The sequence below is a fragment of the Vidua macroura genome, chromosome 3 (assembly GCF_024509145.1).
Source record: "Vidua macroura isolate BioBank_ID:100142 chromosome 3, ASM2450914v1, whole genome shotgun sequence".
NCBI lineage: Eukaryota > Metazoa > Chordata > Aves > Passeriformes > Viduidae > Vidua > Vidua macroura.
The window spans coordinates 4,149,665-5,303,097 of NC_071573.1; the positions used below are offsets into that span (position 1 = coordinate 4,149,665).

General features: G+C 43.5%; 17 protein-coding genes and 6 long non-coding RNA genes across 58 annotated transcripts; 11 read left to right on the forward strand and 12 right to left on the reverse strand.

Moving 5' to 3' along the window:
- Positions 1-27,103: 27,103 nt before the first annotated feature.
- Positions 27,104-30,334, reverse strand: TMEM17 (transmembrane protein 17). The gene is made up of 4 exons (XM_053973401.1): positions 30,036-30,334; positions 28,499-28,602; positions 28,155-28,268; positions 27,104-27,744 (listed from the first exon to the last, which is right to left on the reverse strand). The coding sequence occupies exons 1-4, from the start codon at positions 30,181-30,183 to the stop codon at positions 27,454-27,456; spliced, it is 657 nt and encodes a 218-aa protein (XP_053829376.1). The 5' UTR covers positions 30,184-30,334; the 3' UTR covers positions 27,104-27,453.
- A 33,015-nt stretch (positions 30,335-63,349) lies between these two features.
- On the forward strand, positions 63,350-68,070 carry LOC128805425 (uncharacterized). The gene is made up of 4 exons (XR_008436429.1): positions 63,350-63,439; positions 64,132-64,249; positions 67,105-67,178; positions 67,270-68,070. It is a non-coding gene; the product is annotated as an uncharacterized LOC128805425 (long non-coding RNA).
- Positions 68,071-80,273: 12,203 nt separating this feature from the next.
- EHBP1 (EH domain binding protein 1) lies at positions 80,274-286,422 on the forward strand. 15 transcript variants are annotated; one of them, XM_053973088.1, is made up of 25 exons: positions 80,274-80,510; positions 81,576-81,988; positions 108,660-108,717; positions 117,298-117,393; positions 126,409-126,462; positions 158,180-158,361; positions 159,438-159,577; positions 165,476-165,580; positions 166,305-166,427; positions 174,486-174,738; positions 181,033-181,216; positions 206,375-206,553; positions 207,182-207,230; positions 213,303-214,217; positions 216,193-216,336; positions 233,617-233,764; positions 241,297-241,413; positions 244,188-244,312; positions 246,968-247,109; positions 247,260-247,366; positions 250,014-250,137; positions 277,110-277,209; positions 278,334-278,407; positions 285,122-285,236; positions 285,416-286,422. In XM_053973088.1, the coding sequence occupies exons 2-25, from the start codon at positions 81,885-81,887 to the stop codon at positions 285,504-285,506; spliced, it is 3,729 nt and encodes a 1,242-aa protein (XP_053829063.1). In that variant the 5' UTR covers positions 80,274-80,510; positions 81,576-81,884; the 3' UTR covers positions 285,507-286,422. The 15 variants fall into 15 exon arrangements, with proteins under 15 accessions (XP_053829063.1, XP_053829064.1, XP_053829066.1 ...); XM_053973089.1 differs by having other exon boundaries at positions 233,620-233,764; positions 244,185-244,312; XM_053973091.1 differs by having other exon boundaries at positions 233,620-233,764; positions 246,971-247,109.
- Positions 286,423-290,305: 3,883 nt separating this feature from the next.
- OTX1 (orthodenticle homeobox 1) lies at positions 290,306-293,562 on the forward strand. The gene is made up of 3 exons (XM_053973478.1): positions 290,306-290,725; positions 291,241-291,392; positions 292,047-293,562. The coding sequence occupies exons 1-3, from the start codon at positions 290,629-290,631 to the stop codon at positions 292,803-292,805; spliced, it is 1,008 nt and encodes a 335-aa protein (XP_053829453.1). The 5' UTR covers positions 290,306-290,628; the 3' UTR covers positions 292,806-293,562.
- A 4,197-nt stretch (positions 293,563-297,759) lies between these two features.
- WDPCP (WD repeat containing planar cell polarity effector) lies at positions 297,760-446,992 on the reverse strand. 8 transcript variants are annotated; one of them, XM_053974593.1, is made up of 19 exons: positions 446,931-446,992; positions 444,046-444,127; positions 413,775-413,909; positions 401,090-401,174; positions 399,293-399,337; positions 397,952-398,002; positions 395,428-395,498; positions 395,118-395,177; positions 386,829-386,943; positions 383,400-383,533; positions 378,910-379,101; positions 369,426-370,035; positions 365,159-365,347; positions 362,531-362,654; positions 343,589-343,652; positions 337,513-337,615; positions 313,054-313,189; positions 306,453-306,547; positions 297,760-298,913 (listed from the first exon to the last, which is right to left on the reverse strand). In XM_053974593.1, exons 4-19 carry the CDS (start codon positions 401,148-401,150, stop codon positions 298,570-298,572), a joined length of 2,394 nt encoding a protein of 797 aa, XP_053830568.1. In that variant the 5' UTR covers positions 401,151-401,174; positions 413,775-413,909; positions 444,046-444,127; positions 446,931-446,992; the 3' UTR covers positions 297,760-298,569. The 8 variants fall into 8 exon arrangements, 7 of the variants coding, with proteins under 7 accessions (XP_053830568.1, XP_053830567.1, XP_053830569.1 ...); XM_053974595.1 differs by lacking the exon at positions 413,775-413,909 and adding an exon at positions 304,947-304,975 and having other exon boundaries at positions 298,692-298,913; XM_053974592.1 differs by lacking the exon at positions 413,775-413,909.
- Positions 446,993-447,320: 328 nt separating this feature from the next.
- Positions 447,321-459,219, forward strand: MDH1 (malate dehydrogenase 1). The gene is made up of 9 exons (XM_053973920.1): positions 447,321-447,428; positions 452,869-452,967; positions 453,769-453,865; positions 454,798-454,973; positions 456,282-456,404; positions 456,513-456,689; positions 457,799-457,912; positions 458,123-458,212; positions 458,579-459,219. Exons 1-9 carry the CDS (start codon positions 447,426-447,428, stop codon positions 458,702-458,704), a joined length of 1,005 nt encoding a protein of 334 aa, XP_053829895.1. The 5' UTR covers positions 447,321-447,425; the 3' UTR covers positions 458,705-459,219.
- Positions 459,220-463,769: 4,550 nt separating this feature from the next.
- LOC128805085 (uncharacterized) lies at positions 463,770-478,422 on the reverse strand. 3 transcript variants are annotated; one of them, XR_008436274.1, is made up of 4 exons: positions 478,310-478,422; positions 469,275-469,495; positions 465,328-465,399; positions 463,770-463,966 (listed from the first exon to the last, which is right to left on the reverse strand). It is a non-coding gene; the product is annotated as an uncharacterized LOC128805085 (long non-coding RNA). The 3 variants fall into 3 exon arrangements; XR_008436276.1 differs by having other exon boundaries at positions 465,291-465,399; XR_008436275.1 differs by having other exon boundaries at positions 465,328-465,402.
- A 10,392-nt stretch (positions 478,423-488,814) lies between these two features.
- UGP2 (UDP-glucose pyrophosphorylase 2) lies at positions 488,815-509,557 on the forward strand. Of its 2 annotated transcripts, none has more exons than XM_053972693.1 (10): positions 488,815-488,893; positions 495,088-495,215; positions 495,751-495,858; positions 502,712-502,897; positions 504,333-504,466; positions 505,089-505,386; positions 506,428-506,625; positions 506,810-507,052; positions 507,455-507,559; positions 508,475-509,557. In XM_053972693.1, the coding sequence occupies exons 2-10, from the start codon at positions 495,102-495,104 to the stop codon at positions 508,580-508,582; spliced, it is 1,494 nt and encodes a 497-aa protein (XP_053828668.1). In that variant the 5' UTR covers positions 488,815-488,893; positions 495,088-495,101; the 3' UTR covers positions 508,583-509,557. The 2 variants fall into 2 exon arrangements, with proteins under 2 accessions (XP_053828668.1, XP_053828667.1); XM_053972692.1 differs by lacking the exon at positions 488,815-488,893 and adding an exon at positions 489,253-489,481.
- Positions 509,558-510,163: 606 nt separating this feature from the next.
- On the reverse strand, positions 510,164-558,225 carry VPS54 (VPS54 subunit of GARP complex). 2 transcript variants are annotated; one of them, XM_053972691.1, is made up of 25 exons: positions 557,815-558,225; positions 557,384-557,467; positions 549,237-549,398; positions 548,278-548,383; positions 548,142-548,186; positions 546,614-546,692; positions 543,912-543,946; positions 542,474-542,531; positions 539,638-540,023; positions 535,666-535,792; positions 534,456-534,563; positions 532,078-532,133; positions 530,524-530,620; positions 529,744-530,081; positions 527,750-527,879; positions 527,126-527,307; positions 526,295-526,407; positions 524,900-524,963; positions 522,845-522,950; positions 518,297-518,384; positions 517,283-517,404; positions 517,098-517,178; positions 513,700-513,807; positions 512,756-512,850; positions 510,164-510,777 (listed from the first exon to the last, which is right to left on the reverse strand). In XM_053972691.1, exons 3-25 carry the CDS (start codon positions 549,370-549,372, stop codon positions 510,672-510,674), a joined length of 2,766 nt encoding a protein of 921 aa, XP_053828666.1. In that variant the 5' UTR covers positions 549,373-549,398; positions 557,384-557,467; positions 557,815-558,225; the 3' UTR covers positions 510,164-510,671. The 2 variants fall into 2 exon arrangements, with proteins under 2 accessions (XP_053828666.1, XP_053828665.1); XM_053972690.1 differs by having other exon boundaries at positions 542,474-542,605; positions 548,142-548,383.
- A 9,559-nt stretch (positions 558,226-567,784) lies between these two features.
- On the reverse strand, positions 567,785-614,678 carry PELI1 (pellino E3 ubiquitin protein ligase 1). 4 transcript variants are annotated; one of them, XR_008436224.1, is made up of 9 exons: positions 614,389-614,678; positions 602,246-602,410; positions 579,561-579,702; positions 579,193-579,322; positions 577,578-577,679; positions 575,371-575,568; positions 575,069-575,257; positions 573,279-574,080; positions 567,785-571,290 (listed from the first exon to the last, which is right to left on the reverse strand). XR_008436224.1 is itself a non-coding variant. In XM_053973225.1 (8 exons), the coding sequence occupies exons 2-8, from the start codon at positions 602,298-602,300 to the stop codon at positions 573,514-573,516; spliced, it is 1,383 nt and encodes a 460-aa protein (XP_053829200.1). In that variant the 5' UTR covers positions 602,301-602,410; positions 614,389-614,678; the 3' UTR covers positions 573,104-573,513. The 4 variants fall into 4 exon arrangements, 1 of the variants encoding a protein (XP_053829200.1); XR_008436225.1 differs by lacking the exon at positions 602,246-602,410; XR_008436226.1 differs by lacking the exons at positions 602,246-602,410; positions 614,389-614,678 and adding an exon at positions 580,855-580,912.
- Positions 614,679-655,066: 40,388 nt separating this feature from the next.
- LOC128805056 (uncharacterized) lies at positions 655,067-663,414 on the reverse strand. Of its 2 annotated transcripts, none has more exons than XM_053973510.1 (8): positions 663,234-663,414; positions 661,465-661,576; positions 660,700-660,844; positions 659,904-660,017; positions 659,110-659,254; positions 658,559-658,707; positions 657,935-658,074; positions 655,067-656,605 (listed from the first exon to the last, which is right to left on the reverse strand). In XM_053973510.1, exons 2-8 carry the CDS (start codon positions 661,568-661,570, stop codon positions 656,484-656,486), a joined length of 921 nt encoding a protein of 306 aa, XP_053829485.1. In that variant the 5' UTR covers positions 661,571-661,576; positions 663,234-663,414; the 3' UTR covers positions 655,067-656,483. The 2 variants fall into 2 exon arrangements, with proteins under 2 accessions (XP_053829485.1, XP_053829487.1); XM_053973512.1 differs by lacking the exon at positions 663,234-663,414 and adding an exon at positions 662,291-662,374.
- A 26,766-nt stretch (positions 663,415-690,180) lies between these two features.
- Positions 690,181-700,520, forward strand: LGALSL (galectin like). Its single transcript, XM_053974185.1, has 5 exons — positions 690,181-690,984; positions 691,123-691,194; positions 691,382-691,470; positions 691,938-692,115; positions 694,855-700,520. Exons 1-5 carry the CDS (start codon positions 690,952-690,954, stop codon positions 694,996-694,998), a joined length of 516 nt encoding a protein of 171 aa, XP_053830160.1. The 5' UTR covers positions 690,181-690,951; the 3' UTR covers positions 694,999-700,520.
- Positions 700,521-716,018: 15,498 nt separating this feature from the next.
- On the reverse strand, positions 716,019-720,435 carry LOC128805314 (uncharacterized). The gene is made up of 3 exons (XR_008436376.1): positions 719,167-720,435; positions 717,720-717,804; positions 716,019-716,361 (listed from the first exon to the last, which is right to left on the reverse strand). It is a non-coding gene; the product is annotated as an uncharacterized LOC128805314 (long non-coding RNA).
- Positions 720,436-721,542: 1,107 nt separating this feature from the next.
- On the forward strand, positions 721,543-764,080 carry AFTPH (aftiphilin). 3 transcript variants are annotated; one of them, XM_053973441.1, is made up of 10 exons: positions 721,543-721,737; positions 730,666-732,451; positions 742,062-742,213; positions 742,729-742,855; positions 743,168-743,224; positions 744,803-744,925; positions 751,337-751,397; positions 753,048-753,131; positions 757,016-757,139; positions 762,861-764,080. In XM_053973441.1, the coding sequence occupies exons 2-10, from the start codon at positions 730,676-730,678 to the stop codon at positions 763,003-763,005; spliced, it is 2,649 nt and encodes an 882-aa protein (XP_053829416.1). In that variant the 5' UTR covers positions 721,543-721,737; positions 730,666-730,675; the 3' UTR covers positions 763,006-764,080. The 3 variants fall into 3 exon arrangements, with proteins under 3 accessions (XP_053829416.1, XP_053829417.1, XP_053829418.1); XM_053973442.1 differs by lacking the exon at positions 753,048-753,131; XM_053973443.1 differs by lacking the exons at positions 753,048-753,131; positions 757,016-757,139; positions 762,861-764,080 and adding an exon at positions 752,960-753,039.
- On the reverse strand, positions 762,458-765,870 carry LOC128805018 (uncharacterized). The gene is made up of 4 exons (XR_008436241.1): positions 765,603-765,870; positions 764,132-764,364; positions 762,745-762,865; positions 762,458-762,596 (listed from the first exon to the last, which is right to left on the reverse strand). It is a non-coding gene; the product is annotated as an uncharacterized LOC128805018 (long non-coding RNA).
- A 150-nt stretch (positions 765,871-766,020) lies between these two features.
- Positions 766,021-768,074, forward strand: LOC128805752 (uncharacterized). Its single transcript, XR_008436549.1, has 2 exons — positions 766,021-766,333; positions 767,931-768,074. It is a non-coding gene; the product is annotated as an uncharacterized LOC128805752 (long non-coding RNA).
- Positions 768,075-785,981: 17,907 nt separating this feature from the next.
- On the reverse strand, positions 785,982-861,213 carry SERTAD2 (SERTA domain containing 2). Of its 4 annotated transcripts, XM_053974368.1 has the most exons (3): positions 861,137-861,213; positions 804,679-804,836; positions 785,982-787,736 (listed from the first exon to the last, which is right to left on the reverse strand). In XM_053974368.1, exon 3 carries the CDS (start codon positions 787,730-787,732, stop codon positions 786,785-786,787), a length of 948 nt encoding a protein of 315 aa, XP_053830343.1. In that variant the 5' UTR covers positions 787,733-787,736; positions 804,679-804,836; positions 861,137-861,213; the 3' UTR covers positions 785,982-786,784. The 4 variants fall into 4 exon arrangements, with proteins under 4 accessions (XP_053830343.1, XP_053830344.1, XP_053830345.1 ...); XM_053974369.1 differs by lacking the exon at positions 804,679-804,836 and having other exon boundaries at positions 861,137-861,207; XM_053974370.1 differs by lacking the exons at positions 804,679-804,836; positions 861,137-861,213 and adding an exon at positions 803,857-803,936.
- An 11,609-nt stretch (positions 861,214-872,822) lies between these two features.
- SLC1A4 (solute carrier family 1 member 4) lies at positions 872,823-950,281 on the forward strand. The gene is made up of 12 exons (XM_053972318.1): positions 872,823-872,868; positions 873,360-873,593; positions 875,382-875,608; positions 876,378-876,614; positions 915,909-916,771; positions 925,972-926,014; positions 927,121-927,183; positions 932,180-932,346; positions 935,043-935,276; positions 936,421-936,615; positions 938,271-938,405; positions 940,615-950,281. Exons 1-12 carry the CDS (start codon positions 872,823-872,825, stop codon positions 940,847-940,849), a joined length of 2,679 nt encoding a protein of 892 aa, XP_053828293.1. The 3' UTR covers positions 940,850-950,281.
- Positions 950,282-956,195: 5,914 nt separating this feature from the next.
- Positions 956,196-964,679, forward strand: CEP68 (centrosomal protein 68). Of its 2 annotated transcripts, none has more exons than XM_053974345.1 (7): positions 956,196-956,215; positions 959,102-959,521; positions 960,022-961,473; positions 962,574-962,696; positions 962,909-963,005; positions 963,474-963,620; positions 964,317-964,679. In XM_053974345.1, exons 2-7 carry the CDS (start codon positions 959,144-959,146, stop codon positions 964,346-964,348), a joined length of 2,229 nt encoding a protein of 742 aa, XP_053830320.1. In that variant the 5' UTR covers positions 956,196-956,215; positions 959,102-959,143; the 3' UTR covers positions 964,349-964,679. The 2 variants fall into 2 exon arrangements, with proteins under 2 accessions (XP_053830320.1, XP_053830319.1); XM_053974344.1 differs by lacking the exon at positions 956,196-956,215 and adding an exon at positions 956,234-956,999.
- An 886-nt stretch (positions 964,680-965,565) lies between these two features.
- On the reverse strand, positions 965,566-979,161 carry RAB1A (RAB1A, member RAS oncogene family). The gene is made up of 6 exons (XM_053972888.1): positions 978,776-979,161; positions 972,559-972,631; positions 970,405-970,500; positions 968,957-969,052; positions 967,870-968,001; positions 965,566-967,612 (listed from the first exon to the last, which is right to left on the reverse strand). The coding sequence occupies exons 1-6, from the start codon at positions 979,159-979,161 to the stop codon at positions 967,415-967,417; spliced, it is 981 nt and encodes a 326-aa protein (XP_053828863.1). The 3' UTR covers positions 965,566-967,414.
- A 7,093-nt stretch (positions 979,162-986,254) lies between these two features.
- On the reverse strand, positions 986,255-1,004,364 carry LOC128805656 (uncharacterized). Its single transcript, XR_008436510.1, has 3 exons — positions 1,003,695-1,004,364; positions 997,692-997,789; positions 986,255-987,574 (listed from the first exon to the last, which is right to left on the reverse strand). It is a non-coding gene; the product is annotated as an uncharacterized LOC128805656 (long non-coding RNA).
- A 778-nt stretch (positions 1,004,365-1,005,142) lies between these two features.
- On the forward strand, positions 1,005,143-1,028,318 carry ACTR2 (actin related protein 2). Its single transcript, XM_053972413.1, has 9 exons — positions 1,005,143-1,005,295; positions 1,010,888-1,010,998; positions 1,015,884-1,016,099; positions 1,019,706-1,019,778; positions 1,021,622-1,021,758; positions 1,022,552-1,022,701; positions 1,023,408-1,023,553; positions 1,024,012-1,024,144; positions 1,025,283-1,028,318. Exons 1-9 carry the CDS (start codon positions 1,005,248-1,005,250, stop codon positions 1,025,451-1,025,453), a joined length of 1,185 nt encoding a protein of 394 aa, XP_053828388.1. The 5' UTR covers positions 1,005,143-1,005,247; the 3' UTR covers positions 1,025,454-1,028,318.
- Positions 1,028,319-1,049,932: 21,614 nt separating this feature from the next.
- On the reverse strand, positions 1,049,933-1,109,321 carry SPRED2 (sprouty related EVH1 domain containing 2). Its single transcript, XM_053972412.1, has 6 exons — positions 1,109,142-1,109,321; positions 1,076,325-1,076,502; positions 1,074,831-1,074,999; positions 1,071,998-1,072,062; positions 1,053,819-1,053,968; positions 1,049,933-1,053,413 (listed from the first exon to the last, which is right to left on the reverse strand). Exons 1-6 carry the CDS (start codon positions 1,109,186-1,109,188, stop codon positions 1,052,763-1,052,765), a joined length of 1,260 nt encoding a protein of 419 aa, XP_053828387.1. The 5' UTR covers positions 1,109,189-1,109,321; the 3' UTR covers positions 1,049,933-1,052,762.
- Between the last annotated feature and the right edge of the window lie 44,112 nt (positions 1,109,322-1,153,433).

The window sequence follows — 1,153,433 nt, forward strand, 5'->3', positions numbered from 1 at the left end:
AGAGATGGCCATCAGCCCTCTTGCCTGCCACTGTCCCTCTGGTCTGGGGCAGAAGGGCCATGTCTGCCCCTGCCAGGACAGAGCAGAGGGCCTGAATCCCTGGCTGGGGTGATGGCTGCTCTGTCCCTCTCATCATGAGCCACTTCACCAAAGCAACCTCACTGAGTTTCATCTTCTTTTTTGGGTGCAAGCAGCTTTTCCTGGTTGCTCTGAGTGGTTGCTCTGAGTCCTTATGTTGAAGGACCAATAGAAGTCACCCCGCAACGAAAAAAGAAAAAGAAGGAGATGTTTTTCCTCCCTTGCTATTAAGCCAAAATGGCAAAGAAAGTTGTCAGGGAGATGCTCTCTCTGGCAGCAGGATGCACCTGATGAACTATTGTAATATGCAGGTGAACCCAGTGGGAAGAAATGATGATGTCTGACTCCAGAAGGCTGAATTATTTCTTTATTATAACTATGCTATAATACATTAATACACTATAGAAAGGAAGATACTAAAACTACAAACCTACTTGTTATAACTATCATATCTAACTAATTAACAACTTGTGACCTTATTCTGGAGAGTCCAGACACAGATGGATCAGGCTCAAACAATCCTCACCAGAATCCAACCAAGCAATCACCCCAGGTAAGCAATTCTCCAAGCACATTCCACATGGGAAAAACAAGGAGCAGAAACAGAAATTGTTTTCTCTTTCTTTCTCTCTGTGCACCTCTATGAAAAATCCTGAGAGAGAGAGAAATGTGCTTGCCACAATGAACTTCCTTCTGCTCTGTGGGATAATCTCATCAGGAAAAGAATTCTTATCAACATCCAAGGATGCTTTCATGGGCTAAACAAGATATTACAGCTTGGGTGTTGAACTTGGACTTTTTGGTGGGTTTTATTTTATTTTGTTTGAGAAATACTGGTTTTCAGCTAAATTTCTCCCAGGTGCAGTAGGAGCTGACTGTGAGTATTGCTGCAATCACTTTTTCTTCTCTGGGGAGCAGGAGCATCCTTCAAGGTGAAGTGGGAGGTCCGAAGTGGATCAGGACCAGCAGCTCTTGTTTGTGGATGTACCAATGGGTCTAACTTCTCTCACTGAGGTTAAATAATAGTGCCTGAGGATGCCCAGGTCGGGATAAAGAAGAAACAGGTGCCTTGAAAGCCTAGGGAAAAATCACTACTAATCTTTTTACAAATCTTGCAGGTGTACAATCTGTGCTATTAGTCTATAACAGTCCCAGAGTTTAAGCTATATATCAGTTGTACTAAGAGTACTACAGTGCACCATCAACACGGGTGAAACACTCACCATGATAAAGCTGAGCGTGATGGCATCACCCATGTAAAACATCCCTGAGCACAGTCCAGAGGATTAGCAGCTGAATCAAGGAAGAGCAACTGGTGATCAAGGAAAGCCAGCTCCCTATTTAAGGAAAAACTTCAGCTCCTGAGAAATCCCTTGCCTTTAATTGTATCTGAGAGTGTAATTGCACCTTTGGCCCCAGAAGATCTCAAATCAATCTGGCTGAGGAGTGACACAAAGGAACAGGACTCTAATGAGTGACACAAAGAAATGGGACTTAAACTGATGCTTATCTCTGGTCACTGAATACAGGGATCTCGTTCTACATAATGTACATATAAATAATAGAGCAGCCCCTGCAAGCAGAGCCCTCCCAGCTCGCTCTGGGGGGTTGGAGATGAGCACCCTGCATCTGTCCCTGGAATTTCACTGGGCACATTGCTAAGCTCTAAAGAATAACACAGCTTTCGAAACCTATTAAAAAAAATTACCAGTGATGTTACCATTTTCCCTAAAAAATAATCTCCTCTTTGATAAAAAAATGTTTGTTTTGCAAACAGCTTTTAGCTGTCACCCTTTGTTTTGGACCCTAGTTATTTCTATTTAGTGAGGTGATGAGTAAAATCTTAATTTCTCATCCTACTTTAGCTCTTCCCACTTGCTTTTGGTGCATGAGAGAATTACAAATGTTAGCCCAGTGTGATTTTCACTTTCTCTTTATTCAGCCATGCAATCACTAGAGGGAGGCAGATGGTAAATTTATCTACCCTAAGCTCTCAGACAATCTGTGGTGCCTTATAAATGACAGCAGAACAGTTGTAAGTAGGAGCTCCTGTTATATCATGCTGCCTAGGGGGGAGATTTGAACACGTGCTGAAATCAGCTTAATTTTGTTGACTGTCCATGCTGGCAGCCCCCAAGGCAGCTGTGTCCTCCTCAGCAGCTGTGGAGCTGCTTGGCTCCTGAAGGTCATGCTGGGTCCCTCAGCTCATCCTGGGGTGATTCAACCCCCTCCTGAGAAATCAGGGGTGCAGGAGCTGGTAGGAAGGCTGTGACATTCCATTTGGGGATTTTGGCCTTGTGGTGCAGAATTTGTGCAACTTGGCCCAGGCCAGTGTGGATGTGCCCACGAGATTCCCAAGAGATGCTCCTGGGCCAGGTGACCCCAAAATAGGTAAGAATCAGCAACTGCTGAACATGAAGATTTAGTCAAAAGGGCCAAACATCCTAATGGGTAATTTATGTTTTTATGGAGGTTGGCTGAAAATAAAGACTTGCTACCAAACAAACAAATCACATTAAGATTCTTCACTCAAACACTTAACATATCAGCACATAAAAAATAAACTTGGCCTTACGATTGATTTCACCATCTCTACTACCTGTTAAGCTTAAACTAAGCAAATGCTCCTCTTCTCCTCATGAACCAGAAGATACCTTAAGGACCTCCCTGCTTTGCAGCAGGGTTCCCTTCCAGGGTTTACATCCTGGTAGCACAACAATGTTCAGTGTTCAGGAGGGCAAACCTCACCTACTGGAGTTTACACCACCTGGACACACACGAGTCTATGGCCTGTGGATAGTGTCTACTTAAATTTTATTAAAGCCTTTGATACCATTTCCCAGAGCATTCCCTTGAAGGAACTGGCTGCCCCTGGTATGGACAGGTGTCCACTTTGCTGGGTAAAAAACTGCATGGCTGGGCCCAAAGAGGGGTGGAGTCACCATGGAATATCCTGAGTTGGAAGGGGCTTATAAGGATCATCAAAGTCCATCTCCTGGCCCTGCACAGAACAGCCTGAAGAATTCCACCAAGTGCCTGTGAGGGTTGTCCAAATGCTTCTTGAACTCCATCAGCTCAGTGCTGTGACCACAACCCTGGAGAGCCTGTTCCAGCACCCAACCAACCCCTGGGTAAAGAACCTTTTTCTGATATCCAACCTAAACCTCCCCTAACACAGCTTCAGAGCCATTCCCTCAGGTCCTGTCACTGGTCACCAGAGAGAAGAGATCAGTGCCTGCCTCTCCTCTGCCCCTCCTGAGGAAGCTGTAACTGCAGCGAGGTCTCCTCTCAGTGTCCTCCAGGCTGAACAGAGCAAGTGCCCTCAGCCACTCCTCACACAGCTTCCCCTCCAGACCTTTCACCTCCTCGTGGCCTCCCTTGGACACTCTCTAACACCTTCATGGCTTTTTTATGTTGTGGTGTCCAAAGCTGCCCCCAGCACTCGAGGTGAGGCTGCCCCAGTGCAGAGCAGATCAGGACAATCCCCTCCCTTGCCCGGCTGGGGATGCTGTCCCTGATGCCCCCCAGGACACGGGTGGCCCTCCTGGCTGCCAGGGCACTGCTGGCTCATGTTCAACTTGCCATGGACCAGGATCCCCAGGTCCCTTTCCATGGCACTGCTCTCCAGCCTCTCATTCCCCAGTCTCTACATCCAGGGCTGCACCATCCCAGGTGCAGAATTTGCCACTTGCCCTTGTTGAACTTCACACGGTTGGTGACTGCCCAGTCCTCTCATTTGTTGAGGTCTCTCTGCAGCATCTCCCTGCCCTGGAGGGAGCCAACAGGGGGCTCCTCCCCCTTGTGCATTGTCTGTGAACTGGCTCAGTGTCCCTCCAGTCCTGTGTCCAAGTCATTTATGGAGATGTTGAAGAGCACAGGGCCAAGGATGGAGCCCTGCAGGACCCCAGCAGTGACAGGTCCCCAGTCTGATGGGGCAGCTGGGACAGTCTGATGAACTGCTTGATTTGACCCCCAAAAAATCCATGGGGGTGTTTGTCCCTGAACATCCATCATCCTATCAGGCTACGACGAGCTGGAAAGAAAAAAAATAAAAAAAGATGTTTTATTTTGCTAAATGACGATTGACATTTTAAAAGCAATATTGTCAAAGCTGCATGTCAAACAGCCTAATTGCCTAATCTGTGTGGCTCCTAATGACAAGTTAGACTCTTACAGATGAAAGAATTTTAAGCATCTAATAATTTATACATCATCACCTGGGCTATTTGCTTTCCACAGTTCAGTAAATGTAGATGAGGAAGGAAATTCGAGGCAATTTCACCTGTTTCACTCAGTCCTGTCTCAGGATGGTGCAACCCCGGGGGAAATCACAGCCTTCAGCAGAAGCTGGTTAAAATATTGTGATGAAAACATACACTTTTACATCAGGACTCTTTTTTTTTTCCCCACTCTTTCTTTTATAAGACAATAAACAACTTGGGCTCTGCTTCTGTGTCGCACTGGGGTATCAGCACCACTTTAATTTCAGGTCAGAACATTATGTGTTATAAATGGAAAAATGTTTTTTACCCAAATACCCAGCACAGAAACAACACTTGGGCACCAAACTGAAAGGGCAAGTCTGTCGCTAACAAGCTATAGCTGGCCTCATTTCATTGATTAGCTAATTGCTATTAGCTAATTGCTGGCACTGGTGAAGCAGGGCCCTATATGAGTGAGTGGGCTGCCAGGCCAGCCCCTTTGCTGTAGGGATGTGTTTTGGGGAGGGTCTGGGAAAGGTGGTGACCCCACATTTCCTCTGCCTGAGGGATTATTTTGGGGAGAGACAGGGAGGTTTTTTTTGTATGTTCTGTTGGGGTTTTGTTTGTTTGGGTTTGTTTTTTTTTTTTTGTCTTATTTAATGTTGTGCCTCTGGTAAACCTTTGCCATGAGACCTTTGCCCTCCCCATTTATTCTGGCCCTGCTCTTGATGCTTTGGGTGCTGGGGCCAGCCCCTGCTGGGCAGGGTCCTGGGGTGATGCTGGGACCCTGCTGTGATGCTGCTGCTGCTGCAGGGGTGAGTGAGGGCAAGTGGGGACTGTAGGAAGCTCCCCTCTTGGGTGTGGTGTCCCGCCTGCTTGCAAATCCTTCTCCCTTCTGCATGGCCCTGAGTGATTAAAGCCTGGCTGGCTTTGCTTGCTGTGTTTTGGGGCTGGATTTTGTATTGGCTGTGGTCCAACAGCACAAATCAGGCAGTGCTTCTGGATGTAGGGAGGGGAGAAGGTTTATAATCACAGGGAATAAATGATGTGACCTTGGGACTTGGTCCAGGTTCAGGCAAACCCCCAATCCACCTGGCTGGGTTTGGTTCTCCCTTCCCACAGGGCTGGTGTTGGCGTTTCTCTGAGCAGTGTTATAAACATTGGGAATTGGAATTTGGGCCTGCAATTGGACTATTTTCTTTTTTTTTTTTTTTTTCTTGTAGTCAAGGGGATCCCCTCAGGAATATTGGAAAGCTAATCCAGGTAAGAATTAGTTCTCAGATCAGCCTCCATGGTGGTTTTTGATGGGTTTTTTGGGGTTTGGTGGGCAGTTTTTTTTCCTCTCTCTAGAATTTGTTGGGTACTTCAAGGCACCACTAAGTAGTGTGGAAAATCAGGAGCAATAACCTGGCTGTGGGGTGGTGTGGAGAGGGAGTGGGGTGTGGTTGATCAGTACTGAGTGCTGGGGTAAGGAAAAATCAGTGCTGGTGTAGGAGATAACCTGTGCCACTGTCTTGTGGCTGCCACAGAGCAGGTCCTGCAGACACCAGCAAAGCACTGCAGCAATTAAAACAAGTGGCAAAAGTTCAACCCAAACTTCAAGTGTGCTCTGGTAGGGTAAACCTGTCCTGAACTTGCTGCTCTTCTGGCTTTGAAAAGTGGTTTTGGAAAATACCACTTTTCCCTGCCTAAGGAAAGCTGCTTTCCACTTTGAGTGCTGTGGGGAGATATTAATGTTGGGGCTCTAATGGCTTCTGGCTTGGCTGAGCCCTCTAAACCCAAGAGATTGAAAATGCCTTCAGGAGAGCTTTGTCTCCCAGCTCTGCAGGTGTATAAACAACAAACCTGAAACCAAATGTAGCAGGGCTCTCTTTGCTTTTGTAACTCTCCCAGCTGGGGCAACTCCCTGAGCCTTTGGCCTTGGTCCCTAAACAGCCTGACCCTGCAGAGGAGAAACTACTTCCCTGGGACAAGTGGCAGCCACTGTGTGGCTCTCCTGGGACCTCTGTGCTCCTGCATGGCCATGGGGAGCTTAAAGCATGACTGTGCCCTGCCCTAGGGCTGTAGCAGTGGGGGCACAGCCTGGCTCTCCATGAAGCAGGAGGTGGTGGTGGCCAGGGCTTCTCCAGCTTTCCAAGGGTTTACTGCCACGTTTTCCCACTGATGGGATTCTGTGCTGGTAGGCAAACAGGAGCAGGAGGTACCAAAATGGGGAGAAAGAGGGATCCTGAAGATAACTTCTGGAAATAAAGATGGTAACTATTTCTTTGGAAGTAGAAATGGGGGAAAACTTGGTTGTTGCTTCTTGTTTTCCAGAGCTGGAATCTCCTTGGTTATTGGCCTATGTGCCTATAAGAAGCTGCCACAGAGTGCTGAAGGACAAATATGGGGAGTTTTCTCCTCCAGCATTCCATGCTGATTTCCCTGTAAGCTTTTGGTGCAACTGGACAATCTGGGCAGGCTCCAGGAAGCACATCATAATTTATATCCAGGGATTCATCGCTAAGGATGCTTGCAACAAAAATGAGGACAAAATTCTGTTTGAAGGAGTCTCCTCCCTGGTGGAGAACAGTGTTGTTTATGCCTGCTGGAAAAAGGAGATGCATGTTTTTGCCACCTTTGCTCAGGCTGTCCATGTTGTGCTGCTCAAGAGGTACTTGCCAAACCAGAGAGATGCACGATTTAAAGGGAAGTACTACATCTTCCAAGACCAGCAAGGTGCCTCTTCCTCCAAAGATGATGCAGTTTCTGGAACTTCTGCTTCAAAACTGCCAAAGAAAGGTGGTGTTTTTCAGTCTGGCTGGGTTGAAAACCTGCGAGATGCACTGGGCTTTGCAGCCACACGTGGCAGCACCACCGTGCTAAACAGCGAGTGGATGCAGGGAAGAGGGATCACTCTGGGCACCACGGCTGTGGCAAGTCCTACAGAGCTTATCCCATGTGGCCGTGCAAGGACACAGGCTCTGGAAACAAAAGCTCCTTGTGGGCTGGGGTCTGAGCTGCTGGAGGCTCCAGGCATAGGAACACCTGAGGGAATAATCCCCACTGCAGCTCAGGACATCTGGGGGCAGAACCCCTCCCTGAGTGAGGACAGTGCTGTGAGTTCTGCCCCTGTGCACAGTATGCTTTTGCAAACTCCTTTGCTTGGTGCCTTCCAGGGAGCAGACCCTTTTTGGCAGCCAGCAGGTGTGAGTCTGGAGAGCAGCCAGCCTGTCCTGAGCCCTACCTTGAGGCCAAAAGCTCTGGGCCACGTGCAGTTTACCATTAAACCAACAGGCACGGGTCGCCTGGACTTGGCTGCACATTCTGAGCCTCTGTCCCCAGGCACAGGTGCCACCAGGGACAGCCAGCTCAGCACAGCCAGCCTGCAGAAGGATGGAAGCCGTGCCCTGCTGAGTGTCCCAGCTGATGGCCTTGCCAAGGGCCTGATGCCCAGCCTGAGGAGTCCCTCTGATGTGATCACCAGGGACCACTTGCAGCTGCTTCCTGAGAGAAGCCCAAGCAGTTTGGAGCTTTTGTCCATGCCTAAACCTGAGCTAGGCACAACTGGCCTCCATCATACCAAGCTCATGGATATTTTCCCACTGGAAAGTTTTGGGGGAGCTGTCAGGAGGAGAACAGTGCTGCATCCCACAGCACCAGGGCTGGCTGTACCTGCTTTGGCAACAGGGCTGGAGCAGCCTCTCACACCTGTGCCTGCCCTGGGGACAGAAACCATCCCTGTGCTGCTGACCTCCTCCACAGTGCCTGTCCCTGCAGACTTTGGCTCTCTGGATTTAGTCCCTGAAGCACCTCTTCCTCCACAAGTGGAGTCTCTGTCCATGGTGGCCTCCCCACCAGCTGCTCTGGATTGGGACCCTGTCAGTCTCAGGCAAAGGGACATCTCCCCAGCTAGCTCAGGAGGACAGGAGATGGTCTCCCCTTCACCACCTTGCCATCCATCAGTAGCCTCTGAACTGGGCACAGATAGGTCCTCCAGATGCCTTGGCCCTGGTATGCAAAAGTTGGTGCTGGGACAGGCAGGTGGCCAGAGAGGTGAAACCACAGCCTCTGTGGGCTTGATGGCCAGGAGTCCCTCCCCAGTCTTTGTCACTGTCCCAGGGCCTGGTGTGAGGCTTGCTCAGCCTGAGGGCCATGTCAGCAGAGGCTCTGGGGTGACACCAGCTTCCCTGTCTGACACCAGAGAGGTGCACAACGTGCCTGTGCAGCATCAGGACAGTGACAAACCAGCTTCTGTCTCCAACTTCAGGATGTTTAAAATGCAGGGAACCACAGAAGCTGTGCAAGTGGGTGCAGGACAGAGAGCAACTGCCTCCTTCAGCACCACTCCTGCACACCCTGCTCTGCCTGCAGCTCCGTGGGGAGAAACACTGCCAGGAGACCAAAAGCCTTGGGAGCCCTCCAGTGTACCCAGGAACACCCAGGTGCCAGAAGGACAGCAAGGGAAACATGCTGGTAGGTGTCCCAGCACTTTGTGTCTTGGCACAAGTCATCTTTAGCAGTCAAAAGTACTTGGTGGGGGCAAGGACAAGGCTGTGCCTTTCACCTGCAGTCTCCACCTGGCAATCCTAACCTGCTGTCTGGGGAGAACTGGGCTGGGGTGACCCTGGCTGGACACCAGGTGCCCTCCAAAGCTGCTTCTCAGCAGGACAGGAGAGAGAAAATGTGATTAAAGGCTTGTGAGGTGAGATAAGGGCAGGGAGAGATCGCTGACCGTCTACCATCATGGGCAAAACAGACTTGACTTGGGGAAATCAGTTTAAGTTCTTACCAATCAAATCAGTGTAGGATAATGAGAAATCAACTCAAATCTTAAAACCAGCTTCCCCTCAGCCCTCCCTTCTTCCCAGGCTCAACTTCACTCCTGGTTTCTCTACCTCCTCCCCTGCCTCTGGAAGGGCAGGGGAATGGCACCTGCAGTAAGTTCATCACACCTTGTCTCAGGCACTCCTTCCTTTTCAGGTGAGGACTCCTCACTGGCCTGCCCAGTGCTGGGCCCATCTTGGAGCTGGCTGGCACTGGCTCTGCTTCATGCAGCCTCTCACAGAGGCTTAGCTCCAGCTGAAGCGTGGCTATGTGGCTCCAGGGGCTAGAACTACAGAAATCTTGTAGCAGGAGAGGGTCTGAAACGCTGCCTCTCCCGTGGCAGTTTGTGTAATATAAAATGTAATATGTGACACAATTTGTGAATATGATAACCTTTGATTGCTTGTTTCTTTTCTGTGCTCCAGATGTGTCAGAGCTGGGCCCTCCCTGGGTAACTGAGTACTTTCCCATCAGGAGCTGCCACCTCATCTTCCGGGATGGGTCTGGCCTGTTTTACCTCCCGCTGCACGCTGACATCAAACCCAACATCTGGTGCAACTGGACCATCTGGGCAGGCCCCCAGAAGCACATTGTCATCTATGTCCAAGGGTTCCAGGCCAGCGATGGCTGTGGCCACAACCAGGACAAGATCATCTTCCAGGGGGTCTCGTCCAGCATGGAAACCAAAGTGGTGTTTGCCTGCCACAACCGAGGCACTCTGATCTTTGCTGCACGAGCCACTGAGGTCCAGGTGTTGTTTCTGTCAGGGAGAGGTTCCAGAAGCCATGAATACAGGTATTTTAGAGGCCAGTATTATGTATTCAGAGACTCTGAAACTGTGGGCTCTTCAAGTGATACCATAGCAGCTCCCCAGGAGCCTGTCCAGGAGACCTCTAAAAAAGAGAGCTGGAGGGCAGTGGTGACCACAGGTTTGTCCATGCTGACAGCTGCTCCAGGCCCACCAGCTGCACCTGCTGGTGGCAGGATCCAGCCTGACATTGTGAGCCCAGAAGAAGAGGGCCAACATTCTCCTGATCTCATGGGAGATGGTCAGTCCGGTGCTAACCGGAGTGAGCATGGCCAGGATGAAACCAGGCTGGAAAAGAACCTTAAGGATGGTGACAGCAAGGGCAGAGAAACTGGAGATGACATGTTGGTGGAGCTAGCTCCAGCTGGGCAAGACACTGGGGGTAAAGCTGAGCCATCTGCCTCAGAGCTGGCCAAGGGGGGCACAGAGCCAGGGACTGCTCTGGTCACCATGGTCCCATGTCACCCAGCTGGTTCCCCTTGCTCACAGATGCCCAGCAGCAGTGTGGGTGTCTCTGACACATCACCTACCCTGGGTCAGGCCAGCGGCAGCCCCTCAGAAGTGGCAGCTGCTGCACATCACACACAGACACCAGAGCTGGCAGAGCCACCACTGAACACCAGCACACAACCATCTCTCTACCCCTCTCCTGGTGTGACTGCTGCTGATGTGGTGTCTCTGGGAGGAAGGACTGAAGAGCTCTTTGGTAAGGTGATTTTTTGGTTATTACTGGCTGAACTGATGCCTGACAATGTGCAATATCCACCTCCAGTGATGCAGCACTCTCTTAGGAGGTTTTATTTGCAGACATGGCTGTTACCTTCAGCAACAGCCATGTGGTACCACTCTTGACTCCTGTATCCAGAGAGGGAGGGACTTGAGAAGACACAGGATTATCAATTCTAACATGGGCATCTATGGGATTATGCTGCTCATAATAGGGACAGGTTTCTAATCCAAGTATTTTGAGTTATCATGGAGGAGCCAGCCTCTCCGCTGTGACTTCACCCCCAAAGCAGACTGGGAGTGCTCATCTTGGTTTTAAACAGCCCTGTCTTGCACTGATTCCTCTGTAGCCTGCCACAGTGCTCCCAGGCATGATCACTGAGTCTGAGCTCCAGAAGCTGGAGAAAGGTTAGAAAAATCCTTTGTCTCTTAAGAAAGTTTAGGAGTTGATGGTAGATCACTTTCACAGGCTACTGATATGTTTTAGTTTCTATTAATTTCTATTAATACTTAGCTACTGATAAGTTTTAATTTCTGCCTGGTAGCAGAAGATGTTTTCAAATGGTATTTCCTCACCTCCAAACTATTCTTGCCCCTCTGTTGTAGATTTTATTCAGATTTTTTGCATTTGCTGGCATGTAATGCCCAAGCTGTTTTGCTCCACTGGGATCCAAGGCAGCTCTGGTGGCTTCACAGGGATAAGAGTTTGTCTGCTTCCAGAAATAGAAATGAGGTTTATTGGGGTGATTTCTTTCTAAAGAGCACTTTCCACTGTAGAGAAGAGATTGTCTTCAGAGCCTGATATTTAATTTCAGTATGAAGAACAGAGACAGCAGCTGGCACATGGCATTCTTTTTGCAAAGTGACCCAGACCTAACGTACTTTCCCTCTCCATCCCTGGTACATCAGTGATAGCAGCCTGATGCTTTCCTTTGCTTTGGCAGATCTGATGTCATCTGTGGAGAATGACACAGGACTGCAATCCCAGCACCATCCTGGAGGTGAGCCATGCAGAGTTAAGCCTGCCTTAAAACACTGCCCTAAGCTCAGGGAGCTGCCTGAGGCTGTGCTGGATGTCACCTGCTCATTACATTTAGAAAGCAGTGGGAGCTGTTTCTGAGGAGTAACCACTCTGAAGATGCTATTTTTTAAGGTATCACTGCAATCCCACAGTTGTGCTTTGGCCACTTTGTGTGTCCCAAGTTCAGGTGCTAACCCTGACATATCTGCTGGCTTGTTGGAGTCCAAGCATTACTTGTTTGCTATTTAAATAAGGTTTTTCTAAGATGAATGAGGGTGAATGAACCTCAGTTCCTCCAGTGTATTCTGATGGATGTCCCATGACTACCAGGATCAGAAATGTGCAGAAATCCTGCTCCTCAGACCAGGGAGAGAAGGAAAACCCTCTTATGGGAGAGCAACTAAACAATATAAATGCAGGGTTTGTATGGCCCAGCAAGCCACAGAAACATCTTGCACAAAGGAGTCAATCAGAAGGAGCCTGAGCTCCAAACAGGGGAAATATTGAGGAGCAAATAGGTTTTAAACTGCCAGCTGGCAACTCTGTGCCAGTCTGGATTCCAAGAGAAAACTGGCTTTTAGACTCCATCAATAATTATGATAATCCCTTTGGGAAACAGAAGGGCTAAAGGCATGTGAATGTGATTGGATATGTATTGGATATGATGCTTTGTGACAGTTTTTCACTGAGAGATCAATTCTAGTATTCATCAACAAGCATTAACTAAGTTTTGTGTTCACCTGTTACTCAACAACTTGTCCTACCTGATGCACAGCCCCTGGAAATACCCCTGTGGCACTGACCTGCACAAGCATGGTGCTGTTCTGGTGTTGATGTTTAAGGACTAACTCATTTGGGGAGCCTGTTTGTATTATGTGCATTTGAACATGCCAGGATCCTTGTGTCTTCTGGCAGATGTGCTGTTTGAAGTCACTGTTGAAATCAAAGCCAAGGACTGGATTCCTCACAGTGGAAGTGAGTTCCAAAAGGGTCTCCTTGAATCTCTAAAGAATCACGTAAGTGTGAGTGTGGGCATGGGGAGGTGGAGAAGAACAGATGGGATGTCCCAAATCTTCATGTAGAAGAAGAGACCATTTTGTGCTTTTGTGTTTGGGGAAGATGACCTGGAGCTAAGCAAATGGGAACAGCTGGTATTCTTCTAAAGAAAGGGCTCAGAGCAGTGGGCTATGGGGCATCCTCTGCATCCCAGGGGTTTGTGAAGGGGGAAGAGAGATGGGGTGCTACAGTGAGAAAAGAAGCTGTTTGCTTTCATACTTCTGCTGGTTGAGCATCAAATCAGCACTGGTCCCTCTGTTCCTTTGCAGATCCAGAAGAACCTGAAGCTTTCTGCCAATAGAGTCAGTGAAATAAAGTTAAAGGATGTCAAAAGGTAGGGTTAATGCTGCTGGCTTGGCAGGTGACTGGTGTAATCTATAATATTTTTTGGATGAGCAGTGTCTTGGCTTCTCACTCTCCTTCCCCAGGAAGAGACATGTGTTTTTTTTCTTCTTCCTTGATCTGTAACTTGTCCTGAAATTAGAAAAAAAAAAAGTTTTCTAGAGGAAAGATGGTGAAAATTGATGTTTAGTATTATCTGGGGCATATATAGGTCTAAGATGGATTTAAACTTTGGAGGAAAAGGGGGACCTGCAACAGTGTCTGCTGGAGAAAGCTGGGAGCTGTCAGCAGAGGCTGACCTGGGACTGCAGATTGCTACTACAATTCACTTTACACAAATATCTGGTCATTTCAGCCTAGCTCCAGATGAGGAGCCATTCCTGGGCTTTCCTTTTTCCCATGGTCCAAGTGCAAAGCTGCCTCTTGGCACAGATCATCTTTGCAAGAGCCTGCAGCACCACGATCCCATGCCAAGGGTTGAAGGTCTAAATGGGCTGTCAGAGCTGGGCCTGCAGTGATGTTTCTTTCCTCCTGCCCACAGGACGAGGGATGCCAACCTGCTGCTCACCTTCTGGCTGCACCTGGAGCCGGAGGAGAGGAACGTGTCTCTGCTCCTGCGCTCCCACCTGGAGGAGCTGCTTGGCTCCTCGGTGGGCGTGGAGAAGCTGCAGCTTGTTTCACTGTTCGTTGAAGGTGGGTGCTTCGCTTTTTATTTTTTTTTTTTTCCCTGAGATAAACCCTTTAATGCCAAGCCTGACTTGACTTGGGGCATCTATTCCCCACTATAGATGTGAACGAGTGCCAGGCTGGGCTTGGCCTCTGTGGGGAGGAGGCAGAGTGCTTCAATGGCGTGGGCACCTACCTGTGCCGCTGCAAGAAGGACTACGAGGATCATTCTCCCACCAAGTCCGGCACGCTCTGCATCCGCTCTCCCCGGGCAGGTAGAGGATGGAGCTGCGGCTCTGCTCCCTCTTGTGGGCTGGTGCTTTCCTGGCCTGAGTGTGGGAGGGTCACTGGAGTGAGTGAGCACACCAGGGCAGGGGGCTCTCTCCTAGCCGGGGGTCCTGCACCTCTGCTGATGTGTGGTGTGAGTGGTGGCTTTAGGTGTCCCTGCCAGGCGTGGCAGGCTTGTGGAATGCCTTTGCAAGGCAGTTCCCAGCTGGGAATAGAACCTCTCCATGAGCCTTAGGCTCCCTTCCCCCAGTCTGCTGTTTTCTGTGCATCAGGGCTACAACCTGGCACATGTGAGCCCTTCAGCTGTAAGCAGAGTGTGGTCAGGGGTGATTTATGAGCTACCTCTGCTGTAACTGATGTGATCAACAAACCTGGTGGCTCCTGGGGTGCCCTTTGTTCTCCTGTCACCCTGTGTAGATCTTGGTGAGAAGCACAGTGATGTTCCTGGTGTTTACCCCAGCTTTGACACAAGGCTGAGCAGATGGCATGTGGTGCTTGACATCAGAGGTGGCTAATCCAATCTTGCAGAGTAATGGAGCCTCACAGGCTGGAAAACAGCAATATTGTGCAATATGTGCTCCAAACACTGCAGCTGCTTTACCAAAACTACATCATTGCTGCTGTGGCTTAAACCTTAACATGAGCTCATAGCCAAAGATAATTCCTCACCCATCCTACCAACTCCAAGTTAATTAACAACTTGAGCATCTAAGCCTGTACAGCTCAGCTGGTTATTGTTATATTCTGATACAGGTAATTTTATAAATCCAGCTTTATCTGCTGGGCCATGGGGAGAGTCTCTCCAGGCCTGGATGGGAGAAGCAGCAGACCTTTTAGTCTCCATGTAGCTGCATGTGGTTTTGGCAATGGCTTTGCTATGTCGGGGTTCTTCTGGGGTAGAACCATCCTTGTGCTGCTCTGGGCTCTTGGTCCAAGTATTTCCCTGGGATGGAGGTTTGGGAGACATGCTGCGGCCTGGAGGCAGGCGTGAGGGTTTCTGGAGGGTGGCAGGGGCCGTGCTGAACTTCTCAGAGGAAGATGTGTGGGGCGCTTTGAGAGCACAGGGGGGGCACTGGGATGAGGCCGTGGCTTTTCTCTTGCAGGGATCAGCACCTTCCTCCGCCACGCTGACACGCTGGCGGGGGCAGCCCTTGTGGCCGGCCTGGTGCTGCTGGTGGCCTTTAGTGCCCTCAGCGTCACGGCCCTGTGGCGACAGGCCCCCAGGAGGAGCCCAAGGCCTGAGGAGCCAGCGGTGAGGGCCGCGGAGGAGCCAGCCATGGAGCTGCACGACCTGGGGCAGTGCCTGCAGCTCAACCCCTTCCAGCTGAAGCTGCGGGCCAGGTCCCCCGAGTGGCTCTGGAGCGTCCGTGCCCACCCTGGCCAGGCGGGACGGCTCTTCCCAGAGCAGCCTCCCCCGCTCTGAGGGGGCCCGGGCCTCGCTGACCTGTGCAGTCACTCCCGCATTTCCCCAGATTTCTGCCGCACCCCCTGGCTGTGCCAACCCTTCTGTGGTGTTTTATGGACCATGAATATCCCACAAGTGTTCCTCATGTTGTAATTTAATTTTTTTAATGCTTGTTCAGCTTGGGGAACAAAATGTTTGCTTCACGCCGCTGTACGCCTACTGATTTATCCTGCTCGAGATCTGCACAGGAAAATTAAAAACTTGAATTTTTTTTTTAAGAAAAAAGGAAATAATATGTTTTGGTGCTTAATATGAAATTAAAAATTAATCTGCATCCTGCTCACTGCTGCCTGCTTTCTCCTGCCCCCAAGGCAGAGCTCTGTGGGAAGCCCTGGCATGACCTGAGGATCTGTGGGGTATTTCTTCCAGCCTGGCTGAGAAACACCTCCAGAACTTGACCTAAAATTTTGGTGAGAAACCTGGTCAGGTTATGGCAGGGGGGCCCCCACTCACTGAATGATGGGGGACAGCATTTTTGGTGTTTGCAGCATTTTTGGATGCAGGTTGCAAAAACCCCACCACCACCTCATCCTGGCCGGATGTAAAGCACAGCTGCCTTCCCAGCTTGTCCTGCACCTGGAGCCCGGTAACTCCTCTGTTTGTGTGTGGTTTTTTTTTTTTTTTTTTTTTTTTTTTTTTTTTTTTTTTAAGGGGGTTTCAACCGGAATTCCCGTTTTCCCCGGGAAGAAGCGTGCATGGAGCGGTGGCAGATGCCCCGCTGGAGGGAGCTGTCTGCCACCAAAAGCCCGGGATGGGGCTGCCTGCAGCCGCCCCGGGAGATGCTCCCAGAGCTGGGGCACGGCCGGGGCTGCGGGCCCCTGGCACAAACAGCTCGGCCGGGGCCGCTCGGGAGCGGTGTCCCGGGGCCTCTGGGGCAGCTTTGGGCAGGATGTGCTGTGCAGGTGTGGGCTGGAGGGAGCGGGATTGCACGTGGATGTGCCCAGCCCAGGGTTTGCTCTGCACGGTCAGCTTAGAAGGGGCTGGAAATGGCCCTGCTGTGTTTCTCTGCAGGTCAGGATACTGGCGAAGGAGTCCAAAGAGGTCCTGGGGTGTTTCCCTAGGGATCAAAGGGAGCAAGTCCCTAGGATAACTTGCTTCCATACTACTCCCCCACCCCCCAAAAAACAAGAAAACTCCCTCCACCCAACAAAACACCCCCCCCCCCCCCAAAAAAAAAAAAAAAAAAAAGAGATAAAAAACCCAAGAAAAAAAGAAAGGGGCAGTTCCTTTATCTCAGCTGTTGAATTGCTCAAGAAGGAACATTTGCAGTGTGGAGGGGGATTTGCCAAAGGATTGATTCAGCACAGACTGGGGCACTGTAAATGCCAGTGTTGTGAGAAGCAGGTGAGAGCGCGTTGTTTGCACTGAGGTGATAAAGGAACAAGCATCCTCCGTGCCCCTCTGGCAAGGCGTGGCTGTGCTGCTCTCCCATAACAGGCTCATCCGAATTAGCTGCTGCTGCTGGGGCTCTCCTGCCTGCAGAGACAGGTGAGGCGGAGCTGGTGCCTCCCTGCACACCCCAACAGCAGCTCACTTCAGCACCGGGGCCATCCAGTCTTGGGTAGTGAAACAGAGGAAAATGGATCTCCTGAAAACACCCTGATCATTGCTTCCTTAGACACACGTGGAGCAATCACCTCTTACCAACCATTTTCTATGCATGGTTTTCAAAGTATTTTGTAAATAGCAGAGAATTAAATGCAAACATCTCCCTAGGAGGCAGGTAAGTGGGTGTAATTTTCCATTGTAAAGAGAAGGAGACCATTAATGTGTTTGCACAGAGTGTGCTTGTTTCCTCACTGAGATCAAAGAAAAGCAGCAGGGGCTAAAATAATACTGTCATTATCTTGGCCTTGGATTTGGTCAGTCACCTTCTCCCCTTTTCCCTTCTTGGATCCACAAAGGGGGCTTGCGGGGGGGGGGGGGGGTCTTCAGGCTGCTAACTCTTCTCTCTCCCAGTCAGGTAAGGTTTGGATCCCAGAGCCAAGTAACTGATAAGCAAATGAATGCTTCTGCTTTCTTCCTAGTTTTTCCAGGAGCAAGGTGAGCCTCACACTGAGCTCCTCTGTTGGAAGCCAGCGCCTTTAATACAGCAGCTCTGTAACCCAACCATGAGGCTCACCCATGGATGATCCTCCCATTGGATCACCTTTCCCCTGCAGCTTTCATCCAGACAGAATGTCCTGCTGATGCTCGTGCACAGGGCACAGAGGAAAGCCTGGAGGGATGTGCCTGGGCAGGGCTTTCTGCAGCCAAACCCACAGCAGCAGCAGCAGGTCCACCTGGGCTCTGGGTGCATGCAGGAGGTGATGATGGCATGCTGCCCCCTCCTTACCTGGTGTGAAGTGACAGCACCTGCCCCTCATGGCTGTGCCTGGGAGAGATGTCAGGCTTTTACTGGAAGCACCTAAGGTATGTGTGTGAAACAGCAGGACAGAGCCAGGCACCAAGCCTATTGTTGAGCAGGGGTTTCCCCTGTTAGAAAAATCTGCCATTTCAGTCCCAAATAGTGTTGATTTTTATTTTCCGCTATGTCTAAAGAAACTGTTTTGCCTCGTGAACTCTAGGCTGGCTTTAAGAACAGCCCATCCCTCCTTTCTTGTTCTCCCAGTTGAATTGAGAGGGGCTGACATCCCAGAATCCCAGGATGGGTCAGGCTGGAAGGGACCACCGTGGTTCATCTGCTCCAACCTCCCTGCTCAAGCAAGGCCACCCCAGAGCACATGGCACAGGATGGTGTCCAGATGGTTCTTGACTGTCCCTAGCAGGGGAGACTCCACAGCCTCTCTGGGCAATCTGTCCCAGTGCTGGGGCCCTGCACAGGGAAGTTCTTCCTCATGTTCAGCTGGAGCTTCCTGAGCCTCAGCTCCTGCCCCTTGCCTCTTGTCCCATTGCCCGGCGCCCCGAGCAGAGCCTGGGCCATGCTCTGGCCCCTCCCTGCAGACCCTGACAGACACTGATGAGGTTCCTCTCAGTGTCTCTTCTCCAGGCTGAACAGGCCCAGCTCCCCCAGCCTCTCCTCAGAGCTGAGGTGCTCCAGTCCCTTCATCATCTTTGTCCCCCTCTGCTGGAGCCTCTCCAGGAGCTCCAGGTCTCTCTTGTCCTGAGGCTCCCAGCACTGGACACATCACTCCAGCCTGGCCTCAGCAGGGCTGAGCAGAGGGGCAGGATCACCTCCCTGACCTGCTGGCAGTGCAGCTCCTAAGGCAGCCCAGGATGCCCTTGGCCTTCTTGTCCCCAGGGCAGGGCTGGCCCATGGACAGCTCGTTGTCCAGCAGCACCCCCAGGTCCTTCTGTGCAGAGCTGCTGCCCAGCAGGTCACCCCAGCCTGTGCTGCTGCCTGGGGCTGTTCCTGCCCACGTGCAGGACCCTGCACTTGCCCTTGCTGAGTTCCAGAGGTTCTTCCCTGCCCATCTCTCCAGGCTCGAGGTCCCTCTGAAGGGCTCACAGCCCTCTGGGGTATGGGCCACTGCTCCCAGCTCCCTGGCACCAGGAACTTGCCGAGCAGGCAGTCTGTCCCAAACTTCCTTCCCTCTGCTGCAGGTTCAGGGTACTGGCATCTGCTCTTCTCTCATATCTGTGGATTTAATTAATAGGCAATAAAACAAGACAAATCTGCTGGATCTGTAAATCTGAATTTGCTCCGATTGACTGAAAGCTCTGCTGCTTCTGACATCCAAAATGAATTTGTCACCTTGCTGTGCAGCGCTCTGTTTGCTCACAGCCCTTGGCCATATGAAATGACACACTCTGATGATTTATGTGCCACCACAAATGATTTTTTTTCTTTTCAGTAGGAACTGTTCTCTCATGCATTATTGCTGTGTGACTGAGGTGTGTGCAGAGGTTTCAGAGGGTCCAGGATTTACTTGGAGACTGGGACATGCCCTAGGAATGGTATTTGTACATCAGCTTTTTTTTTTGGTTTTTTTTTTTTTTTTGAGAAGACATTTACTAAGCCTGGTTGAACACATTCTCTCCAAATCTTTCAAGTTCATCTGTCTCTTTTTTTTTTTTTTTTCCCTAGATTTTGAAGTAGGCAGGGCAAACCTCATGTGGCCCCAGAGCACTTGGACGTGCACCATCAAGCTAGGGCAGAAGATATGGAGGCAGTTCCTTGTGGGAGACCCCTCATTCTTTTTGCACCTACTTCATCAGAAAAGCCAAGAAAAATGGGAGACATCTCATTCAACCTGCGGTGGCCGTGGCTGCTACCTTAACCTGAGTAGTGAAAGCAACAAATAATAGTGTGGGGAGAATCACTGCAAAGGGAGATGCTGGACGTGAGTTTGGTTTTCTTTCCTACAACAAGCAGAGAGCTGGGAAAGGGATGTGGGGGCTCACAGCCCACTGGGACAGCACTCGTGTGTCTTTGCTGCCCATCACTCTCTGCCAGTTGGCAGAGGCTGGGATATTGCTGAGGTCATTGTCATGCTGAGAGAGACCTCCAGAGGCTCGGATGTCCTTGTGTGAAGAGATGGATTTAGGGGGACACCCCAGCTGAGTGCTGGCCCAGGCTACTGGAGTGAAAATGTGGGAGTGTGGCTTCATGCTGAATGGTTTGAATGGCATTAAGCTGTAATACAACCACAAACCAGGGACAATTACTTCTGGAGAAAGTGGGTTTTGCCATCAGCTGAAGTGCAGAAAGTTGTAGCAGTATTTTGTTGACTGGCTGAGTGATAGTCCCTCAAGTGAGTGACTATGATTAAGTAGAGATATATCTGCGACGGCTTCAAATTAATGAGGCAGAGCAGAAAAATGAGGCCTAGAGCTGGCATTTTTCTTCTAGCCTGGTCTAAAAGCCTGTTCTCCATCCCAGGGGATGCAGCTGCAGCTCCCTGCCTACCCTGTGGATATCACCTGAGAGTTTGATTTCTCTGCTGGAGCTGCTGCCACGCACACAGTGATCACCTGCAGCTGTCTGTGCATGCAAGCAGGGGCTCTGTAGAGATGGAGGCTTTTGGGGGGAGTGAGAAGCACTCTCTAAATAGTCATATTTTCTGGAAGGAGGCAGCACAGACTGTGAATTGGGTCTGTTCCCAGAGCATCTTAACTCACAAGTGATTAGCTGTTAATTATTATGCAATAAATTACTTAATAAATTAGTATTCTTCACAGTACCTATTGTGCCACATGACATCAGCTGAACTGTGTGAAATGCATGTAATTACTGTCACAGAAATGTAATTATAGCTCTCCCCAACCCTCAAATTCTTGTGTGTCCATCAGCCATGGTATGGGCACTTGGACCAGGGTAATGTGCAGACAGTGTCACCATGTACCACCAGACACTTTTCTCCCACTTCCAAGCCTGCTTTCACTTTTCCAATGAATGTCAAGATTCAAAGTACAGGAGGCAAAAAAATCTGTCCTCAGCTGTGCATTAACTCTGCCTTGGTCTCAGTGTCAGGCTTAAAAGCACCCTGAAGGTACCGTTAAGCTCTCGTAGTTAGCCTTAAAAGAGAAAAAAAAATTCTCAGTACACATGCTGATTTCATCCCAGTTTTGTTTATAAATGTTTTTGCTTTATAAGGCTTTAACAGTTAAAACCCAAAGGAAGGGTGCATTCTGCTGCTGGAATACTTCAGTCCAAAATGTTTTTGCAGTGACCTAACTTTGTTTGTGGCCCTGAAGAGGGAGGGAGAGGTGGAGTCTCTTAAATGAGATCATCAAAATATTTGTGCTGGTATGTGCATTTTAGCTCTGCCTCAACTTAGCCATGCCTTAATTGTTTTGGCATTTGAACTTTAATTTTCCCCCCTAGTTCTTGTTGGTGTGACTTGTGCCAGTTGGCTGTGGGGTCTGTAATTGTGGATTTGGGTGTTTTCACCTGCTTTTTGGGAAATGCAGTGGTCTGGCTTTGCTCAGAGGTAGAAGGAGAAATAGGGATGGAGAAAAATATCTGCATGTGACTGAATAAGTGCAACAGTTTGAACTTAATCAGCCAAAATGGGTCTCTTAAGGGTGGGTTGCACATTTGAAAGATCTATTGCAGTAAAGATGTGCTTGATTATACAAACAAATGTGGGATAGCATGAAGCTATCGAGGGTAATAAGCACTAGATATTACAATGGGGATTTCTCATATTGCTAGCAAGAGGAAAAGCTGCCCTGCCCCTCTGCTGGCTGGAAACACCAAAGAAGAGATTTCCAATTAATTTTTCCCCTAAAATGATCCAGGCAACAGCATCCATGTGCATGCTGCTGTCAGCAAAGCTGGTGGCTCAATTTTTCTTAGTTTGCAGCTCCCACTGCTGCAGCAGCAGACAAACCAAACTGTGACACTCCCTGAACACAGCCCTGAAAAAAAGCACCATTTACGTGTCTAACCCATCAAAGCCACGCAGAAGGGAGAGCAGGAACAAGCTGTGTGTCAGAAAGCCTAAAGAGTGATAATGATGCACAGCAAATGGGTGGGAAATAACAGGGCTGTCACTGCAAGGCTGCTGGAGCACTGAGCCAGCAGCGGGTGCCTGTTCTGCATACAAACAGCACCGGGGCTTTCTGCAGGGCTGACTCACACGTGCCTGGAAAAGTGCCTGGCTCCCAGAACGTGTGGGAAGGTCTGTGCTCTGGATGTCTTTCATACAGGATGGAGATCTTTTGGCACAGGGTGGGCAGCACCACATTATGTATGGAGCAAGCAGGACTGGCTGGAGGCTTTCAGCTTTGGGGGAGAAGGGTCAATCAGCCTCCAGCCCCAGAACAAGGCCTGTTCCTGGCTGATTTCAGCAGTGCTGAAACCAAAAACCAAAGCAGGAAAATGGCTTAAAGCACTGCACAACTTCTCTGGACATCCTGACCTGCCCCTCCCAAAGTTGAAGAAGAGTAAGAAATGATTATTTTACTTTTACAAGCCCAGATGGTTTGTTCAGCAGGGCAGTGGGCGCAGAGCTTGCCTGGAGGTGAGGTCAGTCCCTTTTCCCAGGTAACAAGTGTTAGGACAAGAGGAGACAGCCTCAAGTTATGCCAGAGGATGTTCAGATTGGATATTAGGGCAAATCTCTTCACCAAAAGGGTGGCCAGGCAGTGGAACAGGCTGCCCAGGACAGTGGTGGTGTCACTGTCCCTGGGAGATTTCAAAAACTGGGCAGATGTGCCTGGGGACATGGGTTAGTGATGGGCCTGGCAGGGCTGTGTTATCAGCTGGACTCCACAATCTCAGAGGTCTTTTCCAGTCTTTTCCAGTGATTCTATCACTCTTTAATTGAAAGTTGTACTGAGAAATGCAAACACAGGCAAGTGTGTCTCATCCTACTCACACCTGTTGGGTTGTTTTGTTGCAGGTGATGTTTAGAAACAAATTACTCTTTCAGTGCATCCTAAAAGAACACTCAGAGGATTTTTCTTGGTTGGGTTTTTATTCATATTACCCAGTCTCTGTTATCACTGTAATATTTCATGCTTCTGAAAAAAAAAAAAAGTCCTATTCAAGAACAAAGAAACCCACAGCTTTTCTTCATTTCAGTCTTTTGTGTCCAAAGGGCTTTCCTTAACTCAATAACTGAGTTTTTATTGTGTCACATTTCACTGTCTCTGACTGCAGCCAGCCTGGCTAATCCTTTTGCTGCTGCCTTATCAGTATTTCCTTAAAAAAAAGACATTGTCCTTTTTTATCACCTTGACACCCACTCCTGAGTGCCTGGTGGGGTTTGAGAATTTAATTTTTTTTTTTAATGCAGTTTTACTTAGGAAAAAGGAGCAGCTTCAAAGTATTTCCCTACCCCATGTTTTTATACATGCTTTGCTAAGTATGATAAATCATTTGGAAATAGGAAAAAAAAAAGTGAGGTTTAGGTTCCTCCAGGATTTTCAGACCGAAGGTGTTCAAATATTTGCTGTTCTCCTACTCCCAGCTGCTTTATAAAAGGAATATTTGTTACATTTCTGGTTGTGGTAAGAATTTGCTTCAAATGGAGGTGTTTTAAAAGTGAACAACAAAAATCAAAACCAGAGCCCTTTAGCTATGTATTTTAATTGTTGACTATTACATTAATATACTGCAGAAGATACTCAAATATCTTGCTCTTGCAAGCTTTAATCTTGTGATAAATTTTGTATTTCCTCTGCAAAAGGGCAAACAAAGAGAGGAGAGATTCCCATGCTAAAATCCTTTCTGTAAGTGAAACAGGAGCTCAAACATTGACTCATTGACTGACAGGAATCCCTCTGGACTGACCCAGGCAGTGGCTGCATGGACTGAGAGGCTCTGTGCAAAGCTCCAGCAGTACAAGTGATTATCAACAGGTATCTCTGATATTCTTCTCACCTTCATGAATCCAGCTGATTGTTTTCAATGCATGGAGAGTGGGGTAACTAAAAATCAGGCATTTTTTTCCTGATTATTTTACTTGGGAACAGCATGGGCCCACCAGTGTGAATATAGAAGGATCTTTTCTATCCCTTAAAGAGCAACAGTGCCTTATTTCACAGACTGCAGGAACTCCTGCCCTGATACTGGATGTTCAAGGCAGCTCTCAAGGAAGTCATTAATACTTCCCAAATTCACCAGGGAAGCCTGAGGCCTTGGCTGTTCTTGCAGCTACCTGCCAGATCTGTTCATCTCTGTCTACAGTTCCTCTGTTGTGCTCATGTCTCTTGGCCAGTAAATGCTTCCCAGGGACTATATTACTTTCAAACCTTGGACCATCTGAAGAAGAAAATTGCTTTTTTTTTTCCATAAGAAACTGCAAAAGTTGCATGTATTTAATGAATGTGGAACTGAGTGCTCCAGGCTGCTGCTTAGCTGGGGGAATAATATTTCTGCTGAATCCCTGAAGATTTCAAGCTAGTAAATTTTCATGTTTTTTCTTTTAATAAATTCTCTCCTTCATGTACCTAGGGGCAGCTTTGGTGGCACCAATCATCAACATACACATTTTCTCTCTGTGTTACACTTCTTGAACCTCTTTATTCCATTATAGTTGAAATTCTCCTTGCTCTTATCAACTGACCCTTACATACAGCTTTAGCAAACCTCTATTATCCTTGCTTTATTTGAAGCACTGAACAAAGTTATTTTTAATTGTTGCTATCTGACCTTTGTCCTGGAGAAACAAAATTTATTTTTCAAAATAATTGATCTCTGCAGCCTTTCCCAGCTATTGGCCATCTTATCAGACCATGTAATGATGCCAATTCTACCTGCTTCATCAACTATTTAAAGATTCACACTGAGTCCAGTCCAGTTTATAAGAGACAAAGGCAAGAGTGAAATGTATGATCTCATTCCACTGGGTGCAATTCTATCAGCAAATGTAAAGAGTGAGCTGTTGATATGGAAAGGTTAATGCTGTACCCTCTTTTTTATCAATTGTCTGTTTTCTATCAAATCTATGTCTTATCTTGTGTCTGCTTTATCAGATCTGCTTAAGCAAGGTACACATTTGAAGCCTCTTCTAAATTTAATTTCTCCTTCTTGAAAGTCCTGCAACTATTAAAAAAAGAGAAATCCTTTTACAAAGTCTATTTTAGTCAAGGGATATGGGCCAAGTTCAGGTATTAACCATTTGCCAACTATGCCCTTGATCACAAAATACTCCTCTCATCTTCAAATTGATCAGTAACCTAAAATAGAGCATTTTAAGATAATGCACCCATTTCTAATTTCTTTTATTCAGTTAAAGGAAATACATTGGTTCAAATTTCCCTTAAAATTGGCTGTTGGCCTTTCCTGACAGTAAACTTCATGAAATAAAATAACTGATTTCTCTTCCCAGGCTTTAGCCCACACTTTAGCCACAAAGACCTTGATTGTGAAGGGAGAGCTGCTGGTAGCAATCTAGAGCAACAAAAAATACTTTTTGGGGTGTTCTTGGCACAAACTGCAGTGTGGCAGAAAGCCACTGTTGTACAGCTTGTGTTCTGAACTGTCTGGGTGCTGCTCAGTGAACTCCCACGTGTTTCCAGTGGTTTTGGGTTCCTTCCTTTCATTTTGGTTTCCATCTATTCTCTAGAGGTGAGGAAATCCACCAACCGCCCTCGCTGCCCAAATACTTGCTCTGCTGAATCTTAAATTCTCATGTTCTACTTGTGTATTTTTTTCCTGCTTCCTTGATGCCTCACCAGTTCTTGTGAAATTTGGAAACTGAAGGGAAGTTTCATTGTGAAATTAAGACTGATAATTATGAAATTAAAAATAGACTAGCAGATCTGTTAGGAAGAGTGTAGGTAGAGATCTTGTGTTTATCAAATATGTTGCTGAAGATTTACCTCACAGGCTGATTTCTACCTTTACCATTTCCAGACAACTCTACTTCTAACAGTCTTTTTCTTAATTCTGTTTCCCTCTCCTCCTCCCCATCCCCAAAGAACTGTGTGTCCTTGTGTCTTTGGCTCCAGTTGTCTTGCATGGCAATTTGATCTTCCAAATGTATCATTTCTTTATGACTAAAAGCAAGGATTTTGAGTTGGCCTTAGCCTGGAGGCCAGTTCCTTGTTGCCAGCATTGGTGTATGGTTGACTTTTTCAGCTTCATGTTGTATTTCATGTACTTAAGTGTTAAAAACCTTCCTTCAGCCTGTTTTTAGCATTCTCCAGTCGTGTAACTGGTTGACATTAAAAATATGCCCAATGTTCCCTCTGCATCAGTTAAGAATGCTTTGACAAGGATTTTCTAATGCTGGAAAAGTATTTTTGAAATGCTGTAACTTCTGCTTAAACCTCAGTGTGTCCCTCTCAGGCTCTGATTACAGGGCTCTAAATGTTTTGTATTAACTGTTAAAAGACACTCTTAGAGCCTCTTAGAGAAATCCTCTCTTTCTGTGCAAAATGGTAATTTGCTTTAAAACAAAGAGGTATGTGTTCTGATAACAAAAGCTTTGTAATAATGAAATGAAGAAGCAAACTTAGTGTAATTCGTTGTCCCATTCATTCATGGATTGAAAGGAAAATGAACCATTTTGGTAAAAAACAAAAGCTAATGCCTTTGTCTCACTTGGGGTTCTGTAAGCTTTAAATATCCAACAGCTTTAAGCATAATGTGCGTTTTTCATGTTAAGACTCATCTTCCTTCCAATCCTTTGAGCAGTTTGCATGCTTGTGCCAGCTTTCAAAACTGACAACTCTTGCCCTGCTCAAAGGTCTCAAAGGATTCTGGTGAAAATTTTATTTTAATGTTTGATCTCCATCACTCCTTGACAGAAAAAGTGAACTTTAAGCCATTACCAAAACTGCAGAAGATAGCCTAAAATTTAATACACATAATAGGAATTAAGAGAACCTTGGTATTTGCCCTGGCTTGGGAAAAACGGGTTCTGCCTTTCAGTGACATAAACCTATTTTTTTACTGGCTCTAATTTTGTAACTGTTCTGTCTGGGAAATTTGCACCTCTCTGACTTGATAGTTAGAACTGTAACTAAGCCAAAGGAGATGAGCATAAGAGTTTTGTGGCATGAATACCTTTGAAATGACATGCCTAGTATAGCAGTGAGGAATTTCTAAGAGCTGGAATTAGCTGGAAGACCATCTCTGAAAATGTAGTCTTTGTTCACTAACTTCTTTTTGAGCCTCAAGATCTCTTGGGGCTTTTGTTTCCAGTTTGGTTTTGGGTTGGGTTTTTTCTCTAACTGAAGCATCAGACACTAAATATGTGCAGTGTATCTGGAAAACAGACAAAACTGGTACCAACAGGAAAAAGTGTAGAAAAGATTTATTGTAAACAAAAGAATTTTGTGCAAACAGTGAGGAAAAAGGCTTCTGTTTGTTTTTTTTTTTTTTAAATGCCACAACTTTGTAACACGTAAAAACTCTCCAAATCTACTCAGTCCACAGTCCACTCAAGTCAGTTATGCAACTGGCTTTGATTTTCCTTGCAGAAAGGAGCTCCAGCCTCTCAGGTTTAACGTTGGCTCAAGATCTACTTTTTTGACACCTCCGAGGCAAGAAGGCGAAGAATGGCCCAACAAAACGTGAACAGAAGTGCGGCCGCATTGGGCTGGGCTCTGTCACCCGCTGAGCCCTCGGGGCGCGGTCTCGGCCGGCACTGCGGCTCTAGCAGCCCCGGGAGCCGCCCCCGGTGGCCAGGCTGTACGGGCCAGGCGCGGGGCGCTGCTCCTCCAGGCGGTGGAACTCGGTCAGGCGGAAGCGAGTGGCCAGAGTGTTCACCATCCTTTTCAGGGTGAAAAACGCCGCGACCACCTGGAAGGAGAGGAAGGCGGCGAAGATGATGTGGACGGCTCGCTCCAGAGAGTGGATTTTCAGACCTTCATTAAATAGCAAGAAGAGAATTATAGGCAACTGCGGGAGGAGAGTCAGGAGCCAAAACCCAGCCAGCTCAGGGACCTATAACAGGGAGACATCACCTATTAAAAACCCAACAGCTGGGATGAAAAAGTCCAAAATCTTGTGAAGAAAACACAATTCTTTTTAATTTTTCAAATGCCAGCACACAACGTGGAAAGGCAAAGTGAGGTGGCTTCATATTTCCATATCCTGTGTTTTTAAGTGTACTTATATTTTCTGACAAAACAATTTTAGGGAGTGAGAGAGTTCTCTTCTGAGGGAAAACTACTTGAAATTCACAAAATTAAGTGGAAGCCAATGCCAAGAGAACAGAAGATGCAGAGTGCAACTGAAGAGAAATAACCATGTCCTCAACTTAAAATCTCTTAAATAAAATGCCTGCCACTTAATGCTCAACTCCCAAAAGCAGAAATTCTTGCAGAAATTACAGTGTACATCTGGTAACTTACTTTCTCCAGGAGATTGCCCACATATCCCAGGTAGAGTCGAATGAGCTCTGTCAGAGAGACCAGGATCATGATGGTGACCAGGATGAACTTGTAATAATCCGATAAGTCTGGATACTGGAGGAGAAGAAGAAAGTGGAAGTTTCTGCTGTGCTGTCTGTGATTAAATGAAGATACTCTCTGCCACCCTCAGCTGACAGTAGTGGCATTCAAACACTCCTGAACCTCCAGTTTCCATGAATTCCCAAATCAATGTAAAAACCTCTAACTCCAGTGAGCTGTATCCCACACTAGGACGTGTTTGATGTAACATACATTTACAAACCAGCACTTTCCTTCCTTCTCACCTTCAGGTAGAGGATGGCAACTGTGATGAGCCACCAAAATGGGAAGAAATAAACGTTGAAATAGAGGGACATCTGCAGCGGCAAACTGGAAAGGATTTCACAATCTGTACAGAGAGAAAGAAGATTTTATCACTCCAGCTGTAAAAATGACAGGATACTGCTCTATCTTAGCTTCATGCAGGGCAGTAATTTGACTCTTCCCAGTCAAATTAAATGTTAAGAAAAATATTTTTATTTATCCAGAGGAAATGTTCACACCCTATCTGGAGTTACATGATTTCCTGGAATCCAAGGCACCTTTTGGGTCCTGGGACAGAGCATTTTATAATTTAGTCATATATTCAAGCTGAGTGTCCAACTGTTGATTACCTGGGGCTTTTAGCTTATTCCACCATCTCTGACTGAGGCTTATCTCAAGAGAGCTGCTAGAGAGCAGGCTTGCATGGCCCACTCTTCATTTTCAACCTTTTATTTAAACAGACAATTGGATGGAAGCCAGTAATTTGTCTGATTCTTACAAGATAAGAGTTTCAAATATGTGTCAAACTAAAGCTCATCCCTTCGGGTCTGCAGAGAACAAGATGCATCACACAACACAATGTAGAGAAAACCAAGTCTCAAACTGCAACACGTGGGCAGTAAATTCTGTACTTATGACTTTATAATAGACCTACAAGGTCAGACTTAAGGAAAAAATTACTTAAAAGCAGAGAAACCAAGAGTCGAAATTTCAATTGTGATCACAACATTTAGGTATGTTAAAGGTCTCCTTGACATGGCATTGCTATTTATAAATTCTGCACAAGTTCTAGAACTGTGTTTGGATGAATGTTTAAGCAATATAAGCCAATTCTAATTAATTTTTCTATCGCTAAATTAAATTAATGCTTATTTGCTGGGATTGCTAAAATTAATGCAAAAGCCAGACAGTATTGCAATGACTGTTGCTACAGCAACTCCCCAAGATACATATGCATAAAACTGAATTTTTCAAATCCCGATGTCCAGTAATTCGCAATTGGTTTCTGTGGATTGGATATTAACACAGAAGTGCTCTTCACCTAGCAAGCCAAAGAAAAAAAGACTAAAGACAGAAGCTACTGGTGAAATGTTTGATAAATGAAATGAAGAACTAATAAGCGTTAGCAGTGTTACTACACAAAGGAAGCAGGAACTCCTGTCTTGAAATAAGAACGTCTTGTCGATTAATTTGATCGGCTTAGAATGGATTTATCGGCTGAAATCACCGCAGCCTCTCCGTGCAGCCGCACTGCGCGCATTGCCATGGCTACTCTCGCTCGAGGTCTGAACAGGGGCGCGGGTTGGCCCGCAAGCTCCACCGGCGACAGGCCGGCCGCGGCCATCGGCCACCACGCCAGGCAGGGTCCATAAAGAGAAAGCCGGCGGCCCAAGCAGCTCCTGCGAGCGGTGCCTCCGGCGGGTCCCGGCGCAGCCTCTCCCGGGCCCGGCCGTGCAGCAGAGCCCCGGGCCCGGCGCCGCCGCCCGGCCGGCCCGAGGCCGCGGCCCCGCGCTGTACCTGCGCGGTAGCCCGGGAAGCCTGGGGGGGCGCGGGGGACGTCGCTGAGCGCGGCGCGGTGGCTGTCGCTGAACACGGAGCTGCTGAAGGAGACGAGCCGCCGCCGCAGGGGCTCGGGCAGCGTCGGGGGCCCCTCAGGCCGCGCCATCGCGCCCAGGCCGCGGCGGGGCCCGCAGGCGAGAGGAGCCGGAATGGGGCGGGAGCGATCCCGGCGTTGGGGCGGGGGGAGCGGAGCCTCCGCCCCGGGGACGGGCCCCGAGCCCACCGGGGCGCGGCTTTGGTGGGACGGAGCCCGCTCGGCAGCGAGCGCGGTGCCGCGGCCGGGCCCTGGGGCTCGGAGCTGCTCCCCTCAGTTCCGCCATCGCTTTGCTTCGTTTCGGATCAGTCCGAGGGTTTTTTTTTTTTTTTTCCTTTCTGTGGTTTTCTGAGAAGGTAACCGGGATGTTGACCGGAAAGCTGCTGTAGAAAGCGCTGTAGAAGCGCTCTGCTTCCATCTAGATCAATCCGAGAGAATGATGGTCCTCGATGACGGCCAGAGAGAGAGGGGCAGTAGAAGAATGGTGAACATTCTGTGTTGCCACTTAAAGTGGGTATGAATGACTCATTTTACGAGAGATGCAGGTGTAACTGAGCTAGAAAATACCTTTTCCTCAAGGAAATCTGTGTGTGCTACTCTGAAGTTAAAAGCTGTGGTTTTACCATCACAGCCATTCTAGCCCAGCCAGCTTTGTCCCTTACTGAGGGTTTCATGGAATCACAGTAAGTTAATAATAGACACCAAGCTTCTTGTGCTTCTTTTATTTGGAAAATATAGGTCCTCTAGAAATGAGGTAATTTGTTCTCCAGGTTTTTCGATCACCTTAGGGCCTGATTCCTTCCAGAAAAAAAAAGGATGCCATTCTTAGGCGTGCAGGAAATTATTTTCTTCACAACCAGAATGAAAGAGAGCAGCTTGTGCCTTTTACTATGAGAAATTTTCTGCACCTAATGTGACATAGAATTGCAGGATGGTTCGGGTGGGAAGGGAACTTAAAGACCAGAGTGTTCCCTTGCCCCCTGCCATGGGCAGGGACACCTCCTCTGGGCCAGGCATGCCAGCTCTCTTCTCCTGCTCCCCCACCCCAAATCATGTTCAGCTTCTTCCCGGGGTGATCATGCTCCAGTATGACTTTCCAAAGTCAATTATCTCCAACTAAATAATTTAAAGCCTAATTTAAATTTAATTTCGTTCTATCCCACTGGGAGGACTACAGAGAAAGATGGCTAAACAAGGAGGAGTCCTGAGAAATCCATTTGGCTTTTGAGCTGATGAATGGTGTGGTGTATGACAACAGATACTTTCCTGAGGACTTCTCCAAAACATGGGTATGCCAGCAGGAATCTGCATTAAAAAAACAACTGAAATTATAGAAGAGTTTAAGGATCATTTTTATATTTGAGGAAAATTTATGAAAGCCAGAATTAATGTTTGGGTGGGTTTCTGAATTTTAAAAAGTGCAGTCTGGATCAGTTATCTTGGCAATTGCCAGTAGGTGCTGGAAATTATTTCCTTTCAGGCTCAACAACTGTAATGGTGACTTTTGCACTGTTTAGCCAATATGTTCATAAAGTTCTCTGCTGTAGGCAGGGGTAAGGTGAGGAGTCTATATGAGATTTTCGATGAGATTGCCAGAAATTTTGTTTTACTGCTGTTGCCTTGGTCCTGACCTGATTAACCACTCTTCAAGCTAGGGAAACTCTCATCCCATACTCTCAACTACTTAGACACAAGGTTTATGTGAATCAAAAGTATGGCAGAGTTTTGATTAAGTCAGATATTCATGGAAGTCTCAAGGTTTTTTCCCATGGTATAAGTTGGTGGCGTGTAAAAGTTCAGCCTTTAAAGATTTTCCTTTTTATTACGTTTTCTGAATGAAAGATGGAAGAATTTTTCCTGAACTACACAATGTTATGCCTTTTCCTGATGCCAGTGGCTTTGAGTGGGGACCCTGATCTTCCTAATACTGCTTGTCTTATGTTCCCCAGTTCTGAAAACCTTCAAGCATGCAGCCAGGTGTCCTGCCAGCAGCTCTGCAGCAGTCAATGGTGCTTTGCAGAATTGGGCTCTGCCCTTGTAAAAACTGAAGCAATCCAGTTTAGCAGCCAGGAAAGTGTAAAACTGAGGAGTAGGTAAAGGAAAGGCTGATGGCATGCAGACACCACAAGAAATGTATGGATTTGCCATGTAGGCTCAGCTTCCAGACTCAAGGTGTGACTCTGTGGTATTTGGCAGACTTCCATTTTCAACAGATGGCCCAACATCCTGCACGCCCCCACAAAATAAAGTTGTGCACACTTTTGTTTAATATTTTTGTCTGTGCAGACACTTAAAATATTCCCTGAAGAGAAAGTCTTTGGTTTTAGTAATTCTGTTTGATTTTTGTTAGACTACAGCCTCCTATTTTAAATTTTTTATCTTTCAGCAGTTTAATGATCAGAATTCTTTTGATTTTCTGTAGGGAGGGATGGAGAGCATCCCTTCAAGCGGAAGAAAACCTTAAAACTTGAAGGATCAGAATACCTGGGGCATCTCCAGTGACACATCAGAGCTTTCTGTAACAGAAGGGCAAGAATCCATGCCATAAGGTGTGGGAGAAGGAAAAACACTTAACTGTTCCATGGCTGTAACAGAGACCATGACCATCTGCAGAAATAGTGTCACATTTCCAGCTTTTGTGACAAAACTCTGTCTGGCCTTTTCCTTTCTTAATGGAGAGGCATTCCCTGACTGAACCTCTGTCCATCCACAAATGGGTGTTTACGTAAAAATAGCCAGATTTCCAGTTCTCTGTGCTTCAAAATAAGATACTGAAATATGAAACTGGAAGAAATAGGCTCACAGTGGCACAGCATTTTGAATGACTGGTTTATTTCTCTCCACACGTGCTAGCTATAAATACAACAAAAGTCTCTGAAAAATCTGCCTGAAAGCTTTAAATCAGAGAAGTATTGGATCTTTGTGTATCCACAGCAGTCCAACAGACTTGGTAGACACTGGCCTGGCTCCCAGACCAAAGCTCCTGGGGGCTCTCTGGCAACAGCACAAAGCCATAAACACCAGATGCAATATATCTATCGAAATTAAATATCAGCAGTTTTGCACAACTGGCATTTCAGCAATGCAGGGTTCATTTAAATGGTTCCAGTGGTTTACCTTTCCACCTGAATCACAATTTCTGTATTTCTGAAGGTGTTGGTGTGGAATCTCACAAAAGCTCTTTTCCCTGGCATGCCTGTGCTGCTGTCCCCTGATATGTGTGAGCAACAGAAATTGCTCTCCTTGCTTGCACCCTAATACCTGCCTGGTATTTTTGCAGAAATGCTGGAAAAGATGTGAAAAATGCTGCTGAGCCAAGCTATGTGCAGGCAGGCATAGTACAGGTTTGTTTCCTCCTCGTGTCCTCAGAATGAAGTGGCAGATTGGGAGTTTTAACAAATTACAAATGCCACGAAGACTCTAATGTGTGTGATTGAAAGGATCATGTTATTAGCTGTGCCAGTGTCTGCCAGAGTAATTTCACAGTTGTGCTTCTGCCTTGTGAACCCCAGGACAGTGGTTTTTTTTTTCTCTGTGTCACCTGTGCAGGTTTGCATTTCACCCTATGGGATATTTGTGTCTGGTAAAGAATGATTGTTGCTGATGAGACTTAGCCCAGGCCCTTTTGTTAAGTATTATCAAGTACATATCACTGCAGGGATTCCATGCATTAAATCTATATTGGCTATTTTAGTCTTGAGCATAAAGACAGCAGGGAAAAAAAGGAAAAAAAAAAAAGAAGAACAAGAAGAAAGGGCTGTTACTTGCTCCTGCAGATTGAATTTCTTCTTGCTGTAATTGGCATTTAGTTAGAGCCACTCCCTAGCTTGTTTTATTTTGTTGATTCATAGTTTTGTCAAGCATGCTGGGAGAGTCTGAAAGCTGGCATGGCTATTAAACAAGTTTTACTGTTTATGTTGCAAAAGTGTTCAAGATTTTCATGGTACATGAGAAGGTTACTGAGAGTGGATGGATTTTGAGGCAGGTTCTCACTAAAGATCCTTGATGGGGCTTCAGCCTTGGTCTCATCTTTGCATAGATAGGCAAGCTGATCTTCCATGCAGTAATTTTAACTGCCTAAGTATTATTTATACAATTCAAAATAGTTAGAGAGGCTTCACCTCTTCCCTCCTGGTGGGTTCCCCCAGAAGGCTGTTCATGGGAAGGAGCAATGTGCTTGCTGAATGTGTCTGTCCTTCTCTACTGATTACTGGCAGAGTCTCGTTGTTTTTCTAAATCTAGGTGCACAAAAGGTTTAAAATTTGATTCTTTACAGGGATGTAAGCTCTCCCAGGTGTTGCTTTGTGGGTCTGAACTCCTCCAGATGGTCAGGCTGTTTGTGTTCCCTGGGTACCACACCAGATGCTTCACCTGCAGTCTGTGTAACTCTTGCAAAAGGGCTTCCTGGGACATGGACCCTGGCAGTTCCAGTGCTTTCTCTCTTTATTGCAGAATCCAAAGATGGCTCGGTATTTAAAAGTTTACTTCCCATCTGTATCAGCTGTGCAAAGGCAGGATTGATTTTGCTGTTGCACGCTGCTGTCAGGTCCCTGTAACAGTTGTTTTGTATCCTCTGCAATTAGCTCAAGCTTGAATCCTGAATGAGTGATGGAGGATAACATTTGTAATTTGATTATTTAAGGAAAAAAAAAAAAGCTACAAGGCAGAGAGGACTGTTGTTTAGTTAACAAACTGATCTCAGGGTTAAGGCTCTTTTTTTAGTCTTTATTTTTTCTGTTTGGACAGTTACATAAATGCCTAATTTCAACAGTTTGAGTATGCCACAGCTTCTGTGGAATTTAAATGGGAGTGGCAGCAGCACTCTAAATTGAGGTTAGATATTTGGATTCTTTGATAAACATTTGGATGTCTAAATTTGGATTTCTGAACAAGAACAATCTCTCTGTCTGCTTTGAAGTTTTGCTGAATGCAAAGGTAAGTATGAATGGGAGGGTGGTGTGTTCTCAGGTCAGCACCACCGTGTTTCCTTTGTTCTTTTCACCCAGGCCAGCTTCATCCTTGTGAGAGTGAGAGGTTGTGAGAATGACTGGGAATCCCACAAGTCTTGCTGCCTAAGAACAGAGTTCTGGTTCAGGTCCTTCAGCTTCCACCAACATGGGTTATGCTTTTGGGCATGTTAGTTCAACACCACTCCAAACCTGGGTTTGGTTCCCTGCTTACTTTTATTCCACAATCTGTTGTCTTTAGGCTCTTTGCTGTGTTTCCAGACAAAACAAACTTGGCTCAAGTTCTCACCAAGTAGTAAGAAGAGAGTGTAGTGACTCTCAGAAGCTCCAAAGAGCTCTTAATTATTTTTTTATTACATTTTCTATTGTTTAAAGCAGGGCCTTGTTATTTGTGGGTACGTGCTGGCTACTTGTGCCATTAGACCTTAGTCTCAGCTGTTATAGTTACTGTCATAGTACAAATTATAATTTTGAGCTTCCCAGCCTGCTGTCTTTGAAATGTAAAATGTCTACATTTCTTCTGTAGATGGAGGTCCTCATGGAACCAGAATCTATAAAGTGGTGCTTAAGACTGGAGAAAGTCTAGAGGAATTCTTACTATAAAGATATTGCTTAAAATCAAGCAATTCCTTTCCTGCATGCTGAATTGTTCCCATTCACAGTGGAGGACAGGATTGAATGATCATATTCAGCTTGCAGGCTTGTCCTCTTTCTCCCTGAAATGCTTTATTACAGAACTCAATTAAGAGCAAATTTCCCCTCAAACTCTGTCTTACAAGGTCATGCCTGCCTTTATGAAATATTGAATCTGCAGCTGCAGGATTTATTACAACAGTATTTTAAAACACATGATGCTGGTGCAGCAGCTCTAATTAGAAATGCCCTGAGCTCACTGTGCTCACTGTGCCAAGTGTTGTTTCCAAACTGCAGCATCCACATCAAGAGGCAAGTTTGTACATGTTGGAAGGACAGACAGAGATACCTGTGGGAAAAGCTGGAGTCTGCTGAGGAGTGCTGCTGTGCTGTGATTTCTTACTCCTTTAATTTGAATTAGCTCAGTTTGAGCCAGACTTTTGCCTCGGTAGCATTACTGAGTTGCAGCAGTTGAGTGGAGAGGGAAGAGCAGGGCTAAAAAGCTTTGTGTTACAGTGTGACCAAGTACATTGCCACAGTGGCCAGTAAGAAGTAATTAAAATGGAAAAGGTGGGCTGATGCTGGATGTTTATCACAGTAAGGTTCCCCTTGTGAGGAAGTCTAGCAGGCAGACACAGGGAAAGGTTCAGGAGATGAATACACCGGAAGAGTTCTGTTGTACACTACAAATTGCCCACTGCTGTACCAGGCAGCCTGTGCTGATCACACCCGAAGAACATCTCCTTGCATATGAAGCATGGCAGCTTCATATACTGTAGGAGGGCTCAGGATTGACACTGCTGTCCTGCAGGGATAATGAGGAATTTACCAAAGCAGAGCAACAGATGCCTTGAGAGATGTGAGTATGATTAACTCCATAAATACGTATTATGAAATCATGGGCAGTGTTCTAACTGTAATGAATTTCCCCTGAGGGAAAATATGCCTGAGTAAAGAAATCAGAAAGAGCTTGATGCCAAATGTAGAATGGAAGGGAATTACTATAAGGCTGGAGTCTATCCACATTTTTTTCTCAGTAGTCTTTTCCTTTGAAGACTCAGATGAGGAGTTATTTCTCTTCATTTTATTATCCTCTAATCTCCAAAATCTGTATCACTTTCCTAAAACACACTGGCATGTATCATGTGCATATATAGCATTCCCTGGGAGCCTTGTTAGTGCTTTATAGTCACTGCAGGTGAATTTGTTTATAAAAAGGCAAGCACCTACTTGAGACAGCATGAGTATAAGTCAGTATTTGCTCCTGTGCTGAAAGTGGATTTCTGAATGTTATAATGTAAAAGAGATGATTTTTTTTTTCCTACAAAATTGTGAGACCAAAGAACCCTGGAGGTGAATTCAAGCAGTCCTCATAAAGACTGTTTATAATAAAGTCTCACTTGTCAGACATGGAGGGCCTTTAACATCACATCTGGGGTAGCTGCTTGAGTTTGCAAATTAGCCTTAAAGCTGCTGGTATTTCCATGGTGTCCAGCCTTGCCTCAAGAAATCCTAGTGTAAAAACCACTGAAAAAATTGCCTAGATAGTCTTGTCTTCTTGTCAGTGTGTCCTGGCAGAAGGTGATGAGTTATTCCTGCATCCCAAGGACCCTTGCTTGCAGGAGCATCTGTTGGCAGCAGACATAGCACAGAGGAGCTCATGAATTGCCCCAGTGGGAAATCAGGTTAGAGGAGCACAAAGCTGTCTTAAAACTGCCTTGTGCCAGGAGTGGGTTCTGGTGGCCTCAGAACCTGGACTGACAGCACTTTATTCCAGCCATTATGTCCCAAAATCTCATTCTGGCAAAGTGGTGGAGTCAGTCAACTGAAAATGCTGTCCTTCTGTTATGTCCATTCTGATCTCCATGATTCTTTACTATTCCACAGAGAACTTCACTGGTAAATATCTTAGAGCATTTTTTTTTTTTCTGTGCCTTTCAGAGCAGAGAGAAGGACCAGTGCCCAGTTAAACTGAGCTGCAGAATGCCAGGTTATCTGTGGGAGAAGGCTCATCAGTGACAGTTTTCAGTGCAGTGAGTAAAAAGCTGTAATTCCTTGGGGCTGGCTTGGTTCTGCCAAGAGCAGACAACCAGTGTAGCCCTGTCTTCAGTCCTGTGTGCAGTCAGGCTCCTGACAGCACTAGGCACTCCGCTGAAGTGGGTTAAATATATGGTTTGGGGGTTTTTGGATAAGGAGGAGCTTTAACCTCACATGTGAAACAAGCCATATAACTTCACCAGGCCCTTCTGCAGTGAGCTTTATAAGGCCTGATGGAATGAGAGCTGCCTTCTTGTCCAGTCTTGATTTGACTGGGTTCAGCACATGCTTGAGAGCTCTGCTGAGCCTAGGCTGAAAAATAGCTTTTCATGTGGGAATGCTGGAGAAAGGATAATGATCACAAGAGCCTGCATGATAGCAAAGGCTTCATTCAACCTGCTCTCTTGAGCCTCAGCTCATACTGCTTTGACATTAATAAGATGTTGAGGTGTAGACTTTAGCTGAATTTTTCATCAGATTTCTTTAACTTGGGTTTTGTCCCTTTTTGCCTATGTCTAAGTGTCTTTCTAGACTCGAATACTTCAGAGAAATTGTAATTTAACAATCCTTTTCCAAATGCCCCTGAATTTTCAGTCATGACTTTCATCAGATTTAAATGCTATTTGATTTGTAAATGTTGGCTGATATTTGGGCTGATTAATTTCACATACTGATTTCTGGAACCTGCAATACTCCATTTCCCAGACAAATTCTGCCCCAGCATATGGAAAATGGCAAGGGATTCAGCTGCTTTGGGGCTCCCAAGAAGAGATGCATTAAAAAGATCTGGCTTTTCTGCATGTTTCCCCCTTCTGAAATGTCTCTGCAGCTATGAAATTGATAGAAATACAGATTCTCAGATAGTTTGTACAGTTGAGAGTTTGTGACACACTAGGGTATCTCCAGAAGTCAAGACTGATACAGCCATATCTCACATCTGTCAGATATCCATGTCTTTCTTCCCAGGTATCTCTCACAAGGTGCCTTAACACATCTCTGTCATACTCAAGCCAAATTAGGAGCAATTGTTTGTTCTAATCTAAAATTCTGATCCTGCTGAGAGCAAGAGAAGTTTGGTTGGTGGGAGTCAGGTATTTGGCTGGTTTCTTTCAATTGTTATCTGCAACTTGCTTCTCATTTTGCTTTTTGAATATATCACTGAGCTTCCTCAGTAAGAGGTTGTAATTTATACAGCTGGAGCCTGAATGAGCCTTTGATCACCAGCTGTGGTTCCTATTTCTGTCTATTCTTCATCACTTCAGGCACTAATAGTCAACATGCCCCATGGATCCACAGGGTGCTCACTCTTGTTGTGGCAATATAATTTAGTGGTTAGTGTGCAGTCCTGTGTCTTCCACACACAGGATTGCTTTGTGATTGGCATTTTGTGTGGTAAAGAGGGGAAATATTGAAAACTTCATCCTGAAATAGAAGTGCATACAGAGCCTAGGTGGCTTTTCAACTCAGCCCAATAAAACAGAGTTTATTTCCTCTCTGGCAATAAAGAAGATACTATTCAAAAATCTGTTTGTTTTAGACAGCTCTGCAACTCTTCTCTCTCATCACCCTTGGAACTGGATATAGGTGGAGGCTTTTTGATTTGTGCAGGTGAATATTTCATTGCCAGAGTTCAAAGACTCTTCAGAATGCTCTGGCCAGTACCAAGACTGGATTCCTCCACTAAAATTCAGAGTAACTTCACTGACTTAAAAGAAAAAAAAATGCAACTGCAGTTGGCCTGAGGAGTTTTCATTTCAAGCTCCATGACTTTTCTCAGATGTTTTTCTTAGGCTGGGCATTTTAGAATTGTTTAGGCTCACCCACAGTGATCTCGGCCTTCTTGGATGCCTCTGCAGTAACAGCCGTGTGAAGATGAATTCCATATTCTTGTCAGGAGCTCAGTTACTTTGTTGGCCAGTGCATTTAGAAAGCTGCTGTCAGTCTGGCTGATTCAATTCCACAGGACATCTCGATTTTTTCCAGTGCTGCTCTTATTACTTTTTTCCTGCATGTCAGGTGGTGTCTCAGCATAGACAGTGACCTACATAATAGCTATTTTTCTTCTCCCTTTTTCTAACCCCAATCATACTTCAGTGTGAATATTGATTGCAAAGACATTGCTTGGCTTGGTTGTAACCTCCCTATTTGATTGCTTCCTCTGCTTGCTGGGTCCATCAGAGACCTACTGTTTCTCTAGACATCTCCCTCTTGATATATTTCAGGCATTTTTTAAAATTTCTTCTGGCAATTTATTGTCCTGGATTTTTTTTCTTTATTTTAGGTTTCTCATTTTTCCTGTCAAAGCCCGTTCCATCTGTTAAAGAGAGATGAACTGGATTTACAGTGCCTGAAATATTGTTTTGGCCCTAGAACTCACCCTCTGCCACACCATTAGAAATCATTGCAACTTCTCTGTGTCTTTACTGTAAAGAACCCATTGAACTCAGGCAGACGTGTGGCACCTTTATGGCAGGGACATATTTATTTAATCTGCATGTAGAGAAGCAGAGAGCAAAATCCTAAATCCATTCACATCAGTGGGGCTTTTCCTGAGCTCCAGCTGAGTTGTGGCTTAATGATCAGGTTTGTGGTCTGTAGTCAGCCTTGCAGCAAGAGGAGAGAGGAAGCAAAAAGCAGGATTTTCACTCCCATGTTCTGGCAGTGTGCTACAGCAAGAGATGAGGGACTTGAAGGACCAAGTTTTCCTCTGGTTCTGCCACCAAGCTCCTAAAAGATACTTTAAAATTCACGTTCTCACATTTTGGCTGCAAAAGGAGAAGGTTTCTCAGCAGCAGAGCACAGTTTGAATGCACAGTTGTGCTGGTGTGTTGCAGTTGTATCCGAGGCTCTGGAGATGAATGTCTGCCTGGGACTTGCTAAGCCCACAAAGCAACAGATCACCCTAAACTGGGTGGTTTTTTTCAGGTGTTTTAAGTGTGTTGCCTGGAGGGGGCCCTAATTTATTCCCTGTGAATTGTGATGATGTGTCCCACTGAAAGTCCTCTGGTTTGATGGCAAGCCTGGCTTGTTCTCCCAGCAGAGAAGTTTGCTGAAATGAGGTGGGTTAAAAAGGCTTCTCCCTGGTGCTGTCCCTTGCTGAAGAGCAGCTCGATCAGTGAAAACTGTTGAGAATGCTTATTCAAAGAAGCAACGTTGGGAGCTGAAGATAAGAGCACTTATCTCCGTGTCAAAACTACTCAGTGTCTTCACTGGACTCCCAACACACCAGTAACAAGGAGCTTAGGCTGGAGCTGCTGGAATGCCAGGAGTGCAGGGGGTGGTGTTTATGCCACCGAAACATGGCACGCATCAAATCAATTACACGGTGCGAGAGTATTCCCCCCGTCACCAGCCAGGGCTGTGAGCTTGGAGAAAATATGTTCTCCTGGGCACTAGAGGAGTCTCCTCCCTTTGGATGCTGATTTAATTTGAAATGTGTATTAGGGGAGAGAGAGAAAAAAAGAGGGAGAGGAGACGGAATCTCACGTGTTCTGCAGCAAATTGCCACATCGATCTTGTCACTTGGCAGACACAGTTGGACCTGAGGCTGTGAGTCTGTGGGACGTGCTGTATTTCTGTCATGAATTGTCAGCCTCAGGGAAGCTCAGGAGAAAGAGACACATGTTATCAGAGTAGAAAACCATTAACAAAGGGACCAGCAAGCTGTTTAACAGCAACTCAGAGCTGCTGCAATTTTGGACTGTGCTTGCCTTCAACAGCCACAAATGTGCATTGTCTTCGTCTCGTCCCCCATGACGTGGTGATGGGGAGAGGTGAGACATTAGGGAAGGACTGGTGTTTCCATGGAGACTGCTGTTCTTCATGGCTAATGGCACCTGCAGGTCCCAGGGGAGCCCTCAGCCTGCCCTGTGCCTGCCCTTGTCCCAGTCCCACAGCCCTCCCTGGAGCTGTCTCTGGGACAGCTCCTCCACGCAAGTTTTTCCTCTGGGTTTGCTCCCCAGAACGACAACGTGTGTTACACATCACTGATGGCCAGTTTGGGAGCTGACAGGATCACACTTAGGGTCTGCAGGGACCTAATCCTGCAATCAGAAACTTTCCTGAAATAGCTCTATACGTCAGGAGTGTAGCTTAAAATCCTGGTTTTGCTTAGATCACTGGAGGCACTGTAGGTGGAGGCCACAGCCAGGCAGCTGGAGCAGCATCCACCAGGAGGTGCAGTCCAGCCAGAACAAACCTGAACGCTGCCAAACTCCTCCGGATGAACAGCAGGCCTTGGGCATCCCTCTGCCTGGATGCTTGTACCACGCTCCTGGAATGATGTCAGTGCCTTGGGATGCTCGTGTTTCTCCCAGGCAGAACCAAAACACTAGAGAGCGCCATGGATTTGCAGATTTTGGCTTGTGAAGTGCAGTCTGAGGCTGTGAGTGCTCCCTGAGGGGGAGGATGTAGAGGGAGCTGTGCTCGGGATCCAGCCAGGCCTCGCTGCTCGGGAAGACTTGGGTATGGAGAGATGGCTTCCCTTTGGATACGGGAGCTGCAGGGGCAGAGCAGGATGAAATGTCTCAGGAGGTGCCCATGAAGAGTTTCACAGGAGGATTGACTTTGATTTTGAGCTCCCACTTCCCAGTCCTCCTGAAGAAAACTTTGAGTTTTCGAGTCCTTCAGTACATAAACAATGTTTAATATTTCAGCAGGTATGAATGGCCAAGTCATTTCTTTAAAAGCAGACTGGATCAGATTGTTCTGCTGTCTCTCATTCCCACCCATGCAGGAGTCACAGTCTCCACGTGGGCTCTACCCTCTCCTTCCCTGTGGCAGGGTGAGAAGCTCATGAGCGTTTTGGCAGTGCCCTTGCTGTTACAGCATGCTCTGTCCTGGATCATCTGCCATCATCTTCTGCCTCATCATCATCACCTGAAGCTCCCCTCTACCCTGACTTGGGGAAGCTGTCTGCATGGAATCATGCTTCTCTTAATCACTGATCATGTGATGTTGATGACTAAACTTTCATTATAATGAGCTGTCCTTTTTTTAACTCCCCTGCAGTAAAGGAGGCTTTACTGAAACCTGACATCTTTCAGAAGATGTCCATGTATGTCCATGATGTCCATATCTATGTATTCAGAAGTACTTTTTCACATAAAAATTTAGGAGTTTTTTTTTTAAAGGTAGGTGATCTGTAGATATTTTGGGATTTTAAATTCACTATTTTTCTCCTCCTTTTCTTGTGCTATTTAATCTAAGAGGCTAAATGAAGTCTTGCCATTATTTTTCCTCTCTTGTATTTTTTATTGTCTTGTGGATGTTTTATTATCTTGACATTTCTGAAAATATTTCCTGTTGTGAGGGCTCAAAAATAATAAAAGTGAAAGAAAATTGTAGAAAAGGAAAAAGATGGTAGTGAAAAGATGTTTAGGAGAAAATGTTTCTATTGAAGTTGCTAGCAGGAGGAAAAAAGATGAGGGAATACATTTTTCCCCCCCTCATCAAAATTCTTAATGATGGAGATGTTTAGAAGTTTAATTGAGGAAAAAAAATCAGATTTTGGCACGTCTGAATGGATACAATTTGTCCTGTCCTGCTTTGACCTTCCTCAGTTCTCCCTGGTGTTACTGCTGGCCCTCTCTGCCCCTTAGGCTGTGTCAGGAGCACCTGGGAACAGCAGATAAGAAGGAACCTTGGGGCAGGGCACCCTGGGAGCAGTGCTGGAGGCACCTGTGTGCTTGGGGGAACCCCATGGATATGAAGAGCTTCTGTCCAGAGGGAAAATATCCAAGGGGGAGCCTTTCCCCCCTGTGCTCTGAGAAGTTCCTCTCCTTGGAAGGGGGATATCACCCATCCAGCACAGATCCAGACTGGAATTTCCAAGCATCATGATGTGCCTGGCAGCAGGAAGAGGATTACTGGCTGCAGAAGTAAGTTTTCAGGAAGTGCCTTTTTGAGATTTTATCTCTTATTTTTTTGTTTGTTTGGAGAATGTTGGAGCTATGCAAGTCCCTGAAGAAAACAACCCTGGACACACAGCTCTTGAAATGAAGAAAAATGAGCACTAAGTTAGAACAATGGGGCAAAACATCCAGAAATACATTAGAGTTCAGTGGAGGTGTTGGAAGTAGATAATAGGAAGGATCTGGAAGGTTTTGTGATGGGAATATTGCCAAGCTGCAAATATGCTATAAATGTCTTGGGGACTGAGGCACACAGAATATAAACCTTCTGAAAAAGAACAGATTTCATGGCTCTGAGAACAATGTGTTTACTGGGAATGTTGGATTAAAACTGAATTTCTCCATCAACAACTGTCATCAGTGTGTGCTGTATTGTAAGTGGGCAGGGGACTTCTGCCTGCATTAAATTAAGGAGTGCAGTGTTAGGAATAGTTTCCTTACTTGGGATGGCGTCACTCCAAGCCTCAAGGTAATTTATATTTCAGGTAGGCATGCTGTAGTTTAACAAGGCTAAATATGGACAAATGGAAGCCTGATGTAGGAGCAGATGCACTGGAAGCAACAGCAGAGTTTATGGAGAATAGCTGAATATCCTTCATATTGTAGGAACAAACAGAAGCAGTTGGTTTTTTTTTTTTAATTGGATTTTGGGACAAAGCACAGCTGGCACAAAGCTTTAGCATGAATTCAAATGCTGCTGCTTATTAGTGCAGTAACTTATTATTTACAAGTCCTAGCTTTTTCTTTGCTGTTTAATACTCTGACAGCCACAGACCTACGTAGCATGTTGCAAACATAAGGTTTTTAGGGAAAATCAGCTGCTTGTTCTTACAGCATTTGGCAAGGCAGGAGAACTTAGTCACAACTTGCTAGAGGTAATCTTGCATCCTCCTTGGCAAAGAATGGGTGGGAAGAAAGAGACAGAGAGGGTGTCAGTATCCTTCTGGTCAGTGTAAAAATAGCAAGCTGGAAAAAAGTCAGACAGATGATTTAACCATTTTTCATCTCTTTGCTTAGAGAACCAGGGAAAAATGTGTTTGATAAATGAGTTATCACGTCAGCCCCTCAGCAAGAGAAAACCTTTCTGAGCAAGAAAAGAACTATCCTTTCCCAGTTACTTTGTAGTTCTTACTTTAGTCTTTTGTGAATAATGGTCATCTGGGGACTTCTTTTAAAGTGTGGGTTTGTTTTTGGTTTTGGTATTGTTTTTGTTTTTAGTTTTTTCCCTTACAAAGAAGAAAGAAGTCAGCCTGTAGAGACATTAATTGTTGTGCCCTCCTTGCTCCAGGAGTGCTGGTGGAAAAAGAAACCCAGTGATCATCCTTAGTGCACATGGGCTTCATAATATTTGGCACCAGGCAGCAGGCGAGATGAAAGCGTGTCTCTTGACAGCCAGCTTCGTACTGGCAGCCTTTACTGCAGGCAACAAATTAATCCACTCAGCTGTGTTCTGCATAATTGTTGATACTGTCTTAATTGGTGCCATACGTTTCCCCGTGTCGACATGTCCATCATGTTGATGTCTAGGGACTGTTGTTTCCTGCCAGCCCAGGAGCAGCACAGCCTGCTCTGTCCCAGCTGAACTCCCACCTGAAATGCCTTAGTAAGAAATTGGATGTTATGGTGAGGGGAAAATGAAGGGCCATGTTGGGGCATGACTCAAAATTAATGGCAATAAGAAGTGGGACTCCTGATTTCAGTAGTGTTTGGAGATGAGCCAGCTCTTCCAGGGCTCTCTAAGGCAACCCATTTCAGCTGAAGTCAAATCTGAGGGCAAAGGAGCTTATTCTCCTGCTCCCAGGAAATCCGTGGCAGGGGCAAGTAAATGTTTTCCAAGCTGTGGGGCATCCAGGTCAAGGCAGCTGCAGAGCTAATTGACCCCAGAGCAGTGGCTTTGTGGGTTGGGATTATCATTCCAAATTTCATCCATTAATAAAGTGGCAGCCGAGGCAGAGCCTGGAGTGCAAGTGCAGCCCGCTGTCGCTCCTCCGTGTGCTGTGCTGACAGGGCTGGAAGCTGCTGGGAAGGCAGGGAGCTGGATGCAGCTCACCCAGGCTGAGGTGAGCATGCAGGACCATGGATGGTGAGCTCCTGGGAGGGAGCAGCCTCTCACCAGCAGGAAAAGGCATCTCTGATCCCCCCCTCCCTGCCGAGGCAGGGTACAGGCACTGGCTGTTGTTACCTCTGAAGTGGCAGGCTCAGAAAATCCCAAGTTAGGCACTGAAATAAAAAGGCACTTGTGGTCAGTTGCACACCTCCTAAATAAGAAGCACCATTCCTTTGGTTCACTGAGGACTTCCATGCTTACAGTCATTGGAGTTTGGGAGCAGCCAAGGTCCTTGTGATGGGCACTCACTGAGGGCTGCATGGAAATCCAGTAGTTCTGTGTTCCAAGTGCTGGGACCATGAACAGTAGGTCAGGCACAAGCCAGCAGACAGTGAGGAGGATCAAGTGTTGGATAACATTTTATTCAGTAGGTGACACCCCTGCTAAGCACTGAATTATCTGGTTTGGGGAAAATGGCACACAGTTTGGGATGTGAAGCTCTGCTGTAGAGTAAATGTGCAGGGAGGGCAAGTAGTGTTTGGTGACCCTGGCCTCTGGGCACCACTTGTGCAATGAAATTGTTCACTGTAACATTGCCTGTGCACAAAAACATGCACACACACACACTCTCTTTCCCTCTCTCTGCTCCAAAGGTTATTGGTATGAAAGTCGCTTATTTTCATCATCTCGTGTGCCATCATTTCTTGTTCAAACTGTTGGCTGGTTTTAGGCAGAAATATGTATGTAGAGATGAGAGAAAGAAAGTTTTTTCCCCTATCCTTTTGTAAAGCCATCAGGGTGTATTTAGGCTATGGCCAATGCATGGTTGAAAAGCTCATTTAAGAAATGAGCAAAACACTGGGAAACACTTGTTTTGCAAAGGTTGTAAATTCTAATGTTGACATTTGAGTGTGGAACAGAGAGAAGCAGGAGGAGAATAAATGCCAAAATAAATGTGTTACCATAATTTTCAGAGGAATTAGGTTGCATGGGTTTTTTCAAGTGTAGCTAGGAAATATAAGTCTGCTGAGCCATAGCGTTTTATTTAAAAGTCTGCACATTCTCAGAAACCTGTTTTTGCATGTGGAATGCAGTGGCAGTATTGGTAATCAAAATGCCAAGAGAAATGTTACTTTTTTTTTTTTGAAAGCTGTGGCCTCCCTCACCTTTTGTGGTTTCTAGGAACAGGTATTGGGAAAATTAAAAAAAAAAAAATGTTGCTTTACAAGGTTCATGTGAGAGACAGATAAAATGGCTGAACTAAAGGACAACCTTTATGAAAAAGAAAAATAAAAGCTAAGTGAGCCCTCCAAGCTATTTCTGGAGTCTCTTTGTACACCTTTGGTGAGCCAAAGTACATCTGCAGTGCTGATAATGCTCTGTCTGATGCAATTTCAAGTTTGGAATCACAGCTTCCACCCAAAATCCTGTCTAGCCTCAGAACTCAAAGGATATGGGCACCAGTTGGATGAGCTTTCTTCTTCCCTAAGTGTCTCGAGGAGCCTTCCATCAGTGCAGTCACTGATGGAGAGGTGCAGCTGAGAAATGCAACTTTTCCAGGAAGCAGAGGGAGGAGGTGTTGGCTTTGTGCACAGAGGGATCATAATCCCTGGGCTGTCCTAATGAAAGCAACAGCCCAAGAGGTGTTTGAGGCCTCCCCCAGAAGCAGAGCAGGCTCAGCACCTTGTCTCTGCTCCCTGGAGCAGGGCAGGATTGGGCCACTGCTGCTTGGGGATTGCTCTGATGGAATCTGGTAGAAAGCAGCTCAAAACAGGGATCCAGCTTGGGATCCTCGAATTGCTACTAGCAGGTGTTTCTGCAGGGGGAAAAAACCTTATACATTACTTCAACCTGCTAAGAAATCACCTCAAGCTAAGCTGTCTGGACAGCTCTGAAACATTTCCCCACGCTTCCACTGTAGCAAGAAGTCCTTAAAGAATCCTGAAGTGTGTTTTGTCAGCACTTGAAGTCGAGATTACATCATCTTGTAATGTATGTCTATAAAATCAAGGCATAGCAGCCTTCCCTTTCAGAATGTGTGCTGCTGTGAAGGAGACTGGAACACTGCATCTGCTGGTCAGAGTACAGTACTGCCTCCTTCCCCTGCTGCTTTCATTGCCTCTGGTAGCCTTTTCTAGCACAGGAAGTTTATATTATCTTTTCCAATTGAAACTTTCTTAATGTTGAGTAAGGAGCTGGACTTTAGATACTTTGTGTAATGTAGTTACTTGAGCACTTGGAATTTAGGGACCTAAAATGATAACAAACCGAACTGCCTCATGCTTCAAAATTACATGTTATTTTCATGAGAATTCCACTTTAGAATATATTTCTATTATACAATCATCAGGTGCTGTTTTTCCATATGATTCAGTTTAATCAAGATGCCATTGTTTACTCCTTCTGTGTTTCTAGTAGTATGTTTTGCAATTTTTTGGGGAAGAAAAGGTCACAAATAGAATTGGCTCAAATGCTGCAGTGGTTTTAGGTTGCTTCTGCTTTTGACCGAGTCTAAATAGTTCTTATCTTCCAGAAGTGTCACTTCTGGAAGTGGGGATGCTTTGCTGGGGCTAATGCCAGCTCAGGCAGGAATGGTGGTGTTTTGTTCCCACTTCTCAGAGGCTGCAGTGCCAGGTGCTGGAGCTGCCAGTGAGCTGAGCACCTTCAACCCCCGTCAGCTCCCACCTTGCCCTCCATAAACACCTCCAGCCACTTCAGCCTTGCCCAGCTCCTCAGGGGAACCATTTCAGCCCAAAGCAGAGCCCTTGTAAATCACAAAAATGTTTTACAAGCCTGTGCACCAAGTGGGGAAGGCACACACAGGGTACATTGTTCACATGTGGCTGTAACTGAAGCCAGAAAGGGCAAGAAAAGGGGACAGAGGCACAGAAAGGTCCCAAAGGAAGAGCCCCCAGCTGGGCACCAACATGACCATGAGCCTGGCAGCTTGCTGGCTGATACCTGCAGCTGCATTCAGCTCTTGGAAGCCTTTCTGAATTCAGAGGCACGGGAGGAGGCCCCAGGAGCACCCAGGAGGCAGCAAAGCCTCAGATCCGCGCTCGGTGAGCAGAGAGGCTGCCGACGGCCGTGCAGGGGACAGGATCAGCTTCCCCCGGGCAGCGCAGGCTCTGCTGCAGGGGAGCAGCGTGCGAGCGAGGGGAGGAGGCAGCAGGGCACCTGCAGGGGTCACAGGGGCTGTCTCCCAGCTTTGAAGGATGGGGCTGTTTGTCAGGGAGCAACAAATCACTGTGAGACCCAGAGGCAAAGGGAAAATGTCCTGAGGATCTGCTCCAGTGGCATTTGTGGACCGAAAGCCTAGGGCTGGGTCTCCTGACAGCTGGAGGTGTTGAGAAAGCAGCTGTCACCTGTGGCCAGAGACCCTGCACTCTGCAATTTAAATTAAGCTGTATGGACCTCAAGATTTTTGTGCTCACCTAAATTCTGTCTACTTGATTTTTTTTTTTTTCCAAGGATGCAGGCAAGGCGAAGGGAGAAATAGCCTTACATTTATCATAATTGTAGTATTTATATTTGAGGGAACAATTTGAAATAGTTCTAATGTTTAGCTGTAAAAATGGCTTTAATATTTTAGATGGGCTTTTATCCATCCTCCTAAGTCTTTCCTTTTTCCCCCAGGTTAAACTTGAACTTTGTAAGCACTGATGATATGAAAAGATATAATTAAATAAATGTATCTAAAGAAATTAAGTGCATTAGGATTCTGCCAAGCTTTGTGCAGGGCTTACCTCTCTTAGCTATTACTTGGTGTTACATCTGGGCTCTCTTCCAAAACTTTGCATGCCTTGTGTGGCTTTCTTGGCCTCACTGAAGCTGCATCCCAGTGTACAGCACTCCTGGATGTATCCATGGGGGTTGAATGGGTGATTCCCCATGCCAGAGGCTGTGCCCAGCTGTGGTGGGAACATCTCAGAAGACAAGGAGCTGCAGCATAAAGGTGTAATTAAGTTCCAACTTTGAGAGCTGATGAGAACATCACATTTAAAACCAGAGCAGGGTGAGGCAGGTCTGGGCTGCCTTGGATGTTTTTATTAGCTGCTGGTGGTGCTGCCTGCCTGTGATCTTGCTGCTGGAGGGATGCAAGATCTCGCTGTGTTGAGAGCAAGCAGTGATTCTTCTGCCACCTTGGTAGCTCTCAGGTGGGGGCTGCACTGCCCACTGGGAAGGGTCTTTGTGAGGAGTTGTGCTGGGAGAGGTGTAACCTGCAGTTCCTGGACACTCTCAGTGGTCACAGGCTTTATTTCACTAAAGGTGTTTTTTTGGTTGTTACTGCCCTTCGTCCTTCCCCTGCTCACCTCCAGAGCAGCCCAGCTCTGTCACCACCAAAACTCTGCATCAGTACAGAGAGAACTGGGCACTTGGCCCGTATCTCAAAAGCAAGAGATGAGTAAAGAGCTCTGTATTCTGTCTGTGAGGAGAGTGAGGTCATGGTGATGGTGAGGGTGCTTTGTATTGCAGAGTTCATTATTAATTGTGTTATCTCGACTTTCATGCTCTCTTTGTGATGGACGAAATGACCACCCTTTAGCAATGCAAAGCACTCCATCTCTGGGTTACAGAATACCTCTGGGTTCTGGTTTTCATTAAATTTGTTCTGCTGTGTGTGTGCACAGCATTCCTTTCCCCTTAACACAGGCTTTTAAGCAAGCCAGGCCATAAAAATATTTACATTTTCCTATAGCATTTGGTCTGTACACAGTCAAACAAGCATGGCACTGAGTAAGAAGTTGTGGGACTGGGATTCAGTGGGAATGTGGCATCCTAAACTGCAACAGGCTGGCATGCCTTGCTCCCATCCCTGCAGGAGACAATCTCACACAGAAATGTCTCTGGGGCCATCAAACTCCTTTACAGGCGCCAGAAAGAGGCACTGTGTTGTGCCTATCTAGACACAATTCCAGGCAGCAGATTGTTAACATTAATTTACTCATAGGAAAAGTTCTTTGTTTTAAAGAAAGATGTGGTGTTTGTTCAAGATGTGTTTGATGCATTTGAAACCCCATACATAGCAAGGAGACTATAGTAGATGGCCTCAGCCCTGCTTAAGGCTTTTAGTTAGAGGTGTCTTCTCTCCTGAGTCAATCTTGATCCCTCACCTACTCCCCTGCATGCTGCTGACACCAGCTCTGTGATTGATGGTGCAGGATCTGGGTTTGGGGGCTTATCTTGCAGAGCAAAGGTTTGTTCCTTGTTCCCTGTTCTTTGTACCCCTGTATGTGGCAGCTGGGGAGAGAGAGCTGGAGAGGGACTTTTGACAAGGCTGATAGGAGAGAATGGCTTTAAACTGGCAGAGGGCAGGGTTGGGTCAGATATTAGGGAGAAATTCCTTATTCAGAGGGCAGTGAGGCACTGGAACAGGTTGTCCAGATGGATGCCCCATCCCTGGGACTGTTCAAGGCCAGATGGAATGGGGCTGAGTGAGAGGTGTCCCTGCCTGTGGGAGGGAGTGGGAACTAGGTGAGCTTCCAACCCAAACCATTCTGTGGCTCTGTGATTCAGGTGAGTTCAGTGGGACCAACCAGGCTGGGGCAAGGACAGAGCCCAGGACAGGTGCTCCAGCCCTCAGCACTTGGTGATGCAGGGGTTTGCTGCAACTTCCTGGATCCAGGTGTCCCAGTTCCACTGAAATTCAGTGGGATTCTGACTCTAGGCACTCTGTCACATGTCCCATGCTGTTACAAGTGAGCCTTAAAGTACAGAGACTTTCCAGCATGCCTGGCCACCCCGCTCCTGGTCAGTGAAAGGTAGCAGCTTTGGCATGTTTGAAAATCCCACTAAACATTTGGTGCAACCCTCCTTAGCCAAACCCCTCTTTCAGGCTCCCTTTCCTTTTGGCTGTACTGGAATAGCCCTGGAGATGGAGGGAACAGAAATGCAGGAGTCAGGCCCCTTGACTGTCCTGAAAGACATCTTTTCCAGATGTTAAGGCAATTAGCTGTCTTCCTCTGTTATGAGAAAAAATCTTGGACTGGATTTATATCAATTTATGTATTTTTATACTAAAAAAAAATACATGTATATTGTTGGGGTTAAGCACAGTACACACTACACTGTCTGATGTATCCACTGAAAAGTCAAGAAACAGTTTCTGTAAGAGCCACAGTGTATTTCCCTGTTGTACTGGGTGGTGTGAATATGATTTTATGTATCCTTTCACAGCTAAATGTCTGCATAAATACAAAAATATGGCTCTGTGTCTATCATTCCATGACTCTCATCTGTCATTTCTCTATGGACTGTATGTATGATCTATCTATCTTAGTTTAACCCTATATTAATTTTGGAGATATCATAGCAAAGTGTTTGTGGTTTTTACAGCAATATTTCTTTTTGCTTTGACACAGGAATCAGCTTTGCAGGATGATGCTCTGAGGAGTGCACTGAAGAGCTGTGAAGAGCTGGGAGGTGGCAGGTACAGGGGTGGCACACCTGAACTGCTCCTGCCTTCTCAGGAACATCCCCCTGAAGCCAACATTTATGGTAAATACTCCCTGCTGATGGCATTATTGCAGGAAATACTAAATGGATCTGATGTTGAATACTTAGAGTCTTACCTTTCCTGATAACTCTATGTTAATGTAACATTAATTATTCCTGACTTACAATGCTGTTGAATGTTGATAAAGGCTGAATTGCTACTTGAAATGCTGATCCTGAGAGCCTTGTGGCAGGCACTAAAATGTGCTTTCCCAGTCTTAGGGGGGGAAAAGGGAATACATTACTACTCTGATTATAGTACTTCAGAGGAAACATATTCCAGTCACATCTCGTGGAGCACTCACCTGAATCCCTCTTGCCTTCAGTAGCCTGTGCCTTTGCACAGGACATAAAAGGAATATACATTTCCCTTTTCTTTATTTAAAATTTTATAGCAATTGCTGATGTGGGTTTAGTTCAGCATGTGTGAACAGACCCCTGCAAGAAGGATGCTGTCTGTCCATGGAGCAGTGGGCATTTCCTTCACCTGACAGCTGGCACAGGGGAGTAAAACTTGTGGAGCAAGCAGAGAGAGTCCAATTCCCACTGGTATCACCTTCCCTGCAATTTTGAGTCTGAGTTTTTTGCCTCCAAACTCTGTCATTGCCCATTTCTGTGTCCCCACTGTTTATCTCTGGTGTAACACTGCCATTTTCATGGTATAAAGAACATGGAAACTGTAGCAAAGTTGAAGACTGGCAGCACTGGGAAACCACAGGGATTAATTTCTCAATGATCCTGTCAGGTATGTTCAGCTCTTGTCCTCCAAAATCTTCTCCTCCTCCTTGCTGTAGGAGGAAATAACCTCCATCCCTTCTCAAAATCCCCACCTGTGTGGCAGAGGAAGGGCTGAGGAAGGGAGGAGAAATGCTTATAAAGTGGGATTTTGAGGAGCCTTCTGCCACTGTCCTGAACAAGCAACTACTTGTGGCCTTCACTGTAGGAAAAAATGTTCCATCTCTCAGAGGGTGTTTGAGGTTTCTGTTTGTTTGTTTATTTAAAAAGAAAGCATCTGGCATTTGTGTGCAAACATTAATGAGTCATTTAAAATAGACTCAGCACTGCACTTGTGAGGCTGGGATCTTCCAGCTAGAAGAGGAGAGATGAGAGGGAGCTGGCACACCCTGAAGGACTGCTTTCCAACGATGAGGAGGGGACACAAATTTAATTTTTACCTCCCTCCGCTTCCCACCTCACCACCACTCCTGGGGGCACTTCCAGCCTTCTAAAACCCCTTGGCGAGCACTTTGAAAGCAGAGCTAAAATGGGTCTCTTTGAGGCTGCTGTGCCCTCTGTGCAGAGCCCAGCACTTGGCTGTGGGTCTCTCCAAGGAAAGCAGTTTATTTCTGGCACTGCACAGGGCCACAAATAGACCTGCTGGTGGGGAGGGACAAATGTGGCTTGGTCTGGCTCTGTCCTTTCTGCAGTGTCAGCTGGCAGCTGGAACCACTCGAGACCATCAAAATTCAGAAATATATGAGAAGTGAGGCTCTAGGAAGACTCAGCCTTGTTCTCAGAGGTTCCTGAGCAGCACAGGAGGTCAGGAAACCCTGGCTGGAGCAACATTTGATTCCAGCAACATTTCAGCAGATGGGGATCCATTGCTGGGGCTATAGGAACTTGTGGGGAGAAAATTCCCCAGTATAAATAAAACATTTAAATCTCCAGCAGTGTAACACTCAGAGAATTCCAGTTTTGGGAGAAAGAAACCTTCCTGCTTTAGATTTATCTCTGGGAAGGAGCTGTAAGCTAAATCTCCCAACAGGAAGAGGTACTTTTGTGTCAGGTTACACTTCCACCATCCCACCATCTGTTCTGTCACTGGCAGCATGATGATGCTGTGCTGGTGTGCCAAGTATTTTCTTTCTGTAAAGCCTACACACTCCAAGATTATTGGAAAGAAGCTACTGCATCACATACAAGTACTTGATTTTGTTTCCTGCTTGTTTTTGTCTATTTATGCTTCTCGGGCCTTTACTATAGAGAGGAAAACAACTGAGCCAACTCCAGCACCTGGGATATGTTTGAGAAATTGAGAGATCTGTGTGATCCAATCACCTGCTGAAACTTTCCCCATGCACCCAGAGAGATGCTCTCTTGTGTTCCTCCCCTCTGTCATAGTGAACTCATTCATCTTCTGAATTGCTTTTCATAGATGGCTGCTGAATCATGCACAGAAACTCTCAAGGAAGGGAGAGCAAAGTCTTCCTCAGGCAGTGCTTAGCAGTGAAGGGTGCTCAAATACACTTTCCTGGCTGCTGCTGCAGAGAAGGCTCAGGACATGCAGGTCCAACACCCCTGTTCATGGAAGCAGTTTGCATTTGAGGAAAAGCTATAATTTAAAAAAAAATATTTTAAATAGGTATATCTTAACTCCTTTTGCATTTGGAAGCAGCTGTGCCTCTGTGTGTGGAACAGCTTTACTTTGTCAAACTGTACCAGCTCCAGAGGTTCCTTGTGCTGCACCAGCATCCATAAACCCTTACAAATTCCAGGTGGAGATGAACCCTTGATGTCCCTCTGTAGTAAAATGTGGTGAACCCTGGATCCAGGGAAGAAATGATGATATCTGGCTCCAGATCAGAAGCCAAAGGATAGCTTTATTCAAACTATACTATATTACATAAATATACTATTTAAAGAGATACTATCCTATTCTACATACTTCCTTCTTACTTACCTATCAACTTACTACAAACTCGTGACTCTCTGCTGAGAGCCCGAGCCACAGCTGGATCCCACTGGGCACTGACCCCAAACAACCTTCACCAGGATCCAACCCAGCAATCACTGCAGGTGAACAATCTCCACACCACATTCCACATGGGGAGAGCAAAGGAGCAGAGGTAAAGATTGTTTTCTCTTCTTCTCTCTGTGCTTCTCCAAGAAATCCTGAGAGACAGAATTATGTATCTCTGCCCAGAGAATGTGAATGTCACATCCTTCCATCTCCTGGGGGTGTCACTTCCTGTGGACAGCTGGGCCCAGGCTCTTGAGATGTAGAAGTGTATTTCAGTCTGTCGGGGCTCTTTTGCAGAAGTTTATCTGCTGAGGTGGAGCTTGAAGGCCTCCCAGAGATTGCTCTGGTGTTTGGTCACCATCCCACAGGCTTTGCAAGGAAGGTCACTTAATTTTGAGCAGGATGCTTCATACTCCCGAATACTGCGTGCTCTAGAGTGCTCTGTGGGTGGAAGGTCAGAAGTGAACCACATAAAAACAGATATGAACCACAAAAAACAGATATGAAGGAGAGATTTGGCACCTTTCATGGTTAAATTAATTGGAAACCAGGATGCCCAAACAGGGACAATGCTGCAGGTAAGGATTTTGGTGATCCTCTCTTTTAGTGCTGCTTGTGAGGTTGAAAAAGGACCCCTGCTTACACAAGAGAGAGCAGATATCCAGGGCTAGCAATGTGAGTGGTGAGTGAAGGAGGGGAAGGACAGGTGAAGTGGTTGCTGAAGGAATCACAAAACATCACGAGTGTCTGCAGAGGGGCTGAGCTTCTGTACCCAGGCTAGTACAATAATTAATCCTTTGTGATCCTGACAGGTGCCTGCAGAGAAGCAGAAACAAAAGATCGTGGTCTGACAGTGATTAATGCATCATTACTTGTCAGATTAAGACTTTTGGAAGTGGGTAGATAAGCCCTAGGCCAGGTTGTTGATTGTGTTTGGGAAAACTGCAGAGGCTGACAGTGTGGGGGGAGCTGGGCTTCAGCAGTTACTTACCCCAGGCACTTACTGTGCTTTCTCTGAAACCAAGCTGTTAACAGGACAGAAGGAGAAATGCCTGTGCAATTTACCAAAAAAAGCTCTGCCTCAAGTGTGTGTTATACTGAAAAAGTGACAAAAGCCAGAGTCGACCCCCGCCTGTGTTACCCCAGCATCTTTGCAGGGTAGGGAAGAGGCTGCAGTTCATTGCTGTCATCCAGGACACTGTGGCATCCCTGAAGGAGGGAAACGCAGCTCTTGCTGTCTGTGCTCACGGCTGGGAGGCTGGAGGGGCTGCTGGGGAGCTCCTGGTGCCCCACAGGATGGGCAGCAGAGAGGATGGGAGCTGCCTGGGGCAGCACAGGGGTGTTCCCAGGGACAGCCCAGCCTCTCCTGCTGCTGCAGCAAAAGGCATTGCCTGGGGGACTCCCGCTGCAGCTCCCTGGCTGGGTCCAGCTGGGGATGGGGACAGCACTGCCAGCCCTGCTGCCAGAGCACCTGAGAGCTGGAGGGGGGGTGTTTGGATGGGAGCAGCTCTGAGCACACCTGGGAACAGCTTCACAGCCGTCCAGTGAGTCAAAACAGGAGGCAGCGGGCAAGTTCAGGCACCTCCAGGGCTAGGCAGCAGGAGAGTGGGAATATGGAGCTCCCAGATTGCAGTTTTTGACCCGGGTGCCCAAATTCTGCCAAAATCTTTCTTAAGGTACCTATGGTACTTGCCTATGTTTTATTGGAACAGCAGCAGCCTTTAATCTCCGTGGTTCATGCTCTCCTGCTCTAAGCTGGGGTTACTTCTGCTGAACCCTGCTTTGCAAAGAGTGCTGCTTGTCCCTGTGTGAATGTTCCTGCAGACAATCACAATATTTAATGTACAGCATCGCTCTGTGGCTCTGCCTGATTCTCACACCGGTTTCCAAGCTTCTCAACGCATAGATTTTTGTCAGTTATTGGAAGAGGGATTTGCTGAGGAGCAAATCTCCTCAAAAGGGCTGGAGAAAGAGGATGGCTGTAAGCCCTGCTTAGCCTTGGTTAGTTTGGCAGGAACAGGGCAGGGGCTGAACACATCCCTTCATCTCGAGTACCCAGCACTGCACAGGACCAGCACTGAAGTGTTAATTATAATCACACATGGCTGTCCTGCATTTGCCCATTTTCCTCTGGGTGTCTGAATGGAAGTGCTTTAATCCTTTCAGTTCTTCCTGGGAAAAGCTGTTGACACCCTGTGTCTGTCCCATGGGGGTGATGAGTGTCACAGTCTGATGCTGTTCCCTGTGCATCAGGGGCTCTCTGGAGCCTGTTCAGCTCTCTTCCAGCCTCAGCTCCCAGTTCAGTCCTAAAGTGTTTTATTTTGTTTGCTGGATGCTTCCTCTTGTTTTCCCCTTGTCATTCACTGTGAGGAGAACTGCCTCTTTTCTTCTCCAGAGTAACACAAAGCTTCCCACACAGAGCCTTCCCACATCCTCCCAGGCAGGGCTCCTTGTCTGTAGGGCCATCCAGCCTGCAGCAGCAAGGAGCTGCTCCAAACCTTCCAGAAGTGAGCTCCCTTCCCTGAGAAGGTGGAGCCCTATGCTTGGGCTGATGTAAACTGGTGTAGCTCCACTGATGTTGGTCCAGCTTATACAAACCAAAAATGTGGCTTCAAGTAAGTGAATCACTCTGCTGGAATGCAGCCAGCTCCAAAGCATACCTGTCCCATGGGATTGCTGAGAAGTGAAAGTTGCTTCCACCCTTTTTGACTGACAACCCACAGATCTGCCATGGAAAAAAGGCTGCAGTGCCATGTGTGAGTCTCTTTGCCCTCTGTAAAATGTCACTGGTTTTGGAGAGGGGTGGAGATAGTCCCATTATTCATACAGCTCCATAAATGAACTCAAACATCCATCTTTTGTCTTTATATTTTTTTTTCTTTTTTTGAAATGTTCTGATTTCTCTGTGGGAGCTCAAGAGGCTTCTTGCAGTTAGGGGTAGGGCTGCAAGACCACGGGCTCCAAACTCCACACCAAAAGAGGGATGATGGAGGCAGACTGCCAGGCACTGTGACCCTGGGGTTTCCCTGGGGCTGCCCATGTGTGAAATCATAGGATTTTTGCAAGGTAAAAGGCATCAGCAGCCGTGCTGGCTGGTGGAGCAGGAGCGAGCGCTGCCAGCCCTACCAAGCTGCGTGCTGGAGAGAGCTGCTGGGATTGGAAAGTGGAGTTTATTAACTCCAGATTTTTACAGTGAGGCTGGCATGCCAACAATAGGGTCTGAACACAAAGGATCCCTTGCAGATATAAATCAGGGGAAGGCATCTCCAAAGGCTCCTGCCAGCCTGAGTCACACAGCCCCAGTGCCAAGTGCCAGCTGCAGAGTGGCAGCGGGCCCGCAGCTGAGTCACAGGCTCCCAGCTCAGGGGGCATCACTGATGTCCTGGTTAGCAAACCCACTGAGAATGTGCTGTGCTGACTGCTGGGCACAGGTGTCCACACAGAGGGCTTGTCCCTCACTGATGGACAAAGGGAGCTTGGGCTGGCAGCTGGGCAGTCTCCAGGGGAAAAGGAGGAGGTGAGTTGTAGGTCCTGTGGTGGCTCAGTTGAGGGGAGGCTTTAGGGAATAGCTAAAGGATTTGCCCCTGATGAAGGAAGTAGGGCAATGGCTATCACTGTCCCCACTTCATAACCCTCCACCTGCTCGGAGGTGTTTAGAAATATCTTTATTATGCCATTTTGTCTGCAGGAACAGATGGAAAGGCTGGAAAGGTTATCTCCTACTGTGCTTGAACAGCTCCTCAGCTGGAAATAAGCATCCCTGGAGCTGAGCCAGTACAGAGAACATGTGTGTGCACCCTTTGTGTGTGCTGGCACAGCGTCAGCCTTCCTGAGGGAAGGATGGGAGCCTGAGCCTCCCCTCCTGTGGCTGCAGTGCACTCACACTCACCCAGCTGGCTGGCAGCTTAAAACCCTCCTAGCCCTGCTGGAGGGTTTGTACAACATCCTTAAGGAAGGGTTGGTAGAGGGTTGGGTACATCAGGAACACCTGTCAGGATGGGGAAAACAGCAAACAACCCTCTTGATGTGCTCCTCCCGTGAGTGTCTCTCACTCCTTGACTCCCCTTCAAATGCTGGTGGAGTTCACTGACAAGTGAAAGGTTTCTAGGGGGTAAATGAGTAATTGTTCCTTTTTTTGCTGGGTTTGTTTGAGTTTGTTTGTTTGTTTGATTACAGGGGAAAGACCATATTTGAGGCCTGGTGCTAGGTCAGAATTGGAACTGGAGCTTTAAATATAAAGCCCCAAATGTCCTGTGGGCTGATCCCTCAGCCTTGTACTCAGGTCTAAGACACCTGAGCACTGAACAAATTTCTTGCTGCTGCTGAACACAGTAGGACACTGGGGAATGTGTTTTGCTGTTCAAATCTGTCCTGAACTCTCTACTTTTCATGTCCTTTTTAATAACTGATCATCTTGAACCTCCCCATTTTACTTGGAGTATAATCTTTTCATGGGGATGCTTTCCTGTTTGCACCCACCCTGCAGATCTTCATGTTAATCTTTGATTGGGACCTTGTTGGTATTTCTGCAGAGTAAATAGAGTTATCATATGTATCCAGTTCTTAAAATTTAGGTGAGAGTGGGTTGTGTGGGTGCAGGGATGAGCATTGCAGAGACAGGCAGAATAAAGTTCAGTTATTTTTCTTTCCTTTTTGTGCTGCAGGACAAACCTTCCCCAAAAACGGAGGCTTTGCCACATGTTTTCTATAACCAGCCAAATAAAATATTATGTTTGTTAGCATTCTGGGTCAGATAAATAACTCAGGCTCTGGGCTTAGCATTTTTTCTTCCTCACAGTGGCTTCTGCTGAATGATAATCTTTAAAACTATGCATGTGGGGAATCAGATCCTGACCCCCATTGCATCTGCTCTGCACTGCTGCAAAAAAAACTGCCCAGCAAGAACAAAGTGAGATGAGTTGGTTGCTACAAGCACTGGAAATGTTTTCTGCACTGAAACAAGGGAAAATCAAGCTGGAATGGACTGGAGTTATTCATAGAGCTCACTGTGTTGAGTAACCCAGTAGTTTTCTTTAAAGACTCTGACTAGCTTGGTTTACACAGTTTCTATTTTCACTGTTTAAAATTGATATTTTGTTTTAACAATAATTCAGTCTTGGCTAGCTTATTTATTAAAAAAAAAAAAAACCTGCATTGAATTTATCCATAACTATCCATCTCTGAAATTCCAATTTTGCCTATTTTCCATTTTCTCACAACTTGACAGTAGTATGAGCTTTCCTAAGAGGGATGGATCAATGGATCATGGAACAGAGAACATGGAGGAAGTTTCAGTTTTCATTGCAATATAATATTAAAAAGCATCAGGGTTTTTTTTGGGGGGGGGGAATTTTGTTTTTGTTTCCCACTGAAACTTTTTCTTTGCTTGTGTTTTTCTGTTTTTAAACCAGCAAGAGGATTTCAGAGGCTCCATTTGCAGGTTTATCCTTAGGAATGATGATGCTGGGATCCTATTGAACGCTGCAGGACAGCTGCTCCAAACTGCATTTCCCCTGACCATTATTCCCTCAATCTTTCCAAAGTCCTTCTCTTTCTATCCCACTGGGGCTGCCCTGTGTGCCAGGCAGCTGCAAACCTGGCAGGCAGTGTGGGCACCAGGGATACCCACTGCTAGAGGAAAATCCCAGGGAAGGAGGGTAGAAGCACAGGCACCTGCTAGCTGCACCTTCAGCCAGGACTTTGCTGTTTTGCCACTAGTAAGGGAATTGTATTTTTTTTTTTTTCAATCCCTCTTTTCTCCCAGGTTCCCACAAGGATGCATGCTGTTCCCCAGTGGTTCTATGAATGCTGCTGTGAATGCTGGGGTGCACCCCACCCAAAGCCCCACTGAGGAGGGTCCCTGCTGATGTGGGGGGCCATGGCTCCACCTCCTTTGCTCCTGAGCACTTTGTGCTGCTGGCTTTGCTTCTCTACCTGCTGTTTGTAGTAAGCACTCGTCACAGATGTAAGCTCATTAATCACCCCAAGCCATGCTTCCCTGATTCCATTTATAGCTCTATTCCTTTTCACAGCCCCCACCTTAGTCACCACTCAGTTCTTGGAATCTGGGCTTTGCTTTTATTTAAGCCTGGAATGGATAAAGCATGAAAAAAGAGGGAAATTTGGAAAGGCAGACTAATATCACAACAAAGTGTATGTAAGATACATTTAATGTTAGACTACTTAGCCCAAAGTGTATTGGCAGAAGACTGGCAGCAAAGCTGTTGCATTAAGTGAAATAGAGACCATTTACCCTCAGAGCTTAACAGGCACAGGACAGACAAACAGGAGCCCTGTTGCCCTCTTGGGATTTCTTGTGTCCTGCCAGCAGCCCAGATTGCTTTACTGCCCTTAGCACTGCTCAGTCCAGTGCTGACCTTGGCCACCAGCCTGGCTGGGAGTCCCATGGGCAGCCCACAGGAGGAGGGGAAGGGTCATGAAATGTAAAACTCTCTGCAGAAGTGTTTGGGTGCCCAAACGCGCAGAGAGGCACTTCTTGGCCTTTCAGAAGTGTGGGGGATTGAGCACCTCTTCCCCCTCCTTCTCCACTGACCTTGGTGTCTGTAGAGCTGTTCCTCTCACTCGTCTCTTCTCTGGCTGCAGTTATGTCTGCCCAACAACTGTTTTTCTTTCCTTCTCACAAATGTTGTCACAGAGGCATTACTGTCACTCTTGATTGTCCCAGCTTTGGCCAGCAGCATGTCTGTCTTGGAGCTGGCTGGCACTGGTCCTGTCAGTGGGGGAAACTTCCAGCAGCTTCCTCCAGAAACCACCCCTGCAGCCCCCATCCTCTCAGCACCTTGCCATGTAAACCAAAAAACCAAATACACTAAGTTCTCTGGGAGATTGGAGGGAGAGAGGAGGAAAATTCTCATTTCAGGGGTTGAGTCTGAAGAGCCTGACCCACTTGGAGGCCTTGGGGAACATCATGGGGCATCTCTCTTCATGTCTAGGTTTCTAAACACCTTGGCAAATCTGCTTCAAAGTAGTTCTGTTGAGCAGTTTCTGCCTGCCCAGGGCTGGGAACAGAGTCTCAGCAGAGTCCTCCTGGCTGTGTGAAACTGCTGCCCTGACACTGCAGTGAGGGCTGTACAGATCCCAGGGATGGCAGATGACTCCTCCAGCAGCATGTTCCTGGCTGACATGGGTTTACAATAGGCCTGTCAACAGCAGCTGGAGAGAGCTCTGGTCCTGGAAAACAATGTCTCAGCTGCCAGGGTTGGGCTGAATTCTTTAATGCTGTATCTGAGCCTAATGTGCTGCAGTGTTGCTTTGGGACGAGCTGTGCTGCCTCCAGTGCTGCAGTTTGGAGCACGGACCTGCCTGTCCAGGCCCAGGAGGGGCTGTCAAAGATGGACTGGCTTGTGGTCAAAAGTGACCAGTGCTGCTCAAAAGCTGCACAGACCTGCAAGTCTCTTGTATTTATATAATTTTGTCGGTCTCTTTCCACATCTGAATTTTAAACATCCGTTATAAGGCAGCGCTGCTTTAGTGGTGAGCCAAGTTTTTCTTCTAAAACACATGTTCTCTAAAGCCTTCATCCTTTATTGCCTTTGTTCTGATTTATTGCCCTTGCATTACCACATGTGTAGAGCACAGTGGAGGAAAAACTACCAAACCCAATAAAGCAGTCTTCTCTTCCCTCTTCCCAGCCCACATACATCAGGATTAACACCCTGAATCATTTATATCAAATGATTCAACAGTGAACTAACTTCTCTCTAATTTCTACCTGCCTTCATGTAAATATGCTGATGAAGAGGATGTTGATAATGTGAGGATATGATAAACCCAGAAAAAGCTACTGTGGAGAACTGAAAAAATGGGGTAGACACTAAATCCGGAGAATGGTGGTGAGATTCAAAAATAAAAATAGTTGACCGCCTTTTCTAAATAGGCATTTTGTGGATATAATTTTTTATGTGCCTCTTATCAATACCTAAAATGGCCTTATCAATACCTAAAATGGCCTAGAGAGTCAAAAACTCTATCCCACAAAATGAAGGCCACTTTTTGCTATCTCAGGGGAAGCATCAAGCACCCGAGGCATGCAATTGCTAGTAAAAAAAAAAACAACTGTGGGAAACTAAAATTAAAAAGTCGTGAAGCTTGTATGGCTCTATGAGCTAGAAAAGTTCTTACTGAAGTTTTTGTTTGGGATGCTCTTGATGGGAAGCTTGCTGTCATATTCAGGCCTGTTAACTGTGTTAGTTAACAAAGGAGAGCATTCAAAAGCCTGCTCAGAGGCATATTTGTCTTCTTTTTCTTTCTTCTTTTTCTTTTCAATTTTCTTCCTCCTTTCTAAATGGAAACCAACTTTCCCAGCAGAATGTTTTACAGAATCTGCTTCCTTGAAACCAAAATGAGGCAACAGCTGTGCTTGCAGCAAGTTGCAACATCTCCTTGCTGGATGGAGGCACATCTTGTCACAAGTGGTGCTGGTAGCAAAAGCTCAGTGGAAGAACCTGCCTGCCTGGGGGCTGTTCACTCCTCTGAGGTGAGCTGGAGACACAATTTCACTTGGTTTCTTTGAAGGGAGAGCTGTACTCCACCCAAGGTCAATGAACTGAAGCTTTAGTAAACCTAGATAAAATCCTAATATGAGATGATCAGCCTGCTGCTTTGATGAAATCAGAGCACAAGTGTTGTAAATATGCGTCACTGAGCAGCTTTAAAATCATAATGCAATGATTTTAGACTGCTTTCAGGTCCAACTGAGCCATGCTTAAAGTCGTGTGCTTGGTACCAAAGTCCAGTAAATTATTTGTATTCATATGTCTTGTGTGGTTCTTGGAAACTTTCTGAATGTGCAAATTCTATTTTGTTTAGGGGAAAAAAGGCAAACCAAGCTTGCCTGCCTCTCACTACTTGTGAGAAGGTCTTTCTCAGAAAGACTTAAGAGCCTTGGGCCTTTTTTTGTTTTCTTAGAAAACAGGAAATGAATTTTAGTTCTGCAGTTGCTTGCTTAAGTGACTTGCTTTCTACGATCACTTCTGGGTTCTGGAATGCTGCAGAAATTATCTGAGGGCATTTTCAACACTTCAAAATTAAAATCAAATTGCTTGAAATCGTGCCAGCATTTTAATGAAAATTATTTTCTTTAAACAAACACTTGAGGACTTTCAATTTTTTTTTTTTAATCACAAGAGTATTCTTAACCTAAACACCTTTTCTTTGTGGTTTTTCAAGGACCCCATCTGCAGTGCTACAACCAGATGTGTCTTTGCATGAAATCAAATTCAAGATCTGCTCAGCTGAAAACTAGATGAGCGAGGAACACTCATTTTCACACAGCACAAAGTTGTAGGTAGGTGTGACTGCAAGCACCATCTCTGCCTCTGTGCCCACAGAAATGCCTGGGCAGAAACAGCAGCAGGGGTTTTGCTGCATGGGGAAGGTCAGGCACAGGGTGAGCACTGTGCAGCTCCCAGGTTGTTCTCAGTCCATCCACAAATGCTTTTAACAAGTGCTGTCACTCCTTTGCTGAGAAGGACACATGTAAGCAAAAAATGACCATGCAGCACAAGGGATTCCAGGGCTTCCATGTGTTTCTCCAACATATTATATTTTCTGATATTCACTGAGATATTAACTATTGTAAAATGCAGGTGAACCCAATGGGAAGAAATGGTGATGTCCAACTCCAGTTCAGAAGGCTGAATGATTTCTTTATTATAACTATGCTATAATAATTAATATACTATAGAAAGGAAGATACTAAAACTACAAACCTACTTTTCTAACTACCATATCTCACTAACTAACAACTCATGACCCTGTTTGGAGAGTCCAGCCACAGGTGGGCTGGATTGGCCACCAGGCTCAAACAACCCTCACCAGAATCCAATCAAGCAATCACCCCAGGTAAGCAATTCTCCAAGCACATTCCACATAGGAAAAACAAGGAGCAGAAATAGAAATTGTTTTCTCTTTCTTTCTCTCTGTGCACCTCTATGAAAAACCCTGAGAGAGAGAGAAATGCGCTTGCCACAATAAATAAAATTAGAGCAGGCTGCCTACAAGATAAATTCCCTAATAAAAATGTTGCAACATCCCTAACTTTCCTAGCCTTTTCATGCATCATAGGTAAACTCTTTAAAAAAGAGCTGGTACAAGGGAAACAGTCTAAGTCCTTAAGATCTCCCCGCATGTAACCATTAAAGTTACAACACTGCAACCTAGAGATGTTACGAACAAACAAACAAAAAAGCTACATAAAACCCTTTCAGCTTTATGGACATGGCAGCCCTTCAGATCATGGCACCAGGAGATTCTGCTTTGACACATATTGCCATATATTCTGAAGATAAATGCTGTTACCCTCAGCTTGCTTGTGCTTTGCTGGCTGGGGCTGGAACTGCAGAGATGTCAGTGCAGATAGGATCTCCCAGAGGCTTATGCTGGCCAGGAAAATGCTGGCTGGGAAAAAGATGTGGGATGTGTCCAAATAAGAAGAGTCTGGAAGGAGTTTGTGATGGTCTGTTATTTCACTATGAGCTAGGAGATGTGAAATTTCCTTTTCCGGATGAGCGCATTTCGTGTTTTGCATAAGAGAGCAATTGCTTCTTGTAAGACTTAGCATTTCTGCTAATTTAATGAGCTATCCATACAAATGGGCTGCATTAGTCATTGGAAAAGTTCCTTTTCAAGTTCCACAAGCATGTTTTAGACCTCTTGATAAAGCCAGTAGCATGCTGGACTTCCACAAGCAGAAAGACCTCCCAAAGTATGCAAGCTATTCCTGGCATGTTGTATTCTCAACACGTCAAGGAAACATGGATTATTTTTACACAAACAGGCAAATCAAAATGGTTCCTTAGCAAGCTCCCATGAACATTCTTGGACCCTGAGAAGGAAAAGAATAATGAAAAGTAAGAAAAGTAATTGCTTCTGAATTAGGTTTCTTAGATGGATGTGTTGTCACACATTCAGCAGTTCATTTGCACCAGTTTGGACCTCTGATGAATGGTGGAGGGAGTGAAGGATAAAACAGAAAGAACAAACAAGGGCCATGAATTAATCTGGATATTTTATACTTGAGGTTTTTTTTTTCCATACTGTGTATTTATCTTCAAATGTAGACTGTGATGAACTCCAAACACTTTTGGAAGTTCTTTTAATAGCTGTTGATTGAAAGGTGAAGGTGTTGAGAGGGAAAGGATCTCTGGAGCTGAGTGGGCCAGTGTGGAAAGGACAGGCCAACATCTTGCTGGAAACCACAAAGCAGCACAGCAGCAAAACCCCTGGAGCGTCCTCAGCTCCCCTGACACTGCAGCACACAAATTTGGCATTAGGTCTCACAAACATTGGAGCTGTTCTGAAACTCCCTGTGAAGGATTACAAATGCTGACTGCAGTTTCTAGACAAAGACAGTAAGATATCACATCTCTGGCCCCAGCTCAGTGTTTTATGTCTGAGCTTGTGTTACCATGTAGGGTCCCTATGCATTAAATTGCCTCAGTCAAAACCCAGTTCTGACACCCACCAAATAATCCTGTGATTTACCATAATCCTGTGATTATGGTAAGACAATAAAAAGTACTGCCTGACCTCAGCATTTTTCCCATTTCAGTGCAAAGAACTATTTTTCCACACAGTGAAGGGACTTTTAACAGAAAAGAGGTGTAAAGCATGCATAAACAGTGACACTTAATGTGCATCCTCATCCATAGCTCCTTCTGTGGGTAGTGTGGTTACTGGTTCCACGCTCATGTTCAAATTCAGGAGCAGCTCCTGCTGCTTGGGCTTGGTGCAGACTCAGCCAGCAGCCTTGAGCTTCATCTTAGCCCCACTACTGTCATTAATGCAATGGTACCAATAACTATCAATAATGACACCTTCACTCAGTGGGAGGGTGGTTTTATTGCAAGTGCTTTATCCCAGGAAAAGCAGAAAAGGGGACTTTTGTGCAGCCAAAACCTGCAGCAACTGGGTGCTGCTGGGTTTGGTGCTGGGCAGGGCTGGGAGCTGGACACGATGATCCCTGTGGGTCCCTTCCAGCTCAGCTCATCCTGGGACCTGTCAGTGGCTCCTCACCACAGGGACACTGCTGCTGTGTGAGCTGCATTGTGGCTGCAGGAAATCAAAGTTCACGCTGCCTTCTCTGTTTTCCTTCTGTTTTTCTAACCTTGCACCTCAAGTTTGCCCTCTCTCCTCTGACAGGCCTCAACAGGAAGCTTTGAATGTGGTGCCAGCACAACAGCAGTGAGAGAAAATAAGACAAGTACCTCCAAGATGTAATAAATACTACTGTTACTTCCTATTGTTCATTTGAATCTCCACTCCTGAGAACTTGAGTTAAATCCGATTTTTTCCTTTTTTTTTTAGGCAGAATATCCAGCAAGTTATAAAAACAGCATCACAAGGAGGTCCTAAGATGGGGCTTGCTCCAGTTTTCCTGCTGAGCATGTGTTTAGGAATTGCTGCTAAAAAAAAGTCAGAGAGGATGGTAGTTCTGTGCTGTCACGTGGCCTGATACAGTGCAGAATCTGCTTAGCATTCTTGAAGGGAAATTATCCAGTGCTGCAACTCACAATTTATAATTGGTTGCATATTAATAGCTAAAAAAGGCAATAAAATCCACTGTGTGTCTAAAAAAAAAAAAAAATTGTAAGTAGGAGTATTACAAGCTGAGCAGTGAAAAACTGGAAGACTTCTTGGCTAGAGCAGGGCTGTGTGCAGCGTTGTTTCTCCTGTATTAATTACAAGCAATTTTAAATCATCTCCTTCCTTCAAGGAAGGATTTTGTTCAGCGTTTTTGTTAATTTTAATCTTGCTAGCGTGATACTCTCTTGCAACCTCTCCCTTGTGTCATAACAGTGAGACATGCTGCCTCTTTTGTCCCTGCCCTTTGGGAAACACAGTTACTGCTGCTCATTGCCTAACCCTGCTGTCGTGACTATCAGTACACCTCCCTTGAAAGGAAGAGAAACCAAAACTCAGCAGCAGAATTGTTCTTCCCCCCTCTCTGAGTTCACTTTTATGTGTAGTATTTAAGCTAGATTGTGTGAGTGCCTAAAGAAAATCGGGGGTTTAAAATGTATGGTGCTGCTGTATTAGAGTGGAAAGCTTGTTATTCAGCACGCTAATTATTTCTGAGTCACTGTATTTATGAAATGTCATGTAATAACTGCTTCACCACCACGAAAAATAAATAGTGCAAAAGCAGGCACTTTATGATTTTGACATTTTAGTGTATAAACATATTCCCGAGTCTCTCTGGGGGCTACTGGGAATCTGATAATGTTTTTTTGACATCTAAAAAAATGACATTGAATTTCCCAATCTGTAACACTCCATATGTATCATTAGTGCTGAGCATTTTATTACAGCCTCAGTGGCACTGCAGTGCAAGTGTCAGCTGCAAAGAGAAAACGCACAAAGGTGGGGTTGTGGAACTGGGGGGGGACAAGAGGGTAAAGCCTGGCAGTGCACACCTCAGAGCCCGTGGACCAGCTGTAATGGCAGATCCCAGGCCATGCTGGGACACCAGAATTCCCCTGCAGCTTTTTTCATTTCAGGATGGATTACAAAGCCCTTGCTGAAGGAGGCCTCCTGCTCACACTTATCACTAGAGGGTAAGTCAGGCTGGGGTTTTGTCAAGCCCTGTGTGAATGACCTGTTAACTCCAGAGTAACTGGGACACCTTGAGTGACACCATGGGAGTGAGTACAGAGGGGAAGGAGGATGGGTTGCTGCCCCATGGGTTTCTGAGTAGTCCTGCATGGTCCCTGAGAACAATGGGTGGATGCTTACCAGAATGTGTGACTTCAGGAAATGCTGTGCCTGAACCCAGGCCTTCTGTGCTCCTCTGCAAAGCTTGCTTGGTGTTACTCAAGTTGTGGGTCATTTACATAAATGCTGGGAGAAGTGTCTTTTGACATAAGTTATCCAGCACCTTTTGGGAAAGGAGTGAGGGATGAGGAAGCAGTCACAGCTTCAGAAAAACTCAAATTGTCACTGAAAATGACAGAAATGAAAATGAGAGGAAGCCATCGCCGCTGGTGATGGGGTCAGTCCTCCCCTTTCTGACACAGTGCAGGACAGCAGCCTCTTGTCAGAGCTGCCACACTGCTCCACATGTACATGAGTACAGAACTGGCCCCTGAAATCATGGGGGATCTGGCTGGGTCCGGCTTCCTCTGGAATCCTCTGATTCCTTCCCCCTCAGGGAAATCCCCAGAGCCCTCCCTTGGAGACACTTACCATAGTTCCCCCCACCTGGGCGGACAGAAAGCTCTTCCTTATGGACTTTTGCTTCACACTGATCCATCCCAGTTCCTTTCCCCACCGTCCCCTGGTTTCTCCTTTCCCTGTTTCCTCATTGGTTGTGGCCCCTTCTTCTCTGAAAGCCGATGCCCTTTGCCCTGCCCTTTGTACCGCCCCCCTACTTAAACCTCGTGCGGAGCACACGCTCCCCTCTTGTCTCTGGTTCCCTTTTTGGGTGCTGCAGTGAACCTCGCTGGAACTGACCATACAAAAGGCCCTTCTGCCTCTCTTCGCTGAGCTAGCCAGGGTGAGTGTGGTGTGTGTGGACTTGACTGCCTTGCCTGAATGCTTACCCGAGTGGCTTTTCCACGGGAGATGCTTATTGGGAAATAGGTGGCAGCAACCACCATCTAAACCCCCGTGCTGCTACAGCTTCCTCTGAATTTACAGCAGTTGGCAGACTGAGGTGACACATCCTCTCCTCAGTGCTTTCTTTACCTGTTGGCATCAAAAATTTACAAGGAGTGTGGAGTGTGATCTACCATACATTTTGCTGGAAGTGGTGAAATTATTTACCCTTTCCACATTGGGATAGAGTGGTTATCCTTAGAACAATCAACCCCCTGAGCTGGTAGGCAGGGACAGGGAGCAGAAAAGACCCCCTGTGATCTAGGAGAAGGTAGGTAGTGACCTGCTGTGCCACTTAGATGCTCACAAGTTCTGATGGGCAGAATGGGATTCCCCTGAAGGTACCAAGGGAACTGCTGGGAGGGCTCCCCAAGGCACTGCCCATCATTCACCATCACCCTGGCTGACCCAGAGGTCCCAGGGGACCGGAGGTTGGTCAGTGTGACACCCACCCACAGGAAGGGTTGGAAGGAGGAGCTGGGGAACTCCAGGCCTGTCAGCCTGACCTCAGTGCCTGGGAAGGTTTTGGAGCAGATCTTGAGTGTGAGCACAGGGCACACACAGGACAGCCAGGGGATCAAGGACAGCCAGGATGGGTTTAGGAAAGGCAGGTCCTGCCTGACCAGCCTGATCTCCTTTTATGATCAGCAATAAGTGCCTTGTTGAACACAGTAACCAGTGAGTGGATGTGGCACTCAGTGCTGTGGTCTGGTTGGCAAAGTGGTGATTGGTCAAAGGTTGAACTTGATGATCTTGGAGGTCTTTTCCCACCTCAATGATTCTATGAGTCTATGATGTTATGTTGTATTTCTTTTCTGACTTTTCTATAAATACAAGCAGCTATTAAGAATGTCTCTGACTATTATATCCAAGGATAAGTGTTTGAGATACATGAGAGATACTCAGGGAATTGGTAAGCCTTCAGTAGAAAAAAATGTCCTGAGATCAATTTCCTGATTCAGGAGTGAAGTCGTCATATCATATAAAATGTAATGTAATTGTCCATAGCCCTAATAAAATCTTGACTTTTCCACCAAGCTTTCATCTATAAAAATCAAATTTATCTGGCATTCGTCTGCATTTTGAAAGGGATAGGGATTTTTTGAAATAGATATGATAGTAATCCTTTATGGTACGCTAATATAGGAGAACAATAATTTGTTGCGTTTTCTTCACACAGAAACAATCAGCTTGGAAATGTGCATAATAATTGTCTTTGTCCTTCATTGTCACAGGCTATTAGCTAATGAATTTAAGCTGTACTTGGCTCTTGCTCCAATAAGAAAACTACATTAGAGATCTTGTAGCCTGGGTATTATATAAAACCTTTCAGTGGGTTTTATTTTAGTCTCACTGAGGTGATGCTGCCGTGGGCTGAGGAATGCATCTCAATTTTGTGGTGAGCAGTGAGGTCAGCATGGACTGATGCAGTGACTCAAGCAAGCTGAAGGGCATCTACAGTTACTGAAGCTGCCATGTGCCAGACCCTCTTTGTTTGGTTCCTTATACTTTAGCCAAACTTTTCATGCCTACTCTTGTGACAGTTTCTGGTTCATCTTTTGGCTGGGAAGATTTGCTCAACTCATTCCAGCAGTACCAAGATTCATGCTAGGAAAAAGAAGTAGTTTGGGCAATGCTTTAAATAAACAACAGGCTCACATTAAGTTGCTCAGTTTTACTGCCTATGCAGTTTGCCCTCTCAACAATGAGGCTGGCAAAAGAAAGCCCTGTGATGGAAGAAGTGCTCTTCACTGGCCTGAGCAAATAGGAGCTGTTGCTGCTGCATGGACACAGCGATCTGCAGGCCAGCAGAGGGGTGCAGTGGGATTGCTCTTTGGGATGCCAGCTGCTGCAGCCTCCCAAGAGGCACTCCTGCTGCCCAGCCATACTGGGACACACCAGTCCTCCAGTGACTCTGCCCTTGTCCCCAGCTGTGACACAGCTGGGGAGTGACACCCCATTCCTGCTGCTTCATGCCTGCTCACAGGAAAGAAACAACCCACGAGTTCAGTTGGGTTGCTGCCACCTTTGGGCTGCCAGAATGGCATGCAGAACAGCTGGAGCATAAGGCAAAATCCATAGCACTGTCATTTGTGTTTGGCATCTTTATGAGAAAAAAGGACCTGAAACTTCTGGGCATTACTTTGTATCTGAGCTTTTAGCTCATGGATGTCTTGGAAGGAGAATGGATGGTGAGTGTGTGGTAAACATCTGCTGCAGACACTCTGTGTAGAACATTGTTGCACAGCATCATTCTGTGCCTGTTCAGGGATTATTGCTACTGCACAAGCTGCAAACCACAGCAGTCAAGGGCTGGCTGTGGCAAAACATGGTCAAGTTTTGCTGTGTCCTGCAGACAGAGATGGCCCCAGGCAGCTGGTAGTGCAGGGTACTTCACCTGCAAAGTCATGTGAGAAATGGCTTGGGATTGCCACTCCTGTTAACAGGCACCATTTGCTCCCTTACCTCCTTTCATCTCCAAACCCAGACTCTGGGCTTTCCGTGGCCGGCAGCCCCGCCTTTGGCTGTCCCATCTGCCTCCTCAGGTAAATGTTTTGATGGGTAGTGCAGGAGATGTACTGAATGCTGTGCCCCAAGCCATGGTGTAAAATGAGCATTGCTGGTGGCTGAAGCAGTGGCTGGAAAGCTTTGATGCTCCGAGGTGTGCAGGGGGCAGGTGCCAGGTAGCAGTGATCACCCATTTTCCTAAACTGGCAGCACTTAGAGCCCTACTGACAGAGGTTGACTCACCAGAAGTAAATTCAATATGCATGAAAGGACTCTTGTTCTTCCTCAGTGGAGAGCATAAAGACATACTGTCAGACAAATTAATCTCTCTCTGATAATTTTCTTTTCAACATCATTGAACTGTCATTTCTCCTGGGCTTTGCCAGAATGTTTGATGTATCCGTTGTTTTCCAAAACAGACAGATTCTGCTAGCTTGACTGATACAGGAATTCCTGCCAGGAAGAGAGATGCTGAGATGCTTCTACCAGCCTTGTGCTGTTGTTGTGCAGGTCCTTTGCTCAGCTCTGGAGCTCTGGTTAGGGATGAAAGGAAGGTATCTTGGTGATTGATTAGGTTGCATCTCCTAGTGCAGCAATGGAATTGTTCCCAGCACTTGACCTGGGCTGGGAGCACATTTGCTGGGGTTTTGGTTTTCTACTTTTTTTTTTTTTTTTTTTTTTTTTTTTTCTGGAGAGAAACTCATTTACACCTCCAGGTCTTTAACTTCAAAACTAGTGATTCAAGGTTGCCCCAGGCACAAGAGTGTCACCTATCTCCACTTAGGAAGTAGCTCCAAATAGAGATTTCCTGTTTTTTTCTGTTGTCCGTCTACATGGCTGACAAAGCAGTCACTCCTTCTAGGCATGTGTGAAGTGTCAGTAAGATTCCTAAAACTAGTCAGTGAAAAAAAAATTGAATTTCCCATCCAAGACTGTGGATGAAAGCTACCTACACTGACCAACCTCCTCCTTCAGCCTGGGACTTGCTGAGGGCTCTGCCATAGGGATACATGGTCCTTAAGGCTGCATTTCCTCCATAGCTCTTGCAGAGGAATTTAACAGAAATAACAGAAATAAAGTTGTGAAGTGGGAGAAACAGGAGGAGCCCAAACATAACCATGATCTGGGGAAAATAAGTCCTACATCCCATTTGTCAGCTCTTTTATTTTTGGAAGATAACTGTCCCCATGTTTTCTGACAGTGTGACTTCAATATATACAGTCTAAAAAGTATAGAGGGAGATTAGTGATAACTCAGTTAAAAATAACTTGCAACACCATTTAAATCCCTGTGGGTTAATCTGGGCAAAATGAAGAACAGTTTCTGAGTCTGGAATTTTCTAACTTGGCTGTGATTATCTAGTTTAATTTCCAGATTAACTAGAGATATTTATCTAAACTGAGTGGCTGCTGGGGTATTAAAAGGAGCAGGAAACTTTGGAGTAATTTTTACAACACAGTTAATTGCTTGTCCTCTCAAAGCTGAGTCTCTCTGCACCATTTCAAGCCTGCCCAACACCATTACTGCAAACTCTTCTCCACTTGAATGTCTTGCATACATGAGCAGGTCCTTGGGGTTCGTTTTTATGAGCTGTAACTGTGATAATTGTACCTCTTCTCCAGGCTGAAGGCCACACCACACATAATATTTCCACCCTGTGCTTTGAGATATTTCTCTTCAAGCACCAATGTCCCATTGTGTGATGCTTGGGATTCTGGCTGTACAAGCTGTTAGCTACAGATTTTCCCCCTTAGTCTGGTAGGAACACCTTTTTGCATAACAGATTATTTTATCACATCTGTAAGGTAATTGCTTCTCCACTGCCTTCCAAGAAAGCCTCAGATTTGATCTATGATGGCCTGTGCATTCCTAATGCCTGTACTCCAAGGAAATGTACCCCTGATACTGATGAACTGTGTAGATGACTGATGGTGTAGATCCAAAGTTAACTGGGCATTCTCTCGAAAGGTGACATATATTATATTTGGGCAAAGAGGAGTTTCCTGAATAATCTTTAGAGACAGCTGTGTTATATTTTATGATTTCTCTGGTAGTTACAGAAATGCAGATAAAATGCAGATTACATTTTTCCAGCTTATTATTCTGATTGCATGTCCAGCCACTGATTTTTGGATAAACAGGATCACAGTAGAAAAAAATGCATGGGGCTGTACAATCTTCACTCCTTGACCTTCCCACCACTGAATCTGCAGCTTCCTTAGTGCTACCATGAAGCATCTAGAGCAGGTTAGTCAGAGATTTGTTGTAGCCAGGATCATGTAAAATGGACATGGGAGCCAGGAAACAAGTCTGCCTCTGAACTTGCTCCATCTCTTACTTTCTCCTATAGCTCTTAGAAAGAGCTCCACCTGGCTTCACCCTCCTGTCAGGGAGCTGCAGAGAGGGATAAGGTCCCTCCTGAACCTCCTTTTCTCCAAGCTGAGCCACCCCAGCTCCCTCAGCTGCTCCTCCTCAGAACTGTGCTCCAGACTCTTCCTCAGCTTCACTGCCCTTCTCCAGACACCCTCCAGCACCTCAATGTCTTTTTTTTGTCCTGGGGAGCTCAAACTGGACACAGAACTTGAGGTGTGGCCTCACCAGAGCCCAGTACAGGGGGTGATCGCTGCCCTGGTCCTGCTGGGCATGTTATGTGCTGTTTATTCTCAAAAGAGAGGGAGGAAGGCATTCTTTGCCTCATTAGTGCTGCAGGATGTCATATACAAGCATAATTACACTCTGCAAAAAGGCCAGGGAGACCACACAGGAAGGGTATTGAAGAACTGGAAAGGGTACAGGAGACACGGAGCATTGCAAAAAATTGAAAGTTGCTATTTATGGACAAAATATCGGCTGCTTCTTTTGTTTTTTCGATTTTTTTTTTTTTTTTTTGAGAAGAGAGAAGCAAGGGCTACTAAAAGGTGTAAACAATTTAATGGGTATCAAAAAGTAATGACAAAACTCATTCAGACCATTGCAAGCTGACTGACAGGTGAGTTGATAATAAATTTGGAGAAAACATCACAAATCCAGAGTGTTCTGATCTGGAGCAGGGAAATGCTTTTTGTAGCGTGGGGTCTCCACCATCAGTGCCCCATTTTTGCTCTTTCTTCCACAAGCTGAATTGCATTGTGACTTCTGCATTTCAGGAATGCGACTCCTGTCCTTGACCTCCTCTGCAGATAAATACAACGTGCCCTTTACTGCTGAGTGGTTTGGGAAGGATGTCAGTCAGGCAAGAGAGGGGAGATAGAGGAAAGATAGATGAGGATGTTTTGCATCTGCTCTTTTTCTGAACCATCCTGCTTGACTTTGCCTACAAGGCTTTGGACAGTGGGGTTAAGCGGAGCAGGCCAGGAGTACCGGGTGCCTCTGGGGTGGCATCATGAAGCTGGGCACAGGAGAGCAAAGGGGCTGTGACATGAGGCTGCCACTCGGGGAGCTGGCATTTTGGGTACCCCCTCTGGCACAGAGTCTGCAGGGGAGGCACAGCAGGGTCTCACCACATACAAGTGCAGGCTCCAGCCACAACAAGGGAATGGGAGAACAAACAATCCATAAGAAAGGGGGGCTGGTGAGTTACCCCAGCCCCTGGCTCTGCAGATTGCTTTTGGCAGCAGGGCTCTCCAAGGGGGCAGGCTCTGGATTAGGAGGTGTCAGACAGCAGGTGCCTGTACACAGCTCCACTGGGACCTGGGCTGGGCTGGGAATGCACAGGAGAGCTGGTCCATAGGCAAGAGCCAGGCTGGGCTGCTTGCCTCTACAAGAGCAGTAACAAAACACAAGCCCACCAGAGTGCATCCCAAAATACTTCTTTTGCTGGCAAGGCAAGAACAAATGGTGGTGTTTCTGTGCCTCGTGCCTTAAGCACAGCTGGGAGTATTGCTGAAATGATCTGTTTTCAGTCTAGGCTGTGATAGGAGCTGGGCTGTCAGGTTCTGCAGTGTGGGAATCGCCTTTTCCCAGCTGCCAGTCTCAAAGTCAAGCTTTCTGAGCACAAATAAAATGGGATTTTGCACACACACAACCCTTTTCAACTGTCACTGATATTTAGCAGAGGGAATATTCAAAACATTATTCCCTCCAATACAGAATGGCTGCTGGGTATTACCAGACCATGTGAAATGACATCTGAGTGGAACTTTATCAGCAACAAACAAGAAACAAATGAAGAAGGGACGATTAGACAATTCCTTTTTTTTTTTCCTATCTATACTATGATTTGTTATATCTATATATATATACATACATGGGTTTTTAAATTACTGTTGGGATGTGAGGAAGCAAAGAAAAAGAGCAGACAACATAATGTTACTTGTTACAGAAGGGAATGTTACAGTGTCAAGCACCAGTTAGGGACATGTTGGGGAGCAGGAGGGTGGTACTTTACACATATTACTGAGGTCAGCACAAATTCTCCACTACTTTAATTAACAGGGGATCAAAAGTTTTGATGGGATCTAGAAATACAAGGAGGTTAAAACGTGGCAGGTGTGGGCAACCTCATGTACACAGACCTTTGCCTCAGAAAGCAGAATGTTCTTGCAAATCTGACATAATCCAATTCCTTGATTTCCTCGGTGACATTTCTGCAGGCTCATGCACAGAAGGACAGGGAAATGGAGATTTATGACAGCTATTCCTAGCAAAGGTCATTTCTCAATTGGTGAACAACCTGTCCTTAGTCATGCTGATGACGAGGCGTTGAAGGATAAGGGAGAGGCTGGAGAGCTTTAAAGCTTGACAGGGAATAATAGAAACAGAGCATAGATCATCCCTCTGCTTGGGCCAGGAATTCTTCCACCATCAGGCAAAGCCAGGGAACAGGAGGCAAAATCCAGAAAAAAATAAATACACAGGGATTTCTGTGGAGATTGTGTCTGAGTGTCGAGAGAGCAGAGGGAAAAGAGGAGCCACAGAGCAAGAGTTTTTGGATATAAGGGTGTCCTTGGTGAAACCAGCTGCTTCTAAAGAACAGGGTCAGGTTGCTCTGGGGCTTCCCTGGCCAGCCCCACCAACCTCCCAGCTTGAGCAGCTCTCAGCATCCTGTGCCATGTCACTTCCAGGACAACACAGATGATACACAAACACCACAAATATACACAAATACACTTCCTCAGCTGTCCTTCCATAGGCCAGGAAGGCAGCAGGAAGGCAGCAGGTGTGACACACGCATGGTTTAAATAGATTGTGTCACACACGATAAATAATAAAACAGTACCTACCTATTCTTCACATGACTATTCTTCCTGCTTGCAGAAGAGATTTGACACTCTACATATAGTGAAGCACCATTTTTTTTTTTTTCTGTAATCAGATGGACCCTCCTGGGAGTCACACAAGAGTTTTTCACTCAGCTTCTGACCTTAAAAGAGAGCATTGGGTACCTTGGTGTAACCAGCTTGTTTTCAAATTCATAATATTGGATTAAGTAAAAATGTGACCACTTCTCCAAAGCTTGGTTCAGATCCTGAGCTGAGCCATGGTTTGAGCTGGGTCATTGTCACAAACCAGGCTTGTGGCCAGCAGGACCAGTCAAGAGATGTTTGCAATATGGAAATGAAGTCAACACGGGGGCTCCTTGCTGACCCATCGGAGTGCTCTGACCCAAGGAGGAGCTTTGGGGCTCCTCATCCCTGTCCTTGCTAATCCCTTTTTGCCATTTATTGGTTCCTCTGGGCTCTGAGCTGCCAGCAGAAGCCACAAGAGCTTTTGAGTTGGTCTGGTGTAAGACTCAGTCCAGTAACCTGAGAATGCTGTGGTGGCCTCTAACTTCCAATCTGCAGCTGAAGATCTCGCCCTTCCTCCCACAGTAATTCCTCTCACCCTTTGAAACCTCCCAAAGCTTTCCCCAAAATCGCAAGAACTGAGGATGGCTGCTCTTAAAAACTGTAAAAGAGATAATTTGTAGGATAATTGGCTGTGTGGTATTTCTCCCCACACAACAAAGGCAAAAGCAGCCTTATGCTGTGTAGCTCCCAGCCTGGTGTAACCTGAACCCAAAAGCTATGAAGGAAATGGAAAATGTTAATAAATAATGATGTTTGAAACACAAGTCACGGAATAAACCACCAGACCTTCTGTGTTTATTCCACTGGACAGAAAATGTCTATCTCAGTTTGAGGAAAGTAAGATCTTGGTCACAGGTCTTAGGAATTAGCCTGGGTGCTGCAGGTTATTCAGGAGATAAATCAGAGGAGCTCACGGATTAACTTTTGGGAATATACTCAGAATAAAGACAACTTCTGAAATAAAACCAGCACAACTGATTACTTGATATTTCTCTGGTATGAAGAACCAAGGATCTCCTCAGGGCCACTGGAATTTTAAATTGCCTTGCTTGATCCACTTCACAGCTGTCAGTTTTCCATCTGGTATTTTCCAAGTCAGAACCAAGCATTTGTGTGCTCCATACTGCATGTTCTCAGTCTGATGTGCTCTGGAAATCTTGGCCTCATTTCCCAAATCCTAAGCAGGTGATCTGCACTTAAAAAGCCCAGTGATGTCTCCCTCAAGTGTGTTGGAATTACTCTGCGTGTATAGATCAGCTGCAAAACTGGAACAGATACGTTACGACAAATGTACAAAATCTTCAAATCCTTTTGTTTAACTTCAGAAATATTCAGGGGAAATAAAAAAGGATTTTCCAAGAAAATCTGTGTGACTAGTACAACCGTCTGCAACATTTCAGTGTAACACTTTAAAAAAAGGAGAATCACTGCCTCTTCCAGGACAGCTCCAAGTGCACACCCTCTGGCAGCTGGGGTAAGGGCTGAAGAGTAATACATTATAAGCAAAGGGCTGACCTTTTCAATAGCCCAAATATTCAACCTCTCTGAAGTAACTTAGCTCAGCTTAGGCCTGTGGCCATCCACACAGTCATTCTTTCTCTCCTTTCACTCCAGCCACTGAATGCTGGCAGCCTCTGCGATATGCCAGAAGAGCGAGAGGCAGCTTAGGGGAAAGGAGGAAAACACTGGGATAAGGAGCTTTCCAGACTGTGGATCAGGCTTGGACTCCATTCGGTTTGTCATGGGAAAGAAGACAGAGGACTGCAAAGCCCCTAGGCTTCAATTTTACAGCTGCTCTCAGAGCTCCACTGCATTATCTCCCTTATTTCCCTGTGCTTCCACTTGATAGCTGGCTTAGTTTCTGACTCGGATGGCTGATAGGTTTAGGATCAGCTCCCAGAGATCACACAACCACAGCACCCTGACTCTGGAATTCACCTACAGCAAACGGAGCTTTGGAATCCCAAACTCAAATTAATTTTAGATTAACGCTGGAACCCGGCACCGAGGGTTTTGCACCTGGGTCCCCGACACCTCCTTCACGGCACTGCGGCGTAGGAGAAGCGTTCTGCCAGCGTGGCTACGGGGAATTCACAGCCGCATGCCACGGAGATCACCCCCTCACTGCTCCGTTCTCCCTTGCAGGCACTTTAACATCAAACTGCGCACAACATCCAGCCCCCGCCGCCTGGGTGCCGTTCCCTGAGCACGCAGATTAAATCAGCAAAGGAACCTCGTCCTGCCTGCGGTATTTAATTCCCACCAGCTCCCCAACCGCACCCGAACTCCGGAGCCCCTCAGGGACCGCGGCCTGCGCTGCAGAGCTTGGGTCAGGCCTGGCGTTTCACCGCCCCCTCCTCAAGGCGGGCCCAGCGCGGGGACTGTCCCTCGCCGCGGCGCCTCCTCCCCTCCCGCCGCTTCGATCCGCGGCCGCTCGCTCCCTTCGGCCGCCCCGCGCCCACCTCACGGGAGGCATCACTGCTTCCCTCCCGGCTCCCTCCGTCCCTGCCTGACCCTGCCCTGCCCGGCCCGGCCCTGCCCTGCCCGCCGCTCCCCGGCCCTGGGGCGGCGGCGAGTCCCGGGGGCGGCGGCGGGGCCACGCCCCTCCCCTGACAGCCCGCGGCTTTGGGCGCTGACGGACGGCCGCGCTGCCCTATCGGGTGGCACCTTCTCAGGATGGCCCCGCCCCCCGGGCTCTGTGACCAATCAGAGCAGGGCTCTGAGGGCGGGGGGGAGGATCTGCGAAACCCTCGCCTCTCGCCACCTCCCCCTGCGCTGCGCGAGATGATTGACAGGCGCGGCATCCAATGGGCTGCTGAGGGCCCGCGGCGGGGCCAATGACGCGGAGGGGGCGGGGCCCCGGCGGGCGGCGGGGGCGGGGGAGCGGCGGGCCGGGGTGAGGCGCGGCGCAGCGCCGGCAGGAGGGCGATGGTGGCGGCGTGAGGCGCGCTGCGAGCCGCGCTGTCTGCCCGGCCGGCGCGGAGAGCGGCGGGGGAGCGGTGCTCGCCATGAGGCTGCGGGAGGACGGGGACAGCCGCAGGGCGCTGCCGGCGGCGGGGCTGCTGCAGTAATGGGCAGCGGCAGCGCTGACTCTCGCCTGCCGTGTGGTGCCAGCGCGCCCGCCCGGCGGGACCGGCCGCGAGGAGCCGGCGGCAGGTGAGTGCCGCACGGGGAGCCGCCCGTCCCCTCCCGCCGCTCCCGAGGCCGCCGCTCCCCTCCTTGCTCCCCGCCGGTGGCGTTTTAATTTTTAAACGGCTCCGGCTCCCGGCCAAGGGCGGGGGGCGCTGCCCCGGCGGGCTGGGCGCGGAGGTGACACGGGCTGCTGAGGCGGAGCGGGGCGCTCCTCGCCCCGGGGCTCCGTGGGGACCTCCTCTCCCGGGGGCCATTCCACTTCAGGTGGCCTCCTCGCCAGCTTTGATGCCATCCTACCCTGACTTCTCGCCAGCTGCGGCCAGCTTGTGCTTCCCTATATCCCTAATGAAGAGGCTTTTTTCCCCGCACCCAGCGCATACGCTGCTTTCCTTTCGAGGGAGGAGACCCACCTGGGTTTCTCCTCTCCCTTTTCACTTCCCTGATGATCATTCCTCAGTGCAGGATGGAGAGACATTTCCATTTCAATATGATGCAGCGAGGAAGATGGGGAATCCTGGGTAGCCAGGACTCGGGAAATGCCCCTTCCTCTCTCGTCCTCCTCCTCACCCTGGCATAGGCGTTTGGGCAGCAACACCCCCTTTCTGTCTCCTTGCATGATCCTTCTCTTTGGACAGAGGAATGAAAGCGGGAGGTGTGTTTGAGGAAACAACTGTTACACCTTTTGTCATCAAGACAAAGAACTTCATTTCCCCGTGTCCCTCCCTCTGGGTGCATGTTGGCAGCACCTCAGCCACTTCGCACTGCTTCCCGGAGATGCTTCACAAGGATTCGGTGTGGCCCTGAGCTGCCCTTTTTCCTCGTGGCTGCCAATTATGATGTTGCTGATAGTGGGATATGTTGATATGTTTCCGAACAGTCTCGTGGTTTGAATTCCTGAAATTGCTGCAGTATTTTTATTTATTTATTTAATTGGGGTTGGGGGGGGGGGGTGTGGATGACAACAGGAAAGGGCTGTGTTCTTGTGGTTGCTTGTAGTTCTTTGAAAGGTACGAGATCACGTGCAATTGCAGCACTTAGTAAGAAGTGTATTAACCAATGCTGTCTCTGCCTTTCTTATTTGTCTTCCAGTCCTGCAGTCTTCCCTTCATCTACTGTGTGAAGAATGATGATTCCATGAGAGAGCTTCCTTTCCATTACCTGTCTACTGCTACTGCATGCTGCTTCTGGCCAGTGATGAGCCATTCCACTGGACTGGGATTTACCCTGAGGAGGGCAGAGGCAGAATATGAATTGTAGACATCCCGTCAAGTTTCTCCCACACTCTTTTTACTGTGTCTGTATATAAATCTGCTAGTATCAAGCACACACGCTCTTTGAAACCTACATTGCTGTTCACGCAGTTGCTGCTGTGTGAGAGGACTGGTATTTCTCACCATCATGGCTTCAGTTTGGAAGAGACTGCAGCGTGTTGGGAAACACGCATCCAAGTTCCAGTTTGTGGCCTCTTACCAGGAACTGATGGTTGAGTGCACCAAAAAATGGTAAGAAGCAGCTTGTGTTGCTGTAAAAAACAATGGAGTAAGTTGCTGGTGCTGAAATAGGAAGGATGTGTATTGTGTGGTAGGGGCATTGCTCTTGCATCCCCTTGCCTTCTCTTGCCAGCCCACTGCAGAAGCAGCTGCATGAGCTGCTTGTCTTTCTCAGTAGGTGCTGGCTTTGCTGCATGGTGACCCTGGACCTGCTGGATTTGTTCTGTACTATTGATTTTCTAGGCTGGCATTGTTTTTTACCTTGCAGGGGAGGGTATGTTTGTTAGCTGGCATCTGTGACTTGGTGTGGTTTTGGTTGTCAGTTTTGGGTTTTTAGTGGGGCTTTTTGTTTGGCTGTTATTAATTTTTTTTAATGTTTCCCATGAGCTCTTTTCCAACTGCCAGTCCAACTTGGTGATGCTGAGGGTTATCTGCTGACACTTGAGTTGTTTGATGGGGGCATGGGAGATCAGTCCTGGACATGGTGGTCATGGGACATGTGGGTTGGATGCCCGTTTTGATTTTTGACTTCCTTACCTGAGGAGGTCACGTTTTTCCTTCTTTTCCATTTTTCCCTTCTAACTTTTAACAGGAAGGGGCAAGAGGCAGGTCCTTGGGAATTGCCTTAAGGTGTTTGTTTAGTCAGACAGGAATTTTGTTCGATGGTGGTCCAGTTGGATGGCTTTGGAGCTGACTAGACAGCAGCTAATGGTGTGGGTCTGGCACATCATCTTTCCTGTGCAAAATGAGCTTAAATAAATCTTCTAGGCAAGACTAGAAGCAGCTTTTAAATAGTCAGGGGAAGATCTCCAATATATAAATACTCAACTGCTGTTTTATATGTTTGGAATATTGATATTACTGACATAATTCCTCACATTAGTGTGAGCATGTAGTGTCAGGGGATGAAGAAAATACTTTCCAGACCTCGTGGACTGAGATGTTCAAATTGCCTTGTAATAAACTGCAGCCTCCTTTCTAATACTTGGCCTTTCTTCTTGTTGGCAAGTTTGGCACATGCATTGGCTGCTTTCACTGGATATGAGTAATTGCCTCTACAAATTTAAATTCTATCTCTTGGAGTAGGAAATCTCTGTCAAATATGCTGGAAGGCTGCACACTGCTCTGTCTTAAAGGAGCACTGTCAGGTTAAACGTTTTGGATTTTTTTAGCAAGTTGTCTTCATGCCTAGGATGTTTAAGAAACAGAATTTTTCTGGAAGTTGAACTTGATTTTACAGAGTAAACTACAAATGGAAACATTATAGAAGTTGAAAGAAGCTGTCCTTATTATCTTATGGAATCTGCTGTCCCAAAGAGGCCGAGGAGTTTTCCACAGTAATTTTAGTTTGATCAGGTTTATTGCAGCAGCTGGGTTTATTACTTATTATGTTCCGTTTGCATTAACAAGGCTGTTTTAGGTTTCATTTTCATTTTGATTCACTCATTGCTGACAATTTGCAGGATGCTTCAGCACTAAAGTATAAATCTTGCAGGGGAATGTTTGCATTGGAATTGCAGCTTGGTTTAAGAAAAACTCATACACAAAAGTTCTCTTGTAAGTGTCCTATTATTTTAGAAACAGGCAGCTTATTGGTTTATCATAACTGAGAGTGCCCACCTAGCAGAATGTCTGTGTATGAAGTAGTCAGAGGGCCATTCCAAACCTCAGATACGTAACTATTTTTTTTGCAAAAAAGGTCATCCTTCTGAACCTTCATTCTACATTCTTGAGTTTAAATATAGACAAGATCAGTGCTTGTGTTGGTTATTACAAAGGAACAGTATGGTGGTGAAATGTGGATGAATTCTAGGAAAAATCACAATAGGGAAAAACATAACTCATAAAGTCCTTTGACTGTAAGCTTTTTGATTCTGCTTCCTGTTATTTTGAGAACCTTAAGAAAAATGTTCTTTAAGCATGCAACCTAAAATATTTCTGCTGTAAATCAAACTTCTATAGAAACGAAGGGTTAAATATTTATGTATGTTGAGAGCCTTCAACTAAGTGTTTCCCTAACTTTGGAGAAGATACAGTTTCTGTGCATGCCCAAAGGATCACTGCTTCATCTGTTTCTAGGTCTTGCCTCTGAGTCTGGCCCATGTGAGAACAAAACACGAGAAATGAGCTCCATATGCTGTTCTTGCTGAAAGCACTCGATATATATTAAGTGTCAGTGCTGTAGTCTGTAGGTTGTTTGATTGAAATGTAGTAAGCAGTAAGTTATTTTAATGTACTGGCATTTTAACAATGCAGTGTTTCTGGAGGAAAAGAATACTCCATTCATATTTTAAAGTAAATGACAACACAGTCATAAACACACTGGAACTGAGAAGAGTCTGTGAGCAGGAATTGTGCATGACCAAAACAGGCTGTGTGCCTTTTTGTGAACTGTCTTCTGTTAGGTTTGCATTTATCTGACTCTTCAGAAAGAGACTTGTGTGTTAGAATATTTTTGTACTGATTGTGGATGGTGTGCAAGGTTGGGTGAATTTCTGGTGATTGGCTTTACTCTGTTTCCTCTGGGCTTGTATTGATTGGAGGTAGGTTTTTTCTTGTTGTTGTTTTTGGGGTTTTTTGTTTGTTTGTTTGTTTTGACTTGGTGTTTAAAATAACTCCTGCTCCTTTTTTTCTGGCATTCTCCTGGCACTGTGAGAAGTTGCCACTGCTGTGGTGTTGCTGCTTCACTTTTTTCAAGGATTGTATTATCTCTAGGTACAGCAGCATTTGGCCAGATTGGGCTGAAACCTTTCCTTGCTTTTTCTCCTGTCTATAATTTCCTATTCTTGTCCCTACTAATGGTTACAGACAACCACTCACAAATGATTGCTTTTCCTTGGTGGTGTGTTTGGGGGAGATAGGTCGTGATGGAGTGTCCAGTGTTGTCACTGTTCCTTATTTTTCAGATAATTAACAGGACTGAGTCACTTCTGTGGCATTTTGGCAGCTTCCATGGACCCAGACCTAATTATTGTGGTTGCTCAGTACCTTTGAAAAATTGAACAGTTGGTTTATTTAGAACCTTTCATTAAAAATAAATAAATAATCAGACAGAATGTTGTCTTGGCCTTTAATATGGATTACTGCAAAACATAGTACTTTGCATTAATCATATAAGCAGTTGATTTTTTGGAAAGGTGCTTGCTTGAAAGTGCTGGAGTGTGTCATCCTCCGTTTACCCTTGGACTAAGCTGGGGCAGCTCAGGATTTTCCACACAGCCTCCCCAGTGAACTCCAGCCCTGGCCTGAAAGGACCACATGTGATACCAGGGAGTTAATTCAGTGCTTATCCTCAGTGCAGAGCCATTGCACACAACCAGAAATCTGTCTCATTCATTTTGCTTAGGCTTCTACAGAAACAGCTGTATTTCCTGCTCTGGGCTGTCAGGGCAGAGCTTGCTGTGTGGGGCAGGAGCGTGCTGGGCATCCCTGGCAGCTGGAATGCTGTGACTCGTGCAGGGAACCCAGTCCAGGTGCCTGAACTTTGGTGTCAGGCCCTGTTTGGGGTGCCTTTGGGTTTGCTGCCAGTTTGAAGAAGGCCAGGTCTCCTGTTGATCCTGGTTCAAGCTGCCAGCCCAGCATGAATCTCTTGTGTACCCTGGGGCTGCCCAGCTGCTGGAGGCCTCTGTTCTAGTAGCTGAGTCAAGGCTTGTCTGAGATCCAGGCTCAGCAGAGGAGGAAACTTCTCCTTTGGACCAGAGATTAGTTCCAGTACTTGGACCTGAAGCTCTGATAGCAGTTTTATAGAGCTGCTAAAACATCTACTGCTGAACACATGAGCTCTTTAGGGTGGCTTTTTTGTTTCCTTATTGTTGTGTGATATCTCACAAGTCAAAAACTCAACAGAGGCTTCAAATGTAATATTGACTGGTTTCCACAGAGAATGGCTGAATTTAGAGAATTCAGGTTGCCAAGTTCCTAACTTGTCATTGTTCATTGGATGCTTTGATGAACAAGAAAGCTGCTCACCTGAACATAGGTGCTAACTGCTTACAAAGGCTGGAAAAGAGTAAACATAGAGGCTTTTATACAGGATTTGTGTTCAGAAGTTGCTTTAGAGATAAATATGTTATTTCTGTACAATGTTTGTAATGTCTGTCATTTCTTACATGAACTGCTTTGCTTTTAAATCCTGCTTATAAATACAGTGAGCCGTGATGTTTAAAAGGGCTAAACTTTTCATATGTTCAGAAGCTTTAACTGAAGACAGGCTTCATGTCCATGAGGCAAGTTGCCTATTTTTATATCGATTAGGTATGGTCTGAAGTAGGTCCTCTCCTTTCAAATACACATATTTCTCTTTTGGAAATGAAGGAAGGCTTAATCTTTTTTTTTTTTTTTTTTTTTTTTTTTTTTTTTTTTTTTTTTTTTTTTTTTTTTTTTTTTTTTTTCCCAAAAGGCTTTTAGCCATCTGTTTTCCTCTTCTATTGTATTGTAGTTTCATAACTGGATGCTGCAGGAATCTCGAGATTTGGCATGCATTGTGCATGGGAGAGAAATGAGCTTTTTGAGATTGCACGGTTCACACTGATCTGCTTGCCTTGTGCTTGCTGCTTTCCAGCAAAGCCGTCAGTGCCGAAGGCCACCAAGAGAACTGGGCTTAACTGCTTGCTGTAGAATCCTTGTTTGCCTGCATGGGGTCAGGCTGTCACACTGCTCAATTAATTTTCTTGCTTTGCATGGTTGTTAGAGGGGATTTCATGAGTACCTAAGTGCATTTGACTATAAAGGATGATCATATTGAAGCTCTTTGAATTAGTTTTGCTGTGCACTGTGCTGTTGTGTCATGGGCTTGCTCTGCAGAGTTTTTGATCAGGTTGGGGTGTTGGTGATATGGGTGTACTGTAGCATGTATAACCCAATTTCTCCTGTGTTTTATCTTCTGTTCTTGTCAATGAAATTGTACTCTGTCCTTATACATTTATTGAGTTCTAATTCCACACTAAATAATCTCCATTTACAAGTGTGCTTCAGCATTTTCTTTGCCAGTTATTTCTGGTTTTGACTGAGGATTTTTTGAAGGCTTAAACTGTGTGTCAAACATACTCTTTCCAAATAATCACCACCAGCTGCCTTACAGCTGTCTTGCCCCTTTTTTTCTGCAGTCAATTAAAACACATTTACTGTCCACACACAAAAGCAATTCTCCTCTGTCACTTTGGGTCTCTCTTCTTTGTATTAAAAAGAAAATCCTTCATTGAAGAAACTTAGATTTGTTCTTGTGGACTCTGTCAGGAGGTTGTCTATGAATCCCAACTCCTTAATGCCAGCTGCATTCCTTCCCTACCTTGCCAAGCTCCCCTCCTAACCCTTTTTACAGCCTCGGGTCTGTTCCATGGACCACAAATTAGGGATTTCTCATCAGAGTTGCTGTCTGCATAGTGGCAGCAAAGAAATTTCAGTAGGAAAGGTACAGGTGTTTGTGAAGTCTTCCTTGCTGATGACTTTTTAGGTTGTCAGTGCTGTACATTTATACCCATTTTCTATTTGAAGTAGTGTTTTAAGAGTGCTTGTGTCTCTGTGTCCAGTTTCTAAAAGAATGCATTCATAGCTGCAGGCATAAAGTTTAATATCTGTAGGGTCGAAAGATTTGGCATAAATACTTGTTCTGAATTTTGTCTCTGAAAGACACACTTCTTTTCAGCAATTCCTTGTTTCCTGTTCTAGCAGTAACAAAAATAATACCAAAAGCAGAAAATGTTCGATTATATCCAGGTGTAGACAAATTTCATTTTAATGGTCCGTTAGAGTGGTGAAGATGTCTCCTCGAATGAATAAAATACACTAACTTATGTTCTAACATAGCTTTACTTTTTGAGAGAGAAACTGTGTGTGCATAACTTCCTCACGGAGCTTTTGGAACAAATAAAACCTTGCTCTGTTCCTGCAGGCACTGTGGTGCACACATGCAGTAAAGAACGTGTGTTGTTCATTTGAACCCAGTGACTTGAACTGCAATAAAGATTTCAATTTCTTTTTTAGGGTTGGATCCATGTGAATATTCTTTTCAGCTCTTTGTGCTATGAGGTGAAATAAAATGAAATATTATGACATTGTGTAGGCCTCATATGAGCAGAGTCTGCCATCTCTTAGACTGCTCAGCCTGTATAGTGCCAGTCTGTTGCTTCAATTAGTTTTTAATTGGTTGGAGAGAGCTGAAGTCCCTTTCACAGTTTGGTGTGAATAAGGAGAGAGAGAGGAGGAGGAGGCTGGTAAGGTTGACTAAATCTGGGGAAACTACTCTTACAAAACAAACCCTTCAGCTATGGTAGTAAAAGCATTCTGCTTGGGTGGCTTTCTGAGAATATGGGGGTGGGTGGGTGTGTGTTTATTTACTTCTAAAAGCATTCCCAGTTTACTCTGAGGAGAGTGTGTGAAGTGTGTGTTTGTTTCCCTTGCCCCTCTCTCTCTCCTTTCACTCCTTGGGGTAGAAGCTGGCCCTTGCAGGCTGTTTGCCACCTTGGGGGACACTCCTTGAGCTACCCTCGGCACAAAGTCTGTCTTGTGTGTCCTGGAGTGGACTCTGAAACACAGGAACTGTGCCGATGAACTTTTGTTCCTATTAAGATATGCGCAGAGCAGTAGGGTAAATAAAGCTGTCCTTGTTTCCTTCCTCTTGTCTTTATTTGAAGAATGTCTTTCTGCAGTGTACAGTTTGTGTAAGTGCACCAGAGCCTCTCATCTGGAAGCTGTGTGTTTTGGCAGTTGAGGTGTAGGGTAGCTGTGGCTGTTGGCACCTGGAGAGGCATTGCAGGGATTTGGGAACTGTGGGTAAAGCACGAGCTAAAATTAGCAGAACCATAACTAACATTGCTGTTGTCCAAGGCTCTGACTCATGAGGTTTTCTGGATTCAGGAGAGGAGCGGGATGTCACTGTCCCTAAGCAGCAGTTGTGTTCTGCCCTGCAGCAGAGGCAGGGTGACAGTGAGGCTGTGAGGTGTGTTAGTTGAAGTGCCATCAACTTCAGCTCCCATTTGTCAGGCGAGTGTGAACTGTAGCAGCTGAGGAGCAGGCACACCTACCTCCCTTATGCTGCCCTGATGCAATGGGGAGGAAAATCTGCCAGAGCGGTGAGATGAGCCACAGCTGCAGGCAAGAGCATCTCAGAGTGCTTCAGCTAAATCACCCAGATCCTGAGTCAGTGCCCTGTGCTGTCACTGTAGGGCTTCGAAGTGCACAAGCTTTTGAGATGAATCAGAAGTGCATGCCCTTCTGAACTACAGTTTCTAGCTGCCTGCAAACCTGTAAAGATGAGCAGTGCAGAAGTAATTCTCATTTGCCTGTTGAGGCTCTCTTTGTAGTGGAGAGTCATTACTGGGGGTTCTTTTTGTTTCTAATTTATTATTTAAGGAGACTTTCTTGAGGATTACTCCAAAGCTATGGCCAGGCTCTGCAGCTGCTTAACTGTCTGCAGCTGCTGAGCTGCAGTTTCTGTGGCTCTATGTATTTATTTTAGCACAAACTGGTTTGGGGTTTTATTTCATGTGCACACTTCTGCAGTCATTCTGTGGGCTTTGTTTTGGGTGAGCTGCTGTATCAGCTTAACAGCACACAAGCAGCTCTGACCTTTCATTTCTAATGGATCTGTTTTGAAAAATGATTTCGGTGCTGACCAAACATCACAAAGGCAAAATAATTTCTAGTTCCAGAAACAACTGAATTAGGGCAGTCCAGGGTATTTTAAGACTCTCTCCTACCACATCAGTTTTGGCTTCTGTATTGCTGCTGCTCATTTCCTGTGTGCCACCTCCACAAGCACCTGTAAAGAGCAGTCACCCTTCATGTTCAGCGGCTTCTTTTCTCACCAGAGAAGTGCTGTGTGCTGCCTTGGTGCTGTAGGACAGGTCAGAGCTGTCTGGGGCTGGATGGGTGGCACTGGCTGCTGCAGTGGGAGATGTGGCTTCTGATGGGTGCAGCTTTACTGGGAGTGTAAATTCATCTGCTCCTGTTGGGACAAGCCCCATCACCTTTCACCTAGGCCAGGCAGACAAAAGACATTCCCTAAGTCAGCTCTTCCATTAGGTATGTTGCTGCCTGATGCCCTAGGATGATAGCTGTCCTTTCTTTAGAGCTAAGACTTATGCAGTGATGCCTCTGCTTTTACATCTGGTGTCATAAACTTCACTTACCCCTCCCAGCTGTGCTTGGGAAGAGTATTTGCATAGCCAGTACTGTTAATACCAAAAGCTGTATTGAATGAAGTAACTGGAGAATCTGGATCACTGAATCCAGTTGGCAGCACATTGTAGTCTGCCACTCAGCGAGTACTGTGAATTTCCTTGACTTTCTGTGTCTGCTCATTGAGTAAACTCTGAATCCCTTTGTTTATGTCAGTACACAGGAAGAGATTTAAAAGAACAAAAAAGAGCTGTCAAAAGTTCTCTTTTGCAGCAAAGATCTAACTCAGATCTGTAAATTTCCAAACCAACCTGTTGCTGATTTGTCTTTGGTTTATTAGCAGAGGATTTAACCTTGACAGCTCCTGGTGACACCTGATGTTGTTATAGCTCTGGAGTTACAGCTCTGGCCACGCTGACAGGTGGGCAAATCTATTTGCCTGTGTTTTCTAGCTGTACCTGTCTTTTATCAGTTATGTCTCTTGGAAAACTGATTTAGTGGTTTGTCATTTCCTGTAGGTAACTTGAGCAATAGTTTTTCACCGCAATAAAGCTGTGAAAAATATCAAGAGAGCAAGATTTTTAAACTTGTTTTTTGCTTCAAGAGCAGATCTTAACTGGATAGAGTGCTTGGAGGAAGTGTCTCTTGAGTTAGTGAATTCCCCTGCATTCCTTCATCTTTGACACGTAAGAAAATTTTAAGAATGAGAAAGGCCTGACCCATTTTTTACCACTTCCTCTCATACCACAAAAATTGAAAGAATTTATAACAGCATTACTTGGTTTTGAGGCATATTTAGGATGGCTTTTGTTTACTGTTCACACTTCTTGAAAGATACTTTTTAAAAATACAATGGTGTTTTTACACCCCTTCCTCCCCTTTTTTGGGATTTGTGCATATGGAAAAGGGAATCGTGGGTTGTAAGCTCTGCTTTTATTTTTTTGTTTGTTGGTGGGTATTTTGTCTTTACTGCTAAAATGGTTTACTTTCTTCCCTGTAGATGGCTACTCTGAGCTCCAGTGTCTACATATCTGTTCAAGACACTGGGACAGACTTAAAACAGTAAAGGAATTATTTCCTTTTCCACAGATTCCTTTCTTTCCCTATACTAAATGGGATTTGATTTTTAAAAGTTTTTAGCTGAAGGCTCACCAAGAGTAATATCAACATGCTAAATTTTCATAGCCACTGATGTAATCAAGGGATGTTTTGCTGGAGGATTGAGGGTGTGTGATCACCCACAGTGCTAGAACTATAAACATGTGCTGCTTAAGACACGGTGCTTTCTTTAGTCTGTGACTGTAAGACTGTCTTGTCGACTGGGGGGTGGTGGGGAAAGGCAACTTTTCCTTCTTACCCCCACATCCTTCCCTCTTTTCTGGGAAGAAAAGCTGAAAGCCTTCAGCTGCCACCAGGAGAGAGCTGGAGTAGGGTCCCACAGAGAGCTGGGTGTGAGGGACTGCCCCTGCTACATCACCTGCTACCCGTGGGGCTGTGGCAGCCCCCTGTGCCCCACAGCTCCACACCAACAGTGCTGCCACTCTTCAGAGAGCCAGGACACCTGTTTTCTCCAGGCATACAACACTGTTGTGGTTCATGGGTCCGTGCTGTCAGTGGTTATGGCAAGTTTTCTGCTGTGGTGTCCGTTTTGAACCTTGGGCTTCTCCCTTATTTTTAGCTTTGCTTCATAGAGGGAAAGTTTTTTTGTGATGTTAAAACACGCCTGAGTTTTCTATCTGGCCAGCAAATTCAGCATTGGATTGGAAAGTTTCAGCAGGCAATTTCAGCTAAGGTTTGCAGGGGTGGAAACCTCCAGCTGTTATTTCCATGGGTTGTGTGACAAAGGGCTTCTGGATAGAAGAGAGGAGTCTTGGCCAGACCCTATGGCTGCAGGTAAAACTCCGTAGCTTCACCTTTTATTGGACACTGGAGAATCTGCAAGGGCAAAGGCTGCTGGCTGCCCAGCCTCTTTCCCTGTGCCTGGAACTAGGGTTTGTGTCAGTTTGTGCTTCCATGTGGCCATTTGTGCAGTGTATTTTTGGAGCAGGGAGCTGCTAGATACATTTCTGTGTTTCTCTGCTCCCCATCTGTTCCTGGAGCTACCTCCTGCTCTAGCTGCCTTGGGAGAAGCTGTATTGCAAGGGAAAGTGGCAGTAAAACCAGGCATTACCTGCATTTTCAGGGTGTGGGTTACCCAGTCCTGGTGCTGGGTGCTCATCTGATCCATCAGCAGTCACTTCAGCGTTGCTGGTAGTGGCTAATGTTGTAGCACAGTGGCAGGTGACAGTGCAGTCCCTTGTCTCCTTTCCTGTTGGAAACAGGAATATGGACATTTTTGCCCATAGATTCAGTCTTGTTGTCTGGAGTGGACCCTAATAAAGCATTTACAATACACAAGGCTGCTTCCTTCTGGGGAAAAAATGCTGACTTCAGTAAACAAATTTATTTCAGACAAAGTTGTTCTTAGGGAACTAGATCATGTGCTGTAGGGGGAAGAAAAATACCACTACTTTTAGCAACAGCTGTTAAAAGGAGGATGCTTACTTGACTTGCAGTTAGCGGTAAAGTCAACGAACTGTAATTTGAAAGACAAGAAAATAATCTTGAGTTATTCTTGACTATAGGAAGACTGAAATTTATCCTGATTTGTGTTCACCTCATTGTGAGAACTGTCAGTACCTCTTATGGTTGACCCCATTAGGACCTAGAGAAGCAGAAACCTGCTGCCTCACAGAATGAGTGTTCTGCCCTCATCTTCCTCCTGTGCTGTGCTGTGGGGTTAGAGAAGCCTTGGTAGGTCTTCTGTGGAATTAGTTTCTTCTTTGCTTCCATAAGAAGCCTTTTAAAATGGTCAGCCTTGTAGCTTTTTCTCGGAATATTCACCTGTCTTGTTTCAACATTTCAGTAGAGATGGGCAGGATGGGCTGTGAGGTGGTGTGAGCTGGGGGGGAGGCAGCAGGGGAGTGGGGGAGTGAGAAGCAGAATGCGAGGCTTTTCTCCCTGTTTGAATGCCTTCTGGTCTGTGTGTACAGGGTAAACAAGGCAGATCCTGATGGGTTTGGAGGTACAAAACCAGAGACTTCAATATGAGCAACCAGCGTGTGAAACAAAAAGAATTATTTCAGAGAACAGCCACAGAGCCTTCTTGTGTTTCTGCCAGCATCATCTCTGATCAGCTTGGGTTTCATTGGTGGGATCTTAGCTCCTGATACTGAACATCCCTTCCAGCAAAGAAGTTAAGGTGGGGAGATGTTTCTGAAAGCTGACACATGACAAAGAAGTGTCACCTGCTCATAATAAGTACAAATAGATAGTTCAGGATGTGGTGTGTATGTATAAAATCAATGTATGTAATGGAACCATCTTAAGGGGATGGAAAGCCTGGATGCTGATGGTGAATACCAAAAGGACTGGCTGTTGCTAGTAAGAGACAAATTTTGTCCATCCTTGGTTACTCTGGGGGACTTCCAGGTGTGCTGTGGTGCACATGGGCTGAGCAGGGCCAGAAATCTCACTTACAACCTCAAGCCCTCTTGCTGGTAAATTAATAAGTAAGTAACTTTGAAATAGTGAAGTTTTTATGTTACTGAAATACTCAAAATTGTAGCAGGCCCCCAGGTCTTTGTTCTTCCATTGAATACAACCCCCATAATCAGCTGTAATCAGATTTTTGTGTTTTATTCAGGCAGATGTTTGCTGACCCAGAGCATGGGAAATTCTTATGACAAAGTGTGCCCTCTTTAAAATGAGAACTCACTGTGTCACGTTGAACTTTCAGATCTGGTTTTGCTGAACAAGCAGTGTGCACATATGTGTGCTTGGACCTTGTCTGTAGCAGCAGCTCCACTGTTTCACTGTGCCTGAGCAATCATACATGTCTCACAACCCCTGTCCTTCCCTTTGGCTTTGCCAAGCAGATATGAGTGCTTCACTTCCAGAATTCATGGTAATCACAGTTCTTTCAGAAACGGTTTTAAAAGGGAGGTTCCATCTTTTCTTGGTGAATGCTAATTAGGATTTCACCTCCTTTTGAGTGAGTGTGATAGTAACATTCATACAGTGAACAAAGAAATCTAAATTTAAAGTGTTCTGGGAATTCTTATCTCTGCTGAATAGAAACAAACTTCTTTATTTAAACATTTCTACCTTTAAGGCACAGGTAGAGAAAGCCTGGCTATTGATATGATATTAAAAAATTCTGAGTATGCTTTTTATAACATCTTCTAAGACTTATAGCTTTGCAAATATAACTGCAATGTGTGTCAAGCCTTCCCCCATGCAGTTTTACTCAGTTCAAATTGATGTTTCAATATTTTCAAGCTGATGTATCCTTTTATTGTCATCACATTGTGTTTTCTTCACTGTATCTGTGTAAATGGTTTCCCATACTGGTGCCATGTTCCAGTTTCCAGGTGGCTGATGTGAAAAGGGGAGGAATAATGCAGCATACACAATATACACATGTGCTGTGGGAGTTTAATTTTTTCCCATCCCAATGCAAATTCCCAGTCACAGCAAAAAAATTGCAAACAGTGTTCTGTCTCTTCTTCAGACATAGCCAGAAGCAGCAGAATGATTTTTGAGAATGCTGAAGCTAGAAGAGCTTGCAAAGCTATACAGGCTAACAGTTACTAAAAGTGGTAGTAAAAGTTATTCCTGTTCCTTATGTAAATAGTTCTGAGTCAGTTTAGCACCTTCCTTTGTTCAGAGCAGACTTGATAAATTTTGTGCATTTTTTTCTATTTAGGTATTTTTTTTTTTTACTTGGAGGGTGGAATAAAGTCTTTGCTTCTCCTTATTCTGCAGTCTGGTCTAATTCTAGAAACAAAACTCAGAAAATCCTGGTTCTGCATTAGGCTTCCTTTCAACTTCCCTTGTAACTGTGCAGAAAAGGCGTCTTTTCTATCACTCCCTAATTTGTGTGCACAAATCATCTTTCATCAACTTTTCTACATTTTACATCCACGGTTGCTTATAAGCAGGATTTATATCTCCTGTTAAAGGCCAGATGGTAGCAGCTCTCTGTTCAGTGGTAATGGTGTAAAACTACAAAATGACACTTTGCTGTGTGGAAATAAAGTGCTAACGATTTCTCTGCGCAAAAATTCTGCAGCCACACAGCTCCATTACTAATCCAGTCTTACAAGACTGCTTTGTGATCGAGAAAAATGATCCCTCTTCTATGTCTCCAAAACTGAGATACAGAGAAATTGTACAGAAGGTGCAAGAAACACTCTCTGTACTGATAGGAATTGTATAAGTGCAGATTTATGATAGCAAGGTGCTACATAACTAAAGGAAAAACTGCAAGTTATGCTTTAGAAACTTAAAAGAGTGGCCCCTCCCTTTCTCTTTTTCAATATGAATCATGTTCATAATGAGCTTGTTTACAAGTGTGTTTGGTCAGAGTGGAAACTGTTGTAGATCAGTATTGAGGTAGAGCAGGACAGAGAAGCAGAGTACGTGAGAAAAATGGGACAGATAACTCTGGAGAGGAGATAACCAGTGATCATCGATCTACAGTTACTGGGTTTTGGAAGGCTTTTGTTGTGGGGAAGGTTTTTTGTTTGTTTTCTACTTGCTTTTCAAATTCACATCCAAGGAGTGATGTGTAATTAAGTGTATGTGTACACACTGTCTGGATTAGAATTGCTGTCTTTTTTTTTTTTCCCATTCTCTCTACATTGCTGTAGAATTTATTCTGTAGTTTATTTTCTGCTTGGATTTTGCATTATAGCTTTTTCTTTCATATCACATCTGTAAAATGGGTCCCAAAATGTAATGCTTGTGGAAGAGAGAATGTGAATATTGTGAGGGTGGGGGGAGGGAGACATTTTATTTCCTACCCTTAAAAAATGCCAAGAAATCTGTGCAATGTGTTTGTTGCTGTTATTTTACTTGTTTGTAAAATGGTATACCAGCATATCTGTCCTGTGAGTTATTGTAGGAAGAGATAGGGTAGCACCTGAGACATTTGAAATATTTCTGAGGCTAAACTGCCAGAATGGCTTTGAGTTTGGTCAGAGACTGACTGCATTTTTGCCTCTTGACTCTCTCTTGAGAGAAGCAAGCCCTCATCACCATTCAGAATCGCCAGTCTGCTTTGTGGCTGATTCTTGAAGACCAGGATTGTACAGAAATCAAATACTTCAAAGGCAGAAGAAAAACATAGGTACTTGTTGTATGTCTGGTGCTGTTAATAATGTGATGAAGCTGGCCTTGTGCCATCTTTATTTTCCTGTTTTTTTTTTTTTTCTCTTTGGCTGAACTCCTTTTTCTTCTCTTTGTTAGATTTCTTTGCATTGTGTCAGCAACGTGAAGTGATGTGTTCGAAAGGCAATGTCTGGCTCTGGTTTACACTTGGACTTCATTTTCTCCAAAACACTTTATTTCCATTGGCTTTGAAGTTTGAGGGTTTCAGTGGCCCAAAACATCTTTGCCCATTAGCTGCATTGAAGTGGGTAAATTCACACCTCATTTGGTGCTGTATTGCTTGTCTGGCTGCAGAACAAACAAACACAAACCCTGTGTATGTCAAAACTGACCACGGGCTGAGCAGCCAGGGCGAGGAGAACTCAACCTTGCTGCAGTGGAAGGGGCTAAGGGCTTTGTCCTGCCAGGTCTCCTGTGTGCCTGTGCCCGGGCTGGGTCCAGCTGCAGCTGCAGTGCTGAGCAGAGCAGTTTCACTTCCTCAGGCTTTGGGGAAGGAAAGTGGCTGAGAAGGTGTTGGTGCTGCACGGGTAGGGAGTGAAACAGCAAGAACGCGCCGTGCCAGTGCCCATCTGTCAGAGCTGGAGGGACAAGGTTGAGTTAACACATCGAGCTGAGATAAATCTTCTGAGTAAGGTCTTGTCTATGCTCAGAAAGTGGAAGAGTTAAGGAGAGCTGACTTAAAGCTTGAAGTGCATAAATAAAGCCTTGCTGAACACTCGATTCAAGAGATTTGCTCATCACTGTGGTACCTTCATTTTCCTGAGTGCTGCTCCATGGGCCTGCCCTTTCTCTTGGAAGCTCTCGTGGTGCTGCAGTGGGGGTGAGCACACGTGTGTGCAGTGCTGGCCCTGCCAAGCCTGGCCTTCCATCTGAATGCTCCAGAAGGAAATATGTAAAAATTTTGCAGGCTTCAACTTTTGAGCCTTGTTTGTTTTAAAGATGAAAAGTGCATTTTGTATAAAATACGCTGAAATATGTGGAAAATCTTATTTTGCAGAATCCAAGAGGTTTGTGTGCCCACACATCCCTATTGTCCGTGTTGATGATTCTGCACATAGCTGGTTCCACCCCCCCCCCCCCCAGTGCTCTGTGTGAACTCTGCAGAGCTAAAATTGATTCTCATTCCCTTGATGGTTAGTTTGCAGAGTGGATTTTATTAATTTGGCTTCTTTGACCTTAACTAGACAAATGTGTTAAAATTCCTATTTGAAACAGAATAATTTACAGCAACTTATCATAATTTCCTGTACTGTAATACTCTTCTAAAAGCTTGAAATTAATTTTTTTCCTCCTGTTTATCCACACTTAGTACTAGATTCTGCAGCCCTTAACCTGGTAGGAGGTGTGTGTCTTTCACTGTAAGGACACTGCTCCTCACTTGGCACAACAAGGTGTTGCAGTAGGTTTGAGAGGCATTGTCTTTTACTTTCAGTGGATGGCTTTCATCCCTTTGCCAGATTAACAGTATATTTTCCTCCAGAAACCAGTCTAGCTTCCCTTTTAATTCACCTTTCTGCTTCCAAGGAGAACTGCTTTACACACCGGACACATTTGTATTTACAGATAAAAAATTTTTGAATTAGAGTAAAATTGAAATCTAAGGTGAGACAAAATACTTAATCTTTTAAGCTGTATGCACTGTGGGATAGAGCGGTTCTGTCTCTTGATCCCTTTGCCTCATTTAACGGTACAGGACTGGAATCCAGCCTGCAAGACATCAAATCCACATAATGAAAAATCTGGCCAGCACCCAGGAGTCTTCTGTGGCTGAAGATGTTGCTTTACAACTACCCCATGGCACAGCCCTTCAGCCGTGTAAAGAAACCAACAGCCTAAAACACAACCAGGCATTTCACAATAGCGTGGAAAAGGTGCAGGTTCTGTCTGTTTTAAGCTGAGCTGAAACACCAACCATGACAGCACAGACAGAAGAGAGAAGGCAACACAGGAACCAAGGTAGTGGCTGGCTTTGATCTTAGTCTGCAGTTAAAAATTTGACTTTGAAGGAGTTGATATTTGTGTCTATGTGTCTTCATTGGGAATGTAAGTAAGGACAGGATGGTGTTGATTTTTAGCAGCTTAAATCTCAACAATTCTGGGTATATAAAGGACCTTGAGGAGTGTCCTCCTTGTGGTTGTTAGTAAGCAGAGTGGGTACTGAAAGCAGTCTGGTGTACTGAAAAAAATGTGAAGGACCACTACTTTTGTAGGGATGCTGGGACAATGGGCTGCCAGACTGTTGGTGGGAGTGCCTGACTTGAGTGAAAGCTAGTTGTAACAGAAAAATATTTTATAGGAAGATTATTTTAAAAAATGCCAACAGAAAAACCTGTCTGGCTGAAAGGTACTATTTGTGTGTTTTCAGCATCAGCATGAATTCAGCTATAATGTAGGTACTGTAGGTTTGCTTTTTTTACCTGAAAGCCATGCTTAAAGCAGTCAGAATAAATATACTGTTACTTCCCAATTTGGCTGATCTTGAAATGAATAGTTAAAATCGAGTTCAAATTGCTGCTAGGCATCTTACAAGCAGCAGTTATTGGCAAAATCTGTCTATGTCCTTAATTGCTGCTGTTCTTAGGGAGTTTTTGGATCTTGGAACAGCAATGTTTCATCAATTGTATTTGCAATGTATGAAGTCTATATTTCAAAAACTTTCCAGTTTTTAAAAGCTGTAAGATTTTTTTGTTGTTGTTTTGGTTTTTTTTGTTTTTTTTTTTTTTTTTAATTTAAAAATAGAAACAGTAGTCTTTCAGTTAGATTGAGTTTTTTTTTTTTTTCCCCATTTTTGTTTTCGGTTTATTTTTTGCCATATCAAGCCCCTCATATTGGCAGGAGATTTTGCTTTGTCTGAAGTATCCATGAGTAAACATACTTTTTTTTCTTAGCCAATACTTGCTATGGATATAAGCCATGGATGTTACATTGAAGGTATTAATTAAAAGGCTTGGTCAGTTTTAACTTCCTAAAAATGATAGAAATTTTTAGACTTTGGGTGTACAAAGAACTGTTGAGCTGTAAATGGAAATGATCTGTGTTGTTTTTGAGATTGACTTCTATAATCAGAAGTGGCAGCTTTTGTTTCAGGAGGCAGTTTAGAAGCAGTGTAACAGCTTAAACAAGATTGAGCTAGAAGAGGAAGAATCATTCTAATTTTGCAGTCTTTGGAACAATTATTTAGCTGCAAATGCTGATTGAATAATTTTACTTCTTATGTCCATACCTCCAACTTAAAACAGCTCTTGAAAGGACACTAACATGAAATGGGGCATCTCATGGGAAATGATCATTGCAGTTTCCAGTTTCCTGGAAACCACATACAAAGATTTTGTGAATCTAGTAATTTTTTCATTAACATGCAAGAAAATCATAGCTTTGATGTTGACAACCATCTACATATAGCTTCCTGCTGCTAAATTTGCCACGTTGGCTCATTCTCAATTTTTACATTTTGACAGTCTCACTAAGCTTGGAGAAGATGAGGTCAGCTGAGGCTCTGGGATTTTTTTTTTTTTTTTTTTAATTTTTTTTTTTTTTTTTAATTTTCTTGGTGTGTAAATGTGTGAGTTTGGTTGGGGCCCAAGTTTCAGTGCAAGGTTCTTGTGTTTCTCTGTGGTGTTTTTAGGCTGGGCCTGCCTCAGAGATTTGCAGTAGCATTCTTGCAGTTGGTGAAATGTTCTGGTTTTGTGCCCCTGCAGGATGGCAGAAAGGTGTGCTGCTTCCAGGAGTGTTCCTCCCAGGAACTGGCTGCTTTGCTGAAAGCAGGTGATTCTGTCCTGCTTGGTCATACAGGGGATGCCAGAATCAGGACAGAGAAAGCAGTTCAAGATCTCATCATTTAACACCTTCCTCCCCCAGAACTGGGTTCCTACTGTTTGATGCCATCTCTGTTGTGGCTGTGGCTGAGAGCACCTGGCAATATTTGCAAAGTGTGGTCTCCTGGGCAGCAACAGGGCAAGGAGCTAGCACAGCATGCCATGCTTTCACTAGGCACTCTCCACTCCCCCTTTTTTTTTCCTCATTGTGCAACTAATTTGCAAAAGCAAAAGGAGGTTGCTGACAGATGAGGAAGCTTTAATTGGGGAGCTCTCTGCAGAATCCAGGAGTGCCTATGTCTCAAAATAAATCTGGATTAATTTAGGGCTCAGTAGAGTGATCATTTGGAAGACTAAATATGAGTTTGTATCACACCAGCCCTTCCACACTGCTCCTATGGCATGGACACAGCTCACCAGGAAATCTGCCCCTCATCTTACTGAATGCTTGTGTTAGGCTACAATCTTCTGTGGGGTTCTGTGTAACTCCAGAGTTTGTGCTGTCTTTATATCTTCAAGCATTTATTCAAGCTTTTCAACCTTGCAAGTATCAGAGGCAGATTGCTGTGTGTCATTTAGTTTTTATAGGTATCAGCCTTTTTTTTTTTTTTTCCCTAGCTTGTATAACCATCTCAGTTCCATAATCTGAGCACCTGAGATGGTGATAGGAATTTTCTCTTTCAGACAAACTCTGTGAACTGGTACCATTCCACCCATGTTGCTCACTCAGAAGCTTTTAGTATGTTCACAATTTCTGTGCATCTTCAAATGGCAGAAGTTGCTTTGTGTAATCTAAAACATGCTCTTAAGAAATAGAAACAAACAAAACCCTGGTGCTGTTGGTTTGGAAGGGAGCTTTAAAAGGCACATGGTGCCAGATTCTTCTGCTCCTGCTTTTGCAGAACTGTAATCTTCTTTGGGAAGTGTCCATGGATAGCAAGCAGAGGAGGAGGATGGAGGCATTAATGCACTGTAGTTCTGAAACTTGCTTTGTCTGAGTCCTAGTGTGGACACTGGAATTTCTGTGGAACAGGAGTATAAACCTTTGTTATGTATCTGTGTATAAATGTCAAACTTGCTCAGGCATTAGGAACAGCAAAGATCATCCTTCTTTTTAATTGCTCATGGTAGGCTAGGCATCATTTCTTAAATATTTTAGACAAATTGGGGAAGGAAGTGTCTGTTGTGAGTAGTTGGTGTTCCTGAAACTGTGGTTTTGGTGCAAGATACAATTTTCTGTTTTGCAGGAACGACAGAAAAATAATTTCTAATCTCTGGTTTTTGCAGACTGAAAACCAGTAAAGCTTTCTATTTGAATGCTATTTGACACAGAAATAAATTATGCAAAAAGGCATAGGGGCAGATTAAAACTGACAATGGTGTGCCAAAAAGTCTCTACCATATTTTTTAGTACAAAAAGGTATCGTTTATGTGGGCATTTTTGATGGGCTGAAACTATGTTTCAGGCAGCATTTGTCAGTCAAAGAATTAAGAATTTAATTTTATTTTTTTTAATACTTCTTATCATGAGAATGCACCTAGCAGTTATACTTTAGTGCTTCAAAATAAGAAGGGATAACCCTCAATTGGGCATCCTCAGTAATGCACGTACGTTATTGTATAGAGGTTATTTTTGGTCTGTAGGTAGAGGTGTGAGTAGGACTAAAAGTGAGGGTTGATGTTGCTCAGTGTCGGTCTTGAAATTTTCTGGATGCTGTATAGTCAGTGAGGACAGGAGATGGATTTGGGATTCAAAATTCCTTGCTCAGTTTGCTCGAACTGTTCCTGGAGTCTTGTTACTGATCTGTTTCATTGCCTTATGGCACAATGACCCCGAAGAGGGGCAGCGGTGGCTGCTGAGGAGGGGCGGGATGTGGAGGTGCTGGGGGGCTGCGTTTGGGTTCCAGAGCAGGGAGATGGTCGGGCACTTCACCTTCTCAGGCCGGCTTTGAAATGCGCTGTTATGCCCGAGGTGGAATAGCGGGCTTTTCTCCTGGCTGCTTGGTGTTTATTCACGTGGCAGTTGTCAGGCCCCAGCTCCGCAGGGAAGGGGATCAGCACAGTGAGTTCAGCGGGTTCACAGCAGGTCAGGCCCTGGCGGGCTGTGCAGGCAGGTTTGTGGAGTTCCTCCTCCTGCTCCCTGCTCGGGAGGAGCAACCTGCCGACTTGAAACACAAAGCTTTTTTGTTGTTGTTGTTGTTGTTTTAAAAAAAAATTTTTTTTTTTTTTTTAAATTGTTAAAAATGTAGACCAAATATTCTGGCAAAAGAGCATAAAAAGGAAAATCAGGCATCTGAAAAAGCTCCTGGCTCGTGGCAGCTCCTTGCTGTGAACTTTCCACTGTAAAGCAACACTTTCCATTCAAGGTTTGTCTGAACGGCCCTGTCAGCCCGAACAGAACTGACTGGTTGGTGTTACAAGCAAGCTTTCCTGAAGCAGCTCCTGGTTATTTAGGCATCGTTTGGTCTGCAGTGCCGGGTGGTGTTTGTGAGCTCTGGTGTGGATGGCTCTGTGGGGTGAACGTGTGGACTGAGCACTGCTGGAGTAAATGTCTGTCTAAGGGGAGTGTCCGTGGTTATGCCAGAGTGAGATAAGGAACCCCTCCTGGTGACAGCAGGGCTAAATTGGACCAGGCAAAGAAAGCTTCCACGTGGAGAGCAGCTGGATGGGACCTAAAATTCAGGGACTGGTCAAGGCATCTTTGTGTGACTGCCAAAAGGATGTAAAGAACACAATTTCTGAAGACTAGGATCAGTTTGTGTATTCTGCAATGTAAAATTCTGCTGCAAAAAGCTTTAAGACAAGACTTCTCTAGATTTTTTTTTTTTCTGCAATAACTCTTTGAAAAATGAAGTAAAATCTGCCTTTGTCCCCTTTTTTTTCCCCGAATAATAGATGAACTTGGGTTTTAATTCAACTCATCCTGCAAACTTCATTTGTGTTTGGTTTGAAAAAAATCAAGTAATCAGCAGTACATACTACACATTCCACTCTCAGCCTTGCACATAGACGCTGTGCAGATTCAGTAGGTCTGACTGCACTTGTAAAATAGGTCAGAGTGTCTTGCTTTTTCCCTATTTTGTATAAACCAAGCAAAGCCAGACTAGAGCTTCTTTTGAAAAGCAAAGCATAATCTTGAGATGTAGGTCTTGTAGAGGGCAGTCTGTTTAGCAGCAGATGTATTAAATAATCTAAAATTCACTTCACAGAGTGAATTCTGGTCTTTCAATGGGCTTGTGTAGTCTTGAAAAAAAATCTGTAGAGACCTCTGGTGGGAAGAAATGGAGGAATTTTCTGTGTTAGGAAGTGAAAGTGTAGAAGTGGATGGATCTCAGCTGTGATGTCCTCTTGCTTTCCCAGTTTTAATGATTTCTCTTTTGAAATTTCCCAGGCTTGCTAAACTACGGAATGGTTTTAGTGATGGAAGAACAAACTCTGCCTTATTTTAGGGGCTTGGTGCATAGTCCAGAATGAGTTGTATTGCAAGAATGCTCTGATTGACATAACTCTGTGGGATGGCACAGGCCTTACCCAGGAGTCTTTAACTTCCACCGTGGAAGTTAAGGTGAGGTGGGGAAGAAGACCCCAAACCCCTTCCTGAAATGCACAACTTTCTCTTGTAATATACTTCATCTTATAATCTCAGAGGGGTTTTACCTGCACTACATTTTATTCTCTAAATGTCTCTGGCCTTTGCAATCAGTGCTGTACCTGCACTCAGCAAGAGGGCTCATTTGGCAAATGCATCAATGCATGACATCATTCCTACAGTGTCTCTGGGCCTGTTTAAAGCATTGGCAGTATCTGACTGCACTTCCTGCATGCAGTTGTAGGCAGCTGTGAAATTTCATTGAGGGTGCCCAACAGGAAATTCTATGGGGAAAACCTCAGTACAAGGCTCCCGAAAGGAAAGGCCTGATTAGTTCCTTGGCTAATGGTAATACATGGCAATAGTGCAGGACCTAGTGCAGAAGACTGCACTGCAAAGAGTGCTTTTCAAAGTAATTAGCTGTAAAATGAGGAAAAGCAACGTTCATCCCAAATTAATGGTGGTATAGAACCAACCACATTTATTTTTAAGAGCCCATTAGAGAGCCTTGCTGGCTTTTCAGCAGCCATGTAGAAAGCTGTGTGCTAGTGGGGTGGGAGGATTGGTCCCTAATGGAAATCATGAATGGGATGCACAATGCAGAAGGCACAAAAGGTTATTAAAAAAATTCTTATCAGAAGTACTTTGACATTAGTCCTTAAGTAATTATTTTTATCCTTCAATAGGTGAACATCTGCATGCTATTGTGCTAACACTGCTGCTTCTCTTATTAATTATATTCTTTTAAGCTTGCTTCACAAGAGTAATCTAGCAGCCTGTACTAATCAATGCAGTTCAAATCAAACATAGTAAAAATAAAACAGCGCAGCTGAAAAAGAAAGAAAAGGAGAGGGGAAGGCAAACCCCAACACTCGGGCAGTTTGATGCCAAAACAAACATGCAAGGCTGTACTGTGTGGAATATGTACAAAAAAGGTATCTTCTACAGTTCAGGCATTTAACAATTATTGAGTGTTATGAAATGTAGTGGTACCTTACAGCTAAGAAATCCTGTTACCTGCTTTCCCACCCTTCACCAAAAGGTTGTTAATCATTGGTCTTGCTGTTGGCTTCAGTGTTCTGAATTAAAGTTAAGTGCATTTGCAATTCTTTCCAACAACAGATTCTAATCTCAAGTCTTCTACAGCTTTTTGTCATTGAACAGTAAGCTTAGTGGAGAAATATGTCCTGGGTAATGTTATCAGCTTCTGCTGAAAGGTTTACAAAACAAGAGTTCACAGGAGGCTGATACCTTTCATATCCTTCTTTTACAAGAGATGTTTGGAGAGTTTTGTAATCAAAATATTGTGCCAAACACTTCCTAGAATGGTCAGACCAACCCATAGAAGACCTTGAAACTTGCACAACCTCCTTTCAATCGGTAGAATTTGTAGTGTATGAGGTGCTGATCAGATGACAGTTTTTTCCAGTATGCAGAATGTTTTTATTACATTATTTAATAGTTGTGGATATCACAGAGTTTGCTTCCAGTATTTATCTTCTTCTTTTTTTTTTTTTAATTGGTTGTTTGAATGGGAGTATGGAAGATACCAGAGTCATTGCTTCCATCTGATAGGAAAAGCAGGCTTGGTTTTGAATTATAAGTATTTTATAAATCTGTGTTTTGGATCCCATTTTAATTGTTCAGTATGCAGGGCAGAGATGAGTCACTTTTTCTGAGCCACAAACTTTGAAATCAATCTTCCCTGCTTCTTTGCCAAATTTCACTTGTAAATAATAAAATAAGTTTACTACTATGAATTGCCTTTCTTCAGGAATAGTTTCTTTGTGAACCACACAATAACAAGTAAATACAAATACAGATTTATGGTAAGTTTTATAATATATGATCTTTTGGATCCAAGGTGGATACTTCAACTCCTGCCACTGGATCCATGCCCTTCTCAGTGGCAGTCCCTGATGTCCCAGCGCTGATGACTTCCTTTGGCTCTCCCTGCCAGGGAAGTGCTGCTGCTTTGGCAATGCTGCCTGGGTGGGAAATGCACAGCACCCCCAAGGCAATGGTGGCAGGTTCCAGTACAGTATTAAACACTCCTGCTGAAAGGTCAGTGGTGGTGAATTGATAGATTGATGCAATTATGTAGTGTCCAGCTAAAACCCAGTTCTCTTCCCCCGCTCCAAATCCATTGTCTTAAGGTTAGCAGTGTGCTATTCCTTGCTTTAGGCATACTGGTGTTGCTGAATAAGTGACTGACTAAAAGCTGGTGGGTTTAAAGAAATGAGAAATGTCATTTGTGCAGCACAGGAAAGTTTTTTTTTATTGCCAACCGTTAGCATTTGTTCAGCTTGCATCATTGTGGATTTTGTATTTGGAATTATATCCAAGTTCAATAAGTAAACTTATAAAGGATACTAAAACTGGTCTCCAAACTAATTCTCCAGAGGTGATTTTATTTGCTTTGATTATTGACTAATGAGCAGCTAAGGTTTATGATGTTAAAGGAGGGGAGAAGTCTGAAGTAGGAAATATTACCTAATGCTCTCAATTAGCAACGTGCATTATGTGATATCGGCCATTTCCTAGCACTGAGATATCATTAATAACCTTGAATACAAATTTGCTGATTAAAATATGAGCTGGGCTTTTTCTTCTACAAGTATATTGCCATAGGAGAGTGATGAACAGATTGTGGGAGGAAAGGTTACTCTTGGTTTTGTTAGTCTAACAGTTCTATGAAGATATTTTAGAATTGTTGGATTTGTGACTTCCGTGAAGAAAATCCCTTAGAAGAGCTGCTGTGCTTTTTGTTAGGTTTCAGTGAAACATGTAGTGTACAGAGAGGGGACACTCGTTCTTTGAGATATTCTTATCTCAATCCATTTTGCTAAATTTTCTGTCTCCATATTGTGATGACCTTTCTTGGTTTTTAAATTTTTTTTTAGGTTTGTTTTGTTGTTTTTTTTTTGGTGAAGTACCTCTGTATGTGGATTTCTCTCATACTTGAAGCTGAAGGAGCAAATTATGCTCAGTACTTAAAAAAATAAATATATTGGTGAGAGAAGTGAGGGGAGCAAATGCTGCTTCTGCTCGTGCATCAGCGTGGCTTGGTCCTCTCAACCTGAATTAAAGCTTTAATTGGCTTTTTCATGTCGGTGCATTTCTGTATATTCCTGGCAGAGGGAGTTCTTCAGAACTGGGAAATGTTGCTGGCATGGGTTTGGATTGCTTTGCTTAGGGGTGTGTTGTTTTTCCCTGGTGGCACAAATACAGTTCCCATCAAAGTGAAAGGGCTGGTGCTGGTGTAAGCCAAAGATGAGAACCCACCACCAAGTGAGCAAAGGGCTTTGAAATCCAACAGGATGGCCTCATTGCCAAGCAAGATTTTGCAGAAGCTGTGAGCAGAGTCAGCCTGCAATTTAAGTCACCTAAATGAGCCACAAGAGTGAATTTACAGTTTAAAATACAAATTATTTCACTTTCAATTAAAAAAAAAAAAAACAACAAATCTTGTGTCCTCATTTCCTTTGCAGGATCTGCCTCTAGCTCAGGTTTTTGGGAGAGCTTTAGTTCTGGTGGGGTTTAATGGTGAATCATGGGTGAGGTATTGTTTTTATTATAATGTGCAGAAATGATCAACAGCTCAATGGAAAAGTATGTATGAAAGGAAATATGGCCAGCACTTCAGTGCTTAAAATGATTATTAAACCAGTTGGGGTTTCATTTGAAATGTTAGTTATTAAGTAGGCAGTCTGCCTGTAATGAAATAGCAGAGGGAACACTGCCTTTACTCAGAATATTTGTGTGGGGGATTTTGGGTGCATCTTTAAATCATGATTTGAATGTGTTGTATCTTGACTTTTTCTTGGCTACACCCATTTTTTCCCCCCCTATGATTTGTTTTGCTGTTGGCTTTAGAAATGCAAGGATTCTTACACTGGTGTCTCAAAAATCCGAGTAGCAGTTTTTTTTTCCAGGCAGAGTTGCATATGCAGGTGTAGTAGTTTTAAGTGGAGATGTGAAGTCCATTGAAAATCCTTTGAGGGTGGATTTGCAGCTGGGCTTCATGATGGAATTCAGGTCATCAGGCAGAAAACAAAGCTGGAATGGTGTCAGGAGTCTGCACAAGAGGGTTGTAGGTCTGGAAGTGGGACCAGAAGTGTGGTCATCATACAGTGGGAAGTGTATCATTGGGGGAGGATGGGAAGTCTGGAAGTCAAGTCAGAATCAAAAATCACTCAGACACAACTGTAAAACCAATAAGGTAGATGTGATAAGGGTAAACTGTTAACCAATAAATCATTCCTAAGAAATTTGAAGAGAAAATAATCTGTTCTGGAAGGGTCGTTTATTGAGGTTTCTATCTACATTCATTGTAAATACCAAATAAACAATTGCTTGGGAAACCACACTGATTTTCAGTATGTTTGTCCTTTGGAGTATGAGTTCAGGAAGTGCTGGTTTACCTGTCATTGTCCAAGGAGATTTTAAGGAGTAATACAGGACTTGATTCTCCTGTTCTTTGAGTTGTTCAAGTGGAAAAATAATCCCTTGTGTAAGAAAAAGTGAAATTATCTGCTTTCTTTGCTACTTAGAAGTAACTTTTCAATATATCTGCGTAGAAATTCAAGCTACAATTTGCATTAATGTTTATTTTGGGTACTCAGAGGTTTCCAAGGTGTCTTTATGGAGTCTGGATCTTGTTCTCTGCCCCATGGAAGAGTTTCTGCTCACATGTGCTGCTGGCTCTGGGGAGAGCAGGAGGATAATGATGACATTACTGTGTGGACTGGAGGACAACCTGTCTCTATAAATACACATTATTTTTCCTGTTAAATGACTGATGCTGAGAGTGGTTTTTAGATGAGCTATTTTTAAGAGAGCAAGTTATCCACTAAGGATGTCATTACATGTTGCAAGAGTTTTAATATAAACTGTTTACATATTGATCTTGTTGTATATAAAGCTGTTTTTTTCTTATCTTCAACAGGCAGCCAGATAAACTAGTGGTGGTTTGGACAAGAAGAAGCAGAAGAAAATCCTCTAAGGTTAGTTGATTCCTTAATAAGTCCCAACTTGAGTGACAAACAGGGTCAGTGGTTTGAGGGACTGTTTTTCTGAATGTGAGGAGCAGCCAAATAAATAAATGAAAAGTATTTTACTTGTTGACTTTTCTTTTTAATTCAGTTTATCCATAAAGTTCAGAATAAACTGCTGTTGATGTCAGTGCTAATTTATGGGAACTCTAACTCTGACTTCAGCTTTGGTTATTTGTTTAGCAGAACTGTATCACTGTCAGTTCAATTCACTTATTAATTGCTAGACCTAATTAGAAAAGAGAATCGGTTTCTTTACTAGAAGTGTATTAAAAAAAAAAAACCCAACTAATTAAAAAAAAGTAATAAAGAATCTGACATCCCTGCAGTAGGCAGATAAAACCTGAATGAGAGACTATCTCACAACCTGAAATGCTACAAATAAAAAAAGAATAAAAGCAGGGTCTTTCAGCCCAGCAGTGTGTCTTTGAAGTGAATATTTACATTTTAAGTCTGCAAACACTGTGGGCCAACCTGTGAATTTGTGTTTCATGACTAATAACTTGGTAGCCTGAGGAATGGGAAGCTCTGAGTGAAGCCTCTCCAGTGTCTGGACACTGATAAAGTTTGTCTTTCATGGGGACAGGAGTGCGTGCTGTTTTCCTCCCTTCCCAGGAGCATCTCCTCTTCTCCTCTTTGAGATTTCTTGGTCTTACTTGCTCATTCCCTTCCCCCATGCTGTGGCCTCTTAGCCTGGTTGGATTTATGGCAAATGATCTTGTCAGAGAAGAAAATTTGGAAATTATAGTAATTCTTTGGTACTTCAGTTAAAAAAAAGATGGTCTAAGCTTCTTTTTTTTTTTTTTTTTGTGCGTGTATTCATGTAACACAAAATGATGTTTCAAAGAACTCTGTAATTGTGGAGAGAGGGCATTCATGATAGAGAAGATATCTTGAAATAATTGTGTTGAAGAACTTAAATATTTAGAAAATGTGATAAACAGTTTTCTACCCTGCTCAGGAGAGGCTTCGGGTTTATTTTTTTTTACTGGTACTCCTCTTTTTCTGATTGTCATGCATATTTGTTGTATTTTGTCTTCTAACTTGAGGTATAAGCTATTCTAGGCTGTTTTAGATAAAGACTGGTTCCTGACTGCACAACTAAATGTTGTGCATCCAAAGATCTGCTTCAGGTTATGAAAACCCAGAGGTGTTGCCTGATGAGTAAACAAGGGTGTGAGCTCAGTCTGGTACCTGTTCCTGTTCCATACTCTTCAGCAAAGCCAGTCAGACTATTCCTGTTTCACTGAAGCATCAACTAACTCAAGTTCCTTTGAATTTATAGCCTGGTGTGACCAGGTGCTGATATCAGTAACTGATGTCTGATGTGGCTCACCCTATGACAACTTCTCTCTATTAATTCTATTTAATTTCTGTTGTGCAGAGAGATCAAAGTTACATCAAACAGTAAGTGCAAGGCTTACACAAGCTTTGTAACCCTGAAAAGCTTGGTGAAAAAACAGGAATTTGTTAATAATTGATTGCTTTGCTGGGGTTCAGAATATGTTCAGAAAACGAAGCCATAACAGAAGTCCAGCATGGCTTTGTGAACTGATGGGTTTCTGCCTGTCATTTTTATAGGATCCAAATGACAGCATTTTCCTGAGGCAACAGGATTTTCTGGCATTAGCTTAGCCTTTTGGGCTTGAAGTTTTTTTCAGCTGGGCCATAAAGTTCCATGATAGGTCATTATTTTTGGTCACCAGGCAGTGGAAGCAGTTCTTTGATAAACTGGCAGATTTAAACCTGAGACTCAGAAAAGTCCTTGGAGGATTAAGTCATGAGTAAGATCCCACAAAGGTACTTTGGAAGGGGCTGAGTGGCCCTGAAACTGGGCAGAGCATAGAGTTAATTTTAGAGCTTTGGTAGTTGATGTGACTTGAGATGTTTGGGTCAAAAATTGTAGATCAATAAATGTTCTTGATCTCTTAGTCATCCTGCCAGTAAAATACTTTATTCAACATACTTGTTTCATCTAATTGCTTTATTGGAAGCAAGTCAAATGAATATTTCCTCTTATTTTATTTTTGGTGGACACTGGGTTCAGTGAGTACAAAGCATTAATAATTGTCTATATTTTTCAGCTTCTTGAGAAGGAGGAAGGGAGGGATGAGGTTTTACCTTAGTGTACCTCCTTTTTTGGAGGTTATGTTTTCTGAACTTTTCAGATCATTAATGAGGGCTATCACCAGCAGATAGTTCACAAACTCACAAACATGGCCCTTTGGATGCTCTCCAGTAGCTCTGTGTCTCTTTTGTACAGGGAAAGTACAAGAGATGTATTAAGCAAAAATCTTGTGCTACTGGAAGATGGAGCTCTGGATGAGCACTGGGATGCCTGCTCTAACTGTTATAATTTTAAAATGCCATGGAGCTGAAAGCTGAGTTCTTGATGTCCTTTGAAGCCCTTGTTTTTGTGGGTTTCCATGATTTTGATATGCCTCCTGCCCCACGTGCTCTTTTTCCAAAATAAACTACAGTGGTCCCTTTCTTAAAAGAAATAATGAGAGGCATTATGTGCAAGAGTCTGAATATTTTTCTTCTTACTGTGGGAACCATAGAATAGGAGCTGTAGATATGTTTAATTACAGTAAATTTCAAAGTGTTGCAAATGAAAAGCAAACAGTCATTTTGAAAGAGCATATAATTAGCAGTCTGATGGGTGGATGGATACAAGACCATAAATATATCCAGCAGTTACTGACCTTAATGCAGATTTAAGTTACTTACAGTTCTATTTTGGGACCTGCTCTCCATGGGCAAGTCTAATTTCAATGGATTTCATGAGATGTGTCAGGACGAGGTGGCTCTGTGTGGTTGGGCATCTCCATTGTGTGTGCCAGGAGTTTACATAAAATGGTGATTTGCAGTTTTGCTGTGCTTGGCAGAATTGCTGTGCAGTCCTAGAACCAAAATGAACTTTCAGCTTGGGCAGGATGGGAGTCTCCTGCCTGCTGGTGCAAATGTTGTCTGTTTGCAAAATCAGGTGCACTCTTCAAGCTTTATTTAGATGCTGTTCAGCATCCATGGTTTACAGAAGGTACAGCTTGTGGCTCTGGACTGGTTTAACACTTCTTCAGTACCCTGGCACCACACTGGAAAGTTGCCTGCCCAGGTTTTCAGGCCCTGGGCTTTTGGATCTGTATCTCTTCTCTCTCTCTTTTTTTTTTTTTTTTTTCCTTCCCTTCTTTTTGAGCGGTGGTAGAATGTCTTTATTCTAGTGTAGAGCAAGGGGAAAATGTGTTGAAAATACGTTTACCTTCATTTCACTGAGATGGTCTCAAATTTCCAGGCTTTGAACTAAGAAATTTCAGTTTGAAAATAGATGTTGCTGTGATGTCAAGGAGGTACTTTCTACTATTCCTGTGAACATGCAGAGGCTTATGGTTGAATTATACACCTCTGAAGAATCAAATTTGCACTTGCTTCTGAGAGCCTGACAATTATTCTTCAAAGATTCTTTTCGTATCAAAGCTGAAATAAGGTGTCTTGCCTATGATTTCAGCACTTCTCCTGCAGGTTTATCAAAAACTGTTTAAGCACAAAGGAGAAGGAACAATGCTGAGAAGAGGGAAAGAACTTGGGCAGTCAGAAGTAAGAGCCCAGAGAGGTAAAGGGGCAAGGAGTAAAAGGAATCTCTTGTACGTAACAGCAGCCTGGCCAGCATTTTTCCCAGGTTCTGCCATCAATAAAGCAGCAGCTGGGACACCTGTTTTGCTGTCCTTGGCAATCTGTTGCCTTTTCTGGCTACCTTATTGCACAGTGCCAGCCCTGCCTGTCCCTGCTGGGCTGGAGTTCCAAAGACATGTTGTGACCCTGACATGCCTGGGACCAGCACAGTTCAATAATGCCATTCCTGGAGCTTCTCAGCTTTTTAGTAAAGATCTTGCTGTGATTGTAATCTCTGACTGTAAACTGGGGGTCGTTAATACTCTTCTTTTTTCTGGGAGTCCCACAAAGTTGACTTGTGGTGACATTCTGAGGTGCAGTGATGGTTGTCCCAAAAAATGATGAGAAAAATAACTCTGCATTCAGGTTTTTATGTCTGGGCTTTGATTTTTTTTTTTTAATTTGATTGGTTGTTTTTCTTTTCTAATAAGAAACCCTATAGATGATGTGAGAAACTGATTGAAGAGGCAGGGAAAAGTCTCTTTATCTGAGCATCATCTGCTGTGGGTGGTGAATAAGGCAAGATTCGGTGAACCAAATAGCATGAATCATGTATTTAATACACAAAGTATTCATATATATGTCATGAATGTGTGTGAGTGAAATCAACTTGAAGAGGTAGCCCAGTCCTAGAGAAGCTGTGGTGGAGATGAGTTTTTGCTCATTCCCCAAGCTCAGCAGTGTTTCTGTAGCTTTGTAGCAATAATACACGTGCACAGTGACAGCTGTAACACGTGTGCCTGCCGGTGAATTGAAGACATTCATGGGAAGACCTGTGGGAATCCACTGGTTTCCTTGTCTGCTCCAAGGGGGCACTGACAGCAGTGTGTTGATCAAAGGCTGCCTGGAGTTTCCAGGGCTTTGAACTTCCTTCTTTGGCGCGTGCTGGGTTTTTTGGACTGCATCCCAAGGCATGAGTGTGACTGGAGCGTTGTTCTGGTGCCCAGCCTTTTAAACTGGTGGGCCAAGCACAGGGATTTCAAGATGATCATGAGGGGGTATGCAAGCTGTAGTCTGGAGTATGGCCTTTAATTTGTCTCCCTTTGTGACACTGATCTAAGTTACAGAAGAACAAGAAGAAGCCATTCACAAACTGCTGGTTTCCTCTGGTGTGAGGGAATTGGCAGCTTTTCCCAGTCCATTCTTTTTCCAGTAGGTCCATTAGCAGCCACATGCAACTCTGGCTGTCTTGGATGGTGAATGACTTTGGTGGAATGCATCACATGGAGCAAATCCTTGATGTTCCAATGTTCCAAAGCCACACTCCTGGCCTGGAGGCACCAGATGAAGAATCTAGCTGCTTAATGTCAGCTCTTCCTCTTGAGGTTTTTGGGGTTTTTTTTTCTGTCTAAGTGTTCTGCCTGGATAACACTGAAAAAGAGGGATTATCCTTACAAACTGAGCTGCCCTAAGCACTACTGGAGCCAGTTGAGCTCCTGCTTGCTTCTTGTGCCCTGAACAGCCTGTCACACCGACAAGTAGCAGAGCTGGCCTGATCACAGGCAGCTGGCAAAAAATTTATAAGGAAAAAAAACCCAGCAGTTTGCTGGCTCACAATAAAGCCACTCTTGTGGCTGCAGGTGAGGAATAATCGTAAGTCTGTTTCAGATGAGTTTTGCTTTTAAAACCCAATATTGACAGCTTGGCAATAAGAACATATTTTTTATTCATAAATATAAACTGTTCCATAATTTGCAGCAGGCTCAAAATATTATGGTCAGCTCTAGCATCTTACAGAAAAGTAACATGAAAATATCCTGCACAACAGGATGGGGCAAGGTGGTACTGAAGAAAGCAGAAAAGAGATGAAGCATCTGAAAAGGCAGGTTCCTGAAATAATGTAGTACCAAGTCTGTCATTCCAGTTCAAGCACGGCAAAACAGCAGCGATGTTCACATCACAGGTGGTGAATTGCAAAGCTGGCTGCCTGGATTGGAACTGTTGTTTTAAAGAGAAAAATGGATAGCCTGAAGTGCCCATGCAAGTTCTGTAGGTTCATCTCCACTGCCTTTCTTGAAGAGATTTCCTCCTCTCCCAGTCATCAGTTTTGTGCCAGAGCAGTGCCGTAGGTTGGGCAATGTCATTCACAGCCCTGCTCTATTTATAGGGTATTTCAGCAGCCCCTCCTGTAGCTCCTGTTTCCAGATTTAAAAGAGCTTTCATGCTATGTTGTCTTCTCTCATTTTCTACTGGCAGAAAAAAGGAAGAGTTGCCTTTTGCTTTGAAATGCAGCAGAGCACTTCTGCTTTTCTTTCCAGACCATGGCTCCCATCCCTCAGATCTGGAGACAAGTCAGGCAAGGGCAGGGCTGTGAGTGAGGCACCTGCTGCTGGAAGTCACTTCTGCTTAGCTGCCCTTGCCTCGACTTCCAAGACAATGGGAGATGGCTGGTGAAGACCAGTAGCAAATGAGAAAAAAGTGGGTCTAAAGGCACAACCACCCAGTGGAAAATGGAGTTAAGGAGAGGATTAGGGTGGAAATGTATTGTGCAGCTGCAGCACCTTGCCGTGGCTGAGCCCTGACAGCGAGCCCTTGTCACCTGCAGCGGTGGATCCAGCTCCAAGTCAAGGCTTATAATCTGGGAGTTGAAAAGGTTTTTTGATAGAGGCCAGATGTAACTTGAAGAAACTGCAGCATAGAGGTGCCTGGCATGAGAAATGTTGCATTAGACTAACACTCTGCATCTTAATTTTAAATTACTATCAATTGCCGCTCCTCTGTGTTCCTCCAGCTTTGCTTTTCCCCTTTCCATTTCTCCTTCCCAACAACCCAGACAGTCCTTTTGATGTTCTCTTTTTCTGCCATGCTGTTTGTGTGATACAGTGTTTATTTTTCAAAGCCAGAGGAGGACTTAATAACATTAATGATCACAGAACAGCTTTGCTTTAAAATCTCATTAGTTAGAGCTTGTCTCCTGGTTGTTGCTTTCCGTGACAGAAAAACATATATATCCCTGTGTGTTTATTGTGTCTCACTGACTTTCCTGGTGAGAGGAAATGCTGATAAAGGGCTTGAAGTGAAGTGTTGACTGCACCAGTGAATGCTCATTTTCTAGGTTTTTTTTTTTAAATAGATGGAACAAGTGATCCTCAACTGAGCAGGCTGGCAGTGCCTGGACCTTGGACAGCAAAAGTTTGACATAATTGTCAGTATTGGCCAATTCCAGCAGGAAAGCACAGGTTTCAGACACACCATGAGCTCCAATTATTTTTGTGTGAACTGGTACCTGGAAAAAGAAAGGAGTGCCCCTATGGAGGAGAGGTTATTGATTTTACAATGTGCTACCAGGAGCAGGTGAGCTTGTGCCTGGCTCTGGATCACTGCTTGTGTCTGCTGAAGATCTCTGTGGGCAAGCTGGGGGGCTGCAGGTTCTGTGGGACAGAGACACAAACTGCAGCTTCAGTGTCTGTGGTAGTAATGGCATCTACTGTAGTGTGTTTTGCTGCTCACAAAATACATTTTTCTTGCAAAATATGTAAGCTTTGTTTGTGCTATTTGGTATTTTTTGCTCATTTATTCAGAAAATACATCCAGGCCCTCTCAGAATGATGAGATTAGACTGAAATTGGTGGAGTAAAACCAGTAGAAATTTGGTTATTTCGAGTTGCTCTTATTATAAAATTCCCTTTTTTTAGATGCTCCAAGTTGATACTCTGCAAGCACAAAGCATAGACACTCGCTGAAAAATCAGATCAAATTAGGCATCTTTGGGAGCTGGGGTTTCAAGCAGAACACCAAAGATAAAAAAATTAGTGATAAAACCAAAGGAGAGCTGGCAACATTTGGCACTCCCTACTGTACAGCGGCAGAGAGCTGCTGCCTCTACAGGGATGGGACTGCTTCTCCACCTTTGTCTTTCCCACTTTGGTACAGCAAAGTCATCCTTAAAGTTGCCCAGGTTACCTTAGCATCCCAGAGAACCTGAGTCACAGGTCCTGCTAACCTTATTAAAGCAAAAATATGTTCTAATAGCCTGAATCTGAAGTTCTGAGTGTTGGAAGGAGTATAAAACTGCAATGAGTGACGCTCTAGAATTAAAAAAGAAAAAAAAAAGCCAAGTTAATTTGTTTCAGGTAACAGTAAACAGATTGTACAGTCTGTCCTGATAAAACTTCCAGATGTTTCTAGTAACACCCTGGCTCTGTAGCTGTCAATTCTGCAGCAGCATCTTCCCTCATTTGTCTTACAGCATCACAAAATAGATTAAGTTGAGCTTGGGAAAAGGCATACTTATTCCAAACCAGAGCAGAAATGCTCACACATGGTGTTTTTTAGGACTAGCTGTTAAAATGTAAATACAGGCCATACACCATTCCAAACTGATGCTCAAAGGTAGACAGGTTCTCAGTCTATTTAACTGTTGGGTTTATTGTTATCTTTTCTAGGTGTAGGTACTCCAGCATATTCATTCTTAAAAACTTAAATGTTTTAGTAGCATTATAAATTATTGTTTTCACTTTTTTTCCCTCAAGTAAAGCTTCTGCTCCATTTATGTGTAAATGGGATTAGACCTGCACTATGTGTTGTACACAAAATAAATCTCAGCTTGCTACAGAAGTTCTGACCCTACAGCCTTAATTTTTGCAAGGCTCCGAGTGTCCTGATCTGTGCTATGTAATAAAAAAAGCTCAGTTTAGGACCTTGTGAGGAACAGCTTTATTTCAAGTCTGCTAGTGGTCTGAGTTTCCTTACTGTCATTCTTAATTGTGTCCTTTGAAGTGTTCAGTAGAGTCATGGGTTTAAGGATGTGACCTTTTTGGAGTCAGTGATATGTTACTTTTACTTGCATGCCCTGGGTCCTGTGGGAGTCAAGTCAGCACTTTTATAATGGTTTTAAACAACTGGGTATTTTTCTTCCTTTAGGCACACAGCTGGCAGCCTGGAATCAAGAACCCATACCGTGGGTTGGTGGTGTGGCCTGTACCTGAAAATGTTGAAATTACTGTGACTCTCTTCAAGGTATGTTTTTTTTTTTTTTTTTAAAGCATAATCTTTACTATTTCCTAAACAACACATGAAAAATTCTGTCTGGAAATGCCAGATTATAGTCACAAGGTCTAATCTTGCTGGTTTTATGTCATTAACTGCACAGCCTTATGTCCTCAGTTCAAATCTGGGTGAGAGGGATGGTGTGTTCCCTGCCAAAGCTGACTTCTGTAGTTTAGTTAACACACTGAAATACCCATTGAGCTGATTATGGCGAGGCACTGGCACAGAGACCAGCACATGTGTAACTGTGCACGTAGTACATGTGTAAGGACTTGGCATGGGTCACAGCCTGGTAGGTTTTCTTTAAATACTGGAAGGCAGAAGTTGTCACAGCACGGTCATTTCTAGACTTCCTTGTTCAGTTTCAGAGTTTCAGTGCATGCTATTGGCTGCAACAGAAGCCAGCTCCTCATTTCCCATTCCTTAGAATGCCACACAAACATCACAGCACTGATGTGATTGCAGCTGTAGGAGTGGATGTGCAGTATTTGATTACTACAGAGAATTATAAGATTTTACAGGGATTTTTTTTATTTTTTGAATTGCATTTTTTCTACTAAAAAAAAAAAGCTTATTTGTGTGTCTGTGAAGCAGGAGGAGGAAGTGATGGTTATGCTAGAACTTGTTTCCCAAATATCATTGGGCAAGGCCCTTTCTGCATAAAGATAAACAATGCAACTTTGCATGTGTGACAGTGTAGGAGGCTGAAGATTTCTGGGATTTTCATTCCATAGTTCTTCCTCGTTCTTTACTCTGGTGCCTTCATCTACATTCTGGCTGTTTTATTTCTAACTGCTCCCTTTGCAGCTTAGGGCAACAGTAACATGCTTCTTTCTAATTAGTAATATTTGTATTTCTTTGTCTTGGGGACTTTCCTGAGCTTGGAGTTGGCTTCTGATTAGCCTTAGAATGGGAATTTATTACTTGGTTCATTAAACCTAAAAAAAAGAGGGTTGTCTTCCCCCCTCCCCCATTCCTTTTTTTTTAAATTCCTGCCTTTGGGATTGCTCATGAGCACAAACTTATGAGGTTGACAACAACCAGAAAGTATCATAAACTTGTATCTGTTCTTAGCAAACATGTGGACTTCAACTGAGATTCAAAAGTTCACTACCCAAAATTGTTTGATTCAAAGACCTCTTCTTGGAGAGGTCCTTACTTGGAGAGGTTCTACTTTTCTACTAAGAAACTTGTCAGCATTGTGTGGCAATGCCACATGTCTGTACAATGTGAACATGCAGCACTGTAAATGATATTTGATACTGGAATGTATGACATTGCTTGATATTTTCAACATTTAAAGTGAAGCAGAAATGTACAGAAATCGTGATTGTGATTATTTCTCATCCTTCACATAACATCGTATAGTTTCTCTTGGGTGCAGCTCTGTGATACTGTGGTTTTGGAGTGAAGGTGTCTTCCAGCCTTCTCTTGCCATCCCATCTTTTTATTTACACTTGTACTGCTTCAGCGTTCTGTTATGTAGAACAGCACAGCAGCCTTGTTAGTTGTGTAACTGAGACTGAGGGAAGGATTATCTAGTGAGGGATGGAAGGGCCTCTGGAGCCAGTGTCAGGTATTACAAAAGCTTAATTTTACCCAGCACTAATTCTGCAGGCAGATCTGTTCACTGGACTTCTTCCTCCCCCCGCAAAAATGAGCCTGCCCGTCACAAGAATTGGTCTGGGAGGAGAGGTAGGAGTGTGAATAACCCCAGCAGCTCTGCTTTCTGTAAGTGGTACCCCTGGTCTCTAGGGGAATGAGCATTGGATTTATAATCAAAACATTGAGAACCATCACACTGTCAGGCAGCTCTTACTGTAAAATCTGCTCTGATTGATCCTCCAGCTCTTCTGACAAGAGTGCCTGTAAGTGGCCAAACGCCCTTTGTCCCCTGCAAGGGAATGCACGGGTGGCACACAGCAGCTCGTTGAGCAAGCTGTGTGATGCCCCAGGAGTGCTGTAGTGTGTGAGACCAGCAGCCTGCCTGAGCCAGCTGTGAGGGGCAGGAGATTGCAGGCAGAAGATGGTGTTGGCCCAGCTCAGGCTGTGCCCAGCTCCCTGATGGCTTTGCTGGCTCTGTGGTGCTTCAGCTGCAGCTCAGGACGTGTCCCAGCACCCACCTCAGAGCTGGCATTTCTGTAGCTGGTAGGTTCTGGGCAAAGGCAGTCCAAAAGAACTGGCTGTTTGTCACACAGCTGCTGCATTGTCTGGGCAGCACTGGAGCAGTGGGAAGGGAAGTATGTGATGGCACTCTGCAGCCGCCTTTCTGGGAGCTGGCTTGGAACTCGGGTATTTGTATTGTTCCTTCCTCTAGAAGAAAGGGGACAAAAAGACTGAAAACAGTAAAGTTGAGAGAAGGAGGCTGCTCATCTTGCAGTTCTGTAACAATCCTTTTTGGAGCCAGTCCCCTGCGAAGGATGGTGATTACTGAAGGTTTGGCACTTTGCAGTGCGTGCACTCAGCCTGGCCTTGTTTAACAAACAGGAGCTGCTCGCTTTCACCAGCAGCCCAGAGGCTCAGGGAGCTGCTGCCTCCGTGTCCACCCTGGCAGAGCCCAGAGCTGGGAGCTGGCTGCTGCCACAGGGCTGTGTAGCAATCACAGATAACAAATGAGTGCAGTGGTGCTGTTGGGAATGGAAGGAGTGGGCTCCAGACAGACAGCTATGTGTTGTGGGAAATGATTCACACAGCAGTGGCAGTTCATTCGTAAGTGGCTGTTGAAATGTGCTGCTGGTAGGATTAGGAGATAAGTCAAGGTTTCAAGTGGTGATGAGAATGTTAAGAGTCTTCCCTCCAGTAGTCAGTCGTGGACACTTGAGAGCTGGCTAAGCAAAGTCCCTGTGATCAGTCAACAGATGAGATATTCTACATTATCTGCACAGCCCTGCTTTGGGTGTTACCTTGCTTACAACATATTTGTAATTCTTGCACAAGCAAAGTACTGAAGAGATTACAACCTTTATTTAGAAAACTTTAATTTTGAGTAAATGTAAGCTTTTTTTGTTGGTTTGTTTCAATTAATTCCAGGCTGCTGGTAAAATTTCATAATGCCCTGGAGTGATGTGGGGAAAAGCATCATACAGATATATTGATTCAGCTTCCCTTGGCTAGCTGTAGCTCCTGCTCATCCAGCCACTGAAGTGCTAATTACATAAAAAGTTCCATCTGTTCTGAAAATTTAACTTCTTCCTTTGTTGAGCTCCACACTGATATTTAGTTATGCCTTGGGTTTTTTTTCAACCAAACTGGGGAGAAAGAAACATCACGAAACAATAAGCCTATTGTGCATTTAAAATCCATAATTTGTAGTGCTTTCATGGAAAGATTCACAAATGCCAGAAAAGCCAGAGCTGAATTCCTTCTTTTTTTTTGTTACCATGGTTGTGCTCCAGAAGTTAATTTTTTAGAGTCCCTGCATTAGCAAAGTTTAACTATGACATATGAAAACTTGTATAGTTTTCTGTGGGTTTATATACAAACACAAATCTTTATCAGCTGAAAGAGATTTTAAACCAGAAATTTTCACTGCCAAGCAAGCTCAATGCTTTTAGTAAAGCTAAATGAACATCAGTTGTACTATGAGGATTTAAATTGCAACATCATTCTTTTCTAGCTTCAAAGCAGAGTGCCTTCCTGTCCAAAAATGTTTGTTCTTCAGGAGCAAGCATGGACTTTGCTTCATTGGATTACACAGAACACTTGTTTTGTCAGTAATGTACGTGGTTTATCACACCAATGTACCATTGCAACAGCAGGGACCATTACCAACTCTTAATTCCAAGAAAAAGACATTTTTAAAGGCATAGCTTTCTAAGCACACAAAAAATATTTATGAGTAAAATAAGAATGAAATAGATGATCAAGACATACTTGTGTAGTTGAAAGTATTCCTGTCCCCACATATTACTCAGAAAAAATCCCTGTCATTTTTCTTGAAAGCCCAAGTCAATCATGCTTTGATTTTATAGAATAATAACTGGCCATGCTGTAGCAGGATCACTGCACCAAAGCCAATGTGTTATCTCAGGGGAGGAAAAAAAAGAACCCAAATCAGCCCAAAACCTCTTCATAAAGCCATTTCTCAGAAGTAAAAACCAAGTTCAGGTTCAGAGCATACTTATTTCGCTTCAGGAGGGAGCAGGGGCTTGACCAGAAACTATGGAGAATACTCCATAGGAACAAAAACCTGTTCCATAGGCAAGGTGTTGTCTGTCAGATATAAAAGTCATAAGCTTGGGGAAGTAAGCACATTTTCACATGAAAAAATTAAGTGGTTAAAAACTTAAAGGGTTAGTGGGGGACTAATTTTTAAAAAAGATTAAAAAAAAAAAAAAAAAGGACATTAAATGCTTGTTGCCTTTCTAGCCCAGAGGCTTTACTGGGAAGTGTGAGCTTGGTGTGCTGATGCACAGGGATGTTCCTGCCAGTCTCCTCAGAGCTCCCTGCTTTCTGGTAGCTCCAATTAAAGCTGATCACAGTTGTATGTGATTTTCTAGACTAATCAGACCTCTGTAATCGGCGTTGAAAGCAACAGGAATTGGGTCAAATTTTGAGTCTTGTGCAGTTTCCAGCAGGCGAGTACAAAAGCTGAGGACAGATGCTGGAGAACCCGGAGCATCTGCTGCAGGTCACTGGTAAAGGGAGATCACACACCCTGTCAGTGTTTGATGTGATTCACTGTGACAGTCCTTAAGTAGTTATTCCCCAAGAAGAAAGGCTGAAGATTAAGGCTGGTATGAAGTGATCTAATTGAAAGACAGGCTTCAAAAAGCAGGAACGCTTAGGGAGGAGGCATGGGGAAGGGAGGGAGGAAGGGACTAACAGTCTGAAGATCTTCCCTACCCACTCTGCCTGCTGATTAGGAAATGCAGCAGTCCCCTGACATATCCTTTGTTCCTATTACAAGAAATACAAAAGTAAATCTGAATATAACCTAAATTATTGGAGAAGGTTTACCTTTCTTCAGTTACCTGAAACCACCTTGTACTCTGTGGAAAGGATCTAGTCCTTGACAAGAATGGGTTCATGATGGACTGATCAACAGAGAACAGAAAAATGTGTCTGACATGTCCTTTGCTCTTCCCAAGCCCAGAAGAGTTGACTTTTTGGGTAGTTGTCATGTGGATGGGCAGAATGGTGTCACAGAAAGAGGCTAAGGGGTGGGATTGCAAAGAAAAGCTGATGTCCTGTCTCTTCCAGGACAGTTCCCTACTATTTCCTTCTTACCTGAGTATTACTTTTGGCACACTAAGGTCACCTTATGAGACAAAAAAGAGAGGGAAAAAAAGGTAGAGAAAAAGAGCTCTAAAACTTAGCTCAAGATGCTGAAAGGGAACATCAAATTGAGACAAGAAAATGAGACCCATGTCTTGGTATTAAAAATGTTGGTTCTTTTTTAACATAGTAAAAAGAGGAGGATCAACAAGCTGTTCAATCCATTTGCCCTAATGCTTACAGTTCTCAATTCATGGTGAAACCATAGTGACTGTTGGACAGAGTGCAGTTCTGCATCTTTTGTACACTGGTGAAACAAATATGCATTAGCAAAAAAAAAATCTCTTGGCAACTCCCCTCATGTTACAGTGAGATGTGAGGCAATTTGTTCCTTGATTTTTTAAGGAATTTCCATTATCATTTGCTTTTAGGAAGTGGGAATCAGGTCTGTTTATAATTCTTGACTTTAGGTATTCCCAGCTTGTATCTGGGAATACCTAAAGTATTCTATGAATACCTGCAAGAATACGATTCTTGCAGGTGAGGTGAGGTTTTGTATGCCCTGTTACCAGAGAGTGCTTTCATAGAGTATTGGAGCACTCCAAAGGCTGCTATAACCATTACTCCTGGAGTTATTCTTCTTTAGAACAGCATTTTTTTCCCTAAAGCATAGTCACCTATTCTATAGTCCTGTACTCCTCAAATAATAGTTTGCTAGATACATCACATGAGTTTTTTTGTGGGGAATGAATGGAGAATATGGATTAGCCAGTGAGGGAAGTATTTGGTGTTGTGGGTTTTTTTTTACTGGTATTTACTCTCTTCAAATCCAAAATAAGATTAAAGATTAGCCAGATTTATAGAAACAACACCTGTTACGGAGACTACATGAGTAAATATTAGCCCCAAATGTAACATGTTGTTTGCAATAGAACCTGTGTTATAACTGTAATCATACAAGAAACTGTGTTACAACTGTAACCATACAAGTATCTGTTTATGTGACCAGGTAATAAAGTTGTAAGTTAATTAGAAATAGGACTCTCTATGCTGCTCATTAGGCTTCTGATAAAAGCATTTTAGTGGAAGAGTGAAGCCACTTGTGTCTGTTTTGAGGAAATGCTGAGGCTTATGTATATAAAATTATTCAGGGTTTTCTCTTTCTGTAGACATTTTAAAACTGACAAAAAAGCATGGCTTTAAAAAAAAAAAATCTGTATTCCAGCCTTTAGATCTGGAATATCTTACACATATGCAAATTGTTCATGCATCAGCATATTTCATACTCTCTGAACATTTGGTAAGGCTGTTCATTAGAGGAGTCCTTGAAGCTTTTAAGGGCTGTTTTGGGGCCATACACTGCATTTATCTTCCTGAAGTGTTCACAACTTGCTTTCAGGTGTGTGCTAAAATGTTGAACATTAAGGAGTCTTTGCATTATACGGTGTTATTTTGCTCTGTCAGGTGATCAGAAATACTCAGCAGAGCACCTGGTTCTGTAGCCCTCAGAGGTGTGAGTTTTATTGCCACTGACAGAGAGCTTGGTTTGACTTTATACATTATTGCCTTGGAGGAAAAAAACAAGGAATGTTTTGTTTGTTATGTGGGATAAAATATTGGACCTTGACGCTGGAAGCAGTTTTAGGTCAGCCTGCAAGATTGTCCTAATAGCTTTTGGGGGAGTTAGGGGGGAAAAAAAATGAGCAGGATGAAATATTTAAGAGTTGAGTCACTTATTATGGAGTAGCTTATTAAAACATAAAGTGGTTAATGATCCCATTAAATCTCATTATGTCATTTCATGCTGTATCAAAGGAAGCAATTTAGCAGAAAGGTAATTGCCCCAGGTTAACTCTTAAAAATTTTAAGTATTTAATAGCTGGATTACAGAAAGTTAGTTACATCTTTAGAATTTATATAGTATACCCCAAACCCGCAGGTATCATGCTTTATTTACATAATGCAGAATTCCAGAAACCTGATTAATGTGATGGAGATATAATTACATAATCTGATATTTACAAGACATTAATTGGAACACGGAGATACCTCAGTATAATTTTGTATGTATCTACTTGCCCTTCCATCCTTATGGTTAGTGGTACAGCATGTTTTGACACTCATTTGCAGTATTTAAATTAGTCTCTTTTTTAAAAAACCTCTTAAAATATTTATTCATATAAAAAATTAATAATCAGTTTTGACATAAGTTTTTAGCAGCATATTCTTTCACTGAAAGTGTTTTATGGGGGGCTGCATGGGAAACCCACTTGGCTGGGTTTTGGAGGAAGGATGCACAGGAGGAGATGGGATAATATCCTCCTAGAGCTGTTATTGTAGTTAATCCAAAAAGGAGGTTTAATTAAGAGAACACTTCCCAAGTTTTTTGTGTGCTGGAAAAATTTAAAAAAGCAAACAACCACTTTTCTCTGGTTGTTGGCGCTATAAACTCATTACTTGCAAAATATTTTGTGTATTCAAAGAGAACTAGTTAAAAAGTGGTACAGTCCTCTCCTCACTGTCTGACTTCAAAGCAAAACTGAAGTGAAACAAGGGTGAAAGCAAAGACTAAAATAAGGTGAGTCAAGAAGGTTAAATGTGAGGCTTGTAGCATTCTGGAAAGAAAAGGAGGATGGTACTAATGGATATAAAGTGGAAGCAAAATATCTTGATGGATTTTTGTTAATTTAGAGCAGCAAGATGGAATTGCTGTGCTTGCTGTAGTGTCAGGACTAGTTGCCAAATATTAGCAAGAAAACTGGGATGCTGAGGGGTCTCATATACGATGTTGGGAAATGCTGATGACATGGAAGTGACATTTATCTCCAAACACCTATAGTGTGCAAACATCAGGGGCAGAGGAGCGAGTGTTCTCCTGTACCTAGAAATAATAGGATAGAATTGAGCTGTAGCAAAAGCAGGTTTCATGTAAAAAGCAAGACTCAAGACACATTCTCTTGGTGTGAGATTCTATTTTGCAAGAGGAGTAGAAGTTTTGCTGCAGTTGTTCAGAACTTGGACTGGATGATTAATTATTAAAAAAAAAAAAAAGTATTTTGTTTAAAGTAGGATCCTTGATAGAGGCTTGAGAGGAACAACTTCGTGTCTTCACTGTTGCTTTGCTTTCAGACAACAACAATACAGACCACTCCAGCAGACTGAAAGCTCATTAAATTTAAAAAAAAAAGTGCCAAATATATGAACTTCATTGTTATTTTTCTTCCTGTTAGTGAAAATGTTTTCTGATCCTCACATGTGATACGATAGAAATGTTGTGAACTCAAGACAAGCACTGAAGAAATCTGCAGTGGGAGGAGGTGCTGTGCTGAAGCTGTGACTTTGGATCTCTGCTTGTGCCCATAGAGTCTGGGCTTAGGGAGGGTTGGGGTGTGCATCTTCTCACTCCTGGTGGAAGATTTGGATTTGTTGTGTTTGTTTGGGAGGTGGAACTTGAGAATTAAACACGGATTTTGCTTTTTTTTTGTTTTCTTTTCCCCACTCAATGGAAGGAAACCAAATTGCAGGCCTTCATCAGCATCAACCTCAAGTTTGTATTTTTAGGAGACTCTATTAAATCCTGCCAGTTTTACCCCAACTTGTTCATCATATAATGGACATCCCATAAAGCCTACATCCTAACTAAAATATTTCCCTCTGGCATCTTCTGTGGGTAAAAATAATTCAGAGTATACGAAAATCTTGGCTGTTTTGCAGTCTCTTGCATCCTGGATTATTTTTAGACTCAAATTCTCTGGTTTGTTTTTCTAGGATCCCCACGCTGAAGAGTTTGAAGACAAGGAATGGATGTTTGTCATAGAGAATGTAAGCTGGAATGTTGTTATGCTTTTTTTATACGTATAAGACTTAATAATTGAAAAATATTAAAAGGTGTCCAGATGCTGAAAAAGTCTTGAATACAATTTGAGGAGCTGAACCACAGTAAACCCTAGCTCTGTAGTAATGAAGGCTTATTCAAATACCTATTGTTATGTTACAACTCAAATGCAGGAGAGGGGAGTGCTGTACTACACTGCTTCTGTTCCTTCCCTGTAAGCCTCAGCCTGCCTTGCATTAGTTTGCTGTGAGCAATGGAGTGAACAAGTTAGAGCTGGGTCATGACTCACTGTTTTATGGGCTGTGACACATTATTTGTGTCTGAGCAGGGCAGTGAGCAAGTCAGAGCTGGGTTGTGACATCTGTACGTCCCAAATGGCAGCACACCCTTCTGGGGCTGAGTGCCACTCTCTAGGGGAGAGCAGGGCTTCACTGCTCGCCTTTGATGGGTGAGGAATTTGGGGAGGATGGGAAGGTGGCACCAGCAGTGAGGAGTGCGAGTCATGAGCTGCTCCCTGGGGTCCCTCTGCACGTCCTATGCTGTGGCAAGCACATTTCTCTCTCTCTCAGGATTTTTCATAGAGGTGCACAGAGAGAAAGAAAACAATTTCTATTTCTGCTCCTTGTTTTTCTCATGTGGAATGTGTTTGGAGAATTGTTTAGCTGGGGTGATTGCTTGGTTGGATTCTGGTGAGGATTGTTTGAGCCTGATGGCCAATCCAGCCCACCTGTGTCTAAACTCTTGAGAGAGGGTCATGAGTTGTGAGTTAGACATGGTAGTTAGAACGAGTAGGTTTGTAGTTTTAGTGTCTCCTTTCTATAGTATATTAATGTATTATAGCATAGTTATAATAAAGAAATAATTCAGCCTTTCTGAACTGGAGTTGGACATCACCATTTCTTCCCACTGGGTTCACCTGCATTTTACAATACTGTGCCCCGAGTGAAAACCCAAAAGCTGCTCCTGTGAGTCTCCAGCTCCTCCAAGCCAGGAGCTGAGGGCTGTACAAACAGCAGGCTTTGCCAAAGTGCAGTGCTTGACATTGCATGGAGCAAGTGCTTCATGAGGTACTTTTTTCCTTTCCCTTCTCTGTTCCGGGCAGCAGCTTCCGCTCTGGGGCTGCCTGGCTGAAAAAAGGGGAAGCTGCTTTACTCAGGGTTTTCTTGAAAAAGAAACTTTGTCTTCAAATATGTTTTAAAGGATTGTGGTATCAAGACAGTGTTTATTGCTCATTAATATAGTTTCATTACAGACTGTTTCTCAGTAACATATTTTTTATATTGTTTTTAAACAAAAAAGAAATTGCTCTTCTACCAAGTAGCACTGAAGTGTGGGGAAGCAGTGGGTTTTGCATGATACCTTTTTCTACCTAAAAATGCTTATTTTTCTTGTCAGTATTGGAAAATGATTTGAATATCTAAAGCTAAGGTTTATTATTATCATCAGTAACTGAACATTTAAAAGGGCTGAAAGCAAAGTGCTTTATTTATAGTTTTGTTTTGAATGTCAAGTTTCTATTTTCACCTATGCCACTTGTTAACACAAAACATAGTTTAGTTACTGTTTCCTGGAGTTTCCTTTTTTTTCCTCACATAGTTTATTTTAATCAGGGCAGTCTCCATCCCCAGCTGTCACCATACAAGTAGCTCTGGATAAAACAATGTCAGTGTATTTCTCAGCCAGCCCCTCTGGGTATAGCTAGATTTCCTGTGACGTTGCAGATGATTTTTTTTTCCAGGGTTTTATATGGAGCATGTAGACTGAGCTTGTGTCCTGCTTTCTTTACATGTCAGTGTATTCCCTGTAGAGGGGGCAGCAGACCATCTGCTGCCTGCTGTTCTTGTTCTGTGCCTCACACCTTTGCTGAGCTGTGCAATCTTTTGTGATATGGGAACTTCTTTACAGTTGTGCTGTTAGTCCATCTCACAAAAACTGCCAAATAGTCACTGGTAGGCAGATGTTTATTCTTTGATTGGAGGATATAGAAGTAATATCTTATATATTTAATAATTTTACAGCAAAAATTACTGAGAGCTAAAGAAACTATAAAACTGGCTGCTTTCAGTTACCTCTTTCTCCTTATTTTTTTTTTTTTTTTTTTAAGCTGGAAGAGATGGAGAAACTCTTTTCCCAGGGTAACAGCTCCACTTAGTGGTGGATGAAAACATGTTCATCGGTTCGAGCAAGTCCCAGATGTTCCAATGGCTGGCTGACATTCCAGAGCATGGGACATTCTAACAGAGCCTGTTAGAAATAGGGCAGCCAGGGAGGCAGGAGGTTTTTCTCCTCACTCCTTAAATTATAGGCGTTTACCTTCTTCGGGCCTAAAGTGTATTTGGCCTGGTTTTACAACAATGTATTTGTCATTAACCTGCCAAGATCAGGTCACCTTTGGGAAGCATGGGGACATTCAGAGTCCTTTGGGATCTTTTCTGTTTTGTCCAGGGATGTTTTCTGTCCTGCTAGGCTGCAGGGCTTCCCTTCCTCTTTGGTCAGCAACACTCAGAACACAAAATACTGAGGTCTGAAGAGCTTAGCCATGTGCTTTAATTGTGAATTCTGCTAGAAATTTTGAGTTTGTTTCTTTTTTTAATTAGCATTAAATTGAGTCTTCAAAATCATTTTGTTATGTTTCGCTATGGCTGGACAAATACCAGGTAGAAGAGATATACAGCTGCAGTTTGATGTCTTTGCAGGCAGATGCTGCCAAATTCCAAACAAGTTTATTCTGCACTTTCAGATGGATTTCTAAGTAGTGATGAGATGATTTGTGCAAGAAAGCCATGCTGTAAATGAAAAGGAAACAAGATACTTGTTTTTTGTGGTTATTTTCTTGTTTGGGGTAAACGTACATTACTTCCATGATCCTTTATCTTGATTATTGTAGATTTTTTTGTGGCTGTGTTTTTATTGCCCTAGTCACTCTGTATTTATATTCTTAGTAGGTGAACTTTGTCATCTACTGTATGTATAATTCATAAATAGTTTGATCATAGAGCAGTTTCTTACCATTTAAATCTTGGTATTCATTTTCCATCAGCCTTTTCTATATCTTTATCTCCTTCACAGCTGTGTTCTGTGTATATTTACTGATAACTTTCTTGTCTCTAATTTAATCTCTCTTTAACCACATTCTATATAATTGATTATCTGCTTTTTCTCCATGAGGCAGTTCTTGGAATTCTTTTGGTGTTTTCTTATGTTCTACTGAATTATAACATTGGATGTTCAGGTTGGCTGTTGCAAGTAGGAGAGCAAGAAATTCACAACTAAGAAAAAGACTTGCCCATGTGCAGAGTGGTAGCAGGCTTTCAAAATCTCACAGACTGCTGTTAGTGTATTTTGCCTATTCCATTTAAAGAGCAAGGATGAGTTGCCTTCTATTTTATAAGCCCCTTGCTCTAGTAAGTGACTTTTCCTCTCATAGTTTCTGTGGATAACTTGAATATATGCTGTTTCCACACTTGGTTCCTTTCGCTGTCTGAGCTCATTGAGTGTCCCCTCAGAGGTGCCAGGAGGGAGGGCAGTTTTGAAACAAAGACTGCACCTCTGAGAAGAGTTCAGCTGACCTGAAGTTTTGGGCTGTGTTTCTTGGTCTCTGCAGATTACTTAGCTAATGGAATGAGAAAGGGATAGGAAGGAAGAGAGGAGGTTTAAATTGGTCCAGAGATGTGGAAGCTTTCACTGGCTCTATGTACAAGAACTTTGTCTCAAATAAAAGTATCTGAAGCAATGGAAAAAATGTCATTTTGCTTCCTAGCATGCTCAAAGCATGGAAAAGTACATAAGAACATCCACTGAAGACAAACTATAATGTTTACTTGTTTGCTGGCAGTTTTGTAGACAGTTACTTCCTACATTCTCAATGAAGCTTAAAGTCATGGAATGTTTTCCGACTTGAAACTGCACAGACTATGAAACAAGTTTCCCAGCCTTTTGTCAAAAATATTTTTGAGCCCATGTTTGTGTGTCTAATAGCATAGTAATATATTCCAAAGTTCATAGTAGGCTTCTCTATCTTCCCACCTGTGCTTATGTTTCACTGTTGTCCATAAGTCATTCCCAGGGCTCAGGGCTGTGGTGAGCAAGCCCTTTCCAGTAGGAAATTCCACTGGCAATAATTGCTGTTGTTCCTCACACAAACTGTAGCCCTCTTTTTATATGGCAGGCCTATTAAAACTTGGTCTTTGCTAATTCCAGACCTACTGATTTGGCAGAAGAATGGAGAAACATGCCCCACCTGTTGTTGAAGCTTTGCTCATACATTCCTGTGAGCTGGAGCTGGAGGCAGCCTCACCTGTCTTGTATTGTTGCCCCAAGGCAGCATAATTCCAGACAAACACTTGCCTAAACAGTTTTAAAAAAAAATTTAAGGTGGGCTCTCTGCAGCATTGCCAGTCAGCCTCTTCCAATGGTCCATTGTCCTTGTGGGGAATCATTCTGGCCCAGATCTTTGTTGATACACTTCAGGCTGCTCTTGGTTTTCTTAGCAATTACAGCTCTGGAGAACAGAGTCTGCTCTCTGTGGCTGGGGGCTCCCTCCTTCTGGCCTCTGACTAATGGACCCCAGTAATGTGACAGTGTTTACATGTGGGATTTCACTCCCTGTGATTGCATTAGCAGGTCATTAGCATTCTCTTTCCACGGATTCATTTATGAGAGTGCTCAGTGTCCTGCCCTGCTCCTGCTGCCCATGGCTTTCAGGAACTAGCTGTGCCCAGCTCTGCCTGCACTCTGTCACCTGCCTGGGGAAGCATTCCAGGCAGAATTTCCAGGCTGTTCTTATACTGAGATCTAGGAAACTGGACTGACTTCTGCATCTGTCCTTTTTAGGGAGTCTTCGAAAAGGCTTTGATGCCTTTTTAGACAGTGTTTTCTAATGATGCCTTTTTGAATAGACCCACTGAAACTTCTGGAATGAGAGAAAAAAGGAGTCTAGAGTTTGCTGTTCATGCTTCATTTTATTGATACATGTGTGTTCTTTTTGTAGTTATCATCCCCCAGTCCACCCTTCCCCCTGTTGCCTCTGAAATTCTGGATTATGGTTGCTCATGATGATTTCTCATTTTGAATGCCCTGGAGCATGTTTTATCACTCACAGATTTGGGGAGATTATTTCTCTCTCTTGAAATGCCTGACATGACACCACTAATAAAGGTGATAAATAAGGTGAAAGTAATGGGAAAGAGAGGGCAGGTGGTGGGACATAGAAACGAATTTCTTTCTAGTCTTAAAGGAGACCAATTTTAAATGTGATACAATAAAATGAGAGATTAGCAAAAAGTTACATTGTCATCAGATACAGCTCTGAATATGTTGTTTTCCAGATGAATCTTTTAGAGAAATAACTCATTTGAATAGGAGCAGTAATTAGCACAGAATTTTGGTAAAAGCATACTTTTTTTACTGGGTGGTTGAATATCTGTTACTATTGTACTGCTGCAACACTAACTTTGCAAGGGCAGGTTTTGCCCTACATCTGAATGAAAGCCCAAGTCTGATCTTCCCACCTGTTTCTGGAAATAGATGTTGGGGAGCAAATGCCAGCATAACACAGGGAATTGAAATTCTCAGTACTGCCAATGCCACTTGCTGGAAGAACCTGGGGGAAAAGACTGACATAGGAACAGGATGAATTCCTTACTTGCTGATCAGTTGCTCTATCAGAATCTATTGCAAAATCTTGGATATCTCTTCTAGTGCATCTTTGTACCATGTGAGAGCTCAAGTTTAAATTGGCTATTTCCTTTATTTAAGAAAAAGTAGCAAAAGCCTCTCGATGCATTCGTTTTGTATTTTTTGCTTGAAGTAATCTTTTGCTTAAAATAATAATTGATTTGGTTAGCTTTTTTCTGAATTAAATGTCTGCATTTAATGTATTTAGGATAGCTTATAGTTCAGACATGCTCTCCTAGTCCTTTAATTCCCCTGTCATATTCTGCTGTGTGTGATTATGTGAACTGTGACTAGCTGCCTGTGTAAATTAGGCTGAGTATTCTGGTTTAGATATAGCTAGGAATTAAATGCTGCTTTGTCAGCTGTCTCGCTCTTGTTCTGCTTTAAATGTAATAGAGATTCAGAAAACCTGTTTTACTTTTAGTTTTTGCTTACATTAAATATTTAGCACTTTGTTCTAGTTGAGAAATCTCCAAGATTAGGCCTTTGGAGCAAAACTTGCAGAAATTGTTGTCTTGATTGGCTGCTCTGGTTGTAAAGGAACCAGGGTAGGAAATCTTTCTTGGAGGCCTGATCCTGTGCTTTTCCAGTAATACATTGTTGTTCCTTCTGTGCTCCATGATGGCCTTTCTGGGTAATTTCAACCAAAAGGGAAACACAGTGACTCCAGAAAGGAGCAGGAGAGAGGCTTCTGCACAGAGTGGGTCACTCTGCTTTGGGGTGTCTGAGGATGGGTGATCCCCCTCTGTGTCCACACTGACCCTACAGGAGTCCCTTACTTAAACAATCCCCTTGGATTTGGCATCTTCTCTGAAAAGTACAGAAGATAGTGGAAGTGGATTGCACACTTGAGTTCTGCTGGAGAAATTCTGTACCAAATGCTGTAGGACAAGTCCACTTGTATTTAGGGCAAGTGTGAAAGACTGTGGGTGTTTTCCCCTCCACATGGCCCAGCACAACGGGGAGGCACCAGCAGCCCTGGTTCCAGGCAGGCATTGTGAGGGCAAGAGCTCCATAAACTTTTTTGAACAGCACAGTTAATTAATTGATATTTTGACCTACAGCCACTCCTGTATTCCTGCATCCTCCTTAGGACATAGAACTTACTGTCTGCAGTGTCGTTTTCCTTCTGACCAAAACAAGACCGTGCCCAGATCACCTGGAATTAGGGCCACTGTGAATCCTTTCTGACATTAATACATAATAACCTATTAAAGCAGAGCTGAGAGATGACAAAAATCTTACTTAAATAAGAATTTTAGAGAAATTTCTAAAATAACTCCTAATATCTAATTAACTTCTTATACTTCTAATAGCTTTTTTATCCTGAATGAGTGTGAAATGTGAGTCCATTGATGTCTTCTCTACTGTTTTTTTTTTTTTCAAAAATAGTTATGAAAATTTTCTTTTGGTGTTCGATCTTCATCTCCTAAATGAAATGCAGTGCCCAGACTGTGCTTTAAATAGTGTTGTTTCTGATGCTGTGTTAATAGCTGCACTAAGTGCATCTATAATATCAAATATAATTTGGCAGATGGCAATTTAAAAAACTATACTGCAGCATTTTGGCTTAACATTTTCCTGTGAAGGAGACATCTCATTTTCTGGTATTTATGCTGCAGTTACGTGGGAGGATCCTGCAAGTGGCAGCTGGAAAGAGGAGGCCCCTGGGCTCTGGGCAGAGCATCCCGGGTGTGAGGCTCTGTGTCTCACAAAGTGTGGTACCATGAACATACGTGGCAGCATTTAATTTATACAGTTATTATTGATTCACAACAGTAAAGTACAACTGTTTTCTAAATTGCTTAGGCCCATTTTGTTTGGTTTTTGAGGGGAGGCTATTTCCTGCTAGAAGAATCTGTCTCCTGTAGCCAAGTTGTACAAAGCAGCTGATTGGAGTTGCTATCAGTGATGTCCTTTGCCACCTGGAGGGGGGAAGCTGATAAACAAGGCAGACAGCTTTGGAAACAAACCTCTAATACTACATTAGGCATGTTTAAAACCAGCAGTGTGTTTCAGCCACTCTTAGCATATGTTTATTCATAGGAAATCAGCAGTACAACACACTGGCCAGCGTGTGCAAGAGTCTGCATGAGGTCGTTTCTCTTTCAGACATCAAATACATAAGAGTGTCTTGGTAATTGTTTTACAGTGGGGTTCTAATCATACTCCAGGCATAAAGTGAGCCAAGCAACTTGCCTTTTAATAGAAAAGTGTTTGCTTTTAAGCTTGTTTAGCTTGCCCCATTTTTTCTGGTTTTCTGTGTCTGAGTGTGTTTTTGCATCTCCATACAGTCACGGCTGTGTGTTTGCTCTTGATGCGGTTCAGAATATCATTATGTAAAATACCACTGTCTGGGGCAGCATTATGATGGATAAATTTCATTTTTGACCTGGTAGCTGTATGGTGTTAAAACAGCAGCATATGCTGCTGCCATGTAGTGCAAAATACTCGGTATGGAAAATGGAAAAAATGGCAGTGCATTTAATGAAAAATATTTTTGACATAAGTCACCTTCAAAGGCAGATAATCTGGGAGTCAAATTGAATATTTTGGTTGATTTGAGATAATACCTTGCAATTGCATGTGCTCAGGGTATGGAAATATGTGTCAAAAAAAGAATTAAAATATCCATGATTGTGTAAAATGTAGCTCTGCATTAAGTAACTGGATAGGATTGTACATGCAAGCAGTTGTAATTTAACTGAGAGCATATTATTTAAAAATAGTGGCCAGCAGCAGAACTATAGCCAGCTGACAGGAAAATAAGAGTTCTGTGCTCCTGAAAACCCTTGTTATTAGGGAAACCATCTGGCAGTGTAATAGCTCTGAGTGTTATTTCTTTCAGCCTCTTATCTTTGGTTGTTAGCTGTCTTAATAGAGTTTAATATAATAGAAATTAATTGACCTCCATAACTTAATTGATGCCATTTCATTCATTTCCCTCCCAGCATATTCTTCATTCTGAATTGGCGCTACACCATCACATTGTGTTTTTCCTGTGAAGTTTCTCCTTTCTTACTGTTTTGCATTATCAATATCTGAGCTAAATGGCTTCTTGAACCTTGACAGGCGGTAGAAACAAACTTTTTCTGGTTTAGCTTAAGTATGGTGGTAACCTGAGTCTTGGCTGGAAAGATTGCCTGAATAAAATGGTAATGAATAAGTTGCTGTAAAGGGCATTTTGTAACTTATCAGTGTTTTCTCTGTTTCCACATACTAGCATAAATATAAGAGTAAACTGAATATTTGCCAAATGTATGACTCATAAAGAGTTGCATCCCTGAACTCAAAGGTTGCTGTTCTGAGCACAGTGGACTGTATGTCCAGGTTCTGGCCAGGACAGGGTTAATTTTTGCAGTCTGGGAGGGAAACAGAGGAGGATGATTTTTCCCTAGCTTCTCACTCCTTTTTCCTCCTTCAGTCCTGTTACAGCTTTTGAGAATTTTCTATTTCCCTTGGCTGCTAAGGAAAGCATTTTGTTGTTGCTATGTCTGCTATGACTTCTCAGTGCAGTCCACACCTGCTTAGAGTCAGGACAGAGATTTCTGGGCAGGTCATTCAAAGATCTACCTCAAGGATGGACAGTCATAAGTGCCATGGAATGTGGGAGAAAAATGGGCCAGTATTTGGGGAAATTCTCTGCTCAGATGGTTTGGAAGTTCACACCCTGAACAGCAACGGGACCCTGGTAACGTGACAGAATATTTGCAAGGAGAATGCTGTGGCAACTCCAGAGAGGAGCAACTTATTGTAGTGTGTTGGGTCCTGGCTGCTCTTCAGCAGAGACAGTTCAAGACTAGACAGCAGCCTCAGGAGGAGGAGGAGGAAGTCAGATGTACAGGCACCCTGGCCACTCAAACAGAGCTGAACCAGAGGGGCAGCCTGTAGCAGTTGGTTCTGTACAGGAGGAGAAATCCAAGACCTAATCAGTTTGCACAGTGAAGGATGTAGAGGAAGCAGGGCCCTCACAACAGGAGGAAGAGCAGGGCCAGAGATAATCACCTGATCCGTATCCCAGACAGAGCTGTGAGATAGAGATTTCAGCCACCAGACTGGTGAGCTCCTGGTGACCTGGCTGCTCCAGTGCTGGGATATCACAGCCCATGGAATGGAAGCCAAGCACCTGGGATCCCTGGGATGTGGCCATTGACAAGGGGATTGGGAAGAGGACAGAAGCTCTGAGTCTCTGGAGGCCACTCCTGCCAGGTGTGCGGCAAAGGCCTCCCAAGGATGATCTAGTGGTGCACACAGGCAGGTGGAATGCCATGGAGGAAGGTACCTGAGACAGTCAGCTGTGCTGGAGGTAACCTATAAGGGTTCAAATTACAAGAGTCCCCTGCAGATCCAGATGAGGTCCAGAGGGCACAATCCCCATGGTGGAAATTTGTATGGAGCGTGCCACTGTTGTGTGCCAGCTCACTGGCATTGATGTCAATGAAAGGAGAACAAGCAGTGCTTCAGGTGACTGCCCTACTCCAGCAATATGAGAACCATCTCTTTGCCTCCCTAACAGCTTGTGCCTCAGCTGAGGAAAGACAGTCCAAGACTGTGGACAGACTGGAAAGACTTGAGCAAGTTAGAGAGGAAATGTTCTGTGTCCCACCAGTACAGACCAGAGTCTGCTACTGGGAGCCAGCACCCCTTGCCTGAGACAGGGGGTTCACACCACAAGGTACCCTGGGCTTTTACCTGCATGACCAGATGGAGGACAGGAGGAAGGGGGATGGAAAACCCACCTCTGCCCTGGCAACACGGGTATGTGAGTTGAGAGGAGGAATGGCCACCACAGGAAATTCTTTAAGGGTAAATGCTGCTCCAGTTTTCAGTGGGCAAGTCCTCAGACACAGGAAGGGGCAGGGAGTGAGTGGAGCATGGCTGGGAGAGTCTCAGTGGGAACACTGAATCAGGGAGAGCCATTCCTTAACCACAGCACTATCCTTCAGCAATTATATATATATATATATATATATATATATATATGAAGCATGATTCATGTAAAGACTGAAGATGGTACAGTTGTGTGTTATTTCTGCTTCTGGAGGGTTTTCTGTAGACTAGAACTGAGAACACACCAACCTGCCCTTCCTGGCAGTGTGGTAGGATGGCAGACTGAGCAGGCTGGATGGCAGGTTTTCCAAGTTTGTTTTTAATAGCATGTGCAGCATAGCCTGAGATAGGAAACAGCTGTGTCTGACTCTGAGGACTTCACCTGCTAAAACTAAATACACTTACTAGTTTTCAGAGATTTTCTTTAAAGACTGAGTTTTTATAATAAAGTTTTAGTGATTTGTACTATAAGAGTATTCTGCTCAGCAAGGGATAAGATTAAAGAAAGTCTTAAAGCTTTCCTCCCTAAAGCAAAACAATTCCATGAAACAGTCTCCAGTCAAAGGAAGGCACAGCACAAAATTCAAAGAACACATGCAATATTTACCAAACCAGAAGTGATGTTGAAAGTCATGTGAAGAATTGTGTCTCTTATTTTCATCTGTAAAGTAGATCCCTGAAATGAAAATTAGTTATATTTGATTTTTTTTTTCCTGTTGAAAAGTGAGAAATTATTTGAAATGTGAGATTTGGTACTGCTTTCCACTTTCGAATGCTAAATGAATTCTGAAAAGAAAACAAAAAGAACATAGAAATCCACTACCATCAGAAAATGAGAAGTCCAAGATGCAAGACATGGCTAATGACAATGACAAGGGGAGACTGAGGGAGACTGGATGGTCAGGCACTGTGGGCAGCAGGGAGAACGTGGCTCTTCAGCTTTTTATACTTTAGAGCCAAACCCTTTCAGAAATGAAGAGGATTATGTCTGTCTTCATCAATTACATTCAAATCATATTTTCTTGGTATTTTCATAGCAACTGCAAGATGGAAGGTGTTAAGTGACAGCTGAATTGCTGGAAGTCATGCTGTGGGATGGACATGATCTGGGAAGACACATCTGGGGAATCTTTAGTCTCATCCCTACCATGCAAAACTTTTCTGTGTCTCATGGCATGTGCAAAGCTTTTTCCCTATAGTAGCAAAATTGCCACAATTTTTAGAAATACACCACTCTTTTTTATTGGGGGGGGGAAACCTCTCTTGGTGCACTGAAAAGTGAGAAGAAGGAAGTTGAGGGAGATAATTCTGCCACTCCTCTCAGTTCTGGAGAGGCCTCATCTGGAGTGCTGTGTCCACTTCTGGGCCCCTCTGTACAAGAGAGCCCTGGAGTGAATCCACAGGAGGGCTCTGGAGATGTTGTGGGGACTGGAACACCTCAGTTATGGGGGAGGCTGAGCGAGCTGGGCCTGTTCAGGCTGAAGAAGAGTGTGAGGGGTTCTTACCAACATAGATCAGTATTTGGAGGAGGGTGTCAAGAGGATGGAGCCAGGCTCCTCTTGGTAGTGTCAAGCAGTAGGATGAGAGGCAACAAGCAGAAACTGGAGCAAAGGAAGCTCTACCTGATCATGAGGAGGAAAAGCTTTACTGTGATTGTGACTGAGTGCTAGAAAGGTTGCCCACAGCAGTGGTGGAGTCTCCCTCACTGGAGATGGACATCTATCTGGACAATGTCCTGAGTAACGTGCTCTGGGGGGACCCTGCTTGAACAGTGGTCCTTCCCCACCTTGCCCATTTGGTGAATCTGTGATTCTTTGAAAGTGGGCTTTACTTGGTTTGTGGTTGGTAGTTTTTCTACCTGTCAGGCAGAGATGAGTTGGAGTAACAGGCTGTGGTTTTAGAGCTGATGGTATGTGGCAATACAGTACCTGTATGGAAAGGCCAGTCGTGTGGGTGGGATGGAATGCTTGTGCTGAAGAATGATCTATCAGGGCATGGTTGCTTCAAATTGCTGAGTAATGCTGAAGATACTCATCACTATCACTGCCATGAAGAGCTCTCACATTGTCTTCAAGTTCAGGATGAGTAGGGATTAGCAATCTTTAACTCAGTTTGATTTGAAACTGGGTATGGTGGCACAAGAAATTGTGGTTATTCTTCCCATCTTGTGTGAAACCCCCACTCTGTGACACCCTTCTTGTCCCACTGCTAGCTGGGAAGCTTTTGACTGGTTGTTAAGACTGGTCTCCACTGGTGCACAGTGATGAGCAACGTGATGGCAGAAATTCTGAAGCCTGCTGATCCAGACTGGCGAGAAACAGGAACATCTTCTGTGTGGTGGTGCCAGCTAATAGGCTGGACCTTAGAATTTGAAAGGGAGGAAATGTAATGGTGTGGGACCACTATCTCTTAGCCTCTGGATTTCCCCCAAAGCTTAAATCAGGGCAGAGTGTAAAGCACCCTGCACAGTGTGTCCTGGTGAAAGCCCGTGCAGAACACTAACTTTGCATAGTGCTGGCAGTGTGCTACAGCCACTTGATGGCAGCCTTTGATTTGGTACATGCCTCATTAGCCGGAGCACAGTGCAGTGTGGCTGTAGTATTTGTAATGGAATAACACGTAAGAACTAAAGACTGCAAGGTATCTGGTTAATGTAGAGATGAAATGAATGAAACAGCAAGGCTAAGCTTTCCTGACCCTTCATGAGAGAATAGATGAAAAAAGGAAGAATGAGGTATTGTGCCGAAGGGAGATGATGAAATTCAAGATCCACACACATAATCTCTGGCTCAGCCTCTGAAATGTTAATCCCTGGCTAGAATTATTTGAGCTGTAGATTGCAATTTATCATCAAAATGGCACTGTGTCAAACAATACTTCTTGTATGTGTGATGTTTAGAACTATCCAATTTTAATATAAAATGGTTCACAGAGCACTGTCTAACATTTAAGTAGCAACTCCTTAAGCTCAGGATATTTTTGCTTATTTATGTAGACTTGTGGTAATCATGTAGACTTCTATTCCATAGATCACTCTTCGGGTCTTTTACCCACAGAGTATGTTTGAGAGAGTGACCTGTTTTGATCAGAGCAATGACAGGTGATGGGACTACTTGATAGTAATTCTAACACAAAGTGGCCAGGATGGTTTTTTTTGAGGTGCTCAGTTAATTTTTACAGTGAAGAAATCTGCCAAAAATTTGTTGATGGCTTGGAAATCCCCAAGATTTAAGAATAATGTTTTGCTGAGTTGTGCAAACAATTGTTTTGAGGTTAAAAAAAAAATTCTCATTATGTTTTACAAACTAGAATGCCCTTCAGGTTTTTCCTTTACTTGCTTTTAAAGTATGCCAGTAGAGGGAGTAGAAAAATTACCATCCAATAGGATAAAATATTCAGCACTAAAATTCAGCCCTTTCTCCTTTAGAAATCTTAGTTTTCATACTGTAGTCTGTTACTGAAAATAAAAGAAGATAAGCACAGTTCAGATAGTTTCTGAAATGCAAGGCCATATGAAAGAGCATAATTATTAGACAAGAATGTTTAAATCCAAATATATATATATATAAAAATTGCAACAGCAGTTTTTTTTCCCCTAAAACTTACGGTTTTTTGGAAAATCACAAAGTTATTTTATTGTTACACCAGACCCCGATGTGTTTTAGTGCATGCTAATTAATTAATTTCTCTGCGTTTATTTTGAAAAGCTTCCTCTATATAAATGTGCAGTTAAAATCGTGTAAGGCTTCTGCAAGCAGCTTAAAACCTGGGAGGAGCTGTTCCTCACATTTTTTTGCTTGGAAAAGGTGAGAGACTGAATGAGGAGAAGGGAGGAAGTGGCATGTGAATCATGCCAGCCTGGCAAATTTGTAATTCCTCTGTGGAAATTGTTTCAGAAAGTGCTGAGATTTGAAGCGGAAACTGTTTGGGATCTTCGCGTGTTTAAAAAGTCTGTTTCTCTGTGGCTATAATTAAAATCCCCTCTAAAAATCTGCCAGAATCAACAAGAGATTTTCCAAGTGTTTGGAGTGCTTGGTTAGCAGGTATATGCCGGGTGCTCTGGGATCGCAGGCCTGACTGAGCACTTGTGATGGCTGTGAACTGAACTATGAAGGAGACATTTGTCTTGGAGTGGGACCTTTTGTGTTAATCCTTCCAACCTTTATAGCCGAGCACTTCGGGATGATATTTAGTCAACGAAGAACTTGTATTGTGCACTTGTGATCCCTCTCCATCAGAAATGGGTGACCGTGTGGAATAACTATCAGTCTTTGATAAGAATTATTATTTTATTTTTTATTTCTCCTGCACTGTGGCCATTTTTCCTCAGAGCTGGTGCTTTCCTGGTGCTTTCCTGGTGCTTTAGTAGCACATATTGTTTCTAGATTGGGATTTATAAATGGGTACTCGGGAGATGAATGTCATTACATTGACAATATCTGTTTATTTGTGCATGCAGTTGTTTTCTGTACACCCAAGATAAACATGTTATCAAAGTATTTCTGAGCACAGATAGTCATGTCTTAAAATTACACATACCAGTGAAGCTTCACTGCTGCCTGCACAGCCCAGACACAGTAGGCACGGAGTATATAAACACAGTCGCTGGTTTTGCTGCTTTAGAAAAGGTATTTTTCTCCTCTGGCTGCCTTTTGCATGTCTCTGTGGTGTGAGTTGCTACATAAGATTGCTGGTTTTGGTTTTTGCTGCTACATCAGCCTTGGTATTTTAGCTGTTTGGGCTTGTGCTCTGCCTTGCTGATGTTGTGCCTCTGTGTGAGTTCTGTGAGTTACAAGGAGAGCAGTCATGCTTTCAAAAATGGGCACGGGACAACACTGCACAAAGGCATATTTTGTGCTGTAGCATCTATTTTTATTAGATGGTTAAAGTTTTTGCAACTTAAAACCAGTCATCCCTTAGTTGAGTCTTTGGTTTTGGGTTTCTTTGGGTTAAAAATAGGTTTGAAACTTTACATCTTTACTAGAATCAAGAAAGCTGTGCTTCAGTCTTTCACACGGCTGTGAAAGATAAGGCTGGTGTTTGATAAATAGGGAGTTCAAATTTGGTGTGGTAGTGGCCTTTAAACCAGGTATTCTGACCCCTAAATTACCTACGAATTTGAAGATCAGATTTGATTAATTTAGTAGCACTGAGCTATTTAAATGTTTAAACTTCCATTACATTCAAAATGCCTGATTAAAATTCTTGTGTCCCATTTTGCAGCATGGTGCTAATTAAACGTAGAATCTGTCTTTAAACCAGAAATTGTACAGAAGCAAGTCACAACAAATCTTGATAGTGTTTTGTGTTCTGGCTGGAAGTGGTATGAAGAACAACTTTTAGATTTTTGTGGGATGTGTACCTGGATTTCATTGTCAGGGTTTAAAAATTATTTTCTTCTAAGTAAAGATTTCAAGTTGCTGTACATAAAAGGAACAAAAGAGATTTTCAACTGCTTGTCTCCAAATTTTTTTTCCAAGTAATTCTTCTGTATTTTAGAGCTGCAGATACCAGGAAAGAAAATAAATCCACGTTTATGTACAGTGCCTGTCGATTTTTTTACTGAAGCAAAGCTAATGGCTGTCAAAAAAACTTCTTTCTGAGCTTACTGTGATGTCTGGCTTCTGTATTTCTTTATAAGGAGTGTACTAAAAATAAATAGTGGCAATCAGTCTCTGTTATGATTTTAACTCAAAGTTTATCTATCAAGGAACCCCAAATTTAGGTGCCTGAGCAAATTTTGACTGCAGAGCATCAAACCTGAACAGATTTTTGCTGTACACGTTGTGAGCTTCTGCATTCCTGAGCTAATTGGATGTAAAGTGTCACGTAGAATTGTAGTATCTGTTGGTGAACTTGGGCAGACAATAATAATTACTAGGTTGAAGCTTGTTTTCTGTTGAAGCCCAACAGTATACCCTAGTTTTTGTTTAGGATAGGTCTGGTTTAATGCTAGTTTACAATTATTACTCACGGGGCATTATCATTTCAGATCTGTGCATCTACTTTTAAGGTACGCCAATTGCTGTAATTAATTAAAGTGCTGCAGATGCTGCTGGTTAAGCCAATTTAAAGAACAGAGCGTGAATTTCCAGTTATGTGAGCTAGATAATGATAATGCCTTAACGTGGCAGTCGCTCCTGTGAGCCAATTACTGCTCAGATAGCTGAAGCAGGGCTGTGGTTCACTCTCTGCCTCCGTCCATTCCGAGAAGACACGTCTCCTTTTTTATGCCTTTTGCTGCTGAGTAATCTCAGTTTTCCTCCCTGGTTGTGGGGTGGTCCGACTGACAGCTTTTACTCTTAATAAGCTTAGAGGTAATAATCCCAGTCCTGTAGGTCACATGTACAATATGCCTTTTAGTTTCATTTTTTCCTGCTCTAGTTTTGCCAAAACATCAGGCTCTCTGTAATATTATATGAGTGCTGTTGCTGACTACCTGGGACTGAAGCACTACTTTCTGATAATTGATTAATGCATATGTCTCATAAGTGCTTCTACGTAACAATAATCATGAGATTAGGCCTGCTTATGTCTGTTGGGTTTTTTAGGTTTGTTTTTCTTTTTTAAATTTACTTTTATTGTGGAATATTTTAAAATATGTATGGATCAAATATTAAGTTAATTAGCACTGAGATTTTTTTCAAATCCTTAAGTTATGCTGACTTCACAGCCAAGAAGTAGAGAAGAGAATACTTCCATTTGAGATACTCTGTATTTATTAATTTATTCTTGTGTTTGTTTTAGATGGCAACATGACCTATTAATAAACAAGCCATCGGGATCATCTTTGCCTTTTGTACACATGTGAATTTATTTCTAGGGGAGCTTCAGAATTGTTGACAGTGCTTGTGCCTGTAGCGCTCCAGGAATGTTCGTGGGGTAGCTGCAGGGTGGAGAATAACATCCTTTTAAAATAATCTGTAAAAACTAATTATTTGTATTACTTTGTAGCACTTACTTTTATGAGTTATAAATTGTGCAAGTCTAATAATAATAATAAATTCAGATAGTTTTGAAAAGTGGGAAGTGATGTAGTATGAGACATACCTGCTGTTCGACTTGCCAATGCCCAGTTTAAAGTTTCAGGCTTAGACTGGGGAGAACCTGTGCCATGAAACATTTCTGTATTTTCCAGGGCAGCTCTCTGACTTGTGCCAGGTACGTTTGAGCAGGGCTGCTGATGTGCCAATGCCCTCGGGAGTGGCAGCCCCTCAGCACCACGGAGGGGCTGAACCTGGAGGAAATGAGTTCATCTGCAAAGTGGGGAGAGAGTGGAATTTTCCCAGAATCGAAGCAGAAAGAACAGGTTTTCATCCTGGATCTGTAAAAGTAAAGCCTTAAAGGTCTGGGAGGCCTCAGGGAGCCTGGGGTAGGTGCATGGAGAATGGGCCCTGGAGAGAAACAGGGGAACATTGTTTTGTAGTGGTTGAAGCTTGGGCCCAGACAGAAGGAGGAGGAAATTGGCTGCGAAGGAGAGTCCATAATTTCTGTGAGGGAGTGGAAGAGAACAGAGTGCACTACTTAGACATCTCTGGCCTCATTCCAGAGAATGGAAATAAAGACAAGAAAGTGCATGTGAGCATTTATTGCTTTGTCCTTTTGTGTGTTCTTATGTGACCTGCAGCAAAGGAAAAAAAAAAAAAGTTTTTGGAGCTCCTTAAAGAAAAAAAAAAAAATCTTTGTCTCAGTGCAACCATCCTCTGTCTGCAAGGACAGGGAGCTGAGTTCACACAGGTTAGGACAGGAAGAGTAAATCTCCACACAATACTGCATAAAAATGCAGCCCCATGTGATGGCTGAGCTATTCTCAGTCTGCTGCTGTCAAAACAGGTGGTTTCTTGCTCCATCCTCTCTGCTCCCCACTGCAGCCCCTCTGTGTGCCCATGCTGGTGCTCACCTGGCCTTTGGAGAGCTCAGTCTGACCCAGCTGAAACATTGTGGGTTTTTTTTTCTGGGTGATTTTCTGCTGGTTTACTGAAAGGAGCTGGGTTGTGAAAGAAGAGCCAGTAGAGTGCCACGGCTGGTGCAAGGCAGGAGCCTGTGGCTGGAAAAGTGGGATTGGGTTTTGGTTTGGAGACAGGCACTGTCTGATGGCTGCAGGTAGAGGTTGTTCCTGCTCTGGGTGAGGCCCATGAGGAGGGGATGGATGTTCCTGGGACCCCTCATGCTTCTTGTGCCCTGCAGGAGCTCCCACCCTGTGCTGCAGCGTGGGCCTGGCTGCCTTCGCTGGCCCATTCTTGTTCACTACCTGCACCATGTTAGTGCTGGAGGACCTTCCTCCACACTGGGCTCTTCCAAAACCTGCCAGCTAGCAAGCATCTCTCTTAAGCATCTCCCTTCATGGGGAGCAGAGACCTTTTGCTCAGAGACCATGCATAACCTGCTTTGGCCAAATTTCCATCTATTCTCTCCTGCTGTCCTCTCATCTAGCGCTGTGATATTTCAGGGGCGCCTCCAGAAATCACCTTCTTCCATGTGGAGCACTAGCTGGCCTTTCTAAGCCCAACTTGCATCAAGATTTCCTTGCTTTGGCTCTTTCTAGCCTCATGCTGTGGTAGGACTCTCTCTCCTTGGCAGTAAATTTGTAAACTCTAAGTTCATACTTTATTTTGGTGATGTGTAAGAATGATACTGAAGAGACTTATTTTTGTGGCATAGGAACATGAGCAAAAGTTTTATAAGACCATCAATTGTTGTTGAAAGTTTAGAAAAGAATGAATGTGTGGCCAGACCTCCTCCTAACCTGAGTAAGAGCTGCCCTTACTCTGTATAGCTACACTAAAAATAAATCCCCTCTTGCAAAAGTATCACAACGCTCTGCCTGCGTGCGTGTTTCTGTGGGCTCGTGCTTGTTTTCATGTGCTGTAAACCCCAAGATGGAATCTCCTGGTTTATAAGGGCTAATAATTTGTTCCCAAATTTAACAAGGTGCTTAATCACATGGCTTTCTTTAACTTGATTTAATGACAAGTGGGTTGTGTACTGAGAGTTAGGCTTGCACCTAAATACCTTGCTTAACCGTGGTGCATCCTTTTTGGTGTCGCTCTGTCACTGTGTTTAAAGGATGTGGAGAATTTATGGGCCTTACTGGGGAGCATTTGTGCATGTGCTATCCTGTGATACCTGGGGTCAGTAACAGCAGATCAGGGCTAGGTTCTCAGTTATGACCAGCTGTAAGTTTCCATAAGACTTCTCCAATACCTCTTTATTTTTGTTGAATTTTTGATGTAGTAAAAGACAAATCCTAGAATTATGGTTTGTTGTCTGTCCTTCATTTTGCAGTCTTCTTTAAAAAAAAAAGTTTCGTAGTGCAAGTTATGTTTAAAGGAATCAAATTGTGGGGCAGAACTTGAAAATTCCTTTTTATTATATCCAATTTGAAGTAACTATTGTTGTTTGTTAAGACTGTACCAGATTGCTTTGGGACACAAAGCTCTCACTGCCCAGTACTTGCTGAGAAGAAAAAAAAAAAAAAAAGGCAGCTGTATCAAGTTTTTTGCAATTAAAAATCTGGAAAAACTTGTTTAAGAAACTATTAGCCCAAGAACATGCATCTTTTGTCAGTATAATATGCAGCTCTGAATACAACTCTTTTTATCAAGAGTGCAGTGTTTCATATTTAATCAACGTAAAATTGAGTGCTTTCCTCACATGAATGTAACACAGATCAAGTCTCAGCCAAAGCAAATAAAAGAATGAATGCTTTGTTAATCATCCATAACTAATTTGTGCATACACAGAAAAAATGAAATCTGTTTTTGACAAGACCTTTTTCATAGGAACAGCAAGGGAGAATTGAACATGTAATGTGCATTAGTAAAAGAGAATAGCAATGGGAAGATCTGAGATGTTTGCCTCAGATGACTTCAATTTCTTGATAGTAACAGTATTTAACAGAAACCTAAGGTAAGAGAAGGGTGGGTTTTAAGTTGTTTGCCAAAATGTAGTAAGACAAATCTATGCTGAAGCAGACATAGATGGATTCTTGTATGCCTTGCTATATATTCATAAGTATTGCAGGGAACTGCCACATATCTCTGCGACAAACTCAGCTAATAGATAATACACAGTGAAGAAAATGTTAAATGCATTGCTTCTTTGCACAGGCAATATGATTGTGTTGCTCTACTGACAGTGTGGTTATGGTTGATGGGGCAGCTTCATTACAAGCCCCTGTTTTCAGGCTATTGCAGCTTTAACAAAAAAAAAAAAAATCACCCATTGGACTGAAATTTTCTATGCTTGTCAGCCTAGAGGTGAATTTTACTTTAAGTACAAAGTTAGAAGAAATCCATTTAGCTATTTCCCTGATTGAAACAAATTTGGAGGGAGGGAGGGATGGGCTTTCAAAAACTTGAGGTTTATGTTTATTGCTGAGATGCATTTTGGAATGCTTTATGTTTATCCTTGCTGGTAAAAAATATACGGTGTTGTTTATAAACACAGACATAAATAAATAAATAACTGCACCTGCACCACACACCATTCCCACTGCTGCGTGTGCACAGGGTGTGACAGCTGAGGTGTCTGACAAGTGTGAGCATGTCCCCATTCCAGCTTCACACAGATGTGAATTTTCAGCTGCCTCCCTTTTGCCCTGCTTGTATTCCCACCCTTTGCCCCTGCTCCTTCCTGCTGGCATCAGACTCAGCCCCCCCGTCCGCAGGACGCCGCCGCTGAGATCCACAGAGCCCGAATTTTTTTCTCCTTCCTGAACTCTGCAGAGGAGCCTGCTGTGCACAGGAGCCATCCCCTGCCAGCCACACTGCTCTGACATAACAGCTGGGAGGAGACTTGCAGATTGAATCTCTATCACCGAGGTTTTGCCCCTGATAGTGAGCTGCAGGTTTGGATAAAAGAATCAATAATGAAGTGGCATGAGAGAATAGTAATAAAGAATAGTAATAAGGTATGAGTATGAAGAATAGTAGTAAAGGGTGAGAGAACTGTCTGTTGGAATGGAGACACTTCCTTGAAAAGCCAACTCTTCTGGAGTGGGTGTTGTGATGAGGATCACAGGCACAGAGCTGAGGGCAGTGGTGGCCTTGCAGTGTGTCCCCTTGGTGGCAGTGGGAGATACAGGGAGAGGGAAGAGCAACAGCAGGTCCAGCAATTTCTCTGTATTTTGAGGCACTTTTCCAGCTGTGTTGTGTCCTGTTTTTGTTAGGTGTTCTGGTGATTTTGGCACATGCTGTGGAGCTGTGAGCAAGATGCAAGGGAATAAAAAGAAGCACAGTCATGAATTTAATAAGGAGATACATTCATGCTGTAATAATATTGCTGACATGTTCAGTTTGAAGAACATTGTCCTGTCTTTCATGAAGTGGTCTTTTAGCCTAACTCTGAGAAATTCCCAAAGTGATCAGTGATTTGACCTGGAGTCTCTGGTTCTGCCCAGAGGAATGTTCATGGTGTGAGCATCACTGCTCAGCACACAGCCATCAGGCATTACAGACCATTCAGCCATTTGCTCTGGGCTTTTGCAGTTAAGGTTCAATTTTCAGTACAGAAAAAATATAAAGTAAGAGTCAATAATATTGACACTCTTGCAGGCTTTTCTCTGTCGTAAGCCTTGCAAACTTTGTCATTTAACATTGTGCATTTGCTCTGTGGAAGTTATCTTCAGATGATAACAACTGGTTGATGACACACTGGTATTTTGCAAATCCCATTTTAACAGGTTATAACTATGCTGAATAATTAAGTCTTTCTCTGGAAAGGTGAATGAAAGTATGTAAGCTTGTTGGAGCAGTTAATCTTTTCACCTTGTTTCTTCTTTGAGGAGTTTTACCTCAAACTTGCTTCCTTGTTGGAGATTACAAAGGAGCTGAATAATGTGCTTACGTTTGCAAGTTTGTTTAAATAATCAAGAGTTAATTCTGGGGCCTGTATCACATATGCCTTCCTGCATGGTATTTGTTTCCTCAGGACAAGGTTTGTAGGTAGGCATGGCCTGAGGTGCAGAAACTGTTCTTAATATTATATTGAATTCACATTAAATATTCACTTCTCAGCTTGAGGTATTATTTCAAACACACCTTTTTAACATTCAGGATTCTGGGTATTTGTTTTGAAATGACACCAAGATAGAGTAAGGAAATTTAGAGTCTGGAATGGAAAGAGAAAAGAAGCTGAACTAACAATAAATCAGTAACTAGTTTGTCTTAAAAAAAAATAATAATAGTCAATTATTTTTCCTTAAAGACTGACTCTGTTAGGGGACATTAGCTGGACATCTCTCTTTTGTAGCTATTTGAAGGTGCATCAGCACCATTCATGGGAGACCTCTGCACGCAGCAGAAGAGTGAATTGTCATGATGGAGGCTTCCTGTCAGGCAAAGTAGAGCTGAAATGCCAGGCATTGGTAGGTGAGCTTAAATGTAAATTTTGTACCAGGTATTGCCTATTATTTTAAAACAGAAACCAGAGAACAACCTGTGAGTCCCTTTAGTTGATACATGAAAAAAAAAGTGGAATTATGAGCTGCTAAGCAGTAAATAAACTCATGGTTATGAAGTCAGCTACCCTGTCCTCCCCCTGGAAATAGGAGGTCACACAAAGTAAGTGTGTTCCTTACTCCAGTTTTTGATGAAAGTTTAGGAGCTAACTTTAGCATCTGCTGCTTCTCCTTCTCTAACATTAGGTAAATTATCTGTATTTCTACTTCGTGTTGAAGTTAACTGTACAGAAATACAGCAAACTCTTGAAAAGCAGGGAGGAACATGAGTCCAGCCCAGGGGAATGCTGTCTGCAAGTGCCTCAGCTGAGGCAGAGCATGGGAGCTGCTCCTGGAGGCAGGGGGCTCAATGTGAGGGATGCAGCAGCACAGAGCTCCCAGGAAATCAGGGACTGCTGTGTTTTGCATGCAGTGCTTTTCTAACAGCCTCACCTGCCACGTGTCAGCAGCAGCTCAAGCCTAGACTTCCTTAAATCTGCTCCTTTGAGAGGAAAGGTTTGAGGATTTAAACAGACAGTTGGTGATAATAAGTTTCTCTGCCAGCTTCAGCTGAACTTCCACAAGCTTGTGGCCCACGTCCATGGCAAAGTAAAACTGTACAGGAATTTACAGTAGGAGTTACTTTTATAGCTTTTGTTGTATAAAAATGATTTAATCTTGATGGCCTTTGCTTGCTATTGATCACTATGTAGTAGTTCCCACAGGCTTGCACACAGCTGTACCCTGTACCTTAGCAGACCTGGGGGAGATGGTCACACCCCTGGCTGCTGTGGCTTTTGGGGAAAGGAAGGGAACAGACAGTCCCAAAATGTGGGGTGATCCCAACAGCAGAGTGGATGGCTGTGAAAGGGAAGCAGAACCATTGGGGCATTAGTGAGCTCAGCATGTTGGGATCTAGAGTTTGCAGGAAAGGATGCCCTTTTATTGCTGCTAAGGGAAACAGGATAGTCACGTGTTCCAGGGCTACAGCACAAGCTGTAGCTCTGCAAACACAAGCAAAATTTCGTGTACTTTGCAAAGATATAGTAATGTTTTCATCGGGTGCAAGGACAGTCTGAGTTTAGCTGATCAAAGGCATCTAATAGTAAATTTAAACCTGTCAGTATCAAAGAAGAAAAACTTACACAGCATCTCTGGAGGAAATTATCTAAAAGAGCAAAAAAGCTACAAATACTAAAGTGAATGTTTCTCAAATCAGTTGTCAATCTCCTGTATACTTCTGTGGGAGAGTGTTCAGGAATTGTTTCTGCATTACTAAAACAGTCCAAGGGAGAAAGCAATTGAAGATGTTATAAATGGGACACATAAAGCAGTTATCCACATCCTATGCAAGGCAGTTCTTCAGGGTTCAATAGTTATCTGCTACTTATTCAAATCACCCAGCTCACCTGTAATTTTTTCTCTGTTGTCCTTTGTAAGCAGCAAGCCCACTTTAGAAGGGGATACCTGTCTCATACAGATGATCTATTAATAAATTGCTCAACTAAAATTTTAATCAAGCACATATTTTGCCATCTGCCCAGCAGTTGTCTAAGAAGCTTAACAGTATTTTTTGCTAGAAAAACAAGACCTCTGAATTTTCTTGGTGTAATTCTGCGTAGCGTAGATGAATTACTCAGTTACTTAGGTATAGTTTCTTTTTCTAAACTTTATGTCTGATGTTAATCATAGGAGATTTCCAGAGTCTGTGAATGCAGAGGATTAGCCTGGGAAGATGAAAGGTTTGTTGTTACCTACAGCAGGTCAGTTGAGCACACCCACAGGTATGATTTTAGTCAGAAAGAACCTTTCACTACGTACCTCAGTCTCTTGGGGTGCCACTGAAATCTCCTGGTGCTGTAAGAAGACAGAAGCTGAAGTAGCATATTTCTCTTTGCTTACTGAAATTATTGTCTCTGCTTGTGCTACATGAGAAACAATGTGTTTTTTGAAGGATTCTTCAAGCTTAAACCTAAGATATGACCAGTGTGATAAATAGTTTGATACAAGGGCTTTGGTTCTGGCAAGGAAAAAGGTCTTTGTGAGAATAACAAATATATAATTATGTCATTAAGGGTAGCTGTTTCAATGTTTAAAAATGTTTTGTTTCATTCCAAGCCCTCATGTCTAAGGTTCCAACGTTTTTGGTATGTGCAGAATTTTTTAAACATTAAATTCTCCATTCAGATGCATCATAATTCTTAATAATGTTCTGGATACCTTGAACCATTATTTGCTTTTAAACAAGTTTTCAGCAGAGATCGTGCTGCCTTCATTCAGTCCTCCAAATCTCCCATCCTCCTGTCTAAATTATTTTAACTGACATAGTTTCTAATTTACTCTCTCCAGTTGAGAGAGCTCCCTGTAGCTTGTCTATTTTAGCATTTAATTGCTGTATACTCTCCCAAATTAAATTCTGTGGTGATCCATTTTGCTCTGCTGGTGAAGCAGTGATCTTTCCATCTGAGCAAGATGCTGCGTGCGGCTCAGGCAGGGCTGCCACCCTACACTGGGAGAGGCAGAACCTTCCAGCTCCTCTCTGCTGCTGCCTGGGGGCTGCAGGGGACAGCTTTCCTCCAGAACAGGCTCCATTTAATTCTGAAGCCAAAGGAGAGGGAAACCCACTGTTTCTCTCAAGGAGTTTTTAGAACTGGATAAATTGCTTTGTCAATAATTTTCTGCCGAAGTTTGCTCCTCCTTAAAATCTGCATATCTTTGTGGGCTTTTTAGCATTTGCTTTTGTAAAAGATGAAAAGGCAGTCCTTAAAAATGTTATGCTGTACATTTTCCCTGTTTGTGAGAAAGACAATAATAATTATTGTTCCTTTTGACAAAATAATATCCAGTAAGGAAATTTGTCTTCCCTAGTTAGGTGTTTTTTGGATGTTTGTACATTGATTACTAATTACCTAATATATTTCTGTTAAAGGGGGACCATTTACTATGTAAATAATGAAGAACTTCAGTAGTTTTTGATCTGGTTTCTGCTGAACGGAAATGTTTTCCTGTTATTTCTCAATATGTGTGTGTGTGTGTGGAAAGGAGGGCACTGGAACCTCAGGGGTTACAGACAGCACAGCAGGGTCACAGCTCTGTGTAGGCAAGCCGAGTTCAGGTGTGCAGAGGTAAAACTCATCCTGCTGATTTCTCTGGGGGAGCTCTTTCCCCAGCCCAAATAACACAGAGGAATATAGCCCATGAACAAAACCCAGCCAATGTTTGGATTCTGTGTAACTCTAGAAGCTTGGAGGCAGTTTAACAGAAAATACAAAGATGTTTCTTACTTATTTGCACCTCTTATATTAGCCTTGAAGAAGACTTGCCAGTCACTCGGTAAGTACAGGATACAAGGTCATTAAAAATACATTTTTAAGGAAAGAAGACTGCATGAAATTCACATTACAGCATTATTTGTCTCTCCTATAAATTAAGAATCTGAGTTCAAACCTTTTGTGTGAAGGTGTTCATCTTTGGCTTGCTTCCTTTGGAACAGAGTTGGGCACTCTTTAATAGTATGACGTGTCAGTCATCTGTGATCATCATCTTCCCAGTAAAAATGAGCTGTTTGTTTTACAGCTGTGGTCCAGGATCTCTGCACTTAGTTCCTTAGAGTATTTAGTCCTGCCTACTGTAAAAAGACCTCTTTAGTAGGGAATGATGGGGATGATTCCTAGACAAGGCTTGTGGTACACAGCACTGCTGCACATTGTTGCAGGAGATGATCAGGCTGTGGGAATACTTTATGCCAGGCAGGTATTTATAGAAGGGTGGCACTTCCTGTGTAGTAAGTTTTGGGATGCCTGACTCTGCTCAGAGTCAGGAATGTTGTGGCAGGAATAATGCATGGTTGCATTACTGAAAAGGAATTTGTGTGATAAATGGGTCTGGCCCTGTATCCGTGTCAGTAAATGCAGATTCATTGGCTTCATTTGAACTGACTGCAGTTTGGCCAATGTTATTTTTCCCTTCCCTAGCCCCAAACTTTGTAATATGATGGTCATTTGAGGGTTTGTGGAAGTAACTTAAAATGCTGGGGAGGGATTGTGTTGGGGACTGCTCCTTGAAAAACCATGCAGAGCTTTTTGAAGCCCTGTTTGCAGTCCGTGTCTGGGTGTGCTGTTGGTCCCCAGGCTTTGGCAGAGCCGAGTGCAAGATGAGAGCTCATCTGAGCCTGGCCCTGCACTCACAGCTGGTGGTTCCTGTGGCTTCAGATTGTCTGGAATTTGTCTTTCTGATGGCACTGCTGAATTGCACTTCTGTTGGTATCTGAGGTGACAATGTTTTTAAAGTCTGTGCAAACACAAACAGCATGCTTAGAAATTGGGAACTGCCTGAGTTCATTATTGCCAATATTCTTCTGTACAAAAAAGGAATGCAACTTTTATTGATCTACTGAGTATTGCTTGTTCTACATATTTCTTTGTCTGAATTCAGAAATCAAAGTACTCCAGGGTATTGGGAAGTCTTTCTGTTTTCTATATTAATTTTCATTTTGCTACCTTTGAGTTCATCTTCTTATTCCAGATTTTTAATGATTTGCTCAAATTTTATCTAAACTACCAGGATGCACAAGTATCAGCCACCCAGTGGGCACAGTGCAGAGCCAGCCACGTGCTTCATCCTGCTGCTTTGCCAGCTGGGAACAGCTGATACAGCTTGATGTACTGCCTAGATAGGGTTATTTCACCCAAAAAATGGTGTATGTTTGAGGCATTTTGGGGACTGTGGGGAATAGGAGGAGGAGACTGTCAAGGGAAATGAAGGTGCTTGTGAGAGATAAGTGTAGAATACAAAAGCAGAAATAACACAGGTGAGAAAGATGAAGAAGTATTGCTGTGTGTTTATGTGCAGATTCTACTCTTCTGAAGTGAACTAAAATGATCACTCTGGCAAACAATGTACGTCTAAAATAACATGCAGATTTCTCAGAGCCTTTAGTTGACCCAACACAGCCATTATTCTGAAGAAGATAGGTCTGCTGTAGTTTCTGCTAACATACTCTGTAGTTATATTTTTAATCATTTATTAAAGATTTCAAGGAGAATGGCACTTTTTTTCCCCCAGTGTGCTGTTTCACTTGATAGAACCATACAGTAACAAACATGAAACAACAAGAAATGGTTGTTAACCAATGCTCCATGTATCCTTTTATGAGTCCAGCAGTGCCCATTCTAGTCTCAGTAGGATGTTTGAGCTGGAAGATAACATAGAGGTATTTGTATTTTACTGGCACTGTATGTTATCTTCTGTCTTTCTGTGACATTCAGATATCATAGCTGATTTTGTTTGCATAATGCATTGCCTTTCTTAAAAGTAAAGGGTTTCCAAATTGCTGTTTTCTTACAGAATGCACTCCATCTTCACTGTTAAGTGTTGTATTTTGTCACCTCTCTTTATTATTGCATTGGATTGTTTCTCTCTTGTGACTTCAAAATTGACTTTTCATGCCACCCTTTCACAAAACAGGATGTGGCAACCCTGGCAGTCACATGAATGTAAAACACCTGGAGGCATAACAGAGCCTTACACAGTTTAAACTTTGATTATATAGGCAAAAGCAGGAAAGTTGAGCAATTAAAACATTTGCACTTGGATTCCTGCTTGACTTTCCACATGCTCATATGAGACACAAGTAAACACCAGATCAGACTTTTACCTTTAAATGGATATTATGTATTCAAAAACAAATACCCCTACTGAAGTGGGCTTCTCTTTGGAATAACTCATTCAAGCTCAGCTGTTTCTGTCCACTCAGCTTGTAGGTTTGCTGTCTACTCCATTCTTGGATTATTTTATCCCTGCTAATTTAAGAATTATTTATCCTTCTGCAAGAAAATGTCTCAGTTTCTGGGGTAACTCAAATTCCACTATAGGAAGCATGTAGGTTTTTAGGGAAAAAATGCTACAATCTTTGCAAGAAGTGGTTATTAGCGTGCTCTGACATTTAAAGACAATTTTTTAGAAGTTGGTTGTGTGTCAGAGTAGAAAACACAATCCATTGTGAGATCAGTCATGGACATAAGCAGCTTGAGAATATTCTTCTAATATGCAAAAAGTTTTTCCCCGTCTACTTATGTAGCGAAAACCATGTAAGGCCAAACCTGTAAAGCTTAAAAGGAGAGAAAACATTGCAAAACTCCTAACAGACTTCACTTTCTGGAAGAGTAGGAGGACATACTTAAACTTGCACGTGAAGCAAAATGAGACTTGAAGTATCAGGCACTGTCTATTTTTGTTTGGGTTTGGGGATTTTGGTTGGGGTTTTTTTGTATGATACTATTACAAATTTGGACTTTTGTAGGCAGTTGGAACTTGGAAAGTCAACTTCTGTCTTTGGCCCACAAAAATGTTGTGAAATGAATTTCTTAGGAAGACTGAACTCGATTGCCAAGTGTATCTTGTTCTTCACAGCACATCAGGATATGTAGTGATAGGAAAATCTTCCTGCTCGTGGCTGGCTCCTTCCCTTTGTCCTGGCACCCTGCTGCCTGCATTCTCATCTCCCTTTTCCTCTACATCAGCTAACACCAGAAGATTCCATTAGGAATTGCTGATGATCATCTTCACCGGGAGAACTTCGCCTCTTCCTTATTCGTGTCTCTTATTCACTCTCCAATCCAGATAATCTGAAGGTGCAAATGACAAGATGATAATTTGTACATTAAGTAGATACTAAGTGAAAATGTAATTTCACATCATTTCAAAATTCTTCTGCCTCGCTATCTGTGTCTAGCTTTTGCATGCTTGCAAGTTTAATGTTGTGTGCTTTCTCTTCACTTCAGAACCACTATTGAATTGGAGATGGGGTTGGCTTATCTTGTTTGCTTTGACTTTTTTAGAAAAATCACTTTGATAAAGACAACATGTCTTATCTTACCAGATAAGATGGTGTATTTGTAACAAGAGAAAGTAGCTCTGCCCCCAGGTAGCCCTGTTTTTTGGAGTCACTGAAGCATATTGGTGTTCCCTGTGAGACCTAGTGGGAGGTCTGTGTGTTGCTCTCCTGGCATTGGGTGCACATAACAGGTGAGCCAGCACTGAGAAGGCATTTGTAGCTGCACAGGGAAATAAATCCAGATCTTTGTTGGACTGGGGATATTCACAGCTGCTGAGAAGTGATTTTGGTAGTCAGACTGAGAGGAGCACGTCAGAATACAGGCATGGTGTGGCTGATGAATGATTCATCTGGAAGGCTGCAAGCAAGCACCCACATTCATGATGTGTTCTAAGATCTGTTGATCTTGCTAAGATCAACATCTTACTGTCAACATCAACTATTCAAAATCTTCCAAGATGAGTTGTCTAAGATCCTGTTGGGTGTAGATGCCTGAACGGGCGCTGCAGTAAACCTCGCATTCTGTATAAGGAGTTGTGATGTTAGTTATTCTAAAGGCATGATACAATAACAGATTATTGTTGTTCATATCTGTGTAATAATGGAAACTCCCTGGTCGTACTTTCCATTTTACACATTGTCAGAACCTTGGGCCTTAATCTTGCTCTTTGATTGACAACTGCAGCCGGGGAAAGAGCACTCGTATTGTTTGTGAGAGTCGCATCTGTTCAACTTAATTCAGCTGAGAGTATTTGCATATTCTTAAGTATTTCTTCTGAGAGGGCCTAAATCCTTCTCAAGTGTTTGATGCATTTTTGAAATTCATTCATAAGGTATCTACATGCACTAATAGTTCTGTATAATATTGCTGTGCATAATCTGTCAGATAAGGCTAGTTTTTTAAACAAGGTATTCTTTGGGGATGACATATTACATTCTGACTTATTCTACTGGGCAGAAATGTCAAGTACTTTGAAAAAGGATGCTTGAATGTTTTGATTGAATTAGTATTCTTTATTCAACACAAATTGTCAACTGCAGTAAAATGTACTCTTATTGTGAGAACGTTTTTCAAAGAATTAATAGCAGGGCTTTTTTGTTTTATTTTTTGTTACTGGAGCTTTTTTACATAAAATTATTCCTTTCCTGATGATACTGATAATATATAGAACAAGAGAGTAGATTCTTAGATGCATTTTAGATTAATTTGTCTGAGGTGTTAAATCATGAGCAACACTTTTATATTGAAATACAACTTTGGCTTTTCAAATAAAATTCTGACTTTTTATCTATTTTGCTCTTTATTCTTTTCTTGCAAAATTTTTACCGATATTTTTGGAAGTATTGCCAATTTTAGTTTCAGAAACCTTTCACTCTTGATAGTACATGTACAGCACTAATGAGAAGAACCACTGCTCTGAAGGATATTCAGGTATTATATTTGAGCATGGAGCACACACTAGATGACCTCAAACCACTATGCAAAGAAATACATGCATGGTCCAAACCTATGTCTTCCACAGGCTGGAAGTTCCAGTCCAGAACTCTCCAAGTTTGGACAGAGTGTGTCCAATTTGCTGTGAAAAGAAATGAGAATATATTCCCAGCAGTTTAACTGGATGTGGGCTGTGGATCCGCTTCAAGCTCAAGCTTGGATCCCATAATGGAATAATGGAACACCACTAATCACGATGCTCAACCTTTTTGTTTTTCTAGTTGCACGAAGAAAGTGTTCAAAGCTGCACCACCATTAGTGACTGATCTGGTTTAAGAAATGGTTTTCTGTCACTCGACAGGGCCATAGTGATTTTTTTTGGGGAAAAAACCCCTACAGATTTAATAAGTGCATTTTTTGTTCTGTGCACATGCAGGTTTTGGTGTAACAGCACCTTTTACATTAGCTTTGTTTTTCTCTTGCTTTCAGGAATCTCCTTCTGGACGTAGAAAAGCGCTTGCCACCAGCAGCATCAACATGAAGCAATATGCCAGCCCCATGCCTACACAGACAGATGTCAGGTTAAAATTCAAGCCTTTGTCTAAGAAAGTGGTATCTGCCACACTACAGTTCTCCTTATCTTGTATTTTCCTGAGGGAAGGAAAAGCCACGTAAGTTGTTTGTTTGTTGGGGGTTTTTTAAAACCAGATAGTCTGCTTTGTGTTGCTTTTCAAAGAATCCTTTGGATAAAGAGCTCTTTTTGTATAGAATGGTGGAATTTGAGAGCATCCTTCAGCATACCTGTCATTCCTGCCATACTTGCTTTCTTAACTGAGTAAAAGTTGTTTCTTACTCTGATTTCTGCCTTGTGTTCTTCAGAGACAAATGGTTTGTGCTCTACTCTTACAGACATTTTAAATAACAACAGCTTAAAAGTATCTACGGGTCTGAAATGAGTGGGAGTGTGTGTTTATCTGCATGTGTGTGTTCATCCAACAATACCCTTGGCAGATTTCAAGGGAGCCCACTGATATTTCACAAAGAATGCAATGAGGACAAAGGCAGTTGGAAGGTGAGGGAGGGTGGAGTTAGAGTTAAGATTTTGGGTTGAGCACAAGAACATCCTGTGGGAAGAGTTCTCTTGGGCACTGATTACCATTCCCTTGGTTCTAGATTGTAAATTATTGACAGGGCTCTCATAGTACCCTGAACAAGGGATCTGAAAAAAGCTACTCTTTGTGAAAGCATTGGTTTCCAGTACATGTAAATAGACACTGCCTTTTTTTTTTTTTTTTAATCTTGTTAATAATTTCAGATCTTTAGAAAAGGGATTTTAATCCTGTAACAGCATCAGGAGTTATGAATGAATGTAGGTATTGCATGCAACATGTGGGCAGTAGGTCTGGCCAAGCATTTTCATTTTAACCAAAGCAGACCAGGCAAGCATTTGCCAACCTTTCTGGGCTGGTTTAAAATTTTAGGAAGCAATTGTTAACTCTTGATGCAAAGCAGTATTTTTTTACCCTTTACCATTTTGTTAATTGAAAACTTTCCCTTCAGAAATTTATATATATATTTATGAATTGTGTTAATTTTGTTTTTTCACTATATTCAAGATCAGATCTGATATCAGAGACCTCCCTGAAGAAAACATGAAAATATTTAAATAATTTTTAAGAATGCAGTAATATCAGATGTAGTATTAACAGGCTGCATTTTAATGCCTGGTGTGATGTTTGTTATTTAGGGATGAAGACATGCAAAGCCTGGCTAGTTTGATGAGTATGAAACAAGCTGATATTGGTAACCTAGATGATTTTGAGGAAGACAATGAAGAAGATGAAGAAAACAGAGTGAATCAAGAGGAAAAGGCTGCAAAAATTACAGGTTGGTTTTGCCACGGGCATTGTAAAATATAGTTTCCTTTGCTAATAGTCCCGTTTTTTTTATCCTTATGCTATATTTTTATTTCATTTTTAAAAAATCCTAACAATCAAAACAATATTTAGGATAGCTTGACTGAAGAGGAACCCATCCATGACTCAACGAAGTTTAATACTTGTGAATTCAAGAGCACTGATTTGTGTCTGTGTGTCCTGTTTTTGGGAGAGAATGCACTAAGGAGGTAGCATTTTAGGGAAGCAAAGAAGCAGTGTGAAGAGGAGCAGAAAAAGCAGAGGGAAAGGGTCAGTGAGCGAGAAGACAAGAGGAGAGGCTCAAGTGAAATGATGAAGAATTATTACGAGAATAAGTGCGAAATGAGTTGTGCCATGGACAGATGCTGAGGTTCTGCTCAATAACATGGCAATTCCAGGCTGCATATTGCTGCCTTTTGGGTGGGGGTGTCTGATGGAAAAGAAACTGGGAGGCTGTTAAAGGACTTTAATGAATTTGATAGCGAAGTTGTTTGAAGTGAGATAGTGTAACCACATTTGAATTGCTGATGAAAATGCTTAGTGTGGTCAGGATAGCTGAACTAATCGAGGCAAGTCAGATCAGGATGAGATGATGTTAAATTGTTGGTAGAGATCAGTGTGTAGTACTGCTCCAGATGGGTTCTGTAGGAACTCTTTGTGTAAAGAATCAGGAAAAGAAAATTAACTTCTGATGCCAGACCTCATAACTTCCAATGCTCTTTTAAAATGTCTGAAATAAAGGGATCCTTCTCCAGAGTGGGGGAAGAGCATCCCAAAGGGAGAAGTAAATTGTCAAATCTGTTCTTGAAAATTCAGAGGAACATTGGTTCAGTGTTATGAAACATTACTTTCATCACTTCTTTTTGAGCTTTCGTTGCAATCGAAAGGTTCAGCCTGAAGCATTTATTACTTAGTTACATTTAGTGTTGTGAAAGGATGCAAATATGTTTTCTGTATGCTTTACATATTCAGTTAAATATTTTTTACCCTGGCCAAATGTCTAGTTATGCTGTATGTGTCTGGCAGAGAGCATGTTGGAAAGTCTGGAATGAGATATCTGAGAAACCAGGATAATGTATTCATGTTCAGAGAGCAGAGATGTACCGGTCTGGTCACACTGAAATCATTCTGCAAGGTTGACTTCTTTCCCAGTGTAACCAGAATAAATCAGATCACAGCATCAAACAAAACCTGACCTGTTCACCAGGCCATTGGATAATCACAGAGAAGGCCAAATTAAGGAGAGGTAATGTTCATTTTATAGAAACTCCTTGCACAAGGGTTTTATTAGGATCTACCTGGGTACTGCACTGAGGACTACAGAAAACCCGGATGCAGATGGGCAGCAGGAGAAAAGTATCCAATCTTGCTTCTCAGCACTTGATTTTGCAGCATTCAACAAGGCTACAAATGATTGCTAAACAAGCAAAAGTCTGATCTGGGTTAGACTAGGCTGTCTACTATCCTTTGGGTATGGAGTAAACATCCCTGGAGATAGATGGGAAGGGTGAGCTGGCTGATGTGCAACCCAAGCTATTTTAGAGTCATTTCAGCTTTTCCATCTGCTATTGCAAAGGCCAAAATTATCTGTTCAAAACTAACAATACCTCCATGAAAGGCAGAAGTAATAAATACTTCACAGTACACAATTTCTGTGCCTTGCTCGGCCTGCTCTGACACTGTTTTCTAACCATACAAAATGGGAGTGTTGAGTTGGATTTTTTGTAAATGAATCATGATGTGGGGAAGGTCAGCCTTGGACTTTTTCTTCTTATGTTGGTTACAACAGCTGAGTTGCTTTATGAGCCTGGCCAGCTTTTTCCACCTGTGAGAAGGAGAGGGATGTTGAAGGGGAATGAATGCATGCAATTTCCCAAGCAAATGGGAGAACATAAAACATAGGGCAGTAAATAAACATTAATAAATAAGATGTGAAGTATCTATTTCAACATGTGCTCAAGATTGATTTCATTGGCACTTGCAGTGACTCCTGTAATAAATATAATGAATGGGGAAAGCTAGGAGAAGAGCTGAGGAAGCAAGGGAGAAGGAGGTAGGAATCATTGTAGAAAAGCAGGAAAAAATTTAGAAAAAGGGAAATGTAACAAAACTGATGTAGCAAAGAACTCTTTCAAAAGCAGTGTTCCCAGAATACCATAAAGTTAATTGAGGAAGTTACATAACCCTTTTGAAAGCTTGCTGCTACCAACATTTTCTCCTCTTTTTGCCGTGCTGGGTGTTGGCAGCTGAGGAGCTGGAATGCCTCACTGACTCAGAGTGCCCCGTGGCAATCACCTCCTTTCCCAGCTGTAAAACTGGGGATACTGCCTGAAACACCTCACAGCAGCCATGGCAGCAGCACACACTTAGTGTTTGTGATTGGGCTTGCAATGAGTAAAGTGCAAGTAGCAAAGAGGGAGGGATTGTTCTCCTGCTTTTGGCTCCAGGTTTGCTCAGTGCTGACTTGATGTCTGAAAAGTTGTCGTTCCCAAGGCACAGCTGCAAGGGGTGCTGCAAGTCTTTCATCAGACACTGTTCCTTTATGAAGTGTGCAACAATTTCTGTTGGCTTTGTTTGTGGATTTTTTTTTCGTTGTGCCAAAGTTGCAGTTTCATAGATGAACATATATATCCACTGCTGGGAGAACAAGGGAGGTCTGCTGTGTGGGGCTCTAGATGGTGCAGGTGAGTTAGGAAATGCTGCTTCTCTTCCTTGATGGGTTACCTTACTTGGAATAGGTATCTGTGCCTCTGTTTCTTCAGCTGTGAAGTAGGTGGTGCAATACTGACTGACCTCAAAAGCACTGGAATTTGGAGTGGTCAGCATGGAACTGTTGTGATATTTTCCACTCCAAGCACTGCTTTCACTTGGAGAAATCTCCCTCCATCTCAGGCTTTCCCCTACTTCCTTCCAGTATTTCTCGTTGAAATTTTTCATGTGTAAAAGCTGTTATCTTCTCCAACTGTTCTGTGTGAAGTTGAACATTGTTTGTTGCCACAAATTACATTTCAAATATTTAGTTTCTACACTGTCAATATACATGGATTTAAACCTCCCAGAATTATCCTGTCCTTAGTCTTCAGTGGAGCACAAGACATCTTGTACTTGAAGAAAATATGCCTCATAACTCACAAACAGGGCAGTAATAAATATGTGCTTCTCTTAATGTTTTAATTCCTGCTTAGAGCCTCATGCTGGGGTTAATAGCTGCCTTCTGCTCCATCTGCCTGGGAGCACAGTGGCTGTCATGGGGCACCACATGGAATCAGGAACGTGCCCATGTGCCACCTATTGCAGGAGCCTCAATCCCAGCATGTTTCAAGAGCAAGCTTCTGGATAGCAATATGTGTAACCTTTTTGCAATTGCAAAACCATACCTCTCCTGACAACTTCTGGTACATTTACTCTTTTTCTTTGTCAGGATCACCAAGCTGCAAAAAAAAAAAAAAAAAAAAAAAAAAAAAAAAAAAAAAAAAAAAAAAAAGAGAGAGAGAAGAATGAAAAAAAACCCCAAAAACCAAACCAGTGATTTATGTGACATACTTGTAGAACAAGCTAATGTATGTTGGTAGATAATGAGATTTATAAAAGATAATATAGGATATAAATCTCCAACCTACCATTTCCATACTCCAAAATATGACATAAACCATTTAATATTGTAATAAGAAACATTGTAGTGCATATGGGTGTTTAGGTTGGCAGATAAGACCAGGTGATTCAGACCACATCAAAGAACTCCCTCTTTTTAAAGCTCTGAACTTAATTTGTTATTTTCTGACAATAAAAACTGAATTATGATTTTTTTTTCCACATGCTGACATAATACATTGTAAATCATGTCAGCATCTGAGCCTGTTTTTAACTACTAATTCGTTAGTACTGCTGTTTTATGAGGTCAGCTCTGTTTTATTTGATTACAGAAAGGTATGTTCCATTGTCTTATCTCGAGTCCTAAAAATTTGCAGAAGATAGTATTATATTATGCAGATTTCTCAGGTGTATGTATTGTTTTATACTGAGAAAGCTAAGTTTTGGGACAGTTTTGGTGTTATTTTTTAGGATAATAGTCTTGTCTGTTTGGAATAGTAGTTGGACTAGTTTGGAGCTAAAAATAAGGAAGTGAAGATGATTAAGTTAACCCTATGTAGACAGATCTAAGTGTAAACCCATGTTAGCACATTTATGCTTTAAGGTCAAGATCAGTTGGGAGATGCATTACAGAGGAATTCTGCTTGGGGTTTGTCACTGTCAGCATTTAGGATGTCCAATAGATACTGGCAGAGTAGGTAATTTCCCTTGGTAATTTGCAGATTGGCATGTCTTTGCAAAGCAGTTTAAATTTGCCAAAGAAGTTTTTATCCATGTGACAGAAATATTATCAGGTTCTGGTCTGCTTTGGGCTTCAGTTTATTTGTGCTGTCTGTGAAGGCAGGAAATCAGAAGGGGTGTCAGTGTGTCAGCTATGAAAAAGCCCCCCTGTTCCCTTCCCCCCTGGAAGTTCTGGGTGGCCATGAGCACCAACATGAGTTGAGACAGTCAGGATGCTACTCAATTTTTGCCTCAGTTCGATATCTTCCTCCCTAAAACTAATTCATTGAGTAAAGACAAGTTTTGCTTTCCCAAATAAAAGCCAGATGAAAAAAAGTCAAGTTCAAAACAGCAGTAAACTAAAAGTGTTACTGAGATGTGTACACAAGAAATTAAACTTTAAAGGAAATACAAGAATGACTGGCATGAAGCTTTAAGCTTTAAGCATTAAGCTTTTACCAGAAGGCATCATCCATTTATTTCATTGGGAAAAGACAGGAGATGAAAAAGGCTGTCGGTGGGGCAGTGATACTCAACAAGCAGGATCATCTCTCCTGCACAGGTTTCTCTTGCCTGTTTGTCATCTGGAAGGATGAGGAAGGCTGTCCCCTCTCCACAGAAATTTATGCTCAGGTCTCTCAGAGATGCCCCAGGCTCAATCCCCATTACTAGAAGCTTCCATTTGTCAGATGCTGTGGATGGGACTGCTTAGAGGGGAGCAGAGAGGAATTTTTCCCCTTGGGCCAGAAGCCACTCAGACCCAATTGTTTTTGTCTTTCTTTCCTTCCAGAATTACGGAGTCACCCCCATCTTGACTAGAATTAAACATGTAACACATTTTAAAAATTACTAGTTCATGGTAATTTAGAGCTCTCCACTGTGGATTGAAGGTGAAATAGGATTTTAACAAACAGCAAGGTGTTACTTACACAGCATGACAATGAAAATTCAGGTGATATATACATTCAGTTTACATTCTTCTGGCACAATACTGATCATGTATTTTAGAACTGTTTCGGTAAATTGAGCTTGTCATAGATCAGAATGTATGGTGACTAACTGTAAATGTTAAATTGTCAGAGTGTGTATATAAACAAAAAAACATTAAAATGCATATTGTATAGGTTAGTTTGCTGTACCCTTAAGGGTTTGGGAAGGAGATAAATTGGTCTGGGGCTGATTTGTGTTAATCAACAATGTTTTCATATTCAGGTTTTCTTCATGAGCAGGAAAAATCTTTAAATTATATCGAGTACATCTATTTAAATTTTCAACTGATGTGCATAATACTTGTCCTCATAAAACTAACTATTGTTGCTGACATCATAACCTGGCTAGGTTTTGTTTATGTCTTGTTAACTGAGTTTCATGTTAAATTATCCCTGAAGCACCTACACAGGTACTTTGCTGTAGTTATATAATTGTAAGGACACGATCTAAATGTATTCTTCTAGCCTCTCTCCCTCGCTCTCTCTCTTTCTGGTAACAGTGTTCGTTCCACTTCTGTTTCATTAAATGCCCTTGCCTTACGTTTGTCTTGACTGGCTTCTATTTACAGAAATTGTAAACCAGTTGAATGCTCTGAGCAGCTTAGATGAAGATCAAGATGACTGCATAAAGCGAGCAAATATGCCTTCAGCTAAATCAGCCAGTTCCTCTGAAGGTCTATGAGCTTTCATCCTTTCTTTCTGTTTCTGATTGTATTTACTGTGACCCATTACCTTTTGACTCCTGCCTGTATTCAGCTGTCAGTTTTATCTCTGTGCTTCCACCCAGCATGACTCTCAGTAATTTGTAGTGCATCCAACAGGTAACAACATGATAGAGAAAGAGCCTGTCTCCGCTACAGCTCCGTTGTCATCTGATAATGAACAAGAAAGAAAAAAAATTACCAAAAAAAAAAAAAAAAAAAAAAAAAAGAAAGAGAAACCACCAGACCCTAAGCTTAAAACACTAGTTGTGTAGTCAGTAATACTTGACCTTTCTAAAGTGACAAAATGTCCTCTCTCTGCTTTTATGTGCACGTTACATCCAAAAATTAAAATTTCCTGCCGATAAGTTAGCATGGATGTGAACAATCAAAATCACCGTATTTAGCTTGTTAGATGTTCCACAACATTTATTTAATGAAGGAAAGAGAAGGCTTTTTTAGAAGTAATTTCTGTTACATAATGTTCTGATCAGCAAGTAGAAGTTTCATTCATTTCACTTTTTTTTTTCTCCCTTTGTTGATGTACTTACTGGACTGTGTTAACTTAGTCGTGCAGTTCGTGCCATACCCTGGTGCAGTGTTTCAAGGGACTGTTGACACGGGGCTTTTTGAGCTCCAGATATGTTGGATGAACAGTTTGTCTCTATTTTAAAACAATATTCCAATTTGTTTGTAGAGCTTATCAATAAGCTTAATTTTCTGGATGAAGGGGAGCAAGACCTGGCCAACTCCAGCACGAACCCTTTTGGTGATCCTGACACAGCAGAATTAAATCCATTTGGAGACCCTGATGTAGAAGGTAATGAATTTGTTTTACATAATTCATTGTTACTTGCAAATACTTTGTGAAACATGATTTTTATTGCTTTACGGCTATAAGTGAAAAATTTTAATTGATTAAATACAATTATTTCATATAGCACTGAGGTAGCAATAGCAATGATCCAGTTGCCACTAGAACATTGTTTCATTTTTTGAGTCACATCCTTTGTATTGAGGCACATTCTGTGTATTTGCCACTGTGGGCTACCAGCTGGAGCAGAGACTTTTAGACCTATCAGGTGTGTTCCTAGTACTCACCTTATGTGGTATGAATGAGCAACATTCTGTCAGACAGCCCTGCTCCACGTGGATGATGGTTTATATCATAATTTCCTTCACTGCAATCTTCACAGCATCTCAGCTATTCTTGGTTAGCGCTAATCTTCATTATTACAATTTAGTTTTCTTTCTTTTATTCTTCCTTTTTTTTTTACTTTTATAGCTTCCTCAGTTAAGCCTTCTGGCATTGTGCCTTGCACCACATGCAAGGTGTTAATCCCCTTTCCAGACTGACATGCCCATTCTTGTTCCATTTGGGTGAGATGTACAACTCCTGTACATTTTTTATCTGATAAGATTTCGGCCGTAAGGCCAGAAGGGAGCACCAGGACAGCAAACATCTCTGCTGTCCTCTACTCCATGCCCAGATATGTAGGCTCCCATCTGCTGGATGTATCCCTTTTAGCTTGCAGCTGCTCAAAAGGCCAATTCATAGTTAATTCCCAAGTTTGAAGCTGTACCCTTTCTTGTTTAAAGCTCCAAGACTTTTCTTCCTACAGAAAATACCAAGTCACTCTGTAATGGTGATGGAGAAGTGAGCAGGAGCAGCCCAGGGGGCAGCCAGGGGATTTCTAAGGTCAGGTCAAAGAGAATGGATTTCCAAGCTGCAGTTTCCCCCTGTGGTCACACGCTTTCTTTGGACAAGCTGAATGTTTACTCACAACACAGTTTTTCTGCCTTCGGAGTCTGCAGGGAATGATGTGGGTGGGGATCAAGTCCTGTCATACTTTGACTGTGGTGTGACTCACAGCTTGTATTTCTGAAACAGGGACGTTGCACTATCTTCTGTATTTGGCAACTGAAGCCATAAAGCCACTAGCTTGGGCACCTTCTCCCTCCTGTAAAGTTGTCAGGTTTTTCTAGAGCTGCAGAAGTGAGTTGTTTCAGCTTTGTAGATACCAATATATGTGGATTAGGTTCTGGTGTCCTAATCTTTGGCTTTATTTCCTATCTGTTCCTTGACAGTGATCCCTTAGGATCATGGAAGGAAGCAGAGTAAGTGGGAATGTAAAGCCCTCTGGTAGTCCATAAATAACTTGCTCTAAGAGGCACAGTCTATATTCCTTTCCTCCTTCTCTGCTTTAGGAAGAGGAGTTCCCTTCTCCATGAAGAAAGCTGTACAAGTCCCATCCTACCTAAACTGCTTTTTCCAAACCTAGCTTTTCTTTCCTTTGCAGAGAGAAACCATTCTGGAAGAAAGCAGTGGATGTTCTGGCCACAAAATACAGTGACTCTCATCTTGGGGACAGGGAGAAACAGCTGGTGTTTCTTAGTATTGGAGTAGCTTCATAACTTGTGTTAAGCTCACTATGAGCAGCCTGCATCCAAGACAGGATGTTGTGCTTATGTTCCTAAACCACTCCCAGCCTATCAGGGGCATGGTTTTTTTCAGTTGATTGTGGTTCTTTTGGTGACCTCTGCCTTTACAGTCATCTTCAGTCAGAAGTGTGGACACTTTTCTGTATCTTTGGTCTGTTCTCTGTACTTGGGACAGTCTCTGTGATCAGACTCTTGGGTCCCATCTGCAGCTGTGGGCAGCAGTGCTGAGTTGCTGGGTGTGTGAATGCCGAGCGTTACTCCCACGCACAGTCACTGTCATGCAGCAGTCAACACACCATAACAGGACAGTGTTTGGGATAAACAGGGTGTCACTAAATTCTTCCTACTGTGTCATAAGGTGTTTTTTATTTGGGAGGAGTGGACCTTCTGTAAGGTTCATGTGACAGTGTCTTCCTGGAGCACTAAACCAGGCTGGAAGATTGGCTGAAAGAATGATTCCCGGGCTATCAGACAAAGAGTTGGACATCTGCTGTGGCATTTTTAAAGCTTCTATGTTATGATGAGTGCCTCCTGAGGGATTCTTCTTTTTACCTCGGACACCTCTGAGAATCACTGGTTCTTCCACTCCAGACCTGTCTTGTACCTATAATGGGAGCTGGTTGTGTTCCCATTACCTTGCTTGGCCTTCTTGACATGTGCCTTTCCTCCAGTCCTCTTCCTCCACAGAAAATTGAGGGGGAGAAAAAAATGGTGCTGAGACAAATTAGAGAAGATGGTTTTGGTCTTCAGCAACAGCAGGAATCTGCTGTGTTTTTCTATGGCTAACTGGATCAGTGTCTCTACATTGGGGAGCACCTAGACATTACCATTTTGGGGAGATTTCCCTTTGTTTTGAAATGCAGTTTAAGGCTACGCAAGATCGTAGTTGTTCTCATCCTGTTGCCCAACTCCTGAAGGTTGCCCTGTTTGTGTCCCATTATTCACTCATGATTCTTCTATTCTGAGACCTCAGTGGAACTTTCAGTACTGCCATCTCTTTCTAGGAAGCTCTTTGAGACTGTGCCTGCTTGTTTGCTTTTGGATCCTGAAGTGAATGTAACCTTTTTGGTGGCCACCCCAGAAGCTCAAGAGCATGACAGAGGTTCAGGAGTTTAAGGCAGGCTTTCTCCTACAGGCTTAAAGAGTCACATTACCTGTTTCACTTGTCTTGTGATCTGCTTAAATCAAGAGATTAACTTTTTATGTGTGCAGGGATGAGTATTTTTCTGTTCACTTACATGTTAGTCTCTTTATCTTTTTATCTGGACAAGGCATAATCTGGAATTTAGACTTTGCGAAAGTTCCGAGTCTTCTGTAGAATTTGTTACTTAATTTCCCCAAGACGTGCAGAGCAGCCAGCTGGAGCCTCCTTTCCTGAGTACTTTGCCATCAGATGTGAGGAGGCAGGATTTGCTATTTGGCAGAGATATTCCAAGGATATTCCTATCAAGCCTGTAACGTGTGTGCTCAGTCACCCAGAGTATGAATATGTATGTATTGACAGTCACTGCAAGAGAAAGGAGGATTACTTGCCAGTAGATACTTGTTTCCTAGACAGATATTTCTTGTGCCTGTTCACAAACCAGCTACTTTCCCTCTATCTTCCTAATCCCATAATCACTTAACCCTGGGAATATGGGGTGGAGAGAAACTAAAGACGTGAGCGCTTCCAGCACCCGTGTGCACGCTGTAGGTGTGGTGCATGGCAGAGGGTCATCAGCGAGCTGGCTCTGGAATGCTGCTGGGATTTAAAAAGTCCTCAGTGTCAGTGATTTTACACACACAGCAGAGTGAATGTGCATATCAACAACTCACCTCAAAAAAATCTTCAGATGTGTTTCTTGGTTGACCTGTCAAATTGAGGCTTATTCCTTCTGTATCTACTAGGTCAACTAGACATTAGAAATCTGGGAAAATCAAAAATAATCTTTTTGAACAGTACATCTCTATAGCTTTATACTAGATAACCTTTACATGATCGTATGAGGACTACCTTTTGGATTTTTAATCACAGTGAAACAGAATTATAAAATCAGTTAATTTCTGTGCAAAATATTTACTTGGGGAAGTCAACATGTACAACAAATGAGAGTAGAAAACCACAACACGCTTTCATCAATACAGACATTTTTTTTTTAATTTGGTGGGGAGTACAAAATTTTAAGTTGCGTATGACCTAAACAACACACACAAGACGTGAGGGTAACTCTTTGCTGGTACCCCCTGTCATTTAGACCACCATTTACTTCAGCAGTGTATTTCATCACCTTGTGTGTGGACTTCTGAGCTCCCTGCTGGGTGTTTTACAGTGAAAATGAAAACAGTGTTACAATGCAGCAGCGAACCCCAAATCCTTCCGGGGTACTCCTACGCACAGAACCAATTGAGAGGCAAATGGTGCCTCCATCCCTTCTATTTCTTCATGAAAAGCACTGTGTTGTGCATGTATGAATGAAAGGATCAGAAAATCACCAGTGGTGGATGGGGATGCCAGTCTTTACTCTTTCTAGAAGCACTGGGCAGTTCCACCTTTGCCTGGTGCTGTTTGCTGGGTGCTCACATCCCGTGGTGCCAGTCAGGCAGCCAGAGGAGGAACCGAGCACCTTTCACATGTGGCTGCTGCTTTCATCCTCTGCCAAGGGGAAAGTGGTATGTGTGATGTTTTGGTGGAGGTTTTGTTTGGTTTTAAGGGCTGTGTCACAATGTGTTTGTGTTACAAAAGGCAAGTGGGTTGAAGGGCAGGGTGATTTCTGGAGATGCTCTGGCTGATTGTGCAGATAGGTAGTGCCAGAATGATTATTATCACAAACAGTCTTTCTCAGTGGAGTTAGGGCAAGTAATGTTTCCAGAATCTGGCACAAGAGCAGCTGGTGCTTCTGCTGTAGTAATACTTCTACCTCTCTTGTTGTCACTCCTGCCCCTGTGGCTTTATTACTTAATCATGCAAAATTATTTTGTGTTTGACCCTTGACGTGCCAAGCTGCAAGCATCTTTTTCTTTTTTTTTCTTTTTTTTTTTTTAATTCATATCAGTGGAGAGACTGGAGTCCTTGTGGAGCTGTGATGAATGATGTGGGGAAAGCAGGGGAATCTGTGCTGCCTTCTGAATGTAAAAGCAGCTTCAAGAGGGAAATAGACCCCTTCTAAGCTGTTGTATGTTTAGCCTGCCAAAGTGCACTTCTCAGCTCTTTGAGAAAATGAGTCTGTTACAGAAAAGTGACAGGTGACAGTGGGTGTGGCTTTAAGAGAAGTGCTGTTGAATCATCATCATAACAACTTAATTTGCTATGGAGAGGCTTGTGATGACCAACATTTGACACAAAACTTGTTCTAAAGGGTTTCAAAGATCCCGTGGGAGAGAACCTGTTTGGGTTCAGGTGGGGACCCTTGTGGGAACAGTCTTTCCCTGTGGGAACATTGAAGGAAGCAGAAGGGAGAGGAAAATGGTATCCTGGATGGCAAGAGTAGAGAGAATGAGTAGCCAAGTTAAATGGATTTTAGATGTGCCTTACAAAATTCTGCCTATAAAAGTATCTTGAGAATGATATTTATAGAAGCTTTTTTAATTTCAGCCTTTGTGTAGGATTTTGTGAAATATTTTAGTTAATAACAAGCCAGAGGTGTCTGAGCACTTATATGTAACACTGTGTGTGTAAGGCCAAACATGTAGTTCCTGTTGAGCCAATGAAAAAGAGAAATAATTTTGTCATAGTTAGGGTTACAGCACTTGATCCAGTGTCGAAATAGAAAGAATTGCAAAAACCATTTGCATTGCCCCTTAAAATTTATCAGATTTAAACAAGCATTTAACTCATTGTTTCCAGGAGACACTTAAAAGCAAATAAAAAATAAAAACTTTATGAGATTGTTTCCCTGAATGTTTTTAACTTCAGGATATATTACTGACTTTCCTTCTTGTGTGTTATCAGAAGGTTTCCCTCAGATATGATAATGTGTATTTATCAACAGATTAATGTGCAGGTGCAATGATCCATCATATGGAGTTGCAGAAGCAGCTATTTGATGTTGTCCACTCTCTTGATAAGATATTCTAATATCTGAACAAAGTTTAAAGTAGTTAAAAGTTTGGTTAAAGCTTTGTCAATAAGCCACACTATTTGAACAAGGTATCAGTCATTTTTCTGCATTTCATTAGTTATTTTTGCTTTTTGTATGGAACTGTCTTCTGAGGACACATCTCCAAAGCACTTCTGCTTGCTGTAGTTCATCAAATCACTAAATGTGTGGGTAATATTTGAGTAGTGTTCTGACAACCACGAGCTTCAAGGCATGGTGTGTACAGTATATACTGTGTATACAGTCAGGGTGGGATTTGACTCCCCTGACTTTAAAAACAGTTTGGACATGTGCCTGTAAGCTTTGAGTGTCAAGGAGTCAGCTCAGCTGCAAATACCCACACTAAGGATATCTCAGGGCAAGCAGAGTGAAGCTTTTGCTTGCCTTGACCACCTGCACTGGACACTAGAATGACCTATGTCTATACAGAACCACTCTTCCAGTTTAGCTTAAAATAAATGAACAAATACATTTTAGATATTGGGCTCTCTTTAGATATATTTAATCTATAGTACTCTGAGGGATTTTTGCTTGATTTGATCATATTTGTGCTTTTAAGAACTTCTGCCTTAAATGCTTTTCTCTTGTCAGTTAAGTTATAGACCTTCAATATTATTTCACTGCAGCTTTTTCTGAAACAGCTTTCTTAAAAGGATATGGGCTTATGGTCACATCACCACATAACCTGGGGTTAATACACATCACCTGCTGTGCAGTAACTACACTTTCTCCCAGGAGAAGTTCCCAGTAGTTTATTCCCTTCTCTTAAGGGCTAAGCATTTACTCTGGGAGGGGAGTGAACACGTGCACTACAGCTGACATACTGCAAACACACACCCTGGCCTTTTCCTGCAGCTGCTTGTCTGTGTGTTCGTGCTCCAGCATGGGGCTCCTCCACAGGCTGCAGGTGGATCTCTGTAGTCCTGAGAAGAGCTAAAGCCTTTCCTGCTCTGAGCCTTTGCCCTGAGCTAGTGACTAGTGCAGTGTATAGACAGGTAAAGGCACTACCTGCAGCCAGGGATCATATTCCTATCCAGCTAGGAATGGCTCTGGTTCACACTCTAAGTTAGAGCTGGTCACACTGCATGGGGTAGGGCTTTCCATCACCTTGGGCTGTGCTAATAGCTGGGTTCAGGGTGAGCTGCATGTTTGCTGGCAGGGCAGAGAGCTCTCACATTTTCTAGCAATTCACCAGGATTAGCAGCTTTGGTACATCATCCATCCAAACTCATCTAAGCACAGTGCTTCCCTTTGTTCATTGTGTGACCAGAGATTTTGTCTTCCCAAATATTTCTTCAGTGAAAAATCCACTTGGAAGTCCATAGTTTTATTTTTTAGACTCTTGTTACAAATAACTGTTAGAGTTGATTTGTTAAACCTTAAAAGTATGTTTAGTCCAGTTTAGTAACCATACCTCTGAAAAACACACATTTTTCATTAATAATAATGTGGATGTGGTTACTGAAAGTTAGGTTTTAATGATGCTGCATTGAAGTTCCTATTTGCCTAGATTTTGAAAGTACATTACATCCAGTATTGAACAGCACTGCGGATTATTTGATGCTGCAAGAAGAGTAGAATTAACATTACCTGTTTGTCTTTATAACAAATGTTGTATTGCTCTATGGGGATTGGCATTATTCAGTATCCAGAAGCCCTTCAGTGTAGAATAACAGACACTGCAGAAAGGACATTACACAGAGAGCAGCATGCAGCTCCAGCTTGCCAGTAACTTTTTGTTGTAAAGCCCAAATAAAAGATGAGTGATTTGATTATCTATCTCTTTAGGGTTAATTTAAATTCGTTTTTACAGTGAGATTATGTATTGTTACCAGGGGCACATGTGTTTTGAAATGTAATTACTGGTCCTACTTAATAGCTGATTTTTAGTTCACTAATTTTAAGAAATTAAAAGGCCACCTATTTATTATCACCATTCTTAAATCCAGTAATATTATAAAATACAGAATGTCTTTTTTCTTTATTAAAAGCTCCAATAAATATGTAGGAACATTTTGTTAGAACACAAACTGGCTAATAGTTTGTGAAAATGGTTTTATATCTGTTGTGATGCCATTTATATGACAAATAAGAAAACTTAATAATTGATGTTGAAGGTGCTGTAGTAAGTGAGAAAATGAAGCCTATTCAATCAATATAGTCTAAATTAAAAGACATTTTGAAAGACCTATTTTGGAATAAACAAGCATGAAAATTCACCTAAGGCTATAACTTTATGTGTTGAGAGTTAAGAAGTAGACCTTTACATATGCCTTTAAAACATAAAGATCTGATTAAATGGTTTCAAATTTTTAATTCGTTAAATCTCTTCAATTTTCTTTTTTGTTGTTATTTGGTAGAGCTTCACCCTGAAAGAGCTTCATCTTCAAAGCCAGAAGAAAGTTTCCATGTTGACAGTTACAATCCCTTCAAGGATGAAGATGCCCCAGAGTACTTGAACCCATTTGATGAGCCAGGTCACCCACCTGAAGCACCTGGAAGTGTAAGAGACTCTCCTCCACAACCTGCAAAAAGGAAAAACATCAGGCCAGTGGATATGAGCAAATACCTCTATGCAGATACCTCTAAAGCTGAGGAGGAAGAGCTGGATGAGTAAGTATGATTCTCCATCTTTCAGCAGCTTTGCAGGCATTAGTAGTGGGATCCCTGGCTTAATCTTGAGGTGTATTGGGTTGAACCATGGTGATCCTTAATCACCTCCTTAGGACAGGCTCATCCTTGGGCAGCCCAGCAGCAGGAAATGCCATACCCCCAGGTCATGCTATTCAGCTGAACATGATCAGTGAGGAAGCTTTCCTTTGCCTTACTGATAGCAAATGACTTCATAGGGAACAAGTCTGTGGACCTTTCTGAGACTTTATGCCCTGACAATTGCTAACGAGCCAGAAATCAAAGGAGCAAGAGCTTGGGCCTTCCTCTCCCTTTTGCCATTATCTTTGCTGCATAAAAGTAGTATTTTTTGCCAATGATAACAGGGAGTTTGTTTTATCTTGATGCAGTATGTAGAAAGGGAAGAGCATTTTGCAATCTGCATAGCACATTTTTTTGCTATGAAATATATAAAGTGAATATATACGGGAAAGATAACACCATATGCACTTACTTAGGTTGTTTCTTTCAGCATGACCACACATAAAACTTATAAATTAACACTGACTGTCTTGTATGACAGTATAGAAACTATGAGGAAGGGAGAACTTTTTGCAATTCCTTGGGAGGTTGGAAGGTGCATCCTTAATCCTTGTTTGTGGTCATTAGTCACCAACCACACCACTCATGAGACAGTTTACGGTGATTACATCTCGAGCAATTTTACAGACAACAATTCTAATTAACATTTAATTTTACATTACTTAATGAGATTTATCATGGCATGACATTTGCATTATTTCAATATTAACAGATGTATGGTATCAACATCTTTCTGTTTCTCTGTCCTAGCTGTGGTCTAGGAAATGGAAGGGTTCCCAGGCACTCTAACAGAAACATATAAAGGGCTCTGCAGAGTTTTTTTCCTTTTAAAGCTCTGTAGCCATGAACTTCATGTTGATGTTTGGTTTGTGAAAAGTAAAAGGAAAAAAAAAAAAAAGAGCATTGGGACTGATGCCTCTGCCAGCTCCATTTGTCAGGACAGTGCCTGAACAGATATCATTGGTTGCTGTGTCTTCAGAGGACAGTGTCATCACACTGACAGCCACACCAGGCATTCCTGGTCATTCCCTGGTCACCAGAATCTGTAGGGAATAAAAATGTGTGTATTTTACACCCACCAAGATACAGGTATAGAGGACAACAAAGATTGAGAGGAGCAGAAAGAAAAAAAAGCCACATGGATGAGCAAGTGAAGAATTTTCTCTGTTTTCTGTTTATGCTTCCATTTCCACCTGAGGCACATCTATGCCAAAGGGGCTTGTGGCAGGATTGTAACCCTTCCTTTTGCTGTGTACTGGACTTTAGCCCTTGGTTAACAACAGCCTCCTTCTTGTTTTAATGACTTCATTTGCTTCATTGTTTTTTTTTTTTTCAAAGATAAAAATAAATTCCCCATAGGTAGGTTCTACTTGAACATAAAGCTGGTCTGTATTTTCATGATAAAGCAGTGTCCTGTGGGAAGATGGAAGGATAAAGACTCAGTAAACACTTGAAAATCAATTTTTTACATCTTTTGCATAACTTTTTTATATGCTGAGCTCCAAAGTAACCTTCCTCTCCACATTTTCCTCTGAAGTTACAGGAGCAATACATCATACAAAAAGACCTGGAGACCATTTGTTGAGTGCATTGTTGAGGTGTGGCAAGGAGAACCCTTGAATCTTTATACTGAAACACTCTGGAGGAATGAGTGTAATGATAAAAGTCCAGTCTAGAAACACAGAACATGTAACATTAGATCACCTCTACAAACACTATTTTGCCTCATCTCATGTCCTTAATTTTCAAATTTTTAAGTAGCAAGCTTTTGCTAAGGCATGGTCTGGTGAGCACCAAAGGCAAAATCTATGCAGGCAGTTGGTGGTTTTTGAGTGCCCTCAGTCATGAGGGTTTATGTCCAGATGTGTATTGTTTTTACCTACTGTGAATATTGATGTGTTTATTATCTGCATCAGTGGGTAATCTTCTTCCAAGCCTACAGAAGTCTAGGTTTCCTTGTCAATTTGTGACAGAGAGTTCCACAAGAAAACAAGATCTCTAATGCAATGTGTTTCTTTTGTTGATTGCAAATAAATTCCCTTTCCAGTCCCATACTGTCTCTTCTGCTGGCTTATCAAAACAACAATTAGTGGTGTTGGATTTACCTGCCATAAACATTTGTTGTCTTGTCTGTCTCTAGCATGTTCACCTTTCCTTGTCACTTGTCTGAGTGCTAACTTTTTCAATCTCTCTTCATACAGAAGTCTCTTCATCTCTCTAATCATTTCCACCGCCCGTCTCTGGACCCTGTTATTTCTTCTGCTATGTGTCTATTTTAAGATGTGTTGACTTGGCCTGAGCACTGTATTCAAGACAAAGCTGAACAACTGAGTCATATCATGAGAATAGAAAACTTTGCATGTTATTTTCAACCTCTCTCATAACATCTTGGTTTTTTGAGTTTTTAAAAATTCCCTTTCATTTTTGACTACCACTGGTCAAGGGCTGTCTCCAGGTGTCCTTTTGAACCTATAGGTGGAAGGCATGAAATGGAAGGCACCTGATTTATTGATTATCAGGAAATACAATGTATTTTTACCCCCATATCTTAAAGGTTTAATTGGAGTTCACTTAATGTACTGCTTGGCATTTTCCTCCTGTATTTTGTGTGGAATGCAGTGTTGTGTCCTGAGAGCATGGACACACCAGTTAGCATCAGGACCCTTGTCCCACTGTGCTCTGGCAGATCCCTAGTTCTGATTCTGGCCTCGGAGCTTACACAAAGTGCCCCAAGAGCTGAACTCTGCCTCCAGTTTTGTAACAGACTCTCCCTGTAATCCTGTGAAAGGTACCTGGCCTCGGTGCACCTCTGTGAAAGATTTACCTGGGGTCATTTGCTCCGTTGAAATGTATTTGACTAATGTTTGTGAAGAGAACTGATGCTTCATAACACACACAAAGCACATCAGGAGCATAAGCATCGTGAGGCATTGCCTGGCACAGAGGGACTTAGGTGAGCCAGTACATTTACTCTGCTACAAAACTGTGCTCTCAAAACAAACTTCCTCTGGCTAAATTCTCATACCTAGCTAAAGATAAGGAACACATTTTCCTTCTGTTAGTTTGGACATTTCACTGATAGTGGAAAATTCCGCTTTTGCCTTTTTGAATTTTATAGATTAGTGAAGGATGGCACACCTTGTGAAGTTAATTATTTGAAAATAGCACAGCTCACAGCTGCTTAGTGTATAACGCTTTCAACCTTAGTTCTTCTGATTGGCAATATTGCCTGACCTTTTAGCCCTGCCATGCTGACAGCTTTGGGTTTCCTCCTCAGTAAAATGTTTATTTTAAAATTTTTTTTTCAGCTAACTGGTAAGACTGATCAAAATAATTTTTAAGTTGGTCAGAATAAAAGTTGCTTTCCAATATCATTTGGCTCTGTGGCTTCTTATCTCGTTAATCATTGTATGGCTTATGCTGTGTAATTGGCAAGGCTATCGAGTTGCCATCTGCTGAAGTTGCCTGTTGCACAAGAAGCCACAAGCCACCACATTGGCAGTGAGTTTAATGCCAGGTATCTTGTCAGGTCTGAATTTTTTAAATTTTGTGGGGACAGCCTAGTGTCTCTTCAGACAGATAATTTCATGTGAAGCCATTAAATAACTTCACAGAACCAGTAAATATGGAGCTGACCTCAGAAAAAAAGTGCTTTAATATTTTCCAGCTAAGGCTCTTTTCAACCAGACTTTTCAAATGTTTAATTTCTTGTAGAGCCATGTGGAGCTGGACCAAACTCTGCTACATATATCAGACCCTCATGACTTCAAACTTTATAGTTTGTTCAGGAAAGAACCATTTTGGTCGGGTTTTTTTCTGTATTAACATTATTTTTCAAAAATCTTGCTCAATTTTTGTAAGACCAATTAAGGGTAGTGCAGAGAGGAAGGTAGAAGGTTAGCACATGTGCATGTCTGTTCTGTGCATGTAACCTGTGTCTGTTTCTGTGACCAAAATGTGAGGGTTTAGTGTGGCTTTCCTCTTCTCTAGAGGAAAAAGTCCTTTTAGGACTTCCTTCTGGTGGGTACAGAGGGCAATTCTTCAGGATGACACCTGCAGTGCAGGCAGTTCTGGAGCTTAAAAATTCAAAAGATGGTTCTTCCAGACCTGTTTACTCTCACTGATAAGGTGTTGGGCTTTTTCTCACACCAAAATAATTTTAACACTTTACAAATACACCTTTCTAATTCAGAGGTAAATTCCTGCCAAACATGCTGTGCCTGTTGGCTGTTCCAAAGGCTGGCTTGTGGAACTAAATAAAAACCTTGTGCTGTCCCATAGAATGCATTGTTCTTCAGCCTTTATCTCTTTTATCTTCATTTTCACCTCCCTTTGAACTCTCTGGTGTCTGAAGGCAGCTGAGCTGGGCTGTCAGCTAAATTAGAGCTACTGACAGCTGGATGCATTCTCCACTCCAGCCTGAATACCTCCTTTTCCTACTGCCTCCCATAGAAAACACCCTTCTCTTTCCATTTAACTTGTTCCTTTGGTTGCCTTTAGTTTTGATTGTGCTGGTGGCTTTGCACTTGATGAGCAGCAAAGTGGGAGCACCTGAAAGTTGCCTTCAGTCAACAAATGAGTTATTTTAGTGTTAGTCTTCCCTTTTGCTTCAGGAGTTGGATATCTTTTTCTGTAAGGAGCAGAAGCAGCAGATTCTTGGAAAGATCTGGAGGTTTTATGCCTGATTTTCACTTGTGTGCTTTGGTAAACGTTGCCTTTCAAAAGTAGATTTCTGTGGTGTGGGTTATTAATTGCTTGCTTTTTCTCAGTGAAAACAGGATGACTGTAAATTGCATTAAAATAAAGTCTAAAGTTTGTCTGTGAGACTGAAAGGTGTTTTTATACTACAAGTACAAAGGAAGGAGAGAAATTTGTTGTTGTGTGGAAGGCAACTGGATGAATAGTTGGTTTTTACTGCTGCTGTAGTTCTTAAAAAATAGTGTGTACTAGCTCCTGACTCTTTTCCTGAGAGGGAATTTGTGAGTGGATCTAGCTAGGTAGACTTTTATTTAATGCATTATTGTTTCCATCCAGAGTTGAATTCTAAGGGACTTCAAGGGGCTGAGGTTATTTGTTGTGGTTAGTTACACTGCATATAATAACTGCATGCAGATTGTTGGGAGTCACAGTTTGAGATATGTGATAAATATATCTTGCAGGAGAAAGAGGGACTAGAAAAGAATAAATTAATGTATCCATTTCATAACTAACTCCTGTTTTGGACTGCAAAATATGAAAAGCAATTAGTATTAATATTGAAGTAATTCAGTGCAAAAAAGATTCCTGTAAGTATCCTTAGCAGGATACAAAGCTGCTGGCTCTAATAAGTGTGTAGAAGAAGCCATTATTTGTTATATTATTGATTGATTGATATTTGATGTATCAAGTAAACAAAATTTGGCAGAATTTGGCTGTGGAGGTATTTACTTAGGGTGGTACAAATGCAGAGTTGGAACATGAACACCCAAATTAAGGATAATTCTTTGGACTGCATCTACTTGGTGGAAGATGTAACATTCTCAAATAAGGTTTAGTTATAAAAACCACTTTCAAAATAGACAGGTGATGCCTACTGGTGTCTGCAGAGAGATATATGCAAGTCAGAGGTGGTTTTCTTGCTCTGTTCTCTTACCTAAGGAGTGTTCTTAAAATGGTGTGGCATCTGTCAACTACAGTTTGAAATACACTTGAGGCTGAATGTGTACCCCCGGAGGCCAAACTTTCCAAAACTGGACAGCCAAGAGTGAGGCCTCTAATGCCCTGTGGAGCATGACTGTACCAGTTGCCTGATTCTTAATTGTTCTAATCAAGCTCTCTTTATCCTGTTCATTAGAGTGTTAAACACCCAGCAGCTCCACTCACATTTTTTCATATTGATCTTGTATAAAATCAGATCATTCTTTGATAGATAGCGAAGTATAATCGAAGAGTTAGCTTTATGCAGTTGATAAAACTTCTGCAATTTACAGGACTTTATAAAAATTATGGAAATTGTGACTGAATAATCCAGTTTTAGCTGTTGTAACTTACTTTTCAATTGTATGAAAATGTAGTATTTAAAAGTGTATAAAGGGTAAAACATTCTCATGTGGGATAATAAAAGCATTTTAGTCATTGACTTTCCTAAGCAGGTCTTATTTTTGGTTTTATTTCCAAGTAGATAGCAAAGAAATGTGTTTCCCTTCTTTTAATTAGATCAAATCCATTTTATGAACCAAAACCAAGCCCTGCTTTAATTAAAGTTGCTCTGCAAGAACCAGAAAAGAAGATGAAAAGAAAGGCTCCTGAACCCCCAAGCCTCTTGCCAAAGACAGAGATGAGCATGAGTGAGAACATGTCAGCAATTCCTGCATCGAGGGAGCTTTCTTCCTCTCCTAAGGTAAGCTTTTCATACCAAAATTTTGTCTTTGTTCACAACAGTACCTTTCTGTGCATTGTAAACATCCTGTTTATTTCTGCAGGCATCTTAAAAGCTTTGCCAGCGCTTAATAAGGTGTTGGCTTATCTCTGTTCACTTGGTTCATAGGGAGGGTGCAACAGTAGGAGCTTGTATTATTTCTTTAAGGATTTACTGCAACAGCAACTGCAGTTTCAAAGAAAAGTCTTCTAGTAACCAGTGTTACAGGGCAGCTGGATATGCCATAGAGAAGGAAGAAAATCACATTGGACAGTGCTCTGTCCTGATCTATTTTGATGCTTCTAAGCCTTGCCCCTGTTGAAGAGTCTGTCTCCACATTTCTGTCATAAATCTGGGTTTTAAAAGCTTAGTTCTGTATATTTGTTTTGGGATTTATGTATGTCCAAATCCAAAGCTATGTTGAAGTAATTAAAAAAAAAAAAAGAGTCTACTTTAAATCAGGTTAGCTGCTTATAGCAATGTCCAGACTAATGATATTTACATATGCACATCCATTTGTTTTTCAAGGGAAAAACAGAGTTCATTTCAGTGGAAGAGGTAATGTGAGGTATGGGTGTTTTACTACTTCAACAGCCACCTTCTGTCAGTGTGGGTTTCAACTCCAGTGTTTCAGCAGTTAGCACCACCTGTGCTTCTTCTTTAAACAAAATAAGCATTTAATAGTGCAAGTTAGTGGACCTTTCTTGGAAATTAATGTCATACATTGTTTTAAAGGTAGGAAGATGAGGGCAGAATGCCTTCCTTCCATTGTCATCTGGTTTGCCTTGAATCAGAGCTGCTGTACTTCAGTTTGAGAATTGAGGGAAGCTACTTGTCATACCTATCATTTCATTGTGTAATTAGCCAGATTGCTCACATGTCCTTGCCCACTCAGGCTCTGATCTTGTTGTCATTTTACCACTCACTCAGGCTAAAGAGTATGAGACGAGAAATCTAATCTGTCTGCTCACTGCAAAACAAAGCAGTGGAGTAAGACCACAAGTACACTTCACAAGTTATTCTTCATATGCAAAACCACAAGCAGGGACATATGAAATCAAAGCACAGCAGTTTTCTACTGCTCTGAAATGGGATTCAGTCTGTTAACTGCAGTTTCTGCATAAAAAGTGATACATTATTTCATTTCTGGTGGAGTCTAGCTCTTGGGTCAAAGCAAAATGGCCAAAGCAAAGCTTTCTGATACTACCAAGGCTGTGAAGAGACATCTGTGGAGATTTTTATCAGATTGCTTGGTGGAAATTGTGTCCCCCTTGCTCATTGTTTGAGAGGTACTTTTATACAGGTATGCATCCAAAGAAATGTGTCTCTGCTTCATACATGTGTTTGCTGTGCTGAAAGAACATGTTACTACTGAGTTTGGTCGTTGCAGTTTTTGTCTGCCCTTGATGAAGCTTTAGCGTGTCTGAAAGGTGGAATTGATTAAGAAAAGATTCAGGATTGAACTTGCTGAGAAGACTGTGCTGTTATGGACAGTCAGGTAGTTCCTGCTTTTCTGTGTGGTGTTACTTGGTGAATATTTTGGTGCCTGCCTGCTTGCAGCCCATCTTTCTGCCCCTGACCCTGACCCACATCTGAGATCAGCAGTGCTGAAACACTGATTTTCATTATGGCTGGGAGGGAAGGTGGAGCTCTGTGCTCACATGCTCTTTTATAGGAAAGCTTTAATTAATTTTTTTTAACAGGATTTTGGAGGATAGGAGACATTAGGGAAGGCTCCAGAGCAGATGCAGTGTCCTGGTTCATTATATTACAGTGGAAAGTTTTGCTGAGTGGGTGTGTTAAAATATTGTACGGTCACTTGCAATGCAGAAAGCTTTCTGTAAGCATAGTCTTTTTTCCGTGCTTGAATTGCTTTGCACTCAGATCAAAAGCACTTTACTTGGAATGCTTCTTGAAATTTGGAAAAGTACTGGCATTTAAAAGAAAAGAAACCGTTTTCTCACAGAACAGTACAAAACAGTGCCCAGGTGGGACTTGGAGTGTTGGCACAAATGACTTGTTTATTGCTCAATAAAAGAGACAATGTTTAGCAACTCCATAAAAACTTCCATCCAAAGGTATAGGCACTATACAAACATGAGCCTAGTACATGCCCTTATGTAAGGGAACAGTCCTGTAGAGGTAAATTTAGGTAAAGGGAGGTTAAATCATGTGTCTTAGGCAGTGTTTTGTCCAAGTTTGCTGTGCACAGAAAGTTTGGGGAGTTACACCAGAGGCTGATTGGTTTCATCAGGTTCAATTCCCTGTCTTGGTTGTTGTCACAGGAAATACCTGTGGAGCAGAAATGCTGATCTTTAAACTACACAAACACAGCATTAATATTATAACTTCAGAGCTTAAGGAAAAATATTCCAAAAGCTCCTCTGCAAATCTTTGATGGAATATTTGGTGCTCATTTTTCCTTCACATGCTAGTGGCATTCATCACATTGGCTGAATGCAAAAAATACAAATGCTGTCATTGCCATCTAAACAGCAGTCAGTTACCTGTAGTAGCAAACCCTTTCCAAGCCTCTTCAGTGTCTTCCCCTTGAGCAGGCCCTTTTGATGATCACTTGGAGATCCCCTGTCAGCTGTATTGGTGAGGAAAGGTCAGTCATCTATCTTAGATAAGGCAGGGTTTAACACTCCATAAAGGTCCAGCTCTTCAGCCCACAGAATTAGCTCAGTATTTGCCATATCTGAGATTGGAGGAAGTTTTGCTTTCAAATTTTACCTATTCACGCTTCCTAAAGGAATATCTTAATTCTCTCCTGTCTTGTGTATCTCCTCCAAACTATTCTGAGTCATCAGAGAAAGCTTACAATGCAGAGTCTGAGATCTGGAGTTACCCCACAGTTAATCATCTCAAATGACTTGAAAACTCTGGTATGCTGACTCTATTTAGGTGAGTCTGACAAAGTGCAAAGCTGTAATTAAGCTCTTCAGTCATCAAACTGCTACAGTGCTGTCAAGCCCAGCAGTGCTGAAACCTTGTTGGGCTTGTTACTGTTATACATCTGTTACTGCTCTTTACACGGTTTGGATAACCAGGTTCTGCCTTTCACAGAGGCGATAGAAACTTTAAATTTCCCCCTCTTGTTGACTTTATGGAAAATAAATGTGATCTCAGGCTCAAAATGTGGTATCAGACCAGTACATAGCATGCATATCAGTGCTCATCATTGCTTTAGCTGATTACAAAATGTACATATGAACTTCAGCAGGGTGAAGTCTCAGCCAGATCTCTTCTCTTTTCTTATGGTAGAGAAGTTAAAGCAATCTGTCTCTGTACAATCAAGGATTTTATTTTCTTTGTGAGAATGAGGGGGCAGGAATGCTACTGAATTTATGTAGGAGGTAAAAAATTATTTTCTAGGGAGGAAACAGGTAAGCATCTTCAACCACAGAGTTATTTTTAAATGTTAGAAGAAAATACTTCTTGCACTGGATTGACATTTACTCGTTGACTCCTTTGAAGGATAGCATATGCCCTTCACTTTCAGGAAACAATTCTGAGAGAGGCTTTTCTTGGGATTTGATGTATTCAGTTTCTTGCCAGACTTTAGCCAAAGCTCATATTGCTGCTTCATGAATCCTTCAGGTTTCTGCCATTGCCACTAAACTACTGAAAGTAAACAGGTGTGTTATATTTGGTGAATCCAGCTTGGTGTCACATCCTTTCTCCCATGTTCAGGGTCTGGAAGCCTCTGTTGGTTAAACACATGCCTTACAGAGTCGCTGCTGCAGGCTGACGAGCTGCCAGCCTGGGATTTGGGAGCTCTCAGAGCTCCATCTCACAGCTGCCTGCCCAGAATCTCTCAGTAAATGAAACTCTTGCACTCCATCCTGGGGATAGATGTTTCTCTGGCAATACATGATTATATGAACAGACATAAAATTGATATCAGACCACAAGATGCTTTTTGAAATTTACCTTGAATGGATTTTTAGTTATGCCTTGCAACTGATGAAAGTGTATGGCACCAGGAGAGGATGATAAATCAGCTTAAGATATCATTACTGTATTACATTCTTGCCTTTGTGAAGGTCATGGTGTTGCTGATAGTCATGAAAACACAGGAACTGGTTCTGGTGCTTTTAGACAAGAACTTGTGATGGCCTTTAAGTCAGTGGAAGAGGAGAATACACATTCATATAGTAGTCCAAAGCCAATAGTAACAGCTCTCTTTGTCACCATCATTGTTAAAGCTCTATATGTCTCTCATTTTAAAACTAAAATTAATTGTTTTGCATGCCATGTAATAATCTGCTCTCTCATGCCAGACAAGCTAGCTGATTTAAGCTCTAATGAAACATTTACAGGAAACACAGGATCATTTTCTGCATGGCATGTAGTAATCCATCTCCATCCAGTATTCTTGGTAATCTGCTCTATATCTTCAATGCTTTAGAATGTTCAGGCTGTCCACAAAGATTTCTGCCTGATAGACAGTTTGTCCTTCAAGCAGCAAAGGAGGTACAAATTACTTCCTTGTGAAAGAAGAGAAATCCTCAGATACTTCTCAAGGGAACAAGGAGGAACCTGTATTTTTTTTTTCTCCTTCTCATTCATTCTAAGCAGAATAAATGCTTAGAGGACAAAATAGCTAGGTTTAGTAGAATGGGGAGAAGTGACAGCTTCCCCCACAGCTCCCAAGATATCAGAGATCCTAAAGTTTCCAGTTGCTTCAGTTGTTTGTTTTCTCCACTTTTGGTTACCTCAAGATTATCAACCTTATGTGACCAAACAGTAGGAAGACTTCATCCTAAAACACAGGTGCACTAATGCAGCTGCGTGGAGGAATGATTGTAAATTCCACATGGGAGATGAAGATCACTCAAAAGTATCTCCAGTTGTCCCTTCACATAAGGACTTCCCAGCTCTCTGGAACATCTTCTTCAATAATTTTGCTCCTTTTCAGTTTCACATTTGCTGCAAAGGAATTGTACAGCTTCTTCTCATGAGATCTTTGTCACTCCCTATGCAGGCAGATGGTTCAAGCCCAAGGAGGACCTGGAAGGTACTGGATAGAATTGGAAGATGTCTATTGTTATGAACTTAAGCAAAAAAAAAAAAAAAAAAAAAAAAGAAGCCACTCTGAAAAAAATCTACCTTTGCATGCAGCCCAAAGACATTTTTTCTTTTAATAGGAAGAAAAAACAAGCTGCACACATAATATGAACGGAGAGATAGTGAGATAATCATATGGAAGCACAGACGAGTCATTCAACTTGCTGCTTTTCAAGTGTTAAAAAGAGGCTCCATTTTAAAATCCAATACTTAAACAATTCCTTATTATTTTTTCATTAGTTTTAAATGGTGTTTATGAACTTGACTATGTTGCCCTCATATTATTCCCATGACTGGTGCCAACAGGAACCCATTGTTGGATGTCAAGACTATAGAGGAAACCAAGTCCTTCCATGTTCTATGTGTGGCTTTCTGCCCTTCTGACTGAGGTATCTTGTGCCCATGCTGCCAAAAAATTTAGGTGCTTCACATTCTCTCTAAGAGAGATGCTTCCTTCAGAATTTGAGGGTTAAAACCCTCAACAATTTGTCTAAATGTTCCTGTAGCAGGAGTTTTGCCTAGGAGGACAAAACTATTGTTCTGGAGGCAGAGCTGAGCTGCTTCCATCTTCAGTCCCTTACTTCTCTCTTTTTCCCAGAAGCTGGAGTATTACCTGGGTGGAAAGACATCCTCACATGGTGGCTCATGCCATGCTTTATGTTCTGCTCCGCAGGGAGCCAGTCCAGGCTGTGAGCTGAGCCAAGGGCCAGCAAAAGGCACTGCTTCCTGTGACAATTGAGTGCTGTCCAGGAGCAGTGAATGTGATCCTTCCCTCTCGCATGAATTCCTTATGTGTGCTGCTAAGTTGATCTCTTGAACCAGATTTTGGTCTGTGGCGGTTTGTTTGTTGGGGTTTTTTTCCTCAAGTTCACAGCTGCATCCAACCTGGATAAATTAGCAGAGCTGTTGGCTTGACTGTAGTGACATGCAGCTGACAGTGTGCTGTTTTCTGTCACATGAACTATCCTAAAACAAACAGTTCTCTGTAAGGTCAGGTCTTAGGTGACTCACACTGAAGACTCAAAAGCATTAATTTACAGTAATCTGGAGGTGGATTTTTTGTGGATGTCTGTTTTTATTAAAAATAATATATATATATATATATATATATATATATATATATATATTACAAAGGGTATTAATAAAAATGTATTTGTAACCATAATCTTCAAACACTTGATTTGGCAACTTCAAGTGCTGATACTTAAGTGTTTGACTGTTTCTTCTTTTGGTCCTTATTAGGAGTGGGGATGCTGAGAACAGGTCTCCAGTGCTGTCCTGGAAAAATATTTTTCGTTGCAAATTAATATGCATATTGTTCAGATTGATAAATGCTTGACTGCTTCTGTCATTTTCATAATTGCTGTTTAAGGTATTTGTGCATTATTGGTACAATGTAGCTCCTGCTGAAATGGATGGGAACTTTGTCAGTGCCTGCAGCAGTTCTGGGTTGCACCAGTTACCACTTCTGCAAAATGTCTGTGCAAGTAAGGTTTGGTAACTGCCCCAGCATTGTGACATTCCAGGCCTCACTTTCTATATTTTAAATTTAAACTTACATTTACAAATTACAGATCTCAGATTTGTTGTCATAAAATACTTCTTCAGTAGTTGTGGAAAAGGTGCATGGAGATTCCTGGAGTGCTGTGGTTCCTAAATATCAGCGCTTCCATGGCAGTGTTTGGTTTCTCTCCCAGAGAACAAGGGAATTAGGCACAGCCACTGGCTGGACAGCCAGAGCAGTCCTGGCCTGCCCAAACATCCGAATGACAGCTGCACTGGGCCAGCTCTAGGGAGATCTAGGCCAGCTTCTGAGAGATGTCATCTGAAAATCCCTGTCCTCAGTGAGGGCCTTTCATTTCATTCTATTTCCCGTGAGTTACTTGCCTTCACTTCTCTGACAGAAGGAAGCTGTGGGGAGGCAGGCAGATGGCACAAGGCCATGGGCTCCTGATGTAGGTGCTGGAGGAGCACCTTCCTGTGGTTTGTCACCTGGAGAGCTTTGATTCTCATGCTGGGCTTCACAGACTCATGTTCAGTTCAAGCTTTGCTCTTTAAAAGTTAGAAGAAAGAGGGAACACTTCTCCTCTCCTAAGACCTTTTTCAACCATCATCAAAACAAAACTCCTCAAAATCTTTGCAACAAAAACCTGAAAAAAAGAAATCCATCATTTTTCTGTATAGTTTTGATAACCTATTATCAGGTTCCTTTACAAGAGCCACACAAGCAGAGTACAGGACAGATTTTCAAATGAAAACTTGATTATTTCCAATGTTCCCTTGCACCTAACAAGGACCTCAACACAATTTATAGAAGTTAATTGTAGAATTAATTTATAGAATATAGATATAATATATATATATAATATAGAAGTTAATTGTAGAATTAACTTTGAGCTGTTAGCTCGAGCTGGGGCTGGTTTAGGTAAAGTCCTGGGTGCTCTCTCCACCATCCATGGCCCCTGGTGCAGCACTCAGTGAAAGGAGCACATTAACAATGTGCCTGGTTCTCTGCTTGCCTGAGGGATGGGTTTGGTTCATTGTGGTTGGCAAGCACCTCAAACTGGAAATTAGTGTGCATGAATAAATATTCCTTTGCTTCTGTCATGATGAGTTATGGACATATTACAAAAATAATTATCTTCCCTTCATAAATCAGTCTGATAGTTAACTTTGGTTTGCTTACTAATTCACTGTTCCTGCTAAATCTTCTTTGGTTTGGGTCAGATACTTAAGCATAGGAATAAATCACAGCTCTAAGCTAGAATGCTTTTTGTTGCTGGGAAAGAAAAATATGTCTAAAATCATAATAGATGGCATTTGTAAGCAAATCTACAGTGCAGTGATGGCCCTAAAATGAGGTATTTGTATTAGCTGTTCTACCCTGCTTTGTAGGAGTATTTTTAAATAGAATTTTGCCTAATTTATTTTAACCTGTGATCACCGTTAGTTTTAGGTGGGCAGGTTAGTGAAATAGATTTGTCAAGCTAGATAGACTCAGAGGTAAAATCCAGGGGAAAAAGGGAATCCATGGGTGCCAAAAGCCAAGCCTTAGGGCATGTGAAACGCTCAGGTTTTCTATGTGTATGTTACACTCATACCCACCAGCAAATGCAAGTGAAGCACAAACCTTTTTAAAAGGAGAGCAAATCAAGCCAGTTAGAAGGAAAATGTTGTATTCCTGAATTGCAAGGAGAAATATGTTGCCAGTTCAGACTGCAACAGAGCTCTGGTGACAGGGGGCTGCACAATAAAGCGAGTCCTTGTGCGATAGTGCCGGCACACTAGCTGCATGTTCTACAAGAGCATTTTTTAGCCATGTTCAACAGTGTGCCTGCTATCGCTCCTCCATTTGTTGAATTCAGGATGACCTTTGCATGAATAAAGTCAAATAGGATTAAGGCAGGAATTTTCAACAATGGGAAAGAGCAACAGATGTAGCCGACTTTGAACGTGGGAGGATTGTTGATGCACAGTTGCCTAAAGGGAGTGTCTGTGGTGACAAAAAAAGGGGGGGAAAAAAACCCAACAATTTCCTAAAATATTAACTGCATAAAAGAAAAGAAAATAAATAGAAAACAATCCAAAGGAACTGAGTGATTCTGGTTTTTATTGGCATCAAGCTGAAGGCAGGTTTTTTTTTTATTCACTGCCTCCTTTTAAATCTATTTCTCTCTATTCTTTCAGCAGCAGAACTCTGTTCTCTGCAACTGTCACTATATGAGCTGTCTGAGGGGTTTGTGGCATGCACCACATTCTTAGATTCACATTTTTTCTGAGTTGTTTTAAGGAAAAGAAAAATTGAGTATAGAGGAAAAAAGAGATGTTGTTTTGCTGGTGAATCTGCCATTTGAATACAAAATCCAGATCCTGCTAATATTTTATGGTTTGATTTGTCCTGTGCAGAAGCATATAGATGGATCTCAAGTGACTACAGTGCAGGCACTCTGTACAGAGACTGTAATAAAAGGGAATAAAGGGGGGAAAAAGGTTAAAAATATATTTAAAGCAAGAACTCTTTCTGATACAACTTAAGTGGTTTTCTGTGTAGGTTTTAGATATACCAAATTTGTTTTTATCTCAATGAAAAGAGGACGTGCAAATGTAATTTACTTAGTTTCATTATTGACAAGAGCTATTTTGCAGTTTAGCAGATAATTGTGTTAACTCCTGAATGATAGTTTATAGTTTGTAGTAATAAGTAATGCACAGAATTTAGATATCGTTCATATGGCTAATTCAGACATATCAGCTCTGAAAGGCATGTGTAGGAAAAGCTTTTAAAGTGTGAATGAAACCATGTGCTCTAGCTCAACGAAAGGGATTTAAGGACTTAGCTAGAAACTAAAGCCATTAAGGAAATCACCTTGTAAATGTTACGAAAAATATTGGTGAGCTTAATATATTAGCTCGACTTGAATATTTAAAAGCTTGATTAAACACTCACTGATTAAATGCTTACACCACTTTAAAGAGGACTCTGGTGTTGAGAGGGCAGTCTCTCACAGGGGAAAAATCATTTGGATTCAGAGGATGTAGCATGGTGAAACATCTTCTAATACATCTTATCCTGCCTTTCCCCATATTCCTTTAGAGCAGAGCTTGCTGGGGTGAGCTGTGGGCTCCCACTCGCAGATGCTGTGCCACAGGATGCTCAGTAGTTATAACATGTCTATCCAAAATAAGGAGTCATTCCCAAAATAAGGAGTATTTCAACAGACACAAACAAACAAACACCCCCCTCCCCCCAGACACAAATAAAACTAAACAAAAAAAATTACCCCAAACTCCCCACCCCCGCTGTTGTTACCTGGGATAGAATATCCTCGAAGAACGCAGCTCTCCAGGTACTGGAGGCTTCATGGCTAATTTTTTTTTTTACCTTGGTTAAGGTCCTTGTGATGTTTAATTTTGAGACTAGGAGCAACTTCATATGCATGCCTGGCAGCTTTAGCACCAAGAGCACATCAGTGTTGCTCATGTGGCATGGATTAATGCCCACTGTGGCTGTAGAAAGTCGCCTTTATTTCCCTGTGGGCTCAGTGTGGGGACCACCATTAAGCTCACAGATGTGTACACAGGTGCTCAAATTGTGCCTGCACAACTGGGGGAGAGGCTGTCACAGGCAGGCAGCAGAGCCAGAGAAATACATTTTGAAAGAACCTCTGGATGCTGACTCTTACATGCCTGGATTTTTGTAAGCGTTCTTGAGACTCAATGCAGAGTCCACTGAAGGCAGGGAGAAATTGAGGTCCTTTAGTTGCCCCTCAGTTACGTTGCAGAGCAGTGAAATCTTTCCACCCAAGGTTTCACAAATGTGAACTGGGGCAGGTTAGAGTTGTTTCTAACCCCTTTGTTGCCCTTTGTGTGTTGGAAGAGTACAATCTCCTTTTCTTTGGTAGGCCAGCTAAAATCTTCATTCTCCCTCACTTCTTCAACACCTTTGAGACAAGGAACTGTAATCTCAACCCAGCCAAACAACCTTTAAAATACCCTAAAATGTTATACCACCATAAATAATCATAAATAAAAGGAGTGTTCTATTTTTGTATCCTTTTTTTTCCAATTAGCTGCCTTGTATTTTATGCTTCTGGAGCATAATGAAAGTAATTTTTACTTAAAAAACACATAGCTAGAATGTGTTTCTGTAACTTCAAGTGAGCTTGGGGAGTTTTTTATATATGGAGAGAGTGTATATTTTCTTTCTGTATGTGTATATAGATACATACAAAGGTATATATGTTATATGTATACTTTATAACAATATATAAATATTATATATATATATACCTTTATATATAACAAATATATGCAATAACAAATATATACAATCAAGCTTTCTAGAAAGTGAATTCAGACACCAATTTGATACTTTGATGGCTTAACAGATCATAATTCAAGTGGTTTTTTCTAGAATCTGCTTCATAATTCAACCATATTCTGTAACAACATGAGCCCTTTTCTTAACATTGCCAAAGTGCTCTTAGGAACTCTGTGCAAAGCTTTGTTTGTGTCACTGTAAAGCAGTGCTGCAGAATTGATGCTTTTCTGAAGTGCTCTCCTGGCTCTCTGTGCTATTGGTAAGTCATCTGTCATGGTTGGCATTGACAGCAGTGACTCAGTCACATGATGGGATTCAACCTTTTATTGAGACATGGCTGTGTAGATCAGAACCCAATCAGTAGGCTTACCTATAAAAAACCATGGCAGACCACATGTTGCAATGCTCAATGTGGTTATAACTGTAACCACAACTTTTCCACTCTACCTAAAATGCTGGTGGAATATTACCACTAAAAATGAAAAAAAAAGTATGAAGAAAAATTGCTTTTGAGGGGTTTTCAGGGAATGAGTTTTCTTTGCAAAAGCATTTAGCTATTTTTACACTTCTTTATAGCAACAAGATTAGACTTTTATTAAACAAATGTTTGGGGTTTTGCCTGCTAGAATTAGGTTTTCTTTTAGGACAGTATCTTTTTTTGTGTTTACATACTTACCATTGTTTTCAAATGTAGGACCAGAGTATGGCATAGGTTTGAGTAATAGGTAATAGTAGAAGATAATTCCAATGAGAGCCTCCACATTTTTGAAATGTTCTTCCATTTCTGCTCTCCTTGAATAGGTAAGTGGCTGATTTAAAATCACAACCTGTCTTTTTTTGCAAGCATTTAAAGAATCATAGAAACCACACATGACATGGGACATTACAGGGTTTACTTCAGAGCACTTTCATCTCTTTTAGAAAAGTGTTTCCTTCCTTTCTTGGAGAAAGCCAGTACTGTGACCCATACAAATGAAATGTATTGCTCTGGATTTTGGGTCTTGTGTGGGTTTCTGTGGTTTGGGGTTTTTTTTGAGCACTGATGAAGTGTAATTGGTCCTTCATCACCTCAGTCTCACTTTCTCTGACAGTTGTTCTGCCAGCTTTTCATGCCCAATGCAGAAGAAAAAGAATAAAGAAAGCAATATCGTGCAATAGGCCTATTTTCTGACCAGATTTTAGCAATTTCACATTCTTAAACTCCATAACATTGTCCTTGCTTCTGTCTCTGAATGACTGATGGACTCTGTGTGGATCCTCAGGTGATCTAAATGGCACTGGAAAATGCATATCTGCTTGGAACTATTTGAAAAATAGATTCATATTAAAAAAAAAAGTTTAAAATGGGTTATTTTTTATTTTCATATTTATTGAGCAAAAAGAGAGTAAGAGAGATCAAATCCTACTATATTCTCAATTTGTTTTGTCCTTCTTAGCTTAGAGGGTTCTTTTAAAAACTGGTGATGAGTTTGGCTGTGAGTTGTAGGCTTAGATTCCATAAGAATTGACCTCTTTTTGTAGTCCAGTTAGTTACAAATATGTTTCTTCTGTCTGACTTAGGACATAAAATACCTCTGTAGTGTTCCATAATGTAGGGACAGAGATAGCATTCCTTAATCTGCTTGCAGCTTCTTGGTTCGACTTCTGCTCTGAAGAATCTTCTAAACAGCCAGGCTCTAGCAGCTGCAAAGGAGGTTTTGGGAGACCAGTGAGACCCACCTTGCCTACCTGAACTCCTCTTTTGAGAGTCCAGTGCCCTCCTCTTCCTGCTTCCTCCCACCCACTCCCAGACTTGCAGAAGGGACTGTTAAGTACCTAACACTGCCAAGGTTTTATGAACAGGAGAAAATAAAAATCGTTGCTAAATGAGTTTTTAGGATTTAGATGTGGTAAAGAAAAAAAGCTTATGTGAATGTAACTCATTGAGAAGATAAACTATGACTAAAGCAGTGTGCACACTATATATTTATCAACTTGCCATTCTCCCACTAGAACTTCAGCACTTCTGTTTGAGTACTCTGTAAGTTTTATTGTAACTGGAGGAGAAACTGCTCTTTGAACTCCCCTCCTCTACAGCTTTAAAGGTAAGGTAGGTGTTAATCAAATGATTTTGCTGTGCTTGCTTCCCAGTCATGTCTTGGCTGATGCTTCTGCTGCTGAGTGTTGCCTAGAAGTGTGAAAAGCTTGTGTTTTTAAGATGATGGGTCCTGCACCTTTGAATAATTTTTAAAAGCTCATGTAACTTGGAACTAATGCTCAGTATTGAACAAACTTTGTTGGTGCCACTGGAGGCTTATTTAGAGCAGTTGGCTTTTATAAATCTACCAAAGTTTGGAAATTGCAGCTAGTTTACTGTGTTACCAGAGCTCTCCCTTTACATTAACTTTCTCTTCCCTTTATTCTCCCCATTTCAAAGACTGTCATAATCATTTAATCTCTCCTTATGCAATTAGATATGTTGCTACACATTTATTAGCAAACTTACTGTCAGACTAGACGTAATGCTCTAATTTACACTTCCCAAAGCATGGAAATTCTGTGTAGGAATGAAGGCTCCCTTCTTGTCCCTCCTCCACCTATCCCGAGGTGCTTGTGCAGTGAAAAGTATTGCAGGAGACTGAGATGTGTGAGTGATAAGTTCTGTACATGTTGTAACAGCTGGACATGATCAGACATGTTAAAGATGATGTATGAGGCTCGAGTGTGAGTTTTCTGCATTTCTGCTGGCTGAAGATTTATCCTGTGTAGCTCCTTTGGGCTTCTCTGATAAATCTCATCTCATCCCCCTGTGCAAGAAAGAGCAGCTGATACCTTCTAATAACTGACTGAAAGGCTGAAGTCTCCTGGTGCAGTCCTTCTGTCCAGGAGTTCCCTAGTTCTGCCTGCAGATGAGTGTTTGGAATCACAAGCAGCTCACACCCAGCACGTTCACCATCACATCATCTGGGGACCAATAGAGAACCTGGCAGCAGTGCTTAATTTTAACACACCATGTAAACTGAGTCCAAAAGGCACTTGAAATGTAACACTTTCTTCCATTTGTGGAAGCTCAAAGGCATAACTCCTCCTGAGGATTTTAATCCAATGGACATTAATGTATTGGGGATCCAGTGATGTCATCTGCCTGTCACTGGGAGTTAATGACAGTTAATGCATGGATTAATGATTGGAACAGTGTTGAAAGACCAGGGAGTCAGGAATCTGTATCTCTGATACTGCCTTAGAAATGCAGACTCCAATCAGAAATGCCTATGGACTTGTCTGTTCAGGAAAACCCAATCCATTGTCTGGATCCTGTGCTCACGAGCATTGTGCACAGTGCAGGTGTAGTACTGCATGCTAAAACCCTGTTTGCTGCTTCCCATCACCCTGTTGTGGCAGTACCCTTCTTTTAGCTCTTAGCTTTCTCTCTTACCCTTCTTTTCTCTTTTACTCCATGTACATATGAGCTGCAAAATTTGTTCCTCAAAGTCAAAATCTGCATTTTGTCTCAAATCTTGTAATATTACAATATTTGCCATGTAACCTTTTGCTCAAAGTGTTTATTTTTTTATTTAGCTCACAAAATATTTTTTTTTCTTTAGGGAATTTAAACCAAAGAAATAGAAAAAGCTGCTGAACAAATTCTGTAGTTCCAAATACCAAGCTAATTTTTAAAATGTTAACATAAGTACTATGTCGAATTAATGAAAAAAGATATCTCTGTAAACAATGTACTAATACTTAATTCAAAATTTTATGGAGTAGATCCTAGGGATCATTTAGGAGTTTTACATGTGTTTAAAAAAATGAGACCCAGAAGATCTGACTGCTGTGCATTGCTGTAACACCCCTGGAACGTGGCTAACGCCCAATTACTGCATGCTTAGACTTGGATGGGAATTACAATTGAGCTGTAAAATATTTTGACAGTTTCCAACTGTTGTGTGGTTATTAGCCAGGCATCATAAGAGAAGGAAATTCAGTGATTTGATTAGGTTTGTATCATGATCTGCTTAAACAAGGACTTTCAACATAAACATGTAGTGTAAAGTGTTAATCAGAGGCAGTATTTAATTATTACCAGCTTTTCTTGAGTTCTGCAGGAGAGAATTCCTCTCTCCCAAAGATTTTGATTTCTTAAATGAGACTTGCCATACCTTTATGCTTCAGCTTTTCATTTACAAGCTTTTACTTGTTGAGTGCTAAAAGCATAACCACACCAAATTTAATTTGTCGCATGAAAATTATGTGTGTATTTTTCAAGAGGAGAGATTTGACAGTGTTGAAGGTAGAAAAGCTTTTGTTAATTACATATTATAAAACAAAAAGGATATTTTCATTCAACATGTATTTCTCCTTTTAGCTGAACAAGTCCTAGCAATTAGCAAATTTGAATAATGTAAGCATTCCTGGAAAAATATATGTTAAGCCAAGTGGTACTTGAGTTGCTGTTACTTTTACATGTATTTTTATTTTGAAATGAAACTAATAAAGCAAAAATATTCAAACTGCATGCAAATTAAGCTCCAGATTGTGCCAGTCTTGTTATGTTCATTAAGCCATTGAATCCTTGAGTAGTGGCTGTTATTCCATGGGGACTATTCACAGAATAAGGTACTATTCAGAGAGGTAAAGATAACAATCTGCCTTCACACTGCTTAAATAATGCTCATTCTGTTGGGCAACTAAAGCAAGAATATTCAAGCCTGTCATTCCTTAATTTTTCACTTGCTTTATTTAGTAATGCTTTTTTGTTTTCTGTGTTACTTATGAGTGGTGCTTGAGAGTGAAGCATTCTGTTTTTGGTAGAGAAGGCTTTCTCAAGTGTTGTCATCCTGTTTTTTTTTCTTTAAAAAACCCTCTAAGGTAATCCTTGTCTCTCAGTTCAGTCTGTGACATCTCTGCTGTGGCTGAGAGCTGATTTGGTTACCAGTGTTGCTGTTTGCCTAAATACCTCATTTCAGCCAGCTGTAATTGGTGGGCTTTTTCTGACTCTTGTCCTGGGTATGACCTGAACTCTCACCTTGCAGATGACAAAACCTTTGTAATGGTATCCTAGATTTTAAAGTGGCTTTGTGACTCTGTGGAAATGTGCTGACTGGGAGAGAGCCTTCCTCTCTGGCGGTCCTCACGAGGAGCACTTTGGAGTGGTGAGGTTATAGTCAATAGCCAGTCTCCTAAACAACTGAGAGAGTTGTAAACTGTACAGTTTTTCATTTGGAGAGTTGTTAGTGGCTATTGAATTTTGTGTATTCAGATGGCTGTGTGCCAGGAAGAAAAGCAAAATATGCTGTGCTTTGCAGGGAGATCTGATGAACATAGGGGGATTGGTGCATGAGTTGCTTATGGAACAAATAGTATCAAGAGCTCCACGCTAGGATTGATTTTTGAAATGGGAAATTGGGGTTTTTGGTTGGTGATTGAACTGAGAGGCCAGTGTGAAGTGGTGCTTGGTGGGAATTAGGGGTTTTCCAGCTTGCTTCCCATGCAGCCAGAGCATGGAAGGAAGCTCTGCCAGGCTCCTGCTCCCTGGTGGCAGCAGCCCAGGTGAGCTGTAGGCTCTGGAGGTAAGAGACACAGATAATGTTGGTCTGAAGCACATCTGAAAGATCACTTGGTCTTTCTACTTGCACAAAGGCTAAGTTCTCCTTTACAAAATGAAAGATTTCTGTGGCCTGTTGTTAAACAGTAATGAAGCATCCATGGCCTTCCCAGGCAGTCTTGAGTGCTTCATTTTCATTATACTGCATTATAGATTGCTCCTTCTGATGTCTGACCTCTAGCAACTAAAGCCTGTAACCTTGTTTTGGTAAACACTGGTGTGGGGGACAAAGGGTTTGCTTTCTTCTTTGGAATTTTACATGCTTGATGACTTACCATGTTAGTTTCCTCTACCATTTGTTCATACCATAAATGACCTAAATGTGCTTCAGCTTTCTTCATGCTTCCCCCTCCCCACCCCCCCCACTTTTCTTTGGGCTCATCTTCCTTACACTCTGCATCAGGGTAAACTGAATGTAAAATTTTAGATGTGGTTTTATTGATGCTAAATGGAGTGAGAGAGGCAGTCTTGATCTTGCGAGCTTTATTCCTGTCTGTACATCTCAGTACAATGTTTGTCTTTTTCATAACAACCTGATGTTGTTGACTTTATGTTCAGCTTGAATAGACTGTTTCCCCCGTATCCTTTTGTGAAGGGCTGTTACCTAACCAGTTCTTCCTTATCCTGCATTTATGTAAATGATTATTCCTTCCTATGTTTCACTTGTAGCTATTGAATTTCATATTGCTTTTTTCAGAACTTTACTCCTTTTTATGTGATTGGAGTTCTTCTGTTGCATTCAGTGTCCATCTCAGCTTCTTGTCCAGTGCATCATTCACCTTCCTAATTCAGACTTTCACTGAACCTAAGAAATACTCTTGCAGAACCCCTTTCAATGCATAATTCCAAGAATCACTTAAAACTAGTCTTGGGTATAGTTTTCCAGCCTGCTTTGCACCTATATGAGTCTCATTAAGGCTCTGTTTTCCATGCTTCCTTATGAGAGCATCTTGAAAGACAATTAAAAGAGCTCAGCTACATCTGTAATCTGTTCTTTGATGCTTCTCTACTCCCTGCTTTCCTCTTGTAGAAGGAACTTGGAGTGCTAGTCATGATTTGTTGATGACAAATTAATGTTTGTTGCATGTCTTCTTTTAACTTTCATATGCTAAGAAGGGCCTTAATTATTTGTTCCACTTATTTTTCATTTGCTTGTCTGCATTCTTGCTATTTGTCCTTTTTCTTAAGCATAGAAGGAAATGTAGTCTTTTCCTACACTTCTAATATTCTCCCCTGTGTTCAAGTTTCCAAACTGACCATTTTGGATATTGTTTCATGTTGGTTCTTCCAGGACCTTAGGATTACATTAAATGTGTTCAGCTGATCTAAAAGCTTCTGGTTTATCTAAGCTGTTTCCACATGGGGCTGAAATCTGACCTTTCTGTGCCTGTATGAGTAATGCAAGTCTCCAACTTCCATCTGATTTGTAGAAAAAAAAAGTACTGAGCATTTCAGATGTCTCCTCATCATCTATGGACAGCTTCTCCTTACCACTGAGGAGGGAAGCAATATTTTTGTTAATCTCCATCTCGTGATTGTTTACATAGAGTCAGCTGCCAATGCAGTAGTTTATCAAGGCAAAAACTTGTTTCCATTAAATTCTCACTTATCTCTTGCTGTCCTCAGGAGCTTTAAGAATATCCCTCTTTATGCCTGGTGCCAGCTCATGGGTACCAGCACCTCATGCAGGATTGTAAAATGTACTGATTTTATTTCCACCGTCACCCAAGAGGTGTACTATGGCCTTCAGAGATACTGTGGCACCAATACCAGGCTTAAAAATACTGACTGCTCTAAGCACACCCAAACAGAGATTGTTTTCCTTTGTTACTGCAATACCTGCACAAATCTGGCATCTGTGTTGTGTTCTCAAGTATTTCAAACAAAGATTTCTCCTAGGCAAAGGCTAATGCTTCCATAAACCTGCCTATGGTTGGGCATTAATATAAATGATGCAGTAGATTTACAAAATAGGTAACTATAAAGTTCTGAGCAATGTCACCTTTAATGAGCCAACATCAGAAGGTTGCCTGAAAAAAACTGTGTCTGTTGAAATGTTCAGAAGAGTGGGATAATGACTTGTGTTTATTTAATGGCTCTGTCAAAAGAAATTCCTGCAAAAGCAACAAGAGTTCACTGTTTTTAGGAAGAATTGGCAGTGACTCTCATTTTTAGTTTGCCTTGTGCTTTCTTTTAGAAGAGATTCTTGTGACCTTTTCTGACAAGCTCTAACACTTCCATTGTTTGCTGCAGGCCTTTGAAATGTGGCAGAGATAGCCTTGGGCCCAGGGAGGTGCGTTTTGCTAGTTCAGTTCACATTTAACAAAGTTAAAAGCTTTGAAAATTGCTATTCCTCATCTGTGGTTTAAGTTGCTTAATTCTGGCAACCTGCCCAAAACCCTGAACGTTCCCATCGTGGCAGAGAGCCAGGGATTGTGAACCAGCAGCATCCTGGTAGCTCATCTGGGCTTCCAGCACAGATTACATGAGAGCAGAGCGTTCAGCCCACATGCCACCGGGACAACTGGAGGAAGGAAGGTGGACACAAGGAAACTGCCTGTCTTCTGAGAGCAGAAAAAATGAGGCCCCATCCCTGCATGTCATCTGTTCATACTGTTACATTATAAATACGTGTAATCATCAGAGACCCAGCTCCGTGTTCGCTTCTGCTTAATGGTATGAGTTCCATACCTTGTCTTGAGATTTTTAATTGAAAACACGGCGCTCAAGACAAAGATTATGCGACCTCAGGGAAGAGAAGCTAGGTGAGCCTCGGCCAATCCCTTTTTAATAGTTCAGTCTGAGAAGGAGATCACTGTAACTTTTTTCCTGGCTGTACTGACCATCAGGTGAAATTACTTCCGCATAAGTAACCAATTCATTATGTTGTCTCAGATTTGTTTCCCTTTTACCAGTTCATTAACATAATCTTCTCCTTGCAATTAGCTAATAAATTTAGGGCTTCTCAGCCTGGTGAGGTAGCTGCCCACACTCCTGTGCAGTCCTGTTCTTCTCTGCTAAGAACATCCACGGGGGAGGTTGTCATCTGGAAATAAATCGTCTGCCTTGCTCTTAATTGATTGCCATGAGCAGACAGCCTTGTGTCCTGTTGCGCAAACGAGGCAATTGGCCAGCAGTTGATGTGTTGTGAATTTTGGTTCTGAAGGTTTAGAGTTTAGTTCTGAATTCTTGGCTTCTTTCATCCTTTTAATCCCTGACAATGAAAGCCAAACCAAAACCCTAAAAGACTCGGCTAAGAAAATGTTACTTCATTACTAGACAAAGTAAAAAGCAAAAGGAGGCTACCAGATAATTACAAAAGTTGCAAAATTAAGTACTTAGCAGTAGCCTTTGTTACTGCAGTCTCTCCCATCTTTGTGCACTGGATGCCTGTAGGTTATATACGTGTGCACATTTCAATTGTATGATGGCATGGTGTAATTTTCTACCAGACCACTTCCTTGGTGCTCAGAGTAAAAGTAACCAGAGGCAGCCATCTGCAGGCTTGCTTTCCTGTCTTTGCCCAGGTATGGTTTGGAAAAGCTCTTTCCAGACTCCTGGCCATCAAAATATGTAACAGGCAACTGCAAACCCTTTTGCATGAAATAATCAGACCTACTTGACCAACTGTTAACTTGAGGTGTGTCCCAAGGATTTCACCTTCCTCTTCACCTTGCCATGTTCAAACAGGAGAGCATCATGTCAGCTCAGGCAGATGTCTAAATGTTGGGTTGTGACTGAACATGGACTGGTTTGGTTGTGCCAAAATTAAACCTGTGAAATGATAAGCAATTTGAAGCTTATGCCTAAGGCTTTTGAGATAAAAGTTTGTATTTTATTGCATATCCACATTAGCTGTAGGCACAATCAGAAGAGTAAGGAAGGCAAAGTTTTAAGATGTCTGCTGCTGCTGAAACCTGGAGGTTATTTAAATGCTCATTATTAATGGTATATAGAAAATAAATTCAGTGAATCTGTAACTTGTGTCCAGCAGCTGGGTTTTCATATCTCCTTCATTTTTAGGGACAGTAGGAACCAGAGACATTTTGCACCATGCAAATAGAGAGCACAAAGTTAAAGAACGTACTCCTAAACGGATCAATTTGTTTATCAGAGTAACAGGATAGCAGAACTAACATTTCTTTCTAGGAAATGTGCATTTTCTAATACATGCATGATCTTGCCTTACTAGAAGCAAAGAGCAATGCCACTTGTGTGTCACTAAATTGTCATCTGCTATGTAAAAAATACCTAACTACCATAAGTAAAGAACGTCTCAGCACAACTGGGTCACAAGGATGTTTTCTCCATTTTCGGAATAAAACAGAAAGCTGTTCTATTCTGTCTTTGCAGACTCTTTCCATATTGTATTTGATATTCCTCATACTGGTAAAAACCACTTTTTGACTTATGCCCAGACTTCCACAGCCCAGAAGAAACAAAATTGAATGCATGTTGGACACATACAGACCTTGCCAAAGGCATAGATTCTATTCAATGAGTCTGAATATTCAAATTCTGATACTCCCAGGCTAGTGGGACATTCCTATGGGTGAAGTCCTGTGTTGTTTAAAAACTAAAATTTTAGAATATAATTTTGAGGATATAAACTTATCTATTTGACTGAAATGTATTTGGTGTCTTGTTTCTATTGCACCTTTATACAGCTTTTCAGACTGGTCAGTCCAGCTGAGTTTCCTGGACTTCTACTTCCAGCCACATGCTGCACATTTTCACTCACCTACTTGTGCCTTACTTTCATTTTCCTTACCTTGCATTTTAATGGTTGCACAATTTTCAGTGAGCCCAGACAGCGTCGTGGTTTTGATAGGGGTACGGGAAAATCCCTTTTATTTTGCTCAGTCAAATAAGTTAGAGGCCAGTGTCTGTACTTGCCTCTTGAGGGAAAAAAAAAAAAAAACTTGCTTGTTCATTGTTTGTAGGTCTTCCCTATTCTGACTTTCAGCCCTATCTCAATCTGAGCTTCCTCTCTTGCAGTTAATAACCAGTCCTGGGTTGTTGTCTCAGCTCTTTTCCTCTTCTAGGAGTTGTGTTCCTTAATATAAAACTCAAACCACGTATGTCTTCCACCTGGATTACAATTGGTTTTTTTTTTTTCCTCCCTTACTCCTCTCAGCATCTTTCTCTTCTGGGCTTCAACACTCCTGCTTTCTTTAAACATCTCTACCCCCATGCAACCTATCTACAAGCCCTTGAGGACCTCAGACTGAGCCCCTGCAGTCTTCATCCTGGCTGTGTCACAGTCCCATAGCCTCATGCTCTCATTACAGTTCCAGTCTTGATTTTCTTCTCCTGATTGTTGGGCTGTGTGTCAGAGATGCAGCTCAACCCTCGCTCTGTGAGCCATCACTCTGCCTGGTGCAGGGTTCCTCAGAGCTGCAAAACCAACTATTTGAATATTTTTAAGTGTGGTGATGCAGCCTAATTCTTGAAGCTATTGTCCTCTTGTTAGCATAGAGTAATGGTCTGATGGGATAATCTCCCAAGAGAAAAAATGCATACACTATAAAACATATCAACTGAGCTTCCAGAATGTGTAAAAAGAAGAATAGAGACTTCAGTGCTTTTGTTGAGTGTGAAAGGAAGATATCCTGAAGCCAGTGCTGACTCCAGCTGATAAATCCGTCGGCATGATGCTGCGTTTAGATCTCAGCTGCCCTGTGAGGGACGAGCTCGGGAACCTCCGCGCTCACCGTGGCTGCTCCATGGCTGGACAGAAGCCAGTTGTGTTGGATTCCATAACCTGTTGATCAGTGAGCAGCTCTGGCAATCTGGTGGGGATATCTCGGGCTTTTTAGTGGCATTTCCAGCCGAGTTTGCAGGGACCTTGGCTGCTGAGCTCAAAAAGGCAAGTCATGACTGCTGCGTCCTTTAGAAGAATTGTGTAGTCAATGCTGAAAAGAATGATGCAAGAAAAAGGTTATTAAATTTTCATTTCATCTGATTAGTTCCTACCAATCATGTAGAGCAAATACATGATAGAAATAGGCACTTGGTAGTAATTGTGTTTGCACCAAGCCAGTAATTAATATGTCCAATATACAGATACCAAAAGAAAATGTTTTGCATAATGATTTTTCACACACACATGAAAAAGAAACTAGAACTAACATTTGTTAACTCCTCTGAAGGCATGTCAAGTGCTCACACACAGTTCTGCCTTTTCTTCTGTATTTCCATTGTGTCTGGAGTTGAATGCTTTTATCGTAGATTAAATAATGAAAGCTTTGATGCAGGTGGTGATTAGGAGCATAACATTGTCATGGTATTAACTTCACCTTTATCAAAAAAACACGGACTAATAAGTGTGGAAAGAAAACCTTATACAATTTCTGCTAAATCAGGTAAGAGAAGAGAAAACTGTGTGTGTTACGCGCGTTATGCACGTCCTAAATCTTCCGTATTCTGGAAAAAGTGCTCTTAGAAAATCTAACATAAGTGGAAAGACAAACGCAGAAAAACGCTCCAGATTTTCATGGAATTGCAGTCCATCTTTTTAAACATTGATAACTTTAGAACAAATTTTTAAATAAAGTATGAAATTCTGCTAAATTTATTGGTTTACTACCGTTGGCTTTCATTCTGTAAAACCTGGTTTTAAATTCAGTTGCATCTTCAGTTCGTTAGATAAGTAATTAAAGTAAGGTAATTTAAATGGCAATATTGCCTAAGGCAATTTCAGAGTTAGCCAGAAAGCATTTAGGTGGTGACTGGAAAATTTACCATTTTTGTTGAGAGTTTCAGCAACAAGTATGAAGACTTTATAATTAACATTTAATATATCTGGTAAGTAGTGCTCTATGATTTGAAGAAGTAGCTTTTTGCATTAATAATTTGTTAAAATATCACCTTTCCACTATTTAATAATGCTATTTTGGTTTTTTCCTCTCAGTAGTGCTATTTCCATATATATCACTTAAAATAGCAAATATATTTTAAGTAACATAGCACCTTAAATTTGAGGTCAGTGATTAATTACTGGGTTTTGCTTCAAGTTGTAAAGAAAACAAGAGAAAAACACCATCTTAATTACTTCACTGAATCTGGAGTAACAGTCTGGCAACTTTTGTTTCTCTGATTAAAATCTTGTGTGTGGTAAAGTTTATAATTTATTGCTGCTTTTCCTTCTCTATTTTGTGTATCCTTGTTAAAGCTGTTAATTCAGTGTATTTGGAGATATTTGTCTCGTCGTTAATGGATTCGTTCATGCCTATTTGAATTGTTGACAGGATTACAAAATGTAAGCACTTTCTAACAAGTTATTTTGTACATATGATGTGGTGTTAAAAAAAATTCTCAGCAAGGTATACCTTTTGCGCTTTGTAATTGAGTTAGCGGTGCTTCTGTCTGGTGAGGAGGTAGCGTGTTTATGCAACAACTTTTTAGAGCTGATTGTGACAGTAAATGAAAAATGACTTCCCCGGCTCTGTGCACTTTTTTTTTTTTTTGCCCCCAGAAGCAGTGAAAACAAATGAGTTGATAGCAGCTAATTGCTGAGCACTGACAGGCTTCAGTCAAGGGGGGGCATCGTTGGTCTTTCACAAATAGACAATAACAAGTAAATCCATTTGACCGTAAACTTAAGTGGCTGTGATATAGTAAATTACTTGCTCTTAATTTGTCTTAATTTGGGAACTCTCTAGCTCTAAAGTGCATCAAGAGCTTGTTTGTTTTGTGTATATGCTTTTAATGATATTACATTGAAAGAATAGAGGATCTCAGTTCTTTCACTGTAATTCAAATGTAGGATTTGCATCAGTCACATTCTGCCTGTTTGATTAGATCTAAGAAGTTTTTAAAGTGACAGTATTTTTCTAGGGAAATAAGTGTGTATGTCTTGAGAACATCTGCAATCAGTATGCTGAATTTGAGGAGCAGCGGAGAGTCTGACAAATGCCAAATGCCTGAAGTGTTCTGTTTTATTTCTTGGTTTATGCCCACAAAAATGCTACTAAAAGGGTCAAAATAACTTTTTTTTGAAACGGTTGTTATTAGCTTATGATGGTTGTTAGCTACTGACACTTGTTAGAAACCACCCTCTGATAAGAGTTTTCATCCGAAATTCGTTTTTCATGTAGAAAAGCTAAAGCCTGGAAGAGGCAGCGCTTCGGGTACGGTTGGAAGTGGCTGTTCAGAAACACGGTGCCATAATTACCTTTATGCAATTGCTCACTAGCACAGAAAAGAGCACCAAAAACTGTCCTCTGGAGCCTGTACCAGAGGAATTCATCAATCCTGTGTCGTGACTTTGATTGTGAAAGGGCTCATGGGGATGCTTTTCCATAGCTGCATTTTGGGAAGTGTTTTCAAGGCTGTGTGTCACGGGCTGTGCAGGGCTGTGCCGTGTTTCAGCACGGGTGTTTCCACTGGTACAGTTCTTGGCCTCTTCCCCCATGTAGATCTGGAATCCTGTATATCTGCATCCTTGGGAGACAAGTGCCTAAGGCAACAACTGTAGATAATAACTCGCGATTTGTGTCTTTTGCAAGTTACAGTCATTGTAAACTGACAGCTGTGAAGGACCTAAACTCACATCAAAGGATACAGATCATCTAGTTAGGTCAATTAATGTTAATTCTCATCTTCCATTAAATTCTTTTATCTTCTCTCTTTTTCTTTTTTTTTTTTTTTTTTTTTCCAGCCAAGCCCAATACCAAGTCCTGTTTTGGGGAGAAAGCCAAACGCTAGTCAGTCATTGCTCGTGTGGTGCAAAGAAGTTACAAAAAACTATAGGGGAGTGAAAATCACCAATTTCACCACGTCATGGAGGAATGGTTTATCCTTTTGTGCAATACTACATCACTTTAGACCAGACCTAATGTAAGTTGTATACTCTTTGCCTGCATAAGCTAACTCTCATAGAAATACTGAACAATTTTTTAACTTGAAAATCAAATACCAGTGCGTTTTTTGTGCTGAACTGTTTACACCCTTTGCTTTCAAGCAGGGAACCGTCCTTTCTAAGAAACCAGGTTTATGAATGCTCAAACTTTGTGACCTCTTTGCTCTCCCTTGTTGCATAAACAATTATTTCTCCCCTCTCTGTGATTTGTTTTTCTTCTTCTTAATCTTATACAAAGAACTGACTTCAAGATGATTATGAGAATTGCGCCAGTGTTGAAATGAGATGAGAGGAATAAGCTCTTTGTATGCTGACAAGGACGGATTACCTCCTGGTAAATTTGGTTGTCAAGGCTGGCCTCTAGTCCCTGCCTTAACTTCTTTTTAGATGGAGAGCTTCAGGCAATGAAACATGTAATCGGTGTTTATTTATTTATTTATTTATTCCTTTAATTTTCCACACTATTAGTTTTGTTGATTGAATTGCTGTGAAATTGCTAGTTACTGTATGATATTATTGTATGTCAAATTTTTAGATTTAGTTTGTTTTAAAACTGCTGCTTTTATCAAATACTGTATATACCCACTGTGCCATTTTCCCCCTCAGTGACTACAAGTCCCTGAATCCTCAAGATATTAAAGAAAACAACAAAAAGGTAAGAACTGCCAGGCAGAAAGAAAAAAAAAAACAAAAACAACGAACCAAACCAGAAACAAAACCAACATAGCCTCAATTTTGACTTCAGTGTGGGTTTTTGTTAATTTTGGGAAAGTGTGGTTGTTTTGTAAGGTCATAACTGCTGCTCACAGAAGGTATTCGGCCTCCCGCGGGTCAAATCGGATGCGTTATTGACTCGAGTTTGTCATGGTTTTAACATTCACAACAAGTGCAAGGCTGGCATTGGAGTTTAATATTTGTATGGCCTGCATTAACTGTGAGAGCAGAGGAAGGGCCTGGCCAGCCTTCTGTGGGCACTGCTCTGGTTTTTCCAATCAGCCACGTAATTAAAAGAATGAAAAATGTGGCTGCTCTTGGACTGTGGCACACAAGGCTTCTCTTGCTGTTGTTTTAACAAGGCTCTGGGAGCTGGGCACAGTTGATGTTGCTTTGGTGGTGATTGTTATATTTTTAAAGATGAAATTTTACACCTACTCTTACCCTGCATCAGCTGAATGAAGTGGTGTGCACAGCAAGGGAGGTTTAGGATAAAAGGTGTTGAGATATTACTTTACAAATAAATTAAATGCTGGCAAAATAGTTAATAGCCTTGTGCTGTGCAACTGTTTTGAACCACGCTTTGTAGGTGCAAGATGTAAAAAGTTTCTCTGGAAGAAGCAGGAATTCAGTTTGGGGTTCACCAGAAGACTGTTTTTTTTCTGCTCACTATTTTAGATATGTTACAAGCTTCAGTTGGGCCCTAGGGACATGTTTAGAAATTACAATTTTCATGTGAGTCACTGATAATAAAATTGTTCCTGAAGATCATCTGAAAATTGTTTTAAGTATCTCCCTTCTTAAAGCTGTGATTTTATTTTTATACTGCTTTAAAAGGCACTAAATTTAACTGGGATGAAGGTATAAAAATATACTTTGAATAAATTAACCAAGCTCAATATTATATAGCAAACATATCTGCAATCTAGTATTATTTACTTACGTGGAATTTCTGAAAGTGCTTTATTAAAGTTCATTTTGTTTATATTTTAATGTGCCCGCACACTTATGTGTTAGACAGGGAGTTACTTGTCTTTAATTTAGTACTTAAGTATTAAAAATAATGAAATATCTCTGAGCTGCTCCTATCTAATGAGTATTTGGCTGATGATATTTTTTCCATAATAATAGGAGGACTTATAATGACCTAAGTGGATTATCTGTGACATCACAGTATTTTCTGTGACCATATGTTTTTGTACTTCCAAGTTTTGTTGAGCGTCTGGCCTAATTAAGCTGGATTATAAAAAAGAAAGAATAGATTATTAATTAAAAATGTTAGCAGTATGATCATCTTTTCTTTGGGAAGCTGTGATGGCAAACAGTGAACTTTTTAGCCTGTCCTTCAAACAGGATACAGTTCCCAGAATTGAAGAAATAGTGATTGTTGTTATTGTGCAGTTTTTTTCTTTCATCACTTTGCCAGCCTTTGCCTGACAGCTACGCTGAGCATCTCAGTTGCTTCCTGCAGATTTATTTCCTGGTCTCACACAGTTCTGCCAGATAACCCCGTGTGCCCTTGGTTGGAGTGAATGCAGCACTGCCAACAATGGCTGCCTAGAAATTCCATGCAGATATGTAACACATTTGACAATGATTCCTCCTAACCAATTAAAATAACATCTTTGGATGAATAGGATGATTTTCTTTGTCTGAAGCAGATTTTTTTTTTCTTTTTTCTTCTTTTTTTTTTTTTTTTAATGTTTTTCTGCCTCTCCCTCTCCCCAAAGGAAAACCATAGATTAAAGGTTAACCCATAAGAGAATATCTTTTAGAAGTCCATGACCTTGTTTGTATTTTAATTAAAAAAAAAAAAAGAGAAAATCTTAAGATTTTTTAACAACTGTTTCAGTGCAAATACTGTGTATAAATTCGGGATGGAAATGCACTTTTAAAAAAGGTATGTCATCAGAGGTTCTTTATAACACACACCAACCACTTGCCATTTGGGTGCTGCCACTGATGCTGAATAAAAAAGGGTATTTACCTGTGACATCTGATCTTGGCCAATATGTCAGTGTGTTACAGAGTTGGGAAATGATTGGAATACTGCCTGTGGTGCTTGTGCTGATGGATCCCAATTGATGTCTGTCAATCAGTTCGTCAGTAAATTAAAAAAAAAAGAAAAATACTTCAGTGGGAGATAGATAAATAGGCTTAGTGTCCTGAATATACATATATTTAAAAAATCCCAAACTACTACTACATTGGCATCAGTCTGAATTGGAAGGTATTTTTGGTGCACATTGGAAATTCAAATTTCTGTCAGGAACAAAAGAGAAACCAGGATTATCTTTGAGAAAATTACAAACATTACAGGGATACTTTCCCAGCTGGTCTAAAGAGTTGTGCTTCTACTTAAATCTCAGATATATCTGACTATCCATATTGCCTTCCTAGTAGTGTTAAACAGCTAATTTGATTTAATATGTCCATTTGATTATTAATAAATAATAATTACATTTAAATTAATGAAAAATGTATTAAAATTACAGCATGCTGGCGCTATAGTTCCTTATGAACAGTTGAAATATTTTGTGTTGCTAATAATGTGTCCTGCACTTTAAAAATATACACTACTAAACAAGACTTGGGCTGGATCTTTGACAAGATGAAGGAATGAGGAGTAGAAGGGCACAACAGTATGGTTCTAACAATGAATTTCTGGTTTTAATTATTGTTTAGAGAAGGTTGTTTCATTTATGGTGTGGGTAGATCTTTTGGATGTTCAATTGGCACTTTTAATTTTTACAATGCTCCCCAGTTCTTGGCCATTTCTAACAAATTCCTCAATATATTTGAACTTGAGTGATCTTCTTAATAAAATATTCCATTTTTAAAAGGAATCCTTTTAAATTATACATTTAAATAGAAGAATGCAGACTTAAAGGGGTAGTATTGAGTCAAAATGGAAAGTATTCCTTACCTTGAAACTGGAGTTAATGTTTTTATAATAGTTGTTCATGCTCACCACTACAATTCATAAAAACAAGTCATAAGAACATATCTAATTGCATGTGTAGGAGATGCTTGTTGGCATCAGTAGGATCATGTAGAAGCAGAGTTAAACATGCAGAGTAGTAAATATTTACAAAAATCGAGGCTGAGTTATGCCTCTGTTTAACAAAAATAATTTGACTTTGAAAATTTACTGTTAATACCATGTTACAAACTAGTTAGAAATATGATGCATTTATAAATATGCTGGAATATCAGGAAGCTCCCAGCTTTTCTAGTAGTGAAAGACAACCCATCACATAGTGCTGCATGGATACATCCAGAAAACACAATTGCTATTTCTAGAGCTACTGTCTGTAGAATATTGGCATGCCAATCTACATATCTAGTGTACTTTGAAAGGAGAGAAGCAAAAGTGTGGATGAGAATGAGAGGGGATGGGAAATAGGTGTCAGGCATCAGCAGGAAATAACTGTGTTTAATCCCAGGCATCACCACAAGAGCAGAACAGCCAACAAAAAGTGATTGCAGCTGTACTGAGAATATCCATCATTCCAAATTCAGTCCTGCTGTTGTGTTACTTCTAAGCAAGTACCTTTCCTGACAGTCCTGAAACACTGTCCCTGCCTTCATTTTATAGACCCTGGGAGATACTCATAGAATTTAGTTGTATTAGCATATAAATAAGAAATTGAGAGTATAAAAGGAGTTTAGGTCAAGTCATGTCTGTGAGCTTTGGCTGCCCTGGCTGCCGTGCCTGTCCTTAAGTCCTGTCATTCTTCAGATGGTGACTCCCACTACCTGCAGTGTGGGGTAACAAGTTATTTATGCCACTGAATCAGCACTGACCCACTTAGCAAACAGCACATCCTGGCATTGCCTTTAGTCCACAGACAGCACGGATGGCTCGCTGTGTGTTCATGCCCAGCCTGGTTTCTGCTGTCCTATGAGCATCCATCATTCCTGGTATCTGCCATGCCTTAGGCTTCCCCCACAAATCCCTGCACTGCTCTCTGTGCTCCCCATGTCTGTTCAGTTCCATCTTGTCTCCCTCTCCTCCACAGTCAGCCTCGTCCTGCTCCTCCAGCTCTGTTTCCCAAGATGCTGTAAATGACAGCTGTCCCTCTTCTACCATCCAAGTTGCTGCCATTCCCTCCCACCTATCATTTTGCTGTTGCTCTGCTCCATCTGGACTTTTTGTATCAGCAAATACGTCAGTCATGTTTGCCTCTGCTGCTCCTATATCTAAGCACAGCTCTGTATTTATAAATGCCATAACAATCTCTCATAATAATAAACCTTCCCAAGAAATACCACACCAAATACCAGCAATGATTTTAGGCCAAATCATTTTGTATGGGGAGAGCCAGAAGAGCTTAAAAATAAATTATTCAGACCATTTCTATGTCTAGATAAACTCTGTGAATCATTTATTACAGTGTTATAAAAATTACTTCACCTAAAGTGCTTTGGAAAGTTATACCTTAGCACGGGGGGAGCCGTGCAAAATTTCAGGAAGATAAATTCCAGCTTTTGGAAGCAGAGTTTGAAAAGCAGCTGAAACGAAAACTATTGGATCCCTGAGTAGGGAATGACATTGCAAGGAGGAGGAGAGAGCCTCCTTTTCTCAGAGCAAACAAAATATCTGGGTCTGCCAGGAGCAGGCTAGCCCAGCCCCACAATCTGTCTCACTGTTGAATACTTAGTAATATCAAAACCAAGAGGATTAAAAAAAAAAACAACATAATTGTTTTTTTTTTTTCTCTGTTCTTTTAAAACTAAAAAAATTAAGGAAAAAACGTAAACTTGAAGAGTTGAAGCCAGTGATGTGCGTTACTGTTTTCTTGTGAAAGGACAGTTTTCTCATCCATGTCTTAAATTTAGCATCTGCTTTTGTTCAGAATAGTGTTGGATCAAGTGTGAACACTGTAAGCCCCTTCAGGAGACGGTGAAAAGGAGCTGCAGGATTCCTGGGGGAGGAGAAGCCCACATGCTTTAACTGAGTGCATCTACGCTAACAGGAGGCCTTTTAAAGACTTCCTTGAAACACAATATTGTCTTCCAAGGTTAATCCAGGATAGTAATAATTAATTGTAAATTGAGAAACGGCTTTAATTCTTCAAAACTAGAAAAACCTGATGCACCAAGCCCACTCACTTAAAGGGCCAGCAGTAAAAGAAGACAATGTGGCCTCACAAAGTGGGAGGCTTGCAACTGATCAGCTTTTAGAAAGTAAAGTGAAATGGGAATGATTTTCACTCTCTCTTTCTTATAAATTTAGCATCAACAAATGTTTTTAAAATGCATTTGCTTGATTGATTAATGTGATTTATGTCTAGTGTCAGGTAATCTGTGATGGTGTTCTTTTTGACTATCTGGACATAGTTTTTCATCAGCAGGAATCACTGCAATTACATGACCAATAGAAGTCAGAAGGTTGATCATCAATGATAAAGCTCAAGATGGATTAGTGTCGTGTTTCTTCTATCTTTGTTCCTTATCTTAAAAAGCCATCCTGAGTTCCTTTTTCTTCTGGTCCAGCTCTTAGACTTTTTTTGTTTGCTTGTTTCCTGCTACTTGAGTGAGAACCATTTAAGATATTGGTAGGTTTTCCTAGTGCAAAAAGAAGGACTTTCAAGCTGCAGTTTCATGAATAGCTGGTTACTCATAGAAGTGTCACAATTTCGAGTAACAAAATATTTTAGAGTATAGTATGGCATTGAAGTATGTTAAAAATATTTAAAACAGTGCCATTTGAGTGTTTTTGCTGGTTTCATTCTCTCAGTTTGCTTTGCTGTGAAGATGTCCTGGGACATATGTAGAAGCCATCAGAACAAATCAATGAGCTGGATGTTGGATGGTGCACCAAAAAGTAGCAATGACTATAATGAAGCCAAAAATTAATAAGTAATAGAGTCAGAGCCACGTTCTCCCTGTAATATTGGATGTGTTTTAGGCTTGCTTATTTTGACTGAAACTTCCACTTGCATTCTTGAGATGTTATGATGGGTAAGAAACTGCCACGCTGTGATCTTTATTTTGTCTGTCTTTAAAGGCTTACGACGGCTTTGCCAGCTTGGGAATATCGCGACTGCTGGAGCCCTCGGACATGGTTTTGCTGGCCATCCCTGACAAACTGACTGTTATGACCTATCTCTATCAGATAAGGGCACATTTCTGCGGCCAGGAGCTGAACGTGGTTCAGATAGAGGAGAACAGCAGTAAGAGCACATACAAAGTGGGGAACTACGAGACGGACACAAACAGCTCCGTGGACCAGGAGAAGTTCTACGCGGAGCTGAGCGACCTGAACCGGGAGCCCGAGCTGCAGGCAGCGGACAGCGCTTTGGCAGACTTCGCCTCGCAGGATGACTCCGTGTTCGTAAACGACAGCGGCGTCGGCGAATCTGAGAGCGAGCATCAGACTCCTGACGACCATTTAAGCCCAAGCACAGCTTCCCCTTCTTCACGCAGGACTCGAAGTGACACGGATCCGCAGAAATCCCAGCAGAGCTCTGGAAGGACTTCCGCGTCTGAAGAAATTGGGAAGTGTGGCAGCACAGACGCAACACAAGTGCAGCCTGTGTTGGGAAGGAAGAAATTGCTGATAACTGACACTTTAGACTTCAGTGACTTAGCACATGTCAGTGATCAAAAGGAGGATATGTCTCCCACAGTTGCTTGTGAAGATAACAACAAGAAGAGACACCAGAGCTTAGACAGTACCCCTGGTTTCTCGGAGCAAGAAAAGCTGGGATGTGTAGGATCCACAGAGAGCACAAGAGCAGATCCCAGTTCACCTGTCACAAAACCAAGTTTATCTCCTACTTCTAAGCCTGGATACTCCTATAATATGGATACAGATCTTGCAAAGAAACCACATGCTTCTCCGAGGCAAACAGAATCTGATTCTGACAGTGATGCCAGAACAGCTTTAAATCATGCAGATCAAACTGCAAAAACAGCCCAGGTAAGACATTTGTGTCTGTGAATTAGGATGGACGTGCTGTTCAAGTTCTTTCTCTGTGTTTGTAATTTACACCAAATCTTCGGCAAAAATGGTGAGGTGAGAAGTGTATTTTTATTTTTGGGCAGTAAATGTTTTGCCTGTGAAGTAGGTGGTGCTGAAAAACAATCGTTACATGGAAAACTAATTTATAGAAATTGTCCCACTGGTGATATTTCCAGTCTCTCTCCAATTAAAGAAGTTTATGTTCTCAGCTATCTCAAAGATGGCTCCAAAGCTTTTGCCACTGTCTGTTGCAACTCATTTCCTCTTGATTGTTGCATTCTGAAGGAAAAACTGGAAAAAGATATCAGTTCATTAGGAAATGTAAAGCTTTGAATACCTTAAAATTCACTAAAGATAATTCAAAATCTTGTCTGGGAAACCATGGAGTCTCATGAACATAGCCAGGATGGTGAGGTAGAAACTCCAGACGGTTAAATTTTGCTTTTTTCCATTGAGTGGCCTAAGGCATGTTACTTCACCACAATGTCATTTTCCTTTCTATAAAGAGAACAGTGTATGCCCACCTACCTTGCAGATTTATTGTGAGAATGGAAGTTGAATATTATATATATGCTGAGTATTATCAATAAATCATATCATCATAAAAATATGTAAAACATGTTATCACCTCCACGTACAAAAATGCCAAAGCAGGATTATAATTTTACCCCTGTGAAGAGGTTTCTTGAGTTTGGGCTTTGTGCCATTAACTCTGGTAAGAAAAGAATATATCCAGTCTTCCAGTAGTATGAATTGCTTCAAATATTTTTATGGGGTTTTTTTATGAGTAAGCACCATAAAGATAATTTTATTGCAAGAGAAGCAGTCTGTAGATGAGTGATAATGGCCAAATATTGGTTCCAGAGCCAGCTAATTTCTTTCCTTTAATCAATGAAATCTTGTGAGGTTTCTTTTCATCATCGTCATCATCATCATCGTCATCTTTGAGTACTGGATGAGAAAGGAATAGCTTGGTCCATACAGAATAAAAGAGCAGGAGGAGACAGGATTTGTTCTCTATGAAGATTTTCATGGGCAAGGGTGTAACAGGCCAAGAAGAAGCAGGAGTTGGCTTTGAAGGCCGTTCTTAGTTGTTAATTTTTGGTGCATTTGCACGTGGCAATAGAATCTCAGATGTGAGGCTCCCTCTGAACCTACACTCAGTTGTTGTTAGAGTCAACCACCTCCATTTCCACATGGGTGTTGCAGGAGCACAGCAGGCTCTGCCAGCTGTCCCAGCCCTGGTCCATGTCAAGGCCTGGAGATGCATTTTCCCCACTCTTCACAGTTGACCTTGGCTAGGAAACCATCCCTTGGGAGTGTGTCTGCCTGGGAGCTGCTCATGTTCTCTTCTTGCCTGTGCAGAACCCCCTTTTGCTATTTCTGCTCTTAAAGGAGGCTCAGTCCTTTGTATGAAGAAGGGACTTTCTTGTGCATATTCATAAATTCAGTAGAAGCAGATATTTTTGCAGGGTTTTTCACCTTGTACCCAGCCTCTTTGTGCTCAATTTAAGTTGTAAGTGAGTGGTACCCATATAAGTAGCCAACAAAGCATTTTTGTTGTAGCCATATTTGCATACATATTAAAGTAAATAAATAAACACATAGCACGTTTGACATGGCTTCTATGAAGCCATTTAGGTTTTTCCACAGTTGAAGTTTAAAGGCATTAAATGTTGATAGAAATTAAGTTTTAAGGGGAAGGAAGAGAACTCCTATTTACATTATAAAGGCGTATGACTTTTTTTTTTTTTTTTTTTTTACATTTTGATCATCTTTTCATTTCTATAGAATGCTCTGTCACCTCATGAAGACATAATTCATGTGGCTCCTGACCTTTATTGTATAGGAAGGCCGCTGGCTATTAACTACTGTATAAACCTTCAGTGCCCTGAGGCTGCCTTGCTGTTAATTATATTTCTTTATTTTTAAGCAACGTATGTTGTCAAGACAGGAAGAACTTAAAGAACGAGCGCGAGTTCTGCTTGAGCAAGCAAGAAGAGATGCAGCATTAAAGGCAGGGAATAAACAACTAAGCAGTACCTTCATCCCAGCCCGCAATAAGCAGCTGAACGATGTAAGAAACACTGGCCACTCTTGCAGTTTGCAGAGTTCAAATGCATTGTGTGTGCTGTCGTGGGGGGGAGGCATGTCCTTGCAGAACATTTCTTCTCTGCGTTTGATGGGTCGGGTGTCCTTCATTCACTGCTAAAACCTGTTTCTCCTGATGTTAAGGTGCCTCCCACTTCCCTGGAAGCAGAAGTCTGGGAGCATCTTCTTTGATTGGCACTGCAGTTTCTGGTGGGGTGAAACTCAAACAGTGCTTGTTAAACGATAGTGAAGTAATTTGTGCTATTTCTGATTGCTTCTCTTTCAGTTAATGTAAATCATTTCCTTGAGCCTCTGATGTGAGCTCCTTGCTGCTTTAGAAGTGTTGTTGCAGTGAATGGAGCTGCTTGTGTCAGTCTTGTAAAAGAGTTGATGAAACAATTCCTTTTTATCACCAAAGTTGATTATGCTGCTGAAGGGGAAAGTGGAGCTGGGGAATGAGCTCCACTGTTGAAGCAGCTGTGGTTGCATCTCCAGTGGCTTCCATGGTGACCTGGAAGGATTCCTACTCTCTGGAGATGAAAGCTAATTAATTTTTATGCAAACCTTTGCAATGCAGGTTTTGTGATTCTAACTATTGCACATTAGAGACTGTACTGGCAGCTGAGAATGTAAATATAACTGTAAAATAATGATGCAGAGGAAGGCTGGAATCTTTACAGATTCCCACCTTTCAGAGCTGAGTCCTGAGGGGCAGATTCTGCTCTTTACAGGAATAGGATCATACAATCAAAAAAATGAAGACAGTCGTTTACACGTTTCATTTTATTTTCTTAACTCTCTTGGATCCATGCTTTTCTTTTTTCCTCTCACAGACTGATACTTCATTTCACTTTGAAATACATTCGTATAGGCAGACAAGTCTTATTTATATACTTATTTGTATGATGATGCATAAAATAATTTTTTCTTATTCTGTTTTTTAAGTTTTTCCCAGATATATATATTTTAGTATAAATTTCACTTTGGATTTTTTTTTAATTTTCTTTTTATAAAGAAAAAGGCATTAGAGGGGAGTTACTATAGGCAACTACTCAGGCAGAAACAGCTGTAATTAAAGTTGCCTAACATTTTTTATTATGAGCTCCTATTTTCAAAGGTTTTACAACTTTGCTAGTATTTCATTGTTTGAGCTGAAATCTTCCCTGTCAGCTCTTCTGCCTCAGGGTAATATTTTTAATTTTTTTTTTAATGTCAAAAAAACCTGTTCATCTCTTTCTCTGTATTAGGTTTGACAAAGCATTGTTTTACTCATATTAAAAACAGATAAAAATTGAAAAGATGGTTAGATTCTCTTGAAAAATCTGTTCAAAACAGTCAAAGTTGTGTTAATACCAGTCTTGTCAGAGAGCCTTGAAATTCAGAAAAGTTCCTGAGTGTCAGTAAAAGTTGTCTGCATGGACACTGCCCAGCAAGAGCATCTTTTACCATTGCTCTCCTAAGGATTGAGGCCCCTTCTGGTGCAGGTCATAGTATTGGGAGGCAAAACTTTCTCTTTTAGCCTCAAACTCCTGCTGATGAAATCCAAACAGGAGTAAAAGGAGCTGCCCCAGTGGCATGCAGAGAAGAGGTGCCCTGGGTAGGTGGCAATGTGAAGTTAGACAATAATGGAGATGGTGTCCAGGCCATGAAAACCAGCTGGAGGGTAGGAGATGCCTGAAGGGTTTTCAGGGTGAGAGTTAGGACTGCCAGATTACCCATAGGACCTTATTTCATTTGTTACAGAAGCTGAAAAATTAATTAGAAGCTTGCAGGAAGGGAAGGGCAGTCTTTTAGGGCAGCTTGGCAGAGCCAAAGTTTCTTGCTGCCTCCATCAGAAGCTCATGGAGAACTGTCCTGGAACAAATGGTCCTGGCCCATGTGAAATCTGGGCACTCTTGACTTGAGTTATTTGTCACATAAGAATGACAGAAGCTCCTCAGCTCTGAAGTGTGTCGTGGAGATGTGATTTGGAGGCTCTTCCAGTTGGTATATAATAATATACATTATATAAAGCTGTGTATAACATGTATGTATATGTTATGTGCATATTCTGAAAGAGAATGCATGAGTGCATCAACATATATAGGTGTAAGATAAAACACATGGATTCCTGTTTTCCTTTAACATACTTGATATTAGTAAAGATGAGGCATTTCCATTTGATGTAGTTCTGCCAGTTTTCTACAGGTCATTGCTCGTTTGATTGTTAGCATATAGCACAGACTTATTTCTATTCATGGCTTTTTGGTCATTAAGGTTAATAATAAGAACTTTGACTCAAAGCAGTGTTGTGTGTGTCAGTGTGCAGTAATGTGTAGTAGTGTGTTATCCAAATGAGAGTTGTGATAATGAGAATCAGCATTTAGTAGTGGAAATTGGACGAGGCTCATTTTCAGGATGAATTGAGATTCAAAAGAAAATGGTTTGAAACAGGAAGATCTAATTTTAAATAAGAAAACTTTGAAGAGATAGTTCAGGGGCAATACTTTTGCAAGTAACTCTTGAAGTTTGCAATTGCACCTTTTTCGATACCATCTCAGAAAGAGCTTTAAGCATCCTAGTCTTTCAGACTGTGCTGCCAGTCACCCCAGCTAAACAAAGCCTGTGCAGTCCTTAGTGACTTCAGAAAAGCCTCATCTCCTAGGCCTTGCTCTGACCACTTTCCACATGTCATGTGGGAACCAGGAATTTCTGCTTTCCCAGTGACCAGGTGAGAGCAGCGTTCAGTGCCTGGGCTTGGGCATGTGCACCCTGAGGATGGGCAGTGGTGCTGCTCAGGGTCAGCAACAGGAGGAAGTTTCCAAATCTCTACCATGGCCATAAATACAGGTTTATTTGGTGTGTGCCCGCCTGATTTGTTTTGGTAAAAGTCCATTTTGAAAAACACAGTGTTGCTGTTTTTCCTCTAAGCACAGAGTACAGCTTCATTTCTCCCATTTCTTCCCTCCTTGCAGCATGGTAGAAGTTTTTTCAGTGTTATGTCTGCTTATTTGGTGCTTCTCAGAAGCCTTCAATCTCAAGCTGTATGCATGCCAGACAGCATGTGGAGGTATGTGTGCAGGTATTTGAAGTCTAAGAGGAGACTGCATTGATCAGAACCTCCTTGAAATCATGCTCATGGTTTGGGAGGATCATAGCTGTGTCATTAAAATTGATGCAGCCCTTTGGAGACTGGAAGAATTAGCTTAAGAGCTCTGTGAACAGAGTTACTGATCCCCTTGTGGATCCCTTTCTCTATGGTAGATTTATAAACAGCTCAGCCTTTCTGCTTGCTTTCTTGATGTATGTGTGCATGTGGTGACTCTTTTACGAGATGCTTCTGTCATTTGCAATCTGATATAGCAGCTGTAATCACTTAGCTTTTAACCAGGAGAGCCTTTTTATTAGCTTACTCATTTTTATTTAACTTGCCTTTTCTCATGGTGAATATCACAGGGCTGGAAGGGACATATCTGCTCCCACCAGATGCTGTAAAATATCAACCTGTAGTGATGGTTGTTAGCAGCGGCAGCTTGGCTGGAATGTGATGTTGGAAAGGTGAGGAGACTGGAGCTGGGCTATGTGACCTATCTGGCAAAGTGACGGGCTAGAGGGGACCACAGAGAGTGGGAAATATTCAGAAGTCATGGGCCTAAAAGGCATTTCCAGGAGAGGAATCCTCATCTGCAGAACATGGGATGGAATCTCTCATTCTTGAATCTCAGCGTAACTCTGCTGTCAGCAAATATTTGTATAGGCCGTTGGCAAAATCTTCTTACTTTCTTTTAGTGACTGGGCCACATAAAGAATGGAAATTTACTGCAGCTGTCATTTACTCTCCAAACTCAAATGGCTATGGTTATGGAGTCAGCATGATTACAGAGAATGGAATTAGGAGTTAAGAAATGCACAGGCAACTTTAATTAACCTCCTTTGTGTATATGCATTATGATGTAGTCTTTAATTATGTGATCACATACTATTTCCCCCAAAGCAATTGTGTCTCATTTTCCTCAGAGGATAGAGGTGATGTAGAAGGCTGCTTGTCCAGAGGACCTCTGTGCTTTTGATTGCAGAAATTGAAAGGTGTACGACAAACCAAGCAGGGACTGCAAGGAGTGAAAAGATGAGGTCATGGTTAAGGTGCTTGAAAAAATTAAATGTACTTCTGCCTTTACCCGAGTTCTGATCAGTGCCACTAAGTCTTTTGAGCCAAATATCCTCCAGTGGTCACTATTTGTTGTGTCCTTCCTTTCTGGATCGCTTTGAGGCAAAAGTTTGATTTGCAGATATATTGAGCATCCAGGTCTGTCAGGGAAATCAATTGGAGCTGTGCTTGAGACGTATAAATGGCTATAAAGCTTAGTATACTGAAAAAAAATCCAACTAATAGGCTTCTCAGAGCAAGCACCCAGCGATAGATCCTTTTAGCTGCATCTCTCTGTCTCAGTTCTCATCAGAAGAGCAGGATAATAACTCTTCCACGGCTTGTCGTGAGAAGGGAATGTGATTAATGCTCCTGAGGCTCCTAAATACCATAGAGGTGGGCACTGTGGAAAGAAATCGAGGAATTAACAATTCTGGCTTCAGAGCAAGATTTGAATATCGTGGTGTAAAGAATAATGCTTTGTGTTGATGGGCCTGCATACTGAACAGTGAAAATAAACCAAAGTACTGAGCGCTGCTGGGAAGAGCTCAGGGCTGGGTTGAAGACCAGGAGATAGTGAAAGTAAAAGGTGGTGCCACAATAAGGCTCTGTTTTAGAGGATACAGAGCAGGATGAAAATTAAGATTATGCCCACTAGCTTTATTTCTGGCATCTCCTAAATCCTGTGTCTGATTCTTTTAACTTGTTTTTGTAAGGCAGACAGCTTTAGCAGGGAATGCTGCATCTAATGGAATTCATGAAAAATAGTGCTCATCTGGCAAAGGATGTGTTTTTCTCCCTGCCAGGGGCTACAGATAGTTCCTGAAGTTACTTGGGTTTTGCATGAGATAAGGATTCCTCCCTGATGAATTTAGGTGCAGGACTGGGCCACGCATATGTGGATTTGGCTGAAAATTTTGCATATTTAGGATCTGGCATAGATTCTGGGATGCAGGAGTTCAATAGCACGATACCTGGAGGGAATCACTCTGTCTTCTACCTTTTGTGAAACAGGAAAATAGTCATTCTCTCTTCAGAGCAACATTTGAGTATAACTACACTAAAAATTGTGAGGGACTCCATTTGAACAATAAGAATTTAAAACCAGAATAATAAGAACTGACGTGAGGGGGTTTGGAGAGTAATCCTGAGGCTGCTGCTGCGCTTAATTGCAACTGTTGCTACCCTGCTTTCTGTACAGAGAAAGATTTGGGTTTAATTATCTCTGCTACCATTATTTTGTATTTATTCGAGTTGAATGACAGCAGTAGCTGCCTCAATGTGTATATATTGAAAAAAAAAAGAAAGATTTGAAAGAGCAGAGGCAATGATATTCAACTCTCTTAGTAGATTTTGCAGATACAAAGTACTTCACTGGAAAGCTGTCTCCTCCAAACACATGAACACTGTGAGCAGAGGGCAGAGGAACAGGCTGTGCCCTGTGAATTCTGCTTTTTATTACTCCCTTGCTCAAAGGACTTGTTGCAGCTGTATCTAATTCATTTTTAATAAGCTCTTTCTACTTCAGGTGTCAATCTGTTGTGCCCATTACTTTTCATTTTCATAAATATTCGGGTGCAAAATGATAACTTTTTTTTTTGCATGCACTGGACTAGTGCAAATGGAAGTTCTTTTTAGAAAGGCTTCAGAAAGTGACAATCTGAAAGGATATGAATCTTTATGAGCTTTAATTTTGGTTGTATACATTTGCACAGATACTGGATATGCTGACTGAAATAAAATAAAAACAAAGCATCATTTTAAATGCTCAGAAAAAACACTTTAATAAATGATCCCATTTATTGATCATGTCCAGCAATAATCTGCTTCCTCTCTGAACTAATAAGCTCCAAAATGTCCAATAAGTAAACTGTAGCCAGCTTGAACAGAAGTGGTATCAAAAGCAAATTCAGAGTAGACAGCAAAAACAGAACATTTTATTTTGGTTGAAAGATGCCTTAAACTCAAGGTAGCAATGTGAGTGTTCTTTCCTCCAGTTATATTTTCAGGTTCTTGAAAATGAGTACAAAATAGCTTCATTTAGTATTTTTTTTTCTGTGTCAAACCAGAATCCCTACTTCTGTTGCATTAGGAAAAGTATCCAGTTCACTGCTGGATTTTTTGTAGTCTCTTCAGTTGGAAAATAAATGTCTGTGATTGAGGTGGTTGTGTTAATTCATTTAAGGAAGCACTCTCAAGTTATTATTATCTTGTTTTTCTTTAAAAAAAAAAAAAAAAAGATTAAGACCTGATCTTTATTAATTAAACATCTAGCATGAATTTATTGAGGTGTAGGACTTTGCAGGTGGCAACCTTGGTCTTTTAATATTAATTGGAAAATATTGATTGAAAAAAGACTAGTCTGTCATGCTGATAATTGCAACCAGATTTAGATACGATCACTAGATCTTCCCAAGATTACAAAGAAGGAGTTACCATCTAATTGGTAAAAAGATTGAACATTATTTTGGTAATCCCTGAGCTTTGGTAACTTATGCCCTGTTGTTCATTTATATGTCTTGTCTGTATGCCACTAAAAAGTGCTTAAATATGGTGTAAGCTGATAAGACTATGCTGTGGAGTATTTACATGAGCATTCTAAGTTTTATAGATGTTTTAACAATATACTTTTCTTTAACTGGAGGTTAGACCTGCTGACTGAACACTTCAAACCCACAGCTGACCTGATATTTACTTCTTTATAGCGACACACTAAGGTTGAGATAGTCTGATCTCAATTCCTTGATGGCAGGAGCAAGCAACTTGTTTTATTTAACCTTCCACAATGCATGGAAAATGAAAATAATCTGTAGCTTTCCAAAGAGGTTCTACATCTTTTGACTTCATATTTGGTCTGTTTAAGCACTTTCTTCGTGTGAAGTTGTGATATTTTACTGTACAAAAATATTGCTGTGGACAAGTCCCTGACAGAGCTGGAAAAATAAATCAATTAGTGCAAGTAAACTAATTTTTAAGAAGAATTAGTATGCACTGTCAGTTTTATAGCAGGAAGGATTTCCTGAATAAAGCATAACCTTTGATAATGCACGACAAATGTTAGCAGTTTCAGTTTTAGATACAAATGCTTGAATTTCTCAGCTGATCTTTATTGCTGTTATTTCTATAATAATATGTATCTGTTTACACCAGTTAAGGATCTGGCCTAAATATATAAATTTATTTATTACGTGGCTGTAAATTCAAGGTGCTGCACAGTCTGCAGCCATACCGTTAACTCGCTGACAGAAAACAGGCTGGCAGTTTATTAATGGAATTTTAAGATCAGCCGAACAAAATTAGTTCCAAAATTTTAGCGTCTTGTATCCATTTATAAATATTAGGGGGGGAAAAAAAAAAGTCTCTGTTTCAGAGCTATCCCTTTGTGTGCAGAGTGAGACCTGGGTTTCTCAGCCCCGGGAATGCTCTTTTTCCATCGCTGCTAATAGCTGTGGACGTTTTCCGTGTGGATGTTCAGTACACGCTGTTGTGAATCCCAGGATGATATCGCCATTACTTAGAGCCGTATTTTGCATTGCCTATTCTGTGATTGCTCAGCATGCACAAGGGTAGAGTTAAAATCTTTATTCATTTCATTTAAAAATGTTTCTTTTGTTCTCCTTATCGTGTTCTGGCTTTCCCAAGGATATATGCCTTGAACGAAAAGTCACATGTGCATTACTAATTGTGTGCCATTGTATTTACAGTTCCTAGTGGTGGCACTGTGAAGCTACTAATTCTTTTGCTTCACTTGATGTAAAATAATCTGAGTGTCTTTGATAGCAGTGAAACAGTATTAATTGTTTTGTACATTTCTTGGTCACTCTTCTTAGGTGGTCTTCATAATCTATTAGAACTTTCAGCCAGATTTTTGTAATGTCATGCCTCCAGCAGTGATTAAATTGGTAATTAATGAACAGTCCTTGGCAACATAAACCACATCCCGTTAATTTTCCCTTTTGAGTTTTTCGAAGTTGTCGTCTCTGTCAGAAAGCATTGCGCCACCTTGCTACGGCCCCTTGGCATGGAACCACAGCGACGGGATTTTTTGCAGCCATTAGTAGATCAGAGCAGTAATTTCACAGTATTTTGGTCAGGGTAATTATAGTACCAAGTACTGAGTAGGGTTGGGAATTCACACAAGAAGTCCAGAAATACCAGGTGAGCTTCCTTGTGTTCACTGGGACGTTATGATTAGTTTAATTGGGCTTTGTTTGATTTCAGCCGCGGAGACTCTTTGTGCCACGGCACTGCAGCCACTTTCCACTTTAGTGTTTCTGACCTGCATTGACAGGAACTGGTGCAAAAATGAACTCTTTGAAGTGGGACTCTTTGGAGAGGGCAACTAAAAAAGGGGAAGAGTGATGTGTAAGTAGTGTACTGTAGCAAAGCGCGACACCAGCCCAAACACCCTGCGTTTTGCGGGTGATGTGATTCAAATTCTTTCATATTTTCAACCGGAACAGATAATATTTCTGCTACATTTGTGCAAATCTCAAGTAAATTGCTGCATTTAGAAGCACAGTCTGTTTTTAATAGCTGGCTTTTACGTAGCACCTGCTGTTCTACCTTCCTTTGAAGATACAGTTGTTTCTCTCACCAGAAATTCTGTGAATCGTCTATTTAGTCCCACAAACAAATCTGGGCAAATGCATTAATGAGACTGCAGCTGCACTTAGCAGTTCACATGTCACAAAATAGTAGGTAAAGGCATTCATACTTGAGTGACTGACTATAGGTGTAGTGGCCTTCAGCAGTACATTGTGCACATTAAACTTTAAATAGTCACTTGCCTGTTGGCTTCTGAATGAAAGGACTGTCACTGGTCACTTCTCCTAAAGCCTTAATGAAACCAAATAGTTTGCTACGAGTTTGGGCCTAACCATTGGGGTGTTTCATGCAGTCTTGTCAGTTGATGTTCATGAATTGACTTGAACGAAGATCAAAGTGTTTCTCAAAATGGAGAAGCGGGGAGAGAGACAGCTCCTTCAATTGCACCACAAGAGCTAATCAAGCCATCAGTTCTTTATGCACTCTGCGTGCCTTTAGAATTTAATACCCAATGGTTTGTCAGGACAAATTGAAATTCGGGGGTTGGCGGGGAGCGGGGGGGAGGCAGAGAGTGTCCCTCCTCAGCCTGCTGAAAATAAAATAAGCGCTTCACTCTTCCGAGGGATCGTTTTGAAAAATTTTATCATGTAATGCAAAATTGCAATGTTGATTAAACGTTTGGGGTTGAAAAATGAAGTTACAGTGAAGGATTCAATGGGCATTATGCACCTTAGCGCTGAGTAAAGATTCAGGTTCAAAGTGAAAGAGAAACTAAACTCGGGGTGATTTTTTTGTTTCTTTGATTGCTAATGAACTTTTTTTTTTTCCTAGACATTTTAAATTGGGTTCAGAAGATAGATTTTTGAGTGTCAGTTAAAACAAAGTCATGTGAAAATGCCTCTCTCTCTCCCTCCCTCCCCTTCTCTCTTTTTAATTGATATGATTTAGGCAGAGGAAAATGGTAAGGGGGATTTTTCTATTGCAGAAGCAATTTTTAAGGGATTTAGTCTTATTTAGCCTGAAGGTCTTCACACTAATGAGAGCACTTAAGTTACGTCCAGGCGTTGATTAGACAGCTCATCTATCAACTGGAGCATGAGAATTTGTATTTTAGGTACCTTTTATACATTATAATTTTTTTTATTACTTTAGACTTTATTTTCCACAAATCTTTAATTGCCTTCTTTCACATCCAACGTGTCTGTAACTCAGCTGACAGAGTACAAATGTAGAGCAGGGACATACTCTGCGTTTGATGTTGAGTGCATTTCGATACATTTTGATAATACCGAAATTTTGACAATATCGAAACTGCATCTGTTGAAATTGGTGTGCTGGATGAAAATTGCTACCAAGATACATTCCTTAAACTGCCACAAGCTCCCTCAAAGTCTAAATGCATTTATTCAGGAAACACAGAAGTGTATATGCATATTTAAATGCCCAACTACTCCCCCCACCCCCAAATCGTGAATGCTCTCTCTACCTGTAGTTTTTTTTGCCATGTTTAAAACACAATAGCATCTTAATTATTTTCTGAACCATTCTGAAAAGTACAGCTTTTGTAACTTTTTGACATTTCAGGTTTAAAAAAAATTAAAACGTTGCCACCAGCTTGCACTATGAGCAGCCTGTAATAACAGTTAAAAAAGCTTTCTGAACTATTTGACAAGATTTCTTAGTGCTGAGGCCATATGCTGTAGCCTTTAAGCTATTTCTTCCTATCAGTTTCATTATCACCTGCCTCTGAGTCTCCAATATCATCAGTAAGCACATGCAGAATCATAATTATGCCATGTACAAGTTCTTTGATAACATGTACAGTTTTCTTCTTAATTCTTTATCAAATGCATTGATCGTGGCATGTGTGCATTGATCCAGGTCCACCATCTGGCTGTGTGTGATAAGCACAGTGGCATCTTTGCATTTCCACTGTCATTCATTGCGCTACAATTTGGCTGCAGGGGAGTAGTGGCTGGGATTAGCCCTGTTCTGCTACTTACTTGCATTTTAAGTTGACACCTCTACAGCGGCTCAGACCACATTACAAACTGAAACACATACGCACGACTTAGTGATGTGACACTCCTCAATAAGCTTACTCCACTAGCTACTCAACAATCTGTAATTGGATTTGTAGGAATAACAGCAAAAGATTTCCTAAGAATTGCTGGGGACAGAAGGTGAAGTTTTCTCATTATTGGCAAAAGGCTAGGTATAGATCTTAGACGATTGGTATTTTCCATTAAAAAAACCTGCCAGCAGTTTGCAGGACTTTTTCAAAAAAAAAAAAAAACAAAAAAAAAAAACCAGCAAAATAAGGTCCAGGGAGATGTGGGGTTTGCACTTGTTCTTTTCATTCTCATCACACAGAAGCAGACAGGGATCTTGTTACCCTCCCCCAAAAATTGGGAGAAGGCGGGGAGGAAAAGCGACTTTGGGAGGCCCCCTGCAGCCCGCTGGCTTTGTTGGGCTGGGAGTGACCCGGGAGCATTCCTCAGGAGGGCACGTCCCCTCCCTTGGCGCGGGGCTGCCCGCCCGAGGAGGAAGCTTCCCAGGATGGCAGTCTGAGAGATGCTGCTCTCCAGCTTACGCATCCCATACACTTGCCAAAAGTCTTTGTTTCATAACACCAATTTTTTTTTTCTCCTTTTTTTTTTTTTTTTTTTTAAATTATAAAGTCAAGTTTACACAAGAGAAAATCCCTTAAGTGGAGCTCGACGAATGTTGACTCCTACAATGAGTAAGCAGCTCTCTTAACTTCTGTCTGTAACTCAGCTGTGGAAAGGCACAGAAAACACTCTTTAGCCTGCTCATCTCGGATTCTGCCCTGTCTGGATGGTGGCACTATTTTAGGATATTTCTGAGCCGGCATTCTTGAGCCCCTGTTTGTGGGTCGTGCCAAGAGCGCTGACACGCAGATGACAGGCAGAACAAGCTCATGGATCCCAGCACCTTAGGTGATTGTTGACCTTAATTATACTTCCTGGATGGGGGAGAGCACAAACTTGCCTAAGCAGGGAAAATTGCAGAGAAGAAGTTAGTGGAGGCCTTTGTCTCTGCTTTTGGTTTAGGTCAGCTTTCTCGGTGGTGTTTCCTGGTGTCTCCTCTGCACCAGTGCAAGCAAGCGAGGACAGAAGGAAAACACAACATAATTTTGGAATTGGGTATCTCAGCCTGTCCCTGAAACTTGCAGTAGAGCCAAGTGCAGTGTGGAACAGATGAGATCACCTCTGTCACAGAGATGTGCAGCTCTGAAATGGTTAAATGGGTTAAATCTTATTTATCTGAATAGAACTTGGGGGCTGTTTAGCAGAATGCTCCAGCACAAATACCTGTGGTTCATTTTGACGTTACAATTTTTTTTGTTGGTTTCTTTACTTATAAATACTTGAACTGTTAGACCTTTTACTTTTTTCTCTGAGAAAGATGTATTTGTACCAGATTAGAAAAGCTAAACTGTTTCTTTACATTGAATAATCAGCCTGTCATGACAAATCTATCTACTTCTGCATGAGTAGGTGCCAGTTTGACTAGCTTCTTTTAGGCTCACACTGAGTTTTAAGCTGGATCCGTGTGCATGACTGGCAGTGCATTTGTTGGACCAGATCTAAGGAGCCAGAGAGCGTTCAGCTCCTTTTTGCCTACAAAAGAGCAGCCAGACAACCAGCAAGAGGCCTTGGATGTAGCACAAGGTGATACTTACTTAGTCAGCCATTCTTTTTTTCAAATATTTTTTTTTCCATTCAATAAACTTAAGAGTTTTTCAGTTTCACAATGACACAAGGAATTAAATTATCAGTGGATTGTTTTTCTACAGCCACCATTCTTCACACAGAAATACTGTACCGAGTGAAATGTACATTTTCCAGAACAACATAAAATTATTTTTAAAATTATAAAATCAAAATAGAAAAAATTGTTGGCTACTTCTTTAAAAATTGCCTCCTTGGTTTAAGGAGATGTTTTCCACTTACAGCCACGCCACCCCATTTTGTTGTGAATTTTGGAAGCTTTTTTTATTAAGGGGGACAGCTTTGTTAAGATATTGTTTGTGACTCTTCCAGTTTTAGACTTTGAGCTACTTCTGTGTTCATTCTGTCTTGTCTCATCAGTGTGTTGGTGCCATAGTTCCTAAGCCAATAGCTGCTTAAGCAGTTTGATACTTTTTGTGATATGCATTCATGAAAAAAAAAAAATTCAAGCTACATGCAGTTTATGGATAGTGAGGTAGCTGATGCAGACACCAGGCAGAAGGCAGAAAATACCCAAGATGTTTATGTCTGTCTTTGCTTACCACCTCCTATGATCTGAACAGCCACAGAAATCCAAAGCCACTTTTGTTTATGCCGAGTGTTCCTTGCTTAGCAGTCCATGTTTTGCTCACTACCTGTGTATTTTGAGCTGTTCTGAAACCGTGGTAGAGACCAAACATAAATGTGATCCCCAGGGTGATCAAAGATTTAATCTGACCAGATGGGACAAACTTGAGAAAGATTTTGACTTTCCACTCTGTTTTGCAACAAGAAAGGCTGATTTTTTTTTCTCCCATCCTTTCTTTGTTAGCAAAGGCAGAGATCAGGCCATCCCCAGAGGAATGAGCAGGTGTGGCCATTTACAAGCATGTCTGGTTATATTATAAACCAACATAAGAAAAGTTTGAAATGGTTTGAAAAGATCTGCTAAACAGTTTTAATGTTTCATCCCAAATCCTATTTACTCAAACAAGAGCTGATCAAGGTCACAGTACAACCCAGCCTGCTCAAACCTTTAAAGCTCGTGTAATTTTATTTATTTTATTTATTTATTTTTTTAATTCTGTCTTCTCTTCTAACTGAATAGGTACATTTTGGTAATCCTGAATAGGTACATTTTGGTAATCCTTGCCTCTGGACAAGCACAGAAGTCTTTTTCTTTCTGAATGGCTAATAACAGAGCCGTTCTTCCTGTCTAATGATGAAAGAGGTGGCAGTCAAGTTCTTTCTCTTAGATGTACTGTGCACTCACGGCTGACCACGAACCATTTTGAAACCTACAGCTTCAGGAACTGCTCCCTCTCATACAATTCTGGTTTGATTTTGTTGCTGTGCATTGCAAGTAATTTACCACATTTTTAAAATTTTCCTTTTGTCCCCCAGTCTATGGACACAGTAAAGAATTTACTTTTTAAACGTCAAATAAATGCAGTTCACCAGATTGTATTTTTTTTTTTATAGTGAGAGGATGATACATTATCAGAATTCTGGTATAAAGTCAGTTTGAATCCTCCCAAAATCCTATCAAAGGAGGACTGAAAATCCCTAACGAAGGTTTTGTGGTTTATTTTCCTTTTCTTTTTTAATGTGAGAAGATTGCAAAATTTTTAGTCATTTAAGGAGATGGTTTTTAAGGGGGTGTTTGGGGGGTTTTTTTGCCCTGAAAGACTCTACCACTCTCAATATTTTCCTGAGTTGGGCAGCTCTCAGCTGGCTGGGTAATGATCTCGGAAACTGCCCTGCCAGTGTTTCGCATTCGAATTCACCTTCCCGAATGCACGGCATAATTTTTGGCCAAAGTAATGTCAGTCATTGCCGTCTGCGGCGAGTACAAACAGGACCCCCTAATGGCAGCCATTTTTATTTGTTTCTTAAGATCCAAAGGCTGCTGAAAGAACAATTGGATAAAGTTGAGGATTGGAGAAGCTTGATTTTCTTGTTCCAGTGAAATGAAACTCCCGTCCTTTTTTTTCTTCCCCTTTCCCTTAAAAGCCGGAGTCAGCTAGGGGGTTGTAGCTGTGTCAAAGCCGTTGGGATGCCACTGCTGATCACTTTAATTACTAGGACTAAGGAGGATAAAATTAAAAGTAGCACCATTGAAGCAGTGGAAGAAAGCTTGCCGAGATGTCAGTGAACTGTGAAATATAAAAATTGCATACCAATACATTTTTATAGGAGGGAAACAAGGAATTACATTACTTATTCTTCAAGAGTTTGTCCTTAAATAGTGAAGTTTTCCTCACTGTGCATCTGCATGGCAGATCTTTAAACCATTACAAAATAGTTGGGGGGAAATAACAAAGAAAACTAATGTCTCTTTGGCATGTCAGAGGGTGGAAGATTTTACTGAGTTTTCTTTTCAAGTGTACAGGGAAAAATAAGTCACTGTATGTGTGTTTGCTCGGTCCTTTCTTGGTGCAGTGCTTCTTTTCATATCTCCTGGGTTGGGTTTTTTTTAATATTTTTGTTCATGCCTCTGTACCTCTCTCAAGTTCTTTCCTTTCCAAATTCTAGTTCGATATGCTGTTTAACTATTTTCCTGTACCTCAGAACTTACTCTGTCTACTCTTTCTGCTCTCAGTTTCATTGCCCCTTCTTACCAGTGTTTCTTCTGCCAAGCTCAGTAACTGAGGGTTCGAATACCTGAATTGAATTTAAGCAAGAGCTAGGCTGGTTTTTCCCTTATCCGCTGGTGATGATTGGCTTAATCAGCACAAACACAAGCCACCATAATCTGTGTTTGCTTGGAGATCCCCGGGATGTTAATGACTATGCTAATAATTCAGGATGCAAGTTCTCTTTCAGGAGGAGGGGAGGAAAGAGGGCAAGATCAGCCAGCTCAGTTTAGGGCATTTTTGTCACAAACATGTAACTGGCCCTATTTTAAATTACATGTGCTGAAGTAGATTAAATTGTTTGACGTTAAACCGTGTGGGAATCTTAGTTTTGTACATTCGTTCTTAGAAGTCATTTAAGTTCCTATATCCAAGGAATTAGGAATATTAGAGATTTGAGCAGTTTTATTTCAAGTAAAATTCAATGTAATTAATGTTACCAAATACTGTGGGTCGAAATAAAACCGTTTGCTGTGTCAGTTGGCTGGCTAGAAATTAAATTAAATTGATCTGTTATAGTGCATAGGAGGAGGGGGAAAGCTTTCCAGTTGTCTTTCTAATGTGTACTTTACCAAATAAATTTTTGATAGAACTGTTGCTCTGTGCCTTCTGGGAAGTTAAAGGGTGAGAAAGCAAACAAAGCCCATGTGCCATCCCGCTGCCTCGCAGGGCCCAGGCAGAATTGTCTTTCCAGGGGAGGACATTAGGAGAAAAGTAAATCAAAGCAATCTGATAGGGAATCGGGACTCTGTCACTCAGAGGCGAGATATTGTGCTGTGTCCATATACTTTGTTTACTGTAGGGTTTTATGAGTTGTAACCTGCCCATGCAAGCTGTTAATGAGGCTAAATCTTTCTGCTTGAGGATTGAATTACAGCACACCTCTGGGCTAATGGTTATAAACAGAAAGTCCCATTAGGGCTGCATTCTGATTCAGTCATTTGCATTTTTTCTATTGTGCCGAGAACAATGCTGAGTAAATAGCTACAAACAAACAATTTACATGGAAATGGATAAAATGTACCTAATTAGTATTTTGCGCTTGTTTTATTAATGATTGCTTAAACTAAATAGCACTTAGCAACAGCTCTCACCAGCCTCTGCAGGTGTGGGATGCTCAAGTTTCTGGGTTGGTGGGAAGGCTGCCAGAATGGCTCTCCAAAATTAGGCAGTTTGTTATATTCCACTTAGTTCAGGTCAACAGCCTGTACCTGGATTTATCCAGGTCATTATGTCAATAATACATAAACTTATTGGCAGGTTAGATTTAAGCCAAGCACTGACTTCTTTGCACTTTATGAGCATTTCTGATATTGAGGGAAGAGGAAGAACATTCCTAACTTAGCAAAAATCCCATGCTTATGGTGAAAACTGAAGTAGTTTCTCTTATGGAGACTGTGGAGTCTTACAGATGTGTTTAAACAGATATTTTTCTGAATTTTTTTTTTATCATGGCGGGTTAGTCTTTTACAAAATGTCATGCTGCAGAACTTTGTTTATTTATGTAACTGAGATATTATCATGCTTCTAATTTATGAGCTTTAGTGAGACAGCACTATCTGGCATGGTTCCAGTATGATTCCTTTAATTATTGACCAAAGCCCCACTAGTAGGATGTTTTAAAGGGATGCAAAGTCTTTTCTGCTCTGAGAGCATTTATTGTTCTTTCAGTAATTTTCATTAGTTTTTGGGGCATTTTTTAAAGAAAAATATCCATTGAAATCAAAGAACGAGCCTCGGATTTGATGCCACATTATACTTGGAAGTCAGCTTGGTGCTTGAAGTAACCAAGAGCAATATCTGGCTTCTCAGTTCAGTTCTGTGACAGAATACTACTCAAATGAGTCATTCAATTTAGTAAAACCATTTTATAGCCACGGTAAATCTTCACTCAAATCACTCATTAGGTGTGATTACTTTGAGACTAAAGTATCTGCAAATTTTCATCAAGGTGTTGTCATAGAACATAATTTGTAAAAGCTTTACATTGCAAATCATCAGGTTTCTAATGCAGCAATAATTTGGGGAATGCTTAAAAAAAATAATCTGACGCATGGATGTCTTTAAAAATTGTGGTGTGACACCCAACTGATATCGAGCGTCCTATTTATAATGTGGGCCAAGCACCATGCTGTAAACCAGTTCCTATCATGATGATCAGATTGAGAATGAAATTGCATTTCTGTCAATTACTGAGTTGGCAACTGTTCAATATATCTTAGCAGCAAGATGAAGAGCGGCGTCGGCAGCTGAGAGAGAGAGCTCGTCAGCTAATAGCAGAAGCTCGATCTGGAGTGAAGATGTCAGAACTTCCCAGCTACACTGAAATGGCTGCAGAAAAGTTGAAAGAAAGGTCAAAGGCATCTGGAGGTGAGCTGAGGAACCTTGTATCTTATTCCTATGGCAACCTAGAAACCAGAGACCTTTTTGGGCGTCACTTTTATTCACACTTCAAAACGTTGTTGTTCATCAGGTGGACGTATCAGAAGACCTGGCTGTAGATGTGTTTCCTGAATCCACGTTGTGTCACTTAATTTCCAGCAGTTATAAGAAAAGCATACATGTGATATAAAGAAAAATATGTTGCGTGAACGAGTAGTTCATGTTAGCCCATTATTTACAGATTTCTCATTACTCACAGTTTTTTAGAATTTCATGGCTGTTGGTTCTCTTCAATATGTATTTTTATATAGGACCACGGACATAATTTTGGGGAAAAACAACATTTGAAGTATTTAAGAAATGTTACTTTGTATTAAATGTGTTCAAAAGAAGAGAATTTTAAAGGTGGCCTGTGAGAGGTGGGGGCAACAACCTTTTGACTTTAAACGGCAGTCTTTTGACAGACCACTTGCTTTTACAGGTTTTGAGTTGTAATATTGCTATAATGTTATTAAGCTGACTTTGAAATACCATTAAAATTCATATACCTGCCAGTGCTATGAGCTGGAGTAATGTAGTGTCACTCAAACTCAAATGTGTGCTGAGCACACGTTTCAGTGCAGGCTTCTTGCTATTTTAATGTCTTCTACATATTCTGAGGGAAATAGTCTTTCTCAAACTAACTCGTAATCATAAGCCAAAGTGTAAGGAAAATCCAGCTTGATACTGACAATGCACGTAGATTCAACAAAAATATTTATTTATTCTCTACTATGTGTATTTTGTATGCCTAAATATTTAAATACAGTCTTACTGCACCCTAAGCCCTGCACTTCTGTTCCATTTAACACCAAAGAGAAAGCAGTGAGTTGTACATCTCCCTTGGAGTCTGGTCTTCAGTTTTGCTCTCTTGGCCCAGTAAACGAAGCTTGCCAACATAACTCTCTTTTGTGACAAGTAGAGAAATTGTATCCTTGATGGCAGTAAGACAGGCTGAGCCAAACAACACAGGACTTGGGTATTACCTAGGCCAGGGTGTTCCTGATCCCTCTTCACAGTTCATGACTCCCCATCCTACATTATTTCATTACTTCCTCCTCCCTGTGTCATCATGCCTGTGCATAGCTGTTCCTGCCATACCTTCTCTCAAAGTTAGGTCTTTGTCTGGTTCTATCCTGGGTGCTCAGCTGGATAACAGTGACCCTGTTTTGTTGCAGTGTGACTCAGTTGTAGAGTTGCTAAATATCCCAGTGTGCTGCTTTCTGGGATGTGGTTGTCCTGTTCATATTTTCCTCTGTATTTTGCCGTTGGTCTTCCTGCCCTTCTTGCAATCTGTAAGCAGCCAGAGAGGTGGCTGTGCATATATATTAAAAGAAAACTGTATTTGTAGGGTGGGATTGCATATGCACCCAGAGAGTTTGGTGCTACTAAAGGAGCAGACAATATCAGCACTGATGACAACTCATTTATAAAGCGATCACCACTCTACCTATTGGGTTTTATCAGTGCAAAAATTTCCCAGCTTTCTACTTTTGCATTGATTTATACTTCCTACTTTAATTTTTTTATTTTTGTTCATGCAATAGTCTGGCCAATCTTTTTGAACTTCGCTTGGACCTAAATTTTTCATTCCCTGTCTTATTTTATGCCTCTTTGCTCTATTCGTGTCAGTATGCATTTTATAGCATCTTCTTCTGCTTCTTCCTTCTCAAAGAGTTTTCTTTATGACACAACTTCCACATAATTCTGTCACACCACTGGTATTTCCAGGTGCTACACCAAATCTCCCCCAAAGAAACTAATTTTTCTAAAATGTAGTAGTTCTGTGAAATGGCACCAACACTTTACAAACCAAATGAATTGGAATTACTTCTGGGTTTAGTCTTTTTTGTTTTTCAATTTCCACCAAAAAATAGGATTTAATAGACAGTCTCCTTATTACTACTGGACTTCAAATGTTTCCCCTAACTGCATTCACATTTTTATTGTGTAGAGTCCTGTATTCCCTACAAAGTACCCAAGACAAGCTTATTACCTTGTGTCTTCAGAGCTCTCTTGTCCATTATACATCATTAATCTCTTCTTCTGCATTGATTGCAATTACTTTTTGATTTACAAAAAGGGAATGTACTAAATAATTTTACTCTCAATTCAATTTTTAAAGAAAAAAAGTGGCATTTCAGCTCTGGGATTCTGGAGTCTTTAGAGACTAACTTCTTCCTTATAGCTGTAGGTAAAAGCGTGATCTCTTCCATTGTTTCTATGTGCTCATTAAGAATTTCATGCTTTGGCACTGGTGCAATATTCTTTCTTAAAAGGCTTTATTTAACCAAGGTCTGAGAAACTCAAATGACTATGGCAAGTTGAAACTTTCCTGGATAAGCAGCATCCCTAGCTATGAAATCCAGTCTTGTTCATAGGTTATTTGGCATGTGAGACAGAAAATACTTCTTCCTGCCAACTGCCAGAGGGTTTGGGATGGCAGCTTCAAATTTATTAGACGTCCTATTAGCTTCGGGCCGATAAGCGGATGCCTTGAGATGGATCCAGGGACAGTATCGAGATAGAGATCCAAATATCCCCCCTTTTCCCAGCAGCACCGGGACAACAGAATTGACATATTATCTAGGAATTGTCCCTGAGCAGTGCAACCCCTGTCTGCTCTTCTGGGATTCGGGTGGTGTGTTTTCTTTACTCTCTGGCACATCTCCATCCTTTATTTGAGCTGGCGTCGGTGTGAGGAAGTGGCTCGGACCCAGGGGTGGTGAGGACAGGGTCTGCTCAAGATTTCACTTTTGGGGCAGTGATCTTCAGGGAGTGTATGGGGTGGCACAGCCTTACTCATCATGCTTAGTCTCCAACTTATGGAACAAATGTTAGGTCCTTAATATTTTTAGCAGGCAGTGTTTCTATCTGTCGACAGTTACTGCTGTAATTTCTTCTCCTGACATCAGATTTCTTGCACACGGAACCAGTATTTCAACTCTGCATTTCTTCCATTCCCCACCTTTGCTGCCTTTATTGCTGTGCACAGGCTCCTGCTACATCCTGTAGCCTTAAAGTGAACTCTGTACCTGGAAGTAAATAAAGCAAATATCTCAATATCCACAAGCCTGAAGGACTTCCCAGAGACAGTGCTGAAGGCTGGAGATATCTTCCCTGAAGAGCAAGTGCTGTTGGTGCAGCTTCTCCCAGTAACATGATCCAGCCCCCATCAATGCTTTTGCTCCACTGTGAAAACTACTCCTTTTTCATTTAATCTAGAAATTGATGCAGTCAGCTACAAATCCTTCACATGTGGACAAGCTTAAACCAAGTCAAGAGAATATCAGTTTAAGCACAAATTAGGCCTGACCTTAATCTGAGTAGTAAGACATAAGAGCTAGAAAATGCCTCTGGGTCCCTTTCCACCATTATTTTGGCATTTTCACGTGATTCCAGAAGATAGATACTTCTCTCTCTCCAATCCAGACTGCAATCCATGCTGTGCAGGAGATGGTCAGTGCTGTTAAGTTGTTGACTCAATTCTTTCTCTTTTGTTTTATTCATTCCTTCATGACACAGTAAAGCTTTACTGTTTTTCTGGGATGCAAATATACATTCTTTCCAAGGAAGCAGTTCTTCAGTCCTTCAGTCGTTTTCTAAATGTCTGCCCTGGTTCTAGACCAAGTGCTTTAAGTTTTTCACACTAGCAATTTGTTCTTTTCATCAAAGATATCTGTTATCTCTTCGTCATGTTGTTCCTTTTATCATTTATAATTGCAAAATCTTGTTGTAACATGCTGCCTAAGCACATTTCCCTTTTAATACACTGGAAGAACATTGAACCGGAAAAAAACCCTAGAGTAATTTAAATCAAGGAATCTAGATTTTAAAAGATACTTGAAAAATTCTGAAATGACTTCAAATTACTGCTTTTAATTGATTTTTTTTTAATAAAGTGTAAATGTCCTGATAATCATATTCAGTCAAAGTCTGCCAACTTTAAATTAAATACTAGGTCAGGTCATCATCTGATATAGAAACTGGTGTCTTCCACATTGCCATCTCTTTTGTTTCCTAAAATGGTGGTGTCAAAGACAATGCCTCTGATTTCATCTTGCTATATTAAATTAAAGAAAATCAAATAATCTAATATAAGCATTCCCTCAGTATGCAGGAGTCTTAAACCCTGTCATCTTGTTTAGATTGTTTTGACACATCTAGCGTCTGGTGGGATGACTGGTAGCTGTGAGCTGACCTTGTGAGCTGACTCCTTTGGGTGGGTCTGCTTCTAGGCTCCAGGTGGATTTGGTTTCCCTCTGCCATGAGAGTGTCTCTCTTTCTTCCCTTCTACCTCTTCCAAATGTCCACAGTAGCCCAGTCATCTTTCAGTGTGCCCCAGTGAACTCCAGGATGTATCTGAGAGTACCATGGCCTGAGTGCCACTGAATTTTTCCAACACCATCATAAATAAGAATTTATAATGGTCTGCAAAGTCCAGCTCCTCATCAGAAACAGTCAAACAGCTTTGAAGGAAATTCAAAACCATCAGAATTGCTGCTGTTGTTGCTTTACCATTCTGTTTTCTCTCCAGTCTGTTTTTTATCCCATTACTTTTTGTTCTTTTCTCCACTTCATGAAGATCATGCTGTGCCCTTCTACTTTGTTCACATATCTCTGCACTTCCTGAAACAACAGGAGTCCAGATCCCAGGACCAGCTGTGTGAGTTTAAGTGGAAATATAGAGGGTGTGTCAGAGGGTTGGGAGTGTTTCTGCCCACCCACTTCCACACCTGAAGCACAATCTGTCAGGTCCCAGGTCTGCTCGCAGATCTTGGATTGGCTGCAAGGAGATGTTCTTCTCCATCACTCTGGCTCAATCTGCAGCAGCTTGGAAGAAAGCTGAGTCTTCTAGAGACCAAGGAGAACACATGGAGGGAGGCCCAGGGAAGTCATGGTGCTCAGCTGAAGCACAGGGGTCCTGCTTCACAGGCTGCTGCTCCATCACACACACCACCAATGCTGGAAAAGTGGGGACCTCTCTGCTCCTGTCTGTGGCAGCAAGAGCCTTAGTCTGTATCAGCAGAGGTCTGTGAAGGATGTTGATTAGTTACAGGGCAATTGAAGGGAGCAGCTGGTTAGAAAAAAGTAGTAGACATAAAAAATTCAACAGGCTCCTAAAATGGGAATTTACAGGTGCTGTGGAGATAAAGGGATAGAGTAAAGATACAATTGTATGACCTTTATGACAGCAGTGTGGGCCTAAAGTGCAAGCTGGGAATGAGGTTGAGTGTGTTCCCAAGGCACGAGTGATCAGCACCAATCCTGGTCCAAACCTCTGGGATTCAGAATTATGGCATCATGGTACTATATTTAGGACCCTTTTTGTTTATATTATGTTTGAATATGCCCATGTCCTGTATTTATAATTTGTATTTTTTTTTGTTTTGTCCTGTCTTGGATATTTTAAAGTTCCTTTAGTTACTGTATTGTTTCTTCAGACACACTTTAGCCTACTCCTTTTTATCATTTTTACACACATGCATGTGTACATAGGAAAAAAATATGTTACTGTAAGTCTGAACAAGTGTAGATAGCATTTGATATGAGATTTAAAAGTGAGTAAATACAATGCATCTACTTACTTTGAAAGTACTAATCTAGCTTTTATGGACTTGAATTTCATTATTTATTTGTATTGAAAATGTGAGTCAGGATTTTTTCTGGGATCTACTTCACAATTCAGAACTTGCTATTTGATCTTCTTCAGGTTACTTACTCTTTCTGTGCCATAATTTACCGACATCATCATCATAATTGTAATTATAATAATCACCTACTTCATAAAACATTATGGGGCTCATTTATGAGTGATATTCATAAGCTGCTCTGAGAAACTTGGTAGAAAGATCCCATAAAAATATAATTACAATTATTATTTTATTTAAAATATGTGTAGCTTACAAACAATGCTGATGAAAAGTAGTGCAGTAAAGCACTTTTAACTTATTCATCAATGACTTGGATGAAGGGGCAGATGCCTGCTCAGCAAGTTCCTGGTGCCAGGGAGCTGGGAGCAGTGGCCCATACCCCAGAGGGCTGTGAGCCCTTCAGAGGGACCTCGAGCCTGGAGAGATGGGCAGGGAAGAACCTCTGGAACTCAGCAAGGGCAAGTGCAGGGTCCTGCACGTGGGCAGGAACAGCCCCAGGCAGCAGCACAGGCTGGGGTGACCTGCTGGGCAGCAGCTCTGCACAGAAGGACCTGGGGGTGCTGCTGGACAACGAGCTGTCCATGGGCCAGCCCTGCCCTGGGGACAAGAAGGCCAAGGGCATCCTGGGCTGCCTTAGGAGCTGCACTGCCAGCAGGTCAGGGAGGTGATCCTGCCCCTCTGCTCAGCCCTGCTGAGGCCAGGCTGGAGTGCTGTGTCCAGTGCTGGGAGCCTCAGGACAAGAGAGACCTGGAGCTCCTGGAGAGGGTCCAGCAGAGGGGGACAAAGATGATGAAGGGACTGGAGCACCTCAGTTGTGAGGAGAGGCTGGGGGAGCTGGGCCTGTTCAGCCTGGAGAAGAGACACTGAGAGGAACCTCATCAGTGTCTGTCAGGGTCTGCAGGGAGGGGCCAGAGCATGGCCCAGGCTCTGCTCGGGGCACCGGGCAATGGGACAAGAGGCAAGGGGCAGGAGCTGAGGCTCAGGAAGCTCCAGCTGGACATGAGGAAGAACTTCCCTGTGCAGGGCCCCAGCACTGGGACAGATTGCCCAGAGAGGCTGTGGAGTCTCCCCTGCTGGGGACAGTCAAGAACCATCTGGACACCATCCTGTGCCATGTGCTCTGGGGTGGCCCTGCTTGAGCAGGGAGGTTGGAGCAGATGACCCACGGTGGTTCTTTCCAGCCTGACCCATCCTGGGATTCTGGGAAAGCAGCAATTCATGAGTGTGCTCTCACTGCACCTGACATAGGTGCTTACTGAGTGTGATGTTCCAGGTGGTAGCGTTCCTCCTTGTACCAGAAGGAGACTTTAAAACCTAGGCAAGGTACAGTGATCACTGCTCTGGGACGTGCTGCACAAGGTGAGGAGTAGCAAGTCTCACCAAGATGGGAACTCAGTACCTGGATTACAGGTTGCCTTTCTCAGGAGACAGGAGCTCAAGGTCCTTCTGCTGCCCAGACCCATGTGAGCCTGCCACATGGCAGCTTTGGCACCCATTCTGCAATATGGAGAACTGGGAGCCTGGGGGAAACCATTTTGACTCAAGTTACCCAGAGGTTCAGCACAGGGAACAGCCACTGCTGAGGCCAGACTCTGCCTTTATTGGAGCAGGAGTTTCCAGCAGAGACCCCCCAAATGTTTAATGAATTGCCTCTGTTTAAAGATACATCCAGAAGTGGACAGACTGGAGTCTCCTGGAGTCTCCTCTTGCAGACTTATTTGCATTTTTATCATAACTCAGCTTGTTCCCTAAAGCATTCATTTTTTTTGAGTGATGTGTTGCATGTACATATGAAAATACTAACCTTAATGCTGTGTGTTCCTACAGATGAGGATGAGGATGATGATAATATTGAGATAGATACTAATGAGGAGGCTCCTGAATGCTCTGTTACTGGAGGTGGAGATGAACTTACTAACCTAGAAAATGACCTTGATTCAACGGGTAATTTAAATAATGGCTATTTTGTGTATTTTGCATGACTAACACTCCATCATCATATAAATACTGATGTGCTGCTTGTCTCTCTGTCAGCTTTATTCTGGTCTCTTAAACCCTAATGTTTAATATCCTGCATTCGTGTTCAGTTGAAATTTAAAATCAACGAAATAATTTTTTCCAACGATGTCAGATTTAAATGTCTCTGGTTCTTTTGATGGAGAAGGGGGCCCTAGGCCACATTGGTAAAGCAGAGCCAGCTGAAAGCACCCTGCCTGGGTTGTGCCACGTAGGCAGAGGGATGAGCAATGGTGTGGGTGACTGCAGCTGCCACTGTGCACTGCCATCCTGGCCCATCTGCTCAGGGAAGAGGAGCAAATGTGCCTTTCTGTGTTCATATAGACCTGGTGTCTCTCTGGTTCCTTCCAAGGACCAGTTCTTGTGTTTACACCTTGTTGCCCCAGCTGGGGGGCATGGAGGTATAAATATGAGCAGAAGCAGTCCTATTTACTTAACAGTGTTCAAATAACAGGGGATTTATAAGCACATGAAGTCACAGGAGTGTTACTCCCCCCTTTCAAAAATCTTCAAGCCCAGCTGGAGTTTAGGTGGTAAATGTGGTGCTGAATATTTTGGAATCCTACAGTTAGCTCAGGCCTGGAGTAACCTGGCCAGCACAGGACTGTCTTGAAACAGGCAGTACAGGAGAGAGTATCTTAGCATCTTCTGGCTTGATTCTGCCCATGCCAGCTGGACCCAAATGTGTAGTCCATAATATGTTAAATCAGAACTTTATTTAGTATTTTTTTCTTTGTAAATTAAACCAACAGTGGTGTGTATATATAGCACTTTGTAGTCTTGCTTGCATGCAAAAGATTTGAGTCATGTCCTTTATTTTTTTCTATTTGAGCATTTCCAGACACATAAGAAAATATATTTAGTGTTTCCAGCACTTGAATTTAGCTTACTTAAATCAGAATCCTGTCAAATAATTTTCCAAGAAAAATTGGTTAATTTTTGGAGGAATAGAGCTGAATGAGTAGATATTCCTGTCCCATTGCCAACATTTATTTCTGTGGGCCTTCTTTTCTGAGAGGTACATTTTCAGGGATACAAACCCACTGCTCAGTTCTCCATGTCCACCATGGGGAGACATTCTGGAAAAGACCTGGGACATCATTTTGCAGTTCAGTCTGCACAGTAGCCAGAAGTACAGAAAAGAAAGAAGATGGGCTGTAATACAGAAAGCAGTCTAGTGCTGTGGTACTACATGGATTTTGGTTTAAATCTGCCAGTCATGCCAAGTATAGGCTGAATCTCCTGGGAACACCTAAAAGCACAACTATTACGTGACATTGCAGATTTGGGAATCATTATGGACCATCTTAGTTAGTCCCCTGCTGAATCTTAGCCACTCTTATCTCTCTCAAGAAGAGAAAATTTCTTTTTACACCTTCTTGGTTTTAAGTATCGCTTCTGTCTGTATTTGTCAGTACTTCTACGTGTTGTGAGCCTCTTATATCATGGTTATTACATGATGTTTATGTATAAACCCACGAGAACGTGCATGTACTTACATGTGAGCCTCAATTAAGGACACCCTGACTGGGTGTGCCAGAGGAAAGGGAAACTATCCTTTTTCATAATCCAGCCCAGCCCATTGCTGCTGGAGACAGGCAGCATTTGACTGCCCACATGCCAAAAATATTTTGGCTAATATGCATTGGAGCGCTCCAGACCTTGGAAGGAGCTGTGTGGCTAAACAGTCATGACTCCACTTTCCACAGCAGCTAGAAGTCACCAGCCTGCAGTGAAAAACTCAGGTTGTGCACGTGGGAAAGCACAGAACTGCTCTTTCCTCTGCCTGTGACCCAAGGCCCAGGTGTAAGTGCATCCCACGTGCAGGTGATGCTCCCAGTGCAGGGGTGATTCCTCACGTGGGGGGCTGCATGTAGAGTGTGTGTCTGGGGGCTTCTGTGCCAGTGTTCCTCTGCTGCCCTGCCCAGGGACAGCTCCCCAGTCTGTGCTGCAGCTTGCCATTAGCACCTTCCTCCTCCTTACATGTGTGTAGGTAACTCCTTGTGTAGGTGTGTTACAAATTCATGCAGTCAGCGCTCACATACAGAATGAGCATTAGTGGGAGGTAAAGTTCTCTACTACTATTTATTTGGGCTCTGATCCAAGTTGCTAAAATTGATTGAAAAATTTGAGGCCTTCAGCAGACTTCGAGTCTGTGCCTTTGATGCAGTTCTGAAGCATTTTATGACTCCCAGTTTCAACATAATTCTATGAATCATAGTAAGTGATTACTAGAAAGTAGTCTTTTTTGATACTGAAATTTTATGGGAAGCTGTGCCAAGAAGCCTTAGGATGAATTAGTAGTTCATCAACTTGAGGGGTTATCAGTATGTAAATTATATGATAAATTGTCATCTTTAAATAAATGGGTTTTTAAGTGTGTTTTTATACCAAAGCATAGGTATGTACCCATTGGGAGTAACTTTAAACATTATCTGCTTTCTGTATTTTTCATCTGCTGTCTGCAAGCATGTTTACTTGTTCAGCTGAGTGTCACGTATGTTTTCCAAGAAAAAAATCTGTGTATGTTACACAAACCTGTACCAATCCCAATCACAAAAACAATTCCTTCTATTTTTTTTTTAAGTTCAAAATGATAGCAAAGTGAATTAAATCTACGTTTTAAATTGCTACATTGTTGTAGTGAGTCTGCATTGAAATGCATCTCACTCTGTTGTATGTGGTATTTGCATATTTAGCAGAACAAAACAGTAAGTTGGTGGATTTGAAGCTGAAGAAGCTCCTAGAAGCTCAGCCACAGGTGGCAAATTCACTCTCCAGTGCTGCTCAGAAAACTGTAACAGATAGCTCAGAGCAAGACATTAAGGTAAGTTTTGCTTAATGCTTTTGTTTTGGTACCTGTGTGTTATGATCGAGGGTTTGTATTTTGTGAGGGGGAAAATAATTTCTTACCAAATCTTTCAGAGTCAGAAACACAGAAAATCTTCGTGGCAGTGCAGTTAGCTTTGCAATGAACTGGGTTTTTTCCTGTTGATTGATCAACACTTTTTTTTTTTTTTTTTTCCCCCCTTAATCTTGATACTTGTCATTGGCAGAACACTAACAGCTGTAAGAAGCTCTCTCAATTCTGCCTGCTCAGGTTGTTACTGATACCAGAAATGCAGCACGGGCTCCATCCTGCTGCTGGTGCAATCAGCAGCTGGACTACCTGACCTGAATGGTAGTGGGGTTGGACTCTCAGAGATTTGCTTCCCTCCCAGTCCTGGTCCTCTGTTTTTCCTACATTAAAATTAACCTGTGGTACACTTTAAAGGGTTGCATACTTTGGGTGCTCGATGAGTGCTTCTGAGAAAAACAGACACGAGTTTGTGGTGTATATGGGCACTTTGCCTATTCCTAATGTTCACCACTTCAGCATAAAGTGCCCACCAATCAATTTTCCATTTCATTTTCTTAATTAGACCCTTGTGTTCTTGCTATTCTATTTTTTAAAAACAGACCCTGTATGTCATTAATATCCCTATGGCTCTGGGGCACTTCCAGTTGGGTATAACTTTTCACCCACCTGCAGTCTGTGGGGAGAGCACTGCTGACTGAAAGGATTTCCTTCCCCAGATACAGAGATGCTTTGAAGTCCCAAAACAATGACTTTCATTGCTTTTCCCTTACACTGTCGGTTCCTATAAATTGGTGATGAAAGTGTGTGGCAGCAGCAGAGGACTTTCGGTCTCTATCTTTGAACAAAAGGAAGCCTGGATCAAGTCTGATTTTTGCGTTCAATTTAGCTTTCTGCAGTGGATTTAATGCAAAATGAAGCTGGCCCAAGAATAATACAATGGATTGAAAAGGCTAACTGAATTAGTGGGCTTAGAGGAATACATTTGTAAAGTGGCAGAAGTCCCCAGTCATAAAAAGGTTTCTTAAAATGGGATTTACTAGCTAATCACACTGATATTTTAGCATGTTGCCAGGCCTAAAAAATTAGCCATGTTTGTTTATTTTGGTAAAGACTCTAGTTTAGGCTGTTAGATGGTTATTATACTAATAGCAAGAAACCACCTTTTATTTAACCAAAATCTTATAACCACCTGACTAGTGCAGCTGAAAAGTCATCCAGAGGTATAAGCATTACTTGTTTAAGCTTTAATTCTGTGAAATGACACACAGGCTGCCTCTTGGGGTAATTTGGTATCACCTAACCTGACAAAAATTGTATTTCTCTTTATAAAAAGCATTTGTGAAGGAGTTGATTTTTTTTAGGGTACTCCCACAAAAAGGTGCAACTTAACAGTTTATCTCTGCGTGCGTCTTTTCTAAGGAAGGGTTGAAAGGCGGCGTTATAAGGAATATATGGTGTCCATCTGTTCTCATGGAGCTCTTGGCATTGAGGTGGATTTGTTTTTTAATAAAATGCAGTTTACAGGTTTCTAAATGAGGCATTCTGTGTTTGTGGAAAAGGATAAACTGTTACCTTCCCTTGGGGATTGTGTATCCCCGGCCTCCTTGAGGCGAGAGAATAGGCCGTTGGAGAACTCCCTCATTACCAATTGTCTCAATGCAGAGGAAGGGCAAAGTCTTGGTAGCTTTTGATAACCAGTTTCAGCATTCAGCAGGCTTAGCTATTAGTCATGCATCTTAGCCTTTCCCTATTTACTTTCAAAACACTTAATAAAAATAATAAAAGATTAGGTATAAAATGAAATATTTGTTTGGTACACAGCACCTCGGTATCTGCAGCTTCCACACACCACAGTGGTTCAGTCTTCTGGGATATTTCGTGTTGATAGAATCATTTGAATTTGTTACCAGTATTAACATAGGAAGCCCTGGAAAAGATAATTGTAGTTTCCTTAGCTGTAAAGGGCTTACTTACAAATCTGGCTTTGGAAAGTTATAGCTGATGAAATGCAGTTCAGTGGGGTAGCATTATAATCCTACCTTTTAGACTTCATCCAGCATTAGTGGTTTATCTCAATGGGCATAAAATTAGAAACTAGTTCTTCTTGTCATACAAGTCTGTGGGACTACAGAAAACAACAGATTTTGGTACCGGGCAGGGAGAGAGGCTAAAGGCAACACGCTTTAAAATGATACAGATCGTGTTCAGGGGCAGAGACGCCGCGACTTGGCAGCAGCACGCGCGGGGCTTGGCACAGCAAAGGTGCAAAGGAGCGATTTTTTGTTTAAAATGGGCATCGCTGGCAAATGCTGGCCACAATGAAGAGGTCTGCTTGGTAAAGAAGTAGAGAGTTCTGCAGGAGGGTGCCCACAGAGCAAAAAGCCAGTCGTTGCCACCACGTATGAAACAAAACAAAAAAAAAAAAAAAAAGGGAAAAGTTAATCACTCTTCTGCTTTTTTCCCCCGCAGCTGAGACTTCCATCCAATATAAACCACGGCCCGAGTTGTGAAATCCACTTTGCAAAAGCTGTGTCCTGTCCCCCTCACAAAAACGTACCTTTCAAATTAATGTCTTCCCGCTTGTAAACAAAAGAAACTGTTGTGTGTCTGGTTTTTTCCCAGCAGAATGGAACAGAGGAACATCGTGCTGAGCGGTCACAAAAAGCAGCAGAACGGTTTAGAAATCCCGTTGTGTTCAGCAAGGACTCGACCGTCAGGAAAACTCAGCTCCAGTCTTTCAGTCAATACGTGGAGAGCAGACCAGGTAGGAGAAAATATAAAACCTGTTTTCCCATCTTATGATTTAATAATATTTAACAATAAATATGTGAAAACCCGATAATGTAAGTCCACATTTCAATACATAAATATCAAGCTTTATAATAATTTTACATGTCTTTTCCCTTTTTTCAAGAGATGAAAAGGCAGAGATCAATACAGGAAGATACAAAGAGAGGAAATGAGGAGAAGGCTGCGATAGCTGAGACTCAGAGGAAGCCATCAGAAGATGAAGTGCTTAATGTATATTAATTTTTTGTCTGGTTTCATGATTGCTGATAATTCCAAACTGTATGTGGAAATAGTGCCTTTATTTGTTAAAATGAGATGTTAGGGTTTTTTAGATGTCAATCTCCAGTGCATTCAAAGCAGAGTGAGAGGGGTGCACTGTTGAATTAGTCTGCAGTGTGGTGATAATTGTCAGATAAAAAAAATGAATTTTTCAGAGTTCCACAGCCCCAGCTTCCTTGAGACATTTCCATCAGGGCACTTCCCATAAAGAGATTCCAGTATTGATCTACCGGGAGGATTTTAATTATTACAATAGCAGATACCGCAGAGCTGCAGTTAGAGGGAAGAGTCACATGAGACCTGCTAGAATTTCTCAGCCAACCCATTTTGTTGGCTTGGGTTAATGGGTGTTCAACCTTTCCATTATCCAGATCAGCCGTGAATTACTAGCTGAATGATGTTTGCATTAATATAATATATATGGTAATTTCTTCACTTAATTAACGGGGAGGTTCAGCTCAGTAGGGGTATGGGCTGATCATGTGTAAAATTGATTTGTGAGGGAAATATTTGATAGACCGCAGGGAGAAAGCTGGTTTTGATGGACAGCTGCGGGACAGAAGCAGGAAGAACCAAGTTTTAACCTGATTTTTTTTTGTCTGAAAGCGCAACACAGCCTTTGAGGGTGGTTGTTTGTTGGTCTCCACAGTTTATCTGAACACATTTGTCATTTTTGCTGAGGCAATCTGGAGCTGAGTAGCAATTTTGTACTGCTGTCATATCTACACCAAAACATCGAACTTTTTACGAGCCGGAGTTATTTTTAGCCCAGTTGTACTTTTGCAGAGCTGAAAAGGTCTGGCACAGTGAGTTCACATTATATATGCAGATGATACACATGAACTCTTGGGATATTACAGCCTGACACAGCATTTCTTTTCATCTTCTAATAGCAATTGTTAACAATTATACATGCTGACATTAGGGAAGTTTTCATACTATTTTCAATTAATTATAGTTGATGAAAGGCAATATATTGCACATCACTTCAACTCCCCAGACTGAATTTTTTTCTTTCTTCAGGGTCTGCTCTCAGGGAGTTTTGGTTTTGTTGTTGCTGTTTTTCTGGCTATACAACAGGTAGAAAAAGGTTTTCCATTAGGGATGCTACTGTTGGCTATTGTGTAGGAAGAGAAGGACCAGATTAATGTCCTTAAATTTGGATATCCTAAATTTCAAAGTTCTGTGCTCGTTACTGGTCCTGGGAGCTCAGCCATGCTGTTAACTTTCACTTTGAACATGTTTTTATTTGAAATAACATGCTGATGCGTTTATTATGCCTGCTGCCTGAATATGAAGCTGAATTGATTATTTCAGACACATTTACAGAAAAACAATTGAAAGCATTCAGTGAAAGTATCTGAGACCCTTATGCAGCAACAAGTTAGCCTCTAGTAGGGAAAATAAGTCTCAAAAAAAAAAAAAAGCCTGTGTATTTTTCTGTTCACAAAGGACAGTGGTTTTTTTCCTTTACAGGGTGTAGATGAAACATGAAATAATTTCGTCAGGGTTTTTTTTTACCTATTTAAAACATTCACCCAAGCTCTGGGTCAGGTGTAGGAGGAAGAAAGTTCATGGAAGGTTACTTGGAAAGAGTAACATGTTTTTCTTAACTTATGCAAAAACATGCTTCAGGAATTACATTTTAGCATTGCGTACAGCCACAACACTGTGTGAAAGTTGTTGAGCCACGTGGGAATAGCTCTGAGGTACTGAATGCCTTTGCTTGGGCTCCAACAAGACGAGCACATGGCTTTGGAAACACTCGGGGATCTGTGTGGTCGTGTGCAAGGCAGTGCTGAGGAGTTACAGGGTACAAGAGGCAGACTTGGCTTGTTAGGGTGTTCCCACAGCTTTCTTGGTGAGGGTTTATCAACGTGGCATCCCTGGGCTGCCTCCTGGCCGGGTGTGATTGGCACAGAGGCAGGACAGCTCAGGTTGATCCCTGTGCACCTGAGTGCCTGCCCAGAGCCTTGTCACCACTTTCCAGGACAAGAGTTGTAGTTAATTAGTGGTGTTTTTACAGATCACCCTGTAGGCAGGCCAGTTCCTTCAGTCAGGGAAACACAGAGAGGCAGGATGGCCCAGGCTGGGGGCCCTCAGTGCTACAGTTGGCTCAGAGGAGCAAAACAAGCCAGGGATCTTGTTTATGGTTTGGTTTTAATCTTAAAAGCCCACTTTTTAATTGCCATTGGACACTCTTGTGCTAGTTTTTCTAGCCCCGAAAGTTAACGTTTTAAAACTGAATCGGACCTGAATGGAGGAGAGATGGCACGTTAAATAGTGCTTTATTTGTATTACCTTTCTTTTCATGGCACTTGGTTTTATGCACTTAGAAATAAATTACAGGAATTTCAAAATAACTGCCAGCTAGTAAAAAACTGCAAAATCAAATGTTCCCTAAAGAAAAAAAAACCAGGGTATTTTAATAAACAAATAAGGACATTTGGCAAAATTGTAAAGTTTATGAAATGTGTTAGCTTTTTGGTAGTGAGCATGATATTTGGTTGTTTAGGTAAGTGCCTTACTAAGTGTTTGTGGAAAGGAAAAATGCAACTTACAAGTGATGTTTTTTCTTCTTGTTTGTTCTCTTTAACAGAAAGGGTTCAAAGACACCAGTCAGTATGTTGTAGGAGAATTGGCAGCACTAGAGAATGAGCAAAAGCAAATTGACACCCGTGCCGCGCTGGTGGAGAAGCGCCTTCGCTATCTCATGGACACAGGTACGGTGCCCAATTACACTGTAAACAGTTTTGGCAAATTGAGCGTTCACAAACTCTTATAGAGTTTTGGAAGTGTGAATCTTTGAAGCCTGAATGTTCAGCAAAACTGCCTTGAAAATAAAAAGGCTGCGATTTGCAGCCACCTCTCTGGGCCCTGGTGATAAGAGTGCCTTCATGGGAAGTGATAACTTGCCCTGATACCGTGTGAGCCAGCACTATTGAACAGTGTGCTCATCCATGCAGAGTTGGAATACACATCTGTGCCTCATTGATATGCCACTGCTTAAAAAAAAAAAAAAAAAAAGAAAAAAAAAAAAAAGAAAAAAAGTAAGATCTTCACTGTTCTACTGATTCAGTGGGAAAAAAAAATTTGGCCAGCTAAAGCCATGTACTGCATGAAACAGCACAGTACATGGAGGAAGGCTCCATTGACTAGATCACTGAAATTTAAGAATGCTATCTGGTTACTGATGTTCCACAATTATTTTATTTGTTTATTTTCAGGAGGATAGGTTTTAAAAGTCTGTAATACTTGGTGTTGTAGATGCCATTGAAAGGATTAAAATATATGAGCAATTTTTTGGTAAAAGCATAACGGTTGTGACTTCAACGATGAACTTTAGATGGGTATTAAGTGCTGGTAGTCATCAGAGATGGAGAGGTTAAACCATATCAATTGGAAACAAAAGGTGCTTTGGTGTTTCAAAAATAAATAGCGTTGTAAATCCAAAAAATGTTCTTCCTGTCCAGGGGAAAAAAAGCTAGTTGGTCCAGATTACTTTGTGGATAAATTGTCTTTGTAAGTTATATGGATATCTAATGTCATAAACTTGAAGCCCATCTTTAACTGAGGGAATAGGTTTTAAAGTAAATTTGAATCCAGTGTTATATTTTGTAGTACAGATGAATTTACTTTAGTTAGAGTTCAGTACTTTGAAATGAGCCTGCCACTTGTATCCAAATTTTTGGGGTGTTTTTTTCAACATATTTACTTTCTCACGTGCTGAGGTTTTTTATTTTTTAAAACTAATTTTACAAAAGCTTGTAAATCAGAAACTATTTCCATGCTGAGTAGATACTTGTTTAGTAGGACTTTTACCTATTGTGGTCTTTTGAAGTACTTTTTCAAATGCATTACATCTTGATCTTCAGTTATTTAGCTAGAAAAAAAAATGTGTGTGTATTGTCTTGCACCTTCTTGTGTACTTTTTTATATTTGTGAAATGTATGTTCTGCACAAAAGAGCCAGTACAATATTTCATAAATCTTATATGTACTCCAGATATTACCTATAGATACATATGGAGTCATCAGCATAGCACTTGGGGATTTTAAAAACTCTAATAACCATGTTACTATTTTATTTATGTCATTTCGTCCATTTTAAAAGAGATTTCTTACTGAATTTAATTTCTTGTATTTTGAAGTATGACAGAAGTTGCTGTATTCTTCCTATCAGACCCATGGTGAGGTTAATTTTTTTTCTAAGTGTCCTGCATAAAATAAGAGTCTAGCACACAGCTGGAGAGTAAGAGTGTAGTTTAGAGGTTTGTAACTAGAATACTGATAAATATCCATCACTTCTTGGACCGCGCAGAAGGGGACAAGTGGTTCAGCCATAATAAAATATTTACTTTTAACATTTTCTGAGCATTCAGGATTTAATTTAAAGCAATTGATTTGACAAGTCAATTATAAGCATCCTATTTCTGTTCTCAGCTAAAATAATGCAATTTAGGAGAAAACATGTGAAAACTGGAGTTTTTAACTTATAGTTAACATTATAGCCTTGAAAGCAGGGGTCCTCAAACTTCTCTAACAGTGATTCACATCTTACCAGAGAGCCTTCAGAGGATCTGCTGTATCTCATCTCATTAGTGGCTCTCTTTGTCAGGATGGCACTTGGTTTTCTTCCTTACCTCTCAACGGGAAGTCATTCCTCAAGCAGACAAATCAGGAGCTCATGCCCACGTCTTCATCCCAGCCTCTTCTGTCAGAGGCTGGGCATCTTTGCCTCAGTATCTGACTGAGGGATGGATCTGGAAACAAAAATGATGAGTCAACACCATATGACCTGCCTGCCTGCCACGGGCCGCCAAGTGATCTGTAAAGCCAAGTCTGAAGGAAGAAAGTAACCACAGCATGGTAGCTAGAAAAGCCCTGAAGGGCTGTTGGTGATGATCTCGGGGTTTAACTCCCTTAGGTGTTAGTACACACCAGGAAGATGAGAAATATGAAATGTTGCCAGCTCTCGGAGCTCTTCTGAAAAGTCTTTTGATATTTGGGGTTTCTGAAAATGCAGGCTTTAGGAAAAAGGAAGACACTTGGGCATGTGTAGTGAAAAGATCCTGAAAACTCAACATGAAGGACAAGACCCACAAATGAATTAGTTTAATAATTAACACTCTTCTAAAATCACATCTCTATCATGATTTTGTAGTGCTTGGGGTTGTAATACTGGAGAACCTCGGGCAAGTAAGGGTCTCTGCTGACCTTATTTCTCAGCAGTTGAAGCAGGGTACCATGTTTGTACACTTGTGTCAGGAAGGGCTTACACTGAATGATCCTAACAACTGTTTGCAGGGTCATGGTCGCCATCAGTGTGGCAGCACATTTGGTACTGGGATTTTCAGGGTTGTTTCTATGTGTGCCAAGACCATGCAAGAGAAATTAAACAACTGAGGGACTGCCATCATGACTCAGTCATTTGCCTTGAAATTAAATTCAAGAAGAAGGTAGAGCATGGTCTGCTGGGGACTGGACCATCTTTTCCTTCTCCACTGTGCTTGGCCTGGTTCTTTATTAAGACTTACTAGGAAGAAAGCACTGTCTCTTCCTTCTCATCCTTCTCCAGCACAAAACTGGGGGTGTTTTTTCCAGTGGGGAGACTCTTTGCCACCTGGCAGCTCTTTATCCTTAGGAGTTCAAGAGTCCTTTTTGTTGCTTAGCCAGGAGGGATTTTTTCAGGCAGCAGCTCGAACATTATTCTGTATCATTCATTTCAAATCATACATTCATTTCACAGAAAAAGTGAAATGTATCTTCCCATGTATCAAAACATTTGTTTTAGTGTTCCACCTGTCTTGGTGGGAATTTCCTTACTATGGGCTAGTGATAAGACCAGAAATATATAGTGACTAACCCTTGGACACTGCAGGCTTTGATAAATGTGGAAGAAATCCTATGGTTTCACCAAAAGAGAAGCAAATGGAAGTATAAATAATATATATTCTTAGTTAGATCCCAGCTCATAGCATTGCTTGACTTTGTTAGATATTTCACATTTTTAGAGAAAGTTCCTAGCACTTAGGATTGCAAATAAAAGGTTGAAAATGCCACCCTGGCTTTGATAGGGACGCAGTGGCTCTGGGTAGCTGGGAGAAGTGGAACCTGGAGGTTCCCAATGCCCCACTCCCTTTCTGGCATGCACGAGGAGAGAGGAGTCCTTGACACAACTGCTCTCCAGTCCATTCCTTAGGATGCAGCCTGGGTTGCAGAGCATCCGTTCCACTGCCGCCCTAGAAGCTGCTGCCCTCCATAAGGGAAGGGCATCTAATGGAAGTGGGGCTGTAGGAAGACAGCCCAGGTCCTTGTCTGCACATGGATTGCCATTTTCCTGCTCTGCTGGGGAGCTCTTTTGGCTGGGGAAGACAAGTTTCTGGCCCTTGGCCAGAAGGGAGCTGATACTTTCAAAGTTCGTCGGCTAGGCACAGAGTTTGGAACTGGCTGAAGCTTTGCATTTCCGGTGCCAGCTGCTCATGACTTGACTAGAAACACTTTCCTAAGATGTGTGAAAAAATAAAAGTTATTAAAATTCCTGGGTTGCTGATTTCCATTTGAATCTGAGAAGTCACACTTTTATTAATATGCAGTAATTTATGTCAGTGGTGGCGTAACCTCAGTCCTCGGTCTTTGCACTTACAATGAAAATGTAACCTCACCTGGTTCCAGCGCAGTGTGGTTACTGCTCCATTGCAAAGCTGTGAGGGGAATCAGTGCTTCAGTGCCCTGAACTCCCTGGAATAACCTCATGGCACCTTTGCTGTTGCTGTCAGGATATAGGTAAGAGTTTATAGGAGGGGTTTTGCAACATCTGCCCTATGAAGCACAACACCACTTGCTGGGTGGAAGTTTTTAGAGAGAAGGCAGCCCAGATGTTCAAGTAAGAGGAATGAGTTGGATGATATAAAAATCATGATCTAATAGCATTGATTTTTCTTCTTCCTCTGTTATAATGGCTTGAAACTAAATGATGACAGAGCTAGGATTATCTTGCTTTCCTCAGGATTGTATTTACCCTTGTTGTGCCTAACCTGCTATGGGTAAAACAGTTTTGTCTCTGCTTCTGGCAGTGTCTTCCTCCACTGCACGTTCTTCCATCATTGCATTTTAAGGTGTCCATCATCTTGATATCCAAATGCCAATTAAAATGCAGAATTTTCACATAGCACAGTTAAAATCAAAGTCAAAGAATCCTGGTTTACAAATCTGTAATCTGAAATTTATCTCTTTTTCAGTCACTGTTTCTTCACTAATTGCATAAACAAGTATTTGGAAAAAAAATTGTAGCTATCAGATATTTTGTTATCTGGCCACAGGGTATGAAGTGTTTTTAATTGTTTTTCTGATTAACTTCAGGCTCCCAAATTCAAGTAGAAGCATATTTGTGTTTTCAATGTGAGATCCTGTACCTTACTAATGGATGAGTATGTTTGTGGTACTGTACAAGGATTAATGAAATTTAAAAAAAACCTTCTGCTGCTGCTGATTGACCACTGATGGTAAATGTAATTGAATTAGCAGTGCACTAAAATAAATGTAGACAAAATAAATATAGACAAGAAAATCTGGTGAAAGCTTCTGTAATGTTTTAGATTAATAGGCATACAGAATTCTTCACATTTTTTATTACGTTGTCCCTAGATGAATTCAAAGTAATTGGGGTGGTTAATTTTATTTACACAGAGCCGTTCACAGCGCATTAAATAATAGAGATAATTGAACAAGAATTGTCAAGTGTGTACTGATATCAGACATATTACAGAAGGGAATGTGCATAAAACTTCATTTCTATGCAGCCATTGTTTATGGTAATTAAGTACACAGATTTATCCCTTGGTTGCCTTCCAAGCTTATGGCAACTGCTATTGTTGTGCTCCATTAATATGTAATCAGGAAATAGTTTAATTTTCTAATCTGCAGTTTGAGAATTCACTTTCTAACAACTCTTAATTACTGCATTGCCCTAATGATGCTCATGGTTAGGAAAACTGAACCAATAAACTCCATGGAAGAAGCCAGAGGGGATTATACTTCCAGAGGTGGTGCTTACTTAATAAACTTGTTATGCCTTCACCAGAGGGAGCTCAGTGTCCTTCAAAAGCAACTAATTTTATATTTCAGAGTTGTACGTAGCCACGGTGCAAAGAGTTAACGTGCGGTGGGGGTGGCTGCAAATGTGATTCACTAGAGAACCAGATAAGCGATGCTATCACCATTTTGGTATTTTTTCCTACTTTATACTAATTCTGGAGTTTAATTGCACAGGAAATAATGCAGGTGGTTTAATCTATTGTTTTAAACTGTCCTCGTGGGTTTATTTTTGTCAAGTTTGTTTTCGTTCATTAGCCACGTTAGCTCAACGCGGTATCGTGAAATCTTGCACAGGCAGATAAGCTCTACATATTGACAGGTATCTCATAGTTACTGTTTTCAGGGTGAATCTTAAACAGTAAAGGGGTTTTCTCTTAATCATTTGCATTCTGCAGTGGCCCATCATTCACCTTGATTGCTATTTCCGTGCTGCTGCTGTACTTAGTGCAACTCTAATGCCAGCACTGAAGTTATTTTGGGTCTGTGCTATTGCTCTGTGGTGACAATGCAGCCACTGGGATCTTGCAGTCTATCTGTGCTGACCCTGCCCAGAAGCATATGGTCTTCTTAATGAGATCTGAAAAACGAGAGTTAACATCTGCTGACACTCACCATTGCTGTGGTATAATACACCTTGGTGGTTCCTCTTAATGTAGCTAGTCCTGAAGGGTGCAACTTGACAAGTTCTGCCTTTTTCATGGCAATTATTGTGGCTTGGGAGTCTTTTACACATTTATCTTCTGAGTTTGGGGTGTTGTTTATTTTTCTTCAACTTGCATCCGATTTCAACACTGCATGTACTCAAAATGGGGCAGGATTACCATCTCCCAGCCACTATTTCACCCCTCCTTTTTCAGTGCATAAGCTTCCTTGTCAGTAGGACTAATTACACAGTGAACCAAACAACAAACATTAGAAAACCTGTAAACACATATGTTGTGTCACTGCAAATTAACTCTTACCAATCAAAAAAGCAGCATACGCTTTGTTGTCACATGTGAAAGGAAAGTCACATGTATTAATTAGTTAGCATTTTACGCAGCTTTGAAGATATAAAGGACTGAGGTTTGTAAGAGGGAAACATTTGAATTTCATAGAAAAGGAGAAAGGTTTAGCTGAAAAAGTACAGGCACAAAAAGAGAGTTAAAATAGTTGATTTAGTCTCTTGTAACAGAATGAAATTTTCACTTCTCATATTAAATCTCATCCTGAGATGAGATTTGTATTCAGTCTTTTTGTTGTAATATTTCTTACTGTTCTTTGGCTTTTGCCAGTCTCAGGGCACTAAAATTTGGGTCCCAGGAGAAATGTTCTTCCTTTTAAATGTGTATAATAAAATGGACATATGCAAAAGGTTTTTAAGTGATAGCATTTATGTATTACATGCAGCAGTGTATGGACATGTATGCTGTGTTTTGTTTTAATAGCAGTCCAGGGCACATATATAATGGTATGTCACAGTCTCCAAGTACATATTTAATTAAACCATGCAAGTTGTCTAGCATCAGATAATAAGAAATATCACAGCTTTCTGCTTGTTTGGCTGTGTAGATTTTGAGTCATAAAATGCACAGTTTCTTTCTATCAGAGAACACGTAGGGAAGAAAGGGGAGACAAAAGGTGCTGGCTGACCATCAGGTAGCTGAGAGCCTGGGCTGTTGTGTCAGGACCAGAGCTTCCCTCTATCTCCCTCATCTTCATCGCAGTCAACAGCTGTGGTGAGCCTGTGCCTTACAGCTATATTATCTGGAAGCCAGGTCTAGAATATATTTTTTTCTTGGGCAGCAGCAGTATCTGGCTGGCTCTTTGGACAGCTTCAGGGCTGGCTGACTGACACCATTGTTAAGCACGCTCGTGTCTGTGAAACTGGTTTTTGGAACCGTCTCAGGGTCAAGTTGCCAGTAAACTGTCTAAGTTGCTTTGTGCTTCAGGATGCTTTTTTTTTTTTATTTTTTTGCTTTCTCTCACCTATTTGAATGATGAAGAATGAACTCTCTGTCAGGTTAACAGAATCAGTCTCTGTGCCTATTGCTTGTGATTATAATGCATAAGGGTAACTCGTTTTGGATATTCCTGTGTCTACTGTATTGCCTCAAAGGATAGGTCATTGACTGATTAGTAACCTCTTTGCATAATTTTCCCTTGTGAACTCATTCAAGAGTGAATTTTCTACCTATGCTGTTGCGTTAAAATCTGCATAGAAAGACAAAAAGAACTTCTACCAGAACAAGCTGTTATGCCCAGAGATAAAGCATGCATTCACAGGGCTGAAAATGGAAGCAAATAGATAAACATGTATGTATCATCAGGGTTCTTTTCTGCATTAGGTGAAAACAAAGATGTGGATGAGATTTTCTGTTCCATTCGGTGACTGCATTGCTGCTCTGGCTTCCCTGGGCCACTCATTCCCAACTGTACTCTCAAAAATGGCTTTTAGTTTTTTAACCTGGGAGATGTGTTTGTCCATTAAGTTTTCCAGCAAGTAGAAGTGCAAAACATCTAGGTGGTATTCAATCTGCTGCAGCAGAGTGCATGCATTCAGAAAAATACACCTTCCTTTATTTGTGGGATGACTCAGAAATACTGCTATAACCCAGGCTGTTAATGTATACAGAAAGGGCCAAATCCTGAGATGGGAGAAGCAGAGGTCGCTTGCTTGAAATAAATGAAATTATCTCAGTTTTAGAGCAGAAGGAGATCTAATCTTACACTCCCTGTTTTTGTTCATAACCACAGCTTCCGAGCTGGAGCGTGTGGGGACACTTTCAGGCGGAGAGCTTTTGTACTCAATAGTAAAGTATGGGCTGAGACCAGACCTCCAATGTCAGCTCTTTTGCAATTGCTGTAGATTGCCTACTAATAAATATATTGCACCTGTACAGGCAGCTTTCTTAGGGGATGGGAATCCTGTATGGCTGTACAGAACACATCTCCTACGGGTTAGTGGTGAAAAAAATATTTGGAAGTAGGATCCATGCCCCTGATTTCCCTACACCCAAAATGTTTCACCTTTGAGAATTTAAATATTATTTCTGCTTAGGAGTCAAACTGCTCATCATCACCCTAGTTTGACTAAAGATTTAAGCTGAAGTACGTGAGCAGCATAGAATACAATTCTTGCTCAGAAACACAAACAGCTAGCCAGGCTCTAAGTATATTATCAGGCAAGTTCTTTCAGAAACGTATTGCTAAAGAAGCTTAACATTAATTATTGTAACTTTGGGAAGATTACATCCACACTAGCCTTGTAAGAAGCAGCATACACTTCTTGACCTCCAATGCTAGAGCTTTAAGACACAAGAATGGCATTTTACCAACTTTAATGGGATAACCAGTATTAATCTTTCAGCAGTAAGGGAAGAAAAAGTGTTTAGAGTATAATACCCTTCTGAGTTCTGATAGAGGCTGCCTGTTGTGTGTACTGCAGTCATAATTCATTTGTTTCTCTCTGTTGTTTTGGTTTTGTTTTCTTAATTATTTAAGGAGAAAATCATACTAGATTTTTTTTTTAACTAACCAATTTACATATTGGCTTCTAGCCCCAGCCGTTCTTTCTGTTTGAATGCCAACTTTTTTATGTGGTCTGTTTTTTAAAATTTCTTGCCAGCAATATTTGTGAGAGCTCTGCTGTATGTCTAGTAAAGAAAAGCACGTGAAGTTGCAATTGCCAAGTTGCAGACCTTCCAAAATTAATGGGTTTCCTTCACTTCAATTGAATACACGGTCTGCGAAGTAGAAAGAAAAAGATGTACAGTATGAATGAGAGCTCATATCCCCCCTCGTAGCTGTACTGCTTGGGAAACACTGGAGTCTGCCTCTGCTGAGGTCAGTTGTTTACCTTTCATAAATATGGGGTAAAAGTTAGACTTTCACAAGACATTCTTAATTAAAAATTAGGTTGATGCTGATGTGTGCTTTGTAGAATCCATAATGATCAACTCCCAAATAAAGAAACTGCAGCAGGATTTCAAGCACATCTCTATTTACATAGTTCAGCACATGAGATTGCTGGATTATGATTAATTTTAATAGCTACATTAAAAAATACATCTAACATCATTCTTAATTAGAATAATCTCTAAAGCCAGTTAAATGTTTCAGAAGACAAACAGTTTAATTAGCTAACCTACAGAGGCTCCCCTCCCCCAAATGTGCAGTAGTCTTAGACTTGGTGTTAGCCTTTCAAGCAGTCTTAAACAATCGGATGAAAAGGGATTTTAGGAAGATTAGAGGACGGGATGCTTTAGACGTTGTCCGTTAATCATGAGATATGCACCATCTACAAAGTTTCACAAAGAAATGAGAATTTAAATAAAATTTACTTTGGTTATCTAGTTAGCATGAATTACAAGTTATCCAGTGATAAGACTATTTAATAAATGTATTCTTTTAATTGTTGATATGAGCAAAAGTACATGCTGGGGTGTAGTAGCAAGTGATATACCAGATTAACATTCTGAAAGGGACAATGCTTTTTTTCCCAGAAACCAGGCCTTTGTTGAACTATCCCAGGGTGCCACTAGAATTTTTTTTTAAGGGATTCAACTAAAACTTCAAATAGAATTGTTAGAGTTGGATCTTCAATTTCTCTCCTACCCATCTTCAAAGTGGTTTCTTTTTACTTTTTTTGTTTTGTTTTAATTTAAGAAAGATTACTTTTGGGGCTTAGTGTTTTGTTGTTTTTTTTTTTTTTTAATTTGCTCAGGTACAACTTTTTTTTTTCCCAGACATAAGGAAGGCTAAGCAATTTATACCTTCCTCCCCTCTGCTTCTGTGTTTTCTGCTTGATTTCTTCTTAGTTTAAAATTAGAGGATTTTTTTTGAACTAAAGTCTACTGAGAGGCAATAGGTACTTGCAAACCTTTTTTCTGAATGTGCTACACAAATTCTCATTTCTTATTTTTCCTGGAAGATCTGTCATTGTCTTTTTAATTCTTGAAGCCAAAAAAATTATGTTTCTCATCTAAAATTAGTTACAGCAGCACCAGCAGCATCAAAACACTTGTCTTCTAGACTGAGGTGGCTTTATTTTAAATAAATCCCCTGGCTTTCAGTCCCTATCTACCAGCTGTGGGGGGAACTGTTTACCTGTGCAGAGAAGCAAAGGCCAGCTCTTAAACAGGAGACACTGACCTCCTTCTGATCAAGTCCCCTGAATTTGTGACAAACAGATCCATAATGCACGGAGCCCCTTGGGGAAATGCAAATGTCAGCAAATCACCTCTTTTTAACGTGGGGCGTGCAGGCTCCAGTCCAGTGTCACACCTCCCCTGGCATGCTGCAAAGGTGTGGGGGTGTGTGTGTTGGGCACCCCTTTCCACTGCACAGCGAGAGCAGACAAAAACAAAAAGAGGGGGAAAAAACAGAGGAGAAAAGAAACAATTCTGGATATCCACAAGTTGGCTGATGTGACCCTGTGGCACCTACCAGTGTGCTGGCTGTGACCCAGCGACGTGATACTCCAACAAGCTGAAAGAGATGGCTGTCTCCGCTTTCTTTTGGCCTCCCAAGACAGCTGCCTGGTAGGGACCAAATGGCAGGGAAGAAGAATATCTGCCTCACACCTGCTTTCTCCAAACTGCCTGCCACAATGCCACCGTGCCCACCAGGCTCCCCTGGGAGGCAATCCCGCCCCTGGCCCCCTCTCCATGGAATACCAGGACAGGATAGTTTAGATAGTTTTCTCTTCTTCAAAACATCATTAGGATTGAAAAAAAAATGAATCTCTCGCTTGCACATTTTGCATAAATACATGGTAAGTTATCAATTGATGTTCAAATAGCTTAATTGAGTTTGAGGGGGGAAAGGTCATTTAATTGGTCTATTGAAATGTTAACAGAAACAGATATGGCAAGGGATAGACTTTAATGGCTGCAGTGTGGCACTGATGTCTGCATTCACTTGCAAAATTGTTAATTAGGGCACTTTGGTAGTTCATTTGCTTTTGTATTGATGTGCTTAGTCCAACGAGAGAGATTGGGTTTGTATATGGTATTTACATGGGGCAGCAGAGGTTCACCATACAGTCGGAAATGAGGAAAATACAGTGTAAATCACAATTGGGTTATGATTTGTGACAGTGTCTTCATTGCCAATCCTGCTGGTTATGGCAGTCATTTTCTAGTAGCTAGTGTATTTTTGCATGTGATTAAGTTTGATATGTTTGGTTTCTTTTTTTTTTTTAATCATTGTAGTTGTGTACTTTAATGATGCTATAGTAATCATTTTTTACAGTTAGGTATACAAAGCTTTGTAGGCTCGATAAGAACAAAATGCACAGCAAAACAAGGAATTACGTAGCTGCGTTCGGTAAGCCCTGGAAGGAGGTGTTACCTCCTTAAATGCATACCAAAAGGATATATTCAGTTGCAATTCCTTGCCCACAGTCATCAGAACCAGTGAAATTACAAAACCACTCCTTAGCTGTGCGTTAGGTCCAGCAAGCCTCCCTCACAGAACATAAATCTTTAAGGTATTATTAGCATTTTGTCTGTGGGAATGGCAAAACTGCATGGAGTGTCCACTAGCATTTTTTGAGGGTGGTAATTGCAGGGATTAATCCGGGTGCTGTTTCCTAATAGACTTGCTGGATGCAAAGCTTTATATTTGCCTTGGCTGGAAGAAGGCTGTATTGAGTACAGTTTATAATAATACAATATACCCTAGGTACTCTGTATAAACAGAGGCAGCAAGGAAAAAAAAGGGGAAAAACAATTTGTTGTGAATCATCACTTTTACACCAGGGATGCTGTTGTCCTACCAGAACAAGCTGGGAGAGAAGAGGACATTTTGCAGCAAACAATGTGCTGATTTTAGCAGCTCCTAATTGAAAAGGGCTTTTTGTTCATTTTACATATATTGTACTTGCACATTTGGGTGTCATTTCTGCCGCTTGCTTCAGCCTTTGGGGCTTTGCTCTGTCCTTTTCGATGGGGCATTTATTTAAACTCCAGGCATTCCTGTAGCCAGAGTGGACATCAACTTCATTCACTCATATGTATTTGGGAAAGTACTTACATGAAGATCACAAATATGTGCAGCACAGCTATCTAGTTCTGCAAGTTTAATCCCAGCCCCAGAAAGTTTCATTGTGGCCCTATGCAAATGTATTTACATAGGAATGGGTCTTGGGTCCTTTAAAGAAGGCAACGAAGTTGGAAGACTGAGGCCAACAAATAAATGAAAGTTTCTCTAAATCCATTGGATAATAGAGGCAGTGTTAAGGCTAACCACAGTGTTGAACTAAACAGAGGGATTACTCCTGGGTTTTGCATCAGTTGTTTTCTGCCGGGTGGCCTCACTTGTCAAAAAAAAAAAAAGAAAAAGAAAAAAAAAAAAAAAAAAAAAAAAAAGAAAAAAAAAGTTGAACAGGCAAACATTCACATGGCACATTGAGAAAAGAAGTATGCTTAATTCCATCAAAGCTCAGAAATCAGTCATTAATTTATTCTAACCTCCAATTGTTGGTCATTTGTGAAACATCTGGCCTTTAAGTCATAAGAACCCTAAACATAAATACAATGTGGGCTCTCCTGAGGATGGAAGCTGGGTGTAGTGGGGGTGCCAAGTCAGTCTATGTACATGAGCATGAGTGCACATATGTGTGTGTACTGCAGAGCCTGTGACTGCCACTTCGTTTTGGAGACTTTGAAACATATTAAAATGAATCCTTCAGTTAATTTACTCTAAAAATTAGATTATTGTTCATTTGCATCTTGGAAAAGTTCTGCCATTCAAAAGAGTCTCTTCATGGTGGGTTAACAGTTAGATATTTAGCAATCTTGCAGCTTGCTAGTCAGAAGTAGTTTCTAATGAAGTTGAAATTTGAGATAGAAAATATATAAAAGCTTTCAGGAAAGACATACCCTATTTTCCATATGGCTAAGTAATTGTTATGATATTTGTTTTAAAGCTGGACTTAGACACTCCTGACTGCCCTCTAATTTGATATGGCTGGTCCCAGCGATTCTTCTGGAGGAAACTTTCGTAGTAGAATGCAGTGAAGGAGATAAATAATTTTGCAGCTATAAGCACATGGCAAAGTATAGAAAATAATTTGGTCGCCCTTACTGTCGTGCAGATAACAGTCTCCAGGTTATTTGCCTCTGCTGGGAGTTGGAATCCAAGTGAAAAGGTTTAAATGTTTAAATGGAGATTTGAAATAAAGGTAGCGTCTCGGAGCTGACGAAATTCTGCCTTTTGTTAAGAATTAAACTGCTTTTAATTCCAAGGGTTAGGGTGTTGTTTTTATTTGGGGAGGGATTATAGTTCCTCACATATCTCAAATGTAGCAACATCTCCTGTGATGAAATTTCTTGTATTTCACACAAATGAAATGAGAGGCATAGAGTGAAATTAGATTATAAATATGATGGAAAAATTTAGATCTGTCAATCCACATGGGAATCTCAGAGCTTTCTGTTTTCAGGCAGTTACCTTCTTGTACTTCTTTTTTGTTTGTTTTTTAAAGACCTCTTTGGCCTGACCATTTGCTTTTCTTGCTCAGCAGAGGCTGCCTGCAGCTCTCAGGCTGTTTTGACAGTAGAGATAATGATGCTGTCCAAATGCATAACAAAAAGAAGGAATTTTGAAGGTTTTCTATAAAGCAGCTCTTTCCCTCAATATTTTTCCTTTCCCCCTTGCTAAGTAAAGATATCTTGAGTCTGCACTCCATTGTGAAATTTACTGTATTCCAAACCTAGATCCATTCTATCTCCTTCCAAGCTGGGTTTTATTCTTTCCTGCTAAAAGGATGTTTGTGATTTGGCAGCCTGGCACACATTATATTAAAAGAAAAAAAAATCCGATGGGTAAATTAGGGGTCACTTGATATATATTTTTAGTCTTATCCCTACCACAGCATGGCTGGAATTCGGTGATGTGGATGTGAAGCACGTGGGAACCCATGGGCACTCACATGTTGCATGGTGCGTGCACGAGCACACGTGTATGCCCGACCCACCGACACAATACGTAAAAAGTCACATTTCAGCTTTGTTAAAGCACTCATTTCCAAGGCACTGATGTCCAAAGTATTGGTAGGAGAGTGAAGATGAGAGGGGGAAAAAAAAATCTCTTTAAACAGCTTGTGAAATGTAATGTTTGAAACGGTTCTTTGAGAACGTGCAGATTATGGCTTGTGTAGTGACTCTTCCTGGCTCTCTGGGAAATGAGCTGTTGACATTCTTTTGGGTCATCATCCAAGATAGGAGGGCAACCACAAGGATTTAGCAGATAAATTCATCCAAAAAGACCTTTATCCATTTCATTGCAACTTGGAAACGTTCATGTCGAATAGCAGCATTAATGTAGCCCTTTTAGCCCTTCAAAGTGAGCCTTATGTTAAAAAAAAAAAAAAAAAAAAGACCAGAGTAATAACTTCTATAGGTCTTCTAAGAGGTAATTCATTATTTACATAATTCTGGAGCATAAACTCATCTTTCCTTCAAGAGGCTCTGAAATAGAATTGAGGCTCTTATACAGTGTCTCTTTTGAATTCTAATCAACTGGATCTGTCTCAAATTCATTTCTAGTTTATTGTAAACAGTGGAATTTAAATTAATTTCTTCTTATCTTGTCTTTTGAAGAAAACTAGGAGCATGTTTAAAAGGTTTTTGTTTTTAAATACAGCTCAGACTTTATTTTATTTGGTAATTTTGGGGGGCTTTGGGGGTTTTTTAACTTTATAAACCAGGTGTCGGGCAGGATGGGCTTTGACAGCCAAATGACAATTACACATTAGCATAGGTGATTATGAAATAAATAGGGGAAAAAAATTACTTTTTTTTTTTTTTCTTTACTTGAACTCAAATGATACTATATAGGCTGAATGTGAGGCAAGGTTCCCACAATGCACTGTGAAAACCTAGGCTAACAACCACCCCGCTGCGTTGAAAACCCCAAAAAAAGACAAAAGCACAATGAAATAGAAAGCTTACCACCGGTAGCTTTCAAAACGACAAACTAGGCAAACTATACATCTCCACCACTCCAATTTTGTCAGAATGCTAATGAGCTTGCTCTGATCTTTACTCGGCTTCCCGTGTTTTCTACATCTTCAAGGACCACATGGCGCTAGCAAAATAAAGACAACTAAATGAGAATTTCGAATGCTTTTTGTGTTGGGACCTGGTGCCTTTCAGTTGACGCACTCGTTGAATATTCTCAACTTAAAAGCGTACAACAGGGGGCTGGGTATGAACTTTTTAGCAGGGGGAAATTTGTACAAAAGTAAATGAGTGTGATGAGGAAAATATGAGAAAAATTTCTGATTAATTTCCGCTCTATAATATCAATGACACCTTCAGCCCCTCTCATACTCCTCTAACAAGAGATGCTGATAAAAGATGAATGATTCTGTGTTGTTCACAGTGAATGTTTAGTGGTTTTTTAATAGCGGCATTCTACATAAAAGACACCAGGAAGTACTCCGCATTAGCAGTTGAGATCACTAGTTAATAGGATGATGTCTTTTAGCTTTTGTCACAAGATTATTAGAAAGGATGGGTTTCTGTTCTCATCCTGACATACTTTAGAGTGCTTGTTGAGCACAAGTGCTAAAATATAGGTTTCTTGGTATTGTTTCACATGCAAAGTAAAAGCCCATTAAATGCACCACCTTTTACTTTTTTTTTTTTTACCAGGTGATTTTTGTCATTGATCTCTTATTTGCCCACTTTAGCTGTATTAATCACTTGGAGTGGTCTGCTTCTTAATGGGGGCTTGATGATGTATATGTGTATGGATTCACTATCAAAAAATAAATCCCTTATATGCTCTGCCCCTTCACAACCCTGATTATCAAGCTGTATTTACCAGCCTGTATTATACCATCTTGAATGCTTCTTACTGGAGTCGCCCAGTCTGCAAGAGAAATCCGCGCTAGAGTAGGGAGGGGTGAGCTAGAAGGAGGCATCCTATTCCCTAAGCCAAATTTCATCTTTCAAAAACAATTGAATTCACAACTCTCTTTGGAATTCCCAAAAGCAAATGCAGATTTGTATTCACCAGTGTCAGGGCTTGGGGAGGAAAATGATGAATGTTCAGTTTTGCCTGAGAGATGAATTTAAAAATTGGTTTTGTTACCTCTTCAAGCTTGCAAGCAGACAGTATGAAAAATATCTGTGCATGTACATAAGGAGAAAAAATAAAAATAATAGTCTTTTCATATACTTCATATCTTGCTTAAATGAGGAAGAATGAATCAGTAACACCATAAGTTTTATAGCAGTTTGTTAGCCTTGCTTTCCTGCACTGCTGTTGTGCTTGGGTCAGCATGATTAATCTCAGGTGAACAGAGAACTTGCCAAACCACGAGACAGTAATGAGTTGACCAACTATGTTGTGAAAGACAAAGCAGAGCAAGGATAGTGTAACAACAACCTTCCTGGCAAGATAGAAAATGTAAAAGTATCACTGAAAGCAACATTTTGATGCTTATCTTGTTACATTTAGCATAAGCAGTGAATGAAAGCATTTCAAAGAAATTCTAGATATGTGAATGCTACGTATGTGATACTGGTTTGGGTCCCTGCTGGTGCTGGTTTGTGAACCTTCTCTATTGGAAATACCTAACAACTAGGAGGCTGGAAGGGTATTACTGATAGCAGTTTGTGTTGGGTGGAAAGTAAGGTTTTTGACATGAACCAAAGATTTTTACTCTAACATAGTTCACAAAACTATGCCTCAGTAGTTACTGCTTGTTTTGAAAGCAAAGGGATACTCCAAAGCATTTGTTGCAAGGTGCACATTTGTGCAGTGTTTCTCCATTGTGTAGAAACGTGAACTTGCTGCCAGGGTTGTGGTAATGGGAGCTTTGACAGCTACCAAAACCCCGGGTGAAAGAAGTGCAATGACACCATGATCGAGGTCTCGTTCACAATATGGTAACTGTGCCTCTCTGTTACATCCAAGTGTGACTTGGGTGACCTGGGGCCCTGCAGAGCTCTGTGGAGATGCCTGCAAAGACACACAGGGCAAAGTCATTCATGAGAGTTTGTTAATGCAAATAAACTGGCGCATCAGTGAGCTGATTTTCTGACAGGACTCTTCAGGGCCCAGATCACAACACATGCACAAATTTCTGCCCAAGTATGCAATTTGTAGTTGTCAGAATCATGAATTTATGAGTCATTGAGAACATCTTGAGTCCTTGAGGTTTATCAGCCTCTGTCCAGATTCCCTTCTGTCATGTTGCCTCCACACTCTCTTATTGGCAAACTCATTCCAAAATCCATCGGTTCCTTTCCATTAACAGTTCCTGCAAAATAGACTTGCCTTTGGTAAAGGAAAACAGTCTGGCCATACTTTCCCAATTACCCAGTGTTTCTAGAGCTGAGAAGCTTCCACAAAACAAACCTCAGAGTTTGTCTCTAATTTGCCCCATCTCTTCAGTCTTAGGTCTGTGCATTGGTAAGCAAAAGTTCACAGGAGGTGACCTTTCCAAGACCAGATATGGGCAGTGTGTGTGTTCAGCCTTCCCAGGCCAAATTCATCAAATCATTAAAGCGGCTCAGCAGCAGCAGTGACCGTATATATTTTTTTTTCCCTCCAAGTAGCACAGAATCTCATTGGCTGGAGGGACTGAGTGATAAGTCAAGCTCCTCTCCATGCACTTCCCTGGCTTTTGTAGCCTCATCATTGCCTTCAAAGAACCTGTCAGCAGGTTGAAGCCAGCTTGAAGAAGAGTGTCCAAGTAGAGCACTGCCTGCATAGCATGAGGCTACTCTGGGAGAGCCCTAGGCACTATGAATAGGCTTGCAAGCCTTCCAAAAGTCTTACAAGACCCAACAGACACTTGCTTCTTTTAACTGATTTCCATCTTTCTTTGTGGTGTTGCAGTATAAATGCTCTTTCATGTGGTAGGCATAGTGTTTGGCTTTGTGCCTGGAGTTAGCTTTCTCTACAATCAGTGTCTGCTGCAAAGCGAAGGCGAGGAGAAAAGGCCCTTTGGTCACCCCGAGGCTCCTGGCCCACAGTGCCACTGCAGTCTGCAGAGGCCACTGTTGTTTTTTCTTGGGTTTCTCCCATTTATCACCAAAAACACCTTTTCTGTCAAAACTGGAAGCTGTGGGGCCTTGGGACACCTCAGCCTAGCTGAACTCACCCAGTTAGCCCGGGGAAGGTTTGAATCCCAGAAGTACAAACCTGCCAGCTCCCAGTAAGAGTAGACGTTTTCATTAACACAGATACAAGGTCACATTCGTTGCCATCATCTCACTTCAGGCAGCTGCTTGGGTTAAATCCAGCCCTGTCCATCAAAGAAGTAACTTTATAATGTCCACTACCCTTTTCCAGCTCCAGGAGAATATGTTCTGAAGGAAGCAAGGCAACATTTGGTAAAAATGGAATAATATGCTACCTAGTAGAGCACACTCTAATGACTTTAAGTAAATGGCCTCTCACTTCAGTATCTTACCCAGCTATCACTTGCAACTAAACAGGTAGTAAACTGTTCTAAGGAGTAGTTACAAGCTGTACAGAAATTACTATCACTCATGATAAAACATCCAACTCTACTTGTAAATCAGCACATGAAATAATTTATCTGCCATACCATCATCCCTCTCTTGCTGGATTTCCAAGCATAATCTACCTTTTTTTTATAGTTTCAAAAGTTTGAGTGTATCAGTTAATCATGCATGTTTTCCAGATCTGAAATTTTGCTTTGTGAGCAAATTTGGGTGCATAGAGTACCAGAGGGTGATAAAGCACAAGCGTTGGTTTTAGTGCTAGGATTCCCTGCAGGCACTTGCCTCAAGGCATCACTTTCTTACAGGAATCTCCAGGTGTTTCAGTGGAATCTCTCACCTTTTGTTGCCTGAATTTTGGGGTACAAAGTTTCTTGGTCTGGATTGATGGTCCCATACTAAAAATATATTCATAATCTTTATCCAGTCCAGGCATTCTGTTCTGGTTGGTTTTCTGTATTTTCTACTGGCCGCTGTGTTGTCTCGTCATGTGGAGAAAATCAGTGGTCTTGCAGGTTTTATCTTCCACAATTTGTCTTTTTGTGGAAGTTTCAGTCCTGTGATAATTTTAGGCTGCCCAGATTGTAGGCCACAAATGTTTGCCTTCCTGTGAGTCAGTCCCACTGCAGGTAAATAAATCCCCGCACGTGCCGAGATGTGGTCAGAACCCTGACCTTCTGTTTGCACAACTCTCCAAATCTTAAATAGCCTCTCTGGTTTTTTTATGTTTCAGAAACCAAAGAAATTATAAGTCTCCTGCTTGATATTAAACTAATTTGATGTGTGCTTGTGATAAAGGCATTTCCTTGGTGGCAGCTCCATTTCATTAGGGTTACAGTATTTTGGGGGCTGAAGTAGTCAGACAATGCGCTGCAATGTAGCTCTGCCTGGCAGATTCTTGGCAGTTGATTCCTACCTTTATGAGACTCCATTGTGTGGACATCAATGTCTCCTTCTCAACTGCTCTCAGACAGCAAGTTACTGGCCATGAATTTGCCTTTCTAATGTTCTTAGGCATTTTCCCATCCAGCTCAGACTCAAAAACTTGTGCTAGGCTTTCATCTGCAGCTACCACTTCTGCAGTGTCATCTAAACAACAGCTCCACCTGCTTATCTGTTCTTATCTGCTCTTCTTGTTCATTTTCAGTGGTTTTTAATAACTGAGGAGCTCCTCTTGCTCTCAAAGGAGGAAATACTCTGGGAGAAAGCTGGGCATGGTAATCTCAAATGGGAGGCCTAAAGCTCAAGGTGGAGCAGCCCATCCACTCGTGCTGTGGGGTGTCTGTTGTGGGTTCTGTTTCGACACCAATTACTTGGAAAAAATATTTTATCCAAAATTCTGAGGTTTTCCACCAAGGGTAGCCCTCTGAAAGCAAAGGAGGGTGATTTTTCAAAAAAATGTGTCTCTTTTGGGATGCCTGAGTTTCACTCAGTGAAAAATTGTTGACCACTGGTCATTTAAAAATTTTTGCTGTAGCTTTCAGTTGTGTCAGAGGCATTTTGCAGTAGGTCTCATGTAACTCTCATTTACAAAAAATATCTGTTGTAAATATAAGCTTTTCTGCTTAAGTGTTTGTTGAATTCAGTAGCTCACATTCAAAACAAGAGCTCCTCTGTGCATAAGCTGTTCACAGTGAACAAGATGAGAAGACTATTAAAATCAGTGGGAAGTCTGCTGCTTACTTGGAAGCATTTGAGACCTTCCACCAGCCTTTGTTAGCAATGTGAGGTTGGTCAGCTAAAACACCCGGCGCTGTTTCTCGTCCCTTCCCGTGTTCCCTTTCAGCAAACCTGGAATGGCCACAGCAGATCAGCCCCACAGTCTGCTCCAGAACACTCCTCTGCAGTGGGACAGGTGTGGGTTGAACTCAGGTAGGGCAAGAATCTGTGCAGGGGCCAGTCACAGGCTAACCTGGCCCCAGGGAACATTTGATTTAACCTCTAAAAATTAAAGGTTAGCTTTGTGTCCTAAAGCAGGAGGATCCAGTTCCTACCTCCCATGGTTTTTTGTTTGTTTATTTGAATATTTATTGCTACAGCTTTGCCTTTCCATATTCAACATTCAACCTGGTTTTAATTCTTGCTGAGCTCTTAGTTTCAACATTGCCTCGTGGCGACGAGTTCTACCGGTAAATGATGAGGCTTTGAGGAAAGATCATTCTTTTTATCGGTTTTAAACACACCACCTTCAATTTCAGTGAATTTCCCCAGGTTCTTATGAGACAAGATGAGACACATCCTAGAACTATTCTTTATTTGCCATTCATGTTCTCCTTCAGGTAAACAAGCCAATCTGTCCACTTGCTCCTAATACAGAAACTTGTAAAAACTCGTCCCTATGATTGGGTGAATGCAACTTTTTTTTTTTTTTAAGCAGACAAATAAAGACAGTGGGGTATGTTTTCAAAAGACCTTCCTGTTAAATTTGTGGAATTCACTGGCATTTGAACAGCTCTCAGTAGTCACCAAGCTTCTGTCAACTACAAAATAGCCCAGAAAGAGGAGCAGGGCGAAGTCAGCCAGTTTTTGTTGTTATTTGCCCCGCTCCAGTTCCCATGCACTGGCATTCTCCTGCTGGCCTCTTCACCCAAGTGTGTTGAGTGAAGAAAGCTTCTTCTATTCTATTTTAAAACTGTGTGTAAACATCAGCAAATGGATGAAGAATGGGCTCTGTCTTTAAGTAGGTTGTTTTTCATGTAGTTCTGTTGAGGTAAATGGGGAGACATGGGAAGGGTTCTGTGTTTAACCATGACACCATGGCACACACACTACACACAGTGCAAATAAAATTTAAAAACAATTACTGCTTAAGATGGCATACAGAGTGATTCCTGTAAACCTGTTATTTCTTGCCAGACTGAATGGGCTGGTTTGGGATGCTGATGTAAACCCTTTATTATTTATCCTCTACAGGTTGTAATTCATTTTTACACAACAGCTAAATACATTTACATTTAAGGATTTTTTTTTAAATATTAATCTATTCTCTTATCTTGACAGATTTACAATGGTGTAAAGTGTAGAGGAGTTACTGTATTCATCCATTTATACTGTAAATTAATCTTGTCCCTTCATGTTGTTGCTTTTCCTTCCTTTTAAGTGGTATTCTCAGTGTTTTGTAGCACTTTTTTCTCTGTTTTCTTAGCACTGTACAGGTTCGCTATGTTAATCCATATTGGGTTTATCTAATGCCTAGCTGCCCAAATGGCTTAAAATAATGGGTCTGATGGTACATAGGTACACTGGTAACTGGCTGAGTTTGAAAGCACTTTCAGCAGGAAAGGAAAAGAAAATTGTTCTTTCAAATTGATTCAGAAGAGACATTTGTCAAGATGCTTCTTATTTAAATAATTCAAGATATAATTAGCTTACAGGGTAAACAAAAATCCATTTGTAAATCCAGAAGAATATGAAGGAGGATGTGTTTGTAAAAGACTGCCAGGAAGCTGTACAACATTAAAATAAGTTAGTTGCTTATATTGTTCTCAGAAAATGGTAATGTGTTTGTTACCGTGCTTCTTGAGTATTGTAGAAGAAAATTGACCCAAGTTGATTTCAAATAACAATCAGAAATATGTGTGATGAGCCACAGGAGAAGGGAAACGGATTTGGGGTTGTGGTTTGTTTGTTTGTTTGTTTTTTTCCCTTGGCTATCACTAAAATTCTCACTATCAATACTTTGGCTATCACTAAAATTTTTCCAGTAAGGGACAAAATTATCAAACTTTATGCTGCAGCCTCTATTGAATCCTGAGCAGGAGCTATTCCAGCTTGGAATCACAACTCAGAAGCCAGTAGGAGCTTCTCATATCTGAGGGCAGATTTTAATGTCTTGTGCTATTTGAGGCTTGGTGTTGGGCTCATTCCTAATCATTGAGGAGGGTTCTGGTAGATGTCAAGTGAAGAGAAGAATAGAGCACGCATCCTTCACCACTCAAGCCAGACAATGAAATTAGAAAATGGCACTGGGAGTTGATGTGAGAGAATTCCCTCGGATTCCTAGAGGAAGAATAAAACAAGAATGAATTAATTAAAAGAAAAAAAAAAAAAAGAAAAAAAAAGAAAATAGTTGGCAGGGGGGGGAAGGCAGAAAGGAAGATGGGAAAAAGAAAATAAATGAGAGAAACCCCTGCCAGAAGGCTCCTCAGGTTAAAGTCCAACATTAAAAACTGTATTGACTTTTCACATAAAGGCGTGTGTACTCACTGTTTCATCTGAGTTTCTGGTGCTGCATTTTTCAAATCTCTTACCGAGCAGTTTGCATGCATATGATGTTTGCAGCACTACCCACTCTTATTTGAAGACTGTTTTCAGAAGTCATTATTGAACTATAGGATAAAAAGGTATAAGCATAATTACGTGTTAAAGAGAATAAATATGTTCTGCTAGATAGTTAACCAGATGAGGTTAAACAAGATAAGATGAATTCTGGTCTTTTTAGAAAACTGGCAGTCTTCATTTTAAGCTACAATGTAAAGTGCTTTATCCTGAGATTAGGTATTGTGGCAGAAGCTAAAACTGCCTTTTTCCCCTAACCGTGCCAGAATACAACCTCCTTTTCTTTCTGCGCTAACAAGACTGCTTTACCACCACAGCCCACTCTAAGTAATTAAATCAATCCTTTGTACTTACCGTATTCTCCTCTAGTGACGGTACTAGATCTGATTATATGCTTCATGCATATTCAAAGTACAGCACTGACAGCTCTTTAATGAGCTCTTACTTAATCAGTACGAACAATGTTCATCTTGTTCTTTTTTTCCTCATACATTAGAGCTAGGAACAGTTGGGGAAAAAATGAAACATCCAGCATTCATTTGAAAAATATATTGTACTTTGAAAAGTGTCTAAGCTGGAGAAGTTGCATTCTGCCCTTTAAAAGTCTGATGGACAAATTGGATTACTAGTATTGGATTAAATAACAAATGGTTAGAGGAGAAATGAGAAAAGCTCGCTGTGATCACAGGCTTTAATATTTTTTGTTACTTATAAAGCTGAAGGGGTCTTTAACCAGTTATTAAAGTCAGGATTAATTTGTAATGGTCCAACTTACTAGCTTTAAAAGGGTTTTGTTGTTGTTGTTTATCAAAAACAATAGTGTAATGCATGTATTATGGAAAAAATTTAAGTTTAAGATCTGTGGGCTATTTATAGATTTTCAGCATCTTGTACTGGCTTAGATAAGGGGTTTGCATGTGTGGGATCGATTTGTTCTCCAGCATGGGTTTTTTTGCTTCATTTAAATAATCTGTACAGTTTGCTGGGGGTTTTTCCCCCCATGAATAACACAGATACTTTCCCAATTTAAATTTTCAAGCATTTGTAGCAAGTCAATTAAATACTTGTTTTACACTTGGAAAGTGGAAACAGCAACCACCCCAGCAGCAGCTTGAGTTCTACAGTGTGAAACCGTGTTGAAGAAAGGCTTTTTCTAAATTTTTTATTTAGAAACTGTAAATGTGAGTTTAGCTTGCAGTATTGCTGCAGTAAGAACACTCAGTTTGTCTTTGTTGAAAGTGTTTCATGTGCATCCTTTCACCAAGTAAAAAAATGAAGTAATGCTCTAATGCTAGTGTATTTGCCGGAGAGTTATTTAAATTTCTTATATATGGGAGTTCATCTTTATTTTGCTTGCCTGGGAAGAATTTGTTTCAGCTCTGTGCACAAGAATTTAAAAGCTGACAGTCAACAAATAAAATATCAGCATCGACTACTATTAATATTGCACACATGTGTCATTTCACTGATCAAAAAGGCCTTCGCCGGGGTAAAATTGGCCTTTTTCCAAATTGCAAGCTTTTTCTCAGCTTTTTCTTTTTTGCTCTTTCTTCTTTTGTTGCTGCCCGGGGATTTGTGCCTATCGCAGCCGATATCACATGACCGGTGTCAGGGCATCACATGGGTCCAAAGCGAATACAAAAACAGATTTAAAATTCTGTAAAAACAATCAAGACTTTGTTAATTCACTTCTAAACCAGCCCATTCTATGGATATTGCATGTGCTTTGGTGTCAGCATGGATATATTAAAGTAGGCACCTGTGCAGATCTGGCACGACAGCTCCAAGCTTTAACCAGATCTTTTCTCATTAAATGTTGCAACTAACTGTTTTTTGGAGGAATGCATTAATAGAAAGAAGATTATATCTGAAGTCTATGTTCTTAACCTGAAATTGTATGGAAAGTCAACGAAGTCAGATCCACCATTGAGCCAAACACTTTGGAGACATTTATTCTCCCATTTCTTTTTCAAGGTTTGCAAAAATAAATGCAGTAAGGGCTTCTATTTATAATCTTTGAGCCAGACATCCCAGTCCACCCCAAAACTAACAAATTCATTGAAATGTTACTGTAGCCATGGATGTCTGGTTGTGAGAACTTTGCCACATTGCTAGTAAAAAATCTCATGCATTACAGAATAGACTGGTCATTTTGCAAGGATTAAAAAGAAAAGGCAAAAAAATCCCCTTCTTCATGACCTCTCCCCTAAATAAGTTTCATCTACTTGTGCATTTCAACAAAAGGTTGGCAATACTGATTATTATCTACTTCCAAAAGCAGGCCCTGTTAGATGGACTGGTATAGCAGCAAGGCCTTTGATCTGTAACTTAGCAGCAAAATGTACTGAACTGCTGAATGTTGCTGTAAATGCCATGGTGTGATATTTTATGCATAAAACCCAAAGTGGAGATATTGGGGGAGAGTGTTTCTACATGTCAGATTTCTTCTTTCATTGCTCCATTGCCCCAGGAGCTGGGCCTGCTGCTTTTGCTTGGAAAAGCACCGTGGGTCCATCCATGCTTTGGGATGCTCCTCCCTTCCTGTCTCACTGCTAGCAAATCGTGGCCCTAAAAGCAGCATTCCAGGAAATTTCATTTGCCAGGCACTTCCCAGGCAGATAAGTGGATATGGGTGGATGTCTCCTATCAGAAAGGAGAGCATGCCAAATGTAACCTTTTCTTACTGTGTGGGTCCACCAGTTCCACCCCAAGCTGACCCACTTGACATCTACCCACACTCTCCCAATGAAGCACTGTCAAAGCTGGGAAACAAACTCACATAACCAAGCTCATGCTCCTTTGCCTCTATTCCAAGTTTATTCCTAGATTCATTTTAACCCTATGGAATGTGTGAGTTTCATAATTCAATGAGGACCATATAGCCTTTGCTCTTCACCTTAGCTTGAGGGATGAGAATGGCAGGTTTCCACGCAAGCACAGCCTCCACAAAGGACTTGGAGAAAGTCCCTGAGCTCAGAGAGGGTGGAATTTGGCTGAGCAGCCCTGCTACATGGAAAGCACAGTCAGGAGCCCTCTGGACGCTCCTCTGCCTTTTGCTCATCGTGCAGGGGTAGTGACACAGAGTCTTAGAGTCTGTTAGAGCTTAGCACTGCCTGCAGGTAGGCTATGAAGAGTCCTGATCCTGATCCTGATCCTGATCCTGATCCTGATCCTGATCCTGATCCTGATCCTGCCTGGGATGGGTGGGGGCTAGGGAAAGGGGTGCTAGTCCATGCATACACACATGGGACCCTTAGGTACCTGCATCCCAAGATTATTTCTATTTGTGCACATGCTCCCTTTGGTTGCAGGTTGAGGAGAGGAGCAGCTCTTTCCAGCTGATCTGGAAGAATGGCCATGAACACAGAAGCTGAGCAGGTGCCCACACCTTAGCCAAGAGTTCAGGATTAGCATCTCCTCTGCAGCTGCTTTGATCCCTGCCACATCATCCTGGCTGTGCTGGGTTTGCATGGGTGGAGTGGATCTTGCCTACAGGGATTGTTTTTGTGTTTGGTGATGACCAGACTTCTTCTAGCAGTAGGGGTTTTTCACTGGAAGCATTGCAATTGTATAGTTCATTTGGGAGAATTTAAAATATACAGTCCTTTTAAAAGGTATTTATTTAGGGTCAGCATGATAAAGAGCACTACAATGTATCCTGGAGGATGGCTGCTTTCAAAGATTTATTTATAAACCAGGCAGAACTTTGCAGTCATATGATATTTTTACCATTTGAGAATATGCCTTGTCATGCTCAGTGATACTGGCAACTGATGCTCCAAAACCTGAAGTGAAAATATGTACCTCAATTTGTGAAAGGCCACGTAAATAATGAAGTTCTTTTGATTGCAGGAAGAAACACAGAAGAAGAAGAAGCTATGATGCAGGAGTGGTTCATGCTGGTTAACAAGAAGAATGCCTTAATAAGACGAATGAACCAGCTTTCTCTTCTGTAAGTACAGATGAACATATGTATTTACAAAAGGATGATTTACTCTTCAGATAAAAGCAAAACTTTTTTTTACTGTCTTCCCATTAGGCTTCAAAAAAAAAATCCCTCAAAAGTGAGTAGCGTGGATGTGTTACACATTGAGTAACTTGTTTTTCTCATATTTCAGACTTGAAAATGAGAAGCATGCAATGACACAAGATTAGCCAGAGCTGTGAAAAAAAAGAAATTAAAGAAATATTAAGCACTGTTACATTTTCAAAAGCCCAACAGTAGAATAAAATTACATTTTAGAAATGCACAGATAGATTTGGATTGTTCCTCAGATGATTCAGGTGAAGTCTATTCAGAGAAAGAGCCAAATTTGAGTCACTACCTGCTTTGTGGAAAAGCCTCAGTCCCATCTCTGCTGAAGGGATGTCAGTAAATCAGTCACAGTGCAGTGATATCACTGATACTGCAAAGTAAATACAAATGAACCTTTTCTCACTGGCAGTGCTGAGGAAGGGAGAAGGTGCTGCTCGTTTTTAGAGGCATTCTGCCCCGAGTGCTTCTCTTCCAGCTTCTTTCAGTTTGATATTTCTTTCCGTAATGCCACCTAGTGTAGATGCCTGCATACTTCCCTGGGAAGAGCCTCTGCTCACCTATCTCCTGCTGGGTCTGAACTTGACAGAGGATTTTACCTGCAAAATATTAAGCTTTCTAATCCCTTGTCTAATTTTTATTGTTGATTAGGGCGAATTGTATATAGAATAACACTTCCAGTGTCACATTATCTTGGTGAATAGGCTGATGCTGGAATTTGCTCGTTAGATCTAGGGGAATATTTTATACTTTGGACATTCCACAACAGCTGTTCCAGAGATGAATATGAAATAATTGCATCCTGTAGCGCAGTGGAGTTAAACTGACAGAATTAAAGCCAACCTTACGTGAAATGAAAAGGCCCTGTTACTGAATGGGCCACCTGAGCCAGATTTTAAGTTTGTGTATCATTTGTTTGGAGTAGCTTAAAGTTAAAGAGAAAAGTCAGTCCCGAGTCCTAAAATCAATGTAAGTTAAAGGTGCTTTTAAGTGTTTAATGATTTAGTAATTAACATATTGATGAACATTTGCAACTTGCCTAGGGAAAAAGAACATGACCTAGAAAGGCGCTACGAGCTGCTGAACCGGGAGCTGAGAGCAATGCTGGCTATCGAAGGTAAGAGCAGTGCTGGGGCTGAGGGGGGAAAGCTCTCACTGCTGGACAGGTTTGGCACCTGGAAGTGCCAAATGTGGAGGCTTCTCTGAAGCCCATTGGTAATGCTGATATTTACATCACTTCAAGTGACAGCACACAGCAAGTGTGCTGAGGCTGCAATCCCGGTATTAAGTTTTCTTCAGGATTAGGAAAATAAAAATTTAAAAATGTCCCAGATACGGGACAAGGAAGTACGGTCTTGTTGCAATAAACTCTGCAAACAAAGTGATGAGGAGGTAGAGCATGTGTCTGGGGTTTACAGTTTGTTGTTGCAGTAGTGCTCTCTTGGCTTTCCTGTGGCATCGTGCTGCTTTTGGTGCCACAGAAAAAGGAAGGGGTGACCCACAGAACAGGGCCTCTTCCTTTTAATGTTTCAAACCTGTTCTACAACAGCAGCTCACTGGGGGGGGAAAAAGTCTCATCGGTTTTGGTGGTAAAACACTAAGTTTGTCAAGCAAATATTTCATCACGAGCACCAGCAGGATTAGAGAGATCCTTTGCACAGTTTCTCCCTTCCCTGCGACTCTCCCCAGTTTAGTCACCTCACCTGAATGGAGGTAACACTCAGGGGAAGATTGACACAGGATAAATGAAACAATTGCACCCTTTCCATAGGGCTTTCCAGTGAATTGTACCATAATCCTTGGGATGATTCATAATAAAAAATAAACATCCAGATAGCTTAAACCATTGCTTGCATTATTTTCTTATTTAAATATCTTAAGTGTTTTCTAATGCTGCACCACTTATACCTCTCAGTCACAAATGCTGCCTTACAGTTCAAAGATGTTTGCTTTAAAGTTAATCCTTTGGGCTCTGTAAAATGGACCTTTTGTCTAATCAATGCAAATTGATTTTGCTATTCTGTATTGACCTCTCAACCCTTTGACTGTCCATGGTAATTTCTTTCTTCACCTGATAAGGTACCTGATCCATAATAAATCAATTCTAATTAGTTTGGAGACTTCACTGGGAGCATAAGTTTGTTGGAAAAAAGCAGCAGGTTTCAGGTAGCTTTTTCATATCTCTCCATCTGTAGTTACATTTTTTGCATAAGACTATCTTCACTGTATTCTTGGATAATCCTGAGTCATAAATATCTACATTGCTTTCTGCAGAGACAAGCCAGATTAATTTGGAATTGTACTGATGAAATATTTAAAACATAAAATAATCTAAAACTAGAGAGGAGTTAAGAGATCCTGGATTTAAACCTAAACTTTCGATGTTTAATTGCCTCATATATGTATGCTGCCTTGGAATGTCCTAGCAGCAGCCTTTGAATGTCTAGCAGCTTCTGCCATTTACACATTGTCTGGAACAAAAATGGTTTTTTAATTTCCTTTTGTAAGTTTAGAGAGGTATGCCCGATCTCCAGAAAATCATCTTTTTTTTCTCTCTCTCTCATTTTTTTCTCTTTTTTTTTTTTTTTTTTTTTTTTTTTTTTTTTTTTTTTGTGGGTCTCTTTTTTTTTTTATATGCTACTGGTGATATGGTAAACAGAGATTTAGGAAGCAAACATAAGTGCTGGAGAATTTTTGTTATTTTGGGGGATTTTTTAATTTGTGCAACAAAGTCTTCATTTAGCATTTTAGCTCTCAATAAGATTATTGATCTTCTAGAACTTTGAACAGTTACCTGCTTTTACCAAAAAAAACACATTAAAGGAGAAACTCTTCCAGAAAAACACCTGTGAAAACTCAAAATACGCATTTGTGACATCTCGCCTCTGGATGGGTGCATGGGTGTTTTCTCTATTCAGAAGATGCAGAGATGCAGTTTTCGGGAAGCACTGCTAAAACCACACCATTTGCAGTGTGATTTCTCTGAAGAAGCAGGGGCTGCCCGGACAGCCCAGCACTGTCGGCTCCGAGGCCATTTAGCCGATGGCTAATGAGTGCTTGGGCTCCCTGAAAGAGTTGAAAAGACAGATCTCACTTTTACCAGCACCACTTCCAAAACCGAAGTATATGGGCAGGAAAAAAAACACATATATGTATACACACACACACACACACACATGTCTATGTAACAGGATGGGAGCAGTTTGTTTGTCCAAAAGAAAGGCAGAACGCACCAACCCAAACTAGAACTTTTACAAAGTCTTTGAAAGCTGGTAATTACTGTTTTGGTAAATTGCTCTAACTCTTCCACGCGTGACTATGCTGTTTAAAAATCTGTCAACCAATTTACTTAGCTGGTTGATGACAGGGGGGAAAAAAAGGGGAGAAAAGAGCTTTGCGGAAGGTGGGAGCCTGCTGATGGCAGATAAAGGCGGCTCTGCCGTGCCTGCTGGGGCAGCGTGCGGGCAGCGCTGCGGCCGGAGGCGCTGCCCGTTAGGATGTTCAGTGATGTGGAGACACTGGCTCCTTCCCGGCCGCTCATCTGCAGGCACCGGCAGCTGAATGGCCTCTCGGAGGGTTACGGCACTTCACGAGGAGCACATGAATGACCCAGGGTGGTAAAAAAAAAAAAAAAGGCATACTCCCCCCCCGCCCTCACCTCACCATTCCCCCACGGAGCCGTGGAGATAAGAAAGGGAGAGTTAACGCACTGCCTGCTTCCAGCTAGAAAGTGTTCCTCTTGGACTGTTCCGACCGAGACAGGCCGGAAACCCCTCACTAAGAGGCCAAAGAAAACGCAGGTAAACGGGGTCTGTTCCACCTCTGCACCTCCCCGCACCTCCCCAGTCGTGCTGGCTGTTTGGAGCCGGCTGCTCCTGTGCTCAAGGTGCTGCGTTTCAGAGCCCGGTTTTACTGCAGCTGCAGCCGAGTGCCGGGATGCCTCACTTCCAGCTACCTTGCCTCTCACTCCTTTCTTTTATTTTTTTTTTTCAGTCGAGTTTTAATGCGTCCTTAGAAAAGATAAGTTCATTTTTGCACACCTTGGGGTGGTGTGTTCATTTTCTGCCCAAGAAATGGATCTTCATTCGGATTTTGTACATCTTGATTTATTCTTGGCTTATAGTTTGAAGTGGGTGCTCTTCTAAAAGGATTTATGCATAGGTTCACTATTTTTGTAGTTATGGTTTATATGATAAGCTTTTTATATTTAAAATCAATATGTAATCCTGTGGAGGAGCTTATCCTCTAAAACCCCATTTGTAAATCTATTTTAGCTTTGTTACACCGCGCAGCCACAGTATTCCATAGATTGATTAGGTTCAGCAGCAGAATCCTATCAAATGGCCTGCTCTGATGATGATGCAAACTCTTTCAGGATTGCTAGTTGACTGGAACTAAAGATAAGACCTGACTGCAATCCCCCAATGTGCTCTTTACAAAACTAGTGTTAATTTTCATCAAAGTGCTAGGCTTATTTATTATAGTGGCAAGGTTGAAGGTTTTACTACGAGAACTTTCGACCATTTCTATTAAAGCATTTCTATGGGAACTGGACGTCTGTTTGCTCAAAGTAATTATCAGTTTAAGCAGTGGGGGAAAAAAAAAGACAATATTAAGTCAATGAAGATGAATAATTGAAAACATTTCTACTCCAGTGTGAATTTAGCAAATTCTGTCATTTTAAACTGCCCGTCGCGAGTGGTGGCACGGGGGCTTTAGCTTTCAACACTTTTAGCTCATATACAGCCTCAGAGCTTAATCCTATTTTTGTCCAGAGTGTAGCTTTTATAACAGTATTATTCTGAAATCTCCAAATTAATCACAGCCCATATTGTAGCTTCCCAGAGCTGCAGTCAGCCTGGGTAACTATATGTGACAGGTGTTATAGGTAATCCTGGCTTAAAAGGCACAACAGGTAGGAATCAAACTTGAACACAGTTGCTTTTTTAAACATAGGGATGCTTCCCAAAACTGCTGCCCAGCAGTATTTTGTTGGATAAAACAAAATTTCAAGGTAGCCATCTATAAAATGTTATTTAAATACTTAGAGTCAGTTACCCTTTTAACCAATTGCTGCTTGACTCTTTATTTATTCTGGGGGGAGGAAAGGCAGACTCCTTTCCTAGAAATGGAAGTAAAATTGCAAGGGAAGAGTTCTACGAGCAAGTTTTCCCAAGGCATATTTCAAACATTTATAATAAGCAAATGCAGAAGAAAAAAAAAAAAAACCCAAACAAATACACAGTTCTGTTCCATGAAATCCTAATAGGACATTATTTACTTCACAGGACTGTAAGATGAAGCAACAAAACCTGTAGCACTTAGGAAGGGACTTAACTGAGAAAAATAGTGAGGGACTGAGCAAAACATATACTGAAATATTCTGACCTGTTTGCTCTTTCAAAAACTAAAGTTGCAGCTGCAACTGGAGAACAGGGGATGAACAAACAAACAAACCAAAAAGAGCTTTAAAATAAGAAGTGAGAGCCATCAAAATTGCAGAAAGTTCTAAAAAGTCCAGGTAGAGTCGATGGATTTCAAATCCCTTTCATCCATGTGCCCAGATGTGCTGGGGGAGCCTGAGTCAGTCCCAGCACAATTCCCAGCTGAAGCCGGGGGGAAAGTTAACCTGGAAGTTGGGAACCACGTCTGGGGAGAAGCAAACACCCCTGAAACCCTCTGGCATGTCTCTCTCTCTCCTTTTCTGTCTGGCTTGCTGCCGTGGCCCTTTTCAGGGCCTTTTCAGTGTTGTCATGCTGAGATCTCATTGCGTGTGAGGGGCTTTATTTGTGGGGCAAAACGCTGCGGTTTGGGGAAGTTCTGACTCGCAGAGTGGCAGAGGAGTGTGCTTTAAATTGAAGTGAAGGAGCTTTGCCCAAAAGGAGCAGAAGGGGAAGCAGCACTGAAAATCGAGAGACTGCTCCAAGAAGTAGCACCTAAAAGGCTGCTACCCAAATTAAAGCAGCTTTGTGGCAGGAAAAAATGGCTTGGATTACCAGTAATTTTAGCTGCTAACTCCACTTCTAATCTGTGTACACCTGAAAAAAAATTATTTCCTTAGCAATAAGGTGGAGGGGAAGGGACACATTAAAAAAAAAAAAAAAAAAAAAAGAAAATTACAAAGGAAAAGAAGGAGAAAAATGAGAAAAATAAAAACTCCCGGGAAGTTCGGGCAGTGCCCTGCCGGGCCGGTGCTCCGGGAAGGGCTTTGGTGCCACCGCACCGGCTCCGCCGCTGCCTGCAGGACGCGGCCGTGCGTGCCCGCTGCTCGCAGTGCCTGCACACGCGTGTGCCCCGGGTTCTCCTGCGTGCTGCTCTTCCCGGGGCTCGCCCGTGGGCCCAGGCAGACGGCGAGGAGGGCGCGATAAAAGCGGTTACACATTCCTGCCTTTCTGCCGCTCTTCCAACCTTCATTGCATGATGATGCATCTAATTTTTAATTTGTAAATACAAGGCTGAATTCCCTCTAGCACCACTTGCTTTCATAAAGCTTCTGAGCAGTTTGCTGTCTTGAATAAATTTGGCTTTGGAGGGGGGTCAGGGGGATTTGAACCACCGCATTCTTGCGGGGTTTGTGAAGATTCACATGGTAACCGGTGGGGAGCATTGTTCGGCTTATCTGAATAAGCACCAGCCATGTGAGTTTTAACATGATCGCCCAGGGCAATGGAGAGCGCGGGTGGGTGGGGGAGAAAGCCAAAAGGACTGCACCCTGTCTCCCCTTCGCCTTCGGGAAGCGCGGCCGGGGAGGAGGAGGACACCGCCGGGCCGGTGGCCCGGTGGCGATGGCTTCTCCCGGTGGCTGGTTTTTTGGTTTTTTTTTTTTTTTTTTGGAGCTGGTGTCCTCTTTCCCTCCCGCTCCTCAATTGTCCTGCTATCTCCCTCATAATCTACTGCTCCTGCTTTTCATTGTTTACCTTCTTAATGAGGGAGGCGGGGAAGGCTGGGGCTTGACTGACAGCGACAAGCCCTCACGGTCTGGCTGGAGAGCCCGAGGCTGCGGGCGGCCCCGGGGGGCTGCGCCGGGCCGGGCCGGGCCGGGCCAGAGGAATCCCTTTGGGAATAGCGATGCTGCCCACCCGCCGCTGGCTGCCAGCGCCGGGGCTGGAGGGGGCCCTGCGATATTCTGTAGCAAGTGTATTTTTACTTCAAAGTGGGGAATGCTAATTAAGCGATACCTGCCTTTAAAGTTAACTGCGGGGCATATGGTGCGCTGTGTGAGATTCCTCCAGCCGCTGAGAGCAGGCGAGGAGCGCGCAGAGAGGAGCCGGGCTGCGGGAAGAGGGCATTCCTCCGGGAGGCAATCCCGGCAGTGGCCATGCCCGCCAGCGGACACAGGCGCGGGGGAAAACAAAACTAATTTTACACTAAAAAGAAATAAAAAGGAAAAGAAAGAAACCCCCACCCTAATGACCTCAAAATCGCTGTTCAGCTCCCCCAAGCCAAGGAGGGCGAAACGCCGCCGGACTGCGCTTGTCCCTGTGGTGGGGAAAGAGGCCGGGACCGGCCCCGGCTGTGCCAGGCTGCGTTGGGCTCTACCGGACTGGGCCGGGCTGTGCCAGGCCGGGTTGGGCTGTCCCGGACTGGGCCGGGCTGTGCCAGGCCGGGTTGGGCTGTAGCGGGCTGGGGCAGGCTGCGTTGGGCTGTACCGAGCTGTGCCAGGCCGCGTTGGGCTGTACCGAGCTGTGCCAGGCCGCGTTGGGCTGTACCGAGCTGTGCCAGGCCGCGTTGGGCCGTACCGGGCCGTACCGGGCTGTTCCGGCCGGGCTGGCGGCGCCGGGCGCTGGCGGCCGCCGCTCTCACCGCTGCTCTTGTTGTGCTTCTCCCGCAGACTGGCAGAAGACCGAGGCGCAGAAGAGGCGAGAGCAGCTCTTGCTGGACGAACTCGTTATTCTCGTTAACAAACGGGACGCGCTGGTCAGGGACTTGGACGCCCAGGAGAAGCAGTGAGTCGGGCAAAGGGGGAGGGGGTCCCCGCCGAGCCTCCACGGTCCCCACGGAAAGTTTGGTCCAAGTCCGCGGGCGCCGTGGCCGTGGGGGAACTCGGCGCGGCCGCGGAGGCGAGCGGGGCCGGCGCGCATCCCGCGCAGCCCCTCACCGCGCCTCCCGCCGCCTCTTTCCGCAGGGCCGAGGAAGAGGACGAGCATTTGGAGAGGACCCTCGAGCAAAACAAAGGCAAGATGGCCAAGAAGGAAGAGAAATGCGTTCTCCAGTGAGCGGCCTTCCCGCAGCGGCAGCGAAATCGCAGCACGGCTTTCTTACGTTCTTAAAATGCCGATATGAGACTGGGAAAAAAAAACAAACAGAAAAAGATGTTTTGAAAAAAAATTAAACTTTTTTCCATTTTCTTAGGCCAGATCTAGGCTGCGCCGGGCCCCACTCCGTTGTTTTTTTGTTTTCCATTCAAGCGAACTCGCGTTGTCCCATGATTTCCTTGTGGGCTCAGCTCTCCTGCCGAAAGCGTTGGAAAAATGGAATCGCCGAGACCCCTGGCGTGCGGGCGATGCCGGAGATGGGCGGAAGGAGGAGAAGAAATAGTCTATCCTGGTTTCTGGAGCTGGAGGAGGGCTGAGTTTTGAAATAAAAATGTTTTTGTCGTAATAGGATTAGAGAGGGGGATATAGAAAAAAAAAAAATCATTGGGAATGGTTTCATCTAGTCCTGCCATATGTAATACTTAATAAGCTACCTACATTTTATAGTTAGGTCAGATCCACCCCAGTTATTATTAAAAATGTGCTGTATTTACCAGTGGTTTATTACATCAGTTTTACATTTCCCCGGGAGTAGAGCCGAGCTGCTCTGGTTTACTCGGGGGGCTTCTCCCCCAGAGCTGGCACAAAACCCTGGGAGCGGCTGCGAGCGGAGCGGGGCAGCCCGGGGCAGAGACCGGCCCGGCCCAGGACAGCGCGACACTTCCCGCCCGCGTCCTCCCGCGGACCGGACCGCGCCGCCCGCTCCGCGTTATTTATTGCGCCCGGCCGCGTTCCCCACCGCACCCCGCCCCGTCCGTGTGCCCCCAAGCGTGTCCCGCGCTCGCATCGTCCCTTCGTGGAGCTCGTCTCGTTTATTTATTACAACGCCGAGTCATATATAAAATTTTCAATAAAACCCGAATCTTTCTTACCGTAACTGCCGCTTTCCTCTTTACCTGGGGAACTCCCTTCACCCCTCCCGCCTTCAGTCGGCCGGGGAGGGGGCTCGGGGGCCGGGAAGGGACCGATCCCCGCGGTGGGGGGGGGGGGGGGGCAGCGGGGCTCCGCGCCCCGGGCCGCCCCGGCCGCCGCCGCTTCGCCAACGCAACGAAACCCACCGGACGGAAAAGTTTTTCGTTTGATTTTAATAAAATGAAACTCGGGGAGGGGGAGGTAAAACTTTTCTCCGCTGGGCCGATGCCGCCCGCCAGCGGCGTGGGGGATGAGCGGCCAAAGCCCGGCTACGGGCGCGCAAGGAACGCACCCGCGGGGAGCAGAGCGGGCGGAAGGAGCCCGAACCCTGCGGGGTCGCGGCTGCCGCTCCGCGAGGGACCGCAACAGCGCCGGCGGCTCCAGGTGCGACTGCGGCCCGCTCCGCGCTGCGCCCTGCCGCTCTCGCCAAAAGAAGTTCCCCGTGGAGGAGGGAAGAGCCCGGTTTTGTGCGAGCGGCCGCCGGTGCCGCGGGATGTACCGGCCTGGGGAACTGGGGGCTGCCCCGGGGCCCGCAGGTGGATTTGGGCCCATGCGAAGTTTGGGAAGATGTGCGGAACACCCCGGCGCCGAGGGGGCTGGGGCAGCGGGCTCCGCCGTGCTCTTCTGCCCTCCCGTAAAAATACAGGAGCTGGGGACGGCAGGGAACACGCTCCGAGGGTTCCGCGGCTGCGGAGCGCGGCGGAGGCTCGGGAGGGGAGAGGCGGCAAAGCCCGCGGCGCTGCCTGCCCGGCCGGGAGCTGCTGAGCCCCGAAGCGTGGGGCTGCCCCTGGGGCGAGGGGGGCCGTGGGCGGGCATCCTCTCCTCCTGGGGAGGCCGGTGTTTGCCTAGCTTTTAAAGCGAAAAAAAAGTAACTCAGTCGCTGGGCTGAGGGCAAAATAAGTGTGTGTGTCCCCCGTCTTTCGCCCCCGGCCCGGCAAACGGGCCGCAGGAGGCCCCCGCCCCGCCGCCGGACCGAAGTGCCCCTGCCCTTCGCCGGGGCCGGGGTCGCGCAGCCCGGCCCCCTGCCCACCCGCAGCTCCCGCCCTGCCGCCGACCTTACCTGGGCGCAGCGGGGAGGGCGCCGGCTCCGTCCGGCGGAGGGAACGGGGGATCGGAGTCTCCGGGACCGTCACCTCGGGGGGGTGGCGAGCCCCGCGCCCGCCCTGCCCGCAGCCCCCGGCCGAGCCTGCGGGGAGGCGTCCGCAATTGGGGATTGGGTAACCGCGGGAGCTGCGGGAGGTTTGGGGGGGCATGGATACCCCCTGGTGTGTGTGGGGGGGGGAAGCCTCGGGGGGGGCTGCTGCCCGCCAGCACCGGGGCTGCCCCGGCGGGGCGAAGTGATGGGAAGGCGGCGGGGGCGGGGGGAGCGCAGCCCGAGCCAGGAACTGCCCCGGCAGGACCGGGGCAAAACGGGGGAGAGGGGCTGGAAGGGGGGAGAACTGCCCCCGCAAACTCTTCCTGCTCCCTCCTCCTGCCTTTGCTTTTTTGTGAATGGGCCGCGGCGCCTTTGTTACGGGGAGAAGTGCCCGTGTCGCTGACTTTTGCGGGAGAGCGGAGGAACTCGCTAACCTCCTCCATCGGCTCCCTCTCGCCCGGCTTAGACGGTTCTCTCCTCGCACAGGAAAAGTATTTGAAAAGAAGGCAAAAAAAACTCCAACAACAACAAAATAAAATGGGGGGGAAAGTCTTTCCCCCGAGAGACCGCGCTCCGATCGGGGCCGGCGGGCAGCGTCTTTGAACATTAGCTCGCTTTCAGCTCCACTGCAATTAGAGGGAGTTGATTTGGGGAGACCAACAAAAGCCGCGCACCGGAGCCTCTTTAGAGGTCCGGGGCCGCTCCGCCGCCTGCGCGGCCGCCGCGCCCCGACCCCGCCGCCTGGAGCGAAGAGTGGGGCCCCGCGGAGCGGCGCGGAGGGCCCGGTGTCACCTCGCCCCTCTCCCCGCCGCTCCCGTGCGGCCCCCGCCCGCTCGCCCCCCTCGGCGCGTAGCAGCCCCTAAATTCGGGACACGCGAGGAAAGGTGCGGTCGGTGTAGTTTTATTGCGATTTTAAAGCACAAAGTTTGCGAGAGCCTGCGGGCATCGGGATGGGGGGGCCGCGACACCGCCTCCCCTCCCCAGGAGCGCCCTCCGTGCCGGCGAAGGCGGCGGCCGAAACTTTTTCCGCGGTCTCCCCGGGCGGCAGGGACGCGGAGGACGGCGCGGAGCGGCGCGGGGGGCATCCCGAGGGAGGGGGCAGAGCTGCGCGGGCGCGGAGCGGCCCTCCCTCTTCCGCACTTCTCCAACAATTCCCACCACCCGCCCTCTCCGCGGAGGTTGCGCGGGGCCCTGCGTGCCCGCCCCCTGCACCCCTCGCTCCGCCGGCCGGCTCTCCGCGGCGCCGGGGTCGGTGCGCGGGGCAGCGCGGAGCGGCGCGGGGCGGTGCGGAGGAGCCGTCGCCCCGCGCTGCCATTGCCCGGGCGGCTGTCAGTCAGGCGGGGAGCGGCCGGGGATTGGCGCCGGGCTGGTTACGCAGTTGCTTTGCGCGCACATACAAGGGTAGGGCCGGGGGTAGGTGATCAATCCTCATCAGGGCCGCGGCTCCATCGCCCCGACAGCGCGGGCCGCCGGCAAGGTAACGCGGGGTACCCCGACAAGTCGGGGGTGCGCGGCTCGGCTTCGGGCAGCGCCCCCCCGGCCCCCCTCCCCAGCCCGCCTCTCACCTGCCTGCCCCCCTCGCTCCCTCCCCCCGCCGCGCCCCCTCCGCGCCCCCCGCCCGCTCCGCCCCGCGCTGCCCCGCGCAGCCCCCGCCGCGGCCGTCGGGCGGGCGCTCAGTCGCTCCGCAGGTGGCCGCGCAGGTGAGGCGGGCGGGGGCGGTGGGCACCGCGTTCACCGACGGGGCGGGCGGCGGCGGCGGCGCCGGGACGGAGCGTAGCGGGCCCGCGGCGCCGTGGGCAGGGGTGGTGAGGGCGGCCGGGCCGGGGCTGCCTCGGGATTTTTTTTTTTCTTTTTCTTCCCTCTCTTCTCTTTTTCACTTTTATTTCCCTCCTCTTCCCCGTTCTCTCCTCCCGGGACGGGCCCGCTCCGCCGCGTCCCCGACAAAGTTATGCAACGCCGGGTCCCGGCTCTGCCACCCGACCTGCGCCCGGCGCCGGCCTACGGGGGGCACCGCGAACCCCGCCCGGCATCCCCCGCCCCGCGGGCCCGGTGCCCCATTGCCCCGGCTGGGGGGGAGTTGTGTCAGAGAGCGGGGGCTGCCCCTGGGGCTCGACGGGGCCGCCCGGGGTCTCTCCGCTCCTTCCTCCCCTCCGCGTTTATCTGCGGCATTTTGCCCCCGAGCCCGGGCGCTGCCGGGTCTCTCGTGTCGTGTCCCCCCCACCCCCGGCCCTGCCGGAGCCCCCCGGGCGGGCCCCGCCGCCGTCCCGTCCCGGCTGGCCGCGCTGTCGCCCGCTCGGCTGCCGGCGCGCTCTTTTTTCCTTTTTCCCTTTTTAACTCTTATCCATTTCTAATTAAAACGTCCCCGTCTGCTCGCTTTTAAATTAATTATACTTCCCTCCTCTGATACCTCCTTTTGATTCCTAATCCAATTATCTTTTTAAATAATTGCTTTATCTCTCCCGATCGCCGGGCACTGTTGCCTCTCGGCACTTGCGCGCGACTCGCCTTCGTTTAAAAATAAAATAATAATAAAATTAACAATCGGAAGCCGCCCGCGCGGAGCCCCCGCGCCGGGTGGGCGCAGCCCCGCGGGAGCCCCGGGCAGCACTCGGGCGGCCGAAGCCTCACCCGCTTCTCTCCGCTCTCTCCCCAGGCGCTCCGGCCTCGCCTCTGCGCGGGGAAGAAATCCGCCTGTTTCTCGATCCTCGTTGTTATTTTGATTTTTTTTTTCCTTCGTTTTTATTTTTCTCTCACTTCACCTGCTATCTCTCGAGGACCTCGTGGCGGTGACGGCAGGACTGAACGAAAAAAACTCCTTTCACGCCGACTTTGTGCTCCGTTTTTAAATTGTCGTTGGCTTTAATTTTTTTTTTTTTTTTTGCCTCCTATTTGGGGATTTTTTCGGGGGCTCTTTTTGTCAGTTTTTTTTTTTTTTCCTTTCATTTCCCCCTTCCCCACCGCATACATTCGATTTGATTTTTGATTTTTTTTTTTTTTTTCCTGCCGGATTTGGAGGAAAACTGCCCGGCTTCTAGCATGATGTCTTACCTCAAACAGCCCCCTTACGGCATGAATGGGCTGGGGCTCACGGGCCCGGCCATGGATCTGCTGCATCCCTCCGTGGGGTATCCGGGTGAGTGCCGCGCACCGCGGCCCCCCCAGCCCCCCCACCCTCCAGCCAGCGGAGGGGGAAAACTTCCATCCGTGCGGGTTTGGAGGAGCTGGTGGGGCCGTACGGCTTAGGGTGGGTGGTGGGCTGGTTGTTTGCCTGCACCCTTGCCTGGGGACATTGGGGTCTAGCTGAATTTCCCCCCTGCTCCCGCGGTGTCTTCGTTTTCCCAGGGATTTTTAAGGATAAAGAACTTTCAAAATTGAACGACAACAACAAAAAAAGTAACTAATTTCGACACAACGAAATCTCCCCGTGGCTCCCGCTGGAGCCAGGCCTGACCCTTCCCCAGCCCTGTGCCCCTCGCCCTGCCCGCAGCGGGACGTGGTCCGGCAGCCGAGGGTGTGCGGGGGCACTGCCACTCTTTGGGGTGCACCTCAGGCCCTTGTCCCGGGGACACCGGGGCTCCCCCCGTGCCGGGGCGTGCGGGAGGTGCGTGGGGGCCCAGCGTGACCGCCGTGGTGGTGCTCATCCCGCAGCCACCCCGCGGAAGCAGCGGCGGGAGCGCACCACCTTCACCCGCTCGCAGCTGGACGTGCTGGAGGCGCTCTTTGCCAAGACCCGCTACCCTGACATCTTCATGCGGGAGGAGGTCGCCCTGAAGATCAACCTGCCCGAATCCCGAGTCCAGGTACCGGGCCTGCGTGGGGGAATCCTGCACCGCTGTGGGATGGGGGATGCAGGACCACCCCAGCTCAGCTGGTGCTGCTCAGACCTGCTGCTGCATCCACACTCATCCCTCTTTCCTTGGGACAGGGATGCGTGTGGGCTCCCATCTGCTTGTCTGTCCCACTGTGGGGACATTCAGCCAAAGCAGGAGCGTTTATCTTTATTTTTTATTCTCTTGTATGATTTTTATTTTTATCAGTATTTTTCTGTCACCCTCCACCTGCTCCAGGGCATAGCAGCCCTACCACCTGGGTGCTTCCCTTTGGGCACTGCTCAGTGGATACCCAGGAGGGTGGGATATGCAGGCAGCCCCCAACACAGGATCTGTCCCCCAAATCCATATTTTGTCACTGTGCCAGGTATATGCACGAGCTGGGACACCACAGCCTTTGACCCTGGCCATCCTTGCTTTTGGCAGGCTGTGGGGTGCCCGGGTTGCCGGGCAGGGGTGGGATTATATTTGGGGGTGTGAGGGGTGCGCAGTGTTAGTGGTACCGGGAGAACTGGTGCCAGGGTGAGGGTGGTTGGGTGCTCGCAGGCTGAAGAGGCCCTCCTGGGGCTGTTTGCTCACCCCACCGCGCTCCTTGCTCCCCTGCACCCCGTTTTGTCCCTGCAGGTCTGGTTCAAGAACCGCCGCGCCAAGTGCCGGCAGCAGCAGCAGAGCGGCGGCGGGGCCAAGAGCCGTCCGGCCAAGAAGAAATCGTCCCCCGCTCGGGAGAGCTCGGGTTCGGAGAGCAGCGGGCAGTTCACGCCGCCGGCAGCGGCCTCCAGCTCCGCCTCGTCTTCCTCCTCCAGCTCGGCCTCCTCAGCCCCGGTGGGCGCCCCGGCCTCTCTCAGCACCCCGGCGTCATCCATCTGGAGCCCGGCTTCCATCTCTCCCGGCGCGGCGCCCGCGGGGGTGACGGTGCCCGAGCCGCTGCCGCCGGCCGCCGCCTCCTGCATGCAGCGGGCCGGCCCCGCCGCCTCGGCCGCCTCCGCCTCCTACCCCGTGTCCTACAGCCAGGGCGGGGGGTACGGCCAGGGCTACCCCGCGCCGCCCTCCTCGTCCTACTTCGGGGGCGTGGATTGCAGCTCCTACCTGGCGCCCATGCACTCCCACCACCATCCCCACCAGCTCAGCCCCATGGGGCCCTCCTCGGTGCCGGGCCACCACCACCACCACCCGCTGAGCCAGAGCTCGGGCCACCACCACCATCACCACCACCACCACCACCACCAAGGTTACGGCGGCACGGGGCTGCCCTTCAACTCCTCCGACTGCCTGGACTACAAGGAGCCCGCCGCTGCCGCTGCCGCCTCCTGGAAGCTCAACTTCAACTCCCCCGACTGCCTTGACTACAAGGACCAGGCGTCCTGGCGCTTCCAGGTCTTGTGAGGGACCGGTCACCATCCCCCCAAGCTGCCACTGACCCCCCACCCGGGGACTCCCCACCGCCTCCTGGGCAGGACTCTGGGCTCTTCCTCCTTCTCCTCCCTCTTCGTTAGCAGTGGCGATGTCCTGGGGAGGTCCTGCCGCCCCCATCTCTACTGACTGATATTTATTTGCTTCCTGCACCACTCCACCAGGTTTATTATAATTATTATTTTTTTAAAAGCAACAGAAGAGGAGTTAAAAAAAAAAAAAAAAAAAAAGAAAATTAAAAAGCCAAGCGTGTCCCCTGCTGCCCCCCGGGCAGAGGCGCAGGCTGGCTCCTGCCCTGCCAGTGCCCCCCAGCTTTGAGCAGGGACCCTCAGCCCCTGCGGGTGTGGAAGCCCCGGCTCGCCAGTCCTGTACAGCCTCTTGCCGCGGGGAGCGGCGGGAATGATGTAAATACTCGGTCCGTTCCAGTGACCACAATTATTTTTAGTTGATGCTGTTGGGTTGGCATTTATCTAGAGTCTAACATGGAACAGAACGTTAAAAGAAAAAAAATCTTTTTTAATTTCGATTTTCTTCCCTAAAAAAAAAAATGAATCTTTCCCGGTCTCATGTCCTCCGTCCGTCCTCGAGGGCTCTGCACAAGCTTGGCTGTGCCGTCCTGGGGCTGAGGGTGAGGGGGGCATGGAAGCAGCCATGGGAGGTGTCCAGAAGGGAGGCAAAGGGGAAGGGAGGAAAGGCTGCCTGCCTGATCCACAACCTGCAGACCAAAAAAAAAACCCAAAACTTTTGGAAAAAAAAAAATAAAAGGAACAAAAAAACAAGCTGAAAAAAAAAAAAAAGTTTTGGTTTATTTTTTGGGGGGAGGGTTGCAGGGATAAGCAGCTCTGGTTTGGGGCTGGGGAGGGGGGGCGCACGGCTTTTCGGAGTGTGTTTTTTGGTTTGGTTTTCGTTTTGGTTGTTTCGAGCCCCTTGTGTCGGTCGGTGCGTTGTGCTGGGTCGGGGCTGCAGCCCCGCGTTCCTGCTTCCCCCGCCTGGGCTGGCGCTTCCCGGCAGCTTTGCCCCGCAGCGGGGACAGGGACAGTGTACGTGTGACTTTTGATGCCGTAACCCCTTCAACTGTAAGGCAACCCCCCTCCTTCCTTCCCGCCCACCCCAATAAAATCTAAACTAATAAATGTAGTGGTGTCGTGTCCTCCTTCCTCCCTCCTGCCTCCTCTTCCTCATAAAACTTCCCTGGGGGGACTGAGGAGCAGGGAAATATTTCCTGGGGGGTGCCAGCAGGATGGGAATGTGTGTGATGAGTTTGCGAGTGCTCTGGAGGGGGGGACCCACCGCCGCTTCCGCAGGTGCGGGCTGAGGACCCACTCCTACGTTAATTGACGTTTAATTGGTTACGGATTTATTGGTGCCCCGTGGTGCCGATGGGACTCACGGGACGGGCAAGCGCTGCCCGAAATCTGCGATTTCCCCCCAGGATCGCCGGCGCAGCCGCCAAACTCGGGACCCCGGACGGGCCCGGGTGCCGATGGCGGGGTGCGAGGGCCGCTCGGACATCCAGCCGGACCTCTGTCCCTCTGTCCCTCTGTCCCTCTGTCCCTCTGTGCGGGTTCAGCACCTGCGCTTCCAGCCCCGACTCCCGGCCGTACCATCCTCAGCCGCTGCCGGCCGCGGTCCAGCCGCGGAAGACAGGGAGATGAATTTTTTTCTCGTGACAACCTCCCCCACTTTTTTTACCCCCCCAGACCTTCACTTCAGTTATTGGAAGCTGCCTCTTGGTGCTGGGCTGCTCCTACTTGCACAGGACTGGGGATGCGTGGACCCGCGGGGCCACTGCTCCCCTGCTTGGGGTATTGAGGCGCTGCTCGGGGAGCAGCCCCAAATTCCCATCCTCCTTCCTCCCCGTGGTCCCGCAGTAGTGCCCTGCACCTGGAAGCTCCGGGGCTGTGCCGTGTGTCACCACCCCTGGTGTCCCCCGGCGGCCTCGGGCAGTGGTGGGGTGAGAGGTGCCAGTGCTCCCCGCGGCTGCTTTGGGGAGGGTTTCACAGCCCCCCTCCCGCAGCACCTGCCCCCGCTTTGCCGCTCCAGCATCCTGGTGGAGAGCGAACGGGGCTGGCGCTGCGATGCTGCAGCTGCGGCGGGAGAACAGTGGGATCAGCCCCAGGAGCCACCCGCTCCAGCCCCCGTGCCGCTTCCAGGGTCGTGGCCGTGGCAGAGCCCCGAGGCGGGGGTGGCCTCCCGCACCCACCGGTGCAACGGGGAGCTGTGGGAGGGGACGAGAGACTGAGTCAATGTTAGGGGATTTTTCTTTAAATGGTTCTTTTCCTTGTTGTCTCCTTCTGTGCATATATATGGATAAAAGATATGTAAGTATATTTAAAAAATATGTCTATACTTCTACTATAAAATAATTGTTCTCTTCTTCAAGTGTGGCTGTACAGGCAGTTTGAGTGAGGGCCACGTGTGCTGGTGCATCAGTCCATGCATCCCCAAGCCCTTCCTTTTAAAGGGGAAAAAGTCATCACAGCCCTCCTAGGACTGGGGGGAAAAAAAAAAAATCTGTGCTGGGCACAAAATGAACCGGAGTTGCTCTCCCAGGTTTAATGAGCACTTGAGAGATAAGATCCAGCAGGTGTACAACACACAGTCCCCCAGACACACACCTTCTGTCGTCTTTAAACAAAAATGATGCACACTTCATTGTCCGTGTAAACTGTGTTCCACTAAAACTCAGTAAGTGATGCTGAGAGACACAGCCAAGAGGGGAGCCTGAATTTTGGTTTTGGTGACATGGTCCTAAACCTCTTCATCCAGTGCCTCACAGTGGGGCTGGGCCAGGGCTCTGCTTTGGGGTATTGGACTCCAAAGGATGCTCGTGTCCCCCCACTTTCCACCCCGATTTAGGCACCAGGAATACCAGGTGCCGCTGATCAGTGGTTTATGCAGCAAGTCCCACACTGCAATTTGGGGATTTTCCTGTCCCACTCACACAGATCTGGAGCACAGTGTTGAAGCTGGCTGCTGAGCACAGGTGGTTTTGGAGGCACAAGAGAAGACCTGGTCAGATCATACCAAATCATGGCTCTGCCCCCAATGCTTGGCTCCATCTGCTTTAATTTCTTTTTCAGTCAGTGCCAACAGGGTGGGCAAGACTTGACTTCTGCCTCCTGGTGGGTGAGCACGGGCCGGGAAGGGTCATGCCTGGGTTTGGCCCAGAACCCTCCCTATTTTGCAAACCTCTCCCACTGTGGGCTACCTCAAGGCTGGCACAGGCATTGCCACCCCGAGCATGAGTCACGGCAGGTAAGGTGGCACGGCGCCTGGTGCCCGGCTCCAGGGGCAGGCACCAGCAGGATTGCCAAGCTTTTTAGGGCAACCCGGTTCTGAGAGAGCTGCCTGCTTGGCTCGTGCCTCACCTCTCCAGCAAGAAGGCTGCTGGGTGCATGGCTACCATTATTATTTATTTTTTTAAATTAAAATCGCACTTGCTGCTGGAGCACGGAGCTGCCGGGGGCCCGGGGGCTGCGGCCGCGGTGCCGAGGGCTGGGTCGGCCCCGCGCAGCTCCTGCCTCTTGCCCGAGCGCCGGCAGCTGCCTCTGCACGGGAGTGCCTGCTCCAAAGGCACCTGGGGCTTTCCTGCCAGGAACTGAAGGGCCGGGATTTGGGGTGAGCAGGAGGAGGGACAGAGGGGAGAGCATTCCTCAGCTTGGGTTGCCCTTAGCTTTACACTGGTGCTTCACGGACCTGGAATAATCCATGACCTATTTGCTGTTACCACAGCACTTGCTCTGTGTCCCTGCTTTGCTGTTGAACCCCTGTGTGTGGCAGGGAGCTGGGACAGGTGGTGATGGGAACACCCTTAGTGGGCCATGCAGAGGTGGGCAGAGGTTGGACAGGGTTGCTGCTGCCTGGGCTGAGCCTCTTTTGGGTGCATGACCTGCTTTGGGAACTCCAGCCATTATGGGCTGAGCATGACTTAAAATTATTAAAGAATTATAACTAAAAATTCAGTTGTAAGTTTCAGAAGTTGTGCCCACTAACATGACTTATTACAGTTATTTTGTAGGCAGCCTTCCTGGCAGGGAGCAGAGAAAACAGGTGATTACAGCTGAATAAGGAACCACTGGTTTGTGGTTTTCCCTGCACTGACCTCTGTGTTAGCCAGTTGCTGCTAATTCATACACTTTGAGCAGCAATTAACGCACATAAAATCCCATGTTGGTTCCAAACCTGTTTTGATTTTGTCAGTGAAAAGTCTGCAGGTGAACCTCCCAGCTGAGGAAGCTGCTCTACTAGAGAACTCTCCTTTCATGTTACATTGCTGAGCACAAAATGCTGTGGGGAAGGAGGAGGGTAAAAATGGTCACAGGGCTGAAGCCTAAAGAGAAACATCTGCCTATTTCCAGTTAAATCCCTATTCAACACTTTTTTTTTTCTTTTTTTTTTTTTCCTGGACAGACAGGACTTTTCCAAGAAAACCATGTGAGGATATTTTTTATGAAAAACTGCAATTTTAGGAAACAGTATTCTGGACCTTATGTACATTTCTAGTATCACTTCCTGTATATTTTTAAGCTGAAATCCTCTTAGCATGCAAAGTAAATAGATTATGATATACTGAAGGATTAAGAATCACTGTCTGGTGTCAGATTAATCCCTCATATAGACCATCACTTGTACTGACAGAAATATGGCTGCAATTCAGCAAAATAGCTGTATGGCAGGGCCATGTGCCATGGCCTCTTAGGCAGAACAAGCCCCCCGTCACCGCGGTCCAGCGCCGTGCCACGTGTTTTCCAGAAATTCCATTTCAATCCGTGGGACATTAAAGGCACGCTCCTCTCCCAGCTTGGTCACCACCACCTCGGCTGTGTGAGGCAGCAGCTGCTGTGTTTCAAAGCTCTCTTTATTTGTTTCTCCCTGTTGAGTGTACAAAACCCTACGGGCTGCAAGCCCTTGGGTCCCTTCAAACCTCAAACCAAAGAGTCTCTTTTGAACACACGCATGGAAAGGTGCAACCAGAATCACCCATCAGGTACAGGGGAAAACGGACTGTAAATATTTTATTTGGGTAAAAGCAGCATTTTTATTAATGAAATCCTTTTAATGGCTTGTGGGTTTTGGTTTTTTTTTTTAATTTTTTTACATTGTGCCTTCATTTTCAGTCCATTGTACAGATTTGTTCACCGCATAAAACCAACTTCAAGAAGCTCGCTGGCTTTGGGTTTCAACGACCCAGTGCTCCCCAAAAAGCTCAAGATTGACCCACACATGTGCCTATGACAGAGCATAAAACATCCATGTCCCTACACTCTGCGCTCCATCAGGTGGTGGAGGAAGGACCCATGACGATGCTCACCCCTCTTCACTGCCAGAAAAAAACCAGAGAGGGCTGGCACAGGTCCCCTTCTCAGTGCATTTTCTCTTTGTGGTTAGAGGAGGCAGATTAGAATCTGGACTCCAATGGAATGATGCTTAAGAGGCTCTGCATCTTTTTTTTCAAGGCAAAATAATGGTTGTTCAACTAAGATGATATATCTAGATATGAAAATTGAGAGCATTCTTTGAAAAATGCTGCTGACTGTGAAAGGCTGCTCTTTCACAGAGGTATCCTGAGTGAAGATCTTATCTGCTGGTATCTCAATAGGACGGTTTTCAGAGCCTTAAGTGGAAATTCAAATCTGCTTCCAAGCTAAGATTGTAAAAACATATAATGCATAGAGAATTACGGACTTTCTCCTGAAAAGCTTACGGATTCATCCAAGAAACGCCACCAAATTTTTCAGCATTGAGTTTGTCCAGTAAATGGGGATTGGCAATTACTCGCTTTTTTGACATCTTTGATGAAAATGTCACCAAGTTGCCTTCCACAAGCAAACACAGGGCACTTTGTGCGTGGACGTATCAATATGAACTCAGAAATAATTTGGAGGTCTAAGAACAGGATATTTTCTAAGCCTGGTGTTTTACATCTGCCAGTGGCCAGACCCAGGGCTGGCTGGAATTTTGCCAAAGGACTTCCCGTGAACTTCATCACCTTGGTGAGGTTTCCTCTTCTCTGCTTGAGCAGCTCAGTCACACCAGCCCAAAATGCACAATTTGGAGAGACCCGCTGTCTCCAGTCTCCTGTGGGGGAAAGACAGGCAGGATCAAGCAGGCTGCAGGGAGAGGCACAGGGGGATGGAAACACAGGCATCAAAATACCACCCCAACCCAGGGAGAAGAGAGATAATTGTAGACACTGTCCCACTTTGGCCTGGGAATGAAGGATGTAGCCCCAAAATGGTGAAGACTGGCTTATCATTCAAGGTAAGGCATTTCTCATCTGTTTTTAAGCCCCTTCACACCCCGCTGCCCCTGGTGTTCCTGGGAAAACCAGGGGCTGCAGCTCCAGGGAATGTGCATGCTGTCCCCTGGGATGTGAGGGGCTGGCAGCCGAGGCTCCACCTGCCTTTGAGACCCCTCACCTGGTGCTTGGAAACCTATTGGCAAAAGTGAAACTTTAGGTTTTTGTTACCTTTTAATTCGGCTGGGTTAATGCCCACGCATGGCCAGGCAGGTTTTAAAGTGGGGATGGCATCTGGCATTCCTCACACGATGCAAATGTGTGATTTAGGCACAAATCCCATCCTGCACTCTGTGCCTGTGCAGGGTGGAAGCCTGAGCCCTCTGGTTTTGCAAAGGACATGGAGATGGGGAGAATGTGTGCCACCAGCAGAGGTTATTTCATAACCCGGGCTAGGGCTAGCGTGCCTGCAAAATGCATGAAATGCTTTGCCTTGGAAAGCGATGTAGTCTAGTGAGTCATTGCTTTCTTTTGAATTACAGATGAGTAGCCAGCCCTTCATGATGCAAAGAAAAAAACTAGGTGTGGAGCTGGAAACAAAGGGAAACGTGTGTTTGTCCTGTCTCAGAGGGCAAAACACATTGGCTGGCGTGGGAAGAGGGGGTGGGCTTGGCCCCAGGAGGTGGCTGTCAGGGCTGTGTCAGGCTGTGGGAGCACTGGTGAGGGTGCACAGGACTCATGTGAGTAACTCCCTGGCTCCCTGACTTCAGGAAAGATTAAAAAAAAAAAAAAGCCCAAAAAACTCCTAACTCTTGAAGCTTCACAAGGAACCTTTATCAGAGCAGCAGCTCCATCTCATGGCATGTGCACTTCACCACAGAGATAGAGATCTCCCTCCAAAGCAGCATTCCCTCCACGACTTCCCTATCTCAGTATGGAGGGAGCAGTGAAAGTGCAACAGCTCCAAACAAGCTCTGTATGGACATTGAGCTTCCAGCCCATGGCTTGGCTCTTCCCTTGCAGGGAGATGCTGAGAGGTGGCCCTGACAAAATACAACCCCTTGAAAAGCCTCAGAGGTATTCTGAAGATGATTTGAAATTGTCCCTGATGTCCCACCTGAACTAGTGCTTGCATCCCAGACCCCATCAGGTTATTCCAGTGTGGAAACGTGAAGCACAGCTTCACCACTGAGACTTCTGCTCAGTAAGGCACCTCTCACTTCAGGGAGGTTATGAGGTGCCTTCCTTGGTAGGAGCCCTCATGGTGGGACTGTGTGTATGTGCCTTGGGCTTTGGGTGGCTTCAAGCTTTCTGTGGGCTCTCCTTGCTCTCTGAATGACACCTGCTGGAGGCTTCAAAAAACATGATTTTTTTTTCAATAAAGCCCTGAGGAACATCAGTGGCTGAAGGGCTGAAGGGCTCTTTTGTCCCCAGAGCTGTGTCAGGGCCTTATGCAGAGGGGTTTCTGCTGGTGGTTGCTCTGGGGATGAAGAGAGTAGGTGGGCAGGTGAATGCAGGTTGGAAAACGATCTCACACCATGTCTGACCATGTAAGAGTTCAAGGCTGTTTGAGTAGGTCCCTGTTGCTCAAGATACAAGGTCTGGAGTGCACCAGGTGGGTATCTGACCTGGGTTTGTGATTTGTGATTTGCGCCTCTGTCTGGGGAGATGTGAACAAGAACCCAGCCCTGCAGACCTACCTACTTGCTTTTTTAAAAAAATACTTTTTAAAAAATCCTATTTGCAAACCTCTCTGGTCACACTAAAGCAGACCTGGCGGTGTCGCGTGGGAAGCCTGTGATGTGGCATGAAGTTTGCAGAGGTATTTAATGTTAATCAAAGGCTGAAGAGTGGTAATGACTGGAATCCTCCTCTGCTATCTGCATCTTTTCTGCTGCAGCACCCCGGCAATAAAAGATGCCGTAATAATCTGATGAGAGTTGATTTTCATTGTGCAGGAAGAGGGCTGTCCAGGAACAGGGGCAGCCAGCACTGCAGTGCTGCTCCCCATGGTAATGAGCTGCTGGTCCTCCAGAGAAGGAAAACATGAATATCCTGACAGGAGAGCATCTGCTTGTGCCCTGGAGAGTTCAGATCGTGGGGTTTTTCATGGTAATGATGTGGTCCCGCTCCGGCAGGCGAAGGGAGGAGCGCTATGGGAAGGCACACCCTGTAATTGAAAAGCCACTAAGTCATCTCAGACCTGCAGGGATGGCAGGATGGAGGCAGTGGTTTGCTCTGTCTCCACAGGTCTCAGGCAGAACAGAGGATCCTTCTACTCTCCCGGAGTGGGAAATACAGAGAAACCTCTTCCCCGCGCTGCTGTGTTGCTCCCAGGAGGCTACGCTTTTTCTCCTGGGATTATTCTCAAGGGCATGATGAAGGTGGGAAAGGACAAGAGTTGGAGAGAGGAGAATAAATGAAGAAGCCCCAGGAAATTATTTTAAACACCTGTTTTATTCAGATGAAGACTGCCTGGTTCCAGGCTGCAGGAATGACTAGGTGGAAGGACATGCCTGTTGCTAGGATCCATAGGTACCAGTAGTTTTCACTGGGAATGCCTTGTTTCCCTTGAATAGCACAATACAAAACCATTCTGGATGATAGATAATCCACTGAGTGATAATATATTAAAATTATCACCTGGTAGCCATAAGGAGCCATTGGCTTCAGCATCTTAAATTGCCCGGTAGAAGATCAGTCTCTTGGTCCAGGAACAAGAGAGCAGCTGAGATTAACATTTTCCAAAGGGTCTTGCTTGTACCAAGGTGGGTGACCAAGGTGTTTGGAGCCTTAGTTTCACTGATCCAACTCTGGGTGCTGCTACATGGAAACTCTGAACTAACCCACACAGTTGCTCAAGATTATCAAATCCCAGAATAACACAGAGCAGGAGGGACCTCTGGGACCAGCAGCAAGGCTGGGCTGGGTCTCAAGCAGCACGGTCCTCCAGGCCACTCTAATCTCACCTCCAGGATGGAACATGAACACCAAATCCTGCCAAGACTGAGGATGGGATGCTCACTTCTCATCTGCTTCAGCCCTGTTGCCTGAGGAGCCATACCCATGCAAGCCATGCACAGGGCAAGGAAAGCTGCAGGTTATTCTCATTCCTCCACCATCTGTCTTCATCCCCACCTTTGTGCTCAGTGGTGGGATCCTCTGGCCAGCCCAAAACCAGTCTGGCAAAGCCACCTAAGACTGCATTTGTCCTACTGCCAGCTGAGAAGACCTCAGCAGCCCTTGCCCACCATCATCCTCGCACCACTGGGCTGCAGGCAGGACACAGGTGACCTGTGCTGGTGCTGGAGGGACACAGGTGACCCCCATGGTAGCACAGTCTTGCCTCTGAGCCACTACCAACACTCTCCTCCAGAAAACAAATCTTGTTCAACAGCTTGAGCACTGCTTGGCTGTGTGACAGCCAGTTGCTGTGGCAGGTCACTGGGAACAGTTTGTTGCACGATCTCCACAGTTTCAGGGAGGAGAAGCTTCCTCATAGCTGAGAGCAGCAGCGAGCGAGGAGTTCACGCGCTGTGATGCACCTACAGAAGACAGGCCCGTGTCAGGCCCATCCCTGCCGAGGCCGCAGCGGCCGTCCGCGCTGGGAACAGGTCACCCCTGGCTCAGCCTTTCCCCAACAAACTGGCAAAGGAGGGCAAAGCAAATCCTCCAGCTCACAGCTGCAGGGATCTTCCTGCAGAATTGCCTGTGCAAGAAGGGCCGGGTTTTGGGTGTGCTCCCCTTGGGTGGCACCCAGCCCAGTATTGTGCGAGCTCCCGCTGAAGCAACATGCGGGAAGTGGCGTCAGGGGACGCCAGCCCGGGGAAGCAGCGGGCTGAAAGTGGCACCTCAGGAATGGGTTGTCCATCATGCAGCAGGCTGGTGGTGGTGTCCAGAGGAAAGAGCTGCTGATGGTGGGTCTGGGATGGCTTTGGGATGAGTTGGATTAAAGCCACAGGTCACTCCAGCTAGAAGGATCTGGTCTGATTTGCTGGGTGCTGGTTCCCGTGCTGGTACCCAGCTGCTGCAAGACTTCTGAATTTCCACGTGCCATTAAAAGTTAGGACAAAATGTTGATAGAAATGTTTTCCCAGAAGCACAAAATTAGTGTTACGTGGATGGCTGCTCTTCTCCAAAAACCTTGGTGTGCACTGGAGGCTCCCCTTACCCTGCCAGCCATCTTCCTCTGCAGCCCATAGCTGCTGCCTCCCTTCCCAGAGCAGCTCAGATGGAAGTGCCCCGTTTTCCTGTGCACGAGCAGCTCTGTGATGTGTGCTGAAATCAAAACACCTACTCCCAGGTCACAGAGGTCACACTTTGACCCACCAGCTTTTAGCAACGGTGACCACTCAGTTGCAGTGACTTTCTGGAACCAAAGAATGCTTTAACCACTCCCTTGGGTAAGTCCTTAATGATGTGATGGCAAAGCTTTCTTCTGTGCATCATTCTCCTTATACAGCCTGAGTGTTTGGGCTTGTGGATTTCACTGTTATAGTCCAGAGATTTCAAATGAACTTCTCAGCTTATTTGTTCAACTGCTTATGTGAAGGCAAGGAGATCTTCCGCAGAGCTCGGGGAAGGAACAGTTAACTGCTGGCTAACCCAGCTGCAAACCCAGGGATCCCACCAATGTCTCCAGACCATCACTTCTGCTATGCTTTACTTCACTCTGTGTCCTGAGGCCACTGAAATCATCCCAAGGCCAACAGAGAGGTCCTGTGAGATGAGGATTTCCCTCTGGTGTGACCCTGATGTGGTGAACTCTGGCACCCGGTCCCCAGCCTGTGCCCATCCTCCCCAGCCTGTGCCCATCCTCCCCAGCCTGTGCCCATCCTCCACCCAGTGCAAATGCACAGGGGCCTGCAGGAAGCTGCAGAGGTGGGGCCGCTGTGTGTTCTTCCTCAGTGCTTCAGGACTGGTAGAACAGCTCTTAGAGCACAATTTTACTTGGCACAGGCTGGTTTTGTAATGAAAGAAATAAATAAGTGCCATCCTGCTCTGCTGGAAGGTTGAAGTGTTTCCTTTCTTTTTTTTTTTTTTTTTTAATGATCTATTTGCACTGAGGCCAAACACTGAATACTTTTTGGCCTCAAAAATAAAAGTTTAAACAGGAATTGTAATTGGGAGAAGGCTAAAACACAGGCGCTCTTGTGCCTTCATTGGCGCTGCCACGAGTTATTTTATCATTTGTTATACTTTATTTTAGTTCTCCCTTTAGCGTGGAACTGAGGAAGCGCGTTTGTGCTGCGCGCTGCTGACTCACCGGCTCCGGAGAGAGGCTCGCCCTGTGTCTGTGCCCTGTGCGCACCTCCACTGACTCCCAGCCACCTGGGATCCCAAACCAGGCCAGGAGGGAATGTCCCCGTGGCAGATGAAGGACATGGGGGGCAGGGTAGGGTTTCCCTGTCTTCTCCTCCTCTCGCCCCGCAGCGAGTTTCCTGCAGGAAGCGTGCGAGGCAGTGCGGGACAGGGAGAGGGACGAGGTCCAGAGGCCGGCAGTGTGGGAAGGGATGGACCACTCTACTGGCAGCACCTCGCAGTTAAATCAGCTCAGAGTTATAACTACACCATAGGGAAGCATCTCACCCCTTTCCCCTGCAATCTTCCTCTTGGAAGTGCCAGTCCAAGGGCTGGTTAGCTCGTGTAAGAGAAACGTGGCTGGAGGATGAGAGCTTTATGTGCTGTGCTCAGTACAAAGCAGCAGGTGAAGCCCTACTCTAGCAGAACCGTGCAGGAGCATTTCTACCAATTCCAGCAAGAGCCCTGCAGGCAGACAGCTTGCATGGACAGGCTTGGGGAGTTTCAGGAAGCTTCAAAATAGAGTAAATAATAATAAGCAGAAATAAAATAATAAATCAGAAATGGGTTACCTGCTCTGAAGGAATGGCTTCCATATTTCCTTAAAAAAAAAAAAAAGAAAACAAACAAAAACACCCGCCATGTTATTTACATTCCATTTAACTCACTGAAAAACCCAAACAAACAGAGGTATTACTTTCACTTTTTTGATAAAAAAGCTATTTTATATCATGTTATTCAATGGATGAATTAAAATAATATATTGCTTATACAAGTCTATACACGTAGGATATGTATATTCCCTCAAACACCACAACAAGTTAAAGCAACTATGATTTTTGTGGATGAGGCCATGTGGAGATGCAAGGCCAGCAGCAGATCAGGGGTCCCAGGTGGTCCCAGCTCAGTGAAGAGCTGTTGCAGGACTGGGATGGGCAGTCTGGGACAGTGGTGGCTGCAGCACTCCTCTCTCCCTGCAGTGGGGTAGCCCTGGGGTGGTGGGGCTCGGCACAGGCTGCCTGCCTGAGTGCTCACCTCCTGTCTTGGGAGGGCTGTGTGCTGCCAGGTTGCTGCAGGAGCTGCTTCAGGATGAGGCTTCATGTTACAGCTTGAGCAGAATTAACAGCTGCCAACATCAAAAAGAAGTCCTGCTGCAGGCAGTGTCCTTCTGCCCCTCGCTCGGTGCTGTCTGTGGTGTCTTCTAATCCCCACACAAGGCAGGTTGGTTCATGGGATGGACAAAAGCCCACGGGAAAGAAAACTAACAGCTCTTTTGGGTTGGGTTAATGTGCTGTCAGCTCCCTGCATGAATGTGGGTGGAAGAAGGAGGCGAGGGGGCAGCAGGGCTGACCCGTTGTGGCGGTGGCAAGTTCAGCTTCACTGCAAGGTGGAAGTGTATCCATAACTGACTTGTTTGAAATGATCTCTTTCAGCTGTGGCTGTAGGAACCACCTGGCCTCCCCATGCCTGGAGACTGGCTCCATTCCTACCTGTCTGTACAGCCACGGGACACCCGGACAGGGCAGGAGATAAAAATCCTCGTCTCGCCCCTTGTGCAAACACTCTGACCTATCCCTGCCTGGCTGCCCGCATGGGACAGCTCTTTAACCATGACCTTCTCGTGCTGGGCTGCTCCTCTGCTGGACTGCTGCACTCCCTGGGCTCTGCTGTGATGGGAATGCCAAGCAAGGCAGCCGCCCTCGCCTCCTCCAGAGCCCCGCAGGAACCGCGTGCGCTGCTGCTTCCCAAGCCAGGGAAGCGGGAGGCTCTGCTGCTGCTGGCTCCTGCACAGAGCAACAGAGCCACAACATCTGGGAGTAACAAACTCTGCCTGTTTGTGTTAAATCAGGGATACTGCTGCTAGATAAGGAGATTCAGGTGATTGGTTGACTTATTCTACTTTCCACGAGCCAGTAGCTGAGTCCTCCTGCCTTTCCCTGCTAGGAATACACAAACCGAGCTCATGCTGCAATGCCTTGTTTTTTTCTCCTGGACCCAAATGAATGTTCAAGATGTGAATTACCAATATTTCTAGCTTCATCCCCCTGTGCATATTTGAAAGAGACTTGTTCACTTACCTTCCTGGCTGCTGGAAAAGGTTTTCTGGATCAAGGAGGTGGTGTGGCCATTTGCTCCAGGCTCAGTGTCCTCTGCTTTTCTGTGGCTGGTGGGTCTTGGAAGACAGAACAGAAGTGATAGAAGGGGAGGGAGCAATGCCTGCAGAGTTGGGGAGATACTGCAGAGCAGTGTAAAGCTGTTCTGTTTGTTTTCTATCTTTACAGGTATACAGCAGCCTGTGTAATTTCCTGGCCACAGACTGCACTCTTTTCCATCAGATGCCAGTATGTTTGTTGACTGAGCGTCACTAGGATCGCTCATTTGGCCGTGCAGTCGCTGCAGCACTGTCCTGTCATTCAAAGACAAGGTATAAGGCTGGGGGTGTTTTGAGTAATTAAAATTTTGTTAAGCAGGACAGGCTGGGGATGTGTAACACACAGAGCAGGCACCAGGCACTGCTGGCAGCCCTGCATGGAGGAAGTTGGGCAGATGCCAGGAGAGGAGGATATCAAACCCAAAATACAGCACTGATTTTCTGAAATTTTTGTCCCTATACCACTTTCATCACTGAAATCCAAGTTGTGAAAGAGGTGCAGTGAGGAAAGCATCAACTATGTGTTATGGAAAATGTAAATGAATTTGTTGGGTTTTTTTCTGTTGTTGGTAATTTTTTGGTTTTTTTTGTTTGTTTATTTGTTTTTGTTTTGTTTTGCTAGTTTTGGTTTCTTCAGCCATCATTAATCTCTGCTTACACAGCCATGTGGAAAGGCAATCCATTCCCAGTGCAGTGGAACTGGAAACCTGGAGGCCACATTGTGCCATCTTGGCTTGCTGACTCGCCTCTCGTCCTGCCATCCACAACCTGCCAAGCGCCCGGTGAAGTCCAAGGGAGCATTGCTTTCATCAAGACTGAATCAAGTAGAGAAAATAAACTAAACATCCAATGCCAGGCCAACTGGGAACTCTTTTGGGAGGATTCTCATCATTTGGGTAGCTTTTCCTCCTCACTGGATGTAGTCATGTTTGACTCAAGTAGTGTTTTACTTAAGGGTGGCTTTCAGCTACGACAGCGTGTGAGAATAAAAACGTGAATGCTTTTGTGCAGCACCCAATTTCTTCACTGCCACAGTGCAAAATCTCATTCAGCTTTGATAATACAAATAATACATTCCAGGCATAAAAAGCCCTTTATTGCTGATGAGAACATAAATAATTAAAGAAAAAGCTGAGATTTTCCACGTGCCTTTGTCTTCCCACTACCAGCCAGAAGACAGCTATGCAAGCAGCTGGGCACATATAAAACAACTAAAAGCACCTCTCCTCATCAGCTTTCTCCAGACATTTTTAAGCTGCAGTAATGCAACTCTCCCATCACACTAAGCTTTATTGGTTCAGTATAAGAAACTAAGAAACTTCATTGGAGACCAGATTATGCTGGTTGGAAAAGCAGGGGGATTCTTCTGCTCTTCGACCCCATTATCTCCTCTGTAGTGTCTTGATCAGCTTTCTTACACACAGCCTTGGATTCTGACGAGACCCACAAATTGCTTTTTTGACTGCCAAATTGCCATAACCCTTCTATTTTTATATTTTAAAAGCACTTAAAAGCCTCCATCCTCTTTAGATGTGTCTTTAGAATTGACCAGTACTGGGAGGATTTCATGTATATCCAAAGGCTTAGAAGAAGATGTTACCTCTACTGAGCTTCTAGTTTTACAGTCAACAGACATGAAAAGCCCAGCAGGGATAAAAGGAACTTAACCAGTTCAGTCTAATGCATATAAATCTACCTAAGAGCTCAAGGCACTGGAAGTACTCAATGCACTACATTTATCTGAGTCTAAGATACAGAAATGGGTCTTCAGCCCACATGCCACATGTCCCATTTTGATGCCAAGTTAATATGAATTAAGAGACTGAGATGAATAAACAAGGTCAGTCTGGGCTGGGCCAAGTTGAATCAATGTAAAATAATTGTCAGTATTTTCTGTCAGCAAGGCTGGTTTATCTTGGCTCAGGATTCTCAGTGCTATAGATTATAAAATGTTTTCAGTGGAACAGTTGGCAGACATTTTATTGATTTTTCTTTGTTTTGTGAATGCTGGAAAAATTTCCATTAAGTATACACACCATTCATGTGATGAAGCCAAATTGCTTTTTCAAACTTTTCTTTCTTCAAGTGTGCTAATGCGTTAATACATTAGCAATCTAATTTAATCAAGAGGACCTTTGTCTGGAATCAAGAGGCCATGGAGCACACCTTGATGCATCTTCAGCACTTATGGGCTCAGAAGAGTTAATTTTGTATTTTCAAGGTGCAGTGTGCACACTGACTGATTAACTTGCCCCTCTGAATTCGGTAATGTATTATCTCAGTTTTACAGATGTAGAAATTGAGAGTGCAACTTTGCACAAAGCCATCTATATCTGCCTGCTGTAGCACTCTTGAGGCACATGAAGCTCCTGGGCTGAGCAGTGGCAAAGAATGAGAAGGAAGAGAAGAAAGAGAAGGAAAGAGAGGGAAGGCTGCAGCAGCCAGGCAGGAACAGCACCAGATGCAGCTGAACTCCTGGATCCCACATCTGACATGGATTTCCTCCACCACATTGCCACATCCCTGCATCACACCTATTAACAGAGTTAATTTGGAACTGAAAACTGCTCAGGCAGATAGAGCAGGTGGTAGGATTACACCTGAACCTGGCAGACATTATCCCTCAACCTATATTCCTGCTATTTTAAGACTGGGTTTGCTTCCTGGTTAAAGAGGAAAAGGTGGAAGCCATAACGGTGATGAATGCCTACTTTAGTTGCACAGAACAGTCATTTAGGAGTAAGAAATCCATTTAATGTTGTTTTTTATGTGACACACAAAAGGGGATGCTGTGGGATAACTCTAATTCCCCCCCTCTATGTTGATTTAGCAACAGATCTGAAAGATGCTGTTAGAACTTCCTAGGGTTTGCTTAGGAAAGCATCTGCTTTGCTCAGTGATGCTACAGATTCAAAATATACAGACATGCTCATGAGATTAAATAAAATCTTTGTAGAGAAGTAGGAAGGTGTATATTTTTAACAAAGTTTAATGGTAAAAATCACTGTGATGACAAACACTTTTGCCTTCTATCCTAATAACTTGTATTAAAGTAATTGATAGCCTAATTAAAATGGGAGTAGTTCTGGTTTGGGGGATGGGGGCTAGGTAGATGGATAATGAGCTAAAAAACCCTCCAACCCAGCTTCACATGCATCCTGACACTTCCAACAAATGGAAGATACTTAAGCCCACAACACATTATAGTAAGGAAAGAGAATGACACACTGATGGGGAGGAAACCCACACTGCAGCTACCAAGGCCAGTGGCAGAGGAGTGAGTGCAGTCACAGCTCTGTGTGACTCTGGTGCCAGACTCTGCCATGGTCACAGGCACTCTCTGGTTGACTCATCCAGAATTGAGCTGTCTCACAGGCAGTCAATCAGCTCCTTTGTGTGGCTGAGAGGATCAGCATGCTACCTTGGTCCTCTGAACAACAGCATCCAAAATATCCTCCTCCAGTACAAGCTTCTGCTGCAGGGTTATGCCGATCAAAATGTTTTCATAAACAGATAACAAAAGTAATGTGAGGGCGGGAACTTCCAGGCTAAAACATAGCTGACACTTGGGAGGAGAGAAGTCAATGGTCAATGCCAAATGTAAGCCAGAGGTGAGATCTTTGTCTTAGAAAATCATTCACTGGACTGTGCATTGTTGGTGGTGTTTAACTGTCCTTTTTTATGTTAGAGTGAAAGAAATCAGGCAGCAAATGAAATGCTGCTTTCTGGAATGCTGTCTTGAAATCTTTAGTGCCCATACTTTTGTGTGTGTGTGTGCATACAGATCAGAAAGCTGACTACAGCTCTCCAGTGGCAGCAGCACAACTGCTGCTTCCATAAAACATCATGGAGTTAAATCAAGAATAAGTTCTTAAAGAAATAAGCCCTTGAGATTGTTTTATGAATGATTATTTTGTTTCCATCCTCTTCTGACAATTTTCTGTCCCTGTCTTCATCCCAGATTATGGCTTTCCTGGTTAAGCAAAGGAGATTATGATGATGTGAAGAGTTAGTTTAAGTGATTTTTTAATCACACAGACTGAAAACTGGGCTCCAGTTACAGGTATGCAGATGTCAAACTCCCTGAAGGGCATCAGAAACAAGATTTATTAGGCAAGTGAAACATAAGTGTCTTCTGCTAGTCTTCACAAGGCCCTTGCTTGTGACTTCTGCCTAGATGTACCTCATGAGATATGCCTCAGCTGTCCCAAGAGCTGAAATACAAGGAAGAAAGAAATAAGTGCTGGAGATGAGCTTCCAGAAAGTTGAGTGAAATGCAGATTTGGGACAGCATCCAGGACTGATGGGGTGGTTGTGTTAGAAATGCAGTAATGTAGTAATTGGTGTGACTAGCTGGTACAAAGATGTAAAGCCAAGGCAGATAACAAGAGACTCTGAAAGAAGAAAGAACAGCCATTGGATACTCTTGCTGAACAACTGCAAAGTCCTGGTGTGATCTCTTACAGGAACTTAAAGAACCACTACTACCCAGAAGAAGCCAATTACAAACCCAGAAGTCTCTGGTAATGCTGGAGTATCTGGGACAGAGAGATGAAACACTGCAATGACCATAGAACAGAGAACAGCCCTATTTATGTAAGGTCCCAACACTAAAACTTCCTTTCTTTATAGAGATTTCTTCATATGAAGAAGTCTGACGCAGACGTGGCAGCCGATGCATTTTAGAAGAGCAACTCTGTGAAACTGGAGGCAAACCAAGCCACAGCTGGGTGCTTGTAACCACCCGTGGCTTTCTTTAAGCACAGGGAAGAAGTTGTTGGAGTCACCTGTGCCTCAGCAGGTGACCTTCCCACCTGGCTGGTGTTGTCACAAGGGAGTGCCTTCGAAACCTAAATTCTTGTTGGCAGGCTTCAAGCAGCTGTGGCCAGCCAGCAGAGCCGTGAGAAGTTTTCTTCCATAGCATTGTAAGCGACCACTGAAATCTCCGGCCTCTCCCGGCAGAGGTCAGCGGCATCTCCAGGTGTCCACAGGTGGAGGAGCTGGTGCACGGGTGGCAGCTTGCTTTATGCTCTCCAACCAAAAGCCTTGAGAAAACCCAGCTGTTTATGCAGCTCTGGCGACTGCAAGGAACCACTCCTGAGGCTCAGCGACTGATGGTGACCCACCTGGGTCGGCGCAGGCAAACGTGGTCGGGGCAAAGTTGAGCTCTCAGCCTCTCTCCCGAGACGCCTGACGAAGGCAGACGTGGGACTGCCAGAGATGTGTGAGTCATAGCAAGCTCCGAAAGGAAAAAGGTGAGCGAAAGGGAGGGAGGACAGCGTGTTTATACCTTGGGATCAGAGGCGTGTTGGGATTAGTCCCGGCTCTGGTGTGCTCCTTTTATTGGAGCGCTTGGAGAGCCCTCTGGAGACAATGCAGCCTCCAGCATGGAGACTGTCTTTGTAATTTGCCCATATCAGGTCGGTGGTATCTTCATCCCAAAAGTTAAGAAGGAATAACTGTGCACTGTATTTTTAAAGCCAGGCCCACCTCCAAACCCATTAGATAGCTCTGAAAGCTTTAGAGAATGTCCTGTATCCTAAAAGTTGTAGGCAAGGTATAAAATAAACACTTCACTCATGGTGTGCAGCTGGTAAAATGAATGTAACACTGAATATTGAAAAAACTCAATGTTCCCATGTGAGGGGAGACAGAAAACTAGTTAACATACAGATTTTCAGAAAGAGAAGGAAAGAAGAAAATGAAGAAAGAAGAAAATGAACTGTGCGTTCAGCACAGTTATGTACACATGGCTGGGATGAATGCAATGTGGAACTTCGATGTCATACTCACACCAGATTTTCTAAAAACATTCCTACAGACAGTAGGCATAGAAAATAAAAATAAGTCTATATACTACACATTGATATACTCACTGGGAACAAATACCTGTTTTTTTCTTTTCTATCAAGAAAAATAACAGAAACAAATGCTTTTTCAATCTTTGCAGAAGAGCTGTTTCTTTTTAATTTCTATTTTTTAATTTCCTATTCCTTGCAAGGTGGTGTGCAGGTTCACTAGCAACAAAAGTGCTGTAAAAAAAATCCCAATTATTAGAACTGTTGTTTCTCTCATAGCTAAGTTCAAGGTTTTTAATCAGCCTCAGAAGAAGGGCAGTCTTGAAAGATCTTCCCAGGAATTTTGATTACAGGCTAGTGATCTGCTTACAGAAATCTGTAAGATCATGTCAGGTTTTTAAAAGTTCTGTTCACCACCTGCAACTGTTAATTTGCTGCATTTTCATTGCTGTATTTCTTTTTTCTCCACATTCAACAAGCAAAGCTGCCTTTGCCCAGATGATTTAATTTGAAAATGGTTGCGCTAGTGTGTGTTAAAAGCTTGCAAACTGTCTGCATTTCTGGAGATTTCATTGTGTCTATGCCGCATCCTCTGGCCTTCCAGGTTTTTCTTAGTTCTTAGTGTGTTAATGTTTTATCGTGTTTACAGTCATGATAACTGCAGACAGCTGCAGTTGTCAGGAAGGCTCAGACTATCAAACATTCATTTTGAAACCATTCACAACTCACCTGTGGGAGCAGCTTGGCGCTGGCGGTCTGTTGGCAGGGCCGGGAGCAGGCGGGTTGCACCCTCCTCCCTGCTCTGGAGACTGGTCAGGGAAAGCTTCACAAGATGGGTCTTCTTCATCTGACTGCCCCAGAAGTTCTGTTAAGATATGGTATCACAGTTACTTCATCTGAAAGTACCAAGCAGGCTGCCAGCTGTTTGCCTTGGATGCCCGTAAGGACAAGGGTGTCCTCTCATGCAAGGGATCAAACTGAATGGAAACCCACAGCTTTCACCCTTGGCTTTTCCCTTGAAAAGGAGGCCAAGTAGCCAATGACCAGCAACAAGAAACAGGTCCAAGAGTTTTTGAAAGACAGAGACAGAGTGTGTATTGGCTGTAGATAGCAAGGAGGAAATACATTCTCTAAATTGTCAACTACAGAAGGTCCAGCTGGCTGCCAAAAGCTGCTGCATGAGCCATAGGGATCAAAGTCTTATCAACTGGGCTAGTTCCCCAGAGGACTATGTGTAACTCCTTCCTTTAAAAATAAAGGCTTCCCTTAGTTTTATTTGTTTATGTTTTAAATTTATGTTTTAAAACATTTTGGTTCACAATTAAGGCCTGAAGTGTTCAGTAGGTGAAGCATGAGCATCCAATTCACAAGTTCTAGTCTGAGCCCTCTAGTAATGGAAATTGTTTAAAAATATCTGAACCACTTAAAAATATAGAGGAAGAAATGCATATTCTAGGTGTGAGACCTAAAATAAATAAATAAATAATTTAATCAAACCGCAGGCTAGCAGAGTTTGGATTAAGGGAAAAAAATCCTGTTACAGATAAAGACTTTAAAAGATTTTTCTCAAAATCATAAGACCCTTTTGCATTTTTCCCCCTCTAATCCTGTTCTTGTCCCCTTGTTCTCTGCTGTCTTGGATCCTGTGTAAGCTGATCTGCAGGATACCCATGGTGGCACCGTGGGCAGCGGGGAGATGTAAGTCTGGCGGGTGTTGCCACGCTCTTGGTTTACATTTTGTCTGGAGACCCAGAACTGGCTTAGGAGGGCAAATCTCCTCGTAAGCCTTTCTGAACCTCTGAGCCTTAAAAATCCAGTGCCGTGGGATTGCTGTGGACTATTCCTACTCTTCATGCCACCTAAATATTACTGGCATTTGTGGTGTGAGGGAGGGTGAAGTGTGGCAAGGTTTGGCTTTCCCAGGTAGCTGATGCTGTCTGTCTGTGCTGCTGCTTCCCACATTTTCAGCCATTCCCCAGTGTGGGGAATGGTTGAAAATGGCCAACTCGGTCGAAGGCAGCACGCCTCAAGCATGCACACCACACTACAATAAATAAAGGTGCTAAACCAGCACTGGTGCATCTTCTCCTCCATCTTTAAAAAAAGAATCTGAAGAGAAATAAAAGCAGAAGAGAATACAAGTGTACGGGCAATGCTTTAATCTCAGGAATTCAAATCCAGGGCAAGTAAGGGAGGTTTCTCTGGAGAGCTCTTCTTGGAACCTTGTAGAATGACAAGCCAAGAGAATGAGAGGAACAGTATTGAGAACTTATAAAAGTTTGTGAGAAGCTGCTTTTCATACACAGAAAGAGCTCTGGGAAAGGGCTTAAACAAAATTCCTGTTGATGGGGAAAAAGAATAATTAGGCAAAAACCACTGCAGGTCTTGTGGCACAAATTTTGACAGCCTCTGCTTTGGAACACAGCTCTCACTGCTGTGCTCCCACCTAGAATGGAGTCTTTGGTCCTGAAGAGCCTCCCTCTTCACTTGGCCAGAGTTTGTTAGGAAACAGAATGTTAAGCCTTTGAATTCGCAAAATGTCAAAGCTCAGATGAACAGTGTGAGTTGAGCATCTGTAATTCATTTTTCTTTTCTCTTTTTTTTTTCTTTTTCCACTTACTCAGTAACATCTAAGGCCTAAATAATTTACCCCCTTAAAGCTACAAACTTTCACCAATATATGATGCCCATGACTTCTCCTGAGCCACCACTCCTGAGGCTGACCCAGCTCCAAGGAGTGGGGACATTTCAGAACATAAAAACCCTGAGAGATGCTGAACGAGGAGTGTGTACTGAGAAAAGAAACCAATTAGAACTGGGTCAACTTTTTCTTGATCTCTTTCCATCACACTAGTTAGTGATTTGTGGTTTTTTGTCCCTGCTGAGAACCAGCAATGAGTAAATCCCAGTCCTCACACCAAACCCTTCAGTGTAACTCATGCATGTGCTCCAGGGGGTACCCAGGAGCTTTTCAACATGGACTGGGCTACAATTTGGATGTATAGAGTCCTTGGGGGCCATATTTCTAATATATGAATGCTATGAGCAATTCACTATAGCATGGTCAGTGGCTGATATTTTGTGCTGTCGATCTAGCACAGCTACACCTTGTTAAATAATGCTACTGGATCCATGGAAACCTCATGGAAAACAGAGGAGTCTGCCACCTGCAAGCACAAAACCAGGGGAAGAGCAGGGTTCTTACCCACAGGAGTGCAAATAGATTTCTCTGCATTTTCATATCTAAAATAAATATCTGATATGTTAAAACAGTTATGAGCATTGAACCTATTGTGGTCTGGGGATACAGCTGCAGTGTGGATGCCAGGAGTGGTTCAAAGCCACAAAACAATCAGATATGAGTTATAAAGAAATAAATATTTTTGTTGTGGGAAATGGACTCTGTTCCCCGTGAGAAGTGCTAAAGCAGGAAAAACAAATGTGCAAGGAACACTGTTTAAACAACACAGCCCTTCCCAAACTAGAGGCAACATATCCCACTTTTAATTAGAAAGGGAAGGATTTTGGCAGCAATGCCACAGAGCTGGGAGAGGGTGGTGGTCCTCACATCTAGATGAGGGCTCTGGCTAGTGTTTGGTGCTTGATAGAGACCTGACTTTGTGCTAGCACTGGAGAGATCTTAAGTTTCACCTAAGATTTTATATTCAGGCAATCCGAGATATTCCTTTGCCTTATTGCACAATAGACTCTTGCTGTCTAAATTCTAAACTACTGTTTGCTTAACATGTTAAGAACTGGGGATTTCAATCTGAATTTGAATTTCAAAAATTTGAGAGTTGGTATTGTGCTAATGTTGTGGTTTCATCATTAAAGTAATTTACCAGATGCAAGAATATGAATCTTTCGTGCTAAAAATATTTTTTTAAAATCCCATTTGTCGTGATAAATATTGGGATAGCATTGTGTACACCCAACCATACAGTGACCCAATGCATATTCTACATTTCCAAAATTCGGTGGTAATTGCTGTTGCTACATCTCACACATGTCAAATACCTTTCTTTACAAGTCCACTGAAAGTTCTCCCATGCTTTAATGAGCAGGATGCTCTCTGGGAAATGCATGCAGGTGATGAGATATCACGCCTTGCCTGCCCACACATCTGTCATTATTTAAACATGTCTATTCTCTTCTGAATCTGTGTCTGCAAATCGGAAGCTGTTTCCATTCTCCAGGATCCTGCGCTGGACTTTCAGGGATAAAAACGCATTTCAAATCCGTGGTAAAACGAAAATCTCCTTTTAATATTGTTTGCAAAATTGACAGCTCTACTTAACAGCAGCCATTAAATTATTTACAAAGTAGCAGCTGCTCTTGTAGCAGCCTTTTTTGGGCGTGAAAAATAAACTAGTTGATAAGTGAGCGATAAGCCATTTGACTTCCTCTTTGTGTGCCTGGCATGGTGTGCAGAGCCAATTCTGTACAATCTGATGTTTACAGAGCAATCCTCGTGTACGACCTCCTTAGGCAACAGGGACACAAGGAGCCTTTAAAACGCTGAAGCAAGCATTTAATCAGAACTCTTCATGCTGATCTCTGGAAAATTCAATAAGTTCAAAAAAATGTAACTCTTTCTAAAGATAAAATATCACTTTTTTGCTTCAGGAATTGCAAATATATCCCAATGAACTCCCAGTGAACTACACAGACTTCAGACACATTGCTGTTTTACTAAAAAAAATAAAAAGAGGTAAATAGTGTTTTTCTGAGAGAAACTAATCAAGGGTCTGAAGAAATGCAAGTAGTTAATTCAAGTGAGTGCTGTAAAACTGTAGACTTTACTGACAATCACATTTTCTTTCTCCTAGGCATTTAAACAAATTAATTTTTTTACTTGAACAGCTAATTCTATGTAAATAAATTCGTATCTCCTCTTATTAAGCAATGACTTTTTAAAAATTAAGTATTTATTTTTTTACCTGTTGAAAGCAAGCTATCAGGATTTTATGACATTTTAGGGATTTTTTTAAAGGCAGATAACTGTTGCAGAGGGCATGAGATTGAGCAGGATTTCACACATTACCAAGTTATGATAACTTAATTCTATCCCAGCTTTTCTCAAACTACATAAAGCTATTTCTAAAGCCACAATTCTTCACAATTCTACAAGCATACAATTCTTCTGGTATCAAAATCACTGGGAACTTCCATTGCTGATTTGAGTGTGGTCAGCTTTTTTTTCTGGTTACAATTGTTCTTCTGAAAACTGTCTTTCTAAATAAACCTATTCTAATAAAATTGCTTTGTTTCAACAAATTCCTGCAGGGAAAACACAGAGCTTTGTTTGTGAGTGTGGAAAAATGTAACTCTAAACTTCTTTGCTTTTTCTGGGCTAGTTTTCCATGGATTTTTATTTTTAGATTATTTTTGTGTTGTTTTGTTAATTCCCAAGGCTGACATGTTTGCATTTGACAAATACAAATTGTCGAAATATTGGTTTTGTAGTACTTCTAAAACTCATTGAGAGCAGCTGTTACTGTTTAGAGAGCTGGATAAGATCATTCCTGAAATTAAATCTGAATATCTCCCAGTTCTGTTGTTTAACAATTTGATGCCTGAGAAGATAAGGTATTTCAATCACTACTAGTAGAGCTCATTATTTCACAAGTTGGGTAGTAGAGGTATTAGCAGCAGTAAAACTGTTTTAGTGGGTGTGCCAGGAAATGTAAGAATTAATATAAAAGTTATGTGATAAAACTAAAGAAGAAGCTAACATTTATAAACAACCGCTTTGTTTTGTTGCTTTTTTGGTAGTGTAGACAGTTACACTTCACTTAGCAGTTTTCTGCAGCTTGCTGTGAAATCTGGTTTTAAAACTTTCTGCAAATGGAAATGCTGAGTCTTTATTAACATTGGCTGAGATTTCCATCTCTACTACTCGTTTGCTCTGCTAGAATCATACACAAAATTAAGCTAACCGCTATACAGCCTGAATAGTTAATTTTATATCTCCCTGGAGCCTAAGTAATCAGGTTCCTTAGGAACTACCCCAGCAGTGCCAATATTAATTAATTAAAAAACCAAAACAAAACAAAAAAAAAGGTGTGTCTTACAGGGTGATCCAGATGTGGTAGTACCAAGCCGTGGTGAGTCTCCAGCTGGAAGGGACTGAACAACCAAGGATTTGCTTCAATTCCAGCCTGTCTCACTTCAAAGGCTTGACTGGTGTCTCAGCAATAGAGATCTGCACCTCTAGATGTTATCGGGTTTCCCAGCCCGTGTGAAGTTTGCCGGGCAATCCCGGCAGTGGGTGAGCAGCTCTCCCCTCCTCTGCATGCCTGTGAACCAGCTGGAGTGCCAGGATGAGCAACCTAGAGCTGCTACTGCTCAGCAATTACAGCAGGCACAGGAGGGAAGACACTGCTGGAGACTAGGCAATGTCTTTGGTAAGTGATGCTTTAGACACACAGTCTTTATTTTTCTTTGTTGTTGTTGTTGTTGTTTTTTTTAATTTTAGGTGACTCTCTAGATATAGCTGTTCTAAAACAAAGCTGTGGAAGAGCTGCTGGCGAGCAGAGACATTCCCATTGTTTGGGGAGAAGGCTGCAGCAGTGGAAATGTGGGCGCGTGCTCCCGAGCATCCCAGCGAAAGCATTCAGGGAAGATCTCATTATTCATAAGTGATGCTCCAGAGACTCCGCAGAGGCAGAAGCGCCTCCGGCATTGCAAGCCCCAACCCACAACGGGCAAAGCCGGCACTGCCGAACCTGCGTGTTCCTTCAGCTGCTCTCCGTGCCGCCCGGGCGTGGGGCACACCCTCTGCTTGGCACTTCCAGCTCGGGGACCCAGCTCCTCCACTCCCGCCTCCTGCCCTTCGGGCATCCAGAGCAGGGAGAAGTGCCGGCCAGACCGGAGGCAGGTAGGCTCCGGGGAGAAGAAAACCATTTCAAGGGGTTAATTGGAAAAGACAAATCTGCAAACACGAGATGCAGAATGGGAGCCTGCAAATGAATGCTGCCAGCTGGAAGCTGGCCAAACTGATAAAGCAGAAAAGAAATTGAGGGTTAAATGTTTTGGATGCTGAAGGCTTGGAGTTCAAAGAGGAGCTCAAGGAAACTCCCAGCCACCAAGTCCATACAAAGAGGCTCTAGGCAAACACAAGCCTTCTGCCGGACGGCTTTATCCTAAACAGTTTCCAAAAGGCAGTGGTTCAAAAGAATGGTTAAGGAATATCTTTCAGCATCTGGGAGCCCTTTTACAAGGAAAGATGATGCCCACAGGTGAGCTATGGCTGAGGGGCAAAAGGAGTTGCTTTCCACAGGGAAGAGGATGAGAAGTGCATCTGCCCACGTTGGGTTGGAAGAACAATGTGTAACTGTGGATCTGTTTTCATTGCTTGGTAGAAAAGGCAGAAAGGAGCTGGTCCTCAAGGCCAGGAGGTGAGGGCAAGGCTGGAGGTCACTCTGCATTCCCAGGAGCACCAGCCCCTGTCCACATCAGGAGTGGAGTGCTGATGGCACTTTTCCACCAGTTATATAAAGACTGAAGGATTGAAATAGAAAATTTTGCCTAAATCCCAGGAAGAAAACACCTTGGATTTTTTTTTTTCCCCCCAAAAAAATCTGCTTTAGGTCTGAATAGGCTACTCTTTTCCATGTGGTGCATTGGGAGCAGGAAAGCCACTGGATCAGGAAGCTGGATTCAAAACAGAGGATGGGACAAGTGGTGATTCATTTCTCTGATAGAACACTCTCTGTGCCAGCCCCTCCTCTCGTGGTTTGGTGACAAGGACCCTGCCTCTCCCATATTGTCCCTCCCCTGTGCAACCAGCCACCTTGGCACCTCAGAAAGCCTTTATTTATTTTTTTTTTTTAAATCAAAGAATTGTATTTATGGATGGGAAAGTAGTATCCACACTTTTTGAGCAGGTGCATAACTATGCCATAGCATTGGAGCAAGGCTAGAGTTCAAGAGTTAGGTAATTGTATCTCTCTCAAAAAGGAATTGCCTCAGACCAGTTAATTTGTCAAGATAACGAATTGCAGCAATTCTCCTCATTTGGAGCTGGGCCACTAACACTGATCTGAACTGTATTTAAACTCTTGATGACAGAGACTGAAGAAGATATTGCAATACTGGAGGTACAGGTTCCTAAAGCAAAACTGCATGTACAGCTAGAGCTGAGAGGCAGCAAGGGCATGCGAGTACACATCCTGCACATCCCTTAGATATGAAGAAATTCCCTGGGGCACTGACTCTGGTGCCTGGGCAGGCAGAGTTCATCTTGAATCTTTTGGAGTGACTGAGGTCCAAAAAGGATAATGTAGTACCCATCAAGTCTCAGTTTCTGCAATATGAGATAACACAAGGAGAATTTTTACCTCCCCCCTCCCCTCCAAATAAAGAAACATAGCCCAAAAATACTCATTTGAAGTTATTGGAAACTTTCTGGTGGCAGCAATAAAAACTCCTCTGAGGGCCTGATGCTGGGATTCCCATGGCATTGTGTTCTGTCATGCATGTCAAGTATGGTTGCTGCCATAATTTTCTTTTCTGTGCCACAGCAGGCATGAACAAGTTTGGAGGAGAAAAAAAGCAGAAGAAAGCTTCAGTGAAAACGCAGGCTTAGGCCAATGACTGTCCCATTTCTGATGAAAGTTAAGTAAGACAGCACCAGGTAAAATGAAATTATGTGTGTTCTTGTGCTAGACATTCCTCTGGCTGCCAGGCATTCCTCCCTCCAGAAGAGAGACATGGACCAGAATAAATCCTGTACATTGACTCAGGGAAACTGAAAGGAATCTCTGGCTCCTGCCTTGCACTGGCACACCCTCTCCAAGAAAACAATGGATTGAAAACAAAATTGGTTGTTAACTCTGTGACTTTGTCTGTGCCTTAAAAAGCATCAACATGAGAAATTAGACAGATTATTTCAGAATATTTCTGCTCAATAGCCTACTTGGGAATGAAATTTCTTTCTTATGTTATTCAGAATAATCATTCTCTACCTGTAAGTGCACTTAATTTAGAAAAGCAAAGTGGCTTTTATTTTGGAATAAGTGCATCCACAGGCAGAATTCTTTCCAAATGGCTAATCTGGTCATTGCCACATGTAAACAATTTATGTAAACATAAATTGATGAGGATGCTAAAGAACTCATGAAGGTATGGCCTGGGACTCCTTACTCAATTTGCAAGCACTTACTTAGACCTATCTTCCTCAGGGCTATTATGGTGATCAACAGACCTTACAGAGAGCTAGGTTCAATTTAAACAACATAGTCATATGTTTGAAAAAGAAATGAGCTTTTGAAAGCTGCTGTCCCCCAAGATCCAAGTCTCTTTTACTTTGGTTGATCCTCACTTTTAAATATCTGTCAAGTGGTAATCTAGGATTTAGTAGAGCTCAGAATTGCTGATTGCCCATAGGGTTGGGTCTAAGGCTGGTAGGGGGTGGAGGTGAAGTGTGTGCAGCCTCTTCTAGAGCAGGTGAGTGGCTGCTGAAGGGTGACTTTACATTGCCTGCAGCTGCTTTCTTGGCTCTGGCTAAAGCAGACGCGTCTTACTGTGTGCAGACTGCAAAGAGAGGCTTAAATGCTAAGGTAGAAAGTTGTGGAAAGAACAGATTTTTTTGCAAGGTGGGTTTTCATCTTGTGCATCCTGTTGGGTGTTTATCTCTTTTTCTTCCCAAGACTTTTCTGCTGCTCTAGTGCTCCTGAGAGGGAAAGGACCACCTGAGACTGGAAATCACGTGTTTGCCATGGCTTGGTGCGTGTGTCCACACAGTGTGGCAGCAGCAAGAGCTCTGTGGGAGATGCACAGTGACCTAGATCAGCATTCCTAATTCCTGCAGACGTGCTACCTGTCCTGTGCAAGTGATGTGAACCAAATACCAGTCACGTTATGGACTGACCTTGTTTTCTTGGAGAAACCCGTGTAAAAATGGATATAACAACACTCTTGACACTTACCTCACAGGATGTTGTGAAGCTTAATTAAATGTGTGCAAAAGCATTTTGAGATCCTTAGATGAAAGAAGTTTTTATAAATGCAAATTATAATAATTACTGCTAGTAACCACCATCAACTACTGAAACAATTAATTCAGGTTGCCACAGGCCATCACAACAACGTGTGCAAAGAGGAATCAGCCATTTAATGACATATATGTTGCGTGAGAACTTAAAGCTTTAAAAATACTGTAAACAAAGAGGAAAAAATGAGACACTCAGGGCTTGCCTCTGAGGGTGCCGGTGGTGGAAGTTTCCTCGACTGTTTCCATCACCTCCCTGTTTGCATTGTGATGTGTCCCCAAAAAGAGCCCATCTTAGAGATTGCATTGCTGGGATCATTTTACATCCCTATGATTTTTGCATTTAACGTGGCAAGAAAGCTGAAAATGACTGCAAACACCTTGGCTTACAAAAAATTTGGAAATACATGAATATAAGTCTGGTTTTGGTTAATTCTCCCTTCACCTGGACCCCCCTCCTCACACACACACTCCCCCCACCCCGCACCCCCAGCCCAGCCCACTTGCAGCATCACAGAATAGACTTTGGCTACAGGGCATTATCCAGCTGACTTTCCAAGGGTGAAAACAAAAGCCAAGCAATCAAGATGTGTCTGGCCAAATACTTAAAGGCCCAGTGCACACATTTAGTTGACAACTGACTGAAATCTGAACCATTTTGTTCAGCCTTTCTTGTTGCTTCAAAACTGATTTGGGCTTAAATAGCTAAAACCTACAGGTGTTTAAATGCTCTCCCTTGTCAGCAGAACAGCCTCATCAGATATGGTCTGAGGATGCAGTCAGACTGGAAGAGATATCCAAAGACCCCACAGGTGAATCCCAAAGAGCAGGCTAGCCCACCTGTGGCCCTCAGGCTTATTTTGCTGGCCTTTAAAGATGAAAATTCAGAGAAGTAGGAGTTACTAAGCACCCAACTTACCAAAGCAATTAGGCTAAATGCACTGCAGCTAGAAATTTAAGCAATGCACTGAATTTAATTTGAGAATTCATGGATGTAAAACTGAAACCTTTAACCTAGCAGCAAATTAAATCAGCTTTCTGACCAAGTGAAAAATTCTATGCTATTGAAGTTTGAAAAGTGTGAAGCACACACCTATTAAAAGGAGAGATTTTTCTTTTTCTTTTAATGAAGAAAAATGTCATTAAAAGACTGTGACCAGTTAGTTGCCTAATCCAAATAATGAAAAATGGGAATACTACCTGTAAATAAAACCCAAATTATAAAACAGCATTGCTTTCTAACCTCTGCAGGACTAATGTATTTGTAGTCATTGAGTTTCACAGAAAAAAAAAAATGTTACTCATGCTGGAAGGTTGTGTGAACTAAACTTACTCTGGTATTAACAAGCTTAATGTGTACCAAAACTGAAAATTTTTACATGTTTTTTTTCAGTCTCTTTGAAAGTACTGACTTTAGATACTAAGTTGGTAATGTCTCAGGTAAGTTTTCATAAAATGAGGGCCAAGTTTTTATGGGGTCTGTGTGTGTCTCTGCATAGAAAATCAGCAACACTGATGCCATGCATAGGAAACATGCTACACAGCTGGTACCAACATGTTGTTTTCAACCTGCAAACCCTCAAACTTTATGGTGATGTGTATATTTGCAAACTCTGCTTGCATACAGACACACACACACACACATATATATATATACACAGACAGACACACATTTTATATATGTATATATATATATATATATATATATATATATATATATATATATGTATATATATATATATACCACACACACAGAGGATATGCATAAGGGTATCCTGGAATCTGGAATCACAGACTATCCTGTTGCTAAACTCTCTTAATGACACTTATACAGTGCTCTGCTCAGTGTCTCTTGGCTAAATCCTACAACATAAGACAAACCTTGGATGCATTTTCTAAATGCACCTCAAGGCACGAGGACATAAAAGAAGTTGGGGTGTGAGCACGCCTCGTTTGACCCATCTCCAGAGCGCCCTGACCGACATTTTACAATTTACCAGAAAGGTGTGGCTGAAAAGGCACTGAAGCAGACACAGGAGCAGGTCCTCCCTGATATTTGCATCCTGTCACTCACCTGCTGCAGTGCTTTGCTGATAACCACCAGCGCATTCTGTGGTTTGGGTGCCCAAAGGCTTTAAGAAGCTGATGTGACCCTGTTGGCACCAAAAACCCCAACTGATGGGTTGATACTTTCCTTCCCACACCTTCCCACTAGAAGAAACTGATTTAGAGGAAAACAGCTCTGGAAAGGGGACACACTACACTTCATGTGCCCTGTTGGAGGGGAAATGCAACGTTGCAGGAACAGTGGGTTTTTCATTCCCAGGCTGTTCCTTCCACTCCCTGGGAAGATCTAAACCTGACTGATATCCCTCAATTACAGAGTGGCAGGAATACCAGAGCGTTTCTTCTTTTTAAAACCTCACAGAAGTAGTTTACACTATACACTGCCTCCTGCAAACACCAATACTTTCTTCCTGCCTATTTAAATAAACTGTGTCAGCAGGAGCAGCGACTGTGGACACCGCTTGGGAAGCCCAAAGCCCTGGAGGGAGCTGTGGGCAGTTCCTGGCATTGCTTGTGCTTCTGAAGGTAACCAAAGAGGAAAGTCCATGGGAAGCAATGCAAAAAACTGATGCCTCAGTGCTGGGGGAAAAAAGTCACCATGGCTCCTGCTGGGGTCTCCTCACCACCCCATTTCATTCCCTTTCTCACTCCTCTTTTCATTGAAGTAGACAACAGGAGTTTGGAGATTAGCTTCTGTCTCAAACAGAGGCTCACCTCTTTGGGAGAAAAAAATTAATTTTAAGGGAAGGTAATTAACCTACATTGCATTCTCTGATATCTGTTAAATACAGCATTGCTTGTCAGCCACTCCATTTATCACTTAAAGTGCATTTTGTATCCATGGAAAGCAATTAATGTTCAATGGGAAAAATTTGCCCTTACAAAGGCATCTTTCCACTTTCCTGCATTGCAGCAGTGATCTTTTTCATTCTTTACATGCCACCACCTTCTCACATAGTCCTTCTCACACAGATGTGCATCACTCAGAGATGTTTACTTCTACCTGGTTATTCCTGTGCCCTTATAGTCCTTCCTTACAGCCTGACTCTGCTCCTTCTGTCTCTTCTCTGGCTTCAGGTGGAAACCCTTCCTTGTGTTTTCGGGCACATTTTTGGACTGGTTTAGGCTGCAGTTGGGAACTCAGCCCATTGCAGGGAGGATCCTGGCACCAGGATATTTTCTGATCTGTAAAGAGTTGGTTGAAGCAACACTCTCTATAAGAACAATGCTCAGGGTAAAGCAGTCTTACAGCTCTCTGCTGCTTTCAGGTCTGTTTGACTAAGGATTTTGCTTCAAAACCAGCAAAATTACCTTTGGGCTCACCTAAACCAGCTGAGGCAGAGTGTTATGTGAGCAGCTTGTGCTTGGCCCTTGAGGCTCTTCTTATGCCTCCCCTGGGACCCCAATGGAGCAGGGGTACAAGCAGCCACAGTGCCCAGTGCTGGGGTTTTTGAAACTGCTTGCCTAGCTGGCTTTTCATCTGCTCCCTTTGTACCACAAAAAAGAAGAAGAAGAACCTGATCTGAAACCACATGTGAAAATAAGGATCTCTTCAATTTATATTTCTGAAGTCAAAATAGATATGTTCTACTTTCAAGCCCCTCCCCCCCAACAGCACTGATATAAAGGTTTAATCACTGCTATTTAGAATAATACAAAGAAAAAGTGAGTTGGGATGCCAGTAAGCTAGAGCAGAGGAGACAGCTTTCTAGGCAAGCTGAGTGGCATAAGCAGTGGGAGAACATCTTCGTGGCAGCTCTTAATATGAAAATGGTCAAGGATTACTTCAGAGTCTTGCAATAGCAGATGGCTGGAGCCATTTAATCAGGCATCTTTTCTATTCCTAAAGCCTATAATTATCTGTTATAAGGACAACATCAAATTGGCACATTAGTTTTTCATTTCCCATCTCCAAATTGAAGAGGGGCATGGCTACCAAATTTTGGAAGGCTCTGCTCTCATGAAGAGACCTGCAACTGCCCAACTTGGGGAATTGTAGCAGAGATGGTACCTGAGTATTCTTGTTCTGGCTGGATTACCCTGGGCTGTGCAGTGCATGCTCAAGAATAACCACTCCAGTGCCATGGAGTTACTAGAAATCTGGAAGGAGGGAAAAGAAAAGCCAGCTTGCTCAGATGCTTATCACATCAGCATGGTGCTGCTTGAGATTTAATCTATCAGTATAAAGAAAAACACCACGAAATTTAAGCCACGCTCAGAACTTGTTCCCTTTCAAAGCAGAAAAGGTGAAGGCAAAGCTGAATCCCAATGATCCTCTGGCACAACAGATTCCCTGGTCCTGGTGAAGGCCAAGCTGGTTTAACCATTACATTGACCTGATCAAAATCTGATTAAAGGTGAAAACATTTGCATTTCCAAATATAAGGCCAAAAAAGAGGCTATCCTACGAGTACTTCATGTATTCTGAATACTGCTACTGGAGAATATTTTATAAATTAATTATCTTCTAAAAATACTTTCCCCCCCACTAAACCCTGATTTTAATTTTAAAACTTTTAAAACTCCCATACAACCAGAAACTGTTTGCTATGTTTTGGGAAATGCCTGAAGCTTTCTTTAAAAACAATTTCAACTTCTTAATACACTAGTGTATTTTACTATTTCTTCATCATGCATACCTCTGATACACCAAAAAAACCCGCACTATTTCGGACAAAAAAAATTCCTTTAAAACAATTTTTAAAGTTTTTTATTCTTCTCTTTGAAATGAGTGGACTTCAAGTTGTAATTTCTAATACAGTATTTTAAACAACTTGTGAAGGACTCATCTATAAGCACCAATATTGTCAGGCTTCAACTCACACAAGTAATTTAACATTTGCACTGGGAGAGCAGTTTACCTCCTGCTGACTGCAAATTACTGATAATATTGACTGTTTCTTTTGCCCCAAAAGAGGGTGAGATCAGTGTGTGCAGAAACTCTTCTGGTTTTGTCAATATTACCCTTCTTTGACAACTGCAGCACCGGGAACCTGAGACACGCTGAATGAAATGCAAACAGACTTATCTGTTAGTAAATAATTTCAATTAGGTGATGGAAAAGCACCCGGAAATAAAATGTTGATTGCTTTCTCCGGCCTTTCCTTCCCCTCGGTTTCACGCTGTATTTTCCCCGAGTGGACAATGAGAAGTTTAGGATGGGGGTGGTGTCCCTGCACAACCCAGCGCAGCCTTTGTGTACCGTGGTTGTTGTCACACTGACACCTAATGGCAAACACGAACGAGAGGATTACAGCTGATTCCCCAGGGGTGTGCTCTCACCCTGTGTGGCAAAAATGACAGAAAACAAGCGAGCTTAGGAAATGGACTTCACCTGGCCGTGTATGGTCAGCCACAGGGAGGTGACAGCGAGGGGCCCTGGCATGGCATGGTGCTGAAAGGATGGGCAGCCTGCCACAGAGAGGTCACCCAGTCCCCAAAGGAAAGCACAACCATCCAAGGCTAAAATGAGGAGGTCAGAATCATCCAGAGGGTTGGTGATGGTTGTAAAGGTCTAATTGCATCCAGTTCTTTACCTGCTGTCTTGGCTCTATCCCAGCGAGGGGACAGCAGAACTCCCAAACACACACGGGAATAGGCTGGGACAGCACAATTGACAGTAATTCATGAAAATAAGGCACTGACTAAAGCCTGTGCTTCCTTCATGACTGGTTGAGGAATGTTTCTGGAATGTTTTACTGTTAAAATTCTGCTTATTACAGTGATCAGTGTGGTGCTAACTCCTCCCTTACATGTCTGAGGCAATGGCAGCACAGTGAGCAGGGTGATCTGGGCTCACACTGCAGCAGAGGGTGCTCACACAGGCTCCACATTTGCCTTCATGAACAAAAGGTTTTGCCCTTTGGTGGCCAAAAGCAAGGGCCTAAGGTAAGCACTTTGTAGCTCTTTTCTTTGGCCACAGTGCATCCTATGCAGTAAAAGAAATAATTAATTGTAGCCACCCTCTTGCATCTTGGGTGATATGAGTTTGTATTATTTAAGCAGAAATGTGGTGAAATTTAGCAGTGAACTTCAAACAGGGTTTAGGATGGGTTCCAAACCCTCCAGTCAGAGGGTGAGCTCATGTAAGGCTCCTGATGGTTCACCAGCACCTACCAAATAATGTAAAAACACATCCTGGGATTATTCTGCAAGGTGTCTGGGATGGCCCCAGAATTTGCCTTTCATCTGGTGCACTTTAGGTGTATTTGGAGGTCTCCAGGGGAGATTTTAGCAGCAAGAATGTTATCAAGAGAAAGGACTAAATTCAGCAGGGGCAAATGAGTAACCATAGCAAAATGTAGCACAGGTTACATTAGGCAAAAAATATGATCTAGTTGTTGTGAAAAAATGTTAATTTTTTGAAAAAAAAATAGAGAAGCCATGTTTAGGTTTTTAACATAAGACTACAGGAAAGAATATTGACTTCCACATTCCTTTACAGGGAAAAATTTTAAACTATCAGTTAAGTGGTTAATCCATGGAATCTAATTTATGTGAGAACCCTACCCCAGCTTTTTACTGATGTTGTGGTGTCCCTGGGCTGGGAGGGCAGGAGGCAGAAATCAAGTGGCTGTTGCAGCTTTGATTATCATAAAGATGATGGCAGTGTGACTGCAGCAAATGACTAATTAAAGTGAACACCATACATGCTTATAAGCTATCATTAATGATATCTTTCCATCATATTAAAATATTTTGCCATTTCATAATATCAACATTGCAGAGATAACCAGCTGCCTCACAATCTGTTTTTAAGACTGAATTTATAGTTTGAAATCTAGTACAATTCAGGATTTTTAGTGCCTTGAATGCTGTGAAAAATATTCTTGAATGGCAGGTATTATTCATGCATGAGTTGGGGAGTTGCAGAAGTTTCGTGGCACTGAGAGTTAAAGTAAAAAGAAGTGTCAGTGCAGAGTAACTGACAGAAAGGATATTTAGGGAAAAATACTTCAAATAGCTGAAATTAAATACAGAATGTATGTTTAGGAAAGAAAAAAGTCATTAATTCTGCATGTACTTACTGCCTTGTGCTAGGCACTGCAGATCACTTTTTCACCAATGGTTTTTCTTCAACAACTCCTTTTGTTTCATCTTCTGGCCAAGTGTGACACTTCAGAAAGTGCAGGACTGAGAAGAGCAGTGGATGCAAAGCTCACTCTCGGGCCCTGCTGAGCTCTTCCCTATGCCTCTCGCCAGCCGTGTCCTGATTAGAATGTCCCAGTCCTGAGATGGGATTTTAACAGGCAACTTGGTTTTGTTAGGCTGGAAGCACTCCACAAGAACCACCATGAGGTTATCAAACACCCTAACACCTGCGGTGGGAATTTTTCAGGGGTGAACCGTCAAGCAGTCTCTTGTGTAGGAGTCTTTGGAAGAAAACAGCCTCAACCTCCATTTTTGCCCTCGGCAATTCCACAATATTCCCACATAAGGACCTGTGGTGTGCCTGGGGAGTGCAGTGAGAGAGGAGGAAATAAATAAATTGTCCTTCAATGTTCTTGTTTGTCTGTTTGATCTAACACCACATGTGCAAAGGTTCTCATATTTACAAGAGTTGTTCCGTCTGAGCACAGGGACCTTCAGCTTCCTCCTGATGCTGACTGTGCTCTGCCTGATCACTACTTCTCAAACTCACCTGCACAGGGAATACTCAGAGATAATTATTTGGTAGGTGATTTGAAAAAACCTTAACACTGAGAGACTACAACCCAGCATTAAATTGCCACCTCGCATCAGCCCACCATCACACCTCCTTTCCAAGGCCTCTGCTGTCACGCAGCTGATGTGATGAATTACAGCCTGTCACATCACGTTACATTACGCAGAGCAAACAGGACAAAACACATACCAACTGCCATGCAAATATGTGTTTGCCAACGCTTTTCGGGGCGCAGAAAGAAGCGCAACCGGCGAGTTCCCCGTCGGAAAGCGAGAGGCTGAGGGACGGCTCCAGGGTGTGTGAGACAAACATGCCCCTGACATACAAATCCACAGCTCCCAGCCAGCTGCAGCAGTTATGAAAGCACCTCCTGCCTGTGATTATTTTTTTGTTCTTTCAGGGAAAAAAAAAGAAAAAAAAAGAGCAAAGAAAAGCAGCAGCGGCTTCTGTGATGTCATGCAGCAAAATAGGAATACGTAATATTTCCTCTGGCTTGTGTTCAGATTTGGAGCTATTTTCATGACTGGCCAGATTTTGGCTGTGTATGTGTAAATATAACACCCACATATGTACACACACACGTGCATACTATGAGACGTGTGAATATATATTACATATATATTATGTGGGTTTTAACTGCAGTCTTTTAGACCACATGTGGGCCTTTTGAAGCTAATGGGAGATTTACCAGGGGCTTTTTCACAGAGCTGTAGGCAAGAGTGGAATCCTGAACATATGAATATTATACTATAATGATATAGTGTAAATCATTTAGTTTGACCTACAGTGAATTAGAGGCTATTAAATTTCATCCAGCTATCCTACACCAAGCCAGAAAAACATGTGTTTGACTAAGCATAAATTGTATTTGGCTAAGACCGAGTTCCCAGAAAGGTATTCATTCAGTCTTCATGCAAAGGCACTTTCCATGCATCAATTTCTTTGATAGTTTGTTTCAACAGTTACTTTAACTATGTGTGCTTTCTATTTAAATTTACTATAGTCTATGGACTGAAATCAGTGATGAGAAGCCAAATTCCTACTTAAATTCCTAGCTGCAATGTCAACAGCTTGAGTACTGACTTGCTTCTCTTCACTTCAATGCCATGGGCATCCCTCCGAGATCTTTTATGCTGAACTATTCTTTATCGTGTTACATCCTCCCCCAAGGTGGATTCTCTGTGAATTCCTTTCACTTTTGAAACTTTCTTCTTGATCTGTTGCCACTGAAAATACGTTGTTTACCTGGTAATTAGTGTCATCCATTCACTGTTGTCTATGTGCATCAACTTGGCTGAGGGTTATAGGGATAAGATGGAATTATGCTGAAGAGATCTGAGATGAGTGACCTCACATGCCTTGCAATAGCCTACTTCTTAGTAGAATAAAACTGTATCAGCAACAGACAACTCCTTTCAATTTTCAGAATTTGGAAATACTGGATTTTTTTTTTCTTGTTTGCTTTTTTATAAACTAGTCATAGTATGTGGCTTTAGGTACAAAAAATGGAAGTCCCTAGAACTGGCAAAAAATAGTTAATCTGTGACTTCTGCTAAGAGTTTTTTCATAATCCATAGGGTATAATTTTACTGCTGGCAGACACTACAAAACATGAGGATCATTAAAATATGAAGGAGAAGGTGTCTGAAGGGGAAGGTGTCTTCATTTTGGGGATATAGTTGTGCTTTTTAAATCAGTTCTGTAGTGGGCAAGAATATGTCACTATGAAGAAGGGGAAAAAAATGGAAGGCCATGATAATTCTAAAGCTTGACACAAAACTATAAATGTCTTTCAAGTGAAGATACACAGATTTTTGTGGAGACCTCTGCAGCTAAGCAAACCAACTAACCTTTGATGTACTCATAATTATTAGGGGCTGAGGATTATGTCTTTAGGCAAAGCTGTCTAGCAGTGGGAAGGAATAGATCAAAACTGACATCATGACACAAGCAAGAGGAGAGGTGAGATGAGGTGGAGCCAAAAATAGCTTGGCATTACTGTAGTCTTCAAGTAAAACAAATGACTCCACTTCTTGAAAAGAACACAAGGAGGGGAGCAGTAAGTGCCTGTAACCCTCAAGAGAGCAAAATCCTCAGTACCAGCTGGAAATTTAGAAATAGGATGCAATGCCATGAGCGCTGGCTGCTGCTCCCTCCTCTTGAAGCAACTCTACATTTTGGTCCTTCCAAACCAGGTCTTTGCAGATGGCAGCAGTCCTGGTCATACCACGCCCACCCATGAGATGGTTGCTTGCTAAAACCCCTTTTCAAAGCCCACTGAAGATGGCAGAAATCCTTTCATTGTGTTTACTGGGCTCTGTGTCAAGTGCTGTGTGGCTTGATATGTTCAAGAGAGTGTACATATGAGCACAGTTAAATAATTTCAAATTACTATGGATCTTCAAAGACACTCATCTTGGGTGGCACAAAATTAAAAAGGTGTTTGTGGAAACTAATTTCTTGCCATAGGTGAACTGCCAATCATACTTGGAAAGCATTTTTCATTAAAAATATTTTTCTGGCTCTCTGGGGAAAAAGTCACATTATTAGAAAAATAAAAACAAAGGGTTTGATTCCAGAGATTTTGATTGACTTAAACTGAAAATAGAAATAAATAAATGGGAGATCTAACACTTACACTGAAGGGGGCAGGCTCCAAAAAACTGTAGCATGAATAGGTGTCCCCTGAGCCCTCCCTCACAGTTCACCCGTGTCTGGGACAATACCTTTGAAGCATGCCATAAACATGTTATGCAGTGAAATAAAAGTCATTAAATAAAGGCCAAGACTCTCAGTTAACTTGAAACTTGATAGATGACAAGAGAAAGCTGCATGTGCCAAGGAAGAGCTGGAAATGAGGAAGGCTTTGCCATCAGTGTCAGAGAGGGTATGTGAGGGTGAGGAAGAATATTGCTTGAGAGATGAAAGGAGTCATTATGGATCAGAGGAGAAGGAAATGTTACCAACTGGGCTAATGCAAGGCCAGAGAAGGTTACAAACACAGGGGGACAATTCTAAACATGGTCTTGAAATGCAAGCAGGCTCCCCAGGACTGTCAGGAAGAGGGGAAGATCTGAATAAATGATAAGTGATTTGGAGGTAGCAGACTGCAATGCAAGACCAGACTGGTATCTCAGACAAAACACCGTAGGATGTGTCATTATTAATTATCACAAAGAACATGTAAGCCATTCAATATAAAACACTGCCACAGAACTAAGATAAAATTAATTAATTCTTCACTTAGGGTTCAAATTGGTGATGTTCCTTGCCAGTAAGGTGACACATTTAGGGTCCCTACATTTTAAATGTCGTTTTACAAACACTGTGGGAAATTAGACTTCAGTCTCTGTGAGAACTGATAAGATTCCCTATCTTGCAAACAGTATGGAATACTTCCAGAAATATTTTAAAATTCTATTTTAAATGGAAAAACCTCAAGCACTTTCATGAGACATTAGTGAACCACCAAAATGTTAGTCAGTCCCATCTAGCATTTCAGAACAATGCATTTATCTGAACATCAGTGTTTTTGTTAAGATACCTCAGTTAGAAATGTTGTCTAAACATTAGTTGCTAATATTCTGAAATTCTAAGCAGAAATACAAGGTTTTCCAATTTGCCTTTCAACTATGCAGCAGTTATCTGTCTTGTCACAACATGAATCCCTTTTGGGTGAAAGCTGTTGATTTGAAGGTTAAAATCACCTTGCTAGGCCCTAATGTAATTTGTTGGAAGTTGGCCTTGGGAAAGTTTCTGACACTGCCTACATATGCTCTTCGTTGGATATTCATTGAGCAATGATGTCTGAAGGGCTGAGCTCCTCACCTCCATGATCATTATTAGCTATGGCATTTCTTAACAGGCTCTGCCATGTCACTTCTTTGCAACTCAGGTTTTACATTAGCAACCCACACTTTACAGCTCCAAACAGACTCATTCTCCCAGCACAGAAAATACTGTTCCAGGAGAGTACATGGCAGGTTATGCTCATAAACAGATTTTATTAGTAACCTACATATATGCCAATATTGAATAAATTATTTATTCTCTCTTTTAATCAAGTGAAATGAGGTGCACAGCATACATTTTAGGCAAGGCTAAATGAGAACTCCCTGACCTCATTAAGGAACTTGTCGATCTACTACAGAAATAATTCAACAGAAAATCTTTGGAAGAAGAAACCACAGGATCCACGGCCAGTAGTCTGCTGATCAAATAAGGGTGGGGAAAGAGGAGATAGCTAATGTCATTTCTGAGATGTACAGTACAATTACTTCAATCTTCTCATCCCTCAAGATGCATTTTCACAGGCTGTCAAACATAAAATCTTATGAGAATACTGATCCTCAGAAGATTTTAATCAGATGAACAAAATATATGATTCTGCCAAAACCATAGTTCACCTGACACTTCATCTTGCTCAGCAATATTCTCACCAAGCTACCGTGCTCTGCAGGTCTACAGGTGTTTTCACCAGATGCCCACAGACCTCCTCAGCTCCTAAGCTTTGAAGGTGGCTTCTCCAAAACAGTGTCCAGCAAACTGCAGTCACGTGCTGATGAACTGAGAAGACCCCAAATTCAGAAAACCTTAAAATAATCAACTTATTTTTAGTTTTATCTTGACACAAATATTGGTATAATATATGTGAGGAATCAACCCATATAGAACTCTGGATGACGTCTATAAATTTGAATTATATTGTCATGCTACATTATTTGTAGGAGCTGGAAACTTTTCCTGGAAGTCTGAGTTTGAAATATATTATGCTTGAAGTGAGCCCTGTACACAGAAATAGCTTGACAAATTAAATATATCTGGGGCAAGATGGAGCACTCTCAAAGGCTTGGGAATCAGCCAGAAGCACTGACTCATTCAAGCAGTGCTGAGCTGAGGTTTGGGGATGGGCTAGCTCAGGAAATTTCATCAGATATTGACATATGATGGTTCACTTTATAAATATACATACATATACATATGTATACATATACATAAATATACATACATATATATATATAAAATATAATCTATATATATATATATATATATATATGGGGTTTTTTTTCTTTTAAGACATAAGCTGTAGAGGTGTCCAGTATAAGCTCAATAGCACTGGTTGCACCTTGCTGCCTCTCTTTGCTTAGGTTACTGTCTTCTTGTAAAAGCCTGAAGTGGGTGTTCAAGAAGTCAGGGGAGAAGTGTGAGCACTGGTGAATTGAGTGGCTGCCAGCTCCAGAGAGCAGGGACCAGCTGAAGAGGACTGGGTTTGGGAAGAGGTCAGGGGACACAGACTTGTTTGAAACTGCATTTTAAAACTTCTGGCTCTGGCATGATTCTTTTCTCCCCCTCTCTAAGTATTAGAAAAATACAGCAATTTATATATAAATTCACTCATCATCTTTTGTTTTCATTGGGTCCATGAAGTTCATACCTCATGTCAACTTTTTTGCCAACAACAGTTTACGAAATAAAAACATCATTAGAAGGGACATTGGAATAAAGTATAACAAAACAAAACCTGTGGCTGAGATTTCACATGTTTAAGGTGAGATCGAAACAAACTCATGGGAGATTCCTGTTTATTTTCATACAAAATGAATTGGATGCAAATTCATTACTGTTTAGAGAATGAATCTCAGTGACAGTTTGTCCCTGGGGGCATTGAAAAGTACTTTAAATCATCCTGATACTTAATTATTCAGCAAAAGCCTTTATCATATAAAATGACTTTAATAATTTATGCTAATGGGGCATTACAGATGTAACTGTAGGACTGGTCTGGAGGAGGGGAAGACTGTGTGCCTGCACATTTGCTGCTGAATTGTAGTTACACGTGTGTGTAACTGCATGACTACTACATAACTACTTCCTTGACATGCAAGGAAGGCATCTGTGATCATTCTGTTCTTTTCCCTACTCCTCTCCCTGCCTGTGCATCTACAATGCTACAAAAGGCTCTCACTAAATTTATAAATAGCCCAAATTCAGAAATCAACTAATCATGGTAGTTTGCAAGGAATTAAATGAAGATACAGATTAAAGTTTAAATGTTCTGGATTGAGTGTCAGAGAATAGATCATGACCAGATGCAAGTCCTGGGTATCTCAGTTATATTAGGTGCAGCACATAAGTACCTAAGAAGTAAGAGAAGAGAAAGCAAGGGAGATGTAACTGCACACTTTAAAGTGCCCATTAAGAGATGACCTAAACAGGTGTACTTTTTTTTTAACTCTAGTGGTGAAAGGGCTTGCCCAAAAGCCCAGTTAAGGTGGAAAAATAGCTTTAAGTGATTTGAGTGTGAATATGCAAGACTTTGAAGAGAAGAGTTCAGGAGAGGCACTGCTTGGTTCCTGCTCTGCTGGAGAGGGGAAGAGGTGCTACTGAATTGCAGTAGCCTTGAAAGTCATGGATTTATGCAATCTATAGAAATAGGCACATAAATGCATACATGGCCTCTCTGCATTTCTAGGTACTGGAATGGCATTCACTTGTATGCTCTGGGTAAACAGGGAGATGTACAGTTCTAAAAGAATCCTGTATTAGCCAAGATCTCAAAGGTTTTGTGACTCTGACTCACAAAAAAAACCTTCTGAGCTTTAATCCTATTCTGCTTCTTGGCATGGGATAAGGACAAAAGCTCAGTGCTTTCCTCTAATGATGCAGTAGAATAAGCAAGAACAGAACTGTGCAAGTTTTATACAAACATTTTTAGGCTCTGTGGGTTTTCTTCCCTTTGCCTCCAGTGGAGGTCAGCTCCCTAGACAGAGACACCTTCTGCTTGGTTCATGCTATAAGGCATGAAATCAGAATGGTCTCATGTGCTTGCATACATCTCTTCATGTCAATTCAGAAGAAACACAAGGAGAAAGTGAATGAGTTGTGAGTTCCCCTGCATGAAAAGTCATCTGTGTTTCAGCTGTTAATCTCACGCTGCAACTTTAGCATAGATATTCCTTATGGAATGGCAAGAATCCCACTGCATGCCAAGCTGCTGCTTTAAAGCCAGGATGTGAACATCAGTAAATGTTCGAGTGCTGCCAAAGTATCAGTGCTGGATGTGGCTCCAGTGTGCACCAGCAAATATTTAGAGGTGAGTTAAATTGCCATGCCTAGCCTTAAATGTTGATATGAACAAAGATTTTCAGGTTCAGTCCCTTACCTCTTGCACTCAGTTCAGTTTGTACAGCCTGAACTTTTCTTTACAGCCAGAGTATAAATCTTTTTGCTTCACAGCTATCCTCACATGGGTACTGAAAGGCAAAGCTGTGGGATTTTTATAAGCCTCCTTCTTTAGTTAGGAATAAAAATACTGTTCTTTAGTCACAAATGAAAATCCGGTCTCACTTTCAAAGAAAACAATGCAATCAAAACAAGAACCCCTCTACAAATATAACAACATGTTCTACAGGACAAGTATTGATTAAAACAAAAGGGCTTTTTAGACACCATTAATTCTTACCAATTCCAGTAGTTATTGATTCTGCATCAATGTCATTAGCCTTTCTCTTTGCCACTTCAGCTAGGGCCAATTCACCCTTATCTAGAGCAAGGTAATGGATGTCCTTTGGAAATAAAGAAGAAAAAAGATTAATCTAAAATGAATCTCAAAGGAGCAACAAAAGGGATTTTGAAAGAAAGAGGTTCTTTTATTATTTAGATCACAAACACAGATGGAACTGATGAACCTACCATTACATTTTAATTCCCTCCAACGCAAATATATTTCCTTACTTGTGCTGTTGAATACAGCAATGAATAAAACACTGACCAATGATAAAAGCAAAGCTATTGACTCAGTGTATGAAAGAAACCAACCTGTCTACTTTTAACATAACTTCTGTTGAATTAAAAGAATGTTGATAGGAGGTGGCTCTGTGTAAACCAGATCTGAAGTACTGGAGCTCTCCTGGCTGGCAGCCTGTATTTGGAGCATGTTAAATGCAGATGTGGTGCTTAGAGACATGGGCTAGTGGTGGGCCTGTTAGTAATGGGTTAACAGTTGGACTCAATTGACCTTTGAGGCCTTTTCCAACCTTCATGATTTTATGATTTGAAGCTCTCCATCTTTTAGGGACTAATTTTTGCTTGAATGTTGTCATACACTCACTGCTGAAGGTTGTTACCCTCACTGTTCTGTGGCTAAGGGGATGATGATCTTCCCTGTGCTCATATTGGAGGTAATAAGAGCAACAGTGGCTGCTCAGTGGTTTTAACATCCACAGGGTTGGTATGATTCCTGAGTCACTCCTGAGCAACAAGGGGCTTTCAAAAAAATGTTGTCTAGCATGAATACTTATTAATACTCTGGATCTAGTCTTTTATCTAGAGTCAAAAATCAGAGGGCTGCAGCAGAGGTGTTATCATTATATAGAATTATGGAATAGCTTGGGTTGGAAGGGACCTTAGAGATCAACTTGTTCCAGCCCCATGCCCTGGGCAGGGACAACCTGCCCTTCCACCAGGCCAGGTTGCTCCAAGCCCCATTCAAGCTGGCCTTAAGTACTTCCAGGGATGGGGCAGCCACAGCTTCTCTGGGTGACTTCTGTTCCAGGCCCTCATAGGAAAGAATTTCTTCCTAATATCTAAACCTGCCTTCTGCCAGTTTTATTCCCCCTTGTCCCATCACTGCATGACCTTATCAAAAGTCAAGGCTTTTTATTTGAGGTGCAAACCACCTGTACTACATACAGAGCTCTTTGTGGGAGAATATATTCCTGCAGACAAACTACACTCTCACTGCCCTTGGTTTTGGTCCTCCAAAAGCAAAAGTTTATTCTTGACCATTAATCAAGAGAAAATCCCCTTCTCATCTGGCATCACAAACACATGCTCCTCCATGCATGAACTGGGACACAGAAAGTAAGGAAAAATCCAAGAACAGTTGGCAAAGTTTCTTCCCCCACTGCTTTGCTGAAGATGCCATTTAACATCCAAAGATTTGAGCCATTCCTTTGTTCTGCAAACAATCTGCTTACAGGAATTTAAAGGGAAAAGGAGTGTTTGCTGGAAATATTGACCTCTGCATGCCATAAAAGCAACCATATTCTCCCTAATGTGAAAGATTTCAGGTGAAAATCCTTGATGTGAGTTTACTGCCACCTGCATCAATACGACAGAACCTCTCAAAGGAAAAGTGATTTTACTCTAGAAAGACACTTTTAGATTAAAGAATTGAGAGTAATAGTGTTAGGTGAAAGACATGATAGTTTCAGTAACCCCTCATTTAACAACAGCAATGACAACAACTTTTAAAACAAAACTGAAAATCTTAGAGAAACTGAGATGATTATGCAGGAAAGCCCAGAACTGATTTGCAGGATCTGCAGAGTCTGCAGGAGACAGCAGTGTCTTCTCAACACAAACACAGGTGTGACTAAAAAAAAATGTGCAAATGTCTTGGAGCAGAATAATGGGTTATGAACTTGTGGTGAACTCTGTATTTCCTCTCTTTGTAGGTCTAACTTGGTTGTCAGGAGAAAAGGGCCTGAGCAGCAAGGTATGATTTCTATGAAGATTAAACAACAGATACTGTCGCCTTATTTAGATAACAATAGAAAACCCAAGGGCTCTTGGACAAGTCTGAACTTACAGAGATTTGGATGTACAGGCAGACTTATTTAAAATACATTCTGACAATGTTTAATGATTGTCTTTCTGTAGCTTAAACTATGAGAAGTATTGTATACCTCTGTGCAATTTTAAATAGTAGCTCGAGGATGGAGTGGAAACAACTGCAGAAAATGATGAAGTTTTGTCACTGAAGAGCTTGTGCACTCTGTGTATCAAAGCAGCTGTTATTTCAGGTCGTGGTTTTGCCCATTTTCTGGTTTGAGTAAAAAAATGAAAAGGTGCTACATATCCATCATTAACTAAAAGGGGCTGTGTAAGAAATAAAGGTTAGCAGAAGGTTGGTAAGTGGCTTGCATTGTTGTTCCTCAAGTTGCTGGTCATGAAGAGCAATAAAAACAGTAGCCTTTGCCTCATCTCTAAACCAGCTTTAGAAAGAAAAGAGTACAGATATGAAATCTCCTAATTAGACTATTTCAGATCTAATTTAGGTGTTTCTCATTCAAATAAACGAGCAAAAGTGGATTTTTCTAAGAATTTATAACTCTCTGAGTAGATTAAACTAGAAAACTTAAAAACAGCAAAAAGAGAAACACCAGATTCCAGGGTGCTTTAAAGAATGACAGGGAAAAAAAAAGGAACCAAAGTATCTGAATATTCATGATGTTTTTTTTTTTTTCACACAATTACCTAAGAATTTATAAGTCCAAAGATCACATCTCTCTCAAACACAATGGTGACAACATAAACAAATTCCAGCTGCTTATCAGGAGCTTGCTGAAAGGGCTCTATTTTATCATTTAACAGTTTGCTTACTTTTTGGACTTCTTCCCTTTCCCCCTCACCTTTGTGACTCACAGGGCTGGCTGTTGGTGAGTAAAAGTCATTTGAAACACAACGTGCATTTGTCTATAGGATATTTCTGGGCAACACTCCAACACTTCTTCGAAGCATGCACTTTCCTCATCAGTGTATCACCCAAGATCTGACAGTTTTATTAAAGTGTCTTTTCCTTGCATTTTTTGCTACCTTTGGTACATGGGATGGCCTTTTGAATTTTCAGCAGCTGAGAGCTGGACTGCACTATAAAAGCATTTCAAGCTGACAACCTTTCCACTGCTTGATCTTTTCTGTCACAGATTGCATCAGTCACTGTCCAATAAACGGAGCTGTTGTTCTTGATATTATGTCCTTTCCAGTTTCTTTTTTTTTAACTTTGTAGGAGATTATATTAATTGATGGACTTTGATGTGACATGAGGGTAAAGCTCAGGGAGAGACACAGCAGTGTATGTGTCTTGCTATGGCATCATCTAGTGATGCTATAGCTACAGTTTTAAGCCTTTTTTTTGTTTTTTCTTTTTCATGTCTTTGAAAGAAATTAGCCCTCAGATAGCATTCTCTTAAACTTTGCAGTCTCAAAACAAACAATGGGAACGCTGTAGAGCCCTGTTTGGTGAAATTGATGCTCGGGGTAAATTCTCTAAGAATTTAGAGACATTTTCTTAGAAGTCTCAGGTGATGAGTACTCAGTGTTTGCATCCTTCTCAACCTCTGTTACATCTATTCCTCTCTACCCTTTCCTTTTTGTTCCTTCTCTGCTCCCCTCTAATAAACAGATTTTTCTCTTTCTCATTTTGCTTATGTCAACGGGTATCTTTATTTAGACTACTATTTCTTCTTGAAATCCCATTAAATTAATTTGGAATAAGGTGATGTGACTCCTAGACCTATCTGAGGTTTTAAAAATGGATAAAACTGCTTTAAATATATGCAAAATCAAATTGTACATTAGTAATTGCATTTTGCCCTACATAAACAATATTTAGGAACCATTCAGTATTAAGCAGAAGTGAGGGATGCACAACCCTTGCTTAGGAGAAGCATTGTTATACTAATACCTAGAAGGACTGTAAGGTTTCAGGGAACAGGTTATCTAATTTTCACATGGTATTAAGCACAATGAAGCCAAATTCCCTAGAAATTACCATGGCACAAATAAATACTCTTAATGACCTATGCATGTTTAAACTTCTTGAGTCCTGTACTTAGTGGACTTGCAGCAGTACCTTGTTAGCTTATTGTAAAATTTGTTCATTAGTGACTGACTTAGACGATGAATTAGCACAAGGACATTTCCCCAGAGGAGGCAGGGATGTGTGCTGCTTGTAGCATAATTTAGGGGCAACTATGAGGAATTTCAAAGGTAATGCAAGCAGAACGAGGACATTAAAGAACTGGTTTTGATCTCACAATGACATAAGCCAGAAGGAACTCTTCAGAAACATACATTTATGTTTAAGGGCATTGGTAGGATGGGAAATGAAGAGTAGGTGTTGAGAGAGGAAAGGAAAGGCAAAGAGATGGAGTTAATTGTTTTGTGATCATTGAAACTCCTCTTGAAGAAAGTTGGAGACTTTTTGGTGAGGGTAGAACATGTGATCTATCACCTGTGGAGCCAGGCACTGACAGTCCCTCCCTCTCACTAGCAGCTCTGCACCCATCTTAAACAGCCAACACTGGTGTTCCCACCCTGCTCCCTCAATCCTGCCATGTGCAGAGGGAAGGAAAGAGAAACAGATCACATAGAAAATGCTCTCAGTCATATGAGAGAGGGCCTTTGATGCAAATGCTGGGACATTTATTCTGTCAGAATGGCCAAAATTAGGGAGTATTTATTATTTGTACACTGGGAGAGCCCTTGACAAAAATCTTTAATCTGCTCCAGACATACTACAGTCTGAATCTTATATGTGGCTGCAGCAGTGCTTAGCATGATTAGGTATAAAATTTGTACTGAAGAGGTTACATTCAATAAAGAAAAGGAAAGAGATGATCTAAAAAGACAGAAAATCGAGGGGAGTAAACATAGAACATGTAATGAATTTCCTAAAAGTCTGACATCTCCATCACATTCTTTTGATGCATACTTAGGAAAGTTTATCGCAGTATTCACATCTTTCTAATTAGATGGAACAAGCCAGATGATTAGAGCCATGAAAAAAAACATCAAAAGGTTCACACAACTTTTTATATAATTAGAAGGGAATTTTCATAACCCCTAAAAGCAGGATTTAATTGTGTAATTTAACATACAATTTAAATATCAAGATCAAACTAGCAGGGCAAGTGACTTAATGGGATAAATGATATTAACATCTAGTGTCAAAGCTTAATTTAAACAACAGAATGTCTTCATTATGCAAAAGAGTCAAGCAAACGAATCGTTCAAAGGGCCTTTTTTTCAACAAGCCCTTTCCTATTGTTTCTTTGAAAACAATGAAATCAGCTGTGGAGCAGCAACATGCTGAGAGACTAGGAGAGCACGACTGGCTTTGTCCATCTGACCTCACTGTGACATTGTGGTGCAAGATCTTATAAAACAAGAACCTCCTGCAGTGCTCACACAGAGGACCTTTTAAGAGCTGGTTAATTTTACTTTTGTAGCTAATTAAATGGGAGGGGGCAGAGAGTGCATGAAATGTTAAAACCCTTGTGTTGATGCTGCTGAGCTTTGTTGTTTTAAAAGTACCAGCAGAAGCGTTCATAATTTGTCACTTTTCACAAAACCCCAAGAGACAAACTAAGAGCATTCAGGATCCCCAGGACATGGACAGCTCTTGTGTCCAGGACTCAGCAGTTGGACTTAAAGGAACAGATTAGAAATGTACAAGCTTATTAGAGTGAAAGATGACATTCACCCACATCAGGTCACACGAAGAAAGGGAAAGTTTAAAAACATATACAGTAATTCCTGGAAAATTAAGAATAGCCTGTAGGCCATGCTGGGGAAAAATGTCAGTGACTGAAGATACTCAATTCCTACTGATGAATTTCATGATGGCAAAGGTAGAACAGTTCTGTCTTCAGTACGTGTCCAAGGCTGCAAATGACCTGGAACTGCTTTAATGTGTGCAAAAGCTGACAAACAATATCCTCCAACAGCCTCTGTCTCCAGAAGCAACTCACCATGAACAGGTCCCGAGCACCGATGTCAACAGCAAGCAGAAATGCTTTTTCAAACCTCTGATACCTGAAAGAAAAAGGAAACACGTCACTTGCTGAGGTTAATTTAAGAGCTACATCAAATTTTCCTCATGTACAAAGTCCTTCAATGCTCACCAAAAGTGATGCCAAAGCTTTATTGGGGAAACCTGATAGGCTCATACTCAGATTGCAGAACTGTGAGGTAGGACAGTGACTACCCTTAACCTCCTTCATTGTTTAGAACCTTCACCAAGTGGTTCAGTGTTGAGTCCCATCAGATCTAGCATTGCACTGGCAAATGCTAATCCCAATGGAAAATTCTGCATTGGGTTAATGTCTCTCACACTAGGCATAGAAAACCATTATGTGACATTGTATTCTGAGAAAGTGATTCTAGCTGTACACATTTTCCTCTATTGCACATTTTTAACTGTTTAAAATTCGCTGTTAAAATAGATTTGGTGATTATTTTTAGAAATGCAAATACCCCAATTTTATTTCAGCTGGGAGGTAGAAGATTGATTCCATATAGAACGATTTTGTATTTGTCCCATTACAAAGTGGGTAAAATTCCCTTTCCACCTGTTAACAATTTCAACAATGGATCACTTGTAGACACTTGAGGTTTGGAAGGAGATGACTTCTTTGCCCCAGTGGGGGGAAAAAAATGCACTGTGATTTCTCAGGGTTAGAAAGTGTAGGCTTTGCTTGTCAAATGAATATTGTCAGACAGCATCACACGGATGCCAGAATTTGTACAGCTCTGTACCTTGGTAGTGTCACAGCAAACAGTGGGCAGTGCTGCAGCTCCTCCTCAGGCTGGTGTGAACAAGAGGAAAGATGGGAATCCTCCTTTCCCTGGCTGGGTAAAGTAATCCCATATGATGCACCACACCGGGATTCCTGGTCCCAGCCACAGCCTCAGCGCTTTCCTGGCTCCCTCCTGTTACAGCCTTATCGCCCTCCTCTCCTCTACCACACACTTGGAATGGTTCATCAGATTGCAAGATAGAACCAGAGAGGACTTTTCCTCGAGGAATAACATTCGTGACAAGAAGGCATAATATGTTAGCTTAAGTAGAAAAGGAAATGCGCTCTCCAGGTGAGGTTCCTAAGAGCTGGAGTGGGGAGCCCTTCCCTCCCTAAAGCTAAACTCCCTGCTGTGCCTTCCAAGTACTAATTTGCAGCCCTCCTCACAGAACCAGTTTAAGGGAGGGGAAGAGATAAATGAAAGTTAACCTCTTGATTGCCAGGGAACAGGCAGTGCACCCCCAATTTCTCATGCCTGTCTGTGTAGCTGAAGTTTTCAACATGATTCCTGTGACAGATTTTCCACCAAAATACATGGTTTTGCAGTGATGCTTTTGAAGCTATACTTTAATTAAGAAAAATAAGTACATGTTAAAATATGTGTATCTTGAACAGCTGTCATGTTTATATTTTTTCCTGGCATATTTTTTTTCCATTATGGATTAAATACATATTCTTAGTACTTAGAGGGGAAATTGGAAACTGAACAGAAACCAGCAATGTGACTGGCTAAAAAGAGTGTCTGTACCATTATTTTGTATTTCCAAAGTTCTCACTACATAGACTATTTGAATGACATTCGATTTAGCCAAGGAAAAATGCCTGCAACCAAAAAATATAAAATAACATTCTCATTTGATTGACTTGCAGAACAGAATCATGGCCTTAAGCTGTAATTTCTTTGCAGTTTCACAAAGATTTCAATTATTTTTCCTTTAATCAACATACATACTTCAGTCTCATTATGGCCCCTATTCATAAAAGTGTGACATTAACTCATTATTTTCAGATCTGTACTAAGGAAAAAAAAGAGAAAAAAAAGACTATCTAAGAAATGCTCTTCACAAACCAAGAGTGTTGCAAATAGCAATCACAGTTATTTAATAAATTATTATAAATTGAACTGCTTTAAAAGAAGGTAGATGTTACAAAGAGTGACAAGGTTTTTTTTGCTTTACTTAGGCCAACAGTATTAAATCAGTCAGGAATATCCAGCATTTTTTAACCTAACTTTACAAGAAGATAACTGTTATTCTGAAACCCTTTGTTATGAAAGTTTTGTTGGTTTTAATGAACAGAAGCAATTAGAAAGAGGTCTCTAAAGCATGAGACCAACCTCAAGCTAATAATATCTGTTTTATAAGCATGTTTTATCCTAGGAAGACCTCTTACTGTTGTTAGCACACTCACTTAACTGTTTATCAGCTCCTCAAACAAACAAAATACCCCCCAAATAAACCTTCCCCCTTCTGTTCTTGTGCTACAGTCACCAGGTACAATATTTGCTCTCTAAAATGGAATCTCCAGGGCCCTGGTGTTCAACAGTGTCTTCCCACCCCCTCCTCCTCCTTGTCCCTCATTGCTTGGTTCACAATAATTCCAGCAATTGAGACTTATATGACTTGAAAAAGAGAGATAAGGAAATCCACCTGCAAACCATGAAGTTCAGCCACTTGTTTGGTGAAAGTGACAGGCAACAGAAATATGACCTTCAAGATTAGAACTCTGAAACTGCAATTAACTATGTGGGACACATAGGAAAACATTTCCCTGCAAGCCATTTAGTAGATACAACATCAACTTCAAATTCTCACATAACTAAAGAATACTGTTATTATATGCATTTTGTATGTATTCTAAAAAAGTATAAAAAAAATTCTGTTAGTATGGGTAAGGAAATCAAGGGGAAATGGGACTAATATAACAACAGGCATGTAGGTCAAAAATGGTCAAGGCAGAGAGGAATCCAGACTTGCCTTCCATGGTGAAGTGACAAACCTGCTGCCTGCCTGTATTTTGGGAATATGACTTAACTGAAAAGATGCCAGGAAATAATAATAAAATAAAATAAAATAAAATAAAATAAAATAAAATAAAATAAAATAAAATAACATAAAATATGTAAGTAATAAAAACATAATATCATCTGTAACTTCAGAAAGGCTATTCTGTTCACTGGCATGAATAATAAGAGAATCAAATGCCTGGGATTTCCTTCTGTTGGATGTTCAGAAATACAGCAATTTGAACACTGTTGATCACAAAAATGTGTATGGGTTGCAGCATGCAGAGAAGGGACAAGAAGTCTCTTTGGTTTTCAGAAAATGTTCTACAAATATATAAAAAGGCAAAATTTTTTCATCTGTATTCTACAACTCCTAAATTGAATGCGGTCACTTAAAGATAAAGATGTATTTTTCAGACTGAAAATGGTCAACTTGAAAACACTTGTAATATTTAACCATAATATTCAAGTGTCTTGTAAGACCTCCAAGAAGCAGGAAAATAAAATAAAAATCATGTGGAGGGAGGAGGAAGGGAAGGCAGAAGGAGCTCAGGCAGGCAAGCAATATAGTGCAGAAAAGATGGAAACATTTCTTTAGGGACTAGTTACAACCAACAAGCCTTCTTAGACATGCTCATCGACCATGTAAGCATATTCCTTGTGCTGGGCTGATAAAGGAGGGCTGCAGCAGCTTTTTCCTTGTCTTCAATAAGAGTACACAACATTTAGAAAATAATCTGCAGGGGAAGAGCTGTGGCACAAATAATATTTAAAAGGCAATCCTTTTTAATGGAAGAAATTTCAGAGTCCTCCTCATCTCACAGTCCAATCAAGAGTGATATGCATTCAAAAAGTGGATATTAAATATGCACTGAGCAAACAGGACAGGAAAAAATGAATATTGAAATAATTTACATGTAATCAAACTACACTGAAATTAAGTTTTAATTGTTCAGTATTCCATGATGCATATGCAGATTTTAAAGTATTCAGAATATCAATCAAGTGTTTACTTACATCAAGCAATTGTATTTAAGCATACAAAACAGATGATGAAAATATGTTCAATCAGCTACAGCTCCCAACATTTACTGCTGGGTTTACATGATCACTTTTAATTCAGTTATTTCATTTAATATTTCAATTTAATAGCTCATTCTTTCATTCAATTTCTAGGCATCTTGCCCATTTCTTAAACACAATAATAATAATTATTCATAAAAGGAGCTGTTTCCTCATAAATTCTCATATCAGCAATTTTTGGAACAGAAATGGTTTTCATGCTTTTTTTCCCCCTCAAAATATGTTGCTATTATCTGAAATACTTTCCTTTTAAATTAGACAATATTTAAAAAAATAATAACATCTGCAAAATGATTCTGAACCCCGTTCTGTTGGAATTCCAAGCCAGAATAATTAGAGATTATCAGGTTAAAGAACCTAAAAATTGTGTGGCTGGGTTGCTAAGTGGTTGATTTAAATGGGGACAGATTAGTTTTTCACCAACTGTTGAACACAACACCACTGATTTAGGCATGTAGCTGTATGTCAGCTTCAGAGCCTATTCACAAAACCAGGGCTAAAAGGACTTATATATTTCACAGGAAAAATTCTCATGTGTAATGCTTCTTAAAATGACAGCCCTGAAATTCTATTGAGCTCCAATAAGATACTTTAATGTAAAATTTCAGTAAATTCTGAAGACTTAGATTGCTGTGTAATCCATTGTATTTAAAGTATAGTATCAGTGAAAGATTTATATCCTGCATTTTATACTGAATGCTGAAAAAGTGGTACTTAAGAGTTCCTGGAGAGGAATAAATACATCAAGATCTCACATTTCTTAAAAAAAAAAACAGATAAACAACCAAGAAACTCACTTTAAGCAAAAGTCAACCAAAACCCAAAATGATTTTACCCTAATGAGTTCAGTAGGACGCCCTATTTTAAATAAGGTGGTTGTAGAAAACTGAATGCAGCCTGAAGACCAGGAACTCTCCGAAGAACCTATTTTGTGTTTCCTCCTACACAGGCTCAGCACAGGAACTCTTCCTGTTCCCAAAAGTACCCTGCCAGAACATCCTCCAGACAACGCTGTCCTTCTCCCAGCAGGGTATCCAGGCCCCCTCCCAGCCAAGGTCTGAACAAGAGGCCATGTGGACCACGCTGGGTGTTCACCAGCACGTCTTGATTGGCAGAACTTCTATCTGCTGAACTTCCACTGTAGCTTTTTGGGACACAGATAACCTCCTGCATTCTATTTAACCCCAACTGGATGCTGATTTTCACAAAACTTGCAGGCATTTGCTTATTTCTGAGACTTCTACCCTCTGTTAAATTGGCTGAGATTCCCCAGCGATTCTGGAAGTTAGTAGGGAAGTGGCAGAAGGATCAATGGATGCATTGCAAAGCTCTGAGATGCCAGCAGTATTATTTTGCCAACCTGCTGCTATTATGCCACTATGCTTTTAGGTTATGAGCTCTTTTGAAGAGGACACACAAACCTCTGAGGAGGGTTCACAGCCTCGTTACCTTCTAAGATACCGACGAAGAGAAAGTGCTGCAGAGCACACCAAAGGCTAATGGAGAAACAGCCACTGGGTCTGTGTGTGTGTGAGTCAAGGGGATAATCTCCTAAACTGTATCCTAAATTGTATTTTAGATGTAGGAGCTCTAAAGGTTGTCCAGGTATAATCTATACATCCCTTCAGGCCCAGATTTAGCAAAGCATTAATGCATGGGTTTATGACCTATAATTTTCCATGGGCCCTAAATATGGGCATGTTAAGTGAAGTGCTGGGTTTGTGGCCTGAGTGACTTGTTTAAAAAGAAATCCCTTATGGAACCTTTCAAAGGTCATACACAAATAGGTCTCAGGTAAAGTCGGTGAATAACCATGAGAAAATACAGTATACAAATACAAAAATACAAGTATCTCAAGGCACCCAAAATTTCAGTCACTTGAAAGATACTGTCAAGTTGCATATCTCTGACCTAAAGGAAGTCCACCCATAACTTTATAGATTGTTGGGTGTAGAACTGAATGCCCTTCACATCAAAGGGTACCCTCTGGTTTGAAGCGAGAAAGCAAACAAGCAAACCAAATTAAAAAAAATAGGAAGAAAGAGAAAGCTAATAAGGGGAGCCAGACAGAATGACTCTCTGGCCAGAGAAAAGTCCTTGAGGGCTTTAACTGGCTGTGAATCTTGAGGTCGTTCCCAAACCAACCATAAAAAAAGTTAATAATCATTGTATGTGATTCCTATCTTCTGGGGTGATATTCTGCTCTAGGAAACCAATATATATTCCTGAGTAAAATAGTTCAGGTGACTCTGCCTTACACACTGCTCAGGACAGAATTTTGAGTCAGAATTTCAAGTGAACCAAGTTAATTTTTGAATGAAGTAGTTTAATAATAAGTGATCATTTAAACTTTTAAAATACATACTTAGCAAGAAATAGTTTAGATGTATGAAATATTCTAGAAAAAGGAGTGGGTCTAGGTATAAAGATATGCCATTTTTTTTGTTGAACTTTGCTCAAATTAATTATAAACCAGCACTACTGTAACACTCTGGAACTGCCTTATACCTACACTGAAGAAACATTTGTTGAAAGATCCTGATTCTGTGAACGTTTATGCCACACACTTCCCATGTGATGCTGGTCATTCACGTTGGCTTGGGTTCTTGTAGGATGGGCTATTGAAGAGTATGACTGTATCCCCATCCTACTGTGAATGAGAATTCTTTCATATCTGACAAGTGCTCCAAAATTTTCCAGAGCAGGTGCCATAAAAGTCTGGATAACAGAAATTTATTACTATCATAAAATATTATTACATAAATTGAAATTATTACAATTTGTATATTTTAAAACTAGATCCTGTCTTTTATTGTAATCTGCACTTCCTTTCAATTTCCTACACTCCTTATTTCCTTTTTCATCCTCATTTTCCTACAAGAGAACATATATTTTGTTGCCATAGCAGTATTTCCCTACCTTGCAATTTTATCATCGTGGCTTTCCTTCAGGTTTCTCTAAGCTGCAACCAACACCCACCCAGCAAATAGAAGCTTCCCCCACCCCCAAACCTCTTCATTCCTCCAACCTCTCACTGCTTAGTAACTTCTCAACAGTGTATCTTTATCTTTAAATACAGACACACTCCAACATACTCTTCCAAAGTACTCTGGGCTAAAAACAGGTGTTAATTAAAAATGCTGATAAGAGTCAGTGACACCTGTTGTTTCACATTTATTTTACTCAACCCTGTCTGTTAAATCCTAGCCTTTATTGCATTAATTCGCTTCTGCTTTTCTTCTTTTCCAGCTTTATCCCTCTCACTCTGGTGATCATGTAAACTTAACAGTATGTCTTGAAAGCTGGATTTTATTGAGCAAACATATCAGCATGTCTACACACTAAAGACAGCTATATAACAGAGGCCCAGTATCATCACCGTGGTTAAGGATGAGTTGCTGCCTTTATAATAAATCCCTATTGTGTACGTGTGATATCTCTGCAATTTCGAGCTGCAGCAGATGGAAATTTGGTATTAAAGTTAAGATGAACAGGCCCTTTTCCTCCTTGGCTTTCTATGAGGTACAGGGCCAATTCTCCCTCATGCCTGACGTTGGATAAGATGTGCTTTTTGAGTGCTAAGACTTCTCGGAGAAAATATATTACCTCAATATTTCCTAAAGCTGGCTGCCTTAAGATAAATATCTACTTACAGAATCATGGTGCAGAGCCAAATTTTGAATCCCTTGCTGAATTATGGGTCCATTAGAGTATATTTACCTTTTCCATCTACGTTTGTCAATAAAGAAATTATTTCTTTATAATAAAATAATGCAGTGGTAATGCTCATAAAATTCCCACACATAACAGCTCCATTGCAGCACATACAAAGAAGAGAGAGACAAGATATTGTCTGGAACTTTGTATGAATTTTGGCACATTTTTGAGGGAGCAGATTGAAAGCTATTGAGTCTGAGGTGCTTCTTCTGCACAGCATCATGTCCAGAGCATAAAACATAGGAACAGCCTTTTGCTGAGACTGAAGGCACTCCTGACCTAATCCCTTACCATTAGCTGGGAGAGAATATTAGAACAGGGCAAGCATATGGTGATACTTCCCTAAGTAGTCTCCCAGTCTCCAACAATTTGTGGAGGGATTTCAGGGATTTGCTGAGCCAGAGGTGGTTTCCAGGCTGGTGTTCCTCAGTGAATTCCTCTTCTCTGAACCTTGCCTTTGAACTCACATGCAATTTTATCATCCACAACATCCTGTGGTAAGGAGGTTCATATTTTAATTATACGTTATGTGAGGAATCACTATATTTTGAAATGGCCACGTGTTAGCTTTGCTTGGTGACCTCTATTTTTTGTATTAGAAGAAGCAGTGAGCAGTCATTTAATGTGCTCTTTCTCCCTAACACTCACAATTTAATAGATCTCTATCTCTGCTGCTCCTCTTTAGGTCGAGGAGTTCTAGTCTATTTAGCCATTCCTTTCGCTAAAGCTGTTTCATGCCTTTAATCATCCTGGCTGCCCTCCCTAAACCTTTTTGAGTTCCACTATATCCTTTTACAGATTGTGGGACTCCAAAACTACACACAAAATTCAGGTGAACTGAAGTTCACTATTTTCTTGTCTAGTTCTTTTTCTAAGAATTCCTAGTTTGCAATGTGCTTTTTGTACTTCTGCTGAGCACTGAACTGAGTATTTTATAACTGTAGAGTTATAGGAGTAAATTCTTCTTCCAGAATAATGTTGGGCTCAGATTGCATCAGGTTACAAATGAAGTTTGGAGTCACACACCACTGTGTACAAAGTGCTTCACTTTGAATTTATTTACATTTAATTTTATCCTCAATTTTGTCACTATGTCACTGCATCCTGTGAAGCCCTTTTGCTGTTCTTCACAGCAGGTCCTATCTTTACTAGTGTTAATAATTTAGTGGCATTAGCAAATGCTGGCAGCTCACTGTCTGCTCCTTTGCCAGGTTACTTATGAGAACAGATCTGCTATACTTATAATTTCCATTGGTGACTTCCATGACAACTGACCATTTACTCTTACTCTCTTTCTTACCTTTTAATTAATGACTTATCTATGAAAGGGAAGCTTCCCTCTAATCCTGTGGCAGCTTAGTTTCTTTAAGACATATTGGTGAGAGACCTTCCAAAAAGGTCTTCAATGATCAAACTTTCATCAGTAGCAGCTGGATAGCCATTACTCACATGATTGCTGACATCAAAGAATTTGAGTTTTGAGACGTGACTTGCCTTTACAGAAATCCTGCTGACTCTCCCCCAGTATGTTATTTGTCTGTATGTTCACACATTTTTAAAACATAGTTTCTGCTAATTTCACTGCTACAGAGGCTGGACTTACAGGGCATAGTTCTCCAAGGTCTCTCCAGACCGTTTTGAAAACGAGCTTAATATTCTCCCTGTTTTTGTCCTCAGGTGCTAAGGTCATTCTAAATGTGAGGTTACATGCCACAGTGTGTATTTCAGATGTTTTATCCTTTACTACCTTTAGAAATTTTGAATTAATTTTACCTACTCCTGGTCATATATTACTATTTATCTATCTCTAGTTGATACTTCAGCACTTACCAGTGTAAACCAAGAAACATCCCCATTCTCTCCTATCTTGGCCAACTGGTCAAAAGGAGATTTTTAAAGAGATTACATGCCTGTCTACTTTTTGTATATTTTTGTAAACCTTTCTTGATATATATATTTTTTTTTAGTCTATGTGCCTCTCTCATTCTATTACAGAAACTATCTGAGCATCTAGGATCTTTCTGTTAACTGGCCAGTAATAATGTGATACAGGAGCTAGACATTTACAGTGCAAATCATTCCATTTATCTTCAAACAGCTTACCTTTACATGGCTAATTTAAGCTAATTAGGTAGGCTCCTTTTGTAGTTAATTGATAGGGATAGGCACTGACGTTTGACTCTTCACGCTTATCTGAGATATCTCCCTTCAATGGGATTACTCATCCTTTGGGTGCCCATGTCTTCATCCTAACTACAGAGGAAGCCCAGATGAGCATGTAGGACACAAATTCTACATTATCAAGGCATGAGAGGTGCACCCCCAAGACACTACATCCATTTATTGGACAAATGACTATTGCTGACTTTTTTCTAAATTTTACTTTTGGTGTTTTTTCCTTCACAGGCTCTTGGGTTCTGAAGAACTATAAAAGGCAGATCTGCATTTGAAGACAGAAAGCCTAGGGCTGCCTGACTATTCAGTTAGCTCTTTCTGCAGGGCACTGGATGGAAATGGGAGAAAAGTCAGAAAAAACTCTGAGGGAGTGAGAGAAAACTCTGATCTGATGAGCTGAGTTCACAACAGAATATTGCCAGATGGTCCACATACAGTAAAGGGAAATGTAATGGTGGGGCTCAGGAAGACTTTGAAGATGAATGGGGAAAAAGTGTCTTGGTAGAGAGATGAGACACAAATTGATCTGGATAAACTTCAAAGAAAAAAATAAATCTTAAATTCAGTTCTTGATCAGGATGTCAAATTAGAGATTTTTGAGTGTCCCTCTAAAAGAAGATGCTATTAGTGACTAGGTGGAGTTGATGGAGAAGGAAAAACTGATGACCTGGGAAGGCTTACAGCAGCTGCTCAAGGATGGAGATATGTTGCTAAGAACTAATTTTTGAGGGTTTTGTCCATGAATATGATATATTTGCATTGTTTCTGCACTCAGTGTATGCCCAAAGCCCTCAAGATTTCAGGGAAATTGCACAGCTGGTACAGCAGGAAAAAGCCACCTTACGAGGGCAGATTATCAGTTACACAACACAACAGTGGTCTCAATGTGGGCTCAGCTTCTGAAAGTAGCAATATCAAAGTCAGATTAACCAACACATGGGAACAGATTTGGCACAAACAGTATCAGTCCAGTGTAGCTATTTCGTGTTCCTTTTTTCTAGTCCCATGGGTGGGGACGCAGCAGAGAACTGGATGACTTCTGGCACTCTGGGCCACCAAACTGCATCTGCTGCTGGCTGTGCAAAGTGGCTCCAGATTATAGCAGCTCTGGGACTGCTCTAAGTCTGTCTAAGGGGCCATTCTTCCTATCCTCCAAGCAATGTCTCTCCCATTAGGTTGAGCAGCAAATCTTGCCCAAATCTCTGACAGCGATTTGTCATGGTTTATTTTCATGGCATTTTGTTCTCAAGCAATTATGTCATTATCCCCCCCACCCCAATATTTTGCTCATTATTTCTTACATTGTAGTCATTGCCAGAGAATTAAATCCTAGAGTCATTCCTGTAGCATCAAAGTATCTGACTGAAATTGAAAGCTGTGTTGGAGCTGGTTTAAGAAAAGAAATCATTAACAACATAGGACTGAAGCAAAGACAGTCTAAACTTTTTATGAGATCTTTAACCTCTTTAACTGCAAAAATAACCTACTTCCATTAAATAGGTGCCTTTATTTCTTGTTTCTAAAACAGGTCAAGAAGCATGACCAGGGGAATCTTTTCATGTGTAGTTCCATCACAGCAATATAAATTCTCATTTAACAGTGCTGTGGTAATATGAAAACCTTTGGTTTTGATCGTTTTTCAAAAGATGACAAAAAATGACTCTTCAAAGTCCTCTCCAGAAGGTGCTACTTTAGTGAAAATGCTACTACTGAACTTACTCCCATAGAGATGAATTCTGTGCATGGGGCCACCATAGAGAACCTGACTGCCATCAATGATCATTTTATCTGAAGGCATAATTTAATGCCTAATAGGTTACCTTATGAATATAAAAGACATTCTTAGTCCTCAACCATGTCATCATTAATGTTTATACATATTTTGTGACACACTATGTACCAATATAATTATAGATTCTACTTTTAGGGTGCTCTTAAAAAGGACCATAAAAGCTCTTTGCTCACTCTGTCTCTCAGTTCCATGCAGTTGGCAGCAGATGGGATTGAGAACTACTCCTATGGAGCTGAGGCATTTTTTTACCTTTGATTTAGGGTCCTGTTTAGGATGGAAATACTCACAGTGAATACCTACTTTGGAGATTGCAGTGTAGTGATACAGGAACCTGCTTACCAAGGGGTAGTTAGTACTGCATTAGTGATGTACCTGCAGGGCAAAAGAGCTTTATTTTAGCTTTTCAAAGGCTGTCTTGGACTTAAGTGATAACTGTCTGTGTCCAGGCATCATGTCTTGTAGTATAGAAGTGCACTTCAGAACTCTTGAATAGTGAAGTGATTCATAAAGATCAGTGGTGGCTGGAAGCAGGTCTCCCCTGATGCTAATGACCACTTACCTTCTCATCTTCTTAAGAGTGTTTATTTACAAAGGAGCCCTATCAAGTCCTGTGTGCAAAGTCACATCACTTGATGAATGTTCTGCCCAATATGAAGATAATTTTTTGCATTTACCCAGTAGCATCTTACATGGAACATTGTGAAGAGTAAAACACTTCTGAGATTTGTGAAGGAGTGAAAACAGCAAAAGTAAAAACATGGTGGAGGTTCTCATTTTTGGATTCATACAAAGGAGAATCTTTCATTAATCCATCCAAAATTCTACCAGTGAATGTGATCAGAATTGCACTTTTCTCTTGCAAGATGAAAAAGCATTATGCTGTAATTTACAACAAAGCTTTGCTTTGTAGGTAAACATATTTGTACTATGAAAAAAACAAATTACATTCTCTTAGTGAAATTATCAGATTGAAAGGTGCAAGTGGTTTTGAATCTCAGTATTTTTCCATGTAGGAAAAAAAAACGAAATACAATCCTTAAACTGGGTATTCACAAACAAACACAAAAACAAAATTACAAAGGAGGAAAGGGCACAGCAGAACCACAGAACTGTAGCTGCATCTTAATTCTGCAAGTCCTGCGCTGCATTTCTGACTTTACTTTCTAGCCCTGCCTTCTCACTCAAAAAATGGAACACAACAGAGCAGGCGTGCGCTTGTGCCTGTGTGTCCGTGTCAAACAAACAAGATAATTTCATGCATTAGAAAATATGAGAAGTACAATTTACAAATGCTTGATCAGAGTGAAGCTAAGCCGTGAGTCAGCGCTGCCGCAGTTAACGAGTGAAAAATGGTTCCGTCCCATTCCGTGCTCCCTACGCGGCTACACGAGGCTGTGAGACAGAGGCAGGAGGTGCTGCAGCCACTCCCCCATCACACAAATACACCTAGCAAAAGGGTGGGGGCAAAAAGGGAGGTTACAGCTCCCCAAGGCTTCCCAATAAATCCACCTCTGCTCAACATTTTACATAATGATATAATGCGTTATATTATTATAAGCAGTGACATCATAATGAAATACCAGAGTGCTACTGAAGTGGCAAGGAACACCTAAGATACATTTCTGTACTTGTAATTCAGTTCCTGTATTTTTTAATTATAGATAAGGATTTAGAGGGAAAATAATTATTCATTCTATAAATACTGTTGTAATGGATCCCTGGCATATAATTAAGAGGCCTTTAATTTTTATTTTGTATACTGAATGCTTGTTTTTGGAGGTATTCCATATTTTACATTCAGGGCCTGCAAAGCTCTAAGCTTCTATTTTAGTGGAAGCTGAAGATGATGTGTGGTTTGCAAATTTAAGAACTTAGCTTTCGTAATGATGGATACAAATAACATGGCTGAATCCAATATATTGCAAAGAATTTTCCTTCCTTCTAATTGCAATCTGTTTCAATTGTGCTGTCAGTGTTCCTTTGCCCATCTCAGCTTGGATGGAGCATCTTCTTTCTACAGTGCCCTGATGCCTAAAGGGGATTCCCATAATTGCATTCAGCACTTTCTAGAAACTGATCTCATTGATGGTAGAAAAATAGACAGATTATAATCTCCTTGAAAATGTAAAAATGGATGTCCCCAGTTATTTTTCAACTGAACATACAACCTTTTGACCTACAGTAAAGAGTAAAATCACTGGCACATGATTTTTACTTAGGTGAGGATAGCCCTTCTGAAAAGGTAACTGTATTTCTCAATTCTAGTAAATACAGACACTTGCATCTTTAAAAGTACAACAATAAATGGAACTTTTTTGGCAGACTCAGCAGGCAGGTCAAAGACTGTCTCAGCATGTAGAATGAATTAATATTTCTCTCCCGTGAGCTGGTCCTTCTAAAAAGGCTTAAGGCATATTGGTGAGGTATTCAAAGGAAAGCTGGAGAGTGGGGTGAAACCTTTTGTTTATATGAACATTTTTCAGATTTAGATCTTAAAACATTTAAGCATTTTAATGTTTTAATCTTGTATGAAAGACTCCACCCTTCCCTGTCCATCCCTGATGTGCCTGGTCTCCTCCACAGCCCACCACACACATCCTAAGCTGTCCTCCCCCATTTGGCTCTCTGCTGCCACTCTGCCTCTCTTGCAGGACATTGTACATTCCCACACCTGCCTTCAGACCTTTGTCCCCAATACCTTGTCTTTTACTCATGCTCCTAACCCCACTTCTCTGACTCTTCCTACCAAACCTCTGAGCTCTTCTCCTTAGTTCTTTGTCTTCTAGGTTTAACTTCTGTGAATCTGCATTTGCTCCTCCTAAATCCCAAGTGCACTGCAGAAGGCCCTACTCCATGCCAAGAAACACTTTTTGAACATCAGCCACAATTTTACTGCACGTAATTTAGAAAGCACTATGCTTCCTCCATTTGCTGCGCTAGGGTACCAAATGATCACTTTTCTTTAGTCTCCTCACACTCACAAGAGAGTAACAAAAGCCCCCTAATGCTGCATCAAGTTTACAGTCTCAGTTTACAGGGCTCCTGCATCCAAGTCTTCTGGTTTGGTCATACAGACACATTTGTTGTGATGAAAAAAATCACTCTGAAGAGATACATTAGCTATTTGTAACTAGCCTGCAAGTATTCAGTGCTAAATGAAAAAGGGTAAAAAAGTGAATAAATCAAATAATAGAATCATAGAAACATCTAATATCCTGAGCTGGAGGGGACCCACAAGGATCATGAAAGTCCAGCTCCTGGCCCTGCACAGGTCAGCTCCAAGAATCACACCTTGTGCCTGCAAGCACTGTCCAAACACTCCTTGAGCTCTGTCAGGCTTGCTGCTGTGACCACAGCCTGAGGAGTCTGTTCCACTGTAAAAGCACCCTCTGGGCGAAAAACCTCTTCCTAAAATTCAACCTAACCCTCTCCCAGCACAGCTTCAGGACTTTCCCTCAGGTCCTGTCACTGGTCACTAGAGTGAAGAGATCAGTGCCTGCCTCTCTGCTTCTCCTCATGAGAATGCTGACCACAATGAGGTCTCCCTTGGTTTCCTCTTCTCCAGGCTGAACAAACCAAATGAACCAAATGACCCTTCTGGCTGCCAGGGCACTGCTTTCCATCAACCAGGATCCCCAGGTCCCTTTCCATGGCACTGCTCTCCAGCCTCTCATTCCCCAGTCTCTACATCCAGGGCTGCACCATCCCAGGTGCAGAATTTGCCCTTGTTGAACTTCACACGGTTGGTGACTGCCCAGTCCTCTCATCTGTTGAGGTCTCTCTGCAGCATCTCCCTGCCCTGGAGGGAGCCAACAGCTCCTCCCCCTTGTGTATTGTCTGTGAACTGGCTCAGTGTCCCTCCAGTCCTGTGTCCAAGTCCTTTATGGAGATGTTGAAGAGCACAGGGCCAAGGATGGAGCCCTGCAGGACCCCAGCAGTGACAGGTCCCCAGTCTGATGTCACCCCACTCACTGTAACCCTTTGTGCCCCAGCCATGAGCTCACCCATCCCAGGATGTGTTTATCCAGCTGGGGGTGGACATTTTGTCCAGAAGGTCCCATGAGAGACAGAATCAAAAGCTTGACTGAAATCCAAAAGTGTAACATCAACTGGCTTCCCTTGATCAGCTGGGTGGGTTACCCTGCCAGAAAAGGAAAGCAGGTTTGATATGCAGCACTTTCCTGTCATGAAGCTGTGCTGGCTGTGACCAAGGAGTCCATCGTCCTTCAGGTGCTCTTCAATACCTCCCAGAAGAATCTTCTCCAGAATTTACCAGTCACTGAAATGAATGTGACAGGCCTGAAGTTTCCAGGGTCATCCTTCTTGCCCTTCTTGAAAACTGGGACAATGTTTGCCAGCTTCTGGTTAGCTGTGGCCTCTCCAGATTCCCAAGACAATTCAAAAAGCATGGAGACAGGCCTCACAATGACATCAGCCAGCTCTTGGAGTGTTCTCAGATGAATCCCAGCAGGCCCCACAGACTCATGGAGATCCAGCTGGAGCACTGGAATGGCCCTCAGAGCTCAGTTCAGGGTACTGGAGCCCCTTACCCCATCAATGGTGTTAAAGAGAGAGACAAAGAAAGCATTAAACATCTTTGCTTTATGGCCTGTTTGTGAGGTGACCATCCTCATCCTGTACCAGGCTGATGTTATTTCTGCACTGGTTTTTGATATTAACGTATTTTTAAAACCCTGGTTTTATGGTCTCCCACAGCTCTGGACATCTTCAGCTCCAGCTGAGCTTTGGCCACACAAATTTTCTCCCTGCAGTGGTGAACATTACCTCTGTATTCCTTCCATGACACCTGAGCTTGCTTTCCCTGACAAACAGGTAGTGGGAGGAACTCCCCATTTTCAGTGTCCTCATGGGCATAACATGGTGACCTGAGAAGGCAGGAGCATAATTCCCTTCTCACTTTTCTCCTGTTCTGAGCCCACAGCTGTAAATCAGGCTGGCAGGAGTGCCTTGCCTTGCTAGGCTATCCCAGACAGAGGCAATAACAGCAGCTGCAACTTTCATATGCCTGAATCAGTGGGCACTGTGCCTCCCTGTGCTCCTCCTAGACATTGCATCATGCCTGGATGGCATTCAGTCACCCAGAACCATGGTTTACCATTCCCCAACAAATCTGTAGTTCTCTCTGCTTAGCCTACATCTAAATCATTCTAGTCACTTAAGAAAACATCTAAAAGGAAATAAACATCAATTAAGGCACAGCCACTTTAATGCAATAATGATCAGCTCTGAACATCATTTCCTTGCTTTCTATCAGATAAATCTCCCATATTTGAACATTTAATTTTGTACTTAGATTATGTCTTCTGAGATAAGCTTTAAGCATTACCATCTGTTCTGCAGCAATCACATGATCCTATCACTTTGATTCAGTTGAATACAAATCCCTTTGAAAATAGGAAAACAGCAAAATAACACATTTGTTCCAAAAACTGCCACCACTGTAGATTGTTCAAGGTCTGCTTTACAGTGGGAGGTGAAAGACATGAGGACACTCTTGTGCACAGCCCCACGCTGTCCAGGCAGCACTCTGACACTGAAGGTTCTTGTTTTAGGAGGACTGAGTCAGTGTTTCAGCTGCAGCCTCAAGGGCTGAGAGCTCAGCCAGGGCCCCATGCCTCTGCATGCCTGCTAGCACTTGGAAGCAAATCCTGACTCAGAGGGAACACACCTTTCTCTTGCAGATGTAAGAGCACTAGAGTTACACCTCTCAGCAATCTCTGAGGCATTTTCCCTGCCTCTGTCCTCTGCAGGCAACTGGCCCACGGCCACAAGAAGTTGGCCACTGCCACAACAGCATTTTCCCTGCTGGTTTCTAGGAGAAAGGCCATAATAGAGATTGTACCCACTGTTGTGGCCATGTGTGTTAAGAAAACTCCAGCAAAGGACTAGTGCATATTATGCAAATATTGGATCATTCTTCTACGAGGAATAATTTCCCCACTGGAATGGACCTGTTCACCAGGAAGATGATCCTCTTCAGACTCAAAATGTAGAAGACAATATAGAATGCTTGTCTTCCAGATTTGAAAAGAAAGCACATTCTATGCTATCAAAGTAACTTGCTTTACCCATGCAGACAATGTATATACAATCTGGATGAATCACTGCAAAAGGGTGCATTTTAAGTCTTTGCATTATGTCCATCTAAACTCCTTCTCAACAAGATGTTACAAACATTTTATAATTCAGAAGGTAATTTCTCCTTATTTTTATCCACTGAATAATTCCCAAAGGGAATATCACAGCTATATTTGTGAACAGGTTGAACTGCTGCATATCAATATTTATAATGTGTTGAAAAAAATACAACAATAAAGCGATGTACTATAAATTCTTGCTGAATTTGTTATTATTTCTTGTTTAATATTAGAGCAGCTTCCCTGTGAAGACAAGGTGAGAAAGTTAGGACTGCTCAGCCTGGAGAAGGGAAGGTTGTGTGAAGACCCCATAGCAACCTGCCAGTATCTGAAAGAGCCCACATGGAAGCCAGAGAGGGACTCTGTCAGGAACTGCACTGGTAGGACAAGGACTAATGGCTACAAACTGAAAGAAGGGAAATTTAGGTTGGATATATGGAAGAAGTTCTTTACTGTGAAGGTGGTGAGGCACTGGCACAGGTTGCCCATAGAAGTTGTGAATGCCCTGTCTCTGGAAATGTTCAAAGCCAGGTTGGAACAACCTGGTCTAGTGGAAGGTGTCCCTGCCCATGGTGGCTGGGTTATAATGAGATGATCTTTATGGTCCCTTCCAACCTGAACCATTCCATGATTCTATACAATTCACAGACAAATTCAACATTGCATTTTCTCCTCTTATTTTAATGGCACTGAAAATTACTGGAACCTGAATTTACATATGGTATTTTAAAAGTGAGACTGACAGAATGATCAGATATCAGTGGTGCAAAGACAAAAATGACCTGGACCATGCAGCATGCTTTTGTGTTCTAGCATCTTTTGAAACTCAGTGTTTTCTCCAAGTTTTAAAGTTCTTTCTATAACTACTCTATAACTACTCTATAACAACTCTGCAAGCAGTTGGTGAATATCAATCTCTCAGAAGCATGTTATCTTTTTTTTCTATCAAGCTAAATGGGAAAGGGTGATTCATTTTAAGTGTATTGATGACAGAAGAGCTCTGAATAGCACTTCATCTGCATTACTCTATTTGAGAGGAACAAAGTGCAAGTTAAACAAACATTAACAACGAATGCATTTTTTTCAGGGGTGGTCCTCTTAGAAAATGTTAACCACATTAAAGTAGGTAGTTATTGAAATATGCAATTAATTTTTAGTTGATAGAAGCTGAAACTGTCACTCACCTGAGCAGGTGGTGGAAGAACCTTCTTGCATATCTGCTGATGGGGTCCCTGTACTCCAGCACAGTTCTATCCAAGAGAGGCCTTGTTGGAGCATAAAAGGTTCCAAGGCTTGCCTCAAGCTGTGCTGTGGAATTCAAACACAGCAGCAATGAAACAAGTGAATTAGTTTCAATTACAACAGGTTGCTCATGTTTGCAGTCAGTCAAATTCCTCAGACAGTGATGAAATGTGATGTTGTTGAAGGACAGATGAAATTAAAATATGACAGATTGTACAAACAATCTTTCTACATATAAACTTTGGCTTGGAGGCACAGCTGACAATGACTTTGAGCAACAAAAGCTATCAAAAGGATAAAGAAGTCTATAACACATCAAGTTCTCACCAGCAGCCTACAACTAAAAGTGACTCATGAGACTAATACAGTGTGAACAAGATTGTCCAGTAGAGATCAACTCTCAATTAGCTCAAATCGTCTTTGTCCTCTTAGGCAAACAACAAGGGAGTTCAGTTTTTCAGGGATTATTGTGTTAGGTCAGCGGGTAACAGAACCCTCTTTGTGATGGCCTTGAGGTCTAAGGAACCTCCTTTGGCCCACAGTTCTTTAAAAATTTTAAATAAAAGGGCCTAGAAACCCTAAGGGTTTGACAGCATGTAGTGGTGGGAAACAGGATAACCTCCCTTGTAATCAATAAAATAAAGCCCTTTTGTTACACAAGTTCTCTCTTCTTTAAATACTTTCTGACTGCTGTACTCCACAGCTCAAGCTCTTAGGCATTTTTCTACACATTTTTAATACAAAATTATAAACAATACAAGTAAACATACAGTATACTTATGTGTTCCACAGGCTTAGCTGAAAGGAAATTAAATGATCAATAATATTTATGCTCTTTGACTTTTGCTTCAGAGTTAACAATGTAGTACAAGGCCTTATAGGCAGAAAAGGGAGAATTTGCTATACAAGTATTTGCTGTATATTTATATTGCTCTACAAGCAAAATATAGCCTATTGTCTCATTAGGCAGACAGAATCTCATTGATTTGCCATTATTAATGTTTGTTTGAATTAGGCATTTCTGTATTTAGTGACAATTACTCTTTACTTCCAAGCATAGTTACATTTGATTTTATTAGGCTTGATAGCACTAAATGTGCTAATAGTACTGTGTTAGTTACACAGGCAAGCTGTTAGTAAATTAGTTTTGTGTTATCTCCAATCTAGATAGTAAGATAAGTCAAACTTAAAAGGCATTTTCTTTCAAAGCAGCAGTCAATTTAGATTAAAATAGAAAAACAAGCCATACTCCCTTGCCATTGCTGTTTTCTTGACAGCATGTTTCGAACTTCTGAAATATTTCAACTGACATGGAATATGAGTGACTACTGGCACAGTTATACATTCATTAAATAGCCCAGCTTGATGTTGCAGGCAGGATAAAGATCTCAAAGATAACTGCCCCATCACTATAAATAAAGGGTCCCACTGGGTTTTGCTAATAAAAAAGAAAACAAATTACCATGCCAAATTTGTTAGACTTAGATAGAATAACTCCTGGATAGAATAAAATTCCTTCTTCTGTAAACACTGTTAGGGAGCTGCATGGGGGAAACCCACAGACATCTGTTTATAATGTACATATTTTTAGAAGAGTATCATAGCCAGCCCTTTTCACAGGTTCTTTTCAAAGCATGTTTTATTTAGAGTTTATATGTTGTGTTTGCAACACAGAGATTTTTTTTAATCAGATCCCACAAAATGGGATAGCTGATGGCTTGGCAGCAATGTAGGACACCTTGGAGGTTTTCTATCAACAAACACACCAGAATCCTAAGTATTCTTTCTTCCCACAAAGATGCCTGGCCTCCAGCTGTCTGCCTGCTAGACTGGAGGATAACACCTTCACTAAATCAAGGCACTTCAAATCTTGAAGTCTATTGAGTTTCAAGATAGCAAATCAAGAGGAAGGCACCACACCAGGCTTTAGCAGAGATGGAGCTAAACTTAAAATTCATAATTTCTTCTGAGGGACCCCAGCTACTACTGCAGGGGGCTAGATTACAGTGAGGACAAATGCTTTAATCCTAAAGGAGGCAGCAGAGGATAGTGTATTCAAGGCCTTTGCATCTTGTAATGAAAGAATGACCCTTTGAAAGCACCTTAAAAAACATACTAAAATCTCTTGTCCCCACTTCAGGGAAACATCTCTCCTTAAGTTGGTGCTGTCTCAGCATGAATATAACACAAATATTTCAATCCTGTATTAACTAACCTTTGTCTGTAACAAAAGCTAAATTTATAGAATGTAATGAAGTTACAGAATATAGTGCTAGTGCTATATATAAGTAATGCCTATAGCATATATATATATATATATTACAATGTGCATTATTTTAGTGTCACTATTGATACAAACTAAAATGTAGTCAATGCATTGGTCCAGATTTTATAGAAATTACTTGTCTACAACGACGTGTGATTATGAGGCACCATAATCTGGCTGACTGTCTGGATTCTCACTACTGTCTTCTTTATCCAGTCAACAAATACATGGTCATAATCCCCACATGAATTACCAAGACATTACACATTACAGAAATCCATTAGAAACACAAAGAGTCTCTTACCTTCTCTGGCTGGTGTAAGCTTTTGTTTAAGGAGGTGGTTGCAAATGGCACTCAGGCAGATAAAGCATCGCTGGCCCATTGTGTTCCAGTTCATGGTGCTCAGGACATTAATTGCCTCCTGTATCTCATCATAACGAATGTACTGGTGGATGATTTCCTCAAGGCCCAGTTGTCCTCTGGTGAGCACACCTTTAACAAGAAATATTACAACCAGAGATAATGGTTTTATACTTTGATACAGAGTATGTAAACCAGTAGCTGACTCCTTTTCAGCAGAGTTAAAAATAATTGCCATCATTTAAAATTAAGTTGATGGGTTTCAGCATCAAATTTTTTGTAAAAGATAGCACCTTACTATCTGGGTATACTTAGACTGAGGGTTCTGGGCAGCAGACAAAAGTCACCAATGAACTTCACACATGGATATTGAATTAACGTAGCCAAAAGTCACTGGTGACAACACCACAGAATGAAATTTGGCTTAGACGAGGTAGAACAAGTTTATTTGCAGTTTATCACTATTGCAAGGTAGGTAATAAATTCACTTTCACAGCATCTCCTTCCTGTAGGGAAACAGTGCTGGACAACACTAAAGCCCAGCATTTGTCTCACACAGATCTTGTATCTTTGCATACAAGTGTAGAGCAGCTCCAACCCCAAAGCAACTCTTACTCAATTACTCTCCATTTGGCAACTGCTCTGGAACTTCCTTCTAGCTTGGCAATATTCTCTAAGTGGAGCACTTTTTCTGAGGGGATACTATGGAAGTTAGCATCATTTTAATACTTCAGACCTTTGAATTACAATTGCACATGAAACCAAGAACAAGCTTGGCACACAAATGTTTCTTGACTTGTAGATTTCAGCTTCCAAACAGAAAAGGTGACTAAAAAGCTGCAGGAAGTAATGTTATTTATTGTCTCTGACTAACCAAATGATCATGTGACATTGGTCACACATGGCATTTTAGCAACTCCTGCTCACTTTGGGTTGCTCTGATAGAGTGCTCTTTATCAGTACTCCTTCAAATATTAGAAAGAGACCAGCATAAATTTACTGTTTCTCTTTCTTTAAATAAAAACATAGTTTTTGGGTTGGTGTTTAAAAAAAAAAATTAATTTTCTCAATTTCTATTCTGATGTTGTTTGTTTAAACATATGGAAAAAGTTCTGATGAGAAAGGGAACAAACTGAATTTCAATACTGGTATTAAAACCATAGGGCTGGTTGGAAAACAAGGCCTGCTAACAGAGAAAAGCAGACCTGTTATTTATAAAACATACCTCACAAAAGTTTCATAACTATTGTGAATACTGTTTGTGAAGTGAAATAAGAAGTGAGAGGGAAAAACATCTGAATACAGCTAGAGGAGAAGTAAACTGCAGAGAACTTGCATATGCAGAACTGATGTTTTTGGAGAAAAACCTTACATATTCACATTTAGTAACAGAAAAGATTTAAAATTTTTAGCATCATTAAAGAAAGGTTTTCTATTTTATTTCTCCTTATATTTTCATGTATTAAAACCTATGGACATTATGCTGGGTAATAGCCATGTTTAATTTGTTAATACCTAATATTTATGACAGACTTTATTCTTTATAAATGCTTAGTGTTTTTAAAGTATTACAGCAGCTGGGTAACCTCCACACTAACCTCTCAGCGAAGATGAAAATACATGTTTTCATGTTAATTAAATACAATACTATATTTAAAATGCCTTTAGAGGCCAGCAATGCTGAACCACTGGCACCAGCACCATGTTTGGCATTATCCAAGATCTGGGCTGACATCAATGACAAGAAGCCGCTTTTGGAAATGGGTTTGGCATTAGACATCAACGTTATTTGCCATTAGAGTTTGAGGGTATGTTTAATATGACTTTTTCCTGAAATAAATCTGGATAGACAGCATAATGGAGATTCACAGAACTTGTCCAAAACCATAATGTAGCTGGAAGTTAAAAACATATTTGCCTATTCTCACTAACATAGTTTCTTAACAGGCGTCTGTGGGAAACAATTCCAAGCCATGTGTTACTCATGGATTTTATTTCAGTCCTGAATGCCTGTCTGGGTCTTACTGTCATGAGCACCTAATTCTTTTCCTATAATTTATTATTGCATTTAATTAATTTATTTATTTGTTCTGCATTATTTCTTAAATAGCAGAAACCTAAAACCTGCTGAGACTGTGAAGAGGGACTCACTAATCAACACAGTGTTCCCCTGGCAGTGTGGCAAACTGAGGAGATGAGGTATAAAGCTGAACACCAGGATGAAACAGAGAGCAGCATATTTTTGCACGGTGGACTACAAAGAGGGAGAGAGGGAAGAGGGGAGAGAGTTTTGTCTTCTTCCTAGAAGAGATTTTACAGTAATTATACAGAATGAATTTTTAAATGTGATAACTTTCAGCTGTAGAGGTCAACATCTTCCCATTTGGATGCTTGACTTCTCCTGGGTGGTGCGCTTCCAGGCAACCTGCTTGGGAAAAAGAGGTGACAGCCAACTCACTGCCTAATTGATTTAGGAACGGTGCCCAGGGAGACAGTCCAATTAAGTTTACAAGCTGGCAATTAGCAGGAAAGGCCTCTAAATCCCTGTACTGAGAGCCTGCTTGCCTTGGTAAGAACATAAATGTGCTAAAGATAGCAAGGGGAAAGCTGTGCATTCTGGAAAGCTGTTGTGAGAAAACCTCACCAGGGAGGACTGAAGAAAAGCAAGGTAGAGGCTGGTAGAGTGCCTCCTGCTCAACTCCATCCCACCAAATCAGAACAGAGATAATTTAGAGGTTTTTTTTTCTAAATGGCCAACATGCACAAAATCATCAAATAGCTGTTCTAATTAGTGTTCTGGGGTACTCTGTAACTATTAAACCTACCATTAAACTTAATGCAGCTAATTATCTCAAAATGAATGATAACCTGTAAACAGGTTTTTAAATAGTTCTTTTGGATAACAGCAATAATCTGGATCAGCTCTTTTAAAACTATACAACTCTAAGTCAATCCAACATCTTTCTGTTACTAACATCCTATTACATTAATTTAGCTTTTTGCAGTGCCACATTGGTTAAATTTTTTAAATCCAGTCTTTCAAAATTTTGGGTCTTTGGTAATTTTAGACAGCTTTTCCCCCACAAAAGTATATGTGTGTCTCATTAAGTAAAGAAATCAAGTAGATTTTCAAATCTTACTATCAGCTAGGTTGTTATTTTGAGTCTTTTGGCAATATGTTTGGCAATATGTTTTTTTATAAAAAAGGCTTCTTCCTAGTCTCAATAGCTTTATACAAAAGAATCATTAAAAACTCACATAAAGAACTACAGAAGCAATCCTGTTTTCTTGGACAGACAATGGGCAAAATGCTGAAATTTTCCAGGATGGCTGTCTGCCCTGCTGAAACACTGGCTTGGGAGTCAGAGGGTTTAAGCATGATTGTTTTTTTAGCTCTCACAATGGGCTTGCACCACTGTAACTTGCCTGACTTGAATGAAATGAATACAGTTCTCACTGATGAGCCACTGCAGGGGTTTTATTCTTAGTTCAGCCACTGTGTAACTCTTGGAAAGCCCTTTAGCTTTTCTTTACTGCTTCTTGTTTTCCTGCTTGTAAAAGGAAGTTAGTTGTGGTTTTACTCTTAAAATCTCTTCACACCTAAAAAGAGAAATGCTATATAAATTCTAAAATTAACATTATTACTTCTTTTATTCACAACTCCTCGCAAATTAATTGAGACACCAAGCTTCTCTGAAGGTTATGAAAATCATTCTTCTTCTGTGAAAAGTCTTCAAAGGAAAAAAAAGGTGCAACTTCATGTACCGAAGCCAGGAAGAACAGAATACTGGACAAATATACATCACACACATGCAAAAATAAAATTTGGTAAAGAAAATAGCATTACTGTTCTATTATTAAATATAGCTTATTTTAACTTGTTAGGGTTATTACTACAGAATGAATACAATTCTTAAGCTAATATACTACAGATTAAATAAATTTTTCAGAGGAAAAATTGTTATGCTTTATTAAAGTAGTGAGGAGCATTATGGGATGCTGATCAGACAGTAGGTTGGGGTCCTATTCTATGAATAGGAAAAGGTATAAAATTATTGTGAAACATAACGAAGTCCTTAGTGTCTTCAGATATCTTTGGAACAATTTGCTTTTAAGGCTCATATACCTAAAATTAGGGTGTTCCCAACCTTGTGGGATACAGATATTTCTTTGACAGCTCAAGGTTCAACAGATGTGCTTAGTAACTTACCAAGTTTAAAATGAAGCACTCCCAAGGGTCCTTTATCAAATCTAACCAACAAACAATCGTGACTATCCACGCTGTCAGGACTGGGAAATGCACCTGGAGGAGCAGCCCACTGGATCTGGATGAGGCTGGTGGGCACGTCAAAGTGTTTACTGAATTGCAAAGTTGCCTCAGGTGAATATTCCTGTGCCAAGAGCTGAATTTTAATTGGGGACAGCGCCGTGTCAAAAAGCTGCAGCTCCCCTTGAGAGCTGCCAACCACCAGCACGGCTCCGGACGGGTGGTAGGTTATTACAGCAGGGAGCAGCTCTGCTTGGGCCAGCAGAGTCACTTGGCTGTAGGCTTCGTACAGAACTACTGAGGAGTCTTCACAGCCCAGCACCAGCTTGTCTTCTGTCACATCCCTGCAGCAGCTGACGGCCCTGGCTCGCAGGGGGACCCTGGTGACGGCAGCGCACTGGATGCGGTTCCTGCCGCACGTGTAGACGCAGCTGTCGGCCATGGGCTCCTTGGCTGCGGACACCGAGCGCTCCACCGTCAGCACCTGCTGGGGCTGCACACAGCTGAACCTGGCATCCAGGGGCTCCCACTCCGTGCGGACGTAACTCAGCACCTGGCAAAAATCCAAAGCCCTTTGGTACTCATTTGGAGCCATTTACTCTTAAAAACACACTGCTGCGAATGCGCTTTCCTGTGGGTCAGTCACAAGAAGGCATTCTCAAAATGGAGCTCTGAAATTTACTCTTTTAACATTTAAAAGGTTAATTCATTTGATTAAAAAAACCTCTGCAATAGAGTTTGAGCCATATTTGTTGGTCTGGACCTACGTAACAGGTTAGCAGAACCGAAGACGGTCAGTGATGGTAAGAGGAGAAAGGACTGATGTAAAAGAATAACTTATTATTCACAAGCGGGCTGGGGTAAAAATCCCAAAATTCTGGGAAAAATCTATAGTAAGTTACTCTTAGCATCAAGCATAGAGGATTTTTGATCATTTGCTTTGGGCCATGGTAACAGAAAATATTCCTCTGTAGTGGTAGAAACAGTGGCATGTTAAAACAGCACCCACTATACGTTGCCAAATGAGTAGATGGTAGATGTTCTTGGGTGCCATGGAGTTTTAGATGCAGAAATAATGAATTTGTGATAGCAGAAAAGCAGGGACCATTACAGGGTACTTGAAAGTTAAACAAACGGGAGGAAGAACACAAAGGCAGAATGTGATAAAAAGACAGCAGCTGGCAAAGAGCAAGAATCTGTAGTGTGGAAACATGGCAAGTACCCTTAAGAGGTGGAAGCAGCAGTGGAGACCAGTGAAGGTTCGTGTACTCTGAGAAACAGGTTTGAACAAGAGGTGTCGTACAGGATTTGAGCCGGGAAACCATGAGAGAAACAACAGCTGTAAATAAGTTACAGATGAGCTTATGAAAAGGTATTTCATAAAAAATAGAGAGAAAACCCGTGGCTCTAGAAGAATGAGAGTAGTGTAATGTGGATATTCTCAGCTCAGTCAGAGAGAAAGAGAAAGGTTTTCTAACCAGGCAGAGCCTGGGAAACAGTTGGGAAAGAATGTAAATAATTCTCTAATCTATCTTGTTATTCACATTGTTTATAAATATGCTCTGCCACTGTGCGTCATTCACTGCACACCAATGGTGTGACATGTTTTTACTCTAAGACCAATGAAATTAGTCTTCTCGATGTCCTCTATATATAGAGCAGTATATTTGAAATAAATCAGAGCTCATTTTCTTTGCCTTCTGATCTAGAGTTCTCTGTTCCCGTCCTGCTCGACAGCGACAGTGTAAGTCAGTCAGAAACTTGCTGGTGTTTGTTCATGCAGAAAGAAGGAGTGAAAGGAAAATGTGAACCTGAGCCGAACCCTGCTCTCATGTATACCCACAGCAATCTCCACATTGTAAATTAAAGCTGCTGACCTGCTGCAACTTTTGGAAGCCCCTTGAGTCCATGTGGTATGAAAGCACAGAAAGGGGTAAAAAATGTGATTAAAAGGTAGAGAGAAGATGAGGAAGGAAATCTAGAAATTTCAGGGTGAAAACAGAAAGGCACACATAATGTTAGAGCAATTTAAATTTGATTTCCACAGATCACAAGACCAACTGAATATGCAATTTAGCCTTTCATCTTGTAAAGGAGAATAAGAAATTCAGATTTTTTTTTTTTTTGCATACTACCGATTACTTCTAATGTAACTGATAAATTTATAAACAAGCTTTTTGGGATGCTGATCAGACTGATTAGGATCTTTTGTTCTGACAGTTTAGTTATTTTGTCAGCAAAGGGGTTTCTCATTCAAAAGAAGGAAAAAAAAAAGGATTATTGCAGTTCTCTGGCTGGAAACCAGATGACAGTTAATACAAAAATCTTTGCTACTTTTAGATGAGTAGTTGGGGATGTGCAAAGAACCACTTAATGCAAAAGCACCTGATGAAGAAGCCAATGCATTCAACCTGTGAAAACCACACCCACCAATCTGAACAGAGATCCATGAAAATATGTATCAAAGAGGAAATAAAAGATTACTTTACTTTTATAGTCTGAAAAACATTTTCTCACCTCAACTGTTCCCTCACCCATGGCTTAGCCTCTGCAACTAGTCATTTTATGCCCACAAAACCTTGCAGTGGCTACTGTGCAGATGTTAGAACTGCTCAAGTGTGTTTATTAGGGTGTTAAATTGCATGGCAAGGAAACTCCTAAAAGAGGTTATTGTGGACAAAGGATTACTGTGACCACAGAGTTCTCTAACCCCAAATAAAGACAAAGTGAAGTGTTACTTTTTGCTCTGCAGTTTTCCCTAGGAGTATGTATAGAGACTCAGGTAGCTCCCTTCCAAATGTGTGAAACTGAAATCTTGCCCAAGCAAGTCTTCAAAGCTTCTATAACTTCAGTGAAATGAGCCTTGAGGCTCTCTGGGACTCACATTTCTGTCTTCCTGTGGGAAGTTTCAATGTACTGCATCATTCTGCTACATATTTTGACCCCAAACCAGTATTTTTCTCTGGACAAATCTTCAAAAGCTCCAAGAAAGAAATGAAGATCCATAAAATAATCAGCCTGTGAGAGATGAGAGTCTGAAAGCACTGTTAAATTCTGAAGAGAGACTGGCCTTGAAGGTAAAGGCAATAGAGTAGAAAATATGTGAAACATGGGTTTTACACCTACATAGGAGTGACTGGAGGAAAACAGCAATAGAAACAGTCACAGAAAAACAAATGTTGCCATATGACTGTTTGAGAGTCAGCAAGTAAGCTGCAACCAATTCATCATTTTGTCCTGCCTTCTTTGAGCAAAAGTAGGACAAAATGATGATCACTATCTAGAATTTCAAAGGCAGTAAAATCTTCCATTTTGGAAGACTAATGAGACTAATGAGACTTGAGATGAGAAGCTTCCTAGCTTCACATAGTTTTGAGAGCAAATCCTTGAAATGAAGTCTAGGGTAGGTCTGCTTGCTGTATATAACACAATTCTAAACTAGGAAAAAGTTCCTGCAAGGAGAGAAACTCTCTGTTGCCTTTCAAAACGTAAGGTTTGCCATAATGTTTAAACACATAAGGCTTAAAGGAAACCTTTCTAGACACTGCTGTTCAGATCCTGGCTGAAAACAAGAGAAACATTTCTCCCCAGATTGGAACAGATAAGCTGCTTCTCATGCATCAGTGGCCTCATGTGCCTCTTGCAGGAAGAGAACCAAGCTGAGGGAACTCTTTGTTCTGCCTTCCAGTTCTGCTGAATGTATCTGGTATTCAGCATTCTGAAGGGGAAAAAATGAATATTCTCTTTCATCTGAGATATGGGTTTCTCTGTCAGAAATTAGTTTTATTATTCATTCTTCATGCCACTACATGGAAATTTAAAGCAGAGAGACACACAACTACAGAAAAGTTAATAATGCTTTTGAAAGATAAGTCTAATAATCAAAACTTTTTTTTTTTCTTTTTCCCAAGAAGATGGCATTCTGTCAATTGTTCTCCTATCTGGTAAGTAGACACATGGTAGTAAATGTAGTGCATATAGTACTTTAGCTTTCCATTTAAAGGAATCCACTGAGATTCCTTCCTGATGAGAAGCAGTTCTCTAAATCATTTAACAGAACATTTGCTATGGAATGGGAAAGCAAAAGCTGGAGGAGTTTACTCAGAAATGGGTAGAACAAGTATCAAATTTGTGGAGGAGGGGACAGGGCAGTGGGTCTGAAAAGACAGAGCTGTAATATCACAAGGCAGGGTGTATTGTCCATTCAATGTTCAATACTTCCCATAAATCTTGAACTAAGCACTTAGCCTTAGATTTCAAGAAAAGATTCCTGGAAGTATTTTGCATGAAGTAAAACCAATTACTTTCTTTAAAAGAAATACATTAAGTAAAAGATTTCAAAGTTTTATGACATGATTGCTACAAAAATACAGTACATGCATTTAAATACTGTCCATGTAATTTATACATATTTCCTTTATTAATGTAGCAGTCATGCACCACTGCTACACATTTATATTGTTTTCCCCTTGCACTACTGCCTTGGACTCTGCTTCAGTTCATCAGCAGGATGAGGGATGCTATACATGCCAGGTTCCCAAATCCTAGAGCCAGGAAGCATAACAATCCAAGTAAAAGAATCTGCTCATCTTTGTAAATAAAAGGCCTGCTATGCTATTTAAAATAATCTCTTTCATTTTATGTTTGAGAGAAATAATAGTGCTAGCTTGTGTGGGCAGTATCACTCTTCTCAGTGAAAGTTTTTGAACACTTAAAATTGAAGTATTTTACATAGAGTGCTGGGAAAGGATAAAGTCCAAATAGCAAAACAAGTAAGAGTTTTAACCAGTATTTCTTAAGCAGAAAATTGGCTTACCAGGCAGATGAAAAAAAGAAAACAAAAGAAACAGAGAAATAAGCTTGCTGTGACTGAATTGTGTGTCTTTCAGATGAGAAAAGAATGTTTGATTTACTTTATGGATGTTAAAAAAGTGTTTATTTAATTTCACACAGTGAGGTTCCAAATAGCAACAAACATTTTAATTAGAAATGTAAAGTGGAAAGTGTGGTGCACACCAGGGTAAAATAGTTTTAAATATGACCTAAAAAACAGTGAAGTTGAAAGGAAAAAACCACCCTATTTTAAAACATTTCTAAATAAAAATGAAAAGCTCCTACTCTAGGTTACTTATTTGGCTTCATTGCATCTACAGACCTACATGCAATCTTATTATTTAGATCTCCAGTCAACACTTATTCTTATTTTCTTTCAAAATTTATCATCATCATCTTTATCCTGTATTATTCATTGAACTTCTAACCCAATGTGACACTGAGGATTTCACAGTCTTTGCTGTATGTGTGAGAGAGGCATTTCAGCCATTCAGACACACAGGGTAGATGTTTTTCTGAGCACTCCAGTAACTGTAGGACAGCTCACACAGAAAAGATCTGCTGTGCTTATTTCACAAATCCGAGGCACAATATGAAAGCAATAACTATTAAATATTATCTCTTGGGAGAAAGAAAAATAATATTCTCTCTCAGGGAAATTATTTTTTCCACAGGACTGAAGTATAATTTCAGTCATTCCCACTAGCACTAAATGGAGTGAAAAAAAGAATGGTGAAGACAAATGCAAAGTGGTGCAGTAACTGTGCCCTGGCATCAGCACCTCCTGTTAATTTGTGTTTGCAGAATAAAGTTCATGTTGATTTTAACATGACTTTCTCCCAAAGCATTTAATCCAAAGATGATTTCACATCAGATCCTATTCATTCATAGCAAATTGTCTGAAATAATTTCTGGATGATTCCTCTTCTGGTTTTGAAATCAAAACACCAGCATTATCTCCACAGGGATACAACTGAAATAACAGTCTCTGATCGTTGGTAATTTAAGGTTAAAAAAACCCAACAAACCCCAAACAAAATAAACCAAACAAACCTCCAATAATGAAATAAATAAATTAGAGAATGGGTGAGTTTTCTGGAGGAAACCTATGCACACAGGAAAGCAGACAAAGGTCCAACAGAGAAACCCTCCTGCAGCAACATGCATTGCACACCGAAGCAAGGTCACATGCTACAGAGAAAAGCACCTTTATTTCTTCAAGGGACAATTCTTCAGCAAATCTTACAGCATTCAGCACAGCAAACACTGATCTCAGAAAAAAAAATCAGTAAAATGAGTCAAGATTTGTGAGGAAAAAGTTATTTCTGTTTGTAGAGGAATAGTGGTTACCTATAGCCTTAATAGCAGTAAATGCTAAAAATAAAAAGCCACGTGGCAAAATTCAAATCAAATTTCTAGTGTGTTTAAAAAGTAAAAAATGTATTTCCTTCCCTGAATTGAGAAGCTGCTGAAGTCCACAATGCCCCAAACACTCCTCGTGCAGTGCGAATCATCCCAACACAGAACGTGCAGTTACAGGTGATGATCGTGATGAGGGCTTGAGCTGCCTCATGCCAGAGCTATTCCTGTCCTCACCCTAATAAGCAGGGTCACTCAGAAAATTCTTGCAGGCAGGAAGCAGCACCATGTAAGTGCCCATTTGCCTTTGCTCTGCCCCAGCAGCAGGAGTGGCAGCAGCTGGCAGGTTGTTCTGTGGTTTCTGTAGGTGAGCACTGAGGTGATGGCTGTGGTGAGCACCCATTCATTTCCTTGGGCTTGCTTTCATAAAGCCAACGTGCCAAACAGCTCTTTATGGTCTTGTTATTCAGCAATTTCTGTTTTTCTCCTAATTCTAGATAATAATGCTATTTTATCCAGCTGAGACTACTATTTTCAAGTAAAATGTTGGTGGTATTACTTTACTACACTTCTTCTTGATAAATGCCCTAAACTGAGTCAATTCACACTTCTCATTCTTCTTGTATTGACAATAATCTTTCACTGGGAGTAAATTCATATTACTGATCAAATATGATAAATATGGATTTACTTTAATGAATAACAAAGGCATGTCCAGTTTTTATTGCAACTCTATACCTGAGGAATACTACAAATGGCAAGGGATTAGAGGCAAAGAGAGGCAAAAAAGCATGATTACAGAACCACTGTATTTTTGTGATACCTGACCTAGAGAGTAACTGTTTACAAGCTGTCTAGAAATGCTAACTATGCTTTTTTTTCACATATGAGCTATCAAATATCCTTCAGAAGTAAAAGGTGTTAAAGTTTCCCTGCAAGACTGTAGGGGAAAAATGCACCTCAGTTAAATGCAGACTGAGGGCTGATGCTAATTCTAGAGATTCTGGGTTATGACATTCTCCCATCCATGCACAGGAATTTAATCCCTGCCCATAAGGAACTCTACAGAAATCAAACAAAAGACCTCAAGCAAACAGCACCATGGGTGACTCAACATAAACATAAAGGTTAAGTGTATAGGCAGAGTGACCTGAGCCTTCCTGAGCATCCAAGAGCTGAATGCATGGAACAGCCTGACAACCAGCAAGACAATCTGTTACTCATTTATCACTTAGTTTTCCATAGCCCTGGCATAGTGCTTGGTATTTTATTGATAAATACAGGAAAAGAAATTTCATCTGAAGATCTAAGAATTAAAACAGAAAAGTACAGGCAAAGAATTAGAAAGGGGAAAGCAACAGTCAATTTTGGCAGTGCTGCTTTTAAAAAGAAGTTTCTCATATTTCTGTTACAATATGGGCCAAATTAAAATGATTATGACTTTAAGCCTAAGGCCTCAGAGAATGTTTATTATCACTATTGTGTAAAGCATCAGTGATGTGCCTGAGCCTATACCAGAGTTTAAACCAGAAAAGGAAAAGTACATTGAAAGATGCAGGGGAATGCTGTGATTTGGAAATCTCCCTGAAACACATTAAATGAAACACAGAGAGCTTTAAACTGATGGGGTGGTTTCTGTTAATTTCTTAAAAGAAAAGACTCTCTAAAAATCATCTCAGGAAACTGAGACTGCAAACTGCTATGGTGGCAATAGGGAGATTTCTGGAAGACATGGGAAGGAATAAAATAGGCACAGGAATGTTGCTCTCAGAACCTGGACATACAGAAGTCATGGTAAAAAATAAGGTCTGAAATGTTAGTGGGATGAAGTTTCATAATAACTGGCACAGGGCTGGAAAAGCTTACAAAGAACAGCCTCACATTTTAGCTCCCAGAGTAATTTTTCCTATGTGATTTGGCATAGCTGCAGGGGGAATGGAGAACTGCAGGTGTAGATCAGGCAGAGGAGAGAGATGAGTCAAAGATGACCGCAAGTGGAGAGAGGTCAATTGAAAAGAAGTAAAGAAGGCAGAGCTGGAGGTAATTTAAACTTCAATTCTACAGTGACTAATGACAGAAATAAGAAAAGAAAAGCTGTCTCAGCTACCTTTTCTCATCATTTTCAATAGGTAGAAAATCCCAAGGGAAAAGAATCTACCTTAAATTAATATTAGTTATCAAAGTAACTAAGTATCAAAGTAGTTCCAAGACATTAAAACATTTACATCTTCCCTAATTAAAGAGAGGAGGATGCTGTTTGTAAGAGTAGCTTATTCTTAAGTGTTACTTAGGGGTTTTCCCTACAGGGAAATAGTCTGCAATAGCTAATCCAGAACAACTATTCCACAGCTGATCCTCGAGTTTGTGTTCTTCTCCCACAGTCAGTGCTTTTTTAGTCCATATTAGAAGTGGGTAAAGAGAAACTGAAAATAAAATTCCAAATACAGAAGCATCTATACAAGATGTTTGTCCAGAAAAGCTTTTATATTTTAAATTCAGGCTCTGGATCTTTCAGAGTATGCCCAGATAGCTTCATTTTAATATTTCTACCTAACAAAACAAACTGGATTCAAATATTCTTAAACAGATGAAACAAAAATTAAATAATTAAAATGAAAACATCTACCTATAAATGTAAGCTAAGCAGGTGTCAGGAGGGGCGTCAGCTTGTAGCTTTGTCCTAACTCATAGTTTACATTCCCACCTGTAGATGGTGAGTTTTAATTTTTCTTTTGAGAAAAATATCAGTCCCTGATTTGACCAATACTCATAACAAAAATTTAACCACCATCTAGGCATAGTAAATATTTTTTGAAAAACACTTGAAAGAGATGCAAATTGCCTATCAGTTAACACTGAAGACAATGTAAAATAATTGTATCAGACATACATGCAACAGTTACAATTGCTAATTCATATTAGAGTTTTTTAATGGAACTCTGACACTTCTATTTTCAGTTTCAGCAGCACCAAAGCTATTTAATGATAAAGACCTAATTTCCTGGCTACATTTCTCAGGTTGACAGTTTCGATGTAAAAATAGTAAACAAAGTAAATAAGGTGCTTTTCTGTTAAATAACAAACCTTTGTTTTTACTATTAGAATGGCTGATCTTCCTGTCTTATGTTTTAATCATATATGTCCTTTATATCTGCTCGAATATATATTTAAGTTGAATAGCTCTTTTTTTAGCAAATTTGAAAAAATCATGTAGCAAGACAGTTCATCACTTTACCTCCAATTTGCCATGTGCACAGCCTAATAGCAATAGGTTGGCTCTGTCCCTCTGACAGGAAATAGGAGACCAAGGCCATGCTCCATCACTGGTTGCTGACCACCAGCAAATGACCAGATCTTGCATACAGTTTATTGCCAGGTGACGTTTCATCCTTCTACCTTCTGGTCCAAGTATATCAACATAAGAAATCTGAGGGAAGAAAAAAAATGCAGGAAATATTGGAGGTGATAAAATAGCATGGTAGGAGCAAGTGGGAGCATTTACTTTGGATGTGTGAGAAAGAATGTATATATACACAGAGCCCTGCGTACATATATCTTCATAGAGGCTGTCTGTAAACGTGAAAAATATCTCCTCAGACAGAAAGACATGCTCACTCTTTTATCTGTGGGGAGGGGATTGGGATGGAAAGGAATATGAGTTAAGAAGGAATTTACTGCAATGACTCCAATCAATACCAAAATGTACAGTCATGGTTGCTTGACAGCATCGACCTCCACACAGGATTTAAGCTTAGCCATATTAAATGACAAGTTCTGCAAAGCTGACCACGGAGCTAAGGCTAGTGTTTAAGACATAATCAAATATTAAATATATTCTACAGTATTTGAGCAAACATGTATCTTTCTTCTTCCTCCCCAAATTAAGGAATGGAAACACAAACATCCGCTTTGCAAAAGAACATATACTTTTCTGCATAATGTGGATGAGCTACAGCATCATGCGTAAAGTTTATGCAGCTCTTGAGAATTGTGCCTCTTTCTCAGGAAGGATTTGTGGAATTTATTATTCAAACTCTGTTATTTGGAGCATGGTTATTTGAAAACATGAGCAGTGCACCATCTGGGTGACACATGCCAAGGAAATATAGATTGCACCGCATTTCTGCTTAAGGAATTAATGGAAGGTTGATAGCTAGGGGAAAAAAAAACTATCTTGCCATTGCTGGTCAGCAATAATCGAACCACTTTCTGGGGATTAAGCGCATGGCTAAGCCTACTGGACCAGACACTAGCAAAGGGCAGGGGGTCTTCTTATCAGAGAAATGCTTCTGGAGCCAGTCTCACTACATGACAGATTGCTTTCATATTCCTGTCTGCAAGGCAACAAAGGCTGGCAGTAATGCGATAATGCCAGAGTGCAATGGGTGTTAAGAACCCGTTGCATTTATGTATTGTATTTAGTAAATAATCAGGCTCATCCAAATTGTGATCTCAGCTCTCAACCAAGGCCATTAAAATCAAGGTTAATGCTTTAATAATCCTTTGCTGTTTTTTATATGGTCAAAAAGAACCCTTTTCTATTTGCATGGTCATAATATTATTGACCTCTTCATCCCATGAATACACATAAAAAGGAACTGAAATCAAAGTAATTACCAGTGTTGTTCTCTCATGGTAAACATTTAACTCCTTGTTCTGTCTCCGTCAGTAAATTGAAATGGATTAAAAAAATACAGACAGGAAAAACTTGAAAAAGGTCAATATTTTTAGAATATCCTGTGTTTTACTTGTCAAAATATTTTCAGGGGTAAAGATAAAACATACACAATAGTTAGGAGGTAGCTGCTACTTGAATTAGAATAGCTAATTTGGTGACAACACATTGATTAGGCTGGAAAAGCACAAATACTTCCACAAGCATCAATTAGTCCTGTATTGTAGTGTTAACTGTTCGTAACAATTGCACATGTCATAACAGCCACAAATCTTTGTCAACATTTATGTCTTGCATTAGACATGTCACTCTCAATATAGACTCACGCCACTGAGAAAAGGTAAATAATAATAGCTGGTTTTTCTGTTTTGCTGGTCTTCAAGGCTGTAGTGATTCATATAATAAGTCTTCCTTTATTGTTTCAAAGTGCAAATAAAATTCAAGGCGGTATCAATTAGAAAGGAAGAGCATAGGGAGATTAATTCATTTATTTAGGCATGCATTGCATAAAAAACTCAACTTTTGGAAAAATATCAAGCTGTGAGGAGGAAAGCATGGTTGACTTGTTCTTATTATTGACAGAACTCTGGCAGTCCAGTACTGCTGACAATTTTGCCCACCATGAGCCTGGACATTGAACAATGTGAGGTTGCTTATCACTACAATGATAATATGACAGAAATTTAATTATATCATTACAAACATCTTCCTCATTTTAGAAATGGGACTGAAAACCCCAATTCTACATTTCTCAAGACTACGCCAAAAGTCAGAGGCAGAAATGAAGGTTACAATCAAATCTCCTGAATCTTGGCTCCAGATTTTAATCCTGTGTTAGTTCTATACCAGTGCACCCTACCTTTTTCATTCAATTTCTCTTGAACAAAACCCCAACTCTAAAAAACCCTTTTTTCTCCTAAACCCACAACATTTGTTATTGTTACATATTGTTACATACTATTACAAGTTTGCACAGTTGCAATCGAGGACCATCTTATTTTTCTACTGCGAGTGACACTAGTGCTATGTCTGTGATCTTCCAGCTTTTGAAGTTCGACCAAAATCAGCCATGAAGAACAGTAAATCAATGCAGAGAGCTGACACAATATTATTGCAGAAGTGAATAATACTTTCTGCAGTCTCACACTGGTGCAATTCTGAAGATAATAAAAATTATATTTAGCTGCCTAACTAGCAAGCCTCACACAAAAGAACATTCAATTAAAAAATGCAAATGCCTTTTTTTTTGGCTGGTGGAGAAATGGCCCATAGTGATTCCCACTGATTTCAAGAGAAAGCAAAGTTAATGTTGAGCATGGAGGTGTTTTGAGAAGCTCAGCTGTGTCAGCAAAGAACTGAACTTAACAACCTTATTAAGGAGTGCAGCAGATACTTCTGGTTTTTCTAAACATTAAATCAGGAGCTGTGGCCCTCACACTTCAATGACAAAGGCAGTTCACCGCAGCTTCTTCGTTAAACTTTAGTGCTATTAAGAAAAAAGCCCCACCACACACCAGGCTCGCTCCCAAAGCACAGCCTCAGTGAACGCCACAGGCCAGGCACAAGGCACAGCATTTTAAAGTAAAGTATGTATCAGCTCAGTTCCCAGTGAACAGTGAACTGTCTCAAATCCACGTTATAGAGGTTGGATCAATCTTGCAAACACAAGCCATTGCTGAAAAGAGGCCCTGAACTGAAACAGCCTGGAAAATGTATTAGATATTAATCCTAGCAGAAAGTATTTCTACCAAGCAAGTTAAAACACATTATGGCAAAACTTAAATTAAACATATCCTTAAAGAGCTTGCCTTGCAGATGCAAGCTCCCTTATGTGAGGAAGTAAATTACTGAGGGGTTGTCAAGGGGAAAATATTTGCTAGCAAAAGATTGTTTTCTTTAATGTTTATCCAGTCTGAAATAAATACAAACTCTCTCTCCTGCTCACATCTTTCTACGTTTCTTGGGAAAAGGCTTGACCCTTCTTCGTTCTTGCAGTGAATTGGATGCAGCCCATTCCCTCCTTCAACTGTTCAAAGTTAATTGCTTTGGCTGATTATTTTTTCATATTGCTGTAGCACCAAGCACTTCCACCTAAGGAAGTGGTGTCCTGATACCAAAGTGCTTATGGTTGAAATAATTTATGTCTACCCAGCCCAATCCATCCACAACACAGTGTAATTCATCTTGAGATGAGCTGGTTTCCACTGACCTCTGGACTGGGTAGTTTAAAGCTCAGCTCAGCTCTCTCTAGGCTACCTTTGCGCTGCTGCTGTCACTGCAGTGAAGACACACCCCAAAAAAAAGGGCTGCAAAAAAGGAGCATTTCAGTCTTCACTGTGTAACTAGTAAATTGAGACACTGAGGCACCAAGTCACTTGCATAAGGTCACACACATAGCTGGCCAGTGGTGAGAAACTCAGCATCTGTGTCTTGATTCCTTAATTCTAAAAGCAACTCTCCCAACAACACCATTACTGTAACTAGTGGGGAAATAAAGATTTCTGCAAAGAATTACAAAGGTCTTGGACCTCAGACAGATGACTGAATTATCAGAACTTCATGTGCTTGTGTCTATCAGCTGAGCCACAGTAAGTGACCGTGTGTGTTTTCAGCCCACGACACACAGGAGGTAAAACACATTAACTTAAATCTTTTACACTGAGGTTTACCATTACAGACTTTGCTTCATGCTTGTTAGATGCCAAGAATGTGCCAAGGGTCACTTACTGCTGCTCAATGGACACGAGGTAATCCGTCAAGCAGGGGTAACTCAAATGTGTGTCTGAGCCTGAAAATAAACACTGCAGAAATCTGGATCCCTTGGCACAGTATTTTAACTCTTTAACTCAGAATGCCATTCTAATTTTTTTTGACTTTTCAGTATCTGCCATTTTTAGAGTTTGAGCTGCTCTGGTCAATTATATAGAGGTTTGCAATTTATGTGGCTGTACAATATCAGTGAACACCAGTGGTACATGATGTATACATATATATATATATATATATATATATATATATCTAACATTTGCAGTCACCATTGGCAGCTATACCTTAGAGTCCAAACAAGAGAGTTTTTCCAGTCTTTTGTTTACATCGGGAGAATCCATTGTCTTTGTAAACTGAATAAAGCAGAGTTGGTTATGGTCCTCAAATGACAAGATGATGAAATTGTCTGTAAGAACAGCTGAAAAAAAAAAAAACCACCAAATAAAAATTGTCAGCACTGTAATACCTGTCTCTAGGAACAAAACAAAGTCGTGAACACTCCACTGAGATGCTGCAAAAAGCAATTTTTTTCAAGACAGTGTCTTAAACATTACACTGAAAGCCCTGTAATGTCCTAAAACATATCAGTGTGTCATCCTGTCACAACCTTCTTGGAAATGAGAAATAAACCCTAAAGAATACTCTGATTACATGCACCTGAATAAATTATCTCATATCAAAATGCCACTACATTCAAATATACATTTTATGCCCTTCCACACTAATTTTCATCTCAGTATTCAGCCTTCGGTATTTTTTTTTCTTATGGTTGCATCCACCAGTATTTTGCAAATGGACCTCATATAGCTTAGCTTGTGTTAAGGGTGATAAATGCAAATGAGTACTCGAGGTGTATCTGGTATTTTGACATTGTAAGGTTCCTGGTGCTGCTGCAGACACCAAGGGGGCTGTTACATGCAGGATAAGGCTTTGGAGGGGTCATGAATTAATTTACTGAAAGCTTCACATGGGGGTACCCAAACAATACAAGTAATCCAGATGGAACAGACTCCCTCGGAGTCTGGAAAAGCTCAGTGGAATCCCCACTGTTACCATAAGGGGACGCTAGATCAAATGAGTTCAATAGAAAAGTGATTAACTAATCTGTCAATGGAAATTACTTTAAAAATGGTATGGAAAATTTTCCCCAAGAGTTACTCAGTTATTCAAGCAGCACCCACACTTGAAGAGATGTCTGAGTATGAAATGAATCACTGGGGTAAGTAGTAGCAGATCCCTGATGGTTTAAAACGAAGGTTGTAAACTCAGAAACCTCTCCTAAAGGGAGAATGACAATTAAAGTGGAACCAGACTTAGAAACAAAACAAACAAAACTCTGTGGAACAACCTCTGAAAAAGAAACAAACAAACAAAAAATTATTACTAATATCCCAGATTCTTAAATCTAAATTTTACATATCCTGAAGTAGATTGACAGTTTAGTCTTACATATAGGCATGGAAAACTGGCTACACAGCTTTGCTTTTCTTTAGTCTGATTTATAACCACTTGCATTTTCCAACAGTCATGTCCTGGCACAACTCTGAAGTATCTGGTATGCAAATGCTAAAGGGTAGATTTTAGAGCCAAATAATTGCCTTTGAAATGTAACATTAACACTAACTTTTTTGAAAAAAAAAAAAAAAAAAGGTGATAAACCATGTGATAAGGTGATTCAGAAGCTATAACTGAGGTCCTGCAAACACATGAAAATTGAAAACCACTGAATATGGTATCCTCAATATGTATGCACACAGTTAAAATATTTTGATGTCCTCACAGACACAGTTTGCATTAAAGATGAGTTGCAGCACACCTCAGATACTGATGAAATTTTGCCTATAAATAATAAGAACCAGGAGCACTTTCTTAGATGCAGGAGGATTATAAAAGCAGTAGTAATTCTGTATTTTGTGCACACAATCTGACCTTTATTCCAAATGTTAAGAGGACATGCTACTTCAAATGAGAATTACAACATTTCATAAGTAATTCTGGCAGATTGTAGCCTTATCCATTTCTACATATACACAATTGCTGAAGTAAGAACTATTATTTCTACACAGGGTTCTTGTGCTAAATGTAGAATTTCTCTTGGCCAGCTTTATAATCACAACCATAATTTGAAGCCAGATTTGGAAAGATGTGCTGTTTCACTGAATTAAAATTAATTTCCTCTAGGACAACATTATCTCATGTTTCTCATGTAAGGATAGTTCAGTATAAAAATTTGTAATTTGAGCACTATTTGTGTGGGTAACAAAAGCATCTTTTATTGTTCATGAAAATAAAAACTGCATTGCAATGAAAGTTTTTGAGTGGTTTGCTTTTACTGAACAGAGGCAGTTTTATTTCACACTACAGACTTGGCTGTTGGCAAACATGGAGGTTTAAGAAAATCCTGATTATGTGAAAACAAGGACAAAACATTATATAATGTTATTTATATAATAAATACAGTCGTCCAAGTGTAGTAAAACATATTTCTTGCTTTACTGTTGTTTTAGTTGTAAGCTCATTTAGTTAGCAGTATTTTCCAAACAAATATTTCTATGACATACTATGCCAAAGTAAGGCATGACCAACATACTTTATTTTTTATTGGTTTTTTAAAGATCAAGTATTCCAAATAATTTCCACAAACTACTTCAATTTAGGAATAACTTTAGATTCTATGCTTTCCTACTTTTTGTGACCTGAAAGTAGGAAATCCTCCCCCTAGAAACAGGGTGCAAAAAATCACAGAAGGAATTAGCAGTCTAGTAATTAAGGTGGAGAGTGAAAAAAAGAAGACAAGAGATAGTAAATGTGTTCTATTCTCTCTGTATAATTCGTTCATAAAAAATGAGGTCCGGGTTAAATTTTTTTGATAAATAAAGATTCTACAAACATAGTTTTATTAATATTAATTTTCAAGGCTAAACTACAATATATTGATAAGAAAAGATCAGCGTGTATTGGTGTTTCTTAAAACCTAGGCCAATATTCAACAGATGCCTGGGTAGAGAGAAAATGAAATAATTAAAGATCAAACCTGAACTAAGCACATATTCTTACTAGGAGGATGTAATGTGGGTCTACTCATAGAATTTGGAAGGTAGTGCACATGTAATATGGCTCACACCAAAATTTCATACCCCTGCTTCTGCAGAAGCCAAGATACTGGTTGATTTCTCAATGTTATGAGTCATATCATAAAGCTACAGAAAACAGGGACATTTTGTAAGTTTTCTTCTGCATTCAATGAAAACTTAATTTTTAGCAGTCGCTAGTTAACAATAATAAGGAGATTCTGGGTATCAAGAAACTAAATCAGGACACCTCCACATAACTAATGTTATCCAGCCTTTTTTAATAACAACTTTAATAACAACTACCCCATGCAATTATTCAATTGGCTAATGTTTGGTTCTGTCCCATTTTCCCACTTATGAAATAAACATGACAAGTTCAAATGGCATGCTCACAGTGATTACAGTGTGTAAGAAACGGGATTTTAGAAACCCATGCAGCATTTGACAAGCCTGAAAACTTTGATGTTAAATATTATTCTTAAAGTGCTCTTAGTCCTGAGGGTTGTAACTATAGCATTACATGCAATTACTTGTTGTGTTTGCAAGTCCCCAGTGGCAATAATTAGTCTACCTGTTGACATACTGGTTCTCTGCTCTATTGTTAATGTAGGCAATTGATTTGCACATGGGTGTAATTACCATCACTGATGGTGTCGGAGATGAGCTTCCCCACCAGGGTCCTGTCAATCACCACCTTCTCCAGCTGTGGCCCAGAAAGGCTTAGGGACACCAAAATACCTGAGTGAAAGAGGAGCTGAATCCAAAGAGTGAGAAAACAAGACATCAAAAATCATTAATAAAGTGAAACGTTCCAAGGTACATATTAGCAGCTGTCCATTACGTAGTAATCTAATTTTCAAAATTACAAAAATTAATTATCATTGATGTGAAGATGTCTTATAACGGCTTTGAAAGCTTTTTCAATGAAACAGAGAGATGTAACACAACACTGAATTATAAGGGTACAAGAAATACAATTGCTGAACACTTGAAGAAGTAGCTACCTCCCCAAGAGTTACATAAAATGTACTGAATTAGTCTGTTAAAAATGGATCAAAAATCTGTTTTGAAAGAGGGCAGGAATCACACTGATCACACTATCGTCCATAGACCTGATATTTTCTGTAAAAAGTAACAGCATAGCCTGCATGTAAAAAAATGTAAAGTAGGGTTTAATATAATTCTATGTTATTATCACAGATTAAATCTGTTCTTGTTATTTCTGATAATTCATATCTTGTTTAAATAAATAATTGTGCCCTACCACAGAGACAGCTGTGAGCTCCCAATAAATCCATTCACTCGCTGACATAATGTTTTACATGTCTCTCTTAGAAAGAAAGAATTTAAACTATTGGACAGGGTTATTTCACAGTTAATTGAATATTCATGCCTAATTAATTTAAATTAAATGATACATATAATCTTGAAGACTAAGTCACAGAATTTATCAGCTCCTTCTTATGCAACATCTTCTATGAGAGAAAGAATGCTCAGTGGGAGGAGTTATGAAAAACATGTATTTTTGCATAATTAAACCATTAGTCATTTTCTGAATGCCACTACTACAGCAAAGGAATTCAGAAAATAAAGCCCATAAAAGGAATTCTCTGTGGAAAGACCTCTGCAGACAAGTCTAGAGGCTTCACCAAAGGCCAGGAATCTGAGACTCCAGCTCTTACTTCTACCCAACAGTAGATTTTTAAAGAAATCCCTATGCTTTTAAAAAACTTAACTACTAAAGAAACACTTGCTCTTGTTGGAGAATTTGGCAGAAAAAGTTCCCTGTTTGTTCTGGAGCTGTGAAACAAACAAGGTTGTGATATAATTTTTAGAATTTTCTTGCAGTGAAATTTACTGGATTGTATAATAAAAAAAAAGTATGGGGGATAGGAATGGAGTGATCTAATTGGACATGTCCCTCATGCAATGCTCTGCTCCCAGTAATTTAGTTATGGAAACTCTCATTTATACATATTTTGCTATATCACTATACCTCTGTGCTCTCCAAAGAACAGAACAAATGTATTTAAACAAATTATTTTCCTATCCTAGTACCTTTAACCAACATGTTTAAAAAATAAATTCTAGTGATGTGTGAAGTAGAAACAAATAGAACCCTGTGATGTGAAATGAGTTTCTAAGAACAAATGATCAATTCCCATCCTGCCAAAGTCTAACCATACATTCATTTGATAGATATATTTATATATATAGTCAATGTTTCAAAATTCCCTGTCATGACAGATGTCCTTTAAGGTTTTGTCCTAGTAAAAATGTTAGACACGCTTACACTCATGCAGCTTTTATTACAATCTTTCAAAACTTCAATTTGTCCTTATGTTGAAGTTAGGTTAGATAAAATCACAATTTATTTCCAACTTGGTAACATGAAGTCCAGCAAGGTTTGACTACAGTTGGCTATAACTGTCCAAAAAAACTGCTGGAAAAAGTGAGGGTTGAAACCCAGGCACTACCAAACTCTGATGTAGGCAACAATGAAGTGAAATTACATAAATACTCTAGAAAGCTCAGTTCTAAATAACTGAATGGATTTCAGCCTGATAGAGGAGAGTAAAACACCCTCAATCTTTCAGTGTTATGTGCCAACAAGAGGGATGGTGCAGTCAGGGTGCAAATTCACTTTATGCCTATGTAGTAATTTTCTGGTAATGGCATAAATCACACCTGCTACAGAGTTAGAATAGAAATCAATGAAAACCTCTCCTGTGTTTCATGACAAGACATTTATATAAACATAAAATGTTGTGCTAATGGGTGTGCTTTGCTTTACATCTATGAAACTAGTTAGCCATTAAAGCAATGTTATGGATTTTCAGTACTGTACAGATCTCTGTGCCATCACTATGGCATGACAGAATCACAGGTAGTAGGTAAATGCAGTATCATTTCCATTACTTCTATTGTTTCTCCCATTGTGCTCCCTCCTCCTTTCATTTTACAGCTAAACAGTCTTTCTCATTACTCTCCTCAGAACTCTGAGATATTTGGGAAATCTTAAATTGTATTTTAACAAATTTTTGTCATAATAACTTAGTGCATTTGGTCCATAGGTTTAAGTTCATTCTTCTAGGAACTTTTAAGAGTCTAAATTTAAAAGGTTAATCAGAGACTTTACACACTATATTGCCATGCAAGGTTAGTATTTCATCCATTTCCCTTTAAAAATGCCTTGGATTAGAACAAAGGTTTTTTAAAAATTAGTTCTTCGAGTTTACCACGAAGTACAAGCAGGCACTTAAAGAAAACAGGTCAGTGGTGGAGTCACCACCCCTGGAGGTATTAAAGATGTGTAGATGGAGAACTTAAGGGCAGGTTTTAGTTATGAACTTTGGAGCATTAGGTTAACAGCTGGACCCACTCTTAAGGGTCTTCTCAACCCTAAATGATTCTATGATTCTATGCTTTCATCAAAAATATTCCATAAAAGAGAAAATATTTATGTTCTCAAATTGTAACCAATATTTCAATTTGCTACATTCTGTGTAGCCTGTGCAAAGGCTGCTCCATGATAATAAGATTTAGGTGCTGTAACACTTAAGCTTGCCTAGTTAAGCTTATATTTTGGTGGATGGGAGCAGTCCAGTCAGAAGCACAAATGAATATAAAGCAAACAGGGAAGATTGCAAACTTGGCTTGAACAGGGATACACAGTGATCCAACTCCAAAGGGAACAGCCCATAAATGCTGAGGAATAAAAGCCAATGTAAGAGGCATTATTTACACAGGGCACTACATCATTCCATCTAACAGATATTAAATTAAGGAAAGAAATTCACAATGATGAAACACATAATAAATTTTTCAGATTGAAGTACTGTGATGGGAAAACTAAAATCAGAAGAGCTATCTCCAGAGCTTAAATAGTCACAAGGTGTTCCTAAACAAAGTATGAAAGCATGACTTCATACTATTGGAAGAATAAGGCAGAGACTTTATGCTTAAATGTAGTCTGAGTAAAATGTTTGGGCACCTGGTTATTCTACATTCTGGGAAGGAAGGGCCACTTAATTTCTCTGTTATGGAGGAAATGAATGTGAAGACTTTTATAGAAAGGATTATGTATTTTATATGCCAAAAATTGCTCTCCACTGAGCAAGAAAGGCATAAGCAGCAGAGGATACTCAGGGGAGGACTTAGCCCTTCCCTTCTCCAATAGCAAAGTGCTCTAATATGTATTTGAGATAGTTTTTATTAAGCATAGGACTTAAGTACAGGTTCATGACTTATGGACTTTAGTACAACTTAAGCATCTACTTAAGTAGATCCCTTTATCCTCAGAAGCCTGAGCTCTTGACTCCTCATTCATGCAGCTCAGCTGCTTATCAGCTCTTCTACCTAAAAAGATACCTGTGGAGCAAAGCCAGGATTTGCTTCTATCTGATTAAAATTGGAAGAGAAGGAAAATATGCCTGTAAAAAATATTGCTGCAAACTGTTTTCCCTTAGAGAGCCCAACTGACAAAGGAATATGCAAAAGGAGAAGAGAATTGCAAAGCACTTCTTGTTCAAGCAGGTTCCCAGGGTTTTTCCCCACCTCTTCATTCCAGATTGCTTTCTTAGCCACCCCACCATAATTACTGTGTTGCATGCCTTATTACAGATGAAGTTATTGTTGTTACACGTTACTGTTTCGCAATAATCAATGCATTTGTACCTCTAGCTCCAACTATCTAAAACCACACAACACATTAATGGTTGTGATAAAAGCAACCAAAAGAATTTAATATGAGGGCAGTGCTCCTCTTAGTAATTGGGGATGGGTCCTGGCTTCTCATGTATTCTAGACAGAATGTCTTGGTTTTGATATCAAATGTGCTATGTCACCATGTGTCTTGCTAAATCAGTTTGCTAATGGGCATTGTAGCTGATAGAGCAAGCAAGAAAATATTGCTGTGGAGCTCAATTCAGAATCCAGTTCTAAATACGTCAACGACAGCAACAGAAAAACTATTTATACACATATGTAAATTGCAGCACAAATACAACTAAATGAAATCAAGACAATTTAGTGAAGTACACATAAATCTTATTCATTAGCAGGTAACAGATATGATTCATAGCTGGTGCTTGGCTTTTATACAATAAACTATATAAGAGGGTTGGCATGTGCTTAATTCAACATCAAAATGCAAATGTAAAACTAAAAAAAAATTTGGAAATCAAATGTTTCAGCTAGATCTCATTTATTTTTACTGCTTTATATTGTAAAACCAAACCTTAAGCAATGGCATAATTTCATAGGAAGATTTCATGATTTTGTGGCATAACTTAAAAGCATTCCAAAGAATTAGAGAAGGAGACAAAGACAAGAAGCAGCCAGATCTGAGTTGAGTAAACTCCACAATACTGATAAAATTAATTGCTTAGGTTATTACTCCTTGGCAGGGAAAGCTGAGGAGCACAGTGGCATCTTATTGTAAAGACTTCTTGTCTTTTTCCTGTCATCCTTCTTTTATGGTCTATTTATTTTTCTTTGACATCAGCTAACTGAAGATTACAGGATTATTTCAGCAACTCAGCACAGGTCATCAAAGTTGGGGATCAGAAGTACCCTACAGAAATGGTGTGGGTTCAGATCCTATTGGAACAGAGCTAAAGAGAAGACCTCAGTCCTTTAGGACTCAACTAAGCTCTTTTAAATATGAGAGCAAGCTCCTTGACAAAAATCCCTGTGCTGTTCAGGTTATGTTCACATGAACTGGCACATCGTCTATTTCAGAAGCTCTAAGAAGTGGTGGAATGTATACTTAGGACTGTAAAAATAAAGGTCATTGGGGTTTTTTTGGCAATGAACAAGGAAGTAAATATGAAACTTTTAATGTACTGATTGCACACCAAAAAAAAAAAAAAAAAAAAAAAGCAATAGGACAAATTTTGATGCATAAAATTAAATACTAACAAAGCTAGAAAACCAGGCCAGTATCAGTATTATGGTCATTCTAGGCAAGGTCATATAGAAATATAGAAAAGCCAACTTTGAGAAACACACTCATGCAATGGACAAGATAATCTGCAGGCAAAACAAGTGGATTTCTCACTGGGGCATATGCATGAAGTCTAATTGGCCATTTGCACATGAACAGTTAACATGACAGCACCCTTATTTTTAGCAGATGCACATTTAAAATTACAGCCCCCAATTTTTGCCTGTGGGCCACTTCTAAAATGGAAGTGCTGGAGGAAGAGTGAGGGATTAGGAATAGTGGTATATTATATATTTAGGCTACAGAAGGCACACTGGCAGCAGCCCTATGCTTGTTTTGCACAAAATCTGAGGGAAATCACACTACTCTCTTAAAGCATAGCCTTGTTTTCATTGCATCACCTTTCAGTTTTCATTCCATTTGGCTTGCTCAAGGTACAGCAGCCACTGAGTTTTTGGATGGCATTTTGTTATTATAATACAAAGGGAACTGCTCCTGGTTCAGCTACAGGTATGGCAGATTCAAATATAAATAACATTTAATGAAAAATGGGAAAATGTGGCTGTTGATTAATATTTTAATTTTAACATAAAGTTTATTTAACCTTGTATTGCTACTAAAAAAAAAAAAAAAAAGGAAAAACAGATACTATAATTAAAACCATATGCTCAAATTTAGCCCCAAATATTGAAATTATGAAAATCAGGGTAATTTCCTACATGTTTTTCATGCTGTTTGTCTGACACACTGCTTTAACACTCCAAGTTAATGCAAATATGGACTCTTCCCACTAGCTCTGGTATTCATCCAAAAAAGGCTGTGAATACAGCAGTGTTATGCCACAGATGACACCATTGCATGGTAAGCGCTCTCTGCTGAAACAGTTAATTAGTATTCTACTTAGAACTAAAAAATAAATATACAACATCTTCTCCAGAAGCTTCAGAACATTTGCATCAAAGAGGGACAGTTCAATTATTGCTGCCAAATGCTCAAAGACAGATGAGCAGCAGAAAAACAAACCATCTGACATCAAAATTGATAGAAGACAGCTTTTCTGTTCTAGACTCTTCCAAATGATTAATTTTTCTCTATTTTATTTTCATTTGTTGGAGGTCTTTTATTTCAGGAAGACAGAAAGTGGAATAACACAATTGTTTTGGCAAAACACTCTAACCCTTGTTGGAGATTTCAATAATCAGTCACTATTAAGCAAAAACATTTTGTTTTGTGATTGAGAAACCAAAAGCAGAATTTAAGGACAGAGAAATTACTATGATTTTATCTATAACTTTCACTCTGGTTATTTTTATCTCTAACTTTCACTCTGGTTATAGATTATGTTATAACCTATACCATCACTTATACTCTGGCCTTAGAAGCCAACTGAAAAAAACCCCAAACACTCAATTTATTAAATTACCCCTTTACATGGTTCAATACCTAATACACTAAGATGAAAACACCCATCTCTTTTCTTTCCCATCTTGTAGAAGAAATAAGTTAAATTGCATTTGTCTCATTCATATTGATGTAAGTCTGAAAAAACTTAGAGGATGTGATGTCAAAAAATAAAGAAGAATTTTATACAGAACTGATGGTCAGCCAAAGGTGTTATATTGTGTAGGCAGGACAACACATCCTGGCAAGGAATTTACTTTTCCAAAGTATGTACTCTACACACTGCAGGTGGATGCTGATGAATGGTAGGGGAAGGAAAATGGTAAAGGGAGAATGGACAAGGAAAGCAAATGAAGAGATAGAAACTGGGATGCAAATGAATGCAGTCACAGCTAATTGACTTGGTGTTTCTTAACCAAATTTCTTTCCTAATCAGAACAATAATAACAGGAAAAAAAGATTCCCTCGAATTAGCAATTAATATTTAAATCAGCTCTAGAAGATTAACATTCACAGATGTATACTATGTAATGTGTATGTGAATGATATACATTTACTTGTAGTAAGATCTGATAGGCAAATGTAGCTTAAACAATCAATTTATTATTGATATGAAAAGACTACATACCATTTGGCATGTCAAGCATTTAAAAATTTTGCTATTCTTAAAGGCATTTCTGGAATTTTAGCTGTACAGTGTTTAACAATCACTCTGCTGACACACATTTGGAACTACTTGAATAAGAAGAAAAAATATGAGTCTGAAAAACCATAAAAGTTAGAAGACAAAGTTCCTTTTTTGAAACAATAATATTGACAAGTATTCCCCATACCAAAGCAGGTTCAAATATGATGCATTTCCTCATGAAGGTTGTATAAACATATAAAATTCACTACTACATATTTTTTTCAGAAGAAGAACATGATTATGGAGCACTTCATGTCCAGCTCTCCTCCCTGCCCTGCTGTTCTGTCTTAGTGAGGATGTGAAAAAGGGTTTCTTGTGCACAAAATGTGGAACTCATATAGTCAGAGACACAGCTATATGTGTGCTACATGTCACAATCTCTTTTATTCTATAACTTGATTAATGACTTTGTTGGTTTAGAGTTATAACTTCCCTTCCATATTACACAAGCATAAAGTAAAAAGAATTGTGACAGGTAAATAGATAATTAAGACACAAAAATAATATAATGCAGATTCCAGACCTGTCTATATATTTTAATACATAGCTGCTCCCTCAGCCTGCTATTTTGAGGCACAGGATGTTTTCAGTTTCCCCAAACAATAATAGTAATAATAACAATAATTAACAATAATAATAGTAATCATCATCACCATCATAATCTCACAGAATCAGGGCCTCTTAATGTAATTTCTTTGTGTTGATAAACCCCAGGCTTTTTATTTGAAGCATGTTTTTCAGGGTAGAAATTTAAATAAACCCAATTTACTTAACAAGGGGTCACATATTAAAAAAACCCAGTGATTTTGTGTGTTAACATTTTAACACTACTGCCTCCCATCACTGAATGGCTGTTCAGCACCACCAACTGAACCTTTTGATGACACTGTACCTGACAGGTATGTTTGTTCTTCCATTTGCTCAGCACACATGGACTGCTCTGCAGTAAGTCCTAAAGGACAACAGAAAACAGAGAGTGGAGTTGGCAGCACACATTGTCACTATCAGTTAACAGACATCTGATTTTCTAGTTTACAGATGAAAAATGCCACACAAAGATGCAGCTGTTTCAGAAGAGCCCACCAGACAAAAGCACATTTATCATCACTGGGAGAGTTGGATCTTTATGAAAATTAATGCTGTTGAAAGAGGTTTGAAAACCAGATTAGATGTTGCTGTGCTTGAACCTTTCTGAACCATACCTCTACCTCCTTGAGTGCATCTCGCAGTTTGTCCGCTCGCTTGGTTTTCAGGATCCAAGGATAATCTCGAACTGTCAAATAAAAGTGAGGGAAAGAAAATAAAGATGGTAGAGAAATGTGTATATGTAAGTGACTGAATACAAATACATGTGCATGTGTGTGCAAACATACATTTGTTATGTCATTTTAAAAAGTTCTATGAGTTGAACTTCCTTTTTTTTTGTGTAAACACAAACCCAAGATTTCTAGGAAATGCATTACATGTAAAACCTACCTGCAGCTGGAAGGAAATGGCCATGGTTTCTATTGCCAAAGGAACTGTTTTTGGAAGGCTTAATCACAGGAATAGTTGGCATGTTCTATCCACAATGACCATGATTTCCCCATAGCAATTGTGTGCAAAGCTTACCCAGCTGCTAGGCACTTGCAGTGAAAAAGTATCTGCTGTTCAGTACATTAACTCAGTTTCAAGTTTCAAGCATCCTAAACAGATTCTATTCTTCTGAACTAACGTTTCATTGCCTAATTTCAAAAAGCAGGCACTAACATGTCTGCAAAATACATATGCATGAATATATGCACATACAGAAATATTAACAACAGGCAAATGTGAATGCCATAACTTATGGAGTCTAGTTATTTATAGGATGTTCTTGAAAATTTGGTCTGAAGAATCTGCCAAGTCAAACAAAGAAAAAACTGCATTACTGCTGAAGTCCTTTAACAAATTTATTAATCTTCAGCACACTATTGTGAAAATTCTGGCCTAATACATTAATTCTAGCAACCAGGAGGCAAAGCTCTGGAGTTGCCAGTAATTGGCTTGTTTCATGGCTGAGAATCAGGCTCTAATAACTTGTGAAATTTCTTCATTTAAAAGTGAGCAGTTTTCTGTTCATAAGTGTACAATAAAACCATGAGAAACCAGAACACATTGTTTATAATCTATTCCTATTTAAAGGAAACCTGATGAAAAGTTTTGAGCTCCAAGCTGTCAGTTTGTGCGCCAACTTCCAGACTGAATGACTTCGCAGTTGTGCTTAAACCTCCCTGCAAAAAGCAGCTTACAATAGAAGTGCTATACAGTGAAAAAATGAAGGATTTCATACATCAACAAAAGAGGACACCAGCATACAACTTCTCTTTGTGTTTCATTGGACTGAAGCCAGCGTTGGTGGAACTGTTATGATAATATTAATTAAGCATGTAAGATCACATTTTCAATGGGTGCTTTCATAAATACTGGAATATTTATCCACATATGCAAAATGGGAAATTGCCTGTACAGATACCAAACTATCTGTACAAATCAACAGCTGTGAATAAAGTTCCCCAGTGCTCCTCTTTGCAAAATGTGCTCTGCAGGCTCTGTGCCAGGGGCACCCCTACATTCCCAGGGACAAGGTGCAGCAGCTTGAGTTCCTGCTGCCTGTCACAGGTGTGAAAGGCATCACCGGGGCTGCTGGTGGCAGGGGTTATTTTGGCCTGCTCCTCCTTTCACACATGCAGCCCTGTGGGATGCCACTACACTGAGCACGAGAGAAGCAAACCTGTGAGGCTCCTCCCTGCCTAGAGCCCTCCCTCACCTCCCCACCTTCCCAGAGCTGCAGTGACCCTGCCTGACACAGCATCCTCTGCAGCAGTGTGGATTTGCCACATGGCTGCACCTTCACACCCATCCCCAGCGAGGCTTCAACCTGCTCCAAACACACCTTGCAGTGATGGGAAGGACTAATCCTTCCAGAACACATTTTGCCTTCATTTGCAGGCACAATTCCATGGGAATTTTCATTTGGATAAGCTAACAGCATAGGCATGGCTTTGTGAAGTTGTCTAAAATATCAATGAGATTTTTCAGAGTTGTCATGTAATAATGTTTGAACATTAATGGATGCTCTGAGCAATGCAGGAGTTGTAAAACTTGAGCTAAAGAAAAGCTGTACTAATATAAAAATCTTCACCTATCACAGTACTGCTGTGTGATAGCATGAATTGAAATTGTTTTTAACCAGGTAATGCAGGGACAGTGTAAATGTTTCAGAGCTAAAACCATTCTATGAAGGCAGCTGATTATTAGTCTGGAATTATTATTAGTCTATTTGGCTGAAAGTATTTTAGTTACAATTTCCAGTTTTAAGCCGGTTGGTGTTGCAAGTCCAGAGATGATTGGGAAAATGTTTATTGCTCATCAGCTAAGTAAACTTCATAAGGAAAAATCTGGATTATTTTTGTGATTCCTTTTGACAATGGACTTCAAAGCAATACATACTACAGTGCTTAGTGAGAGGAAAAAAAATCAGATTGCAAATATACCAGGAAGGAATCATTATAAATTTTCAATTGTTTTGTGCTGTGTAGTTCTGTGATCATCAGTCTTAGATGACATGTGCAGAAAGTTACACTGGAAGCAGTCTGAGGTTATTGGAAGCAGTCTGAGGTTATTTTAATGCTCTTCCAGGGACATAACCAATCCAAATTTGCCATTTGATCGTACTGTAAGAAGAAACTCCAAAAACATCCTTACATTCTGCTAGCTTTTGCTTCTCTTCTAAAAAACTGTGCTTCGTCTGTGATGCTAAAGGAAAGACGATGAAAAGATGAATTAATCCTTCCAATTGCTGTCAGCAAATATTAATATTAGCCAGAGGACCAGCAGAGTTGGATAAACCACAGAAATTTCCAAACCAATCAAGGCAGCCCTGATGCTTTCACCCTGAAAGGCAGATATCTCAAATTGGCAGTGAAAGAAAGGCTGACACGGCTGCCCAGGTGGGCTGGCAGTGCTGAGCCCCAGCCCTGCAGGCAGGAGCAAGGTGAGCCCCTCTGTCTGTCCGTCTGTCCATGTTATGGTTTGATGTTGGTGTAATGCTAGTGTCCCTACGAAATTTTTTTTTTTTTTTGAATGAGTGCTGTGAGATGTGATTAGAAATAGAGTATGTTTGAGCTTAAAAATAAAGAAAAAAACTTTATTAACTTACACTGTGGTAAAAGGAATACACAGGAAAATAGAATGAAAACTTTCTAAAATATTTTTCCTTTCTTTACTTAATTTTTCACAAAACACAGTGAGATAAAACCTTGGATTTTTGATTAAGTTACTACTTTTTAGATAATTAATTCTCAGTTTATTAAGGGAGAGAGGAGCCTTTCTTGTACTATAGACTCTCTTAGGAAACACAATTGTAACTTCTTGTGTTTCCATGTCACACATGGTACTGCTTGGAGAAAATGTGTTATTTTGACATCTTAAATATTAACACTAGGTGTTAATATTTAAATCTGACCACTGATTTGTTTAACCTCAACTTTTTAAGAAAACTCACTTTCTTATCAACCCAGGACAGTCTGCACCAGTGAAACAGAGCTGGGATGGGCAGAAAGGGGGCAACTCCAGCCCCACAGCCCCTTTGGCCCGTGGGGAAACTTGTAGGATCAGCAGGATTAATCAGAGCAAGGGAATGGATCACTGGCCCCAGAATGGCCACTCTGGAGGGCAGGCAGTGATGCCCTCTGCTGGGATCCCAGCGATCACCTCAGCTCCACACAACACAAAATACCTTAAACCCCATAAGAATTCAGAGTGTAAAATCCCACAGAGGTTTCTAGTTACATAACGGTTGGTTTTACGTGAATATTTTTTCCTTTTTTTTTTTTTTTCCCCTTCTGTGGTTTAAAAAGCTTTTTTAATATTCCTACATAAGTCTGAGGAGTATTTTTCTTTCTGTGTTTCCTTACTCCATAGAAATACAGACATATATACCAATAAGAAATTTGAAGCTGCATTTTGAAGAGCAAGGAGTTGGTGTCAAACATTGAACATCCAGATGTTTTGTTTCGTTTCAGCCATGGCTATTTGTATTTTTACCTGGTTGTTTCTTGTCACAGTACTGGTGGATCCCAATGTCTTCATCTGTACAATTAAATGTAAATACATTAAATTGTGGTTGTGGCACTAGAAACAGAACACAACTTCGAAAGCAAGATTTAGCACCTCAATTTTTGCCTGCTAAAGAAGTTTGGTGTTAAAATACAAGCACAGTATACAGCCTGCATACCACTGAAACTTTCAGGAACCAGCAGAAAAGGCATTAAGAAGAATGTGACAAGCTCTTCCATTTATTTGGAGCTGTCATTTCCCTTACATACACTTCTATTCCCTTCCAGCTGCAGACATGCAAAAGTATTTTTATCACCTTCCTAATTAGCATATTCTGTATTCTTTCACAAGGAAAGGTAAGGATCATGGTGAAAAGTGTATCTTGGAATAACTTAAAAATGTTTTTTGATGACTGATACAGCTGAGCTGAAGACAATGGGTTTTAGTTTTTTTCTAAGATTCATGAACTCATAAAGCTGCTCTTTCAAAGGATCCAATACTCTTAATCTTAATCTAATCTACTCTTAATCTAATTATTGGAAAGATCCAATAGTCTTAATCTACAGGTATTATCATGTAGCTGGTTCCTGTGACACAGAAATCTGGATATTTCAGCTGCAAAGGATTGCAACCCCACCAGTCAGTTCCTGATGTGGCTGACAGGTGAACACTTAGGGGTGCCATGGCAAGCTCCACTGGGCATATCTAAGTACAGCATTATGTTGCATTGTTTTAAAATAATTTGTTTTTCACTGCATCCCTGTCCTCCTAAAGTCAGGCAGGCATTTTCCATGGGGAGAAATTCCTTACATGGAAAAAAAATGTGGGAAGGCACTGAAAAGGCAGGCAGGTTTTAAACCAGGACATCATCCTCCCTTCTGCCTCAGAATTTTTGAATGAGGTACCTAGGCAGTGAATAAATGGAAGCAAGAAGGTCAAAAGTGGAAAATAGGCACAGTATTCTACAGCAGAGCTTTAATTACAATAAATCACAACTGTGTTTTTACTTAAACCATCAGATTTTTCTATGGAGAAAATGTGTACATTTCTCCATAAAAAGTACAGCTTTTGAGTTTTTGATGTTATTGTTGTCATAGAACAGCTCTCACACAAAGATGGGATGTCAAGGCACACCGAGTCAATATTTGAGAAACAACATTCAGCTGAATATCAATTGATTATTCAAAATAATATTTCTATAAAATTATTGTACAGTACAATTGACATGATGTGTCATAAATAATCTTTTTATATGGTCCACTTATAAACCAGTGGGTTTTTTTAGAGTTATATTTTAGAAATAGGAAGACAAGATGACTGAAGGTAATGTATACTTGACTAGGATTTAGTCATATGTCTTTTGGAACAATCAATTAATAAGCCAAATGTATTCTTTTAAGTATGAAATTTCAAGTAATCATGTAAAATACCCAGAACATGCAGTTATTTTTTATTTGCACATTGAGTACCAATGCCTCTGCAGTTCACTTGACTGTGGATCATTCACTCAAACTACTCAATAAACTGAAGCTCACAGTCAAGTAGGCCACAGGAAGGGAAATATATCCAATCATATATTATCTTAATATTTTTTACTTGAAAGGATGCTCCAGTTCCATGACAAGGAAAGCAAAGAAACTGACCAAATTCAAACACTGTATTGCTACTAATTTTCTTTCTCCTAAGTATAAAAAACCACTTCATTTGGGTATTCAGAATTTTATATTAGTTTAATAGCCATCAACAAGCTTTGATAATTTGTTTTAGTAACAGATAACAGCTTACCTCTAATATGTAAGTTGGTCTTCAAAGACCACAGAAACATCTCAGTCAGGCAGAAGGACATCTTGTGATATATGGAGCCTTAGCACTAGCAAAAGAAGGAAAGGAACTGCATGAGCCCATTTTTTACCCTCCATCACCATTGAAATGGCAAGTATTTTGGAATCTAAGTGCTGGAAGAACCTAGCACTGATGATATTTTGTTACATGTAAGCTATAGTTTTAAATTGCAATTAAAGTGAACAATGCTTGGGAAAGAATAGGATAAGTAACATAATATACACATACACATCAAACACAGAGAGAAAGCAACAATTCTTTAAATGTACAACTGCTCTCACTAAAGCAAATAACTTTATGCTTGATTCTTCTAATATGCATTATACATTATTATCTATTTTTTACTGTATGGTTATTACCTTGACATATGCAAAACTGAATCCACTACTTAAATATGTGGTTTAAATATGAGAATTTGACCTTTGGGCCAAATTTTTTAAACTCTGTACATTGAGACGTGTCAATATAGTCAAGAAACACAGTGTTTGCAGGCATTAGTTGTAGTGTCAAAACAAATTATGTCTTCCTAAATGAAAAAACCCCAAAACCAAAAGAGTATATCAATTAGAACTGACAGAACAACAGATATGAAGCATATAGAATGTGTTGATGCATTATGTAGGTTGTTATTAAAAGCTTGCTAAGTTTCTTTGAACAATCCCTCTGAATGTTCCCAGTGGAGGACATGTTGTGTTTCAAAGGAGCATAGGGAATTTTAGATAATGAATCACTTAGATAATAAATCAATTTAGATAATAATTGCAGAATTTTTATCACATAGAGTATCAGACCTTTATGTCAAGAGTGCTACGATGAAAAATGTGTGCAAGGATCTCAGGTAGCACCAAGGAACCTGGGAGACCTTGAGCTATTATCACTCAAGCTAATATTTATGTTTGAAGAACTGCCTAATCCACTGAAATAGCACCAAGTGGAAATAGCATTTTCTTTCCACTGATCCCCAAATGTACAAAAAGTCTTGCTGACTTAGTAAACCCCATAGTTCTGTCAAAAAAAACCACACAAAAACAAACCAGCAAAACCAAACAAAAAGCTTACAACACACCTAGTAAAAGGAATATACCTTCCTATATACACACCTAGTAAAAGGAATATACCTTCATCTTAGGTGAGAATGAGGTTTGGAAAAATTGCAGGATTAGGAGCATGGTGGTCTGTTGAGCATGAGAACCATTTTTGGTATAAATACAGATGAGGGCAGCCCCTCTTTTACTATGTGGACTAAAGTAAAAGGAGATTGTACAATATAATTTTATCTGTTTTCTCGTTTTTTACTTACATGAGCAAGTGAAACAAAACTTGCATTCCCCAGGGCCAATAGATCCTAGATTAGGATCTCTCCCTAATAGGAAGTCATCATTTTGAGTGAGCTGCTCAAAATGCTATCATGGCTTGACTAAAACAAAACCCAGACACCTTCAAGTGGCAGGTGATCTGTTGAGCAGGAGAGAAGGGACATCTGCCCCAAAGCAGGGTGTGCTGGGGTGACCCTGGCTGGACACCAGGAGCCCACCAAAGCTGCTCTCTCTGCTCAGCAGAGCAAAACCTAGAGACAAAAACTAGAATTAAAGGCTGTGAGGTGAGATTAGAGTAGGGAGAGATCACTGACTGTCTGCCATCATGGGCAAAACAGATTTGACTTGGGGGAATCAGCTTAATTTAATACCAAACAAGATAATGAGAAATAAAATAAAATCTTCCCCCCACTAACAAAATCTTGCTGCACAAATCCAAAACACAAGGTAAGACTAGAAGATTTTGGCATGACAGATAATCTAAGATAAAACACCCAAATTATTCCAAAGCCCTTGTACATAGGCTCCATGGACACTTCTAGTTGTGTCCTCCTATTGAATAGCAAGCCATCCCATAATGCTTTCATGCTGCTGAGTGCCTTCCCAGCTGACAGGTCAGGAAAGAATTTCAAGTCCTTTTTTTTTCTTGCCAGACACATAGAGGGAACTTGCCAAAAAGCAGAAGCAAGTTTTCAAATGGGCACTAAACACTCAGTGTCCAAGATGCATACTTTTAAGAAATTTGTCCTCAAAAATGTGAAAAAAAGAAATTTTGTAAGAAAATGTTAAAAACCCAGACTTCTAAAGAACACTCTTTCATTCCTACACTGAATAATGAAGAGGAAGCAAAATTCTCCTTGTACCTAAAAAGGGAGAAGAGATTTGTCAATTACCAGAATTTTGAGAGTTTAGATTTTTTTCTTCTCCTTTTCCTTGGACTCTGAACACTGACTAACCAGCTAATTATTGGAATGCTTGTTACTGTTGTGCCAGTGAAAATGGACAACTGCCCAAAAGTACTGTTCCAGTCTAACAAACTCTAATCTGAAATACCTTCTGATTAGTTACATTCTACAGTAGAAGTAAAAAAAAAAAAGAGAGAAAATTTGCTTCTGTAACAAAATATGGCATTATCAACTCTGAGTACTTTTTTCAGAGGAATTATCCTTTCTTGTTCCCTTTGAAGGAATACATGCCAGCTTTCAGAGTTATGCAACTATATCTCAGCATTTCCCACATCATTATATTCCAGCACAATGGGGATGAGGATGATGACGACAAAGTGATCTTTTTGTATTGGAAAAAGGCCTTTCAGAATTTACAATATTCCTTTTGCTCCATGGGCTCGACCCTGCTATAGCCAAGAAGGTAGGTGTGAAAACACAAAAATTCCTCCCATTGAGCTTGAAGCACTCTATCCCTCCCCCTTTAAAACTGATTAGAATTTAGAAAAAAATGGGTTGAAATAACTCTCCTCTTAAGGTAAAAGTGGCATTCAGCTTAACAGCTGGTTCTTTTTCTGGCTCACACATTTACTGTCTAGTTTCACAATGTCACCACAAACAACAGGGATAGTGGTTAGTAGTTGCAAAAGCTTACTGACAAATGGAAATGTTTTGCAATGGTCAGCCTGTGCCAGTATCTGTGTGAGGATTGTTTTGTTTAAAAAAAACCCTTCAGTTTGGTAATTATTCATGCAGAAAATAATTGCCCTGCCACTTTGTAACATCAACAAATTCTGAAATTGATATCAAGAGTCCTCTCTGACACCTCCAATATAGGTTCTGTCATGACCAATAATTAGGAACTATGCACTGCCTGAGTGATCCAGGGCACTGGTGCTGCATTTCCTCTTTCCATAGTCACCTGGGGGAATGGGGTACATGTGAAAGGCAGAGCTCAGCTCCCAAGGTGAGTGCATCCCAGAACCACCTCTGAAAACATACTAGGAGCAACCTAGTGATGCCTCAGGTTTTAGCTTTTCTATTTTTCAGTTTCTGTGCTGCTTTATTGTGTGGGTCTGGGCTTCATATGAGGGGATGGTGAGCTCTCTTCACAGAGCAGGGAGACAAAACAATTCCTTCTCTAGCTGGGCACCAAGGACAAATGATCCAAAACTCAGGCCCAAGAGCATAAACAACATGGGCTGAAGAGAGAAAAACAAGAAAGATGGGACTTCATGAGCCAAAGCTGTAATTGAACAATTAGCTCCAATATGCCAATGAACCAAAACTTATAAAAATTTGAGACCACATGACTGGTTGCCCATTTTGTGACCATTCTGGGTTCACCTGGGGTGTAGCCCTGGCTGGGCTCTTGTGCTGCCCAAAGTGGATCTTTTGAGGCCTTCTAATAAATCCCTTCTTTATTCTTTAGCTCCATCTAGCCTCTCTTCTAGGTCAGCCTTCACAAGGCATCACTTGAGCTCGAGAATGGGAGATGCTGACTACAACAGACCATCTGAACTTGGCAGCTCGCGTGCCAGAAGCACGGCTCAGTGTGACAACACTATCCAAAGTGTCCCTAGAAGAGTAAACCCTGTAGCTGCCATGATGCAGGGCAGCCTGTGATGACCATCTGCCTATTCCATGGAAGGTGGGCCCAGGAACGTTCTCCCAGAAAGCCAGCATTCCTAGTGAAAGAGAAGTAAACAAGGGGGATCCCCCCCAAAATATTGATGTCGTTTGGGGCACACTCCTAGGAGTGAAAGCAAGGTAAAATACAAAGTCAGTCAGGAGCAGGTCCCTCTATGCCATGGCAAAGTCACAAAACTGCTGCAATGGCATCCATACATGTACTAGATGAGGTGCTTTGGATATAGGGTCAGGCAGAGGTTATAGGATAAAACGCCCAAATAAAAGAAAACACTGCAGAATCCATTCTCACTACTTACATGTCATCAGATTTTCTTGGCAAGTAATACAATACCAGGAATTATTTTATAAAAATAAAGGCTGTAGTCACAGGCTACCCTTTTGTGTTTTCCTACTCCATGGAAATTCACAATCATACAATATCCTGAGCAGGGAGGACCCACAAGGATCACTGAAGCCCAGCTCCTGGCCCGGCATGATTCTTGAACTCTGGCCAGCTGGTGAGCCTGTTCCAGTGACCAGCCACCCTCTGGGTGAAAAACCTTTTCCTAATATCCAACAAAAACCTCCCCTGACACAGCTTCAGGCCATTCCCTCAGGTCCTGTCACCACAGAGAAGAGATCAGTGCCTGCTCCTCCTCTTCCCCTCAGGAGGACATTGAAGACCCTGTTGAGGTCTCCTCCAGGCTGAACAGAGCAAGTGCCCTCAGCCACTCCTCACACAGCTTCCCCTCCAGACCTTTCACCTCCTCGTGGCCTCCCTTGGACACTCTCTAATACCTTCATGGCTTTTTTATGTTGTGGTGTCCAAAGCTGCCCCCAGCACTCGAGGTGAGGCTGCCCCAGTGCAGAGCAGAGCAGGACAATCCCCTCCCTTGCCCGGCTGGGGATGCTGTCCCTGGTGCCCCCCAGGACACGGGTGGCCCTCCTGGCTGCCAGGGCACTGCTGGCTCATGTTCAACTTGCCATGGACCAGGATCCCCAGGTCCCTTTCCATGGCACTGCTCTCCAGCCTCTCATTCCCCAGTCTCTACATCCAGGGCTCACCATCCCAGGTGCAGAATCTGGATTGCTTTCCTCTTCCATGGGTCTAATTTTTTTCAGAGAAATGGAAAATGTTATAGGTGCAATGAACTCTAATGCACAAAAATACATATTTTTTCATTTGATTTTGGATTGATTATACAATAGCTCTGCTAGCTGTAGATGCCAGAGCAGATTACCCTCAATCTTACTTCTGTCTCCCTTCCTCCACCTCGCAAAGGTTAACATCCAATCTCTGGCACTGCTACAGCTCGCTCACAATGGCTAATTTTTAACTTCGACACCTAATGCTCAACAAACCAGGTAAGTCATCAAGTCATCCTAGAAAACTCTATTTCTGTGAAATAATATTTGGAGTAGAGATCACTGCCAGTTTTTTCTTCCTCTTCGTGACCAATTTGTCCTTCACCAAGGAGAGAAACTCCCTGCAGCACAAGTATGATTCAAAAATGTAGTATTTGACTCTGAAAGTTAAAGTTTAGATTGAACTACCTACATTAGATCAGTAGCTACTTGATGTATGCTTTATGTTGATACAACAATTTCTTTGTGCAAAACACATAAAATAAAATTTTAGACATACTATCTTTTACATTTTTAGCTACATCAACTTAAAATTTAGTGTACTTATTCATTTAAAATAGACCAGTTAAATTTTTTCTCTATCATGTTCTCGCAGATAAAAAATGCAAAATATTCTCCCAATCTTACAAGACAGGCTTCATCCTTTTATAGCTGTATGAAGCCACAGCTTGTTTGATATATAATAAAACACATACTGAAATTAAGTTAGTAAAATCATGAGAATTTGTAAAACTTCATTTTGTAGTCTGGCATTAAGTAGAAACAATCCAGAGTCTTCCTTCACAGCTACAAGTTTTTACTTTACTTTTTGACCAAGTGTCAGCAGCACAGCAATTACAAGAAAATGCTTAATTTATACACATATATTGATAGTTTTAATTTGGTTTCTTAAGAAAGATGCTTGTGTCTGTGTGTCTGTCTAACCTTTTCAAATTTTTAATCCATTGATCTAAATTAGCTAGAAGTAATCTGATTTGTTTTCTCACAAAAGAAATTGTCAAAAATTCCTGAAAATGCTGACCCAATCTGCAGGTGGGCACAAGGAAAGACTCTGTGCACCAGAAGTGAGGAACACACAGGGACAGCTCAGGCTGTGATTGCTTTTCTATAGATCTATCCCAGCTGGGGAATGGTGCTGTGTGCCCAGCTGGATGACCTAGCAAAGCTCTCATCTCTGACACTGGCCCACGTGCCTAGAGCAGAGCATGAGATGGGCACATGTGAACAGTCCCTTGCCCCTGTGTGGAAATCTACAAACTACAGGAGTCCAATCAGGTTGTAAGGCCTTGGCTCAGTGGCCCCATTGGTAAGATTAACTCCGAATTTTTAGTCGCACCACTTTTAAACTTCACAAATGTTTGGATGTAAGGCACTGTGGAAATAGCAGTGTGACACAATTTTAGTTAGGTTAGAAGTTAAATGGGTGCAAAGATGGCATTCTGATCTACCCTCCCTTCTTTGGATTTCAGGGACAGTAACTCTGCCACCTATGCAGGAAATAAGCTATTGGGACTGCACTCGTAAATGTTTTGTTCGTTTAACTGCAGAAACTTGGGTTTATTTTCTGGTAAGTAGAGGTTCCAGTCTCCATCTTTCACATTGCAATGGCAAAGCCTGAGATGTGTGTACCATCACTGCAACAACTCTGCATTGCCTTACAAACTGCACCTGGGTTGGAGCTTCATTTCCAGTGAGACTCTGGTTAAGCACAACAGTGAATGCTGCTCTGTCACTCCTGATCAGATCAAAAGCACTGTGGCTACACAGAGCAAAAGCCTGACCTGACCAACAAACACAAATTTGAATCAAAGGGGCTATGAATCCATTCTGTAATGGCAAGGTGGCTTTGGTAGTCCCCACTCTTACACTGTGTTGGCTCCCTGATAGCTCTGCTCCCACTGCACCTTCCCCTGCACAAGCAGGCTTGGGCTCCTCTTCCTTTTCCTCCCTTTCTCTTAGATGCTTGTTGAGGTCCAACCCCTCACCTGCAGCTATTTCTTTCTGAGCCTAGGCCAGTCCCTTCTCACAATTACTGCTCCTAGCACTGAAACTCCTGGCTTCATTCTCATATTCATTTACTTCTCCTTTAAATCCCTTTTCCACTGAGAAAAGAGCTGTAGATTTTGTTGTATAAATGAAAATCAGATCCCCTGTCACTAAGACCAACCTCTGATTTCAAGAAGTAGAAAAACAGGCATGCTTCTATAAATCTATTCAGTGCATAATAATTCATGTTACAATATTGGTTTAAGAATATTTGCAACAAACACAAATAGAAAGCTGATCAATCATCATACATCTGAATCTCTAGGCAAATATTTACTGTTGCTACGTTTTTCCTCTTCAGACCCTAATGATTCAGAATATTTTTGCCAAGCACATGAATGAAGCAAATTCTTTTACTTATTCTAACTTCCTCAATCTAAATAGGAAAACTATTTTGTAGATGGGTGAACAACACACAGGAGCACTCTGTCAAAATACACACTGAAACTTCTGTTGTAAGAAAGGCCTAAGTAAGGCTTGCAGAATAATCATGGAAAGGAAATACATTATCTGATAACTCAAGAATTCTGGCATGAAAATTATACATTGCAAATTTATTCCCATATGCTGTAAAGTTGTATCATGTTCCATTAAGTTATTTTTTGTGAGGTTTGTTTTATTGTTTTTGGAATCTGAAAATAATCCTCTTTTTTGCAACATCAGTTCTATTTACTGAGTTTTCATACTTTAATATATTTGCATATTTAACTATAAGATATACATATAGCTCCTTAAGAACATTATTTGACACAAAGTAAGAACGCTGAAAATCTGTAAATGCTCTAAAAAATGTTCTGTAAAACAGAACAAACATTTTATTTCCAGCTGATATCAATTATTTCTTGTACAATTAATTGGGCAAAAAAGGCACATGGGCCATTATTCAGAATGGGAATTGTTGGCTTAGACAGCTGTCCAGTTCGTCCTCTGAGCTCTGAACTAAAAACTCTGTCTGTTAGATAGAGGGTGCTGAAGTTCAAGGACATGTGCAAAAATACTACAGAAAATCTATACGGGGTAACTTGTTGCCACCAAATTGATTGTTCACATGTCAAAACCGAGGCCCGGTTTTTGCTGAGCTATCGCTCAAGTAGAAGATGACAGGATCAGAAAGTGAATTCTGCCACACTGCTGTGGCTCCACACTTCCAATCCACATTATTGGTCGTCTCTTTCGAAAGGCAGCTATTGATTAACTGAACAGATAATAAGATTAACAACGGTGAAGCAGAATTAATTTGAGGGAGGAAATGCCATTTGTCAAGAAGACACTTAAGTTTATGTATCAGCCACACCTCTGACAACCTTAATGAAGCTAAGAAGGGTTCTCCAATTGATACTGCAGGCAAGTATTACAATCTGTAACAACTCTCAGACAGAGTGGGTGTGAAAAGTTAAGAAGGCCACAGAAAATAGATATAATTGACCTGGGTTTTTACTTCACAGAGTGAAAAGTTCATATACACATTTTGATAAAGACCCTGAAGGCCTTTATATAAACCAGATAGTAGATAAGTGATCCAAACTACAGATATCCAGTGCTGACACGACATAAGGCAATTACAGAAGTACTAAATGTCAAGCTGCTTTACTACATTCTTTTAGATAGTGATTGCTGTTGTAAATAACCCAATTTTTCAATACTAAAGGTCAGTAGGTCATAAAATTTTGTAACAGTGTTTTCTTATCACCAGCCAAAGGAGAAGAAAACAAAATCTCTCTTTTTAAGCTAAGCAGAAAGAAGGTGGAAGGGCCTACAAATAATCCAAGCACAGAAAAAGTCCTTGCTCCTACCATTATTGCAATTCCTGTTTGCAAGGAAGTTTATACTGCAGGTCTTTGAACTTAGAACACTAGTTCTCACTGAAAATGAATGATGGAAATGTGTGGGTTTACAGCAGTGCTGCAGACAGCAGATGTATATTGTTTCCTTCCATTTGTGCCTCCATGCATTGGCATCCTGGTTCATCAGCTGCCTTGCAGCATGGGCTGCAGTGAAATAAACAGAATCAGAACATCAACTAAGTCCAAAGCAATGGCTCCAGTCTGAATTTTAACTATATTTGCACCTAAGCAAATAAGAGTCTTCAATATTTTTATGTACTATTCCAGATTTAGCTATCACACAACTAACCAGATCTGTACAGATGTCAGGTAAAGAGCAGCACTTGGAAATACAGCACAAACAACTATTTCATTTTCCATTTATGAGCTGTACCAACTAATTTCTTGCTGAACTGTACAGCTCTGGCCTTTAACATTTTATACTCTGCAGGTTCACCGAATATGTGCTTCAAGAATTTTCTAAAGAACATTGGTAAACTCATTGATTTAATTTATAAATCTTGCAAATTTTCAAGCTGCCTCTAAAAAACAGAAATGTACTTCTGAGTATATTGTATGAGTTGAATAAATTTACTAGAACAAACGGATTATTTTTAGATCTACAACATCTTTAGATGTTGTTTTTTGCATTCCTTTTTAGAATGTTTTTACATTTAAATAATTTCCAGTAGCTATTTTATGTTGACCTATTTTGTTTAGATGCAGGCAATAAATTAGGCAAGCAATAAATTGAGCTTTACTAATATTTGAAAATCACCTTTGAATAGCCTTTTGCAAGGCTCACTGAGAATCTTGTTTGTGAGCATTTATTTTCAAATGTTTTTTTTTTTTTTTCTGCTATACTTGAATTCTAGTTAATCCAGTGAGACTTGTATCTTGGTTTCTTCAATGTAATATTTAAAAAACTACAATGTCTGTGTGTCAGACTTCCTTTTAAGGAAGATTTGATTGCAAACACAAACAAAAAGCTTTTCTTCTTTTGTACTCCTTTATGATCTTCAAACAAGTTTCTATGAAAAGGACTGTATTTTTTCAATTTTAAGCCATACTCACCTTTGCAGTTAGAAAAAAATTGAAAATTTCATGTTACAATAATTAATTCCTGATTGTAATGTTACAGTATAGTTTATGTTGTGTTCTAATTACGCAGATATGCAAAAGGGAAAATAACTTTGAAGAAAAAATGCATTTGTTTAAGCATTTTCATAATTACAATGAAACTGTTGAGCAGTGGGTTGTATATAAACTAAAATATACACAGATTTTAATACTGAACTATAAACTCTTCTACCACTCTTGAGAAAACCATGGCAGTAAAATAATCAGGCTGTAGCAAATAATCAGTCTGTAGTAAATAATCAGCTAGTTTCAGAAAACTACCTCATTAAAAATGCAAAGATAGGTCCAAAATGGTCAAAAAGCTCAGATCAGCTTCATTCTACCTCTTATGGGAGCCAAGTAAGACCAGCTGTCAGTCAGATCCCTGCAGTTGCCTTTGCCCAATATTTAAAACAGTTTTGGTCTCAAAGCTGTCCTACAACATAATGGCAATAGATTTACTAACTTGCAGCACCATTCCTATACATTTGAGTATCTATAGTAAAGAAAAATCAAGTTTTAGGATCTGCAAAGAGATCACATAGATAATGGATGGCATCCAACACTTTTAAGGAAAACTTTCCTCTTGATAATAATACTATCACCATGGGATAAATACTGTTAGGTGCCACTTTATAACTAACTTCATCTGCCTGAAATAGCAGAAAATTACAGTAGATTTATCTGATACACTAAATATTGATACTGATGGAGAGGCAATTTCAACCACCAGCCCCAGTTTCATGTATGCAAGAGCTCTAAATTCTGGCTGGTAGGAACCAGTAGTTCATCAGATCTTTTATAAAATAATGTAGTGGTGGAAGTCATAAGTATTATGTATTAAATGAAAATTGAAATGTCAAATGGATTTTTTGGCAGCTCTTAATACTTCAGAAACCACCAGCTGGAGTGCAGCATCTTACCAACACATAGTCAAATTATGGGGAGAAATGTGAATTGGTTCCCCCTGTATTTTCAGATAATACTGGTGATATGTTCCCTGGCTTCAGGCTTATTGTCTTACTAATTCAGCTGTATACTGAGGGTGTTTTTTACTGGAGAGATTTGAAGGAGACAAAATGCACAGAAATAAAATATGTGTCTCCTAACTATCTTTAGTCACGAGTTAGAGTATCCAGTATATTTATTAATCTATCCTTTTTTTCACTACAATGTTTATTTGCTGTACTCCCATCATTAACTAATGGATTTATGGTACTTACTGGAAAAAACATATGAAGCAGCTCTTGTTAATTCAAGAAATATTTACTGAAGGAACCAATCCTGTTAAAATTATAAAGCGTAATACCAGAAGGTGTAATTAATTTACAAAAGTATAAGATTAGGTAGACTCCATTTTCAATTAATCAGTCATTGTTACCTGGCTCTAATTTTAAAATACCGGTTGTGAACCCAACCAGTGATTTACAACAGCTACTCAAATTTGCTACCAGCAGAAAAATCCAAGTAGCTCATTTTCAAAGAGTTTCTAACTTAAAATTGCATCCTGTTATCATTCAGCTCAGAAGGAAAACTACTACTGGGATTGGTCCAAGCTCCTCTTGGGAGGAGTGTGCACAGCAATATTTTGTTCCAAGGTACAATACCATTCTGATTTGCACAAGGATAGAGCCAAACACATCAGACTGGGGCTGAAGTTTGCTGGGCAAACATTACAAACTGTTGCATTACAGATTTCCTCAGTATCTTATATTGTTTTCATAAGTCTCATCTAAAAATGTTTTTGCAAACCTGTCAACAATCACCTTTAAAATGATACAACATAACCTTCAATGCCCAATACCTTCAAAGCACTCACATGCTTCCATTTACCAATGTGTTTATTCAGAAGGTCCAAATTTTGTATAGAAAGAACAGCATATCCAATATCCAGTAATTCACAGTATCCAATAATTCATCCATGCTAAAGAAAGATGTTTTACTTTTGCCCAGTTTCACTCTCAAATTGAAAACAAAATTACATGAGTCAGACAGTACAGGCACTAAAGCAAAAATGTACACCTTTTAACAGATAAAAGGAACATTAATGAGCATCACATAATCTCTTGGAAGAATTAGAATTAAATTAGTTATACAACAATGTATGTCAGCTTCACAAAGCACACTCACTGATGCTGAAATTCACATTACTTAAATATATATGCAAATACTAAATTCCCAAGTTGTTAGTGAATATGACGTCAGGAAGTTTCACCCATTTTAATTCCATGTGTTCTTATAATGTAAACATTGCCTTTTGAGAAGAAAGGTCCTCCCAGTCTCAGAAAAGATATTGTGCTGTACATGGAAAACTGGAGACAGCAGTACCAACAGCCCTTTGAGTAAATATACTACTATGAGCATATCAGCATATACTGGTGCGATATAGATGTGGACATTTATGCCTGAAGGGACATTTGGCTACCCTTTTTAAGGCTTAGGAGGTTATATGGCTCCTAAAGAAGCTCCTGAAGAAGGCTTTGATCCCTTTCCTTTCCAAGCTCTGTGCCAGTTCCTCCAGCTGCGTACCAACATTTTAGCTGAGATGGTCTTTGGAAGTTTGGGCAGCTTTCAAAAGCTGTTGGATATCAGAAATCCTTACCTTGAATCAGAAAATTAGTGCAAAGATGTATCAACTTCTCCAGGAGGAGTATTTTCAGAATCACCATCTCCACAGGCTGGCTTTAACAAAGCCTTGCAGGTGGCAGATTTCTTTGCTGAGTGCTCGTGACCGTTCCTGGGTACAGAACTGAGATGTAATGCTTTGTGCTATGCTCCACTTTTGAATTTTAATGGATTTTATTCAATCAGACTTAGGAACTGATTCCATAACAGCAGAATTTTCTTTTAGAAATCTTTTTATTTCTATTCTCCTTCACTAACCTTGCACCAATGTCCTGGGTCAGAAGTGTAGGTTTTAAATTTGTATTCCTAGGACAAATGGCCATAAATCCTGTTCCCTACTCTGCTGCCTGCACATTCTTACAGCAGAGACACAGCATTTTTAAGTTTGCTACTGAATGAGGAATCATGATGATTCTAGAGAAAAAAAAACCCAGCTGTATTGCACTGAAGAGTTTTATTTTTAAATCTTTACTAGCAATGGCAGAAATTTGCAAACTGCATCTATTTTACTATTCTTGCTGCAAATATATGCAGTGGAGTTATAATGAATGAATGTATTTCTAAACAAGGCAGTAATAATGTGGCAAGTGCTATAATGTACAGATGCTCATCTCTGTCATTAATTAGATAAGTGACCAGCCCATTTTTCACTTGCATGGGGTCCATGTATATTTTCTTCTGTTTTTACAGTAACAATTATGAAATGTAATAATTTTGCTGTTTTGAATCATTCCACCCTCTCTCAATCACCTTTAGTTATCTGCAACTTAATTCTCTGAATTCAAAGAATAGTGGTTCAGGAAGGAATGCAAATTAAAGAAGAAAATGGATAATTCTAGGAAACATAAAATGTTTCCTTGTTAAATCTAGAAATACTTAAAGTTAAGTAAATTGGGTTTCAAGGAAAGAGAGCTCCTTGGTGCAGAAGCACCCTCTAATGGCTGGCTCCTGACTGCTCTGAATCACAACTGGAATAAAAATTTAATAGCTTCCCTAAAAAGCAAGGGAAACTGCTAAGATAAAAAAAAAAAAAAAAAAAAAAAAAAAAAAGGAAATGTGAATATATGTGTGCACACGCACATGTTCACATTTCACGTACAGTCTCTGTTGCATATCCTTAACATAGAACATCATGAATCTGACAAACTTTTTTCATTAGAGCCTGTATTTCCTTTTAAAACAATATTCTCCATTTAGTATATAAAATAACTTTTTATCTTCTCCCAGGCTCCAACCAGTCTTCAAAATTTAAAGGCAAACAGAAACTGAATTTCCTCTCTTATTTCAATTAACTTTTACAAAAGAAAAAAATCAATTGGCTTTAAGAAAAATGCTATACTAAGTCCAAATCTGAAAATTTTGTGCTAGAAGGAATGTGGAAGTCAGTGGGTCCAATCCCCTGCACAAGTTGGCCAGCTCTGAAGTTGCATCCCAATAGTAAAATACTATGTAAGAAAATAAAAAATCCTTTTGGTGCTAAAGCTGTACTAGAAGTGAACCATTTCTGCTGTATAAAAATATGCCTTAATAGGTATTTTCCCCTTCTAGTCTATGGTTTTGCAGGGTTTTTTTCAATGGAAATATCCAAAATTTGTTCATATAACTGCATTATTTTACCTCCACACTAGAATATGTACTTAGCATACAGCCCTTCATTATTAACTGTTAAGTATAATATCTCAGTGCTCATACAGAGCCAGTGGCAGATAGAGCAGTTAATAACATGAGAGTAATGAGACTAACCAACCAACTTGCTTCTCAACATCACTTTTCAAATCTCTTTGGGCTAAATTTTCAGTGTGGGGAATTAGCCATAGAAATCCCATTAACATTAATGAATGTTCCATGGTTAACTCCCCATGCTCTGTGCTGAAGATTTACCCCTATATCTCTAAAATAAATATGTACAGATGCCAAAATTCTTTTTATAGAGCCTGAAGAAATTAAGGACTCTATTCTCAAATAATTGACTTATGCACATGTATCTTTTCCCCCCATGGATCATCTTCTACATATCAGGATGGGTATAATGTCTGCATTATTCTCATTGAACAGATTATCCAAAGTGCATGTTTACTGCACAAAGGGTGAGTTCAGTTAATTGCATATTTTACAGAAATAATATATAGATTGAGTTGGATTTTTCTCATCATTAAGCAAACAGTGATTGAACAGCATTCACTGTCATTGAGAACAGCATGTATTTACACTTATATTTCTGAAGATATAAATATTAAGGAAAGTCAATAGTCTGAAAGAATTGGAAATTATCCTATACACCTACCAAAAAACCAAAATACAACTGGGCCACCAGAAGTCTCTGCAAGCAGTGACTGAAGCACTGTGTAAAGATAGGGAACAATGTTTATTACCTTGACTATGAAAATATGAAGGTGGGAAGGGCTTCTAGGACCAAAATCAGCAGGGGTGAGGGACATATTGGGATCATTTTTTTTCTATTCCCATTTGCAAGAATATACTCTTACTATTTTTAAAATATTAATTTAGAAGGCTACTTTCCCAGTTAAGCTCATAATTTCAAGTTCCACTACAGCTTTTTAAAAAAAAAGTGCCAAAACAACTGCTTCAAATCATATTCACTTGCTAAAATTTGGAATAAATCTTCAGTAACACTCTTTTCATACATAAAAGATTTACCTTGCCTCCCTTAAAATGACTCTTCTTGGAGATCAGACTGGAATACATCAGGTATAATACCCAATTTTCTGCATCTGTCCTGGAAACAGTGACAGTGTGTTGGTGTTACCACTACAATCTCAAAGAGGAGAATCTACTTCCTCCCTGAATACAGAACCAAAAAATCATTTACATGGAGCCTGTGCAAATTTTTTTATCTGAAAATAATATACCAGCTAAATTAAGATAGAGGAAACCCCCTGAAATTATCCAGTGAAACCATATTTGAGAAAACTCACTCAGAAAAAAGTATAATTCTTCTGGTTATACCTGGAGCTGACGATGGCACATTTAGATAGAAATTCATTTAGCTTATGAGCAGACTCTTGAAATCATTTCTAGATCAAAGATTAAATGTATAGTCCTCCTAAGAATATCAAACTATGTGACCATAAACCAATCCTCTTTCAATAGCAACCCATTTAGAAAGATTCCCCTTTTCCATTGAAAGGTCTTTCATACAAGTCTTTCAGAGCCAAGATAAAAAAAGGGAATTTTCCTGGTAGCATTCTTCACAAAAATGCTTTCAGCTAGAACTGGGAAATCTGGAATGAGGTAAGGTCAGACTGGTGGGGGTGGGGAGGAGAATCAGTCATGTAAACAGGTTTTATATTGCATTTATTACAAACTCCCTTCATTTTCAGTTGCTTCTTTGGAAATTAGCACAACCATGACTGGATTAATTCTCTGTGGGTTTCCCTCTGTACTGTTATTGAGCAGTCATGGGAAAACTCAGCCAAATGAGTATGGCTCTAGTGAAGCCATACATCTATGAGGAAGGGCAATCATCAGAACACAGGGTTTGTCTAAAAAAAGACATTCAAACAGATAGGGCACTTAAACTGACCTCCCTGAAGTGATGTCCTCATACTTTAATTGAGCTAAATTTTTGATGTTTTATGTCACTGTAAATGAAAAGGAATCATTTTATAGAGCATGTTTATTGGTTTCCTGGTTTTACAGACACGTTCCTACCTACTCTTCAGGCAGCCTGTCACTCACTGCACTGCTTCACATCTGAGCAGGGGTCTTGCATCCATACCTGTGCACCCTCCAAGACTATGTAGACCTGCTGAAACCTCTCTTTAAAGACAACCAGGAATGTGTCTTTTCAGTACTAAGAGAAACACAGACATTAGAGGAGCCACATCGTTCTCACACCATCAGCTCATGAGAAAACAAAAGGCAAAGACTTTGGCACTCCTACTGCCACGTCCGGCGTTTCCTTCCCGGAGGTGCACAGCTGGTGTTCCCTTTCCACTGCTGCATCCCCACAGAGGGATGCCATCCTGGTAAAGAGCAGCAGCGTTGTCTCAATTTTTTTGTCCAGTGGTTTTTGGAACACAAGTCTTTACCATCTCCTGGAAGCTGCCTTAACATACTGCAGTGTCAAGACACCTTGCACAGGTTTATCCATAGTGACTAAATTGCTGATGTGTTCTCATCTGACCTACTCCTATGGGCAGTATCAGCTGGAGGCTGTAAGTGTATTTGTCCACACCTGATGCTGTCTGCTTGTGGCATTCTATAAAATACTTTTTCCCATGAAGATTTTTGTTGCATAGGGTAATGGGAAAAGGGGAGAGGAAAGGCATTTTTCATTACCCAATATCACTTCACAGTGTTGAGCACTCTATCCATAAGACATCCCCACTGCTGTTGCATTTCACAGCAGCCTCCTCCCTAAAAGCATCAGAAATTTCCACAACAGTCCCAACAGCTGTTTCCCAATATTCAGCTAGTTTGCAACTGAGGGAGCCTTCAGATGGGAATGGGAAAATGCCTGTTGGCACTGCCAGGAACTCCCCTGTGTACCCAACTCACTGGAGTGAGTTCAGAGATGGTCAGGGGCCTATGTTACACTGAATTTTTGCTTCCACCACTGGTCATCCCAGTTGTGCATCATTACACTGCTTCTTCATGTACATCAGCAACCAGCTGATCTATCCCAAAAGCAGTGCTTCACCAAACAAAGCAGCTTCTGATAAATACCCTGGGGAATGAACTACTCTCTTCATCCACCTGCTTCTACTTCTTCAGTAGCTGTATGGCCATAACTTCAAAAGTTTTATGAAATAACAGACCCCAAAACATCTCTCTACAAGACTAAACATGTGCAATCTGGTTTCCATTAATGATTATCATGATCTGTGACATATGCTCTGTGCTGCCTTACAGCAATTCAAAATGGAATGGCAAAATTAATGGACGGGGGAGACAAACCATAAATTTTCCAGCTTCATTCCCAATACCAAAATTTCTGCAACTATTACAGGCATTGACATATGAAGAGTTGCACAAACAGGTAAAAAAAAAAAAACCAACTGATCCACAGCATGGAACTGAGTAACACAACATTGCACGATAGGCCCTACCTCCAGGATACCCCGTGGTTAAATTACAAAAGCAGGGAACACAAAATACATCACTCCAGCACGCTGAAGTTATAGAGAGGCATTTCACTTTGACAGAGTCAAGTTGCTCCACATGGAGTAAACAAACTATTCCGGTTCCCCCAAGTGCTCTTCATATCTGACAACACCTTATATGGATCCTTAAGGATCAGGAAGAGCCTGGGATACTGCAATTCCTGCATCAGTACACATCTGAGGACTTTTAAAGGTAGCTCATTACTGTGAAGTCTCACAGCTGTCCTGGCCTTTGTCCTTTCCAAGGATTTCTTCGTGAGATGTGCGATATTGAGAACTACATTCCACATCTGTCAGCCTTCATTCAGGATTGCAAAACACACACCTAAAAAATATTCCATTGCTCGATCACGCTAACACAAGTCACATTAATTAAGAATATGTTTGTGTAATTACATGGGAGAGGTGCTTTGCACAGCAGTTAAAGTGCATGCAACATCTATAATAAGCAACCCTGTGTGTAAGACGTTATTACAGTACGGGATTCTTGGTCTGAAAGAAAGAAGTAATTTGAAAATTGATGCCAACTCTTTGGTGTTTTCTAGGTCACATAAATTGTTATTAGGACCTGATACGTTTAAGAAACAAAGCACATTAAATAATATTTTATCTGACTCAATAGGAACAATCATTCTATAGCATTTGCTGAATAAAGTCAAACACATTTCTTCCAACAAGCTAATTAAAAATGTATCATTCACATACAGCAGCCAGATCTGATTGGCTATTGCAAAACTTAGATTTTCTTTAGACCACTTTACCTAAAAGAATAAACATTGATGCAATCAAATTTTCACACCTGAAAGTTATAATGATTACTTTGGTTAGAGCTAACTCTTCTCACAGATGCAATAAGCAGAGTTGCACACACTTTGTGATAAAGATTTGCAGGCTAAAAAAACTGTTAGGAGGACAGCCCAAATGTCCTTAGGGAAGCCAGCTCCCCAGTTAGTGCCCAAACCAGGGAGCAATATATAGGAATAATGTGCACATGCTCAGCAAATCTATTTTTTATGTTTTCTTTTTAATTTTAATATCAAAGTATTCCAAAGCTCAATTATGCTTCATTAGTGAAACTGTGACTATCCCACTTAATTATTTTAATGTCTCAGGATTAGACAAGGAATGCAGAATTTTAGCAAAGCAGACAATGAAGGAAACACACTGAGTGTTCCAAGAAAAAAAAGCTGTATTTCATGTTTTGAGCCAATCAACGATGAGCCACAGATATTGTATTACAGATGATTGCTTTAATCCTAAGGCATTTTAGGGTGTATTTGAAGTAACACAAGGGAAGCTTGTTTTGATATATTCACAATATAAAGCTGCTAGGAGATGGTTCCTAGATTCACACTGTGAGTTAAGTTCTCTCTCCCCCTTTGAAACCAAAAAAGGAAAATACTTGCAAGCAGACTTAAAGTCAAAATAAACCATCAATTTATCACACAGCTCTTTCCTGAGAGATCCTTTTTCCTTCTGCGTATCACAAAACCAGAACTGCAGGCACACTCGCCTTCATCCTGTGCTACAAATCTTTCATTTAAAACTGCTAACTTCTCTGCGCTCATTTCTCTTAAGTTTTTAAGCACCGTTTTCACCTTCACTGCCTTCAGAAACTCCACAGAAGCACAACTTTACACAATGGCACCACCTTGTGTTTCAAACACCAATTTCCAATCATTGTGCTGACCTCAACTTCATGTCTTTCCCTCACAGTGGATGAAAAATAAGCTTATTTCGATACAAACATGTCAAATATGCTAAGTAAAAATTTAATATATGATTTTGTAATATAGAAATATATTATACACTATAACTATTTCTTTCAAATGAGACTCATCTCATTTTCTGCCAGTTTAAATTTGTGTCATTCATACCCAAAATTACCTACACTAAAACCTCTGTGAGCATATTTTTAATTTAGTGCCTGGTTGTTTTTCATATAAAAGAAATGCTTATATCATGATGGATGAGCTATTTTGGGGTCAAAGTCAATTAAATTGTCTCTAAAGCAGGATTTACCTGCTTGGTTAAATGGAAATCACATATATGTATCTTAAACCATTATCAAAAAATGCATAATTCAAAAATATAAGTCTTGAAAAAATGTTTACTGAAAAGATTAAAGGCAGACATTATAGTATTAGTAAAACGTGTCATCCAGTGCCCAGCCTTTTATTGTTATGGGCATATATGATATGATATCTTACTAATCTTACAACTCCACTTAAAATTGTGAATAACTTTGCAAATCTTCATCTGTGTGAACTAAAACACAAGTAAGTCCTCACCAGGCTGACTTTTCTTTTTTGGAAGTGGAAAGTGAGGTAATTTTGCACCAAAAAAAGGTTTGGTTGCTTACATTTTATAGTGTTTATCTTTATCCTTGAAACTCATTCACTACTATACCTAGGGTGGACCTTAAAAAAAAATAATCTGTGATCTTTCCTTAGGAAAAAATAACCATGATGTTCCCAACTGCTCAGTAAAAGAAATCAGTTTTAGTAAATAACATCCACAAAAGTTCAATTTCTACTTAGGATGCTCCAGTCTCTCTTCTCAATGCTGATTTGGCAGTACCAAATCCTTTGAGCCCCCTCTTAAAGGCATTGTGTGCCATGTTCTTCAGGCTCCTCATTTCCAAAAGCTTTTTCTAGTCTTTTTTTCTCTCTGAAGAACAGGCTGGGGACAGAGCAATGGTTATCAGGGGTCATGGTTATCAATGGTTATAGTTTTCTGTTCAGCCACTGGAGGTAAAGGAGTGAACAAACTGAAGACTCTGACAAGCATCTTCGTCCTTCCTGAATAAAATTGCATTATTCCAAGGCCTAGTCCAATGTACACTGGATTCTGGGATTCAGAATAACCAACTTTTCACAATCTAAACTGTTAATGGTTCTCCTATATCTCATATGCTCCTCCTCACAAACCTAACCCTTGCTTCAGGTGCAGTCCTTCTCCTTATTCTACTCTTCCACCTACTATTTTCTTCTTCATCTTAATGTAATTCATGTAAAAAAACCAACCAACCACCACCACCAACGAATAAACCTCAGCTATATCTTTTATATTGCTGGCTATACCCTAGTCACATTTGCTCAATATAAATAAAGGCAGAATTTATAAAGGTAAATTTTGTCAAAAAATACCTACATATTTCCTCAGACATTTACAAGGGATTTCACTGCACAGTATTTGAGCCTGCTGATATAATGGTCACACATCCCCCTTGAGACACCAATACCATGGAAACACCAGTTTTCTAGAACCTTCTTGTGCAGGTTTCTGCACAGCTTTTGCCAAAACTTTTTAGCTTTATACCTTCAAAGGAGCTCCAGGATTGTGAAGGTTCTGACAACAGACCTCTTTAAAAAAAGCCAAAGCTGCTGATCTTCCTTCAGCTATGCTGGTACAACTGCTTATAAGGCATGCAAAGGAAAGTGTTCCATTTAAAACCAGTCCAATTCCATGAACCAGCACACCAAGCAACCCTACAAGCAGTTTGCCAGTGCAATTATGCTAGTGATGCAAGGACAGAACGAGAGCTGTGTCAGCTGGCAGGGCTGCCAAAAAGATGACTCCTAAAACTGCATTCTCAGGAGAGATATAATGAGAACCTCTGATATGGGCAAGGCTTTTTCAGCTGGAGTCAGCTGGGCACAACAGCTCCACCAGGAGAGGATACCTCAGAATGTGCCTGGAACAGTCCTGTTTCTCCCCAGCATAACAGAAGAAGTTGAGTGGACAGTGTGACCCAGCAGGTCTATCTTCTACCAGCTGTTTACCCTGAGACATCTGTACTCATTCCTTCATCATTCCACTCTTCAGCCCCCTGCACTCCAATACCACAGCTATTGCATAAGAGTTGCTGAACAAACACAAGCCTGGCATATTAAAAGTAACCCCAACCAGTCATAGTTTACATTAATATGCCAGACTGTAATCTGGGATGATTCAACTTGTTTTTATAAGCAGCAGAGGCTGGAACAATGAGAGGCATTTTACAGTGACATGTTCCTCACAGATTGAGCCACGCTTGCAGGCTTTGCTCTTCTGTTCTGCTCGTTCTCTGTTCTCCATACGCTCAGGAGGGGAAAAAAACCTTCCCTCTGCCAACTCCTCTGGGAGGCCAATCAGCAGCAGCACCTTGGCATGCCCCAAATACCTTGCACTGAGTTATAGGCAGGGGAACAGCAGCTTTTTCTAGTCTTTTTTTCTCTCTGAAGAACAGGCTGGGGACAGAGCAATGGTTATCAGGGGTCATGGTTATCAATGGTTATAGTTTTCTGTTCAGCCACTGGAGGTAAAGGAGTGAACAAACTGAAGACTCTGACAAGCATCTTTGTCCTTTCTGAATAAAATGGGATTGTAGAGAATCTGAAAATTTAAATTCACTGCATTGCTTGGTCACAGCCCTGAAAAATGAGGTATACTGTGTCAGATGAAAATCAAAAGGAAAATTAGGCACAAATTAACACAAGGCCATAAAGGTGACAAATTTTAAACCAAGTTGATGATGACGACAGAGACAATGATGAAGAAAAAGAAGAAGAATGGTATTTTGACAAGCAGATATACTAAAAGCTATTAAAGACTGGGCTTCTACAATGAAACCCAGAAGCACAGCAGTCACTACACATCCCATCCCTGCCAGGATGAAGGCCTTTCACATTAGACTACCACTACCCAATTCCTAAAGTAAATATGGAACAGCAGATAAACTGAATACATACTCTTGATCAAATTATCATAATCAGAGAGAACTGCCATTGACTGCATGCAAAATGCAATTGCCTTTGCATGCACGTCAGAGCCATAGCTCCTGTTCAACACAAATTTATTAGATCTGAAGAAGTTTAAAAGTTTTTGAGAACACTTTGTTTGGGTCCTTTATAAGCAGAAAAATCCCAGTTGCACAAACCCTGATTTCTGTGCAGGTAGAGAAATCCTGTACATAAATTCCTTTTAAAATACCTTTGTTTCTGGAGGGAGAACATGAACAGACTTCTAGAACATGAACCAGACTTCTCTGTACAGCCAAGCACTGCAGTACTTAAAGCTTTAAACAGTTTATTCCTTGTCTACATTGCTTTTGAGTGTGAATGCTGAAAGACTGAGGGAAAGGCTAAAGGATACAATTGCTCTAGTTCAGTGTGCCAGTTCCTGAGCAGGGCAGATTATCACCACACAAATGCAATAGCTCAATATCATTTGCACCCCTAATTCTCTTTTCCTTGGCAACAAAGGGGTTCTCACCCTGTTGCAGAATGGCTAAGCTGCTTGTGAAATTGAGATTTCAGAGTCCTGCACTGATGCAAGGTTACAGCTCAGTGCCAATGGTGCACTTGCACCAATTTCAGTTTTCCTTCATTTGTCAACTGTACCCTGTGGACCTGCTGAATTGTTCCCAAAGCAGAGGCAGCACAAGAACCACAACAATCATCCCAAGGTAAATTGTCCCAGATCCCTGAGGCACTTTATGCCCCTGTAAGCCCAGTTTAGAAGTAGCAGCATTTGGCATCACTGGCTGATTAACACATAGAATTCACCTTAAGGGGAGCCTGAAATTATTGCTGAGTTTGATGAATCCATCACGCAGATTGCTTAATGCAGATGGTCACACATGATCCATGCTTTCCATGTAGATTTACATAGCAAACATGAAAGAAATAGTAACAATTCCTTTGCATTCAGAAAGGGGATTTAAGAAAATGAGTTCCTTCTTAAAAAACAAAAAAGCCTGTTAAACTGTCGTGTTGCCTTGCAGTAGCAATTTGTAGCCGTGCCACTCGGTATCCTATAGAAGGCAAACACTGTTGCTGTGTTCCAACACCCACTTTCTCTCAGGGTGAACTGAGATTTTTCTTTGCCAAACTATGACACAGATGGGAGTCCCAACAACATAAGGCCCTGTCTAATTCAAAGGATCCAAAATAATAAAAAGTTTAAGATAGGAGATACAAACAGCAGTGCTGAAGCATATTATGTGCAAAAGTCTTCCAGGGACTCATGAAAGGAAAGAGTGATTGACTTTGTTTTCAGGCTTTATATGCTGATCAATCAATGCAGTATGACTCAGTGTAAGAGGAGGCTTTGCTGTTAGGCAGAGACAGAGCAAAAACTAAGGGAAAGGGGACAGTTTTCTGTATAAGCTGTGGCAAGAACCTCTTTTTTTCATGCTGGGAAAAAGTCCTGAATCAGAGACGCTCTTGCTGTGCACTGCTACAGGCCATCAAGTTTTATTCAAGACATTTTTCTTTTCTTCATTTTCAGACTTCACTTTCTTCTCTTTGTACCTCTCATCCCACCTGACAGAACAAGGCAGACTTCCTGCTCTGCCTTACAGTCTTCTGCCATTTCAGTGCAGCTATTGATAGGATCAGTCAGGATCAGTGTTGGTGAAGAAAATCCAGCTGTGTCTGCTGTGCCAGGAGTCAATTTCTGCTCATTCATGTGCAGGTGGGCCAGTGGCCCAAAAGGGAGACAAGTGCATTCACTGAAGATGCAAGCTTTGGAAAGCTAAAATCGTGAAGGTCTCACAAGCCACAGACAAAGTCCAATTTTTCAAAACCTATTTAAAATGTCTGCTCCAAGGAACAGAGATATTAGTGTCTTCAGGAAGGGGGAGAACCTTCAAAAATGTTAAGAGAAAGAAAGTCCTCGGCAATTTTTCCTAGCTTCATCCTTAAACAGACTGGCATAATCTTTTTGCTTCTTCCAAAAATCAAGAGCTGTAGACGTAATATACTTCAGTTATAGAAATTAAGGTCAGAAGCAACTGCAATAAGTTCCTACAAAATGAATCAGGCAACCTTTCTGATCTCACCTACAGCAAAACATTCAGCCCACTGAATTTCATTGTCAGTTACATATTTGGAAATGTAATTTGTTCTTTCTATGTCACTAAATGACTCTCAAATTGATGTGGCTTGGATGTAGATGTTATGCTGTACACAATGAATAAGCGAAGTATACAATTGGTAGCAGGTAAAATCCTTCCTAAAACAATATTTATATTGTAGGGACTACATCAGTCTTTATCAAAAGTGGAAATTTTGTACTCCATAAAATTGTGGTTAGTCTCTATCTTTAAAAACTTTAAGTTTTGGTATCTTCTCAGAAAAGAATGCTAACAAAAATGTAAAATTTTATGTTTAGGTTACCTCTCTTGGAACAAAACAGCAATTAATAATCCTTATTCAAGCCTATTTATTATATTCAACATTACTGATATTAATACCTAAATAATGTTTAAATGAGTTACCTGAGCTAGAAGAGGATGTGAATTCTGACTTAACTTGGAATAAAGTTATTCTTTGTTCCACAGAGAGAAAATGCTCATAATAAAATTATTGCTTCAAATCTTCCTTCCCTCCCTTCCAAAACCAAACCTGATATTTACATTTCCTCCTTCTTCTGCAATTTGAGGCATGTTAACCATGCTTGTGTTCAGAGGGACAAATAAAGATGACAGCCAGGGAAGCAATTACAATAAAGGTCTGATCTGCTTCCACTAAAACATATACTTCAGCTTCTAAACAATATGCCACTCAAATGGAATAAACCCTACCTGACGCTAAAATTACCAACATTGGTCATGTCTGAGCACATTTTTGGACTAAATTAAACAAGCAAGTATTGCCTTTATCAAGTCTCCTAAAAGAACACTTAGTGGCTTAAAAAGCAAGTCCACGTAGTGCGTTCCTGCCACTTCTTAAAGAGAGAGTTCTGGGCACTTGTAGACTGAATTTTTTAATTTTTTTTTTTTTTTTAATGGCATCTTGATCCTTGGTGGATTTCACTGGCAGTTGTGCCTGCAGCTTTGAAGTCTCCTCCAGGTCTGTCATTTGGTAAGGCTGTTGATGGGTGCCTGGGGTGCTTTGTCCTCCGGGAGGCTATTTTCCTTTAATTCATCTCTGATTAGACGCAATTTATGCATTTTCATCTGTTTTATGTACAGATCAAAGGGATCATGGTTCCCAATGTCGACCCTATTATAGACAAAAGGGGAAGGCTGCACATTTTTGCTTGGTTGTAGTTTAAGCCTCAAAGCACCCGTTCATACTACGCAGTTGTTGATATATCTCTCATAAACCCATGTTTTATATGGAGAGCCATTTGCTTGCCTGTAAACACCTGCATGCTTTTATATTTATATAACACAAAACCGTGGGGTGAAATTCCCATTCTGAAATCTGCTACAATAATTTTTGCCCAATGAGAACAAAGAGATAAAAGTTTAAATTCAATATTGCCATAATAATACTCCTCTTAACAGTCCCATTAATAAATCTATGGCACTTCATCTAATCATAAACTGACATAGCTGGCCCTGCATCAGAAAGTCTGTTCAAAGATTTCTCAATATATTTTTTTGTCTCCAAGTTACAACAAAGACTGAGTTTTATGCAATTTAAATAGAAATTATTCCCAACACAAAGAAAAGTTTAAAATTTATTCCAATATAATCAATATCCAGTAAGCCTTGATATTAATGACATCGATATTAACACTGTTGTCACCAAAACAAGAGTAAAAATACAGATGTCACCAAAACTTACCTGAAGTGAAAAGACCTGCATAAGGAAGTTTTATTTTATTACCATTTTTTAAAGCAAACTCAGTACATATGCCAGCAAACATGCTGAGATGGGAAACTTCCAGGATGTCATCCCAAGCCACTAAACACACACTGTAAATGCAAATGTCACTTCTCACTTCCAGTCCAACTGACTCCCTCTGCATAAGGCTCGAGTCTTCCTGTGTCTCACTAATTATGCATAGAAAGAGGGAGAAAAGATTGTGAAGGCAGATAGAAAGTGGGGAAAGCCCCCCAAAAATCCACTTTATTGGAAGAGGCATGGCACTATGTTTGGGAAAGCTTCTCACACGGCAATACTGAGAGAACAAAGACTGCCCTGATGGCTCATAATATTAAAGAATTAGGATTGTACTTCATCAGCAATGTCCAGAAGAGGATGTTCCAAATGAGGGACTCATAATAAATGGCAGCTCCTACCTTGAGTGTAGTGGAGTCTACCCTTAACAAGTTTAGAAACTTTGTTAAAATAATCATGGTCATTCTCTCACTGGAGTGACAGAGGGGCTGTATAAAGCAAGTGAGGTACAAGAAAAGAGCATTGAAAAAAAGATGCCCAAGAACTGTACAGCTTATTTGTTATCAAGATAATCCTAAGCAGACAAGAGTATTTAGAATTTATATGCCGAAAAACAGAAAGAAAAAGTCTATCACATTGTAGGGCACTTTGCAATTTTCTGCTCCAGGCCCAGGTTTTTGCTCAACCTGAGTTACCACATGCCACTTGAAAAAAGAAAACAAAAAAAAAACCAAAACAACCCACCATCACTTCAGGGAAGTGACGAAACTTATGAAACTTGTGACATTTGCTATGGATTAAAAGGAAATAATTCATAAGTGTGTTACATTGTTCCCATGTACTTGTGTTCTTCCACAGCAGCCACCGCTGGGATTTTGCTGGTAATTCCCAGTGTCCCAGAGCCATGCATGTGGTAACTCATGGTCAGTTAATTTACAAGGTAATTGCTATTTTTTCTTCTTTGCAACACAGAATTGCCCTTAAAAACACTTAAAAGCCACAGTCACAGAACAAGACAGGCTGATTTCTCAGCTTGCCTCATTAACACCACCACAATAAACTCTGGTCTTTGATAGTTTCAAATACATCAAACCCAAAGAACAGGCAGAAGAGGTACTAACACACATCCCTGACCTGCTAAAACACAGAAAACTCCAACTTACGGGACAATTCACTCAATAATTATGGTAAAGAACCTCAGGCTGTCAATCTTATCCATAGTAAAAAAAACAATAACTGAGCTCTTGGAAAATGTGTCTGAATTCAAGACAAATTCTAAAGAAAAATAGTTATAGGGAAAGAAACACCACTGACAAAGAAAACATAGTTAGCAGAGTTCTTGAAATTTCAACAGGCAAGGAAACTTATGAGGTATTTAGGAATGAACATTCCAGAAGAAATGGAAAGACTACAAAAAGAAAAAGTTAGGTGCTGCTTTTAAAAGACAAATATTACCTTGAGAAAATAGGTAAATGTCCAAATTCATTTCTAGGGAGCAAGAATGCTTTTCCTTTTTCAGGTCTGGCTTGCCCCTTGCCCAGGGATCCCTTAAACTGCATTCAGAGACATGTAATCAAGTTTATATGGTAAAGGAATGGGGAAAAAACTGCCCAAGGGCTAAAGGAAGGTCTTGTTTGGGGGAAGGCAGTGGGGCAGGGGGAGACCAAGTGAAGAATCCTTACCTTTCCTCTCAGAAAGTTGTTAAAAGGCCTTCTTTGATTTTTAGTAGAATTCGGGGTATTTTACTGCTTAACAGAATTCAAGAAGAAAAATTACTTTGGGATCTATTCAAATCTGAAAGGATAAAACTGAAATTCTGCATGTAACAAACTGACACAGGAAAAAAAAAGGAACCAGGAATTAAATGCCTGTTGCTTGTTTTTCTTTTTTTTTTTTTAAATCCCTTTAGGATCCTTTGAAACCATGAAAGAAATTTCCATGGATTTTCCTCTGAGACCTCAGACCAAGACATTTGACGGAAAAAAAGAAAATAAAAGGAAACAGGTGGCTTGACTGGAAATGGTTTATTCTTTATGAAAAACAAAAATTTGTCTGCTAAAAGTAGTTAGCCTAGTTCTCTTCTTGTGGAATTCAAGAATTCACTCCAAACAACTTGTGGGAAAAAAGGCTCAGTTTGAATAATTTTTCCAGGTCAAAACACTGATGCATTCAAAGTGTTAGCTCTGATTAGAAGGCCAAAATGGAATAGAGATTAAGCAAGAACTAAACTGTTTCTATATATTGCAACTGGAAAACAAAATATGCTGCCCACAAGTTAATAAGGCATTCATCAGACTACCGAAAAAGTAAAATTTACAAATTTCTCCCACCCATGCAGTAATTTCAGATTAAAAAAAAATGAAGAATTACATCGTGACTACAGTGAAGTTTTTAAAGCTTATTTTAAAATACAGTAAGAAAACAAATTCCTTTAAAAGCAAACCCAAGAACACAACATGATAAAAAACTGTATTTTTTACTCTAATGAACACTGTATTTTCAAATTCCCTGTTTTTCTGGTTTAGGCAAATAAAGACAACAATAGGATTACAATTATATACTTTCAGTTTTGCAGTCAGGTGTCTAATAAATCACTCTAAAACCCCTTTAGCAATTAAAATTAAAAAGCTTGTTCTAGATAGAGATATGAAATTTTATGCAGCAGGCTTTTAGAAATAAAATCCAGTTTAAAAAGAACCCCTTTTGTTCTGAAGCGTTTACATCTCGGATTAATTTTTAAAGTTTTCTATAAATCTTCAACATTGTTCAGATATATAACATAGACATAAAATGTGGCAAAAGTCGACAAGTTAATTTATTGCACCCTGTAATCAACAATCTACGCTGATCTTCAGAAAAGATAAACTAGAAAACAGTTGCTCATTCTGTAAAGGAGATAAAAGCAAATGGGAAACTCTGAAAGTGTTCCAGAAATGCAAATGCATACATCATTTGTGCTAAAGGCAACACCAGCATTCTCCCTCAAACGAAGCCATATATCAACATGTAAGAACAAGGAGGCATTCTTCTGTCAGCAGAAAACAAAGGAAACATCGCCCATGATGAATAAGTGAGTTTTGAAAACAAAATGGCAACGAGAATTACGCACTACTGAAAAATTTCTTTTCAGTGTTCTTGTATGCCACAACACATAGAGGTTGTAACCCAAAGGACAGACAAAACAGTGAAGGATGCCACAGCTTGTCTGATTTTCTGTGCATTGGTGCTGTACAAGCCCAACCTCATATTCCCAAACCTCCATGTTAGGTTCCTCACTTTTCCCTCAAGTTTCCCAAATTCCTTCCACATTACATTCAGCTTGTTCACTTCTTTGTAGCCATGCCCTTCAGCTCCTTTTTCCTTCCTCTCCTCTGCCACTACAACTCTGGTGCCAGCCAAGCACAAAGCAGCACACCATGGCTGCTCTGGAGCCTTCTCAGCCATCAGGACCTGCGTAGTTAATGACTGATATCAAAGGCCAAACTGGAAAAAATCCTTGAGCTCAGGTGACAGTCTTTTCTTGAGCAGTCTGGGGAAGGGAACAGCAATTTGAATTTCCTTGAATTTTAAAAAAACACGTTCACATTTGAAGCTTCTAAGATCCCTACCTTATCCACCAAATGCATCAAATCAACCAACGTGCCCCAAAAATGAATGTGGGATGTAAGGTAGTGAATGTGTGAACTGGAAGGTAGACTGTGTGAACTCGTCCCTTCAGGTAATCAAAAAAAAAAAAAAAAAAGCTGTGTCCTTACTCAGCAGATTTTACTTATATTAGTCAGGTGATGATAAAAAAAACCAAGAAGGGAAATAACAGTGTTCTGGATATAGATGCATCTGTTATCTATCTGCAAATTAGGACTGCTATTTTGAGCTAAGTGTTTAGTTCATCATTTGAAGAAAGGAAAACTCTCAGGTACATTTCTTGTTAAATACCTAAGGTTGCAAAGCCAAATTAATTCTATATATACCTATATGTATGTGTGTATGTATATATATATTATATTTTAGCACTTTTATGGATTTAAAACATAATCTCAATAGAGACAAAGACACAGTTTTCATGAACAGAATTAGTATTTGCTCACCCCAGAAGAGTAAATTTTTACAAAATCCAGCTTGAAATCTATTTTTGGCACATTCCAAATCTGTTTAGCTTTAACACTGACTTGCAAAAGTGTGTAACTTTTTAAAATTATCTATTCAATGATACAACATAGTCATTAAAAACACCCACTCTTCAAAGCTCTGAAAGATCTATTACAGGGTAGTCATGTAGGGTGAGCAGCATTCTGCTTGTTCCCTGCTCCTCCCAAAGTATGTTATCCCATTTCAGCTGCCACTACTGAAATAAGAACGTAAATCCATAGTCACTTTTCACTTGTGAAAACTAGAGCACTTATAAATTGGCATTAGAACCCTGAATGTAGACACTTTGTGATTATGACAGAACTCCACTGTTCATAAGGCACGCTACTGGGCAATAAATGCCATTCCCCGATTCACTTTCGAACAATGCAACATCTTAATAATAAAAAGGAATGTTATCCAGGCTCTGAGGAAAGATGCATGGATGAGTGATAAGAGAAAGTATCTTCAGATAAAAGGAATGAAGGGTAACTCATGGTCCCCAGAAAGAAAAGGTGAAAATAGCAATGCATCTCTACCTGATGAAAGCCATATGTATTTCAGGGTTTTTTTTTTCTGCACCTTTTCTAAAACACAGGCAAAAAAGAGAACAAAATTTGATTATTAACCCAAAGCAGTTGTAGTAAGTGTCACAAAACCTACTTTTTGGTATGCATGGATATGCCTTTACCCAGAGGGATAAAGCTCCTTATACCCCATTTCTGCCATATCCAACCACAAACCTTGGCAGATCCACTTTTTCATCACTTGCACTTTACAGCAAAAGTGTGCCCTGGAGCAACAATCCTAAAAGGCAAACAATAACTCATCTCATAGCCCTTGCTTAAGTGCAGAAAGTGAATTCTTTCTGCGTATTTCTCAGAATCAGAAAGAAGTGGCACACATGAAAATGTTTGTCAAGTAAAACCTGGGAGAGGTCCAAGAACACTTGAAAAAGTCAACAGGACTTGGAGGGGCAAAAGCCACTCAATTTTTTTTCTGCACAGAGAACAGGACAATAGTTGTCATGCTGAGGAAGCTGCCTCAGTTCTTGCTGAGCTCATTCCTGCTCTCACGTTCCCAGGCACCAACTGCAGTTAAAAAAAAAAAAAAACCACACAGCTTTTTTTTTTTTTTTTTCATACTGATTCATCAAGATAGTTGTATCTTTTTGCAGCATGATGAGTGCCTAATTACAATGATTCAAATCTCTTGTCACCTTCAGGCTAGACTACAGATAGCAATGGGTTTTAGCCAGAGCAGATAGGGAAAATGAACTTGACACAGCACGCAATGGTTTGTTAAGCACAATATAATATTCAAAACATCACTCCCCTTTTTAATCTAGCCAGGAGGAGGAAGAAAAATCACATGATTTTGAGTTCAAAGTTGCTAAATCCCTTCTTCAGCAGGGGAACATGCTTGTCTGATTACATTTTCAGGTTGAATGCATTTGTCACTCTATCACCTTTCTCCACATATAGTCCTGTTTTGAGCCCTGTTGGCTTCAGACAGCTCTTTCTCCTCCTAATATCACTGTAATTCCCCAGAAGTTCCTTCAGTCTACTCCCATGTTCCTTCTTGGGCAATGGTTTATGCAGGCTGGGCCCTCTAGTGCATGGTGATGTTAATGCACCACATTCCCAGGGCTCTTGGCTTTGTTTTCCTCTACCAAGCAACTTCTGTCAGAGCATCTACTCCGTTCAGGTGCCTTTTTCAAAGGGACCCTATTTCTGCTTTCATAACTTCAAAAGAAGGAGGAGTTGTTTGAGTGACACCACTCTGGCTGTCCTGTGGCTTATGGCCAAGACTCGAACTAAAGCACTTGGCCCCATGAATGGCAACTTCTGCTAAACCCCTGCAAAAAGAGCATCAAAAGCCCAGCAGGAAACCTGGGAGAGGAGGACAGAGAAGCAGCTTCCTCACCAGGGACAGAAGCTGGGGAATTGAATCTACTCAATACTTCCAATACGTGTCCCTACTGAGGCCGATGACCTGCACCACCTTTGAGATCAGAGGGCTGCACACAGCGGGCGCTCTCCTTGCTGTACTTTGAGCTTTGGCTTAAGACAGAGATAAACCCCTGAGGCTGTGATTCCCTCAGTCACTCTGCTGCATGTCCTATCCAAACCCTTCAGCATTTAGAAAACCATCTTGATGCTCCTCTACCACATTTTTGATTCCTCAGGTTCTGTTTCACAACCATTAACTTAATTATCCATATAATCTCAAACCATTTGCTTGTCTTTCACTTTTCATTTCTTAGGATAAAAAGGACCTTGCTAACAGGCAAAACTGGAGATTATTAAAATGCTTTAAATAAAACCCCTGCAATTATACTTAGAAAACCCAGATATTTTTACATCACTTAAAAAAAAATTAGGTTTTTAAAGTAATGAGTGAAATACCTTTAAAATAGGCAGTATTATGTACATAACCAAAATTTACACTGACAAAGCCTGCAATAGTCACGGGGGAAAACATAACAAAACATAATAAAGAAACTGGCAATGATACAATTAGTGTGAATGGCATCAGAATAATCTGCATTAATTCTCAACACAGCATACCACTTCACTATGTCTGTATGACCTCTCAACTGATAAACCCCCATTTTTTTTAAATTTTAAACACATCATCAAAGATCAACAAATACAGATATGAATGTCCTCTGTATGAATGACTACTCTTTACATCCTCATGAAGCTTTTCAGCCACAATCATTAACAAAGAAAAAGGAAGTCCAACTGAATAGAAACTCTTGGTATAGCCCAAGCTGCACATTTTGTTACAACTTCCCAGGTTACTGACAATTAAATGTACCTCTTGACTGCATCACACCCAGGCTATGTTGTTGAAAGAAGGATGTATTTTGTTTTGTTTTTAAAATATCTTTTAAAACAGCTTCTGCCAAAAAGGCCTTCCTAGTTTTGGAGGAGAAAAAGTCATTATAGGAATCTTGTAAATGTCACAGAATATGAGGGAATAGCATACAAGTGACCAAATTTGCTAATAGGCTTGGAGTTACCTGATGAAATCATTGAAAAGTGGAAGGATTTTGAAACTTGCTTTTCTTTCACCTCAACATTAATTTAAAGTTTTCTTTTAAAACCTTCAAAAAGTGTTCATGCCCTTTCAAGCTGTGTATATGATTTGTGTTCAACAAGTGCAACAAACTATGAAGAAGTTTATGAAAACTAAGAATGGGCTTAGGTTTAACTGCTGCAGATCCATTTAACATAAGGATCATAGCCTGTCCTCATGGATTTTTAAATAAAACAGAGTTCAATTTATACCCCTGACATTTAGCATAATGGAATAACAACTATTTATGGTTTCCCTGTCAATTCTGATAGTAAAACTCTGGATGCGGTCACAGAAATTATAAATCTGCATTGTTATCTGGAAAACAAAATGATTATAATAATTTTCTGCTATTACAAGCAATTGTCTTTAATTGCCTCAATATATATTAGTTAATTGCCTGATAAGACAGAATGTCAGCATGAATAGCACTGGTTTGGCAGCCCCAAATTATGAACAGCCATTGAAATGGTGCATGTTTTCTCTATTCCTTTCCTTGAAAATATGAGATCTCACAGAAGCTTGCCTACCTTGAGATGTAATAAAATTTAAAAACTGAAATAATGAGGAATCAGACAACGCCAAAAATTTCAAGTGGTGTGTTCAGATCTTTTAATTATTAATAGGTCCACAGTTTGACCCCATCTTTCTACCAACCCATTTCTCATGTGGCTCAAATTTGCACCATTTACAAAATGGCAACGTAATGGAAACAGTGGTAGTGAGCACACAACCTAGAACGTGACAATTATTCTGGAGACAGACATACAAGGATGCCTTTACAGCATCAATCACTGGCATATAATCTGCTTTCATGAGGTTTCAAAAAAAAAAAAAAAGAAGAATGAGAAAATTTTTTTAAAATATCATAGCAGTTGCCCATTACCATTATTTCTGTGACTATATTCTAGATCAGCTTTTGCAACCCTATAATCCCATGTATTCCAAAGAAACTTTTATAATTAATAAACTTTGCGCTACAATATCCAGCACAAAGATCACATTTCTGACTTTTTTCTTTTTTTAATTTTAAACACTTCTGTTTTGGGTTTGCATGGCAAGGTTTTGGTAACAGGAGCTTTCAGGGAAGGAAGCTGCTGGAAGCTTTCCCTATATCCAGCAGAGCCAATGCCAGGCAGGTCCAGGAGGGATCCCGTGCTGGACAAGGCTGAGCCCATCAGTGATGGGCTCCATTGCCTCAGGAATAACACAGTTATTTCCTCATTATCTGACTGATAAAAAATTAAACTGATTTCCCTGAGTCGAGTCTGTTTTGCCCATGACAGTAACTGGCTCTCCCTGTCCTTACCTTGACCTTTTTGTTGTATTTTCTCTCTCTCTCTCTCCTCTGTCCCACTGAGCAGGCGAATGAGATAGGCTTTGGTGAGCACCTGATGTCCAGCCAGGGTCACCCCACCACAGCTTCACCTGTGATCTCTCACCTATAATAAACACTGGTTAAAAATGCATTCATTCTAGGCAGTGTGGAGATACCTTCTCTCCAAGGAGAGCTGGGACTGACCATTCTAGCTAGCTGCAACATTTGGCTCCTTCCATTTTCACAGATGTAAAAGATACTATTTAATTAACTTAGCCACACAAGTGGCAGAGCAAAACAAAACCACTAAATGGCTGTATCTGGGGAGGTAATTTCCCCAGAGTTAAGTAATTTCTGCATTTTACTCAAGCCTTTATTTTACATAAGTCTTAGGACTAATATAATTTTTAGGTCTGTCTCACTTCTATCTGTGGATTTCTTTTCCCAAAATCTTTGTCTGAGTTGGGTTTGCTCAAATTAAAGTCACAGCTGCTGCTACAATTCTGTGTGATGCCTCCTTTTCATCCACGTTCGTGTTAAGGGAAGCAGCAATATTTTCTCAATTTTCATTATTCCTGTATTTTTAAACAGAAGGCCAACAGCATAATCTTCACATTAATCCATGAAACAGATAATAATTATATATGTGTTAGAAAATATGCAGAATTTTCATTCTTCTGTTTCCTTGCCCCATTCAGCAAATACTGCAGTGTTTCCTTTCATGATGATAACATTTCTTTGATCTCAGCAAAGAGATTTTTGAAACTTCATTGTTAGAAATACACGTAGAATAACTAACTTACATCGCCTCAATTACAAAATGGCATTTGCTGCAGTTCATCCACGATGAGGGAATTTTAAAATTCACAGCATGCCATCTTCTGAAAATCAAGCAGCAGCACTTCACAGGTAGGCCACTCCTGGAGCTTTATGCAAAGTCTGCACTCACATGTCCTTGAATTCAGAGTGACTAATGACCTCAGCAAGGTGCACATTTTAAAAGAACACTCATGCTGAAGTTGGCATTTATTCACTGGCATTATGGGTGGCATATTTTACAGGCTGCTTCTTAAGGAATATTTAACTACCTGCACATTGTGTGTCATTGCTCTGGAGTTCAGCCACACACTGAAGCTGAACGCGTTGCAGTTTTGGTAATCGGATTCAGAAAACAAGCATGACAGAGTGAAGTTCATTTATCAAGTCATTTACTAAACAGGGATACTACATGATATGTTACGAAGGAGACAGCCAGAAAAAGACACTTAAGGGGTTTCCCAATACCACATACAAAAAAAAAAAAATTCTACCCAGAAAACAAATCAAAAAACCTCCAAGGGGAAAAAGTTGATAAAGTTAAATACCATCACTGACAGATACCAAAGAAGCTACTCCAGCAAGATCTCTATAGAATATAAATATTTCATTTACTCTTTGATGGAAAGTCAATTAATCCAGTTATTCTGCAACAGTTCCAAGGAGTAAGGTCTGCTTACTCTCTGAGTATTTATTCCAATGAAACTTCAATTTATTCCAATGTCACTGTTTCATAGCTGTCCTGATTTTGTATTTTAACACAAGAATGGCACTATATTACAAGTTTTCTTAGACTGAATTCCACAGGAAGAGACCTTTGCCACAAGTTGAAGAATAACAAAGTTAACAGCACTCCTAAGAGGTAGGGGACTTTGCCAGCAGTGCTCCAGGAACATTCTGGGCTTTCATATAACTTGTGTCACTCATTCACTGACATTACATCACTATGACTTTTGTCTGAATTTCAACTTATTAATTACATTTACAAAGGAAATCTTCCAATATCTTAAAAAAAAAAAAATAATAATAGCCAACTGCATCCTGGGCTGTGTAAAGAGAAAGACTGCCAACAGGTTGAGGGGGAGGACTCTCTCTGCTCTGCCCTGCTGAGACTCTACCCGCAGCGCTGCATCCAGCTCTGAAGCCCCCAGCAAAGAAAGATATGGACCTGTTAGGGACAGGTCTAGAAAAAGAGACACAGAAAAGGATTGGAGGAAAGGAACTTTTTAAAAGGATTGGGAGACTTGTGGGTTTTTAGCCTGGAGAAGAGAAGGCTCTGGGGAGATTTTATGATAGCCTATTAATACTTAAAGGATGGCTTATCAGAAAGGGGGAGAGGGACTTTCTACATGAGGTCTGGAGTGAGGAGACCAAGGGCAAGAGTTCTTATCCAAAACAGAGTAGATTTAGATTAGATATAAGGAAGAAATTCCTTACTCTGAGGGGGTGAGACACTGGAACGGGTTGCCCTGAAAAGCTGTGGATGCCCCAACCCTGGCAGGTTGGATGGGGCTTTGAGCAACCAGGTCTAGTGGAAGGTGTCCACAGTGCATTGGGCTTCAAAGGCCCCTTCCAGTCCAAACCACTCTGTAATTCTGTGACAAAAGCAGCAGGCAACTCATTGCAATTCACTGCAACTGGTCAAATTATTGGAACAAAAACTGGCAAAACAATGAATTGGGAAGCATCTACTTAAATACACAGCTCAGGTACGAAAGAGCAGAAACAGCTTTGTACATTAAGCTTTATATTTGTGCCTGCTGTTCTTTATACTTCTATTTAAGGAACAGTCAATATAATAATTAAGAAAGAAATTAATTTTTTAATTGATTATAAAATTGGAAATAATACCTGTAATGCCATGATTTTGAAGTCCATACACGCCTATTCTTCCAACACATATTTCTAATGCATTTTACAAGCCTTCCATTTCTCAAGCAAGACAAGCTCCACATTTACAAAACCGCCTAAGTGTCTTCCAAAAACGCAGGCTGTCCTTTACAGGTGCAGTTTTTAAAAGTTTAGTCATTTCTGTCTAAAAATTATGCTACCAAATGGTGTTGCTACACTGCAGTGGATACTCCTGTCTTCTCAGAGGCACATTCAAACAGATAATTATCTCTCAGATTTTATGCAATACAAGATAATGGATCACTCTACTCACTCCGAAGTTTGGGTACAACTGCCTGGGACCAACTACAATAGAAAAAAAAGACACTTTATCAATGTTCAGTAGGTCTCAGTTCCCATGAAAGGGGATGTGGCAACTCAGAGCCCACCAGTGGCCCTCAGCAGGCAAGCTGATGTCCAGCAGCACTGCAGAGGATTCCCAGCTTTCATGATAGAATCAGTGACATTCATTTAGCAAGGCCAGAGCCTAGCATTGCAGTTAAACGAATGGTACTGCTAATGACACTTCACTGATTTATGTCCCACACAGCTACGCTGAACAAATAAACCATCTGCAGTTTGCTGCTCTTCTGAGTTCTCTCTGCACGTTTCAAGTCCTTGAATCATATTCCTCTCCAGTCTAGTTTGTCAGGGAGTCACAAGTGGTCCAATTACACAGGCAAGTGACCCACTACTGCTAAAGAACTGCCTCTTGTGAAACTCCATGAAGGTAAGAAATATCACAGTATTGGCATTCTCCTGGGCACGACTCTATGACAGTCAAGTGCAAACAGAAAAAAGTAGCAGCAGGTGGAGAAGAGCCCTATTATATTTCTCTAAAGACCATAGATCTTATTTTTCCAACAGAAAAATGGCAGCTATCTTTGCTCTGGCAACGCTGAAATACTTAGATGGTAAGAAATATGTTCAAGCTAGTGATTTTATAAACCTTTTAGATACACTTTTATTCTTTCCCCCAAATCTTGTAAGCTGGGGATTCACTTCCAAAATAGCTTTCCTATTAAATACATCATATATAGGTTATAAAACCCCAGAAGGTTTAATCAGCACTTTTTTTACAGAAGTTCATTAATGGGTTTGCCAAATTACCCAGCCCAGAACTGTGTGTATATATTATTAAACCCTATTTTGAGTTTGCATATTACCTTCCTTAAGAGTGTATTAGTTCCTCTGTTTGGTGTTTTATATATTTACAAAGATACTCAAAACTTTTGTCTTATTAAGAGAAAAATTGCATAGAAAGAGAAAAACTTCTTAGGTAACTTTGGAATCTTTTAACTTGCAAATTAGCAATGAAAGCACTGAGATAAGTCTTTGGGAATATATTTGAAGTCTTAATGAAAGGGTCAGATTACAAAAAGCCATAGTGGGAGTATTATATGAGGAAGCTTTAAAGTTAGTTGCAGTGTATTAAAAAAACAACATTCAAATAAATTATTTTTCACTGCAGTATGCCAAGTTTTTGGAGATAGAATTAAAATTGGGCTTTCATTTTAGACCAAGTAAAGCATAATACTAGACTATAATACTGCATATACTAGTGAGATCCAAATGCCCATGGTGTTGCAAGAAAACATTTTCCCTCAGGCATTTGAAATGTAATGCTTCTTTAATATTCTCTGTTGGATATTGTTAGAATGGAATTTCAAATATTTCCTGCAATTTGAGTTAAAGATTACTGAATAATGCTGAGCAGCAGAAAATTTTTGAAGCATACATCTAAAGCTGGCATAGTAGCTTAACGTCCTGTTGTTTCTTGCTTTAGCAAAATTAATTTCTTCAGTCTTCAACCATGAATTCATGCACCACCTGGAGACACAAACCCATAATTTAACTGTGGTGTATTTCTAGCTCCCTTGCCTAATACACACTGAGGCCAGACCCTCTATGTCAGGCAACTATAACAGGAAAAGGCCATTTCAGAGCAATACTTTATATTCTCCCAAATCAGACAGTAAGCAACTTCAAAAACAGTATCTGGCCCATTATTGTAAATAAATGGGATTACAGGCCATGAAACAAAAGCACATTTTACTATATAGACAAGAGTAACACCTTTCTAATAAACATTCAAAAGGCTTTTATCCAATTAAGGTCCAATTTTTTCACCATATCTGTGGTAGTGCTTTACCATGGCTACTCTTTACAGGTAAGGGTAGAAGGCAAATTGAGCAAAAAGGCATTCTAAAAGGAAACTAGAAATCATGATTCCTGTTGCTTGATTACTGCATGGAGAAGCCTCCTTCATCCAAAGATGCACCACATTTCCACCATTTGTGTCATGATATAAGCAGTCAATTACCCAATTTTTTTTTTTTTTCTATGGCCATTGCTCCCTTCTCATTTATACTGGGCACATGACTACCCTGAGCTCAAATTAACTAATTCCTCAACACCATCCCAGCCTGACAGGACAACTCTAAATGACTTCATGACAGGCTCCAAATTTTCTAACACTTTCTTTGAGCATGAGCCTGAGGACCATTCTCATGGGTTCCAACATAATCCTCCCCAACAAACTAAAAAAAAAAACAACAAAAAATATATATGCATGCCTATTTTTGAGCAACAGGAAACTCCAAGTTCTGTAGCACTGGTATGGACAATAGAGTCCACGCAGATGGAATTAGGGGCCTACAATTTTATTCAGAGATGGGGTAGTTTAGCCCTACAGTGTGCAACTGAATGAATACAGGCATGTGCAGAGAGTACTTGTGTTTATGTGAGCAGAATGAATAAAGGCAATTTCTTCTTTCTTTACTCAAGTATCAGTAGACACTGAGTAAGGCCAGTATTATAAGCATATATGCTACTAAAGCACCCATAGACTCTGCTGCTGCCTAAAAATCTGTTTGGATAAGGTTTCCAAAAGCAGGCCAGACACCAAAATCAATCTGTTAAACAGCAGAAAAACCTCCATACAGGAAACAAAGCGTTTAATTGCCTCTTACATTTATTACTGATAAATTCATGTTTGAAAGTTACGTTTCACATATGAATAATGCCATTAAGATAAAAATTTATCAGTCTTTTCCATCTGTAAAGAATTATATTTTATACAATTAACTTCAAAAAACCAACACCATAAGACATCATTCTCCTTCCACCGGTATTTCTAGGGATATTTTCTTTGAAACACTATTCAATTCTTGGGAGAAGAAAGGAGAAAAAATTAGTTTGTATAGGGGCAGCTATTAAGAATTTGGCTCTGCAAAAATACAGAAATAAATTCACATGGATGTTGTAAAACAAGCTGAAATATTTTAAGCAAACTATGTGACCATAACTCATAGGAATAAGCCTAATGAGAAAAACTCTTGTAACTGTGCAAGAGATTTGGCATGGAAGAACATTCATCAGTCATTGTGACATGGAAAGGATGCATAAAGGAAGCAGATGGATTCAGCCATCTGCACTGCACCTAAAAAACGGAAAGTCATCATCATGGTTGCTAGCTTCTTGTTCAAAATGTATACCTTGATTATCAGGTTATAATGAACAAATGCAAAAGAAAGTCTTAAGAGAGAAAAAGCAAACATTTATTTTCAGTAGGACCCGTTTCCCTTGACTAAATGCTTACTTCATTTAAAAAACTCACAAGGACATCAGCTTAATGTTTACATCTCGTGGGGGGAACAGGTGCTGGTGATCATGTTGGGTTTCTTTTAATGTTGCAATGAATTAACTTTAAGAGTACAAGTTTTGCTTTGGTAGAACTTGAATTGTTACACAGGTCATCTCCTCTCTAGAATACCAGCCTGCCTCTTCTCCTCCAGACAGCGACATCAGTGAGTAGAAAACCCACACACTGCTGTCACAAAGTCTCTGTTCAACCAAGAGAAAGACAGATCTGTGTTAAGGTAGAAGAATCCAGTAACGCTACTTCTCATGCACCAGGAACACAACCCTTCTGTTCACTTGGCAATAATTCAGAGATCAACTTTGCTGAATTTACAGCCAACATGCCAAAGTCTTTGTGCCATGTCCAATGTGGTTGTTTGGTTTGTGGGTTGGCTTTGTTTGGCTTTGTTTTTAAACAGGGATTCTCTGTATCCCGGACCTTGTAACAACCATGAGAAGAAAACCCTCCAGAAGTGGTGCTCAGCTGGTGATGAGGATGGATCTTCCAGGGTCCCTCAGCTCTGGGGGTGCCACTTTGAAGCCACTGTGCCATCACCCCCTCTGCTCAGTGCTGGAGCCCTGAACTCCTTTGGGCACCAGAGGCTCAGATCTGACATGCACCCACACCAGAGGAGGCCTGAACTCTCAGTGTCCCCTGCCAAACCAACAATACCTGCTCGTACTATCGACCTACTTAGGGAAAACAAATAAAAAAGAACTTTCTGTTCACAATTTTTATTAATATTTGACTCATGAATAGTTCATAAAGACTACTAATACATATTACATGCAAGCTACAGATCATTTGTGTTTCTTCATAGGCAGCAGGCACATGAGCACAGGATGTGTTATTACATCCAAGCTACCTGTTAAAAAATGCTGAAGGCTGTAGAAACCAATTAATGATAATTACCCAACTTTAATTAAAAAAAAAACAACTAAGCTGTTAAGAAATTAAAAATAAGCAATAAAAAATTAAACCACTTTCACAGAAGGTAAAATTTCTCTTTTAGAAAGTTTTCACCACAACAAAAAACAAAATCTGGATTATAAATGGAGTCTATAGATTAGTTTCTTCATGACATTTAAGGTCCATACAGTACTACATGACTGAAGTTTAGAAATGAACAGTGGAAAATGATGTTTGGGACATTAGAACCAGAAATAAAAAAAAAAAAAACAACCCTCTAATTTTCTAAACCATGATTTTAATCGTTCTTGTTCATATCTATATATTTTTAAAAATATATTACAGATTTCTCACATACTTTACAAAATAACTTCTGATCCTCTTAATTCTATTTCAGTATTTTTTGTATTGTTTTACCTTATTTCTGAAAAATCTCTTACTATTATTCCCTTGGACCAGAACGCAGAAGAGATTTACAAAACTATTTCAATTCTAGCATTTCTAGGTTTGAACCTGGCCACTATATAGTTAATTTTTCTTACATAGTCTTGTGCATTTTAAATGTTAAATATATCACACAGACTTAGCTACAAGAGACATGACTTGGTAACAACAATTGTAAGTAAATGCATAAGATAAAAAATCTGTATTAGACATAGAGAGGATGATAAAAAGAAAACTTCGCAAATTATTGGAAATTAAGTGTAAAGACTTACCTAAAAATATTCATCAGTTTCTATAGATGGCAATGAAGTAAAAGATAATCCCATCCAAAATACAGTTAAAGAACACAGCCAGCTGTTAACAGAAAATAATTAATTTTAAAATATTTTTTTAAAAATTAAAAGATAATTCTGGCAGACTACCTCTCAAAACTACTAGTTGCCTTGAAAAATAATACTTAATCCCCTGAAAATGGAGATTAAAACATCTTAGTACTTCAGTGTGTTGTTTAATTACCGATTTCCACGTAATTCAGTATCTTTTGAGTGCAAAAATTGCAAAGTGTATTTGAAAGTTAGCCAAGAGCCCAATTCACACACACACTAAATTTCCATTACTTCATTTGCACGTACTGTTTCTATTTATGCAGCTTTCTGGCTTACAGTGCTGCATGAAAGACCCATACTAATGAAAAATTGGGGTGCGTTAAAGAATATTTTTTAAAATTACATTTAAATTTTGCTTGGAAAACATCAAAGCTTAAGAAGTAGAAACAAAATTTAAGAAGAAAATACTAGAACTGTTAAGTTTTGCTGACTTTATAAATTACATCACGTGCATAAAAGGCAATATTTTATGGTCTCTTCAGTTAAATCAGCGCAGACAACAACTGAGTCCAATTTGGACTAATTATACTGGGATTGAAAATAAACTGATTAACATGCTTGTGACAAATAAAAGCATTTACACGTGGCTTTGCATCAAAACAAATCACTTTAAACACAAAGTAACAAGATTTGTTGTTATCTCCAACAGCAAATAATTCCAGGAGCACAGGCTTGGGCAAAAAAAAGGAGCAAGAATAAGAAAAGTGTTACCTACTGAAAAAAAGTTTGAAAGTTTCAAGTTAAGCTCTTAACTGAAATCCATTAAATCAATACAATCTGCTATCCTGACACAGACAAATCAATTTACAGCCTGCTAACATTGATTTAGCTGAAAATTGATAAGAAATCAATTAAACTTGAGCCAATTATAGTCAGTGGAAATTACCTTATGTGGGTCCACATCAGGTTTTGTGTATATTTAAATCTTAAACAATCTTAAATAGTGTTAATTAACGTCTGGGTGCAGAAAAGGTTAAGAGTCACCGGGGTGAAGCATCTTAGGGCATTCAGGAAACTGTGTGTTCAACAAGCTCCCTCCTCCTTTCCAAGCTTCCCTCAAGCCAGCGCTCAGCTCTGCTTGCAGCTATCTGGCTTTCAAACTCCTGCACGGAAGGGAGCTTTGGGTACAGGCTTCATTCCTGAACAACGCGCGGTTCTGGAGCGATAGAAATCGGCGCAGCTCGGGAACCGCAGCAGAGCCGGCAGGAGCGCGCCTGCTCTCCCCGGCCCCGGGCAGAGGCCCTCGGGTCCCCGAGGCTCCTTCCAGCCACGGCACCCTCCGAGCTGCGCCGAGAGCACGACCGGCAGCAGGACCCGCGGGAAAGGGAGCACTTGGCAGGAAAACTTGCATTTTATGCCCCCTGACCTAAAGGGGCGCCTTCCCTTTTCTGTCGCAGGACCGAAGAAGAAATGGCCCCAGTATACATGCTACTTACATTTTTTTTTAAATACTACTATAAGGACTAGAGTAATATTTCAAATTGCCTCAGTATACATGCTCCTTACATTTTTTTTTAATACTACTATAAGGACTGGAATAAGATTTCAAATTGCCTCAGTATACACGCTCCTTACATTGCTTTTTCATTAAATACTACTATAAGGACTGGAATAAGATTTCAAATTGCCTCAGTATACACGCTCCTTACATTGCTTTTTTATTAAATACTACTAAAAGGACTAGAATAAGATTTCAAATTGCCTCAGTATACATGCTCCTTACATTGTTTTTTTTTTTAATACTATTATAAGGACTAGAGTAATATTTCAAATTACCTCAGTATACAGGCTCTGTACATTGTTTTTTTTTTTAAATACTACTATAAGGACTGGAATAAGATTTCAAATTGCCTCAGTGTAACAGGCTCCTTACATTTTTTTTTAATACTACTATAAGGACTAGAGTAATATTTCAAATTGCCGCAGTATACACGCTCCTTACATTGCTTTTTCATTAAATACTACTAAAAGGACTAGAATAAGATTTCAAATTGCCTCAGTATACATGCTCTTACATTGTTGTTTTTTTTTTTTTTTAATACTACTATAAGGACTGGAATAAGATTTCAAATTGCCTCAGTATACATGCTCTTACATTGTTTGTTTTTTTTTTTTTAAATACTACTATAAGGACTGGAATAAGATTTCAAATTGCCTCAGTATACATGCTCCGTACATGGTTTGTTTTTTTTTGTAAATGCTACTATAAGGAGTGGAATAAGATTTCAAACTAATCCTGCAGAAAAACACAGGGGCAAGTGAGACCTGCACAAAACACTTAACTAACAGGGAATCCTGTCAGGACCTGAGGGAAATGAAAAATCACCTGTGCTATCCTTTTGCATCCTAACGAGAGTTTATGAAGCTCTCTGCTGATGTATTTATGCCGGTACCAGCCTCCCTTACAGCCAGACCAAAGGAATTTACTTCACTCAACAATTCGAAATACAAGTAAACGAGCAGCTTTATTTTTGTACGAGCGATCGCTACTTTAGCCACGCAGTTCTACCAGCGGAACAGCGCAGGTAAGCTCCCAGCTTTCCCTGAAAATAAAAAAAGGAAAGGACCAAGCAACAGGAGGGCAGGATTTCGCGGAGCGCCGGAGGAAGCCGTGAGGGAGGGAAACGCGCGGGAAACGCGAGGGGAACGCTCTGCCCGCCCAGGGCTCGCGGCTCCGGGATGCCCCGGGCTCGCGGCTCCGGGATGCCCCGGGGGCTGCCCCGCCGGGCACGGCAGGGCAGGGCAGGGCCCGGCCGCGCACTCGCACCCACCGAGCGCTCCGGGTTCGCGGGGCGGGAGCGGCGCCGCCGGCACCGGGGCCTGTCCCGCGCGTCACCGCAGCAACCGCGCGCGCCGCCCCCCCCGCGCATGCGCCGCCGCCGCATCCCCGCCGCTAAGCGCGCATGCGCCGTCCGAGAAGCCCGCGCTTGCCGCAAGCCCCCGCCCCTCCCAGCCGCGCGTCGCCCCCTAACGGCCCAACCCCTCCGGCGCCGCGCGGCTCTTCAATGAATGGGGCGAGGTGGGGAGAGGCAACCGCCAATGGCGTGCGGGGGCGCGGCGCGTCGCTCCCGGGGCACGATGGGAGTTGCAGTTCTTTCCGGCAGGCGAGCGGCGCTAGCCGCGGCGACCGCGACTACAACCCCCAGGCGGCCGCGCGCGGCCGCGCGCCCCGCCCCCCCGCGGCACCTCGGCGCAGCGCTGCCACGGCCGCAGTCGCGCCGCAGAGGTGACCTCGAGCAGCGAGCGGACCCGCAGCTCCCGCAGACATGGTCGGTACCGGGCCCGCGGCGCTACCGCTCCCCTCGGGTTCCTTCGGCTTGGGGCAGGGAACTCCGATAGGCGGAGGTGACCCCGAAATGGCGTCGCCTTCCCCGCCTGGCCGCGCTGCTCCCGGGAGGGCCCGGGGAGTGAGGGGCAGGGGTGACCTGGAGGTGGTCGTGGCGCCCAGAGAAGCCGGGCCTGGCGGCGCCGCAGGGCTCTCCGCAGCCCCCGCGGAGCCGCGCCGGGGTGACCTTCCAGGCGGGGACGTGGGGTGGGTGCCGGCCTGGCGGCGGCTCTGCCTCTCCCTGTCCCCAGGGCCCTGCGGGGGAGGACGGGATGTGCCCCCGTCGGAACGCAGCGAACCTCCCCGTGCGGGGGCTGGCACTCCGAAGGGGCTGATCGCGCCTTTTCCCGGCGCCTCGGCTGCCAAAATTGCCTTCGGGAGACGGGGGCTGTCAGCGCCTTCGTTCGTGAGGCGTGAAAGGTTTTGGTGCGGTTCTGTGTTAGCTCAAGGGAAAGTGCTTGTGCAATGTCTTTATTGGTTCCTGCTTGCTGTCGGAAATCCAGCTGTTTGTTCAGACTCTCGAGATTGTCAAGGAGTCCTTCTAGTTCTGCCCTGAGGTTACAGAGGTGAACTGCAGTGCTTTGCTTTTCTGCAGCATGTGTACATATAGATATATAAACCTGCACAGAGACCTTGCTTTCCTTTCTAGGCGTGAAAACATCTCTATGTTTTTTTAGACCCTGTTACTCAAACCTTCACTTTCAATATTTTGCTATAGAAAGGATGCTTGCATGCTCTGAAACGTGGCTTGTTTCAGCTATACCCTAAAAATACCAAAATCTGTAAACTTTATCCTTCTTTTTCACTCTTTCTATTTAAAATGGGGATTTGCAGGAGTGACAACATGACAGCAAGCTCTAGTTTGCATTTGAACTCTCAAAGCATTGAGACATGGATGGGCTGGTCTCACAAGAACTTTGATATCCAGACTTTTCAGAATGTCATTATTTTTATCTTGCTTTTGCTATTCAGTTTATGCATGTGATGTTAGGCAGAGGCTTTAAATTTCTGAAATAAAACCATCTATCAGTGCGACCACCATTAGCTCAATGAAATGGAAAAAGTTTTACAGGGCACCTGTATCAAGGTCGTTCCTTGAGGAAGGAATGCCTTTGGAATTGCTTTGGTCTCTGAACCGCAGCGCTGCTGCTGTTCCTCAAGTGCACAGCTGCCTTGCTGAGACTTTCTGCTCCGTTACCAATCATGTTTATTGTCCCCACATCTCTGCTTTAAAGAAGGGAGAGCAAAGGGAAAGTTCTTTAAGCAAACTCTAGACTTTGGAAGAGATAAAAATATTTTTTAATGATTAAGTAATTATTGTAAAGCAAGGTGGGATAACTTAGTTGGCTGGAATAACGTCCAATATTCAGGAATAATGTTAAGCTGGTGGTATTTTATAGACGAGCTTATCAGCAATAATCTTTATAGAGATCTCTCATAACTGCAATTAGCAATGCAAAAATCTATCACTTGTGTAGTCAAGATGTTCCTGTCACAACATTTGATAGGTTGTGAGTTATCTTTTACTTACCCTTGTAACCTCCTGAATCAGTTTTGCAGTGCAGTGCTGTTTGCAGGTATGGCACTAATGTTTGAGGTCTGCTGATATCAGCTGTAATCACAGAAATAACTGAGGCACTGAGTTCTTAAACCAAAATGTGTGGGGAGGGCGTTAAGACCTCAAATTCCTCACTTGATATTGGAGGCTTTGCTTTTTATCTGTGGTAGTTTAGGAGGGGGAGAGATCCTACATTTGCTGGATTAGATGAAGAAGGGTACGTGGGGATGCAATGGTCACTTGCTGGGGCTTTTTTCCCTCATCCTTTTTATCATTACTTTTGCTACTCTTTTATTTTCCTAAAGCTTTTTAACTATGCATCAGTTGAATGTGGAGTGGGGAAGGCTTTGGAACAAAATGGTTCAGCTGGTTGTTGCTTAATTTGTCCTCTAGTTCCTGTGTACCTGAGAGTGAGTAAAGGTCACCCCTGCAGTTACCACGGCATGAAAGTCCTGCAGGAGCCAAGTCACGGGTTAAAGTGTCTGGACATGAATGTCTGGAACCTACAACTTCTATTGGGGAGCTTCTCATCTCTCTAAAAGTAGCCTCAGACACTCAGTGAGGCCAATTTTAATATGAAATGTAAGGTTTTTTTGGTGAAAGTTACCCACATTTTGTAAGCAGCAGAACGTTTTTGGTTTGTTAATCCAGCTTCTGGGTTTAAGAGAGAGCATGGAAATTTGTTTGATGCGAAATCCACACAATTGGTGCAGGGGTAAAAGGGTCTGGGGAATGCACTGAATCCAATGTACTGAAAGTTTGAAAAGGAAAGACAAGAGGCAGCACTCCTCACCATATTTTAGCTTGTGTGTTTTCCTCCTCCAGCCCCAAATGGGGGCCAACAGGAAGGATGGTAGTAAGCAAACATAATTATGTTGAGAAGGAGGAGCTGAGTCATGACTGAAGGTTTGAGGGGTTTTTTTAGAAACTAAATGCTACGTTTGTCTCAGTAAAAAAAATAATAAATAGTCATATTTCTTATCTTTTTATCTTCTACTCCTTCCCTGTCCTATTGTTATGCTGAACACTCACCATAATGCTAGAGGATAAGTTGGCATTTTTTATGTTTTAATCAGACTGGCTTATAAAGTTCATAGACTGGAAAAAAAATCTCTTTTCCTGTCCCCCTTTTGTGACACTACTTTAGAAGAAAGAGCCCTAAAATCTTTCTTCTATTCACTGGAAATTCCTAAATCAATTCACAACTGATTTAAGATACCTTATAAATATAAAGAAAACATGTTTTGCTGCTACCTGTGTGAGTTCTGGAATAGCTTAGCATGGGATCACTTTTTATATGATGGGTATTTTGCCAGGCCAAGCTTTTGCAGCAGTGTAACTTTTCAGTACTTATTTTACTAACTAATGTGGTTAGCTGCCTTAAAAGAGTGTTCATTGTTCCATTTATATAAATAAAATGTAGATTCTTCTTAGAAATATGCTGAAAAGTTGGCTTGAAAATTTGATACGCATCTAAATCCATGCTGCCCATCATCATTCAGATGTTAGCGTACATTTCCCTGCTCAAGAATAGAGTACCAGAACTAGTTTTGAGATTTAAACCATCAAGAATTGATTGTCTTGCTCTCCTTCCCCTCATAGTGGAGTTTGGATGGAGTTAGAGGGGTGTCACTCATAGTAGGAAGAGTTCAAAAGAGAATAATAATGCACTTCAGCACCATGTAACGGGCAATTGGGTAACGAGATATTTAAAGAATCATTCCCATAATGAAGGCCAGGTCTAAATCTGCGACTTCAGTAGTTTACCTTCATCATTTATGCTCTGATTTTATCTAGTATGTGATAAAATGGGGTAGGTAGCCTAATTTTTTTCATTACCTAACACTAGTGTGATGCAGCTGTGCTTGGCTGGTCGCTTCTGCAGAGAGAATACACTGGAAGCCCCACATGGTTTTCCTATAAATATCAGTGACAGGAATACTGGTTGGAAAGGATCTGTAGAGGTCATAGAGTCTGTCCTCTTTCTTGCTCCTTGTCTGGAAGTTGTCTAATCCAGCCTGACAGGCAGACTTTTGCCACTGATAGATCATGTCATAGGTGTTGTGGTCTGGGCCTTGGAAACTGCCAGGAGTGAAGGTTATACAGACCCTCTGGGTACCCTGTTCTGCTGCAGCAGTACCACACAACCAAGAGTTTTTCTCTTAATTTGTAGCTGTTGCACCCTGTTCTGCCACTGCTGAGAGGTGTTGGGGGCAGTGTTATTTTTCTCTGTGAAGGTGTGGTGGTCTGCTGTTAGATCCCCCTTATCCTCTGCCTTTCCAGACTATGTCCAGCACCCTCAGCCTCATCTTGCAGACCACAGAACCATACAGAACTCAGGTTTCCAGAACTGGACTCAGTATTCCATCTGCAGTATCACCAGCACTGAGTGCAAGGCGTGTCTTTGCTCTGCAGCTTTTCATAATGTAGCCCAGAATGCAATTAAATCACTTCTTTCACATTCAGTTCTGCCTAGTCTGTATCTCAAATGATCATCTTTTAATTTTCTGAGGAAGTGGGCTTGGCATTCCAGCAGGCTGGTCAGTCTGCTTGTTCCTGTCCTAGCACAATCTGCCCCAGCCCTATTGCCCCTAAAGAAAAAGGGAAATACAAATAACAGGTTTACGAAATACTGGGTTAGTAATGTCCTTTGCCACGTGGACCATTTTCATAGAATCGTAGAATGCTTTGGGTTTGAACAAACTTTTAAAGGTCATTGGTCCACCTCCCTGCATTTGGCAGGGACATCTTCAACAAGACCAGGTTTTTCAGAGACCTGTCCAGTTTGACCTTGAATGTTTCCAGGGGTGGGGCAACCACCACTTATCTGGACAATCTGTGCCAGTGTTTCACCATCTTTATTGTAAAGCATTTATTTCTTATCTTGGTCTGTCCTCTTTTAATTTTAAAACTATTGCCCCTTGTCATTTCATAACAGGCCCTACAAAAAGTTTGTCCTACTCTTTTTCCTAAGTCCCCTTTGAGCATTGAAAAGCCATCCTGGTACCTTTTCTTCTCCAGGCTGACCAACCCAAACTCTCGCAGCCTTTAATTCTCAATACTAAATAACATCTGGATTTCTCCCAGTCCCCATTCTGCTTAACAAAGTGTCATTTTGCTACAGGGCAAGCCCTTATTCCCCTCTTATTTGCAATATAGTAGCATTTTGGCAGTCTTCTCCCAGTCTTTTGGAGTTTTGGGTCAGTTTGACAAAAAACAGTTGTATTATGGATAGTCGTGTCTGTATTTGTTCATAATGTAGCTTTTGTCTGTGGATTAGTTAAATTTGCTGCCTAACAGTTCAGTGAGGCAGTAGGTTTAAGTCCACTAAATTCTTTGGTTTCTGGCATTCAATAAGTCTTTGCTTGCAAATAAGCATTCAAAGTGCTTAATGGGAACAGCCCTTGAAATTGAAAGAATCTGAAAACCAGTCAAGTGTCACAGCTCGTGAAACTTCTGTAGTAAATTTCAAGTACGAATGGGTAGGGTGTATGTTGTATTGTCTTATGTTAACAAGGCAGTGTTAAAGGGAATGCAAAATTTTTCAAATACATCGTTATTCCTGGCATTTTGCAAGTTTTCCAGGAGCAATTCTTAAGGATCTTTTTTGCAATTGTGGTATGTTTCTGTAAAACCAACAGGGAAATTGTTGGTGGTTCTAGCAGAACCAGAAGTGTGATCCCAGGGGCTGGGGCTGATCTGCCTTTAGGCACACGCTTTCATCCAGGTTAAATAATCCTAACGTTCTTGCTGCAGTAATTTATCTTTTAACTGCCATGAGGCTGAGGTGTGGAGCTGTGGGTAAGGCTGTGTCATTTCCTTGCAGGGTGAACCTGTCAGAGTGCTGGTGACTGGAGCAGCTGGGCAGATTGCTTACTCGCTCCTCTACAGCATTGCCAAGGGCGATGTCTTCGGCAAAGACCAGGTAACTCTCACACTGAATTCACAGAATCACCAGGTTGGAAGAGATCTTCAAGATCATGCCCTAACACCTCAACTAACCCATGGCACCCGGTGCCACATCCAGTCTTTTTTTAAACACATCCAGGGCACTTCCCTGGGCAGCCATTCCAGAACTGTATCACTCTTTCCATGAAAAGCTTTTTCCTAATATCCAACCTTGGCACAGCTTGAGACTGTGTCCTCTGGTTCTGTCAGTGCTGCCTGGTGAAAGAGACCAACCTCACCTGAGCACAACCACCTTTCAGGGAGTTGTGGAGAGTGACAAGGTCACCCCTGAGTCTCCTCCAGGCTGAACACCCCCAGCTCCCTCAGTGGTTCCTCACAGGAATTGTGTTCCAAGCCCCTCTCCAGCCTCGTTGCCTCCTCTGGACGTGCTCAAGCATCTCAATGTCCTTCCCAAGCTGAGGGGCCAGAACTGGACACAGCACTCGAGGTGCAGCCTCACCAGTGCCAAGTACAGGGGAAGGATGACCTCCCTGCTCCTGCTGGCACAAGGAATGAATGAATGTCAGAACTGCAGTGCCTGAGACTGGTTTCCTCATAGACACTCGCAATGGTTTACCAATGTGCGAGTAATTTCTTCTTTAAGTGGGGAAAATGGGAGTTCTGCTCTGTTGTGCAAGCTGTCAGTTGTTGGTTGTGCTGAAGTTGTTTTCTGCGAATGGGTTTTAAATCTTGCACGAGGTAACAGCTGAGTACAAGACAGATTCATTTTCAAAATGCATTGTGCCCAGCTTGGACTAAACCTTTTCTTTCTTTCCAGCCTCTTATTCTTGTGCTGCTGGACATCACTCCTATGATGACGGTACTGGAAGGTGTGGTGATGGAGCTGCAGGACTGTGCTCTGCCGCTGCTCAGAGGTGGCCAAAACAATTTTTTCTTATACCTACAAGATGCTGCAGTACAATTCTTGCATTTATGAGTCTGTGTAGCTGGCAGGAAGTTAGGCAGAAGAAAATCTTAGATGATCCTTCGTTGGTTTTGTATTGTGTGGAATATAATCAATTTAACTTAGCCTGTAAGCTAGGAAGAATGACATCAAATAGGTTTTGTGAACATAATTGGCAATGCAGATACCTGGGTTTATATCATCTAATCCTGGGCTTTCAGCCTGGACAAGGAATTGTCAGATACTTGTGCATATATGCATTGAATTCTGGCCCAGCCAGGAAATATGTATGTCATTGCTATATTATGTATATGATACTTATTTCAAAATTTAAAAAAAAAACCCTAATTTAATCTTAAAAATATCTTCTGTATAAAGATATAAGATAAAAATCCTCAAGCCATGTAAACAAGCTGAGTTCTGATCGTTCAAACAAGCAGAAAAAGGGAGCAAGTAGGAGTTAGTGTAATTACTATAACATGTGACAAAAAACATGTAGGTAACAGCTCTTGTACAAATCAAACCTTCTCTGCTTTTAATTGGTAAGGGGGCAGCAAAACTTGACTTGTGTTGGTCCTTTCCACTGAAATTTTATTGTAAAAGTAAAGAAAAGCATATGTACTTATATACACATCTTTAGAGGCAAATGAAATGTATCTTTTTACACAGATTTCTCTGTTTTCCACCTCAGATAAATATTTGTATATAAAACCCATTTACTGGGATGTATTTAATCTGTGGAGGTAGGGCCAAATGACTGTTACTTGTATTTTTGGAAGGGGAAGGTGGTGGTCTTGTCAGATTAGATTATATACTGTTTATGCACAAAAGAATATTCCTGTTAGCACTATGCCATGAGTATTTATCTTGCTGAATTCTTTTCCCCCTTTCCTTTTTTTTTAGAGGTCATTCCAACAGACAAGGAAGAAGTTGCATTCAAAGACCTCGACATAGCAATTCTGGTTGGCTCCATGCCAAGGAGAGAGGGCATGGAGAGGAAGGATTTACTCAAAGCAAATGTGAAAATTTTCAAGTCTCAGGGTGCAGCCTTGGACAAGTATGCCAAAAAGACTGTCAAGGTGAATATAGGAACTGAATTTAAAACATTAATTCTCTGCTATGTGGAGATCTGGATACATTGTAGAAGAATATTGCTCAAGCAGGAGCCTGTTCAGTGTGGGCATTCCTTTCCTTATGTCCTGGAAAACAGAGCACAGTCAAGGGTAGATAAGAAACAGAATGTTAAATAGGTGGATGCTTTAGTCATTAATTTGTTTGGTGAAAAAGGTGAGTCTTACATTGTATTGCTGTATTCCACACATACTCTGAACTGGTTACCACCAATTTTAAAAGCAACCCCATAAAACTGTATTTAAAAAAAACCCACAATCTTTTGCATGTTATCACTCTTCTCTAGGAGAACTGAATTAACTAAATGCATCTGCCGCCTTCATATCCATCTGTGTCCTTTAATATAATGACCCTTAACTTCAGTATCGATATGGAATTACAGTTGCACAAAAATCGGCTTTATTTAGGTTGTTTGCATCTCACTTGGAGCATTAGAAGATTTTAATTGTTCTCTCTCAGATTCCTTCAGCTCAGTTAATGGGATCATGTGGCTGCTCTCCCACTGCTCTTAATCTCAGACCCAGACTCCAACTGTGCTTTGTAACTGACTTTTTAATGTCTGCTGATGAACTTCCTACGGCTTCTAAAGACATGTTTGCTTCTTTATCCAGTTGGAATAAAAACTATCAATATGACTATTGCAGAGTAGTGGAAAATTTACTGAACTCACTTTCAAAAGGAGAAATACAAAGGGAGGTTTGCAGATCAGCTTGTGTGATTTAGAGTATATGGAGTTTGACATAAGTCATTCGAGGCACAAATGAAGGATGAATAAAAATCAGTTTTGCATAGTAATAAATTGATCTAGGTTGAGGCAGTGTTTTACTTCTAACTGCCTATGAACATTGAGATAAGTAACTGTTCTGGCTTTCTTAATTATAAAGCAATTATATAAAACAGTGGCAGCCAATCCAGAAAGCATTTAAAAGTGGTTGGTTAAAAGTGTGCTTGGTCTGTCCCCCTATATCTGGAAGCCAGGTTGTAGGTCAGTGTACAAATCTCCCTAGAAGTCTTGTTCCCTTTCACATTGGATGTCAAGTTAAAGAAAATACCTACCTGGAAAATATTTTTATGTGCAGTTATAGAAGATTGAGTGACTACGAATGACACACTTAAAAAACAATCTTGTTGAAGACAACCAAGAGATTAGAAAACTTAACTTTTAGATAGCTTCTTTGAAGGCCAAGCAGTGTATTTCACTGAAGGGAGGTGTTTTGCAGAAATACCTACTTCAGCTTTCCTTTTTTCATTCTTAGGTTGTGGTTGTTGGGAATCCAGCGAATACCAACTGCCTGATTGCATCAAAGTCAGCCCCATCCATACCAAAGGAAAATTTCAGCTGTTTAACTCGTTTGGATCACAACAGAGCCAAATCTCAGGTAAAAAAGGGCCTATTGTGTTATCTCTGCTAAATACAAACAGAGCAATGCTTTCAAAGAAACTTGTAAATTGAGAAGCTGCAATGGACATCTTTAATTTCCAATTAGATTGCTCTGAAACTTGGTGTGACTGCTAATGATGTGAAGAATGTCATCATCTGGGGCAACCACTCCTCCACTCAATATCCTGATGTTAACCATGCGAAGGTAAATGTGAAAGGAAAGGAAGTTGGAGTCTATGAAGCTATAAAAGATGACAGCTGGCTGAAGGGAGACTTTATCCTGGTAAGAAAATTTTTTTTAATGGTTATTCTGTGCTTGTGCTTTCTCCTAACCTCATCTGAAATTGTAAACAATGTAACTGATGTAGTGAAGCAGCTCTTTTCTCTCACTAGAATAAGCCATCTTCAGATATCATGTTGCTATCAGTTATTTGCCCTTGGAAAATTCAAGGCTGGAAAGTCTATGTAACTTCCGTTAGAAAAACTGGGATGCTAAAATGATTCAACAAAGAGTTTTGATCATAGCTCATGTGAAACTTGTGTGACACAGGAACACCACTGGCATTTCACTATGGTGACTTTTTGGGGCAGTTTTGTGGATGAAGTGGGGTGATTGATTTGATGCTCCCTACCCACCAGAAAAGGCCAGCAACTCTTTCCCTGCTCATGCATGTGCACAGACACACACACACAATTTCCAGTTCTAAATATGTGGCGTTATCAGCACCATTTCTGAAAAGGAATCTGAAAAATCTAGGAAATGCCTGCAAGTGTCTTAATATAGGGTAGTAATAAATAATAATCTAAGTTAGTGAAACAAAATAATGGTACTAATTAATCAAGACGACAGGCTACCTAAGTGGAATATGAAGGGAAATGGGTTACTAAAGCCCTAGATGAATAAAGCTTTACCAAAACTATTAAATTTAAAAACTATTAACTTGAGTATGGTGAGGTACATTCAGCTATCTTCAATAATTAAATTAATTGTCTGCATTAAGTATTGTAGGATTGAGACCAGCAAGTGTTTCTCATTGGTATTCAGCAGTTGACAGTTTGTTGCTCAAGATAGCTGCTACTGTTGACATGCAGAAAGTCTCCTGGTGGGAAAAGCTTGAGACATCTGGCTGGTATGAGAGTAGTCAGCTAGCTGTAAAGTTGAGGAATGAGCCTCTGAAACATTGTTGCAGTTGTGTTGGCAAAACTCTTTTAGCTTGTATTTCTGGATTGTATACTATGTTTGCTTAGTTAAAGAACTGTATCTTCACTGATAAAATTAAATAATTACATTCAACTGTCTTTCTTGATGTCATTTACTAACAGCATGCAGACCAAGCCATGTTTTTGCTGCTTTACAATTTAGTTATGGTTGGGTTTTTTTCTTAATTGCAGACTGTTCAGCAACGTGGAGCAGCTGTTATTAAGGCCAGGAAGCTGTCCAGTGCCATGTCAGCTGCCAAAGCTATCTGTGATCATGTGAGGGACATCTGGTTTGGCACTCCAGCGGTAAGATGTGGCTATTAAAGTGCTTGTTTGCCTAATGCTTTCATTTTGTGCCCACCTCACTGACCTCGAGTGTCTCTGTGTTCAGAGGAAAGAATCTGTCTTTTTCTGGAGTAAGTTGTGTCACAGGAGATAAAGGATATTGAAAATTTGAAAATTTTGCCTGCTTCTAGCAGTGAAAAATGTCTTCATCTCTGACTTTTCTGGTTTCAGGGGGAGTTTGTTTCAATGGGAGTAATTTCTGATGGCAATTCTTACGGTGTTCCTGAAGACCTGCTGTATTCATTCCCTGTTGTGATCAAGGTAACTAGGCTGTATTCAAATCCATATCTTCTGCAAGACCTATTAAACTGTCATGTGAGTTTGTTAGCAGCAGTGTGGGACTGCAGTTGCTGGGATGTGGGCGTTTAGCAGTCTCTCTTTCACAGAGAGGACTCTTATTAACCAAGTTAAGTTAACTTGATTGTCAGCTAAGTGCTGGTAGACAAGTACTATCTGACTTGACTAGCTGGTGCTGGTTGCATTCTTTATCTGAAATAAAATTAACTTCTGCCTGATGTGGTTCTTAGGGCCATAAGCTGTATTCTTATGCCACAAAGTTTCCTTCATGCAGACTGAATGAAGCCTGTTCTTATATGGAGGGCTTTTTATTTGCTTGTTTTCAATCAGGACAAGACCTGGAAGTTTGTTGAGGGTCTTCCTATTAATGATTTTTCTCGTGAGAAGATGGATCTTACTGCTAAGGAGTTAACTGAAGAGAAGGAGACTGCAGTGGAATTCCTCTCCAGTGCATGACTAGGTCAGGAGGAAATACAAAATCATTTCAGAGTGGAAGAATCGAAAAGCCGTCTGTAGGTCTGCTACCAAACACCAATACTGTATCCAAGTCAGCTGTCTGTGGCCATTGTGCATTTTAAAGTTCATATGCTTACTGGTACTGTCGTGCCTCTTGAGTTATTAGCAAAATATTATTAAAGAAGTAAAACTAGTTTGTTGACCAAAGTTTTTGTCCGTTCAATACTAGTTGCTTTCTGTGTATGGTACAGGATAATTGTTTGCCTCGGCCTTGGCTACTAACGCACAATCTGAGTTTTGATTAGAATTTGGCACCCCTGGAACACGTCCTAGTCCGTGATCACTTCAGCTGCCTCTGTCTCAACTGAAAATGAAATTAGAATGCCAGTAATTCTCCTTGAACTGATAGTTCAGTGACCCAAGTCCATCACTGGACAGACTTCAAGTAAACACATTTCACTCTGGTTATGCTTACAATGTTTGTCAGTAGAAATATTAAAAGTTGTTCAATCAGATACTGGCTAAGAGTAGTCTGTTGCACTTTATTTGCATGTTTTAGTTATGTAACTAACACTATTTGATAGTACAAGATAAAAAACCTTGAAAGCCTATTTTAGGAAACTGAGGGAAACTAGTTTAAGCTTTAAGCATTACTAGCTTTTGTAATGATTAACATTTCCCTTTGCCTGAGTTGGTGTCTGTCCTGTTCTAATAGCACTTTCTGCCTTGTACTAAAGTAAATCTTGGTCTATCATATCTGGAGTCATCTCATTTTTCTTTTTTGGTTTGTTTTCATTTAATGAGGATTTGAACAACAGAACTTCTTTGACAAGAAAAGGAAAGGTTAAACTGAATTATAAGCAAATTGAATGGTTTCTTTGTGGATTTACCAGCCAGAATATAAAATAAATCAGCAAACATCAATAAGCTTATCCATAAAAGTAAATCTGCTGTCAGAATATTACTGTACCTTTTAAGTACAGTGACAATGATGCAGCAGAGACTTATTATATGTAGAGGTGAAAGGGGAGAGAAGCATTTCAGGAAATGGGAATGTGCTGCAGCACAGGGCACAGTGAGTGAATGCCATGAATGCTTATGAAGCAGCTGTTGCAAGCATTTAATCATTTCCGCAGTCTTAAAAATAGACAGGAAGTATACACAGTTGTATTTTTTTCACTGTTTTTCTCATTCCTCTGAGCCCCTTAGAGTTTAGTTTTGAGGAGAAAATTTAATGTACCTGTCTTTTCATGACAGTTTGGGCACTTCTACAGAAATTAGGGAGGGAAAAAAAGCTGCCAATGTGTTGGCTGCCTTCTGGCAGTTCCATGGAAAGTCAGTAAAATCTCATTTCAACGTGAGCTCAGGGCTCAAAGGAATTAATTGCAGTAATTACCATGCTACAATTTATTTTAAATTAAGGTATTTTTGTAGTGAATGTTAGAGGAGATGGCTCCAGTGCACATTGTTCCTTGGTGTAAAAAGACTAAGTAAAGGAAAAAGTGCACATCTATGCCTGATAAATATAAATAAGGGATAATAAATGCTGCTGCTGTGCTTTGTGCCATACCTATTGTAGCATCACCACATAAGGAATTAGCTTTAAGAAAGAAAATCTGGTAGATCTGGCTCTTCAGGGCTTTTTGATGTCTATTTTAAAGCAGCCTTCTGCAGGAGACAACTAATTTCTTGTAAAGTAATGCTTCTAACAATGTATCAGAACACTTGCATTGGAAGCTCTGCACTTGATAGAGTATCTCTCTCCTGATACACTGAACTCCAGTTAACAGTTGCACTGACATTTACCTCCTCATGCTGAGTGTTAAGTACTGTTTGTGTTCCCTCCACACTTCCGTGAGCCAGTTGAACAGGGAATCTCTCACCTGCTCATTGTCCAAATGCTATCCTGTTACTTACAAGCTACCACATGATGAATATTCTTTGTATTGGAAGTTTCTCTCCAGTTACAGATGAGGTATTTCCAGGACATAAAGTCTTTCTGTGCAGTAAAGGCTTTCACATCCATTCTTTACTTCTCCAGGTACATTGATTTCTCCAAGAGAACAAAAGCTAGGACTTCAAGCAGCAACTCCTGAGAGAGTACACACAAGCATTCTTTGAGAAACAAATCCTAGGGGAAATTCGGGCTGGAATTGTCAGATCCACTTCTGGAAGGTTTCTAGATGGAGCAGCTGAGAACATTAGGGCTCCTGACTGAGTCTGTGTGTCAGCAGAAAGCCTCCCAGGGAAGACTGTCAGCCTGGCTGGCATGCCTTGTCGTGGAACACCAAATCCCTACATCCCAAATCCTCCCTTCGTGCTCCTGAAACTGCACAAGGCAGGCTGCTAATCTGATCTCTTTGTGCTTTCTTGACAGCTTTCCATTCCCAGCAAGAATTCTTTAGAGAGGGAAAAGAAATAAAGCTTTTCCCCAAATGAACAAAAAAAACGGATTCCAAGTTTGTCTCACATCATCATTCTTCTCCCAGAACAGCTGTTCCTGCTATTTCTTACAGTAACTCAGGTGAAGTTGGAAACCCCAGATCTAACAAATTAGTCTAAATCAACATTATACTGGTACTCACCACAGAGCTTCACCCCTGGGCAGAGTTATAAGGCATCACATCATATCCAGTCAATAGGTTTGAATCTCACTTTCTTCAAGGGAAGGCAGGAGAACTTCTCTGGCAAGTGCTTTCAGAGCACTGGATTTACAAACCCGAGGAAAGGTGTCCTGAATGAGCTTGTTAGAATGATTTCCTGTTTTTCTTCCTCCCCTCCAACCTCCCAATCCCCATTTCCTGTAGTTTAGGACCTTTTTTACATCTATAGACACATTTTGAATTCCAAGTATTCCAAGAATTATATATTTAGAATGCCAAGAATTCCAAATCCTAGAGGATAGCTATACCTCAGTAGTAATAAAAGAGGAAGTTACATAACTGTAACTATTTGCAGCTTAAACAGCAGATATTTTAAGTACCACATTTTATTTAAAAAAAACCCATTCCAACAGCTCTTTAAGTGGCAGCTTTACATAGCAGTGTGATAAATGCTGCTGAATTAGAACAGAAGCTGAGCAGTCAGCTGCTTAAAATATAACTCTGTAACTGCAGGTAAATAGAGAAGTGAACAGATAGAGATGCAGTCTTCAGCTTAGCCACAAATAAGCCCATTGTTTTGATTTTACAGAATCTTTAATTAATTTACAACTAAAAACTTAATTGCACAGACGCTTTCTTTTTTCAAGTCTGCTAACCATAATCATCAATGCCAAGACCACCTCAAATCCTAAATAAATTATATAATAAATAAATACAAATAAAAGTAATTTTACAGTGCAAGTTTTCTTGGAGCCTCCAGATGGAGCTAGTAGAGAGGGAGTCAGACTGGGAAAACTTTTTCTCCTCAACCTGGAAGCCTGGAGAATAAATACCTGTCCATGAGAAAGCAAACAAATCTCATTCTGCAAGGGACTGGGGCCAAGGAAAACTCTTGGAGAGGGAAGGTTTTGACAAAATATGCACATTCTCACCTGTGTGGACACCTGTCTCCATGCCATTGAGATATCTACATGAAAGGTGGCTTCTCCAGGACAAGGAGAGTAACCTTTGGATGCACTTGGCACTACCCTTGCTTGAAAGATGCCCCTCTCTTCCGCTTCCCAGGAAAAACAACACTTGAGATCAAGTGATAAATTCAGGAAACAAGTTCTGCTGTTGGCTCTGCAGGAGCCCACAGCAGCCAGATGACCTGTCTTTGCCCCTCAGCTTCTTGTAGCAGATATTTGCAAGAGAAGTTGAAAGCCCTGGCTGGAGGATGCTGTTTGAGGCGTGGTCACTTTCCTTTGCAAGTGCTTTGGAGAAGGTGGGATGGCCGTGCACCAGGGGACACTGGCCTGAGAGGCGAGTGGAGCAGGAAACACAGGCATCTCTTCATCAGCAAGCAGACCACAAGTAATCCTGACCCATTAACTTCTCCTGACTAGAGAAGTTAAATCCAGATGAAGATGGCTGTGCTACTTTTGTGGGCTTTCAAGAGAAAAGCATAAATCCTCCTTGTTATGAAATACCATCATGAGAAAACCGAACGCTGTTTGGTAACTTCTCTTTGGTGTGGTCTGGTGCTGGTGCAGAGCAGAGCACGATAAACATCTGCCTCTTCTGAGAACCAGGAGCTCTGCCTTCCTGAGGAGAGGTGAAGGAGGTGAGCCAGAGGCCACCTCTGTGTGTTTAGGGCTTCTTGATACCACTGAATAGAAATGCCTGGAGGAGGGGGGAGTCAGACATGGTTACCAGGCATTCCTATTTCTCTCTGCAAAGCCACAGGAGATGAGGTTGGCTTTTCTTGGCAGGTGCCAGGCATTTCTCTGCATGTTGCACAAACAGAGAAATAATTAATACAAACTCCTTGTATGCTATACTCCTGTCTGGCTGCATCACTGTGAAATGAGACATGGGGTAAATTAAGTTTCTTCTTAGTGTCCAGGCTCGTAACAGAGAAATCTGGTGAAATGTTTGATCTCAGCTGTCCCAAACCACATCCCCATGAATGAACTCCTGGCAGCACCTCCTCAGTGCCTCCATTCCTTGTTCTCCCTGGGGCTGGGTTGCTGTTCATGGTCTCACCTGCACCGGCCAGCAGGAGAAGGCAGCAACCAAGCACTGCTGGTCAAGGGCATATGAAAGGGTAAGGGGTTCAAACTCAGCCACTTATAATTTCACTAGATGCTAAAGAAATCGTTAGAAGAGTTGCTCTAGACTTGTCCCCTGTACTTCCTACCTCCAAATCTGACTTCAAATCTCTCTTCTTGGCTGTCACACTGACAGCTAAAATACACTTTGCATGGGTCGTGGTGCTATGAAGAGGTGATCCCTTAAGGCAAACCAAAGGTGCCACTTGAGCCACGAGGTGTCCCCACAGGGCAGCTGCACGGCCTTGGGAGGACAGAGGGGAGTCATGGGAGAAGACGCAACTCAGCAGTGCTGGGCATGAAGTTCTGACTCTTTATTTTTCCTTTTTTTTTTTTTTTTTTTTTTTTTTTTTTTTTTTTTAATTTTTAAAAAAAATTTATTTTTAGAGGTGAATATCTATTTTTGGCTTTTGCTAGAAACATTGCTCCCCTTCCATTTAGGGAGAAAAAGATCCAATCTTTCCCAGTCTCTCTAGGACCACTAGGTGCAGTAGGTGCAATACAGGAAAGCAGATGTTCCATTTCCCTTGTCCTTCTCTGGTCCTGCTGCTCTGCTGTTCTCAGTGTGCCTGCCAGACAGAAGTACAGAAGCAGTCTAGAGAAATGATGTTTCTTGGCCAAGCAGTAACTTCCCCAAAAGTGACCATTTTGGCACAGAAAGTGTCCATCCTCGTTCCTGGTCTTTTCATCCAGAGAGCAAAAGGGCTAATTAGGGCTAGTTAAGGCTAACCAAATCCTTATGGAGATGACAGCAAATGGGTCTTGAGGGTACCATTTCTTGCTGCTGTATGGTTATTTCTACAAGGTGAGATTAGGAAGAGCTCCTCTTGTGTCCCAAAATATGCAGAATTTGTGCCTTTTTCTGAGCAGCTCAAATCCTCTCAGGCAGAGAGGAGAGCAGAAGCAAGAGCCCTTTGTGAAGTTTCGAGCTATTTGGTAGACAAAACCAAAAGCACTACCTTTATGTGAAACCAGCTTTTCCCTTTTTTTACTTTTCACCCAAGCACAGAAATGACATGCTTCATTTTGGTGCACAGAAAAACCTTTGATGATGGAATAAAACCCCAGAGATTTCTTTTCTTTTTGGTGAGTGGTAGAGAAAAGAAGGTGTCTCAGAGTTTCTACATTTGCACTTGACTATTGGGCCTCCCACCATTCCTGCTATTAATTGAACAAGGCTTTTATGCTCAAATATAACACAGGGTTTGGCTGATGATGGGGCTCTTCAGCACTGGTTGTTTTCCCTTCCAGACTAGAGAAGTCAACAGAAGGAAAGTCTGTCAAACAGACCAAAAAATACCTGTTGGAGGGTCTCTCCAAACCTACAAGTGGCCTGTATTGAGACAGGGCTCAGAGTAACCTCTGCTCAAAGTCCGTGGTCCCTGTAAAGCCTGGTCTTGTAACCTGGGTAATGACCTTGGCCACAGGATAAGTGGGCTTATCTTGGCTCCTGGCATGGAAATTGCTGACAGGGAATACAGGGAGCTGAAGGGGGCACGCAAGTTTACTGCTGTCCTGTATCAGCTGTGGGCAGGTATCCCACAGCCGAGGATAACTGCAGCTCCTCTTCCAAATGTCAGGCTACAAGTGACACTGCGAAACCTCCGGGAGTTGACACTTGTCCCTTTTGAAGCACCCCAGTGATGTGCTTCGTTGACACATTCATCAACACAGATAATCATGCTTGAATTAGACAGGGGAAGAAGCTTGTTGGAAATACTGCCTGCAAAGTTTTCCTTACTATGAAAAGTACCGGTCATGAAATCCCCAAACTTTTCATCCATGAGAAAAGGGCTGCCACGTTCCCGACTCTTACTGCAAACACTTCCTTCATGTCATGAGTCACCTGGTTCCTGGTGTGCTCACAGAGCAGGTGATGAAGCCCACACCTACCTGGGTGTAAAATGTCTCTTGGCAAAGGAAGTGATACCTGAGCAAATAATCTGTCACCTAATTCACGTAGCTCCTACGTGGTGCTCCTCTGCCTGGGATTCTGGCAGCACTGCTGGGAAGCAGGAGGGAAAGGTCAGGGAAGCGAGTACAAAAACGCAAATCACGTATATCTTCAGGCAAACAACGGAACAAAAAAGAGTAGTAAAAAAAATAGTAAAAGATTACTCAATGTTTATCTTGGCTTTTTTTTTTTTTTTTTTATTTCACTGGCAAGGCAAACATTGGGGTGTCATGGCACAAAAGGACTCCTCGATATATTTTTTTTAAGACTGTCAGACTGAAAAAGGTCCAGAAATGCAGTTTGAGTGACTTCAACCTGAAAATCAAAGCCACAGAGATGCAACCTGATCAAAACTGCCCTGTGGTTTCCCAGCCACTTTTGTTATTGATTTTGACTGGGTTTGGTTATGGACCTTGATAAAAGCAGGGCTAGACACAAAATCAATGCTGCTTTTTACATGTATTTTTCAGTCTATTATATGCTATTGATAGCACCTGGTATTTTTCATCATGACAAGTTTTTATCTTCCCCTGGTTAGTTCATGAGCTTTGTCTTAATATACTTTTTTGCCTTTCCAGTAGGTAACACTGTACTCTCCAAACAACTTATCTGTAATGACATCCCTCATTTTTGGTTGTAGCACCCTTCCCTTTGTTTTTGTGTCGTGTCTTTTTGCATCCATCATCTTCCATTTACTCCAGATAAAAGGTCTGTTCTTTTGTTCCCCATTTTAGAATGTGTTGAGAATGATCTTGTGTGTGTGAGCTTATGAATTCCCTTGTTATTGCCTCTACAGAAGGTATGTTTTTGGCTCTAGCACAAGTTAACAAACCTTTTGAAAGCAAAGTGAAGGAAGCTAGTCAGAAATAGCAATTAACAGTGTGGATTTCAAGAGATGGGAGAAAACAAATAGATGTATTCAAAGACACTGGTGACTGAAGAACACAAAACCACTGGCTGAACCCCAAAGAGAGGTGACAGAAAAAAGAAATGTGTGACACTGTTAGAAAGACAACCTGGCCAGGAGGATGAGGACATCCCTTCAACTTTGGAGGAGCTGATTAGGTGGAAATGAGAGGAGTGGGAAGAGAGCCAGGCTGGTCTGAGGGATAATCCCAAAAGCTACTGAATCTGGGAGAAGGGGAATATGGGCAGAAATAGAGAGAATTTAGGAGAATGGAGGAGGAGGATAAATTAACCCTGTGGTAAGGAGAAAGCAGACGATGAGGCAGGACAGAAGGTGCTGGTGGTAGGTGGAAGTGGGACAGACAAGAGGGCAGAATGTGGAGATGTCAGCTGGATGATGTCCCTCTCAGGAGCCATCCCACTGCTCAGGCAGCAGCGTCACACCCAGCCTGTCTCTGAGGGAGGCTGGCTGTCACCAAGCCCCAGCAAAGGCCACAGCTGTGGGAGCACGTGGCAGGGGAATTGTCCGTGTCCGTGTCGTGCGGTGCCTCCGCTGTGTTTGCTTTGGTGTTGGCAAGGCAAACAAGATCAACCAGGAGAGAAGCAGAGTGCAGATGGCAGCCAGCATGGCTGGGGGTGGGCTGTGGTGCCTTGCCTCACTGGAGTCACAGCATGAGAGCAGAGACAGAGGGAAAAGTGTTGCTCGGACAACTCCAATCAACACTCCCAGGGAGAAGTCTGGACAAAAGCCAGCAAGGGAAGTTGCCAGGAAGGCTGAGGAGGAAATGGTGCAGGTTAAAAAGCAAGACTAAAGCAGTGACAGCAGGAGAGCCTGCACTTGGAAATGTCCCTGGGGATGTACAAATGTACAAAGCTGGGGCAAGGCTTATGAAATTTTCCCAGAATTCCATGAAAGAGGATGTTCCTCTCATCCCCACTTAGCCAGCTATTTTACAAAGCTATGTGCTTTGTAAGGAGCACATGGGATCTGTAGGGACCTCCGTACTGGAGAAGGCTCTTGTCCTTATTCCCACACAGCCCTTTCTGGAGCAGGATCCTCCTCTGGACCTGGCAGGGGTCCAGCACAGCTCAAGGTCAGAGTCTGGAGGTCAGAGGACAGGAATTTCTTCCATTTTTGGGCACAGTTTCAGCAGCCAGCCAGCTGTACCTTATGGTCAGTTCCACCCAGGTGTGTAGAGGAGCTGGAGGTGAGCAGATGCCAGCTGGCTCGTTCTCCGAGAGGTGAATGCCTGGAGTGTCCTGCAGCAACCTTGGGGCTGTGGCTTGCTTGGAAATCCAGCCAAACCCCCATCTGCAGCAAAAAGACAATGCAAGAAGAGGCAAGAGTCTGAGCTGGAGAAATTAGCATCCAGCCATCCATGCTGCTCCCATGTGATATTCTACCCTTGCTTTTCTAAGGCAGATCATGCTCTTGAGTGCCTAACTAACATGGAGCAATTAGGACGTGCCTCACCTTTTCTCCTGACTCATATCCTGCTGTGGCACACTGGATACACAGAAGCAAAAGGCTGAGATACCTTTCAGGCCACCATCTTTCAGTCAGGTTCATCTGAGCCCATGAGCTGAGTTGCCAGAAGATGGGAAGGAGGCGGCTCCCAGGGTACCACAGTTCCAGAAAACATGTGCTCATTGCATCAAATGGAGGCTGCACTTTGGTACTCAGACTTAAAGGCTTCTCTTCCATTTATGCCACTTCGACAGAATCAATATTATAAAGACAAATTGCTTGGCCAAACCACTGTTTCCCTTCCAGACTCCCTGGGGTGAGCACATTTCTGTTAGATTTTATACACAGGAACAGGTTTTTCAGAGATTTATCACATTTACATGAGGGGGAGAAGGAAAAAGCAAATTATTAATCTATACCATTCCCACCTCTCTCTTGTCATGTCATGGAAGATATGATGGGGTTGTGAGGAGAAGTTCCACATTCCCGGTCTTGTTTGTTCTTGTTTGTTCTCCCTCAAGAACTATTTTAACATCCTCTCTCTTTATAGCTGTATAATTGCTACTACGTTGGAGCACTTGAAATGGTCTTCAATTTTCATTCAAGCAGAGGAGCAGGAAGAAGATCATAAGACAGAAAGGCCTTAACTATGTTTGCATCCAGTATCTACCAGCCCTTCTTTTTATGTGGTTTCCTCCTGTTTTTTATGATTTGATTCCAAATTTGTGTCATTTAAGAAGTGACCATTCCACAGGTGAATCCAGATTTTATTTGCTATATATAAAACTGGAAGTGATGCTCCAATGAAGCACTTTGTAAGACTTGTAAGGGAAATCACACCAGCTTGGGAGAAAGGAATGGTTTGGGCTTCTCTCCCTGGAGAGTTTCATTCAAACAGCTTTTCCCAAGCAGTTGGAGAGAAGACTGAAAAGAACTGTAATTAAAAAGAGCTTACAAATCAATCTCAAGGTTAAATCAGAGCTGGAAGGGTAGATTAGATGTTGTTATGTTATTTATGTAGCTATTCACCCTTCCCAAAATGGCAGGATGGATTCAGCTCCGCTGAAGGCTTTATTCATGATCAGTACTGTGCATAATAACCAAGCTCCCACATTGCTCAGCTCACCATAACCACCACGTTTCTGGGAGAAAGAGCTCGTGTTAGATCTAGAACAAAGTGGAGGCACTGCAATAACTGTTAATATTTAATCACCAGGAGTTTTCCAGCCCTCTGGCACAAGCCAGAGCTGAGGAACGCGTCCTCTGTTCTCAGTGAATACACACTGCCCCGGTGACACTGAGGGCAAAACCTTAAACTTCACAGAGTCCCTTTGATAAGAGAAACTCTGTTGACCTGGGAGCTGTTGTTCCTAGAAAAACATTAATAAAAGTGAGTTCTGCTTTGTCTGCAGTTGTCCCTCTTGATAACGAGCTGGATTTGAAGAAAAACCAGGGGTTTCCCTGGTTACAAAGAGCAAAATAATCCACTCTTCCTAACCACCTAATGAATTTCTAAAGCAATATTCAAGCTAAGTTGTGTTTATTTCACCTGGTCTTCCATTCTGCAGAGATGCCAGATGATGGGCAGACATGGTCATCCGTGGCCATCTGGGAGACGTGGATCAGCTGGGGCTGAGCCAGCCTTGGTTTCCAGCACTGGCATTTGCCCAGCCCTCGTCAGCTCTCACCTTCAGAAGAGACATGCGATGGTGTCACGGGTCTTGTCTGCTGCCACATCAGCCAAAAATACTGGTCCTGACTTCTGAGGATCTAGAGAAGGAATGGATGACAGGTGGAAGACATAATGTTAGAAAGGAGATGGTATTTTTATAGCTTCTTCTCCAAGGAAGCTGCGGACCCAACGGGGATACATGATGAGATAAAAAAGAGGAGATTTGAGACACTTGGACAACTTTAGGGTGATGAGGCCTGGACAATGGTAAATGTCACATCCCTGTGAGGAGCCTACCCAGAAGGAGATTTGGTGAAAAAGCATCTATGGAGAAGTGTGGCAATGACGTCTGTCTTTTAAATTTTCAGCCCAAGAACAACCCACTCTGCAGTGTTGGACATATCCTAGATTGTGCTTTTAGGGAATTTGTGTTGTTTTTCCATCTCTAATTCAGCAAATAGCTGGAGTTTCTTATAGAGCTTCTTGGTAAGAGATGGTAAGAGTCTCTAAATAATTTTGTCTCATTTTCCCCTGCAAAACTCCTGTCCTCTCTCCCTTGCCTCTGCCAACATGTGAGCATCTTCAAGGTCTCAGTGTCCAACATGACAAATGCCACAGCTGCTCCGCCTCATCCCGTTTGTTCCATTTGAAAAAGTGACGTTGGAAAATGGTTTGTCTTCCAGCGTTGGCTCTGGGAACCCACTCTGGCAGGGCAGCTCCACATGCCTGTGTGGAGCTTATCACTGGCCAGTGATTAGCAGGTGTTGCATTAGAGCTGCTTAAGTGGGCTCAGCCTCAGAGGCTCAGCTCTATTTATAGCTGAGTTCACCACCAGGGCTGTGCCAAGTAATGGACACACTGTGGGACGTCATCCTCTGAGGTTCCTTACAAATCCTTGCTGTTCCCCGAAAGACGCTGAAGTGCGTAAGCACAAAAAAATGCACCCCTAGGAGCTCAAATTATTGCTCTTGGTGCTCCCACAAAACCATTGCACTTGGCCTTGGGTGATACCAAGTCTTTAGGTTTGCCCCCGCAGGGTGGAAGGGCTGTGCCAACCCATGGGATAGTCCTGCCTGCAGCCTGTGGAATGAAAAGGTGGAAAGGGGATTGCCAGCCCAAACAGTGAGTGCAAACAAGGGCAGGTTGGAAGAGAGCCTCCAGCAGGGTGTTATATGTGCCTCCATCTGGGTCATCCCTCATTTTGGGAGAGGTGGCAGGGCTCACTGCCACATCTCCCAGGAGCTGAGGAAAAGTCACGCCAACAAACAAGGATCTATTTTAATCACAGCCCTGACAACTGTCCCTCCTCCACGGGGGTTTGAAATGTCACCTTAAAGACAGGGGGCTTGGTACGTGCTGTACAGCTTAACGAAAAAAGTCATGTGGAGCCTCGTGGATAGAAGTTTGCTGAGTTATACTGGGAAAATTAAGCACAAGTCACCCTCTGTCTGGACTTGGCATCAACACATTTATCATACTAAAGTCGTTTTCCATGTGGTGGTAGTGAAAGGCCAAATTCTGTCTCTGCGTAGTCAAACACGTGTGCTGTCATTGAACTGGGATCCAGGACACTACAGATGGATTTATTTACTTGGTAAGGAATTGCTGCCCCTTGGTAGCAGCACATAGTTATTTAATACCAACTGGATCTGAGCCCCTGTGGAGCAGATTTTGGTTAGCGTCCCTTGCAGTTTTCTGTGGGTACTTTAAAGTCCAGAGACGCTTAGCCCCATTATTTCCCATGAAAATGGTGAATCTCTGAGTGGGTCTCATTAAAGTCTGAATTTACAGATCAGTCTTAAAAAAAAAAATGTATTTAACAGGAAAAATCCCTGTTAGAATTATTGAAAGGAAGCTTTGGACTCTGTGATCCTTGTGGGTTCCTTCCAACACAGGATATTCTATGACTGTACAATTCAGAGAAGCAATGTAGAGTTTTAATCATCGCAGCATTTTAAAACTTAAATTCCTCTTGGTGTTCAATTTTTTCCTTGCATTTTGCCAGTTAACATTTAGGCACAGAATTAATTACAAAAGATTGACTTTTACAGGTTCAGTCCAAGTGTTGCTCATATGAGTACATTTGCCTGCTTATAGCCTTCTTCAGAGGATTAGGAAATTAAATCTCTTCAACTGAATAGCACTGGCTATCTAATTTCCACTTCTCATTTTATTGACAGCAACTGCAGAATATCAAAAGAACAATATATGGTAAGAACTAATGACACATATTTGGCATCTGCTCCCAATAAAGCATTTGGGGAACAGACAATTGGATAAAAAAAGGAGGTCAGGGACCGCAAATAAGAATAGCACTTCTTAAGGACTGATGACAATAGATGCTCTGTCTCCTGCACTAGGAAAATGTACTGGTGTTTTACTGCTGTATCTGTTCTTTAACCACAGGACAGCTCACAGCCACTGAAAATATTCCAGTGAAGCCCTAGCATGCTGCTGAGTCCAACAAGTGTGTATTTTTAAGGGGGGGAAAAAAAGCAGAATTGTCTTCTCCTCCCCACCTGAACAGGGTACAAGGAGACCAGCACCACAGGAGCGGGTGGGACTGGGGTGAGGAATGACTCAGTAACCCTTCCCTGTCTCCCCTCGCAGCAGCCAGCGATGAAAGGCGCACTCAGCGGGAGGGGCCATCAATGCCAGGATTGTAATGCAGCTTTCCCTCCCTTCCCGAGGTCCGTCTGCAGCCTTCCCGGCACAGAGCTGCCTTTTCAACAGCCCCCGCTATTTCTGGTGCTTTTTAACCATCTCCTCATGGGACCAGCCTGGCTTCAAAACACCGCAGGGGACACAGCCAGAGCCAGCTCCAGGAGAGCAAAATGGGAGTGCTGGATTGACCTGGAAGATGTGGAAAGCTGTGCATGAGGAATTACAAGCCATTACCTTATTACATGCTTGAAAAAAGGTACAGAGAAGCCCAGCTAGCTACAGCTCCACCCAAAACACGTGTGGGAAAGATTTAATGGGAGCCATGCACTGCCAAACTCCTCCCATGCCAGCAGCCCTCCTTCCCAGCCCAATTTTTCTAACAACAAGCATTGCTGTCTTGTCTAGTGTTTAGCTCTGAAGCATCCAATGCCCTGACAAAGGCTGTTATGAGCCTAATTTATATTTGCTGTTTATGCTGGATCATTAATTTGCCTGGCAACCACGGATATTTTTCCCATGCTGGTTTACTATTATTTATGTGCATTCACAGTGGCAACTCTGCTATGTACAGGGTTTATTGGGGAAGAGATTTGCTTGGTTTTCCTCCATGCTGGCTCCTCCATGGCAGCTCAGCTGGGTGCTGGTGCACTTGTGGGACCAAATGCAGAGGTTCAATTGAGCCAGAGAGAAAAATGTCTCTATTCTCACTTTGCTTCTGCTCCACCTTGGCACTTGCAGATGACTATTTTCAAAGCACATTGAAAGAACTCTGTGGCAGTTCCAGATTGCCTTTTTCTCTAGGTGCCTGCATCAAAAGCACCAGGGATCTCTTTTCTATGCAAAACACCCTCTCTACAAAGACACCCCTATTCCCATCACAGAGCTAGAAGATGTGCTGAGAATGGTTTGGGACGAGGTGGGTTGGCTTGGCTGAAACTGTTGTGGCTGTGGTACAATATAACCACAGAGGTGATAATTTGGGAATATCCCTGGCCACCTCTGCAGTGTGAGTTAGTATATGCTGGTGTGAAAACAACCTATGGGTCCAGGGTAGAGGTTTTGGGCTTTTCCTCTTGGGATTTTGGGTCCAGCAAAGACCCAAAATGTCTTTTGCTCCTGCAAAGATATTTTCTTGTCAAGGGGAGCTGGAAGCTTGCATTTCCTCACCTTGGGAAACATGAAGCCATAGAATATTTCTGCAGCTCCTTTTCTTCATGCTTTTGTTAGACACAGCTCCACAATCATCCTGTCCAGGCTGGGAACATTCATTGAGATGTTTTTTTTTTTGGTACTGGGGCATACAAAGAGCAGGTTGTAAATACATCCATTCCTTAGCCCCCAGCCCCGTTTCAGCTGCCTTGGAGGAAGGTCACCAGCCAAGCTGTGGGCTGGGATGCTTTGAAGGGCTGTGCTGAAGTCATGAGTGATCCACACCCTGTGCTGCTGACGTAGTCACAGCAGAACTGCAGGATTCACAACAGTGGAAGACACAGCCCTGATCATTTAAATTCTGTTCTAGTGTTCTCTGCTTGCTAACTTGCACATGGCTGGATGTCTCTGGGTTTGGTTTGGTTGGAGTCTCCACCTTAGCCCTCCTGAGCTTCAAAGGAGCTGGATCAGAAAGAAGCAAGCCGGGTCCTTATTTTAGAAGAAGCCCCAAATCAGGCTCTGAGCACTTAACATATGGGAGTAACATGGATTTGAATTTAGACACACTGCTCATCATAAAGCAGAGAGGCAGACAGCTGAGCTGAGGTCCAGCTTGCAAGGAACAGCCTTCCTGCAAAGGTACAGCACACCTGGAAGTGCTCCCTGAGCTGCTCATGGTCCAAAATGATCCTCTTGCATCTGGGACAAGGAGGGGATTCAGGACTCTTGTCCTTTAGCTGGTCCACAGGAAATAGAGATATAAGAGGCATTGCAGCTGAAAAAGAAGAAGCTACCTGGGGGAAACAGAAGGAAAGCGAGGGGAAAACATAATGGCAGAAGACAGTGGTTAGGGAAAAATTAGGTTTAGAGTGGGAAATATCTTGCAGATAGAAGTCCTAGGAAGAAAAGTGAGAGATGAATGTGAGAAAATAGGAAACCACAGGTCGCCAGAGTGATTGCAGGAAGGTCTATAAATGAGCTTCTTTTGTATTGGCTGTGATCAGGAGATGATCAAAAAATTTTCCAAGATCCAACTGTGCCTGTCCTTTGGCCTACTCTGCCTCTCTCTCCCAGAACAGCATTTCTTCTGGATCTAATATTTGGGCAGGTGAGGGTAACAGGAAGGTTTCTGAATATGAAGAAACCTTTGCATCTTTTTATTTGTTTTAATTTGAGATTGTCAAACCATGCAAACATGTATTTTCATTTAAATTGGAAAATGCTTGTACACATACCTAAATGTGTTTATTTATATACAAGCACCTCTTCCCTCCATGCAGAAACAGGTTGCTTCTCAGCTCTTCATCCCACTTAACCATAATTTTTCCTTTGAGAGCCCTGGCAGCAATAAAGTTCTAAGGAGCTCTCCCTCTGCCTGTGGAGGGAATGAGGCTGATCCCATCCCTCCACTAACCCACTGGGTGTGGGCTGGCACTGTGTTATCCCACAGCTCATACCTGCTCCCTAGCAAAACCTCCCACTGCAGGAGAAAAGTCCTTCCTAAGATCTCTAATCTGCCGTCGAGCAAAGGTGACCACAGAGTTTTCCCTTTGCCCGAAGCGCTGGTGCTGGAAAGGGCAGGACAGCTGGTGTGAAGGAGATGGAGTCCCAGTTTCCCCCAGCCATTCCACCAGGGCTGAGGTCCCCGATACTGCCAGCTGGTCACACTGGTTTAGCTGGATTTTCACGTTCCTTTACCTATCACAGGTTACTTCTGAGCAGCAGCGCTGCCTCTGCACAGGACAGGGCTGACCTGCCCTGGGAAGTGAGTGGGAGGGAATGCAATGTTTTGGCTCCTCTGTCTAAGCTCCTGTGCCACCCCAATGCTGGTACCCAGGACCTCGAGGTGCCTGAGGTGAGTATAGGTGTCATTCCCATAGTCAGAGACCCCAGATCCAGAGGTGTCATTCCCATGTTCAGAGACCCCAGCTCCCTCTCTCCCTCCTTGCTGCCCCACAGACTCAGGGAGGCTGGGCTGGGATGGTGCACACTTGCCAGCAAAACACTTTTCCTGCATTATTTTACTGGCAGAGAAATGTAAACCGTTGGCTGCACTTCTTTGCTGACTCAAAGCTGTGATAGATGATGCTGTAATCCAAATGTCACCAGAGCTGTGACCTTACATCAGGTGACTGTGGTCGTGGGTCTCATGACTGCTGTCATATTTTTGGAGCTGTGCTTAGCCCAGAGATAAGGCTTCCCTTGCAACTTCCTTTCTCTGCAGAGATCATGGCCACGTGTGTGCAGTCCTCTGCCCTGGGACACACCACTGGCAGCTTCTGGGAGATCCTGAGGCGTGAGGAATGGGCAGCTCTTGGGCTGCTGGGGCTGGGGGGATCCTCTCTGTTTTAAGAGGGCTCTTCCCTCTTAGAAGGCCAAGCACTGGCCAACCCTTCTACCCAAATGGTCACTTCCAGGCCACAAGTGCATCCCTGGCACTTTAGCTTCAAATGTTGTTCTGCGGGCAATATATTGCTTTGAGTTAATTGAAAACAATATAGGAAGATCCTTTCCTTTCTCAGTACTGCTAACACAGAAATGTTGAGCTCTTCTTTTCAGGTTTGTATCCAGTTCAAAATGCATCTGAAGTTTAGAGAGTTCAGAGTCGACGCTGAGGGGAGTTTTACTGGCTTGTTAAGGTTAACACACCCCTGGAGGCACCTGCAAATTGGACTCAGCAACATTTTCATTCTGCTTTTATTGAATCGATACCAGTCAGCTCTTCAGGTAGTTGCCTGAATATATTTCGTTTTGTTTTTATTTGTTGTGAAAGACCTGACTCTCTTTGACCAGAAAGATGCTTTCATTTCACCTGGGGGCACATGGGGCCTTTGAGAGCCCCATCAGCCTGTCTGCTGGTGGTCTGTGACGTGTGCCAGTCCCTCCAAACGCATATGGAGAGCCCATTTGCTTTAAGAGCATTTTACATCCTCCCAGGGTATTTTAAGGCTGGGTCAGTGTAAAGTGGCTTTTGTATTAAGGAGTATCAGGCCCAGGGATTTTGTAACTCCACTTACTGCAATTCTCATAATCAGCTTGAAGTCTCTAATTAGCTGCATTAATGACTCAGCCCTGCAGACAACTCTTGAAGGTGAAGGGTGACATGCTGGAGTTGCTCTCTTATCTGGGAAAGGCTGAGATGTATTGTGCCTGTTTTTCGAAGGAGAGTTGAGCAGCTAAGAAATTTACTCTCTCCCCAGGTTTCATTAAAGGCATTAAAAGCCATTTGATATGTTCAAAAGCCATATCCACCTCTCTTCTGCTCAGATCAGGTGTCCCTCCAATTTAGCTTTAAAATATATGATTGCCCATCATTTGAGCTTCCTGGAGGCCCCTGGTTACATCATCATTTCAGATCCATCAGGTGAGGCCTGGGATTGTTCAGGACCATGGTTTTCCCCAGGGAACTGTGGCACCTGGAGTGCAGTGGGTGATATGCCTGGCTGGATCCAGCTCCAGGCTGGTCCACAGAGCAGTGGCTCAGGAGGAGAAATGAGTCCATTCTGCACAAATTTAATTAAAGCCTGACAAGAGAATGGAGGAAGTTCTTGACAAAAGGGACTATGAAATTTGAAAGGAAAGCTGCTTTGCCGGCTCTCGTTGAGTGAATAGCTGCTGGAGTTTCTCGGGTCCCCATAAATGGCTATAATTTGCTTTTCAACAGCTTCTACTAATGGTTTTGCAGAAGTATCTCATTAAAGTTTATGGGAGCTTCTAATCTTCCAGGACTCTAAAAAATGCAGAAGTTGCTCTGTGCCTTCACATGAATTCGTGGGCTGATCTCATCAAACTTCCATCTCCGGGAAAAAGTCCTGTGCTTATTTCCTGACAAGCTGTCGTGTTTCCAGCTCGGTGCCTTTGAGTCCCCACTTCACAAACAGCCAGATGAAATCCACTGTCCCATGGGGCTGCAACCAGCACATGGCAGGGGAGACCCAAGAAGCCACAGCCCGATAGCTGGAGGTGTCATTCACTCGAGAATTCAGGATTTTAATGCCTGTTGCAAGGTTCTCTGCTGCTGGGCAGGTAAAAAATCATCTGCAGCAGCAGGGGTGCTGCTGTGCCCAGCCCTGCAGTGCAGACATTGCAGCTTTGGGCCTGCAGCACCGTGTGGAGCACGTAGGGCTGTGCAGGGCTGCTGGGGGGTGGTGGAGGGTGCAGCCCCCTTCTGCCCATAAATCCTGGCTGTGATAACTGCATTCCTCATGGGAGGCCCCTGAAAGAGGGTCCCTGGACGAGCAGGGACAGGGGTTGGTGCTCCCACAGCCCTGCAGGCTGCCTTAACCAGCTCTTGCTTTGCCATGCCAGCTTTTGGGACGTCTCTCCCTCAGGGATGAGCTCTCCAAAGGGTCTGGCAGGTGGATTCTTGCATGCTGGGGGAGCGCAGCACCCCACTGCATTCCCGGGAGGCTGGAGCCGCCTGGGGACAGGGCGATGTGGCTGTGACGAGGGAGGGTGGTGGCTCTGCAGCTGGAGGCAGGGGTTGGTCGTGCCATGCAGCTGCTGGAGCACAGCCACCTCAGCACTGACGCTGGGACAGAGGGCAAGGAGGAACAGCTGGCACCTGTGCTGGGCTGGGCAGAGCTGCCACGAGCTCAGGACCAGCCCCTTGAGCTCCAGGAACAGCAGGAAGAGCAGGAAGAGCACCAAGCAAAAGTGCCACGTCCCCCGGAGATGTAGTACCTGCCAGCTTAACCTCTTGCATGGCCATTTGACTTTCTGGTCTTTTTTCAGCCTATTCTTCAGTCTGGATTTTTTCAGCCTATTTCCCTTTGCATGAAAAAGAAGCTTTTTAAATTTTTTTTTTTTTTTTTTTTTAACTTTCTCCTCAGTCCCAAACTTCCCAAAGGGGCAGAATGACAAACCCTGTCTCAAAGCCCAGCGTGGCGGATGAGGGGATGCCAAACTCGGGCTAGCTTGGTCATATTATACATATAGCTGTATATACATGTACATGCAGAGCATTTTCAGCTGCTGCCTGGCCCAGCTCTGGGTCAAATCCGTGTGGCTGACAAAGCCAACAGCACCCTCCCCTCACACACCGCAACGCGGCCCAGCACGCTGGCCACCACAGTAAATCAACTTGCTGCTTGCCTTACTTGAGGCTTCCAGCTGGCACCACTGCAGCTCCCGCGGCGTGCCCTTCCTAACAAATCGTTTCCCAAAGTTTTCTGCTGGAAGCCGCCGGATTTGGCTCCTCGGAGGCGTTTGCATCCAGCGGGAGCCCCCCCCCCCCCGCCCACCCCGCTCCCGCCGGCTCCTCGCACCCTGCGATGCGGCGGTGCCCGAGCTTGGCGGCCTGTGAGGGCATCACCCAGAGCTGCGGATAAAGCCCGGGGAGCCCGCCTGCACTGTGGAGCTGGCTCCCCGTCAGCACAGCCGAACTCCTGGGAAAGCCTCTCCACTCCAGCAGAGAGCATTTATTGCCTTTGATAAGCTCGTGAAACATTTCTGGCTGCTTCTGGATTTCTCCAGCAAAGACGTGTAGAAGAAGATTAAACTCGCCCGTGTTTTACCCCCAGAGCTTAGCAAAACTAGGGGAAAAAAAAAAAGTGGGAAAGTGATCTTGAACAGGTCAGGTGTGGTTTAGCTGTGGAGAAAAGCTTGACTTTGAAGCAGCCACCTTCACACAGAGTCACACGATCACAGATTGGAAAAGATCATTGAGTCCCTAAGGTCATTGTGTCCAAATGTTCAATATTTTTGGAGGAATTTGATCCCCTTTGCAGAATGGGAAATGCTGTAGGCCTTCAGGAGCTGTTGATGGGGCAAAATGCAGCTCTTGGAGCACATGGCATTAAATGCTCCTGGCAATAAGCACAGCCCAAGGCAGTGCAGGCCCCCCAGGTCTCCTGTCCCTCAGTACCTGTGGCTCTGTCAGCTGCTGGAGCGAGGCTGTTTGCTCAGGCTCCTCACTGGCCTCATCTTGCCACTCAGAGACCTGGTTTCCTATCCTGACCTCCTATTCCTTAGGAATCACTCACTGTGCTTCCCTTGACAAGGGTTTTTTGGGCAAGGATCTTCAGGGCTCATCGTATGCCAACCCCAGTGGAAACTTCATCAGGGATGAAAATTTTAGGACACCTCCTCTGTGAAAATGTACCCAGGACAGAAGGGTCTGGCTTTATACCTGTGGTGTTTCACCCTTCATGGCTGCACTCAAAGCACAGTTTCACTACATGGGCTGCACTTTCAATAAGCATGTCCTTGGAAATGGAAAAAAAACATTAAACATGCTTCACAGTTAACAAATAGATTTATCATCCAACATTCAAAGAACAATACTGGGGGCAAAATTCAACCCCTTCCACCCCAAGCTTGGTTGGAAAGGATGGCAACTGATAGTGCTCTGAGAGGGTTTGTGCTGCCTCCAGCAAAGCCTGAACAGCTGTGAGGTCATCCAAAATCATCCAGGATTCTGACTTTGCCATCAAAAAGGGATTATGGTGGCAATATAATAGAATCCTAGAATGGTTGGCATTGGAAGGGACCTTAAAGTTCCAAACCACCCCCTCATGGGGCAGGAACACTGATGTGCAGTGGTGTGGACACCGGAAATAAATTGTTTTCTGATGTTTCATCTGGCTTCTCCATGACTATTTAGTAGCATGAAGAAAACATTTTAGCAGGGGTTCCAGCTGAAGTCTTTTGTCTCTCTCTAACTAAGGAAGGGAAGCAAATGTGGCCTTAAATAAAAGGATTTACTATGTGGGAGAAACTGTGAAAAAGGTTGTTTCACAGAGATGGAGCTGGGAAGTCCAGTGTGGAGCAGGCAAGAACTAAAGGGATGAAATCCACTCGTTTCATTGGAGAAGGGGTAAAAAAGCAGGGCAGGCTTTGTGGGGAGTCACTGTCCTACCACAAAAGTCCTTGAGATCATTTCCAAGGGCCTCCAGGGAGCTTGCCTGGCAGTGGATGACTTGGCTAGAACATGGAAGAGGTGAAAAACACGTCCATTTGTAGCAATAAATACATCATCTTTTCCTTTCTATTATAAACTGTATTTTCAGAGAATGCTCCCAAAATGAAGGCAACAAGTCATTGATAACAACAATATGATTTGAAATGGGTTAGCAGCTGGCACTCCCTGCCTTCCTCCTAAATCTCCCTAATTATGAGCACCTGAAGGGACATGGTGGGGCTCAACAGGACCACATGTTCCTTGCAGTTTTCTCCCAGGAGAAAACAGCCCCGTGGAGCCGTGGCGCCAGGCTCGAGCCCGTCCTGAATTTGGTCCAGCAAGAGCCTGCCAAATCCCAGGAGGACACCTCATCCCTGCTCCGTGAAATGCCTGCAGCATGACCTCGGGAAGGCGGCTCTCGCACCACGTGCTGTGTCTGGGAGAAGCAGCTGTGGAGAGGCATTCGGCTGCTGGGAAGCCCCACGTGGCCGATGGAGTTTTGGGATGCAGCAGCTTCGGTCGTGGCTTGCCACTGGATCTTCCCAATCCTGCCACCCCAGCCTGCAGCCCACGAACGCAAAGCAAAGCAGTGAGTCCCATTTGCTCCCGCTGGCTCCCTCAGCAGCAGCACTGAGGATGTGGTGCTGGGGAAAACCGGGAGGTCACCACCGGCCCTTTGGGCTGCTCCACCCTCCGGGTGCTTGGCAGCACCACCACCCAGGGGTAGGCTTCTGCCACTTGAACCACGGGCCCAGAAAAGATCTGGTGGCCTTAAGAGGTTTTTATATGCTTGAAAACAGGTGATATTGTGTTCCTTACTCCAGCAGTGGTGCATATAGTCCTGCACGTGCCAGGGAAGGAGGCTGTTGATCTGCCAGTAAGGGGCACAACCATCGCAAGAAATAAAATGAAAATTAATTTATTTTATGCATTTCAAGGTGGGGGGAAAAGGACCATGTGGATACACTGGGGTTGGTCTTCTGCTTGATTTTGCAGTGTTGCAGGACTAGGAGTTGGCTGAAGAGCACCATTCCCTCTCTGGGACAAACAGCTGTGCTGTTGCACGTGGGCTTGTGAGCACAGGTTTAATTTTCCCTCAGAAACCAACTGGTTGGTCAACTGTTCAAGAAAAAATATTCAGAAATGTGGTGAATAGGGAAAAAAAAAATCATCTCTCTGGAGGGGACATTGGTGGGAAGAGAGTTTTGCAAGCTGCAGAAGCCTGGGCATGATCCCAGCACATGGGAGGGAAGGGCTGCTGAACAAACAGAGCATTGATTGATGCCAGTAGATTGATGTGCATTTCTGCTCCTTGTTTGCCTCAGGGATTCATGTGTGTGTGTTAATAAACTCAGTAACAGTTAGAAGGAAGCTTAGACTTTGTTCCGTTCTTGTTTTTTCCTCTTTGTATTTCATAGCACATGGTTAATACAGAACTGCAGGTGGAAGAAGTAGGTATAGAGGTAGTTGTTAAGTAAGTATGCAGCCAAATTATTTTTTGTGATACATGGGGACAGGAGATGGACATTTTTAGTATGGAAAAATTTACTGTTCCAATTTGTGGTTAAATCACCTTATAACTAAGGGTTAACCTTCTCTTTCACCTTAAGTCTCTGCTGCTGTTCAGTTCCATGAGAATATTACATATTTCCCTTCTCACCCAGATTCTAATGTTACCTTAAATTAACCTGGCTTTAAAACTTACCATTAAACTTCAAAATAAAAACTAAAATTCTCTGCAACTTGTTGGATGAAGCATAAACTAGTGCATTTAGTCATGTGTCTCCTAACTGCTTGAAGATATTCTCTGTTTTCATAATCTGAGATTTTCTACTAAGACGTCTCAGTAGTTTGGGAATTACCCATGACTGGGAACAGGAGCTATCCAGAGAGGATAACCAGAAATTTCAGCCCTAGAGAGGGTCCATCAGGAACCTCACCAAGCCCAGCAAAGGGAAATGCCAGAGCAGAGACAGGGTTGGAGGCAGGTTCTTCTCAGAGGTTACACAAGGAGCAGTGGACACAAGGTGGAAGAAGAGAAATTTTGGTTGGATACCAGGAAAAAACTCTCATATTTTCCATGAGAGTAATCCAACAATGGAGCCCAACAAGGCTGTGGAGTATCTGTCCTGGGATATGAAAACCTTGGCCCTGAACAACCTGATCCAGCAGGAGTTGGAGGAGGGGCCTCCAGAGGTCCCAGCTCCAGAGTTCCTTCCTGGCCTCTGTTTTTATGCAGATTTATGACTCATTAGGAAACCCCCATGGTCTATTGGTAGAGAAACCTGAAAAATTACAGTAACTCCTTTAGTGTTAACTCACCTGTTTGGTGCTTTTCATAGCCAGGTTCACCATGCCCCAGTGCATGTCCTCTCTTTCTGCATGTCCAACATTTAAGACCCAATTACTGGCTGGTCAAACACCTCTTCATGCTCCACTTGGCCAGGTGGAGTGACCTGGAAACCATCTCTCTCCCCTTGACTCCAGCTGCCAGGCAGGCACCAAAATCCTGCTGAGATGTTTCACCAAACCCATGGGAGGAGCCACCAGCAGTGTTAGTCCCTAATCCTCTGGGCTAGGAAGCTTTGATGCCACCAAGCCCAGTCAGCCTCGGTGGGGCAGCAGGGGAGGCTCATCACCCAGTGGCTGAGCCCCGTCCCTTGCAGACCTCCAGGCCCAGGGCAGGCCCTCAGCACCAGCATCGCAAGGTCCGCCACCATGCTCCTGGCTGCAGGGAACCTGCCTGACCACGGGTGCAAACTCTGGGAGGTGGATGAGCCTGGCGTGGCACTGCAAGGCTCTCCTGGGAGGGGATTGCTGGGTGGGCACACAGAAGTCCAGTCGTGGTCACTGGGTCTGAGCTAGGTCCTGGATCCAGCCCTGGGTGCGCAGGGGAGGAAGGGGAAGGCTCTCGCCCCGCTGCAGGCGTAATGAGCCCTTTTTCTCCCATGTATCCAGCACTTGGCTTCCAGCCCCGAAAGGAAGAGCATCGTGCCAAGAATTTCCACGGCTGTGTCCAACAGAGCAAGCTGACACCTGATTTGCCGTTAATTATAGCAGTGGGAATAGGTCCAGGGGCAAATGTGAAGGGGTGACAACCGGGTGGCGATAAGGACAAGACTCATCTGTCGTTCGTCATAAGGGCCTGTCAGGAGGGTTTTGTTTTCTGTGAAAAACCAGTAGGAAGACTTCCAGCATGTAGAGAAGCAGCTGGCAGGACAGGACCTTTAGGAACCCTGCCTTTCCCTCTGGCTGTCTTCCCCCCAGCACCTCAGACCAGAGGGGGCTGCGTTGTTCCCAACACCCCCTCCTAGCCCCATGCTGGGAGGGCGGTTTGCGTGCCGGCGTGCCACCAGGCGCCAGCCGCCACAGAATTCCTGCAAGAAGGGAGGTAAAAATAGACCCTGTATTATTCCAGATCTTTTGTCCAGCCTGTCTGTGGGAGAAATAAGCCCCCATTCCCTTGTGAGGCCTGAGCAGCTCCAGCCATTCCCAGCATCACGGAACTCCCACCAAACCAGAGACCCTGCCCTTGCAGCCTCTGCTGCTCTTTGGATAAGTTACTCTTTTTCCTGCTCCTCTTTGAATAAGTTACCATTCAAGAATGCTGCTGCTCCAAGGGGGAGCACCTAAAACCTGTAGATGGTCCCTGCTGAGGTTGTTAACAGGAGATTTTTTAGGTGCAACCAAGTTTTTGTGATTCAGTGGCTTTCAGCTGTTGCCCCAAAGGTGTGCTGTATGTCCTTGCTTTAAACATGGAAAAGAAATGGACGGAAAGACATAGAGTTTAAAATATTCTCTTGTTTTAATTTAATTTTATATTTTATTTTGTTCCAGCATTGAACCATGTGGAGTTGAACAATAGCTGTGTGAGTACAGCATGGGCAGGGAGAACCCTGTTTCTTAAGCTAAACTAAACTAAAATGAAATGAAATATGGGTTTTTACACCTTTTTGAACAATCGGGAAGGATTTCAGAAGAAGGCAGTCACAGGTCTCTGCACCTCACGTTGAAGCCCTGGGGTATCACAGACCTGCGCCACAGGGATATTTTTTAATGATACACTTTGAAACCTTTTATCTGTTTGGTGCTATTAAACTCGGTAATGCTTCACGTCCCGCCCGGCCGATGCCCGAGCACGGATTGTTCGAACTCGGCTGCTCCCCAGCCCGCAGGGATCATTGGAAGGGGAAGAGGGAGTGGGAGCGATGGTGATGAGCCTCCGCTTGTTTGGGAAATACTGCAAATGGGTGTTGGTCAGGAAACAAAGCTCCGGAGCGACCGGGAATGTGTTGGGCAGCTGCTGCACTCGCTGGACAAACAGGAGCCGGAAGAGCTCAGGTGAAACCGTGCCCCGTGTGCCCCACCCTGTTGGGGTTCACTCTTAGATTGGGGTGACCCCGAGAGGTGGAAAAGTCTCTTCTCTAACTTGTGCCTTTAAAGAAAGACTTAGTTGCTTTTAGTTGTTTGGTCTCAAGGTAGTTTATTGTATGTTATCTAAAAGATTTTCTTCTTAAACTGCTGTGGTCTATTCAGCAGGTCAGACGATGGCACACACACACTGACACTGTCTCTGACACCCTCTGACTGCCCAGGGGGCTGGTGCCATCTTTTATATCATACATTACGTGTCAAATGTATATAGTTTTTCTCTAATGCTTATTACTTATATTGAATGGTGACTTTCTACTCTAAACCAATCTGTGAGTGCCAACATCACCCAGAACATGGAGGTTAGGAAGGAGAAAGAAGGAGGACAGGGCACGCCCAAATCCCTCCATCTTAGAACTTCTGACCCCCATGTACAAAACTCAGACCCCTCTGTACAAAGCCTAAAACCCCCCTGTACAGCACTCAAAGATTCTTCTTTTCACTTTGTGACTACTTCTACTATAATATCTAAACTTTTGTGATTTCTTGTTCTTCTTGTAAGGTTGGTAAATTGTTCCATGGATTAGATTCAAAGCCACAGGGGCTTCTGGCTACATGCCAGGGTCTCAAATGCTTCTGACTTGGGCCTGGAACATCCAAGAGTGTCTGAGGGACACTCTGGGCTCCGACACCACCCAAGGGGACCCAGAAGTGGCCTTTTACTGCTGCCAGTCACTCACTGTCCTTTTCGGCCAAAATTCAGATTTAAAAAAGAAAAAATGAACACAAAAATTACAACACATAACTATATATTATACAGGTTTTATAGACTGTGTAAATACATACACCCGTAATATAAATGTATATAGATAAAATAGATATAAATCTTTAAGTAATAAATAATTATATTAGATACACCCCCTTGGGGATCTGTGTGGGTATCATGTCTATTTTGCTGGATGCACCTGGAATTACATGTATATAATATAAATTCCTGAATTTATATTGTAGAAAAAAGATATCATATGTGCATAATACACATAAGATATAGAAATCACATATACATATTACTACATATACACATATCACTACATATATATTTATTATTACATATATACATGTTGCAATATTATATAATATGTATTTGTATTTGGTATTGATATCATATGTATATTATACATACTATTTATAGTATATATTACTATTAAATATATATAATTCAGAAAGAAATGGCCATAAAGAAGCTGTGTTATCATTTATATTATTTGGACAACAACAATGACAACTAAGATTTTTCTATTCTTCCCTAGTCAGTAAATTAAAATGTTCACACCTCGGCTTTCCAGCTGCCTCCTGGACGTATTTCCTTGGCATTTACACTGACTTTTCCCCATAAACACACAGATTTCCTTTATCTGCTGACCCTTCTCAACTCAAACAAGTCAGTTCATTGGCAATAAATGAAGTGGCTGAAAAATAAAGGAGAGAGGGAAAATAAATGTCCTCAATGGGAAATTTAGTAAGGAGAGCTAAGGAAAAAATAAATGAGTGAGATGAAAGGGTGATGCTGGGTCTTCAGAAGGGCTTTTCTACCTCCCCTTGTCACCACCCACCTGCAAGCCAGGAATGAGCCCATCCAAAAGACGATTCTCCCAGCCAAAAACTGCCAGTGCTGAGCCAAAACTCAGCACTGGGGGAGAAGGGCTGGAGTAAGGCGGGGGACAAGACCAGTACTTTTGGCAGCATCTTGCACTGGTGTAAGCTTCTCAGTTGATGAGCCCAAAAGAAATCACGACTACGGTATTTATTTATTTTATTTATGAGGCATATTTAGGAGGCAGTTTATTTATGAGGCATAAAACCAGGCAGTGGTTTGGGCTCGGTGCCTCTATCCCGCTGTTCCTTTGTGACGCAGCCCCAGGTTCCTGGAAGATGCTGAACCCCCTGGCTGAGATGGTGACATCAGGCACTGGGGGAGCAAAAGGTTCTTTTTCATTTTGGGCACTTAGACCTCTCTTTGGTGTTCCTGTGTCTACTTAACCCGAAATGTTGGTGCAGGTGGATGGGCTGCCAGGACAGGATGGCGCTCCCTGCGCATCCCCGGCTGGCATTTCGGGAGCTGCATGAGCAGTTTACCTGTGTGCTGTGAGACAAACCTCTCCTGAGTTTAATCCAGCCCAAGAGCTTTACCAGACTTCACTGGTTTTGGACAGATTGGTTCTGGTTACCCCCTCAGTGACACTGACTGACACCACCAGTGCTCAGTATTGACTGTTCCCTTCCTTCCATAAAATGCAGTGAAGGAGGGAGTGTTTTCCCCTGGTTCCACTGCAGTGAGACAGGTTCCTGGAATTCGTTTTATTGCTGGCAGATAAAAAGTTATCTCTGCTTACTACCCTGTAAGTCATGCCTGTAATTATCCTTTCAAGGGATAATTTCTGGACAAAAGTTGGCCCAGTCCTATCCAGAGAATACCTAGGTTGCGTTTGGCTTGCAGGTGTTGGATGTGGCATCATAGCAGAGCTGAGCTGTAGGAAGACAGCAACAGGTTTAAATTAAAGCATTTTAATTAACAGTGGAAGGACAGGAGTGGGGCTGATCTTACATTTAAGATAATAGCAAGCTCCCATCAATGTCTAGAGACAAGTATCTGGATTTTGCTGAAGTTCTGGAGTGAATCCAGGACTTTTTTCCTGATGGATTCAGGGCATTCCTGATGTCAAGAAGGCAGCATGCAGTGAGCCCTGTACTGTCTGGCGGTACCAAATGAGAAGGGATGCTCCCAGGTCCAGTGGATCGGGATGTAAAATTCACAGGGTCTTTGCATTTTTGGTTTTCTTAAAAGCCAAGGAACAGGCAGATGCAGAGGTGAGCCAGCCCACCCCCCAAATGGACTGGCTCATCCTGGTGGTTACCTGGTTTATCCCAGAGAACTTACAGGGAGCTTCAGCCAGGAGGGATGAAGACCACCCTGCCCATCCCAGGCAAGGCTGCACCCATCCACCCCTTGAGACGGGAATTCAGCAGCACCCTGCCACTTCCCGCACCCCTCTCCTCATGGTAACAGGGCACTGGGCTGGCCTGCAGTTTGACTCTCTGTGGGTGTAAGGATTCAGTGATGCATTATGTATGATTTTATACACAAGCATATATTGCAAGGCCATATAGAGATGATTAAAAAAACCAAAAAAACCAAAAAAACAACAAAAAAAAACAAAACAAAAAAAAAACAAAAACAAAAAAAAAAAAAAAAAAAAAAAGAGAGTAAAAATCAGGGTGGGGATTTACCTGCAGGGGGCTGGGGGGTATTTATGGCAGGCAGGGTCACTGGGGTTTCTACCAGAACTGGGTGTCACCACAGCGCACAGGGAAGCCCAAACACTGCTGGGAAGTGTCTGCAGGCAAAAATAGGGAAAGCATTTGGCAAAGAGAGAAATCACAGCCTAGCTCAGGAGCAACCATTGGCCTCTGGCATCCATGTGCTTCCCAGGGCCACGGCACCTCCCCAGCACTGAGCGTGGCCATAAACCTGGGTGGAAAGCCATGGGTGGACATGATTTAACTCACGGTACATTCCACAAATCAGAGACACTTAGCAGAATCACAGAATCAATCAGGTTGGGAAAGACCTCGGGGAGCATCGAGTCCAACCCATGACCGAACACACCAGGTCAGTCAGACCGTGGCACCGAGTGCCACCTCCAGTCTTCCCTGAAACACCTCCAGGGCCGGGGACTCCACCACCTCCCCGGGCAGCCCATTCCAGGGTCAAACGTGACATTCCAATGTCGCTCCCTGAAGAAATTCTTCTTACTGGCCAACCAAAACCTCCTGTGCCGCAGCTCGAGGCCGTGTCCTCACCCAGGCAGACACCGGCAGGACGGGAAGAGGCCGAGTCCCACCCGGCTACAGCCTCCTGCCAGGGAGCTGTGGGGCCTGAAGGCCGCCCCGAGCCCCCTGCACCACGGCCGGCCGCCGCTCCGGGGAGCCGTGTCCGGGACGCTCCGCCGGCCCCGCGTCCCCCTGGTCCCCGCTCCGGGGAGCCGTGTCCGGGACGCTCCGCCGGCCCCGCGTCCCCCTGGTCCCCGCTCCGGGGAGCCGTGTCCGGGACGCTCGGCCGGCCCCGCGTCCCCCTGGTCCCCGCTCCGGGGAGCCGTGTCCCGGACGCTCGGCCGGCCCCGCGTCCCCCCGGCCGCCGCTCCCGCCCCGCTTCCCGCGGCCGCCGCTCGGGCCCTGGGGGCGGCTCCCGGGCCCCGCCCACTTCCGGCGGCGGCGGCGGCGGCGGCGGCGGCGCGCGCGAGGGGCCCGCCGGGATGGGCGCGGGCCCCGCCCCCGCCGCGGGGGGAGGGGGTGGGCGGGGGCGCGCGCGGCACGCGGGTCCCGCCCCCCGCCCGCGGTGCCGCAGGACGAGGTGCGTTCGGCGCGGCCGCCGCCGGCACCGCCCGGCCCGAGCGGGGGGGACGCCCCGCGGCTCGGCCCGGCCCGGCCCGGCCCGGGGCGAAGGTGGGGCGGGGCGGGGCCGCCCCCGGCCTGGCGGCCGCGCGGGGCGGGCGGAGCGCGGGGCGGCCGCGCCGGCCCGGCCCGGCCCGGCCTGTCCCGTCCCATCGCGTCCCGGAGCGGGGAGGAGCCGCGCCGGGAGCTCCCCGGGGAGGCGGGCGGCCCGACCCGGCGGGGAGGGGAGGGGAGGGTCGGGGGTGGCGAAACCCGGGGCGCGGCGGGTCCGCCTCTTCCATTGATGAAATTTAAATTGCTCGGGGTTCGCCGCCCGCCCGCCGGCCCGGGAGGGACTGCTCGGCGGAGGGGCAGCGCGGCGGGCGGGCGGGAGCTCCCAGCGAGGCCGGGGTCGCCGCCTCTCCCGCCGCAGGCTCCGCAGGGGCGGCAGCCGCGCTCCGGCCCTTCGCCGCCCGCCGCGGGGCGGAACCCTCCGAGCGAGGCGCTCCGCGTTTGCCCAAGTGCTTGTTTATTTATTAAAGCGCGAAAATGTCGGCTCTCCTGCAAGGTAAGCTGACGCGCCTTGTTTTTCTCGGCCCCTCCGCCGTGCCTCCGGGGGCTGCGCTGTGTTTTGGGTCCGCGCTCCCGGTGGCTCGGGGGCAGCCGCCGGGCTGCGATGTGCCCGGGCTGCCCCGGAGCCCTGTCCGGGATCCGGCGGCGGGGCCGGCCCGGCTCGGTTCGGATCGGATCGGCCGTGCGGGCGCACGGCGGGACCGGGCGGCGGGGCTGCGCCCGGGGCTGTGCGCGGCCAGGGGCTGGGGGCTCCTGCGGGACCTCGCCAGCGCAAATCTCCCCTGTCCGCTGAGCCGTCTGGTAAAGTTGCGGGAGGATGGATGCCGAGGTTGAATGTCTTCCCCCTTTTTTTTCTCTTTTTTAATTTCTTTTCCTTTTTTTTTTTTTTTTTCCTCTCCTTTTTTTTTCCGAGGTTTGAGTGTGTTTTGGCGTTTTTTTGATCCCAGTAGGCTCCGGCGCTCTCCTTTACTCCTCTCCGCATGTGTGAGCGTTTGTGTGTACGTGGTCTGAGTTTTGGATTCCCTGTGTAACAGGGAGCCAGCCTGCAAGAGGTCATTTTGGGAAGAAAAATTACTTTGGTGCATTGCCGTTGCAGTTTTCTTTCCCTGTTTTCCTATAGTCCTCGTGGTGCGGGTGTGCTTTTTTTGTAATGAAATACGTGCCTATAGGGTTCCTTAATATAAATCCACGCGGGCCTGTCAACAAATGTAATGCTGCCTGCAGAAGGAACACGAGTAGGTCGTTTGCTCTACAAACTTGGGTGTTGCAGGCAGCTGAGGGCCTTGGCAGGCTCTGGGGAATCACTGTCCATCGCACAGTGGATGTCCAGGGCTGGGCAATGCTGGCTGTGACAATGCGAAGGCATCACCTGTCAACAAATGCCCTGTGACACCTGGGCAGAAAGCAGGCAGCTGGAGGAGGAAGGTGTTGCCAGCAGGTTGCTCAACCGGCCACTCTGAAAAGTTATCAAGATAAGCCCTTGTGAAGTTGATTAGGAAAATAGATTGCTGTTTGTTCTTTTTAAATGGAATTGGCTTATCTCAGACTACTGCTGAAGGTAGCCATCTTGCAGAGAAGTGCTGTTATTTCTGAAACAGAAAGCTGTAGAAACCTATGTAATGATCATAATTGGTTTTTAAAATATTACCAGAGATCTGACAATCCTGAAAGCCTTAAAAAAAAAAAACCCAAAACCATCCACTGTTTAGATAGTCTTTTGTCAGGACAATAGTACTAAAACATGTTGTCATGTCAAGTGATATTTTTAGCATGAGGATCATCTGCTAAACTGGGAAATTCAGCTGTGTCTGACTGTAACACCTAAATTCTTGGTGTGTGCAGCTGGTGGGAGCAGCTTCCTAGGTTGCAAATTTCTGAGTTAGCTCAGGCTAATGTGCTCATCTGTCAAGAAGAGTCAGGGCATAAGGGTTTTACTTCACGTATGCTTCAGTTCAGCATGTTTTGGCAAATTTTGCCTCTAGTAGTAGGAAAGTGTTTTGTAGAGGCTGAGTGGGTATGTTCAGTTCTAAAATTCAAAGTAGTATTCGTTAGCATGGCACGTTATAGTGTGGGTATTTAAAGAGACAGACTTTTATCCCTGCCAGAGATAAAAATTGCCTTGAACTTTAAGCGGAATCATTGGAAGTTAAGGCATTCACTCTGTACCCTGAGCACAGAGTTCAAGGGTAGAGCATTTAAAGTTTAGCTGAGTGTTGTAACTTACTGGCCACCCTTCTTGGTTTTTGTGTTTCTCTGGCTCCAGGGAGACCTAAATAATTTTCTGCTGTAGGTCTTTCTGTATGCTTACTTGGATTGCAAAAGTAATCGCAATTCCTAACCCTCAGCCCAAGAGAGTCCCTACTTTTTCATGAGAGAAGTTCTTGCTTGACTTGTCCCACAACTCCCTCCTGTGCTGCCTCCTTGTACACATAGTACCAAGGCAGTGAAGTTCTTTTCTGAGTGGATTAATGAACGAAACTAATCCATCTTAACATTTTCTCTGCTTTTAATGTAGAATGAGAGGAAGGACAGCAGAAAGGAAATAATGTGCAAGCCCCCTCAGTAAGAGGTGACCACTGTTCTGTTCTTGTGCAGTTTTCCTGAGGAGATCTGCCCCTCGTATTGTTTCTGGTAGTGTGCAAAGTCCTCCTTTTTATTAGCTTGCTCTGGTGTACCGTGATTTGTTTTTTCACACAGCAATTATAAAATTAGGCATCATAAACCTGCCAATATTCTTCTGTGTGCTGTAGCTTGTGCTGTGAGGGCAGGGGCCAGGTTAGCAGTCAGAGCAGAGCACAAAAGCCTGCTAGAAATAACAGTGGGTGGGGGCAGGAGGGTTGGAGTGAAATTCTCCATGCACCAAACAGCAGCATGAACTTGACTGAAGTGCCGTTGCTGTCTCTGCTGCTTGGGGGAACACTTTCTACCGAAGGCATTAACGTGAGATATCCTGTGTGGTTGTTTCTGCAAAGCCCAGTGTTCTCCGAAGTCTCAGCTATTTAGTCATGCTTTTCTGGTCTGTGCTCATTTCCTGTGTGGGCAGGTCCCCCAAGAGTCTTCCACTACCTTATCCCACCCTTTCTTACGTCTGATGAGTGTTCAAGAGTGCTGGTTTCACAAAAGTGGGCTTAGGCTGAAATATGAGGCATTGGTTGCGAAATAGTTTGGAAGAGACATTTCTTTTCAACATAATTTGAGATTTTATTTTTTGGCCATGTGTATCCTTGGAAATCTCTTCCTGCGGTTATCCAGCACCCCAGCCTCTCGTCTGATTTTTAGAGGCACAGTGACTACTTTTCATTATGGCCTTAGGAAGTTTTAGTTGCCTGCAGGGAAGAGCTGCTTTCAGATATGCAGTTGCACTGGCCTTTCAACTTCCTTGTTTCAGCTGGCTGAAAAGGGAAATCAGTCTTCACCCAGGCTGTTAAATTCTGCTGTAGTTCATGTTGAAGGACTGCAGTTGTCTTTCTGCCAGCTGTAGGCTGAGATGTGTGAATACCAGCTCCTTCCCAAAAACTCTGAGGGGCAGCAGGAACAACTAGAGCCACGTTCACTCATATCATGCACCAGTACTGCTTTGGGGAGCCTTTAAAGAGTGCAGCCCAAGTCCTGGTGGTTATTTCCAAGATAAATGCTCAAAGCTCTGCCTCACAGTGGCGTGTTAAGAGCAGAAGAGCTGTCGCTTGCTGTTTCTCTTGGCTCTTAGTTACAGTAGTCACATTCTTACCTATGCAGAATAGATACTTTTCTTGTACCAGGCAAGCACGTGTTTTTATGGACTCCAGCCATGTCCTTCCTCTCTCTTTCCCTGTAATAATAATAAGTGGACTAACAGCACTAGCAATGCTCTGCCTGAGCAGCTGTGTCCTGACACACTGGGTCTGGATGAGGCTGAGGGGTCGCAGTAGTTGATAAATGTTAAATGAAAAGCCAAATATCCCCACTGAAGGGTACGGCGCTGGCAGCTTTGGCAGGCTGGGGTTTGGTAAGAGCTGTCCCAACCAGTTGCTGCTCTGTGTGCCTGATCCCTGGTATTGGAAAAAGCAACAGGTCTGCTTTGCTTTCCTGTGAGGATGTTGGTGATCAAACATGTTTAGTATTTACTCATTGAGTTTGTGAAGAACCTAGAATATTACAGAAAAAAAAAAAAAAAAAGACCCCTAAACTAGGATGTTGTCATAGATTTACTTTTATGATGCTATGATGCCTTTTTATCTCTGTTTGTTTGTGATGTTGCTTAGTCTCTAAGTGCTTATTTCTGGTAGACACAAATATTTTTGGCTAATATGAGCAGAACAAGCTTTTCCTACTTGCATGGCAGCCCCATGAGGGGAGGCTGGCTGTGCCTCCCTCAGCCCCAGTGCGTTCCACGGCACGACTGAAGGTCTCTGCTGAGATTTGGGATTTGCAGAGTTCCTTACGAGATGTGTTGCATCACACTGGGAGGTTCAGATGTTTTACAGGTCGGCCAGAAATGAGAAATGGCCACTGTTGTTGTTGTTGTAGCAGAAGTGGTGTACTATAACATGCTGCAGGGAGGATTAGAAACATATGAAAGCATCTCCTGGCAGTTGTTTCGGTGTCCATCACCCCAAAGGGCAGGAATGAAAGGAATACTTGTAGCAGCTTGGTATTAAGCATGAAGCTGGTACAGACCTCCTTGTTTTTCTGTAGGAAAAAGTGCTTCCTGGTGGAGAGCTGTCTGTGCTTTTACACATTTGACCCGGAAAGATACACCTAACAGGCTTCCAACTCTCACCTGTTTTTACTCCTAAATGAAGCATTTGATTTAAAAAAGGACCTATTGTTCGGTGTACTGTTCATCTTGAGCTGGTGTTTTCCCGTGTTGCACCACACATACTATGTGCACTGCAGCACTTGTCTGTCTTTTTTTTTTTTTTTTTTTTTTCTCCCTCCCCTACCTGCAAAACAGTGCAGTCAGGAAAATGGCTTCTGTGGGCTTCAAAGCAAGGATTAGATACTGTCACTGAGGCTGAGGCTGTGGAATACTTTGCTTAGAAAAATAAAATAAAATCAAAATTGCATTAAAATGACCCATCTTTGACTTTCTTAGACATTCTCAATAGAAGAGCCTTTTAATGCATGTTCTCAATAAGTAGACTTTAAATGCAGGTTCCTCTTTTAACAATGTTTTCTGTCAGTGTCGCTCTGTTCACTTGTAAAGTTTCCTCCCATCCCTTTTTTGCACTAGTATTCAGGGTGTTTCTAAAATCCAGCTATATTTGGCAATACATCACTCCCTGTGTTACAGGGAAGTGATCACTCAAGGGATTTGGCAGAAATTAAATTAACTGAGGTCTTTAGAGAACATACTCAGAATGTCTTTTGAGAATACGCTCGCTTCCAATGCTTTCTGTTGGAAAATAAAGTCGTGTTCTCTCCCAGTTCTTCCTGCAGGGTAAACTTTATAGAATATTTGTGTATGTACTCTTTTTCACGTTTGTGGAATTTATCACTCTCAAAAACAAAACAAATGCTGAAGTGATAGACAGCCCAATTTTCTAGGTTGCTTAGTAACTGAAATGCTGTAGTGTGAAAATACTCATGACAAAGTAAGGGAATGTTTACTGGAACAAACAGAAGATCCTGTGAAAGTGCACTGTGTAAATAATTAAAGCTTATGTTTTTATTTGCTTGTGGAACAGAGGGATACCTTCAATCACAGTATTCTACATAACTTTTCAGTAAGAAAATTCTTCTTTTTCACACTTCTACTAGATAAAGTGTGTTGATGTGGTAGGATGTGACTTCTCTAGTAGAAAAGTGCAGTGCTGCAGATTTTTGGATACTTCTTGAGATGGACCGTTGGTCCTTTGGGGTACTTTTGAGTTTTGAAAAGAAGGGTCACTATTCTTTGGGCCCAGTTTAAGAGCTGTTCCCCAAGTAACTAGGAACAAAAACTTTAGATTCCTGGAATGCTAGCACAGTGATAAAACAAGACTGGATTTTATGAGCTTATCAGTCTTTTTCAAGAAAACTGAAGGCTATTTGTAATCTAAATAAGCTAGTTGGGTGGTTGTTTTTTTGGTGTTTTTTGTTGTTTTTTTTTTTTTTTTTTAATTTATTTTGTTTTTATTCAAGATTTCAGCAAAGCAATGTCTCAAGCTGGCTCCTCACAGTTTCAGGAAGTCATTCGGCAGGAGCTGGAGTATTCAATGAAAGTAGAACTCGATAAGATCCTTGCGACCGCACACTCAAATGAGATAGAGGTAAGGAGCACGCAGTGGATGCTGCTCAGAGCATGAGAAATGGGATCCAGGACACTGAGGCAAGTCTCAGAAAGGAGATAAATCACAGATTTCCAGCTCCTTATTTTTAGGATGTGCTCTGATCCTATGTGGAAGAGTAGCCAGGATACAGTGTCAGTAGGAGACTTTCCGTTCTCTCTAGACTGGGTGACAGAGTTATTAAGTGTTTAATCATTTTTACTTATTAAAGGTTCTGTGTAATCTTCAATGGGTTGCAGAAAGGGAGGGTAAAGCTGTTATCTTAAATGTTGGGCCAAATTGTAATGGTTATGATTTTGATAAAAGACTTGTTTTGTAGGTTTCCAAGTTGGTTTTGTACTCAGAATTTTAGTGAAAATGAGCTTTTGGTAACTTCTGGAATTTTACCTAAAGGTTACTTCAGTGCTAATGAAATTACTCTCGTGAATAGACTGCACATCAATTTGTAGAAATGCTTCTGTGATTGAGTAGGTGTGCATTGAATACCAGCATTAACTAATACATTTCTTCTTTGTAGCACACTAAAAAGGACCTGGAAGGATTTAAGAAGCTATTTCATAGATTCCTACAAGAAAAGGGACCATCTGTGGACTGGGGGAAGATTCAGAGACCTCCAGAAGATTCTGTAAGTTGTGATTAAGTGACAGTTTGTAAGGAAAATAAAACTGATAATTGCTACTTAAAGCAAATTATGTATTCTCCCAACAAATGGGTCTGCCATGGTTCTATAAAACCATGTAGGACAATACTTGGGGTTCTAACTGAGAAATAATTATTTGTTGACATATGTTGTATGTCTTCCTGAACATCAGGTTCTGCTTACCATACGTGTCAAGTTCTTTGGTATTATTTTGTTAGCTGCTCTGGGAGCAGAGGAACAAAATGGGACAGATGCCACCTCACCATTTGGTGCCTTCTCTGGAGTAAACCTGTGTTAGAGGGGGAGTAGGGAGGACCCTTGTTCCCATTTCCCTCCTACGTGTAGAAGAGGGTTGCACATCTCAGATGCGACTGTTTCCAGCAATCCTTTATGTTTAATAATTTGAAAGGGACATATGGCAAGTGGGCTGGGTAATAGATCTCATTTAGCAACTTCTGTAACCTGCAGCAGCTCAGTAAAAGTGAGGGATCTGAAACAAGGAGTTGACTGTAGGAGGTTTTGGAGCCTGATTTTCTAATGTTGTCTATGTTGTTGTAACTTATAACCTGTAATTTGAGCTGCTGCTGAAAAAGCACTATGTATTTTCTCAGCACTGTTTAGTACTGAAATAAATACTTCCTATTAAACCTAACCTCATTTTACTGATTCATCAGTGGCCTTAGGCTGTCCTTTGACTCTTGTGTAACGAATGGTGTAGTTGTGCTACAAACTCTTTGCTTTTCCCAGCCTAGTGATCTTGGCATATTGCAGGAGTTCTGTGTGCTCCCAGGCCTGTGGCTTCTCTGAGGCTCTCTGTGTGCCTCAATCGAGGCTCTGTTCCCCATGAAAGGCAGGCTGTCCAGTTACTTCCAGAACAGATGCAGGGCTGCTCTATAAAGCGTTGAAGAATGATGCTGTTTTAGAGCAAGTCTAGGGTTTTTCCAAGGTTGAGTGTTTTCTTTTAACTTCAAAAACATGTGATGTCTCTCTTTTCTGTACTGTAACAGTGAATGAAGTGTTGCTTTGGAGAGAGAAGTCTGCCCTCAATGAAGAGGCCAGGGTGGGAAATTGGACTTCTAGATAAGATGACTTACAAGGAAGGCTGAAGAAAAGGGGATTTCTTTCAGTGTAGGGGGGCTGAGACTCTGGGGTGGGGGGTGATAGGTCCTTTAAATATGTAAGAAAGCAGTTAGGACAATCAAAGGAATAAACTGTTCCCTGTGCCAAGAGAAGGGATTGAATTACAGAAGTTTGATGCGAGTGAATGGCTGCTTTGTGGAGAGGAAGAGCTGTTGTCTATTTTTCAAGTTTTGCACACCTTCAGTGGAATAACTTACAAGTTCTGTAGAGGTCTGAAAGTGCCCAGGTAGGACATCTGGAGCAGATGTCAAAGTGGAGGTTGTGGTAAGGCTCTGAAATGGACTGGGGGCATATTGCCAGGCATGGCAAGCTGCTAAAGAAGAACTAACTTAAGGTCACAGAGGGCTGAGTGGAGAAGGGCAGAATTAGAAAGAGTCTCTCTCTTATTTCCTTATGGTCTGTACTGCTCATTCTCAAATGTGTCCCTGTGCTATGTAGCAACTTCTGATGAGAGAGAGAAAGGTAAGAATTCTGCAAAATCAGTGATCTGCAAAATCAGGTCTGATGAGATGCATGCATGATGGGAAATGAAATTTTGCTTCCTAGCATGAGCTCTAAATCATGCTTGTGCCACAGAAGAGAGCTAGGGCAAAATATCTGCAAACAAACTTCCTTCTATGCCGCCTTCACTTCATAGTAAATTTTTTTAGGGATACTTGGACTTCCTGATCTGACAGGACGTGGGTTTGAGTGCTTATGAAAACTGAGAGCAGAGTTAAATTTCTTTTTTTTTTTTTTTTTTCTTTTCTCCTTTCTGCTGACCATAAGATTTCTATCTCTCCCTGCTGTATCCACTCCCTCCTTTTTAATGCATCAGTCATGTCAGGGACATACTGTGGAAAATGAAAAGGGTTCCTCATAAGACACATTCCAAGGGATCTCCTCCCAAATTGTTCTTTACTGAGGAGTATGACTTATGGAATTATTAAATAAAAGATGATTTCATAAAGATCAGAATTTCAGAGTTACTGGTCTAGCTAGTATGGGTAAGAGCAGTATGAGCTTTTAGAAGGGATAAAGAGGGATAACTTTTGAAAGACTGCATTATTGAGTTCTTTGGGACAGGTATCCATCTGTGAACACATATTTTGAGTGCTTCTTTTCAGTTTCAACTGAGTTTTCTTTTCCTAGCTATAAAACCTCAGAGCATATTCTCCTTCTGCTGTTGTTAGAACAGCACAGGGGTTGGTGTATAGAAAAAGTGTTTGCTGGTAATCTTGCAAGTCATTTATACTTGCAAGTGATTTATAATTGCCTGTAGGGATGACCTTGTTTTATGAGGTGGTGGGATGCTTGGCTGCTTGGAGAATTTCACACTGCAAGGATCATGGCCTAGAAAGCACCAAATTCTTTGCAGTGTGAATTGATTTGCCTGTGATTGTTTTGGAGAATTGCTTTGCTGCTGGGAATTCTGGCAAGTCTAATCTTCAGCTGATCCCTAGTAGAGCAAAAGGCATATGTTGGGGTGTCTGTGTGCCTCTGTGTGTATAAACACAGACATACGTGTATATCTGTAAACAGAGGCACACAAAAGATCTCCCAAAGTGTGGGTTTGTTTCTTGTTTATTTATTTAGCAGGTTTAAAAAGTTCATGAATAGTTTATTGGATTTATGGGCTTTGTCTTTTAGGTGGGGAAGAGTGTTTCAGGCTTTTGCCCAGTGCCAAGGGACAGTGCTGCGCAGAAGCAGAATTTCTGATGAGACTTCTGTGGACCATCTAGTGTGTTATCTTGTATTTGTTCTCTGAATGTAGAAGCTTCTGCTTCTTCCTGAAGACAAATAAAGTCTCCTGTCAGTAAATTGAAACAGAAATTATTGCTTTGTAGTATTCCTGGTTTTCTCTGCAATGGGAGATTTCATCCCTGACCTCCACGTTTTCAGTGTAACAACTTATACTGATGACAGTAACAGAAGACTGAACCCATTTCACACTATATTGGTAAACCTCTGCCTTGTTTTTTCCTTCCAGATGCTTTGCTTTCATATGTCCAAAGGCTTACAGTGATAGCTCGCATAGTTAGGACCCATTACTGTTACAGTCTCCAGAGAAGAAAGTACACTGAGAGTGCCAGTTAACAGGGAGAGGAGGTAAAGAATGTGGACATGGCAAGTGTAACTTAATCCCCTCGATGTAGATTACAGCCATCTGTTTGTTTGAATTGGAAGCAATAGCAAAGTCCTGCTGGGAGGCCTCTGAGAGAACTGCAGTGATCAAGTTAACCTCAGAACAGCAATGCAGAACCTCATCTGGGATGTAAAGAGAGCATCCAAAGCAATGTGAGTGTGAAAGGAGCTTGTCTATTAGAGCCTTTATTTTTTTCTTCCCCAGAGGTTGGATTCTTGTCTGCAGCTCAGCTTGTCACCTCAATGAGTTATATCAAGAAGGAAAAGAATGAATGTTATGCCCTTACTCAAAAGCTAAATATCTTCTTAATCTTCAACTTTGGAAACAGGTTTTAAGGGTTCACAGAATTGTGGAATGGTTTGGAAGGGATCTTAAAAATTGTCTTGTTCCACCCCCCTGCCCTGCACAGGGACACCAGGTTGCTCCAAGCCCTATTCAACTTGGCCTTGAACACCTCCAGGGATGGGGCAGCCACAGCTTCTCTGGCTGATCTGTTCCTCTGCTTTACCACCCTCAGAGTAAAGAATTTCTTCCTAAGATCTGATCTAAATCTCTCCTTTTGCAGTTGAAAACTATTCCCCTTCTCCTATCTGTATCAGCCTGTGTCAGAAGTTTCTTTTCCTCTGTAAGCCCCCTCTAGGTGCTGGAAGGCTCCTGGAAGGTCTCCCAAAACCTCCTCTTCTCCAGGCTGACCACCCCCAGCTCTCCTCACCCTGACCTCACAGGAGGGTTGTTCTCTCTCCCATCACCTTTGTGGCTCTCCTCTGCACTGCTCTAACAGGTCCACAGATTTCCTGTGCCAAGGACTCCAGACCTGGGTGCAGCACTGCAGGTGGGGTCTCACGAGGGCAGAGACCTTTTCATGTGGTGCTGTTTCTAGAACTGTCCCCTGGTGCTGAGTAAATGTTTCCTCTAACTGTAAGTAGATATTAACTAATAGGGGCGTCCTCCTCTCCTGTCTGCCCACGATGACAGCCCTGATGCTCATTTTGTCTGTCTCTGACAAACTCTTGCAAGCCTCCTTGCAGTAGGAGTAGGCTGCTGGAATCTGTTAGTCAAACTCCCAACATTGCCTCATCCAGGCTGTTCCAAGAAATCACTTCTGTGACATTGGCTGCAAAACAAAAGAAGCTGCATATGTCATCTTAGAGCAGTCCCAAAGCAGGGCTGCCAGACGTGTCTCAAAGTGAGCAGCACTGCAGCCATGCATCTGTAATGCATGTCATTCCTGCCCCTGCTTTTTCCTGAAGAACTTCCCCATCAGCATGCACTTGTCAAGCAAACCCTTAGAGCAAGAATTGATTTTTATTGCTGTGGAGCACTTCTCCAGTTGTGTATAGGCTTGTAGGTGTTTGTGCATATTAGTGCCTGCACATGGCTGGCACTGTTGGATTGATGGCACTGGCATCCAGCAGTCCTGGTGCTGCAGTGTTCCTGCTGGAACTTGACTTTTTGACATTTGTTATTCTCTGAATTAAAGACCCTTCAAGATCCGGGGCTTTATTGCCAAGTTGATGTTTCCAATGCCTGTGCCAGAAGAAACTGAAACATTTAATGAGGCTGAGTCATAAATTTTGTGTTGTAACTGGTGAAACATCCGGTGAACTGAGTCCTTGATGGAACTGTTACCTTCTTCAGGACTTCTGCTCTGAACATTCTGCAAAAGCTGGTTTCAGGCATGATAGGTGAAAGCATCAAAAGGTTGTTGGCACTTTAGCAAAAGCAAATGATTTTTGAGGCAGTCTGGCCCCGAACTGAGTGTCAGACTTTCTGCTTTTTGTGAGTGATGCAAGAACATACTGAGACTTGAAAGTTGAGATAATTTTTTTGGATGTCAGACAGTGTCAGAACATCATGGATGTGACTCACATCCCACCCAGCTAAAGCTCAAGATGAGATGTTTTTATTCCATGTACAGACTAATGCAGGGTGTTACTGACCTTGGAGTGGATGGGAAGTAGTAAATCTGAGTGTAAGTCTCTGTAGGTCCTGCTGGTAGCAGGATGTTCTTTGAGCTTCTTGATGTACCTCCAAGACATTAAACCCAGGATTGATCATCTCATTGTTAAGGAGAAGAACAGTTGTTTTTCAGGGTGTTTCAGCCTGGACATAATCTCTGTTGTTGACAAAGCACAGCAAGAGTCCACTTTTTGTGCACTTCTGTTCCTGAAAAGTTCTTGGCAGTTTGGAAGGAAGTTCCTGCCTGTGTCCTCATGAAATGATTGTGATCACAATCATGAAGTGATTGTGGTGCTGCTTTCTGTCCCAGCCACGAGACCTCCACGTGGAGTTATCTTACCTTGCAATGCATCCTATAAGCTTTCCAGATCCCATGGGCAGAATTTCCCTCCTGTGAGGGATCTGCCCTGATTGCTGCCCACGGTGTCCCGGAATGCTGGAATTGCACAAGCTGTCCTCTCTACCCCCACATATCCCAGTAAGAAATACGACTCTTGTTCCAGGGCAGTGTGAATTTCCATTTGAACCCCAGCCCTTGCCCAAAGCAAACACAGCTCTGAAAACTACTCTGTATGTATTTGGTTTTGGAAACCAGCTGTGGGTCTTACACACCCCTTATCAGAATTAAAATAATGTTCTAGCAGCTAGAATGCTACAGCACTGGAACATCAGGGCTTTTCTTCAAAAGAAAATCTCTAGAAAGGAAGGCTAAAAGGTAATTGTATTGATTCTGGTCTAACAGTTTTGGCATGATTCTTACTGTGGCATTGTTACCATTATTTCTTTGACTTGGGTGCTTTGAGTTAGGGGACAGCAGTACCTAATGGGAGGCATACTGTCATCATGAGCCTGATTTTGCTCTCCAATCACGAGCCCCAAATGTAACCCAGACTCTGTTCTTAAACCTGTAGGAAACAGCTGTCAGTGAGGTAGCAGATTTCCTGTAAGGTCTGTTATGAGCTGGATGAACACATTGTGAAAAGAGCAGAATAAGAACTAGGAACTCTCTTCCACTCTGTATCAGTTTAGACTGAGTTAAAGAACCAACATTTTCCCAAGAACGTTGCCTTTGACAACCTCAGAGTGCAAAAAAAAAAAAACAAAAAAACCCAAAAAACCCCAAAAAAACCAAAACAATTTGAGTTTAAGCTGCTCAGGGAAGGAAAGTTATATGCCTTGCATGTAGAGCCTGGTTCTTAACTTGTGGCCTGACTGAAGGGGGAGAGGGGCCATCCTCTGGGGCAGTGAGTTTGATGGTCCCCAAAGAATCCCCCTGCCCTTCTGCTGGGCAGGAACAGGGTTGTGACAAGTGGCCTGACTTCTCATCTGCATGAAGCTAATGGTGCCTGGTGTCACAAAGTCTGTAGAACCTCTTGAGAAAAGAGGTTATTATAGTAACAAACCAGGTTTTTTGTATCATAACAGAACAGTTATTGTAGACTCAGTTTGCAGATGTTCTTCAGTGTTATAAGGCATGTGAATAAATGTGGGGTTTATCACCAGACTGTAAGTTTTGAATGTTTTTAGGAGAAAGCAATTTCTTTCTGAATATCTGACTGCTGGGTCTTTGGTTTTTTTGGGTTTTTTTTTTTTGTTGTTCATTTATTTTCCCAGATCCAGCCCTATGAGAAGATCAAGGCCAGAGGCCTGCCTGATAACATTGCTTCTGTCTTGAACAAGCTGGTGGTGGTGAAGCTCAATGGTGGCTTGGGCACAAGCATGGGCTGCAAAGGCCCCAAGAGCCTCATCGGGGTGCGGAACGAGAACACCTTCCTGGACCTGACAGTGCAGCAGATCGAGGTAATGTCTGAGGAGCTTTGGAGGAGGCAACACACACTGAGCTGCTCCTGCATGGCTTGTTAAGAGGGATCAAGTGGAGGCTTGCCAAAAGAAAAGAGGAGAGGGAGATGAGGTCTGGTCATGGTGCTGGGGTGAAGCAGAGAATTCAGTTGGGAAGAACTGACACGAAAGGGACGGTGCAGTCAGCGACTCAACCCACATGTGTTAGCACAAGTGTGATCCAGCCTGTGCACACCAGCCTGGACAGGGGGACTGTGTCCAGGAACACAAGCAGTCACACTGTAGAGCTTGTCTGGCCTGGCTAACTCCTGGGCTTGTTCCTGACTCCTCCAGCTGCAAGTTTATCTTTTCAAAAAAGGGTTTTTTATGTGCGTTAGAACAAAGCTTTTCACAGCAGCTCCAAGTTCCTTCATGCATTTAAACACTTGCACTGGAAGAAATTTGTTGGCATTTTCCTCTGAAGAAAGAAGAGCAAAAGAAAATAACAGCTGCTGGTGTTGGGAGAGGACATTTCAGCTTATGTTTTTAATGCTGAATATTCCTCCTAGAGCAGATAATGAAGACAGTTATTAGATTAGGAGATGGGTGTGCCTGCTCCCCGGTTTCTGGAGTGCCAACAGTTTTTGCCTCAGTGTGATATTGTTTGGAGTGGCTGTCCCATGTGTGTTAGATGGTTCTATGGCAAACTCAAATTTACATCCAACTGATGCAGCCCTTTCTCCAAAGCATCACTGTGGAAGTCTCTGCCTCCACCAAAGTGTAATGACCCCAAATGCTCCAGCAGGGGAGGGTGAGCTGATACACAAAGCTTAAAATTCACTGAAGGGTCTTTCTCTTTTCCCCCTGCACCTTCTGTTTTCAGTGGAACTGTTGTGATCTCTGATTTTTTTTTTGCCTTTGTTGTGCACGTGGAAATGGTCTTATGTATTTCAACTCCATGCTATAGGTTCCCAAATAATTAACATGGTGACATTTCATTTATTATGTGCTCTTGATACAATTGTCCATCTCTCAGTCTGCTAAGAAAACGTGGAAGTGCTTCCTGTGCAGAGACAGTGTGGAAATGTCACCTTGACAGACTGCAACAATTTGATGGAAAACATGCCTTTTGTAATCAACAGTAGCTAAAACTTAAAGTGATCATTTTGTGGCATTGTGGTTTCAAATTTTAGATCTCAATGCAGGTTTAAAAACAAAGATTCACTAATTAAAAATACATTAATTAGTGTGAGTCTTATCTTTACAACTAACAAGGATTTATTTTCCTTTACCTGATGGATTATTCTTTTTGTAGCGTAAGTGCATCTCTTTTTTTTTTTATCCTGCATTCATTATTTCCAGTCTGTTTCACCTAATTTCTTTCTCTCAAAATCTCAGGTGTCAGGAGTTAAAGCTAATAATACATGCTGAATTTACCATTTATTTCCCATCTCAGCATTTAAACAAATCCTACAACACCGATGTTCCTCTGGTTCTCATGAATTCCTTCAACACAGACGATGACACAAAGAAAATCCTGCAGAAATACAGTCACAGCCGTGTGAAGATATATACTTTTAATCAAAGCAGGTATCAAAAGACTTCTCCACTTGGGTAGAAGGAAACAGCTTGTTTCTCCATAGTCCAAATGGGGTGGATTTGGCTTTGAGGTGCTGGGGTAGCAATGGTGTCTTCTGTACCTGTGTCCAGTCTCTTTTGGGCCTCGTGCAGAGACTGAAACATCAGGGGGTTGGGCAGAGTCAAGGGCAATGTATTAAAATTGGGGAGAGGGGGGTGTGTAGGCCCCAGTTTCTAAGAAATGTACAAAGAGTGGTGTACTGGCTGCTGGCCCCCTGATTCCTGAATTTGCTGTTAGTATCCTTGGGCTCTGGAGGGAGACAGACCGTGGTTCCTTATGAAGAACAAACTCTAATCCAGGTGGCTTTTGGGGTCAGAGGGGTGTCTGATATACTCTGGACCTGCCTGCCAGAGGAGAGTTGGTTTGCAGTGTGGCCTGAGAACCGTGCCTTTACATCCTTGAGTGGATAGATTGCATTCTGTAGCTTCTCAGTGACAGCTCAGAATTCCAGTTCAGCATACTCAGGAAAAGCACGCCTCCAGAAGCCCATGGGGCTGCACCTTCACTGTAATATTTTTATTTTATGCTAGTCTGACACTGGTGAGGATGTAACAAGACCCATTGTCCTCACAGGTATCCCAGAATTAACAAGGAAACTCTGCTGCCAATAGCCAAGGATGTCTCTTACTCAGGAGAGAACACGGAGTGCTGGTACCCTCCAGGACATGGAGACATCTACGCCAGCTTCTACAACTCTGGGCTGCTGGACAACCTCATTGCAGAGGGGAAGGAATATATTTTTGTGTCCAATATAGATAATTTGGGTGCCACTGTGGACCTTTACATTCTTAACCACCTCATGAACCCACCCAATGGAAAACGCTGTGAATTTGTCATGGAAGTCACAAACAAAACCCGGGCGGATGTGAAGGTAAAGGGAGATGGGTGAGAGTCTGAGAGTGTTGGTGGCCATCTCCAGCTTCCTCTGAATCCATGGATTCAGGCATACACCCAGTCTCTTCACAGCTATTTTAGGCACCATTTAACACATCAGCTCAGACCTAATTTGAGATGCACAAAATCAGCAAGTTTAGGAAGTTGTAATTCGTGGAACAGATTTGATCTGTGTTCTGGGCAGCAGCAGATGAGGACAGTCTGGGCTGGCCTGGAAGCACAAGGGATTTGTGCAGGGTGCAAGTCACAAGCTCTGCACCTTCTCCAAACTGTCACCTACACTGGGGGCAGAAGCTTGAAGGTGGAAGCTTGAAAACAGCACTGAGGGCTGGGATGCAGCAGTTGTGTCTCACAGGAAACTGACTGAGCCACTTCCCACCCCTGCATTGCACAGCTCTGTGTGGCACAGCTGCCCATCTGCTCCTGCCCTAGCCCCTGGCTTTGTGCAGAGTCCAGGAGTGACATTTCTCACAGGTTTATGACGTGTATGAAATACTTGTAGCCTGCAGTAATTTGTCCTGCTACTGTGCTCTGCCTCTCTTCTTTCGTACGTGAGAATGAGGATTTGGATTTTCTCTGTATTCATTAGGGAAGCTCTGACTTAGTCCAATAAAAGCACAGCAGATTTAATTTACCTTTTGCTCCATCATCTAACAAAGTACTGCTGAGGGTGATTCTTGACAACAGCAGCATTTGCAAAATATTCCCAAAATATTAACAAAGTACTGCTGAGGGTGATTCTTGACAACAGCAGCATTTGCAAAATATTCCCAACAACCTTCATTAAAGGAATTAACTGTCTTGGAGTGCTGAAATACGATCATTGGATGGTCCTGACTGTACTTTAAACATGCTCTATAATTAGTAACCTGGTAGCTGGTTACTAAAAACAAGAAATATGTTTTCTCTGGGGTTCAGCTTCAAATGCCAACAGACCAGTGCATCTGCCTGTGTTGAGGGGAGGATTTCTCTGGCTCCTCATGAACAGGACTTAAACCCTCTCACTTGCCCCTTGCAGGGTGGCACGCTGACGCAGTACGAGAACAAGCTGAGGCTGGTGGAGATAGCTCAGGTCCCTAAAGCACACGTGGATGAATTCAAGTCTGTGTCGAAATTCAAAATATTCAACACCAACAATTTGTGGATTGCTCTGTCTGCAATTAAAAGGCTGCAAGAGAAGAATGCCATTGACATGGAGATCATTGTTAACCCAAAGGTAATCAGCTGGCAAGGGTTTAGAGGACACTGTCCCAAACAAACTTTTAGTTTCTGGGTGGGTAACAGGCACTGCTGCCTCACAGAGCCAGACTGGGGGTGAGGGCAGAGCTCTGGCTGACGTTGGGCTCCAGTTCTGAGTGCCAGGACCTGCTCCATGTGTTCACCTGAGTTTTCTCTTCCAGACTCTGGATGGAGGCTTGAATGTTATCCAGCTGGAGACCGCAGTGGGTGCTGCTATCAAGAGTTTTGAGAACTCTCTGGGGATAAACGTACCTCGTAGTCGTTTCCTGCCTGTGAAGACCACCTCGGATCTCTTGCTCGTGATGTCCAATCTGTACAGCCTTAACGCGGGGTCTCTGACGATGAGCGAGAAGCGCGAATTCCCAACGGTGCCTCTTGTCAAACTGGGAAGCTCCTTCACAAAGGTGAACACCTCTTGGAGTAGAGATGCAGCTCATAGCAATAACTGAGGGAAAAGAGAGGTTTGCTTTATCTACCTCTGCACACCTGGGCCTTCCCTTTTGCTCTTTGTGAAGGCTGTGAGAACACAGATATTTGCTGTGGATGTTGGGTGCTTCTGCAGCCCTTAGGGGAGGTGAGCTGGCTCTCTGTGCTCCCCAGGGCTCACCCAGCCTGGTGGGCAGCCCCCCTACTGTTCCTCACACTTGTTTCTGAAAGAAATCACAATTACAAAGTAGCAACTTTTGTATTGATGCATCTGTAGGTTATAGGAAGGTTCCTGAAGAGTGTTCAAGAGGCTCCTCCCATGCTTGTCTTAATCCACAGATGACTTTAAAATGGTCTCTTTTGTTTTCTCTTTCCAAAAGGTTCAAGATTACCTGCGAAGGTTTGAAAGTATTCCAGATATGCTGGAGCTGGATCATCTCACGGTTTCAGGTGATGTTACATTTGGGAAGAATGTTTCATTAAAGGTGAGTGTGCAGTGGGGATGCTGCTGCAATGAACACGACTGATCTCTGCTCCTTGGCAATTGATCCTGAGGCAGTGCCTGTACACAGAGTCCATAGGAGCACTCCTGGGAATTGGGTAACTGGCCCAAAGATGGCAGAGGCCATGGCTGGACAGCGACCCTTGTGATGGATTGCAGGATGTTGCTGCCAGAGCTGCTGCTCCATGCAGACCCAGGTTTATTTATGAACCTTGAAAGCACCAGAGACCTCACATCTCTGTTCAAACAGTACTGCCACCTCTGTCCTTTGGCTCAGCCCCACCTCCCTCCTAGGCTGGCCTTACCACCCCTTTTCAGGCCCTTTTGCATTGCTTTGGGGTTCTTGATTCATTAGTAAATGGTGCAGCTGAGCAAGTTAGTTTCTCTCAAATTCTTCCTTAGCATCTTGCCAGTCCTGGCAGCACCTGCAGTTCTCTAGGGCAGTTTGGCAGCTGCCAGGGGTGGAAGGTGGTGCTGCATCCTGGCACAAGCTCAGGCTGTGGGCTGTCTCTCTGTCCCCACATTTGCTGTTCAGCTGGAACAGGAGCCTTCCTGGGACACACCCAGGGGTGGGAGTAACATTTTTCCACTTTAAAGCAAGTAGACAAGACAAGAGGCCTTAGAGCAACCATGTCTTCAACTAAGTTACCAGTTCTGCTTGTAGGCCGATAGGATCTAGCATGGTAATTCCAGAGGTTCTGGTAATGCTTGTTTAAAACCTTTGTTCTGGGGGGAGAAGACCCCCAAATGTGTATGCAGAAACAATAAAACTAAATGCATTCAGGCTCTGGCTGTGGTACAGCTGACACCTGACTGCTTCTCCAGACAACCTATTCCCTCCTTCCACATCAACAGGTAAGAGGTTTCTGAACCCTTGTTTTCTTTTCTGTATCCCCAGGGAACAGTGATCATCATTGCAAACCACGGTGACAGGATTGACATCCCAGCTGGAGCTCTACTAGAGAACAAAATTGTATCTGGCAATCTGCGGATCCTGGACCACTGAGTCCAGGAGAGGGCACGGTCAGGGCTGGGGCTGCTGTGCCCAGCCAGCCTGGTCGTGGAAGAACCTTTTAAGCATTAGAAACCTAAGTACACAGAGGGCCTAAGCTTTGTCATCTTCACAGTACCCTGCAGTATTAATTTAAAATTAATTTCTCTTGCTTATCTTTAAGCAGCCACATAAGCGCCATGGATGTGCGTAAATAATGCTTCAGTCCTTAAAGAGATTCTGTAACTCAGTTAATATAACCTTGAAGTGCAATACTGTTTGTCTCACGGGAAGATGGACAGATCTTCTTCGATAAGAAGTTCAGAGGCTCGCCTCGAATTCAGTAGTTTTGAATTGCTTGTAACTGCAGAAATAAAGCTGTGAAGCAATACATGTGGGACAACATGGTTGGCAACTCTGTGACGTTTTAGGAAGGCACAGTTGAAAACCAAAAGTTTCACTACTGCTAAACAGGCTCTTAAAACCCTGTATTTCATGTGCTCACAACCTGTAGCCCTCTTCAAACCCCCCCAAACTACAAGTGGGATGTCCTATCCCAGTTGTATGTTGAGGTACTGGGGTAAGGCTGTCAATACCTCCATTTCCATATTGTGAGAGTGGGAATCATCCGTGTTCCAAACTTGCCCAAAGAATCCAATACTTGAGAAAAATGCCTCAGTAGCCACATGTGGTGTTTGCTTTTTCACATCCCATTTAAGACTGGATCTCCTGTTAATATCTTAATCTTTGATCTGCCCTCTTTTTTCAATAAATGGATCACGTTGACTACACCTATGTTCATATTGTCACAGCCATGTATGTTAATTTATCTTCTCTTGAGTTTCTAAATTTGTACAGGAATCGAAATCCCTGTCCTGATCACTATTGATTTCTTAATGTTTCTCTTGTATTTACATGCAGACAACTTTATTTTATAAGCTTAGTATAACACTGGTATGTATCATTAAAGAAGTCGGTCTTTAAAAACAACTGTGATTTTAGAGCTTTATTTTGACTGACAGTGAATGACACGTGTTATGCTACCAGGTCAGCATGCCTGGCTGAGGGCACCACAGGCACACACACACACACACACACACTGCAGCAGGGACCATTCCATGAGACATGATCACCTCAGGGTTAGGCACTCGACCAGGGTCAGGTACAGAGGGGTGAGGTGAGAAATGCAGGCACTTGTACTGAGTACTGGCAGTCTCCAGTCTGTTAAAGGTAGGATTCAAAACTCCAAAAGACGTGGATTTCAGCTGTTCTCCTTAACGGTGCAGCCTTTTATAAGCGGCCTAAAACCTTTAAAATTCTTCCTGCCCTGTTCTTTGTGTTGCTGTCCCTCCCCTCTGGTGAGGCCATGGGCAGCTGGAGGTGGCCATCCTTAACACCAGCCTTTTTCCCATCTCCCAGTTCCCCCAGGAGCCCCACGCTACCCTGTCACTGCTGACAAGGGTCAGGTCACTCCTGTTTCCCACAGGGAATGGCTTTGAGGAACTGGCCCTGGCTTAGGAAATCATCTCGTTCAGATTTTAGGTCCTGAGAAATCCCCTGGAACAGGACTGCTCCCTAACAAAGCTGAATCCTATATGTGAGCAATCAAAAGACATTTATTTATATAAAGTTCTGTAAAAAAATAAATTTTAGAACAGCATAGTTTCATAGAGAAAAACATTTTCTACAGAGTTCCAACTGCAAGGTTTTTATATTGTACCATCATTAAATAAGGTGGGACACCATGTGAATTTCATTGCACTAGAAGAAATGCAAAGCATCTTTTTAATATAAAGATATACAGAGCATTCTAGACAACTACAGCTGTGTTACAGCTATGTGTTCTTTTGGATTTGGTCCAAAGAAACCTGAGTCTGTTTCCAGAGAGAATGAAAAAACATTGCACAGACAGCTGATCACTTGTTTCTTGCTGAAGGACACTGGAAGGATCTCTCCCTGCAGCTCCCTCTGAGTCTAAGCTCCCCCGACTCTGAATCCTGCCCTTGCTGGGGCTCTGGGCTCAAGTATTCACCTCACCGTCGTCACGCTGCTTGGAAGAAAGTCAGTCTGTTGTCAGAGCCAAGTGACTGCTCCCAATGGATTATCACCTCTTCTGCTCCCAGATTTCAGCCATGTTTAGATCTAAGTTGTTAAGGCCTTTCAAAGCTTGAAGGTTTCCAGTGTAAAAAGCCACATCTGAAGTAACCAGCCTGCAGTGAAACACACAGCAAGATTAGAATGTGACCCCATCACATCCACCTGGAGTGCTTGGACAAGCAGACAGGGTTTGTCGAGGACTTTGGCACACAATTGCTACAATACATGTTCAAATCCTATGCCTGGATTAGATATTTTAAGTATCAGTTCAAAACTCAATGCTATGGATGTGGTTTATTTTACAGCAGTGATCATCCATAACAGGATTACTGCTGGGTGTAAAACTAGTTCTAGGGAAGGGAGATCAAACCATGAGTTCAGAAAACTCAGCAGGAATTAGGCATTTAAAACTTCTATTCTCTTGCTGTAATCCCAGGCTTATCTAGACTTAAACCCCCAATTCTATTCCAACGAAGAATATTAATTATTGCAACATTAACTTCTGTATTCTAGAGGGTAATGATTCTGTGATTCTAGGATTAATGTAAAAAGCAACCGAACAGCACAACAGCTGTATTGTTTGTAACAGTTTACACAGAATTAAAATCCCTCAGATACTGTTGAAATGTGTCAGGCATCACGATGCTTCTTGCTAGCAAGATGTAGACACAGAAGCTGCATTTACATAGCAAAAAAGTTAACCAGGATTCACAGGCCTGGATTTTTACTATTATTACAGAAACAAGCAGTTTAAACACAATGAGGACCAGAAAACCACGTTAAAAACCTGGTCAGTGAAGACTGCTGGAACAACAGCAAGTGCCATGCAGGGTTTGATGTTCCCCTTCTCAAACAGCCCCAGCTCCCTAAGAGATGTGTCTGAAGTACAAAACTGCTGCCATCAGACAGTCCTGGGCCAGCTGAGACCTCCTGACTGCTGGGGAACACCCCCAGCAGGTCACCAGGAACACCTGCCTCAACTCTTCTAACCAAAAGGGATCCAGGCCACGCAGCCACAAGGACAGAACCAAACCAGGAGCACAGGATGAAGACAGCACAGCGCCGTGTTTGGGACTGGAAATCCCAGGGAGAAACACCCCGAGCACACCCAGGGGCTCTCACTGCAGCTGGGGCTGCAGCGGATGCTCCGTGAGCTTGGTTACAAACACCTTTACAAATAGCAAAGGCAATGGAATGTCACCTTGTGAACTCACCACACGTACAGAGAGCCAGCTCAGATAAACTCTTGCACAAAGTACAAGGAGGAATGCACGTAAGCAAGAGAAGCAACAATAAACTGGTAAGGAACAAAACTTTCATTCCAGTGACACGTGAAGCATTATCAACTTTCTTCCCAGACTTCTGCAACCTAAGACAATCTTTTCTTGCATGTGGGTAGGCCCATGGGTTTCATTCACCCTTGCTACACTGCAAACACATCACTGCCCCCAGGTCATCAGGAACAATTAAAAACTCCACTGTTTCAGGGGACAGTCCATCTGACAACAGAATTCAGCCTGCAAGAGGCTTTTCCTGTCAGGTGGGGACAGCAGGCACAGCCAGGCACCCTCTCTCAGGACAGCTACCTGTTTGGGGATGGAGTGGGCTGTGGCAGGGAAGGGGAAAAGCTCTGTGAGCATAATCTCTGTTTCAGATCTAGTTCTGCTCTAAAAACCATTCCTGCAGAGCTGCCCACTGCACAGATGAAATGCTACTTTCTCCTATTTTTACTCTGCCAGCACCATGAGTCACCATCCACGTTTCAAAACTGTTTCAGGAATCACACAATTCCTGCTAATTAAACTGTGGCTGCTGCTGTCACACAAATGGAGAGAAAGCAATCCATGAGCTGAGGACACCTACCAGCAGGTTTGCAGTCAGACAATGTCCAACTCTCAGGCTGTTACCAAGTGGATTGCACTCCTAGTTACTGTGGAATGGCACAAGTCACGTCCTTTAGTGTAGGCAAGCTCCAAATGAGATATACTGAAACATGGAGCTGTGATTCTGGAATCACAGCTTCCTTGCAGAAGACACCCTCCCAATGCCTGCTTATGTAAACAGTGAAAGAAGAGAAGAGCCCCAGCTCACCCGTTCAGAGGTCCTCCATCATTGACCACATTGAGGTGGGCCAGCTGCCTCTTCAGGTGGAGTTTGTAGCTTGCATTAATTCGTAAAAACAACATCTGGAAGAAACCACAGCAGCAGAGTCAGGAACTGTGCCCATGCTCACATCTCTGCCTCCAGAGGGAAACATTGCCAACACCCTCAGTCACTGACTTTCAGTTTTGTTTCAGCAACTCACGTGGTTCCTCCTTCTGCCAGTGCTTGGGTCTCGCCCTTCTGGCCACACACAGTCTGCACCATCCAGGACACCCTCACCTATTCACTGTGTGTGGCACTTAGAGGACATGTTCTTTGGAACATGAACTTTTCTCCTCTCTTGTCTGAAGTATCTAGCAACTTGTACTACGCCTAGAAGATAACAAATCTCTTTCCTGTGCTGTAAGGGACCATTTAATCTAATGTGAAAGAGAAATTACAACTTGTATTCAATGACTGGATCAGTCCTTCCTGTACTTAAGGTTTGCAACTCTGCAGTAGCAATGACTGCAGCAAAATCCTGCAAAAACACATCTGGTACAATTTGGGTGTGTAATACATTTTGGAAGCCACTGATTCCGAGCAGTGTTATAGAATAATCCTCTCAGAGGGCTGCACTCAAGCCCTGAAGTGTTGCCATTTGCACAGCATTTCAGCACTAATTCCTGGACTGCCATCTCTAGACATTAAAAAGCAACTCAAAATCCTGAAGTCCATTCTTTTTGTGTGCCTCATCGCTCTCCCTACACACTGGAATACTTCCTTCAGCTCAGCCCAAGCTGTCCATGTGACTGCTGCCAAGCCCTTTAACATGTAGGTTTCACCAGGACTCAAAAAAGAATCCCCCTCTCCCCAGATAAAGTCTCTCTTGTTCCCAAGGCCATGTGCATTTGCAAGCAAGCTGTGAGATGAAGCTCAAAAATAACATTCACCTGAGTTTGCTCCTCAGGAAGGAGATCATATATAGCTTCATGCATCTTTGCCATTTGCTTGCAGATATTCCTGAAGCATGCTGAAGGAACAGGGGCTTTCACTTCATACTGGAAATAAACACACAACCAGTTAACTCCTTTCTGCCACTTTTAAAATGATTTATGTAGGAGAGCTCCCAACAGCCACCTGGGGCTCTGCTTTGCTAATAACATCAGGAATCAAGATCCATTTAGCACAGCACAAATTAAAAGGCTGGCTGGGCATGATCTGATCCAGCCAGGAACTGCAGATGCAGGTCCTGTGGCAGTGAGCTGGCTCCCTCCTTCAGACTGGTACAAGCCAATGACAGACAAGCACTTCTGCCTCTGAGAAATGTGCCCCTTGAGTACCTCCCCAGAGAAAACTGCTTGTCTAGGATCATACATATCCAGATTTCTGAAGCATCAAGGAAAGGAAACCATAAAGAAATGGAAACTCCTGAAATCTCATCTATCTGCCATTAAAAAAAAAAAAAACAACCACATCACATCACAATCCCACAAGAATATTGCACAAACACCTTGGAAAGCAAAGTTTAAAAAAAAAGTCCCTTCTCCCAGTGTCTGAAATCCAAGAAACAAGGCACTGGAAAACACTAGATGGCAAGAGATTTGCTACAAAGGGAACAAAATTCTCATGTCCCCACTCTGGATAGGGAAGACCTGAACAGGATTTCAGAAACACTGAAAACTTGTCCCAGGAACAGTGAAGCCAGCTCTGCAGTTCCAGGTGGAGAGCTTGTGCCATCCATCACAGGCCTGGGTGACACACTGGCAGGTCACCTTTGGGAGGGTGACACTTCCCCAGGGAGCACTGCACAGTTCAGGAAAGAACCAAATCATTGTAACTACATCATTTACAAACAGATTGGAGGAGATGCCTGCTTTTATGCAGGCCTGAATTGTAAAAGAGAACAAAGCTTGTCTGAGCACAAGAGAAAAAAAGATATGGGGAGTTTTGAGAAAGTCTTTACAGAAAATCCAAACCAATGACCTAATTCTGACAGAAGAAGTAGCAAAAAAATAACACTTTCTGTTCCAGGGAACAACCACCCAGCCTGAGGGATCAAGCATACCTCAAGACAAGGAAGTTAAGCAAGAAATTGTTTCCAATTTCCCAGCACGTTGTTAAACCAGAGGGAACGGGGAGGCTGCAGCAGTGGCTCTTGCATGATTACAGCCACACCCAACTCTTCATTGTCATGGGGAAAAGCAACAGCCCCGGGAAGAACCCCAAGATCTCCTGGCCATTTTTATCTGCAGCTGAGGTCCAGAGCTTTAAAACCACAAGGGATCAGAAAGAACCTTACTGCTCTTCTGTCCAAACAGACACAAGACAGCAAGTTCCAAGAGGAGCTCAGAACTCGCACTGGATTTTTTCCATTCCTGGTAACGAATGAGCCTTTCCCTGAATTTATTATTTCCACTGTTCAATAATGCCATTCCTGTTGCATTTCCCTGCCAAAGACAGCTGCTGGGAAGTGTCCATGCTGCTGTCCATGTGAACTGCCTTGTCTCAGTGGCACTGGGTGAGGACAGCTCCCATGCCATGGAGCTCCCAGGGGAAGCACAGCCTGGAAATGCAGGAGTAACTGGCTTGCATTATCCAGTGCCAGGTCAACATCCTGTCCACTGCACCAGCTGTTCATCTCCTACAAAGCAGGAATTTCTGGGTTTGAGGTGTGCCCACTGCTATGGAACTCACTTGTGCAGATTTACATACCTCACAGCAGGTGACCACTTCATCCATAGGACACTGAAATAGTTGGACTCAGAAAAACACCTGAATCCAGGAACACACTGGCATGGCTGTACTGACATGCCTATTTGCAAATGTCCTGGGTTTATGCTCTTCACAGCCTTCAGTACCAAGATTTCATTTTTTAGGAACAAGATGAACCAAATGATGGCATGGGCTAGGAATGGAAGGAAATCAACTATCCTTTGGTCCTGGGCTCTGTGGGCTGCATTCACGAGGGCCAAGCACTGTCACCCAGCCTTCAGGAACTCTAAAGGACAGGAACAGTCCCAGTTTACATCCTGTGCCAGCTCCCAAAGGGACAATGGGCTGTGAAGATGGAGGGACAGTAAGAGATGAGTTCTCACTATCTGCCATCAAGAACATAAACTGTGTCCCCGCTTTGTTGTGGGCTACACTTGTTTAGCATTAATAACGTAAATTCCTGCATTTGTCTTTTATTCTCAAGAGATACAGTGGCCAAACAGCCACGTTACTTCACATAACAGCTACTTTTATGTGGGACAAAACACCCAAAAACCAGCAGACCATTTTGGTCTTTAAAGAAGAGCATAAACACATTAAAAAAAAAAAAAGTAAACACAATAGGGCTGGGAAATTCCAATTTAAATGCTTTTGCTTTTTTTTTTTTTTTCACCCTAAGTTTAGGCAGCACTACTTGACAGACCAAAGAAACAGATGAAATGAAAAAGCACAACATAAAGTAACAATAAAATAACAGAAACAGCAAGGAAGACAGGAATGCTGCCTGTTGCAACTGCTCCACTACAGCTCTCATCAGCCTGTCCCCAGCCTGTGCTCCCATGCTTCTCATGAGCTCCTTGAAGGAAGATGTAGGCCCAGGCCAATCAATCAAATTGGTTATTAAAAAATAAACTCATCCCTGTCATGAAACAGCTTATTTTTTCCCTCCAAAACCCTAAGATCCAAAGCACAGCACTAAGCTTTAAAAGGTCATGTACTTTATGTACCTGTGGGTCAAGGAGGTGTCTCAGTGTGTTCTACCCTGAGGTGAGTCGGAGCAGATCCAGCCCAAGACCACACTGTAGCACTGTTTAAACACCAAAACACACCAGGAGTACTAATGCTGCTCCAGAGCAGGAACTGCTGAGCACAGACCTCCAGTCCCCAGGCCTGCAGCCCAACAGATGGGCTGGTCCTTCCCCTCCAAAACTCTTCCTCCTCAGCACTTTCCTGCTGTTTCCTCAGCTGCCGGAAATGCCACCCTCGCCGTTGGAAAGAGCAGGAAACAGGATCTGCTGAGCCTGGCTGCTGACAAGAGCTGTCAGTGGTAGGAGAGCACTTCAGCTCCTGAACACTTGAGCATCTGTGCCAGCCACAGCATTGCTGCTGCTGCTGAAGCAGCCAATGAAACATTTCATTTTCCTCGGAGTGAAGGTGACTGACACCCAGGTGGCAAATGTGAACACAAGACACATTCATGAGAACAACACAGAGCTTTCCTTCTATATAGTTAAAAGAAGTTCAAACAAGTCCTGGTTAGGAAAGTTTAAGAGTCCATTTGAAACATATAGACTGTATACAATGAGACCTCCAATTGTAATTTAGAGAGTGTATAATTATTTCCATAAATCATTACCTTGGATAATAGTTTGTCAAATAAGCTATCCATTATGGCAACGAGCTTTGCTGAAATTTCAGCTATGTGGTCGTGATAATCCTGTAAGGGAAGAAAGCAGGTTTCATTTTCTAGTGGTATTCACGTTCTTCAGAGTACAGTTGAAAAGCAGAACTGTGTGTTTCAGGAAATGCCAGAAGAATTACCTTTGTGATGTGGTCAAAATGCCTGAGCATGCTGAACTGCTTCGGCTGCAGCCGAGCTTCAAAATGAGCCCTGATAATGGGAATGTAGTGTACGATGAGCTGGAGGCAACGTGAAGAAAGGGCTGTGAATCCAGGAGGAGAAATAATGGAGTTATTACACAGGAAGAGTCATTTCTGTATGGACCGTGTCTCCTTTACCATAAGAAACAGATCTGACACAATTTCACACGGTGGGCTTTTGTCTGTTCTAAAAGCACAGAGGTACGTGTTTGTTTCCCTGGGAACCCCCACCCCAGAAGATGCCACACTTGGCTGCTCACACCCAGCTTTGGGAAGATGGGCTAAGGGACTGATTTTACAAGAGGCTCTTTGAGTGTTTACTCGACATTTTGAGCCCTGAGCACACGCAGACAGCGGAGAAATCTCTAAATACCTGACTCATCAGCTACTTAACCTCAGCAACCACATTCTCAAGGCAGCAGTGTTTCTGCTGCAGTGGTACAAAACACCCTGCCCTGCCAGCACTGACCTGCCCTGAACCTGCTCCTGCTGCAGTGCCAACAGGATCCCAAGAACCAGGCTTCTCCCAACTCCAACAGGGCCTGGGCCAGCAGCAGGACACACAATTGTGCCAATGGTCACCACACTGACCTAAGATTCTGCAGGAAAAACCTGACCCAGCTGTGGCCCACAGCCTCTCAACCTATTCTCATCAGGCTCTCATTTCCCAGAAGGGAAATGCAGGCTGGTAATCTCACAATTTTCTCACCCTGAAACAGGGGAACTCTAAGTTTAAATGCCTGCTCCAGTCCATCAGTCAATTTCTTAATTTCAGGAGAAAGTTTAAAACCACACTCCAGGCAAGTAACTGGCAAGGTCTTACCACCCTCTGTGTCTGTGCACAGCCTCACAACTCAAACACAGCTTATCATAAATATTTAGGGCTTTTCTGCACATGGGATTTTTAACAGGCAGGGGAACCAGCTTTGACATTTTAAATCCAGAAATCCATACCTAGGTTTTTCGTAGTGATTGTTTTCAAGCCAACAACTTGTAATGCACCAGCTCCAAGCACTAATTGGCAACTTCTAGAGTTGAAATACTGTGAGAAAAAGAAGGACAGTGAAAATGCATGTTGACTCTTTACCATCTACATAAACCCACAGTTTAGAAACACCCTCAATAGAATTTTGCAAGATTAAATAAGTCATTATGAAGGCCAGTTCCAGAGTTTCACTAGTTTTCCTCAGTAGAGTAGCCACGTAATAGCAGAGTGGAAAACATAAGACAAAAGGTTTCTGCTCAGGCTCTTGACCTTCTCCACTGCTGATGTTAAAGGAAACTTGAAGGCACCGAAACTCCCTCCTGCTGAAGTGACTGAATCTGTTTGTAACACTGAAATACTAGATTTAACAAGTGATGCACAGAAGATGAAAAGCCAATCCTGTAAGAATTCCAGGTATAGTGGACAACTCATGCTTAGACTTTCCTAACTTAATTCCAGGAGAAGAGAACTTATCATTAAAAGCACATAGGCCAACAAAGCCTCTGGACAGTAAGACAGTTGCTATCAGCAGGTTCTGTCTTACACAGGAATTCTGCTTCCTCACCCAGCTTGAGACACCAGATATTCCAGGCTGGGCCTGGGTGATGCAGCAGAAAAGCCATTGCTGTTGTCCCCAGCTCCTGCACTGGATGAAGAGCAGAAATCCCAGGGCTCATGTTTGAACAGAAATGTCTGTTGACACTGAGAGGCAAAACTTAGAGAGACCTGACCCTTTCTCATACACCTGAAGATGCAGAAGAAATTGTGACAAGGCTGCCCTGCAGCTTGTGCCTGCAACACAAAGAACTGCTCTCACAAAGACCTCCTTTTGGAGGGAAGGGGCATTATTTTGCTTTCACAGGCCTTTCTTCACAATAACAAACCCAAAATTTCAACTCTCCTTGTGTAAAAAGGGGAAATAATTTTCTGGCCGAGTCCCCATGAACCATCCCCCAAATTTGGGCTGCCAGAATGGTGCATCCAGGGCTGGAAAAGCAACCCAGACCTCATCCCACAACTGACCCAGAGCTATGTGTGGCCCCTGATGTGAGAGAGGCAAAACCTCCACTGCCCTCTGAAACTGCCTCCCATCCACTTCATCCTCTCCAGAAAGCAACATTCTTTACATCTCTGTGTGGATGTCAAAGTAGAATCACTGAGCCAAAATTTTCAAATTTTTGGGAGATTTTTCCTGGATTTTTAAAAAAGATTTTCCCTCAAATATTGCGTGTTTTTCCTGGATTTTTTTTTTTTTGAGATTTTTCCTAAAATTTTGGGGTTTTTTTCCAGCAGATTTTTAAGGCTTTTCCCTGGAATTTTTAACGGATTTTTCCTGGATTATTTTTTGGTGTTTCTTCAGGAATTTTTGGGGGTTTTTTTCATGGGTTTTTTATTTTTTTGCTGGAGTTTATTTTGGGATTTTTTTTTTTTTTGGGGCAGGGGGGTTCCTGGAATTTTGGCTCTTTTTCTTTGATTTTTTTCAATGTTTTTCTGGAATTTTTAGGATGTTTTTTCCTAAAATTTGGAGGCTTTTTGGTCAAACTTCAGGGGGTTTTCCTGGAATTTTGGGGGATTTTCCCCTCAAATTCTGAGAGTTTTTTCCTGGAATTCTTAGGGTTTTTCTCCCCTAAATTTTTAGATTTTTCCTGGAGATTTTTGGGGGATTTATCCCAGAATTTTGGAGGGATTTTCCCAGGGATTTCTCCTGGAATTTTTAAAAGGCTTATCTCTCAAATCTTACATGTTTTTCCTGGAATTTTTTGGGAGATTTTCCCTGCACACATCTCACACAGCCTAAGCTCCTCTGAGGTGTTTAGCTCAGGTTAGCATTAACTGTGAGACAAACCACCAAAAGCTTGGTCTGTGGAGGGTGCTGGCCACACGTTGTGTCCCCTGCCTTTTGTGACAGTGACAGTTCCCAGCTGGCCTGGTGCAGCCAGAGCAGGGAGGGAGCCTGGAACAGAGCAACACCTCCTCCTTGTGCCTGCTGGGAGGAAAGCATTCCTGGCAGGAAGGCCAGGAGCCCTCTCTTGTCTGCAGCACCTGAGCAACCCCAGTAATTGCAGCCACGTGTGCCTCTCACAACACTGAGCTGCTCCACAGCAGGAGCTCTGTGAGTTGCTGGCCCCAAATTGGGCAACTCCCTGGCAGTTCTGGCTCCTCCTGGAGCAGTTCTGTGTCAGGAATGAGAGACACATTGAACTTTTTCAGTCTTCAGCTTCTGTTTATTGTTATCTTATCAAAACTTCAGCACTGTCTGCACCAGACTCTGCGTGCAGGAAAAACAGCACAAAAATGGCCAACAATCTCTTGTTACAAGGCCTTTTAAGCCTAATAAAAAACTAAGCTACCCAATTAAAAAGTGACACCTAAATTATTTCCCTTTCTAACCCAATAACTGACCCCTAAAGACCCACAATGTGGATTTTTCTACCCAATTACAAGATACCACCTAAACCTAAGAAGAAAGAAGAAAAGAACTCGAGACAACATCCTGTACCCTCCATCTTGTAACCATCTATAACATACTAAAAATCCTAAAACCTAAATTTCTCACCCATGTGACATACTACACTATTCTCTACAATCTCTACAATCTGTTTCACACTTTTGTGGTTTCTAGTTTACCTTGAGGCTTTGGAAGTTTTCTCCATGAATGAGGGTCACAGCCAGTGCTCCCCTGGGGATCAGGACACCCCAGAGCAGAGAAATATTCCCAGTGCCCTGGGTTGCCACAGATCTGGAGCACAAGTCAGCAGCTGAGGGAGCCAGGGGTGCTCAACCTGGAGAAAAGGAGGCTCAGGGGGACCTTTTTGCTCTCTAGAACTCCCTGACAGGAGGGTGTAGCCAGGTAGGGGTCAGCCTCTACTTCCAAAAGCAACAGGACAAGAGGAAACAGCCTCAAGCTGTGCCAGGGTTGGGTATTAGGGATAATCTCTTCACTGAAATGGTTGTCAAACATTGGAACAGGCTGCCCTGGAGGTATTTAAAGATGTGTAGATGTGGCCCTGGGGACGTGGTTTAGTGGTGGCCTTGGCAGTGTTGGGTAAATGACTGGACTTGACTGATCTTAAAGGTCTTTTCCAAGCTAAAGGATTCCATGATTTCCCCCATACACAGGTGTCATTTCACTCAGGCTGCAGCACCAGCTCAGAACTGCCTGGAATTTCATTACCTGGGAATGCTTTCCATTTTCCATTACAATCAAGTCTAGCTCTTGCAACTCTCAAAGTTTGCTGTCTCTGACAGCTGTCAAACAAAAAGTACAGTGCCAGGACACCTGGAGTGGCTCTATTTTGCTCAAAGTATAATAAATGAGGTTTGTTTTTTCTAGCTGTTCTTGACGTCTCTCCAATTAATGGCACCTTGTTGACAGATAAAAAATAGAGCAATTAAACTGCACATGATGCTTGAATACCAAGAAATAAACCACAAATGACAGAGCTAGAATGAGATAAGGTGAAGGAAGTAACACAGATATGCAAATCCGGCCAAGTTTGACACATGCACTGCTATTCTACCTGTGAAAAGGTGCTGCAATTCCCGAGGGAAGCAGCAGCTGGAGAAGGAGACTTGAATAGGGGCAGGCTCAAACAGACTGATTTGCCCTGGATAGTGCTTTTCAAAGGGAAAATTTGTGGATGAATCTGAATGACAACTGCAGGGAGCAGTCTTCCTGCATCTGGTTATTCAAATACCAGCTACCAATAAGACAAATATTTAAAGGTCCATGTCCTAGAGTTTCTCCTCCCCTGCCCCCCACCTCATGTAAAATAGCCTTTTGGAGATTGAATCTGTTTATCTTTCATTGATTATGCTCATATTCAGAACTCAAATACCTGATATGACCCTTGTGGGCAAAGATACAAGTGAAAACCTTGACATAAATTAGCTGCTAGGCTTTGGAGCCTGTATAAACACACACACACACACACACACATATATATATATATATATGAATGACAGCTTTAAGGTGCATTAATGTGCTCCTTTTATTACTGATTATTTATATTACCTTGCAGTGTCTGGGCTTTACCAGCTTTCCTCTTCCCTAGTGAGAAATAAATGACCAATAATAGGTCCTGGTGTTTTATTACCTTTACATTTTACAACAGAACCTTCATCCTATACTGGTTTTCATGCTTCTACTGACTATATCTCTACTGATATGTAAAAACTTATTTCCTTCCTCAATACAGATATATATTTCTGTGGCATCTGGGATCAAATTGCTTTTTTTTCAGCAGCATTAATCCCACACCCAGCCTGAAGGACAGACAGCTCTGTCAAATACTACTAGATGGGATTTCCAATATTCCAAGTGAACAGCCAGTGTTAATTCCCACAACAAATTGCATCTTTAATGCCTTTGGCTTGAAAGCTTTCCTTATGGCAAACACAATGATTCTAGATAATTTTTACAATTTATATGAAATCACAAAAACACATGAGCATTATTGAGAGGAGCACATGTTCTCTGCACCCTGCCTGGCCCTGGGGCACATTTGGAGCCATACCTTGAGTAAATCCGACAGGCGGGTCAGCATGTCAGTGGTGATGGAAGGAATGTTATCCACACACTGGCAGTACTCCAGGATTATTCTTATTAGCAGCAATACTGTCCTGAAAGAGAGGAAACAGCCAAATATGTCATCTCAGTGCACAAAAGAAGCTGAAAAATCAAACACAGGCCAGTCATGTTGATAGAAAGCTACCCAATGCTAGAGATTATAGCACTGAATAAACCCACTAACTGATGTGGAGCAGAAGTGAAACATAAAAGGAGATTTACATAGAGATAGTTACAACCAATACCCACTCCACAGGGTGGTGTGTGGAAGAAGTATTTTATATGAAAGAAAATCTCTGAAAAATACATAATAAGTGCTAAGGAGTCACAAACAGAGAAGGCAGTTGTGAAGAAACAGCATCAAATATTCAAAGATGCTCAACACCTGCAATTTCTCCTGAAGTCAGCAGGCACTGGAGAATTTGGGAGCTACTGGATGGAATTAAGAAGGCTCCCCATAGAGCAAGCATGCTCCTTAAAATTCAAATACACAGAAGGCAGGAAAATTGACACAAGATCAAATGTTCAGAGTAGATATTTTAACATTTCAAAAAGTTAAAACTCTTTCTTCTTTAAGGCAGTGGAGTGCAAAAAGAAGATGACAAGTCAACTGAAAATAAACCCCTGGAGAATGTTTTGTGAACATGAGGAATTTGTGATGAATGCATTTTATTTGATTAGATGCAATGAAACTGGATGCAGAAGTGTGTAGGAATGAAACAAGTATTTGCACTGTGAAGCCCTCACTTGCTTCACAGAGCTAAATATAACAAGCTTCAAGTGAGCAGAGGTATATTATCCAACACATCATATATTAAGCAAATTTTATCCTTTAGAGCAATGCTCCTACTCGACCTGAAATGCTCTTTAGCAGTGATATCATCTGCCTGGCATAGAAATTCTCAGGCATCAGAATCTGCTTCCAATTGAACAATGACACATCATCATGAAGCAACTCATAAAATGACAGCTGGTCCAAGACATCCTGTACATCACACCTTTTAAGTTTGGTGCAAATTGATGTTAGAACTCTGGGGAGTGAGATCTTCCAGGCTTTACTCCCTCTCCAAAAACACTCTCATGCATAATTAATACTTAAGCCTCACAATCTCTGGAAACACAGCATGCTTTTAAATGAAAGAAGTAAGTGAGTATCATACATTTAAAAATGTCTCTGATATAACCAGCTTTAAAAAAACACTTTCCAATTCAAATCAGCCAGGATACTAAGAAATAGCATATGCAGCTTCTGAGATGGCCCATATCTTATTCTGAATAAGGTAAGCAACCATTCAGTAGTGGACTCAGGTATTTTGGTGCTGTCCAGCCTGGAGAGAACAGGGCTCTGAGGAGACCTTACTGCAGCCTTTCAGTACTTGTAGGGGCTTATAGGAAAGATAGGACAAACTCTGACAGGACAAGGAGCAACAAACAGCTTTAAAGTAAAGCAGGGTAGATTCACACTAGACACAAGGAAGAAATTTTTTACAATGAGAATGGTGGAACATTGGTACAGGCTGCCCACAGAGGTGGTAGTGCCCCAGCCCTGCAAAACATTCAAGGCTGAGTTGGTCAGGGCCCTGAGCAAGTGCAGGGTGTCCCTGCTCACTGCAGGACAAGACAATCTTTAAATGTTTCTCTCATCCCAAACTATTCTAAGAGCCTACAATTTTTGCCACAGATAACCTAGATTGCAAGAAATGACAATGTGCTCAGAAGACAAACCTGTATTTTCAGGTGTGTGTTTTTATGAAATAATTGGAAAAAAAATTCAAATAAAATTATAAATTAGAACCTAGCCACTCAAAGAAAAAATGGCATTTTAATGTAGCAAAGAGCTTGTAGTGTTTTATAACTGTTGGGAACCAAAGAGAAACTAGTCTGTGAAAGGAGAGGGATTTTTAATTTAAATAAGATTGCTAGAGCTGTTGGCATTCATCACATTTCTATTCCAAAGTTCTTGCCAAGTAACCCACTGCTAAAAGAAAAGAGAGCATCTTACCCAACTGTTGCATATTTTTGTCCTTCAACAATAAGGAATTCAGCTGGCTTTCTTTCTTCAGTAGCTAGATATTTTAGTAAGACAGGAAAAAGAGTGAGTTGAACTAAAAACAAGTGCAAAAAATGCTGTTTATAAAAATGCAGTGCTCACTTGCTAAGGTTTGAAAAAACCCACTGTTTTTGTAGCAAGCACTTCTCTCTCTTACAGTATTTATTAAATAGCTGATAACCCATCAAAATTTTTATGACCCACAAAGGTACTTCATTATCTGCTATGATTTTAGATTAAAAAAATCTCATAGTCCCACAGGCATTATGGATGTAAAAACTCCAAATACAACAGGTTACAAACGGAAGGCAGGCAGAAAAAGCCACTAGGTTTTCTCAAGTGATTTGCTGTGTATATTAGTATTTTAGCTTCAAATCACTTTTTCCTCAGGCTTCATAACAGAAGCTCTTACTGATGCAGTTTTTCATGCTAAATTTTCTGCTTGAAGGAGACTGCAGGAGTTTATTTTACAAGCAATGGCTGACAAACATCTTTTGGTGTCATGTTCCATAACTGGAGTGATTATTGCTTTAATACACTCTCTGTTATCTGCTATGTTCCTTCTGGGAGATAAGGGTTTCTCCACCATGACATCACTGAATTTTCTTCCTTCCAATCTCTTGCCATTTTTTCCCCCTCTCTGCATGCTTTCTTCCTCTTTTTTTATTTTACTATTATATTTTTAATTTACTGAGTTATTCACTTCCCCCCCATCACTGCAATATTGGATAAATATTCCCACAAGATAAGAACACATTAAGCATTACCACTGTGCACATGGAAAAGTGGGAGAGAAGGAGGAAAAAGTGACTTCTCTGAGGTCAAACGAGGTTTCTGTGGCAGGGTAAATAATCAAATGAACATGAGTTTTCCCTTCCCTGAGCAGCCACATGGCATGCTGCCTTTCATTTGAACTGGCAAATGAAGTAGTGGGAAGGAGCAGGCTTTGTTTCACACAAGGAGGGTTGAGCACATGCATGTGGCTCCTCAGTCCCTTGCACTTCCTCAGTGGTACCTTGTGGGAAAAGACTGAATTTGTGCAGAGGCTGCAAGCCTCTACACTGGGAATATTTCCATAAAAAGGCAGCTCACTCCCTGTGCTAACACTTCTGGGTGTTTCCAAAAAATAAACAGATAATCTTTCAGCATAAAGCATTTCAACACCAAAAAAAAAAAAAAAAAAAAAAAGAAAAAGATAAGAGAACAGCTATCAACTTTCTTCCCATCCCCGCAAAGGACAGTGAGCAGAAACAGATCCAGTGTGTCATCAGAATATGTCCATCAACATTCAACAGCAGAATTTGCAGATAATAAATTCATTTCACAGCAGGACTGCAAGACACACACCTGTTGGTTTTTTTTCAGGGAGAGAAATTCTGCCATCTGACACTGAATCAACGAGGTCCTGGAACTCAGCAGGAACTTCAGCTTGCTTCCAGCGCTCATTGTCCAAAAGCAAGCTGGTTACAAACACAAAAGAGAGGAGACTGAGAAAGAAATACCTGGTATTGACACTTCTCTTGCCTGTAATGCTGAAAAACAACTTTAACAAAAACCACTGGCCCAAGATGTTATGTCAGTCATCTTCATGATAAGGAGGTGCCTGACAATTGTCAGCAGCAAAACAGAACAACACTGTGCTGGTCTTGACATCTCACAATTTGTCCATTCAATCTGTCGTAGGGGACCAAAAACTACACCAGGCAATGAAGGTCTTTGTGAGATCACTGCCAATGAAGTGATGCATAAATACTGGAATTTTAACAGCTTTTGATGGATGAGAGCAAACAGACTTGATGGATGTTACTGGCCAGGCTGTTTCTCTGAGAGGTTTGGCTTTGATTTTTTTTTTTTAGAAAACAGCTGAAAGTGAGTAATTCTTAACCCCCTGAAACAGAACAATCCTGCTCTTCAAAGCTAGTTTTGTGTACTTTCTGTAGCCATTACTGTACTTATTTAGGTAACTGTAGAACAATCCAGTTTGAAGAAATCAAGTTATGAAAACAGTAAAAGTCTAAACCAACTGGAAATAATTGGGGTTTAATACAGTTTTCCCCCCCCTGCTTTTAAGTATAACAATCTTGCTGATGTTCTAGGCAACAAAAGATTGTGTTTGGCTGGCATACGATACATAAAATTATTCATGGAAGAACACAAAGATTGTCTACCCAGAGGTACCTTAGTTTTGTCTTCCTCTCCTCATGAAACCTATTCACAAATCTATTGGCTTGACTCTGAAGAGCTCCTCTCAAGGACATGCTTTTCCTGCCACAGATCTGCTCAGTATCCAAGATAAAGCCTTCCATCAAGCGAGAAAGAGTAACGAACTCGTTGGAATTCAGCTTCTCTAGGAAGCCATCCTGCATGCAAAGAAAACCATTGTAAGGAGACATACCACCACAAAAATCCAGAGACATACAGAAATAACTAGTCAGCATGTCTGAGGGCTACTACAGTTTCAAGAGGCACATTATTTAACCCTACATGTGACAGACAGAGTAGACTACAGTGCAAGCTGCTACCTTGTCACAGACACGCATTCTCTGCATGAAGCATCAAAGACAGCAAATCAGAATATTAAAAAGATAAAGAAATAGGTAGAAGAAACCAACACTGTCCTGCAATGATTTATGTTAACACTGGTGTGCTCTGAGCATTACCACACAGAGCCTGTGGCAGCAGGAACAGTTCCTGTACTCCCATCGCAGATGCTGCTTCAGAGCCCTCATCAAAGCAGTAACCTGGAAGCGAATGTTCACCAAGCACAAGGCACCACCAGCAGTTCTGAGCCAAGCTCCTCACCTTTGCTCTTGCCATCAGGAACTTGACTGCACGATCGTGGCAGATATCAGAGGCGTTATAAAGTAACTCTTGGATATTGTTTGCCAGCCTGACCAGCTCCAGGTCAGTCAGTTTCATGTCCTCGCCGATCCTACAAATGACAGAAGCAGTTGGCTGAGCATCAGTTTATGGAGCAAAGAGTATTTTTGCACACAGAAGGAAAAAGCCTTGCAGCAACTGTCAAAAGCAGTCAGTTAATCCCCCGAGTCACTTTATACAGATGGGTTCTTCTAAGCTGCTGTCAAGGTCCTGTCAGCCCCTTGTAGCAAGGAAATGCGTAACAGCACAACCTTTCCTTTTTTTTTTGATTCTGCATTCTAATTGCTATTAATGGTCTAAGAGTAAACATGCTATAGCCATTACTGATATAATAAATGTAATTAGCAATTTACTGAGTTAAAATTTACCCAGCTCCTGTGAGACTTCAGCATCACAAGCATATGACAAATAAAACACAGCTCTTTTCTTCCTATGCAAGTGTAAGGCCTAAAATAGATACTCTGCAGTTCCCACAGCTTTAATCCACAGGCTGTCTTTCTATTACCTCTTTAGACTACAGGCTCTTAAGGTGGTGCTTTTTAAAAGACCTTGTATGACTTGTCTACTGTTCTGAGGCCAGCACTTTGCACAGCTCTGCTGTTCATGGTTCACACCATTAGTGAAGATCACAATCTTCTGGGCCAGCCCAAGGAGTGACAGCACAACAGAACAGAACTCAGGACACTACAGAGCAGCAACCGGGCTAACATTGTTCTGTGTATTTTTACTAGCCTGCTCCAAACACAGAGCAAAGGTGCAAACAAAACCAGAAGTGAAGAAGTAAATTTATTTTAGAACAAAGTTATGCAACCAGCCTCAGAAACAACTTTACTCCTCAGAAGCTCTAGCTGGATGGTGTATTTTTAGCCAACTTGGCAAAGTGCTCCAGACTAGTTTGGATCCAACCCCCTTCCCTTTCCTTGCTCCTCCATGTAACCCTGGACTCCTCTTCACGTTTCGTTTCTCCTCCAGCACATGACAGATGTTCAGACATACAAAGGCCTGTGTTTTATGCACAGCATATTTACTTTAAATCTATCTCCTTCAGCCAGCATTGTCATTTGGTGGGGAATGCCTCTATCAAAACTAACAGCTGCTTCAACACACAAGTACAGATACTCAAGGACCAAGCAGCAAGAGCAGGCCACTTGCTGTCTTCCATCTCTCAGCAGGGTAACAAGTGGTATTTCAGTTTTGCTTCATATAACTCTGTATCCAGACATGCTGGCTTTTGAAGTGGTTCATGCCCGAGTCCCACACACATTATGCCTGGTTCTTTTCAAAAGATAGCTCTGATTTGCAGCCACAAGTAAGGGGTGCATAAAAGGATGCCAGAAGGTTGGAACTTTGGAGACTGGAGCACCTCAGGGCAGCACTGCCTATGTAACCAAAGCACTGAGATGGATTTATTTATTTATTTATGCAAGTCAAATAGTTGATGACAAACAGAAGATTGTTGTCTAGAATTTATCAAGGTATATTCTGTGAAGCCAGCTTAAAACAAACAAATGAAAAGAAAAAAAAACAGGAAAAATAACCATAGGGAACATGGACAGGGAACAGAAATGCTTCTGCCTGCTAAAGGCATGATAAACAATCTGTCTTTCAGGGACTCACATCCCTCCTGCTCTCTACACAAGTGACATCCCCCAAAAAACTAATGGAGAAGGGGCTCTTTTCTGGAAGAAGTGACATAAATCAGTCCCTGTACCACTACATATGGGGGTGGAAAAAAGGCAAATATAACAGTGCACTCTGATGGCAGTCCCTAGGGGGAGAACCACTACACTTCACCTAGCTAAAAAGCACATTCCTCCAAAGTCATTTTTGTACTGTGTGACCAGAACAAACCGCCTGCACCTCACCCCTTGTTCTGGCCATGCTGCCAGGCAGAGACAGGCAGGGTGTTCACTCACATCATCTCTACTCCTCCTGGAGTGACAGAAGAGGACGTGTGCTCCTTGCTGGACGAGGAGTCGGTGGTGCCCTCGGGCTCCGAGACGGAGTCGCTGCTGCAGGGCTCGCTGTTGGGGGAGGTGTTCCTTTGGGAGGCCGAGTCGGCTGCTCCGGCCGCGAGCTCGCCGTCGCCGAAGGCGTCGCTGATGAACATCCCCTCGTGGGTCAGGTAGGCCACCTCGCTGTCCACCATGCTCTCCTTAGCAGAGTTCTTCTGTAACGTGTCCTCCAGGTCTCTGGTTTTTTGGTTCTTGTCTAGAACCAAGAAAACCACGCTACGGATAGTATTTAACGTTGCCTAGAATGAAATATAACTTTTATTACAAAAATAACACCCCAAAACCCAGTGCCACAAGCTTGTGCTAGAAAGAGATTTTCTTTGTTGTGTAATTAGTACTTAGAGTCAGACCCATTTGTCTGATGGCAACCAATATCTGGTGTTTCTGAGATAGGTGAAAGAAACCTCATTTGGAGCAATCTAACACATACAAAAGTCCTGTCCTAATCCCTAGCAGCTTAGAATAGAAGTAATAGAGCAAAAGAGGCATTATCTCTTTGTCACTGCTCTCTTTGTTAGCACTACACCATTTTTGCCCTGAATGCTGATATTCACATCTCCTTTCAGTCAGAAGTTTGAACTCTATAAGCAAAACCAACATCTTAAGACTTCAAATGGAAAAGCAACTTCATTCCCTTTCGTGCCTGAACTGCATGAAGTTCTTTGTAGATGAATGTCTTACCTTTACTCTCTTGAGGAAGATAGTGAATTTTGAAAAAATATTCTTCAGTAAATCAAACCACTGAGGAAAATTCATCATCCTCATCTGATCTGCAAGCCTAAAAAAAGAGCAGTATTCAGCAAACAGCAATTGTTTGCTGGCCATGATGCTTACTGGCACATAAAGGAAAAGAAAACATGCTTTAAATTGAATTGCAAATATAAGGAAAACTGTGTAGACTTTTACCTGGCAAGCGACAGACACCACCTAAACAACAGTCATGATCAACACAATGCAAGTGGAGAGGGGAAGGAGGGATATAGGATTAGCTCATACTATCAGAAAATGAAAGTTTCACATTTACCCTTTAGTTCTTTCCTGGGCATAATGTTCCCTTCCCTAGGATAAGTATGTGTTACCAACAAGGAAGGAGTTAATAACATTCTCACAAACCACGTGGGAGGAAAAAAAAACATTACAAAAAAACCTACATGAAAATACTTTTCAAGTGTTAAAAAACTATGTAATTCAGCCCATTTAAAGGCTCAATTTGCAAGGCATTGTAATGAGACCACTTCTACTATTAAAGTACAAGTCAGCAGTTTGTGGTAAAAGGGCAGAAAAATCATTGACAGAACAAAAATTAAATGCTGTAATATACAGTTAAGACCCAAAAGCAAAAGACTAAACACTGGAGAATGGTGACCAAATATCCAGTGTGTAAAAATGACCCTGTGCCCAGTCATTTCCCAATCTGGGTATGAAATCCATGCAGGTTTTGCAACTCACTTTGCTTTATCAGCTGGACTATTTTTATTATCTTGGGGTAACACTTTGCTGAGTCAAGTGAATCATAAAGCCACAGAAAAAACAGAATCTGGCAGGGGCCCCTGGAGCTGGGGCCTCTGGAGCTGCCTTGGCCAAGCCCTGCTCAAGGCAGGTCCAACTACACTGGGTTGCCCTGGACCAGTCAAATCAGAACACAGATCCCACAACCTCTCTGGGCTTGTGTTCCAGTGTTTGACCAGCCTGCTGGGGAACAGGTTCTCCCTACGAATCAACTGGCACTTCTCCTCTTCCACATTGTGCCCACTGGCTCCATCTCCATCTCTGCTCTGGCATTTGCCTTTGCTGGGCTTGGTGAGGTTCCTGATGGACGATTTCTAGGGCTAAAGTTGTCTGGTCTCCTCTCTGGAGAGCTTCTGTTCTTGATTATGGGGGAGGAACTTAAAGTCATGACATCTTCTAATACAAAGTCCCAGATTATGGCAACAGGGAATGTTTTCAAGTGGAGATGTATTCAAGAGATATTTGCTTCATGTAGTGAGATTCACGGAATTTTAGTATTTATTTCAAAGGTAAATTTAAGGTAACATTAGAATCTGAATGAGAAGTAAAACAATATCCACCCAGAGGTGGACAAAAGCACAGTCTTAAGATGCAAGAGAAGCATAATCCTTAATTATAGGGAAATTTAAGCAAAAATTAGAACAGTAAATTTATCTATGCTAAAAATCATACTATCCCCACCCACCACCACCACAAAAAAACCAAAAAATCTGGGTGCATACTTACTTAACAACCACTTCTGTGTCTATTTCTTCTATCTGTGATACCGTATTAACCACACACTGTCAAATTTCAAGGAGGAAAAAAAAACCAAAAACAAAAGAAGATCTTAGCTTCTTTCTAACCACTGCTGAATTTCATAACAAACACATTAATCCTCAAGTTAAATAAGGAAAAGTAAAATAAGAAAAGAAAGACATACTTGTATCACTTAACAACTTGTTTCTCTAAAAACACACCAAAAAAAAACCCCAAAAAACAATCAAAACCCTCCCCAAAAAAAAACCCCAAAAGAAACCCCCTAAAGCAACTGGTGCATACAAAACTGGCCAGCTTCTTCAGGTCTCCAGTGTAATCAATTTTCATTCCAAACACATCTACAGCTCTACAGCCATTTCATTAATCTCTTTTCCCATTACTTGTATGCCCAAGGTACAAATCAGCTCCACTCAGACTGAAAAGGGGCTTTTCTCTTCAAATGCCAGTCAATAAACTGAACAAATGAGTAGCAGAGTGTGAACTCATCTTGCCTTTAAGCAAGTTTGTACAATCCCAGTGGTGACTGAGGGCTGCCATCTGGGCTTTACCTGTGTTCTGAATAATGGTGGTCACTACAGAAGCTTCTGAAGAACAGAACCTTGTTCTTGAACTATGCAGTGTGCTCAGTGCTTACAGACCTCTGCTCTTACACTTGCCTGGCAACCAAAACCTACTAAAATTCACTGACCAGAACAGCCCAGCAACGCATTTGAAGAGGAAGCACATTTGAGGTGTGTCAAGAGAAGTGTTTCCTTTATTAAGGAAAAGTACCCCAAGAGTTGAGACAATGGGCCACCATACAAAAGCATTGCACAAACCACACAGGAATTACACAAATCCTGCCTATTTTCCTTATTGGACAGAAATTTACACTGGAAACATTGTCTACTATTAAACAGAGGGGAAACCTGAAAAACCCAACTTACATTTTCCCAACAGAACGGGAAAAGCATTTTGAGACTGAGAATGAGCAGGAAAATAGGGAGTGCTACTTGTCTATTACAGGATCAAACAAAGAATTTGAAGGGAGAAAAAAGTCTCCTTATGTCTGCTGATACAGGCAAGTGAAAAGCCAGTGGAGACTGCCAGGCAGATGAACAGCTTTATCCTGGTGTTATTAATTATTTTTTTTTTTAATTAATAGCAATAGGGGCCTATTCACCTTGTACAACCAGACCAACAGAACCATGGGGCTGTAAGGTGAAAGGAATTGGAACAGCCAAGTCTGGCTTAAAACAAAAGCCTTCAAATAACAGTATTAAAAAACCAAATCCAAACTTTTAAAAATTAGGTTCCCAACTCAGTTCACAATGCAGCTGTGAGCTGCAGACTACCCTATGAGGACAGGAGATGCCCAACTCAGCACCTATCTCCCAGCCTTTGAGATACAAATCAGAGGGAGTTCATAGCACATCAGAGCATAACTCTTTAAATAATCACCTATGTCTAGGAAAAAAAAAATTCTTACACAATATTCTCACATATGTGGGCAAACAAACAAGATGAGTAAAACTGAAAGTACCACACACACTCCCTAAGTTCAGCCTAAGATCTATTTGCAAACAAAAGTCATCATGTCACTATCCAAATTAGCCAATGTATTTCCCCCAAAGCAAGAATCTGAATACTGTTCAAACATTGATTTTAGCTGGTGATTTTATCAGTAAGGTTTTTTGGCTTGAAAGATACTCTGCCCTAAATGGCAAACCACCACACCAATGCAGAAAAGGACTTGGGGCTTAAATTAAGTTTGTTTTACAGGTAAGCACTTCTACCTTCTCTATTACTTCACCTTGCTCTCTCAGAAATAGGCAAGGATATTTTCCAACCTTTTATCATGTGCCTATGCTAGGTCTGTGTTACCATTAAAGCAAGAAATATTTTCTGTACCATTTGCAGGGAATTAATTTGTTTAAACTGGCAAGTTCTTTGATTCTCCTTTATGTGTTTACACCAAGAACTCAAGGGTTTTGCCTTACAGGTGTTGGGAGGGAGAGGTTTTTAGTGTGGTTTTGGAGTGTTTGTTTTGTTGTAGGTTTTTAATAAAATGTAGTGCTATGACACAACTCTACTATTTCAGAGAGCCATGTGTTAAGAGAAAGGGAAGTTCACAAGAATGTTAATTTTACACAGAAAACAGGGAGCTTATGTTTCCTACACCTTCCAAAAGTTATTCTGTAAAGACCTCTGTGCTTCAGGGAGCTCTTAAGTGCCTGCAAGCTCAGCTGCTCTGAGAGACCATCAGCCAACAAAAAAATTCATCAGAGCTGTTCTTAATGACTAAAAAAATTATTTGCAACACGTAGAGGAAAGCTTGCCAGATACATTAGAAATGTTTATCTTACCTGTTTAATTATATTCTTTGCAGTATTAATCATTTCATCTCCATATATTTCATAAAAATTTAGCTTCCTTTGTTTTAGAAGTCCAAATACTAGAGATACAAGTCTCTCCTATCAAGAACAAAGAAAATTAAAAAAAAAAACAGACATGAAAAAGAAAAAGTTGAAGACAAGAAACAATTTTAAGAAATTACACAGCAGTAAGAAAGTTCATGTACCAAGCACACAGTGAACAGCATTTAGGTCAATCCAATTCCTCCAGAATAATGCCAAGCTTTGCCTATACAAAAAAAGTTCCCTGTGGCAATACCAGCTGAGTCTCCCACCCCCTTTTCCTGCCAATTCCTCAACTGGGCTCATTCACAAGTGCTTAAACCTGTGGATATTTCTAACCATGAGTGAGTTTCCTGATCCTGAGCAAGACTGGCACTAAGCACAGCCTGAGTGAGAGGTTAGCACGCTGCAGCACAGAGGGCAAGGAACCACAGGGCAGAAAGGGGAGCACTGCAGTGCTACTGCCAACCCCTGCACCTCATGAACTGGATTAAACAAGGCTGAACAGGTCACAGGCTCTAGCAATTAATAAAGAGCCCTACAGGCAAAAACCAGAAAAATCTCTTCTGGGCTAGAAAGCATCCACAATAACTTAATCGGTGTATGTTTATGATCTTCAGAGGAATGAATATATATATATATATATATATATATATATATATATATAAAAATATATATATATATATAAATATATATATATATATATATATATATATTTACTGTGAATGAAGCATGCATTCAGGACAAGCATATGCTTGGTATAAACACCCATAAAAGCGTGGGGAGACAGAATGAGAACAACATGCAAATATCAGCTTTCATAGCAAAACTTAAATTTTACAACCAAGTTGATCAGAGTCTTTTCCACTTAGATGCTCAGGTTCATGAAGTGAACTCAGTGTACATTTAATCACAGAAAAGAAAACTGATTATTCTGAAAAAATAAAGTGGGCCTGGATTGCAGTTCAGAGTTTAATTAGAATTATTTAATCTTATCAAGCACAAAAATAAATGGGTGGGGAGAGGTGTGGATGAGAAGATAAATAGTCTAAAATTATAGTGTTGCTACTAGGGACCTGAGTGAATTAGTTGGTGCTAATTAAGTATGTTAAAGATGCAAACATATTCATGAGACAGTTTATTTCAATAACAGACATACCTCTTCTAGAATTTGGCAATCATCTTCTAGGGGTCTATTTAAATCATTGCGAGCATAAGTTGAAAACTCTGCAATCATCATTTTATCTATCAGCTTTTCCAGTTCACAGAGCTGTGAGCCAAGATGCCTAAGAAAAACAGCCATTGAGATATGAGCTAAATAATCAACCTGAAAACAAATCATTAGTTCACAGTTGAAGAAAATAACCACCCAGCAGGAAATTTCCATGCAATCAGTGCTGGCTTAATGGGAGGCTCCAATCTTTCACTCCTCAGAGCAGCTGAAATCATGCATTTTTCAGAGGCACTGTCACCTTAAACCAAAACATATGGACTTGAATATTGATGGAGGATAAAATCTGGAAGTAGGGATTTTTTCCTTTTTTGGAAGGTGCCAAGTACCTCTCTGCCCAGTGAGGTGAACCAGAACTAAGAATACTCAGTGCTTGTCAGTATAAAGGTGTTAAAAAGAAGGAATACTTCTTTTCCTTGTTGAGTTCCTCAGACCATCAGTCCACAAGTTCTTCTAATTCAAACCTTTGAGCTTTTGATGTGATCACAGATTAAATTCACATGAGAGGATGGCTTTCAGAGAATATACTGGAGTTTTTAAATTTGCCTTTTTTTTTGCTACTCTAAATGAAAAATATTTTTCCCACGTATGGGAGATTTTAGACCATATTTTGCAGACTGTTGTCATACAGAACCACAAGGGAATTTCTCACATCAGAAATGCCAACCACCCTTTAAAAGTGTCAACTTCAGAGATGTCAAACACTCCAGGCTTTTCAACTTCCACTAACAGCTGGAAACAAGTGTCTGTAAAAATCAGACTGCCTTTTCTTTAACAAAAACAAACACACACAGACACTTTGCAAATGAGAATTAAGAAGAGCTATGACATTTTAGATAAGCCTAGATGCAAAATGGGGGGGATGAACATGGCTTTAATTCAGTGCTGTTGTAGCTGGATCCTTTGCTGTCATAGCTTAAGACACCTGGTTCCTCCTCCTTGCAGAAATCCACATGGCCAGCACTGAGCTGAAGTCCATGAATCTGGCTGGATCTGAGTTGAGCAGATTAATTTATTTATTTTAATTTCAAGATGGCCAGGGATGTACTTGCTTTTGAAATTGTTGCTCAATAATTCATTGAAATGGACAAAGCAGACATATTCAAGTATCTAATTTAAGCAAAAATAGCCTGTAGAAAATCCAAGCCAGTTGCATCACGGGCATTTCAGAACAAACACAACAGAAAAACACCCCAAAGATTAATGTAACTGGAGTTGCAGCACTAGGAGCCACAACACAAAGGCTCTCACTGAGGTAAGCATGAAGATGTTCTTTGGTACATTATTTCTGTACCTGTGCTGAACTGCACTGAAACACACTAAAACCTGTCCTCTCAAACCCCAGCTACAACATCCAACAGCTCCCAGCACCTGCCCCCACCGCTTTGCCCAAGAGGTTCCAGTCCCCAGCAGCCACAAAAATCCCTCCAACCTGAAACAATCAGGAGCAAGTCAAACCTTAATTCACACTCCAGCAAAACACCTTGGTAATTATCTCTGAACAGGTACCCCTCACACATCAGATCCTTCCAATGAATACTGAATATGACAACTCTACCATGCATAATGACGACTGCAGGGTAAAGCCTCTTTTAAAATACACAAATGAGAACAATTTTTCCATATATCTGTGGTTTACTCTAAAAAGATACTATAAAAGTGTGGTTGGCCAGCATACTTGTGGGAAAAAAACCCCAAAACACTAAACAAAAAACCAAACCACCCCCGCAACAAACAACATCACTGTATCTCCATCACCCCAACAAGGGCTGTGAAAACAATGCAGAAAGTGTTTTCACAGATTTTTAAGTTAGTTAACACATTAGCTTTCTTTTGTAAAATTAAAAGGGTGAACTTGGAAATGTTAGAGCTCTAAAACTTTATCCTAGAGTAGTAGCAAGCAGTTACAACTGACACATATCATTAGTGACATTAACCCAGACTAAAGACACCAGAGTATTCCTTCACACAACCTTTACGATTTTTTCATTTTTTGCTACAACTAGAAACAAACTACATTTTTCTCTGCATACAGTATGACAAAGGAAATATTAATTGATGATTTGAGTAGTTTTCTTACTGCTTTATATTGAATGATTCTGACTCAATTGGAAACACCAAATTCTACAAGCTGCCATGGTAACACTAAAACAAGATGTTGGGAGTTTTTTATCAGATATTTAGTAAAAAATAGTAATTATTTAGAAAATGTGTTATTGCTTTAGAAGTATCTTTTAAAATAAACTGGGTATTTAACTCCCTTGACAACTGCATCATTCTTGCTCAGAATAAAGCAAGAAGATACCTTTGGTATTTCTAACTGAAGAAAGGCCTAAGAATATGTGCTTGCCACCAATTAAGATTTTTTTTTAAATTTTTATTTTTTTTTAGAAACACAACATTCTACTGAGCAGTTTTATCAAGATTTCCATCTTACCACTGCACCTTATTTCTTCACACAAGTTATATACACAGGCCACTGTGAGATTTGGAAACTGTGCTGGGCTTCTCAACTGCACTTGCATTTCTGGTGGGGTATGTGACTTAGGTAGCCCTTAACTCACCTTTGTCAGCCTTTACTGTCCAAAGCAGAGAGGATATTTCCCACACACACCACTGTCTGTAACTACCAAAACAACCAGCTCAGCTTTACTCATAGAAATTATTCTTTACAGATAAGATGACTATCTACCTGCAAATATCATGTCAATCAACAACAAGAGAATGGCACTCTCTGCTGACAGAGCACAAAAGTTACCCAGCTGCAAAACACAGCTGATTCTGAGTGATGCTGTCACAGGGCTGTAGAACTGCACTGACTTGTCACCAAGGTCGATACAGAGGTGACTCAGTCAAGCACTGTGCACTAGAATCAAGTGGTTGATAGCAGGAACACTAAAGAGGACAGACTGCACTGAGGCATCTGAAGAGAGACAAGGTACACTTTTTAGATGGTCTGTTTCTAGGTTTTTTAACAAAAACACTTACAGCAACTTCATCCCAATAATTTATTAGCTTTTAAAATTTTTTTCATTTTTAATACTTTTTCTAGGACTTTTTCCTGAGATCTTTTCCACATAAAATTTGAGTGTTTTTCCAAACTAGCTAGAAGATGTGTTAGGAACTTGACAGGAAGAGATGGACAAGAGCAGCAATTATATAAAGTTCTGAACGTTCATGTTGCAGGTACTGAGCAGCAACCATGCTTCCATTATCCAAGCTGTGGACAACTGGGCTGCAGGAACCACAAAACCTCTAAACAAAGCACCCCTCACCCAGCATCAACTTAGAAAACCTAGCACACAGCTCCTCAGCTGGCTGATGCAAGCCTTGGAGCTGATTTAACCACACACTGCTTCTGCCAGCATCATGCCACACTGGCAGCTTTACATGCACCACTTTTAAACCACCTGTATCTTATGACAGCTTATTTTAAATCAGCTAGAAGGATTCTACTGTGCTAATACTCCTGCATGTTCCTTTAACAACTCCAGCTCAGGAGCCACTAAAGGCACGGGCCCAAGGACCCATCCCTGGCGTGCTGCCTGCAGGAAGATTGCAAATGCCCATGTGGAAAAAACCTCTCAGCTACAAGCCATGCAAGATGAAAGTCCAGCCACAGCTTTACTCTCATCTCTGCACCCCTAAAACATCTGTAAATCAGAACAGAGGACAAAGCATTTAGATGTCAAAAGTTCATCCCACTCCAAAAAAAACCACCCCATCTATGGCAAAGGCATTAGTCACACTGCTTATGCCACACTTACATTTTATACCTTCTGTATTAGATCCTCTAAGAATGAATGAACAAAGGTGGAACAAATCCCTTCAGCCAACATATTGTGCTCAACACATTCCAGCTCTGCTTGCATTTTACGTATTTCCTACATGGTTACCTACCGGAAACTGTGAATACCTTGAAGCTCTTGCTGTAACACCTCTTGTGTTGTTGCTATTAAGTCCAAAGCTCCAACATACTCCGAAGTGGAGAGCAGCAGCTGTACTGTGGGCTGTGTTTGGTGTACAGTAGCCATTAACTTCAGTTTATTGTATGCTTTTATACAGTTATTTCTGGTGAGCGACAGTCTTAAAACTCGAAGCGATCCTTCACACATTACTTTATCAATTTTAGAGATTTTCTCTCTAAGCAATTTTACAGCCTGGGAGGTTTTCCTGAGGTAGTCCTGCAACTCATGCTGAGAGGTCATTGCATGAAAAAATGCTTCTGAACGGAGAGAAATCTGATGAGCAATATTGACTTCCACGATGTCCAGATAATGGCTCAGCTGGGAAGAGGAGGGAAGAGGAAAAACCAACACTATTGTTATGACTTGGAAGCTTTATCACCATGCAAATACACTTTCAGAGTATTTGTCTCATTGTATCACAAGGAAATTTTGCTAATAAAAGTTAAATCCCTTTGTTGTTGTGGTTTAATAACTTCTTCTTAAATTAACTCAAAATCACTGCGGGAAAACTGATTTGATGCCTTTCCTGCTTGAAAACAAAAAGTTAGAAAAGAAAATAAATCTAAAATACCCAAAGTTTTGTACCATGTGGTTGCACACTGGCCACAGAATATGGACAATAACCAGGAGACAGCTCTGGATGCTGGCTTGCAAGCAACAGTATATATGTATGCAGATATGCTATGAAATTTGGGTCACTGAAGCTGCTAAAGGTGGAGCCACTAGATTTGATGACACTGGAATGGCTCTGCTTTTTTAAAAAGCTGTAGTACCTTCTTTGTAGAAAAATCTCCAGGGTATCCCTGGCTGCAGTTGTACTTTTGCCAACCAGCTGGAATTAGTACTAAGCCTGTTTCCTGTGTGCTGGCACTGTGGGATTCCCAGAGACAGAGTCCACCTACATGTTCAGAACTTGAAATTCAATTTCTCCATGTCCAACAGTTACCAGACCACTGTGCTGACCTGGTTCTTTGACTGTAAAAGCTCTCTGTTTTGGCTTCTGCTGAATATGCAAACTCAAAGGACTGAGGCTTCAGGATGCTCATCTGAATGTTAATACTCAGATGACCTGGTTTCTCAGAGATGCCAAGCATTCAAACCTCCTGCTGAATTCCAAAAGGCCAACCAGAGTTGGAAAGGAAATCAGCTGGAGAATGTCTCCTTCTTGGAGTTATTTTCTTACTGCTTCCTATGGATACACTAGGGATTTATACAATATGCAAACTCACCTTTTTTGTTGACATCTAATTTAATCAGAAGCATCCTCCACCAACCAGCTGTGACACACCTAGCCACAGGGAAAGCCAAGACAGACTCTGACACAGGGATCAGAGAAATGGCTGTTACAAACAGTTATTTATGTGATTATACCAACCAGTGCCCCAGGTCCCTTCACTATGCTAAACAAGGTAGAACAATCAGAGCAAACAGCACCTGCCTCAAAGAGCTTACAGTCCCAATGTAGGGCAACACATGGGAGGAGGTAAAGAAGGAAACATCAAGAGGAAATTTCTGAAGTAGATCAATAGCAGTCCAAAAGGCTGTAAGCAGATGCTACTTAAGACAAGGTTTTCAAAATCCTGTTGGAAAATGTTGCCTGGAGCTAGGGACAATTATGGCAGCAGAGCACATATTTACATGTGGTAAGTGTAAACCTCGTGCAGTTCAGAGGCTTTAAAAAGCAAAATAACAAACTTGGGCTCATTTCAGTCATATGAAGCAGTATTTTCACTCCTCTGCATCAGTGAGGGCTCTGGGTCTGCTTCAACACAAGTCCTTTCTGAGTGTCCATGCTGCTGCCAGGCACATTTTGGGAATTTCACAGCATATGCCAGACATTGCTTTTTCATCTTCAGACAGCAACTGCTCCAAAAAACTCCAAAGAAGCCTTCCTCCAACTTTAGATGTGGAGGACAACCTAATAAACCTTTGAGTTAGCCTCCAGCAGAGCCTGCCACTTCTTCCTGAGTTGGCAGGAGAGCAGGAAGATTAATTCCCAGAAATTTGGAAACACCTTCCAGACAATCTCATGTTATTTTTTCCTAAGGTACCTCATTTTTTCCTAATGTACCTCACTACTCAGATTTCCTAAAAGCATTTTATGGGTATTGGTACTGTAAAGATGACTCATTATGAGATCTTCTATAGTATGACTACATAACTAGCAAAAAAAGATAAAAAGAAAAAAGACTTCTGTTTCCAATATGAAAGAAACCAATCTGCTTTCATGTTCTCCTCTGTGAAATGCAAAAACAGATCAATGCAGACAACAAGAGGAATCTCCTAAAACACAAACACCATAGACTTTAGTATTGCTTTTAGCATAGAAACCACAGTGCCTTGAATCTCAAAGTTTCCTGAGATGTTGGAAAATAACAGACACAGTGTACAACCTGTGCAACCCAGCTTTCCCTTCTCACAGAACTGCTCTTCCTCCCTAAGAAAACCACTCCACACCTCTGAAGTTCTCCATATACAGCTCTTTCAGTAAGTTAAAGCTGTCGTGAAGAGCCAGTTGTTACACCATACACAGATTCTTTTTTTCCAGATTTGACAGATTACTGAGCAGGGAAAAAAAAGTTCTCTTTCAGTAGGATGCTTCCTGCATGATTTACTAACAATCTGCAGCCTGCTATAAAACAAGAGATAGCAGAGCCCACAGTGATGTCTCAAGAAACACTACACAGCAGCAGCCATGCAGCTCCTTTGCACTATCCACCAGCACTGATGGATAACCATAACTTGTGTCAAAGTTGTACAAGTTGTACCTTTTCTTGAAGTAACTTGGAGGAAGCTGCATCACGATTTCCTTTTCCACCAGCGGTACTAAAATGAGACCATGGTAAAACGGCATTAAACGTTAAGGAATCTTCCAAGGCAAAATCTGGTTTCATAAAAATCTGAAACAGAAAAACAAAAGAAATAAATGTGCCTCACTCACCCCTATATTTTTTGCCCCAGTTAAACACATCTCCTGTCTCATTAAGCTAACAGAGACCTTATTTGTTGATTTCAAAATCCAGATTTTCATTTATCCGGGCAAAGAAATTCATTCCAGACCTTACGACCAATGTACTTTAAGAGCTTGTGTGATCTGACAAAGTCATATCCTCCTGAAAGTGGAAGTCACAGCTCCAAAATTACATATGTATTCAACCACCTGAGATGACCTGAACACCCTGAGTGTGCAAACACAGGCAGCTTTGAAGTGCAGGTGGGCCCTCTCAAGGATCTGAGCAAAGCTTCTTCACTAACAAGAGCATCCTACTGCTGATCTGCCCATTCCTGGGGCCACAGCTCCCACCAGGCTGATCCTCCAGCTGGCTGTCAGGGTGCAGCAAGTGTTCCCTGGGAGGGAGCAGAGCCTCCAGCTGACATCCTTTAGGCAGGATGTAGCAACTGTGCTGGGCACAGGAAGAGAGTGTAACATGTAACATTAGCCACACCTCCTGGAGAACTATTAATCTACAATTCTCTCTGGTAACATTATTTATACTTGACAACACCTTGAGCTTACAGGCAGGCAGTAGAACCCTCTGCCTTCTATTTATGAAGTGTAATTTTAAAAGGTTCAGCACAGACTGCAGCATCACACCACACTCAAGCATTCTTGTTTCCTGGACTTTAAATACTGCAGTGACAGCTACTCAAGTTGCAGCCTACACAACAGGCACAGAGATGCTGACCCATATTAACACTCTGACTTCTTATTATACCTATAAAAAATTATTCAGACTAAAATGCAATCTGGAGCTGTGTCTTTTGTCAACCTGACACAAAAACCCACATCATGTATGCTCCATGCCTATATGCAAGAGAGCTCTGATCAAGGGTTCAAGTAGTTAAACCTAATGCTGAGTTGTACATTAGGCAATATTCAAGCTTTTCTCAAACTCTTCAGTGTTCCCTTCCTCCTAGACTGGCTAATTCTGCCCAGCTCTGAGGGCTTAACTTCATTTATTTAAAGATGAAAAAAATAATGGTAGTTGTATTATACTTTAAAAGTGAGACCATGGAAACAATAAGAAAAAAAAAAAAACAACAAAGCAAATAATCCTTAGTCTTTAAATTCTGAGCACTACAAATCCTCTTGAGAATCAACCCAAGTCACCAGTGAAGGCAAAATTTCTACAAAGAACAGAGTACGTGCATATATCCAACACTTCATGTGAGAAAGCAACAGCTCCAAGTCCACAGATGCCATACCTTAGGTACTTGTTCCAGATCTGTCCTGGATTTATCTAAAATTAAACAAAACACAGGTAGTCATTCATGAGCAAATAATAGGAAACAATTCCCTTGAACAAGTGAATCCCGTGAGGAAGTTTCCAAGACAATGATGCCACGTTCCTCACAGAAGGGGAACAGGCTTACAAACTGCAATGAAACTTTCTGACTGAACATGAGGAGAACCTTGATGACATGAGGACAGTCAAGCATTGGAGCAGGCTGCCCAGAAGGGCTGGGTACTTTGGAGATTTTCTGGATATTTCTGTTTTTTTCTTGGTAAAGCTTTGAATGGCTTGGTCTGACCTCACAGTTGAACTGGCTTTGAGACGGCAGTTGCAGTGAAGGCCTTCTGAAGTCCCTGCCAACCTGAAATATTCTGATTCCTTGAAGTGCTCTTTTGTCCTTTGCAGTTCAGGTCTCATGCCCAGACTACTCAAGGGAGCTTGCACTTGGCTGCTTTGGCGGTGTCAGTTTTTGTCATACAAAGCAATCCACTTAGCACTTCACATTCATTAGTGCACTGGCAAGAGCCAGTAAAAGGTCCTTCTAACATCATCCCAGTTTTAATGCTTCAGACTGCAGCTGCCCATATAATCACTTTTGCCCAGCACTTGGAGATTGGATGCACAAAGACTGGCAAGAAGGATGAACAAGGGCTCGGGCCAGAGTCTCAAGCACTGAGCAAGCAGCGCAGCAGCACTAATTCCCATGAAGTATGCTGACTTGACAATTGCAGAGCTTGAGAGAGTTGAGCTGGGAAAAGAGTTATTCATTATATCCCAGCAGAACTTGAAGAAAAGGCAAATTCAGACTTCTGAGGTTCAGCCAAAATCCCCTGTCCCACCTTACTCATTACTTTAGTGGGCATTATGAAGAGGGGGCACACTGGAGAACAAAAACGTTGAGGAATTTAAAAGCAACAAGCCCATATCTCTGCTGGACAGTCTGCTCAACCCTGACAAACATGGCAAGTGCTACCCCAGCATCAACTCCCATACTGTTCTCTGGTTTTTACTTCATTTGTCTCTTACTTTATGTGTATTGAAGTACAAAGGGCAACCTTGGAATCATCCTGCTGTCCTCAGCCTTTGGACAGACCAATACTTACAAGAGTGAAAGGCTAAGTCTTGTGGGCAGGAGTTAGAGGAAGATAGGAAACAGTAACAGCAGAATTTATACAAAATCGTAAGCTTCAGTTTACCAAATGATGCTTCTACTAGGAACTGTCCAGCTACACAAGGAGCTCCCAGTTACTTTGGGGGCAGCAACTTTCTCTTTTTAAAAACACTCAGACTCTTTTAAAATGGATTAAGCTAAGAGTGATTTTGCAGCATGCAGCACAGACAGACTCATTCTGGAACAGCTATTCCAAAGTAACACCAACACAGAGAAACCCTGCAGAAGGGCTTCCTTTTGCACAGAAGAGGAGGAAGAAAGTCAACAGAAACAACTTGATCAGAAGGAGTAAACTACTGAACCCTTTTTGCTGTATGACCTGTAGACATTGATATAGATTAAGACTTATCAAACAAGGATTGATAAATGAACCCTTTGATGCTAATAAAAACCCTTTACCCTTTTTAAGAAAGTAGATTACAATAAATCATAAAAACTTTCTCCAAGTTATGAGTGTTTCTTTTCTCTTTTCCTTGTTTTTTTTTTTTTTTTTTTTTTTTTTTTTTTTTGGTGGTTTTTTTTTTTTTGCCTCTTGCCTTCCTTCTTGCTTAGTTTCCTATTAGTTGAACTACTTCCAAGAAGTCCTGAAATTCAGCCTTCACAAGCAGGTTTGAGCTCCCTCTCACAGGGAGCACAAAGGCAGCACAAGGCAGACCTAGACACACCGGAATGAATCGTGTCAAGAGCCATGAAGATTATTAAGAAACAAGAAGGAGAGACTGTTTAGACTGGAAAAGCCCAGCTGAGGTCAATGTGCTTAAAGACCTGAAGAGGGGCTGCAAAGAACACAAAGCTGATTTTTCTCAGTGATGTCCAGTGCCAGGATAGGAGGCAATGTGCAGAAACTGATACATGAAAGATTTCACTTGAACATAAGGAAGTATTTTTTACTGTGAGGGTGCTAAAACACTGAAACAGGTTGCCCAGACAGATTGTGTAATTTCCATCTGTGAAATTCACAACCCAACAAGACATTGTCCTCCCATAGATGGCCCTGGCTTGAGCAGATGGTCTAGACTAGATCATTTTGAGATATAATTTCCCACCTCAGCCATGACGTGACTCTCATGGCAGAGATATAGGAATGGCACTGCAGTTCTTCACTGAGAAGCCAACAGGTGATACAAATTTGATGCAATGGTTTCAATTGATCTTTAAATAAAAAGCAGTTAAAGAAAACACTGCCAGGGCCACAATGACCCATCACAAATCCAAACATGCCAAGAAAAAGTTTAAAAGCAGGTATCACTAAAGTTTTGACCTGTAACATGTCAGCAGTGGTCATGAATACTTCTAAGCCTACCATGTCTGAGTTTTCAATTCTTGTTTCAAAGAAATCATCAGCTATTATTGTACATGAAGATCTCAAGCAAGTAACAGAGACAATTAGTACATTATAGAATCAATGATGAGTAACATTCATAACATTTGATACTGATTTTATAAGATATTGATACAAAAAGACACCACTTTTTAATGACTAAAGGAGGCTTTGACTGTACCGTGAGTGTGTAATAGTGTCCTGTCAAAGGTATCTTTAGGAGTACAAGTATTCTTGCACCTTTCATGAACCTTCTCTCTCTGTAGAAGAGAAAATATATTAAAGAATTATTCTGATGCTTAAAACCCAGAATTTTTTCATTTGAAGCAAAACATTTAGTGAAACACAACTAAATTATGCAAAATAATTTTGGCAAGTTCACAGTATTTTCTTCCTCTTACAAGCTGAGACAAAGTTTGTCCAGGTGAAAGGCACCATAAACTTCAACCTACAGTGGATGTGTTGTTTTTTTCCTGTATCTTTACATCTCAAGAGAAAATGAACACAGAAGTTATTGAAGAGGTGTAATAACTTCTCTACATAATGATATACAACCACAGATAAATGGTAATTACATATACAAACACTTATTTACTGACTAATCTAGGAATCACACTAACACACAAAGAATCATTTTTCATTGCTAAATCAAACTGGATGAAAGGAGAAATTACTTGTACATATTACTAATAAGTACCTTGCTGAAACCACATATCTTGTTTCATCATGCTGAGCTTTGGATTTTAAACACCACCAGAAACCATAGTGGTGATAAATTATGTTTCTAAAGAATACCAATGTTAACTAGATTTCTGCAAGAAACTACATCACAGCTCAGGTCCCAGTTTCAAAACCTTCCTTCATTTAGCAGTCACTGCATGAAGTACTAATTTTAAAGGATGAAATCTTAAAACATTTTAAATGCTGAATATGCGAGTTAAAGACAATCGTTCCGCTGTAGTTCAGTTACAGACAATTCCCTTCTACAGTCCTTAACTATAATTACACAAGTAACACTTCCTGCTAATTCTGAACCAGCAAAAAAAAAAAAATAAGGAAGTTACAAACCAAGGAAGCAGAAAACAGCAGGAGACTTCTACATGTTTTTTCAATTAAAAAAAAAAAAGACTACATACTTACTGACACTTGTATTTTTAAGAGATTGTAGAAGTCTCCTACTGGTCCTGGTGTCCTTAGATGTAGCTTACACTTCCCTGTTACAAAAGAAATCACCAAGATAATAGGCCTCTTTATAGTTTAAGAAGTTAATGTATAAATGTTTCAATGTTTAGATTGAAGACTCCTAAAAAATATCTCCAACCCTTGCAGCATGTAGTCATTTGATCCAAAGGTCTGAGAATGCTCTGGTGCATAGTAGAGCCCAATCCTTAAAAAATCCTTACAGGAAAAAAGGATTAACAACCAGAAAGAATAAATATGAACTGCAAGCCCTGGTGCAGAGCTCAGTACTGAGAAACAGAAGTTAAAAATAACATTAAATTGCCTCAGGACAATTCAGAGAGCATTTTCCACACGTTGGGTTCTGAGATTATAAAATCAGAAATGTCTAATGAAGACCAAAACAACACTGAAAAAGCAAATTCATTATCAAATAACTGTACAGTGGGCTACTAGCCAGGATAGACTAATTAGAAGAAGGATTTCTTTCTAGTTCCTAGGACTATGCCCACCTAATTGGGGGTTCTTACCGGAGTGATTTCCTGTTGGTATAATGCAAAATGTTCCTTGGTGATCTGTGGGAGGTAGAATGAAGGCGTGACTTCAGTGTCCACAAAGTCCACTCCCCATGTTTTTGTAAAGAAATCAGATTCCCTTTTTGCTAACCTAGGATCATTTAGTGCTGCTGGGAGATTGACTTTGGAATGATAAATAGTCCATCTTTGCTGATCCACAACTAGAGATGGGCTGTCATGTAAGTCATTGGGATTGCCTGCAGCACAAAAGACAAGACAGTTTGTTAGGGTGAGAAACAAAGCTGTAAACTTTTGCTAAAATGTGGTTCTTAATCAAACCATATTTTACCAATTACATACTGGATTAGAATTATCTATGCAAATGACTGATGATATTCTCCTTCTGCAACATGTCACCTTGCATTTCTTCTATGAGATTAACCAACTCAAGTTTTGAACATAGAAGTGGTGTATTGACACTCATTAAACAGATTTAGCTCAACAATAGTTTCTACTGAAGAGAAAAAGATTGTTGTAGATGAAGCACAAAGATTCCAACCACAAACTGTTTCTAATAACCTGATCTTGATCAGAATGACAGCTGCAATTTGTTAATTCATAATTCTTAAGATTCCATCCCACCTACTCCTTTTTGTACACTAAGCCTTAGTGCAACACTACAGCTGGAACCATGACCAAAATCTGGTTTAACAACAGCACCAGAGACTTAGTACTACAGACAGGTCACTTGCTTCTTCCTGCAGAAGGGCTGGGATGTCTCCCAGAAGGAATGCAGCCAGGCTCCAAGCACACACTGGACACATCTGCTACCAGCTCTGTCAGACTGCACCTTCTTCTTACATGGAGTATGGGTGGAATCATGCAAGCAAAGTCCCACCTATAATGGGGACATCTTAAAACAAGCTGCAAATGGTCTCTCCTATTGCTCCAAAGGGACACTGGGTGGTATAAAAAAGAATCACAGCATGCTTGGAAGGAAGACTATGGCTTAGTACTCTACACCCAGTATACAAGAAATATTGACTGGATAGCTGGCCATGGTTCAGCAAGTTGAGCTGCTTTCTCCCTCTCCCTGCACACCAGCAGTACCTGTGGGCTCCTTGGGACACACATCTGGCAGGGACTGCACGGGGCGGAAGCGTTTCGTGGCGTCCACTTCTTTTTTAAAGAAAGCATCGCTGCTGTTTGACTGAGGCACTGGTGAAGAACTGTGGCTTGATGCCATTGCATAAAATCACCACTTGATAAAAGCTAAATAGGAAACAATAGATAGCAAGGCTTTAATAAAGCTCTGGGGAGACAATGTATCAAAACAATGACACTCCAGTATTGTTTTTAACTGCAATACTTCAACTGAGATATTTCAACAACAGGAGAAAGTTTATTTTAAACACAAAAACAAAAGGTAGAAAGTAACTTTGTACTCTGCTCCTCACACACCTGTAGGTTTGGAGGATAGCCTGTTCTTGAGCACAGCAACAATAAAATGTTACATTTGAAAAAAAAGGGCAAGTCTTTCAGGCACTTCTTCCTCTCTTGCCATAACTATTGCAGCCACCCTGCACACATTGACACTAAAATTTCCTCTCAAATATCAGGAAACCTTGTACTTGAATCAGGAAAACTGACAATTCAACTTCTTTGGCTGCTTAGTGAAGTACAGTTTATTCCAGCATAATGTAATAGAGAAGACAATTAAATCAGATCAAAAAGCTCCAGAGTAAGCAAAGTCCCACTAATTTTCAGTTCAATTTTAAGATCCCAGTTTGAAAATAAATAGCCTTAAAAATTTTACATCGGGGCTGAACTTAATGAGTTCTTTCCACCTGTAAACAAAACTGCATTTCCATCAAAGTATCAGACAGTAGCACAACTATTAGAGGTTTGAGAGTTTATTAAAACTGTACATCTCAAGGAGTGCCTGTTCAAAGGGACTCATCTGGATGCTCGCCTTTAAGGAGAAATTAAACACATCTAGCAAGATCTTAGCATTTAACTACTAACCCTTAATGGACACTTAAATTACTCACTACCCTGTGAAGGAGCACAAGAAGATTAAAGGCCAATTTTATCTTCAAGTGCTAAAGCAGGCACCAAGGGATGGCTGTATCTCACCGTGTTGGCTTCCAGCAGCATCACATATATTACAAATCTCATTTGGAAAAGAAAAAGAACAGGTTCTACTTTCTAATCGAGGTTGAAAGTGTCCTACAAGACAATTCTAAAAGATGTTCAGCTATAACAGAGCATCCCAATGAAGAGGCCCATAGTAAGGAAAACTTACTAGCAGACAGAGAATGGGAACAGTCAGAAGTAGTCAGACAAAAAACCTTTCCAGACATCTGGCAGATCTTCCTTAAATATCATAAAGCATTTATCTCTCTCCCCCAAAAGCCCCACAAAACTCTTTTTCTCTACTACTTTTATTGCTTATGTTCTTCCCTTAACATTTCCAATGTAACTTCTTCATTAAGCTCTTCTCAAGTGTTTTGGGGTGGTTTTGTGAAAAATCTAGTATATGATGATAAAACACTTATTTTAAGCATTCTTAAAAAACACATCCAGTGCTATGTTGCCATGACCAAGTCTCCTAAAGGCATACAGTAAATTTATCTGCACTTGGAACTGCTTCAAAGTGCTGTATTTGCAGTTTTTCTCCTGAAAAAGCCTCTGTAATATGAGCCACAGTCTGCTCTAGTCAGATGTATGAACAACTAGGGCAATTTGTAGAAAGCACTGAAATCTTGTAACTATTGCAAGCCTTTCATTAAGCCTTTCTCCTTTCCCCACAATGAAATATCATCTAAAAGAATTGTCTAGGATATGAATTGTCTCAACTACATAAATATAAGTGAAGAAAATGCTATCTGTCTGATGCTAGTCAAAGATTTAAAATAAATTTAAAAGACAAGTTAAGACTGAAGAGTAGCTCAACACCTCAGCATTTCAAAAACAAGCTCTGCCTACTCTTGCACAGGTATTTTCATTACTTATCACTATGAAATATTTATTGACAATCTTAAAATAGAAAGGAAAGAGTACAATAAAATACCAGTGCAAGCAGTAACCTTCATACTGTTGAGTGAATTTCAACAAGATATAAGGCTTCATAGGCAGAGGCCTTCTTAAGTGGCACGCAATCTGATGCTGTACTAAATTATTCATAGCTAGCAGCTATTCTAGTACCCTCATAAGTCCGGACCTTATGGATAATTAACCCCAATGAACAACCACATTTGCACAGGAAAAAACTCATCTCTGTACTGCCCAGAACCAGGCGTTCCTCAAAATGCAGTCCTTAAATCGATCAACAAAGTATAACTCCAGAAAGACAAAGAAAACTGGACAATAGTACCTGAATTAAATCCACATTACAAAGGAATATGTGCCAAGCCCATATAAAGGCAAAAATCCTGCCCTACACTCACCTCTGTACATTAACCTTACCCACAACTGAAAAACTTTAATTTGTTCACCAACAGAACAGCAGCTCCTTGTGCTCCACTACTAAACATTTTATAGACAAATGAATCTATAACTAGCCCCTAAATCAACATTTTCAAATACACAATAATAAACAAATTTGCCAATTTAAACATACCAAAAAAATGAAACTCAGTGTTAACACAGAACAAAACTTCTGCAGAGTATTTTAACTCATTAAATTTTCCATGCAAGTCAAAGGCAGGTAAACACAGTTAACTGCACTAACTGTGCAAAATGACAGGCAGGTAAATGCAGTTAACTGCATTCACTGTGCAGAGTGAATTATGAAATGGTGAATCCCCTGAGTCTCTTACTTAGAAGAACATATGGCTGTAGTAAAAATATGCAACTGTGTAACTTCATGACATCAGTGTTGAAATGATATACAATTAAAATGGGTTAGATCAACTGTGCTCTCTCCAGTAATCACCATAATTTACTCACATTTTGTCTAGCGATGTCTATTAAACTAATGCAATTAAAAAAACATTTAGAGGTTAGACACAAGAGTAGTGATGGAGCCTGGAACCCAGGATTATGGCTCTACTTGCAACATGCCTTCAATACATTACATCTATTTTGTACACACTGTATTAATTTCCTTATTTAGAAAGATTATATTAAATTATACTGTCACTGTAATGACTTAATACTGCTGAAGTTAAACCAAATCAGCTACAGCAACAATGAAAATAGCTTTGATGATCTGAATTGACAGTATTCCCACAGTTTGAGCACACAAAGAGTTGTAACTTCACCTTACAGCCTCCTCTCTAAAAACATTCCTGTTCAGTAACACGCTCAGCAAGTACAATATGACACAGCTGTACAAGAGAGCACGGAACAAAACACTGTGGTGACAGAGGAAGAGCCACACGCTCGGACACTGCACAGTCAGCGAAAGAGCAGCTCTGTGAGCTAGCACTGCATTAATCACGAGGTTATTTCTGAGATGACTGCGCTGTGACTCTTGAGTTTCGCACCCGAGGTTTCAGCTGTTGGAAGAGAGCACAACAAACAACAACGTGTATTACTCAGAAGTGACTGCACGGGGTGGTTGTAACTCTGGAGAACGTGTTTGTTTTTCTAAGTATCAGGACTTGTACAAAAGTTCTTCAGAAACTGCCTTCCCATGTTCTGAGTGTAATTATTCACATGCTTTGTTTTTCCAGTGTCATTCATAGAATCTGCTCTCCAAATTTTATTTCAGCTTCAAAAATAGTGACATCTAAGAAGAGACACTCAGCACTCAGGGGGAAGAGCCTCAGGGTTCCAACTGAACATGCAACACTGAGCAAGCTTTCCTTCAAGTATTCCCCATTGTCCACAACAAGCCACACGTGGACACCAGCAGGCACTTTTCTGCACCCCAAAGGTAAAGCAGGAGAAGTTTCTCTGTGAACACAAATGGCATGCTAAAGTCCCTGCTGCTTGTCATGGCTTTGGCAACAACAGAGTGAAATGAAAGTATTTCAAGCACTCTTCTGGCTACCCAAGATGCTTTGGAATAGAAAACTATCAGAAGCCACCCACAAGTCAAGCTAAAGGAAGATACTGCACCATTTCTAGAAAATATGATAAATACCAAAGATATTTATTAAAGAAAAGCATGCCTGAAACGTAACTAAAAGATAAAAATACACAAGGGACTCCTTCCAGGACCTCAACAGCTGATAAATGGCATGTTGTTATTGGCCTAATATATTTACTCTGTCCTCAAAAGTTGAGCTTTCCATACGTATTATTACCCAGCTCTAAATCAGCAGGATTTCACCCTGTAACAGGGAAACCATGGTACGAGCAAAGTACACAGCACCTTTGTAAGACAATGTGAGCCAGACTGCACTAGTGCAAGCTTTCACTTTTTTTTTTTTTAACCAGCTAATTCCTCAGGCTGAAACATTTGGAGCACACTCCAACATAAAACCTCTTCACACAACTTAGAGAGGAGGCCCATATGAGCCTGGCCTTTCTCAGAGCCTAATAAATACAACTACATTTGTATTCACAAAAAAAACACTTATTTGAGTGCACTCTGCACACACTAACAGTATCCCCAATCTCATGTTCTCACACTTAGGGTGTACCTTCTCTGCAAAGTTAACATGACTGATGACCATCCAGGTTAGCCTTGATGGGATGAAATCAACCCAACAAGGAAGCAATGTATGAGTTATCTGCATTTCCCATCAGCCCTGCTGTTATGCTCCAGCAGATTCTGTAATTCCTCAGACTGTGCTACTTTTCCAGCAAACTGCAGACTGGGGACTGTGGAAAAGCAAAAGCACTTGAATAGCCCAAAGAGTAATGCCACCACCCTCCCCTTGAATTGTTTCTTTCATAAGAACATCCCAAAACACTCTCCTCAAACAGGGCAAGAGGCAAGAAAAAACAGTAGTGACTCCAAAGAAAGAACAGAACAGCTGCATCCCCACTGCAAAGCACTATGGGTAGCCTACAAGGCCAGGATAAAAAAACATCTGACTTTCATATTATCACATTTTGTACTGGTTTCTTTTGCCCTTCCCAGCTGTAGCCACATGAACAGCAGATTAAAAAAAAATTTAAAAAAAGCTTTAGCTGAGCTTCATTTCTTTAAACACAGGAATAAGATCCTCTGAAAAGAATTACCCCAAAATGTCCCATCACTGAATATTGTCTTGTTACTTAAAACAATCCACAAGTGTAAACATTTTGTCAAAAAACTGGAAAGCTATTTATCTCCTTTTAGACAAACTATCTGGAAAGTAATCTTTCACTTTCATTCAAGTACCAAATAAACAATTACACTAAACACTTGTGATGTACCCACTGTAGCAAATGTACTTCCTCTCACCTGGAAACCCAACGTCCCAATGCTGAACACTAATTTGAAATCAGAAGGCAGATTCTGTGCTGGAGAAACAAACCTACCTACAGCTATTTAGGTCATTATGCACCCAGTTCTTCCACACCAGACAGGTCAGAATAATTCAGAAACAATCATCAAAGCAGTAAAAATATGTGTCAGAAAAGGCCTTGTGGTTAGTTGCCCACAGTATCACACAAGATGAGAATGAAGTCTCTTTGTACCCTTTTTTCCAGGCATCAGCATTACAGTGTGCATTACCACCTTGGAAAACAGCAAAATACGAGCATCTTACAGAGCTCCAGAGGGGTCCACACAGCTGAACAAAGACCAAGGAGCCCCAGCAGGCATTCCTGCTACGAGTCTGTTAAATGCAGAGACTGCAGAGCAGTGACATGTGGAGAAAAGGCAGAAGAACTGCACCAGCCCCAGCAAAAATCCCAACACCAAGGTGCTGACGTGACAAAAGGAGTCTGACAGATGCTCACTGCAATTTGTGTCAACAGCACGATTCCCTGTACAGCACTTCCACTTGCCATCTCCAGCAGGACTAGGCTCTTGTTCATCAGAAAATAACTTCCTAAAAATACAAGTTTTCATGGGAATTGTGTCTTTCCAAAGCCTTACCCAAGTCCTGAACTGGAAGTGGCTCTGAGGGAGCCAAATAAAAATATTTCACAGTTTGACATCATGCATAAAGCTGTGACCAGAGACTAACAAAAAGCAGGCCCAGTGCCCCTCACATCAAGTCCTGACACAGGATGCCAGCCCACTGTCACTCTACAGGGCAGGTACTCTGCAAACAAGAACATCCAAACTTTAACTTGGTGTGCAACAGAGCGTGCCATCCATGTTTGCTGATAGTCCTTGTGGTATTAATACCTGCCCAACAGAAGATCAAACAAAACTGATCACCTCTAATCACATCACTTCCTTTTCATCCCTCAAACAGCTTCCGTTGACAAAAAGAGTAAATAATTCCACGGCATAAAACCCAGTATGGTCATGCTACACCTAGAATGCCAAAAACCAAAAGGAAGGTCTTGCACTGCTGCTGACAGCGACTGTATAAAACTGATGGAAACTCTCTAACATATTGCAAAGTGCCAGACATGCTACTCCAATTCTAATAATCTAGCCCTAACACACACCCACACACATCCAAAATGGCCCCCTTTTTTTAAAATTTTAAGAACCAGATTAATAGAGAAAAAGCTGGGATATTTAAGCTATTAGGTATGAGTACTTTGGAACACCTGTCACTTTTGAGTATGAAAGAAACACATTAAGAATTCTCTACCTTCTGCTAAGAATATTCAGTTGTTTTTTTTTTTGTTTTTTTTTTAATCTAGCACCTAGGTGAGGTGGGTGCAAAAAGCTAAAAATATTAAGACAAATCCTAGATTTGCTGGTAAATTTGATTTGACTTACTCATATGAGGGCCCAGAAAAATGTAAGTAGAACATCCACACTCATGCTCACCTGCTCACTCTTTCTACTCCATTCATAAAACAAGACAAGAATAAACGAAGTGTGAAGAAAAAAAAAAAGGAAACCAAAGGAAAACTGTGAGCCTCTCAAGTGGAAGGACAATATGGTGTTCATGGGCCTTCTCTCTCCTTCAGACTCACAGCTCCTCATTTTACTCAAACTCTGGAGAAGCAGAAGTGGCTTCTTCACAGAGTTGCTGCCCCAAAAGAAGAAACAATACCTACATGATCATGATTCCATTTCCCAACCTCTTCCTGCTCAAACTGCCAAAGAGAAGCCTGCAGTCTGCTTTCTCCACTCATTTCTAACGCTGCCTGACATTCTCCAGGCAAACAATATCTTCGTTCAACATTGGAAATGAGCATTTCCTCCTCCTCCCATGAATTTTGTGCTTGTCAACAAGGCAAGATTCCTGCACACATGCCAGACTCCCACTACAGAGAAAGATGGTGCTGAAGACAGAGGGACACTTGGGACAGATCCTGTTGCTGGCAAATGGGATAGGAGAGGTAGAGATGCTTCTCGTTGTGCAACCTTCTGGCCTCACTAGCGAGGCTGCCCAGTGGATCTCCTGGATCTCCATGGATCTCCTGTCTATTTGTCAATTTTAGGCACTGTTCTCCTACCCAACAGATACACCACCCTAATGCCCAAAGCATTTCAAGACCTTTTGTCTGCACTACAGTCTGTCGAAGAGTCACACTGACGCTCACTCAGATCACAACAGTAATTACTTCAGCCACTACAACAATTAGCATACTGCAGCTGGGTTTTTCAGTAAGAGAGCAATTTCTTGCAGGGTTGCACAGCAACAGCTGCACAAGTCCATAGGACTTCTCATGCAGGACTTCATCAGCACAGGTAAGACAGGAAAGGCAATACACCACCTATGCTAGAAACTCAAAAAAAAAAAACCCCACCAAAAAACCACATGCAAATCTGTAGGCCGGTAATTACTTTGATGAACATTAAAATTGGCATTCTATATTTTTTTACACTGGACTGTGATAACTCTGTGTCCTGTAACAGAAACCCTAAGTATTTAGAAAGTATTAGAAAAATAGAGAAGAAAAAGGGACTCAGCAATGTATTAAGGCCCAAACTGGACAGTCAGAGAGGGAAAGTTTCTGTTGGGGTTGCAGAAGGTTGGTATTTTACACCTCCATATGTGTATTTCTCTCAACACCACATACCGTCTTTGAAAAATTGCAGTAAAGAAATGCAAGAGATTAATCTGCGCATCACACAATTTTAGGGTCATCTACAACCCCAGGAACCATTCGCATTCCTACACGGCTTATGGAACCAACAAGCCCTTTAGCGCTCCACGTCCCAATCTATCCTGGCTGCCATGCGCCAGAGGAAAACACTAAATACTTGCTCTGAACGTTAGCTCCCGAGCCGGCCATACCTTATGGAGAACACGCCAGGAGTATCTCCCGGAGGCCGTCGTCATATCTCTCCCCGTGGCATCGTCGGGAATGCTGCCGGGGACCTGCGGGACAGCGACCGCATGAGGGAGGCCCGGCCTCACGCCGGCACCTCCGCACCCTCCCCGCGCCTCCCGCCGGGCACCGCCTGCTGCCCGCCGGGCGTTACCATGGAAATTCGGAACGGGGATTTGCAGGGAAGGAGGGAAGGAGGGAAGGAGGGAAAGCGGGCCGCCCCCCCCCCCCACCGCCCACCTCCCCTCGCGTCCCTCCGCTCCGCCGCCCGGCCCAGGCCGCCCGGGCCGCCCACACAAAGGGCACCCGGGGAAATTAAACTTTCCCGGCCGCTCCCCGGGGGAGCCCCGGCGGCGGGCGGGGGCGGCCGGCGGCGGGCGGGCCCCCGGCGCTGTACCTGAGGCGCCGGGCGGGATGCGCGGCCTAGCGCGGCTCCTGCGCCGCGACACGTCGGTGCCCCCGCGCAGGGCGGCGCAGGAAGGGCCCGGGCGGCGGCGGGAGGAACCAGGCCCCGCCTCTGCCACCGCCCGGAGGAGGAGCCGCGGCCGAGGCCGGCGGAAGGGGCCGCGCTGCCGTCCGCGGTGCCGGCCCTGCGGCGGCCCGCAGTGCCCGCGGCCGGCGTTTGGGAGCTCTCGTCACCGAACCCCTCCCGCGGGTGCTCCGCGGCCCGTTTGACTCAGATTTATATTTTAGGCTGCAGTTCTCCGTCAGGCCGCAGAAGCTGCTGAAATAGAGGGGCGCGTTAGGTCGCGCTGAAGCAGTGGCAGCCTCATGCCTGATCGTACTTTAAACAGGCTTAAATTCTCGGCCGTAGCCCTGTGCCAGTCAAAAAAAAAAAAAAAAAAAAGGAAACTGATTAATTAACAGCAGCGATTCCGGCTGTATTTAATAACACAAGCGTGTGGCTATGGGCTGTGTGAACGCACGAGTGTGGAAATGCGTGGGTTACACGGGTTCACGCCTGGGCTCGCAGCTCACTAACTCGTGTTTGTGTCCGGTGCTGGCCCCAGGCAGACTGCCCTGCGCGTGTTGTTCTGCTCCTTGGTGGTCAAGGCTGGCAGAGGTTTGTTTGTCCGGTACAATTTGTTCTGCCGACTCAGCCAGTAAATCCCAAATGAATATCACCAGGATCAGGGACTCCTTGATGACTTCCTTGAGAGATGTGTCTGACCTGACCAGTGCTCACCCTTTAAAAAGTTGAGTTTAAAGAGCAAAAAACGTGACACTACCAGAAAGACTAGTTTAATATTACCATTCCTTCATAACCGTGGGCTTCAGTGTCAGTGGCCATTAATTTTACCTTTCATAGACATGCTTTAGAAAATAAAGATGTACCTTCTCATGCTTCAGAATTCCATCCTTAGCTTTCTGGAGTTAATATTAGCACAGCTCAAACAGACTTCATTGGAAGCTAGAACAGCAAAAGAAGTCAAAAAACACAACTATGTTAAATATTAAATGCTTGTTAGGAAGTCAGTGGGGATTTCCCTCCAGCAACCTGTAAATGTCACTCACAATATTTTCACAGCACATTTTCCCCTACCCAGCAGAAATCTCTTTGTGCCTTACAATCTCCATTATGCTCAGACTCCTCATGGGCAAAATATGGTGGCTTGGGGTTTTTCTGGGTTTTTTTTTCCCCTTGGGGATCACACTGGTTGGAGTCTGCCTGTCTCCTAATCCCTAAAATATGACACAGCAGCAATAAAGTGAGGAAAGAGATCATGGACATAATGTAAAACAGATTGCTGTGTATTGATCCAGACTGCAGAAGGACTGAGTTTGCAGAATTTAGTCACGTGGATAAAGGTAAGGAAATTGGAGAGGCTGTAGGAGGGAGGTGGTGTTAGCCCTGTCCTCACTGGGGTTCTGCTTTGTGTTACTTGCTGTTGAGCCAGACAAAAGTCCTTGGCTGTGTGGGTTGAGGATGGCATTCCTGCCTCAGCATTGCTGCCAGCTGGCTGGGGGTGTGTCTCCATGGCTCCTGCAACCACTCACAACTGAGTTGGAAAGTTTGGATTTGCCCCGACAGAGCTCCCAGTTTGCTTTCAGTAGTCTGACCTTCTGGAATTGGACCTGAGAGTACCTATATAACCCCTTTGCACTAGCAAAGAAACAGATGGGAGTGAATGGAAAGAGAGTGGAAGGCAAAAGGAAAGGGAATCCCCAGCAGAGAAGCAGCTGTACGTGATTATTAACTACAGACACTGGTTTTGAGGGGAAAGCCCTTCCTACAGGCTTAGTGGTAAACCAATTTTCCCCTCTTTAGCTCTATGGGTCAGCCTGAGGCTGAAGGTGAGTCCTGCAGCATGAATACAATTTTCCATGCCTCCCTTGTATGAATCATGGGTTGATCCACTCACTGCTGAAATGTGTCCAGTCCTGGTCAGCAAACTGAGCCAGAGCCAAGTCCAGCTGCGCAGGACTAACCTCAGTGCTGAGCTGCTGAGGTTCACAACACTGTTCTTGCAGCATCTTCACTGAGTCAGGGAGCTATCCCACTGAGTTCATCTCAGTGAATTGGTCAGAGCAGCTTTAAGAAGAAATTTTGCATCAGTTGCTTAGCATGAAATGACCTTTATGTAGAGCTGGCTTACCCCTCAGTTGACATTTTCCCAGGGAGCCCTGATCTAGCTGAAAACCTCGGGTCTGTTTCTCTTGCACCAGAGAGGTACTTTCAAAGCCAGTAATTAATTGTGTCAGAGATGCAGGGGGAAGCCATACCCTCAAAGTGATATTTAAGCCATGCACCCTCCTGTGACTTTAATGTTTTCCAGTTGCAATAAAAAGAGTCATGTTATCTGCTGACGCAGGGAAAGTAACAAACTGTTTGATTTTCTACCTTATGTTTCATTGACATTATCTCTGAGCTGAATGTTGTTACTGTTCTGCTGCATTTTGTATTAACAGCAAAGCCCTCTCTTCCCCTTGGGAAAAATAAACCAGAGCTGCATCATCTTTGTGGATCAGAAGGAAAGGTTGCCTCAGTCATGAGGTTGCATCTTGCTGCTTCCTTTTCTGACTGCCACCTTTCTGCTAAACCCCGTGGTGGCAGTGACAACGCCAGTCCAGCCTGAGAAACCTCCTCTCCTCCAGACCGTAGGAGACTCAGTGGGTGATTTCTGGAGACTTTGAGAAGAAAGGCTGCTTTGAAGCATAACAAAGCTCCCCAAGGCACGTGGCGTGGCTGGGCTTGTGAACTGTGGTGTTCGCAGCCTGAATGCGCTCTGTGGGTAAGAACAGCCGTCGCTTCACCAGCAGAGCTGGTGAGGTGAGGAAATTGTGAGTCAGTCAACCATAGTTCACTTGATCTGTTGTCAGTCTACCTCCTCACGTACAGCTTATGTCCACAAAGTCTGCTTTTATGGGAGCATTTCAGTTATCTGTGCTTCCTACTGATTGCCAAGGGCCACGTCAGCTCTGCAGGGCAGCGTGACTCAGCCCAACAAACACCCTTACCCTGGGCACACAGGACATAGTTCCACAAAGGCTCTCCCAGGGAAAGCCTCCAACCCCAAGTAGCTTTAGCCAGGAAAATCTTTCTACTGCTGCTTTTTCATCTCTGAGAGTTAAACTGGCATTCTTATAAAACAACAGAAATATGACAGGGTTTTTTCCTACACTCACACCAGCTCAGGAGTCCTCGGTGGAGTCTTCCTGGAAAAGAAATGGGAAACAGTGAGTTTTGTGCTGTAGAAAATAAACAGTAAAAAACACAAAGTAGCTTGATATTTTCTCAGATACAAGAGACAAAAAAAATAAGGAAATGCTTATTCCTGCTTAATGGCAGAACTAGCAGCCAACTATTGTAAAAGCTGGGTCATCTCTAGGAACACCTGACCTCTTTTCTTGAGATGTCATAGTGTTTCAGAAGGTCCTTGCTTACAGGATCCTGGTACCACTAGCTTTCAGTTTTGCACAGAAAACCTTTGCTCAGCTTGCTAAAAACTGAAGAAGGTACTGCAATCCATAGGGAATGTGAGGGAAAATAGTGATTAAATGTAATTAGAGGGGCAGGTCCCCCAGGAACCCTGAGTGTAGTGGGTAATCTTGTCTCTAAAAGAGCAGCATTAAACAATAATAGGAACAACCAAACTTCGAGGAAAAGCTCTCCTTGGAGGAAGCAAGGGATATAAAAGAAATATGTAAAATAATGAACACTGCAGAGAAAGCAGATGGAGAGTTTCTGCTCTTCTTGTCTCAAGTGATGTGAAGGGATATTAAGACTGAATATTTCATGCCAGTAGCAGGGAACACATTTCCAGGCCTTGTTTAAGTGGAGCGTGGTGCTCCATGCCATGAGAAGCCTTTCAAGACAGGAGCTTAGGAACATGCAGAATGGGATGCCAGTATTATAGGGCACCTGGCTCTCAAAATTAACACAGATGACAATTTTGAAGATTATTTTTATCCTGTCAACCAAATGCCAACTGGTGGAACTCAGGTTCAGACCTTTGACTGGCCCACCTCAAGAGTGACCCCCTCACACGGCTCTTTCTAGGACAGTTTCTTAATAGACTCCATCAAGACACTGTTATAACATAAGGACCACCCATAAAACTGGGATGCCAAGTCTCTCCTGCTGCTCCTGAATGCCCTGGCATGTATTCCTCCATGTCTGCAAGGGTAGCAGAGCTCCTCCTGGCTCCAAGTCATTCCTCGGCACCTCAGACATGCCACAGCACCTCAGACATGCCACAGATGTGACTGCATTTCACACAGTTCTTGGTTCTCTCAGTCTCCAGTAAAGAGGCCCTGTAAAATTAAAAGCTCTTTCTTCTGTATCTGGAGTGAGCCAATTTTATCAGATAGCAGTTTATTCTGATGGAGTACATCAGTACCTGAGTCATCAGGAGCTCTGGCTTTCTTTATGTCAGCTTTCCAGGCTAGCTTGTTATGTGCACTGCTCCCTTTGAATCCAGCCACGGCCACTCCAACATTACAAAAGGAAGGATTCTAGTGGGATTCTTTCAGGAAAGTGTAATGGAAAACAGTCTGGTCCAAGCAGCACCTCAGGCAAGCAAAAAGCTCTTGTTTCTGAGATTACTTGTGAGTCAAAACGTGCAGTTTCAAAGCACGTGATGGTTGGATAAAAAAAGAAAAAAAGTGCAGAAAAAGTGGACCATATTGGTACTGAGGGCTGGCATCTTAGTGACTGTTAAAGAGAAGAATTTGATTCTATATACCACAGGGTTCAGTACATGTTTTATTTTAAAGATCAGAGATAAAGACCATGAGTTGTAGATGTTTTTAGACTTTGCTCTTGTCTAGGTTGCAAGACCTGTGGGTAGAGGGTACACTTGTAGCTAGTGTAGGTGTCACACACATACTGCTGAGGGAAAATCCACACACCTTTCTGCATTCTAAAACTCTACAGCTGAGAGGCTGTGGAATGATGAGGGTGCCTAGATTAAACTGAGGAAGCAGCACCCTCACTACAGGCTGGCCCAGCCAGCAGCTTTCTGAATGGTGCCTCAGTCCTGACTTTGACCTTGGCTGGAAATCCCAGGGATTAAAGCAGGTCCACATGGAAGATTTTTTTCCTCTAAGGGCATGCTAGGTAACAGCCATTATTAGGAGAGGGATCTGTGTGAAAAGCATCATCAGGTGCACAGTTTGTGCACAGTTTGTTTTTGTTTGTTTTACTTTGCTCCTACCCTGAGCTCATCGCAGCTTCAACACGACTGCTGGGATTTGATTTAAGTCAAATGTATTTCCAGCAACCGCTCTGTATTACAGCAGATGGCAGCCTTTCCCCAGACTTCCAGAAATGAGGAGTACCTGGATTTCAGACAATCGTGCTTCTTCTTGTCCCCTGGTGTCTGCTAGCAGCCAGAAGAAGCCTCTGTAGGAACCAGCAACTGATTCAATGCAGCTAGAGACAGAAGCAACACTGAAATCTCCTCCTTGCATTTGGAGAGCTTGGCTTCTCACCAAAGGGTGATCAGCTCTTGCACCACCTCTTTATTTATCTAGGATGATGTTTCCCTTCCAGCTTATATCAGAGTTCAACACTGAAGCAATTAAAAATCCATGATAATTCATTTCTTCACCTTGACAACAAGGCATAACAGAAAACACATCATCCTTGGTGGGGAGTATGTGAAAATCAAAGCGATATTTCTCAGCACTTGACATGCTGTATTAAAAAGCACCTCTGTTAAGAGACCTACGCAGCTGGCTGAATAAACTGTGGTGTGGGTGAGGCCTCAAATTACTTCATCTGCTGGTGACTTTTCAAAAGAGACTCAGATAAACTCTGTGGATTCACCCAGCCCTGAAAAGTAAGGAGAAAAGTGATCAGCACTCTTCTGTCATGCCCCTTTTTGTTCCAGAAGAGGAATGCTGACTGGGAAAGGGGGTTTTGAGATGACCATAGCCAAGCTCTTTCTAATACCTCCTGGATCCTTGGAAACATTTCTTATTGCCACATAGCAACTCCCTTGTCCAAACTGTGTTTTTATACCTACCTGACTGGGATTAGTCAGGCCTAGGGGTCTGTTTCACAAGCATGAGAAAGATGCAAAGATATCTTCTTCTGGGAGGTTGCTCCTGATGGAAACACAAAAGAACACAGATTTACTTCTACATAGGCTCTGCTTTCAATTTCTACTTTTTATCCCGCTTCTGTTCTCACAAAACATGTTAATGGCATCCAGATGCTTATTAACACGCTTCATAGTAAGAACCAGCGACAGGAAATACAGGCCAGATGAGGAAGAGAAGAGCTTAAACAACAGCTAAGAGAGATGAGAGGAATCCACACTCAGCAGGGCCAAGTAGAATTTACTCTGGAACCTTCAAGAAACAGATCAAATTGTTGTCAGTTGAATGGCACTATAAACTCTAGGGAATAGAAGAGGTCCCACAGGACAGAGAACCTATTAGCAATAGCTAGGGGGACATCCAAATACAGCATTAATTAATCTTAAAGACCCACATAAGCCTTAAAGCAACTGCTAGGGGCTTAAAAAAAAAAAAAAAAAAAAAAAACAGGCCGTGTCTAATCAGCTCCATTCCTCTCTTTGATAAGGCAGCTGGCCTGGGAAAGGGAAGTCACGGGTGTGCTGCATCTCCCCTTGAATGACGCTGGGTAACGCAGCCACCAAAGGAAACGGTCCAGACGGCATTGCTGCGAGCTGAACAGGCAGTGCAGTTGTTTATGCTCAAGGTGTAACATCCATCATCCCCAGCTCTGTGTGTCACATCAGCCACTGCCATGGTGCTTGATCAGCTCCCAAAATCTGGCTGAAGAGCTAGGAGCTGGATTTCTGTGCAGATAATACTGCGTGGGATGGGAGACACAGGGAGACAGAGTTAACTTCACACAGGAAATCACCAGCAGTGAGGAAATGACCCCAATTCTCCACCTAGACTCAAGGCATTGTAATTCAGGAGCATATTTTCCTTACAGGACATGTGTACAACTCACCCCCAGTTCAGCTTTTAATGAAAAAACCACTTAAAATACTCTTCCACCAATAGAGGCAGCCCACAGAGCCTGCTGCAGACTGCTGCTTCCAGCTGTCCCTCACAGGAGCCCTCTCATCCTTTGAAAGCTGCCCTCTTATTTCCCAGCTCTGTAGAGAAATCTGGCTAACGAGGAATCTCGAGGCCATTCCACTGCTGTTCTTCCATCTTCCTGGCTGCATTCATTATTAATAGCTCCTCATTAAATTTTAATAAAATGAATATCAGAGGTTTACAGCTTTGTAGGCACCTTTCCTCCTTTTTTTTTTTTTTTCCTTCCAGGTCTATTTCTTGGACAAGATCATTTGGTGTCACACAGGGGAAGGTGCCAATCAATATGTTTTGCAGGAAGTTGCTTTTTTCCTTTATTTCCAAACTCTGCAGAAGTGCCTGGAATACAAAAGCTTTTGCTTTGAGTTGTTTCTTTTTCTTTAAGAAAGCAAACCCCTAACAGTAGGTAGATATTTGGTCCCAACGTGCTCTTCAGTTTACTTTAGTAGATACAAGTTTATGAGTACTACAGTTTTATAGGAGATCTGAGTTTATAAATTCTGTAAATGAACCATGGACCAGGCTGCCAGGAGACATCGTGGAGTCTCCATTACTACAGATTTTGAAAGAGTAAGCATGTTAAACACCTGGAAGAAGTATTTGGGTAGAACTGACCCTGCCACAGGGCAGACAAATGAAGTACAGGACATGGATCTATGGTTACATGATGAACAACATATTTTTAAATCAGCTGGTGCAAAGAAACTTGCATCTCAAACTTGCAAAAATCTTGTTTGATACAACCTGGGAACTCTTTTTGGCAGTGGTTGTTTGGGGTTTTTTTTACTTTTAAATAGTATAGTATAATATAATAGGATAATATAATAGTAGTAATAATATAATAGGAACTCCAGACACAATGATTTTTTTGAGTATCAAGAGCAAAGGTGGGTTAAATATGCCCTGTCCTGGAGATTCCTATAGCTGCTCTTCCTTTGCTGTGCCCTGGGGAAGCCAACCTAAGACATACCACTTTTATCCTTCTGTGAATGAGCTCCTAGATTACAGTCTTAAAGATTGTTTTGGGCCAGCAGATCCTAAGCCTCTTGCATGATACTATTGAACATATTTTTTGCTGCAGAAGCATAAATAGAGCCTGGCTTTATTAATCATTAGCCTACGAAGTTAAAAGTATAACAAAATGCAGACACCCATGGGCTATAAATATATTTATGTTCTTGGGAGGAACACTAATCCCAGGCCTCTACAGTATGAAAAACTCTCCACCATGAATAATGTGTATTTGGCAATATTGGTGAAGGGCCTGAGGGGATGGGTTGTTTGGGTTTTTTTGCTTTAGGGCTGGCACAGGCTCCAGGCAAACCCCAGTTTTGTGTAGGCATTTAGCTTGCTCTGGTGACAGCTTTCCCTGGCAGGCAGCGGCCAGGAGCTGCCAAGGACTTTGCCATGAGCATGATTCATCATTGCCCAAAGGTGCCTGAACACACCTTCTGCTGCTCCTGCTCCAGAACAGGTGGAGTGAGATTTCCAAGTGATAACAAGTGACGCTGGCAAAAAAACGCTGAGTAACACTGAAAGCCCTTGGAGCGATGGTGGAGCCGAGGTCTTGGCACTGCTGATCCTGCCTCCTCAGGAAAGCTGCTCTGGATCCACTTTTAATGTGAATAAGTGAAAAAGCATTAAACATCCATGCCCTGGGTGGTTAGGTGGCATTTAAAGGCCTGCTGATTGCTTTAGCTCCCCTTCAAAAGTGAAGCAAACTACTTCAACAGCTTTGCTGCGCAGAGCTTGGTCCCAGCTGGGTCCAGGCGTCCACTGTGACCACAGGCTGTGGGAAGGCCCATATCCCTGTGACCCATCTCAGGCAACGTTTATCCTCCAGCAATGGCCAAAGGTGACACCACAGCTTCATCCTGGGCTGGGATCCATGGACATGTCCCCACTACAGAGCAACACTCCAGGGAAAGACAAGCTGGGCAGCAGAGCTGCCTCAATCGTGACCTCTCAAGCCACAGCAGTTCAGAGCCTTCCAGCCCTTTTGAGGTCACAACTCAGGGGATTGTCCAGGCAAAGCTAGAATGGGCATCACAGTCCTATGGAGACTTTGGAAACTGCCAGCCCCTGTGCCAATGGGAAGCACAGGACAGAAGGGAAAGGGGCCAATTAAAAAGCCTCTGTGTTGCTCAGGGCAAACTGAACAGATGATGGCATCGCTGGAAGCTGCATTTGCTTTTAATTGTCCTCATTCCACTGAATAACTAATTCTCTCCTCCTCCCACACAACAGCAAAAAGAAAAAAAAAAAAAAAAAAAGCAAGCATGGGATTTTTGGAAAGGATGAGTTGACTCAATTCCTTTCATCAAGCACATGACAGCAAGCTGCAGTTTTTAGCTTTGCATCCAGGCAAGTTTAGAATATCGCTGCATGCATTTGTTTTGTTTCAAATCTTCTGGGATCAGCTAAAAATATTATTTTGGAGAGATGTAGATATGGAAGCACTGAAGGCTTCGTGTTCATCCAGCTCCTAAACTGCAGCCAACCAAAGGGAATGACGGGTAGATCCCAATTGTAAGATGGTTATATTAAAAGTTATTTTACAGAGAGCTGGGAAGTGGGAGGCGCTTGGAATCTGAGCATGATCCAGGAAAAGAAGTGGATCCCTTCAGCCCAGAGACAGGCTTTACACAAGACCCAGCTTTTGTGAGCTATTTCCCAAGAGCCCAGGAAAGCCATTGCTCTTCCCTCATCCTTGACCAGCTTGTTTTCCAGCATTTTCCAGGACAGACTGAAGGGAAACCCCATCTAAGCTGAAAACTAGGTGACCAAAAAAAACCTCAGGGCCTGGGTGCCAACATAGTTCAATGCATTAAAAGTCACATCTTTTAATAGAATAACTTAAGGAAAGGCATAATCACAGCAAACACAATTGAGAAACTTTCACATAAAACATTTGCAGAGTAAAGTGAATTTAATTTTTTTTCTTTGGGGGGATGTTGAAGCAGAAACAAATATAAGGGTCAAGACAATTGTATAAATAAGCAGACACTTAATCTTGGGAGTGAGTAGCAAAGAAAACACACATGAAGAAGCTTTTCCCACTGGTTTATAACTGTATTTAACCACACTTAAATCTGACTGACAACATGAACTATCATGTCCTCCTTCCTCTCTCTGTGCCGCTCACGCTCCGTGCAGTGCTCACAGGGAATCCTGAGGAGTCTGTGTGCCATGCCAGGGCTGGAAGAGGGGAAGCCTTTTCAGGAGACCTTTCCACTACAAAAAGGAAAAACAGACCATCCTGGCGTGTGTTCAAACTCCTAAGAACTCCACTCTCATTGTTTTTCTGGAAGGCAGCAGATCTCCAGTAGTGATCTCAGCACAGAACTGGTACTACAGATGTAGACAAGGTAGAGGAAGGAAGTCAGAGCAGATTAATAATTTACTCCTGCCTCAGAGCTGTTTAGTGACCTTAAATCAAAATAAAAACATTACAATATTGCAGGTATTGCCAAATTGCAGAGAAGTTGCCTTTGCAGCAGGAAAGTCCTTCTTTGAGTTGATCTTGAGGTCATTTGTATTCCCATGGAATATCTCAGCCCCTGCACTGGAGCAAGGGGCTCTCAGCAGGGCTGGCAGAAGCCAGGATTTTCTGGTGCTTTGCTGCTGCCACAAACATATATCCTTGCCAGCAGAGCCAGGCAAACACCACACCAGGAAAGAGTGATGTTGGTGCTGGTTCCATCCCCTCCTGCCAGCCCTGCAAGAGGGGCAGTAGGACAAGGACTGAGAGCCAGGCACAAAAGCAGCAAGCCCAAGAGTGGCAGGGAGCTCCTGACTGCCAGAGCTGGCACTTTGCCTCTGGTTACTCATCTTCCCTGGAGCTTAGCCTCGAGGAATGCAGCCCCAGGCCATGCATTCCTGATCCCACAAGGGCTTGTGCTGGGCAAGGCAAACAGGAGCTGCCCACTGTGACTGTGGGATGGGCTGTGTTGCCAGGGCTTCAAGGCACAGGGAGGATGGGCAGCAGCTCATCCAAGGCAGGAACATAAAGATTCAGGCACTGGGGTTTATAGCTAATGCCATTCCCTAAGGCTGCACTGATCCCAGCCTCGGGCATGTCCAAGGCCACTGGCCCTGCTGTGGTCCCAGAAGCTGGGTTTGGCATGGCTGCTCTCACAGAGGCACCTAAGGCTTGAGGGAATAAAACCCCATTTTTTCTGCTCTTTGAATCTGCCCCCTTTTTGCTTTCAGAGATGGAACCAGACCAAGAACCAGCAGAGCTGAAGGAGCTGGCTGCTCCTGCTGCAGTAGCACCTACTGGTGTTTCCCCACTGGAATACAGGAGGATTGCCTCCCAACAGCACAGTGATGTAGAGCTGTTCTCCAGGAGGAAACAGGAGCCTGAGCTCCTGCTGCTGCCCTGAAAGCAGCACCTGGGAAGGGGCAGGACTGCTGCTGCCCCTGCAGAGGCCACACGTGCCAAGGAGTCCCTGATCCCAGTCACAGGAACCATCACAGCTCCTGCAGAGATGCCTTCCCAGATCTTCTTTACAATATGCACAACAGTGCAGGTACAAGTGATCTGCTACAGTCACAAAAGAGCCTTAGAAACTGCATTTCTAGGATGATCACAGCCCTTATGGTAAAGCCAAGCGCTACAATTAAAAATAGATGAGCTCTGCCAGTGTTTTTACAGAAAGAGATGAGCCAAGACAAGGACCACAAAATCTGGTCTAATTCAACAGCAACCAGGCCTAATCCAGGCTGAAAGACAGCATGGAAGTATTTGTAGTCATCAGGGTAGATTTATATTGCAAAACTGGAAATGTATTTTTAGAATTGAGCCTGGAAAGTGTCGCTTCAGAAGATCAAGCATGCCATGGCAGGATCATTATGGGATTTGCAGAGCACCTTCCTACACAAGAGTCTCCTGAGGTGACTTCATGTTAAACCTTCCCTAAGACCAGGCTCATTCCTGCAGGTGTAACAAGCCCAGCACAGCTGGGATGGGAAGGCCTCATCCTCAGCCTGCACCACACCAGGCACTCGTGGGGCTGCTCCAACCCAGTGGCTGAGTCAGCAAAGGAACCAGAGCACTCTGTTCTCCCCAGGAAAGCCACAGCAACCCCCCGTCGATGCTCCTGCCCCCCTGCCAGCACCTTGTGGTGCCCCACTTCTGCTATAGGGAAAAAACAAAAAAACAAAACAAAAGGACTTCATTAGCCAGCTGCTGCTTTCTAGCAGTGTTAAATCCATGCAATTTCCTACAGCTGAAAGGCAAATTAGTTCATTAAATCACCTGCTTTACACATTGCACAGAACAGGGAAGCCACACACAAACCAGAACACTGGCTGCTCATTTCCAGAGGCACTTCTGCAGAGCTTCACTGAACTTTGAGGCTAGAAAAGTACCTACACTTAATGTCATTTTCCCATTCATTCCCTTACCAGTTCCTTATACCTGCAGTGGTCTCCCAGAGAACAGTCCTGTCCCATCTGCTGCTTGCATCACCAATGCTTCTTGCCAGTCCAGCAAACCTTTAAAAGCAGGTGAAGGCCCAGATCTCACCTGGGGCTGGTCTTTGCAGCTGCAAGGGGCTGCTTTAGGCTGTCACAAGTGGAGCTGTGATTGTCTTAAAGTCAGCAAGGTGCCACCTCTTGCAGCACTAAAATTTGTTCAAAAGGTTTGGCCTTAAAGTTCAGAGTGCTTCAGTCATCTTCTTGAGTACTTTTAATCTGAAATTCACTTTACCATTTACAGAGGACTATTGCAGTCATTTATCAAAGAACAGAAGCCTGGGGAAACTCAAACAGGGTACCAGAGTTAGAGATGCTGTTGTTGGTGATGGAACTTGCTCCTCAAACTACTCAACCATTGCTATGCTGCCTCTGACTGTGGGATTTCCCTGTCTCAAGTGTTTGAATGCCCATGTTCCGCCCTTCTAAAAATGGGATAAAACAAGCCAAACTTGGGTGAGGAGAAGTACAACACAGGCAGAATGTGGGGCAGACTGAAGAGTGACCTTAGCCTAACACTCCCCAGAGACACAGCCAGTTCTGCTCAGATACCTTTGTCTGGGATGCCTTTTTTTGGGGGAGGTGAGGAGTGAGGTAGAGAAGTACAGTGTAAGCACAATGTATCATCTTAAATGGGGTAGGGCTTTAACAAGGGCTGCACGTTGGGCATGACCCTCTCTTCTTCCCCTCTGCAGTTAGGTGTGCATGTACCCAACTGCATCCCTGGCTCTGCATCAGCCTCCAGCTGGACCTCCAACACCACTTCCCATATTCCTCCTACCATCCTGTGCTCCATCTGTGCTCACAGTTCAGCTCTGTGTTACTCATACTGCCTTGTAGCTTTCATCGTGTTCTTTTCTGGCTTTTCATGTTCCTGTAGTCAACAAGATCAGGACCAGAGAAATGTCAATTAGATTTTGTGGAAGACAGAAACAAGACCTCTTGTAATTTTAAAATTTAGTTCAGTTCTTGCTTACATTTCAGTATTTGTAACTTACTCATTTAACTGTGTCATTTAAACAACAATCTCACCTTTAACACAGAGTTAAATATAAAACACATTGAGAGGACTCATCTGGAAGGAGCCATTCAAAGCCTTGACCAGGAAAAAAGTCCAAAGTCATTACAGCTGCTGCTTCTTTGTGCTCTTAGTCCATATGTGCAGAACAGAGGAACACCTGAGGTGACAACAGAAGGGCCATCCCCAGCCCTTTCCCATCTCTTGGAAACAAAGCCACAATCCCAGAATTTCTGTTTTTGAAAAGTGTTTACTCACGTCGTTTAAATAAATTAATTTGCAAATAAAAATTAAAACTACAGTATACTATAGTTCGAATAAGATGATTAGAACAACTACAATACAGGGATTTCTTGCTGCATAAGTTTCATTACTTAATGCATATAATCTGGAAAATGTCAAAATCAGTTATATTTCTATGGAAAGGGAGTAACAGCAGTTACTTTACATGACAGCTAACTGAACTTATAGTACAGGTTTCCTGACACATGCATTTCCTGAGTGAACCAAACAATATATAGAATTTCTTTTTAAAAATGGAGAAATAATTGACAGTCAAAGTAAGTAATTCATGACATCTAAGCAACACAGGTCTCTTTGAACAAAGAAAATTTTAGAACAGCTTCAAAAGAAAAATGAAAGCTAAAGCTTTGCTATAAAGTACAGAAATTTTCTTACTGTCAATTATACAGTACATATTGAAAAAAAAATGTACGAAGCTGGCTGAAAAAGCTCAAATCAATGCTAAAAGGGTCAGGTTGCCATGAAGCACAGTGGGCTGGCAGCAGAGCTGCATGTGGTATACTGGTCTTTTCTGGTGGATACGGAGGGGAGGGAGGGGAGGAAGGGGAGAGCAGACAGAGACCAGAGTAAGCAGAGCCCATGGCAGCATCTCACACTGAGGGCCTGAGCCCAGCCACAGCTCTCCCAGCAGACTGCCAGCTGTGCCCCAGGATGCAGGGACACATCCCCTGGCTACCAGGCTCCACCTCTGTTCCATGTGTGGCCCAGATGAGCATCTGCACCTGGCAGAGGGGCAAAGGCCAGGCCTGAGGCCCCCCCACCAGTCAGCAGGTGGAAGGCAGCTGACAAACCCTTCTCAGGCTGGGACTGTGGCCAAGTCACAAACTGCTCCCCACACACGTGCCCCGGTGCATCCACCTCTCCCCTTGCTCCCCCCACCCCACCCCCAAACAGCAAGGAACAGAACAAGCCTCATCTTTCTGGTCTGTTCACATTTAACATTGGAAAAACCCTCACAAATGTCACTAATGCTAAATAAAGAGAAGTGTTAGCGTGAAGGGAGAAAAAAATCCTTAATCTAGACTAAGTTGCATATTCGAAGAGTCTGGTAAATTCTCCTCATAACCAGATCTTAAGTACAGTCCTACCAAAAAGACATTTCAAGAAGTCCTTCTTAGCTACCTTTCAACACTGTTAAAACACAACTTTATGTCATCATAATTTGCATTAGCTTGGTTTAAAAAGCATTTTAACTATTCTAAGAACTCAGTATTTTAGATTAAAAGATTTTTCTACCATTTTCATCCCACCTTCTTCTCCATCCAGAACTATTCTACACATCCAATTGCTGGATGTAACACACTATGACCATGCTACTCTCTAAACATTCTAAATATTTTCAATAATAAAGATAAATAGAAAAGAGTTAATATACATGTTATATTTTACAATGTTTGCATCCAAGCTGTAAACTAATGTTCTTTGAACTATTTACCCTCCATATACAAAAAGAATGAAACACCTTTCAAACACTGTGGGCATGTGATTCAAAAACCATTAAACTGAAGGCATTGAAGTTCACTCTACAACACTTCCTTTACCTCTTCAGATGTAGTTATTAACCAAAAAAAGCAGGAGGTCTCCCCCTTCTCCCCCCATTTCTTCTATTTCCAGACTTTTCCCAATAAAGAGGGATTTAGCTGTTGTAACCAAAAAACCAAAAAATTCTTCATCTTAATGCAAACCAGCAAAGCCCAGAGAATATGAAAAACAGTTGGTTTAAAAATGAGAATCGCTTAGCTTATCAGTTTACTGCAGTCCTTGGGAACACCTGTGTTAGTCGAGAGGCCCTTGGAAAATGAGCCTGATGTAACCCTGCTCACCAGCCAGCTGATGCGCACAGAAGGGACAGGCTGCGTGAAAAGTGTGAGTACCGTGAGGAAGAGGAATTTGGGACCAATATGCAGTTGTCTTTTCTGAGCACACGTGTCCACACGGGCTGAATGCATGAGTCGGAGGTCCGGCATCCACGTAAAATCCCGCTTCACACCCGAGCCACAGGGGCACGTAGGGGCCGACGGAGCGGCACATGGGGCACTCGCGGTCCTTGCCGTCCCTCTCCTCTTTGTTCCCCCAGTTGTGGTAGCCGTGCACGTGGCCGCAGTTCAGGTACACCCACGGCTGCTTTTCGTCTACAACATCTTTTCTCTTCATGCTGGGGAAGGCCAGGGTGTTGAAGCCCACGGGGCACTGGGGCCTGGCTGCGTTGATCTCCTGCCTCAGAGCCTCCAGGTGCTTGACGGTCGGCGTGCGCGCGAGCCCCTCGGCCGTGCGCCACAGCAGCGTCGCCCCGCACAGGTCGATCAGGGAGCCGTCCTGCAGCTGGTTCGTCTCGTTCTCAACCTTGACATGGACACAGACACGGAGAGCTGTCACCTAAGGCTCTCTGAAGAGTAACAACGTGCACTTCCACAATACTAATCCGCCTGGAAGATCCATCAAAGCTTCAAGCAGCTTCTAACTGTATCCACAAGACACCCATAGAAAGCCCAGTATCAGCTTCTCTCTGCCCTCCTTGGTTTTGTTTTTTTTTTTGGGAAAAACCCAACCCCAACATCTTAAGAGATTAAAGTGTACATTAAAATAGATCACATTGAGTCAAGAAAAGCTCCTCTCCCCTCTTAACAACTCTCTCTTCCATCCCTATAGCACTCTCAATTATGTTACTTGAAATGCCTCAAGGAGTATCACAAGACTGTTTTAGTCCATAGTATTTTAGACTGTTTTCTTAAAACACCCCTTTACACATGGCTTTCCCCTCCTCCCATTAGCATTCCTAGCTAAATATGCTGCTTAAAATGTTCAATGTGTTCAATGTAGCATTTCTTTTTGCTGAGACATCCCAAGTCACATCGAACCCAAATATCTCCTGGAAATGTCACCAATGCTTTGGAAACAAGAGGAGGAGGGAAAACTCAGAACGCCAACATGGAAATGAATATCCAATAAAATTATAACTATTCTTCGTTATTCTATAAAAAAAGGAAAAGTGGGAAAAGCATAAACTCACAAGGGAGAATTGGGAAAATACTTGTAGAATGTGCAGAGGCCTAGAAGAGCTTGCAAAAATACAGAGTAGACTGGAAACTCAGTTTAGGAGAGCAGCCTAGATGTGCAATTAAGTACTAGTTTGCAGATAAACTCAGTCAGTTATTCAGGTTGAGCAAGGCACCTTTGTGCACGCAGACAGACACATCAGAGGCAGTGTAACTAATTGCAGAGGTGACAACTACACAGAATTCCAGCAGATTCCAGCTCTATGCCCAAACGATACCCCTTATGGCTGCACCATTTTAAATAGCTTGCATAAAACACTGGTCACTCCTCTCACCATCTTTCCCCTCTGTTGAGCTGATCTGGTTTCACGGAGGCTGAACACGTTCCCACACACAGAAATCTCTCTCCACACTCCTGGCTTGGAGTCTTCTGTGAATCCATTACGAGGATGCATAACAAGAACTCCATTTGTTGTTAGTCCATCCATTTGCCCATCTGACGTCTTCCACTTTGCAGCTTTCTCCTAAAAGAAATTACACCAATGAGAACCTTTAATTTGGCTGGAGTTATGTATTAGTTTAAAAAAATAAGCCTGCACTGAACTTTTAGTGGAAAAAAGAAAAAGAATTCCCTTACCCCAAGAAAAATGTTTTTTGAGGAGTCAAATCCTGCAGCATATATCCTTGCTGTAAAGGGAGGGTTACGTTCACATATGATTCTGCAGGCAAACCTTGATATTGTGCTCTGCACAGACTGTGTATCCGAATTACTCTGACTCCCAGGAACTGTATCGGTTACTACAAAGTCTATAGGACTCTCTGTTGACCGACCAATCTGGAAAAGCATTGAAAAAAAAAAAAAACCAACCTGGTCAGAAGTTTGTCTTTGGGTCTAGGACTATTCAAATTCAAAGCAATTAAAAGCAATGATACAAAAATCATGGCATTACAGTTTAAAGCATTCCTGTCCACCAGTCTATCAATTTAGGTTTCTAAAGCCTAGAAACCTCATCTGAATTGATGAATTTTTCTGCCTCCAAATGATCAAAGTTATTCTGAAAGCTGGGTACAGCCAAATGAAGGAAAGAGAAATAAAATGATGTAATTAAGTCAGTTCTGAGACGATTTCCCATTGAAGGCCTTTTCATCAGAGATGTTACACTCAGGTCAGGCAGACCAGCTGCAGGAGCACCAAAACAGCCAGGGAACAGCAGTTAGAGGGGAGAACAGTGACATGCAGTCACTTTGTATGCCCAGAACATTCTGAACAGTGCCAGACTAAGTCAAGGTATAGATGTATGAAAATCAGATTACGTGAGCTGTCTCTTCAGCTCTGGTGGGTACTGAGAAGCAGCAAACCTTTTGTGAAAGACCAGAGACCAGATGGTTGTGGCAGAGAGGGGCTACATTTACACACTCAGAACACAAGAGTGTAACATCTGATTACAATCAGGTTTTGCTAGTAGCTGTGCCTCCTTTTCTTTTCTGGCTGCAGGGAACTGTGAGTCTTGCAGTCCCACACTGCAAAAACTGTACTGAGTTTGCTAAAACTGCATCCCTGCTTTTCCAGCCAACTCATCTTGTACTTTTCCTTGCAAAGAGGAAAAGCAATAACCCTTTCCCAAACACCCATATAGCTGGGTTTAAAGCCCCCTTACACACTACTGCTCACTCACTTCCAGAGCTCTCAGGCTCTTTGAAAATAGGTGATTATATTAAGACTGATTAACTGCTGAGCAAGAGACCCAAAAGCTTGAGGTGCTTTTTGGTGAGGGCTGGAGAGCTTTCATGAGACTAAAACTGCTTTGTCAAAATCTATTTTTCTACTGCTTCTTAGGCAGGATAACCCATGAGTACACAAGGGCTGCCAGGAGCAATTTCAGAGCAGCACACATGCCAGAGCATGCCTGAAGAGACAACACTCACACAAGCAATAGCTTATGCTGCAGTGATTTCATTACAGTCCTTTTGCTCTGTTGTATTTGCAGTTGCAAAGCAGCTTCCTCCACCACTTCCCAGCACCTCCCACCTCCTTAGATCCTGCAGTGGCGTCACAGCTAAATGCTGTGACAGCAAAACTCCTTGCCATAAACTAGTGGCAACAACGAGGGGAAAAAAAAAAGCTACACAAGATCACAGTGTGGGAATCAGAGAGAACAAAGCACATGTTAAAAAGAACCCCAAAACAAACCCCTTCCTTTTGAGAAAAACAGGAAACAATTAGAAGATATGAGGGCACACCACAGCTGCAGATGTGTTTGTGGTCCCTTCTCATACACACAGGAACTGCAGCAAAGTTGTTTTGAACTGCCAGGATCAGCACTGAGGCTCCTCTCTTCACATCTCCCAGTGCTTTAGACATTTCTGGGTTTTCTTAAAGAAGTTCAGAGTATTTTTCATATTCCTTGTGCCAAAAGCTTTCCTGTGTTTCCACACTGTATTTCTTCTACTGTCTCCAACTGGCTGATCCCAGATCCCTTTGTAAATGCCAGAAGCAAAGTTCCAAGTGCTTGAAGAGAAAGGTGCCCTTTATTCTTCATTTTGCAAGGAGGGACTAGGAGACAGATTATGTGCCTTGCAGACCAGCAAACAAAAGCAAAACCATACTCTTGTGCATTAGTCACAAAACCCCCCAACTTTCACCTTTGCCCAGGTCTAAAAGAGATGTACAGACACACAGCCTTGTTCACAGGATAGCCTTGGGAATGAACTGAATTAAATTGCTCTGAATGGTGAGTGCAGAAACTGACAAACTTTTGGGTCTCAGGGAAAAAACCTGCTGAGAGGCTGCCTTGTTTGAAACTACCAAAAATGAGAACACATGTACACATTAATTTCACATACCTGGAACATATCTGTGTTGCTGTCATGAGTATATTCAACCACTACTGTCTGGGCTCGAGACAAAGTGTAAGATATGCTGTGTTGGTCCTTATTACTTATTGCCTATGGAAAAATGCCAAATATTATTGAACCAGTGCACAATAATTCTACAGAATACAGTAGCAAAGCAGACACTATTTATATATAACATCAGACTCTTCTGCTAATTAAGGCAGATGGTTGTTAATGACACACCTGCAGTTAAACTTCACAAAACCTAGTCCTGGCCACTAAAAAAAAGCTGCAGGATTGATTCAGCAACAGACCAAACTGGTCTCTTCACCACATGCTGCTACTAAACAAACATAACCAGGGTATATAATTAGTCATGTTTTGTGTTAAAGCAACACTGGCCTGAACACAAAAGGACAAAACAACCAAATGCAAAGGCTAAAACTGAATGTAACACCTTCATGGCCATCTCAGAGTGAACTTGGCCAACAGCAAAGTGAGGACAAAAATTTAGGGACTTCATTCTAAAAACAGGATTTGAGTTAATACTAAAATCAGTAATGACTGATTTAAGATACATAGATAAAGTGGTGGTAAATAGGGTAAAATGGAGAAACTCAGCATAGGTTGCAGAAGTTGTAGCAAAGGTTTCAGTTTGTTAGTCTAGATGTTCATTCTGCAATTACCTACTAGGGAGCTAACCAACACTTCTAAAAGTGCTGCTAAACAGCACTTACCAGACCATAAAGAATTTGCAAAAATAAATGTTATTTTCACAGATCTAATATAAATGTAGCTCTACTACAAGAATGATGTTGGTATAAAAATGCTTCTGATTTCAGAACACTTTATACCATTCCCTGAATTTAGGGTCAAGATATTCTGGGAGTCAAACACTTAGCACTACTATGTTTGTTTAAAGGCCTGATCTTGTTTCTAAACAACACTAAACAACCACTAAGCTTGCTCAAATTCCACAGTTGTAGTAGAAATGCTCCATTCCTTATTGAACACAATTGTACACACACTTGAAGAGCCACAATATTTCATGGCAATACCTTAGCAATGATGTGTTAGTTTTGACACGAAATACAGTTCAATTTGGGGTCTAAGCCCTTCCTTTTCTGCTGCTTAATGGGAACTCTTGATTACAAGCCCTATGAAACATACCCTGCAAAACCCACCTGTCCTGACCCCTGGGGAGCTCCTACCCACTGGATGGAGCACCAAGTGCACGTGGAGCTTTGGCAAAGGATCATTTAAAAGTCAGCTGCACAAAGTTAATCCTAAAGCAGCATGAGTACAAAACCACAAAGTCTGGAACAGATGTCTGTAGTGAGTTTGGAAGAAAAACAAAACATAAAGCTTTTTATATGACTAGCCTGTGCCCAGAACATTCATGCTTCAAAACTATTTTTTTTTTCTGGCCATGGCAAGGGCTACACGCCAAATCATCTCTGCTGAATTGTTTCTTGCTAACTCTGACAGGTACTAAAAAACTTTGGATAAACACAAACCATTCTTTTCACAGTCAGATATTTATGCTGTTTAAATCATTTCCTAACAGCTCTTTATATGGCACAAGGAGAAATCAGACAGACTTGAAGGGAGAAATGGAGCTTACCTTTGCTGCTTGAGGGGTACAGGCAATGTGCACAGTGCTGGGTTTCACCCCATTTGCCTTGGGCCTTTTAAATAAAGCAAACCTACTTTTCCTTCTTCCTCTATCTCCATTTGGGAGAGACCCATTGTACCTATCAAAAAGCACAGAAAAAGAACAAAGCCCATCATCACTCCTGTATTACTTTGTTTCTCATGAGAAAAAAGACCCACAAGAACTTTCATTCTAAGCACCAAGTATTCTGAAGTAGTAGTGTTACTAATTACACATTTTCAATTAATCTCATTTAAATCCAAGAATTGATTAACACAGTACTGAAACATGCCCACAGGATTACAGCATAGGAAACTCTCAGACTCTTAAACACTTACCCCAGTACAATCAATTCACCATATTTGACTGGTGCTTTTGATGGATGATTTTCTTGATCAGGAGAAAACATGAGCTTAGCTAATGACTTCTCAAACTTCAGGTCTCTGATCAGGAGTTGTGGCACACTTTTTTCATTATTTCCTGTAAAAATAAGTCCAAAATTAAGTGTAAGAGAAAATATTCTACTCCAATTACACAAACTTGCAGACCAATCTGATACTGCAAGTACAATATTTTGTGTTTTCCATGTTTTAACTTTGCCTGAAATAATTTTTAAAAGCATATATATAAAACCACATGAATTAAGGTTGAATTGCCTTGAAGAAGTGCCAGATCACCAAAAAAATGCATTTAGAAAATTCCACTATGGCCTTAAAACATCCACATGTTTTTCCTCCATGTAGAATAAATTATACATAGCTTCATTTATTTTATTTCATTCAGCTGTTGAGAAATAGAGCCAATCAGGCATTAAATTTAAAGAAAAAAAACCCACAAGCCAGACAAACCATTAGCTAGACAGGCAAAAGTTTTCATGGGAAAGGTCTAATTCAGAGCTTTCTAAGAAGTTTCTGGATTTGCAGATGGAAGGAAGTTGTAGGACAATTTGATATCAAGCCTACTATAAAAGTTTAGGGTGTGCAATGTGATCTCTCATGTTTAGCCAGAGACAGAAGTGACATAAACATCTGTTTGAAGGAGGTTTCCTGAGGGAATTCCATGTAACTCCTAATGAAAACAGACCTGAAGTACATTTTTTACTCAGACTTCTGCTTTGAGGAACAGTTCATATTGTATTTTTTACAGCTTCTCATTAGTAGCATTTCCAGACACTTTTGACCTATGCAGCTCATCTCTGACCTTCCTCTAGAGAAAGCCTACCCAGCAGAGCACTTGCTTGATAAAGAATAAAGCTGATGAGAGCCTGTTTGAGGCTTTTTTAAACAGAAATAAGAACATTCCCTTGGTCCTTCCAGGTGAGTTTTCATACCAACTCAAAGAGCTGCTAATCTTTTTTAGTACTGATGGTTAACATTCTGCCTTCTGTGCAAATGCACTTTTTGACCCACACAGCACTTTTTGAATCCTGTCATCAACTTTGATCACAACTACAGTGCTGTATCTCCACTTTCTTCTACCTTGACTAGACCATGGTTATTAGCAGAAAAGATGTCATCATACAGATTTTATCTATCCCCACAGTATGTCGTAAGAACAGAGAAAAAGATGTGGCAGTGCTTGACAGCCTGCTCCCATTTGTTCAGAAGCTGATGCAAAGATCCCTTTACTGACCTTATCTCTCCCAGTCTTTGCTCCTTCATGGAGAAGCTTGGCCTTCAACATGCTTTCTCAAATCTATAAGTTCCTATTCAGCATGCATACATTGATTGTCATCTGCAATCAGCTCACAGTGCTCTAAAAACTCAAGTTTGCTCCTTCATGCTATTCCACATATTTGGGAGGGCTTGTCACTAATACAGGTGAAGACATCACACTATCATTAAAGCATTTGCTATGATGCCTGCAGAACACAACCAGTAGAGTAAACAGAAATCTTTATTTTCTCCTTTCATTCCTCATTGTTTTCCAAATCTCTTCTTTTTTTTCCAAGTGTGGGTACTGTAGATTTCATAGTGCTTGAAACAAGCGAACTGCAGCCTTTGTGCTTAGCACACACAATACTATCACAACAGTACCCTGACCCACTGAGAGATGAGTGCATTGCAATAAACCTGATTTGCACAACACTGCTGTCAAGTGTCTGTGTCCCATCTCCAGAACAGAAACACCAAGCTATTTCTGCTGCCTGGGAAGCAGCGAGCACTTTCACTCAGCAGCTGTCCTGGTTCAAGCCTTAGGGTACCATCACTCAGCTGGTGCTGAAAGTGCATTTTACTGATCCAGCAGTCTCCCTCTGTCACACAGGAACAGTGGCAGTGGCACAGGAGAGAGTCATGGAATACAGTTTGCTCAAAGCCTTTCTGGATTGCTGGCCCAAGTGCAGCAGTAACTCCCCTGGGATTGTGAGGTCACTCACTGTTGTAGGTTTTGCCTTTAGAATTCTAAAATGAAGACATTAAAGCAAACTTATCACATGAAAATGTGACCTTATATGATGCCAGTAGTGAGAGCCCCACAACATTAACTTTGTTCACAATTTTCATGTCTTCCAGGGCCCTCCTTACCTCCTTGCATCACACACCACTTTGGAGCGTCACACTGGAACTATGTGCCTGTGAACACACCTCAGGGCTGCTTTTCTGACCATAATACTGAACTATATAGATCCTAGTGTTTAATAGTGCTCGGTTCATTAGACACATTTCCCTTCTGAAGTAGTCTACTTATGAAATGAGTATAAATCTTCATGATTTATTTGTATGTAAAAATATAGATATATTTTCTATGAAGTATTTTTACAATCAACTGCAGCATTTAAGATCTTGCGTTATACTCGCTTGTACAGGTGTCTTCTGGAAGAGCTCAGCCTCTCATTTCCTCCCCACATGATCCACCAATTTTCTGCTTGAATATTGATCTCCTCAACAGCCTCTCCCCTGCAATTGAGTCTTCTTCACATACAGCTAATTTCATCTTGGCCAACAGTTGTCCTCTGCCTTCACATTTAACAACTCACAAGAAATACTGCCATGAAACTACAGCAGTGTCTACAAGGAAATAGCATAGAGCTAGGAAACACCTTGCCACAGTAAGCAAAGATTTAAATAGTATAACCCCATATTAGTGTTAAAGAGCTAATCCTTTCACTCAGAGAAAGTGGGAAGGCAAACATTTAAAATAACTTTAGCCATTAGTACAAGAACAGGCTTGGTACAGCTTCTCCTCTTCTTCTGTTCATCCAAGGGAACAATTTTAATGGAAAACTAAAAAAATGCATGTCTCAGTCTGAGTCAGCTTCAAAGCCTCATGAAAATAACAAGTGAACAGTTAAAGGAGACTCTAATGTGTTACCTGCACGACTGACCAGAGAACTGTGCAGAAACTATAAAAGGGGTCAGCAGTTCCCAGGGACAGACTTCAGCAATACAAGGAGTTACACAGAAAATCTCAGTACAAGGAAAGATGTCCCACATCTATTGCTCAGTTCCTCCTTAAAACATTTTCTTTTGCTTTACATTTAAAGAAATCCACTCAAGTTTATTTTGCACATGATGGAAATCCACTTCTTATTAAACCTAAGGAAGGCTGGAGCGTTAGAAATCTAGAGCTATCATTAATAACACAGCTTGCTCATCCCCTTTCAAAAGTCTGGCTGAAATGTTTGAACTTCATTTTTCTTCAAATACATCTCAGAACCTTTATGAGCTTCACACACCACTTTCACAGCTACTACACCCCCAGATTACTTCAACTCAAGCACATACGACGAGATTCAGTACTCCTAAAAAAATAATCAGTCCAACATACACACTACTTCTCATCCAGTGTGATTGGTCTGGTGCACTGTACCCAACAGGAAAATATTTTTGTTCCCTTAAATAACAAAGATCAATTATACCCTTCCAGTGAGGTCCAAGGGAAATTTCATGTCTGCAAGTAAAACTCAAGTGCTGTCCCACTGGAGATGAATCTAATCTGCCATGGGAAAACATCTCCACTCCTGAAATAGAGCAGGCTTATGAATCATTTAAAGCTAAGTGAAGAACTTACTTGAAGGAAAACTGTTGAGTAGAAGAAAAGGATCCAACAAAATATATAATGGGCCTTCTCTTGTAGTATAACCTAACCAGTTTTTATTCCTAGAGTACTACTTTTCTTCAAAAAGTTAGGAAAGGCTAATTAAAAAGACAGCTTGGCTCTGAAGGGCCAATATATAGCTGAGGACCAACTGTTTGAATAAAATACACACAAATTAAAATTTTGTTGCTTCTTGCAGCAAAAATTCACATCAGTGGAGTAGGCTTCATTGGAGCAAGCTCTGAACAGACTCTTCTAAACTTCTCCAAGAACATTCAACACTGATAAGGAATAAGATGTCAATTACAAGATTCCATCTCATCCAGTGTTCTTCCAAAATCATAGAACTGGCAGCAGCAAACATTTCATGTCAAGATCTCAGATTCTGCCAAAGAGAAGAGACTGAAGCCCAAAAATGCTTACCTTTGCACAGGCCTGTATTATGGATTTGAAAAGATTTTGAAAGTAAAGCAACTTGCATGGCTAAAGGTAAGCACAACTGTTTGCAGTTAGCCCCAAACCACAGTGGGTACCAGTTAAAATCCTTCAGTATCAAAAATAGGAAACTGGAACAGGAAGAACTCATGAACAGGTAATATTTTTATTCTCAACACTGGTTCCTCTGGGGGAAGCAGAAAGTTCAATGCTCAATACTATCACATGCAACTGTTTTGAAGGACTGCAAAGTGACAACTGAACTGAGAAAAGCATGTAAAATCTGTTTGAGGAAAGTGAGTCTGGTTTCTGACAAACCTTCTTGCTCTCTAGTAATCACTAAAGCCACAGAAGGCAAAGACTGCCATAGCTGAGAAAGCAAGCCACAGATTTCTGACTCCATTCCAGGAGAAGGCAAAGTCATATCATAGTCTCTCCTGTCTCATGCAAACACTGCTCCCTGCATCCAGGCTATCCCCTGGGAAGACCTCCCAAATGATGCTTCAGAGTAGGTGATGTTAAGAGCTCACTTTCATTGAGCACATCATTTTTCCATGGGGGACAGAGACAGATGAATTTAGGCTGGTTATCAGCTCTAGTTTAGCCCAGTCATTTGCAAGCATTCAGCTGCTTTTCCAGGTCATGAGACTCACTCACAACTAATCTTTAGTTGCTTCAGATGTTGTTTGCAGTAAGGCACAGCACCTTGTGAATTAAATTTGCTGTTTTGTAGACCAAGTACAGCTTCTGGAACTGCAGCAAGAATAGCAGTATCTTAATGGTTAAAATGGGGTGGGGGAGGGGAGAACATAAATTCAATGAGCCCAGGCAGAGATTCATTAAACACTCGGCTGAAAGCTAAAAATACTAGAATAAAAGTCTCTTTGTAATAAATTACCGTCATTTTCTAAACACAGAGCCAGCATTATAGGCTGCTAGCAACCGTAGCTAGTGCCAGACTAGCCCTTTTCTAAAATACTGCATAGAAAACCACTTTCACAGTATAGAAAGAAGTCCTCTGTCAACGAATATATTTTTAAAAAATATGCTGATTCAGATGCAAAAAATGGTAATTTACCCCTCCCTTTTTATAATACTATATTTATGTTCTATATCTACATATTTTAAGGTCTGGCTTTTTTTTTTTTTTTACTTGCTTTTAGAAATAAAGCACAAGACATTTTATCTATTGATGTTTTTATTTTTTTACTATTTGCAGTTCTGCACTGACTACCCTTGCAATCCTCACATACAGCTCTTCCCTGAGCAATTCTTTGCTAAACGCGAGGGAATAGGGACAAAATGGAATCTAGTCCTTTTGCAGTGGCAGAACAAGAGGCAACAAACAAGCTACAACACAGAAAACCTTGATTAGCTATTATGGGAGGGAAAAACTCAATCCACACAGCCTGAGACCTCCACCCTTGGAGATTAGCTGCATGTGGCCCTGAACAGCCTGATCAAAGGCAGTCCAGTCCCATTTTGAGTCCAGGGACTGAACCAGACAACCCCCCAACCTAAATTATTCCAGGAATACAATTAATTTTAGGAAGCCTACACAATTCTATCAAGCAACTGGAATATGCACTTGAAGTGCACTTTTGACCAGCTAGACATAAATTATAAGTAACTCCATTACCAATGAAACAAGATTTTGTCCTTATCCCTCAAGATTTACACATTAGTGTCTACAGCTTTATTTGGATTTAAAACCCCATACTGCAAATAAACAATTCACACTGAATAGTGTGACAACACCTGAGAATACACAAGTAGGATCCAAGTTTGCCAATATCCACTTACACATTTAAGCTCTTTATCACTCCAGTTTCCACTAGGCAAGTCTCCTGTGACTGCAAGATCAGAAACCAAAACCCTCTGAATACATGTACGGTATTTCAGCACTGGATATTCTCTTCTATGGTTACATCTCACCACTTCAAAGGAAAGTAGATTGATTTCCAGATTTAAACTACCAAAATACTAAAGTTAAAAGTCACTGAGAGACACAAGCAAGCTGTACAGAATACTAGTCTCTCAGAATGAAGATACTTGCAAGCATGGAAGGAGGAGGCAATAAGTAATCAGAGAAAAAAAAGAAAAAAAAAAAAAAACGCAACAAGCAAAACCAACAAAAAAAAAAAAAAAAAAAAAAAACAAAAAAAAACAAAAAAAAAAAACCAGAAAACCCAAACCCCCCACACACAAAAAGCCACCCAAACCCAAAACCTCACAGTAATTCCCAGCAGCAGACTGACTGCTTGCTTGAGAGTATGTGTTCCCACCAAGCCCAACTTGCCAGGTTTCACAGACAATATCAATAATGTTACTGATCTCCACTGGTGCAAGCAACAAGGAATCAGGTCCTTGCATCACTATGTTTCTGAAAGCTGAGACAAAGGTTGAGAAATCACTTTCTTCTACGTGATGGGAGAAGTAATACTCATCACTGGGAAGTTATTCTCCTTTAACTGTTTTTCCTATAAATAGTTTTGTAAGCTTGTATTAAAATAGTTTTTACTGAAGTGATCACTGGGTAAAAAGAACATGTGTTTATCTACCAGTTTTAACACTTCTCCCAGTTTCCAGTTAAGAACAAATTCACGTTTCCTTCCCACACACACCTGCAATTTTACCATCAGCAGGTTTCAGACTCCACTTTTGAGATTAGCCACATTCTGTGTACAGCTTACATTCTTCACTACAGATGCACAGGGAAGGTACAGTGAAGCATCTGTTAGTGCAATTTCAACTTTACATCAATAGCCATACACTACCCTTGTAAGGAAGGTAAATTAATTTTCTTATTTCTAGAAAAGGGAGTTTTTCAGCATCAAAATCCCCAAGAAGCCTTGGGAGTGTGGAGTATCAGTCCAGCCTTTTGCTTTAGTATGGCTTATTATTTCCTTAGTCTATACTGTAAACCTTTTCTTTTTTAACTCAGAATAAGCTTAGTCATCCACTATACACACAAAAGTGTCTTATGATACGAAAGCCAGACAAAAACAAGATATCAAAAACAAGGCAACGAGGCCAAGCTCTGAAATGAGCAAGCAGCTAATCCTGCACAGGACATCAAGCATAAACCAATGCAACAGCTATCTACTACTATGCCTTGAGGACATCTGTAAAATCTCAATAGAGGAGTTTTTCATTGTCACAAACAGAATTAAAGCATCTTTTTACCATGGACACCTGCCATTAGTGGCCTGGTCATCTAAGTCGTGTGAGTCAGAGCACATACACACACAAAAACCCACTGTCTGGGGACACTCTGAAAAGGGCATTAACTTGATAGACAAGAGAAAATCTACTGTTCTGCTCTAAGGCCACAGCTAATTTTGTCCAATGTAAGAAACAGCAGTTTTGGTTGAATTGGCATCTAGCATTCTGCTTCAGGTTCTGTTCCAGCCTCAGAAGCAGGTCTGAGAGGCTCTCAGCAATTTCAGCAAAGACAGGAACAGCACCTTGAGGACAAGCAACCTTGCTCAGTGAACAAGGGAAGTGTTTTAGAATAGGACTTCTATTATAGGCACCTATATGAAAGTCTGTACTTTATGATAGTACTCAAAAATAGCATTCCTCTTCAGAAGACTGAAAAAACCCATCTAAGCACAGGGGTCTGATTTCAGTCAGACCTCTGCTAACTTCAGTTCCCTTATTCTGAACTGCCATTGATGACATGAGAATGTGGTTGGGCGTATTAAACCTGGACGATTTATGTAATCAATACTGATCCACTCCAACAGACTGACAGAAATAAATTCTGAAAATATTCCCTTGGAAAAAGAAACAGTCCAGAATTTTTTTCAGTTATGAAAAGTAACAGCTGATCCTCCCCTGAGGAAACCACGATAACCTCCTACGGGTTATAAATGATGTAATTCAGACTGCGTGTGGGAAGCCAACAACATTTGTCTTTTAGCACAAGGTGTCTATTTTAAAGCTGTCACTGCAATATTATCTGTATCCTTAATTAGCTGAGAAAGTTCTTCACCAGGTAACGTGCTCCATTTACCTGCAGCCTGAACCCCCTTGCCCCTTTCGGATACAGCGGTGACAACGCGCGGAGCCCTGCACAGGGTTCAGAGCCTCCGGAGCGAGGGCCAAACGCCGCAGCTTGTCCTTGCTCCATCAGCCGAACTACCTGCCACAGTTACTCACACAAGCTACTTCATAAGATTATTTGCAGATTTCTCTTTAACTGCACTTGCATTTTGCCTGTTAGTACAAACTATGCTGAAAAAAAATGTAGCTTTGATTTTATTTTCATTTCACTCAGATTATCAAATGAAGTTTATTGTAACCTGTAACCTGTATGAAAAAGCCATAAAATAATACTACATAGAGAAATGCTAGGAGAACATCAGGTGTTCATTAGCCATAGCATACCTATTTGTATCTTCAGATACAAATATGTATATGTATGCCTTGCATACAAACAGAAAAGAAAAAAACTTTGTACAATACTAGTATAGACACATAGTTCTGCTGCAGAGAACTCTACAGTTAGAAATCTTTAACATTATCCTTCTCCACTGCTTCAGACTAATTACACAGTATTACCTCAAGGAAAACAAAAAGGCAGTCCCAACTTTCACTTAGAGTCAGCCACAAGAGTTAAAATTCCTAAGAGCTTAGACCAAAGCAGAGGCATCTTATTCTTACACAAAGCAGTAGAGCTTTTCAAGTCCAGGAAAATCCACTGTCTGTTGCACCTGTACTGGAATATATGGCTGAGGAGCCTGGGCTTGCAAAAAACCACAATGACTTCTTGTTCTACATGCCCGAACATTACAGTTTTGCTTTTTATGAGCCTCTGACTTCCTGATAAGGCAGTTCATGTACCAAAGTATCTGCTAAATAGCTGTTTGTATTACATACAGCTTTTCATATAGCATACTATATCATCTTAAAAAAATAGGAGTTACAGTTACATTTAAAGCCTTTTTCTTGGTTTAGACAACAGAAATATTCAACAGCTCCATGAGAAATTACCCTTGGTACGATTTTGTTAGGTAATGGCAGTTTTAAGGCACCTTGTTCTACACCCTAAAAATGAGAAGTGACTGACACTTATGATCAAACAGCACTTTCTATGCTGTGCACTTTGAATGTCTCTGCCTCTTTGAGGTGGAAGGGGAGCTTGCAGACACACTGCCTGCTCTCAGATTTCCTTTCCACCGCATCACTGAAAACCACTGCAACTGAGGAGACTTTTAGAAGAGAGACTGAAACAATACCACAGTAAAAGGGAAAAGTGACGGCATGCAGAGCACTTACCAGGATATTGGTGTCCTTGCAGTATTCCTACACAGTGCAGAAGAAAAAACCCAACCCTTCGATCTTGTTAATCCACCAACTCCTTTAAACCCCCAGCAACTGCCAGACTGAGTGACTGCTCTGTGTGCTTTTACTTCAGCCGTGGGAAGCGCCTCCTGCCTCGAGAGGGGCCGGCTCTGCCTTGCGTAAGCTGGGTAAACACCGCGGCACCACACAGCATTGGCTGGAGGCAGAACGAGCATCCTGCTCCTGCTCCATCAATTCATCCATCCCTGGCCCCAAAAAGGAAAAAAGGAAGCAGAGGGTGTGTTGAGAACAATACTGCAGCCCAATTGCCTGGCAGCTCTGCGGATGAGGTTCTCAGAGAAACACTGATTTATTTCCTTCTCTTACATAACTGTACCCATGCATGCTATACCTTTTTTTTTTTTTTAAACCATAATTTATTAGCCCAGCTAGCTTTCCTCACCTCCCACACAAAGAGTAATTTCTTAATACACTGAGAATTATACCAGCAGAAACTCTTCAGGCATTGCTATCTCTGTTTTCACTAATACTGTAGGACTGGACACATGACACCTCTGCAGATGCCACCTGTGTGTACTGGACTGTCACGGCCAATGATTCTAAAACAGCTCAATCCTGTAGGATGCACATTTAGAAAGGCAAATCTGCATGTGCCAGACCAGGTTATGAGCTCATTTCTCATTCCACCAACACCAAAATCACTGCATCAAGTCAGTGGGTGGGATAATTTAAATGTCTGAGCCATAAAGTGGTGATCAAGTTACCACAGCTTCCAAGTTACCTCGTGGAATTGAACATGCAAATGCTGCGAGGCTGCTGCAATCACGATATGACACAGTAGCTTAACCTTTACATCAAGTTTTACATCGCAGCTCTAGTGGGTGAAGAAGGGGTAGATGGTTACCCTGGCTCAGGCAATGTTGATAGAGCCTGACAATTCACATCTCCATGTTGTACATATGACTGTTGCTGCTCCTGTTTCTGCTGCTCTCTCCTTGGCTTGCGACCTCAGACTTTTAAACACAATTTTATGGACTGATCTGTCAATGTTTTAAAGTTGGTTTATCTGCTCTGTTATTTTTTTAACAGAACTCTTTCCCAGTTCACCTTACAGTATAGCCACTGAGTAACACTCAAACCTAAGAACTGTCAAAGCAGCTTTTCTGTTCATAATGCCATAACACAACATAAGTTGCAGCTCCACAGAAGTCGGCTTCACTGCTGAGAACAAGGTGAATGCATCTGTGTTTTCTCTCTTCTCAACCCATACTCCATAGCAAACTTTCCCTTAAGTACTCAGCTGTCCTGTTACAGGATCTTGTCACCTACCCAGAAAATTTAGCTGCAGAACACCTTGTCATAGGTTATTCTGGAAAATAAAACTATACATAGGGTCAAAGACACTTTTTTCCTCCTACCATAGATTACTAAGCACAAAGATACCACCTTGCTCCACAGAAGTGGTTGAGCCACAGCTGCTGAACACTGGAAAGTGCCTGGAGAAACACTGATGTACAGGTGCTCCCTTGTTTCCACTCTTCTGCTTGACAAAAAAAAACCACAGGACTGAACACTGCTCTGAAATGGTATGGTCATTATCACAGCTATCAGATTACTAAGCTGGCATGGGTCTAAGGGAAAAACCAAAACCACACACAAATCTCCAACTATTTCAACCCAGATAATTTTGCTTATCTGTTTGTGTGTTTATTCTGTAATCCCATTATACCAACGCAAATGAGGGGATAGGGACCTTCTGCATCCATCTCAACAGAAACATCAGGGACTCATCAAGCCTGATCTTGAGATTTAGGCTGCATCCTCCTCCCTGCCAAAAAATCAACAGCCTCATGCCACTGGCACACAAACCCACTGGTAATGTGTGGATCCTTAAAATGGCAATTTTTACTGGGGTGGAGGAGTCACATCACCCCACCTCCCTCATCACTTTCAAGTACTTTCTGTTTCATCCTAGCCTATGCAAAGTTGGCAGCTTGAATGCTGTTTTAATCAGGACTAAGGGTTGCTTTTGTGACTCTGTTTTAAAAGGAAAAAAAAAGAAAACCACATCAGGACTGCATTAGTATCACTTAACACACAGATACAGCACCAAGAGTACAAAAGCTGTTCTGTATTCAGGTATTTAACCACAGTGATTAGTTACATTGGTATGACCACTTCTAAACTGCATTACTTTTCTCACACAAGTTGTAAAACTTGAGTTGTACTGTTTCAAAATATCCTGAAAAGCAGAACTTCAAGACTAATTTGTTTCTAGAACTCCTTTATTCCCAGACATTCTTTATTTTACAGTTGCAGCAGTTCAGCATTCAGGTTAATAAGCTTGTAGATTATGCTGCAGCCACCTAAGAAGCAGCTGCAGGTGGATTTGCTTTCTACCACCCCAACCAGCCTCCTGCAGATAATCCTTACCTGCCTTCATATTAGTGACCCTCTGGAGAGATCAGACAACACCACACAATGTCCTTTTTATAGCTAATCGTGCCCCATCTTAATCCAGGTTTTTTTGGGGGTTTATTTTGCCCCTAGGCACACTTCTATGTGGCTGCCTCTGAATCTCACCCAACAGAGTTTGAACCACTTTGTCTCCCTGCCTGTGTTTACTCACAGCCATGCTCTACTCAGCTGTTCTTGTGTCAGCACTGCCCCTCACTTCTATGATGAGGAGGGTTTAATGATTTTCATGGAATCACAAGAACTACGCCAGCCTTTAGGACTGGAATGAAATGCCTCCAGCACGCTGTGGCTAGGTGAGCTATCTGATTTCTCCTGGAGTACAGATACCATGCCAGACTAAAACAATGCAATCTGCAGCCCAAGATATCACTACTAATTTCACAAAGTGAGGCTGAACTGCAGAGGAGGTTCTTTCTTTGAAGTTGTTAAGGAAATAAAGGGCTCTATCGTCATGTTCTTCTATCTGACTCACAAACATGCTGTACAGTTTGATACAATTACGTGATTTCAAATGACATTCAACATGAGCTCTGAAGAGGAATGCATTTCTAGCTGTTCCAGCTAAAATGACAGCCTTACACATAGGAGCAACAGACAACACCATGGCCTCTAATGTCCAGACTGGCAAGAAGCCTGAATGGCAAACTCTTCATGCTGCAGTTATCCTTATCTGTATATTACTACAACATTTCAGGACTGATATTCCAAACAACCTGTTGATAATTTTATTCAACAAAACAGGCAAGGAGTGGGCTAAAAACCCCATGCAGCGTTAGAGCTTGAAATGACTGCACACAGGGTATATAAAAACAGAGACTGAAGGAAAGGAAACACTGAGAAAAGGGAGCAAAACACCTGGTGGAAGACCAGGACGTGTAATGATCCCACGGGGGAGGTCTATTTGTACACTCAATGCTGAATGTTGAACATACACTATACACAACCTGAACTCTGTTTTCCATTAAGTCAGAGGCTGAACTCTGATCAAAGCAAATGATATCCAAACAAGAAAAATATTTCATGTATTGTAAGGCATTAACACTGTTAGGGGGTTCCCAGAAGCCTAATCTCAGGTGCATGAGGGAAGAAGAAAGAAGGGAAGATTACTGACTTACCAGCCTCATTAATCTTTTATTGTGTTACGTCACATGTAATCTCTGTGCAAGGAGTTCCCATGTCACGCTGCTAATAAAAAGTCATACTAGAGTGTTTTGAAGAGATTATAGAGGGGGGGAGCAGCCTGAAGCCAAGAACATGCTATTTAGAGTATACAATAGAAATGCTAATCAAATAATCTGCAGGAAGAGGAGAAGGGAAGGAAATGACCTAATCCCCTGCACTACAGTGTGGTGGCTTCTGGCAAGAAGTAAGAAAGTTCTTACAAGGGCCAAGAAAACAAAGGTCCATTGTGATAGCTACAGCTTCCAGATAAGAACCCTTATCTACATTCAAGTTTCTGTGACATGAAGGGTAGATGGTACTTTATGAACTCTTCTACACTGACCACTTCTGGAAGGGGTAGGAGAGGTTAATTAGATTTGCAGGACAGCTGAGTAAAAGACCTAAACAGAACCTTGAATTCTTAAGGCACAACAAATTCTCCTTCAAACAGATTTGCCAACTCTAAAATGTTGCTCGTGCAGCCATAGAGGCCCTTAAGCAACTGTGGAGCAATTTGTGACTGAAGCAGCCTAGTTACAAAGTAGCAACAAGTTATCACCCTACACAGAGGCATTTCCCATCACAGGAGTCACACTTTGCCATCAGACAAACCTAATGAGCATTCTTATGAAGTCCTGTTCCGCCCTTACATCTTTGTGTGCCTGTCCCTCAACTACACCAGGGAAGTCCTTCACAAAAGAAATGGGGCCCAATGAGCAATTCAACACAGCAACTGTTGCCCAAGTAAGACATTTGGGAATTAAGCTGCTCTTAAAACAATGTTGTGGTTTAACCAACCCCAGCCAGTCACCAAGTACCATGCAGCTTGCTCACACCTCGCCTGGCCTGTGAGAAAGGTAGGAGAGTCAGAGAAAAAAAGGTAAAACCCTCAGGTTGAAATAAAAACAATTAAGTAATTGAAATAAATTAAAACAAAACATAATAAGGAAAAGAGAGACAACATAAAAGGAGAAAGAAAGGAAACCCAAGAAAGTGATGCACAATTACTCACCACCCCACTGACTGATGCCCAGACCATCCATGAGCAGCAGCCAGCCCCTCCCAGCCAACTTCCCCCAGTTTACAATAGTGGGCACGATTCCAGATGGGAATCCCTTTGGCCAGTTTGGGTCACCTGTCTTGGCCATGCTCCCTCCCAGCTGCTTGTGCAGCTCCTGGCTGGCAGAACATGGGACCCTGTAAAGTCCTTGATTCAGAGTAAGCACTGCTCAGCAAAACATCAGCGCATTAAAACTATTCTCATCCTAAACACAAAACACAGCATTGTAACAGCTGCTGTGAAAATTAACTCTATCCCAGCTGAAACCAGGACAGATGGTTCTTCACCTGGCTTCAAGTACCACCTCAAGCATCAGATGTGCTGAATTCCTAAAAATTCAAGACTGAAACAATGATAGGGAAAGCCTCATTCTGAAGAAAGCACATTTGTTTCCAAAAAGGTCAAAGTGATGCAAGTCATCTGCCAAGTCAGAGCCATACAGATGTAGGTGCACCAGGCTTCTTTCCAAGACAGTAAACATTAATTTCCCAGGTACCTGGGAAAAGCTATTGTAACAGATTTCTTTTTAAGGTCTCTAGGATCATTTCTGGTTCAATTAATCTTGGCTATGCATAAGCACTTCCTTAAAGTCTTTTTTAGATGTTGTTCAGCAATCTTTCAGCATCAGAACACAGATTCACTGAGCTTCAGGTATTATGGTTTCCCCTAAATAAAGAGAGGTCCAATTTGAATTCATTTCCAAGACACAATTTTTGTATTTGCAAAGCCTTTAAGGTTATAGCAGAACTAGCTGAACCTGCATTACCTGAAATTTTTCATTCCCACAAAGCCAGATCATTTGACCATGGACTTGTACAGAGAACCCTAAGACAGTTGCTAGAAGTAACATTTTCAGTTCTGAAAAACATCTTTATCTCAGTGATGAAAAACATTTCATGTTAGATTGTTCATTCAGATTAGAAAAAAAAAAAGATAGGAAGACTATTCAGTTATAGAAATTCAGCTATAACTGGCTGTCTCCTCACACTCACATTCTAGAGAAAGATTATGCTAAGAGGGACAAAGTTTAAAAACTATTCAGTACAGTTTCTAATCAACTCCCACATCACACAAATGGATCTCTTACAAGAAGACAAATATATTTACCCTTAAAGAGATTGTGAAGCAAAAACTCGAATCTATCCAACAGCCCTCTGCTTTATCCTAAATTCCTAACCACCCTTACTAAACTCTTGAACACTCACCATTTTGACTGTAGTCCCTCTGCAATTCTGGTAAAAAAAGTGCTGGATAACACTTCAAAACACCTCAAAACAGCTCCCTTCACTTCTGCAGGTCAGTGTCCCAAGTCCGTAGCTCACACCTGAATATTTTGCAAATCACTGCTATTAAACATAAGCATCTTACTATATTCTTCCCCCTCCCTTCAAACTTTAGGCAGTCTTTACACAAGGTACAAAACTTGGTCCTTTCTAAACATATCACCTCCAGCATTTGCACATGAAAGCACATGACCCATATTCCTCTGGAGAGCTGTGGAGGGCTGCCTCCTCTCTGCAAGCCAAGGGTCAGGTTTGCACAGTGGCCTGTGGAGATGTCAGAGCTCTGTACAATCACGGGGTTCAGCACCTCTGTTTCCTGCACTTCTGACAGTCAAGGACATCTTTTTAGGAATACTTTAAATACTGTTTTATGAGCTCAGGTACAGAACAAATGTTACTTTAGGCAGTAACCCAAGAGAACAAGAATTGATTACTTGTCACATGCAATAGGTTCCTAATAGAGGAATACTGAAGTATGTCCTGATACATTAAAAGCTGCCCCTTAAAAACTAAGGTGAACCAACTTTTATGCTTATACAACTTGCATTTATACATAAACACAAAGCTAACATTTTGCACACTTTAGCTCCCATGTACATCACCTCCTACAGCCAGGAATTCAAACAGGACAGTTCCAATACCTTCTGGTGTTGGACTCCCTGCCTGTTCAGAGTTTATTACCACTCAGTGAAAAAAAAATCCCATGCCAGCTGATCAGATCTTTTTCTTTCCTTTCTAATCTCATAGGCAATGCATGATTTAGCATATACAGGCACAATACTTTACTTCCTACACTTCTAATCCAATTTGAGTAAGAGGTTTATTGCTTATAAAAATAAACAGCCAGTTACACTTTACCTCTATGCAGGCACTAACACCTAACAAAAAAAAAAGGTCATTCCCAAATAGCAGCAGCTCAGTGCTAGAGATGCTATCCCTGTATTCTACTCCTTGGCTGAGACAGAAATACAGTTACTTCCTTAGAGCTACAAGGGAGAACCAGTAGCTACTCTTGGCTCTTATCACATGCAATGTTTGGTATTATTGTGCCAAATATATTCCCAGCAAAAAAAGCCCAGGACAGAACCATGGAGATAGAGCTGTACTATTTCTATAGGGAACCAAGGGACTCTGGTCTGACCATATAGTCAGGTATTAATTAAGAGCTAAGGAAATCATTGTTTCACATTTGACTTACAGTTGCAGGTTATCAAGGTTATCACTAGTTTCAAATTTTCAATTTTCTATGTCCAAAGAAAAATGTTACCTTTAAGGGAAGGTATCTAGCTCAATATGGCAACTTTAAGTTAGTACAGCCTTCAGTTACATCTGGAAGAAGAAATATTCCCAAGAGTGTGGGTCATAAAAGATAAGCAAAGGCATTTTGGTACTAAGAGAGTGATCTGTTTGTTTTCAAAAGAGCCATGCATTTGAAATCTGTATTGCTTCTTGTCTATTCAGTATATGTCAGACAAAATTTAGCAGATTAAGATAAAAGTAATTTTAGATTGGTAGAGTACAGGGATAGTGACAGGCACTGTGGCAGAACATTTTTCCAGCAAATGCCAAAGTGAGGCAGTGTTAAAAGGTTCAGCTGTAGTTTCATGGACTGCCCCAGCATTTTCAATGCTACCTCACATTAAAATTCTAATGCAATTACATTAGCAAGGCAGCACTGTGGCTCTTTGTAATTCTACCAGCAAGGAAAGTGCACCTGAAGACAAAAAATGTTCTTCCTTGATCCAAAAGATTTCCACAGCAGAATTCTGTGTGAATATAAACTGTCAAAATTTGGCCTAGAAACTAAGACTCTTAAAACTGAGGTTTGAGCATACAAGGTCAGCATATTTCTCATTAACTAATGATAGTTTATTTACTTGACATAAAATGTTCAACCAAACAGCTCAACAATTTCTTCTAAAAAAAAAAAAAAAAAAGAAAAAAAACCCCAAAACTCCCCCAAAACATTAAACAAAAACCCATGCTTAAAGCTCTAGCTTGGCCAGAACTCTGGCTCTCTGTACTTACCAGCTCGTATTTCAAAGCTACCTGGAGAAGCCTCCAAAGCAAAAAAAAAAAAAAAAGGTTGAACAGTTAAGAGCTAGATTTGAACTAATACAAGCATGAAATAAAATCTACTTTTTTTTCTTATGCAGGCATTTTTCTGACATGTAGAAGTATCTTCACACTTGCAAACTCGCTTCTAGTAATGACCTCTGCTCTGCACTTTGTACCTGTACAGCTTGAGAGGCAGGCTTTGTGCAAAGAATTACTTGTTTTCTCTCAAAGAAGAATTTTTCCATTCAAGAAATAGGAAACACTGTTGGGCAAATACACTGAAAAGAGCATACAGCCACAAAAACAGCAGTTTTGACAGCACCACAACCAAGTGATTTTTGAACAGTACCAGACGATTCAGAACATAGTTGTACTTTAAAGAGTTTGGAAATAAATTTCACATGATTTACAGCACCACTTATTTATTAACCACATTGACTGGTTAATATAGTACAGATTTCTTCCTTTCTGAACCTTGGGAAAGAGATTAAGAGAAGCCTCCACTTTAACCCATACGCTGCCTGTGTGTATATCTTCCACGGAAACCTTAGGTCCTGTTTTCCTAGTACAGCAAATGTAACAGTAACAATCTAGTCTGGAGAAGCCATTTCACTTGCCCCTTTTTAGTCAGCCATTCAGTGCAGACCGATTCATACCAAGAAATCTGGCTCTTCAGAAGTGATCTTTGCAAGCTTTTCGGGGTAGATTGGCCCTGTCCGGACTGATATTGTTTGTGAACATTGTTTCAAATTGCTAATAGCCCCTCACAGCTCAGCGGTGCCTGGTTCACACCTATTCATAGAGGTTTGTAGAAGCTCTGCTCACATTCAATTTGCTGTTTCGATGCCTCCTGCCATCCCTTTGTAGAACAGAAGGCTCTGGAGGTGATGAACTGTCACGGGCAACCTTGACAAGTAAAGAAGACACTACCCAGATTCGTCAGAGATGTCTGATACAGTCAAGCTTCTGGACCAATGCCAATTCAAAGTAAAACAAAACAACCAAAAAACCCTTCAAACATTAAAGGAATATCATCTATATCATTAACTATTCAACAGAAATACTAAAAAAACCTAAAGAACTTCAAATATGGCAAAGTCATTGGAGCCAATTTGACACCAGACACCCAGCATGACTTTATGAAGTGTCAGGTGAGTTTTGATGAAAACTACGAGTTTGTCAGGATGATCATCAGAGCTGCCTTTAGCACTCACTGTGTGTTGCCTCAATGCAACTTGGTGGCAGAACAAATTTTCAAGCGTGCTCAGTCTTACTGCAATAACATAAACCCCAGCTGTAGAACAGATATTCTCTAAACATAAAGGAAAGATAACACTTTCTCTGGCTTAGCAGCCACTGTTGTGCCTAAGCTTTTTTAAACACTGAAGTCATTCTGCACTTTTAGCATTTCACTGATGGAAGTGTGTGTGTGTTACATGTCCCCAAAATAAACCTTGAACCATACAAATAACTAGAGCACTGTCAGAAGCTTGCTCTCCTCAATTTTATATTAGGTATTCCTTGCGTGCAAACATGACTGCTAGGACAAAAAGATGCACGGTCAGCCACTCTGAAATGTTATCAACACTATACAATGTTACAAAACCAACATGAGGAGTATATCAGCTCCAATAATTTTATTAGTTTCTGAGGTGAAGCAATTTTCTTTTAGTAATCACTTCCAAGCTGAGGCTTTTTTTTCCCTTGTTAGAAGGAAGCGACTTAATTTAAATTGCACAAAAATTTTAAAGAACCCAACAACAATAAAAACAGGTAAGCACAAAAAAACCTATTTTCTACAGATGTCTCCACTTTAAAACCAGTTTATAGCCTGAGCTTAAAATCTAACATTTGTAGTAGCTCTCTATCAGAAATAAGATACACGTTTTTCATTTACTCAAGACTGATGTAAATATTATAGGCAAAATGCAGACGTGCAGCTGTTGACATAAAGTTTCAGCCCTGAAACTTGCCCAACAAGAACTGTGACTTAGAGCTTGGTGCCTGTGGAGCAAAGCACTACTTTTGGGAACAACTGCACATTCCCAGTTTTGTGACAGAGACCTAGAGACCTGTATTTTACTGCTTCTGTTGTTAAAACTTACATCTAAGCATCTTCACATTTGCTGTACGAGCATTTGCCCAAGTCCAGCTGCAGGACTGACTATATGTTCTAGGTCCTTCTTTTTAAAAAGAGGACTGAGCCTAACATGAAGGGGGACATGTTTAGGAATTACTGGATTTCTTTCATAGTAGTCCTGTCTCGTCCAGTCATCCTCCCTCATTCAGCAATATGAAAATCCTCACATGTTAGTTACTAATTATTTTATTAATACATTTAAATAAATGTCTTTGTTTCCCAAAGACATAGCATGGTGCTTATTCCTTAACTTTTAATATAGAAGTCTACCTAAACCATAAAAATCGTATAAGAAAAAGAAAGGCTGCAATTCTCACCCCCAAAACAATACCACCATGACTGTATACACTGAAACAGCAAGATTTATCTTTACTGGTCTAAAGGTCTAGAATACAAAAGAGGTCTAGAATAAAAAGTTAAGCAGAGATAACAGAAGGCCTAACACAAAGGGGCATTGAACTGTATAGTCAAAACTCCCATAGAAGTGGCAGCCAACTGAAATCAAAGATCATAAGAACAAGCTTTCTTGTTAATTGAAAGCAACATGAAATCTCTGCTCGGCCACAAATGCACAGAGTAATGTAAACCAGCTCCAGCGTACAGAAAGCCGAATCCTTTGACAGAACTTCAGACTTTCAGGTAACTGCCTGCAAAGTCAGCATGCCCCAAAGATGGTTTTTACTGTCACAAATGAAGATTCTCTAATTAAATTTTAAAAAATAAAAATACTTGCAGCCTGTAAGTTTAACCCAGATTGGAATTCTGCAACAAGATACTCTTCCTTAAGTGTCTTTTTAAAGCGTGCCAAAACCATTAGTTAAAAGGATAATCTAAATAAAGCCATTGTTAAAAAAATAAAACTACATCATGCCATGGCTGGAACAACTAAGGTACTGATCAGCAAGGAAGGATTACTGCCTGTCATAGTAACAAAGCAGCAGACAGTTCTCTCTCTTTCTTTTTATTACTATATTAAACTTTCCCAACGTTTCACAAAAATAAAACTGAGATTTGTAGCTCATCTGATTAACAGATGATCAATTGTACTGAGCATCAGGACTGACTTTGTTTCTAAGCATACTGTATAAAAAAAAAAAAGAAAGAAAAAAAGGAAAGAAAAAACAGCATGCTAAGCAAGGAACAGAAATTATGGAATTGAAGCCCATATTCAGTTTTTCATCATCTACCAGGTAGCTTCACCAAACCTGATACTTGAGCCCAGTTATGCAGCTAAGTAAGGATTCAGCTGCACTGAAGGCAACTGAATTCAGCAGCATAAGCAAGATCACTATCAGCCTACCTATGCAAGATTGTACTAGAGCAAATCTTGACTGGACATGTAATTTAATTCACCACTCTGATTCTGGATAAACCCCAGACCTTCAAAATAATTACACTGCTCTCAGAGACAATGTTCACTGACACGTATAGTACTTAAATTGTGTGCTGTTTCTCTGAAGAGATGAAGCACTTAAATGCCAGGCACCCTCCAGCTTCCCAAGCCACCAGCTTCAACACTGTTTCACAGCTCTTCCTAGAGTTTTTCCAAGTGTTTTTGGCCTATGTACAAGTACTTGAACACAGCAAGTCCTCTCTGACCACCATGACAGAAAAGTCTTCCTAATGCATTTTCCAACGAGACTCTCAAGTTCATAAAACAAAGCTGTAACACCTATGTTACTTTTAAAGGTCTAGACCATACTGCACTATCTCTTGACCTTCCCCTTGAAACATACTGGCAGAGATAAGGAATTTTGGACTGAGAACTCACTCATGATAGAAATTTGATAGAAAATCAAGAGGCGCAGTGAAATACAGGGCTGATCAGAAACTAAAATAAACATGCAGCAAGAATTCAAGTCAGCAAAGTCATGTTGAATAATGAAGTGGTATTTCCCATACCTAGAATGTTTCAGGCTGTTAACCACCAATACTGACTGCTCATAACTAGTTTCAGGACTTTGGCAGTTGAAACAGAAATAACAGCCATTGAAGTACTGATAGCTTTGATCATGAAAAACATTATTATGATTAGCATCTCATGCCTATTTGCTCCAATCCCCTGAGATGTAAAATAAAACCATAAACATTTTCAAAGTTAATAGTGAGAGGACTTCTGGCATTTAATCACACCCTTTGTACTTGAGGTTGTACTCTCAATTTCACTAACATTAACCCCACTTGAAAACTGGTCTAAGCAAGGTAAAGTTGATGTTCTCACAACACCACATTGCTACTTTGGTTCAAGCAGTACTGAGAGAAGGCAGCAGCTGTTGTCCTCAAACCAGAGGGCTAAGGAAAAAGAACAAGCTACAGATATATTCACAGGCAAAGCTACAGAAAGCAATGCAAGAATTTTAAGCCTACCACATCAGAAGGATATACAGTCAGTCTAATAACAAAACTCAAGGCATAGCTCCCTGAACCTCTGAGGAAACACCCACAATTAATTTGTTTCTCTCAAGTTAGGCTGAAAACTCAGCTCATGGTAAAACTCTGGTCAGCAGGTCTGGAGTAAAGACAAGCCAAGGACTGCATAGCTCAGATCTGGGGAGGGAGAAGCTATGTGTGTGCACAATCCAGAGAGATGAGACGGAGAAGGCATCACTCTCACCAGGCAGTAAATATTGTATCAGAGCCTGTGGAAATAACCTTAGGTAGAAAGCCAACATTAGGGCATGAGAAAGTAAATTTGGAACAGTTTAGTAGACATGTCACTAATATAATAATCTGTATTTTATAAAAGCTGTGGTTGCTGTAGAGATATTATCCAAATAACTACTTAAAGCATTTTCTTCCACTTCTTTAAAAAAAATATAGTGATTAGAGAAAAAATATCTTTACAGATAGTTACAGCAAGACAATAGAAGTAGTTTGTATTGTTCTACACTTGTACTTTTAGCAGCTTATCTCAATCAAAATCTCCCACAGGTAAATAAAAGCTCTATTCGAAAGGGACTCTAGAAATAGTTACCAAATTCTCTAGATGAAAAATTTAAAAAGAAGTGCAAGTATAAAGAAGTTTGTTCTTGTAGAACAACTGTGCAGATGCAAACTCACCGTGTCCAAGCCCCTCGAGATTGTACCCGCGCTTCCACTTGGATTTACGGTACATAACCAAAAGCCTCACGCGCAGAGGGAAAGGGACCTGCTGATGATGGTGGCTGTCAACAGTGAGCTGAGCTCAGTTAGCTGCTAGTGCACACAGGACAACGATTTTCAACACTGCGAGAGAAAGCCAGAGTGAGACCATATGGTTAAGCCCCATCCACATCAGCAATCGACAAGTGTCAGCTGGCAGAGGCACAGGTAGGAGATCCACCTGTCACTCACAGCCACTGTAAAGAATGGTTTCCTCGAGGTTGGCTCAGTGTCTCCTGAAATAAACATGTCTCTGAACACAGCATACACCCCTCTCTCCAGTCAGTACTCCTAGTGCAAAGCAACTCAAATGCTCAGTTCTTCAACATTACTGAGGGAATTCAGTTGCCAGTTGGTACGCTCAGAATTTACTGAAATTTAAGACTATCTTCTGGAATTTTACTGGATAAGTCATAGTTTTACATTTACAGAAGACTGCCAGTTGCAGATAAGCATTAGAAAAGTGCTGTCAGCAGACACCCTGGCTGTGTGTTATTCAAAACCATGCAAAATAAAGGGATGAAAGGGCTGGCTTTAACTTCAAACTACTTAAAGTAAGGGGAGTTGGACCAGATGAACTCCAGAGTTCCTTTCCAAATTCTTCTCTTCATTGACAAACCTGGCCACTAGCACAGAGGCATGAGCTTTGCATGCAAAGACAGAAGCCCTGCATCACAGAGCTATTATGTATCCCCTATATGCATGACTGCAGGAATGCCTTAACTTATTTGCTAACATATAGCAGGAACACATTCTGCAGTTAAACAATTTTAAGGTGGCATAAAGCACTGCTGCCTGCAAAAGCAGCAGGGCTGCCTGTGGCCCAGGAGCTGCATGGCACAAGGTTCTGCACAACCATGATTTCCACAGACCCACCCTCCAGGCTCTTTCTCAACTGGATTTACTCAGTGACAAGTGCACCTGATCAGATGAAAAGAACCAAGAGTTGGGACCACCTTCCATATGACTGTGTTCATTTCCAGAAAAATACTAAAATTGTGTATCTGTAAATGCATGGGCCAATTAATGGTGAGATAACAGGAAATAAGAATTTATTTCTGAGCAGTACTTAAAAGCTATGTTAAATCTTGAAAAACAAGGAAAATTTACTCCCATTTTTAACTAGAGCTAATTTTGTTTTCTGTATACTCATTCTTCTATTCAACTTCTTTTGTTCTTTTAAGTAACAGAAGCTATACTCATCAGTAAAAGACTGCTTAGCACAGCAATAATCTTATTAGCATGAATATGGAGTTAAAACTAAGCTTATATGAAGGATGTTGTAAAATTAAGCTTGAAAACGAGCACAGTAACAGCAACTAATGAAAAAATTAAAATTCTGTCTCAGTTACAAAAATACACTTAGAACAACCTATAGTTCTGTCTTCAAGGTTTAGTCATTTCCTACACACTTCTTTTCTTCACAGGGCAGTATTTTGTCTGCTCACATTAATGCAAGGTACCTCCATAATCAGTTGCTACAATAAAACCTGGGATACACCAACATTAACACAGGTTTATGGTCCAGTTGGAAAATTCTTCCACCAACAATTCTTCTGAATTGGTCACTTGGTTGCATGATGGGAAAGCATCTTCTGACACTGCCTAGCAAAGACAGCCTGCAGAAACTGAAGAGCCCCCAACAGAGACTCCAGTACATGGAGTGGAATCAGAAGAGGGGTGTAGGTCACAAAATACAGTCTCTGAAGAGTGTGAGATAATATCTGAAGATTGTCAAAGCTTAAGCAACATTCCCAAAGACTAATCAGCATCTCTGAGATGAAGTAAAGTCTGAAATATAAACTATGGCTGAGAACTAGACACCTGACTTAAAACCATGCTTAGTACTTCAGCGTAAGAGTGAGGCCTAAGCAAAACCACCAAAACCTGCCATGGTTAAGCATACAATACAAACTAACTTGGAATTCCCACATACTTGAACTACAAGGGTTATTATTAACAGGGAATGTAGAACACATTGCGATTTTAAGTCTCTGTCTATCAAGAGGGACTTCCCCACTTAGACTTAGGTCTCTGAAGCACTGAGCAACTTTACCCTCTGCTAGAGTTGTTAAAGTTGCAGAGCAGAAACCAGAACAGACTGCCACTTAATAAAAGCAGCCTCAGCAGGAGGAGTGAAAGGGAAAACCCAGGCTTCACCAAATGCCATGCTGCTCCACATCAACACAATGGAGGGGAATCCTGTTCCATCCTGTGCTATGAGCCACCTGGCTTATGCACAGCTACTTGGCCTTGAGGGTTGAAAAGAAAAAGATGAACAGCCAAAATTTGAGGCCAGCCGACACAGCTGTCAGGCAGGGATCAGCAGACCTGAGGACTGTAGCATTACAAACACTCCAGCCCATACTGTTTGGCAGTTTTGCACTATATCCTATTCTTTCCCTCAGTTATTTCCTTCCTCTCTTTGTCTACCTACCTAATTCCTACTTGTGCTCTGCTTCTCTCCCCTACCTCATATCCCCTTTTTGTCTCTTTGGAGTCCAAGGTCTTTCTGTCAGGCTTCTTTCTATTCATACAGCATGGAAGTGCTGAAAAATGAAAGTTCACAATTTTTGGTATGTTCAGCTTCCTGTCTCAAGATTTTATTAAAATCAAGTTTCTTGAAAGACGGTTGACAGACTCTGCTTTTAACACTGTCCTCAGTCACAACATATCAATCAGTATTGAAGAAAAGAGTTCACAGATAATGCAGTGTGCTGATTTAGCTTCTACAAATGGAGAGTCTGGCCACTGCAGAGCTCTCGTTGACATGAACAGTCCCTAGCCACACAAAGACTGTCATGGTTCCTCCCCATACTCCTGCAGGGAAAAAAATTAAGATGATAGCAGATTGGATGGAACAGCTCTAAGAAAAATCAATAACAGTAACTGTAAAATCTAAAATTAAAGTAAGTCTGGTTTTGATGCTTTCAGTACACACAGTACATTAAATTTGGCATAAGCCCAATGGAACATGAAGTACTTGTGGACAATGTCTGCCAAGAGCTAGAAATACAGTACTTAGTCTTTAAAGACCAAACAGAGTGCTTCAGTTTATTTCTACTTTATGCATCTGAAGAAAAATTAAATCAAGGTGATCTTTCTGGGGGAATGTTTGTATTAAATCTAATTGGCATGCTTTGTGCAATGCTGAATGGAGCCCATGCCCATTGGCAAAGAATCACTATTTGTCGTTCTATAATCCCTTCCACTTGTGACAAAAGGTTACAAACAGATGTCAGACCTCCCCACATTCCAAAACACTGTGCTTTCCTGCTCAGCATCAGGTTTGTGCCTCACGTAAGCTCTCTACCTGGTCCTCAATCATGTTGACACTTCTAAACATCTGACACAGTGAAAGCAGAAGAAAAATGGGAAGCCTGAACTCGGGGAACTCACGCTGCATTATCATTTTTTTCACCCACCTTCACATTTGTTAGTACTTCATTAGTTTATATGCTTCAAAGCAGAGGAAGGTTTGATTAGTAACTGAATACTTACTTGCATTTCTGTAGCAGACTCCAAACATTAACAAATTAAGCATCAACACACCTGTGAGTTCCTTACCTTTCTTAAAATAAGGACAAAAAACAAGAGACAAGCCTAACCTCCACCTGGGGCTTTGGAGACATCCTGCACCATCTCAGCACACAGGTTCCTCTCCCTGCCATCTCTTATGTCCTGTGCTCTTTCCTAGCTGAACAGGAGAGTGGAGCACAATTCCAGCTTTGTTATGTCTCAGCTGCAGCCCTGCCTTGGGAAACTGGAGCAGCAAGAGAAGAAGAAATAGGCAATGCTACACTTGACACCAGCCCACAGTGAGGCAAGAAACTTCTCATGCCATCTCACTCTACATGTTAGCCAAGCACTATTTGAATCTTTAAAGCTGCTATTTCTTGGTGATTGAGGTTATGAAATATATAAAGCATCCAGATAAATCTGACTGTTACTCCTCCTCATTAACAGCTGTAAAATAATAGCAGAATGTCCACAATACTTGCTATTGTGGACTCAAGAGACTGAAAGACACCAGACACGTGACTATTATCGTGGTAATGTTCACTCATCCCTATGGTCTCTCTTGGCTTTTAAAGTAAGCATTAACTCTTCTCTCACCTTTTGGATCAGGCTCTCTCTGCTCCTGTTTATACACTGACAACTTGAATGAGTCCCTCCCCCAAAGTTAGGGGAGTAAGGGAAAGGCAACAAAAATTCTTGTAACACTTCCTCTCTTGGGGCAGAGGTTCCTCTTGCTGTCTGTGCACATCTCAGAAGAGTGATATACGGGAATGCTTATTTCAGTGAGGAAAAACTTAAATAGCCCATATATATTGGCATAGAAATTCAGAAGTAGTTGCTGTATCTAAGTCACAAATGGTTTATAAACCCACATTTTCTACTAGAGCACCCTGACCTTTCTCAGCCAGCAGTGAGAAGGACAAGAACCTACCCTATGTTCACATCTGCTGCTCAGAAACCCTCTGACAAAGCTGAAACACTGGCCACAGCACTGACTGCATAAATATGCACACGTGCAAGGAAAAACAGTGGATAAAAATAAAAGCTATTTGTGCATTTATTTGCCTGCATGATCAAGTTGAGTTCCTCAACTTCAGCAGGTGGCCGACAGCCTTAATACAGTAATACAACACTTCTTTTAAAATGGAGAAGAGAAAAAGCCCCTCCAAGCTGCTTCTCTCATCATGGTACACTCAGCCCTCAGGAACAACCTTGAGCAGTTCACAGAAACCTCACCCAACAGGCAACAGCTCACTCTGCACCAAAAGGGAAAGCTCAACTGGAATGATATTTCCCCTAATAAATAAATCAACCAATTAATGAGGGCTACCAGCAGCATAGCAATTACCTTATTGTTATTAAAAAAAAAAAAACAAACAAAGAAAAGAACAAAGATCCAGTATGATGGCAGTATGATGGCAGTATGATGGATCCACCTACCACAGGAATCAAGAGACGATGACTTGGCCATGAAAGTCATCTAAGCACAAAGGGGAGATCACCTGTCTTCAGACTAATATGCATTACAATGTATTTTGTCTAAGGCTTGGTCTGCTAATCCCAGGGTACAAAGTGCAGTTATAAATATATATGATATGTATATATATATATCTAATATATATATGTATGTATATTAAAACACAATCTTTTAAGAGGCACAAGGACAGCAGATTGGAGCAGGAAGCAGTGTTTATCTGAAGTGTCAGCAGCACCATCACAAATCTGCCTCAACATTATCACATGAGAAAAAGAACAAATGAAGGATTGTCTGTTCTTGGGCCTTCTGGTTCTCTGCACTACCTACTGAGGAACTGTTACACCTCTGCCCTGTTAAAAAGCAGTTTTTAACTGACTGTCTCTAAGTTTCAGGCCATTCAAGCTGGTTGTCTCCCAGCTCTCTATTGAAAGTACATTAAATAAATACCCCCACAATTAGTGGGTGCTGAAATTAGGTGTTACCACAATGACTTTTTTTACAGCTGGACTATTATCCTCTTCCCTTGTAACTATTCAACTGCACAAACAGTGTGCTCATGCCACTTGTAGGAATGATACAGTTTTCTGTGGACTTCTGAAAGCAGCATCCTAAATCTGAAACCTAATTACCATGAAAGCTTGATCATGAAGATGAAAATAGCAGTATTGACTGAACAGTCCATCACTCTGGCTTCTCAAATATGAAGTCAACTACTCTGGTTTCCTACAAAAGGAGGAACTCTCCCAGTTTCTATCAGAAGATTTTGTAGCATGTTCCTAAATTCAAAAGATGGCAGCTGCCCAGCAAAAAGGAGTCAGATCCACATCCAAGAGTGAGCACATACCCTACCTCCAATATTAGTCAGGGCTGAAGCCACTTTTACTCTCTTGCACTGCAGCACAGAAGCTCAAAGTCATCTTTGGCTAACCTTAAAGTACAGCAGCAATCTGAACACAGCAACTCACATCTACCAGCATTTATTTTCTTCCACGTTGAGCACTCCTCAGAGTATTTGAAGTGGTTCAGGAAAAAAAATAAACCAAACAAAAAAAAAGAAAAAAAAAAAAAAAGAAAAAAAAAAAAAAAGAAAAAAAATAGTGGGAAATGACAGAACTGACATTTTTAGAATATAGCAGTTTATCCCAAGAGGTGCATTAAAAAAGCAAAATAATCAACAAGTTCTTTAAAAGTGAGTAAATTACTTATAGTAAGCCTCCATATATAATGAATTGTGCATTTTTACCCCTAACCTCATACCAAATAAACAGCTCAGCTCCATGATCTCACATAAGGATTATTGCTTATTTTCCCTGTTGAAACTTGTGTTAAATCATGATAAAGACAATAATTATTCTTGTAAAAATATTACATGGAACTACAACTGCTTCAGATAAGTGGAAAAGATATCAAGGTAGCATGAGACAAAAATCTCAGTATACGTATTAACACTTAAAGAGAAGAGAAGCCTTGAGATTTCTTAGCAGAAATTCTTCAGGGACCACTTTTATCATTTAACACAATTTGTCTTAGGACAAAGAAAACACAGATGCAGTACCCAAGCTTGTATGATTTTAAAAATCAAGTCCTTACTGTTTAATACTGCTAGACTATTAAAAACAGAAGGGCCTGGGAACAGAGAAAGTGGGCACTATGGAAAGGCATGATCTTGACACAAGGAAAGGAACTACAAACATATGGAACCCCAAGCCTAACTTTGTGACTAGTTAAACCTTGTCTTACAGTGTCCCAAAGGAGGTCATGTTTAAGGGGGCTAAATAACTAAATTGCAATTTTACCTGTGCAGGCTGCACAGGCACACCAGCTGCCTTTCCTAAAGCCCACAGTTCTACCCAGGTGCCTTGCAGGCTGTTCCAGACATCATTGATCAGTTCCTGGGCAAAGATGAGCAGCTGGGTGAAATGTTTCAAGTTAGATTTAACCCAGAGATGCCAGCTTGACTGCCCTGACCCAAAGAACAATGAAGCCATCATTAGTGGTTTTGGCCCAGATCAAGGGGTCACCATCCATGGGGATAAGCTGGCAGGGACAAACTAATCCAACAGCTGCAACTTTCCGGTTGCTCACTACGTGGTTCAGATAATTAAGCAGAAACACTGAAAAGACAAGCAGGACAGTGTGAGATGTACAAATCATATCACCAAGTTTCTTCTCACTATGCCTTCATAAATTCTTGCAGGCCCAATGTCAAATCTCAACAGTCTTCTCAACAAGAACCACATCAGCGCCTTCAAATTCAATCTCTATTCCCTACCTTGTCCATAAAGTAAGGAAAATAGGTACCCCAGCTCAGAACAGAGTATTTTTAAGAATTTGTAATGAAACCCAAAGGGTTATATAGTTACAGAAACATTACAAATTTGAAATGCAAGCAGCTAAGTACATACAGACAGATGAATCAATTGGCAATGGAAGGGAAAAACCCATTGATGGCAGTCTAGTTAAAAAAAAAATTCTAGCTAGGCAGGGATTTGTATTTTATTATTTTTCTGGGTTTTGGTTACTTTGGGGTGTTTTTTTTTGGTTTTGTATCTTCAAGTCCTAGCTCTAACAAACTATCCCTCAGAGAATCCTACTTGACTAAATTACTCCAAACCCATAACCTGCAAGTACCTACACATTCATATATCCCAGTCACACAAAATCTCATTAAAGCCATGAAATATTATCTAGCAGCTATTCATATTATCAACCACCCTTAACCATAACAAAAAATATTCCAGAGGTCATTTCTGGTTTGGGCCTTTTAAACTATAGACTTTCAATACCCTCCTTGCTGTTCACACATATACACACACCCTGATGTAGCCAGACCAGCATCTCCCTGCCCCAAATATCTCTGTACTAGTAAAAAAAGCTTCTCACAAGGAATGCTTTTCTCCCTTCTAAAAACACATTTATGCAATTAACTTCTACAAACAAGGCTGGCACAGAAATCTGGGTGGCATGGCTGTCTAGCTAACATCAAGGCAGACCAAGAGCATGTTTAGCCAACATTGACACATATCCCAAGCCTTCTACAACATATCCAGGTGAACAAGGAAAGTGAGTGTGAATTGAACAAATCTTCTTCCTGACAGGAATATAATTACTGGACCAGAGTAAGAGGTTTTGACCTCTCCTAATCTAAAAACTGCAATATAGCTTTAATTAGAAGAGGAAAATTATAGGATACTCCCAATCCTGAAACCACAGCCAGAAATTCACTGCTCTCGAGTATGAGATTCAAGCCCAAAATTCAGCATTTACATAAGTGCCATGGGTGGCATTCAAGTCACTGTGATTAAATCCAGCAGCATGGATTAAAACCAAGGTCAGCAGATTAACTTTTATTACCTGTTCCTGAACTGAGCTGTGCTCCTGCATGGCAGGCTCCAGAGGACACCATCAATCCTTAACCAAACACTCCCACCCAGGCATTGCATTCAGACTCAACCAAACAAGCTGCTGACTCCTTCACACTTGAGCCCACGTCCCCAAATGCCACCTCACAGGGCAGCCAGGAGACAGGAGCTGGTATTGATGAGCACCTACCTCCAGCACCGGGTGCCAGCAGAGGACAACAGCTTTTTCCTGCAAAGCCTGTAGTTTCCAATTAGCTATTTCACAATCATTCATCACTACAGGGTTATTCCAGAAAGGTCACTTTGAGCAGCAAGGAACATTTGGTGCTCCAAATCACATCACATGGGTCAGTAAAAGAAGGCCATGGCATGGGGCTCACTGAGGTAGCCCAAAAGCTGTGCACTCACTCATGCAAAGCACTCGAGAACCTCTGCCTACTTGAAGAAAAAGCTTCTTTTCAAGCCAATGTAAATACAGGATACTTGTAAAAGAACATGCTCATAGTCTGCAAGACTGTCATTTTTCTGCAAATCAAGTTATTGTCAAAGAATTATTACTACTTTTAGCAAAGGCAGAAACAAGGTAGAGCTTGCTTTTTTTTAAAGTTTCAGGACAATTTCTAGCAGGAAAAAGAACTTCCATCTTTTTTTAACTTGAAAGGCAGGGGTTTGAATACATACATTCAAACATTTTGAACAAGAAACACAATCACCTGTAACTATGAATTGCCATTACAAAACATTAAGGCCACAAAAACGTGCCATGATGCTGCCTTATTGGCCCAGCCCACCCCCCAGGCAACCACTGGAGAGCCTACAGCAGCACAGGGACAGGGAAATGCATCCCACGAGCTGCCCACCACCCTCTGAGAGGCACAGAACCACTTAAATTTTGCCCAACAGTCACAACTTTTCATAACTAAACTGCAATTTTACCTTCTTCCCCATGAATCTTTTCCCCCAGGTTGACTAACTGGGCCTGACTGGAGATGCAATATTAATTTCAGTAGGACTGGGGAACTGCAGTAGCAGTGTGACACTTCCTGGTGCATCCTGCTAACCGGCAGATTGAAAGGAAACAGAAACAAGATCAGATGGAAACATGCTCACGTTTTTTCTGCTGAAACTCAGCAGAGTTCAGCGGTGCTCGACCTACTTCCTCTCCCATGTCTTTGCTGTCACTTCCTTTGACAATTTGCCAGCACACTTGTGAACCTGGATTTTAAGGAATGAATGTCTAGGAGGCAAAAGAGCTGGACTTTTTCATCCTGATGTTCAGTCAAAACTTTTACAATCTAACCAGAAAGGCACGCAGTGACCGGCCAGCAACAAGCACCTCCAATTACTGGCATCCAGCAGGAATTGCTAATCAAGTGACATTTTATATCAAAAAATACTTGTAATTAGCTCCTTACAAATGAATAAGAGTTTGAAATACCACTGGCTCCAAGGACATGATCCTCTACTTTGTAACTACAAACTCAGCCACGAGCTATAAATGCTGAAGTGAAAAGATCCTGTTTTCCACACCTGGTTTCTTAATAGAAACCAATATTGCCTCCAAAATACAAAATGGTTGTAGCAAAGATAGTGTATTAAGTTCTTCTTTAACTGAAATTACACTAGTAGTTACTCAAAATGTTAATGTCCAAGATGAGCACTAGCACGGTGACCTGTTGTGTTGAGAAATACATTCCAGTGTTTAGTAAGAACGGAAACATTCATGAGGCACACGTTACACGACTTTACTCAGCTAACACTAGGTGCTCCTACATGTTTAATTCATTTGAAATAGGAGATGTTGAAGCTTAAAGGTACCCAGTAGCAACCTACATACAACCAAAATGCATTCCTAAAGCTTCCTGCCAGGCCATTCACACGACATCAAAGAGTTAGGACACCTCTCTTGCACAGCACCAAAAGAGCCTAATTTTCCAACTACCGATGCTCAATTTTCACCAAACCATGCTTTTTCTTGGGGGAATGGACTGTGGCAGAGAGGAAAGGGGGAAGGATCCCGAGCAGACGTCTGAACTTTAGCTCCACATTACTCACTCCAAAATTGTCAGCCTAAAACATTACAAAGCCACACAACAGCACATGCAAACGAAGATCTGGGCAGCCTGTTCACCTCCACTAACCTACAGGCGCCTTCTGGAACAAAAAGCAACTGAAGATGTATCATCAACAGGTCATCTGGTTGCTTCTTTGTGGGAAAAAAAATTCGAAAGGCTGCTGAACAGAAACCGGAAACGGCCTTTTTTTTTTTTCCCGGGTCTTCCCCCGCCTCCCACACGCGTTCAAAATGAAAAAAAAAAAAAAACAAAAAAAACCATCGTCCTTCAGATGCAGAAGCTCCAGCTTCTAGCTATAGTTGAAAGGTTTTGTAATTTTCCTTACCAAGTAGTGTTTTTCCAAGGCAGAGGAGTCCCAGATTAAAAAAAAAAAAAAAAAAAAAAAAGGGATGGCCTTTAAGGCCAGAACCACCAGCATTACAGCCAGACTGCTTTTTGCTTGCATGTATTCCAGAAGCTGCGTTTTGCAGAGGTGAAGTAGATGCAGTTTTTGAGGCGGCAGTTAAAACAAAAACAAGGGGGGTGGGGGTAAGGAAAATGCTTCCAGTATAAAAACGTAACTGCTTTAAAATATACCCTTTATCAGAGGAAAATTATTCAGCTAAAAGCACAACTGCTCCTTCTCTCCCCTGCCTTTTGAATATCTTATCTACAGCTGTTGCAGGCAGAAATGTCCCCCTCGTACTAGATCCTAAATAATACGACCTGAAAACGTATTATTTAACTAGGTGAAAACAAGAGTGAAAAGAAAAACCGGACACAAGTTGCGCTGGACGGCGGGCTGCTCACAAAAGAGCCAGGGCTGAGGAGATGGGAGAGAAACCCTGCAATTCCCCCAAGAAGCTTAAAATTAAAGACACAACTCACCCATCTCCCAGCTAGATTTTTCCAGATTAAAACAACATCAAATTTGGAAGAGCTAGGGATTAAAAAAAAAAAAAAAATCCAAAGAAAAAGAAGCAAGCTTTGCCACCAAGATCTTTCAGGTTAACAACAGCCAAACAAAATCCCCCTTTGTTTTGTTGTCACCCGCCTGCGTGCTGCTCCCATTCCGCGCTCCGGCACGGGAGGCTGCGATCAATGGACTTGGCGGGGGGAAAACTCGCTCCTACCCCTCAAAAATATACAATATACCACCAAAAAAAAAAAAAAAAAAAAAAAAATCCACCCGCGAATTCAACAGAACCCTGGTGTTCAAGTATTGAACGACTTTTTTTTTTTTTTCAAGTGATGTTTTTCCCGAGGGCAGACAGCTCGGCAGCCGCTCCATGACAAAGAGCTTCCCCAGCACATTCAGCCCCAGAGCGGGGCCAACCCCGGGTGGGTGGGAAACAAAAAAAAAAAAAAAAAAAAAACCAAAAAAAAATTAAAAAAAAAGAAAAAGAAAATAAAATAAGACAAAAAACTTCCCAAACCCGGAGGAAAAAAAAAAAAAAAAAGACTGGAGAATTATTTTAGAAATAAGCAGAACAAGGGAGCCCTGCGAGGCGCACTACAAAGCGCGCAGGGCGGCGGGAGGGGAGGAAGGAGCCCGAGGAAGGCAGGAAAGGGGCAGGCCCCGGGCAGGCCCCCCACCCCTCCGGCAGCGACGCGCGGATGGGGCTGTGTCGCGACAGGCGCGATACTCACCGCGGGGAGGAAGGAAACGGGCAGAGGAGGCACCCCACGCCGGCAGGCCGGGAGCGGGGGGGAAGGGGCAGCCTCAGCCTCCTCACGGCCGCGCGGAGGGCGATAGTTCCGACTGGGCGACAAGGGAAGAAGCCTCAGAGCGCTCACCTCCGGGCGGCAGGGCTCTGGCGGGCCCGTGCTGCGAGCCACAGGCCGGGGAGCAGCGGCAGCAGCTGCCGAGAAGCGGCCGGGGAGAAGAAGCCGATGCTGATGAACACCGCCGGCTCCGCCGCCCTCACACCGAGTGCCGCGCGCCGCCCCCCGCCCCGCCTCACCGCGCGCCACACCGGCGGGGCGGGGCCTGGCGGGGCCACGCCCCCTGCCCGCCCCGGGGCATGGCGGGAGTTGTAGTTCTGTCACCCCCCCCCGCGCTGAGCGCAACCCGTGTGCCCGCACACCTGTGTGCAGCTGTGTGTGTGCCCGTGTGCAGGTGTTTGTGTCCGTGTACAGGTGTGTGTGTCCGTGTGCAGGTGTGTGTCCGTGTGCAGGTGTGTGTGCCCGTGTACAGGTGTGTGTGTCTGTGTCAGGTGTGTGTGCCCGTGTGCAGGTGTGTGTCCGTGTGCAGCTGTGTGTGTGCCCGTGTGCAGCTGTGTGTGTGCCCGTGTGCAGGTGTGTGTGTCCGTGTGCAGGTGTGTGTCCGTGTGCAGGTGTGTGTGTCTGTGTGCAGGTGTGTGTGTCTGTGTGCAGCTGTGTGTCCGTGTACAGGTGTGTGTGTCTGTGTCAGGTGTGTCTCCGTGTGCAGCTGTGTGTGTCCGTGTGCAGGTGTGTGTGTGTCCGTGTGCAGGTGTGTGTGTGTCCGTGTGTAGGTGCGTGTCCATGTGTAGGTGCGTATCTGTGTCAGGTGTGTGTGTCCGTGTGCAGGTGTGTGTCCGTGTACAGGTGTGTGCCCGTGTGCAGTTGTGTGTGTCCATGTACAGGTGTGTGTCTGTGTACAGGTGTATGTGTACAGGTGTCTGTGTCCGTGTACAGATGCGTTTCCATGTGCAGGTGTGTGTGCCCGTGTACAGGTGTGTGTGTCCATGCACAGGTGTTTGAACCCGTGTACAGGTGTGTGTCCATGTGCAGGTGTGTGTGCCCGTGTGCAGGTGTGTGTCCGTGTACAGGTGTGTGTCTGTGTCAGGTGTGTGTGTCCGTGTACAGGTGTGTGTGTCCGTGTACAGGTGTGTGCCCGTGTACAGCTGTGTGTCCATGTACAGGTGTGTGTCTGTGTCAGGTGTGTGTGCCCGTGTACAGGTGTGTGTCCGTGTACAGGTGTGTGTCTGTGTCAGGTGTGTGTGCCCGTGTACAGGTGTGTGTCCGTGTACAGGTGTGTGTCTGTGTCAGGTGTGTGTGTCCGTGTACAGGTGTGTGCCCGTGTACAGCTGTGTGTCCATGTACAGGTGTGTGTCTGTGTCAGGTGTGTGTGCCCATTTGCAGGTGTGTGTCCATGTACAGGTGTGTGTCTGTGTCAGGTGTATGTGCCCGTGTGGAGGTGTGTGTGCCCGTCTCCAGGTGTGTGTCTGTGTCAGGTGTGTGCCCGTCTCCAGGTGTGTGTCTGTGTGCAGGTGTGTGTCTGTGTGCAGGTGTGTGTCTGTGTCAGGTGTGTGCCTGTCTCCAGGTGTGTGTCCATGTGCAGGTGTGTGTCTGTGTGCAGGTGTGTGTCTGTGTCAGGTGTGTGTGCCCGTCTCCAGGTGTGTGTCCATGTGCAGGTGTGTGTCTGTGTGCAGGTGTGTGCCTGTCTCCAGGTGTGTGTCCATGTGCAGGTGTGTGCCCGTCTGCAGGTGTGTGTCTGTGTCAGGTGTGTGTGCCTGTCTCCAGGTGTGTGTCCATGTGCAGGTGTGTGTCTGTGTCAGGTGTGTGTCCATGTGCAGGTGTGTGTCTGTGTCAGGTGTGTGTCTGTGTGCAGGTGTGTGTGCCCGTCTCCAGGTGTGTGAAGCTGTAGCAACAAGACAAAGAGTAATGCGTACAAACTGAAAGAGAGGAAATTTAGGTCGGATGTTAGGAAGAATTTTTTTTCGTGTGAGAGTGGTGACACACTGGGACAGGTTGCCCAGGGACGTTGTGGATGCCCCAGCCCTGGCAGTGTTCAAAGCCAGGCTGGACAAGACCTTGAGCCACCTGCTCTAATGGAAGGTGTCCCTGCCCAGGGCAGGGTGTTGGAACTAGATGATCTTTAAGGTCCTTTCCAAATCCTTAACATTCTACAATTCCATGTGTGCACGTGTGTGTATGTGTATATACATATGGATGTAGAGAAAAATGTATGTATTTCTATATGCCCATATATGGATGTGTATATATATATTTTTTTTTTTTTTTCAACTGAAAGACCCTTCTAGCCACATAAAGAATTTATTTTGTTCAGTGTTTTCCATAGCTTACGAGAAATCACAGCCTTGATGTGGTCTTCAATTTTTTTCTTATACATGGTGAGAAACAGATTTTTAAGGGAAATGGGAGTTTTTACCACCACATCATTCAGAAAGCAACATGGTCCTGCCCCAGCACAACACACCAAGTCAATGGAAATGCTTTTGTAGTCATCTCATCATGAGCTGCTGAAGAATTATCCAGAGTCAGAAATATTAGTGGTGCCAGGCTGTGTAAACTCTACCAGTCATTAACCTGAGTTTCACTGGCCCTGAGGTTTTTAAGAAGAGATTAAGAGATATAACTCGAAGCTCCTAGATTATAAGAACAAAAGAGGTCTGGGTGATCATGCCTCATGATCTCTGGTGTAACCCTGCACATCCCAAAAATAGCTTTTTCCTCAAAGGCAGTATTCTTTTAAAACACCTGAGATAAAAATAGCCCTGATAGTAAATTCACCACACCCCAGCTTTTGGTGGCTGCTGTAAACAAAGCCTGGCATTAAACTGAGCTCTCCTCAGACCGCTTATTGGTTTGCCTTTGGATTTGCTGTAACTTTGTTCTCCGTGCTGGGCAGCTCGTTATTCCCTGCCATATTTCCAACCCAGGTATTTGCAGCCCTCTGATCGGGGTGTGCTTTATTCCCCTCTTTGCTGAGCTCCTGGTTACGAGCATCCCTTCATCCTTTGCTGTGGTGCGAGTCAGACCCTCACCCCTGAGCAGGAGCGTGTCTGGCATCTCCCCGGAGCTGCTGGAGGTTCCCATGGCACTCAGGCAGGAGTGTATCCCACATCTCCCCGGAGCTGCTGGAGGTTCCCATGGCACTCAGGCAGGAGTGTATCCCACATCTCCCCGGAGCTGCTGGAGGTTCCCATGGCACTCAGGCACAAGGGAGGACGGGACACACGTGCAGGCACGTGGCAGATGGGTGGCAGGTGACAGCAGCGCGGAGGCACGGGCGGAGAAGCTCCTGGCTCCAGCTCTGACATGGAAAACCTGCTGAGTCCTGCCTGCCAGGAAGCTGTGTCTCAGCCAGGGAGCAAGTGCTTCCTTTCCAGAGATGGTGGGCAAAAGCTGAAGGAAATGGGATGGGGAGAGGGCAAGGGATAGGTGGAAAAGCGCTGCAGTCACGGACAGGCACCCTGCTGCTGCCTGAGCCCTGCTGCTGCCCGACGCGCTCGGAGCTTTGTGTGTAATGAATCACTTGCCACACGTGATGTAACACGGCAGTGGTAACAGATCTCATTATTATCCAATTTACACGGGGAAACTGCAATGTGGAGAGGTGAATATTATGCCTGGGGCGTACTGAGACCAGATTACAGAGGGCCTCGCGCTGCCATCCCATGCTCCCTTTACTAAGCTGTATAGGAATCAGGTGCAGCTGGCAGAAGCAGACCCAGAGTATGCCGAGGAAAGCCTGGGGGGAGAGGATGAGCTTGGCATTTGCAGTACAGATCCTTGCCCCTAGCATTTGTGTCCTGCCACAACAAATAGTCCCTCTTGCTGTGTTGAATGGGGTCCCCTTCAGCTCCCAAGAGCTGCTCCAGGTCTCTGTCACATGCTGTGTTCTTCTGTAGCATCTGTTTCTCACTTTGCCCCTTGGGAAGCTCTTTCCTGATTTTGCCTGGCCATACCACCCTCCTGCAGAAGACAAAATGACCGTGAGAGATTTCCAACATCCCAGCATCCCTGCTGCAGCCTTGTCCCAGCTGCCTCAAGGATAAGTCCCAGGTGCCAGCAATGCCAGTGTTGGGAGAGCACCTGTAGCCAGACCAGGACTTGTGTCCCATTGCTGAGGGACCATCTTTTATTTAACTCTAAATTAGCACCTTCATGATGGATTTCTCTTCCATGAATTGGCCCAATCCCTTCTTATATCCATGCAGGCATTTATCCTTTGCACAACCCCCTGGCTCAGCACTGCTCCCAGTTCCCTTTTCATCTCGATCCTGCCTCAGGGTTCATTTCTTTCTCAAAGACTGTTCAGAGGAAGCTTAAGAGACAAATCAGCATTACAAAGCATTCCTCTTGTAGGAGAAAAAAATTCAGAAAGCTTTTCTCTCCTTACTATTAAAAAAAAAACAAACCAAAAAGGAAACAGCTGAGGTTGGTGACTCTTTTTGGTATTTCCTTATATTTAACACATGTCCCTTGCTATGGAAAAAGGGCAATCACCACTGATGGCTTAAAGTCCTCCAGAGGTCTGGAGAAGCTGGTGCTAAAAACTGAGCTTCAGAACTCAGCTCCTTGCTGGCAGGAAGCCTGGGGGCTGCTTTTCCCTCTGATCTTGCCATGTACCCTTGTACCATAAGCTTGTACCACTACATGGAGAGACAGCAGGAAGCTAAAACATAAAATACTCAATGTTTTGGGGGAGTCAAGCTGAGTGAGGTGACCCAGCACCATGGGTAATTCACTGGAGAAGGAATGGTAGGTAGGCAATCACCTTTGCTGTCCCATCTCATTTCACACCGGTTTTCCCCTCCCAGCACTGAAACTTGGAGCTGAGACTCAGACAATTGGAGCTCTGAAATAATCTTTGATATTTAAACAGCTATGTTCTGTTTTCTGACAGCCACACACTGTTCCAGTGTTCGTGTGAACAGGCTCTCTGAGTCAGATGCAAAATAAAGTGACACATGGTCCCCTCTAATGTTCCCATCAGAGCACGTATCGTCCTGTGATCTCACTGCAGCAGGGAGGAAACAGCAAAGGCTCTTGCCCTGCTTCTGTGCTGCTCTTAACTGCATATGGCCCCAGCAGCAACAGTTCATTCACACCTCACTGCCCCTGTCTCTATTATTAAATGAAATGATCCCCAGCCAGAGCGGCTTGGCTGGGCTCAGGGCCATGCTGCTGAACGCTGTATCCATGAACTAAAGCACCATGACCAGCCCACAACTCTTCAGTGCATCTCCTGGCCATGCCCAAATCATTTTCCACACCCGGGCTGCCAAGTTCAACCTGCCAGCATACTTCTCCAAGCCCTCTCCAAAACCTTGGAGAGGCCCCTCACTGCTGGGGGAGAGCCTGTGTGTCCAAGGGCTGTCCTCCTGCATCTCTAAACCAGCTGCCTCCCTGGGTTACTAAACTGAAGCTCACATCACCTTTCTCATCCAGCCCGTAGGATTCCAAGGGATTCAAACCCAAGGAAATTTCGCTGGGGACTGATGCTGCTGGGACTGAGCATGATGACAGGGTGCTGGGCAGCTGCTGGTGCCACAACATGCTGCAATTCCTGCCTGCGTGGGTAATCAGCGCGGCTCAGCGCCACGAGCTGTGATTAAGTCATTAGTCAGTTGCGTGAAAATATTTGAGATTACAAGTCGATGCTGAATTCCTTCTTGGAGGGGTTGAGGAAATTAATATTTAGCTCTGGTGGACACGAGGTCAGAGCTTGTCAAACACAAGACATGATGCTGTCACCCCGAGAGCAGACGTCGGCCTCATCATCAGGTGTTGGGCTTTTCCAAAGGAGCGCGCTAATTCCTTGTCACAAACTCAGCCTCGGGTTCATCAGGGGCTAATCATCAAATCATTGTAGAAAAATTGAAGCACCTCGAGCCTCCAGGTGATTCTTTCTTTTCCGTGCCCAGTGGTGGGCACTTGCACCTGCACTACTCTCAGGCAGAGTAAAGGGGGGGCTGTGCAATCATCCGCAATCAATCAGGCCGAGCGTGTACGCCGATTAAATTATGTTCTTCCACCAGTTCTTAGAAATGTAATTTGCCTTAAGTTAATAAGCAAACATCTACCCTCTCAAAGTTTATTTACAGAGCTGTAAAATCAAGGGGCACTTCATAATGGCAGCGAGGAGGGAGGGAGGGATGGAGCTGTGGTACCAGCACGGTGTTTAGTCAGGATGCTGCTGGAGTGTCACAGGAGTCGGCCACCTGGATGTGTCAATCCCCCTGACATTAATTAATTTATTAATTAATTATGTGGAACAAAAATTGTAGTCCTTTCAGAGGAACTCCCTTTGAATACAACTGCAAAAGAGGAGGTTTAAGCAGAACATGAAGCCTCCTGATGTCCCTTTGTTGAGGACAGGATTGTACCCCATGGGCTCTGGGATATATTTCATTGCTTGTCCTTGAATGTGGATCTAGAGGGAAAGTTTGTTCAGCATTTCCAGTGATTTCTCCACCAACTGTGCCTTACTTGGTGCAGTAAGCAAGACCTCCACCAGCAGCTCCCAGGTGCATCTCTTGGGTTGCTCAGGTGGGAGAAGGTGCTTGGCTGCTGCTCAGCATCACAGCTGTCCTCCCATGGACCACGTGAACACGCATCCCAGCTTTCCCAGACAACCAGTCTCAAAATTAAAGTCTTTCCCCCCACCTTCTTTTTCTTTTGTTCTTCTCTAAAACACGACCTCTGAAGCTGTTGTGTGGAAGGACACATGCCTTTTCCCAGGGAGGGGGACACGGCAGCATCTCCCCCTCACCCAACCCACAGCACAACCCAAAAAATGGAGGAGGCAGGTGTAACTTGAGCAAGGCACATTTAAATGCCTTTAATGAGGCGAAATGAAAACACCACGCGTCGCTCACTACAGCTGCTGTATCAGTCTGGGGGGTGAAGTAGTAAAGAAATCAGTACATAATCAGCACACGAGTGCCCCCAGCACCCACAGGATGGGTCCAGTTTATAGGTTGGTTGAAGAAACAAAACAGATTTTGGGTCCTTGAAAACGCACAAAACCACAGATATATCCATGTTTTTGCTTGCATTCAGTATACACAGCCAATGCTTTTTTCTTTTTTTTTTTTTTTGTCTTTTTTTTTCTCCCCCTCTGCATGTCATGGGAAAAATCCTCTGCTTTCTGCCTGAGAACTCATCTGCCAGAAGGCCTGCTTGTTGTAGCTATGATTTAAGCCACATGAGCTGGCTGCGTGGTAACAGAGTAATACTCTCTCTTCAGCTTTCTCACTCAAGCAATATGATTAACACAGTGTTTTCTGGATGGCTTAAGCCTGTCAATCCAAGGAAGAAGTTAAAGGGAAGGAGGCCACCATGGGCTCTGTCAAAACAAGGCTTGTTTAATGATTGCTCCAGGGAGATTTGCAGCCAGGACCTGATTGAAAGTCCCCTTGAGGCCAGGCTGGCACAGCCACCTTCAACCCTTCATTTTGAGGGTTGTGAGATGCCTACAGCAAGTCCCACAGTGGCCTGGCTGTGGCTGGGCTCACCAGGTCTTTCCTGGGCAGCTCCCAAAGGGAAGCTTGGACACCACTGGTGACATGGGTAACATTTCTGGGGGAGGAACTGAAAGGCTCCTACCAACTGCAGAGGTGTTGGGTGATGATCTTCCAGTGTTGTGTCCTGAGCATTTCAAATCTCTCATTTTCCCCATTTAACTGGGGGTCCTATGGGACAGAGCTACAAGCAGCTCTTGTTCTTTCTTCTCTAGACATGCCAGTGCCCACTGTGTTTGCCCCTTCTCTGGGGGCTGCATCTGGATCCTACCAAATGGTTTGGGGTTTCTCTTTGCTCTTAAGGGCGCCAGTGGATTTTGGGGTCAGTATTTGGCCATTCATAGCCATGTTTCATTCCTGGACTAATAGGAGTGATATCAAATCCCCTTGCTCTCACCTAAAGGATCAAAACGTTTCCTGGCAATGCTCTTTAATTTGCATTTATGGCCACTGAACTTCATTTGGCATGATCTTGTCCTTTCAGCTGGGAAAACTTCCCTCCTTCAGCCCCTCGGTTTTACTTGGGCTCTCCTGAAGGAAATCACTGGGGTGTTGCAGAAGAAAAAGCCAGAATGAATCAGAGCTGTGAAAGCACAGGCTCGCTAGCAGGAGCCAGCATCCCACCTTCCTAGCAAGTGCTCAGCTCTCCTGCCCACCAGCCACGATTCTGGGGGCTCCACTGTGTCCGGCATCATCCTGAGGAAGATGCAACACCATTCATCCCACTCCCGTGGTCTTTGCCAGAACCCCAGCACCCCCAAATGGCCTCGAATGGCTCGGTGATGAATGGCCCCTAATGCACATTGGCTGTGTCTGTGACAATGAAATAACCCATTCCAGGGCCTCTGGAGCACCACTTTGGAGCAGGCTGGTGAACTCAAGCACTGACCTGGCATGGGTAGGAAATGGTGTGAGCTGGAGACCACTCAGAGGCAGCACTTTGGATGGGGTTACCTTGTCTGGGGCTGCAGAAGGCTCTGACAGCAGTAGGACATTGCCAGCGGGACTCAGGACTGAGAAGCCACCCACAACACACTTGATTTATTATTATTATTATGATTTATTATTATTTATTATATGTGTTGTCTTGGGGGCTTGATGATGGCCCAAAAGCCACTGGTTGAGCCCAAGCTCATCCTCTTCCTCACTGCTGGCAACACTGATGCCCCTCAGGAGGAGTGACCAATGTGGTGCCCACCAAGCCAAGGTTCACAGCCACCAGAAACAAGGCTTTCCCAGCAGGAAAACGAGAAAGTGGAGGGGCAAATGTGTTGTTTTTTGAAACCTCATGCCCCAGTTGAGCAAAAGGGGAAGAGAAATGGAACGGTCGTGGAATGCCTCGTGAGTCACTCAGACACTCTAAGGTGTGGTATCACAGAGCTTGGCAGATCCACCCTTGCCTCGCTGCCTCCACGGCTGGAGCCAAGCAGTTTCTCAGGGCTGGGTGTTGACTCTGTTCCTGGGTACAGCTGCCCAGCCACGCCAGGACCAGCTGCTGCCCACCCCTGGCCTTGGCACATCCCATCCCTTGTGTTGCTCTGGGATGGGGCACCCAGAGGAAACTGCTGCTGTTGTCCTGTACCGTCCGACAAACCAAAGGGAATAACAAAAACTGCAGAAGCAGCATGAGCAAAGCATCAGAGAGGCAAAAAGGAGGATTTTTTTTTTTTTTTTTTTTGGATGCAGACTCATAGCAAAGCTTTGACCCCTGTGAGGCCAGGAAATGTAGGTGCGGTGTCCACGCCTGGTTCTGGTGGCAGCAATTTTCACTGCGTAGCAACAGTTGTTATGTAGCAATAATACTTGGCAAATTTCAGGGCACTTGAGAAATATTAATTAATTTGCACATCAACCTTGTCAGGTAGGCAGCTAAATATTTTCATCTGTGCTATATAGCTTGGGAAGTGAGACCACAAGAAAAAAAAAAAAAAAAAGCAGCATTTTGTCCATAATCACAGCACAAGCAGCTGCCAACATGAGGGTAGAGCTCAGCAACCTCAGAACAGGAGAGCTGATGCAAAGGAAAACCAAATAGTGCATCAGGGGATTCAAAGGAAGCACCAAGTTTTCAATCCAGTGAAGCAAACCTCAGAGGGACTTCTGTGCTGCTGGCACTGGCATTTCACAGCTCAGTTTAATTATACTAATCACTTTGATGATGACTCCTGACATTCACCTTCATTAGCCACTGGCAGCCACGCTCAGCTGCTGCGACTTCAGAGCTATCAATGTCTGCTTTAAATAACCCATGAGTAAAATCAGCTGGGAGACAGTGTGTCTGGGCTCTCCTCTGGCATAGCCTGCATGGAGGTGGCTGGGAATGCAAGACTGAAGCCAAAACTGCAGTTTAACCCTGGCTGAGCATAGGCATGATCTTTCTCTGGATGTTTTGGGGTGGAGAGAGCTTTCCTCTTTGGCACTGAGAGCAATGGCAGAGTGGGGATGATGTGCAAGGAAGGACTAAGTGAAGTCAAGAAGTCCAGACCCTGGCACCATCTTCCCAGTTGCCTTGGGAATGGTGTCAGTCCTGTAGAACAAATAGCTCATGCCATAACCAGGCTCTAACCCAAGGGTTTGTTTTGTTTTTTTTTTTGCCCCAGTGCCTGTTGTCCCCAAACAAACAGCAATTCAGGTCACACTGAGGGCAGTCATATCCTAAAGGCAGGGGATAGGACAGCTGGAAGGGCAAAGCAAAAGGCAGGAGGACATGTGCCACTGCCATCCTTTAAAGCACAGGGCTGCACAGCCAGAGAGCAGCTGGACCTTGTCCCACAGCTCTGAGGCCCTTGTTGTGGCCACGCTGCCCTTGCTGGCAGCGTGCTTTGCTTGCCTTAAACCAGGATGAAATGTAGGAAAAATCACAAAATCCCAGACAGATCGCAAAGGCAATTAGGTGTTGTGATGCAGCTGCTTCAGTTTTCCTTCCTCATAGTTTGTTGTGCTGCTTCCAGCTTGTGATTCTCATTTTACTGGAAATGCTGCTCAGAGAACACAGACAAAACTTTCAGTGATGCCATTTGTCAAAACAGAGGAACTTGAGCTCTGCAGAATAAAAACAGAGAGAGAAGTGAGGTGCTATTGCTTTTTAGTTAAAGATGCTGCAGCAATGCTAAATGCCATTTGTCACTTTTATCTGAGAGATCCCAATTATCAGCCCCAAAAAGCTGGACAGGGTGATGATTGCAACCTGCTAGCAAGTAATTTCCCCAATACTGACCCTGCAATACTTCTTTATGAAGGTATTATTTTGCAAACTAATGCCCACCATAAATCCACTTGTGCAGATTTTATTAGCAGGGACCCATCACTCATTAACTGCTGCATTGTGTTCAAAACACAGGAAGGCACCTGTTTATAATTCAGAAAAAATAAAATGCATAAAACTTCTATGTTGTAAAAGCAGCATCGTTTTAGCATGAATGGAGCTGTTTGAGATACGAGACAGGAGTAATGCTCTCTGTGCCTGCATCCCTCCTGAAACCATGGCTGGGAAGCTGGATTTATGAACAATGGCCTGCTGCCCTGGGGTAGTTGAACACTTAAATGCCATTATAGCTTTGATGCTTTGTCATGAGAGGACTGATGCTTTTTAAAAAAGAAAATAAGGAAGATGTGAGACAGTTTCACTTCGAGGGATTTTAAGTGCTCCTTCATTCAGCATGTGTAACTGGCATTTTCCTGAGTGTGAAAGTGCATGGGAAAAAAGGGTAATATTAAGACCCTGTTCTTTGGAAGGAGATTGCCCATGGCAGGTCCCGAGTGCTTCTCTTTTTCCCTGAAAGTCCTTGTTTTGCATCAAGCTAGATTTCTCAGTGCTGGCTCTGTCAGTGCTGTATCTGCTGTGTATTTTGGCCGGTTTCTCTGCTGCACATCTTGGCTTTTGCTGTGACACGCATCTCTCAGGAACACAATGGACTTTTGCACTCTCGGTCTGAAGGATGCTGTCACTGCAGGCCCTTCCCATGCAGCCACAGGAGTGTTGCTGAATGCTCCTCTTGAGGAGCACACGCCCTCCTTTCCAGAAAGGCCTTTTTCCCACTGCCAAACCACACGAGCAAAGCTCCCTCTGCTTCAAAGGCAGCCTTGGGTTGCCAGAGCAGATGCTGGTGGGCAAAAGCCACCCTAGGAATGGACACGGGTGCCCGAGCCAGGCTGGCCAAGGGAGGAGACACTTCTGCCCCAGCAGGATCCTGCTCTGCAGAGCACCCAGCTTCCCATCCAGCTGCTTTTAACGCAGCTTCAAAGGCAGGAGGAAACTTCCCCGAGTCCTAAATCCATACGAGCTCACACCCAGCGCCCTTCCCAGCCCGCTGCGGGGATGGGCAGGCTCGCACCCTCTCTGCAGGAAGGGAGGGGGGCGCGGTGTGTGCGGCGTCCCTGGAGCTCTCGGGGCTGCCAGGGGAGAGCAGCAGCTCTGCTGGCTCCCGGCTGCGGCAGAGGCGGTGGCAGAGCGGCGGGAGCACGCAGGCATTGCTCGCAGCCAGGCAACCGTGAGCGCAGAGCAGAGGGGAGAGGAGGAGGCATCTCTTCCAGCCCCGGCTGATAGGTCTGTTTGTGCCAGGGTGGGGAGAGGACACGGCATCCTACGGGCTTGGCACTGCCTGGGAAGGAGTGGGAGCAGGATTGCCAGCGCTGGGCACACCCCTCCCCACATTCTGCTGCTGAACTCAGCGCCTTCCTTCCAGCGCCTTCAGAAACGGGGGAGGAAATAAGGGGGGAAATGGAAAAAAAAAAAAACCAATGGAGGCTCACAAACTCCTAGTTTCTGTATGTCTTCCCGAATATGTATACAGATTTTGATCCAACAGACGCACTATTTTTAGTGTCCTTTGGGGTATGTTTGGGAGCAAGCCCTTAACTGTTGCTGCGCTGCTATAGAAACCGTATCCATGTACACTGACATGTTTACAATTGTTTTAAACGCCGTAAAGTTTCAAGGGCAAAATCAAGCGGCTTATTTCCATTAAAGTAACTGCCCTGGTGTGGGTTTCTTCTACTTTCACGTTTATTAATTTAGGACCCTTCTCAGCTTCACCCAGCCCCGTGGAGCTTTTGTTTTGAGAAAGGTTTGCCAGCTCCTGCTGCCATGGTGCTTGGCAAACCTGGAGCAGAGCAGTTGCAAATCTGGATTGAGGAAGAGAAAATGTTCTGCTGGCTCTGCTCGACCTCAGCCATAGGAGGGGTGTTTGGCAGATACCAGGGTGTCCGTGCAAAGCAGAGCCTCCTGCCTGCCCGTGCTCCATCCCGGTACTGTGGAGTTGCTGTGGGAGGTTGCTCAGCTCTTGTGGCCAGCTCATGTCTATCTGGGACAGAACAGCTGCTTAACTTAAAAAAAAAAAATAAACAAAAAAACCTACCCCACTCACCTCCCTCCAAAACGCACCACCCCCCGCCCCAAAAAAAAAAACCAGCAAAACATTAATATTTTCTAAAGGTCAGGCTTCCCCCTCTTTTTTTTTTTTTTTTTTTTTTTTTTGGAAGTCACAATTTTTCTCCTATGACAAAGATTAGAAAAGGCCAGAGAAAAAGGGTGGAGTTTTTTCCAGCACCCCAGGTGGGCAGCAGATGTGTGAGAGAAGAATTCCCCCCTGAATGTGAGATGGATGTATCATTTGAGCTGGACGAGGAGCACAGAGTCCATCCCATCCTCCCAGTGCTAACCTCCATCTGCCAGATGGCCTCAAGTGCACCTTCCCTTGAAGTACCAGTCCCAAGACAAACCATGCCAGGGCAAGGCAGCTCCATCCACGGCCAGGCAGGGATTGGTGGCTGGAGACACCTCAGAGTGGCCATCACCCACACCCCGCTGCCTCCTGCTCCCTGTGTGACCCCCATCACCTTGCTGTGTTCAGCTGGGCACTCTGGCAGAGACACTCACAGACTCAGCCACTCCAAACTGGTTTTCCCTGTCCAGGAGCAAGGTCCAAAGAAGGATTTGGCCTCCAGGGTCCGTGTCTGCAATGAGCACTCCGTGGTTCTGAAGGTGTGAGCTCTGAAATTTGTCCTGTAAAGCTCCGTGAGTGCTTTGCTAAGGCTGAGCTGGGTTTCCCTGAGTTACCTGAGATCAGTGGAAATCAGGTCCACACGGAAGTAAAGGAAATAAGTGGAGATTTCTGCTGAGTTTGTTCCTAAACTGATTTAATGCCGCCAACCTCGGCACCACCTACTTTGTCTCTTTCTTGTGCAAATATGCCTGTGCTTACCTGATAATTATTTGTCATTCAACCCTGCGACGGTCAATTATTTGTGTTTGCTGGGTCACGCAGTGCGGAACAAAAAGACAACCAAATAAGTAGCATCTGCACTAACACCCAAACAGCTGAATAGAGGCAATGGTTGGCTGTGGGTGGCCATTTGCCTGAGCCAGCAGTTTCACCCTGTGTGTGCCTGCAGAGAATGAGAAAGTGCCCATCTGACCCAACCCCTACCTTGGTGGAGGATCCTGTGCTGTGCTCTGCAGAAAGCCCCAGGTGGAACACCCAGCCCCCATAAGATGTTTGTGCAGCAGAGGCAGTCGCAGTCGTGATGCTCTGGCCCCTGTGGGGTAGAAACCACAGTATCTAAAACTCAGGTCTTAGCCCAGTGGCCAGTTTCTGAGTGGCTGGGTGGTGACAGGTTACCCCCCTACTGATGTGCTCACTGCAAAGCAAGTAAAAAAAAAAAACCAACAAAAAACCAAAACCAAACAAAACAAACAAAAAAAAAAAAAAAGAAAAAAAAAAAAAAAAGAAAAAAAACACAAAACCCCACAGCTTTTTGTCTAAAGAACATAGTATTTGCCTGCAGCTGGAGTTTCTACTCCCCCAGAAGTCCAGGCAGAGGAGGCTGGCAAAGCCTTTCAGACCACAGGATGTGCCACAAAACTCATCTTGGGAGCTGCTTAGAGGGGTAAAAAAAACCACATAGAAGGGGGTGCTCCCAAAGGCCCTCTCCCCATCTGGGGAGCTGTAGGAGTCCCTTTACACAGCACGTCAGGCAATGATCTCAGCATCACCATCAGGACAAAACCTGCCCCTGCCTCCCTCTTTCCAGCTCCCTTCCATGGCCCAGAGACAGGTCCTCCGTGACCTTGCTGCTGCGAGATCAGGAACTCAGTAGCCCTGCAGGTAAAACAGTCTCAAACCTGGGGAGTTCTGGCTCCATTTCTGTTCCTACCAGTTAACACAACCTTCTCACCACCCTTTCCTGAGCTCTTTGGGTGTTCAGGCACGAACCGGTTGGGTGACAATGCAGAAATTAACTTGGTGCTGCTCCAAGGATTAATTGGGTGCCCATGTGTGAGCAAGCCAGGCACTGCTGCCTGACTCATTTGGGTGCTCGTGCATGGACAGAAGGGCTTCTCATGTGTCAGTTGGTCAGGCAGTCATGGGGGCATGGATGTGCTGCCCATGGATGATCTGGGCAGGCATTGTCTGGGGACTGGTGCCTGAATTAACAGGGTGCTCATGCAGGCACTCATCAGCTGCTCATGCACGAACCTGCTGGGTGATCCTGTGTGAGCTCACTAGAACCCGTGGGTGAATGCAGTAACCCTTGCAGTTCGTGCCCAGCTCACTCCTGTCCTTGAAGACCATCCTTAAAAGCCATTTGAACACAAAACCATTATCAGCTTTCCTTTCAACGTCATCATAATCCTAATACATAATGATTCCATGCTCCCCTCTTGCTTCCTGCACACCAGACAGAGGGGTTAATACTGAAACAAGGTGTGCATATGCACTAAAATTTCACTCCTTGCCCCTGGGGACCAGAGAGCCTGGGAGTTACCAGCATTACAACCCCAATTTTTGTCTGTTATGAACTCCACCCCTTACACCACAGACTAGAATACCAGGGTCAACATCATCAAAGTCCAAATACATGTACTTGTTGTGACTCCATCCACTGTCCCTGAGAACAAGGATGGTTGTGGCAGGCACATTCTTCTCTCTTTCAGGATTTTTTCATAGAGGAGCACAGAGAGAGGAAAGAGGAAACAATTTCTATTTCTGCTCCTTGTTTTTGCCATGTGGAATGTGTTTGGAGAATTGTTTACCTGGGGTGATTGCTTGGTTGGATTCTGGTGAGGATTGTTTGAGCCTGATGGCCAATCCAACCCACCTGTGGCTGGACTCTCCGAGAGGGTCACAAGTTGTGAGTTAGTGAGATATGGTTGTTAGAACAAGTAGGTTTGTAGTTTTAGTATCTCCTTTAAATAGTATATTAATGTATTATAGCATAGTTATAATAAAGAAATCATTCAGCCTTCTGAACTGGAGTCAGACACCAGCATTTCTTCCCACTGGGTTCGCCTGCATTTACAATAGATAGTGGACTTAATGTTGTAAAAACCTGGATGCAATACTTATTGCAAACAGTCATACAAGCAAAACACTTAGCCAGGAAGGCCACAGCAGTCTGAACAAATAACAAACCCCAGCCCTTGCACCTATTACAAATGTCAGACCTTGTGCCTGCAACAAAAAATCATTAGAGCAGCTCAAATGCAACACCTTTTCCATCTGTGCCCTCAGAACTCTGTTCTCTCAAGTCACCAACTTTGTTTTTCCAGCTCAGTGCTAGGCAGTGATGGTTGCCCACCTTCTGCAGAGAACTCTGGTTGATGACTATGCTCACGTGTCAGTTGTTCAGCTGCTCGTGTGTAAGTGAATCAAGCACTCAGGTGCAAATTGTTTTGGATGTGAAAGCAGGGGCTCACTGGATGCTTGTGCATGAGAGAAGAGGATGCTCCTGCATGGGGGCAGCAGACCCCTCTGCTTGCACACAGCTGAGCAGGGGCTGCAGGGCACAGCCTGGCACAGCCCATGAGCAGTGGGTGGGCTCCCCCTTCCCTCTCCCAGCAGCGCTGCGTCTGCAAGCCCAGCCCCTGCATCCCACAGCCTGTGCTTTAGGTCCTGCTCCTGGGCTTTCATCAGCCGCCTTTGAGTCCCAAAGCTCCTGAAATCCTCACAGGCTGGTGAGGGAGGGGCAAGAAGGGATCGAGGTATCTGATTGTGGGTGGTGTTTTCCACGGGCATGTGACACTGGTGAAAAAACACTACGTGTTTCTAGGCAAAGGCAGAGATTTGGCAGTCCCAGGGCCAGCTGTGAATTCCTTTAGTCGTGTTAGTTAGCAGCTTGCTTGGCAGCTGTCATTGCAGATGCTTGCAGAGTCACGACACGGAAATCCAGGGGTGCTAATGCAGCTCCAGGAAGGGGGCAGGAGTGGAACGATCCAAGTCACACCACTCACACACAGCTTCTTTCTGGAGCCTGTCCTCCAGCCTGGAGCACAGCCACCCTCTAAGGGGTTGGACATGTGAGAGCCTCTGTCAGTGTGACGTGGGGACACTGATCTTTGGTGGCTCCCCCACTGCCAGCTCTCCAAGAGCAGAAGTGTTGGGGTTGAGACACCTGGTGCTCACTGGGCTTCAAAGGTGAGGGATTGTCTTGCTTACCCAGAGGTATCTCTGCCTGGCTGGGGAGGTTTGAGGGTGCTGGAGGTCTGTTAGCAAAAGCCCGGTGTCCTCGCAGCAGGACAAGTGAGACAGATTACAGCAGGTAGCTGCTGATGCCAAGCAAAGCTGGGGCTGCAGAGTGGAACCTCCTCGAGGCTTGGCCTGCATCTCCTCACGATCTGTGCATGGTGCCCAGCACACTGCTCTCAGTGAACAGTGCAGCACAGCCCTGACACCCTCAATCCCACTGAGCTGGGTGCGAGTTAGGACCTTACTCAAGGGGCAGCGTTCCGCTGGCACCGCAGCTGGGCACGGAGCACAGCTTCCAAATTCCTCCCTCAGGTGACAGCAGCATCAGGAGACACTCAACCCACCCCATCACAGATAGAAACACAGGGAGCCTCTGCCTGAAAACTGGAATAATTTCAAAGGCAGGATCACCGAGCACAGCAGGAATGTGAAATTATCACCATGGAGAAGTAGACTTCAGCTTGAAGCATCCCAAAATGATTTCTTCTATGGCTCTGAAAATGCTTCACAGAAGCCATAAACACACCACATTCATAAGGACACCTCGTGGCAGGGTTACTCCACGAGAATGCCCAGGGATGAATTCCTGAAATGTGAATTTCTCAGCAGGCTGCCTGTATTTATCTCCACACCTAGAAAACCTGCAGGCAGAGCAGCCAGGTGTGCTCCTGCCTGATGCCACCAGCACCTTGTCCCCAAACCCACGTGTTTGTTTGGGCAGTTTCTGAAAGCCCCGTGACACCACTGAGGGAAGTCACTGGGCAGCCTCAGGCAAGGCTCGAGGAGCCATGGCAGGACACATGTCCCTTGTCCCCGGCCACCATGTCCTGCACGGAGCACTCTCTGACTCCCTGGGAATGGGCACTTGGGGAAGACTGATGGTGGGGGATGGGTGAGCCTAACACAAAGGGCTTTTTTCACTGTGTTTAAAGAAAACAGCTTTGATGGGAAGAGAGGAGTTCTGGTAATAGAGGGGAGTCTGAGGGCAGGCAGGGATCTGCCTCCCATTGGAAAAGGCAGCAGGAGGGGTTTGCTTTGCCTGAAGACAGGATTAGCTGGCATTTCAAGAGGAGGTGGCTGAGGAAAGTATTTGGTAGGAAAAATCACATGCTTCAAGCCTGCACTGAAGTTTCAGGAACCATTTTCATACGCTTCTGAAATATTTCCTGCTTGACAAAGGCACAGAGAATCCCTACAAGGACCAGAAGAAGAGTCTGGTGCTGCCTCGTGTGGCATCTCTTCAAACAGCTCTGCAGGAAGGACTCAGAGGTTGCCAGAGCAGGTATTTCTTGCTGCACTTTCTTCTCTGAGTAAGGAGACATCTTCATACACATTAATATACACAAGTTTCTGGAGGCCAGGCAGGCCCACAGATACTGCATGCACAAGAAAGCCTGATGTGTGTGAAGAGCATGGAAGGACTCGCAAGGCAGTGGTGCTGGCTTCTTACTCAGAGGACACCAAACTCTAGAAGGTAACAGGGCTGTGGGTGCCAAAATGATTCCTCAGGTGGGAGGAGGAAAACTTGAGGCAAAGATGTCCTCTGAGGAAGGATTGAAGAGCTGTGTAATAATAGATGAGAGTTAAAAAATTGTCTGTGGCCCCAGGAAGACGGTCCCTGCGCAGGTTGGTGGGTCCTGAGAGGGCCCTGCTGCTGCTCCAGAACTGTATTTAAAGCTCAAGCCATTGGGCTGATCTCAGCTGTAATAAAAGGAGAGGTGCTTCAAATGACTTTCACAAGAAAAATGATCCCAAACACTATCCATCATTTCACCATGGAGGGGGCGTGATTGATTTTCACCCTTCCCTTTAGGGAGAGACAGGATCAAGATGAGCTTTGTTCTTGCCCTTAGATCTTAATAGCCTTTGAATAGATCTGTCCAGCCATGAGATGTCCACATGTGCAACTGCCCCCCTTTCTCCTGCCTTTGCTGAAGACTGAAACCATTCCAAAAGAGCATTTCCAGAGGAAAGGCTGCCATTCCTCATGGATTTAAGAGGGCTCATGAGCACGTGTTCCCCCTTGCCACAGCTGCTGAGCCACTCAGCTGGGGATCTGCTCGGCAGGATAGGCTTCAAAACATTTTTACAAGAGCTCTGGCAACAAAAGATGCATGTCAGGACAGCAGATAAAAGGTGATTGGAGTTGAGTTGGGTTTGCAGCCACTGGAGTTTATTGCACTGGAAAGCAACCACCTGTGGATGGGTGAAAACTCCCTGTCTGCAGAAAAACTCGGGGTGCTCAGAGCCTCTTCTTCCTCCTCTTCCTCTGGTGCTGCTGGAAAAGAACCCACAATTCCCATCTTGGGCTTAGTTTAGTTTTTAGAATGCAATTCTTCCCCCTCCTTTTTTTTTTTTTTTTTTTGTTTCAGCTCAGGCAATTGTGTGCCTGACAACTTGAAGCAAAGTTACTTTACCCTGTTTCCAAGTAATTTAACTCCTGAAAATCAATTTATTCCTCATTTTCAATTAGGACTGAAGTAATTTTTAAAAGCAAAGATAATTTCAAAAGCAAAGTTATTTAAAAATATTTTTTAATGTTTCAACTGTTTAAAAATGTTTTTATTTTGACAATTTGGAGGGTTTTTTTCCCAAAAATGTTTTATTATGGAAATTATCAGTATAAGTTGTGTAGCATTGGAAAGAAGGCTGCTGTGCCTGTGTGGCACAAATCACAGGAGGAGGAGTATGGAGGTTTTGGGGAGTCCTGTGCAAGAAGGGGTGCTCAGTGTGGAGTTTCCTCTGCTCCTGCAGCCCTCTGACCCCAGAGGCTTTTTCCTCTCCCACAGGGGGTATGTGCCCATGTGTAGGTGGTACATCACTTCGCTGCTTTCTCATGGCGAGAAAGATTTATGTGTAGAAAGCATTTCTGAAATTCAGGACTGAATCCTATGACCTGACCCTGCTGTTCTTTTGGCTGGGAGTGGGGGGGTCTCAGCACTCAGTGGGAATTCATATGTAAAGATGTCTGTTAAAGGAGACCCACCTGTATGAAAATACACCTTTGCCTTAGGGCCAGCTTTGCATCTCCTCACACACAGCCCCATGAGATGCTTTTTGTTGCTCTGATGCAGGCACGAGCCCGTTTCCCCCAGACCACAGAGGGAGCTTTGGGAAATAAGGCAAGATTTTGACTCACGCCATACAGTTTTGGCTATGGAAACATCTCCAGTGCAGGCTTCCTTGTGCTTTCTTTGTCCTGAGAGACCAACCCAACCCAGCTGGTACTGAAGGGAATTCAAGCTGGCCGTGTGCCCAGTGCCCCAGGAAATCCCCACGGTTGCCTGGCTGCTCCCACCAGACCATGGCAATCCCATAAAGGCTGGGTAATACAATAACACCATTCCCTCAGGCCCAGCTCAGAAACACACTCAGGCACTTGTAAAAACTTAGGCCTGTACTTAAATCCCTGAAGTTTTATTCCCTTAAATCACTCAGGCTTTCTCCATGTGCTGAGCCAGGGTGCTCGTGCACAGAGTGGGAAGATGTTGCTTCAGCCTGCTGATAGCTCTGCTACAGGATCAATACCTGTGGCAACCCAGGGCACTGGGAATATTTCTCTGTCTGCTCTGGGGTGTCCTGACCCCCAGGGGAGCACTGGCTGTGACCCTCATTCATGGAGAAAACTTCCAAAGCCTCAAGGTAAACTAGAAACCACAAAAGTGTGAAATAGATTATAGAGATTGTAGAGAGTAGTGTACTATGTCACATGGGTGAGAAATTTAGGTTTTAGGACTTTTAGTATGTTATAGTTGGGTTCAAGATGGAGAATATAGGGTGTTGTCTTGAGTTCCTTTCTTCTTTCTTTTTCTTCCTCTTTGTTCTTGGGTTTGGGTGGTATCTTGTAATTGGGTAGAAAAATTCACATTGTGGGTCTTTAGGGGTCAGTTATTGGGTTAGAAAGGGAAATAATTTAGTTTCACTTCTTAATTGGGTAGCTTAGTTTTTGATTGGGCTTAAAAGGCCTTGTAACACGAGATTGTTGGCCATTTTTGTGCTGTTTTTCCTGCACGCAGAGTCTGGTGCAGACAGTGCTGAAGTTTTGATAAGATAACAATAAACAGAAGCTGGAGACCGAAAAAGTCCAATGTGTCTCTCATTCCTGACACAGAACTGCTCCAGGAGGGTCTCCCCTGCCAGGGGAGCCCCCAGGGAGTTGCCCAACTTGGGGCCCACAGAGCCACAAATACCTGAACAGAGAACCTCTCCCAGAGGACACTGGAATAGTTCTCCTAGGTGGAAGAGAGCAGAGCAGCTTTGGCTCAGCCCTTCCACTGACACCATCCCTCAGATAAGATCAGATCACAAACTGCCCGGGCAGATGTTACATTATTTATTAGGGCAGGCTACTGGTCTGAGGCCTGAGGCCAAGAAGGAGAGGGAGGAGACAGCAGAGAAGATAAAAACACAATATTTCTTAACCCCCAGAATAAAGGGGCTTGAGAAAGAGGGAGCACAAAGCATCCCTACAGTTTATGCCTACGTTAGACATATGGTTTTTTTAGGAGTGTTTTCCTACTCCTTAGTGAAGGAAGGAGACCCCTTAGTACATGGGATTATGCAGATTTCCCCACTCAGAGGTTCTGGGACTCCTGAAGAGACAAGCAGTGCCCAGATTTGCCAAGCACTGAGTCACAAGCACTGGTGGGCAACTACAGCTATTTTAGCTGAGTTTTCAGACCCAGTGGCAGGATGGGAGGTGGAAGACACCCAGAGACAAATCCAAAGCCAGTGGTGAAGCTTTCTTCTAGATGCCTTGCTGATGCTGCTGTCACTTCAGCCCCAGCCCAAACGTGCACACATCACCCCATGGGGACCCTGGAGGCAGCAGCTTGTCCTCCACAGCAGCAAGCCATGCCTAGCAAGCCCTGCTCGTGGCACTGCCAGCTCTTAGCTTAGACACCCCAAAACCAGCCCCCAGGACACACCAGCTGTGGCAGAGGTGGTTCACAGGGGAGGGGTGAGAGGTGCCTGCAACACCAAGATGCTGCGAAGGGACAGGTACTGAGGCAACAGTGAAGTGACATCACTCTTGGACTTAATAGTAATAACAAATATTAACAATATGTTGTTATTATTATAGCTGACAGAAGCATTCAAGCAGGGTGAACTAATTCTCCATTTCAGCAGAGAATCTGCCCATTTTCCTTGAAGGTTCAGCAGCTGCTGCCTCCCTGCTGCCACTGCTGCTACAGGGCTGGGCTTGCCATGCTGCAGCCTGCCTGAGAAAGGTGCTGGGTGGGAATTCGGGGCTGCAGTGGTTGCTGCCTCCTCCCAGCAGCTCTGGGTGTGTGGCTGGAGAGACCTCAGCCACCGACGTGGAGGCAAGGACAAAAGAAGCACAGGGAGGGAGAAAGCAGCACTGGGAGGTCTTGGTGTAGGGTTTCAAACAGTTTTGGAGTAGCTGGAAATAACCGGAGGGGCCCGTTTCTGAGCAACTTTGTGCAACCCTTTTCTTGCACCAGTGCAAACCAGATTGGGTTGGAGCGGGAAAAGCTGGAGGAGATGATGTGGAGCTGTGCTCTGCTTGCTGCCACTGAGGTGGGCTCAGGCAGGGGGGAAGCTTTGAAGGCTGATGGATGAATGAATTACCCATCAGGGGCTCATGAATTGACCACTGGGGGCTGGAAACTGGGGCAGTGCTGCAGGCACAAGGAGCAGCAGGAAAGAGAGTTGTCCATGGACCTGGCTTGTTCTATTGACCCAGGCAGCTCTCTGCACACCAGGAGCCTCAGCACAGCCAGTCAGGGCAAGTCCTGGTGCAATGTGATTCTGCAGAGGGCTAAGCCAAAGTCTTGCTTCCCCCAGTGCTGCCTTTAGCAGTGATGGGTTCTCTGCTTCGTCCCTTCACCCTCAAATATTGTAAAATGCAGGCGAACCCAGTGGGAAGAAATGGTGATGTCCAACTCCAGTTCAGAAGGCTGAATGATTTCTTTATTATAACTATGCTATAATACATTAATATACTATAGAAAGGAAGATACTAAAACTACAAACCTACTTTTCTAACTACCATATCTCACTAACTAACAACTCGTGACCCTCTCTGAGAGTGCAGCCACAGGTGGGCTGGATTGGCCATCAGGCTCAAACAATCCTCACCAGAATCCAATCAAGCAATCAGCCCAGGTAAACAATTCTCCAAACACATTCCACATGGCAAAAACAGGGAGCAGAAACAGAAATTTTTTTCTCTTTCTCTCTCTCTGTGCACCTCTATGAAAAATCCTGAAAGAGAGAGAAATGTGCTTGCCACACTCAAAGCTCTCTCAGACAATGTTTCTGGTGATTTCTTCAGGTCATATTTAATTTATCCCCATTCATTTCTTTTCATGCAACAATTTTTTTTTACTCTCCTCCTTCCCCTACATGCTCCTCTTTTCCCCAGTAAAGCCTCCTTATCCAAAAAAGCCTGGTGCCATGGTCTAACCCTGCTGATGGCTGTCTGAAGGATGGTGTTTTTGACATCAGCCCAAACACAGGGCTGTGTTCACTCTACCTGCAGCATCAACCACCCAGGTCCCTAAACTTGTCACTGCCACCCTCCCTCTTCCTTGTTCCCATTACATCCACATCTCCTCCTCCTACGTATGGTTATGAGCTGTGCCTGAGGCCCCACAGATCCCTCGTCCCCTTGGGCATGCACAGCTCACATTCTCTGTGGCCAAAGGAATTATCCCTTCAGCTGAGACAGATCTGCTGGGTAAGAACCTGAGTGCTCTCAGCACATAGGTACAGATGGCATTGCTACACACCCTGAAACCTTTTCTCAAGGGTGTCACCCCCAAAAAACCACATGTAGAGAGATAGGAGGCATGTTTGAGAGGAGAAACTGCAGGAATCGTGTACAGAATGGTGTGGTAAGAAGTGAAGGGGAATAGGGATGGTGCAGCCTTGGACTGGTGGCATTCCAGCTGGGATCCTCTGCTCCTCCATCCACCAAAGCAGAACCTTCCCCCAGCTCCCTGTTGCTCACCCAGGGCTGGTCACCACCCACCAACCATGCAGGAATTGCACCCACCACACCCTTTAACCAAGGTGGGATCCCTTTTATGTGCCAGAGGTTCTCTCCCTCCCTGGGTGCCTTTTCTCCGAGCCTGGCGTGGCTCCAGGGCAGCAGGAGCAGGTGCAGTCGTGTCCAGGCACGATCAAAGTGCTACAGCAGAGTTATCTCTGTGCTCACTGGGGACCAGACAACCCCACTGCACTGAGGCAAATTCTGGGGCTTTAATTAGCCAAGCAGGGAAGCACTGCTCTGTCTTTAAAGCAATCTGTGTCTGTTTAAAGGGAAAAACAAAGGCTTTGAAAGCAGAGATTTAGAAGGAGGGAGAAAAAAACTGAGCTCAAAATCATTCCATTGCTCAGTGGCATCACTTTGAACCAAAAGTTTTTTTTTTAAAAAAAACTCCATCCCTCTTGTCCCTCCTCTGAAAATCAGTCCTTGAGGGTGTCAGGGCTCCCTGTCATTGGAGGGTGCAGCTTCCCAAGGCACTGGGAACTGCAGAGAGGGTAGGTAGGGGTGAAGCAACATGCCTCAAAGGAAAACTTCCTGGGAGCTGCTGGACCACTGCCCATCACCTCCCAAGCTCTCTGGCACCCAGATGTCTTGCACCAAAGCCATGACCAGCAAGCTTTTTCTTTTTTTTTTTTTTTCATCAAGCATATAAGATTACAACTATATTAAGATCAGCACCCAACAAGACACACATCTAAAACTGAAAGCTGCACAGCAGAGGGGCTCAGGAGATCAAAGGTTTTTCTGCCTTCCTTGAAGTTGTGCTTGAAACAAACAACTATTGTTTTCAAATCCTGCATTTTATTCAAAGCTCAGTTGGAGCTGATGTCTTGCCTGTTTATTTTCAGTTGCTAGTGGTTTGTCTGCAACCAAAATAAGTCTTTTCTTAATCCTTTCTGTGCAACATCACTCGAGGAATGGAAGCCATACGTGTCCCCATGCCAGACTCTCAGGGTGCCACGGGCTCATCCTGCCCAGGACAGCCCTGAAGTCTTTCATGCACAGTCCCACACTGCGTTTTGGAGATGTGCTTTGAGGTTTTACTGCTGCAAAGTCTCAGTGCTGTCGCCAAGTGCTCACCACAGAATTTCCTCTGCTTGCAGGGCTCTGCCAGCGGTAGCCCGACACTCGCTGCGACCTCGTGCAGTTTGATTTTTAGCACCAAGTTCCATTTCAGGCAGAACCCATTTAAAATCATGAGGTGTTACCACATAAGTCTCCATCTGCCACGTCACAAGGTGAGTGACATTTCCTGACAGCACGTTTCACCATCACAGGACCTATTTTTAAAGCACTGATTTAAAGTTGTAATGAATATCAGGGATTAGCATGCTGCTGAACCCACTTCTGCCCCAAAACCCCTAAAGTTTTGGATCTCTTTTATTCTACTTTCCCTAAGAGGGACTGTGACACTTTGAAGATTTGTTTATTGGCATGTACCACCTGGCACAGTCCTGCAGTCTCCATTGAGCAGGGACACTTGCCTATTTTCAGCAAGACACTTCAGAGGGTAGAACCCTCCAAGATCGTTATTAAGACTCCATAGTTTTTCCACAAAGAATGGTGAGTGGTTATAAAATTAAAAAATAATCCTGCTGATGGCTCTGGCTGTGGATTACCCCGTCCCATATCAGACATCAGAGAATCCACATGAGAGAGCTGATGAAAACCAGGCTTTTAGGCACACTGAGCAGGTCACTCCTGTAAAGCATCTCAAATTCAGATTCACACTTCTCCTCTGTTTTTTTTTTTTTTCCCCAAGATCAATAATAAAAATGATGGAGGATAAATAGAGAAGGGCTAAAACACAACGTCAACCAAGTGCACCGTGTTCCTTCACTGTTTCACTCCAGGTCATTCTCTTGTGCTCTTCTCCTCCTCCTTTTTCTTCATCTTCTTCTTCATTGTTAGTCCTACAACTGATTTCTGTTTCAGATCCAAAACCAAATTCCAGCCTCACTGATACCACGGCATGGCCTCCAGGTACCCCTGTGGAGCAGAGATGTGGTGCAGATGCAACAGGGGAAAAAAAAATCAGAAAAAGGGAGCTTGCAGCATGCCCCACACAGCAAATCCCCTGAAAAAGGGATTTGGTGCATTCTTCATTTTACATGAAGATATCACAGAGGGAAGCAATAAAGGAAAGCTTCCTCCTTGTGCAAGGGAGCAAGGTGAGTCATGGAGCACTCACGACTTTCATCCAGAATGAGCTAAAAATGAGGGGCAGCTCTCTGTGTGGATCCCAGCCCTGTCTAGATTCCATAGACGTCCACAAAAGGAGGATAACAGGCAAAAGAGGTGAAGGGCCAGGCTCCTCTCCCTGAAGGATCCCAGTCACTGAGCCGTGGTGCTCTGACATCTCCAGGCTGCACCAGCGACCTGCCCATGTGGGAAGCAACACTCCTCTGGCATAACCCAGCCTGCCTTTGCCTCCAGCCTCCACAGGACACAGCCAGAAGAGTCTCTTGGTGGTGTGTTCAAATGAGAGGACACAAAATAGCACCTACTGGTGTGGCCCAAGGTGCTGCCACCCAGGGAGGCACCGAGGTCCCCTCAGTTCCAGGGGGGACCAAGTGCTGGCGTGCCCAGCTCTCTGCACCAAGCTCAGCCCACAGCAGCTTCAGGCACCACAGCAAAAAGAACTAAAACTGATTCACGAGGGGCAGGTAAAAGAAGAGTCCTAAACTCTTCTTTGGCCACCACGTTCAAGTGTGACCTCTCCTGAAAGGCTTGCACAGGAATCCTGTCTGCCACAGGAGGTTCTGGGGGATGAGACCTAGGAATGGGGTGAAACCTGCTGCCTTTGCAATTCTGCCTAAAATCAAGGAAAATGTTCAGAGCAGCCTATTTAATGTGGTAGAAAGACTGACCCAAGACAGAGGCTGGGGCAAGGGTGCCATGGTGGCACCCCACAAACCTGTCCCAGGCATGGGGGGACAGCTTGGGGTAAGGAGGAGAGGTAAGGTCATATATCCAGTTCACATCAAACTTTTGTCAACTAAGAAAATGAGAAAATGATGCTTTCCAATTTCCTCAAAATGCACTTACTGCTGTCTCAGCAGATTCCTGTCACCCTCTGGGATGCAGAAACCAATCAGTCCAGTCTGAAAGAAAAATCAAGTGCATCTTTTGCTGTTTCGTAACATGACAGACATTTCTGCAGTTACCTGGCTTCAAATAGGCATCTCCATGAGCAGAAAATGCCCAACCTAAAGGGACGGGCAGCCTCTGGTTTCAGTCATCACTGACTGGTGAGATTTGTCATGCCCTTAACAACTCGAGGGCAGGCTCAGCTGCCAACGCAAGGCTCCTACTTCTGATTCAAAACATGATGTAATTTAAGTATCAATCATTTTTCCCAGAGAAAAACAGTTGGGTCTGCATGGCAAGGCTGTATATCTGTGCTGCCACAAGACTTCCCCTGCGTAAAACAGGGAGACCTTTTGACCCGAGGGACTTTGCTTCCTGCGGAGGAAATCAAGAGGGAGCGAAGTTCACTGCAATCAAAATAAGTCTTGGCACAAGAGCAGATTTCCACACACTTGCCTGTAGGCAAGAAGGGGGTGCACAACCCCAGCAGCCCAGAAAACATCTGATCCAGAAAGACTTTTCCACCATGACTTCAGATTCACTCTGCCTCAAGGTTGTCTCCGAGCGGAAGGAAAGCCACCGTGGCACCCCATTTTGGTGTGGATCGCTGGCAAATCCCCAGTCCCAGCATAGCTGTGGTGCCTTTGAGTGCCAGCAGCTAATAGGATTGGTGAGTGCTCTTGGGATATTTTAGGAAAATTGCCTTGGTCCCTGCTGTCCTCAGCCAGCTCCAAGGCTTTGCTACCAGCAGGATTTTCCACCACGCTGGAGTTTGGTGCCTGGGTCAGCATCTCTGTGTTGTCCCTGTATCCATAGCTGGCCAGATGGGTGTCAAAGGGAAAAAGCCCTGGGAAGAAAGAGGTTTGGGGAGGGGGAAACCAGGATGTGCTCCTGTCTCTTTCCCACCCTGCCACCAACAGAGCAGAAAGTGAAAAGGCCAATGGGGCGGTGGGAAAGGAAGTAAGTTTGAGGGTACTTGTTGCATTCCCTCTGCATTCCCGTGACAGCTGGAGGTGGGTGAGCAGCAGAACAACACCACCTCTGGGGACAGGAACATCCACTCAGCCCCCCAGAATGAGGGCAGTTACCCAGAATTTTGGGAAACAGAAGCAACATGCAGGGTATCTGGCATTGGCAAGTGACTGAGGGCAGTGATTTGTGCCCAAATGACAGCAGAGCCCCGAGCAAAATGGGAGGGAGAGCAGCCCCTTTTATCAGCACTGGCTGCTACATTTCTCACTGTTGGAGTAGAAAGTTGAGCAGCTGCTGTTGCTGGGACTGCAGGAAAGCATCCCTGGGCCAGTTGGCATGGAGGGAGGGGAGCAGGTCCATCCTTGGGGAGCCCTGGAAGGAGTCTGGCTCTTCTTGTCGACCGTTTTTATTTTGCTTCCTTTAAAGGCTGGGAGGAAAGAGGGAGGGAGGGAGGACCTGAGCAATGTGGTCTGAAAGGAAAAAAAAAAAAAAAAAAGATGAAAAAAAGGCAAGTTAAAGATGTGAAGTGCCTGGCAGAGACCCAAAGCACAAGAGCACAGAGACCGTGAGAAAAATGTAAGTTTGCTGTCCAAGTGGATGGAAATCAGATGTCGCTTGGGACTTCACAGGACTTGTAAATGAATAAAGGAATGGGCAGGAAAGGGGGGAAGATCCAGCCAGGCTGGAGAAGGCAAACCAGCAGGGCCTTGATCCCAAAATGGTTAATATCTGTGAGATTTCTTGTTACAGGCAGCAGGGACTGCCCTGATGCAGCAGAAACCCTTCACTGACTGCTAAACCAGATCTCCTGAGAATGGAGGAGTGGAGACTTCAGGGCTTTGATGCTGCAAGTAGCTGAGGAGGAGGAGGGAGTCATGAGGATGGGGAAGAGAGCCTTGCTGGAACACAAAGGAACACAGCTGCTCTAGTGGCACTAGGCAGCTTCCATTGCTGTTCCCACCTCACCTACATGACCTAGGAGTGCCAGGGTATCTGCTGGGCATGGATGACCCAGAGGTCCAGAGTGGCAGAAGAGGGACAGAGGGATGGCAGAAGAGGTGGGATGCTCCCTTGGGAAGATTTGCAGCAGGATGGACACAACTACCTTTGGAGATCAAGGGACTTTTGCTGTTCCATGTGCAATCAGACCACGGGATACACTTGGAGACTAATGGAAGGAGCTGCCCATGCCCGTGCCTTTGTGATACACATGCACACACAAATCCTTGAGACACCACCTGATCCAGTATCTCCTGCAGGACCTCCTGTCTGTACCCACCTGCTAAAAGGGCAAACCCATGCAAGAAGCAGCAGGGACAGCCAAAGAAGCCTTTGTGAGCTCTGTATCCCCCATGGCAAATAGGGGAAGGCTTAGAGACTTCTGCTAGAAACTACTCAGAGCTGAACACCTGGGTGGTGCTGGGACCTGCCTCTCCTGCACAGAGGCTGAAGGGGTCCACAATGACCCATTGTTGGACTGAGTGAGCAGGTCCAGGGCAGGCTGTGGTTGGTTGGAAGCACAGTGTTCCTAGTGCCCCTTTCCATGCACCACGCTCAGCCTGCCAGGCAGGCACAAAAAAAAAAAAAAAAAAAAAAAAAAAAAAAAAGGTCTGTCCTTGCTATTTCCCAGCAACTCGCTGTGGGAAGTTCATTCCTGCTCGCCCTGGGCTGGCTGTCACCATGGGCTGGGCATGGAGCCACCACTGAGACCCGCAGGACCTTTCTGGAAGGAAACAAAGTCGTGCTCCTTGCACAGGAGCCTGGGCACTCCCCAGCAGCCAGCCATGGCCCAGGGCTCTGCTGTGTGAAGAGCTGGGAATGCCAATAAGGACGGCTGCTGCCCCAAAATGCTCCCCACCAGCGCTGGCTTTTGGGCCAGGGCAGTGAAGTGCCTGCCCTCTGTTAGTGCAGTGCCCTTGGAGGCATCATGGGAGGAGATTTCAAACCCTCTTCAGGGAGGTTTGAGAGGGACAGATGCTGGAGGTGGGTGAGGAGGCACCTGGGGAGATGGGAACATGCAGAAATATTCGGAGAGGGCGAGCAAGCCCACAGCTGCAACCGATGAAACCATAGAAGCAGTGAGGAGCTTTAAGGAAAAAAGCCCAGCGAACAACAAAACCTCCATCTGAACACGCCCAGAGCATCTTTGCGACCTGGTGGGACCTTGCCTGGGGATGTCTGGGCTCGGGGCTCCCTCTAGAGGGTTTTGCACAGCCAGCAAATGGCCACACCGTGGCCTTGGGAAGGGAGCGGAACGGGCTCCGGGGATCAGCCCTTCCTTCCCTTGGGGTCCTGCTTTGCATGGGGCGGCCTTAAGAGCATCCCTGAGCTGCCCTGAGCCGGCATCAGCGTCTGCAGCTCTGCCAAGGGCCGTGGCAGGGGCAGACGCCGAGTGTGTGTGCAAGGAAGTGTTGACACGGATCATTTCGGCCAAGCAGGACCCGGGGAGAGCGACACTGGAAGTGACTCCGTGCTGTAGGTGCAGGCAGAGCTGAATCCAACCTTGGAGATGCCCTAGAGGGGCTGGAACGATCCGGGGCCGAGCACCACAGCCGGAGGTGAGAGCAGGACTGTGACCAGGAGCTGCACAAAGGCAGCTGGCCCTCACCTCTGGGCAGCAGAGCTTGCAGCAGGGGCTGCCACCAGCAGACACGTCCCACCAGGAAGATCCCAGACACCAGGATGAACTGCTCAGAGCAGAGCTGCTGTGAAGGAGCAGCCTTGGAGGAAGACCCAGCCAGCAACCCCTGGGGCAGCTCATCACGGGACAGGCTGCTCCTGGCTGCGGGTGTTGGCAGGGATTTGCTGTCACAGACTTGTCCTTGGACATCTGCGACTGCTCTGGCACCAAAAGGCATTTTCACTTTCTAAAACACCTGCTTGACAGCCCTCTGACATATTTTGTCATAAAGGGTGATTGTAAAGCTTGAAGTTTTCTTGGTAATAACTTAATTACAGCCCAGACTGCCCAAAGCAATGAGGAACTTCAAACACATCCAAAAAAAAAAAAAAAAAAAGAAAAAAAGATGTTAAAGATGTTAGCCATGTTAGCTCATCCCTGAGGTTTTAATTAGAGCAGCTGCAGGGGCAGGCTGGCAGGTGGGCAGCATCTCACAGCCTTTGTGAGGGAGTCTCAGCTCTCCAGCTCTCAGGCCAAAGTCACAAAGAGAAAGAGGTCACACAACAAAAAAGAGCATCAGGAAAGAGGTTTTGGGTGCTTTTAAGGTTTCCTAGCACAAAACAGTTTGAGGTCTAAACACATGGAGCTGTAGGGAACCTGAAATTCTCCCCAGGCCCTTTGACAAAGGGCTCTGCTCAGCTGTGGGAGCAGTGCCCAACTCAGCTGTGCTCAGCTGCGAGCAAGGCTTCTGCTTTTAGTCTGCATACAAATTCCAGCTGCCCTGTCCCCTCCAGAAGGGACAGGAGAAAGCTGGAAAAAGAAGCACCACAAGCAGTTGCACTCCCTTCTAATGTCCACTTTTTCTGCAGGTGAGACAAATATTCTCAGTGCAAACCCTGGGAGAAGACAAGCAGGATCCTGCTCAGTGCCTACCTAAGGGTGCAAGCACCTACACTTAAAGCCAGAAAGGGCTCTTGAAGGGAAAGCCATCTCTTACTAACTAAACATTCCCCACTGAAAGGGTGGTCAGACACCAGAACAGGCTGCTCAGGGATCTGGTAGAATCACTATCCTTGGAAGTATTCAAAAAATGCATTGCTGTGGCACGTGGGTGTCGGAACCCAGGACATCCCTCTGGCTGACCTGGCTGTCTTCAGACCCTAGCAGGGGGCTCAGAGACCTTGGCACGAAGTCAAAAACACCTGTGGCTTCGATTTTAGCCCGTGGGAAAAGCTGCCAACTCTGTATGAGGAATTACAAGCCACAAGGGTTTGAATAGTGTAATAGGTGAATTAACACAGGGTGAAAAAGTAGAACTTTGGGGCTTTTTAGAATGGGGTTCAAGGAGACAAGATGAAGGGATTTGGGCATGTCCTGACCTTCTTCTCCTTCTTCTTGCCCTCCATGTCTTGCTGTGATGGTGACACTTTTCTATTGGTTTAAGGTAGAGACACACTGCCCAACATCAATGACAGATATTGGCACGTTATTGTAAACACAGCACACGGAGTTTTTAGTATAAAATGTAAACACCGCCCTAGAGGGCAGACAGAATGCCATGGACAGAGCTCAGCAGGTCAGAGAAAGAATGTTATAGATAAGGGAAAATAAACAACCTTGAGAAGCCCATCCTACACATTCAGACTTCTTTGGCTGTGCGGGCTGGGAAGCAAAGACTTTTACAATCTTGGGGTCGACACCACGGACCCCGAGACCTGGGGACATGGTTTAGTGGTGGGCTTGGCACTGCTGGCTTGGCTGGACTCGGTGATCTCGCAGATCTTTTCCCACTCAAACCATTCCGTGATTCGATGGTTCCAGGACGCAGCTGGTCCCAGCCCGGTCTCAGCTGGTCCCCAGGCTGGCTGATGGTCCCGCAGCTCGCCTTCACTAGATGGTGCTCTCCGCCCTCCCAAGAAATCCCTTTTACAGCCAGAGCCCGTTTCTCTCGTGCTGCATTTCCAGCTGCAGCCTCAGGTGGGAGGAGAAGGGATATTTTCCTGTCTGGGGGATGTTTTCCGCAGCGGCAAAGCAGGATGGGCAGTGGGCTTTGAAGAACCCCAGGCTGTGCTGAAATGCAGTGGGAAATGCATCGAGGAAGAGGAGGCTGAGCAGATGGAGCAAAAGGCACGATCACTCCCCCCCTGCCTGGGAGGTCCTTGTTTGCACTGATTTGCCCCCACAGAGGAATCACGTCCTGGCAGAGGATGTCCAAGCTTTCCCTGACCAGGACGTGGCTGAAGGAGGACACTTTTGCCCTCTCCAGCTTTGTGGGCACACACTTCCAAAAGCGTCCTGGGAGCTTCAGCGAGAGCCCGCAGCGCCCGCGGCTCCTCCTTCACCCCTTGGAGAGCCAAGGGCCAGCCCGGCCAGCCCTGCCCTGCCACGGGCAAGGGCAGCTCGTGCTGCCAGATGAAATGCACCCTCTGTGGGGCTGCAGAGAGCTGCAGCTCTGCGTGGGCTGAGTGCCCCGGGAGCAGCAGACACACTGCAGCACCCTCCTGGCATCCAGAGGGAGGGTGCCTCTTTAGGGCTCAGCAAACGAAGCTCTTAAGCGGCGCTTGTCAGCCAACAGATAAACACACTTGGAGTTCAAAGTGTGTTTATCAGCCTCTGATGGGGAATATGGCATGTGTTTATGTACAGCTTGGAAGTGGAGAGGCTTTCTAAGCCTGCAAGAGAGCTACCCAGGGACAGAGACGGGCTGCTTTGGCTGGAAAAAGGATTTTCAAGGTTTTCTTGCCTGAATATCCTGTATTTTCTTTGCAAAATGTGTGTGGGGGGGTCTAATCTTGAAGCCTCTGACCCATGAGTTAGCCAATGGGTTTTTGCATTTGTTGCTGTTTCTGAAGCCTGTTCAACCCCCCGTGGTGAAGACAGAAGCCACTGCCCAAGGACAAGCCTGTCCTGAAATCCAGTTTTTCGGGACAAAACCCCCAGAGAGGCTTGTACTCTGTGTCATGGATGCCTTCAGTGCACACAGCCTCTCCTTTGACAAGCTGTCAGGAGGTTTCAAGAGGATCTTCATTGCTTTACACGCCCTGGTTGGGAAAGCTTGAGTGAAGAGATTGGCTTTGCAGGAGTCAGAAGCCAGGCCTCTTCTCAGACGTGTTATTTTGTGCACTGCCACCCTCCCAAACTTCATTAGAATCATTTCAGTGTAACAAAATAATCAGGCCCAGCCTTAATGACGTCTCAAGCCAGACCACTGCTGCCCACGGGGGAATGAGGCTGTTTGCACAGGGTTTCAGGGAGATGTTTCTTCCAGAGCAGCAGGTCCCCAATATTTCCCGGGTTGGCCACGTTCTCCATGTGCTCCCTTAAAGCTGTGGCACCATCCAGGCCTCTTAAAAATTAATTTCCTGAAAAACAAACAAAGCTTGGGAACCACAATCAGGATTTCAGGCTGTGATGTCACTTAGCCTTGCCCAGCCACCAGGTTCAGCCCAGAGCAGGTCCTGGGATCTGTGCAGAGCACGGATAATATCTGCTGCTCACAACAGGAGATGACCCAGAAGGAGAAGACCCAGCACAGCTGTGATTTGTGATCCATCAGTGTTGAAAGACAGGAGATCATGGCTGAGGAAAAGAGCTGCCTTTCTATCAGAAGAGGGAAAAGGGACAAAAAGATTCTTGTTTCACCAGCTGAGTTGGAGTGATTTCCCTGACCATCTCCATCCCAACGCCGTGGAAGGCAGCGTGCTGGCAGCTGCTGCAGTCCTGCCTCACACCAAGTGTTTTTGCCTTTTGACAGACGTTTGGAGATCAAGGGGTTTCTAGAGGGGTGTGAGGAGATGAGTAATGAGGAAACAGCCTTTAGGAGGCTGCTGGGGCCTGTGAGGAAGCCCAACCCTTTGTGCCAAGCCTTGCAACTTTCGAGAGGCTCAAGCACTTCTGCATCTGGACAGCATCAGTGGAAGAGGGCGAGAAATGGAAGCTCCTTTTCCCCCATGGGCTTCTCTGAGCGACACATCAAAGTCAACGCCATGGGAAACCCCACAAGTGGGTCTCGTCCTACAGATGCTCTAGGGCCTTCCTAAAGTGGACTTTCCTTATGCCAGCCCCAAGTCCCAGCCTAGCTGTGAGCTGTTTTCCTGCCCCCAGGCACTGGATAGCCCCATGGGCTGGCTGAGGTGCTGAAGTTGTTGCCAGCCCATTCAGCAGCACACCTGCAACCCCTGAGTGGGTGGGAGCAAAGCATTTTTAAACGTGCCACTGGAGCTTTTTGGTAGGGCTAAAGTTCATCTCTCAAGAGCTTGAGTTTCATGTAGCATGAGGGCTGGTGTAAGCCAGCCCCAGGACACCTCGTGCTGCTCACTTCCTCCCATTTAACAGAATGAAACATATAAGGGTTCATTAATATTGAAAAAAAACCCCCATCTCCCTGCACCCTCACGCCAGTGGAGATCATCTCAGCTGACTGCAGCAAGCTCTCTGCACCCACCAGTGGATGCCTACGTGCAGGCTGCCCTCAGTGTCCAGAGAGCACATTCAAACTTGGCCGGGTTTCAGCTCAGCCTTTGCGGAGTGGTGCTTCGGGCGCACACCCCAGGGCCTGGGCTGCAATTCCTGACTGCTTAAGGAGCACACATTTGTGACTCCTCGACATCTCTGCCTGGTTTATACCCTCGGGGGGAGCCCCAGGGACAGGTTTTCAGGCAGAGAATGGGGTGGTGAGCAGGGCTGGCATCCCACACAGGGACATGGGCACAGCATCTGAGTGAGGTCACCAGGACAGCTCAGCAGCACAAGGGCAGTATCAAGGGCATTTTTGGGATGGCTTTTTGCTTTGTTTCAGCCTCTCCCTGCCCAGGCTGATAAGATGCAACTGATCCTGCACTCAAAAACCTGCTGCAGAGAGCAAAGAAATCCACAAGCAGCCATGGCTGGCTCTGCAGGGTTTGGATTTGCTGCCTGACTTCAGCGTCCCCACTGCCACTGTAGCTCCAGCACTGGGGACACCTCAGTCTGGCAGCAGCTGTGTGACCAAATTTCCCAAAGGGCAGCAGGGATCCTCCCTGCCCTCAGCCTGGAATATGGGCAGGAGCAGCACGTTCCCCTCCTCCACACGGTGCCAGTGCTGGAAGAAAAGGAAAAAGGATCAGATGCTGCAGAATTCCTGACCCCATTCCTACCCTGCCTGCATATGTTTTGTGGTAATGCTGTGATAATTCTCAAATGCTTCCTTTACATTTTCCCAGCCATCACTGCCATCACCCCGTCTCCTTGTCTCCGCAGGAGTGTCCTCAAGGAGCACCTTTGCATTTGGCTGAACAAGATGTTCTTGTCTGAGGAACCACAACAGTGTTTTTCCTGGTTTTCCATCCATCCCATTAAACCAGCAGCTTTTCTTCCTACTGTTTTGAGTAGGATACATTCCTCTGGCCAGTCATTCCCTACCATCTTTTGGTCAGGTGAGCTCCAGGCAGGAGAGATGGTGTTCCTGATGGAGGGATACATGAATGCAGTGTCCCAGAGCATCTCCTTGGGCGGTGTCTTCCCGAGGAGATGTCAGAAGCATCCAAACAGTGGTTTGCTGCGTCAGGGTAGGGATGTGCCTGGCATGAATGGTGTGTAGGGCCTGGCCTGGGTACCAAGGAGCCATCAGACAAAAATGCCTCAAGGAACACTTCCACCTGCTCCACGTGCAGCCCTAAGCCATGACTTTGCCCTTGCTGCTGGTATCAGGCACACAGTGGGTGTCTCCTCATGATTTCTGGTCTTCTCTAAGTGTATCTGTGATGAGCTTCTGTCTGATGGGACTTTTCTTACCAAATACATTGCCACTCCTGGAGGGAACTTTCTCATGCCAAGGGTAGTAGGATTGGGCAGAAACATATTTGCAGGGGGAAAGGCGCCCCATAAACAAGGGGAAACACAGTGGGTCTCCCAGGAGGCTGCGTTTTTGGGCCAGACCACAGCCCAAAACAACAACAGCATGCAGGTGTTTTGTCCATGCCATTTTAAACGGGCTTAAGGTGAAGCATTAGGACAAGGAAACCCAGACTCTGGCTCCCTGGCTGGTGTGACACAGCTCTCAGATGTCTTTGCTCAATCCCTGTACTCTTCTCTCAGCCCTGAGACCATTTCACAGCAAAATATTTCTCTATTCTGTTCCTGCAAAATAGGTGGCAAAATACCCATTGCCACCAGGGTAAGCAATGGCAACCACAGGTCCAAACAGAATTTGTTTTTTCCTCTCTTGGATAAAAATATGTCATGGACTACTTACTCAAGCTAAATACTTTTCAGTAATGCCCATTTTTTTATGGTCATATTTTAACTAGAACAGTGTTGAGGCAACCCAAGCTACCAGCTAAAGTCACTGTCACTTCCAGCACTCCCTAATCGGTCCCAGCATGAGCAGGCAGCAATCAATCTCTTCTTGATTGATTAAACATCACATTTTACCAGCTTCTTGGCCAAAGGCATTCAAGACCCTTGCTTCCCAAAGATTAGGGAGGAAAGAGCATCCTTGTGTGGCTATTCAAGGGCTTTGAGTCAACTTTTCCAGCAGGGAAGGCCCATGGTGCTGTCCCACAGCCAATGCATGCTCTGAGCAGTGCCCCAGCTCTGCTGGGAGCAGGGGCAGGCTCTGGGGCTGCTCCAGCATTTTTTCCCACATGTTCAGCCCATGCATGAGTCCTGATCTCCCGACAGGGGCTGTCCCAGCAGATAAAATAAATATTTAGCTGGGGAACATCTAACAGTTTTCAAAGAGCCCGGGATGGCCCGGCGTGTTTAGACTGTGTGCATAGCAAAGGGCGCTGCTGTCTTTAATCATCCTCCTGTGTATTCCATGCTTTCATCTGGAGTTCTTCCCAGTCCTCCACAGAGAGGTTTGTCCTGTTCATCTCTGCATCACAGATAAGGAAATGGGGGTGCAGCCAGCGAGGGCTGTGTTTGGGGTGCTGGGGGTGCCACATTTGGAGCCACCCTTCCTTGTGTTCCCTCTCTAGGGCCGGAGCTCCTCCGACAAGACGACATGAGAAGTGTTTTCCTGTTTTCCTGTTTTCCTGTTTTCCTGCTGTTGGTGCCACTTGTGCCCATGCCTCAGCAACAGTCCCTGTGTCCCACTGTGCCCTGTGCCCCTGGATGCAGCCAGGAGATGGGTTACAAAGTGGCTCTGAATTGCAGGTGAAAAGCGATGCTGCTTTCTGTTCTGGTGCTTTGCATCGTGGAGTAACATCTCTTTTCTCTCAGCTTTATTTATTTATTACTCCATTTCACAGATGTTTTAATATAAAGTAATTAGGCCTGAGGGTAGCATTAAGCCAAGAACAAATTAGGCTGCAGCACAATGTCTCCCCTGCCTGGGTGCTCTGTTTTTTGGGAGCCCAGCAGGCGAGGCTCCTGCCTGGGCTCTGCCTGAGCTCTGTGAGCAGGAGCATCACGAGGGGGTGCAGTGTTCTGGGATTGTGGGCAGGATGAGGTCCAGGGAGCCCTGCTTGGAGCAAGCTGCTGCTGCTGGGAGGTGTCAAAGGGAAACTGCCCCCGTCCCAGCCTCCCATCAGCTCTCACCATGGCTGAAGAAAAGCCAGCTGAGTCCTAAGGCAAGAAATGAAGCATGGTTTTCTCTGGAAGCTGTGTGGGCTTTAATGAGAGTCTGACTCAGGGTCTTATAACCTCTTTTTTTTAAAGGAATTCCTTTTGAATTAACACATTTGCTTTCTCAGTTCAAGTACACATTTCCCTTGCCCCACAGCTTCTCCCATACAACATTCTTTTGAATCAGATTTTCACAGAAACTTTTACTGAAAACAACAGCCTCAGAAATATCCAGCCCAGCCAATACATCCCTATGGAAAAAACTGTGATAAACTGATGGGTCATTCCCAGATGGAGGCTGCCTGAGCAGGAGCTGGCCCCAGACTGGGGAAGGAGCATCCCCACACATCCCAAGACACAGTACTGAAGTTGTCTACCCAGTGGTGTTTTACAGATCACCCTGCTTTTCCCTTTTTTCCCCATTTAGCTACAGAGGGAATCTCTGCAGAGGATGGGAAGTGTAAACCCAGATTTTGTATCAGAAAGCAAAGTAAACCTTTGTGTCCTGGGAACCTCATAATGCCTGGCTTTTCAGCCCCATCCATCTTCCAGCCCTCGTGTCCAGGGGACTTGGATCACATCCCAGGCTGGGCTACAAGGCACATGAACCTTTTCAGAACCACCTTTCCACGAACTAAACTAATTTTTCAGGCCTTGCCTTCTTAAGGCCACCAGCTTTCCAAGAAATTTTAAATCCTCTAAAATTCACCCAAATCCCATAATCCCTCATGGAAACAAAGGCTGGACTGATTATTTTTTGCTAAAAGGTTGGCAGGCTTCCAGCTTTCTGAAATGCAGCTCTGCCGAAAGGAAAATCTTCTGTGGGCAAAATCATGACTGGTGGTTTTGGAAAGACAAGTCAAAATAAGGCATTTCAGGAAAATCTAAAAAGCCTTTAAAATAGTTTTGAATCTATCTTTATCCCCAAGTTTGGAAGAGAAAGGGTCACACTTATTTTTTATCTGCTTTCCCCCCTGCCCACTGAAAGAGAAAGAGGCAGGTGGTTTATTTTTAGGCTCCTGTTCCTGCTGCAGATGCAAGAAAAGCCATTTTTCCCAAAGCTGGCTGGAGCTTTGTGTGCTGGGACAGCTGTGGGAACCTCTGTCTGCCCCAGCTATGAGAAAATAGGGCTTGGAGAGGGTTTTGAGGACCAGGAAATTATTTGTGGGTGGCCAAATGAGGGTTGGGGTAGCTCAGCATGATCATTGCAGGGCAGTCATCAGGGGCTTTCTCACAGGGAGGTCTGCAAAGATTAAATGGGTGCTGCTGCAGCACCTCACCAGAAAAGGGCCTTTGAGTCTCTCCTCACAGCTGGTTTTGGAGAGGTGAGAGCAGGAGGAAGAGCAGCACCCAGCCCTGTGCCACCACATCAAGGTGCCCATGGGGAAGGGGCTCACATTCCTGAGCTGCTCCTGAGCTCTGGGGAGCATGGGTGGGCAGCGAGGAATCTCACTCCCTGATGCCATTGCTCTTCCCAAACCCATAATAATCTCCTGGGAGTGCAAGGACCAGTGCTGCACAAAGCCCTCAAGATGTGGGTGCACAGTAGAGAGGCAGGAGGGTGTTGTAAGTTTTACTCCTTTCCTGCCATTTCCTGATCCATGATTTACCTCTGCTGCTGCCAGATGTGGAAATGTGTGGCTGCCAACACCCCAAGCTCTGTGCCCAAGTGGCAGGGGCCAGGTAAGAGGGTGGCACTGGCAAGGTGAAGCACAGCATCCTTGGGTACACCCCTGCAATGCCTTCTGTCCTCTCTCAGTTCCAGAACAGCTCTTTGCAATTCCCCAGTCTACCGTCTCCTTTACCACCCTAAACAACTGTCCATCCCAAAGCAATCCCTTATTTTTTAGTGACCACCTTATCCAGCCCCTGACACATGGTGTCAGCAACCTCCCTTCCTGGAGAAACATTCCCTCTGCTTCCCAGCTTTAGTCTCCAGTGGGAGGACTTTGATTTTTGTGGCAGCTTTTGTGCCTCTGTAGAGGCCAGTGACAACAGGAGACCGTTCGCCCTCGCTTGTGCTTTCTGAGCCCTTCAGAGGTTTGTGAGACAGGATTTTTTTCCCTTTGCAAAAGCCCTGTCAACTCTCCCCAGATAATTAATTGCATTCTTTGATATGGTTTCTGGTCATTTGACCAGCACAGAAATGAGGTACAGACACCAAGAAACCTCCTGAAGGCATTTTTTAATGGCCTGTGGAAAAGCAGTGCAGCTGCCCTGGCTCAGGAGCTGTTTGCAGTGCTCTTGCTGGGGAGGCTGCAAAACCTTCCCATGCATGAACTGCTGCACAGCCTCACAGCAGCTCCTCACCTTGCCTGGACCCCTTAATCCCCATGCCAGTGGATTTAATACCCCTGTATTAAAGAAGGCAGCTTAGGGAGAGGCTGCTGGGAATTTATTAGCTGAGATCTTGGGAGGCAGAGCCTATAAAATAGAAACTTAATGAACAGTGTGCTGGTCAAAGGAGTTAAAATCATACCTAGCAATCTACATCCTCCAGCTCTTCACCTCCAAGGCTGATCATCAGTGGAAGCAGCTACATCCATGAGATTCCAGCAAGGGACCAGAGTCACTCTGGAACCCTGAGCATGAGTGAGGCAGGACAGTTGCTTTAGATGATTTACAGAGTGAGTGGCAGAGTGGTAGAATTAGCTGATTTATTTGAAAATTAAAAAAAAAAAAAAAACAAAAACAAACAAACAAACAAAAAAAACCCACACCAGAATGATGAGAGGGGTTGCATTACACTGCTTTTGGTTTTTGCTAAATGTAAACAACAGCACGTTATTTTAGAATTTGGCTTTGTTAATAATCCTGCAAGATGCACTGAAAGCACCTTCCTGGTGCAAAGACTTTCCAGATACCTGTGAGGCACCACCAGCTCTCGATTAGGCACAGGAAGGAAAGGCAATGGTCCAAAAATTCAGTCAATCCAGTTTTAGGCTTCCTAATCCCAGCTCAGAAGTGGTGAAGCCACATGAGAAGGCACTGATCCAGGATGAACTCGCTTTACCGGTTCCATTTTTCTTTTTTTTTTTTTTTTTAACAGGCTTCCTTTGAAGCATCAGGCTTCAGCCCAGATCAGGGACCATCCAACCTCCTTCCAGAGTAGCCACAAACCCTCCCCCAGTGAGAGACAGCCCAAGCTGTGCACAGCTCAGGGAAAGGCAACACATTTGTGTCAGAAATCTTCAGTCACTCCCCCTGCCCCCTTGAATATCAAACAGCAGAGCTGACACTGCAAAGGCAGATATCAAACTGTAGTACCTGTTCTTGTCATGCTGAAGAGAAGCAGGAAAAGGAGCAGTGGCTGCCTGCAGGAGATCTGCTGACAGCACCAGGGCTTGAGGATGCTCAGCACCGATGGCCAAGGGAATGACAGCCCTCCCACTGCTCCCCTGGAACCCCAGGGACAGTTCACTTGGATCTGCACTTCAAAGAAAGTGAGCTACCAAGGAAAAGAATAGGAACAACTGTGTGTGCAAGCCTGCTGGGTGCCTGTTGGCAGCCCTCCTTGCACTGGCAGGAGAAGAGAGCCACAGCCCAGGCATCACAAAGGTGCACAGCGCTGCTCAGGACCTTTTCCTGAACTTTTCCAGGATAAAACCAAAGGAAGTCAAGACAGGGTTGTGAGTAGCTGATCTGAGAGAATGTGGGATTAAGACACATTTGCAGACACAAGACATCTGCATTTGGAATGAAGAATAAGAGAGGGAATGGATACAGGAAGGAAGGACCAGCACATGCCCAATTCTTTTTTCTCCCTTTCAGGTGTCAGCCACAAGGTGACAGAGGTCTCAGGCCACTGTGCCTGATGGACCTCGGGGTTCTGATGCTTCCAGTGGTCTCTTCCAGTGTCTCCACGTGACCAGTCCCAGCCGAACAACAAAGATCAAGCACGTCAGTGCCAGCAGAACAACTGGGGAAAAAACACAGAGCCATGTTAGAGCATAAAAAAAAGACAGTTCCTCTTGTCATACTTTAGCTCCCAGAACAGGGGTATTCAGGGAAAGAGAAAAAAACCACAGTCCACAGGATCTATTACCCCCAGAGTTGTATCTCTCAGAGTTTTACTGCTATACAATGAAACTTGCCCAATGCTTCCAGTTCAAGGAATGTCTAAAAAGGGGGAGGCTTCCTGGACACAGGAAGTTAAAATACATTACATTAACAAAATACTCCAAGAATAGTTGAACTATATAAAGAAACATGTACTAGTTTGGGAAAAGCACATTCTCGTCCTACCAGCCAAACAAGCTGAACCACTAAGAATGAAGTTTTGCTGGTAAGAAATTTGCTGGTAAGAAAGAAGTTTTGCTGGTACCTACTGCAGGAACAGAGCTGCCTGCCAGAGACCACACACACCTCCATGCTCCTGGTGGCCACAACCACCTGGAGATGAGCTTCCAGTGCCCCTGTGGCCGTGGCAGACAAGCTTTGCCAAGTCCTGCTGGCTGCTTTCAGACACGACCAGGCTCCAGCTGCACTTACAGCAAAGGGAACTGTACTGGAGCAGCTCCAGTGGTGATGCCAGTCCAGAATTTAGCTTGAGCCACTGGTTTGTGGCAGTGGGAAGGCTGAAGGGTGGGAACATGCTCCCTTCTGCTGACCCCGTGGTGGGAATAGGCATCTCAAACTGTTTCAGCAGGATTCGGAGTTCACACAGCTCAGTGCCTTTCATGCCAGCACAAAACTGCTCATAATGGTGCAGCTTCTGCCAGACTGTGATTGTACAGAATTTGGACAGCTTAAGCCCTTTTACCACGGATGACTACACTCAACTCTGCTACAGTGGCTGGCAGCAACCAGATAATCCCAGGAAAACTTGTTAAGGCTAGCCTGAGCTCTGCATAGGAGAGGAGCATCTGAACCCTCTCAGCAGTGCTCATGCACTGCTCCAATATGCCCAACAATACAGGGCAAATGGAAATCCACAGCCTTCATCCCAGCCCTGCTTTTCCTCTCCTGCCCTACGTCAGATGGAGCTGCTGGAGGAGCCAAGTGGGTGCTGGAGGATTGCAGGACAAACACATTGCACTGGGAAGTGAACTTGAGACAACACAAGGTTTGGGTTCAGCCCCGAGGCTCATGGGCAATGATTTCTGCTCTGCTCTTTCCTTAGCAAAACAAATACCTTCAAATACATCCCTAGTTCTGCTTTTCACAAATAGTGCTTTTCATGTGGCAAGTCAGAAGAAGGATGTGAAGTGTTTACAGCCCTTCTTTTACAGGAGCTGGAGAGATTCACCTATAAAAACGTCGTTGGTCAGCGGGGATGAAAACGAGCCGTTCCCGCACGCGCTGCCTGTCAGAGCTGCTATGACCACTGGGTAGACTGTGAGGTTATAGCGGACATACTTGTCAAGATAGTAGTTTTCTAGATAAAACCTGTGAAGAAAAAGAGTGACCAAAGTAAGAATTTTCTCTGTATTTTGTTTTCCATTCCCTAAGAAAGGAATTAGACAGAGAATGGGGGGGTTTGGTGGGCCGGCTGGGACAAGAGACCAAAATGTTTCATTTAATAATATTCAAAACATTCATAAATAATTTATTTAAGGTAACTTTAGGGAAGAATAAAGCCTTGTTTCATATGGTTTCTGTATCACACCTTCAGCTGTAAACCTAAGGCAGGTTGGGCTCATGCAAGTCACAAAAACATGTTCCTGGCCCATAATACTTATTGGCATTTCTGAGGTCAGGGGATAAAAGCTCTGCCCAGACTCCCAGCTCATCTGCCATGAATTATAACAGAGGCCTTTGTACTCGCTGTTGGGAGAGGCACAAGTGATGAGTGAATTGGAACAGCTGGTCACCACTGGTGACACGTGGAAGGAGCTTCTGAGGCTCAGTGGGGACCCTTGGGGTTGCTGACCATATCACCAGGCTGAGAGCCAGGATGCTCAGGGAAGCAGTGGTTGCTTTCTCATTGGGCACGTTCCACTTGTAGATCAGCACGACGGCGAAGTTGAGCAGCGTGGCGATGCTGGTCCACGTCACGTACAGTGCCAGCCCGTTCTGCACCTGCCCCGCAGCACAGCAAGAGGACAAGAGTGACACACTCTGCTTGTCTTTGGTGGCCCCTAGGCCCCGGTGCAGTTAAGCAAGACTTCTGGACCCAGCTGCAGGAAAAGTCCCTCAACACAGAGAAAAGGTGAAGCCTTGGAGTCCCGAGGGGCTCCAGAGATCCAGCCCAGCTTTGTGTTACACTGATGTTCCAGGAAGGGCCAAGAACAGAGCCCACTCCCAGTTTGTGCCGAGAGACGTAGATGCCTTTCCAGAAGGGTTGCTAGGAACTTTTTTTGTGCAGGGCAGAAATCTTTCCTTAGCTGTGTTCTGCCACTGGATCTTTCACTCTTGATCCCTCCAGCGAGGTTGTTTCTATTTACCATTTACCCACAGCCCAACTTCTCAAAAGCCACCTACCAGAATGCGGATGAGCCAGAGCTCGGCTTTGTGAGCCTTCACAAACCACGAGGAATGGATGCTCAAGGCTCGGTGGGAAACAAACAGGCAGGCACAGGTGGTAAGAGACAGGACTGCCAGGAACACCAGGGCTGGAAGGAGGTATCTAGGACAAAGGACATGTACACACACAGTAGACATCACATTTTTCTCAGTGGTGTCACAATGCCCTAATTTGTAGCTTTAGCGTTTGGCCTTTACTGGCTCTAAGTTGATTGGCCTTTAATAAAGGTAATCACTGCATAGCCCACATCTTGACATATTCCTGTTGCAGTTTTACTCTGTTAATCATGAAGTTGTTTTCCTGACTGCAAATGATTTCTTCACCTCTTGACAGTGGTGCTCTCATAAGCCCTTAATGTGACCATCATTATGGAAACAATCCAAGGCAAGGAGCTTAACTGCATTAATGAAGAGGGGCATGGCTCCTGGCTTACCTATGGAGGTAAAAATGTAGAACAACAGCTTTGAGGAGATCTTAGACTTCAAGGACCAATCTGTTTCATGGGCAAGATGACACCATAATGCAAAACCCCCAGATTTTTATGAAGGCTACATTTTGTCAAAGCCTGGCATAGAGTTTTACAGGTGTGGTTAAGTGTTCACACACAGAGGAAAAAAAAACATTAAAAAAACCAAACCAAACCAAACCAAAAAAAACAAAAACAAAAACAAAAACAAAAAACCCCAAAACTAACTACTGGGGCAATCCCATCAAGAGTGTTAGAAAGTATTTGTAACAGAAGACAACTTACTCTCGGTCCCACAGAAAGAGCCATCCAACATTGAGGCCATTATTCAGACACCACGCCACATAAAAAGGTATTGGCAGCAAGTCTGGCTTTATGAAGACATATCCAAGTTCATTCCTGCCAGGAAAAAGTGGGTATGGAGAGAGGAGAACAATGCCTGCATTGACCAAACAAACCTTTCTGGCCTCATTTTCCTTGTATTAGGAGGGACTTTACATTGGAATTAAAGATTTTGGCTTAAATCAGACTATTTCTCCTCTGTGTCCTTCTCTGATACAATACAGAAAAACCTGTGGCCTTCCCTGTCAGGCAGTTATTGATCTCGTAGCCCCAGGAAAATTTTCCAGTCCAGTTCAACAAACCAAGAGGCTCCCCAGTGCTGGTTGTTTGACCTCTAACAGAAAGTAAACTCAAAACATTAGCTCTGTAATCCATTAATTTTGCCCTTGTGGATTCTCTGCCTCTAGCAGGGGGTAAGTGCAGGTACTGAGTAAATCTGTCCGATTCCCTGAATCTGGGAAACAAGGAACTGGAAATGAGGCCTCATAGAGGAGTTTACACACTTTGATACCTGCCCACACTTCAGAGGAGTTAATTTACAGCTCCAAACTGCTTCCCAGATTTGGATGCTGGACATAAGAGATGCTCCAGCCACAGAGCTTCAACATGTCAGGTCAAGACAGATGGCAATGGGTTTGCTAGAAACCCCTGAAAGGAAGGTAAGAGACTGAGCTTCTCCAAAAGGGAAGAGTCACTGTCCCTTCTCATTTATACTGTAAAGAATAAATAGGGGAAATACCTTCGACAGATCCCTGACAAGGCATAGAGAAGCCAGGCGAGCTGCCAGGCGTAGATGACATTCCAGATGAGGAAAGTCCAGCCAGCTGGTGTGAAATCCGTGCTGTACTTGGCTGAGATGTTTCCAGGGGTTGTCCTGAACAGACCTGTGGAATGTTGTTGCAGGCAAAAGTGTTATTGCATCCAGAGAATGGGGAAAGACTGCTGATTTTCCTCAACCTTCCTCCTTGCCTCAGTGGGTTCAAGGATGATGAGAGCACGCCCTTGTTGCAAACCAGCCACGTGCTGCAGTTGGTTTAGACATCCATTATGGGATCACTGTCCCTTATTTGGAACACTGTGCACCTTCCCTCTTACACAGAACCAGGAAAAAGAGCTGTCTGTGTAATGCAGAGGATGGCATGATGGCAGCTCCTGGCAGATTCAGCCAGGCAGTGTTCAAATGCAGCACCACTGACGTCTGCAAACCCACAGCAGCATCCTCAACCTCTTCCACCAGGGATACCAGGGTGTGCAAAGACTGCCTTCCAACAACCACTAGCTCCAGTGGGGACATTTACCTGGATTTCAAGGGACTGGGCAGGGTTCAGGCATTTGGCTGTAAACCTGGAGGATGCACCAGCTACTCCCACCTTTCACAGAACAAGGTGTGTTTGGAGAGTTGATGAGGCAGCAAACACATCTATCCCATCTAAGCCACCTTGTATCATTGCATGATGCCAAGCATGAAACCCACCTCTGAATGAGGACAATCTGCTTGCATTACCTTTGAAAGTCCCAGTGGCATTTCCAGCATTCATTATCACCATGACTGTGAAAGTAGCCAGAGACAGAAACATCACCAAAATCTTCAACTTATGTAGAGCATCCATCTTGCTCTGAAACACATTAGAGATATTGTTGGCTTATCCTAAAGGAAGTCTGATTTCTTCCACATCCCAGAGACTGTTTTAGAAATAATGCTGTAAATTGACATATTTTAACTGCCAACTTTCATTTGTGGAGTTTTCATTAGAACTGAAAAGGCCTTTTTGCATGGGCTAGGAGCATCTTTCTTTGATGAGCTCTCATGAGGTTGCAGAATGGAAATGGGAAGCCTTGGGAGAGCCACCTGCTCTGCCACCCTCCATTGCAAGAGCCATAACTTAGGTCTGCCTAAGGTTTTCACAAAGGCCTAAATAATTAGCCCACAAAATCAGCTTATCTGGCATCACTGTTGCAGTTTTACTGAAGCAAACAGGCTTATCAATTTTGCCCACTCTAGGAAGCAAACATGAAAATGTTGAAGCCTTCACTTTGCAGCCAAGTGCCTTTTAGTTCAACAAAACTTCTCAGAATTACCTCTCTAATCCTATAACTCTGACAAATTAACTTCCTTTCATGGTGGTATTACCTCTTCATCTATCGGCTGCAAATAAGCTTTAAATGCTTTAGCATGTCTCAAGAACTTTATAGACTATAAAATCCACATTCTACAATTTTTCAAAGTTAGTAAGTAGTGAATTGAGCTTTCCCAAGAGATTTCCACTAGTCCAGCATTTTTTCTATGCCAGAAATGTTCAGTGCCACCTCTACGAGGAACACACACGCACCCAGCTATAGGCAAGAGCTTTATTTCTCCTCACAGCTCAGCACTTGAGCTGCTCTCTCTCTACAGTGGCACTTCAATGCTCTCCAGGGCTGGCAGGAGTAACAACTGAGTTGTTTCACATTGCTCAGTCTCGAACAATAAATTCCAGTTCCCACTTCAGTGGATTGTTTTATAGTTCCAGCCTTTGTTCACAGAACGCGCTGCATCCAGACACGTCACAAGGAAGTGGGAAGGGAGGTTCTGTTTCCTGTGAATCTATACATGTTTTTTTCCTTTTCAGTTCTATCTTAACAGAAAAAAACCACCATTTTAAAAAATAAAAATTAAAATCCTATGTGGAAGACTGCAAGATATGAAATCCCAACTAGATTTATGTCAGTCAAATCACAGAACAACGTGTTGTCTTCAACAGATACACTGGATTAGCAAATTCTGAAAAGAAAAATCCACTATTGTACTATTGTGTTGTACTGTTGCATGGTACTATTAGAGATATCATTTCTGGCTCAGGAAATAACTGACATGCAGATTTCTGAAGGCCATGAAAACATAGAAGAAAAATATCACTGTACACTTGTCAATGATCAAGGAAATAATATAAGAACAGGACATTTGCCTGCTCCAAACCAGTACATGGGACTAGATGGTCCTGTGATCTCTCAGGCCAAAACTCTGACCTCCCACAGTCCTGTAGTTGACTTCAGCATCACATTTCTTTTTCATTAGCATATTTGGAAGAGCCTTGATTGCACAGCTTCAGAGAAATCCATGTTTGCTTACAGAAGTCCAGGAGGACAGCCTTATTAAACAGGTCAATAGTTTCACTAGTGTCTCTCACCTCCTGCCTCCCTCTAACTTACTGCTTGCAATAAACTTCTGCAACATTTCCTGCCTGCAGTCTCCAGTCACAAACACCCATGAGAAGAATCAGAAATATTACTCACAGGAATCCACACAGGCTTTATGGCAGCGTTTTACAGCTGTGGTTCAGCTATAAGCAGCGCTGGGGAGTCTCCGCCTCCTAACCTTAACTAAAGAGGTTTCATACAGCTCCCGGCAGATTAATAATCACTTATTATTATTAAAGGAAAAATAAAAACTCACAGAAGTCAGACATACTTTCTGTCTGTGTGCTGCTGCAGCCTCCAATTGGCTAAAGCCTCCCAAAAACAAGCACTTATGCAAGAGAAATGTGATTACTTAACCAAAGCCTTTTATAACAGCCAGACATTTCGTATAACATTGCATGTTCCCAACTTGTTGGCAGACAGAAGCTAATGAGTGCATGCTCTGGGCTCTTGCCTGCTTTGTCCTTCCCCATCCCTGCCAGGAGGAGGGAAACTGAGCAATTAATGCAAAATACTGCATTTCAAAATCTTAGAGCTCCTGAGCGGGAAATGCTGGCAGGGGATGCTGGAGAAACAGACTAGATTTGGGGTTTGGGCAAGATGGAGATAAAAATGGTTTGAATTGGAAAGATCATGGGACTCCAACAACCCTCCTGGTATGGGCAGGGACACCTCCCACTAGACCAGGTTACTCAAAGCCCCATCCAGCCTGGCCTTAAACATTTCCAGAGGTGAACACAGAGAACAACAGAAAAGTTTAGTTTGGAAAAGAACTCTAAGATCCAGTCTAACCATATACAACATAGATCCATAGTCTTGATCCTGTGAGCATCTTCAGATCTTCCTACAGCCCCAGATGGAGATTGGGTCACGAGTAAATTTTTGTCCTTTGATATAGAAAAGGCTCCTGCCCCCAGTGCAAGCCCACCCCACAGAAGCAATGCAAGCCATGCAAGCTGATCAGTCTCCACCTGCACCTTCTGTCTGCTACAGAACCGCAGTCTCACCACATCCAGTCCTTTCATTTTATATTTCTGCTTTTTTCCTCTTAAATTTTAATTTTACAGCCAATTTAAAATATTCTTCAGCATCAAAATGTTATTTACCTTGTGCAGCCACAGTGCTTACCAAGCAGACAGTCTGGCTGGGAACTGCCCCATGTCAAATATAAAGGCAGTGAATTAACTAGCACCTATCTTCACCCATTGGAAAGAACATCATGGGAGTGGGAATTAACCCAGCTGGAGATTCCTTGGCCACTGAGATAGGGGAGGAAAGCCTATCTGAACAGGGATTTGCCAGCCGTGGGAAGTGCAGGGCATCCAGCCAGCACTGTTGCTGTCTATTTATCAGTGTAGATGTGAGGTCCACCCTTTGAAGGCATTCTGAGGTCCACCCTTTGGAGGTATTCTGATGTGGAAACCAGTGGTTTAAGTATGATTATTTCTTATTAGCCAGATAACATGTTGTGCTCTACACATGGATCAAAAACAAGAGCTGCTTGTGCATAGTGTGTTCCTTGAAGAAGGAGCCATGAGCTCACAGCATGGTGGCATTGGCATTTTTCTCTCCCTTTTTCACTTTTTGAACCCCCCCAGATATGTACACAGTGATTCTGCCCATGTCCTAGAAACTGCCTTCAAGTCACAAGTTTGCAAGCCCTTGTTGCAGCAAGCATGAGCTGAAGTACAAGCAGAACCACTACAAACACTGTATGGCCCCTCCTCCTAGTAGATTAAAATCTACAATTCCCCTTTTTCCACTCTGGAGCATGTCTTATTTATGGCCCTCTTATACATATCTAGTGTGTATAGGCATATATATGTCTTTACTCATCAGACAGCCCAAATGACCTCAGCATGATGTCAGACATTACATTTTCTAACACCCAACAAATTCTTCACTGAATACAGGCCACTTTATCAAACATGTGCCCATTAGGCACAGCTGATCAGCCAGGTCCATGCTGACCTAAATCTAGGGAAAGTTCTGCATGCAGAAAACATTGGACAAGTGGAAGAACCAAAATACACTCACACACACACACACCTTGCTGTCCCATGTTCTTGCTGGTTTTTCCAGAATGCATCTTTTGTTGCAGTGAGACAAGTGGAAGCAATGCCACCACAGTGGTGGCCTTGTCTTCTGGCCCCACCCTGTAATCTAGGCAGAAATTTAAGGCCCACATTCTGGGTTTCAGAAGGTTTTGGGTTTTTTTTCAGAATAAATCACAACACAGGCCTTGGATAAAATATTCAAAATTATTTTATCATGCAGCTCTACAAAAATCCCCTCAGGTATGTTCATAAAATACAGAGCAATGTACTTAGTGTTTATAGAGTTATTAAAATTGAATGCCTCTTGCTTCACTAGGCCGCACAGATTCCCACTTTTGGGAATGCTCAGGACAGCTATAGCTTTAAGACATTAGAGTTAAACTCAAAGGAAGCTTTCATGGAAAGGCCTTACCTTTCTAAAGTGTATCTTCTCTGAGAGGACTTTTAGGCTTATTTCTTAGATGTGGGTTTGAATATCTTTGCTGGCCTGTTGAGGAAATAAAATTATATTGTCACAGGAGTGGCAAATGCAGTTATATTAATTTCAGACAAGAAATGGCTGCTAATGTTTGGATGCACAAAGAGAAGCATGATAAAATCCATATTTACAAGAGGATGTGTCTTGAAATCCAGATAATGCTGCTGAAAGAAATCACTGGAACCAATTCCCTGACACTCCATGACAGTGGTTGGCACATTTCAAGACAAGTTGCTTTGAATCAAATATAAGTTTGTATTCATCTGGCTCATGATAGAGAAAAACAGTTTCCAACTCACAGTTATTTTACCATCAAGGCAGTTTTCCATGGATAAACAGAGGAAAATACAGGCTCCTCCTGTATTACCAAAAATCTTTAAAGGATCTGTCTTTAGACTCTTTAGAGCCCTCATTTGTTTTAACAGAAGAATAAAATAAATAGGAAAAAAAGTTGCTTTTCAAGAAGGAGAGATCTACCATGCCTATCCCTCCCCATGGACACTCTCTGCAGCACCAGGAGGTGCTCCACCAGCAGCTCAGACACCAGCACACAGCACAGCAGGACTGGTTGCACTGGGACCTCAGCTCCACTGTCACTCCCCCATGCACTGGAAAGCCATGTAAGCATTTACAAGGTGATGAGCTAGCATGAGCAGACTTTGTGCTGGAATTAATGCCCTGCTGACAAGGGGAAGATCCTATATTTTAAAAAAAAACCTCGACATGAATCCTCCTGCTAGTAGCTGAAATAAAACATTATGAGCACAGACAGTCTGAGTCCCAGAACAGAAAGTGGAAGCCAATTGCTTTCTACCTAGAGATGCCCCTGTGGAGGCCCTGTCCTCAAAATAAACTCATTTTGCACTGTGCAGGAGCTGAGAAAAGTTCATCTGTGGGCAGCTCACCCACCTAATGGCACACACTGCCATCAGCAGGAAACTCCAGAAAGCAAAGCTCCAGAAACACCTCCCCAGCAAGGCAGGAGCTCAGATATAATGATCAGTCTGCTAGAGCCTTCTGTCCCCACCAGCAGCAACGATGGGTTTAAGTCCTAAAGACATTCTGCACGCTCAGTGCTCCAGTTTAATCCTTACAGCCACTTGCTTTAACTCCAGGGCTTTCCCAAAGTGCTGGGAAAACTGGCACCCACGAGGCAGTGGCCTCTTTGGAAAATCATTTTCAGGCCAAGTTCAGCAAGTGTTGACAACCAAATATACTAATCTTCTAACAACAGCTCAAGCATCCTAATCCTGCAGTGGGTTAATCTGGGTGCCCTCAATGCCAGGGATTTGCTTTTCCTTGCTGCTAGAAGGGATGGGATTTGGCTCTGCACATGAGGATGGGCACACAGAGAAGAGGATCTGTGTTAGCAATCCCCTTTGGGTATTTTAAGAAGGAAAATCATCTGCTTTTTATTGTTGGAGAGCAGAACAGATCCACCCTTTGGCAGCAGGGAAATATCCCTACATTTGAGGGAGCAAGACAAGTAAGGAACTCACTACCCTCATATTTTCAACTTGACTTTAAGCTGCCATGCTAAAAATCATTGACTGATCTCCAAATCTTTTCACTGAACTCTAGATTAAGGACACTATTGCAAACATTTAAGTAACTCAAACTAAGCCCTGCCAACTCTTGTGAGAGGAAGAGGGTAAAAAGACAATGTTTTTTCTTTAAACTGAACTTCTAAGAAGTAATAAAAAAAATTATCCCCAGATGTTCTCACTTACTGGTTAAGGACTGGTGAGTTTGCCTTCTTCAAAGGCAGCCCAAGAGTCTGCCTGCAGCAGTGTCCAATGTCTGGCAGACAGCATCCACAGCATCAGAACAGGAGCACAGCAGCAGGAAGGCACAAGGAACCAGAAACTCAGCTGCACAACCCACCCCTTCAAACAGGATGGCTGTGAAAAGATGAGGAAAACAGCAGAGCTGAGCAGCAATGAACAAAAACACAGTTACACGGCTGCATATCTTCAATTTATAAACTTCTTAATTGCATAAAGGTTATTTTATTCAATCCCATGGCATTACTGTTGCTCACAGGTCCTCCTCCACCACTGAAGGAATGACAAAACCAAGAGCACTCATTCAGCACCCTGTTTGCTCAGTGTCACTTCTCTAGCCTTACTGATTTTAAGAACACAGACATATTATTCTCCTGGATACCTCATCACTATCACCCAGGAATGCTTCACAAGCATTTAATTGTTTCTCTCCCCACAATTCCATGAGAAAAGCAAAAGCCAGCCCCTTGCAGTGACAGCAGTGGAGATGTCTCTAAGCCCTCTCTGGGTATAGGTGGCTTTTTTGCAGAGCTCACACGGCCACCAGCATGGCCAGGAACAGAGACAGATAGGAAAGGAGGAAAGGCACCTGGGCCGTGGTCAGAGCACAAATTTTTCTTCTGTGGGAGCAGAGAGCTGCCTTCATTTATAGCTGCAGCATCCAGGTCAGCCAGAACCTCTCATGCAGAAAGCCTGCTTGAGAGGGAGCTCGGGTGGCCTGATTTTCTTAATGGTGCTTTTTTTTGTGGCACTTTATATGCTTCAGTGCAGTAGTGTCACCTATAATTGGCAGCATTCAATGCACCTCTCAAGCTGGGCATTTAGAAAATGAGAAAAATTTGGATGGCAGCAGCTTTCCTACAAGAGGGCAGCATGAAGATTAAACAGACTTCCATTCACAGCAGCTGAGTGCCACACTTTAGTAGGAATACTCCTTTAACACAGAAACTTTGCAAACTTAATTATCTAGGTGTTTTTTAAAGGCAGCTGGGGTTTATATAAAATGTATATGGATATATATCACCTCCTACATGAACTATTAGCAGAACTAGAACATTTAGTCTCATTACTGTGGGAAATTTGTAGAACAAAATGCTTTGCAAGACCTTAGAGGTAGGGAAGGTGATTTTTGTATTAAAAAGATTCTAGTAAGTTGGTCCTACCCACTCCCACTCTCCCATCAACATACTCACATGCACAGGACTGTATGGATCAATCTGCCCAGGATCAGCCAAGTACAGCAGGAAGCACACTTAGGATAACACCACCACTCCACTGCATCTCTGGGATGGGCTCTTCATTTTTATATGCACCTTTTATACCCTTCAGCAGTGGATGTGATGATCCTGTGTCTCACCCTTCAAGAGTTTCAGGCAAAACTGAGTCTTTTGTTTCCCTTATCTGGGCATTTCACAGTTTCTCTGCTGTGGGTCATCATCTTGTCACCTTATCTCTAAGGCTCCAGTTTGGGTTTTGTCCTCTGGTTATTTATTTTCATGAAATAAAAATAAACCACATGGGGTTCTGCAGGAATTAATACATGCCACTCCTTTAACCCTTCATCTGCTGTTTTTCTGGTGTCTTCAGGCAGGCATTTCTTTTCACATCAGTATTGGTATTTCTGCTACGAAACCTCCACATCAAGCATGTCTTAACCGCGCACAATTTGGAAGCTGTTAACTTCCTGGGAACCAGGGCAGGGAACAACTTTGGCAGCAAATTACATGGCTTCTGGCTGGCCATACAGAAATGCAGAGGTTGAAAATGTCTGTGTGTTGTGGCAAATTTTAGGCAGCAGTCCCTTTAAGTGATTCTCCTGTTTCTGTGTTACCACACAAGCTTCATTCACCCTCCTTCCCACATCCCTTATCCTTGCCTCTCCATCTGCTCATCTGTCTCATTCTCAGTATTCCATACATTTGCTCCCATCCCCTTTCCCTTAGAGGAAATGCCACTTCCAAAGGCTGGTTTCTGCCAATGTCTACCCTCTCCTCTCCCACAACAATGTGCAAAAGTATTTTCAGACCTATAACTCAACAGAATCATTTGGCTACTTCCTGAAGGTAAAAAAGCACACCTTTACTCCATGTTCATCTTCCAGACAAATTTCCAGGCTGCCTTTCAGAACATGGAAGTGTTCAAATAATGAAAAAAATTATTTCAGACAGAAACTTAAGATAAAACATCAGTTCCCTTCTAAACTTAGTCAAAACCATTGAGACCTCTTGTACTGTAACTTTGCAGAAACAAACCAAGCCTGAGGCAAGAAAAAAAACAATGGAAAATTGCAGCAACAAGGGAAAACTGCAGCCAAAGTGGGAATTCTGGTGAAGTCAGAAGAGAAAAAAGGGAGCTCTAGCAGCAAGAATAAGGAAGCCATAACTGCAAACAATGGTGTGATTTTTGTCTACAGTAAATGCACATGTTACTGAAGACATGCATGTACACCCATACATCCAGATCCTCACTTTGCAGCCTTCCCAAAGTCATGCAGTAGGAGCTTTTATTCCTTCAAGCAGGAGACCAGGTATTTCCATGGAAAGCCAGCTGAACACAAGGGCTTTATGTCTCAAGAAGGTGAAATGCAGTTTCTCACAGAAGCCTTTCTCAACACACAAAATCTCCCAGGCCCTGCCACCCAGCACTGGAGGACTGCCTGCTCCTGCAGATGCAGGTGAGGACCTGCCCCCTGTGCAGCCCCAGTGCAGCTGGTGATTTGGGCTACCTGTGCTTTGGACCTGAGATTGCCTATCTTCTCTTTTGGCTTGTTCTTTGGAGGGACTGGAATCCTTTCCTCGGGCAATGTAGAATATTAGAATTGCTTAAGCTGGAAAAGACCTCTAAGATCATTGAGTCCAAATGTTAAGCCAGCACTAAACATGTTTCCAAGTGCCACATCTGTTAAATACATCTGGGCATGGTGACTCCACCACTTCTCTGGGCAGGCTATACCAGGGCTGGGCAATGCTTTCAGTGAAGAAATGTTTCCTAATATCCAATCTAAACCTCAGAGCATCAGAAGCATCCAGAAAGGTCAGAGGCATGATCAGCCACCTCTTTAAAAAACGATTAGCAGCAGATTGATGAGGACTGAGCTCCCACAAGTGTCAGAAAAAGCCAGTAAGAGTCCAAACCCTGTGCACATTGGAGAGGTGCCTCTTAACATATTTTCCACATATTTCCAAACCTTATGTTGTCCTAGCCCAAATACCCTTCAGAGTTACCATGGTGCTACTTTTTGCAATTCAATCATCAAAGCAGTGTCCGCCCTTCCTCCTTTTCCTCCTTCCTACTAATTAATTTTTAAGCAAAACTTATGGTGTTAGCAGTTTTGATCTGGTTATTCTGTTGAGGCTTGCCTACAGTCAGAATCCACAAAGCCTCAGTAGTGCCATCACTGTGAGCTTGCTGTCATGCCCGGGAAGCCAGCTGAACTATCAGCTCTCTGGATAATAGCACAACGGCCTTTTCTCCTGGATTACACCTTCCAAATGTGTGAAAGTGCCATCAGCAGAGGGCTTTGGCAGTCTCACAGACTAAGGCACCTCACTGGCACGTAGTAAAGTGGGCCATGCAAGACCCAGAAGACTGGCCAGTCAGCCCCTACCCCTCTCTCATCAGCTTTAGAAGCTCAGACACAAGTTGAGGCATATCATGACTCATTTTGTTTGAAAGTTTGTAGAAGTGACAGAGTCCAGTCCTACAGATAAACAGAGGTTCATTCTCATGAAGTGTATTTTTTTTTTAAAAGACACTGGTTATTACTGCAAAAGAGGTTATGTATAGGCTACATGATCTGGCTGTGTGCCATATGGCCCTGCAAAACTCCTGTGCTAAAACACCAGCAGACCTAAGACCCACTTAGAAAAACTTACCTGCTACAAACCAAGGAGAATCAGGGCTGGTGCCAGTTGCTTAAAGACTTGCTCTGACCACAGATACTTCCAGACAGAACTCACCAACAATGTGAGCAGCAGAACACAGGAATTTTGCTTTCAAAGATTAGGAGATACACACTGAAAAGAGCAAACCCAAACAGCAAAGGTTTGGGGTTTTTCCTTTGGCTTCTTTCCACCAACATAAAACCCTCCACACCTTCCATGCAGGGTGGTTTTTCTTGAGTAGGTTTGAACCACAACAGCTCCAGTGTTATCCTTCCTAACATATCCATTCTTTGTGGCAAGTGTAGATCAAACCTACCTGTTACAGTAGTAAATCAGAGTAATAACAACAAGATCCATCATTCATTATGATGAAAGAACTGTCAAGGCTGGATCCCATTTTATCAGTGGAGGCCATAAATCTCCTTATATTTAACTCCCATGAAAAGAGCACTTTCCCAGTCAGAGAAAGCTGCTGAGCCAGAGCTGTGCTCTCAAGGCACGTGAGTGTTCTGCAGGAGCACATCTGTCACTTGGCAGTGTTCACCCAAAAGGAGGGCCCTGGGTGATACAGCACAGAAGTGAAAGCTTTTTTCTGCAACGTGCCTGTGGGAACCCAGGACATCCCTCTGGCTGCCCTGGCTGTCTCCAGACCCTGGCAGGGGGCTCGGAGTGATTTCGAAATCAAAAACACCTGTGCCTTCAATTTTAGCCCGTGGGAAAAGCTGCCAATTTTGTATGAGGAATTACAAGCCACAAGGGTTTGAGTAGTGTGGTAGTTGAATTAACACAGGGTGAAAAAGTAGAATTTTAGGGTTTTAAAATAAGGGGTTCAAGGGGACAAGATGGAGGGATTTGGGCGTGTCCTGACCTTCTTCTCCTTCTTCTTGCCCTCCATGTCTTGCTGTGATGGTGACACTTTTCTATTGGTTTAAGGTAGAGACACACTGCCCAACATCAATGACAGATATTGGCACGTTATTGTAAACACAGCACACGGAGTTTTTAGTATAAAATGTGAACACCGCCCTAGAGGGCAGACAGAATGCCATGGACAGAGCTCAGCAGGTCAGAGAAAGAATGTTATAGATAAGGGAAAATAAACAACCTTGAGAAGCTGATCCTACACATTCAGACTTCTTTGGCTGCACAGGCTGGGAAGCAAAGACTTTTACAATCTTGGGGTCACCTCATCACCAGACCCTGAGAGTGCCATACAACAGAAAGTGAAAGTGTCTGAAAGAAGAGAATTTCAGCTTTACTGGGGGAAGAGGCGTCATGATCACTTCATAGAACTCCAAATATTAAAAGCCATTATGCTGTACTCATACCCTAAGTAGACCATACTGAAGAAGCTCCACTTCCAAAGGCTGCTCCACATGCCAGATAAATCTTTAATACATCAACTTCTACATCCAACTTATAAGGAAATAAGTATGTAAAAACAAACAAAACCCCTCAAAGTCCCAGTAGGCTCCCCTACCTGACCACGAGCAGGAGGCTTTTCAGAGATGCCAGCAGGATCTCTGCAGGTATGGATGGTTTACTCAGACCATTGGATGCACAGCAGCAGAACAGTCCTGTTCCATTACATTTCTGCCCTCCCAACCATCAGTAAGGATCAGATTTATGCCCAGAAGTTCACTGGTCTCTTAAAATAAAAGCTGGGAAAAGAGCCCAGACCATTCCAGAAGAATGAGTGCGAAGCCAAGGTTCCCCCAACTAGACTATCTAGGGATCTTTGAGTCTTGGATAAGGCTAGAGGTGGATTGCTCAAAACTACTCATTCATGGCAGTCACAGACAGCAGGATTTCACCATCATTCAACACAGGGATTTTCAGAGAAACCATTTTGTTCACAGCACTTACTAAAAGAAAACTTTTGAGACCACCCTGAGAACTATCTCTCTCTCTCTCTCTCTCTCTCTCTCTCTATATATATATATATATATGTATGTATGTATGTATGTATATCAGGGACCAGCATTGTCCCACAAAGGGGGACAAGGAGACCCAGCACAGGCTGTGCTCTCACACATAGCACAGTCCCTGAACAGAGCTGGGTGCTGGTAGGAGCTTCCATCAACAGCCCCAGACACAGCAAAGGGGTGGCCCAAGTCCAGGGGTCACCTGGGGGTGCAGGCATTGAAGGGGCTGGAGAGAAGCTACAAAACATCCCCTCAAGGGCACATCCTAACAGCAAAAACAGAGACCAGCCCACCTAGGAGGCAGCCTAGGGCTGGGCTCAAATAAAGCTGCTGGGTAGAGGGTTGGGTGGAGGTCCCCACCGAGGCTGCTCAGAGCACTTGGGACCCTCTGGGTGCTTTGGGAGTGGGTTGGGGGGTTTTCACTGGAACCTCAAAGCTGCAGCAGCTCAGAGCCAGGCAGCTGGAGGAGCAGCAGGATGGTGTCTCCATGAGGAGAATGGCAGCTGGGAGGTTTATTCCCACTGCATGCAGCAGCAGCATGCAGAGCTCTGCCTGCTGTGTGAATGAGGGAGACTGACCACTACGGGCCTTTGTTCTTTGCTTTGGTCTGGCTGTCAGGACTGTCAGGGATTGTAAACATCAGCACTGCAGATTTTGGTGTTGGTGCCAAAAAGCAGAGCAGCCAGAAGCTGTGCCTCCTCTTCCTTTCCAATTTAAAGTGTTTCAGCTACAAACATGTTTTTTTGGTTTTTTTTAATCGCTTCCATATAAACTTCAATGGAAAAAGCAAAATCATGGACTTAAATGCTCCTTTTTAAGGGCCATCTAAACTGGTGCTTGACGGAAGACCTCATTTATCCCTCACTAGTCCTGAAGACTTTTTTCTCTCTTGTTTTACTTTTCTCCTTGTTTCTTTCCATTCTCATCCATTCTCACCCACATCCATTCTCATAGCTTCTTTTGGCATTGGCATCCCCTTTCCTGATCCCACATAATAAGTCCCCCCCTTACATAATCGGACTTTTCACAGGGCCTAAGGGCAACCTCTCTCCAAGAAAACAAGGAGGACATTCACTGAAAAGGACTGAAAAGGTCAACTTTGTCTCTTTGCTTCCAGGCTTGGGATGTGACCACACAACAGTTCATCTCTAGGGTAGTTAACAGGAAAAATGCCAGCAGGTGGCATTCCACAATAGCTTCTGGAATCAGCAATGACAGCAAAACCTGAGCTGTATCCAGGGCTCCTCTTACAGCTGTTGACATCTGCAGGAGAGCTGCAGCAGCATCTCCACCCACGGGCTGCTGCTCCTCTCTCCCTCTCTCCCTCCCTCCTCCTTGCCTTGAGTCTTCAGGTTGTTTCTCACAAATAAGCACTTGAATGACATCTGTTTTGAAATTTTTCCTTGGAAGAAAGTATCTGGGTGATGGATCAGGCTGCCACCCAAACACTGAGTCAGTCTCCACTTCTCTCTTCAAGCACTTGAGTATCTTTAAGTGCCATCTGACCTGAAAGCCCTGAATATGAAGTTACACTGGAGAACCTTCAATAGAAGATACATAAATGTACATGCATGCATTTGCATGTAGCATCCAGTGGTCACTTTGACTCAACCTAGTTAAGACAGCAAGTTTTCAAAGATTTCTTTGCTTGAGCTTAAGCTTTAGTGGGATAAAAATAACACTGTCCTGTAGGAAGCTGAGCAAATGCTAAATAGGTCTTCTGATTGTGGCTGGAAGTAAAAGCTATGATTCCCATTTACAGGTTTCCCTCTGCCATCAAAGTCACCCCTTGCCACAGTTGCAGCTACTTCAACTCTCAACAAAAGCAGGTATTGCCCAGGGTGTGAGCAGCAAGACACCTGCTGGCTGTGCTAAAGCCTGTTATTTCAGCCTGGAGTAGAAATACCTTCTTGTCTTAAAAGCCTCACTGCTGGAACGTAATATGTAATGAGTAAAAGCCAGAAAAAACTTGTTCTGAGCATTTTAACTTGATTTGCCTCCTGGAGTTGGGTAAATGGCTGCAGACACACGGCAGTGTGCTCAGGAAGCCACAGGGAGTGGAACCTGAAAGCTCTAGCTTACATTTTGACCCAAACAGGAAAGTGATCTCAGTTGTGTAGCAATGAATTCTCCTCATTTGCTGAGACAATTTCTATCACAACCATAGGAAAAGACAACCCTAAGACAACCCTAAAGACAAGGTTTATCTGGTGGATAAACCTCCAGAGAGCCTGAGGAGATGCCGTGAGCACCTTGACTTCCAGAGCTGTTACGACAGCTGGCAGTGCCTAAGGAAGACACAGCACCCAGGCTGTTCAGGCAGTGAGGAAAAACAGTTTGAATATTCCTGCCCCAGAGTCAGCAAGAGGGGTGAAAGAGAGATCCCTTCCTCTGCTTTGGCACTGTTTATTCAGAACAGAACACTTTAAAGCTATTCTTCTCCATCATCAGCCTTTTGGGAAAACAATGACTAAATGCTGGCTTTGAGGAATCAGTGCCTGGCTTATCTCATCTCTGCACCTCCTAGTACAGCCTCTTCTTCCAGGCATGTGGCTCAGTTTTCTGGAACAAGGAGCCTCCCAGGGCATGGCTCAGTGGCCACAGGTCCTGTCTGAGCCTGCATGAACATTCCTGCCATTGGAACAAAAGCGACAGAGGTTGGAAACCAAGAGCCCTCCGTGGATGGTGTAGGGTGTGTATCACTGTGGCTGCATCCCAAACCACTGACTTGGATAAAGCCAGGAGTCCCTGGGTAGCACAGCTGGAGTGGTGGAGCAGCAGAGAGCAGCCAGGTGGGCAATGCCTCAGCAGGTAACTCTTTCCCACAAATAAACTTTAGGATTGTTGGGAGGACAACACTATGGCAATCAAACTGGTCTCAGACATACAACATGCAGGTCCCTCCCATGCCAGGCTGTGTTCACCAAATGCCAGACCATAGGTGTATCCAGAGACACTTCAGCTGGGCTTGGGACTGTCTGTGGTCTTGGCTTTGACCCAGTGGTACTTTTCTCTTGCTTATCTCACTGTGGTGCCACCTGACAGAGGTGGCACTGGGATCCAGGTGCCAGAGGAAGTCAGGAAAACTGGTTTCTGTTCTCATCTCTGCTACTCATTTGCTGTATATCCAGGAGTAGTTAATTAAGCCTCATCTTTCCCCACTTTAGAACTGTGATAATTACATTTATCTCTCTTTGTGAAGAGCAAGGGCTTAGAGGCATTTGAATAAATGGCCTCAAAGAGCCAGGAGTTTTTATAGTTAGTTATAATAATCTGGGTCCTCCCTGATTTTTAAAAGCTCCCCTATTCCAGTGACTCTGCTTCATAGACAAGGCAGAAAAAACTGGAGTATAATTACAGAGTGACTTCATATTCTGCTGTGGGCTCCTTGTGTTTATTTGGCTGAACCCAGCTCACCTCCAGCCTTCTTGTCACCTTGCACAGGTCCCAGGGGAGCTGTCAGTATTGCAATGATTTAACCATCACTGCAAAGTAAGTAGGACTTTTGTCATGCTGTGATGGTGATTAAAAAGCAGCATCATAGCTTTTAACTTCTGAAATAATATTGGAAATTACTAAGCTACAGGAATTCTGGCATTGCATAAGTGACCTTTTTTCAGAACAAGGGAAAAAATAAGATCTTACTCTTCAAAGGTGTTTAGCAACTTGTTTTTTTCTTTAGGTGCCTAAATTTCAAATGAAATTGTGAGTTCTAATAAGCAAATAGCTCAAGTATGGCTGATGTTTACAGTGAGGAGCCATTCCAGGTTTCATGAGAGACTTCATTTATGGTGCCAATGGGGAAATCCTACCCCTTATGCTCTGTATGATCTTGTTTTCCAGACTTGCAAGGTCCAGGCTTAATTTATTGCCTAAGAATACTCCTGAGGGCTTACAAAGTCTGAGGTAGAACTCACTCTTTTTGCTGCTAATAGATAGCAAAATGAGAGCAAGCTAAAACCTTTATATCAACTGCAATATTTAATGAATTAAACAACACTGAGGAACAATCCTGGGCACTGGGAGACAATCAGTGCTTTTTAACTCCTCAGAAAAATGCCTGGTTTGACCCAGGCCAAGCAGCAGCCTCCCAGATGGAGCCTGAAATTGCCACTCCTGCAGGAGTTAGCATGGGACACAGATCTTCCTTGCTGTTTGCATGTGCCTGCTCAGTGCAGGAAGCTCAGGAACTTTAAGGTGTGAACAAAAACCTACAGGATGAGCTCCACCAACCTCAAAAGCTCTGTCTTGCTTTTAGACATAAATAAATGAGATACATAGCAGAAAGGGTTAATTGTGCAGGTCAGATGTGCTGCTCCAGAACTTGAAAGCTCCAGAAGAAGAGGGAAGTGTCTGCATTTGCAAATGTGTGTGAGTCTATGTGGGTGTGAGTGTAAACATGCACATTTAGAGGGAAAAATCTTTCAAGAAAATCACAGAATATCCACCACCTTTTTTTTACAAGGAAAGGAGATGCCAAGATCTTTGAATTAATTATTCTCTGTGAATCACTCTTGCAGTTAAAAGCCATACCAGCATTTCCAGAAAAACTTTCAGTTCGGTATATGTAAACAAATTTAAAGAAAACAAACAAACAGACAAGAAAATGTGAAGATAAAAGGCTTGAGATAATAAGATTAAAGATGTTAATTGGAGACTGTGGCTTCTACAGACTCTGACAGTGGTAGCTGAGTTCCTACAAAGGACTCCAGCTCTGCCCTGCCAGTCCCAGTCATTGTGAGCCTGTATTCCAGCAATGCTCTCCCCAAACCCACCTCACTGCGCAGGCTTTGACTCAGAAAAGCACACAGGCACATGTTGAGGTGACAGGTTTAGAGTTTTAGGTTTGTGCATGTATTTAAGATCTTCGGGTCTGTGTTTAAATTCATAATTACAGGCAGGTGTCTCCATAAGTGCTTTGAACTTGGGCAGGGATCCCCAAAGGACGCATGTCCCCCCAGCCTACTGCTCTCTGGCTCACTTCCTTCCTCACCAAGGATGCCAACATTTCTCACCCCTGCTTCAAACCAAGACCTCAGTGTCCTCTGCCTGCATATCATCCTTGCTCCCCACGTAGAGCCCATGATTTTAAAGTTTTGAACTAGTAAGCTTTCCAAAAGAGATGAATAATCTAAAGAACAGGTGGGGGGGAAAAAAACCAGGGCAGAAATTTTATGATGTGTTTGTTTTACTTTACATGCTGGATTTACAGCTGATGAACTCACAGGGAGTCATCTATTGTTCTTACTTTGGCTGAATGGTTTTACTTGGAAAGGGAACCGATGAATTAAAGCATTTGACTTTAATTATCTCACAGTTTTAAGTGTTGTTAGAAAATGCCTATCAGTTTTAAGCCTCTATTTTCCAGGAAACCACTGGGTGAGTGTGTCTACAAGGAAAGCGCGCTCATGGGATAGGCAATGACCACATCAGGAGTTGGAAGGCATGTCAATATGATTCTTTCCCCTTCAAACACTGGTGTTTACATGCACCAAGCCATTGTAAGTGTATTGCTGCACTACTGCTGTTGTAATACTGTGTCTGCAAGAGATGGTGTCAGCCAGAACAACAAGCCAAGAAACACACAAAGTCTTTCCAATTAAGCTTTTTTACCTAACAAGTGTTTATTCAGGTTCACTCCAAATGCTGAAAAAGGTAAAAGATTCCCTGAAAAAGGTTCACATCTGATATAGCCAGAGCAGATGAGGGAGAAAGGAAAAGCCTGTGCAATAATAGAGATGGGCTAAATGCATTGTAACAAAAACATTTCAGCCTGAGAAGCTGCTACTGCAATCACGGGCTGCCAGCAGGGCAACGTGCCAAAACGCTTCTGAAATGCGACTGCGGTTGTAGAGAGCAACAAGAAAACGTCTCACATGCCAGTGCAAACCTCTGCTATCCCAACAGAAAGCACAGAGGAAATGGGAATGCAAGCAGAAGCCTGGTAGTCAGCTGCAAGACCAGCTCTCACTCCCTGACATACTTGTCACCCAGCGAGGTGCGAGACAGGAGGCGACAGAAGTGCGCTCACCCCCCTGCTCATAAGTAGCGACAAATCCTGTCTGTAGTTTCTGTAGTTCTTCTGAAACTGTTGCTCCAAAAGTGAAAATCTGGCCTGGTTATGTAAAGGCTTCTGCTGTGTCAGACCAGCTCTGCTACAGATGAAGCAGGACACGACTGTGCCTCCGGCCAGAATGCCAGGGGTTTAATTACTGCCTCTGCCGCCGACGTCCCCACCAACCTCACACCAGCCATGACGTCAGCTGCTGAAATCTGCTCCGAGTCTGTCAAATTCAGCTGGGTACGTGCTGTCTCCCACCCCTTCTCCTGCCTGGGTGGATGCTACATCTCCCTGGGCAGAGCTGCTCTCCCACGTGGTGTATATCTACAGTGCTAAGCAAAGAGGGAGAGCAACGGGCTGAAATAAAACCCCCACTGGAGAATACTAATTGCTTGGGTCTTCTTCCCTTGTTTGGTTTCATGTTTTTCCCTTGCAGGTTTTCCATGCTGCCTTAGCCTTGAAGAACTCCTCTGTAGCTGGCGCCCACACCAGCCAGCCATGCCTGAGAGGGAACCTTCTGAGGCAGAGCATTTCTGGCATATTTTCTGCTTGCCATCTGTCTGCAGGGAACCATCCTCAGGGCAGGAGCCTTCTGTGTCACAGGTGATATTCTGTTGGTCCCTATCAGATAATAAAGCTGTTATTAATTAAGACAGGCTGAGCAGGGACTGGTGCTGTATATATACAGTGTGCACTGCACCCAGGTGAGTGGGAGGTAAGACTGGGAGTCTGGAGAGCTACTGAGAAACCTCAGGGGTCAAACACAGGATTTATCTAGGCTGATGCTGGATATTTACACTGCAAGTGGCAGTTCTGGGCTCCCTTAAAACCCTGTGGATAGAAATAGACAATTGTAGACCTCATGTTTCCACAGGAACCATGATGGCTCATTCCATTCTGAATTCCTGAGAGTCTCAGTGTCAAGTTGATGGTGCTGAAGTTGGACACCTGAAGATGGTGAGATGAGTCTGACCACAACACACTTGACTTCTCACAGTTGTCCTTATTGATAAACTGAGAACATTTCTCAACTGGGTGGCCTGTGAGTGAAAATCAGTACCAATCTTATTTTTGCTTAGAGTTATAGTCAATGGCAGCACTGGTTTTCCAACATATGAACAAAACCCATGTTCTTGCTAATATAATTTTCACTGATTCCCAGAACCCAGCACACACATACATTTTTATGCTAGAAAAAAACATATGTACCTTTGCTAAGAAAATACTCCAATATTTGAAGATCATAAAACTGTCATTAAAATTAACTTGTTTTTCCAAGTAAAGCTCTTCTGGAAAAAAAAAAAAAAAGTTCTAAAGGAGATGTACTCTCAGCAAAAAGGACTAGATACATATCCCTGTCAGAATACATGGAGGAAACTAGAACTAATATCACACAGACACTTCCATGCTGTAAAAGTCTGCCAGGTTAGGAAGTGGATTTACAGAGACAAAAGCTTCTTAGTTATTCTCTGGCACAAATCAATGTCACAAAGCTGCTCTGGTGGAATGGAAGCTTCATACAGCACCACTGTTATTACATATTGATTCAGAGTGTCCTCAGGGTCTGTCCATTTAACTGGTGCACTACTTTCAGAACGGGTTTTGGCGTGTCCCATCATGCTGCATTCCTGCTTTTGGAAAGACATGATGGAATGACAGAATTGTTTTCCACAAGGACGCTGAAACCATGGCAGTTTCTGAAACAGGTGGCAGCAAACATGGGCACCTTAGGACCAGCCACCCTAACAGGACACCAACTTGATATACAGGTCACAGGTTCTGGGAAAATACGGCAACCTTGGCTTTGAAGGACAAATGGAAAGGTCAATTCTTCTGCAGATGGCTTGATCATTGAATGCCCTTGCCCTCCAGCTCCACTTGCTTAAAAGGCATAGTGCTTCTTTACGGATAGGAGTGGCTGCTGACCTCGATATTTAATTAATAATTAAATGTGATCATTGTAAAAAGGCAAAACCATCACTTTTTGACACAGATTATTTTGGCAAGGGGGTTGTATGGGGACATTTGGGACATTCAGGCTGCCCTTGGAAAGCCCTCTGTAATCCTGGAAATTGCCCACCAAAGCTGAAACAGCAGAAGAAAGTCACAGAAAAGATGGGGAGATCGGGAAAAGGGAGTGATGTGGGGAAGTTGGAGGGAGCAGGGAGAGTCTTAGAGGAGGAAACAGCTGGAAAATATGCTTTATTTATTCTGTGGACAAACAATGCAGCTCCTCCATCATTAACAATTAATCACCCTGGGCGCTCTGGCCCAAGACTGACAAAGGGTTTAGGTGTGGTGACAGAAACTCTTCCACCTCCCTCTGTGTGCTTGAATCCAGCAGGGAAATACCCAAACCCCAGCTACTCACCTACACATTCAATATGAGGTACCATAATTGCTGGGTAATTGCAATTAACACCTAAAGTGGCCTACACAAAACACTAAGAAAATGTACCTCCTGCCTCCTCCAGGTGGATTTTGAATCCCACTGGTACATGGGATCAAAGGAGGATTGTTCCTTGCTTTATCTCTCATATTGTCATGCCCAGATTCGGTGCATCAACTGAGGGCACTGTGACACTCACCAAAGGCAAGGCAGACACAGAAATGTCACCTTCAGTCTGAGATCAATCCAGCACATCCTGTCAAAGCACCCACACTGGCTGGAGGGAAGGAAAGATGTCTTGGCTCGTCTTGGCATCAGACCACTGGGCAACCAATGAGGAATGTTAGGTTCATGACACAGAAGAGATGGAGGATCAAGACCACCTAGCCCAGTAAAAAGAATATTCTTCTGGTAAGGTGTGAAGAGGAGGGATCTTCAGGTATCCCTCCCTGACCACCATTTGTGTTTGTTGTCCAAATAATTGTTTTTGAACAACAGCCAGTAAAGCCTTACTAGTCCAAGGAACATATTGATAATCAGCAAAAAGTCTTGATATTAAGGGAAGAAGATTACTAAAGCACCTGGGGATGTAAAACATCCAGTAGACAGCCAGTGGACTAGAAGCTAATGGGTGAGGGCCTTACCCTCCAGATAAACCATCCTGCCAGGAGTAATCAGACACTCAGGGATCCCACCCAGTGCAGCACCCACTGGAAGTGTCACTCACAGCACCTGGAGGGAGAAAAAATTCTGTTTAGCAAACCTGCTTTCACTTGTAAACTCCCATTGATTTTGCTGCTTCCTACAATATGAGTAGAGTGGGACAATCTCCCAAATTGTGTGTATGTTTCAGAGGTAAATCCCTTTATGGAGAACACGCCAAGATCTTCAATTAACTTATGGCCATATCACACTGTGAAACTCATGCCACTCATCCAGCAGCTGTCATCTAGTCCTTACAGAGCACGATGCTCTCTTCTGAGCCATTAGAAGCATTTTAAAATACATGGGGGGTTCTTTAGAGCATGTGCCTTCAGTTTTTGGCCAGCAGACCTGTGGCACCCATGGCTTACCTTTAACAGGTCTGTTAAAGTTAAGAAAACCAATCTCTTATCAGCAGGTTTCAATTTACCATCAAGGAAGCTGAACAGCCCACCTAGTATTTCCAGAGTTTACAAATCAAGACAGCTTACAACTCGCTTCGTTAGATCTTCCCATCAAAATTCCCGTTGAACCTCTCCCTCTCTGGGTAACAAGATGAGAGAGGACCATGACCCAAGGGGGCATGGCTGCAGGCATGAAGAAACCTTCTCACTCAAGTTATTCATCAAATGAATAACATGAATGAGTCTTACTGTGCTGTGAGCTTCTCAGCTCTCAAAGAAGTTGAAGCTACAGAGCTGAAAGTCCAATTTTGTCTCTCCCCTTGGGAAACATTCTCCCATAAGTGGTTACTGAACCAACATTGTGAACATCCTTACTGTGCCACTCTTTATCCAGTTCCAGAACTCTGTTACAGAATAGAAAATGTTGAATTTAAAATGTTAAAAGCCCCAGATCTGCAGCATTAAAGTACTGACTGACTGAGTAGTTCCATAGGATAAGGCAACCCCCAACTGCAATGCCAAGACAAACATGCTTGTGTGTACATGCAAGGATGAGTTCTTTGTGACTCCACTGCCTCAGTGATCACAGACAACAGGAAGGCTCAAAAATCCTCAAGTACCCCAAAGTTTTGGGAAAACAGACAACAAAGCTGAGAAGCCAGACTCCCCCAGTACCCTTGGTGAGAGAAAGACAAGTGGAACCCCATTATTGTGACATCAAAGGCCAACAGCAGACAACCCTGAACTACTGGACTAGACACAAAACTGGAAGAAACCAGGCTTTGCTGGCTCTATGGCTTGTGGCATGATTTGGTGCTCTCCCTGCAGTGTCACTGTGCCTTCACTGCACTTGGGACTCAGCTGTCCTGATTAGGTGAGGACAGGTTTGTTCTCCTCTGCTCTCTCACCCCTGCCTGCAGTACAGGCTCAGGGGACTCTTGCCCTGCTTTGTCACTGACCTGCTAAGCCACTTTCTCTCTCAGCACCTCTGTTTCCTCATCTTTGAAATGAGGATTACGACCTCTATGAGACACTTTGATGTCCAGAGATGAAGTGTGCTGCGGCACATATGAGCATTCTCTCTATTTTAAATATACTAGGTAATGTATTGCTGTGGGGCTTTTTTCTTTTGTTTATTCACTTTCATTATTAAAAATGGAAATCAATGAACCACCCTAAAATATGTATGTATATATATATATATATATATATATAAAGAGAAACATTTTGGATCAGCTTTCTCTTTTGAAGATAATTATGGGAGAGAAAGCAATTTTGAAACAAAAGTGGCAAAGTGCAATGCTCAGAAACTGAGAGGCAGAATGTATTTGTCCACCCCACAGTTTACTGTTGCAATATTCCTCTTCTCTTCCATTTTCTCAGTCACGTAGAAAACATTCTTCCTAGATAAATTATTTAGCTCTGAACTGCTGCAATGCACAGCAGGATGCCTGTAAGAGCAAAGTGCTGCTCACGGAGGGTACCTCACATGACCCAGACAGGAAGAGGAGTTCAGACTGCAACAAGTGCTGGGTGGGAATGCACCACCTGAAACCCATGTGCACAGGCCTGGAAACCTGGCTGGATCAGCCACTCAGTGCAGGTCCCAGCTCTCCTCTTCCTCACAGGAATGGCCTTGTTCCCAGCCTGGGCAGATGTGCTGACTGAATGGGGTCTTCTGAAGGCACTGTTGGATGATAAAGAGAAGTTGTGAGTTTCAAACTGTACCTGCAGATGTTTGGGACTCAGTCAGATGCTGGCTCTGCTCCTACTGCACCAAAACCATCAAACCACTTTGGACAAACCAGTGGTGTCCAGGAAATCCAGCAGGGACTGCACTGCTCACATATGATTAAGTGCAGAATTTGCTCTGCATATAACTAGGACTGCTGGGGCCACCAATTAAAACATAAAGATGAGATTCCCATGTTCCACATTTCATTTGCAGAAAGTACTTTAAAAGCAAGAATATTAAGGCAGGTTTTTTAAATTACAGGTGAAGAATATTCCCTGCAGAGGTTTTCATAATAGTGAACAGCTCCTACCCTGTCCTGCAGACAATGAAAAGACACAGGAAGCCTCTTCTGGACTGAGCAGTGTTATGGTATGTTTGGATACCTCATCTTTGCAGTACAAGGTACTTCATAAATTCAACTATATTTTATGAGCTCATTAGGAAAGCAAACAGAAAGCCCTGGCAAATAAAGGCTCAATCCCCTTTAAACATAGGAATCTAACATGTCATTTCACTCATTCACCACTTAATTCATTAGATTTCCAACACCCAGGCTCTCTAATCCACAACAACCCTTCCTGGCACAATGCCCTGTCTATGTCCCACCGCCACTCTGACCACGTGGCCCTGCTCTAAGGAGATCCCCTAAACTCACCAGGACATGGTCCTGTCCATCCTGCTCTAGGGAATACTCCTGGGGCAGATGTTGGACCAGAAGACCTCCACAGGTCCCTTACCCTCTACACTTGGGTGGGATACTCTGCTTTGGTTTGTCTCCTAAAGCACCTCAACTCAGACCAGCTGTTAGGAAGGATGCTGGGACAAGGAACAATCCCAAACTCAATCCTCCTTCAGGATTCATCCCCAGACAGCAGCTCTCCACTCCAGAAAATCCTGTGGCAACACATTCAGAAGAGAGAAAAGACCATTTTATTCTGGACATCAACTGGGGGGGGGCAGGAGTCACAGTGCTTCAGCTGATGAACATAAATACGTACCTGGAGTAACAGAGTCACGTAACTCTGAGAAAACCAGAAGGCAGAAGGAAGCAGGATTTTGTTCCCTTTGGGAGAGCAGCCCCTCAGCAGAAAGAGCCACTGGTGAGTTGTCACCTGGCACCAGCAGACTGAGCACAGCAGAGCTGGGACTCTCTGTGCTCCCAGGCTCCCTGTCCTACATGACAGGTTTTCTCCCAGTACTGCCAAGGAGCACCCACCAGCGCTGCTGGTGGCCCCCCAGACCTCTCCATCTCCCTGACTGGCACCCTGGGACTCCCCTTCCCTCCCTCCCACACAAGCTCACTCCACTGGCTGCACATCCCTGTACCACAGCATAGCCAGAGGCAGCTGAAAGTTTCCCACTGTCATCTCTGCTGGCCTCCAGCAGTTTCTCCAGGCTCCCAGCACTGGCTGGACTCCACTGGGAAAGAGAGGAGTAGGAGAAGGTGTGCAGTGATGCCTCTGCTGCTTGGCTGGAGCACCAGCACTCAGTGACTGAGCCCAGAGCAGAGAGACTCTCAATGGCATGGAGGCAGCTCAGCTCCAGGTGGGTCACCCTGGCTCTTTTGGCTCCTTGTGGTGTCCTGTGCAGCAGGAATGGACGTGGAGTGAGCTGAGCTCCAAGCCATCTCTTCTCTCTTGTCAGGTAACTCCTGCTGCAGCCACAGGGACACCTCTCCCCAGCTGGGGAGCTGTGTACCCAGCTGTGCCTGGAGCATCCCCCAGCTTACCCCATTAGTGTGTCCACCCTCAGCCCTTTCTGCTGCAGAAACAGCCCCAGGCCCTGCTGACCCCAGAAGGAGAGCAGAGATGGGTCTTTGCACTTGTGGGGAAGGGCACAGTGGCAGAACAGAGGTGCTGTCCAAGCTCTGGCTCCCTCCTCTGCCCTCTGTGTGGCATGGGCACAGTTGGGAACCTCTCCTGCCTGCCTCTTAATGTGGGAACCATGACTCACCTGAAATTGGCAATACAGGAGCCAGTGGGAAAGAAGCAGGTAACAAGTGTTGTGTCTTCATGGTGACCTCCCTGCTCTTCTTCCCCAGCCAGCTCATTCCTCCCACCCAGCACCCACAGCTGGTCCAGGGGACAGAGGGAGCTGTGGGTGCAGTTTGGTGTCCTGTTTGATATAAGAAGGGGCAAGCAAGTGAGCTGGAGGTGGCTTCCACTGTACCTGACATGTGTTTATGTACATGTCCTCAGATCCTGGGGCAAACTTCAGTAAACAGTCTTCAAGACTATCAGGTATTTCTGATACCAGATGTGCAGCAGTTCTGTGTGTGACCAACCAACTCAGCCACCAGGACCACCTCCTTAAACACCAGTTTACACAATCTGTTACTGGGAGCCCCAGAAAACCAACTTCTCCAGGGGGTTCACACACAGCCAGAGCTCAAACCCTAAGGGCAAAACCCTTGACCGCAATAGTTCAGGGGGCAACAAGAAGCAGTGAAGCCACATTAAATAAACGTCAAGACAGGGGTTCTGCTCCTGGCCCTGGGTTTCCTCCTCCCTCCACAGGGATGTGACAGCACAAGGCTGTGAAAGTACACAGGCTGCTGAACACTCCCTCCACGCTGTCCCTACTGATAACTGTCACTTGTCTTTCCCACGGGTGAGCGTGGGAGGGCAGGCCCAGGGACATCTCCACCAGAACACAGCACCCCGTGGTTTCACCCCGGTACACAGTGCCAGAGGAACCTGTCCTCAGAACACTTTGAAGCCACGCAGCAAGAGGGCATGAACAACATCTACTCTGCTCTCCAGCCCCCTGCCCCTTCCAAACCCCTGTAATTGTCAGTACCAGCCTCTCCCAAGTCCTGCCTTGGACACCCCGCCCAGGGTAAATTTATGCCTGAAAAAAACCCTCTAACAGAGGATTTGCACTGGCAAAGCTACAAAGGTAAAAAAAAAAGCCCACTGTGCAATCAAAATAATTGTTTATCAGCACTGCCATTCAGGTGTAATCCTGAAAAGGAGCATTTCCTTTAACTGTTAAACACTTGGCTCCAACCACTGAATCACATTTATTCCCAGACATTCTCCTTTATTGTATTACTCAGCTTTTTCCGAGTCTTACAAAAACCAGGAGTGGGGTGCCTTGCCACCCAGAAACCAAAGGAAGCTTCCATGAAACCAGCAAACACCTCCCATCCTCTCAACATTGTCATTAAAAAAGCAAAACAAACCAGAGAGGTTCTACAAGTCAGCCTATAAAGCCAGGCATGAGGAGAGTAATGTCAGTGGAAATGGGGCAAGAAAGGCAGGGTAATTATACCACACCAAATTTGCAATCGTGCTGCATTCCTTGCCACTGAAGGCCAGCTAAGAATTAGATACACCTTTTTAAATCATCAAAGGGAGTGGCTGCAAGATACAAGGTGCTGGGATTAAGATGAAGTTCTGGGTTTGCCAGTTCTCAGCAATGGCTTTGGTGGCTGGGCTGGGCATGTCATTAACTGCTCCCAAATGGTGTTCACACCATGCCACTTCTTTTTAATCTTTATATGATTCTCTGCATTTCAAGAGTCCCAGGCTCCAACTGAGCAAAAGGCTGTACAAACCCAGAAATGGAAGACAATACCTGTCCACAAGGTTTTTTTGCACTTGATCAACCAGACAAGTTTGGTAGCTTGTACTTCAGCACCATTTCAGTGGTGCATAGATATTTATCACGTTGCTCCAGCTACTACCACAAGGTCTGCAAGCTCAGGCCCTCAAGTAGGATAACTCAAGAGCTTCCCTGTCAAGAAAGCTGTTAAAAATACTGAATGGGGGCTATTTTGTACACGATTTAACAAACACTACATGGGTGACGGAACGGATTTGGCTCAGACCCCTCCTTTTTCAGAAGAACAAGTAGAGGAGCTTAGGTGCAGCACTCACCCTGCAGCTCTTTGCAGAGGGGGATCTCCTGGGAAGCTGGTCCTCTCTCCATGGGTGAGAGGCATGGTGCTGCCCAGACATGGAATCCTGCTCCATGGACTGCTGGGCAGTGCAGGTAATCTTCTGCTGGAGAACACCTCCCTACAGGAGTGACCATCAAGCAGGCAGGACAGCGGCACACTGAGGCAGAGCTCCTCTCTGGCTGCCTCACACGGTTCATGGTACACAGAGGATTTCAGCATCCTCCTGGACTGTCACAGGCTAAGAGGATAACATGGCACAGAAACAGGCACAGGCCACCAGAGCTTTAAAAACTTATGAATGTCCTTTTCCATCAAAATTTCATAGTGCGGGTTGTTCCAGTCAATCCATGGCCAACAAAACAAATGCTGCATTTGTGCTAGTTTTGGGAAAACATGCCAAAAAGACAAGCACAAGGCAAAGCAGCTAGCCAAATGGACAAGTCTTGTTATTTAATTATTTTGAAATGAAAAAGTCCCTTTAAAACCAGCTACAAAATAGATACATAATGATGGCCTCTCCCTTCATAAAACATAGTGCTTTGGCACAAACAACTGGCTGGCCTGATTTTATGTCCAATGAATTTAATTTTATCCAACAAAGTGTCTCTCTGTACAGCAGAGAAGACAGGGTTCTGAAAAGAGCTCTTTGGCAATGTGTAACACCATACAACTAAATTAAAAATAAAGCTTAGGATGATTTCTGTTCTCTCTTAGGCCAACAGAAAAAGAAAACATAATGCAGTTGGCATCATCATCATGGTGAGGTAAGCAGCATACAGGAGGTGAAACACATCAAGCTAATTCCAGTTCCACTTTGTGGTAAACTTGTGAATGCACTCACCTGACCACTGTAAAGCCAGCTGTTTCTGATGTGTGATGGGTTCATGTTACTGCACTATTTACAAATTCAGTCTCCAGGAAGATACTTTTCCATGTGGTGATGAGACATTCAGTATTTTGGCAAGAAGAAAACAGTCCAGTGGTTTTGCCATGCCAAGACCTGGGCCACAGGGATGCTCACTGCCTCTGTGCCCAGCTGTGCTGGTACACCCTGAAGAAGCCATGACTTCAGTACGTGACTTCCAAACGTGAGCTTCTATGAGCCATCTCCAATTTGGCATCCAGAGAGGAAAACATGCCCAAATTAGTGGGCACTACTGAAAAAATAGCCAGGCGTCTAAACACTTGCACAATCTGTTCTTACACTCAGTACCTCTTGATTTCTCAAATGGCATCACCTACTGATTGCAGGTGTTTCCCAACGGACACCATCATATTGAAACCCTAAATATTGCAGTGACTTTGCTTCCCCCACTCCACTTTACTCAATGTAATTAATCCTCACAGTGCCTCGGAGGAGGAAGGATGGGGACATTCACCAACCCAGCCCAGTGTGTAAGCAAGAGGCAGAAAAGCCAAGGCCCCTGTGTGAGCTCTTGCAGAGCACAGGCCAAATCCAGTTGCTGTGTCACGTTCCTAAAGGGATGCTCATGCCACCAAATCCCAGTGGAAGAAGCGACAAGAAAGCCTTCCTCAATTCCCAAGACCTTGAACTCATCAAAAAGACCATGACAGCACGTTCGGCGGGGTCGAGTCACCCCTGCCGTGGTACAGGCGAGGGATTCGTGGCGCGGCACGAGCAGGGCCGGTGGCCGCGGGCGGAGGTCGCCGAGCTCCCGCAGAGCGGGACACCCGCAGACACCGCCGCGTTGCATAACTACGGCCACTGCATGTCAATGGGAGCTCACGGGCACGGGCTTATGCAATTGCCGCACCTCGCCGGAGGCTGCAGGCACGGCGGGCCCGGGGGAGCTGCGGCCACGCTCGGCCCGGAGACTCCCCTCACGCTCGGAGCTCTGCCCACCGACCCCGCTCGGGGTCGCAGCCCCCCTGAGGGTCCTCGCCACGGGGCACGGAGGGGAGAGGCGGGGAGGTTCATTTCGGAGGGGCCGAGCAGTTTCCCCACCTCTGGAAGGAAGGGAGTCACCCAGGACGCCCGGCTCGGCACATTCTCTTCGCCGAGGCGTCCAAGCCCGGACATAAAGGTGATCCCTGACATGATGGGCGCGGGGCTGCTGCGGCCCCTCCCCAAGCACCCATCACCTGCAGGCGTCAGGTGAGGGGCCCGGCCCCGCCGCCGTCCCTCCAGCCCAGCGGGGCCGCGCTCTCCCCGCTCGCCGAGGGACGGCCCCGCCGCGGGGCTGCGGAGCGAGCGGCAGCAGCCCCCGCCCCGCCCTGCCCGGCTCCCCCTCGGGCCAAGGGCTGGGCTCCCCGCCGGGCGAGGCAGTGCCAGCCGGCCACCTCCCCTCCTCCTCTTCCTCTTCCTCCTCCTCCACCTCCTCGCCTTCATAGTTCTGCACCGGCTCCGCTCCGGCTCCGCCGCTACCCCTCCGCCGCCGGGGCTGCCACAGACCCCCCTCCCTCCCTCCATCCCTCCCTCCCTCCCTCTCCCCCGCCCTGTCCCCAGCGCCGCCGCCACCGCTTCCACAAGATGGCGGGGACCGTGGCCGAGCGGGACGCGCTGGTGAGTGCGGCTGTGGGCACCGGGACGGGCACCGGGACACCGGGACGGGCCTGGGGGGCCGGACAGGGCACCTGCGGAGCGGGGCGGGCTGGGGGGCTGCGCCTGGCCCTGCCTCAGCGCTCTCCTTTTCACCTGCAGAAAATAGAGGACGGGCATTTAAACAACTCGCTGGGATCTCCGGTGCAGGCTGATGTGTACTTCCCTCGCCTGGTAAATCACCTTTCTTTGGTGGTTTTTTTTTTTTTTTTTTTTCTTTTTTTTTTTTGGTGGGGGTGGTGGTGTATTTTATTTTGTTAACCCCTTTACTGTCCCCCGCCCCCGCTCAGCTCCGGCTGCACAAGGGCGGCCGCTGCTGATGCCGAGCTGACCCTCACCACCTTCCCCCTGTCCTTTCCAGATCGTCCCCTTCTGTGGGCACATCAAAGGAGGAATGAGGCCGGGAAAGAAGATCTTAGTTATGGGCATAGTGGACCTCAACCCCGAGAGGTAACACCTGGACAGGACTGCCCGTGCCGGGGGCGCCGGGCCCGGGGAGGGGGCGAAGTGGGGCGGCCACCCGCACGTACACACACACACACATCCGCACGGATCCCTCCTTTCTGGAAAGGATTATTTTTATCATTTTAAATATAGCGTGCTGATTTCTCCTTTGACCCGTAGAGGGGGCATTTCTTCAAGGGATTCCGTTTTCACTTGGGAGTGAAGGAGCATATCAAGCATATGTATCTGCATACATGTACAGAAATATGCCCAACACCTTGCACACACACACATATGTATTCCATAACCATGTTGTTGTCCCTGTTGAGCTTTCAGAGAGCTCTGAACGAGCTGAGCTGTCTTCCAGCCTGTGCCACTATATGGCTTTAATAAGCTGAGAAATAAGACTGGCGGCGTTTGGGGCTTATTTGCTTTTTTCTGGCTGAATGAGAGCTCTTCTGTTTGTGTTGCAGCTTTGGCATCAGTCTGACTTGTGGGGAGTCAGAAGATCCTCCTGCGGATGTAGCCATAGAACTGAAAGCTGTGTTTACAGAGAGACAGTTTGTCAGAAACTCTTGTGTAGCCGGAGAATGGGGGGAAGAGCAGTCGTCTATTCCTTACTTTCCATTTATACCGGACCAGCCTTTTAGGGTGAGTACCAGGATGGCAGTGGCTTACACCATGTCTGATAAAGTGTCATTTGATACGAGTGGCAGCAGAACCTGACATGCCTTTCGTGAAATCACAGTGCAGCCGGCACTGCTCCGGTGGAGACACCAGTTGCTGGTTTGTTTGTATCCATCGAGTTGCGTGGAGATCCCGCTGCTACGTGCAGCTGCAGGCAGTTCACTTGGGGCTGTGAACACCTCACCTGGGCACTATGACAAGGTTGTAATATTGTGTGATGAAGCGCAACTTCCTGAGCTTAGTTTTATAACCATAAATTAAGAGTTACCTCTATGTTATTAGAGCATTACAAGTTATTACTGGAGAATGTTAATATTCAGTGGGGCTGCTGTATATATTGATGGTTTTTTTAATGGACATACTGTTTGCAATTTAGTGCAGCTAATAAGGATCACGTTCATCCTTTGTCCCCAGGGATGTTACGTTAAGGTTGACCGTAGCTCTTCGTGTTAGCAGATTAAACAGCTAAGCAATAGTGGTATTCTTTTCTGAACCCTGGGATTAAACCTTCCATCACATTTAAATCTGTAGTCACTTGAAAAGGGTGTACATGGAAGTGCTGTTGTGCTGTGGATGGACTGGGTTGACCTAGAAGCAGAGTCCCATCTGTAGTGTTTATGGTTATGTGAAGATGTCTTTGCAAATCAGCACTAACAAAGTGTGCGGCTGCAGAGGGCTGCTTCCCTCTCACTACATTGAGGAAAAAAGGCTGCATGCCTTTTCCATGCAGCTGACCCAGAAAACCCCTCCTCCTCCCTGTCCCTCTTACAAAACCTCACTGGCCCCTCTGCTAAATGCCAGTGCTATGACCAGCTGCCAAACTCTCTTAATCCTTCTTGCCCCCAAGATAATCTTCCCCAACCCCAAAAGCTCACCATCTCCCCAGATGCTTGGTGTTAAGAGGGTGTTTATATGACTGGTTTTGCTGCAAATTGGTTGCGCCCTACTTGCCTTCTACAAACTCACCCTCCCATCAGAACTGGCAACACCCTTTGGTGATGTGGGAAATGCACTTGAAAAGGCTTGGAGGCTGGGTCCTGCTCCATCTGAAAGGGTTCCACTGCCTTCTGCACTGGGTGGTGACTGGGCCCTCAGACAAGCCAGACAAATTACCCAGAGCAAGTTTTGTGCATGTCCCGCTAATGAGAGATGATGTTACAGGACAGCAATATTGCACATCTAGCATGGGAGACTGTAGAAGGGGAGTTACTTTGCCTTTTTTTTTCCTCCTTTTTTCCTAAATGCCCAAACAGAATTGAGGCTCCCAATTGACTTTGTACCTTTGATGGTCTCCATCTCAGTGAATAAATTAAGACTATTAAGTGTTCTTGCCAATTACTTGTGATCCAGTCCAATTAGCACCACGGCGTGGCCGCGGGTGATGTGAAAAGCGGACCGGGAGCAGTGTTAACCATATCTTTTACATAACAAGGCCTCAGGCAGGCTCTGCTGCAGTGACACAGGAGCTCCATGGCAGCACAGCCGCTTCCTTGGTACCTGGTGCACTACCAGGGATCCAGGAGTTCCAGCTCTCCTGGACTGCCTGCTGCCACTTCTCCTGGTGCAACGTGCTCTAAGTCGCTTGGGCTTTGGCACAGTCAGTTTGTCATGGGCCCTGTTCCCATTTTTATACACTGTAATAGCAGCAGAGTCAAGTGTCTGGTAGCAGCACTTCACTCTGGACTTCCAGCTTCTGGAAATGACCCAGGATTTACATGTGGCTTCCCTGAAGATTTTCTCCTTAGTGTGTCTAGACCTGGAGGTCTCCAAGAGCCTGTATAAGTGCATGTTTTGTGCCCTCATGTCCCAACTTCTTGCTGGGGCAGTTCCAGCAAAGCTTAACAACAGGACACCCTCTCAAGCCACCCCAAACATCAGGAATCTCCCAATGTGTCCAAGCTTGTTCAGCTCCAGGCTTTGTTGCTTTTCCAGAGCATTTCTGCAGGTCTCTCAGGAAGAGGGATGAGCTGTGTCCTTCCCCGATCCTGTTTGTGCCTCCTGAGAACTGTCTAGCTGAATTCCCAGCAATACTGCACTGCATTTCCTTCACTGCAGCCCCAGGATGGAGTCTAGTCTGACAGGGACTGTCTGCAGCCACAGGAGTGAAGGGGTTTTAGTTCTGCAGCAGCTGTGTATGTGTGGGAGGGGAGAACAAACTTATATCCCCTTTCTGTGTTTACTCCCTTCCAGTAAATTTAAAGTAGTGTGGAAAGCATTGCAGAGGGAGCTGCCTCCTTATGCAGGAAAAGGAAAAAAAAACAAGAAACCACCACCAAAACCAACAACTTTGTAGTCTTTTCTGCCCGGTTCGAACTGAAACTGCCACACAAGGAATGCAAGGTTTGGGTTGGAGGTTAAATTTCCTCCTGCTGTGATTAGCAGTTTGAGTCTGTTTCTGGCATTATTCCAAGACACAAAACCTCCCAGTAGCCAGTGAACTGGGTTGCAACGTGCTTACTGCTAGGACAACGTGAGATTTGAGATTGGATTAATGTCCTTGTGCAGTAAGAGCAGATCCATCATAGTGTAACTGGTATCAAGGGGGCAAACTGGTCTCACCTTTGTCTCTTGCCTGGCACATCAGTAGCACAATGTGCAGCTGCACCAACTGCACCAACGCTCTTTGAAGTGCTCTTTGTGTGCTGTGAAACAACTTCCCAGTTACACTGTGAACAACATGCTTCAACATTTTATCTTTTGCAGGTTGAGATACTTTGCGAGCATCCCCGTTTTAGAATATTTGTGGATGGACATCAGCTCTTTGATTTTTACCACCGTATTGAAACACTGTCAGCAATTGACACAATAAAGATAAATGGAGATCTTCAGCTTACAAAACTGGGCTGAGCTTGTTAGGACTGCAGATTCCAAACCAGCTCAGGTGCCATCATCCGTTGGGAGCAGTGACAGCCGGCTCTGGATACAGCTATGGTAGGAAGGCTGCCCTGTTCCTTTTCCGCATGCAGTTCTTCACTCCTGTGCCGATGAACCGGGCTGTGTTTTATCCTAACGAAGAGCACTGTTGGTTTATAGACATTGAGCCGTTTTTCTTGGATCAAAATAGCCCACCTGTGCTGGATAATCAAATTGGAATGGATTCAGAAAGACTTGCAGTCCCGTTTCAAATCTCACAGAAAAGGCAATCTCTGAAATGCAGCGCTAAAACCGGTTACTGAACAGTAGTGACGACAAAAACAAGTTTTTCTTTTGCAAATATTGTTTCTGCACTGAAGTGGAGTAGTGTAGCACAACATAGGGCCATGTGCTGATGTCCTTACCCAGGGCCTGAGCCTGGTTCCATGGAAATCAATGGCAAAACTCCCACTCACTTTAATGGGGTACAATCAAACTGTCTAGTCCTTAGTCAAGCACAATTCCCACTGATTTCTATGGCATTTTTGCACAAACCTTGGGGCCTGCCCTTCTGCTGGTGTATATCAGCATTACTTCCATAACTCATAATGGAATTTTGCTGATTGCCCTCAGCTGCTGGTTTGGCCCAAGGACTGTGCAAAAACTGACTGAGGGTGTGTGGACACAGCCTGTGTATTTTAGTCAGGGTATTTGCATAGAATGTAGATTGTTATGAGTTTTTGCACAACGTATTGTTAATACAATTTTTAAAACTTATCTGTAGTTTATTTATTTATACTCATTGTATGTATTATTAGTAAAAACGAACAATCTTAAGATTAAGAACAGCAAAGTGTAAACATTTTGAATGTACAAAATGTCTTAGGTTCTTCGGGTAAACTTTACATATCGTTCTTGAAAAACCGTGTTTCCTATCGCACATTTAGTTACATTTTAATGGAGCCCTCTAGGCCCTGGGAAAATGTGGGCATGGTAGTTGGTGGGGGGGAATTCTGCATATTCACTAGAATCTGTTTTTCAGGGCTTACTAACTTTGCTGCACAGGATGGGTTAGAGTTGAAGTCGATCCATTTAAAAAACTTAAACAGCAAATCTATGGGTTTTACTGTGCTTTCATAACCTGAGAAAAAGTTAAATTTGGCAATCTCTTCATTCAGAAAGAGAACCAGCCTCTTTCCAAGGGAGATGGGAGATTCTTTACACTTGTTTGAGAACATATTTGGCCTTTGATATGACAATTAAAACTTGTCTAGACAGCCAAGTTATTAATGCTTGAAAATCAGCTACGGCACATGAATAATAACTTTTCAAGTAGCTTTTCAAATAGTAGGTATAGCTGTATAAACACAGTCATTGCGCTACACTATAAATGAACACAGCCACTTTTCTTGACTTCTTTAGGACTAAATACACTTTTTTCCTTGGCTGCTCACAGTGGACTTTAGTGGGTCTTTCTGAGTAGTTGTAATCATGATATAAACATACATTTAGGAAATTTTGAGAACACATAATATAGGGACTAAAAAACAGACTACAAAAACATCCTCTGTAGCACAGTATTTAAGAAAAAAACCAAAAGTATCTCACAAATGGAACTATGTTAAACCTGCAATAAAAGTGTGGTTTAAAGCAACCAGAACTGGAATATCCAAAGTTAAGGGTAGAATGCCAACGCAGAGCCTCATTTTGTGCTAATTTGGCCTGCAGTTAAGAAGCCTTAGACTTGCAAGCTGAAATTCCAACTGTGGCTCTAGTCCAAAGCCTGTTGAGGTCAATCAGAGTCCTCCGAGCATAGAAGCCTGATTCTTATTTCTTGCAAGTGCAAATCTGTTTGTAAAGAGAGGGGGTTGTTGCTGCTGCTGCAGATGAATTAAGAATCAGGCTACCACCTGTAAAATACAAGTTAAAATTTTAATTTTTAGCCTTAATATTTGACGTTCCCTGACTTTTCTTTCTACTTCCAAAATAAAAGAGAACCTGTTGTTTTCCATATTAACTTTTTATCTGGTGTGTGGCTTTTAAGCTGTACATCAGATTCTATTTGTACTCCAGATTGAACTGAAATGTTCCTGTCTTGCTCTGTTTTTACTCTTTTACATGATACATAATGACTGTGTCATTTTCCATTGTATAAAGAATGCTGACAGTGTTTCGGTACAAAATATATTCTTAAAAATTATTATAATAAAAATCCAAGGGAAAGGTGCTTCTACATGAGGTATTTTGGATTTTTCTCCAGCTTGGAAATTCCCTATGGTTCCAAAGCTGATGCAGGCAGGGGATGAATTCTGTTTGGAGAGAAATTTAGCACCCTCTGTGCCTAGTGCTTTCTCCAGCTGGACATCCAAATCCAGGTTTGCTGGTGCAGGGCCAGTGGGAAGTGTAAGTAGCACCATGACCCTACAGTAGCACAAACCCAAAGGGAATCTCCCTGACAGCCCACCAGCAGAGATTCCCTCTCCATGCCTGTACTGTATCCTGGGAAAAGCTTTTTGGCTGCCTTGGGTTTTCACAGCCCCCACGCGTTCTCTCTCCCGCGGGGGCCTGGCGCAGCACAGTGCCTACACCAGGGATGCCAAGGTGAGCTCAGTGCAGTGTCAGGGGCATCTCTGGTGGGATGTTCCTGCCTTGCTCCTGTTCCCACCCGCTGTGCTGGGCACTCCCAGTTGTTCCTGGTCCAGGAGTTTCCTCTCTGGGGAAAATGCTCTTTTGACCCTGATTCTGGTTTTGCCTTTGCATAACTCCACCACATGGCCTGTTGTGGTTTCTGAGCCAAGCTTCAAGGCAAGAATGGCTGTGAATCCTCTTCTGATGGGTTATGGCTTGGCTGAGAACTCAAGAAGGGCAGAAAGTCACAGTTAAAGAAAGATTACACAACTGTCTGTTACCTGATTGGAAGCCTCTTTATTTTTCTTTTGCTCTTGGCACAACCAGGAGATGGCAGGCGAAAAAAGGATGATGTCTTTGTAACCAAGGGCTGTTCCACTCGTGCTTGACTTACACTGGCTGATCATGTTAAAATGCAACTGCAGAACACTTGCACATGCAGTGTAAGAGAAAACTGCGGCCTTAATTGTTCCTACTTAGTTGGACTTTGGGTCAAATGCAAATGTTTCAAATGAGAGACTGCACTGCAAAATTTATACCTGAATTTTTCACTCTTAACAATTTGGGGATTATTCATATCTTAGTTTTGGATGTAAGCCCTAATAGACATTAAATAAAGACTGTTTCCAAATTAGGCCAGGTTTATAAAATGCTTTTCAGTACAGAGAAATAGTCTGTGAGTCTCTTGGAAGCTGCAATTCTTCAGGACTTCAGGAGTGAATGAACCAGCCTTTGAAATCTTATGCTAAAATTTATTAGCTGAATATGTCTGTGGTTTCCTCTGAATGAGGAAGTTGATCCCGCAATGAAAGAAGTCTTGAACGGGTAAAACCCATGTGGAGTGGAAACACTCAGCCTAGCATAGCTTTATTTTTCCAAAGAGGAAAAAGAAAAAAATCCAACTAACCAAAAAAAATCACAACCAAATTATTTAATTATGTTTGGGATTGGCTGTGATAAAGCTGATTTGATTTTTAAAAAAACAAAACTAGGTTATTGCCTGCTCAGAAAGAGCCTTGAAATACTTCAGTGTCATGTGAGGTAGTCTGTCTAAACATATTTCACACAAACGCTTTTTCACAGGCAACTTGTTAAAACTGTTACAAAATACCTTCTTTTTGTGTCACAATTAGAAATGTTTGCCCCACCTTGAAAGAACATTTTGTACTAAATATTCATATGTTGTCTATGAGAACTTGCACTAACATATTATATTGTCCCTCCCCTCCCTGGCTAGTTTGAGCAGAAACAGGCGTAATATTGCTGAACCGGTTGAATGTGACACGTGCTTGAGGCCTAGCATCTTTCTCAAGGGCTGTTTTTCTCAAACAGCCTGAAAAACAAAGGGAGAGCCTTAATCACCATTCTGCTGTGACAGCTTTCCACCCTTGTCACTCTCCTGTTGTGAGGCTGAGGGTGAAGCCCAGAGATTTCCCACGCAGGGAACAGCACTGAGATTTTTATCTTCGGCTTTGGAACTGTTCACTGTGGAGGAAACGAGGCCAGAGTGGCCACAGCGCTCATCAGCTTGGTAGTGAGGCTGGGGTAGCAGGATGTGCTGTAGTCCTAAGAGAGCAGGACTTCAGAGGGCATTAGTGGGCACTTCAGGGCCAGACAAGGGCACAGGCTATGGAGATGCAGGGCAGCTTCCCAGGGATGGGCTTTTCCCCACATTTTTAGCTGCCAACCTTCTGCAACTCCCTACCAGGACTTGTGGCAAAAAACCAACATTGCTTACAAGCTTGGACAGCGTGGACTGCTTCATGTTCCTACTCGCCTGATGTAAAAGAAGCTCCCAAATAAATAACAGGGGAATGTAGGAGTAGCCACACCACGAAGGTATTTTTTTCTCCACAGACATTCAAGCAAGATATCTGATGTGGGGCTCATTTGGCCTCCTATCCACAGGAAATGCTCCCCCCCAGAGAACTCCAGCACTGTTTTCTGCACAGAGACCTTTCCATGCAGAAAACTGCAGAACAACAATTCTGCTGAGCCAGTCAGCAACCTCCCAGCACCCCTGGAGTTGATGTGACAATGTAAGGAACAAGAGTCAGGGGCTGAAGGTGGCCTCAAATGCCTTCTGTGATAAGCTCAGAAGCAAGGAAGAAAAGCTTACACCAGTGTAAGGAGCAGCAAGTGGCCTGGTGAGGGGTTTTGTAATCGTGGTATTGTTCTGGTTTTCTCACATGGATTAGAAAGCACATAGGTGAAAGTCACTTTGCAATGAATGGTGTGCAGGGTTAGAACCAAGGCCAACCCAAACAGGGAGAAAAAATAAATGAGCTGCAGACGCCCTATCTGGCTTTGATACACCCTCCCAGCTCCTCCCAGCAATCACTGCTGCAATGAACATAGACAATTACTACAACAAGGAGATTCAGCAGCATGTGCAACATCAAAATAATAAACTCCTATTTGCCACAGGTCCTCCCTAGCTCCTGTTGCTAGGCCTCTCCATCTGTCTGTCAACAAATAGCTAAGTCCTTCTGCTTTTAAAATCCATGTCAAAAATCCCTTTGACTTTCATGGAAATAGGTCCCCTAAGAAAAGAGTTATTTCTAGCTCTCACTCTCCAGTTATTTTCAGCTGGGGCATACTCTAAAACTGAGTTTATTTTTAAGCGTGAATAGAGGACTATTTCTGACTGCATTATACATTGGATAGAGTCAACAGGAAGCACAGCCTCTCTCTGCTGCAGGAACACTGGTTTCACAGTTTGCTGGTGAAATGTCTTGTATTCATTAGCTTCTGATTTTAAAAAGTGAGAGTGTGCACAAAATGCCCGGGCAATAACAGTAATATGTTTCATTCACCACAGATCTATTTTTATGTGTTGTGCTGGTTTCATAATGAACTTTTAATAACAATAAAACCTGAAATCTTCACTAGGTTGTTCTGTCTTTTATCTGAACTATCAATGCTCAGACAATGTTCTGGCTTTTTTATCTCCTGACTGTTTTTCTGACTCCTCCCCTTGTTAGACTGTAGTGTGGAACTTTAGAATGAGATGTGCAGCTTTGGTAGCAGCCTGTGCAAAACTGCTTTACAGTTTAAATGCCCCATGCAGAGCAATCAAATAATATCATTAGAGTGAAAAACAGCTTGCTGACTCTTGCAAGACTCCTGGTGAGATCGCTGGGCAGTGTGAGCCTCAGAGCCAGAGGCACAGGTCACTGATCACTTCTGCACAGGGTGAAACAGCAGTGTAACTCACACGTGTGTTTCATCTCACTCTGGTGGGGCTGGATTCATGGGTGAGTGCTACAGGGTGAGTAAAACCACCAGATCAGCTCCAGAGGCACATTATTATGAGATCCAGTGTTTCACTTTTTGGCATCACCTTAAGTAATGTTCACATTGGCCTGACTGAGTGCAAGAGGAAACTTTTAGGTCTCAGCTTCTCTCAGTGAAAGTTACTGGAAAAACTCTGCGTGACCCAAGTGGGTAAAGGGTTATGCCCTACAGCCTCTTGTGGCTGTAAAACACAGGGGAGGTTTTCTGAGGGAAACCTCAAACTTCAAACAGTACTAAAGCAGCAGATGAACAGGATTTGAATACAGCTTGTTCTGTGGTTTTTCTCCCAATAAAATGACTGATTCGGATGCTGCACAGGAAGTTCATCCTAGCTCTAAGCCATAAGTATTAATCTGTGGCCATCCCTGCTCAAAGCCAGACAGAGGCTGGCCCTTTGCTTACTGCACACAAGCCTGAGAAGGAATACATTGGCATCTGGAGATTCTGAGATAAAACACAGCATTTGGTAACCTCAATGCAAACAGAAATGGCTGTGAATGGTATAAAAGCATCATTTAGTCCCCACCAGACAGCAGAAGTGCAGCACCTGGAGAGGTGCCCGGAGGGATATACATTAAATTTCACCACTTGCACGGGCTAACTCCTGCAGAGGCTCTTGGAAGGCCCTGGTTTGACCTGTAATACTAAAGTGAACTACAGGCATGTTTTGGGGGGAAGAGAGGACACCTGATGTGGCAAGAGCCATGTGTACTTCTGTTCAGATCAGTACTACAGACATCTCACAGCTGGGCCTTATTTTGGTGGAGTGTTGCTGAGCTTCAAGTGAAGCCAATTCATGTTGAGGGATTTACTCACAGGAATACCACCAATATGACTCTTTGCTAGCACTGCACTTGATTTTATTTTTAAATTATGACTTTCACCACTTTTCTAAGAATAGAGGCTGGCTCTGAAACATCACGTCGGCTCCAGCATTCTTCAGAAGTTACATATTTCTTATCCTGTTGAAGTTTTGAGGCTTCAGTTTCCTCACTGGTGCCTTGCTAGACCAGGGCTGTGATGCCAGGAGGGGTCATTCTGTGAAAGACCCCAAGAAGGAGGTGTCTTTTCAGCAGCTCTCTTCCCAGAAGGTAGGAGGAGATCTGCTGCTCTCTCTTAGGGGTAAGAAGCAACAGCAAACCAGAGCCATGCTGACTCCTGGTTGGCAGAGCAGGGCTTCCCTGTGACTCTGAAAGGCAGGAACAAAAGCCTGGTTAATCAGAAAAACTCCACTGAAGCTGAACAGTAGATCTAAGCAGCAGAGAAAAGCAGGATTTCAGGACTAAGCAATCTGATACTAACAGCAGAGCCACGGGCCGGAGCTGCTTCGATGGAGCAGAGAAGTAAAGCTCTGTTCTTGTGGAGCAGCCTCTTGCCAAGCATGGATGGAGATGCTGGAGGTTTCTGACAGTGCTCAGTGGCTCTGCCTTTGCCTGGCTCCAAAAACCCCTTTGATGGGCGAAAAGCCAGTGCTGACAGTGTTGTAATGTATGACCAGCTCCAGTAGCAGCTCCAGCACTGCATGCTCCAAGAGGCAGAGAGGATTCTTTCCTGGCTGCTCTCTAAGAAGTTTTCTGTTCAGTGGGAAAGATAAATGGCTGCCTAAGAGAGATCCAGACCAGAGCTAAGGACAGACTATGGCTCTAGGTAGAAAAAAACACTCTCAGGGAAGTAACAGATCGACTACAACCTCTAGGGGAAAACAAAATATTTCAATTTAAAAGTAAAAAGCCTGCAGCAAGGATAGAGGGGTTCCTTTTACACCTCATTTTTTGAAGAAAGATACAATGAGCTACATTAAACAGGCTCTGAGGGGCAAAACTGGGAGCAGCTTTGGATTATTGTGTGAGTGCAGAACACAGCTTCCACATGCATTCCCCTCTATTTCCATTGGCTTTTCTCAGGGATGGCCAGTCTGCTCCCTGTGGGAGAACCATGGCTGGAAGCCCCACTGCCAGAAGAACTCTTCTGTGGCTTCAGACCTTTATGTGTCTTCTAGCAGGCACTAACCAAGGTGGATTTTATGTAGCACAGTTGTTCAGTGAGCTACACTTCATGTAGCTCACTGAACAACTTCAAAACACTGACAAAATCTAAAATCAGCATTAATTAATGAATGTCCCTTGCCATTTCTAGCATCATTGCTCTTATTCTATGGGCAGGGAGAGGGAAGAACAGAGATGCAGCAGCCATACTCAGCAGTCAGAGCTGTAATTTGGAATACACTGATTTCCACACAATGTCTCATCACTGTGACTTTTGGCTACAACACTGAAGTTCAGGCTCCCAAGCCCCCCCTCCTTTGCTCACCAGGCAGACATAATTTGGACAAAATATACAATGGTAAGGTTGAGTAAGGCTATACACTGAGTAGCTCCTCTGGAATCAGAGGCACTATTTGTAATGCAAAATCCTTACAAAATACAGCTTTTTATAATAGTAAAATGAATGGCATCCTGTCAATTTTTTTCACAGCCTCCACTGACTCACAGTGCTTTCAACTGCCATTTAAATAATGCAGAAGAGGAGATAGAACAAGATCAGGGAGTTTGCTGCACCTTAAATTTAAAAGACGGTGTGCACACGTGTTTCCCTAGACAAAATACAGCAATCACAACCTGAATGATGCAAAATCTCTCTCAGTTTTGGTGGAAGTACACTGATAGCAACAGAGTACCTGCTGGAGTAGGAGCTGGTTTAAGGTTCCCATAATAGACCTTATCACTTTGAGCTACTCCAAAGATGCTCTCAAACAAAATAACAGGATTTTATCTAGCAAAGGGAAGCCCATGATTGTTTTAATGCATTTTAAAGATGAAGCTGTGATAATGCAGGCTAGAAGATGATGGTTTTAAGTGAAAGGGAAATTAGTTGTAATTATAATTTTTGTAGTCTTTCTGTATTGCCAGCTGTATTGATTTCCTTCTTCCTGTGTGTGACTGGCAACTGGGGAACATGATCCATTACCTCATGCTTGTGTTGGAGAGCAGCAGAGATTGGTGTATTTTTAGAAACAAGATTCCCACAGTGTAATTGTAGCAACTGGATGATCATACACATGCATATTAAAATACCAACAGATGAATTCCTGGACAGTAGCAACAAACATTTCACTGTTTGGGGTAGGAGGAAAGGGCGAGAATGCACAGCTCTGAAATTCAACAACTGCAGGCACAGGGGTTTTACCTCTGAGAGTGTCCTCTGAGGGAAGCTGTGAAAAGGCTGAATCTTTTCCCTTTCCTTTCTAGAATGAAGAGATTTGAGATCAGAGGGCCTATATATCTCCTGTGTTACCTGATCTCATCATACATGAAATTATCTCTGTACCAGTACAGAGAACTGATGGCCATCCCTAGGCATCTTTCAAGGGCTCAGTCCTGGGTCTCAGCTACCAATGGGCAGTGTTTGGGGTGCCCATGTTGCAGAGCCAAGCATGATGCAGAGGTCCCTGTCTCTCTAAACCTCACCAGGACTGCAGAAGTGCAAGGCTTTTTCCTGGGAAGAAAACTTTACAGATGTGGGCAGGCAGCTGGGTGGGCCAAGTTGACTGAGGGCAAGGCTGGTTGAAAGGCAAGCAGGAGCTGCCTGTGCAGCTGCATCTGGCAGCAACTTCCAGGTCTCATAAAACATTTATATGTCTCATGTCAGAGAAGCTGTTCCAGACTCTCTGGGAATTGTATCAGCCAGGTTAACAGTCCTGCCATTGTGCTGGTTTAGACAGGACCTGTACAGGACCAGAAGAGGTCTGAAACTTTCCACTAAGAGCCAACACAAGCATCTGTAAGTAGAGCAGAATATGAGTTCACTTGTGGGAGAAATAACTGAAGTACACTTAAAGCATTCAGCAGTCACTCAGGCAGTGTCAGAATGCCAGAATCCCAGCAGATTGTTATTGTATCCAATATAAATAAACTGATGGTCACAGACCATCCCAGGAGCATGGTGACTACTACACTTGATAAAACTGGCACAGCAAATAGCTCCCGGGCTTTGGGTGTGTTAACTGGAATGTGTTTTGGAGGGCAGCACAAGGAATGCTGTGACAGACAGCTACAGCATAGCTGACCTCAGAAGCCCATTCAATAATCTTGAAATTTATATTTTTATCAGTGCTGTTGCACCTCCAATTGGTGTTGGAGGCTATTTAATGCCTGACTCTTTGCAGGATCCTGTTACGTTTTGCAGGATCCTGTTACGTTCAGGAATGGCAACATACTACATGCAAAGAAAATCCCTGTCTGCCTTCAATGTACCACTCTTCTGTCTCATTATATGCCCTTTCATCCTCTAATAGGTGGATGAATAAAGAGAAGACCATAACCTAACTTCTTAGTATCGCTTAGCTTTCTTTACACTTTCATCATGTTTATTATCACCTTTTTAAAAGTACACAGACCTTTTCAACTTAATGACCAAATAACAAACTGGAAACTTTTCTAGAAGAAGTCTTCAATCCACACTGTAAGAATTAACAGTCACCAGAGTCAAAGTAAATTGCAGGTGGTGGTGAATTGCCTAACATCCTGATGCAAAGGTAAGATAAAGGCCAAATCTGGGGGTGTGAGCAACACAAAATCCAAATGTACAGACTTTGCATATCCAGTTTTATCTTCATGTCAGAAAAGTCTCTAATTATGCTGAAATGTGTGCTTTCAAGCTTTCCTACGCCTGGCCTTAAGAAAACTCCCTCCACCCCAAACTGACTGCAGCCAATGACTCCTTCCATGTCTTTCTCTCCCCACAAGGGATTTTAGACAGTGAATCTACATGGCCATGTCACCAGACCAAACAGACCTCCACCTTCTCAGCCTGTTCCCACCTGCCTCTGGCCAGCCTCCAGATAATTTTTGTGTCTTCCTCTGTGTTAAAGCCATCTTCTTCTACCTGCAGTGCTGGGAGGGAGCAGCCAGACCTGGCCTTTCAGAGCATACTGCTCCAGAGAGAGCACCTTGTTCTGGAGAGGGCATGGCAGGAAGAAATATCCTTCATAACATTCAGGGTGATGTGAGCCAGGTTTCAAACAGGAGGTCACAGCTTTCACTGCCAGAGACTGCCACCCATCTCGGGCATGGAGCAGCTCCATTTGCCATCTTCTAAGCTTCATTTAGACCTCTGAGAGATTCAGAGCAGGACAGAGCTGGTTACCTTCACAGGTGAAATGCCATATAGGGCCATGAAGCCACAGGCTGTGCTGGTTGGCTTGCAGGTCTAGATCAGCATGCCAACACCTCCACAGCAACGTGTAACCATAGACACAAATACAATTACAGACGCATTTCTTGGGAGAAGGTGGTAGAGTGACTCCAACATGTGTCAACAGCTTCCTGGGGAGAGGATTTAAAAGTGCTGTTTGGTGCAATAAAGACTGGTGCTTAATACACAATTTTCTGCAAAGATGCACTTTTAAATTTTTTTTTGCTTAGGTGAGCAGAGTGACTACATTAATGGGAAAACTGGAAGCCTTTTATGCCTTTCAAGCTTTTCAGTGGGTGAATAGTAGCTCAGACTGCAGGGGTATTTATGCCACCCTCTGCAGCATCTTATTTCAGCTATGGTAATTCAGTCTGATCTCTGTGGGTTCCCTATACAGGCAGTGGAAAGAGAGATGCTTCTCCAGAGGATGATTTAGCAGGGATGATTTTGATGTCCTGAATGGTTTTCCAGAGGCCATAGCTCCAGTGATTATAAAAGAACTTTGAAGACACTCACTTCCTACCAAACACCTAAATGTAGATGCCTGATCTCCTTTTCACACACATACACATCCTGTGTTTGAAGTTGAAAAAATAAATAAACCAGATATGGAAACAGTAGACCAGAGATAGGTGACTCCAGATGTTTCCTTAAGTACCTATTAGGAAAGAAACTGCAACCCTAAGAAAGCAAAAATCAGCAAAAGCTTTCAGTGCTGAAGGCAGGGGGAAGGTTATGCATAACTAACAAAATAAAGAAGACATTTGCAATTTTGCTTCCACAGAGGTTCACCTGTCCTGCCAGGCTTGGAAAAAGATCTGAATAAAAGGCTCTTGAAGAAGCCAAGGCACTTAGGGAGTGCCTGCACAGCATTCCACAGGTAGTGCAAGCATCTTCTATACACAGGAGTAAGAAACAATCCACTCTATCAGCTAGAAATGCTAATGATGTGGGAAGGACTCCGTAGACATGTGACCTTTATTTACTTTTAATTCTTTTCCATATTGCTGAGAGCAGAGTTTCTTGTTAGCAAGATGCAAAGGAATTATTGGTTATGGGAACTTTGGGTGGCTTAGAAGCATTGCCAGAAACAGGTGGCAATAGGAAAGCACTGTGTGTCTCCTCTTCCACTGAAAGTAAAGCTAGATAAAGCAGAACTGTGCTTCAAGAGAATAGATTTATCACTGTCCTTAGACTGAACAGGGTAATTTTTTTTTCACTGTCCTTTTTGAACTGTTCAGCACTGGCACATGTAGGAAGACACAGAACATTGCCTTCTTGGAATTCAAAATATGCAATAGCTCTAGGCTGAGGAGTTTATTTACAAACAGCACCAGAAATGACAAATGTCTCAGTATTGAGCCTTCATTCCTTGGTGGTCTCCTACACTTGAATGTAGAGAAAACAATGCTGGTATTCAACAGATATTGAGGAGGTTACAGCAGCAAACAAATCTGATCTGAGCTGCTCTGGGTTGCCAGTTTAGTGTGTAGCTAACCATTTTTTCATAGAACCATAGGATCGTAGATATGCTGAGTTGGAAGGGAAGCGTCAGGATCATTGAGTCCAGCTCCTGGCCCTGGACAGGTCACCCCAGGAGTCACATCCTGTGCTTGAGAGCATTGTACAAATACTTCCTGGACTCTGTCAGGCTTGGGGCTGTGAGCACTGCCCTGGGGAGCCTGTTCAGTGCCCAACCACTCTCTGGAACAAGAACCCTTTCCTGATATCCAACTTACACCTCTCCAAACCCAGGTTCATGCCATTTCCTCAAGTCCTGTCACTGGTCACAAGAGTGAAAAGAGCAGTGCTTGCCCCTCCTCTACCCCTTGTGAAGATGTGGAAGACCCAGTGGGGTTTCCCCTCAGTCTCCTCCAGGCTGAACAGACCAAGTGACCTCAGCCATTCCTCATATGGCTTCAGGCCCTTCATCACCTTCATAGCCCTCCTTTGGACACACTGTAACAGATCAAAGTCTCTTTTATATTGTGGCGCCCCAAACTGCTCACAGAGCTCGAGGTGAGGCCACACCAGTGCAGGGCAGAGCTGGACAATCCCCTCCCTTGGTTCCAAAAGGCTTGAATGCCAGGGATGGGTGAATGATCACTACCTGCACAAAGCCTGATTTCAGCCTGATGGGTGTTGCAGAGTGCTTTGCCAGAATATGCATATGTCAGAGATTAAGTGAGGAGCTCGGGGGGAGTGGGACAGAAAGCACTTGTTGGGCTCAGTCTCAGGTCACACCAGTGTTGTGTGTGAGCGTGCTCACCCCCCCGTAAGGCTGGAGCCTTTACAAAGGATGGGGAATGGGCAGAGTGCCTGCAAACAGAAAGGGACAGGCCTGTGGCTCTGCAGAGACAGCACCCTCCAGCTGTTTGTTTAGCTACAGTCAGAATGAATCCTATTTTGTGAACCTGCCAGCACACAGAAAAAAAACATGAGATTGAAACCCCTTGCTCAGCAGATGCAGGACACAGCCTTTTTACTTTCTAAGACAGTATTATTTTTATAGGCAGTCTTAGCTAGCCTCAGGAGTCCTGATGTATTCTAACCCACTCTAAGTTCTTTGTCCACTTTGTCCACCTAAAGACTAAGCAAAGATTTGGGATGATGGACTCTCACCAGAGGGACAATGACATTTGTTAAACCTGAAGACTTCAAACATACAGCACTTTGGATTTTCAAACATTTTTTATTGCTATTCCCATTTACTGGGGTTCAGGATGGTGAGGTCTTTGCTGCATAGAGAATCAGTTTCTTGAATTTTTAAATTTTTTTTAACTTATTTTATAGTCTCCATATCAGAATAATTTGTTTTAATACTCCCTAGTGAAATGAAGAGAAAACCTTCAGATTCCTAATCAGGTTAGGGCTATACTAAACCATAGGCAAAGATCTAGGCAAGGGTGATCCTACTCTGACAGAGTGACAGCCCTAAAGATGTAATTTAAAGATAAAGGAAGTCAAAGAATTGGAAGTCAAAGGACTTGAACACCGTCTTCTCTGTTTTAATTGCAGCTGGCTGCTCTGCAGTATCCTCTGGAAGAATCTTACAGGGGAGCAGCCCAGTAGTTGTAAAAGATCATGCATCAAAGCCTCAGAGAAAACAATCTTCATGCAGACAAACAATTTTAATCATCAAAAAAACAGGCATCTCTTTTCTTTTTGTCCTTTGCAAGAAAATTGTAAATACATACAGGCAGTCACACACAGAGTTATTCCTGATCTTCAAAATTATTTTAGCACCAAAGAGTCCAAAGCCTATATGTGTGTTAGGTAGATACCAACACAGCTTGTTGCTCTCTATCAATAGAGCAACTTACCACCTACAAATCTGAGCACTCTCATCTGGCAACCTATTTCTTGTTAAAAACAGTGATTCTGGTTTTTCAGCGCTGAGCAATACCAGTGCAATGGGAAGCACAATGAGCATCTTTGTGCACCAGTGAAAGTCCTGTGGTGGTCATGCTTGCTTCCTGGGAGGTGAGATGGTTAAATTCAGCATCAAGGCATTAGATCAGCCTAAAAGAATTCACAGGAATACAACTGGTACTCAATAGTGCACACAAATGCTGCATGTTTCCCACATGCTACTTGACACAACTGCAGAGATTATTTCCTGTTCTTCATGAAACTCACTCATTCAATATCATAATTTTTTGACTTCCAAGAGAAACTTGGAGACCCCTGCAGAGGCTCACCCAGGGCCAGCATTAGCCTGGGGTTCAATACAGCTCTGACCTACTCCTATCTGCTCCCTCTTCCCAGTTCTAGTGCAGAAAGAGAAGTGGCAAGATGCAGCTCGGGGTGTAACAGTCCACCCCATCCCACAGGGAACCGGTCACTTTTCACACATGAAGCTTTCCCATAGGCAAGAATGAGCTTTGAAAAGCTATAGAGAAGAGTTTACAATGCAGGGATGACTCCTTCCATACAACCAAGAGAGCAAAACACACCACAGACATTTAACTGCACCAGGCCCTGGGGCATGCTTGCAGCTGTGCGATGCAACCAGAACACTTTATAAGCAGAGCAATAACAAGGTAATAATTGTGAAAGGGGAAGAAACCTATCTGTTCCACTCTAAAAATGAATTACAGGCACCACAATAGTGTGCATATAACAGGATCTGACTCAGAAGAAACTGGTCTGGCTCTGTAAAAGCAAACCAGCTCCAAGGCAAAGCTGAGCATGCAGTGACTCTGTCAGGTTTTGTAGGGGTTATCACCCTGGTTTTCTTCTGTATAGATCAGGGTTGTAACTCTGTCTGCCTGCATCTGTCAGATCAAGAAAGGGGGACTCTCCAGAGAAGTGGCCTAGCTAGTGAGGCCACTCAAAACCAGAGATGTGTAACTAACTCAGGCCTCTCTGAAGGCATGGCCTGTAGGATAATTTAAGCATGTCTTGATAGCGTAGAACTACAGAGTGGAAAAATCTTCTGAGTGCAACCTGCTGTCGAGTTGCATCTGAAGACATTTATACAGAAAAAAGATCAAAGACTCATGGCTCAGCAGCCACGAAGTGGATACACCAACCATCCCTGATGGGCTGGCCACAAGCAAGGGAAGAATAGGTTAGTTTGTGACAGCTACCCCAGCATGTCCAGTCTTCATCTTCCTCACCCCTGAAGCAACTCTGCAAAGGGCCATCTGATAGCAATTGGGTTCCATCAGCACAATTCAGACAAAATGTTCCCAGAAGGTACAAGAGGACATGTTGGGGGCAGTCATGTGCTAAAATGCTGACGTTGTTTTTGAACAAAAGCTGGTTCACATCCCACCACCTCTTTGAATAGGAGGAACAAGAATTTGACTGGTGGGAGATCTCTGCAGTGCTCCTGAAACTCCTTCCTGCTCCACATGAGGATATGCACCGGAGTCTTTGCTCCTCGAAAAACCCAGGCTATTGGCAGCAGGTTTTGTACCAAGATTTAATTGCTGCTCAAAGATCTGTGAGTGATCCCATAAACAGCAGCATTACAGAGAGGCTGCCAAGGAGCCAGAGGCCTGATTCTGGGAGACAGCTGTGTGCCTAGAAAGGGTCGTGAGTCTTGGCCTCTCCACAGAGGAGAACTTGTCGGAAACTCCACCCAGTATGGAACAGTGGTACATAACCAGTATAAGAACAGTGAGTTACTAAGGATATGTTCTCTGCCCACGGGATGTCTTGCCAAAGAAGACAAGGCCATTTGCAGCAAAATATGGATAAATATGGATATAATATGGATTGTGGCCAAATTTGGAAATAATTATGTCTCCTTTGCTCCTGCAACATTCCACAACTGGGCAATTGGCCCAATGCCATTTCCATGCAAACCAATTGGAGATTGCCATCAGTCATCCATTTGAATCCACTGAACTGCTGACCTACATCTGACCAAACAGACAGAAAAGACCCTGTGGCCTACATTATAAACAATTCAATAAATGCAGGGAAATTGAGACAAAATACTCTCCCTCAGAACATTGGCTTGGTGACCAGCTTGTGCTGGGAATCGAGGCTGCTTGCAAGAAGCACCAAACCCTATAAATTGATTTATTATGTGTATTACACTTTTTATCAGCTCAGTAGTTAAAAACTGAAAACTGTGAGCCCAATTCACTGCTGATGCACATCCACTGAGTTCAGTAACTTTAGAGATGGGCTGACTGCAGCTCACTGCTCCCTTGAAGTGCCACAGGCTGCCTTTAGATTGCATGTTTGGTGCAGAGTTGCAGAGAATGGTGAGGAGACACATCCTGGCAAGGGCTCCTGCAGACCACAGCAGTGACTCCACATAAGTGTGATGGGATCATATTTGCTTCCCAGGACCAAGAAGCTGACTCAAAGACAGCATCCTTTTCCCACTGCTGAAACCCAGTTAGCCATGGTTTAGAAAGAGGGGCCTCATGACCTTAAACAGATTGCTCAGGTGCTTGGATTTACCTAATCTCATCTTTCCTAGCTCATTTCATGGAAACAGAGCTGGTTCAGCTGCTCTCCAGAGATTTCTGACTGATCCTGGATATAGAAGGGGTCGAGGTTGGACTTTTCATCTCCTCATCTGCCCCACTGTCTGTGCTTGTCTTTGCCACCCTGCTGATTCCCTCCCTGTTCTCCACACTCCTCTCTGCCTGCTCCTTCCCCCACTCAGCCTGTTCTTGGTACAAATGTCAGGTGTTCACTCTCTCTTCTTTCTGCTTGTGAGAAAACAATGGGATGACACAGAGACAAACAGATTCCTCCATCTGAAGGTCTCATCCTGACTGCTGGTGCAGACAAAGGTTGTTGCATGCAGGACTCTGGCAGCTGAGGCTGACATTCTGTTAGCATTCAAACACATTTTATCTACTTGGAGCATGGTATTTCCTCTCCTGACTCTGTCTTCTTGTTTATGACAACAGCCTCATCAGGTAGTTTAGGGTCAGGTAAAAGCAATCTCACACATTTCTCGTGTAAGAGCCTTCAAGGAATGTTCTTTTCTCTGAGATCTAGCCTTCTCATGTGCCTACATCCCAGATGCTTTGCATCTCAATGAATGCAGATCAAGAAAGCAAACCTATTACAGAAAAATATGACGGAGGATAAAATTGGAATGTATGGCCCTGAAACAAGGCATCAGATATGAGTCTGAAAGACAATGAGAAGGATTTTGACAAATACCTATGAAAGAAAGCACTTTCCTTGCATAGCAGTTGCATTTGAGACATAAGTTGTCATTAACCCAGAAAAACCTCTCCCATTTCCATTTTAAAACCTGGAACTGAATGCTGCTATCACTTGTGTTTAATGGACATTTTGTCATTCACTGTAGAAATGAAAGAAATTACCTTTGCAAAAAAACCTCTCAAATTATTTTTATTTATAAGAATCACTGCCAGTCACACAACATTAGTTTATTAGGAAAACTTAATCAAAACATCTGAACCTGACACCTGAATATCAATGACTGTGTTGACAAACAGAAGTGAAATGAACTTGTGTGATTAAAACAGGATATTGCAGGTCTTCTTAAATATATGTAAAAAAGAAAACCCAGTGGTAGAGGCAAGTTTCAGTGATCCTAAACCTAAAAAAACCCCAACTAAATAAAATATCCCCAAACTCCAAAATGCCTTAGAAATGAAAATGTCTTCAAATAGATGTTAATGGAGAATACAGGAATGTATACTACTACCCTGCACAGGTTGGTATGCAAGAGACTGCTGTCATAGTGCCTATTACACAGATATTTATTACACACAAGAGTGAATAGTTTGTACCTTGGAATTTCCTATCAGCTGATCTTCAAGGGTGTTGGAGGCTCTTGAGTCCTGCCTCACAGAAAGGAACTGACGCACCAGGGAGGAGGATGACTTTGGCAATCAGCTCACCTTTGCCCAATAAATGAATGAGACCATTAAAACAGAATAATGGTCTTGACCACTTTTAAGCACTTTTCATCTAAAATGTAAAAAGCTCTCAAGCCATGCCTCTTAAAGGCAAGGGACTGTCATGAAATGAATAGTTTTGATTTCTTTTCTTATGGGCTTTCTGCATTTAGAGCCTGAACTAAAAAAAAAGAACCAAAAAAAACCAAAACAAAACCCAACAAGAGCCAAACCAAAACAATTAGTTGCACTGGAAAGCTTTGCTGCTGTGGGCACGAGAAATCTTGCTTTCCTGCTGACAGCTCAGGTACTCGATGCCATCTTCTAGGAGAAGGAAGTATTGTCAGACCTGGGTTTGGTTATGGACTCTGCTGACAAGCCTTGTCACCATTAATATGTATATACACTAAAATACACTTTGCACACCTTGCTGATGAGTTATGTATGCAAATATGTTGAGGCCAGCTACACACGTTGCATTGCCACACTGAAGTCATTAACTTGTGCCACTTGGAGGATGTGGTCTAGGCCACAGCAGGAAAAATGGGGCTCTTTAGACATTCATGATCTGGTTAATCCACTGGGTAAGCCCTTACATGGCAAGAATGTGAGCCTTCATCTTCGTTAGATGCTCCAAATCAGCTGCATACGTGGCCAAGACTCAGAAAGAATCTCTTTAAAAGAAACATACGACCAAACCAAACCAAACCAATGAGCCAATCCAAAACAAAGCACACACACACACAAAAAAAAAAAAAAAAAAGTGCCACCCCACAAACTGCCCCACAAACAGCCCCCCCAAAAAACCCCAACTCTCCCCACAAACACTGTTGAGTGTCAACAACTGTATTCTTGCCCAATAAGCCTGAGCCAAACCCCAAAGAACTTACATTCAGATGTAGAAAACCTCTAAAATAACTGTTATTTCTGTTCTCTGTAACTACGCTGGGCTCTTTGTAGTTAAGACATTCAGGTCTGTTTAAGGGCAATTCTGAAATTTTTAATGGTAATCACAAGAGAACGAGCTGCTGACATAGCAATGCCTTCTCACTTTTGTACTAGGACTCCAGCAAAGATATCCAGGGAGACTTGTGGAAAGTTACAACAAACTTGCACTCCACCAAACAGAATACTTATGTGCTGCATCTGAAACATATGTTACAGTGTTTTATGTTTTATGCCATTGCAACTAGAACAGAATGGAGACAGACCCGTGCTTGGGGAGCTGGGAAAAGCTAAACCACCTTTGCTGGATCCCCAAAACCAGAGAAACCAGTGCCTGGTCATTCTGCATGCCCAGAGGTCAGTGCAAAAGGGAGCAGCAGTGAAGCAGAAGATGTGGAGAAGTTTGCAGACCCGGGTGGGCTCTTCACACGGGGTCTCTGATGTGGCTGGGCGATGCCCTGGGGCCAAGAGAGGCACTCTTGGCTTCTTCAACTCCAACAGAGGAGAGAGCCCAGCACTGCCCTGGGGAGGAGCCAAGCAGTGCGCACTAATTCGGGGTGGAGCTGAAGGCACGAACCACACCCCAAAGAAACAAGTATCCACTGCTCTTTGATCTATTTTACCACCTTTCCATGCCAAAGGACAGTGGAGTTCAGCGACAGGCTGCTTCAGCAACAGTTCATTCTCTGCTCAGCTGCAGCTTTGTTTAACTCAGCTAGCAGTGACTGCAGAATTTTTCTTTTATTGATTGATGCCCATTTAGAAGCCAGCAGAAAGCACATATTATTCATTCAACTAGCTTTCATAATGCTCAACTTATGAAACCACAGCCACAAAAAACTTTCATACAAAGCTTTTGAGGCTGATTGGTGAATTCAGTCAGAAAAGACCTTTCTGCTTGATAATGCAGTTGTAGGGGTTATTTCAGCTGTAAGGGCCTAAGATAAATGCAGTTTTATTGAATTGAAAACATTTCGGAGAAATGTGCCAATTCAGTTTCATGTCAGAAAAAGTCAAAACACTCTGTGAAGATGAATTGCAATGATTTCACAGAATATTAGAAACATAGAATACGCTGAGTTGGAAGGGACACTTCAGGACCTTTGAGTTCCAGCTCCTGATCCTGCACATGACATCCCAACAATCACACCACGTGCCTGAGAGTCTTGTTCAAATCTTTCTGCCAGGCTTGGTGCTGTGACCACTGCCCTGGGGAGCTGTTCCAGTGCTCAGCCATCCTTTGGGTGAAGACTCTTTTCCTACTATCCAACCTAAACCTCCTCCAATTGAGCTTCAGGCCATTTCCTCAACTCCTGTCACTGGTCCCCAGCAGAGATTTGTGCTGCCCCTCTGCTGCCCCCAGTGAGGATGTAGAAGACTCCACTGAGGTTTCCCCTCAGTCTCCTCTTGTCCAGGCTGGACAGACCAAGTGACCTCAGCCACTCCTCACACAGCTTCCCCTCCAGACCTTTCACCTTCCTCGTGGCCTCCCTTGGACACTCTCTAATACCTTCATGGCTTTTTTATGTTGTGGTGTCCAAAGCTGCCCCAGCACTCGAGGTGAGGCTGCCCCAGTGCAGAGCAGAGCAGGACAATCCCCTCCCTTGCCCGGCTGGGGATGCTGTCCCTGATGCCCCCCAGGACACGGGTGGCCCTCCTGGCTGCCAGGGCACTGCTGGCTCATGTTCAACTTGCCATGGACCAGGATCCCCAGGTCCCTTTCCATGGCACTGCTCTCCAGCCTCTCATTCCCCAGTCTCTACATCCAGGGCTGCACCATCCCAGGTGCAGAATTTGCCACTTGCCCTTGTTGAACTTCACACGGTTGGTGACTGCCCAGCTCTCTAATTCATCAAGGTCTCTCTGCAGGGCCTCTCTGGCCTCGAGGGAGTGAACAGCTCATCCCAATTTAGTGACATCAGCAAACTTGGTATTCCTTTGAGTCCTGCAACCAAGGTGTTAAAAAAGATGTTGAGGGGCACTTGGCCAAGGATGGAGACAATAGCAGAAATAAAAGCATAAGGCACTAATAAAATTAAACTACTTGGTAGGTTAAAAGACCATTTAAAATTAATTCTATGGATAATATAAAATCTTTAAATGTCTGATTTGATTGTGAATTTTAAATAAATAAATAAATAAAAAGGAAAACCAAGGATGATAATTTCTCAGGACACTGACTATCTAGTTTCTGATCAGCAGCATTGCCAGGCTCGGCAGAGAGGGAAGCACATTGCCTGAATTTTGGAGACTTATCTAGCCTTTGATTATAGCAAATTTCTTCCTCACTCAGTGAAGAAGCCAAAAAAGTTTGCACTGGCAGGAGCTATGTTGCACTGTATGTATTTTTGAAATTAAAAAGAAGAAAAGAACTGCACTACCCACTACAACATATTTCAGATTTTCTGCATCACACTACACAATATATGGTACAGCTTATATAAAACTAAAATTTACACTCAGGAGCCAGGTTGTAGCCTTCAAAATGAGAAATAAAACCTAAATTTCTTCTCTATAAATACTACATACTCAATTTTTTTGACAATTATGAATGATTAATTTTATGAAGGACATGGATGTAGACCATAGCAGGTTCTTCCCACCGTCCTCAGTTCCCAAGCCAGGAGGAGAGTCTGAGCTTCTAGACCACGCAGGGTTTTGGGAGAACCTTTCTGAATCACCCTGACACACCAGAGTACCTTTTTCCATCTGAGACTTCTGGGAAGGCTGCGCCCTCTCCTGACAGTTCAGGACTCGGTAGCACTGACTGATAAAGCCACTTTGCTGCAGTCAACAAGCCCAGGCTCAGCCTCAGACCCACCAAGACCACACCAGCTCGACTTAAAACTTCCATTGCACGGTGCAGAAGGGCTTCACGTTGAGATGGATATATCAAAATTGTAAGTTTTTTCACCGTGCTTTAAGAAAGCAAACGGCTTGAAAGTAGATGCTTTAAAAACACCTCACCATTTATTTGAAAATGGATAGAACACCGTGCTAGAATCATCTCCAAATAAGATACAGTGTTTACAATCCATGCAATTCTGTAAAGGAAACTTTCATATGTTAAAAATATAACCTTGAAATCACTGTTGTAGCCCATTAATTCCATTTCACAGAGCTAATACATGATATGGCTAATGCTATTATAAAGAGTCAGTCTGCCTTCACAAGCAAATGTAATCTCCTTCAGCCAGCAAAGCTTATGCAGGAACAACTTGAAGAAATCCCACACATCTTGTCAATCACTCACACTATGCCTAAGTGAATATTAACTTCATTTTTTTTGTGTGACATGCTTACCTCTCATCTGATCTTGCATTCAAGTTAAGTGAATTTTATGGACTCACAACTGCATACTGATTAGTGCTTCTGGTCCTGGAAACTTCTGAATGCCACCAAGAAAGAGAAGGAAATTTTCACCACATCAGACTGGCAGGGACTATTTGGAGGAAATTTTTGCCTTTTTTTATAGCTTAGGATATGAGTCACTTCTTCAAAGCATCTGAAATTTTACTTAACAAATTTCCTTCTAATCTAGAACCTGATTACTGACACCATTTATCTCCCTGGATTTTCTTCTGAGATACATGATTCTTCTGCAACTGTGGGCTTTTGCATAAGAAGGGCTTTACTATTTTGTTTTTCTTTAGGATGCCAGTGTTGCAAAATGTGCAACATGTAAAATTTTCTTAAGAAAGGATGTTCTTTAATGTTTGGTCTTTATATATTTTCAAGCCAAATCAGCAAGAAGGGAAATTTAAACAGAGAGCAGCTAACAAGCTCTAAGTGACATAGAGGTGTTAGAAAAACAAATTACTTGTGGGTAGAATTGCCTTCTTAAGGCTTGGGGCTGGACTTGCTTCAATGATCTCAGACCCAGAGGGAGGTTAACCAGGCTTGGGGAGAAGGATGTACCACTGAGAGTGGACACAAAGAATGCAGAATTTATGGGCCCCAAGGACATTTAGCAGAGCTCCCAAGATAAGGAAGAAACCAATAAAGACAGCTCAGCGACTGTGCTGAATCAGCTGTGCCTGGGTAGGAGGTAATTCCAGCAGGGGCAGATCACAGCCACCAGCTGAGAGCCCACCTCAGAGCAGGAGAAAGCCTGAGCATGCGGACTAGTCAGCATGAGGAGAGAGAGAGTCGTTAAAACAGTAGAGGAGACAATACCAATTAGTAAGAGAACTGTGTAACTTGTAGCCAATGAACAATAATTCCTTTGTTTGCTAAAATGTATAAATAGCAAAAAGTTTTTATAGTTGGTGTGCTTGATTTGTGGAATACCACAGAGGACTCAGGCTTGTGCAACTCAAAGATAAATAACCAATGTCTCTCTGGAGTGTGTAATTATTGGCTTGTTGCACTGGGTAAAAAGTCTGATTTTTTTTTTTAGACAACACTGGGGCTTATGTTGCTGTCTGGAGAATTTAAAGGCAGCACCGTTTATTTCATGTATCATTCAAATGATTGGTAAGGCAGATGTAAAAGAGAAGGTAATTATTATTTTACCTTCTCCAATTGTATTATTTACAACAGGACGGTTTACAGTCATAGCCCATGACCACCAATTAAACACATCTGGAACGGAAAATGACTCTTCAGGAAGCAGCACCACACAGTAAGGGACACCTCGGGCCCCTGGAAGTTAATGGCTACTGCCAGATATGGAGGGGGGGGAGAAGATCTTGTTAATCACATTGTTGTACACTGGGTGAAGGTCAAAGAGCACTGAGCGCTAAATTACCCTATTTCCTGTTCCCTCTGGCTTCTCCTTCTGTCCTGCCGGGTCAGCACAAGCTTCACTCTGCGCTTCTGACACTAAGCTGAAAAAAGAGAACAGCCACCAGGAGGCGAAGTAATAGAGCCTCATTAATAGTCACACAGACTCATTAATAGTCATCCACGATTATCTTCAGCTATTGTAACAGGATTCAGAGCGTCAGAGAAACGCTGCATTAACAATATAATTCCCCCTGCTTCACAAAAGCCTTCTGTTGCTGATTAAATTAGCAGATTAATTATAATTACCCTTAAACGCGTTCGAGGTATTTTCATTCCACGAACCTCTCTGAAACGTGAAACGTTCTATGTTTTAAGCCTTTCCCAGCCAAACCACTGCGTGTTTAAACGCGGTGTGTGTTATATGTGTGTATGATAATTCGTGCAAAGAAAATTGTTGTATATTTTACAGTTATGTATTGTTAAGATATACTCTTGTAAAAAGTTTTAAACGCACAAGTCAGTGACGGGGATTGCAACACAGTGTCGAAACCACCTGGACAAGGGAGGGAGAGCCTCAGTTACAATCGAATGAACGTGGCCAGCCCGGAGAATGATCGCCACTCAAGGTGATCCGAGGAACTACCAGACGATGAATACGCGATAAATATCTGAGATTGAGACAGCCGGAGCCATCGGGGAGATACATCTCAATGCCGGATTCCGGGAACGCCATCATGGGTGCTCATCACTCTCCGGACATGTTTTGTTCAACTTGCCACAGAGAAAGAACTCCACACGAATATGTGCAGTCCAAAAAGGAACAAAAGGGACTCTGCCTCGGGCAAGAAAAACCGTATAAAAATCGCTCGGACAGGACAGTCGGTGTGAAACACAGGGGACTCTGTGCTGTAGTGGTCAGCGCCGATACCCGGGCTCGGCACTGACCCTTTTTGATTGGATAGTGGCTTCTCGTTGTTATTCTCTAAATTTATATTTGGACCATTTAATAAATTTTCTTTAATTAACAAATTGGAGCATTCATTTATAGCAGTGTGTGTGTGTACCTAGAGCCTCTGGAGGAACACAGGCTCTGGGGTGACCTTATCGCTCCTACACGAGGCTGTGGCCGGGTGGGGTCGGCCTCTCCTCCCAGGCCACCAGCGACAGGACAAGAGGCCACAGTCCCAAGCAAGAGAAGGCTGAGGTTGGACATTGGGAAGAATTTCTTCGCAGAAAAGGTGATTAAGGCTCGGAATGGGCCGCCCGGGGAGGTGGTGGAGTCACGGTCCCTGGAGGTGCTCAAGGGAAGGGTCTGGCTGGCACCGCGGGGCTGGGCCCGGTGACCTCGGAGGTCTTTCCCAACCGAATCCTTTCTGTGAAAAATGCACATTTTATGATTGGCTTTTCGCAATGGTTACAATGAATATTGTATGTGTAATGTTGGAAAGTTATGCTGTATTAATTCTCTCAAGTAGTGTGTTGAATGTATTTTTAGGTTATAACACAGTGTTAAAATAGAAACTATACTATGTAGGATACTTTTTAACTAGCTCAAGAAAGAGATGGGATAATCAATGAATTCTTCGCACAAAGATAACAATTACAGAAACCCCTAAATTTTCCAGAGGAGAGGAATTTATGGCTTTCCTTATCAACAGAAACGAACTTTTTCAAGCCTGACTGAGACTCGAAGGCGCCTGGGAATTACCAGAACCTTTTGGACAGGTACCAGATGAATTTCCTGTTTTAAATAAAATATATGCATAATCATGAAGTGTTTTGTATACGCAACAGGCTATTGCTTTTAAGGTTATTTGTTCACAAGGCATGCTTGTCGTGGCTTAAGTGCCCGAGAGCATCCGGACGTCCGTAATTCTTTGCTTTTTATTGTCTTGTAATTGTCCTAACTCTAAATTTTTATTACTCTAACTGTACTACTATTTTTATAACCATTTTATTATTATTAAACTTTAAAAATTTTAAAAACCAAGTGACTGGCGCTTTTCACGCATTCCGAGATTCTGCAACAAAGCCCCAGCGCTACGCTTCGCCCGCTGTTTTATTAACGCAATCCTCCGCCGCGTTGCGACCGCTTGCACGGAGCTCACTTAAGCACGGCGCCAGGACGAATGGCAGGCTTTGCACGCTACTTAAAAGCTACTCTTTTAAACGTTATTCTTTACAGTTTTAACACACAGTCGCTTGGGCTTAGAGCCCCTCCCAAGCCGCTCTAGGATTCCGTGTCCCGCCGGCACGGCAGGACCCACATGAGCGCCGGGCGCCCTCCCTCAGCCCTTTATCCGCAGGGCTGCGCACGGCGGGGCCGGGCCGGGCCGGACGTGACGCGGGCGGCGGAGCGCTGCGTGCCGGGAGCGCGGTGGGCGGCGGCGGGCGGGAGGCGGCGGCCGGAGGGGGCCGGGCCGCAGCGACGCGGTTCCTGTCGCCCACAGGGGCTCCCCTCCATGGCGGTTGCCGCGGGAGGCCGCAGATAACCGGCCGCGGCCCCTCTCCCCCTTCCTCCCTCCTTCCCTTCCCCCTCCCCCGCCCGCCGCCATGCCCGCCCGGGCCCCGCCGCCCCCCGCGCAGCCCGCAGGTAAGAGACGGCGGCGGGCGGCTCGCTGCCGCCGGGCCTGGCCGCGGAAGGGCGCCGGGGACCCCTCGGCGCTGCCCCCGGGAGGGGGGCGGCCGCGGCCGGGGCCTGTCGGGGCAGCGCCGTCCTTCCCGTTGGCCCGCGGGGGAGGGCGGCGGGGCCCGGGCGGGGCAGGGCAGGGGGGAAGCCCCGCGGCTCCCCGGGCTCGTCCCGCCGCAGCCGGAGCGGGGGGTTCGGCTTTGTCCTGCGGCGGGGCCCGCGTTTTCCTGGGGTTCAGCGGCGCCGCAGCTGCGAGAGGGCTCAAGGATGTGTGGTGCAAGAAGTTAAGCTGTCCTGTGCGTTTGGCTTCTCCTGACAAGCTTTCTCTTTCGGGGGGCGTAAAGCGTGTCGGTTGGTTGCTAAATGCATGTGGACATGGCAGGCTGAGCAGAGTTACGGTAATTTAAGTGTGGTATTTTTCTTTTTGTAAAGGAGGTAATGCCATTCTAAAATGGGGCGGAATTGCTTAAATGTTATTGGGTCCTGACAGTTCAGTTTGCTATGAAAAGTGTCTGCTGGATGAACCAAAATATAATTTTTTCTTTAGAGAAGACAGTGCCTTAAAAAACAACGCTTAAACCTTGGGATTCCTTAAAAGTGTCAGTAAATTGGCCTCTTAATGGTGACAGTCCCTTCCTTCCATCTTCAGCACAGCAATGGAAACCGTCGGCAGCTTAATGCTCCTTAAGCAAACATCTGTTCATAAATGACTGGAGTGACAGAGAGAAACACTGTTGACAGGAGCTGTACTGGGTTGGTTTTACAAGTTTTGTTTCCATGCGTGGTTTAGAGCCCAACATGCTTCATTAGAACTCATTTTTCAGCTGTTGAGCCCATGGTAAAGTGTGTTTGATGGATGCTGCTTTTTAGCTGGATTGGTCCTTGGAGATTGAGCAAAATTAAAAGTATTTCCTCCTTGTTTTATTCTCTGAACATATGAACGAAACTTGGAAAGGCAATTAGCCTACTTTAGAAATAAAAATGGTCTGTTGTATTGTCAGCACAGACAGAGGTTTGCTCATGCAAGGCACAGGTAGCAGTTTCTCCTCCTGAAGTTGGAGTTATACCTGGAGGAATGGAACATTAATTGTGAGAGCCTGGGGAAGAGTTGGAGTACTTGTGACTACTGAGGGCTTGTTTTGTTTATTTTAAACAGTCATGTCAGTGAGAATAAATAGCATGAACTTAAGAATGAAAGTTAAAAATATGTAAAAAAGCTAATGGAGCTCTGGTGTTTTCATTCTGCATTGATAGTTGCATAAAGTACACACTGCATGACCTTTTAAGGTCATGTGAAAGTATGACCTCTTGTTTTTATTTCCGTAATTTGTTTATAAGTAAGCAGTTGAAGGATCACAGCCTCAATTGTTTGTTTTTTTTTTTTAATGTACTTTGTTTTTGTTCAGATCATGGTTTTGTTTAGTAAAGGATTTAAAAGACTATAAAATCTGGAGTTCACACAGTGAATCATATTTGTGTTACATATTGCTGGTGATGAGGGCTCTGTGTGATCTCTGCATTTCTACTTAAAAACTCCAGTAGCTCACTAAGCTAACACAAGCCTCTTAACACCTTAATTACCCAAAGTAATAGCCTGAACCTTTCAGTGCTTTGAAAAGACTTGTCTTTCACAGTGGAAATAATAGAGCAGCTTAGATGGACCTCAGTCAACTCTGCCTTTTCCTCTTGAAATATTCATCGAGCTGTCCTTGCAGATCTGTGGTGGTATCAGTTGGAAATCCAGCGGTAAAGAAACTGATGCTCTGCTCGATCGAGTTGTTTTCACTACACTCAGCAGCATAATTTTCTTGCAGATACCATTATCTACCTCGACAGACATTATCTACCTCGACAGAATGTTCATTCCTCTCTGTGCTATTGTGCTGTTTGACAACTTAAACTGCTTCTTTGTGAACATTTCAGCGCAATGACATGCTAACCCTTTCATGGGGATTCAAAATACTCATAATTTTTCTGGATAGTCAGAGAAGTGCCTTAGATCCTACTTATTCCTAGGTGTTAGAAATTTTGTCTGTTAGATTTTCTCCTTTGTGCAAAAAAACCACACTGAGTAAGCTGCTGCTATTGCACACACACGCACAGGAAAAAAGCCTTGAAATATGCCTTGTTTGAAAACTGACAGTCTCATTTTCAGTAGACTTTCTTTCCTGCTAATGTCTTTGGCAATTAAAGTTTTCAATTGCAAGGAATATTTCTGTATTGGTGCCACTTGCAAGGTGATCTAAGAAATCTGCTGTAAAGTAAATAATTTGGGTTTTTCAGATCAAAGAGTCCCGTGCTGGGAAAACCACAGGGAAGGGCAAATCCTCTCTTCACTTTAGTATGTTTGGAAGTAGGGTGAAGGAAACGTGAAACCTCAAGTTCATTTGTCTATTGATAAGCGATGGAAAATCGATTTTATTCTTTAGGTGTATTAGGTGTCCCTCCTGTACTATGTTTTTAATATGAGGTAATGTCTGTAGGTGGGATCAATGGTGAATAAGTAAGCTTGCTCACTGAAAAACAAGCAGTAAGTACATTTGCAGTATTGGGAAGAAGACCCATGGTTGTTTTCCTTGTGCAGCTGTATTTCCTCTGCCAGGCTGTGAGAGAAGCTGTCACAGCAGAGTGCAGCCCTGGGCAGTTCTGATCTGCTCTGTGCTGCAGCCTGTGTGAAGTTTGAAGGGTTTCTGTGTGATGGAGATCATACTGCTCTGTGAGGAAGTCTCTGGGAACACTTGACCCTAGGTAATCTAGTTCTAATACCTTTCTAATCTAGCACTTTTTCATCCTAATTTAGAACACATTCCCAGCTAGTATGCTTGAAGGTAACATCCAGAAATAGATTTCTCGCTGAGTTGAGCACTGTTTTAAAAGGAATTTAAGAAATCCTAAGAATGAAAACATCTGAGTTATGTGTTACTTACAACATCTGTCTTTGCACATTGTGTGGCTGTGTGCTGTATGTTGGACACAAATACTGCATTCCACAGAGCCAGATTGTAACCTGATTGACTGTCCCAGCCAGTTGTGTTTGCCCATATGAATTTAAGATGTGCTTGTTCTTACAAGGTTTTCCCCACTTTCTGTTTACAGATCTATATACAGGCAGCATCTTCATCTGCACCTGTTAAAGCACATCAGTAGACTTTGAGTTGAAACATTTTTTTGCTTATAGTAACTTTGAGGATAACCTGGTCTTTTAGGTTTGGGGAGTAATGCTATTCTTGGTTTAAAAAGGAGTTTAATGAACCAACAGAACATTTAGATTCATATTTTCCAACAGCTCCTCTGATTCCACAGCTAAGCCAAAATGAAACAGGGAGAAGTGAAGCAGCACAAATTCTGAAAATACATGTTTGCTTCTTTATATAGTTTAACAACATTTAAAATGAAAATGCTTATACCCAAGATCTGTTTAAATTTCACTTTTGTGCCACCTAACTTGGTCTTCCTGCATTGTCAGTGGTGAGAGGAAGAGCACCACTGTCAAAGAGGTTTGAATATGGAATAGGCTGGATTGTCCAGGGGTGCCTGGTGTTTAATGCCAGCCTGAGGAGCACAGGAGACCAGGAAAAATGAGCTGCCTGAGATTAGTGCCAGATTCTTGGTGAAGCTGTCCTGAGTTCTGTTACTTTAATGTTCATTATACATACAACACTTTGTAATAGAAAGTGTCCAGCAAATTCAGTGTTTGAAACCACAGTAATGTACGATGGAATTGATTAATTCCAAATGTTTGGTAGTGAGAAATAAGGCTTAGATATGTTTGCCTTACTGGAACTGGAGATGATTGTTTTCCTCAACTCATACATGTCCAAGAAAAGGTGCTCTGAAACTCCTGCTTTGGGTAATGGACCTCCTGGCTGTAACAGCATTAAGTTCAAAATAGAAAACATTGATTTCTTGGAGGCTTTATGAAGTAAACGTTTTCTTGCTGTATTTTGGTTGCTGGTAACTATTTCCAAAAATAAAAGTAAGCTTATTAAACCAATTTAAGAACATACTGACTTCAGCTTGGTCAGACACTCTCTCTCTAGAGTGAATTTGGGATACAGAAATGCTGTTCTAACAGACAGGCTCTCCTCATTTACAGCTGCCATTCTAGAAATAGGTTCTCAGGTGAAGAAAGACTGGGAATCTGGTTTCCATTGTTCATAAGCCAAAGAAAAGGCAAAGAGATAATGGAAGAGGACAGCTTTTCCTACTGAAAGCCAACACTGTGCTGTAATAAGAAGTCTAAATCTGGTCCTTACTGTGGTATTTTTGGCATTTGCTAGAGGAATTCCCTTGCAGTAAGAGTTAAATGTTCTTGGAAAGATCAGATGCCAGCTGCTAATGACTTGAATCCATCTCCTTGCCATTGCAAGGCTTTTACTGTAGAGTATTTCAGTAACGTTGTAATTTCTGTCATGGAGATCTTGATTGTGCCATTTCTGATTATTGTGTTTCCTGTATGCTTTAAGGAGGTGCTTTGCTTAACTCAGCTTTTCTTCAGAATAACCCACAGCTGAGAGGTTATTCATTGCTTCCTCTCAAATTAAAGGAAACATTCTGCTCTGCAAGGGGTTTCTTTTGAATTTACATGCCTCAGGTATTTCTTTAGAGATACTCTTTGCAACCTCCTGATTTTTTAGGTCTTATGTAAGAGCCAAACATGCTGTTTCAGGTTTTGCCTTAGAAGATACACAGAGAAGGAACTATTTATACCTGCTTTTGTGCAGTGTAATTGCATTGTTGTCTATGCTGCCTAGTCTTTGTTAGGCTGTTGCTATTACTCTGCAAAAAGGTAGTGAGCAAGGATGTGATCTGTGAGTGAGGAAAGCACATATTGTTCCCTATTTACTGTAAACCAATAATGAGATAGCCTGGTTTTGTTGTAAATGTTTTGAAAACCTGGTTTTCAGAAAAGAAGGGTATGCATTTTCTCTTTCCAGTTACTTGCCTATCAAAATTTTTCTAGTATTACTGATTTCCGTTTTCTCACTTCTTTTAATGTTTCAAATTAACTTGAATTGCATTCTTAAATAAATGCATGTGACTTGAGAAAAAAGATTTGAACCTTGAATCATAATTAATCAGCAGTTTTCTTCTTTAGAGTACAATGTCAATATGTACTTGTGAGTGCATTGGTGAATTGCATTTATAGTATGACTTCCACAGTGGTCTCCTGTTTGTGGTACTGAAACTTTTTGAGAAATTCCTTGATAGTGAACGTTAGAATGTGAATATAAAGAAACACATGGAAGTAAGAACTAGCATTGCCAATTAATAAAAACCCAACAAGCAAACATGTAAAAGAAAGAAATGCAGAAAATGACATGTGAGAGATAATACAATTTTTTTTTACCTAGAAAACGTTGGTACAACTGCATGCCATGAGCAATTGATAGAAATCTGTCTTCAGTCTAATCTTAAACCGTTGAGATCTGCAGAAGTTACTGGCATTTGTCAACATAAATCTGTGTTTGTGACTAAAGCAATCCACTAAACATGAACACTTTAACTGTGTCAGATTCCTCACCTCGAGGTGTAAGGTCTGATGCCAGAAACCTGGGTTGTTACTTATTACAAAGCACAGAAGTTAGGCAAATTATGCTCTGTTACACAAGTAAAGACTGTTATAATTTCCTTCAAATCGCAGTCCTTATCATTTAGTGTACTGAAAAATTGGAGGTTTCTTTTAAGAAATACATGTTTAAAGAATCTATAAGTGAACAGAGCATGGTAGCTTTATACTTGACTTATAAATTTGGTCACCAGTTGGCTCAAACATAAGATGATGATAAATAATCTGCATTATTGGTCATAGAACTTTTACAAATTCTACTTCAGGTTAAATCACATTGTAAACATCACTTGAAATACCAGGTTTACAAAATAATATAGCAGAATGTCTTGACCAAGGATATGTCTGAGTTGGGTAAAAGGACTACAAAAGATGAAGCCATGGTTCCAGCTGTATTTGAAATGCCAGACAAAGCAGGGATTAACTAAATGAAATAAGGAACAATGTAGTTGTTCTGTCAGACTTGTGAGTTTTCACCACAGGTTTCAATGGACAATAACTAATTTGGTTTCTAGCTGGCAGATAGAACACTTTTGGAAGTCATGAAAGAGGACCATATTGCAATTCTTTCTGAATAAAACTACATTAAGACTACAAAATACCTATGCTGCTTTATGTTGTGAGGAGAATTGGAATTATGCCCAGTTTAAAAATTTATCACTGATTAGTCAAGAAGAGGGGGAATACTATTTCGACTTTTGTTCTTTTCTTACAGTTTGAGATCTGTCAACAACAATTAAATTGTGTTAGTTGTAACCTTACACTCATTTATAATGCAGATTAACACATTTTGGAGTTCTCAGTGTTTGGCTTTTAAAATGCAGCAGTAGCATAACTGGAAGTACCTGACATTTAAAAAATAATTATACAGAAACCCATACAGTTGGTTATACAGTGGGTTCTTGTGGGTTAAACTGAATAAACACATAGTAGACGATCAAACCTGTGATCAAATTTTTAAATGTACAGTTAATGTTCCTTGCAAATCCTGTTTTGGCAACTGTTATTGAAGTGTAGCTGGAGCATTGTGCTGCTGGACTGCTGCTTTGTAAATGATCCCTGTGATGTTTTAAAAGTGCTTTGAAATGAAAAATTGAAGGAAGTTTCTTCTGCTCTACGTCCGAAGTCGCAGGAGAGAAAATTTTTAAATGGTCAGGCATCTTCCTACATGTCCAATTGGGTTTTGGCTGTTTGTTTCAGCTCCCATGCAGTTATCTTTGTCCTGTGCTTATCCTTATTATTCTTGTTCCTTATCTCCCCTTTTTTATGTTAAATGGAAAGAAAAGGAGTCTTGTGGGTAAACTCCCTGTGATTGTGATGCTTGCTTCTCTCACATTATGCAGTTTGTTTTGTGAAACTGCATATTTGGATTCTTTTAGATCATCCTTGCCTCCAAGGCTGTTCTCAGCTCTATTGTGATTTATTTTTGGCTGAGGTTAAAATAGTCATACAGTAAATGGTCAACCAAAAAATGGGTAGAGTTGTTATGATGGATAGTATATGAATTTTTCTTGGCATGTCTTGCCAAAATGAGATCCACTAATGTAAGTTGGTGTAGTTACTAGTAGAGACCTGAATGTGATATTTCAAATGACTGAGATGAAAACTGACCTATACAAGCATATAAATCTGAAAAGACTTAAAACACATGGTTTTTGATGAACCACACAGATACAATTTTCTTTTAATGGGAAAGTTCAGAAGTTTAGAGCAAGTGAAGCTCTTCTCTCAAATACCTTGTTAAGCAGCTGGTGCTGAGTAAGCCTATGTGGGAGCTTGTTGACAACTTAAGCTTTATTCTAAACAAAACCTTTACAGTTCTCTTCAGTTTGCATGTTATGTTACAAATTACTTCATGATTTCATCTGATAAGCATGATGTACTTTTGTAACTGCAAACTACTCTTTCAAAAAGAAATTTTAATTATGTTAGTCACCTCAAGGTTGCCAGTTTCCTGGCAAATATCAAGTGCTTGGTATGTTGTGCTTGAGAAGAACTGCAGAGCTTCATTTGTGGCTTTTTTACCCTTTGTGTGCTGCTCTTAAGGTGTTTTTACAAAGTTGTTTACTAAAGGCACTGGGATATAAGGATCACATTTTATCTGTGTTGCCTAACTAGTGTTGTAAAGTCTGCACTTATTCTACTGGTTAGAAGTTCAAATATTTGCCAATATGTATAGGTTGTTTCCACTCTTTTTCGGTAGGTGAGGCTTAGTGTTATTACAGTTCATTCATGTGAAGTGTAGCTTGAAATGGAAAGAGCTCTTGGTGTGAGCTCTTCTTTGAAGGGTTTTAAGGTATGAACTAGTTCAGTGATGTGTACAACTACTAGTACAACTGTACTAGTAGTTATTGTTTCATTAATTGCACACAGCATTGAAAAAGTCAAGATGATTCTTTAGGAAAGAAATTTTTCCATCCATACCTGGCTTGTTTTTGTAATGGTTTGAAATGTTAAGACAGAGCAAGTCCTTAATCTGTTTCTATCTAGGCCATGGGAATATTTTCTTCTTTTTCTTTTCCCCCTGTGGTTTAGTGATTTGTGGTTAAATATTTTATGAATAATTGTGTTCAGCTCTCTTTTTGAGAATTAGTTTTGATGAAGTGTGTTTGGCTCTTGGCTTTACTGGTGGCATCATGATGGCATTTCTCAGCTGGTTCCTAAGACAGAAGCAGGCTGGTGGCAGCAGCTGTGGAGGCAGTGTGTTGGCTTGTGGGTAGAAATCCAGAGAACAGGGCAACCAAACTGAAACCCATGGACTGGTAGAAAGAGACTTAAACAGTAGGGCAGCAGGTCATAGCTCATGGTTCTAAGAGCAGTTCCTTCCTCCACTCCTTCACAATTTCAGAGTTTATGGAAACACTTTTTGAAGTCTTTGACAGTGATGAAGGTCCTTTTTGTGTATGGCACTCCATGTGGAGTGGCTTAACTCCTGTCACACACCTGAGAACACAAAGAGTGTGGCAAAGCATGGACCAGGTCACTAGCACTTTTGTGAACTGCTGGTGATGGCAGGTAGAGAACTGATGAGGTAAAACTGAGTTTTTAGTTGTGCCAGTGTGTTGCACAACAAGATGATAATTTCAGCACTGTCTGCTGACAATTTGATCATGTAGTTGTTTAGAAGAGACTTGAACTGTCCCAGTAGATTCTTTGTGACTTGTAGAACACATGGGTTTGGGGAGTGTTTCTTTCTGATATCTAATACAGATATTGACCTATATGCAGACTTAAAAAATGAAGCATGAAACTGTAAAAATGAAATACGTAAGAACATGAAAGCTAGCCAAGTTCTGACATAGCTCTGTTTTTCCCTCATGCAGAAATACATTAATGTTGAAGCAGAACCAAACAATGGAACCAGACATTATTCGAATGTACTCCTCATCCCCTCCACCACTTGACAATGGAGCTGATGATGATGATGAAGATGAGTTTGGAGGATTTTCTGGTGTGAGCACTGCTGGCGTAGCTTTTGCTGATTTTGATACAGCGGACTACAGTCATCCAAAGGAAGAGTTTATACCCACAAATCATTTCATCCCACTCCATGATTATTCTGACAATGTAGCTAGCATTGCAACTTTCACATCTGTTAAAAATGGTAAAGATAAAGACTGCATTGCTGAGTTTCCTACTCATACTAAGGAGCTTTCTGATATGTCAGCTACTAGTACTATCAAAGAAAAATCTAAGTTTAGAACTTCAGGTACCGCTTTAGAAGATGTAAACAGAAGGGAGGAACAAAGAGACAACACTGGAAAATCAGAGGGTTTTTCTTCTCGTGTGGTTAGAACTGGTGTAACAGTTGAGAGGCAGGATGAGCAAATAGATGCTTGTAATGGTGAGAAACTTCCATGTCTAGAGATTCTAACAAATGGATTTGCAGCATCAGACCCTGTAAATCCTCAGGGAACAGAAGATCTAGACAGTGTTGGTGACTCAAAGGGACTGAAAACTGTTAACACCCATAGTACTGAGCAAAGTTTGAACTCAATGCCTAGCTCAGGTGAAGATGTTGCAGATTTTGCTACCTTCTCAAACAAAACCCCAATCCATTTAGAGGGAACAGGGCCTACAATATGCAGTGTCCTTAATGAAAGAGACTCAGTGAGCATTCAGGAGAACAACAGAATAAACAGAGTAACTCATAGTGAAGAAGAGGTTTGCATTTCAGAAATTAGTTGTGAACAGGGTCCCTCAGAACTGGAATTTTCAATTTCTAGTACGTCTCAAGGAACTGGAAGTTCAGTATGCACTACAGAGAATGGAGAGCACAGTGGGAGGAGAAGACAACATCACACAGAGAATGGCAAAGATTTTACTGGGCCTGAGGATTCTTCAAAAGCAGCAGATATCAAGGCTGATAAATTCCAAAGCCTAAGCTGTGATCCTGCAGGGGACAAACTGGGTGGTGATGAAGATCTCAAAAATGGTGGAAGTAGCACTGAAGTTTTAGCTTGCAGTGACAAACATGATGATGTGTTTGGTGACTTTGGTTCAGTCAGCAGTGCATCTCCCACCTTCAGGAATGCTCAAGACTCAATAAACGCTCTCGATTCAGAAAGAACTTCTGAACAGCCTGCACATATTAGTGAACCTAACGAGGAATTTGGTGAATTCAGGGACACGAGTACTGTTTGTCAGCAGCCAACAAGTTTGGACCAAGCTGAACTAAATCAAGCTGCTGACACTTTAGAATGTGATACTACCAGTAAAACTTCTGGGGTAGACTTCCAGCATACTACTGAGGTAGAAAATGGTGATGATACTGAATTTGGAGACTTTGATTCAGTGCCAAAACCTCAAGATGAGAGTGTTGCTTTTCAGGACTCGGATGACTTTGCGGACTTCAGTTCAGCAGGTTGTGAGCAGGCTACAGACTGGAATGCTTTTGAAGATGAACAAAAAGACAGCTGTTCTTGGGCTGCCTTTGGAGATGAGCAGGCTGGTGAATCTCATCACAGAAAAGAGACGTGGCAGTCGCATAGGACAGATGTGTCTGCCAGGAGTGATGGCCCAGTGTTACGCAAGACTGACAGTGCTGCTTTAGCATCTTTCCAGGGGACTATCAGTAAGCAATCCCAAGAGCTGTCACCTTCAGTTCAGGTAAGGGTTTGCTTTGTTTTCCTCAGTCTTGTTCTGCTCTTATGCATACAGGTCTTCCTGGTTCCTGCTTCTGCGTACAACAAATATTTGAATAGTCCTTGTTTGCCTTTTAGGAGAGATTTAATGTGCTCTGGGAGACGGGCTGATAAGAAACATTATGCTGTGTTTGGATATTGCAGATCTTTGCAGCACTGTTACTTCCCACAGACAAACGGGCAGGGTGTGCTGGAACTTGTAGGAATGTGTTTTGATGATTACATGTGATCCTTTACATAAATTGATCAAAGGAATAAGCCAACATGAACATTTCAGAGCCTGTGATAGTTTTTCCTTTTTGCTTCATTGTTTACTGACTTTTGGGGAGGCACACTCTTGCCTTTTTGTAAAATAGTAGTGTGACCAGAAGCTGGGATTAGTGGTTCTCAAAATTTTCCATCACCATTCTCTATCAAGGTTTTCAAAACCTGATTAAAAATGATTATTTGATTTGTAAATAGCTGCACTAATTCACTTAGAGCAGACAGCATGATAAAACACAAGCTGTGGAATTCTGTCTCGAGTATTCAAACTCCTGGGAAGTTAACTCTTTAAAAGTTCTTTAAAAATAAGTCTCTGTTAGGTATTAATTGTGGGAAGCTGCACATTTTAGCAACATCACGAACAGAGGACTGGTGATTTGTTAAAGCTGCTGCTATTTCTAATTAGAAGTTTCCAGGAGGGGGAAGTAAATAGGTTTATTTCTTACCACCTCTCCTATGTTTTATGCTTTCATTGCTAAGTATTCATTAATTCCTAATTTGTTACTTCCTAAGCCTTTTTAACAGTCATTTTGAGATCTGTGGCTATTCATGCAAAGACATTTTTTGTTAAGCATTTAATAATACTTTTACAAAATTCAGAAAAACAATTTCAGTTTAGAATTTTCTTCAAAGCTTCTTTTTTATTCAGATCATTCCACGTGAGTAGTTTAGAGTATGTTCTGTCTTTTTGAAGTGTGCAGCAGCACCAGCAGTAAAGGATGTTAGTGGTAATATGTGTCTGAAAGGTTTGGATCTTCTCTGGCAATAAAAGGAAATGAGGTAAGTCCTTTCTTTCAGGACCTTGCTCAGTGACAGCCCTGCCTCTTCCCACTTCCTACCAGTGACAGGTGAAATGGCTTTTCAGAAGGTTGTGCCAGCTGGAGCTCTGCCAGCATCAGCAAATGGAATGGAGCTTTTGGGACTTAGCACTGATTTCTTGTCATGTTAAAAGCTGTGAGCCTCAGGTCCTTACTCTTCCTGCTTGCTGTTCCGTGCAGTGACTAGCACTCCAAACCTCAAAGAGATTTCACAAGCCAAAAAAAAAGGCTCCTGAATAAACCTGCAGGCAGATTTTTGTGTCTGTGCAAGACCTTGCTTATCACCTGCAGGTGTTGGTGCATTTCTTAAGTTGAAAGCACAAATCTGTTGTTACATATTCACCCATAAAATTGGAGAGTACTAAGATTATTGCAATTAATCTCAATTGTTTCTCTTGCCACTTGAAAGACTGTCCAGAATCTGATAAAGAAATGGGGTGGGGAGATGATTCTAGTAAATTATCCTTTTTTTCTAGTAATTAATTAATATTAAGGGATAGCCTGAAGGTTTCAAATATTTATTTTCACTTAAAGTTTTCTGTAATTTTATGATAGGTTTTCAATAGAAAACACTTCTGAATGTAGATGTTTATAAAAACAGAACCCTCAGAGGCTCTGTAATTAAGTTTTCCCTCCCCAGGCCTGCCTTAACAAAAGATAAAAATCAAGTTAAATTGGAAGTTCCTTACTTAAAATCTGCCATGAAGTTATATGGTAGTTTGATTAGATTGTAAAGCAAAATTTAAGACTTCAAATTTTTTCATTCCTTCTCTTTATGCTACAGTCACTTGTGACTGTTTGGATCTAAAGTGATGTTCTCCCTCCTCTGCCAGGGAGGAAGTACAACTGAGAGAACGTTTTACACAAACAAACTGGAGAGGAAGTTGAGCTGGACATGTTTTCTCTGTTGCAATAGTTTCCTTAGCCTTGCAATGTCAATTGCTACATTTTTTTTTCCAGTTAACTCTTAAAAACAGTAGTTATTTTGTAAACATTTTTAAATATTAAAAACTACTTATTTTAAGAATAAATAGAAATTCTGTTCATAATCCATTGAGCCACAGTTTGCTAAATTGCTGTTAGAAACAGAAATTAATGAGTCAGCATGAGCCAGAAGACAGTCCTGGTACTCTGAGTGCAAAATCTTAGTAAAGTTAAACTCAGATTTTGATCAGCTTCCTTGCTGTCATTTAAGAGGTTGTCACTGAGGTCAACACAAAATATGGCATTTTAAAGCAGTTGCCAATCTTCTGTTTGCCGTGTATTAAATTTAGTTCTGCAGCTGTTTGATGCAAAAGCAGAAATACTGGCAGGCAAGATAAATCTGGTGAGAGGGAAGAGAACAAAGTTTTTTATTACCCAGCCTAAAGAAGGATAGGGAGGAGGGGATCACTTGCATCCTTGTGTTGCTGGCAGATCTAAAAAGCACTTGCTGTAGCAACCCAAAGGGAGCAGGCTGTGTACAAATACTGCATGTGTTAGACACTTGAGATAGATGGGAAAATTGAGATCTCAGCTTACGCTAAAGGTGAGCTGGGATCATTTACAAGACACTGAATACACTTGAGCAGTGATGGTGAGGCTGGGAGAGTCACTGCAATGTGGTAATGAAAGAATCCTGAATGGTTTATAAACAGAATGATCCTAATGGAATTCTTTGCAAAAGCAGAAAATTGGAATGGATACTTAGCCGGCAGCACTGCTGTTTAAATGTGGAAATAATGTGTACAGCAATTTTCATCCATCAGAATGCAGCATGAAAGCAAAGTTATTTATCAGTAGCTCAAGTTTCCATTGAAAAGGTCTCTGTGTATTTTTCTTTGTTTCTTAGTTTGTAGATTCTGAACATGGAGATGGCAGTAAAATATTGTGCTTTCTGAATGCAGTCTTGATTGCATGATGTATGTGCAATGGACAAACTGTTTAAAGACTGTGGATTTGGTATAATTTTTAATTAAAAATAGGGTTTGCTTCAATTAAACTATTTAATCCAGTTTTTATTAGAAAATACACAATATAAAGGATGAAAGTAAGAGGAGGGGTGTTCACAAAAATGACCTTATATGGTGACATATAGTGGCAAAAAGATTATGGTCTTTTCTTCCTTGCCTTTGGTCTCAGGCTCTCTGAATCCTGCACACGATTTGCAGTGCAGGATTTCTAACATGCTGACCTCTTCTGTTCAGTAGTTCTGTGTAGAGGGGAGAGGAGGAAGGGCATGGTGTGCACACAGGCCACCATCTGAACCCATATTAATGCTACGTATACCTTAATCCATTTAGTTTGTGTCTGAAGCTGAAAAGATAGAATGCTTGCTTTCAGTGTGGCTGCTCTTTGCATTAGAGATGTGCCTTTGTGTTCAGTAACAGATTTAGGATATAGTTGTGGGTGAACTGGTTGATCTGACAAGTCTTGAGCAAACCTGCACACGCATTAGCCCCTTTGTGAAATCTCATTGCACACTACCAAGTTATGTTTATGATGAATATAAGGCTTGTAGTGCAGCTTTTTCCATGAGATAATGCTGAGCATTAGTCAGCTGAGGGGGTTACTCTGCTGCATTAAGAAAAAAAAAAAAAAAAAAAAAAAATATATATATATATATATATATATATATATAGGATTCAGCATTGAGGCACAAGAGCAGTAATAATCCATGGTAATGGTGTGGGTGGGGAATATGGCAGTGCCTGCCTGTGTGGAAGGAGCATGAGCATCTCCAGAGCAATAGGAGCTAATGAAGGGCTTGGTTGGAAGGCCAAATCTTTCCTGATTTACCTGAGAGTTAGCAAATCCTGGAAAGGGCTGAAGGAAAAGGTGAACAGTCCTCCAAGTGGGTTTTAAGATTCTCTACTTATTAGAGAGCCTGTGCTTGCAGGCTCTGCCTCTTCAGATTAATCAGTGTGGGCGAGGCACGGTTACTGAGCCATGAATAGGCACCAAGACAAAGAAATCCCTGGATCACTGTCATTTGGAGTGTACACTGTCTTGGGCAATGAGCATCCTTTTGGAAAAAAGTAATTGTGGCCATAAAGACTTCAGCCCCTCAGTTGAGTAAGGTAAATTAAAATAGTATTGGCTACTGATGTAAATATACCTTTCTGGAAAGGTTTGGGGGTTTTAAGTCCATAGCACAGTTCTTAAGTATTTGCAGCTGAACAACAGTAAAAATCAGGCTATTAAAAGTAGCCAATAATTGCTGTTCTTCAGAACAGACTGGCTGAGGGGAATCTTACAAAAGAAAATAGTTTGAGAGGGGGTTGTTTAAGCATTACTATTTATGGACAAAATGATTTTCCATTTTGTACACATAAATGTCATCTGCTATACTTCCTCTCAGGGTCTGACTGAAAAGTTAGTACAACTCCAGTAGGTAATAACAATGTGACAAACTGAAATGGTCAGTGAGTTTTATGTAGTCACAATAAATAACTGTTAAACTGTAGTTTGCCTGCATGGAAGATGCAATATTTGATGCATTCTTCAGCTGAGGGAAAATAAATGGTGAATCTTCCAGCAGGAATGAGAGAGGAAGCTTCACATTTCTAGCCTGAACTTCCTTGCAGTTTCTAACTCTCAGATCAAGCAGTAAAAACAGCAGAGAAGTCTTAACATTTTTTTTTCTTAAGCCACTACATTTTCAGATTTGCTTTGCAGCTGAGCTCAAAACTTTTACAGTTACTCGGATATTTAGGACTAACATTGTCTTCTTTAATTCTTTAAATTATTGTAAAAAAAAAAAATCTGATTCCTCATTTTATGTTAATGAAGGGGTTTTTTAGCTCTTGTGGCATCCTATTCCTGGCTTGCAGATCTCAGTTTTAGATGAGTGTTTTCATTATAAACTTCCTGTGTAAATAAAAACACATATCTCAATTCAGTTTTTTACATCTAAGAAATATATGGCACTAGCTTATATTAACCTGCTTTTAAAGTGGGGATGGAGACAAGCCATCACATTTGAAACATGAGAAGTTAAACTAGTGTTCTTTATAAGCTTTGCTTGTCTTCTTTACTCAGGAGTTTTTCTGCCTGCAGCTGTTCTCCCATTGCTTCTGAGGAGGTGTTGCCTGTGCTTCAGACAAAGAAACAAATTGTTTCTATGTGAAAAGGAAATGGATTCATAGTTTAAACAGTCCATAAGCTGTTTCAAAGAAAAAACTGTCCCCATTTAATTGAGAACTTAGGGATTTGCTTGTCTGCTTGTGGGGTTTTAGTTAACCATTTAGCTTTGTTTAATTCTTGAGTCCAGAAAATTTTGAGGAAGTTGATTGGTGTGCTCCCCATGGTGAGTTGCATCCATTGAAATTGGTTCTTCAGCTCTCTTGTGTTAGCTACATGGTCATGAAGTTTAGCTCTTAAAAAATCCCCAAACCCACCCCCCCAAAAAATACTCCAAGAACATCAGTAAAACTAACCAAACAAAAACCCCAAATACACACCCATCCCATGCACACATATGCTGAAGGTAGAAGAGTAAATGGTGACTTAGCTCTTCACAGACAAATGTGTTGCTGGAAAATGTGGTTTGGTTGTTAAAAAACCCAGCAAAGGGAGTTTCTCATTTAACCTCTATTTTATTAAAATAGTCATAAAAAGTTGTGCTAGGCACTCTGCAGAACAATGAGTTCATGATTTAAGTTAAATAAAGTCTCAGTGGTTAATCATTTTCTTTTCTTGGCCCCTGAGCTTTGGTCTATCATTTTTTGAGAGCTTTCATTCAGCTTCTGGGTTCCAACTAGAAGCCAGTCATGTCCATATGGACTTTATTCCTTTCCTACTTTATATGTTTAGCATCTTGGATCTTTCATAGGCTCATTTCCATCTCCTTTAATGTTTTTTCTTTTATTACTTTTCACATAAGCCTGAATATCTAAACATGCTCAACAATTTAACTATTACACTGGTTTTATTTAATCTTAGGTCTTCCAGTTTTGTGTTTGGTAGATGCAAACAGCCCAGAGTTTGTGTTGCTTCCTCCATGGCCTCTTTTTTTGGCAGCAGGATGCTCTGGTTTTGACTCTCCCCTTCTTAAAGCACCTCTGGAGGCTGCCAGAGCAGAGATGCTGTGGGATGTAAGAGATTTCCTAAGGGAAAATAGGGGGGTGTGTTAAAAAAATGGGGCTGTGCTCTCCAGTGGAAAGGGTAGGGGGTGGAGGGACAAAGTGTCACTCCACTCTTTGAGGGGGAGTTCAGCTGGATGAGTTCTTGTGTCTGCTCCACAGCTTATATGTGATCAGAACTGTGGAGAGAAGCAAGACTTGTTTTTTTTTTCAACTCTTGCACACAGAGTTCTCCAAAACTTCAGCCACAGAAGCATTACAGCAGTTACATGATGAAAACATTTGTGTCCACTCTTTGTGTAGTGGGGTGCAAGTGTGTTGTTTTTATGGCAGATTTTATTATCTCCTCTTTTCATAGCTCTGAGGAAAGGCACTGGCACTGTTGGGTTCATGTGGGGGCAGCTGGGGAGGATTTGGTGTGCTGGGTGATCAGTGAAGAATTGCTGTGAGAAAGGAGTTCATGGATTCTATGACCTTGTGGAGAAAAAGAAAAAACAAATTGTGTAAACCAAGTACTTTGGGCTTTCAGCTCTGAGGGAGGGATCTTGCCCCCTTTTTAATTGCCACAGAGATAAATTCTAGTCCTGTGGTTATGCTTATTTCAAAAAAGTATCTCTGATACTTTGTTTGGTTCTGGTGGTGATTACCACATATCTTAAGTGTGTATCAAAATTGTCTATGCATTTACAGAAACTATGGGGCTTGAAATTTATTCATACATTTATTTATTTATCAACTGTTTGGAGAATCACAGCTAATGTTTAATGGCAGCTGTAGCCTTTTCACATCTTCTGTAAGTGCCTTCAAGAATTATTCTTCTCAAATGGCTGTGGAGAACAATAATGTGTCAAATACTTTTAATGACATGAAAAGTGGATAAAAACTCTAGTTTTCTGTCTTTTTTTTCCCCAAAAAGACAGACATGGCATTACTTCTGGTCATATACAGTATTGTCCTGCAATCTAATTTATGCAACAATAGATTAAAGCTTGTAGGAGGTGGACATTTACACCAGCTTTAAAATATTGGTGATGCCCTTAATACCTGGAAGCTGTGACCCCAGGATTTCAGCACCAGTTAGAAAAACAAGTTCAGCTGCTTCCATTGCCACTGTGTGGAGATGTGTGTTTGTGCACTCATCCCTTTGTCCATTTGCACATACAGAACTAATTATTCTGGTTTGCTATGGAAACCATTCTTTGTCATATAGAAATAAGGGCTAAGCATCACTGGGAATTTAGAAAAGATGACAGAAAGTGTAAAGAATGCTATAGTTAAACTGTTCCTGAAATTTTGGCACAATTCTTCAACTCAAATTTGAAATGTGACACTGACTGAGATTCTGCTTGGTTCTTAGAGATGTTCTGTTAATTCTTTCATTACCTAAGCAAGCATATTTTTAGTCACTAGCACGTTCTCAAATGTTGATCCTTTTCAAGAAATGTGATGCCTTGCTGTTTCCATGATCCAGTGCCATTCATCTGCCTCTTGCTTTTCCCTGGGGATTTGTACTCTTGCTGTATTACAGAAATGAAGTAAGCATCACCTGTTAATGTAAGATAAGGGGAAGTGATACATTGTAGGCAAAGTTAAGGTTTAAAACTGAAGCAGAATATGCTTTAATGTGTTGAAGCCTTAGGCTGGAATCTGGAATACTGTTTAGTTTTACTTCCTAAAAATACAAGGTAGTGTCTTAGTTCTGGTCAGCAAACAGGAAACAACCTACAAATATTGCAACTATATTGCAACTTAGTGTGTGGCCAGAATGAGTGAGCATTGAGAGATTATTGAAAGCAAAATTATTTATTGTAGAACGTGGCTCATTATGGTCAGAATTTATCAGAGAGGTAATGAAGAAGAAAAGTTAAAAAAAAAAAAAAAGTTGAGTCAGGTATGCTCTGAATTCAGATCTTTGCATATTTTTACATTATGGTTTGCAAGTGACTGTACCTTCTGGCTGTCCCTCTCAAGCATATCTTCCACAGGCAGTAAAACTGAAGAGCTGATGCTCTAAGCCAATTCATTTTCCTGTTTTTAGCAGTTAGTGGCTGAACAGAAAGAAGAGTCTGGACAGACTTGATCCCAGTTCCTGACTCATCATCCCAACTCCAATACAGAATCCAGATATTCTGGTCACATGTTTACCTCTTATGTTTGCTGATGTACATGGTCAATGATATGCTTAGTTGAGATGAGACACAAGGCAAATTTGCAGCTAAAAGTTCAAATAATAAGTGTTGCAGATAATTCTTGGAATTGTGAAGCAGATATTTTGCTGCATGAAGGTTTGTCCCAGTTGTATTGATTTGCCTGACTAAAATAGGTAACTTCCTCCTATAGCCTTGCTTTTCTGAACTTTAAATCATCTAATTTGTAACAAAAAAGCCTCTGTTTTGATGCGCTTGTGTGTAAATTCAACATTGTTGCTGGAATATGCTGCATCTCCACAGGAGGGCTCTGCTGGCACAGCTAAAGCAGCACACGCTGTGGGATGCTCCTGGGATTTCCACCTACTCTGTTTCTTTTCCATTTCCCCAGTAGGAAAGCAGGTGCTGGAGCTGCCCTGTGTGTGTTGCAGCAGAGCACTGGGAAAGTGATTGTTGAGGAACACTAAACTAGAAAGATGGAAATGTTGCACTGAAAGCCAGGCTTGTGCCTCCTTTCCTTAGCAAGAAAAGAGATTTAGGTGTTTCTGGCAAAAAGGAGTACATTAAAAAAAGGCTTTAATTTAATTTTTACAAGCATACCTTGTAAAAAATACCATTGAAATTGGTATTTTAATAAATAATAAAAGCTTGATGCTTAACTGTTCTTAATGGGTTGAAAAAAAATTCTGTATCATTAATACATCTGATATCCAAGACCAGTTAACAGAGGTACAAGAAGTTGAAATCCTGTCTATATGGAAATACAAAAGAGAAAAGAGAAACATAAGGGAAGAACTTGAAAAGAAGAAAGCATACTATGCTTGTCAGAAAAAAAGGGGGGATTTTTATTCTTTTTGTGAGGGCAGGAGGCTGTTTGACTTTTGTTTTGTTTTTTGTTTTAGTTCCATCTGCCAAGGCCCAGTGCATGCTTTGGAATTAAAATGTCTGGAAACCATTATTTCCAAGAGATGCTGTTTATATTGCTGAGACATTATCCTTATATAGCATAAATCTTGTTGCATACATTTTCTGCTAATTTCTAAGAGTGACTTTGGACACTTCTGTAAGAACTCACTTTGCAGAGGGCAAGGTGTTTATTGTCTCTCAATAGCTATGTAGGCTGTATTTGGTGTTTAAAGAGTCTTTTGGTCCTCTGACAGTTAATATTTTGTGGTAAGTGAAATCTTGTGTTAGCTATAAGTTGTTTTCTGTCTTGCTATAATATTGGACTTATCTTTATAGCAGTTACCAAACTTGACATAAATATTTTCTCTTTGGTATAGACAACATTGCTAAGTCGTCTGGAACAAATATTTGAAGTCTGTTTTCCTTCCATTCCTGTTGCTGAAATCGAAGAAGAAATAAGTTCCTTGAATCATTTGCTGGAAGCAGGTGAAAAGCAGATAACAACTGAGGAGACCTTAGGAAGTACTGGGTAAGGAACCACAGTGCAACAAATATGAAATGAACTTGAAGCACATATGGCAGTAATTTAAAATGAGGTGTTTGCTTCAAGTATTTTGAGAAGCCATCAAGTGAAAGTCAGCTATCTATCAGAATGCTTGTTTTCAGTGCCTGCATACACCAGGAGTACTTCACTTAGCAACTCAGCAGCCTATCATCTTCCTTTCAGTTATGTTTCTGAATTAACCAAATATGTCTTGTTACTTACTTGTTACTTACTTGCTATAAATTACTGTATTTATTCATGTGATGATGAGGTCTAAACAGGCTTTGTCCTGTCTGCTGTGGACATCATTTTCCAGTAAGAAGTCTGAACTATAATTGTTCTGAGAACACTGTGCAGTTTTAGTTCCCCTGGGTATTGAGCTTGGGCATAAATTTAATTGGAATGTATAAGAAGTCACTTGCATTAAAAAACAGAATAAATATTCGAGGCTGCTATGCTGTTTTTCTGAATGATGACTTGATTTATGATGGGTTGTGCAGGGAGCTGATGGACGTGTGGACAGAGCTGCAGGACATCCACGATGCATATGGACTGAGATACCAGTGGGGTGGCTCCCACAGCAACAAAAAGCTTTTGTGCTCCCTGGGAATTGACACAAGAAATATTGTGAGTCTGCCAGTAAAACTGCCTTTCTAAATCAGGAAGCTGCTTTGTATGTAGAATCAGGTGGAAGTGTTTTGTGTGAGTGCCTTCCCCTAATTGCATAGTTGCACAGAACATGGTTGTTCATGACAGACCACCTGGCAACCTTTTACAAGCCCTGTTAATATAAAAAGTGGCACTAGTTTTTAACCATTGTGTTATAATTAACATAGTATTTATTCTGTGATACTAACCTTACTCAAGTTATGTAGCATCGAAAAATATTTCCATGACTGACATTGAAACTCTTAAGTAAATTCTTTGTTGTTTTATCAGCTCTTTACAGGCAACAAGAAGCAGCCTGTTATAGTACCCATGTATGCAGCAGGACTGGTAAGCTTTTTTTAGTAATGTTTTATGTTATAGTTCCAACAACATCATATAATGAAAGATATTAAATGACATTAAATACCAAGTGTGCTGAAAGATATTTTTGTGAGTACAGTTATGACTTAGGCATCAGTAGAAATGCTAGAAAAGAATTACCAAATAAATAATTTTCATTATGTGTGCAAGCAGATACTTGATTTTAAGTGAAAGAAGTATTCAATAAAAACAGGGAGACGATAAGGTTTGTGATTTTTACTGGTCTGAGCAGAATAAATGTTCTTTTTTTCTCAAAAAACAGTGCATGTATATGTATACACACAGACAAACACACTTATGTTTTCATATAATCATCCACAAATGGAATAGTAAAAAAATAGTTTTCTTTGGTTTATATTAGGCTGATTTAATTACGTAGGTTAATTTTATAGAGTGACTTCTACAGTTTTGTGATGCATCAAGGTCAGCTTGTGTACTTCTGTGGATGTTAACATGGTATTCTGATACAGATAGCTAAAACAAATCTGAGATACTGCTGTTTTCTTCCTGTTTGTGAGCAGGACTGTGTTTGCAACACGTGCAGTTATTTTTTGTAACTGATTGTTGTTGCTGATTAATTGTCTCTTAAATTTTTATATACTTTTGCACACAATAAGCTGGAATGCAGCAATAGTAGGAGTAAAGTGACTTGTTGGTGTCTGTTGCCACATTGCTTTCTGTGTTTCTGTGCTGTCCAAAAGAAATTATTTAACTGGTGGGTAAATTCAAAGCTCCCCTAATATGATGTAGAAACATTTGTGGGACAGCTGATCTTGGCAAGTGACTTCCTGAGAATGGTTTAAAATGCTGTCATTGCAAATGCCCTGCTTTTATTTGGGGGTTTCTCGTTGTTCTCAGGTGGTTGGCATGTCTCAGTGCAAACTTTGGGCTTTCTGTAGATCTTCTTGCCCTCAGTTTTTTTCAAGATCGGATTTCAGACCTTTTTTCATAATACTATCTATATTTGAAATGTTTGCTTAAAATTAAAAATGTGAGTTTATTTTCTTAATGCTTCTTAATGCATTTATTGCCATCTCGGTAATTATTGTTCTTGGTATCATTCTGAAAACAGATAATTTGGTTTGTTTCTTTTGGATTGCTTAATTGTTGAAATGGAATGAATGCAGTTGTACTTTTGTGATGGGTCATTTGATATTTCTGGAATAGTCTGCACACAGTTGGGAGGAGAAGACATCACCTTATCAAGTAACTGTTTTCTTCAGCTTAAATTACATTACTGAAAGTTGAAAGCAAGCTCCAGCTCAACACTTGGGTTTTTGTTACTAGCTCTAAAACGTTTCTTAGGCCTAAGGACCCAGGATGATTTTCCCCTGCTCCATCTACTCCTGCCCCTCTCAATACAGTGAAAGTGTCCCAGAGATACATGGTTACCCCCAAGCCCTAGGTTGAGGGTAGTACTACCCAGTAGTTTGTTCTAGTTTTTGGCATCTGCAGTTCTTGAAATGTCTGTAAATGTGTCTGTGTGTGCAAGTAATTTTTTAAAATTAGATTATTTATTTACTTGTTTATTGTTTGTTTATTCAGGGTATGTTAGAACCTACCAAGGAACCTTTGAAACCAATATCTGCAGCAGAAAAAATAGCTTCAATAGGACAGACACCTCCTGTATCACCAGAGATGAACACATGTGCATCTGATCAGTTCCAGGTAAAAAACAGGGAGAGAAGGGTGAGGAGAGGCAAAGAAAGAATGAGGGAAATAATGGGATGCCTTGTCTCTTTCTTTATGTTTGAAATAGACAAAGACACCTGTATGTAAAAGGCAGGTGTTGGTTGTGTCAGATTGAAGTCCTGCTCTTGGATCTGCTTTTCATGTGTGACTGGGAGTCCCTATGATGAAGCTGTAGCACTTGGTGGCCACCATTTCAGAGTCCTGATGATCCTTACTGTTACACAGCAGTTTGCTCTCAAAGGCAGTGGGCAGGTAGACAGATTTTATATGTAATGTTAGACTCATCTGACCTCTGGCTAAGTTTCTTCATCCTTGCTTATTCTGGAGCTTATTCTTAGAGGCTGTTCTACATGTTGGTTCGGACTCAGTTTTCTGAATGATCCTATTTACATTTATACTGTTCATGTTCATTGCCTTTTGCCCTTTCTTCTTCAGAGTGTCATGAAAAGCAGCCCAGCTGCCTGGAGAGAGGTTTTGGGTGTGGTCCTTACAAGCATACCTGACTTTTTGATTGTATGAATTCTCTTGGCCCTTTGTGGCAGATTTTATTGAATTATCTGTTTTACACAGTTGCTTTGCTGGCTTCCCTGTCTTTAAAGTCTGATACAAAATGAATTCAGAGGAGTTCAGGAGTGAGCTTTTGAATTTCACGAGTTCTTTGTTGCTGTTGTTTTGATGTAAGGATGTTAGAAGAGCACTTGAATACCATGCATGTTGCAATGTGTGTGGTTGTCAACAAGCTAATGGGATATGCAGAGATATTTCATCTTCAGTGTCATTATAGTGATGCTCAGTACATATTCAGAGACTCAGCTGTGTCTCTCCTTAGTGCAGGTCTTGTTTAATCCACCCAGCATCTTCAGTTACCTGCTATGCTCGTGACATCTGATTGAAGGCATTCCAGAAAGAATTATTCTTGGGCTACACCTAACCTTAACAGTAGGCACTTGTGACTAGAGTGATGTTCTTGCAGAGCTCTAAGTGTGATGTGCTTGTAGCAGAGAATTCTGTTTCATTGTTGAGCAGCAGTTTGTCAGTGGGCTCAGAGCTCCCATTGCTTTATACAGCAATACACATTTGGTGCTTCCTGTGCTGCTCCTCATGTGTAGTGGAACTGAGCAGCTGAAATGGATATAAGAAAAGGTAACAACAGTGATTACTGCAAGCAGTCTGACCTGAAGAATCTACTGTGTGGTATGAAAGTAGGAAAATTTCACAGCCTTTTTGCAGCATTCAAAGTACCCTTTTTTTCAGAAGAGGGAACATAAATTAAGCCATACACTAAACAGTGTAGAGAGCTGTGAGAGCCTGAAGTAACAACATCTCTGACAAGTGCCATTTTCTCAGTTGCTTGACAGTCATAGTTCTGAAAATAAGAACCTCTACCAAAGTCTCTTTTTCTGTAATTATGAATTCCTGCTATAGAATTTCCTATTACTTGTCACAGTGTGATCATCTTGACCTAGTGCTTGTTCTGATAAGGCCATCTCTGTTCAATAGTTGTGGTCCATGAATACATCTGAGAAACTTCTGTGCTGTCTGTCTGCACTGTTGGCATTAGGTTAGCTTTTCCAAAAAGACAAACCCTAAAATAAGCTTTTGGGGAAGAGATGGGTTAGAGATTGTAACTATTCAGAACTCTAGGAGGCTACAGTTAGATGACATCCTGAAAGTTTCATGGTGTGAACAATCAATTCTCCACCTCAGAGACCTCCTTTCTTTCTTGGTCTCATCTTCTGTCAATGATTAGTGGCTTCTGTTTGCTTTGGAGAAAATCCAGTTTCATGTCACATTGTGCAAATGGCTCTTTCAGAATATTCCAGATTGTCGTGGTAATAAGATGATGTGCCCAAACATTACGTTAGGAGCTATGCTACAAACATTGTTAAAATATTCAGTAGAAATACAGGCAGTTTTAGTGGACTCCGAAACTTCTTACTCTAAAATTATTCTTATTCTGAAACTTCTTATTCTAAGTACAAGTTATTTAGGTGCAGCAATTCAAGTATCTCTTTAGTGTACCTGCTTAATGTGTAATTATTTAGTTAAACTTCTAAATTCTTCCATTTTCAGAAGGAAGATTTATCCATATTTTCATAAACTTCAGAATATTGACATATTCTTTGGAAGGAGAGGCTCTGGTTGAGAGATTCAGGTTATTTGCTCAGGGAAAAGTTCTCATCTGGCATAAATGCTGGCATTTATGGCACTTGTATACAGATCAGTGTCTGTATGTGTATGACTTCCTGCTAAGGGAATAAGACTTTGGAAGACTGATGAGGTGAAAGTAATAGTGGAAAGAACATTTGTAGAAACACAGGAATGCCTCCTAAATGTTTTTGTTGTAGGCAAACAGACAAAAGCATGCAGAGATTTAAAATGGAGAACTTTAGAACTAATAGAATGAGGTAAAAAGCAGCCAATGAGCTGCAATGTTTCTTCCTAGTTATGATATAAACTCTGAATGTTTGCCTTCATTCCCTCCAGTGGGTCTCACTGAGTTAGGCTGTGGAAATAGAGTGGACAAATTCCATCTGAGCCATCTAAGCTATAAGGACAAGGGTTTTGAAGTTGAGTTCTCAAGCAAGTCACTGACTGGATTGTCACATTAGTTTATTGTATAAAGATGAGTTTTGTAGAGTCATTCTCTTTTATATTTGAAGGTAGAATCTAAATTCTTCTTTGATCTGTTGTTTATCTTGACAATTGAGGGGTTTATTTCTCTGTTCCACTGTGCTCATAACTGTAAGGCAGTAAACAGAATATGAAATAATCTCCTGATTACTGTTGACTTGATCTAAGCATGGTTTCTCAAAGACTTCACAGGGCTGAAGTAAAAGGCTTTGTCAAGGCACATCAGGTGTAAGGAGTGGCTGGTGAAACAGGCACCCTTTGATTGTGAGACCCAGGACAGGTGCCTTTCTCTTCTGTTTTGTACTGCTCTAGTGGGCTTCTAAATCACAGCCAAGTCTTCAGGCAGTGCATGCAAAATATATTCCACTGTTTGTCTGAAGGGTTGCTGTCTGGACTTAATGATGACTACTTTCTCTTGGTTTGATACTGTTTTCTGGTTAATGTTGTTTTAAAGTTTATTTATCTGCATCTCTTTGGATTTTTTGAAGAAAGTTGCCCAGATATTTCTGCTCTTCTGCTATTGCTTCAAAGCATTCTCTTCTTTCCGTTTGGGACTGTTTATTTTGTAGGGTTACTTGCCAAGTTTTACTTAGTAAGTTTTATATTGGAATAAAAAACTGCAGTGACCCAGACCTTTCTAGAAGAAAATTACCAATGCTTCTTTTCTGCAGGTGCCCATTACAGCACATCTGCCTGCATGTAAGCCACTGAATTAGGGATCAGGTTATAATAGAAATATACATCTTACACTTGCTGGCTATTAGGGACTGAACCTTAATTAAACCCTGTGGGGTGACAGTCTCTAAAAACACTTTTAATTACATAAGAGACCATCAGGACTTCTAACAATGACAGATGCAAACTACCATATTATTGGCCACCAGCCAAAGGCTCCATCAGGAACTGCTCTCCAGTTATACGTGTGAGAAAGATCCAAGAGTGTGAGAGTGTGTGTAGCTTTGTTGACAGAGTAAGAAAGAAAAATTTGCAGGTAAGAGATGCTACAGAACTTGCTGTTCTCTCAGATGTGACAGCTGTGTAAAGGGGTTGTCTGAAAAGAGCACTTTTCAGAACTGATATAATTTTGCCAATGAATACACACAATGAAATGTATGAATTACTTGCATGTAAAGCTTTTTCTGGAATGCATATGATGCTCATTTTTGGGATCCATCTGAATATTGACATTATATTTGTATTGTAAGTCCTTTTATTCTTTTTGCCCAGCTTTAAGACAGCAAAATGCTTCCTTTTTTTTTTAAATTTTGTTTAATTTTCCTTGGGTAATTATTGGCACAGACACAAACATTTACATTTTACTCGTTTGGATTATGAGAGCTCTTACATAATGCATTCTAAAATTACTGTGTGAAAACATCTCTTGCTTGTATCAAAGTGAAATATGATGCAGTAAAACAGGCAGGCATTTTAATTTCCTCTTTCTTACTTCCTTAACATTCAGAGTAGTACTCTGACAGCTGAGTATACTTTTTCATTTCTGTACTGTGTCCTGTAATCTAAGATGGAGGCCTGGAGGAGTGAAAGCAGTGTGCTCCATTTCTCAGTATTCTCCTAGATTGGGCACTTTTCCTTGAAGCATGTTCTTCATATAATACTTGCAGTAACCCACAGTTTCAGAAAGGCTGAACATTGTATTCCCAATTGCTGGCTATGTTCCCACTGGCTGAGGTTTCAGTGCCTGTCTTCAGGTGTCCCAGTGTAGTTTTCTTAGGGCTGAGGTAACAAGAAGCAGAAAACTTTGTTTAATTTTGCTTTTTCCTCTGCCTTCTCCTTTCACTTGGTTTGCTACTGTATAGACTGGGACTTGCCAGCATCCTGTATAGGTGAGGGCTGCTTTACTTACCCTCTCTTTTGCAAAGGAGTTGAAGTCAGCAGAGGCCTCATCCCACAGAGCAGACTAATATACTTGGTATATTCTTATTGATTTGGAGTCACACTAGTTTTTTCCCATTTTAGGAAGAATTCATCACATCCTTTGTCCTTTCCTTGTCAAATCTGAGAGTCAGGCCATCATTAAAGGCAAACACTTAGCAAGCCATTGCTAAGCACTTTTTCCATGCAGCTCTGTCACAGTCATCAGTCCTGACTCAGGCCTTTGCCACCAAATCTACTGGGTGTTTTCCTCAGTAAAAGTTGGTAGGAAGCCACTTTATTTCAATTTGAGTTCATCTTGCTCAGGGCAGAAAGCTACTAAATTCTCATACTCACTACCCTTTTCTTTTCCTGCAAACTCCTTTTAATGTTAATATATTTAAATCTGACAAAGTTTAATCAAGCCATTGATGATAGTGATCATTACTTCATCAGGTGGAGCTTCCACACTGCTGACATTATATCTACATGCAAATCTTTTCAATGCCAGTAATATCATTCCCAAAGCAAAGTAAAAAGTGAAGAATCAGTTTATTAACCTCCATGGAGAGAATGCTATTCAAGCTGTGCTCAGTACTGAAAGTATTTTTAAGACATTAGATAGTAAATGTCTTGCTTAGAAAAATCTTTCATATAAGTAAATACAGAAATCTCCAGCTCCCTTTGTTTTGCTACCTGCAAACATCTAGCATTGAGGAAATGCCTTTTACAGTGAGCTTAATTGTGCTATAAAGCTACCTCAGGTTGCTACAGCCTCAGTTAGTGAATCTGCATTTTTCTTCAGTGTCAGATGGTTAGAAGTTTTAAAATTAAAAAATGAAGGCTGATTTTCTACAAAAGCAAAGAGAAGGTATGGCTCAGCTTAACAAGTACTGATGCATTTTAAAAAATATTGCTGAGAACATCCATTGCTTTTCTTCCATACTGTGATTGTTTCTTTAGAAGTTGAGGGTACATCCTTTCCCAGTGCCTCACAACAGTTGACTTCACTGGGCAGAGAGCAGAGTGTAATGCACAGAAGTAGAAAGGTTCAGCTTCTTTCAGACATTTCTGCTACTGTCCCATCAGTTTGTGTCCTGAGAGTACAGGAAGACAGTGCTTGCAAGTCACACTGCACCTGAACACAACTTTCCTGTAGAGCATGGTCCCTGCTGCTTGCTTGTGGCCAAAAAGCTTAACAAGAGGAAATCAAAAGGCAAGGATGGGCTCCCAGGAGTCAGTGTTTCCATACTCCTCTTGTTCAAGCATTGCTGCCAATGGTTTGTATATAGATCAGGGTGAGTTAACTGTGAAAGGATAAGAAGTCACAGGACTTTTATTTTTAAAGGGGGTGGAGTGGAGAGGGTGTTGATAGTTCGTCCCTCACTGTGGGGAATTGTGTTTCTTAAGAGCAAAACAAACCAAAAGAGTGATTGGTTGTTTGATGATAAATAATATATATGATCAAGACAAAGAATGGATGCAGAGACAGCTTTCACTGTTCTGAATTTGCCCTGTAATTGTGTATACATAACTTTTTATGCTAAGTGCCTCATCTTCCATGAAAGTAATAGTTTAATTTTCAATGATGCCTTAAGGTTTGTTATTCAATTCATGTTCTAGTTAATTTGCAAATCCTGTTTGAGTTAGAAGTTACCTAATCTGTGCTGATCAGAATTTAATGGACTTCCTGTGACAGAACAAATCTACTTTGAATCTCTAGTGCATATTATAAAAAGACACACCTCCCAAAAGCTGGGGCTTGATCATTTAGTTGTCTTTTTTAGTGTTTAGATGCTAAAGAATCTGTTGTTTGAACTGCTTTGCATTGTTGTGACCTGAACTGACTATAAAATCTGATTTCTGACTTTTCAACTCTAGGAATCTCTACCACCTGTCCAGTTTGACTGGAGTAGCAGTGGCCTTACTAACCCTTTAGATGGTACGTCTCTCCGTAGAGCCTCTAGCACCAGAGCTAGAGATAAGAAAGCTACAAAGTTCAGACAAACATCTATCTGCTGATTATTTTTTTTAAATATATACACATACACATATATATATAAATATATATAATACTTATTTCTTACTCCTAACTTTGGAAATTCAGGCTTTCTTTCTGATTAACAGTTCCCCTATGAGAAGTATTACATAGTCTGAAAAATACTAAGTTAAGTATTACTTTAGATTCCTGCCATATGCTAGTGACACAGTGGCAATATTAACACTTCATTATGTATAACTGCAGATTATAATGAAACTCTGAACAAATGAGCATTTTAGGTTGATGAGTTTTACTTCCTAAAAGTATTTTTCACCAGTCAGCTATCTCTTCAGACATCCTCTGAATGACAAACTTCTGTAAAGTGGCTACTTCAAAGCACAATATTTTAACCACAAACTGTTTGTGAAATATACACTTCCTGAGCTGAAAGTTTTCAGATTTAAAGATAATTTTATATTTCAAAAATGTGATTTCATTCATTATAACTTTTGCTTACACTAAAGAGCTAATTATAGCTAATGTATTAAAGAGGTAGCTACGAACTTAATTGTATCTGTAAATGTATATAGTTATCACCTAAAAGACCCTTCACCTATGTCTATTTTAATAGCAAAGAGAGTAGTGCCACAGCCTCCGGTGTCAGAAATATAAGTGCATGCAAAGGAAATAAAACAAGTTCTGGAAATTTGTTTGCTTGACAGACTAGAAACCTACCAAGAAACTCCTTTACAAGGAGCCTGCTGACAGCAACTGATTGATGACACACAAGTTCAGAGGCAGGCTCAGATAAAGTGCATCTCTTACTGCACTGGTGTTGCCACACTGTGTTGTTGCAGAACGTGTGGGGTGTAAGATTTTGGATAGCAATATTATGGTGCTGAAGGAAAGCCTGGATGGACCCTTTTGCTGTTGTCTGGTGTCTTACTACTTCAGTCAATCATCATGCTTTCTTTTTAACAAACAACTTTAAAATGTATCTTGGTTTGATTTGTTTTAGTACTAAAGGGGAACAGTATAATTTGCCAGTGAGGAACTGGACATAAGAGTGGCATTTGTTACCCAGTGGTCACACTGCTTTAAGATAATGATAATTAATAGCTTAAAGCTGCTAAATAAAATGATAGTTTTTTTTTTTCTTTTTGTTCTTTGCTATTTGAGGATCTGCTAAGTTTTCCTGATGAAAGAATGGCTTTAAATTTCAATGAGGGAAGAAAAAAGCCCATTCTATTTTAACTATCAATTGACCTATATATTGTTTCCCTTTAACTGGTCACATCTCTCTCTCTGGGTCGTGCTGGTTCTCTCTTTCATTTTTAGATTGAAATAAATATTTCTATTTTAAAGTTACTAGTGTTGATTTCCTTGCTGCATTGTACATGAGGAAATGTGCACTGAATTAAGTTGTTAACATTTTAGAAGGTACAAACTAATACTGTAAGCATTGTTTTCATGTCGATTTTTAAATTGCGTACTGAGTACTAATTATAACTTGCATGTTCAAGTGTGTGTCTTACCCCTTTTTACACATAAACCCCTCCCTTGGCTTACCTTCTATATGGCTGCCTACCAACACGGTCACTGAATTTCAAGCTAGTGGAGGTTCCACTCTTCTGAACCTTGATTTCTTTGGGCCCGTGGATGACAGTAGCTCTAGCAGCACCACCACAATCCCAGGTCAGCAGAGTGTTCAAACCACAACTGTAAGATTATAACGACTTACTAAAAGCATGAGCACATCACTTGACTTTCCTACAAACAAGGAGAAGTTTTACATTGCCTTTCTCTAAAATGTCTCTCTACTGCGTTTTTCCTTTAATCTGTGTTCTGTTTTCTGATGTTTTGTATCGAGTACGAAGTATTTAAAAGGTACTGTCAGCTCTGTATTTGTCACCTGCTGAAGGAATGAATGGCTTCTATGCTCTTGCAAAAAAGATGTTAAAACACTTGTTTCAAATGAGACATGCCAGAAGTTAACTCTACTAAGCACTTAAAAAATTTTGAAAAATTATGTAGATGTGGCAATTCCTAAAAGATGAGGCTTGCTCTCTTCTCTGAGTCCAAATTACAGGATTGTGATGATGTTTGGAAGCCATGTGTGAATATAAATTTATCAACCTTGATACATGACAGCCCAGGAGGTCATGGACTACTACTAATAATACAGTGAAAAAGGTGTTTTAACAGCCTTTATAATAGAAAAGAAGGATAGCTGCATGTTTGTGGGATATTAGAAGTTCATGAATGTTAATTTTGAAACCAAAGCACTATCTGCAACTTACTCCCTTAAAAAGGAGATGAATACCCCACTCTCTCATTGAATAATGTGTGAAAGAAATTGAATTCATTTTTCCCATGGTTTTTACATGCTCTGAGTATTTTGCATGAGCTTGTGAAAACCTACACTTTGAATAGATTCCTGCAGGAATTTCAGGGAACACTTTGGGGATTTGTTCAAGTGCATAGGTTAAATTGATAATGCAAGGACTCCTTCAGTACAATGCCTGGAGCCATGATAATCAATTTCTTCACAGGAAAGATATTTTTCCTCTCAGTGATTTTAATTTTTAAAACCCATTCATAAGATGTTTGGGGTCCTCCCACATTTCAAATAAATTATTAAAATTATTATGGTATTTTTTGTTTTTAGAAACACGCTTTTTTAGTTTTAAAATGTAATCACTGACAGCAATTTTATGGCATGGCAATCTAAATGATTTTTTTATTCCACCCTTGAGAAATACCATTATCAGATGGAAGAGGGCAGATTTGTCATGGAAGTGACAGCTAGCAAAGTCAAGGTGCTTGAGTCCTACAGATTCTTTAGTTAAGTGTGTGCAAAGTCCACTGACACAAGTCACCAGTGCCCAGCACATGTATTATTGCTTGTGTAGTTGGGTATGTGCATTATTGCTTGTGCAGAAGGTGTGCACACATAAAGGGATTACTGGAGGAATATTCTGTTAGTCTTTTATTACATTTTATTTTTTATGTTGTTTCATCAAGTTACAGGTATCACCTTCTATGGTATGCCCTATAGTGTTTTTGTTTTTTTTTTTTTTTTCTCTATTTCTTTTGGTTTGGCTTTGGTTTTGTTTTTTTTTCTTACTGACTTGTTTCTGGGAAAGTCATTTGTTTCATGGCTTGCAGCTCGTGTGTTTGTGTGTGTGTTTAGGAGCTTTGTGTGGGGTTTGGTTGGCTAACTTTCCTTCAATATCTCATTAAGGTTTTGCAGTTTCCTTAAATACTCTGTCATCATCTGAATAAAATGGACAATATGCAACTCTTAAAAAATACATAAAATAATTGAAAGACAAATTGCTAGATTTTTTTTGCTTAAAGAAGATACTTTTATCAGTAGAAGTTTATTCTTTCTTTGGAGACTTAGTTTTACTTACTATAGATTGACACTGAATTCTTCTCAGTCTGATTTCATCAGTACTCAAAATAACTTTTTAACAAAAATTTTCATTCCACATTATGAATAGGGAGTTACTAATTTCTAGTATTTTCCCACAGATTTAGTGTATTGTTTTATTTTTCATGTTAATAGTTTAACATAAATGCAGCTAAGAGGTGCCTAAAGAACAGTAAACTGAACAGTGACATCCCAAGACAGGACTGTAAATGAGAATATCTAAATGATGTAACTTACAAGGTTGCATTTAATGTTTGTTGCAGAGTTGCATGTCAAAGGGTTCCTTCCTTCAATTAGCTTTCCAATTTGTACCTTAATGGGATTTCGCAGGCTTCTGCAAGTCAAAGTGTATTTCTTCAAGGCTTCCTCTCCCTGATTGAAAGTGGATATTTTATGGAATATTTGGGCTTTTTCCTATTTCTAAGTTCTGTAAACATCTGACATTTCTAGAAGTCTTGGTATACCGGTCTCAGGACAGTACATATTTTGATATTTTGTATGGAACTGGATCAAATCAACTCTGAAAATCCAGACCTAAAAAAAAATATATATGTTAAAAGGACAGCTGATTAATTTCTAATCAACTTGTATTATGTGGAACAAATCTTCCACATCCTGCAACTTAACCAGATGATTTTCTTTATTTCACATTTTGGTCAGCTTAGTTTCCCTCATAATAAAAGAAGAATTAACTTGTCCCAAAAGGATAAATGGTCAAGACACTGCTTGTGGAGAGCTCATGCAAAGCAGGTTTGAGGATGCTTAACATCATCTGTTAGCACACACAGGGCTGTAGTTCCTGGTGGTAAAGGCAGGACAACAGGCACTGGCATTTATTTTTAGTAATCTTTTGGTGTTTCAGGAATACTTCTAAAAGCATCTTGATCCTGGGAAGTAAGCTGGATACAATCATCAGCAAACATTAATAAATGCTGGTTTTGTATCAGGGAGCTGCACAGGATCACCAGGTCCCAGTATTTGCAGTGTTTGTTCTGCAGTAGGATGAAATGCTTTTGTGTTGTCCACCCCAACTGGCACAAGTGTGGCACCTGTTTAGCACAGAGGTGTCTGTGGATAAACACAGTGCTTTATGAACAAAAATTCTGTGCTGTCTTTGAAAAACACCTTGTGAATGGCACATTGCACGCTTTGTGAAACCTGTGAAGCATAAAATATCTGAAACTGTAACTAGGGAAGTATCAGCTATTTCAAATGCAACAAAACTTGTTACAGTCTTTCCTTTTGATTTATTTTGGTAATTCTAATTCCTAGAAAATTTTTTAAGCAATAGTATGTAATATTTAAAAATCCTCGAGCTACTTCCTACTGAGATGTGACACTTGATACTAAACAGATAGAATTTAACTCATACATATATATTTTTTGCATACAGGTCTCCATTGTTTGCAGTGTTTTCAGAATGGCCTCTGCTGCCAAAATTTGAAATCCATTTACAACAAAAGTGATGTCCAAATTCAGCATCTGACCTCAGATACCTGAAGCTAGGAAATCAAGGCTGAAACGTTCAGATTCTTAATGTGTTAGAAATACTTGAAAAGGGAACAGACTGAAAGTTTTGGTGGTCCTGTGCATATTAGTATGTAACTTTTTTTTAATGCCATTCCCCTTCTATGTTTCATAAAAGCTTCTTTTCCTCACTTAAAATTTCAACTCAACCCCTAGTGAAAAGCCAGATACTAAATGCATTCTATTGCATGCCAGTGTTGTTTGTAATCTCTAGGTGAAGAGTTGGTCCCTGTTAACATGCAGTGTTCTTTTAATACAGGCATTTGAGTTGAAGTAATTGAAACAATCCATTTTGACACAGCTGACATTTTTATAGAAGTTTCACTCTGAAAAGTCAATCAGACTGGTTTTGTTTACTCACAGGCTGAGACCTTGTATGCCAGACTTGATCCAAGGCGTGTGTTTTGTACTACAGCTAAAAAAGCTGCTGAAAAGGGATGGGGAGAGAGGATGATGCTTCAAAAACACAAACATGTTCTGTCATGTTCTTTTCATGTATCTTGAAATCATAGATGATTCAGATGTTTACAGAAAACAGTCTCTAGCAAGTTGGTCTGTGACTAATTATGACTCTACTTGCCTCCAACCATCACTGATTATTATTTTGTACTATAAGGTGTGGATCCTGAGTTGTATGAATTGACAACCTCAAAACTGGAAACTTCCAACGCAAGCAGCAGAGTGACTGATGCTTTTGCAAGGCTCATGTCCACAGTGGAGAAGGCAAGCACATCCACAAGGTAAATGCTCTTCATTGCACATTATTCTTCTGTTTCTAAGGGTGGTGTGAAATGTGAGGTGTGAATGTGTGTGCAGTTTAAGGGTGGAAGTTCCTGAATGATCAAAAGGCTTTACATTTTAAATCTGAAGTTCATTGTACTGTAGTTCTTATTTCAAATTATCTCAAAAGTCTAAAATGAGCTAGATAAGAGTTTATGAGCTGAAGGAAAAAGATCACCAGGACTTATGTTGAAAAGGTAGAGCCAAGGACTGAACTGCAGGAAGCAACTTTCTGAACAACCAGAGCAGATTCCTGAGAGTGGCAGGCTAAACTGAATCAGCTCAGTGACCTAGGGCTAAGAGAGAAGACTCTCCTTGGACTCTGTGTAATTTATAAATACAGAATGTTCCACAAGTAAAATGATAACAGACTAATAATTATGACTATATTTGTCCCTTCACAAATAAAATAAAAATTAAAATTAAAAAAAAAAATAAAAACACCTGTCAAAACTTCAGTGAGCAAACATCAGTTTAATTTCACTGTTGCAGGTTAAGGATTGAGTGTGTGGTTGGTTAAGGGTGTCATTTCTACCTCAGTGGAGCACACATAAAGTAGTTTTGTGCTTTTTTTATAGGTAGTATCTATAGAAAGGCTTTAGACATCAAATGGCTTTCTTGAAGTCTGGGCTTTGATTGGGTCTGGAATCATCTCTCCATTTATAAGCTTGTATACTTTGGGTTTATTTTTTCATGTGTATCTTAGCAATAGGATCCTAGACTGTCTTAACATAGAATTAATGTCTGTGCCCTTTAAAAGAAATGCTGAGGAATCTTTACCAAGTAAAACATTGGTTTTTTGGAAGTGTGTGCCTCAATGTGCAACAAGTAGGTGATAACATATCTTCACTCCCAAGTGAGCTTTAGGGTTTATTCAGCACTCTTGAACTAGATGTGTTTTCATGCAACAGCCCTTAGGAGGAGGCACAGTAATGGTGGGATGGAGCTGGCTTGCTTAAAATGACTCATTTGTAGTTTTCAAGAGTTCTTTTCAAACATGCTCTTCTGCTGAGAAAACTTATCTTCCCAGTTTTCCTGCCGTGATAATTTTGAAAGTGAACATGAAATCAACAAGCCGTGAAATTTCAAGGGAGAACCAGTAGAGGGAACTCCCCACTTCGATGCTGGGTTTTGGGTCTTTTGGATTGCCTCTTTTTCTATCCATGGAGTGCACATACTCTCTCTGGAGATACTGTAGTAGAAGTTTGGCTTTCAGGAATTAGAAAACATAGTTGCAGTTAAAATACTTTTGTATTATATTCTAAGCTTAATTTAAAAATAACCACAGCAGGACATGCAAACTCTAAATGTATCTTTGTTGTATCTGCACTCTTAGATTTGTTCCTTGCTTTAAGATGTCTTAGCTTTTTGTTTACAAAGGAACTTTGCTTAAATGAGTGTTGACCCTCTTTTTTCTGTACTGTTTTTTTTATATGTGGGGTTTAGTTTTTTTCCCAGTGCTTCCACAATGCACTTGAAAGCTCTTACTTGTGCTCTTAAAGCTCTTTATCCAGATTTCAGAGCTCTTCCTCTGTTCTGGAGAGCATTGCTTACCAACAGGAATTGGTTCTAGATCTGTGATGTAGCAATATATCAGGCTGGGATCTCAGACTTGGAGACTAAGTTCAGACACGCACAAGGATTAGCTGTTTTCATGGTTTAATACATTCTGTATGTTCTTGTCAACTCTGCATTAAAAAAAAAAAAAATCAAGTGCTTTTTCTTCTTGATTTCATGCTCCCTAGAAGAAAAGCAGTTTGTTTTTTCAGGCTAGAAGCCTTCTGAGAAATAAGAAGGTATAGCCTCAGCAGTATGCCAACTAGTGTGGCACAATGTTAGCTTTTTGTAATAAATTTGTTTTTCTTTTCAGTTTTTTAAATTCTTTTGTAATGAACTGGAGACTTTAAAATAGGAGTGGCTGGGTACAGCCAGGTCAATGAGAATGAGGTTCATGCACCAGCCTGGAAATGTTAACTATCCATAATAACTGACTGAGGAAGACAAAACCAGTGGATTAGGATCACTTTGATGGCAACTTCACTTGTGCTGAGGCTATCCCATGTCTGTAACTTGGCTGAACTCAGGATCTTTAGGGTAAAGTTTAGAGTGAAAATACCACTGCTCACCTGTGGGATGCCATGTGAAGAGTATTCTTTGTCTAAAGATGCCCTGTCTAAAGCTACTTTGTCTAAAGTAGCCCTGTCTTCAGTTGCAAAGCCATCTCTTGAACCAGAAAGTCAGTTTCTCAGCAGGAAAGTATTGGGAGAGGAGGGAAACTTCCCTCTCAGCTTGAGCCTGAAACCTTGACAGCAGCAGTAAGTGTTGAAGGTCAGGGATCCAGTGCAGCATTCCACAGAGTCTCCAGCCTTGCCTAGTTCCATAGAATTGGCAGAGATCAAAAGTTTATCTGCTGTCTTTTTGAAGGAAAGCAGAGCATTGATACCTTTCCAAGAAATGGCCAAAACCCTCATTTAAACTGGAAGTACTCCTTGGGGATGGTGTTGGATGGAGCAGGCTAACTCTTAATTACAGAGTGTTTTTAAAGTACATTTCTCTAATCAGCTCATTGTTGCTGATAAAATCCGGCCTTGCTGGTGCCATCCTAAAAACCCTTTGCAAATGTGAGAGGTGACTGAAGCCCTGAAAGACTTGAATGCTGCAGGAAGGGGTTGGAATGCAAAACAGAGCAGTGACATGCAAGTGATGGATGGACAAGGTATTCCCTCTTTCTTGCCAGATTTTCTTCCAACAGCTTTCCTGCCTCTAAGTCTGGTTCATTTCTTGTGGCTTAGTGTTAGCATGCCTTTGAAAAGGAAATTTAGTGCCTACAGATAGAGGGGCTGGTACAAATGCTTGGTTAGGAGTAGCCCTCATGTCCTTCTTGGGAGGGAATGTAACCTAGTGTAAGAGAAGAGATGGATGGGGACTAAGTGTGCTGCAGAGGATTGAATGAGGCAGAGACCTTGTTTTGATCCAGGGATGGGTCCTTTCATGGTTTTGTAATCAAAAGTTCTGATTCCAAAGCAGACAGAAATAGGACAGCTGCCACTGACAGTCCACTCACTCAGGTGTCTGTTCTTTAAGTCATGGCACCTAGAAATGAGGAGTGCATGAGCAGGAGAAGCTCTGCAAGACTCCTCTCCACTGATCAGGGCTGAGCAAAAGAAGCTCTTGGCAATGGGAACATCTTCAGCAAAAGTGGTGTCTGAAGTTAATGCACAGTTACTTCTCTTGCCTCTGTTAAAGGACATCATGGTTAGTAGACAGTTTGCTAAGTTTTAAAGGTAAAACCTGTCTGCAGTAATGATGCTACTTTGTCTTTTAAAATTAGAGAGTTAATGTAGCTCTTAAGGGTTGCCCTGGTGATATTTGCTACCAGAAGTGTTGATTGTTACCCAGAAAGGGTACTTGCAGTGTCCAGTTTTATTGTATTGCAGAGGAACTTGCCTCTCTGTTTTGGCCACCTCACCCCTTTCTGCACTGAGATGATTTCAAAAAAGGGTTGGAGACTCATGACCAAGTGATTCTATCTATAGCTCTGTCTTGGTCACAGTTAAGCAGTGGTTGCTGTATTAGTGTGTTAGCTTCTCCTGCTTTAGCAATACCTTTTACATTGCAGTGGAGTAGATAAATTATTGCAAAGGGGAATATTCCAGCCAGAAGGGGAGCAGTTGGTAACTGGGTGAGGTTGGCACCTCACTGGTGTGCCTGTTCTGCAGAGAGAGCAGCTGGCACAGCAGGAGTGATGGCACTGTCCTGTGACAAAGGTGCTGCACATGACCACGGAGTGAAAGGCAGCACTGCCTCTGGGACCCAGCGGTGCCATTTCTTAGCATGCTGTACTTGAGCAGAGGAGGAAGAGGCATATAAATAGCAAGGAGTGTGTGAGCTCCATCTAGCCTGATGAACAATTACAGGAACATCTCCAAGGCAGCCCTCTTCCCTTGGCTTCCTCTGCCAAACACTTCTTTGTTAGCTCTAAGCCCTTGATCATCGGGAGTTGGTACCTTTAAGAGGCTTATGGTAAATGATTATTAATAGTGGCACCAGATACTGATAGCACAGTGGTGGGTGAGAACCACATTTCAGCAGCTCAGAGATAGTCCTTTGAGTGCAAACAGAGCTGACTGTGAAGTTGTTAGAGGAGGCACATATTGGCTCTCTGCTTCTTCCTTCAGTAAAACCAGCACACACAGCTTTGTTTATCCTCCAGAATTTGGTAATCTGCCTAGTCAGTAGCTCGTGAAATTCCACTGCAGCAAAGAAAAAAAATATTGCTGTTCTGTGAAGGTAAGTCAGATTTAGTGTTTAGGCTGCCTCATCTAGAGAACTTTCACTGAGTGGGGATTTCAAGTAGCAAACAAAAGTGAGAGTTCAGTGTCAGCACAATGATCAGTGGTGATGGTCACCACAATCATCAGATGTCAAGGATGCATTTGAGTCCAGCTCTTTTTTTCTTCTAGCTAAGGAATTCTGAGGCTTCTGTGGAAGCAAGCATGCTTTCCACTGGTCTCTGCTCAGCTAAGGGAACAATCCTCATGGAGGCTGACAAAAAGTACCCGCTGCTTCATGATTGGAACAGACATTGCCCTCTCATGGGCTTGGTTTAAAGTTTATAAATAAGACCAGGTACAGAAAGGAGATTTCTGAAGTGTTCTAGGGAAAGCAGTTTCTTTGGTTCAAGCATTTTGTCTCAATTTTTTTTTTTTTTCCTCCAAAGGTGAGGGGGCTTATTCAGTTGCAATTTCTTATATCATTACAGGATTTAGCAGGTGCCTTTTTGAAACTGGAATAATGTTTGATGGAAAACTGAGTATTTCTAGTAGTAGGTAGTGTTCTTCAAAGATAAGCCAGATGTGTGTAAAGTATGGATGTTTTGGCAAAGGAGGGGGGGGGTCTGCAGCAGTCTGAGCCAGGCTTCATTTTACTTGGGAAGTGTGAATTTTTTTGCGTAATCATGAGAACCAAGCGACATGGGATTCAGACTTCTTTATTCATTTGTGCTCAGTAATTCTTGTGAATAATGCAAAAGGCAGAGTAAACCCTAGTGATTCCCAAACTGCTGTGTGCATCGTGGCCACTCATACTCCTGCACTTCAAAGCAAGTAGATACACTTATTTGTGAGGCATCTTCTGCTGCTGAATCCTGAGGGGAAAAAAGGTTTTAGGATCACAATGTAGAGTGGCATGATGGGCAGTCTGAGAACAGTTGTGTTGAAAACACAGCATAAGTGCTTTTTTATTTTAAAATTATTGAGAAGTAACTTAGGAGTTTCTTAATGTCCTTTTAAGATCTTTTCCATTTTATTTTTGAAGAATTGTACCAGATTTAGGTAGTTTAGAACTGATGCTCCAACTGTTTTATCTCTAGAATATGGGCATGGTTGTCTCTTCTAGTGTCTTGAGTCTTGAAGCTGCTAAAAAAAAAGGAAAAAAAAATCTGTAAAAATTATCATTTGAATAGGACTTTTCCCTTTATTGCAACAATATACACAGGAACATTTTGCTGACTCTCTCTGTTAACACATTCTTGGTAGGCAGGTAGGTATTATAACATTAGACTACCTTCAAGTAGCTTACAGAAGTGCCTGTCAGAACATTGCTTCAATCAGTGATTGTTTCAGTGATCCCAGGACTATCAGGTACTGGATTAATGCACTTTGTTCTCTTCTTCCCAACAGGAAGCCTAAAAAGGAAGAACATCTTAGTGAAGAGGCTGCCAAGGTGATTTCTAGCCTTCCTGACTTAACTTTCATGCATGCCAAGGTGTTGATGTTCCCAGCCACATTAACACCTTCAACAAGCTGCCAAGAAAAGGTAGACTAAGGTGATGTGAATTGGACGTTTTCTATTGATTTTTTTTTTTTCTTCCCTCTGCGGGTCGTAAAAAGCAATCTTGCTTTAATTAAAAAAATATCAAGTTCAGATGATTTGTTGGTAAGCAGCACTAGAAAGGTATACATAGTAATGTATATTTATTTACATACTGGAGTCCTAAATTTATATTAGAGAAAAATGTAAATAATTGGGGGTAAATCTTTTTGAAGATCTATTCTTTTTGTTGTGCTGGGCTGTATACATTTATGTCTTTGTGAAATACACTGGTGGTGTCCTTCTTAAAAAACTTTTAAAAGTTAAAAAAAATCCTATAAACTCATAATGAAAACTTCAATCTTCACAATCCGTGAAGTTCCCCCTTAAGACTTTCAGATTGCATTGAGCAACTTTTTCTTTCCTGCATATACTAAAATACTTCTTGCTGGAAAAAAAATCAAAAGGTAATGTTGTCCCTTTTGTGGGTTTTTCAGTTATTGTTTCTTTAAAACCCAGTAATTTCTTTTGTGTTTTAAGAAGCTTAAGATGTGTTTTTCCTTTTCTTTTCCCCCATCCCCTCCCCCTGTTTGATTGGTTGGCTGATCAGTTTTTATGTTCTTGAACTTCAATAGTATGGCTTTGTCACTGTATGGCCTTTTGAAAGGTGTGCTGTCAGTAATTTCTTGTTCCAGTTATGGATTACTGTCTAAACACTTGATTTTTTTTTTTTTTTTGGTCATTAGAAGGTTGTCTGCTCTTAATCAGTTTGATTTGGAAAAGAAGGACCAAAACAATATGAATGTCTTACAATGAAATTTACCTGTTAAAAATTTTTATGTTCTATTGTACCACTATTCCTGTTTGATTTTGCACAGTGTAAAATGACATAATCATAGATTGCTATGGTTTTAGGCTGTATATACAGTAAAAAACTATGGGTTGTAAATGTCTGGGGAAATTCCTATGGAAAAAAGAGAGCTATGTCGAAGAACCTCTAAAAAGGTCAATATGCATGCCCAAGGTCTTTTGAGATTTAAGTGTGTAAATTTCCTTTTAGCTTACACAAAATAAAATAATTTAAAAGATACATATGTATACAGGCTGTTATCTTTTCTTACAGAATGTGTGCATTACTCACTGCTGTGTTAGTGGTAAAATGGATGCGCTCCAGGACCTTCTGATTTGTGTTGCTCAGTCCCACAAACCACACCTGGCAGGGTCCTGCAGATTTTCCTTCAATTCTCCTGTCTCTTTATCATGTTGGGAGTCAGTCTTTTACTTCTGTCTCCAATTTCCCTTCTGGCTTGTAGGGCAATGTGGCTCATGATATTTACGGTTAGAGACTTCTTCAAAGCAATTGGCAATACTCAACTGTAAGAAACACCAGCTACAGTGAGGCAAGAAAGGACAACTGGGTTTGCTGATTTCTTAGCTGCAGAAAACCAGAAACACAGCAGTCACTGAATTCTCCTCTCATGTTAGCTTGCACTGTAGCTCTGTGAGCAACATCTCATCAGAGGGTCTCAGTGAACTGGCTGCAGGTAAGGCATGTTCTGGGTGCTGCTGTTTCTTGATGGTGCATGGACATAGACTCTTCCATGTCTTTATTATGTGCACAGCTCTTTAAGTGCTCAGTAGTCACCACCAGTTCATCACCTAACATCTTGTTCTGAGAAATCTCTAGTGTGTTTTTTTATCTGCTATTTGAATTCTTTATTGTCTAACAGCACTTGGGTCAGAAAAGCCTGAGTTTTGATGTCATCAGCTGGGTAAGCTGAAAGGTTGTCCTTGCAAAAGGAAGCTTTTTACTCTCCTTGAGGGACCAGTGCTGGGGTTCCATCTTTGTGAGTGCAGGAGTTTCAGTGAGTGGTGGATGCTCAGAGTTGAGAGAGCAGCTCCTATGGCTATGGTAAAGTTAATTTGTAAAGGCTAAATTGCCTCCTTTGCCCTCTAATTAGTACTGCAGTGTACACTGATGTGGTATCAAACTGCACCCTGTTGTAGCAGAAAAGGTTTAAGCAAAAGCCATGTGCTTTACCATGTAGCCCCAAACCCACTTCTGTTTGCTGTTTCTGCAGATTTTCATTACAGCACTGACTTCATGCCCGTTACATGTCAGAATTAGCTTTGCTAATCTCCCAGGTTTAGCAGGGTGTTCTTTAGTGCATGCTTATTGTACCCTTCAGTTCTGGTGTTGGCTGCTGTAGGTTAAAATTGGTGCCTTTGTTTCCGTGACTGTGGCGTGTCCCTTGGAGCTGGAGCAGTGGGATAGCTGCAGCACAGAGCTATAGCTATTGTTTCAAGGAGAATATGTTTAGGAGCTGACTCATGATCCTTGTCTGGCAGCGAGTGGACTGAAGTATTAAGGAGAGGTGGGGGTGGAAGTGCCAGCTGCAAGTTGATCTTTAGTCTCCTCACAATTGCCTCCAGAGGCAGCTGCCCATTTGTCTTCCAGTCTCTGAGTGCAGTTCTGGTGGCCTGCCGTGGATGGGGGAGGGGAAAAAGGAGATTTCTATTGTGACTGATGTACTAATCTGAAACTTTGTGAAACCTGGTACTATCCAGAGTGTGTTTATGGGGTTTTTATGTTCTTTCTGCATCCCACAAACCTTCACACTGCTGAAAGATGTAAAGCTTATCTCCAGGTTCAGCCTTTTGGGGTAGATGCTGCCTGCCTTAAAATGTAGGACTGCTTTTTGTCTCCTGGCTTAAGCCTCCTTTTTTGTTGTTGATGGTGGGATGGACAGACAGGATCCTCTTGCCTCTCTCCTCTGTCTTGTACAGGCAGCTCTGTTCACAGGCAGGAAGTTTTGGCTAAGAGATTCAGCTGCAGCTGGGTTGTCCTTCCATGTTGTTGCCATTGACACAACATGCAGTGTCTAGTTTAATCTTGCCAGTGGCCTCATGGGCAGGATGGCATTTGATGCTTTGTGCACGTTTGTGATGCTGTGCATTGTCACCAGACACGTCAGGGTGCATCACTTTCACCCCAGCACTGGTGTCACTGAGGAGAGAGTGCCTGTGTGCCCGTCCAGCCCAAGCAGCAGAGGACACCTGGGTCTGATGCAATTCCCTGAGTTGGCACATGGCCATGAAGCAAAGTCCAAAGATCCCACTGTGAAGTGAGCTGCAGGCTCCTGAACGACTGCTAAGAAGGGCTGGGCTCTGCTTGTGTTATCTGAAAGATTGTGCTGTGAGACTTGGGGGTTCAGCTCTGCCTTACCCAGAGCACCACCACCTGCTGCAGGTGCTGGCAGTGCTGGACTGCCCACAGCACCTGCAACGTTGACACCTTCTCAGAATATCATTAGCTCAGCAAATTCATTTTGAGATGCCAGAAGTAAGCTTGCAAATAAGTGTGTGTACATGTCCTCAAATGCAGTCAGTGTGTACTGAAGTTAACTCTTCATCACATTGAGTTGTTGTATAGAATTTTGCCTGGTAATTGAAATCATCATGTGGAAAGTTTGGTTGTTGGACTGCTGCACTTGAGCTGAATATCTGGTGGGAATATATGTGAGAGAGATGTACCTCAGTGCATGTAAGATGAATCACCCTTGATCCAACCATTTACATTTTGTGCCAGTTCTGCAACTCTGCATATTTATCTTCTAAATTTCAGAGCATTTTGAAAATACAGGATAGTTGCAAAATACACTTGAATATAATTTATAAAAGCATAGGTCATCTAATAATTGCACATACTACCTGCTAGGAGTGTCTGCTACAAAAACAGAGAAGTTTTTTTTTTCTTCTGGCCTCTGCCAAAGAGCACAGCCACTAAAGGCAGTAAGCAGCCTGGTCTGCTCCCTCCAGAGAGCGTGGAATGTCAAAAGAGATGGGAAGAAATACATTTAAATTCAGAGGGCTAAAAACAATTGGAGGAGGAGCTGGAAGAAAACACAAAGCAAGAGCTCAGCAGAAGCTCTGAGTAGGGGGAATAGGAAGGTGAAGCAGTACTCAGAGTATAGGCAGCTGGGAGAGCTGTAGGAAGAGCAGATGGTGGAGAAAGTGGGATACAAGCATGAGGAGCAGGAGCATTTGGAGAGAAGGGAAAGCCTGGGCTGGATTACAGGTGCACACACTGTGCCCACTGGCTGCTTTCCTCCAAAATCTGGAACTGAGCCTTGGAGCTGCAAGGGTCTGAGTTCCTGTTCTGCAGAGGAAATGTGTCACAGCCGTGGGGTGCGTGGGAGCTGCATCACCACAGCCCCTCTATTGCTGTCAGTTATTGCTGGTAGAGAGCTGGACTGCAGACTGAGGCTTTAAATGCAGCTGCTGGTGCCTGTCCTAGCACTGATACAAGTCCAGATGTTAGAAGACCTTTTTCAAAAATTATTTTTAGATAAGGAGGTACATTATAGTTCCTCACAGTAGGTACAAAATCAAATCCTCCAAAGCAAAGCTCTGCCATGGATTTGGAGCTGCAGCTTCCATCCTGTCATGTGTCTGCAATGTGACAGTTGTTGCTTACATATCCCCCTGTCTTCACCTGATCCTTGCCTCGTGCCCTGTACAGATTTATTCTCTGAATCAGTGCAATGCAGTAAAACTCTTCTCTGAAGGGCCCCTGCTTCCTGTGGCTGAAGGGAAGGGGTGGCCCTGTGTGGAAATTGCAGAGAAGGCACAGTGGAGTGTGATGCTCTCCTGGCTGGAAGCAGCTGGTCATGCCAGCTTTTTTTTTGCAGGAGGTCACTTGTGCACTTCTGTCTTTTGGTACCCAGCATGAGTTGCCTAATTGGGATGTGCAGAAATGCTAATTTCTCTGGGATGTAGCTTAAGCAGTTAGGAGCTTTGCTTGTTTGATACAGTCATGGGCTCTGTGGCACTGGGGGTCAGGTGCACATGTGATGCATCCAAAACTGATGGAGCTCTTGTTTTCACCATGTCAACCTGTACTTAAAAATGTAATCTATGTTGTTAACCCTGTGTTACAGATGGGTTGCGAAGATCAACTCTTTGTCAGCAATATCTGAGGAGGACTCAGCAGGTCTCACACCCATCTCAAAGGCAGAGGGGAATTCTGACTGTCTCATGTCTGGATTCACTATATGCTCACCAAAGAAAAGTATTTCTCCTAGTCTGGGGTCTCTGAGTCTTCCTCTGCATGTCCACTGATTCTGTCAGGATGCTGCTGACCTGGCACATGTCTACAGAGGTTCCTAGTGCTGTACACCATACAGTAATTGGATTGTGTGCCTCAAGTAAGGCTTGGGACTACTTCTAGAATATGAAGGGACAAAAAAATATTTCTCCTTGAACTAAAAGACACTGGGGTCCTGTGGAAAACAAAATAATTCAAAGGAGGGTCAAACTAGGGTATTGTACATATTTTTAATGTTTGCCTAAACATCCTTAATGAGTCTTCTGGCAGGGTTTTCCATATGCTTAATGATCCTTTTTGGCATAGTTATGTATGTCTAGAATATGTACCCCATGTGTGCAATATACTGACCTGAGGCATCACATTGGGCTGTATTCCCCGAGGGATTCTGCTGGGCTGTCACCTGTGCCCTCACTGGTTGTGTGCCCAGGTGGCATTTGCTACACCTACTGTCAGTGGAGCTGTTGTGAGTGATCCTTGCTCATCAAGGTTTTTTAGTGCTGGTGCATGGGCAGCTCCTGGTGTTTGCATGGTTCACACCAGGTCCAGCAAGCAAACCCCAAAATCCGAGTAGGTTCCCTGCTGGGGTTGCTGCCATGGTGTGAGCCTCACCTTCCATATTTAAAGCAGTGAAGTTACATGGAGAGGGAGGGGAAGCCAAGGGGCAGGTTCAGCTCAGCAGCCATGTGTGTGCTTTTGGCTTTGTTTTTCCAATGAAATGTGTCTCAGTTGTTTTTAGACTCTTTAAGTGATTAAACACTGGCTGTTCAATTCCCTCAGCACAGAATTTACCGAGGCCAGGTGTAGTTTTCAAGACTCTCTTCATCTTACAAACAGCAGAAAGTGTTGCTTTGCCTGAGCTGGTCTTCAGGAGGCATTGCACAAGGGGAGAAAAGAAGATTCTTGGATCAGGCCAGTGTTGCCTGGCCTCCAGCTGCTCAGCAGGAAGCAGGAAAAGCAGCTGTCAAGGGTAGTGCAGGGAGCTGTGGTCTCTCACATGATGCTGTGGGCACCCCAAACCTTGCTGCAGTGCAAACCCCAGAGACCTCAGTGGTGTTCAGCTCGTGAACCACGCTGAGCTGGCCTGGCTCTGCACAGGGGTGAACCCTTGGACTTGTACCCTGGGGGGAAAAGCCCATCCCACCCCAAGCACTTCCGGATGCAGCAGCTTGTGCCACGCTGGGGAGTTTGTCTGTTACATTCTCCAGCTCCAGTAATAAAAGGAGCAGACAAATTGGCCTCTCCCACCCTAGATCCACATTGCTGATTGTCAGCTGCAGCTGCAGTTGGTATAAGTAGCCCAAAGAACCCCTAGTTAGGGTCTCCCCTATTGCTTGAGGGAGCAACTAGTCTTAGCCACAGAGACTCAGGGGAAAGGAGGGCAGCCCTGCTGCTCATGCCACACAACTTTATCCCAACATGTCTTTCCAAAGCCAGTGGACAGCTGATGATCAGAGGAGCAGCTTGAGGTACAGTGGGACACACAGAAGACATGTGTGTGGTCATGGCAGAATTGTCTCTGTCTAATGTCTGTGTTCTGGTGTCCTCTTGGGCTGTCACTCAGGTCTGCTAAGCTGTGATATTGTCTGAATTGTAAGTTTTGCTGTGGTTAGAGCTGTTTTTTCAGGTCTTCTTTGGCTGAGGAAAAGAAGTGTGTGAGGAGACTGCCTGTAAAGAACACGTGAATGCTGGCAGACAGAATGTGTGCAGACACTCCATGAGTAGCTGGACCACTGGTTTGGGGTTTTTTTATCTCCTTTATGCTCACTAGTCCAAGGAGTTCAGAGAAGACAAGGCAACGAGATTTGCTGAATCTCTTCCTAAAGCACTTCAGTTGCTCACAAGAGTCTTGGATAAGGATGTGGGAACACCTTCCACAGGAATTCAGAGCAGAAAGTACCTAACAGGCACTTTCAAAAATGCAAAGGCTGGGTCAGGACCCATAAGCCATTTTTGGATCACATTTTGGCTTTTAAACGACAGGGAGCATTAGCACAAATAGAAAGCATGGATATTTTGGAAACAAATCAAAAACAGTCATGAAGTGTCCCCCTAACACCTTCAAATCCTCCCTTTCCTCTCTGTCTCCAGCCCCAACTATCATCAAACGTTTTGTCCCAATCTCAGCAACTTGGACCTGAAACCTGTTTGCACGTGAATTCTACTACCAAAAAGGGCTTTTTTTCAAGGCTGTGTTACTTGACTGGTGCAGGGACTGTGTTTTCATTAGGAGCACTAAAGCCCTTTGTCACTGAGTTGATGGTGAAGGGAGTTAAGAATCAAAGTGCAGCTGGTGGGGTGTTCTGCAGCTGTTCAGACTCTTGCAGGTTACTCCACTCTCCCTTGGAGTGAGCTGCCTCCCTCTGACAATGGCAAAAGGAGCAGTTGTGTGGCTGCTTTGTGCTCCTGCGGGAGTATTTTCTCCCCTTTTCCATTTTGAAGGGGTGTCCTATCCCTTTCTCTCCATCCTTGGCCACCTAGATGAAGTCTCTTCTGGCAACTTTCCCCTCCTTTGGCTGGGGAGGAGGAAGCAGGGTGGAAAGGGAGGAACAAACAGCTGTCCTTTAGGTTTCCAATCAATGCAGCTCCTTAGCAAGCTGGCAGTGTGAACTCAGTCCTTAGGAAAGCTGTTCTTTCATTCAAGAGGCAGCCTGAGCCAATTCTCCCCAGCCCAGGGCTGAAGAGGTAGGGAGTTTGGTCCTTTCCAGCTTGCAGGACCATTGCAGCTGGCACAGGCTCCTGTCCATTCCCTGTGTTTGGTTTGTGCAGTGCACTGGAGGACCTTGTGGGGGTGAAGCTGTCTCAGGACACTGCTGAAATGTTGCAATGTGTGCATTTCAATTTTCATCTCTTCCTGAAAGCCACTTTCCCCTGAGGCTGGGAGTGGGTGTAGGGAGATACCCGGTGAGGTGCAGCACTGCCCAGGCCAGCCTGGCACCACAGCATGAGGGGAGAGAGTCCAGGACTTGCTGACAACAAATTCCTGAGTGTACTGATCCCTGGAGTTTGTTTTGAGTCGGGAGGATCACAGCTGAAATCTCATTAGCAAATAACAGGCCTGGTGTGCAGAAATGTGCCCCATCTTGGTCTCACTCTGCCACTTCTGGTCAGCAGCGTTGAAAATTCACCCTCATGCTTGCAGGTGTGAACACAATGTGGCTGCCCTGGTTTGCAAGTGGTGGTGAGAAGAGCTGTGGTGTGCAGTGGCAAGAGGGATTTTAGTGTGTTTGCAGTTCTGCTGCTGTGGCTAGAGAAATTCTCTTTCTGATGAATACAGGGAATGCTGTCTGCAACTGGGATTCCAAGGGTAGATGTGCCTGTAGTAAGGCATCAGGCCTCATTTAGCTGCAGAAAGGTTGATCAGTGAAAAAAATACTTTTCTCTGGTGCTCTCTGGTTTTCCCCATGAATTTGGGTATCTGAATACCATCTGTCACACTGCTGAGTGGTCCCTAAATCAGAAGTGGTCCTCAAATCTAAGAGCTCGCAGGGGCAGAACATCGCCACTAGCAACAGATAAAAAATGAAAAAATGAGGTAATGCAGTGGTGTGCTATACTGCCCCAAATTAAATGTTTCCACCTTCAAAAGCAGAGCCCTACTCTCCAAATTTTAAAGAAACCTTGCAAAGTGCAGCTGAGCTGCAGGCAGGGACAGATTTGCAGGAAGGGAAGCTGCGTTGCTTCAACTTAGATGTGGGCATGGGATTTTCTGGCCTGGCAGGCCTCCTGCTCCTCTACCCTTGCAAAAGGTCTCCAGCTCTCTACAAATTTTTGAAAAAGAAAAAAAAGGAGAAAAGAAAGGGGTGGGTGGGGGAAGCCTGTTTTTTTCCCCTGTAAGGGCTGAGTTGGTTCTGCAGTGATGACTGTGACAGGCAGAATCCAGCAAAGGTGCACTAAGGGTTTCTGTCAGCCAGCTGCCCTGCAGCAAGTGGAACAGGAGCATTTGGGCAAAGCTGAAGTATCAAGAGGTGGGGAAAGCCTTTGATTTATGCATTAGGAGGGTCTAGTCAATCCTTGGTCTGCCTTGTTTTCCTATTTTCTGTCTGCATTGCTTATTTTTGCCTCCCTCGGTGCTTCTCCCAAGACTTCTCAGCTCGTTCAGGTTTAATCTCCGTGATTTGTCCACAGCTCTGATCTCTGCAGGGCACCGTGCAGGGCAGTTGGGTTCTCTTTGGCTGTTTGCTGCCATCAGCACATCTGATCGGGGCTGAATTTACATCAAAGGAGCACCTGACAAAGCAGCCGGCCTGATAATGGGCTCTGGTTTCTTCTCAGCAGCCCAAACAGGTGGAGGCGGCCGAGGGAACGCTGGCAGGACCACAAGGGAGATCCTGCTCCACTTCCAACAGGGCTTGCTTTCCCTCCTGCCTGACAGAGCACTGCAGACCCCACTGCTGCTCTGAGCTCCCCAGAAACAGAGCTGCCCCTGGAAAAGAGGAAAGCGAGACAGAGGTAGGCCTTGCTCTTCTCCTGCAGAACAAACTCGCATGTGGGAAACTAAGTAACTCACAAAAGTTAATTTTAAGGCTTTTCTGCTGTTGCTGTTGTAGCTGCAGAAGTGCAGCCCCAGAGTTAGAGGTGTCTTTTCCCTGCAGTGGGAGATGCCAGGGTCAGGAAAGATGCTACAGTCTCAGTGTGATGTTTGCTGCCTGTTTGGAGCTGGTCACAGAAGGGGCTGATGAACTCAAGGCTGCACTCTCTAGCCAAACACTTCAACTTAAGTGTCAAATAATAGGGATTTACTTTTGCTTTTTTGTGTAAGTTATGCTGCCCGGACCATTTTCCCTGTCAAGAGTTTGCTGTGAGGAGCAGATTTTGGATAATTATCATACACAGTTATATATGATCATACACACACACAGAGAGACATGATTGATACAGGGAGACCTTCCCTGCAGCTGGAACTATCCTGAGAGGCACTGGATGCTGTCTGGGCTGATACATCTGTGTCTCATGAGCACAGTGCACATGGGAGCTGCTCATCTTCAGTGCTGCAGCAGTGATCAGGGTGCTGACAGAACCCCAGCTCCTTGTTCTCTGCTGGAAGTGGCAGCACATCCCATCTCCTGTAGGTTTCACCTGGTGCTATTGGGTCCCTGGTACTCTGAGGGCCTGCAGTTTTCCAAGGAATGAGTGAGTCTCTGCGCTCTGCTCTATCCTTGGGCTGGAGACCTCTGACAAGGGAAAAGCTCTGCTCCCAAAAGGCTGTGAGGGGAGATTTGGAGCAAGTCTGGTTCATCCCTCTGTTCATCTGGCACACCACAGGAGGTGTGAAACCAGGAGCAAGTGCAAGGGACAGGAATGTGTGTGCCAGGAGCTCCCTGCAGCTTGTCTCTTCCAGAGGTGCCGCCAAGGACTGCAGAGGTCCTGGCTGCAGGAACTCCAGCTCTCCATGCTCTTCTGCACAGAGCCAACCTTGCTTATTCTTTAAGTCAGGCTGGGAAGCCCCTCTGCAAAGCCTGCATGTTTTCTGTGGTGCTGTAACCTGGAGGGGGAAGGGATGAGAAGCTGCTGTCCTTGGCTGAAGGACAGAAGTGACTGGAGCTGTGCAGTCGCTGCTGGAACTCCCTGGGCTCCCACTCCCAGCGTGCAGGGCTAAAACCACATCCACCTAGGAGGGTTTTCAGCTCCTTTTGGCTCTGAGCAGGGTTGGAGGTGTTCCCCTCTGGTGTGAGTACTGTTTCATGGGAGAGCTGAGGCTGCAGAAGCAGGGCAGCCCTTCCCACCTCAGCTGCTGGAAGCCCCATGGCCTGAGGGACCAGAGGTGCTGTGCTGCCCAGCTGCTCACCCCTGGCCCTGCTGTGCTGATAGCCAGCTGTTTGGGGATTAAAGGAGCTGTTTAAATAAAACAATAATAATAACACTGCAGGCAGGTTTGATTTATTATGTAGGGACTCTGGTATTCAAATGAGCTCATGATAAATGGAAGTATTGGCTCATTAAATATTGCTTTGGAGTTTGCCCTTAGGAAGGCTGCAGTTTCATAGTGTAGCGGTGATTTGAGATGGTCCAAATTCTTCTTTGGATGGGTTTTTTTTTTACCTTCCAAGGATTTCTGTGGGTTTAAAGCCACTTTCAGTTGTGATCTGTTAAAACAATTTCCAGCAAACTGCCACTGCCTGTCTTTGTCTCTTTATGACATATGAAAACCAGTTTGGGGTTTTTTTTCCTACTGTTTAAAACCCAGTCTTGGGTGAGGCATTTGGAATATCTGCTCTTTGCTTTCCTTCTACTGAGGAGTGTGGTGGGATGTCTGGAAGCTGTGAATTACGAAGGAGAGCTGTGCTATAGCCTGGCTTAATTTAAAAGTACAGCAGTTAGAAAAACAAAGTGCCTTGCTCCCACTTCTTCCCTGGCATGTGAAGCAACTGAATCCTGAATGAAGGCATGGATAAATCTGGATAAATCCCATCTCTGTCTCTGGTCCCACAGTGTAGGGCAGTGTTCCTGTCCCAGCTGGCCAGCCTCTGTCCCCCAAGCCATCAGCAGCCAGCAAACTCCAATATTAAATTCCCAGTGAAAAAGGCCAAACAGGAGGGGGTGAGGCCATCCCACTTGTACACTCTGGAAGTCCTTATGGATGGGTGCCTTTCCTCCTCTATCCCGAGGGTTTAACTCTGCTTTCCCTGGATCTTAAACATTCTCAGCCATAGGGTGGGATGCACCTACAGAGCACAGGCAAGCAGAGGCTTCAAATGAAACAAGGCAGGGAGTGAAATGGGAATCTCACTGTGGCGTGGCATTAAATCCTGGATTTGCTTTAGGCTGAGGGGAGAGTCAGGAACCTGCATCCCGAGATGAAAAACACCACGGAGCAGCGCGGGCGCCGCTAATTGTGGGTTTACAGGAGAAAGGCAGGGACATGCTGAAAAGTTGGCTCACAATGCCACTTGCTGCATCCTAATCTCCTGGTTCCTTTCTTGCCTTGCTAATAATAAGTAAGACTAATTTAATTTTCACAACATCCCAAATCTGTGGCTCTGTGATTCAGAGTCTTAATAAGATTCTCTAGCCGAGCCAAGAAAAGCTTAGTGGTTTTGAGCTTACTTTCTGTTGGGTTTCAGTTTCAGGACATTTGTGCAGTGTTGTTGTTTGTTTTGTTTTTTTAAAAACAAGACAAAACAAACTTGTATTCCATCGGGATCACTAGTGTCTCTCTTTAAATTATTGCATGTGTAAATTGGTTGTGATGGAGCTGGGTAAAATCTTGAGCAAAAAAAGGCAAATTTTGGCAAAATGAAAATGAGTTGTTTTGATTTGCCACATTTTTTTTTCCTAGCTAGAAGAGAAACAAACCTATTTTGTTTCAGCCTTTTCTGAATAAAAGGCTTTGAAATTTTCCTCTTTGAAGAAACTTTTCATTTGGAATGATCTTCAGAGCTAACTTTTGTTAAAGGGGATGAAAAGTCAAAGCGAAACATTTGTTTCAGTCGACCCCAAATGAATTTTTTTTTTTTTTCTTTTGAAACTTTCTTCAGGGTTGCCAGTGAACCGAAAAATCAGTTATTCACCCAGCTTTATATCCCATATCCTGACAGAAACTTCAGAGCCCCACCGTGACTGTTTATGTGGTGCAGCTGCCCCTAAGCCCTCCGTTTATATGTTGGTAAATTATTCTGCTGCTCGGGGTGCTGTGAGACACTAAACCAGGAGTGAGTGCCTGGGTTTTCTCCCTTGGGTTAACAAGGAGGCAGTGTTTTAAAAAGTGTTTTTAACTCTCCTTCTCCGTGGCAGGTGTTGCCTTTGCTGGCCCAAAGGTACAGTGGCAGGACCTGTTTGATGCTAAAGGCTGTGTGGGGAGCAGGGGTTAGGAGCTGGGTTTAAAGCAGCAGAGTTGAGCTCGGCTTTGGGGGTAGCTGTGCTTCAAAAAGAGGAGTGCAGTAATCAAGAAAAGAAAGTTCTTAATTTCAGGGTTAACCACAGTCAAACCCCACATTTAAAATGTGCTTTTCTTATGGTTACTCTGGGTGATAAATTATATATTACATGAAGCTATTGGGTTGTTTAACTCTTTTTGTCAGGGCACATTCTCTCTGTGTAAAGAATCATCTGCAGATGGCACAGGGTGTTCTGGAACAACAGAGCCAGATTTGCCTGCTTCACTGAAGTTTAGATCAGTTGCTTTAGAACAGACACCATAACCAGAAATGGTTGGGCCCTGCTCACCTGGTACAGATTGCAAGTCTGCTGGAGAGGAAGGAGCTGGGCCAAATGGGTTTGTTCCTGCTGTTTATCTTAAATCTTAATTTAGGCTTAAATCTTGATGCCTCTCCCTTGAAGCAGAGAAGCATTTAGAGCAGCACAAGAGAACAGGCTCGGTGTGTGTGTTCCTGAGGCTGCAGTTTTCCCTTGGTGCCACTGTCCCAGGGAGCCCTTCCCAGCCAGCTGGGCACGTTCTGGCACCCAGAGCTGGTGCCAAAGCTGGTTTTGCCTGGGCAGGGGTGCTGGGCAGGCTGGAGCCACTGTGCCTGCTCTGAGCCTGGCGAGCACCAGCCAGGCTAGGATGTCTTGGACTACTCTTTATTTTTAAATTACATCTTTTTCATCCACAACTTGGGAGAGCACTTACCCTGCCCCAGGTCCAGGTGTGAAATGAAGTTAGTCAGAGCCACGTGGATTTGCTATCCCCCAGGAGCAGCCTGTGGGAAGGTTGGTTTTCCTCCCATCCCTTCTAAGGGATGCTTTTGTTTGGCAGGTCCCAAGCCCTTGGAGCCCTTCTCCTTCCCCAGCATCATTCACCTCATCCCCTGCACCTCTGCTCCCCACGGGGACCTGCCTGGGAGTGGCTGCGTGGTGGCTGAGCTGGGAGGAAGGTCACCTCAGGAGCACAGGGTGTGGGAGGGGAGGCAGGAATAGGAGTTTCTGGCAGGAGGGAGCAAGCTGGGACTTGCCACCTTTCCAGGCTCATCCCCAGGGCCACATCGAAGAGTCGTCCCTCCTGCCCAGCGTGTTTCTCTCCCTTTTTCCCCCACTCCTTTGCCTGGGATGACACAGTCCTGGGTTGTCCTTGCTTTGGTGTGTGGGACTCCAGACTGGTTGAACCAATTCGTAGTGGATGATTCACTGGGCACGTTTTTGGCCCTTGCTTTGCTCCTGCAGTGTCTGCTTTTGGGGCTGTGCTGTGGCTCCCATCCCCAGAGCCCCTGTGACACAGCACGGGTGTACAAATCATTGTTGTGCTCCTCTCTGCTTAGATTCTGGGTGTGCTGGTGATCCCTAGCCCACTAAGTCAAGGCTTTTTAATAACCCAAATTGGGTGGCAGAGGTGATGAGGTGATTTAATGTTGTTGTTGTTGTTGTTGTTGCATCAGAGTTCTTCACTTGGGCTGGATAAAGGAAACCATCCAGAATTCAGCTTGCAGGAAGTAATAAGCCATGAGACCAGTGAGGCCACACCGTGTTTGGGGAGTCATCTGTAGCAGGAGAGGGATGGAGGGGGTGTTTTGAACTCTGCTTAGAAATTCTGCTCTATGTTTTGCTGTTGCTGTGTGTCTTCAGGGTGTCATCCAAACAGGGCTGGCCTTGCTGCCACCATCATGTCTGCCAGAGCTGCATCTGAGAGGGCAAAAAGAGCAAACTGCAAGCTCAGCTCTTCCCTGCCCTATTGTTGCCCTGAATCCTTTTCCTTTCCAAGGTGGGAGCAGGCTGGCTCCCAGAGCAGCACAGTCCAGTTCTCCCTCCCTGGCTGTGAGTCTGAGTGCTCCGAGGTTCCTCAGCAGGAGGGGCTGCTCCAAGGAATGTGAGGTGACACTGCTGGAGCTCGGGGCTGTGCCCGTGGTGTCCCTGTGTCACAGCATCCAAAGGTTGGAGACAGAGCAGCTGCTGTGTGCAGAGACCACGTGGATCCACAGGTAACCCCGAAAGGCTTTTCCCATCCTGGAGCTGAGCTGCTCCTCTCCTGACCCCCAAGCCTTTCCCTGGATGGAAGCTGCACAGCTGGGACCAAGCCTTGCTGCTGGACCTGGATTGCCTCTGGGCTGCACTGGCCAGCCCCTGTGTGGTTTTTGAGCATCACTGCTGCTTCCTATTGTACACATTTCCTCCTGGGAATATGATCTGGGCCCAGACCCTGCTCTTGCTTTCATCCAGTGAAAGCCAAAGTCTGGCAGCTCAGCTCACCAGACCTTCCTCAGACCCTGGTGTAGCCTGAAGCTGTGTCCCCACAGCCACCAAAGGGAGGTAGGATGCTCCAGTGCTTTAAAAACTGAGTTACATTCAGGAGAGATGTTCTCCAAATTGAGAACAGGTGCTCCTCATCCCTGGAACTGGAGCATTAACTTGAGCCTAGACAAGACAGTGGCTGAGGTGATCCCCAGTCCCACTCAGGGTGGCAGAAGCAGCTTCTTTGCACTTCTGGCTGGAGAAAGAGGTGCAGGAGCAGAGGGCTGGGCTTTAAACTGGCTGGAAATTGAGCCCCCCTTCTGTTTGTGTCCTGAGCCAGCCTCACATGAAAATGCTGCTGCCAAACCAGTCAGCACTCAAAGCCCCCCTCATCCACAGCCCCTGGGTTTGTGGCCCCTCTGGATTTTCCCAGTGGGGTCTCCTACTTTCCCCCTCACATCCCTTAATTAAGGTTATACTGGGCAGATCTGCTTCACCAAGTTTTCCCACCAAGCAGCAGGGAGGGCAAGAAATGCAGACCACTTTGTGTGACACTTTTGAAGAATTTAGGTGGAAACCTTTGTTTGAAGTAAGGTGCCACTTTGGCTGCCACGATATTAACCCCTGGCAGGCAGGGAAAGAGTGGTGGTAGCTGCCTTTTCTGCTGTCAGGGCAGGGGGAAGGGGGTTTTATCCCTCTCTGCCTCCCACCCCAGCAGACCCCCCCCCCACCCCATGAAGGAGCAGGCTGTCCAAATTAGCTCTGCCAAAGGGTTGCAAGCCAGGCAGTAAAGTCCCTTTGGAGCAGCCCAAATAATCCTTCCTCCATGCAGACAATGCAAGAGCAATGTTACCCTACCTGAGTATTGTCTTCTAGCAAGCTTCCAGGTGTTGAGGCTTTTTGTTTCTCTTTTTCCTCCCCCTCTCTAATAAATGCAGAGCTTGGCACAAGCTCACAATCCATGACATCCCTGCTCATACCAGGAAAGGGGCAAGTACTGAAGGCCACACTGCATGAAGGAGAGAAAGCAAGGGGAGGAACAGGGCGAGGGGAAGGAAGCCCAGTGAACAGGGGGAAAAGGACAGGAAACAGGAGAGGAAATAGTCCAGGGAGAGTAGAATGAGGTGGGGAAGGCAGGGCCAAAAGAATGGAAGGAAGTCCTTGCAGAAATGGGCTATTTGGAAGCTGTTCCTTCTGTGCCTTCCCCTGACAGGTCTCTAGATCTGGAGATGTTTGGGGAGGAATCAGCTGGTTTTTGGGGACATGTTGGTTGAAAAAGAAAGAGAGGCTGAGGACTAAAAGAAACCCTCCCTGCTCCTGACCCCAGAGCACCTGGCACACCTGGAGTGCTGGAGGATGAGATGTGGAAGTCAGTAGGTGTGCCCAGCCCACTGGCACATGCAGAACCCCTGGGGCTGCTGCACATGAGGCCTTACAGCTCCTTCCCCCTCCCTGGCCACCTCATTCTTTGGAGGAGAAGGAAAGGTGGGAGGGAAAACCCATGATCTTGCTGGCCTGCTGCCAGTTGCTAAGGCAGTTTCTTCAAAAGGGAGGGGAGCTGTGGAAGGAGGGAGCTGCCAGGAGAGGAGGCAGATGATGTATGCAAGGACCAGGCGGGGAGAGGAGCCTGCAGCCACCAGTGATGGAGACAAATGGGACCCGGGGCTGACTGGGAGCAGGGGGCAAGGAGCCCAGAGGAGAGGGGTGGGGTGGAAAGGGGCAGGGGGAGCCAGGAGAAGCAGCTCCTTGCACAGCTCAGCCGTGGAGCCAGCATCCCAGCAGACCTGTCTCAGCTGATGGGTTTGCTGTGGTTCACAGCAGTTCTACGAAGCACTGCCTGTGGCAGGAGGGGATTTCTTTCTCCAATGATTTTTCCCTGCTGTGTTTCCTCTGGTGAGTACGAGATGTGTGTGGTCCAGGGAAGCTGGCTGTGCTGTGTGAGCAGGGCTGGCTCCTAATGCCAGTGCTGGAGGAACAAGTGTCCCACATGGATGTGCAGGCTGGAGGCAGGGAGTGTTACCCCTCCTGGGTGAGGCCACCAGCAGCATGGTGCACAAGGGCACTTTTGCCGTCCCCTCCTTGCCTCAGTGCCGTGTTTGTCTTTCTGCCCACACAGCATATACTTGAGCAAGGTCCCTGAAAGCTGGTGGCCTCAGCTCCCTGATCCTCCACTTACTCGGGCCCAGAGAGGAGCTTGGTGTGGCTCCTGATAGCCATGGAGTCGCTGCCCTGACTCGTGCTACCGAGCATCTGCAGAGCTGAATGCAGACTTGGGCCGATGCTGCTGAAACGAGCCACTGCCCTGGGCTGTGGTGCCTCCTCTGCCTGGAAACGCCGCTCCTGGGGCACACTGGCACCACCCGAGGGAGGGAGGGAGTGTCCTTCGGTCCCCAGGGCACCCCAGAGCCCTGTCACCTCGAGAAACAGGGTAAGTGCCTCACTCCGCTGTGGTGGTGGTGTGAGGTACCTCGGACCTGAGCCTCATCCAGCCCGCGCCGAGCTCCAGCCCGCTTCTCCCTTCCTGCTGCTCCCCGCACGGCGGGCTCGGAGCAAGCGCTGCCTGCGGGCAAATGCCCGGAGCTGCCCGCGGGTCGGGGCAGACCCTGAGGGGAGATGCAGCTCCCCGCACGGGTACCCCGCCTTAAACGCCCAGAGCAATGGTTTGCCCTCGCTGAGGTGGGAACTTGGGGGGCTGGAGCGGGTGGGAAGCTGCTCACCTCAGGAGGGGGAAGAAGGGCTCTGTGCGGAGCCTGGGTGTTCTGCGCTGGAGGCAGCTCTCACTGACAAGTCACAAGTGAGCAAATAAACTCTTAAAAGGTAGGCGGCAACAAAACCGGGGCAGCTTTGGGAGTGCAACAGCGGCATCTCCGCCGGCCCTGCCTCGGATGAGCGCACAGCACCTGGCCGTGTCCGCACGGGAGCTGATCCCGCGGAGCGCGGGTGGCAGCCGAGCCCCCGGGGAAGGGTTCGCGCTCAGCCCCGGCTGCGCTTCCACCCCTGCGCTTGCTGAGCAGACAGAAATCCAATCCCGGGGCCGCCTTTCATTCTCCCACTTCTCCTTTCTTTGCTTTTCTGGCGCCCCGTGTCCCCGCAGCCATTTGTCCCCGGGCTGCAGCTGCTGCGCCGGAACACGAGCCAGCTGCCCGCAGCCGGGGTGCTGCGTGCGGCACGTCGGGACGGGGACAGCTCGCTGCTTTCCCCGCCGGCTCCTGGCTCTCTGGAAATCCAAAATGGAGCAGGCGTGCTCCCGTGGGTGTGGGAGGCCGGGCGAGGCGTGCGCAGGGGGTGACTCATGAGCTGAGCGCCGCAGCCGGGCCAGCCCAGGGCGCTCCGGGGCTGCGCAGCCACGGCCACAAAAGGCTGGAGGGAGCCAAAGGCAGCGGCGAGATCTCCCTCCTGGCTGGCCCTGCAAGCAAACAGCAGGCACCTGGAGGAGTGGGGAGGGGAGGAGGGCACTGATAAACCAAGCGCTGCATGAAGGTATCGGATGTTTCCCGCTGGGATTTGATGGCCTGAAGGACGCGCGTTAGCAGCGGGGCAGGTCCCGCTCCGGGCCGGCCTGGCCGCTCCGTGGGAAGCCGCTGACAGCCCCGAGCATCCCTCGGCACACGTCGTCCAGGAACGGCCACCACGGGCACCTCTCTGTGCTGCGGAGGACAAAAGCCTCACAGCAGGAACAGGCCTCGCACACGGCGATGTTTCTCTTGTTGTGTCAGGTGGAGCGGGCTCAGACCGGGCTGTCCCTCCCCTGTCCCTTGCCACCTCCCGCGGGTGAACACCTCCCACCCCCTCTTCCTGCAGCCCTCATGGGGTCTTGTCTTCCCCTGACCGTCCTCTTTCGTGGAGAGAAAGAACAGAGCCGGAATTTATTTTAATTGTTTATTGTATAATATAAAACTACAAAAGTAAGACTGCTCATTTCCATGTACATTTGTCCAATTGTTTTTTTTTTTGATTACAGCCCATACCTACATGTGAATACAGTAATCTGGTTTCAGATGTCTGTAATATTGCATAGAAAAGGCACAGCTCTAAGGTCTGTGGGAGGGGAAGGGGAAATACAGCCTTTTTTTCTTTTTTTCCCTTTTTTCTTTTTTTTTTCTTTTTTTTTCTTTTTTTTTTTTTTTTTTTTGACAATAACAAGCCCTGTTCAAACAACCATGCACTGAACATGTCACACTATTTACACCTTTTCCAGAATCTTGGCCTTTGCAGGCACTAGTATGGAATACGCTCAGAACTAGATAGGAGTTGAGGCTGGGATTTTATCTGCAATTTGTGTTTTCAAAGAGGTTCCAGAACTTGCATTAGGCTTATTTTCAGAAAAAGAAAAAAGTGCTTAAAAATAACTAATTTATTTTAAAATGTTCAGTCTCATTAATTAATAGAATATTGAAAGCAACTTGCACAGAAGCAGGATACTGAAGCCTGATTGGGGGTTGGGGGAGGAAAAAAAAAAAAAAAAAAGAACAAAACCAAACCAAAAGAAACCCTGTAACAAGAATAAAATGTTCAAAACATGCCAGAATGAATTAAACCATTTGTCAGACAGGACCCATTGCTATATACTCAATTTAACAGTAATAAAGTGTAAACTTTGGATTCAGAATTATCAGTTTTTAAATAACCCAGGCTCTTACCAGACGGCGTTGAGGAAAAACCGAATTACCTTGCCCAAGGTCCGAGTTGCTGCTGACGGTGATTGCTGCAGGCGGTGCCTTGGCGGCGTTGCTCTCTCTCCCAGCCGGCTGCGGGCGGTGCCGGAGGGATGCCCGGACAGACGGCGCTGCGAAGCCGCTCTCTCCCACAGGGATGCTCCACTTCCTTTGCTCCCAGGGCGCTGGGGACCCGCCGGGCTCCGGAGGGACTGCGGAGCCCCGGCCCCGGCTGGGCGGGCACAGAGCCGGGGCTTTGGGCTCTACGGGACGTCCCGGCCGCACCTCCGGGCAAGGACGTGGCTCTGGCACAACTCCTGGGGCCGGAGGGAACATCCAGCCCCCTTCTACGGGTGTCCGGCCCCAGGGAATTCTGCTGGGCCTCCCACGCGTGTTTAAAAAAATATAAGGGAAAAAAAAAAAAATTATTTTCTAAACCTTTCCCAGGCCAGCAGGATGGAGAGGACTGCATTTGCTCCTGCCTTCAGTGGCAGATTCCAGGAGCGTGCCAAGGGAGGCCCCTCTCAAGCAGCCAGTGGGGGGTAGGAGCCTGATTAGGACTAATTTTGAACATAACCCTGTCCCTCCTCCATACCTTTTTTTGCATATTTCAAACAACCAGACCCATATTAGAAAAAGAGTATAGGGAAAATATAATCCTGTGATCCATGCATATCCTGACTGGAACTCAATTAATTCTTTCTGAATCTGGCTCCCATACCCTTTTTCATACAGATTTACATTCCTACAAGAGGATACATTCCTACCATACATTCTGTACATGTTACAATCCAGATGTTGTTAGCTTCACAATAAAATAAATATATTTACAGAAGAAAAAAAAAAAGAATAAATAATTTAAGAAAAAAAAAATCACTTCAAATCCAAAGCCCTCTTATTCTGCTCCCATCTTGTCACTTCATTGCACGTTAATGTCAATCTCCATCCCTGGTGTAGGTCTCAGAGAAATTCCATGCTTGGCTGCTGTTGGGACCACAGCACAGGCCCAGCTAGAGAGTCAGTGACTGTGCAGGGGGAAAGCCACAGCTCAGCCCTTCCAACCAGGCCTGCACCAGCCTTCCCAACCTTCTGCTGAGTCCCACAAATCAAGTAGGTTTTTGTCCTGTGGGATTCCTGGAGGGATTCTGCCCCAGGACATGTGCTTCAGCACCAAGGAGCCACAGACACTGCCTGAGTGGCAAACTGGATTTAGAGCTTGGCTCCTGCTCTCTGGGTACAAAAACTTCAGCTGACTCCCCTTAACAGCACAGGTCTCTGAGAAGGGCACTGATGGGAGCTTTTGCCTAGCAGGTGGTATTTCTGCAGGTGTAAATACTTAAGTAATCCCAAAAGACAGGCGGCTCCAGCATCCTGAAAATCAGTTTTTAGCCATGGTAAGGCAAGCACCTAGCAAGCTGCTGTGTGAGCCTGGTGCTGTTTCAGGTTTGTGCAGGATTGTGTTCCCAGGTACTCGAGGTGCAGGGACAGAAAGGCTCTGGGATCTCCTGCAAGGGCCGAGGACTGCTGTGGAACAAGAGCTGGGTGGGATCTGGAGCTGTCCCCTCCCTCCCCGCCCTCCCTTCCCCTGGTCCCTAAAGCTACACTTGGTCAATGGTTCTCAGTTTGAAGCAATCACTTCCTTTGTCTTTAGTCTGTGTAATGACTGCAAATCCATCAGCACCCCAGCGCTTCACGGAGTTCAGCCTGGGAAAAAGAAGAAAGCAAACCCACCCCCCTGGGCCAGTGCCCCCCTCCTCCCCCAGCCCCGTCTCTCCCTGACAGATGAACTGGGAGCCAGAAGCGCCTTTCGCAGCTGTACATGATGCATTTCATTTCCATTAGGAGTTCCTTCATTGCAAAAATGTATTTGCTCTCATCGTGTGTCTGTGTGCATATCTATGTTACATCTATCTGTACACTAATAAATATATATGGCCTGTTTTAAAGTGCCAATTTATAAAAAGCCGCCTCCTCAAAAGGCAGGCAAGACCCAATTTCATCCATGACAAGAAGGGAGCAGAATTGACTGAATATTGCCAAATGACGTAAAACATAATTTAAAATTTCTTAAATAAATATAAAAGTTATTCCTAAAGAAGCCATAGGCATGTCAACAATATAGGTTGTAACCGGCACTCGACAACTAAAGTACCATTGGAAAACTAAAATGCCATAGCAACTTCAGCAATAGGCATGATACATTGCAAACGTTTTTTTTCTTTTTAAATTAAATGTACACCACAACGAACTTAGGGAAGAAAAATAAAAATAGCTATTGGTGCAGTAAGAAGACTCCTCGGGTGTTACGGGGGAAGGGGACCATGCATAGAAAGCTGTGTCTGTATATTCCTTGTAAAACGGGTCTATAAAGTGTAAAGCAGGTAACACAGTTGATACAAGAACCCAACTCTGTACGAGATGCCAAGTGATGTCGCACGACTGGCTCCAGTTTCGACAGCAACGGATAGCAAAGCAAGTCCATCCAGTGCAGGTACGAGATGAGCTTCACTGCAGTAATACTGAAGCTGCCTTTTTCAGCACTTAGCACAGTGAGGTGGGAGAGGGGAGGAGAAATGCTCCAAGAAAGGGCGAGCGGACGCTCCCAGCCCTGCTCTCTGCCCGTGCCCGTCAGTCAGGGAGATGCCCCGGGCTCTCGGCGGGCTCTGTCGGGGAGATGCCCCGGGCTCTCGGCGGGCTCTGTCGGGGAGATGCCCCGGGCTCTCGGCGGGCTCCGGGCACGGCGCTCCCCCCCCACACCATTCCCAGGAGCTCCGGGCGAGGAGGTGCCGATCTCCGCCGGGTTAAGGCTCCACGTCAGGCGGGATGGGGGCCTGGCAGGGCGGGCGGGCTCGGGGGCAGCGCCCGGCCGCGGGGCGGGAGCTGCGGGCACGGCAGCGCTCAGGACCTCCGGGGGTGAAGTTCCACAACTGTTTCCTGCCAACTGCTTCACATACGTGTTGGAAAAGGACATGGCTCTAAGTTTCAGGAATCACAGTAGTGCGCAGTGGGTACAGCAGGGAGCAAACACTTGTGAAACTCCGGCAGAAGCAGCTCCCAGCCCTTTCTTAAAGCACTTTTTTTTTGTTTGTTTGTTTGTTTGTTTGCATTCAGGGAAACCGACTGCAGGCTTATTTGATCCAATTTTCTCTTTGCACCATACACATATAAAACATTACAACTCTGTATAAAAGTACAAGTGGTTCTTGTACATCTGAATTATGCAGGAACTATGTGAGCAAATCCTATCAAAATAGCTATTTTTTTTGTGTGTATAAACAGCATTTGTTTTTAGAAAAAACAATACCATAAACTGCAGAATCTGTACAAAAATATAAAATAAATTTGGGCAGCAGTTTCTAAACAGCCATGTAAATGCAACACTTAAAGAGGAGCAGGTTAATGCCTCCAAAAGGCTGAATTGCTAAAGTCAACCTATACAGGGCTAAAATGGTATTGAGATTATCTAAATAATAAAATTTTTTACCTCTTGCAATAAAACTTATAGAAAAAATAGACAAGTATGCACATGCAATTTACAGCTTTCCCCAACATAATCCTTGTGCTTAGCTTTTACCTTTTTTTTTTCCTTTTTTCTTTTTTTTTTTTATAACATAACATTGTCTACAATACATATTCTTTCCTATACCAGGATATTCGGTCTTCCTTGAGGAACCACTTAAAAAAAATACATTAGAAGTGGTCATACATGGATGAAGGCACTCCAACTCTGCTCGAAGCAAAAACTAGTGTGATCCTTTTCTTTTCAAAAAAGGCAAGCAAGGATGCATGCACAGTGCTGTGAATCGGGGCTGGGAGGGACTATGGAAATACTACCAAGTGTATATACTGGTACTTAAAATTAAAATTAAAAAAAAAAAAAAAAAGAAAAAGAAAAAAAGACAAAACAAAAGTTGCTATATTTCTAATATTTTTAAGACCCAACAAGCACCTCCATGATGTGATCTAGTTCTGTGAGATCCATTTTGAAAGGCTGATTTGGAGTTACTGGTTGACTGCTGTACGGAGCGAGAGTTTTTAGGAGCTCATCTGCTGAGACAGGAGCCATTTTTGAGGCAGCCCCCGTGGCAGACGTGCAGGGGTCAAAATCATACATGGACGTATCAATGTCAGCGAACAGAATGTCATCCAGGGTCAAGTCTGTGAGGAAACCTGTGGAAGCTGTTATCTCAAAGTTGCCAGGCAGGGGGTCCATGAGTTTGGATTCAGCCGTTCTGCTCTCCGGGAGGCCCTCGGGCTTGTGGATGATGTTGGACTCGCTGGGCTGGGCTTTAGAGTCGCCGGCGGCTGGTTCAGCTGCTACTGCCTCTGCGGAGGTAGGTGCTGGACAAAGCTCCTCGATTTCGTCCAAGGCTGAGGAGAAGCTGTCCTTTACTGGCTGGAGAGCAGGAGGTGGCGGCTTCGTCGGACCGTCGTGCTGGACAGCCGGGGAAGTGCAAAAAGTGTCGTCCTCGAGCAAAGAGGCCGGGGTGAGGCAGGACTCCAGGGGCATAGTGCTTACCAGGTCGGCGGGGAGCAGGGGCGGCGAGGCCAGGTGGCTGAACGCCGGCTGCGCCTCGCGGAAGTTGTCGCTGAGAGGGTCGGCAGGCTGCGAAGCGGCCACAAACATGGGCCTCAAGCTGCCTTCTTGTTTGAGTTCTTCCTGGATTCGCCTCAACATGTTGTTAATTAAAACTGTCTTTTGCAAGCTTGGCTCGGTTAATGGCCTGTGGTTATAAAGTTTCATAAGGGAAATGTTGAAGATAGTCTGACGCTGTAAGGTGTAAGACACCTTAGAGGGACCGTCAGTGGGAGACACCACTTTGCCTTCCAACCCATCTTCATGCTCGTCAAACTTCCGCTTTCCTCCTTTCCCCAACATATATCTGCAAGGGAAGAGAGCAGACTGATGAAGGCAGCAAGGCAGGTGCACATCTCTCCCCATCAGTAACTCGGCCTTGGCCCAGAGCAGCGTGATGAGCACGCAGCAGCCACCCTAACGGGTGCAGGGCTCTGGTCCATCCATGTTTAGGCATGGCCGTGCTGGTAAATTCCAAGCAGGAATTCAGACAGCATCTATAATACTCAAGATCTGGCATGCTTGGCAGCAAATTTCCCCTTCCTTTCATTAAAGCAAATACCTGTCCATAGCAGCACAAGCCACAGGCACTGTACTGAACGTTTCCTTACATTCCCTGGCTGAGGCAGTGCCATGCCTGGGAATACAAATGTAAAGCACCGAAGTTCTCACAATGAATTTCCTCTTTTAATTCAAAACTGTGTTCACGGGGGAAGGGAAGTGAGGCTCAAGCAATTGTGTGTTGAGAGAAACTTCCCCAGTGAGGTTGGCAGATCCAGCCCTTTGGTACAGCAGGATATACACATATGGGTTTATTTAGCTGATTGCCTAAGGACTAAACTACTAGAGCAGGAAATGCAGTTATTATACTCAGAATTAGATAAATTACAGATGAAGAAGACGATCTGTCAAGTCTTTTAGTCTAATCCCCAAGACCACTCTCTGCACTATGCTCTGCTGCTGGTCGGACGGCAGATTTTGAAGGATACAAAGGGGATTTTACCAAACTTGCCCCGCATTATAAATTATTTCTGAGCTAAGATTAAGTAGGGCAGTTCAGTCCCCAGTGCCATCTCTTCCAGGATGTTTCAGAGCGCCTGGAAATGCTCCTCTACACAGCACAGTCCCAACCTCATTTTGTCACCATTATTTTTGTGACACCAAGATCCCCCCAAACGCAGAGGAATGAAGGAGTTGCTGTGCTGTGACAGTAGCATGACCTAACGTACTGCTCTCTCATTTTCCCAGGTAGAGTGGCGAGGTGCTGGAGCTTTAACCCACTCACTCTTTTAATATGACTGCAAGGAGCTCCCTGTTCATTCCTGTATCCCTCCCTCTGTTTGACAAATTCTTCTGGCATGAAGAAGTTTGCCTTGTTTAAGGAGGGGAAAAAAAGGGAAAAAGGAGAAGGAGAAGGAGAAGGAGAAGGAGAAGGAGAAGGAGAAGGAGAAGGAGAAGGAGAAGGAGGAGAAGGAGAAGGAGAAGGAGAAGGAGAAGGAGAAGGAGAAGGAGAAGGAGAAGGAGAAGGAGAAGGAGAAGGAGAAGGAGGAGTGGAAGAGGCTTTCTAGCCACAAGTATCCAGAAAGAAGTTGCAACAGCCATATAGATTTTTACCCCAGACCTGACCTGTCTCACATTATGCAGCTATCATCTGGGAGACAAAATTTGCCTTCCTTATTTGCGTACAATTCCCAATCCACCCAGTGGGATTCGTGCCTGCAAAACAACTGCACTAGGCAGGTCTAGCACAGTTTGATGGTCTCACACCAGCTCAGCAGACAGACAACGTAGTTAAACATCACCAAAAATGACTGACAAACACTGAAGAGCAAAGAGACCCTTGGAAAGCAGAAGAGGGGGCTAAAGGAGTCAGGGTTTCAGTGCTACAAGAGTTTCAAAAAGCATTTGCTGGGTGGTAAATCCAAAACCAGATGGGGTGAAGCGAGCCTCTTCTGGTTAAAAATAAGCCCCAAATCCAGATAAATTTCTAGCATATTATGCAATTAAAACAAGAAAGGCAGGGGGAGGGAGCAGGCTGAGCAGAGCTGAGGAACAGGTAGGCTGCCATCCAAGCTCCTTGGCCAGCTACCAGCAATTCCTGCGCCTGGAATCTCGGGTGAACAAAACCTCTGAAATTCAGCGCTACTGCCGAAGTCTGGCTTTTCTCTGCTCCCTGGTGTCACTCCCATGGATACTCTGGAGCTGTTCACATGGGTTTGGGGTGCGAGCAGGGGGCTTTGCTATTGCAGTGTTCACAGCAGACACGTTTCCTTTCACTTCAGACAGAAATGAGCAAGAAAGGGAGGACCAGGCTAGCAAGAATTAAAAACCCTGCCCAATTCCAGCACGTTTTTAAAGCAGCAAGGGGTTAGGAGGAGATGAGCAGCTTTCCATCCCCTTCCTACGATCTCCTCCCCCTGAAAAAAGACAGACTCTGACCTAAAGACATACCAGGGCTCCTTCCACAATGCTCTATTTAAAGAAGACATTTTTAAATGGCTTGGGGACTGGAAGAGCTTGAAGTTTGTCAGCCTCTGCCAGGAATGTATAAAAACATTCCCTGCACAAAGCAAACCTTTTCCCCCATGATAAAGAAAACAGCCCAGGCTCCGTTCCCTGTGCTCAGTTATTCATCACTGCCAGGTGATGCTGCCAAGCGATTCCAACAAACCCAACCGAGCCCATTTCCACCCAAGACTGAGGTGCTGCTAGAGAACACATTTTCAAGGCTGATCAGTAAGAACTGTGGGATCATCACTAAGTAAATACTACGATAACCTCCCTACGTCATTTTCCAGGAAGCTCAGAGATAATTCAAGATTTCCTGTATGTGTGACTGTCAAGCTTTCGCATCTCACTCGATCTTCACGCAGCTTGATTCAGAGCTTGCCCTTTTAAAAGATAAAATAGATCAGGCAACTCCCAGTCTCACCTACTAGCTTTTCAGCACAGCTTTCAGTTTCCTTTTTCCCCAGTAATACTCTCTGAAGAGGGTTTAACCCCTAAAGCACCAAAGCAGGACATCAGCCTAAGCATGGAGGTTTTATTCCACCAAGGGGAGGGCTCAAATAAGCACTGCTAGACTCTCGGCTATATAAAGTTTTATTTTATCCCCTTCTCCTCTGGCGTGCCAATGGGAATTGTAAAGAATATCTTCCTCCAGCTTCCATAAATCACTTCACTCATGCCAAGCAAAGCAAGGAGGTGATATCTTCTTAGACCAACTGATAGAGTTGGTAAAATCAGACATGCTTTTGGGGGCTTGCAATCTTTCTCTGGCTCTTCATAAAGGAATTTCATAGTTTCTAACCATCGAAGCTTAAGACAATGTTGCTTGCTTGTTCTTTACAGTTCAAACCATCTCTTCCCCTCCTTCAACCAACCTGTTTCATGCCTGCATTAAGGGGATCAGTGTTGTATGTCTTAAGATAGAGAATAACATTAAAAAAAAAAAAAGGATGCTGTACAATACCAGCATTTGATCTGAGTCAGTTCCATTCACCTCAAAACTTTGCTCCTAACCTTTCCAGCCAAACCTCCTGCTGGGAAAACAAAAATGCCAAACTTAAAAGATCAGCTTGACCAAAGATCAGCACAAAATGAGACAAACCCGCACCATCCCAGGTGTCAAAAGAGAGTTGTCCAACCAAGTCATACAGCTGTGACAAGGGCAGCCAGGCAACACCGACCCATCCAAATGTGGCACTGCACAGGCAGAGATAAAGGCTAACGTTCATGGAAGGTCTTCCATGCATCTATTTTGGCTGAGCAGCAACCTCAGCCAGATGTATTTCTGCTGCACTTTCACCCGTTTGCTAAACACAATTTTGAGGCCGGGTGCTGAGAGTTGAGACTGGACTGGACCTTGTTGTTGTTGCTGCTGATGTAATAAAGGGTGCTGCAGGGTTTTGGTCTGCAAGTGAGTTTTCAATTTTTCTTAGGTATGTGGAACCATAAAGCTGAAGAAAGACAATGTAAAAGCTGCATCTTTCTAGGGATTGAGGCGGGGGAAGTTACTTGGAGATCTTCCCCAATATTATCTACCAGTTGGCTCCAGCTCTGGAAGACCCAGAACCAAAAGCTAAACCATTGTTGCTGAGAAAGATTCTACTTGCTTTTTTTGCCCATTTAGGGCGATTGCACGCGCCTCAGCGCCAGAGAAACCCTAGCATTGTTTGGGAGTTGTCTTTTCTTAATTGAAAAACAAAAGTAGTATATATTTTTTTCCTCATTTGTGTGTCATTTAGCTTCCTTTTATTGGCTCTACATGCTCTTCAGACAGAGCTGGGAAAAAAAGTGTAGTTGGGGCTCAGTAGAAGAGATAATCAGCCTGGAGTGGATGGTTCTCTGGAGTCAACCCGCAGCGATTAAACGCAGTAGAGCTTGTGCAATGCCTGCATCTCTGAGCCCACTCAGTGATGTGAATCCTTTGCTCTCCCGAGGACAGAGGTACATGTAGATTGTCAGGAGACCTTCGGACACTTCGACACCACCAGACTGTTTCTGAAGTCTTTAATAATCAGCACTTTGGCATAGAAAAGCACCAGATATGTAAAAACTGAGAGGCAAAGTGATTTTGCTCACCTGGTAACAAAAAATAACCCTTAATTTTAATTCCCAAATACTTTTAACAATTAAGTTTAAAATAACTTTCAAGACTGAAAGCTCATCTTGGAAATCAATTCTACAATCCACTAGGCCCTCCCTGGTCATCAAGACAGACAGGAAGGAAAAAAAGGAGGAACTGAACCCCAAGAGGAACAGCGGAAAAGGGTTTTTAAGAAGTCACATTTCCACTCACAGATTTATGCCACTCCCTCAGTCAGTCTAGGGCATGAACAGCTTATTAGAGTTGAGGTTACTTTCAGAACGAACACCACGTTGCCCAAAAAGGTAAAAGCATCAAAATCCCCGAGTCCACAGGCAGCCATTCCTCTCCAGGCAGCCGAACACCGAAACACAGGTGTGAACCACAGGGGCTTGTGTGAGGAGTTTAAAGCAGGACCAGTTACTTTCTGAAATTTAAGGTAATTAAAACCACAGGGGGGGGTAAAAAAGGAGAGAGAAAGAAAAAGGCAACTCGGGGGAATTAAAATGCTACTTCACATGTGTGCATGGAAAAACCCAACAAAACCCCACAACACAAAAGCTCCCCATAGAAGCCCCCCAAAGAGCAATGACAGCACTGAATTTGTACACTTCATTCCCTTAAGTTTCACAAACTTCAGATGTAAGTTACCCTCACCAGGCTTTCTTGGAGAACCTATCCAGTGAATTATGGAACTGCTTTCTGTGTCACTTCTGGCACATGAAACACAATTTTCCTCTCCTCCATCCTTCACTCCGCATCCTTGAGGGGTGCATTGGTTGTATCCTGGCTCAATGGTAGTCAATGGGTGTTTTGTTACTGACTTCAGCAGAATGAGGATTTGGCACAGATAGCTGCAGGACCAAAATAAAAAGGCCTTTTATGCCAACTGGGTTCAACTCTTCAAGGGCCAGAGATCAGAACCTAACAGAGGCAGGTTGGGCTGCTTCAAGGTATTTCAGTGCTGCTGGACCCAGCCTGAGCGACCACCTGAACTTGTAACCAGTCGCCACAACTTCAAAGTGTCTGTCCCCTAGAGCTAGGGAGGCAAAGCAGCAAACCTCTCTCTCCCTGTCCCTGTTTCCACATCCCCAAGGCCACAGCAGAGAGAGAGAACGGACACATCTGTAGAAACCTTGGGGCAGGACCATGGGCTCACCCGCTACAGAAGGATGCTCCTTGGCCTGCAGGATCCTGGCAAAGCACAGCAAACCTGCCCCAGCAGGTGGAAGCGCAGACATCTGAGAGCACTGGCACCCTCCTCCCATTCAAAGTTACAAAGGAAAAGCAGAGGGCAAGGCCAGTACAAACCTGGCAGGTTCTCCCAGCCTCGCTCAAAACAAGGGGGAAAGCTGAGCAGCCCAGGTGTCGAGGTTTAACTCCAGGGCTGGAGCAATAACCAACATGGACTTTCAGAGGCAAGAGCCAGAGCTCGGTGGAAATGGCCCCTCCTTGGGGATTTCATCTGCTGTCAGCGGAGTGTTTAAAGCCTGGCACGGCAGCATCCCCGGAGCCGGGACAGGCTGTTCCATGCAGAGCTGCACGGCCGCGCTGCCTGTGCTGTGCTGCAGCTGGCCTGCAGGGTGTGAACCGACCAGTCCGGATGGGGGGGGTGGAGCAGCAGGGGGGGGGTGAGGGGAGTGTTCTTTAATTTTTTTTTTTTTTTTTTTTTCCCACTCACAAGGTTGCTTTCTCGGGATCTGATGCACTTTTTACATGTTGGAGTGTACTGCATCCATGTTGCCTGGCTAAAGAGGACTCCTGCCAACGCTGTGTCTCATGTCACATGTGGGTTAGGAAACAAATCCCACAACCCCCCAAGAGAGGTAGAGGGAATGGAGCTGTGCAGGGGTTTCTGTCTTCTCCAGAGCCAGTGCTCAGACATTTCATATTTACAAGGTTTGTTTTCCCTGACACATTTTACATTAATTCTGCCTGCCCTTTTTATTTATTTTTTTTTTAACTGAGTGAGGTTTAATAAGCACTTACAAAACTCTCCTTTAGAGTATATAAAAAAATTGGCCTCCTGGGCAGCTCTCTGCTTCCAGAGAGTACAGGGGATTGTTTTTATGTTTGCAAGCCTTCACTGCAAGGCTGTCAGTGCCAGCAGTAACTCTAAGTGGCAGGTATTTCTCACACGTATTTTACAGGGACCTAACTCTTCCCCATCTCCTGTGGTGGATGGGTAAACCTCAGCTCTTCCAGAAGAAACAGAGAAGCAAGTAAAGCTCCTCAGCACCCCAGTCCTGCATTTAGCAAGAAAGGCAGCTTCTCTCTCCCTTCAGAAACACAGCTTTAGCCCCTGCTTTAGGCACTTCACCCAGAGTGAAGACTGAGCGAAGAGCAGCTAGCAAGCTGAGTGACAGGGGTCTTTTCTCCTCCCCAGTTAAACTCAAAATAAGAAGGAAAACCAGAGTGGGTGACTGTTAGAGGATATTCTAAGTAGAACTTCAACAGAGGCTGTGTAAGGAAACCTCTGGCAAACAGGAGACAGCAGAGGAAGCTCAGACTCTCATTTGAGAAGCATCTGAAGTCGTGCAGGTCTCACGGGGTTTGCCTTTGGTACTCAGAGCCTGGAGTCCCCAGGTCCCCGAAGGAGTGCCCATGTTAATCAGACAGTAAGGTGAAGCCTTCCCTAGCAAATAAGCAATGCAATTATAAAGCCAGTCAATAGTGTAACGCCAGCCAACGTGTTCCAGCGATATTTTGAAACTGTAATCTGATCCTACTGTTTCCATCCTCGTGCCTTGCCTGCTCTCCCTTGTTGCATACTGTACTATTTGAGGCCCAGAGGGCAAAGCAAGCTCTTGCTGTTTGCTCATGATCAGAAACTGCGTTTGGAGGAGAGCTCTGTGTGCACCGCCCACACCACTTTCTTGAGAGTTTCTTAAACGTGCAGCCCTCCGAAGAAGCCCTGCTAGAAGGATCTCCGCAAAACAGCCAAAAACACAAACTCCACTTCTGCCTTCAGTTTGCAGCTCCTTTTCACCACGCTAAAAAAAGGCAAAGCCGCAGTCCAAGGCAATCTCTGACTCTGCAGCGTGTTAAGCCTTGCAGGAAACATATGCTTCTATTAAATTGGAACCAGTTTCTAATGCTGTCAGTTTGCTAAATGTAACATGTTCCCCTGGAAGAAGCCGAGCAGTTTTAATGTTTTTGACTAACTGCACACATCCAAACAGAGTTCGTTTGATAAAGCTGGAATGGGCTCCAATAAATATAGCTTAGAATAAATTACTGCCTCATTAAGTAATTGTTTGGAAAAAGGACAGCAGGTTTTCTAGATTATAGCCGTGTTATTAAGGGTGTTTATAATATTAGGAATTCTATCAGGGTAGCAGAAGTTAATGCAAGTTTAAATCAGAGGAGCACTTGTTAGCTTGTTAAAGCATTAAAGACTGCCCTGGCAGAACCAGAAGGTGGACAAGACCACACTGGTTCTGAGCATGGAAAGCCAGCAAGGCACACTGCAAACCACTGTGAGGCTGAAGGCAAGAGCAAAAGCACTGAGCAACTCTGACAACTCCTTTTCAGTGCAAAGCAAGAGGGAGAATATACCTGGGTAACACACCAGGGTTGAAAAACATTTATTTGATATTCATATACAGGCAGGCAGTTGTCTTTACTGGAAAAAAAAACAGAACAGGTTTGGATTGCCCAGCAGAAACTAATTTCTGTCTCAAAGATCTCAAAATCAAAATGTCAATCCACATCCTTCTGCTTCAGACAGGACTTCCCATGTGCTTCCTTATAAAACAGTGCCCAGAAGATGCAAACAAGCCCCCAGCCTGCCCTTTTTTGGTCTCGTCCTTAACTGGTAGCTTTAGGAAGTCCACGACTGCCAACCCTGCCACAGCCCTTCACAGGCCTGGTGCAGACATGGCCCTGCTGACCACCAACCACCTGCTCTGAGCCAGATCAGGGTGGAGCTGTCCCCCCTTCCCACTACCAGGAGATGCTTTGTTAGGGCTCCCTACTGAGGGGACAGAGATTTTCCAGAAGATGGCAAAGCTGCCCTTATCTCAGGTCACCTCTGTGCCAAATCTCCTTTACATCCTTTCCCAGGGTGGCTGCACACACGGTCTACTCCCAACAGTAGCCACCACCAGGAGCCTTCTCCCTGGGGTTCAGCTTAGCTGGGCTCTGTGCTTCAAAGAGCCACCAAAGAGCCAGGCTGAGGCTGTTTTGAAATTTGGATCTGCGTGTGGCAGTGTTAAGGAAGCAGTCAGGCCTGCCAAGTGTGAAATGTGCTGTGAACACATGGGCTCAGCACTCTGCTGAAGGATCAGGAGCTGCTTTACACACCTGGGCATCGGCAGCAGGAAATCAGAGCTGCAGTAAAGCAAACCGGGCACAGCACCGGGCCAGATCCCCTGACTTCACTACGTGATCAGCTGATTATTCAGCAGACTCTGCTTGCTGGCACCCAAAAAATATGTGATGGCTTCTACACACAAGCCTCCCTGGGATCGGCCCAGAAGCTCGTCCTGCTCCACAGCACTGTTTCTTCCCACAAGTGCAGCACTCTGGGCCTCCCTGAATGGAAGCAGGAGGTGCTGGCCCCACAGGCAGGACCAGGACACCATGAATTCCCATGTCAGCGGGCAAGGAGCCACGCTGCACACAGCTCCATGCTGGGAGAACCAGAGCCATCTCCTCAAGAGGTGGAGCAGCAGCAATTAAGATGGCTGTGTACTGCTCCAGGGCCCAGTTCAGCCAAGACTGCCTTCCATTCCTTCCCGCTGCAGAGCCAGCAGGCACCAGCACAGCTCAAGGGCTGTCTAAAAAGAGACACCTCGCTTGTACATGAAATTCAAAACAACCCGAAACACCTAGAACAGCCACCAGAAAGTGACACAGGCCGGGAAACACACACACACACTCCCTTTTCACTGCTAAAATTACAAGCCTGCAATGACAAGATGCTACTGGTCAGGCTCTAAGGGAGAGTGATGAAATAGCCAGCCCTGCTGTGCATCCCTCCTCCCCTGCACTGGCGCACAGAACAATGGATTACGGCACCGTGGTGTTCCACGGCACGAGACGCCTCCGCTGGCACGCACGTGTCACAGGCTGCCTGGTGTTTTTAGGGACTGAGCACTGCACACCCATCTCTGCTGGACCCGTGCAATTCCTGCAAAGGTTAATGAGAATTGTGTGTGCCCCCACGAGAGACGAGACCCCTTCGTGTATAATGAGGGAGTTTTTCTCACCTATGTATAATGACTTTGTTTGAATCCTACCGTAGCATCTTTTCCCCAAAGATACCTTGTTTTTCCCCTTTGTCATAGACCCTTAATAAACACACGGTGGGGAGGGAGCCCCCACACTACTGAAAGAACTGAATGGTTTGCCAAAAAGTAGGTTATTGCTCTGAAAACAGTGTTGAATAAATTATCACAGTCAAACTGAAAAGCAGCAAATGGCAGGAGGGAAGAAGAGGAGAAAGGAAAAAAATAAAAAGCTCTGAAGAAATATATACTGCAAATGCACCAAACAAATCCCAGCAATGACAAGTCATTTTAGTCAATCTGGCCTGCAGATTTCATTTGCTAACCAGTTTTGCACTGCTGTGAGTTAGGAGAAAAGAAAGGTGTTTCCCTGGCATTTTTAAAAGTAGCTCAAACAGCACATGAGTTGTTTTCAACATTTTTGCTTAAATGAAATGAAATGAACACGACCCTGCAAAAAAATACATTCTGTGAAAAGGAATCCACTCACCCTGCAAGTTTCTGTTAAAGAGGTGAAAAAGTTGTTGGACATTTCTCCACCACCAGTGAAAACAAAACAAATTTTTAAAACATAGTTAAAATTTGACACGAAAGTTTGCTCAGATGATGTTAAATCATGATGGCCAAGATGACAACTGGCCTTTCAGTCCAGTGCACTAAAGCTCTTGCATTTGTTGAAATACAGCATGTGTTTCCATGTCCTACAAAGGAGCCTTCTGAAAACTGACTAAAGGGAACTTTGGCCAACCTTGAACTATTCCCAACCTGTAATAGGTATGAGTTAGAGACAAAAGAGATTCCAATTCTCGTGGCACCTGCTTGATTTCACAATAAAAAGTACTACACCAAAGTGATGCTCTTTAAAACAGCCACCATGGGACCCATGTCTCTTCTATGTGGAGTAATTTAAACATTTTCAAGTAAATCATTTAAACTTAGATGGAGGCACCATTTTAAGAGCATATTTTTGACAACACATATATTAAGTCTGTATTTTGAAGCATGTTTAGGACCGATTAATTAACACAGAACAAAAAACTTAACCAAAAACTTAGATTTTGGAAATTGGGAGCGGAAAATACAGGAGGAGAACAGCTCAGGAAACGAAATGTCTGAAACTTTATTTCATATTCAGTCAGGCACAACCCACTCACCTCACCCATGATAGTATTATACTGATTTTCCCCACAATTGAAGTCGTCATCCAAGCATACATACATCACATGTGTGCCCCTGCCACCAAGGGGAAGCAGAGCAGGGACAGGAAGCTTGCCACTGTGTGTCACACAGAGAGAATATTCTCCCTCTTGTATTCATTCACAAGCTATTTGTGGAACACTTTAGTTAGGGAAGGAAAGTGGAAGGGTTATTCAGAAGAGCCAATTTTGCCAAGCAGATGGAACAGGAGGGGGTAAGGGGGAGCCAGGTCCCAGCAGGGTAACCCAAGCAGGTTCTTGGACCCCTGGGACAGCCAGCATGGAAGTACCCTGGCCAAAATCCCTGTGACCACCTAAGGCACTGCTCAGACACAGGGCCAGGAGCAGGCACGAGACCCTGCCCGCAGCAAATCAGGCCATGCCAAAAGTGCTCAAGTGCTCAAGTAGAGTGGCTTGTCTCACACAAGGCCCACAGAGCAGTGAGAAAGCAAAATGTAACCACCACTGTTCAAAAAAAAAAAAAAAAAAAAAAAAAAAAACACTGTGGTTTGCACACAAACGCTAGTCTCCTATCTTGATGAAATGTATATTTGAAAAATATGCAAATGATATGCATGCACGTGGACGTGTACCTGCTAAAGGCTTTTTTCCAAGGGAGAAAGAGTGCCTGTAAAAACACATGAAAAGTAAAGTTTGCGGAGGCACCGGAAGATGATGATGATGTATTTCTGAATTAGGATTTAAAACTTCATTTTGCAGCTACCTGAAGTTAAGACAAAGCTGCCTTTAGGCATCTCAAACTAGTCAGACCTGCTATAGCAGTTGCACAGTCTGCTTCAAATATGCCCTCCACGCTCCTTTCAACCTCCACCCCAACATATATCCGCATAGTTTACCTCCAATCATGGGTGGTTCTTGCTATATAGCACAGTTCACTCAACCTTATTGCCTGCCTGGCACAACAGGAGGGTTTTTTAAGACTAATGTTACAGGCTACTATAAGAAACTGTACGAAAACAGCCAATAATTGTCACATTTCTATGAAAGGTGAGTGTGGTTCAAACAGCACAAGGGTTTCTGGGGTGGGGTGGAAAATCTGGGATTAAGAAAAACAGTTTTAATTGTTACATCTGAGGAAGTATTAGGGCAAGTTTAGATCTTTCCACCACTTCAGGACTCCTTGAAAAAGGGAACTTCTTTTTTCTGCTACTTCCATATACCACCCAGTTGTCAAAATAACATTAAAAGAAAACAACACATGTTTGAACTCTTCTCTCTGTATTCTACTATATCAAGAATTCAATTTTTATTCTAACTTCACTAGAAACAAATTGTCAGATGAAATCCAACACACCTTACTGGTGTGAAACAAAGTAAATAGGTTTTGGCTCCTAATAATTACACAGACCGAGACTCATGCCATTCAACACCACTTAAAACTCAATTCCAGATGATATTAAGGAGAAATTTGTCTTTAAAACCACCAGTACTCAAAAAACTGATCATGTTATACAGGTTGGGAACTTCAGACATTCTGTGGCAACACCTCTGATTTTATGATTATTTTATTTTTAACACCTCCAAGCTGAGGAGGGTACCAAACCTGGCCCCTCATTTGAAGACCAGTGGTCTGACCTTGCCTAATGCAGGGCCCTGAGCATGGTTTTCATTTCACTGCAGCAGCCTGAATCCAGTGGCACTCTGATGTGGTGCTGGCTGCTGTCTCACCTGAGCTAGATGAGCCTCCACCCTCAAAGAAGGGACACATGAAAACCAGAAACTCGCTCTCTGGTGACTTGACAGTTTCTTCAGCCCTTTCAAGCCTTCCCACCCCTAGTCACAGCTTAAAGCCCTTTCTGAAGGCCCCTGAGGCTGCACCCAATGCCCCTGGAGACTGCCCCAACCCTCCCTTGGAAATGCCCGTCGAATCAGGTCTTCCCCACCCCAAAAATCCCCTCTGTGCCAGAGGAATGTCCCAGCCAGCACATCTTCACAGCTCCTCCTGGCCACTTGGCAATGACAGCCAGCCTCTGACACGCTCACCAGGAGCCATGGGGGAGGCAAACGTGGTGGCAGTGCAGTTTCTACTCTGCCCAGTGACAGTGTAATACCCACACAGCCAAGAGACAGGGCAGGGACACACACAAGCCTGTTTCTCCCACTAAACCTCTGCTGTCTCCCAGCCACACATTTGCTTTGGTCCTCAGCTTGGGCTACACTTCAGCACACCCAAGAGCAACGTTAGCACAGCATTTACCTGGCCTTGCCTTCCCCACTCGTGTTGAACAGCCGAGCATTGTTATCTTATTTTTGTTATAGTGTTTGCATTGGTAATGCTGAACAAACCTGAAGCCTCCACTACAGCAAACACAAAAATTGACTCTGTTTATAAAAGAATTAAAGAACTAACGCATGTTGAGAGTCTCTCTCCATTTATAGAAAACAGGCACCTCTTCATGACAGCAGTTTCTCTGACTGATGAAAGTTTAGAAATCAAAAGAAGTGGCAGAAAACATGCAATTATACACCCCTGAAGAAAATGAGCGCTGTGCTCAGATTGGCAAATTTCATCTTCCACAAACCATTAATTAGCAAAAGATTCATCAAGACTAAAGATCTCTGCTTAGTGCCAACTTGCTTACATTGAAGCTGGACCTTGCTCTCTCCTTTGAAACACTCCTGATCTTTGGACTTGGTAACTGAAAGCTGCTATTTCTGGCACTGATTCGTGTGCCTGTTAAGGAGCCACTGCAACTGGAGCTGCCTCCTTGTGAGCCACTTCCACTACAGAGCTGAGTTAAAAGAAGATGTCTCTCTTGCTACCTGGCCCTTACAAGAAGTAGATCACCAGAAGACTACTCGCACTTTCAAAGGACTGCATTCTCCTTGTTTGACAGATTACACTTTAAGATGTTACATAAAAGCAAAAATAGTCACAAATACTTTGGATCACCTGTCTAGTGTTAGCACTGCCAGAGATGAACTGTGCCAGGAGTGCTTTACATCAGTGTGAAAAAAGTCAGAGTTCCTAAAAAAAAATGTTTTCCCAATGAAATATTTATTGAAAAACTAAAAGCAGCTTGTGTGAATGATGGCAAAATCCTTCAAACTAGATATTGCATAAAATCTGCTGTACTTCATGGAAGATAAAAAAATAAATTTTGAATATGAAGTTTGAGTGTTTCCTTGCTATTAGGTCATTATCTCAAAGTCCTTGATGCCTCTCAGGCAGACAATTTGAGCACTTGGTATATTTCTGTCATTATTTCCTCTGTGAAACTCTTTATTTCATCTTTCCCATTAAAAAGAGCAGGTGTATAAAGGAACACAATCACAACTGTTAATAAATCAGCACCTACAGCTGTATTTAGTGCTCTTTAAGACAAAACCTGAAGGACCTATGGCTATCAAGCTTCTTTTTGTTTGTTTCCAATCAGCTTCAGAGAAATCAGCTTGACACAAAAAAATCAAAGCAGTGTTTTTAATGTGCACAAAGTCTAGCTTCGTTCGTTCAGCAGTCCAATCCAGTTCCTGCAGAAAAGGAGTGGGTGGTTGCTGCTACCAACTTAAATGGAAGCAGGATCAGTCACGAGAGGAGGAATATCTAGAGCTGTTACATTGGATGCTGCAATACTTGCCTGAACAATGGAAGTACTCCGAAGGACGCGCTCTTGGATACCTGTCCAGCAGCACAAACTCCTAATCCTCCCATCTGTACCACCACCACAGGTTCATTATGTTAAATCAGAGCCCAAAGACACCATCCTATTATGTAAAATGCATGCATTTTAACTTCAGCCAGAAAGGGCTACTTTCAATTTACGCTGCTAAATGCACTGGCTAATTTCAATAGCAATCATTTGAAAACACAATTCATTTTTACAGCTTGTTTTGCCATGTGAAAGCTTCCTGTGCCCTCAGATGCAAACTGAGGTGCCTCTGTCAATTTTGTACCCTGTAAGAAGTCCGTAAGACACAGGAACCTTCACTTGTGCAGATGCATGCCTAAAATTATCAGAATTAAAAAAGGTAGAAAGCGTTTGAACTCACACACGCTGCAAGTGTTCACTCATTTGAGAGACACAAATATAAAACTGGTGTTCGGGGCAGCCAAGCCCTCTCCCACCGTTGTTTGAGCAATAGTGCATTCTAGAGTGGCAAAATCCAGCGCTCACTGACGGCAGCGAGAGTCACCCTGATGACTGCACCAGGCACCAGATGAAAAAGCCTGGATTTCCCTGCTCCCGAGAGCTTTGGATCTGTCTGAGCACACGCTGCCACACGCAACAGCTCTGGCGTGCTGCACTGAAGTTCGGCTGAAGAAGCTGACAGCCCTCCCCCGGATGGAGATAAAATGGGCAGATTCGCTTTATTTTACACCAGCAGCTGACCCACAGCTGTAAATCAGCCACCAAGGGGCCCACTGGACAGCACACAAGCCTCTCCATAGATTTCCAACTAAAGTGGCCCTGGGTTCTCCAGGGTTCTCTTCACAAAATGCAAGAAATGACAGCAGGTAACTGTACTCCTATTTTCATGCTTAGGAAGAACTTATTTTTCCAGATCCTGATGTGAGTTAAAGCAGCCAACGCTCTAAATCGAAGTGGCACCGCAAAACGATTTTTTCTTCAAGTGTTCATCCACCCCGAAGAAAATCCTAATAAATATACATTTTTGCCGTCGCTTCCAAAAGATGGACAACCTTACTCACAAAATCCACCCCCCCCCCCCCCCCAGACGCCTCTGTCTCTCCGTGCTGGCGGTGCTCCCAAGGAAGACCCATGCGCGCTATTGCTCCGGGAAAAGACAGGCTAATCCCCAGCCCTACCACCAACCCCTGAAAAGGGCCGGGCAGCGGGGCCAGCCGGCTCCTGCCCAGCCATATGTCAGCTTTGCTACAGCGGAGTGAAAGTCTCCCCCAAGCCCTTTTAGCTCCCCCGGCTCGACAGCACGCACTTTTCGGGGTTCCCTGAATCCCCCGCTCTTGGTGGGAGAACGGAGCCAGGCTGCAGCCCCCGGCTCCAGGGGCTCCCCGGCGCACACGCGAACTTACCGGGGTGGCGCGGCTTTCCTGGCGGCGGAGGGAGCCCGGCTCCGGAGAGCACAACCGGCCGCACTACCGGGGCCGGCACAGCCACCTCGATTAAAAAAGTATATTCCAGCTACCCGCACCTGCTTCGCCTCGGGATCCCCCCGCATCGGCGGGGGAGGGGGCGTATTTTAAGGTCAACTTCGCCGCTCTCCCTCCTCTGCTCATCTCAGCACGAACCCCCTCCCCACCCCGGAGGAGAGGGGGAGGATCCCCGCCCCGGGCTCCTCTGCCCGGGCACCGATTTAAAGGTAGAGATAAAACAAGCCCCGATGACTCGCAAAGCCAGAGGGGGTGGAGGAGTGTCGCCGTCCCCTGCCCCCCCCTCTCCCGATGCCCCGCAGCCCCCCAGCCCCACTCACCACATGCAGCTCCACCTGAGAACTAAAGCATGGAGAGGGGGAGGTCGGAAACTCTCGCCCTAGAGCAGCTCCATATGTCGCTCCTCGCCGCGCCGCTCCGGGGAGGGGCCGGGTGGGATGCGGAGGAGGAGGAAAAGAGGAGGAGGAGGAGGAAAAGAGGAGGAGGAGGCAGGAGCAGGCGGCGTGAGGATTTAAGCCTCCGCTCTGCCCCGGCGGCTGCGATCACGCAGCATTATACAATGGAGGAGGAGGAGAGGAAGGAGGAGAAGGAGGAGGCACCACCAGCCCCGGCTCCCAGCACTTGCCGCCAGCACTGACGACAGGGGCGGCTCCGGCGAGCTCCTCACCCTCCGGCCCGCGTCAAAGCTCCGCCTCGGCCCCGGCCTTCCTCCCCCGCCCCCCCCCCCCCCCCAACCCCCGCGGCTGCTCCTGCTCCTCCTCCTCCTCCTCCTCCTCCTCCCCCGCTCCGGCTCCCCGCGCTGCCCACGCGTGCCCCGGCCCCGGGCGGGCGGCGCGGCCCCCGCAGCCGCCGCGGCTTCCCCGGGGAGCGCCGGGCCGGCACAAAGGCGGGTGCCAGCGCGCCCCGACCGCAAATATGACAAGTATCCCTGCTATCCGGTGGCGGGGACCCGGCCGGGGCACGGGGCTCTGCCAGCCCTGCTCCCCGCGCGGGGCTGCCCCCGGATTGTCCCGGTACAAGGCAAAATTCTCCCCCCCCGCACCTCCGGTCAGCCCCCGGCGCGGCCAAGCGCAGCCGGGGAGAGGGGGGGATGTGGAGAAAGCCCGGAGCGCTGCCGGCCGCCCCCCGCCCCGGGACCTCACCTGGGAGCCGAGGGAGGCGGCGGCCCCCGTCCGTGGAATCCTCGCTGCTAATTTGGGCTGTGCAGGTACCAGCGAAGCACAAAAATGAGGCCAAACGGAGATGTTCGAGCGCGCGAAGACTTGGGGGAAGGAGGGAAGCGCTCGGCACCAGGCGCTATCTGGAAAGAAGATGATTATTTTAAGTCACCTCAATGATTGAGTTTTGAAAGGGGCTGTAATCCCAGCCGGCGCTGTTAAAGGCGATTCAAACACCTTATAGTTTTGGCTGTAGCCCCAGCAGGCATCTCGGATCGTTCCGGCCTTTCATGTTCCACTAAACCGGCTGTACTTCGGGACAATAAAGCTTTAAGACCTAATATAAAGGCGATTATTAGTCATTAATACCACAACTCGTTTAGGTATTATGCTCAAAACGGTCTGTAATGATTTGTGATCAATCAACATGATGGTCTTGCTAGAAACTAAGTTCCATTTTCAGTTAGAAAACCGAAAAGAAGGATACCTTTAGAAGAAAGGTTTCCTTACCCTGGAAACTGTATCTGACAAAAATCCACAAAGGAAAAACACCACCAAACAATTAAAATAGTGAATCTGCCAAAATAAAACGTGACTAAGTGCTGATTTTATGCATTCTTAAAATCAGAATTGAAAAGGCCCCATCAAATTGATGTTAAAACACCAGGACTGGCACTTGAGCACTTTGCTGAACTCACTGAAAAGGACGGGAAGGGCATCAGATCTAAAAACCGACGTTTTATTTTGCCGGTTTGGAGGCCTCAGCACACCTTTCCCCTTCCATCCCTGCTATCAGCCATTCCTTTGAGGAGATCCAAGCTCTCTCATCCCGTATCTGTGGCACAGAGTTAGCTAAACCAATCTGCAAAGCAATTCACGAGCCATTTACTGGATTTTGACGAGTGATTTGCGAATTGCCCAGGAGCTGGCAAACATTAAAACCAGAATCTCCCTGGCTGGATACTTTCCAGCAGCAAGGCACTGAAATTTGGTCCTTCTGCCTGGGGAAACGAGTCTCTCCCTGAAATTACCAGCGTCACAACAAAATCACTAAATAAAAGGAAAAGGTTCATCTTCTTTAGAGCCTGAGTGATACCTGTTCAATGGGCTTCTACTCAAAGCCACACAGAATATTTGTAATACTTGCACATTGTTGGCTGGGTTGTTTGGGGTTTTATTATTGCGTGCCAGATTTACTGAATTTCGGGGCCCCATTCCACCCTCCTTTAGAGCAGATTTGTCACCCGGCGGGATCTGGCCTTGCGCAATTGCGCCGTGGATGCGCCCAGCCGAGCAGCGCCTGCCTTCCGGAGCTCAAAGTCCGCAGCAGGTTTACAGTCCCCGTGCCTGGGTGTGTGCACGCTATCACCGGCACCAGAGGCACAACCACAAACATTTGCTAAATAAGCAGCTGGGCTCCAGCCCGATATGCGCAGCCCCGATCTTGCCATGTTACAGTCGGCAGTAAAAAGCCTGAGCCTGTGTCATTCGAGTTTTAAACGCTTCTGACTTCGCTCGCTTGCTCCAATTTTACACCAGCATAAGAAAAAGCTCGCCGCCCCTTCTGTTTCCTACTGTAACTCTCCCGAGTCTTTCTTGGCAGGAGTTTACAGTCACGCTGCAACTCAGACTGTGCCTCTGAACACAACTAGTACAACCTGCATCCACACTCAGAAGCACTCCCAGCTGAGCATAGGTCACGATACGGATCGATATGAATAGAGCTCCTTCCTGTGCTTCGTGCCCAGCACAGGCTCCAGCGCGGCGGGACGAGCTCGGGCTATGCAAGGGGAATAATCCCGCTGCCGACTGCTCCTCACATGGCCCCACACCTGACTGAGAGAGACCTTTCTGGCCAAGCAACTCTGCTCTGCAGCTCCGGAGAAGCCTGACCAGAAGGTGTCTGCAAGACCCAAATGCAGTTTGCCCAAACACTTCAGTTAAGCACGGAGAAGCAGCCTGCAATGGAGCCACAACGTGCTGTGCTAGGAAGTGTGTCGGCAGAGGTTTCCAGAGCCTGCGGGAGGGTGGGAAAGTCTCAGCGTCTGCAAGGAGGAGCCACCCAAAATGCATCCCATTTCAGAGCCATGCATGCATGGGCTTCCTAGGGAGTAGTAGCACAGGTTTAGTTGTGCAGTCATAGCCTTGACATAGGCCCTTGAGCTGCTCACATGTGAAGATGACACAGTAAAAGAGAAGGAGCTGAGCTGTGTCTTTCTGCAGCAGTACCGACCTGACGTGGGCTACAGGCATGGCCTGAGTGCAGCCCTGGTATTGAGCAAGGATGGTCAAAGCCTGTCTGATTGAGGCCAGCTCTCATGAAGATCATTCAAAAACCACATCTGCATTGAAGATAAATAAATGAACAAGGTAATAAATGAACAAACAGAAATCAAGGATTGGGAAGGAGGAAACAGGCACTGGACTTAATAAATCAATTAATTAGAAACACTACAGACTGCCAGGTAATCTGCCCATCAACATGCGTGCTGATTAGGAAAGAGTGGCAAAGTTTGTGCTGGAATGTTGGCATCCCTTGCACTTTTCAAAAATAGAGGGAGTGAACTGCTTCCTGTGCTTCTAATTGCATCCTTGGCCTTTTCCTTTCTGATTGCAGTACGTATGAATACTGTGAGATTTCATCAGGTAATTGTTCAACACAACTTCATTTTCTCCCTGGATGTCTTTGCTTTGGTGCATGCAGAAGCTGGCAGGCAAACACCTAAAGCTGCCCACCAGAGCAGACAACTTTTTGCAAATCAAGACCCCCTCAGCACTGGTACCTCGGGAGAAGCTAGACAAAGGGCCTGCCTACAGCCAGAGCTGCTCGTTCCACTCGAGCAGCGAGGCTCTCCTGGGTAAGGAGAAAGCACACTGCAAGCAAAGGCACGGTTAAACACTGCTCACACCTCGTGCAGTCTCTCTTCAGGCTCAGCACTGACCTCCAGGAGTAGGGCCCTTCTCGTGTGAGGCTCAGCCACAAATAAAAACAAGTTCCTCAGTAAAAAAACTGGGGTGCTGCATCACTGCAGTCTGCACCTGTACACAAGCAGGGAGGGAGCTGCACCTAGGAGCTGGGCTGCTTTCCTTGGGATTTCAATGGCTTTGTCTTCTTTTTTTTTGCTGGTGCAACTCTTCCACTTTAACAAGGCTGTCCCATGTGTCCCAAGGCACAGGAGTCAGTAAAAACCAAATGAAGGAATGCTCTACCCCTTCTCACTCCAGTTTTAGCTCTTTCCCCCCTCTTCATTTTCTGCTTTAGTTCATATTTTTCTCCTTTAATGTTTTTTGTGGCAGTAGGAGAAACACTGTTCCCTAGAATGCATAATATGCTTAATTATCATTCTTGGTTAGTTCTCTAGGAAAAAAAAAACCCTACAGGAGAAATCAGTTTAATTAATGAGTATGACCAAATGCAGCCTTAGTTCTAATGCAGTATCATATATTATATGTCCAGTTGGGCAGTTGATCTTCTTTGGGTAAAATGAACAGCGATGCAAAAAACAAGGGAGCTCATGAATCAATATTCTGAGTGCAACTAACCCCTTTTGTATAGTTATTCTAAGCTTCCTACAGATTTTGATGACAATGTCAGTTCCCAAATACTGCTTTTGGCTTTGGTAATGCAGGATCAGGCCTGTACAGTCTAGTAATAGGAAGCTATTGCTTGGCAGTACCCAGGATTGTGCCACATGGTAAATTCATTAAGTAATTAAGGGAAAAAACCCAACTCTTAACTCCAGGATAGCTCTCAAATAGCCATACCAAATAAAAATCCCCAGTGTGTGCGAACGACAGGGGTGGCAAGGTTTCACCTGAATGTAAGATTTGGTGATTTAGATGTTTTTCAGAAGGGCTACTCTTCACATACTAAATTATTAAGGAAATATTATGGAACAGGATTATCAGGAAAGAAAAAAAAAAAAAAGCAGTGTGCATTAGCTGGCTTAGTCAGAGGAGGTTTTGCTGCATTCCTCATGCACGGAGATGACTCCCTCCCTCTGTAATTCCCTGTGCACTCCCAGTCCTCTGGAGACTGTTGGTGTGCATCATCCTTGCTCCAGCTGAAAGACTGTCCTCTGACAGAGGTTCAGGCTGCCTACCATTGCTGTGTATCTCCTCACATCTTTCTGCCTTTTAATAAAAATCTGTGCTCCTTCCCAAATCCCTTTCAGGCTGCATCCCCTGCAAGATGTGCTTCATTCCTGGCCCAGGCCAGACTGTTCACACTGGCACTGCCTGTATGGCACACAGGCTCCTAAAACAGTCTCCCCCTTCCAATCCTGCTTCTTGTGACACAGTGAATTGTACTCGGCACCGAGCTGAGTTTTAAACAATTTCAGGCAGCTTTTCTTTCCCTTTCAATGCTCACTCTGCAGTCTCTATCAAAAGCACAAGTCATTCTTTTCTGGAACACTTGGTTACTTTTTTGAAGAGAGGCTATGCTGATGTCCTGATATTCATCTCATACCAGGGCCAGTGGATCAAGGGGAAAAAAAATTCTGCAGATAAAACCAAAGCTCCTGTTTTAGAGCTGGGGAGGGAATACTTCTAATCAAGAAAAAAAACCCCACAGAAACAGTGGGAAAAAAAAATAGAGAGATGGGCAGTCTTCAGGCCTAATTAACCACTGGTGTAAACAGATGTCGCTGCAATCAAGCCAGAAGACTTCGGGCCACCCACCAGCCTTGAGCACAAACCCAACACGAGCCTGAAAATCTTAACAACGTGCAAGCCACACACACTTCAGCACAAAGGTCACCACCACATCCCCAGTGCTGAGGGACCACCTGCTCCTTGCTCACCAGGGGAGAACAGCTCTACTCCTCTGCCTTACCCTGCACAGACTACAGCCCTCTCCTGAAGCAAAGCTACTCCTACAAAGCTCTCCATGGAGCCATACATTTCTGGAGCACAGATGCTCCCCACACTTTTCCTAAACGCTCTTGAAACCTGAAAGAGGCCTGGGTGCATAGGCAGGCTGGAATATGTTTAGCACTGCTCAACCTTGCTCAGATGCCATAGGCTTGATGGACCAAATGGGGCTACCAGTGGGGTGACCAGAGGCTTCCAGAAGTGGATGTTCCTGCTCAGATTTGTTGCATTGAAGCATTGTACAACAGTTACAAGGAGTTTGAGGCTGGGAGGGCACAACTGAAATGGTGTTGTGGCTGCAGTGCTGATGTAGGATGTCACACAGCATTTCAATAGGTTAAGCAGGACTTAAACCATGTCACTGGAGTTAAACGTGTTTGTGCTCGGATGCATTACCAGAAAAAAAAGCAAAACAAAACAAAACCCAAACCAGCAACAAGCCATCTCAATCCTTATTTATATGAAAACATGAGTTAATACATGGACATCCAAATGAATGCACTCACCTATAGCTGCTTTTGCTGGCTGGAATACAACCTGTAAAGCACATTAATGCTGCTATGCAGATTTGGGGGCTTGGGCCTATTGTTTAAAACTAGCTTCTGCATCTTCTTAGAGCCTCTAGATTCAAAGAATACTTACCAAGACAGGTGATTTTTCAAAGTAATTCAAATTTGCAATGATAAATCCTTTCTCTGACTGTCCCAGGTGCAAAATTCTTCACAGACGATGTTTATCTGTACTCCTTTCAGACAGAGGTTTCTGAGGGTCTAATTTTAAGTAAACAGTGAGTGACCTACACCACTTCTTTAAAAAAAAAGAGCAAAAAGCCAAAACCAACAAACCCCAATAAAACAGAAGTTGAATCTGTAGGGCCAAATTCAGAAGAGAAAGAAAAAAAAGGGAGCTGGCAGAAAACCTAGCACAAGAACATCAAATGTAGCAGCATTAACTCCCACTGCCATTCTGTTCCTCTACAAATAATTGGAGTTCATACAGAACTGAACTCATTGAGTCAATGCAGTGAATGCACAAGTCTTTCTGTTTTAACCCTTCACAAAATCGGTAACTCCTTAGATTATGTGCAAAGAGAAAAAAAAAACCAAAAAAAAAAGACTGAATGAGTACATCAGATGCTTTTAGTGACTATGCCTGTGGTAGTGATTCATTTTGTCTTTCTACATTCCCTAGTGCTAGCACGGCTAAGAGTCAGCAGAAGCTCATACTGCATATGCAGGTAAACACACTGTGGGTGATGTCTGCATTTCTTAACTCTACCTAAAACCACCCCATAACCGTCAGAAATGCATTTTATCTTTCTGAAGAAAAAGGGAACTGCACAAATTAATTTAGGTTCTCCTCTAACCTTTTTTTTTTTTATGTTTCACTTTAAAGGAAGCTGTTCATTTATAGTGACCATTAGCCAAAGGCTAAAAGAGGTTTACACCTAATTAGTATTCCCAAGCAAGGATGAAACACTAAATCACTGCAAACCCACCCAGCATTTAGGTCCTACCAACAGGACAAAGGAAAAAAGCTGAAATTCCACCATTTATCATCAGAGTCCCCTTCCTTTCACACCTCTTAATGGTCTCTTTCTTCCTCCCACAGTGACTCTGGGGTGCTAATGTCCTTGAAATGTGGCAAGGGTGTGGAAGAGGAGAGGGGCAGCTCTCCTGTCTGGTCACACCCATGAGACATAGCATGTGCGGGCATTTACAGGGCTGCAAAAGAAAAGAGTAGGGAAAAAAAAAAAAAGAAAGAAAAGAGAGATGTCCTGAGCAGGGATGGCATGGAGGTAGGGAAGAAGGTGCTGCATGTGGCATAAACTGTGGTGGTTTTCTGTGACCGCCATAAGCAGGTTGCTCAAACAGTAGTAATTGTCCCCTTTTATTTTTATTTTAGCCTTGGTGAGGGGGCAAAACAGGGACATAATTGGAGTACAGAAGGAAACAAGTCAAGGGAAAGGAGTGGACCCAGGAAACAAGGAGGATGAGCTGCATTCCCATTGATGGTGCTGCTACCGAGTCCAGGGTCTTCCCTTGTTTAACCACTGGACAGCAGCAGGAGAAGAAAGTAACACGAGGCGTATCACTGAGGCTTTCCCTGCTTCTCCCAGCCATAAACTTCCCCAGCACACGTGGGATGGGCAGAAGGCCCCCAAACCCCTCTCTCTTTCACAGAGATCCACTTTCCTGCTGAGGTTCAACTTTGCAAACCAGTTTCTATGGGATTCATTTGTAGAAGGGAAGGTGCCAACGCCTGAGCTGTAACTCCTGCCCACCCAGAGCAGCCACTGGTACTGCAGAGAGAGGCACCACCAGAGCTTTTGCAAGAGCTGGGCAGAAAGAGGCACCCTCTGCCCAGAGGCTCACAGCAAGGGGCCAGCCAAGCCAAGGAGGGATGATTGTCCATCTGCTATCACTCATGCCCCAGTGTGTTTTCTAATCATCCACACCCAGGGGACATTCCTAGTGTGTTTCCTGCAAAGCAAAAAAAAGTCATAATAAACCCCAGCTACTTTGCCTGCTTACCTATTACCTATAGTAGACATAACCTTCATGTTAAATGTTTTTCTTTTTTCTTTTTCCCTCTGAATCTGCTCTTCTGCTAACTTTACTGTACTCTTGCTGGATGTTCAGACCCTGCCATAAGAGCAATAGAAGTTAGGCAGCTGTCAAAGTGCTGATAATTTGACTCCACACACATACCCAAATACTACTGCCAAGCAGGTCAGCATACAGAAACTTCTTTTTGCTGGCAGTGCTCTTCAAAGAAACTCTTCCTTCTCTGAGCAGCTGGGAAAGTGCAAGTGCCCGCTCCTTACTCGACCTGTGGGGTTCATAGAAAGAGCTGCCCCCAAGAACATCAGTGCATTACTCCTGCCAGCAAAAAGGGAGGCCTGGCATTTGATGGGTTTGTTTCTCTTTTAAAACCAGAACAACCTAAACCAAATCACCTCTGTTAGACAAACATTGTCTTCCATGAGATGTTCAGACCTCAGCCTCCCAAGATCCTTTTGCTAGCTGCCACAGCCAATGTGGGCACAATAATGAGAAGGAAATGCATTGGTTGTCTTGAACTTCACTTTCTTTCATTTAGCGAAGATTCCCCTTAAATAAATGGAAGTAGGGAGATCTTGGAATAAGCCTTAGCAAGTTTTAATCACACTTTTTCTTCTTGCAAGCGAGCCGTCATTCAGTAGCTAGGTGGTTCTAAATAAAGAACTCTAGTCAACAACAGGAAATAACTCCCACAGAAAAAAAGGGCAGAATACAAACTCGCAGCAACTCTCGTACATAGCTCACAACGGCCTTTTGTTCCATGCACATTAGGTCCAAAATCTTTACTTTTCAGAACATGTTCTTACTCCAAGTAATTCAAAATTATTTTTAACTTGTTGCAAGTACGGATCCCTTCCTTGCCTTCCTCCCAAAAAAGTCACATTAAAAGACAGAAAATCACAAGCTAGCCCCATTTTCCCTCTTTCATTTAGTAAATATGGACATTCTAGGAATGCCACATGATGGCCAGGATTTAAGAAAGCTACTGATGATGGGGGTTTTATCTTTTTTCCCTTGTGTTTTTTTTTTTGGCTGGGGGAGATGCACTGTTGTGTTCTCAGCTGCAGTTTACATCCTTCACAACGTTCAAAAACCACTGCATGTTCAGAAAGTACAAAGCACCTGGTCTGTGGGAGTGGGATAGAGGAGAAACCACACATCTCTAGCCACTTATTAAAAACTCAGGCTACTGCCTAGATTCATCAGCTTTTAAATTATACAACACATTACACACACATAACAGGCCAATGACTGAGCACAGGCACCAAGCACAACATCCAAAAGTGCACAACCAAAACCCCTTAAAGAATACACTGGTTGATTCCATCTGGCTTTGAAAAAGTGTGGTTTTAGTGTGCCAAGGGGGGAATTTTAAGATGGCTGCTGCTTGTTGGCTGCTATGGATAGGCCTCTGCAGGAGGTGGGAGAGCCTCTTTAGGAACGTTGCTATCACTTGTGGCAAGTATCTTCTGGAACACAAGCACAGATATAGCAGGTTTCAGTGGCCAGCTGATTCCAGCATCTCCCCATCAAATCACCTGACGTGGCTCTGTCACACTGCAACTGAACTGCAAAACCAATTTCCATTCTAGAAATAGAATGTTTGAGTTATACAGCTGCAAGAACCAGGGTTACAGTTCCAGGCTGGATTTTTGTCTCTGGAATATGCAAACTGGCTCAGTGTGCATGTGTGTGTACTGTGTGTTTGTGTGCACATGCAACCATCAAAAGTTTGCACAAAGAGCAAATCACATTTGCTTCCTAATGCACAGTGAACACACGGGCTGAAGCAAATCTAGCCCCAAATGGATGGTTGTATTTTAAAGTCCTCAACAGTGGGTTCAATCCTGAGCTTGCAATTATAGCCTTTTCGTGTTTAGAAAATAGATGTCACTGCTGACAAATCCAGACTCCTTCTGAACCTTTGGAAAGGAATAAAAATTGACAAGGTAAAGTATCCTAGAGCAACTGTCCCACTGTTCCCCAGTTCTCACCCATGAGGTTAAATACTACAGCGATTTCAGTGGGACCAGCACACTTTAAAAGATGTAGTCACTCTGTCTTTTTCTCTCTCTCGCTGAATGATATTTCTGCCCACATGCACTGACACATACCGTGTCTAACAAGGCTGTGATTCATTTTCAGTTCTAGTCATGCTCACAAGTGATGCAGTGCACTAGCTGTGCCTTCAGGATCTGCGTAATTTAGCTTCATTTTCTCTGCCCCCACCCTGCATTAAGTGAAGTTCCAACAAAGCCAAGTCATCACCCACCAACTCCCCCTCCCACCTGCTAGGGGGATGTATACAGCAGGAATCTGAATAATAATAATAATAAAATTAAATTAGTTTTTTTAGAAAGAGAGAGGAGGGGATGAAAGCTTGAGAAATATCATGAATTGTTAGAAAGCTTTCTAACAGTGAATAATGTGAGTGAATAATGATAATGGGATGTATACTACCAGATCACTGAAGCAGCTGTATCAGCCCTGAATCATCTCCCCATCCACGTTAAAAGCAGCACTGTGTCTTGCATCGTGAACATCCCGCAAGTTCATGCTAAGGAGTGATTGACATTAAACCTGAATCCCTGATTTACGAAGGCAAACACCTCCTCAGCCCCTCCCACAGTAGCCTCGTGGTGACCATTCGCTGGTCCCCTGGCCCTGCAGCCACTCTGACCAGGCACAAATGTCAGTGGGAGCCGTCAGCACGTCCCGCACCCAGCGGCCACCATCCATCACGCATCGCACACGGTGGTTTTGTGATACAAATTACAAGCTGCTTCTGAGCTAAACTCCATGTATTTGAGGCATGAGGCCAAGCTTGAACAAAGTGAAAGACAGGCTTTTTATTTGATAAATCTCATTATCTCGCTGGCATTCAAAATTCATCTCAGACACAGAAATGCATCACAAAGTAGTTCTCTAGTTACTTGGAAGAGCCAAGATGCTTTAACATGTAAGTTAAAAGGTGTTTACACACCTACCACACTAACATTTCTAGCTCTCCTCCACCTTCAACCTGGAACTATGTTTTGATGGAACAGAAAACTTGATTTTCTAAAGAAAAACAAGTAAATCACATTTCTTCAGCAAAGATCCCTAGACAAAAGCGAGTCACTGGAGACTCCTTCAAGCAGATCTTAGTGATCTGCATGATTTCCTTAATCCCTAACCAATGACACAGGATAAAAGGAACCAAAAGCTAGAAGGTACTTCAACACTACAGGTGTAATACTGAGAGGGTCACCGTCACCTCAGAGTTACAGTGATGAAATGAACACATATCACCTTTCTTCCTTTACATGAAACATCTATGTGGTGGGAGCTTTGCATAAGTCAGGTACAGCCTCCCAAGCTAAGCAGCCTCTCCTGTTGCTGACCCCCATTCATGACCAACATGAGCAAGCCAGAGTAGGGATTAAATTCCCTACTTGCTGTCAAGGTCCATCTCCTTCTCTTCCTCACTCCCCAAGTGCTGACTCAGCATGACCGTGCAGCTCACCAGCCCGCTTGCTGGCACGTCCCCACTTCAGATCCTGTTAAAGAAAGAACCCAAGAGGACACCAGAATTTTGAGCTACCCAAAGCTTGTCCAAGCTAGTGGTTGGGGGAGGTCTCTCTGCCTTCCCATCAACATCCTCTTTTCTGCCAGGACAAGCCTGGGCTGATCAGGAGCTGAAGAAACACATTTCCTCATGGTCATTTATTCCCGATCCATTCTCCTCCTCAGAAGCTCCCAGCTACAGCAAAGGAATGAAGGAGTGACCACAGCCAGGGAAGGGCTGATGTACATTTCTGATGTGTAACACACATGACCGTGAAGGGACCAGATCATCCCATGAGGCTGGTATCACAAAGGGCTCTGGGAACTCCGAAACATTTGGAGGAGGATCATTCCCGGGGCTGGATGCTCGCTGGGAGTAACGGGTCAGGCAAGGAAAGCAGCGGACTGTCATTTCAGCAGATGGGCTACTGCCTCATTTTGCAAATTGAAGAAATGAAGCACAGGGAAACGACGGGTTGGCTTATTGTGGAAATGAAAGTCAAGGCCGTGTGTTTTGATTTCCTGAGCTCTCCACACACGTCCAGCCTTCCTCATCCACGGAGTCATGCTGTAAACATCCTCAGGGCAGGGCCTACACCTCTCATTTGCTTTATGTCTGTGGCTTCCAATCTTCCACAGTTTGCGGATCCCTTCACGCTTTCCAATAGGGCTGTGCATTTAAACCTGCTGACAACAGGCTTGCTTTCCCTGGCTTTCCTGCACATCTTGCACGTAGCTCGTGGATCCTCGTGAGTCTGTTCTTTGTGGCCCTCTGCAGATTCCTATGTGCCCCTCTCTTCCTATCAACCCCTACACACCACCAGAGCCAGCAGCAGGCATTTTCAAAGTGGCCCTAACTCTGTCTAGCTGCCCTAATTCGAGACAAAAGCACAGAGCTTCCCTGTCATTTCAGCATTTCCCATCTCAAGGTATGGGAGCTGTTGATCTCCCACATGAAAATGCATTATGCTGTCAGCCCAGCCTAAGGGCTGTTATTTAATTTACTTGAGGAGGTAAGTGAAAGCCCCTTCATGCAAATGCTTACAATGTGATCTGGAAAACAGCAGGCGTAATTAGATAAAATGGCAGCAAAGCCCACCAGGGAAATAATGTTAATTCATGAGGATTTTCCTCTCCACCTCCCTCTCAGCAAGGTTTGAAGAAAGGAGGGGAGGAAAAAAAAAAAAAGAAAAAAACCAGAATGCACCTCCATGATCTATCAAGTAGGAAAACAGGACAGCAACCAGTGGGGTCATCTAGAAGATGCCTCTGCACATCACCCCTAGCAGGACTGGCAGCTCATGCTCCTAAGTGATGCAGCACTGAAAGCAAAAATTGCTCTGTCACTGTCATAATTTGATTTGAGTAGAGACATAATGAACCATCACCCCTAAACTTCACATCATCTCCTGACCAAGGCCTAGCCAGGCCATGGAGATTTGTCACATCACTGCAGACCCCTGCCCCCACAAACAATAACAACACCAGAACTCTTTTGCAAGTCTTGTAAGAAGATCTGGCATTTCCAGCCCACTCATGAATTCTTTCCCTCAAAAATATCCAGGAAAGGGTTCTGACCAAACTGTCACAGCATTGGTGGTAAAGGGGATCACGAGGACACCCCAATCCCAGCACACATGACACTGATCCGACATGGAGAGAAGCTCTCCCAGTGACCTGAGGAAACCACAGCTCTGTGTTTCTGCTGCTGCTGCCTTCTCCCTCCCACCTAGAAGCCAGCCAGGAAAGCCACCTCCTGATTGCTGACCTGCCACTACCAAAATGGATTCCAATTAGCCAACTCACTCACAGCTATTAGGAAAGAGAGACATTTTTTGTTGTTGAGTAATTACTCCTCATGAAATGGCTTACATCCCTAGTTGATTAGGTCACAACACACTGTGAACAAATTGATGTAACAGAGATATCTTTAACCTGATAAATTAAGGCATACTTTCTCAATATAGAAAGCTTAATTGAAGCCATGCAAGGGGTATTTACCAAAGGCATCTAGAAACAGAATTGTAACTGCACAAACAAACAACGGTTGAGATCCAAAGGCAGCAGCCCATACACATCCAACTCGCATATTTATTGGAGGGGAAAAAAAAAAAGCTAGTTTGTCTGTTTACTGTGAGGATAGTAAATGACTCAAAGTGAACAGAGTAGTTTGACATCAGCAGTTAAATATGTAAAGGCAAAATTCAGTGGCACACGTGAAGGAAAAGAGATTTTGCTTGTTTGCTTCCCTACATATTTTCCCCATCTATCAGAGGAGAAAACCTTTTTTTTTTTCCCTAGTCAGGGATTTACTTGCTGAAGCAATTAAGAGATACACAAAATATACAGAAAGCTGAATAACTGCACAGTTAATGCACCACAGCAAGGGTTCCCAAAATACAGTCCATGAAGTCCCCCTGGAAAAATCTTGAAGTCAGCCTGGGTTGTATTGCAAATAAGTTTGATTCCATTTACTCTCCCTTCACCAAGTCCTAATATTTAGTGTTTCTCCACAAATAAAACTTCATCTGCCTGGAGAACAGCAGTTCCTCCACCATTTCTATCAAGTCATCCATTGTAGTACACTGGTTTATTTAAAACCAAACCCAATTGCCCAAGCCCATAAATACCGACTGTTTCCTGATTTTGGGACTTGCCCATCTATTAAAAAGGAAGCCGTTCACTTTACAGACCGTGGCCCTAATCTTTCAAACAGTTTCGCCTGCGCTTAGCAGGAGCACGCGAGTACTTCGGTCCAATGTAAGCATTTGCTGAAGTGAGGCCAATGTTTCCTGTTGTAGTTAAAAGCACATTATACAGTGAGGATGGAAAAATATGTCTGCAACACAAAATCAACCCTTCTCTTCCCATTTCAGGACGAGGGGCTCGGGAAAGCACTCTCAATGTAAATCTATGTGACAAGGGCCCGGGTAGAAGTGAGTGCCACGAACAGCTTTATACCGTGTTGGCTTTCTAAGTCAGGAAACCAACTGGGTGTCATTTAATCTCCCAGATTAAAATCACTTAGCGAATATTGTATTGTTTCAGCGCTCGTGCTGTCAGCGCAGCGCTGGGGGCCTCGCCGGCGCTCTGCTGCTCGCTAACTCACCGCTAATGAAACCTCGCGCAGGAGCAGCTGCCGGAATCTGTGTCAAACTGCATCTGGCACCCATCTATCTTCCAGCCATCTAAATTCACCTCTGAAATCATACAAAAGCAGCCGCAGAGCTCCCTGCAGCCACTCCAACACACCAGGCTTTGTCTCATCAAGCCTGTTAAGCAATTTAAAGCAATTTATTTTTTTAATTTGCCTTGTGTTTTACAGCGGCAGCTTTCACAAAAGCAGCGAAGAAGTTAAGAAAAAGAATTGAGGGGGGGAGGGAAAAAAGTGCCCCCTTTTCTTTTTATTTTTTTAAAGGAAAAAAAAAAAAGCCTGTCAAGCTCTCAGTAGACTATCATTAAGCCAGTTTTGGCTGAAACTGTATGTTTAGGGGTTTTCCAATGGAGACACTCTGGTGCCTGCAACACTCAGACAGGGAGGGGAGGCTTCTATACAATTGTTGAATTGTTGTCATGGCTATTAAATATGCTGTAGCACAAATACCCAACAGGGCTGAAAGTTTGTCATGTATTGGCTCTGGAGAGGTATCAAAAATACTGGTATTAACTAGCAGATAACTGAGTTATACAAACACTGAATAAAAGATTCAGTCAAAAGTTTTAAAAGGTTTATTAACTTCACTCCAAACCCTTCCCCCCCCACACCTCCCAGTTGGGGCCTAAAGTATTCTGTAAATTAAAAATATTTTACATTTACTGTAGCATTGATTTGACCGAGTCTCCTCTAACGTTTGGGGTAAAACTGTCTCTTCTCTCTTTGCATTTTCTGCAGAGGACAGGAGTTTTGCTCCGCCGTCTCGTTAGGCTCATGAGTGGCAGTTTGAGAGAGCGGCACAGTAAAGCCATGACTTGCTGACTAAAACAGGTCAATGAAAAACAGGCTAGTGACTGAAATTGAAACTTCTCATTTCTCTCAAGAAAAGGGTGTATTGTCAAGACAGAGTCAAGCATTGTCTGTTAAGCAACTTTCAGAGCAGCAGTGCTCGGCACGGCAGCACCGCAAGCTCCGAGAGGAGAGAGAGGAGGGGACGGGGCCCCTGGCACAGCCCCAGCGCCCGGCCAGGCCCCGCTGGCACAGACGCCGTCCTCTCCACGCCAGAGCCCAGCCAGCTGCTGGCAAGGAGCATTAAAGAACTCGGCGTGCAGAGGGCAGGGGATGTGCTGGGTTCCCCTCCCAGGCTGAAGTTGTCCATCCAGCCAAACAGGTCACGATCCAGGTCTGAGTGACGTCCAGCCCTACGGCATGGAGGACTCCAGGTGAGTGTGCCCGGCCTTCCGTAAGGGCAGTGGTGGGCGAGCTCAGGAGGCGTTTCCTAGACTGAACGCTGCAAACCGCGGAAGGAGCAGGAGAAACAGGATCTGTCAACCCATCTAATTAAGGAACATTTTCCCGATGCAGATTCATACACATCTCTCCAGGCTATAGGGCCCTCATTTCTTGCCTCAGCCCAGAACAGACTGACTGTATTTTGCATTGCTATGACAATTTGTTCCCAGCATTTCTCAGGAAGAAGCACAACGTACGTGTCGTACGAAAATGGTCACATGCTCGTAGGTACCTCTGCCTCTGCTGCTAATTCCATTGTGCCCATCCGCTGTGCAGCTAACCTTTTGCAGCAACTGAAATAATCTGAAAAAAAATGGAAATGTGCTTCTTTCCTGTGAGCTTCCCAAAGTAACCACTGCGACAAGAAATCACATTTTTGAGCAAAGGCTACCAACCAGTCCAGCTGCTGGCATTGCTGCTCCTCTACCCACTAACAAAAAAGGAGATTTGGATATGCCCTGCATAGGGTCACTTTATAGGGATGTCCAGAATGAAATCACCATTGCTAAGAGGCTGAGCAAGTATCCTGGGCAGTCCCCTTCAGCCCCCAGTCGAGCTCAACAGCAGGACTGACAACAGCCCCAGGATTGTGGCCACCAGGAAAAGCCACAGAGATCGACAATTCATTTTTTACAGGCCAACGGGCTGACCTCTGGCCAGCAGTGGAGCAAGTCAGCTTAAAGGCGACAAAGCTCTGTATGCCACTATAAATCACCCAAACCAACCAGCAGAAAATCCGTGCGCTGATCATGTTAGCTTATACCTCCTCTTTATTTTTTTCCCTGTGTAAACAGCGTCCTCTCCCCCATCACCTCCCAAGGCCCATCTGGAGGAATCACGAGGGGTGTTCTCACATCCTGCTCCCTGAAGAAGCCGGTCCTGCTCGCCGAGCACTCGCCAACGTCAAGCCAAGCGATGACGCAAGCCGTGACTGTTGTCCAGGTGGTGGGGCGTGACCTATTTCTGGGCTACAGGGGTTTGGTTTGGGAGGGATGTGCACTGTCTAGTGATGGAGGTGGGAGGAAGAGAAAATTGTTGTAAGAAAGTCAGGAATTGATCGTATTTTATGTATTGGCTCCGTGTTTTTAGAGGGAAGGAACAGGCCAAAACAAAAGCAGTGCCACAGCCCCAGGATCTTAACATCAATCTGGAGTGGAAGGAAGAAGGAGAAAGGATCCCCACTGTAGGAAGCAGAAACTTTTGCTGCTTACAGAACTAACGTGTCCCCAAAATCTGGTTTCCTTAACAGTATATGTCACCAAAAGGAGAAATACTTTAAAGACACAAAGGCATTTCACTCCTCCCTTGCCTTCCAACAAGCACATTCATTCTAAAACAATCTGTCCAGCACCACTACCAGGTGTCTCAGGTTTTATGCATGAATAAGCTGCCCTGTAACTGGCACAAATATTCATTTACCAAGTGGAGTATTTCTTCAATCATTCAACTCTGACATGATATATGCAACCAAATGAGCTCCGTAGCAACAGGGTAAATTTTCACAGCTAATTCTCCCTCTTGCAGGATTTTCTTTGGCATTAGGCTGAAGCATCACCACTTTGCTTGTCACTTGATGATTTTGCCATATTTTAGAGCAGCTATGCTGACCCAAAAGGACACCAGCACCATCCTACACAAACCAACAGTATTTCAAAATTTACAGCATTGCCCCCAAGTTGCAGTCCAGAGGGCATCCCACCGAGGTTGTGGAGAAAAGGGAAGCAAATGCACTTGATTTGCACAATGCACAGCACTCCTTTAATGAAAGGAGACTCTCAGTTGGTCTGTACCTACTTTCCTGAAATCTTTGGGGCTTTCCAACCCTCCCAGCCCCTTCATCCACAGGGAATTCTCTGCAGATACCTCTGCTAGTATTTTGTCTGGTATACACAAGCCCAATAGAACTGTGGTGGGTTTGTATTATGTGGCATGTGCACAATTCCTATCCAGAAAACAAACAAAACCTCTCCAAAATACCCCATTCCCTCTACTGATTACGAAAAGCTCCCCAGTTCCAATTTCCAGGAACTCCTAGAAGAGCAGGCAAGCCTAGGTGCCTACATCCCTTAAATGTAATTTGAGGGTAATTATTGTTTCAATAATAAAGGGAAGCTTTTTTTTTTTTTCATGAGAGAAACCAGAAAACCAAACAGAGCTTCTTTATATCAGGTGCTGTGTTCATGTAATGAGTTTTTCTGTGGTGTAATAGTTTTCAAAATAGGGCAGCCAAGAATTGCTTTTTCCAGTTATCTATAAATCAGGGTTGGAGAGAAAAGAAACAGCTCCAGAGTGTGGTATGCATCAGTCTGAGCAATCACTCCAGCATCATTCAGGTAAACAGCTACACAGCATCAATTAGCAACACACAAAAAAAGGGCCATCTACAAACCAGAGTACAGGGAAAAAAAGCTTACAACTTTGCTAGCCGACCACTTATCTGTTTGAAGACAGGGGAAAGGGAGCCACCTCAAATTGTAGGGGTCACCAGAAGAAGGCACAGAGATCAGAGCATGGAGCAGTACGGACAGAGCAAGGGGGGAAGCCTCCTGATTGGAGAGGAAAATAAGAGCTAGAAGCTGGGCAGGGGGCTTGCAGGCTTCTATGAGATAAAACAGTTGTATATCTACACACAGCTGCAAACTGGCACAGAAAGAGAACCAAAGCAAGGAGGTGGGGAGGGAAAGGCAATGGCAAGAGGGGGATCTAGACCTAATTATGGCAGAAAACAGTATGGGCGCCTTTTTTTTTTTTTTTTCTTTCTCCACATTCATCTGGATAAAAATAATAAGGACTGAAGTGTGAGTCCAAGAGGCCAAGGATGGAAAATGTATCATACTAGAAGCAAAAGATGACCCAGTTTGGACAAGAGGTTTAAGCAGAAGAAAATCAAGAGGAGAGAAGGAAGCCTGGAAACTTGTGTAGAGAAGATAGCAGCAGGATTTAGCAACCATAAGGAATAGGAAGGGGGGATGGGTTAGGAGAAGGGAGTTAAAAACAACAGAGTTGCAGCTATGTTTCATGGCACTAATTCAGCAAAGAAACAGCCTCAAATGGATGTAAACAATGGATTATTCATTAGGGGTTTCATTCCCTGCAACCCAGCAAACTATTGTCTGCAAGTTTTAAATACTCCCTTCACACACACACAAACTAAATTACAGAAAATGTGAAACATCAGATAATCTCAACAACGCATCTCAAAATCACTGCCCTCAAGCATGCACTATGCTTGGCAGACTCTTCTTCCAACCATCTGCCAGCACGTGGAAGAAAATAAATAATTAACACACATCTGGGGTCAGACTGTGAGCTACAGCACCCAGCCTGAAACTCATGCCTGAGTAAAGGACAGGCAGTGACTAACAGCACATGTGGACTGAGCTCTGGGGAGCCTTTCCAAGCTGTCCCACCCTAAGCATCCTGTCCACCTTGATATGGGAGCCTCCCACACTGACAGAAGATGATGTGTGCTTCTATCCCACACCATCTATCTGACACAGCAGCTGAACAAGCAATTCAAAGTTTGGGGCTACATTTTCACTTGCAGAAGGTTTAAAATGCCACTATTACAGTAAGGGACAGCTTGGATATGTAGAAAATATGTTTGACATCTGGTTTTGCTCATCTGTGTTTCATCTGTTAGAGCTCCCAAGTAATACCCTTTCCTGAGCACCAAGGTACACAGCAGGGCATGCAGGTGTGATCCAAATATCCTTGTCTTATTCTCAAAGGTGATTTGGCTCTTTGGACTGCCTCAGAGCAAGCCTCCAGTCCACAGCCCATCAGGGGAAGGGGGTTGTGATTCCCAGGAAAGGGCTAGCAACCATGGGTGGCATTTGCAAGGATGGAAGAAGAGGCAGATATCTTGGGCTGCCTTTTTCCTCATCTTTTGAAAGCATCCATAGTGTGTCCTTCCTCTATTCATAGGCAAAGTCTCTAAGGACCCATCCAGTCTGCAGACCTGCAGAGCACAGGCTGTACATCCTCACTCAGCATCTCTCATGCTATGAGAGGATGGTAGGATGTGACCTGTCTTTTGGGAATCTGGAGGATTGCAGGGAGAAGCTCCTGACAAGAGGCTGTCTCACAGCTTTTCTTCCCCTCGCCCAGGTCCAAAGGTACATTAGCACAGTGACTCTGCTCGGTGTTACATCACACTGCTCCCACCAGGAATTACACAAATGTAAGGAGACCTTGGACTCTCTCCAGGTTTTCACCCAACTTCTTCAAACTCCTGCTTGCACTGAAGGTCGGTGATGAGGGACAGAATCACAGAATCTGTTGAGCTGGAAGGGACCCACAAGGATTGTCCAACTCCTGGCCCCACACAGAACCACCCCCAAGAGGAGTCACACCATCAGAAGGGATGAGTCTTTTCTTATCCTTAGTTTTGTGCATATGGGCAACAACAAAGCACCTAGTTTTGTTTTGTCTGTTCTCCAGAAGTGCTGTGTGTTTCACTGAGCAGCAGTGGAAGCACGCAAACAACACACAGCCCACACAGGGAAAAACTGCCCTGGAAAAGTGGCAGGAGGGGAAGAACTCAACAGTTTTAATTCAATTTGTATCCTTCATGTTGCATGGACTCTGTTTGTTCATGCTACACAGCAGACAAGCAGCACGCACAACAAATCACTGTCCACCAAACTGGGAAAAGTAAAGACAGCAAAGCTGAAAATACAGATTCATTTATGGTTCCCCTCTGATCTCAGCATGCTTCACGTTTAGGGTTCATGGAGTATCTCAGTACAGCAAACACACACTGCCAACTACTACAGTTTAGGGACACTTTCACAACTGCCACATGGGCAGCAAGAAGCAAAATCCTTGTGTACAACACTGAAATTCCCCTTTCCAGCTCTCTGAAAAGCCCCCAAAGCTGCCCCCAAAGGCAGCCTTTGGGTTATAGGAGATGAGTCCCAGAACTTCTGCAGCTCTGTACATTTTAATCTCACCCTAAACTTCCAGTGGGAAGGAAGACAATTTCTACTTCTTTTCACTGCAAGGGTAGCCAACAAAATGTGAACTGAAGGTTGGGCAGAAAAACTGAGGAAGCGCAGAGAGCGGGTGCTGTAAGTCACGTGTGGTCTCCAGCATATGGATAACAGCCACACTTAAAAAAGGAAATCAAATGTCAGTCCACTACTACCCTGCCCAAAATTAATCTCTCTACTGATTCCCAAGAATATGCAGCTTCAAAATCTGAGTGCCTGCTTGCAGGGACAGGCAGACAGTACAAAACACACACAGGGAAATAACTGGAGCTTGTTCTGCTCCTCTTTTACCCGAAGTCCTTTTCATTAAGCGCTTTTCACTTAGCTGTACAAGCAAAGGAAGCAGGAGAGGAAGAGGGCAGAGGGAGGAGGGAAGGGGGAAATACAGCATTTCCCATCAGCTCTACCAAAGGAGAGGCATGATGGGGAAACAGAAGAGCTGGCTGCAGATCATTTCCAGCCAGATAAGTGCAAATGAACAACAAAAAGGACCAACACATGGAGATCAGCAAAAGGAAAACCAGCACACAGGGGAAAGACCAAGAGAATACATAGGAAAGGAAAAGAGGATGTGAGAAGGCTCTTCTGGTGGGACAAACTACTGAGGAAACAGCCAAACACACACCACCACTCTAAGAATCAAACAGAAGCAGCTGAAGGTTTGAAGAGAGCATCCTAACACAGAGAAGAAGTTCTCTCTGAGGAAAACAAAAACATGGTCTTGAAAACCCCAACAAGAAAAGAAATGCTAGATAGGAGGTGATAACGAGAAGGATAAAAAAAAAAAAAAAGAATACAGGGGTTTGACTTTCTTTTACACACTGCAATCTTCACTCAGGTTCATGTCTAACTTGGAGAGTATCAAATCTCAATTTCAGCAAAAAAGATCCAAGCTTGAATTAGTCAGACCATAAAGGATATTTAGTCACCACCTCTAATCAGCCTCCTATCACAACCAAGGACATGCCAAATATCTGAAGTAGACTAGGTTTAAAAACTAAAACAGTTCCAGAAATAGTAACAATTCCTGGCTGAGTCACATTTTAAGCTACACACATTACCATTCAAAGGATTTAATTTGAACATTGTTATTGTTGAAACTTGTTGGTTTGCCTTATTTTGGTAGCTCAGATGAGTAGGAAGAACATTTCCTGTACTATGGACGAGATGCTTTTTGATCATTACAGGGTTTTTCCTTCCTCCTATTTCCAGCCTTCAAACACCTCTATTGAAGGGAACTTTCCTTGCAGACAGTGTCCTTCCCAAGGACAGACCTAGAGAAAAGATGACTTTCCTTAGAGTTTTAACAGAGACATGGGGGCTGATGAAAATGTTTGCTTGGGTGTATGCACTGTGTGAGCCAATGAAGCTGCAACCAAATGTCTTCACTCTTTCTCCTGTAACTTGATACCTGGCTTTAGCAATCCCTCCAGCTCTTGAATTAGGAATGGAAAATATGAGAGCTCTGTTTCACAGCAAAGGTTTAGAGACAGGGGAAGAAAAAAAAAAAAAAAAAAAAAAAAAGGACATATTAGGGCTACTTGCAAATGGTATTTGCTTTACACTGGACTTAAACACCTGACAACACCACGTGCAGGCTTTGTGTACCCAGAGGTACCTATGGGCACCCACGCTGCAAAGCACTGCCCAGCCATGTCAGAGCTGGTGGTTTGAAGACTGACCCCAAATCAAGCCTAAAGCCTGATTTCTAAAGCAGTTCCCTTTACTTTGTACCTCTGTGCTCCAACAGCTCTGGGTGCAAATGGCATTTGAAAGCAAACAGCTACTGCTGAGGGAGCAAGATATTAAAAACTCCAGTAGCTGTTTTTGTGCATAACTGCAGTTTGTCGTGAGAGTAAAACAGGATGCTGGGCTGAAAGCTTTATGAAAATGGTGTCTGTAATCGTCACACTCATTTCCAAGTCCTTTGAAAAATATTTTTAAAGCATCTGTCTAGTTATATCTCTTGTTACTTGCTCTCTGCCGCAAATTGGCAAATTTCAAATCCCGAAACAGAGCCCAGGAACCCTTCCCCAAGCACGAGCTCTCTCAGCACTCTGTGGCATCCCTGGCCTTCCCAGACTGCTCTCGTGCACCGGGGAAGGGTACAGTGAGCTCGCAGGCTCACCAGGAAAACCCTTTCCCTGAGCATTGTGGCTCAGCCATTTCAGTGACACAATTACAGCACTTGCCAAGGAGCTTGCATCATGTAACACGCTGCGAGGCTTTTCACGGCAACGCGGCTCGCAAGCTTCCCTTCGGGGGCCCATCCCCGAACGCCCTGCTGCAAAACGCTGCAGCTCCCAGCCCCCTCCAGCTTCTCCCACCTCCACAGGAACAGCAGCAGGGATCCTGCACCTCTTTTTGCTCCTGCAGCCCTGCGGAGCTCGGTTTAACGCTGCCTTCCAGTGTTTACAGGGAAGGATGACTGTCAACTTTCAGAATATCACCAGTCATCTTTGCAAGAAGATTTTGATGTAAATCAGGTGGGTAAGTGACAGAGAACCAGCAAAAAACACTTTTGTTGTGTTCTCAGGACTATGGATTTGTGGTACTGCTGCTTGTTTGACAGAAGTCAGATTTTACTAACACAGGATTAAATACTGTCCGTGGAACCATTTGATGCTAATGGCAGGTAGTGCTGAAGATCCAGGTGGAAACAAAGCTTAACTTTGCCTTCTTCTTCTGATTTACAGACTGGTGACAAGATTTCTAAAACAACAGGCTATAGCCATGCCGTGACATGTATCAATAAACCTGGAGCTTTGCTGGGGTCGTGAGGAACGAGCGGCGTGCGCTGCGAACTAAAAGAGTACAAAAACCCAGCAAATTAAGCAGTTTGTTCCTGAGCTGAGGTTTGTAGAGATCTGATGAGCTGCAGGATATTGGCTCTCCATCTTGCTTCCAGCTGCTTCTACAGATGTCCAGGCTCCTCACTGCCAAGAAGAGCTAGGAGGCTAGTGAAAGCAGCTGGAAGAGAAGGAGGTGGAGGAGGAGTCAGGCTAGCACCCTCTGGGGAGGGCCCAAAGAGGAGGAGGAGGGAAGCAGGCACTGCCCACACATGCTCTACAACTCTGACTGAAGGTGCTGACCACTGGGAAAAGGTGTAATGTCCATGGAGAAGGGAATGAGGAACTTCGAAGTATTTTGTCTTTCTTTTTTTTTTTTTTTTTTCCTTTTTCTTTTTTTTTTTTTTTTTTAAGTAAGCTAGGGAAGAAAATTAGGTCATTGAGTAGCAACTCTGCAAGAATGTGGGAGCAAGGAGGGCAGAGATTCAAGAAAGAACCAACAAGGAGAGGGAGGGAGTCAGAGTATCAGAGAGAAATAAAAGTGATCAAATATTAGTGGTGTATGCAAGAGCAAGAGAATCACTGAGCAGATGGGAGGAGGGAAGAAGAAATGATTAATAGGGAGTGTGAGGCCCTTCCCCCTCCCTGAAGCAGGACTAATCACATGGAAGACAGCTAAAATCTTACTTCCTAATATCGCTTTGCTGCGGTAGCTGCTACATGATGGAGGAGAGCAAGCCCGTCTCCAAGACAAAAATCTCCCTAAAACATGAGAACAAACCCCTCAGGACAACACAGCCACAATGTTTTGGCTGCTGGTGCTAAAGGGACATCTGTCAGGATGGATCTGTCATATCCTGAGAGCTGATACCTGGTGCTCCTCCTGCAGGAGCACCAAGTCCTGCAGTGAGCCTAAAGCCGCATTCCTGCTTTCACCCTGATCACCTCTCCTGCCTCCAGCCTCAGAGAGGAAAATGACTGGCCTTTCCATGCAAGCCAAATGCATATGTTCAACTTCCCTACACCAGCAGCCAAAAAATCTCACTGCCTGACATCAGAGCACACCTCTGACCAAGCTCTTGTGGGGCCCCACCTGGGTACGAAGGCGCTGCCTCCTCAGCACAAAAGCACAGGGTGAGCTTTGCCAGCCAGCATCGATCGGATCGGAGGCGCAGGTCAGCTCTGCAGCTGCCCTGCTCTCCTCGACTCACTGGGCCAGAGCCAGCTCTCCTGCAATGGGAAGCACAGGCTCCCTTGCCACCATGTGTTCCTCAGGCTTGGCCATCACAAAGCAGGAGAGAAGGAAGGGCCATTGCCACAGGAACAGTTCCAGATAAATACATTTGCTAAAAAGAGGCTCCCGTGGATTTCTGGTGACAGCCTGTCACCGGGACTGCTCTGCACAAAGCTCCCACAAGACTCAAGTACACAGTCCTCTTCCTGAAATATATGCTAAACAGCTTATTCCTTCCCACGTTTTACAGGTGCTAACATGTTCATCCATCCCCTCACTTTTTTCTTCCATGGACTGAGCAACCCCAATACTTACACTTTCTCTGTATAGGTCATGTCTGCTAAATCATCCATTCATGCTATTTTCCTCCTTTTCTTTTTTTTTCTGACCCACTTTTGAGTTGTTTTGCTGTTTTTAAAGGCTGTGAGCAGAAAACTGGTTCAAGACTCCAGCTGAGACCTCACCAAGCTGAGCTGAGTGGAAGGATCACTGTACCCTTTTGGTTATAAACCTCAGCTTGCCTTTTTCACAACTGTATGAGGCTGGTGACTCACAGTCAGCCTGGAATCCACCATCAAGTCCATCCCCCCTCTGCAGAGCTGCTGCTCAGCCAGCCATCTCCCATTCTGGGTCTGGGTAGCCCACTATTCCCACCTAAGTTAACAACTTTGTGCTCGTCCTTTTCTGAATAACTTCTTCTTTTTTCCAAGTGATTTCTCCACTTGGTCAAGATTTTAAATTCTAACCCTGTTCTCAAGAAAACTCAGAGCTCCTCCCACGTCAGTATCATTTGCAAGTGTAATCAGCACCCACAGCACAAAAATCCCCACTGCGTGTCACCTCTGGGGAGGACACACAGGAATTGACCACTGCAGACACAAACGTCCTGGAGCGTTTGTGACATTGCACCCCATAATGTCCAAGCCCTGGAATTTCCCCACGAATAAGCTGAGAGTCACAATAAAGCATGGAAGACAAAGTTGTCAGGGATATCATGCAAATATGCTCTGCTCATGATGGACCACTGTGCTCTGCCACAGGACATAATAAAAATCATTCAGATCAAGTGCCATGCTGCTATTTAACCCAGTCTAAAGGAGAGGACTGCAGCTGATTAAAAAAAAAAAAAAATTGGTGCAAAAGCCTCAGCAAGGCAAAAGTGAAAAGGAGCATTTGCCTGATCATGATGGTAGAGCATCCAGCAGAACTAACTGTGATGTCTCCTGCATGAAACAGGCAGGTTCCCCTAAAAACTTTCACCAGCAAACATCACTCTTTCTACAGTATTCATCAAAGCAATTTCAATCCACACAAGACATCATTTCCACCAGACATTGTTTCTCTCCAGGGCTTTGACACTACGCTATGATGGCAAATATCTTTAGACTGATACAAAGTGAGCAAAAATTCAACTGTGGCTGAAGGCGAGGAGGCAGAGATAGGCAGAAGGGGTGGCTGTCAGTGCCTCAAACAACTGACCTGGAAAAAAGAACCTGAAGACATTTCACACCCAAGTTCTGGTCACCATATATAGCTCATGGGCAATATGGCAGAAGTGCACTTTGATCCCAAGCAGTGTTTTAGGGCAGTAAATTGCAGCTGTCCTACAGGACACTGCTTATTAATCCTGCAGCAAAACATACTGGGCTATAAATTCCATCAATTGCCCACTGTTTAAAGAAATTAGTTTTCTTTAGAAGAGGAGCATGCTGTTATAAACACACCTGACTCAAGTCCATCTGATCCCTCCCCCATTTATGCAGGTGGAAAGACTTTTGACTTTACACTGGGAAAAGCAATGCTCAAAATTTGACATGTCCTTTTACTCCCAGTGCTGACACAAAAGACAAAAAAAGTACAAAACCTAGTCTGTGACTGCTGTTTGAGATTTGGATCAGTAGCAAATGGGACAAGCCCAGATGCCAGGAAGGTGAGGAAACCCTGGATTCTAGGGACCTCCAGCATATCTAAAAATATTTAATCATAATGCCAGTGAGGACTCCAACACTTTTTAACAAAAAGCTTTTTTTAGTAGGGTATATGGCAGCAAGATTGCCAAGAGGTTATTCAAAATCACAGCACTGCAAACCTTTGCTTTGGTCAGTGTTAGCCCCAGAATGACCAAATCTAACCTCTGAGGGCAGATGGTGTAAGCACTGGTAAACTGAACAGTACCCATGGTGTTCTGAAAGATGATGATAGTGGTAGTTTAGAAAGGCACCCCAAAGAGACCACTGAAAGAAATAAGAATATATTTTATTTATTCCTTTACACCAGATAATTTCAAAATTGCTGCAGAAGACTGCAGTAGACACAAATTTAAAGTTTTTGTTTGTTTACTTCTTTCTTTTTAGGGTAGAGCAAACTCACCAAATGAAGGCAACACAGTATGGGTGGGAGAGAAGAGAGAGAAAAAAAAAAAAAAAGCAGTTCAATACTCTCCCTCATTTTTTGAGGATTTCTTTCCTAAGCTTGACAAAGCTTTGTAGCTTTTCACGCTCCACACACCGTACGATTCTCCCGGCCAGAAAGATTTACTGCATTCGGAAGTGCAGGGTGGAGTGCTCCAGCAGAACCGGACCAGTGCTACGGCCGGATCTGAAGTGATGTCAGGAAATGGGTGGGGGCAGGGAAGGGGAGCACAGCGAATGACACAGCCCACAATCAGGAAACTCACTTGGCAAGATCCGTGGAAAGCCGGAGGTATACAGGAGTAAAGCCCCATAAAGCAGCGCTCCGGCTGCTCCCACCGCTAATCTGCTCCCGCTATCTATCGGAGCTCAAAGAAAAGAGGACAGTTGCCAGCTCCCGGGAGCCGGGAGCGGTGCCAGCTGCGCTGTGATCGGCAGCCGCCCGGCTCTGGGCGAGCTCTGCTATCATGTGATGAGCGCTGGGCAGCGAGGGAACGGCAGGAAAGCACAGAGAGCACAACACCTACGTCCCGCTAGCCAGGAAAGGTAAGGAGGATGCAGGAGGAAGGGAAGGAGACCCAGCCTCCTGTAGCTGTAAGCTATAATAGCTACAGCAGACAGCTATGACAGAGGTAGCTCGCCCAGAGATGGAGAGACTTCCCAGCAGCACTCAGGCAACACCAGCCCAGGCCAGAGGCAGCTGCGGCGCTACACCACTTTCAGGGGAAAAATGTAGCAAGACAGAGGTGAAATAGTGAAGCCTTTAACACCTGCAGACAGGCCAGCAAATCCCCCTAAACCCCAGCAGAGAAGGAGAGACAGAGGAATCACCCGAGTGGGTCTGGCTCACGCAGTTTGGGGCGCTCAGGTGACCAGCACTACTCCCTCAGACCGTGTGTGGGGAATGGGCTGAAGGGATCAGGGAGCCCGGGAAGGAGAGGCATGGATGTGGCACAATGCTCCTAGGATGTGCTGCAGCAACTTGCAGAGGAGTGGGATTTTCTTGTTTCTACACTGAGGAGTTACCTAGAGACGAGCAGCCTCAAGTACAGGAGCTCCCAGGATGGGAATATAACCACTGCAGCTCCAGGATGGCAATGCTGTCACTGCTGTCCTCCTCTTGAACCCGGAGATTCATGGGGGTCCAGCTCTGCACACACATCCATGTCTGGACACACAGCCCTGTGCCAGGCATCTTACAAGCTGAACAGATGTGTCAGAGGGATGGGAAAAGGAAATACAATTCTCAGGAATTAAACAGCAAAGGCAAGAGAGCAAAGGGAGCGTTTAAAGGCTGGGCACTGATTTGTCTTCCCATCCCACACACCCCCTGCTCTCCTCTACTGTATTCCAGTCCACTGGAAGATACCTGTTTTGGGGGGATTTATAAAAAATTATTCTGCAAAGCACCTATGTTATTGAGTAGGTAAAAGTACTAACCAGAAAGTTTTTCCCTCTGAAGAAACCAGTAACCCAAAAGCTTCAGAAGCCAAAAAAAGTAACAGTAACACAAGGCAGCTTCAGAAGCCAAAAAAAAGGTGTTAGCATAGCATGATAATGACAAATTTGGAGCAGTAGAGATAAGATGGACATTCATATAACATAGACAAAGAATTAAAGCAAACACAATGAAACCCAAGCTAATTCAAAGTAATGAAAGTCTCAGAAGTTATCAATATTCTCACAATGGTTTGTGGCCATAAAACATTAGGTACCAAACAATCAAAATCAGGTCTTCTATTTAAGAGTACCTTGGCCTGGAAAGGTACCTCTGTGGGCATCAGATGGCTTTTGGTGAGCAAACAGGAGTGTGAGATGCATAAACAGCTCTGCACCACACACAGAGATTCAAAGGCACAGGTTAGTACATCTAAGAGCTCAACGAGGTTAGAAGCAAGAGGATCACAAATGGAAATTTTACCTATAGCAAGTCTGACTTTTCACCAAGGCCCATATGTAAAAGGAACAAAAAAGGCCTCAAAGACTACACATGCCTTGGAGCATCCTACTCAGTATGCAAAAATGTTCTATTTTACATGCACAGTATCCCCAAAAACTGGATGTTTTTTTCATTACTTTGTTTCACTACCAAGTAGTTATTCACTGAAAACACAGGGCTGAACCTCCTTATATTATTCTACTAAGCAAAATAAATTTAAAAAATAAAATAATAATAAAAAAAGCTTCCTTCCTCCATTATACCCACACAGAGAACCATAAGATTATTTTCCAAAGCTGGTTTTTATCATACATTACACAGATATGCACATCTAAGAAGTGAAGGCCCAATTAACATTTAAGTGCAGGTGCTTTTTGACAGAAATTTCCCCTTCCAAACCAGCCATCCAGCATGCTCACAGGACAACCCAGTCCTGCACATACATGACAGATATCACTGATGGTTTGGCAATCTAATGTCAGGCAGGCAGATGATTTAAAACCACATATCTGACTCTCCAAGAGATAGAAAATACTTGGATATGCTTTGCAAAAACACAATTAGTGATGAGATTGTATTCTTTTTGAGGCTGTTTCATTAGGCTACGAGTCACACATGCTACAACAATGAAGTTTGGAGAGAATCAAGCTCTGTTTACAACTGGAAGATGGTGGGGTATGGTCCCCTTGGCTTAGAGGAATCTGTTTTTCCCGCTGAGCAAAGAAGTCAAAATTAGAGGCACAAAATCAATCAGTTGTGGCTGTCTGAGTGGTTTTTGGAAAGCTACTGCGGGCACTACAACCTAACACTCCCTGTGTACACTGTCTCTGCCATGCAAAACCAGTACAGTCACTACCTGAAACTAGAATCACCAGTTTGGTTTAATTTTCTATGTCTAGCTATTGGAAATTCTCTCCCTCTTTTAGGTGTCTGTGCTCCTGCTTAATTACCCCAAGTCTCTGCCTCTGGGCAGTAGCAACTCCTGTAGTCACACACCCATATCTTCTGTTATGGGAAGGAAAACATCTTCTACCCCCTTTACACACCATGCCTAAACTCTTTTAAAAAAAGGGTCAGCAGGTGACACTGACTCCATCACAGTCAGTAGCAGCTGACTTTCCAGGGCCCAGGTTTCATGCCAACTGTTCAGCTGACATCCCAAAAACATTATCATCTCCATGGAGTAATTAGCATGTTTTAGTAGCTGGTGACTTCAAAAACTGCATGAACTTCAGCAGCATTAGAAGTACCAGACTTTCTTTGCCTTGCTTTGCAAGGTCTTTAAAGGTCTTGCTTTAATTTGTCTTTAAATCTGAAAGCAAATCTCAGTTTTTCATGGTTTAGAATTGAAATCATGCACAAATACTGAATTTTGTGACATTTATGCCTAACTTCTATGTCAGGCTCATTTCAAATCACTGCTGAAATCTGTCCATTAAAAAATTTATTAAAAAGAAAATCTGAAATCAAACAGATCTTTGACCAGTTTCTGGAACAGAAAGAGGAAAACAAAAGAGAAAGTGGTTTTGGTATATACAACCAACCAAGCCCAAAGCTTTGAGAAAGGCATTCGCTTCTAGAAGGAACACAAGTCACTAAAAATATTTCTGTGCTCATGTATACCTAAACACAAAGAGTCACTTTACACTTGGAGTTTTACCCCAAAATCAGCCCTCCTAAACCCATCAGCACTGTCTGATCATAAGTAAGTAAAAATTTTGACCTGTTAGGCAAAATCAAATCAGCTGAAAAAAAAGCTGAAATGTGACTTCACTGTCAGAGAGTGGCAGCTCAAAGGACCAGACAAACTGCACACCAAAGCTCACAGTGAAATAACAAAAATCCAAAGACATCCTCTTCTCCTTGGGACCTCCACGCACACAGCTTTCCTTCACTGAATTCATCAGCAATTTTTGCCACGGCAGGCTTTTTGGTATATCACCCACAAGAAGTCTTGCTAACAGTATAAAAATCATCAGCAACCATGGCAAGAAAAAAATTCAAGGCTTGAGCTCCTTGGATCCCCCCAGAATGAGGTCACTTCAATTTAAGGCTGAATGACCCAGTCAGAAACCTGTAAGAGTATTCTGCCCATATTTATGTCCACACAGATTAAGAAGAATGCTTTGTTAATGGTTTAGTAAAGGGGTTTTGGCCTTTCTTTTTCATCACGCAGTTTTCAAAAAACTATTAAACATGCTGTATTGGTAACAGATGAAAAAAGAAATGCATGAATATTTTGCCTTCAGCATTCATTAAGAACACATAAAGCAGTGTAAGGCTCCCTGCTCATTGATACCATCAGTGTCAGACCTTACACTTCCATGCCTACAGCCATACCCCGTTAGCTGTGATCCAGGCAGCCCCTGCAAGGCAAGCAGGGTCATGTTGGAGAGGCCCCCGGGGAAAGATCCAAGTGCTGCAGATACTAGAGCTAGTAGTGCTGTAGCAGCACTGCTCTGCTCTCTCACAGACCGCCTGCCTACCCCCAGGGAAGCTGCTGTGCAGATCTGCAGCACGGTACCTCACAGCCTCACAGCTCTGAGCAGATCCTGGAGGAGACATGCGACGCCCTTATGCAACACACACACGCTCTCAGAGCTGATACCACATTATCCATAGAGGAGAGGATAAAGCAGAGCAGCCTGTACCTCACCCTGCACACCCCATGCCTTGGCTCACTGGCTGCCCTATGACCAAACCTGGAGTAAGGAAAGTTGAAGCAAAGAACGAGCAAGCTTTTGTAACTCAGGAGAGAAAAAAACAGCCAACAACCAACAGTCTGCACTCTACAGAGAAGTGAAACTTCCCAGCCAGCCAACTGCTAAACTCTCATGTCTTTATCAGCTCCTGTTTCGGGTGAAGTTCTTCACCGTTTCTACAGGACATAGTGAAATTGTCCCACTTGTCATCCCAGTGCCTGGTGTGCTGCCGTGCTGACACACAGCTGCCATGGCCCACCCTGCACCAGGCCGTGGCAGAGGAGAGAGGAACAGCTCCCCTCTGCAAACATCCATAGTGCAAAGTGTGTTAGCGTCTCTGTCGTTAAGTCTATTTGAAGTATGCACTCTTGAGTAATTTTTGTTAATGTTATTAATGTCACTTGGGGAGCAAGGTGCCTGGAAAGCACCAAAACTCTTCCTCAGCGTTTGTTTGGTTTTCCTTTGGGAAAAGTTTACAGCCTTAGTCTCAATAAATAGCATGATTTGCTTTATACACCTAGTGTACACGGCGTAATTCCTGCCACCCCTGTCAATTTGACTCAACTGGAGATGATACAAACTATGAGAGGGACATGTTTCACAAAAAACCTTTTTAATCCTTGCAACAAAAGGGAACTCTGAGAGTCAGATGAGGAAAATCCCCAGAACTCTCAAATATCGCCCCCGCAGAGTCAAGGTGATTTCAGAGTCACGCAGCTTTAATAATGGGACTTCCTCAGGGACACAGTATTAAACATTTAGAGAAAGCATTTGAAAAGAAACTGTATCATCAACCTGATTTCTAATCTTTTCACTTTCAGCTACTTAGAAGTACTACAAAGTTACTTCTAAATGATGCCAGAGTGATGATGCTTGGCATTCTACAGAGGGCAGGGCTGAGGGGGAGACATACTCAGCTTCTCTCTCATTAATATTTCCTACAGATAAAGTTCAGATTTTAATTTTTATTGACTGACATCCTTAATTTATCCATCCACTGGGTTGTTTTTAATATTAAAGAGCAGTGCCTTTGCTAGAACACTATATGAAAACCAAAAGAACTAACAAAACAAGCCCCAAAATACAGTTTCACTTTCCCCTGGTCTTGCACTAGGTAGTCTATTAGAAACTCAGCCTTCTCAAAAACATATATGAAAATGGAGGGGACAGGAAGAGAAAGCAAAAGCAAACCACGGAAGTCCTTTTCTGCTGCAGCTGCCTTCAGGCTCCAGGATCATTGCCACACACACTCTTTGTGTACTCAGAAGGAAGAAACAACTGGATTATTCTATAAGGCTGATTGGAGTGGAGTATAGGATAGCATAACTTCAGGCTGCCTTTTGATGTTGTTAGAAGAAAATATCCAGATAAATCATTATTACATGAGTCTTTAAAAATTCTCACATTAGGAAATGGCATGTAAAATACTCTCAGGAACTTCCCATCCATCCCCCCAAAAACAGATCTGAAGCACAGCATCACATTATCACCAACCTAAGAGCAAGTAGCAAGATCACTACTGTTAGGAGCTGACAAGTGTGAGATAAATTTTACTCTTAGATGCACATAATTTTTTCCCATTGACCTCACATGTGACATGAAATAGACCAAATTTACACATATTCCTTTAATTTTTTTTTTAATTTGATGAAAAAAAATTAAAAGTATTCAACCAACCAGTCTAAGGAAGAGAAGCCCTATGCCTTCCTTTAAAAAAGCAAAACCAAAATACTTTTTGTCAATTTCGTCCAAAGGGAAAGCTAGCCCACTCTGAAGCAAACAATTACAAAATAAAGCAGGGTCTGCATCTGTCTTCACAGATTCTATGACCCTATGAAATTATATACATATATACTTTCCCTTCAGGTTGCTCTGGAAAATACTGCCACCACCAATGAAATCTGACACAGTAAAGGGAAAAAAACCCACTAAAAACCCCAGTGCCTAGTGAACCACAAGACATTGTGGAAAGGCAGAAACAAGTTAAAGAATAAATTGTAAAAGTGTTCTCTGTAACGTCTAATTTATAGTAACTTTCTAAGTCAAAGCTCATAGAAGATATTTTCAGATTCACATGTTGATCTGTTTATCCCCCTTGGCTATTTTACTTAAAATAACATTCATTATCCACAGGGAGAAAAAGCCAACAAGCCTTCCGCTTGTGAGAGCTGAGGCCGGAGAAGGCAGGAGCAGCCGGGCAGAGCCTGCCAGGCGCACGGAGCCCGTGCCCGGCTACCGCAGGCGCAGCTCCGCTGAGTTCAGCGCTGGCTCGGCAAAGCCACGCTCCGTGCTTGGCACAGCGTCCTGCCTCCTCTGCACGGCCCTGCCAGAGCCCGGCACAGCAGGAGGAAGCGAGCTCGGGCCAGCAGATGTTACTAACACTTAACGCCTGTCACGAACAGAAAGGACAAGAAAAGTCTTGAAGAGGCAGCGACTTGTTTTCTTTGTCGGGAGTTGGGAGATGGGGCTGGGGGAGGGAGCAGGACGGCACCTTTCAGGGTTGCTGCTCGTTCAAAGCTGTCTTTGTCGGCATGCCATTGCTTGACTATTATTGCTACCAAAAAGGAAAATAAAATCAGTATTATAATTAAAGCCACTCAGCCATTTCAAATCAACACATTATTGTAGTAATGAGAAAACTGAGCTTTTAGTGGTAGAAACAAACATTCCAGTTGCAAGAACTTTTTTTTTGTGTGTGTGTGTGTTGGAGTGTGGTTTTTTTTGTTGTTTTTTAAATGGATTTTTGGTGGATTTTTTTTCCCAAATCATGCTAATTTTTTTCAGGTGGGAAAAAAAAAATCCACAAGGGACTTGCACAGGTAAAACTGGGGGGGCAACAGGGAACAGCAGTACCATGGAGCAGAACAGAGGGCTGTGCATTTTACCCAGCTGTCCAAATAGCACACAAATCCCTGCTCTGCTCAGTCTAGATCCATAAAAGTCCAATTTCTCCTGCTCATCAGTCTACCCCACCCTCTGCTCTGGTTTTCTTGATTTCTTCTTCCATGATGGGCTTTCATGGCATTGCCAACAAAAAGAAATCTGTAAATTTCCTGTGCTTGACACCACCCTTAAAATGACCAAACAAGAAGGAGAACCTTTCCAGTCCAATGAAATGTCTGTGGGGATCCCTCTGCATGGGATGGGTCTCCCATTCAATGAGACAGGAGGATGAAAAGGCATCACCTGCTCCACAGGACTCGCCACCCACTAGGGAGAAATAATTAAAGAGACTAAAAAAAGGAAGGAACAAGCTATGGTGGCTATCTCTAAGCTGTGAAACAAGATCACTGTGCCTTTCTCCTTTTTGCTCTTGCTGGTCTCTTCAGCTGGAAACCCATGTTTTATACCAGTACAATGTGAGGGCCTGGCCAAGGAAAATGTTCTTGGTTTTTCGGAGTTTAGATAAAGTTATTCTGCTCCTTTGCAATAACTTTGCAAAGTTATTTTGCTCCTTCGCTTTGTAGAAGTGTCTTAAATAAGAAAACCCCAAATCCCCAAATTTTACTGGGGACTGCCCTCTGCCTCGTTAAACTCACTGATGTGTGTGCTGTAGCAGACACAGAACAGGTTTGGAAGCAGCTCCTGCAAGGCTCCAGTGGCAGAGGCTGGTAAGAATCCTCCCTCCCTCAGTCTTGCCCAGAGCTATTTGTGCATTGCATCTCACATTGTGATCAAGCACTGGGAGAAGCCATCCTTATGAGGCTTCCTTACTATTCAGAAAAGCTGTAACATTTCAGGAGCACAGAAGGAGCAAGAGTAGGAGCATGTAACATTTCCAAGTAGAGAAGCCATTTAAAAAGAACTTCAGCTTTACTACTTTTCTTTTGGTTTTTTTTAGCCCTTTATGTTAAACAAAAATATTAAAAATATCAACCTGCAAGGGTCCAAACTCATCTAAGAGCATAAGGATGCCCTCAGCATCATTTCTTTAGAAGCCTTGCAATGTTACTTTGAAGGGGCTGACAACAAGATGTTTCTGAATCTTTGGGAAAGGATAATTCCTTTCAAGATGCCTGACAAAGCTGTTCTAAAATTACACCTTGATAGAAAATCAGCCTATTTGGGACCCTTTTTACAGCTTTTTCCATAAAACCAAAAGCAAATTCAATATATTTTTCAAGTGATTAAAAAATCTGTATTATTGGATACCTAGCAACTCTAAAGCCAAATGTAACTTCTGTTGATACAGAGTGAACCTAACCTCAACAACCATCCAGAGACTTTGTTACAAGCAGAGACAAGCAGGGCTGAGTATCCCAAAGGCCATTCTGCAGGTTTCCAGCAAGAGGAAACATGCTACAACTTGTCTCTGGCTTCTGGGTTAGGTCAAGGCTAGTGTGAGCAGTTCTGGCTAACTCCTACCACCAGCAGCAAATGCAAGTGTACCCACTTGGAGGCAGAAAGAAGTGTACAGCCCTTTCCCACCACTTCATCTCCCTATTTAGAGCAGGAGCAGGTTGGTTAAATGAGATGAGACATAGTAAAGGATGGCAAGGGGAAAAAAAACCTAAACAACAACATAAAGGACCTTTCCTACTGCATGTCTCCTCTAAGCTATGGCCTAACATCATCTTGAGAGAGACTGCAGCTGAGAGATTAACTACCCCTGTGAGCTGCTGGTTTGGTTTTTGGAAGGGGAAGTTCTGCTCAGGGTTGTGACAAGTACTCAGTACTGCTGAAGTGACCAGGGATGGAGACCCCTGCTCAGCTACAGCCACTGTAAAAAATTCACAGGGCTCCAAGGCTCAGTTTCCCCTCTGCAGGCACAAGCCCAGAAAAGGAGGCAGGCTGCAGGGAAGGCATTGTCTCAGAGCCCACCACCACAGAGAAGGAAAGAGGTCATAAACAGACCTAAGGCAACCTGTTCCAAAGTTTGTACACGGGTCATGCTGCCCAGCCCGCATCACACCTGCCTAGGAAGGACAGCTGAAGAGGTCTGCCCTTCTCCTACATGCTGGCAAGTTCACATTTGCACAGGGCCAAAGCTGTGATACTGGAGTTGCACATGGGCCCTCAAGTGTAGGAAGTCTGAGAGTTTTGCTCCAGCCAACTTCTCTTGAACAAATTCCTTACCTGAGCTGTCAACTATTCTGCTACTGCAAGCTCTCAAGCACAAGCTTTCTGACAGCTTGGCTTTTGGTCTAAAACTGTCCTGGGCTTTTCTCATAAATCAAGCACAGTCAAGCCCTGCCACATGCCAGCCCCTCTGGGGAGCAGGATGTCAAGCAGCCACACGAGTCTCCAAGGACAGTCAGACTCACAGAAATCCAGGACTTCCCTGGTTTTTAAAGACCCATTGCTCACCCTCTGCAAGATCAGCAATCCCAGCTGTATTGTTATGATATATACAGTGACTATGAATTCACCAAGAAGTATAGGCTCAGACAGGTCCTCGCTTTCTTGCCCACTTTCACAGAAGCTGTGAACTTTTGAGACTTGTGCATCCCCATCAGATTTGATCAAAAGGCTCAGAAACTGCTAATAGGACAGACACAGTCCTAGAAAGAGTCCAATTTTTCTTTCCCTCTTGCATTCCTGTCCCTCCCTGCTAAGACAGATTTTATGATTAACCTAGTCTGAATGTACCCTAAAAGCAGATGTAAAAATGTGTACATTAGAAAATGTTAATATTGGCAGATATTCACATTCCTTTCCAGGGTTTCACAAAACTCTTAAATCCCTGGTGACAGGACCTAAATGGAACATGAATTTTTTGCTATCTTTGCAGCCATACAAGAAACAAAGCAGAAATTGATGCACTATTATTTATGTCCTTGAAATACTTGCTTGGAAGTGTCTTTGATTCAAGAACAGCCCATCAGATAGTTATTCGTGTAGGTTTATCAACTTCTTTTACTTTAACATTCTGATTTTCTGTCACACAACACAATGATTTTCATGTTTGTTTTTCCTGTTACCAGAGCAAACCATTCATTTTTAACTGTTGATTTTGGCATAGGAGGACTCTAAGTTCATAATGGAAATGTGTTTTCAGCGGTAGTACTGAACAATAGAAAAGTCTCTTTCAACTGTCGGGTTATGAGGAGAACCAGCTGTAATTAAATTTAAGTCATAGTGGCTCTGATTCAGAAATGCAACAGCCTTCACTATAACTCTGCAGTCAAGGAGTTTGTACCATTTCAGGAAAACAGGTACTTTTCTGAAGGCCTTATCTTGAAACCAGTACCACAAAATGGTCCCTTTATTCTAGCTTAATTTGATAATGATGAATAACCAAGTATCTTTAAATAAACCTTTTCTGGGTGTTGTGGCCACAATGTGGGGCCTCAATGACAAGTATCCTACTAATAGAAATGAAATATACAGAAACCAGCAAAAATTTTAGCATTGCCAGGCTCAGGTTCTTTGAACCACATCTACAACTGAATAAAGCAAACATCAGGAATTGAAATAATAATAAAAGTGCTTAATTCAACACATTAGAAAAGTCAAATTTCATCATCTGCTTGATTGACTGTTCTACAGCACTTTAATTGTTCTCCAATTTCCAGCAGGGCATGAATGTGAATTCTACAGAGCAGCCAGGATTTCAGAACCTGCAGCTGATGAGCTGGGAATCAAAATACCCTTTGGTGTAAGACTTAAAAATCACCTCTCCACCTCGAATGAAGTTATCAGGAATTGCTCTATTACTTCTGTCATTAACCAACCATTCCTCCCCCCACCTTTGCACCAAATCCTCTCAAGTGCAGCCAGAGATTATCAAACCCAGCGATAGCCTTTCAACAGCTCGGCCAGTTGAAAAATCTCTCAAGTTCTGCTGCTATCACCGCTGCGTGAGCTGACGTCAGGCTGTTGTTTACTGGAGATGGGATGGTGCCAATTTCCACTGAGCTGAAGACAGCCAGGTCCAGCCTCTTTTGGCTGTGCACAAGCAAGAATTCCTTGTGTGTGCTTGCGTGCATGCGAAGAGTGTGCACGCGTGTCTGCTTGTGGGCGGGCACACACAGACGTGGGGGGAAAGAGACTGGCTTTTATTTTCCACTGAGATACCAGAAATAAAAACAATGACAGAAAAAAAAAAATACACCACTTCATCTTCTCTGAGAAATAGAGAAGCACAGAGAGGAAAACACTGCCAGTTTTCTTGTAAGAACTATCACAGTATGGATGAAAACATAATTAAAAGCTTAGGATACCCCTAAAATCCCTGCAAATAAGTTTACACAGTCAAATAATTTTTAAAACCCCTAATGCTTGTCCATCCATAAAAAGATTGAGGTGAAAATTTAAATACTTGACAGAACAGAAGAAATAGCCAGGTTTTACAAGGACTATATAAGCTTTCAGAGTAACTTCATTGACTTTCTCTTCTAAGACTGTGAAAGCCCTGGCTCAGGTATAAGTACAATTACTTAATTGAATTTTTTGTATCAAAACATAAAAAAAAAAAGAAATCCAACCATGTGTGACTTTTTCATAACTTTTTATTCATTTACGCTATTCTCTGTAAAGTAACACATTACATAAAGGCATCAAATCCTGTTTTCAAGCACTACTTTTATATAGCACAAATAAAATTATCTCAATGGCTGCAAGGTTCTGTTTCAAGTATTGCACTGTCATTTTTGCCTGGGAAAACACTCCAGCATATTTGAATTTGAGGAATACAAAAAGCAATTATTGGCACCTCAGATGAAGTTTCCAGTGTTTGTATCAAAGCGTGGACTGCCACTGTCATCTGAGTGAAAGAATTAACTGTACTGAAGATTTTTGGTTCCATTTAATGGCTTCTTCCCCTTAGCACCTAAATACACACTCCTCTTACTCCCTTGAATGTGTTACAGAAGGATCTTCACCTACACACCAACTCACCCTCCTGATGATTTTAACTCCCTCTTGTCCTCTCTTTCCATGGAACTTTTCTTTCAAGTTTAAATAATTTTTCAAAAGTTTCTATTGAGTCAATTATCTGAAGAGGTTTTACAGACCATTAATACTGCTCTGTAGGTTAACCACAAATAACATAAATAATTATTTTCCTCTTCGTTTAGGGAAGTACTGAGTTTGAGATCTCTCCTCTCAACATCAGAAGTACAGTGCATATAGAAAATATGCAAAAATGGAAACCTAATTTGAACTTAATTTGAACTATCAGAAACAGTGAACTTTATAGGTCCAGTGTTCTATATTTTACTTACATTTATCAAGTTAACGATAAAAACACCAAGCTGAGAATCGGCATAACCATTCCAAACCCCAAGACAGCTAAAATATGAAAGAAACCAAAATATTTAACCTTTAACATAAAAATTTATGAAGAAGGCACACTGACTACAGCATGCAAGTTAGTCAAGACCTTTCAGACAGCCTTTACAAGAACACTTTCCATCACTGCTGGCCAGTAGCATTAAATTGATACCCTATCAGATAATGAAATACATGCTGCCTTCCTAGTGTGACACACTTTCAGGGTTGGTGACAATTTTCAATATAAAAGTTTAGGAACTTCTACTCTGAAATGATACATACCTCCTCCTTACATGTCACTGACGGTTTCCTCTCAATTATTTCTCCTCAAAGATACCAGACAGGATATCACCACCTAAAACAAAACTGAGAACTGGCATTTTGAAGTCTAGACACGATTTCCTCTTTTGGAAGCCTCCTCATCTCTGTACCTTCCCCATGTAACCACACTCTCAAGGTGGCCTCATCTAGACCTTCTGTATACAGACAACAGTTCAAAATAACATTTATTTCTGTACACCAGAACCATATGCTAATAACTCGGTTGATAATTACATTGAATTGTCAACCCTTACTTTTAACACCTTCACCTTTTCCTTCATATCTCAGGGAAAAGCAGGAGGCAGCATGGATCATACACACTGCTGGAATGCCAGGACCTGTATCAGTATCTCACACAACTTCTTTAATCCACTATTCCTTGATATGCTTCTTGTGTTCTTGAAAAAAAAAAAGAATGCTCTGTTTCTGTGGTGACCTTGGTATTATGTTCTGCAGCTACATCTTTTTGAACTCCTGTGTGCATTCCCTGCTTTGCAATCTGTTCTGATGACAGGCTTTCATAAAATAATGTTTGCATGTATTATCTACACATACAGGTAATATCTATGCATGGTAATATTCCTTGGGCTGGTTACCTACATTTCATCCTGCACTCTGTATGTATTGCAAATTGGTTTAGCCTCTGTATCCATTCAGACTGCAGTTTGACCTTTGTTTAGCTGTGCTCTTCAGCAATTTTACTGCTTTTTCATTAGGGAATAATTTTCACTTGCCTTCTACATGCATACTGCTCTTTGGAAAAAAAAAAAAGAAAAGCTCTGTTTCTCACTGCAACAGACTTTCAGTTTTGTCTGTCTGTAATCATTGCTGGGAAGTTTTTTGGTCTGGAGGACTATCACAGAGATTTGTGCAGCACTGCTTTGAAAAAGGGAGCTGAACAGTTGTGATTTCATTCTCATGATACAGGAGAGACTCTGGGGGAACTGCAGCTCCATTTCCCTCTCCCAGGTTATATCCAGTAAAACGTGGATTCAAGAAGACTGAAATCAATTTGAATTCAGTGAATAACCATAAAGATTATTGTTTCCCTGAAACTAGAAAACTGTTTTCAATGACTCTTTAACCTATAGGACTTTAGATAATCCAAAATATTTGGGTTTAGGATTAGCCAAAATCTTAATTTTTCATGTTAGCAAAAGAAACTTTTCATGTTTCAGGTCAAACCAATCCACATTTTTGATTCAGCCACAAGACCAAAAGCAACACAGTTAGTCACGGCTCTAATAACTTCTATTGCTACTCCTCAACTTGATAACTAGTCAAAAACAAAAGTCTCATGAATTGTTTTTATGCTGCTACACAAGGCTAGAGAAAATGGTCTCAGCTGATCTCTTGTTCTCTCTAAAGAAGCAAGAATACCCCTTTGTCAGGTGGTATTCCTCAGACAACATTCAAACAACTTTCTGGGAGTTTGCAATCTGCTTCATTTCTCCCACTAGAGCCTAGAGTAAATCTTGGGGTTTGGGATTCACAGGTTTCATTTTATTTTGTCTGGCAAAACATATTTGAGAATGGCTTCTAGCAATATCAAGGGAAAAAAGGAAACACTTTTGGTAGGCAAGCATTCCATCTGTATCCACTGATACACAGGCAGCTTAGCAAAGCATGGAGTGATATGTGAGAATACAGAACACCAAAATCTCTACTACTGCCCCATGCAGAGCCACATAAAAATTGATGGTGAAGTGAGCCTGACCAGAAGGCAGCCCTTAGATCTCAGCTACAGACCTCTGAATTCAACCAGATCCCATGAAAGGTTAAGGTCTACTTTAACACAAATAAAATCTCTTTCCAAAGATGCAAGGCACCAGGGAAAGACCACTGGCTGCATTCTCCAGCCTGCATGCAGCCTTGGCATCACTGCAGATCAAGAAAGCTGACTTTTTTTTGTCACAGTCAACAACAAAAGCCAGAAAATTACTTCTACTGCCAACTATTCCTTCCACAGGCATCAAAACACCAAAGGGACTCTGTGGACTTGTTGACTGCTTAGCCAGAAGCTTGTCTGGACTTCCTGGAATAGAGAGGACACTGAGGGGCTTTGCACCTTCAGTGGTTCTTGGTGAAGTCAGAAACACACGTCACGAGCATGCTGCACTGGAGTTACACAATCCAATTAAATGCTGTACTGAGGACCCAGTCTCCTTGTCCTTCCCATTCCCCCTCACACACACAGTGGGAAAACCAACTGGTCCCAGAGATCCCCCAGTAACCCAAGTTTTGGTTCCCCATTAAAAAGGAAAGGCTTCTTCATGGTATTCCCTTCTTCAGGGATAAAAGGCTCAAGGTCATCACAGGCCTGAAGGCCTCAAGTCAGAAAAATGGCACAACTTGTCTTCCCAGAGGCCAGCCTGCTTTGTGTGGCTGTGCTGGAAGGAGGCACAGGCAGAGCAGTGTGCTTGGCACAGATGTGACACTGGCCCCACACACAGCTTCTGCTGCCTGTGCCTATCAAAGTGCCAGGGCTGGACACAGTTAAATACCCCAGGGTGAGGGGAAAGCCTCAGGGACATTCAAGCCACAGCTGCTACACCATTTGTACAGTGGAGAAAGGCTTTAGCAGGTAGAAAGATGCAGAAGAAGCTGGCAAAGGATTGAAAGTTTTTCCTTGCTGTCCTTTTCCAGGCAGTGGCAGATGATCTTGCTGTCTCAGGTGTCCTGAACAATAGCTGTGGAGCCAGGCCCCATTTTGGTGGTAGAAAAGGAACTGGCTTTCTGGGGAGAGCCAGAGACAAGCTAAGCCAGTTTCAGACTGTCATTTTTCCTACTGGCTCATTCTGCTCAAATCACCAGCTAGAAAAACTGGAAAGGTAAGCAGTCCAAATTAATGGGAACATCAAGTGAACTGGTTTGTTTACACATTGGTTTAACTGGAATAGGGAGCACAATTCCAGCTTTGGGCACTAGCTTTGCAGACATTCCCTTACCCTACCGAGTTAAGGTAGAAACCAGAGAAAGCCATGTGCAGGCCTGAATTATTCCTGATCTGTCCCCCAAAACACATCATAGTCTCTTGAAGCTTCATGCTTGCATGGCACCTATGACCACAACTCTTATTATTGGATGGCAACATTCATATCCTACCAGCTCACTCTTCCAACTCCATGTAATTAGGGGAAAAAAAAAAAAATCAGGAGCACCACAGAGCAGGAAATTGTCTTTTTCCTCACACTGCTCTTCATGCATTATTGTTGCCACATCTTACCTGTACTGTTGCATTTGCCCACCAAACCTTGAGGCCTTCAGGATATTTTTCTTACGGAAGAAAAAGCAGTTCTTTGGAGTCCTACAACTGCTAGGAAATAATCAATTTAAGACTAAGGATTAAAAAATCCCCAGGTATATATTTATTATTAATTTCTACCATAGAGCAGACTTCACCAGATGCTCAATTGCATTTCATCCTTAAGAGCAAACAAGGGCTCCTGCAGATGAGACCTTCCCAGCAGAGCTGCTGCAGATGGGCAGATCGTGGTGTCCTCCTTAACTATGCCTGAGACCACTGTGGTACAATGATTCTATTTGCTAAAAGCAATAACTTAAAGTAAGCACCACAAAGGGAAGAAAAGCAACATGGATCTTGCACATCATTCCTCTTAAAGCTTTTTATTTAAAATATTTCATAAACTGCAGGGTGGAGCCACATTCTGCAGACAAGGAAATTCGAGCATAGAGGCTTTGCTGCAAAACTCGGTGAAAGAGGGAGTGCTTGATATCCCTGTACACACCAAGGGCTGGCCATCCTCACCATATTCCATATTATCAGCAATGCCAGAAAGCAGCTGCTTCTGTGTGCACATTAGAAACCTGAATGAGAACATAAATGAGCCAAAGTGCCTTGCACACTTTAAAACTACGGCATGACATAACTGCAAGTCATTGCCATTAAAAGTTTAGGGGAAAAAAAAGTCCCCACCTGCCAAATTCAGCTCCGTGGTCTACTGTTGAGTTTTAATGACAACTGCTGCATCTTGGAAAGCTGCTCAATAATAAGAGAGTACATTTTCCCTCCAGGACCAAAAATCAGGTACTGTCACTTACATACACAAAAGGCATACATAGGAAAATATCCCAAAGCCATGTGTCTCATGCAGCAATCAAAATCTTGGACACTCTCTGCACACATAAATTTGCTCTTATTACAATACATTTCAGTTGGTCAGCATGCTAAAAATCTCCACTCAAGATTTCTGGCTTTTCCAATTAAGCTTATAGACAGAAAGTTGTTTTTTCTTTTAATGACATTGCCATTTATTTCAAAGCTATGATGAGTTCTTATCTCATTGTGGTGCCCTGTGGTAACTCATTATTCACTGAACTTCACTTTTTGATGTATGATGAACAGCAACATGTACTTCAATAGTTCTATTTAAACTGGCCCTATAGTTGAAACAAATCATTCCAAGAACAGCACTGCATTACACTCAGAAGGGCTCAAAAGCTTAGAATATTATATTCTACAGTATTCACAGAGCTTAGTATCTTCAAGTAGAAGTTACTCAGGCTGATATATCTCTCATTAAGTCAAAGTTCCTCCAAATGAGAAGAGGATGGCTGATAGTTAGAGATTACTGTGGCCAACACAGTGAGAGATCACACTCTTTGTGGCCACTAGCAAGCCTGACAGGGCTCAGTCCCCCACAGCCCAGCACACTGGGAAGGCTGCAAAGCAACCTCAGCTTCCCTGTCAGAGAGCCCAAAATTCCCCCTCATTCATCACCAGGTCTGTCTGGTGCTGATGGGTAGCAGAGCATTGCCTACTCCTTCCAGGCCACAGCTGCAACACAAGCCTTCAGATTTTGTGTGAGATGGAAAAACAAGAGAATGCACAACAACAAAAATCCCCAGAGGCAGAAAACAACACATGTACTAACTCAGCTCCAGGCCTCTTCCCCACCCCTCCAGTTACTCTCCAGAGGGTAAAGCGAGATGTCAGGACCTTTCCAGCACTGCTTGGATCAGGTTCTTTGCTCTGCCTAACATTGAAGGGATTGGCTTGAGAATTCAAATTGCTTAAAGGTGCGAAGTCTAGTTTGGGATCTTTAGAAATACTTTGGAAAGTGAAATAGAGTCACTGGCCTGGCCTGTTCCTACATCAGATGCTTCTGGCACACTGGTATTTCATGAGAGGAGGAGCCAGATTCACATGTCCTAAATTGCACCTAAGTCACTGTATCTTTTATTTCCTTCCATCTGACTCCTGGCCTTCAAGCACAGAAGCCTTAGGCACAATTTAGGTCATGGGAACCTGGTCTTCAGCCTCTCAACAAGTGGAAATACCCACGGCTGACTCGGGCTAGAAAACACCGAACACTTTACAGGACAAACTACACCTGCTGAGTGTACTCATACACACATGGCAGAGCAATTCTTCTGCCTCAGGGGTCCCCAGACTGTAAACTCTGACCCATGACACAGAGAAAAGCAAAACTGAATTTATACACATGGAGCATATCCCAACTGGACACTGCAGGTGAAGTGTGCAGTGTGAACATCCTCCACCTGCTGACCGTGCTCTGCAGGATCCAGAAGCCAGCTTTCAAAGCAAGAGACTGAACGTAACACCCCTCATCCCTGATACCAATGTACTGCACACTGAAGTCAAGCTAACTGAAGTGTTTCTGAAAGTATAGGGAGTGTTACTTCCTTTCCAAAACTGTTATGTATCAGGAAAGATCATAATCAGATTATATCTCAGGCACAGAGTTAACATACCCATTCCTTTTCACATGCAAGCACACACCCTGAAATAAGCCAAAAATGCTAATAGTGTTTTTTGCACTATACTATAAACAGCAATTATGAAGCTAAAGAAAGTAACAAAGCATCCCTGCCTGAAGGGTCTTCTCCGGGCTAGCATGTATCAGAAAAAAGATAAACCCAGAAGCTTGAAACATAGTCAAAGAAAAGCTCTCCCCAGATACAAAGTCCAACACTGTGCCCTAATGTGCAACAGGATTTCGCTCTCCAGGGCAGAGTGGCTTTCTAGGACATTTTACATCTCAGATCCAGAGCAGCCCCCTAAAAGTAGACTGATACATAGTGTTCAGCTTCAGTGGCATGGGAGGGTTTCACCATCCCTGCCTGCAGCCACAACAGCTCCAAAGGAAAGGGGCACGGCTGTTCTCACCTCACAAGAGGAGCCCTGCAGCAGAAAGCCTACAGACCCACCAGCCATCTCCCTCTACCCCAAACCTAAAGTATACCAAGGAACAGGAGAGTACTTTGAACTCCTGAGGTCAGCATGTCACTGTGTAGAGTCAGCTCATAAGAGATGCCAAGAACAGGGCTGCATCTTGAACCCACCCTCTGCAAAGAAGCAGAAAGGAAGTTTCTGCATCCATATACTAAGGCAGGAACCTGTCCTGCAAAAAGCTGAAGTGCTTCATGAGCAAGGCATTAGCTGCCTGCATTCTCCATGCAGCAGAGCAGGACTTGGTGCTCTCCAGTAAGACAGGCTGGTGATTTCCTCCCTGCCATTCCCACTGCAATCCAAGCCAGCTGAGGTCTTGCAGGAGCAGTGCCCTAAACCTCCAGACTATCCTGCATGAGGTGGAGAGATCCTCTCAGCTCTTGCAGCAGAAATGAGCCTGCCTTGCTGAACAGACACTGGTTAAAAAGCAGAGCAGTGATGGGGGGCAGAGAGGCTTTTCCTGTCTGCAGAAGCACTCTCCAGGGAGGAAAAGCCACTGGTCCCAGCTCTGAGAACAACTGGTCCAAAACACAAGCTCATTACTGCACCAAAGACCCTGAGGGCAGGCAATGAATCCCGGACTCTCCTACCTCCTCTCCAACCACCCTCCAAAAGAAGGAAGCAGCAAAGACATGTCCAGTCCCATGGACATGCATTTGGTGAGTTTCAAGAGTGCCCCAAGGAGCTTCAGCAGAAGAACACCCAGTTTCTACATTTAGGTTTGAACTACATACAGAGCAGGCCACTGCTTGCAAGGCAAGGACATTCCCAGTCATGGTCAGCAAAAGAGAACAACAATCGAGTTGTTAAAGCAGAGCTCTGAGATTTAGGGGCCCTTCTTTCTACTGCCTGTTCTGACACCACATTAAACACTCCTCAAACAAAAAAAGTGCAATAAAAACCTTTCTTGACATCACAGGAACACTTAGGACTAAATTGATTCAGGGTCTTAGCCTTCTTGCAAATCAAGTGAAAGACAAAATACACACAAGATAAAACTATCTTGTATGTAAACACATGAACAACAGATGACATTTTTTTTAAATCAGACCTTTTTCCTTGTGCTCTCAATACTGCTATATTTTTCCTTGTTCTGTGCAAAGCATACAAGCTTAGAAGAAAACAAAGTCTTCTCCCATGTTTGATGTCACACTGGCAGTGCCAGATGCCTTGCTGCCCATCTTCCCACACCTGGGGATATTCCACGAGTACCCCACTGTTCCCATCCACTCCACATCATGCTTAAATCAAGGAAAACAGTTTATCAGTGTTATTTCCTCTTCCCAGTTTTTGGGCTGCTGAGGAGGTGCACAAACAAAAGCAAACAACGTGCAACTTTTCTGTTTGCATGTCCCAAGGACTGGCTCTGCACACTGGTGCCTGAAGAACAAGCACATTGCAAAAGCATTATGTTTCCAGTGGCAAGATGGATGGGAAAAGTGCCAGCCACTTGCTATAACCCTTTTGTCATGCCAATTGCTGGCTGCTATGAGGATGTACTTTAGATACCTCCTTAGAAAAGAGCTCTGCATCTCATCCTTCCAGATGGAGGAGGAATGATTCATACACACATAAGCATGCTAGAATGATGGCTGAAGAGAAAACATTTTCTTTATGTTTTCTGTTTTGCATTACAGGCATGCTCAGGGCCTTAATCACAGGAAAAAAAAAAAAAAAAAAAAAAAAAAAGAAAAAAAACCCAAACAAATAAACAAACAAAAAAACCCCACTGAAGATGATTCTCCCCAGCCATGTCAAGCCTCATTGCATGCACACACCTCATGTGCCTCATTCTCCTGCTCTCCCATTTTCACAGCATTTCTCTGCACAGAACATGACAGAATAACTGCACTTACAAAGCCACCACATCACACAATCACAAATACAGGGGAGAGGATCCAAGAGAGTGATCAGGAGCTCTAAACTGACCACAGACTGACTTGCAATGCAGAAGAAAAGCAAAAGGATCTCTTTTTTTTTTTTTTTTTCCAGACACACCAGGTGCCTCCTCCTCCCCATCTTACCTGCACAGCACCTCTGCCACACGCTTGCACTGCTCTCAAGGGCTCTGCAACCTGTGAATCTAGTTCTGCTTCTCAGCACTCAAGTCCCACCCATTTACTTTCCTCTGGCCTCTCTGATTTGTGAAGTCCTTGGAGCAGAAATTATCTGTAAGCACCTGGAAAGTACCTGAAATATCCCCAGTCCTACTGCAAATAAATAAACAGCAGTACACAGTATGTGTATTAAAACAACTATGTAACAGTCATCTCTGACATCAAAAAATAGGGCTGTAGCTTCTTCCTACAGACAGTGGCAGTAAATTACACTTTGGGGTACATCTATGGACCAGGAAAACCTTCAGATTTGCTTTCTCTGCTACTCACTTCCCTCTTTCCCCCATCACATTATCCACTTCTGGAATCCATGCCTCACTTTTTATTATAAATTATTCTAATCAGGATTTGTGGCCTGGCAGAAATCCAGCATAACCTTCAGAAATATACATACACAGTGGCTATATAGTTCTTTATTTCATAGGAGCCTTTCAAAGAGCCTGGGAGGATTTGGCATCCTTTTTCAGCAGCATCCCTGTGGTGGTGACCCTTTCCTAAAGGGTGCTGGATGCATTCACCTACACTATATCCTCTCTTTGTAAAAATCTCTCATTAAAGCCAGGAAAAAGTGTTCAAGCAGGAATTTTTCCTCTGCTGTTTTTCAGGTTGAAGTAGTGTGGCTTAGGGGTGGCAGAGGGGCTAGAGAGAATATCTGAGGTCCAATGCAGACCTTCTTTCCCACTCCATCCTCTTCTGAATGGGAAGATGTAAGATAGGCTGGGTAATTGCTCCAGCTCCCTCAGAATCAGGGTTCAAGTGGGAAAAAAAGGCAAAGGAAAAATAAAAAGTAAAACAAAAACCACATGAAAGCCCCAGCGATTATAAGGACTCTTAACTTTCATTGGGCAAGGAGCACAGGCTACTTCAGTAGCTCTTGAAAAAATCCCTACACTTTGTTCCCTCACGTTGCAATAGTTCCAGAAGGATTCTGGATCTGTGGCTTTTCCATAAAACTAATAAGGAGGTTCTGAACCCCACATTGGGGAGGGGCAATAAAAAAACCCCACAACAACAAGCAATTTAAACACAAAGCACTACCATCTTGTTAAATAATACGTTAAAAACTCATCTGCAAGTCTGTCTTGGCCAATGAGGGACATCAATCAGGAAGATACAGTAATACTCTCTAGCATGCAATTAGTCTCTGCTGTAAGCACTTTAACTCTGGATTTCTTGGATTGTTTTGTTGTTTGTAACAACTATTACTGTTGCTTTGTAGGAGTGATATGATAGCTGTCCAAGCACCACAATCAAATTATGCTACCAGGACATTTGGGCAAGGGATTATCACAGCAAAGGAAATGGATTATCACAGCTTTTATTCTGAACAAGGATAAGAACAAGATGAGATATCATTTTGAACATGGCAGGAGGGACAGAAGAAAACTGTATCTGAGATTTACTTTTTTACCTCCTCCCTCTTTCGGATTTTTCAAGATAGGCATGCTACAAAAATCTGCCAATCTGAAAAGAGAGAAACTGCCTTTTCTAGAATTTGCACTGAAATATCTGAACTAAAAATATTCCAAATCAGAGGACAGTTAAAACAGCCTCCTTGGATTGGCTGAATGCCTGTTCCTGGGCATTTTCCCACTGCATATCTGCCACTATTTCCTTCACTTGACATCGGGCAACAACCATCACCACCACCAGGCCTAAAGACCTCAGCCCTGTTTTGAAAGCTCACTATCAGAATTGTTCCCTCACACAGGAAGGAGGATGGCTCACCTTCCTTCAGCTGAGTAGGTCCAGCAAAGAGCTGATGTGTTCCTTTAAAAAGGTTTAATAGTTTAAAGGTTCATGAAAAAGGCTACATCCTTGCCTTTATCCACTGTATCATTTTATACCTCAGTTCTCACACTGCACCTCAAAACAAGTATTAGCTTTTTTAACTTTACAAATCTTGTTTGATTTTTTTTAACAGTATTTTGGTATCTTCAACACATGAGCATACACTTTTGGTGCATGGTACTCAAAGAGACCCTGATTCTGACCTCAATTTCTTTGGCAACAGCCAAATATTCCAGACAGGATGAGGGAAAACACACTAGCCTTAACACTCCTGTGATGCAGTTTGAGAGGTCATTAGTAGCTATTACATATTACAGAGGAAAAAATACAAAACTAGAAAAGACAGCCAAATAAAGAGAAGCAGAAAAACAAACTAAAAAAATAAAAAGTGAGCTCTGCAAAGGATAGAAGAAGCAAAAATCCTGCTTTGCTACAGGACAGGGCACGTGTCTGGAAGCTGATGACACCTGGGTATAATTTCTGGCTGTGGCCCTGACTCCTTCTAGATGACTGCACTGATCCAAGTCACACCTCCAGCAGGCTCTCCCTTCACGTTTTCCATCGCACTACAGGACAGCAGTGGCAAACCTTTTCCTTGCTGAGGACAGAGGACACTAAATATTATTGGCATGACACACCTCAACATGGACCTTGTGATTCTACAGGCAAGCAGCAACAACATTGGTAGTTGATTAAGGCTAGAAGGAACAATAAGAAATTGAAAAAAAATTATCTGGAAAGAAGTGGAAGGAATCAAAACAACAACGAAAAAGGAATTCAGTAGGACAGAAAGTAAGAAAGCAGACGATGAAAAGGTTCTTAGAAGGAAACAAACAAACAAACAAAAAAAGACAAAAGAGAAAAAGGCTTTCACAGGAATAGCTAACTTAAATTGACAGGTGGAAAAGAGGGTGCATTTTTTTAAATAACAATATTGAAATTGGGTAATCCAACAAGCAGTATTTTATTTTGGCCCACAGAAAATACATGAATAGAGACTTGTACATTTTTAAGGAAAAGACTTCAAGCTCTCAATGCACTTGTTTTCAGAACTAATGCTTTAACCACATTAGCAGGGTTATGACAAGACCACAGAGTAACTACAATTCCCTCTCTATCTAGAACCTGCTTTTTCAGAGTCACAATCGCTACAGTAATCTTGCAGTTGTGAGAGACTTTACCCTTGTTATTTCTTGGGATTACTCCCTATTTCAAATGGTAGGAGCTAAAGAGGTTTTGTTCTGGTTCAGCTAAGATCTCTTTATCCTTTTTTCTTTTTTTTTTTTCCCCTGTATTTCTGTGCTTTTAAACTGTCCTTAACTAGACACACATGGCCAATGCCAGATATGAAGTACTGTGGATCACTACAGCTATGGGTAAATATTTTACAGAATCAGGAATTTAATTGCAGATCATATTACTCCAACATCTCTGCCCTTCCTGTCACTTCACCTGCTTGTAATCATTAGAAAGCAGAGTGTCACTTCTAAGCTGTAGTTGAGCACTAAAAGCACCATGCTGGCCTTCCCTGGATCTACTTAATTAGAGATTAGCAGAAACAAAGCATAGGGAGACTATAAACATAATTTTGCCAGTTTATCAGCAAACAGCTTTGGGTTACCAAAGAGATAAGAGTAAGGCTGCTATTTCACCTGTGCTGCCAGACCCGTGAGTTTACCTTTGCTGGGACCACGCCTCCAGCAGAATTCCCTCTGAAACATCAACATGTACCACAGTATTAATTTTCCAAGCTGCTGATCTTTAGTGTTGTCTGCATCGTACACCCAGCATTTTGGACTGTTTCTCTTCATACAAGAACGTGCTCCACAAGCCTCGTGATATCCCACCACTGTTACATAGGCTGCTCACATGTCACACAACAGATGTTCACCACAGCGTCCTCGAAGAAGCCGCAGGGTTGGACCTTCTTAGCTCCAGAAAGTCCACCAAATTAGCACCCACCACAAAGGCAGAGAGGGGTCCCCCAAACTGTACTTTAGCATGAATCAACCATTTCATCAGGAGTCATAGCATACAGCCACATTAAAACAGAATAATTTGATGGTGAACTGAAGTTTCATTTCAGTCGGGAAGAAGAGAAGAAAAAGCGAAGCCCTTGGATGAGAAGACAGCCGTTCCCATTCACAGCTCCTCCCAATTAAAATGTTTTATATAGATCATCAGAACCTAATGCATCGTACATGTTCCACAGCGTGCAACATAAGGCTGTTGGTCTGTCATGTCTCAGTGTGATGAATGATCTGGGTACTTGTCTCTCTGGTATAAAAGCAGGAGAAGCTTTGAGACAAAGAAATAAAGGCCAATGCATATTACACATCTTACAGTGCTTAATATCATTCTCCCTGATGCACATCTCTGAAAACAGTTAAGGTCACTATTTCTCTTTTATTTTGAATGTGGATTTCAGCATGAGTATCCTCCAAATCCATGGGAGAACTTAATTTCAAGCAGAAACAGGAACATCAGGAACCTAGAGCATTTGGGCTACAACAAACAATGCCACACTGGCATGTCATAAGAAAAATAAGTGACCTTTCCTTTTGCCTCTGCTGACAAACACACGCATGAAGCCACTTGCAGACCAGGATGTTAGTGTGATTTCTGGAAGACAATCTAATAAATAAAGATTTAAAAGAGTTTTAAAAAAGCAAAACAAAACAAACCTGACTACTGATCGCCAGAACTGAAAAACCTGCCTTTCCAAATCAAGCCTACATGAAAGGCAGACAAACAAACAGCATCTTTTCCTTTTACCAAGGAATCTGCAATAAGGAAAAGAAATCAGCATTTTATTGATTTCCATAATGCCATCTCTACAAGTTAACAAACTCACTCAGCTGCTAATGCTAATTCACTGATGCTATGGAGCCTTCCCATATAATTATACACCCGCCACTCTGCTGAGCCCCAGGGCGCTGTTTCTAACTTTCCAGAGGACCACTGCACCAAAAGTAGAAACAAAAAAAAAAAAACAAAACAAAACAAAACAAAAAAAAACCCAACAAAAAAAAAATCTCTTTTATTACCCAAAGCAAACTGCAAAACAAATCTTGCTTATTTAAATGGGAAGTTAGAGAGACTTGATTTTTAAGACGGGGAATAATCTGCCAGTCTGCATATATTTTCAGATGTGATATCATGACAACCAAATCCTATTTAAACTCTCCCCGCCTCTATTATTTTTCTTCCTAAGAGTACACAGGAATACAACATACAAATATTGCAACAATTTTGACTTCTAGGGAGAAATTCCAAAATCCTTCTCAGCTCAGAATGGTTTCAAGAGGGTGATTCAGAATCAGACATGGAGACTTTTGTGGATGTCACTACAATTAACATTGTAAAAAAATATATAAAATGTTACCACTGCTACAAGGATGTATATTTCAAAGATATTTTTATTAAGCTTTTATTTAAAAAAAAAAAGACAACCGTGGAACACCTTCTAAACCAAATTTAAGGAAAATATCTTCTCCAAGTCTAAAATCAAAAATGTCCTAAATATTTAATGAAGTAAACTCTGCTATTTTTCTCCATTTCTCAAAAAAACATTCAAGCAGGCAGCTCCAGTATATTTTAGTGAGAGTTTTATTCAAATAGGGATGGCAGAATTTGGCCCAACTGATCCCAGTACTGTCTATCTGGAAAAAAATGTAATGGAACTCTGCAGTGTAAACACCCTCCCCGAATGACTGTACCTAGAGTCCCCTTTCCTGCTCCCCCTGTTTGCCCTGCCTTGATATTTCAGATCCAGCCATACTCGGTTCACCACATCCATCAAGATTCAATGTGCCATTTGAGCTAATATAACTTGATTTTGCTATGGTTTCCCATGCCTATATTAACTTAGAATCGGTTAATCTATTTCCTCCGAGAACGGTGAAATGCGTGGATTTTTGTTCAACAAACAAACAAGTTGACAGTATCAATACAGAGTCGGAGAGCCTCTAAAAACAATCTAGTTTGCATAATTAATGTTAATTACAATAACATCTCAATCAGTGACACAAAGGCTTAGCAATGAACACAGTCATACGAGGAAGTGAAAACATGAAACAAACATGCAGGGATCTTGTCTTGTTCTGAAAGAGTATCAAACAAACTTTCAAGAGATTTATAAATAAGCACAGAAAGGCAGAAGACAACTCTGCTTTGTTAGACATTTTCTTTACAGGCTGCTCAGCACAGAGCTTTCTTCTGAGACTGTAGTAAGACAGTGGATCTGAGCTATGGACACACCAGATAATATCATCTTTCTACAGCACCACATCCAAGTCATTATCAACCAGCCGAGGGCCTGATCCTTCTGCCACTGATTTCAATAGCGAACACTTTAACAATGCAATGTGAACGTCTGGGGGGTGGGGGCGGTTCTAGAGACAGAGGGGAATTAGGAAAACAACTCCAACTTGAACACCGCACATAGGTGTGGAATCCCACAGGCGCAGAGGAACTTCAGGACAAGAGAATTAATTTATTCAACAATCTTTTTCCTACTTTCTGTAGCAACAAGGGAAAGCTAAACGCACGGAAAACTTACCTGCCCGTTTCACTCGGCAGCACAGAAGTCTTAAACAGGGGTGGTTTTTGGTACGGTCACTTAACAAAGCAGATTTACATTTAATCCTCAGAAGTTTTCTTCGTGGCCCAAGGAAAAAATAGTCATCCAACGCGTTGTCATTTCAAGCAAAGGGAATAAAATAGTTATGAGAAACACAAGCGCCACTCCACCTCACCCAGATTGGCACTGTAGTACACAAGCAGCCACAGAAGCATCGCAGGGAGCACTTGCGCAGTGAAGTGCCACTCAGAGTGAGTAAGGGCGGTGTAATTGGGGCTGATGAGGGGAGGAATCACGACTTGTCACGTCATTACTACAGGGGCCTTCCTCAAAACGTGAGTTTCTTGATTACTCCTCTCATTAATGCAAATCTGCTCTGTTAATGAAGTTACAGTGGTGCCAAGCCAGTTGCAGAGGAGAAACAGGCCCACTTTGTACTGATTCAACAGACCGCAGCTGAAGGACCCCTCCCCATAAAGGCGAAATTTAGGAAGTTTTCAGGTTATGTTGGGCAAGTTTCCCCCTGGGAAAAGGACTGATTTTCTATTTGATGTCAATCTCACAGCTAATTTATTTTTGTTTCCCTCCCTCTATTTATAGATAAAAGCAAGACAAGATTTAGTAAAGATTTCATTTTCTCTAGAAACTCACTGACCTTCTGCATACACTTGAGCTCCCACTGAGTAAAGCCATGCTTTACTAGGACTTATTTACAAGAGTGCTTGCCTTCAGAAAGAGAAACTTCATGCGGAGGATTCCCAGAATGATGCTGGCCTTTCCTCTTAACAAAAATTCAGTAGATTAATTTTTCAGATGCCTGAGATAGATGATTTTGGAGCCCTGTGAGATTTGGTAAACCTTCAATTCAGCAATTAGTTTCCATATGATATAAATTACAAAGATACCGCAATTAATATTAATAAATGAACCCAGCAGGGCACTGAGGCTTTGGATGCCCTGTGCATGGAAGCACTGCTGTATTTGCTGGGGTTTTCCATGCCTCTGTTTTATTTTAGCTGCTCTGTACGTACAGCACACGAGAACATATACCACATTCACGTTCTAAAAATACATTGATGGGGGGGGGGGTGAAAAAAAAAAAAAAATCAATAGCAGGGAAACAGAGACATAACCATTTCACATCAAGCACTCCCAACACCAAGCCAAGACACCAAAACTCCCTCTGCGGACCACGGCTCCCCCCCTTCCAAACACGCACGTTCCTGCCACGGCAAGAGAAGCCCAGGTAACAGCGAAACATCCAGGAGTGACAGCGTGCGGAGGAGGATGGAACACCTGGAAATACAAAAGGTGCCTTTCCCCGCTCTTCCAGCGCGGACAGTGGCCAGAGCCCGGCACGGTGGGGTTGTTCGATTTCGGGATACCCTCACGTCAACCATCACCACAGCCTCAACCAGGGCGGGGGAAAAAAAAAAACCAACCAAAATAAAACCAAAATTACAATCGCCGGCAGCACGAAGTTGGCAACGACGCCGGGGGGTTATTGCTAATTTTTTTTTTTTTTTTTTTCCCCTTTCTCTGGCAGTCCGAGCGGGCAGCGCCAGGCTGCGCCGGGAGGGGAATGCCCCAACTTTGGAACAGTTGTCGGTGGCCGCCCCGCACGGCCCGGGGCTGCCCCGGCCCGCGCCCCCCGCACCCCCAGCCCCCTCAGCGAGCCCGGGAGGGCCGAGCCCGGCACTCACCCGCTCCGGGGGCTCCGCGGCGAGGACCGGCGAGGGAGGCGCCCGGGGGAGCGGGGGCTCGGCGGAGAGAGGGGGCGCGGGGGGAGGCGAGGAGGCGGCGTGGGGCGGGGGGGGGGGGGACACACGGGGGAGGGATTTAAACCGTGGGGAGGTCAATGTAAAACGAGCGGCGTGCCCGGCTCTATCCCATGCCGCCGCGGCGGCCCCGGGCGGCGGCCGAGCTGGGGAGGGTGAGCCGGGTCGGCAGGCGGCGGGGAGGATGTGACACGGTGACAAGTGCGGCCCGCCAGCCCTGTGCCGGGGGAGGGGGGCCGGGGCAGCCCAGGCAGCGCCGCCCGCCCGCACACGGCATTGACGGCGCTGCCGTGACTCACACACGGGAGTTGGTCACAGGGCGGCACCGCGCGGGCGGGGGGAGCGCCCCGCCCCCCCGCCCGCCCGGCAGCCAACGGCGAGCCGCGGCCCGGCGGATTGGCAGGGCGGGCGGCCAATGGGAGCGCGGGCCGGCCGCCGGCGGCGGAGCGGCTCCTCCGGCCCCGCGAGTCTTCTGAGGACACTCCGCCGGGGAGGGCCGGGGGGAGCCCCGCGGGGCGGGACCCGCGCGCCGGCCCGGCCGGCGGCCAATCGGCGGCGAGGGCCGCGTTGACGGACGGCGCGGGCGGCCAATGGGGAGCGCGCGGGGGCGCGGCGGGGAGGTGGTCACGCAGGGAGCGGGGGCGGCGGCCGCGGGCGGCGGAACCTCGGCGGGGCAGGCGGGGCCGGCGCCTCCGAGACCCCGGGGAGGGGAAGGGCTCGCCCCGGAGCCGCCTGCCGAGCGGGAGGTGGCCGGGGCGGATCCGGGCTGGCCCCGGCGCCGCCAAGGTCGTTCCCCGCGGGAGGAAGGAGAGCGGAGCCGGGGCCTGGTCCGGGGGAAGCCGGGGAGGCCCCGCTGGCGGCGGTGAAAAGCCTGGGGAGGGGGCTGGGAGAGCCTCGGCTTCCCTCGGGACACCGGGGTGTGGAAGTGGGAAGCTGCGGCTTGCCTCTGTAGATTTATTTTTCTTCTTTATTTTTCTTCTTTTATCTTTTCTTCTGACACCGTTTGACAGGTGTCACAGGTTGAGGTCTTGGTTTTTTTTTTGTTTTGTTTTTTTTGTTTTTTTTTTTTTTTGTTTGTTTGTTTGTTTGTTTTTTGTTTTGGTTTTTTTGGGTTTTTTTTTGTTTTTTTTTTTAATTCTGACAGATTTAAAGAGAACAAAGCACATCCCAGGAGCGGGAAGGTGTCAGAATTTGTCCAGGTGAATGAAAAAAAAAAAAAAAAAAAAAAAAAAAGAGAGCAATAGCACCGGCAGCGCAGTTCCTGTCTCCTGCTGCTGGGGGGGAATTGACAGGTAGGAGCAGCGTCAGTGGTGTAAAAAAGCAACGCTGTTATCACAAATGATTAATATTGGAGGAATTTCTGCCGGGCACGAGGAGGAAGTAATGCCCAGTAGGAGTTTCCAGCAAATCCTGGAACCTTACCAGCATTTTAATCCCCGTGAAGGAAATGAGATACTCAAATTGTGTTTCACCTCTTCATCTCCACGTACAAACTCTTACGCTAAGACCTGCTTTTTTTGCAGTAAAAGCACAAAACAGCTGATAGACTTCTGTAAGATAATGAGGTAACAGAAGAAGGGACTAGCATTTTCACAGGCTGAAAAAATGCAATTTTGTTTGCTTTAAAAACTTGTTCCATCAACAGACTACTATAAATAAAGTGGTTTTTTTTTCTTATTTTGACATCCACGGTAATCGAAGAGCTGAAAAATGGTAACCTGCAATAATTTGTTCATGTTGTTCACTTCAGAAATGGTGGGACTAAATACAGTATTTTCCTGCTTGCCTTTACTGAAATCCAAGGGAGCTGCAGAGGAGAATTCACAGTTCCTCATTTGAAGCAGGAACTGTTAAATCATACACCAAAAAAGGCTCTCTGATTTGTGTCTTAGTATCTAAGGCCCCATTCTGCCATCCTTGCCATAGTGTCTCACAATAAATCCAGGATGGACAGTACACAAATTGCTCTAATATGAAAGGGGAAGAAAATAAAAAAAAGGAAGAAAAAAAAAAGGTTGTGGGGGTAAGATTTTCTTTTCAACCAATCATTGGGAATAATGAAGGATGTTTGTAAGTGACTCCCATCTTTGAATTGGTAGCAAAAGGAGAGAATTTAGGATCTGTCATCTTTTTTCCCCCCTCCTTGCCATTAGCAAGGTGTTAAAATACTTGAAGGGTTCTGCAGCCTTCAGCAGTGCTCGCACTGACTCACTGACACTGCACTAAAGAGGGCTTTGCATCAGGTCCTGTGCAATTTGGCAAACAGAATGAACAGAGCATTCACCATTCAATGACAGATGAAAAAAAAATATATAAACACACACACACGCACACATCCCTCTTCAAAGAACTGAAAAGGGTGGGAATCTCAGGGCAGACAATTGTCTTTTTGTAGCTGTACCTTCTTTAGCAGCAATAATCTGACAGAATTGAGACAGAAATTGAGCTCGTGAGTTTGGGGATGGTTGCTTGTGGCTGGTGCAAGTCTATAAGCAATCATCCCGTGCTGCTGTACAGCCTTCCACGGGGGCTTTGCACACAATTCCAGAGACAGCAGCCCAGGGAATATTTCATATCATCACAGCACTGCAGCTTTCCCAATATGCAGCAGGGTTTTTTCAGGGCCAGCACTGGCAGGGAAGCATTTGTATGAAGGCTTTTACTTTTAAAGTCTCAATTTCACAGCTACAGAGGAAAGTTGGAAAACGCAGCCTGCCTGCCAAAGGTGATTTCTCTCTGAGGTGCTTTGGTTTGGGTTTTGCACGTTTGGTTGTTTAGGATTTTGCTTGCTTCAGCTGAACGGAGCTAAGCTGCCCCTCAGTTAGACTGGGCTTAGAAGTTACAGCACTTCTACCAAACTGCTTCAGGAGTGCTCCCAGGTAAGGATCAGCTCTGCAGGGATACTTGGTGTCCTGGCTGGGAGATCCAGCAGCTCTCCCCCTGTAATTTGTGTGTGGGGTAAAACTGCAGGAAGTGTCTCATGGGTTTGGCTCTGGCTTCACCTGAGAGAACCAAACCACGAAACGCAGAGCAAAAGGAGCTCGGGCAAGCAGGTCTGCTCGAGGTGTGCAGTGTGCCTGTAGCTGGGGTAGGTCCCAGGGGCTTGATGCACCCTTGTGAGCAGGCAGTAATTCCCCTGAAGCTCACGGGTTTGAAGTTTCAAAGCCTGAATCAATTCAGGGTCTGGCAAGGCGGCCTGATCCCTCCTTGCTCACATCCAGGCACATCCCAAGCAGTCAGAAATCTTTGATTCCATGCAGGTGCCCTGCTGACATAAACTTCACTTTCAACTGCATCTTCTTGGGAGCATCAGAAAGTATCATGTTGAGGGGAACAATTGCTAAAAATATTTGTTCTTCTGAGCATAATTGAGATTATTTTGTTGATAGTTTCACACAAAGACCTTTGGAGCCTGGCTTTTTTACTGCACCACAGCTGTTTACAAAATAAGATTGTTTAGTTAGTTATTGACCTTAGGGAATACCTTTAAAAACCTGCAAATACTCATTTTTAAGTGAATAGAAGCAGTGAATTTCCTTCATCTATGTTTACTTTTTGAACACATTCCCATCAATTAGATTAGTGGCTAGAAATGTTTATGGAAAGATTTTTTTAAACCCATTTCAGAGAGTATTCATGGAAAGCAAAATTTTATCTCAAAAACACAGTCATCTTACCAGGTGTTAATTTATATTCTAGGAATGCAAACCAGTATTACGTGTCTGATTTGTTCAGGATTTGTAGCTCTGCTGTTTATCCAGTCTTGTCTCCTTTTCTGCCATGCTGATTCCTAGTCCTCTGCTGTGCTGGGCATGGAGAACTGAACATTTTATTTGTTCACTTCACACCTTCTGCATTTCCCTCTTGAACAGAGGGCTTCTTTCTTGAGCAACAGTGAAACTAAACCGCTATCACAAAGCAAACTTGGGGCCCTGGAATATAAAACCACTCCCTGCAATATTTAAATTCCTTTGGAAACCATCCTCTGCCACAGGCCTATAAACATTGTCCAGCTGCAATGAGTTTATAGATTCTTGGAAACCATCTGTATTTAGCAAAGAAATAACAATACTGTGTGCTGAAACAGAGATAATTGCCATTTTATACATTTCATTTAGATATTGGGTGCTTCTGATCCTTTCTCTGTGAAGTAGAACTGGGAACAAAGGTATACCAGTGTTAATATGCTTGCTTTTTTAAAATTGCATTAATCTTTCTAAATAGTTATATGAAAATTTGGTTTATTACAGGACAAACAGTTTGTGTTGTTTGACAGATTGAGATTCAAGTTTAATGTCATTACTACCACCACATAATCATGCTCATGTCCATTCTCCAGAAGTTTAGCATCACATTCCCAATCCCTTTGCTTTGCAAATGACCAGGAGAGAAGATCCAGAGCTCTTGTTACAAGAAAACAGACCCTCCTTTATCTAAAGGCAAAAAAATCTGTAATGTTTTATCCCTAAATCATGCCATTTATACACATTTGTAAGCTGCTCTTCACCTTGAACTGTGTTCTTCTATTGGTTATAATGTTTTCAGCTGTCCAGTGTCTGTCTCCCCACACAGCACAGCCAAACACCAACTTCTCCCATAATTTTAGAACTCAAATTACTTCACTATTATCTTGTAAATGCTTCTGCTCATACAGCTTTATTGCCTGGTTTACAAACATTTACAACCTAATCCATGAATGCATAACACACTGAGTTGCTTGTATTATTCCACTACCAGAAGCCACATGACATTTACTATATTAAAATACAATAGTCCAAAGTTTGAACTGCAATTTAAATATAGAGTTTGTCTCCCGCACATTTACTGTAGAAATTAGCAAAACTTTTATGCAGAGCTCTGAAATGCCTGATGGGTGTTTGTGTGCAAACTTCCCCAGCCATGTGTGCCACCTGCAGCATCTCAGCGTGACCAGTTGTCATCTGACTGCAGCCCATCCAAGGCAGAGCCTGTGTGGTTTTTCCTGCTTAGGAATGGAGTGGCACAACTGCAGCACTGGCAAAAATACCATGAATGATAGCAGTGAATCAAGCACATTCCTCTGTCCAATGCCAAGGGTCAGGTGCTTGTAGCAGGGTTGCTTTTCTGTGGTCCATGAGAACAAGATTTACTTCTAGGACACCCCCGGTGAGAAAATGTCACACACAAAAATCAGAGGAAACAAAGCTGCATGTGGACCAGGATGCTGAATTCAAGAGTGAGTTACATCTCATGAGGTTTTTGTCCAGCTCAAGTTGGAAGTCCCTCAAAGTCAGGATTTTATTGTAGGAGAACTACCAGACATTTATTGTGAGTCATGACCACCTTACACATTGGTGCTGGCAGAAAATGAGGTGTAAATGAAAGGAACAATTCTGGTCATATGGCAAAAATGCTTTTACATTTTAATTGAGCTGCAGAAAGGTCAAGGTTGGATCCCTGTCAGTGAAGGGATAATTTGCTTTTATGGTTTATGAATGTGCCTCTCCAAAACTGAAGAAGTAGGAACTAAGGAATAAATCAAAATTTTCCTGTGCAGGCTGTTGCTTCTGATCTGCTTTTAAAACAGCCTTCCAGAGGCATCCTGACATTTTACTGGCTTGTCCCACATTTCCAGGGTGACCATGCAGTTCTCAGGGCTAGAGCATCTCCAAGCTGAGAAGGATGCAACAGTGAAGTGTCGTGGCTGTCGTTTGTGGCAAGGGGAGTCCCTATGTACTGATTTGCCCCTGGAAAAGGTTCTGTAGGCTTTCAGCTCTGCAGAGAAGTAGTGTGAGGAAAGGGGTCAACGGTGTACATGGCTCTTCAGTACCACACCATGCACCTTCCAGCATGGTCGGATGAGAAGGGCTGCTTTCCCTTTGCCAGGACACTTCCCATCCCCTTCCCATCCCCTTCTTTTTGACCATTGGCAGCCTGCTCACCTTGGCAGGCACAGCAAACGCAGTTCTGTGAAGCCTCTAAAGGAGCTGCATAGAAGGAATAAGAATTTCCTTTCTCTTACCCAGTTTTCAGTCCCACACATCCCACATGACCTGGTCATGACACAGCTGTGAGTAAGACACCTATAGCAAGCTCGGTCACATCGAGGTTTAGAAATGGGATCAGAAAGTTACAAAGGGACAAGCTTGTCAAGAAAAAGTAGAATGCTCTTGGTTCTGTTGGCCAAATGTTTAGCAACATCCCCAGGTTCAAGTGAATTTCCCGTATCTTCATTTTGATGAGCTACAGAATCACAGAATGGGTCAGATTGGAGAGGACCACAGAGATCAGATCCAAACTCCCTGCCCAGGCAGGATTGTCCCAGAGCACACAGATGCTTCTGGAATATCACCAATGAGGGAGACTCCACAGCCTCTCTGGGCAATCTGTCCCAGTGCTGGGGCCCTGCACAGGGAAGTTCTTCCTCATGTTCAGCTGGAGCTTCCTGAGCCTCAGCTCCTGCCCCTTGCCTCTTGTCCCATTGCCCGGCGCCCCGAGCAGAGCCTGGGCCATGCTCTGGCCCCTCCCTGCAGACCCTGACAGACACTGATGAGGTTCCTCTCAGTGTCTCTTCTCCAGGCTGAACAGGCCCAGCTCCCCCAGCCTCTCCTCACAACTGAGGTGCTCCAGTCCCTTCATCATCTTTATTTCTGCTGGACCAGAGGCTGGACTAAGCTCAATGTCTCTTATAGGAGAGGAACCCAGAACTGGACATGGTGAATACAACAAATAATAATAAATTTGAAAATCATAATGTGTTATCTTTGGGACCAGCTGTTTGCAGCTGGGTGTGCCATTCCTCTCTGAAGAGAAAGACCCTGGCCCTGCTATTTGTCTGCCAGCGTTTCTGCGAGACTCAGCCCTCTGGGGACGTGCCTGGAGTTGGTGCTGGACATCCTGCCCTGCAGTGAGAGAGAGCCCTGGAGCCTGCAAGTCCACAGAGATAAGTGTGGAGCAGGGTGCCATACAAAAACTGAGAGATAAAGTGATTTACTTAAGGATAAGACTGAGAAGACACCCCACCCCTGATTGCTTTAGCCCTGAAGTGCTGATGGAGCTGCAAGGAACAGAGCCTCTCAGGTGGGGCAGTGGTTAATTCACTGAGAAAGCAGAAGACTAGCTTGCTCCAGATTTAATTCCCACAGTCGTCCTCTCTTACCTGTGTTGTAAACCTGAGGGCCTGCATGCAGACGGGAGTGTTTCTGTTGGAAATGCTTCTGACAATAAATATTGTGAAAATCAGTTTTGTTAAAAAAAGAATAGATGTGCACCTCCAGTGACCTCTATTTTTCACTTCACTGAAGTGATTATAGATGGCTCTGCTTCTCCATCAGCGCCTTTGCTGTGGACACTAGGCATTGTTTTTACCTCACTGCCTGTATCCAGGTGTACTGGACTTTTTACTCACATTTCCAAATGCTGCCTCTGCCCCAAACTGGAGCAGACTGTGCTTTTGCAACAACAGCACTTTAAAACTTATTTATTGCTGTGGTTATCCATGCTGAAGGAAGCACCCAGGGTCAATGTGTAGGTACAATTTCCATCCACAGCTCTGTTTAGTCCTCACTGACTCACCCACCAGCACGGGAACAGGGCAGGGGCTGGAGAGACGTGGATGACAAGGGTGGGGACCGTGGGTTTGTCCTTCAGAGGTGAACGTGGGAGCTGAAGCCTGGCCCTGCAGTCAGGAGAGCATCAGATGTCGCGGTCCAAAATAAGGGTCAGGGCTCAGCCTGGGTGTTTGAGAGAGACACACAGGGAAGCTCCTGGCAGAACGGGGAAAATCTGCCAAGCTCAATGGAGAGGTCTCCCCGTCTCTGGTGTGTATCCAGCCCTGCTGAGGAACAGCCAAGCCAATGCCAGGAACTGGAAAGTGAAACTGCGCAGAGAAGAGGGGGGGGGGGGGGGGGGGGGGGGGAGAAAAAGAAAAAAAAAATTCGAAACGGGAAAGAAATCCAGGCTGAAAAGGAGGAAAGAACACCAGAGTGAAAGGCCGGCATGCTGGAAATAATTTGTTCAGACTGAATCCTCTAGCGGAGGGGCAGAAATTTTGCTGTGCTTGGGAATGTCGCGCTTGGACTCGCTGGTTTACTGACAGCTTTTCTTTTGCTTCCCCTCCTGTGCTGAGCTAAAGCCAGTGAGCGAGATGGAGGGAGGGAGGGAAGGAGGGAGAAAAAGCGAGGCCAAGAGCTTTCTGCGGTCGGTGGGGGGCTATAAATAGCCGGTGAAGTCTTCTAATACCAATCGGGTGCGTCACTAGGGCCCTCCCCGGCCCCGCTCCGCTGCAGCCGTGCCAGCGGGAGCGGGAGCTGCGGCGGCACCCGAGCCGAGCAGCTGGGCTTGGCGGGGATGGAGCCGGGACAGGGAGGCCGGGAGGTGCAGAGGGGGTTGAGCGCTGTCTGCCGCAGTCAGGCTCGGGGAGTAAAGGGGGGAAATGATCCACGAGTCCATGCGAGCCGCCCTGCCTCGGCCGAGTGTTGCAAAGCGTGTTCTGCTTCCTGCTCTTGCGGGTGCCCGGGTGGCGCTGATAAATGCTCCTTACTGGAATACATGGCTCTTCACTTCAAGGTGTGCGTCTCCTCCTGACCTGCACGCTGGGAGGATTTCTGGAGTCCTGCTGTGCTGTTTGCTCCCCCACCTCACTCCTCATCTCCCTCTAGGAAAAGGTCCGAGGAGGAAGACGAGGAGCTAAAGGTGGGCAAGGTGCACAGGCTGGTTCAGTGATCCCTCCTCTGCAGGTTTGAACGCTGCTCTCAAAGCTGACCAAAGGCAAAAGTCTCAGGGATGCTAGTGAGCATTTCTAGCCCAAATTTCCCATCGCTGTTGCCTCAGTCCACACCACTGGAGATAACCCTCACATAAATAAAGCTGTTGCTCCTGCCTGGTCCTTTTAAACCATTGCTGTCTAACCTAGATTTCAGGCCTAGAATGATATAGGATCTGGCCTTTGCTTTCCCCAGCTCCTGCTCTCAGCCCCATAGCAGCAAGCTATGCTAAAGCAGTTTTTCCACAGAACTTTTACCTAAGAAAGTATAAAATGCTTACATAATCATGGGGATGAATTTTTATACTGATTAAAATGAGACTCCAGTTATTTCCCCCTCCTTTTTTTTTTTTTTGTTTGTTTTGGTTTGGTTGGGGTTTTTTTGTTGTTGTTGTTTCTTAGTTTGTTTTTGTTTTTTGCAACAATGCTGTATTTTCTGAGCATCTGACCTGCTTCATACCAGTAATTTCTCCATCTCTTTTGTACTCCTTAATTCCTCCTTGGAAGGTTTGGCAAACTTGGAGGCAATTTGATGTATATTTGAAGGAGCCCAGTTAATGGAGCTCTCCTTATCTTTTCTTAAATTCCTAAATTTCAGAGACCCACAATGCCACTGATAAAAGGATGAGGATGGACTAGCCAAATCTCACTGCTTTCCACCCTCTTCCAAAATAATTTTTTAATTATGGGACATTGTTGATGTTGCTCACGATAATCTAATGGAAAGAAGCAGAGTAACCTGCTGACAAATTCTTCTTATATGAGTGTATTTGCTAATAATCAACTTGTTAAGCAGAAGATGCCAGGTCACAGGCAGGCAGACACAGATCTTTCTGATCAGCCAGTGCCTTGAGATGTGCTCCTTTCCAAGGAAGATGGTAATTTCTCCCAGATTTGGGGCTTTCCATGGGGCCCACAAATGCCACATCAATGTCAAGTGGAGGAGCCATCTCTCTGTGACATCATACTGCACCCAGCAACCTGAGACTCCTTCAGGCATCCTAATTTCCTAAATTCCCTGAAGATGGTGAAGCTCTGGAGCGCTGTGGAGTTGGCAGAGAGCAGCCTTTTCAGGAGGAGGTGCAGTTTTCTGTGGCTATTTCAATAGCCAGCAGGTTTACCAGTGTGACCTTATGATGTTCGTATCCCCATTTGTCTGTTTAGCCCAGAAATAAGTTTTGCACCTTTAAGATTGGTTCTGAGAGTGAAGAGGGGGAGAAGAAGCACGCAGTTTGTTATCAGGAGCTGCACTTGCTCCCCCGCATCCTCTCCTGGTCTGTGTTGTCTGCGGACGGACAGAGAGCGGGACAGAGCTCTCCTTTGCTTTTAGTTAGCTTTTTCTAACTGAGGCAGAGAAGTTCCCTGGACTGTGGTTTTGCTTTTTCTTGGAACTGTTCAAACCTGCTCTGGCCTGAACACCAGAAGAGCACCGGCATTCACACCTGTGGCCGCGGCATTTCCAGCGCCGGAGGGACTGATCAGAGACTGAGAGAGCCGAGCTGCAGCCCATGGAAAGGACTTTCTGAGTTTGTCATCTCTTCAGAGCAGCAAGAGGTTTTATTGTTTAATATTGTTCAATTTTTCTGGTGAATGCTTTGCCTGTTAAATAAACAGGTTTTTTCCACTTTTCTCCAAGGAAATCTTTTCCCGAACCAGTTGAGGGAGGGGCCACTTGAATCTGCTTTCTAAAAGAACCCCTTTGGAAGTTTTCTCCCAAATTTGCCCTAAACCAGGACAAATACGTTTTTTGGCACCCAGTGTGTGTCTTGAGAAAGTGGAAAAAAACTGTTCTGATTGCATTTTGGCTGTATTTACTCTGTATTGGGATAAAGCAGTCAGTAGCCATGTTGCTTGAATTCATAATGTCTCTTGGGGTGGAGGCCTTCATGTGGTTCTGGTCCCTAGGCTTTTTTGAGGTTTTAATACCTTTCTGGTCCTTAGGTTTATTTTCTTATCCAGAAATAGCTCCAGTGTTGTCCCTCATATGTAGCTTTTACAGCAGAGGGCCATGGATTAGAATAGCTATTGTGCTGGGCTCGGTGATAATGATTTATAGGGAGTTTACAAAGGTACTGGAGTCTGTTCAAGATATGTATGGTTCATGGTTTCTTCATCCTACCCCGTGTCCCAGTTCCAGTAACATGTTTTGGAGGTTTATTAGTAATTGCATCCAGCCTGTTAGAGGAGGAGCGGGGGATGAGGCTTTTCAGCCTTTCCTTTCCTTCTTCTACTTTGAATCTGTTACCTCACTTTTTGAGAGTGTTCAGTTTCCCCTTAATGTTAGAGAGACCACCTTCCTGGTACTTATTCTGGTAAACTTCCTTTATACAGTCTGCAGCTTCTCTAGAGTGAGGGCTGAGAGTTCTAGAGGGGCTGATGAGACCTCTGACCCAGAAGCAGGCCCAAGTGTGGAAAATCTTGAGTGGTGTGGAGAATGGGAGGCTATGGGCCAAACCCTGAAGGCATTTTCTGACCCTATAGTCTGGGACTTTCCATGTGAACAAATTCAGAACCCAGCTGAGGTGGGGAAATACCTGAAAGAGAAGTGCCATGATGACTCTAAGGAGAAAAAGCTCATTGCAATAAGCTGGGGCCTGGCCTGTGTTTATCGCACCCTGCTAGATACTGTAGGGCGGCAGACAGAGGCAGGGGGGAAGGGAGATAAACCAGCAGCTACCCCGGTCACTCAGGCTGCAGCCAGCACCCCAGCTACTCAGGCTGTAGCTAAACCAGACAGTGAGCCTAAGCCACCTGCTAAACCACACAGTGAGCCTAAGCCACCAGCTAAACCACACAGTGAGCCTCAGCCACCGGCAGTCACCGCGGGAAAGAAGCACACAGGCAAAACCAATCGGCCAGTGACCGACGATGGTGGTCCGCAGGAAGGACCCTCAAAGCGAGCTCCTGACACAAAGTCGGAAGTCAGAGCAACTGGCACGAGATCAGAAGAAAATATTGAGTCCTATTCCCTGAAGGACCTTTGTGGCCTAAGGAAGGATTACACTCGACGACCTGGTGAGTCTATAATTAGTTGGTTACTCCGTCTTTGGGATGCTGCAGGTGAAGCCACAATTCTGGATGGCACCGAAGCGAGGCATTTGGGATCCCTGTCACATGATCCTGTCATCGACCAAGGAATGATGAGGGGGGCTAACCCTCACAGCCTCTGGGCACGGGTCCTGCGAAGTGTAGCACAAAGATACCTGTGTGCAGATGATCTCTATATGCAGCAAACCCAGTGGAAGACTATAGAACAAGGGATCCAACGCCTGAGAGAAATGGCAGTGGCAGAGATTATCTTCTCAGATGACATAACAATTAGGAATCCAGACTTGGTACCATGTACATCTGTGATGTGGCGAAAACTTGTACGGCTTGGGCCACACGAGTACGCTTCTGCTTTAGCAATAATGAAGCGGGATGACAGGGATGAGACCGTGCTCAATATGGCAAAGAAGCTCCGAGCATACGCGGATGTTGTGCATGGCCTGACACAAGCCAGAATCACAGCAGTGGAAAAACGTCTGCAGAAATTAGAATATAAGGCAGAGGAGAATCACAAGAAACTCAGGGAGGAGATGAAAGAGGAGATGAAAGAGAACCTTCTCCAAATCTCAGCAGTACAGATCAGAGGTTCTGGTATCCAACGCAGATGTTCCCCAGATGGGGAGAGAAGGTACACCCCACGAGCTGAGCTGTGTTTCTCTGTTGAAACCCAGGGCACAGGGAGTATTTCTCTGCCTGTCCTGAGGGATCCTGACTCCCAGGGAAGCACTGCCTTTAACCTTCGCCCATGGAGAAGGATTCCAAGACTTCAGGATTGATTGGAGTCTACAGGTGTGTGAAATAGATAATAGAGAATAGTGTAGTTTGTCACAGGGTGAGAAATTTAGAGTTTGGGGATTTTAGTATAGAGGTAGATAGGAGACAAGATGGAAGATCTTGGGTGCTGTCTGAGCTTCTTCATCTACTCCCTTTTCTGCAGTGTTGGTGGCACAGGGTGATTGGCTGTGGGAAGCCACAGTGCAGAGGTTACGTGGACAGGCAAAGGATTAGTTATTGGTAGAAAGGTAGAAATAAAGTACGTTTTAAGAGTTAATTGGATAAAACAGCTTTAAAAGACCTTGAAACTGTACATCTTGGGACATTTTTGCTGCACTTTCTTGTGCGCTAATCTGCTGCAAACGGCGTGCCGAACTTCTGATAAGACAAAAATAAACAGCAACTTGAAGACCAAAAAAAGTCCTGTGCATCTCTCAATCCTGGCACAGAACAGTTAAAAAAGAAGTTTTCCCCATCAGGGGAGCCTTGGGGGCCCCGAGAGGCCGCACAGTTCTTCCCACGTGATTGTGGAGAAAACATGAGGAGATGGGATGGAAAATTTACTGCTGCTCTGGCACAATGGGTACTTGAATTGGAAGACACCAAGACTCAAAAAGGAAGTTCCACCAAAAAGGAAACAGCTCCAGTTGCCAGTAGCCAAACTGCCATGTATGATGATGATGACAACATGTCCAATCCCCTTGAAGGAACCTCCAAGATATCTGCCCAGGGAAAGAAGGATAACCAGGCTTAGAGGGGCCCTGCCTCTGGCCAGGTAGAGGCTAGAGAAAACCGTGTTTTTTGACTGTGTGGATTCGTTGACCTGGCACATGAGAGCAATAAAAATATGAGGCCTTAGTCAACACTGGTGCGCAGTGCACATTAATCCCATCGAGACATGTGGGGGCAGAATCTGTTTCTATTGCTGGCGTGGCAGGGGGATCACAGGATTTGACTTTGGTGGGAGCTGAGGTGAGCCTGACTGGAAATGAGTGGAAGAAACACCCTATTGTGACTGACCCAGAGGCCCCATGCATTTTGGGCATAGATTACCTCGGAAGTGGGTATTTCAAAGACCCAAAGGGACTCAGGTGGGCATTTGGGATGGCAACTGTAGTGACAGAGGGCATCCAGCAATTGAACAGCTTGCCTGGACTATCAGAGAACCCATCTGCAGTAGGACTCCTGAAAGTAGAAAAGCAACAAGTGCCAATTGCCACCTCAACGGTGCACCGCTGGCAGTATCGGACGAATCAAGATGCCGTGATCCCCATCCACAAAATGATCCGTGAACTAGAGAGCCAAGGGGTGGTCAGCAAAACCCACTCACCCTTCAACAGCCCCATCTGGCCTGTGCATAAATCTGAAAGAGAATGGAGATTGACAGTGGACTACCGTGCCTTGAATGAAGTGACTCCACCGCTGAGCCCTGCTGTACCGGATATGCTGGAACTCCAGTATGAGCTGGAGTCCAAGGCAGCAAAGTGGTACTCCACTGCTGACATTGCTAACGCGTTTTTTTCCATTCCTCTGGCAGCAGAATGCAGGCCTCAGTTTGCTTTCACCTGGAGGGGCCTGCAGTACACCTGGAACCAACTGCCCCAGGGTGGAAGCACAGCCCCACCATCCGCCATGGACTGATCCAGGCTGCACTGGAAAAGGGCAAAGCTCCAGAGCACCTACAGTACATCTATGACATCATTGTGTGGGGGAACACGGCAGCAGAAGAGTTTGAGAAAGGAGAGAAAATCATTCAGATTCTCCTGAAAGCCGGTTTCACTGTCAAGAAGAGCAAAGTTAAAGGACCTGCTCAAGAGATCCAGTTCCTGGGGGTACAGTGGCAAGATGGACGGCGTCAGATTCCCACCGATGTCATAAACAAGATCACAGCGATGTCTCCACCAACCATCAAGAGGGAAACACAAGCTTTCCTAGGCGCCATAGGTTTTTGGAGAATGCACATTCTCAAGTACAGCCAGATTGTGAGCCCTCTCTACCTGGTCACCCGCAAGAAGAACAATTTCCAATGGGGCCCTGAGCAGCAACAAGCCTTTGCCCAGATCAAGCAGGAGATCGCTCATGCAGTAGCCCTTGGCCCAGTCAGGGCAGGACTGGAGGTGAAGAACGTGCTCTACTCTGCAGCCAGGAGCCATGGTCTGTCCTGGAGCCTTTGGCAGAAGGTGCCTGCGGAGACACGGGGTCGATCACTGGGATTCTGGAGCCAGAGCTACAAAGGCTCTGAAGCAAACTACACTCCCATGGAGAAAGAAATCTTGGTTGCCTACGAAGGAGTCCAAGCTGCCTCAGAGGTGATTGGTGCAGAAGCACAGCTCCTCTTGGCACCCCGACTGCCGGCGCTGGGGTGGATGTTCAAAGGAAAGGTTCCCTGGACCCACCATGCCACCAGTGCTACATGGAGCAAGTGGATTGCTCTTATCACACAGCGTGCCCGTATTGGAAACTTGAATCACCCTGGGATTTTGGAGATAATTACAAACTGGCTGGAAGGTGAAAAGCTACGCTCTTTTCACAGATGGTTCCTGTCGCATCGTAGGGATGAACCCGAAGTGGAAAGCAGCCGTATGGAGCCCCACACGACAGGTTGCACAAGCTACTGAAGGAGAGGGTGGATCAAGCCAACTTGCTGAACTCAAGGCCGTTCAGCTGGCTCTGGACATTGCTGAAAGAGAGAAGTCGCCAAAGCTCTACCTCTGCACTGATCCGTGGATGGTAGCCAATGCTCTGTGGGACTGGCTGGAAAGGTGGGAAAAAGCCAACTGGCAGTGTCGAGGAAAACCAATCTGGGCTGCTGATCAGTGGAAAGACATCACTACGAGGGTAGGGAAACTACCTGTGAAAGTTCACCATGTAGATGCCCATGTCCCCAAGAGCAGAGCCAGTGAGGAGCACTGAAACAGTGAGCAGGTAGATCAGGCTGCAAAGATAGGAGTGTCAGATAGACTTGGATTGGCAACACAAGGGGGACTGTTCCTAGCACGATGGGCCCATGATGCCTCAGGCCATCAGGGCAGAGATGCCACCTACAAGTGGGCACGAGACCGAGGGGTGGATTTAACCATGGACAGCATTTCTCAGGTTATCCATGACTGTGAGACGTGTGCTGCCATCAAACAGGCCAACCCTGTGCTAGGTTGACGGTGGTCCAAGTACAAGTATGGGGAGGCCTGGCAGATTGACTACATCACACTGCCCCAGACACGCCAAGGCACACGCTACATGGTAGAAGCCACCACGGGATGGTTGGAAACCTACCCTGTGCCTCATGCTATGGCCCATAACACCATCTTGGTCTTGGAAAATCAAGTCCTGTGGAGACATGGCACCCCTGAGAGGACTGAGTCAGACAATGGACTCATGTCAAGAACAGCATTATCAACACCTGGGCTAGGGAACACGGCACTGAGTGGGTGTACCATATTCCCTACCATGCACCAGCTGCAGGCAAGGTGGAGAGGTACAATGGGCTGTTAAAAACCACCTTGAAAGCATTGGGTGGGGGATCTTTCAAAAATTGGGAGCAGCATCTAGCAAAGGCCACCTGGTTAGTTAACACCTGAGGTGCCACCAACCAAGCAGGCCCTGCCCAATCTTTGTCTGCATACAGCAGACGAAGTCCCAGTGGTACATGTCAGAGGTTTGTTGGGGAAAACTGGATCAATTCTGCCTCGAGTACAGACAAACCCATTTGTGGGGTTGTCTTTGCTCAGGGACCAGGTTGCACATGGTGGAAAATGCAGAGAAATGGAAAGACACGTTGTGTACCTCAGGGGGATCTGATTGTTGGGTGAGAACTACGTGTAAATATCACTGTTTGCTGAATGTTACTGCCATTGTCTGTGCATAGCTGTATAATGTATGTGTGTGTAGAGTTAGAATATACGTATTAGTTTTAGCAGTAAGTTGAAGATATGGGGATAAGGGGTGGAATGTCCTGGGGTGTCTTTATGATGTTTGTATCCCCATTTGTCTGTTTAGCCCAGAAATAAGTTTTGCACCTTTAAGATTGGTTCTGAGAGTGAAGAGAGGGAGAAGAAGCACGCAGTTTGTTATCAGAAGCTGCACTTGCTCCCCCACATCCTCTCCTGGTCTGTGTTGTCTGCGGATGGACAGATGGCAGGACAGAGCTCTCCTTTGCTTTTAGTTAGCTTTTTCTAACTGAGGCAGAGAAGTTCCCTGGACTGTGGTTTTGCTTTTTTTTTGGAACTGTTCAAACCTGCTCTGGCCTGAACACCAGAAGAGCACCAGCATTCACACCTGTGGCCGCGGCATTTCCAGCGCCGGAGGGACTGATCAGAGACTGAGAGAACCGAGCTGCAGCCCATGAAAAGGACTTTCTGAGTTTGTCATCTCTTCAGAGCAGCAAGAGGTTTTATTGTTTAATATTGTTCAATTTTTCTGGTGAATGCTTTGCCTGTTAAATAAACAGGTTTTTTCCACTTTTCTCCAAGGAAATCTTTTCCCGAACCACCTGGGGGAGGGGCCACTTGAATCTGCTTTCTAGAGAAACCCCTTTGGAAGTTTTCTCCCAAATTTGCCCTGAACCAGGACAACCAGTACAAACCCAGCACAAAAAGGGGATGATGAGGTTGTGGTTAATCTTTTTGGTATTAGTGGAGATCAGTGGCACATAAGGAACAGCCCGTGGTGGGCTTGGCTGTGTCAGGGGACACTGCAGTGCTTGCAGTAAGTGATAAAATGTCACTGAGAGAGAGCAGGACCATCTCTACATAGGAACAGGTTGCTTGAAGTTGGGTCACTCCAAGAATCATTGTTTTCTCAGTGTCTGAAAGCTTTAAAACTCTTATTGTTGAGAGCATTTTAAAAGGTTGGATGCAGAAAGAACTAGCAATCCTTCCTCCCCCTCGAAAAAAAACCACCCTAAAATCCAGTGATCCAGTGAATAAAATACTTTACATCAAGCTTCTGTCTAGTCTGACTTTTAAGAGGAGACAGTGGAGTACAATCAATAAATAACTATAACAATATTATCTCATCTAAAATGTAAATATAATAAATTGTGCACTGAATGTTCGAGCCAGGCTCACCCTTGGATGTGCTCTTCTGTTTCCCTTTCCACCCAAGCCATGTTCTGTACAGGTTGCAAGAGCCTGGGGTGGACACAGTTGTCACCTGCTCTGTTTTCTCCACACCAGACAAGTCTCACTCCTGAGGATGTGATGTCTTGGGTGCCCATGTCCTGCTGCTCACTCCATCATGCCACAAGTGACTCCATCATTCTGCTTTTCCGGCTCTGCCTGCTTTTAGCAAAACACAACCGGAGCAGGAGCAGCCTCCCCAGGCAGACCTGTCTCAGCCCACAGGAAACCTCAAACCCTGTTTCCCCACCTCACAACAGCCACCTCCACGTCTTTATTAATCTGAATAAATTTGGGTATGTATATTTTTTTTCACAGGGAAAAATAAAATGTGACTTAAAAGAGGTTTAAAATATTTTTCCCCCTAACAGTGAGGTCCCTGCTGACAACAGGATGATACTAGCTGGGATCTACCTTTCTGATCTGAAATCATGAGGATTACTCACATGTCTAAAAATAAGGCCATGCTGAAATTCCCTTGTTGGATTAAGATCTAAGCCCTGCAATTGTCACTTTTCCCACCAGTGTCAGTGGCTTAACTAAATATATTGTCCACATTGCTGCCTGACATTCCCAGATTGTTTCTCTTTCCTCTTTCAATGGAACTTCTCTATGTTTCTGGAAGTTTATTTTACTTTTTGGTTGCTTGCTTAATCTTTTCACCAATTCATCACCTTTCCTGCTACATTGCTTTCCCCAGCCATATACGATCTCCCATTCTGGCCTTTCCATTTCTTCTCCAAGGTTTGCCACCCACTGTTTCAAACCTGGGAGAAGATATCCAAACTACAAATTTCTGCAAGTAGTGGAAAAAGTATATACAAATTTACCCTGGATTTGTGTTTCTTCCATGCCAGAAAGGGTAGAAGTGTTCCCAGGGTTGGGCCAATTTGCTGGTAGGGACACTCTGATGTCTAATAAGGGTTGTGCTTACACAAAGCCATTTCCAGGTGGCATGCAGCCTTTTGCATCACTCTGATGAAAAAGGTGGACTCGTAGTTTAGTCACATGTAGAGAAGCAACTAGGAGCAGACATGGGGGAAAGGCAAGGAGTTCGTGTGAATCCAGCATTTTATTCTGTGCTTTGAAATAAAAAAGTTCACAAACAAGTTTTTAAGCTCTTAAAGTTGTGTGGAGCTTAACAGCACCCATGTGTGAGGAGAACATTAAACACTCCTGAAGAACAATTACCTCTATACCTGCTTTACCTGGGTGCAAACCTTCTCATGTAGGAGAAGTGAAGTCACAAACATCATTTCTCATAATGCAGTGTAATATGCTTACAAGAAATAGCCCTCTCTGTCCAGAAGGAAGTCATTTTCCCTCTCTGAGCTGCTTTTTTTTCCTCTTGGCCTTCCTCACCACTGCATTGATCAGTCTCTCAAAGAGGTCTTAATTTGAGAATTTTCCTAATGCACAATGTGTGCAAGATTAAGCTTTTTTTCAAGGATTTGCTGGTACAAAAGAAATATATTTCACAATAAGAACAATTGCCATTCTAAATATCAAAGCACAATGATACACACTTTATAGTTCTGCTCCAAAGAACACTTTTGTTTCAAATTCCCTCTTTTCAGGAGCTGCTTCTTCTGAAATTTCTCACTGCTGTTAAGTAGCCCAAAGGGGGATTTTGTGCATGTGCCTGTGTGCATGGGAAGTTTGGCATAATTCATTCAGGATATCGAGGTAATGGGGTTATTCTAAGCATGAAACAAGCTAATTTTCATGCCTTTTGGAAGCTGTTCTCCTCTTTGCCAGTTTCAAACTGTTTCCCTTTCGAAGGGTTACTCCTGTACGTTGCAGCTGATGTGGCTGGTCTGAAAAAAGCTGACCAGCTGGGACTGGTCCTGACGTGGGCACCTGGCTCTTGTCCATCACCTGGGGTAAATCCTTCCAGTGTGAGCACAAGCCATGGGTAGGGCCAAGGGAAATCACAGCCTGCAGTGCCCTCACTGACCACTCCATCACCTGGAAGTCTCATGGTAACCCCCAAAACAGATAGGAGTGTCCTTCAAATTTGGGAGGTGCTGGAAGCAATCTTTCCAGGCTCATTGCCTTGCTGGGCTGAGTGAACTGTGATTTTTACCTTGCTTCACTCAGATCCTCATCTCCTCACCAAAAAGAAGAGACAAGCAGCAGCACCTGCTCATACAAGGGACTGTCCATCCTCCAGTCCATCCCACCTCCCTCATGTTAGTCCCATTAACCACAAGTTAGATGCTTTGAGTGTATTTAGAGGTCTGGAAGTGAATGATGCCTAAAATCCCACAGAGGGCACAGGAGGCTGGGTGCTGAATTGGTTTAGATGCTTTCAGACGTTCCCATCCCACAGCAAACTTCTGCCAAGCTCCTACTTGTATCTTTAGGGATGAAATTGGGAGGTTGACCTGTGAGCATGCACACTGTGCTTATCTGCCTTTGCTGAAGGCCTTTGAAATCTTTTCCCTCAATTTGATAAGACAACAATTTACAACTGATTTATGCCATGTCCCAGTCCTTCTCATTGTTATCCTGAAAGTACAAGTGCAGCGTGCATGATTCTGATGATGATTTATAACACCCATAAACACGGCTACTACCTCAGCCAAGCCCTGCATTTGCCCCACAGCCCATATTGATGCTGTTATTATGGATATGTAAAACACAAATGACAAGGGACACTCAGGGATGTGGGGAGGCCAGACCCCCAAATTCCAGCGTGACGGGAGCTGCGTGTTGTGCCAGGCAGAGGAGGGACGAAGGTTTGCCAAGGGAGGTTTCATCTCACCTCAGAGCTGTCCCCATGCTGCAGCTGGCAGGGGACCAGTGCAGCTCCTGGCATCCTTTCTCACCATCTCAGGGTGGCTCTGATTTGTGCCTGGCTCCAGTGTCCCATCCAGTGACATCCCCTATCTTCTGGCCATCTCCCACGATTTCCACCCAAGCCCGGTTTTGGGCAGAGAAGTAAGGATTACTTTGTTTATACTTGGCATATCTCGAGATCCCAGTTATACAGGAGGCTGTAAGCTTTATGGCAGACAAAATATTTGTGTGATATGTGAATTAATCAATAAAACAGCTATTGGTAGTGAAACTAAGCATGTCTGTCCCTGGCAGCTGAGAAGGTGCATTCCCAGCCTCCGAAGCTTACGAAACAAAAGAGATTACCACTGAAAATTTAATTCCAAACTGTGAAATGACAACCAAAAGAAAGGCTTTTGTTTTCCATCTCCTTTTTTTTCTTGAACTGAACAGTACCTAACTGTTTAACATGCAGGGAAGGATTATTTATGTAGGGCTCTTGTGTAGGTAAAGCGCCACGTCCTTGGCCCTCTGCCCATGTAGCTCAGCGCGGGATCTCTTGTTACAAATTGCAGCTGTGTAACATAACAGGAAACGTGAGGCTTTAAGTTATTCCACTGGAAAGATTAATTATTTGGAAAATAGTTATGCAGCAGCTTTGTGTATTTTTGGAGCAAAGGTGACCAGCACCATCTTAAATTTAAAGAAAGAAACCTGCTGGGAAAAGAAAAAGAGGAGCTTTGGGGAGTGAGAGAGTTTGGGGACAATTTTTAATTTTTTTAAAATAGTGTTTGAAATGTCTGTCATGAAAGGAGCAAAGCTGAGCTCCACAAAGGATGGTCCTGGCAGGGTGAGGGTGAAGGAGGAAGGGGAGCTGTTGGATTCAGCTGGACCTTGACCCTTCCCATCCAAAATCTCATCCATCTACCTGGGAGGGAGGTACGAGAATCCTGCAGACAGGGGAGAGAGATGAGAGGTGAGTTTGGAGGCACAGGCCCAGCATGGCAGGTCATGGTACCCCCAAAATATGCTGGAACAGCTCACAGTAAGACACCATACTCTGGGGAGCCTCTTCCCTCCAGGCAAACACTCTTGAAAAGGCAAACACGATGTCTGAGGGGGAATTTTTTTCCATGGGGCAGGTGATGGGATGACAAGTGATACCTCCTGCTCACCAAAGCAGTGTGGCCAGCAGCACCAGAGCAGTGATTGTCCCCTTTATGCAGCACAAGTGAGGCTGCACCTCAAACTATGTCTGTCTTCAGTTTTGGAGCCCTTGCTACAAGAAAGACATTGAGGTGCTGGAGCATGTCCAGAGAAGGTCAATGAAGCTGGGAAAGGGTCTGGAGAAGCTTCTAGGGAAGCACTGGAATAGGCTGCCTTGGGAAGTGGTGGGGTCACTATCCCTGGAGGTATTTAAAAGATGTGTGGATGAGGCACCTGGGGACACGGTTTAGTGGTGGCCTCGGCTGTGCTGCGTTAATGATTGGATGACCTTAAAGTCCTGTTCCAACCTAAAGGAGCCCACAGCTCTGTGTCAGCCCCTCAGCCTTCCCTGGGCAGCTGTGAGCTTCTGTACAGAGCCAAGCTCCCAGGATTTTAACTGGCTCCTCTGCACGTGAGCGATTAAAGGAAAGCTTCTCCAGGAGCCAGCTCGCTGCTGCAGTGCCTGGGCGTGGGTGACAGCCAAGTCCTCCCAGCGCCTCTGCAGATGCTTCCCAGTGGCTTCAGAGAGCTCTGTGGCCAGAGCAAAATTTCTCCCTGATTAGGATTCCTCTTTGATCCAAACGTGCTTGAATACTGGAGCCCTCTGGAGGCATGTGGTTTGGACAAAGACGTGGTGGTTATTTTTAGGCAGCACAATGCACCTTTTAGTAAAGTTTTTCCACTCAGACACTTTAATGCATGGGCATTTTGCAAGAGCAGCTATTCCAGAGCTAGCTTTGAGCTAACCTGGTCTCCTGGGGTGACAGGGACTCTCACTGCAGTGACAGGAACCCTCACTGCAGTGACAGGGACCTGGTGGTCCCTCTGTTTGCTCAGCTGGAGCTGCTGCAATTAAAGCCCTGAGGGAGAAGCCCTTCTGCATGAACATCTCAGTGGGTTTGGGCATGAAACTTGAGATTTTTGGCCTGGCAGTTGTGCCCTTGGACCCCTCTCCTCTCCTGCAGGCAGAAGGAGCAGGCAAGAGGTGCCCCAGGAGCGACAAGATGTAGAATCCAAACCATGTCCATCATCCCTCCTTCCATCAGCAGGCTGGGGAAGACTGTTTTCAAAGCAGCCCATTTTTCACAATCCCTTCTGGCAAAAGGACAATTAATAATAGAAAGAAGATGCATTCAAGGTGTAAATGTCTCATAATTGATGCTGGACCGTCCATTATTTTTAATTTTAATGTTTCAGGTCCTGGCAAAGTAGAGCATCAGTTTAAGAAGGGGAGTAAAGAAAGTTTCCTATAAAATCAAGAATGTTTCCTACATAAGTAGCAAACCAAACAGAGAGAGCAGTCTCTTAACTTTCCAAGTTTTTTATTTCTGCCTCATTAGCTGCTACCTCAGACTAACCAAAATCTCCATGTTTGTCTAATATAAAACCCCATATTTTTGCAGAACTCTTCAAGCCACAGTAGTTTAGCTCTACCACAATAATTTGACATTCTACTATAGCAAATGTTACTATATGAAACAAAACACTGTATATTTAAGAAAAAAAAAAAGAGGAGGAAATTATTTAATTTAATGTAGCAATTTCAATGCATTTGATAGAAGACAGGAGGCATATTTTTCACCAGCCAAAAAATAACACCAGTCAAAGGCTACTTTCTTCACTGCATTTGCACCTCAATGCACTCCCAAAGCAGACTCCACAAAATTCTTCTGGCCTGGGACCTGAAGAATCCCACCCTGCCCCATAGCCCACATGCCCTGAGTGATGCCTGGACAAATCAAATCTGGTATCACCATAGCACAAGTGAATTACAAGTCAGCTCTACCTTGCTTATCATTGCATGCCACTAAGCTGTCCAAGATAGGACCATGGGCTGGTCTTTTCACCTTAGCCAACAGTAAACCCAGCGAATCCAACCACAAACAAAATGTATTTCATTCAAATGGAAAGGTCTGGAGAACACCATAGTGCTGAGCTATAATTCCTGCTGGGGAAAATTTCTGTCTTCAGGGGCACCGACTACAGGGACAAGCCCAGGATGACAAAACTCCTTATTTGGGTTTTTCAGAGAACTGCTTGAAGTTGTGTGAGACAAACAGAAGTGAGGTGTGTGGTGAAAAGGTCAGTGCATAAACCTTTTCTGAGGAAAAAAGAAGCCACTGTGCCTAGCAGAAATGTGGTTAAGTCTGAGGCTAGCGGAGGGTTCAGCTGAGAAACAAAGGCAGCATAGATAAGCTGAGAAGCTTTCAAAAAAAGAGATCTTTTGGGCAAAGCAACCAATCTTCTACAGTCAAAAGTCACCTGAAGACAGAAAGTGCCTGGAAGAGCGAGCTTTTGGTGCCAGCTCACAACCAGACTGCACAACCAGAATTGACACCAGAGAGGCTGGTTGACATAATGGTCTTTGGAGTTTGCCAAAGAACCAGATGTTTCTTGCCATGAGGGAATTGTCTTCCTCACCCTGGCATCTGGTTCCTGTAGCTGCCCATAAAAGAAGGGGACAGGCACATTGTGCAGAGGGGCAGGTGGCACATTGCAGTGGCTTTCCCAAATAATTGCCAAGAAGAAGTATTACAACAATTTTTGGCTGAAACAGGTACAGATAAACACTGTGAACAAGTTCTGTGACCGTGGCTTAGGGAATCACTGAAATTAGTATTTATCTCTTGATGTTTCAGAGTGCTGGGGTTGATGAAGGATTATTTGGCAATAAAGCCCTGTTTCTGGTGCTGTGCAAAGAGCAGATCCTTAAGTGAGCAGGCAGGCAGGCTGTGAGTTATCCTGTGTCCACTCACACTGATTCATGCCCTAGGGGTAGAACACCAAGCTCTTGCTAACCTTCCTGCAGGGCTGGGCATTTCAGAAACTACAAAAGAACAAGCGAAGGGCTTCAAAAATAAGACAGAAAAGTAGCGATTCACTTCACACCCCATTCGAGCAATAAACAAAATGTTTATGTTAGAGGCTGTTGCAAATCTGGCATCTCAGTTACGTGCTGGGGTCAGACTACTGCCTTCATAAAGCTCTGTGGGGTCCTTCCCTCGAGCAGGGCCTTTTCCAGGTGAGAAAAGCAGTGTGAGCACAGGAACCGAGGCTGCAAATCCCTTCCTGATGGGGGAGGGTTATCCATCGCAGGGCCCCACGGGGCAGAAGTTACCCCAGCCTCAGTGCTCCCCACCCTGGGTCCGAGGGTTTCCAGCCAGTCCTCCTGCCTTTCCTTGGCTGCTGCTCCCCCCCATCCCATTCTGGCCCTTGCTGATCTCCCTGGAGCTCAGAAGAGGCAATGGGAATGTCTTAAGGAGAGAAGTCTGGAAAAAACAGGAATGCTTCCTAAAACCCTGGCTTGTGTGACATCCATCTGCTCAGAGCACACATTAGAGGGTTGTTTCTTCTAAATTGAAAGCTGTGATAAACTCAGCTGCTGTCGGCTCCATCTCCATCTTCATCCTTCGGAGTTAACTGGCTGGGATGAAAGGGGCGACTCCCACTTCACAGATAACTCCTGGCCTGCATGCTGGGGCAGACCTCTGCATCCTACTGTAACACACCCTGGGCCTTTTTTATCTTCCCAGAGCTGCCGAGGGAGCAGGGAGGGGGTGCGAGTGGCACTGGGCATCCTGGGGATGCAGCTTGGACCACACGTGGTGGCCCTGCTCGGCTCCCCAGCGCTGCTGCGGAGTCATGGTGGAGCCTGGGAGATGTCTGAGCCACCAACACCAGCAATTAAGTGTAATTATCCAAGGGGAGTGTGTGTTACGTGGAAACACAGTCCTGCCATGAGTGCTGATGTTCAGAGGTAAACACAGAGCTGAGTGGGGATAGAAAAGTCAATTCTGTTTGAAAAAAAAAAAATATTTTTTTCATTTTCATGCTCACTGTTACAGAGCTGAGCCTTAGGGGGTTGATTTCTTTACAGAGACAGTGTTCAGGTGTTTGAGGTTCACCCCACTGCCCACCAGATGCACTAGTGATGACAACCTGGCCTTGTCCTCTGCGCTGAATGACCTCAGTGAATCCCTCCCATGGGGGGATTGGTGAGACACTGCCATGAGGAAATGAGAAATCTCAGGAGCTCTCAGTGGGGTGGAAATTAGGGTGGAGAAGGTGAGGTGAGCATCCAAACAATGGGTGAAGATGGGCCCTGAAAACTGGGAGTTCCCCATTTTAAGTGGTTTCTATGTGGTTTCAGTCACCTTGAGTGGGACTGAGCAGGAAAGGTAAAACAATGACCTAGATAACATTACCGGGCAAAACAAAGGGCAAGATGTTTATTGGGGAGTAGCTCCTGGCTGGCTCCACTCAGGCTGCAAAGCATTTACTCTTCTCAAGACTAAATCTGAGATTAAAAGGAAGAACTCAAACATTAAAGGGCCCCAGGGCCCAGCCAGGGCTTGGGAAGGAGGGGAGTGGAGAGGCTGTGGAGCCATGCCCATTGAGGAGAGCAGCCACATTTTTGGAATAAGTAAAAATGCCTTTACTTGGATGGGGCTGGTTTGATGTTAATCTATCAACTGGCAAAGCTCACGTGCCTTCAGACTGGGGGCACAAAATCCCAGACAGATGTGCCAGAGCCACCTGGGGGAACTGCTCCTCTGCTTGGAGGGACCACTGTGCCACCTCCTGTTGGATTTCATGTGTTGGACAGCATCAAAAGAGATGCCAACACCTCCTCACCCTGAAAAAGGAGCACCTGGGGGGAAAAAAAGCATTGCAAGGAAAAAAATTTGGAAAAAAAAAAAACTCACTTTGGGTTGAGGAAATTTTGGTGGTATCAGGCAATATTTTCAAAAGTGGCTTGTAATTATATATATAAAAAAAAAAGACATGGGTTTGTGCCAGTCTCCTGAAATTACCAGGGAAATGACCTTGGATCTGTCCTGATCAGGATTGAAGGGGATGGTTCATTATATAACCTCAACTTTATATTACAAATGCCTCGGGACACTGGGGTTTTTACATATCAGGCAGAGTACTTGGTGAGAAGCTTTGAGGTGGGAATTGCAGCCCTCTATTTTTCTGAGCATCACAGAGATGTATCAAGGCCATAGGGAACATTAATATATTTTATTGGACAAGCCACTAGAGCTGGAAACAGCTTGTCAGCTGTTGGGCACACAAAAGCTTCCAGAATAAAAGCTAAAAAACTTAAAAGCTTTTATAAAGTTCCCAGAAATCTCCCACTTGTGCCAACAACACCTTAAATAAACCATCAAAAGTAGCCAGACAAAAACTAAAAATATTCACAGAAGCCAAAGAAGTTCTGTAAGTGTGGATCAACTTTGGACAAATTATAGCTGCTTTGCTTGAAAGGCAATTTTTTTCCCTACACAATAACAAATCTTTTTTTTTTTTTTTTTTTTCCCTAATTTTCTATCAAGACATGAAAATTTAATGAAGAGATTGATGGAAAACCAGCCAGGCTCGACACAGATGGAACTCTGACCTAAGCAGTTTTTATTGATTTGAAACTCTGAATTTTTTCTAAAAATAGCCCTGTAGAAAATCCCTGTGGATTGGCAGGGTATTCTTGTGGTTGGTGGGAGGGCCTGAGCTATACAGGTATCTTGAATGAACAAGACCTGATGGCAAGAGAAATATTAATATTATGAATGAGCCTGAACTGGAGCATTCCATCTCTAGAGCCTCATCCCATTTTGTGTTTGATCCTCTTCAGTGCCCAGGACCAGACAGCTCATAAGGCTGAAGCTCCTCCAGTCACTGGACTTGGATTTCTGAGAAATTCAGTTGAAAAGACAAGTTAAGTCAAGGCAAAAAGAGAATATTTCTCATTTTCTGTGTCCTGCTTCCCTTGTTTTGTGAGTTGTAAGGAAGATTAGACAATTTCCTGTGAACCTGTACAGCTGAAGAGTTACTTGATCACTTATTGCCCAGGCACTTGCTGCCTGCTTTGTCTATCTTTAACAAAATACAAGTTTTTGCTCAAGTAAGAGGCTGGAAATTACTTTGGCATTTCTTATTCACATTCAAAATCTGCCACGTTGGCTCAAGCCGTAGGGTTTATCCCTGCACCTCCTCTCATTCCAGACACTTCTCCATCAGAAGAAAAGGAGAATATTCAAAGCAAAGTCCACAGGTTGTGCTTCTTGTTTGCTCTGCAAAAGGAATTTCAAGTGAGGCTGACATCACAGAACGACCACAGGCACCAAGGAAGGACTCCATGATCCATAGGCCAGGATTGAAGTGAGGATGCAGAGCAGCATCTCCTTCTCTTTGGGCTCCTCATTGAGCTGAGGTTTTTGTCAAAGGCACAAACCCTCAGCCCCTTGCAGCATCAGACATTTGTTTAAGTCATGGTGGCTGCCAGAAGAGAATAGCTGTCAGTGTGAAATTACAAATCATTCTGCATAAAGCCAGGCTGATTACCATGAAAGCAATGGCAGGATTGGAATTTTACTCCTTTTTTTTTTTTTTTTTTTGCCTTTGCTGCTCAAGACAGCAGCCTCACCAAGGCAGCATTTTGTGCTCAGGTCTGTGGCTGGCCCGATGTCACTCCTTTCACAGTTCTACAGAAAGGTTCAGCAGGCACCTTGGGGCAGGTGGATGATCCTACAACAAAGCATCCTTATGGAAAGGGTTCCTGCTCGGATTCCCTCCAGCAACAGCAATTTTCACCTTCCTTTTCATGGAAAGCACAAAGAAGGGAAGCACAAAAGCCCAAAGTCACTTGCCCTTGCCTGCATTCACAACACAAGTGGCTAAAAAGGACTTTGCACTTGGATGTCTGGAGCCACTCACCCGGGGATCCCTCAAGTGCCTGTAGCATGGTGCTGCCATCCAACAGGGCTCAGCTAACATCCACCACCTCAGGTGTTTACCCTCAGTACTGCTCTGTAGTCGTGGCTACCCTTCCCACAAAACCTGATTTAGATTGTTTAAGATGAGCTCAGGTTAAACCATGACATCACTGTCATCGTGTTTTTGCAGTAAGAAGGTCCTGGAAATTTTGACCAGGTGGATAATTAATGAGGGAAGGTTCTGTTTTGGGATGAGCATTTATCCAAGGAGAATCCTTGGCCCAGCGAGAATATTTTGTAGTCATGACAAAAGCTGGACATCACTTAATTCTACTTGATGTGAAGCAAAAAAGATCATTGTCAACATTTATTTCTCTCTGATAGAGAATAAGAGACTGCTTGACTCGGGACTTTGCTGTGGGGAGTCATCTGGATTAAAAAATAATTAAGAGAGATGTAGCAATGAGGTATGACAAGGGCCATAGCTATGAAACAAGAAGCAGAAGATGGGCTGGTCTTTTCACCTTAGCCATCAGTAAACCCAGCTAATCCAACCACAAACAAAATGTGTTTCATTGCCTCTCTGTGCCTGGACAGCTGGGGCTCCTGCAAAAAGCAAGAGTCCCTGGGGCATCAGCATAGTGCTTGTCCCTGGGGCATCAGCCTGTTGTTGGCTCCACACTGTGCCCTGCCTTGGGCAGAAAGGTTCTCCCAGAACGTTGCAGAGCTGGAGGCGTTGTGCTTGCCCCATTTCACGCTGGACTCTAACCCAAATTCGTTATATATGTGCTCCACTCAGTAAACATACACCTATCTTATAGATGTCTCCTTCCTACTGTCCTGTAGCAAATTAGGTGGTGAAAGTGCAGTTCGTGTGGTGTGTTGGTAAAATTCTGCACACAGTGCCGTTGATGCGAGGCTGTGTCTGAGGGGGAAGTGTAGGTGGGGTGTAGGGTGGAGCTCAAGTGCTTTGCTGATCCTCATTCCCAAAGATTCTTCTCAAAGAAGTCTGAAGGGTCTTTATGAAGAGCCTGAAGATGGGATTTTTTTGGATTCTGAGAGGGGCTATGGGTCACGAGAGCATATGGAAAATGTGCCAAAAATGGGGTCCTGCAATAAATAATAATAATTAAAAAAAAAGGCATCAGGCCTTCAGAAGAGCTGACATGTCACCCTCCCCTGCAGGATCCTGTAAGGTGGAATCCACCACTGGTTCACCATCAGGCTTCCCAAAGACTTAGAATACACTGTAAATGAAGCTTTCTGCCTTTTAACCCATCTCTGGAAATGCTGTCTTCCCTCTTCCTGGCACCACGGAGTTGCAGCAGCGCCATTTCAGAGAGCACAGAAGAGACGTTCATCTTCTTCTGTAACACCCTCAGTTTTTGCTTAAGTAAGATGTGCTCATCTACCATTTTCTGGTGAATCACAAGCCAGAAAAAGATTCTGGATGCTTCAGAGAAGGGCTGCACGAAACCCTCAGTCACCATGAGTCACTCCTCTGCCAAATGCTAATTTTGCATCAGAAGCGTGTTTTACTTTTGAGAGGACTTTTTTCTTTCTTTCTTTTTTTTTTTTTTTTTCCTTCTCAGTTCAGTCATTTGAGGACACATCCTGCCTGGGAGGTGGTGAGCACCCAAAAATCCTGTGAAATTTGTGGGTGCCAGAGCTTCTTATGTGGGATTTGGGACTAGAGCTTCTTTGGCAGTTACTTAGCGTAGACATCCTGATTTCAGAGGAGCAACTTAATTTTGTAATCAGTACAGTGGTCTAAGCAGGATGTTAAAAACTAATCAGAAAAAGTGAAGCTTCACATAGCAAAGAGGAGGATTTCTTATGGGGGTCCTCGAAATCACATCTTTGAATTATTTGCTGCCATTGTACTTGAAAAAAAATCTTATTCCCAATGGCAGCAGTAAGGATGCCTGGCAGGTTTTATGGCATTTTCAGGATTTTTCCTCTCTCCCAGTCTGTGTGCTTGTGTCCTTCTCCCTTTCTCTTCCTTCATTTCATCAAGCTAAACCACATGAGTATTAGCTGCTAAATCCATGTCAATGAGTTCAGAGGAAATAGAGCAGTGGTACCATCACAAGCTTCCCTTTTCCTTGTGGATTACACTTGGTAGGTCTTGTTGGATGCACATGAGCTGTTTAAATGCTTAACCATCAGCCCTCAGTGGGCAAAGCCTCTGGAAGCCATTGTACAGGAAGATGAAGCTTGCAGAGGACATCCCTCCCCAGAAATGGAGTCAGTGAGGATGCCAGAGATTTGGCCCTGCTCCCCAGCAAACAGGAGAGATGCTGCACCACAAGCGGCCACATGGAAGTTTCTCTTCCTCCTTCCTCTCCCATCTAGTTGAAGGTTAGAGGTTTCCACCTAACTGAGTGTTGGGGTGGAGGCTGCAGATGGAGGACAACCTGCAGAGCCAAGCTGTGCTTGCTTGGTAGGGTAAGAGTGGTGGAGCAGCAGAAAGCCAAGGTGGAGAGGGAGGCAGACAGAAAAGACAAAGAGGAAGCAGAATCCAGAAAATTCTTTGACCCCCCTCTCCCACCATGAGCATAATCATTGTGCACTCACATGAACAGTTAAGTACCTGCTAAAAAGCCTGAAACACCAAAGAAAATGCAGGCTGTAGCCCCAGAGGCAGTAGGAAGAATGAAGAGAGATATCCACCCTCCTCCAGGAGGTGTGGGACATAACCTGGCACAGGGAAACAAGCTCTGCTTCTTGCTTGAAACATGCCCAAATAATGTCTTCAGTGCTGAGACCCTGAGTGAGGGCTTCTAATGATTTATTTACATCTGGGGTTGTCTCCCCTTGGTGCTCACATATCTCTGTGCAGGGCTGGAGCTTGCTAGTGAGAGGTGGCAAAGCTCTATTAAATCATTAAGCCTCTCCCCCGAAGCGTGGGGCCTGTGCTCTCCATCTGATAGAGACTGATACTGCAGTTTATCTCTGTCAGAAGTCTTTGAACACTTAGCATCTGTCTCTTAATCTCGTTGTTTTCTTAAAATACCACATCCTTGGGCTCTGCTGGTATTTCAGCAGAAAAAGGGAAAAGCCAGGGGGAAATTGTGCTTAACCAACCCAAAGGAGGTGATGGGGTGGATGTTCTTTAGGGGTGGATGTTCTTTACCTCGGCTTCAGCGGGGCTTTGACACTGTCTCCTGTGACATCCCCCTGGACAAAGTGCAGGTTAGAGGAAGGGATGGCAGAGGGTTGTGGTTGGTGGCACAAAGCCCACTCGGGGGAAAATGGATGCAGGGATTGATAGTGGAACCCCCCAGTGCTGCCCCACATCTCTGTTAAGGACCTCAAGGAGAGAATAGGGATGCATCCACAGGGAATTCACAGATGAAACAGGACCACGTGACCTCCAGAGGTCTCTTCCCACCTCAACCCTCAATTTCCTTTCTGACTTTTTTCCCAATGAGGAAGCCTTTTCTGCCTCAGGTTGCCTATATTCTTCTAGGAATCATCCAAGATATGTGGCATCATCAGCCAAAGATTTCCAGCATGGGGAAACTGAGTCCTATTCCCAAGGTTTCAAAGGCAGATATTTAGCAACCAGTACTAGCTTTGATCAGGTATTTCACTGCTCTTTCCCAAAGAGATTATATATTAATCATAATCTTTGGAGGGTTTCAGCAACTATGGGATTTTTTAATCCACTGAACCAGAGCTGTGTTACAGCTCTGTGATATTAACAGAGTCTTCCTGCATTACACCTTGCCTGGAAGTTTTATTTCAGTAGGGGAAACCATTTGTTCCCTGCCACCTCCTGAGTTGGCCAGGCATTCACAACTCTATTGCTAACCTGCTTTCTCTAATGAAAGCATCAATTCCCAGCAGCAATAGTTGTCATTAAATCAATAAGATGCGTAACCCATTCTTCTGGTGCCTCACAAAAATGCTCAAGCAAATTGTTAACAAGATTTGCTAAAGCTGGGGTCCCACAGTCCGGAAGTCTCTGCAAAAAAATAATGGTATTTGGCTCACAGAAGAAGTTTCCTGGTTTGCTTTGTTCTCTGAAATATTTTAACCCTGTTTTCCCTACACATTTTCAGTGCTTGAAACCTGTGGAACAACTTTGCTTGGGTGGAGGCAGTTCAGGCTGGAGCAAAGCACTGACAGCAAATATCAAGGATAATTTTCTGCAGGTAGTCAAACACTGCCTCAGAGACTGTCAGTTCTTGGTTTGCCCAGCAATTTATTTTTCCACCAGGAAAGCACTAAACTGGCTCCTAGTAATCCCTAAGGGGTTTCCTTCTCTCCCTGGGATCTATTCCTGATATTTTTCCTAAATCACTTGAATGTAAAAGTATGGCCTCTTATCATCTCCCAACACTCTTCTGGGTGGTTAAAAACCCATTCCTGGAAATCTGGAGGCTGGCTAATGTTTTAAGGGTGAAGAGATGACCCAAAGGTTGGCAGGTTGGCAGGTTTGCCTCCTGAATATTTCTGACATTAAAGTGCAGCTGACATGGCTTTTCTCTTGAGCACTGGGTGCAGCATATGCTGACAAGGGAGTGCTTCTATGATAAGAACCAGCCTTTTTTACTGGTTTTATGGGGTTTTGGTGCCTGGGCCTGACCATCTCCCCGAAAGACCTTCGTCCATGTTTGTGTGTGCATTGACATAGTGGGATTGAGGGCTGCAAAAATAAGGATCCTACTGCTGACCTTCTGGCTTGCAGACCATAATTAGTTTATGTCTGAAAAGCATGGCAACAGCAAAACAGATCATGTGTGTCTGTTTGGAGAGGCAAGCAGGGAAGCTAGGATGGTGATGATGCTCGAGGAAGAAGAGAAATATGAAAGGAGTGAACAAGCTGGCAAAGGGACCAGGAGTGCTGAAGAAGGAAGACACAGGGAATCAAGCTGATTGTGAGGAAGCAGAGGCTGTGCTTCAGAGCATAAATGGGAGCAGCACAGGGAGGGAGGCACGAAGGAGCAGGACTGCCAGGGAGATGGATCGGGTGGGCAGGCTGTGGATTGAAGGCGAAGGCACAAAAGGGCAAGGATGGATACACACAGCTTTGCAATTAGCAGCTGTGATTTATGGTGGCTTCTTTGTCTTATCATCCTCCCCTGGCAGATGTCCTGCCAGCAGGGGCAGTCGAGGGGTGTCTAGGGAGGGGACGGAGGGGGTTTAAAATAGTCAGACCAACGGAGAGGTATGGAAGGGACTTTCTAGTAATCTCTACAGCCTACCCAGGCAATTCTCATTAGCAATATCTAAATCAAATAGCAGCCGAACTTTTTTGCAATAATTTTAGGAAATTCTCTGTTTATCCCAACATCTTGGCTTCTCACAGCAGGTTTCTGTTCTCTCAGACAGAGCCTGAACACTCAAGGCTGGTTTGGGTTTCAGCTGGTGGCTGGTGAGGGGCTGGGGGGAGTTAAACAGGAATGAAGGTGACACAGAGGAAAAATGTCCTTTGTTGGCACAAATCTGCTGCACTGCTCCCTGATACTTTCTCCTCATCCTGATCATCCCCTTTTTTCTGTAGACACAGACACAAATTTCTGTCCTATCCCTGTGCCAAAGCTCGAAGCATTGTGATTGCATGGCCATCATGAAAGGTAAGACTGTGAGGCTGATGGAGAAGCTCCAAACCAGAAGCTCTAAATCAGTTAAAGATATTTAACTTTGATTTATTTTCAACAAGTTGTTTACACCTCCAGAAGATGAATACCACCAGTAGGGAGCAATGGGCTAATCCCAACCTGGGCTGCTCCAAAGGGAGCTCCATCAGTGCCAGTCCCTGCCACAGAGGAAGGGACATCTGAAGGAGGAGCTGGGGCTGCACAGAAGGAGGAACAGGAGACAAAGGGTGAATTTGGGAAAGGAGGGTGCACTCCCTTGGGAGCAGAGGTCAGAGAGGCTCCAACGTTCAGAGGGAACCAGCTGCAGCCACAGCAAAGGCCAGTGGTGGGGCAGGAGGGATGCAGGGGTGACCACAAGCTCCTCTGCTGGGTGTCCCTCAGGGAGTGAGTCAGGACCTGTGGGCTCACTCTTTCCTATAATAGTTAGGGCTGAGGGTGTTTACCCTGTCTGCTTGGGCAGCTGGAGCACAGGCACCCTTTGTAGCCCTGCAGGAACCCACCTGCAGCTCCAGGCTTAAGGGCTTCACACCCAGGGCACCTCGGGACTCGTGTCCCGCTCAGGGGAATCAAGAAATAAAGCTCCTGGTATTGGCTGTGTTAATAATGACACCACACACTTTTATATATAAAGGCAACTACATGAGTATATTAACTTTGCTTCACTGTTCAATAGCTCCAGGAAAGCTGATGTTTGGAACGAGCACACTTTGGTAAATCACTCCCAAACACCTGATTTTTTTGGCCTGGCCTAGAAATGAGATTAATGCACTTCTTTTCTCTCTTCATCTGCTTTTGAAATTTCTGTTGCTGTTTTTCTCTTATCTGCAGGTCCTTTAGATACCTGCTTGTCCAGCTAGACTGCTTTTTCTTGATATCCCCACTCTTCCTAGTATTCCTTGGAGGCTGTAGCAGCTCCCATGCCCATAGAGGAGCCCAGAGGAGCTTTGCCTGGGAAATGGGGATTTGCTGCCTCTTAGGCTGAACAACAGCACACACTGTGGTAGTAAAGCATTAAATCTCCTCTGGCATTTCGTGTAAGAGCTACAACCCTGAGGTTTTCTATCTGGTCTGGGGAATGGGCATCCCTGTTTCTCCTCTAAGGCAATCTATGAGCGGCGATTTAGAAATGCAAGTCAGGTGAAATACAGGTAATCCCCATTTCCAGTGGCTGCTTTTAAAAGAGTCAGAATACCCAAAAAAAGGTGCAAACATCTGCAGGGGACAGTGTCCCAGGCTTGCTTCTGACAAGAGCTCATCCCTGTGCTTGGAGGTAACTTCTCCTCCCAGCGGAGTCCTGCGTCCCCTTGGAGCCAGGAGCCTGCAGCAGACTCTTGAGAAGATGCCTTGTTAGAGATGCCTCAGTCAAGCATCCATGGATCTCAAATTAAGAAGGAAAAGTGAAGTGAATCCATTTTTATCCTGGAAAGCAGAGGTTACTGGCCCTGCCTGGCTCAGTGGGGTGCTTCCTGCTCTCCAGAGGGGAGCTGGGGTTTGTCCTTTGCCTGCTTGGAGCAGTTTCGACAAGTTCAGGAGAGAGGGGAGCAGTGGGAAAAAGGATGGGAATAAATAAAATAAAGACAGGAGAGGGAGAAATTCTTTATGATAATACTCACTGTCCACCTGCAGAAAGGGAAAGAAACATGTTTGGGTGTTAGTTGCCCTTTCAAAAACACATAGAAATGAAAGTGCATAAATTGTTTAAAAAAACAACACCTGCCAAACTGAAGGGGAGGAGGAGGGGAGAAAAGAAAAAGACATCAATTGGAGGGAGAGTGGAAAATATTTTGATTGAAAAATGTCAACAAGCTCCCCTAGAAGCAACAACAAGCAGCAGTGATTGTGTTTGTACAAAACAAGCCCTTCTTCCTGATGTAGAAGATTGATTTTATTTTTCCCATATGAAAACCAAATAAACCCCCCCCAGACATCCCAGCTCCATCCACTGAACTCCCCAGAAAACTTTGGGTTGCAGAGAGGAGAAAATAAGGGGGAAAAGCCTTCAGGCACAAAATATGACAGCAAAGTCCAGACCCCACTGACCTAAAAATAGCCCTGAGGGTTGGACTCTGTGTTGGCAATGACGTTTCAGTGGAGAAAATCTTCCCACACATCCTGGCTCATGGCTCAAATCCAGGCACAGAAAGGGATTTTTGAGGTGTTTGGGTTGTTTGTTTGCAGGTTTAGTGCCTCGCCAATGACTTCTAGGGTTTTTTATTCCCTAATCCTATGTGAGCATTGTAGGCCAAGAGAGACATAATCCAGACTCTTGAATGAATCTCGCAGAGTTTTGTTCTTAGACAGAAAATGAATTAGGTTAAGCAGGGATTAGAGGAGACACACCACATGCCCACTTGACCCCATGCAATCACAATTGTTTATGTGTGAGCTGGAGGAAAAATTGGTTTGGGGAAAAGAGTAAGTGTAAAAAAAAATAATGGGTTTTGCAAAGGGGAAAAAAAAAAAAAGTAAATAAAAAGTAAGCTTGGAGGGTTGGCACTTCCCCTGGAACTGAATAGCCCTTGAGGTCTGGGGGAAAATGTATCTAAGATGGAGAGAGTATCCATGGAAAGATGGAGGCTCAGTGCCTGTGGATAAGTCTGGGAACATTGAAACAGAGCTTCCCTGAGCTAAGAAGGCTGGATAGGGAGGGGATACCAGCAAAAATCATGACGATTCAGGTGATGTTTTACGAACTGCAGCAGGGGGTGGTGATGGCCTGTGGGTCCTCTTCCTTAACCCTGGCATTTCCCTAGCCCTGTGAGGCCAGATCCTGCCCTGCCTGCCATACTGGAGCTGGGCTTGCTGAGCATGGAGCACAAAGCTTGCTTTCTGGATTTTCTATTTTAAGCAGCTTCCGTCAGAGGTGAGGAGTTGAAAGTTGCCATGCCGACAGGGAAATTTCAGGCCCTAAAATAGTCAAAACTTGCTCCCTCATCATGTGAGTGTTCGTGTGCTTCCTGCAAGGGAGGCGAGGACCCAGCTAGGAGGGCGTAGGGAGGCTGTAAGGATGCAGGGAGGGAAACCATCATCTCAAGAAAACATCTGTAGGATGCTATCCGTCCCCTTTCCTATACCTATAGCGTATCTGGATAAATTATCTGGGCAACAGACAGCATCAGCAATGGGGGATCTTAATGATCACAGTATTAAAAACAATGATTCTTCCAGTTTTCACTGTTACTGACACTGCTGGAGGTCTTAGGCACTGGATCTTCATAAAGAATCCAGTCCTCAGGGGGAGACACAGAGAGAAGAGGAAAATGAAAAGCGTGGTTTTTAAGAGGGAATATGTATTTCTCCAGGAGTTCTTGCAATGTGCTTGTGGAACATTAGTGGTCCATCAGGATGTAAAAGATTTGCAGCTGTGTGCTGGAGATACCCAAAGGCACTCAGCTGCCTCCTGTTGCTCGTGGGCCTGAAGTCTCCTGACATGCAGGGCTAAACGGGCTTGGGTTTGCCTTTTTCCTGCTGTTAAATCCCATTTCGCCAAAAATCCCAAAATGTGGAATTTATTTACATTCTTTAAAACTGCAGAAATGCTCAAACTATTCAAACCCATGACACAGATCTGCCAGTGGTTAGGGGGCATTTTTGTCCCTTGTACATGCTTGGGTGAGGTTATTCTCCAGTCTCACAGAAGCACGAACACGAATGCTGTTTAGACATCCCCGAATGAGGAGAAAACCTATTCCCTACATATGCCTTCATAAATGAGCCCCAGCAGAGCCCACAAAGCTCCTTGCTGCATTTTGACATGGAGAAATCACAGCTCACCTTCCATTTCCCACATTCTGCCTCTTTTTTTCTCCCTCCCTCGCTCCTGTTATTTTTCCCTGCTCGCCCCTCCAGCCAGTTGTCGCTTCGCAGTCCAGGCTTACAAATGTAATTTCTTCTGATGTATGAATATTTCACAAGCGCTCCCTCCCTGGGGATGCTGCCTGTGAGGAGGAGGCAGCCTCTGTGGGGATGGAAATGGTAGCAAATGACAATCTTAATGAAAGATCTCTTCTCCAAGGGCGTCTCTGCAGAAGAGAACACCACCCTGCAAGAGCTCCCAGCTCGCCAGAGCACGCCCTGCTCTCCGGCTGCTTCATGGCCTTTGGCCATGGGTGGTGGATGTATGGAAAAATACAGCTCAGTCTTTTCCCAGGATACACAGTTCTGTAGGCTTGGAGGGTGTTGGGATGCTCTGGTTTGAGCTCCTCATAAATCTGTTGGAACTATCTTCCCTTCTGTAGATGCACAATGGCATAACCCAGAGAGTGACATGGTGCTTTGGGTGAAATATTTTCCACCTGATGTCCAGACAGAGGAAATGAACCACATAATTCCATCCATGTTGAAACACCTAAGTAGCTGATAATCAAAACATGTATCTATTGCAAACACCAAATGAAGCATCTTCACTGAAGCATGCACATGGGCCCCTGTTTCCCTGCACCACCACATCTCCATCCCCTCCCAGTCTCCTTGACTACCCTTTCCACGCCTGCAGGCCTCCCAGGGGGGCTGGCACCCAACTGATGTGTTTTCCTAGACACTCATGACCTCCAGACCCATCCAAAGTTTTTCCAGCAATGTCTCCTCCTCGCTGGATCTCCACTCACTTCAGCTCAGCTTTCTGTGAGCCATCAAGACTCAGAATGAGTACACAGATATTGATTGATGGAGACTATATATATATATACAACTCACCCCAGCAGTATCTGTGTGTCTATATCCTACTGTATGTAGAGAGCTGCCTTATCTGTCTCTCTTAGATATCAGAGTGATCTGTCTCAGATAAATATCTTTGTTACTGCTGGCAGCAGCAAGCGCCGCCCATCCCGGGCAGCGGCCCCGGTGCCGTCTGTCTCTCCGACAGTGGGTGGCACTGTGCAATCAAAATAGCTTTGCTTTCCCTTTATTCCATTGCCTTCATCTTCCAGCCCGCTAGAGTTTGAGCCCTGCGGTTCTGGAGGGACAAGGGGGTTCAGTACCGGCAGCATCTCAAAGCTGAGGTTCGTAGATGGGAACTGGAGGATGCTTCCTTATGAAAACTGGAAAAGGTGAAGTTTCTCCGAAAGGCTGAGCTTGGTTTGAGCCATGCTCTTCAATACTTCTTCTATTATTTAAGGAACAGTAAGTATTTATTAGGATAAATCAAGTAAGATTGCTGTTTCCCCCCCTTTTTTTCTTGAAAAACGTGGAGAATAATTTCTAATCTACTTTTCCAGGATGATGTTATTTTGTGACACTCCCTGTCTTATGTACAACTTCTAAATATTGAGACTCAGTGTCGTGACTTGCTCCTGATAAGAAGAGATGTGGAACTTGATTGGCATCTGTTGCAATAATTTTTATTTCACTTCTGAAGTGAAATAAGAGGTTTCACTTCTGTTAGAGGTGCAAGGGAGGTGCTTAAGCCTGACTTTCATCTGCCCTAGTATTTTCTCATCAGCAAGCTCTCCCTAATTAACTCCCATTGCAAAAATTCTGCCAAATTGAATGGACCTCAAGTGAACAACAGTAAGACAGTGTGGTCTGTGAGTCCCTGAGCAATGGCACAGTCACGTTTATCATGAGGGGAAAGGACACAGAAATGTTTGCCTGGATTGCTGGGCTCACCAGCTGGGCTGAGCTCGTAGGAAAATGTTGTTCTCAAAAAAAATTAAGAAAATTTCTGCAATATTAGCAAACACTGAGCTGTATGGCAAACTGTATTTAAAAGCTGAATGGATTTTATTTAAGCTGAACCACAACCTTGGCAGGGAAACCATGAGTTGATAAAGAAACAATGAGAAAACAACCATGTATTCATGACAAAAATGCAGAATTTCCTGACACCTCAAAGCAAGACCAGGTTCCAAGGTGGCCCATGCAGCAGAGTAAAACCCAGTGTGTCCTGTTGGGTGTACCCCAAAGCAGAGTTTCTCAGGCAATGGCTGGTGAGTCTTTTCCCAGTGATACACTATACCAGGAGGTGTCAGTGTCTCCTGCCTCTGCTCTGTGTGCTTGAGGGGAGTTTATGGAGGGAGCTGCTCAGAGTTTGCAGCTGGGACTCTGGGATCTGTTCAATGGAAAGCTGCCCCTGCCTCGAGCAGAGGAATGGGACCAGCTTTCAACAGCAGCACAGCCCACAGAGAAAAGCAGCAGAGTTTATAGGGGTCAGTTTATAGGGGAATTAAAACTTCTGTTTGGTTCTTCAAGTAGAACAGGGGGATACCCACCTGGAGGGATGCAAGTCCTGGGTTCACCCTAGTGAAAATGATCCCTAAATAGGAGCAAAACACTTTAGTCAGGCATGCCAATTAATGTGGTACCCTGCTGAAGGAGGGTTTGTAAAACAACAATGCATCATCTCTCTGGAGGGTGTTTTACCTGAGGGCCCTTCCACTCTGTCAGTCTTGGCCAGTTCACCATCCCTGAGGCAGATGAGGACCCATGTGAGGAAACTGCAACACAAACATCTTGTGAGCCAAAAATGCTGTGTGACCCCAGGAGCTGCTGCTTGTGCCTGCAGCAGCTCGGGCTCAGTTTAGAGGACAGGCTGTGCCCAGCCTGGCACACTGGCTGTGGACACATCCATCAGCAAGGATGTAAGTCCTGCCTGGGCAATAAAATGCAAACAAAGTGAGACTGCTGAACTGGAAATGCTCACTGTCATGCAATGGGGCCTGTGCTGGTGCAGGCAGCCAGGAGGGATTAGGGTGACCTTGCTTGTGGTGGTGGTGACATGGGATCAAGCTTCTTTTCCTAAAGAGAGCATCCCCAGGACCTCAGAAAGCTATAGTTTACTTTGGAGCTCTGCAGCAGCTAATGATTCTCCTAGATGTTTGGAGGAAGCCTTTGGAAGAATAACCATGCTCCTTTTGAGGGCCCAGACTAGAGAAAAGATTTTCACAGCACTCAGAAACCCAGTCCCTACATGCAGGGAGAGCAGGAGATGGTCGTAAAATCCCTCTGAGGTGCAGTGAGAGGCTGGGCAAGCATGCACAGGATTGGTGCCACATGGTGGGCACTCACTGCAGACCCCAGAAGAGCTACACCACCAAAAGGACACGAATGTGCTGAGAGAGTCCTGCTTTTTCCACTTCCAGAAGATACCTCTTTGGCAACTGCAAAGCACTCTCCACTTTTGCAGGCTACAGCAGGTGACTGCTGTCTCTTATGTCCACCTCAGGGAATGACAGCTGCTATGATGCTGGCCCATGACCAACCCCAAACCCTTTGTGCACACAGTGTGTGTCTCCTTTCACAGTCATACCCTGCTCTTCTTTATTTTAAAGCAAATGACTCTGTGGGCCTCATGCCAGCACTTCAGATTCTACAGTGTCTATAGATCCCCACATAGTGCAGCTCCAGCAAGGTTCATCTCAGTGGGACTGGAGGGAAAAACAAGAGGCTCCTGTCCCAGGGGAGATGCCTGGGTGTGAGAAAACACCCGTTTCCCCGAGGCACACTGACTTTGTACACCACAGGATCCAAACTGGCAAAGATCTCAACACAGTGTCAGCCCCCCTGCTCCCTCTTGAAGAGGACCTTGGGCTCAGGGGTATGAACCACATGGGCCAGACCTTCACCCTCTCCTTCACAGCATCTTCTCTGCTTGGGTGGGCAGTGCAATAGCAGGGGAGCACTGAGTGACAACACCTGCTGCTGTGGTTGCTGTCCATATGCTTATGGGTTTTGTATATGCTGGTGGAAAAGCCAAAATCTGCACTGGTAGTGAAATCTGTGAGGTTTTACGGCAAGTCAGGCAAGTATGGCCCTGTCATTGCTGTCAGAGCTGGAGGTGTCCTGTCATTTTCTGTCTAGAGTTTCCCCTGAGATTCCTCCCACCAGTCTCCCATCTTTCTTACTCCAGTGGGAGCAGAAGCCCATCGCCCAAGATCTGTCCCCACCATCCCCTTCCCATACAACAAGTGCCTCAGTTCCTCGTGCCTTGGCTGGCAAAATTAAATTCTGCCTCTGCAGCTGGGAAATGTCAAGCTTTGCCCAGACCTGTGCCTGTCCAGTGCCCACACAGGCTGCAATGCCTGGAAAAGCCCAAGGCTGAAGCACTTGGCTCAGACTTGTTCTCCTGGCTTTGCTCACCATCACTCCAAGTGTGGACATTTGTGGTTGGTGTGGCAGAGTCACAGCCCTGGCCTGAAGTCCTTGCTATCAATAAGATGCCCTTTATGAAATGATTTCTGCCAGGGTTATTTAATAAGAAGTGTTTTGCCTTGTTTTATCTCGGTCAGATGCCTCGGTGGGACTGGCAGGAGGTTTGCTCCAGCGGGGCCGGCGTCTCATCCAGGAGCCAGAGGCTCTCAGAAGTGGCTTTTCTGAAATTAGTCTGCTTCTGACTCACAAACTTGTGTCTTGCTTTCAGATGAGAGAGAGAGATAGAGGAAGGATGGGTAAATAGGCAGACTGTACAAGTTTCATTCCAGGCTCTGCAAATTGCTTTAGCTACATTAGAGATGGTGGTGGTGGGCTTTAGACAAGCAATTCCTGCCTGCTCCTTCCCTCTGAGCAGAAAATGAGAGGATTTCACTTCCTCACCAGGACCAAAGCACAGTGCTGGGAAGGGGAAATGACTCCTCCCTCTTGTGTGCTGTGGGGGCCTGAGAAGCAGCACGGCCAGGAGAAGTGCACTGGGCTCCATCACCAGGGCTGCTGGGTTTGCCCAGGAAACCTTCACCAAAATCTGCTGCACTTCCCACCAGCCTTCCCACATGCCTGAGAGCTGCAGGAGGAAACTCTGCATGAAGTAAGCAGCCACAGGGAGGAGCAGGGAAGGAGCCAGCAACAAAAAGCTGGGTAAAACTTCATGTGTCCCGTGTCCCTTCCTGCTGGATACCTGCTTCACACATGGTGGGTGAAAAGCTCCCAGGAAATTATTTCAGAATATGCACACGATTAAAAGAAAATTGCTGTTTTCTTCCTGCTGGCTACAAGAGAGCCGAGAGTACAGCTACACACCTGGCTGCAACTGTTTAATTATTGGAAATTCGAATTATTGGAAATTTGTATTTCACTGGATGCATTTAGAAATAATAGCTGTATTTTCCAGTGAGGCTTCGGATACAGTGACAAGAGAAGCTTGTAAGATATTTGTGGGGTTTTCACTTCTGGAATTGGTTTATCTGGTGTTAATGAAAATCTAATTCCCTCCCTTGCTAGTCAAAATTGTTTTCCATCGATTCCATGTCCTGGGGAAGGGCCCAGAGTCACGAATATGGCATTTCCTGCCTGGGAGTTGGACCCGTGTACCCTAAATATGTGTGTGTACCCTCACACAAACTAACATATCCCTTCTTGTTTACCTAGTTCAGCCTCTTGTGAAATACTTCTACCAGATTCTGTGCATTTTCAGTCCAATTACTCTGAATTTAATTACCCAATCTTGCTAAAACTGTTTAAATGCAATTAGCCAATGCAATTATCCAATAATAGAATAAGTCCAAAAATTAATAGCAGCAGAAAGCAAAAAAGAGGGGAGGACAAAAGAAAACAGAGGCATTTGCATCAGATTTTTAAAAATTAATTTTCCTATTTGACAGTACGGTGGGAACAACCCTCTGCAGCTAGAAAAAGATTGGTTTTAGAGTGGGGAAAAAACCAATCCCACCTTATCACTAGAATTCATTCTTTGACAACAGTTTCCTGTTTGAAAATGCTACTGCAGGGAAAATTCTGTGCCATTTTCCCTGAGGTCCTCTTCAGCCCCTGGAGGCACGAGAGATGGCGTTGCCTTGTTCCACATGAGTGGGAACAACAGTGGTCAATGTCCCATGAAGAAAAATGCATCCAGAACCTGCTGGAGCTGGCTGGTGATGCTCTGCCGTGAAAGATGCTGAATTTTGGGGGAACCATTTGGGGATGAAGTGGGAACTTTGCTCCAGATGTGCGGGCAAATGCTTTGCCATGCACAGCAGCAGCATCTCAAAAGTTTGCATCCCCCTTCACCCAAAATGGCCCTTCCAAGGACTTCATATGGTCACTGAGTCAGCCTTCACTGAGAGGCCCTGAGGTTGAGGGCTACTGATCAGCTCAGTCCCTTTCTTTGCTGATTCTTCACCGTTTTCTGCACCATGTGAAAAACCACATTAAACATCCAGACACTAAGTGAACACAGCTCTCCCAGCTCAGTAATGAAGGTTATAAGCCAAATTAACAAGTCAAGACTTAATTCCATGTATTCACTTTTCATTCTTCATTTCACTAATTAAGCAAGAAACCTGGCTCATAAATTGGTATGATTAAAGCAATTAAGCAGCATAGAGTACACCCTTAACTGTAAAGCTCATGCAACTGTGCAGATCATAGGTTGCTCCATCTGTACTTGTTTGCTTAGCCCACTCTGGACAAAGTCCTAGTAGATTCTGAGCATTTAATTGTCAACTCTTCTTTTTTTACGGTTCATTGCTTGCAAGCCCACAGATTGGACAGACATCCAGAGACAAAGGGCCAAATCCTGCCCCATCCTGTCCCACTGGGAATGAACTGAATCAACAAGACAGGCGACCGTGCTGCCAAGGGTGGGACACGGCACTGCCCGGCCGCTCATGCTGCACTTTGGATTGAGCAGAAGTCGGAGGAAGTGGTGATTTACCATGGAGGAATTTCCTACCTCCTACCTACCTTGCAAGACCCACCACAATGACCTCCTGTCCCCATTAGCTTCCCCTTTTCAGATCAGGCTGGATCTCAAAATTTTTCCTGAACACTTTCTCCATTTCCAGTTGGCAGCATGGGGTGGCCAGTCTCCCATCACAGGGCTCACAGGAGTCATCCTTGAGTATTATATCCTCGAGTATTACCCTCATATAATTCATCCTTGTGCATATCCTGGAGAACCCTTGCTGCTCCCCTGTCTTCCTGCTCAGTACCAGATCATTAAGGGACCAAGTACTACCCAGCCACACTTGCATAAAGGTGCTGCAGCACTGGGGGTATCTGAACCCTTCCTGGCAGTGCACACAGTCTCCTGGAGGAGAAATTATAACACCTTCATTTAATTCTGGGGATGTAAACCAGAGAGATCAAAGTGACTTGTACTCCCATCTCAGCCATTCATCTCCAGGTTGCACTGGGGTGAAAATGCCATGAGGCTTTGGCAGGCAGATCTCTGACCCTTCATTAGTTGAGCCCAGTTGAACATCTCCCTTCCTGCCTTGTTAGGAGCTGTGGCCCCTGCAAAGGTAAGTCAGGATTTGGGATGGATGCAGGGAAGGAAGGGCAAAACCTCCAAACACCAGTATTTTTCTGAGCCCCAAGGCTGTAGGTGAAGCAGCACATCTGCTGGCTTGAGGTGGATATTGTTACTGGAATTTGGGATGCCTTTTGGATTAAGCATCACACAGCACTCACAAGGCTCCACTTAGCTGACATGTCTGAGCTCTGCCTGAAAATCTGATCTCCCTGTCATTACTCCTAAAGCTGTCTTTGCCTCTCCTTCTTTCTTTTCTGATTCTTTTCATCCTGGCCAGTTGTAACACGCACCTCCCTGTTAAGTTCTTCAGATGTGCTGCTCTGTTTTTACTTGAACTAAATAATACCTGTGCTCTTTTCTTCCCCTTTCCCAGTGTTGGCCCTTCCCCCAAATTCCTGGTGCAGGCAGTTTGTTTTCTATGGTTTTGCCTCAGCTGAGTTTGGTTATTAAATGTGCTTTCTTCTTTCCAGGGAGACTCCTGGTCCAACTGCTTTTCCAACATGTGAAGTATTTCCATGTCTTTCCTCCACTCCAAGAAGATTTTGTTGTAACGTTAAAAAGGTAGCAGTAACCTTGGACACCTCTATTTCTGTCCAGTTTTCTAAGGACACAAGGTTTAGTTAAGGGTACTATGTGTGGGCATAGTTGCTGATTCCCTCACAACTTGAACCCATCAACCAAATTTAATGAAGGTGGACAGAGGGTCAGAGGGCTCGAAGACTTCAGGTTCTGAAAAGTCTCATGAATACATCTGAGTGAGCAGACAAAGAAGATGCTCTGTGTTGCCCAACCAACAGGCAGAATAAACACTGATTTTTGGGCTAAAAACTCAAAAATATGATCCAAGGGTTCCAGTACCAAAGGCAAATTTAGAGCATGCACTTTTTTTTTTTTTTCAAACCTCATGCTTTTGAAACCATAAAGTCTCATGCTTTTGGAGGGACCTGACTCATGACTTTTAAACCCTTGGGTATGGAAGCAGTCATGCTGGAGTCTCCTTGAAGCCAGGAGTAGTTAATAGACCATCTCAACCCCTGGGGGGGTAGAGCCGCACCTCCTCCTTCCTGCTGGTTCCCTGCCATGCCATTCCTAGAGGCAGGAAAGCAATGCTCCCAGCCTGGAGCTGTGCTATTTCATCCTGAAGGCACAGCATGGGACAAAGCAGATGAAAGAGCTGGGTGTACTGGGTAATCCTGGGCATGTCTCTTTACCTTCCTGTACCTCCACTTCTCTGCTCATCCTGCAACCCTTGTTGCAGAACCCAGACATCATATGTCTGTACAGCACCCCTACTACCTGGCGTTCCCACCAGGCTGAACGTTCAGGGAGGGAGTACACCAAGTCCTAAAACAAAATAGCTATGGGAACAGCAATCTCACAGGATCAGCTTCCCCTTAGAGAGCAAAGGGGACAGCCTGTCTTGTAGGAGTCATTGCTCCAGGGCTTTGTTCCCTGGATGGGTTCCCCTTGGCCAGGGTTTGTCTCACAGGCACTCATCCCAAACAACCCCGAGGAGATAAAAAGCTAAGGTGGGGTAAGAGAAAGAAATGTAAGAGCAGGCAGGAAAGGAAGGCAGAAACTGGGACAGAGAAAGCAGGAGACAGCTCTCAGCTTTGCCAGAACAGGTAGCTGCTGGTTCAGGGCAAGATATTCCTACTGGAAGACAGAAAGGCTTCCTAGCCCCAGCATCCTGTGTGCACAGCCCCTGCACAAGCAGCCAGCCTGGAGAGGGTCAGCACTGCTCCCTGCTGAGGAGCACAGCTGAGAACAGCCACGTTTGCTACCTACAGTTCCCACACGAAAAAGCCCCTCAGCTGTCACCCAGCTCCCGCCTCCATGCAGACAGCTATTTACAGGATTTCAATGGGTAGGGCCGAAACGACTCCATGTGCAGAACTGCCACTGCCAAAGGAAGGAGACGGGGGTCTTTGCAAAGGGCTTTAATAATCTCCCCGTTGCTCTGGCTGGCAGTTTTCGGCATGCATCCCACATTCTTCAGCAACCCTTTCCTTAGCAATGAATAGGCTTTTAGCGCACTCTCATAATGGTTTCTTTTCCTGTGGCACTCAGAAAAAAAAACTTTCAGTGTGCTCCAGAAGCTGCCTCTGCTGCCTCTCCTTATCCACCAGAAAGATGTGGTGGCTCTGCTCAGCATATCCTCTGCTGCCAATAGAGCCACTCTGTCACCTCTGAAAAAAGGTGGTGTGTGAGCAAGGAGCGGAGGGTGGCCTTGCCTCTCTTCACTTTTCTCAAAGCTCCTTTGCAAGCTGGGGGTAACAAAGCTAAGTAGGACCTCTTCACCCTCCCCCCAGAAGCACATGTGTCCCACAGATCAGCAGCCCCAGTGCAGGATCAGGGGCTTCACCCTGGGGCTGACTCCCTGCTCTGTGGTTGCACTGTGCCAGAGGTGAATTGCACTCCCTGATGCAGGAGGTCTTGGCTCTGACCACAGGCAGGTGGAAAGTTCACACTCCTTCTGCTTTGTTTTTCTCATCTTAATTCCCAGTTGGGCTATTACTCCAAAACCTGCAGTAACAGGACTGTTACAGAGCCACAGCGGTGTGTAATCTACTCTGCACAGGTATGTTGTTTGTTTTGTTTCATTTGGTTTTGATAATGATGCTGCTTCATTAGGGAGCTAAAATTGCTTCAGTTCAGGTGAGTAAAATGGCCTTTGGAACTCCCAGCAGGTATCTCACATACCTACAGTAGCCTAGGCAGCTTAGACAATTGTACAATAAATAAAGTAAGCTCAGATTCTCGAAGGCTTTGAGATCACTGAGAACTACAAGCTCCAGAAAAAAAACCTATGTACTTTCCTATGTCTAGCTAAGAAATGTGTCTGAAACTGTGGACTTTAGGAGCAAAAAGCTCATTTTCTATGATGCAAACATGTTGGGAGGAAAGGGAGAGAGTAGCAATGCAACACCCTGCTGTGACTTCGAAGACTTTGAGGTTATTTTCATACTAACCTGCAGACTCATCACACAGTGTTTCTGTGTTCCTCCTTTCTTTTGAGTATGCATTTACTGTTTTCCTTAGATATATGCGACTGCCCTGTATTTCCACATATTTTTATGGCTCTTTTCAGGGTTAAAGAGAAAATGTGCATCAGCCCTTTCTCCCAGATCAGGAGAATTACTTTGTGAGTCACACGGAGAGCTGGGACAGCAGTAAACATAAAGGTAAGTTTGAGGTGGGTACATTGGCACATGCACTGGGAGATGTGCCTCTGCTTGACTCCATCCACCCATCCCTCATTAACAGCACTTGATTCCAACATGCAATTCCACTGAATATTTTGCTGAAGGGTGGAAATCTCCCAGGAAGTGTATTTCTGTGAGTTTCATAAAAATGGCCAGGTTGGCTGAAGAGAAACCTCCGCTGAGGAGCTGCCTGAGCTTACCTCTGAGCAGAAATTCAAGGACTGACAGCCTCAGAGACCTACAGCCTTATTAGACTCATGAGCCTAATAACATCTCCTGAGCCAGAGTGCCAAATTCCCTTCCTCATGGAGGAGGGAATTGCACTTAGTGGCTGAACAGCAGCCTTGGAGGACAGAAGCAAAAAGTTGTAACACCTTCTTAAATCTGTATCTCACAGACTGCAGCAAACATGGAGATTTTTAGTGGATGCAGTGCTGGTAGCTACCTGTCTCCACCAGGAGAGGTGCAAAGGGTGACAGAAGCATGCAGTGAGCTCTGCAGAGGATTAAACACTTCTCTGGAAAAGAGATGATAGGGTTAAAAACCACAGCAGGCAAATTTCCAGGTGGAAAATTAATGGAAGGCTTTTAAATCAAGGACCACCTGGAAACATCTGAGTCGCAGATTGTTGGATACTTGGAAAGTATGCTCTTAAAATACCACATTCTTGCTTTGCTTACCCTTATGTTCTTTTCCAGTTACTTCTCAAAGATGTGTTTGGTCCCCACGTTGGCTCCCAAAGCTCCTTGGTGTGGCCACTGCCACATGCTGCAGTGAGCTGGGGGCATGGGAAGACAGCCTTATAGTGGGCAGAGGGCAGCTGCCTGGTCCCCTGTGTTTCTTGGCAGAAGCTTTGTCATTCCTGTGTGCTGTCATCCCAGTTTACTGTCACCCATAATCAGGGATACAGTATTCATTGTCATACTGTAATCAGGGATAAAATATGTAAGGATAGAGATTCCCCTTGTTGCTTCTAGCCACTGAATCACAATCAGCGTTCAGAAATTGCTCACACTTTTTTTTTTTTCCCTAATGTGGCTTTTTATAGCATATTCCATATAACTGATGTAAATCAATGCACGTTCTGCTTGTGTATGGATCCTTGAATGCCAGGCAAACCCTCAGATGTCCAACTTATCCACCTCCTGCCAGTGGCAAGGCACTTTATCAACCCACTACCATGGGAGAAATCAGCAGGCACTTGGAGCATTTTCAAGCTCTCCATTCAAGCATGCTTCCCATGGCCGAGATGCACCGGTTGCTTCCCTCGCTTCTTCGGTAGCAAAGCTTCATTGCTTGTTTTCAGATCAGCCCTGCTTGTTTTGAAAAGCCTGACCCTGAATTTCCCCCACCAGCTAGAGGCAATGTCCCCTGCTAGGACAGGTTGTCACATATCCAAGATCTTGACTGTCTGTACTTGTTCTTGCCCTTTTTTCCCTACTTTTCCCTGCTTTTCCTTGTTTTAAACTCAAAGAAAAAACCTCAGGGAGAGCTTATGAAGGAAAAAATTCTACTATTCTTGGGGGGTGATTGGTTTTTCTTCATATTTTTATATTATGATAATTTTGGAAAAGGGAACAACACACACAGTTTAAAAATTACTCTTGCCTCAGTATAACTTTGTTTCCAGGGCCATCAAAGGATCCTTAGAGTAAACAAGGTATGTGTGTGTGGGTATTATTCTATATTTTTCATCTTCTTTCTGGTAAAACTACATGTGCCTTTGAAGGATAAAGTTAAATATTTACCCTAGGTCAACCATTCCTGTCTACAGAGTTTAGATTTTGTTGGAGTTTGGGCAAGCAAGTGGTATTTGCAAAATTCCTTGCCTGCCTCTGCTATTAGAAAATGCATTTACAGATGACAGTTTTTTTTTTCCTACTCAGAATATTTTTGATCAGGTGTGAGCACTTACCCAGCCTGGAGAAATGCTGAATCAACACGTGACACTGTGGTAGGATTGTGTTTGGGACTGTGTTATTTCAGTTGCTGGCCAGCAATAGTCTTTGGTTCTGTCATCACAGGGGGTTTCTTTCTGTGGTTTCAGATGTCTTGAAATCTGGCTCATTCTGCTAAATCCAGGTAACTAGGCTGGTCCTGCATCCAGCTTGCAATGAGGTGAGCAGGCCAGGGCCACTGGGAAGAGCAGAGGAACACATCTCATGTTCCTCCCAGATGCAGATGGAGAGGATTTTGCAATGGGGCTGGAGTCTGTCCAAATTGCTTGCCATCCCAGGCCCAGCAAAGACTTCTTGCCAAACTAAAAGTCTGCACACCAAGAAAGTGCTCTAGGCCTTCCTGCCTCAGCTCACGTGCTGTGGCTCTTCTGAGGACTTTATTTTGCTCAGTAGAAAACAAAATCTCTCCCATGTGCTCTTCATGAATCCTCCTCATAAAAAGTCCACACTGTAATACAGCCCCTTAGGACACTGCAGGCTGCCCAGCACATCTCCATTGGGAAGCTTGGGAGCACCTTTATTCAGGCTTCTTGTGAAAAACATGGCTATAAAATGCAACCCTTTCCTGCCCTCTTCCCTTTCATCTTGTTCTCTCCTCCCCACCATCCCTTTGAGGCATCAAACCACTTCAAATCAAAGCAGTTGCAGGAGATGACTGATGGATGACTTATCTGGAATCCTGCTGATGTTTCTATTGGGTCTCCCAAGAACAGAGAGCACACAGCAGCCAGACCCAAGGAAAAAGCTGCAGATGACCTTGCCAGTCTTAGGAAGAGGGAAATAGCAGCAGGAAGATGGGGAAAGTGGAGGTGGCACAATGAGTGTTCCCTGCACTCCTGCTGCTATGCAGGTTTGTAGGAAATGTGGCCTGAGGGTTACTCTAACCTGTGCCAGCTGCTGAGACTTGTATGTATCAGGCATGAGACTCAGGGAGCTGCAAACAGCTCTTTGAAAGCCTTCCTCTCCTCCCCTAGCAAAGAAATGAAAATCTGATTTCTTCCAGTCTTTGTGTTGACCTTCCGCAAGTGTGAGAAACAATGACCTCTGTTTCCTAGGGGCATTAAAATCCTACATTTCCAGTGTGTTATTATAAGTGTCCATCTATACTGATGTGCAGATGAAACATAGAAGGGAAGGACCTGGTTTCCTTACAGCCATTAAGATTTTTTCATTCCTTCTACTGAGGCTGGAATTTCAAATACCTACCATCAAAAACTGGTATTGAGTTGAATTTGACTGGAAAACAGAATGACATCTCCCTTCGGGGGCAGTGGTGAAAACTATATTGGCTGTTTTTTCACTGAAAGCAAAAGCATTAAAGAAAATTTTATTTAAAAGTAACTGGATTTTTTTTTTTTCTGGTTGTTTTGTTGTTGTTGCTGTTGCCTGTTTATGATCCCTTTGCTGATTTCTGGAGGAAGAACCCTAGCCCTATGCTGGTGAAAGCCACTTAAGCCAAAAAAAAATCTTCAAGTTCCAAATAGGGAAAGTCAAAATCCCTAGTTTAGGAGCACCAGCGGGGTGGACACTGAAAACATGCAGACTGACTCGCTGGAAAACTCCCAAGATCTACAAGCGCTGAAATGAAAACATGACACAATGGATCAGTCAACGATTACTACTGAATAAGCCAGCGGGCTTCAGGGTTAATCACTGCAGCCATCCATGAACTCTCACAGGGTGGAAAAACAGTTAGCTTTGCCTAGAACATCTTTGGGATGATGTCCATTTGTATGGTGGGAGGTTCATGTGCTATGTCATCTTCTCGTTGGCAAAAGCATTGTCATCTGGAGGTATGTCAGGAGAGGAAGGATACCTGTTTGGATCAGTATTTGAATCAAAAAAATCAAGAGAGGAGGGGAAAGGAAGGGGAAATTAGGGGGAATTCTCATGGTGTCATTGATGAGGGAGCTCAACAGCAGCATCCCTATGTCAAAGTGTTGTTTTGGAAGGGTTGGCTATCACCAAACAGCCTCAGCATGGCTTCAAGAACTTTCACTGGGATCTACTGTCGCCCTGTTCTTTCGAAAGTTTTAAAGTTCTAAAAGTTTCTTATGCTTTCTGACGTTTACATATTTCTACTGAATTTTCTCACACTGTTCATATAAACAATGATTGTTTTACATTCTTCTTTGCAGGTGGAGAGAATTGATGGACTGTTGGTTTGACCAGTGTGGTTGGAGAGGTGGCAGTTTCACCCTCCAATCCACTGCCACTTTTACTATTCTATATAGAGTGGAGTCAGGAAATAAAGCTCAGTCTTTAGGTTCTTTTCCTTCCCCTTTTGCATCTAGCATCCGTGTGTGAGTTATTTCGCGTCGTAGTGTGACAATCTACAGTTCTGGAGGTGTGTGCTCCTGGCTGTTCTCACAGCACTGCTCTGAGCAAGGTCAGTGCCACAGGGACGTGGGGGGATACTCCAAGAGAGGAGTCTACTGTCATATGGTGGAAAAGGTTCTGTGTTGGCTCTTGCACTGGTCTCATACATGTGCTGCTATCGATGAGTTTTCTGATTTGATACATTCTTCTTGTTCACATCTCCCCTTGCTTTCAAGTTTGCACAAGGGAACAGCATTTATGTTTGTTGTTTGGTTTTAGAATCTCTTCTCAGCTGAAACAAGGAATAGATTTTTCTATTTATTTTTCTACTTATTTTATAATTTTCTGTTGTCATTTCTTTTCTGCTTTTCTCTTTCCTTTTTCATAGGTAAATTGAAAGAAAAAAAAGTTGAGATCAGGAGAGAACAGCAGGGAAAAATGCATGGAAAAAATGAAGCATGACATTTTCACAAGGAATGCTCTGAAAATATTAAAACCATTTTAGAAATGCTTCTGATCTTCTTCTGAGAGAAAGAAACAATTACATTGGACAGTAACTTGTTTATTATTCACAAACCTATTTGCAGAAAAAAATTCAAACCTGATTTTTAAAGATCTATGTAATTTTTTTGTTCCTTTTGAGGAACAAAAGGAATTGTGGAATTGTATGTCTTTAAAAGTGTTTGCAGACACTTGTTTTCCTGTTTAGTCTCTGTTTCCTATATCTGCTGATTTGATGGAACATTGATTTACAGACTTCCACAAACCAAGTATTACTCAAAGGGAATGTTATCAGGGAAAAAAAAACAGAAATCAATGAGAATGTGTTGGTATCGTGAGTCTAATTTCAGTGCAAGAGCTAATCAAGACTTTTCATCAAGCTCCAAAGTGGAAGCTGGTGGACACAACTGCTTGTCAGTGGTGCTGTTACCTATTTACACACAGAAAATTCCCAGGAGCTTCAGCCATGGTATAGCGATCTTCAGGTCTATCCATGAGATCAGAAAGCAGAAAAGTCTTATTAAATCGGGATTATTGTTGCATCACACCCTGTCAGTCTCTTTAATTAGTGCAGTCTACTCGGAAAGCAGATGTGTGGCTGGTTGTTTTCACAGCGCGTTTTCTGCTAGGCTGTGCTTTGCTGATGTCAAGGGAATGAGCTGAAATGGAGCCCCTGACAGAGTCCAAACACCAGCTGGAGCTCCTGGAAGTGCCCTTGTGAGCAAACATGACAGTAGTGCACCCACGGGGCTCTTGTGGGTTTGAAAGCCCCAAGTGCCCTTTATCAGCCCCATGTATAATCACAGACACCGTCTGCTCCTCGGACAAGCACCTCGTGTGGTGAGACATGGGATTCCTCAAGGAAGGGTGCTCAGAGTCCCTGTGTCCACATCGCCCTGCTCCAAATGAACCCACAGACCTGCTGAATGGCTTCGACCGTGCAGACAGGGGACACAGACACAACCTGTCCTGGTGCCGAGGATGGCTCCTGCCTCCATGAGAAGTTCCTGGAGAGGAGAGGGGGACACTGAGGCCACATGTGAGCCCCGCTGATGGGGACAATGTGTGAGTTGTGAAGACATTGAGGGGGGATCTCTGAATGGACAGGTGAGCTGTGGGAGCACTGATGGGGATGTATGCAAACCATGGGGACACCGAGGGGGACACTCGGTGAGCCAGGGGCACACTGAGGGGACGTGACTGAACCACGAGAACATGGAGGGGGACACGTGTGAGCTGTGGGGACACTGAGGGGACACGTGTGAACTATGGGGACACTGCAGGGGTGTGTATGAACCATGATGATACTGAGGGGGGACGATGAGGGGACACGTGTGAGCTACAAGGACGTGGACGCGAAAAGAGGGGACACTTGTGAGCCCTGGGACACTGAGGGGATGTGATTGAGAGGACACGTGTGAACTGTGGGGACACTACGGCGGTGTGTACGAACAACGGGGATACTGAGGGAGGACAATGGAGGGACAAGTGTGACCCACAGGGACACGAAGGTGGACGCTGTGGGGAAACTTGTTAGCTCTGTGACACCGACGGCGATGCGTGCAAACCGCGGGGAGACACGCGCGATCTCTGGGACACCACGGGCACACTGAGGAGGCCTTCAGGACCCGCAGGGGCCTCACGCCGGCCGGGCGCGGGGGGCAGCGCGGCCCTGATGCGGCCATGGCGCGGAGCCAGCCCGGGCCGGGCGGGCGGGCACGGGGCGGGCCCGGGGCTGGGCGCTCCCTCCCCCGGGCGGGGCCGGTGCCTCCCGGGCCGGGGCGGGGGCGGGACCGCCGCTCAGTCCGTGCCTGGAGCGCCGTACGGTAGCGGCGCACGAGGAGCCGCCGTTCGGCGCAGCATGGAGGCGGCGGCGGCGGCGGCGGCGGCAGCGGGTGAGGGCAAGGCGGGCCACGGCCGGAACGGCCATGCCGAGGGCCCGGCGGCGGAGGAGCGGCGGGGCGGCGGGGCCCGGCTGCGGGGCTGCCGCGCGTTCCTGCGGCGCAACGCGCTGGTGCTGCTGACGGTGTCGGGGGTGGTGGCCGGCGTGGCGCTGGGGGCCGCCGTGCGCGGCGCGGCGCTGGGCCCGGCTCAGGTCTCCTACCTGGCCTTCCCCGGGGAGCTGCTGCTGCGGATGCTGCGCATGGTGATCCTGCCGCTCGTGGTCTGCAGCCTGGTGTCGGGCGCCGCCAGCCTGGACACCCGCTCGCTCGGCCGCCTGGGTGGCATCGCGGTCGCCTATTTCCTGGGCACCACGCTGCTCGCCTCCGGCCTCGCCGTCGCCCTCGGCTTCATCATCCGCCCCGGCGCCGGTGCCTCAGCGCTCAACACCCAGCTGGGGCTGGCGGGCGAGCTGCCCAAGAGCAAGGAGACGGTGGACTCCTTCTTGGACCTCATCAGGTGAGGCCGCCCCGCTCCCCTCCTTCCCCCGCCCTCCCGCCGCTGGAGGATGATGACAGACCCGGCAGTGTTGCACTCTGCAGCCGGGGAGCCCTCCTCTTCCTTCTCAACCCCCTTCATCTTATCCTCCTGCATCTTCTCATCTTCCTGCACCTTCCCCTCATTCTTCACCTTTTCAACCTCCTTCTTTATCGCTTTCATCTTACCATCCTTCTCATGCTAATCCTGGCTTCTCCAGAAGCACGGCTCTCTGCCCAAGTACCCGCAGTACACCGGTCAGGTGTAGGGCTTGATGCTCTGCTTCTACCCGCTTTGTTTTTAATTTTGCCTGGCTGGCTGCCAGGATGAGTCGAGGCTTGCTCAGAGTTCTGGGTGCCTAGGCCCGTTTTTGGTTCTGCCCGGAGGGAAAGCGGCTCCTGGGTGCCGGCTGCAGGGCAGGCTTTCCCTGGCACCTTCCCCTGCCCTGCTGCCTGCTGTTGCCTGTCTCCTGCGGGCAGGGCAGGGCTGGGCAGCTCTTCTCATCCCTCACACACACCTTTTTCTTTAATTCTCCAACACTTTAGCCAGTCTCCTCACCCAGATGCCTACCTGCCTCTTAGAGTGCCCTGCCATAGATGTGGGCATGGAAAGGCAGCCCTGTAATTCCATGGAGGGCATACCCTAAACGTCGTCCAGTGTGAGGATGCTCTGTAGGTTGGTGAGCTTCCCTTCCTGCCTCTGCACCTTTCAAAGGCAAGACTTGCATTCCCCAAATCTGTCTGGAAACAAGGCTTCCACTTCTAATCAGATTGAGTGTTTTAGTGTATCTTTACTCCTCCTTGCAAAGTTGCAACCTTCACATTTTTTGTTTTTCTCAAAGCCCATGTCTTATTGAGATCTGTCTGGCTTTTTAAGTAAGATAGGAGCTCACAGACAAACGAGGCAGGCATCCAGATTGTGCTTTGAGTGTTGGGCTTCCAACTGCATTTCCTTGTGCTTTGCACCCAGGTGCAAACACAAGAATAAGGGAGGTGACCTGAGTGTGTCACAGCCAAGTGGCTGGAAAGTTGAGCTTAGTGGATATCCTGATAATTACAAAACTGAGTGGGTTTTTGTGATTTTGTTTTTGTTTTTTGTTTTTTGTTTTTTTTAATTGTTTGCTTTGCTTTTATGAGTCCAGTTTTTTTCAGCTGAGATACGTTTTTGCTCTGTCTGGACAAGTGGATGTAGCAACAAAGATAAAAAGACTTTCTAAAAAAAAAACTCAAACCAACCCCAAACCCAGAGCTGTATTTACAAATTCAGGTTAATGTCCTTTTCTCCCCCTGATACAAGTATGTTCCCTTTGGATAGAAAGTAAGTCTGGTTTGTTCCATTGGCAGACATGTACTCAGTGTCCTCAGCTCACCTCTCCCTCTCTTAAGAACCAACAATTAAGGACCTTTCTTAAGGACCAGCAGTTCCTGACAGTGTGTTAAGAAGGAATAGCAGGACAACGAGAGTAGGTAGTCTGGCTGTGGTGGTGATATGTTGTTGAGTGGAGGGGAGGGAGGTGAAGGAAAATTGCCAAAAAAAAAAAAAGGAGTAGGCACACCTGGGAGAGCTGGGAAGATGCCTGTAGTGGTGGCCCCAGTGCATCCTGGTGTGGCTGCTGTACCTGGTGTTACATCCCTGTGTCACCTGGCAGCATGGAGTAGGATGGAGCTGAGGAACAGGCCAGGGATGTTCCCGTGAGCTTCAGGCTGTGGGTAATATCTAAAGTTCAGAGCAGACAGCTGTTTCTTGGTCTGTAAATGCAGGTGTAAAGTTCATCTTCAAAGGGGTTATGATGGTGATGGGATTGAGTCCTTAATTCCAGAGTAGGGCTCATAATGATGAGACTTGGGTAAAGCATGGTGGGTTGCAGAGGAATTTCCTTCTAGGAGACGAGGGGACAGGAACTTTCCCCCAGTGCACGTATAGGGGCTGTGAATACATCTTTTCCTTGGAACCCCAGGGAAGGGCTGTTGCAGCCACACTGTTGGGCTGTCAAGTTGTTACAGCAGTGACAGTGAAATCCAGTCCAGAAAAGTTGTGTTTGGACATAGCCATCACTAAGACTTTCAGTCTTAGCACAAATCCCTGACAGACTGAGGGATGGGGAGAGAGTATGTGATTTTCAGGAAATAAGATCTCTCTCTCTCTGCTTTGTAATATTATTCTTCTAACTGTTCTTGACAATGTGAGTGTTTTGGTTTGAGCACTGAACTTGGTCCCTGCTGTGATGAAACTTAGTAGAGTAAATTCATAATGAGATAACAAAGCCTTGATTCTATAGGGCCTGGAGGGTCAAAATGATTGCTTTTTGTGTGGGTGGGTCTTGCAGCATCCTCTTCTTTTATCTCGTTTAGCCATGAAACTTTCTATTAAATGCAAGAAAACTGTTTTCAGTTGTGGCACAAGACTGACTGTGTCCTTCAAGGCTTCCCTGTTGCGGGGTTTCAGAGGAGAGGTAAAAATGAGTTGCAAATGGGTAAACTGAGTCCCCCATCAGCACTGAAAACCAATGTAAAACATGACCCATCAAAGAAACAGCAAAGAGGAAAGCACAGCTGTGTGTCACTATTTGGTTCTGCAAGTCACTTCTGCCTTTGGGAAGTCTTTTAGATAATGATTCAAGATGTTGCTTTTCATTGTTGCCGTGATGTCTGGAGGCCAGCTTAGTTCTTGGTTTTCTTTTTCGAAGTCTAAAGCTTCACAAATGTGCATCTAGGCATGGAGAAACGACCTCTGGAAAAAAGATTTATCTTGGGCTTTGGTATCAGATGAATGATGACTCACTGGTGAACCCAAAGGCTGTCTCTGTTTTGTTTTTGACCATTGACCATAACCTCCAGGTCTGATTTTTCTGGCTGGAGGTGCTGGAGCACCCTCCTGGTTTCCCTTCTGGCAAGTGCTAGAGGCAAGCAAGCCTTGAGCACGTCTAGTCAGGGCTTAGACACACTGTCCTCTGCCCCAGGACGTGGGGTGGGGACAGCAGAGCTGTCATAAAGTGCTTTTGTGCCCCAAAGCAGGGATATGCTGATAGCTCATCTCATCTCAGGTGTATCATGTGGGCAGCTCCTTGGAGCTTCCTAAAGGCAGTGATCATGGGAGGGGATTCCAGCAAGAGTTCACAGCTGCTTCCACAAGGCTGATTGCTTTAAAAAAGGCACCCAGAAACTGGGGTGTTCCCTGAACTCAAGGCAGGATCTTAGAATTCCTTAAGTCTGTCAGCAGAAGATGAGGGGAGTGGAGGGAAATTTTAGAATTTCTGAAGTTTTCCCTTACTCCTTTTTTTGGTGGAGAAGATAAAGCAACAGGGACTAAAGAGAGCTTGTGAGCTTGATTGTGAAGTGGTTGGCAGCTGGAGGAAGGGGCTGGCTGGGACGTAGTGGGCTCTGGGGCTCAGCCCCCACTTGAGAAGGTGACACTGTGGTTGTGTTGGCTGTGCTTGTGCCCTGCATGTAACCAGGGAGAGGGAGTCCCAAGGATGGGACTCCAACCACCTGCTCACACAGCCCACCTGCAGCTTGTTGGAAAGCAGTTGAAACAGCAGGATCAAGTGTTTTGCAAGAATCTATTGATCTGTTAACACTTTTGATGGGCAATTGTCACGACTGAATGTTTCAATAAGGTCAGAGTTTTGTTCTAGCTCTGATTTGTATTTGCTGATTCAACAAAATTGAACAGTTTCACAGGAACCTATTGATCCTGTCAAAATTTCCATCAGGGTGATTGTAACATTTCTCTTGGGTGAGGTCAATGTTTTGCTGTCATTTTATACAAAGGACTTAAGTGGAGGATCTCACTCATCAAAAAAGGAACATTTCAGCAGAGTATTTTACCTTTTTTTTTTTTTTAGTGGAAAAAAGGATGTGAGACACAGGCTTTCTTTGCCCAATTTTGGGATGAAAACATGTTTTGCAACTGTGAAATTGGCTTTGGGGAAACAAATTCTGTTTTTAATCCAACCCTAGTTGTAACAGTCTGGGAAGGGAAGGAGGTAATCCCTTTTTTTTTAATAGGAAGAGTGCACAGAGGTCCACATGTCTGCCCCAAGCAGTAAGGTCAGGGTTTCCCAGTTTACCAGGCAAGTCTGCAAAAACTTTAAATTTTATTGCTTCTCAGTGCCCTTTCTGTCTCTCTGCCAGATGTTACCAGCTGAGCTGCCAAAGGGATGCAGCTCCATGTCTTTGCTCCAAGTGTCTTCAGAACCACAGGGAAGGCAGACATGAGCACGGGGAGAAGCATCAGTTGTGTTTTGCAGGCTGGGCTGCAGAGCAGGTGGCCAGAGTGGGCCACTCAGGCTGTGACCCTCTCCTGGGCACCAGTTGCTCCAGTAGCACTTGTTCTTACAGCCTTGGTCTTCCCAGTGAGTCACCCAAAAAAGCAGCCATGAAGGCCATCTCTGAAATCCCAATGTGGAAAGACAGTAAAATGTGACTGTTAGAGGAGGAGGGGAAGATGCCACCTTTGAGTTCATAAATAGAATAAAAAGTGTCCAGGCAATGACTGCAGTTACGCCAGGAGACAGGCTGACTTCTGGGCTTGAAGCTGATGTCTAGTTCTTAAAGTTTGATTTGTGTCACTTTCTGAGTCTGGAATGAGTTCTGTAGGAAGAACTCAATGTTTTCATTCATGTGCCTGCACTCTTAGGCAGGGTTTTTTTTAGTAAGCCTCTGAACATTTCTGCTCCTTTCATTTGTTGCCTTTTACAACTGACTCCCCCTAGTTATGATTTATTTTGCAAGCATCAGAAATACAGACTGGGCCATTAAGACAAAAAAGTGTCAAATATCTGCTATAAGTAAACACATTTTAAAGTTTCTCTGTGTTAAAAACAAATGCACACACTCACAAATTTGAGTATGTACAGGGCATGTATTGTGCATCCACATATCAAAAAGCAGATGAGGAAAATTGCTGTGTGATATTGAATGAAAATCTTGGGACAGAAAAAAACCCAGAGGTACTGGAGGAATTTGAACTGGGCTCTGGCATTTTGCCACAGATGGCAATAAAGTTCCTGTGAGTGAACTTGTACCATTGAAAAAAAAACCCTGAAAACTGGAGATAACCAACACAGAATATTTTTTGTAGTCTTCCTCAAAAAAGTATGTTTTTCAACAGCAAGGTTTTTGGCCTCAGAAGTGGAAACTTTTTGAAAGAAGCAATGTGAGAGGAATGCATAGTATTTTAGGGTTTCATTCCATTTGCCTGGATTTCCCTTCATGCTTTTGCTGCCAGAGCAAAGTTGTTTGCAGAGCTCTAGCAAACGAATCATTTAGAAACAGTTGTTAATAATAATCCCTTATACATACAATGGAGGAGTTCCTGTGTAATCCTCATCCTGCTGGTGGAAAGATACAGGCCTGTAAAGAAGAGAGCAATTTGACCATAATATCAAAATGGAGAAGGAGGAGAGTTACAGTTTTCTCCCTTTGCCAGCTCCAGGTTCCCTTAGTTGTCTGGGATTCCCAAGAGTGGATGTTGCAGCTAAACTAAGATTTCTATTACAGCAGAAATACAGTGGGATCTTCCTGGGTAGTAATGGTCCATTTTTGACTGGTAGGAGCAGCTTTTCACGGGAAGAAAGGTGCATTTATCCAGCTGTGCATAGGGAGATGGTGTCGTGAGCACAGTATTCAAGCAGGAAATACACACTTAACACCTGTCTTTGGTGCTGCTACTTTCTTGTTCCTCTTTTAAGAGGATCTGAGAAGGGTGATTTCTCACCCTGTGTGTAGTGCAGTTACATGGAGGTTTCCTGCTTCAGCCCCAGGACACAGCTGTCCCCCTTGGCAGCTGTCAGATGGATTTCTGATACGGCTTTTTTTGGGGCTGTCTGCACAACTGGCAGCAGGCAGAGAGAGGCTTTCCTGCCTGGTGCTTGGTGAGTAGAGCCTCTCTGTGCCACCTACTTCACTTTTATGGCACAAAGAAGTTGGGGTCTGTGCGTGTGTGGAGCGAGGTGCCGGCAGCAGGGGAGCACGTGGGGTACAGGCAGCACACCTGTCCCCTGCCATGGTGTGTTATTGGCCTGTTTGTGCCACGTGCAGCAAGTTTTGTCTCCCTGCATTTGGGGCCAAGGCTGTCTGATCCCACACTGCTGTGCTGGGCTCCTTATCACCCAGACCCAGGGTTTGGCCAGCCCCGCGTTCTTGTGATAATCCACATCTGCTTCAGAAAGACGACCGTGTTCTCTGGCACAGGGCATGGGGATGGGGCCATCAGAAATAGTCAACAATCCAGCCATACAACCAGGGTGATTTCCCTAAACTCCATGTTCACGTTTGCTACAGGCTTTCAAAGCACAAAAACCTTCTAAACCTTTGGTCCTCACAGAAAAAACAACTGGCAGACACCCAAATTTCATTTGCATGCCCAATTACCCAGCTCATCAGCTTTCCTGTTTGTTGGTTCACCCTCACGGGAGGGATGTCCACACTTCCCTATGCAGCTTCTCTGCTGACAGGCACAGAGCTCTGCTGACAGGCACAGAAACACAAATCTGTGTTTCTGTGATGGGTGAGCTTCACCTTAGCAGGCGTGAGGAGCAAACCCTGCAGGCACAAGTCCGTGATGGGCCCAGGCAGGTCACCAGCCAGCTTTTACCTCTCCCCAAAGCACACAGCATCTTGCCCCGTTTTTCAGGCACTGTGGTGGTGTTCTTGCACAAATCAATCCAAAGGTAAGAACTTGTGATCTGACCCACCTGTAATTAAAGTTGAATTTAGTTCACATGCTGACTGATCTTAGGTGAGAAATAAGTGTAGTCTGTGCAGACCTCGTGCCTCTAAGATAAGCCATTTGTTTGTAGATTGCTTTTTATGACCCGACATATTTTGTTCTTAAGCTTTGGGATTTGAAACAGAGGAACAAAACATTATTTTATGTGGTTTTGGTATTTTGCAGTCAGGTGTACTTAGAAGTTGAACAGAACATATAACTCCTTATGAGCTGCTTAAGATCAAAATTTTTTATTTGGCGAATTGTCAAGTCCTGTGAGGGATCCTGGAGGAATAAAGTGTCTACTCTAGGTTATTTTTTAGCATTGTTCACACTTGAAGTAAGAACCTGCCCCTTGCCTTGCTGTAACAGGGTTGCTGGCATCACTTAACTATGTGCTTTAAGTATATGCTTGGAGATAAGTTAATGTTTAGTTACTGAGGCCCATGCCTGACATACTGTACAAATTATGGAGGGTTTGGTTTCCTGGCCACATTTAAACATTGGAGAACCATGTTGTTTAGGCTTTAGTATTGCTTCCTTTGGTTTTGTTTTCATCAGGATGGAAAAGCTGATTTAAAGAAAAAAAAAAAAAAAGAATTGATTTCTGTTTGGTTTTCAGTCTTTTTTCATCTCTTTGCTTCTTCAAAGTCCAGTCAGTTCTTTCTTTAAGAAAAATAATCATCCTGCTATGAAAAGCTGAAAAGAAATAGCCTTCTTTTCCCAACAGCATGAGCCCATTTGTATATGTGATATTTTACTCCTGATAAAAGCAAGTTTGCTTTTACTTTACTCAAGGTTTTCATCCACCAAAGAGTTCCAGCTGTGCAAGAACTGATGCACAGTTAGCTGTTCCATTGATCTTATTTGACCACTTCTTGAGCGTCTTTGCTGCGTGAGAGCTCGCTCTCCTGCTTTCAGACAGACAGCTGTATTGTCAGCTTTTGAGGAGAAAATGTTGCTGTTTCGTTCATGCTTGGTGGAATGTAGACTCCAGAAGACAAATTATTCTTGCAGCAATCCTCCTAATGAACTTGTAGTGCATCAGGGAGAGAGTGAGGCTGAGGTATTTCCCAGCAGACAGGTGTTTGATGAAGTCCCATGTCCTTTACAGCTGCTGTCAAGGCTGTGGGAAAACTCCCTGTGTGGCAAGAGCCATGCAACCAAAAAGGCCAAAGTCCTTATCTGGGCCACATGTTAATCTCCCTCTTGTTTTCAAAGATTTGACTCTGCTGCTGCTTTTCTTGCTCTGGTTTGGATTTGCACGTCCCATGCCATTCATGGAATGACCACAGCCTGGTTTAATGTTTGCCTGGGTAACTGTGGCAAAAATGGGGGGAAGTTAGCAGGGCACAGCCTGGAGGGAGCTGCAGCTTCCTTGGAGCTGTGCAAAGAACATGGGATGGGGAGCAGCTATCCAAATGTTTTTTGCCACAATTAACTGGCTCTGGGTAAAGTCTTCTGTTTCCTTACCATAAGAGTTCTTGTGCCTCTGTGATGCCTTCTACTGGCAGTATTTTCAGCTGATACCCATCACATTCCTGCCCTTGCCAGCAGTGGTCCTGCCGTGACCCCAGAGATCAGCTTTTATTCCTGTTTTCCTTTCTGACACAGAAAACCAAGAGCTGTCATTTGGCTAGGGGAACACGTGCTCTTTGCCCATAAGGGGAGAAAGGAATAAGAGCATTAAAACCAACTATAAGATACCACAAGAAGCCTGGAAGAAAGCTCTGCTCAGTCCAGTTCATGATTTTAATTTCCTGTATGCAGATACATACTGGATGGTCAGAAAGAGTGTGCATCACTTTGCATGCTGTCCTCTCTGCACTAACCTGATGCTACATTGGCATTTCTGTGTGAAGGCCCTACTGGATTCACATGTTCCATAGGAGCTGCCTGTACTTTCCATCTGTGTTGTCCCAGCCCTTGCAGAGAAGTCTGCCCTGTGATACTGTTCTGCTCTGCCTTGCTGATCAGGGAAGCTGGCCTTGCTGTGCTGAAGGGTTAAGCCATTCTCATAAGTGGATTTTGCTGATTGGATTGTCCTTCATGTTGATGCTGCGAGTGAAGTGTAATCACATGAGCAATGTTAAAAACCTGCCTGACACTGGAGGCCATAAGCTGGTGCTGCAGGTGGTGTGGCTGGACCATTTTCTGTAGCCACTGGGCAATGGGTGTGTATAACCAGCTTTGTGTGTGATTTTGGGCAAAGATTTAGCTCTGCCCAAAAGGTGAGGTGTGGCAGCAAGCATCTGTCATCTCTTTCATGTGAGCCCAGGAAGATGGCATCCACACCTCTGGACACACAGCAAGCTCCATCCTGCTGGAGAATCTTCCGTGCTACACACTTCACCCGTGCCAATGTGCTTGCCTTTGAAGAAGGCATTCTGTTTCTGAGAGTAAGATACATTGGTGCATTAATTTAAGAAGTTCCCCACGACATATTTAATTTTCCTGTTTGTCTTTTACAGGAACCTGTTTCCTGCAAATCTTGTTGCTGCAGCTTTCGAAACGGTAAGATCTGTGTGGACTTTGGACATGAGCTACAGTGCATAGGCTCTTTTATTGGAAGAGGACTAGAAAGGTGGTGTAGAAAATACCAGAGGTTAATTTACTTACAGAAGGTAGAGTTTTTAAAAGCACATGATATAGTCAGACATACAACTTCCATGGCAAATTATTTGAAAAATATTCCTCAAACAAAAGCATATTCAAAGGCCATCTTTTCTACCTTCACCAAAAACATTATTTAAACTTTGGGTGCCATGTTGGGCAGTAGTGGCAATCCTGTGCCAGGCTGCTCACCATTTTGCAGGAGAATCCTAGCTGAAAATCCTTTGGCTATGTAGTTTAGAGCTGGGCTCAGAACAGACAAGACTGAAGACCTTTAGGCTCCCATGTGTGTAAGCATTACCTGTTGCCTGATGGTTTTATTCAGTAGTTTCCATTGTATCCCTTGCTGGATTAATTTCTCAGCCTGGTTTCTCTTCCAACAGAGACTGTGTGGTGGGATGATAACTGGCACCAGAACATAGTGTGGTTTAAACTGATGGATAGGTGCTGTAGGGCTCCAAAAAGATTTTGATTTAGTTCTCAATGCTAATTTTATATGTCAGGATAGAGAGTGTTGAGAATACTGTCATGGGGCAGAGTGATTCTTTATGATACAGGAGCAAAATAATAGCTTTTGCCTTTGTGGTGGGTTTGCTTTTGTATCAAAACCAATGGCAAACTCTTAAAATCAAATTCCATTTTACATGAATATGTAATACAGTACAAGTCAATATTCCATGAGTAAAACCAGAAGCAGTACAGAAATAACATTATGAAAAGGATATTTTGTGATGCCTGTAGTGTCAGGGTTGTGTGTGTTCAGGGATGAAATAAAGCAGTCCTCTTTTCCTCTGTGCTGCTGTTTTCACAGGGAATTGACAAGGACAGAAGCTTTTCCTTCCCTTTTATATTTAAAGAAAACAAGCCCAAAGAAGTGCCCTGCTTTTGTGAGGTGTCTAATTTGTTTATCAAAGTAAATTGTTGCCCTAGATTTTAGATAAATTGCTGACAATTTTAATGCCTGCCTCACCATTTTTGTTTGGTTGTGGTTTTTTTCTTACCTGCAGTATGCGACAGACTATCAGATGCTGCCCAGGAACACAACCTCTGGAAATATCACATGGGAAAAGGTAAGGTAATTTCTTAGATTTTAAACAAATTGTTGTCAGTAATATTTGACTACTTCACAGCCTTTAATCCTTTCCAGCAGTCTTGAGAAAGAAACAAGTATTTTTGTTTTCCTGGAACTGAGACACACACAAGCTGAATGAGCACCTACAGTCACAACAGAAAGCTGTGGTTAAGAGGAGAGTTGAGCTCAACTGATGTGACCCTTGACACTTTATTTTTTTAGGCCATGCTTTCTTAGACCTGGTCTCACTTGATCTAAATTTTAGTCAGTCTACCTAATGTTTCCAAATAACTTCCTGTAGACTTGGAACTCAATAGCAATCAAGCTGGCTGAGTATGTCCCTTAAACCTTACTCTTCATTAAGAGTTTGGAGAGAAAGTTTTTTTTCCCCTCTACCCAAGGCTCTTAAAAAAAAAATAGACTTGTTGGGTTGAGAATTTTTTCTCATTGCTGAAATTTTGTTTGAAGCAGTAGCAAGTGGTCTGAAGGAGTAAAAATTACAGACAGAACATTGCAAATAGGCTACTGTTGCAATGGTGTCACAAAGGGAACTGGTGTGTAGGTACAGACAGAGTGGTATCTTCCATATGTAGCTGGTAGGACTTCCAAAGATGCTCTGTGCCCCACTAAGTGTCATTTCTCCTGCAGACAGGGCTATCCAACATGTTTATTATTGGCCAGAGCCAACATGTTGCAGGCCCAGCAATAATTACCGTTGTTTTACACGCAGCATGCTGTGAAACAACATGGGTCCCAGGGTCCCAGCCTGCAAGGTGTCACCTTCCTCCAAATAAAATGTCTCATGTGCTGCCATGGGATTTTTGGGAGACTGGTCTGAGAAATTGCTTTCAAGGTGATTTTCTCTTCCTCAGGCTCATTCTGGCTGTCTGAGCTCAGTATCAGATGTTGGGTTACTGTGTTTTTAATATGATTTGAATTCCTCTAGGGCAAGAGACTTTAATCTTTGCATTTGTCATGGAAGGGCTCAGCTGGGGTTTGCCCACCAGTTTGTAAAACCATCAAGGAAAAAGCAGTTTATGCTCACCCAAAGGGACTCTGGAGTATATCCCTGAGCACAGGAAGCATTGGCTTCATCACCTTCTCCTCCCCATGCATGATGTGTGAGCAGGTGACCCAGAACAGTGTTTGTGAACTCTGCTTCCAGCCCTGGGCTGAACTTTCACCAGCCCGGGTGACAGGGTGACAGGTGACTGGGATAACACAGGAACTGAGCAGGGGCAAAGCTGTGCCGAGCCTGGCATCACAGGGGGAGCAGCTCCACGGGGGAAGGAGGCAGCTCCCCCTGCCAGTGCCTGCTGGATTGCATTAGCCCGGATCCAGATCCGCCGTCATCCGTGTGACACCTTGTCACTGCAGAATCCCAAAAGAGCATTTCTCTCTCCATGCCCTCGGGCAGGGCACGCCCCTGCAGCTCCGTGCTGCTCAAACACATTCGGTGTTGTTGCAGAGTGCTGAGTTATTTGACATTTAAGCAAGGGTAAGTGAAAGGGGAGTAAGTCTTTCATTTATCTTCACTGTCAGGGTTGATATGGGTTCCGTAGCAACCAAGCATGGATTAAGGCTAACCATATCCATTGAACAGAGTGCTGGCTGTCAAGTACTTTTAAAATGTTTGTTCAACACCATCACTTTTCCTTAAGAGATAAGAATGCATCTTTTGGCCCTTTAAAATGCAACATTATTGTTTTCATTTTTCCCCTCTCTTTCCTTCTCATCAGTCTCCTGTTTGATGTAACATCAGAAAAAATATTCTGAATATGCCACTGGTGTCAGTTTTTGCCAACAGTTGTGATGATGTAAAGGTTATTTCTGCTATTACTTTTCCAAAACCTTTTTTAAGTTGTTGGGAGCAAAACCAGACTGACCTTCTTTAATTCCAGAAGACGCCCTACTGTCTCTAGGGAAGAACAGACCAAATAAAGAGAGCATCATCTCAGTTTTTGTTAGCTCAGTTTTAGTACTGGTCTGACCATAGTATTTATGAATAGATGAGGATTAAGTTTGGAAAGAAGAGTATGATTTTTGGATATCATAGTGACAGAAGTTTGTTTCCAGAGGAATAAGATCATATTCCTATCTGCTTTTTTCTTTCATCAGCAGAATATTTGAGTGAAGAGGAGAAATATTTTCCTTCAACTTTCCATATGAATAGTGTAGAGCAAAAATTTCCATTGATTATATTTCCCCCTTTACTAGGTAGGGGTTACTAGGCTCTGTCTTCTCTCACTGATGAAGTGAATAGTGGGACATATACTTGTTTGCTCAGCCATGTCCTTTTTTGTTGTTTCACATGCTCACCTCATGTTTACCCAGCTTTTATGGCTACATCCTCTCTGTCTCTTTGGCAGCAAGACTTCCTGGGGCACAAACTATCTCACTTTACCATCTGCAGCACAGGGAGCCCGTGGGGACTCAGTTCCTCTTTGGACAGGAGTAAAAATACACAAACCAGTGGTTGCTCTTCTTCCTCACATCACATGGCTGCATTTTCTTTTCAGCCACCTACTACTGGGACTGTTCAATGTCAGCAGTTGTTTCCTTGATAAGCATTTTGTTTCAAGAGCTAAAAAACAATGGGATCTTCAGAGAGATTCAAGGACCAGAAGAGCTCCATGAATCTTCCTAAGAGAATGCATAATTTTAGGCAAACAATAACGTGTCCCATAGCTTGTCCAGGGACAAAGTTCTCATTAAAGCTGTTTTTGTTTGGTGTCCACAATGCTGCTTGGTTTGGCTGCCCCTTTGGGGTGATGCACTCTTGTGTGAGAGTACAAAAAGGCTGTTCAGCATCTGCCAGTTTTAGAGGCTGGGATTGTGAGGATCTTCCGCTGAAGGTTTTCTGCTGGGCTCATTCCGTGTGGTGTCACAACGAGGTGGAATTCCCTGAATGCTGCAGATCGTCCCCTGGATTTGCAGGGAGGAATTTCTTGCAATAAATTACTGCTCTAGGCAAGTGGTGCATTTTCTGCCTACGTCTGCAGTGTTGGGAGGTGATGGTGAGTGTTGTGTGCTGTAAAGAAATCAGTGAGAGAGAGACAAGGGGAGAGCAAGGCCTGAAAATGGGGACAGGGTGGCAGCGAATAGAGGGAGAGAGCTCACAAGTTTTTGGCAGCCAGTCATCTTCTGGTCACCAAGAGGTCAGGAGGTCCCCAGATCACAGATTCTAGGCTTGAAGTGCTGGTGAGTGTGAGCACTTGGAGAACAGCAGCAGCAGTTACCACAGTGCTGGGAGCAAGGTGGACAGAGACCTCTCCAAGGGTGAAATAAGACCATATACTCTCAGAGGTACAGAGTTTCTCTCCCAGCAACATCCAGGTCAGAATGCTGGGCTCTTAAAGTGTTGAAACACTGAATTTCTGTTCCATAGCAAAGTTTTATACATTTTTTTTTTCAGAATGGGAACCAAAACAAAATTCACTGTTTTTGGGACCTTTTTTTTTTTTTTTTTTTTTAAGGAATGGTTTGGGCCTATTATGATAAAATTCTGTTCCAGCTGAACTTTTCATATTACCCCTGTATCAAATGAACCCAGTATAAAATGATATCTATTACAAAATAACCTCCTGTGTACACAGATTATTTGTTTAATTAATAGGAGGGGGTCATTTGTTTTGTCTTAACTTTTCTAACCACAGAAGAGTTTAGAGCTTTCAGTCAGAAAAACCAGAATATAAACTATCCAGACAGAAAAGTGTTAGTGTGTGTGACAGCATGTGTCTTCAGACATCTCTGGAGATACACTGTACCTCATGCTTAATATCTGTCCATGTTTTCAGTTCTTTCAATCAGGAATCAAATAAATAGGGGTAGCTTAGCTCTGAACAAACAACTACCATAAAAATTGCAGATTCCATATCTAATTTTTTTTTACCTAGTGAATAAAAAATGCCAGCACCTTCACATTTTGTAAACACTTCTCTTAACAGCAGTTTAACCTTCCTGCTTTTGTGTATAATTTACATTTTATCCCTTTCCCTGCAGGACTTTGTTTCCACCTGCCATTGAGAGACAGTCCAGTTCAGCAGTGTACTTCCAGAAAAAACATCAGTCTTAAGCAGGCTGGTTTTATCAGATTTAGGAGATCAGTATCCTGAGTTCTTTAGTCAATACTCATTTCAAGCTTTTAGCTCAGAATGTATTTTTCTTTCCTTGTGTTGAGCTAGTGTCCACTTAAACTAGCCAAAAGGCCAAAACTTGTACACAAACTTCATCTGTTGTAGAAGTTCTTCCAAATAAAACAACCATTTGACATGTTTGTTCTGCCAAGTTGGAGAGAAAAAAACCCACTTTGTCAAAACAATTATATTTTTATGTAGCCACAAGAGTACTCATTCAGTTCTATGATACTACATTGCCAAAGAGTACTCTGGCTGTCTTTGAGAAGCAAACCATGAAGGACTAACAGAGCAGACCTGTGGGTAGACTAGTTTTTGTCAATAGGAGGATCCTGTTTTTATCCTCTTTTCCCAGGCAGTGACTGATTTCTGAGAAGGGGAACAGGTATCTCTCTTCTGTTCCCTATCTCCCACAGCTGACATGGACAGATGAAGGAGTAGGTTGCCACAGTTTGATGCCTTTCTCTGCCTTTCTCCTCTCCTTCTGCTTCATAACATTGGTTGGTTTTCTCATGGTTTTCACCTTGGTATCATCATTGCACTAAAGTCCTGAGTAAACTGGGGAGTTTTCTTGTTCAGGTCACTGAGAACACAAATATTATATTAAAGGGCACATGGGGAGGTAGTAGCAGGCCCTTTCCTCCTCAGTGAATCCATGCCAGCTCATAACTAGGGAGGTTTGTACCTGAACTGCATCCAGATCTCCTGGATTCCCTTCAACAAAATAGGCCCTACCTTTCCAAAATAGGTTCTGCTTGTTGATTTCAGATCAATCAGACAGCAACAAAATGAGCTGACCCTTTTGTTAGGTTTTTCTCCTATTCTCACAGGTAACAAGCCACTTTTTTGTCTCTGCAGGTCCCTATCGGTACTGAGATCAGAGGGATGAACATCCTGGGACTGGTGCTGTTTGCTCTGGTTTTAGGAGTGGCACTGAAAAAGCTTGGCCAGGAGGGGGAAGATCTGATTCGCTTCTTTAACTCATTCAATGAGGCAACAATGGTCTTGGTTACCTGGATTATGTGGTAAGTGTGTGACTGCAGGTACATCTGCACTGCAGTGTTATGCCCAGATCAGCAAACTCACATTTCATCTCTCTGTTCTGCTGTTTCCTGTGAGATCCCTCATCACAGCAAAAGTGAATCTTGTGATGTCACGCAATGGGGTCTTTTCTCCTTGCTTGTGCCCTGTAATGAGACAGTCACTCATAGCTTAAGGTATCAGGCTAGAGAACTTCAAAGGGTTGCCTATAAATCCTCTCCAGGACTCCTTTTTGATTATTTAGTGGAAAGAAAGCTCAGTATTTCCTAAGGCTGATTTCTTTTTCTCTTGCCTGTTAATGAGCAAATACATTATTTCACTTATTTCCTTGGAGTCTGGAAAAGTTTATGGGCTGACTGGTGCTCTGATCAATCCCACAAAGCTTTTGAAGCCAAAAAAAGTCTGTAAGTTAGGAACTGGAGCACACTAAGCTTTCTCATTAGGCAAGAAACCAGCGTTGGAGGAGGCAGGCACCTCTAGAGAGTGGTTCAGGCCACCTAAGCTGGGGTAGGAGCAGCCTCCTGGCTGGGTTTTCCATCAGGTGGGATGAACCTGGGCCTCAGAGCAGTATCATGGCTGTCCTGGGTAGCTGTATGGAGTTGGGCTGCTCCTGTGAAACAGCAGTACTAATACCTCACATACAGAGTGTAAAATATTCATAAAGATAGCTAGCAAACAAACTAACAGTGGGACATTTCTCACTCCCTTTCCAAAGCTGGTTAAAAAGCTGTAAGTGTGCCTAATGTATTAAATGTGTATTTAAATGTATTTCTTTTTTCCTTCATTCTGCATTTTTCATTCCTACTGTTTTTCTCTCCCTAAGAAGTAGGGTTTGAACAAAACACCTGATTTTACACAGGCAGATCTCTGTGTTAGTTGCTACCATAAGGGATTGAAAAATTCTGTCTCCAAGCAGCTTAAGCTTTTTGCTCTTGAATGTAATTCCTTGGACACTGAATACTGATAAGAGGCATTTCATGTATTCAGCTTATTACAGTGCTAGCACTTCAAGCCAATCAGTTGGTATGTAATCCTTTATTTTGTGGATTATAGAGACCACTGCTGACCCTTAACAGTGAAGCCCTTACTTGTTCTCTTTCCTTCCTTAAGGCTCTTGTGTAGTCCTGGTATTTTTTCAAAATCTGTCAAGCTGCATGTGCTTCCCAAGGGATACTTTGGAATGGTGAAATCCTACTGGCAGCAAAGGCAGCTTGAGCTCGTATCTGGTCCCGTTCAACAGCCACTCTCTTGTTTTAGCAGCACTTGGGTCTCAACTTTCAGTTCTTTCCTCTCCAGCCTCCCTCTTCAAGGGGAGGAATTCAGTGTTCAGAGCTTGTGAAGGACCAGGGCTCAGCTGGATCTGGCTAATCAGGATCCTCAGAAAGACAGTTCAGAGGCAGAACTGCAGAGGCTAAGTGGGGAATGTTCCACAGGCTCCCCTAGAAATTTGGCCAAGGGATAGAGGATGTTCACATGGATCTGGGACATAAGGAGATGTTCTCTGCATGGAACAGAGGAGCTGCAGAACCACTGAGGGAGAGGCAGGCCAGGAAGAAGTGAGTGATCTGAGCAGCCTTAAGGCTTGCCCACCTGTCCACACCTTTGCATGCTTAACCAAACCTTCTGAAGTTTGTCCTGACTCCACAAATCAGCTTCTCTGAACATGGACATTGGATTCTTTATTCCCGAGATGTACAGGCAAATCTTTTGTAGTCACACATTTTCCTGGGGGCAGGATTTTGGGGAGCTGGGTGATTTTTTAGTATTTCTTAATCTTAGAAGAAAGGGATGAAGCGTGGACAGCATCAACAGAGGTACTCACACAAACATCCCAGCAGAGCTAAGGAAGGAGCTGGCCCTGGGCCTGCAGTGATTCACACAGTTTGTTTAGAGCTGCTGTGCTGTTGGTGCAAGGGCAGTTCAGTGTTTTCAGGGCTACTGGGACCAGAGGTGTGGCTGTGGCCTGCAGGTGGCCCTCCCCCTGGAGCAGATCCGAGTGCTCTTGACAAAGGAAACTTCAAACAAATGCTGATGTGGCGTGTTTCTAGATAAGAGTCATGGATGTGTGTGTGTCTGGCTGTTGGCTTGGGGGGGCTCTGGAAGCCTGATCATTTAACTTAGTCCTTTTTAGGCAAATAGCAGAGTTAATTGCTGTCTTTGGCACATGCATCAGCAGCCTTTAGCTGAGCTCTCTGGTATGTGCACAGCTTTTTCTTAACCTCCACGGAGTTGGCACCCAGTGTGTCTGTGATTTTAATGACCTGACTCTGTACTCGTGCTGGGAGTTTCTGCATGTCTGAGACCCAACTCTTTGACCCCTCTCTCTACTCCAGTGATGTGATGCTGCTCCCTTCCCTCCCCTCCCCACTGGTGTCTTGTCCTGGTAGCTCCTGGCAGCATTTCTGCTTCCCACTCACCTTCCCTTTGGCACTCTCCTTGCCCTGTCTCTGAGGGCATAAGTGAACAGACATTTTAAAATTTGACTGCTTACCATCCACCAAACAAGAGTCTTAGAAAAGCCTTCTAAATTTGCCTGACCTGAGCGTGTGGTGAATAGGGAACTACCCTTCAATAGGTGCAGCAGATTGTTTAGGGGAATGTTATCTCCAGGACAGAAAATGCCATGTTTTCCAAGGCTTTTTGTTTGTACTTAATGACAGCCAATATTTCATTTACACAGGTATGTACCTATTGGCATTATGTTCCTTGTTGGGAGCAAGATTGTGGAAATGGAAGATATTGTGCTTCTGGTGACCAGTCTGGGAAAATACATCTTTGCCTCTATCCTGGGCCACATCATCCACGGAGGAATCATTCTGCCACTTATTTATTTTGCAGCCACACGGCAAAATCCGTATCGTTTTCTCTTAGGACTTATCACACCACTTGCCACTGCCTTTGCCACTTGCTCCAGGTGGGTTTCTGTGCCACTTCTGGGACTGTAGCCTGGTTATGTTTGTCACCCTAAACTGGCTGTATCCAGTTTTAGTTTAAGGTGTGAATGTTGTTCTTGAGATTGCAGAAAGAGTCTCCTGAGCATAGAGAGTCCCACTGCTGTCATCAGCCTGCCACACAGCACATGCTGATTATCAGTTGTTGAAAAGAATTCCTCAAAATGTTGGGGCTGTTGAATGATGCTGAGTTGGAAATATCTTGGGGAAAAAAAATAAAATTGTCTTTAAATGATCTGCCAGCTGTCCTTTCAATTTTAAGTGAAGTGAGGGTCAGTAGTGAGTGACTTTGTCCTCAGAAGTTTATTTTGTAAGTTTAGAAGGACCTGGAACAAATTTAGACTCGTCTTGTAGGAGCAAAGCAGACTTGCTTGCTAGTGTAAAGGCATTTAGCATTTATTTCAAAGATCTGGCCTGATCAGCTTTTATTTGTCATAACCAAATAATTGAGTGTGTCATTTATGCTTTTCTCAAGTACAAACACCTGATCAAATGACATATTATATAAAATCATTTCAGGTCATCCCCAAAAGCATGTTGCATGTCTGTCAATAGAGCTGAAGTACTATTTATTAACTCCCTCCTTCTGCATAGTAAGAGAGGGTTTATGAATAAAACCATGTAATTTATAATGCAAGAAGTAAATCCAAGAGTGATGTTTTATTTTAAATTATTTTTTCTGTTCATTTGAGAAGATATTATTATCATAGAATCATAGTGGTTTGGGTTGGAAGGAACTTTAAAGATCATCTAGTTCCAACCTCCCCTGCTATATTTCCATCTGTTACTGTATGTTTGTAGTTTGAGACTTGCTCATTCTACAGCCATGTAATGCTGCATACTGTGTTAAGTCATGAGTTCTTGCTTGTGGGAGATTAAAGTCCTTATCAGCTATTTCTGGATGAAAGCAGATTATTAAATACCTCTGCTCAAAACCCAGCAAGGAGGGTCCCTCATTGCCATCATGCCAGAGAGGAACTGTAAAATGGCATTGTTGCCTTGACAGTCCTGTCTGCAGCATGCTAGAAACATGAAAGCCATGACAGTGCTGGGGCATTCAGAGCACCCTGGTGCTCTGTGTTCCATTTCTCCCTGTTCTGTTTCCAGCTCTGCCACGCTCCCGTCCATGATCAAGTGTATTGAGGAGAACAACGGAGTTGACAAGAGGATCAGCAGGTTCATCCTTCCCATTGGGGCCACTGTAAACATGGATGGAGCTGCTATTTTCCAGTGCATGGCAGCTGTGTTTATTGCTCAGCTGAATAATGTCGACCTCAACCCTGGGCAGATCTTCACAATTCTGTAAGTTGCTTGCAACCACATTCTTCTGGCCCCCAGACACATTCAAGCTGTGGTCTCTCTGTTAATAGCTAACAGTTAGCATTCCACATCTCTGACCTAAAGCTTACAAACTGCTATGTAACATAATTATAGGGTGATTAAAGGATGGAGTCTTTAAACCTTTACAAGATTTGCCAGAATCTCGATTTAATAAAAGGTGGAACCTGGGAGGGGTAATTGAATTCTGAAACAGTCTTTGAGCTGTTTAAAGCTCTTTCTCACATGGAATTCCTCTCCTTCCTTAAGCATCTCACTCCTCCATCCTCCAGTCACCATAAGGCTGGGTAATTGAGGCATTCTGCATTGCCCAGAAAGCAGCCCCTTATTCCCCCTCTGGATGTCTTAGAAAATTCTCCTGCCAGCTCCTTGGTTCCTTATGCATTTGTTTTCTACTAAAGACTCTGTTCCTGCTTATCTCTGTCCTTCCTACCATCACATTGCTGGCTTTCCTGGTCAGATCTCTTGTTGCTCCCCTCCTGACTGCTTTGCTCCATTATCCCCTCCATCACCCCCGTCCTACATTCTTCTCTAAGACACTCTCCCCTCTATGCCTGGAATATCCTCCAGTGTCCCATATCACATAAAGTGTCATTATCTTCATTTTTCTCCTCAAAATCCCTTAAATGAGGATGCTACAAGCAGTTCTGGCTCCTCACTGTGCCCATCCACCTCACAGCTGTATCAGCCACATGCCCCCTAGAGCTGTTTCCTGGCACTTTTTTACCCTTCCTGGCCAGGTTTTATTTCCTTCTTGATTGTGTTTCCCAGTATGTTGTTTGTCTATTTAAGGCAGGGCTGGGGCACTGGGGTTTTTTTGGTGTGTAGCCAAATCAGCTCTTCTACTCTGAGGTACTCTCAGTGAATCAGGTGTGAAGACAGGTCTGAGGATGATGCAGTGATAGCCCAAGGAGAGCTCAGTTGCAGACATCTGCACACAAAAAGGTGTGTTGAGCACATGCACTGCAGGTTTCCAGCTCCTGATTTAGGGGCTGTGTTGGGATGCAGACGAGACACAGAGAAGGTGCTGTGCCCTGCATGGCAGAGTTTGCCTTTATACACGTGGGATCAGGAGCTATAAGTCCCTCAGCATACTGGAGCTGGGCATGTTAGTAAGGCAGCAGGATGGAGTTGAGTTGGTTGTTTCTGACCCTGAAAAGGCAGCAGGATGGAGTTGTGTTGGTTGTTTCTGACCCTGAAAAGGCAGCAGGATGGAGTTGTGTTGGTTGTTTCTGACCCTGAAAAGGCAGCAGGATGGAGTTGTTGTTGGTTGTTTCTGACCCTGAAAAGGCAGCAGGATGGAGTTGTGTTGGTTGTTTCTGACCCTGAAAAGGCAGCAGGATGGAGTTGTGTTGGTTGTTTTTGACCCTGAAAAGGCAGTGCTGGTGTTGAACCCAGAGCCATCCCCACGGTTTCTGCTGCGGATCCCTGCTGAGCGCCTGTCCTCTGTCCGTTCCTTTGCATCAGCAGGCAGGAAGGGGTTTGCCTGGGAAGCGAGCGCTCCGCGTGTCCCATGCTGGAGCGTTTGTTTACAGCTCCCATGGCAGGGAAGCACATGACAGAGTGCAGCAGGGCAGAGCTGGGAGCTCCTCTCACCAGGCATGGCTGTTGATTTGCAGCGTGACGGCCACGGCGTCCAGCGTGGGAGCAGCCGGGGTCCCCGCCGGAGGCGTCCTCACCATCGCCATCATCCTGGAGGCCATCGGGCTGCCCACCAACGACCTGTCCCTCATACTGGCCGTGGACTGGATTGTGTGAGTACTGCAGGCCTCACCTACCTGCTGTTGGGAGGCAGAGAAACATGGAATTACAGAATGGCTAAGGCTGGGAAAAAACGTTCAGGTTTTGTCAATGTAGCACCACCCACCATACTCACCATTAAGCCGTGTCATGGGGACTCCACCACTTCCCTAGGCAGTCTGTTCAAATGATTCAAACTCTCCCCATGAAAAGATTTTCATAATATCTAATCTAAACCTCCCCTGACGCAATTTGAGGCCATTTCCTCTCATCCTGTCACTTGTTACGTGGGAAAAGAGTGACATCCACCTCACTACAGCATCCCTGTAGCATGTTTAGCTGGAAACGGGGTCAAAGTCCAGAATAAAACCCAGTAGAAAATAATTCTTGCATGATGCCTGCCTACAGGACAGGTAACTTGTGATGGGCAATGGAAAAGGTGGTGCCTTCCCATTTAAAGCAGTCAGTATGCTAAAATCCCTCTTCAAGCTTTTTTATTCAGCCTTTGTAGAAATGTATTTCTTCTTGGCTTCAGTTCCCATTAGAATGGTTGTTAAAAGTTCATTTAGAATGTGTTGATATTGCTGGAAATTAATTGGCCACTAGAAAGGCAGGGGAGGACAAAGGAAATTGAGTCTGAACATCACTTGTGGAAAACTTCCTTAGTCACACGTGGGAAGCAGTTTCCATCAGAAGCTCCTGTCAGCTATTGTTTGAACTTTTTTTATAGTTTCAAGACTGGTCAAAGCACCAACACAAGTGTCACAGAGGGGTGCTGTCCACTGGCAGGGGAGGGACACAGAGGGTTTGTGACACTTGTCACTGCCATGGGCAGTGTCATGGCTGGAACACACTGCTGAGTGTCACAAGTTTAGTAGACAGTATTGATGGTGGTAACCTTTCCTTTCCATCTTCTGGGAAAGAAGTAAGAGGTCAGTATGGGTCAAGTGATCTGAATCCTGCTCAGGTAAATTGTTTCCATTTGGTGGGTTATTGGGCAGTTCCTGGTTTGGACTGCACATAATGCCTCAGCATTGCTTTTTGGAAACACCAGCCTCTCTGTATAGATGGTGCATTCCCACAGCAGATGTGGAAATTTCAGAGACTGGGGAAGGTGGGAAGGTGGCAGCTGTATTACCTTCCATTCCCACACAACACATGTCTGTGGAGCATATTCCTACAGCTTCCTTAGGGTCATCACACTCTTTCTTGCTGTAACCTCTTGGGGATCAGCCACCTCCAGAGGACAGGAGATACAGGCAAAGCCCTTTTTATCCTGCCTTCCTAAGGAAGTACAGTAGGATGTTCCACTGGATGTTCCACTCCTGTACTTGCAAGTGCTTTGAGGCAACAGTGAAAAACTTGCCCTTCCTTTCACTCTGGGCTGCTCTCAGCCTGTGTTGTGCTGGTTGCCTTCTTTTTAAAATAGGTAGCAGCCCTCTGTGGTCAAGTGTTCTAGTTAAGGAGCTCAGCCTTCTGGTAACAAAAGGGGGAAAGAGGGAGGAAGGAGTCCCATGTCTTGCTTTCATGCCAGCTGTTTAATTACCAGGGAGGAGGACAATTACAAATTGAGCCTCTGTTAAAGTTAGGCTGCAGAATGACTAGCAAGTCTCAAAAGCTACATGAGAACACTGTTCATCTTTATGACCCATAAATCTCTTCCATTACACCCTGGCACACTAGTTTTGTGTTGTAGCACCAAAAATTAGGGCAGGTGCTATGGGCAGCAAATGCAGAGAGCACAAGTCGTTCTGCCTGCATTTGGAAGGATCCCTTAAGTAGGTGCTTGGATTAAGATACCAGTCACAGTAGTTAAAAAGAGAGCTAGGTGCTCTGAGTTACTTACTGGATAAGCACAAAGTAAGTTCCAGCTCTGAACATGCATTTGAAAAATGCTGGCCTGGAAAAAGGGAAGAGGAGGGAGGTGACCTGTGAAAAGCAGGATGCCTGAGAAACAGTAGTACCATTGCTGCAACCCACAGAGAGACCAGAACCAGCTGATAGTAACAGTTTGACTGACCTTAAACCTGCTCTGGTGCACATTTTTAGTTCTGAAATAGTAATGATACTTCTCTGGAAAACACATGTGATAACTACATCACCCTTGTCTAGTTCCCCTGATGTTAGTGATTCGGCAGGGGTGAATCAGCTCCCCTTATTGTGTTAAAACTCTCTTAAAACTAAAACCCTGCTGCTTTGGCTTTTGTTTCTGATCTCCACCAGGGACCGAACCACCACAGTTGTGAATGTGGAAGGGGATGCCCTGGGAGCAGGCATCCTTAATTACCTGAATGAAAAAGACAAGAAAGAGAGAGAGCAGGAGCTAAAGGAAGTCACCGTAGAAGCAGTTGCTAACAGCAAGTCTGAAGCAGAAACGTCACCCTTGGTAACCCACAAAAACCCAGTGTCCAACACAAGCAGCACAGCAGACCCTGAATCCAAGGAATCAGTATTGTGAACTCGAGGCCGCTCGCCGACACCAGTCCTAGAGGTGGCCCAGGGACTTGTCAACGCACCCAGACATTTGCAGTGCGACCAGGGGCTGGATGTCTCTTGGAAGTGCTCAGTTCCAGTCTGTTTTGAAATATGCTGGCCTGGGGAAGGGGAGGGAGGTGGGGTGGGCAGAGGAGGGCTGTTGACAAGGAGCACTCGCTTTATAATAGTGTTTTGATAGTTTATGCGTGTACATGTATGCGTGTTGCGCTGCACACTTGTGTACATGGATGTGAGAACTGCCATGGAAGCTTCTGGTGTAACAAGACTTCCATTAGTGAAGGCTCAGATGGGTTGAAGATAGGGAGGTAGACAAACCCAGTATGTGCTTATTGTAGGGGAAAACTTTTGCTGCTGTTTGAATGGAGAAGCAGTCTAGAAACTCCAGAGTGGGTGAAAATGTTGCTTAAATTTGTTTTCTAGCCTGGAAACACCAACCATTACAGCCATGTTATGAAGCAACATTTTTCTCCCACTCCCCTTCCTCTCATGTTCTCCGATCCATTAAAAACATTGAATATCTCCTTAAAACTAGCTGGTTTTTATTTTTAATTTTTTTTTTGTTTCATACCTAAATTAATAGCTTATAGGGACTTGTTTCATTCTCTCTCTACATTGCAGCTCATAGCAGCTTTCCTTGGTGAGTAACTCCCAAACTGTGGGACCAAACAGAGGAGATCTTTGTGCAGATCAAGGATTGGTTTCCTCCTTTCTTCTAACCAAGCTGTTAAGGAAAAAATCCAGAGGAAGAACAAATTTTGTTAAAGTAATCCCTTTGGGGCTGAAAAAATGTAGAGTCTGTTCCAGCATTAGTATGTCTGAAAGAGGCTTGCCTATGACAACATCCATAAATCCAGAAGTCAGTTCCCTTCATGAAAACACACATGGTCTTCTGCTAGCACACTACGTCCTGCTCATGTTTATTTAATGGGTCAATCAAAACAACTTCAGTCATACTCTTTTTCAGCAAAGTTGAATAGGGGAGGAAAAATTGTGAACACATATCATGTGGAAACTGATGACAGGCAACTCTGAGTCTTGGCTTGAAGGGGGAAGAGGTGAGTTTATAATCCCAGTGATCTCTGTGTGGGAACTGGCGCCCTGTTCCTGCTAGGAGTTTGGTCCTGCCATAAATGTCCTTCTGGCAGCAGTTTACTTGTAGTAATTCTGGGTGGTGCTGGGCCAGGGTAATGCTTTAATGGCAGGTGGTAACCTTTGCTTGAAGCTCAGCTAAATATTTCTGGATTCTTATTCCTCCTTTTTGCCTTTACAGTGTCCTTCCTGAATGTACATCCCAAAGCTGAACAAAGTCTGGCAAACTCATTACAAAGATCCTGTTGATTTATCTTGGCTCTTTGGATGCTAATAGTCAAAAAATTATGACTATGTATGCCAAAATTTGCCTGGACTTGTGATGTTTTCCCTTGGTTACTTCAACAAGAGATTGCATATGGTCCATCTCCACACTGTTAATTCAGCATTATATATATATTTACACTTAGCTTTGATATAAAGTAATGCTAAAGTCTCCCTTTTTCTTTGTTCTCTCTTGCTTCAGAGGAATCTATCTTGGAAAGATATCAGCACTAGGAAGAGGCAACTCCAATTCCATAGCAGCAGCTGCCTTCCTTTGCAAAGCATCCCTCCTGGTAAAGGGACTCAATGAATTTTGCAGGAAGATGCTCAGAGTGAGATGTGGCCACCCCTGAGGGAGAGCTTCGTGAGTGCATCATGACTGGCTGGTTAATCCAGTGCACTGGAGGCATGCAGACAATCCAAGTAGGAAAGGATTAGTCAGCCCTCTGGGAAACTGCAGGTGGAGTTTCTTCTTAACCAGTTTATTTGTAACCATGTCCACAAAATTTGGTCATTCCTTGGCTCACCTTCAAAATGAAAGGAGACAAACACAGTTCTGTAGGGTTGCCTTTTGCCCAGCAGATCAACTTCACATTTTTTTCCTGTTAGAATCATCCCAACTCCTTTCAACTCAGGAAACCAAAAGCACATTTTTAAGTCTAAGCATCTCTTTGAAATATCTGAATGCACCAGAACCCCAAATACTTTGGTTTTAAAATAGTATATAGGTGTGTCAAGGAAGCTGAAAATCCTGACTGTCCCCTGTGGGCTAGGTTCTGTAGTTCAGTTTTATCCTTCATCAGACGTTTAGCTCCTGTGCTTTTGTGAGACCCTGTGGAATACTCTGTACAATTCTGGTGTTCCCAACATAAGAAGGACATGGAACTGTTGGAGCAAGTCCAGATAAGGGCCACAAAGAGCATGGGAGCACATCCCCTGTGAAGACAGGCTGACAAAGGTGGGTCTGTTCAGCCCAGAGAATAGAAGGTTGCATTGCAACCTTCCAGTATCTGAAGGGGGCCTACAGGGAAGCCAGAGAGGGGCTTTGTCAGGAACTGTAGTGGTAGGACAAGGACCAATGGATACAAACTGAAAGAGATGAAATTTGGTGAGATACTGGAACAGATTGCCCAGGGAGGTTGTAGATGCCCCAACACTGCCAGTATTCAAAGCCAGGCTGGATAAGACTTCGAGTAACCTGGTCTAGTGGGAAGTGTCCCTGCACGTGTCAGGGGGGTTGGGACTGGATGATCTTTTAAGGTCCTTTCCAACCCTTTAACATTCTGTGGTTCTATGCTGCTCTCCTTCAGTGTGACACATGCAGCTAGGATCAGCACATGAGTGAGGGCAGTACTAAAATGACAATTCATGAAGCATCACAGCACCATTTCAGAGAAGAGCACATCACAATTTAAATTTTCTTTCACCCTGAAGCTGTTGTTGCCCACAGGTAGAAGTACTGCCCTGGGCAAACCCAAAGGCTGGGCTTCCTTGCAAGGCACTACCTTGCCATTGCCATATGATCCTTCTTCCCTATGGTGCTGCAGCTGGAGTGTGCCTCATCCTTGTAGCAGTGTGCCATAGGCAGTGGCACATTGTTCCTGACAGGGGATCCCAGGAAATGGAAAACTGAAGAAAATACCCAGTATTAGTATTTTCCAATAGCAATTTAGAAGCTCACAGTCTTTACTAGTGGGTTGCCATGTTTTGCATTGATGTGAATGTCTAGTCCTACATAAAGCTTGTTAGAGCAGTTGGATTTAAGGAGGTAAAATCATTCTCATAGCAGGAATTTAATCAAGGAAATCTGACATTCCTTTTCTTGGAGACAGGTATCATAGGATTTATATGAACCATGAGTATTCAGCTCTTAACCTGCCAGAAATCTGTAGTCTTACAGAAGCCCTACTTTAGACTTCAGAATGTGCCAGTTCTTTTGTTAGTTTTGTGCACAAGAGGGATCTATGGAAGCAGTAGTGCTGGATAATTACTGCTTCTCAGAACATCTTCTTGGTCATTTTTTAATCATTTGTGTCAGAATTTACATTTTGGTTTTTTCTGTGATGTTCCCATTCCTCACAATAACCGTGATGCATTCTAGAACTCTCTACCTGGATTGTTTTCTTAAGGTAGGAATGTGAAAGATCCAGTACTGCACTCTCTGAGACTGTAAAAAATGTGATACATTCCAACAACTACCACTGTAATGATGTGGATCCTGGTGGTAAGTCTGATGAGACAGAAGACTTGCCATTTGCTCTAAGTGGTCAGGTAAGGCTGCTGTGAGAAAAATGAAAGGGCAGTTGAGGGATGTACATTTGAGATTCAGTTTTTGACCTGCAGTGTAATATGTTATACTGGGAGCTTCCTATTCCAGGAGGCTGTGAGCTGAGAAGGTGCTCAGGAGCCTTGCAAGCAGGGCTACCTGCTCTGCTCTCACCCAGGCACTCCACAAATCTGGTGCCAGTGTGGTAATTAACTCCAATGTCTCTTGCCTGGACATATATTTCTGTTCTCCTGGCCTAACTGTAAATTGGAAACCTTTAGTCAGTTGCCTTTTTTTTTTTTTTTATGAAAGAGGAAATAAATTCCATGTAGAAAACATATTTTCAGAAAACAGTATTTTCTATTCGATTTTAGGTTGTTTTTTTTGTTGTTTTGGTTTTTTTCTGGAAGGTGCAAGTTCTCTCCTCAGCTCATGTCCTACCCTCTAGTACAGGAATTGCTTTTTGAGAGAAAGATATGGAAATTACATGGTGTATTTCTTAGGGTGTCCTGTGCAAGGCCAGGAGTTGGACTTGATGATCCTCATGGGTCCCTTCCAGCTCAGTGGATTCTATGAAATATTGAAGAGTCTGCAAGCCTTTTTTTAGTGAAGTTTCTTTGAGCATTTTGCACCATCTTTTGTTTCTTCTCTAGGATTGACTTTTCACTCCATGCTTTATTTATCACTGCCTGATCTCATCCTGTTTCCTGGAATACTGTATGTTCTTTTTATGTTTCAGTGGCTCAGGAATAAATGGGAGAGTGGACAGAGTTTTTGAGGGCTCCAGTTTGCATTCTGCCTCGTTCCTGTCCTGGACTCAGCAGAGGTTTGTGAGCCTTGGTAATTTAGAGTTGCTCTGAGAGTGCCAAGCAGTATCTGTCTCTCACATTGAGAAAGGTGCTTGTTCTGTGCTGTGAGATGTGGGTGTAGATGCCTGAAAAACTGTAGTGAGCAGTGGAAGGTGCCAGGACTTGACTGCTTGTAGGATATTTTCAGTAAAGATCTTGTATTCCTAAGAACTGAGCTTTAGCTGAGTCTTGGTGTTGGTAATTGCTCTACAAGACTGGGTAATTGCAAAGGACTTCAACCCCTTCTGGGGGTGTCTCTTGCAATCAGGATGGCTTTTGTGTTGAGAACGGACTGGAGCCAATCCCAGGGCTTCCCCTGCCAGGATGTGACAAACGGGACTGTGTCCCTCGGATATAACAGAGATGTGGAGCTGGCCAAAGTACCACATGGGTTGGTGAAACAATCTCTGCTTTGTCTTTTCTGGGCAGCCCTGAGGAGGCAATGGCCCTGAGGTGGTGAGAGATTGGGAGGAGGGTGTGAGGGGCAGGAAGCTTTCCTGGTGCTTGCTCTGTTCCCATACTCTTCCTGGGCATTTGCTGTGACCAGTGCCAGATACGGACCTGACCCAGTGTCACCATTCCTATTCTTCTGTGGTTCCTCCTTATTTTGCAGCAAGAACAATGAAATCTGAGGTGTTTAGGCAGTTCCTCTTTCACTCAAGTCCAAGTCCCTGTCATCTCTGTGACTGACCACCCAACCATATTTTGTAGGTTGTGGCCTCAAGAGCTTGCAAAAGGGACAAAACCACCACCTCTTCTGCAAAGATTTGCAGCATTGGTCAACAGTCTGGGCAAAATCTTCACTCTGGTCCTCTGCTAACACAGAGCATTTCTGCAGCCACTGTAAAGCATCATCCTGTTGGAAATCATAATTTAATCCTGACCCTCACACAGGCAGTAAGCAGTAGGCCTCAGGTACCAAGTCAAAGACCAAAATATAAACTCTCACCAAAGAAAAATTGTCACATCTTCACTGATTTGCCAAGATTCACTGCCTTGGCAGTTCATAATTACAGAGCTGCCTGTAATGACTGATCTGGTGACAGATGTACAGCACAGGTTGCATAAGTCATATACCTGTGCTTCCTTTTCTGTAAATTAGGTTTACAGATATTTATGTGTCTCTCACAAGCCATACTGTGGAAGATAGTGAGTTGCAATGTTTGGAAAGTACTCTTAAGACAGAGAGGAGTAAATCTTGAGGAATAATGAACTTCTCAAAAATCTGAAAGGAATCAAATAATGAAAGTATGCAGAGTTGCATTGTGAGAGGAGGAATGACTGATGGAAAAGAGATCAGGTGGATGCATTTGCTGGGCTAATTTGAGGGGAGCAGGGGAGCTGGTGTCAGTGTGAGCTGCAGCTCAGAAAAGGGACGTGACTTAGTCAAGGACAACACAGTGCCCTGATCTATCTGCCTCCTTCCATCTCCACCTGACATGCCATGAAAGCTTAGGCTCAGGTAAATTAACAGACATCATAATGGATTCAGCATCTAAATTGAGAGTCTTGACAGCTTAGTTCCTGACTAGTTTCAGTGGGAGAAAGAGTTTTTCGACTCAAAGAACAAGTTGTCTTCTTGTCAGTATGGGTGACAAAGGTGGAGAAAAAGAATGAAGAGATGGAAGGCTGCAGGGGCACCATCACAGAAGACAGGGTAAGCAAGAGGATAAAGGAGCATCTTTTCCTTGACATTTTGATATGGATAGGATCAAAGAGGCTGCAGGCATTTGTCTGGCATGTAGCAGAGACAATGCAAATCCCTGCCTGCTGCTTGCGAGGGATTTGCAGGGAGAGGCAGGAGTGCTGAAGTTTCTGAAATGCAACAAGGCAGCATGCAGAGGGCCAGCATGGAGCTCTGATAAGCTGCTGCTGGCTGCTGGCCATGACCAGAGGAACAGCGGTACAGTTCTGGATCAGGGATTGACCCACATTCCTCCTTGCAGGATAGCTAGGACAAATGCTCTTCAGATAAATGCATGGAGACCATTATTCTCCAAGGACAAAGACCAACTTGTTATCTATGGGAGCATATTGATGAAAGCCATGCTCACTTGCTTCAGTTTTCTGGCAGGAGGGAAAAGGGATCATTTGACAAATGATCTGAAACTTTTTCCAGACTTTGAGTGACACATGGAGACAGTTGCCCCTGAATATTTTAACTCTGACAATAAGTGATCAAGAGCCTTATTTGGCTCCTGTAGGTCTTCACATCTGAGCACTGTCTTGGGAAGTTAATGTTAACACAGAATTCATTCTCTGCATGGGGTCCTTACAGGCATTTGTGACCAGCAGGCATCAGTTCCCATCTGCACAAGTGAATGAATACAGAAAAAGGTGAAAGAACTCTCTCTTGAGTCACATGAAGAGTTGTCAAGCCAGCTAGGAGCAGACTCTGAGTCCCAAAGCCAGGTTCATTTTTAGCTAACAACTATCACCTCCTTAAAAGAATCCACATCTGAGAGTTTATAAATATATTTATTTCTGTACAGAGATTTTAATAAGAGAGGAAAAAAATCTTTCATTCAAGGGTTCACAGGGTGGTTACTTATCAAATGATATCTCAGTGTCAGCAGATGCATCATCCTTAACAGTTACGAAATCTCATTGGGATTTAACCTCTGATCTCAGTGCCAGCAGGAGGTGAGCACTGTGGACATTTCAGCTGGCCGACAGCTCTTATGTAAAATCCTGCTCAAGAAGCATTTATACTTGTCTCCCAAGGCCACAGATGTTGCTTGCAAGGCAAGCAGGGCTACCAACAGGAACCAGCATGAGGAAATGGATTTTGAGCCAACTCTGTTGTAATGCAAAGTTAACGGTGTGGTTTTAAGCCACAGAGACCAAGAAATTTGGTCTTGGATGTTCCTTAGGATAGCTTTCACTTGCTCCTTCTGGTAAAACAACACTGAGAAAGTAATTCTCTTCCTTGCCAAGCATGTATTTAGTAATTGAAACTAAACTGCATATGGCATGTGTGTGCAACTTAATTGCAGTTACATGTTGCAGAAGGAAATTACTAAGGGAACTCTTCTCTCAAGGAACTGTTTACAATATCTGAATCCCCCAGATTACATTCCCACAGAAAGAGCTGTGCTTAACCATAAAAAAATACTCTAGATATTAACTGGTTTGGATTGTAGCTTTTTTTAGAACCAGAAGGAATGCTGCAAGAAGGACAGGCCAGGGCCTTCACTGATGTGCATTGTGATTTCCTGAGCTTTCTGTGGTTTCTGGATTTCTGATGGAGAAATCAGTTTCTTTCCTCTGTACCAGCACAGAAGAATGGTCTGGGCCTTTTAAGATGATCATGATTAACAAAGCAGCAGTAAAGCAATGTTTCTTGGCTGTAACTAAAGGCATTTTACATGCTCAGAGTATTCTTATGATGTGGTGCCTCGAATAAAAAAGTGTTTTCCTAGTGGCTTGTATTGATGCAGAAGGAAACTTCCTCATGTTTTGTTCAGTTTGCCTTCTCTGTATCCCTCCTGCAGAGTTTGTTGTGCTCCTTGGAGTCTGCCCAGATCCCAGCAGGATCAGGTTCCTATAGTACATAGATCAAACTTAAAGATATTCTGTCCCCATCTGAGGACATGGCCTGTTTCCTGTCCTGTTGGAGGGGACAAAGACACGTTTTTAGCTTTGGAGAACGTCTGACTGAACAAACCCTGCTTCATTAAGGCAATACTTTAATGACATTTTACACTTAATTAGTCAAATAATTGTGACCAAGGTGGCCCAGCTGTCGCTGCCTCCCTGCTTTGCTCCTCAACAGATGCTCTGTTGACTTGTCTTCCCTGAAGGCCACTGTGGAGGTGATGTGTTTGCCATCCATGAGAATTCCACTCTTTTAAGGACACAATCTTATTTAGACTTCCTCAGTTACTATCCTGGCTGCACTCTTGTAAGGTCGTGCTGTATGGGATGGAGACCGTGCATAGCACTGCAAATAGCTGAGCAAACCTCAGCTCCTGAGCTGCTTCTTGGTTACAGCAAACTGAGACCGACTCACTCACACTTTGTGAGGGTGAAGACTTTGATTAGATTTTGATTAATCCCTCAGATTCAGGGATAGCAGGACCACCCCTGCACATGAGGAGTTCCTTTCTGCCTTATTATCCTTAAAGGTGCCTTGTCCTGGTTCCCTTCAGGACAAATTCCAAGTTGCTTTGGCTTTCAAATATAACTATGCACCAAAGCTGAAAGACTCCATTATCCCTGGAGACAGGAGGGCGAATGTGCTGTCCTGGTGTGAGACAAGGAAAATACTTTGCTTTTCTTTATCCTGTGAGCTCTCTGGCAGCAATCCTGAGGTGTGTATGTGCTTTTATTTCTACCTGAACAAAAATTGCTCTGATTAGGAGGAAGGATTATTGTATTTTTTATATGCTAAACTGTTTGATTAATTACTTTAATAAAAATAAGGATGAACTCTGAAATTCACTGCCATCCACTCCAATACAATCCAGTATCACTGATACAAACGTATCTGCCTTGTGCTTAGAGTAACCACTCCATTGAAGAGGTGTTTGTGCCATGTGGGTGTGTTGATCCTTGTGCCCATCAGTAGCTGTTCCTCTTTCGAAGCTGTGGGTTTCACCCCTGTGACTCTGTATCAGCCTTTCCATTGTCTCCCAAGAACAGATGTTTGTGCACATATGCAAAGAAAAGACCACACTGCTGTGTCTGGGGGTGTGTGACCCTGGGGCAGATGTTACAGATGTTTGTTGTGTGCTGTACCCTTTGGAGTAAGAGCTCCCTGCCTACCTGGGGAGCAACCAGTCCCGTGGCTCAGGTTGGGATGGTTTGTTGTATTAGGAGGGTGACACAATGGGATACTCTCTTTTTCCCTTCTCTCATGGAAATGTATATTTGTTCTCTCTTTGTGTAGCTTCTCAATCTAAAATAAAAACCACCCCAAACGGAATTCATGTTTCCATCTTTGTTTGGAGAGAGCCTGGATTAACAGTTATGCACTGGTGGGGTGGAAGGGCTGACACACACCCCTGCTGCCCTTCTGCCAAGCCAACTGACTTTGTTCCTTGGAGAAGGTTTGAGGAGTGGGAGTAATCATTAGGAAATGCTTTTCAATAGGCAGCCACGTTGGTAAGTTCAGGGTAATTTTAAATTTGCCACACAGCTGATCCAAGCAGTGTGCTGGTCGCAGAATTGAGGGCCTGGGTTTGCCATCTAAGTGGGCTTGACACAGCTTTTCCATTAAAAGCTTATATATCTCCAAAGGGTGGAGTCTGTCCTGAGATGCACACACATAACATCACAGATCCGGGGAAAAACATCTACTGTGTAAGTGTAGGTGGGTTAGCTTCAAGCATTAAACTCCCAGAACAAATAAACAAGGGGGCAAAATTCACAAGAATTGCAAGCACCAGAAGAAGGAAGCAGAATTTGAAGGACCTGCCCATTTATGATTTACAAATTGGGACTGGTGTTATGCCCTGGAATGTAAATCTTCCAAAACCACCAATATGGTGGTTTCCAAAAAGCCTGTCTGACTCCATGGTTGTGTCTTTGGCTTCTCACTTCCTAGCTGAACTAGCTCACTTCTGGTCCTCTGCGACCAGAGCCTGGAGCCATTTACATGTCAGCTGTGCATACAGGTTTTCTGAAGTCTGGGGTGGTTGTCAGAGCCACAGTGATTTGCCATGTGAAACCCATGAAGCTTTGTGAGACCCATGGAAAAGGTGGAATGATTGCTTCTCTTTAATGAGAGCTGAGCTAAGCCTTAGACTGAGTCCCAGGTGCCTCCAGCCAGACATTATTAGCACTTGTTAGGCATTATTATGGATAAAGAGATGGTTTCCTATAATATTTCAACGAAGAGATAAAAGTTGGGCAAGTTCTAATTAAAGTTTAATGATTTTATTCTGGTTTTCCACCACTACCTACAAATCTGGCCACCTGCTTTACAACTTCTTCGTTTTGTTGGGGTTTTTTGAAGCATTTTTTGGGAAAATACTCTTCACTTCTTTCTTCTAAGCTCTAGGCAAGCAACACACATATCTCTTGTTCACATGAAAAGGGTTTAACAGTAAATTTATTGCAAAAGCCACTGCTATTGTTCTAACTTAATATTTGCAGAGGAAATGCAATTATGACCAATGAGCAGATTAGTCCTTTTTTTTAATCCCCAGTTTGTCTGATTAAGGTAGATAGAATTATAGGGAAGTGCCTTGTGAGTTGAACAGAAGACAAAACCATTTATTCTGCCCTGAAATGAATGGTTTGATTCACACAGGTTGTGTGGTGCCTGTGTGACCTCTCACTGGTCACCTTTAAAATTTGTAGGTTTGTTGAAAGTCAGATCTCTGCTATGTCCCATTATAAGCATTAAAGTCTCTTTGAGTCATTGTAGGAGATCTTACAGAAGGGGACTATGGTATTGATTTACATTTTAAGCTCATTGTAGCCACCTGCACTGGTTCTCTTACAGATTTCATTCACTCTCAAGAAACAAGTTCTGTCCAGCCCCAATCACATGTGTGCAGCATACACCACAAGGGGTGATGCCTGTGAATTCTTCACTAAGCATCCCAGTTTTGGGGCAGTTGTTTAATAATCTTTAACAATTAATAGTTGTTTTGTGATGATTCTTTGCTGCAGTCTCTCTTCCTGCCTGGCTGCAAGGGAGATGTCTGTCCTCCTGCTGTCAGGGAGGAGGCTCTCCCTCAAGTGAGTTGTGTGTCCTGTGGTCTTAGCAAGGGCTCAAATTATCAGTCCCAAATTTTTTTCTGCTGTCATTTGTTATAAATTCAAGCCATTCTTAATCCTCCAGCTCTGCTATTTCTTCTGGCATTTACATACACAGATTTTAATCTGTACTAATCCCAATATTTCTTTTACAAATCTCTGTGCTGATGACTGGTTCCTGCAGATGCCAGCTGTAGTTTTGAAGAGCCTCCTGGTTCTGCTCACAGAACACAGAAATGACAGAAGGCCAAGACATCCCAGCAAGTAGAATGAAAAAGAACTTGCTCGCATTTCCCCACCGAAAGCAGAAGTAAATCTCACATTTAGTAAGTAAACTTAATTCCAATTATTCACTGCCCATTATAATTCACATTGATGAAGAGTTGCCACTGCCTCTTGACCGCTTGGCTCCTATTTCTTTCACAGCAGCTTGTCACCTTCCTCAAAGGCAAAGCATCTGGGCCACGCCAACTCCATCCATCCACCACCTTCTGCTCCACGGCGCCTGGCCCTGATCTGCAGCTGTGTGAGTGTTTTAGAGGGCCTGGCTAGAGGTAAGGAGGTGCTGTGAGGGAATACAAACCCCTGGAACCCCATGCCTTTGTGGCTACTACGTCTGCGGTTGCTGGCGGGCTGGCCGGGCTGTGTTCGTGGTGTGATGGGCACATCGTGTGGCCAGAAAGAGAAGTGCAGGTTCTGCTTGACCTTTTTCCCTGAGCTAAATCCTGCCACTCGGTCCAGCTGTGCAAACAAGTGGTAAAAGGACTCAAATAGCCCAGCTGCTGGTACTGGACAACACACCCAACTCAGAACTTCCACGCTGACGTTAAAATACTTGTCACTCCAGTCTTCCCTCTGTTCTTCCTTAATCCTGCCTCACGTTTTTCATTTGTCAGCTCCCGTGAGTGTGCTGAAGTCGTATTTTCAGGTGGTTCTCCAACGTCAGGAAGAAAAAGCGGCAGCTACCTTTTTTAGGAAATATTCAGTAGTAGTGCAGTGGTGATCTAGAGGAGCAATGGGAAGTGTGTAGGCTTCAGGCAAGTCTTCTCATGGCTTTATAAAGAAGTTAAAGCAGCATGGCTGAGCTTGAACCTGCTTATGTAGGCATCACCAGAGCAGCTGTCCAGATGAATGACTGGATGCCTTGGGAGCCTGCTGTAGTTCCAGGACCATAAGTCGCTGATTGGTGACATCAAATGTCAGAACAGAGAAAATCTGCAGGCCCTACCTGGAGAAGAAGGTCTGGGAAAATGGATATGTGCAGGGCTGAAATTCCCAGCAACATCAGAAAAATGGAGAGAGAGTCTGGGAAACAAAGGCTGGAAAGAATTAATCTAGATAAGAGTAATTACCTGCACTTCTACTGATGGGAAACAGTAGGTGAAGGAGCAGGATCAGGAAGTTACAGGCAGTCAGGAGCAGGAGTCCTGTGCTGTGAATAAGGCAGATCCTGTTCCAGGGTGTGTAAGCAGGATCACAGCCTGGACTACCACACCGGTTCTGCCCCAGTACAGCCAAGCCCATGCTGGAGCTTTGGATCAGTGTTGAGCTTCAAAGAAATGTGGCCCAAAGAATGAGAATGAAGATGAGAACAGAGAGAATGGTCCAAGATGTGGAAATCCTGACCTATGGGGAGAGAAAAGGTTTGTTAGCCTTGAGAAGAGAAAGACAAACACTTGCAAACACCTTTCATAGAAGGGTCAGGCAGCCCAAAGAGAGCCCTGAGCAGTTTCTACAGAGACTAATTAATATTGTTATCAGTCGGGGAACAGGTAGGTTAGGTCCAAGCTCTGCACTTGCTGACGTCTCATCCATCCCAAACATTTGCATTGCGAGACTGAAATTTGATGCTGAAGATAGTGCAGATGCTATGCAAGAACATATAGTGCACCTCCAGGCTTCAGGTTTCATCCCAGAGCTGACTGTCTGGCTTGTAGCTTGAAACCCTTCAGGGCAGAAAGAAGTAACAAACTGATGTGCCAAAGATATGTGCTGGATAATTGCAGGTCACTGCAGTTAGGGGCATATTAAAACTCTGAATCCATACAGCTGGTGTTCATGATGGATCCAGTTCTGTGCAAAAAACATGCATATTCTCACCACAGAGGTAACTTCTCACATATCAGAAGTACACTGCTTTCAAATCTGATCATCAAAAGGAAGCTCTTATTTAATGTCATAGATATGAAGATTACTGCTGAATCGTTGCATCCACAGGTACAGAGAAATCCATTGTCTTTGCTGGAAAACCCAGGTCTGAAAGAATCCTGAGGTCTCAAATCAGAAAGAAAATATCCTTGTTATTCTTTGCCAGCCTTGAGTGAGTTTGGGCATGAGTTTGGCTGGGTTGACCCTGTATTATAGATCAAATAAGGCAGTTTCTCTTCAGCAAAGTTCCTAACAAAGCCAGACGCCAGCAAAAGAAAATCGGTATTGTCCCCCTGAATTTCTTAAATAACCTCTCCTTTAGATCACCAGCTGATTCCCCTCTTGTTTATTGACACCCACTCAGCCCAAGCCCAAGGGGAGGGGAAGGGTTTCTCGGCTCTTTGGCTGTTCCTGCAAACATCCTGGCCCTTGTTTGATCGGGGGCGGAACAGGACACAGACCTTTCCTGCCGGGGCCGAGGCCGCAGCCGGGTGCTATTCAGCTCCCAGAACAATGCCTGGCAGCTCCCGAGTAATTTAAACCGGGCTAAAAACAGCCCAGCCTGGGGATGAATCATGTCCCGTCCGCGTTTGCTTCCGCCTTTCCACTCAGAGGCCTGAAATCAGCGCGGCCTCTGCTGGCAGGCAAGCGGCTCCCCGGAGAATGAGCAATAAACAACATTGTAAAGGGATTTTCTTTCACTAGGGCTTTGCCTGCGTGAATGCCAATAAAAAGGCAACTCTAGGAAGTGTGCATCCGGGGCAGAGGGATGTGCAGCCTGATGGAACACTTGCAGTAACATGCATCAAAGAAACCCCAAATACAGAAATACTCCACGGGAGCAGAGGTGATCCTGGATTTTTCTTGGCTGTGAGTTCTTCTGAGAGCACCCACCATGTTCTACTGCAGCGTTACAGCTCCGCTTCTTGAAGCAGCCCTGGAAAAGATATTCCCACTGTGTTTCTCTAGGGGGAAAAATGTAAATGGGCCGGCTGCCAGATGTAAATGGGGCTGGCTCCACTGGGTGCAGCAGAATAAATCCAGTTCGTAGCCACTGGGAATCTGGCCCGTAACACTGGGATGGCAGCCTGGAGCAGGCTGCAGGGCCAAGGAGTGTGGTCAGGACCAAAGCACTAGCCAGGGACTTGGGATACCTGTGCTGTTCCCCTTGCCCTGCTGTCAAACTGATAAGCAATCCCAGGATGTCTCTTTGGTCCTTCCTGGCCTAAAGCTGGGAACAATATTGTCTTATAAAGTGCTTTATCAGACACTTGACCTCTAGAAAATCTCAACATTAGCGAAGAAATAATCTCCAGGAGCAGGTGACATGGACAAAAACCAGAAGCAGCCAATGGACAGCAACAACGAGAAAGAGGAAAGGGAACTCGTCAGGATACGTCCACTCCAGCCACCAAGGAAGGGTCTGGCCAGGTACAAACCCCAGAGCAGCCTCCTTTAAAGCGTGGCTTGGGGATATTCCCAGGAAGCTGCCCCGAGGGCAGGGCATTGCCGGCATCCCACAGGGCTCAGCCCTAGGGCAGGCCTCGCACCGGCACCGCATGCTGCAGCTGTGCCCGGAGGACACCGTGATCCCTTGGCCGTGGCAGTCGCGGCCCGCGCAGGGCCCGTTCCAGTCGGGTTGCAGCGCGGTGACGCTGCCGGGGCACAGCTCCGCCTCGGGAAGGTCGATAGGGGGTACAAGGGAACACCCTGCAGCTGACACAAGCTGCTCAAGGGCGCCCCGGGACGCGCCTCAGGCTCCCGGTGCCCGGCGGGACCCGGGCCGGGCCGTGAGGGGCGGGGGCGGGGCCAGGGAGGGTCAGGGGGCGGGGCCGGCGCGTGTCGCCTTCGCCCGTCCCGCGCCGGGGTCAGCGCTGGCCGCGGGGCGGGGCCGCCCTCGAGCTCCGCTCCTATTGGCTGCCGGGCGGCGGGGGCGCGCGTGCTGACGCATCCGGCTCTGCCATTGGCTGGCGGCGCGGAGGGGGCGGGGCGGGGCCGGCGCTCGGTGAGTGAGGGCCGGGGCGCGGCGTGAGGGGGGTCCCGGGGGGGATCCCGGGGGTCCCGGGCCACGTTCCCTTTGGAATCCCGGTACCCCCGGGTGCGCCGCCTCCTCGGCCTCTTTGCTTTTACTTCTTGTCTTTTTGGTTAATTGCCGTTTTTTTTCCAGCGGTGGACAGAAAGCGGGCAAGGAGTGGAGCAGAAAATAGCAGCCCTCAGATCCCGCAGGCCTGAGGGGCGAAAGCGGTGTGGGGTTTTTTTCCCCCCAAAACAACCCCAGAAATGCTCCCCAGCCAAAGCGGAGCTGGCGGGAGACGGAAATTCCATCAGCATCCGCTGCGCTCAGAGCATTCCATCAGGGAAGCGATCCCCGCGGGCGGTGGGAGCCGCTCCTTGGATAGAGCCCTCCTTGTCCGCCGCCTTTGTGCGGCGCCCTGGCCGGCACCTCCCTTCTGACGGCGTGAAAAGGCTCAGGGATCGCTTTTCAGGAGAGATCCCTGCGGACCTTCCCTTTGAAATGAATGAAGCAGCCCCGCTGTCTTCCTCTGTTATCTAAAATCACGGCCACGGGTATCGTTTGTGTGAGACAATTGATTGGGTGTTTGGGCTGTTTTCCCGTGTTTTTGAGGCCAGTGGAAAGTTTCCACCGTGCCTATAGCTGCGGTCCTACATCCCTCCTCAGTCCTGCCCGAGGATTTGGGATTGCTTCTTCCTGTCGCCAGGGTTAATCTGGATGCGTCGCTGCCACGGGCAACCTGACGTCTGAATTTTTTGGGGCTTGTTGGAAAATGGTGAGAAAGCTCGTTTCTAGGCGCTCGTGTAGCTGGGAGTTGCACTTAGTGGCAGTAGTGTTCTCACTTTGTTGTTAAATATGACTTTTTGCCCGGTTGTTCTGTGTGTGGGGCGTGTGCGACATCCCCGTCGCGTTTGTGTCCGGGTGTGGTTTGGATATCCAGCTCCCTCTGAAGTTAATTGAAATCAGCTGCCTGAATCAGAGACTTTGGAAAATGCAGTGAGATCTCTGGTGTCCCTTTAAATACCCTTACAAATCCTGCAGTAAGCAGATTTACTCTCACTCCTGTGTATTGGCAGGTTTCCTGGTTTCTCTTTAGCATCCAGTTAGCTTCTGAAGATTTAATGAACCGGTGAGCCAGCACTTGCTCTTTTTTTAAAAGACCAATGGCATCGTAGAAGTGTAAATCACTGCATGCTGCCTCCATAAGATAACAAATGATCTTAACTTCAGAATATTTGCCCTCCTCCACACAGTCAGGAGAATAACAGATTGGTCGTGACCTCTAAGTTTTGTTTTATGTTGCTTAACACATGCTTTTCAGATTTAAGGTCAAACTTCGATGTTTTTACAGTTGTTTTTACTGGGCTGACACCTGACCCAAACCACCAAATCTGGAGGAGGTAACGATGTTCAAATCCCTCTGAATTTAACGTGGCATCTTAAAAATAAAGCTGTCCTGAGGTCGACTTTTGGTTACAGCACATTCACTTTTTAACTTCAGAGGCTGCTTCGGTGCCTTGTTAAGCTTTTCTTTCTTTTATATATATATTTTTAAGTCGCGTAACAAGGGCAGATTTATTGATTACATTTTTTACAACAACCCCACCCCTTTGTGTGGAAATACAACCTTTCTGAGGGCTGAAGAGAGCAGTGCAATCCAGTTCAGATAACCCGACGTGAGTTGGGTTGGCTTTGGTAGCAATTTTAGGAGTGGGTTGGGGGTCCAGCTGTGGGCTGGGGGCCACTGGGTGGGGGCTGGCGGGGCCCGGGCTGTGCTCGTCCCCTCGGGATCAGCTGCCGGCTCTGGGGAGGGCACAGGCGGCTGCGGGGCTGCCGCAGGTTGTGCCCGCGCTGGGGATTTGGTTTCTGGTTTCCCCTGGAGACCCGGCGCGTCCTCCCGCCGCTCTTTGTTCCCGTGCCCGTGGGAAAACCCGCCTGTCGGAGGGAGGGGTGGATCATAAAATGAAACTGTGACAAAAGAGCTGGCGGAGGGAGTGAGTATCATCTTGTTTCCCACTTCCAAGTATTGTTTGGGAATTCTTTCTCGCCTCTTTTTTTTTTTTTTTTTTTTTTTAATTTAAATTTCCTTTTAGCTAAGTTTGCTGTTGGTGCTCCCTTGTCTGGTCTCTTTGCTGGCACCATCTGGGGGAGTACCATCAAAACCACTCTGCTGCCATTTCCCTGCTGCCAGCACCTTGGTTTGGGCTGCAGTTGCTGGAGGAGGCTGTGTTGGGTCTCCTTCATTTGGCTCACGGGTTATCCTGCAGCAGCTCCTCACTCAAACCCAGTCAGTGCAAGTATTTCCATTCATTAATTTCACAAAATGAGGTAGAAGCTGCAGAGCTGAGCTCCAGGTTTGAGTTTTACAGCCTCCTACCTCCCTCTCTAACTTTTTATAGCTGCTTCTTGCTTTTCAGGTGGCTTCCACTTCGAGGTTTGGGGTTTGTATGTTTAAAAAACGCTCAGTTTTCCACCCCAACAGCCTTCAGGGCTCAGCCACGCCAGGAGGTGCTTCATGTCCTAGTTAATGATGTCTCCTTCGGGCCCAGTGACCTCAGGGTGCACAAAGTGTTGGGGACATTGGCCATCAGGGCAGGACTCTGGAGCCTGGTATCAAGCCCAGGTTTGTTCTTGGCGTGGCCAGGGCTGGAATGAGATTTTCCCTGTGTGTCACATCCTCAGAAGCAGAAAATACTGCTGAGATGTGAGGGTTTGCTCTTTCCACTGTCCCACCTGGTGTACCAAGATGCTCCTTTATGAATTTTGGGGTCTCACCCAGATGATGCTTCAGCTCTTTGTTATTGGGCAAACCCAGTTTCTTGGTGTGGAGACAAGGGGGGACGCTGAGATGCCGTTGCTGTGTGCTGTGTATTCCAGAGAGCCCGAGGCTCATCCTCCCGCGGAAGAAGCTGTGTCCTGATGGCCGTGGATGTGGGAAAATCGCCTTCTGAGGAGTCACTGAGCGGGAAGGGCGATGGGAGGTGGGACAGCGCCGGCACGGAGATGGACTTCCCGGAGCTGGCAGGGAGCCTGCACCAGCTTTTAGGGACAGAGGAAGCCAAGCCCAGCCTGCAAGTGACAGAGGGTGTGGCAGTGAGCAGACACAGTCACATGGCTACTGATGTTACCCACGGTGGCTCCAGCTGCCACCCAGAAGTGTCCTCAGCATCTACACCCAAAATTCCCAGAGCAAGAGAAAACTCCTCAGGGAAAGGGTTGTTAGTGGATAGAGCTGCTGATGGTGACCCTGTGCCTTGTCGAGCTGGCCACTGGTTCCTCTCCTCAAAAGAACAGCAGGTGAGAGGGTTTGTACCTTTAGGTGTTGCTGCACCACCAGGAAGTCCCAGGAGAGGTGGGGACTTGTTTGTCAGGGCTGTCCCAGCAAGGGCTTTCCATCTCTCCCAGCCAGAGTGTGCCCACCCCTGCCCAGGCTAAGATGTGTGGTGGGGAAGGGCTTGGGCTCCAACACCCAAGCTGTTGCTTCCATTCCCTGTTGCCAGTGCAGAGCCGGGAACTTGCTCAGGACAGTGCCCTTTAGATAAGCCTCTTGTTGCCAAATGACTCGTGCAGCTTCCCAAGCCCTTGAGATGCCTTTCCTTAAAAACAACCCCTGCTCTGAGTGGCTGCAGGCCATCCCACAGATGGAACAGGGTTCCACTTCCAGCCTCAGCTCATGGCAGGTCCAGGCTTGGGCTTTTACCTCCATATCCCGGCACACAGGACCCTTTTGTCTGGATGCTGTGCTTCATTTCATGCACGTCTCTCTCCCTTTCCTTTTACATCCTGTCCTTGAGCAGGTGAAGGCATCGGGCGGTTGGGAGCCGGTGTCCAGCCCTCCCAGCCGGCGCAGCTCTGCCGAAGAGAACATCCTTGCTGGCAGCCGCCACGATGCCCATGTTGGCCGTCGGAGACAAAGTCTGGCATCTCAGTCCCCGTGTCCTTCCACCCCAGAGCTCCTGCGGCCCCAAACCCCGCCCAGCCCCGGGAGCGCCCTGCGGAGCCGCTCCGTGCTGAGCTTCTCCGCTCTGTCCTCAGAAGGAAACGGCCCCTCCGAGGAGCCGTCCGGAAGCTTGCTAGGCAGCACGGATGTCCCTTCTGCAGCCACCACGGCTGCCCAGGACCTGAGCTGCCGATGGGCAGTGGAAAGCAGGGCCCTGCAGAGGCGGGAGCCCCCGGGCGCTCCGCTCGATTACCGCAGCAGCGTGGGGCGCATCCGCGAGATCTCCTCCTACCAAGCCGATTACTGGGCCTGTGCCATTCCGGATTCACTGCCCCCGTCTCCGGACCGCAGCTCGCCCCACTGGAACCCCAACAAGGAGTACGAGGACTTGCTGGACTACGCTTACCCGCTGAAGCCGAGGTACAGGCTGGGAAGGATACCGGAGCCTTTCCTCCATGACTCAGGAATAGGTCTGGACAGCTTTTCTGCTTCTCCTGAGGGCGTGTCCAGGTCCACCAGCATCTACGGCCGAGCTGGGCAGGCTCGGGGAAGCAGAGAAAATGGACTTTGGGAGTTTGTGGCCTCTGCAGAGAGATTCTCCACCCCGAGGCCCGGAAAAAGAGGCTGCTCAGGAGCTGGCTCATACTTTGAACCTTCACCTATTGCCAAAGCATCATTTGCAAGGAGTGCTTCCTCTCATCTTTCCAGAGGTTTTGCTAAGGATGTCAGGGTGGAATCATCTGGGCCAAGCTCACCTGGGCGCCCTGCTGCCGATGGGAGAAGCTGGGATACCAGAGGAAGCCCCTGCCCAAACTACACAGGGCAGGTGAAAAGCACCAGGAGGTTTTTACCCACCACAGGAATGCTCCCCCTTGGGAAGGAGTGGGAGAGTGATGAAGAATTTCTTTCCCTGCCTCCAAGACTGAAGGAGCTGGAAAGGCTGGCTCAGTTTTTGTCCAGTCTTTCCTTAACGATAAGGACGCCTGGGCATGACCCCCTTAACCTTCCACATCACAGCACCAGCAAGCAGCCCCTTTCATCTAGGTTGGCTCCTTTTGAAGAAGTGAGAGGTGGGGATGACAGAGGGAGTATTGAGGGTTATGCTGAGCTGTGGCAACACCGCAGCTCCCGAAAGCCCAGCTGGGAAAACACAGAATTGTATGGCTGGATCCACAGGGATCCTTCCCGCGGGCTTCATCTACCAACTGGTCTCAGGGACACATTGGATGGCATGTGCCTAAATGAGCCACGGGTCAAGGGGCATCCAAAGAAGAGCCAGCAGAGCGAGTCCCTTATCCAGTGTGTTAAGGTAGGCTGAGACCAGAAATAAAGTTTATTCTGGGAAGATCTCACATAAAATGTGCCTGTCTTTATGGCAGGATTAATTAAAACTTCCTGTTCTGCATGACCTGTCCTGCCTGGCAGATGGTGGTAATTTATGCAGGGGGGCTCACCAGAGCAGATAATTCCTTCTGATGGAGCCAGAGCCCATCTTGCTTTCCCTGGGGCTCAGTGTCACAGGCCAGGCTGGGTGGAGATGTGGCACTCGGCTGGGTCCCCCAGCCCACCCGTCCTCCAGCACTGCTGCACCAGGCAGGAGGCAGGAGCTGCAGCAACTCTGAAGGGTTTCCTGATTATTTTGTGGATTATTAAATTCGTCCCAGCACTGTGCTCTCACCCTCCTCTCCATCTTCTTCCCACCCCAGTGCTGGGACGAATTTGGAAACGATGCTAGGCCATTTGCACAGGAGTGTTAAAATGCACATAGCTGCAAACTCATTCCCTCCTCTGGTATTGAAATAACTCTGTTGATTTAAAAGCGTCTTCTCTGTATTTGTCATGCCAAATTGCAATGCCAGGGAAAAGCACTTCTTTATGGCAAACTCCTGAGGAGCAGGACCAGGTCTTGAGCCTGATTTTGGTGCCAGCAGAGGCCCCTGGGTTTCATGTAGCATCTTACAAAAATAATCCCTTACTGAGACACTTTAAAAATAAATGAAAGCACTTAATTGAACGAGACAATCCCTTGGGGAAAGCAACTGCAAATTAACTGGATGGCTCTGGTGAAGAGGATGAGGATATCTCTTGGGCTGGGAGGCGGTGGAGGCCAACCTCTCCTTCAGCCTGGGTGCTACCAGCCTCCAGCACCTCTCCATGCAGACATTTCATGGTGGCCCTCAATTCTTGCCACACAGTGAGTGCTGGAATTGTTCAGGAGTTTAAATTAATTTTTGCCTGTTTCCCATTGACCCTTGGTTTCCCAAGCTTAGGGATGTTTGTGTGCCGGGGTCAGAGAGGAACAGGGAACAGGTGCTTTCCAAAACACCACTGGCTCACCTTCTCATGTCCCTGCGCTGTCTCTGTTGCAGAAATAGATCCGTGACCCCTTTTTTATGCTTTGTTGAGCAGATGTTTTGCTGCCAGCTGGAAGAGCTGATCCACTGGCTGTACACCGTGGTGGATGTCACCGGCAGCTGGGTGCCACCCTCGCCGGATGCCGAGAGCGTGTTGGCATCGCTGCACCGCTACCTGGTGGGTGTCACCCTTGCTCTGCTTCCTCCCCTCTCCCGTGCTGCAGGCAGTGGGAAGCATCTCTGGAATAGTCCAGGGTGCACTGGGTTTGCCAAACCAAATTTGGGAGCACCAGGAACCTGCTTGGAGGAAACTGCTCCTTGGGCAACCTGCCACAGGTGTGTGTTTCCAAAACCCTTCTAAGATCGCTGCTCTTCTCCTTGCCGTGCCAGGAATTCAGGAAGGATGTGGCCGACCACCGGAGCCTGACTGAGAGCGTGCTGGAGAGGGGAGAAGCTCTCCTGGACTGCATGGCATCAAATTCACCAGGTGAGGAGGAGCACTTGTGTGGGACTGCTCATGGACACAGGTGATGCTGGCCAAGGCATCTGCCCCCAAAAATCCCTGGCCCAGCCTGGCCAGCACCACAGCACACACAGAGTGGTTGCTCTGGTGATTTAGAAGAAGGGATTTCTAAGGCGTGGGCTGTAGCTGCAGTCACCAAAGGGGCTTTAGAGGTCAAAAGCTGCATTATGGATGGACTTTCTTGCACAGTTCCAAAGGTTTTCTGTCAGACCCCCTATTTCTGCATCTTCATGATGAGCCTGGCACCTCCTGGGTCAGTCCCCACCCCCTGCAAATGCTGCATCACAATGGGGATGAGAGGAGCAACACATTATTGATTTTTAACACTCGATTTCCTTCTAGTGTCTGCCTGGACAAGCAGAGCTCTCAGCTCTGACAGACACTGAATTATCGCATTCCTGTCACCTCCATTCGGGCATTTTTGCTTTCCAGCCCTGAAAGACACGCTGGCTCTGATTGCCAAACAGTCGGAAGAGCTCGAAAGCCACGCAGAGCACCTGTACAAGTCCATCCTGGCTGCCGTGGGGGGCAAGGACACGGGGCAGGACAAGGAGGGCGCAGCACACGGCTGCTCCCTGGGTAAGCAGGGGTGAACCAGCCTTGCTGCAGCAGGCAAAGAGGGGAGGAAGCACGGGGAGAGAAACACTCGAATTAGCAAACACCAGACATCAGGCTCCAGTGTTATTTCTTTGATTCTGTTTGGAAAGCCTGAGCAGGCAGCAGGGAGACTCAAAATAGATGCCCTGTCGTGTTTAACCGTGTCAGGGAAGAGCAGTGCGGGTGACCAGCTGATGAAACCCAAGAGCACGAGGGGAGCGATGGCAGCTCCGCAGGGACCGGGCAGGCAGGTCCCTGTCACTCAGGGCTGGGGACGGCAGCAGTCCAGCACAGACACCTGCTCTCCCCAGATCCCTTGCACAGACAGGGGAGATGAGGAAGGGATACGTTTTGGTTTTGTATTTTCTCAGAAACATTCTGGTTGCTGTATAATGGTGGGAAAGGGAAGCAAGTGATTTCAGATATAATACAGGGGGCTAGAAAACTTGCTTATTTCTTGACCATCTCCCTTCAAAGAAAACTAGAGGCAAGTGTTTCAGGCGTGCCAGCCTCTTAGAAGAGAAAAGCAGTGTCTTAAGTAGTGTTTGTTCTTTTTGAATTGCTGCCTCTGCCCAGCTGTACCCTGTGCACTGGTGAGATGGGGGAGTAGAGTATGGGCTTTCTTTCTTTGTCAGACTGCAGACAAAGCAGAGCACCAAACACCTCATTTTATTTCAGGTGCTGCCTCTGTCAGACCTAGGCTGCGTTAGCCCATCTCAGGAGGGCTGAGAAGAATTGCAGCAAGCACCAAACCACCTCCATCACCTCTCCAGAGATGCCAAAATCTGTGTCCAGTTGCCCACAGGGCTGATTTCAGCGTTGGGTTTGTACTATGGCTTGAGAAAGGTGCCCTGTACAGCAGGTGTGCTGGGATGTCCAGAGTTGTGTCAGAAATGTACAGCTGGTTTGTTTTTTTTAACATAGCTTCCCTTTTTTTATTGAAGTGGGCTGTTCCGTGTTAGCAAAACGTCAGGAACAGTTTTTTAACTCAGCAATCCATAGTGTGCCGTGCGCTCGCTAAGTAAAGCCATGTGATTTTAATAGCCCTGTTCTCATGGTTTGTTTATGCTCGTCAAAAATAGGTGCGAGAAGCCAAGAAATAGCAACTCCTTCTGGTTCTTGGGAGCAAACTGAAGGCCTGTTTATAATCACCACTCCCTGCTGAAGCAGAGCCTACTTAACTTTCAATTTTGTTATTCATAAACAAAAAAAGCCGTAATACTGAATCCAAATAAAATAATAAACAATCGAGTTCAGGCAGGGAGGAGCCAGGTTCTGTGTAACCTGCTGGTACCTGCTGTTGGCAGGAGCTGTGTCAGTGCTGTGCTGGTTTCCTGGGGTGAAGTTGTGCCTTCCCCCCTTCCAGCTACTGCAGTTAAATCACTGCTGAGAACATCAAGGGTTTCCAAACCCCTTCTCCAGCAGAAAAAGGGCAGCTCTGAAGCAGCAATAATTAGGTAAGTGGCCAAAAAACGTTTCAGTGTTGGTATGTGGCTTTAATTAACCTTTAACTTGAACGGTGATGATGTATTCTGCACAAGAACATGATGGTTTCCTCCCATTTGCTGTGAACAGAGCACAGAGAAGTTTCTGTTCTGCACAAGTAGAAGGTGAAAGCAAAGTTAAACTGAAGTAGTTAACAGCAAATAATTCATTGAGGTTTCTGGGGGGAGGGGTTGATATTCTCCCATCTTCTATATCCTTGGCTTGAAGGCCAAATTTTTTTGGCCCATTGTGACGAAAGTATTCAGTATTTCAGCTCACAGGTAAGAAACTACAGTGCTTTTTCCCAGGAGTTTTAGGCCTGCTCTACCCTTATCACACAGCCTGACAATCCCAGGCTTCAGCATGGATCAGCACCAGCCCAGAGACCCATTGGTGACTGAGGGGGGAACAAAGAACCACCAAACACCTGGTGTAGCCCAACTGGTTTTGCAATGCTTTTATTACTGTATATATTAACATTGGTTTGGATAGTATGTAGCAGGCATCTCGACATTGAAGTTCATTTGTGCACTCTCTGCAGGGAAGATGTTTTACCCTCAACACACCTCCTTCTGCTTCACTTCCTGATCTCAGCAGCACTCACTGCTCCTGCTCCTGAGGAGCAGCAGGTCACATTTATAATGAATTATACCAACAAGCACATCTCTACTAGAAAGCACATCACTTTATTGTGAAGGTCTCAAGTGGAAGAGTTCAACTTAACCATGACAATACTTTATGTATTACAATTGCCTGTTGATTTATGCAACTATGTTGAAGAAAGCTGTTAGCCAAAGTCACCCCCCCCAAAAAAAAAAAAATCAGAGGATATTTGCACCAGTTTTAGTTTATACCTCACAACATACCTAGGCTATATTTTTACTATCACAGGGTGTATTTACTACTAGGGGAATGTTACATGGTCTTTCAAACATGAGACTATTTACAGAATAGGCTGAACATTTGAGTTTAGATAAAGCTGAACAATTTTACATGTATAGGAAGTGTTATAGGCTAGCTTTCCTGTGGCTTTTAGCTAGACATCAGGCACTAATGATTTGATTAGCTCTGTACAAAGAATCACACACCATCCAAAACCTCTTGGCTGCTGGTTAGTTCCAAATTGTTTGAGAAAGCGCCTACTTTGAGCAACAGTTTGGTGGGGGCCTTGCTATCCCCATGTCACCCTCCTGGTGCCTCGCTGCAGAAGGGAATAGAAGCTAAGCTGTTGCACTAAGTCAGAAGATACTGATTAAAAGAGGATGGAATTAACAGTATATAGAAAAGACATAATATACTGGTAGAAAGTTATATCTCCTCAAGGTTTCGCTGAAATCGTTCACGTTAGGGAAATACTGTTCTCTCCCCTGCTATGCAAAGCTGACGGGAATTCCCTACATGGAGTCCTTGAGAAATAAATTAAGTTCCAAGACTAAGTTAGGGAACTGTTGTACATTCAGAGTGCATTATGCCTCATGAACCTTGGCTGGGTGTTTCTGGTACAGCACTCGTGCCTTAAGCACCATGACAGCTCAGGCTTTGGGGCCACAGTCACTGGGTGAGTTGCAGGGAAGGTCTGAGAGCCAGGGCTGCACACACAGATATGTTGTTTTGTGCACAATGCAAGCCTGATTTCCCCCTTAGCCATACAAATTAAGACAATATTTATCACCATACAGTTTGATATTACTTCCAATAAGTACAATATTTATTAAACATTTCTTCAGTTTTGTTACATATTGTGCAACAAATTACAATATTCTGCAGCCACAAATTATATGCAGAGTATGAAGAAACTATTAATCAGATAGTGTGATCTCTCCATTTATAATTCTACAAGAAGGAACTAGCAAATCAGATCTTACATATATCTAAATTTTATGCATGGAAAGTGACAGACACTGTTGTGCTGTTTGATACAAAATGGCTAAACTTCATCTTCAGAAGACTAAACCTGACATCTAAACATGCCAATAGAAACATCAAAACAAAAATACATCCTAACCAACCACAGGAAACAGTCTGGTATCAGGAAAAGCAACAAGGATTACACGTTTATAAACCAGCACACAAAGGTTTAAAACAGTTCTGAAAATGAAGTTAGCTGTCTTGAGTCAAGGGAATAAAAAAAGTCAGTATTGACCATTTACAATCTCTGACCTTTGTGGAGACGGTAAGAATCTGTTGTAGTGCAGCTACATACAGTACAATTCAGGCAAATTTTTTTTTTTTTTCACTTGGGTTCAGATTGCAAATTCATTGTTGTGAGACAAAAGGGGGGGAGGCAAGTTTTAGCAGCAACCTCCACTAGACTGCTTGACTGGAGTGCTCTGAATTTTAACATTGGACTTCTCTGCACCACCAGCTGTCGCTCCCGGACCCATTCGTTTTTTAATCTCGGCAGCCATGGTCATGAAAGACTGTTCTACATTTGTGGCATTCTTTGCACTGGTTTCCAAAAACGGAATTCCAAGAGAATCTGCAAATTCCTGCAAATCGAGAAACAGGGAACAGTAAGCTCATACACAGGTTCATACCTCACCTCATTTCCTGGAGCATGACTGGATAACCCGCAAGTTCCTGGATCCCACCCCACACCCCATCAGCCTGAGGATGAGCTGCAGGGCAGGGGGGTCATTGACCTGCCCACATTTGTGGCACCAGGACACCTCCCTGCACTGGAACCTCTGTGCATGACAAACCAGAGCAGGGGCTCAGCCAAGCAAACACACGAGCCCCGACATACCTTTGCTGTTGTATAGTCTACTACTTTCTTTGTGGTCAGATCACACTTGTTCCCCACCAACAACTTGTTGACGTTTTCACTGGCATAACGGTCTATCTCCTGCAGCCACTGCTTGACATTATTGAAAGACTCCTACGAGATAAGAGAACTGTAAGCAAGGCCCTTGATGAAGAGGGAAGTTCAGCACTATCCCTTTGGTCATGACCAGGGAAGAGTATGAAGCACTGCACTTATCCATATGGTTTACAACCCTGGGAGAGGACTCTCCAATGCTGCCCAACTCCCCTGACAGCCTCGGGACAGGCTGGTCACCACAGGGGCCGTACAGCTCCTGTTCCCAGCCCTACACAATCAGCCCTTCCTGCACTCTTCCCCCTATTCTTTTTCCTTGCTCCATATATTGAATATTCTGCATCTACCATCTGGGGTTCTTCCTGCTCTTGTAGCAGAGATAAGAGACGTGGCACACAGCTGAAACCAGATGCACCCCACATATTTATTAAGCATCAGGTGTTAGATGCAAGCCACCTTGTTGAAGAAATGCTGGACTGATATTCCTGTTAGTGACTGAACACAAGTGTTCTTTTTCTATTAATTCAGGAAACCCTACACTTCCCAAGTGCCTTCAAACAACTGCACCAGTTCTTCAGAGATCCTTTCAGAGAAAACACTGGCTCAGTTGTATCTTGCACACAGGCTCACAATTTTCTGTTCCAAATACTGGTCTTTACTACAGACCACAGTTCAAGTACATTCAGAAATCTTTCAACAGCTTCCATCAGTAACTCAGATTTCCTGCTACCAAAGGCAGGGCGAGATGTATTCACACAGAACAACCAGTTACCTGCTCACCAAGTTTTAGGTTAAGCCTAAGATACAATTGCTTAGGAGCCACAAATCCCACTGCTCTCTTTATTTCTGTGTTTTATTTCTGCCAAGCCAAAGGCAAACACATACATTTAGCTTGATAAGCCTTAACACAGCCTGTAGAACTCTGTCACTGTCTCCTTAAGATGTGCCCAGCTGTTAAATTCCCAATTTACTCATCAGCCTGGAGAAACTCTGCAGGCACAGGTTTACCACGTACCTGATCTGTAACATCATACACAACTATGATGCCATGAGCTCCTCTATAGTAACTGGAAGTGATAGTCCGAAACCGCTCCTGTCCCGCCGTGTCCCACTGCAAGACAAGTGACAGGGTCAGCTCCTGCAGCCTGGCTGAGCCAGTGCTCTACATCAGAGTCCAGAAACACAGCTCAGCAGAGCAGCCATCCAACTACAACCACATCCACGCCACAGCTACTGCAGTGGCTCTGAAGCTGTATGCATCAAAGACGATTCGAGGAGATCACGTATTTTAACTCAGAATTACACTTTGTACGCACTTTTCTAAAGTGCTCATTTGTTTGGTTTCAGCCAAGTGTAGTCAAAAGATCTCTCTGGGGAAAACATTAAGCAGTTTTGACCCATGAAGAAGCCATGGTTCAGTGGTCAGAAGAGCAAACGCAAGCCAGGGCTTGAAAACCTGCTAGGAATAAGGTCAGAGAGCTGCAGGTCTCTCTAACATGACCACTCCCTTCAACTTCCTTGGCACACAGGCTTCAGCAAAGGTATTTAAAGGCAACAATTCAAACCAAACTTGGTTCCCTTCTCCTGCTGGGAGAGTTAAGAAAGGACAGAAGGTACTTGACCTCTTCTCCCACCCAGAACAGCAGGACTCACCCAAACATTTCTCTCCCTGGAGCTGTGTCAAGAATAGGGCTGGCTGTGTATTAAAAACAGACTTCACAGACAGATTTCAGCAGTGACAGCATTCCTAGTGGGCTGCTCTGTACTCACAACAGTTACATTAGAGTCTGGAAGCTCAGGCTTCTGGCTGTAAGCTGGACTCTGCTCCACAACACTGAATCCCTGAGTCATTGCCTTCAAGTCCTGAGAGCCTCTGCTTGAGCTGGAAGCAGCGGCTGACAAGGATTGTCTGACCTTGCACAGATATTAGATTTCATCACACCGGTCACCCTTTTAGAGTGCTTCAAGATTAAAGAATTGCCAAGGATCTTCCACTGTTTATTGCAAGTGAAAGGCCAAAAGCATAACCAGAAAACACCACCCAGTGCTAAGGCAGCCAGGCCAGTTACAAGCCTTTGTGTCAGTTTTTCCATTCAGGTCAACAAAAGGAGTTTCCAGCACTTAAGACAGTGCAAGCCTGGTAGTAACAGCTGCTGTGGAATTCATCTTGGACAACTGTGTAGCATTCCTGCACTTACACAAATCCTGGCAAAATACTGCAGACCAGTTTTGATATGAGTGCACTCCAGCACAGAATCTCCTCTTCCAGGCAAACAGCCTTGATAATAAGCACCCTTCTTTAAGGACAGGTAAGACTTGCAAAAACTGCCTCGCCTCTTTTAACAGGGAAAATACCCCTTGTATTTGCAAGTATTTTAAAGTACAAAGGTGACCACCAATAGCTATGGCTATAACTGTGCTCCAACACACTGAAGCACACAGGAGTTGAGAAATACTACTTACTATCTGAAGCTTGATTGTTTTCCCATCTAGTTCTATAGTTCTGATTTTGAAGTCCACACCAATCGTGCTGATGTAACTTTCTGTGTACGTGTCATCCTAGGAGAGAGAGTGAACATAAGTCAAGCCAGCTGCACCTCCTCTGCAGTCACCTACTTCATTATGCACCAGTCAGACAAAGGTACTTAATTTCCTTGTAAAACCAGCCTGATCTCTCATGGCAAAGTCCAGGAGGTGGCCAAGCATTTCCACCAACTATTTACTTTTCAAAAATTCTGCAGCTTTTAAAAGCACCAACCAGACCTGTGTTTCAAAAACCAGTCAAAAAAAGCCTCTTTTTTGGAAATCCTGTGGTGTCAAGTCCTTGTGAGCTGCAGTGTAAAAAACAGTCTTTGCTCATGTTGGCAGACTGAAGAGCTACTTAGAATAACCACTAAAGTTATTGAAACACATCACATTTTTATTTTCCTTTGATGGTTTTTCATCTGTGTTACACAGCAGCTACCTAGAACAAGTCAGAGGCTCTGTCTCAGTCACACAAGAGTGTCACATCCTCTGCTGCTGCAGCAGCTGGTTGCTAAGGCAGGTTAGAGTTACAGCTGGAGTACTCGTGCTGAGGCCTCTGCTCTGCAGCCTGTGTTGATACAGGAGGGAAAGCACTGCCTCAGCAGCTTGCAGGGCCCTGACTGCAGTCTCCAACAGGTCTTAAGGCACACAGAAACTGCTGGGTCAGTCTTTGCTACCTTCTACTGATTGTCAGCTTGTCAGCGTGAAGCAAGTTTCTACTCCTAAAGTACCCAAAGGATAGAACTCCACATACAATGTACCACAAAGGCTTTATGCAACCAGTAGGTATCACAAAAAGCAAGGGATTCCTCTGGGCTGTGAATGGAAGACATCTTAGGTAATACATCCAAGTATTAAGCCTTTCAGAACGACATGACATTTATTTCCCTAACATTTCAATACTCCAAAGGGCATTTTGAAAAGCCTGAAGAAGTTTAACCTACAGCAGCAAGAAAACACAGGTGTGGTTTGCTAATTCCTTATGTCAAGGGTAAAACAGTTTAGTTGGAAAAATGCATCTCAAAAGGAAAAGGCTACTCAGCTGAAGAAGCATCACATAACAGAGCACAAACTTAAGCTGGCTATCAAAAAAGAAAAGTTGGATTATTTACATGAAGCCAAAATTAAGTCAAAAGTATTTGCAAGTGAAGCAGACTAGACTGCTCTGGGAGTGGTGCTCCAGCTGTGGTGTCACTTCCAACCCACTGCCTCCATACTGTGAGCAGAGCAGGTGACATCCTCCTACTGCTCATGCTGGTACCAACAGCAGCCACAGTGGCTTTAACTGAGGCTGTTTGTACACCCAGGTCACCCCTTGACATTAACAACACCAGGTACAACAGGCTCGTTCCAGAGGTGCCCACAGGAACTGCCCAGGCTGTGAAAACAAAGCCACCATCTTGCAGCAGTGTCACACTCCAGTTCCTAAGTTCATGCCCCATATCCTGCTTCCCCTCCTCTCCTCCCAGGGACACGTAAAGCTGCACTTTGGCACAGACAGAGATAAGGTCACTGGACTTCAGCTTTTTCTTCTGAGAGCTGTCAAACCCACTTGACATTTTCTTGTTCACAGGAAAACTACAGCCAGAACAGCTCAACAGCAATTTTAACATTCACTAAAGAAAGCAGAAGGCCTTATTATTCCTGAAGTATTATTTACATTACTTCTCTGGCTAAACAACTGGTAGGTCTTTTTACTGCAGATATCAAACTTCATCTGGCTGAAATGTTCTTATCAAGTAGTAACTGATCAAGGTCTGTACTCCTCATGCCTAAGGGCACACCCCCAGAATTCCTTCCATCCTCAGCATTCTACCACTCCTGTCATGATGGAAGTTAAATTAAGGTACCTTGTTCTCAAGTAACAGGAAAATTAGAATTAATCTTAGCTGGACATATTATTGATATTATTTCTTTCCAATTTAGTGAAACAATTACATCAGATAGACACAAATTCAGAAGACAGGAGGAGTTTGCAATGCTATACTTATTCTTTGGTATTACCAGGCCTGTCAGACATCAGCCCTGCTACCTGAAGGGAAGTTCTTGCTAAGTACCTCTTTTACATAGTTGCCAAGCATGATCACTTACTGCAAACCTAAGTAGAAGGCAAGATTTCCCAACACCGGAGTCTCCAATCAGAAGTAGCTTGAATAAATAGTCACTGCAGAAGGAAAAAAAAATTAGGTCACTTAATGAAAAACACTGTCAAGAATGAAGTTCCTTGCAGCCAGTATATTATGACTTTCGAGAAGGGTAAATTAATTCACTGCTAGGGAAATCACCTACAACTCCAAGTTCCTCTATTCAGTTTAGAAATTCACAATTTACTTGGTAAGGGAAGTGTGAGGTAGATGCTCTGAGCACAGCACTGTTGTGTGGAACTGTGCCTTCCTGGGAAGTTACTCTGAGGATAACAGAGGGACTATCAGCAGGAGTAGCACAGTCCTACCTCAGCCTTTGTGGTCTAGCTGAGATGAAAACCATGCTTTGCAACTGAGTGCAAGCCCCCTTGTCTGGCTGAGTAACTCCAGTAACACACAGGTGGTGATAACAGCCTGCTGCCCTCCAGGGCCATTATCTTTGCTTCTCTGGACTCAGAGGTTTGATTGCACTGCCCAGCTTCACCAACACCAGGGAGCTGCCAAACACAGCCATTTCTTTCCTCAGCTCAAGTTACTCATATTTAAGTTCCAGCAGAATGCAACAGCACAATGAACACCCACTTTCCACAACAGACTATGAGCACTGACCAATACCACACCTGCCTTCCAGGAATTAAAGCAAAGCTCAAGTCATTTCCAGATGAGGATACATCTCTGGGGGATGTCAGGTGTGGTATTAGTAATTCTCAAGATACACTGGAAGAATTGACAAATCTTGTGCTTAATGTTGAGTTTTCCCAACATTAAAGAATAAGCACAGTGTCACCAACCAGCCTATATTTACACTTCAAAGAGTAGTGAAGATTTCACTGTTGGCAAAATGTGAGGTTCTGTGTTAGTCCTAAGACTTATGGGGAAATTTCATGCTAGGGAACGAGTAACAGAGAAAAATAACAGCCCACCACTTACACAAGTTATTTTGCTTCTCAAGTACTACACTAACTCATTCTCAGTTGACAACTCTTCGGCCCTGTAATGGCCCAGGACTGAGTCCTGTTCTCACTTAACCACAACAGTTCAACAGCCATATTTTTATGCCCACTTAAGCAAGGAGAGTAAAGATTAAGGATATGTGGAGTGCCTGAAGTCCACTGTCCCCACCTATTATTCCCTAGAATCGCCACTGCCTCTGGCTGGCAGGAATCCAGCCAGGAAACTGCATCCATCCCCAGCTGATAACAGCCAAGCAGATGGGCAACCACGGCTTCTCACCACTCCTCTGCTCAAGTGCCCCTCTCCTGGCTGGGCCCAGCCTGTAGAACACACCCAGCTGGAACCTCCAGTCTATGCAGCACTTCTGCTAAGCCTAGAGAGGAGTCAGAAGTGCTAAATGTAGCAACTAATAACCCAATCCTTAAAAATGCAACCTTTCCTAACAGTGTACAGCTAAAAGCACTAAAAGGATGAAAAAAAAAAAAAAAGTCAAAGGATACCTAGCAGTTTACTGTCACAGAACTCATGACTCCACCTGTCAAGTCATGTACTACCACAAGGCAAAATGGCTTTAGGAGAACAACAATTAACCCAAGCTGTTCAGGGCACCTAAGGTACATTACCCCACAACTCACACATCTCAGCAGGTTTGAGTTGGCTGAAGCACTACTGCAGACCAGAAAACTTCTCACCCCCAATAATAATTTGGTCCCCAAGAGCAGCAGAAACTCTGTGACCTGGAGACCAAAATAAAGCAGGAGGGCTCCAGGACCTGCTCCACTGTTACACCTATGCCTTGCCTTCTTCCCCACCACTGTGCCTCAGCCTTCACTCAGCTCCTTCCAACTCCAGCAGGAAGTTTGGGTTGCTCAGTTCCCTACAAACACAGACTTTTCAGCAATCCTGAAGTCAAATTATTACTTACAGCTTGTAGCATGTTATAATCCCCTTGAGAATATGAACACAAGAATATTAGCACTGTATTGTCTTCACTAAAATTAATGGAAAAAATTTAACTCCTTCCTGGTAGAGGTAAGGCTTCAGCTGTGGGTCTGAGATCCACTTAAAAACCTCCACTTGCTTCCAAGAGTAATTCAGGTTCCCCCAGGCCCTAAACATGAAAACTTCTCTTCCTCTGTCACTCCTTGTGCTAAAGCAGCTCCCAGCCAAACCTACCCATTAAACCTCTCACTCTTCAGCAGCAAACAAGAACAGTAACAGTGGGTACACAGAACAAATGTTAAGCTAACACAGTAAGACCTGAGAAGCCTTAAACACTGGATTTGATATCTTTGCTATTTAGTTGTCCCCTCACTTTGGGCTTCAGTATTTCCAGAATCACAGAGACTTACAGTGGTCCTAAGCCACCTGCCTCAGCCCCACCAAAACCAGGGCCAGCACCAGGTGCACAGCTGGAAGCAGCCTTTACTGAGTTAGCTCTGCCTCTGACCTTAGAAATGGGTGTTGTGTCACAAAAACCTAATTTTGGTGGTAAGACTTTCATCAGTCTGGGAATAGCATAAGTAAGACTCTAGGAACTTAGGGTTTTCATTTTTTAGAACACTCCATATTCCAATATTATAGTGCCTTCCTTTCCAAGTACAACATAAAGCTTTAAAAGATACAGTTCCCAAGGCCTTCTAAAATACAGCAGGTGCCTATTGAGGGCCATAAGAACCAAATGTGCAGTTTGTTAGAGTGTGATACTTGAGACAGCTCTTGGGTACAGCAACAGTTTAAATCAAATAAAATTTTAAAAAGCTATAAAAATTTGCAGAAACCTATTTCTAGACTGAGCTACACCAGTAGAGTGTTTGGGTAAAGGGCTTCAACTGTAGCAATGCATCCAACAAGCCACACAGGTTACTTGGTATTTACTCCTGAAGAGCCACACAAACATTTCTGAAGCCACTGAATTTTGCTCTTTGAACCTGGAAACTTAAAACTCATCAGCTCCTCTGGTTTAGGGAGCCTTCATAAATCTGACTGAGCTATGCAGCACAGCCCTCTCCACGCTCCTTGGGAGACAGTGGGAATTCAGGTTAATCATTCAATTATTTCTCACCATTTATATAAGCCAGTAGTTCTTGGGTCGTTTAAAAGAGCACAATGGAAGAGCATGTGCAGCAAGGCAGGTGGGTAGGGTGAGTAAGAGCGAGGCTTTCAAATCCTCCCCATAACTTCCTCTCCCCAGAGAGATAATGGACAAAGATGTTAAATGTAACTGCCTCTTGCTAAAAAAACAAACAAGAAAAAAAAAGGCACCTCCAAATCAAGTTGAGGACAGAGCAGGCCAAGCTGTGTGGAACAAGGGACCTGTGGGCCTCTAAGGTACGGCTATTTATCTAATTTATATAAGGAGGCATGTGGGGATTTTTTAAATGCCAGGAAGGTTTTATGCCAAAACAGACAAGGCTAGGCAGTCACCTGTCTGCAACAGGGGACTGCTGGAATTGGCTTTAATCACTGATGTCAGCTGCAGGTTTACTGTAAACAGGTACTCACAGCAGCCTCAATCCCCTCTCTTTGTTCTACCACCCCAGAATTTTTGAAGAGGTGCATGACTGTCACTCTGATTACACTCTGGTTGTGTAAGAAAACAGAATCCAGAAGACACAATGCCACTTTGCATGGCAGATTGCTGTTTAGAAAGGTTAGAACAGAAAAACGTTCAGATGATTCCAGCAACCTAGGAGCTGTCACTCAATTGTCACCTACTAACCACCATTACCCAAGGCTGAAACCCACCTCACAGGTATTCCCAAACACTTCTGAAGAATGCAGAAAGAATTCCCCCAAGATTTGCTCCAAAACCCACTGAGTTTCCTCACCTCTGCTGGAAGGTGTCTAGAACAAGATCCAGGCAGAGCACTGATCTGATCAGGAGTAACTCCTGATCCCACTTGGCTGTGATGGCCGGGCACCCCACCAGCGTGTTTATGCTACATGCAAGGTGCAGAAGGGCAGGAAATGCCGAACCTGACATGATCTAGTCACAACAGAGTCAATATTGACATTCTGCTACTCAAACACCGGCAGGGAGGGAGGAACAGAGGGAACACATCCCAGTGCTGGGCGGGCAGGTGTTTTCAGAATTTAGCTTCCAAACACTAATTTTAGTATCACATCCACCCCTCTTCAGCTCCTTCACTCAACCTAAAAACTAACAGTCCACTTGGCTGTCCCACAGCCCTGAAGCTCCAAGGAAGCTCTCAGAAGCACAACTCCCCTTCAAACCTCTGCATGAGCAGGACCTAACCCTGTAGCTTTATCAGGAAAGCTGAAGGAAGTAGGTCTTTAGTTAGAAATTTTAGCTAGCTATCCCACTGACTTCTGATGGAGTTCTGGCATGCCCAGGAGAGAGCATTTGGGGCTGCAGCCTGATCTGAAGCTGTGATAGGGAAGTGAGAATGTGTTACATTACAGGCAAGGCACTCCTGAGAGGGCAAATGGATGTATCTCTTACAGGGAACTACAAGGAACAATGTCATAATCCCTTAAATCTTATTCCTGTTTTAACAGGGATCCAAGTACACACATCACACTAACAGGTATTTTCTGTCCATCTCACCACACCCTTCCCATCTCCTCCCCTCATCCTGCTGACACCACCCTCTCAGGAAGTGGCAATTTAACACTTTAAATTCATCTCCAACTCCAGCTTTTCCTCTTTGTTTCACTTTCAAAACTCTGCCGTGCTCGCCACCAGGACCAAGCACTCTTCACCGAGAATGAGTCTCTCTGAAAACACTGTCCTCAGCACTCAGTACCCCGTTGCAGAGAACCACCCTCTGCATCAGTCTGGAAAGCTGACGGACTGCAAGAAAGGCAAAAAAAAAAAAAAAACTATGGAAGAAAACCCCTTATTTCTCTTAGTGGCCTAACACTCTGCAGGCAGCTTTCCCACTACAAAACTCAGCATGGGAAATTTAACTCTTGAGAGCCATTAGGCCCACGGGGCACCAGCAGTTTGTTGGTTTTTCATCCACTGCCCGCTACTGTTTTGGTGTTTTCCAAAGCTACACGAGCAAGTTGTGATGTAATCTTGCCAAGATGTAACTCGAGTTCCTGGCTGTACCTCCTGGGTGTCACCAACTCCCTCACCACCCGATGACTACTTGTTTGCTCCTCAGGTGATTTTAATGGACTCAGAGTGCCTGCAACCAACCCCACTGACATAAGTGGAGAGCACAGGAGCCATGGCCACACACGTCAGGAGCCTCAGCTGACAGGACAAAATTGTGGGTGTCTTCCAAGAGCAACGTCCGTGGACATCCAGAGCAGCAGTGTCACACCACACGTGCATTTGGGTACCAGAGCCACTCCAGTGACAGCAGATGGGACCAAACTGGGGTGCCAGCAAAGCCAGCACCAGAGAAAGGATCCTAAACACACCCTACAAGGCTAAAGGGCTGCAAGCGCAGCAGCTGATTTTTTAAATTGCTTTCTAAACTAAGCCTTCCTCTAACTCACACAAGAAAGTCTTGAACAAAACAAAGTTTATTGTTCTTGACAGCCTGGTGGGCAGGACGCAGCTCCCCGAGTTTCCAGAACACAGACAACCCCTGGGCAGAGAGCTCAGACAGCTCGACTCTCGGGCAGGCCAACTAAAGAAAAAGGCCATACTCACAAAACGACCCTCCCCAGAACGCCTCGTGTCGTCACCAGGTTTTCTAAGAAAGCGCTATTTCAGCTGAAAACAGCCCCAAGAACGTTCTATTATCAAGTCACAGCGTTGCAAAATCTACATGGGCAAGAAGTGTTTTGCAAGAGCCATGTGACACACACATGACTTGCAGCTAAAGCGAAGGGTGGACCCCTGGCTACGGAGCCGCCACCGGCGGGGGATCGGCTTTCACAGGGCGCCCGTGTCCCCCCGGTCACTTGTTGGAGCCGAGGCCCCGATGTGCATTCCCGAGGTTCGGGAAAATCGCCGCGGCTGCGCCCCACGGCGCCGCCGGGGCGGCGGACGCCGGTTCCCACCGGGGACACGATTGACCCCCCCCGGCCCCGCCGGGACCCTCCCCCGGGCGGCCGCGCTGCCTCCCGCCCCCCCCACCGCTCCTCCTCCCCCGCTCGGGCCCGGGCGCGGCTCCACGGGGACCGGGGAGGGGGGGGCTCGGGTCCTCGGACTCGCGGGCCCAGCGCGGTCCCCCCGCGCCCCGCGGCGCCCCCAGCGCGGCCCCGGGGCCGCCCCGTCCCGCACTCACTATTCCGGGTTCATGCTGGACATGTCCGTGGGGCCCGCGGCCCGAGGGACGGCGAGCGCGCTGTGAGGGGGCGGTGCGGCGGCACCTCCCGCCGCCGAGGCAGGCGCTCCGCGGTGCGCTGGTCCGAGGGAGCCGCGATCGCCCGGCGCTCGGCTCGGCCCGTCCGCCCGCGCCCGCTCCGCGGCCTCCGCGCTGCGCCTCAGCCCAAAATGGCCGCCGGAGCCCGACCAGGAAACGGGGCGGCCGCTCGCCGAGCAGCGCTTACATGGCCGGGGGGCGGCCGAGGGGCGCGACGGGAAACCGAGTCCGCGCCGCCGCCTCCTCCCGGCCGCGCCCCCTCCTGCGGACTCGCTCTCCCGGCGGCCGCGGCGGCGGCGGCAGCGCATGCGCGATAGCCGGCCTTTCTTCCCTCGGCCCCGTCGGCTCGGAGCGGCGGCCGGCGCCGCTGATTGGCCGGGAGGCGCCGGCCGGGGGTGACGTCAGCGGGCAGACGTGGCAGCTCGGGCGAGTGAGCGCGCGGGCGGGGCGGGGGCGGGGCCTCGGCGCGCGGGGCGGGGCCGGGCCGGGCTCGGCTCCATCGCCGCTCCCATCGCCGCTCCCATCGCCGCTCCCATCGCCGCTCCCGTGCCTCCAGCAGCCCTCGGTCCATCCCGGTGCGGCCCCGGCAGGCTGTTATGTCTCCCCATGGAGACAAGGCCCCAGCCCCGCCCGGGGCCCGGCACCGCGGGTACCTCAGGCGGGCCCCGCGCCCGGCGCTGCGGAGGGCCGGGGGAGGCAGCCCGGAGGGCACAGCGTGCGGGACAAGGCTCCAGGGAGGCGGCGAGGAAAGGGAGGCCCCGCTCCGGCGCCCGTCCAGCCGCTCCCCTCCGCGCCGGTGGCGGGCAGCGATGGAGGCTTTGCACTGAACGTGGGAAGCGCGCCTGGAGCAGCACAGGGCACCTTTAGCTCCTCTAAGGCCCGTGTTCTTCACGTGAATTTATAAGTCACTGACCCTTTTTGCATATTTTATCCAAAAAATCTGCCATTGCATCTCTTATCAAAACTCCTTTGCAAGCATTAATCACGTTTCACTACATTCTTTAAGCACAGTAAATATTTCTACGCTCTGGTGACTGCTGGGAAGCGGGCATGGAGGGACTGCCACACGCCTGGGATCTCCAAGCAGGCAGCCTGTTAAAGCTGGAAGATTCACAGTACGGGACACTGGGTTCTGGTCAAGCACTTTTAAGAGTCTCACTAAATATCGAATTGTGTTGCTGACACTTTAGTTGTTCTCAGGTTTATTCCTAGCAAAGCCCTGGCCTTTTCAGCAGCATCAGAGAGAGCACAAGTGCTGCAACAGTACACATCATTCCAGACTCGACTCACACATCATTCCAGACTCACACATCATTCCAGACTCGCATCATTCCGGACTCGCACACAGGGCGCTGCTAAACCTTACAACAGCTCCTTGTAATCAGCTCGGGAATTTAAATCTCACCACTAAATACACATTACCGACGTTATTTCATTACAAAGGGCACAGTATAATACACTGACCAAAGTTTATCTTCCAACCAGCTCAAAGGACAGGAGGAACAATCTGCAAGTGGACTGTGAGATCACTGAAACACCTGTGCAGGGGTGTGTGTGCAGGACTTGGGCTACAAGCTGGGAGGTGTTACTGCAGACATCTAGGTGTTAAATGTGCTCCATGCCCAGGGACTACTGGAATAACCCACAGGAATGGCTGTCTTTCACTTGGACAGCATCAGATTAGAGCTGAAGCCCCTGAGGAACTGAAATTGGGCTCTAGTCCCTTTTTTCTCCTCACAATAAGATGAAGAAAAGCCACTCACGCTGCACACATCTTTGAGGTTTCAGTTAGGTTCAGCTCCTTACACAAAGTCGGTGAAGTGTGCTGGCTGCAATAGGAAACACCGAGCACTGCTTACACAGGGTTTGGGTTTCCTCGGCTCTCTCGCCCTGCTGGTTGGGTAATGCAATCTGCAGTTGAATCTACCACAGAACTTGCTGTGTGTCCTTGTTGTTTCTGTGGGGGTCATGGCTGAAGTTTCCACTTCCCTTTCTCCATCACTTCGTGTATCTGTAAAACAAAGCTCGTTTGGTTTGATGTTTGCCATTAGAATTCCAGCAAGTCCTTTGAAATGTGCTCTCCTCTCTGGTACCGTGGTTCTCTTTAGGCACTCCATGGAAGGTGACCAGATGTGCAGGAATACCCCAGATGACAAACTTCAATTAGCAGACAGCAATTCATTCTCTGCTGAATACAAAAATTGGTTTTGCAGGGACATCTTAAACATTTGTGCTTTAACTTTTCTCTACCCCTGTGAAACAAAAAGCTACAACCACCCCAATTCCTTACTCTGTTGTGAAGAATAATGCTCACAAGCCACAATAAATAGGACTCTGCCACATATGGTGCTGCATAAACGTTCCCAGCCAAATCAGAGAAGACACAGGGACAAACCAACATCAGCACCAGCTAACTATGAAATTCCAAATTAGATTTACTTCTGAAGTAGGGCACAGGTTAATAAGAGTGTGGGAAGCTGTTTCATTTCAGAGAAATAACAGCTTCCATATCTAAAAGCGTATTTAATCCGTGTGACTGTCCGGGCAGCGTGGCAGCTGCAGCAGCCCATGGCTGCAGGGTGTAAGGGCAGAGGGAAGATGTGGGTCTCCTCCAGCTCTGCAGGAGGTGCAGGGGGGGCTTTCTGCTTCCCATGTGGCAGGCTGAGGTCACCTGCTGCTGTGGTGTCACCTGCTGCTGTGGTGTCACTGTTTGCAGCCGAGTGTCTGCACGCGGACCCGTCTGACTGGATGAGCAGGCTCGGGACCCCTGCCTGGTTTCTATCTGGGATCACAGGGATGATTTATAACCCTCTTCCACATTCTGTCCTGTCCCTCCTCCTGCCTTCAGGGCTTATTCGTGGCTTGTCCTGAACACCACGAACCACTGGCAGGTCAGAGGGGCCTCACTTGTTTCCCTGCTAACAGGATCTAATGCAGGGAGCAGTATCAGATGCCAGTTCAGGGGACATTATTAATGTACCTTCAGGGCTGAATTCTGCCTGTGAAAAAAGAGGTTTGTTTTATACTGTTAGTAAAATCAGCTGCAGAATTTCTTTTGGCTTGGGCTGTAGTGCTCTACCAGAGCAGCCAAGGAAAAGCCATGAGCACAGACTGGCTCCACCTGTAACCAACTTCCTCAGTCCTGTCCACCCTGGGGCAGCATCCTGACCCACTAACTCGTGTTTCTGAGGTTGAACTCGGCTGGTTCCTGGTTCCACTCAGGTGATCTGCCCTCCCCTGCTCCCATCTCTCTCCTCCCCAGGCCACAAAAGGCCCATGCCAGAGGAGATCTGGGGAATGAGGGGACAAATGGACAGAGGATGGGAGGAAGAGAGAAAGCAAGCTTCGATGGCTGCAGTCAGCTGTAAGGGGGGAAAGGAAGGAGGAGAAATAGCACAGATGATGGAGGAGAAATGCTACAGCTGCATGAGCACGGGTTTTGCATTGCAGTACAGAGCCCCAGTTCCCCCCATTGCCGCAGGGCTGGCAGTGGGACTGGGATGGGACCACCTGCAGAGAGCAGCAACCTGCACAGGATCCATTCTGCCTTTCTTTTCTGCCCTTACTTTTTAGGAAGTCATCTATATTTTTAAGCTATATAACCACACCACACGGTCACAGGGCAAAGGGAGGTTTCAGGTGTGCTATTGGCACCCTACCACAATTTTATCCTGGCAATGTCTTTCTTTCCCCCGTGTAACAGTTCTTGAACTGAAGGTAGGAGGAATTGGGCTCCTGACCCAGAACTGCCTCCCCATAAAGCTGTCATGATAGCACACCAGTGCTCAGAAATCATTTGCCCCCTGCTAGGTCCTTTTCCCTGGACTATATATAAAATCAGGAAAAAAAGTAATACAGGTATTTCTTTGCCCTCCTGTTTTTCCCTGCCTTTCCTTTCCCCTCCCCCTTCTCAGTGTCTGGTCCGTGGAGTGGGAAGCTCTCAGGCTGACAGATGCACAGCAGCCTCGGGAGAAGGTCAGGCACCAGGAGCACTGGCTGTCTGGATCCTGGGAGTGCTGGGGAACAAACACTGATTTCAGCTTATCAATAGCAGCGTGTCTCTCTCGCCTCGCTCACAGCCTTCCCATGTGCATCATTTCTCTGCAGGACTTGTCAGCTACCAGTGTTTTTTAGACAATATAACCAGGCCATTTCAGATCTGCTGGCAGTACACCTAAAATGGTGTCAACAAATTCTTCCTATTAATTCTTGGTTTAGGAAGTAAAGGGCAAGGGAGAAGTAAGTTGCTGATGGACCTGTGGTACCCCTGGGAGGGAAAGTACAAATGTACCCATACTCAGACGTAGTAAGGTGTCTGGAAAATAATCATGGACAGGACAATGGTATTCTGGAACTGTTTAACAGAGCTGGTCCACTATCACACATTGCTTTAAGGGAATTTAGTGGTCTGTGAATCACCAGGAACCAGCTCATGTCCAGCTCTACCTCTCACTTTGGCTGGACATCTGGCCTGTGCTTTCACCTCCTACAGTGAGGGGAATGGAGCCCAAGGTTTCACTTTGGTTCCAGTCACAGGCCAGAGACAAGAGGTACCAGCAGGGTGGAGTGTCAAGAGCACCTGGATGTGAAGTGATATCAGGATGCTCTGGGAGCAGATGTCCAACTGTGGTGAGCTAAATCGCTTTTGGGAAACTCCTAGGAGGAGATCTAGCACCTTGTTCTGGTTCCTTTCTTCAAGCCTAGTTTGCTTCAGTATTGCTGTGAGCACACTTGTGTTTTTAGGGCAACTGTCAGCCAAATTTGAAGTAGAAAATTATGTTGAGCAGGACATGAAACACTGTAATAAGCAGGTTACCTATTAACTTTGATATCTTTCTGTTTTACTTCACACTGTTGCCACAGTTCAGATCTTGATTTCACAATATTTTGCAAAACTGACAAAACCACATTTTGTATTGTATGAGTAGCCAGGAAGGAAGTAGAGGGGTTTGGGAGATGGAGTTTCTGGGACACAGCTTCTGGAAGCAGGGCAATATTGCCAGCTCAGGACAGCAACTGAACAGATTTGCTAAAATCATGCAAAAAAGAAGGTTGGAAGAGACTCCAGGAGATTATCTACTCAAGTTCCTCTGCTTCAGCTGCATCTATTTGAATCCCAATATATTCTTGAAATATTCTTGAAATTGTCCAGATCCTTGATATTGTCTTGATATTGTCTTGAAATTGTCCAAATTCTTGATATTCTTGAAAATGTCCGGAGATGATAATTCCACTGTTCCCACAGGCCATTTATGACAGCACCCACAAGAAAGGTAAAAAAAGCTCACTGCTAAAATGATTCCAAGGATAAATTAAGCAACTTAGGCTTTTACTTAAGATGCTGGTAAATTCAGGACACTTTACTTCATCTGTTACATACTGGGCATCTTTTCAATCATAATCTTCAATGCCCCAAGCAATAAAGAAGATGCAGCTCGAGCTACTATGCTGAGTTTCTGTGGCTCTGTGCCAGCTGAGGATCTGGCCTGTTTGTTTCTATAATGGCAGCTCAGACTCTGGACCACAGCTCTGCAACAGGAGCTTGGGCTTTGAGGGTGCTGTCTCCTCATGTCCTGCTGGCAGCACTCATCTTCCAGCAAATGAACCCTTCCTTCCTGCTGCAGACCTTGGTTCACCTCCTCACAGACATCAGGGGCAGAGTCCTGCCTGGAAACACACTTGAAAAGGGCCCAGAAACACAAGGTTTGCTGAAGTGGGGGTCAGAGTACTCCCTGCAGGTACTGCCCAGGGCTGTCTTCTCCCTCTGACTCACGGATTTTGCAACACAGTGGAGATAGCAGGGCAGTGCTCCCTGGAATTTGGTTGCTCTGCTCTTTGCTTAGGTATCAGTTTGCTTAAGAGCTCGATTCATCAGCCACTTACCATCCAAATGCTCTGGCACGTACTCACCCAGCTGGGCTGGCATCTCCCTGCCTGGCACCGGATGTTATTGAACACTGACATTGATTAAATACTGAAGGTTGTGTCATTGGGTCTTGTAGGTGCCTTTGACACCAGAGTTCTGGAAGGCAGTTTCACCCTGGCAAGCTGAAAACTTTGTATGTCCTTACACATGTGCATGGCACCCAGAACTGGCAAAAGGATTCATTTCCAATGAAAAGCAGCAAATTAAATTAATGGCTGTGCTTTCTTTCAGCCTTCATTCTGCTGTCATGCCCCTTTTCTTCTCTATCAGCTTTTGTGCCACCAGGCCCTCTTCTGACCTCTTCTTTCAAAAACTTTATTCTCAATTTTTCTTTGCTCACGATCCTCCTCTGTTTGCTCATCCTTTTTACACACCTGCCTTGCACAGCATCTTCAGTACTTTCTGTATTGCCTGCAACATGCAATTCTACAACAGAATGCCTCCCTTGTCTCATGGCCTGACATTGACAATATCATTTCACACTTTCCATCACCTAAACTTTGAATCTCTTTGTGCTTTTTTGTATTTCTTGGCCATTGGCATGTTGTTCTAATCCTGTTCACCCCTTGGAGTCTCTGTCTAACTTGTTTTGGGGCATTTATGAGCACGCTCGTGACACTGCTTGCACATGCATGTACAATTTAGCTGTCAGGAGATGCATGTACAATTTAGTGTCAGGAGAGAGAGTTTCAGACCTCTGTAATGACATTTGGGTCTGCAATTGCATTATTAGACTGTCTTTTGGAATTATCTGTTTCCATGGTGGCTACAAGTGCAGGAAGGAGGAGCCACCTCCCACACTCCCCAGGAACAAATGCATATCATCAGGAGGAAAGGACAAGCAACTTTTGCCAAGCTCCACAGGCACTTTCCTCTCCCCACAGGATTAGTCTGGAGTCCTGCCAAGGCAATGGTTAGACACAGGGTTTGGGAAATACTGTTACAGCTCAAAGATGCAGCACTAACTAGACACTCAAGACACAGAACGTACTGTTCAGGGCTTGGGCCTTCACAGCCTTGCAAGCAAAGAAGTCTTTCTGAAAACTCTCACAACTTACAACTCTTACAACTGGGTTTTTCTTTTCCATACTTTCTTTTTAGTTTGATATATTTCATACCTAAAAATGGCAACAGAGGGAAAAAAAAACCAGCCAACAAGGCCAATTAGTCTACCCAAAGTTCTGAATGAAACCTCTTTTTGATGTTGTACCTTTCTGTAAACAGGTACATTTTAGCTCAAGGGTTTTACTTGGTTAAGTATTATGGGATTTGGGGAGATTTGAAAATAAGCTTACATAATTGGTTTATCCTATCAGTAATGTTGATAACTGCATACCTTCGTTGGCTGGCAGACTAAACTTTGAGTCATCATACACTAAATTAAACTAACAATCAACAGAAAACCAGATGAGATTAATCTTTTATTATTGTTATTCAGCATGAATCCTTAAATGTAACAAGAGCTCAAGGTAAAAAGCTCACGCTCTGCTTCGATTAAGACATTCAAATGCCTTCATCTTCACCCTAACACAGGCCAGACAGAACTAAGTGAGGGCAGCTTACAGGCCTCTCAGTGACAACCTTTATTTAAAATCCTTCTGAGGTCTGTTCAGGATTAGGCATCATCCCTATTATTTCAAACAGAAGCTCAGCATTTGTATCATATGAGGTTATACTGCTACAGTCCTGTGAGGAGCATGGGACAGATCAGTCTAACAAGTCTTTGAAGAAGCAAAGAACTGTCTTTGAATGCTGAAATAGTGTGATTTTTGGTAGTGGATTTTGAGAAAAATAAAGAAGGGCTTCATTCTGCTTAGAACATTAATCAGTGAATTCAAGAGGTAACACTCTTCATACTGGTAAAGCCAATATGAAAATCAAGCATTCAGTGGGTCCACAAATGGTAAAGAACCCAGCCTCTGCTTTACTGAGACAGGTACCCCTCTAGGCTTCAACAAACAGGCAACACATCCTATTTTACACAACTTAACACTTACAAATTTTGAAGACCTATCTGTGAGTAAAAATGAGTCCAGACAGGAAACTTTTACCTGGATAGCCCAAAGCCAAAATTAGGAAATTACACCCAAGATTCAGCAAAGTGTAGAAAATTTCCCATGCAATTCAAAGTTTTAATGATTGGTTGAATTTGTTTCCCTTCTCTCAATTTCTTCTTCTCTTCTTCCTCTCTCTCTCTCCTCTTCCCCCTTCTTCATTTTGTTTTTTTAATTTATTATTTTATGATTGCACTGTGCCTGCACTGACTTGGAGAACCTACCCATACTATTTAGACATGCCCAACCTAAATAAAGCAAGAAACACTTACATTCCATAGAGATGTTTCATTTTCAAGCTAAGAGGCAGCAACATTTAATTACTAGCAGGCTAATCCTGCAATCATCACTCACCACAACCACTCAACACGTGGAAGGGTGCTAAATTGATTCTAAATAGCACTGTGTAATGACTGACAAACATAAAAAACAAACAAACAAGAAAGCAAAGCTGTTCAGATAAAGGATACATTCTGAAATGTGGTAGAAAACCATGAATTAAGACTAAAATATCCACAATGGCAGGTAATTTAGATCTAGGTTGATTTCCAGGTATACCAGAATGTTTCTCCCAAATCTCACAGGCTGCTTACCACACCTATTAGTCACCTATGGATTTTTTTGTATGAGGTATTCTTCCATGGCTGGGAGGGTTGCTGCTCTAATTCATCAATAAGATCCTTTTCATGAGACCAGCCACAGTATGGATTGGCACTGATGAAGCAGCTCTCCAGTTTCTTCCTGAAAGCAAGCAAAAGGAGAGAGAACATGTAATTTCAGGAGCTATAAATTCACCATTACCTATTTATATTCCACTTGTTATTGTGAAAATTAACTACAAATAATATAATTTGAGATAAGGTACTGAAATTATTTGATCCTTTTACCTTAAGAAAAAAAGCTTTTCAAAGATCAAGTAATTAATAGTTAAATGCAGTCACTCCCTACACACTGCATGCCTTGCCTCTATTCATTAACTAATGAGATTCTTTTTGTACCCTGCAGAAAAGGGTGACAGTTTGAGTACATGAGATTAACTACTTAATTTTGCCTGTTTTCTAACACAATATTGCCCTGTGTAATATGCATTCCATATCTGGGCTTTTATGTCTAAATACAAAATCTGCTAAAATGTGTGGTTCAAAAGCCATAGCAACATCATACCTAAATCAAGAGCATCAAAACATCATGTGGGGCAGAAAGCCATAGAGGATTATTGTGTGTGATGGGATTTGAAGAAACAAGAAATAATCAGGACAACTACATTTGCTTTCCTCTTTGGTATCCATGAGACCTCCCCGTAGAAGAGATAGAGCACAAAGTGAAGAAGGGTGACAGCTTCTGCAGTGATGACTTTTCACTGCTTTTTTTTGTTCTAACACTCTAGTTCAGAAAGCACAATGGGCTACTGTGCTTTCTACCAACACATAATTAACAATACCAGAGATCCCAGCCCGCCTTGTTAATTCAAAGCAGTGTCTGATCTTTTCTAGAGTGTGCCCAGTGTAACACATGGTGAATTGAATGAGCACCCCACTTTGAGCAGCTATTTTGAAAGGTACCCATTTCTACAAAACTATGACACGTTCTCCCCCAAATCCTGCTTTGACTAGTCATTCAGAATTGTGCAGAAAAACCATCTGCCCTATTTTAGTGGTTACATTTTATGCTGAAAGTCATAAATTTCAAAGATTACTGAGGAGGATGCAGCCTATCTCAAATGAAGAGGACAAGGGGAGACTGTGCAGTGGCAACATGTACTGTTGCAATGTTCATTGCAGGCACAGGAGCAGAGAGACCAACAGCCCCTGGAAACTTTTTGTATTCAGGGATACGACACAACTTGCCACAGATCTTTCTTATAAGAGCTGAAGCAATGCATCTTCATTTTCTTTTGGTGGGCAGTCACTGTACGTGACAAAAAGAGCTTCATGAAACAAGCTGTGGACATGGCATTTAGTCCAGCTGTAGCTTCTTCAGTCCTGATAAATGCATTAAACTGAGTGAGAAATTACTCATTCCTCTCCACAACATTGCTCTGAAGCATTTGGCTGCAGACAACCGAGATACTAGCCTAGGATAATAGGATAGGAGAGAGTATTCCAAGAAAGTTCCAACTGTACCTTTATGCTTATTGCCATTTTGCCATGTTCAAACCCATTTCTCCTGCTCACTGGACTATATCCCAAAGGACAATCTGGCATGCATCCAGCCAGAGACAGACACTGAAAGAAATAACATGGGGCACATGCCACTTTGTCTAGTAAGTAACATCTGTTAAATGTTTGAGGCAAAGTTGATGTTAATACCCACCACTTGCTTAATAACTGAGAGTGATAACAGGGAATGACAGGATAAAAATGCTGCCCTCTGCCCTTCATTGCATCTAGACATGTATGAGAATCACTCAGGACTTTAGACTCTTTCCCTTAGCTGAGCCAAAAGATAGTTTCTATTAATTTTATTAATTTTAAACACAGAAAGTGTTCAAGACAGAGCTGACCTGCAGGAAATGATGCTCTTTTTTAATAACAAGATCCTGTTGGCCTTTCCAAACAAATGGATGTCTCCATTTGGCAACAACATCCTTAAGAATCCATTTACATTTTTTAATTAGTTTACTATGATAGTTAATAGTTAATTATTAATAGTAGTTTATTGTAGTTAACTTTAAAAAAAAAGAAGCTATTGATATAAAAATGGAGACTGAACCAACATGATGATGATTTTAACTTTCATGTTCCCTGAAAGAGTAGTAATTGCTGACACAATCTGCTCATCCCTACTGACATCATCACAACCAGCTCAGATAAAGATGTTCCCTCTCATAAGAGCAGCACTGGTATGGGCACTATAATGCTTACAGAATTGTTAATTTGGCAGCAGTTTGCCTTCTAGAGCGAGCAAAAGTCATTGTGTACAAAACCCAGGAACTGTAATGCCTTGGTTTCACTTTTGTTTCGTGGCTGCAACCCTGCAAGTGTGAAGCTGCAGGATCAAAAGGCTCCATCTTGCTGTGATATAGAAGTCTCTGTAGACAAGCTTACAAAATAGGTGTCCCAGGAATATATTCTGATTAAGAAGGGAAGAAAAGTGATGTATAGATGGGCTATTAATTTAACTGGATTGGCACAAATGTGCCACTTCAGAGGAATATACTCCTTTCAATCAGAAATTTAAATTAATTAAAGGTGTGTCCATTCAACTCTGAAAGAAATTCTTACGTTACATCAAAGGGAAAAGTGACCAAACAAAGGAGGCATTTGAAGTTGGGCTTTTGAACGTGTATAAAAGAGATGTATAAATGAGATGAGTAAGGACAAATAAGGAGCATCCAAATTTTATGGGTGTTCAGGATGTTTTGGGAGACTTGGAGGTTCCTGGCGGGCTGCAATCACGTGCCAGTCCTTCAGCAGTACAGATCACTGCTGAACAGACCTGAACTTGTCTAGGTCCAGTTTGAGATAAATGGTGTTCTGCATGCAAAAAGCCAGTCCTGTATCAGTCTATATCAGCAGCTGGGAAAAAAGGAAAGAAAGGGGAACTTTCAGTGGTTTGATTTGATCTAATACATATAAATAAAAAGCCCTTTTGTTTTCTAAAGAATGCTGCTCTACAACTAGATAACAATGGATTGTAAATTATGGGTTGTAAAGACAAATGTTCAATATATTTATATTAAACTGGCAATTTTTGCTGCTTACATGAAACAAACAAACAAAAAAAGCATCCTTTTACTGACTTTTATACAGAATATTATCATATTCTGGCAGAACAAAGTACATTACCCAAGAAACTGTCTCACAGTGAGTGATGTCTTGTATCTCTGCCAATATTAGCTTTATGGACCAAGTAACAATATTATGTTAATAACTGCTGATTGCTATTTGTGTACCAGACTGTTCCAATACCATGGTGATGAGCATGCTGTTGGTGTCTGGAACAGATGGACAGAGCACAAGAGATCTTTGCCTTGATTTCAAGACAAATAGGATTACCTGTTTCATTAATAATGCTACATGAAAGCACAGACAAAGCCACAGTTCTGTCTCCATCTCCAGTAACTGACAGGAGGAAAAATACACACGGCACACATTGGATGCACAAAAATTTACCCTAACTTTAAGGCAGAGCAAACCTTTGAATCACTTGTTAAAGCCAACACAGCTGCTTCATGCTGTTTAGAGTGGAAACAAAATTCACCATCTTATTGTCAGCAACAAAACTCCTTTGCAGAGGTGATACTTGAGGCTGGAGATGAGGCAATTGCCTGTGTCCTGCCCAGCATCACTGATTCCATATCTGCTGATTTAAACATCCCTTACAAAGAAGTCATTGCAACAGCTTTCTGCCATTTGAGAAGAAAACTGAAAGCACTGTGAGTGACACTTGGAATCAATGCTTTTATATGACAAAGAAATAGGAAGAAAAGTACACTTCAATTCCATGATGATGTTTCTTAAGCCCTACCACCAGCACCAGATAGACACTTTATTCTGCACTCTCTTATTCTTTCACAGAAATGAGGAAGAAAGACCAAGAGACAAAAGAAGGAGGACATCTTTTCACTGCAGGTTGTGCAGTTCTGTTTAGAATGAAGCCTGTGATATTGGGGAAAAAATGGTCTTGTGACAGTCTCATACACAGTAGAAGATATGATGCTGTTGCTATTGACAAACTGGTTTTGAATGACTGAAAAAGCAGTTATATGGGGAAGAGAACTTGGACAGAGCACTGAGACCATAACAATAACAACTCCTTTCCTATCTCAGTGGAAATAGAAAAGAGGAAACTGGATACTGTCTTCATATAAGAGCTGCCAATTTCCTACTGATATCAGAAGCCAATAATGTTTGGAAAGGAAATTACCTATTCCTGCATGGCAAGGCTAGCAGGTGCAGATGGCATGTGAACAAATTTCCCAACCACTGATCTGTCAAGGGCACAAAACATAAAGTGCCAATGGTTTTATGGACAATCATTCAGTTCCTGCCAGGTCATCCACAGATTCTGGAAGCACTTAATTCAACTTGGCATCCAGAAGGGTTTGAAATAAGGCCACCTACATAGGTGAGGTGTCACAGGAGCTGCCAGAGCGAGCACGACCCGCCTCACGGCTCGTGTCTCGGCACGAAAGGAGGAACACTCATGAAAAATGCTGAAAGTCTAAGGAAATGAGATTTAGCAGCTTCTGCTGAACGTGTCAAGCAAGGTCAGCGTTGCGGGCGCCTGCTCGCCGTGGCGTGCTGGCCTCCGGGCATCAAAGCCTCACAGCTAAAAGGAGAAAACTTTCTGCAGGGCTTTTGCTCTTCATTCCCTTTTCACCTGCAAATAGCACCCATCTACATCTGTCCAAGGAATCACCTCACACTGCCACAAACATAAAGAGATTTTGAGTGGGTCCCCGTTCTCTTCTGAAGTACAAAACTTGAGAAAATAACAGGAAATAGCAGAGCAAAGACGGTTTCCAAGAAGCACAGAGCCAAATCAGCACTTTGTTCTTAGTGGGTAAATTAAAAATCTCCTATGCTGCTCTGTGGAGCAGGGTGAAATACAGTAGAAAGACTTATATTACTGCAGAGCTTTGCATTTGCAAATATTGACTGCATTTTCATTAGGTTCCAGTCACAAAAACAGGTTGGATAAGGTTGTTAGTGTTAATTTGAAAGCTAAGCAGTGATAGCTGCACATGTAAGACTACATCCCTTCCTTCTTCTGAGGGACAAGCTCCTCTCTCCTGAAATGGTTATCAAAGATGGAGAAAATGAATTATCTTCTGAATTGCCTGTTTATTGCCTACCGACCATTTGGTGAGAGAAGCTGGCTGGCCTTTAGAGGGTGGTTCATTTTACTTTCTTAATTACTTCTGTTCTCTTCAATAAGAAAAGTTAATCTGTGTAAGAAGAAAAGCAAAGCTGTGTACAATACCATTTTTATTGTCTCAATAATTTAGTTTGTTCATTTGCATTAGGAAAAACATAGAGTTTCCATGCTTTGGCACTAAAGTTTTAGCCTGGGTTCTAGAAGTTAAACTGCATGCTTTTTCTTAACCTTACTATACCCACAGTTTACTAACATATCCTCATTTAGCAGAGGTACTGCTAAATGACTACCAGAAATTGGTCTGGAGTGATGAGGTCATAATTCAGGGCATGAGATCAGAGAGTAAAAACCTCTATATTCGAGGCTGTGCCAGCTTCAAGGGGGGGAAAATGGGGTGAGGAGGAAAGAAAAAAGAAATTAAATTAAAGACTGCCCTGTAGCCTTCAGATTTTCTTAGCTATTCACTAGTAAAATCAGTGAAATATTCTTGGGCAACAGTTAATTTTTAAGCTGATAATATTCAAAACACCACCCAAGGACCATTGAAAATAGCACAGGAAAATGTGACCTGAGGTGCTGTGACTTACACTGAGCATGTTAAGAGGAACACCACAGCTGCTTTGGGTATGGTCTCTGCTCTCAGGCACCAGTGTCACACTCCTCACAGTGTTTAAAACTTGTTTTAAACCACAGTTTGGTTAAAACTTGTTTTCCATGATACAGACACTTCCAATATTCAGTGTCTAAGAAAGGCCATCCAGGATGGGATGAACATGTAGTAAAACTTCTCATAAGCAGTCTCCCAGTCTCCAAATTCCACATTTGCTCCTCCTGCAGCCAGGAACACATACCCATGTCTGCTCCCAAGGTCGCACAAACAAACCCCTTCCCTTCACAGAATCAAAAGAACCAGTTTATTTGCATAGTCTGATAAGTACAAAGATCACCTCAAACTACTCATTTAGATTCAGGTGGTAGTAGTAGATAAATTGTTGGTATTAACAGAAAGAAGGCACATAAGCTTCATGATATCTAAAGGAGGCTTTGTACTAGAAGATAGCTCTTGTTTCCTATATGTACCCAGCACTCACAGATGATACACAAGGCTCAGTTCTAACCTGCTGGCAAAAACTGTGTGCAGGAAAACAGCCTAAGGAGCCTGGAAAACCCACCACCACTGCCTGATTCAGATGTTGGCTAAGGTTATGCAAGCACAGATCTGAGCAGTCAAGACACCTGTGCTAGTTTAGAAGGCTGGGACTGCTCAGGCAGGAGTCACTCAAAGCCCGGTCACACCACCTCATCAGAGTGTTGTGAAAGTCATTTGGCAGGATCGACACCACCCTGAATTCCTTACAGAGGGGAATTCTGATCTCACTGCCTCAGTGATGCTCAATATTATAAACTGGAACTGTTGGAAGAAGGGCTCATGCCCTGCAAACTGATTGCCTATTAAAATTGGAAAAGTAAGGCCAGCCAAGAAGGCATGAATTTAAGGCAGAAGTCTGCTATCTCATAGAGTAATGTAAGAAATAAAATAAAAGCGGGGAATAGGAATGAACTTCCTCAGATTTAAGAAGTACTTACCCCTGGATAGGAGCTGTGCTGTTAGACAACACATCCTTGGGTGTACTGTACATATAGTTCTTGTAGAAGCTTTTTTACTTTCTAGAACCATAAGTTACAGTTCGTTTAATTGAAATATTACTCTGTTACAAGCCCTACTGAAGGGTACATTTTTACTGAGCATTTCAGTGAGGCAAAGAAGGTTTTTTGTCACACCTATCTATACAGATTCTTCCATCCTAGTTATGTCAACAGATATTTTCTATTTGGTGGAAAAACGTTTGCACTTGGCTAAGCACCTAAATAAAGCCCTTTTGTTTTCTGCAGTCAAGATGTATCTTTTTTCACAGTCAATGATATAATCTACATGAAACCAACCTTTCTTTCTTACCAAGGCTGATACATGGTACACATTCCCTGTGTAGAATAAAAAGGTGTATATTCTCTGTGTAGAATAAAGTTTTAGCTGGTGCTAGTAAACATGAGGTAGGTTATTCAAGTCTGTGCCTGGAGCTAAATGAAATTTTCAGAGACACAGAGGTCATGTTCACAGCTGTTTATTCTGAACAGTTCTGATAGGTTCCTCTCTCATTTTCCATTTAAGCTTTTGTGGTTTTTCCCTGGGACAAAAGCAAAGCTTGCCACTACCAGATATTTCAGCTACATGTTCTCAAATGGTCAAAGGAAGACTATTATTCAAGTCAACCAAAGCACTAGCAAAACAATGGAGTTCTTACCTACTGAGATGAAGATCAAAGATGAAGATGTTGATAAGAACTACAGAAAATTGATCTGGTTCACAAAATGTACCTATTAAACTTGACCTACATCTTCAGGTAGATTGCTTTGAGCACCTACTACTGGATTTTGTTTTTTCACTCATCCTCACTAGACAAATATATGTAATTTTGGAATTACTAGCAGGTTAAGAAAAATTAATCTTATCAGTAATACCGATGTAAGAAACAGTTAAAAAATGCAATCTACATATAGATATAGACCAACTCCTAGCATATTTTCACCTAATGAATAACCAAGTTCCAAATAAATGCCAACAAAGGCCCCCCACAAGAGTACAATATTGTAAACCTGTCCCTCAGTTCTCTATAAAACAGGGCTGCAAGATGAAAGCAGGTTTAAGTTTAGAAAGCTGCTTCCATTTGCCTTTTCTATGTCTCAATGAGGTAACATTACCAGTGCTGGAAATTACCAAATATAAAGGAAGTGCCTTCTCCAACTGTTCTGATTCCCTAAGGAAAAAAAAGGCTTTGTCATCATATTTTGTGTCTGAGTGCCTATTCTGCTGTCTTCACTTCCTCTTAGAGTAACTTTTGAATCCAGAGCTGATTTTCAACTAAATTTGAAAATGAATCACAGGTTTCAAGACATAAAATCATCCCAAGTTTAGTGAAAGTAGGAGGCTAGCTGGGAAAAAGAGGAGATCCAGATGATGACTCCAGCCATGGAAAAGAATGTAACAAAAGCCTCATTCTTACCAGGTATCAGACAATCCATCTAAGACAAAGACCCTACAGGCCAGGGGGAGAACTTGCATGAAGCACAAATCCATTGGAAACCAGGCTTCAATGATTCCATTACTCATGGACCTCTTGCTCATTTCTCTTAGACTTTTCTACCACACACAGGGCTAGGGTTCCCTAAATATCTGTTCATGCCATTCACAGTCATAGTTCTGAGAGCTGTGCTCTCAGAATAGATCTCCTTAGTGCCTCAAACCACTAAATAGTTCTTCAAATACCTTTTCCACATATCTACAGTTTTTCTCAGCATAAGGAGCCATTTTTGCTTGTGGCCCAATTTAAAACGTGACTCTGCTCAAAAGCATATCAGTCAGTGTTTTGCTTTCAGTTTGTTGAGCTGAGATATTCATATCCCCAAGTGGTAATCACTCACCTTTTGTGCAGGCAGAAGTCCTGCCCATGATGCCATATGCTTGTGAATTACCAAAAGGGCTTCAGGCTGTGTAGAGGTGGTTTCTTCTAAGTCTAGAAGCCCAGTGGGTGGGATTAGCCACCTCAGAAGTTCCTGACCACTTTTCAGGGTGCTAACAGAAGAGCTCATGGCAGTACTGCTAATTGAGGTGAGGCAGACCCAGCTGCCATACCTCAAACCAGGATTTAAAACTGCTTAAAATGATAAACCTCATTGTGCTTAGTATGAATTAGGGGAAACCCAAGAAAACTTCTCCATGACAGACCAGTTTGTAGCAGCTAGAAGCACCCATGTGGCTATGGAGGGAAAACCTTCTTCCTCTGCACAGCTGTATCTGGAACAAACCATCTGTCCATGTCCTAACCCAGCCAAGCCTGCAGCTACTGTTGTTCCAAGAAAGCAACAATCAGAAAAAGAGCCCTTAAGACTACCAACCTACCTACTCAAAAAGAGAAAACCATATTTCTTCAGCAATACAGACATTATAAGGCCCAAGTTTATTGCATTTCCTCATAGAACAAAATGCTTTTTGGCACATTTTCCAATCCCATAAATGCTGTGGAGTGAAAATTAAATTAATGCACAGAACAACTATTATGACTTAGCCTTCAACCTAAAAGTAGTGATCAGTACTGATCATCTGTATCAAACAAGTTTTGCACATTCTGTCACAGTTTCAGTGGCCAAACACACACAGAAAGGGAGGTGCTCATCTTGATTCCAAATAAATCTCAAATTTTTTGGTATTTTGATATTCAAAACTTGTCATGCATCTCCTAAATTAACAAGTACCTTAATACTAGAAGGTAGTAGTAGGCTCTCTCTTTCATCCCCCCAGCCATCCACTTCCATAAATTGCTAGGAAGCTGGAAGACTGGAGTCCCCTGTTCCTCTTCCACATGAAGTGAAATGGCCACTGGGGTTCCACATTATTAGTGTTGCATGTTGAGTGTTGGAATAGGCAGAGAGTGATAACACAAGCCTTATTTCTTTAGGGAATCCGGCTCAAAGAATCATCCCCCACCCACTTATTGCACTAAAAAGACAGCTATTAACTCCCTGATCTGCCTGCCTGTGACAGACAAAGGAAGTGAGGAAAAAGAAAACAAGTGAATTGAGGAATAAATTACTTTTGGTAGTCAGATGGAGGAGAAGCCTCCGAGGAAATGTAATCACCACACCCTGCCAGTTATTAAAGGATTGTGTGGAAGCCATGGCTGGGCGACTCCTTATGCAAACTTAAGGAAATATTTGCTTAATAAAAGGATTAAACAGAAGGTTCCCCGACAACGTCTGCTGTGCCTGACAGGACTGGACTGTTACAGAAAACGTGGTCTCTCATTCAGATCCATCCAGGCAATGGTGTCTGTGTGCAGCAGACAGATCTGTGCATGCACAGGTTAACTGCAGGATTCAAGCCACAGGGGAAAAAGAGGAAAATGCTATTTTTTGCCTACAGACTGTGACAAAAAAAAACAAGCTCAGAAAATTAGTTCTGTTACGGATCAATACTTACATGCATGTGTACTTTCCAGGCAGAGCAGAGTTGCAACCTGTTCTATTTGAAGGATTTGTTGCTTAGCAAACTTTCAAATGAAGACTTTTCACATGCACCTGAAGGAAAAAATTGTAACTTGAAATTTGGCCCAAAAAAAATATTTTTAAAACGTGGAGCTGTAGGGAAAAATCAATCAATACATACACAAAATTTACAAGTGTAATTCCTACTATGAATATCCAGCAGAAATTAACAACACTGCAGAACACTCTTGGTTACATTTTTTACCAGTGAATGGTACTGTTCACATTCTTCAAAAAGATTAGAAGTGGGAGGCTGCATGGAGCTACTCTGATTCATTTAATCTTTTTTTGTCTTTTTCCAACTATGCATTTTCACAGGGGAAAAACAATGATGTCATCAAGTTCCTCTCTCTGCTGAAACTGTGCAGTTGCAAGGTTTTCTGCTGATTTATGCATTAGAAAATTTCAGTGATATTGCTATTAAAGTAGGTTATCTTGGCATTACTGTGTGGTAGTTCATGAAGGAGACAGAAGTACCTCATGACCTGCTTGTACACCACAGTTAGGGGATGAAGAATCACCCAACATTCCAGGATACCAAAACGGAGACCAGAAATAAGCACAACTTTCATTTGAATAAATCAACTCCATATATTATTAGTTATTCTTGTCTGCAACATGATTTTCCTAATTCGAAGAAACAGAGCCAGACAGATTAACTTCTGCCTCTGCAGTGTGCTGCCTTCTTTCCTGCTACAACTACTGGTCCAAATGTTAAAAAAAATACCTAGGAAAACTCATAGCTTCACATTAAAAGTATTAAATTAATTAGCTGCATTTTTAATTACCAGGCAAAAATGACAAAGCTAGTTGTTGCCATCTCCACTATCCAGGCTGCTTGCCGTTGTGATGTTTAAGAAGAAGGTCTGAGATGCTGAGCTATTTGTGCCCAGCTCTGACTCCATTTGGATCTGAGCTTAACTAAGCAGAGCCAGCAGTGAGTTACTACTCAAGGCTGCCACCTCCTGTTTTAAATCTCTACTCCCTCACGGGCTGATTAATAATCTGGTCAGGGTGTTCCTCCCAACACTGGCTTTGATTGTAAAGCTGATTCTGCATAGAAAGGATGTTTCCTCAAAAATAACCAGAAACAAATATTTACATAAGTTACAGGAACTAGAGCAACCATGCAATGTGTCATATCCATCTTAGAGCAGCTATTGATTTCCATGCATATCCAAAGCTATGAGCCCTAATGAAAATAATTTTAAAAAGATTATTTCCTTCTCAAGGAGCACTACTCTGTGTGTCACTGTTCAGCATCTCAGCAGACAGGCCTATCCATCTTATTATGCACATTAATCAATTGCCAGATAAAAATACATTACTGACATCTGAAATGTGCTACTGCATCTATAAAGTGTTGATTAAAGAGGGAGAGATTAAAGAGAGAAAGGCTGCATTTTCCTCCCCAAGTATTAATACTAATTTAAACTACAAGTGGCATCAAAACTGCCAAAGTTGAGAAATTAGAGGCCAGTCTTACACTTTGCACACTCCAGATGTCTGACAGTTCTTTGCTTCTAATCAATTAGGCAACAACCTCACAGTCTTTTATTTGCATCTGAGACTTTCTCTTCATGAGCCTGGATAATGGAATCTAAGTAAATGCATGTTCCTCTCTTACTATCTAGCCTGAGACATCAATATCTCCCTAATTAAGAAGCATAAAAATTCTCAATCAAAAGTTTTAAGTACATACAATGTTCATCTGCAAATTAAAAAAAAAAACAAAACCCAACCAACCAAACAAACAAAAAAACCAAAACAAAAAACAAAAAACCAAACCCCCCAAAATTCTGTATTTCTGTTCCTTCTTGTTTGTCTTAGTTAATTTGAAATTCAGGGCAAATAATCTCTATAAAGTTGCTAGTTGAAAATTTGTGATATTGAGTGTGATAAGAGAAGAGAGGTTTTTCTTATCTTAAGCTAGTGGTGCATCCACATATTTGAGCTATTTCCCCATTTTCATTCTCAATCTTAGTAAGTTTTTGGACTTGGCCAGAAACAAAAGGCTTTAAAAATACCAAGTCTTTTGAGAAAAAGTGAAAGGTGCAATTCAAACTCCCAGCAATAACAGATATTGAGAATTTGTATGCATTCTGGAAAAGCTACTTAATGAAAGACACTGCAGTTCATTTCGAAATGTCTCTCTCATTTAGTCAAACCCTTAATGCAGAGTTGGGGCATCCACAGCTTCTCCGGGCAGCCTGTGCCAGTGTCTCATCACCTCTGTCATAAAAAAATGTCTTTCTTAAGCCCAATCTAAACCTGCCCTCTCACCTTAAAACCATTTACCCTTGTTGTGTCACTGCAGCCCTTGGTAAAAAGCCTTCTGCCACTTTTCTTATAAAGCCCCTTTCTAGTACAGAAAAGCCAAAATAAAGTCTACCCAGAACCTTCTCTTCTCCAGGCTGAACAACCCCAGCTCACTCAGCCTGCCTTCATAGGGAAAATGGAAAACCCCACTGCTTTCTATCTTCTAATACGTACAGTATTTTACAGCAACCACCTATACTCTCATGTAGAAGTATTTGGTAATAACTCACTTTAGAAGTACAGAAAACACATAAAGAATGATAAAAAAATCCATTAAACAATTAATTAAAAGTAATATTTATCTGCATGGGGCTTAACTTCACCACACTAAAGAACAAATTTATTTGAAACCACTTTCTTTGAAAATTTGAGATACAAATTGACTTCAGCTACCAGATTTCAGCAAATTACATCAAAACACTATTTTGCATGTGCTGTGGATGAGTTTTGAAAACTGCATTTATTCTTTTAACAAGTCAGTTCAAGTTCACAGTATTAAAAAATCAGTGTTGTGCTTAATGCACAGGATTGGTGTCAGATGATTTAGATTCTGGTCTTAACTTTGTCTCAGACTTCCCCTATGAGATCATCACTTACAATTATCTTTTCAGAATTGGCATCTAATTTTGGATAACCCAGCTTTGCCTGCCAGACTTTAATATCTGGAACCCAATTTTCAGAAAATGGTTTCATTCGCTTCAGCTGGTATAAAAAGAACTTGAAATTTCTGGAAATCAGGTTTCTGAAACTCTGAAATTCCATTGGGTGCCATTTATATCTCTGGAAAGTGGCCTCAAAATGTTACCAGTGATGTAAGTGAAGAATTCAGATTTATTAATACCTTGCATCTGCTGCACATGCCTAAACAACTACAAAATATTTAGGGCAGTAAATATTGGCCTAAAGAACAGAGTCCAATGTCCAACACATCTCATCTGCACATTTTACTGCTTCATCTTAAGGCCTCAGAAATTGAACTGTTTCAAATGAGAAGCAAAGCTATAAAGGCAGATATTCTTTACCATAAAACTATTTGTGGCCCATAAATTTTAGTGAAATCAGCACAAGTATATGCCCTGCACGGATCTGGGCTTTTGTGACAAAGCATCATCACATCTACAGTGGTCAAAATTCATGATGATTTGCAGTGCCTGAAGTCTATAAGATAACTTTGTTTGAAGTTGAGTTTTAAAAGTTTTGAATGGCAGGTGGGACATATGCTAGAGATACTACATAAAATGGAATTTTTGTTCAATTTAAAGCACAAAGTGACCTTTACAATGCGTTCTTATATTTATCTGGAAATGAACAAAAATAAAAGTTCATATTCTGTACCCCTGTGATGCTAAAAAAAAAAAACCAACATTTTCTCCACCCTGTGAAGTAATCTTTGTGAAAAATACCCAACAATAAAAACCTCTCCTCACAGTATTTTAATTACAGCCAAATATCTCACTCAAGAATCCTCATGTAACCTACACTGGATCATGTGTGAAGATGTTTTGCAATTATGCCAGTACTTCCAGCTCAGATGACTCAGAATGGGTGGTGCTTATAGGGAGGAGAATCCAGACCCTTTTGTCCTTCACAGAAATCCAGGCCTGCTCAGCACTCCTGGGCTGGTGCAGTTTGACAACCAAATTGTCTTTTCTTAGCAGGAAAATTATCCTGCTTTGGCCCCCATGGCCACACTGCCTCTGGCACCTGAGCCTGGTTGGCTTTGATAAGCAGGAAGGTGAGATATTCAGGATCTGGTGAAGGTCAGAGTCCCTTAATTCTAATGGGTAGTCACACAGTGTTGAAGGAGTGTCTGCTGAGGGCTTATCTGCCCTTTAAACCATGATCTATGCAGAAGTATCCAGACTGTTTTTAAATTGTTACATCCACAGTTTGATAAATCCAGAAAACGATCAGTGTTTAGTCAGGGGACGCTTTCTGTGAATATTTCTAGTCTTCTATTTTTAGTAAAGGAATGAAATAAATCCAAGAAAAAGGTAAAATGCCTCAATAAGAAACCAAACAGATTGTTGAAGAGAAAAGATTAATGCTAGTTTTCAGGTAGAATGTCTTTCTCCTGCCCAGCCAATACAACATTAGAACCAGCCTCATCAGCATAGGAATGAGCTGGCCTCAGTTTCTCCGGCCAGCCAGAGTTTCCAGGTCCAAATTCCATACAATGGGAGAGAGGGCTCTGTGGGGAGTGGAAGTGGGGCTAAGGAACACACTGTTTGCTTTGCTGCAAGCAAGATACCACTAGACCCTCCCTTCTCTTCTATACTGAGCAGAGCTATAGGACAGCTGTTGCAATAACTCATTTTCCCTTTTAATTCCGAGTATTTCCTGCCTCTCTTTGTATGCCTGCACTATTAGGTTAAGCACAGAGCACTTAATTGGCAAGTTCATAAAGGTCTATCAAACTCATTATAAGAGAGAGGTAGTACTTTCTCTGATAAGCTTCAGCACTCTGCTTAGTCATCACACTTTTATTATCCTCTACCACGACGTCTTGCTCACTCACAGAAGTCACAGCTTAGGACTTTTAGGAAACTGTGGATAGTTCTCTCCATGGCTTTTCTTCCTACTGACATTGCTTTTTAAAAAAATCTTTAAAACAAGAAGTAATATCTCAGTTCAGTGAAATCAGTAAAATAAGTTTTAAAAGAGATGTCTGTTCAAACCACATTATATTTCCTCTCCTGCACTGTACATGACATTTAATAAAATACAAAAATCTTTTACAGCTATCCAGCAGCTAACAGCAACAACAGTTGGTAGTAAGAACTGTGGTGAATTTATTGACTGTACCATGCAGGATGTAAGTTCTGGTACTTCTGGTACAGAACCTGTATCCCTTTGATATTAAATCTTCATGCTGGACTATAAACAGCAAATTAACCATTTCTATTTGCCAGACTTCAATATCGCTATTTCTTGAGACTTTGATTATACTGTAAATTCTGATGGCAATTATCAAACTAACCCTTTGTCATAGTTTTCTTTAACTGATAGCCTGAATTCCTTGCAGGAAAATGCTAATCTGATAAAAGCTACAAAACATTATTAAAAAGGGGTTGCATGTTATCTATAGCCTATTTAAGGATCTACTGAATATCTAACCTCAGAAAAGTTAGGAAGAAAGTTTGCTTCTTTTTTACTTCATTGCTGCCATATTAAAACATAGCTTGCCTTGGAGCAGAGTAAATGTTGCATGAGAAGGCACAGCTGAAGTGTTCTGTCTGACAAATAATTTGAACCCAAAATGAAACATTTCTCACTCAGACACTGCTGATGCTTTATACATGAGCATTAGTATGAGGTGGCATGGTACCAAATCCAGCTTTGTGGGACTGAGGCACAGGCTGGTTAAGTGCTGTGTCCAGAATTACCCAGCAAGTCCAAGAGCAGAGTAGGAAACAGGGTGTAGTTCCCCTAGTGAGCCCTCTATGCCGGGTTCAACAAGCTGAGGGATTCAAAACATACAGATTAATTCATTTTTCTGGGCTTTTAAGGCAATTGCTTTACACATCTGGCTTCAAGGAGCAATGTAAACCAGGCCATGCTCTGAAAAGCAGATTAAAAGAAGATCATTAATCATATGTATATTAGAAAGCAATCATACCCAGGTAAAGCTGTGCAGAGCAACCAGGATGTCCTTCCATCACAGCTGCATGCCACTGGATCAGTCCATGTTTGTTCCCACTGCCTCTTCGTCCTACTAGGTATGACAACCCTGTTGTTTCCTCATTCTCAATATCTGGATGTGATTAAAGTTTAAAAAAGTCAAATATTATGGCCTATATTCTGGTATTTATAAAATTTCTCATTGTTCTCACTATTCTGTAAAATTAAAGGTAGGAAAAAAAAATGCCAACCATAAACATGTACATCTATGCATATGTGATAGGAGAAATGGGTTTAAAGTCTTTACAAAAGGCTTGATCTGAAAGGACCTGCCAGGCTCTGGAAGAATGGGAGTGGGGGTCTTTACCTACATCAAGCCCTGCATTTGTTGCAGAGCGAAGCACAGCCTGAACTTCTGAACTTTGGGGAAAAATGCACAGACCTAACAGACTTATGAGTATTAACTTCTCCTCCCAGGGTGGGCTGATGGTTAATTTTAATGGTCAGGCAGTGCACAATGAGGGAGGGACACACGTTCAGGGGGGAATGTGTAGGATATGGTTTGGGAAGGCTGTACCTGGGGAAAGTTGAGAGAAACCCCACAGGGGTATGACCCACTGGCTCTCTCCCTTTATTCAAATAAAGTTGATTTTTGCAGGATTCCTCTGTCTCCTTTGCAGAGGCCTTCCACAGCGTGATTTTCCACACAATATGTAACTCTCTTAACTATACAAGTGGTTATATTGTGTGATACTGTTCCAATTGGAACAGGCTGCTGTTCACAGGGCACCGACATAGCTCACGGCATGGAGGGAAAAACCTGGGGTTTGCTCCTGACTTCTCCTGGAAGTCAGTGGAATTTGGGCCAACACAATAAACAAATATTGGGGCTGCCAGAGACAATGCAGGAGATCGTACTTATCTTTTAGAAATATCGGGCTGGCAGAGAGGAGCCAGGAGATCACTCTTATCTTTTCCTTTATTCAGAACCCATCACACAAATGCAAGAAGCTGTTCGCCAGGCAGACCTGGGCAAGGCCTCTGGGAGGAGCAGAAGCTCTTTCCGGGATGTCGAGCTATGGACACAACACTCACGGCAAACAGAAGCTTTTCAGAGCTGCCTGATACCGCTCAGTACGAGGAGAGAGAGCAGGCAGCACCCCCGCGGAGAGGGGAAGGCGTGAGGGGGGAAGGCGAGCGGCCCCTCAGGTGACCCGTCCCCGCCTCGGCATCGGTAGGAGACGACCACAAAGAGCCGGCCTGGCCGGTTGGGGTGACTCGGGGAGCCTCGGGGAGCCCCGCGGGCTCGGTTTCGGGGCCGCTCTGCCGCCCGTGTCCCCCCGCCGCCGCCGCCGCCGCCGCCGCCGCCGCCATGGCAACGGGGGCGGGGCCGGCGGCGGGCGGGGCGGCGGCGCGCGCTGACGGCTTCCGGCGTGCGCGCGCGGCGGGCGGGCGGCGCGCTCGGGGGGCCCGGCGGAGCTCGGGGCGGTGCCGGTGTCGCGGTCGGTGTCGGTCCCGGTCCCGGTGCGGAGCCGCGTCGGTGTCGCAGCGATGGACACGCTGGGCAGGAAGGTGGTGGTGTGCGACAACGGCACCGGGGTGAGTTGTCTGCGGGCGGCGCCGGGACCCGCCCTGCCGCCGGGGCGGAGGGGAAGGGGAAGCCGGGTGACTCCCCCCCGGACCCGGCCCGGCTTCCTGCCGGCACCGCCCGCGGGCCGCGCCCGCCCGGCCCTGCTGCCGCCGCCGGGCCCGGCCGCCATCCCGGCGCTCGCACGGGCCCGCGGAATGAATGGGCGGGGGGGGCCGGCGGCCCTCGGCCCGGTGTCCCCGTGCTCCCGAGCCGGGGGCACCGCCGGGGGCCTGCGGCGCTGGCTCTGCTTTGCTCACCCCCAGCCCCTCGGCGTTCTCGTCTTACCGTCAATGTCCTGATTCCTCTACGTGACCTGAGCGAGTCTCGCTGTAGCAACGCGCGTTTAGACAAAAATACCGATTTTTAAAAATTCTGAATGAGCGCATTATGCACTGAGCAATCAGGATGTGTCCTGTGTCTGCAGGATTATTAGTTTAGGGAAATGTGTTGGGGTTTCGTTGGGGGTTTTTTGTTTGATTTTTTTTTTTTTTTTTTTAATTTTTGGCAGCTGCTGTTCAAAATAGAGCATCATCCTTTCCTTAATACTGCTCTGATCTGCCACGTACCTCCAAATCGGCATTTTTTAAATGAAAGGTTTTTGTCCCCATCCTTTCCACCTTTTCTGGCCTGTGTAAGCGTGCAGGCACCCGCTGGAAATGCATCCTTTTGTCAGGCTGTGAAGCACCTTGGCAGGAAGTGGAAAAGATACCATTTTAAAGCAGAAGGAGATCAGATGCTATCGGTGGATATTTCCCCTTGGTAATTTTTTTTAGCAATCTAGGGTTTCCCCTAGTAAAGCAATATTATGTGCAGAGTTACCTTAACTGGTGGTGCATTAAGATCTCTTGAATGGCAAAAAAGGCAAGGGTTTTTTTTTATATGGACACTTGCAAAATAGAGGTGTTTTTTTTTTTTAAGCCTAGGAAAGAATAGTTGAGACAAAGGATTATTTTATTGGAGATTCAGCATCCTAAATTAGAGGTTTTTTTCAATTAGCATCTGAAATTGTTAGAATGGTTCAGGAAGAAGAACATAATATTTGACAGTTTAGGGATTTGACAGTTTTGATGTCTTCGTTAATCCTCATATAGCAAAAATTATCTTTAATAGGGCTAGGGCCTTTGGGCACTTTTAACACTATCATTTAGAAAAAGGAAAGAAGAGGAGATAGCATTTTCTTGTTACATAGGGATATGGAAGCTGCTTTATGGTTTGTTTGTTTTTAGTTTGAGTTTTTTAATTGTGTTTTTTTTCTTTAATCTTCCTATTGTGAGGCCCAGATGAAAAAAAAAAAAAAATCAGAGCTTAATCCATTGGCGTGGTCCTTTATTTGGCAATAATCACTGAGTTGTAAAATGTTTATTGTATTGGTGGTGACAGCAGTGTTGTGCCTTGGCTGGCCTCAGGTGTGACACAGCGGGTAAAAGCGATTTTCCAACCAGATTTTCCCAAGCTGTGTGTGCCACACAGATTTCTTTACAACCTGGGGTATCTCTGCATGCTGTTAATTCCAGACACATCTTGGATCCATACAGTTTTTCCCTCCCTGAGTTGGACCAGCAGGATATAAATAACCACAAGAGTGGAAGGTGCCTTTATGGTGCAAGAGGAGGGGCCTGTGTCACTTCAGCCTGTGTGGTTTTGGGTTGTGCTGGGCTTTTGGGCAGAACAGTGTGTGCCTGGAAACCACAGAGCTCCTTGGGTGGGAGAGCAGAGTGTTTTAATTGTTAAATCAGTCAACCCAAAATGTTCAGATTGATTTGGGATAATTGGACGAGGAGTGGGATAACTAAGCTGCACAAAAATTCCATTCAGTAAAACTTTTGAGTCTCAATTGCATGTGGAGATATCAAGTAGTTCTATATTGTCAAACCAGTATTTTGAAATAATATTTTGCCTATGTGACAAGAGATGTCTTATTTTAGAGTTATTTCTGATTTCTCACACTTAAAAGCATAATTGAAATCAAGTCTCTCTCCGTGTGTCAGAAAACTTATAGATAAAAAATGGAGAATATCCTTGGGAAATCAAGTGAATTTTTAACACTGGGCTTGTCTTTGAAATTTGCTGTTCTTGTTAGGCTGCAGGCTTCTGATGTATCACACTGCAGCCAATCTTTGAGGAAAAGGTGAGTGACTTGAAGGAAGTTCTTGCAACATGTAGTGTGGGAGGCAGGCAATGGCACCTCAAAGGTCTGAAGCGTTAGAGGTGGATGTTCTTATTGTTAGAGGCCAAACAGAAAGTAACTTACTGGCCTGTGAAATTGCTGTAACTGTGTTTAGGGTTTTTGTTTGAGAGTTGCATCAGTGGAAAGGACCAAGCAGGGAGATCTGATAAGAATATTAGTGTTCATTTTAAAACCAGTCACGTGACCTGTTTGCAAGCTTCCTCATTCTTTTAGTTTGAAAGAACACTTATACATGCAAGTTCTTGGGGTTTGATGACTCAGTAGGAAGTGAAAGACTCAGTATAAACCACAGTGAAATGGAGAAGAAACTATATATGGTAAAAATTGTTACATACATGGTCTTGCACAGGCAGGCTAAATAGCTGTTCTTAGAACATTCAGAATGTATAGCAAATGTGTGCAAAAACAAATGATGATGAAGTTCTTGCAGAAATGGGTAAATTCATGGAGTGCTTGTGTTCTTGTTGGAAGCATGAGCATTGTAATTCAATAATTGCTGTGAGGGGTGTGCATGGCAAGAGGTGGAAGAGAAACAAGTGCACTACACTTGAATTAGAGTTTCAAACTGAGAGTGGCAGAACAGTGGGTGTTTAATGCTGGGCCTTAGAAAAGAGAATCTGTTCCAGATTACTGCAGTTCATAACGTTTATTTGAAGATTTTGAAGGATTTCCTGTAAGGGACAGGAGGGAGAGGCATCTTATGTTTCCTGTACCCCTTCAAAAAAATCTAAGAGAGTCCAAAGTCTGTTATTGTAGAGATCTGTGCATTTTCCTGTTGGTGGTTTTACTGAGCCTGTTTCTGCAGCCATGATAGGCAATGTTAGGTGATCACAAACCTACCTGAACCAGCTGAATGTTCAGGATAGTGTCAGGGAGAATATTACAGTGGGGATGTCCCCATTGATGGGAAAGCTGATAAAGAAGGCTCACTTGTTCTTATCTTCACCAAATTTTTATGTAGACTGGAAGGGGAAATTTCAAATTTGAAGGCAAGTTAGAATTCTGTCCTTTCTGTCTATGGCAGAGTCTATCAAACTTTGTAAAAGGTAATTTTTAAGGCTCTCTGTTGTGGCCAGAAAGAGGTGGTAGGAAACAGACTGTCAATGTCCAAGCTTATTCTCGCTCACTGTAGTTTGCATCAATTAAATCTGTTTTTGTTTGTGTTTTAGGCTGGTTGGAGAAACTACAATCTGTTTTTAAAACCTAGAATTTGTTAATTTCCCGGGAAGATGCATCAAGGTCTGAATGCAAAAAGAGGCTGGAAGTTACTATTCATATCAAATAGTAAGAATTTTTGTGGTTTTGTAGGTCAGCAGTTTTTAGGTCAGTATAGTTATATGTGATTCTGAGAAGAGTTTTAAAGGCTGGCCAAGACATGCTGATTTTTGTGCAGTAATTATTTTGGTTGCATATATCAGGGTTGCTGTATAAATACTGGGGGTTTAAAAATTTGAGTGGTGGAGCTTCTTGAGGGGGTGTTCCAGGAGTTTAAGTTGTAAAGATTTATTTAGATATTCCTTATCCTGTTACTTCTGATATACTGTTGTATTCAGGGATGTGATCCAGAAGTGCTTGTGGCTGCTCTTTGCTTTCTCATAGCAGCACTGCATTCTTGAATGTACAGATAAGATCTACACAACTCCTAGGCAGGTCTGGCCTTAGTATAACCAAAAGAATTGATAAATACTTGACTTTTCAGAGTATTCTGGGTTTGAAGTAGAATGAATGAAATGAGTTGTGTACACAGTGTCATTCTTCAGGTATTCCAAACAGCTCTGCCTTTGGAAGGCAAGCACTGAAGGAGTGAAAGAAATTAGGGTCATAAAAACAAAAAAACCAAACCAAAATAAAAATCCTTTCTCCCCTCTATTACCCCAGCTTTAATTAAAATCTCTCTTGGTTTTATCTATAACCGGCTCTCTAAATTTCTTTCCACAACAGGTGCCCTTTTTTCCTTCAGTAAGGTGAATAATTAGGAGCAGCAGCACAAGTGATGTTTCATGTTACCGTTAGTGTAATGACAGAATTCCTCTCAGCTGCAATTAGCTGTACTCTTTGCTGGGATAATTGTTCCAGTGGTAGTCTTCAGACCTCGCTTCAGAAAACTCGGCGAATATTTGGAAAATTCTAGCAGATGGCTTTTAATACAACCTCCAGTGGATAATTATGTTTTGGGACAAGGTCCCAAGGAGTCTGTGAATTGCCTGTTCTTGGAGGCTCCCAGCAGCCAGCTGGTCCAAGCTCTGAGCAAGCTGCTCAGAATTCAGTGGTGACTGGTTTCAGCCCAGCGTTGGACGATGCAGCTCCTGAGGTTCCCTCCAACCCGAGGGATCCCAGGGTGCTGGGTTACTGCTGCTGCACCTCAATGCCTGGGTGATTTTACAGATGAAAATGTTTTTGTTCTGGCATGTTAATGTATAGCCCAGTATGCAAACAGTGCATCAGAATAAAAGAGGAGTCTTCTCTGTATGAGCTGCGGGCGGAACAGTAGAGTATGATACATGAAAGAACCCTGTCAAAACAGGATAGCTGAAGAGCACAGCTTGCTGATCCCCATGAACTAAACTTCTTGCTGGCACATTTAAAGTTCACATTTTACAACTGAACTTCCTCTAGTGACAATATATTTTTTATTGTTCTTGTAAATTGTCCTTGTTTTCTTAGTGTGTATACTATCTTGGAACCCAGTGATATAAAGCTTCCTTTCAATATATTTGGGTAATAAACACTCTTTCAGAGCATCCTGTTTGGTGTGAACTGCCATCATCTGAAGTTTTGGTTGTGCTGTTGGTTTTAGAAGTGCTTACTGCAGACTTTATCCTTAAAGGAAAGCTCAAAATTACAAAACTTTGAGAAATCTGTCTGAATTGTGAGTTCACATCTGAGCACTTTTTATAAGAGTGTAAAACTTGAATTCACAAGGTTTTGGGGCTTTTTCTGATGTGCAATTCATTATGCTACCATGTGCTCTTAATTGGAGAGGTGATTTAATTAGATTTCATTGGTTACTCATTATAAGGTGATCCATTACAAAATTACAGATTTCAGGTTGCTAGAGGACTTTTTTTCATAGAGTGGCAGGAAATCCAAATTCAGCCACCAGACTCCTTTACATCTTCCAATGTACCTATTAATTTTAAACTGTTTCTCAAAAATCTGATAATCTTGATTCAGAAAACATTCTGGAAAATACTTTTACTCAGTTTTAAAAATCGATGCATCATCTAAAATGTGTAAAATTGATTTGAAAAAATTGGTTTCCAGTGGGGCACATGGTCTTAAATTTGGACTTTTAATTTTTTATCCCATACCAGGTTTCTGTTTGTAAACAAAAGTAATGCGTATTCTAATAAAATTATTTCTTCCTTTTCAGTTTGTGAAATGTGGCTATGCAGGCTCGAATTTTCCAGAGCACATTTTTCCAGCTTTGGTTGGCAGACCCATTATAAGATCAACTGCTAAAGTAGGAAACATTGAAATCAAGGTAAATTTTTTGATTGTTATTTCTTTCTGACAGATGAAACTATTTAGGGCAGCTTTTGAGTTGTGTAATGTTTGGAAATGTTTTTTCCTTAACTCCCTTTTATGCTGTTTCAGTACCTCTTGATTCATTTCTCTATTGGATTTTAGCCTGTCACAAACTACAAAGTTAAGAAGAGGGTAATCTAAAGGATTGGAGACCTTCAGATAGTGCACCTGAGGAGGCAGCAGGTAGGGCTTGAGTGGTTCTGAGCAAAAAGGGGCTTCAAATGCCAGTAATGCAAATGGTGCCAAGATCAGAAGGCAGAAATCAGACAGAAGTGACTGACTGTCACCAAGCTGTACTGTGGGATTTTGAGACAGTGCTGAAGAACTGCTGGAGCTTCCAGGTTTTTCTGTATGGTTTGCTTTCTACTCAGAGTTGATCATCTGTGATCTTGTATGGGATGTTTAACCTTGGCTGTGTTTGCGTTTCATCGTTTCTATGGTTTTTGTTTTCCTTTTGCTCTTGATGGACGTAGGTGCTCCACACCAGTTAGAGGTGGAGAGGCTCTGTTCAGGCTGCTTTGTCTTGGGGCATTATTCCAAGACATGAGGAGAGAACCACTGTTGGAGAATTCATTTTCTGAAGTCCAGGGAGCTATAATTTTTCACTTATTTTGTAATTAGAGAGTAACACTTCAAATGTTATTAGTTGCTTCTGCTATATTGGCTTTGGTAAATGTCTTGGCCCTGCTGTGGTCACATCCTCCCTTCTTGCTTCTAGCCACACAATTCTCACCCTGTGCTGGTCATGCTGCTTATGCAGGCATGTTGTGATCTGCTTTAGTGAGCTGATCCACCTGAAAAAGAGGGATTTCTTGGTCAGGTAAAGTAATGACTGTCTTACTAGACCGTGGTGCAAACCTCAGGTGGAGAGTGAGAGAGAAGCAGGAGGCAATGCAGAACTGTAGAAGTGCCCACTTAGGCCAGTGAAGGTTAAGTAGGACCACACATATACAGGATTTCAATTTTGCTTTCCTTACTTGTTCTGAGCAGCAGTTTAGGAAGAGGAAAAAAAAATCCGTCCAGTCTTGTTCCTTATTTTCAGAACCCTCTAGTTGACAAGGAGAACTTGAGTTGTTTGGTTTCTGCTTCTGCTTGTGAAATGGTTGTAGTATCAGCAGAAGGCCATACAAGGAAGTCAAAAGGCTAAAAGATGCTAGAGCTTCCCAAAATGTGGTTGTGGATTTGTCTCATTATACTATCTTAATAATGCTTTATCTTGTATCAGCTAGGACAATTTGTTTGAGAGGACAGAGATCTTTCCCTTTCACAGTAAAGAGGATTTTTTTATAAGGAGACAGAAAACATAATCCTTTCTCTAGTAAGATTTGGGGAGAGGGATTTCCTTGGGTGTCTTCTTGAACTTAATGTGAGGAGTCTCCTTAAGGGAGGTCCTTGTAAAGTTTTATGAAATTATGCAGTGATTTGAGTCTAAACTCCCCCCAAATTTTTCTTGCATGAAATCTCACGGTTGAAGTCATGTTTTCTTTCCAGCCCATTCAATACAGCCTGTCCCCCAGTTTTGGTATCCTCTGATTATGTGATAATTTAATATTGTTACAGATAACAGTGCTGCATTGAAAAGGTAGGATGTAGAAGTTGGTAATTGCTGAGATCAGCAAAAGAACCTGTAAACGATCATCTTGCATGCATTGCTGGTCTTCTGCTTGAGCATGGATCATGTGGGTGTATTTCAAAGAGAATAAACTGTGTCTAGATTCTTTCTAGTTTTGTATCATTTGCCTAGAACAGCTTGTCACTTTTCTTAAGGAGGCAGTGTATCAAGAGAAGACACAGACACTTTGGGTATCCCAGTAGGATAATACAGTAGAAAGACTTGTTAAGTGTGAGTGCTGTTTTTCTCTTTGAGAATCTTGCAGATTTCCTAAAAAATGTATTTTAGTAGATAGAGTTTTATGCCAAAACTTAATTATAGGCATGCGCTGTGAGTTCTAAAGGGATAAAACTGAGTGAAGGAAGCTGGCAAGGAGATCATCAGTTTGACTTTTCAAAACTATTCAGGAAAGCTGCACTCCTGTGAATTCAGAATTCAGGAATTCAGAAACTGTATGAAAGGAAGCTGATCAAAACAGTGGTCATCCATTGAGTTACCAATTTCAAGTTGCTTTGACCATATTTTCCTTATGGATTCTCATTTCAGTTAGCAGCAGGGATATAGCTTTTTGTCCTACTGAGGAATTCAGTTATTACTGGGATTATTTTGCTTAAAATTGCAACTAAAACCACAAGTATAGATGCTGCTCTTGTCTTTTCTGATGTACTAGTCTGCAGCAGGTTTGGGGGGTATTAATAAGTCAGTACTAAGGAGTGGTTTTCAGTTCTTGGATATATGAAGTGATTTTTAAAAATAAAATTTAAATTTAGCAATTGTCAGAGCTAGTTATGGTCAATTGTCCTGTACAGAGTCTTGTCTAGTTCAGATACACACCTAGCCCAGGGTAAAACTCCACTGTTACAGAATATATATACACAGAATCCTGTTTATGAGAGATAGGTAGATACACTGATCTTCCTTGCAGTCTAGGAAGGCTAAACATGACCTGCCACTGACTTGTAGCAATAGCTTCCTTCAAAGAGACAATTTAATCTGATGTCCTGATAATGTTAGTTTGGCCCTAACTAAACTAACTCAGATCATTTCCTGCTGTACATGCATCTCTTTTCAGCCTAATTCTACTGTGTACTTAAAATAATTTGAGAATTTCATTTAGGCCTTTTCTGACTTTCTTGCTTCTACCTTTTCTTCACCTTTCTTGACCTGTTGAAGTAGAATAACAAAATGATGGTAAGTGAGGTGCCCCTGTGCTTTTTGTTTACCATTTTTGCTTGATGAGACCTAGTAGCTGTTCTGTTATTTTTTAAATGCTATTCATTGTTCTGTCTTGTCTTACATTTTACATTTGAATACATACTTATTTTGGACATTGTTCATTGCTTTGGTTTACTGGCAACTAATTAATGAGAACATTTTATGTATTGCTTTTAAATGCTATGTAACCTGTAGTTTTGCAAGATGCAAGAATAACACTGAAAGATGAACATGAACTCAGCATCTTTAACAGTAGAAATTGCTCTATTTAACATAACAAACCAAGAGTTTGAAGAAATGTTCAGATTTCAGTTAGATATTACTGAGTACTGAAGTGATGGAAATACTGGATGCCTCAATCCTGATTCCTCTTTGCAAATTTGGTTGTGTTGTCCTTCTTCCTCTTCAACTGCCAAGTGTATGTGTTTGTTAGTGTGCTAGTGCTGATGTTCTCGAGAGAGAACAATTGTTCTGCCCTTTAGCTTTGTTTTAAAAGGATGTGAAAGTTTTGTGCAACTTTTGCTTTGCACCTTTGAATAGCAGCTTTTCCTAGGCTGTGTCCTGTTGGGCAGCTTGGAGCCTCAAAGAGCAGTGCACAAAAAAGGCTTCTGATTCTTCTAACTGGTGGAATTTGTGTTGTCTTAAATTCTCATGAGTAATGTGGCTGCATGGTGGAGTTCTCATAGTGTGGTTTCACCAGAGTGCTTTGGATTGAAAGTGTCGGAGTCTTGACTTTTGTCTTCTGTACAGTCAAGAGCTGAAGCGTGATCTGCTGTGCAAGGGAAAACAAATAAAACACCTTGTCAGGGAGAGGGGGTGAAAGAGGAATGGTTTCACTTAAACTATTTTCAATTAACTTCCTTTTTATATAGTCAACAGCAACTGCTTATGTTACTTCTAAAATGGGCATTATAAACCGGATGCCAGATTTTTTCTTGTGCATCTTTTTTTTCCCTGGCATTGAATAGTAGGTTGAGTAACCCTCACTTCCACTGTGCCACAGCAACTGCAAACTGTCGTGGCATATGTTTGAGTGAAGCAGCTGGCTTTTTTTTTTTTTTTTTTTTTTTGGTGCAATTAATATTATTATGGACACAGAGCTAATGGTACCTAGAAATATGTTTTTATAGCCTAAGTACAAGTAAGTCAGTTCAGGCTTCTTTAGAAAAGTATGGGATATAATGAGCAGCAAAGATAAGATGTTACTGTGCATACTTCCTGTGGGAAATACGTGGGGAAGGAGAAGATGTGATGCTACTAATTTGAATGTGCAATGTTTGCATAACTAACGTTAATAAACAGATTGCTTAATCAGTATGAAATGACTATACAAATTGCATTAGTTGGTTGTGTTGGTGCAAGAATGCATTTCTGGGGTTTCTGGCTTGGGACTTCTGGCAAGGAACAGATGAGGTTGTATTTTATATTCAGATGTGTCTCTTCACACCCTATTGACACAGGCAATATGTAAACCATTGTTTCTTTTAATGTCTGGTGTGGAATTTATAATCTCTTTTTTGCTTTTGCTCCTGTTCGGTATGCTTATTCACCACTCATTATTCCTTTTTTGGTATTGTGCACAGAAATTTGCAACATGCATGGAAAAATATTCTGCCAATCCCACCTACTACCCTTATGTGCTGTTTTGCATCTTGGCTCTTAGAAATTAGTATTTGGTAAAATAATTTTGAAGGTGTCAGTGAAGAAACAGCTGTACTTAAAAAGTCTTTATAGTCTCTAGCTCTAACAGGGTTTATTGGTTTCTTTAAGGTTAATTGAAAAAAATTAATAATGTTTATTTTGGAAAAGCTGTGGGATGGGTAAGAGCCAAATTTAAATATTACATGAAATATATTCTACTTCTCTTCTAAGTACCTGCAAGTGATTCAAAAATGTGGGCATTGTTTAAGAACACATTGGACACAGGCTGAAGCAATTCACTGTCATTCTTGAGGAGTTTGGTATTTAGAAAACCTTGTAAACACTGACATGTTTTTGTATTAAAATGTTACAGGATCTGATGGTTGGTGATGAAGCCAGTGAATTACGATCAATGCTGGAAGTGAATTATCCGATGGAGAATGGCATAGTTCGAAACTGGGATGATATGAAGCACCTTTGGGATTACACGTTTGGACCAGAAAAACTTAATATTGACACAAAAAATTGTAAAATACTACTCACAGAGCCTCCCATGAATCCGACTAAAAACAGGGAGAAGATTGTGGAGGTATGTGTGTCTAGTAGGAGCTGATATACAGTCATTGGAGCACTAAGAGATTCCTTGTTCCAGCAGCACACAGTGACTGTCTGAAGCAAAGCAGTTCTGTTCCCTAACCAAAACCCGTTCTCAGCCATAGGCATGAATGCTACTGTGCTTAAATTCAAACCAGCTGATCTCATTCACAAGCTGTAAGCAGGCTTCTTGTCTCAAGCATTAATAGCAGCATTAAAACACAGAATTGGAAATACATGTCTGTCTTCACGTACCCAGGATATGTTGATTTGTTGATTACTAGTTGTTGGATGAATGTTAATTACTTTAAATGACTTGGACTTGTATAAGCCAGTAATGCAGAGGAGATTGGAGCTAGATGGTGCTTACCAGATGGAGGGAGCAGTGTTGTTGGAGGTAGTTGAGACGAAGGTGTGATGACAGCCAATGCACTAATCTTTAATTAGTGCTAGGGATTATCAATGAAAGCCTTCTAAGAAGGAAAGCCTGGTTCTTGCATCCTCAGTCTCAGAGTGCTGCCCTGGGTGATCTAAGCTCCAGCTGAACCTTGTATTCAATGTAGGTTGTCAGATATATATTGTTTAGCTCCTCTACCTGTGATGAAGACTCAGGTTTGAAGAGACATGTTAGATGAGAACAGATTGTTTAGTTTTCTGTTTTGTTGAATTTTTTTCTCATAAGCATCATAGATATTTTCAATTATTATAGGTTTGAATATCAAAGCTTGTATATATATATATTTCCCCAAAATCATTCTTTAGTCTGTTAAGAATTTACATTTATCAGCACCTTTCCTTTGAAATCCTTTCAATGTCACAGCTACAGTATTGCTTTCTGCAACTTGGCTGTGAATACATCTGCACTAATCCTTTCTTTCAGTGACCAGGGAGCAAATGAAGTCTAGCAAAGTTGGGAAAGGTTAAGTGAAAAAAAAATCAGACTGTGCAATCTAAATTCAGCTTTTTTTTTTTTTTTTTTTTTTAGCAATTGTGGACGTTAGGGTCCTATGACCTAAGTGTCAGGTAATGGAACACTAGTAATCCCATGTACTGTGTATCAGCCAGCTGTGGTGTGATAGGCAGAGCAGGCTATTCTGGATGGCTTCCATGTAGCAGGAATGGCTCTATTTCCTCTCCAGGCTTCTTTACTTTTCAGTTGTCAACAGTAGTGCTCTTGTTTCTGTTTTCCTGGTAAATACAAAAGGATGGATTTTAGTTATTCTTGTGCCAAGTAATTTTATACCAAAAATTCAAGATTTTAGTATGGCCTCTGATTTCTGGTAGAATATTTGCATTGCTCCATTTGCCTTCTTAACACTACCCCAGAGATTATAGACACTTAATCTTGCAAGATGCAGGAATAACATTGAAAGATCATGATGCAGAAGATTAGTGAGAACTAGGATCCTTTTTTGTAAATTTAAATTTGAGTTACACAGAACCTCCTTGTTTCTGCTAATGTTTTTAATGGAACACAATATTATAAGAACTTGGAATATTTAGTTTAACTGCACGTATTTATATTCCTTCCATTTTTGATGTGGCCTCCACCTTTCCAGGGAGGCAAGCCCAGTATGAGGCAGAGGACTGAATGAAGATACTTCCTAAAGCCTGCAGGAAATATAATAATGTCTCTGCATTTTGGGATACAGTGCAGTAGCATTTTAGAAGAAAAGCTTAGTCATCTGGACCATATAAAGATGATAGATAATTATATATGCTGTCCTTCATTTTGCTTCCAGTAATTCTCTCTCCTCATTTCATCACTTTGTCAGGCCCACCTGCAATAGTAAGGCAGCAAATGTTCACATGTCAGCTATATTGTAAAATATATGTTCAAAAAGTGCTTTTCCTCTCATAGCACACAAAAGACCCGGGTTGCTCCTCAGCTTAATGGAGTGTTTGCTGTTTGTCTTTATCTGCTGCACTCTCATTGTGTAACACTCTCAGAAGCAGCCAGACTGTAGTGGCAAATCAAGAAGCTGTAGAGATGCTCAAGCACAGTCACTTAATCTAATCCAACCTAGGATTCCTTATATTTTTTCCCAGTTTTTAATTCTTTCTGTAGCCAGTTAGAACATCACTTTGTAGGTAATTGAAAATCTGCTGTTATGTGAAGAAGGATCTTTTCAGGGAAACATATTGCTCAGTATTTATATCTCAAGATTCGTTAATGTACATGCCCTGTGTTGAGGCATTTTCCATGTCAAAGAAAGTAATGCAGAGGAGAATGCATTTCTTTTTTCTTGAAAGAAAGAATGACAACACCCCCAAAGGTTATAAAAGGTTTTGTAGAAGACTTTAGGGTTTGGTACATGTGAAGGCAGTAAATAGTGCCATTTGAATATTGATTTTGTTGTATGAAGGTGATAATTTAGATTTTTCTTACATTATTTTTTCATTTAATAAGCACCCAGGTTGTTTGGAAATACCCATTGGAATAGTGTTGGGTTTAGACAACGACTACTCAAAGGGAATCTATTTTGAGTTGCTGCCCTTTCAACTGTTCCCTTTCTGTTCCTTTTCACACTGTTCTAATGGAGGAGGTTCTTTAAATAGTTCAGGATTCTAAAATTGTCAGGCATCTTCAAAAATATTTAGATATCTTTTACTTGACCTGTGGGAGCACTTAGGATTCAATCAGTTTCTAATCCTAGAAGTTGCAGAAAGGTTCTGAAGGCTGCAGGGTAGCAAAAGCAAAGCTTCTGTATGTGTTGGAATAATCAGAGTTCATCCATTTTTCCTGGTAAAGCTTATTGAGGGGAAAACTGCTGTACAGCATGATTTGTTTACTTGGCCTTTTCTTGTGTTTAGGAAGAAGACACGATCCTATAAACTCTACATTCTTTAATCTTGTCCTGCTTCTTAACTGAAATTGGTTCAGTGATTAGAGAAACCTAGTGTACAAGACAAGGAGTTACTTTTCCTGTTTCAGTGTTAATTCTGCAAATCTGCAGTTTTCTCTCTGTAGTGGATTTTACACTAAATTTAAAAGTTTGTCATTGGTTACCCTTTAAAGAAGGAAAGAAGGTGGTCCAGATCCAGAGAGCAACCTGTGATACTGGGCTCATTCTAGATTAAGATATGAAGGAGTCTGGTCTTTATTTGACATAGTGTGCAGTTGTACAAAGTCTGTTTGGCTTATTATGAAGAATGCAAAATGCCTGAACTTTGTTTTAAAGCATACATCTTAAAAAAACATTTTATTCCCAAGTCACACTTCAGTAATGAACTGCTTGGCTGGTCTACAAGTACTGCCTCCCACTCATTAAGCACTTTGGAAAAGTGAAAATTTGTGTAAAGCTGCAAAAATTTGTGTGTGGGTTTCTTCTGTTTGCTTTTGTTGCTTAACGGATGTGGAATATTTCATTTGGCTTGTCTGATGTGAACAGGTAAGATACAGAACTGAATGTACTTTTTACTGTCCCAAAGCACATAGGTTTTCTAACGTTACTGTGGAATCTGTGTGATGAAAATTCTTGGGAAGTGTTTTTGATTAGTAAAAATGCAAAATTCTAGAGATACAGTTTTCAAACACCAATGAAATTTCTTTGAGGTATTTGGCCTGGTTTGGAAGCTGATTTTTGCCTTCATCTTACAGGTTATGTTTGAGACGTACCAGTTTTCTGGGGTGTATGTAGCCATCCAGGCTGTTCTTACTCTGTATGCTCAAGGTAGGCAAAATTAACCTAAAATTGCTTTAGTTTCCAGATGTGTTGCTGAGCCACAGTACTAACACGGCATCACTGTGTCTTGGGCTTAATTCCATGCTGTTCTCTAAGGATGCTCAGCTCTGACTGACAGCTTGCTTTTTGTTTTGAGGAACTACTGATAGGTACCGCTGTTGGTGGTATTTTCATGGATAAATGCAAAAACTTGCTTCCTCAAAACTCTTTCAGGGTGTAATTGTTTTGCCTTTGGCATTAAGTCTTAATGGCTTACTTTGTTTTTCCTGTAAAAGGAAGAACTTTTTACCATGAGTAAGAGAGTAATTTCAAGAAAATGATCATGTGACTTTTGCACTACTTTCAGGGAGGAAAAAAAAGCCAAAAAGTTGACTCTTCTGCTCTAAGTAAACTAAATTAAAATGATCCTCAGCCTGAGCAGAAAATTATGGATTGACTGAATTCAGTGGAAATTCTGCCATCAACTTCAATCCATCTAGGATTTTAAGAAGTTACTCAAGCACATTAGTTCTATACCATCACTCCTTGCATGTGTTTGTTGGTGACTTGGTGTTTTGAGCTGTCACATAGCAGGACACAAATATCCATGTCCATTAACTTGTCATTGTAGTGTCTCTGTCCAGGACCAAAAGCAGTGGGGTACTGAAGGGTGGCTCTGCTGTGCAAGTCAGTATAATTACTTGAACCAAAACCACTTTTGCAAACCTGAGTATTAATTTTATTTGCTGCAATCTTTGCTATTAGGTTTTCCCCCCTTGGTTTTCTTTGGTTTGATTCCTTACAAATATTTAATTAACTGACATCTACAGTCTTAAATTCTGCTGTAATTGTGCATGTACCTTACTGTGTAGGGCTCAATTTCTTTGTGAATAACAGAACGTGAGACAACTTAGAGCAGTCTGCAATGTTTCTACCTACCATCATCTAAAACAAAGCTGAAGACCTTCTAAGATGTAAAAATCAAGGGGCACATAAATCAAACATTTGCTTTAGAATTTTTTTTTAAAAAGTCCTTTAAAACATCCTATTTACTTATATTACTTCAAAGATTAAAGTAGTGGCTAAAGTTATATAGAGCTGTGCCTCATTTCAGTGCACCACACTTCTAAGATCTGTCCTTAAAATATGGTTTCTTGCTTTAGGTAGCTTGTGAGAAACTGTAAAAGTGTTTTTTGATAACTCTTATCATTGATTTTTGCCTCCTAAGTATAGAAGCTTCTGTTTCTGCATATTTATGATATCTGTTTTGTATACCTTAGAATTTAATAGTTTTTTTCATTAGTTGATTTTTTTTAGTCTAAGAAAGTGGATCTCATTCAGCCTAATACCACTTGTGTGAGGAAATATTAGGCGTGTGCTGTATAGTCCAAATATTTTCTACCATATGAAAGTATTTGGTTTTTTGTATACCAGTAAAAATCAACAAGTCCTAAGAATTTAACAAGGTAAACTTGTGGCTTGAATATCTCTAGATTTCTTCATATTTCAGAAATTAATATAAGATTGCACAACTGAATCTGTGGAGAAATTTGTGCCCCAATAAGCATTTAATGAGTCTAGATACTCCCTTTAATTAGAGTGCAATTTAAGATGTCAAAACACCACATAAAATTGTGAGTGGTAGAGTTCTAAACATCTAGGTAAAAGCAATACTTAAAAAAAAAAATGAAAGCATTTGTTACTATGAAAACCTGAAGTTTAATATCTACTGATGACTGAGGGAAGAGAGGTTGTATCAGTTTACAGTGAAAAATCCTATCTTAAACTCGCTGCTGTTCTGCTCTATTTATGAAAGTGCAATAAAAGTTGTGCTTCCCCCCCATTCTTTTAGGCTTGTTGACTGGTGTTGTCGTGGACTCTGGAGATGGTGTGACTCACATTTGCCCAGTTTATGAAGGTTTCTCCCTCCCTCACCTCACGAGACGGTTAGATATCGCTGGGAGGGATATCACCAGGTACCTCATCAAGGTAAGCTGGGAGGGAAAAGGGTTTGAGGTTGAGGTGGTATCTGTGGTATGTTGGTTCAAGTCAAAATCCCTTGATAGTGAGACACCACTGTGCATTTTCCCTTTATTTGTGTTAATTACATTAAGAACTGTATTCTCTGTCTACTTCAGTCTGTTCTTACTGTGTTTTCTCATTTAAATCACAAGTGATGATACTGATGTTATTCAGAGACGTCACATTTTCTTAGTGGCAATCTTGTAGGAAGGGAATTTATTCCATATTTGGGAAGGAAAAGCTTGAAAGTCAGCTTTCTCAATGCCTAAAGTGAAAGCTAAATTATATTCTCTCATCTCTACTCACCTGTTTTCAGAAAGACTGTCTTGCAGTGTGGAAAATAATGTAGTGATTCTTCCCTGATTATTAAATAAGAGAGCATGTTTGATAGACAATTCATTTGTTTGGGCATTTTAAATATAAGCAACATCTTAGATTGACAAATCTTATGTTTAAACTGGAATACAGGAATGTTCTGAAGTGAAGTTCTAAAGTGAAGAATTATTTTGTTTTTTTTTTTTCCATTTGTCTTTGTTCTGGTTATGCTGAAAGTCGTAATGATGAGGAACATTTTCCATTTGGAGTAACACTCCTGCTTTTCTGGGGATAATAGATACACTGGGACAAATTTCTCTTAATACCCAAATTTGCCACTAAAAAAGGGAGGTGAACAGAGATATGTGTCTAAATGTACTACCCCTCTACTGAGAGATCTGGACTGTTCCTCTCCCTTGCTGCTAACCTGCTGTGCTCCCCCCAGCTCCTCTTGCTGCGAGGTTATGCTTTCAACCATTCTGCTGATTTTGAGACGGTTCGCATGATCAAGGAGAAGTTGTGTTACGTGGGATACAACATTGAACAGGAGCAGAAGCTGGCACTAGAGACCACAGTTCTAGTTGAATCCTACACGGTGAGTGTCTCAAGACAGCTTTCCTTGTCCTAAACTTCCTAGGTTTAAATTCATGTAGCATTTAGCTTTGATTCCTTCACAATTTTTCTTGGCAGTAGCTCACTTCTCAGCCTGTAGAATCAAATTAATTGGTTCTGGGAAATTCTTCTGCAGGCTTTTTTCTTTTCAGATTTTCTGTAAGACTTTGTACTCATGTTTGTCATGGTAGATATTTGAAATTTTAATATTATAGTAGGAATTTGTAGAGAAAGTGGACTTACTCTAGCATATGAAATTGTTTCAGCTTCATCCATGCAGCAGTGAGACATGAGACTGATACCTGGTGTCAGGAAAGGTAAACTTGCTCTTAGTGGAAACTTTGTGATCACAGTTGGAAAAATTTGCAGAAAAGCATTATTTTTGCTATAAGATAATTTTTTAAATTGATACTAGGAGTTGGTATTGCAAGGAAATGTTTGGTAGCTCGGTACTGATGTGTCTGGTCCCTGATGTTTCCAAGTGAACTGCAGAGGGATTAAAGAATTCGTATGTTCTTTCAGTACTGCAGAATGACTTCTTGCAGTGCTGACAATTATCAACAATTTCCTGTGTTAAAACATTTGGGAGCAATGTAGGTCATTTCCTCTTGGTTTTTTTTGGTTTTTTTTTTTTTTTAGCATTCAAGTGGCTAAAAGTAGTCTTTTCAATGGTGTTGTTTCTTCCCTAGCTCCCAGATGGCAGGATTATCAAAGTTGGTGGAGAACGGTTTGAGGCACCGGAGGCTCTCTTCCAGCCTCATTTAATCAATGTTGAAGGTGTTGGTGTGGCTGAATTGCTGTTCAACACCATCCAGGCTGCTGACATTGATACCAGGTAAGAGCAGAACATTGAAAATCCTTTGTCTGGGTGCAGGGGTGATGCAAGAACTGTCTTCAAAGTAACAACTTTTGCTATAGACACTAATAAGCTTTTAGACACTTCAGGCACTAATAAAGCTTTAGACATTAATAAAGCAATTTAAGATACACCTGGAAGGGTGTATGCTGGGAATGGGTCTCAGGCTGAACATTTGGAGCTTAACAGGTTGTCTGGAAACTATTTCAGTAAGAATGAGCAAAGATAAAATCTTGAAAGCACAATTTTTTTTTTTTATTTCGGCTTTCTGGGAAAGCATGAGCAAGTCTGGGAAAGCATGAGCAAGTCTGCTGAAATTGTGCAGCCTATCTTTGTGTAGTTTTTTAGATTTGTATTTACTCCCCTGTCTGTACAAGTACCTCCTGTAGTACACACTAAACTATACAACACTACAAAGACTATTTTTTTTGGGTCAGGTCTGAGTTCTACAAGCACATTGTGCTGTCTGGAGGGTCCACCATGTACCCTGGGCTGCCTTCACGACTGGAGCGGGAACTGAAACAGCTCTACCTGGAACGGGTTCTGAAAGGAGACGTGGAGAAGCTCTCGGTGGGTATGATGGGGTGGCTGCTGCAGCCGGGGGCCGCAGAGGCTTCCCCTGAATCCCCGCTAGAGGGAACCGGGGGGTCAGGAATGGCTCAGGCTGCGGGTGGCCCTCCCAGCCGATTGCGAAACCGCTGCCCCTCCTTCCTCACACCCCTGCCTCTGCTTTGTACATACTTGCAATAAAGTTACCTTCTAGACCCTGCTAGTGGCAGGTAGTTCCCGAAGTCTTGGGTAGAATAGGCTGATAAATAGCAGGACACAAATTGTAATGTTGGTTAAACAAAGCTAAGGGGTTTCTGTGCCTTAAAGTTGTCATTGAGTTAAATTTTTTTTTTTTTTTTAATCTGTGAAAATTTTGATTCATATTACAAGTGAAATACTCAAAAGTGAGAGAGGCTGGAGCTCTAACACACTTTCAGGTGGAGTAAGTTTCCCTTTTCCATTTGTTACTGTGATGAGCAGGCAACAGCCACACACATTACAGAGGTAACAGTGTGTTGTACTGAAAATTCCTTTGAGTGGAGTTTCTAATGGTGAACTGAATTGAACTTCCCTGGTTCTTCGTACAGTGTTCTCTGAAGGTCTTCTGTGGAATGACTCAATTGTACAGAATGTTTTACATCTGAGACAGTATTTCAGTCATAGCTTTGTACTCTCTTTGTAGCTCTTGAAGCTAGAGCTCTAGCACTGAAGAAGTTAAGGGAATATTAATTAGTTAAGCTGGTTTAAATTGTGTAAATTCTAACATATTTGTGATTTGATGATCTGGTAACTTCTGATGATTTCAGCCATCAAAGATTAGGAATTATTTAACTTTTAATAGTGTTCCTGAAATGAAAAATTTGGTCTCTAATTTTCTGTCAGTATTCTGAATCCTGGGCTTTTTGTTGATATACTGAAAGTACAATTTTTGGGCAAGTGCCAGTAGCTGTGCGTAATTTCCAACGCAAAGGCATTATTTTACTTCAGTTGTGCAAGCTGGAAGCTCTCACAGAGTGCCCTGTGCAAACATTTCAGTTTTTTTTAGTTGCATTTTTCTCACTAGACAGTTGCCACTTCATTGTTCTGGTGGAAAGCCCAATTTTCTTTTGCAAGGCTTTGTTTCAAGAATCCTAGTAACGATTTCTTTTCTTCTTCCCAGAAATTTAAGATCCGAATCGAAGATCCCCCTCGTCGGAAGCACATGGTGTTTCTGGGGGGTGCTGTTCTAGCAGACATCATGAAAGACAAAGACAACTTCTGGATGACCCGACAAGAATACCAAGAAAAGGGAGTGCGTGTGCTGGAGAAGCTTGGTGTGACTGTTCGATAAATCCCAAAGCTTGTTCCCATCACATGTCTAAAGCTTTTTTCTTTCATTGCCAATCTCTGAACTCACTCAGCTACATGCTATGGAAGGGCCTGTCTGTGGCCTTTTGACCCAAACGTCAGGTTTTGTTCTGGTTTCTTGGGGTAGCTTTTGTTAAATGTTTCTTAATGTGGCTAAATTTGACTATTAAATTTGACCACTTCCCTGCAAACAAAACGGAGCAAGAGCAGCCTGTCTACTTCATTGTTCCCTCCCAGTAGGCAATTGGGTAATTCTGGTAGGCTTTTTCTTCTGGGTTTATTGCTGTAGTCCTGCTAGCTTTTGTCTCTAGTTCACAAAGGGTTGTGTGCCTTTTTTAGCATAAGAAAACCTTTAAACAAGAATTTTTTGCTATCATTGTGGTGGTTATCTTTGCATCTTTATGCCTCTCTACATTAAGTTTGGGTTTTTTTTCCTTTTCTGCAACTAGGATTTTTGATTAAACATTGTTAAAAACTACTAGTTGAAGTAGCTGGAATGACTTTAACACACTGTTTTGATGTAATGTGGTTTTATATGCACTGCTGCCTAAACTGGCTTCTGAGATGGTTCAACCTTCAAGGTGGTGGTGGGGCCTTCAGACTGTATTTCTCTAAGTGGGAATGTTGCCACAAATGGAGAAACACCTGATGTTCTGGCAAGTGTACATTTGTGGCCTTAGGTGTCTTTTTTCTGGAGAGAGGAGACAGGTTTGAGCTGTGTTTCTTTTTTGTTAAGGGACAGCTGGGAGGGTCAGCCTGACCAAAAATGCCTCTTTTTATAACTAAATTTTGGTACCCTGTTGTCTCAGCACAGGAAGCAAGAATGTTAAGTTAGCTATTCTGTAACTGTTGAAGAAACTTAGATATGCTGAGACAGGAGCCTCTGAACTTATTGAATAGATTTAATACTTTCAGAAATGCTTGTGAAAACTGTAACTAGAAATATTTAAAGCCCCAGAACTAGGTTTTAAAAAGTCTGATGTTTTAAGTGCTTGTATGTACATCAGAAGCACTTCCATTAAACTTTATAAGTATATTAACCTAGTGCCAAGTAGTTACTGCAAATGAATATTTCAATGACCAATGTTTATTGCAACAAGCAGATATTTATAAACAACCAGTGGCAGTAGGTTATAAAGAATGACTTATATTTGTTCCAGTTAAGAATAATATTGGACTAGATTATGTTGGTTGGTAAATAGCCACAATTCATTTTATCCAGTCTTGATTTTTGATACTTAACATGGGATGGGGAAGGAAGTGAAAACCAGTGATGAAAATGTTGTTTCCAGAAAGTACATTAAAGCTGAGTTGTTCTAAAAAATAGAAGTTGTCACTAGTAATTATCAGCCACCTTCTTTGAGTATAGTTGCCTGGTTTTTTTTCCTATAGCAGACTGGTAACTACAGTTGCAATAAAATCTGCCTTACATTAAGTATAGCAAAAACTGCTTGCATACAAATGCTAGCTAGACTTAGTTCTACTTTGCTTTCCATAGAAATATTATATTACTTCTTACTGGTTTTCGAAGCCTACCATAACATTTAAGGATAAGGAAGTCAAGATCTGCTCTTGACTTCCAAACCTTGGAATGTATGAGAGATGCTTTCGTATACTTGCCATTTGTCTACATCTTTACATTAATAATTGACCCCAGAAACATGGAAATATTAAACTCCCTTGGACTCTTAAAATGTGCTTCCTTTCTAAATTGAGCAGGCAGCTTCCTTTGGCTGAGCGAGCCAAAGGGGCAGCAACCATGTCTGCATTTCTTTAATAACAAGACAGTCACTATAGTATTGCTAGTAATGACCATTTAATTATAGGTGGGTGGGGTTTTTTGCAGCTATATTTACTCTTAACTTGAACAATACGAATTTGCAGGCATGCCGGTCGTGCCTCAGCGCATGCACTTCAGCAGTTACTAGATTTTTGGGGACATGAATGTAAGGGGTACTCTGAATTCCTGTAGTCTTCTAAACATTTAATACACTTAAAGACTTAAAAATGCTGTGGGCTTGCTTTAGAGCTATGATTTCTCATGTGACTGTCTCTGGGCTTTTCAGACAGTGTTGGGAATCATGGAAATAAACCAAAGAATGACTTAAAAACTTTTTTTAAATGACAATCTGTCATGTGGTTTTTCAAATCTAGACCTTGACCCTGCAACCCCTTTTCTAAACCATCTTCTCCCCTGTCCACTGGTTTCAGTGAGGTATGTGCATGTTTGAGTAAAGGTTTTGGAATTTGGCCCCTTCGCTAGAGAACTTCACAGCACCATGAGTAATAAATGTCACTTGATTGTGCAGAATCTTGGGTTTCCATGGAAACCATGTATATATTAAAAAAAGAAACTAGCATTTTAAATTAACTGTGATCATGGATTCAAAGGAACACATTTGTAATCCAAATATTGAATGGGGTGTTCCAGTTGTGCTCAGTGTGGTTCTCATGTATGTGTTTGCACACACAAGAGTGTTGTGTGTGTGTTCTCTCAGCTGACAGCTTCAATACTGCTATGAAAGCAATCTGGTTTTAAAGTTTTTTTGAAGACCAAATAACTTGAATTGTATTTGCAAAATGCTTCAGCTCCTTTAAAATTAGAATAGAAGATGCCGCATCAGTTGTAAGTTTTTTGGGAACATCCTATTTTTAATGTTAAGCTGCTTCAAACCCTCCCCTCCCCCAGTGTTCTAGGATGTTAACCAATGTAACACAGATGGCTTTTTATACAGTTCTGAATAATGTTAACACACAACACTGGTTGAGACCATGAATGGAAATAAACATCTATTTAAATTGACAGGTCTTTTCAATACAAAAATAAAATCAGATTTTTTTCAAAGTAGATTATGTTTGCTTTGTTTCCTTTGGGAAATCACAGTTCTGTCAGTTTTTCTCTAACTTAACTTCCATCACAAAACCATCATGAGCTGCTTTTGCTGAGGAAATCTGACATGACAAAATAACACATTGTCTACTGACTGCTGTCATACTCCATCCTTTAGCCAATACTCCAGTTCTTTTCTTTAAAAAGAAAAAAATCCTTATCCTTGGGCAGGAATCTTTTTCTAGTTCAACCTCCATACTGCAAAGTGGAAAGAGCCCTCAACTTGTATTGACCTCAGCATCCTTGGCTAAGCTCAGAAGCCATATAATGATGCCCTGTTTAGGAAAAGTCTCCTTGGCATTGTGACTTCATGTGCTATTTCACCTGCATCCCTGATTTTAACTGATAGAAAAAGTGCATGTGGGGTTGACCTTTTGTATTTAGAAGGACTTGAGTGGATTAGTGACTGGCCCACCACTCACAGTGCATTCATTTGGCTTTTGAAATGAACTCAACCAGCTTCTTCCCCCAGCTCATTGCACATGCTGGGCTGGAGGAATGTTCCCCAGGCATCTTGTTCCTGTAGGATAAGGGGTTTGCTTTTCTTAGATGGAGCCACTATGTGCAGTTTGGCTCTGGGTGCATCTGCCTCAGTGGCTGGGTCAAACACTTGTCAGCTTAGGGACAGATGCAGATAGACGGGATTTTAATAGGAAAAAAAGTAAGGCCACCCTTAACCCCAAATATGTGTTTCATCACTGTGCATTCTTGGGAAGAAATAAATACATCTGGCTATACCTCTGCTCAGTACTAATTCATGGTTCCTGCTCCTCCCCTTTTGCTTGTTTTGCCTGACATGGCTTTTGTGTGGAAAGGACTAAATACAGCTCAGTCGACATTTGCTAGTCAACTTTTTCAATAGAGAATTCCTCCCTGTGGGCACTTCAGCTATTTTCCACAAGCAAGTGCCATTAGCTATTCCAAAACTCTGGAGGATTTAGTTCTGAGGGGTTTTTGGTGGTTGTTTGAAGTGAGGGTTTGTTTTTTGGGTTTGGTGTGGATTTTTGAGGGCTTTTTAATTGGTTTTTTTTTTTTTTTTTTTTTTTTTTTTTTTTTTAGTTTTGCTTTTTTTTTTTTTTTTTTTTTTAATCCAAGTATATCTGCTTCTATGTTCTAACTAAGAATAGCATTAGAGAAAATTGGTTTGGACTTTTTCAGCAAGTATTTCAGCTAGAATTTTGCTTTATTTGGGCTCTGCTATGTCATGCTTGTTCCTTCCTATTGGGTTGGTTTGTTGTCCTGGTGCTGTAAGCCACTGCAACTTTGCCATTATAGGCCTCAAGAAAAAAACCCTTCCATTCAGAACAGACTGCTAATTTTGCTTCTTACCTTCACTGCAGTACAACTTTAAAATAGCTCTTTAATAACATCCTCCACGTAAATTGCTTACCTTCCTGTAACCTGGTGCTGCAGCCCATTGAACCAACTAACAGCTGTGCAAAACAAGATTTCTGTGCACATCTGCTATTTGCCCAAACAGCTGGAGAAGAGCTTCTTGCCTTCTTTGTGCCTCATGCAGAATTCTGTGCTGCTGGAAAAAGGAGAAGTTCAGGGAGGAGAGGCAGCATGGGGCTTTGTTTCTCAATTGGTTTATTTGGGTTTTTTAAAATTTTGGTTTTCCTTTTGAAAGCAACCTTAACATTGAAGATTAGGGAAACAGTTTCTATTCTGGGTCATGAATAAAGCATGTTAAGAGTCTTGGCAGATACTTGGGATGGTACTAAGGGCCATCTTCAGCTGCAGAACTCATGTTCCTTCACATACTTTAAAAAAAAATATTGTTAAAAAAAACTCTGTTCCCAATGCCTAGGAGTAGTAATTAAACTGTAGCTGCAGGAATAATGACAGATATGGGCCCCTTGCCTACACCTTTTAATCTCTGCACCCATCTCCCATCTGGTTTTTGTTTGCCCTAGAGCCTAAAGTGGTTTCAAGATCTTCCTCTTGCATGCATGTTCTCACCACGTGCCCATTTTAAATCTCGCCAGGCATTTTAACGAATTAATTAATTGCCAGTTGTTGGCCTCAGTGCAAGTAGATCCTGTAAGTCCTGACTACCATCAGGCACTTTTCTTAGCACAGCAGCGCTTCTGGGGGCTACTCCAAATTGTAACCTTTGTGTTGGCCTGGAACTTTCTGTTCTAAACCACTCAGTGTAACCCTGATTTTGGCTTTGCCTGCCAAAGCAGGAAAAGCAAGGGTGGCATTAAGGACATGAAAGGCGGTATTTTGGAAAGGACCAACCACATAATCTCTCTGGAATATTTTAGGATTTTCCTGTTGTAGTGGGTATTGGCACAAATCATGTGGGACAAGTCCAGTAAGAGCAGGTGAGATTTATGTTAGCACCTGTAATAACTGGTAGATTTGTCCCCTCTAAAGTCTTCTTGTAAGAGAGGTGTTAGGGCTTCTCATAGCATTACTGGGTAATAACCTGGAACACGAGCCTTTGAAATGTGGTCACTGCTGGAATCCACCTATTGCCATGTGAGAACAAAATGCGGTAATGATAATTGCTCATTATCTAATTATGCAAGAACTTACATCCCCAGAGGGTGAAAACTAATTAAATGGTTATCCACCCTTAAAATGGCAACAAAAAAAAAATGAGGAAAATTCATTCTTTTGGCTTTTGTTCCATTGCTGTCAGCAAAGTCACGTGTTCCTTGAGAAGTGAATGAGACTGTCCAGGATGGACAGAGTTCTCTCCATCCTGCTGCAGGGATTGAGGCAGGAAGCTTACTTTCAGGAGAGTAGTCTGCTTAGTCAAAAGTAAGCACCTCAATTTTTAAGCTACAGCTCAAATGAAGGAGGATTCACTGACTCAGATTATCCAGGAAGGCAGCCAGTGCTGGCCTTCAGAGCAGTATGGGTCACCTTTTATGTTTGCTTGTGCAGAATTTTAAAGATAAAATACCCAGACCACTTGGTCCCTTGGTGTGGATGTAGTGTTCTAGGGGCAGGTCTTGGTTTTACCCCATACTGAAGCGTGCTTCTTCCTCCTAGGACAAGTAGCTGCCTGCCAAAAAAAGTGGTGGCATTTTCCTGTGATTCAAGACCCTGCAGCTTTTGCTCCAGCAGTAGTAGACCTCTGTAAAAACCCTTATCCTGCCAAATGCAGCAATGATTAGCACCTTAAGCCCTAATTTAACTTTTCCAAAAAGTACTAGACAGCCCCTACCTCATCTTGAGCTGCATGCTTTCCTTTGGAGCCCTCATTCCTGCCTCTCAGCATTCATATGCTACTGCTGCCCTGGCAAAACAGCCAGCCCCTCACTGCTTAAACCAGGGTCCCCCAAATACAAGGGAGGTGCCAACCTTTTCAGGGCCAGCAGTGCTGACCTGCTGTTCTTGGGGTGCTGGAGTGAGAGGAAGGCAGACAGCAGGCATGGCTCAGCAGGACCACACACTTCAGCTTCTATCTCAGCGGTGCTCCAGCAAGCAACAGGTGCTGAGCTTCTGTGGGATTTGGAAATGCAGCATTCCCCTGCCTGTCCTGCCTGTGTGACCCAACACTGCAGGCACTCTCAAAGCACAGTCTGTAGGCTGTAAAACACACCTGTGTGGTTATGGTGCTCTCTGGTATCTCACAGCTCACACCTGGGACACGGTGGCAGACACTGGTTTAGAGCTGTTGGCTTTGCAGCGAGCTACAAAGCCCAGATATGTACCCCACCAGAAAAAAACCCTCTAGCGTAACCACGAAACATGAGAAGAGAATTTCTGCCCTTTCCAGAGCCCAGGACTAAGGATTTTAATCAGAAAAGCATAATTTGGATTAGGAATGAAGGTTCAGTGAGTGCGGCGACCCCCAGGCAGTTTCTGGGGAGCAGCTGATGCGCTCTTGTCCACATTCTTGCAGTTACGGGGGTGTGTATGTTTTTGGGTTGCCACAGATTGCAGAGCTGTTAGCTGGATGTCTTACATATTCAAACTGTCTTTTTCCCTGCTTTCCCAAAAAGCATAGTGCAAGGTTCTGCTGTTAAACGTGGGGGGTAGTAACTTGGGAGGTAGGTTGGTCCCTTGTAAATCAGAATGCTTGCTCTTTCTGGAGGTTTTCTTAAGGACTAGAGTGGGTCAGGAGGAAGTGACTCCTTATTTTTTTAATTACCCATCCCCCTGACATTGTAACACAGTTGTTGCTTTCAAGAATATGCATGGTCTGTTTTTTTCAGACTATTGGCTCATCTGGTAAAATAATTAGCTGTTAGGCAGACAGAGGGAAAGGATCACATCTGCACAAGACAGGAAGACTGGGACAGTAGAAAGGGGAAAAAAAATTCCATGCTTGAATCACAGCTGCCCACCATGCATAGTAACAGAGCTTGCCAAGAATATTCAAATTGATTTAGGAAGAAAAGCTGAGGAAACCGTTTAACCCCAGCCTGCTTGGATCTGTGACAGTATCTCCATGGGCTGCTCTGCTCCCACTTTGGGCTGAAAGAAAGGTTTTCAAGCTGCCTGTTTCCCCATTCAGCCTTCCTGTGTCCGCCTTCCTCTTCTGCAACAGGAGCACAAAACACTGACTTGTTGCTGGGCATGAGGCTGTGAGCAGATTTCCACACCAAAAAAATAACCAAAGGTGGGAATATTTATTTCATAATGGTGGGCTTAAGGTGTAATTGGATCATGTGATTAAAACCTAGAGTAAGGCAAGTTATTTGTGGCAATGGGAGTCTTTTTGCTGCCTGCTATATACTCTGAATTAGGCTTCTTCTCAACAGAAGTGGTCAGCATGTGCATCATCTGCAAACAACCTCTTCAAGTGCTCTAAGCCAAAATCACTTGCTCAAGAGTTTCCGAGCACAGGAATCCTTTGCAGCTCATTTACAAACAGTTGAGAGGGTTTTACATCAAAAAATGAGTAGCAATACTTCAGACATATGAGTCATACAGAAAATCCCTTTCCCTACTTAAATCAATCTACATCTGTAAGGATATACTCATTTAATGATTAAAAATGGGGCATTTTGAGTACTTCTTCTCAGAACCTGTTATCTCTGGGATCATCTTTTTCTGCAGGAATCCCAGGTTCAGTCCCAGCACTATCTTTGTGATAAATCCACAAAAAAAAAAAAAAGATAAATGTAGAACTGCACAGAATCGTATCAAAATAAAATAAAAGGGCTATAATGCAGGTGTTTCAAAACTTGATTTCAGGTGCTGGTCCCACCTAAGCTGTGGGTGGCCTTTCCTTGCCAGCTGGAGAAGCCAATTCCAGCATTAAGCCCCTCCAAACCTCTGTTCAGCTGCAACCTCCCCTATAACAGGAGGCCTTTGGCACATAAGCTTTTTTCCAGTTAAAACACAAGTTCCCTTGGTACCTAAATGTCTGCTGTGAGGTGAATGCAGATCTGTTGAGACCCTGACAGCACTGAGTAGCTATGTGCTGTGTCCATGCCTAAACCACAACCAGCAAAGCATTCCCCATCAAGCTCGCCTGCGGAGGAGCCAGGCTGGAAGATGTGTGCACAAGATGTTTTTGCATCAGGTCTCTCACAAAAAACAGCTGTGGGAGGAAATGGGCCCAGTAGTCAGACCACATCCACCATTAATATTCATTTATGCACAAATACTAACACAATCATAGATGACTTCTAAAGGAATGAGCCTAAATATTTCCAGGAAGAGACAGCTTTGTGTTCTGGACAAATGATTTAGAGGCCACTGAAAGGAAACCCAAACCCTCTTCCTCTATTTCGTGGGAAGGGCCTCTCTAGCAGAGTTCCTGCCTGTGCATCCTGATGAGGAGGAGACATGTCCTTGTAACAGAGGATGAAGCACCTGGCTGGCTTCAAGGGCCCACAGCTGTGTCCTCAACCTCTCTGATTTGCCAGGGCTTGGCAGCTCCTTGCCCACAGCTGACCAGCTCCTAGGGATCCATTACACATCCTCCCAAATGCACCAGCATGGAAGTGGTACCTGAGAGCCCCTAGAACTGGCAGCTCCCCCAGGCTGCAGGAAAGCCACATCTTTGATAGATTCCCATCTCCAGTTGCTCTGTAGCTCCTGCTGGAGAGAGATGATCCTCCCTTCCTGAAGCACCAAAGCACTAAGGAAGGGTTGGATATAAATGTGTGTTGCAGGAAGGCTCAGATACAGAAGCAAATCAGGCTGTACCTGTACTTAGGTGGATATGTTTGAGGGGACATCTTTAGTTTTAAAAGAAGGAAAGAGGAGTAAAACAGAAGAGGGACAAGAGATGACCAGGAACAGAGGGACAGAAGGCAATGAGATAGATACCACTGGCTTACTAACCATAATAACACAGTCAAGACCACTGTGACAGAGACACTTGCTGTCCCTTGCTGGTGACCACTCAATCAAGCATAGCCCAAGGATGCACTACAGAGGATGTAGTTTGTCACCCCTTGTTTTGTGTGAGGTGACAACAGGCAATGTGCAGGCATGGCACTTCTCCCAAGGTTTAGAGTGCAGTAGATGCTCATGCCTAGCCAGACTCCTCCTGAAGTCAATGAAATAAACCCCGAATAGGATCAGAGGCATTGAATAGATTTTTAGGGGTACAAAGAAAATTTTCACTTGTTCAGCACTGCATTTTTAGTTAAAGTACTTGATGCTTCAGTTATTCCCTGTTGTAACCAGCTATGTCCCAAGGAACACAGTAAAGATGGAAGTTTGGGTTTTCCTCAAGGCTGCTCCATTTTGAAGGACAAAGCCTAGAAAACTGCACAAGAGGGAGGAGACACAGAAACCTTTCTCTTCAAGATTTTCTTAAGTTCCCTGCTCATGCAGAGAAGTTATTAAAGAGTAGGAAGTGTAAACACAGTAACATCAGAAATACATTTTCTTGCAAGCCAAATTTTACTGTAAATCAATGTGAAGGAGCAAACACACAAGACCAAATCCAAACCCATGTCATTGCCTCATATAGACAGTTAAGGATCACCTTACACTGATGGTCCATCTGATTTTCAGTATTTGCAAGCACAGGGCAATGCCTGCCAGCTTCAAGGGAGATGTTCATGTGCACAACAGGCAGGATGAAGCTTTAAAACCACTGGTAGTTACACTTTTACTGCCAGAAGCAACATTTTAATCTAAGTATTGGCTCCTGACAAAGGCTGTATTCTGTAGAACTCCAACATCTTTGCTCCATCTGAATAATTGCAAATGCCTGTCTTTAATCTATTTTCAACAATTGTTGGGTTTGTTTTTTTTTTTTTTTTTTAACTACAAAAGAAAATGTTTCTGTGTGTACATTCATGGCAACAGAGCTACACAGAGACATAAACTAGTGGAAGGTCCATATGTTTAGAGAATATCATACGTAATGAGAACTGCTGCATTTTTGTAAAATGTAATGGGACAGATACGCAGCAGCTGTGGGTTACTCAAGAAGCAGCTAATTTAGCAAGCTGAATTCAAGGATATTTCCCAGATCTCTCAAACAATGAATAGCAGTGTTGTTTAAGATTACCATTATGCCTTACATCCTCCTTTGACTGGAAGCAGGGGGAGGAAGCCCCTATCTGTGCTTCTGGGGCAGAAGTACATGATTAGTGCCTAGCTATCATACAAAGTCCCAGGGGAGCAAGAGGGTCTGGACTTGAAGGAAGGAAGGAAATTGTGTAGGATAAACAAAAAAGAGCTTCAGGAAAGCAGTTGAGATGGGAAAGACTTGGTAAAAAATAGAAAAGAGAAATTAAAAAGGAAATTTTGAAGGAATTGAATTCTAACTAATATCGAACTTTAAACACACTGACTTCAGAAACAGCCTTAGAAATTTAGCAGGTTTGTATTTTTATATATTTAGGTTTGCTCTAAGGCAAGGTATTACTTATTTCAAATATACAAATGGAAGTGTGAAGGCTTGATTACCCTTAGATTTCACTTTCCCAGGGATTTTACCTACCCTTCCCCCTATAAAAAAGGAAGATACAGACAACCTGGATGGAGTCACAGCTCCATTTCTCTGTTCACTGGGGAAATGGGGCTGGTATGCTCTCTTCTCCTAAGGTGGCCAGTTTGCCAGCAGCCCAGGTACCCTGCAGCCATGCCAGACAGCCCAAAGAGGCCCACAGCACGGCCCACTAGACCCAGCTGCCCTCAATTCCCACTGCAGCTGGAGCCAAGTGCCCCATATTTAAGAGGGAGATACACCAGTGGACCCACTCCAGGTTCTGCTTATTCACATATTAAAACAGGTTACACACACTGCTGAAAAAAAAATGAAAAAGGAAAAATTACAAATTAAAAATGGGGCTATGTGAAATTCTAGCTCCCCACAAGATCTTTATTTTTGTGGGGAAGGCCTCTACAGTGACAGTGTCAATGGCAGTTTGTAGCCATCCTTCTTCAGCTGGGAGACACAGAGGGAGGATAGGGACTTGCTAATCTGGAATAATTTGTGGGAGGATTTACACATATAAATAAAAGTGACCAGGTCTTCCCCAAAGTAAGAGATTACCTGAGTGAATAGACTTTCTAAAGGATTTTCAGATATAGTAACTTGGTACTAGTAAACTGCAGTGGACATTGTTGCATTAAGGTATATTGCATTTATCTGTTTTCTGGATCTGATATTAGAATTTTCTCTTGCTGTACTATTGAGATAACCAAAACCTCTGCCTCTCTATAAAAGAAAAATGCTTGATTTCCAAACAAATGGGATGAGCTTACACAACGGAAGTACAAGGAAAATCCACTTCTGGCCAAGCTCATCTCTCTGCTCCACTGGTGGAAAACAGGAGTAAATGCCTAAAACTCCAAAACTTGATATGAACTCCTGGGGGTAGAGCAGAGCAGAGACTCATGCTTAACTAACAGAGTCATTCCCTCAAGCCCAGCTTTAGAAATTCATTATAGCAACAGGATCAAGCCAAACCTTTTGCTTAGTTACACAGAGAAGGGATTGCTCCTGGTGAAATGAATCTTAAAACCACTGAGTGGCTTATGTAATGTAGCACTGGGCCTCCAAACTGTTTTATGGCAGAGGAGCACATCTGGAGTCAGCAAAAGGCTATCTTGGGCTAAGGACTTTGCTGTTTGCCATGTAAGAGCTACATTTGCAAGTCTGGGTGTAACTCTACTTCTAGAACCACAGCTGAAGTGAGATAACACAGCTAAAAGTTTGGGAACGACCTGAAATAAATACATTATTAAGTAGACGTCTTTTTCTTCTTAGAAGTTTTTGAGCAGACCCTTTATACTTAGTGATACACAAACACCAATGCTCTCATATCAGAATGCAATTCCCAGAGCAGTTAATTCCTCTGCACAATGACAAAAGCCCAGCCCATCAGCAAGAGGAGCTGGAGTTTATTCAGGAGTCCATAGGAAACAGCTGTTGCTTTCAACCCAGCCTCTCCTTTATCTCCTTTATTGTTTATTCATGTCTCAGCTCATACTAGCCACTGTGAGCAGGTCAGGACTCTGCACTCCAAAAAGCTCCTCAGAAGCTGATGGAACTCAGCCCAGTGCCAGAAGGACAGAGGAGCTGGGTTTTATATTATTCAATTCCCAGGTGGTGACAGAGGTAAATTCCTGACTTCATTAGTTAATAGTGCAGACAACAGCCAGGCCTTTGCCCTGGATTTTTGCAGAGGGGGCAAACGTTCAGTGAGTAACATGAAAGAAACCAAATGTAACAAGCCAAAAATGGAGGGTGCCTTGGGATATTTCTCCCCTTCTCTCCGAGTTTGTTGGCAATTCCTTTGTACAGCAAAGGATGTTTACTCCCCCTCTCTTCTGTAATGATGTAGTGAGTAGGATTGTGCTTACAAACCTGCAAATGTTTATCTGTAAAGACTGTGCTGTGGTGTAACAGCGTGCAGAAGCAGTCTAGAGCCCAAATAGACCAGAGTTATTTTCTACAGAGAAGCAGGGAGTGGTGACCCCAATACATTTGCTGGAAATTTGCTACCAGGCAGGCGGAAAGATGGCAGTAATGAGCCCAGTGTGAAGAACAGGAAAATAGAAGGCAAGGCTCCCACGTCCTCCTTCTAACTGCCTTCATCTGTCTCTGTTTCCCAGTCAAAACGTGGGTGTAATTGTTCAGGCATAGCATGAAGCTTTAAAGACTCACAGTGGATTCGGCATAGCGGGAGGACAGCATGATGTCAGCAAGAAGTGAGTTATTCTCCTCAGCAGTGAAAGAATTAGTGAGCTAGAAATCCAGGGATGTCAGGACTTTAGTCCAAACTGGAAAGAACATTTCAGCTCACCAGACTGGCAAGAGACAGAGGGACGACCCTACATCCCCCCCTTGTAGAAAAGCTTTCCTGAGTCACAAACCATCCAGAGCTGTATGTATCATTCACATCCTTGAAAGCTCTGCAAAACCCAAAACAGTGTTCCCATGGCAAGAGAAACAAGAGTCTGCCACTTGGAAGAGGAGAGGAGAGGTGAATGCCTGCTTGTGAGCAGAACTCTTTCCATTTAACAGCAGATGACAGTGTCGCTTATTTTCACAAACAGCTATTTAACATAAGGAAGCATCAAGAACAGAGAACAACAGATAAGGCATAAATTATACAGCTAACTCAAGAATATGGCCCCTACTCAACTTTAAAAGGCAGGCCAGATGTCTTCAGATACTGTCGGCTGCGAGTCGGTGTCGCAAAACCCTTTCAAGCTCAGCTAACTCAAGTCACAATGTGCACTTGATTTGCTTGGCTGAACGGGGAACTTCCCGAGCTGTGAGCAGGATCTACGCACAGCTGAAAATACGGTGGGAATGAGTCAGTTCCTTGGAGCTTGCGTGGGAGGCAAAGACAGAACTGTGGGTGGCTTCAAAGTGTTAAACAGCCTTTTAAATTCGGGCCCAGTTTCTCAGAGGAATAAGGAAACAGAGATATTCACCCAGTCTGGGTTTAGTTCCATGTCTTGGGTCAGCCTTGAGAAAATTGCACTCTGATAGTAACAGCCACTTCCCAGGCATGCAGATTCACTTGCTCCCAAGCCAGTTCAGCTTCAGATGTAATTCTGTGGAGTTTAACAGCACCCCACTTAGTCCCTCACCCATAGCAAGGCAGCAGCAGCTGACCGTTCTCTCTTAACATCTGCAAGCTGCCTCCAAGACAAGGCAGAGCCCCACCAGCTCCAGGTCAGGCGTTTCTCTGTCCACCTCTGCTCCCTGCATTTCACCCCTTTTGCTTGAGCTGCCTGGGACAAAAACTCTTCCAACACAGGCATCCCAGGTACCCAGTCCCTGTGATGACAGAGAGCTACTTCAATCTTTCCAGTTCTGTATTGGCAGGGAGTTTCCCCATCCTGCAGTCTATCATTCCACCCCTAGTGCCAAGAGCTTTGGGATGTGGTCCTACCCACAACTGGTTTGTGTATATAAGGGAAAGGGGATGCTGTGGGTTAAATTACCTGGTGCATTGGAAATTCAGGCCCCATCCAGTTACCTCCTGCCAACTGTTTGCCATTCAGTCTGGTTCTCCTATAGTGCAACTGGAGTCTGGTCAGCTCTAAAGAGGATTTATTGCTTTTACTGGATCAGGCTCACCCTTCCATTTAAGTGGATTAATGTGGGTTAGCTCCACACAGCATTAGCCAAGTCAACAGAAAGTTCCCTACTACTGGCAATGTTGTTGGTTTTTCTCTGTCACGATGAATTTTTAATGGTCTTTTTGTGCAAGAGCAGCTTTGCAAAATCTTAGACTCCTGCTTTCCAATTTAGATGATTTGGCATGCGAAGAATGCAATGAATATTTAAACCTGTAGTTTGGCATAGCCTCCATAGAGCAGCTAGAAACCTAGTCCTGGTCTTCTGGGGACTAGCCAGCAACAATGTAAAACCCCAAGCCTGGAGGAACAGCACGGAGAGCTTGTGAGGTTACATCAATCTTCAGTGCTCAACCAAAATCACTCTAACGCTACCATTCTTTAGATTCTTTTAATTAACCTCAGGATTCATATGGAGGAGCTGTATGTGGGTGGAGCTGGGGGTTATTTGATAGATTACTCAGACCACTCCGCTGGTCATATTTTATTCACGTGAGAGTAGCTGCTGAGGGCTGTTATACACCACTGTATAACACTGTATAACCAGGGTCCCCAGCGCAGCAGACAATGTGCAGCCATGCGGTAACAATCTCTGCCTGGAAGATTTTACAATCAAACCAGATTAGACAAAAGGGTCAAAAAGGAAGGCACCCCTATTTTGCCCTCCTTGTACACATGGGTGAACTAGGGGCTCACACACACATTCAAGCAGCCACCAATTAAGAGTTTACTGTAACCCCTTTGTACCCAACTTAGCCCACGGCAAAATCAAGGCAAATCAACTCAGCTTTATTGGCTGTAAAAGGGCGCCCGGTTCAGGAGCCACCACCAGAAATCCCCCATCATCCGCTCGAACACACAAGGATAGATGCTGGAATTCAGCCAAGACAATGTGGCTTTCATCTTCTACATGAAAGGGGGCTCCCTCTGACATTTTGAGGCCCACTTTCTTAAGAGCTGTTATGCAAACTTCAGCTCACATGAGCTCGAACAATACGGCGGCGTGTACGACCGAAACTTCCAAGGCAAGCAAAGTTTCCGTGTGCTCTGCAACGATGTACGTGGGAGCAGCCCCATTGGCTGAACAACTCCAGCAGGTATCAGTTTGCAACCACCAGCCATAAAGGACAGCAGTGGAAATAAATTTCTGATCTCAGTGTCCCCTGAGCTGCACTTTCAGGAGAGATATTAGCATGGAAAGATGCACGCTTCTTCAGAAGTCGCTGCTGCTCTTTGTCTCTGTGTGGCCTTCTGGAAATCCCAGATCTAAATATTGGCACTTCTGTGCTATTTAACTTGTGAAGCCATCCTGTAACCAGTGGCCTTCTTCACACACAATTATATTTAGAAGGCTCCATAGGCTGGTATGTCATTATCTCAGTGTGTTAATTGATTAAGTCTGGCCTACATACAGTCAGTTGGACTAGTCCCTTTTGGGTTGTTATTATTAGCAAGATCCAGACATTTTAAGCCTTTTGGAGCACAGAAATCTCTCTCATCATACAAGCAGAAGCCCAGAGAAATCTCTTGGAATCACTGGCTTTGCAGCTACAATAATTTAGCTTCATAGATGGAAAAATACTGATATTAATGCACAAGAAAGTGGTAAAAAAAGGTGAAAGCAGACTTCAATCTGACAACAACAACAAAAAAAAAATCATCTACAGTCCTTCAAAGATGCAGCCAACACTTGCAGCTGAACTAACAAATTGTGAAGCAGACCCTCTAGCAGCTAGAGTCAGACTGAAAAAAACCAGGGCATTACTTGACACATTTCTTTGCTCTGATTGGGAAAACATGTCACTTCCCTCCTAGATATCACTGGTATATGTTAAAACAAGTATTCCACAAGCGATGAAATAAACAGGGCTTGGTTTCTAAAGGATGTGTCTGAGCACAACTGGCTGTTTAAGTGAGAGGTATGGTGTGAAAGCAAAACTGCTCTTGTGGGGTGCCTGTTTAGTGTCCAGCAGGGCATGACTGCCAGCTGAGTTTATCCACAGGTAAGGCACTCATAACAAGGGTTTTCCCACACTGTTTGCCAGGTGTCTAATCAGGGATGAGCTCAGCAAGAATACTAAGAGCTCTCTGTTTTACCCACATGCCTATTTTTATGAAGCCTGTTGGAAATTAATGTCATTGAGACCTCGGTTTGGTTTTCCCTGGACATGTGGCTCAAGAAGCATTACTGGAGCAATGGACAAGACAAGCAGAAGATTAATGGTGCGAATACAAATCCGTAAGAAACCAAGCCAAAAATGAATTTGTGTGTCTCTTTCTACTCCAAGCTGTAATTAAATTCAATGAGGCGCAGAGCCTTAGGACCCACATCTTAAAGAGCCCTGTACCTACTATTTCAGTGACCTGTGGCCTGGTTTCCAGAGATGTTGCTCATCTGTATTTCATGTTGAAGCAATTAAAATTCACTAAACTACCAAATTAGAAGTCTCACATTAGGATCCAAACATCAACCAGTGAGTTTCTGCAGCAGAACCACCAAGTTGCTACTATTTGGTTGACCTGCTCAACTGACCAGGCCTTGTATTAAGCAAAGGAGGTCTTCGTGTTGTTTGTGACTAAGACCGAATAAATGACCCTTAAATGGGTTGTGATGGCAACTTAGGCTGCAGAAGTTTTCTGTGTTTCATTATAGGTTTTGGGCAAATGCATAGACCTTTGCACAAAGAAATAAAACCCACAGAGGCATTCTGATATTGCTCTGTGCATTAGCCAGCCTCTTAGAAAAATAGCTGCCAATAATTAGTGTCCTAACCCTGTATCTTGGGGGTGATTATACATTACTAAAGTCAGTGGGAAGTTTGCCATTGACCTCAGCGAGGCCAGTGTTTTACACCTACCAAGCTCATGGGTTTCAGAAAAAATTAAGATATTCAACACCTCTCAGTGCAAAGCCCATTGAGCCTAAATACAGATTTTACACCTTCCTGTCAGACACCCTGCTCATGCTAGTTTATATTCACAGCTACAGCACAACTGTACTTTGGAAAGCATCTCAGTTCTAGAAAACAAATATTATAAATCCAGCTCAATGTCAGCAATGTGACAAACAAACAAACCAATAAATTGCTGTGTTTTCACTACCTGCCTCATATGCTCAATCTTTTGGGTCTTTGACATCCAGGAGGCTCCAGAGAAACTGTACAATGATAAGAACACAGTATCACCCCAACAATCAGGAAATGATGGTTACAGGATCCATAAAAGAGGATTAAATCTCTTGCCAGGAGAAGGATTTAGAGGAGAAGACACCATTATTTGCAAAATAGCTGCCATAGGGCCGCAGCTCCTGAACATCATCACATTTCAAGGGCAATCTGTATAAAAAGGTGGCTGGAAAAAACCCTCAAACTGTCATTTCAGCACTAGGAAAACCACCAGAGAAAATGGTAGAAGAGTTGTTATTTTAGAGAAATCAAATATATTTCAAGTTTTTTTCAAATTTCAAATATTTTCAACTTTGTTAATGAATAAACTCACATTACTGTTAACATTCAACTGGATTTTTTTTTTAAGAGGCACATAAACTCTCCTGTTTGAGGGGATAAATCAATGACAAATTGTCTGATGTTGGGAAGAAATTTCCTCTGCTAGCAGATGATTCTAATACAGAGTTTCTTATATTTTTTCCCTTTGAAGTATCTGGTACAGGCTGTGGTTAGAGACAGGATATCAGCCTGATGAACTCAAAAGACATTTTCTTGTAGCTCAAAGTTCAGATGGTCACAAACAGCAGTTGTTCTGGTTAGAAAAAAGTATCACGCATTTGCTCTAAGTTCAAAAGCTCTCTGCTCAGCACCTGGATTTGCTGCTCTCCATGCCACATCTTTACAACCACTTCCTTCAGGAACTGGCCATAAAAAGTGCTCTGATGGTGACAGCTCTTAAAATGTTATGTATGTGAGTGGGTTTGAAAACACAGTTCTCTCAGAGGTGCTTCTTTGTTGCAGGACCTTTTGGTAATGAATGTTAGTACACAGGCACCATTTCAGCCTTTTAAAAAAAATCTTTGATTGGAATTTCAACCTAATATCAGAAATAATTGCTGCCAGCTGGAAACCCTGCAAGCTGCCAAAAACAAGTGAAAGGTGGCTGAGGGAACCTCCGTGTCAATTTGTCACTTTTTAAGTCAAACCTATTTACTCCTCCTACCTATATTTCTTTTGTGAAGGTCCAAGTAAATGAAATGTCCTGGTAATTTGGCACAGGAAAAAAAAAACGAATGCTAAGTTTAAAATCAGTGATCCTAGGGTCCCACAAAACCCTCAGCTGTCACTAGGACACTTGCTCCTTTGCAGCAGCAGAAAGTGGCTCCCATTTCAAACAGTCCTTTTAAGATAGAACTGGGGAGCTGGTGCACAGTGAAGTAGAAGAAATCCCCTTTTAAGGATGTAGACTGTTACTGCATCCAGCATCTCTGAGGAGGATGGGGGAAGGAGAATGATGGAATATCCTCAGCTGGAAGGGAGCCACAGGGATCACCATAGTCCAACTCCTGGCCCTGCACAGGACACCCCAACAATCACACCATGTGCTTGAGAGTGTTGTCCAAATGCTTCTTGAACTGTCAGTCTTGGTGCTGGGATCACTTTCCTGAGGAGCCTGTTCCAGTGCCAGACCACCCTCTGGATGAAGGAAGTTTTCTCAACATCCATCCTAAACCTTCCTGGACAACTTCAGGCTGTTACCTTGGGTCCTGTCACTGTCACCACAGAGAAGAGATCAGTGCCTGCCCCTCTTGCCCTCCTGAGGAAGTTGTAACTGCGGTGAGATCTTCCCTCAGTCTCCTCCAGGCTGAACAAGAAGAGCATGGGAAGTTCACCTCAGAGAGCTGCCAGTGGAGGAGGTGCTTTGGGTGCCAAGCCTTAAGACACTGGCATCCAAACCCTTCAAATCCCAGGAGAGAAATCCTGGCTTCACTTTAGTGTATGGGTCTTTGGCCACTGACTTAAGTGGAATTAGGATTTTACCTCAGGGGAACTGGAGAACAGTCTCCAGTTGTCTCCTACTTGTTGCTGGAAGGAGCCCATTTATTCAAAGTCTAGAGAAGCACAAATGCAGCAAATAGCATTGCATTGGAGATGGCTGCTAGTTTTGAAATTAAACGTATGTGGTATTTTTGCTACCTCTCTGGCACATTGCAGCCCTTCAAATCTCTCTGCAGAGATCTCTCTGCAAAGACAGGGGTAGGTGTGAGGACTCTGCTCACCCTGCAGCCTGCTCCAGGCCTGTGGCATTTCTGGCCACATGTGGAAGTACAACTATGTCTCAGCCTTGTGGCAGAAACTGTATTTAAATTGTGGAACTGGCACTGTTGCAAAGGCTGCCTTGCTCTGGCCAAATGGCTTACCACAACCCCCTCCATTTCAGACAGATGAATGAATGCACAGGCTTTCCTGCTTGCCAAAATGCCCATGGTTTCCCCAGAGCCCAGTCAATGGGCGCCTAGAAACAGCATCACTGACCATCCAGCACATGACCCTCGAGCCGCAGCAAAGCAGAAATCTCCTCTGAGCAGAATATATCTCTCTGCTTCATCCTACTGCTATTTTGCTTGCTATTTGGAAACCTTCTCATTTCTGTGGCTGGCTCAACCACTTAATAAGGTTCTGGGGTTATGCTCTAGATGAGGATGTTCACTGAGATCTATTCATTAAGCGAACAGAGAAATCCTGTAGCCAGCCCCAAGATTTGGGGTCACTGCACAGAAAACCCCATTCATTGTTGCCAAGCCACCAGGGTCAGCTGTCCAGCTGGAGTTTTACCTTCTTATTTAGTTATTTAGAGGGTAGCTATCACTTAGGCCTTTAGATCATGTTGGTAATTTTGGATTTCTGTTCCAAAAGGATATGTATATACATATCCATATACACATTTGCAGTTTGACAGCCTGAGCCATGCTGCTGGTCTGAACTCTCCTCCTGGAGGCACAGACCATCCGCCCTTCCTGGCAGGAACACATGGAATCTGCTGGGGGCATTCCAGCTGGAACATCAGACCCCATACCCATAGATTACTGTGACAATGGGAGCTTCCTTTTAGGTATCCCTCAAAAGAAAAGGAATAAAAAACCAAGATTCTATTTCTTATTTTTCATATCTAGGATGAACCATATTTCCTGCATCTGCATTCAGTCCTAACTTCTATTTCTTTTTTTGTTTTAGCTGTTCAGAGTTTTCTGATACTAATTTATTGGGATTTGACTTTTGCAATGTTCAGACTCCTGAAGAAAACCAGCAGAGTACTGCTTCTTTTGGCTGCCCACACCAAAATACTCTCTGCTCTAAGTTGTGGCCTGCACTTTTGCAAAATGTGGTTGAAAGTTATACTTTGTAACCTGGCTTTTATCATTGTTCTCAGGAAGTTGTAAAGTGTAAGCACTTTTAAAGTGAAATCACTTGCGTTCAGTTGCTCTGGAATTGAGCTTTTAAAGTTGGAAATTACTCTCTGGGGCACAAGGAATGATAATGCTTCAAACTTTAGAAGTGTCTGAGCTTTTAGTTTCTGAATGAGGTCGGAGCTAAATGTAATCTGCATACTGGAAATCTCTGATTTGAAGATAGGGTACATTTGGAAACATATCAGACTTGATACTTCAAGGGTCTCACTGTATTGACAAGTTCCCTATCCCTGTTCTTTTTTACGACTGAAATGTCACATCAAGAGCTCTATCAGTTAATAAGATAACACTGGCACAACACTGAAGTGAGGAAATTAAGAGTGTGAAAATCAGCAAAGTGCTTGCTCAAAGCAGTAAGCCTGATAGTCCTGTCAGTTGCCTTAAAACAGATGTTGGCCAATTCAGTAGCTCATCACGACATAAGCTCAGAAAATGCAAAAAAAGGAATGGCAGTTCATGTGACATTTTCTATGTAATTAATAATAAAGTAATCTAGATAAGAATTAAGCTTAAGGCTGTGTATGACTTGGCAATGTCTTATCCATCCTGAAGTATGCATTAATTCTTGCTCCCCGAGGCAATGATACTTACTCCTAACACCAGTGACTCCTTGGGTGATTACACGAATTACATTCAGTCTGAAAATCACTTTGTGCTTTCCTTGCCTCCTCGGAGCACGGAGCTGTGATGGCTCAGGCAGAGAGATGGGATGTGTTGCAGTCCTCACAAACCTTTCTCCTTACAACCACCCAGAGCGCTGCCGTGAGATCCCGTCTCACATGACGTTAGGCAGCAGGCTTGGAATCTAACAGAAGCCAAACCAAAGTCTGTCAACTCTTCCTAAACGAATTTACAAGCAGGGAATGAGATGAATGGCATGGGATGGTTGTGCATTACTGCAGGAAAGCAACTAAAAATATTTGTGGGGATCTAAGTATATGACCCCAAAAATACACACATACTTTCCACCATTTAAATATCTTGTCTCTGGGTGGAAGCCAAACATTTTTCTATTTATTTCCACATATGTCATCAAGATTCTAAGGAATTTAATTGCCTAAATACATCCTGGAAAAGGACAAGGTGTTAGGAGGATGTTAACTCACCTAACATCATGTGCTAAAGAAAGGAAAGCATCTCCTCGTTGCTCTCACAGAAAAAGGCTGCATTTCTTTTATTACAAGAAGACAAAATTCTGTCTGTGATAAGTACTGAGAACACATGCAACGATACCTCTTGTTTCCAGGCATCCTGACAGCTACTTCAAATTTGCATTTTTAAGTGGAATTAGCAGAGAAAGAAGATTTACATACCCCTTGCTGGCAGCTTGGTTTGTGCTCCATGCAGCGAGGCTCCTGGCAAAGCCCGAACCTCCTGATTAATCTCCAGGATGACAGGAGAAATAACCTTTGGATGAAGATGGTGGTGAACTCGTGCTCAGGGTACTCCAAGCCAGACTGTGTCACAAACCCCCCAGACGACTTTATGGAAGCCATTCAAACTCTTGGACTTGTTTTCACAAGAGGAGTAAGCCAGTTTTGCCCATTTAAATCACAAACTCTCCAGGCAGAGTGAGAAAAACCTCCTACCCAGTGAATAAAGGAGGCCAGGTGAACTCCCCTCATGCATCCTGTCCCTGAAGGCAATGCCAGGCAGCTGCACTGCTGAGAAATGCTCGTTACCTTTGTCCCTTAGAGAAGAACAAAGCTGGAGGGACCCACACTGGTTACCCCTTGCAGTTGCCCTCCACTCACTCTGCCATTCCTGACCTGATGCTGCTTCTACGAGGAGAGGCTTCTTAGAAGCATTTGTAGGCTTCCTGAGGGAGCAGTCAAGAAGATCCTCTCCTTACCCCTCTGACTCCTTAGTTTCACAGGCTACGAGGAGAAAAATTCACACAGGTGGAACTGGGTTTGTCTGAAACCAAGAATGCCTCCCCAGGGGAAAAGCCTGGGTGTGAGCTGGGTCAGCACAGCTGCTGCTTAAGCAGGGAAAAGAGATGCCTGGAGAGCCACTCTGAGCCAGGCAATGGTAGCTGCACACTTGGTGTCAAGTCCCTGCTAGAAAATGCCCAGCTGCATTTGTCAGACCCTAAAACTCAGCCTGGGTGAGGACTTTATTCTAAAATGTATTTTGTATTACATTTACTAGTGAACTAGATTTTTTTTTTAAACCATAAAATATTCAACACATGGTTTCATATGGCTGAAAGCTTACAGTATCTGTGTCCTCTCCAATCTCAGTCTCTGTGATTGCATGCTACCAAGAGGACAGTACCTGTCCCAGACAAACAGGAGTAAATTATGCTGCAGAAAGTTGGTTGATGTTCATGGTGCCTCCTATCCTGATGGCACTTGTGTTTTACACAGATTCAGTGCCCAAATGGATTATTTTCTTGTTCAGTTTAGAAATCTCCAGGCATAAGCAACACCTTTGATTCATGGATGAAAGCAAGAGGACATTGCAGGCTGCAAGAAACACAGTTTTAGCCAGGCATTTTGTGGGATGGGCTAAATCCAAATGGTCAAGGGAATAGGGTTGGAGTTCATTAGTTATAGAGCGATGGACTGTGAGCAATACTTTGCAACTTTGCTGCTGACAGAGTCAAACACCAACACAAACTGAATGATCTTGTGTGCAGAGTCCTGAACACAGCACCTGACCCACACTGAGCATTTCTCACAAGGGCTGCACGTCTTTTTAAAAAAACATACACATACCATCACTTGTATAATAAATGTGCACAGAAATCTTAATGTGAGCACATCACGTTTCTAGGAATATGTAAACAAATACAAATGAATAGAAAGTGTGCTCTTTGCCCCCTCTCCTACATATTGTTTGAGGCAGCTTTGTTGTTCAGCAGCAAAACAACCAGCAGCACATAAAAGAGGAGCAACAGCTTCGTTATCACTTACCTATGGAAAAATAAACCTGGGCTCTGCAGATGTGGTCGGTGTTGGCCTGACCAAGCCCTTGGAAATAATTATAAAACTTCAGGTATACTCACTGGTTTCTCCCTGATTTTCCCCATTGATTGGTGGCAGCCTGGTGTCCATTTAAACTGGGTTATTCTCTTTCCATGCTAAACCTGTCTGAGCAGGGATGGCAGTGCCAGGCACCTCAGGCATCTCTCCTTCCCAGTGGCTGCAAACCCGCTCGTGTGCCCTCAGCAGCCGGGACGGCCCTCGCTCAGCAGCCACATCTGCGGCCTTGCCCTGCTCCCCGCTCCTCCTCAGAGCCCTGCTGAGGTGAAACAAAGTCAAATCAAGGAACAACAGCCCTGCAGCACCTCCAGCTCAGCCCAAAGCCGTGTGTGGGGTGAGGCCTCAGGGGAGAAGAGCAGGGGGAGCAAGAGGGAGCCTTTGCTGCTGCCATGGCTGCCAGGGCCTACCGGGGCCTGGTGCTGCCAGGCCACGTCCTCCCGCCAAATGCGCCAAACACCCAAAAACCACCTAAAATCCACCAGGAAAAACCCACCCATCCTCGTCCTCCCTTGCTGTGTCTGGATGAGAACGGCCTGTGCCCAAGGCTTAGCAGCCTTTGCCACCCAGAATTGTAAAATAAAGCAGTTTTTTTCCTTAGAAACCCTGAGCTCTGGAGATGCCCCCATTCTGTTTCCCCCTCAGTCCCCAGCCACCAACAACAATAAACGGCATCTTTTTGACAATAAACGGCATCATTTTGATATGATGTATTTGTATTTACATGGTACATTTTAAAGCAATAGCTACACTGATCATACATATTAGAAACAATAAAAAAAGAAGTTAAGAACTAAAATGTACATCATACACTTGTATATATATTTTTTTTTTTACACAGAGGTAAAAAGGCTTATAAAAATCAATACAACAGGGTTTTAACTTTTAGTATATAGATACATAATGATGAGGCTTCAGGCACTTTAATTTGTTAACGTGAGCAATAGCTTGGAAAAAAAAAACAAACAAAAAACCAAAACCTTTCCACAACAGGAAAAAAAAAATTGGTTAATGTTTTTGTTACCACAGATACAAAAATAAAATCTGAATAATTTCTCTCAAATGATTGATGTCAGTATTGCAAAGCTGACTGGGAGAATGCTACACACTGTTCAGCAGCAGTGTGGAAATTAAGGAGAAATATTTACAAAAAACCACCCATTTCTATCCTTGTGCCCTTACACCACTGCCATCACGAACCAAACAACGTACGCAGCAAAATCTACAAGTATTACAAAAACCCAAGAGAAGAGGGAAGAAGGAGGGAAAGAAAAAAAAATAAAAAAGAGGGACTTTTTTTTAATAACTTTTATTTTCAGACATACAGAAAGGCTTGGAGTATGTCTACTTTACTTAAATAAATAGGGGCACTTCAAGACCGGACAAAAAACTGTAAGATCTTTTTGTAGTGTTGTGCTTTATAGAGAGAAGATCTTACAGATGTTTGTTTACATGAAACAACTTTTGAGAACAGAAATAAAAGGAAAAGGTTGTTTCATTAATTATTTTTTTACGAGGCTGGCTTGATGTTTACTAGACACCATTGAGAGATTTGTCAACTGCTATTAGGCACAAAATATTTATATTTCATTCAGCAAACCCAGACACATCACCCAGAGTGTAACACTCCATCCCTTTTCCACTATCATTCAATTTTTTTTTTTCTCCAACCGAAAAAATCCCCAGTAACTGCTATGAATTAAACCTACCCAACTCTATAGTGTATAATAAGCACATTGCATACTTAATTTACGGTTGACTAAAAAGCTGTGATTAACTCTCAGAGGAACTGTTGGGACATTCCACCAAGAAAGAATGGCAAGCATTCCTTTTACATTTATTTGGCAAATTAATTATTAAAAAAAAAAAATCCTCTCTTTTAAGACTGATGTCAATGTGCAATAGAGGGAGGGAAAGGACATGCGACCACTGGCAATTTACTGCAGAAAGAAATTATGGCAGGAACAGCAGTGCCAGCTTTGACAAGCCAATCCCTAGCTGCCTCAAAGTATTCGGATTGTACTATGCTAGTTAGAGCTCACTGCGCTAAATCTTTTTTTTTTATTTTTTAATAAAAATTATTTGGCTATTCCTTGTAATATATTAGAAAAATACTCTTTTTCCAAGCTAATTACAAGCCTTGTACACAAGACAACATGACATTAAAAAAAATAATAATTAAGAAAAAAAAAAATTAAAGTAATATTATCCTGCTGTATGCACCTTATGCATCCACTTGATAAACCTGGGTGGTGAACTGGGGAGGGGGAAAGCCAGGCAGACGCCTCAGTCTGGCTCCTGCAAGGACTCACGTGCTCCATCCCACACACAGGCTCACAGCAGCGTGCTGAGAGATGTGGAAGAAGCTGGCAGATTGGGACCGCAGGTCACAGACTGGAAGTGGTAGTTAACATCCTGGCTTTGGATTTTTCAATACCTGCTTGGACTGCTAAATGCTGTTACTACAGTGGACGCGAATGTTCTCATGCTCATGTATACAGAAAACAAACACACACGATTTTCCATATAATCCACCACTTAATGCAGCATTTCCCCAGAATTGCCATAATAGTGCTTTTGACATTGCATTGTTAGTAATTCTTTGCATATCAACAATTTTCCTCATCTGGAACCTTAGTGTTTTTTTCACAGATCTCTACGTTGCTGTCTAACGATGAAGTTCCCTTTCTTTTTGGGCAGAGCTCTGAAAACACATTTTTCCAATGCTATTCAGGGAAAAGAGAAAAGCCTAAAATTTAAGTTTCCCTTTCCAAGTAGTGGTCTGAAATGATTACAGGTAAGGAGGACTATCAGATTCTCAATGGCTATGTGACTATGGTAACTGAGCCTTACTTTCTGTTCACAGAGCTTTAGGAACAGAGAAATAATTTAAGATGTTTGCTGAAGGAAATGACGATGGACCCTAGAAGAGAAACTGCAGCTTAGATGGCTATTTTAGCTTTGGAAAACAGAACAAAAAAACCCAAAGAAAACCAGTGACAGAAATACTGTGTTGTGGTACAAGTTTGTTACTAGCACACCTTCTATACACACACAATAGCTTGACGGTAAGTTAAAATATCTTCCAAGTGAGATCTCATTCACTACACCGTCCCATTTCTAGAAATGCCAAAGCTTGCTAACACGCCGTTGGTACCGCACAAGCGGAGGCAAGACAGACACAACCTGGAGATGTTCTACAATCCACCACCATTTAAAGCAGTTCTTCTCTCAAACTCATTTTAAATGAAAAAAAAAAAAAAATATAAACATGTACAAGACAGTCTGTTTTGATTACAGATTAATAATACAAAAGTCTATGCTGTAGGTTAGTTAGTTAGAACAGTTGATGAGCAAATCAATGCAGTGTGAGCCCCAGACGACCCAATGTAAAGTGATCCAAACTGGTGGTTTCCGGATGCTGTCGGGCACAGTGGCTGCATTAAAGTGAGTGACCTCAGTGCTCCAAAACCAACGTGTTCCTTGAACTACAGGAAAAACCTAACACTTTGAATGCATCTGTAGTCATCCAGCAGCTTTGTGTTTTCCACCACAGCACCTGCACATGACCCCACAGTGGTAACAAGCCCGAAGCGGCAAGTAACAGCACATACATGGAGCAATGAAAGACAAGGCGATAAGGGCCATCCACCGGAGGCAAAACATTTCATCACTGGTGTCGCACGAGCAAGGATCTGTATAGTCTCCTTCTGGGTCGGACATACAGTGATAGAGCATAGTGTCTGCGCACCACATACAGCTCACTCGATGGATGCAAGTCTTGACGCGGTCTGGAGCATCCTGGCACTGACCCCGCTTGTTCTCCTCGTGGTTGAACATGTCCCTGCAGTACACGCACCGCGACCTCTCACCATCTTCCTTCCGCCTGGGCTTGAATTTGACAGGTTGAGTCTTTATCACAGCACCCTTGGTATCTTCACCCAGGTCAAAGTCCGAGTTGTCTACGTAAGGATAAGTGTATTCGTGTTTCGAGGCCTCGCTTTTGGCAAAACGTACGTAGGAGTCCATGTCATCAGGATCAAAGTTCTTTCCTCGTGCTGGGGCATGGCGATAATCCTCATAGCCAGTCATCCAAATCTTCTCCCGAGGATTGATGCGCACTATCTCCTCATCATCATCTGGAAAGTTGACGTGCCGGTAGGATCGTGGTACTGACTGTGGAAGCAGGAAGGAGATGAAGAGAGAGAAAAGATAAATAAGCTCGTTTTGCTACTGGTAATCACTGTCTCCTTGCTTCCTGAAGAGCCAATACTTAGCAACTTTGTCTTTCCTTCTTTATATGCCCTTCACCGTGATCCATCGCAGACTTTTTCAGCCTTTGGCTCATGAGGGAGTACAACTGTCACAGTCCTACACTGGCCTGTGTGCACGTGGTACAACATAACATGCAGTGTTACCCCCTCCCCACACCTTTTTTAATAACAGGAAGCCATTTAAAGCTAAATGAGAAGGAAAGGGGGAGAGCAAAAGGAGGAAGCTGTCTCGGGCATGTGGAAGAAAAACCAAACATGAGAAAACTCTGGCAGACACAGAGGTAGCAACACTGGGAAGAAACCTTACTTGTTCTAGATGGTAGTGGTCAGAGCTGTAATGGTCGTGAAGGTGTCCACGAGTGCAAATTCTTCGATGTTCGCAGGATGCAGGAGAAGCCAGAGTTCGCACAGGCTGTTCCCTTTTCTGAGAGGAGTTGGAGGAGCTATCTGTAGCATTCTGTTTTAAATGGAAAGGGAGGGGAAAAAAATTGTCACACATTCAGCTGTTACAGCACAGGGCATTAAGAGATGTTTTGCCACTCACTGACTTCGCACACACCTGCAATATTGGCAACACCTGACCGCTGGAGGCTTCATGAAGTTTCACATAAAATACTTGAAAGAGGCAGATCTGTTGCCAGGCCATAAAAGCTGTCACCACACACATGGAAAAATAATATGCCATAGCCTGCCCGTGACATATTCACCAACACCACTTGTATTCTCTTGGCATGTTATTTGTTATCTTGGGCATGGCGGGACGATGAGTGCTCACCAGGTGCTACCTCTGAAGAGCAAAGTTAAACCCCAGCAAATGATGCAATCCTGTAGGTCCTGAAGGCTCAGACAGAGCATCTGTGTGCCCAGGCTGTACCCCACCAGTCACCCAGGCTACAAAAATACTGGCAATTTTGTTAACCTTTACACATTCTCCAAACACTCACTGAATTCCAGTTCATCACCGGCTACTTAAATATCAGCTTTCCTTTAAAAGCTTCAGGCTTTTTTTTTTCTTGTTTTGTCACTTTTTTGCCACTCACAATTACCGTGCAATGAATGTTACTTGTGTTTTTATACATTCCTGGCTCCCTGTGAGCACTTTCTTTAGGTTAATTAGTTACATTATTATGCAACAATGATCACGAAAGGGTGAAATATCACACAGTAACATGCTATTGCCAATACCTACTGCTTCTTAACAATCCTATTTCTCTTCCTGCAGAAACACACAGAGAAGGAATAATGTCAGCCACCATCTCTCCATATCCCTTCCTTGGTTAAAACAGTTGCCATACAATATTCAGGATTTTGCCCATTAATTCTATTTATAGGTTTTTCATATTATCATGAATATCAATGGACAGTTGTTAAATGCACCAGCAAACCAAGAGCAGGAAAAAGAGAGCCTTCATGCACAACAAACAGAACAGCTATAGCACTGCACGTGCCTGAAACATTGGTGCTTGAAATAAAAGAAATCTCCACCCCATCCCTCTCTTAACTAACAAGATGTGCTGCAGCTACAAGTCCATGGAAAAGGTTCCTGATTGCCAGCTGAGACACAAACTCAAGAGCAGAGAAGAATTGTATCAGTAGGAGCAGAAGACTGGTTTTACCTGAAAAACCTTCTCTCCTTGTCAAGAATGCACTCTCTAAATACTATTTTCCAATGAATCGCACCAGACGCATTTCTTGCTCCAAGAATACAAGAACTCTCTTTGTGAATATTTGTTTATTCTGAAAACAATGCTCTGAAAGACTCCGTCCAAAGGTGAGAACACCTTGAAGCATTACAACACAAAAACAGATGTTGGTTCTCTTTAACTCTTACAGCACTTTAAAAGCACCGAACTCCCAACTTATTTTGTTGAAAGCAAACACACAGTTGTTTGCAGTGTGATGTAAAGCCAGGCTGGGTTATCTGAGAGGTGCAACAAGCAGAATGAGTTTTGAATGGCTGACTCCCATTAAGAACAGACTTTTAATACGTGTGTTTGTTTTATTTTATTTTTAAAACAAGTACACAGTAGCAGATCAACTCTTAACATAGTTAACAACACCTCTAAAGTGGAACCAATAGTCAGCCTGCATCAATATTCAGGCTCTTTTAAAAAAGAGGTTTCATCAGTCTTCATAACTTATTAGACAAAGGCATTTCAAGTCTGGGGTTTAAACCCTTCAAAGCTAACTCTTGTGCACTCAACTTCAGGCCCTACAATAACTAGCACATTTTGGAGACATTTAAAAAAAAAAAAAAGAGCAGTTTCTACAAATGTTTTGTAATAACATTAAGCTTAAAACCCGTTTGAAAACCCTGAGAAGAGTCAGGATTTAGTTAGAACAGACATGCTGGTACTCACACAAGTACCTTTCCTGCAGAGCTGTATGTGGTGCAGACCAAGATGCTGAGCTGTGATTTAAGCTTCTCAGAAAGCCACACAACACACCCCATGATCCAGGCACCTCAAACCTGCTCTCAAAGTTAAACTTCAACTAACATGAAGCAAAAAAGAGGCAGGGTCTTAAAATGGTACCATGGCAGCCAGCAGGACCCTTCACCTTCAGTGGATCCACAGCTGAGCCCTGCTGGGACAAGCCTTTTGTGGATACACAAAAACATCATGGGTGTTCATGGTCCAAACAATGCAGCCTGGGGAAACAACCCAGTGGGAGGTCATTGCACATACTGTCCTGCAACTGCCTCCCTGTCCTGGATGAAAATAAAAATCCCACCCAAACTAGATATAACTCCTTGATAATCTCAGCAGGGCAGCTGGGAGCTATAACCAGCCCTCCAAGCACTGCGCTATTTGCTGCCTCTCTGGGAAGGCAGCATTTCTGCAACAGGCAACTGGAAAAGAGCTTGTAGTGATTTTTATCTTGCCTGATTTGTATCTACCTTTGCTATTCTCCACACCTTCTTCCTTTGGACCCGTCGGGGCAACCGAGCCTCTCTTGCACATGTGTTGACACGGCTACAAAACCTGTTTGCAGCATACCAGAGGCTGCGGCGCTGCTCTCCGCTTTCTCCTTATTAAAAATTGCTGCATTTCCACATTCAGTGTCCTCAGATTAGATGGGCAGTTTGCCAACACAAATACTTACTCTAAGTACCCAGAAAGGGGAAATCAAGCTCTCCAAGACTAGGTCTCTGCTCACTCATCCATAAAGAAGTTCATGGTGACTCCTGGTTGGTGACACCAAAGGCAGTAGCTGGGTGACAAATGCAGTGTCTGTGGAGTTACCTTGCTGAGCATCAGCTGGGATAAGCACTGGTACTTTCCAAAAACCACCATTGCACCAAGGTCCCTCACTATTTCAAACTGACATAGGGGAAGAGTGCTCTTAACACACATGAATGCGTGGTCTGAGGACTGAGGAAAACAAAAGAGGTAGTAAATTCCTACCTCCCAAGCAGAAGGTCACCAGTGAACCCCACAGGCCCCTCACCTGTGCTGGTGGGCACATTCATCAGTGATGTGAGGAGAGAGATGAACAAGATGACAACACAGTTTCCAGATGAAACTTGTTATTCATGAGAGTCAAAATGAAAGTTGACCCTGAAAACCTGCTTAAGAATTTCATAATGCAGAAAGACTTTTAACATGCTGGATGCTAAAAAACCCCCAAACATAATTAAACCTAAAGAGCAGCGTGACATAAACACCTTGATCTGACATACAGAATGATGCTCTCTGAGCCAGTTATTGCTGGACAGGAAAGAGGTCTTGGGATTAACGCAGGCAGCTCTGTGACAGTGTCCACTTGGTGGCTCAGCAACAGGTTAAAAAAACCAGCAGCAACAAAGACAACCACCAAGGCACTGCATGTACCTGCTGTGCTGCTCCAAGCTGTCTGTGGTGCTGGCCCTCCTCCACCCTGGCCCAATAAGGGCATTTCCACCTCACAGAGCCATGGCCAGGGCCACAGAGGACATGGGATGGCTTCTTAACAACAGCTAACTAAATAGCCTGGGTCTCTCCAGCATGGGAAAGAGATCATGGAAGGGACCAAGAAGATGAGAAGTCTACTGAAGTGTGAATCCCATAGGAATGTGAGCAGGAAGGGATTACTCTTCTAGTATCCTTCAGAAAGTAAGATCATGAGGCATTCACTGGAACAGGCTCAGATAAGGTTCAGGCAGAAGGAGGTACTTCTGATGGTGGTCACAGCTAAAATGAGGTTCAAGAAGCCAGAGGGAAACCCTCAGAAGAAAGTGACCAAGGATTAGAGGCATGATGATGCCTCAGGCCTCTGAAAGTGTACTGTTCTCTCAATGCCCCTCCACTGGGACTGAACCTGGACTTGGTGACTGGTGAAAATCAGGCATATTTTCAAAGAAAAGGCACACTCATCCTCAGCCAAGTGCCACTAAGAACAAATGATGGTAGGACTTTGTCAGTGAGGGAAGCAGGGAACAACTTCTGTCCCCCACAAGAAGACTGGGACTTGGCTGGGATTATCCACCATCAGCATAGCAGGCAAAATTTTGGGGAGGGTAGTGAAGGGTGGAAGCATGAGATGCTTGCTGTAAGTCTTCCAAATACAAACACACTCACCTACAGAAATACATCTAGAAAGGACGTGGCCTCCAGACACAGGCTGTTTCACTGATGGAAAATCAGGTCCCAACTACTGAGCCACTGGTCTCTCAGAGAAACACCATCTTCTCCTCAAACCTGTTAAAACCAATTCAGCTCCAGCATTTGGTTTTGAGGGGAAACTATTGAAAACATGCCCAGTAGTCACAAAAGAGAAAAGAACCCAAGACTAAAAGTTGTTGGAACAGGGAGTCCGATAACAAACTCTGTTTCAACATGCCCTCAAACTCTCAATTATGAGAGATTTGTGCTGCTCATACCAGAACCTTCTGACTGCTACAGCAGTCACAAACTCTTGTGGTTTCACTGCCTGGATAACAAAATCATTAATCATGACCATAAGAGTAATTTTATAAAACCTGTGCAACACATTTCCTGTTGCAAGCGAGCTGGACGTATCTGAGCAAGCACACGTACTGCATGTGTGGTATGGCTGCTTAAAGAAACAACAGCAGGCTTCTACAGGCAAATGATGGCACTGTGGTAATTTAAAAAAAAGAAAAACATGTCCTTGTTTCCCCCTCAGACTTTCAGAAGTGACTCATTAAATTAAAAAACCCCAGTCATTAGTAAAGAAGATTATGTTAATCATTTACTGCAGTTTATTTCTCATTGAAATGGATTTGTTACACAAGAAGGCTAATCAGATACCTAAGCAATAAGCATAGATGAGCATCTATGAAAAAAAACACAAGAAAAAGAAGACTTCTCCTGCTTCTAAACTGGACTGATCACCTTGCCTCTAATGACCTCACAGAATAGGTTTACTCAGTGTGATGCAACATGCAAGGCTGACTATAAAAAAGAAGAAAGAATTAAGAATTAATAATTCTCTCTCAGAATTATGAAGCAATACAATCTGTGGCAGCTTGTCAGAAAATTGGCTGCCAGAGGGAAATTATGGAGTTCTGTCACTTAAAATTTCCAGAAGAGCTCTCTGCCAGCTAAAGGATTTGCAAGTTTGCTGTGAAAAATAATTGTGGGTCAAGCAAGACAAGATTTTTTTTTTCCCCTCTCCAGAATGGTTAATGGTTGCATGAAGCAGGAGGGAACAGATGTATCATGATGTTGAACAAATAGCTTTGCAAATAAGGGTTCTGAAGGAATCAAAACCCCATGCCAGCCTGGCCTTTGCAAAGCACAAGCCAACCTGCTCTCTATTGCCACGCTCCACTTTTCCCATTTCCCACTGCCATGCAAGCCCACACATCACAACATCCAGATCCAAGGGGGCCTCCTGACATGCAGCACAGAAAAGCAAAACTTGGTGGGGCTCACGGTCTCGCCTTTACCGAAGGCATCCTTCTGCAAGAGCCAAAGCTCCCCGCAGCAGCTCCTGGGCTCACCTGTGGAGGCCTGAATGTGCTGAAGGAGAGCCCAGCGCCAACTCTTCTTTTGAGAAGGCATCCCCACCATTCCCAGGACAAGAAACCCAGCTCTGCTTGGGTTGAGGATGAGCCTGGAGAAGCCAGAGAGCTGCATCCTCCCATGTCACAACCCAACCGCCTCCGGCCGAGACCTCTGCAATGGGCTCCCCACCAGCAGCCGGAGCCCCTGGTGTGCCCTGCCCAGGTGCAATCCCTCGGGAGCCCTGGCACAGTTTCACTTGACCCTTTGCTTTCACTGGGATATGGGGAGGCACAGCTGTGCTATCAGTACGGAAAGGAAGAATGATAAAGCCAGCAAAACAGCGCAGCAAGCGAGTGATACCGAGCTCTGCGCCGGCCTGGGCCTTATCTACGGAGCCGCTGTTTAGGAACGTCACCAAGAGGAAGTCTGAGAGTTATTTCGGATGCATGGCAGAGAAGCTTCCACCTTTCCAAAGAAATTAAGATAAAATATAGTCTCCCAGAACTCCCTCAGCTTAATCTTGCCAGACCAGAACAAGTCCTTCCGTTTTCCTCCAGCTTCTTTTAATTTTATTTTTAAAGCCTAAAGAGATACAGCACTTCTGACTTTCACAGACAGTGGAACAACACAAATTCTAAATTTCGCCTCGAAACACCTTCTTCTCTCTATTCAAGACATTTAGAAAAGGGAACAGCTGACATTTTCCATCACCCTCTAACTGCGCCCAGTAAACTCAAGACAGCCCATTTCAAAGAGACCTTAGATTATCCAAGTATTAAGAAAAAGATTCAGTGTGAAAAATCTTTTAAGATGTGAGACTCCTGTCTCCTAAGCACAAGCTTTTAATTTGTCATGGCAAGACAAAACCATGGAAGAAAATGCTTTTGTCAAATTTCTGTTTGTTTCCCATCACTGAAGACAAGACAGAAACTGTATTGCAGAAAATTGTTTCCACATATTTTTGGAACATTTTGCCACTCTCATCCACTGGGGATGGCTGGAGCTGAATGTAGCTCTACTCTGCTGAAAGTCTGAAGGAAAAACTTCATGCTAGATCATATTCCAGTTCAGTTCAAAGACAGATTGGCTGTACACAACCTTTACAATAAGCATGGATTCAGACTTGTCCAATACCAGAACAGGAGCAGAATTTCTCAAATGTTTGTTTTCTAGTCATCCCTGAAACAAATACCAATATAAAGTGCAGACAGCTCGCTGTTTTTTACTCCTACCTTTTATTATTTTAAGTTTTTGTGGTTATAGCTTTCAGTGCCATAAAGATGCTGGTGGCTGTGCTGGCTGAAGTCAGCAAAACTTAAGGAACATTTATTTATTAGAATTCAGCACACAAGATAATCTCCATTAAACTCCTGCTAAACCCGACTCTGGCATCATTGGGCAGCTCTGCATGGGCCACAGATGTGGCTTAACAGCTCACTTCAAGTAGTGAAAAGAATATATGAGACTCAGACACGATGACATGACAAACACTCAGATGTGGTAAGGGGGGGAAACCTCAGGGAGATTTTCCTGTTTCACTACTTGCCTCATACAGGGCATCAGATATGTCTGCAAAAAGCAGGCATTTGAAGAGATACAAAGAGAGACTTTGTCTGCAAAAGTCAGAGGAGGACTGAAGTAAGTCAGTATCCCATTTTGCTGCAGACCTGGACCAGAGGCTCTGAGAATGTCTATTCAACATTTCCTTCCCAGGATACTTCTCCCCCTCACTACACCACTGGGCTAGAGAGAGCACTGCTTCGATGGAAAGTCTTTGCATCAGGTACTTATAAGGGAAAACCAGAATGTTTTAAGGGGGAAGAATCCCAAACCACAAGCCCAGCTTCTAGGGCTGCTCTCCCAGGCAGCACAGCAATCCCACAGTACAGTGGTGAGAGCAGGGTGGCTCTGTCTGCCCACAAGGTGCTTGTGTCCTCATCCAAGAGGAGAGCCTCTCCTTAGCAGGACTCCCACGCTTTCTTCTTCATTCCTGCAACTCCTCCATGCTGAGGCCTGATTGGATTCCTCCATGCTGAGACAAGCTACACTGCTTCAACAGGATCTTTTTATTTAAACCTGGGAACTGTTTCAACTAACCCATTGCTTAAAACCATCTAAGGATAGAGGCTGGTCTTTCCCATTTGCAGAGGCTCTGTTAATCTGTTTATACCTTGAAAATGACACCCTGGTGTGGACTACAGCATTGTTGGATGCTCCAGCATCCAACATTTGCACTTGTACAGCTCTGCAAAGACTAGCAGAGCCACTTTCTCTAACAATATTATCCACATTACCACAGCTGTCCTCTGCTAAGGCCAAGAGAATGGCCACCATGGTCTGAACTGCTGAAGGGAGGGGATGGCCACTGCTTCTCTCCCCCACCAGTGCCATCACCTGCTCTGTGGGCATATGCATGGGTGCAGGACCACAAGAATGCAGCCCAAAATCACTTTTGCATCAGCTCCCTGACCTCAGCTGACCATCCACGTGGTGGCACGGAGGTACAGAGAGCAGAGGTGGGGGAGGCTGGAAGGGGAGCTCCTAATTTTCAGGTGCTGACAGGGAACTTGGCACATCCAGCCCTGCCAAAAAGTGTTCCTTTTGCAAGATGGGTAAAGAAATAAAGGAGGAAAGTTCATAAGGGGGTGTTAAACACTGGACAGCTGAGCGCAGCTGGGAACAGATGGCTCCACAAAACTCACCATGAATCTCAGCTCTTCTATACAGAAACTTTCAAGGAGGGGGGCAGGGAGTAATATTAAGGGGGTAAGAAAAACACTAAAGAAAATTAAATCAGCCAAGCTAAAAGAATTGATGCACCTAAACCATCATTAATGTCTTCAATGCATCTAATCCATCATTAATGTCTTTGCTATGTACGCTGCAGCCTCTAAATCCAGCAGTGCTCCTCCTATATAATACAACAGGTTACAAACAGAGGGAGAAAAAACTAAGTTAAATGCAAACTTCCCACAGAAGACTGATATGATATTTTAGGAAGTCAGTTAGGGGTCATTTATTCACACAGTTATGAACATCCATGATATTTTAGCTGGAATTTATCACCAAAATAGAAGCCAACAGCTGATGCAAACTTTTAAAATATCCTCTTCATATGCACTGCAAATATGTCAGGCTCTGCTTAAAAATGTAGTGGTACTTATTTACTTCTGTCTTTCCTTCTCCTCTTGCAGAAAGTGCCAGAGACATATGAACTGCTTCCTATAATCACTTCTGATTTAATTTTCATAAAGTATGTACAAGATACAGGGCAAGCAGACCCTTAACAAAACAGAGGGGAGGGAAGGAAATAGGCGTATTTAGATGCAGCTCTTTATAATGCATTTCTGTACTGGGCAGAGGTCCACTCTGAGCTCCCCAGACTCCTGTATTCTGTTGTTCATCCTCAGTTACTACTAAACACATCCTGGGGGGCAGAGGGGACACCACCTTACAATATTTTCTCAGTCAGAAAGTTGTGGTGTTTCTTTACGGCTTTTCTTTTGTTCTTTCTTGCCTTTTTCTTTCTAGGGGTGGGAGGGGGAATCTGTCAACTTAAAGAAAAATCCTGAAGCATCATATAAAAGCATGTTTCATTGGTAAGCCAAATAACTCCTTTTCTTTCCCAGATTCTCCAAAAAAAAAAAGAAAGCCCAAGTAAAGAAACAAACAAAAAGCCTCCAACTCCAATCATTTGAGAGGATCCAAAATTCAAGGACGCACTCCAGGCAGCCTCAACTCTCTGTTTGTTTTGGGTTTTTCTTTTCTACCTGTTACACAAGACGACAGATTGAAATCAGATTTGCCAGTGTTTACACAGCAGGTGGAATTACAGGCTCCTTCACGAGGAGGAGAGCAGCTCATTTGCCCCACATTTCCCACTCGGCTCCCTCCCTATCGCTGCCCAGACGGATGCTCCAGCTCAGCACCAGGAGCCAAATGCTTTTCCCCCTGCCAAGGGTGCAGAGAGCTTTGCCTGCTCGCTGCGTCCCTGCGGTCCCACAGCCCTGCTGGGGTTTGTGCCAGGCAGCCATTCCCTAATCCCTCCTGCTGCACTACAGGAAGTTGTCAGTCATCGCTGTGCCCCTGGCCAAGGCTGCCTCCTCCTTCCAGCAGTGTTTACACCCCGTGCTGGATCCACTTTGCCTGTCACCTTCAAAGGCAGTGCCTGGGGCCAGCCAAGACACCCCAAATCCAGCTGTCCCTGCTGCCTCCTCCTGCCCTGGGACAGGGCATTTTGTTCCAACACAGCAGCCAGTGAGACTGCAGCTTACAAATATAGCTGTCTGCTGAAAGCCACTTCCTCAGGTTGGATATGCAAGTAATGGAAAAGGCCATTTTCTGCCTCTGTCAAATTTTCAAGCACCCTGATGACGAAAGAAAGGCCTATACACTTCAAAGGCTGACTGCAGAGCCTAGATTAAAGAAAAAAAATCTAATGGAAAGCTGCAGTCATATCAGTCATGTATTTTCAAGGTAAAAGCATACATTTGGCCATAACACACCCCCATCAACACCGCCTCAGCTATGCTGGCAGCTCCTTCTAGTCTCAGCTGAAGGATGAACTTCACAGTAGAAACATGAAGGAGAAAAATGCCACAAATCCTAAACCAGACACAAGTGCAAGAACCACCTTACTTGTATCACCAGCACAGCAGAGGTCTTGCAGCAGGCGACGGATCCAGGGCTGGGGGTATGCAAAGAATTTCAGGTGGCACCATGAACAACGGTGGGGTGGCAAAGATTTTTTGTCTCCTTCTCTGCCCATCAGCTACAGTTTCCCTTGAGCCAGCACTTCTGCTTTTCCAGCCCTACAGTGAGCTGGCTCCAGGAGCTAAACCACCGGAAAAGTATTCGCTTTCTTTTATAGGGCTAGTTTTTGGTTCACTTCCCTGGGTTGGCTCAGCACAGAGTCAGCTGTGCTAGGAAAAGGGGGATGGAAGAGCCCCTCTCTGCTCTGCTGAGGCTAAAGATGCATCAGTCAAGTTGCATCCCTCAGTTGTGGTTTCATATAGGTGCTAAAATAACTCCTGCAACCCCAAATCCTGCTCCCCCACATCAAGTTCACTCTTGGTGTGACTGCTGCAAAAGCAAGGTGGGGGAACTGAGCTGGCTGAAAAATAACTTGCTTTTCACAGGCATCTTGACTCAAATCAGGTCCCCCTTACATAATACCAAAGAAATGCCCTGGGAACCATGGCTGAACAAAAGCAAAAAAAAAAAAAATCTCCTTTACCATTCTGTTTTACTGTATGTTAAGAAAGGGCAATTTACTCTTGGTTGTATTTTGTTTCTGACACATTTGTGCCTTAAATACACAAATGCACTACAAACAAATGCAAACAAATGCACTACAGCATTCAATTCCAGAAGAATTGAAAGGGAACACGCTCATAAACAGCTTCACACTTTAACTCATCATATAGTTTAAGTACATTACTACACAGCCAAATTATTTTTTCAGAAGACAAGCATGCAGCTAGTTGATTGCAAGTGTGAAATGGTGCTACAACACACTCTGATCACAAATTCACCAAACTACATCTAGAGAGGCACCAGCCAAGTCACCTTTGTACAAGGAATCCTACAGACAGGTCTGCTAGTGACATTTTTATCTTAAAGGCTCATCCTGCAAGAAAACAACACCTTCAGTAATCTGCAGATTACTTAAATTAATACAAATTGTGTTATACACAACAAAAATTAGAGAGTACAAAATGTAAAGAGCTGGTACACTGAGGTATGGCACCATATCATCATCCAAGCCCAGGGAAAGAGCAAAATGAGTGTTGAGAAGGAGGAAAGAATTAGGAGAGAAGGAACCCTCTTTTGAACTGCTGGAGCAAACTAAACAAAACTGAATACTTAACTGGTGCACAAATTACAACACAAGTTCTGGCAAGATGCAGCTATAAGGAAACTTCCACCATAGCAAAAGATCAAATTTCCGTTTCCTGCAGGATATATCCCAATCCCACTGCACAACCAACTGTGTTTGTATGTGGGAATGGTACAGAGCCAAAAAATACACTACAAAAAATGGTCTTGAGAGGAAGAATTGTGACAAGAGAAATTGCTTACCCTCAGCAAAGTAGCTCAACACATCCCAGTCATTGCTATAATTAGCTACATAAAAACTACAGAGCAGTGAGCCTTAGAATATCTGATAGCAATGCAGATACTTTTTGATTAATAATTTGTAATTCACTTATCGAGTGAAACAGCACCGAAGCAACGGAAATTCAGTCAATTTGGGAATTGTGTTAAAATGCCAATTTCTGATCTGCAGTAAGAAAAGCATGCTTTACCTATCAGAGAGTGACACAAAAGCAAAAAACCCTCATGATAAATACAATAAAGCAATACATAAATCATCCAAGACCTTTACTCCCCCTCCTTTCTTTTAAAGGAAGCAAACAAACCTTCAAACTTTCTCCTATCTGCTTCCCTGAGCTCTTCACTTACATCTTATGAATCTGTTACACACACAAGAATAAAGGGATTTCATGTTCTGTGTACCTCCACACCACAGTAATTTTTATATATCCTTCTGTCCAAATGACAGGTTATGAGTAAGAGTAAGCAAGGACAATCTATAGTAATGGCCTCTACATTTTTGAAGGACTTAAGGAAAAGAGCAGCTGCATTTCCAGATTATACCACTATTTCAGTGACAATAGTATTAAATTATCAGTGAGTATAGCCTGCTTGTGTTGGCAGAAAGAGCAAGAAAATAAATGGGTTAATTTCCAGCACCACTTGAAAGAAACAAGAGATCCTCAAAGAGAGGGAGAAATACAACACTAGAAAATAAACCTAACAGCCAGAGGAAAAAACTTTCCACTTGACCTTCCCTACTAAAAAATCTCTTTCAGCATTGGTATCCATTCCCATTGAGTGATGTGAGTTTGTGTGGGCAAAGTTAACCTGAAGGCAGGAAAAAGCCCCAAACAGATAAAAACCAGCTAGCCTCAAAACTGGTGAATAGTCAGGACCTTTTCAGATTTTTGAGGGAAGGATTTGAGCATGCTGGTTTTTCTGTGTGTGAATTTCTCTCTTCTTGGCAAGTGCTTTTTTTTTTTTTCCCTTTAAAATCTGAATTAGAATAGCTGTGGTTTACAATGCAAGCCCAAAATCCAGACATCAGAGGATGTGGCTAGCAGCAATGAACCCTTTGGCTGCTCACACAGAGCACAGCTGGCTGCTGGGCAGGAAGAAGAACAGAAGGCAGGCCATCATGTCCTGCCACTGCAACAATCCCCTTGTTGGTCTGCTCAGCCTCACAGAGCAAACAAGGTGGATTCGCTCGAGGTGACGACCCCATCATTCCCACAGAGAGCTCTGTGCATCCAAAATGCATTTTTCCCTTCTGCTATTGGAGGATGGCATTAAGAAAAAAGGAAATTGCAAGCTCTTGTGGCTCCTCAATCTCTGAGCACAACTTCTGACTGAAACACATCTCACAACTCAGTGTTGTTCTACTCCCAGCAACGTCATTTTCCACAGAGGGCTGGGATGAGAGATGCTCCAGCATCCAACAGAACTTACAAATATATTCCAAAGTATTTGGACTGGGTTTCTACTGTCCACTTTAAAGAAAAAAAAAGCCACAGTTTTTCTTTAAATGAACCATCTGAATATGAAACAACCAAGCTAGCAAGAAAAATTAGATTTAGTGTTTATCTAGCTAATATAAATCTTCTAAATTTTAATAGTGAGGCTCTAACATGCTTGAGGCCCAGATGGGAAATGAAAGTAGACAAAAGGTTTCAAGGAAAGGCAGCATAAATCTGTTTTTTTTTAATTAGGAAAGCAGAAGAGATGCAAAGAGGACTGTAATGCAAACATCTGCCCCACTATGCACCGTTCTGGTGGAGAAGAGGTAATTGTGTCTGACTCTGAAATGACTGTCAGCAGTGTCCAAGCCACATAATAAACTTCTCAACTCAAACATCCCCAAGCACAGGAATCCGTGTTCTGACAAGAAAAAAGGGACAAGAGGCAAAGGATTGCTCCAAACACATGACTTGGTAGTGAAAACATGAGCCTGAAGACTTCTGCTGGAAGTCCAGGAAGAAAAGCAGTGGCAGCAAGATCTGTCCATATCACCTGAGTGAAGCAGGAGAGTATTTCCCCCTTCTTGCAGTTGGGGAACCAAGATAAGTAAGCTTTTAGCCAGGAGTCAACAAGAGAAGCAGTGGATTGAGTGTGTGCACCTTGAAACGCAATTCTATTGCTCAACCATGCACCTCTAGATCACGCCTGCTTGATCTGCCAAACTCTCCAGGTCTCATACTGAACAAAAATAGGATTAAAAAAAAAAAAAGTATTGATTATATAAAATATGTGTGATTTTAACATGCATATTACACGTAGTAAGGTTGAGTTTTGCTGTGTTCGCCCTTACATTTCCCTTAAAAGCTAAAGGAGACTGAAGTCATTTTTAGAGTCACAAACCAGAACGAACATGGGAGCTGCTGCTCCTCCTGCCAGTGGGTGTCTTTTCTTTAGCACTAAAGCAGGCACAAGGCTGCAGATTTATCTGAAAAACACATGAGTGGTGTTTCACCTGAACTGATCATAAGGTTTCAGAACAAACACCTCTGCTTTTTCAGATGGGATGCTAAAAGAGGCCATTTCAGGCACTCTGCAGACTCTGGAAGACATTGACCTTTTTTCCTTGGAATCAATTCACAATTTTAACTTCGTGGTCATGTGGGATTATTATCTGTAATTGAAAGTAGAAGTGTAGATTAGGGAAAAAAAAATTTACACAAGAACTCAATTATATGGCAAGTTCCGTGGCTGAGGAACTACAGAATACACCCAGTCTGTATTAAAACCTATTTCTGAAGCAAATGTTAATTAAAGAAGTCTGAAGATGCAAGCTGGATGGATGAAGACAAACAGAACAATCTCAGCCTGTTGCAACGACAATGTTTCCCCAACGGAGACAGAACGGATGGCCAGTCTTACTCAGATTGCATCTCTTGAGAGGACGATTTATAATGTACCAGACAGAAGAAATTTATTTGCTAACATATGGAAAACATTTATGGGCTCTTTGGAGGATCTGAAACTCAAGAAACACAACTATGTATTGTTAAAACTCCTAAATGGAGATTTCATTTTAGAAATAAGCATTTTTCAACTCGAGGCTGTGACATTTAGTTCTATATACTGTTGTTTCCTGCCCTGTCAGGTATGAATTTCAGAACAGGTTGTTTGCTGTAGGTCTAAGCCACAGGACAAGTATTAGCTGGCAAAGTCCTGTTTTTAAAGATATAACCAATGCTTCAGAAAAAAGATGGATGGGGAGCGTTTCCATAGGGATGGGGCAGGGTATTGCTGCCCAAGTTATCATCTCGTCTCTGCAAGTTACAGTCATGGGAGGAGACAAGACTACTGACACCAAGTGAATGCTCCCACACCCACAGCTGCAGATTATCAAACACCCCAAAAAAGTCCACCTTCTGATACAAGAAAATGGTCCTCCACTAATCCATGCAAGGTCACAGCCTGCAGGAGAGCTCCACCTCTGGGGCAGAAGTTCTCTTCCCCACGGAAGCAGCCTGCTGGACGCCTGGAAGGGCTGCGGGCTGGCTGAGGGATGAACAGAACGGATGATGCACCAGTCACACACACGAAACCACGCACATCCCACGGAGCCATACTGCAGCTAACAGGAGCAGGGGCTTTAGAGAAGCCCCAACAACCAAAAGCTGTGTCGGGGTCAGGGCTTGCATAGAACAAGGAGGGTTGTTCTACAGCTGGGAGCATTATGTTGGTGCAAACATCTGCGCATGATGAAGCCGGGGTGGCCGGCCACAAAGCAGCCTCAGAAATGTGAAGTTTTGGACCTGCTGTGCTTGAACAGATTGAAACATCTTCAAGAAGAGCAGGACCTCAGGCCAAATATTTGAGGCAGCAGTGCAGCAGCAATGGCTGAGATTTTCAGAGACGGGTAAATGACTGATTAAATGACTCAATCATGCAGATACTTTTGAAAATTCTGCCGCACGCAGTTAAGTTTATTCATGCATGTGTGGGAGAGGGGGAGGATTGTGAAGATTTTAATAACTACCTTAGGAAATAAAAAAGAACAAATGCACTTTCTCTTTAAAACAGAGAAAAAAAAAAACCAATCAAATCAAAAAAATCCACTGCTGTGACTGGAGAAGAATATACAGAAAGCTGTAGAGAAATTTTGTGTGGAAGGATGACCAAATGGACTACGATACATGAGTCAAAAATATGTGCAAAGAAAGAATGGAACAGAAGGGTAAAAATACAACATTTCACAGCCCTATCAATTTCTTCCAGTTTCAAACTGCTCTGTGCTTCAGTATGTTATTTCTGGCTTATGCAGTCTTCATACTTCACCATAACCTACCAGATAAAGAGGAAGTTGAGAGCTTTGAAGAACTTAAGGACTGCAGGAAAAGGAAAGACTTCATCCCAGAAAAACAAAGACATACTGGGGAAGGAGATGTCCCCAAAGCTTTACTTTTGGAGTATGACAACACATCTGCCCTGGTGTGCCATCCTGACAAACACCACGATGCAAGGTCCCACCACCAGTGAGGTCCCACCAGCAATGAGATCCCTCTTGCACTCTGGAGATCACAAAACCCTGCAGAGAGCACTGCCAGGCAGGACACAACTCGTTCCCCCAGGTCCCAACAAGGTGCCAACACTGCTGAGGTTTCCCTCCTTGCTAATGCTATTGAGCAGCTTGTTCCTCCTTCTCCATCAGGCCTCCTACCCATAATGCCATGTCTGCATGGCAGGGAGTCACCTGTCACCTCCCCAGGGTCAAGTAGGTGGGAAAAATCTCCTGCAGCTCTGGCTCTTCATTCTGAATGCAGGAGTTTGAGTGATTTTGATACAGCTGGAGCAGGATTCATCCAATGTTTTCAATGTAAAACAACACCTACTTAAAGGCAACAAACTGGTGGCTAGTCATTCTTCCCCCTTGTAAAAATCATTTTTTGAGTTTAAAAATCAACACTCAGCCACAAGATTAAGCTTGTGGAGAAATTCAGGAGCACTCCCAGGTGCCCGAACATGAGCCAGTAGGATTTTAGCAAAAATATACTCTCCTGTTTCCACAGGCCACTAGTCGCTGCTTAAACATTGAGTATGCCAATGTGTAACCCAGTGAGAGCTGGCACGCACCCATGCAAGGCACATTTTGATAGTCATCCGCTTTCTGATGAGCACAGAAGAGCCACACACACATCAAGAGTGACTGTCCACCCCCAGCAGAGCACAGCTCGTCCAGTGGATTTGGGAACAAAGCCGCACATATTGGTAAAAGGCTCTGGCTCCCCTGGTGCCTCCCCCGTCTGTCCCATCCCAGCCCCTATAAATCACTCTGGCAGGTAGTTGGGAAGCAGCTGCTAATGATAGTTTTGCTGCAGAGTGCAGGAAGTCACCTTTTAACCCTGCCTGCTGTTGTTTGTCTCCCTGAGCGTGACAAAAGGACAGATGTGGAAAACACGCCAGCCCTTGGGAAGATCCGGTCAAAACTCAGCAGGGAATCTGACTTGGTCCCGTGCTGGCAAAGCATCACCCTCAAAAAACACCTTTTGGCTTTGGATGCTTCCTGGGACTCATTTTCAAGCAGCTTGATGCTTGTACTGACTTTTTCCTCCTTCACCCTAAAAATCCAGGGAAGTATCCCAATGAAAATTTTGAGTTTGCTGTTGCTGCACTGAGGATATTCCACCTTCCCCATTCCGGCCATCCAGGCCCCACAGGATAAGGAGTGCATTTGTAAAATAACCAATATGTGCACACGGGGGGTTGAATTCAGGTGAGCACACAACTTCATTAACAAAGAAGTATACAACGTGAGCAACTTGTTTCCAGCCCGTGGAATAGTTCTAATCAGAGCCACATTTTCACCTAACAAGTTTTTTTTTACTTTTTAACTTTCCTTTTGAAGTTAGTAGCTTTAGTTTCAGCAAAACTCTGTAATACATTTTAGACAACACCACAAATCAACCTCCAATAGTTCACTGCTGTTTAAATCATTGCTTCTTACACACATGCCACACTACTGTGCCTTCTTCCACCTGAAGAACACTGCCTGAACTTTCTACATTCCATGTACAGGTGAAACACCTCTAAAGTTTGCTTGTTTACAACTGTGATCCAAAACCTTATTTACTGAGTAGCAGTCCCCTTGCTAACTACCTGAGTTTGCAGGAAGCCTCTCACAGACAGAGAGAAGTATTAGCAGGTGTGTGCACCACCTCAGTCTAAGCCAAAAGAAACTCAAGGGTGATGATTTCTTCACTTCTAGCCCCTGACATCACCTGCTCTGACATGCATTTCAAGTGAAGACAGGAGGCCAACAGGAGGCCTCACATTCTGTAGAGGATATACTTCCATCAAATAAAACACACCCAGTGCTCAAACACGGTGGTGGCTGAATGCCAACCCTGAGGCATAAAAAGAAAAACCTTTTCTAACCTGACCATGTGAACCTGAACATGAAAGAGGAGGACCCTGGGTGACGTGTACTCACAGTGAAGACATCATCGTCGCCGACCTCAGCCTCGTTGTGAAGGGTGGAAGAGGAAGTTGTAGATCCTAGAAAAAAACAAACCAACAGCTTTTTAAACATGTGACATTTCCATTAAACTTTTTTTTTTTTTTTTAGGTTGTTAAACATTTGGATTCTCACAGGTTTGTGTGTTGTAGCTGCACGAAAGAGCGGCTCAAATTAAGGAAGAACGACCCGTCTGGTGGTAGCTGGGTTGGAGAGGTAAAATCTGAAAAAAATGTTTCTTGAAACGCAACTGTGTGGCTGCCAATGCTAATTAACAATGATAAAAATAGCAGTTACCATTTCCAATTACAGAAGACTAATTTCTGAAGAATGGTAAAGCTATGTACTAATCAGCGCTCCAGGCTGATTCTTAGCTGTCAAGAAATCACATATAACTTTTTCTTCACTTTCTCTCTAAATAGGGGGGAGAAATAACCTTTAATTTAAAATAAAACGAACCTCACTTTGACAATGAAGAGTTAGGTTGGATTTTTTTTTTCCTTTTAATTTTGGAAGTTGTTATATACTCTAAAGGTCTTCTCTATTATCGCCTACTTCTCAAAGAATCACCTTGCCCCACGTAAACAAAGTATTTGAAAGGAGCTGATATGTGTAAAACCATAGATGAGAGAAAAATACTGGGGTGCAATTTTCATTAGGTACATTAGGCAATCTTCTGGAAAAGTAGGGAAGCATATCAAAACACTTTCCTCACCCCACAGTTGCTCCTGCAGAGCTGCTCAAGGGCCTGGTGAGCACCCACATCACAGAACAGCCTCAGGGAAGGGGCTGCTCACCGTTGCTGGACTTAACACCAAATTTATGCTGTACCTAAAAACAAGTGACTCCTCTCCCTGTACTCAATCAAGATCCCAGACACCCCTCCTGGCTGGCTTCATCTACCCTAAGGCTGCCAAGGAGGGTGGGTACAGCTGGGGGGAGAACTCTCAAGTCAAAGGTCTGTTTTTTTGATGGAAGCCCATTGTTAGACTGAATTATGGCTCCATCACATCCCTGACCAACACAGCAGAATGGTTTGTACCACCTTCACTCTGGAAATTTGTTAAAATAACGTGTTTTATATAATGCTATTGGCACCAGCCTTGGCTGCTCTCAGTTGCATCATCACGAAGATGTGCAGAGCTAAGTGTGAAAGCCCACTTAAAACACTGAGTAATGTGGAAACATTTGTGCCATTTGCTACATTAGCTTTTAAATTAAAAAAAAAAGCTGAAGCTCTATGGAGCTGCATAGGGTTCTTGTACCTGTGCCCCAAACTTCTGATGCTACAGGGAATGAACTATTGGTTAAATATTCACAATAAAGCAGTGATTTCATGATGTGAAGTTCTGAATGCACACTTAAGTTGTGCTTAATATTACCTGCTGAATTTGATCAAGTATGTGAACAAAAAATGAATGATAAATTAAATCTACTGCCCAACACTGTGTGTGCATGAACAAGCTATTGTTTTTCATTCAGAAAGCCTTATTTGGAAGTTAATGAGGAACACATTCATGAGGATCAGCCTGTACTGTTAATAGGATAAATATAGATTTGCTGATTTTGAAGTATCTGAGATATAGCAGAACTTCATTTTAAATACCTCCACTGTAATATGGCTCAAGAAGAGCAAAACAGGACTTGCCAAGTACTGGCATCTTCAAAATACTACTCAATACATTTGAGTTGTTATCTCCTTGAAACTTTGCACAATCCCATGCCACTTACATAAAACATCACTTTTATGACTCAAAATGTTTCACAGTTTTAACAAGAAGAAGCAAGAAGCAAGTCTACCTGTAACTTCTCGATGGCACAGAAAAAAGCAAATTTCTAAGAACATCTTTCCTCTAACTGATGAGGTATTTACCAGCAATGAGCCCTGGGGGATTAATCCTCTTCTAATATCTACCATGTTCATGTCAAAGCAAGGACAGGCTATCCAGAACATGAAGCTGTCTTATGGAGCTAATGTCCTCAAAAAGAATATACATCTATACATACACCTGAGTTAGTATCCTCAGAAAATGTACCATTTGTATATAAAAATATCCTGGTCACACTGAAAGAGAAGGCAAAAGGCTTTGGACTACTAAGTCCCTACATAAAGTAGTATGGGTTAAAAAAAAATCAAGAAAAAATGCATGAAGAATCAAATTTCATTAAAATAAAGTACAATTGAATTAGAGCAGTATTGTGATTGCCTGATTGCAATGAAATGTGAAAAGGAAAAATTTATGACAACTTCAAAGCACAGACAATTCAAACACATTTTTTACAGAACTAAAAAAACAACACCCCAAAGCACAACAAAGTCTTCAAGAACTACCATTCAACTAAGAGGATGCAGACAAAACTAATTACTGCAAAATAAAACCAAAACCAAACCCAGTTTTATTCAACTCCAGGCAGGAATTAAATCCTATGATTTAACAAAGACTCAGTAAGATGAGATTTGACTGCAAATAAAGAGCCTGGGCTGCTTGAGTTGCCATCACAAGGGTGAAAACCAAGCCTATCAAAAAAAGCAGTAACAACAAACTTGGTGATAAATAACAAGAAGTCTTGACAGACAGGATTGAAAAATACTTGACTGAAACACCTTTCTAAGAAAGGGATGAGAAAACACAATTCCTAAAAGCTGGGGCTTGCTCACCCTAGGATAAGAGCCCCCGCTGCACTTGGACACAGGCACAAGAGACCTCCAAGCCCAAGAGCTGATTTTAAACACTTCCCTCTTCCCAGCTCCCTGACTCAAACCCCCTGCCCACTCTTCCAAGGGTGGAAGTGTCCACCCCCACGCTACCTTCAATGAGGTCCTCGATGGCTTTCCTCACTCCTCGGTCGAAGGCTCGAGCGTCAGCGGGGCTTTGAAAAGTGAGCCCAAACTTTCTGTTGTCAACTTTCCAGTGGTGGAAGGTGGGGTTTGCCTTCGTGTACACCAGGTCCTTCTTCACAAAGCACTCCAGCACCACCTGGGAGGGCGTGAGCCCCAAAAGAGGAGCAAAGTCACTTTTCCCACCCCAAGGACACAGCCAGCACCGTCTCAGGCCGGACCCAAAAAGCAAGCCAAGTCATGCCTCACATGGAGAACATCCTTCCCTACCAAATCATGGCTAATAAACACCAGACACTGTAATTGTTCTCAAAACCATTGCACATCCATCTTTTGCTTGTGCTTTGAGTAGGCGCTCGCTCCCTGCCCCAGGAGCATGTTTTGGACCCAGTGTGGCACAGGTTAAGCTAACGGGGGGCTCAGGAGGAATGAGAACCTCTTCCCTCAGTAATTTTGCTCAACAGATATTTTATCCACCAGCAGCAGATTTAGGAGGTGCTGCAACACTCCCCTCACTGTTTTTAAATTGTTCACCCCCAGCCAGACACTCATCTCAAGTTCTGCTGTGCCAAAACCATCTCTAGAGTGATGCACAGGGACAACAGGAACGGCTTGTCATGTCTTACTCCACCCCTCAAAACCATAAGCATGGCTCCTAAATAATGTCAAAAAAAGCATCCTAAGCAAACAGCATTGCAAAAGACAAACCAGAATTGAAACAGCTTTAAAACATCAGGCTTTTTGAAAGCAAGATCATTTCTGACTCAAATAATGCATTTTTTGAGCCTGTGGAGGAAGTGCTGCTTTTAAGCTAGCCCATATCTTCACAGGAGTGCATTTCAGAAGAATCAAATACATAAAAACAAGATAACAAACGATAACATTTCAAGTGGCCCCTGGAAATCAGGAAAAGGCTTTATTAATTTGATTTGTGCAGGGATACAAGAGAGCTCCTTTTTAGATAAACAGCTACCAGGAGAAACCGAGTGTGTCAATTCATAAGAGACAACTTGTCTTCATATTCTCACTCAGCTTGTTCAAACCTTGAACAGCACGCAGCATAAATAATTCATGGCCCTTTTAAAAGGCTTGCACTGCATTACTCAGTGCAATGTGACTGGCTTCATGGGCTCTTTACACTTCAATTCACTTCTCACTTACCCCCGCACTAGGTCTAAGAAAAAAAAAGAAAAAAACACAGGCCCTCTTTCATTCAAAGGGGATCTTTGCACATGGATGTCAAAAATTTACCTGCTCCTTCCAGGTGGCATCACGCCAGCCTAGGTAGCAAAAGATGGCAATTCTAGATGACGATTGGGTTTGTTTTGTCCAATCCAGTATTATTTGCACATGCCTGTTTTTCATATATTTAAAAACCCAAAACTTGCAAAAGAATACAATAGCAATAGATTTGGGATAATTCTCATTATAAGAACAGACAGAAGTTGAATTAGGATCTATTACCAGTTTGTCTTTCTGCCTTTCACCATGGATTAGAAATCCACTTCTTCCATTGCCCTCCGGGTACGTGACCTTGCAGACGCCAACTCTACTGAGACCGCCTCCTTCTTGCGGCAACCATCCCCCACTGGAGTCATCTCGGGTCATAACCACAGCTTTGACTCGCACAATATAGCTGTCACTGCAACGGCAACAAAACAAAAACAGAACCTTTTGTGAGCATCACGGTCGCATTCGCAGCAGCTCTTCTTGAGGGTGGTGTTTAGACGGCGCTGCGCCGACCCCAGCGGAGAGTTTCTGCCCGGGATGGGTGTCCATGGACGGCCTGGAACGCTCCAGCCATCGTAGGAAAGAGACCTGCCACATGTCAACAGACAGATCATACAGCCTGTGGTCCCTGACACTCTCTGCCTCCTGCAGCTAGGGACAGGGACCAAGAGAGTGGGGTGACCCAGGCACCACCCCAAGGCCAACTCCCACACTGGGGCATCAGGTCTCCAAAGTGCTGGAAGAACACATGGAGCTCAAATAACCCATGAACGAAGTGTTTCAAGGTTTCTGTGATCAAATCTGTGAAGCGAGCTTTGGAAGATGACACTCAAATTCCTCCACCGTTTTATGGGGAAAATCCCACAAATGTGGCTCCAGCTGGTACCTCAGATGAAAGGAGACAGGAATCGGCTCAGCTCAAGTCATCAGGACCATACCATGCCCCTAAAACAGTTTCACCAGCATTTCACAGGGCTTTGAAAGTCAGAGTCTCCTAACCTCACAAGAAACTATTCTGGAAACACCCAAGATCTGGGGATAATCCAGACACCTACCACAAAGGTTTAGAAGAGCCCCCGCAGTGGGAGACTCCAGGCCTGCCCTGTACCCTTTCCACAAAGCAGTTGCTCCATCACCTACTGGCGACATCCCCAAGGTCACTCAGAAGCAGAAAAGCCCCTACAGAACGCAAGGAAAAGCCACACACCTCGCATGGAACGTGCAACAGACTACAAGCTAAAATGGGCTGTGCCACGCACACCCACGGCGCTGCAGAGCTGCTGAGGCACCCAGTGGTGCCCACAAAGCTGCTGCAGGGCACTCAAACCTGCAACATTAACATCAAACCTGGGACGAGAAAAAGGGATGTGCCCATGGACTGTCCATCTCCAGATCACCAGGTGACCTCACCAGGAGAAGGAAGATCAACACACAGAAGGCTCCAAGAGGCAGCCTTTCAAAATGACAGGTATTACCCTTTATGGAGAGAAATTCCTCCCTGTATCCAGATATTTTCCCAGCATCCTGTACAGCATGACAAGCAGTAGTAGCTTTCTTCATCCTGCACCAGGTAAAATTGCCTCATTTTCAGACTATTTTTGCAGCAGTTCAGCTGCTAACACTTAAACTCCAAGTTTCCCTTTCTCTGACACAACCACATCTAACATCTAAGCAACCAGCCTCATGGATCCTACCTGAAAGCAGTTTGAGGACAAACCAAGGGAAGCAGTGAGCATCTCCTGGGACCAGCTTATCTCTTCTGATCTCACAAAACATATGCTGCAATTTTCTTTTCACAGCCTTTATTTTATGGATATGCCAACCTTCTCACTGGACCTACACAATGACAGCAGTGCACAGATGCCAGAAGCTCATCCCCTGCTGCCCTGAGTACTTTGCAATGGCTGATAAAAAGCTTTCCAATCCTATACACAGCCACAGCTGACACACACAAGGTATACACAGAACTGAGAAACCATGTTTTTAAGAATATTTTTGCTTGAGTCCTTAAAGCAGCTTCCTGGTACAGTAAACAGGGTAAGTGTGTCTATAAATGGATCCAGTTACCTTTTTATTTTTTAATGAAAACCTCTTTCTAGATTTTACAGAGGCAACTTTAATCTCCTGACTTCCTGATACTCAGAAATAAGCAAAATACTTCAGCTAATTTCCTACTGTGCAAAAATTGAGCTGCTTCCATCCAAGACAGTTTTTATTCTTTGTACCTTTTCCATACTGTCTATAAGGATTAACAATTAGCAGATTAAGTAAAAAGAAAGCCAACTATACATTTCTACATCTTTCTACTATTCCCCAAGGATCCTTTCTGGACTTATTTTTAGCTCTCTTCTGAAGTCAGAGCCGCTCAATACGACCTTCCCTCCTATCCTCCCACAAAAGTCATCCACAGAAACTGCTGCTTCTCCTTCCACACTTGAAAATTGCCACTGGCATTATAGCTTCCTGCAGGATTTACCATTCACTTTTATGGCAGCAGTTGGAGCCTCTGGCTGTCCCAAAAGTAATGTTGCCTTCAGTTACTTTGCTGCAGAAATTGTCCACTTAAAGGAAAATTAAGCAAGAAGCAGCTACTCAGCACTTTGTGATTCCTGACAGTTATTTACACATTTCCATCCCCTCTCAGTGAATTCTCTAGGCTCCTAATTGCATCTGAGTATTACTGGATACCTATACATTAAATTTAGGTGCCATGACTATCCCTGCCCATTATAATGACAATCTGGTGGGGCACAGAGACGCATGGTTTTCCTCTTCGTATCCACATCTATCCATGACCTATGGCCCTTACAAACTCTGCCACCACATGCTGAGATAACACCATTTAAACTGTGTTTTTCCTATCCTGAAGACCAACCTCCTTAAAGATAAAAAGCCAGAAAATCTAGTTTCCATCCCCCTACCCCTGCAAGGCGACCTCTGTTCCCCTATTAGACAAGAGCCTTGTGCAGCAGAAGGGTTCACCTTTGGCAGGGCAGGCAAAGCTCTGGCTCCATTAATGTAATCCCCAGCACACTTTCCTGCACGATCAAAAGTCACCAGTGACGCTGGGCTCCCTGCAGAGCTCTGTCCTCACTTCTGCTCTGCTCCAGCCACAGCCACATTTACCAAAGTGCCACCTGTGCCACGGGACTTGGAAAAAAAGAAAGGAAAGATAAAGGGAAAGGAGGTGGTTAAGGGTTCTGAGGGCTTGACATCTTGGTTTAGTCACTGGATTAGGACCCAGAAGCTGCACGTTGAATTTTCAAGGCTACGCACAGCTTCCTCCAGTCTTCTATGTCTAAATCCTGCCTGCTGTTTCCATCCACAAGCCTAGAATAGGCAATGCTTCTTTCCCTCATGCCAGTGTTGATAAATACTTGGGAGGTACTCAAATATTTCAGTTCCATATAAGGATCTCGCTTCCTTAGTGTAAAAGCTGTTTATTTTCTTTGCTATTTCATTTTACGCGACTGCATCAAGGCTCTGGCTGGTTCCAAGTGTTCCAAATCCTGAGGAGCAAAGGAGCGATCTGCAAATCCCATGTGTGTGCCACTGATGAAACCTTGGTGCACTGGAGTAGCAGAACAACCACATTCAAGCCATCCATCTGCATTTTTATCATGGTAACTGCAATTCAACTCTGTCACAAGAAATGGTTAATGAGGTACATGAAAATATTTGGTCCATTACAATTAATGAGGTACTGATAGCTAAAAATGAAACAATTAGAGAAAACCCCACAGTAGCCTTAGTTCCCCTTGTTTTATTGGATCCTTGGAACTTTTAAGACTGCTCTAATTGTTGGGTTTATGGCCTATGCGCTATGCTTTTCATGCAAACTATTCTTAATTATGCTCTTAAATGCTATCTTAACCCTACAGATTTGTCCTCAACAGCCTTAAAAGCTTGGGAAGAAAGTATCTGAAGGGATTACCCAGCTGCATGGCAGGCAGCCAGCTTGTTCCAGGGCTGCTCCAGGTTGTCTGCCTGCCCCACCCTGAGTGAAGAAAAAAAGAAACAGAATGAACTTGGGGAGTAAAGGTAGCGCCGAAAAGCACGTGTTGTTTTTATTGGAAGGAAAAGAGAACTCTTTAAAAATTATAGCTCGTGGGTATGCACATACATCTATAAAAGTAAAATACAGTGCGTGCATGTCTAATTGCTTTTCCGGAGGACACAGAATTTTCCTAAACAAGAAGTGACTGAATATGACCTCTGTCATCACTGAACCCTGGCTTCCTTATCTACAGTCCAACTCACAAAGCATTTGTGTGTCTAAGAGACAGGTGACACTCGAGGCTGACAGAAGTGCTGTCCCCCACCATGTACGCATGGGGCTGCCCTCATCCTGTGCTCTCAGACATAAACCACATCACCACCAGCAACACTAATGGGGGACACAGCCATGAGCCCCTTGTGTGGCCAGTGAGGGCTTAGGGCTGCAATCCTGCATCCAGGACTAAAAACCAAAACAATTCACTCCTTAATTAAGGTTTAATTTCACCAATGTCTTTGTAAAAGGAGGGTCAAAGTAGACAACTCCCTTCCACCAGCTGCTCTTCTTTTCCACTTTGCTTCCAAAGCAGCAACTGCAGATACCATCAGATGTCTAAAAATCCCAAGGGAGAAGGAAAACATAGTCCAACCCACCACATTTACTACTTTTTTTGAATGACATTTAGTATCTAAAACACTTCCCAGACACCTTCCATAATTCAGTAATATCTTTCCCTCTAGCCAAGCTACTTGACCAAAACACAAGATTATAAACTTCTACAATATTGCTGCCAAAAGGCACTTTGATGTTTTCCTCCCTTCCCAACTCTACAGCTTACAAGGCCAGAAGAGATCCAGGTCTCAGAAAAAAAGGTATTTGCCCATAATGGGTTTCAACATTATGGACTATTGTCTTTTAATCCATGCATTGACATTTCCAGATCCCAGGTTTTAGGGAAGAGCCTTAAAGGACAGCAGGAGGCTGCTAATGCAACAGCAGCAGAGGTCAGGCAGTTCAGCTGAACCAGGCACATAAACACTATTTAAACTATTTGGATCCAAACAAATTTAACTTTACAATTACTAGGGCATAACCTGTCTCTGGCTGACCTGGATGTATTTCACAGTGCCAGGTGTTTTCCCTGCCTCAGCAGCTCCAACAGCTGGAGTTAAAGCCATCACATTCTGCCCAGGTGATTGCTGCAAGTTGTATTGTGAGGCTCCTCTCTGCAGTTCATCCCACAGCCAGAAAGCAGGGACATTAAAAGCTGCTATTTTTGGAGTCCTTGATCTGTTGGTCAGTTCATGAACCTTCTTGCAAAGGTGACATATCTGCAGATTATAACCAGCATTTTCTTTTTCAAATCCTAACTCAGCAATTTGTTTGAAAGCAAACTTCTGAGAGTATGCAGTTATAGCAAATTAAGTTGATATTTCCATACCATTTAGATTTCCAGCAGGTTTGAAACTTTTTCATTAAGTATCAAAACCACTAAATATCACCAAGAAAAAAAGACATCTGTGTCTCTCTGGCCAGATCAAATGTTAGAATGGAATCTGAAGAAAACCATGGAAAATCTCCCAGAAGTTTTCCTTGCCCTCACCTCTGCATCATACCAGGAACAAAGAATCTCTATACCTGTAACCCAACTCTTGTATAACCAATTTGCAACCTGCATTTTTCTGGTTTTCAAATCAAACACCACCAGAATAAAAAGGGCACCTGGGAAATTTTAGTTTCCACACAGTCAGAGTAAATACAAACAATTCAGTCTCTACATTCCTTGCTCCAGAGATGCTGGCAGAGCCCAGAGCAGCCCCAAAGGCAAAATGAAGAGGGGTCAGATCTCCACAGCCAGTGCTCGGCAAGCCTGGGTTTGCTTCCAGCACTGCAGCGCATCCAAAAATCCTCCACAGGAAAATCTAACAGCAGTTTTGTTTGGTTTGTTGTTGTTGTTTTTTTTCCTTTTTTTTTCCCCAGAAGAAAAAGGACTTCTCAAAAAACCAAGACACCTGCAACAACCCAGCCGCCCGCCTCCACATCTCCTTTAAATGCCGAGGCAGTGAGGAACAAAGGAACCCTTTCACCAAAACGTTTGTTCAACATTTAAGGCTGATTTTATTGAGTTTACGAGAAACAGCTCTATCCTAACTAGCTCAAATGGGATTTCATAATCCCGTAATTAGTTCAGATCCTTCCAGGAAGTATATGAGAATTCATTCCTGAAATGCATACATACATTATATATATATATACACACACACACATATATATTAAAAAATATACATATTATATAGTCCTGCATGGACTAAATCTATTTTTTTTTGGCCAGTGTAACATCCTCTCCTGTGCCAGACTTGCCCAGTGATCCCCACAAAGTGCTGCACACGTGGGCAAAACCTCAAATGAACTGGAAGCAGCTTTTTAGGGAAAAAAGCTGGCTTACAAGTATGCTGATAGGCAAGCAAAGATCCACGGATGCAGCTCTAGGTCTCTCCCCAGAAATTAGCTTATTACACAAACAATATTGAATTAAAATGACATTTTAACGGCATTGGGGCAGATTAATTTATGACTTGTGTCTGTATTGAAGCATTTATGTAACACTGCTGAAACTGTGTTAGAGCTGTCAAAAGTCACAGCAAATGTTGTTACAAAAATACTCAAAACAATATTTGATTTTTTTTTTCCCCCTAAACGGCAGCCATGACATCACGGGGACACACATACCAACGACAGAACTTTTAATGAGCAACCATTCAATGAAATCTCTGAAAAAAGACTTTCCTTCAAATTTGTTGAATGGATCAATTTTGCAATAAATGGTTATAGATGCACATGGTATGTCTTGAAAAGTTAAAAGGGGCAGCATAATATATTAGAATAACTTGCCCTGCACCTCATGCAGTACAGGCAAGAGTTGCAGCCTCAAGTCCTCTTATTTTTGTGCAAGAGTACAAAATATTAACAAATTACAAGGAAGCTAATTAGTACTATCATTTACAGTAATGAGTAATAAATTGTTGTTGCATGACAGATGGTATTTGTTTTATACCACATGTAAGATAAGCAAAAATCACGTAAAAGTTTAGCCAGCCAAATAGGTAGATTTGTAAGATCTGCATCCTGAATTGATTCCCCTACGTCAAAAAAAAAAAAAAAAATCACAACCAAGTTCTACCCTAATTTTTTTCCTAACATAAACTGACCATAAGCATTGTTATTGCTATCCTATGTTAGCTAATGAACAGCAATACTTAGCAAAAAAAAAAAAAACCCACTGACAACCACAGAAACTACATTCCATAAAAATGATTATGTCTGCAGACATATACAGAGTATTCCTGTAAACTCAAAGTTTACAAAGAAAAGAAAAAAAATTGCTCACCCAAAGGAAGTTGAATTTTCTCCCACTCTCCTCCATTTTGATCAGTGGAGACTACAACTATATTTATTGCTCTGTAAACATCCTCAATGACATGTATGTTATAATTATGAAGAGCAGATAATATTTTGCAAATATTAAAAAAAATAAAATAATTCTGTGACTCAGTTCCAGCTGGGACTGTATCAGAAGAGGGGTGAGGGAGTAAGCAGGATAACTGCAGTCTAAATCCAAAGGGTTTTCATCTTTTGCCAGATAAATGAATGTAAAAAAGAAAAGAAGACATTCTTGGCTGTATCAAAACCAGCAAGCACATTGGTTTTGCCTTCAACCTTTTTTTTATAAATCCCCTACTCCATCAAATATCCATGAAGAAGGACATCAAGGGAATTAGCTTCCCAGGCAGCATCTATTTTTCCTGTTGGAATTTAAAGAAAGGGTGAATGCTAAATCATTAGTTCTGGGAAAAAAAATTGATACGCAACCATAAATGAAAGGCTGTGTCTCACAGAAGAATTCTTACATATTCACTGATAAATTATATGCTGATTTAGACAACATTCAGAAGGGCTGTGGGGGCAGATGGGGGGAGGTGGAGGAAAAAGAACCCCAGGAGTAAAAAACACGGAATTATACGCAGCCAGAGCACACTTACCTGCTGGGGGATGCCATTTCCTCTGCATTTTAAACCTTTACTGCTCCTTTGTAGCACCATTGCCACCACCAGCCTCCCTGTCTGCCCCGTGTCCCAGCTGGCTGCTGCTTCCCCCCAATGCGTGATTCAGTCTCCTGGAGGGATGTGCTGCATTGTGCGGGGTGAGTCATCCCAGAGGTATTCTGCACATTACAGCCCCGGCCGGACCATTACTCATTCGCAATATCCTCCCGGCTCGGAAGAGAACATCGACCAAAGATCCTTGTTTCCCCACCCCGGTTATAGGCTGGGAAAAAAAAATAAAATAATTACGATACAACTGCCATAAAGTCATGATGGGGGTGTTTAGCAGCAGCTGATGGGGCAAACGTGCAGCTGAGAGGCTGCCCAGCAAGGCACCCATGCACCCAGGGCTGCCAACAGGTCCAAAGTTGAATGCAGGTGTCATTTCCTCTGGTAGCCTGTCAGCACTTTATTCCCAAAAGTTGCCAACACAGCGCTGGGACCAAGGGTCCAAACAACTCAGAAGGCTTGGAGGAAGCACTCAGTCTTCCAGTATGTCTACCTCCATCACAACTTTTAAAGGGGTTTTAAATACTTCCAGTGGGCAATGAGTTGGTATCTCTAAATACCAGCTACAGATCCTCACACACCCCATCTCTGCTGGCAGCCCACACAGCTGCAGTGCCAGCAGCTGCATCCCTGCACAGGAGCTTTGTGTTGGACACTGCGTCTCAAACGCTCCCCTTGCTGCTCAGGAACCTCCTGGACAACTGCTGGAACCCCTCGCCCAGCCAGGTGTTGAGTATGTCCCCACAAGTTCTATGATGATCCCTAATGCCCTCTCATTAAAGCAGAAATGCTGCTCAAGAAATGCCTCAGCACCGATAACAAGAATAAAAATTGTGACACTAGGGCTCTGAAAGCAGCTTCTAAAAATACCTGCCCAGTTTCTGAAGTAATCTGTGCTGATGATTAGGCAGGAGGGGAGAAGAAAGCTAAGTGTTTCCAGGCTCAGCTGCTTCTGTCTGCCTTAAATCCAAATGGTTTTAACCCTGATTTGGGACAAAAATCCCCTTTTCCCCAAGGTGGAGAATGATGACCAAGGTGATGTTGCGTGCAATCATCCTTCAGAAGAAAGCTGCATCTCCACTTTACAGATACAGACAACCTAAAATCACAGGTGCTCCTGAAAACTTCATGCTTGGATCACGGAAGTGTTGAGCTAAGGACTAATGAGGCTTGAACCCAGCTTCATTGAGCAGACACCAGGCCACATGGAGGATGCTGGGACTAGATGGCCTTAAAAGGTCCCTTCCCATTCAAACCATTTTGATTCTATGATATTCTGACATCTGTTCATTGCTTCTCTCCAGCACTCAGCGAGCACGTGTGCAGGTGCAGCTGCAGGCACCTATTTGCAGCTTGGGTGGATTTTGTCATGACAATGGAATCAAGCTACAGTCCAAAGTCATGGTGAAGACAACAGGCAGCATGCAAAGTTTGTTACAGTGGTATCAACAGATAGCTGCATTTACTAAATTTTAATATACAACATAAAAAGATCATTTAGTTTAATGGCCAGAGAATAGTCTGTGTTAGTAGAAGTACATCTGCAACCAGTGGGTTAACTCATTAGTCAGAGTAGCATGCTATGCAAGTAATTAATATGATAGGTGGGATTATTTTAGATTTTAATTGCACATCCCCAGTCCACATCTCATTCTATCCAGGTGTGCCAGAATCTGCCACCTCACTTTCCTCTTCAAGCTCTGCAGCAACACTGCTTTTACCTTCAAATGCTTAATGCAGCACCCATCAGCTCAATCCTCATCTGTCTCCAGCAAGAACTCAGCACACAAGTCCAAAGCAACGTCAGCCAGCAAAATTCAAGAAAGCTGCCTGGCACTTTTTGCTTCAAGTCCAGTTTCTAAAGCTTTTCTCCCAAGGGAAGATGAAATTAGCCTCCCTGTGTAAGACAAAACTATCCTTGAATAAGCTGTGTTGTAATCATGTTTTTGAAACAACATCTTGAGCAGTTACATCTCCCCAAGTTTTCCTGTTTTCTTGCCTTCTTACTGGTCTGCAGGCCAACCCCAGCCCTGGTCCTCCTAAAAGCTCAAGGCTCAGCACACAGAGCGACTTGAGACTATCAGAAGGTTCTTACAGATGAGCAACATCAACCAACAGTTCCAGTATGACAAATTACATAGAGAAGCCATCACACTGTACAGGTACCACAATCTCACAGCTGCTGTGGGGCAACTCTCAGCTGATGGGGCTGGGTTGAGCCACCACCTGGGTAATCTCTGCAAAGCTGCTGCTCTGCCCAGGGTCAGGAGCAGGTGGGGATAAACACTGTGTGTGAAAATGCAAGAGAGAAAAAAGCTCTCTGTTACAAATGTTACAGCATGCTCAATCCATAGGGATGGAAACAATGTCCTCGCCTCTTGTCTACATCCAGAAGCTGTTGCATCAGTCAAGAAGAACCACCAACTAATTCAGCTGGCTTCAAGCCCTGCTCCCAAAGGTTTTCTCCAAAGGGAAGCAGATATCAAGTCACTGGATCAGCATCAACTGAATCACTCACTGGGTTCTCACCTTTGCACATGTTCGTTAACCTTAAGCTTAAGCTAACAAACCTCAGCTCCAAGACTGGCAATGCTGCTGCCCTTTAAAAAATATTACGATTAACATAATAATTATTTCCCCCCTTGAATACTGCCCAGTCCAGTAGTATCCAACCCTACTAGCGTGGTGCCACAGTGAAATATCCTCCAAAGTTTTCTTGCAATTCCTAGCGTGGACCAATGAGTGGCTGTGCCAATACATTAACATCTTCCCCATTTCCCAGCAAAATTCATGCTGCTACAGGGTTCTGCTGTTAGAAATCTAAAGTAAACACTGCACCTGGAGAGCCAGCAAGGTGGTGGATCTGCCTTTTGCTGCCTGCCAGCCAACTGCAAGCATAGTTCAAAAAGCTGAGACAGTGGCTGGAGCAAGAGGAGATGGAATTTTCACTGGAGCTGCTGGAGCACTGGTAAAGAGAATGAAATTCAGCCACCTTGTTAACAGCAGTCATGTCAATGGGCTGAACTTCTGCAGCAAAACATTAACAGAGCACCCAGGACCAGGCCCTGGCAGTTGTGAACTGGGCACAAAGATATCTCAGCACGCAATTCCAGTGCAGTGTGAGGTTCCCAGCAGGGCCAGGTCCATTTTGGGAATACTGAAACTTGTCATGCCTCACCCTCTGGGAACACCAGGCAACCTACTTTCAGTGTAGTAGTCAAGATTAACCACAGCAATATTGCCTGAACACTGCTTGCTGTGCCTTGTAAGAGGTAAAGGTGACTTTTCACCATCTTTGTTTAAATTTAAAAAAATAACAAAACCCAAAATAGAATAAACAACAAAAAAAAAAAAAAAAAACCAAAAAAAACCAAAAAAAAAAAAAAAAACAAACACCAAAAAAAAACCCCAAAAAAACAAAAAAAACACAAAACAAAAAAACCCCCAAACAATCAAATGCCCTCCAAACAAACAACAAGCCCTAACAAAAGACTTCATAGGCATGGTCAGTGTAGTTTTATGCCCAGCACTTGAGAGACACCCACTGCACTTATGCTGTCCTGCTGTCCACAAAGCTTTCTTGAATACCGGGGTCATTCAGCTGCGTCACAGGGAAAAGCAGGAAGCATGTCAAAAATAGGAAAAATGGCACAAAATTAGATCCTTAGGAAGGACTTCAGACATTTTATGATACGCTTTAGGCTGCTGAACATTACAGGAGCGCTGAAATGCTCCTCCCTACCTATCATTACCATGCTTTCCCTATTTTGAATGTCATTCTCATAGATGAATGGACCTTTGTACATATGTATGACAACAAAAAAATGACCCCAGCATAGATGGGTATTTCCAGCCAGGATCTGGGTGGAGGCCATATGGACTTCATTTTCCTGCAGACAGATCAAAGGGAAGTGCCAAGAGCGTCTTACAGGACTCCACATAAACATCCATGACCAGAAAAGAGGTTATAAAAATGACATGCACCAAGCTCCTCCACGCCGGAAAAGCCTCATGTGCTTTTCTTCTTAATTAAACCCTTCCTCCACAGCTCCTAATTGATACCTGGACAAACAGCTGTAATATACTCCAGGAAATCTAACCCTGTACTTTGCCTTACTTGTGTGACATGGCCTCAGTCATCACAGGGCACACTGCAAACTTTCATTTTCTTGATAGAAAACTGGTTTAAAAAACAAGCTACTGAAAAACCAAGGCCTTGCTCCTCCCTTTTTATTTTGCACTTTAATACTTAGCTCAAAGTAGAGGTACTTAAGTGTGAGTCTTTTAACCACTGCATCTGTGTTTTCCTTTTCTTTAGGATAATTATTTTTTACCATGATGCAAGTACTCTCAGACTAATTATGCCCATCCTAAACCAGATATATCATTTTGTGTCTTACCCAATTTTTTTCCTCTAGATTTCAAATCATCTTTACTGCTCTCTGAGGGCTGGCACTATCTTCTGGAAAGCCCCACGCCACAACTCAATATTCCACGGTACAACCACCTGCAGGCCAAGAGGCAGGATATGACAATCTTTATCCACCTACATTCCCAAAATCCCTGAAAACTCCCGTAAAACCGTGCTGACCAGCTCCAGCTTCACTCTCCAATCTGATGTTGACTGTGCTTCCTGTCAGCCAGCTCCCTGTTTTGCCAGGGACTGACTTGAACTAACCAGCTTAAGTTTTCAGGATCACTTTGCTTCTCTGTCAGTGTTAGTAAAACATTATCTTGCCCTTAAAATGTACCTTGTCCAGCTCTTCTTCTCAGTGCTCTTGGGAACAAGCTGCTGTTTTATAGACTTACAGGAAGATGAACGCTTATGATTCCACTTTCATTTTTAGTAATGTGGGAATTATTTTATTGCTCATTTATGACACTTATCCTCACGTTCTGCCTCCTTCAGAGCACAGAAAAACCACAAGGCCTGTAAAGGGTACTGCAAGTGTCACCAGGCCTGCCTTGGATCAGGACATCCAGCATTGACTATTTTCATAAGGGCATGCAGTGGTAGGACAAGAGGGAATGGCTTTAAGATGAAAAAGGTAGGTTTAGGTTAAGTATTAAAAATTAATTCTTTATTCAGAGGGTGGTGAGGCACTGACACAGGCTGCCCAGAGAAGCTGTGGATGCCCCATTCCTGAAGTGCTCAAGGTCAGGTTGGATGGGGCTTTGAGCAACCTGGTCTAGTGGGAGATGCCCCTGCCCACAGCAGGGGCTTTGCAGCAAGATGAGTTTTAAGGCTCCTTCCAACCCTAACCATTCTATGGTTCTATGATTCTATTTCTTAGCTTACTGATTTTATTATTTAAGTCCTATAGCAGGCAGAGATTTCTCACCAGTACCTTTGGTCTCCTCTGGCCAACTGTGTGCATCTCCTAACCCCTACTTTGTTCTCCCTGCAGCCAGCTTTCCTGTTTACATCTCTGCTGTCGCTTCCCTTGCACAGCCCAAGGGCTCTGGAAAAAGGACAAACAAACAAGCGTTTCCTCAAGATGCTGGCAGTTGCGTGCCTGTGCCTCTCTCCCTACCACTGTCCTTCACCTGGTCACAACACTGTCACATGCATTTAATGGCTTGTATTTCCTGTGCTCTGCTGTAACAGGCAGAATCTTTTAAATGCTGAAAGATACGGTGGTGCCAAGTGCTTGCCAAATTGTCCCTGGCAAAGAGGGATTTTGCTTGCACACAGCAGAGAAATCAATCAGGAGAATCATCTTGGGGTCATCCTATTTTCTCATTCTGGCAGGTAAGGATGAGTTGTTCAACACACTGCATGTTCATGCTCTCACACCAATTCCTTCTGAAAAGGCTCAGTATAGGGACAGCTGGAGTCCTCTGAAATATATGAAAGGGATCAAAGACTCCCATGGTCTTTCCTTTGAGCAGCAAAGATGGTGAAGCAGCTTCTCATCCTGTACCCATCAGCATTTTTGGCACACTCACTACTAGCTGGGAGCTGCCATCTCAAATCTTCTGGATTCATTGGGGAATACCACAACATTGGACCAAAAAAACCTGCTAATAGCTTATGCAAGTCTATTAATTTAAACGACCACAGCACTGTTTAAAAGCATCAAAAAATGAAACCTGAAGAGAAGCAACATTACTTCCTTGCAGAAGACCCGTGGGAAGAAAACATCTACCTTTTACGTTTGGGCAAAGCCCCATCTATACCATATACTGTCCATTTCCAATAAATGACTGACGTATCTACAAGGGAGGAAGAAGATATACCTTGATTTTTTTTCCTAGCTTGACACTGGTTTTTCTGTGTCTCAAGCTGTGTAACAACCACTCTACACGTGTTCACCAGATGATAATGAAACCACAAGTGTTTATCTCAATCCAAAATGGCTTCTTTCCCCCCCACCCCCCTTAAACTCAGATCTAACCAGGATTTTAATTCCAAGGACAAAAGGTGCATGCTTACCCTTTTATGCTCCACCTACAAACTTGGGTTTTTTTCCTTAAGGCAGTTTCATTCAGCTACAAGTCTGACTTTAGGATTTATCTGTCTCTGCCACTATGTCCACTAATATCTTGGAGCAAAAGAAATTATAGCAAGGAAGAGGCTTGGTCTGAAGATGGGTCTCTGTTGTATTTGTGCAAAGGGAGGGCAGCTCTATGCCCAGCACTCCACTGTGATGTTTTGTCTCCCAGAGAAGTTGGCAGCAGAAGAGTGATGTGTCAAGACTGCCCTGCATGGCCTTCTTTTCCACTAGAAATTAATATTCTGAGAAAACAGCAATGACTTTCTGGCCTCCTAAGGGAGAGACTCATTGCCCAAAAGCAAGATGAGTACAAACTTTGCTAAACAGTTTGCACCATGATGGGAAATCACAAATAGACAAGACATCTGAAAAAAAACCCCAAACCCAAACCAAACTCCTCCATGCCTCTCTGAGTGTGATAGAGAGATATTTCCAGCATTAATCTGCAAGGTGGGGCAAAGGCCCACAAGCTGCTCCTTTGTCCAGGGATGCCTTTTTATTAATGTTAGCACCACGAGGAGGCTGCTGCTCCATCTGTGTTTCCTCCAGCACGGGTTGCAGGGACAACAAGGGTTGCAGGTTGTGCAGGGACAGCCCTGGGAGCCACCAGAAATGCTGAGAAGATGCTGTGGATATGAACACAAGCCAGTGTTCATTCTGCCACAGACACCCCAGGCAGTGCCAGAATGAGCTCTGACCTACAGGCCCAGCTCCAGCAGATTCAGTGATGGAGTCAGATGACGACAGCTCCTTTCAAAGTAGAAAGCTAAGGGGGAAAGTCAGTTACTCATCCAAATCCACTGCTCTCCCTTGGAAATGCATGCATGATGCATACCATCAATTCTGAGAGGGGAGAAATCACATTTCTCCTGTCTTCACCCTGTCCAGATGTGCTTGGGCTGCAATGAGTCCAGCGAGGACTTGGGAGTTAAGTCCCCATCCAACACACACACACACACACCCACGAGGAATATATTTACACATTTAATGCATGTACTTACAAACAGTGTTGAGATTAGCTAGAAGTAACTAAAGTTATTAGTGTAGCAGCTGTAAAGATTGTTTCCATCCCATTATAACAAGGCAATGCAGCATCTGGATATAGAAAACAGGCACTTCCCTGTTGACTAATGGCCAATGCTCACCTTGCTAAAGGACTAGCTGGAAATCTGTGGCTGTCTCAAGAGAAAGCCTAGGATGTAGCAGCATTCCTCTTCTGGAATTCCAGCTAACACTCAGACAGGAGCCCTCCAGATGCATTCACAACCAAGTAAATGAAGTTTAGCTGAAACAACGCTTCGCCAAAACTAACACAAGGACAGTGACCTCTGGAATTTGGTGCTACTTGCAGATGTCCTAAAGGATGCCATCAATGAAGTAATAAAAAAGGTACTTTAAGCCTTGGCAGTGATTCATCTAGGTATTTTTTTTCTAGCAAAAAAGCCTTATTACTGAGGGGAGTGTTTCCTATTATTTGCAGGAAAATTCAGAGGAGAACAAATAGATACTAATTTGTTAAAAAGACAGATAAACATGTACAGGAAACACTTCTGTGAAGGTCCTGATCCTCTGAAGATTAACAATCTACAGTACTAGAGACAAAACCATGACACTGAGGAAACAAGTGAACTATAAAAACAGGAAGAAGTGGAAGTTTATTTTTTTTATGTTATTTTGAGGGAATATTTGTTTTTCTGAAGCTTAAGATACCAGCAAAAGCCTCCATCTGCAAGTCATACTATTCTCTATACAAAAGCAGCTGCAGCGAGTTTCCTCACCCAGGTCCCCAGAGCTGTCAGATGGGGAGGCCATCCTGCACATTACAGATCTGCTGCTTCCCTAACCAACACTGTTGTTCAGCTTTCACCTCATCTAAAGCCATTATGAATTGATGCATAGACAATACTCTGTAGCTGACACCAATAAATCAAGTTATTTTGATGTTGCATTTCCCCCACAGCCACAGGGCTAGGCATTCCCTCCAGATATGTATTTTGGTATATTTACTGTAACAACATTAAGGTTGTACTTGTTGGAAATGAAGGGCTTTGTCACCAACAGAAAAGTTGCTCTGGACTCTCCTGCCTTAAGTTTTTGTTCAAACGAAAATAAAACCATCAGTGCTGTGAATGACAAGGATGCAGCTGGGATGTGCTGGGGCCAATCACCACTTCTGCAACAACCTGGTGGCACAACTATTTTCAGACCATCACAAGTCACCAAAGCTGAACAGACCCCATCACTTTGTCTGGAGGCACCAAACTTTGCTTCTGTCTCAGAAACATGTTGAGCTCGCTCATGGTGGCATCACAAGGAGCCTTCAAACTTCTCCTCCTTGAGTGAGTCAGGCTGAGGCACAGCACTGTCCAGGGGTCTTCTGCTGTTAAGAGAGGTGGGGAGAGTAGGAGACAGGGACCCCCCATCAATTTGTCTTCACTGAGGATCTTTTTGAAACAACTTCTCCACCTTTTTCTTGCAAAAGCCCGCAATGAACCTAGATAATTCCCACTGCAACCAATGCCATGCACGTGTACTCAATGCCAACCTAAGAGCAGAATTCAAATCTGTCTGCAGAATTCCCAGAGCACAGAAAGCTATCAATGCAGAAAATAAGTTCAACTTAACCTGAAAAAAAGGTTTAAATATTTATGCCCCTAATATGTCCTCATCACTTCACTCTTCAGTACCATTTATAGATGAGTTATTTTTGTCCACTGAAAGTCATCCCTTTGAACTAGGGCATTCACTGTTTAGGAAATACAATTACATTTCCACGTTAGTTAGTGGATGTTAGTTAACTAGCAAGGGGAAAATTATCTACATTAAGAAAATACAAGTGCAACACCATCAGCCCTGCTTTCCACTTGGCTTTGACCTCTACCACAACTGCAATAATGATGCAGATGTTATTTGTACAGTTATTGTGCACAAATACAGAAGTATCTCTACACTGGATATTAATATAAAATATTAAGCAGTTGCTATTTGTCTGACACACACTACACCAAGCCACATGCCTTCTGCTTTTCTTTTAAGAAGAACAGTGGCTGCCTGTAACAGTATGGTCATCAGTGGGTACCCACCTTTTGCCAATTCACATTTCCTTTCCACATGATTACTTACATTCAAATGCTGCTGAACTGCTGCAAATTCAATAGGCCAGTTTTTACCTTTGCTACCTTCTGGGTTTGTGTGCTCATGTACCAGGGTTTTATGGGACCAAATGTCCTACACCACCTTGTAGCTCCTCCTGTTAAGTACTGGTATTGGTAATTAAACAACTCACATCGGTTACAAGCAGAAATTGGAATAATAATGATAACAATAACAGAGGGAACCCATAAGCATCAGCTTCTAGGAAATCACTATCAGAAACAATGCTGAAGTTCATGCTCTCTGGCTAATTAAGTACTTGAGGTGGAGGCAAGGAGCTGCACCCATATTCAGTGCTTACCAAGGCTTCCTGTGCTTTCCACCCCAATGTATCACCTAGAAAAGTCATTTCAGCTCTGAGATGACTCCCAGATATCCTGACTTCACCCCTTCTTTGCTCCAGATGAAGGAATGAGCTACCAAAAAACCCTGTGCAATGCCTCCTCCACAAAAGTACCAAACTTTGACTCCTGCCATTGAGACAGATCATCAGCAGAGAGCCAACTAGCACAACACAATGGTGTTTTGCTCCGTTGTCTGCCAATACCCAAGAGATACTTTCAGAAGTCATGGACTGGCTCTTCCAGTCCTTTTCTTCAAAGCATATAAAAACAGTATGAACTAACACCAAAGCACAATAAAATGGTGGGTGCCTCATCCAGCTTCTGAGCTCTAGCAGCTCTGGTGACAGGACACAGTGTCCAGGACAGTTGTAAGTCAGATGATGAAAAAAGCACTGGACTTTTGTTCTGGGACATTTCATGGCTTCTTCACTTTGCACAGTCCTGTCTGCATGGGCCATTTTTGCCTCATCCATTAATCAATCAATGTTTGAGGTCCATCAGTACTTGGCATGCCATTGACACGAGAAATAAAATCACAACAACAACAAAAACAATGATAAAACTCAAGCAGCTTCAAAAATCTTCACGGCACCTACAGACTCCGGACTGTCCTACCAACCAAGGTAGCAATGGGAAGGCTGAGCTCTGGTGCCAGGGACCCCAGATACCCATCATGCCTATAATGACCAGCTGTTGCCAGTATGGAGGATGGTACAGGCACTATTTCAAAAATGCCACTCCTGGATAGCGCCTGGGACTTCCTCTGCCAAGCATGTGGCATTGCAAGCTCCAGGAGGCTCCTCACTTGCTTTCCTGAAATGCTGCTGTGGAATGGGCACAGAGGGCTTTGATGAGCCCAGAGGTGCTCACACTGTCTCCAAACAGCTGGTTTTATTAACTTTAACCTGCACCCACGGGCCGCTGAAGGTGCTACATCCCATTTAGATTTGCAGGGATAAAATTAAGCTTTTCCTTTGATAGGGAGTGATTTTTGTGCAGTGCCAAAGTGCTTGTTCAGGCAAGCTTTCTATTCACCTGGGGCAATCATACTCTTCAAGCTTAATTAGATCATATCCCTAGCTAAAAAAACTTGATAGTTAATTGAAACTTCATGCCAACCTATGGTCTGCTCTGCATGTCTCTCATGCCTCATGTAATAGAAGTCCAAGGGTGGGAGAGCAGCGTGGGGTGGGGAGAAGGTTTAATTTTAGCCAAAAGGAAGAACAGAGTCAGCACACCGCCTAGCTAAAGAAACAGACAAAAAAAAAAAAAAAACAAAAACAAAAAAACAAATCCACTCTGCCACAACCCTGCTCCATGATGTGAACTGACTAGTACATGCAAATGACCCATAAAGCAGAGGAGTGCTGAATGTCAAAAAGTGTTCACAAAACTGGACAAACCATGGACAACACAAGCCAAGAGTGCTGTGCTAATACAACATGGGGGGACAGCCTGCAAAAGCCTTGCAGATGCCAACAAGGCACTCTTGACAAAACTAAGGCTTATTCTGCAGAGAGGAAGTTATCACAAGTATCTTTTTTAAGCACAAAAGAGGTTAGTATATTTAACATTTTAATTAGCTCATGAATGACAAAACCACAGTGCTGCAAAAGAAGTTCCTGTATTTAAAGTGTTTCAAAATGAAATTAATATATGGGGACTGGATTTTAGCCTTTTAGGTATTCCTTTCCCCCATATTTAAGGTCTAGTTTTCAGAATAAGTTACATATAAGATAGCAAGAACATATACCAAGCTGTAAACAAGCACAAACCTTTCAACTCTTCTTTATTCAGTTACCTGAAGAAACTAATTCATGTTCTCTGTAACGCAGCACCTTCCTACAAGCCACTCTTCACCCTCCCTCCAGTCATATGTTTCTTCCTGGGATTCAAAGATTTCCCTTTGGTGTCAAGGGAGTTTATAAATACCCTTTATGAATTATACAGCAAGAGATACCTGAAACAGGTGCTCAGCCAAGGACAATCCCACTGAAGCCATCCAAGGAAAGCCCTCCTTGGTTTTATGCCATCTCACTGACCTAGGGAGGTCTAAAGACAGCTCTGGCAATTTACAGGTAGGACTGCCCTGGACGTTATATAACACGTCTTTGAGAAAAAGATTATAAACTTCCTAAGTTTTCTGCTGTCCAGAATTTGAAGCAAAACATCAAATCAGCAAAACACCCCAAAGGGGTTACTTCTTTCAACAGTCAACACTTATCAAGTGTCTTGAAACGCATGACATAACAGGAAAATTTACCTATGGATTAGAAAAAAAACAAATTCAGCAAGCTGTTTTGCATTTTTTGTCCTTGCTATGCGAGACCTTGAGGAGAGGCTCAGGCGCCAGACAGTTCTGTCCTAACCCAACACCAGCTCTGTCAGACACAGCACGGTTTCCCTTCCCTGTTTGCTTTGCACCGTGGACTTCCACGCCTCACGTCCCTGCTCCGCAACCACCGCCATCCGTCATGCTCCAGCTGCCTCTCCCTGGCTATTTACTCAGGGCTGGGTACGGCCAGGAATTCCTCCGTGTAACAAAATGTACAAATGTGCTTTTATGTGGGGCATTTCCATGCTGCAGAGTGCTCTCAAGGAGTTTCCCCCCATTCTGTCCCGAGGAGCTGGCTTTACGCAGATGCTCAGGGAGCAGCAGAAGTTTCTCATCGACAAAAGTCACACATGGAATTAGAAGAAAGGGGCTCAACATGTCTTCCATCCACCTAAGGAAAGGAGAGCTTAAAAGAGTGCAGAATCCAGAGCATAAGACAGGATAAGGCTTAACAGGTAAGGCAACAGCCAGGTGCTCTGTATCTGGTAAGGAATGTACCCCTCAATGATAAGCCAAGGAAGAGTCACCGTCTAACACTGGAAGACACCATCTGCAGACACAAAGAAGATTCACTTTTGGTCTAAGAAAAATAGCCACCATCTCCTTGTGCCCTCTCTAGCAAAGGGTGACCCAACTGGCCCAAATTCACATGATGGCAGTTAATAAAACCATAAGCTGAAATTAATCACTTAAAAAAAATTTGTATTTTTTCTGCTGACCCATCACCAATTAAGATAAATTTCTCTGCTATTCTGTTCTTGCCTCCTCTCCCCACTGCTCTCATCATATACAGGGATGTTTACTTCAATATCCACTGTAAAATACATCTAGTGCTAACCACACTCAGAAGTAACATCAGTAGCTACCTACAAAGTATTTTTTAATGCATGCTAAGATTTGGAGAGTCCCTTTCATATAGAGATGAGAGAGGATGTGAAGGATCTGCCTTTGATGTTCGGTTCTCAACTGAAGGAGAATCGATGTTGACTATTTCAAGAGACAACCTCCTCCAAATGGCAGGCATGCTCTCTGCAACCAGCAGCAGCAGCTTTCAGCTAGCTCACTGGAGCCCATTACTGAGCTCTTTACAGCATTATTCACAACAAAGAGCTTATGTTATATGTTGTGTCTAACTGTTCCATAGACAACTGGTCGGAGACAACAGATCCAGATGCCTCTTGCAAAGCAGTTGGGTTTTCCAGCCCTGGCTTACAGAGCAGGGGTTTCTTTACACTGGATAAAGGCAGCAGCTGGCTGTTTAAACACCCACACCATGAGCAGGTATAGCCAGGGCTCACTACTTGTGACCCAAGGTGAAGGATGATCTGAAGAATGTCCAACCAGAGGTGCTCATTTTCAATCCCACCTCTTCCATTCATATCCCAAGCACTGAAATTAGAGTAATTTTTCCCTTCTTAAAATATGTAGAAGCAAGCACTACTTGCAGCTGACTATGTTCAGGAGGGTACCAGACTCATGTAGAACCACAAAACCTGGTAAATGATCTTGTGAGAAATTATTTCTCCCATTCCTGCAGCAGAGAGCAAGCAAAAGAGGGAAACAGTCTAATAATATTTAATTACTTTTTCTTTTTCTTTATGTGAAATTTGTACAAAAGGTATGCCTTTTAAAATCTCAACACTTAAGTGCTGGAAAAAAGGATGTATATTTTCTCCTCTCTATCACCTTACCCCAAAACAACACAGAAATCTTAGTTACATTCACAATCCAAAGAGGACGGATTAGCAGAATCACTCTGTGATTTCATTGCTTCAGTCACTGCAGCACGTGGAGTGCATTTGGCCAACAGAGGCAAACCCAAAAGCAGCAAAGCACTCCCCTGCTCACAGCTATTCCCCTTTGGTTTTGTTCAAGTCAGCACTGAGAAAGCAAATTAAGCTTCCAACTCTCAGCTCCTATAATGGCACGAGATACCCAGCGCTGACTCCAGAAGTTTATATATTTTCTCTTTAAAACATGAATGGGAAAGTGTACACAAACACCCTTCTTTCCCCATCCCTTCCTTCCCCTAAGAAGGGCTGTTTATTTTTTTATTTGACCTTATGAAAGGTTGGGGAAGCTATTCCACCAATACTCTGATAAAGGTTGCCCACGCTTCCTTAGTGATATAGCCAAGGGAAGGAGGAAAAAAACCAACACCACCCAAACACCTCCACCAGCAACAAAGCTGCTAGATGGATTATTTAATGACTTTTGGATAGAACACCAAATTTTATCAACTAATTGATCCAGTCTACAGCTCACCCAGAGCTTTCCTGCACCAGAAAATAGAGAGTACACAGATGTAACAAGCACTAAGCACCGCAGAACTTAAGAGTTCCATAGCCAAACCAAGATAAAACTACCTCATATGGGGGCCTTTTGTATTCCAATTTATGGATCTTCTGGACCACCATTTCTAAAATAGTCCATGTGGCTGCTAACTCTAGAGAAGAATAATTTTTGCTCACAGGGATTTGGAAGGAAGAGGGGGCTTTTCTGCATGCATGGAAATTTATTTCAGGACTCTTGCTTAAAGGCACACACGCAGAACCAAACCAAATGAATGGCTGGTGGCAGATTTTGTTAAGTTGTAATTTTTTTCATTCACAAGCTGTGATTTTAAAGGGCTCCTCAGCTGTTCTCTGGGGGAGGATCAGCACAGCTGAGGTCACTGGCACACCAACCACTATCTGCACATCCAAAAACTGGGAGACCCTGGCTAGATCCTGGCCTCTGGGCACACAATTATTCCTAGGATACAGTAAAAAGCCTGGGAGAGAAGCAAAATTTTTAATGTGCAAGCACAGGAGAGAAGTTGGGTAAAAACATCACAGAAAGGGAGGCACACATACTTTAAAATCATCCAGCCCAGAATCATGCAAGATGGCCACAACAATCCCAGGATCAATAAACTCTTTTGGAGTTCAATCCAAGGCATCAAAATAAGCCTATTTCTGGCTCCCCTTTATCTACTGTCTGCTAAGCATTTCTACACATACCACATTGCTATAATCATAACTTTTGAGGTGGGGGAAGATCATCTTCCCCATGTACAAGTCAAACAGTTAAAATCCCTCCCCTTCCTCCTGACTCTGCCCATCTGCACAACTCTGTGTTTGTAAGGATATTAACCAAAAACGGTCACTTATCCAGAGAGACTGACCTGGGAAGGTTTAGGACTTCTGGGTAAAGGTGAGGGAGACACAGACTTTAGTAACTGATAAAAGCACAAACAAACCTGATAAAGAGCTAAAAAAAGAAGAAAGGTTGATATTTATCATATAACTTGTTTTAGGAACTACTGTAAAAAGGCACATCACTGAGCTGATAAGATCTTCCAAATCAGTGGAGTTTATGTACACATAGGCACAAGGGGAAAAGGTTTATTTGGACTTTAAGGTTCTTCCTGTAGGATGTAGTGTTTATAAAGGGTATTTCTAGAACTTCCTGACTGCATTTGTGAGATCGTGCTCTCTGTGTGCTTCCAGTTCCCTCCAGCCTGCCCCTCTCCTATCAATACCCCTTTAATTTTTTTCCATTTTATTTATTGTTTTTAACCAATCTGGTTAACTCTGCATTTCACTTGCTTCAAATAACAAGCAGAGGCTCATCTCCAGCACTGTTTAGTAATTTTCCAGCCATTCAATACACTCATGAAGTATTACTATAACAAAATGCCAAATACTTGCACAGAAAAGAAAGAAGGAAAATTTTCCCTTAAGCAGCTCTAATGGCTTAATTGTACTGCAGCCTTTTATTCTTGCTTTTAAACACAGAAAACAAGCTCTGCACTCTCTTTTTCTTCTACTTCAACTAAACACCAAGTGCCTTTTTAAAAACACAAGGTCATTCAAGCAATACAAGTATCAGAATTACTATTTTATAAAACTCTGTACCATTTCCTAACCCTTTTTATCTTTACAGCCACCAAACTGCAGACAGACAGTAACAACATGTAAAGCAATGATGGGCTGCAACCAGCTTAACACCTCCCATGCCAAGTTTCAGTCAAGGATGAATTACGTTGGCAGCATTATAAATCTCCAGTGATAAAGTTTTTGCTGCAATTTCACCAGTATTTAAAATAAAAAAGCCCACCACTGAAGTATCAGTGGCTTTTCCATAATTTATAAACACACTTTAAATACATGAAGGATAACAAGCTCCTGAAATGCAGAGATTTACACTGAGGTCTAACAGAGGTGTCTGTACCCTGGCCCTCCATTGCCACCAAGGCAAGCAGGGCTTTTAATACAACTTCAAAAATGAAAATAAAAACTTTAAAAATAAATCAGCACTAAGGAATCAGACACCTTGGTTTTTAGGAAATGTGATCATGTAAGGCGGCTGCATTGTCAAAATTGTGGAGAAAACTGGAGAAGGCAGGTTTAGGTCTGGCCCCCACCTTCAGCAACTCTCTCCCATGCAGTTCTTTCACAGCCAACCTGCCAGCAGAAGAGGGTGAATTTCTCAGCTCATCAACATCATCAAGACCCGCTGCATGGGGTACCTAAGGCAAAATTAGGCATTCATCACCCCACTGAACCACTGGACTTCTGACCTCAAACCCTCACCCCCACAGTACAGACGAATGATGGAGAGGTACAAAAATCCAAGTGTCACAGCAATCACACAAACAAATAAAGCAAAAGTAAGTAATTGAACAAAAACTAAGCTACACATCCATAAATCTCCGAGCATGCTTTAAATCAACCCAGGTAATACTTTCAGATCTCTACATAATTTTTAAGAACGAGACAGTTTGTAAATAATTGCAACCCCAGAGCCAGATCCCCACAGCAGCACTGACTGTAGTCGCCAGTTCTGCTGACGCCTTCCAGCAGCTCTTTTATGGCATCCCTTGGATCACTGGAAAACAAAAGAAATACCTCTCCAGTATTAGAACCTGGATACTTCTCCCCTTCAGAGCCCTCAAGGTTTTACAAAGATGGATGTGGTGACGAGCAGCCCAGAACGCTGATCGCTACCAAGGCATGAGCCCAGCTATTCACCCGCCCCCCGCCTCCTTCTGTCCCAACTGGAGGCAAAGCACACGCTTCCCTCTGTGCTGCAACTTGAAGCATTAGCTAGCAACCCTCTCTCAGCTCCAGGGCATACCTTTCCACTTGTAAAACCAGGTGAACAGCCAGCATGCCTTCCAAGCACTTGGAAGCCCAGGTGGGAGTGTTTGGACATGTCAGCAAAGAAATGCAACGAGTGGAGGTAAGCTAAGCTCTCTGCTTTTAGTCAGGGGGGTGAACTTGATGGGTGTCTTTTTGGGCAGCATCCCCCTCAAAAGAGGGACTTGCTCAAGGTGCCATGGGTTAGGAGTCATTAGAGCTCCAGAAAAAGAAGTGCTGCCCACATTTCAAGGGAGAAAACCAGACAGAAAGAAGAGAGACCCTTCTTTCACCTCATGTATGTCCCCCAGAAAAATGCTTTCCACCACTAGTATGGGAATTAATAAATAAAAAACATAAATGGTCTAGAGACTCAAACAAAAGAGGTAAATTACACAGGTGTGCTGTAGATCAGATACTAATTGGTTCTAGAGGCATCAACTAATCCTAAACATGGACTTAATTCCTGTAAAACCACATCATTTAAGAAATTTCTTTCTGCAGGTGAGGGGAGGACCAGCAAGGAACTGGTAGGCCAACTGTGGTGCTGCAACAGGCTCCAGCGTTTAGGGAAGAAGCTTTGTGATTTCCCAGTGTTTTGAAACTGACTGCTGTACGAATGCCTTCAGTGTATTTCAAGTATTGCAATGGAAACTAATCTTGCTCTCAGCTACTCAAACAGGCAAGCGATGTTCTACATTTTAATGTACAGGAGGGAAGCAGCCACTTCCAGCTAGCAAGAAAAGAAGTAATGGGACTATCCAAACAGGATGTATGTATAATGCAGTTAAAAAAACCAACAACCTAAGTGTTTCCAGACCTCCTTGGGACTTGAGTGCATGTGCAGAACATGCTCCTGTCCTTGCACGGCAGCGCAGGTCCCTACAAGCTGGAAGATGTGTTTCCCATACGCAGGATTAAAAGACGCTATCAGGTTTTACAGCACATCTCCCAGCGCCAGTCTGGCAAAGAGCAGCAGCAGAGGTGGAACAGTGACCACCTATTAAAAAGGAGGGGGAAGGGGTTACTCTCAACAAGAGACAAACACTTTTGTTCCTAAGGAGAGATGTACACAGGTAACGAGTCCTGATGTTACTTCTGAAAGCCTGTTTATCCTTTGATTAGTTCACTGAAGACACTAATTCTGGCTTGCATTTTTACTCATTTCTGTAGGACCTGGGACAAAAAGCTCTAGCTAGCAATGAACAAGCTTCATCACCACGGCAGTCTCCAGGTCATGGAATGCTTTTCTCCTTGCCAGACACTGCTGTCAAAGTCTGTACTTTGGGCAACTCTGCAATCCCACTTTTGGAAACACCACAGATGGGGAAATCAACTTCTGTTGTTAAGAAAGTCCCATAAACCCTCCTCCCCATGCCTGCCAGTAAGAAGCCTCCTTCCTAGCTGGAATAGCCATCAGCAGTACTCAGCTGATAGACTCAGGATCTCCCCTCTGATTACTCGTAGGAGTTAGGAACAAAGTGTAGGGGCAGGGGATGGGGACACAACGAATCCCCAAAACATAGTCCTTGAAGTGCAAGTTGCAAGCCAAGAAAGTCAAAGAATTAAGTTATTCGAAGACTGTAAGAACAAGCAGGCTAGAGACAAAAACAGTACTTTGGGTTAAAACTCACTTTAGACCTACTGCAACAGGTAGAACCTGCTGGCAGAAAGGCCTCCAACAGCCTTGAAAGCAGGTTTTGTAATAGTGCTTTTGATAAAACACCTTACTTTAAGGTGAAGCATCTGCTTCTACTGCATGGGGCAGACAGTGTTTTACTCCACTGGGTGCATGTTACAAGGTGCATGTTTCTCCTGATGTGAGGAGAAAATACTGCCATGAGGGTTTGCCTGCAGCGTGAGTCGTAGAAGTCCTGCTTCCAGACAAGCGTGACACATGAAGGAATAGAAATAAAATCGGCAAGAAGCAAAACAATACCCTCGAGAGAGCAGAGAAAAGGAAATGGAGACAGAAAATGAGATGGAGTGCAGACATCCTCCTGGACTTTGAGATGATGTCTACCTGCCCACACAACACTTGTCTGACATCAAGCTGAAGCAGAAAAAAGAGGTTTGGGAGCATTTGCGGGTACCAAAACTGATGGTGATAAACGTCCCAGAACGGCTGTGCTGGTGGGCAGAAGTGCAGCAGTATTGCACTGCTTTGCTGCTCTTGCTGCATCAGCTGGGCTTGCCCCTCATCCCAGCTCCATGGCCTCCACTCATCCAGCAGATGGTTTTCCCTGCCTTGCAAGGAACCAAATCCTGAGAAACCACATGGGCAAAGCCAGCCTTTGCTCCCAAGAGCTGGTGCAAAACCCAAGGTGAGGGTCAGATGCAGAGAGAAGGTGCCCAGCACAGCCCAGCTGCATTTCTCTGCAGCTTGAGAGGGTCAGGTTTACAGCACTGAGCAAGCACCAGAAAAATAAATGATTAAAGGAAATTTGACAAGGAAAGGGGGTGGACGTGGGTAGAGAAACGGGAAGGAAGGAAAACTCAGAAGATCTTGGCAGAAAACCAATAGGTAAGAAAAGAAACAAAAAAAAAAAAAAAGAAAAAGAAAAAAAGGAATCATTAGAAACCATCAGCTGAGTTTACTCATGGTCAAAGTGGAAAGAAATGGCCAGTGCAAGCAAGATGCTGGGAGATGCTGCCCTGCTCTGCTTGCTGCCAGGCTTGGAGCAGACCTCTCTTTCCAGTGCTGGGATTTATGTGACAACAGCTTCTTGCTTGCTTTTGGTAGTCTACAGAAATGGGGACCTGCTGCAGTTCCTATCTCCTGTCAATCAACTCCACAGTCTATCTGAGCCTTTTTTAGTCAACTGACCTTTTCTATTTTACTTCTTTCTTAAATTCTACACTGCTTTAGAAGCCTAAGTCCTACAAAAATCAAATGCTCCACTTAGCAAACAGGGCATATATCAAAAACACAGTCTCCAGAGCTGTACTTTTAGTTTCACTGATCTCTGTGCCCTCTCCACCCCTGCACAGCTCTTGCAAGAAAGATCACCTTGTGCTGTTAAAAAGGGGGAAAAAAAGAGAAAAACAAAAAAAGCCACACTTTTCAATGAATTTGTTGTAGGGAGCAGTTCCTATGTCCATTCTGCTGCAGGGAAGGAAATTGAATTTATTGATTCCTCAAGTATGCCAGAGCGTGTAAGAAAGAAAAATGAGTGACTGAAACCCGTAGTTAAGTTGTGTCTCATTTCTGAGCTCCTATTTTCCAGCCTGGTCCCGAAGAAGGAGGACATCTCCCTGCAATTTGGTGGCCGACAGGAAACAATTTTGTGGTTTAAATCCAGCTCACAGCAAACCAAGCCCATGTTAAGAGCGAGCCTTGCCACACAACACACTTTTGTTTGCAGCCTCAGGATTTAATTAAACAGGTAGATAAAACCTACCTTTTAACCCACGCTCCAGGGTGTGCCTCAGTGAGATAAAAAAACAGGCTGCAAAAACAGGTCAAAGATGATTCCATGCAGCATCTGCACCACACTCAAACACTGTCCCGCCGTACTCCTCAAGGAGGGGAGCTGCACCAAAAAAAATCTCACTTTCTGGTTTGGTTCCTCCTTTTCTGTGCTGCATCTGGGTTATCCATGGGCTGCACGGGGCGACAGCAGGGTCTAATGTCCTGAGAAATTAAAAATCCACCTCCCTTCCTCTTGTGGCAACCCTCTTCCCTTCCAGCTGTCTGACCCAACACCCTCTCCATACATCTTCCACCTACAACTTCTTTTCAAGGCATTTCCAAAGCAGAAGTAGAAAGAGTAGAAAGGGCAAATCCCTTCATTCTTTCCCCCCTCTTCTTCATCTGACAGATCTATTATTCCCTTATAAACAACAACTTCTCCCAGAGACCGAACAAAGCAGCTACTTACATGTCATATTTTAAACAGGCATGTTTTCAGGCCAAGAAATAAACAGTTATATTTTGGCAACCCTTCATTTCCTGTCCTATTTGCGAGCGATAATGTCATAACACACAGTGTGTCCCATGCCTTCCTCCCTGGCTGAAACTTGCAGCAAAATAATTTAGCTGAATGAGCTGCTTTTAATACCTATAGAAAAATCATCAGAATGGGGCAAATATTGAATGAAAATGAAGGGGGGTGGGGTGGAAATAATATTTTTCAGCACAAAGGGCAAACTGCAATACTGATGGATTCAGTATTCAGAGCAAACATCGCTGGTGTCCGCTCAGATGTGGGGGGAAACGAGACTTTGGGATGGTCAAAAGAACCAGCAAGAGCAAGTTAAGTCTAATTTCCTTTCCTTAGACTGGAAAAACACATCGGAGTGATCTCACACCACATTTTGCTGTCCCAGACACCACCACAGCAGCCCTACACATATGCCACTTAACCCAGCTCGTTCAAAACCTCAGGGGGACCGGTCCCACTCGCAAACACTTGGCTTGGAGGAGCGCTCCCGGCTCACTGGAGTAAACCAGGCGTGCGCTGCAGAGACGGGGACACTCCCGGGACACTGCCCGGCCAGGGCATCGCGGCTCCATCCCGAGCAGCGCAAGGCTGCGCACCAACACTTCCTCGTTCTCTGACCTTTTCCATTTAATTACTTCCTGTGACTTTCTTGGAACCATGCATCGGAACGAGCAGGCGGCAGCCTCCGGGCATAACCGAATCACTGTGAGGGCTCAGCTCCATTCTCCTCCTCACAGGCTGAAAAGCCACGGGCAGCCCATCCAGGATGCTTTCGGAGTAGGGTCGCCCGCATCTTCTGGGTGCGGCGCTGCCCGAAGTCCCCCCAGCGCTCAGGTCCAGCCCCGCAGCCTCTGATTTATGACCTGGCATCCCCGATCTGCCCCCACCCTGCAACGTGCGAGGCAGCACGGGCTGAGTGAGGGGCGAGCAGGGAAGCAGAAGTAAAGGCTGAGATGCAGGAAGAGGCGCTCGCTTGGCAATGACAAACTGACCTCTAAGTATCGATCCGAAATGGTGCAGTTCTGAAGGGACCGATGAGTTTCCAGCATCCTAAACCCTGTTTGTTTCCCTTCTCGCTTTTATAAATTGACTCAAAACTCTAAGTGTAATTGAGCTGTTCTCAAGAAACTACTAAAAAAAAAAAAAAGGAAAAAAAAAGTTGTTATTTACTTGAAGAGGGTTATTTTAAAAGGCATCCTGACAGTGGTCCTTTTTTTTTTGTAATCTGGCTGTTAACATTTGCTCACAGTGCACTCAGTGAAACAAGAATAGCTATGCAAATTAAAGCCAGATATCTAGGGCAAATAGCGTGCTATACTACCATTGTTCTGACAGCTTGAGAAAACTTATCAGGAGAGCCTGTCCTTATTTCTTTTAACACCATATATATTGGAGAAAAAAAAAAATCAAATCACTTCACCCACCACTGAAATGAAAAAACAACCCATGAGTCACCGACTTCAGCAACGCTATCAATCAATGCAAGGCTGGAAGTGAGGAGCTTACAGAGGAAACCATGGCTTACCTAAAACACCTCGTCGTGCCCTACAAAGCCAAGGCCTGCACTAAGCTCTGACAGCCCAACTACAGCCTCCAGGAGAGCCACTTGGGATGTGCACTGAGGTAAGGACCACGAGGCATCACTGACCCTGAAAGTCAACACATCCAAAGCCCAACAAAAAAAGCTTTCAGTGGCCCGGGAATGGGTTGGGTACCCTGCGGTCAGCAGCACTCCCAACCTCCAAGGGACCAAAGCACACAGTGCTGCTGGCTTGACAGGTGACCCCAGGAGAGGTGGCATAACCCAAGAGCTTCCACGCACATGAAAAGCATTAGCTGAAGCCTCTGTCAGCATGGCAGTGCAGCAGCACATGGAAGAATTCACTCCCAAAACAAACTGCAGCCTACAGTTAGGGGAAAAAAAAATCCCCCACCTAACCATCAGAGCCAAGTGCTCAGTGTTTTACACCAACACTCACCTCTGCACTGGGCCCTGCAGGAAAACACATTTGGAGCAGTATCTTGCCTCAAGATGAAGGCTGGTGAGCGCCAGATTTTTGTCCAATGATTTGGGTTAGGTTTGGCCCCGCGTTCTCAAACCCAGAGACAGGGACCCACTTCTCTTCCTCTTGTCCAATTTACAAAGTTTAAAAAAAAACCCAAACAAACCAAATGAAGAACCAGGTTTTTATTGGAAATGAGTTGGCCAGGTTTTTCCAGCCTGTTAGGTCATAGCAATCTGCATGCAACTACTTCTTTTTTGGGTTTTTTTTTTGGTTTGTTTTTTTTTTTTGCTTGTTTTGGTTTTTCTTTCTTTTGTTGTTGTTGCAAGAACCTTACCAACTTCAAAATAACCACGATTTTAGAAGCTACATATAAACACGTATTTATAGTCTCTTCATTAAGAGCTGCCAAAATAACAATTCCTCTCAACACACACGTTGGGGGCAGAAGCCATTTCCTTCGCCACTCGTATTTCTCCAGTAAATCACCCTAAAATAAGTTTACCATGATGAAGGTGCAAGCGCGGCACATGCCACCGATTATGATTTTTTCGGACCTCAATACCGAGCCAGAAAATTGCACAATTTTGACGCTGCTCTATAAGCCCTGCAAGGAGTCGTTTTAAAGCACGGTACATCCTATGGCGCTTGGCACCAGCCCAGTCCTGCACGCCAGTGAGTCATTCCTCTTGACTGTCAAAACCCCGAAGGAGATAGCCAGGAACAGCCCTTGGGCCAGCACGGCGTGGAAGAGCCCTTCCTGCCATTCCTCTGCAGTAGCTTTAGGTTTTATTTTGGGGAAGAAAGCATTAAAAAAAAAAAAAAAAGGGAAAAGGGCACCGTCGGGCATTTTGAAAGGCTCGGTGCGGCCTCTCGGGGGGTTTATTAGCGGGGAGGCGGCGGCAGGGCTGCGGAGCGGGGGTGGGCGGCGGGGGGTGACGGTGAATGGGGAGGCCGCCGGTGACCGGGTTTATGAATGCGGCGTCATGTGACGGCGGCGGCGGCCGCCCTCCTATTCACAAAACGGCGGCGGCCGGGGCGGGGATCCGCGACGTCGTGTGTCCCCCCCCCTCCCCAGCTCCGCTTCCCGACCCCCCCAGGCCCGGGGCTGCGCGGCGGGGGCGCGCACCGCTCCCCCCTCCCTTCCCCGCCGCTTCCGCCTCCGACCGCCCCCGCCGGGCGCCCCGAGCCCCTCGGCCGGGGCGGGGAGCGGCGGCGGCGCGGGGCTGCGCCCCCTCCCTGCGGTGCCCCGGGGCCCCGCACCCCGGCGGGGCCGCGCCGCCCTCCCGGGGGTTTTTATGAATGAAAGGGCCGTATGCAAATGAGCGCGGCCCGGGGGGAGCGCGAAATGGCGGATGCGCGGGCGGGCGGCGCGCACACGAACGCGCGTGTCCGCGTCCCTCTGTCCGCCCGCGGCCGGTCCGTCTGTCCCTACGTGCACGGGGTACGGGGGTGAGCGACCCGCACCGGCTCCCGCCGGGGCAACAAAGACTGCCCCCTGCTCCGTGCCCCCCACCCGCCCGCCGCCCCCGGCCCCGCTCACTCGTCAGGGTAGGCTTCCTCGGTCATCTTCTCCCCGTCTAGGCTCATCCCTCGCCGCGGGCGGCCGGGCTGCGCCTCCGCATCTTCCCGAGCTTCACATGGCGAGGGAGGCCGCGCCGCGGCGGGCCGGGGCTGGCGGCCGCGCCGGGCCCGACGGCGCGGGAGCGCGGGCGGCGGCGGGAGGGGGGGAGAAGGGGGGACTACGGCCGCGCTCGTCGCCGGGCGGCGGCGGCCGGGGGCGGAGGAGGAGGAGGAGAGGCGGCGGTCAGCGCGCCGCGGGGGCGCGGCGGGGCGCGGCGGCGGCGGCGGCGGCGCGGGGTCCGGGCCCGGGGGAGCGGCGCAGCGCCCGGGGGCAGGCGGCGGCGCCGGGCCAGCCCCATGGCCGCGATCACGCCATGGCGGGGCGCCGCGGGGGGCGGCGGAGCGGGCGGGGAGGGAAGGAGCGGGGAGCCCCGGCAGGAAGCGGCGGCGCTGCCGCGGCCGCCGGGAGCGGGCAGGGCAGCGCCGGACCCGGGCGGGAGGAGGGAGGGAGCCGCAGCGGCGGCGGCGGGGAAGGAGGAGACGCGGCCGGCAGTGGCGCCGCCCCGGCCCGGCCCCCCGAGCCCCCGCGGCGCAGCGCAGCGCCCGGGGTGCGGTCCCGCCGCGTTCGCCTCCGCCCGCTGGCGCCGCCCCCCGCGCCGCAGCCCCCGCGCCCCGCCCGGCGCTGCTCTCGGCCGGGCCGGAGCGACGGGGCCCGCCCGGCTGCGGCTTGTGCCGTACGGCCCGGCCCGGCCCGGCCCGGCTCGCCGGGTTCAGCCTCACCCGGCCCCGCTCAGCCCTGCGCAGCCGGACCCAGCAAGACCTAGCTCAGCCCTGCCAGACCGCGCTTAAAAATCACAGAATCGATTAGGTTGGAAAAGTCCTCTGATATCGTCGAGTCCAACCTATGACCGAGCACCGGGTCAGTCAGACCGTGCCACGTCCCGTCTTCCCTTAAACACCTCTGGGGGCAGTGACTCCACCACCTCCCCAGGCAGACCATTCCAACGTCTAATGACCCTTTCTGTGAAGAAATTCCTCCTAATGTCTAACCTGAAACTCTCCTGGTGCACCATAAGAGTGTGTCTTCTTATCCTGTCACTGGTTGACCTGGAGAAGAGGCCAACCCCAACCTTGCCAGATGTTCCTTTCAGGTAGTTGTAGAGAGTGATAAGGTCACCCCTGAGCCTCCTTTTCTCAGGCACTCCTCATAAGACTTGTGCTCCAGACCCTTCATCAACTTTGTTGCCCTTCTCTGGACATCTTGGCTCACCTCAGCCTGACTTCTCCCAGCCTGGCTGGGTTCAGCCCAGCCTGGCTCAGCTTGGTTTGGTTTGGCCCAGGGCAGCCTGGCTCGGTGCAACTCCTCATCGTGGCTGATGAGCTCCATAGGAAGCGTTTCCATACCGTTATGCCGTGTGCCCAGTGAGTGGTCTGGCAGCTGGTCAGTAGAAGAAGCCCAGGGAGCTAATGTCACCCCCACAGCAGCATGTCCCGAGGCTCAGGTGCTGTTTTCTTACCACCCTTTTGTTCTTCCCACCCCACCTTGCCCTCTACGAGAGCTCAAATCGCTCCTTAGAGCCACATTCAGAATTGCTCTGCGGTCCATGCTGGTAACATCGTACAGCTTTTCTCATAGGTCAGTTCAAATGTTTTTATATCTGCAATGAACAGTGCCATAACTGTAAACACTCTGCCAACTTGTTTTGTGTTCATAGCTACACCATGACATCTGCCCTCAGGACTTGCTTGGTCCACAGAGGAGGGGGAACAGGAGCTGACTGTCAAAAAGATAGTTTGGCCCATGAAGTTCAGTAACTAGCTGTGAGTTTTGGTTTTGCTTCCCCCATCAGGTCCTCTGTGATCGGGCAATCCTGGGAGAAGAAATGTGTCTGTACCACCTAAGCACATCACCTTGGCCTCCGGCTTTTGCAGGCCCCTCCACTGCAGCATCCTTATCCCACTGCAGGTAGGGAGATGTGCCACGTCTGCTCTCACTGGATTGGGATATTCAGTCTCGATATGGCTGCAGTTCCTAAGGGAGTCACATACTGATTTAACTTTCAAGTCCAGTCTATGGGATTTAGTCTTGAAGGGGCCTTCAGATTTTGGCGTGGAAATTGTGTTTCTGCTCCGCTGGGTTTCAGTTTCTAAGTGCTGTAAATTTTCTTTTCAGGAACAGAAGTGGAAACTCGGAGAGAAATCTGTGGACTGCTAGTAATGAGATGGAAGCAGGAGCTGATGAAAGCTTTGAGGTCTTCTCCTCAGGGAGAAGTGGCATGTCCTTCAGAGGTGGTACCAGAATCTGCAGCTTTGTGGCACAATATTACAGAAATGTTCCTGTCACTGCTAGAGGTTTGGCCATAACACCAGATAATGTGTGAGAGTGCAAGCCTGCTGCCCTCCCTTTGGCAGATTGTGGATGCTCTTTTGGGTGGCAATGCTGCCTTTTCCCCCCACCCCCTTCCCACCCATTCCTTTGCAAAGCACGGTTTGTCACCCCCTTGGCTGTGCTAATGCATCCCCTGCTGAGGAGTGACACTGCTGGATCTGCTAAATGGTCCCAGCTAATAATACTCCCCAATACCTCTTTCTTTTGGAAAGTTATTCAAGGATCCATCTTGCAGAATGGCATGATGAACATCTTGGCAAATCTGAGCTGGCAGCTAAAGGAAGTGTCAGGGCAGGAGTAAGCAGTTGGGGGCAAGGAAATGGCAGGAACGTCCTCAGCTGCTGTACAATAAAAGACCAGATGTAATGATTTGACACAGTTCCACCCATCCTATGTCTTTTTTTTCCCCCAAATGATGCTGAGATTGCACAGACCTCTAACATCCTCAAAATTTTTCATGCCAAAAATTTCTGTGATCAGCGGGAACACTGATGTGCCTGAAGTGGGGAGCATGGCATTTAGCAGTTGGTTACTACAGAAGCAGAATATGGGGAGAGTTATAGCCCTGTGAAAAACCCAGGGCACAATCATGTAATTAAAAAGCCATTATAATGGTTATACCTCTGAGGTGGACTGGGTATTAATCACTGTCTGATTAATACTTGAGAGCTTTCTGTGTGATCTGGATGTATTTTTATGTGCTTATGTTGTGTGCGCGCGTATTTACCCCGACTGTGAGAAGCAAATGCGTCTGAGGCTTGGAAGCTGAAGTTTTACTTGATCTGGCTTCTTGAGTAATTTCCTGTGAATTTGCAAGATCTCTTATTTGATCTTTGCTTTCACTGTCCTGCCAATTTGCAAGCTGCTAAGCAATTTATTCTCTTAATGATTTCTCTCACTCACTGCACAACCCTCTTACTATTACTTTCACCGAGGTATTGAATTTTATTTTTCTAATATTCAGGTTACTGTGCCGGTTCTTGTAAGCAGCGTGTTGGAGCTGACTGACTTTTCTGAATGAAAAGGCTCTCTCTCAGAGGTGTGATTTCTGTTTGTGCGTTGCATTGTTTGTACACAGAGCTTCTGCTCAGACACAGAATAGCGCTTCCCTGTGATGGGATCGTTAAGGTACCTAGAATTAATTAGCCTTTGGTGGCAGAACTTCAAGGCAGCAGCTCCTGCATACTAATGGTTTGCCTGCTATGACTGTCCTGTGTTTTATATTCAAAAGAAACATTTATTTTGCAGAGTAATACTTCAGCTGTTGCAGAGAACCTTGTTGCTGCTTGGATTGGAATAAACTTCCCTGAGTGCTGTTACACCTTTAGCTAGCACTTACTTAGGATGAGAACCACTGGAATTTGAAGTGTCAGAGTTTAGGATGGCATTTACTGCAGGCTTGCAACGTAGCCTCCTGCCTTCACTTACTTGTAGAACCTTTCAGCCTTTGAGCTGAAATCCTCCACACTGTTGATTTAGGAACCTAAATATGAATGTTGGTACCCTGTTGACTGTGCTGAACTCAGTGATTTTTCCACTGACTCACTTGGTGACTTTGAATGAGTGAGGAGTGGAAGTCAGCAGTCCTGAATCATGCCATCCTCCAGACAATTACCCCCCTCCCCAATAATTCTTTCGAGCAGCAATCATATTTTAAAAGCAATTATTACATCTCTATTTCTCCCCATCATAATTCCTCAGAATTTAAGAGCTACAGAAACAATCTGCAACATTTGAAGTCAGAGTGAATTTTTCAGGGCTGACACTTTTTGGGAGGTCACAGAGTTTGGAAATACAGAGGTTTTTTTCAGCAGGAGTGGGATTTTAGCATGTGGTTTGGAGAATTGTCGGGATCCTTTTGGGCACCTGCTAGGGGAAGAGGATGTGGAGAGCTCTTTGCAGTCTTCCCAGGATGTCCTTTTGGAGGCTGGTAAGACCAGAGCAGGCAAGCAGAAAGGACCCTTGCTGCCAGATGAGCTGACTATACCACTTCTCCATTTTTTGGTTTTTATAAACCTGCATTTTACTAGCACAGAAAGTGGCAGCATTGAGGCGATCCCTGCGCCGTTGCCTGTATGGATTTTCTGGACACCATGGGATCAACTTGGGCAACAGCAGCAAATGTGCTGAGGGCTGGGAAGGCATTGACCAGTGCACACAGTCAGGCCTGAGTCATGCCTATGGGACAAATCTGGTGTCATTTGTAGCTGTGTTCCTCAAACCTCGTGCTCTCCTTCATCCTCTCCCAAAATAAAAGCAAAGTTTATTGAAATGGGGAGATGGTGAGGAAGAGCAGTGTTTTCAAAACTCTTGCTTTCCTACTGGGCACTCTGTTGCCCTCTTAATATTCAGCAGTAAGTGATTTATAGCCCCCCTGACATGGTGGTTTGGTGTTTCCTTTGTGTGCATAACTTCCTTTTGATATAAGGAGATGATAACAAACCTAAATTGTAGTCTCACAAGCACATGACACATTGTGGTGCAGATAGCAGGGAAATGCTCTAATCTTGAGTTCAACACTTCAGCCTTCCCACCCCCAAATTCCACCCTGGTGAGAGGGTGGCATTAGCAGGTTTAGTGAGACAGCAGTGTTGGTGGGGGTGATTCTTTCACACATAGTGGTGCAGGATGAAGGTTTTGGGAGTGCCACTAGAGTCAAGTCCCTGGCATGGACTCAACAAGAGATGGGTGCACAGCCGCTTCTTGAACTTTTTTGCATACCTTTTTGTGCTGAATGCTTGGAAAGAAAAACTGCTACAAAACCTTCACTTTCTGCTGCCTGTTCTGCAGCAGTGCTTTTCTCCTGTGTGTTCCCCACTCAGCATGCCCTGGCCCATCAAATTGAAAAATAACTGTGCAGGAACTTTGCAAGTGTCACTGCAATCTCAGGATTAGTCCTAAAGCCAGGCTACTTTTGGCAGGAGGGAAGGGCTGCTCTTCTCTCGAGATGCCTTTCCACCCTTGAGAGGTTTCTGCATTTTTGATACAGCTGTTTCCAGGGCCTCATGAGAACTGAACAAACAGATGCCAAATAATCTGGTTTTATTTCAGGGAGCAGAAAAGTGGATTGATCTCGGAAAAACACTGGAGTTGTGCACACCTTTCCCCCCCCCTACTTGGAGTTATTTGAATTAGGTTTGAACCTTTAAGTGTATTTCAGAAAGCTGCCTTCTGATAGCCAAACTTCACCTGGGTGTTCCTCCCTTTCTCTCACAGCTATTGTGAGACCATCCCCCCTGAACACCCACGTCCCCTTTATTGCAAAGCTCTTTGATCAGCCTCATCAGGTGACATGATGAACAGTTGACTGACTACTTTGGCAAAACCAGTTTTTGTGGCTTGACCTCCTTTTTGCACCCGGTGTCTTGCTGTGAGTGCAGGGTCCTGTTCAGTGTCTGAGTAGTTATAATTGCAGGTTTACCCAGTCTAGACCTGGTTGTGGGAGAAACCCCCACACAGGTATCAATCAGGAAAGGCTTCTGGAGTTAAATTAAGCATTTGAAATATGGAAATGCTGACATGGCTGGCTCAGATGTTTGATGCTGTATGGTACACAGCGGGAATGAGTTGTATGTACCCTGCCTGTATCCTCATTTGCTCAGCCCTTGGCTTCAGGGCTGCTCAGTGACACTGACCCACTCAGTCCTTTGCAGATGCTTGGCCATATTTAATTTCAAAGGGTGCCAGTCCACCCTCTTCTCCAGGCAGATATTTTCCCTTGTGTCAACATCCTCATAACAACTCCAGCTAGGCAAATATAGCACATGGCTTATGAGTGTCCTGGAAGGACTCAGAGGTGGAGAGTTAGAGCTAAAGAAGGCTCATGGTTAACCCCAAGCACCACTGAATAGCTTTGGGATAAGTCGCAGCACATGATGAGGAAGCTGGGAGGAGAGTAATGGTCCTGCAGAGAACACCTCCTTAGACAGCCACCCTCCAAGATGTTCCCAAGGATTCCCATGGAATATAATCCTGTGCTCCTTTTATGTTCTGGTAATCACACACATGTTATGCTTCCCTGCCCAGTTCTAAGGAGAAAAGTGATTAGTCACTCCACAAAAAAAAAAAAAACAAAACCTTTGGGGACTGTACATATTCTCCAGTATGGATGCCAGCTGCATCCAGAAGGGAATGAAGACTCTCAGCTCTGCTCTGTGTGTGGTTGTTAACAGAAACTGCTATTTGCAGGTACTGGATGCAAGGCCTTCCAGGTGCCCACTGCAGCTGCATCCCCAGCAGTGTTTGCTGCCAGGATTGACAAAGCCCAGAAATGCAAGCCCAGCTTATGAGAGCTTCTCACCTACAAGACCAAAAGCACAAGCTTGATCCTGCTCACAGAACTCCCTTGTTTAAGAGAGTAGACTCTCCACTCTCTTAGAGGAAAAAAGAAGGGCTGGTTATTGCTGGATGCCTGTTCTGACCTTACAAGCTGAAAGTAAAAACAATCCAAGATATGGGGCATGCTGAAGTGGCAGCTGAAGGGCTTTTTTTGTTCCTTCTGCAGTTAATGCCATCGTGCTAAAACTGCACACGGGTGGGAGTGGGGGTTAATTTAAGGTTTAGTGTGACCAAGAAGAATTATTTAGAAAATAGCAAATGGACAACAATCTGAAAAATGAGCTTCACTTCCCTAACCAGGAGTACTTGACTTAAGAGACTATGAAGGAAACCTCCATATCCATGGCAGGTAAACATTTGCCTTTGATTCTGTTTTTCTCTTCAAGTCTAGAAACCCCAGCATTTACACTTAAATGGATGTGCTGTAAGCTATGTTTAGGAAGAGAATTTCATCCCCTCCTGCACGTACTTTTACACATGATAATTATTTCACTGCAGCTTTACAAAGTATGGCTGGAGGGATGGTTTGAAAGGGAGGAGTTACATGGCACTGATGATAACTGCCTGATTCAGCCCCAATGAAGGCAGTGGCAGCAGGATCAGACAATCCAGAAGAGATATTTTATTTTAAATAGCCATTATGGACCTTCAGTGACCTATGGTAAATTCCTGCCTTCTGTATCCTCATTTGCAATCCTTCTGATTTCATGCACTGCAGAACATGCATGTATGCTGGAACCATGCATGTGTTCAGTGAGGACAGGAATTTCTGCATTTTGTCACCATTTAAAAAAACACCTAAAAAAACCTAACAGAGAACTAAAGAGCTTATGAAGATGACATTTTGGTGAATGATGGTATTTTTTTAATACCATTGGTTTTGTCTTCATCAAATATATCACAGAGTTTGGGCTCTTCCTTTATTTTTTGCATTCTGCTTCTTCTCTCCCACCTGATCTGTTCCTCCCATACAACTGGAGTTGTAGTCCAAAACTCGTGGAGGGGTGAAAGAACTGCTCTATAACCACATGGTCTGGATGCAATACCTTGCACATAACTGCTTCTCTTTGTGCCAAAGACATTACCACACTACCAGTATTTAATTTGTTATCACACAAAATGCTCTGGATAGCTGTGACATTGAAACACTTCCCATAAATCGGTTCCTGCTCAGCTCTAAAGAGATTTGGGTCTTTGATGTTTTTCAGTCTAAGAAAGTAACATGTGAAAGCTCTCCCACAAGGCTTGATCAAAATCTTGTGAGATGGCAGTCTAAATTTTGGCCTCTCTCTGGCTTGAAGGCAAAGCAGGACAAGCCTTTGTTTTCTTGATAGAAACAGGGATGGCTGTCTATAAAATCCTGAGAGGGTGGAAAGCAGAGATGATTTCCACCTTCCTGTGGCAAGGTCAGTTCTATTCCCTCTGCAGATGGACCTACCCTAGTGACAGCATGGGCAAGGCACCTTTTGAGAAAGGTCACCAGAGCCTGTAGCCCTGTTGCTTTCTAAGGATTGAAGCAGTATTAAGGACTTTGTGCCACTACCATTTAGCTGTCACCAAAATCACAGCCACAGCTTTCTTTGATCATAATGTCTCCTATTGCAGGAAGCTGTGGAAACTCGACAGTAACTTTGATGCACACAACTACTGCAAAAGGGGCTTTGACCTTTTAACAATGGCACTCCATTATACAGTATTTTCTTATATTGATTTTTCAAATATTGAGGTGGAGATAATCACTGAGAAACATGAGATCTTGAAAAAAAATTAAAAATGTAATAAATAATATATTGTGACTTTTGATTTATAGTATCTGTGTAATCATGTCTGATCTTATAGGCCAATTTTCATTTGTATCCTTCATAGTCACTTGTAGGGGTGGAGGAGAGTGTTGGTCTTCCATTAAAGCAGAAGGAACTACAGCCCAAGGAGATACCTGGGTGTCAGGAAGAGGACTCGAACTCAGGAACATTTGGGAATCATTTAAGACAGGAAGACAACATCCTCTCGGGTTTAATTCCCTGTGCTTGCTTGTTTGTGTCTAGTTGCTTGGCTGGGAGTGGTGCATAAATCACCTGAGACCCTCCATTCCTCTGTAATTTACTGTTGGAAAGGACAGAAATAAATTTTAACATATTTGTGAGACATACCAGAATTACTCGAAACTTAGAAGAATTTTGGAGCAAAGCTAAATGCTTCAAGCCTAAATAGCACACTGCTAATTCTCTCCTTACAGTTTATATCATCATGGATTAAAATGAAATGCTGCTCTGAAGGTGCCCCATCAAACAGAACATGGTTGTAGTTGTTTGCCTTGCGTGGCCTGAGTAAAAGTGCGTTTCAACCCTAGGAAAATCCTTTATACCCTGATTTCCAAATTCAAACATAACTCTCTACAGATGAAACACGTTTTTCACCCTTTAAAGTAGTGTTTTCACCTACAAATACTTGCTGCCTAAACAAGAGCTCTTTCCTTTGCACTTGTGCCAACATGCAACTTGGATAAAGAACTAAACTTAGATTTGTAGTTATGCTTCCACTGACTTTTTTGGTTTTGTTTTTTTAATAATGACTGTAAGACATGTGCCGTCTCTCTCCTGAATTTTAATCCTTCTAATGAAGGTGTGTTTGAAGAAGGCACACCCTTCAGAAGATGTTTTGTGGTATCGTCTTTGTGCCTTTAGTGTTGAGGACCAGCTGCCTTTTCAATTTTAAACACACTTTTCAGGGTCTTACATCACAGAGGCCTAAATTAAAACACACTTACCATAAAGGGGTGCAGCACAGGCATTCATCCTGGAAATTGCACTGCGACATGAAAGATATCCAAACCCTACATGTAATTTTGAAGATGAGCAAGCCCTGGCCTTTCAGATGTCCCACGTGAGGGAAGCGCACCCACGTCCCGCAAAATTGTAAGCTTCTGAATCATGGAAGTCGGATCCTAAAGCCTCTAATTCCCACTGAATTAGAGATGTTTCACGATGTGTGTGGTTGTGAAAAGTAAGCCCAGTGCTGGATCAGGGCTGGCTGACTGCCTGGTGGATGTGAGCCTGTGCAGGAACCCCTGTGGACCAACACCCAGCGTGACGCCGGGAGATGCAGAACTCAGGGATGGGCAGCTCTCACTTTCTGCCTCCCAGCTCCTCCTCCACATGTCATTCAGGCTCAGGGATCAGGATCTGGTGGCTCCCCATGGCATGAAAATTTTGCTTAGTGGTTTGCAGGCTGAGAAGAGCTGGTCATGCCTTGAGAAAAGAATTATCTGATTAGCTCTAGATGTCTTTCTCCTAATTTAGGTTATTGGAGAAATTTTTTTCTCTAGTATGGTGGTATACACCAGGAGTAAGACCACTGCACCTTTATTTTGGACATATACACCATGGTGAGAGCAGCAGCTAGTCTTTTACTTCACTCCCTGCAACTATGGAAACTTTGCCCCAGGCTGTGCACCCCTGCAGAAACAGAGACTTCCTTTCGGGGTTCATGGGTTTCGTGCCAAATCCTTTCTCCATATCCATGGCTCCCAGGAACCAAACAGCTGCTTCAGAGAGCCATCAGCTTCATTAGCCTGTGGGTACACAGAGGGAACCCCCAAACTTCAGCCTGAGTGAGACTTCCCTTCTGCTTCTATTCACTGTCAGTTTCACTTATAACTGTTCAGGGGAAAGATTTTTTTGCAAAATCTTTCAAGTATCAGATACTGGCAATCCCTCTCCTGGAGTGCCGTGGTTGGAGAGTATCCTGGGCTAACTTGGGAGGGCAAGGCTCTCCCATGTCTAGACATTGCTGTAAATGTTACTCAGTCTCCTTTGGGGTTACTGGGCTCAACACAAATGTCCTAGCCAAGCTCACAAGGAAGAGGAAATATGGGAATATATGCCACCAGAAGACACTGTCTCCCTTGACCTTTTTGTCTGTAAAACAATGGCTTACAGAGAGTTTTTAACTGAAAGGTGTTGTTGGTCTCTTTCCTTTTCATTTTTTTGACTTTTGTTTCCTGTAGGAGGATCTCTGGAATTCCTTAATGTTGTCATCAAGTCCTAGGGATTTCCCTCTTTTAGCTGTGCTACATCTCCCAAGTTGTCAGCAATGCAAAATTGCTGAGGAAAGACATTTCTGTTTAAACTGGAAGCCATGAATACAAGAGCTTCTCCTCCCAAATTTTTACTTCCACGTCCCCAATCTTAGGTCTTTGCTTTGTACTCAGGTATTTCACTTGAGACTTCCCAGTTTCCTAGAAATTCTGATTTACTCTCTTGCTGTGTCTCTGGAACAAGATACTAAATCCATCTTACTTGAAAAAAAAATAAATAAAGAAAGAACAATAAAACCCTAATTGAAACATTTTGCTGAAAAAAAATGCCACAGCATAGTGATTTTTGAAACAAAAGCCAAAGAAATATTTTTTGCTTTTCTAAACTAGGAAAAGAAATGCACATGTATACCTGTTCAGTTTGGAGTGGAGTTGGAAAATCTTTGTCTCATATGCAGTGCCAGCTTCAGGAAAAGGAGAGCCTGGCTTTGTCTTATGTGTATTTGTGTGTCTTTGTTATCAATAGTTAGCAGTCAGTCTTGGGAAGTTTTACTGTGATGTTGAGGAGAAGGCTGCAATTCCAGGCACTCAGGTGGCTCCTTTGGAAAGGCTGAAATGTGGCTGCCTGCTCTTAGGTGCCCATGAACTCCTCTAAAACCACAGGGACTCTGCACCCCACTTCTTTCTAACTCAGGATGACCAGATGTCCAAGGCCCAGGTCCATTCTGAAGTCCTAACAAGCATCTTTGGGATATTGTTTTTGTCTCTCTTTTTTTTTTTTTTCCCTGGATATAGTTTTTCTCCCAGCAAGGCCTTCTTCATCTGCAGTGATCTGATCTTCTTCCACATCAAGAAGACAGGAGTCTCCCATGCAGGAGTCTTGTGCCTCATCCACCTCATCACCCTCCCCAACTTGTCCTCCCTTTGTCTCTTCAGAGTCATCATCCAACTAAGAGCTTTGTAACTTCAGTGCATTTATAGCCCTGCTCTCCCAGATCTCAAGGGATAAGTTCCCTGTCAATCCCACCCAGAGGGATCATTCTTGCATGTGCAGTGACTTTAAGGTACATCATGCAGAACCTCATGGTACATCATGCAGAACCTGGAATCAGTCCAGGATTCCCTGGCCAAAACCCAGACACCACATTCCCTTCCACCATGTGAAAATGAAAGTAAGCTTGGCCACAGCAAAACCACAGAACAGTGGTGAAGATGGTGTTGGTGGAGATGGTGTAAAGCACCCAAATCTTTACTTCATATTTTCAAGGGGTGCAAAATATGTGGATGTGTCTGTCAGGAAGGCTTCCAGAAGGACAAAATGTCACTGGGATCCCCACTACGAGAAGCTGCCGTAAGGTCGGTGACACAGGATTTCCGCAAGCTGGTGCTTATCTTGTAGACAGATCTCCTGGGGGGTGAAAAGTCAGACACACACACACACAGGTACAGTGAGCACAGCTGTCTGTTGTGGGGCTGTAAGGAACTGCCGGAAACCCACAGAGGAAGATGCAAAAAAACCCCAAAAATGTAAAGGGGAAAGGCGGGAGGGAAGAAGCTGTTTTTCTCAAAGCTTGGCCGCCCTTGCAAGCAGAGTAACATCACAAAAGAGACACATGGTTAGGCAGGTTTAGACCATGAAATCCTTTTGGAGTTCTCTAGATGGTGAAGTAGAGGGAAAGAAACTTTGCTGCACACCTGTGCAGTTGTTAATGTGATGATTTCAGGAGAGTTCACCCATGAGTAGGCGCAGCAGCTTGCTGTGCTGATAAAGCTCATTTCTGCTCTGGAGTTAGGTAAACTAAGCCATGGGAGCAAATCAACTCACCAAAGCCACACAGTAAATGTGACAGAGGTAGAAAGATTAAATATGAACAGATTGCCCTTACTCTACCTGCTTCACACACTCATGCGAAGACAGAATCTGCATTGAGCATTTTAGAAGCTCTTGAAATTCAGAAGTCAGGTGGCCTGGATAATACTGACTCACTTTTAAACTGACCTGAATCCAGTGCTGGGGCACTTGAGGGCTCAGTTTGGCCCAAAGGAGCAAAGGTTTGTTGCTCGCTCCATGTCTGCATGTCAGGAAGGCACAAAGCATTCGAGTTAGCTCTGAATGTCATGTAAATCCCTCCCTGAAGCCTGAACTCTGACTGAAATCCATCCCCACTAATATGAGAGGTACAGTGCATACACTGACATATCATCAAATATAACCTCTGAAAGACCTGGGGAAATAACATCTGCCTCAGTTCAGGGGCTGAGCTGGAAAATGGAGAGTAAAAGAACTAGATTGCATCAAAGCAAAAGAAATGGTAATTTTTCTTTTCTATCTTTTTTTTTTTTTTTTTGCTTGGGGGAAATGGGAAATAAGCACCAATGTGTTATTTTGGGTCAGCCCAAATTGCATTTTGAATGTAACATTTTGTTTTGAGGTTAGTTACCCCTGTTGTTTCTCACACTTTCTTTTATTTCATGTCTCTTTTAAGTGGAAAATGCCACTTTAAAATAGCAAATCAGAGGGTTGTGTTTAAGAAGCAGTGAAATAGAATGCTATGGCATTTTCAAAACAATTTCTTTCAAGAAATGTAGATATGTATGTATTTCTTCCATAAATTTTTGGGTACAGTTGAAAAATGTTTGCCATGTTTCATTCATTTGGGAAACTCCAAAATTGCATGGTTTGGGTTTGTCCTTTTTTTCCCCTCGGTATTTTAGGTTTTTTTTTTTTTTTTTTTTTTTTTTTTTTGTTTTTTTTTTTTTTTCCTTATTCAATTCTGGACGAAGGAATTGCTTCTGCAGAAACAACAAAAGGCAGATGAGAAACCCAAGGAATGGGAGATTTCAGGGAACAGGGAACAGGGCTTACAACAGCACCTGGGGCAGAGGCCAGTGTATGGCTAAAGGCAAAAGCATGAGCAGCGCTCTCTTATTTCCCAGCAAAGCTACTGAAGAAACAGCAGTGAGGAAAGAGTTGAGGCAACAGGGGATGGATGTGTGCTTTACAGTGCTCAGTTTTAAGTGACTGTGCCACTGGAGGGCTGATTTTCCATCAGCCAGATCACCATCACAAGCCTTGCATCCCGGGTTTTCTCAGCTTGCATCCCAGGTTTTCTCAGTTTGCTAGCAGGTCCCAGAGAGGCAGATGTGTTGGGTCCTGCCAGGGATGTTGGGGGCTGGTTTTATTCTTGTGCACCCCATCCCCTGTGGGGGATCTGCAGGATCTCCTTCGCTGGGTTTGCCCTGTTAGGGCTATGGAGATAGGGAGGTGCTCTTGGAGCTGCTACCCCACTACTCTAGATGTGGGCTTGCTTGCTCTCCAGGCAGGCTCGGGGTGTATGGAGCAAAATGCCTTGTGCTCACTCCAGATAAGAGAGGTGATGCTGATAGGGGTGAAGGAAACAACCCAAACAACCGACTGAAGCAGAATGTGGTCTGCAGCACAAGTGTTTGCCTGACTTGTTGGCACTGTGAGGCAGGGGCAGGTGGGAGCTGGTCCAGGGGTACCACACTGCACTATGATGTCCAGTGGACAGCCAGGTCCTAGAGTTTCTCTTTCCAATCATAACTTCCACTGTGGAGGCAGCAGCCCTTTAAAACCAGATGTAGGGTAACTGGCTGCTTAGGTGACAGGCATTTCCTTCCCAACCAAGAAATAATGCTGTGTGCTTTGACGAGCAGGGGACACGCATTCTGAATTCAAGCCATTTTAAGTTAGCCATTTTCTGATTTTCCCAGAGCTGGCCAGCTGTGGCCTTCTGTGTTTGCTGCATCATGAGATGCTTTGTAATGAAATGGTGGGGTCTCAGCAGGCCTTATTCTGTCACTGGAACAATGGAGCACAGACTTTCTTTATATCCTGGAGGGCATCAAATAATAAGAACAAGAAAAGTTGTCCAGCTGTGCTTCAGCTGGACTACTTTTCTCTTTTCATTTTTTCAGTCAGTCTTAGTAGACAGTGTGGCTGTCTGACTCACTTGTCTTCTGACAAGGATACTTAAAATGTAAATAGAAAACTTGTTTTAAGAAATGGCATGTGCCTAGCATGAAGAAGTAAGAATTACCCCTGCTGGAATAACCTTCCTTTCATTGGGATTATATTAAGGAGGAATTTGGTCTGCTCCTTGGCAGCTCCGTGCACAAGCTGGCTGTTGTTATTAAAATCTAGAAACTCATTCCTAACCTTAGTCACCTCAGGTGATTTGCACTTGAAAAGATCACACAGACTGGTAAATTTGGGAAGGATACATAAAGGACTAGCAACACAAACTGCCTTCTGGCTGGTGAGGGCTGGGGTTACTCAGATTTCTTGGCAGTGCTGGGCTATTCACTAATTCAGTTCAACCCCCTACAAAGTCTGTGTAGAGGTAAAGAATTGCAGGCAAAATCCACTGGCTGGTCCCCCAGCTCAAAAGACTGCCTGGAGGTGGCTGTCATGGCTCAAGGTGTCCTGGAGAAAGAAGCCAAAGCATCAGGCTCCCCTGGCCAGTGGGAGATGTGCCTGTGATGGTGCAGGCAGATTTTTGCTGCTCACAGCCTCTCTCCAGTTCCTTGTCACAGTAAGGTGAAAATGGACACGACAAGTGGCTTAAAGAGCAGATTTTGAAGACAGCAGGTCAGGGGACCTGTGGGGCCTGGTGGTGGGAGTGACTTGAGCAGCACATCTGCAGCTGGAGGAGGATGTGCAGCTCCACCCCTATCCTCTGCTGGGAAAGGGCTGCTTGGGAGGCAAAGCCCAGCTCAGCAGGGACCTGGGAAAAAGGGGGCTACGAAACAATTTGCCTGCATCTATTGAAGCAAAGCTAGCAGGCGGCATGGAGAACGACTCATATGCTAAGCCCATCATACTTGCTGTCTTTTTTTTGTTGTTGTTCTTTTTCATTGTCAAAACCACTACAGAGAGCAGCACATTTCCAGGAGCCTGGCTACAGCAAGCAAACTTCCCTGTGGCTTCCTGCCGGCTTGGGGAAGATTCGTGGCTGGGATGCTTTACCTCTTCCGTGCCAACTCAACTGGAGCCATGTCTCAAGATGGTTCTTTGATACCCTGTACAAAGGATTGTTCCTTATGGTGTTTTTGTCATGAAATAATATGTTTCTGCAAAGTTTAATCTGATTAAAATACAAAGAATTAGGATGGGGGACTGGATATGTGCAAAGTAGTATTTATGTATCTGTTTCTTTTGTTAATAGATAGGCCTGGCAGTCCCACAAAAACTTAAGCATGCACTTAGTGTTCCCAGTGGCTAATCCCATGAAAGTCTACTCCCAGTGTGTATTCAAGCACACATGTACATCTGCATAAGGCACGAACTGCACGGCTCTAACCCTGATGTGCTGACTTAGAGCTGTCAGTTGTGAATGTTCCCATGTCTGGAGCATATCCTCAGACTCAGGGATGCCTGAACCCTCACTGTCTGGATCTACAAGGTGTTAAGTAGCACTTGGAAAATGGAGGGCTGGAACGGATAGGCAAGAAGTTACATTTAACGATGTGAAATAATGGTAGAAGCCAGGCACAGGATCATTAAATAATGGATTTGGTTGTTCATTATTTACTTCAGCCTTCCTTCTGCCTCTATGAAATGCTGACTCCTGTGCTGTCCATCTAAAAATGGCACAGTTGCCATCACTTTTTCCAAATGGACATTTTTGTTTAATATTTTGAAAGCAGGTCTGACGAATCCACAAGTATCACTGTTAGGCAGAAGAAGAGAAAGCTCAGAGATAATGCAGATGTGCATGTAGTTAGGCATGCACCTTATCACTTAGTAAAATTGGTGAATTACTATCAGTGCCAAAACAGCGTTCTCAATTGCTGCAACAATTTGCCATCTTTGATACAAGACCACCATAATTTTGGTCTGCAATCTGATAAAAAGCCAACGGTATCAAAGCAGCAAAGAGATTAAAAGCAAAACAAACAAAGGAAATGGAGGGGGAAAAAGTCCAACAAATTAAAAATTAGAAACTAGAATTTGACCTGTATAACACATTTTATACTAAAAACCCTCACCATATATTCCAGTACTGTTCTGATGGCAGATCCATTGCTCATGTGAGACTGGAGTGACACCAGTCTGTAGGTACTGCTGTGCAATTCTGGGATCTCTAGAGCATTGGTGATTGTGAGTTGTTCCTTCTTATAAGGACCCTATGGGCTTGGATACTTGGGAAGATGTGCTGGGTTTGATTTTCAGCGTAACCTGAAGCAAAAGTCAGCTTGAGGCTGCCAGATTGTGCCTGGTTTCAGATCAAACCTCTGTGAAAGTAGTGAATTGAGTAGGGTTTCCACTCAAAACCATAAATTGGTCTTGATATGCTTGAAACTTTGCCCAGACTTTTTTTTCGTTTTCTTTTTCCCAAACTTGGCCTGTATTCTAGCTTTGTAACAAAACCTAAAACAAACATCTCTGGGTTTCGGGTTTAGTTGTGAAAGTTTAACACAGAAACCATTTTCCTCCAGGGGGAAGGGGGATGCTGGCCTGTGTGCTAAGACTAAGCTTCTTTTTTACTCTTTTGAGAGTGACAGTGACAGCTTGTATTTTCTACCTTGAAAGCAGTTGGAGAAGAGGTTTTGGCTCAATCTCTGATCTGAAGGACAGAACAGAGAAGGGTGACCATCATGTCCCTGCTTGGATCTCCAGCCTGGTTTTCCCATTCTTGGTAGCAAGAGGGAGTACATTAATGCAGAGAAGCCCTGCTGTCTGGCTGTGATGCTACTTAACTCAGACCAGAGCAGCTCTGAATCAAGGTCAGCATTTGATAGCATGGAGGCCAAAGATAGCAGGACAGATTTTTGCCTGGCACATCAACATGTTGTAAGATCAACAACTGGGAACCATGCCACCACAAGAGAAGGAGCTGTCAGAAATTGCAGCTTCCAGCTCACGCCAAATTCCCATCTCACTGGGAGTGACGCTTGTTGTGTAAGAAAGCAAGACACCATCCATTAATTGCTGGCAGCATTTTGTCTTTTTGGGAGATAGAATCTTCTGATTCCTCTTGTGCTTCTCCCAGCAAGCTGTGCCTCACTTTTTGTAAAGGAAGACCAAGGCTGGCATTGCTCCCCTTGTTCTGGTCGGCATAAGGGAATCCAGGACTCCAGCATTTTCCCACTAGTTTACTGCATCATGTGGTGTGAAACAGGGCTTTTAAAAATAGCTTTTTTGTCCAGATTACTAATATCTACAAGGTCAAAGACTACAGGGGTTACCATTCTTACCACGTTAAGAAGCTGCTGCTGTCTCTGATGAGCACAGATACTCTGTGTGGTCCTCACAGCTTTTGATCCAGTGGCATGAATGGCAACACCAGAGTCCTCTCGGTGTGTCTGGCTATAATCACAGGAAGCTCATTCATTACGCATGTCCTGAAGATATGGAAGTCTTGCTAATCAGCTGGGATGGGAGGGGTAAATTAATCATTTCCTTTTACACTTGTTGATAGAGCAATTCATTCTGTCATGAGAAAATTTGGAAGTGGGGTAAAGTTTCAGTAAACCGTGAGTAAAACCTGAGATTTCAATCAGATGTTGTGGTCCAGCTTTGCTGCTGCTTTTGTCTTTAATCTTACTTTCCCTGCCTCCTCACAGCAGGGCCTTTTCCAGGATTAAACCACACTTCCCAGAGCTGTCCTTTTGAGTTAACTGGGACAGGGAATGGACCGAGGACCTAGGGAAGTGCATCTAGTGCCTAAGGCAGTACAGCCACTGTTATCTCAGTCATTAGCAGCAAGAGCAGATTAGGGACCTCCCATGCTTTCCTCAGCAAGTAGGAAAGGAGTGTCCAGAGCAGTTGGGACAAATTCTTTCTGCCTCTGCCTGTCCCACTGGGCACTGCTGAGTTTCTTTACTTGCTGCTACAGAACAATCCAAAATAACACTCCTTTGGCTGCTGCCCTGGATCTCTTCATGAAAGGGGGGAAGTAGTGTGCATCTTCAGTACTCTGTGTCCTTCTCCTGGCAGCGCCTGACTCCTGCAGTGATATTTTAGCCTCTCCAGAGGCAGCTGCTGAAATACTGTTGAGCACAGCATTGGAAAATAAGAAGAATGAAGCTGGGTGGGTTTTTTTTTGTTTGTTTGTTTTGGTTTGTTATGGTTTGGGTTTTTGCTACATCAGGCTTTAAGTTGTTAGTTCTAACAATAACATTTCAAATCACAGTTCAATGATACCACTGTGTGTCTTAGGGATATTGATATCATGATGGTTTTAGATGTACAGATGTACACAAAGTATTTGTGCATATTACTCCATAGCACCTGAGGTCTGCAAACAGGGATCATTAACAAAATGTTACGTATCAAATCCATTTAAACACTCTACACCATCTAGATACAGCAATTGTCATATAAAGTGAACAGTACCTTTGCATGGCTGTTGTATTAGAAGAAAATGTGCTGCTTATTTTGCCTGATTGCTCACCTGTCTGCTGCAATCTCTGTGCTAAGTGCAGACCTCTGTTAAGCTCCTTACGCTGGCTCTGTGGTAGGGTGGGACTGGATGTTATTTAAATTAGGGAGGGGGGGAAAGAGCAATTAATGTTTTGTGTGATCACAGAATCACCTTTCAGTTGCACCAGTGGGAGATAAAACTTGTTAGTTAATTGGAAGGGCTGAAACCCCAAGGCAACCAGATGCCATTGGATTTAGAGGATGCAAGAGAAGATGGAACTGTGTGCTACAGGGGCTTTTAGTTTGCCAGGCTTGCATGAGTGTGGCTGCACTTTCCATTTACAAAATACCTCTATTTTCAGTTTTATTAAGTAGTACAGATGTCAAATGGTCTCTTTTAGACCTTTTGTCCTCAAAGAAGCGATGCTGCTTTATGTATGTTGAGGCAGTGAAAATGTTATATGTGACCAACCCAGCTGTGCACCGTGTTAGTTTATGGAGCTGACAAAGGGGTTTTAAATTAATCCAACTGATTTTGGAGTGCTCTGATATACAGAGCTGACCTTTAGCTTCATGTTGATGACAGGCAGCAGACACTGGCACCCTCAAAGGAACCTGGTACTCAGGTGTCTTTAAGCTGATCGAAGTGCTCCTTCTCACTCAGGTTGTAGTGGTATGGTGCTTTGGGTATTTATGGTTAAAGCTGCCATTGTGCAAAACATCACCCTCTGCTTGCAAAGACCTTGCCGAATCAGGTAGTACCAGCTGGACCGAGCTTGCAGTGAAATGATGAAATGCTGGCTACATGCAGATACCTGTGGGTTGGGTGTCAGTAGCTCTGCTGCTGGAGCCTATTGCTGGAAGGCAGTAGCCACAGCTGCTCCTTCAACATTCAGTGGCCCAAAACTGTATTGATTGTGACAAATTTCTTGGTTTCTGCTCTTGCTCTGGTTCCTCAATGTAGCTTCTGCTCTTTAGCTCCTGCTGTCTTCCTGAGAAGCTCATGTCATAAAGACAGACCCTGCTCTGGCTTTCAGCTATGCAATTTTGGCCCCAAAATGAAGTGATTCTTTGCTGCTGTAATTGTACCTATGCAACATTATTACTAACAAAATGTTGTAGTTCAGCCTTTCCTACCTCCTCATAGCACTGCCACCCAAGTCACTGTGTTAGTAAAACAAATGACAAAGTTATGGAAGAGAGCTTGAGCTGATCTAATGGCAGATTGCTGCTAGAAGAGGGGAGCATATCCCCTCTTGCTCTGTGCACCCCCATGCTGCCCTAAACTGTGACTGTTCTCCTCCTCCCTTTGTGCTGGTCTTCAGCTTGTTTGGGATCCTTCAGTTGAAAGCACTGAACCAAGGACTTGATAAAAATGAAACCTAAAGTGAAAAAGAAAAAACTAAATCCACACACTCATAAAAAGGAGATTTTTGGACTGGTCAGAAGAGAGTGGAGTCTAGTACAAGGGATGGGACAGAAATGCAGACTGAAAATGGGATGTTCAGTGAGATTGGAAATGGGATAAGGGAAAAACCCAAGAGGAACGAGGAAGAGGAGAGCATTGAACTGTTATTTAAACCCATCCACTGCATGTAATCTCACTTTCTTCCTGTAGTCCAAGTCTCAAGGCAGGAGACTTGTCCTCCGCCTTGTATCTTTGGCAGAAGCCCTTGCCATTTTTTTGCAAATGGGTTTGGTGGCAGCAGCAACACCCACAGCACCTGCCAACAGGCAGAACATACGATGCAGGCAGCAATTCAGGACCCCCTGCTCGGGATACTGGGATGAAGCTGTTGGCCTCAGCTTACTAAGCACTGCTGCTGGACACACACATGTACAATGACCTGGGAAGAAGCAAGCAATAAGCTCTGAGGCAGGGAGGAAGTGAGCTGAAATGAATGTAAGAAGCACTGTTTTCAGGCTGCAAGACATGTAATGACTAATCTGAACAAAAGCTCTCTGTCCCAGCAAGGTGTTAATTATATGTCTTGTCTTTCTGGATATGTGTGAACAGGGTCTCTTTGCCCACTGGGAACAATGGGTGCAATTATTATTTAGTGGGAAAGAGAGGAAGCCTAGCTGCCCTTAATGCACAGGATCAAATGAAGGCCAATGAAGTGTATGTACACGTGGCCTGCACTCTGTGGCTTAGTGTAACCTACAGAGTTTGCCAGTGTAATTCTAGGGTGTGGAAAGAAATGAACTCCCCCACTGCTGGCAAGGTGCTGGTGTAGACAGAGCTGTGCTGACAGATGAGTGTTTCTGACAGTTTAGCATGTCTGGGTATGTTGGTGGCGTTGCTGTAGGCTGAAATTCCCTTTGGTGGCACAGGCCATGTCTCTGTTAGGGGATTCAGCAATCATTCAATCTACCCCTCCACAGCAGTAGTACAGGCAAGGACAGTTCCACTTATTTTGTTGTTGTTGTTAGTGCAAGATACCTCCTAGCCCAGGACAATGTTTTTCATGCGTTGGTTTGCTGATGTTCTAGATGTATTATGGGGTATAGCACGTGTTTTTAACAGTAGAGCTCTGTGTTTCAGGCTCTGGCTACAGAATGAAGTTTCTGAGGCTGAAGCAGGAAAGTATTTATGCCAGAAAGTGATGCAGAACTGCTCAGGAGGGGGACAGGGGGCTGCACCATGAGGCTCTTGTAGAGAGAGAGGAGAGCTCACTTGAGCATGTGTATAAGACACCCTCTGTCCTATCACTCCAGAGCCAAATTAGAAGATAAGTCTCAAAAGTCACCATCGGACTGTCCAGGTAGGGCCTGATACTGCTCTGTTTCAAGCAGTATCTGTTCAATTCCTCAGTATAGGATATCCCCTCTGCAGACGAATCCTTGCACAAAGCTGCCCAGCTCTGCTCCCTGCCACAAACCCTGGATGCTGCTCATCACCTCTTCAGCAAGCTCTTGCTGTAGTGAATTCCTCTGGCTTGCTCATTTTCTCCTTCACTTTTGGAAACAGAGGGTTTTCCTCCTCCTGGCTGAGCACAAAAAGTGTGGACCATTTTGTCAACATCCATGCTGGCTCTGATTTCAAGAGTTGACTGTCATCAAGCATCAGTGTCACCAGGGAGCTTTCTGCTAGGTATGGTCCAGAAAACTGCTTGGACCGATCTTGCTAATGACTTATGTGCAGCTGTAGAAGAACATGGAAACCTTCTCTGCCAGAATGCTAGAGGAATTTCTATGTTTAACCCTCCATGGAGTATCCTGAGCTTTGAATGTGAGTAAAAAAGTGACTTCTGGTAAATGTGATTAATTTTATTAGGAGGGAAAAGGTAAAAAAGTTAGCATTAAATTTATTCAAAAGTACAGTAAGTGTTGGTTGGAAAAAAAAGCATAGAGACCTCATTATGGATAACTTAAAACAGCCATAGATAACCAAAATGTGAGAGTGCAAACATAAAGCACAGATCTTTCTGCTACCTCCTCAAAGTGTAAGGACTGGGAAAAAAGGTGCTTTAACCAAAGTTTCTTTCGCTCTGCTAAAAGCATGCTTTTCCTGAAGAGATGCCATGCATAAAGAAGAAATCATGCTAAAGGCATAATTTTGTTTTCCAAGTCAATGTTTCATTTGCCTCCTCTTAGAATATACTTTTCTTTGCTTATAATCTTGGCATGGCTGTACATATTTTCTATTCTCTTCAGGGGTGGTTTGCTTTGTTGTCATAGCAATGCCTTCTAACTCCTGCACTCACCAGTTTCTTTTCAGGTTCCTGCAGGCTGCAACCAGTCCCTCATTGTGATGATCACATCTCCTAACAGCTTTAACACCTCTTTTTATATCTCCTAACTATAGGCACATTCAGAAGCATGATTCCAAAGAATTCTGGCCCAAACAGGTTTTCAGCTTGAAATTGGGAAAAAAAATAAAAAAAGAAAAAAAGGCAATAACATTGTTTGTATCTGTTTGGGGTTTTCATTGTTCTGCTGATGATCTAATATTTCAACATTTTTATTCATTCATTGTCTTAGTTTTTCTTGGATGTGAGCTATAATTGCCTTGGAGATCTGGCTATTGGAGATGAGATGCACCAGGCTGGAGAGGTCCTGGTTGACTGGAAGCTGGCTAATGTTGTCCCTCCCAATTTTCAAAAAGTGCAATTAAGATGACCCTGGAAATTTTAAGCCTGTCAGACTCGCTTCAGTGACTGGTAAATTATGGAGAAGATTATTGAGGGAGGTATTGAAAAGCACCTGAAGGACAAAACAGTCACTGGTGACAGCCAGCACAGCTTCAAGTCCTGCTTATCAAACCTGATTTCCACCCAGCTGATCAAGGGAAGCCAGTTGATGCTACACTTTTGGATTTCAGTCAAGCTTTTGATTCTGTCTCTCATGGGACCTTCTGGACAAAAGGATAAACACATCCTGGGATGGGTGAGATCATGGCTGGGGCACAAAGGGTTACAGTGAGTGGGGTGACATCAGACTGGGGACCTGTCACTGCTGGGGTCCTGCAGGGCTCCATCCTTGGCCCTGTGCTCTTCAACATCTCCATAAAGGACTTGGACACAGGACTGGAGGGACACTGAGCCAGTTCACAGACAATGCACAAGGGGGAGGAGCCCCCTTTGGCTCCCTCCAGGGCAGGGAGATGCTGCAGAGAGACCTCAACAAATGAGAGGAGTGGGCAGTCACCAACCGTGTGAAGTTCAACAAGGGCAAGTGGCAAATTCTGCACCTGGGATGGTGCAGCCCTGGACGTAGAGACTGGGGAATGAGAGGCTGGAGAGCAGTGCCATGGAAAGGGACCTGGGGGTCCTGGTCCATGGCAAGTTGAACATAAGCCAGCAGTGCCCTGGCAGCCAGGAGGGCCACCCGTGTCCTGGGGGGCATCAGGGACAGCATCCCCAGCCGGGCAAGGGAGGGGATTGTCCTGCTCTGCTCTGCACTGGGGCAGCCTCACCTCGAGTGCTGGGGGCAGTTCTGGGCACTGCAGTATAAGAAAGAGGGTCTAAAGAAGGACTACCAAAAGAGGGTCTGGAGGGGAAGCCATATGAGGAGTGGCTGAGGTCACTTGGTCTGTTCAGCCTGGAGGAGACTGAAAGCAGATCTCATTGCAATCTATGAATTCCTTGTGAGGGGCAGCAGAGGGACAGTGCCAATGATAGAACCCCAGGGAACAGCATGAAACTGAGTTGGGTAAAGTTTAGGTTGGATATTAGAAAAAGGTTCTTCACCCAAAGGGTTGAGCATTGGAACAGGCTCCCTGGGGAAGTGGTCACAGCACTGACCCTGTCTGAGTTCAAGAAGCATTTGGATGATTCTCTCAGGCATGTGGTGTGATTCTTGGGACTGTCCTGTGCAGGGCAAGGAGTTGAAATTTGATGATCCTTGTGGGTCCCTTCCAACTCAGGATATTCTGCGATTCTGTCATTTTGTGATCAGTGTGGCTTTAGGACTGTTTTTCCATAGCTTGTGATCACAGCAGCAATGTGAAGCTGGGACCAGGCCAGCTCAAACAAAATTGTCCCCTTTTCTTGTGCAGTCTTGCTCAACATCTTTCCTTATGCAGAGCTCCACTTTTAAAGACTCATCTCCTCCCCTTGTGTCCAGCTGGACCCTTAGCAGCTAATGAGGCAAAGCTCTGCAGTCAGTCACTGCTGAGCCAGGCAAGAAAGAGTTAAAGCTCACAGGAGTGAGGGAGGCTGGATGAATTTCTTAAACTTCCTCCCTTCATCCAGAGCATTCATTTACTATGAAGCAGATATAAGGGTATTGCTGGACATGGGCAAAGTGGGATGGGGTAAGAAGACAAGTCTGCACTCAATCTTTGTGCCCAGCTTTGCTGTGGGCTTCTCTGTCCTTGAACAAGTCAGTCCCTCCATCCTGCACACCAGCACACCCCAGGCAAAAGAGAAAACACTTTCTTCATGTTCAGGTGGGAGGGAAAAATCTTTCCAAGCCCATCTAGGCTTAGGTGCCACATGGGAGGGATGTGTATAGAGAGCACAGACTTTCCTTGTCATTTCTGCCCTTCATGGGAGACCAGAGCAGGGAGGTCTGTGGGTTTGAAGGTCCTGCTCAGCAGCTGCTCTGAAGTAAGGCAGGTGGGCTACTGTGAGCAGCACACCTCGATTCAAGTTGAAGTCTGACATCCTTGTGTTACACCTCCAGTGTGTTGTGCAGCTGCTGGTTTTATATGTACATGGCAAACACTTTCAACAGGATGGGGTGATTCCACCGTCTTCCACTGCACAGCTCTCCCTCACTTTCTTGATGTGTATCTGCAAGGATACATGAGGGCTCCGAAGTAGCCAGAGGGTTCCAAAGGAGCCATAGCATATATGCTCACCCCCAAATATTTTCTTGACAGATTATTACAGGCTTGCATTTCCACTCTCACCACACATAATACAAATCACAGAACAGAGATCGCTCCTGCTCCAAAGGGCTTTGTTCATTGCACAGTGGCTGTGTGAGGTTGCTGGCTAATACTTTGTTGCTGTTGGAATTAGTTTCAATATGAATCAATACCATTTTTTTAGCACAGTAGGCACATATGCTATACAATTGAAAGCAATTTTAAAGGAACTTGTGCTTTAATGAAACTCCTCTTGCGTTTTGGTTCCAGAGACTTCCAATGATCAGGAAGGATCATTGGTTTTTTGCTGTCTTTGTAAACATTACATTCAGTTTGGATTGTTGTTGTTGTTTTTAAATCAAAGATGTTAGGTTTTTTATTTTTTAATTTTCTCCCAAAGTAGGAATATTTATATTTGAACCCTCCAACAGCTTTGGAATGCAGCCTCCACACACACTTTAATAGCAAAACCCACTTCTTCTGACTCAGGGACCATTTGATGAAATGTCTAGAGAAGCAAAAAGCAGCAACAAAAAAAGCTTTACACAGATGCTTCCCTGTGACTAACAGAACGTCCACCCAAAGCAGAGAGAGTATAAGTACGTTTGTCATATGTGGGTGTATTTTTCCCATACATTCATTTTTAAAGTTATGCAGTAGAGCACTATAAAATTATAGTTTTACAAATAAGCATTATTTGACCGTCACTGGGCTGAGCCGATGACTCACTCTGTGACCTCCATGCAAGTCATTTGATTTTCTTGTTCCTCACTAAAACTATGTGGGAAACAGGCTGAAAAAAGAAAAAAAAAGACAAACCCAGAAGGCATTCCTGACAATATGTTCCCTACCTAAACTTTGTGTGTTGACTGGAAACAACATTTGAAGTAAGAACTTTGCAGCTGCTGGCTTGGTGTCTGTGTCCAGCCCTGTAGGAATTGTGGGTGGCCAATGTCTCTGAAAAGCATGCTCTAAATATGGGTTGTGGTGTCTGACCTATTCTAAAACATTAGCAGTAGAAGAGTTGCAGGCAGCTGCCAATATCATTATTGTGTCCCACCAATCTCATTAAAGTGTCCCATTGTCATTGTGGTGTGAGCTGGGTCTTTTACCAACATAAATGCACTGTCTCCAGAAGTACTGGGAAACACTGGCCTTACAATACAGAGCTTACAGGCTTTAGTGTGTCTGTCCACATCTCAGTCTTCATGGTTTTACCTTCCAGTATTGGATTTCAATTTGACCTGAAAGCTACATGTTTGCACATAAACACCTTCTATAAACACTTAAAAAAATAGTTTCATTATGTCTAGAAAACAGCAAAATTGTTTAGTGTTTCTAAGGCCCAAACTATTAATTAATCCAATCTGTGCAGTATTACCAGCATTTTGAACACTTCTTCGCTGTTTAAATGTTTTGGGGCAAATATCAAAGAATGACGAGATTGATCTGGTTTTAAAGACCTCATGCTTGCTGGCTAAATCTGGGTGCCTTGTCTGGATTTTCCTTTAAAGCATATCTATGTCAGGTTTTTGAAGTCTTCTTTGGAGAGGATGGTAAGAAGGAGAAAATAACTTTCTTTAATGACACTGGGGACTGCATGCAATCTCCTGGTTCCAGGACCTGGGGCTTAAAGGGTGAGGCTTGGAAAGGTCTGTTGGTTTTGCCTCTGTCTTTGTTTTACATATGTTTCTAGTTTATTTTCCTGTTGCTATTCATTGCTTTTTTGGTTTGCTTTCATTTTGCTTTTCCCTCAGTTTCCACCTAAGGGGCCTTGATCTATTTTAAAGAGGACACAGCAGTTATCTTAAAAAGAAATCTCATTAACTTTATTTTGACTCCTTCTTTCTGGCTGCCAGTTATGTGAACCCCTCCTCCCAACCTGCTCTCTAGTGTAATTGCTACCTTGGAACAGCAATATTAAGCTCTCCACACATATAAAGGGACTTAGGAGGTGTCAACTCTGAAGCATCTATACCATACCTTGAAGGCACAAGCTCACTTCAGAGCTGACTCATGACTGCCAAACCAAATCTACTGGATTTAAGTGCCACAGTCAAAGAAATAATTGCCCTTGTTAATTTGGATTGCCTGTCCATCAGGCAGGGTTGGAGAGTTGGTCTTACTCCTCTTTGTCTTTAGGCCAAGTTCAAGCTCTGTCATTTGGATGATGTATCTATCTTCTGAGCATAGGACAAAGATACCACGTGAGCAAAGCCAGCATCTCCCTATGCAGCTGTCTTGCTAGCAGGATTATCTTGCTGGCCCCTGATGCTGTAGCTATCCTTGTCCTTGCTCATTGTGGTCAGCTGCCTGGGACAAGACAGGGATGTAAGATGTAGGATGCCCCAGGAGGGTGACTCCTCTCTCTTCTGAGGATGTAAGTTGCTGAAGCTGAGTCACAGTCCCAGCCATTTGAAAGGATGTGGGGCTGGAATGAAATATAGCAACAATTAACAAAAGCAAAATCTACTAAATAAGAGCTTCCTCCATTTCATTTTCCTTATGGGTGTTACTGATTCATCACTCTAGCAGTGCTGGCTCCCACCCAGGATGCAAAGGGCATAATATAGGTTGTCTGGAGGCAGTGGCTATGAATATAAGGAAGGCTTCTTGTATGTATCCTACCCAAATTGCTTATGTAGAACAGCAAAATGTATCACGGGGAAAGAATCATGCCTGTTTGGATTGCTGTGCTATTTGAGGTGGCTATTATCAAGTGGGTAGTATCAGTCACTGTGAGTAGCTGTTCTGGGAGCAGATGATGCAGTGAAAGCTGCTTCCTATGCATCTTTATCCCATGCCTCTGTACACACAACCCTTTAAATACAGCTTCCCGCAGTGACTTGCACAGCCCCACAGCACCTTCTGTTCCCTCATCATATGAGTCCCACCTGCTTTCCTGTGCCACAGTACCAGCTGGCCAGGCAGCAGACGCTGGCAGTGGGAAAGCTCCAGTAACCAGTGTGGAGCCTGGCTGGTGTGTGCTTGCTATTGGGCCACCCCATCAGCCAGATGGGTGACTCTGGAGTTACAGAGCCTTTCCTAAAACAAGGGCAATCATTTGGGTAGCTCTTCTCAGCTCAGTTCTGATTCTCATTAGGCTTGGTGAGGTTGCAAAGATATTATTTTCCTCCCTCTCTGCCAAATTTAGCTGGAATTGGCCAACAGGTTTAAAAGCATTTGAATGGAGGAGGAGGGTGGGAAAGGAGAAGAAAACAGACAGAAGGATCACATAAGCCTCATTTCAGCAGGCTAAAAAAAAAATAGAGTTTAGTTTCTAGTTATTACATGTCTTTGATTTGTCTTCAATACTTGAATGCAAAGAGAGATGATTTTTATCCAGACCAGTAAATAAACAGGTGTCATCACTACTTGAGGGATGGCTTTTCTGGTTACCTGTGAGTGAAAGGAAGAAGGAAAAAATCTTGATGCTTATATATTTGGAAGTGGAAAGTGGAGGAGTAAAAAAGATTATGAGCAAACAGAGGGGGTAATGGTGATCACATACAGTGAAAATAATTTTCACCATGGTAACAAAAATAAGCTCCCCTAAGGATGCACTTGGACCTTCAGAACCAATGTAAGCAAAGATAGCATTGATGTATGTCTTGTTTAGAACATAATTCATGGCAGCTTCAATGAAATTCTTAATGAAGTATGGTATTTTCCCCTTAAAAATCACCTTTTGAAGATGGAAGCTGTTAAACTCTTTTAATCATCACTTTCAATGTTTGCCAGCCAAATCTGATCCAGGAAGTCAATTAGAAAGAATTCTCCTGTGTGCCAGGTTTAATTATCTTGTTGTTGTGCATTGAATCACTATGTAACACTACTCTTTAACTTCCTGCACAGAATTTAGGATTGTTAAACCTTATTTTACAGAGGTATCAAACAAATATTGGAACATACTAAGCCAATATCATTGTGTCTGTCTTGTAAAGGAAGGGGGATTCATGGATTTAAATAGATCTTTAGAGAAAACTTTCCCCCTCAGCAGTTATGATTTGCTGGTGAATACAATCATGTGTAAGCAGAATCTTTGCTTGTATCTTGTGTGGAAGAAGCTACTCATGAAAAAAAAGAGTGAATCTAAACCCTAGAGTCTGTTCCTCTTCTAAGCCAGCTGTCTAAAAGGAAATGGTCAAAGTCTTGTCAACCATTAAGAAAGAATTTGTTTACCAGATGTTCATAATAATCCTGTGAGTATAAAAAAATAGGGAAATCTGACTCCTTACTGAGGACCAGGGCTTGCCACTCCTGTTTCATTGACATCAGCAAGACTCCTCATGTCACAGAGGGCAAATATTTTCGTGAGAGCAGATTCCTGCTCTGAACCCTCCTATGTCATTTACATACATGCCATCATTTCAGGATTGCTCAGAGGCTGCTGTGGGAGACCTCTTTCTTCCCATCTCCCGCACACTAATGGTCACGTGTCTGTAAGCTCTCAGTCTCAGAACCTGAATACCAGTGTGTGTGGTCCGGGCTGGATCTAGATGTTATGTGTGGCTGGGACAGGAGATGTCCCCCAGGATCACCAAAACATCTTTAGAGTAAGGTTAGTGGTACATTTGGAAAGGGCCATTCAGTTTGGGAAGCCACTGGAGAGTGACAGCCTAGAAGGACACTCATTCTTTTCTCCACCCAGTTGGATCTATGGAAAGATAATACTGCTGTTACTTTAATGGAGTTGTCAATTAAAGGGCTTCAAGGAACATCCACTGCCTAAGCTCAGCCCACTGATTCAGACTGCTTGGGCTAGGCTATCTGATTGTGGCTGAAGTGGTGTAGGCAGCACTTAGATAAGGTGATCCCACCTAGAGAGTTGGGATAACCCTCTAGCAGATGGGAGCTGATAAGTAAGTGGGAGGTGGACACATCTCCCAGCAGAGCAGCTGCTGCCTTCCCAATCAGGTCTTTTAGTCCTGACTTGCATCTGTCATCCAAGGGTCAATTGAAAGGAGCAGGGGCTGCTGAGCCTTGCAAGAGACCTGTTTTAAGATTAAATTTTGCATTCTCGGTTAGAGCATGGTGCCAACAATGCCAAGGTCACGGGTTTTATGTCCTTATGGACCATTTACTTAAGAGTTGGACTTGGTGATCTTTCTGGGTCCTCTCCAACTCAAAATATTTTGTGATTTCTGTGATATAGTCACTTTTTGAGGGTTGTTTCAGTAGAAGTATGGGGGATTCAGTAAAATAGTAACTTTACCTAGAGTCACCGTAAGATGCTGCTGCACTCTGCTAGCAACAAGAAATATCAGGAGTACTCTCAGGCTGCTGGATTTGGGAGTTTTTCACTGCACAGAAGACACAGTGCAAAATAAGTTTGGCTAAAGGATACTGGTGTCACAGGAATAGAGCAGAACGATCTGGCTCTGGAGGTGATGAGGTGTTCCCCACAGCTCAGTTCTGGGGCCGGTCCTGTTTAGTTAGGATCTTTATTGACAACCTGAAAAGAGGCAAGGTGAGAGCTGGTTGCTTCTCCCATGTAACAAGTAACAGGATGAGAGAAGATGGCCCCAAGTTGCGCCAGTGGAGGTTTAGGCTGGATAACGTGAAAAAATTCTTCACCAAAAAGGTTGTCAAAGACTTGTACAGGCTGCCCAAGGAACTAGCAGCATCGCCATCCCTGGGAGTATAGTAGATGTGACACCTGGGGACGTGCTTAGTGGTGGACTTGACACTATTAATGGTTCGACTTGATGACCTTAGAGGTCTTTTCCAACCTAAACGACTCTATGATTCCATGAGGTCGTGGATCTGTGGGGCGGAGAAGCGGCCGCCGCCTCCGCCTCAGCCATGGCCGGCCGCGGCCCCCGAGCCGCTCCACGACATGGCGGTCGCGGCCCTGCGGCGCCTTCCCGCGTCAGCCGCCGGCAGGCGGGACCCAGCAGCTCCCGGGCGGCCTCGGAGAGCCGCCCCCCGCCGCTCTCGGCTCTCCCCGCTCTCGACTTTCTGCTCTCGGATCTCTCGGTTCTCGCTTCGGCCGCGGTGACGGCCCCGGCGCCGGCCCCAGCCCCGCGGGGGTCTCCGGCGGCCCCGGCCCGGCCCTGCCTGAGGGGAGGGCGACATCTTGTGGCGTGTGGCGCGGCCGTCGGGGCGGCCCCGGGTCCGGCCGAGAGCTGAGGGCGGAGCGGTGAAGGCCCCGGAGCGAGGGCCGAGGGCTCGGCCGCCGTCTTGGCAACCCCCCGCCCCGCCTCTGACCGGGGAGTTCCTCCAGTGACTCCCCACAGGTATCTCTGAGCCACTGGTGGAAATCAAAGAGTAATTAGGTTGGGAGAGACCTTCAAGATCGTCAAGTCCAACCATCAACGCAGCACCACCATAATCACATCTAAACTGTATGCCCGAGTGCCACGTCCGGGTGCCTCTTGAACATTTCCAGAGACGGTGACTCCACACCTCTCCAGACAATTTATTCCAATGCCAAAACACTCCTTCAGTGATTTTTTTTCCCTTAGCACCTCATCTGACCCTCCCCTGGCATAATTCAAGGCCATTTCCTCTCATCCCCTCACTTGAGACATGGCAGAAGAGATGAACTCTCACCTCACTAGAGTCTCCCTTAAGGGAGTTGTAGAGGGGGTCACCCCTGAACCTCCATTTTCCAGGCTAAACAAACCCTGTTCCTTCAGCTAGTCGTCTTAGAGCTTACTTTATTTTTCAGATCCTTCACCAGGTCTTTTGCCCTTTCCTCATTTCTTTCCAGCACCTCAGTGTCCTTCCTGAATTGAGGGGCCAAGAGCTGGACACAGGGCTTGACATGTGGCCTGACCAGTGCCAAGTACAGCAGGGCAATCACTGCCCTGGTCCTGCTGGCCACGCTATTCCCGATACAGGTCAGGATGCTCTCGGCGTTCTTGGCCACCTGAGCACATTTCTGGCTCATATTCAGCCACCTGTCAAACAGCATCCCCAAGACTCTTTCTCCTGAGCAGCTCTCAAGCCGCTCTTTCCCCTTTCCTGTCTCGCTGGCTGGGGTTGTTGCAACCCAAAAGCAGGGCCTGGCACGTGGCCTTGTTGAAGCTCATCCAGCCATCCTCAGCCCGTCTATCCAGCCTCTGCAGAGCCTTCCTGCCCTCTAACAGATCCACACTCCCAAGCAACATGTGTCCTCTGCAAACTTACTGAGGATGCATTTAACCCAAATCATCGACAAAGCTGTTAAACAGTACCATCAGCAAGACTGAGCACTGAGGAACAGCAATACTGAATCCTGGGAGTCATTTCACTCAAGTCTAGTATGAAATTGCCCTAGCTTTCAGGAGTGGGCCCCTGTTGCATCTTAGTTGCGTAAGGGAGAGTGATTTGTGGCTGAGCAACGTTAAGTGCTGTAGCATCGGACCAGGTTTCCACATGGATTCTCACAAAACCACAATGGGAGGGCCCTTGAGCAAACAGATTAATTTTCGACTGCTGTTCCAGTCTGCATGTGATAGACATAAGGCTAAGGGAACCAGTCTGAGGATTAAGAAATTTTGTTTATATTCCTCTTTCCACTACTTGGTTGTAAAATGACCTTGGATAAATCCTACCACCATATACGGTCTTCGCTTTCCCATCTGTGACTTTCATAGCACTCCCTTGAAAAGCACTTCAAGACCTTTCAAAGAGAGTAATAGGATTTTTCTTTACTAAATTGTTCCTTGGCCTAAGAAGCCTTATTTGAAAACAACTAGTTGTTTCCTACTGGTTCTTTAGGAATTCCAATTAATTAATTAATTAATTTGCAAAGATGGTCACTTTTACTTTTTGTTTCAATGCTGAGATAGTAGCATCTAATTTTTTTCAAAGGAGGAGGTGGTTTGCTATTTTATATTTTTTCCATTTACTAAGATGGATAAATAGGAAGATGGCTTATTCGGATATAGGATTACAGGCAGAGTTTTACTGGCTATTAATTAATCCTGAACAGAAATATTTTAAACATTTCTCAGGGTTTTTTTTGTGTATGTAGAAATAGTTGCCTTATGAACTCTTTTGTATCAGAGTCCATCCCCATTCCAAGCATCACTGCTTTCTGTGAAATATTATAATTTGCTTTTCCCATCTATATATTTTTACATAATAAAATGAATGCCTAAGGCAAGAGATCTGTCCTGCAAGGTGCTCTAGACAACCAAAACCAGTGAAAGCAAGGCTGATGGTCATGGGCAGCCTGCTCTAGGTGACCCTACTTGAACAGAGGAGTTGGACAAGTTGACCTCCATAGGTCCCTTGCCGCCTCAACCATTGTGTGATTCTGTGACACCTCTGACAGTCAGGCCATGGATTTGCTTGCCTTTTCCACTCTGGGGCTGAGAATGTTAGTCTGGGAGAACATGGCTATCTTTTATCATCCTCAGGCATGTGACCCTCCGGGCAATTTGAGAATACCTGTGACTGACAGGATGCAAGTCACAAACTTTGCTCCTCTCTCCTCCTCAAAGAGCCACAGAGGCACGCGAGGACTTGACAAAAGTGCTGAGGTCATGTAAGGCGTTCACCTTGTCCAGGCCCCGTGGACAATGAGGGAGTCACTGCCATAGAATGGATTAATTTGCCTTACAAGGATCAAGGAGATGGCATGTGATAAAGTTCCCCCAAAAAAGGAAGAGTGTAGGAATGGTGAAAGGAATTTCTCCTTCCATCATCTGTGGAATACAACCTGCTGGCACATCCTTTGCAGCAGCAGTGGGACTCATACCTTTGAGTCCATGCGCATTGTGCCCTCCTTTCACTTATCTCTGCCTCACACTCCCATGACTGAGCCCTCCATTCACTCTGGTTTTGTGAGTGGGAGTGCTGATCAGATGGATCTGTAAACCTGCCATCATTCCAGCTGGGAATGTGGGTCCACTTGGGTCTCTGATCTTTAAGGAGACTTGTTCCTTCTGGTTCATTTATTAGTTTTAATTCGTAGATTTGCAAGGGGGCTATTTTTGTCTCGTGATTGTCATCCTCTGACAATCCAGGAACATGGTCCAGCCAGGGACATGCCCATGCCCTCTGAGGTCACACAGAAGAAAGAAAGAAGCAGAGAGGACCACAGAGGTGATGCTCACTGTAACAAAAAGATCCAAAGCTGCTGATTCATAGAAAGGATCACAGCTACCCCATGGGAATCCATCTCCACATACTGTGGAATTAGTCAATGAAACTCATTGCTGCTAGACTACATTGGGACCAAAACTTTGCAAGAGACAGAAAGAATAAATCCTCTTTTTCTGCTTATTTGGGATGATCAGTTTCATAATAGATTATACACAACATGTTTTTTTTGAACAAGATACAAAACCTGATGGAATGAAGGTCAAGTCCAAACACAGGGATGGGGAACAGGGTGTTGTGTATTTCTAGCAGCCTGTATCTTTCTTCAAGATGACAACTATTGTGTGCTTCCATAGCTGGAATTAGGCAAGATTTGGTAATAAAGTTCTTAGGTGGGACTGGTGTTTGGTTGGTCCAGTGTCTGCATAAAAGGAGATGGTATGGTCAGTCAATCCACCAGTTCAATCCTGAACTTCTCAATAGTTACTGCTAATCATTAACACTGTCAGTATTCAAAGGACTAATGGGCTTGGGGATGGACTCCTTTGCCTTTTGAATGGCTTTCTCTAGCAGCATGGTGCAGCTTCTGGTCAGATAAGGGTTTGAGTGGAGAAAGTGGGCATTGGAACATTCAGTTTTGCTGTGTGAAATGTTGCGTAGCCAGGTAATAATGTGTGAGTGACCCCCAAAACAAGCAGCCAGCAGCTGCATGGTTTGCACTGGAATGAAAACTGCTCTAAAAGCAGTGCTGCCATCATTAGCATGTTTGATAGGGAGATAATGCCTTTTCCTTTTGATAGGGAGCAAGATTTTCCACTCTCCTTGTGAGAGGTTTTACTGGTATCCTCCAAGAGGTCATGAGTGGTGCAGTTTGTTGGTCTTTTACTCCCTTCTCCATCCTGTGTTAATGGGAATTTCCAGGGACTCCACTTTCCAGCTTCAGAAAGTTGCTCTGTTCTCTCCTTTATAGAGAACGCAATGATTTTCCTTAATTGCTCGCAGTCAGTCTCTCTCATTGTTCTTGCAAGATGTGCTTGGGACTGTCAAGGCAGCCCAAGTTCAAGGTGGTGGCAGGTTGGGTCTGGGACATCTTGCGCCATTCGGATTTTTTGAGGCAGCCGCCCACATGGGGCCACAGGCCGCTGAACACAAACGCCGGCCCGATTCACTGTGAAAAAATGGCCACCACCCCAGGTTCCTGATGTCAGTTTGCAGGATGCACCTGGGACTTTCAAGGCACCACGAGTTTGAAGTGGTGGCAGGTTGGGTCTGGGACACATCCTGCGCTGTTCGAAATTTCAGGAGGCAACCCTGAGTGGGCTCAGGGCCACAGGCCCCTGAACACGAACGCCGGCCCTTTTCCTTGTGAAACAAAACTCACCACCCCAGGTTTCTGATGTCAGTTTGCAGGATGCGCTCAGGACTGTCAAGGCAGCCCAAATTCAAGGTGGTGGCAGGTTGGGTCTGGGACACATCCTTTGCTGTTTGGAACTTCAGGAGGCAGCCGCCCACTCAAATCCACAAACCCCTGACCACGAACACCAGCCCTTTTCCCTGTGAAACAGAACTCACCACCCCAGGTTCCTGATGTCAGTTTGCAGGGTGCACTTCAGACTATCAGGGCAACACAAGTTCGAGGTGGTGGCACGTTGGGTCTGGGACACATCCTGCGCCGTTCGGAATTCCAGGAGGCGGCCACACACTCAAGGCCACAGGGCCCTGAGCACGAACGCCGGCCCTTTCCACTGTGAAACAAAACTCACCACCCCAGGATCCTGATGTCAGTTCAGGGAGTTCTGGATCTATTCCCTTGGTAGCTTCTTGCCAGACTGCTGTTTCTGAGAATGCTCTGCCCTCCTTGGGCTTTAGTCTTTTTTTCCAGCCACTGCTAATCAGTGCATACATATCTGCAGAACATGAAGTAGCTGCTCAACATATTAACTCCTTGGTAACTGGGTAAGTGTGGGGCTGGAGCTCAGCATTCTGCTCCTTAAAGAATATGAAACCATAGGACTTCCTGTTTTCTTCTGGGTGGTCTCTCTGGAAAGGAAGCACTTTGCTAAAGACTAAAAGAAAACCTGATTTTAAGGAATTGCCTGAGGAGTATAAATTCCCATAGGAAAGAATAGAACAAAATTTCAGTCTCTAGTCTCAGATAGTGAATTATTTTCCCTGTTCTTTGATCTCTAATGAATTTGAGTCAGTAAATAATATCTGCTAGCAATTCTTGAGTGTATCACATCTCTCAGGAAAACACACTGAAACTTCTATAACAATTTAAGGAGAAAAGTATGCTGAAATTAGTCTTTCATTGTCTGTATTTGACCAGGAAATATGACCTAAAATTTATTTATATTTTAGCAAAAACAAATTGGTGGCTTTTCAGATCCTAAAGAAAAAGAGATAATACAGAGAGTAATAGGAAGAAGACACTTGAGCTATTTTTGTGGGTGTGTGTGTGTTTATAGACAGAACCATCCAGATGATACTGATCCATATTGATGTGTGACTGTTAAGGTGGAAACAGAAAGTCTTCTTTCAGTGGGGGGAAAGACAAGGATAAATTCCACAAACCCTGATACTATGGGGAGAAGAGATGTTCAGGATCCAGAGACTTTGGGGTGCTAATATTTAGTAATTAGGCAGGGTGAAAATCTCTCAAAAGATACTGCAGGAAGTCCCATATAAGGGCATCCCAACATCTTTGTTCAGTTGTTTACAACTGTCTTTGTTCAGTTGTTTACAACTGATTTTGTAGCCATGTGTATGTAGGGAAAAGAATAAAAAGATTGGGTATTAGGCCCTGGGGAAGGTGCTATGTTTGTATATATAAATAATATAAATATAAATATAAATATAAATATAAATATCAACTCACAAATGCACACCCACACATCCATACACTTACTGACATGTGAATGGACACATTTATGAAAGAAAGTTGGCGTTCTCAAACTGCCAAGAAAGTTTGCCATCATATTTGATGGAAATGGAGTGTCTTGGGCCAGGATCGGTAAAAAGTGCCTAAAGAGCATGTGAGAATTGGATTTCAAAAGCGCCTGTGTGTAATACCAAGATTTTATTTGCCTACATATTTTGGTAATTTAAAAGAATACTGGGTACCTACATCCTTTGGGCTGTAGAAAATAACTGTATTTCCCCCTGTCCCAGAAAATCTGCCATTGAATCCAGGTGCAAGAAGAGTAGAGGAGGCCTTGCACTCTTCATACCCAGGCTGGGATGTTTTGTTCTTCTTTGCCCTTAACAGGGAAAGTTGAGTGAATCTCACAGGAATGGCAGAGACCAGCTGGCCAAGACAGATTGTCGTGGCTGGTCTTGCCAACTCTTGGTGTGAATTCAGGAAAGGGAACTGCCCTGTTGGCTCTGGAGCTCAAGGGTGGCACAAAAATGATCCAACAATCTCTGTGAGCTCTTAGTTCCTTATCACACTACTCAAGGAACATGCTGTTTCTGCCTAAGTGAGACTTGCAGCTTTAGGAGGAATAATCTTGTATATCTTGGCAACAGCTCTGACTTCCCCTGAGGTCTCAGTTATACAAGACCCTGTTGCTTCACACACAGCATTGTCTGTGCCTGTGGAACAGCGTCGGGGCTTGAGCGGTCTCTGGGCTGCAGTCACTAGATGGCAACATGATCACACACAGAGGTGCGTTTCCTGTTCCCTTCCTTGGAATACGCACTCTCTTGTGGAAGGACGGAGGACTGGAAGATTGCATTCAACTTCTTTGATGCCTCAAAGCTTTCTAAGATGTCAGTCAGTGAGTTCAGCCTTACAGGAGAGGTGCTGTGTCAAGACACAGCATCTGCAAGCTACTTCATATTGCTAAATTCTCAGTGTCTTCAAAGGGTCTCATCATCTGGCTTTAGAGACTTGTAGTGAAAAAAAAAAATCTTGGTGATTCTTAACACAATATTGTTTAAAAAATAATTTTCAAGTTTATGTTTAAGTCTGTTAAGTTTGCATGTCTGTTTGCACAGGAGTGCATTTATGAAACAATTTTTACCTTGTGCCTAGATATTTAGAAGATCAGCCCCTCTGGGCATCAAGGATTCAAGTTTTTTGTAGCCTGTTGATAGTGCATTGACAAATTCTAGCTTAGCTCAGTGGAAAGGGGGACAGCAACCCTGGCACATCTGATTTTTACTTGCAGGTCTGCTTTTCTCCCAGAGTTGGAGCATTCTGTTTGCTGGAAGAGCTGCAGTCTCAAGTCCTGCTAAGGGAACATTAGGAGTTAGCAATGGCCATTGCTGGTGGAAGAAGTATGAAATACACAGACTGACTCAAAACTGCTGTCACAATTATACAAAGGTTTCTACAACAGTTAAAAATTTTCATCTTCATTAATCTTGTTCCTGTCCTTTTCCAAGCTATGGGGTCAGCATATTTAACAACTGCAATGTTCAGAGGTAATGAAATTAATACATTGAGGCTACTGGAATAACTCATGTCTTTATACACGATTAGCATGATTTCTTTGGCTGAAGGCACTGAAGGTGCCTCTGTTTTAAGATGTGTCAGAATATTTATCAGTTTTTTTGGACGACCACATACCTTGTAAATACTCTTAGACATGTCTCCACTTTCCAAACTAATCATCAAGGGAATGAACATTCATTAGCTCTGTATTTACAGTAAGTGGATCACAAAATATTGGCAGGGCCTAGACATTTGTGTGCCAGCTGACTTGGAAACTTTTGGTGGCTGAACCTTTCAGAGTGATTGAAATTAATGGGAAATAATTTCAGGTGCAGGACTCCTGTCTGGGTCTGTTACCAGCTGTAGAAGCAGTGTCTTGCGAAGGTGAATTAATCACCAAGTACAGATAACTTCTCTGTGCCAATATGCTGCCATCAATCTGAAGTATTTTGTAAAGAAAAATGTCATATTTATTGTGCAATGAACACAGTGTTTTTTCTCTGCTAAGCTGCTTACCTGAGGCCTTTTTGCACCTTCCATGTCCACAGAAGACACACTTGTCGGCCTGGCCTTCAGTGGCTACTGTAGGTACAAAACAGTTACTGCTTTTAAACTTAAGCAGGTGCATTATTCCAGGTATGTGAGAAACCTTGCAAACCAACATTTCCTGGCATACTGGTCTCACCCAAAGGCATCATCTTCACGTGCAGCCTTACAGAAAGGCGCTTTGCTGGGGACAGACCCCCACAGATCCCCAGCCATCTCACTCGCTCTCTTCCAGTGATGCATTCATCCTCAACTGAGACTTCCGCCACAGCTACTGAGAAACACAAGGGAGCAGGAGGAAACATAAGGGCATGTGAAATGCCAAGTCTACCTTCCTCCTTCCAGAAGGATTTCTTATTTCACTTTTGCTGCAGTGGTGGATTCATTCAAAGACTATAGTTCTCTTGCTCTCCTGACCAGCATCCTCTGTTTCACCTTAGAAATTGTTTCCTATGGCAGCCATTCTTTGGGAGGAAAAACTACCACCTGTGATCCAGCTGCTGTAGCTAGTCAATGTACTATTATTGCCTCTTCAAGTTATTTGATCTTTTTTTTCTTCTGACATCTTCACTCTGATCCACCTTATTTTTCACTCCAGTTAACAATAATAGGAATTATTAATGGAGAAATGAGCTCTTTACCCCTTATACTTTCTTGTGCCTCCCAGGCACAATACAAACTTGGTAATTCAGTTGGAACCTTGTGCATGAGGGCAGAGTTAAAACCTCATTCAGAAGTCCCCAATTTTATTTTACTTTGTTTTTTAACATTTCATTATAGCCCCATATGAGTATATGCCTGATAGAAAGTGTAAATGCACAGAGCCAGATTTTCCTTGGAGGGCTCTATTCTGCACGACGTGTTAAACAGCTGCACAACCACAATATCTGCCTGGAGAAATCCCACTGCAATAAATGGAATTACCTGGATGGTGTAAATAAGAGCAGATTCTAGCCTCAAGGCTACTTGCAGTTATTTTGATTTTTATTGCTGGCCAACAGATGAATACTCTTTCCCACAACAGCCTGCCAATAAAATAGCACTGTTGTTATGATTCTGGTGTTTTCCTGTCTTAATTAATTGAAATTGATATTAAAATTCAGTGGTCATCCAGGCAATGCCAAAGTATTTGGGAAGCGTTTTTACCTCATTATAATTGTTGTCAGTGCTGTCCAAGGTATATGCTGTAAATGGAAAAAAGTGTGATACCTTTTGTTCAAATCTCAATCTGAGAAAGCTTGCCTGATGCTCTAAATAATAATTTTAAAGATTCATGGCTATTTATTATATAATGTATGGGTCTCAGAATTCATCATGTGTGCTGGTGAGGCCTTCTCTTACAGGAAGTGATAACATGTCACCTCTATTTGTTAATTCATCTCTCTTTAGCTGGATTCAAAGCCTGATGATTCTCAGCTGTAAGGAAGTGTCTCTGTGACACAAGCTCAATATTTCTGGGTGTTGCATTTATTAGAGGAAATGCTCACTAGACAGAAAAAATGACTGCAGGAGCTTTTCCAAAGTATCTTAGGGGAAAATCTTCAGTATTTTGTGTATTTATTCAGAAGAACAAAAGAGAGCACAAAACCCCATTGATTTTTGTTATTCTCTGTTGGTATCAGCTACATGCAGTGTACAGTGTGAAGGAGGGATACATGTATTTTGAAGCTGAATTTACAGGGATAGTTTAGATTGTGCTGATTTTGGTGATATGAAAACAGAGGAACATCCTGGCCCCAAATGGGCTTGTTTCAGAAATGTGAGCAGGGAGAAAATTGGGCCAGGGGTTTCAACTGGCTTTTCTTAACCTGTACTTCAGTATTTGCATGCTTAGGTGTCTTTCCATTAAAATAGCAGGGATGCTCCAAGGTAAGCTAATTTCAAAATGCTGGAGGCTTTGTATTTTTTGGCAAGTCTGCATTTCATGGATAATAAGCTTTCCTCAGGCTTTCATTTTTTGGCTGTGAAGGTGATTCATCCAAGAGGGAGCCCTGCTAGTACTGTGTGGAAATCAGCTTCAGAGCTCATTGGTGCTGGGCACTTCAGACAAGCTTTTCGTGTGTGAGGAGCTGATCTGCTTATGGCCTGCACAGCTGCTCCTGACTCCCTGTGCTCATGTAGGAAGAGCACAGGTTTGGTGCTGACAGGCAGCAGGGGATGATGCTGAAGCTGCTGCCTTGCTTTCCCTGACTGGAGACACGACAGTTTCTCTGTCTTTGCAGAAACTATGTGAAGTTGTTGGGTATTTATAAAGCCATGTGGGGAGGCACATTCCCACCCTCTACCAGGCAGAGGAGCATGAAGAGGCTCTCAGTCAGCCTAGGAGTCCTATGCAGTGTGAGGAGGCTGGGCTATAAAAAGATGTTCAGTTGGAGTGGAGTGGGAGAGCAGTGAGGGTTCTGGAGATTGGGCCCTGTGTTTGAGGTGCACTCCTGAGACTACCAGGCAGCAGAAGCTGTTCTCTGAAGGGTGAGCAAACTGTTGTTAATTCCACTGGTTTTGTGGGAGCTGATGGGGATGTGCTTGGTGGTGGGCAGTGGTGGGGCTGAGGAGGACATGGTGGATTTTATACCCTCAGGTACTCCAGGTGAAGATGTGGTGCTTCTTGGGTAGCTGAAACTATTTGCAGGACGTTGTCAGAGTTCTGTGAGTGGCTGTCCGGACATGGGGCAAACTGAGCAGAGACATGGAGTGTGTTAGCTCAGATGTAGGAGTGAGAATAGTTATGTATCTTTCAAGAGCAGCTCGATGCCAGAAGTGGTGGCATTGCTGTTAAACACCTCTTGAGCAGTTAGCTGAAAGAGCTGGTGCCTCTAGAAGTGGGACCACAGGCAGAGACAGCCTGGTCCTGTGTCACTGAGGCAGAAAAGTCTGATTCTAACTGTATTGGACCTGATCTATGTCTATGTACTCTTGCTTTACCTGAGCTATCAGTGATTCCAGTGTATGGCTTGGGATGGGTGTTGTTGCAAGGATTAGGAGGCCTGATGGATCTGAGCCAAATCTGAGTGGTCAGTTTGCTTGCTGTGTGCTCCTTGGTGTATCCCCTATTTTTCATATTATCTGGAGTTTGCTGTTGCAGGGTTTTTGTTAGGGGAGATATCCCTTTCCTTTGTTACTCTTGTTATAAATTATACTGTTTATTGCAGTATGTAACTATAAAGATATACAATTACACAATCTGTCTTCCTACTTTAAAATAGTAACCCTCCACCATGAAGCTGCTTACAGAAAAACTAACTTTGCATGGTAGATCTTTTCCTAAAGAAAGCTCAAATATTTCTAAGATATGTGTTCTTTTAAAGCTGTCAAGAGCTAGGGTAATATTGAATACATACAAACAAATGTGTACTCAGTTTGATACTTGGGTGTCTGGTTGTGTTCTGAAGTAATGCTGTGAAATAAACGTGTGGAAAGGCTAATTGACTTTGACATGTTAAACATGTTGGATAAAAGCTGGCCAGGGCTGTAGAGAGTTCTGGTAATAGCAGAGGGTAGCATTATGAATAATCAGTCTTGTTTCTAGATAGCAGCTTCATTGTTAGGCAGAATAAATGATTTTGCTCTCAAATATAATGTTGCTGCACTTTTCTTCATCTCTTTCTCTCTCACACTGATTGAAAGCTCTGGTGAATTTTACTTGATTCCCCCACATGGTAAAAATTTGCAATGGTATGAAAGTTATGAGAGAACAATTCTATTTAAAGGAAAGGTTGAAATGATAAATGAATTAATTGACAGGCAGATGAAAATAAGTCTTCTGGTCATCTGAAAAAAATATCTGCTACAAATACAGCTGTAGTGGCTTTTAGCAAATGCCAGACTAATGTGAAAAAATGTGTTTGGACTAACTTCTTGCAGCTCTACAAACACACAGTGCTCCAGCACTTGGCTCCCTCTTAGCTGAAGGGTAGAGTGTATTCTATTCAGAAAGAGGTTGCCAGAGTTTGCAATCCTTTCAGTTTTCATTGCAAGTTTAGGCTCTTGTCCTTCAATTCCATAGGATCTTCCACGTTCTTGTAAACACCTTCAAAGTCATACATACTTGTAGGAGACTTTAAAACCCTGGAATGCTTTTGTGTCATCCACTTCTTCCGCTGCCTGTTGGTGGCAGTCACATCCTGGGGTCCCAGGCTCTGATTGCTTGAGCAAGGAAGGAATTTCCCAGATGTCATGACCAAGCCAAGAAAGTAAGTTAATCATGCCTCTGTAACAAGTCCCAACGTATAACAGGAGCTGGGATGACTGAAGTCTGTAGTCCATAGAGTTGGAGATGGCAAATCTGGAACAGCCTCAAGGAAGAAAGTTGGCAGATGGAGGGGAGGCAGGAAGGGAGTTTATACTGGTGTGATTGCTGCTTGCTGGAGTTGTTTTAGAAGACATGGTAGTTTTATAGAACCTTTCTACTTCTGCCTTTCTCCCTGGAGAGAGTAACCCAGTTTTTACTGATCTGTATGATATTGGGATACTGTCTCAGTATCTATGCCTACTTTGGATAATCCTTGGAGTTTACTTTAACTCTTTGGACAGAAGGTGTTAAGAATATTGTCTCTTTCAAGCTGAGAAGAAGATAGAAATTTCTTACTTCCTTTACAACTCTTTCTTTCTTTCTTTCTTTCTTTCTTTCTTTCTTTCTTTCTTTCTTTCTTTCTTTCTTTCTTTCTTTCTTTCTTTCTTTCTTTCTTTCTTTCTTTCTTTCTTTCTTTCTTTCTTTCTTTCTTTCTTTCTTTCTCTCTTTCTCTCTTTCTCTCTTTCTCTCTTTCTCTCTTTCTCTCTTTCTCTCT

What these genes read in the sequence shown, in the direction of transcription:
- TMEM17 (XM_053973401.1), bottom strand. Translation starts at nt 30,183, where the DNA reads ATGGCGCGGCCTGAGGGGCCCCCGACGCTGCCCGAGCCCCTGCGGCGG. An exon ending in CTTCCCGGGCTACCGCGCAG is followed by an intron (nt 28,603 to 30,035) that starts GTACAGCGCGGG and finishes CTCTCTGTACAG; the next exon opens with ATTGTGAAATCCTTTCCAGT. An exon ending in TTGCCATCCTCTACCTGAAG is followed by an intron (nt 28,269 to 28,498) that starts GTGAGAAGGAAG and finishes CTTCTCCTCCAG; the next exon opens with TATCCAGACTTATCGGATTA.
- EHBP1 (XM_053973084.1), top strand. Translation starts at nt 81,885, where the DNA reads ATGGCTTCAGTTTGGAAGAGACTGCAGCGTGTTGGGAAACACGCATCC. An exon ending in AAAGGCTGCAAAAATTACAG is followed by an intron (nt 159,578 to 165,475) that starts GTTGGTTTTGCC and finishes TTCTATTTACAG; the next exon opens with AAATTGTAAACCAGTTGAAT. An exon ending in ATCAGCCAGTTCCTCTGAAG is followed by an intron (nt 165,581 to 166,304) that starts GTCTATGAGCTT and finishes ATTTGTTTGTAG; the next exon opens with AGCTTATCAATAAGCTTAAT.
- OTX1 (XM_053973478.1), top strand. Translation starts at nt 290,629, where the DNA reads ATGATGTCTTACCTCAAACAGCCCCCTTACGGCATGAATGGGCTGGGG. An exon ending in TCCCTCCGTGGGGTATCCGG is followed by an intron (nt 290,726 to 291,240) that starts GTGAGTGCCGCG and finishes CTCATCCCGCAG; the next exon opens with CCACCCCGCGGAAGCAGCGG. An exon ending in TGCCCGAATCCCGAGTCCAG is followed by an intron (nt 291,393 to 292,046) that starts GTACCGGGCCTG and finishes TTGTCCCTGCAG; the next exon opens with GTCTGGTTCAAGAACCGCCG.
- WDPCP (XM_053974592.1), bottom strand. Translation starts at nt 401,150, where the DNA reads ATGTCCTTCTGCCTGACTGAGATGTTTCTGTGGTCTTTGAAGACCAAC. An exon ending in GACCAACTTACATATTAGAG is followed by an intron (nt 399,338 to 401,089) that starts GTAAGCTGTTAT and finishes TTAATTGTACAG; the next exon opens with ATGAAGACATTGGGATCCAC. An exon ending in GCTTACACCAGCCAGAGAAG is followed by an intron (nt 362,655 to 365,158) that starts GTAAGAGACTCT and finishes TGAATTCCACAG; the next exon opens with CACAGCTTGAGGCAAGCCTT.
- MDH1 (XM_053973920.1), top strand. An exon ending in TGCTCTGCCGCTGCTCAGAG is followed by an intron (nt 453,866 to 454,797) that starts GTGGCCAAAACA and finishes CTTTTTTTTTAG; the next exon opens with AGGTCATTCCAACAGACAAG. An exon ending in CATTCCCTGTTGTGATCAAG is followed by an intron (nt 458,213 to 458,578) that starts GTAACTAGGCTG and finishes GTTTTCAATCAG; the next exon opens with GACAAGACCTGGAAGTTTGT.
- UGP2 (XM_053972692.1), top strand. An exon ending in AGAGACCTCCAGAAGATTCT is followed by an intron (nt 495,859 to 502,711) that starts GTAAGTTGTGAT and finishes TTATTTTCCCAG; the next exon opens with ATCCAGCCCTATGAGAAGAT. An exon ending in TGGGAAGCTCCTTCACAAAG is followed by an intron (nt 507,053 to 507,454) that starts GTGAACACCTCT and finishes TCTTTCCAAAAG; the next exon opens with GTTCAAGATTACCTGCGAAG.
- VPS54 (XM_053972690.1), bottom strand. Translation starts at nt 549,372, where the DNA reads ATGGCATCAAGCCACAGTTCTTCACCAGTGCCTCAGTCAAACAGCAGC. An exon ending in TTCCTGAGGAGCAAACTCAG is followed by an intron (nt 512,851 to 513,699) that starts GTGAATGTTATT and finishes GGTTTCTTCCAG; the next exon opens with ATGTTGTTTTTACGAATTAA. An exon ending in GATGGAGGACCTCTGAACGG is followed by an intron (nt 510,778 to 512,755) that starts GTGAGCTGGGGC and finishes GTTTCACTGCAG; the next exon opens with GCTGGTTACTTCAGATGTGG.
- PELI1 (XM_053973225.1), bottom strand. Translation starts at nt 602,300, where the DNA reads ATGTACCGTAAATCCAAGTGGAAGCGCGGGTACAATCTCGAGGGGCTT. An exon ending in GCAACACAGATATGTTCCAG is followed by an intron (nt 575,569 to 577,577) that starts GTATGTGAAATT and finishes ATGCTTTTCCAG; the next exon opens with ATTGGTCGGTCAACAGAGAG. An exon ending in CAAAAAACATTTTTCTTGGG is followed by an intron (nt 575,258 to 575,370) that starts GTAAGGGAATTC and finishes AATTTCTTTTAG; the next exon opens with GAGAAAGCTGCAAAGTGGAA.
- LOC128805056 (XM_053973510.1), bottom strand. Translation starts at nt 661,570, where the DNA reads ATGGATGCTCTACATAAGTTGAAGATTTTGGTGATGTTTCTGTCTCTG. An exon ending in TCTGGCTCATCCGCATTCTG is followed by an intron (nt 658,708 to 659,109) that starts GTAGGTGGCTTT and finishes GCTGCGGGGCAG; the next exon opens with GTGCAGAACGGGCTGGCACT. An exon ending in GACCAACGACGTTTTTATAG is followed by an intron (nt 656,606 to 657,934) that starts GTGAATCTCTCC and finishes TTTTTTCCCCAG; the next exon opens with TTGTTCTGCTGGCACTGACG.
- LGALSL (XM_053974185.1), top strand. Translation starts at nt 690,952, where the DNA reads ATGGCGGGGACCGTGGCCGAGCGGGACGCGCTG. An exon ending in ATGTGTACTTCCCTCGCCTG is followed by an intron (nt 691,195 to 691,381) that starts GTAAATCACCTT and finishes TGTCCTTTCCAG; the next exon opens with ATCGTCCCCTTCTGTGGGCA. An exon ending in TACCGGACCAGCCTTTTAGG is followed by an intron (nt 692,116 to 694,854) that starts GTGAGTACCAGG and finishes TATCTTTTGCAG; the next exon opens with GTTGAGATACTTTGCGAGCA.
- AFTPH (XM_053973441.1), top strand. Translation starts at nt 730,676, where the DNA reads ATGTTGAAGCAGAACCAAACAATGGAACCAGACATTATTCGAATGTAC. An exon ending in CCATGTATGCAGCAGGACTG is followed by an intron (nt 743,225 to 744,802) that starts GTAAGCTTTTTT and finishes TTGTTTATTCAG; the next exon opens with GGTATGTTAGAACCTACCAA. An exon ending in CCTTACTAACCCTTTAGATG is followed by an intron (nt 751,398 to 753,047) that starts GTACGTCTCTCC and finishes CTGAATTTCAAG; the next exon opens with CTAGTGGAGGTTCCACTCTT.
- SERTAD2 (XM_053974368.1), bottom strand. Translation starts at nt 787,732, where the DNA reads ATGTTGGGGAAAGGAGGAAAGCGGAAGTTTGACGAGCATGAAGATGGG.
- SLC1A4 (XM_053972318.1), top strand. Translation starts at nt 872,823, where the DNA reads ATGGTGGTCCGCAGGAAGGACCCTCAAAGCGAGCTCCTGACACAAA. An exon ending in GGGCAGATCTTCACAATTCT is followed by an intron (nt 936,616 to 938,270) that starts GTAAGTTGCTTG and finishes GTTGATTTGCAG; the next exon opens with CGTGACGGCCACGGCGTCCA. An exon ending in CTGGCCGTGGACTGGATTGT is followed by an intron (nt 938,406 to 940,614) that starts GTGAGTACTGCA and finishes GATCTCCACCAG; the next exon opens with GGACCGAACCACCACAGTTG.
- CEP68 (XM_053974344.1), top strand. An exon ending in CATCGCTGCACCGCTACCTG is followed by an intron (nt 962,697 to 962,908) that starts GTGGGTGTCACC and finishes TTGCCGTGCCAG; the next exon opens with GAATTCAGGAAGGATGTGGC. An exon ending in AGCACACGGCTGCTCCCTGG is followed by an intron (nt 963,621 to 964,316) that starts GTAAGCAGGGGT and finishes ATTTTATTTCAG; the next exon opens with GTGCTGCCTCTGTCAGACCT.
- RAB1A (XM_053972888.1), bottom strand. Translation starts at nt 979,161, where the DNA reads ATGCGCTGCCGCCGCCGCCGCGGCCGCCGGGAGAGCGAGTCCGCAGGA. An exon ending in TCCAGCATGAACCCGGAATA is followed by an intron (nt 972,632 to 978,775) that starts GTGAGTGCGGGA and finishes TTCCTTCTGCAG; the next exon opens with TGACTATTTATTCAAGCTAC. An exon ending in TGTATGATGTTACAGATCAG is followed by an intron (nt 968,002 to 968,956) that starts GTACGTGGTAAA and finishes CTTATCTCGTAG; the next exon opens with GAGTCTTTCAATAATGTCAA.
- ACTR2 (XM_053972413.1), top strand. Translation starts at nt 1,005,248, where the DNA reads ATGGACACGCTGGGCAGGAAGGTGGTGGTGTGCGACAACGGCACCGGG. An exon ending in TGTGCGACAACGGCACCGGG is followed by an intron (nt 1,005,296 to 1,010,887) that starts GTGAGTTGTCTG and finishes CTTCCTTTTCAG; the next exon opens with TTTGTGAAATGTGGCTATGC. An exon ending in TAGGAAACATTGAAATCAAG is followed by an intron (nt 1,010,999 to 1,015,883) that starts GTAAATTTTTTG and finishes AAAATGTTACAG; the next exon opens with GATCTGATGGTTGGTGATGA.
- SPRED2 (XM_053972412.1), bottom strand. Translation starts at nt 1,109,188, where the DNA reads ATGAGCCTAGACGGGGAGAAGATGACCGAGGAAGCCTACCCTGACGA. An exon ending in CATCGAGGACCTCATTGAAG is followed by an intron (nt 1,072,063 to 1,074,830) that starts GTAGCGTGGGGG and finishes GTTTTTTTCTAG; the next exon opens with GATCTACAACTTCCTCTTCC. An exon ending in ACCACTACCATCTAGAACAA is followed by an intron (nt 1,053,414 to 1,053,818) that starts GTAAGGTTTCTT and finishes CTGCTTCCACAG; the next exon opens with TCAGTACCACGATCCTACCG.